This window comes from Aythya fuligula, chromosome 6 (assembly GCF_009819795.1).
Source record: "Aythya fuligula isolate bAytFul2 chromosome 6, bAytFul2.pri, whole genome shotgun sequence".
Classification (NCBI taxonomy): Eukaryota; Metazoa; Chordata; class Aves; order Anseriformes; family Anatidae; genus Aythya; species Aythya fuligula.
Genome location: NC_045564.1, coordinates 7,050,692 through 8,012,179, shown reverse-complemented (window position 1 = coordinate 8,012,179; position 961,488 = coordinate 7,050,692). Strand labels below are relative to the sequence as shown.

The 961,488-nt window shown below is 44.6% G+C and overlaps 2 protein-coding genes across 8 annotated transcripts; both read left to right on the top strand.

The window, feature by feature from the left end:
* The first annotated feature begins 42,195 nt into the window (after positions 1 to 42,195).
* IKZF2 (IKAROS family zinc finger 2) lies at positions 42,196 to 148,897 on the top strand. 7 transcript variants are annotated; one of them, XM_032190199.1, is made up of 9 exons: positions 42,196 to 42,387; positions 43,667 to 43,702; positions 44,994 to 45,042; positions 45,769 to 45,873; positions 100,387 to 100,575; positions 110,769 to 110,936; positions 134,395 to 134,532; positions 141,978 to 142,121; positions 148,049 to 148,897. In XM_032190199.1, exons 3-9 carry the CDS (start codon positions 45,009 to 45,011, stop codon positions 148,771 to 148,773), a joined length of 1,503 nt encoding a protein of 500 aa, XP_032046090.1. In that variant the 5' UTR covers positions 42,196 to 42,387; positions 43,667 to 43,702; positions 44,994 to 45,008; the 3' UTR covers positions 148,774 to 148,897. The 7 variants fall into 7 exon arrangements, with proteins under 7 accessions (XP_032046090.1, XP_032046088.1, XP_032046089.1 ...); XM_032190197.1 differs by having other exon boundaries at positions 100,387 to 100,653; XM_032190198.1 differs by lacking the exon at positions 43,667 to 43,702 and having other exon boundaries at positions 100,387 to 100,653.
* Positions 148,898 to 245,515: 96,618 nt separating this feature from the next.
* On the top strand, positions 245,516 to 814,027 carry ERBB4 (erb-b2 receptor tyrosine kinase 4). The gene is made up of 27 exons (XM_032189886.1): positions 245,516 to 245,606; positions 452,134 to 452,285; positions 528,767 to 528,953; positions 618,456 to 618,590; positions 637,293 to 637,358; positions 644,368 to 644,486; positions 648,185 to 648,326; positions 649,901 to 650,014; positions 651,709 to 651,835; positions 655,542 to 655,615; positions 656,575 to 656,665; positions 658,109 to 658,308; positions 667,426 to 667,558; positions 669,988 to 670,081; positions 671,577 to 671,731; positions 677,756 to 677,830; positions 694,899 to 695,031; positions 697,700 to 697,822; positions 698,957 to 699,055; positions 717,481 to 717,666; positions 779,734 to 779,889; positions 782,595 to 782,670; positions 784,591 to 784,737; positions 787,456 to 787,553; positions 789,220 to 789,390; positions 806,314 to 806,611; positions 808,746 to 814,027. The coding sequence occupies exons 1-27, from the start codon at positions 245,516 to 245,518 to the stop codon at positions 809,180 to 809,182; spliced, it is 3,879 nt and encodes a 1,292-aa protein (XP_032045777.1). The 3' UTR covers positions 809,183 to 814,027.
* Positions 814,028 to 961,488: the final 147,461 nt, after the last annotated feature.

Here is a 961,488-nt window from a genome sequence, read left to right as displayed (position 1 = left end):
AACGGCTTCAGTCCACTAAAAAAGGACTAATTTCTTCTTCATGGGAAACATTTGTCACTGCCATAGATATTTGGAGGGTCACAGTGCACATGAGCTCAACTCTGTGGGACCGGTTTCTTAAATGATTTTTTTTTTTTCCCCAGTGTGCTCCCCTTTAACTGAGAGCACACACAGGAGTTTTCTCTGGCAAAAGCTTGGAAAAGAAGTATGCCCTATCCTCCATATATTTAACAAGATTACTTGTTCGGGTTTTCAGTTGTTTGAGGTGGGGTTGTAGGAGTTGAAATACTAATCTGTCACCTTCTCCATTTTTAAAATTGTTTTGGTAGTCCCACTCCTGAATTCCCCTTATGCTGCTGTGAATTACACACAATAGGAATCCAGTGCTTGAATTCATGCACAGTAACTGAAAAGTGCCAATAGTGTGGTCTGAAAGGAGAGGTACTGGTATTACTTGCAAGCTCTAAACAATTAAAAATGAAACACAGCTTGAAGAAGATCGGAGAAGATGGAAATGAATAAAATTGAATTTTGTGGTTCAATCTAATCTTCAGCTAGAGAAAAAAATATATATATATATATATATATATATATATATATATATACACACACAATCCTGGAAGATGGCATATTATCTGTGAAACTATTCATTTGGCATTCTCTTTCCATAGATGATCACATAGGATTGCCTTTCTTCCGTCATTCTAGACAGACATACATGAGAAGTGATGGGTACTTGAACACTGTCATACTCTACAAACTGTAATAAAAAGAGCCATGTTTTGGCACAATGCTGTCACAACACCAACTAAGGCAACGTGGCCTGTTGTATCCCTTCATAAATTCTTGTTGGCTGCTTTTCCACAGGGGAGTTCTGTACCTACCAGGGTTTGAACTCATCTGGGCTCAAGAGATGGAGGTTCAAGTTTTCCACTACATGGGAAGCTGCTGCGACCAAAACAGAATTTTTCATGGATCCAAACCAAAACAGTAGTCCTGAACTGTAGCAAAGTATCGCAACGAAAAGCAAAGAATAAGTAGAAGTGGCCTCATAAAGAGCAACACCTTGGAGTTGACATTTCCAAAACTGTGGGATTAAAAAAAGTAATAGTCATTCAAATGGATTCGAATGAAGACCTCATACTTAGTGAAGATGCCAATTGCAGCACACATGAAAGTGTGGCTGTACTTGTGTCATACAGAGAAGCACAGCTGATTAATAACATAAGCTAATACCACTCTGCTCTCAGGAGCAGGTGTGCTCTTAGCCTGACAGAGCTGAATAAAGTGCTAAGCAGTTCCCTTCTTTACGCTTTAGTTTCATCACCCTCTGCAGTCCTACCTTCTCTCTGCAAGTTTTTCACTAGACTTGTCTATCTCACTAAAATATGTAAATTTATAGTATCCCCAATTCAAATCAACTGGTAAAAACTTAAAAGGGGCTCAGTGTAGTACTTCAAGAAAAGATTAAGGCTGGAAAACAATTAATAGTGAAGGCCAAAAGGATCTCAGTCCTTTTGGTTTATTAAAGGAACGATTAAGCAGCTTGATCAAAGTACAGGTGGAATAAGTTTGTTAAGAAAGGCTAAGCTAAGATATAAACATAACCAACCATCAAGAATTGAATCAATATAAATTACAACTAGAAGAGCAAGTTTTTGATAGGGAGAATAAATAACCACTTGACTGCTTTCCAAGTATAATGGCAACTTGCAGGAGGCTTTTAGTAACGACAGAGTTCTTCATAGAAGTTATGCTCTGCATTCAGGCACCTGATTCACCCAGCTTTATAGCCCCGTAACCATCTGAGTTATAAATGATTATCTTCTCCCAAATAGCACTAACCAATGTTGTTACTCTGTCCCATAACTTCTCATGAGAAAGATATGGAAGCAGCATCTGCTGTCGCTTGAGCATTTCATTAGACAGACTGCTTACTTGCCTCACGCAGCCAAGACCACACACCGTAGCTGTATCAGCCAGACAAGTTACATTATTTGAAGAGATCAATCACGGGTAACCTGGAACACTCCAGAAATATTGCATCTGCTTCCAAGCCTAAAGGGATAGATATTCTTCCACTGCCTGAAGGAGCGCGAGACACTGCTCTCATTCAGAGCAAAATATCCCCTCCTACAGAATCCAACAGTCAGAACTGTAGTCAGTTTGCTAAGCTGAGTTACAAAACAACATCATCTGTCCGAGCTACTTCCACTGACTTTCAGGCCCTTGCAGAAATGCATCCAAAAGTTCAGTTTGCATGCTTCATCACAACAGACAAGTCATCAAAGAATTACCTGGCCCACTGACTTCCACATGCAGATTGCTCTACAGTACAGCTTTTGGGTAGAAAGGACAGAGTACCATGAATTCGCCTTTCTGAACAAGCACTGCATGGCCTGGAACATTACATGAATGTGACAGTGACAACAAAGAGGCCACGAGGCAGCATGGGACCACAGCTGGGAGTTGGGATGAGTGAGTGAACACCTTGTTCCAACTTCTGCTGTGCTGTCTGGCTTCCAGTTAGGCAACTGACATCAGATGTATTTTCTCTGTATCACCATCTGGCAGCTGCTTGTACAACAACAACACTCAGAATTTGGCTAGCAGTTATCTTAAGAATCACATCAAGGATACTTGATACCATAGAAGTTTCAAAAGGGTGTGAATATTGCATGCAATAAAAGTTTCTCAGAAAGCATCATTACTTTTATCATGCTGTGAAAGTTCAATTTTCCAAAAATCCAAGGAGCAGGACTTTCTTCCTTGAAGTGATATATGCTGAAGTTCAGTTTAACAGAGAAAAATTATAATAACTGATTAGTACCAAAAAAAAGTCTCAAAAAGTAATACTTGAATACTTAGATGGAATTTGTTCAAGTCAAGTACAGTGCACCTGGAAAATGCAGTGCAGTCTAGTAGCTGTAGCATCAGGTCTTCATATTTCTGAATGTCAAATTAGCAAAGCTATGGGGCCATTGTAACCTTAAATGCAAGAGAAAGGGGTGATTTAAGACATGGAGCCGAATTTGCAATAAATTATTCTATGACAACACAAATCAACATATGTTTCCTATTGTACTTCCTGCTGTGTGTCATTGCCTCTTTCCTACCCCCATTTCTGGTGGCTCACATCCTCATAATTTACAGCAGCTGAAAACTAATCCAGAAGGAAAAGAGGTGGGTTTAGGTTATTTTGTTTGTTGGTTTTTGAATGTCAGGAAGAGCAGATCTAAGATGCAAGAGATTTAGCAGTCAGAGTTAAGCTGAAGTTATTAAACGTAGTATTATTTTGTCTCTACAGAAGAATATTCAAGGTTTAAGCTTCTACTACATTTACAGATATCTCTAGAGATTAGGTCTAAGATCCTTGTAGGAGAGAAGGGTTTGAGTTGAAGTCAAAAACAAGAACTCCAGTTTCCAAATGCATCAGCAGTTCTGCCAGTAGTCTTCTAAACATTTCATTAAAGTCATAATTAACATTGGCTGGAATACTACTCATGCTATTCGATCACCTGATCCAAAAGCTATTTTTCTTTGAATTTCTGAAGTTCAGTCTGGTTTCAGTTTCACAGTGTTTTGTTTTTTTTATATGCAAGAGTGCAAGACAATCCTCTGCTCAAAAAACAATACGAGTGCAAACAGAAGTATGAAGACGCTTGACTCCACCTGCGCAGAAGTTTAGGAACGAACAGTTGGGCATTTTGTCAACAGCAGAGTGACATAGGTAGTGTGATCACAGCACAGGTTTTACATGACACAGTACTGTGAAGTGCAGGTTTTATAGTGCAAATGAAACATATACATTAGTGTGCAGGCTAGACTGTATAATAAAAGTTATTCTATCTGTGCTGACGCTGCTGTTTTCAAGATCTACTGCCTTTACATCTTCTGTGGTTGTTCCCTTTGAAAATTCTCAGGAGCATTGGACAGATGGTACATTTTGGCTCTCCATGTACTGAATTGGGTGTATTTCTGTATCACAGACAAGAATAAACTGTACTAAGAGACAAGAGTTGACAGTCTCTTTATTTTAGAAATGTAAGTGACCCACGTTCTCTCTAAGCTCTAGTTTTATGAGCACAGAGTTATTTATCCAGCTTACACAAACTAATGATCATCTGTTCCCCATAATTAGAGGCTTTCCTTATATTTTCTTCTGCTCTTTGAAACTATGTTTAGTTGGCATGCTTTTCAAGTTTGGGTGACTTGGACCACAAAGCAGCTAATCTACTCCTACAACAACCTGAAGAAACATTTAACTGCACGTGACAGTTGTAAGACTGAAAACCACCATCCTTAACACAAAAGCACAAAGAACAAGCCACGCTGTCCTAATCTGTACTTAGTAATAGAGACATCATCTTGTTAGAAAATGAATAAACCAGAGGACAAGCAACAGAAAAGCTAACAGAAATGATTACTTTGTTTTACCATGCTTCCAAATAATCTACTCCTTGTTACCCAGGTAATACATTTTCCCTTCACAAGTCTCAGTCTCATACTGATAAGCACATGCCAGAATCACTTCAGCTCGTTTCCTGCTCCCCTTCTTTACATGCTTAATTTGCCTTTTTTTTTCCAGTAAGAAAGTATGCACACATTAAGACCCAACACAGCTAAGTTTTCCGTCTGTCAGCTTAAAAATAGACAGCAATGAATATATCTAGCAAAAACTTTTTTATTTTTTTAAACTGCAGGGTGCTTCAACAAAATCATTTCAGATTTTCCCCTGCCCCAGTCCTCAACCGTATCCTAATCAGCTCAGCACAGAAGACTTGACTTCCTTTCACCCTGCTGCTTTCTTTACTTGGACTCACAGCTTCCTTTTTGCTTCGGTTTTCCCCATTCTGACCAACCTCCTTGGAAGTCCGACCTCCTCCATTTACATTTTTATGTTTGACAATCTTTGAAAAGACAATGCATTGAGGAAACAGAAACACCCAAAGATACACCAAGAAGATACTGCGTATTCCTATTCCAAGAACACAGCCAGGAATTTTTAACTGGTCAGAAAAAGGTCACCAGATTTGATATAAGACAGGCAATGACTATCAGGTGCGTTTTGGCCAAAAGCAACATTTACTACCAGAGAATTTAGCCAAGCCTTCAGCAGCTGCTTAAAGCCAGTTGTATTAGTTGAGACTGAGCATGGAATTTTAATTTCCCCTGTACTGTTTTGTTTGTTCTTAGTGCAGTGCAATTTTCTCACATACAGGATGTGAAGATATAAATAATTAGAAGTCAAATCATCAACCTCTAATCTGTCTTAGCTCGCTGAGAGCAGCAGTGTATGCATGCTTCCATATATTCATATAACGGTGACTACAGTCATTACCTCTACCTCATTTGCTTCCTATATTAACAAATATTTTTATGGAATTGTTGCTGAAAGTATATCCTCTGTCCAAAATAGTGTGTTGGTTTTTTTTAACGTCTTATGTACAACACATTACAACTTATGTAGATGAAGTATTTTGTGGTTTTCATTTTCATATCTTTGATGGAAGACAGTAAAATATTGACACCCTATACTTAAATGTCAAATCTTTACTTTGTGGTTTTTGTAATATTTCATTTAAATACTGAAGCATCACAAAATTGCAACCTGAAAATGCTATGTTTAAGTTCTTGGCTTTTACCTTCATGTTGTTTTCAGCACAGCCTTAGCTTTTGCTATCAAACCATTTGCTTGCTTTGGTAAGAATGAGTGTTCTAACTCAGCTTATCTCGAACAGCTCAATCTCAGGCACCCTGCATTGCGTTTGGAGGTATCCAAACTGGTTTAAAGTGTGCTAGCTCCCATGCTAGAAGCTTAACTTAATATAAACTCCACTTAATATGCTTTCTCTTATTATACAAATATGTCCCTGTAAGTTAAAGTCAAATCCCCAATGTAGCATGAAGAAAGTCCCAGTAGGTTTCAGGCACCTGAAACCAAGAGGAAAACTCTAGGCTTTCACTAACAACACCTTAAAACTGACTTTGCAACTTTGTGCCCTGAGAAGAGGAATTGCGGTGCCCAGAAGCTTACTCTATGAGCCCCCACTACACTGTCCGCTCCCTGCAGTCTGCGATGAGGTACCCAAGTCCTCAAGGAGGATGTCATTTCAGATAGTACTCTTTAGTGCTGTTTTTTGACCAGATGAGACAGCTCTTTGCTCTGTGTTGATTACTAAACTACCATCCTGAGGCACCTGTCCAAAACATGTATTTACAAGGCTGTTCTGAGGGCTGCTGAATCTTTGCCACTGGTCAGGAATACAGAAAAATGTAGCCTTACTTTTAACAGTAGTTTTTTTACACTAGAAGTAAAGATGATATAGCTATTTAAGGACCATAAGATCTCTCTTTAAATTGAGAAAGATTTTGAACAAATACCTCACCATAATGGCACTTCTCTGACTCTTCAAAATATACAGCTGGTTCAGAAGATAAGAATCAGAATGCACTCAACTAAATTTACCTCTAATAAAGTTTCAACAAGAATGTCTATTACTGCATTGCAATAGAAGTTAATTCACAGGCCAGCGTGACCATGTCTACCCACCTTTGCTGTTACAGAAGATCCATGGCTCCCTTTGCTGCAATTTGTAGAGTTGGTCACTCTTGAAAAGAAATGGTCCTATTCAGAGATGATTATTCAGGGCAGTATTGCCTTCTCCCAGGAGGGTCGTAATTCAAACATAATTCAAATACACCACACTGGTGTAGTTCCTTAGAGTCCATTCCATATGATGGTGGAAAATCTGAAGCAAAACATAGAAAACTCAAAGTTAGCTGAATAGTCTATATATATATATATATATATATATATATATATATCCATTATGACACTTCCATCATAGATGTCAAATTCTCACTCTACGCTTAATATATATATATTTTTTTTTTAAAGCAGAAGGAAATATTGTGGTTTTCACAAGCTAGGGCCTACAAATCATTTTTGAACATATGACAAGTGACCACAGTTGTAAATTCCACTCTTTATCAAAGAGAAGATTGCTTGCTTTAAGGAACACAACTTTGTGGACAAAAAATGTCTCTATGCATGGAGCTGGTTCTCAGTGAGCTGAAGTTGTCACAGGAATACAAACCTAGTGCACGGGAAGCAATCCTGGCCCTGCAGGCAAGGTGCCCACCCACATGCCCCAGGGCACATCTTGGCAGGATGAGGCCTGAACAGAGTCCTTAGGTGGGAGACGAATGCAGAAGGATGGGGTTAAAACCAAAACCACAGGTTTGGGCCTCTTGCAGAGCACTCCTGGTGTGACGATGGGGACAGATCGTGCTGGAAGTGTCTTCCATTGGGATCCAAGTCACCACCAGACTTTTGTGTCTTCCTCTGTGCCCACAGAACATGGAAGCTCTGCCCTGGGAAGAGTCACTGATCAATTTGCTTCCTTCTGGGTTTTAACATGTAAGAATATAAACCTCTATTTCTGTTCCTTCAGGGCAAGAGGCTGAATACAGCTAGGCAGATGAGAAAGCCTCAAGTCCATTACTGAATTTTTATCTTCTACCTGGCCAACCACGTACACAAACAATTAAACTCCTCTTACTGACTAGTTAAGATCCTCCTCATGTCTGCTTCTGGAGAATTACCTTTCAGTAAGAGCCTAATTTGATAGAGTCACCTCAAAAGATAGACTGTACAGAAACATGATTAAATACCAATTTGACTGTTTAAGTTGCTCATGCAGGGAGAAATCCTAAGCATAAGCAAATTTTGAGTAAACTTTTCAGAGATTATCAGCATTAAAGCTGTGCCATGGAAACCATGCAAATGTTTAATTGAAACACAGCATATGGAAACAGTCACAGTGAGAAAGGTTGAGAAAATCCACATTTATCATCTAGCATTTACTTGCAATCAGTAAAAAAAAAATCACAGTATATACATCCTGTTTATTGGTAATATTTTAAATAAACTTGGAAAATTAATTTCTGGACAGGATTAATTTTATTTCTTCCAAGAGTGTTGCTTCTAGTTCCAGAAAGCCATGGCATGGCTTTCCATCATGGTGTATTACAGGAAAAAGTGACTTGTTAGCCATCTTGCCCATGGGTAACAGGCAACAAGCAGCTGCACTCAGACAAAATACAGGAACCAAAATGCATGATGCATGTACATATGTACAAATGTTTTTGCACAAGTCCCAAACATAGGTGTGGTGGAGTGGGAAAGCAGAACACAAGCCATAGCAGTCAAAATGATTCACAATGTTAGTCTTAGTTACCATGAGGCAAACTGGAGTGCAGAAGAAAAAGCACAGCTGCCCGGAGAAGTGTTTCAGTGCCCCCTAACATCACATCTGACTGTCCTAAACTTGCCGACCAGCTGCTCTGAACTTGGGAGCAACTCAGACACACACAGGCATGCACTGTGGTTGCAAGAACCTAATGCAGCCACTCCCCATACCCTGCATGCAGGCAGTATGCATCATTCCCATGAATTGCAGGGTCCCATCACACCTCATAAGCCCTCTCACATCCCATAACCATGCCAGATCTTCAAATCATCCCTAGGCAGCTGTAGGCTACAGATTAGCCATCATCTGCTAATTCAGCCCAAGGATATCCTCTGTGAACAGCCGCTTTTTTGTTCATTTTTTCTGCCAACAAGTTTTTGCAATGACAACTCCTGGTTTGCTCTGGGGAATAGACGAGGATGCCAGCTAATGGTGCTGCGGTTCCTCAGGGAGCCAAAGCACTGAGGGAAAAGGGAATTGGTCACAGGTGCTCAGGGATGCTCTTGGTGGACAGGACAGCCCTACTGTAGGCACTGGGCACTACCAGGAACCCCTCTTTCCTTTTCACCAGCCCTTTTTTCCTGCCAAGTCTCCCATTCGGAGGGGGAGCATGTGCATCCACTACAATACAAAGTATGCCTGTGTCACGCTGTCCTAGAGGGCTTCACATGGTGTCAGACCCTGCTGTCCCGTCTGCTGGGTCGCTTCTAAGACAACAGCTTTCTCAGAGCACCTCGCCAGGTCTTCACCCCCCTTGGCCCATGCCTGGTGATTCTGTGGCGGGCTGGCAATTATTCAGACTGGCATGTGGTCAGGTCATGTGTCAGAGACATTTATCTCATTTACAAGCCAAAGATTCCCCAGTGAGTAATTCTCAAAGAAATAATCACCTTCCTGATCCATTTTTCCAACCCAAGACTGTGTCTAACAAGCACCTACTGAACCTAATGAGACATGTTGACTACAGACATTAACAATTTAATAATCTTAGTGCATGCAGGCATCACCCAGGCATTTCACTTATTGCTCAAGGCAAAGAGCAACACATTGGCCCAACCCTCAGCAGAGTCAGATGAGGTTTTCCCATCAACTTAACATGGATCTGGACTGAATCTAGCAAAATGAACCCATCATATCCATTGTTCACAGGCTCTCACCATGAGTTACATCACTGGCTTTTTGGAAGCTACTCGTTATTTTCTTCTCAACAGCCCCTGGGCACATAAATTTTCACAAAGTTTATAAAAACGGTAACAAATAGCACTTCTGATTTTGCCCAGCAGAACTGAGGCTGAAGAAGGTAAATGGTGTCAGCAATGTTTTCATCTCTCCAGTTTTTTAAAATGAGATTTGCCATACTTCATAAACACATGGCTAAGTCTGTTTTCTCCTAATTTGTGCGTGAATCTCTGTTGTAAGTATATTAAGAAAGCACAGAACTTATTTCTTACATCTGTATAATATCCCAAGGGTTACCTTGCTTTGTGTAAAAGAAACAGCTGAAAAATTGGCAGTTAAATTATACAGGAAAAAGTAGTGCGTGACTATGAATGGTGAGAAACTAACAACCCACAACCCTTCCCCTCCCCTCTGTTCATACTGAGAACACTCAGTTCAGTCAGCGCTAGCCCAAATCTTCTTAGACCTGGAGGGGGGTGGTTATGAGCAAAAGCTTGCCCATTTTTTCTGGTTATATCAGCCAGTCCAAATCAAAAATATTATCCTTCCCCACAAACTGTGTTTAACTAAGCAGTTTTTAAAGCAAGAAGAATAGAGGAATAACCTCTATTTCACACACCAAGTTGTCTAACATATGTGACAAGTATTGTGACTATTAAGACACACAAAGGCACTTTGCCTCTTTCATTATCACTTGGAATACAAAGTTTTAATTAGCATTTGATTAACCCTACCATTAGGTGTTAATATTAACAGGTGGAAACAATTCTAATTATCAAGAAAGCACCAGTGACATTGGTCCCACGTCTGGGTATGACAGCGGGGCCAGCACACACAAGGCAAAAGATTGGTTCTGGGAAACCCAGTCAGACTGGTGCTGAAAACTGGAAACCAGCACTGGGTCCAGAATTCACAGACAGACTCTGAAGATATCCAAAATCTTCAAGCCTGGATGTTTGTTCTTGTACAAGTGTGTCAATCTAGAACTCAGTTCCACAGCTTAGTCAACATTGGAGTTATTAAGTACAATGATATTGCAGCGTGAGTGTAAGCGGTTTTATAGAGCCCGAAGTCATCAGGATGCAGCTTTGCTCACCACGGTTATCTCAGTTCATCATATACCCACCACACCATGAGTCTGTTAATTTAACAAAAAAGATCTACTACAGTATTTTTGTATAGCAGCCTTCTTCCTAAACACGTAGTTGTGCTTCTTTCACTGTGCTGCATCAGCTTCACGGTTCCCCTGGTCACAGCTAATTAGGACTGGGTGAGCTATGCTACAGAGATATAAAACAATGCTGGCAGCAGCTCACAGCCACCTCCTGCCTATGTCCCCACCACCAGATGGGTGGAGGAACCTCCTGGAGAAGCAGGACCCTCCACTGCAGCCTCCCTAAAGCCAGCAGGGAGGAAAGACTGCACAAAACCTGGGCCAGGCTTTTCCAAGCCCATGTCTGATAGACCAAGTATGAAAACTTGCTAGGGAGACCAGAAGGAATCCACACCTGGAGGCTTACAGAAGGGACCATTTGACTTTGTCACCATTAAGCTGTGTGCCATTATCGAGGCTGGAACACCCTATGAAGACTGTTGGCTTTGACCAGAAGTGTTCCTTGCTTTTTCTGTAATTATCTCAGTGAAAATGAGAGCCTTTAATGGGGATATTTATAATCTTTGTCTGAACTATCCCCTGTACTCCCTAGTCTTCTCTGCATAAGGATCTTCACTCCTGCACAGGGTATTTGCATTCCAGCTGTGTCGGTTCCTCTAATGGCATATCAGCTGCTCCTTTGTCAGAGGGAGAGCCTGAGAGGCATTAAAACAAAGGAAGAGATCCCATGGGCAAGAGTTTTCTTTGGGTTAAATCCCTATAGAAGCTTTTATCTTCCTAGCAGAGCAGAGAAAGTGTCCACAGATTGAACAAGACTGAGGGAACACACTTAGGGCAAAACATTTCTGATTTTCTTCCCTTCTCATCTCAGGTGCCACACCAGTGGCAGCGATAAGCCCCATGCACTGAGGACACACATACATATTGCCCACAAAGGAGGAGGAAACAGCAGATCTGTAACAAAACGCTTTTCTCCAAAGCATTATGTTAAGCCACATAGTATTCCCTCCTTCTTGCAGGATTTTATCCACTACAGGACCAAGCACCCCACCAGATGCACCACACAACCCAAGTGCTCCTTGTTTCACAGAGTGCTGTTTCACTGGTGTCCTAGCAATATAACTGCTGGAATTGTTGTTGATAAAGGATCTTGACATGCTTTTCCCAAGCAGCCTGTAGATACTCATTCTTGTATTGCATTCTCCAAGCACAAGGAGAAAAAGGTTTTTTAAGTCTGCCTGTCTCAGCTTTCAGCACACTTCTCCATGTAGTAAGATTTCTTCAAAACACCATCCACTGCATACTGTCCCTTCGTTTAACAATGAAATTGTTTTAAACATCTAAAAATATAATAAGAAGGACCTTCTAAATTACCAGACACTTGGGTCTCAAGTAGGAAAGCCTTCTCATAGCTGACACCTTGAATTTACTGTGGTATTTCCCCAGGGATGTCATGCTACCTGGTTTCTATCCCAACCAGCAACTTTACAAATTGACAAACTATAAGAAGGGCTTCTGCTCCAGAGTGAAGAATCAATAGCAGTCTACTTGGATAGCCTCAGAAAGTCCTTAACTTTTAATTGAACACTGGAAAAGAAATTGCAAAGTGCGAGAACTCAAAACAGCATGAAGCCCACATAATTATCTTTCTCCTTGCAGTTCCTTATGCAGACTGGAGACTAATTAAACACATATGCAGGCTAAGAAGTGATTTGCAACAATATCTTTTGTCGGTTTGCAAGTGGACTGAACCAGAAGATGAATACGAGCAAGGAACGGGAGCCACTGCCTGGTGTCCTACATTGCTCTCGCCAATGCCTTGGATTTTTAGCTTCAACTACCTACGGAAAACACAAAACAGACATCACACCTGCTTTATAAAGCCATAACACAGGGTCATATTAACAACTCAGATGCCAGAATTTGAAAGAACTATAGATGCATATATAGGGTTTTTAAAACATTTTATTTTTTTTGCTGGTTTCACATTACAGTATTCTCCATAAAGCTACCTATCCTATTATGAGCTATTAGAAAGATAAATGTAAATTGAAGTCAGTGCTCTTTTCTTTTTTGTTGCAGAAAGAGAAATTGAAGTCTTGATTCACAAAATCCATTCTATATTCTTCAATCACATTAGTGAGAACGCTTAGCACATCCCTTAGAAGTCACATGTGGGCAGCACTGCCACTATGCTAACTACACTAACACCAGTACTAGCACCTCATTAACCAGCAAGTTTTCCACAACTATTAAGATAATTTGGGGAAAACATAAAAGTATAGAACCTCAGTACAAGAGAATAAATAAAAACCTCCCCCAAAATGCAACCACCTACCTCCTCCACCCACCATCCCTCTCCAGGAGGAAATCCAGCCTGCTCACCAGGACCTTAAATCCTGTCTCTTCCCACAGCAAAGTGGAATCACCTGCCTGGGCTGGCTCTCAGCTGGCAGGAGCAATAGAAATCCTGGCAACCCTGCCCTAGCAGGAGACAATCTCCTTGCCTTTCATTTATCCCCATCAGCAGCAACCAGAAGCAGGCACCAAGCATCAGGGGGGCACCCTGATGTTAGTACATGGTGTTAGAGGCCAGAGTAATTACCACAGAAATGAAGGATGCTATGATTAGTCCAAACATCATGTGCAGTTATTGGAAAATTCACAGTTTTCTGTGGTTTTCATCCCCCACGCACCACCTGAGGACTCAGGTCGCTCGAAGGGTTGTGGTTTCTGTGAATACAGCATCAAAAAGAAGTGTCACCTGCTGCGGGGCTCTGCAGCTCTGGCAGGACAGCTCAGTGCCAGGCCCACGTGCAGAGGGACACCTTCCTGACAACGTGGCTGCCACCAGAGGGGCTTGTGGCAGACACTGGGAGGGGAGAAATCTTCCCAGATGAGTGATCCTTTCTCATCTGTACCAGCAAGTGTGCTCCATCACCACTTCAAAGCCTCCCATAGAGCTGAGCGGACCCTTTCTGGTTCTCCTCCGCTGCCCCGGCTCCTCTCCTCCTAGCAGCCATCCCATCTCACCCTGCACCCCCCTAAAAAAAAACAGGATGAGGGCTCAGACTCAGCTGGGTGAAGACCAACTGGACGTCCACGGGCTGCCTGGGGCTGCTTCATGCCATAAAACATCTCAGAGACATCAGAAAGTAATGCTGGTCATGTCAACGGGGCAAAACATTGGCTCTGGTGGACCGGACAGCTCTGTACCCCTACACACAGCCCCGCGGTCCCCTGTACCTATAGCCCAGCACCTACAGCCCGGCACCTACAGCCCATGCAGCCCAGGCTGGGAAGCAGAGCTCCCAGGAGCACAGCTGGAGCTGCTGCACATCCCCATTGCGCGGCCAATGCTGCCACCCGAATGCAAAGCCCAGAACATGTGCGGGCAGGAGGGGATGGCATCCATCCTGCAGCATGTGCGCCAGGGGCACAGAGCCGGGGATGTTTAATCTGCTGATTTTTGGGGATGTGGGAGCAGGCACAGTCATTCTCTTGCAACACACGGAGGGTTATCCCAAAGGCATCCCAAGCGGGGAAAAACAGCACGTGATGGTATTGGCACAGCCTGGGGGAGAAGGGATGCCACTTGCCCTCCCAAGGGCCTCGGTGGCCCAACGAGGAGATGATCCCTTCTCCTGTGCTCCTTCCCAAATTCGGGTGGCACGAAAAATTGTTGGGAAGGAGCCTCAAAGGAAGGCCAAGCGGGGCATTAAACCAACGGAAAAAGGCTTCGCCCCATCGTTTTAATACGCCTTAAGGCATTAGGCAACGTGAATATTTTAAAAGCGCGCAGAAACGTGTCGAAGAGTGAAAATCAATGTTTTTTCCCAACCACCTGAGTATTTCCTCGGTGCAGACAGCCTCCCGCCGGTGCCCCTCTCCTCCGAGGAAGGCTTGCTGCGGGCGGAGGCAGGGAATGGCAATGCTGACATCTGCTGCCTGCGCCGCGAAGCGCTCCTCTTCCACCCAATTAGTGCTAAAACTTTTTTTTTTTTTTTTTTTTTTTTTCCCTCCACGGGAGCCTCCAAGTGCAGATGGGAACTTTAACACCACACGCACACCAAAATAAATAAATAAATAAGAAAATAAATAAATAAGAAAACAAATAAATAAATAAAAACAGACTTAAAGTTTAAAAAGATGCTCATAGGGGTGTCTGCGATGCCTCTGGAAGCATCAAAAAGTTGCAAAAGTTTATTGGGAAATGGGTTATTCCTGCTGACGTTTTTTTATTGGAGCATCCCTAATTATGAGCAATTAATTTCTTTATAGGCAGGTGCTGCAGCCATTCCCGCTCACATCTCCTTAGCACCAGCGCTGCATTGCGCGCAACGAGCAGCTGTTGGTGCAAAACTCAGTGGTCGTCTAAAACAATCCTGCCACTTCTCGGGCATCTCATCACAAGTCACTTGGAAATGCCAACCTGTGGTCTCGTCTTTCCTCTCTCACCCCTACCAGTCTCTAGAGCTGCTACACAAGGCACAGCCATGGTGCAGTGGCACGAAACTGCATCAGATCAACACCTGATGGGCATTTCACCCTAATGCAAGGTTCATTTAGGCAGGGGTGCTGGCCTCACCTCCTCAGGTATGGTCCTGGGAGAAAAGCAGTACTGGGGGTTGGCAGTCAGAATTTTTCTTAATGAGAGGTTTTCTCAACAAGCAGAACTTCTCAAGCAAGTAATAGTGATGGTGGTGCTTTCTGCTGTGCTGGAGAGTTTGAGCCAAGCCCCTGTTTTGCTCAACAGAGCAAAAATAATCTCTTTTTTTGGCTTTCTTTAATGTTGCCTAATCCTGAGGAGCAACATTTTTCCTTCTGCTTCCACGCTGTTGTGCCTGACTGAGTTAGAAAGGGAGGGGAAACCATAAAAAGTCTCTTTATGAGATGGAAAAATGGTATCTTGTGGAGTGTTTCTCTACCCTAATACTTGTAATTCAGCTCTGTTTGCTTCCTGGGACATGTTTGCGGGGGGGGGACAAGAACTAACAATAAAATGCAGTTGTGGTGAAATGGAGAGGGGGAAAAAAGCCCTGAGAGGGGTGCTCCTCCACCCCCTGTGAGAGCACGGAGCCCTGCCTGGGTGCCTGAGCACAACATGGTGCTGGGCTGGTGTCCTGTCCTGTGTCCTGTACCACCACGGGGCTTGGGGTGCCCACATCTGGCCCTGCTGACTTCCCTGGCATTTAGGGAGAAGCAGGGGAGGGTGTTTTTAAGCGATGATATAATCCTGCCCTTTTTTTGTGTGTGTATGAGGTAATGAACATCTTTAGTGCTTAAAGGTGCTGTGAGAAGCTGCAGGGCATGTGCGAATGCCAACGTTTTATGGAAGGGGTGGTTTTACTGCCAACAGACTTTAAAAAAAAAAAAAAAAATCCCTGCAGTTTATATTAATAAGACTGGATGTTATTGCATGTCAGGAGTTATTGTGATTTATAAAGTACTTCTTACTCAGTGTGTAATGAAAACACTTGGCTCTCAGTCCCAATCGCTAAGGGTAGATGATAGTAGCTTTATCTGCAATAGCCAACTTGACCCGGAACTTTCTATCATTTTTAATGATATTTTAGTGCTGCCTGTTGCTTTCACCTGAGCCTAGGGTTGCTTCAGCTTTCACAGTGAGAATAATAGGATCCTCTTGGAAAAAAATGGTGTGGGGGGGATGCTGCACACTTAAGTAATAATGCACCCATGCACGAAAGTGTGGGTGCTCATTGTGCAGCATTGCAAGGTTGGTCCTTTAATAATAACCCCAGCTGCTGTGTGCAAGCTTCTTGCTCTGGACTACATTCTTCTGCTGATAATTCTGTGTGTTGTAGAGATGCTGAAAATATAATGGGGGGAGAGGAGTGGAGATGAGTGCAAGTAGGTGGATGGCTTGGTTGAGAGCTGCATAATTACTCTCAAGTGTGCTTGCTTTAAGCCCCTGCTGTGTTTAACACCGAAGGGTATTACTGTAAAATAGCTCTGAGTGAGCAAAGGCTTTCAGAAGGGGACTGCTCATGACCACACTACTGTTCTTTGCCCCAAACATGTGTGCATACATATTTTTAATATTAAAAAAATAAAGTTGACTTGCACAGAGCTACTTTGCCACTATTTAGCTATGCTGTTCCTTAAATGATGGTTAGGTCAGGTACAGGTATAGCTTGAGAACTGAATATAACTTTTTTTTTCCTAGGTGTAGGGGAAAGCTTCCTACCTAATAGGCTAAGAAGTCTCATAAGCACCCAGAAATGTGGCTGTTCTTGGCAGCAATGATGGGTGATATCACCCAAGCACCGTGGGATCTCTTGTCCCTGACCAGGGCTGGTCCTGTTTAGTCCCACTTTGCAAGGAGAAAAGCTCCTATGTGAGCCTGGTCACCAGCAGCAGAGCTAAAAAGGGGAAAAAGGTGGAGAAACATGGGTCAAAGGAGCTCCTACAAGATATATTTTGGTCACACTTGGTAAACCAGTCTTCAAGGTTATTTTACAAGAACTAGCTCCAAGTCAGAAACGTGATGTAAAGGAAGGAAGAAGAGGAAATGCTCTCCAGTTCTTCAGATGTTAGATATCCTCCTTCGAGACATGTAGGGCATCAGGAAAAAGGCAAGGAACAGTCTCTGGAATTGCTGTAGCAGTCACAGGAGCCAAGCACAAGGGACACAACAATTACCTTAGCGGATGGCAAATAACTTGCAGCCAGCCTTCCTCTGAAATGCAGGTGGAGAATGACCACAGATGCTTACAGGAGACTTAATTGTCCTTGCCAGCAAGGCTCATTATCCATATGTAAACATATGTGCTGCTTTTTTTAACAGCAAAGTGCATTTTTTTCAAGAGAATATTTTATGTCTGAACTGCTTGAGTGTCAAATTAGATGAGTCTGGCTTGGTTTTAATTATGCCAGTCATTGGCTTGTGCAGAAGGATGAGGGATGTGCTACTTTTGAAGGCAAAAGAGGATTATTATATATAAAACAGATTGCTCCCATGGAATGACGGGGCAATGCTGGAGATCAGCAACGAGTCTTAATTCCTGTTTCAGTGGGGTTTTGCTCTGGGTCTCAGCCAGGTTCACCTTTTTTTTAAGAGGCTTTGTCTCTTGTTGATTAAAACTATGTAAAATGAGCCCTGAGCCTTGGGTCTGTTGCCCCACACCTCCTGTGGTTGCATGTACTCAAGCAGGCAGGTGGAAAAGACAACCAGGTTAGCCTAATAACTGTTTTTATTCTTGTTCTGCTTTTATGTAAAGCGATGGAGAACCAGACCCTGGGGAAACAGGCAATTTCCTGCAGGTATTTAACAAGGTGCGTCAGGAAAAAAGGGGCAAGGGCAAAAGCTCCTGGGACAGAATTACCGATGAAGTGATTTTCTGTCCGTGGGCTCCATTTATAACTCCTGTGCTGCTGCTGATGTGGCCCAGGTACTTCAAGGGCTGTGTGAGCATGGTGTTGGCAGGGGGTGCAGGCAGGGCAGCCTTTGGAGTATGAGTTGAAGAATAACACCTTGGGCATGGGGCAAAGGGGGAGCATTGGGATGAATGGAGCAGGTTGGGTGAAAGCTGGGCAGGGGATTTACCTGTTTTCTGGGCCATCACATGAATGTTAACCACGAGGCCTGTTCACAGCTCTTCAGCTTGGCCAGATTTTTCAGAAGTTAACTGCAACAGTAATCAAATTGCTGGGTAATCTAATGGGAGAGGTTTAGCTGAACCATGCCAGAGCACAGCTTCTGCCAAAAGTTGCTCAATGAACAGAGGGCTTTCATAATCTGGTGCTTGCTCCCTTCTTTTTTTTATTGTGGGCAGGAGTGAACAAAACCTATTTTGGTGAGAGCTGGACATGTGGTTTGTCTCATAAGTAGGCTAGCTGGGCACAATCCACTAGGTTTGCAGAGCTTAGGCAGTCCTACACATGAAAAAAGGTGAAAATAAAGTCAGCAGGGTTATTTTGCATGCATCCTGATGCCTGGTGAGGTGTCCCAGGAGCCCCAACACTGATAACTTTCTAGGGCTAAGAAATGGTGCCCAGAACTACAATGATACCTAGCGGTGCAAGCCAGATCATTGCATGGGTCTCTCCCATGAACAGGGCAGCAAGATTTGCAGGCATATCCTTGGGGTGTTCAAGTTTTATTTCCTCTAATAACCAGCTTATTACACTGAAATGTGTGGGTTTTTGTTGATGAAAGCCAAAGTTACAACACTGAAAGCCTGTAAGAAGTCTGCATTTACAGTGAACTTAGGAAAAGCCCTGAGTGTCCAGGAATGGAAACATGTTGCCTGAAGCATGTCTCTTGGCTCACAGCATTTGCAACTAAAGGTTAATAATGTTTGAAACTCTTAACTCAGGGTTTGGCCTACCATACTTAAGTGAGGGAGGGGAAAAAACCCTAAGAACCAATTTCCCTTGTGAGAGCAAGGCTGTGACCTGAGGCTTTTCAGCCTCCCAAGTGCCATTTCTGAAATCCAAAGCTGCTTTGTACTCTTCATGTCAAAAATAGGGGGATAGTATGTGATCAGTGTCTGTTATTTCTAAGTAAGTGTTGAAGTGAGGAGCTCTGTGTGCCTATACCGAGCTTCATGTTGGTGGGGCTGTTATTGCTGAGCAGTTTGGGCTGCAGCTGCTGCCCGACTCCATGTGCAGAAGGAGAAAAAGTGGTTTTGCCCCATCTCCTACCCTGAACAGCACAGCAGGGTGTGCAGCCAAGACCAAGCATTCAAAGCAAGCAAAGCGTAAGTCACCAAGCAGCAAGAGGTTACAAACTAGAAAACAGTCCATTTTAATCACCTTTTTGCTTTGTGCCAACGTATCACCTTTTAGGAGTTTGGTTTTCAAGAGCTTTTCCCTCCTGAATGTGCTTAGCTTTTACTTTGCAGTCTCAGAGTAATAATGGAGGTAAAAATACATTGAAAATGGGGTTTATCACTACAAAAAGTGGGATAACAGGGAAGCTGGGGGGGTGTCACAAGATTCAGGCTCAAGTCTCAGTCAAGCAATGCTACCATGAGTGCAAAACAAGGGGCACAACAAAGACAGTTATAAGAACACACAATATACTTATATTTCCTTCATCACTGAGACAGGAAAAGGGTGCAAACACAGAAGAAAATCCTCTCAAGAACCTGGGGTATGAACAAGAAGTGGTATGTGGGTATAGCTATATATATGGGCACACATCCTGCAGAGGGAGTGATAGCTGTGGCCCCATAGCTGGAAAGAGCTCTGGGGCATGAGAGGCAGCACAGGATGGGGGGATGGCAGGGACCGGGGCAGTCAACTTTGTGCCTGTGTTTTGGTTCCCAAACCTGCAGAATTTGGCTCTTCCTGATGTTCAAAAATCACAAGTCAAATGCTGCACAGGTTAGGTCAGTGGTTTTACAGAAAAGCACCCCCCAAGTGCAGGATTTCTCACTGATCTGGCTTTTGTTTCCTTTCTGGGTTTTTGGGCCTGTTAAGTTTTGCTGCACCACGGTTTTCCGTAACCACAAGAGCTACAATTTGGCCTCTCTGAAAACTGACAAACTCACCTGGGGCAACGTGGAGATCTCGCTGCTGCTGATGGTGGTCATGTTAACAGCTTTCTGTGGCAACCAGCCAAGTCGTGAGGCCGGGGGCTTGTTAAGGGAGGAGTATTTTGGTTTAAAAGCCCCCTGCATCCCACTTAGGAGAGCTCTGATGGTGATATCAGGGCTCTTATCCACCTGAGGTCCTGAAGCTGCTTGGTGAGTCCTGTTGCATTTGTCCTTTTGGAAATGTGGCTGTCTGTTCTCTGGCTGCTCCTGGGTGCAGCCGATGCCTGAAGCACACGGGGTTCTTGGTGTTGGGGGTGTCTGTTGGATCACTGCCTGCTTTTGGGAGGCAGCTTTGGAGATAGCTGAGAGACAGCAGCACTGCTCTGGGGGCTGCAGGTAGAGCATGGCCCAAGTGTCACCTCCACCTAGGCTTGGGCTTGGCCTCCTTCACAACAAGGCCTGCCTCCAGCAGTGCGGCCTAAGCCTCATCGTGGGCATCTGGGAATGGTAAGAGACAATTGTATTCTTTCTTTGTGCCGCGTTGGGTTAGCACTTGCCCCTCTGGTTCCTGAAGAGACCTCCAGCCCAGCTTTCTCATCTCCTTGTGCTGTGGAGCCACGCTTTGGCCCACTTACGCTCTGGGTAGCGAAGCCCTGCTGGTGCTCCCAAGGTCATCAGCCTTCTCCATCCCACCAAGGGCTGGTCGCCCTTCTGGGGATTTTACTCAGAGCCTCTGAAATTGGTGGGTTCCCACTGTGTGTAGGTCAAAGGGAGCAGCTCCCCATGCCAAAGGTAGGAGCTGGCAGGGTGTCAGCCAGCAAACCAGATTTCTGACCAGACAGAGCTTGTGACTGACACAGGACATCATTGTCACTGTGGAAAATAACTCAGCTGAGGTGATATTCCCCAGCCCTGTTCTCCCAGATGCTCTACACACAGAGTCTCTGCCCTGAAGGACAGCAGCGCTGTGGGTTTTTGTCCTGGCAGTACCTACAAACATACATACAAACCCATGTGCATGTACAGCAGCTGTGGGGAGAGTGGGCGGCCATTTCTTGCATTGCCTACACAGGGGAGGGACATCCTGTAACAACCCAGGGCCTCTCTTTCTGCCTTTTTCTTTCTTGCTTTCGTACTTTCTCTTCACCTCCTGCTAATATTGGGGTGCACGGCCTCTGTACCTCCTTGAGGTGTTTTGGCTGGAGTCTTTGAGATTTGATATAGAAAATCTTGATGGCAGTGAATTTATATTTTCCCCTACCTGAACTTCTGCAAAAAACTTAGAAAAGAACCTTAGAAGTGTCAGCTTCTGTGCTCGGGGACAGAGATTAAGGTTTTCCTTGGGAACTGCCTGTCACACAAGGAAGGCCTGTGCTACCGATGCCAACAGCTGGCAAAGCAGCTGCCTGTGGGGCTCCTCTCTGCTGCTTTGGGGATGCTCAGGTGCTGCTGGGGCTGTTTCAGGGCACAAAAAATGCTTTGCCAGGGAGCATGAGAAGGAAGGCTGCACAGCGTGGGTGACTACAATATTTTTTTCCCTTTCCCCCTCCCAGCCAAAGCCTTGGCACAACTTCTGGATCTCCTACGTTGCCATCTGATTGCAGCGCTCGCCTTGTGCGGCGCTTGGCACCCACCGAAGGACTTTTAGGCAGGGTTTTTCATGAGTAACTGTGAAGTCTCTGCTTGGTGAGCTCCTGAATTTGCTCATAGGATGGTGATAGCCCCAAAATCTGCTGCAGAATCGAGCCTGGTCTCCTCTCCTGTGGTCAGCCTGAAGCTCAAACAGGTGAGACTGGCTGGGATGGACATGAGGATGTGTAAGAGTTTTTCCTAAGTGCTAGAGAATGACTCAGAGAGGGAAGTAAATTAGGATGCTTAATTAACTGACCAAGGTAACAGGTGCAGGGCCAGCTTCAGGCCTGCTGGGGGGTTACTGGAGTCAATGGGAAGAGCCAAGTGAGGGTTTGCAGGTGTTACACCTGTGCTCATCCTGCTGAGTCTCCTCTGGGATGGGCAGGCACTGGTTGTGAGGCACTAGTTATGGGATCCTGAGAGCCTGGGAGAGGCTGGTCACATTTAACACGCGAATTTACCCCAAAATGTGGTCCTGGCTGTTAAATAACAGTGGTAAAGCTATCTTGCACTGTGAGAGGTGATGAGAAGTGTAGTGGTCTGATGTGTGTCAGGGCTGAAGCCTGAGGAACATGCAATCCCAATGCCTCCAGAGCATTTGGATCAGGGGAGCTGCTCCTCCTGGCCAGGCTTCCTGCAGCAGGCAGGGCCTGCTCCTGCCCCATGCTGTGGGCAGTGGAGGGGACACTGTTTTTATCCAGGTGCCTTCAGAAGAAACGCTGCCAGGCCTGGGCTCCGCCGAGCCCCCCCTGTGGGCAGACCGTAGGTGAAAAACAAGCGGGTTTGTTCTGCGCTGAATGTGCCCACGTCTTGTCACACAAATGTGCAGCGTGCGTGAAAACAAAAAACAAGCTACAGATGGACACGGGCAACCTGTCGCTAAGCACAAGCCTCTAGATTCAAAATAAACAGAAAGCAGCAGCTAGCATCTTCTGAATGGTAGCTACAGGACTTCAGTCATGGATATTGCAATGTCCTGATAGTTGTCTTCAACCTGGGCTTGAGTAGAAGAGCAAGCATTGCCAAGGCTTTCTCAGCCCAGGAGATAAGGGCAGCTTATTTTACCCTTCTCACAGGTATTTTGTCTTCAGCTGAGGTTGGAGGTGGCTGCAAGGAGGGCAAGCACCAAATGACTTTCTCCCCATGGCTCTCAGCACACCCAACCCTCCCATGCCCACATCTGCCCAGCCCCAGGCAGAAATCAATGGCTGAGCACTGGAGATGGACCTTTTGTTGGTCCAAAGGCTGTGGTGGAGTCCCTCAGAAGGGTGTTGAGCTCTGAGTAATTAATTGCATTGCACATGTCTGTGTGTGCCCAGACCAATTAATGGGAGTGAAACACATGTATTTCCAGTCTTACACACTGTGGTTAAGATAGAAATTAAGATGATGGACAAATTGAATTATTTCTTTATTATGACGGCGCAGGGACATCTCTACAGCTCTGTAATTAATTTTAATTGTGTGTACGAGTGACTCCTATCAGGGTTTCAAGTGAGATGCTGCATCTGCATCCCACAAGGAGGAACATGACTGGTGTTGTACAGTGAAGTAAAAAAGTGAAGTTGTGGTGACCTATTTTACTTTAGTACTTTGTCTGAAGATTTCTGAGCTGATGGAAACAGTGAAGCTCATTCTGTGCCCAGGGGTGGGATCTGTGGCCTCTACAACTCGATCCAGAGCCCAATAGGTTGTCCACACTTAGACAAAAAAGTGGAAAATGCATTTAATGCTCTGACCCCACAGGCTATTTTCTCCATGGCCACAATGTGCAGCAGCCATCCTGAAGGAGATGTGGGGACCTGGTGGATTCATTCCTTACCTGGTCTCTGTTCCTCTTTGTGTTACAGAGACTCCAAATCTTCCAAGGAGTTTCTCAAGTGCTTTAACATGCATGTGGAGAGCAAGTTGGAGCGTGCAGAGGAGAGGCCTTAGAAGGTCCATCTTTTGTGTTGGTCTCTTAAAAAAAAAATGTGGAAAAAATCAGAAGCAGCTTGGAAGCTCCACCTGACACTGCAAGACGCTCCTGGTCCCTGAGGTGTCACCCAGAGATGCTCCAACACGTTTTTAGGACAAAAGCGTCCATGGGTGAGTGCTGCTGGTGGCGGTGATGCATGTGAGTGCCACTGGGCCACCCCTGGGCTAGGGACAGAGCTGGGGACCACTGGAAAGGGAAACATGGGGCAGAGCAGGGCAGGTCCTGCACTCATCTGCCTTTGCTGTGAAGCAGGTGTAATCCTCCTGTGTGGCACCAAATGGCTTGTCTGGCAGTGTTTTAATGTAAACTATTTTTAAAAGGACGAGGTGTTGAAGCACAAAGCACAGTTATGAAGTATAACCTTTACTGCTGCACAGAAAATATTTACCCTGTTTTCGTTTGCTGATGAAAGACCATCTAGTGGTATAAGGAAAAAAAAAAAAAAAAAAAAAAAAAACAACAAAAAAACTGTGCTGCGTTTTAATTGCAGCCTGGCTTTTGATCAGATGTGTGTGGGGTGGGGGGGGGAAGAGAGAAATGTGGCTTTGTGTGTTCTGCGTTGCGTTCTTATGCAGCAAGCCCTAAACCACAAAAGCTCCTCGGGGAAGGTTCATTATCGCATTAAGCACCAGGTAGGGAGGGGATGCCTGCCTGGCAGCGGCAGGCGAGCTGCTCTGCCTTTCACTTTGTTTGGGTTCGTCCCCTTCCCTTCAGGGTGTGTAGGATGAAAAAAGTAATCTCAAGACGCAATTGCATGGAAAAAAAAAAAAAGCGAACTCGTGAAGAGGTCGGCAGCAGCTCCACGTGGAGCTTCTTGTGTCCCCCAAGGGCTGATCCCTGCCAGCTTGGGGCAGAGGGTGCCTCACTGGAGCAAGAAAGCTGGGGTTTTGGGGGACTGCTAACACCAGGTAGTATTGGGGTGGATGGCACGGGATGCTTGCTGATGAATATCCTGGCAATCATTTTTTTTAATAACAGCAGAAGTGTAGGCCATCTTCTAAAAGTGATAATCTTTAAAAAAGCATAAACTATTACAGAACCTTTATTCTGCTTAGTTCACCTGGTTTTAGAAATAAAATTCCTTGCATGATCCCTGCGTGGACGGTGCTTTTGGTTTTAAAAATCCCGTTCTTCATGCGAGGGAATTCCACGGCTTGAAGACTGACTGCTTCCCCAATTTGTGGCTTTAAAAAAAAAAAAAAAAAAAAAAGGCAAGATGCATCACTTGCGCGTTACATTTTATTGATGTTACTGTAAAATACATATTTGCTTGCATTCCTAATTGGGGAAGCACAGATGGCAGTGGCTTCTGTTGGAGCGATATGCTCTTTAAAATATCTGCTAACATTACAACAGCGTATAGTCATTAAAATGACTGTCTGTGCACCCGTACGCGGCAGGAGTTTGGTGCTGGGGAAAACAAGTTTCTCTCTATTTTAGGGAGGGAGGCCTGGATTAACCCTTGCGTGTGCCCATGCCCGGCACATGGGGATAGCCCGGCAAGGCTCTGAGCAAAAAGGAAAGGAAGAGCAAGGTGGCATCGGCTGCAGGTAGCTCCTCTCCTTCCGAAGGCGCTTCTTTCTTGTTCCCTCTTCCCATCCAAACCAAGCTGTCGCGAGCAACTGCAGAGCAAGTGAGCAGCATTTTGCAGAGCGCCTGCAATGTGTTGGCAGCAAGCAGCCAGAGCGTGCGCGGAGCTTTTGGGAGTGAGCGGCTCTGCCAAGGAAGCTGCTGCAGTTGGGTGTCCCGTGCTCCGCGATACGCTCCTGTCCCAAAAAGCCTGCTGCTGGACCCAAGAAGGTCTCCTGCTCTCTCTGCTGCCCTTGGCCAGAGTGGGATAGTGCTATAGGATGGTGTTCAATGGCTATAGGGTCGCTATATGAGTCTAACGACTTGCCTTCCATCAAGTTGTAGCAGGACCAGGAATGCCCTAGGTGTAAATTCATCCTATAGCTTCCCACGGAAATGGGATTTACGAGCCAGGTGGGTTTTCCCCCCTCTATCTGGGGGTCAGATGCAGTGGAAGGGTTTGGAGGGCTGGAAAAAACAGGTGTAGTGAACTTTAGGAGGGGTTTCCCCGATGGCAGAGCTCCTGAATGCTTGCTTTTGGAGGGGGAAAAACTTCCACTGGGACATGGGGCTTTACGCAGTCTGCGAGGGGGTTTCAGCCCTGCGCCCCCCGGGGCTGCTCCGTCTTTGAAGTCAATAGGAAAATTATCCCCGACTTTGATACGCTTTGGATTGGGCCTTTCAAGTCATGTGAAAGACACCTGCGTTATTAAACCAGCAGCAGCAGAGCGCTCTGTCAGTTACGTCGGCTTTTATTTTTTAATGGCAGTGGTAGGTTTAGCCTTGGGCACTATCTGCGGCTCATAAATAACCCATGTCTAGTGTAACACACCTACTGGAGAGCCACAGAAGACAGAGGACTGGGCTGTTTATCTCCCTGCATTTTTCAGTAACGAGCCACTCGTACCTTAGGAGGGGTAGATGTCCTCTAGCGTTCATTAATAAAGCATCCTTAAACAGCCAGCCTTCTCCTTGATCGTGCAGGGCTAATGCGATAAATATCTTCTTTCCACACTCTCCTGACAACTGAAAGACAGGAATGCAGTCTAGCTTACACCAGCGGCCGTGGGAGAATACAGCAGGTCTCGCAGCACAGCACAGCCAGGGCTCCGTCCCCTTTGGGAAGCGGGGGACATGGGCACGAGATAGCTCGGTTTTAAGCTGTTTAACCCCTTAAAGGAAAGAAAAAGAAAAAAAAGAAAAAAAGAGGTCAGCCATGAAAGGGAATTTAATAAGTGCATCTCATCCATAAATATTTGCTTCTGGTCCCCAGTGGCTGATTCCTCTAGTTTCTCTCTTAAAAGAGGAATACCCAAGGGATGCTTGGTATAAAACCACCCCGTTTCCACAGCTTGTTAACCACCTGGTGCCAGGAGCATCTCGTGCTCTGGAGCAGGGAGAGGGGCTGGAAGGGACCAGGGCTGTGGAGCAGCCCCGTAACCACGTCCCCATGGCTGTGGGTGCATTCCTGGGCTGGCAGCTGTGGGTTTGCACAGCAATTTGGGCGTCCAGGGTGACTTGAACTTTAGGAAATGATGCATTCCTAGCAGTGTCCTTCTCCTACAGCTTATTTTCCTCTCCTTTCTATAACCCATCGCTCTGCTGCTTGTCTTCCCGTGCTCGGTGACCCCCAGGGCTCCCTTCCAACCTCACCCCCTTGGACTCCCCAAACCAAAGCATCCCTAAAACAGAGCTGGGGCATCCAACCCCTGCTTTTCTCAGGGCCTGCTCTGCACTGGGGCTATCGGTGGCCAAGCGTTGGAGCTTCTCAGCAGCAGCCTGAGCCAAAAGGCATTCAAGTCATCGCTGAAGATTTGGGGTTTTGCTTCGCTAACCGCAAATGCAACTGGAAACAGCCCGGTAGGATACAGTTGCAGCACGAGCTGGCAGGTGTTAAATAGCACACTCGGGGCTTCAGCATCCTCCGGCTCGGCAGCTTTGAGGTGGTTTCTGACTAATAGGCTCCAGCTTCGTTTTTAGCTCTGAGGAGCTGTGGCTGATGATGCTTGCTGAGTCCCCCACCCCCAGGGCTTGAGCTGCACCAGGTTAAAGCCCAGGAGGTCCCACAAAGCTGCTTCTCAAACAGACCTGTCCAAGGACGGTCTCAAAACACCTTCCCACTCTCTTGCATGTGGGTAGAAAGCCCCAAATCCTGATAGTGGCAGCTCTGTGATAATGCCTCTTTCAAGCTTTCCATCAGTGCTTCCCATCCCAGCTGTCAAACAAGAATTTAATGCCCAAGGTGTGGCGGGGACGTGAGCACAGGGACCATCAGCAGCAGGGGCGCTCCTGCCTTCCCGTTAAACCTCTCCTGCAAAAGAGGGGATGAGCAGGGAGCTCCTGGCCTTGCCAGGTCTCATTTCTTCTCAGATAGCAGAAAGGAAACAGGCTCTGAACTGGGGCAGGTGGGGAGAGGAGAGGCCCCCAGGTGGGTGCCCACCCCCCAGCACATCTGGAGCCCACAGCTGGCGAGCGGGGCCCTGCCTTCAAAGGAGCGCACAGCGGCGGTTTTGGGGGAGAAAGGGGGAAACTGAAGGAAGCACAAGAAATACAAGGGGGTGACAGGTCTCGCCCGTAGGCCTCGGGGACGTCTCCCTTGGCCCTGCTGCTTCTCCTTCCCTCTGCAGTGAAATCAGGCTCTTAAAACGCCGTGGGTGGGGAAGAGGCAAGAATTTCGCAGGGGCTGTCAGTGCCGAGCTTTAGCGTTGGTGTATTTTTTTTCTTTCTTAGAGAACTCAACACTGAAAACAGTTTTTATTATTAAAATGTCCCTTCTTGTACACCTGGTAGGAAGGAGGAAGAGAGGTGTTTGCTTTTTTTTTTCTTACCTGCAGAAGGTAAAAGAATTAAAACATCTCTGCAGATCCTAAAATCCTTGTTACTTCTGCATTCACTCAGAAGCCAAGGCTGAGCAGAGCATAATTTTAAAGCCTTTACTCTGTGCCTTTGAAACAAACACTCTCTTCCTTCTGATAAATGATTAAAGTACCGGCAATTTATTTTTTAAAGGAAAAGATCACAGGAATTGCAGAGCTCGGCACCCAGGCTCGGGTATAAATTGGTCCTCGCTGAGGTTACGCTGCTGTACTTTAATAGCTGGGTACTTCCCACTGTAGTAACACAGGAAACGAAAAAAGTGCTGCCCTGAAATAATATATGCAGTGACAATGAAATTGTAGCTTTCGTAAAGTTTTCTTGATGTGCTTGATGCAGCCAATTTCCAGCATCGTGACATTTCGTGACACCGGTGTCAGCTACGGCGGGTTTGGTTGCTGGGGATTTTTGTGTGTGTGTGCTTTGGCTTTTAAAAAAGCCATTACAACAAATGTTATGGACAAACTTGAAGGTGTAAGATTTTATTCTTCCTCTGCCACCACAGATAATGAAGTTTTATCAACTCCCTTTTATAATAGTAATCTCAAGCAGTATCCTGTAATAGGATCGTAAACATTTAATGAAACTCGATGCTATAAGAAAAAAAAAAAAGCACAGGAGAGGTTTATGGGTGGGCGAGTGGGTCGGAGAACAAAAGGAAATCAAAGCAGCTCAGGGGTCGCCAGTCCAGAGGTGATGTCCCATGCTTTGTTACGAAGGGGATTTGGTGCAGGGAGCACCTCTGCTTCAGGATGGATCTTCCCTTAGTGGGGATTTTCCCTTTCAGGAGTTGCTCGTGGGGCATCGGGTGATTTGCTCTCCCTTCCCACCCCACCACGAGTCTTCCCACGTCCTGGGAATGGAAAGGGGCCACATCCATACATCATCCACCCCTCACCTGTACACCATCTCACCACCTCACCCACGTGTAGCCCTGGCACCCTTGCTTAAAGCCCCCCGTGTTCGTGGGTTTGAACTGCTATGTATCCAGAGCATTGTGCCTCCTCTTTATGATTTTATTTATTTATTTATTTTTGGCTACAGTTTGAACACTTTCTGGCTTGTTTTGCGGGGCCTTTTAATGTACTGTTTCATCGCTTACTTAAAAAGAAGGGGATGTTAATTGCTCTGACACCACGAGAAGCATAAATGCTGCCTAACTGACGTTCACCGGTGCATTTCAAAGAGCAGATGTATATTATTATAGCGTGGCAGTTACATTAAGCCCGTGCAGTAACAATAGGAAAAGCTGATAATAAACATCAAAATCGTCTGCCTTTCACCACAGAAGAAGAAAGCTGAAGGGTAATGGAAAGTTTTGGCTTCTGTTGTGCAAGCTACCCCTCTCTTTCCTGCTCTAGAAGCCTTTTGAAGTGGGCAGATTTCCGACTGGAGGAGGCAGCAAGCAGCCCCCAGGCCCCTAGTTCTGTTCTGCAAAAGGCTCTTGTTTTAGCAGGGGCACTGGTGAGGATGCTGAAGAGCTCAGGAAGGATGGGGATGGGGACATCTGATGCCCTGCACGTGCCTGCAGACCACATGCAAGCACGTGTAACTGCAGCGTGTGGCTGTCTGCTCTTGCCCCTTCCAAAATGCACACCAAAAATTATCTGCCATTAGCTCATGGTAGCCAGCATGTTGTAAATCTGCAACGCCCCCACATTTGTGACACTGCCCTTGGTTTCATTCCTTAAACACAAGGGCAGAAAATCCATGAATTTTGAGCGTTGTTAACTCTGAACAAGGAACTTGGCCAGAATAAGGCAAATAATGTTATTCCTTAATTATCCTGCATCTGTTTTCCTTCCCCAGAACCTTTGCTGGGGACTTCTTCTTTCTGTCCTCTGCTGTCTGGTGCCTTGCCTGCAGCTATGGACTAAAAGCAAGAACAAAGATAAAAACTAGACAAAAAATTTTCCATCCTTTTTTAACAGAAAACTTGAATTTCAACTAAAAAAATATGGACGGTGAAATAATTTCCTCTCAGCATGATTCTTTTTTTTTTTTTTTTTTTTTTTTAATTTTATTAAGAGAACGGAAGATCCCAAATCCAGAAATATGTTTCCAAAAGTAGAAAAGTTAAGTTTGGGATAGATATTTCTTCAAGTTTGACTGGTAGAAACCAAAATGGGGGGAGAAAAAGGTTGTTGTTTTTTTTTTTTGATGGCGAGCAGTCCATCACATTGCATGTTTTTCTCTCTGTTGCAGTAAATTGTAAAGGATGTGTTTTCAGGCACTATAAGCTTGTGTGATTAGTTTTTTATTTTCCACATTTCTCCTATTCTGAACTAACAGTATCAGTAAATGTATAGTAGTTAGTACAGACTTCCACCTTTCCCCTATATTTTCAGTCTTTGTACACGTGGCATAGGTTGCGGCCCGAAAGGAATAATATGACACTGAGAGCAACGTGATAGAAATTTGACTTCATCTCCACAGCTGTCATTTTAGCTAAACCATAGGTGGGCTTATTTTCTTTTTCCTCTGCTTTGTTTTAGTGAAAATGGGGAACATCGTTGTGAAAAGGGAAGCTTCAAAAATAATGTGTGATCTGGAAGCGTGAGAGCATAAATTATCGGAGCCAACTTTTGAAATCTACATTTGCAAGTGTTACAATCAGACACGTTTTAGAAAGTAAACTGTAGTAGTTTTAGGATAAATGGCTCCCCAGAGGAAAGCAATAAATAGTACAGCCACACGCTTGCTATGCCTCAGCTGTGTATTTCCATTATTTATGAAAAGGTAGAAAGCAAGCTACAATTTCACAAAGCCCTTTGATCAGTGTATTTTTCAAATACCTTTAAAAATAAAATAATTAAAAAAATGAGAAGTCATTGAAAGACTGGAAATTGTCTATGGATTTTAAATATGCATGAAGGGCAAAAAAAAATTGGGATGAGTAGACAACTTCCCTTGAAACCACTCTTTGATGTCAGTGATAGTGCAAAAATGATTCAACCACTGGAAATCAACTCATTTTCTGTATCTTATGCTGCCTCTGATATCTGTTGCTTCTTGTATATATAGACTGTCATGTCTTTGAGCCTGGTTGGTCTTTGATGGCCACGGGAGCACTCTGAGGGCCCTGGGGGACTCAAAATATAAGGCACTGTTAGTACTAATGTGGAATTAGTAATGGGGGAATTTAGGTTTGAAGGGATGCTTCTGGAGCTCATCTAATCCATCCTCCTGATCAAGACAGGGCCAGCTGTAAATAGATTTATTGGTTTAAACGCTTTGTTGGACTGGGACCTGAACCTAAAAATTGAAAGGAAAAGGTCTATATGTTTCACTCAGCTGACAGGAAAGCTGAAAGACCAGGAAAAAATATATATTAATACTTCTTACTAATAGTTATCAAAGTAAAACACAAGCAGGTGTCTCAGGACAGAAATGTAGCTGGTGAAATCATGGAAATACTGGTTGTGCCTCTATAAACAAGTTTGTGCTGAAAGTACCATTAAAAATGGCTCTTGGGATTTCCTCCAAGAATTCACATCGCTTATAAGAAGTGCCTGGATTGTGCCTCTAGTCTGGATGTCTGGGTTTCTGTGCATGTTTTGAGGTATTTTGTTGAACGTATGGGACGTCAGAAGGCTGTTAGCTCTTGATGTTTTTCAGGGTTTCCAAGTCTTGAAGTTCCTCTTGTTTCATATCCAACCCTGAGCCAACAAGTAAACATATATAAACATACAGCAAAGTACAGAGAAGGTGATTAGGCTTCACCCCGCAGCATAAACTCCACCGTACTGCTTCCACCTGTGTCTGTGATCCCAGTGAAATATATTCAGAGGTGACTTTGAAGCTCTCCACATTTTCCCTCTCTGACAGATTTCTCAGAATCCAAACCTTCAGAAGTGTCAGGGTAAATTTGCAAAGGGCTCCCGTTTCAGAAGTGTCCTCAAATCGGTTGTTGCTATGTAGGAAAGATGATGGTTTCTGTTGCTGCCGATGTATTGCTCAGTACTGACATGAGAAGGTGGAAGGATGGGTAGGTAGTAAGATGCTAACCTCTCTGGTGAAGAAGTCTCATCAGGATGTGGCAGAGGGGATGTGATGCACGGTTTTAAAAAGCCAAACATAATAAGATCAAGGTGGTACATCAGCATAATATCCTTAGTATTATGGGATTGGGAATTGGCAAATTTGCAAACAAGTAACCTATTTGTGTGCCCCTGCACTGAGAGCTAGAGAACATAATCCTTTTCTGCAGACCACGAGTAAGCAGATAGGAGGGTGATGGGGTGGGTCCCTTTTCAGCAATTGCATTGAAAAGTGGAATTTGGAAGTTAAACAACCTGAGGTTCCTCTACATGAACCACCTCTGTGAAGTGGTGACATCTGGGCATCGAAGGGCTCCATGTTCTCCCAGTAACCACCTGGTCCTCCGACCACAGGGCTGCGTGTTTTAGTCAGGGAGAAACTGTAATTTAGGCAAGCCAAAACAAAGTGAGCTGTGATAAGGAACGATGCCGTTGGAGGCCCCTGGCACATCAGGGCTTGGACGGGGCTGTCCCTCCAGCTCCTTCCAGCTCCTTTGCTCCCAAAGGCTTCAGCAGACCGAGCATCCCTGCATGCTGACAAGTAACACCGTGTAGCCGTGACCCTCTCAAAGCAGTTGGACTCAGAAAATCAAGGTGAGGTCTTCTCCCATAGAGTGTTTATGCTGACCACATGGCAATGGGTGACCCTAAAACCTTTGGTTGGTTCCCTCTGATGTCGCCCTGGCCATGGGTGAGAACAAGTTGAGGCTGAAGTGGATGTAAATAGCATTGTACAAATTGCAGAGCAACACCGTGGCCTCTGTTCTTCTTAGAGAGGCTGCTGCCACGTGTTGACTTCAAATTATTAATTAACCAGCTATCAAACATCACCGAATAATCTTGTAACCTCATCTGCTTCCTTTAAAATAACGCAAAGCAAGGTGACGCTTTGCTCACCTGGAGAAGTTAAAATCAAAAATGTACACCGAAGTGAGAGCACTAGGCTCTGTTGGAAGTCCCCAAATACAATTATTTAAAACACGAGCGGAGCTCGCGTATCCTTGAAAACCCTTGTGAGAAAAGCTAAACGGGTGAGTGTGCTGAAAAGGCGAGCACAGTTTACCCCAGTTTCCTTTTTCCCTTGAGGCTGAGCCAGCTTAGTGGCACAGGAAAAAAAAAAAAAAAAAAAGGAAAAAAAAAAAAAAGGAAAGTACACGGGTTGAAGCTGCTTAGCGTTAACAAAAATTCCTCCCCGTTTAACAGCTGAAGTTACTGCCTGGGAAGGGTGATAAGAAACAGGACAGTGCTTTGGAGATGCCGTGCATTAAATTTTGAATAATGTACTACCGTGATGTTTAAAATAGCTAAAGTGCAAAGTGATCACGCAGGCATAAAAGGGCACGCTGGTTACATAAAATATAATAATGTACCGTTCACCGAGGTGACATGTTCCATGTAGAAGATAATGTACTATATGAATCCAGTAACATATAACAGAGTGAGGAGAGTTCCCGAGACCAGACGGGAGCAGGGAATAATACCAGAGGGTAGCACATGATGATATATGACATGTGGCGGAAATAAGAGAATTAGATTGAATCTCGGGGAAGATTGAAGTTCTCCATGAGGAGATAAATATAATCTAAAACAAAGATATTTGGTAGGAAGGAGCTGCTTACCAGGCAATCATGTTGAAAGTGCCTAAGTGGATAGCAAATCAGACATAAGCATGCGATGCGATTGAAAAATAAGTGTATAAATGCCAATGTGGTTTGGGCTGTGCTGCGGCGGGGAGGCGGAAAGGGACACTTCTTCACAAGGCACAGGGACGGTGCTGGGTTTGCAACGCTACCTTTGGGAGCCTTGGACATAAAGCTGCAGGGTGAGGAGGAAGAAGAGAGGCTCGGGATGCAGAAGAGAGGGACCCCATGGGAGCAGAATTTTGTCATTTCTTGTCATTACTGACAAAAAAAAAAAAGTCAGTAATGTTGGTCCATCTTTCTACAGAAAGGGATTTTTGTCATGGAGCAGGAGTTTGTTTGGCTGATTCCCCAACGCTAGGAGAGGAAGGACAGGCAGCCTGCGCCTCGTGGTGCCCATCGTCCCACTTCACGGCGGTGGGGTTTTGGGGCTGCTGCTGGACTTGTAGCTGCTGAGGTGCACCAGGAGGTTCTTCCATCTCCTCCTACCTCGGCTGTGCCCCGAGGCGAGGTCTGCTCACTGGCTCACAGCGTTTCAAGTACTGGGGGTGGCCAGTGGGTGTCAGTTTTGCTCCATGCAGGAGCTGATGGAGCTTCCCTTATCTAAAGGAAGAAACTACTTCTTAAAGGAGGCAGTGGGAAAAAAAAATATATGTGAAGAACATTCCCATAGAGAAATGGGAAAATGCCTGGTGTTCTTGCCGTAGCTCAATCTGCTTTAAGCAGTCGCAAATAACAGTTCATAGGGAAGGCTTTGTCTTAGTTTTCCCTCTTTCAGAACCTCCAATTTTAGGGTGATGACAACTCAGTGAGGGTTTTTCAACAGAGATCTTTCAATTCTCCAAAGAAAAAGCCACCATCCACAGACAGAAGAACACTATTTCAAAATGCCATATGTGCAAATGTTCCAAAACCTTGCGTGAACCAGTGACGATAACCTCGCAAGAGGGTCGTGATTCTGTTGTTGGCCAGCGAAGGCAGCTCAGCACAGCGTGGAAATCGCTTTATGATCGAGTCAGTGCTAAAGACCTGTGGCTAACTTAGGATACAATGTCCATGGAAAAACATTGTATGTTAAGGATCATTTTCAAGGCTATTTTTAACCAAACTTCTGAGCTGAATGCAAAATTATACCCCTGTTGAATTAAAAACCAACAATCCCCAAACAGCAACAAGCCACTACTGAAAGCATTTGACTTTCTAATGCAGTGAGTAAGCTGACACCCATACTTCTATATGGCTTCACAATAAACTCTGTGAGTGGTTTGCACCAGGAAAGTTTTCTTCTGGGAAGAAGTCTTTTGCAGTATAAGGGTGCAATAAGCTGGCCTAAGCAATTCAGGGAAGAATCCTTAACACGAAGATGAAGATGATCTTAATATCTGCAAAAGTTTTCTCCTACTTATGTCCTGATTCATAATCCTGTAAAATGGGAGTCTTTGTTCTTCACTTTTGTAGGCTTTCGATTGGGTCTTTTCAGCTGAAGTCAGTAAGAAAATTTCTATTGACGTTTGTGGTGTAAGCTCAGGCCTGTGCAGCAAAAAAAAGATAGCTGATACCGTGACATCTTTAGCCATTGTTCCACCAACCAAAATCTTAATTAAAAGACTCCCTTATGTTGTCAGGAAACAGAAAGTAACATTTGTTCTTCCAGATCTCAGAAAGAATGACAGTGTTTTAGCAGAAGCCAGGAGGGAAAGATTTTATTTTTAATCTATAGACTGAATTATGTCTTTATTGATTTAAATCCCTAAAGGAGAATGGAAAAAAAAAAATGGAAACACCTCCCTCTTAAAAACAAACAAACAGGAAAAAAAGAGGCATTTTCAAACCACAAGAATGAAGTTATGTTTTCTTTGCTTGCGCAGTTATTTGCGGGTAATGTCTGGATGTAGAGAAATGTTGTTCCTTTACTGGAGTAAAATAAGAATAATAAATAAAACTTTGAGAAATGAAGAAATCCTTACCACCAAACAAAACGGTCTCTGAAAAAAGGCCATGAGCCACTCGTCAGCTCTGCTGCTGGAGAGAGACAGCAGAACATGTCGCAATAAAAATTAACACGCAGCTCTAAAAGGCTGTGGTCAAACACTGCTTAATGTAACACTGAGAGCAGCATAAAAAGATGCTAATGCTTTATTTTTATGATCTAAATTGTTGCCCGGAGTTAATCAAAGTTAACCCAGCTCCACTTTAAACTGATTATGTGGCCAGTTAATTTAAGGTGACCATCTTTTCACAATCAAATATCAAGACACTTATATGATGACATGGGAGAAAAAAAAAAAAAAAGAAAAAAAAAGTACAAACCCCTGTTTTTTAAATGTTTTCCTCCTATATACTCTTTTGGCCTCCATCACAGCTGTATTCAAGCCTTTGCCCCTCTCACTGCGGTGTTGCAGGATTCTCAGCACAGTTGACAGGGGAGAAGAAATATCATCAGCTTTATTTTCTAGGTGAAGAGCTAAGGGATGAACAAGGATGTTCACCCACTGGAAGTGTAATTTAGCCAGCTGATATATCCAGCCTCCCCGTGTAGTCACTGGGGAAAGAAATGCTTCTCTAGAGAGTGACTACGGGCAGGAGTCTAATTTTTGTTCTTGGAGTTGCAAGCTGGATGCATCAGTCTTTTTCCACGGACTCCAGAAGCAGCCTGGGAATACAAGGCCAAGCGAGGTGCCTGTAGCTGTGTGCCCCTTGGAAATGGAGGGGGAGATGAAAATCTTTCTCCAGATCAAGGAGCTGATGTTGAGTCCCCCACACTGAGGTTTACGTTCAGTCTCCAGGCTGTGCGTCACCTCCGAGATGACATGGTGTCTGTCAGCCCCTGGCTCAGCTGTGCCTCTTCGGGAGGTGGAGAGCTGGGCGGTTTTGTTTTCTTGGACAATTTTACGCTCTGACTTCATTACTCATGAGACTGACGACATACTGTTTCTGCAGTGATCAGCAGACTGGTCTGGGTGGCAGCTTTTCAGCCCTGGTGTTTAATGCAGATGCGGTCCTGTGCTGAGTGGCACTGGTATAAGGTGAAGGCACGGGGGGGCTGATCCCTGCCTGTCCCCTGCCGTGCATGCTGGAGGTGTTGTAGTTTTTACAAAGGTGGCAAGTGAAGAGCGAAATGAATAACCAGGACATCCCTTGTGTGTTTTGAAGTAAGGCTGTGGGACACTGATGGAAATCATGCAACCATCCAGGTAGAAAATGGGCTGTTTAACTTCCAGGCAGGTCGGCCAGCACCTGCAGGGTAAAGTGAGATGTGAACTTAAAAGATGCCAGTTACTTCCCTCATGCACAGCATCACCCCAGCAAAGGAGGAGTGGGATGCTCAACAGCCACAGCTGAGCAGAAGCATGCACAATCTATCTGAGCATCTACCTTCACAGCAGCCTGTCTGAAAGCTCATACCCAAAGTTGCTTGGTGTTGAAGCTGGCTGCATGGTGTCAGCACTCTGGAGGCACTAACAGCTCCTAAGGGCCATGACCAGCCTTGGCTGGGGCCTCCACCCACACGCCTGCCACCAGGCCAGGAGCACCTTCAGATTGTTCTTCGCTTGGGCTCTGCTGGTCTCCAGCCTGGCCACAGCTGTGGACCTCGTGGATAATAACTTGCAGATTGACTTTCTGGCTTGACACCCGACCTGCCTCACCCCTGCAGGCCTTCTCAAAGACCAGGGCTCTTGGTTAAACTTGACCAACTCCCCTTTTCCTTTCCTGTGTGTTGTGGGGAGGGCCCTGGCTGATGGGGTTCCTGCCTGGGGTTTCCCTCCTGGCCCCTCAGGAGCCACTGGCCCATGCTGAACTCTGGCAGGTAGTCCAAGACATCTGTCCTGGAGAAGTCCCTTCAAACCCAACTGGGAACTTAGGGCCATTTGAGATTCATGTGAATTCTGCCACAGAGAAACAGGAGGACTACATGTATTTTCCCGACAGATTTTCAGATGCTGTAAAGCCATAAGTCCAGTCATTTGTCCCTGAATGTTCCCTGGTACTTTGCAATGCCAAACATAACAGAGACCTGGGATTTGTACTAAATTTCAGCTTGAGAAGCAATTGCCCATCTGCCCTCACCCGCCAGTAATTTGAATAGATCGAGCATACTTTTGTATCAGCTGCTTAATGAATGTCATACTGCTGTGCTGTTCTCTGCTCAATACTGGGTGGATGTAGTTCTGTTGGTACTGAGATTTCTAGTCAAAAGCAAAACACACTTTGACTTTTAATTTTGGTGAAATATTAAGCGGGATGCTTGGTCGCGCATAAATCCTCGCTGTGTTTGGTGCTGTACAAAGAGATGATCCCTTGCTCAAGGATTCTCTGCTGGTAGCTTGAGTCATAATTAAATGTTAGGACACAAGAATTGTCCCACCTACCTGGTAAGTGATGTATCCGTATACATTTATAACTCTACAATAAAAGAGAAAACCTGTATACTTTTACTGTTGATAGTAAAACGTAAAATATTATACTATTATCCAAGCAACTTGGATATTGTTAACAGCTACTAGATATAAGTAACAAGTTAACTTGGATATAAGTATCAAGCACTCTGAGTATGTGGTGGGGAGGAGAGGGAATCTCGATTTCTTTTGGTTTATGTGCACTTATAGCTGTTCGCTTTGTAGAAGGAAGCAGTATTTGTTGTGAAAATTGTCTCACACGGAGCACGCTGAATTCAGGTGGAGAGTACAGAGCAGGAGCTGGTGCCTTCTAAGAATAAAATACTGTGTCTTCGTGAATAAAGCTCCAACAGTAAAGATAAGAGAAGAAAATACAGCAACCATGTGATATATTAGCGGAATGTTTTACAAAGTCCCCCACAAAGCATCCGCTGCTCTTGAAAAGCCTAACCAGCCCAAGTGAGAAACTATTCACAAATTTAGTATTCAGATTACATACTCTGTCTTTTCAACTGCTCTCTGTACAATGAATGCCTGTACAACTACAGTAACAGACACAGATCTACAGTTTCTGTGGCCTTTGAGCTATTATGAGTATTGTGCTTCTCCATAAATTACATCTGCATGTCCTGAAAATACCAACTGTTTTAATAGGAATTAATCTATAGGCTTTTATCTTGGTGAAATACAAGGGGTGCAGTATGTTGAGTCCCTTTTAAAATTAATAGGGTATGGCCTGAAAATATTCAAGGATGTTCATTATTTTCTTTATAGGTCTCTTTATTGGTGCATATAAGCATAAAACAGTGCCTTATTGTAGTAAAGAGGAGGAGATGGAATAATGAATAGTTTAGTGCTTATATGGTTTTAGATTGCCCAACACAGTTAAGTAAAGAACGGTCTACATTTGTCCTCTTCAAAGTATATTGGGATTTGGTCCAGCCTGTCTTCAAAGTGCCCCTTCTGTGGGCAGAGAAGAGAGGATTCAGTCCAAAGGCAAGAAAGCTGATCCGGGGGTCTGCAGCTTTGTGGTGTTCATAGGCAACAGTGTAAGATACGCCTTTTAAAATTTTGCTAAACCTAAATAAACCTGGAGCGAGCTTCGGGTGTGATAAGCTGTTCTTTAGGTGAATACCTAACACAAGGTTTTTGGGAGCTAAGTCCTAGAAGACTTTGAGCTTTATAAAAAGGCCCATGAAAAAGGAGAATTAGATAATTTAAGCCAGAATTTACAGAAAAGCCTTTTTGTTTGAGTAATAATTAACACATAAATGCACGCACGCACACACAAGAGTTAAATGCGTGTAAAGTTAAATACTTTGCCAAAAACAGGCTAAGCCCATCACTGGCCTATCAAAGCATGTTACTGATGAGCAATAAGGAATTAATTTCTCCTCCCAGCATCCCCATGAGATGGGGGGAATAATGTTCTCATTGCATTATTCACTGCATTTTAGAAAGAGAGAACTGAGATGCAGAGGAATAATGACCTGGCTGAAATTACACAGAGGACCTCTGCCCACGGTCAGATGTGAATGCTGTTCTCCTGATCCCTCAACCGTCACTTAGTCCTCAAGATCATCACAGCTACTCCAGCAAGTGTAATTTGGAGGCAGGAGTGTGTGGTCGATGTAAATCGCTGGAGCTCTTGCTGCAGCCCGAGCTGAGGCAGAGCTCAATTTTGCAATGAAAAAAAGTGATTCGCCCCCACGCCTGTGTTGCTGTAGTGAAGATGCTGTCATCTCTGCAGTCCTTGGAGTTAACATATTGATTTTTAAAGGTGAACTCTTTCACTTTATTGCCTGTCCCCTGCTTTTCCTTTGGTCACTCTTGCTTGCTTTCACAGCTTCATTTGGTTTTGAGAGCTTACGGAGCAGCAGGATTAAAACCAGAAATAATTACTGTAGAGGATGGGTCTGGCTTTTCCCATCAGCTTCCACGACTCAAGCCGGTTCCAGCAGCTTTGGGAGAAGAGCTGTTAGTTATTAAATTATTACCTGTAAGGAGAGCCAGCTGGAAGCTTTCAGCTTTCAACATTTTGATGAAAAGCATCATAAAAATCCCAACAACAAAACTTCTAGCATTTCAGTGACACTTCTTGCATTTATTCCCACTTTTCAGTGTCCTGTAGAAGCTATCAAAGTCTTCAAAGCGCTGTTGAGACCTGTACCTCAGGAATTTTGACCCCCAAAAAAGAAAAAAAATATGCCAAGACCAAAGTGTTTGCCGTTGAGTGACTTCATTTGGACAGCTTTTGGGAAGTCACCTTCCATCTGGAGGAGAATGTCCACAAGGGGAGTTATTCCGGCAGAGCTGTTATGGTATAATTACACAGCTATAGCTATGCCAGTCTATTTTCTGATGTAGGCAAGCCAAGTCTAGTTGTTGAAACGTAGGCGTGGGAAACAAGAAGTCTGCTTTCTAGGCTCAGCTCTGAGTACAGCTCTTTGTGGCCTTGGGCCAGTCCCCTAACCTTTCTGCCTCCTTCCTATGCAAAATGAGAAGAGTTAAATTAACCCACTTCACAGATGTGGCGTAATGACTAATTGGCTAAAATTTGTAGCGCTGTGGAGAGAGCTATTAACTTCACTCTTTTTGGCTCGCTGAATAATTTAATGTATTTTTGAAAGTGGAGTTTGTCTCCCTCTCTCACGATAGGGTGGCTCTGTCACTGCAGAGCAGGATGTCATTCGATACGAAGTGGCCAAGCTAATAAGGGAGGGTTTATAGTGCCTATTGCAATGGGATCTCAACATTACACCTGCACATAGCTGGAGTAGGAGTTGAGGATGTAGGTAAGATTTTGTTTGAACGCAAGACTTGGAGATACCTACAGCCTTGCCATGCTCATAAATATGCCATAAATACGCAGAGAATATGGCTATGTAGTGGTGGAGGTACTCCAGTCAGAAAATGTTTGAAACTCTGGCAAAACGTGTGGTATTCCCCTTTGGTGACCAGCGTAGGTGAAGGATAACTCCCTGTCAGCTCCTGTTGGGTGTAATGGTGGAGTGTACGTGCAGCCTAGAGTCTGATGCTTCCTAATGCTTGTGCACTTGACTTTCCAAATTTAAGTGGCTTTAATATTTGTGTATGTAACACACGACACACAACCAGAGTGTCCGAGAGTTAACCCAGGCGCCTTCTGGCACCCCACACTCGCCCACATCCCTCCCTTCAGCTTCGATGTCGAGGGGCGACCCTGTGGCACTGGACCGAGACGTTATGAAGGCGGTGGGGTGCCTGTGGTGACATGATAAAGGTAGAGGGGTTCCTGTTGTAATGTGATGAAGGCAGTGGGGTGTCTGTTGTGATGTGATGAAGGCAGTGGGGTGCCTGTGGTGATACTATGAAGGCAGTGGGGTGCCTGTGGTGACACGATGAAGGCAGTTGGGTGTCCGTGGTGACACGATGAAGGCAGTGGGCTACCTGTGCCCTAAGTGTTCACCACCACACCTCCGCCTGGGCCCTCCATGAGGCCCGGCATGTCCCTTGTGACTCGGTGTCCTCAGTGGGGGCATGAGGTGGTGTCTTTGGGGTGGCTGCTGTGGGAAACGCTTTATTTCTGACTGAAAACCGCTTGGAAACGCATTTATTTCAGCAGGGCTCCGAAGGGAAACACTTGAAAGAGGGTTAAAGCCAGAAGTGCTGAATCATGACTCCGACGACAACCCACCCACCCACCCCTCCCTCACGACGACGGCTGAGGAGAGGGAAGGGAAAGGGGGGGGGGGGGGGGGCGCGCCCCGCTTGCCGCCGCGCTGCCCTGAGGGGGCGGCGCGCGTGCGCGTGTGCGCGCCTCCGCGGCTCCTCGTCCCCTAATCGATTGCCGAGCGCGCTGAGCGGCCATGCCGGCGCGGGCACGCGCGCGGGTCCCCCCCCTCCCCGCCTTTCCCTCACCCTCTCCCCTCACGCTGCGCGCCCCCGGCCGGGCTGCGTGTGAGCGTGTCAGGGCGCGTGTGAGGCAGGGGAAGGGGGGGGGGGGGAAAGCGCGGCGGCGGTGGCGGCCGGCGGCGGATCGGTTTCTCGGGGTTTGACCAGGCGGTCCCGGGCTAACCCCCGGCTCGCTCGCCGAAGATGGAGGCGGCAGCGCCCGGCGGATCGCCCCTAGCTACGGCGCCGCTGCCTCAGTTTCCATAGCCGGCCGCCGTGCCCCGCACAAACACCCGCACACACACACAAGGGGGATGGAAGGGACTCGCTGAGGTAAAGCCGCGCCTGCCTTCTCCTCCTCCTCCTCCTCCTCCTCCTCCATTCCTCTTTTTTTTTTTTTCTTGCCCCCCTTTTCCACCTCCCCCCCCCCCCCCTCCTCCTCCCCCTGCCCAGGGGGTCCCCCAAGTGCCGGTCGCTGAGGGGGCGACTTGTTGCTGTGTGTGTGTGTGTGTGTGTCCCCGAAAATAAAGAAATACGACGGTAAAGCAGAGGAGCGGTGGCCGTTCCCCGGCCACAACTGCCATTTCCCTCCGCCACCTGCCTTGAGGAGCCCTCTGGGGAGGGGGGGGCGATGAATAAAATCCCCCCGGCAGGACTTGGGTTACTTTGACAGGTCGTGCTGAGGGCTGCCAGAGGCAGGGATGAGGACCTGTGGTGGATTTTATTTTTTTTTGGTGCTTTTATTTTATTTTATTTTATTTTTTAAACGCTCCGGGGAAGTTGGCCTGGGCTCGCAGGGCGGGGTGCGGGCGCTGAGGCGCTGAACCCCCCCACCCAAAAAGAAAAATATTAAATAAATCCCAAACCCCTCAAACCTTCCCCAAAGCCTCCCCGGGTCCCCCCCTCGCCTCCCGTTGCCGTGCCGATCGGGAAGGAACCGGTGGATCAAGTTTTTCTCTCTCCCTCCTGGTTAATCGCATTGCTGTAGCACCGGCTGACCTCCCTCCCTCTCCCCTCCCTCCCTCCCTCTCTCCCCTTCCCTCCCTCTCCCCTTCCTTCCCTCCCTCTCCCTTTTTGTTCTTCATCTTCCCTCAAACTATGTGCCATTCCTGAGCGCCCGTCCCCGCCGCCTCACCCCGGGCTGCCCGGCTCCGCATGCCCCACCTGTAAGTGCCGGGGGCGGCTTTCTCTCCCCCCCCCCCCCCCCCCCCCCCAACCTTTTCCTTATTTTTTTAAACTTTCCCCATCTCGCTGTGTCCTCAGCACACCCAAAAACTCTCTCTCCGTCTCTTCCCCCTCTCCCCTCCCCTTCATTCGTCGTGCAAAGGAGAGCTTAGCAGCCGGGATTTGCCATCGCAGCCTAAAAATGGTGACCGAACTTTTTTTCCCTCTCCCCCCCCCCCTCCCCTTCTCCTCCTCCTCCTCCTCCCCCCCGCTTGGAGAAATAAAAAATAAAAGCCAAACCGTGTTTTAATTTTGGTTACGGATGTTTCTGTGTTTCTTTTTTGCCTTCCTTTCTCTTCCTCCTCCCTTCCTCCCATTTCTTTCCTTCCACTTCATTGGCTGGGATGATCTTTCCCTGTTGCTTCTGATGTTTCTTTCTTTTTCTCAGTGTGTGCCTGCCTACCTGGACTAGGGGGAAGATAAGGTAATTTTGAAGGGCTTTGAGGAAGCGGCTTACCTGTTTTGGAAACTTTTTGGAGATTTTTTTTTTTTTTTAAAGTCATGTGAAAAATCAGTAACCGAAGAGAGTTTGGTAGCAGCCGGGCAGGTTGAAATTTAAGTGTTATGTGCTGAATGCCTTGGGAATTTGATCTGCTTTATACCAAGGAAGAACAGAGAGAAAAGTATTTATTTATTGGGGGAGAGGCGGGGGGGGGGGGGTCGGGGAGGGAGGAAAGCGGGTTAAGGGAGGGGGAGGGAAGTGGTTTTGGAGACAAGAAGTGAAGCTGCCTGTTTTCCAGTAAGTAATGGAGAAATTCCAGGAGCCAGGGCTAAATATACTTGGCGATCAATACAGAAATGGCTCATTGTGAATAATTTAGCTGCCTGGTGCAGTGAGAGTTTTGAAACTAAAGGCAAAAAAGAGGCCATGGAGGGAGAGAGGAAATAAAATTCTCCTCTGGTCATGTCAGTTTCTTAACTTTTCCACTTAAAAGAACATAGTTATGATTATTGATCTCTCTCTCTCTCTCTCTCTTTCTTTCTTTTTCTCAATATATATCAAATGATAGCTAGGGGGTGTCATTCTATACAGTTACTTGGGTTTCTGGAAAGTAATAGCTTGTTCTGTGTCAGCAAAGTGCTTCCAGAAACTTTAAGATTGCTTCATGCCAAAAAATGCATGGTCTGGGAGCATCCAGTGTGACATTCAGCCCCGTGCTGGGGCAGATCAGTAAGGTTAGAAGGAGCAGGTGCGTGTACAGGTGTGTGTGGTGGTGTGAGACAAAGGCTCGTGAGGACCCTCTCGAGGGGGCATGGGCACAGAAGGCTTTATTTCGTTCAGAACAGGATGGAGTCTCCCGGAGTACGTGTGAAAAGAGCAATTGTTAAGAGTAGCAATCTCCTTCAAGTCTGTTCTGGCTGTGAGAGCTGATAATTGATAAAGAATTGCAATCCTGTCTTGGACAAAACAAGTGGAAAGTCTGGGGAGGGAGAATTCAAATCAGGTAAAAAGGCGAGTGGGGAACAGCTCTTGGTGAGACCAAGAAGATCCCAGCACAGGCTGCCCAGGGGACAGCTGGATTTCTCTGCTCAGATAATTTGCAGGAAGAGTTCAGCGATTCGCAGACGAGCACATGCACTACACTTGTGTGTTTCTCTAGGCAATGGTTGCAACAGCAGTAAAATGGGTAACTACTTAGGGCTTTAAGTAAGTTTAATCATTTAATGGTTGATACTGACAGGCGTCTTTGAGGGTGTACTTTTCTGCCTTGCAGCACTGCACTTTGACTATGGAAGCAGAGGCTGCTGATGGATATATAACATGTAAGTAGTCATTTTATTTGATTATTCTGAATTACTTTCCTTTTCCCACTATCTTTTTGTCATGCAGACACCTGAAACTTTAGCTTGCTTCTGTATGGGCTTTGCTTTGAGATGCCGCTGAATTAATGGCATTTAAACATAAACTTGGTGTATGGCTGAGAAATGTGTGGGTATGGGCTCATGGGTGAGTACCTCGCAATTTAAATATTTGCTGAGGATGAATGAACTTTACAAAAGAGAGAGAGAGAGCTCATTTTCAAAAATCCACATTGCAGCCAGAAACTTTTAATGCCTTTCACTGTGCATTTCTCCTGTTTTCTGTGTCAGGGCAAAGCGTCTTTCCGAGTGCGTTGTTTAACTGTCAGTTAGCTGGAGCCTCTGAAGGGAAAGTCTGTCCTGTAAAGTAATATTTCAGCCCGTTCCTGCCCCGTCCTGATTCTCAGTGTTTGCAAACAGAGAAGCAATCCTCGCTTCTGTTGAGACGAAGCAGCTGGGGCAGGATTTTTCATAAGAGACTAGTGACAGTAGGTTCGAGGGGGGTTCTTAAAATCAGTCAGTCAAATATTTACTTGTGGCCACTGAGAACCCAGTTCGCACAGGCTTTGGAAGGCTCCCCTCGCAGAGGGAGGACGGGCAGGGGCGCAGCGAGGCATAGCTCTTAATCAGGGGGTCTCTTTGCGGGACAGCGGGATGGAAACTCATGGGTGACTTGTTTTGTGAAAGCAGGTGACAATGAGCTTTCACCCGAAAGGGAGCACTCCAACATGGCTATTGACCTCACCTCCAGTACACCCAATGGGCAGCATACCTCACCAAGTCACATGGCAAGCAGTAAGTCTCTTTTAAACGTGTTTCTCTTGAGCAGCGTGTTTGGGTTAGTCCGGGTCCTCGGCTTGCTTTCTGTGTCTTAACCGCCGCTCTAGGCTTTGCTAATAAAAGAAGAGGACGGGGTAGATTTTTTTTTTTTTTCTTGTTCATGCTGGTGTCTCATCTAAACATGAACGGGATTACTAGTCTGAGCTATCCCAAGGTGGCATTTGAGAGCTGGTCCTTACCTGTTCCAGGTAGGAAAACGCTAGGCTTGACGTGTGCTGGCTTTGTTTCATCAGGGTTTGAAATCCAAATGCAAATTGTTGCTGTTATTATTTTTTTACTATTTACTGTGCTTCCAGAAACAGCTTGAAGTAGTTTTATTTGAAAACAAACACGCTCTATTTACAAAAAGGCTTTACTCTGGCAAAAGTATAAAGTTAAAATGTCTGGGTTTGACGGCAGGTTGTGTTTTACTGTTCCATATAGAAGCTTCAGCATCCTATTCATTACCGTAGCTTTGCCTTGGCGGGTCCAGGGATGGCTGGGATAATTGGAAATTTATGGCACTCAGTAGCTGACTCGCTAACAAACTGAGAGGATTTTGTTTTAGAGTGTCGAGGAAGAAACTGAGAAAATGCGAAGAGATTTAGGAGCCTTCTGTGAGTGTCAAGTGCTCGTAATACTTTCATAATTATTTTTCATGCTGTAGTACTGAGGCAAATAAATGTAGTTTATATATGTTTCGTAAAGTAGCCTCCTTTCTTTTTGTGTTTGCTTGTTTTACTTCTGGTTACAATTTTGCACTGAGATACTTACCTTAGAGTATCCCAGTACTTGTATTCAAAAATAATGTGGTGTGCTTTGCTTACAGTATACTTTCAGAAGGTTCCTCTCTATAGCATGTGATACTGATTTTCTTTCTAGTCTGCGTGCTATAGATACGTATTTATCTTTTTAAACTGCCTGTATAATACCCCATCAAAGCGTGCAAAAGAAAGAGAGTGCACTTAGAGTTGCTTGCTTTAAAATACGGTGCATTGCCTTCAAAGTCTTTCTTACTGAGAAAGATGTTCCTTTCCTTTAAGAATTTCTTTTTTCCTCCTGCAAATTATGAGTAAAACGCAGTTTTTATGAGCCTTTAAAACTGAGGGTTATAATGAAGACCTACCAATTATATACATGTTGCTAGAGAATATGATTGCTAATACTCTGGACTGAACTTTATATGACAAGCTATCATAATTCAGCATCTTTAGACAATTCCAATCCTGCTGCACTGGGATTCTGATATATTTTATTATGTTGTAAAAGTTTTACTACTCACTTTCTTCATTTTCTTTGTTTCCTTTTTATTAATGGGAAGGCTTCATTGGAAGGGAGAAAAAAAAGCTCCCTGTTTTAAATCTTCTTTATAATCTAGACTAAAAACCAGAGTCAAATTAGGGAATAAAAAGATCTAGGATGAAGTCATGCAAAAATACTCTAATGCATTCAATATTTTCATGTTCATTGTGTTAACGTTTTCAATGATTTTTAAGCATCGTTACTTCATGCAACACACATGCGTTTACAGCCTTGGTGAATATCTTTTTTTTTTTTTTAATGTGTCTTGTGGTATCTCGCAGGTGTCTCAATTGCCTTCATCACTGCTGCTTTTTGTTAAGTACATGCTGCTGTTGGAAAATGATGGGCTCTGCCTGGGGTTCTTAAGCCATGCAAAACAAGAGCATCTTAAATTTGTTGTCACTTAGCTGTTCTTTGCAGGCATGGGAATGTTTTGGGGAGAGGCAGTTTCTGTGTTAAACATGGAAGGTATCGATTAGAGGTTGTTGGCTTTTGTGGCAGCTGTTAAGGTGGTTCACTTAAGGGTTTGGGGCAAATCTTGAATCTAGCATGCACAGACTAACTCACCAGGCTGTGCTTCAGGAAACCTTTTTAGAGAGAGGAGAGTGAGGAGGAAAGGCAATTTGTAAAACTAAGTATGACTTCAGTTACTGCTACAGGAACGAGCCGTCATCCATCCTGCTGTGGTGCTGCAAGGAGGCCCGTGAAGCAGCGATGGGACGTGAGGGGAGGAAATGGCTGTGCTCTACGCAGTGCCCCTTAATTTCTAGCGCAGCCACTGCCCTGCTGTCAGCCTCCCATTCTTGGCAAGCCCAGGGCACACCGGCCAACTGCGTGGGGTTTGCTGCTGGAGGAGGTGGTACGAAGATCGGGCCCCAAAGGCTTTGCTCCCGGTTCTGTTGCCAGCTGTCCCCAGAAGGTGGACGGCCCTGTCTCGCCGAGCGCTCGGGATATGCACCTGCAGGGCAGAGCTCGGAGCTCTGACCTTTGTTCTCGCGTTCCATTGACTCGCTTTGAACCACAGCTCTTAATTTAGCTTTAATTTGTGTCTGCCTCAAACAGAGACAAAACCATAAGAAGCAAATTTCTTGGATCTGTACCGAAACAATTGAGCAGTGCTCTCCCAGCAACAGTAAAATTATGTGCTAGGTAAAGAGTTTTCTATGCTCATTAGCCCCTGGCAATTCCATGTTAGTAGGAGTTCTGGCTGGGCTACTGATGTTTTCAGGTTCTGTTCCAAAAGGTTTCGGGTTAAATATTTTGGCTCGCTGTGGAGAGTTGTCTGCTGCATCCTTTAACCTATTATCATTTTCAAGTATCTAGACTGCATGTATAGGTTATGGATGGGGCCGACACTCAATTTTCCTTGTGAATGAGGTGATCCTGAAAGATAAATCACAGCAAATCGCCTGTCATAGCTAACTAATGATCTTACATATACCTTACGGTATGCATCTGCCTTTAGCAGAACGTTGTATGCATGTTGGCAGATGCTCTGTTCTAAAATACTTTATTGTAGTTTTATGTAAGCAAAGATTTAAAATATGTGTAAATAGTCAAACTGAATAGGTTGATGGATCATCTCGCTTTCTTGTATAGCAAAAGACAAATTAGTGCTATACCTGCTGATTACAGATGATGTATTCACATAGCCCCGAATCTGGAAGTCAAGATTTTCTTCGGACCTTGTGTAGGAATACTCCCTTCAAAGGGTGATGCGAGGAGCTGGGTGCCAAAGGGCTGCTCAACTAACTCTGTGTTGGGTGCTGAGGAGCTCCCTGGGTGCCATTAATCTGCTCACTGGACCCCACAAAGCCCGAGGGAGTCAGGCTTGTTGCCTCTGCTTGGTGTTGAACTGAGCTGCAAGCCATCAGGAACCTCAGAGTAGGAACTGGTATGCTAATTTAAAGGCTGATGGGGGGGGTCTCTAAAAAAAGAGGCTTTTATCAGGAGGTGGCTGGAAATCGTTTATTTAATAGCACACGAAGTTCTTACTAGTTATTACTTTTTCCCCCCTGTAGGTTAAAATGGGCTTAGAGGGTCCCCTGTAGAAGCCTCAAGGCTCTGTTGTTGGATACTTCACTTGGTGACCGCTCGTGTAGGGCAAAGGCTGTTCCTCGTAAGACCACTTGCTTGGTATGCTATGGAAAGTAACAGCAGCGAGTCGTATCTGACAGTCAGGGACTGAGGAAATTTCCTCTTAAACTAGAGACTTTACAGTGGGCGTCCTAGATAACTTTCTTATCTCTGCTTTCATAGACAATAGGAGCCCTTAAACAAAATGGAGGCAGAACAATCATAAATATCAAACCCAACATCTGATGGTTGGAACTGATTAAAATTGTGGTACGCTTTCAAGATGTGTTTATAATAGCTTAGAAGCGTTACTAAGTTATGAGGTATAATTTATTAAGAAAATAGCATTGTTGGCTGACTCAGTTGCTGAACGTAACGAGGCGATTCCATTTTCTGCGTGGTGGGGAATGATCGCGCTGTCTGACAAGAGCGCGGATGGGACAGCCGTGTTAAGCGTGAGTGGTTCCTCTATCAGTATTCACGGCCAGAATCTGTTGTAGGGAGCTCAGGCAAGGTCTCATGATGAAGCAGCAAGTGCTGGATTCCCAGCAGTCAGGGTGGACTGTGGTGGACTCTCAGTTGCTTTTTATTTTTTTTGTAGCTTCAAAACCCCACGTCTTTCTTGACTACTTTCGGTTTTCCACTGTGAACTGTCATACAAGCCCTGTTTTGTCACACTTGTGTTGCCCCGAGCAAAATATTTCATGTGCCACCGCTGTATCAGCACCACATCTGTATTGATAAAGAAACACAACTACAGAGTCCGCCTTTTGGGATGAAACCGGGTAAAATTAGAGATTGCTTTATGCCTCAGCTATGCAGCAAGCAAGCCATGCCATCGCCAGCACTACTGCCCAGGCAAGTGAGGCTGGACCTCGTGCTGGGATTCCTTTTGGCTCAACAAGTGTTTTTTCAGTGCGTGAGGTGGCTGAGCCTCTGCAGGAGGATTTTCCTTGGGGCTGGTGGCTGGGGTGTCGGGGCCGGGCTGCAGGGGGAGGAATCGAGTTGGTGCTTTGAGGCAGTCACTCCCCTGACACAGGCACCGCTGCGTGAAGGATTCTGGCAGCCCGACTGTCGCGCTCTCAAGTGGGGATTCAGGTCTCCAGTTCTTCCAAATACATGCAAAGTGTGAAACGCTGCATATGGTGCTAAAAACTCGGGCTGGATTACCTCATGGTGCTGAGGAATCTCTCTCCTCGGAGGCCTTTTTGAGGAGCAGGGTAGGCAACATCTGCTGGTCTGGGCTGTCAGTGCAGGAGGTGGGCTTCTGACTCTCTCGAGGCATCCTCCAGACCTTTGTGTCTGCCTTGCCAACCTTGGCGGGGTGACGTTCAGAGAGGTCAGCTGGGGAATTCCACAGTGGTGCCTAAATTCAGATGTACCTGTGACTTCTCAGGTTGAAGGGTGGCAAAGACATGCTACGCCAAGGCAAGCTTAGACATGAGAAGAGCTCGATAAAAGCGCAGCAGGGAATGGGAAGAAGTGAGCTACGTTGACACTTACAGGAGCATTGACTTTGCTTCAGTCTTGTAACCCCAGACTCCCTGAGAATTGCTTGGGGGAATAATATTTATGAAAGCTTTAGCCAATTACCGTTCTTGAAGTTTAATGGGAGGGGGATAAGGTGAGGATGGGGCTTTAAATATTTGACCACATATAAGAAACTGAAGCTCTCCAAAGTTGTGTTGAACCCATTTAAATTTAAAAAAAAAGAAAAGAAAAAGTACCAGGAAATGAAACGTTTGCTGGGATGCTGTTTGGGCTGTAGTTTTATTCACATCAGCTTCGATCCTTCACAGGGGTATGGTTAAAATCTTGACGTAGTTTCTGCACTACAAGCCCTGCGTGTAGGCAAACACCAAGGAGCTGCTGAAACTTCTGTGTATTTCTCGTCTCTTCTGTCAGTGCGTCTCTGGCATTCCCGACGGGATCAGATACTTGGCTGTAAAAACATTCCTCCCTCTCGGTGAGTGTTATAATGAGGGTGGAGTGAACTGATCAGTTAATCTCATTAAATAGGTTTTTATTCATTCTGATGGAACTCTCTTGAGAGGTCATCTGCCAGGGCTTTGTTGCAGCACACACCTTTCTGAGGGAGCTTCTGTTATTCTCTGGGACTGTCAGGTTCGGTTAACTTTCCTCGGTACACACCCTGTTACAACACTCGCTCCTCTGGGTAGCTTCGTAGTCAGCATGTTTTCAATATCTGCTTCTGGAATTTCAGTTCCTTTTCAGACATGCCAACGAAAAGAGCAGTCCTCTTCCTTGAAGCACGGCGCTTCGACAGCGGCTGGGTGACTTGATACCCGCTATGGAGCGCTCCGTCCCTCCCATTCCCAAATCTGGGGGAAGGTGCAGCTCCTGTTGAAATCAGTGGGTATTTTCTCTTAAGGAAATTGGATCAAGGCCTCTTTTCCCATTCCTGCGGGCTGTTGGCACTGTCTCCTTCACGAGCTAAATGCTGTTTGCTGGGCTAGGCTTTTCAGGTGGCAGTGCAGCTGCCTGTGTAGTCCTTACACATCGCTGAGGGTGAGCAGAGCTTGTCCTCCTACTGCAGAGAGGGAGTTTGGAAGGAGTGGTGTTTATCCAGGCGGGAATGATGTACCCCTCCTCTTCATTTTCCTCGGTGAATTGTGGCGAAGGGAACTTCTTGCAGGGGGGCTGCCTTGAGGCAGCTCCGGGGAAGACTTGAGAGCGCGCAGCACGCCTGTAGGGACGAGGCCAGTCGCCAGCCTGTGGCACTGAGCCTGTGCCACGGCGTGTTGTCCCTCGCCCAGAGCCGTGCCGTGCTGGCAGCTGGCTGCTCAGCCCAAGGGAGGGGAGCACAGCCAGGGCTGTCAGCGAGGAGCAGCGAGGCTTGGTGGGCACGGCTCAGGGCTAGGGGATGGGGGCCTGGTTTTTCTCCCAACTCTTGTCAGCACAGGGGACTCCTCTCGTGTTCTTGTGTCTCCTTTTTCCTGAATCGCAGAGGCCATATATCGCTCAGGGTGGAGGTTCGGATGGCACCCGTTAGACCTCATCAAAAGCAGGAATTCTGTTACAGCACCTCCTTTGAGGTGTTGATTTAAGTTTCATTTCTACAACCTCACAATTAGGCACAGATAGCTGTACCTCAGTGCCCGTGGAGCTTATTTCCTGTCCCACACAGGAGTAACTGTGGTAGTCCTAAAGCCCCCTGTTCCAGTGTGCGTGCATGGCAGCAGCCACAGCATTTTAACTCTTCTCATCCAGCTCAGCCTGACCAGGTCTGTGCGTGGACAGACCCCAATTACACTGCCCGGCAAAACGTGCCCTTGATCTGGAGCCAGCTCCACATTACCGGCCTCTGCTGGCACCGCTGTGTCAGCCTGTGGCTTCGGAGAGCTGCAAATCCCCCAGGGGCAGAGCGGTGCTGGCAGGAGCTCCTGCTGCGAGCACGGCCCCGGCTGGCAGGGTCACCTGCGAGCGGTGTTACAGGTGGTACGCTGGAGCCTGTCGTAAAGCAGGAGACGCCGTTCCTGGAAAAATCTGGGGCTGATTCATCCCCCTCATCTGCGTGCAGATCAGGCAGCTAAACTTCTGTGAACTAGAACCTCCTGGTTTTTAACTGGCTTTTGCTTTCTCCGTACCTCTTCTTTTAGGCTCTGTACTCCAGTTTTGGGGTTTATGTTCCATTACTTCTCTGACTCCCCTGCTGTGGCCAAGCAGCACACCACCTGTGTGCATTGCATTTGATCTTTTAGCTCACGATTGCTCTGTCCTCCGCACATCCGGAGAGGTCCCAGAGCTCTTGGTGCCCCTGTGGTGCATGTGGGGACACCTCCTGGTGAAGCTGAAGTTGCTGGGCAGATCCCCTTGTGCCCTAGGAACAGGGCGTTCGTTGTCTGGAGGCAATTGGAGGTCAGTCCTAGGGCCCCACAGCTCCAGGTGTGGGGCAGGTGAAATTCAGCATCCCCCAGCTGGTGGTGAACAGAAGACAGTGGAGTTGAAGTGCATCACCTCCCCAGATGGGTAGGAATCCCTGTCCTCAGCAGGCTGCGGACTTTGCACGAGGCACGGGCAGAGAAGCGTGATGCTCTACAGACCGTGGCTTCAGGTTACCTGGAGAAGCTGGGAAAAGACCTTTTTGTATTTGTTTTTGTTATTTTTGTTATTGTTTTGTAGGTTTGTTTTTTTTTTTTTTTTGGTCCCCCTCTTTCTACTTAAGCATTGGTACCACCTGTCCTGGCCACAAGTGTAGCCACTACACTTGTGAGAAGGGAAAACTTGACATCTCTTCCCTCAGTGTTGCTGGGCTGGAGACAGCACTTTGAGGACTCAGCTCTGCTGTCCAAACTGCAGCTTTTTGCAGACCCGGCTGCACCTTGGTGCTGCTGGTGTCACCCTTTGTCCTGCGGGCAGATCTGAAGCAGTTCCCAAAGAAGGTAGGGCGCAGTGAAGCACAGCAGATCATCACCCTATCTTCCTGTCCCGTCTATCACCTTTTTTCTAATGAGGTTTCTTCCCACGTGAGACAGCAAGACAAGTCTGTATTTCATTGCTAGCTATGGAAGCTCTGTGGAGGGCTCACCGTAGAGGTGATACATCTGCACTTAAAGCACAAACATGACAAAACCTGAGTCTCTGAGGAGGAATATTTTAATTTATTTTTTTTTATCCCCTTTGTTCTCTTCCCCTTGAACAACAACAACAAATGTTATCCTGAAGATATCTGTGCTCTGACCTTCATCAGTAGGATGGATCCTTCCTGGTTCGTTGTTGGGCATGTTTCTGTTGCGTTCCCTCAACTTCTGAAAAGCCCTAATTGCATCAGAAGTTGTTGCCCTGTTTTTTCTCAAGGTATGTCTGTTGCCTCAGTCCGTGAAAGTTACAGGGGTGAGCAGCACAGCAAGCTGCCTGGAGAAGCCTCTGATATGCCCAAATCCATACTAATTTTTCCTGTAATTACTTTTAGGTGTGGTGTGTGTGCGTGCAGTGAGAATTCACACCTACTGTCTCCTAGTTCCTAACTCAGCCTCCAGACATTTTGTGATTACCTCTGCAAGCAACGGTGCTCTCTTAAGTAACAGTCCAGCGGTAAAACACAAACTGAGAGAATTTTTTGTAACAGTATCTGGGCATCCTTTAAAACCCAGCAGCGTGAATTCAACACCCCCTTCTGTCCAAAGAGCAGCGAGTGCGGTGGTGTGAATTCCCTTCTTTTGAAACTGAAAGAGGTTGCTTCTTTCTGTATGAAAACAGCAAGTGTTTTTACACAGAAGAGGCACGAAGTCTATTCATCTGAGGAAGAGTAGCTGTTCTCTTGAAGTCATGGATGATTTAAAAAGTTTCCAGGAAAGAGTTGCAGTAGAGTCAAGACCTTACTCAGGTTAGCAAACAAGTTGTGTGACAAAGGGAGAAGGATCAGGCAAAAGCAGGCAACTGGGTTTGGTTTTGGTGCTTGGTGGTGGTTTGTTTTTTTAATCTCTTAAACTTACATCATGGTTTCTTAAGAAATTGACATCCTGCAGTGTGTGTTTTGCTTTGTCCAGGTAATGAGTTGAGAAGGGGAGCAAATCTTAATAGCAGTTTTGCAAACCTCTTCTAATTGTCTTTTCCTAGGTTTGGTGTTGTATTTCATGTGCAATATTGTGGTGAGGGGCCTCTCTCTCCGGAGAGTCTGCGATCATCTGGCACGTGTGCTGCGTTTCCCTGAGTGCAGAAATATTTTGGAATACACCTTTGTGCCTTATATTCATATCGTGCTTTAACCCTCATCGCCTTTCAGATGCAGACATGTTCTAGACACAGCATGTAATAGTTTCATGGTTGTATCTCCTCAAATTGGGTCATCGTTACCAGGTGTTTTGACCTTGAACCAGCACAGGTGGCTCCTGGGTGAGACGAGTGCATCTCCATACAGCTGCAGTGGAACAAGCTGTGGTATCAGCTTTACTTGAAACACCCTGCTTGAAAATTTCCTCTCGCCTAAATACGCAGGCCTCTCTCTCCAGCAGTGTTAGGTATTATCCTTCGGATAATCTATTCTTTTAGAGTTTAAGGTAATATCTCCTCATTATATCATGCCTTTTCAACGATAAATCTTGCAGAGCTTCACAAAGGGTGCCAGTTTAAGAGGTACAAATGGGCGAACAAAATTATAGGCTGAAGAGGTGGAGATAAATTAGAGAAATTAGTGTTAGTATGAATTCAGCTCCTATAGGTGGGAGGCAGACAGCTTCATCATTCGTGTGTGTGACTTTAAAATGGCAGATTATAGGTAGCTCTGGGGTTCAGGAGAAGGATGTGCTAGCTGCCTATCGAAGGGTCAAGTACTTGAGAAATGAGTGTATTCCTGTGCCCTCTGAAATTTGTATTCTATCAGCTGCAGGATGTCTGTATTTCTCCAAAATTCCCACATGCTCGTATATGTATCCCAGGCCAGAGCACTCTCAGGGTGTAAATGCTGTCACCAGTCAGCTGCCCATAAATAACACCAGGTAGAGGAGCTGGCAGGCAGCTGGCGAAAACAATCTGAAATGTGTCCAGCCCTGGTTTGTGACAAGCCTGTGCATGTGTGATGTGTGTGAATCCACGGTAAAAGCGCTTTTAGAGAGTCTCGGTCAAATACAATAGAGATGTACGGGCTTGAAAAACATTACAATCATGCAAGCCTTATGAAATTAGGAAGCCAGAAAGAGAGGAGAGATGTGAATTCTGCCTCCGCTGAAGGAAAAGCTATTAAGCACCACCCTTTTCTAATGTCAAAGGATCTGCATGGGAAAAAGTTGCTGGAAGCCAGTCTCTGCGAAGGCTGCTGCTCACAGAACCTACTTCTGGTGAGATGTTTGTGCAAAATCACCTCGCTGGTGGGACTGTGAGACCAGACATGAGTCAGCCCATCAGCACGTAACATGGTTTCAGGTTGCCGTCTTGCTGCTCTTGGGTTAAAGTCCTGGAAAAAAAAGTATTTGCTTTTTTTTTTTTTTCTTTTTGCCTCGCACTTTTAAAGCGTTTCACTTATTTAATGTCATTAGTGCTATTGTTATTTAAATTTAGCTTGTGACTGGTAACCATTAAATATTTATGAAGAGATCGATAGTAGTGAGATTTTTGCTGTAGTAAATATATATATCACATCTGTATTCAAAACCAAAGCGAACTGCAGTGCATTCCAGGAAATAATCCATAACGTTGCTCGGTGGAGCACTTGCTCATCGTCACGTCGAGACGCTTTAGCTGTGTCCCAAAAGCAACCCCTTCTGCAGCAGAACCCTCTTCTGGGCCTACCCAGTGCCTTGGGAAAGGAGTGAAAATAACATTTTCATTGAGAAACGTGAACGAGAGCTGCCATATCCCAGGTTCTTTAGTGATTATATGCAGGGAGATCCCTGACTTCTATGCCGTGTCTGCTCCGCAAGGCTTCAGCGATGGGCTGCCGTGTGCTGGGGTGTCTGCTCCGCTTTGCTGATGTTGATCCTTCTCTTCTGCTCTGCTTCCTGAAGTTCTTGACTGTTGCTTGGTTCTCTTTACTATGGCATCCGAATGCCCTTATGAAACCAGTGGTGTAAGAGATTCCCTCCTCATACACCAAGGAATTTCTGACTGGTTTCCTGTGGTGGGGTCAGAACTCAGATTTGGGTGGAGGAAGGCTGGGCTTGCCAGCAGGAAAGTGTTTTCGAGGACATGCGGTCTGACTTCAGGCTCTCCTACTCACCTCCGGAGGGTTCTTGCAAAACTTCCCACCTGCCAGCCCATAAAGTCTGCCTTATCACAGGGGAAGCCTGGACAAATTGAGAAAGTGCAGCACAAAACTTCATCTGTAAATCAAAAACTGAAAATCTTTTTTTGAACCAATGCCTGGTTAAACATCGAGGACTTCAAGTGGCCTCAGAGGCAGACTAGGGTTCCTTGGGGAGAAAGGTATGAGAGGTACAGGACTCATGGAGAAGGCAAGTAGCCCAGTTCTTCTCCAGCCTGGGCATCTGTGAGACCTCCTCGTGCAGCTCCAAGGGGAGTAAGTCTCAGTAGGTCAGCGAGGGGATGACCTGAATCAGTCGTCCTGGGCAGGTGTTTTGGAAGGGAGAAAGCTTTCGTGGGAGCTGGCGATGAAATGTCAATTTCTAATTACGACGGTAGTTTATAATAATAATTCTAATTATATACATAAATAGTTTAATCTAATGTAATGTGGTAACATTTGCTGAGCTTTGGCTGCTTTCAGATAGTGAAAATATGCTGGTGGTTGTTGGCTAGGGTTCAGAAGCGTTTTTCAGAATTTCATGCACTATGTGAACAACAAAATTTTGTGTGGATTAAGCAATTATTAATTCTCCCCTATTATCCTTCAGATAAAACTACAACTAACTCATTAACCCAAATTAAATGTAAATAAAGCTGATCTGTTGTTGAGGAGGCTAATTAGAACAGTAATTGTGTAATGATGATGCATTTTAATTTCAAAACGCAGCTTTGAAAGCTACCCCTTTTGGCAGTGACAGAGCAAGGTGTAAAGCAGGATGCTCGTTGCTGCCGTTGTCCTATTAATTAATACATCCAGGGTTCCCTGTGCTTTCAGCCCTGCTTCTGTGCCCTGTAAAGCACTCAGAAATGTCCTAATTCTGCTGACAATAATGCTGGTGGTTCAGCCGTGTTGGGATTTGGATGGGAGGACGGCGTGGTGTGGCAGGGCTGGCGCTGTGTGTGCCTGGGTTACTGCTGTAGCAGCGCATCCCCGAGCGCGGGGAATAGGGGCCGTGCTTTGGGATTTGCTGCGGGCTTGCCATGGAGATGCATCTGGAGTTTCAGGCCAACAAAACTGAATTGTGAGTCATGTTTTAAAACGAGTGAGTAATTTTCCATGCAGTTTCATTACGGTATCTTTTGCCCCAAGGATTATTTGCCGTAGGTTAACTTCCAGCAGTTTTTTCACTGTTGTATGTAACCTGGAATTTTAATAAGAAAGGGATTGTTTAAAGCGGTGCTTTTATCCCGAATTGCCCGTTCCTAACGGTAAAATTAGCATCAGTAGTAATCAGCAGTTGTACCTGCTAGCCTGCACACACAATTTGTTGGATTTTTTCATTTGTTCAAATGTATTAAATACTATTTTGAGTTGCTTTTTAGCATATAATGTGTTTTATTTTAACTATCATTTGAATCACTAAAGAAATAGACATTGGATACAGAGTACATGATTTACCTTTTCTCGTTGCTCTAATCTCTACCGATTTTTTTTATTTCTTTGAGTGCTTTAGAGTACCTTCAGTTCTGAAGGATTGATTTAATCTTAAATGTTCCCAATAATCAAATTTGAGGAAGTAAAAACACATTTTCCCTATTTTCTTTTTAACTTTTCCTATGTAATTTTTTTTCCTTTGCTTCCTGGTTCACGGGGGGGGAAAAATCCTACAAGCATGTTTTAGTTGCATCACTAATATTAGAACTGAGTAATCGGGTGGCTTTGGCAGCAGTCTCGTTTATAAATTGTTGGTGAGCAGATGGCTCACCAAGTTGGCATGCCAACTCCAAACTTTCACAATCATGAGTCAAGTTTTAAATTGCAAGATTGCCTTACATGCCATGAGATTTTTTTTGTTTGTTTTAATAAATGTGATTTTCAGTGTATCTTCTCGTCTCTGAGCTGTTTTCCACTGAGGCATGGCTATTCAGCAACCTCTAGGGCTGGGAATGCCTTTTTCTTTTTTTTCCCTAATTTAGATAATTTTTATAGTCACTTGGTGCTAAGAAAAAGCAGTACCTAGCGGTCATTGAAGTGAGACTTGGCAATCCTGGTTCATATCAGACAGATCAACTGCTATGATCATTGATAATTTTAGCAATTCCTGGTTTGTAGGAACAGTAACTCGCTAGAAATTCACTGTGGGTATCTGTAATCCTCAATATGCAAATCTGTGCCAATTTGTTTGTTTCCCGAGCGCCCGGCTTAAGTCGTTAGGCGGCACAGAGTACAAATCTTATGTTTGGAAATGCAAGAGTGAGTATTGTCTGCAGGCAAAAAAGTAGCAATAAGAAAGGAGAGCCTGAGTGCTCAGCTGGTACCACTACGAGCACGGCACAGTTCCAGAAGGGTCAGATCTTGATCCACTTGAGAATTTGGGCAAATATTAATGGCAGGATTTAAAAACAAACAAACAGCAAAAAAGCATTCCCTCAACTACGATTACCACGGTATATGTGGGTTATACTGCAGTGTGGGACCCGCTACAGAATGGTAATTAGAAGTTATTTCCAAATGATTCCCCACAAAGTGTGTTGTTGTAAATGCTAAACAACTGTGTTTCATCCGTAATCATGTAATTGGTGTGTGCAGCTAATTAGTGCGTGTGCAGTTTAGGCCCAGATTTTTTGGAAATGTCTCCTGTTCTGGTCCTGATTTAGCAAAGCCCTTAAACAGCTGATTAACTCCCATTGGCTTTAATAGGACTTAAGCACATTCTTAATCAGGGCCACTGTGTCAAATCATGTCTCTCGGTGACAATGAGAACAACCTGCCGGAGCTGGAGGGAAAATATCTCTAGGTCCTCCTTAAATGCAGATTAATATTTCTCGTGAAGCATTTTACTTCAGAATCTGAAGCTGTGTAGATCGCTTTTTTTTAAAGCAAATGCTTATTGTCACAATCTAATTGTATGTATAAAGTTTAAAGATTTTAACTAGCTTGGCAGGAGGCTGTTTACATCAAATCTGCTCAATACACCTTTGAGATGGAGAAGAAGAAAATATGCATCTGAGAGTGCCTCACTGGAATATAAATGTCAGCGCTGATAGATATCTGTGATAGAAAATTTGTGTGGGAGTAATAATTTAGTAATAAAATAGGTCAAATTAATTCTTATGCTGAAGGGGATACCTTACAATAACCATTTTGTAATTTTATGTTTGACAGTTTGCTCTGCATTATGTGGATAGGTGGAGCTGAGATAATGTAATCCATTTCCAATTGTAAACAAGATTGCTTTAAGAGCTGCTGTAGTAAGATGCATGTTGGCTGACTTTAAGCTGAAAGGTAATTGCCTCTGAATATTAATGTGCATGTGGGGATTTTGTTTTTAATTCTGGGATTTCATCTTTGCCCTATAGCAGCTCTGAAGAGGCCCTTGTTTTCCCAAACCCCACTTTGCTGCTAATTGAAGCTGATGGCAAGTGTTGCGCTTTGGGCCCTTTGCTTTTATTTTATGTGGCCTGTGCACCTTGGAGAATGCTGCTTTCTGTGACTTTTTTTGTTTGTTTGCTTACCACTTTTTCAGAACATGATGTGTGTTGGAGATGTTCTTGCTTTCCTGTGGTGGCTGTGTCTGGGTCCAGGGTGAGGGGAGGCTATGAGAAAGGTGAAGAAGTTGCTGCAATTGAATTGTAGCCTTTCAGGTAAATGGGACTTAAGGTGACAATCCTGTGCCATGTAGCTGGAGGGCTTCCTCAGGAGTAACTGAGGACCTGATCCCAAGCTCATGGTTAGAGGTTCTCCATCCGTTTCCACCCGCTTTGGAGCAGACCCATACCATGGAGGCAAGTTGTAGGTAGTGACAAGCTTACTCTGGGGGAAACCTCAACTGGCTATGTTTGTATGTGACGTTTTTAGGCACAGAAGGGAACAGGCAGAGTACAATCAGGTCCTACCTTGTCTTTCCATTTCACTTCTGCCACTTGGCTTCCCGGGGTGTTACCCCTGCTTGCAGCGAGGCTCGGCACTGGGTGCAGCGGGCCTGGTGCTGCACAGGGTGTAACTGGTGTGAACGGTGGTCAAACAGCATGGCAGGCACTTGAAAATAAGCTGATGTGTGCCAGGGTTTAACCTGATTTAATGGCACCAGACTTGTGGGCTGTCACTTAGTACTTTGAGCAATTCATCTAAGACAGTTTGAAGATGTTATGGCTGCCACATGGCCTGTATGCACTTCTAGCAGAGATGACTCTCCTTAAGGCTTGCATTTAAGGTAAATGCAAGGTAAAATGCCCTGCTCCCTGGCAGGCTGGCTGGTTTGGTTGTTATTAAATAAAGAAACAGAAATAGAGTATTTTTAGCTTGAATCAATCAGTGTCCTGTGTGGTCTCACAGGGACAAGGTGATGTCTGAGCAGGGCTGGGAGCTCCTGGTGCTGATGTTTCTGCAGAGGGAAAGGTGGCTGGATGGAGCTCAGAGATCTCAGCTCAGAGATGTCCCTGTGGGGCAGGGAGGTGCTGAGTTTGCTGCTCTGCTCCTCTGCCCACTGGTGAGGGGTGGTTGCCCCTCGCAGAGATGGGGCCAGCAGCAGGTCAGCACTGGTTTCACAGCCAGCCCTTTGCAGATCACCATCAGCCCGGGGGCCACAGGTGGGCTATAACCTCGTGTGATGTCTCTGGTTAAAGAGGGGGCGGGAGGTAGGTGATATTCATAGTGAGATCTTGATTTTTTTTTTTTTGTTTGTTTTAGAACCATTTATGAATTTCTGTAGTGCCTGTTTCCAGTGGTTTGCTCTGTCCCCTCTTGAAGTCGATGGGAGTCCTTTTGATAATTCAGTAGTTTTTGCAGTGATGCTGCTTGTAGCAAAGCTGTTCCATGGGTGCCTTCCCTAAAAAATAAATAAAAAAGCTACAGAAGCATTTGACTGCAGGCTGGCAAGCAGAAAAAGTGAGTGTGTGTGGGTTTGTGAATGTATGTTGCCCATTAAGGAGTCTCATTCTGTGCTGTGGCTGCTTCATTACTATGGTAAAAATAACATAAAAGGATTCTAATAACTAATTAACTTGTTCATTAATGGATCAAGCACTGTCTTAAGGGCGGCCGTTTAAAAGAGTCCGTTTAATGAAAGTTGACTGGAGGCGTGTCCCGTGGCTATGACAAACTTTGTTTTATAGTGGCATGTATTTTTCAGTAGCTCCTGACTGTGCTGTAATGTGGTTGGAGCGGGAGAAACAGAAAACTGGCCATTTCCCGGCAGATAGCGATAAGTTTCTACTCAGTCAGAAGGCTCTGTACCCCGTGATAGGTTTATAATTATTATCCTAAGATTGATGTTTTTGGGGGGAGTGTAAATTTGTGCAGCAGTAATCCATTAAGAAATCAATAATCATTCCGTCCTGAAATGCAGCTTCTGTACGACGTTATAAATGCGCACCAAAGGTTTGAAACTCGGCTTGTCTGCCCTTCGCCGCCCCCTCCTCTTCCTGAACTCCAAGCTCGATGTCCTTTGCCGTGTTGGAAAAGCAATTACACGGTGGGACCCTTCTTTCCCACTGGAAGACCCGGGGATAAGAGTGGCATCAGCCTGTAAGATTTGTAGCGTGACCTCTCCTTTACCGCAGCACCCATTTGATCTTGGGAAATTCCCCGGTTTCTGCCCCGGTTTCATCCCTGCGAGGTGGGGATGATGAAGATTCAGGCGGTGCTCCTCTGTAGAGGACTCTGGAGAGGAAACGTTATGTAAGTGCAAAGCCGTGGTGTGTGCACACTTCCTTTTCCTCGCTCCCCCTCCTCACTCAGTCTCCGTTTAACATTACATGGGTCGGACCATCCGAGGCCACCGCGTCCTGCAGGGCTTCCCTTTTTGCTCCGAGTTGCACCCGGTTGGGCAAACACGTTTTCAAAATGCTGTTGTAAGTTATCCTCTGATCTCGAGAGCTGGAAACCCGCTTTATCTCAGAGTACAGGTGCTTGTAGCTGATAAATAATAGACTCCGTAAGGGACGCTGGGAGCAGTGTTTTTGCCTCGCCGTGGAAGGCTGGGCTGTACAGCACGAGGCACTGAGCTGGTCCAGTTTTGATCTTGCAGAGGAAATTGTGGATGGGGCAAGGAGATGCAATTACACCAGTAAGAAGGCACTTACCTACTGACTTCGGCAGACCTTAGCTAAGAGCTACAAAGCATCGGAGTACTTTAATATTAAATTTCCTTGTCCTTTGTTTTCAACCTTTCTCTACTTTTTGTTAGAACAAGTTGAAAAATCAATTTTAATGGAAAACGCCTCCATTTTTCTTTTGAGTTTAAATTACGATTATTTTTAGCCAGCTCAACTGTTGTTGCAAACAAGAACATTCCTTAACGATAAGCTTTGTGTCTTACATCCATGGTGTTTGTTGTCCAGCTCTAATTTCCCCGTCTGCTTTCTCATCTACCCCCAGCAAAAGCCCTGTGTGAGGGGAGGATGTGATAACTTGGTACCTGCTTTTTATTCTGACACCATCATCATCTAGCGCGTGACGTTCACCAGCCTTTTCAGCTTTCAGAGGGAGATCAAGACCAAAGTGTTCATCACCTCTCCTTTGGAGATAAGAGTCTCAGGTTGTGGCTAGAGGCTGGCACGTGCGAAGTGTGAGGTTTGGCCTTCGATCTGACTCATGGCTACCTTGGCTGAGCAGAGCAAGCCACAGGAATACCTACGTGGGGAGAATTTTCTGTGTATTTCAGCGTTCGCAGGCTTGTGTCCTAGATGAGAGATGTGTGGAGGAGCTGCTGGTGAGAGAAACTGGACGTTTAGAGGCTTCGGCTTTTTGTCTGTTGAATTACTTTTTTTTTTTTCTTCTTGTTTAAGGCCACGAACCCTGCTCTGGGCTGCTTTCCCATCAACCAAGAATACTTCTTCATTTCTGCAAAGCTCTCCCTGATGCTCAGCTGCTGGTGGCATATGCGTTTAGCAAGGGCTGGCACTTTGCTGCGGGTTTTGACTCCTCTTAGTTCAATACCTCGTAACTCGTACCGCTTCTCCATTGGCCCACGTACCGATCAATGTCTTTTATATATCAACACGGTTCTTACTATTGAAAATTGCCTTAAGTATTTATTTTTCTCCCCCTCCGGTCAATTGGTGATGCAGAAGCAGCAGCTGATTGACAGCTGATTTTTCTGCAATGATTTGCTCCAGTGCTCATGCAAATGACGTGCGGCTTTTCAGCGAAATAGGAAGACTTTATCACATCTTTTTGGGTTTTACCCATGACCATTTTTTTCCAGTGGTTGCAGAATGGTGAGTGCTAAAAGCCCAATATCGGCTCACAGGATGCTGAGTTTAACAGATAGGGCTTTATTGGCGCTCAGCTGCATTTGTCTTTACTTCACAAGTCTCTATTTAGAATTACCTGCAAGTGTTTATTTTCCAGTGTGGTTTTCTGAGACAAACCTCTTCTGCTTCTTTTGTTGTTGCTATTTTTTGAACTACTAACAACTCACCACCATCTATGTGACTGCTATGACTGTGTGTGTCCACCTGTAGCCTGAATGGCAGCTCACAGAAATTGGTGAAAGTCGTTCTTTGGAACAAATTCTCCAAAGAGAAACATTTAACCAAGTGAACAATTAAGAGATGTTGTCTCAATCAATAAGTTAGAGTTAATTGGCTGTGTACAAAGCATTTCTAAGCCATTCCCCTGAAGATTATGCATATTAGGTTTAGAGTGCCTTTCTAGTGGACTGTTAAGCTACTTTCAAAGGCCAGTTTTCAAAAACAATTATTTTTCTTAATGATTATTGAAATAAAAAAATTAATTCAATTTTCCTCAATTTCCTAAAACGTTCTGCATTTCAGCTATGGATCTCACAAACTGAATTTAAGACTGTTTAATAGCAGCTTTGCTTTTTTTTTTTTTTTTTTTTTTTTCTTTTGTTGTGTGCCCCTAGGATTATTCCATGCTCCGGTGGCTGCAAACTGCTGCTCTGGAGGACAGTCCCCAGCCACTCTCAGCCCATGGGCAGTAAGAGGACTGCAGACTTAGCATATTCAGTGCCGTGTCACCTCATTTTTCAGTTTCTCTTGCTGTGGGCATTATCAAAACCTCCCAAGTGCAACACATTGACCACAGACTGGGGGTGAGGACCAGTGGTCCTACACTGCTAATTGAACGTTAAGCTTCTGTGCGTGGTTTAACAAACCACACTGGAATGAAGAGACAAAGAAGCCCCAACTCTCACGCTAGTGTGAGCAGGCAATGGTTCAGAAAGGGCCTTTCACCCAAAGGTCTCAGAGGCATTGATGGTGAAAGGGCAGTAGCCTTGGTGCTTTCAGCAAAGAGAGGTGGGAACTGAGCTCTTTGGGCAAAAGCCCTTGGTTTTGGGATGCCTTACCGGGGGTGTTGTAGGCTTCCTGAGATGGCATGGGTTGCTACAAGGTCTGAAAATGGGTCAGGAACACATCAGCCTGGACACAGCTCCTGAAGAGTTGGTCCAAAGTGGCTCGGTCAGTGACATGCCACATGAGTCAGTGCCAGAGCCACAAATAGAAGCTGAAATGCCTGTCTGCCAGCCAGGAGCTGGCTTCACCAGACCAGCATTTCTTGTCCCGTGGGCTGCACACACGTGTTAAGTATGTTTCATAGAGCTTCCTCCACTTTTTTTTTTTTTTCCAAATGTCACCTCTAAAAGTCAAGGTAAATTGTAAGAAAGAAAAAAAAAAATGTGTAACATAAAATCAATAGAATTAAGTAGTTCAAAGCAAAATGCTTTTTCTTCCTTAAATGCTAGTCCTGGAAATTGTTCTTCCAGTTCTTTCCCACCACAGGACTCGTAAGGCAGAGGAGGGTAGGAGCTCCACGCCAGATGAGCAGTGCTGTTCGGATGGAGGCATCGTAACCAATCTTATTCAGGCTAATTCTCGCCAGCTCAGTTGGGAAGAGGAGGGGGGAGTAAATCATTGAGTAGGTATATCTTCCATTCAGCAGGAGCTGCACATGATGGGATTATTAGTATTTCTAAACTAAAGCCCCTGACAGATCCTTGGATGCTTAAAGCTGTTGTGATGCTTTACCAGATGGTTCAGAAACTCAGGCTGGAATATCTCATTGGCTGGTGCTGAACAATGACATTTCAAACCCACACGTTCATTTGGATTTTAATTTTCAGGAGGATTAAAGCTTTTTGGGATATGGGCTGTCTCTTTCCATATATATGCTCAGCACCTTATGTAGTTGAGATGCTTTTGCAGTGCCTTTGTAATTCGTCGACAGCCGTGTTGCTTAGGAAGGAGCAGTTTGGACAGTTGCACGACACTAACTGGGTACCTGGTCCAGCAAAACGTGGACGGGGTAAGCCTGCGAGTTGTTGGCTCGTCTGATGCGTTTGGTGTGACTCCTGCAGCTGCTTCGTCTTGTATCGGCTAACGGCGAACAGGTGACTGTGCTACGACATGGCATTTTGGTGCTGTATCCCTCTGTTCCTTTCACTTCTCAAAGCTTGTCTTTGAAGCCCCAGTCCTGCAAATGCTGACACATTTGCCTAACTCGGTACAAGTGGGGTGTCAATGTTTCTTCCTGCAAGGAGCTGAGCTCTTCAGTCCTGACTCTGAGGGAGAAGATCAAAGGCAGTGGGCTGGTTTTAACTCCCTTTCAGTCTCAAAGCATTTTTTTAAAGCAGAATGGAGAGCCCCTCTGGCAAAATGTGAAAAATAAATCAATTCTAAAGCCTGCCAAGTCAGGCAGTCCGTCCCCGGCTGCCCTCGTGGCTGTCCTGTTAGCACGGGGACCTTTCTGCTACTTCCCAGCTGCCTGGGAGAAGGGATGGGGGCATTGCTGCTAAATTCCCTCGTAAACTCCTTAGGGCAAAGATTGCTTTTTGTTGTCTGTAGGTGTATTGGGTGGTGATAGGTTACTGCGTAGAAATGCGACTGCACAGACGATGTTGGGATCAGGGAAAAAGGATTTGAGCTTAGTATTTTAGGAATGCAAAATTTATTTATAACACGTGTTTAAACAACAGTGCTAACTCGCATTCTGCAGAGCAGTGAACCAGGATGCTTTGCTGGCAAGTCTGGGAGGTTTTGCTTTCTTTCTGCCCTCACTTACCCCCTAGATTTCTACTAAGATAAAAGCATCAGTGGGGAAAGAGTTGGGCTCTGTTGAGAGGAACAAGGACATTTTATGTAATTATTTTGGGGTGTTAGACTGGTACATTCAATCCCACTGCTCTTCACATGATTCATTCTATTTGTACATGACGGCTGCACAGAATTAAATAATGTGGGGGGTGTTTTTTTCTGTTAAACAAGTATTCCCTTGGCTTGTCACAAAAAGCTGACACATGTTCGTTCTTCACTCAGGGAGTTCTGCATCTGTCGACACTTCAGACATAATCAGTTTAGATTTCAGCAGCTGATTAGTGCTCACCTCTAACCAAACTGAGAAGCTGCTCCTCCAAATGGTAACAAATAATATCCTAATTAGTCCTCTGCATATCGCTAGCGGGAGTCTTAGCTGAAAGCGACTGATCTCGGAGGCCTTTCTGTTCGAGTCCACTGGCTGTACAGGCTGTTGTATCAGCACTTAGCTGGGCTTTTATTCCCCCTGCCTCCCGGTGCCTTGCTGAGCAATTAATTATGCACCTGAAGGTAGGCATTAGGCACGCAACAGTATTCCTCGTCCAGTTACGGGCGTTTCATTAGCGCCAGTTAATTTATGGATGCTAACGCGTGCGGGAGCAGGAATGCTGGGCAGGGCTCCAGGGTTGTCCCGTTGGGCTGGTGGATGTTACGTGTCCCTGCGAAGCCGGCTGAGCTGACCACCCGGCACAGCTCGTGCTGACTCGAACACTGCTCTGCTCAGAGTAGGACCCCGCACCACGAGGGGAGCAGAAACGCAGAAGGGAGAGCAACGCGGGAGCGACTCCTCTGTGCACCACTGCCTGCCTGCTTGTGACAGCACCAGGAAGTTTTCCATGGGTTTATGCTCTTCTGGGTCTGATTAGCCGGTTAGCAAAACATGCCCATCCCTGCCTATTAAACTCTGTGTACTTCCTCTTAGCTGATAGTGTTTTATACAACCCTCCTGTGTTGCTTTTTTTTTTTTTTTTTTAATTAATAAATAGGGATGAAGGCGTAACTTAACAAGTACCATTCACAGCGATGGCACAGTATCCGTTGTCATTTTGCAGAACAGAAGTGAGGTGGGCAGCCTCAGGTGGATTAGTTTGACCACAGTAGCACAAAGAATTGGGGAAAGAAAAGAGGGGGAGAGGTCGAGGTGGGGGGAAACACCTCAAGATGCCTTCAGCAGCATGCACCCACAGCTGGCCAAAGGCAGGCTGTGAGCAGGCCAAATGTTACAACAGATAAATATCCAATAGTTCAAAAACAAGTTTTAAAGTTTAGATTGGATTTTCAGGTTCCATTCGATAACTTTTTAAAACCCCGCTTAAGTTTGAAATGGAGATAACCTAATTACTTCTAATAAATCAGCTCTAACAGAAAAATCACATAAATAACTGTGGAAGTGCTGCTTAAATATTTCTGGCTGAAATGTTTAAGAAAGTCTAGCTGCTAAAAGTGGGGATGCCACGAAATCAGCACCTAAAAGCAGAGCTGGCTGCTGAAAATGCTTTATTGCTGTAGTTGCTGCTTTTTCTGGTGGTACAGGGGTATTTTCTTGACTGTATTCAGAACTCAGTTGAAGCAGCTGAAACAGTTAGATTTAAAAAAATATTAAAAAAAAAAACAAAATATGGTTTGAGAGGTTGAGGCCAATTCAAATTTGTGTTCAGGAGGAAGACAACATAAGTAATGAATTTTAAAAATCCTCTAGGAAACATTGTTAATTAATTTTAATGCATTAACATGTAAAACAAATGTGTGACTAAAGGAAAGCGAAGCTGTTTAAATGAGCACAAAGTGGTAACAAAAAGAAGTCTGATCTGCTATGGAGCTGATTTACTTGCAAAATCATTGGTTTCTGTGGCTAATAGTTAATTTTTGTTTAGAAAACAACTGAGAAGTCCTAATGGGAGGCGAGGTTATGCTACGGTATTTAAACTGAAGTTTTCTGCTTGCTTTTTAATCGCCAGCTTTAAAAGGTGACTCAGATTACTCGGTTATGAACTGATTCATCAGGTCTTTTTCTTTAATAATATACATGTGTGTATATATTAGAAAAAAAAAAAAGAATATAGCTAATCTATTAGGGTTTCTTTAGAGCAGCTGATATGCTATTACTGGGAAAGCTGTTAGTTAAACTGAGAAGATAAATTGATGCATATAAAGTGCAGGAGAAAATGCCTAAATGGAAGATCATGGCAGGCTCTGATAGACGGGAATTATCAGGCGACAAGAAGGTTGCAAGTTCCTTCTGGTTCAGTCTCAGAACTGATTTATTTCAAATAGTCATTAATGATTTGCCATTACAAACGGTGAGTTACTGATCTGACTTCCAAGTCAAATCAGAAGGTGATATCGGCATGAAGGAGAGTCAGAAAATTGCACAGGAAGAGTTGAGGCACTTGGGCAGTGAAAATAAGCTGCAACGTGACCATGCGGGGCTGCAGACACTGGGACTATAGGAATCTGTTGTAACCTGCGTGCCTGGGAGCTGGAAATGAAAGGGGCAGAAAGGTTTGGTGACTTGAGACGTCTGCCAGGCGCTGATATGATGCTGTTAGGAAGAAGGCACATGCCGTGCTGCGATATCGCAGGTGAAGTGTTTGCAGCAGGGATGGGAAATGCTGACGCTGCCGTACAAGCCTGGGAACTGAGGTAGCCTGGCCCACGCAGAGGTCTGCGCTGCAGTGACTAGACGTCTTCCGCTTCGTGAGCTCCTTCTCAGACTAGTTTGGGAATCTCTCTGTCTGGAAATGGACATGGATTCGGTCAAGTCCTGTCAGCCTGGTAAGGTCAGCCTTGAGAAAGGGCAGGGGGTTGTGCCTGTTGAACAACACAGGAAGGGGGAGATGTCACATCGAGGCACCCGTGCTCTTTATAGAGGTCACCAGTCGTGTGGCCTGCCTGGAGCCATGAGAATGCCTTCCTCATCTTAAATTCTTGCTTGAACACGGCTGGTGTCAGCCTCTTGCTACTCCTCGCCCAGGCCTGTGATGCCTGTATGCTTACACAAGGTCTCGCACAGTTTAACTGTGCAGCAACAGGGCCATCATATTCACATACTTCTCAGGACTTCATTCAGCTCTAGAACGAGTTTTTTACCCTGTCAATTGATGTGAGCGCCAGCAGGAAAACCTTATGGCAAAAACTGCACCACATATATAGAAGGGAAGCAGTTGACTACGAAAAGTGCTGGGCTGCCTGCAGGCATGGTTATGAGCTCCCCTCAGCTGGATGACACATCCCATGTTTTACTCCAGAGCTGGAGGAACTCGGGACTTAAGAGTTGTCATTTAATTTATTTTTATTTTTTGTTGTGTCATCAGGCAAGGCAGTGCAAAAATGGAAGTCTTCAGATGCTTCCATTTCCCCTTGGTCTTACTTAAGGAAAGTCATCTTACTGAGCATCTGTAAAGAGTCTAAACGAAGTGCTGCCCTTTTGGTACCACTCAGTTCTCCTCTTTCGTTAGCCACTTCGAGCAAGGTGGGGTGTGACTTCGCTGCTCTGTAATAACCCATGTTATTCAGACTTGCCATGCAGCAAGCGTTTTGAGGAGGGAAAACGAGAGAACAACGTTGTTTTCAGCAACGTGTCTCTTCCTAACAAATGCCATTAAAATGCAGAGATTTTTATCTTTTTTTTTTTTTTTCCTTGAAACTTACAAACTTAGTGTTTTATGCCCCTTATGCATGTTTTAGGTTACTTACTTTCGTGTTATTTCCTGTATCCCTCTACTCAGAACCTCGTCTCGGGTACTTTACGAGGAAGAAGTTAGATCAAGATATTTCTCACTGGTGCCACATGACAGTAGGTGCAGGTTCTGAAAGCAGTGTGTGTCCCTGTTTCTAGTCCACTTGGGTGCAGGCTTTTTCCCTGCTCGCTCTGTGAAGGGCAAGGTTAGACCTGTCTTTGATTTTTAAATGTATGAATAGCTGCAGAAATCAGGGCTCAGGAGCACTGGAGATTTAACTCTCCCTTGGATAAATGAAATTCTGGAGTCCATTCAACTTTTGGCCAAGCCATATACTTTTTTTTTTTTTTTTTAATATATAAACCTACTGTAAGATGTGTGTAAATATTCTGGCAAATTTGCTTTGATTTTTATGCAAGATGTCCGTACAGAACCAAAATGTCAGCTGGTGCCAAATTTTAGCTGATGTAAACTGCCATAAGTATAGATCCAGCAAAGGGCTTGTGATTTAGAGCACCTGACTTTTAGTGTACTAACTCAACATCATTTTTATTGGACATAAAGCTCCATAATAAATGATTAGTTGGTTTCTTTTCCTTTATATTTCTCACGTGGAACGGAATTCCATTTTTCCGTTGTGTGTTGGAAATTGTGAATTCACTCCAATGATCAAAATTCAGTTGAACAATCTACCTCTCCTCTGCTGTGAAGTCGGATGCTGTAGTGCCACGTCTGGCAGACAAACCAAATATGCTGCCCAGATAGGAAATGAGACGAGGGATTAATTGAGGCTGGCTAACTGGATCTTTGGACAAGAGTTTTATTATAAAGAATTAATTATAATGTTTTTTGAGACTTGTATTTATTATTATTTTTTTTGTAAATGCTAGAACGCTCTGGGATATATTTTCTAGGTAGTGTTTGCTAATCCTGTTAACAAATAATGGGATTTGTGTGTGTACCTCCCACGGGCTGATATGAAAACATACTTTGAAGTGTCAGAAGTTTTCTGGACGCGTGTTTAAGACTGACTACATTCTTTAAAGGCTAAAAATAGCAATTTCCCAATGCTTTAAGTTTTGATCATACCTGCATATTGGGAGAAACTGCTACAGGTAGTTGAAATAAATGTTAGACTACCTCAAAATTACCCTGTAATGCAGAGTCTTCGTGTTTCTGGGCTGCCTGATGTGACAGTGGAAGATCCTGAGCTTTTCTAGGAGGTAAATACGTTTATTGTATGTATTTTGAAGTTATCTGTAGTGCTTTTCAGGAGAAAAGCTATTCTAATCAGCCTTACCTCAAGATCTTGTCTTTCAGACCTGAACAATAAGAAATTCTGCATGCATGTGTGTTGAATATAATTTCGGTGTATGTTTTTTTTTTCTTTTTTGTAAGGTTCACCACAGGTTAGTACCTGCTTGCACTGAGGTTGGCCCTTGGGATATGGTAATTCAGTGTGTCACTGACAAGGTGACAAAAAGGGTTCAGTTCTTGCAAATTTGTGTCCAAAATCTAGCCTTGTTTCCACTGCTGGGCTACTATCTCTACAAGGCCTGCCTGACAAGGGGAAGGAAATATACATTTTGGTTAAAAACTAGCACTGAGTGAGTTCTTGCCCATTTCCTTTAATAGGAAAGGTGAACCTAATGCTGCTCCTTTTTATCAAGGAACTTTGTTGCTGGAGGCGAGCTATGAAATGGCGTCTGGGGCCTGTGGGGCCCAGTAGGCCTCAGTTTAATTCCGCAGCCTTTAAATATTGCTTTAGTGATAGGCAGGTCCAGGATTTTCTGTGCCCTAGGCCTGCGGTAAAGCTGGAGAACAGCAAAACAGTTGACTTAAAACCAAAACAACAACAACAAAAAAAGCGTGTTCGAAAGCCAGGAAGTCAAGAGAAGTGTCTTCCTCTGCTCTCATGGCAGTTCTGCTGAATAATCACTTGGCAAACTGCAGTGACGTGTCGGAGAAGCTCACAGTTGCAATTTAGGTATAGGGTATTTTGGGAGGCTTTGCTGGCTTTTAGCTGGATGTTAGAAAAGCTGTGTGATAAGGACATAAGTTTTCTATTAAGCCGTGTCAGTGGTCTGCAGCGTTTGAGGCTCTTAACCCAGTGCGAATGAGGAAAGCTGATGCTTTTTGTCTGCTTGGTAGTGGTGGTGGAACTGCCAGAACAGAGGGAAGGAGATAGGCTTGGCAATAGGGCTTTTTTGCACTTTATTCCCCAAAGAAAAAAGTTTCAGGTGGCTGGGTGCTCTCTTTTATTTTTTCTGAGCCGTTGGAGCTGGCTTTTCAGAAGAGACTGGTCCAAGAGCAAACTGTTGATCCAGGAGCTTAGGTGGATTCAGCCAGACCTGCTCTGTAGTAAGTTTCCTCTAAGCGCAGTTAAAAACTTGAGTTCTCCTCTCTGGGTTACATTTGCCTGAGTTAAGCAGGCAGTGAAGCTAGTCTGTTTACTTTTATTTTTCTTTCTGCACTGCTCCTTCGTTTCCTAACCTTTTACCACTGTGAAACAGTTGGCATGTGAAAGGTGTGTGGCCCTCCTGTACCGATAAACATTTCTAACATGTCCTAGAAACCTTCTCTTTCTGTGGGATTTAAGCTAGCTCCTTCAATTGTTTTTCATAACATCTGAATTGTGGTATTTGCCATCTTCCTGACCTGCTTCTTATTGAACTGTTTGAAGGATAGTGATAAAACATCCTCGAGGAACTGACGGAGATGTATATGAGTTCATCAACCCAGGTATTCCTCAAATGTCTTAGATCTGAATTCAGCAGCACACAGTTTAATTAAGCAGTTGTGCACTTGTTCAACTTTGAGCAATTCTCCCTTTGAGTAATTCACCATGGGTCTGTAGGTGCTGACAAACCCCTTTGGTGTGAACAGGATTTGAGTGTGCACCCAACAGCCTTGTTGAGTGAAGCCGTCTAGAAGAATAACCAGATACCTTGTCTGCTTTTTACTGGTTCCTGTGCATCACACTGGAATTTCTCAGTCATGCATCTGTCATGAGCCCTAGTTAGGATCGGAGGAGCCTTTCTGTCTCCTGTGCTCTTCTGGTTGTGAAATTGTCCTCAGCTGTTGTGAAGGCAGCAGTCTCAGTTTCCTTAAGCTCCACACTGAATCTGATGAGGCTTTTTGCTCCCTCTCCTCCCCAGCATATCTAGAACTTGTCTAGTTTCCAGTAGAAATGTCTTTGTGCCCCATGTACATAAAGCTTGATCTATTTTGTTGACCGGCATGCTGGATTATGGTTTTGGGTGCTTGTGTGTGCACAACTCCCCAAGTATCAACGGGTTAGGCGCACGTAGCTGTGAACTGATGTAACTGCTTCAGGCTTGCCTCTGTCAAACATCATGTGAGGTACAATGGTTCTGTTCCTTCACTGATCTCGTCCTGTTCCAATTTATTTATATTATTTTTGCCTTTTAGTAATGGTATCATGATGTGCAGATGTAATGCACTGAAACATGGAAGGGAAGAGCAAACCACAACCACTTCTGCTTATATCAAATGTAAAGCTATGCAACAAGAGCCTTATTAAGAGATTTAAACTGACCTCTGGAGTGCCGTACTTTTGATTTCATACCACCCTGAAGTATTTTTGCTTCTGGTACCGTTTGGCTGCTGCTCTTAACTCTATTTACTGTATAGGCTCCCACTTTAGATCTTCTTCCAAAGCTCTTCTCCTTAGCTGCTGCTGGCTGGTGCAGAACCTTGTGAAATGCTTTTTAACACTGTGAATATACAACAGCCCCCGAAATTCCTTCACGTCATTGCAGTGCCGTCCTCGGGGAATTCCAGAGGCTTTGCTAAGCATGACCTCTTCTGCCTCCGTCCAGCCGGCACGGTCTTGGGCAAGTTGCTCTCCACATTTTCCTGGTGTATCATTCTTCTGGCATGCAGCTTCCAAAGCTTTCTCCCCGCAGTTGATTTTCAGCCTTCTGGCTAGTAATGCTGCTGCTTACTTCTTGACCTGATACAAAGTGGTACTAAAATGAAGGCTTTTCTAACATAATTCACTAAAGATTAAGTCTGCATTGTAGAAATCTTGATACAGGGTCATTTGTGCATTATTGCGACAGACTAAGAGGAGCTCAGCTACTTTAAAAGAAATAGGAGCCTTTCTATATAAAAGTTTGACATGAATTAAAAAGGTTTTGGCTTTTTACTCAGGGGGATGCAAGTTTGTGGCATTTCTTCATTTTTTTTGGATGGTATTATCTGAAAGCGATGTAATATGGTTATTTCTGGTTTGCAGAGAAGGCATTTTTAGAGCAAGCTGATAGCGAGCCAAACTCTCTGAAACCTTAAAGTTGTGGTTAGCAGAAAGACAGTTTAGGAAATTAGGTCACCATTACCTCACTATTCTCTTATTTTTATTTTTTTTAATTTTAAATCCTGTAGTATCTCCTGTAGTTGCCACTGTTGCTGTTTTACTGGTAGCACCAAAGATGGATCGGATCCCAAGCTGGCAGCAGGAAGGAGGCTGACGGCCTGAAGCTTCGGGCTGTGTGAAGGCAGTGCCAGCAGAGGAACAGCAGGACCAGTGGGTTATCTGGGGAGGAAAGCCAGAGTACAAACTCATTTTGACGCTGGAGGAGTAGGTTGGATTTAGGGATCAGGTGGGAGCTGCTGCCCTGCTGACAGGCTAAGAACGAGGAGGCCAGGCAAGGTCTCAGCCCGGGGGGCAGCTGTGGGCAATCCTCCTGCCTGAGTGGGTATTTGCCTCTGCACCATCAGCTGTTACACCTCCACTGCAGCAGAAACCATCCCTGTGTGGGCTGCCGGGATGAGGTGGGAGCAAAAGTAACTTGAAAACCCAGACCTATTTATATAGGCATCAATTTTTATTTATTTATTTTTTAATTTTTCTCCTCTTAAAAAATGCTATTAACAGAGTCTGGGAATAGCTGAAAGCTTTATTCCCATCTGTTACACCGTGCGTGGCTCTTTTAAGGTGTGACCTTATCAAAGCTGGAATCAAAACACAAAGTAAAGCTGAAGGCAGGCTCAATCTAGTTGAGATTCCCTTCAGTAGACCATGGCGATGGGGAACAATGGAAGTGAGCTGAAGTTCATTCTTTCCCTAAGTGTGGTTTTATCAGCAATTAGTGGGTAAAAATAGCCCTTACTGCCTTCAGGATCCTTCCCCTTGCTTGCAGACTGGCCTTGGCTTGCTTTGCCTAAGAAATCAAGGAGGTTTCTACTCCAAGCAGAGTATTGACTGAGCCAGTGCAGCCACACCTGCCACCTTACAGGTATTTGTTCCTCATCCCTGGGATTGCTTGTTAAACTCCAGCTGCAGAGCCTTTACGGCCGGGTTTTCTTCGTGGGCCGGGAGGAGACCAGTTTATATCTTCGTCTTCCAGGCCCAGGGAAATGAATCATTTTGGAGAACACCAACATAGTATTGCGCTGTGCTGGATTTTGGTTGCTTTTCAGGTGTGTTTGGAGTGCTTTTTGTGTTTTTTAATGAGTCATTGGGATTATTGTGACTAACCTGGTCATGATGTATTGTATGGAGAAAAGAGGCTGAAAAGGAAGGAAAAGGGAAGATGCAGTGGGCAGATTTTATTTGTATTTGTAATCCCCGAACTCTGGCAAAATAACTACTCAACACTACTTAAGCAGGTAAAGGTAAAATTGGCTTCTCCCCCATTAACCCTACTTTCTCAGCCTGCACTTAGACCCCATGCTTACCCCAGAGGTTTGGGTCTGTCCTTTTTGTGAGGGAGGTTGTTACACATGGAGGGGTTCTCCACGTGAGTTGCAGTTTGGGAGCTGTAATTTATATAGTGTTGAATTAGCTTTCAGGACCCTAAGAAACATCGAAACCTCATTCTTCCATCTCTTTTACGACATCACCTGTGACAGCTTCAGTTTACAGACTCCATTCTTTTTGTGGAAATTTTATTGTGTGACCATTTCCTTGTTTAGTAATACAGTGGCTTGGGAGGAAGCAACTTTATACTTTTGATCTAATTTTAAAGCCTCAGAATAGGTCATTCGCTCCTCCAAACAATTTCTAAAGATTTTCAAATAAGCCATAACTTGATTTAGAAGGCGAGGAGTAAAGTGTCAGGGCCAAAACTTTGAAGGAGCTTTTATGTGTAACCTTATTGGGATTTTTAATGGGCTAAATACAGCATTGTAGGCAGAAGCTGTAAGCTGAGAAGCCCTCCATCTCAGCAGATCCTTGGGGATATGCCCTTGGGAGGGTTTCAGACTGCGAGAAAATGTGGAAAAACAAGAAGATTGCTCTGCAGGGATGGACATAATGCAGGGAGAGGTTGGGAAAGATAAATCCTTCTGGCCCCCTTCATTATGAGAGTAAAACGACACTTTTGGCTAGAGGCCAGTGAAACCTGGGAGATCTCGGATGGTGCAGACAGGACTAGCAACAAGTTTTGTCAGGGAATGGATTGGATGAGTGCAGATTTGCCTCAGCCTTGTGGTTTTTGTTCTGAACGCATAGCGTTAACCCTTCCTTTCCTGCCGCTTTCCAGAAGCAGAAGCGAGGCAGAGACACTCAGCCCTCGTGACAGAGCAGGGGAAAAGTGCTGTGGATTTTAATTAAACTTGGAAAAACAAGTGGAGGTAGAGGAGGAGCTGTAGGATTGTTGGAGGAGCTGCCTGTTGCGACTTTGACCCAACGACACAGAGGTTAGCGGCCATCCCATCCTCCCCGTGTAATCAAAATTGGGCAGTGCTGTGGAGAGGAGGGCTACCAGGCAGCTTGGCTTACATTAAAAAAAATATATTGTTTTTTTAATTAAAGAAACTGAAAATGATTTTCAGCAAGAAATCTGCTGTTCTGAAAGGTGATGGTTTCGATGTAAAATTTTGGCATGCCCTTTGGGTCTTAGCTACGTTGGCTCACCAAGATACGGCTGAGGTGGTGTTTCAGGGAGGCGAGGAAAACGCTTGTCCTCTTTAACATCTTAAACTAAATACAGCACCTTTCCTATGGCAATGGGACCTCAGTTATTTGGCTGTAACCCTAGATTTTAGTCTGTGATAGGTAAAAATGTTACTATTTGAAATTAGGCCATTAAGGGCTAGTTCTTTGAAGGAATTTGGGGTCCTCTGCTCCGTTAAAGCACACCTGCAGTTGGAGGGGTGACAGCAGCTGTAGGTTTGCATGGGTTGCCTTTAAGTTAGCCCACGTATCAGCACGGAAGGGGACAGCACCATGCCCTGGCACTGCTGTGATGCCCGCAGCCACCCTGCCGGAGCAGCTCGGTGCAAAGGGAGCCGTGGGTGCTGCCGCCTCTCTCTGTAAAGCTCCCAGGCTTTTCCTTCCAGTTGGCTCCGGCCAGCCCCAGCGTGCTCGGGAGGCTGGGTGTATTTGCAGGATCTCATGATCTTCAGGGGACAGCGTTTAATTTTTTTATAGGAGTTGCGTGTAAACATGGGAGGGTAGAGCTTGGCCCGTAAATAGGATCTATTTGGGAATAAGCCTTTTCCAGAGCGAGGCTCGTATAATGATAGTTTTCATTTCTTCAGTTAGACACAAATGAGGGCCACGAGCCTAAAAAGGCTTCCATGGAGGCTTTATTTTAAGATTCACCAAGTACTGAAATTAGCCTGTAACTTCAGGGCTTGTAAGTTAAGCATGCATCGCAACTTTTTTGGCGCCTCCGGCCATACCGCCTTTCACCTTGGAGTATTTGTGCTGTTCCAACTGCTCTAAGTCTAGGCATGATAGCTTTCTCTTTCCAGAGTCTGAGACTTATTTTCTAAGTCCAACTTGGTGAGGCTGGGGGAGATATCGCTGGAAAGCAGTGCCCCTCGCTATTGAGGTAGAGCTGGGCAGTTTAATGAAGCTTCCTGTTTCTAACTAGGAGCAATTAGCAGTTGTGTTTCAGGAGGTCAGAACCAGGACAACACACACGAAGGGTAAGTCTGAGCTGGCTTTTGTCACTTGAACCTTTCAGCGACCAAAAACCATAGGAAATCCACTATAAAAGACTTATGGACAATAGGATTTAATTGTGCATCCCTTGGGTGTCTGTGCTGGCAGTGCCCTAAGGAATGATGCCATTGATAAAGATCTTTTTTTTTTTTTTTTCCCCCCTGAAAATCCTAACTGATCTTTGGCCATGGAGAGAGGGTGCCGAGTTGTTAGCTGGGCATGGTACCAGGGATTTGTGAATGAAATGCCAATTGCCTTGTGTCTGAAGGCTTCTGAGGGCGCTGGGGAAGTGAGAAAAGTTGTTTGCAGTCAGGTTGTTGTGCTCAGCCCAGCACCTCTGCCCCAGTCCTCATTTTCTTCTTTTACATACTCACTTTCGAGTATCATCAGCCTCCACCGTTCCCAGGGTGCTTAGCTGTAAATCACGCCAAACCTTTGAATCCTTGAGTCATTTCTCGCTATGACTTTTCCTCCTCTGTGGTATGAAGTACACGTGTGTTATCTGCTCACCTGGAGCAGATCTGAGAGGTGCTGTGGTCTACAGGAATGAAAACAGGGTTGGGAGGCAGGAGGTGGTGAAATCTCGTTCTGGCTCATGGGGCAGACTTCAGCGAGCTGCTTCACCTTTCTGTTTCATTTTTCTTGCCTCTGCAAGGAAAGGGTGAGCGTTTCCCCACCTGCCTCACACGGCGAGCATTGGATAGAGTAGTTGATTAAATCCCTTCCAAATCTTTGGACGCATGGCATCACACGGGACGTAAATACCTTCTGGTGGCTGTTAGCAGTCTGATAGGAAAGCATGGATTGTCCTCACTCACTCCGTAGTTGGTCCGGAGGATGTATGTGTGCTCTGTGCTTCCTTTGCTCCCAAATCTGTTTGCCTGCAGCTCTGAAGGAGATATAGCAAAGGTCAGCAATCTGTGCCTGCCACTGCAGAGGGATAGGAGCCCCGTTGGCCAGTGGGTCTCCTTTTGCTCAGACACACGCTTTGGTCACATGGCAGAAACATTCATGTCCACTGAATGTGGGAAATTCACTTTAGGGGATCCTGTTTCTCACTTTTTGCTCTTCTTCTGCAGCGTTACCTTATTAGCACCTTTCCTCCACCTGGGTACAGGCTGGCAAACAAACACCTCACCACCTGCCAGCAAGGACCACGCCTCGGGCTTCCTGAGAGTCACAGCCGTCAGTTTATTGCAGGGAGCATGGATCTGTTTTCCAGCACTGAAACCAACTGGTGGTAACGCCTATTAGAGTAATATCTAACCTAAGACCAGCCATTCTTAATATAAGCCAAATAGTCATTTTTTTTCCCCTTTAAGTAGCACAGAAAACCTGTTGCTCCATCACATTTCACTGCAGGAAGATTTTTCTTCTAGATTTTTTTTCATGCCCTAGGTATTGATTAGATATTTTCTATAGTTCCCTACGTGTTTCTTTAGGACCCTTTTTTTCTCTTTTACTTCTTTTCCCCTTTAAGGAAACACAGAGTATTTCTTCTCTATTCAGTCTATGGGTCCATTCTACAGGGTTGCTGCTGTTGGGCAGGGAAACTGTGCGAGCCAGGTTGCAGGACTTGTGCCCTTGCAGTGCTGGTGGAGCTGGGAAAAACTCCAGCTCCTGCTGATGTGCTGCTTTCCAGCAGCAAGCTCTCCTCCTCCCTTGTAGCCTGGGATTAAACCTTGCCTTGCTCGGTGTCCTGGGTGGAAAGCGTGGTGGACAGCCAGGAGCAGCCATGTGCTGGTATTTTCGGGGTGCCTGCAATGAATCCAGAGCTGACTGCCGTGGTTACACCGTTAGAGCTGGGGACTGTCCTTGGAGGAGCTGTGTACGTAACCTGCTCGTCATTTACAAGGGAGGGAAGCGAGTTGGTAGAAACCTTTGAACTACCTGCGTGTGGCACCGGAGTGGTTTGGGGAAAGGTGACAGCCAGCGGGCTGGGGCTTCTGGGCAGGCACGGGTGGGAGAAGCTCTGTGGCTAGAGAGGGCAGGCGAGATCACAAACACCTCTTCTGACCTCCGTGTGTCTGAGTCCTGCCTGGCTCTGGGCTTCTCAAACCACCATACCCGCTTTGATACTGGTGGTTTGCCTTGTGCTGTTTCACAGAGCACTGATGGGAGCTTCTGTGCCATCATACGGTGTGTGGCGTGGATGCTTGGAACCTCGTTGTGAAGTTGGAGTATACGGAAGCTTTCCTATGAGTGTGTGCCTCTCCATGGCTTTTCACTTCTGTTTCTCTGTAGTTGCTTCTCCCATGGAAATAGGGAAAAGAAAAGGGTCTGTTTTTTACCTCTGCAGAGCGGAAGAATAGACCTCAGGCATTATTAAAACCAGCATTGCTGGAGAACTTGGCTGTATGTGGAAGAGAAGTGCACATTACCTTTCCCTAGTCCCAGTTTGAGGTAGTTATTATTTATTCCTCCAAGAATCAATAAAGTAATAGAAATAAGTACAAGATATTTTTTTCTGTCATAAATCCACCCTTGATCCCTAATAGAAAATAACAATTCTATTAACGTAAAATACTCTGCCTAAAACTTCCTCAAATCTGAACAGGGCTTATCATAAGGTAAGAAGGGCTCGACTTCAGCATCACGTGCAAAACACAGAAATGAAGGTAGGGGTGAGCCATGTCCTTTAGGGTTTTTGAGGGGACAAAATAGGGAATAAAGTAGAGGAGAGGTGGTGGTGGGGAGTCTGAGCCACCTGGAAGGTGCAAAGGCGTAGTGATGTGACCCAGCTTTGCTCGTTGTCTAGTGAGGATGGCTTGCTCTGAAGGTGATTTAAGGCTGTTGTTTCAGAAATAAAGGGCTTCAGGTGACACGATGAGTGGAAGATTTTTCCCCTTTCTGTCTGAGGCTCTGTGGAGCTGTGTGCTGAGCTGAGTCCTGTCTGCGTGGAATTTGTCTCCAGGAACCTCAGCGGTGCAGAGGCTAGATGGCTGGTTCAAACTCGTCGTTTCATCAGCTCTGGTAGGCTCCTCCAGAAATCATCTCGCAGATTAGGTGGGATGAAATTATTTGCCCTCTGGAGATGCGCATTTATTTGGATTGACTTCACAGGGAGCCTAGAGAGTGCTAGGGGGGACTTGGCTAACCGGCTGTTAGATGTGTAAAGCGAGGTGGCATAAATTTGCCCTGGCAGCAGGGAGCGGGGAGGTGATGGTTAAACTCACCACGGGGAAGGACAGAGATGGGAATGCAGGCACAAAACCCTTCTGGAATTTGAGCGTGGTGAGGTCACCTCTCATGTTGGTAACTTGAAATACAGCGGTTGTTTTGATATGCTCGTTGCTCGTAGCAGTAACCACCTTCACGGCTTCAGCCGGGCGCTGTCTGCGCGGGGAGCTCCTGCGCGTGATGGAGGAGCACCGCCAGATGATTGCACCCGAGATGAAACTGGGGATCAAGGTGACAGCACTCTCCATCATTTCAGGTGGCAGAGACACAGTCTGGGGTCTGGTCACTGGCATGCATCTGCGAGGGGCAGAGAGGAAGACCCTGGTGCGGGTTGTTGGTGCAAGCTTAGGGGATAGCAGCGATGTTGGAGCGGTGCAGGTGGGCATCTCGCCTACCAGGCTACTGCTGCACAAGTTGGCTGATGCTGCTTTATTCCTTCTGCTTTTGCTCTGGTACATACAGTCCTTACCAAGGATCAGAGCTGTGAGAGGTATTTACTGAATGTTATAAAGAAACACTTCTACTTCTCACTGGTCTCTTTGCTGGTATGACGAACTAAGACCAACCCCACCGAAGCCCTAATGCTCCTTGTGCAAGTACTTCATACCTCTGCCATCTCCCATTGCCTGTTTCTGTTCTGGTTACTTGGTCTGTGGCCTTGGTGGAGCTTTCAGTGATTTTTAAGAGGGAATGCCAGAAAGAGCCCAAGTCTGAGAGGGCCTTACATCTGCATCGTGGTCAGTAACATGCTGAGGGTGCTCCTCATTCTCACCTGGCCCCCAAGCACGGGCTGTGCCAGCTTTTGTCTCCTTTCTGCCTGGGCTGGCAGCACACCCAGCTGCCTCTGGCTCGGACAAAGCAGAGATCCATTTACAGCCCAGTCGATTCAGGAAGGCTTCAGGCTTCATCTGGAGCGAGGCTTCGGCTCTGCCTCCGGGTCTGTAGCTGGGACAGCACAGCCACTGTGCAAAGGGCCGCTTCCACCGACGGGCTGTGTGCTGGTGAAGATCCAATTTGGCGTTTAAAGATTGTTGGGAGGAGGCCTGTAACAAGTAATAGCACAGCCTGATATCCAGCAAAGAGCTTATCAGAGCTTAGCTGGAGTGGTCTGCTCTAGATCAGGTGCAGACTTCAACATTTGAGTTATTAGGGCTGAAGCTTCTCAGGTTCACCAGCCTGTCAGTGCAGAGGAGCAGTTTCATTGCAGGCAGCATACACGACCTGCCACGGCTGGGTCTGCGCTCGTGAGTGTTGGTACGATCTAGAGAGAGAGCCTTCTTTTTATTTTTTTTTACTTATTTTAGCTCCTAATGGTGTCCTGCTGTCTGCTGCCAATAGCTACTGGCCTTTTTTTAGCGGAGTTTCTGCTGAAAACATGAAGAGATTGAACAAATAACGTGAGGCCGGTCTGTAATCAGTACCTTCCCCACTATCTCTGCTGCATCTCAAGACATGCAGTTTTTTGCAGCCTGGATCTTTCCCTCCTTCACCCCCCAAATTCCCTCCAGCTTTGCCAGGTTGCTACTGTTCGGAGGCTTTCTGTTGTCGCTTGGTTGTTGTTCTGTTAATTGGGACAACTCCATATCATCACCAGCAAACGCTCTGCCATCCAGCCACCACAAGCCTGGCTACTAGTTCCGTATCCCTTGCTGTAAGCTGGCACGAAGCTCCCTCCCTAGGTCCACGCTTCCTCAAGAGAGCAGCTGCTGGTTAATCCTTCTGCAGAGAGCAGAAAGCGAGCGGAGTTTGGTTCCAAGAAGCTGCTGCAGCCTTTGGCCAGCAGCGAGCAGCCCCGATAGCATCGGTTACGCGAGGATGAGGATTGGAAACGGCGAGGCCAGTTTGGGAACAACTGCATCCTTGTTTCTCTACCCTTGAGGACAAGGGGGACAAGTGCCTACATGTGTTGGATTTTGTTAGCTGGATCCAGTTGCTGTGTTGAGTTAATGAAGGTCACGTTAGTGTGTGGGATGCTGGGAAAGCAAGGGAAGCAGAAACCCAGCTGGCCCATCCCCAGGCGAACTGGTTTTAACCAGGAAAGAGTCAGAGAATGCGAAGAAACTTCTTGTACATCACCTCAGGCAGTTATGTATTCTGTTTCCTAGTTACATTTTTTTTTTCCTGGTATCAATTCCAAAACAAACAAATGGAGAGGGGGGGGGAAAAAGAAGCATTCCTTAAAATAACCCTTTAACATCTTGGGCCAAATTCTGAAGATACAGCCTGTCTGTGCTGATATTGATAGAGAGCACCCCAGCTCTGTGCTGGAAGGAGCATGCCATGAACCTCTGATGCTTCTTTACTAATTTTGAAATAAAGATTGGAGCGGTAGGGTTATGTCATGTATTGGCAGCACAGTGAGTAACAGGATGGATAAATGGGCAGGGCACTGCAGGTACAGACCTCCTGCCTTGCTGCTGCTGCTGCACTTTTCCTTCGTGCTCCCTGAGCAGGATAGGAGCCTGGCCTCGTTTGGGGGCCGTAGGCACAGCTCTGACGGAAGGGGTGGTAGCACAGCCCTTCAAACAGCAGCTTTGGTGTTTCTGGGTAGTAGCTCAGCGCGAGTGTTTCCTGTTGGGCTTCTTTGGAGCAATGGCACAGCCAAACGCGGCTCCCACAGGGCTTCTGTTCGCTGGCTCACGTTGTGAGTGCTGAAACCTCGGGCCTCCCGCATTGACTGCACATTTTCACTTCACTGGGGCATTTGCAATGCATGATTGTCATACTGCAGTGCTTGAATAAAGCTGCTTTTTTTGTCTCTGGGTGAGCACATCCACTTCCCCCTCCTACTCCGTGTTATTCTAGTCTTTCAACTAACTTTTGACTCCAAAAATTTAGGGAGTTTATCATGCCCCACTTTCAAACTGACCGTTTGATCTTCCTGACAGCAAAAGCAGAAGACATTTCTCAACTTCCCTGCACCGCTGCCCTCTATGCCATCCTGTGCAGAGCTCCCCTATACAGCTCTTCAAGTGCTATATAAGGTTCTGAAAAGTATCACGTTGCTTGGCTCAGTGCTGAAGGCAGTAGGGCACACAGTCTCTTTGGCATGCTCCAGCAGCCAGTGGAAACAAGGGTGAGCCAGCTCGTGTACATCTTAGCTTTGGCAAGGATGATCAGAGCCATAGCTCAGCAAGAAATCAGCATTCCCTCTGCGAGTGAAAGGTCAGGAATGCAGAAAGCTCACTGCCTTTTTAAGAAGGTTGAAAGTTTGCCCTCCCTTTTTTCCCCAAAAAAAAGAAGGCAGATAGGATAATAATCCCATTTTCTTGTGCAAAGATGGAGCGTTTGGCTGAATGAAGGTTGGTAACCTCTGGTCGAACTCATTTTCAGTCCTGCCTTTTGCTTGACTCACCAGTGGCTGATGGCGTCTGCCAGGTACCAAAAGGCAGCGCTCTGGCACAAACGTCTCTCGCCGGCAGATGAAGATGCGATAGGAACAAAGCCCTGGGGCAGCACTTCTGGTGCCACCAGGGAAAGTAACTGGCAGCTCTTCAAGGCTTGTGTTTTCTGATAACGTACATTGGCAATATTCCTCTTGATGGTAGCGGGCGGGCTGCAGGAGGAGACGCCAAGTGAACCATCACAGGCATTTCTCAGGAAAGCCTGCAGTGCTGGGCTGTAGGGTGGATGGGTATAGGATGCTGTGATGTTTTTGGGCAGGGACAACCAAACCCAAACGAAGGAGAGAGTGTAGCTTCACCAGCAGGAACATGTGTGCATGTATATAAATAGTGTGTGTGTATATATTATCTATCTATCTATATATAAAAGTACCTTTTCTACCCAAAAGCACTGGTGAAATGGGTCTGTTACCAGCCATTCTGCTTGAGTGGGTGGGAAACCACTCGCAGAAGCTTTTTTTCCTGCAGGAAGCCTTTGGTGTCTAGAAATCAAAGCGTCTTGCAGATGTGTGCAAGTCTGGGTGAGTTCTAAATTGAGAAGATTTCTAACATCCAGATGGAATTCCTGATCAAAACGCCCTTGCCAGCTGAGAAGGTAGGGGGTGTAGCAGTGCCACAGAGAGCTTGGGCTCACTCAGTCTGAGCGAATGCTTCAAGTGTCACTGAAGACCCCAAAGGGGGTAGGGTTCTTCACTCTGCTGGAGCTGGGGCCTGCCTTACATCTTCAGGATTTTCTCAATGACAGCCTTGACATTTTCTGTGTAATAAAACCCCCGTTTAAAGCCAGCGCTAGTCATGCCCTGTGTTTAACTAGAGGGAGAGGATAAAATGTATTAAGGACTAAGTAGGATTTTGTTCCGTGTCTATTGAAATAGATATTTTAGCAGACGTAGTGTTTTTTTCTTGCCAAATTACTATTAATGTCATATTTTGTCTTAAATTAACATCCAGATTCTGTTTTTTATCAATATATTCTGTTTGCAGTGTAAGAAAAACTCGCTGTAGTGACACAAATTAATTTTCCTTCGCGCAGTATCTGGCCATGCTTCCAACACTGGAAATAGTGACTTGTGGATTCAGCACGGTCTTTGTGAAAGACATTTCAATGGGCACGGTCATGTTATAAGATATTAGTGTTAGAAGATATATTTTTTTCCCACTTATTTGAGCAATTTCTCTTTTGTGCAAACATATGCGAAGTCCTGCCTTTCTTTCTTTTCCTTGCAGCCTGTGTTAAACTTGAGTTGTCGCAAGAATTTACATTCCAAGTTGTTCATCAGTTCTGTTGAACCCAAGAGTGGAGAACTTAAAGGATGTACAGAGAGATTTTTTTCTGAAGGGCTCATAGGAGAGGCAGGCTGCTACTACTAGCTTGAGCCAAAATATATGAAATGAAAATTGTGCAAGTTTCTTTGCAAGCAGATGTATCTCCTCTCTGATGGAGAAGGCACTTGCTTTACAAATGTTGGGATTCCTGTAAGCAGTGTGTGCCACTTGGGCTGCTTTAGGATTTGTTTCTACTTCCAGTGACTTCAGTGCACAAACATTAATCTCCACTGTTAATCAGTTTGTCGCTGAACCTCCATAAGGTAAGGAGTTACAGCCTGTTTTGTAGATGAACTGAGTTGCAAAGAGATCTAGATTCTGGTGTAAAGATTTGTTTAGGCATCTCCAGGGGCAGCAAGGTGCTGAGTAAGGCTTACAGAGGTGCCTTAGCTGACTTTCAGTGGAGGTTTAAGGTTCGGAGAAGTGAGGGGCTTTCCTAAATGCAGATATTACATATCCGTGCCATGGTCATCATAGCTGAGGACACAGAGATGCTTCACATGTCTGTTTTTCAGTTTTTGGTGGCTTTAGTTGTATTTCTGTGATTTTTCTTTCTTTTTATTTATTTATTTATACGATGCCTGTTCCAAAAATTCCTAGACTTAAACGCATTCCCTACTTCTTGATGCAGGAGACTAGCTTGAGAGTGGTTTGCATCCTTCCAGCCTGCTGTGGTAACTGCTAGGTAGAAGCAACAAGCAATCAATGTGTCCAAAAAGGCAGCCTGCGAGCGGGACCAAAATGAAATTTGAGTCAAGTCTGATGAAAACGTTGGGGGAGAAAACACTTCCCTGACATTGAAATGGCTTTTGCTGCTTAAAAGTAGAAAATGTTTCCATGTTTGCTTGAAGATGATCTATTTGAGCTCTAAAGGGCCAGCCCTTGAAAGGGAGGTTACACAATTTGCAAAATGTTTTATTTTCTCTTTGCTCAAATAAATGTCTTGAGTCAACTCAAGTTATTTTAATAGCAAACTAAATGTTTGCTTTAACCCGTATGATTCCTTCTTTCTTTTTGCCTTCCGTGGTCGATGCAAAATCTCCTCTTTCCTTATGTCTCCTACCAGAACTGAAGGTTGGAGACCGGGACATTCCCCCTCTGTGTACACGCAGGGTGCGGGTGCCTAAAATAAACCTCTGAGCTTTAAGTGTCTCAGGCTCTGCCTCATGGTGGATGCTTTATTCTTTCCCTTGAGAGAGAATCCCCAGTGGGCGATATCTTTAAGGAAGCCAGTGCTCCCAAAGCCCCAGGCAAGAAACAGCAGAGTAGTAACAAGGAATTGGTTATATGAACAAGTCACTCTCTGCAAAGAGCCTTGAGCGTATGCACGTGAATAACAGTGGTTATGAATGTTTGGGAACATTAAAGGAAGTCAATGAATCCGATACACACATGAAAGCAGATAAATGAAGCATCACATGTGATATATAAAATTATACGTCCTACCTGCGGGTATGCGTGCTGCCTTTCTGAACCCCTCTGATCGAATCTGGCACTGAGCTAGCTGGGTCTGGCGTGGTTCTGGCCGTAACCTTTGCAACTAGAGTTGTGCAGGTACCTACGCTTGATGAGAATGTGACAAGAGCAAATTGAATGTAAAGTCTGCTAGACAGCCAATAAATCTGTTTTATATCTTTATCTCATCCTTGCTTGGCAATTATTTCAGCAGGCACCGAACTCCTTTGTGCTCGCTGTGAGCGAAGGTGCTCAAATGACCTACTGTAAATTCTTGATATTTCCTGGACTTAGGAGAAGACAATCACCTGAGGAACTTGGATATTTAGTGCAGGTTAAGAAGAGTTTTTAAATAACGCGTTTTGATACTTTTTTTTTTCCAAGATCAAGACTGGTCATAACTAATGGTTGGTTACCTAGTACAATATAACTGGAAAACATTCATACTGTCACCAAACCTCTGTGATCTATTTTTAAGAGAGTGGGGCAGCATTGCCACTCAGGTCCTTCTATGTTATTTGTTGTAATTCAGCAGACTGTTAATGACAGCATATCACTATTAGGTTATAGCCCTCCTAGGTTATGATTTTTGGGACTGTAAAGCAAGAGCTGCAGGATTTCGGAGGTTGGTTATAGAGAGAAAATTATTGTTATTTTTTACACTTAAATCTGCCAGGTAAGTTAAAATAGGCAAGTAGATGTGGAGTAGAACAATGTGCAGTTAAACACACAAAAAATCTCAACCTCCTCTCTGCAGGAAAGCTATTAAAAATGTTTATTGTACGTTAGTATTGTTTGTTATCTGAACTGCTACTACAGGCAGTAGTTGGAGCAGGCTATTACCACCTCTAGCTTCATGCTGCAGTGTTCTCGCTTGTCTGCACAGTTGACCCGATCCTGTATGTCATCAGGGAGGAGATGTTTAACTTGTGACACTACTAATCCTTTCCTCAAGGCTTTTCGTTCTTCCTGCACAATGTCCTTTCATTGCTTTTGTGAGCTGGAACATGCCTGCTCAGCCCAGTGATGAATTCATGTAATTACCTATGTATGTACCAAAGTCCTGTTGACTTTAACGTTAAAGATCGGTGATTGCTTAAGTATTGCACTGAATCAGGACCCCCCAGGCACTTTCACATGTACGAGCTGACTTGGGAATTGGTGTGCCTTGCTGCTTCTCTCTTCCGATGGGAACAAGGCGCTGCTGCAGCCCAGCTGTCTCTGCAGCTACCTGGCTGGGCACGGGGACAGCTGGGAGCTCAGCCCCCCAAAAAGGGGCTGGTCCCACCAGGTAGATCTGCAGGCCACGGCTGGCCTGTCTGCATGTGGTTAATCCAGTTGCAGAAAGCTTCATCCCTCTGCGTGCAGTTATCCAAAAGCACACGTCCACGGCAGGAATCTGCATCCCTGTATAGGGATGTGTGTGTGTGTGTGTGCACACCTATGCACAAACCCTGTTTGCGGGAGTGCCTGGTGCAGAGCCAAATTTGGAGCAAATTTCTGTCCCAGCCAAAGTTTCACATGAGGGCATGGATGCTTTTCCACGTGCCTCTTGAAAATGTGCTCAACTCTGTGTTTTTATATTGCTGGTGTCAGTGTGCTGGGGGAGCGTGGTGTGTTGTGGAACAGGCGGCATTACTGTCAAGCCCAGAGTCTAGGTTGGTCTTGCTGGCATCGAGCCTTTGTGGAATATCACAGTCCTCAGCTGGAAGGACAGACAGTCCTGGGAATCTTATCCAAAATGAAAAAGGAAAAAAAGAGAAAAAGCCTTGCTCTCCAGCTCCATTGGCATAGCCCAGCAGGCACGTTGCATATTCCCCATAGAGGCTCGTTGTGATCCTTGCTAGTGCAGCTTGCCCTCGGACAAGCACTCGCCCTTTGTCAAGGGGGAGATGTTACTGCTAGAGCAGTTCCAGTTGGCGCTTCTGCTGGAGCCCTGTGGCATCGCTTTCTCATGTTGATGATGGAGGAGTGGACTTGTGCTTTCTCCATCCCTTCAAAAGCCATCCGTGCTGCTTCCTCGCTGCTTTGATATTCTGCCAGCCGAGGGAGGGAAGAGCCATTTATAAATATTTCTGGTAATACAGTAAGTACTCTCACATGTTTTGCTCACTCATTTTCCGTATCCAGAAATCTATCCGACCAGAATCGGTTCACTCTCTTTTATTAGCAGAAATAGATCCACAACAATTAAAATTGATTTATATAAAAAAGAAGGAAAAAAAAAAAAAAAAAGAAAAGAAAAAAGAGAAGCAGCAGCAGCAAGCACAACATCATATTGACTTACTGTGCGTATATTCACACTGGCTTCCAAGCCATGGATAATTACCCCTCAGAGATTGTGTGCTATGTACAGTACGGTGATGGAATTATGCACTTTAAAGAGCTTTAGCGAGGCTCTTAGGATGCCAAATTCTTTCCTTTTTTTTCCCCCCCCTCTTTTCATTGCAGTGAATAATGATTTTTAAATGCACATGACCCATCCTCAAAAACGAAGTAAGGTATGTCGGTGGCATTTCGTGTCTCTGGATCTCGCATTTCTTGTGTTGATAGAGTAGAAGAGGCGTACTGGTGAGATGAGATTTGGGGAACGGTCGGAGGATCCCCTGGGAGTGCTGGCCCTTGTTAGTGAGGGGAAACAGGGTAGGCTGGGATGCTACTTGTTCTGTCTGGTAGCAGGTACCTGAAGAGGGATTGGTGCAGGGTAAGAGGGGTTGAAGGAGACTGTACAAATCTGCAGAAATTCATTAATTTGGCCAGTCATGGACCAACTCGCTTTAACTGAAGAGCCAGCGGTGGTGTCTGCTCCCATCTGGTCAGAGCCAGGCGAGCTGTTGTGATGGCAATTTCACGCGCACAAAAAAAAATATTTCCTACAAATTTCAGCCTAAATCATTTTTGGCAAAGAGAGAAGCAAGTAAAAAACAGGGCCTTATCGTAGGAAGTGTCAAGCAGTCTTAATTTTAGGCAGAGATACCAGCTCCTCCTAGAGGAAAGGAGCCAGTACGTAAATAGCTTCCAACAGATCCTTCACCCGGGGAGACAAAAGGTTGGTGTGCACAAGTTGCAGCTAATGCCAGAATGGAGCTTTCGTTGCATTCGTCTGCAAGATGTGGCTTGATGTTTCGGCAGGAGCATTTCCTGGTGTTTGGGCTGTTTGGAGGTATTAACAGTTCTCAGATCTGCTGGAGATCTTTGGAGAGCAGCTCCCAAGGTGCTATGGTGGCAGGTGAAAAAGGAGGTACCTTATAAAATAAACCAGTCGGGAATGAAGTTGTGGAGCTGCCGTGCTCCTCTGGGGCACGGGCTTGTTCTCTGACCATCCTTGTGGCTGTTTGTGGATTTTATCTTTTGATCAAGTCTTTAATGAATCTTTAGCAACAGTTGATGGTGCTGCATCTTGTTTCACCGCCCTGTGCCAGTGGGCTGTCACATTAAAGGCAGGGCTCCCAATGACAGCTCATTGTGTCCCAATGAAACTCCCTTTGGGGACAAGGTCCAGGCTGAACGAAGCTTTACTTGCCACCTCCCTCCAGCCCCTTCCTTCCCGTGGCCCCACCACCCTCTTCCTTTCTCATTCCCTTAAAAGTGTGCAGCTGATGAACAGCAAATCTTCTCATAGAGTTCTTCGGGAATATTTACTGTAGGGTTTTGCTTTTGTTTGCTTTTCTGGTGACTTGGAGATGGCATGGTGAGAAAAGAAACATGTGAGCTAAACCTGTTGGTTTGAACATTGTGTCAGAAAATATCCATAAATTGCAAGTTACTACACAGATGTATAGATTTAATGAGACTGTGCAATGCCATTTATTTATGCTAAAGAATCTGACACATACGGTACTGAAAAAAAGTTAATACTCTAAGAGTTATTTTATATTTTTCCATTGCCATCTGTCACTGCCTACATAATAATGATACAGGTGAAAGCCTAGCATTTCTTTAAAAAAAATAAATAAAAAAAATTAGAATGAATAGTCATTTAAATATCTTGCTGCTTTAATAGCTGGTGTGTTTTAAGTTGTGGGAAGGAGGCACCAGAGATACCCTTCCCCCCGTGTTTAATATATTAAATTTGGGGCTTAAACGGATTTGGATTCATAAAGTGACTTCTGAAAGGGGAAATTGATTGTAAAATGCTCTGTCCTTTAAATCTGGAAGAGCCAAGGGACTGAGCTGGGTCCTGCAGTCCTTATAATAGCACCGGTGGCCGGCTCTAGGATCAGCCCTTTGATGCGCACCCTCGGATGGAGGGGAATTGCTGCTCTGGGTCCTGCCTGAATGCACAGAGCTGCATACTGCTGGGGGCTCGGGATGTGAGGGGGTCCCGCTGAAAATCCCGGCCCCCGCCGGGTATCTGAACCGGCAAAGAAGAAGATGTAAGGGAAAGGCACTTGATGGTGTGTCTCGAGTGAAAACACCCGGCTCAAAGCAGCACCGTGCTGACAGAGCGCGGCGCTTACAAAGGCACTGTTGGCTTTTAAGAGTTTTCATTCAACTTCACGCAGTCACAGCGTGCTCAGGCAAAACTGTTTTCCCTCTTTGCTTTTCATCGCGGCGGAGCCCAACACGGCAGTGACTGTGAAACACAGGGGGAGAAGTCCCTGTGTGGTGCTTTGGGGCTGCGAGGGGTCGTCGCTCCCCTCACCAGAGGGTTCCCGTGCCTGGGGAGCTGCCCCGGCTTGGCAGCAGTCACCTGCCTCCAAGGGCACAGACAAGGCTCTGCCTCAAATAAATAAATGAGACAGGTTTCTTTGTTAATCCCCTTTTTACAATTCGGTGACAAAGACAGAAAATATTTTTGTGACAGGTGCTTATCCTATAATTTTCCATGGGCTGATGAGTCAGGGGAGGCGCCTCCTTTGGAGGAGGAGGAGGACATGGCTAGGTCAGCTTGCATTAAGATGATTTAGAGCTGGTACAATTAAAGACAAATGCATCTTTTCCTGAAAGCCGTGAAGGATCCAATAGTGTAGCTGTGTAATCAAAGCCTTTCTCTTGTTTAAAGTAATGTCTCTGGTGCTAAAAATGCAGTGACAATGCCAGAAAATGAAGCAAAGGGCCTGGTCCAGACCCTGGAAGTCATTCCATGTGCTTCAAGGAACTTTGTTGGCTCTATTTTCAAATCTAGTGCAGATCCCTGATGGAAAGTTCCTTATAAATGAAAGAGCCATTACTGTTATAATTACTAATCCATGCGTATGTTGGAAAGCATTTCAGGAAGTCGGGCACTTTTTGAGAAGCAGAGATGACAATGAGTGAGCAATGAGGTTTTGGTTGCTTTGAAGGGATGTTATAAATCACTTTATTTTTGTTTATACGGGATGATCCAGATATAGCCAGAGTTTGTCAGCATTTTCCATTACAAACTTCCAGGTTTGGGTACCACACAGAGCTCTCAGCGGGCTCTTAGAAAATCCTCCTAGAGGTGAATGCTGTGCTGCTGCTCAATGAGTGTGGGTTTCTTCTGCTCCCTCGGTAGAGTCTGAAGCAGCCTTAAACATAAAAAGGTGTTCATGGTCCTAATGCTTTGAGAGACAGAGTTTCACAAAAGGGCTGAGCCTGATCTTGTTTTTTTTTTTTCCTCCTCTCCCTGCTTTCCAGCATACTTTGGAGGTAGTTGTACTGCAGGCAGAAGGAGCAGTGCTGAGAGAGGAGCCCAGCTTCCAGCATTTATCGCGCGTGCCGCGGGCAGTGAGGGACTGGCTGTAGATCGGCCAGGGGAAGGGCTGTGAGAGACCACCCACGACACTGAGCCCGGCCTCCCGCAGTTCAGCCGAGCTCTGAAACCAGAGTTGACAATGAAAAGGGGCCCCGGAGAACACCTGCTGCACACCGCAGCCCCTGTGCCCCCCAGCCATCACCTGCCTGCCTGTAGCAAGCATCGGGGCAGCGAGACAACGGCAGCAGGTCCTGGTGGCTGCGGTACGCAGGGGAGCGCAGGCACTGACCAGGTTTGGCTTAAACACAGAAAGTTTGCTAGGTGATAGTCGACCAGAAAAGCGTGTTTCATAGAAGGAAAAAGAAAATCCCTGTCCCTGTGTCCCCACCAAAACAACCCCAAAAGGAGCAGAGCAAACAGGCATCCAAGGTTTTGACCTTAGGGAAAAACCATCCACAGCTCCAACCCTAGTAACTGGCTGAGCTCAGGCACCGGCAGAGGACACGGCAGCTTGTAGCCGAGCACCGCTGCGTCCTGCTTTTCTTCCCTGGGGATCAGGTTCTGACATTGCACAGGGATTTACAAGGGTGGGGGGACAAGGAGGCTCTTCCCTGCACCCGAAGGCAGGCAGCAGAAGCCTGGTGTTGTGTTCAGCACAATATTTGTTGCACCATAGTTACTTGGGAAGCAGAGGGAAAGGAGGGAGGGGGAGGATGGGTCACCAGAAGTGCTTTTGCTACCCTGGGATATGAATACATGACTCTCACTCGTGTAAGTACAAGTTGCATAAGTGCATTTGCGGGTGAAATTTGGCCCGAGGTTCTTCTGGAGAGGAGTCTTGCGACACGGAGCAGCCGTGTCTGTTGGGTTAGCAGTTCGTGCCCCTGCCAGGTGCAGGTATGCAGCACGGCTGGCTCGCCGTGAGCAAGCAGGCAGTCATGCCTCAGCTCTGGCCATCCGGGGCAAGTTGTGGGCTAGACACCGCCGTCCACGCTGGTACCGAGGTGCTGCTCAGGCAGCGTCTCATCCTTTGGGCTGGAGCAGGGTTCTCGCTGAATGAGGCTCAAATCATTGAAACCATCAGGGTTTGAAAATCCCCAAAGCCCAGGTGGGCTCCCCCTGCCCTCCCACAGCCCCCCTTTCCTGTGGTGGCACAGGAGCCCCGCTCCAGCTGAAGAGAGGTGGCTTCCTCGGGAGGGTTGGTGTTGGTTTACCGCCCAGTTCCCCGAGCGCTGGTGCCAGCAGAAGGGATTAGCAGGGGAAGGGGTGGGGAACGGGAGCGTGGCAACCACGGCTTGTGTCAGCTAAAGCCTGACTGAAGCTTGGCTTAGCGAGGCAGCCACATCCTAATTTAAGCTCCACTTGGGTGTAACAGACCTGTTAGTCTACACTTGGTGCACGCAACACCTCCAGAAGACATGAAATAACTACTCAGCCGCGCTCTGCGAAGGTTTAAATGGGTTTCAGAGGTAGCAGGCTTAAGCAGAGATCCTTCAACAGGGAAACTAAAAATTTCTGAGGTTGCCTAAATAAGCCGATGATTTCTCGCTGAATTTCTGGCACGTTAACCAGCTCCATGTGGGCATGCCTGAAGGCTCCCATTTGTAGCATGCAGAAAAGGACTCGGCACGGTGCTTTCAGATCTTTGTGTTCCCCCTTCCTCCTTTTTATTAGCTGTGAACTCCTCGGCTCAATCTAACTGTTTGGAGCGGCCGTAGCGCTGCTGCAGTCGGTGTGACAACATGGTGTCACCGGCTAGGATTCGCAGTAGCTCGGTGGCCAGAAGCTGGGTCTTTTGGCAGCTCGTGACAAACAAATTTGACACCCAGCATCGGGGATGTCCAGGTGTAACGTAAGAGGCCCTGCTCAGGCTTTTGTCACTTGACTCGGGTAATTCCCCTTCCTTTTGCAGGTGACATTCACCCTCATTTGTTCCATGCAGAGACAGCTTCACTTCAGTAGATGTGTCGGTGCTCCCTTGTTTACACGTTTAATAGCTCCCAATATGAGCAAAATTGACTTGAAAAACCTCATTAATTAAGAGCCAAATTGTACCAGCAGCAAGGAACTCAGCGATGGAGTTTTCTATTCACTGAGACTCCTTTGTACCCTTCCAGGAGGAAAGTATGTTGAAACATGCCTTGAAGTCTCACTTTGCTCCTAGAGAGGTGTAAACACCCTCCTTAAGGACCCTTTTTGCTACTGGAGTGCTCTTAGAGTAAGAGTCGGGGCTCATTGTTTCCAGGTTTTGGCATTCCTTACCTTGAATTTTCCAAAAAAATGTGCTTTTAGTAGTGTGGAAGAGGGGCTGTGTTTCTGAGCGTCGCTGTGTTTAGGAACTAGCTACCCAGGTTGGAAAAGGGGAAGAAATTGTGTCCTTTCTGTTTGTGTTGAGCTGCCAATTAGCCATGTGGTTAATTACTATGTAGGAGAAGTTTGTGAATGGAGCAGCGAGGTTGGCTGGCCACAGGCAAGGCGATGTGCAGCAGGTTGTGCTGTACCTGCCTGTAGCTGCTGGAGCCCGGTGCCATTTTCCAGAGGGACTGAAATCGAAGCTAAGGGCAGACCCTGGCTGCAAACATGGTTTTTTTTTGTGTGTTATGGACAGGGAATCTGCAGCAGCCCCTGGGAGAGCTGCTGTGCCATCTGCCCCCTGTGTCCCACGGGGCTGGGCAGAGAACACATTGTGTCCGCCTGAGCCGCAGCCGTCCTTCGCTGCCTTCGCCCACGGAGCCACCCCAAGGCTCTTCGGGGGCGGCAGATTCGAATTTTGCCTCCTCAAGGATGAGGATCTGAAGCCAGGCCAACGCTTTGTTTCCTGCTGGTGAGAGGAGAGGAGCTGGGGAAGAGGCAAGGGTCAGGCTTGCTTTTTCTGCTGCTCTGGGGGTAGCAGGAAGAGGCCGGTGGCGCGCTGCCGCTGCCAGGAAAGCTAACCTCCAGCTGGAGACCACAGTCCCTTGGTGACAGCGGCCAGCCTGCTTCTTCAAGCCCACAGACAAAATAAGCAACGACCTAGGACAGCAGACAGCGGAGGAGACGGAGGGGCACAGTCCTGCTGCGTGCGTGCTCCCTGGTGTGTTGGACAGATGGATTTTGTTCCCGAGCAGGAATTGCCCTCTGCCTTGCTTGCTTAGGACAAGGTGACCAGAGCTGTCCTTTACTGCCCACCTGGGCATCGCATCTCTCAGCAAAGCTGGGAGGTGGTTTGGTTTCCCTGCAAACATCTCGCTTTTGACTGAAACAAATTTCTAGGATAGAGGACAAAACACGAGGAACTTCTAGCTTCTGGTGTGTAGCTACGCTAATTTGTGGGTGAAGGAAATAATTTTGGTACTGAAGACTTGCCAAAATGCAGTTTAACAGGGAATTGCAGTTCAATTAGCATTTAGGAGACATTAACAATAATTGTTTTCAATTTGGCCACTCAGGGTAAGGTGTGATTCAGGATCTGCTTGCTGCTCTGGGATAGGAAGAAAGAAAAAGGAACAAAAAGGGAAAAAAATATTGCCGTGTGGTCTGCTGAACGTGTGCCACTGGCCTCTTATCCACAGGTAGAAGCTTTTGAGACTGCTCGTCTCCCTTTCTGTGTGTGTTTTCTGTGAGACGTTGCCTTGGACAGGGAAAAAGTGGGAGGCACTTGCATTAGCTGGAGGGAAATGGTTTGACTGCAAGTTCATGCTTTTGCAGCAAGCTGGATTAGAGTTCATCCCTGCTATCTCATTTGCTGTGATTTTTAGGAAAGGTGCCAAAAAATTTTTAAATTTTTTCCATTTACTTATTTATGCTTTGCTCTGCCAAGGAATGAGAAAGCCTGCCACTTTTAGCAAGTGGGTGAGCAAGAAAGGCAAGGGAACCCGGGGTGAAGCTTGACGTGGAGATAGCGAGCGATGCATCGTAGCCGTAAACATCCCTTACATATTTCTTCTCCCTTTGTAGCAGGGTTCATTCCGCTCTCTAAGTTTGCGGCTGGAGGTGAAAACAAAGGCAGTTCTGTAAAAACGACTGGTTTCAAAGGCTGGCTGAGAACAGAGAAAATAGTGTGCGCAGTTTAGGCGCCCGTTTGTGTACAGCCGTGCACCAGTGTGATGCAAGGCAGCGGGGATGACCTGATTAGCCAAGCCCTGACAAAGAGCCGAGGAGATCCTGCTGCACCAGCCATCCCCTCCTTGGAGACCTGCGAGCAGTCCCAGCCCAAGGAAACCTTCGCGCAGCAACAAGCTAACAGAGGGCTTTTGAGAATGGCAGAGGCAGTGCTCGGCGTGCGGGTGAAGGTGAGGGGAGTGAGGATGGTAACCAGCCTGCAAAACCTTGCAGAATAGCTGGGATGTTAAGAGAGGCGCTTCAGAAGCTCCGTGGGCTTTTTGAGCTCAGTCTGCTGGATTTTGGGAGCGCTGCGTGTTTTTGGAAGGTCGTATTGCAGCAAACGGCTCGCTCCGCTTTGTTGTGCTGCTTGTCCTGCTGGACAGCCGCCAGCATTCGGCAGCGAGAAACACTGGGGCAAGATAAAGTAAGCGATCTGCCAGTTTTATAAGCTCTTACAGCCTCACTTTCGTAGGGGCTGAGTGGCCAGAGGTCCGCAGGCTTGGATGGGAGCTACTGGTGCTGGGCACGGCTGCAGGCAAGTGATTATTATTCCATGTCAGAAACAGAGCTCAAAATTTCTGGAAGTAACGCAAGAAGACACGTAAGATATGATGCTTTCTCTCTCTTGAGGGTACGTATAAATATACACAGTTGGTATGAAGTATTTCGGCTATTTTGTGCGTTACTGTGCAAGGAGAATGCCCGGTGCTGCAGAAGCAAGCCGGGATCTCGGGTGAGCAGCGCCGGCACTGCTCCTGGCCCTACTGTAGCTACTTGTGTGGCCAAGTGTATTAAATCCTGCTCCTGAGGACAGCGAGGCATTTACTCAGGCTCCATTCTCCGATTTGCTGAATACCCCAAAAGGCTGCTATTATTAGAGAGAACTGCCATTCCTTAGCTCTAAAGTCAGGCTGTCCATAAATCACCAACACGTGCTTCGTGCGGGGAGACAGGGTGAGGACCTCGGCTGCCTCCCCGCCAGTGTCCTCCCTTCTGCTCGGCCTCCTGGCCAGGAGACCGGCGGAGATTGTGCCCGGCCTCCCCTTGGCCTGCTCCAGAGCTTTGCAAAGTGCTGTGATGACGGGGCCTGTGCTGTGATCCGCGGCCTCCTTCGGGCTGGGCTCTGCTGCAGTCGTGCTTCCATTCCTGCGCTCCCATTAGCGCCTCAGTGAGTAGTGGAAGATGCATTTCAACAATTTTATGATTAAAAAGCAGCGTCTTCACGTCGTTTGGTCTCTGGTGCCTTCGTCCCTTTCATTACGCTCTGTCTGGTAGTAAGAGCCATGGTTTAGAATTGCAACATCGGTCTCTGAACCTTGTGTTTTCTGTAACCATAAATTTGGGGGCAGGAAGGAGGAGAAGGGATGAAGGAGCAGTTTGAAGCAGTGGGGTTAGTTCTTCCGACACTATCAGGCCAGTTGTTTGAAAGTGTGATGGCTCGCAGTGATCAGACACACTTCTTTCTAATTCTCCTGTGTATTTCTCAGATGTGGCGGGCGCTGCTCTGGGGCACTTGTAGCAGGGCTCTGGGGGACACCAGGCGCTCCCAGGCCACGCGCCTGCCCTCAGATCCCCTGCTGCCATCGGCTAATGGCCTTAGCACCGAGGTCAGAGGCTGCTTAGGTACGAGGGCTGAATCACCTCCTTTTTAAACCCCTCAGCAGGATCAAGGCTTATGGAAAGTGGCACGTGGGCTCGCCTTCTGGCTGGCAGTGCGGGTGGAGAGTGTGACTGTGGGGCAGGCCTTTTGGCAGTTCCCACCGATGGTGGAAATGTTGAAACGTGGGTGGCTGGGGGCGGGGGGGTTAAAACACCCCTGCACTGAGGCCCCCTGCTTAAAAAAAAGCGTGATTTTCCTTCAAGACTTGCTGATCCCACGAGCTCTTGCTAGTTGTAGGAGACTTGCCCTGTGACATGAGGGTCACAGAAATCAGCGGGGCGCCCATGGGCCTGACCAGGCAGACAAGAAAGCTCTTGACTTGCGCTTAATTTCACAGATATATGTAAGCCAGCAGTGTACCTCTCGCTTCAGACCTGTTTGCCTTGGCAGTGTCCCATTTAGGTGAATCAGAAGATGGTGGCAGGAGAGCACTCAGGGCTCCTGTGGCGATGCTCTCCCCTCAGAGACGTGCCTGTGCAGGCAGGGTGCTGTGGAGATTACTGCCACGGCCCTGCTCCCTCAGGTCCCTGCGTTTTGAACGATCCTGTCTGCAAAGTGTGCTCGTTTCTGTGAGCTGTGGCTTTGGGAAGGTTGGGGCTTGCTGCCCTAACTCAGGGCGGGAGGCATCTGGCTCCGTCCTGCCTGTGTGCTTGCGTCCCTCGAAGGGAAGGGGGGCTCCTGTGTTTCACGTTGAGCAGCAGGAGGTCAATTTTTAAGCCTGTCATGTCTCTGCAGCTTCTGGTAGGTCTCTGGATCGCTCCGTGTCTTAGTCTCTAAGCTGTAAAATAGGGATAGAAAACCAGGAATTTAATTCCTTGAGGAAATATTGGGTCACGTGTGCAACTGTTACCACCGCAAGGCCTTCGTGTTGCTTTGAGCCTTCAGCCTCTGCTTCAGTACTGGTAATAGTAGCAACGTACCTTAATTGGGAACTTAGAAAGTACACATTTTTAATGTTTTTTATTTTTATTTTTGTTTTATTTCAGCAAATTCAGTAAAGCTAGAAATGCAAAGTGATGAGGAATCTGACAGGAAGCCCCTGAGTCAGGAAGATGAGGTCAGGGCTCATGATGAAGGAAGCAGCCTGGAAGAGCCCCTCACAGAGAATAACGAGATGGCGGATAACAGAAAGATCCAGGAGCTATCGAGCGAGGGAGGAATCCGGCTTCCGAATGGTAAACTGAAATGTGACGTCTGTGGCATGGTTTGCATTGGGCCCAATGTGCTAATGGTACATAAAAGGAGCCACACTGGTAAGCAGCTGAAAGAAAATCTGATGACTGCCCGTGGCGTCTGATGTTGATGTTACCTGACAACTCTTCTCTCTTCCCTTTCCATTCAGGGGGTAGCAGGTGGCTGGGGAGGGGAAAGGTGGGCTTGGTTGTTTCGCTTCTCCCTCTGCTCCTCGGATGCTGGTGATGCTGTGTCGTGGTGCTTCCTGATGTTGGTTTCCAGCCCTTGGTTCTTAAAAACACAACACAAGTCTGGAAATCAGTCTTTTTACTGTTCTTGACTGGGGGAAGATGGCAAGAATAATTCTCCAGCATGGGGTGTGTGTGTGTGTGTTCGTGTGTACAAGGTTATTGACCCTTTACGGTGAGTCTCAGAGCTTTCCCTTGGAGCTGCTCACAGTTGGATGAGGCCAGCAGCCTGGGGGACACACACGTCCTGCACAAGGGGCTGGGCTTGCTGCTGGGTGACCTGGCCAAACCCAGGCTTAGCAAACCCGTGGGGTGAACACGTTACCTCATGCTGGGATGCTGATCCTGGGGCTGGGGTGGACTTGCTGCTCATCAGGTGACAGCTCCAGCAGGGAAACCTCACTTGAACCACTCTCATGGGCTAGTGCTTCCTCCCCCTGACCATACAGATACCATTTTTGTGGCAGCTTTCAGTGCATACATTCTCCTTTTGCTTATTTTTATTATTAGTACTACTTTTGGTTGGAAACCAAAACATCTTACTAGGCGTAAGGGTTTGAGAAGTCAAGTGGCAGATGAAAACCTTTGCCATGTGCTGATTGAGTGGGTCTTTGGGACTGGAGGAGTTCTGGAGGAGTCTGGGGCTAATCCAGCAAACTGGGGTGCCCAGGGGCTGATACACACTCACCTCTGCTGCTGCTCAGGTGGGAGCAACAGCTGCCTCTGACAGGACAAAAGTGCAGGCATTGCCTCAAGACAGCACTTGGGTCTGATGGAATCTGCCTGGCCAGAGCCTTTGATGCAAAAAAGCACTTACCCATGCTTAAACCACATAAAAAGACATGCTTAAGTCACCTGAAGTGCTATAATATATGCTTAAATTGAGACCCACACTTAAATCTTGCAAAGGTTAGGCAGGATTTTATGTTGGAGCCTTGGGGGGTGTTTGTTCTCCATGTTTTTGTGGACAAAATGTAAGATTTTTATTTTTTTTTTAATCTCTCCCTGTTGTTATTTACTGGGGTGAGTGGCTCCCACTGTAACTGTGAGATATCTGCCAGGATATAAAAAGAAAAGTGGGGTTTTAAGGTAGAGTAGGAAAAGACTTTGTCTAATCCCTTTGTAAACCTGGTAGTTTGCAGTCAAGTAGCGTGCGCTTGATGGGAAAGAAATCAATAGAATTTCTGTACGGAGGAATAATAAATATATATTACATAGTTAATGCCCTGTATATAAGCTGTATTGATAATAACTTAACATAAATGTATAATGCAAAGCATTGCAGTATCGTTTATGATGCAGTCATGATTTTAGACAGCAATTAGGACAGGGGAAACGCATTAGCTGTAGGAACGAAATCTTGATTAACAATTTGACGTGCTATTACGAGGAGAGGGGAAGGGAGCAGAGAAGGCAGCAGACTGAGTCCCAGCTTTCAACCTCCTGAAAAGTTTTTCATTGGCGCTCGCATCTATCTGAGCATATGTATTGTAGGTGCATCAGAGTCCACGTATTTGAACCTGAACAGATAAATTAGGCCTGCTAAATTTAGATGTAGGTACTTAATTAAATAGTCTGCGTTTTTTGGAGATAGCTTTATCTTTAAATACCGCCGAGCTGCCTTTGCATTTTAAAGAAAACAAGCAAGTTCTGAACGAGTAGGACAAAATGTCATCTGCGTGCAGGCGATGACCACCAGAGACGTGTGAATTGATAGGAATTGCGTAACCAGGAGCTTTTTCCTTCTGGTGGCACTTCATTGAGCCATGACTTCTCCCATCTGAGCAGAGGAGCTCCGGTGCACTGCTCTGTACAGATGATCTCAAGCTTTATAGAAGTGGCCTCCCTTTCCGTGTGCCGCCTGCTGCTCTACTCTCAGTAAACCAGTTGGCAAATTTTGCGGGGGATTTTTTTTTTTTCCCCCGCTTTGTTTGTTTGTTTTTTAATACATGCTGCTACTTCACTGTCCACAACAGAAGGAGAAGCTTGCTTGGATTTCCACATCCTTGATTTTAAGGAGTATTTTTAACCTACTGGTATCTTTCTCTTAAAGTGCAGTATTTGAAAATACATCGCCACTTCCTCAGCAGTTGGGCTAAGCAGGCTGGCCCCAGCTCTGGAATGAGCCCTGACCTGTGGGCAGTCTGGTTTTGCAGCCCAGGGGAGAATGGTGGAGGGAAGGGAGGTTGTCCCTGGTGAGTGCGAATGGATGATATTCTTTATCAGCTAATACAACTGGCATGTAAATCCGTACCTCTGAAGCCAGTTCATGGGTGTCTTGGGAGCTGGATCCTGCCTCACTCTCCTCTTTATCAGTGCACAGCCGAAGCACGGTCTGGCCAGTTGTTTGCACTGGCAAAAACCGAAGTTCTTTTCCCTTCCCTAAAAGCCTGACAGCATTCTATGTAAATCACCCAAAATGCTGTGGTCACGGTGGAGGTTGTAATTTGCATGTATGCTGGGACGAGAGTGTGGCTTCCTTACACCAGGGACTGAGGCTTTGTGAAAAGCTGTGCCATATGGCTTTGGCTGTGTTGTGCATATAAAGGGAGATGGTTTTCTGCAGACGTTATTCATCTGTTGCTGAGGAGCAGTTGTCTTTCCCCTGCCACATTATGATAGTTCAGTCAAACGCGTCTAGGGATGGAAAAAATAACCTCTGCCATGGGTAAGGTCAGAGCAGATGAGTTCAGTGTCCCATCTTTCATCCTCATGTGCTGGAGCATCCATTCCCTTGATGCCTGTGGCCGCCCCTTCCCCTAATAGAGCCAGGGATTTCCTATTCATCCTTCGAAGCATTGGGCATGTGGCGCAGGGGATGCTCTGCTCCCTGGCCCCTCCGTAGCAGAGCTGCTCACCTGCTAGCACAGAACACATTTCTCTGAAATGCTGACAGTTCAGGTGAAGCGTTTGGGTAATCTGCGTGGCCATCAGCAGAAGGCCTTTCTATTTATTTGTCATCGCTGACAGGAAATAAATGAAGTGCTCGATGTGGGAATTGTGTGATGCACTCCCTGCTTCAGGGAGCTGGGTAACTCTGCACCCCCTTCCTCACGGGCTCGTGTTGGAAAAACAGCAAGTGTCAGGTTCGATTTACTTTCCTCCTCTCCCATACTATCTTCTTTTGGTCCAGTTTTCATACTCCACAGCAAGTGCCCCAGATTGCAGCATCTTTATCAGAGTTTTTTGTTAGTGCAGGAGGTAACAAAATCAGTAATATTGGCACTGGATACTCCAGGGGCTTGTGCTGGGGCATGTTGAGGAACGGAGAGAGAAAAAAGTTCAGTTCAATAATCCAATTTGTCCGAGATAATGAAAAGGAACGCCGAAGACTTCTCACCTCTTCAGGTTTTCTACTAGTGGGTCTGAATTAAAATTTCCTCATTTTTGGCAAAGCAGCAACTATTTACTGTTACAGCCATGCTGTGGCCATGAGAGGTAAGCTCCACATGTTGCACTGTCAGTAGTGATTTTTTTCCAGCCCCTTCTTGAGTCCACTGCTGGATTTGGAAACACCTCTTATTTCTAAGACAGGGTTGGGACCATCCTCATTGTTGTAAGATTTGGGAGTGTTAGACACCCGGAGGTTAAGGGATTTGCTGTGCTGATGCAGCAGGACAGCCGCTGCGCCCCAAGCCTTGGGGAGAGGACTTGGGGTGCTGGACACGACGCAGCAGGCACAGGTGGTAGCTCTCACTGTGCTCTCTGTTTTGGCTGCTGTTGTGTTACTTTTAAGCTTTTGTGGGGTGCTAACGGCAGGAAGATCTCAGATTTTTGCTTGCTTTCCACATGCATTTCAGGACCATCAAGTCAGTGAAATGGGATTCATTACGTGCCAATGAGGAGCACCTCCAGGTTCTACCTTAACATCCATCGTGTTATAATCAAACATAAGCAACACTGGAACTCTAAATTAAAAATAATAATAAAAAATCATGTAAAATTTTAAGTCACCATCAATAATGAGGAAAAACCCAGTCATACCTTTCAGGATCAAAAACTTCTCTGCCTAAAGCAGCTAACCAGGAACAAATTTAAACAAATGGTCATATTAACACCTTACGATTAACTCCCTTAAACTGACTAATTCTTCTGGTTGAAAAGTTTTATTGGCTTTAATTTGTGATTTGTAGCCTACTGCAGGTTCCCACCTCTTGCAGTACAAATTGTTGGCACTGAATCAAAAATCATAGGGCCAGATTTCTCAATGTAATATTTTCTACTTACATTCCTAAATGAATAATCTAACTTTTCATAACGTCTCATTTTGTTCTTCAGCATAAGAAAGAAGAGCTTAGGTTTCTGAAATTTCTCTCCTCATAAGGATGTGTTTTTCTTGCAGTACTTGGTAGCTGAACCCTTCAGATATTTTTGCCCATTCACTTAAAGGATTTTTCTCCCGTCACAATGCGGTCATAAATTTGTGTACAGAGGACGCTTGGAAATCACCCAAGATTTCCCAGGAATTTTTCCTGAGAGATTCGTCACTAGCGTTTTATAATAAATTGCCCTATCTGGAAGCAGTTTCTTCCCCAACAACAACAGCAGAAAAACTTAGTAAAATCCCTGATTGCAAGTGAGGTGCAGCCTGTTAAGTGACTCTAAAAGAAGAGTAAGTAAGTATTTAGACGAGACAGTCCCCAGAATAACAAACACAGAAATGGAGCCAAGTCTGGAGCTCTGTATTTTGTTCGGGTGAAGGCACGATGCAACTCATTGCCTGCCAGGGTGTTAGCAGTGCAACTAATATTTCATTTGTGCTCCTGGGACAGAGCATAGTCCTAACAGATGCAGCATCTGAAGAAATGTTTCCTTTTACCAGAATATGAAGAAGAAAATCTGCTACAGAAGGGTGAAAATCTCTGTTGTTAGTATGAGCAAATAGTTAAATACTTTCTCATGGCAGCATGAGCATAGTAATGGTGCTTTAAGAGGTTAAAAGAAAATTAAATTCCTGTCTTACAGGTACCTAAGTTATATTTTATGTATCAAAAAGTGCATGCCAAAAAGAAAGGACCACGATCTTAGGTATATATTTAGCTAGGACAGATGTTAAATATAGTCCCATTGGACCTGGTTCTTTTATTTATAAAGACTTCATCCTGGCTTTCATACATATGGTGATGAGTCTTTAAAAACAGTGTTTTTTAAAATTATAATTAAAACATTCATAGGAAAGAGCTTGTGCACTGCTGTGAAAGTGAACAGGCCTATCTTCTAACAAAAATTTATATACTAATGTGTATTAATCTGTGAATCACTCCATTTGATTTCAAAGGAACAGAAGTTATCAGGTGAGGGTTATGAAAATCCAAGTCTTCTTCCCTGGGAGGTCTGTGTGTTTGAAAAAGTGGTTCACTTTCCCAACTTATACCTTTTAAAGGTTTTAAGCTGTAGAAAGCACAACAGGACACCTCTGATGCAGGAAGCAATTCATTTAAAATGGAGCTAACTTCAAATATTTTCTCTATCTTAAGAGAGTTACAAGTTTTTTTTGTGCAGATTTTGCCAAGTACCTGTGATAGTTGCCTTAGAAGTGTTAGAAAGGTTTTGGACGCGCTTTGTCCTCGCTTCGATTTCTGTTTTGATACAGAAAATGTCACTGGTGTATTTTGCAGCCGTACGAAATTCAGAGAAGGGTAACTCATACCGAAACTTCTACGCAGCGCTTCCGTGCTGAGGCGGTAAAGGAGAATCAATGTACAGGGAAGCTTCCAATTAAGCAGAAAAAGGGCTTGGTTTGCTTTTTGAAATAACATTTGACATATACATGGTAAAATATGGCAGCTATTAATAGGAAGTTAATGAGTTCATTCGCCTGGTTTCAGGTTGTATCAGCTAGAAAGCACATGTAGCTTTTGCCCTGACGTCTCCAGCCAGGAGCCGTATATTAAAGATACTTGCCAAAGGACCACGTCTTACTAATAACCCTGACTCTATCTGTCCACGTCATTTTTCATCTCAGTATTTGTTTACACCACAGCAAGGCAACTTGTGTACTTTAGACACTAGTGTATCTAAAGAGCAGTGATATTTCATTATAATTTTTTTCCAGAGAAGAAATAGCTGTAATGGATGCATGTTAAGCAATGCACTGTGAAATTTCATCAGTATTTTACTGTAACTTAGATGTAAGTATGTGAAATCATACCTGCTAATTAATACTTTATTTAACTACGAAATGATAAACTCCCTTGGGTTTTGTTCTGTTTTTCTTTTTAATTATCAGCACTGCTTCCTGGCACAAGCCTCTCTTCCTAAGCCTTTAGGAAAGGTAATACTTGGCAGCTCTGCCTTACCTTGCCTTGTCCATTCCTGAAGTAGCTTTAGATAATTAAATTCTCTGTGCGGGAGAAAGGGGCTTTTTAGGCATTCTTGGTTTTGTCTGACTTAAGGTCTTAAATCTGGAACTGGAAAGGAAACATCTTTTTTTCTTCGGTTAGCCGTTCTTCTCAGTCTCACAACTCAGTCTTTTTTAATCACTAAGGTTTCGGGGGGGTTCAGCCATTTTAGCTTTAAAAGAGAGAAAAGATTTAGTAACATAACAGTAGACTAAAAATATTTTGCAGTCACGTAGTTTCCAGTGTTAAAAAGCAAAAAGCTCATTTAGTTACATTTCCGTACTTGCCCTTCTTAGGACTTCTTATTTTAATAAATCAGTACAAGTTTATAGAGTCAAAAGGCAAGTACATAGATAGCTATAAACGGTGAAACATACACCGTGCTTATAATAGTCCATAGCCTCTTGTAGTCATGCACACAGTCTGTTTAATAGGTCTGTACTTTCTAGTACATCTGTGCTGCAGTCACCCCTAAGGACTGGAAAATACCTTAAACACAGTCAGGGGGTGCAAAATAGAGAGGAAATGTATTTAGGTGAAGATTTTTCGTGAGTCAAGAGTTTTTCAAGTGGGCGGTGGAGCTGCCCAGGCCAGCGTCAGGTAGGTTATCCCACGCATCATGCAGTGCCCGTGGAGGCTTGGGGCAGTGGAATCAGAGCGACCCTGCTGCACCAAGATCTCTTGCTGCACAAACCAACACCTCGGGGAGACCAGATTGCTGCTGTCTGATCCTAGACTTACAGCTCTACCTAAATCTGGTTTGATAATCCTTCACAAAGGATGTGCTTTATTTATTATTAACTGAATCTGGGAATATAGCAGAGTTATTATCAAAGTTATTATAAAAGTGGACGTTTACTTAAAAAAATGTGATCAATTTTCAGCTTAGAAATAAACAAACCTTATACAGAAGTGTAAGGGAACTGAATAAGGATGCCAGGATTTTTTTTAATTAATTTATTTTTTACTAGGAAGTAATAATAATGCTGGAGAACTGTAAACAGATGTAATAGGAGAAAGCAGCAGGAAAAATAAGGAACAGTCTTCATAAGGCAGTAAAGTGATGACGGTTGGTTTACTACTTATCTGAAGTGGGCATCAGACAGCAGAGTTCTTGGAAAGGCAGCAACATCTGATTATTCAGTTTTTACTTTTGGGGGGCACTTTTCTATTGGGTAATTGTGTCTCAGATTAACTGTACTAAATGCAAAAGCTGCTACTTGACAGCATGAATGACTGAAATTAATGGTCATCCCAGAAGCCTGCACTTTAATCAAGGAGCAGAAAAGAAGTGATTGGCTGAAAGTACAATAAACAGATCAAAGCAGTTATTTACTCAGAATTAAGCCAATAAGGAAAATGAATTCATGCTGGTTTTAAATAGATTATTGAAGGTTATTGAAGGTAAAACGTGCTATTGTAGCAGACTGTGTATGTGGCAAGAAAGGAACAGACTATTAGTGACTTTGTGAAGGATGTTCTTGTGTCATCTTGGCCACTGAGCTGTAGTGCAGTGGTTATTTGAATTCCTGACTGAAGGCTTTCAGCACCTCCTTCAGCTGCCTGCTTATTGAGGAATAATAATACCTGCTCTTATGTGGCCTCCAAGAATATCAAAGATCAGTTGGGTAAAACACATTCACTGCATAGCTTTAAATGCAGCAGGAGTAAAAGGCAAGTCTTTAGACTTGGTAAGAAACCTGCTGCAGCCTTTAATGTTGTCATCCTGAAACTGAAGCTATCATTCCTGAGAAACGTGTCAAAGGAAGGGGTTTTGCCTGTTTTCTCAGACAGTGAAAGCAAAACAGAAAAGAAAAAGAAAAAAAACACATGTATTTGTCTACTGCAATCTCTTTACATATCTCTGTTATGGACATTTTAAATGATATAACAGAAGATAATAGCTAATCAGATCCTTTAAGTGTATTGTGGGAGTTTAAAAGGGAAACCACAAACTCTTTATCAATTCCAATGAGCTCGTGTTCAGTATACTGGAAGAAAAGCTTTATGCCGTGATTTTTTTTTTAATTATTATTATTCCTCCATAATATTCTTGGCAAGAATGTAGGAACCTTAGCATTTTCTGCAGTGCATCTGCAGTGGTTTCAGGTGTAGTTTCCAGCTCATGCACATGAAATGAAGTTGCAGAGGGTTGGTATGTATGTGGCACACCTACCTCTGGTGCCCTCCTTGCAGGACCACACCGCTGTGGTTTAAACCACTGCAAAGAATTGCTAGAGGATATCTGTAAGATCTCCCTTCATCCCTGTTTCCATTTGAATCAAAAGGCAGATGCTGGAGTTTACACTAGACACGTGAACTACTTTGATAAAAACATAACATTATTTTTGTACAGTAAGGGAGTAACCATTTTAGGACAATTGAAAAAGGGTTTGGAGAGATGCGACGGGTCACAGAGCATGTTTATTTTTCATGAGAACTCTGCTTCAGGCCGGTGAATTCAACCTCAAAGTCCCACCAGGATTTGACCGAGGCTCCATAATAAGTGATGTACTGAAAAAAAATGAATGAAAAAATGAATTTCTGCTTACGTCTGAAATGTGATGTTCAAGACCTTGTTGAACTGGGGCCCTGGTTGGTGAAATGATTTCAGCATTGAAAGCCTGTCTTCAGTAAAGCACTTGGGCACATAGCAAGTGTGAGCATATACTTGGGCCCTGTTGATTTACACTGCACCCAGTGAGATATAAGTAGGTGATTACGGATGACTGTGGGCCTAAGGGTCCGGGACAGACCCAAGTGTTCTCAGCAAATGTTGACGTAGAGTATGGTTTTAATATTACTTTACAAAATCTGTGTCAGCTTGTATGTTTTTGCCTCTTTAAATTAAGAAATAAAAATAAAAAATGGATGCTCATGGATCCAATCCCCACTGTCAAGGGCAAATATGAATGATTAACATCAACTTAATCTCTGCGTGTGTGTGTGTGTGTGTGTGTGTGAATGCTTGGGGGGAAGGGAACAGGTAAGGGGTAGAGTTTCTCTTAAAACTACTAATGATTTTTTTCACCTAGGAAGTCTTTTCCATTAGTTTTATTTAAAATACCAGTTTTCATTTCCCAAAGCTTGTGGGCCTGATCCTCACTTGCATTAATTCTCCTCATGCCACTCCAGCAAGGAAAAGCAGCCTTTAAGAGGGGATGTCAATTAAATTGTAATGCAAGTGAAAGATTTGGTTTGAAGCGCAGACCTTAATATCTGTCCAGGTCAAATTGTCATGATGAGTTCTAAATACTCATCTAGATCAGACCGATACTAAAAATAAGTGGAAAACCATAGCGATGAACACCACAAAACCCCAGTCATGGATCTAAATTTTGAGCAGAGCTTATCATTTACGAGGGATGAAGCCTCTGAGGTGGAGAACTTGAGGAAAATCAGGCTGTGCTGATCACCTCGAGTGCTGCAGTATAAGGGGGAGAGCCCCGAGTTGGTGCCGGAGGCTTTGCCTGTTGTAGGGCCGCAAGATGGTGGTGGCGGGAGCGGGCCTGGGTGAGGAGGTGCTGTTACACAGGGTGGGGTGACGGGCTCCCTGCACCTTCTGGCGTTTCTTGACAGCTTTCTTCCTTCCATTTTCCCTTCCAGGTGAACGCCCCTTCCACTGTAACCAATGTGGAGCTTCTTTTACCCAGAAGGGGAACCTGCTGAGGCACATCAAGTTGCACTCTGGGGAGAAACCGTTCAAATGTCCCTTCTGCAGCTATGCCTGCCGACGGAGGGACGCCCTCACAGGACACCTCAGGACGCACTCCGGTGAGCCCGCCGTGTCATTTCTATCCTGTTGTTTCCTTTCTCGTCACTGTTGAAGGTTGTGAAAATAACTGTGTGTTCCTGGTGGCTCTGTACCTGCCTCTTCACAGAGCGTAGCTCTGAACTTTGGAAAAGCCTCGATGTGAATCAGTGAAGTTGTGGTTCGGCCACACCTCGCCTTTTGTGTAACTGAGCTCCTCTGCTGATGCTATCGCATTTCCCTTTGAACGTCTCCTTGGGTGTATCCAGACTTGGCTGGCAGATTGTTCTGACACTGGGCCCCAAAGTGGCTGTGAAATTCCAGAGATCTCTGAGAATGAATTTGTGCTTTTGGAAGTCTGCTCTGCAGTTTGTACCCATTTCTTCATCTAATAAATGCCATATGCTGGTAGAGTTCATACTTGTTCATCTTTCAAAATCCTCCTAATTGCATTTTTGGTTCGGTTATTTCTCACTGTGAAGTCCTAATTCATGGCAGGCACAGCACTTACCCGAGAGCAGAAGGTGGGGAAAAGAGACTGGGTTTTCCTTGCCATGGGTCTCCTTGGTATAGTTTTTTGATGGGATCTAAAAAAATACCTGTCACATAATTGCATGTTATTAGACACGTTGATAGCCCTGATGGTCAGGATCTGGGGTGTTTCTGGTCTCTGTATGCTACCCCAAGGTGGGCTGCATTCTGCCCGCTTACTCATTTGTGTAGGACTTGAGTAAGATCTTAGCTTGCTGTGTTTTTTTCCTAGGATGTTCAACTTTTATGTCCAGACCATTAATAGGGGACTATGTTTTTCATTGTTGAATGAGCAGAGATAATTGGACTGGTTAGAAGTGACAGGATTATAGATGAACTTTTTTTAAGGTGTTAGCAAATGTGTGACTACTGAAACACGGTGGTTGAAGTGCAGCTGCAGACAGAAACTCTGCATGTGAAAATGTCATTGTGGAGCTTCCTGACCCTTTATACACATTTCTTCTAAGGGTCAGCCTCACTTCTGTGGAGCTTTCTGTTTTATGAGTATTAGGTTGGTTTTAGGATCCAGAGTTGCCTTTACATTTCTGAGAATCATAAAGGATAAGCTAGTAAGTTTCTCCAGGTAGACTTCTACTCCAGGTAGGCTTCAGAGTATACAGGAGGCTGCATTATTGCAAACATCCTTCTGACAGAAAACATGAACGTGAGTGCAAGCATGGGACTAGGCTGAAAGAGCATTGCCTGAGAGCTGTCAGCTGAGAGGATTTGATCTGAAAGTCAGAAGGGAAGATGTCTCTGTGGAACAGTGAGTTGTAATTTTCACACATCTGACCATAACTGTAGTTTCAACTTGAAATTTAGTAAAAAAGAGAACACGATAAAAATATTCACAATTAAATTAAAAAGGGAATCGTGACATAAAATAACCCACATTACAAGACACGAACGTTGTGGTTGAAGATTGTTTTCATATTATGAATATAGATTTTTTGTTACCTAGATACAGCCATTGATAGCAATTTTTCACTCTTCCTGTGTGAAAAGTGCATGGCTGATCTTTCTGCTTTTTGCATGAGGATGAAACACAGTTAAGGTGTGGGATTTTCAGAAGGCATCTAAGCTGCTTTGGCATACAAGTCCCCCTGGAGCTCCTTCCCTAACTGATGTAGTTGTGCTCACTTGTTGATTTTGTTTTATTTCAATGGAGAGAGAGTCGTCGCTCTAAGTTAGAACTGTTTTGAGCAGAAGCCCAGGAGGATTTCAGCTCCCACAGTACTCTCCAAGACAATTCTCAGCATATCACTCGCAGATGAAGAGTTAAAAAAAACCTGGGATATTACCCCCAAACCTACAGCCACCTATACAAAGCTGAAATACCAGACCAATGTGAGCATGGACGCTAAGGTGTCTGCCCATCCCTGACACATAGATTGGTTAGTTTTATGCCCACATCTGTGAACCTGCTTCATGGAGATGTGTAGATGTTCCCTAGGGATTTGTACTATTTCTTTTCAGTGTACTATGCAAGCGCTTTCTGCTTTAATAAAACACACATCAGGGTCTGGCAGGTAAATCTTGAAGACCAGAGCAAAATGTAGTAAACTTGATCGAATATGTACATCTGCTATTTCTGACCAGAAAAGAGGATATCAAGTAGAAAAACTATTAAAAGGGTGAGAACTGTTTTGAAATATGAGACTTCAATCCAGTTTTAATCTGGTACATTTATGTCTGAATTGAGGTGAGTCTGAATATGTTTTTATATGTATAAAAGGAAAGCTCTTTAGATCAGATACTTAGCTAATATAGATTGTAATTACATCTCCCAAGCAAGGCAAGTAGTGTTATTTTGCACTAGCTGAGAATCTGGCACATGATTACATAAATGCAAGACTAATTCATTTTTTGTTGTATGTCCCTTTCCATTTTGAGAGTGCTATTAATAAAATAAAAAATCAAGAATTTTAAACTGCTCGTTGTTTATGTAAGGCAGAGTATGCAAGAAAGGAATCGAAGAATTTATCTTTTTTTCTGCCAGCTAGTTTGATCTGTGAATTTGAAAGCACTTTGTTTGTGTCACCACTTAGTCAGTTACACCCTCTCAGTACTGCCAGTTAGTCAATTTTTCCTCTGCTTAGTGCAGAGTTTTCATACAGTGAGACAGGGAAGGTGAAAAACTAAGGAAATGTAATTGTGGAGAGAAATTAGCAGAAACATCTTGGAGAGATTTGAAATAGTTGAAACTACTATTAGCTTAAGAAAAAAAAAATAATTTGACAGCTTTTTTTTTTTTTTTTTTTTTTTTTTTTTTTTTTTTGCTATAGAGGGATTTTTTTGCTCATGCCGTTTAATACTATTTCCTACTTATTTCAGGTGTTTCTAACCATCACAATCCACATTTTGCCTACCTTTGTCATACAGAATAGTATCTTTCTATGTAAGTGTTCCCAGGATGAGTGGTTAGCAAAATATTACTTTGCATCTGTAATGCTGCTGCTGTTTAACCCTAAATAATTAAGGACTTATCTTGCAGTTATTTACTCCTGCGATTATTTACCTTTTACTGACATATGCAGTTCTGATGAACTTTGTGTCTATATTTTCCTCCCACATGCAGCTTCTTTGATTTCAGCAATATAATGATGCCTTCAGGACGTCAGCGGGATAATGCCTGGGGAGAGATTCATGCACAGAATTACACTAAGAGTGGGCTTGAGCCTGGAGGTACTGACAGGAATTTCAGATGTTGTTTTCAGAATTAACTCTGTAGCTCCACAACACAGATGATATTGGAGAGGTGCCTGAGTGGGCTTCCAGGACGTGAGCCTAAGGACAGGCTGTAGAGGGCAGGGGCAAAAGCTGGTGGCCCCTTTGAGCAGGGTGTGTGTGACCAGACAGCAGGCATTGGTTTCACCTTGCCTCACGTCTGTTCTTTTAGATAAATATCCAGACAAAGCCACTGTCCTAATGGAAGTCACAAAATGCCTGCCATCTCACTCTGAGACGTGCCTATACCCTCCATCATCTCTAGAACTGCGCGACTGAACGACGGCAGATAGAACACAAATGAGACAAATTCTGCTGTAGGCAACTAAGGAACAAAATATAAATTTTAAAGAGGACAGTTGTTCAGATGGATGGATCTGATGGTTAAAGCACCTAGGTGTTGACCTCTGTGCTTTGAAAGATGTGATGTGCAACCTGATGTTCTTTTATCCTGAAAAGCCAGGCATCCTCAGGTGGACACGTACAATTATCAATTACATTTTGACATGAATTTCTCCTGTCTAAAATGGAGCCAAGTCAGCCTTTCCCTCCTAATGCTATTGTAAACAGAGACGCTTTGATAGTTATGAAAAAAGTCAAGGCTGCAATGATGAGCAAACCAGAAAAGCCCATTGAAAACATTAGTGCATTAGTTTTCAGAGCAGGGCTTGGGCAGTAAGCAGTAAATGAAGGATACGATCACTTGCTAAGGGGAAAACAAAACACAGAATAGGTTTTCATAAAGTGGGATGCATCCATCCATCCTTTGCAATAAGCAAGGGTGGTCCTGTGGGCAAATTATTTTGTGTTTTTTGTAATTAAAAGACCGTGTCTCATCATGCATACACAGACAGGCCAAATGAAGCCTTCTCAGGCATCCTTAATTCTGGAACTTCCTGATTTTTCTGTCTTTATCTTGGCAACCTCAATCACATTCCCTTACTGTGGGAGTATGTAAGTGTTATTCATATATGAAAGCAGTTTTACTGTTTATTTTTTCCTAAAAACTGGGTAGTCAGATCATTATTTTTTTTCCTGTCACAGAAGCTTTTCCTCACAATACATTTTAAAATTTTCTTCCAAGCTACTTCTTCCCTGTCTAGAAAATGATTTTTCCCTTTTCTGCTTGTAACAAATACTTGCTTTCTCTTCCCTCTCTTCTTCCTGCATTGCTGCTGCACTTCGTTACTGCCCAGCTCTTCAATAGCACTGAACTAATGGTATCACTTTATTTGCAAAAGAAAAGCAGTGAAGCATTTGTTTTGAAAAGCAAAGCTTAGGCAAAAACTCCCAAAAGCACAATCTTAGGAAACTATGTACAGTGCACAAGACGTGTCTAATTATAAAGGTAAATGCCCTGTATATGGAAAGGTAATTGAATAACTCTTTTTATATTTCTTGTTTTGCAGTTCTCATCTATAAGGGCTTGCTTCTCAGCTCCTTGTGTTGTAGCAAGCCATGTGAGGTGTCCTGTATGCCTGCAATTGCATGGCTTGTGTCAGCAGATCCTTTTCTTAGAGGACTGGAGCACTGATATTCGCGCATGTGGCTGCTTAGAGGCAGAAGGAACCTGGTTCCTAATTATTATGAAGCGCCTGACTCAAGAGATGTTTAGGAGAGACATCCCACCCGTGCATGTCTCAGTCCAGCTAAAGAATCGGATGAACAAGCACAGTGCTGAAAAGCTGTTGTGCTTGAGGCACTGCCAGGCAAAAGCCAGTGAGAATTACTGAAAGAGTGGCAAAGGTGGCTATTGAGAATTGTAAAAAGTCTATGTTTAAAATTGCTTTTTTCATCTTAAAAAGACTTGTATCACTATTAACACCTCCGCTCTCAAAAGACCCAGGTAAAGTCAGTATCTATTCTGTAACCGTATTTTCGATGATGAGAACATCATAATTACAACAGTCTTGGGACCTGAAATTCTCATTATACTCAGAGCTGGACTGACTCAAGCACATCATGAATGGGGAAAAAATTTAAATGTGATCAAGAAGGACACTGTCTGAAAAATGAAACAAGTATGTGAAGGGGTGGAGGCGATATTTTGCATACAAATCCCAGTTGTGCAAATAGGCTAGCAAACAGCATCTTTGCTTAGATGTGATGAGCCAGTGGGCATTTGTTGTGTTGATCCAATACTTAGAGCTCTATTTAATCAGGCAGAGCTGCTCTTCCTCTCAGGTTTACTTGCACTGCTTCAGTTAAACTCGGTGGAATTAATCTCGTCACAAAATCATTTGGTTATTTTCTTATCAGACTCCACATTCTGAAGTGCTTTTAGCATGTGGACAGTACTGAAGCAGCTCTGCTATCTCATTAAAGCCTCCAGTACCTAGAGGCCTTCAGTCCGTGTTGTAGTCTCTGAAGTCTGCAGTATTCTGCTTTCCATGGTGTTTATATGTGCAACACTGGAAGGTGAGAAGATCAAAATACATACAAGGGTAGGAGTTTGGTATGCAAGGTCTTTCATCCCCTAGGCATCCTCCTTTGAAGCTTAATCTTCTGCAGAACCAACTTGTATCCCATGCTTCACTACATCTGAAGCTGGTCCTTGAAGTGGGGGGCTCATTTTCACCTCCAGAGTACTACTTGGACCAGTACCAATATAAGTTATATGAAAAGATCATCCTTTATGTGCTCAGAATTATTGTAGTGTAGAAGCTTGGCCATGGTAAGCCCTTTCTACAGAGCGTAATTATCAATGAGAAACTCTCTTTGATTTCAAGATGCTGTAAGATCATCATGCTCTATCCAGAAAAAGTACATTTGGACTTTGTGTTCAGGAGGAACTACTAAAAAGATAAGGTTCCACCCGAAGCAAGAAACGTTCACTTTTTGCTAGTCAGACCTTTAAAAGTCTTGAAATTCCATAAAGATTCCCTCTTATCTGCAGCAGTTATGAATCAATCTTTGACTGTTCAACCCAAGAGATCTGTTTCCTGCAGATAAGACGGAGAAATAGGAGAAGTGGTCATGGTAAGCAAAGGTGAACGTGCTGTATACCAGCATCACGAATCTCTCTTAGCAATGGGTATCAGCTTTTCTCCCTTTTTTTTTTTTTTTTTTTTTTCTCCCCAGGGTGTGCAATTGAGATGACAGGGGAACAGATGCTGTACAGCTCCCTGCTTCTTCAGTGTGTAAGCAGGGGATGCCCTGTTCCTGTAGTGCTTTGGGGCTGCTTTTAAAGGGACTGGATAAAGAAAGGCTCACCCCCCTACTAGTGATGAGACACCGGTACCGGGGGGATATGCTCATTCCATATGTCAGTTCACAGTAAGATTGCTAGATGCTAAGATTTGTTGTATCTGTGGGATGAGTCTTGTGCCTCCTGGCATATCTTGGTGGAGCATGGCCGTGCTAGGTCTCTGCCACCTGCAGGTTTCCCAGCAAGCCCTCCCTTTTTCAGCAGAGAGAAGGTCTGGAGAGAAGTTTCCCTGTCTCGTCCTGTCACTGATCAAGTTTCCTCTTCTTAATGAGCCAGGGTTGCAGAGTTGTACATGTGGTGTCAGGACCTGTAAGTCTCTGGACCCTTAGCAAGGAAGAGTTTACTGTCAAGGTAGGAGATCCTGCACCCCAAATTGGAGAAGAAAATGGAGTATTAATGTCCCCAGGGCTTCAGGTTCACCATGAGGGAAAGTTCCTAGGGCAGATTTCTGTTCTGTAGTGTGACAGGATGCTCACAAGGAGGAGACTGCATGTCCTTTGCCCTTTTTTTCAGACTTCCTGAACCTTCTATCAGCATATTCAGAAGGTCGGAGAGCCCCACAGTACTTGGGGGTTTCAAGGTCCCTGTTTAGACATCTGCAGCACAGTGTAAGATTCACGTGGCATCATCCCTCATTAATTTCAGTTTGTTCCTTCTTCATGTGTAGCACCAGTGCCAAGATGCAAGTGTGTGTTTGGTACAGGACTGCTGATGTCCAGTTTTCTGCCTGTTTTCTGTCTCCCCTCCGTGCTAGCAGTTCATATCCTTCTAGTGGGACAGGCCAACTTTTGTGTGCTCCAGAGAGAAAATGGACACTTCTCCACTGTTGAGTGATTCCAATCTTTATATCAGTCATCTTGCATTGCAGCAGCAAATGCGATGGTGACTTTCTCTTTCCTCTAGGCATTGATTGTGCCACAACACCATGTGGGATTTCACTAGCACCAAAAAGGCAGATGAACATGATAAGGCTTCTGCTTACAGAGCAGCAGCGCTAAGCAGCGCGCCTAACCTGTTCTTTAAACATCCAGGGAGGCTGTGTTTCTATTGCCTCCCTAGGGAGACAATTCCACTTCCCATCTGCTTTTTATAGCTATGACTCTCATCCTTATACTTAACCTAAACTATCCTTTCTTCTGCTGCAGATTATTGCTCTTGCTAACACCGTCTTCTGTGACTGAGTAATTCCTGTACTCAGTTTATACTGTGACAGCATTTATAGTCTACAGTCATCTGTCCAATATTGATTCTGTTCTAGACTGTCTTTATTTTTCTAATTCTCTCATCTTTTTATCACTAATTTTGATTTTATTTTCTTTTTTTGCTACTCATTTGTGAGGGACCTAAATTGTGAAGTCATTTTCCTCTTGGGGAAACAAAAATGAGTACAGATGCAGACCCCTTAACCTCATCTCTGCCTCAGTTGCCTATCAGTGAAATCAAAATACGAGAACTTCTCAACCTTGTCGTGATGGGGAGAGGGCAGGATGCACAAGAGATTGCAAGGCTCAGGCATATTGCTGCAATGAAGGTCATGTAAGTACATAGCAGAGTACTCCAGCGCTGCTGGCGCCCCTGCTGCATAGCATTGCGTATTATCTCCTTAGTTTTACGTATCCTTTGTTCAATAGTGAAATGAGATAATTACAAAGTGGAAGGAATAATAACTTTGTATTGTTACCGTAACCACTGAGGTATTATACCCTGATACCTGCGTGATTATCTTAGACACAATAGTAAGGTGATTATTAATAATACTAAAGGACTTAATACTTAGCCTGCAATTTTTGCGTCTTGTTTCCTTTATGAACCCTATCTATTTCATCAGCCCAAAGCCTGTGTGAAGTGGGTATGTGTTGTTGCCTCGCTTTTCAATGATGGGAAAATGAAATAGGAAAAAGCCCTAGGAGACCCAATTTGCAAAATCAGGTATCTAAGCACTGAGGTAGCTTAATTTAGATTACTTGTCTTTCTGCACCAGCACTGCTATGGACAGGCTGTCAGGTGAGGGTCTAATAGCTGAGATGTTTAAAGATAGGTAGTCCCTTAGTTCTTCTAAGCTCAACCTCCAGAGGCCTCTTTTGGGCCTTGTTTTCCCTGTCAGCAGGGATTATTACACAAATCCTATATTTGTAGGCTCCGATTGGCAAAACTGGAATTGAAGGTGCAGCTGTAAACGCAGGCATTGCACAGCCAGCCTCCAGACCTCCTCTGGGAGCTGGGTGTCTCATGGCACTGCAATACCCTTGAGGGACATGGCGTAGTGAATCAGGAGTTCCCCTGCTCCAGAAGCAGCCTTCTGAGGTTGTTTTTGCAGAACAAGAGGACTAAGGGGTGACAGAGCTTTCTCGTGCACTTGAGAACACGGTTTTTGACTTGACGAAGCCACATCGCAGCAAAACCAAGACCAACCGCTGCTTGCACGTACTCCGTTTGAGCAGCAAAATACCACAGCAGCCCTAAGGAGGAAAAACCTATTTTTCTTTCCCCTGAGAAAACTATTTTCAGGGGTGAGAAGCTTTTGCATTTTGCCTCTGAGGAAAGGAAATGCAGCATTTGGAAGTGGCCTTTGTCAGTTCTCGAAGGAGCTTGTGAAACCCTCCAGCTTAAGAAAGTTGGAGCTTGGAACCACGGACTGGTTTGAGGCCATCTTTCATTGCTATCTCAGATTTTTTATGGGGCAATGTAAAATGGAGAACTGCCACCAACATTTAGAAAATATATGAGTGCTTCAAGGTGTAAGAGATTATTTTTTTTTTTGCCATCTGGAAAGGAAGCCAAAAGAAACTGAAGGGAAAAAAAAAAAAAAACAAAAGTGGTTAACACTGTACCACGGCAGAGCTGCAGAGAGCTGCTACTGCTGTATTCTTCTGAGCTCTCAGCAACCTGTAATTATGAATTGGCTTACAGCTAAGATATTGATGGATATCACTCAAGAAGGAAAATGAGAATGTCTACTTTTTTTTTTATAGTGAACCTGTACTGAACTCTGAGTGACTCTCCTCCTATTTATAACCCTGTATGAAGTTCAAGGAAACTTGTCCTGGAGGTTTCCCATGAGAGGGAACTGTGTTTTTACCTGACTAAAGCTCTCTGGATATTTTCCCATTTTTTATTTGATCTAAGTGTGAACTTTCTCCACCCTCTGCCCCTCCTTCTTTGCTGGAGTAGTTAGCGAGGTTGATTACAGCGAGGATTACACAAGAGATGCCAGTTGCACACATGTTTTGCATAACTGTGCTGTGTTGATTTCAGACAGGGTGCCCCAAGTTCCCTCCTTGCTTTGCAACAGAGAGACAAGATCTCTATCTTCATTCCTGAAGCTGGAGAAATGCTGCCGAGGCCCTGCCTATTGAAACTTTGACAAAGAGCACCTGGCTGGGGCACTCCCCGGCCGCACAGTTATCTGTGTGCTCACAAGCTCTTGCTTTTGGGAAAGCCTCTGCTTTAACACTGTTCCTTCTGTTCATGTTAAATCTGCAAGAGTAGCTGTATATTTATGCTGTGAGTTGGTGGGGCAGTGTTATTCAGGAGGCTTTTTGGTGTCAGGCCACAGATTTCCTCAGGATGCTGCTGTCCCAGGACTCCTCGTGCCCAGGGAGCCAGCGGTCAGTATGAAGGCCGGGGCAGCGTGCTCCTCACACGTGCTCTGAGGGCCTGTGGCGAGGATCCTGGCTGGGGATTTAAGACAAGCTCAGTGCCTAGTGCTGGTTTTGGGGCCAGTTCACCTCAGCCATCGTTTGTAAAAGCCCTGAGGTCTGCTTGTTTTCTGTCAGATTCAGGGGCTGCCTGTGCCTTCTGACAGCCCTCAGACACGTGGGACAGAGCTGCTCCCGCAGGTGGGCAGGGCCTGGGCTGTTTAAGGGCTAGAAAATAAACCACGTATCAAGGACCTGCTGCTGAGAAGTGACAGTGAGATTTTTGTGTGGAAAAGCGACACGGGCCACAGGCTGTCTCTCACTTGGATACCCTTCATCTGCATGCGCTTTGCTCGTCTCCTTGGAGACAGTGGCTCGTCTGAGAGCAGCTCGCCTTGGCGAGGAGAGGCCTGGCGTCTCAGGTCTGGGGGGCGAAGCTGTGCTGCTGAGCTCTCCAGAGGCTGTGCAGGCATCATTTGGTAACGGTGTAAGCGGTTCTGTGTGAGGTTATCGAGTGAGCATCTGTCCCCAGTACCTCTCTGGGGACACAGCGCGAATCCCTGGTGTGAAAGCCTCGAGGAGAGTCCAGCAACCTCGGTCCCTCAGCAACCAGAAATGTTTGTGAAATTTCTCCCTTCCCTTTTCCTTCTTCCAAAGAGCTGAGTCAGCTGGACTGGCACGTCTGGAACTCGGTGGCACTGCGAGCGGGCGGCCTGCCAGCTGCATTACACACCGCATCCACAGGAACACGTCACTCCCCCCCTTCTCTTTTTTTTTTTTTTTTTTTTTCCTTTGTAATCTCCACCCTCTCCCTTTTTTTATTTTTCCTTGTTGATCCGTGTAGGTGAGTCAGAGAAACCTGCTCATCCACAACCTGTTCCTTCTTGCCAAATCCTGGAGCAGCACTCCCAGTTCTTGTTAGGTGTCAGGAATAGGTTATGAAAACAAAAGCTGATATAGGCAGTGCGCTGGGTATAGAGCACATACTGTAAATGAAAATTAAATGCACAGTAAATGTGCCACTTAATGCGTTCCTAATAGAGTGATGTCTTTTGTAGGAGGCACTTTATTCTGTGATTCATTTATAAGATTAGTTTTCTTCCTATAAAACACCAGGATGGAACAGGGAAATGATTTGAGGCATAAGTAAGAGCACATTTAGGGAGAATGGCATCTCAGCTGCACTGGATTTTAAAACAACAGGAGAGTGGAAAATTCCAGCAAGAAAATAGGTTGTACACAAATGTGCTTTTGAAATAAATGGCAGTGCTTTGATATCAATTGTAGCTGTAGTAATCTGAAGGAACTCCGCTGATATTGGCAGAATTCCTCAGAGTGTACATTATTGATGTGTTTCTAACCCCAGGAATTAAAGAAAAAAAAAAAAAAAAAAAAAAAGAAAAGATGAATCTGGATCCTCCAGGTCACAGAGGCTTATAAATGAGGAGAGTGCAAGGTGCTAAATTGCCCTTTTTATTCACCTGAAGACACTTACTTCATGAGTGGGGAGGGAGGGAGAAAACATGCAAGCTAACCTTTCCCTTTGGTCAACTGACTCCAGGAGGTGGAAGCTGAAGGAAAGCAGTGTCATATCTGACTTGGAGAGGAACTGCAGGTGTTGGTAACGCTGTAGAGTCAGATCTGTATCAATATCCATAGCTACATTACTACTGAGCAGCTCCAAAGGATGGATTTTTGGCATGTTTTGTTGGAATGAAGCTGCTCAAATTCAAAGAATAGATCATCCACCAGAAAAAGTGCTTCGTTTGACTTTTATGTGCCACAGTAAAATGTCCACGGTAGCTATATTGTGAAAAATGTATCCATTATGTTCATGTCATTAGTCTTCTGCAAACGATGAGTTTGTCCCAAGGGCTAATGAGGAGCCAACTTCAAGAGACTGCAAGTGCAGATTTGGTTCAGATGCATGAGATTTCTGCCTTCATCAGCGTAAACTCCAGGATGAATTTGAGCTGGCTGGCATGCAGTTGCTGGGACAGGATTGCACAGTTGGTAAAGAGACAGGAAAGGACCGCTTTGTGTCAGGTAATCTGTAACAGTTAATTCTGAGAGTTCAAGCCTAAGACAAAAAGACAGGAAGGCTTACTGCCCGACCACATTCTGCAGAGGACAAACCTAGAATACAGGCGAAAAGGGACTTGCCAAAGACATTCAAGATATCAGTGCTGCAGATGGGAATGAACCCAGATGTCCTAAATTCCCAGTCCCTGACTCTGTTACAAGGCTCTCCACACACCAAGGAAAAAATAGTAGATGTAAGAAAATGAGAAATTTTTTTCTTCCAGATATTGTGCAATAACAAGTTTTATTGCCTTTCATTCTTGCTTCAGATTTCTCAGAGAAATCGCTTGTCTTGAATAGTGTAGTGGAGCCGTCAGTATGATTTTTTTTCCTTTCATCAAAGAATGCAATTAAATGTATTCAGAGTTTCCTAAACTCCCTGTTTTTACAGGAAACCTTTTTAAAGCATTTCTGGATGTTTAGAGAGCTGTGTCTTGTGTTTTCCAGCTTTTCTGTCTACTTTCAACCCAAGTAGATGCTTTTGCTTTCATTCTTTTCTTTTACTTTCTTTTGGTTTAATTTCACACCCATATTTAATTTCCTTTCATTTTGCCTGCCTTTCTTTCAGCCAGGATACAGTTTTTGAATCTATCCAGGGCTTGTATTGCAAAACTAATCACACCAAAAAAGAAACACCCTAAAACCCCAAATCTTTCCTTTCTTCCTCTCCCTCCTTTCTCATTCTCTCAGCTGACCAAACCTAAAAAAAAAAAATAATCAAGGGAACTGCAAGTGCTCTGGAACTGTCATTATTTATTTTTTCTGCTACATAAAAAGTCTAGGGAAGATATCAAGACTAACAGGAATTGCTGGATTTTAATACCCAAAAGAGATTAATGTAATTTCGATGTCAGATGTAGGCACTTGATGTATAGAGGTTTGCAGTAGAACAGAAACTGTTCAGGAGCCTCAGTTCATTTCTCAGCTAAAGGATCCATTGTCTTTTAAAAGGTATTTTAATATTTGTTGTGCTGAGAGTTGTTCTCATAAAGAAATGATCCTGATTCTCCCCCCTGCTAAATGCTGTGGCTGTCTTGGAACGTGGAGCAGTGACCACCACGAGTGTCAGCACAATTCCAGATCTCTCTGGTGGTGGCAAGCGTGGTGGGAGAGGAGCTGTCTGTCCAGCCCTCATGGCATTGATCTCATTTGTCTTAATGAAGCTGGAGTAAGTGTTCTGGGTGTCGGAAGAGTTTTTGAGAGTAGTGAGCTGGAAGAGCCTTTAGCACGTGGTTTTCAGCACCGTGCAGCACAGCTGGGCTTAGCACTGTCTGTTTTAGGAAAGTCTCACCCCCTATTTTAAGCTCCTCTGTAATGCTGGTGTTAAATATATATGTTGTCAGGCACGCTGGCAGAAAGCAACACGAGCAGGTAGGAAAGCTGCATAGGTAAAAGGAGTCGGTCGGCTCATTTTCGGTTTGCCCTCATTTGACATCTGTGCTAGAGATGACAAAACCTCTGAACAGCAGCTCTTTACAGGACTAACACAGTGGCACTGGTTCTTGGGCAACAGGGAAAGTATGACTAAAAATCTTCATGTCCCAAAGGAACCCATTAGTTTTGCTGCCTGACCTGTTTTTTGGAAGCAAGGTTCATTTCGTTGCTGGCCTTGATCAAAATAAGTGAAAACTCCCAGCTTCAATGGTTAGGAAAAGCAGAGGAGCTGTCAGTATTATTCCTCCCTTGTCGCTATTAAGTTCACAACAGCTTGCTGTTAATGGGCTGCTTCCAAGGCTCTGGTTAAGGCATTGAAAAGAAAAGAGAAAACTTTAGGGAAACGGGAAGTTGTCTCATATTAGGATATAGGAAGAACACAAAACTAGAAGTCTTAAAGAAATAGATTTCTCTCATGCAGTAATGTATAGGTGGAAGTCATTGCCATGGGATGAGGAGTTGGCTAGAGTTAAGGGCTCATTTGGTGGTTTTGTGCAGGAAAAAAAGCTCTCTAGTGCTATAGTGAAAGGTAGATGTGTATTCCCTATCCCATTGTTTGTACGGTATAAAATAACCGGTAACACGATGTTTGGCACTGCTTGCTTCAAATAATTCATAGCTTGTGTTGACTTTACAGTCAAATGCTGAAGGGCTTCTGCAAGATATGCAAAGGGGCTGCACTTGTAACAACTATAAACTGTAAGCAGCTGATGTAAATTGGCTTCGGGGAATCACTTCCATTTACACCACCTATAAATCTAGCCTAATGTCTACGCTTGTTTTCCCCAAAGGGGAAAAAAAAAAAAACAACAAACGAGCACTTCTCGAGGGAGTGTTTGTCCAGCAGCATTCCTGCTCTGAAGTGAGGCATCCCCACCCTGTGCTGCGTGTGCGAGCTGCTCCTCTCCCCTCGGAGCCGGCCGCTGCCGAGCGTGACTCGCGGTGACGTCTGGGTCCCCCTCCTTCGGCTCCCGCTTCGCTGTGCCGCTGACGGGAGCGGACAGGACAGGGCAGAGAAAAACAGACCCACCTAAACTTGTTCTTTTTTTTTTTTTTTTTTTTTTTTTTTTTTTTTTTTCCTATTTGCTGTGTCGCTGGAGCAGGTTGAACTGAAGAGAGCGTATTTTGGAAGGCTTTTGTTGCGTAAACGGATTAACACTCCGCATATCAAGTCAACTTTAACATAATGGTAAAGGTCCGTAGCAGAGTGGAAAGTACAGAGCCTGTAAATGCAGTTAAGATTTAACCCCCATCCCACTTCCACCCACATCCAGATAGAGGGGAAGGCTCCTGTCCTGAACAGACCATCAAACTTGAGGAGTCCCCCTCTCATATTTTTTACAGGGCCTCTCCCATAGAAGTAAGCTGCAGCAAACCTCATAGTCTTTAAGCAATTTGGAAGCTGGCAAGGTGATAAAAAAACATCCAGTTATTTGTGGACTTCCTGGTTTTTGCTATTTATCTCACCGCCACGCTGCTGTTTCAACACAGTGTTTAACCATTTCAAAGTTGCTGTAAAATTCCTGGGGACACCCACCCCCCAGTGCCAGGAGTGCCCGAAGGATTGGGACATGCTGGGGGGCGTGAGGACAGGGGGCTCGCAGGGCATCTGTGCTGAGATTCCCAAACAAAGTGGGGACCTTAGAGCTCCGTTGCCATTAATAGCAGCTAAACAGGTTGGGTCCTTTCTGCTAGCTTTGAAGCTCTTATTTTGAAGGTAAGAGAGGTAAGCCAAGAAAAATATGTGAAGAGAGCTGCTATCTGTTGCAATAGATGTTTTATGGGACATGAATTCAGAGCAAGCAACTGTGGATTACATCCTTTTCAGAACTTAGTACAGCCCTGATGTCCTTATCTGTGTTTTCCTTGATTTACTGTGTAATTTATTTACATGGTTTCACTTAGACAAATAGACTTTTCTTCTGTTTTCATACATACATTTACATAGATGCAGCATACAAACCTGCAAAGTAAACGATTTGTCTTGTGCGTTGCAAAGGGAGAAAATGGGGTGCAAGCTTTTTGCTTTTCTGGTTTTGATTGATTGAATGGGTGCTGAGAGAGTGTGACAGGAGCCCTGTAAGCGTCTGGATGGCTAGGGAGATTTCAGTAATTATGTGATGGTGCCAATGGAACAGGAGTTTGTTTGTTTGTTTGTTAAACTCCTGGCACAAAAAATGCTGCCTACTTATTTATAACCCTGGTGGCAGATTGGAACATTGTTTTATCTGTAAAACTGTGCAGATCAGTTAATAAATAAACACAATCTGATGAATCAGATTAAACAGTAGAGCCAATAACCGCCAGTAGCTGTGAGATAAATCGCAATGAACTAGTGAAGTAATAAAAAAGCTGCAGACAGAACCATCCTGAAGGTAGAAATAAGGACCCCAATGCTGTAGCTGTCGGGCACTGATTTACACCACATTCTGGCTGGCGTGCGTTATACGTAGAGAAGGTATAGTTGCTTCAGAGTTTGCACTGACTAGTGTGTTTGCTTGTCCTCTGTACATGTTTTCTTGGGTTCCTTCTAGCCAGAATGTAGCATGGATGAAGTCTTTGGAGTTTATATATAATCAGATGTTTAACGCTGCTTGCCACAGAAGATCGAGGAAGAGCTGGATGGCAGCGCAGTACTGCACTGCTAGCCACTTGCTTTACAGTACCATAAACAACTGGCAGGTAGGTGCAGGTGTCATGCTGCTGTTTTGTGCCCCGGAGATATTTATAGGAAAGGCAGGCGTGCCTAGAAAACAAAGGGTGTGTAGGTGTAATGTTTTGCCATTGTTTTACTGCGTGCTGACGTACTACAAGCATCCAGTGGTGTTTCACTGCTAGCTGGCTGGGGCTGCTGTAATAGTACGTGGTGGCTGTCAGCAGAAATAACTTACCCTTGGCTGCTACCATGCAGAAATGCAGGGCGAGCTGTTTTGCAATTGCTGGGAGGCTCCCAAAATCTTGAACAGCCACGTTATGTATCAATAGGCAATTGATGATAATCTTTACGAAGAGGCATTGGGCCGTGAGGTTGTGAAGTGAGTCAAATGGGCTATTTCAGGTGCCAAGTCAGGAAGGTACGAGTTGCTGAAAGGTGTGTGTGGAGGCTTCTCCTGTCATCCTGCTGCATCGTGTTTATTGAACCTGTTGAGGCTTCGAGAGTATCCCAAAATGTTTGGAGGTGCAGATTTATCTCTATGGGCTCTCCTCTACTGCATGACTTGGTGAACCTGTCTGTTAGCACGTCCTCACAAACCCTGACACTTGGCCCAAAATATGATAATCTTAAATAGTGCTTAGCAAACAGAGATGTCGGAACTCCATGAGATCCAGAAGGGGGTCTGCATCTCATTTAGAACAGTGAATCTTTATATCTTAAAGCTTGCTTCTGTTTCCAGAAGTCAAGCAAAAAATCAGGATTGAACTTCACCAGCTGTTGAAGGTGGGGAATAGTTGGAAGTAGCAACCCCTGTTGTGTTACCTGTAATCAAGTTATTGTTATGTTTTGTCTTTCTTCCCTTCCCCACCCATCACACAATAGGAGGAGGCTTCCTTCCAGTGGATCTACAGTTTATTAGTAAGCACGGCTTTATTTCTGAGCCATGATAAGGCAAAGTATCTCTGCATTTAGCTGCCACTCAGTTGCTGAGACATCAACACATACCGCGAGAATTTTTGCTGGTTTGGACTGGCAAGCATTAAAAGGTTAAAGCAAAGTTTTCGTAGTATGAATAGAGATTGGGCTCTTTCTGAAAGTCAGGCTGCGTTAAGATGTCACAAGTTGAGTTGCTCAGAAGTGGAGGTACCTGACACTGTCTCAAGTCTGTGTGTTTGTGTGCTCTGGCAGCCTGCAGACTTGTGTGAGATGTTTACATGTTGTGACTTCTGCATGCAGGTTGTCTTGGACGATCTTGGTTTAGTTGTGGGACTTGCTGTTATTTCTGAACTTGGGTATAGACTGATTATTTTGTGCCTGTACGTTAAAACAAAAAACGTTAAAAAAAAAAAAAAAAAAAAAGCAAAAAACACACAACAACAAAAAAACAAGACAAAGAGCCCCCATGAATTTCAATGAACACATTTACAGTCATTAGGCACAGCAGTGAGATACAGCATTGGAGTGGGAGGCAGTTTCCTTTGTAAAGCTACGTGCTGCTCAGAGCCAGCACAGGCTAACGTCTCACTTTATTTTTTCTGATTAGTTCAAGGGTCTATTCCTCATGTAAATGTTTTTGTGTGTCGAGCTTTGGGATGGGCACCTAGAAAAGCCGAGGTGCGCTGTTTCATTGCAGCTGTGACCCAGGGGACCAGTTGCTGCTGTGTCTCTGCTGCCTTAGTCCTCCTGCCGACACCTTAATACTACCCCAGCACTCTTTTTTTGTCATTTGTGGTGGTAAAAGTCACCAAGCTAAATGGCATTTTACATTTCTCCAGGCTGACCATTTCACAGCCCAAAAGGACACCATGCTTGCAAATTGCCTAATATGCCACCTACTTTTTTCTCTGATTTGATTTTCTTATTCCCTCTTGATCCTCTACTCTGTGCTATCCTAAATATCTCCTCCTGCTCTTTAATGTTCACTCCCATATCTAATAAAATCAGTGTATTATTAAGTCCTTAATTTCTCAGTAGAGATATGGGCCATATTTTCCTATGTCTACCTACTTGTATGAGCTCCACCGAATTAGCCTCTGTGCATCTTGCAAAGTGCCTGAATTCATTTACATGCTGCAAAGAAGGGAATTATTGCCTTAATCATACGTATGAATAATTGAAGCACGGGAAATCAGAGTAACTTGCCTGCAGTCACAAAATTTGTAGCCTAAGAATTGAACCCTAGGCTCCTGAGTCCCAATCCAGTGCCTTAATCATATTTCCTACTGTTGCGTTAAAACTACTCTTGGTATGGCGAGTCCCATTGAAGGCTGCTTTGTGGTAGGTAGTGCACATCTGCAGGGCATCTCCTCTGTCCCAGGCAGCTTCCAGATGTAGGGAAGAAAGGAGAGAATTAATGAATCAATATTGGTTATGGTTGTGACAGTGGATTCTACAGCCTCGCTCTTGTGTGTCTTAGCCCCAAAGAACATTTAAACTACTTTGAAGCTGCTTCAGAAAGCTTCTTGTGGGGAATATGGAGGTTTCTTCCAGCCCTGAGGTGTTAGGGGCAGAGTGGGAGTTCAGATTTTACAGACCTGCGTCAGGCTGGGTGTGCTGCCATCAGGAGGGCTCCATCAGGTGCAAAGATGGACACTTAGTCCAGAAAACGGGCTTTCCTTCTGAGAAAAAAGTTGAAAAATACTGATACAGAGCTCCGTGTAAAGGTTGGAAGATGCTTTAACAGCCCTTCAATTGGGCTGACCCACACAAGACAGCTGTAGTAAGGCATTTCCCTACACAAGCCGGTGCTATTAGTGGTTGAGCTGTTGCAGGGACTCGGGACGCGGACAGACGGATGGGAAGGAGTCCTGCTCCACACTGCTGTGGAGAAGCATGTGATTCCCAAAAGAGGGGAATGTGGGAGTAGTTAATCCTGGTTTTTGAAACCAGTGAATGTTTTGTCACTGGTGTTAATGAAGGCAGGGTTTTAGCTTAGTGAACGTGTTCTGTAAGCCTTTCTCACGTTGTCTGCTCATGGCAAGGTATTACCTGGGATGCCTTGTTATTTCCCTTTGACTTACTTTATATTCTGCTATGTGCTCCCGTCTCTTTTGAGAACAAAAAGCTGCACAAATGCCTTACGGGCTCTTCTTCTTGCGCTGACCTTTTTTATGACTTAAAAGCAGTTTCCCTAGGCCCAAGTCTGCTTTCTGTCTTGAATATTGACCTGAGAGTTGCACCATCTCGTTGTCACTGCTTGCAGACTTCTCAGCTATCAAAGTTCACCCACAGGACTCAAAGTATTCCTAACTCATGAGCACTTTGCCTGTTGCGTCCTCCTCCTCCTCTTCCCCCTCCTCTCTGCACACGAACATTTTAATTTCACGAGCAAACTCGGTTGCTCTGTGAATTTCAGCGAGTGGTTTACCTGTTTCATGGTAAAAATTCTACTTCAAATTGAAATATCTTTTTTCACTGTGACTGTCATAATATTTTCCACTTGAGGCTGAGACTCCACTGTGGGTTTTCTGTGCCACATTGTCATCTGTATGAATCTGAGCTTAAATGCATGGAAACTCTGACATTTAAGAAAGAAATATGAAGTGTGTTTTTTGTATTCTTAAGTCAGCTGTTTCATAGGTATGGCCGCTGGGTTTTGCCCGGTGCCCTGGTCTTTCCCAGTTCAACAACAAATCGAAGGTTTCTCAAGATTTCTGGGTTTGTTTGCCTTCGCTGCATTGTGTCATTTTTATGAGAATGAGTGATGGTAATTTTTTATCTGATTACTTACCCTGAAAAGGTAGTATAGGAACAATTGCCCCAAGCCAGGGATTTCCGAACTGTGTTTGCCGACGTGACGCTGCCATTGGCAGCAGCAGTGATGTCCAGCACTGAACGTGATGTCCGGGCACCAGGGTCCTCAGTCAGGAGCTCAGAGGAGGCAACTTGGTACCAAGCAAGCCAAACCAAACATCGGGTGGCTCCATAAGGACATGGTTGAACGAGCTGCCTTCAGTGGGGCTCAGGGAGGTTTTTGGTGGGCTCTGAGGAACTCTTTGCCTTCAAGGCAGTGGCCCAAAGACGAGGACCCCCTGAGCCCAGTAGCATAAGCCTTATGTTCTGGGGGCAACTCGTGCCCATTAGCATTTACTTACTACATAATATACAACAAAGGCTGAAGACTCTCTTAGCAGCTATGCGGTTTCATTTGGTGGTTTGTTACGTGGAACAAAATACAGTTTTTGTTGTTGTTGTTGAGGAGATCACCAGAACTGAATTCTCTAATAAGCTTTTACAGCTTTCTGTTGGGTAACACAAAATATGGAAAAACGTACACCCACTGGCGAAGTTCATATTCACAAACATGTATTTTTTTTGTCGCGAGCTGCTTTGATGAGAGTGTGAGGGGAAATTTGCAGCTATTTCAATGTCTTGGCATTTGTCACAACGACCAGGTTCCTAAAATCTAGACCGCAATTGCTTCCACTGCTAGCCGCGCTTCTTACCGACTGGATTGCGAGCGTGGCTGGTGACACAACCTGCCGCTACTCAAACCTACTCCGTTGTGATCTGTCTTGATCAAGGGTACCATGGCCCAAGTTGCAGACACTTTGTGTAATTTTGTAGCGTAAATCGCGTTTTTCCCGGTGTCGTGTGCAGTGCTATGGTGTGATTGCATCCATAGAGCCAGGGGACCAACTTGGCGAGTGAACCCAAGGGAGTTATATTCAAGTCTACTGAACTGGAATGCACAAACTTCGCTCTTCCCTGTTGTGTTTGAGCAACTTCCAGTTGTGTATTAGGCAACATGACTAATATTTGTCACATGTTGTTTATTCTCTTATCTTCTCCCCAGAGGAAGGAGCTTGTGTTCTGGAGTATTTCTTTCCTTGGGGAGTTACGTTCCTCAAATCCCATATTGCATGTAGAAATCTTGCCTTTATCATTAGCTTTTATCATCTCCTATGAACCTTGAAATTTGATGGAATTTGGGTGGCTGGCTCTCCTAGATACCACTGGAGAAGCTCAGTGTTGTTGTCTGTGAACAGTTCGTGAAATGGTTGCAAGGCAAGGAACAGACATTTGTAGAGGTAAAATATCAGGTGTTTTTTTTTTTTTAGTGTTGAATCATTTTTTTTTTGAACTGCAAGTTTGCAGGAGAATATGTTTCTCTGTGCTAAGTGATCATATGTTTAACTAATAGCAGCTACCTCTGGAATAACTGAGAGCAATCATCCATTTCCCTTGTGTCTTACAGTTTGTCTAAGTTGTTTGAGAACCTGGTGTAGCCGAACTGGGTGGGCTAATTCGGCCCTGCTTCAGCTCTGTTAACTTAATCCCTCCAACTGCTTTAGATTTCTTGATTAGACATTAAGCTAGCTTCTAATAAAGGCATCAGACTGACGGACATTGAAGCCATCTAGGTGCATGACGAAACATTTTAATTGTGATGATGAAAGTTTTTCCATTCCAGGGAGCTACCGGTACATTTTCCTGAAGGAGCCTGCAGGATGAGAAAGATGGTGTGCATGTAAGAGCTGAGGCTCGATCTTGTTCACATCAAGGGCAATTACTCTGGGAATGATAACGAGCCTCCCGTCCTTGGCCTCAGCTGAGTCTCCCAGTAACAATACCAGTTAGGGCAACAACGTGAGAAAAATATGGACCGCAAGAACTGTTTTGGTCTGGGACACATTGCTTCCCTGAGGGTGAACTTGATCTCCAAATAAAGAGAGAGAAATCCATGGTTTGGCTGCTTATTAAAAGCAGCTTTTTCTCCCCTGCGGGGGGAAAAAAAAATTCCCTGCCTCTGGGCCTTCCATGTTGAGGGCTTCAGCCCCACCTCAAGAAATCCCCTGTCCCACTTGCTGTTGGTCATGGATGTCCTCCCACTGTGTCCCCTGTAGCTCCCATCCCAGCAGGGAAGCACCCCCAAGCTTTTTGGGTTGGAAGCCCATGGAGAGCAGCATCGAGGGGTAACGGAGTCAGCTTTTGGCTGGGTTGGAGGCTCTGGGAGCGGTGTTGGTCCCGTCGTGCCACCGTGTCCCGCAGCAGGAGGAAGGGACCGGCTGCCCCCGATGACGGTGCCTCTTGGCTGCTGTCAGTGCAGCTTGGGTTTCATTAAGTAAATGACAGCGAAAAGCTTTCAGGACTGGGACAAACCCCAGTAGGAACATGTATAGTATCCAACAGAGGATATTCTCGATTTCTTTGGCTGGAAACTGAAGTTCTTACCAAAGACTTGCAAAACTCTGTGAGAAGTTTGACCTTCCCCATCCCTCAGGCAGCTCTGAAAACCTCAGCCTGTGGTGTTTTACTGGACTTGCAGCGCTGACTTAATAGCTCTTTAGTTATTAGAGAATAAATGCTTGTGTTCTACGAGTTGGAATTATATTAAAAACCTTTATTAGCATGGCTTGGCAAACTACACTTCTGGCTAGCTTTCTGGCCTTGGGTTAGGCCATTCTTGTGGTTACTTAATGACATGCTATGAAAGGGATATACTTTATGGGGATCTGGTGCCAGGTTTTGCATGTATTAAGAGGCATTTGCCATTTAGTCATATTGCTGCTGAGTGAAACACACACACAAAAGAATTGGAGTTATGTCTTGCGTTCATCTGGCTCGGTTTTTGTTGTACTCGGCCTTTTTTTAATATTATCCGGTCTCTGTGAATTACTGGTGACAGCTCAGCCCTGGCGTGTAACGGAGGCCGTTACCAACGTTACTTTCTGTTGTCTCTTCTGTGTTTTTTTTTTAAACCTTCCCCTGGTAATTTTGGCCAAGTTGTCTCGATGAAAGAACCCCTCTGTGCCCCACGATGGCTTCTCCCGGTTCGGAGCAGAATGAGGCCACTGGGGCAGCACGTTTTTGCAAGGGCAGCCGCTCGTACCGTGGGCAAAACATCTCAGAAGTCTCTTTCCCACAAGGCTTGGTGACACACGGGCAGCGCCGGGGTGTGATTCAGCTGTTTGGTTTGCTTTCCCCTCTTGCAGTCTGTTTGTTTGCTTTGCGACCAACGAGTTCGCCTCTTTTGGCTTCTGCCGGTACCGGGCGTTAGTGTGAAAAACTGATGGGGCCAAGTACCCGGCGGGTGGGAGGAGGTGTGTGTGGTGGGAAAACGGGGCTGGGAAGAAGGCCTGGGACTTGAGTAACCTTTCTGAGGTGTCTTTCCATCTCGAGAGTGGGTTTGCTGCGAAGATGCCATGTCGATAGCAAAAGTGGGTTGCCGTGGATTTGACCTGAAGCTCTCGTTCTTTCCACAGTGGGGAAGCCTCACAAGTGCAACTACTGCGGCCGGAGCTACAAGCAGCGCAGTTCGCTGGAAGAGCACAAGGAACGCTGCCACAACTATCTGCAGAACGTCAGCATGGAGGCTGCCGGGCAGGTCATGAGTCACCACGGTGGGTGGAAACCGCGTTTTGAGGTCTCTTGGACTTGGAGCATCTCTCGCGTTTGTTTTTTTTTTTTTTCCATCTATTTTTCTTCCTTCCTTTGCGCTTTGCATCGCTTCCGTCTTATAGATTGCTTGCACTTGGATATGCAAGAGGAAAAAAGATGGGCTAAAATCCCCACTCTGATTTAACAGCTATTTTTTGCTGGCTTTTTGTTGTTGCTTTGAAGTCAGTATTTCACTTTTTTGGTTGTACAAATATGCAGACTTTTAAGTGATCAAAGTCACCTGTGCAAAGTTACTGTAAAAACTAAGGCATGTATAAATTGTCTTCCCCCCTGCTGTGATGGTGACTGGTAATTTTAAGAGGTAAGGATAGTGGAGGTACTCAGAGGTCATTATTTCTACTCCTTATAATAACATATTCCATCAAGGAAAAAAAAAAGGAGGGGGGAATTGGATGTAAAAACCTACAGAGCAGCATGGAAGTCAACAGTGTTGAAAGTAATTATATATATAAAAAAATGTTTATATGCATTTACATGTGTTGGTATTAATATGCTAACTAACACTACATGTGTTAATATACAGAAAGACTGAAGATTGCCAAAAAGATTGTTGAAAGCAAGAAATGTCAAACTCTGTGAATTTGTTTTCAGAAATCTCTGTAGCTATTGGTATGGGTAATGAGCATAGCATCTCTGACTGCGGGGTTATAGGTGTATCTGTAGTGCTAAATAATAGTAGCTGTCCAAAAATTATCTTTTCATTCAAAATTAGTGTTTTGGAAATGGAACGTCTGTTTAACTTTTGAAGATTATTCTTATTTGGTAATGGAAGTATTTTAAATTTTCACGTTGAAAGAAATATAAAAATGACATCCTTTTTCCATTTTGAGTAGAAAATACTTTATATCAAAAAGCTAGACAGTAGGTAAATGAAAAAGGAGAAAACTTTTTCATTTTGCTTTTCATTGTAGAGTGTAGTCATCTAGCATCATTTGGAAATTAGGTAAAAAGTTCTGAGAGGTAATTTCTAAAAAAAAAAAAAAAAAACTAAAAAACTAAAAAACTAAAAAGACAAGCTGAAACAAAACCTATTCGACATTTCTAATGTTAGGTATTTTATTATTGAAAATAATCACCAAAATATTTTAAAGAGTACCTTACAGATTTGAAATTTTCTCAGAAAAGGCATTCAAAATACATGCTGTACATATACTCAAAATGTTCATACGCCTCTATTAAGTAAGTACTATCCTTTTAGGTAGGCTGGGGACTAAAATCAACCCTTAAAATGTAATGGATGACTTCAAAGTCCTTGAAGGTAGTGATTATCTACTTTAGGCCTTACTTTACGCTTGTAAAAGTCAGTGGGAAGACTGATTTTAAGGCTCCACTATTTGGAGGGACCTGTTGCACGCTTCATCTGTTAGACAGAGCACTTCAGGTGATAGAAGGAGTTTAGCCACCTACTCCATTCCCAACAAAATATGTGCTCGTTGCTCTGCACAGGTCTGCCTGTCTTATTAACCAGCTAGGTGATGGTATCAGCCAGCCTTTTCTTAGGGAAATAACAGTCGATCAACAGCATTGCGACAGCCAGACTCTTTCAGAGATCACTTTATGGAAGTTGTGCCCAAATTCCACTCAACTTCTAGGTTTATCGTTAAGTTATTTATTCAAAATGGGATTACTGTTGTTGATAGTGTACTTCTGAGGGAATCTAAAGCTTTTTCCAAGCTGCTTAATGCTGTGACAAGAGGGCTAAGTCCCTAACCTTGTCCACCCAGAGAAGCTGGTATGGCTGACCTTGCATTGATTTTTCCACCAGCTGAAGTTAAACCAGTGTGAACCCCATGTGGACAGTTACTTTATTTACAGCCTGACTGCCTTTGCTGGGGCTTGAAATAGAAGCCTTCACACAAATAGTTCACTTTTCTCAGCAAAATTAGCTTAAAACAGCACTTTGAATTCCACTAGTGCCTCTTTCTCCCTTTGGTAAACATGCCTAAATGTCCCCTGGTGAACGTTTCAGGGATGTTTGATCCACACTTTGCATCATGCTGCTTAGAGAGGGCAGAGTGAGGATGGGCAGCGACAGGGAGCCGCAGGTCTGGCTGGGCACCGGTAATAAATCTCACCTCACATCCCTGTACTCCCGCCTGGGAAGCTCTGTGTGTGCCAGAGGGTTGTGAGCACCATACCGTACGGATCTGTAGCCGAGTCCTTCCTCTAGGGAGTATAAAATCACCAGGGAAGGACACACAAATGATTTCTCTGCTCTTTGTTTGAAGTTGGGTCTCAGTCTGCCTCTGAAAAATGCCTTAATTTCCTTCTCTCCCGTGTCACACTTTGAAAAGATATTCCTGAGGCTGAGTGAGGGTGTGCCTTAGAGATTTCAGCCGTTCCTTTATTTTACATCATACGAGCATTAAGCTGGCCTTACTCTCTTTCTAAATTCTTTTGAAGAATCTTGTTTTCACTGAGCACTCTGAGCCCAGCTGGGAGCAGGATGTTCTCCAGCCACTTGCAATGATTCCTAGAATTGGATTACCTGGATCTGTACGTTCACACCAGCCTCTGAACACATCAGTGTGATTCCTCTTCACACCTTTACCACCATGAAGCACAGAATGGGTGAACTTGGGGATTTGCTCGTTCCTACCAGCATTCTGTTTTAAGGGTGCAGGCGGCAGTGCTGGGTCCCAACCATTTCAGTCAACGTTTAACATCAGCTACATTATTCTTGCAGAGATTCATTCCGATAGACTTGGGGCAGCCCCTTGAGCGTTAGGGTTTTTTTTTCAAGCACTGTATTCTGCTTGGTCAAATTATAGGCACGCTGCAAATATTTACTTTGATTTCAATTATCTTTGCCTTGCAGATGGCTAGATCACCTGACCAAAGCCACAAGGGGAAGCAAGAGGCAGGCAGAGAGGCTTAGTTTCAGCGTGTGGGTAGGAATGTACAAGTTTCTGGCACCAGGGCTCTCTCCATCCTTTTGCAGGGTGCCGGCTGCTTGCTGAGCTGCCCCTCCTCGTGGCTGGGTCCCGGTCCCAGCTCAGCACCGTGGCTCGCTCGCGTGCTGCCTGCTGCAAGAGAGCTCCTGTGACATTGTCGGCAGCAATTCTCAGCTAAGCAGCTCTGGCTCTTGGGGTAGAAATTAGTCTGCAGTCTACGAGCTAGCGATGTGTTGGGGGTGACACAAGTGACAGTCTCTGAAGGCAAAGAATGTGATCTTTGCATGAACAAATAGGGAAAAAAGGTGAATGCCAGCTATGGTTTATACTCAGATATATATTCTTCTTCATCTCTACAAAGCAAAAAGTCCAGGGAAATTCTTAAAACAAAGTAGAGAAGAATGCTCCTTTTAGGAGAAGGAGAAAGGAGTTTAGCCGTAGGCTGTGAAAGGCTCAAAGGCCAGCTCCACATAAAACACACAATGGCTTTGTGTCCTTCCCTCTTACATACTTGCTTAAAATGTAGTTAAAATGCTAGTCCCACAGGATACTTCACACTAGGGTCCATGGGATTATTGCCTGTCATTTCTCAGTGCGTGCGCACACGCTTTTTAAAATAGCAAATATTGTGAGCTTAAGAAAGGAAACTGAGGGTGGTGGAGTAATACTAATTTGTACCAGCTGAGATGTAGCCCAGTGTCTGTTGTCTGCACACAGAAATGTTTATCAGCAAAACACACGCTGGGTAAGTTTTGCCTTGTTTTTTCCCTATTCCTTCCTCATTGGAAAAGCATAAACTGTTTTTTTTTTTTTTTTTTGTTAATAGTGTGTATGGTTTCTTTTCAACGAGGAAGCAAAAACTAAAAAAAAAAAAAAAAATAAAAATAAAAAAATCCAATTTGAGCACTACGACCCTGAGACCAATCTCTTCAGGAAAATTAAGACTTTGTTCTGAAGACCATCCAGATTTGTGTATGGAGAGTTTGAGCTTAAAAACCCTGTTTGGTGTTAACTGCAGTTGAGGACATCAGCACTGTCAGTGAAAATTTGCACAGGCAGTCCAGGAGTGCCCCCTGATAAAGGAAGAACATCCTTTAACAGAAACAGGCTCAGGCATGGGCTTTTCATGGACTAGACACTCTCTTTTTTTTTTTTTTTGTAATAAAAAAGCCCTCCTGAGCTGAGACCATAAGTTCACAGGATAAAATAAGTTGTTGCATCAAACCTAGTTATAATGTGTCAGTTGTTCTTCAGTAGCTCCCACTACCCAAAGTGATGAAATACAATAAAATGCAATGCAAAAGGAATTGGGTTTACTGCAGAGTAAACGTGTGCATGTGAGTTTCCATCACAGAGCAGCTGATAAGTGTTAACTGTTGGTTTAATGCTTTTTTTTTTTTTTCCTCCAAAAAATGATGCAGGCTGGCCTGCTTGACCTTCATCTGTATATTTTGGAACTGAAATGAAAATTAATGCATGTGGAATTGATAATGTGATCTTTAGCTTAACTCTTTGGGTCTGTAAGTTGTGACATCTCACCTGTTTGGTCCAGGTTTGCATGTGCTTTAAATAGTTCTGGAAAGTAGCCTATTTCCATCTCTCCCTTATTCCAGGAAATCTACATAACAAGATGCTTTCTGGTAACTTATTCCCATCCTAACGCAAATATTGGTGTGATTGAGCAGTTCTTTTGCAAAAGAACCGTGCCCTGGATTATAGAGTTGAGTTCTGAGGTGGGAAAAAGAGCTTGCAGGATCAAATGCAGAAAAGAAAATGATTTTGTTGGTGATGCTTTTACTTTTAGAAGTCCTAGCAGAATTTTTGCCTGACTTAGAGAAGAGCAGATGTCTCTTTTAGCACTACTCATTTTTGTGGAAGAAAGGTTTCAAATTCCATCTAGGAAATTTTGCACACATATGCCCAACAGTCAAATTATTCAATTATTAATCTTTATAAGACGTACAAATGTCACTACATTTTGGGCTTAATCACACAGCAATGAAAGTAATTAGGAGGCTTTCAATTGATTTTGTGGGCATGCAGTGCTACAAAGCCTGCAGGTCTTCATAGGAGGGATTTAGAGCCCTCTGCCCCTCCTTATGTGCTCGCCACAAGTCCTGTGCATCCCACAGGTAAGGGCTGGAAATCCTTGACATGGTCCTTGTGTACAGATCTGTTCCCATCACAGCGAGGACAGGTATTGCCACTGAGCAGGAATCCAGGGTTTCACACGGAGCATGTGTGCATCTGCATATGCTGAGTTTTGTTAAGCCAAAAAGACAGTCAGACACCAGTTCCCAGTGGAAATCAGCAGATGTAATCACTCCTTTCTTCCAAATCTCCTCGGTAAATACTTGAGTAGGACTAGCACAGAGAGCTGTGGCCCAAGCAGGGCGTTTACGTAACCTTAAGAATTTAGCCATATCTATTATAATATTTCAGACCTCCCAGACTGTGCTGGGTATTAATTAGGTCACTTGAACACTGCATCCCAGTTTGTTGCAACATTAGATTCATTTCATATTTGTGCTTTTTCTTCCTCTCTTTCACTGATGCCAGCAGGACTGCCTTGTAAATGAGAAACCATTGTGTTTCTCAGGGGGAGCATCCTGTACAAATAAAAAAGCAGCAGAGTAAATCATTTTATAGCATATGGGAGATTCTAAAACTCCAAGTACTCAGCTTTCCCTAGCAGCAGAGGCACAAATGGAATCAAATGAATAAATTGCCATGTTTTCTTATTATGAATGTCTGAACTGAGAAGTTCACCTGAGCAGATATTCTTGTTTTGTGATTGCCTGGTATTTGCTCTTCCTTACTAGAAAGAAGGCAAAGACAAGGCTTTTATCACCTCATTTTTCATATATTATGTGCTAGCAAACAGCTGCATGTTCAAGAACAGGCAAGTGATTATTCCCTATTAGGATCCTAAAGGCAGCCGAGTTCCAGGGGAGGAAAGCAGGCTGGCGGTGCTCACTTACGGCACCATCTCGGGGATAAGGTAACTGAATGAGAAATGACATGCGAGGCTGCTGCAGGAACAGCAGGGAAGAACTGGCAGAAGATGAGGTCTGTCTTCACTACCTCTGCAAGAGCACCTGTGACTTCACTGGAAGTTTGACCTAATAGAGAGAATGTGATGGGATGTTCACAGCTTAGAAATGGGAACTCTTTGCCACATTATCCCAATTCCTATTTCTCTGCCATCCATTCTTCTCAAATAATTTTCTTATTATTTGACCTTCCTATTAGCACGCAGACATTAGTGGATGATCCCTCTCATGTTTCTCTCGCTACTTTCTGGAGATGAATGAGGAACGGTCAGGCCGTGTATGAAATTCCTTGCTGCAGAGTGGTGGGAATAGCTACACTTGACATATATTGCAAATGACTCAGGGTTTCTGAGTTTAATCCTCAGCATGTTACCACTGACTCTTCTGGTGTTTGTAAGAGGATGCTCAACAAAAACAATATTCTGTAGATATTTAGCGAACAACATGTCAGCAAGTGACAAAAATAAAGTGCTGTTTGGACCCTAGCTTGGTTGGTAGCCCATGGAATTCCTGTACTATTTTTTTTGCACTAGCACTTTATTTTCTAACCCAGCAAGCAGTGAGGAGTGAAATGAGGAGACAGAAGAGGTCATTAATTTCTTGTTATTGTTTCAAAGACAATATATGAGCATTCCCCAAGCACAGGTGGCACAGGGATGCTCTCTGCTGGTCCCAAACAGCAAGAAGACAGATGAAGAAGAGTGGCATTTACCAGCTGTTAAGTCTGCATGTGAAGGGGAAAATGTTAGTTCAAAAACTTGTTAGTTTCTTTCACTGATTCTAGAGGGAATCTCCATATAACGTTAATCCTGCAATTTCAGTGTGGTGTTTGGTGAATTTTTGGTGTCATGTCTAGAAAAAGGGAAACACACCTTAAACGTTGTTCATTCTGTAAGCCTTTGTCTTGGGGAGTGCAAAGCCAGGCCCAGGAAACTCGTATCACTAACTCCTTGTATGTTTTCTAGTCATTGAGATTAGCGCGATAAGGAAATAAGATGGGTAAACATAGCACGTGATAAGCTTGATGTTAAATGAATGTGTGAAGAATGTTACTGGTGTAACTTTAAGGTTGTCATGGGACTGTACTAGAGGGAGAATAACAGAAAATGGGAGATCTGCAGAGGGAATTTTCCTAAGTGCCGTGCACCATTAGCTCTCTTCCCACCTCGCTGGGGATCTTCGGTATTAAGAACAAAATAAGTTCTTTAATAAATGCTTAAAGCTGGGCTTCTGCAAAATAAGATGGTCCCAAAGAGAGGGAATTGAAAAGCTTGGCTCTGACTGCTCAAGGGTAAATACTGTCTTGATGCCCGTTGTGTTCTTGCACCTTGCTTTATTTTGCGTTGCACTTGTTGCGTGATCAACAAGGCTCAAATGATTTGTCGTCGTCTGTGAAGTGTAGACCGGACTTCTCTGATACGATTTTTTGGTTTTATGTAGTACCTCCTATGGAAGATTGTAAGGAACAAGAGCCTGTGATGGACAACAATATTTCTCTGGTGCCTTTTGAGAGACCTGCTGTTATAGAGAAGCTGACAAGCAACATGGGAAAGCGTAAAAGCTCCACCCCACAGAAGTTTGTGGGTAAGCTTGAGATACGCCTTTTATTATTTTTAGCCTGTAGGTATAGGTTGCTTGTAACTTGTGAACGATAGCCAAAAGAACAAGGGGAAAAGTAGCACTCTCAGAACTTGGATGCGATGGGGAGGGGCAACAGCTGAGATGGTTAAATCACAGCAAGAAATTATGCTAACAGTGGCATTAGTTTTGCCAGCCCAGGCTATTCAAAATTGAGGTCCCCATAATCACAAAAATGGATTAGAAGGTCTTGAGCTTTTCCCTGTGCCTTAAGTCAATTTTTTTAAACATTTCTCTGACCCTCTGTCTTTTTGACAAGGACTTGTCATCTTTCCCTCTCTTCACCCCAGCAAGTAAAATATAAAACTCATATGATTATCCAGCTACGTGTGTGTGTTTAGAAAAAAAAAAAAAAAAAAAGGTATCACAAGACTTGTAACTCGTATTAAATTCCTGAGAGTTGGAAACAACTGGTCTGATAATATCAGCATGGGGAAGCAAAATCACACCACTTGTATTGGAAGAAGTGCTTGCTCCAAGTGCAGTGTTGTGTACCTGATAAACTTAATGAATATAAAACAGCATCGGATTACTTTTGGTTACCAAATTTAGAATCCTAGCCCCCACATTTGTATTTTGCTTTGTATCTTGACATCTTAAAATTGTTCTGCTAGTGACAGGAGACGGTATTGACAATTTTACTTGAGGTCCAGCTAAAGGTAATTTTCACAGCTATTGAGGCAGTGTTAAGCTACTTAGGAGGGGAGGTAGGACAGAGAATTATTTGGGGTAAGTGTATGCTGCTAGACTCTGACCTAATGTAATGTGTGTTTGCCACACTCACTCCCTGTAAGGACAGTCATACAGATTTTAAAGGTGTCGAATACTCATTCTGCCTACACTGAGGACACTTATGGAGAGAGGATCCAGAGGGCTGTAGGCAATTAAGACAGCAATTTGGGAAAGTCATTGCCCCTCAGTTAAATGGAGATTCAGATGGATTTGTTAAATCACCACTGAGGGTGATGTTAAGCTAACCCACATGGTTTTGAATTGTAGGGGGCTAACAGCATGCAGCTCCTCACCTGAGGGGTGCTGACACACTGACCTGGCTGCTCTCGGTCATCTGCCCATGCCAAAAAATACCAGTGCGAGGCTTCTTCCATGCACTGATTAAAAATTTTCATGTCCTTTCTTTTCCTTCTAAGCCTGGCTTAGGTCAGGAACAATCCAACCCACACAAGAAATGCTAGGAGGGTTCATTTTTTTTTTCCTATATTGTTATTAGCCCTCCTGAGATAAAAGCTTAGTTCTTATTTTATTGTCTTTGAGTGCTCTGAAATGAGTTACTGTACAGCTAGTAAGAACCGGAGGATGCTTTAATCTACTGCTGTGGCACTAGTTATGGTTGAAAAGGGTGACAACAGGAGCAGGGCTCTACTGCCAAGCCCAATCCAGCTATATGATACAGTAAACGTAGCTCCATCATAACAGATCTCCTTAGTGTTGTCTCAGCAAGTGCGGTACTTTCCTGCATATCGTGATCAACAGTGAAATAGTTACCCATGCTGACTTTAAATTGATGTACTAAACATCAGACCCACTGCAGCCTTGGAAGAAGGGCAGTTCTCACCTCTCACTCTTGCCTTTTTTTCCCCCTTTTTTTCCTTCAAGTTGTCCACAGATGTAGACATAATTGTATTTACAACACCTCCTAAAAGTTACCTTTTCTGGGGCTACAGAATTCATCTGGGAGGACTGGAGACCTCTCTCCCTTCCCCCTTAAATTTTGGAGTAGCTATGCTGCTGTCAGAAGCAGCATAGTTTTACTTGTTAAAGTAAAACTTTAACAATGTCCTTCACAACTGAGGATGATATAAATTCAATCAATTTTTGGAAGCTGTAGATGATGACCTCTTTTTTTAGACCAGGAAGGTTATTTTATTTGTCCACTCAACGTGCATTTGGCCATATGTTGTTACTGTCTTAAAAGGCAAACTTACTGCTCGGAAATCCTTGTGTGAGATATGCTAAAACTTTTTATTACTCTCTTCAGTATGGTATATTTCTTTGTTTTAAGATGAACCTGTTTCATTTATAGGCATAACAGATGACTTTGTTATTCCATTTTTCTGAGGCTAGGAACTTGGGGTTTCACCTGGCATGCAGCTTTTTATCCAGATTCAGCTGTAGGGGAAAAGTGTCCTCTTTCATATTTACTGTATTGTATTTTTCTGCAATTTCTAATCTTTCCTGGCAGCACTGTCTGAGCTGAAAACCAGCAGTCTCTCTGCTTTGCTACCTTTGTTTTTCACCATGACCTCACTTTTCTTCCCGTTTTCTCCCCAGTGAAATATTGTTCAACTCTATCAGGAAGAACTTGTAATGGTTCTCTTGCTTGCAGGAAATTTTCCTGTGCATACTGCAAGTATGGCACTTGTCCAAAACAACTTAATGGTGTTTATGAGAAGGTCATGTAAGCGTAAGCTCAAATCTTTGCATGCTACATCTATCAATGCTTTACTGCTCTTTCTGATCAGCAGTCTCCAAGGGACCTTGGTTATGGACCACAGTCTCTACTCTTCGCTGAAATTTCGGGAGGAGAGGAAGCAGCATACGGCAAAGAGAGTTAATTTCTGATTGAGGAACTTGGTTATATATCTGTCACTGAGGTACTAGTCCTGCTAGCTCCGTTGAGATAGTGGAGGCAGAAATATAACTTAAGATACGCAGCAGTCTGAATACTTTTTGCCTCTCTTTCTCTGGGGAGCCAGGCATTTAAAGCTATCTTCAAGCTGATCACATGAAGCAGATTCACGTATTCTTAATTTGAATGTTGTACTCACAGTCCCAGACTGTCATTGAGGTTAGGAACTTGGCAGGATACAAAAGAAGACATTTATACATCTTACGATAAGACCACAGTTGTTATAGTAAGAATTAAAAATGTGCATCTCAGAACAGATGAAGATCAACCTGCTTCAGAGTTGGTCAGCTTCTAGTTAATGGGGGTCAGGAAGAAATGTACCCAGTGGTAAATTCTGTATCTGATTTCTCCAAGGTTTCTTACAGCTTTATCCAAAGTTTCTGACACTGCAGTTGCTGTAGATACTTGACAAAATGGACTGCAGGTACACAGGACAGATGTGTCTGTATTCCTTGATCTAGCTTGCCGTATCTGTTTTGTGGGGTATTTTTTTGGATGTCATACGGTAAGATGACCACAGTGGAGAATTTCTTCTTCCATTTCAGTAATGTAGGATAAGGATGCGTAGAATTTGAGCATTGTTTTGAAGAAATTAAAAATGATGAATCTGATTAGTTAGTTTTAAGTCCAGCTTTGGCTGAAGAGGAGCTGAAATAGAAAACCATGTTGGATTGGTTTGCTAATGTTTCTTCTGAGCTCTCTGTTTTATGCCCCCTTCTCTCCATGTTAGCATTTATTTTACTGTTGTGTGTCACATGCCATTTTTAAGGCTCTGACATCTTTGAAGCATAATTAAAGGAATGAATAATTCAGATCACTGGCAACTTACTATTTTCTCTACTCTGCTGTCTGGTGGAGTTGCTAAATATGGAAGGTAAAAGGAATCAAAATAAGGTCTGCATTGTTCATCCAACTTGCCCGTAAAGGACAGGTGCTATTTCTTGATCTATCTAGCTTACAAAAGACTGACAGCATGTTTGGAGACTGGATTGGACCCTTTTTCACCAGATCCAATTACCTATTCATCACAGGAGCGATACAGTTGGCCTGAGTGGGTGTCAGAGTGCAGCAGCCTCTTCCATTTCCTTTTCTTTCTCTCACTGTGCCGGAGGCATCCCACATCTCCTGCAACTCTCCTCCAGCCACACTTTGGCCCTACCTGGGAAGCAGCTGCTCCCTTTTGAGTGGGGCTGTACCCACCTCCCATTAAAGAGTCACCCAGCCTATCTGTGGCAGGACAGCCGCAACTGACAGCAAGACAGAAATGCTAAAAGGGGATGTTGGATTACAGGAATCACCCTTAAGTCACATTAGATAACAAAGGCCATCACTGCAATACTGTATGGTTCTTCCTTCCCTATTTTTCTCCAAATGTCTAATGTGCAACAAAGGAATGGTTTTCTATGTTATGCTTGCTTTCATTGAGCTATAAGTGTAACACAGCTGGCTGTAGGGAACTATAATGAGATATACAAACATGGTCCCTAATCAGAAGCACATGAACAGTGCTGCCAGAGAGTAGGAATATTCACGTGCCTCACTTTAAACTTGCATTTAATTACCTTGCTAATCAGGGCTGAGTTCCCAAGCAAAAGTGATGCATCATCTCCAAGGATAACCTGATTGTTCCATGGGTAATGTGAAATTATTTCCCTCTTCATGCATCACTTTAAGATAAGCCATACTAAATGGGATGAATTATTATAGTCAAAAATAAAATGCTGAATGATAGCTATGTTGAAATGTACTAATGCTATTTGGAAGAGATTTGGGATTACAGTTCTGTTTCTGTCTTATGTTGGTTTATACACATTTTGTTCCAAGCAATTTTGGCAAAAGGTAACACAAGATTTTTGAGTTTTTGTAATGCTTGGATAGCCAAACCCATTGTATGTAGTGACTCCCTGAATTGATTAGCTTACACTATTGAAGAATAGTGTGCTCTTATGTTCCAAGGAACCAAAAAGTAACAAAGGCAATGAAAATCCACCAAAATTATTTATCAGACTTGTAAAATCAGTTTCAAAAATTAACTCTTAACAATTAACTAATATTAATGCGTGAACATGTGAGTGTGTATATCTTTTTTGCATGCAGTAAGCATATAATCTTTTATATTTAGTTAAGAAGAGCTGTTAAATGAACTTTCCTTGTACTAACTAACACACTAAAGCCATCACTGGAAAAGCAGTGCTGCTAAGCTGAGCCCTGATGTAAGTAGCTGTGATTTTGTAACTTCAAAGGAGATCTGCCATACACAACGTGCCCTGTGACTAGCATAATTTACCAGTTTGTGGTTCTGGTTTTGTTATCTGTAACGCCATTGATTTTAAAAGGCTACAAAGATTTAAATTTGGATTCACATAGTAATGAATCAGCCAGCTTTCATCATCATTATATATTTATTTATCCGATGTCAATGAAAGATGCTTTTGCCTTTTACTAAATGAAACTAAGCTGTACATGTGGTTTCTCTATTCTGCTTTCCTGCCTAGACAGCCACTTGAACGTTTTTTTTTTTGTCCTTTTCTTCATCCCCAAATGCTGGTGAAGGCTTTGTTTCTTGTTTTGAGGGGATGAGCTGCAAAAATGCTTTACCCTGAACGCAAGATGTCAGGTGATCACATTATTTGCTGCATTCTGTCACCAAGTGTAGTCACATTTTAATATTGTTTTTCTGTTGGATGAAGGATTTACATAACTGTGGCTCTAAAGCTGTTAGGTCCCCACCTTACCAGCCCTCAGTAGCTGTTGCTTAAACTTGTGATTATGCAGCCCTGATGTAAGGTAGGTATGAGGCACTGTAGAGTTGGGGGGGCAGGTGTTACTGCCTCCTTTAATTTGGGGAGAGTATGTCTAAAGGTATCAACTGGTAAAGCTTCATTGACTTCAGCATTACAATCCCATTTTCTCCCTGTTCACATGTGTTTTCTAACTGGAAGCGTGAGCACAGGGAGGCCTACTGGAAGGTTTGGAAGCGGTCTGGAGGTCACTGCAGCTGCTTGCTTCACCCAGAATAACAATAAAGCTGTAGGTGGTGGTGCTGTTTTACCCATCTCAAGACAGAAACTTTGTACGAGCTCTGTTAACAAGAAGGAGGCAAATTTTGGGCTCTGGAATGAATTCTACTTCAAGCCAGGTGTTTCTGTCCCTCCCCACCCCTTGTACAGTAAAACCGTGGAGCGATTGCATTGATGTTTCTCACTGGTTTGCTCTTGTCCCTTAGGTGAAAAGCTCATGAGATTTGGCTATCCAGATATTCACTTTGATATGAACCTACCCTATGAGAAGGAGGCTGAGCTGATGCAGTCTCACATGATGGACCAAGCCATCAACAATGCAATCACCTACCTTGGAGCTGAGGCACTTCACCCCCTGATGCAGCACACACCAAGCACAATTGCAGAGGTGGCCCCGGTCATCAGCTCGGCTTACGCTCAGGTCTATCATCCGAACAGGATAGAAAGGCCCATCAGCAGGGAAACAGCTGACAGTCACGAGAACAACATGGATGGCCCGATCTCCCTCATCAGACCAAAGAGTCGAACCCAGGATAGAGAGGGCTCCCCCAGCAATAGCTGCCTGGATTCTACTGACTCAGAGAGCAGCCACGAAGACCGCCAGTCCTACCAAGGAAACTCTGCCTTAAATCCCAAGAGGAAGCCAAGCCCGGCTTATATGAAGGAGGACGCCAAGGCTTTGGATGCCACCAAAGCTTCTAAGGGCTCTTTAAAGGATATCTACAAGGTCATCAATGGAGAAGGGGAGCAGATTAGGGCTTTCAAATGTGAGCACTGTCGCGTTCTTTTCCTGGACCATGTCATGTACACCATCCACATGGGCTGCCACGGCTACCGGGACCCGCTAGAGTGCAACATCTGTGGCTACCGAAGCCAGGACCGCTATGAGTTCTCGTCGCACATTGTCCGAGGGGAGCACACATTCCACTAGGCCTTCTCATCCAAAGGGGACTCTTATGAAGTAGAAGAACTGCACATGAAGAAATACTGCACTTACAATCCCACTTTTCCTCAGACATTGATGCGCCTATTTTGTTGTTGTTGCTGTTGTTGTTGTTGCTGTTGTTTAATTATTATTATTAACCTTTTTTTTTTTTTTTTTTTTTTGTGGACCCAACCTCATTTGCTCTGCCCAGCTTAAGAATGGAAAGAAGGAAGGGAAGGGATAAAAGAAGGGTTTGTTGTTGCTGTCACTTCTTGGTGAGTGACCTGACTTGCTTTCTGTGGGAGTTGAAAGGCAGTCTGTTTCTGTCTCGATCAGCTGTATATCATGTCCTATTTTGGGATGTTGCTCAACCCTGCTAGGTGCTTTAAAGTCACGATGAGTTGCCACTCATTTATAATTTCAGACAAATAGGTAGAAACATTTCAGAGGAGAGCCTTTTTCAAATGTGCAGATACGGTGGGGGGTTTGGTGGTTGGAGAAGACTGGGGGATCTTTATTCTACAGAATGAACAATTGCATTTAAAGCAAAACTGTTTAGGGATTTAGGAGCACGAATCAAAGTCAATATTCTTTTCAAAATTACTTTCTAGGGTGAGCTGCTTTTCTGGGTTCAGTGTGTATTGCCCCTCTAGAAGGTATAGAAAAAAAAAAAAAGAAAAAAAAAAAAGAAATGTATGTCTTAACACTGTACCACGTAACAGCAGTTTAGTTTCATAAGTCCTGAGGGCCTTCTGTGGTAAGTCTGAGGCTCTGTACTTTTATTTTCCTTAACTTATGAAGCACCTTTTTTAGAATTGTTGATTTGCCATTACTCCATGCCTATGTGTTGACTCACTGGCTTCTTAGAGACCCTTGGGAGCCTTACATATTTAGTTGCACCCTATGGTTTAAGAAATATCATTTGCAAATAACATTTAAAGTTGCTTCTAGGACAGTAAGTGGCCTAGGAGTAGGCGAGGGAATCTGTAGTTTACTCAAGAGGTTCTGCTGCTCTTCTAAAATAATTTTGTTTTAAAATTACAGATTTTAAAATGACAAAAGTACTGGTAGCAAAGTGTTCTTTAAATATAATTATATATCTATATATACCTGTATAAATACTTTCTCATTCTATTATCACAGTGTTAACCTCTTGGCAACAGCCTAAACTTGAGACTTGCAGCTGAGAAAACGCTAGGAGTCAGATTGTCAGCCAGCATTAATCCTCTTAGCTCCATTGAATTTAATGGAACTAACCCAACTATTTCAGCTACGTCAAGGTCTGAGCCTCGATCGTTTTGTTTTTTTTCCTCTTGTTGACATCTTATTTGCTGAAACAGTGATTTCCCTTTGTTTTCTTGTCATCAATTTTTCTTTAATTTAGGGGTGAAAGTGCAGGTTTTGCTAGATAGCCTTTCCTCCTGGAGAGCCCACAAGCCTTGCAAACAAACAGATCTCATATGAACTTCCCTACTTCTTTAGAAATTGATGCATGGAGATATGCAGGTGCTGTGCTTTTGATTTCAATTCACAGACTTCATTTTTATTTATAATTTATTAATTTCGCTGTAGAGAAAACAAATAAAGAAACAAACTCCAGAGCAATTCCTTGAGCTACAGACTGGACAAGAAAAGAAAAAAAAAAAAAAAAAAAAAGAAAAACAACCAATCTGTTTTGTTTCCTTTCTTTCTCTCCCAAAAAGTAGCAAAGCCAGCAACCACCCAAGTTGCAGGTTGCAGCAGTAAAAACTGGGCTTAAACCTACGTGACAGATTGCCATTGCAACCCAACTGTTTGTACCAATCACAATTGAAATGTTGTTGTTTGGCAACAAGAGCGCAGCTTGAGAATGGAAAGAAATGCATGGGTTTAACCCCCTCCATGCAAGTAGTCCCCATGCACTTGGCGAGACCTTTTCCAAAGTATGAAGTTACTAAAGTATAAAAGAAGAGAGCAAGATCAGGCCATAATGAGTTCCCATCTGCTCGCTTCAATCTGCATACGCTATGCACATGCCAGTTTGCTGTTTGTTTTGAGGGTACTGGGTTTTTTCTTCTCTTCCTAGACCTGGAGCGTTTGAAAGTAAGGAGCTGAGTGGTATCGATTGAAATCTTTTTATGGTGACATTCTTGGCAGCTCGAACCTGTGTTTAGAAAGGATACAGTAGATCATGGCCAGATTACCTGATGACTGCTTCCCAGCACTGAAATGCTATTAAGTAGGAGCTGGTAAAGTCTTGCAGTAGCCTATTAATTATAATACAATATGGAGAGAAATGTCATCTTGTGTAATGTGAGAGCTATCAAGGCTGGGAATATACGGGCTTTGGAGAGACAGATTTAAAGACCTATTCCCAACATTGTTCTTAATGTCGTTGGGTTCCTCCCCCTCCTTCTTTCTTCTTTCTAATGCAGAGGAAACTCAGGCAAACTAACCCCCAGCCCTTTCTCCTTTTCTTGCACTTGGTGTAACCGAAGGAGATTGTGCAGGAGAAAAAGGGGTACGAGCTGGAGGGCAGCGCTTAGGTTTTGTATGGGTGATTGTCTAGAGCTAGGAAGGTTGGCTTAAGAGGTGGCTGGCTGCGTTCTGCATCATCCTGGTTGGAAATCAAAAAAAAAAAAGGGGGTTGCTTTTACAGCGTGTCACAAAACAAGGGCTGGGGAGAGGGAAGGTGGTTGCGACTTCTTCCGAGGCAGCAAGGGTTTTCTAAGAACCATGTGCAAAGGGAAAGGTGTTGGGCTTGAAGGTCACTGGGCTTGCATGGAACTCCAGATAGCCCCATGTATGTGCGAGAGCAAAGGGTGGCCAAGAATCACTTTCAGTCTCGGGGGGTAACAGTCCATTCTTCCCTCTGGTAGTGGAAAGAACAAGCTTTGGTTTCTTGGAATAGCTAGCACTAGGGAGAAAGTGTTTAAAAAAAAAAGCCTATGTATGGAAAACCAGAGGAACAGGGAAAGGAGGAGCATTGTTTGTGTATCCACAAATAAGTTGACTGTGATTATACCCACAGTTTGTGAGTGTGCACTTTCAGTCGCTGATGATTCATTGATACCTCCTGCAGTGTATATGCTGGAGATGTTTAAAAGATGAGACAGGGAGGCTCGGTGGTTTTGTAGCTGGCTTCAGTCAAGCCCAACTTCTTGTTCCAGTGGCAGCACTCAAGATCGGTTTGTGAGCAGTGCCCTGTCCTAGTATCACGGAAATAGAGGACGGGAGACACAGTGGGGAGGGCACTCACTGTTTGTCGCCTTCCAAAAGCTATATTTTTTAGAGAGCAAGAAGCTGAATGGTTGCATTAATTTCTAGTATCAGTGTCCTTTTCTTAGGGTTTTCTTAGGGCTCACTGAAGTTTTTCATCCTAGAACTAGGGAAGGAAGAAAGACTAAATTCCAGTTGAAGTTTTGAACCAAGCTTTCAACTAGTATATCTAGTATATATTTTTAGCATTGAGTTCCCACTTGGCATTTTTGTTGGGAGAGAGGAGTAGGGAAAAAAAGGCAGTCCTCAGTTCTTCAAAATCAGGTGCCTAGTTGATCTAGGTAAAATTAATAGAGTTTTGTATAAATCACTTTGCCCCTACATGGGCGTGTGCAAATTTGGGGCCTTTGAGTTGGTGTTTTTTTTTTTGTTGTTTTGTTTCTTGCTCGTTCTCTGCACTTTGCTAAGAAAAGCTCTTGAGTTTTGTCAAATCCATTAGTCAAAGTGTACTAGGAATTCGAGTAGATAAGCCTTGGCTGCAGATCCATTTGTTCTAAGTATTTGGTGCTTGAAATCAAACCTGGCTGATTTTTACTGGACTCTCTTGAAATTCTTGGAATTGGGTTTCCAGTTAAAAACATGCATTTGCAAATTTAGAATTGGCTTCCTGCAAACATTCCCCATTTTCATTATATAAAAAAAAAAGTCATTTCTGCAAACATCCCTGCCAGTAAACCCTTTCACTTCTTTTTACATCCAAAATGGCAAGATTCTGACTCAATTTAGAGTAGTACAAGCCTATTAATTTAAATAGAAGTGTGCCTGCTTATTCTCTTCTTGATATGATCCATGTTCTTGGAGCAAAGGGCATTATCTATATATCTGCTGTTATGGCCGATGAATTTTACAGCCACCTTTCTTTGCAATCAGTTAGGAGTGCACATCAAAATATATAGCGTTTTTCAGGAAAGCCAGCTCTTTACTCAGTAACTTATGAGATTAAAACAATTTTTTTCTCCTTAAAAAGTGCTTCCATCTATGAAGTGATGTGAAAGGTGTCTAGGCATTAACCTCTATTGGTCTGTATTAGAGAGAAAGAATCTAAATTGGCCTTTTTTTTTTTTTCTTTTTTTTTTTTTTTTTTTTTTGGTGGTGGTAGTTTCTGTGGTCTGAGAGGACAGCTCACATGATAGCCACGTGGAAATAAAGTATATTTACTTAAAAGTGAAGAAACTCTCAATTTTAAAGAGTTTCAAAATTTCTCTGTTTACAAGGGTGTTCTTAAATTGCAGCTGTCAGGCAGAGGAGGAGGCCATGAATTCAACCAAACCCTTCAAAAATGATCTTTAATAGGATATTATTACTGTTGTCTGGGTCCTGAGCTGTTATTTCAGGGTTTTTTTTGTTTGTTTTTTTGTTTTTTTTTTTCATACTTGAGAATACACTGAAAGAAGCCAGAAAACAATCTTTCCTCCCGAGAGAAACTTTGGAGACAATTTAGGGAAAGGTGCATATTTCAGCCAAGGACAGGAGCAGCAGTAATAAGGTTCCTTCACTAGATGATACTCCTTTACTTACCTGTTTCTGTGCATTATATTATAATGAGGGAGAAGGGAGTCTGCACTGTTACCTGAATCACCTAAACTCGAGGTTTTTAGGAAAAGTGTGATGAAATTGGCTTTGGCGCTAGAAATGTGCATGTTAGCTCAGCTTAGTGTCCTTTCAGAACAAAGGTGGATGGTAGCGATGGCGTGCGGTCAAGAGCAGCTGGAGATTTTGAGAAAGTATATTTATATATATGGTATCGTATAATTAGATATATGCTTTATTGTATATGTGCCTTTTTCTAATGCATTTTGAAAGTTCATGATGTCATTCGTGATATCTTTCCCTGCCCTTTCAGAATGCACAACAAAAACCAACCCAAAGTAAAAATCCCTTCTTGTACGACACGGCAAGGCAGATCCCGGTCCCCCCCCGCACCCTTTTTTGCAGCTCAGCTGGGAGGGAAGGCTGTCTTAGTATTTAGCTATGAGATTTCCTGCAGAAAGCTGGCGTTAGGAGTGGGAAGGGCTGGCATTGCCCTAGCAAAGTGCATTCCAGCCAGAGCTGGTCTCGGCGCTGGTCCCAACCAACGCAGCGTTGGACTTTGCTTGACTGTGACGCCGCCTGAATCATTGACATGGAGCAAAGAGAAACCCGCCGGGGGGTGATGTTGTGGGGCAGGTTCACCTCTGAGGCTGGGGTGAGCTCGTTCTCCTCTGCGGGGCTTTATTAGCTGGCACACTTGGGTGAAAAGTGCAGTATTGTTTTGGTACTTTCCTGGCAGGCTGGTGACCTACTTTCAGGTCTGGTTATTTACCCTACACGGGTGCAGCATCTGAGGGTGCGGGCAGGGGAGGAGGTCCGGTCCCCAGCGCATCTCCCACGGGGTCCAAGCCACCCACCATCCCTCTGGGCTTGGGGTCACGGCAGCCACAGTGAGGACATGGGAGCAGGAACCAGGAAATAGGTAGAGAGGAGGCAGAACTTGCTTGACAACAGATGTGTTCCCATTCATCCCATTAAGAATTGTGCTGAAGGATAGGACAAGGAGAACATTACTGGTTTCTATTCTAGGCTCAAACAACAACATTCCCACTTACTCCAGTTCACTTCCAGCCCTCGGAAAGGTGGTTACTGGTCTCACGTGGATCCCCGTCTGGGAGTACAGCTGTCCATGCACCCCCATGCTCTAAAAAGTTAAGATAAAAATCATGGGACTTCATTGATGGGAGGATAGCAGCAACCATTTCAGCAAAGATGTACCCTGCTGTAGTAAATCCCAATATTATTTGCAATTAAAAAAAAAATACTATGGTGTATTCACTAGCAGTACGTGAAGTATTTTACAGAGTGAATGATGATGAAGTTAATCAGATCATGTCTTGAGGGTGTTGTGTTACATGTTCTCCACTGGGAGAAGGGCAGCAGCTTGACCCAAAGCTTGCTGAAGGCGGCCGACGTTTCCTTCCTGCAGCAGCCATTTGACTCAGCCCACTGCGCCAAGCAAGTACAGGAGCACGCCATGAGCCCCATGTGGACCCTTTCGATTCAGTTTTGAAGTGCATGGCAGCTTTACCATTAACCAAGTGCTTAATTTGTTAAATCAGGGCCTTACTTGCTCCGTGGTACAGCATGGCAAGGTCCAAGGTTGATAGCACTTGGCAGTGGGGTTCGGCGGTGAGCATGGATTCACGTGCGTTGGTGTAGCAGCCTTAATCCCTCGTGCTTGGCGGTATGTGCGTACCAGTAGCCTGTAGTCTGTATTATCCATCAAGGGTAAAATACGGGAGCCTCCTGCGAGGCAGAGGGGACAGCATGACTCCACTGTTGGCACAAAGAGGCCAGTTGGCAGTAAATTGGGCCATTTAGTTTTACCTCAAGTGACATGGAATAAGAAAAGCTTCTTGAAGGGGTAGAGGTCACTGAATCCCCGACTATGCACTTACTGGGATTTGACATTACTTACTGGAAATGGATGTTCGCTTCTGAACACGCTGTAACAAGGGAAGGACTTCTGGTTATTTTTTGTAGTAGTTCAGATTCTGAAACTGTGATCAATTCTTTGACTAATTGTCAAGTGTTCTCAGAGCTTGAACGTGTTCACTTCCTCTGTCATGTAGCAGTTTCCTCCGGTTTCCAATTGTTTTCTCTTTCTCCCCCTTTTCCTTCTCTTAGCTTTAAGTCTGGGCCTGCTCTTATCTCCTGTAGCTTTGGGCTGTCTAGGGTTTTTTGTTTTTTGGGGGTTTTTTGTTCATTGGCTGTACAGTCTGTTTACATATTTTTGTACTCAAGTGTAGTTTTATATTAAAAACAGGAAAAAGAAAAAAAGATAGTTGATTTGAGAAAAAAATATTAAGGTACGTACTCTTTGTAACACTTTAAAGACCTAGGGTACCTTCAGAGATGACTCCACAGTGATGTAATTATAATACTGTATATTTGCCTTTTTAGTTGGTTTTATTTTCTGGTTGTATTTTTTTTTCCTAAAATGTATATCTTTTTATGAGAAACTGGAAACTTTTAATGCAAATGTTTAGAAAGATTTAAAAATTGTAAAGTTAAAAAAAAAAAAAAAAGTCATATAACTTTTTTTTCCTGTTGGAAGAAAATGCTTTAAAAAGTTTTACTACTGTTGTATTCCAGGGTGGGGGTTACCGACCCCAAATTTCCTTCGTATGCTTCATTCTTGGATCTTGCTTTCTAAAGATGCTCATTGCAGACATGGATGATTTGCTTACATTAGTTTAAAAAAAAAAAAAAAAAAAAAGACAAAACCACCTTTTGGGGTTATCTTTCTGTTCAAGTGCAATACTTTCCCTGACGTCTTATTAATGTATGAGGGTTTATTTTCTCTTTCCTCAGTCAATACAAATCATTGAAATGAAATTCTGTATCTTAAATACATTCAAAGATAAGCATCAAGTAACCATGTAAATTAAGATTGACTGACAAAAGGTGAGAAACTGTAAGTTAAGGCTAAAGCCCAGACCTTAACTCTGGCTTTTATTTGACATTGAAACACATCCAGTGGTCTGAAATAAGGACAAATGTGTTCTTGCCTCTTCCTTCATTTTCTTTTGTAATTGCAGCTTTCTTTTTTTTTTTTTTTTTTTTTTTCCCTCTTAAATAAGCACTTAATATTGATGTTTATTGAAAATAACAAAAAATAAAAAGATCGGTTGGTCTGATCCAAAACCCACTCAGTGGAGACTCTTGTGACTTTGATGATGGATTTTGGATTAGGCCTAAGCTCTTAGCTAGGGCAAAACTGCCATTTACTCTGATGGGAGAGATTTGCCCGCGTAAGAATTACAGGACTCGTGTCCTTTATCTACCTGAGAGACCAGAAAAGCTTCTTTAGAGTTGTCCTTGTCTTATATACGTTTAGATGGGACTTGTTTTACATATCATACATATTTATATATAGTGTATTTTTAATGCCTTTTTTTTCCACCCCAGTAGACTGAAACCGCTGTTCTGTAAATATGTATCTAGGTACGTAATAAAAATCCCATTGAGATTCTTTGAAAGGCAGTTACTGCGCATGCACAGTGGCCACTTTTGTCTTCTAAATTTCTATTTAAGATATTTCTTTTTTAATAACAGCAAAGGTGAGGAGACTATATCCCATTCTGACAGATTGCCAAAATAATTTCCCAGATTGGACTGTTTGAGTTCAAGTAGAAAAATGTATTCAGTGGGTGACTGTCGCAGTTGCCCGCGGGGTCACACTCCTAGGGCCAAATTCGGGCAACCTCCCGCAGGTTGTTCAGGTCCTCCCGCGAACGGGGACCGCACTGAAGCAGTGGGATCGTAGCAAAGCATGTGAGACCTTGTGAGCACTATTTCAGGCTGTCAGGTCTTGACCTGTTTGTCAGCATCTTCGTGACTCGTGCGGGGATGCACTCTGCCCACTCTAGTGCCGAACTGGACATCGGTCATTTTCTGGAGCAGGATAAGATTTGGTGAGTAATCTGGCAAATGAAAAACAACACAAAAAAAAAAAAAGTTTTCTCCCAGGTTATGATTTTTAGTTCTGCAACAGATGTTCTGAACTCAAATTGAGGAATCTAAAAGAATAAAAATCCGACTTTATTCCAAAACCCTTGGAACGTGCTGTTAAATTGGAGTTCAGAAACAATCACAGTGGTGCATGTGAGCAACCCCAATGTAAACCTGCATCCCCCTGCTAAAGAGTTTTGCCGCTGTAGACTGAACTATGGGACTTGTTATTTTTTTCTCCTTAGCGTACATGCATACATATGGTTCCACATCTGTATGTGTGTACTCTGTACATGTGTGAGTGTTGTACAGCCATGTGAGAGTGTGAGTCTGTATGTGTGTATAAATAAAAAAAAAGCTGCAGAAACTTTGTAATACTTTGTGAAAAGGATTATATTATAAAGGTTTGTACTGTCTTGAGTGCACAGCTACTGGAATAAATGTAGGGAATCTCAGGAACAAGCATATAATTTGTCCAAGAATTATTTCTTCTCAGAAGTGTAAGTGCAGTTTTTAATTCTGTATATTATTTAATATTTTACCAATAAAAATAAACTTCTGACATGAAAGGGTTTTCCATTCAAGCTTTCTGGAAACATTGGTGTATGCATACATTTTTCTTTCGTACAGCAGGAACCGTGAGTGGTAATTTTGCACCTCGGAGGAATCACATTTCTACCTCGTAACAAATCCTATTAACTACCTAGAGAGGCTGAACGAGTTATGAGTTGGGGTTATGAGTATGCATTAGGAGGCTGAGGAATGGGGCCAAGATCCACTTTAAGAGTATGTTGAGATTTAGGATCTTTCCACCAGCTGAGCACATCAAGTTTTTCAGCATGAGTTAGAGTAGTATTCCCTCTAAGGTACTGTTACGTGAAATGGTGGCATCAGGTACCTGCCTCTTGGTCCACCCTGGTTTTGAAATAAATTAGTGGCCTGAGGTCCAACTTGTGCTGAAAAGTGCTCAGATCACGTAGGCAATGACTTTGACCCCTTCCCTCAGCTTGGGTTTTTGGCTGAGTTCCCCTGTGCCGTGTCCAGGGGTGATCTTAGCCGTATGGATTTATGGGGTAGTTCACATTGCCCAACTCATTCTTTCTTTCGTAACACAGCCATCAATCTGGTGGTGTTCATGGCTTAAAGGGAGGGGAAAAAGAAAAAAAGAAGAAAAAAAAAAAAACACTCCAGAATAAAAAGAAGATCTCATGAAGCTTCTGAAGTTGTGTTGTTTGTTTTAAGAATTGTAAATTCTTGGTTAAAGATTAACCAGCCTCTCCCTGGTAATAAAAGTGTTCATCATTGACGTGAGAATGGAAACTCCTTCAGATATCATCTGAATAAAACTTAATCTTTCTTTAAGTTGCTTGATGTATGTTGTTTCTGAGGAATGCCTCTGCTTGCCGGGCAGAAATTCCCATTTTGCTTCACTCGGGAGTGCCAGCTCACTGGTTTTGCTACAGAAAGACCCAAGATTGAGCTAACGTGACAATCCAATTATTTAAAGTGTAGACAAGACATCGGGTCGTGCTGTAAAGTTTTAAGACTGAAAAGACGGACTTGACCCACTTGAGGTCCTGCCGTAAGACTTACTGCAGATGGTGGTGATCTTTTCCTTGACTTCAGACTCTTCAGAGAAGATTCAAAGACAAGGAGGGGAGCCATAGGCAGAAGCTAAATGAGCCATAATTATTAGGGCTACCAAGCTGTTTGTCTGCAGGAGTAAGGTTCTGTGCATGGTGTGGGTACAAGTCACACAAAGGTGTACTATTGCCTGTGTCTCAAGATCACCCTTCAAGCTAAGGGCAATCTCACTCATTTGGCTCTATTTAGGCAACAGGAAATCATGCATAATCCTTTCCCTGTAGTACTTTTGCTGGAAAAGCCCTTGTTCTATTGAAAATAGCCCTTTCCTGCTTTATTAGCAGCCAGTGTCTGCATGTTCTGCAATTACCAAGCCTTAATTTGGTGTAGGTGAGGCAGTTTCAAAATATTTCATGGTTTTCTGTGCGTCCTCTTTACTGGATCAGATGCTGCAGGTTAGAAGACCTGCTGTGACTGCATCATCACCCTCTGTTCATTGACTGGGCCAGCCTAGTAGTGAGGTAAGCAGTGTGTTTCTGACCCACGTGTCCAGCACGCTGGGATTAAGCTCAAATTCACCTTGTCACCAAGAGGCAGTGACGGCCCAAGTGAGTTTTGACACGTGCCTTCTGCAGCTTTACTGAAGCCAGTATCATCTCCCTGGTTAATAAATATCATGTTCCTGGCTTTCCCCTCGATAGCTCTAATATCTCCAGTTTTATGCAGTACTTTCAAGAAATTACTGAAGCTCTATCTGAGGGTGAATTTGTGTTCTTAGAAACGGGTGAATCAAAGCTGGCTTTCTCCATCTCTGTGCCTGACTGTGCGATCCCAGCCCTCCAGTGAATCACTCCCCGCTAAGACACAACGGTGCAGGAGCGGCAGGCCCTACAAATCGCATTATGAAACTCACAATAATTGAGGGGCTAAAAATAATTTTTGCTCAGATTGCACTTTGAATGTGCTTGATGTTTTTTTATTATTTCTTTTTAGTCAATCCTAATGTAGTTAGTCCTCAGTAAACTCAGCTCTACCCTCCTGCCCTTCGGTGCTTATTTTTGTCTCTCTTGGTGCATCGCATAAGCATGGCATAATTTCCAGCATGCAGTTATTAGTATTTATTCTTTTTTTTTCACAGCAGAGCACCTTAGGAGCCACAATGACTTCTGGATACGATGAAATGCAAGGTGAAAGGATTACTGTGTAAGTACTTCGGTTGCTTAAAATTTAAGGCTGACAATGAAAGCTCTTTTCAAATGAATATACTCGTGAATTAATAGGCCCGTGTCCTACTAATTCCTGCGACAGAGATTACGGATGGAGTCTCAGAATACATTTCCCAGAGATTTCTGTTAGTAGAGGAATTGAGCCCTTCTAATGAGACGACATGAATGCTCAATATTATCTCATTATTTTTCATTAATCCATGCGCGCCAGCCCGCCTCCACACGCTGTAATTCCACGTTACCACCCGTGTTCACATTAAAATAGGAACAGATTATTCAAGACTCCCACACAAATCGTGAACCTCTATCCCTTCTGAGCTGTTCCTGCAGCCAAGGCCATTCCTGGGACGGAGGAAACCTCTCCGCAGGGCAAGAAAAAGTCCTTAACACCGTCTGCCTGGCACTTGGGCGCTCAAAATCCCATTTCTATTCCTGGCAAATGCTCCCCTCGCATCCAGCATCTGAGCCTGGATGAAGCTGCCCTGTCAAAACTGATTTTTAACAGAAAATTGCTTTTTTTGGTGAATGCCTTCTCTATGGAAAGTGTCTGCTTTTCATAGATTTGGGAGGATTTGGGGATTCTTTTCGCAGGAAGAAAGGCTGAAACTCTAAACCCTCCGAAGGTTTCTGGGTTATTTTGTTTGGTTTCAAGAGGAAATACTTCCCTCCCCTCAGCTGTTTTCATATCAGTTCAAATAATGTTAGGACGCAATTTGCTGCTCTTTCCCATTATTTTTGTTACTTTTCCTGTTTCAGGCTGCCTGTGCCTAGTTTATAGGGTGTGGTAAGGAATGTAAATTATTATTTTCATGTAGGTGTGGTAGCTATTCAGTTGTAAATCCTGTTTTCAATCCTTCTGACTATTTTATTTGTGATCTGTAATATTGATCTGTCTTCAGGGCAGAGAGCACTGCAATCTATCAGGAGCAGGGACTTTTATTCCTTACTAAAATAAAGCATTCAAAGCAGTCCCTGAAATCTATGAGGCTGGGGGTGGGGGGAGATCTTGCTTGAAGCTTTTCTTTTATTTATTTTTTTCCTATTCTTTGAAATGAGTAGAGGAATTTGTTTCTGTGGTTGATTTGTTTTTATCAGTTCATTGCAAAATGTGACTGGACTGCCTTTTCAAATTCGTCTCTGATGGTAGCCTGCCAGTGGCTGTCTCTTGATAACTGACTTTATACATATATATATAAAAAAAAAAAAGCTTTAAGGTTTGCCTTTGGATGTGATTCATGACAGTAAAGAAACAGGGATAACTGAGCTCTGTGCTTGTTACTGGGCTTGAGTAAAGCTGTTGAGATGGTCGTAGTAGACACGTCTGAAGCACCGCTGTATTTTGCATGAACTGCGAAGTGGCAACTTCACAGCCTTTTGTCAGCGATACCTCCAAAGCTCTGACTCTCCAAAATCATCTTTCCTGAGCCGGTCTCATCGCACGAAGTACAAGCTGTTGTGTAAGGCACACTTGGGGGTCAGAAGCTCTCCTGGGGCTGGTGTACAGCACCAGATTCCCGGCTGCTGCAAATCTGCTCTTACTGGAGCTAAGCTGATTTATGCTGTGCGAGCGCTCAGCCCAAGGCTCCGTGAGGTGTGAGTGCTTCTCTGAGCCCTCTGGGCCCTTCTTCAATCATCTGCTTGTCACAGGAACTTCATCTTTCTGCGCGTGTTCTTGTGGATGCGCTCTCATATGTGTATGCTCTTATGCACAGGATATGCACGTGTGTCTGTTCTGGTGACAGCCACTATAGCCACCAAAAGCTGGAGATGGCGTCGGCTTGTGTTAGTGCAGCTTGACTTCTAGCGGTCAGTTCAGTCCACACCTCCGTTTATGGATAAATCCTGGTGTAGATTTTTGTGATCATTGTGGTGTGCTCGTGCCTGAGGTTGTGCCTCGTGTCACTTTTGGCTCTTCCTGATATCTAAATTCAGGTGTCGCGTGGTGTATGTTCCAGACTGGTGGCCACGCTTGCCCATTGTGGCCAGCATGCAATCTACCTGTCCTTGGCAACCTCTGCATCTTGTCGTGCAGCAAAGAGATGCTTAAAAGATGTCAAACATCAGCCTTAGAGAAAAATGCAGGGAAAAAAAAAAAAAAAGGCATTGTGGGCACTTGTCAGTTATAAGTGCATGACCGCAGCAGGTTGTATGACCAAAAGAAGAACGGGGTAACAGCAGAGGCTGGGTCACAAGCCAATGAGCCCACATGGGTTGATTCACTTGCCTGCAGACGAAAGCTGAGCTGCATCTTGCTCTAATGGCTGACCTGACAGCAAGCCAAGTCCTACCAGCCTGAGAAGCTGCTGCTTTTGCTGAAGTGGGAGAAGTGTGTAGTGTTTGGGCAATGGTTGCGTTTCCCAAGCAGTGAATGCACAGTTCAGCTGCCTGCAGGATATAGTGCTGCTTTTGGGCCATGATGAGGCATTTACAGTGCTTTTTCTTGGGAATTATAATTCTCAAGAAAAAGCACTGGAATTTCCCAAGAAATTCCCAAATATCTCCTCATTTTTTGTTCAACTTTTTTCTTTTTCCTCCAGTAAGAAAACAGCAAGTTGTCTGCGGACACTAGAACAGAGCAAGGTTTAAATCAATCCAGGCTGATATTTATATTTGCCTTATGTTAGTTCTTAGAAGGCCTTCAGAGCTAGGTGGTGTACTAGCACCGAACAAAAAATAGGCCCCAGCTAGCACTAAAGGTTTTATAATCTAAGTATAAAAAGAAACCAAGTTCCTTCCCATTTTCAGAAGTCAAAAGATAATTTTGTAATGCTATTCTAAATCCTTTATCTGTTAAAGCATGGATACTTGGCTTGGAAACAGTATGCCAGTGACTGTCCCTCTAACTAACATCTTGCTGCTTCCTGAGACTATACAGAAATACATTATATATATACATAATATATGCAGGTATATACAGAAATACAAAACTATGGAGAAATCTCTTTGTGTTTCCATGAATTACTTTTCAATTCTTGTGTATCAGGGCACCGTGCTTTCAATCACGTGCCACGTGTGTATATTTTAGCTCTAGGCTTTGCCTGAATAACTGCTTTCCAGAACACAACCTTCCTCCTTATAAACGTGACCTACATTTCTGGGCCTTTGGCGCCTGATCTGAAACTGAGATGTGCTGAAGCACGTGTTGGTCAAATGAGTCCCGCTGCCCAACAGATCCGGATGGGTTTGGATAACTGACTTATCCTAGTCTTTATCGTGTTCTCTCAGATCTGTCTCATCTGCGAACGTTGCCAGCTCTATTTCTCCATTTTTGGGTAGATGTTTTGATAAGATATTAAATGATCTGGGTCAAAACCAAAGCTAGATGGGACCCTGCTAGAAACACTGCAGCTGGGTAATGCCCTTTGCAGTTCCTATTGAAAACTCTCAGGTACAGAGAAGGGCTGCCATCCATTTAATACGTGAGAATTGATTTTGCTTTCTCCAGAGGGAGAAAGCGATAACAGTGTTGATAGAATACCATTTTTATGCCGGTCATATCTGCCGGGAAGGAAGTGTTTAAGACGAAGCTGATGTGATGCATCCCGTACAAGACACTTCTGCCACTCTTAGGAGACAAACTTCGGTAACAGGTAAAAGGTGAAGGGCTTTCTGCGTTTGGGACAGACCGAGTTATAAAAGAAAACTTAAGCTCTTAGGGAAGGTATGGTTTTGAAGATAGCATCACTAGCCGGCTCATTCAGCTTCATGTGAAATTCCTGATCTGTTAGTGACCTCTGACTCTCCTCTCCTGCCAAATCCAGGTGAAGGCACTGCTGTGCTTCATTTCACCCCGTGTATTGCTGCATTACCAAGACTACTTTGACACCTGGGCTGCTAGCAGGGGAACCTTGGCTGTTGCTTCAGGCTGACCTGTGCAAGCCTAAGCTAGGCTAAATGAGTCGCAGAAGACCTCTGGTGTGATTTTGTCTTCAGTCACTTGCCCCATTGCTCTGCTAGGCTTGCAGATGGCCAGAAACCCTCATCAAAAAGTTTATTTTTAGGGAAAAAATGATTCACTGCAACATTTGGCTCATCCCGTTGCGTGCAGGACCAAAAAGCAGTTCAACACCGCGAATCTGCCCAGGGAGATGTGTGGGCAGGGGTATTCCACAACAGACATTTCGGGCTGTTTCCCCACGTAGAGAAGCTCTAGCCCTTATCTAGATGGAACGAAAGGCAGGCCTGTTCTTCTAGATAAAATGTTTTCCCTTCTAACTGCCTGATGGCTTATCTCTGGTCTTGCAGCATCTGTCATAACCCTTCTCCTGACCCACTTAACTTCTTTTAGCAGAGCTGTAAGGATCAGGGTGGGGGTGGGGATGTGATTCATGATTAATATTCGCTTTCTTTTAATGTGAACAACCCTTCAAGTTCTCCCCACTTACATAATTAGGAGTGAAATCTCTATTCTTAATCAGATGATAAATTATCTATGGACAAAGCTTTGAGAATGTATTTCTGATGTGGCTGGCATTGCTGGGTTTTAAGATATTTTTTTTCAAAATCTCCCAGCAACTTTTTGAACCCTTTGACACTTGCCACCTTGTTTTCTTTGCCTGTTTAAAAAAAATAATAATAGCACCAGGATTGTGTTCTCTTTCCCATAGCCAAAGCAAATTTCTAGGAGATCAATATTTTAGCAAAAACAGCAATCGACTACTGCTCACCTTATGAGGCTAAGAAATAAAATAGATAAGGACTGAATATAGGTAATCAAGGCAGTGAAATACTTTTTCTCTCAAATTTCAGTTTGAACTCAGCCCCCTGGTAGCTACAGCCAATGCAGGCTTGTTTGTTAATCTTTTTAGAATTAAGCTGGTACATTTAAGCCATTTTCTAGTGAATGATTATCTCTCAAAATGTTTTTATCAGCTGTAGCTGACTGGTGTTAATTCTGATAGCTTCTTGGAGAGATACCATGTTTGTAGTTAAGTAAAAATCAGTCCAGTTTCCTATCTGACTGTTAATTTTATGTATTAGTTCTTAGCTCTACAAAGCGTGGTTGGGACCACTCAGAAAATGTTCTTCTGCAAACAAATGCAGTGGTGTGATAGAGATGGTTCTGTTAGTGCATCGCCCCTGGATGGCCTGGCAAAACAAGGTACGATAAAAATTCTGGCAGTTGTGAGTGAGATTATTGAATTGCAGGCTCTGGACTGTCCAGGATAGACTGCTGGGACACAGCCATGGAAACTCAAGCATTTGAAGACAGAGTTATGAAGTGGGACTAACGCAAGGGCATTCCCTTTCCTCCCAAAATTTAAGGGGCTGGTGGGGTGGCTGCCAAGATGCAGGTGACGAGATGCTTGGTTGGCCTCTAGTTTCAGCTCAAGGGAGAGCAAGGAGTTGGATGCAATCATGGGCACGTCCAACTGTAAGGGTTGTCGCCAGGTTTTGCTTTGGGGAAATGGTAAAACAAGCATTTGGTTAGTGAGCATCTTTACATGGCACACAGCCTTTGGCGTTCTTGCCTTTACCTTCATTACTTCGGTAATCGTATCAAGCGTCACCATTACACCCACTGCTTCCCAGAGAGAATTTCACCACGTCATCTTTGATTTTTTTCCATGTATTCATTCATTCTTGGATGGAGAGGAAGAAAGATACCTGCTTTATTTAGCCAGTGTGGAGCTATGATTTCGCTAGGCTGGCATATTGAGTTGCAGTTGTCACAGATTTTTTGCTTGTCACCTCTCATGTTCTTGCTATTCATTGCCACTTTAAAATTAATTTGTACCTAATTACTTGCTCCACCCAGAGATCTCCTGCTTACAAGGCACCACCTGAAGGGTACGATGGAGAGGGAAAAACAAAACCAGACACTTGTGCCAACCAGTATGATTAGTATATCCCATCCGTGACATTTAATTTAAACACTTTTATTAATGAAGCTATCTCTTTAAGCAAGGCATTGGTTCTACACTTATTAAAATGTAATTTGGTCTGTACGAGCAAGTAGAAAGAGGAAAGGTGTAAAATCTTCCTTTCAGAGTTTGTACAGGGTCTAGCCCTCCCAGGTTGTGGTGGATGGCTGAGGTGGTTTGGCATTAAAACCATGGGTATGGTAATTATGTTGAAGAGGAACCACCTTCCCTGTGGCCACTTTTGGCAGCTGTGCTCTGAGGCAGGCTGGAGTCCTCTGAACCATGATGTGGTTGAGGTGGGCATGAGGGGGGCGGCCTGGTCCAGCCCCACTGCTCAAGCTGGGCCACGAGGGCTGTGTCCTCCTGGAGTATCTCCAAGCTTGGGGACACCATGGCCGCTCTGGGCACCCTATGTTTGCTCATCCACACAGTAAAAATAAAAATAAAGGGTTTCTGGTGAAAACCCAGTGAGCGGAACCGGTCAGGCCGCCTTGAGGGACAGGCCTTGATCTGGGAGTGACTCCCTGCCTGTGCTGGAGTTTCCCTCCCAGAGGCTTAGCAGGAAAAGACCCTCCAGGACCACAAACCTCGTGTGGAGGAGAAGACTGTGAGGAAACAAAACCACAGGCAAGCAGGGCACTGACAGCGGCGGGTTGGGAAAGAGGACGGCCACGAGGAGCTGCACGCGCCGGCGGGATAAGATCAGGGCCGAGCTCCTCGTGCCGCTCGGTGCCAGCTGAGGGGAGAGCCGCAGCGCGCAGCCTTGCTCTCAGCTTGCCGTGTGGTAGCGACCGGGAGCCCTCTTATCTACGGGCCCTGAGCAAGAAAAGCCTCAAACCACAGCTGGGAACGTTTTGAAACAGATTTTTGTCACCCCCGGAGGAAGCACAATAGGAGAGTAACAGGTCCTGGTAGCTGTAAGCCGGTGATGACAAGATAAAGGCACCCAGCTCGTCCCTTGCGCACCTCAGATGCTGTAACGGCAATTAATTTTAATCCCTTTATTTTGGGGTGGGAAGAACGGGCCATCTCTATTTCTCAGCTCTTCTCATTGTTTTGTTTCCTAACCTAATGCATGTCTACACCTATTATTTTTTTTTAAGTACATATAGATATGCAGGAAGCCTTGGGGGGTCTGTGTGCACGCTGAGAGAAGCACAGTGCACAAAAATAGTGGTCACTGGTATGGAAACACAGCCTGAGAAGTCAAAAGAAGTATTTTGGGTGTGTGAAGCACTCTGGTACCGCTCAGGATCCAGAGACGCGGTGCTGAAGGCTTAGTTGGACTTGTTTCACGTGTCACCTCAAGCTGGGCACTGCACAGAAGTGAACTCCAGCCAAAGGCAGCACTTTCCTCTGCTCTAAGGATGCCTTTTTTTTTTTTTTTTTTTTTTTTTTTGTGGAGGAGTTGTAGAAAAATGTAGATGGTGGGAAATGCCCGGAGAAGACAAATTGTGATCCAGAAAGGGTATTTCAGAAGAAAAGCTGGACTGGGCTGGACATGCGTCATCAGGCAGTTGGCTGCCATCACTGCTATCCTCATCAAAATAATGGACCGAGCATTGAATCTCTGTGGAGGAGTGAGGGAAGGAGAACCAGGAAACCACCCACAGGTGGAATGGGTTAATCTAAAAAGCTACAGTAGTCCAAATAAAACTGATTTGCTTTACTTTGTCCCAAATAAGCCCCTGAATCAGAGTAAATCAATACTAATTGAATCAATAAATGTATCTTGGTTTAGCGTAGTTTAAAATGTATTTCAAAAGAGAACCAAAGGCAGGCATTTTAATACACTGATGCATGAAATACTGCCGTCAGAGAAGTTCAGCTTATGGATAAGAGCAAAACCAGGCTGCAGAGACACACCAAGTATCTGTTAATGCTGGTTTCTTGGGAGCTGTCAAGAACAGTGAAGTGAGAAGTGGTGGTGTCCTGGCACCAGGTGACATTTGTGCTGCTGCTCTTTGCTCTGTTCTTCAGAGGCGGCGAGGGAGCACAGTCTCTAGCAATGCCAAATAACATGATTTTGTTTAAGTCTAGCTTCTACCAATAGGTGAGAAGTATGTCTTCTTTTCTTCAAAACTTAGTCATCTCTGACACACTTGGCTCCATTTTTATTTTGAATAAAAGGTGGTATCAATTTCCAAATCGTCATGTCTCACAAATTCTTCGAAACCTAACTGTGGAGTACCTCAACCTGATATTGTTTTTTTACAGTATTTGCTCATGCAAATTGGTATCTGTGCCTGTTTGTACCTGGTTTGCAACGTGTGCCACCCAAAGAGACGAAGCTAATGTGACAGCCAACCAAAATCAGGATTAATGAAAAGGTCAAATATATTATTAAGCATTAAAATTCTGAGAAATCCCTGTTGTGCAGGAGATTGTGACAAGAAGAGGAAACAGCACAGCGCAAGCGATCTCTTGTGATAAAGATCTCGTGAGCAGTGAAGAGCAGAGGAAGTGGGACATATGTGATGATTCCTGTGGTGGTACGTGCCCCTCCTCATCAAGTGATCTGCTTGGGGCTTGGGCTGAAATAGGCTGGAATTTGGTTAAACTTGGAAAGAATTTTATCTGTCTATTGATTCCATCATGTGAATGGGAACTTGTAGTTGTGAAAAGGCTTCTGAGGCTGAAGTGGTCCAATCCCAATAAAACAGCCATTACTCTTCTGGTCCCTGAATGCATCTGTGTTGGGAAGTCAGCCTCACACCTCTCCAATGCCACCATCTCTGTCACATGCCTAATGTGTGACTTGGACCCCTGTTTTCTGAGAACTGGGTTGGACAACAAGTGTTGTCCCACCTGGGCACCAAACAGGTCAGTATCAAATAATCCTGGTGACAAAGACATGATTCAAGTTGTTCTTGTGAAGAACTTTAAAGGTTCTCGCTTCCCTGTTGTAAGGCTTGAGTGGGTCTGCAACATTTAGACGCATCATCTACAGGGTAAACAAAAATTCATTGAACAACCTCAAATAAAAGGAAATAAATTATTGTTGCCATTTCTCAGTATAATCTGCTGTGTAACTCTACCAGTGGAGGCTTACTTTTTGGATTAGTGTTCATCTGATAATTAGCCTCTGCTTTTACCTGCAGGCAAGCCTGATGAAAAACATGATAATGAAAGAGGTCCACCTATGTCCATCTACGCCATGGCTGTACTTCGACCAGCAGCTGGCAGATGCCAAGTCCCAAAGGCTGGGGCGAGAAGGAGCCACCCCTGAAGGCATCAGCGTCTTCAGACACCACGCCTTGGGCAGGACCTGGGCTTGGCTCCACAGGTGAGTGGATCCTGAATTTCCTCCTCTGACCAGGACACGCACCAGAGTAGATGCAGGATGCCCTTCCCTGTGCTGTTAGGTTTGCTGCTGGGGTTTTGCAGCCCTGTTGAATTTTAAAGCAGCAGTGGTGGTTTCTTTTTACTCCCCCCAGGCAGGCACAAGCACACAAGAAAGTTGAATCGAGGAGAGGAGGAAAACAGTCAAATTTCACAAAGTTCACCAAAGAGCTGTAGGTGATTAATAGCTGAAGGTTGCTCACGGCAGACTGGGTGGGGTTGGCTAATTCACCCATGCATGCAATTGCACTCTCGGGTGAGAAGAGGCAATGGTATGGCAGCGTTTCATGAAAGGCACAGGGGAGAGCAGGCAGTGAGGGGAAAACCTGCTCTGTGCTCAGAGAGGAAAGGACTCGACACATCTATTACATCTGAAAGACCTACGGTGCTGCTGTATGCAGAGGTGCAGGCGTCAGCCAGGGACCTGGGTTGGTTTAGTGGAGATTTTGATGTGAGATCATTTTAAGACTAGTCTCACACACACACCCCAAATAAAATAAAATAAATAAATAAAAAGTGACAAAAGTTGCTCCACCACCTTGCCTCCCCACACAATTTTTTACCTAGCTCCAACAGTAAGTTAGAAGCAGAGAAGTTCAGGGCTGAAATGGACTGCAGGAGATCGAGCAGACCAACACCGCTGCACAGATGCACGAACAGTTTTAACCCTCACAGTTAAAAAATAAAATAATCTGGAAAACATTCAAACCTTTGTTCAGTATGGCTGCAGTGGAGGGCTCCTGTGCCACAATGGACAAAGCTCAGGATACCTGAAACGGGTACTTTCAGATGCTGTCTTGCTAATTATATTCAGCGCTCACCAAAATAGCTAGAAAAATAAGTTTGCAAATTGCAGCAGATTAATCTGTGGTTGGCTTCAGCTGGTGCCTTATTCTACAGGGGTTAAAACATGCAGCAGTTTTAAGGGCCCAGGCTTCTTAAAAAATTGGCATAACATTTTTTCTCCATCTCTTACTTTCCTTTCCATTCATCACAGAAGGAAAACACAAACTAACAGCAGCCTAATTACTGCCTGTAATTTTCCTTTCTTCCATGGTTTTATTTCTCCTTTTTGCTTGCTATCTAGTGTTTTCCCTGCCTTTAGAGCTGTGTCTGAAGAAGTAGAAGGGGAAACGAAACTCTGGTGATGCAATATTTTCCAGGTACATCGAAGGTCTGCTGTGTGGAGATGAAAAGAAAAACTCAAACCCCGTTTCACTTTTAGGCCTTCAGATAGTATTCTAATGCCTTTGCGAGCGCTTTAGGAGAGGAACTCTGTTGATGTGGGTGTAGATAGCAAAGACACAATCCTTTTCTGGTTGTACTGTGGAAACCCCTCACATTACACTGCCCTAACAGTCATGCAGCTGTTTTGAAGATCCATGTGGTTTGTCGTCTTTTTTTTTTAAAAAAAAAAAAAAAAAAAGTCTTTCCAAAAACAAAGAGCTTCCTTTTACCTTCTTCAGCAGCCTTTCTGGAGAGGGCTGGTTTTAGGTCAAGAGCCTGCCTCTGGTTTCAGGTGGCAGCCTGTCAGGCAGGATTTGTATTTTTTTTGCCGCCTGGATGAATGATTGGCCTAATTCAGGAATTCCAAAGCTATCATTATTATTCTCTCTGGGCATGAGAAACACACCTGTAATTTCTCACAGAGTACTCTCTCTGGCAGAAAAAAATCGTGCTCCCTCCCGCACCGAGGCATGAGATGCGTCCTTACGTAAGGAGCAGCCGAGCTCACCTGCTTGCTGCTCCATCGGGCCGCGTGTCCCGCTGCCAGCCTGCTCATTTGTGTGCTTCATGCTCATTAAGCACCAGGGCTAATAGCACTGCCCAGAGCTGTGTCAGGTTTGGGCCATCTCCTTGCTCCCCTCTGCCATCCGATGCTCCTGCTGGCCATTCACCGCTCCATTTTCTTTGGGTTTTGCTGGCTGATTTCTCCCCCACCTGCATTTTGTCTCACATGTGAGGTGGTCATCACAGAGACGGTTTCTAATGTTGGTATTTTATCAGCGTTGTCTCGTTCGTGCTTGGCAAGAATTTTGAAGGCTCATCTTGTTTGTGACAGGAGCGATTGCAGGTGTGTGGTGAATGCTGGCGTCTGACTTCAGGCAGGTGCTGAGCATACGGGAGGTGGCCCCGAGGTGCTTTGCATCACTTAGGACCGAGGGAGAGCTTTTCTCTAAGGTTGTGGGGCTCTTTAGAGGGGGGAAGATCTCAACTCTGTCAAGAAAGTCTCCAACAGGGTGGTCAAAGACCACATAAATGAGGTTTGAAGGGGTTGTCCTTGCTGATGGTTGAACAAGTGGTTAAAATGGGGAGTGTTAATGCTAGAAAACCTACACGGTGCTTACAGTCTCCATAGGGTATTTCTATGATAAGCTGTAGGTGGGATGTACGAAAGCCTATTAGGGATTTGGGCACCACAGTCTTGCTCATCTTGTCATCTTTGAGCTTCTCAGCCTTCTGCGAACTTTATTATAATTTGCCTGGATGATGAGTACTTATGTTCAAGTTATTATCCTCAGATAACTTCAAGTCTCACTGAGTGATGGAGGCTGCATCGTGAAAGTTACCTTTTCTCCTGGATGAATTATCCTTGAGTGATAATTTCACTCTTACAATGTGCAGAAAAGATGCATCTGATCTTCATTCAGAGGTTGAAATTAGGTCTCATATTGGGCAAAAATGCTTTAACCAGTAAGATACTGAATGACAGCTTCTTTCTTCCCCTTTGCAAGGGAGAGTTACTCTGCTCAAATTCTTAAACTGGAAGATGGAAGTCCTATGTTGAGGAGTAAATCTCAAGCAAGACAAAATCCCAGGAGCACGGAGCTATGGCGAGGCGAGATGACAGATACCTCCATCCTCATCATTCCCCCGCACAGGTTTCCTGTTCCTTTTGTTGAGCTGGGGCAGCTGCCCTTTGGTGTGATGCTTAAAAGGATCTTGTTTTGAGACAAGCAGCTCTTCCTACCTGTTTGCAGCACAGAGGACATCTCTGTTTCTGCTATGGGGACCAGCCTCTTGGAAGCTCTCCCAAAGTCTCTTGGTTGCAGCCCTTCAGTTCCTTTGTCAAAAGCTTGACAGCAAAGTCAGTGAAAGTGCAACCATTGCCTCTGGGAACTGGAGGACTCATCTACATGTATATCTAGGAGTACATCCATTATAACTGATGTACTGAATGCAAAATACAATAGCCCTCATTATATGGAAGAAGACTTGATTTATTTTAACTTGACTTAATTTATTTTCTTATTCTAGTTTAAGAGCATCCAGAAAAGCTCTTCCAGTCAATTTTCAAGTGTCAACAAGCTGTTTTTCTTGGTCTCACAGACTCATCTTTGAAATGGGAATAACTTAGTCTCCCATATGGTGTTGAAAGCTACTTCATAGTGGAAATCTTCTGTATATTCATACAAAATTTTAGAGGAGCAGGTGGAAAATATCTGGCAATTAAAGTTAGTGCTATGGAGCTAGGACTTGGGATGACACAGTCAACCTATTCGAAGTTCGCATCTCCTGCTGTCACCAGTTGGTTACGTGACTGTTCATACTGCAGTGGGGACACAGCCTGTGAAGAGATGGCAAAAGATTTCGGCTGACTTACGATAAATGCACTTGAGCAGGTGATCGCATTTATCAGAAAGGAAACGGTTAAAAGCAGTTCTTCAGCAGTTCTGGCTCTGACGAAGTTCTGCAGACTTATTGGGGTATTAACAAAGAAAAGCAGCTTTCTGTGAATGCAGGAAGTTACCTCTAATAAAGTTGACAAAATTTCACAGAAAAACGGACATAAAAAGGTCAAGACTTTCCTCAGTCCTTCATTTATGATTTTCTTCGTGCAGCAGATTTCTCAACTCATTTGAAATACTCAGGCCTGAGCCAGAATATAGGACTGCTGCCATCATCCTGAAGGGGAGGCGTTCGTCATCCTCTTGCAGCAGCAGCTTACGGTGTATCAGTCCCCCTTTTTCAGAACTGCACAGTATTTTCACAACTCTTTGTAGGTGATGTTAGATCGCCAATGAAACATTTTTCTCGACTGCAGAAATGGCAGCCTTCGGGATTTTTTGTTTCTCTGGCTTTTTTTTTTTTAAATATGTGCCGAATTAATTATTCTCCAAACTTCCTGAAAGGGTTCGCTCAAACTTTCCAGGCTAACTTGACTGGAAGCACCAAGGAACTATTGCAGCTCCACAGCGTGTGACTTGTGGAGAGGAGTGAGTGTGTGTAAAAGCTGTTTTGGATGGAAATTGGTTTACAATATTGTTTCAAACAGTGCCCACAACAGCTGAAATCACCTCTAAACAGCTGCCATCCCTGGAGCACAGGACCACGTCAAAAGGCCCAGAGGCACGATACTGCGCAGGAAGGAGGAGAGAGCAGACCAGCACGGACCCTGTGTTTCCATGAGCTGATTTTATCCAGCCCACTTGCAGGAAATCCCAGTGATGGAGCTCCTGCAGCCTCCCTGACCCATCTCCCACCCTGCTCCTTGCTAGGGGAGTTTTCCTCATGCCCATCCACCATCTCCCATGCCGTAATCCAAGTACATTCCTCCTTGCTCCAGCAGCAGTGGATGTGTGAGGATCAAGTTGTTCTTTTTATATGTCTTTTATGCTGGGGGGTGGTGTCAGTATAGCTTTGCTCAGTCCCTTCCCTAAATTAAACGATCCCAGGTCTCTCATCCTTCATGTCAAGGTGATGTTCAGTCAGCCTCTGCTTCCTCCTCTTTCTTTGGATGCCCACCCACAGGGAAATGGCCTTTTTGGATCGTGGTGTCTGAGATGAAACACACTTGAGCAAGAACCCATCTTTGTGGAGGAAGATTTGCTTCCTGTGTGTCTCAGGCTCTGCTCCTGCCCATATTTCTCTCTGATGTTACGGTGCGGAGCATCGTGGTGTTGCTGTGGAAATGCTGATGTGCTCACCTGCTCCTGGCTGTGGGGCCATGTGGGATCACTGCATTGTCACCTTTCCACCCACAGCATCTCTTGTGCAGCTGCAAGAGAGGCAAAGCCACATGGCTGGTGTGAGAGAAGTGCTTTGGGGTTGGCCAGGAGGGTTTTGAGAATGACTTTTCTGAAAACACAAAGCCACGTGCTGGCTTCTCCAGGTGAGTAGCAAACTGGGTAGGACCAACCCAGGTGAGACCAGTTCCCCAGGGAGTAGATGCTGGCATTTGGCATGAGCAGGCCTGGAAGGAGGAGGGGATGAGCTGGCCTAAAATGAAGCACTGAAAAATAAAAAGGAGCACAATCAATCTCAGCTGGAAGTTGTTTCATGTTAAATACAGACTGGCTCTTTATTGCAGCCGGTGTACGGGTTTGCTAATGCCCTTGATTTATTATGGAAGCTGAAATGACTTTGCACAGCAGGATAATGTGCGTTTGACTTCGTTCCAGGTGTGACAACAGCTGAGAGCCATCAAAACTAGGGAGAAAAGAGCTGCCAATGGCCCTGTCTAACTCAGATGATGGGGATTTTCTACGTGCCACGTCAAATCCTGCTCTCTTATTCTTTACTGATGGAGCTGAGGACTGGATTTCCCTTTGAGAGCAGCAGTTTTCCCTGTCAGCATTAACAGCATGTTCTCTGCGGGATATGAAGAGTCCGGGAAAGGAAACTTTCCTCTGCCTCCTTCTGCTTCACCTGCAAGAGCTGCAGGTACTGGGAGGACATTTAGGATGGAGAGGTCTGACCTCAGGGGACCACAAGGTTCATCTTTTCAAAGATTTGCCAGTGGAAAATGCTAAAGGAATACTGTCCCCTGCTCCTGGTGACAGCAACTGGAAATACCAGAGTGATTTTTTCCTCCCCTCTTCCATGAAAAGGACAGCGAGAGGCCAGGTAAGCCTTCAGCGTGTCTTGGCAAGGAAACATTTGGGGGAAGTTGGACATGTGGAAGGGGTGGATGCTACAAGATATGTGCCGGTAATTAAGGTATGGGATGCTGGTCTGAAGCACACCCAGACCCTGACTGTCTGAGGTTTCCTGCCACGGAAGATGAATAGATTTTTGTGGCTGTTTTCGAGGGGAGCTCTATGTGTGCTGTGCATTTGCAATGACTTGTCATGCAGGCTCCTGTAGCACTGCAACTGGAGTTTTAAAACTTCACACTTTAATAAATCTTCAGAGAAAGAGGTGATCTGGGGCCAGTTTAGGCTCTAGTGCAACATAAATAGAGGAAAGCTTGAGGTGATTTTTATGCAGCTTTCTTCTGGGGGGAGGAGGACGCCTTCCCAACCAGATAAAGGACAATTGGGTGACCAATTAGATAAGGTGATGCATGAGGAAAGAACAAAAAAAATGACACTTGAACTAGAAGACCATTAACATCAGGCATTTGGGCGCTTTCATAGTCATTTAACATAACTGGAAATCGGATGGTTAAAATTTGGCTAAGTTTATTTACCCATTGTCACTGGTTAAGCAAAATGTGTATTTATCCCCTTTTTCTGCACCAGGCTGTACTTTTGACTATGAGTTTTCATGCCTAATGTGAGCTGTGCATTTTTGTTTTCTTTTAAAGTGTAAAATAATTGGATTTTGAGCTACTTTGTAGATTGGAAGCTAGTCAGACGTGTAAGTGATGGTTATGAAACATGAAGGCATTTCTCAGGTAGAGATGAAGAAGCTGATAGTGCTGATGTCCACCTTTCAGGGATCTGTGCAGGTGTGTAACTCGGCACTTTTGCACCTGAAGGCATTTCTCCATGTGCTCCTTCAGAGACTAGGGCTCAAAAATGCCACATCCAAGTGCAGTAATAATGTTATTTAGGGAAACTGAATGTAGCCTGGCCTCAAAATCCCATCTCCCCATTGCTAGATGCTTCTGAAGGCATGTTGTACCTGTCCTTAGAGTTGGGTATAATTACAAGCTACATATGGTTATAAACTATAGCTGTAGGTAGTTACAAGCTACTCAGGTACCTTAAAAGTTGAGGAGATGGAAAAGATGAAATATTTCAGGAGGGCTTGGGCCCATGCTTGGGGATGTGTCTCCTCCATTGTGCACAGCTGTGCACAAGGGGGAAAACCACCTTGAAGTGACACCAGCACAGAGGGTGAGAGAGCTGCTGGGCTTCATTTCTCAGGAGCTTTCCAGGTCTGTGACTCTCGCTGGTCAGGAACTATGGTGCAAATCCTATTTCTCTTTTTGCAAGGGCAGGCCGTGTTATCTGCGTGGTCCTGGTCACTGAGCGCCGTTACCTGGTGGCAGAAATGAAGTCGGCTCGTTTGGGTTTTGTAGGCAGCCATCCCTGTCACCCCAAGACCACAAGGTACGGGAGGAGCGCACGCAGGAGCATGCATTTGATACAGATCTAACCCAGCTTTTAAGAAGAATTCCCCTGGGGGTTGCAGTTCCCACTTGACGTTCGCCGCTAATATTTATTTTCACATGCAATACTTTGGCTTGAACGGGAGGCTCCTAATATGGGAAAAAAAGGAGTCCAACCCCAGCAAATGCAACATTTGATCTGACCTGGATTTCTGGCCAGAAATCCTGCTCGGTGCAAAGCAGCCACCCTGACATTCTTGCTCCCCAATTAGGGGGATGTCAGCGCAAGCACGGCTGAGCAGCAGTCTGGTAAACAGAGGAATGTTTTTATTAAACAGCTTTGGGATACAAAATTATTTATACTGACCTTGTTTTCCAGCTCTTCAGAGGCCCAAGGAGAAAGCTTGAGATTCTGTAAGAAGTAATGCTCCTTCATTATACTGCTTCCCATCTGTCGGGTTAGTTTTTAGGATTTATGTGTATTCATCTCTCAGGGAGTAATGGGGATTTCACAGACCAGGAGAAAAAAAAAAACATGAATGAAACTTTGTTTATCAGTGAAGGGTCTGAGAACGATTTTGTGTATCATCTGGGTACAAACTTAATTGCAGGTGAGAGGGCTGCTGGCGCGCAGGCAAGGTCAGGGTTGTTCCTTGCTCGTGTGGCTGCATCCAGCAGCACAACCAGAAGCGGGGTGCCAGGTTCACCTGCTGAAAAGCGTCAAAACCTTTGGGCTGCGGGTTGCAAGAAAAACAGGAGGAGGTGAAGTAGCCTCTCCCCCTCAGTGTCTGTGAGGATAACTTCCTAAAGATGTCGTATGAGGAAGTAATTCCCTGGCCTGCCTGCAAGTTGTGCTGGGCAGCAATCAGCCTGAGCGAGCCCTAGCCCTGCACAAAGGCTGTGATTTTCCCAGTTGCTGAAGAGGCTCATTGACACATTAGTCCTGCCAGCTTTTAGACTCAGACACCCCCTTTTCCTGATGCTCTAAGTCCCAGAGTCATTTCAGGGGATGCACCCTCTTTTTTAAAAAAGATTTTGAGTGCCCAGTGAAACGACACAACACCAGCAGGCGCCTGGCTGCTTGTGTTCCCTGTAGTGGAGCTATTTATTACCTTTTGGAAAATGTAATTAAAAGTGAAATCACCCATTTTGACATATGGTTTATTGGGCCCCATCTAATTAAAGCCTGCCTGGGAGAGAAGCGCTGCAGCGAGCGCAGGTGGGATCCCAGGGAAATCCGACTCCTGCAACGCCTTCCCAGGGCATGCAGAGCCGGGGGGGAAAGATGGAATGAAAATAAATGATGCTGGCTGCAGGGAGCAGGTGACACGATTTCCTATTATGCCCAGTGTCTCTCTCCTCATCGCCACCCTTGGTGAATAAATGCAGGTCTGGGGCTTTGCGTGCGTAATCCCCAAGCTGGCCAATTTGTGACGATTTTTTTCCTGTCCTTTTGTGCTGTAGAGGACCCTTTAGATGAGTTTAGACAAGCACATTGTGGATTGGGGACATGGAACCCATCTCTTATCAGCCTTCTCCTCAGCATCCTATACCTGCCTGGGTGTAAATGCTTAGGTGCCGCTCTGAAGATAGGGGACTTGGCTGGAACGTGCATCCCAGAACAAACTAATTTTTATTTCCATATTGCCCTCGTGTTTGGGCAGTGGGGTTTCCTTGCTGCTCTGTAAGCATTTGGTGTTTCATCCCAAGCTTGACCTCAGGAAACTGATGGAGCACGTGGAGGACTTCAGCTCCTGGTGGAAGCATGAGCCTTGCCCCGTGCCCTGCGGTGCCGGTGACTTCCTTCCCCAGCTCCTGATCTCCAGGCCAGTGTTGGGGCTCACTGAGGAGCATGTGGTCGGTCAGCATGGAGCTGCTCAGCATCAGTGCTGCAGGAGGAGATGCCTTCTCCGAGCTGGCGAGCGAGGGAGAGCTGTGCCATGCTGCTGCACCGGGGCGGGGAGAGCTTTCCTTCTGCTTTCTGCAGAGCTGGGCTCCTTGGCACCCCCCGTTTATTAACCCTTGCTCTCACACCTGTTCTCGCTATCGCACCTCCGGAGCTCCGGAGCCACTTCTTGCACCTCCCACAAGTGCACATGCTCCTGCTCCGAGAGCCTCCCTGGATTTTCGGACCTGTGTGTGATCGGAATGAATTAGACTTGGCTGAGGCATGGGATTATTGCAGACCTGTCACTTCACAGCATGTTCCTGTTACAGCCCACACTCATGTCTGCTAGTATTTTAAAGTAAACTTTAATTAGCATCTTCCAAAGAGTGTGAATAAATTGTTTTGTTGTTGTTTTAGGTTCGGTTTTGTTTCAAGGAAAGGAGTGTTTACTCACCGAGGACGTGTTTCCAAACTCTCCATCCACTCTAGCCCTGGTTTTCTGGTCTCTCGGTGCACGTGTGCCTGCGCAGCCGTGCGTGGTGCTGCTGCTGGGGGCCAGGCTGCTCAGCAGCAGGCTGGGACGTGCTGGGGAGGCACATGCAGGTGGCAATGGAGCTTTCTGGGGACATGGTGAAGCAATGCTGTCTGCTCTGGACATCACCCCTTTACTCAGAAATTGTTCTAGGAGAGTCACTCCAGGTTTAGCACACCCATCTTGGCTTGGTGTAGCAGCCCCTTTACCTGAAGTCTGCTGGGCATGGCTTAGGTTCGGTGCTCTCAAAGGTCTTAAATAGCTTAAGATGCTCTGAAGAGCAGTGCTGTGATCCAGGGACACCGGAGGCATCTCCCCCTTACTGTAAATGTCTGGTCTGCTCTTGGCAAGGGGTGCAGAACATGTTTTCCTGCCTTTGCTCCAGGAAGGCTGACTTAGGTATCCGATGCGGTCCAAAGATCTGCTCCCAGAAAGCAGAGGGGTGCCAAGGAGGCTTTGCACAGGGCTGAATTCCTGCAGAGTTACTTCACTGCTGACATTCATTGTATTGATGCCGTGCAAAGCCATCTATCGCTCAGCCCGTTTTTAGACCGAGGTTGTGCAAGGGGTGGACTCGTGGATTGGCAGGGGACGGGCAGCAGACGTGTTCGCCCTCTCCCTGGGCTGAGGCATCGCGCCGAGGCTGGGGCGTTCCCTCCGGGTGCTGGCACGGAGCCGTCCCCACCCCATACCATCCCTTTTAAAAGGTGGCGTGTGACACGGGGAGGGTAAGCCCACTGCCTGGGATACTGAAAGCAGGAAGAAGTGAAATAGTGAGGGGGGGAAAAAGGCTAAATTTGAAGGCCTCGATGGCAAGCAATGATTTTTTCAGAAGAAATTAGGTGTTGAGCTGGGCAAGCTGCGTGTACTCCATTGTTGTTTTTTTTTTTTTTGTCCTGCAAGGAAATGTGCTTGTGCAAATGTGCTAGTGTGAAGCAGTACGGCACATACATCGCCTCCTTTTAGCTTCACCCATGCATGGCTTCGGTTCCACCCATCTTGTTAAACAAACATACTTGGTTGGGGATAAGGCAAGGAAAATCCTGTTCTCTGCTTGTGTTTGTTCTTCCCTCTGCTCCTCCAGCAGGGACACTTGAAACACAGATGGAGCTCAAGGCGTTAGGTTTTAACAGATCCAAATCAATTTGATGTGCCCTTAAAAAATCCCACAGCCATTTCCAGCGGCTTCCACGGAGCTGCTAACAGCCAAGCATGTGCCCAGTGACTAGCTGCTGCATGTATCGGTTTTCTGGTGCTGAAAGCCATTCTTTTCCTGCCATTTGAAGGCTTGAAGTACACCTTTTTAGTGGCCTCAGCAAAAGAGCATCCTTAGGAGTTATGAAATTGCATTATCTGCAGCATCAGCGTGGGGGCAGCAGGGCAGTGGGTGGTCGTCTTGTGCCTCAAAACAAGTTGTTCCCAGAGTTTCCTGGTGAAACCTCTTAATTTGCCGAGTGCTGCATAGAAAAGGTTCCCTGTAGGTGGTCAGAAGAGGATAATGGCTGCAAAGCTCAACTCCCAGCTCTGTCGTTCTGACCTGCCAGTGGAGAAAATGGGCTCCCTGCTCAGCTCTCAGCTCCTTCCAGCAGGTCCCCGGGCACAACCCTCTGCTGGAAGGGGGACTCTGTGCCTACTGGGAGGAACTGGAGAAGAGCAGACCCCATTGCTTCCCAGGATGACAGCAGGAGAGGTGCATTTTTTATCTTTGTGTCCCATCTGCACCTTACCAGCCACAAGAAGTGGCTATCACCCCTACCAGCCATTACCAAGAAGACTTTGGCCATCATCACAGCAACTTCCCTTCAAGTCGTATGGGCAGGAGTTTGGGATTTCCTTTTTTTTTTTTTTTTTATTGTGTTTGTGTTCAAGAATGACTCTTTGCAGCCTTCAGAATAGCTCTCAGTGGGGAGAAAGCTGCTTCCTTGCAAGCCCACAGGGCAAGCTCTTTAGCTGAAGAAAAATTCCATTTCTTTCAGGAATACACAACTTAGTAGCTACCAGAATTGATTGTAAAGGATTACAAGGGACAGAGCTCTCATCAGGAAGCCCTGACACAAATTTCTGTGCTGCAGTGAAGTCTTCCCTACTGTTTTCCCCCTGTTCTGACTCACCTGGCTCGGTTGCTACGTGTTGCTCCATCCTGGGGGAAGCAGAGCTCTCAACACGTTGCTCACCTCTCCTGTGACCTCTCTGCTGCCGCACCTTTGTTGGATGACAGCAACAAAAACAGCACAGAGAATTCCCAAAAGGGTGAGGACGCCTTAATCCCTTCAGAAAACCAACCTGATACTTCATGGGTGGGTCCCTGCTCGCCTCAGAGTAAATTAACATCTCCTTCCTCATCCACAGCTCTCTCCCTTGCAGGTTACAGTAAATGCAGGTGCCAATCCCATGTGCCCGTGGCCAACCTGCCTCCTTGGTTGCGGAGGCAATGCCTCATGGGGACAAGGGCCTTATCCTCATAAAATCCCAGCTGCTTTCCCTTCTCCGAGCTCACATACAGGTACCTTACTCGTGGCTCGAATTGCCAGTGGAAAAGCCAACCCGTCAGCACTGGCTTACATCAGCTGGCAGTTCTGCTGCTGCTTCCGTGGCCTCCCTTGGTCTGTTCCACAGATGTGCTTCTCCTTGGGCTGAATCCTTCAGCTATTTATTTAACATATCTCTTCTGTTCCTTGCACAGCCACATCACCATGGTTTCAAGACTGACTTTGGTCGGTATCAGATCATTAGGTCATTGAGGGAATTTACCTCCATTTTCAGAGGAAAAGGCTAAAAGAAGCGAATCACCCAGGTTATGTGAGAGTTTGCAGGTGGGACGGGACTTCTGGGCTGCACTGCTGTCCAGTGAGACCATCCTTCCCATGTGCTGCTCCCAGAAAGACGTGCTCCCTGCTGCAGACCTCCAAATCCCCACATCAAGAGATGCTGAGTGACAGACAAGCCTTCCTGCCTTTTTCTGGATTTGTAAGGTTGTGATTTATCTAGCAGGAACACAGCAGACCAACATCTTGTTCTACAGCTTCACCGCAGGGGTGATTCACATGGACTACTGCTGGCATCTGGCACCGGCTTTTGGCTGCTCTGGTAGAAATAGTGAATGCTTTGTGGATATCTGGTCATTAGATGATGAAGGTATTTTTTCAGTTCATTCTCACCTGAATTTAATTTAGACTCAGGTGCCACACATGTTCAGTAATCCTCTTAGCCATGATTTGGTTGCACCCTCTTACCTGGAAGAAAGGAATTTGATAACGCACCGATGAAATGAGCTGCAGCCATCTGACGTTCAAACCCAGACAAACAAAATTCTCTTGACTCACTTGGAAAAAAAGGATAAAAAACAACAACCCACATCAATTACATTGTCAGTTGTATTTACTTTGCACAGCCCTGAACCATTGCAGCGCTGGGACATGTGCCGCCAGTGTCTGCGGCAAAGCCTCCGCGGTTAGGGACGCGCTCGGGTCGCCAGGATGGAGCCGGGGCCCTGGAGAACCCAGGGGCTGCAAGAAGCTGCAGGAGAGGTGGCTCACCAAGTCTGCTCGAGCTTGGCAAAGCATGTTTTGCAAGCTGGGTTTGCTTTTTAAAAGGGGAAAAAAAAAAAAAAAGAGAGAGAGAGAGAAAAAAGAAGGAACTTGCTGGAAAGGAGGGGTTTCCCAAATTTCTGCTTTTTATAACAGGGTGATCCAGCTAGAGGACTAGTGGCTGGAGAACTGCTCTCCTTGTGGGGTTGGTGAGCAGCAAGCAAGGAGGTTATCGTCCTGTCCTGCATGTTCAGTGCTGAAAGTTAAAATAGATGCATGAGCAGATTAGGTGTCAGAAAACGTCTAATTATGGCTTATAAAATTACCAGCTCGCTGGTTTATGAATGGAAATGTGCAGGGGAACTGTGTAGCAATGTTGTCTCCAGTCCATCCTTAAAAGCCTCATCTGCAGAGAAAAAGGAGAGGAGGGAACATGCCAGTGCTGTCCTTCATGCCCATGGGAGCTGCAGGCAGCCCAGACCCACACGGTGTCTGGTTTCTGGGAGCAGCACGTGAATTATGTTTCAGAACGGTCCCTCTCCTGAAGTGTAGCAGAAGATACATTGCTGTTCATCCTTTCTGCCTGCTGTCAGCTCCTCGAAGCGCTAACATGGTTTGTGTTGTCTCTTTTGTGTCTCTACCAGCCCCTGGTAAGGACGGATGCTGCTTGTTGCACCCTCACAGCACTTGCAGCCTGTGTTCATGTGTGCAGTTCTTCAAAAAAAACTCAGACTGAGGCCTTCATCCCTCCAAATTTATGGTTTCGTGGTCTAATGGTTATGGTTTGGTTATGGATTAATGGCACACGGTGGTTTAATGCTTATCACTTGTGGCAGTTTTCCATGAAACCTGTGGAAGTGTATGAGGACGATAGCCAACTACACTTTGCTCTCCGTTTTGAGCACAAGACACTTTTTGGTGCAATCAGTATCAGCGTACAGTTTATACGACAAAGCCTGTCCACAGAGCTGTTTGCCAAGGCCGGGCAGAGGTGTGACTCACCAGTAGGTAATGACTTGCTTATCAGAAGGTATTGGGACTTTTTGATGGACTTTGTGTGTGTGTGAGGCATGATCACGAGCAGGGACTCTCAGCGTCCCTCCTTGCAGCAACAGCAGGAAAGGAAGACAGATTTTCTCATAGGCTTCCTGCAAGGTAGCCAAAATCTGTCCTTTAGTAACACACCAGCTGCATCCTAAACTCCGAGAGTGTCTGTATCAGGAGCTGACATCCTCTCTGGTTTGTTATATCGATCTTCCTGTCCGACTAAAAGTGTTTCTGCAGAGTCCAAGGAACAGTTCTTGGGTACGAAAATGTAGCTTGGCATCGTACAGGCTGTACATGCAATGACTTTTCCTGCTGGTGACTCATGAAGAAGGTGTGTCCTCGACTTCTTTTGGAGCATCTAGGTGGAATAATTCAAATGGAAAGGGCACGCCTTGTACCCGGCCCTGTGTGCTTGGGCTGGTCTCGCCACAGCGAGGGCCAAGACCCAAGGTGTTGGTCCTGTCCTGGAGAGACCCACGGCACAAGGCTATGGGGCAGACGTTCAGGACGGGTTATGTTGTATGGGAAATGGTGTTTGGCTGTTTCACCTTTGAAAATGGATTTGCCTGTGTATCCCTGGGCTTCAAATCTGCCTGAGTATTTACCTGTGCAAACCTAACTGTGTTTTGCTCAGCTTTTGTAAGCAACTTCCTATAATGCCTGATTTTTTTTATTTTTTTTTAATTTAAATCAAAGTAATTTTCCTCCTGAGCTACCACAGTAGGCATGCATCGCAAGCCCCTACCAACCCTTGCAGCAACACTTATTGCTACAGAAAATCATAGTAACTTCAAAAAACTTAAATTAAGTAAGGGGATGGATAGGGACACAAGGCTTTCCAGTAGGAGCTGGTTGCCCTGAACAGGTTGCTCTGAGGCCTGAGATGAGTGGGGATATGTATAAATAAAAAAAAGCATTGCCTTGGACTTGTCTGTTTTCTATTTCCTCTCCATATCCATTACAGATTCGCAGGTTTTAAAGAGTTCATGATGTGAGAGCAGCAAAATGCAAACGTGTTGGTCCTAGTTGTAGTTATGTCATGAGCAGGTTGTGACGGGATGTTTCTCTTGCTCCACGTGCAAAGTGCAACAAGCTGGAGGGACAGCTTGATAGCACAACTTTCGGTGAGCACAGAGCAGGGTTTAAAGTCCTAAATGTCCTGATGTCCTGAGCCCAGCGTGGTGAACAGCAAACATCCCGTGGGGCTCAAGCATCACAGGGACTCACCCAGACGTATAGCTTGCAAAATTTGTGGTCCAACCTTCTCTTTCGTTTGGGTGCAAAGTTGGGTTTTTGACTAAAAGCGACCTTTTTCACGCGTGCATCAGCTTTCCACCCCGTATCTTAGTGTTTGTATTATCATACTACTGGCAACCAGGCTGTTCTGGCTGACAACCAAAGTGTTTTGAGGCACAATGGCATTAGCACGTCTCGTGGGAATGGTGCTTTTCAGTACCTTCTGCTTCCATTCTCCTTTCTGGGCCAGGTTTTGTTGCCACCTGCAGCTCCCAGGATGTGCGCGGTCAGAGAGAGGCTGTGTGTAGGCTAGAGGAGTCTCGTGCTTTCGAGGTCTGCTGAATTCCCATGCAAAACCTCAGGCTACAGAACAAAATGTGGGGGAAAAATAAAAATTAAAAAAAAAAAAAAAAAAAAAAAGCCTTAAGGGACAAAAAATGAGACACAGTGACACAGTTTTGAGTCATGCTGTTTCATTGCTCGAGAGAGAGATTTCACTGAAAAATATATTTATTCTGTGGAAAATTCTGATAAAACCCAAATTGCAAGAAAAGAAGTTTTGACTGTAGCCGGCTTATGTGGGATTTTGAGAGCCCACCTGAATGCTCTAAAAGCCAATTTCTTAAGAAAGAAATCTCTCCAGTTTCATAATCTGAGGGCTCTATCTATAGCTCTGTGATGCCTGCCCAGCGCTCTAAAACTTGGATATACATTTTTATACCTGAGAAGTTTGTTAATTTGCAGAACCACAGGGTAATTGGGGGCTGCTTAGTACACGTTGCTCGCGCTGCTTTTGTTCATCCGTACGGGAAAAGCGGCACAACAGGGCTGTGACTGTTTATATAGATGTGTTTATTTCTATGAATGAGCAGGGTTTTGTTCATTTTGTTTGGTTGTTGTTGTTTTTTTTTAATGTAAATATGTCGGCATTAGTGGTTTGCTGATACTAACGACGTTCTGTAAATTATAGCATCTCTGCTGAAATACCGAAAGCTGGGCGTATGTTAGTCCCACCTGAGGAAAAATGTGAGATCTTTTTTTTTTTTTTTTTTTTTTTTTTTTTTTTTTTTCAGCCAAAACGTTCAGAAAGCATGTTCTGCCTGTGGTGATGAGCTGCTACGTGAATCCATGGAAATCACCGCCCGCTCGCTGTGTTTGTACAGTAATTAAAGGGGGATTACAGGCAGGGGGGAGCCCGGTTCCCCTGCCCTGCACGCACCGGGAGCCTCAAAGCCACATTGTTCCCCGTCGCCGGTGGCACTGCTCTGCCCCAGCGCCGTCACCGCCAGCCTGGGGGACAGGGCGGGTTGTGCAAACGGGAGAGGGCAGTTTCTGCCTGGGAGAGCCCTTGTCCTAAAAAACAAAATAAAACTGAAGAAAAAAAAAAAAAAACAGGGCGGGGGAAGGAATGCAGTTAGGTTTTTCTTCTCAAGGTGTATTGAGTGGTGTTGAGTGTGTCCCGGCCTTTGGGGGATGCGTTGCGAGCAGGTCTTGGCTGCAGCAGGATGCCGTGGGATGGCCGGGCACCAGCAGGGCCGGATTCCTGCTCCCCATGGAAACCACCTCCCAGAGCGCCCATCCCTCCCCAGCCAGCCCTAATCCTCCCCTTGCGGTCACCTCGAGCAGCCTCCCAGCTCTCTTATCAGCGAGGATCTCCCTTGAGCAAATATTTACGGGAGGCTGCTCCTGGCAGCTCGACCAGAGGGGCGGGGAGCCAGGGGACACGAGGTGGCCTCGTGGAGCCACCAGCATCGGCCTCCTGTGTTTGGTTGTGGTGGGTTTGTTTGGATTTAAGACCCACCAGAAAACAAAATCTAGCTTTTAAGCTATCCACAGCAGCAAAACCCCGAGGAGATGGATGGAGGGCTGCTTGCAAAACTCATCCTCCCAACACAGCAAGCAGCGGGTGAGACCTCCATCCCTCTCCCATGTGTGGTGCTGGTCTTGAGCCACCTCTTGCATGTTGGTGATGATTCTAGCGAATCTCAAGTAAATGCATTTTTACTTGTCTTTGGGCTAAGAGGTGTCTTGAAGGTGAAGCCACCTGAGCAAAGTGAAGGTATGAGCTGGGCAAGCAGCTCCTGGTGGGATTTCACGTTCTTTGGTGGCATCTGCAGGAAGGACCTGCATTGTTACAAGTGATAAGGGGATGGCTATGGTACTGTCCCGAAAGCAGTACCCATAGGAGAAGGTCTGGGCTTCAGGGTCAAGGACATGATGCGCACACAGTGCTGCTGAGATTTGGCAAAACCGTTCAAAGCATGAGACTGTGAGAAAAGCTTGAGCAGCCGATGAAAGATGGTTCTGGCAGTGCTGCATTGGGCAGGCTGGCGAGAGTCTAAATTAGTCACCAGGTGCTTCCTGCCTCAGCCTCTTCATCCGCGGGAGGTACGTGTTGATACAGATCAGCCTTCAGATCCAAACCCCAAATCTCAGTTGCTGTAAGTGCACAGAGCCCGGTGGCCGGGTCTGCAGCTGAAATTCACAGCGAAACCCGGGGGTGCGAGGCACTGGAGTGCGCCCTGCACAAGGGGGAGCAGGGTGCGTGCTGAGATGGTCTCTGCAGAGAATACAGAGACCCTCAAAGGAATTGCAGAAAAATATTGCTTTGGGAAAGCAGCAGCTCAATGTGTGGTCTAGGGACAGCCTGTCCCAGCTTTGGCACAGCCTCACTCCCAATGATAGCAGCACCTTGGTCTATAAATACCTGTGTGTTTAGGTGCTCTGCTCACTTTTCCTTAATTTTTCTTCTGGAGCATGCAGTCAATCCTGCCTAATGGAGGAAGGTGACAGTTAAAGCTGGAGGGGCTTTGTTACCCTGCAAACGGTATGGAAAACAGATGGGGACCTGGGAACCATTGAGTTGAAAGTAATCATCAGTCTGTGCTACAACATCATTCTCCCTGAACAGGCAGCATCAAGAGCGTCTGAGGAAACGAGCTGATGCTACACAGTGCAGCACAGAAAGTAAATGACACCCGGAGCCTTTCACAGCATGAGATGGGTTTTTGCATATCCCCATATCGCTCTTCTGCACCATACAAACCAGCTGGTGAAAAGGGAGTCATACCTTCACCTGTGCAATAGCACAGCTACCGGTGCAGGTGAAGGTGAAGTGCTGTTAGGATTTCTGGTCTATTCTGAAGTCCCCTTGCACGCGCATCCCATGTCCCTCGATATAACGCAGCAGTGCTGGCTAAATGGGCACTGCTCACTGTCCAAAGCCCTGGCAAAGAAAAAGAAAATCCACCTTCTTCTCAGGTTGAGTCTCAGCTTTATCTCTTCTGCCTGCCAAAACGCACACTGTGCCCAGAAGACTGTGTGGCTTGCAGGGGCATCTAGTGGCTGAATAATATATGAGTAAGTGTGGCATTACAACGCGTTTCATACACGGTAATCTCATCAGCGTAAATCAGACTTCTTATCTCAAACAGGTTCATCTCCATCATCACACAAAGAAACCCACAGGAGCAAACCTGGAGGTCAGAACCACTGCCAATAACCCGATGTAAAAGGTATCTCTCACTCTACTTCCTCCCCTCCCTGTCCCCAAATAACAGTTTTGGATAAAAAGCAAAACTTTGCTGATGACTTCATTCCTTGTCCTGTTAAATATGTGGAATTAATTCTTAGTGGGGGAGCATAACTTCGTAAATCAGCCTGTCTGCCTTGAACACACCTGACTCCAGAGCTGCTAAGGGGAAGCCTGGAGGCAACCAAAAGTTTGGAAAAATCTTGCTATTACTCCCAAATGTTTGCTTGCATGATTTATTTAGCTCAGGCATGTCTCAGCTCAAACAGAGCAAAGAAATCACAGAACTGGGCAGGAGGAAGGAAAATCTTTGCACGCTGTTTTGCAAAGCCAAACATTTGTAGCTTGCTGCAGGGATTCAGGACAAAACCTGCTGGGGACAGCGCAGTAATGCTAAGCACTGCAATTGCCTGGGCATTAATAGAGAGGATTTCAGCTCGGAGGTCTGTTAAACTTCATTGACAATGAAAGCCCCCAGAGTCTCCTCAAATGAGACCGAACACAGCCCCTTCGCTTTCTTTAAGCCTTCAGAGGACAATACCTATGGCAAACACTCCCAGAAAGTAAAAGTGCAATATAGCATAGTGAAGGCTGATAAACAAGGCTCTTTTGTAGGGACTAATGACTCATGTCTCCTGGATTTATAAGAAAAAGAGCATAAAAGCAATTACTGGGGTGTGAATTATTTTGTTTTTTTTAATGGCCTGACAGTTTTGACAGCTCCGAGCTTGTTATCTATCACAAACTCTCTTGATCTTCCAACTTTAACATGACTTTTAATTACACTTTCTTATTAGTAAAAGGACAAACAACCTATAGTCTGGTTTTCGTTCATGTCCAACGTATTTAAACAATAAGGGAACCTTTTCCTCCTAGTAGGGCTAAAAGTGTGATTTGGTTGTCTAATATGGTAGCTGTATACAAAAAAAAAATTACAAATAGTTCAAGGCTTGTTCTTCACATTAATATTTTGGTATTGAAAGAGCAACAGGGACAGAAGCAGTCCTTCCGTCTTTTCTGTTACTTAAAATGTGTATCTGCTTTTGCTCAGGTCATTTTCCCTCAGTCCTAGAAGAAAATAATTTGCAAGACTGTCCCATGCCCCTTCTTTGCAGGTATGTGCTGTGACCCAGCCATGTGGGCTTTCAGCATCAAGTCCTTCTTCGTGCCGGAGCTCCCTGACGGACTTCAGACAAGGCTATGTGAAAGGCATCTCGTGGAGGAGAGCAGTCCTGTAAGTGAAAGCACAGCCCTTAGTCCTCAAGCATGATTTGAGGGTGACTTTCTAACCTTAGCAGAGTTTAATGAAGAGGATGGAGTCACTTTGTTACAAGGATTTTCTATTGCTTAGGACCTGGAGCTGACAGCCCTGCAGAAGTTGGCTGGAGTTTCTCTTCCCTCACCTCCCTTTTCTTGCTGCCAGCTATGTGGTGGGGCTTCTCCTCTTGGTGGTCAACCCGATTTGACTTTGCTATGCCTGTGTTTGCTCATAGAGATCTGAGTTTTGTTAATTAAAGGTAGCTCCTGACTGGGGTGGGAAGGAGTAGGGGTGCAGGGAGGACATGAGGTGCCCAGTTCTGTGTTGGATATGTAGGTATGGGTGGTCCCACGAGGCTAGGCAGGCTCAGAGCTCTCTCCAGAGACAGCAGGATTATTTTCATGGTGCGAGAAAATTGCCTTTGGTGAACTTGGTAGGTGTTTGGGTTTCTCACCCAATCCCAAACGTGTGTGAGGTTCCTCAATGTAACAGTAGTTGCTTCCCATAAATCTAGCTCATTAGTCTCCAGTGATAAAAAGAAAAAAATTGCATGAAGATGTTCTTAAAAGACCTTTGATGTGAAAGGAGCAATGTACAGGTCTTCCCATACCCCATGGAGTCCAGCTGGAGTTCATGGGCTTTTCCTACAACAGCTGGACTCCACCCTACTGATCTGAAGCGCAGATCCAGTAAGGGGTGATGTGCGCCCCTACCACTTAAGTAGCATAGAAAGCTTTCAACCGGTGGTTAAAAGAAGTATTTGAAGTGCAGCCAAGCACCATAAAATCCTAAAGCAGCATTGATTTTTCCCTAGTGAAAAATGAACAGAGCTGCCCGCCCAGCCCACTCCGCTCCCAGGTACCCTGCAGTGCCCACCCCTCCTGTTAACTCACTCCAGGCAAGTTGTTAGCTAAAACCCACTGCTTAAAACTGTCCAGCTCAGGTTTAAGCCCCAGGTATCTTTCCCAGCCCTTCCCCACCATACAGGTCCTGCTAAGGCTTAAAGTATCGGGTTTTTCTAGGGTCTGTTTAGCACACAGAGAAAATCGTCTCATTAAAGCTATGATGTATTATGTCAAAGACATACCCAGGGGCTGGTTCCAAGGTAATCCGATAAAGTCCAGGCCAAAACAATGTTTCATTTTCTGTGAGATCAGAAATGAAATGTCTAATGAAACAGTTTATCCTGTGCAGGATGACACAGCTCTTGAAAGAAGAGTGAAGGGCAGGAGAGTGTCATGCAGAAAGGTCTGGCACTTGGTTACCTTATGCTTACGTGGATCAGGCAGAGAGCTTCACCATGCCTCAGGTTTCCTTTTCCAGACCACATGTCCACACTCTGGTGTTCTGGGGTTGTGGGCTCATTGATGGTGATAAGCCTACTTCAGATTCTTGATCCTGTTTCTATAATTGACCAAGCCAAAGCACCCTGAATCATGGGCAATTACTATTTCACCATGACATTCATTTTCCAAAATCTAAAGCTTTGACACAAATGCCTTTTTCCTTCCCAAAACACAGGTTTTCCTTCCCATCCCTGCTGATTCTTGGTACCATTGTGCTGGTCCTCACATTCCTCTTGCAGAACAGGTAGGAGACCAAGTCCATTAAGGGTTGCAAAGAACTTGGAAACTGTGGTGATGGACAGCGTACATACTGCAAGTAGTAATATGTGAGCTGGAAATAAAGTATAAATAAACGTTAGGAAGATTACAGTAAAATTTTGATATGCACTACAATGAGCAAAGTTACAACAGAAGTAGTTTACTGTGTTCCTCAGCCTTTTAAAAGTTAGGAGGAGCCAGGGCCAGGACTGCTTGTGGAACTTCTCTCTCCTTGTGTATATGCATTAAAACATGTTTTTTAATGCTATCATTATATATTATTTTTCTCACATGACCAGTTATGGGCATCTCTTAGAGTATTGGAAAGCAACAACATATATGTCTAGAAGGCCTCTGGAGTTGCAGAGATATTAAATAGATCCCATACATCAGTTGTTTGTTTGTCTGTCTAGTGACAGGCCACTGTTTATCTTATGATAAAATAGCATGTTAGGGAAATGCCTCCCTCAACTGCATTTCTATAGAAAATGTTTTTGTAGAGAGAAAATATAAGGAAAAGGTAAGATGAGAAAAGTTTGAAAAAAAAAACTAAGAACTAAAAAAAAAAAAAAAGTAACTTGAGAAATTCAGGGGCAATAAATCACCACACCAGATGGTATTCATCTGTGAATTCTGTGCAGAGCTATCAATTTAAAAAAAAATGCATAGGGAAAAAAAGGCAGGCATGATATCTGCCCGTTTCCACTGCCCATCTCCGTGGTGCCTTGGCAAGTTGCAGGTGACTTGGTGCCACGCGCCAGCACCTCTGGGTGCCTCCAGAGCCGACCTGGCAGCCCCACCACAGCCTCTGAAAATTTGACTCAGCGGATTATGTGTGTATTTACTTAGTAATTCTCTTAATTATAGTGAGGAAGTGCAACTAAATAGGTGGATTCTGAATAACATTTTAAAAATCCATCAGAACTGATTAACTCTGATCTTTCTGCCAACTTAAATTCCTTCAGAGAAGAACACATTATGTTGAGCTCACACACCTTTCATCCTAGGTTTTAGAGGGCTTTTGGCCCACATATGTCTGAGGAAACAGCCCATGTTACAGCTGCAGATCAGGATGAAGTCTCCTTTTGACACGAAACCCATTGTCATCATCCTGAGCGGGGCCTTGCAGGTAATTCCTATGGCTGGGGGGACAATGGATGGAAAAATAACCCATCTTTATCTGGTCTTGGGTATGCAAGATAAGAGTCCCATCAGGGAGAAAGCATCCCCAGCTGATGGCTGGGTACCACCTGCTCTCCCAGAGAAAAATGTTATACAGGGACCCAGCTATGAAATGCCAGGAGGGTGTAACCAGCACGTAATCTACAGGGTTAAGCCCCAGCTTTATTGAACTTGGGCAGTTTTGTGGTTTTGTTGTTTGTTTGTTTGTTTGTTTGTTTTTTCCTAGCAATTCCCTGAAAGTGTCAGAAAAATAATGAACGTTAGGGAATCCAGGAAAAATCACAAGGAGGTGGTGATATATGGATTATGAAGCTTGCGTTACAAGCTAGGGAAATTACAGTTGTAGTGCCTGCATGAGCTGGGACTTCAGTGACAGCAGGAAAAATCCCTGCATCTCCTCAATCATATCTTCTCCCTTCCCTGCCTCGTGGATTGCAGGGCGAGGATAAATTCAGTGGGAGCTTATAGAGTTCCAGCAGTTATTTGGAGATATGAAATAAGGGAGTCCATGACCTCAGTAACCTGAGGTGTGAGCTGCTGTCATTTAAAGTTTGGTAAAGAAATAGATCATAGAGGCTTCTCAGGAAGCCATGGTTCTGATTACAGGGTGAAATTGCCAATCAGCCTCAGCCATTCCTACCAAAAAGCCATGCTGCTGCCAGCAGCTCTTCCACAGCTAAGAGCTCAGCATGTGCCAGCCTCCCTGAGGGGTAAGCAGCGAACATGGGTATGGCATCTACAGAGAAGGACACCTTGTTAAAAAATGCAGTTTTATTTGCCAGTCCTAAAATGACGTTTTGCAAAGAGAAGAAAATTGATTTAAAGGCCACAGGAACAAATCGAGGGGTCAATTTTGACTTTAATTCCAACAATTAATTAAGGAACTCTTCCAGAGAGGTTTGCAAAATGAATATTGATCTCGGATCTCAGGCACTCTGCAGTCGTGCCTCGGTCCTGGTTCATATCCTCGCGCTCTGATTTACGGGCTGCATTTGGCAGCAGAGGAGCTGCTCAACAGGCAGCTCAGCGGAGATGTTGGGGTGCTTGTCCTGAGCACATCATCTGCACCCAAACAGCAGGATGGGTCTGAGCAAGGTGGTGATGGGTGTGCAGTGTGGGATGGGCAGGAGTCACCTTATGCTGTCCTGCTGCTCCTCGCCCTTCTGGCTTCCAGAAAACATCACAGAATGGGCAGAAAGAAATTGTGGGAGGGAAATCAACCCATGGGTGAATTTTTCTTCATCTCTTCTTTATTCTGCCTCTTCCTCCTCCTCACTGGGAGCACTTGTCTGAAGCCAACAGATTTCAGAGTCACAGATGTTTGGTGAAGGGTGTAGCTGCATTTGATGTCAACCTCTGAACGTAACAGAAAATCTTGGGATGAGTTAATCTGGACCATTCCTCTTCATGCTCTACCTGTCATCCCTCTTCTTGCAGATGCACTTTATGCTGACTGCAGAGCACAGCTTTGTGAAATGAGTGATGCCAGCAGAATTTGCGATCATACAGTAAGTGAAAACATCAGACAAGCAGGATTTTCCAGTGCCACCTGGACCTAAAGCAAGCAGCATCAGGGTTAACGCTGCTGCTGCATTTAGAAACCTGGGAAGTGAATTTCCAGCATAAGAAACCGTTTCTACCCACTCGGTACAAAATACGTCCCCTCTTCATGGGAGCATAATCAGATTAAGCAGGTGAGAGAGAGTCAGCATAACTTGGAAAGATTAGGTGTGAATTCTAGTCACAACATAGCTTCAAAAATAGAAATCAGGGTTTTTAACATTGAGAATTACTTCAGTGCTGAGAAGTACCCCTGATGATGAAATACAGCTGATATTTAGATTCTTATTGTTTTATTTACTGCCGCATTTAGAGCGTACCCAGCTAGTTAGCTAACTACTCACAAAACATATTTAATGTTTGGAGGCACTCAGTATGGCCATAAAATTATTTTTAAGGGCACGCAAGCACAGTGTGTTAACAGCATTACACGCACTCCGGTTCCCAGTGGAAGGGAGAAAAAATAAAAAGAAGGGAAAAAAAACATTTTCCGAGTAGGCTCAGTCGTCTCATTCCGAGTTTGGTGGATGAGCTGCACAGCTCAAGCTGGTTGACTTCCCGGCACTCGATGGGAGCCACTTAGAAGGATGAACTGAAGAGATCAATAACTGTTACATGCCATAAGTGATGTAGCACCAAGTACTTCAGGGCTGTTAAAAATTCTGTGATAAAGGATGGCTTGCTGGAAGCTCAGAAATTAAGGAGGGCAAAGCACCCCACGCGGTGGCTGTAGGGATGGAAAGTCTCCCCATGCAGAGATGGGGACAGGCACGAGAGGCACCCGTGTGCGTGTTTAGCCATTTATGAAAATCAGGAATCCAGAGACAAATGCGCTCAGCAGTCCCCCAGTGCAGGTAATTGAAAACGAGAGCTGAAAACATGAGCTTACGTGTTATGCTCCAAGGGTTAATAGTCTTTTGGGGCACTTAAGATGAAATCCCTGCAAGAGTCCACACCATGTCTCCTGCCTGTCCCTCAGCCATTACTTTGTTTCTTCTTTCAGTAAATTTTTATTATTTAGGACAGAGTGATTTTTTTCCCTAGCAAATCTCATGCTGGCTCACCCTTCACATATTATATTCATCAGGAGACTACAGCTTTCTCTAAGGATCCTTGCTGCTATTTTTCCTGGTAGTGTGGGGAGGGCTCGGGAGTCCTGGGAGAACCATTAGTTCCTTTTGAAAGGATTGATATGGACTTGGCCCCCTTCCAGTCCTCTACTGTAGAAACTGTAATTTATCACTAAAAAGCATACATTATTTTTGCGAGCCGTTCAGCTACTTCATTCTCTGTTCCTTCAACTTTTCTGGACGGGTGCCATGGAAACCCAAATGATTTATTATAATTCAGTGGTGGGGATTGAGCAGGCTCCTCTTTATTGCTATCTGTACATCTCCATCAGCAGGAGCAGCCCAGTCCCACGTCAGGTGCAGGAGGGATGGTGGGACCCAGGCAGTGGGATGGGGCAGCGTGATCAGCATCACCCGCTGGAGGTGTGTGGCTGTGGAATGAAGGCAGCAGGTCAAGGTGAAGTAGGGAAGCTCTGTCTCTGCTTCTTGTCTTCCTTAAGTGTGTTGGGTTTATGGATTGGAGTGGTGAAGGTGAGATACCTCTCCTTTTGTGTGCTGCCTGACGAGCATATTCACGTTTGTGGTCACACAACGGTACTCTTGACATTAGTCATTTCGGTATCACGCTGAGGTGCCCTCAGTGCCCCATGTCTAGCTGGCTCTGAGCCTTCCCTGTCAAGCTGACATAGGACCAGGTCTGAAACTTGTTTCCCATCATCTCCACAACCCTCACTTCTCTGCTCTGGGGGCCTTCTTGCTGTCCTGTTGGCATGGGAGTAGGAATGAGAGCAGAGAAGGGCTGATTGCGCATCAGCTTCTTCTCAACGAGCCCTCCCCCTTCACTGCTGTTTACAGATCTTTTCTGGTCACCTCTGACATTTCCTTCTACTCCTCTCAGGACTATTTATTTCAATAAAAGGCTTGGAAATAACAACTGGGTGCTACCCTATGGCACGTAGGAGTGCTGCAAGTGATATGCTAACAAACGAGCAAGCCAGAGTAGTGCACCGAGGCTGCTGCTGCCTCACATCTGCATGCACCTATGCAAGGTAATATATAACACAAGTAATGCTGCCTTATGTTAACAGCAGGATGGCCAAATAATGTAGGACAGCAAACTTTCTCCCCTGAGATTATTTTGCTGGTGCAGACACCAGGACTGAGACATTTAAACGAGAAGATGCAGATCCCTGAGGCTGAACATAAAATATTTATATGAAGAGACCGTGGACCAATAAATTTCAGTTATAAATGTTTACAGCTGAAGGTAGTAATAAATAACCTTCCAAAAGCAATATTTCAGTTTGCACTTATTGTACTTGTACTACACATTATATTTTCAGGAAACAATAATAATTATAGCAGGACATAGAATTAGCTCATGTTTAATGAATGATTACCCAGTTTACTTGTGATCGTTATAACATCAGGACACAATTAAAACTGTGAAATGTTGTTTATTCTGGAGAGATGTGGGATTGTTTCTCCATGGCTACCATTTATATGCCCAACCAATGCATAATATGTTCATTAAATTGTGACAGGTGGGTAAGCTTTAATAAATTTGTCAGACAACTGCTAATTCTTGAATTTCCAGACATCTAACTTTAGCCATGCAGACTTCACATGGGCTTTGGCAACTTTTGGGTTGCCTGCCTGACACGTTAACCTCAGACAGGGAGAGGACAGAGTAACTTCACAAGTTAATTTACATGCATGCAAGCTGGAGGACTCTGATGAATCCTGATGTGAGCCTTTAACAGGTGGGCTTCACTTTTCCTAGTGGGAGCTGTCTAAAACCACAGTGTCTGGTCAAGCACGGTCCTTAGGTTCCCATGGGCTGTGCACAGAGGGAGAGGCACCTCCTGCGGAGATTTACCATGGGGTGATGCCACGAGTCGTCTCCTAGGGAGGCTTAGTGCTTGCTGTTGGCTATAAACTAGATTCTACAATAGCCTCTGATTGATCAGCTTTCTCTGCACAACTTTTCACTATTTTTACACTTAATAAATTTATTTTCCAGGCAATCTCTAGATCCACTTGGCAGATGCTACTGCTGTGCTTGCTTCTCATGCCATTTAGCAGCAATGGGAAGGATGTTTGGATGCTGGGAAGGGACAGTGCAGGACAATAGTGAGAGTTAACTTTTCCTGAACACTCCTTGGGCTAACACACTTGGTGAGCTACCTTCTTTCTTTCTTTCCTCTCTCTTCTAAGAGAGTACGAGAACCCTGCCAAATTTCCCCCCTGCATCTCCACTAACAACTACCTGAGATAAATTTAGCTGGGGAACCAAACCGGTTGGTTTGCCTTTTGGGGGAAAGCAACCAGTTTGCAGGCTTTGATCTTCACTACAACGCTTGGAATGTGCAAGGAGAGCGAAAAGGAGAAATTGGCAAATATTTGTATGCTGCCCTCTGTGACAGCTCCCCATAGCAATCCTCCTCCAGGAGTCCCCTCGGAGATTTGCGTTGTTTCAGGAGCAGACCAAAAGTAATGATACGTGTGGTAAGGATGCACAGTTTCTGTGTTCCCCTCTACACTTCTGAACAAGCTATTGTATGAAGTTGTGACCTTTTAGGCTGCAAAAACAGTATTTCAGACATTTTTTTTGCAGATAGGTTGGCAAAAGCAGAAGGAATGCTTCCAAAAGCTGTGGTGAGAGCTTGGACCAGGCTCCAACACCCAGAGCACGAAGGTAGCTCTGGTGAGCTGCTCTTGCTGCTAGAGCCAAGAGTGCAGATAAATGCTTTGGTGGGCTGGGACCTTGGGTTAAGGCACGAGCTGGGATGTTCTGCATCTGCCCTCACATAATGTATCATTTCAGGTCCATGCATGGCTGCCCTGCAGGATCTTTGCACAGCTATGCAGATGGGAGAATGGAGAAACTGAACAAATGATGAAAATATTAATGAAGGTTAGAATTCCCATTAATTATTGAACTACTAATTGAATTATTGAAGAATAATTATTAATATTCATAGCATCCAGATTGGTGATGATAGATTAACCACGATGGCATAATTTAACAAACATTTTTAAAATAAAACATTGAACAAATAACGTTTCCACCATTTTTCCATCTTAAAAAAATGAAGTGTGACGGGCTCATGAATATATGCAGCCTTTACTGATTTTGAAGCATGCTTTTGTATATTTTATTTTATTATGAATTGTGTTATGGTAGATTTTGTCCTCAAGTTGTTTCCCAATAAACTTCTACACTTCCTGAGACAGGAAGAAACCTATGACAAAATAAGCTTGTGGTAACAGCACTATAAATCCATGGCATAGGGGTAAGTATCATAGTAAGCAAGCCTATAATATATCTCTATTCCTTTCTACTGATTTCTGTCTGATGCCTCTATAACACAGTGATTGATGTATATGAAAAACCTTTTAACACATATTAAACTGGGAAGTGAAACGTTCTTTTAAAGTTTTCCAAGATATGTAGATCCAAATTGATGCCAGAAACTCCTGAAAGCTTACATCGACTTGTGTTTTGCAATAGTCTTTTTTCATTAAATAATTTCTACATCAGATTTTTCATGGCAGTGGTATTACATTAAAATATAACTTATAATTAAAAAAAAAAAAAAAGTTTCAGAATTGAATACCAAAATGCAAAACTCTGCAAATAAAATTTGCAGTTTCTGCCAAATGTAAGATTTTGAAAAGCTTGTTTGTACTTCTTAATCAAGAAATGATTTGCTGATATTTCCAGTCCAAAAAGATTTCTTCTGTTGGAGAAAAAGGCTTTAGGAGAGACCACTCCACCGGATCTGACTACAAGCCCGTGCCTATCAAATTCTGTCCGTCTCTTCTGTAGGAACTCTTTAAACAGATGTGTTTGCTGTCTGTGATTTTATCATCTTTTCTCTAAATTATTTAACGGCACTTCATAGGGAATAATGGTTCTTTGACTTCCTACACAATATAACATCATGTCAAAAACAGACTTGAGATCCCGTTATTTATATTACTGAAGTACTGGATGGCCTTGCCTGGGAACAGGCTGTTCCAGCGTGAAGTAGAGTACCAAGTTGTGATGGGAGATGGGCTTTGCTGTGAAGAACTGACACTCGAGGCAAACAAAACTAGGAGTACGGGACATCCCAAGACCACCAGAAGGAAGTGGTGGAATACGAGTGACAAATCTAAGCTGTCTTCCAAAGTATCTCACTGTTTTTTTGTTTCTTCATCCCCATCTTTCCCTCTCTGGCCTGGGGACGAGAGGTAGAAAATTCCTGCTTTACTTCAGTGTTTGTAATGAGAAATGAGCTTATTAAGGAAGCAGATCCAAAAGTGCCCCGGGTTGTATGTTGCAACTCAGCAGAAGATGAGCCAACAGGGAATGGGGATGACTAAATTTATTCATTTAGTGGGTGGACATTCCTGTCTTGCAAACCACAATGACAGATCCATCATAAAAAGCTGGGCTATTAAATTGTTGTTTAGCAAATACAAACTGAAACACCTCCTGCACGTCTGAAATGATCCATCTGTGCAGGGTTCGAGGTCAGGCTGGCCCACTGGCCGGGTGATGGCTTTAGTTACCCTTTTTATAGGCAGAGTTAGTGAGGCTAGTCCTTTAGGGCTGAAGCTAAGAAGGCAAACTTACAGGCTCATTTTATTTAAAGGTGTCTACTATGTTTTATTTATTTTGGGGGGAAATAACTGAAAATGTGCAGTTTTTCCAGAGCACTGGAGTAAGTTTCAATACGTTATGCTATGTTTCTTTGTGAGGATGCACACCTAGCACTGGGTCTGCACCTGTAGCTGTTATTTTATTTATTTTCCATTTCATTTATTTATTTGTTTGTTTGTTTTATATTTTACTTTTCAGCGGAATACAGCTGAAATAATGACCAAGATTTGGGCCACAACCTTGAATGGGTTGGCACGTGGAGGCAGAGGTAAGACCTGGGACTGGTCCTGCTGAGCACCAAGGTGCAGCTGTGGCCCTCACTGGGCTGCCCCCAGCCTGCCCTCAGATTTTGCACCTTTAGGGCTCTGCTGCCTGCCAAATGCCCAGAATTGATTAACATACTTCATCATTTCTCCTTATCAGTGTCATCTTCCAGATGCCACCCTGTGTAAGTGCTCTAGACTTGAGTTTCTTCTGCCCTGCTTCATGTTGCAGCTGGAACCTCCCTGCTATGAACTTACTGGAGAGCTTGTACAACTTGCAAATAACGTGTTCTTGCCTAAAAGACAAGGCAATGCTGCTTTAGCAGCCGCCGTTCTTAGAAGTTATCTGAAGGCTTTGTTGGTAAGTAAGCTCTCTTCAGGACTCTGCTTCCTCTGTTATATTGGAGGCTGTTACTTGGTACAAAGCAATCAGAGGCAAGGCAGTTTTGCAGCGGAAGGCATGGGGATGCTGGCTAATCGCAGCCTCCTCGAGTGCTGTGCTCGCTGACAAACCCGTCCTTGCTGTTGGGAGTTGTGTTTCCTGGAGCAAATCGGGTCACTGAGATCTGCACTCCTCCATGCAGCTCAATAAGGTGGCACACCATGACACGTCCCTGAGGCTGCGTGCAGTGTCCTGCAGGGTGCAGGAGGCCACTCCGTGTCCACCTGGTGGAGCCTGGGGACGTGAGCTCATCTGGTGGGATGTTAGTTTGCAAATAGGTGCTTCTGCTCATCCCAGAGAGAGACAGAGCGATATCTTCCCCAGAACAAGGGGCTTTGCCAGTAGGGTTTGTGCTCTAATTGAAGGGACATGATCTTTCCCAAAATCCTGAGCACTACCAAACAAGACATGGAGTTTGAAACTGCTGTGTGTCTGCAGCCATAGGACCACGATACATCTGTGCCATGCAAAGATTTTCTTTTCTGATGCATATTTGTATATGGAGATGAAGTTTGTCTAAAGAGACAGCGGTTTTGTTCCCCCTACAGCTGGAAGATAAACTGGATTATTTCTTTTTCTTTTCGATAGTAAGTTCCTGCAAAGAAGCCACATGTGGAGCTTCACTTGCTGTGACTTCTCCACATGGTCTCATTTTGGGTTGTCCATGGAGAAGCTGCTGGTTTTATCCTCCATCCCCGCTCACCCAAAGGTTGTCAGTGCTCGGTTTAGCCCCGGAGCATCGCAGATTGATGGAGCTGTCTTTTGAGGTGTGCAGCTGCTCAAGGGCAGATGCATGGCAAGGCAACAGCTTTCTTTGCCAGGAGGTGTGGGGACAGGGAACTGGTGGTAGTAACACAGCAGGTTTTCCTGCTTATACTTCTTATTCTGCAGGTTAAATACCTAACATTTATGATCTGACATCCTCTCAGGTGCCAGATCTGGTGGGTGAGCAGTGCTGATCTGAGCTGGTAAAATGGCATCTTACCCCAGCTGGACATTTGTCCCCTGAGATGGAGGTGCTGGGGATGCCTGGCTTACTAGAGCTTGGTGGCAGGACTAGGGACACGGAGAGGGCAGCGCCAATTCAGCAAAAATTGGTGAAAGTCAGAAACGAGGACCCTGAGAGCACCACAAAAGAGGGGCTCGAGGAGCATCACATCACAAGAGCAGTGCTTTATCCTTTGCGTGGCGAGCTGGCAAGGTTACATCTGGAGAGGAGAGGAGAGGAAACCACGAGAATGGTTTTCCTGGAGAAAAACTGTCTTCCTGGGCAGATGGCTCAGCCAGCCAGCAAGGATTACAAACCTCTTTGGGAATCCTTGCTTTATGGCTAGTGAGAAGGTGATATTGTTAGTGACAGCACAGAAAGATTGGCTGAAATAAAATAAAGAGGTTTCCATGGTGATCCCTTCATATCGCAGTAAATTTCATCCTGCAGTCAGCTGGGTTGCGTCTCTTCCCCCGGAGGAAGAGTCCTCAGCTCCCCCCCCCGTTGTTAGTTACTAGTTGTGCCGGGAAATGCCGGCAGATCCCAAGCAAAGACAGTGACAAGGATCTCTGCGATGGCCTTGTTGATGATCCCAAAGAGGTTGGGTTGGCCAGGTGGTGCGCAACTGCCTCAGAATAATCCTGCCTCCTATTATAAATAGATAAAGAATAGATATCGAGATACAGATGTGGCTAAGGATAATAGAGGAAAGCAGGAGGCTTCTTCCCATTTTTAGGTGGGGAAAGGAAGCTCTTTGCACCGGGGTGGCCGATGTAGTGTCAATATTGGGAGCGGAGCAGGAGCAGGAGGCAAGGGGTCTCCCTGGGTTGGGTGCTGCCAGCCCACTTTGGGACACGAGGATCCCCTCCAGCTGCCTGCTCACGGTGCCACGTCCCTGTGCCATCTCCGGCAGAAGAATTGAGCAGCTGCAAGATGTGCCGTGCTGCGGGCAGGCTCGGCGACAAGCTTCCCCGCTCGTCACCCTGGGATGACGGCATCTCCTCATCCTCCCCGTCTGTGTCTGAATTCGGAGCTGCAAACGCAGTGCAAGTCAAGCTTTGCCACCCAAAACATGCTTAGTAAGAGAAGCCTTTCCCTGGGAAGGTGTGGCATTGAATGCAAATGAACGCTGCCTTAGGACTGCGCTAATTTATGCTACAGAGCAAATCGCTTTTATCTGCTGAACGCACCGTGCAACCAAAAACGTGTTGACCGATGCGTGGCCATGCTCGGACCTCTCTAAATGCGGTGTCTTCAGAAGCAAAGAGGGATGTGCAGAAAGGGTGCCCTGATTATTGCCAGCTGTAAGGACTCAGGGTGTGCGGGGACACTCGGGAGAGCAGCAGAAAGGTTCCCTGGGCTCTGGTGTGATGGTGAGGGTCCTCCAGCCACCAAACCAGCTGGTTAGACAGGCTGCTGCCCTGGGAGGTAATTGCATGGGAAATGTTACACCCAGAGCCTTGGGATTAATCTGCCTGGCTTTGTTTAGCCCCAGCCGCTTTCCAAGACAACCTTTCATCAGACGGGGCGCGTTTAAAGGAACCTTTCATCAGGTGGATGGAAAAAAAAAATGCAGCTCTGGAGCTACCAGGCTGCAAAGAAAAGCTATTTATTAAAAAAAAAAAAAAAAAAAAAAAAAAAAAAGAGAGAGAGATCAGGATACATACTGCCTGACTGTAAGGAGAGCTTGAGGAAGCCTTACGAGGCAAAATAAAAAGACCCTCGCTGTGGCTGGAGGCTGTGACTTTTACCCAGGCTCAGCACTGGGGAGCTGGGTGTCAGCCGCTCAGGGTGAGTGCTCGCCCCGCTTGCTCACGTTGCCCTCCCCGGGAGTGGCTTGTGTGCATTGTCGGGGTAAATTTGCTTTGCAAATCTACCTTTGTGTCTTCAGATTAGCTTTGTTTGCTAAGGGATTTTTGGAGGTAATGTGGGGGAATATTCATGTTTCTATTAGTTGGAATTTCTGCTTTTCGTTACCATCGTGCCAGCATGTCACTCAAGGCAAGCACACAAAGTGGGTATTTTCAGGATAGCTGACACGTTGGTTTTTTTATTATTTTTCTTTATTTATTTTTGCTTTTAGGTCCTTTCTCTCAAAGCTAGTGACCCTGCTGTGGGCAGGTCTCTGCTGCTCACTGCCCTGACTGCTGGCCATCAGACCCTGCTTTGGCTAGGTGGGTGCTGCTCAGCAGCACTGCCAAAAATTCTCTGTCTTATAGGTAGAGGAGAGTCATCCGAGGACACGTGCAACCATTGCACCCCCTCAGCACCCCCTGTGTGGGTGTGCTCGTGCTGTGCAGTGTGCTGTCCTCTGCTAGCATGGCTGGTGGTGCACCCTCTGAGCTCCTGCAAGCACAAGTTTGTCCTGCATTGAGTCTGATAGCGTGTGATGTGTGGCTGTGAAGGCTAAAGTATCATTTCTTGCTGCTTGCGTTTATATGTAAGCCAGCATTGTAATTTGGGGAATGAAGCAAGTAACAGAAGCTGACTACCTGCCCTGTCGAAGCTTGGAGGGAGGGAAGCAGGAGGTCCCTGGTCACCCCGTGCCAGAGGAACCCTAGGAAGCTCTCCCACCAGCCAGTTTTATTTATTCCCAGTATAAGATACTGGTTCATCATAGGCTTCTTCATTTAAAGCAGAAAGAGATTCCTCTCCATAGGAGGTTTTTGCCTCGGACCAGCCCTCCCCATGGGGCTGGGAAATGAGCTGCACACCAAGCCGCAGCCAAATGGCCTCAGCACCTTGGGAACAGGAAGGTTTCAGTCAAAGACCATGGGCAGATTCAGAGCATAGTCAAGGGGCATCTTCAAAAGGGAGGAGAACAATTAATGGTTTTCATCCCATAGTAAAATAAGTTGAATTTCCATAAAATGATGAGGTGGGATCTCAAAACAACCTTTGGCTACCTGGAAAATCAAGTTTCATCTTTTTTTTTACCAGTAGCATTTCAAAGAGAGGTGCTAGAGATGGTAGAGTAGAACAAGAGATGATATGGAGTGGGCTGTTGCCATGAAGGCAATACTGGACACCACAGAAACCTCCTTGGTATGGTGAGGTGAGGCCATAAAGGTGTGTGTGTGTTGTCCTTCTTCAAGGTGCAAAGATCAGAGCTCCACTGGGTCTAGTGCCCAGGATGGGCTGGCTTGGTAAAACGTGCTGCATGGACAGCCCAGACTTTAGGGGTTAACAAGAGTTTGTTAACAAGAGTTTCTTTTCAGGCTCAGAAGTTGGGGAGTGACCATTTCACCTGCTCTGCTGGCTTGCAGGACTCCACAGTTCACAGAAGGAGAGTTGCACCTGATTGGCGTTGGCATCCATCCACCAGAAGGCATTAGCAGCATGCTCAGAAATCACACCAAGGTAGGCAACCACCAACTCCAAAAACGTGGCATCTGCAGGAATTTGTTACTCTTTATTTAAAAAAAAAAAAAAAGTGATTTTTTTTTTTTTTTTTTACAATTCCCATTCGTTAGGAATGTGCAAGCACCTCATTAACTCCGATGGTATGATATTTTTGGCTAGCCGCATTGCTAAGCATGTGTTAAGCTCTGATGAAGTGCAAGAAATTACCTTTGTAACAGCAGTGGTGTCTTCTGAATGCAGTTAGCGCCTCACCAGTGCTGATAAGGTGCGAAAAATGATCTTCCCATCTACAGTTGTGTCAACTGAATGCAATTAGCACCTTTACATGTGTTTAAAATCATGACCGCAGGTTATACATTTCAGCAGCCTGCAATACATTAGCACTTAATCCCATCTTTGTGAATCAAGGGGAAAAAAAATCGCTGCAAAACCAGCACAATGCATACAATTAAGTGCCATTAACATTCCATTAACTATTTTTAATGAACTAAATCCCGTCCCGGATTGGTGAACAATGGACTGGGGACTTCGCATAGTTCACTGACAGGAGTTGCTGGCTCTGTAGGGTTGTGCTAAGGGAAGATCTGCTTACCCCTGCTAGACTTTAACTGGCTCTGTTAAAATGGAGTGGCAAAGCCCTGCTTTTCCTTTCCTGGGTATTTAAGAAATAGTGGATGCTAATGTAGAGGACATGAAATTGGGCAAGGAGCTTCCAGCAGTGGGCCAAGATGCACTGTGTTGGTCATTCCCATGTGGCTCTCAGGGTATGAAGCTCTTCTCCACCTGTACTGAAGGTGATCTGACCGGTGTCTCCGTATGGAAATCTCTCTGTGTCCAAATAACTTTTGTCAGCAGTCTCCAAGCTCCTCCCTGTTCAAACTTACCAGACCGAGGATGAGTGTGACTGATGCAAGAGCTCCACTCATTTTTTCACGCAGAGGGTGTGTACAGAGTGGTGTTATTCAGACATCACACGCTGACCCAGGAGAAGCTTTCTGTGAATATTTGAAAGCTGTAAATAAGGAAGTAACAGAGCTACCTCAAAGGTAATTCCATCCCAAGCAAACTTTTACAATAAGGATTGAACTCACAATCAGTCCGAGCCATTTTCTGTGCTGAGACTCACATTGCGTCCTTGTACAAAGCCATGCTTTTCAAGTGGTTTTACCAAAATTGGTGGTGACACCTCCACGGGAACAAGCATCCCCGTGCTGGGGCTGGAGGCTGGACACCACAGAAGCAGTTTCTGTACTTCACCTTTAATCATTTTTTTAAAAGCCAGCTATTGATTTTTCACTTCCAAGAGGAGACTGCAACAGCCATGAGGGTTGTTTGGTTGTTGTTGTTGTTTGACTTTTTGACTTTTATTTCCGTTCTTTGCACCACTTTTGTAATTGCAAGGGAGAGATCCACATCTGAGAACCTTGACAGGAGGTGTTCAGGACTTCTGCCGCTGCTGACAGCGGTCCCACAGCAGTGGGAGGCTGCAGGGAGCCTGGGGATTGCCAGGGTGAAGGGAGCACCACGCTCAGCTCGTTGCACTCCTTGCACAGCACAGGATGCAAAGCTTCAGTTGAATAACTTGTGGCTGAACCAGAGCATATCTTTGAGGAAGGCACACTCTAGCGTGCTGCAATTTATTCCTGACTGTCCTTTTTTTTCCCTCTGTATTTCTACAGTGCATGGCTCTGTATGCAACATTAACATCTGGAAAGAGCAAGATTAACATCTGGAAACAGTTATTTGAAGGTGATGTTGTCCTGTTTCTGAACCTAAATTCAAGCCCTGTCCCTGCTAATAGAAATGTCTACCATGAATTTAGATGTTTGTTTTGTCGTCTTAAAACTTTAAAACTTTTTTTTTTTTTTTTTAAGGTTACCTTTCAACACCAGTGTCTTAAAACACCATATGAACGTGGGTGTCTAGCAGCCTCCTGGGCCAAAACTGTTGATGGAAAGGGGCTTGAAGCCTGCTGAAGTAGGGTGGGTGGGTGGGTCTGGCTGATGTTGGCTTTGCTGGGTAATTGTTTCATGTTGTGGTGGGAACTGTATGGGATTTACAGGACCCAGTGAGGTCCTTTCCTTCTTTTATTAAGCCTTGTCTTTTAGGGTTTCCTTTACTGTGCTGGGACAAACATCTCATTGCTGTGTGTATGCATGCATGGTGTTACACCAGTCTCAACCCTAATTTTCTGCTCACTGCACTCTTTTACAGAGGGCAATCCCTGACCATATGGGCAGCAAGCCCTGAGTGGCCAAGGGTGGGACGAAGGGGGTTTATTTCCCTGCTGCTGCCCAGGTCCTTCCTCCCCAGGGGACCCAGAAGCACCTGACCAGGCAGTGAAACTCTTCTGCAGCTCACTGAGGGCTGGAACAGCCAGGCTGACTCTGTTTTAAGGGAAAGATCCTGAAACTGGAGGTTAAAAAAAAAAGAGAGAAATCAGCATTGTTAAGTGGATTTGATGCTGTGTGCGCTTAGTCCAGGCAGGGCAGCGCTGCAGCAGCATCGCGCCTGGAGCCGGGGCGTTGTGCATCCCTCTTGGGATGCAGCTGGGTGGGACATGATGCTGACAGCCATCCCTTCTGGAAATTAAATTTCATTCCCCTCGGTTGTCCTCGGCTGGCAGCCCTGCTGCTCGCTTGCCAAAGGATTGCTGACCGTGCAGGTTATCGTGGGCTGAGGCCAAAACCTGTGAGATCAGTGAGAAAGGGCTCTGGCAGGACCCCAAAGAAAGGTCCTTCTCCCCTGGGAGACACGACAAAAAGCCCAAACCCTCTGAATGCTCAAGGGTCCTGAAATGAGCCAAAGGGTTGAGTGTCTCTCCTTGAACCAGGGTGCAGATCCCCGTTACCATATCCTGGTTCTGGGGCTGAAGTCCATGCAGGTGGAATGAGTGGAGGAAAATGTGAGCAATAACTGGAGATGGGAGAGCACTGCTGAGTAGGCAGGGTCTGAGCGGAGTTTCTGGCCTGAGGAGCAGAAATTAAAAAAAAAAATAAAGGTACAATGCTTGCTTCTACCTCTAGGTGATTCCTGCTGGGTTTTCCAGTGATGTGCAGAGGGAAAATAGCCTGTGCAGGCTACTGCTCGATGCAGGTGTTTATAAAATTGTATCTATTTAAACAGAGGAATACGCTTTTTCCTGATGAGGTCGCTTTGAAAAAACAGCAGTATGTCGCTTGACCCGAGCCTTTAACTGGAACTGTCTTGGCAATTTAATGAAATTAAATGGCTTGACTAGGGGGAGTTCATTAGTAAGTAATCCAAAGGCAAAAGCTCTCTGAGCTAGTTCAGCTCTCAAATGCTTATTTGTGTTTGCCAGGTTCAGTAAAGCGAAACCCCTTAATAGGCGCTGGCAGCATTTACGACGTGCTCTCCTCTGATCTGGGGATGGCAGCACACACACGGGGGTGACTTCACGTTTCGGCGTGAGGTTTGCAGAAAGCACCTCGGGAACGGGCACGCAGCCCCCTGAATTTAACCAGGCAGCCTCGGGTGGCTTTGCAGAGGCTGCTCCGTGTCTCAAACTTCTTGCTCCCAGCAGAGCAAGCCGGGGAATCTCATTTATTTCCAACGAGAGACGGCTGCTGTTGGCAGCGGTGCAACGCTGAACCTGCAAGGGGCTCTGTCTGTCTCGTTGCGCTGGGCCACGGATGGGATTACGATCGGTTTTATTTCATGCCAGTTGCCCAAGGGGGACTGAGGATGTGAAGTGTCTCTAGGATTTTGGTGTGCCGTAAAAAAAAAAAAATAAATAATAATAATAATAAATAAAGGATACCAAATTGATGCTTATTTCCTTTGAGAGGGGATTCAGAGGAGCAGGAAGGGTAAGGAGCTTTCTCCTGCTGCGTAAAGGGAGCTGGGAACCCAGAAAACAAGTGAATGGGATAAAGTTGAGCAGTGCTGAATTCACCAGGTGTAAACAAGATTTACAGGTGAGTGAGCTGCAGCACCACTGAAGGTTTGGAAGGGGAGCTCGCTAAAAGGTGCCTGAAACAGCTGAAGGAAAATCCTGAATATATCTGGATGTATTTTTTTAATGTAGCACGTGAAGATCAACCAAACCTCGTGCTGGTCCTTAGGGAGTTCTCTGCCCTGAAAGTCCCTGGGGAAGGATCTGTATGAGACATCCCAGAAGTCCACTCAAGCATTAAAATAAATGAATACATAGCTTGTTAAAACCTCTTGATGTGAATTTAGTAGAAGTCCAGTGCAATCTTGCAGTCAGCCCTTGTGCTGGAGTTACAATCTCTGGATTATATCCATGCAGGAAAACTTCCCTAACCTGAGTTAAAGCTGGTGACTTCCTGGGAGGAAAGAGGTTTTTCTGTGGTTGAAACTCATTTTATGGAATAATTATTGCTGGGCTTTAGCCTAGCTGCTGTACAAATTCTTCTAACAGTAACTAATACCATCTGCCAGGTGGCTCTTACAAAGAAATTCTGGTATGAATATTACAGAGGGAAAAACATCAATATGACTAATAGATATCCCAAATACTGTCAGATCTGCAGTGGTTTCGGCTGCGTGGGTTTTGCTCTGAAATGGGTAAAGTCCCCCCCAGGCGGGCGGGTTTTGAGAGGATGGTTGCTGCCAGGGATTCAGGGGACCTGTGTGGTTTTTTTAGTGCTGTCTGAATTTACACCACAGGGCATTTCATCCCAGAAAAACCTCGTGTTGAGCACTGCCAAATACCACTTACATGGATTATATTTATGATACGGAAAAAAAATGAGATTTTATCCAGAGGTAGGACGTGAAAGGTCATAAGGCAGCTACAGGAGACCAGAAGCTCTGCGGAAGCCTATGTAGCAACCCTGTTTTCTCTCCTCTGAGCTGAAGCCAGCTGCCAACCCTTGTGGGCACCTCTTCTTTGCCTTCCAGACTTCCCAAGCTGAGCAGAAGCTGGCTGGCAGCTCTCGGGGCATACAGTCTGTGTTGTAATGAAGTGCAGTCCCTGACCCCTCTCCGTGAGCGCTGTGCAAACACAGGCACCCACCCTACAGCATCCTGCGCTGGGCTGAGCAGGGAGAGCAAACAGTGGAGCTGGGTGATCCCCCTCTTGAAGGCTGGCTTTGCAGCCAGCCCCAGCCTCTGTCTAGCACCAGCACGTGGGTTTGTACGGGAAAGGCTCCGAGTTTCCCTGCGAGGTGTTGAGCAGGAGGGACAAAAGTGGCACAGCAACGACATCTTGTGCTGCACAGCCACTGCTGCATGTGCTGGGAGCACGCCGCGGCTTCCTCCCCTCCCGTGGCACCTATAGCAGCCATACGGGCACGGCTCTTGGCCTTACATCCCTGAGCCTTGGCCGAGCCCAGAGGTAAGGTTTGGGCCCTCTGGGGAGCCCTCCCACCTGGCTGTGACACAATAAGCTCCTGATGGACAAACTGTGCATTTCTCTGCAGTGTGTGGCACTGGGAAACCCCATTTCCCCTGCCCAGCTGGAGCACTCAGCATTTCCTTTGCAAATGGGACAGGGGAGGCAGAAGCTGATGGACAGGGAGGGACCAGGAGGATTTTTGGCAACAACAGAAGGGGGTTGGAGTGAAAAGGATAAGATAGAAAGTCCTGCTTATTGCATCCGGTAGCTTTTTCTCTTTTAGTCAGTGCTACAAAGCACTGAAATCACTCCAGGCTGCACTGTGGAAACCTGCACTCCGCCCATTTTTTCTGTAGAAAAAGGCACACGAGTAATTTATTTATTTATTTTTAGTAAGTATGCAAGTGCAAATGGTCTGTCTCACATCCAGGGCTCAGCGTGCCTGAAGATCAAGTCTCGAGATGCAGACTGGCATTTTGTCCCAAACAAGGGCTGCAGTATCACCCCCGTAGCTGTAGCCTGAGTTGAACTATGACCATTTTTACACCAAACTCCTGCAAAATCAGCACGTTTTGGAACCGCAGTGAAAGGGCGGCAGCTGAGTTTCTTTCTGAGTCTTTGCAGGGAGCAATGCTGCAGTGCAGGGCTCACCAGACGGAGGCCGTGCTCCGAGGTGCAGCACAGATAAAGGAACTTTGCATGAGGCCCCGCAACATCCATCTGCTGAGCTTAAAGTAATGGCGAGCAGAAACCAGGAGGCTGAGCTGCGGGCTCCCGTCCCACCTGTGTTGCTTTATTTCTCTGCACCTAAGGCGTGCAGCAGCAGAAATTGCTCTTGAAAGTCAATGGGACTGTTCAAAACAGCCTCAGGTGCTTTTTAAAGACCTGTCTTGTGTGGAGCTCTAAAGGCTTGCAAATTACAGTTAATTCATGTTGCTCAAGTGTTTCAGGGGAGCCCAAGACTTCAGTCCTGTCCTGCTTAGGCTCCCACTGCTGGGGTCTCCTCCTGGACATGCTGGGTTGAAGGGCTGGTGGGGCTCAGGAGCAGTAGTTACTGCCTTCAGCTGCCCAAGAGAGCCAGTATTGCTTATGTCCCTAAAAAAAAAAAGCAGGGCAAGCTGTGGTCCTGCTCCAGAGCACCTCGATGGAGCCCCAGCACAACGAACAGGGTGTGAAGGCTTGAGCTGCACTAGCGCTTCATGGAAAGAGTCCCGCTGCGTGGCAGAGGGGGCCTGGGTCCAGCTGAGCAACGCCACTGCTCCTAGGGCACCCCTGTGAGAAAAACAAGAGCGGCTGTGGTTTTGCATGGCTTGTGATGCTGACTTCTGTCTTTCATGTGGAAAGGGAGGGCCCCGTTGCACTCAGAATGAAATTAATAGCAGCGAGGAGCGTAACTAGGCCACCTGCCTACCCAGCCATCGTGCCATTACGCATCCACGGGGGTTTCCTCATTGACTTGGGTTTCTATTTTGGGTCTATCAGCCCTTCCTGTGCTTTGCACAGATAAGCAGGAAGAAGTGTCCCCCTGTACATGAGGTAGGAGCTTGTCAGGTTTCTCCTCTGACCCTTTATTCAGGATGGAGAAACTTCTGAAATTGGCTGCAGCTGGCGAACCAGACACAAGTTTTAGTCTGCTCACCCCTGCCTTTTCCAGCCCAGTCTGATCACAAATAAAACCCAAGAGCCTGGCTGAAGCTGTTGGCTCTTGGCAGGTTAAATAATGTCCCATGGGTCTGACGGGTAAAATGTGGAAATAATAGAGGACTGGGAATAGAAGGTGGGGAGGGGAAGACTAATAACAGTCTTTTGAAGAAAATAAATGCTGGTTTTGTCCCAAAACCACTGTCATAGCTCATAAATGTTGTAGGCAAGGGTTGGTGCATTCATTTGGATGTGCCTGTGGGGCCATGGGGCTGGGGTCTGGTGCTGGATTGAACCAGAAATGGGGCACAGCTGCAGCTCCGTGCTGGGTCTGGTGGGACAGTTCAGCTTTCAGTGGCAACCTGTGGTATCATGGCAGCATTCCTCAACTCTGAAATTTCACAGAAAGTCCTCAGGAAAACCTTAGCTGCCTCAGCAGCTGCAAGGGTGGGTTCAAAATGAACATCAAGGTTGCCTTCTCCATGCATGCTACAATAAAATACAAATTCCAAAAGACATCCAGGTGGTTTGCTGCTCTAAGTCTTCCTCCGCTGGAATGGAAATGGCCCATATAATTGAATTTGGAGTATCCCTGGGGGGTTTGGGGTGAATGGAGCTGAGCAGAAAACGAGGCCAGTGCTGCGGAAAGGGGCTCCAGCCTGCGCCTTGCCTTGTCGTGCAGCTCTTCAAGAGGGCTGTGGAGTTTTGTGGGACTTTCCCAGTGTTTGTCAGAAGGTGACGTTGTGTAAGGGTGCTGCACGTTACCCTCGGCATGAGGTCTTGGTTTAGGAACAATTTCAGAGGCTGCCCGATGAGCTGCCTCGGTTGAAGGAGATGGTGAGCAAGAGCTGCGGCTGCTCCCCTGTCCTGTGCCTTTCAGGAGGACACTGGCTTCAGAAGGTGGGCTGGCTCAAATCGTCCCAGGGAAGTAGGGTAATTCAAAGGTGAGCCGTGTCACCTCCTCGTTCGTAATCCCTTTGGCAGAAAGCCCAGCTGCTGCTGAATCAGGAAATGGTGATTCATCATGGAAAGGGCTCTGGCACCCAGAAGAACCCGGTACTGGGTCTGCAGGGTGCCCACACTGAAGACTAAAACCTCTTCATTGAAACTGGAAAGGGCAGTCGGATTGTTCTTAGTCATTTATAATGCCTGTGTGGATGAGGGTGGAGGTGGGTGGTGGCTGTGATTGTTATTTTTATTTATTTTTAAAATTTCTTTACTCCTACAGATCGACGTGCTGATGGTGGTGCCCTCAGATGCTCAAAGGCCACCAGTGCTCTCATCGGAGAGGCCCCCATGTGCTGAGACTTGCTCTGGGGACTATGAGAGCAGCAGAAATACACGAATGAAGACAGGAAAGGAAAAATAAAAGCTACAAATCAGCCTCAGCACTCAGGGTGCTGTGTAACCAAGTGGGGCTCTGCTGACAGCAGCACGCTTGTCGAGGAGATGTGTATCTGGGTGCAGTGGAAAAATCTTGCCAAGTGCCCGTGAACTATTTTAAGGTTGCAGCCTCGTTCGTTTTACAGAGATAACTTAAGTGTCAAACTGCTTGGTGCCTTTGGGATTTTTTTTTTTTCATCTCTTAAAATAGATTTTAGGTGCTACATTTTCTGCTGACGGATGCACACAATGGTGTTGTGTCAACGTACAGTGACACAACACCAGCTACCACAAAAATCCAGCTACCACAAAGGAGCAGTTGTCCATTGAGCCACAGTGTTTGGGCAACACCTGCTGCTAGGACTTTTGTAAATAAAGAAGTTGTTTTGTGTCCTTATGCAGCCACACTGTCATTTCTTAGGAAGGCTGCAACCTGTTGGCTGATTTTTGTCAAATCTATGGTTTCTCCAGGCCGTATGACAACAGTTTGAACGAAGCAGCATTCCCCACAGAGGCTCCCAAGGTGATTTCACCTTCTTCAGCTTCCATGAAGTTCAGCAACACACAACAACTTAGTAACAGAGACTTGAGGAATCTTGCTGCTTGTGGAACAGGCTCCTCACCTTGAGGAGCAAACTGTATAACTGTACAGGAGGAAAAAAAAACGCTCAAAACCTCTTTGTGTTGATTGCCTTCTATAGGAAGATCTCGACAACCTCTCCTGTAAAAAGCTCTCACGCCTCTGCTCTTCAGCAAGCCTTTGATGCTCAGAGTGGGTAGTCCTGGGGCTACTCCACTGCCTTGCCTTTCTCTCCTGCACTGCCCAGCTCCCCTTGGCCTGTGGACGGCTGTGCCCCCTCCAGGCCCTTGCTTCATTCAGGTGTGAGGGCATTTCTTCATGCTTAAGACATATCAAAGGCTTGGATCCTTCTGCTTCTAACCACTTGCCTATTCTGGCACTGTAAAGAAAAAACAAACAGAGCTCAGTGGGGTATGCTTATCTCAAGCCTCACCCTAAAGCCTTTAACTTGATGATCTTTGTAGGCCCCTTCCATCTGAACTCTTCTCTCACTGTTAATGACACCCAGATACACTGCTGTGCCTCTGGGCATCTTCTCTGACTTGGTGTGGAGTGGCTGATAGTCTCAGTCTTCCTGTAACTTGCATCGTGTTGAACTTGTTCATGGAGGTGGCCCCTCTGGATACACCAAGAGCGCTCACCGCTGGTGGTGCAGGAGCAAGAAGGTGCTTGCAGATGTCCTTGTCTTGCTTTGGTACCGCAGGTTTATTGGCTGCAGTGACTCCCCAGCAACTCTGTGCATAGCCCAGCATGTCTCACCTATTATTTTTTTTTTTTTTTACCCCTTTTGTCCACCTTCTTTGTGACACTGTGATTCTGGTTTGTGAGTATGCAGCTAGAGCTTTCATACTTGGTGGTTTTATCATTACCGTTTCCTCTTGTTGGCACTGCCTGTGCATCAGTCTGGAGCTGGTGTGTCTGGCTGGCTTCCTCAGAGGACAGAGCTGCTTACGAGCCTGTAGCTGGGGGGATGGAAGAAAGTATTTAGCACTGAAACTAAGCCTGGGCCAGACTCTCCATCCTTGTGTAAGCAGGGGCTCGAGAGCAATCCCTCCTCTGCTCCTCAGCTCCTATTTCACATTTGAGTGATATAAAGGAAGCCTCGTTCCCTGGTGTAATGGGATCATGGAAAAACAATGAGACGTGAAATTATTTTCCTTCCTTTCCAGATAAATCCCTTGTTGTAAATTAAAGCATTTACCCATTTAACTACAGGTGAATCACTGATGCCTGCCTAAGTCTGCTGTTAATAAGGAGGGAGATTATGCAGGACAAACGTTCAGATCTCCTGGGTCTCCCTTGCTAACGATAATGTAATGTTCTTCACAAGTTATGTTATCACCAAGATAACAGGGAGGCTGGGGGAATGAGCAGAGGGTAAACTGCTCTCAGCGTGAGAGCTGGATGGATCCCAAGGGCTGGTGGTATCCCCACGCGTTCAGTGTTACCCAGTTCTCCAAGCACAAAAAGACGTTTCCATTGAAAAAGCACTTCTGATTAGCATCAGATCAAGTCGTGCAGGCAGGAAACTTTGCAAAGGGTGGAAGGACAGCTTTCACGTGGCTCTCAGGACATCCCCTTGCTGAGCTGTGCCAGCGGCAGGGCTGTGCGTCAGCAGGCTGCAGAGCGAGCTTTGCATTCATTACCCTGCCTGGTGAGATCTGAAATTACATGCATATCACGGCAAATGTAATCAAGTATAACTAAGCCAATAGGAAGACAGGACTCATCCTATTTTTCACTTAATTGTCTTTCAAAATTAATTGGAAATACTGCTTGTTTTACACAGTGGATACCAATCCTCTTTCAAAGGGCTTGAAGCTTGATGTGTTCTATCCCCGTGTTTTGGGGATCAAGGATGCTGAAATCACAGCCTCGCCAGGGTCACCCCCTCCCTCTCTGCTGAGGCAAAATCAGCCACATAAAACATCTCCCAGAAGAAGGTCTGATGAAGGCTGCTCACCATCCCCAGCCATCCCATGCCTCCTCCTTCTCCTCATTAGACATCTGTTTCCTAATGTAAGTTTAAGCTTCTCATACTTCTAACCACCTGCAAGCACCTTGAAGTAATTCCCTTCTTCTCAACAGTTATGTAAGGATTTTTTTATATCGTCTCCTTTTCTTCAGATCGCATCTTCCACCTTCTTCTCATGGATCCTGTGTTCTGGATGCCTGCTCCTGCCTGTGCTCCTCTGCAGTCCACGTCTTTGCCTTCTACTGCCTTAAATTCAGCGCAGAGCTTATCCAAGGACTGCTTTGTTTCTCAATGATGATACTTAAGCTACAGTAATCCTGCAAGAGCTTTTTCTGCTTGATATCACAGTCAATTTGTTCAAATTGTGATCCTGTTGTAAGGACTAACCTACCTCTTTCACAAAAGCTGGAGTCAGCATGAAAGATTTAAGTTAAGCAGCATTTTTCCTGTTACCTTGGACAATTTTCCTTTGGACTGGGAGTAGAATTGCTTCCATGCTTATCACTAAAAATGTATTGTTTCTGCCTAAATTTGCAAAAAAGAATGTGATTCATGCCCTTAATACTCCTGAGTGCCTGTAACTCATGTTGGTAGCTGGCAGTGGGTTTGGATCCTGCTCCTGGACAAACTGCAGTGGAAATCCTACCCCACTGCCTTTGACTGCTTTCAGATCATTCCCTGCATCTCAGGTTTAATTTGACCTAACTATAGCTCACTGGCAAATGACAATTCATAGTTAGACAATTTTCCAAGTCTAATTGCACCAGAGTTTTCTTGGTACTTCAGAATTTCTTAATTGTATTAACCAAGGTGAGGATAATTGCTGCTTTCATATCCTTGAAACTTCTCATACAAAAGAGGCTTATGCAAGAATATGCTCATTCTCTCCAATAAATGATCTCTCTGTTATTAAGGAGTGTGCATTGGGGGACTGCTGGGAAGCATTCCACTGAACCATTATGTACTTGAACAAAACCTGAAACTTGCAGATACAAGACTAAATTATAGTCTGGGGCAATCATCAGAAGACACTTTTTTTTTTTTTTTTTTTTTTCCTAGAGGTTGCTCTTTCAGAAGAACAAGCCTCAAATCCGTGAATAACCGGGTATTTTACATATTGGGGATGTTCTGGGTGGGGGAAATCTCCTATTTATAGGTCGCTGCTGCTCTGGCATTGCTCCTGGTAACAGGTACCAACACGGTCCTGTTTGAACTGGCTGGTCTGGGCTAACAAAGAGGCCTTATTGTTTGCTTTGATCCTAAACTCCTGGAGCAGGGTCCTTTTTACCCTCTGGTTCAGGGATCTCAAGGTGTATGTGGGGTTTCTAGCCATCAGGATATCATAGCTGTGTGCTTGTGTGTACAGTGCAGCAAGAACACTCCAGCAGAAATACAGACATCGTGTCTTTCCTTAAGCTCCAGCTTTAATCTACACGCACATTAAAATGCCATGTACCACTTCTGAGACTGCAACTGCTTTTAAAAAAAAAAAAAAAAAAAAAAAAAAAAAAGAAAAAGAAAAAAGGATGAATTCTGTGTTTTCCAACACCAATCCAACAGAATGAATGCAGGAAGGAGGCATGCAGCGAGTCAAACAATCCAAGAAGTAAGTTCTACACAAATTGCTGATAAGGTAGACACATTTCACAGCCCATTCTGGGGAAAATATCACATTACATGGTGCTTCGCAGAGGAGGAGAAATCCTATTAAAATCCTGAAAAATTATGTACGCGAGTTAAACATGGATATTTAAAATGATCCGCATTTTGGATGCAGGATAACAAGTAAAATGAACATCTCTTAGGGATAATAGCAAGTGCCACGGAGGTTTTACACAAGGTCCTTGGTAAGTAGTAATCTTCTTACAGTTACAGAACCAATTTCTCTTGCGCCACATGAAATAATGCTCAAAAACAGACTAAGTATTTCTTTCAATCGCTAGACAAACTAGGAGGATAAATAGGATGGAGACCCTAATTACAACTGTCTGAGCACTGCGAGGACATCAAACCTTTCAGGTAAGCTGTTTCCTCACTCCAGGGCTTTAAATCGGGATGGGCTGTGTCATCATTCTGAGGCACCTGAGCTATAATTTAGGAGCTTTTTCCACTTACCATGGCTGGCTGAAGTACAGCAGTATGAGTTTTGCTGAGTTTTAAATGACTGAGGTTTAAAATCGGATGCCAGTGCTCTGGCTGCTAAGCTACACTGATACAGCAGACCAGAATTTGCTGTCTCCTGTGTTCCCTGACCATGGGCATGAAGTGGATCCACACCCGTTTGCACCCACCTTGGCTGGCATGCATTTTGTGTACCAAATTTTTGTTACAAATATTTTTATAATCTCCCTTTGGATTCTGTCTCTCCAGAACCCGGTAGGTCTCAAAGTTGCTCTGAAATTCCTGGCTCCAACATAAAGTTTGTTCAGACCAGGAACGGGCTCAAAACCTTGTTCTACAAATACTTCAGTGTACTTTCCGCTACCGTCTTGTGTGATTGAGCTCGGTTGGCCACCATGAGACTTGCTGTCTGGAGTAGCCCTTATTCTCCTGGGAGTCAGTACCACAGAATAACCCAACAGAAGCTGTGCGACTGAGGGATATGCATTTGCAGAAGCCAGGGGAAACATCTTCAGCAACCTTCCTGGTGCTCTGGACAAGAGGATAAGCATGGACCCAATTCAGCCGTGCTTCATTTCACTGTTAGAAGCTCTGCACTGCTGAATTCCTGTAGGCTGAATCCCTGATATCTGCTTTCATCAAACGTGGCACTTAGATAAAGCAGAAAATACTTCAGGGTGTGAATCTCAGTGGTGTGACACAGACCTTAGCGGATGAAATGGATGGCTCTGTTGGCCATGGAAACCAGAAGAGCCTGGTTTCCTTCAATCTCATTCTGTGCCTTGGCACACTCCAAAGTCCAACCAGGAGCTGTTGCTTTCCTGTGACCTAGTATGAAACCAATAGTCTGGAGTAATTGGTCTTGGAAACTTAATGCCAACTTATTTGCTGAACTTCAATGAGAACAATCACTTCTTCATGACAGTTAAGTACTGGGAGGTGCTAAAATGGTCATAAGTGACCTTCTCTAGTGAAGGATGACAAATGATTAGCTTGTGGAGGCTGTGTCACTTCTCAAACACCCAGAAATATCCGAGGGGAAAAATTGCCTCCAAACACAGATTAGTTTACTAAAAATAGCAGCAGGAATGAATCTTATGTCAGATGGTCTGAAATGATGTAAAAAACAAAGCCTTTTTGAGAGCCTCTATTACAAGGGATGTATGGGATGCTGCTATAACAGTCATTTATATGGTTGCCTGCCAGCAGGTCCATATATTTGTTACTGGCAATGAATGTCCACGCTCCTGGAGGGAAAAACGTTTGTCCTCAGATGTTGACAAGATAGGTTATCTACTTTGGATGGGGGGAGAGGCTCCCGATGGAGAATTATATTCCCAGTTGTTTTCTCTGCTTCTGGAAGCTCTTCCCAGAGCATTTCATGACCATGCTACAAGCAGGCCCAGCTCCTGTGAGGTTTTTCCATGGACACATTGACTCTGGGAGCAGGAAGCGGGTGTTAAATTTTCAATTTGACTTTCGGGATTCAGATGGGAAATTCTGGTTAGTGAGATGAGTCACAGAAGCCCACACAAATATCTTCCTGGAGGGAGGGAAATTCACCCTGGAAGGACAAAGGAAAGCTTTCTATCACGGAGAACTGAAGCTGTCCAGGGTAGTGCCAGGGTGTGGAGAGGAGATGAAGGTGGCTTATCCCTGATGTGTTGCAGTACCAGGGAAGCTAGTTCAATGGCCAGTGACAGAAGAAAAAGAAATAATATGATGAGGTACCCAAGTACATATGTATGTATTTACTTATGACACAAGAAGCATCTAAGAAGGTAAAGCTTGGAGAAGTCAGTTTTCCTGGGACTGAGACCCCTACATTTTCATTGGCACGTCCCTGGAGGTCTTGACAGGTTTCCCAGGTGCAGTTACCTGCTGGAGGGGCACTCCTGGCTCCCAGCCCTGGAGGCTGAGAGCTATTTATGTGGTTTCAGTAACTTGCAGCTGCCCTGCGTTACAGGCATTCAGGACTTTTTCAGACACAAATTCGCCTCTTGCCGAGGCGATGGGCTCCGGGGCAGATGCGGTATGCAGCAGAGCGGGGGATCGAGGCGGGCAGGGCTTTTTTTTCGGCATCGAGGGAGGCTGAGGAGCCGCGGGCGGAGCCGGCAGCCATGGCGGGGCGCCTGAGGCAGGGCTCGGCGCGGCCATTTGCGCGGGAAGAGCGCGCGGCGGTGGCCGCCTCAGGGCTGTCCTCCAGCGGTCCCACCCGCAGCTTCCCATAGGATCCTACCGGACAAAATGTCCAGCATACAGCTAAACAAAAACATCGTGCGATGAGTGAGCAAAGGTTCTTCACTGGGAGTTTAAGAAGAGTTTAAGACTTTGCTGTTGGTGTTTAAGAAGCGTTTGGACTGTGCTCTCAGTCACATGGTCTGAATTTTTGGGGAGACTTGTTTGGTGCCAGGAGTTGGACTCGATGATCCTCATGGGTCCCTTCCAACTCAGAATGTTTTATGGTTCTGTGAAAACCAAGTGCCCTCTCTCCAACAGCGCTCCTGAGCCCCTGGGAGAAATACTGGACAATTTCTTGAAGCCCCAAGAAGGGCTCACAGCCTTCCCACTGAACCTTTTAATGCTGAAGGTGCCAGGCTTGCAACTAAACAGGTCTGTAGTTGCAGGGAATAACTTTGTCAAGGGTGTTTTCTTTTGCCTTCTCTTTCAATTGGCATTTTTCTCACTCTGTCAGATGTGTATCTGCTGCCCCATTAAGTCTCCTGGACTGCCATGCTCCCCAGGGTGAGACAAGAGGATGGTGAAGATCCCAGGGGGGCATGGCCCTTCGGGTGACTCTGACTGGGCCTTACTGCTGCGCCATGCAACAAGGTGACAGGAGACTTCTGTGACAGGAGAAGGGGGGGAAAGGCCAGGACTCCTGACTGGGAGCTGGCTGCAGGAGAAAATGGTTTGCACATTACCTGATGGGAAGGGTTGTGTGTGGGTAAAAGGAGGAGGAGGCGGTCATTCATGCAAGTTTGCCTGTGTGAGTTTTAGGTTGGGGGATGTGACTGAGTATTTTGTCTTGACTGTATGCTAAGATTTTCAGACTTTTATATATTGCTTCAAAGCTATGAAGAGCTTGCTGAAACGCGAAGCCCTTATCTCTTAAATCAAGTCTGCCATGCTGTAAAGGCATCTCCAGCTGAGGAGGACAAGCTGATATGGAGCCAGCAGCCTGCTCAGAAGGTATGACTGTGAAACAGAAGATATCTTCTTGCCTGGTACAAGGTAGGTCTTATGCTAAAGCTGACAGAAATATTACATTATGCCACTGTTGTTGGGAGATGAGCCTCTATCTGCCCTTATGGATGTATCCTGGTGGTGCATCTTATGGGGCTGGGAGCCTACAGATGAGAGCACCTTGAGTGCCTGTTCATAACATCAAGATTTGCAGTGCCTTGCAATGCTTTGTGGAAGTGTTTAGATAACTTAGTGGGCCCCTTATGGCATCTGAGGAGGCAAGGCTTGACATTCCTTAGTCAGTGCTTCGATGAGAAGAACATTTGTATTTAATTAAGACTGCTCCACAGTAATGGGTATGAGGCTGTAGAAAGCTGAGCAGGGATGAGAACAACATTGCCCGATTCCACCAATGCAGAAAGAAATTATTAGTTTAACGGGGCATGAAATTATACATTTTGTTGTCTTCAAAATTAACTGTAGTTTGCACTATAGTCTGCTACGGCTGATAAAACTACATCAGGGTTGCCCATGCGAGAAACCAGAAAACGTTTGCCTTGGCTGTAGGACTCTGATGTGTAGCTCCAGGAGGACTTTGAGGAGATTATCTACTCCTGGACATCAAAAAGGGCAAAACTAACCAGCTTATTCTTTTATAATGCTTTACCAGTGTATCACACCTGTGGCAGAGCATTTGGGAGACTGCCAAGAATAAAGCATATCGTCAAAGCATGTGGGTTTTGTGCAAGTGGAAATGGCCCCAGGATGTGTTTGCTGCTTGTGCCTGGTGGTGGCTGAGTGGCAAGTGGGAGGAAACGCTCGTTGCTCAGCGTGAGGGTGATAGAGCCAGATGGAGAATCTGGAAAATGCTGAATCTGTCCCCTGCAAACACCAAAGCGTAAGGCATGGGAAATGAGAACCTCCTCTGCTCTCCTGGAGCTGATGGATGGCAGCTGGTATAGTAAATTGATTGGTGATAATATGATGCTATAAGAAACTGTTTTTAATATTTAGAGAGGAAAACTAAGTGGCTGGGATCCTGGACTGTTTTGGGCATACAGAAATGGGAATGGTGCGATATTTCTGTAAATACTAAAAAGACTTCTGTGTCTGCATCCTTGTTTTGTCCCATTCAGATGGTTGAAAATTTGCCTAAATGCAGAATTGTTTATGTCCAAGAAATCTTAAAATGTAGCTGATTACATGAATATTTGAAGCTCTGATATTGGATGAGTTAAGAAACAATGGTCTCTCAGTTCACCCAGTCCAATCAATAGTGAAATCTCAGACTCTTGCAGTCGATTTGTGACCGAATGTGAAGTCAAAAGGTGTTCAGGCAGAGCGTTCACGGGGTAACTCCCAACCCAGGTCATATCTGAGGAAGTGATAGATATGCAGGAGACTTGTGAATTAAAAAGGAAAAGAGAAAAAGTAAACTTCAGTGGACTGTTAACTTCTGTTGTGCACTGGAGTGTGCATCACTGGAGTTTGCACAGGGTGTCCATTGCCAGCCCTGGGAAAGTGGTGCAGGGATGGGGCCAGGTGATGGTGCTCTATGCTGCAAGATCCCCTTTGGGGTCAGGTTGCAGCAAGGTCTGTAGGTCTTAGCCTTACGTTATGCAGTTGCCCAAAAGGTGCTGTGCTCCAGGTGAAATGAACACCAGCATAGCTAGTAGGAAAGAGCACATCTGGCTCTGTTTTTAGAATAAGCTGCAGTGTGTGACAGTTGCCAAAATCAAGAGCAAATGAGCTGTACAAAACACACAGGTAGCTTTTCAGAGTGAAATCTGTGCGTGTGTTTTCAGGTAAACCTTGCATTTGCAGGCACCTGATAGTGAAAGGAGAACTGTGTAACAGGCTGAAGGAGGTAGGAGTGTGTACGCATCCTGCAGGGAGGCGTGCATGTAGGGCTGGAAACATGATCCCTTGCAGCCAAGTTTTGAAACTGAAGAGCTGAAACTCTTCAATGGCCGATGCAAACAAGGCTGTCCTCCTAAGGTTATCTCCTCTGTTGGAGACTTCATTAGAAATCCTTTGTCATGGGTTCCCAAAATACTCAAAATAAGGTAAGGTCTTGAAATTAGTGCAATGGTGAGTATGAACACAGATAGCGGGCTCCAGCCAGAGGACTAGCTGAGCACTGGCTCTTTGAAGACGTTTTCAGAATACTGGTTTTGAGCTCAGCCTTTTGTGTTGTCCCTTTCCCACCCTATTTTAAGCCCCCATCAGCTATTCCTGACTCAACATCTTATACCTCTGCGGTCTTGTGTGTGGTGTCAGCGGGGTTTCTCCAGCAGGAATGTGTAACAACATGAGAATTGTTCTTCTGCTATCGTGCAGGAAAACTGGCTGCTCATCCAGTGTTAATTAGCTATGGCTACATGGAAAGTGGCCCCTGTCTGAAGTACTGCAATAGAGATGGTGTTGAATGTGCTAGAAAGGGAGATAACCTTTAAAGTTAAAATATAAGCATAAAACTCTGGCAAATACATAGCAGTTAGCTGAAATTACAGCTGTTAATGGCCCTATGTAAAATGATTGAGAATCCATTGCTTAAGCAGCCTTGCAGTAATTGTTCTCTCATTGAAATCAATGACAAAATCATCAGTGATTTCCCAGGGACCAGGCATGAAGGAAAACACTTGCTGTTTGCCACAGGCTCGAACTGAATCTTGAGTAACACTTTGAAAGGAGAGGTTAATATCCTGGCGCTGTTGCGTATCTTTTTATACCAGCGTAATTTGAGTTGCATGGAGCAATGCTGATTTTTACCTTTTGCCAACGCAGGGCTTAGTAAATTCTATTTCTTCTGCACTTTAGTGGTCTCCAGACTAGGAGATGCTTCTGCAAACAGTGTCTGTAAGTGGTGGGATGGCTGAGCTAGGCTGCTCACAAGGAAAAGCTTATGACAAGCGAGCAAGCTGCAGATCAGTTCTGCATTGCCTGCTAGCAGTGGCTGCAAAACCAAAGATGCACAGCTGATGGCTCACTTGTAGGAGGTCTGGGTCCTTTGGTTTAAAAAGAAAGCTCGATGTGGTCACAGCTTGCTTTCAGCAGCACTCTGCTTGGATTTTTGTGTTTTTGGTTGGTGGCGGGAGTTGCAGCAATAGCAAGCCACGAGCTAGGTGCTGACAAGCAGTTCCCAACGTGGTTTAAAAATAAACTCCCTGTGGATTGTTAAAGTCCTGCACTGTCTGTCTTCTGGCTCTCTCTTTCTCTCCCGGTAAGCTGACTTGACTGTTTGAGGAGAATGGATTTCACCAAAACAAATGGACACTTTGTCCTGCGATTTTAGGTTGATTTATGGTGGATTGTTTGATTTATTGCCTCCAGCCGATACGAAAGTTGAAGCACTAATTTATATTATCTTTCCTTCAAACCTGAATTAATAGCAGCTCTTTGAGACGCTGATAAAGCTGCAGAACAAAAGCGGCCAGGAGCCACCTCCAGCCACCTGCTGCAGGAGCTGGGACGTTGGGCTTCCAACACAGCGATACAGCATGCTTTTTGGGGTGATCATCCACGTCTTTGGAGAAATTTCGTTGTGTCAAGAGCTCTTTAAATCAAAAGCAGTGCTCTCTGTTAAAAAGGAAAAAAAAAAAAAAAAACGTTTTGCTGTTTCCTCCCCATTCTCCTGCCTCTGTATCTTGTTTCCTGCCCAGCATAAGCTTTCCTTTCTGAAAAGCTCCTTGGGTAAGTGTCAGTGATAGGTGCCAAGCTCCCCCAACACGTGTCGGGATACAATATCGCGCAGGGTGATCAGATTGGCTTTGACTTGTTCATACTGCACTGGTTCAAGGCCTGGATTCGTGAGGCTGGAGGAACACTAATGAGCTTTCAGCGCTTGAGATGGGATGGATCATTAGATGGTCACTGATAGGGGAGTTTTTATTCTTCAGGAAGTAGACCAGAAAATTGGATTTTCTTTAATTTTTTCTCCTTTTGGCTAGGCTTTATCTAAAAATAAGCCAAAAGTGTAGCATTGTATTTGGTTGTATCATTACCAGCTACCTCTGAAGTGCAAAGGTCCTTGATATATTCTTCTAGAGGGCAGCTTAGCCTGAGATTTAATTTCAAATATGAGGCTATCCCTGTTCTTTCAGTAAAGTTTTCCAGTTTTCTGTACTTGCTTGGAGTCTGGATGACCTCTGCAACTCCTTGTTTATGAGTAGTGACATAACAAGATTAACATTGATCTTTCTGCAGCAAAGGTAGTCCCCTGCCTTTCCCCTGAGGCCCTTGTGCTGCTGCTCAGTGCTAGCACCACATACTTGATGTTCCATATTCAGCATAATGCATAGGAGTCCTTAAAATAAATAAATAAAAACGAAGGGGCTTATTTATTTTGTCGTTATATTCACTGGATGGTGCACTGTTCATTGTTAGATCAACAGGTGCAAAGCAAAACAGCACGTACACGTACTGATGGATGAAAGATAACACAAGCTGCCCTTAAAATTGACATGTTTTCTTCACTTTTTTTGTGGAGTATTTTTGTTGGTTTGCAGCTCATTATAGGTCCTACATTTTGTCCAGCATCTGAATACTCAGTGCTGGTGGTCTGTGGTGCTGGTCCAGTCAAAGAGGGAGCTGAAATCGATCCCCTTCAGCCCTTTGTTGGGGAGGAAAAGTAACTGGGGAGAGGAACAGAAAGCTGACATGTCAGCTAGGACTACAACCCACCTGGAAGCCCAGGGGATCTGCTAATTTCTGAAGTTATTGGTGTCTCAGGGGATGGTACAGGTAATTTATTTATTTATATTAATTTATTATTATTTATAATAGCCTTGGGCTGAAGTCCAGCCCCTAGTCTTAAAAGACTGCAAAATTTGATTTCAGGAGGATGGGACTTGAACTGGTGTAAGACTGCCATACGCAGGATGTTCTGCAAGGAAAGTGTAATTAAGCAGTAACCTCATGGTGGGTGAGCATCAGTAGCTGCCAGCTTCTTTTTGATAAGAATTTCCAACTTTGGACTTAGGCTGGCTGCATATATTTGGATTCCAGTTTGATTTTGTGCCCCCAGGTACCATTGCTGATGCTGGCTAATGGCAACACGCTTAGCAGATGGCACACATCCATGGATGTTTTTTGGGGTGCCCTTCATAAGGGAAAAGGTCTTGGTAGACCTACCTTGGAGCTCTGCATGGCTCATGGTGGCACAGGCTCTGTTCTGCGGCTGCTTTCTGCACAGAAGCTCACATGCAGCTTCTTCAAAACCCTGCCTGAGCTTCCAGGTGGTGAGTGAAGACATTTCCTTTCCCATTTCCTTTCTCCCAAGCAGGGGGCTAATGCAGTGCTTCTCCTATCTGTAACTGCTATAAATCTTGGCTGAGACCTGAGCTGAGCAAAAGTGGGATGTGCTCCCAAGAAGGGGAAGGCAGGGTGGCAGGTGTGCTGATACATTAATTAAGAAGTGTAAGGAGTAGTTAGTTTTTGAGATAATGGCACGGGTTTGGTGTTGCTAGAGTGTTTTTCTTCCTTTTGAGACAGATGCTTATGAATTATTTTTTTCTTCCCTCCCCTGCTTTCCCCACTTTTTTTACACACAAGTTTCTTTGAAAGCTGGTTGCACCAACAGACCGTGTGTGCACAAAAAGGAATAGGACTATTTTAAACCAGCTAAGGTAGAGCTAATCTAGTACTGAGATGATGATGGGCTGCAATATACTTGGCTTAAATGTTTTGGATTATTTGGGTAGGGAAAATATTTGTTTTTCTAATTCAATTCACATTTAGAAGATATCAGCTTCAGTTAGTATTTTTAATGGCTTTTTGAATCCGTATTCTTATCTGAATTTAAAAGCAATTTCAGGTCTTAGTAATATTGCCTCAGGCAAAATTGTGGAACTTCTTCACAGAATGTATATGTATATTGACTTTGTTATTCTAGGTCAAAACTTTAATGAATGTAATATCATTTCTTTGATTATTTTCTTTTAATTTATGTTACGTTCCTTATATTAAAATATTTGGCTAGATCTGTTAAGCATTTCTTAACAAATACATGCTTTTTTTTTAGATCTAGATAATATTGGCAGGTACTCTCTGAAGTAGAATTAAGACACCTTTGGGGTCGTGCATTTGTTTGGCTCAGCTACTTTGCTTTAAACTACTATTTACATGCATAAGCAAATTTGGGGTGGGGAGAAGTACTGTTCAGTTCTGGAAGGGAAGGTGGGTTTGTTGCAGTTGCGATGGGGCCTTGGTACAAAAGACATTTAGATTTTTATGCATAGGTTTATTTACTAGTGATCCTCCTTCCACTCTGACTGGAAATTTCTATAAGTGTAGGTAAAACACTGACATCTAGTGCCTAAAACAAAGCATCCAAACATGCACAGAGACTCCAGTCCTGTTCCTCCCATCACAGACAGGGTTGGCTGTCCAACAATATTCCGGACTGGACAGTGTATTATGGATATATGACTATGGGCTGGCCCTGGATCAGCCAAGGAAGGGGTTGGTTTGTGCACTCCATGGGATAAAAGTGCAGCTGGAGGGTGGCTGGCAGAGAAGGGGTGAAAGGGGAAGGGAAGGTCTCTGCCTGCTGGGAGCTGATTGCTCTGCGATCCCAGAGATGGGGTGTTCAAACAGGAAAGCCAAACCTACGTGGCATCTGTTGCAGTGCTCTCAGATTCCTTGTGTTAAAAAACTGAAATATAGCACGTCTAAACATGGGATATAAAGAGGAAGGAGGGACAGTGCTCAGGATGATGAAATTGAGCCAGATGCAAGGGAGTTACAGGTCAGGTTGCTCATCAAATCTGCTGAGGCTAGTAAGTGCTGAGGTGCTTAACCAAAAAATGGCTGTAGTTAGAAAATAAACCTTCAGGTCTAGGTCTGAGAGCTGGGAAATCCTTGCCTGGTGCAGGGAGGAGTGACTTTGAGGGGTCAGCAATGCCCTTCACCTAACCTTGGGCAAGTCCTTTATGGTTACTGACCTGGTGGTGTCTGTCATCACCCATTGCAGTGGTGAACATAATGGAAAAAGGGGGTTTTGCTTTTTTTATTTTTAAAGCAATGGTGGCTCTGCTAATGTTCCTACTTGAACTTTTATTTTAAGGCAACCAAAATGTCTCACTTTGGTTTCAGCCCTGTGTTTGCAGACCCCTTTGAGACAGCGCCTCGCTGTACGGTGGCTTGGGTGCTGGTGACCCCATGTGTCAGAGGCTTTTCCTGAAACATTGTAATATTTGAAGTAAAATCCCTGTGGCTGCTTTGGGGAAGCCAGCACATAGGAGGAAGGTGAGCCTGAGACACAGCATCATAAGCAGCATATCATTAAGAACACACAGTGCTGGGCCTTGATATCCAGACGGAAGCATTGCATCAGCTCAAAAACTGGGGCTGGCTGGAGTCACTTCCAGCTGGAAGTAGCTGGTGTCCAACAAAGGACAAACTTTCTCCAGTTCTGCAGCCTTCTTCCTGTCTGCCAGTCCGTCAGTGCAGGAGGTAAAGCTGGCCGGGTCTCTCTGACCTGCTCACGTTGTGTGCTGGGTCCCAGGAGCAGGGCAGCTCTGGAAGGCCTGGAGCTGGTATAGGCAGAGGGAGGTTTGAGTGGGATTTCACCTGCAGGTTGGTATTTGGAGAGAAAAGGGATGTCATGGCAGGGGGAGTGCTCCCCCTTGTTTATGTATATATATGAAGAAGTATTTTCATCTCCCAGAGTTTAGGACCTGCCAGTCAGTCTCCAGCAAGCGCTTCCTCGTGGGGCTACATCCAGCTCCATATAAGAAGTGGCTCTCCTCTGTCCTGTGTTATTCCTCTTAGAGGGCTGCTCCATAAATAGATGCTTCTCATGGCTCTCTAATCTGTTTCTAAGTTCGGGATTAACATATTTGTGGCTGTGTATGTGAACTTGCTCTTGTGCCACTGCTAATCTTCACTTTCTACAGCAGAGAGAAGGAGAAGCTGAGCCAAACATCAGCTGATAGACACAGTTCCTTAAAGGGACCTGATTTTACCTCATCCTTTTTACTAGATAAATAGCCTAACAAGTTTTCTTCAGATGGTCTTCTCCTTTCTGTCTCTTCCTAGTAACTGTGAATGTGTGCTTGTTCATCCATGTGTGCATTTCCTAATGCTCCTTAGGAGGTCTCACCGGGTTTCCCCTCTCAGTTGTTACCAGCTGATGGGCTCCTATTAGCAAGAGAGTTGTCAGTCATTACTAAAATCGTAATAATTTATGCCTTTACTATTACATGGGTCTTTGGAATCGCTTTTTTCTTCTGTTCCTGCTAACCTGCCCTAATGGTGCCTTCCAGCAAACCCTTCCAAAGAATCTCTCCAGCAGTGCCAGGGACCAAGGCTTTCAGGATCTAACAGCCCTGCAAGCAGCGCTCCTCCTCTCAGCTGCATTCCTTACACTGCCCATCAAAAAAAAGAAATCATTCTTAACTACAGCTATGCTCCTAGATTTGGTAATTTCTCCTGCTACAAAAAAGCCTGTGTAAAGTCTGCTAAAAGTGTTATACTTGTTAAGTGTGTCATTTAAAATGCCTTGCCTTTTTCTTGCGTTTCTTTTGCTTTGCTCTAGCTTTTCTGGTTTATTTATCTGAACGGAAGGGTCATGTTGAGACAGCTTACTAGTAGGAGGGAGTTCACAGGAAGGGTCTCAAGTCCTCCCTTTAAGGTGGGTACAAGTTTGCCTGTTTCTGGAGAGCCAGTTCCTCCTTCCCATGTGCTTTCCCCTGCAGAAACCAGTTCAACTTATCAGAGACTCAGGCACCATGAGCTGTTCTTGGTTTCGTTTGGGGCATTGGGCTTGCTTGGAGAGCAGTCTGTGCACAGGTATCTCCCTGAACCTGCTGACTACGTTTTAACCAATATTTTAAATTTAACTTTTTTCTTTAATACAGCATCTTTTAAGGGTAACGTTAAAATGGCAGAAGAAATCTCTGCTTTGCTTTGGTACCCCTTCCCCTTTGTGCCCGTTTTTATCCTTAATGAGAATTTTGGTCCTTCTGCAAGGATGATGGTGCAGGTACACACAGCTCAGTCCAGCATGGGAGAGAAAGCAGGGGTTTGCGGTGCTGTTTCTTGTAGGTTGAGTTGTAGTGAATGAACCATATAAAAACACTTCTTCCCCTGCAAAAGACCCCAGATCGTAAACCATAATTTGAAATTCACATTCATGCTGATAATACATCTTAAATATTTTATTACAGCTTACATTGCAAATGCTGAGTGAGGCAGGAAAAAAATATCAAGTACTTCCATGTACAGAAACCATCTGAAGTTGGTCTTAAAAGGGCTGGTTGTGATGTGAGTAGGAAATTACAGGGTTCCTACTCTTAGAACTTCAATACCATGTATTCTCAGCACAAGTTTAGTTGACTTTTGCTAGTCCTTGCTGTTTCTGCACGATTCTTTCAGAACTGCCACCAGCTTTGTGTCCCCTCCTGCACCAGTGCTTCTCACCCAGGAGAGGATGCAGGCTCCTGAGCGGGTGGCTATGCCTGAGCCAGGAGAACGTTAGCTCGGGTGTTATTCCTACGGACGACTGTGGTGTTTCTGGTATGATGGTGAATGAAGCCAAACTCCTTTTGTGTAGATGCTGTCCCCCAAAAAGGCTCACCAGACCTCCCAGACACTACATTACAGATGTCTCTCACCTTACTTACACTGTGCTGTGCTGTTGAGCTGTCAGAAGCAGCAAGATGAGGCTGTAGCATGGGCAGGGAGCCAAATTTAGTGGATTATTTTCATAAGTCTATATACCCATAGTTAGCTATACATATTTCTTCAGGGGAGGTGGCTCAGACTTTAAATCAACTTAGGAGCCAGTGCAACTGCCTGGAATAATTACAGTGTTTGTCACTGGTTTTCATATAATCCATTAAGTACATCCTAGATTTCTCTTAGTGCATCTGCAGTCATCTGTCACTTGCAGTTTCCAGTCTAAATAACTATATTTATGGGATTAGCTGACACATAAGCTGCCCATCACCTGAGATTTGGTATCTGGGACCGAAGCTCAGGAAAAAGGCCTTCTTTTGGTCTGCCATGAACAACCCCCTTTGGATTCGTTTGCAACTATTACTTGTTGCATAAATGAAATAGGGAATATTTGCTGGGTATTCTTGTTCTGGCCACTAAAATATAAATTATGGAAACTTTCTATGCAAACCTGTCTTCTAAGAAACCTGAAATCATAGCTGAGTTATTAAAGTTTAATAGCTAGTGGAGGGGGGAAGTAATTACTTCTCATAACATCTTTCTCTTTCAAGAATTTTGTTGTAACCCTTGATGCAAAATTATTCCACTGGCATTATAAACTGCAGTGTAATGTCTTATAATGTCACCTCTTACTACCACAGAGAAACCTTTATGTTATGACTTAGATTATACACCAGAAATGAAGATGAATATAATGGAAGTAGATAGCTAATGTATCAAGGTGGCATTTGAGGTAAGGACTTTTTTTTTTTTGCAATGTGTCTCGGAACATGAAGTAATTAAGCATGATTTTTTGTCTCGGCAGAAAAGGAGCCAAACATGATTGTCTTCAACGGTGTTTTGCTCATTCTCTGTCAGCTGAAATGGTGCCAGTAAAGCTCAGATTTGCTTTTGATTCTTTTTGCTCTTGTTGTTGTTGATTTTTTTTTTTTAATAGCATCTCAAGCAGGTGTGGTATAAAATGCTGTCTGATGCGTCATTGAGAAGAAAATTGAGTTGGTGTGGGCCCCGGCAATGCTCCTTTGGATAGGAGAAGAGCCTGAAGTTGGGTTTGCCCTTCAGTCATGGGGCTGATGGTCACTGATTTCAAGTCTCCCTTTGCTGTTTTCTCTCCACTCTTCCTCATCTTCCCTCCCACCGAAAACCTGCCAAGACTGGAGAGGAAGCAGAAGAGGGAGAGCACTGCAACAGCCTCTCACCCTCATGGGGCTCCGTAGCATCTGATGCACCATAGGGCTGTGCCCAGTGGCAGATATTGCCCTATTACAGCAGATGTCTGATAGCAGCTAAAAGTGACCAATGTCAATTGAGACTTTCTTGCTTTCTCCTTCTCCTAGTATCTTCCACTGGACCACAGAGGCTTTTGACTGTTGTGGGGCCGTAAGCAGGTGTCCAGACTTCTCTGAATAGGGTTTTATTGGTAACTATAAGGAATCTCTTCAGACCTTATTCCCATGAAGTTATGTCCCATGGGAAGTCATTCTTGAGGAAAAAATGTTGGGAATAAGCAGCGTTTATGGGTGTCCCTCAGCATCAGGGTTGACCCCTCCAGAAACACAGATTGAGATTTGATCTGGTGACTCCTGTTGTGTGAGGTAGGTGGTGGTATAGCAAAAGCCACTGCATAGCCACTGTTTATCTCCTGGCATGTTTTCAGGAAGCTGCTGGTCTTCAGCTGGCCAAAACCAGTCGGCTACTTATTTTTGGTGCATGAAGAGGGCAACTCCTTATCTCACTCCCTTGACTTGTGTGACTTAGGGAAATGGAGCTAGAGTCTGAGCAAGCCTTGTTTAATCCTAAAATACTTTCCTTGGCTGATCTGGGGAAAACCAGCTCCTGGCAAACCCCTGTTTTTTAACGGAAGACAGTCCCTGCTGCGGTGACTGGGCAGGAGGGGTACTGGAGATGTTAGGTCCAAGCTCGTTCCTGTTTTGCTGGTAATGATGGCGCTGTTCTGAAACCCATGTTGTTCCTACAGTGTTTCAGTGTCTTCCCTCTGAAAAAAATGCTCTCATTGGGCATGGGTGGGATGGCAGTGAGGAGCTTTGTTTTGCTGTTGGAAACAATGGTATTTGTTCAGATAAAATACAACACAAGAGTGTGTCAGACTAAATAACATACAGGCTGGAGGAGATTGCATGTTTGACACTCTTCATTTTCTTATCTGTTCATTTTGCTGTTGAAATGCTGTTCTTGAACTTTCTTTGATTTAGTTTTGACTTTGTGCTTTTAGTTTTAATATTAAGTATAGGATATTACAGTGAAGAATTCATGGGGTTGGGAAATAGGATGATCAATATAAAATTACAGCATTATTAAAAAGGAATGGCATTATATTTTTGAATTAGACTATTCTGTGGGTTATTCCCACTGTCTTAGATTTAGCCTCTAATGTTATATTCCTGGGATGGAGAGTTAATTTCTGGCTTCTTTGTGATAACCACACCCATATAGGAGCTGAATTACTTGAAGGGTTTCAAAATGCATCAAATTCAAGTTCTTCAGACCCAAAGCAGCTCTCAGCTGTCAGAAACAGGCTTTCTTTTTTTTTTTTTTTTTTTTTTTTTTTTTCTTTTTATGGCAGTAGTCATATTATTAGAGCAAGGTTGTTTGCCTCGCCAGAACATTTCCTAACTCCCATCAGCAGAGGCTGGTTTCTGACACACGGCGGCTCTGCCGATCGTATTTCAAGTGACCCTTGTAATTGGTGAGCATCAACCGGCAGTGAAGTTCCAGCATTAAACTTTAACTCCTCTCATTTAGGGTCTTAATTGTGCTTTGAAATGTTTGATGGCTTGGCTGACCTTTTTTTTCTGGGTTAGCTGAGGCTGAGATTTGTCTGCCAGAAGAGAAGCCGTGGAGGAAACCTTGAAGCATTGCACCTCATTGGTTTCAGTTGGGTAGCATGGTCTCGTATCTCTTGTTTTAGAAAAGTCCCCCAGCTTTTATTGATTGTGAACAGAGCTATGGGGAAAATATGACACCATAAATGCAAAGAACTTTACAAAGAGTAGGCAATGAATGTAAGCTGAAGAGCTACCGACGTTAAAAGCAGGAATTGGATGTTGTCATCTGTTTAATCTGGTTTTGCATTTCTAAGTTAGTTCTAAACCTTACTTTCCCTGCAGGGAGTCTCCCAGCGGTACAGCAGATTTCTCTTGCTGGCTGAGAAGTCCTGTGCTAACATTTACACCAAATATTTCCCTGTTCCAGAGACCTGTGGCTTTCTCCAAAAGCAGCAAAAATGTTTTTTCATTAGATCCAATTGAACACCTCCTGTGTAAATGGGAGAGCAGGCGTACCATGAATACCTATATTGCACGTGTCCTCTTTTCCCTAACCCCACGCACGCTTGACTTTCATGGCAGCCCCGTGGCCCTGTGGTGACATTTGTTCTGCTGCTCCTCGTGGAGCTCGGCACCAGCGCCGTGTCCCACGCGCCCTGGTGGGGACGTTGCCCTCGTCACCGTGTAATTAATCTGAGAGCTGCGAGATGTCAGGAAAGTCACCTGGCCCCGTTTGTGCGGGAGGAGAACAGCAATGTCAAACACAGAAGGCGAGCAGTGGGGCCAGCAGCCAGATTTAGGCTGAGGAATGGCTGGGGGCAGCGCCCGGATGGGCAGCGTGACTGATGGGGTGGCAGCATGAGGGGGGGTTGCTTGAGAGGACTGCAGGAGACAAAATTCCCATCTTTTCCCTTTGGATCTGTTCTTCAAATCTCCATTCCTGATGCTAAAAGGTTATTTAATACCACAGGGCTCCTCAGCCTTCCCGGAGCAGCATCCTTGCACATTCAGAAGTCTCCCTGCTTTGCCTGACACCTTGCTAAATATTGGTCTCTTGCAGTAATATTTTATCACGTATTTATAAACCCAGAGAGCTGCAGAAGAAACACAATGATGAATACAGCCAATTACCTTACCTTCATCCTCCAGAGCATTGGGCTAAACCCAGCCACTGAATAATTACACCTGCAGAAGAAGTTTTATTGGAAAAAAGGAGTGGGAGGACTTGGTGGCTGTGGGGTGGGACTGCAGCAGTTTGGCTGCACCCCATGGGGTGCAAATGGTCTGAACCCCCCAGATGCGACCTCCAGGAGCTCTTCCATCCTTATCCATCACAAAGGGAGGTAGAAAGAGGATTGCCTGTGTACTAAATGGAAATGTAATTGTGAAATTGATTGCCAAATGCCCCAATTCTGCTCGGTTTGGTTACATAGAGGTGCTGTCTGCCTGGTGGGAGAATTCTCCCACCAGCTTTCTTTTTTTTCAGTATTTCAAGATTGGTTGCCTTTGGAAAATGCTTTCAAGCCACTTGGCTTGAGGCAACGTCATTAGCTTGCATTGGTGACTTATTTGTGAAGTAAATATTGAGTGACAGCCTATTTATCATACACCCTTCAGCTCACAATCCATTTTACTGCCATTGCCAGCGTGTTGCATGGTCGTGGGTTACAGCTAGAACTGAACAGGCTGTCCCATGACTTCTTTGCTCGTGTTCTGTTTTTAATCAGGAATGAATCCGGGAGATCCTACTCTTACCAGCCCCCTCTGAGTTGTTCATCCAGGTGGGTGCTGGTTCTCAGCTCGTGGGTGATGCTCCACCAGCACCATGGCTTGAGCATAATCCAGCTGGAGCCATTGTGGAGGGGACAGTGACCACGTCTGTCATCTGCTAGGGTCAATTTTAAATAGTATCTTGCACCTTTGCTTTGGTGAAAGTGTCTGAGGTGTTCAGGTTGGTTTTTTTAGTTCATTTCCTTCACAGCCAGCACCCACCAGCAGCAGACACCTTGCTCCAGACACACATCCCTGCTGACCTGGGCTTAGTGCTGGCTCATTGCTACCAAGGAGAACTTTTTAGGTAAATTAAGAAAGAAATGAAGGAATTGCACTCCCCCCTACCCTGCCTTTGCTCCAGGGAGCAGCTGGATGCCAAATCAGAGCACGAATGCCCGTGGTGTGCTTGCCCCCCACGCAAAGTGGGGTGGTAAAAAGGAGCCTCCCTCTGCAATGCCAGAGCAATGGGGGGTTTACCCCGGGTTTTGGGGTCGGGCTTGCAAGTGTGCCCCCGTGCCTGTGAAGCTTTGGCAGCGGAGGAGCCGTGAGAGGGCAGTGTTGTATTGCAGGAGGAGGAAGCTGCGGAGGAGGGGGGGAAGTACCTGCAAAATCCCCCAGGCTCGGCACCCCCGGAGCCTCCACTAGGGCTTTGGCTGCGTTTTGCCGTGCGGGGATGTTTGTGTGCCGGGGCAGAACCTGTGAGAGCTGCGGGAAGGCTGTGCTTTGCCTGGCTTTTCAAACCCAAGTGATGGTGATCTGCTCTTCCCGCCCTCCCTTTAATTAACTGGAACCCCAAACTTGCAGTAGCTGTGAAATACGGGACCTGACCACACGCGGTAGCTGGCTGCCTTCACCTTTATCTGACATTGCAGGACAGATGTCTCCACGCCGCTCCGTAGCACTCGCAGATAATTACCTTTCTTTCACAAAAATTTACGTCTCGGTACAAATGACATCTCAAGTCAGGGAAACAGGAGCTCAGGTACTTCACCCTTCTTTCACAAGGTCGAACAATGAGGAGCTGATGATTGCTCTTGTACTGTTGTAGCAAAGCCACCTGCTCATTTTAGATTTCTACTCTGTATGACAAGAATATTAAGAGTGAGAGGGAAAGCTTAAGTTTTGCTGTGCCTTGCAGCAGCTGGAGAGGTGCCTGCCAGGCAGGTGGAAGAGCAGGTCTCACCGAGGTGGATGGTCTGACCATCTCCCCATGTTCCCATAATGCTACATGGGGACCTTAATATTCAAACCAATCTCATCTTTCCCTGCAGCCGTCTGTGTTGTAGAGGATTTCTTCAATATGTCAGAAAAAAAGAAGGATTAAACAGCCCCAGAACTGAAGAGGGGGTCTAAAGGTGCTTCTCATCTAAATTGTACCTTTCTGCAATGGTTGTCTGATGAAGTGAATGACCAAAGCAAAATGACTTCCCTCCCGCCTTGAATTTTCTTAGGTTAAAGTTTGGAGAGGATAAGGGCTGTTTTGGGGCTGAAATCTTGTTTTTGAGTAGATTAACCCACTGCAGAGAGGGTGCTCTGGAAGGCTGGGGCCGCGTCCAGCCCTTGGTGCCTACCCCAGCCTTGCTCCCACAAGAGAGCTCAGCACTGAGGGCTCACAAGAAAAAGGATGTGAAGCCTCATGAAGACCAGAAGCAGCTCTGAAGGAAGCCCCTTCCAGCACCAAGTTATACAGCAGCCCCCTTTGCTGGCAGGTACGGGCTGTTCTACCTGGACTCTGGTGCAGAGGGGGAAGGAAAGCTTGGTTGTCTTCATCTTTAAGTCTAGTAAATCTTTCAGAAGAAAGTGATCTGCTTGTTTGTGGTACAATTGTTTTGTCAAAAAACAAAACAAAACAAAACACCTACCTCAACATAAAATGAAGGTAATATCTGGTCTTCAGAGATGCTAAATGGGCATTGCAGTGACAGTGGGGTTCAGCCCTGGGCAGTATTGGCAGGGCAGTTGAAAGAAACAAGGTGGTATCAGAAACACATAGCATTCATCTTAAAGCTTGAGCCTGTGCAGAGAGGATGGGTGAGTTTAATGGTTCCTGACTTTTATTGAAATCCATCTTTGTTGGGTATGGAAGGATTTACAGTGGCTAATGCCTTTCCGTTATGCATCCCTCTATCAGCAGAGACAACTGTGTTTGGAGAGCAAGATTTCTCACCTGCTTGTCAGGCAACAACAAACCACAAAACCTCCTTTTGCATCCCGCAGCTAATCATTCACTGATTTAAAACATCATGTGTTGTCAGGAGTGGTATGGGAGATTGGTTGTCACCGTTAGGCTTTTGCATACCCACGGAGAGACGCTGAGTGTGTGTAAACAGAGGTGCCACCAGTTAGAGGGAAACACTTTGTGGTAGGCTTTTCCCTGGTGTTTAACCATAGATACTTCAATAAATCCAGCTAGCATTTCTTTAAAAATTATGAAAAAGTTGGTGTAATGTTGATGCTGGTGCTTTTCTGCGTAGTGGGAGGCGTAATCTGCTTAATGTCACACAGCAGACAGCCTTTAAATTTACATCTGTTTTATACACAGTGGCAGCAGAGGTTCCCAGAGATGCTTCAAGCTTCATGTTTCATTTCTGAGTGAGTTTTATTAATAATGAAGGAGAAAAATTGATCGGCAGATCCGCAGAAGGGGAAAAAAAATCTTGCTAGCGGATAAGTCACAAGAATTCAGACAGGCAGAGAGACTTCTGCAACTCTTAAATGTAAAACCTGCACGTGGTAGGCTCTAGTTATGTGGAAGCTCTCGTTGTTCTGGTTGTATTTCTTCAAACCACAGGAATATTTCTGTTCTTTGGGGGGGGGAAAACACTTCATTTTTGATAAAAGCTCTATAGTGACCCAGTTACTTTTAAAGAAAAAAAAAAAAAAAGGAAAAAGATCTATTGGCAAGTCGAAGTAGCTGCAGCCACCGTCATTCTCAATAATGCAGCAAGTCACTACATCTTAACAGCCACTCATTTCTCCCCATGGCTCGGACTAAATTGTTTATTAGAATTTTTGTGCATTATTTAAAAAAAAAAAAAAAAGGGAAATTGTAGCTCTTCATTTTAAAGAGTACTGCGATCAAAATTCAGATTATTCAAATTTATCATGTGCATTGTATGAGGTAATAACGACTGCTATTTTTCTTTAATACTGCAAGATATTTGCTGGTTTTTTTCTATCTTGTTTGTAGTCATAAATAAGCAGGCTGTTTACATGGCATTGCTACAGGGAGAAGAAATAATATAAAAACGAAAATTTGATCCAGCCAATGGCTGGAATTGCAATGAAAGACCTGAGCAGGGAGTAAACGAAATTCTTGAAAATAAAGAGAGGCTGCCCAAAAGCATGCCAGAGCTCTGCGTGGATTTCTTGTGCCACTTCAAGGGAGGATTCCCAGTATTTCCAATCACGTAAATACGTTTTGGGGCTGTACTTTTTTTTCCAACTCAGATGCTTGCCAAGCAAATTGAACCTTACAAACATAATTAGCCAGGGGCTGAACGTTTAATCTTAAATTCTGACTCTTCATTAAGACTTAATTTAAACCTTAGGAGGGAAGCGTGGAGCAATTCCCCGCTTGCAGAGATGGATGCATTTGTGGCAGGTTTTCACCACGGAGGAGGAAAATGTCTCCGAGCTTCGGGCACGTGCTGCATTTTGGCAAACTGGTGCGGTCGGGGTCTCAGAGCCTGGTTTGTGGTAGAAGATAAAGGAGAAAACCTCCAAGAAATTGCGCTGTAAGTGTTTGAATGGGTTGTGTGATGGGTAGTTAGGTAAGGTCTGGGCTCGAGTCGCTTCTTACATGATTAAGGTTGGCTGATTAGGAAATGAGGAGGGTGGTACTGGCAGGTTTAGAGGTCTTGCTTTGCTCTAAGATGCAGCCTGCAACACAACTGCCTTGGATGATTTATTAAGTATTTTAACACTCCTTTTTATTGCCTGGCAAAAAGTGGCACGGAGCACATTGTTTGGGCTGGAGGGTTTGGTGAGTTGAAACATAACAAGTTTGGGAGTTTTATTCTAAATCTGGGCGTGTTTTTTTTTTTTTTTTTTTTTTTGGTTGGTTGTTTTTTACCTTGGGCAATTTTCCAATGATGGCATTGCTAATTGTGCTTTAAAAAGGAAAAAGTGTAATCTTCTGAATCTGGCTCACGTGTTGTCTGTCCGTTGAGATGAAATAAACTGCTGTTACTAAATTTGAGTTAAATTTCTAAGCTGAAAAGTCGTGGAGAAAGGTGATAGGCTCTGCATTATAATAAAATAGTTGGTAAATGAGCAGCACCTCATTGTCCTGGGGAGGATATCGCTCATTTGCTTTGGTCTGAGTCCATGGCTGTGGCTAGCGGCAATCTCAGTGGGACTACAGTAAGTCGGGGCTGATGAGGAGCTGGAAAACCATCTCCACCAGTCAACCCAACATTTTCTTTCCATTGCCAATGCAATATGCACACAGCTGGCTTTGCTGTAGTCAGCTTTTCAGGTTGTGTGCAGGTTTTTTTTGTTTTTTAAAAAAAAACAGGCTAAATGACAGGGTTCCTCTTCATGTGAGCATGGGAAGGTTTGTTACCAGACCATCCATTACCTTATGAGAATGTAGCTGACAAGTTCCTGCTAGAAACAAAATGCCTTTGAGAACAACCAGGTACCCTCATCAGTGCAGAAAAGATGCCGGAATTACCCGTGGTCGTACGCCTCCCTCTCCTCTTTGTCGGGGATAAGGCACAAGGCAGCATCTCTCTAAGGGATGTGCCAGGATCTCTGTGCACAGGATGAGGCCCAAACTGCAGCAGGACTAATTCTGGTAATGGCTTGTTCCAAATCTGTACTGTTGGGTGTTGTCAGGATGGTGGGACCTTTGGCATAGCCTGAAGTAGCACACTTCTTTATTTTTTTCTTGCTAAATGAGCAGACAAGCAGCAGAGGATGTGAAATAATAATAATAAAAAGTAGTACATAGTGTTTGCTAAAACTTTTATTTTTCTAGTGCCCTCAGAAAAAAAAAAAAAAAAAAGGCAGTGCAAGAAGAGAGCATTCACCTCTCAAATGGCTGGATTCCAGGAAAAAAAGAAATTTAAAGAAATTCGGGAGGGGATTTGCACGGCTGCCTGCAGACAAGGAGCCCCACTGGCCTCGTGCCTGCTCCTGGACTGCCAGCGGAAGCTTTGCCACGGCCTTGGCAGCGGCGTGCCGAAATCCCCCTTGGCTTTGTGCTGCGGTTCCTGGTGGGCTCGGGCGACGGGAAGATGCCGGTGGAGGTGCTCTGCATGAGCAAGCACCCCGCGTGTGAGCCGCCTGCTAAGCAGCACCTCGAGGCTGCCGCCGGGCTTCGCTGCCTGTTTGCCTTGGTGTAAGTCAGCCCAGCCACGTTGATGGCACCATCCATGGCAAACCTATAAACCCGTTTTGTGGTCCTCCCCAGGGGGGTTGGCGATGCCGCTGGGTGTTGGACTGCTGCTGGTTGTGTTCAGCAGGTTCATGACGTGAAAAATTAGGACTTGATAGGACTGCTTGGAACAACAGCCCAGAAGGATGGGGCTGGTCAAGGTAGCTCTTCTTTGCTGCAATTAAACTCAGCCTTGCTATAAGCAAATGGGATGGTCCCCTGGAAGCCACCAAACGCCTCGTCCTGGACATCTTTATGGCCAGACTTGAAAGAAGTGGTTTTGGCAGCTGGTTTTTGACGATGAGGATGACATCTGTAGGTATGCTGAGCCAATACAGCTGCCGAGGTCCTGGCAGCACCCTTGTCCTCAAGCACAATGGAGAACTCCTCTTTGTGGGATTGCTATAGAGACAGTGAGCACCCAGCACATCGTGTCCAACCAGCAACCTGTGCTGATAGTGCCCCGTTGTTAATTTCCTCTACGGTGCTCTAAGTGGAGCTCACCTTGCCCGTAGAAATGTAAAGAGGCAGGTGAGCTGGGGTGTCTATTATTTATAGACATGTTCTGTGCCGTATAGATGAATTTTTCATAGGAAAACTTTGTATGAGGGGGAAAAAACATCGGAACGCTTCATAAATAAGTGACTGGGAGCTTCCAATGTGCGTTGGGGAATTGGTGAGTATCCTTTAGGTGTCATCCCCTCCTTCAATATGATCATGGTGCAATCCTGAATGCACTGAGAACAGTGGGTGCTTTGACCCCAGAGGAGGAATCTCAGCCCCGCTCCTGTCAGTGGAGAGCAGCAGGCTTGCAAAGCGCTGACTTGCAGCTTGTGTTGGCTTTGGTTGCCTTGCAAAATTGAGGCCCCCCTGAGCAAATACAGATGCTGTTAGTATGTTGACATGCTTGTGATGTATCACTTCAAAAGTGATGTGTTGGGACCGGACTGAAGCACAATCCACCAACTAGTGAGCAAGGAGAAGCTCTGCTGTTGTCAAGTAGGTGACCTCTGTATTGCCTATACTGCACTCTGAAGAACAAAAAATGCTTTCCTCTTTTTTTTTTTTAAAAAAAAAAAAAAGAAAAAGACATGAAGTATGGCAGGGAATCATTGAGCTGCAAGGGCAAGGAGTTGGCAGGGCTGTGAGTAGCACAGGCTCACCATCAAGCTCAAGAAGCAGGCAAGGGAGGGGTGGGAGAGGAGGATGCGTGAGAGGTCTAGGTAAGAGGATGCTGCGTTTGATCCTGGTGTGAGGAAAACCCCAGCACAACTTTTTGTATGTGGACAAGGATAAGAAAATGCCAGCATCTCTTATGGAGGTGAGAAGCAGAGAGGAGCTGTGAGGTGTGAGCGAGGCGCTGGTAAAAGCAGGCTCCCAAGCTGACTTACACATGCAGGAGGGGAAAAAAAAAAAGAAACCATGATGCCCTAACTCAGACCTCGTAGACCTGTTTTGGGTCTCCTTAAAACCGGGAGTGTACTTGAATCCTCTTGCAGTGAATGTGATATAAACAACGTTAAAAATCAAGCGTGGCCTAAAATGCATTCTTCAGCTGAGTCCTTCCAGAAAACATGGCTATTAAGCCCGTGTTGTATTTGCTATCTACTACTTTTGAAATTTCATGCTACTAGCATAATTTTTTCCACGGTCTAGCTGGCTGGCGTGTCTCAGGTTCCCAGCATACATCCCATGCTCTAGGGGAGTTTTTCTTCTCCCTCTTCTCTGCAGCTATTGTTTGGGGACGACCAGCTACTGTATTGCTCATCCCCTTGGGGTGTGAGATCATCTCTGAAGCCCTGTGAGCACAGCTGACCCCACACTGCTCCCTTTGTGGGTCCTTGAGGCGCACGTGTGGGCTCTGGGGACAACAGCCAAGTGGGGGAGCTTCTTTCCTCCCCCAGGAGAGGGGTGCCACGCTTCCCACTTTGTTTTTTTATTGGTTTTTTGTTTTTTGTTTTTTTTTTGCCACCGTTATCCACAAGGGCGATGTGCCTTCAAGGCACTGCTCATGCGGGTATGTGTGCGTAGGTCCTGAATTTATTGTCCTGCTTCCTGGTGTGTGAAGGACAAGGCCTGCGCTTATTAAAACCCCTCAATAATTAACTGCCTTGCATTCCTTCGAGGGGGTCTGGTAGTCTGCAGCAGGCTGCCCGCTTTCAGCCCCACGCCGCCCCACATGTGCTGCCTGGTGCTGAGCCCTCCTCGTTCAAGGAGGCTGACAAGGAGCGTTTCTGTCCCACAGCTGCCACACGCCTGCTTTGTTAGACGACACAGGATGCTGCTGTGCAAGGCACAAGTTCTCTCCCATGCTTGCAGCTGAACAATTTGCTGCTGTGACTTACACGTCCTCCTCCAGCCCCGTGATGGAGAGGAACCCCGTCTTCTCCTCTGGAGCTGGTGCTATTTTTCACCAGCGTGGCCCTCTTTGTGCCGCTTGACATTGCAACAAGTGGTGAGCAGAAGATGATGCCCTGACCCAAGTACCACTCAGGTGTACTCCACAAAACATCTCCAGGAGCTGCTCTGCGCTCTCAAACTCATGGCCCAGTGCAGCGTGTTCGTTTTGCTACCTCGTGCCTTCCGCAAGGCTCAAGGATGTGTCTCTGCGCCACTTCGGGCACGTGCAAAGCCAGGGGGTTGGGAAGTGCATGCGTTTCTGCGGTGTTCTCCTTCCCAAAGCGTGGCACCTTCTGTAAATCTCCTCCTCATGGGCAGTGACACGGGGTGGCAGCCAGGGATGCGGTGCTCTGACCTCTTACAGGTACTGACAAACTGATGCAGCCCCCCTGAGCTAGATGTCCGTGGCTGAACACGCTAAAAGGGGAAGCAGTAAAAGGCTGATTTATGCTCTGAGCCACAAACGACTTTTATTGCTGCTATTTTTATTTTTCAGCGTAGCCGTCTTGCCCTTAAACGTCTGCTCCCTGGGGGTGCCACGGGGCTCAGGTGGTGCTCCGTGGGCTCCCTGTGCTGCCTTCCAGGAGCGAGGTGTCCACCAGCCCCCCCAAACCTCAGCACGGGAAGGGGGCAGCAGCAAGCTCCCTGCCCTCCCGTCGCTAATCCCTCAGGACTTTTGGAAGTTTCCCCACTGCCCACACTATTTCCCATCCAGTTCTTTGTGTCCTGCCCTCCTTCAGGGGAGAAAAAAAAAATCCCAGGCTGCTCTAAATGAAATGTGGATTTAGGAAGCAGGACCCTAGGCATACACATTTAAAGATATTGCCCAATTATTTGCCCAATTATGGCTTCATTTTTATTAATTACCACTGGTCTTTGAAATCATTTATGGCCCCTTTTTAATTTAACCTCTCAAGAATATTACTTTAGGAAAAAATGTCATCCCATGAACAATTAGCAAAAGCTACAGGAGCGCAATAAAAGGGAATTATGTGGAGCGGGGGGAGATGTTTCAGACAGGCAGGAGCGTGTGAGCTTTTGGGTGAGAAAGACCTTGAAATTGGGATAAAAGTGGAACTTGTATTTAATAAGCACCTAGAGAAAGCGTGCGACGAACCAGAGGGAGCGTGCTGCTGCCAGCTGCTCGGGAGGCAGCCCGCTGCCCACCGGATGCCACTGTTGCTCAATATTAAATCACACGGAGAAAACTCCTGTGGCGAGAGAATATTTGGGGCTTAAGGACACCCCGGCCACCAAACGGAGCCGCGCCGTAAAGCTGCAATTTCTCAGCCGGCTGCTTTCGGGAGCCCCCCGCTAACAGGCTTACGGTGAGGGAGCCCAGGCGAGGTTCGGAGAAAGAGCTCCTGCAATAAATAAACATGAGGTCAGGATGGGCAGCGCAAAAACTGCTCGGCATGCCAAGGTTTGCATAGCGAGCATTGGTCATTAACGCACCCGGGGCGGTCTGGAAGGAGCCGTCGGTGTGCGAGCTGCACCTTGCAGCCCCAGCAAAGCGTCCCGGGGCGAGCGGGGTTAGGGCGAGAGGCTGGCTCCGGGCTGCGCTGCCCCAAACCGTGGTTGAGCTGCAAGTGCTGGGGGGCTGGGGGCTGCCAGCACCCCGCAGCCGCTCCTCGGCGGGGTCCCGCTCGGTTTTTTTTCCAGCTGCGAGGTTGGGGAAAGCGCTGGGGATGGCTGCGGGGTTTTGCTGGCGACGAGGCCGCGCAGGGAGGGTGGCAGCAATGCCTGGGGGACACTGGCCGGGCAGCGGGCCCGATGCGAGCGTGGGGGGGCTCCGAGCATCTCCACAGGGGTTGCCCGTGCTCTGGGACCACAGCAGGTGCAGGGCGAGTCCCCCCTCACCCCGCAGCCGCCTCCCAGCCCTTTTAGCCGGGGCGCCCCTATTGCACACCGGCAGCTTGGGGAGGGGGGGGGGGGGGATGTCAGATCCCCCCCTCTCCCCCCCCAAAGCTCCGTCCCGCCGCCACCGCTCCTCCTCCTCTCTACCTCCTCCTCCTCCTTCCTCCTCCTCCTCGCCGTCCTCCTCCTCCTCCTCCTCCTCCTGCTGCTGCTGCTGCTGCTGCCGCCGGCGCTCTCGGTGCGCTCCGCTCCGCGCGTCCCGCAGCGGCGGCCGCCCCGTCGGGCCGCGGAGGGGCGGCGCTGGGGGCGGCGGCGGCGGCGGCGGCGGCGGCGGAGGGGCCGGGGCCAACTTTTGGGGAGGCTGCGCTGGGGATGGCGGCGAGGCTGAGGCTGAGGCGGTGCTGAAGGAGGAGGAGGAGGAGGAGGAGGAGGAAGGAGGAGGAGGAGGAGGAGGAGGAGGAGGAGGCGGCGGCGCGATGCCGGCGGCGGCCGGGGGGCTGCTGTGGTGGAGCTGCTGCGTGCTGGCGGCGGCCGCCGGGGCTCCGCGGGCGGCTGCGGCGCAGGCAGGTGGGTGTTTGCGGGCTGTTTGCGGGGGCTGGAGGGGAGCTCCCAAACTTAGCGGCGCAGCCAGGCTCCCAGCCCCCCCCGGCCAGGCTGTGGGGTGCCGCTCCGGGGGGCTGTAGGGCCGGGGGGGCTCGCCCCGAGCCGAGGGGGCGCAGCGCGCTGAGGGGACCCCGCGGCTCGGCCCCCGGTTCGCGCTGTCCGCCCTGTGCCGCGGGGTGTCCCGGCCGTCGTTGGGGTTGGGGGGGGGGGGGATCTGGGGGAAATTATGGTTGTTTTTCGGGGGTTTTATGGAATTTCGGCCCGCCGGGCGGGCGCGGGGCGCTGAGGGCGCACGCCGGGCTCGGCTTTATGTAAGCGGCCGGCCCTCGCCTCCCTGCCCGCGATCGCTTCCCAATTCCTCAGATCGGCAGGGGCTGGAGGCTGCTTTCCTCTTCTCTTGCTCTTTTTCTCTGTCTTTTTTTTTTTTTTTCCCTTTTCTTTTTTTCTTTTTTTCCCGCGGTGTTAAACGGGGAAACCCCAGCTGGAGGAGCGCTGCGTGCCTGCTTCCCCGAGCCCCGCTCTGGCTTTCCTCCCTCAGCCCCTGACCCGCTACCTTGCCTCTCTCCCGCTTTCCCCATCCCCTTTCCCAGGACTTCCCGCTCCGAGCGAGCCCTGCTGGATTTACACCCCACCAAAGGCAGACAGCATCGAGCCGGGCGAGCTCGGCCGCCAGGATCCCGGTCACGGCACAGCCTCCGGTCCCTGCGCCGCGCAAAAAGCCGCCCCGTCCGCAGGGATGCCAGGGCTGGCGTGACCCTCGGCACGGCAAGGGGCTCAGGGCTGCTGCTCGGGGTGACAGCGGCTTGTAAGGCTTGGCTCATGCTGCTCGGTGCTAGCCAAAACAGCAGCGTGGGCTGGACAGGTGGGAGCGTTTAGGAGCCCCCCAAAAATCTGGGCTCCACCAGCTTTCGGGGGCCCAAGGATGGGGCTCTGGCTGCCGCCTGTGTTTTCAGCGCATCGAGGGAGATGAGGACCACTGCTCTCACCCAAACTTTTCATTTCCTTCTCCCAGGTCTGTCGGCCAAGGCGTGAATACATGTTTTTTTTTCCAATTTCTGCTCTCTCCGTGCTTGGGCATATAATGTTTGCAGCGCACAGCTCGGGGTCACGTGAGCCAAACAGCTTGGGCTGTTACCTGGAAGCTGGCGAGTCTTTGTTCTGCGTGGAAATAGCTGATAAATTAACTCCTTTTTCTGATATATGGGGCTGTTGAGTCGTTAAATAATTACAGCCAAATTAACTTAGCGCCGTTTGAAGTATTCAACTGCTCTGAGAAATTAATTGTACTTCAAATATTTTGGCAGTGCACTATTTTATTTTATTTTATTTTATTTTTCCTCCTCTCCCCCCTCAGCCCGGTCGGGCTGGTGCGTGTGCAGGCTTTAATTTGGAGCTGCTGCTCCTCGCGTGTGCCTTCGGCGAGGTGCAGCCGCCCTCCTGGCACCCCTCCCGCCCCGTCCGCCGCGATGTCTGTCCGGAGGTTAAAATTAGGCTGAGCTCCGAGTGCCTTTGCAGAGGCACGATAAGCGCTGACCGGGAGCTCCAGCCCCACGCTGCTGCCGGCTGACTCAGTCCCTGCACAGGGGACGTCCCGCGGGACGCTGTGGAGTCCCTGCGTCATGTTTGGAGGTCCCCGCTCTGTGGGGTCCCTGCGTGGTGGCCAGGCCAAGCTGGCACTATCCCCAGGTGTCCCCCGAGGGTGCTGCCGGCCAGTGCCGCTCACCGCAGGACATCAGGTCCGGCCCCACCGTTCGGGGCATCCCCGGGGACTGGGGACACAACCGGCAGCCGTGCAGCCTGCCCGCGTGCGCCCGCCTCGCCGGCACCGCAGAGTGCCCCGCTGACCTCCTCGTGACTTTTTTTTTCTTTTCTTTTTAAGGAGATGGTAATTGATGTATATGTGTACGGATGCTGGCACTAAGAGCCGTGCTGGTAATTAACATGAAAACAGTAATAAGGACCTGAAATACATGCCTACGAGTGAGCGGAATGAGACTTGGCAGTAGCAGCTGGCAAAGGGAGAAGCCCTGTCTCTGCTCAGAAGCAGTGCTCCCCTTCTAGTTTTTAGGGGATGCTAGAATTGCCATTATTTTTTTAGTTGGGTAAATCTAAGCAAACCACAGCAAGCTCAGTTGCGCCTAGAAAGCACAACCTGTTTGGCAGCATGCATGTGTTCAATGGGTTTGTGGAAAAATTCCCCCAAAAGTCACTGTTGGTGACACAGAGCCGCTTGTATGGGTGGCCAAACTTTGTAGTAGAGTGCTGTGGGGTGCCGTGGGGTGTGCGGGGCGGCGTGCCCGCAGCCTTGCCGTGCGAGCAGCTCTAGGTGGCAGCAGCCCCCAGGAGCTCCCCGGCAGCGGGACACACAGCCTGGAGTTGGAGATGGGATTTCCCGGGCCCTGATTCCCCCCAGATTCCTTCTGGGGGGCTCAGCATGGAGTAGGGGGCTCAGGGAACCGGGTATCCCTTGGGGCTGCATCCCCACCGCCCATAGAAAGCATAGCTCCGAGCTGGGAGAATAATTCAAAGACTGCTCAGTGCTTCAAGTACGTGGGAAAGGGAGCTCAGGTGGCTGTGAGGACTGTGGGTTTTATCCTAGGGGACGTGAACTGCCCTGTAAGTTGGAACCAGACTGGTGTCTGGGTGCTGAGGGCAGGCAAGTTCACATCAAGTGCGAGCTCTTAGTGGTGTAATAACTCCTGGGGCAAGCTAGGAAAGGGCAATAAAAACGCATGCACTTGCTCAAAAGGAGGGTATAGCTTTTTCTTCCTCCTTTTCCTTTTTAAATGCTTGAAGTGGTCCTTTGCTGGAAAGGCAGGTGCTTTGGCACCTCGAGGAGCCCTCTCTGCGGGAGGTGAGCCCTGCCAGGCTGCACCCCTGGCACATATGACGGGCCCTTGTTTTTGTTGACTCAAAGCTTCTCCTGCTCTGCACACACGCACAGGCTGCTGCTGGGCTTTGCGTGCCCACGCAGCCGAATTATCCCACAGGAGGACCGGGCTCTGCCAGGAAGATTCATCGTTTCGGCAGCTTCAGGTGATGTTTGTTCAGGAACTCCTCGGTTTGCAGGAGCTGCGTATAGGCTGTGCTCCGTGGCAGCTTCCCTGCGTGCCCACGTGATAAACGAGCGGTCTCGTTTCGGCACCTCTGCTGGGCACACGGGCAGATGCCAAGCCTCCTGAAGTCTTTGAACAGCTGCTATATATATATATATCTCCTTTTTTTTTTTTTTTTTTTTTTTTTTTCCCTCAGCCTGCCAGGAAAACTCTCCCTACTGCGTAAATGGGATGCAGAGTCCAGGGCAGATGAACATTCAAGTGTGCGTTGGTGATACCAGGGGTCTCACGCTGGCAGGCATTGGGGCAGCCAAGTCTGTAATTCAAACCACAGAAGCACGTACCGATGGCACTGTCAGAAAACCAGAATAAAAATACGACAGTGGAAATGCTAACTGTAAGGATTTCGACGTGTGTTTGTGCTTTCCAGCGGTACCTGCTCTTTGTTTCCATCTCTGAAGCCTATTGAATCTAGCTCCTGCCAGAGCAGTGGATGGGCAAATGAAGTAAACAGCGGGAAAGCAAGCACCTGAGTTTCAGCAGATGCAGTTCTCTGAGCTATACAAAACGTTCAGTCACCGTATCTGCTTTCTTTAAGGTCAATGCCAGAGATTTCTAAAACATACCGATTTTGTTTCCTCTTTCTCCTGATGTCTGTGCAGCTGGGTGTACGGTACCCGAGCAGGCATTTATAACTTGGTCGTCCTTAAATTTCTCCTAATAAACCAGGAATGTGTCCCATGCTCTTGTCGCATGCTGATGTGCCTTCTGTAGGCATCTCCCAAAACCCAGCTGGCTGTGCGTGGGTCCTGAGGACTGGCTCGGGAAGTTTTCTCCCAGAAATAGGGGTGTGTGGCCATGGGGTACATGTGCAGCATGGCATTTAGGGGATTTCCTTGCTGCCCATTGCAGGACAGGGTCCTGAAGGTTGGGGCATGGTGCAAAGCTCCAGGACCTGCCCACATCCCACTGATACCGGGAGCATGGCGTGGCTCCTGCTGCTCCTTCCCAAGAGGTGTTCCCACACATTCCCATCTGGTCTTCCCAGGACCTTCAGGATGGAGCTGCTCTGGCACACGGACAGGAAGAAAAAAAATCATCATGCTTAACTTGATACCCATCCTAATGTTCAATTTCCATTAATTTAAATTACACTGAAATATCGAACGTCTTGGGCGTAAAAGTTTATGGAGCATGGTTAGTACACTAATGGAGTATTTCGGAAATCTTTAAGGTTAGTGTAGCAGCCAGAGAGAGATGCAGGGGTAAGCGTTCCTGAGAGTTTCTTTGCTTTAACCCCTTTCCCAAGAGCTTCCATGTGCTGGCGACTCTTTATCCATTGTGCTGCCGCCGCCATCCAGCTACAACTCCAAAATCCCTGATCCTCTCTGCAGAGTTGCCCTGTGGATATTTTTGCTCATTACCTTTGGCAGCAAAAATGTATAGATCTAAATTTGAATTTCTGTTTGCTAAGGATATGTGACAGTATTTAGAATTCAGCATTATTTTATTACCTCTTTGAAAGGGTAAAAAAAAAAAAAAAAAAAAAAAAAAAAAGGGGCTCATTTATTTCAAGAGATATTTCTGTAGCGCATAAAAATATCAGTGAAGCAGCGAGCGTTTTCCAGTTGTTGTTGACTTCAAATTTAGCAACCATTGTCCCCGTTGATATATTTGATGCTCTAAAAATGTGCTTGCCATTAAGTAGGAAGCTGAAGTGATTGGTAGGCAGATAATATTCTTTGGTAGCTATTAATAATGCTCAGAGGATGTATGCACGGGAGAGTATGGAAAAAGCCATGGAATTGTGTAGGAAGGAGGCAAAAATAATGTATGTGGCTGCTTTATTTGAAAGCCACCCGTGTTACTCTGTCTGTACGTATCGCAGCGATTGCTGCCCGAATTAGCTCGTCGCGAGCGGCAGAAACCAAATCTCGAGCAACGTGGTGTGCGGCTGCTTCTGCTTGGCAAGCAGGGGTCTGAAATTTTCCAAGAAAACGAAAAATTTCAAAGTCAATGGGGAGCCAAAGTCAACATCTCTCCTTTTGTCTGTTCCTCGAGCCCGTCCTTTGTGCCGGTGCACCCACATTGCTGCGGGTTTCTCTCCATGCTTCACAGCACGGGGCCACCTCTTTGGTTTACAGATTTTAAAGCAGCTCTTAAAATCACGCGTGTTTGGGTGCTCCCGGGTAATGTGGCCAAAGCCAGGACCAGCTCGCACAGCCACGCAGCCCTGGTGTCATCATCCAGGGCTGTATATTCTGCTGGGAAGGTCATATTAGAAAAATACGACATTATTCAAGTCCGAGGAGTGGCTGTAACTTTTGCAGCACTTTAATTGTCCCGGCGCTGCCAGACGCACCTGAGGTCAGGGGCTGGGTTTGCTCCTAGCAGTGCATCCAGTGCTGCTGTGAAAGCTCGTTACACCGCGCTGTAAGGTGCAGCTGCTGTGGTGTTAATGGGGTGCATGCAGTGCAGGTGGGATTTTTCTTTTTGGGTGTTGCTGAGAAGGGCAGGGATGCTTTGGTTGCTGTTCCTTGGTCCAGCACCCCAGAAAGGAGTTGAAATCAGGTCTGTACCGCGTCTTTTTGGCTGCCTGAGGGGTCTCGGTGTGCAGCTGGAGCCCTTGATATAGCAGCTTCTCAAATAGCCTCTTATGAGCGGTTATGTTCTTGTAGTAACAAAAGATTGGGGACAGTAGGAGAATATGGTGTGTGTTGTTTTTTTTTCTCCCATCTCGTTTTGGAAGATTTACAAATCAATTCACGCAGCGTTGTTGGCTGCAAGTTTCTCGGTGTTAATTTTATCCTAAAATCTCGGGGCTGTGTGAATCTCATCCTCCCAGAGGGGAATAAAAGCAAAGAGGAGTCAAAGCTCCTGTAGCTTAAGAAACAGGAGGGGGAGAGTCCAAGAATTACTGTTCTTGTAACCCACGGTGTTGAACTCATTCACGGGATTTAATGCAGGGGCCGGTTGTCTCGTGGCTTTCCAGTGTCTGGCAAGCATTGCTGGTGACTTTGGGGATGGAAACCTGGGTTTATTAGGAGCCTAAGAGCTGTAGTCTGCCTGCTGCCCCGATGTGTGGTTAAGGCATTAAAATATGTGGGTTATGCCTCGTGCTACAGTAGAGCAATTACGGGGTGGGTGTCCTTTAGTACTGGAAAGTGATCCTGCCAAACTTCTGTTGTCAGCTTGAATCATCTCAGCTATGCCGAAGGCCCACAGAAATGGGGTGGGAGGAGGCATTATAACTAGTGACCCTCTCCAAGCAGGGGCTGTCCTGTGGTGTGTGGGTTCTGTAGGGCCTGTTTATCCCAGCCTGGTCCTGTCCCTTTGAGTAAAAGCTTTTTGGCCCTACCCCTGTCTGCCCTGGACTTTTCCTGTGTCCACATTATCCAAGGCTACGTGGGAACTGCTGCAATGCTCATTCCCATTTGTTGTTTTGGGTCTAGCCTGACTGATGCAGTGATGTGACAAAATGACATCAGCTGCTGGTACATTCGTGGCATCACTACTTGCAAGAGCTTCTTTTTGGCTCATTGATTTTTTGGCTCCTTCCTGCAACCAAGGAACTTTTGCATTGGGTAGCGTGTGCTGGGTGTAGGTCTGCTTGCTTGGTCTGCTGGGGCCAGCTTAAGGGTTCGCCTTGTGGGTCCTGAGCCTTGATGGTGCCAGGGTTTCCTGGCATGTGATGGTGTTTGGTGGTGGGTCAGAGTGCTGGGGCGGTGCTGGGCAGGGAGGAGGGATAGATGTGTGCTGCCTGCAGTGCTGATGTGTGGGCCAAAGTGCTGCGGTGGTGTGGGATCCCATCTCCCTCTCACAGATCACACCTAGCATCACTGAACCTTGTGTCTTCTTAACCTCATTTCTGCTGAAATTCTCTGAGAACTTGGATGAACGCGAGCACTCCTGCATTTCTAGGAATATCTGGAATAAGACCCGTGCTTATCAGGTGGCACAGGCTCAAAGTCTTACTATGCCCGGTGAGATAAGGCTTATTTTCAGGAGTCAAGAGCACAAGGTGCTGGAACAATTTCACTTCTCAGATCACAGCAGCCTTCTGTTAGCAGGGTGTATGTGTCGGGGCACCAGGCAATACAGGGCATCAGCGGCTCGCGGAGGTGCAAGAGAAATAAATGTAAGAGGCAGGAACCGAAGCAGCAGGGAAGGGTGCACAAAGGAGCAAGCCCTCCAAAGAAAGCCACGCAGATCTTTGCAGAAGAAGGGCTTTAAAGCATGCTGCCTTTACTCAGAAATGACATCTTCAGGCTGTAGCTGGAAGAGACCTGCCTGGGTTTCCCGAAGAACGGTGCTGGAGTACCAGGAAGGTCAGCACACGTTGTCCTGGAGAGGTCCTAGTTCATGGTCTGCATTGCTGCCGTTGAGCTCAGTGGTCCTAAAAACCTAAAGGCTTTGGGATACTAAGCTTGGAGGGGCAGCAGCAATGAGTGGGATGGCAAAAAGAAGTGCCAGCACGGGTGGTGTGAGCCCAACCCTGGGCTGGTGGGTGCAAACCACGTGCAGCCATCCCCTGGCCATCTCTGCCTTCCCTGCCAGCTGTGTTACATCTCCTCCTGTTGCTGTCCCACTGATTTTCTCCCTAGCCTAAATACAGGTGTGATGGCATAAATACAGGCTAGAAAGTATTAGTCACTTTTTATTTTTATTTTTTATTTTTTAAACCTCTCAGGCTTCAGCAAACACACGTGTGGCTTGAGGACCGTGACACCAGGTCTGGTGCTTTTCTTTTCACCACCACGCATCCCGAGAGAGCTGGCAATTACTGAGCCGGCGTTAGGCTTTGTTTTTAACGCTCTACTTCATTTCTTTCCCACCAAGTTTGGGTTTCCAACGATATGATTACTTATGGATTTGTAAGCCAGAAATAGCCTAGTAATTGCTATATTGCTTTGCCCGCAGTAGCAATGAGCGTCTTAAATTTAATGCATCATCCACACAGAAAATTGATATTTGGCCAAAACAGGAGGCCTCTGACAGCTAATCTTAAAGAGCTTGTGCCTGACATGTAAAATAGAGAGTTGTGGATGACATTCACGAGAAAATTGGTGGTCTTCAGGATTATTCCATGAAAGAAAAGTACTCCTTACGTTGGCTGGAAATACTTGAGGATAATTAAGTTTGCATGGAAACCTTTCCTTAGGGGTCAGCAATGCAAAGGCCTGGGACATTAACCACTCAGATCACATGCAAAGAAAAAAAAAGCATGACAAGTAATAATTCCAAGCCTGAATTTTGCCTGATCTTCAGGGGTCACCTGTTGAAACAACGCTCATGAGTTGCTGACCCCCACAGCTAATGGGAGGCTTCTTTTAATGTGGTTTTACTTGAATTTCTCTTCTCAAATACTACCGAAGCAGCAGGAATGCCCAAGAACAAGTCTTCCACGGAAAAGATTACCCACAGCAAGAAACTTCCCAGTGCTTTGGATGAAGGTACCTGCTTGTACAGATACGCGTGCCGATGTTGGATTTGTATTTTGCTGGCAGTCCCGATGTGAAGGCCCAGAAGTTTCTGCAGAGATGTTTGCAGCTCGGTTTGTCAGGCGTGTGCTGCTCCGTGCCCGTGCGACATGATAGGCTTTGGGTAAAGACACGCTTGAACGTATTTCGTCAATATTTGGTTTTGAGTCAGTAGGTCCTCGTGATTTTGCTTCGAAAGTAGTCAATATCTATCTATTAAATACAGCACTCGTGTTCAACAGAAAATGTAAGACCCAATTTCAAAATTAGGCCCACACAATTATGCAATCAGGTAATCGCGCGTGTAATTGCTTGCACAAATGGTCAGTTAGATGTGTAACTGTCCATTTGCATGCAAAATTAACCAATTCTGCAAATTGGGTTCTGAATATTCATGGCAGAAAACGCAGCTTTCTGGACATGGCCGCCTTGTGTCACGCCTTCTCACCTTCCTCTAACAGAGGTGTCCTCCCCAACAAGCCTTGTGCCCTTCTCTTCACTGAAATGCTGGAGGCAAAGGACAGAAAGCCCGTGTGCCAGAGGCTTCTAAGCTTAAAACCAAAGAGCAAAAGAAAAATCAGAGATGCCGAGGAGTGAGGGGGCACAGCCATGGTTGCACAAGCAGGGGGCAAAGCCCAAAGAAGCATTTGACTTTCCTGGTGTCCGGTGCCTTTGGGGTTTTGCTTTCACCTTGGCATTGTGGTCTGAATCTGTGATGCTTGTTTAAAAAGGCCCCGAAGGGCGTGTGTCTTAAATTTAATGCACAGGCGTAAGACCTGCTACTGCACGTGTAACTTATTGTTCAGGAATTTACTTATTTGAAAATAAAGTAACGTGATGCTTTTGTCACTGCGGAATCGGCTGTTTGAGCTGTGTATGAGCACTTGAGTTATTTGGTTTTCGTGTTTGTCGGGTGTGCGTCGTGTAACTGGCCCATGTGTGCATGCTTTAGTCCCCTGAGATGAGCAGGGATGATCTGTGATCAGAATTTGGCACTGCTTCCAGGGAGGGGGTGCTCGTCCGTGCCTTTAGCCTAAGGCAGGTGCTTGTGCATCTCCTGGCTGGGCCGAGGGAAACGCTGATGCCCACGGAGCAGGGCAGGAGGAGACCTTCAGGAAGGTGAAAGCCTCCTGCCCAAAGCTGGCTTCTCCTCCCAGAGCAGCGCTGCAGCCCAGGAAGGATTAAGCAGGAGCGTTTTAAGGTCGCTTTTTATTCCCGAGCGAGAGGTTTATGTCCTCTGTGCATATTAATTTCACAGCTTGGGACGTGGTGGAAAGGAGAGCAAATGCATGTGGGACTGGGAGAGAGCCTGGACTAGAAAGCAGCCTTCCCCTCCCACACTGCATGAACACAACTGCTGTGAAATCGGTGAAAAGCTCCGAGCCTGAAGCTGCAGTGAGCAAGGTTTTTTTGCTTGGTGGTGTATAAACAAGTCTCAGTTTTCCCTGGCAGTCGCTTTGGGATGTGATTTCCCCCACAGCATCCCTCGGTGCTTCCTGGGTGCTGTTGGATTGCAGGTGCTGCTCTCCTGCACCACTTGACTCGCTGAAAATCCAAGCTGCAACCCTGTGCCGTCCCCAAGTCACACTTGCAAGCTGCTGTCCTTTTAATTTGAAATGTAAACAGCAAGGCTTGGCCTTCCTTGTGGCTTATTGATTCTGCCTTTGCGGGACCAAAATGAGTTACCGCCCGGCTCCCTCCGTGCAGTCAGCACTACAGATGTTATCTGCAAGGCTGGCTTTAAGCCGTGGGTTGCCTTTCCAAAGGTAATGCTGTTTGTTTATGCCGGCCTGCCATTTACTTCGTTTGGGCTGGCAGCCGGGGGAGGTTCGGGGGAGGACTGGCAGGGAGTCGCAGGTTGCTGTGCGCAGGATTTGCATGGTTCTGGCTTGGTGTGCATAAAAGCCAGAGCTCACAAACGCTTCCTTGTGTGTTCGCAGTGGCTCTGATGATCGTGTGTCCACAGGGGGTGAAGGAGATGGCATCAGAGAAGCACAGTTTGCAAGCCCAGAGTGCAGGTGAAGGTTTGCTGCTGAAACACAGGGCAGGTGGGAGCGGTGCTGGGGTGTGTGAGCCTGGCTCAGGTCTGCCTGAGCACCCCGTGCACCAGCTGCTCTGCAGGAACTGCTGACACACGCATACATCTATAGATACTGTGCAGGTGCTTTACGAGACAAACGGGGTATTTCCGAAATCTGATGCAAGGGACTGGTTTTCTTCATTTTTCTGTGTAGAAACCCATCCTCCTGCCCTGCTCTGGAGGGGATGGGGCCTTGGCAGGGGATGTGTGACAGCAGCTGGTGGCTCCCCAGTGGGACACTGGTGCTGCTGAGAGCCTGTAGACATGGCTGGTGGTGGCCGATGAGGGAGTCCCGAGGATGGGGAAATGGCCTTGAAGACTCACAAGCTCTCCCGAGGTATGAGTTCTGGTCCGCAGCCTCGCTTCAGGCTGGTGGCCCAGTGAGGAAGGGTATAAACTGGGAAAGAATCTCTGCATAGGAAAGGATAAAAAAATGTGCTGTGTAAATTATGCAGCCTGTATTATCAGTGGAAGGGCTGAAAGCTGGGAGCTGTAGGGAGAGACTTCTCATGTTAATGTGCCAGTCCCTGCCTCTGCCTCCTCCGAAATCACCGCCGCAGCTCCCAGCTGCGGGCATGGGCTCGCTTACCTTCGGTTCTGGCTGTGAAATGAAGTATTAGATGTGATTGTTAATGATTGGTATTCTTTTCCTAAGGTAGTTCTGGCGTGCCATTAGTGGCCTGGAAACAGAGTGTGGGTATTCCTGAATTTCTTCAAGGCATTAGCCTGCCTTTAAGGACAAGGGATGTGCTTTACACGCAGCTTTCGGCACTGTGTGGGAAAAGAGAAGCGGGCTCCAAAGCTCAGACCAGGAGAATTGATTTATCATCAATTTATTGCTCGGAGCTCTAGGCAAACTCATCTCAGGACGGAACAGAGATCTATAAAATCTTTTCATCTGAAACTATGAGTTAAATTGGGAGGAACTGCTGATGAGAGGCCGGAGCCAGCCCTTGCAGCAGGCAGGCTTTCGGGAAGCGGTCTCCTGCTGCAGCCAAGGTGGTTGGAGGGACAGGAGCCCAATCCCCTATTGCCCTCTTCCTTTCCCTATTATCAGCTTGGTTAATGCAGGAGCGAGCCTGCAAAGCTCCCCCCGCCTCCCCTTTGATTTCAGGGTAAATTTCCCTTTCTTTGTTGGTGCCTCCTGTTAATCTTGCAGTTCCTTCCCCCCGGCGCGCTCCTTTCTTTTATTACGTTTCATTATGCGTGCGGCTTCTTAAACCTGATAATGACGGGGTAGCGACTCGCCTCCTTCAGCAGGAGGCCTCTGAAAACACGCTGATGCATCGGGGTTGTCAGATCACTATATAAATAAATAAAACCTGCTCATATATTCCCTTCAAAGAAGCCGGTAAGTGAGACAATGCTGAAGAACTCTCTCCGCTGCTTTTTTTTTTTTTTTTTTCTGGTGTTGGAGGGAGAGGGGGGGGGAAAAAAAAGCTGTATTATGTCAGCGACCTGTAATAAATAGCACCGCAATGAGTGGCGACAGCCTCATTCACCTTGCATCCATGCAGAAATAACTAAGCTCTCTTCCCATGCCTTGAAAAAAAGGAGAAAGAAGGGAATTAAAGCAAAGAATTGACCTTGGCTTGCAGTCGCCCTCGTACTCGCAGGGAACAGGCTGCCTGCGAGAGATTGAAGTTTCTCTGGCTGTTCTTGCAGGCGGCGTGTTGCCTGTGTTACTCCGAGCTATTCAGCCCGCAGAGCATGAAGTACGGTCCCCGGCTTTCTCTTGCTGCCTGAAACTGTATTAGCAGAGCTCTTGATTGGCAAAAGACAGAGGCTTGGAAGGCTTAAATATTTTAATGGAAAAATAAAGAAAGGTTTTCACAATAGGGAGGCACGGTGTGGTCAGGCTGCTTTGCTGCAATCTATTTTTTATTTCCTGGAGTTGTCACGTTTTATTAGGAAGTTAAAATAAAGTGGAAGCGTTCTTGCAAATTGAAGTAGTTAACACACTAAAGGGGAAAAAATAAAAGGCATTTAAGAGAGCTGGTGGAAGACAGACTGATGGGACACATACTTCTGTACGTTTTCTTGCAAAACTCTGTTAAATCTGTGGCTGGCTTTCTTCCTTACTTTCTCTTTGGAGCATTTGATTATTGTTTACGAAGTTCCCAAGAGGTGCTGAGGGAAAAAATCTTACTTTGCCAGGGTTATTCTGCACTGGCTTTGTGTCAGCAGGTGCCTCCCCTCTGCCTGTCTGGATGCTCCTGGCTGTTTGTCTTGCTGGGACAGAAGGAAAAAGGTGCTGGGGACAGGGAGGCAGGAGGAGAAGCAGCACCAGCACCATCACTTCCCTGTGCTGCACATTGAGGTGGATGCGAGGACGCAGCAGGGGTGGGAACATGCACCAGTGCTCTGCTCTGCAGCAGGTGGTTACAGAAATAGATGTGTGCACCCACCAACCCCCAGATTTCACCTGCAGGCAGCCCCAGTGCTGGAAATGGTGTTTAACCTTCCTTCCTGAGCTGTCCCAGGCGCAGGAGACCGCAAGGTGTGCGGTACAAGCCGGCCCCCTCTGCTTCTGTTCCCTTGTGGGGCAGTGCTTCCTTGCAGCAGCTCTTTGTTGTGAATTCCTTCATTACTCAGTCTGTAAGCAGTGGAAAATAATGAAGCCATTTAGCATTCCTGGGGATGCCACGTGCACTTCTGGAAGTGTTTTATTACAGTTCAGCGTTAGTTAACACGCGCTCACAATAAGCTGTTATCGCTGGGGCTGCCTCTCATTTCTTCCCACCGAGTGTTTTTCTTGTAACGCAGGGTATTGTGCTGCTTTACCTGGTGGGAGACTTCAGACGTGGCGTGGTGGCAATTTGCAGGGAGTGCAGGGTGAGCACACAGGGCTGGTACTGGAGGGATGCTGCTTACGGCCGTCCTGTCGCTGTGACCTGAGAGCCCCGCTCTTCCTCACCCTCTCCCCACTTCGCATCCTGCTGGGCCCCCAGAAAGGAGCAGAAGAGATTCCTTATGTCTCCCAGATCTTTATTATTTATTTATTTGGGGCTCTACAGTGTTTTTGGCAGGTTGGAACCGTGTTTTTGTTACCTATCTCCTCTTGTAGCCCTCCATTGTTGAGCGTTTGTTAATTATCGCTCAACAACTGGGCTCCGGCGGAACTGCGGGAGCCTTATCTGGAGGCGCAGCAATTGGCAAACGAATTCATTATGATCAGAGCGGCTCTAATGAATGTTAAATTAATTCATAATAATGTGACACTTAAAATCAAATGTTAAGCATATTGTTAATAATTACGCATGCACTTTTACCTTGTCTGCCTTTAATATTATTTCTTCCGACTGCGCGTACTGGAGGAAACCTGGGATGGGCCGGCTTTCCCCTGCTTATCTCCTTACAGCGCTAATTCCAGACTCTTATGGCTGCAAATAGCTTAATTACCTATTTGTCTGGTTCATAGTAAGTAGATACACAAGCGTGAAAGCTAGTAAGTTGATGTGAATGTATGTAATTTATAGCGGAGATCCCGTAACTGCAGGTTATTACGGAGAAGTGACAGTAATTAATGAGGATGGGCTCTTGCTTGCCATCTTTCATGGGAGAAAGGGGAGGGGAGAAATGTCAAACATTCCCACACTTATGCTTAATACAGTATCTATGGTTAGTTATTACAGCTATTTGAGAATACAAAGTGATTTCATTTAAGTAAAACTGTAAATTTGATACGTCTGTTGTGTTGTTTTAAATGCCTGAAACTAGCTTTGCACATCAAACCCCTCTGAGTCCACGTTGGTGTCTTTGCAGCCATCCTTTCTTTTTAATTGAATTCGTTATCTCACCTTTTGTCTTAGAAATGGGAGCTCTAAGGGCAGCAGGGGTGACCTGGGGTGGATTTGTCTGGTGAAACGATTGAGGCGCAGAGGCACGGGTTGTGCTGTGGCTGTGCTCCACCAAGAGCATAAGGGTTTTGTTTGATAAAAAGAAAAAAACAAAACAACGACAGCAACAAAAAAAAACACCGAGCACCCACAGATGCTGATTTTGTTGACGGAAAATAGTGGTGAGTGGTACCTAATTTGCATCACCTTGTTTTTCCCCCTCTGGTTTGCATGGCCACAGCGAGCGGGAGATGCTGTGGAGCTGCCTCCTGCCCGGGCTGCTCTTCCCTTTCAGGCTTCAGCAGCAAAATCTGCCAGGAACGTGGCTGTGACATACCTTGAGCTGCAGCTGCTGCCAGGCAGCGCCTTGGGAGGGGTGGGTGTTCCTGCTTTTTCTTTTCTTTTTTTTCTCTTTTATATATTTTCTCTTTTGAAAATGCTGGCATGGAAGCGAGCGGGAAGGCTTCTTTGGGCTGTGCCTCCAAAGGTCATATAACACTTTGTGTTCTCCCCGACATGACACAGCGTGACAGAACAAAGTATTTATCTTGTGTACTTGTCAGCTCCGTTCTGCCGGCTCCAAAATGATGAAATACTACAGAATATGCTGCTGCTTGTTTCCTTTAGGGACTTGCGCTGATTTGTTTAAAGTGTCGTCTGCACCCAGTAAACGCTTCATTTATTACGGCTGACACCTGAAAACGTCTGAGGGAGATGTATCAGGGCATCACACAGATATTATTTTCTTTATTTGCTGCTGTTTACCTGTGTCCCGATATAAATGCAGTCTTTACTGTTGGGTCGTGCTTCTCGGGGGTGCCACCCGTGTGGTTGTGCGCGCTGAACCTGTGTGGCTTCTGGAGCCATGCTCCATTTCCATCAGAAAAATGCGTTTTGACTCCTGATGGGGCCAGCTCGACTGTTAATTACTGCGGTGAGTCACAAATGAGCTCTTGCCTCGGGAGCTTCGCCCGTCCTCTCCTCAAACTTTTGCCCATTACTTGTTCTGATGCTTAAGCAAAAAATAAAAATAGACCTCTTACAAAGGGCGGGGTGAGCGTTTGGGACAGTGATGTGACAGCGGTAATTAAAGTACCGGGTGCTCAGGTTTTAATTCTGAGCTCTGTGTTGGATTTCTTGGTTGATTTTATTTATTTATTTCTTATTTTACATGATTCTTTGCATCCAGCTGTGCATGCATCCCTACAGCATCTGTGTGTCAGCGTGGCAAGTGATGGGGTCTGCGTTTCGGGTGCTTTCTGTAGCTCTGGTCCTTCAGCTTCCCACACGGGATAAACCACAGAGGTACAACCCCAGGAGGAAACAAAATGGTTGTAGTTGTCGATTTTGCTCCCCTTAAGTGAATAAGCAGCACTGGGGAAGAAGCGAGGCCTTCAACAGGAACTTGTAAATGGCAAATCTACTGCGTGCTTTAATGTTGTTTTGTTTTACAGCCGTTGTTACCGTTTTAATTAGCGAAATTAGATTCCTTGCTTGAATAGCATCCTTGCTTTAATTTACTGTGGCGTGCCTTCCGCTCTGTGTGTGCGGGTTGGGCAGGGGGTGAAGAGGAGGAGGGCCTTCCTCCCGTTTCTCAGCACAGCACCTTTGTGCTGATGCTCGTGAGCTGGTCCTCCCAGGTCCCCGTGTGTCCCAGCGTCCCGTTCCCTGCTGTCACCATGGCAGTCCTGGCTTCAGCTGCTCCTCACGTGGGTTTGTGAGGATTTGGGGTTTGGCCACCAGCTGCTGGAGTGGTCGAGTTGGTGCCCTGGGTGGGGAGGGTTTGGCTTGGGTGGCAGCTGAAGGCAGGGGATGACTTGCTCCAGTCCTGTGGGCCCTGAGGTGAAGAAACAGTGTCCTGGCTTCTAGGTGAGTGTTTGACAGTTGGATGCAGCTCAAGAGCTCCTTAATCTCCTAAAATTTGGTTAATCACCGTGAATTAAGAGGTGACCCCAGGTGTCAGGCTGCCCTCGTTGTGCACAGGGCCGTCCATCTCCCTGGCAGAAGGACGTGTGCCCTACAGGAGGGTCGAGTGCTTGTTTGAGGCTGTGGGAGCTGAGGATGCTGATCCCAGTAACTTCTAGGTACTGGGAAGGTCCAGTGCCAGCAAGCTACTGGTTTTATGCTCAGTAAAGTTTGGTGACATCTGTATCTGAGTATCCTGGAAGAGAAATTGCCTCCTGTCATGGGGGAGGCCTCAGAGAGGTGCTGAAGTATCCTCTGCTGAGGCGACCTCCTTAGAAATAATTGGTGTCAGTCATTTGTATGTTAATATTTCACTGTGACTAATTTAACAGACAGATGGTGGTCCGTATTACGGTGTATGAGTGGGACTTTTCCCTGGGCCAAATGATTACCCACACAGTTTTCAATTAGCAGAGCCTGCCAATTACCTGGAGTGGCTTTCCTTTTAATTACGCAGCTATTAGGGCAGCCCGGTGGCCAGGCTGCGGGGAGGAGGAAAGCTCTGCGGCATGGGCACATCCTTGCTAGGAAAACCCATAACAACAGGCCAGAAAGGAAAACCTGTATCATAGGAAAGGCTCACGAGGCATGAGCCCTTCTTCTGGTGGTGTGAGTGATAATAAATAGCTTGAAAACGCCCGGCTGGTGGGTTGTGGCGTGCTTTGGGGGTCTGCTGGCCCCATGCTTCTTGAATGGTGCACGTGTAGGCAGGGCTTCGTGTAACACCAAGGAGCTGATGGATGAGTTCTTCAGTTGTCATCTTGCTTCCTGTCCCAGCTAATAAGAGCCCAGGCAATGAAAAGACACTTCCTTCATAACGAGACATCTCCCGCTCCCTTTGAGCCACGGGTTTAAATCATCAGGCGTCCTCTCCATCTGAGTTGTCTCCTCGAGCTTATCTTCCTCTGCGGATCGGTCTTTTATTGTATTTTATTTCGACGAGACCGTTCGTCTTCCCTCGGCTCTGCTGCTACCAGGCCTGGGTTCCCTGTTGTCCTCGAGGAGCGGGGAAGGAGATGGAAGAGGCTTTGGGCTTGAATTAGCTGGTGATGAGGTTGGGTCCCCTTTGGGACGGGGATATTAATGCAGCATCATGAAATATGAGGCCTGCCTTCACTTTGGGTGGCTCTGATAATGAAAGAACATAATTAATCATAATTGGCTCTGCAAAGGATATGTAATCTGGGAAAAACACCTGCCCTATAGGTGGTGGAAGTACGTGATAGGAGCAATGAAAGGAACAGGAGCTGCGGCAGCCCAGGCTACTTCAACAGAAGTATTCGGGAAAGCTTTGGGGAGCCTTTAATGACAGTGAGGATTTTGTTGTGTTTTGATGTTGCCTTGTTCCACGGCGTGCTCAGTGAGGGTGTTTTAGGTTTTAATAAGCTTGAGAATAGCAGTTGGGCAGTGGCATGCACACCAGGGGTAAAGCAGGGAAAAGAAGGGCTCTGCAAGTTACCTGGGAAGGAGGTCATACACCTGCATCCCTGCGTAGCCTTCCATGTTGGGGCACTTAGCTGACTTGTTTTTTTTTTTTCCTTTTCCTCTTTCTAAGCCAGTTCAAGGCTGTGTGCGAAGCCCTGGCATGTTGTAGATGTCTCCCAAATCCTCAGTTTGTTGTTTTCTTGTAGCACTGGGTGTGTCCTCCTCGAAATCTCCCCCCAAGAGCAAACAGCTGTTAAGCAGTGCAATTTACCACTTGTGAAAAGTGATCGCTTTGCTGGTGTGCAAGCTTGGGGTTGTGCGTTTGCTCTGGAGGCACGGAGAGGACACACAACTCTTCTTCCTTGAGAGCTGGGGGACACAGACTCCACGAGCCTGTCTGTGTCTGGATAAAGCCAGGATGTGGGCTCCTGCCATCGCTGTTCGATCCATCTGCTTTCTCTGGTAACCCGGGGTTATTCATCTTGTCCACAATGTGCAAGGAACCCATGCAGTGGAGCAGGAGCATCCTGTGCTACGGTGAACTTAATCTAACGTTTCCAGTGCAGAAGTGCAGCAGCTCAAAGCAGGGCTCACGTTGCGTTGTCATCTTCAGCAAAGAAGACTGCCAGAATGAAGCTGAACTCATGTCCTGGGATTTAAATAAATCTACTTGCAAGGCTACCTTTTTTTTTTTTCTGTCTTTGGATCTACAGCTTCTAACGGTTGAAAATCTTTGACTGGCTTTCAATTTCTAAGGATTAGTGGTATACAAGGCTGCCAGGGAGACCTGAAGGTAGACCAGAGGGGCCCTCCAGAGTAGCCTGGCTGTAATTCCAGATGGAAATGTGCTGGCCAACGTGGCAGGGACTGTGGTGCCGCAAAATAAAGGAACCCGTCTGGCTCTCTGCTGAATCACAAGGAGTTGTTCTACTTACAGAAGTAGCCAATTCAGGCCTGAAATAATCATCCTTTTATTTATTAGCGTGTTAAAATTCCTTTAATTAGGTTTTGGTGCAGTGTCTTGAATCCTTTGACTTGGAAGTTTTCTTGTTCATAACTTGCACATCGAGCCTTTGGTGTTGTGTTACAGCTCCAGAGATGATGTGCTAAGCTAATTAAGTAATAATGATTGAGATGCAGGGTATTTCCTTGGGATTAATGACTGTCTGGGAGGAGTTGATGGCCCAAGGTGTAGCCGAGGGCCATTAACACCAGCCAACTATTAATTCTAAGAAAATGCCACGTGCCAAGGTCATCATTGCTATTAGAAGTTGAGGGCAATGAGGAGGCAGGTGGGGGGAGAGATGAAATAACATGAAGAATATGGATTTCAAGAAAAGGTAATACAGTTTTAATGGGTGTCAGCATGGTATACCTGTTGATTAGCCACTCTACTTCCCTTCATTTCTCACTCTTCTGTCCAAAGCTTAATGACAAGGATCACAGTGATGCTTTTCTCATCTGGTGCCCTGATCTTAATGGTGCCTCATACATTGGTCCAGCTCAAAGGACACTTCATGTGTATTACTAAGGTAATTCCTTTTTCCCTTTACTAGAGGGCTTAACCCAACCTAGCAGCAACTAAAACCATGCAGAGTGTTATTCCTCAGTGGGAAGAGATGCTGAGTTAGTTGTCTGTCTGATCAGGAAGGAGAAGGGGCTATTGGAAAAACCCACACATGAGCCAAGCGCTGGTTTCGGCTGCAGCAACACAACGCACTGCCCTTGGTGGTGAAGGTGCTGCCGGAGTCCCCTCCCCACCCATGGGTGCTCATGTGATTTATTACTAGAGGGGTCCAAGTGGCAGGCCCTTGCTTCTGGGCATACGTCAGCAAGAAGAGGCAACATTGCAGTTGCTGTGTGTGTTTTGAATTGTATGGGGGGGGGGAAATAAACTCTTACTTTGAAAAGAATCAGTCAACTTTTAACGTGTTTTGATGCAGTTGCTCATTGTGTCTGTGCAATGTGCGCTCAGTATGGGGTCAAGAGTTGAGATTCCGGAGTGGGTGGCGGGGACTAGAGTTTGAAGACCCTCAGATCGATCAGCCTTCTTCAATAAAGGTGTGTTTTCTAGGTCGTGCTTGCCAAAGTGGCGTTAAAAACGGTGTCATTACCTTGGGAAATGATGAATAGTGTGTTAGAGCACCTGTTTCTGTAGCAAGGGAATTGTATTTCAAGGCTGAACTGTAGTTGCCATGTGGTATACCGTGTTTTGGGATTCCAGTGGAAGGCTGAACCAAACTTGTCCCCCAAGAACCAAGTCTTCAGATAACTGCTGTGTGTGTGTTCAGTTAAAAGCTTAAGAGACTTGATTTACATAACTCTCATTGTCACAAGTGATGGCTGTAGCTACAATCTTGGGATCTCTGACACACAAAGCAACTTGCACGTACTTTTTCCTTAATGTACTATTCCCTGCACCAAAGGACTGGGGCTCGTGGCTACCTGCAGGTATTAAAGAGCTCCATCGAGTTTCCCTTCTCAGTGACATCCACCCAGCAGTGAATTCCTATGGGATTCAAAGCCTGCTTTGGCTGTGATGGCTTGAGTATTACAAGGGAGTCATTAAAAACGAATAAATAAATTGGAGGGGCTGCCTCAGCTGGTGAAGGCGGGAGGGATGGAGATAGCTGGTATCTACTGTATAAATAACTGGTGGCTCCCTTGGGCGAGCCCTGGCCTTTGTCAGAGCAATGTATTTGCCACAGTTTTAAAATTAGGTCCGGGACGCCTCTGCTGATTGTTTTTCTGTTGTTAAGTCCTTGTGGAAGCTGGCTTTCCTGTGGCTTCTTGTTTGGCTGGAGTGCATGAGGAATGAGTCTCGTGGAGGCAGGACTCGTGGGTGCCCTTTCCAGCGAGGTTTGTGGAGGGGCTCAGGTGGGCCTGGGGGAGTTGCAGGCACTGAGCATCCTCCCCTCCCTTTGTAGGCACTGCAAACCCCCATCAGCAAACTCCTCTCTGCTGGCATCCTTCTGCAGTCTTCGGTCAAGTCTTCAAATCAGTGTGACTTGCTGATAAAAATAGGTTGTATTTTATTTATTTATTTTTTAAAGAATTGTTTCAGGCATTTAAGAGAAGTTTAGACCAGTATGGAGATGGAAGCAATTGAAAACTTGTGTTTTTCATAACTTCATAATTTTCTTAAATGTCGTTGTAATGTTAATAATGATAAATAATCTGCTAAAAGCAATTATGGCCTGAATAATAATCCTAACTAATAAACAGAATGTACTGTGTAATTTTGGTCGTTTTCAGCCATCTGGCTCTGGTCTCCCTAATTGACTTAAAGCATAGTGACAATGTCAGCAACACACAGTATTCAGCTCGGCTGAAATTCCTGAGCAGGCATTCCTTACAGAAATGGAGATTATTATTTTTTTTTTTTTTTTTTAAAAGGAAAAATAAATCAATACATCAAAATTATTACTATCTCTATTACAACAGCACAGATCATGAATCCATCAGCGTTGTCTTCCACTGAGCATAAAAACTTTATTTATAATGATTTGATTGTGTACGCTTTCATTATTTCCTGGTGAAACCGAAATTGGAAGACTCTGAATGTTTCCAAGTATCTAAATTCAGGCTGGCACTCGCTTCTGAAGCTGCCAGAATGTAAATGCCTTCAGTGTTGGCCGGGCTGAAGGCGTCTCCTAAAACTCCGGCGCTCCTTTCAGCCAGTTGCTATTTGTGGCTCGCTTTTTGGGCTTCCAGGGCTCGTGCTCAGTATCTTAGCCCCTCGGTTTCACTTGCCAGCGGGACGCAGCACCTCTGAGTTTTTGAGTTTTTTGGTCTTTGATGTGCCCCGCTCCGAGCGAGTGTTTGCTCCCAGGGAGGACGCGTTTTATTGCCTGGATTTGCTTAATGGAGCACACAGCCTGCGCTGCCGTCCCAGCCGCTGACGTTTTCTGCTTAGTTTGCTGAATTTGATGATGCCATTTGGACAAGTTTTAATATTTACACACTTAGAAGGAACAATGTAAATGGCTTTAAGAAGCAGCAAGGTATGAAACGTAGCTTCTGCCCTTAATTCTGGGGGGTTCTGGTGCAATAAAGCTGTGGTTAAAGTAGTGCGGGCGCTCCTACAGGGTACACAGCAAGGTGACTTACAGCAGCCTATGTGAAAAGAAGTAAGTACAGTCATAGCTACTCTCAGGTGTCGGCCCCTGGCTCTTGATGTGAAGTTGACCAAGGTACATCATCAGGGTTGGAGCTGTAGGTTTTGCATAGATTATGAGCTGAAGGGTTCATGATTAGAAAACACAGATTCTGTGAGGTTGGTGAGGTCAAGATTTGAAGTTCAGGGGGATCTCTGCAGTCTGATCCATGCTTTTAGATGCCTACTGATTTAGGGCTCTACGTTAATTGGTGACGCACCCAAAGCTTCGCAGCCCTCTGAATGGGAATGAAAAGCTGCTTCTGCTAAGTGAAGCTGTTGGGTCACGGCTAAGGTGGGAGCTGTGCCAAAATCTGGGATGAAAGTCGATTTATTTTGGGCTGAGGCACTGAGCTGCTTCCTGGCAGGATTTTAGGTGGCTTGTGGGTGAGCTGAGGAGACGGGAGATGGCCACTAAAATCCTCTTCTGGGTTGGGTTGCTTTTTTAGCAAGCCCTGCAGAACTGCTCTCTGCTTGAGGAGCAGACTTTGTTGGTGTGTTTCTGATCAATGTAAGACCAGAGATCTGCTGGGAATACTCTAAAAAAAGGAAAATAAATAAATAAAATAAATGCTGTATTTGCAGTATGTGGTGCTCAGTCCGTGTCTTGTGGTAGCTGACAGGGAGATGTAAAGCCCTTGGTTAGGTTGATTGCCTTTATGATGTGCTCAATATGAGTTAACTTGTTTTCTCTACCTTCTACCATTTCATTTTGTGGTAGCAAATAAAGCCTCGGTGTAGTAAACGTAATGTATACTACTGCTTGATTTTACAGGCCAGCGAATAAATGAACTTCCTCTGATATTCCGTATCTCCTCCTAATAAACAGCGAGGCCGCAGTGGGATTGCATGCGAGTGACTGGGAATCACTTATCGCTAGCTCGTCTCCGTAAAGTTGCTCTCCTCATGCACTCGCATGTTTTGCAGTTTACCAGCAAAATAATTTTGGACATAAGATCTGGGATTAGTGATTTACAGCTAAATCAAGGCGCTCAGCCACGTGATCGTTGTTGCATCGAGGTCTGCAGCTCTGCAGCGCTGTGAAGTCGGAGGCATTTGAGAATGAATTAGAACAGCTGATTGAATCCATTGAAAGGAGCAACAATGGGAGGATGTTAGGAAATTTCTGTGCTAATTGGTAACAAATAATGCTTCCAGGTGAGCTGTGGGTGCCCCACTTCGGTGCTGGTGAGCTGCTAAACCAAAAACCTCAGCACCTGCCTGCTCAGCTCCTCGCTGGAGCAGAGCACGGCCACGTTTGTTACCGACACGTGGGTTATGGCAGGAACCCCGTGGGGTTATGCTAAAAATATTCAGGTGGCCATCTGAGTGCCTGAAGTCCTTTTTTCCGAGGCACGGCGAGGAAGGTGACGAAGACTCCTCGTCTGCTGGCTGTCCTCGCAGCACAACCTGCCCGCTGAACTGCTGAGTGACAGGCAATCTGGCCTATCCATATGACCATATTGTTTTCCTCCCCTAATTAGCCTGGTCCTTACTGTGCTGATGAGGAAACAGATGCACGGAGCAGCAAATTACCTTCATCTCGCCTCCGAACAAAAAAGACACAGCACTTAATTGACTCATTTGATCTCTGGCGATTCAAAGCAAGGAAAGTGGAAATATTTGAAGGTGGCACTTGGTTTCTGAAAAGTGCGTATACGTGCGCTGGGGTATGCGTACGGATTGAAAGCGTTGAATGCAAGGGAGGTGGTGCTGCTTGTGGTGTAGCTATTTGGTGCCCCTAAAGAGAGCTTCTGACCGTAAGAAAAAAGGTGGAAAAATACTGTATTGCTTCCTTTGTCACCAGCAAAAGATTTGCACACCAATTTGCATCACTATTTCGTTACAGTTCCTTGGTAAACATCCCTTTGCCTTGCTGCGTGGTGTGCTGCACCTACCCCGTGCTCTAGGCTCTGCTTCTGCCTGGGCACTGGCTGTGCCACGGGGCTTCTCCAATTCTCCCTATTTTCCTTATTTTTTCTGCCTCCTTTTCCTCTTTGGTTTCTAAAACAATGTAAGGTACATGTCTGTCTTTTGGAAGGTGCTGATGGAGGACTGGTCACATAGCTGCGTGGGGCTGGGTTTTCCCCAGGTGAAAGCCCCAGGTTGTGGCACGTGGTCACTCCTTGAATTCAGCGGGCTGTCATGGCTGGATTCACTTCAGAAAACAGCAATCTGTTATTACAGCTGTGGTGGTGATCATCTCCTTGTCTTAGCAGATCCTAGAGCATCCTTAAGCCGTGGGTTGTCCCTCTGCTGCACTTCACTAAAACTTGTCACCCAGACCTGTTGCATGCTATTGCAGACCTTTTCCTAGTTGCTCCCCCATTTCATTTTCTTATTTTCCTCCAGTTTATAAAGCACAAGTGTGGAAGGAAGCTTTGGGGCTGGCTGGGATGGTTCAGTCGGGAGAGCTCTCAAGTGCGCAGCGGATCGAACGCAGGCACCTCGCTAATTTGCTGATCAAAGTGCATTGCACTGCAAAGAGCGCTGAGGGTTGGCGTAATTGGAAGGACTATTTTGGTTTCGATGTGAATTATATTTGCTAGATTTGGCCATGATAAGAATCCTAACATGCCTGTTAACTTGGTGGTTTTTAATTGCGAGTAATGATTGCTTTTTTTTCTAATAAAAAAATTGGATGTGCTTATTCCGTTTTACTTGAGCATAATCTTTCCAGGGGGAAAGACGTGGTCTCAGATGCTAGGGTAGGGCTGTGTGTCAGCATTGCACATGGAGGTGGATTTCTCAATCCCTGTTCTCCTCTGATTATCTGGTGTGCAGTTTCTTGTATCTGAAAAGCAGGTAATAGCCTAAATAGAGCCTGCACGTGCCACTGGCTGTTAGCAAAGAAAGTAGAAGCAAACGGGTAAGCTGCAGAATACAAAAGCTATGTGCCTTACTAGAGCAAAGACAACGATACTTATAAAACAAGAATAATGAAAAGATGACTTTAATTACCGATACATTAAGTGGCTCCCTTTTACCTAGCGTCGTATTGCTCATCTATTTAATCATCTGTTGCTTTTAACATTGCATGTGTTTTAACAGAAAGGAATAAAGGAAAAATGTGTTTGCCATTGAGTCAGCCCGTTACGTTCATTATGGGCTGTTGTTTGGATTTTAAATAATTTGCTAGAGCAATACCCTGAAGTTTATAGTATTGTTCTGCATTCTGAATCAGATCATCTGAGATACGGTGGGTGTGTTATGCCTGTGCACGCTCCACGCCTTCTTGCAGGAGAACCAAGATCACAAGCAATGAAAATAAGGCTCACCTCTGTTAGCACTGGTTATTTTGGATGAATTTGTGTGGTGGCTGTGCTGTGTTCAGTGTCCCTGCCCTGGGGTGATGTATGTGGCTGTGTGGTGTGCCTGGTCTTGGTGCTACCCCGCAGGCACAGGCATTTATGGGGTGGTTCTGGCTTTATGGGTAAGAATCGATAATGCACAAGTCAATAATAATGCGCAAGAGTCCTTAAGAGCTAACAGGAGCTTCCCATCAAGAAATGCGTGCAGCTCCTGGGAAATACCCAGAGCCATGCTGCTCTTGTCCATTGTGAGACTCCAGTGATCTGGTGTCGATTAGAGCAGGGCACTGGGCATTGCCTGGGGACTGGTGCCGGTGGCAGTCAGGGCTCTTGTGTCCAAGAGGATTTGCTGTGCTTCTGAACACAGCTGTAGGTCTGGGTTTGGTTGTGCTGGTGAAATGCCAAGGAAAACCTGTGGCTACAGGCACCCAGTGCTACCAGGAGTAGTGCTACTGCTACTCCAACATCCAGCCCCAAAGCCTGGGAGAGCTCAAGACTGAGTTCAGTCCTTGTTTTTTTTTTTTTTTTTTTTTTTTTTTTTCAGGGTTCTTCTCAGGGTAATTTTTTTTTTGTTTTAATTCTTTCTGCTGTCTTGGCTGCCATTGCCAGAGCTAACAGCTCAGTCCATGTCACTGCTCCTAGGAGAGGTGGCTCTTGGCAAGGTCCTCCTGTTCCTCAGTGCAGGGGGAAGGAGTGCCCCGAGCATCCCAAGTGCCTTTCTTATCAGAAAGCTCCCAGATACATGTGTTTCCCTCTGGGATGGATAAACAAAGGAAGAAGGTTAAGAAATCACCGCATAACATAGCAAAATCTTGAAGAAAAAACAAAACATTGCAAGCAAGAAAAATGTTACTAGTCTGAAAAATTAGTCACTAAATGTTTCGAATGCCACTAAGGATTGTGGAGCAGGGACCGTCCTGAGGATGCTGGCTGAGCTCAATGCATCTCCAGTGCCCGCTGCATTGCACCAGGAGGTTAAATAGAGGGGGTTTTCAGCACTCTTCTGCTTGGTGTGTGGAGTGCTGATGGACAGGTATTTCTGTGCATGCCACACCACCCTGCCAGTCCTCACAGAGTGGGAAATTATTTCTTCTGAGTGCCTTCCTCCTTCCTCTGCCTTCTTTCTTTCAATATTTAGTCAAGGTGGTTGAGCTGAAATCTAAGATTTTCCCCATGTCTTCGCATACATCATTGTGCAGCAGTGATTCCGTAAACCAGAACAGGCCTCAATTAATCACCTTTTGAACTCGGCGGTGCAGCTAATTGAATGAAACTTGCTGGGAAAGACACAAAATAATTAGTTTGTGTCTGTTAGGTTGTCAGTGTGTGGCTATTGTAACTGGGCTTCTTCTTTTTAATCACTTTTTTCCTTCCGTGGCTACGTTTTACATATTTTTAAAGTATAATTAGCAAGGAGAGCCAGGAAGTGTTTTCCTTCTTTGTGCTGAAAATGGCTAGTTGTCACTTGTCAAGATTTCGGGGTTTTAGAAATGGGGAGCGAAGTGCTGCACGTGCGGAGGAAGGGCTCGCGTTTTGTGGAGGGCTTCCCAAAGGTGCTTCCAAAGCAATCTGCACGCCGGTGGCTTCTCGAGGGCTTAGATGAAATGTGGAGCCTTCATATCACTTTTACCTGTTGGCCTGAATCCTATTCTCTCATAACTCAATTTTTCCGTTCAGTTTTTATAGGAAAGCAAGTCTAGGCGACTATCCCAACACTGTGACTGTGTGTGGTAGATCGTCTTGTGGTGGCTTGGGCTATGTGCGGGCTCTGCTCAAGAAGCACGGAGGTGGTGTGCACCTGCAGGCTGATAGTGGCAGGAAAATAGTGTTTCCCTCTGTTGAAAAGCAGGCACTATGTAATTTCTGTGTTTGCCAGCGCTGCTGGAGGGTCTGGCCCCTCGCAGTGCGCGCTGCAGTGTGTTTGCTCATTTGCCTCCCAGCGTTTTGGTCCCCTTCACCTTCCCTCAATAGCACTTTTCTTTGCAGCATGAAAGCTTTGCATAGTAAGGACCTCACAACACAAGAATGAGTTACTTCCTTTTCTTTCTTTTTTCTTTTTCCCCCCCATTCTGCTCTTTGCATCCATACAGTTCTGGCTGTCCGCTGCCAAGCCAGAAGCTCCTTTGTTGTATCAATAGGGCTGGCTGAGCTGAGGGGCTCTATCCCGCTTTTACCCATGACGGTTCACTAGGAGTATGTGTGTGTCTGTGTGTGCCTTTTTCCCCTTTTTCTTCCCATTAGCCTCTCGGAGCAATTAGCGTAGCTTTATGCCTCATGTCGGTGAAGAGAGTAGCAGTGAAATCTGTCCACAGTCAAGCGCAGCAGAGGCTTTTATTGAGGTTATCAAGAAGAAAAAGTCAAAATGAAAAAAGCAGTGAATTACAAGCAGCAAAACAACTTGCTGTCCCTTTCATTTGTGTAGGACATGGACCTGCAAACAGGTGGAGGATCCCAGTCTCGGAAGCATCTCTCGTCCTCAAGGATTCAGGGCTGCAGCTCATGGTCCTTCAGACCTCCCCCCCGCTCCCAAATTAATAGTTCACATCCTGAGTGTTTATTTGCATTAATTTTGATTCAAAGCATTGCACAGTGAACTGTTTTCAGGTACTTTATGGAAAGCCTTGTGCTGTATTGAAAAAAATAAGAGATTGTGGTGAGAATGGTGGTCTGGAAGACTTTGGCTCGCTCCTTTTCTTCCACATCTGAGAGCTCGCTCCTGTGCGAATGCCAACTTTCCCAAGTTGTTGCTGCCCCTGGATTTGAAAATGGGTGCACTATTTAGTTTGACTTTATGCTTAGATAATTTTCTTGTAAAGCACTTAATTTTCATTAGCTTTCTGATTAGACTCCTTTTTTTTTTTTTAAAAAAAGCCTAGAGTTTCATGTAATAATAATTGGACATTAGTTGAACAAAGTGTAAGTCAGCTGTTTTCAGTCTATATAGCACATTTTTATGGCAGATGAGATGGTTTTTGGTAGAGAGAATTTTTGCAAGAGGGGTGTGCCTGAGTAGGACCACTTGCTGCTGGCTTACCATGGGTCCATGGGATGAGAGGCAGTGGGTTAGGTATTGAGGGTACTGAGCATTCAGGTTGTGTATTTTCATGACCTTGAATAAGTTGATGTCCATAAATCTGTATTTAGAGAACGCTGTCTGCCTTGTTGGCTCACTTCAATGGTCTGTTGCCATATTTCAATTATTTCTGGAGCTGGTCAAACTTCTTTGCATGAATAACTTCTCCTCTAAGGATATCTTGTTAGGTTTAAATTATTGTCTTCTAGGAAACTTCTCTTCTTGCGTTTGTTTTTCATTTTTTCCCCAACAGTTGAGTTTTCAGACCTAGTTTAACAACTGGAAGGGAACTACTGGTGTTTACCCTTTTCAGTCAACTTTGAATCTTTGTTCTTAAGCAGAAGCGAAATAAGGCATCTTTACATTCTGAAATGGACATCCAAATGTTTCACAAAATTGGATAGCAAGTGGTGTTTGAACATAAACTTAGGTTGTGAAGACACCTTTTTCTTTTAAAAGGGGGAAAAAATAATTTATCTTTCTAAAAGAAAATTCCTTGTGGAACACAGCTACATCTCTATGCTTCACACATGCTTTGAAGCTTAAATTTAAATGCTTCTCAAGTTTGAGAAAATAACTACAACCCTAACCCAGAATGACTTGTTTAGATGTGTGTATTCAGGAAGAGTACTGAAATGCCATGATGTCAGTGTTTTGTCAACGGGATGAACTTGCAGTATTTGACGGCTTACCTTTTAATTTAAAGGTAATTTAATTTAAAATCTGCTTGTTTGTTCATTAGCCAGGGGCGTGTATCCATACAGCCTGCATGTGGCTATGTATGATTTTCAGTGCTCCTGTTTCTAAACGATAACTTTCATAAAAGGACAGAAGTTATTATGGAGCTTGCTCCGTGCATACTTAGAAAAAAAAAGTAAATAAAGAAGTCTAACAACCCTCATCAGTCTGTAGGAGTTGGGATGAAAAGAGCTAACGATTGCTATCTAAGTGATAAATGGAGGAGCTGCTGGAAGGGCTTTGGCAACAGGAGAAGACAGATGATGGCAAAATGGCTGCTGTCTGCCTGTGTTTTGTTCTTTGAAGAATGCTATGATTAAAGCATATTTAGCAGTCTAGCTCCTAACTTGGGTCTAAATGATGTTTTGAATGAAATGGCTCAGCAGTAATAAATTGGAGCAATTAGTGACTAAATACCACTTCGTCGTATAGAAGCAGCATGCCAGAGCTTCGCATGGAGAGGGACGACCTGTCTTCAGCGTGAGATGAGCAGATACCCATGGGATAACCCACACTGGGGTGTCTTCAGCTGATTGCTCTATGGTCCTGCCCTCTCCAGTGGATGGACTTGAATGTTGTTGTCCACGAGATTGGGAGCTGTGAGGTTAGGAATCGCCTGCATGGAGCACTCTGTGCTAGAAGGTGTCTGAAAGCACTGGGACAGGACATTGGGGGTTTATCTTGGAGAAAAAAATTGATCATATCAAACTGCACACATCAGATTCGCTGTGTTTAGGCTGGTTCTGCTGGTGGCAATCCTTCTGGGGTTGAACATACCCCAAACCCATCCTCCAGCCCAGTTCAGCCAAGGAGCAGTTTCTCCAGAGGCACCTTGTGAAGCCTCCGTGGTACGCAAGATGGTGCTTGAAGCTCAGCGTAAGCACTTTGTATGAGCAAGGATGTGTTTAAGCGTGTGGAAAGGCTTTAGGGGATTGGGCTGCGAGCAGAAGAGGGACGTGTTTTTTCTTCTGTGCTTCTCCTGGAAAGGTCACCGAGGCAGTGGGATCCTGCCCTTGCAGGGACTACAGCTTTTCCCTTTTTCAGATTTACCTGAAGCAACGTTTCTGAACAAAGAGGTCGGATGAGGCATTCCGGCGCGGTGTGACATTTGGCTTGTGTGCTCTCTTGTCCTAACAGCACCAGTACGTGGCGTGTGGCTGCAGTGGTCCTGGAGGAGAGTTGAGTGCTGTCTCACCTGCTTTGTCAACAATTTGGGAATCGCCTCTTACAGGGTGCAGTATCCACAGTGGCTGTTGTCCTCAGTTTGACAGAACTGTGCCCGGGCTTTTCTTCTCCCTTGCTGGAGCCTGTAAAACTGACCTCCTGGCAGGGAGACGCAGGTGTGAAGTTCTGGAGCTGGTGTCAGAAGAAAGGTTGTCAGGAGAAGCCAGGAGCAATGGTAATCTAAGAAAATAAGTCTTACTGAAGAGGTACCCCTTGTTTTTCAAGAAGATACAAAGCTTATTTATGTAGCCTATAAAGTTTAACTAAGAAGTGGAACGCTAAATTGAAAATGCAAATGCCAACTGAATAGCTGCAGCCTCAGCTGACAGTGGGCTTGTCCTTTAAACTGACTTGATTAAGATTCACTATTCTTTTCCTAAACAAGCAGTTATATGCTGAAAATAGTACAGTGGGGTTGAGTTTTGCATGGTAGTTATTAAATTTCGTGTTCATACACAGTGATACGTAAGTTACAAGATACTGGGGAAGATGCTGCCGGGAGTAGCTGCAAGCATGGTCAAACCCAATGGGTTTTGAACCCGTGTGGTTGGGAATGTGTTGTTCAAATGGATTTTCATGTATTAATTTTGACCTCCCAGAGGACAAATGCTGGGTCAGAGCTCATGTTACAGCCATGACCTTGCTGGTCCCATAGGACACAGATACTGGCAAGTTGCTGTCCTGCCCCACTCCTCTCTCCAGGGCTCTGCAGCCTTTTTGGGAGGGAGGCCATCAGTGAGGGCAATTATCTCCCTGAGGGGGGTCTGGTGAGACTCTGAAACGAGAGGCATCTGATTAGCCACACTTCACCTGCCAAGCATTACCTATAAAGAGCTGCACCTTGCTGCTAAGACCGAGTGATTAATTTGCAAGCCAGTGAGTCGTTAGGTTGTGCTAACAATTACCAGATTTGATAGATTAAAGCCCGCACCAGGGTATCTGTTGCCTTGGGAGTTTATTTACAGTTCCTGATCTGTGGCAGGCAAAGAACTCATGGTGTGACAATTACTATATAATGTCTCGATGATCCCGTCACGTTTAAAAATAATGTCCAACCAGAAAATTGTGCCCATCTGTTTGTTATGCGGGGACCCAGCCCCGCCAACCCTTCCTGTTGAGAAGCTTAGCTTCTTCCTACGAGAAGTCGTCGGCCAGATGCAAGTCTCTGCAGAAAATCTCCCTGCTGTGAAATGAAAATTGGGAAGCCAGAAAGCCCCTGCTTTGCTCTGAAAGGAAAATATGGTCTTTTAAATGATAACTAATGTATATACATGCACAAATGAAATGTATATGTTTACATGTATGTATAAAGGGGAAAGAGCTCGTTTTTATACTGTGCACAAGGAGCTTCAGTTTCTTTTGTTGGAGCTGCTCCAGTTTGGCACCAAAGATGCTTGATACAGATAAAGAGCAATTTATATAGTCCAGTGGTTTGAGTTTCATAATCTTCCTCCAGAACAGGCTGAAATGGTTGGGCGGGGGGGGGCAAAAGGCAAGGAGAAGAAAGCCCGAAAGGCTGTCCTACGAAGTACTGCCAATGAAATTCCCGTTGCTTGCTCTTTGCAACCAAATAACCCCTCTGCCCAGAGCTGTTGCCTTTTCTGGGCCCGGCGTGAGCACGGTGCCTGGTGTTAGCAGCCCTCCCTCCATAGCAGCAGGCATGCAGACGTGCCCCGTGCCTCCCATCCCTTCAGGAAGCTTTTGACCTGCATCCTTGCTTATGTAAAGTTCCCATACCTTTCCCTCCCCACCCCTCTTTTCCAAACAGCTTTATTCATTCTGACTGGCGATCAGGCCCTGTTTTAATAACTCATGAGCCTGGCACTTTGTTTTTGCCTCCTCCATCCGAGCGGAGAGGGGAACTTTGCCTGCCAGAAACCTCCACCAGCGCCCCAAAGGTCATGCAGCCTGTGTGATTTACAGACCCGGGCCCGTCCCTCCTCCTCCTCATTCCCCGCATACCCTTGTGCCCATGTCATTGCTGGGCACTCTCCCTCACTCCCCCTGCATTGTTGTTGTTTTATTTTATTTTTTTTTAAGTCGAAATGAATGACTGTAGCTGCCCCCAATAACCAGCCCGGGGGGAACAATGTCCCCCTTGTCCCGCACTCCCTCTTGGGCGACTGCGGGGCTGGGAGGAGCCACTCCATCAAGGCGGTTTTGGGGTCGTTTGGTGGCTTGCTTATTTATTTTTATTTATTTTTGGTAGTCCTGCAGACCGGGCTTAACGAGATGATTCATAGCCGTTTAGTCTCCAGCGCCGTCGTATTGATTCTGCAATCATCGCTAACACATCTCTATTACTATCTTTTTGCTTTGGCTTTTGGTACATTTTCTGCCTTCCTCCTGGTAAAGCCAGTAGCAGATGACAAGAATGCTTTGAAATTACATTACAAGGACCGCAGCTGGTATAAATAGATTTTACTTTGATGGAGCTGCTCTGATTTACATTACCTGGAGATCAAACCTTAACTGTTTGTTTAACTCCTGTACTTCTGTTTAAAAATAGCACTTGGTGATAAATTCCTGTTCATTACAAGAGAAGAAAGGAAATGAAAAGGACAGCATCCTTCCACCTTTGACATTTTGTAGACAGAAAGTGTTTTTTTCCCCCTAGTTCTAAGCTGCATCATTTCTCACTTCTTTAACAGGCGTTAAAATGGTTGTCTTCAGCTTGCACTCCTCTACAGGGAAGGGAATAAAAGGAGCTCTTCTCTACCTGGGTACCTGTGCTCAGCCTAGCAGGTAGTGCCCACAGGGCACTTCTTGTGCTCTTCCTCACCCATTTTTGCTACCTATAAACAATATATGCCTTTGGCAGGGCTGGCAGGACCCCGTCAGTGGGTGAGATGATGATGTGTGAGGCTGCTCTTCAGGAGGAACATGAAAACCAGCTCTGTAGCTCAACACAGAGGTAACGTGATAGATGGGGCAGGTTGCAGTAGGGCAGTTGTAAATGAAGGAGCAACGTGTCCATCAAATGCAAGTGATGGAAGAGCAGGGAATCAGCACGTGAACACAGGTGGAAGGTGTTGTTACTGAACAACTTGTGGAGAAACAGAAGGGAAAATTGCTTGGAAAAAAAGACGTGGAAAATCAAGTGGGATTTTCTTATACTGCCAAGATGTGGAGAGAAGGTAAAGGAGGATAAGATTGCATTGTTACTAAACTTTAGCAATGCCTAAAATACCATCCTGAGCACAAGCACTCATTTCTCCTTTGTGCACCAGAAGCCTCCAGTGCTGTCACAGTCTTGCACTGGTACGGGGTGGGCATCCAGAGCAGTCTGGGGAGCGGGGGGAAGGTGAAGATAAAACTGCTATTCTCACACAGGAGATGCCTGAAGAGATAAGTGTCGTATAGATTTTGGTATTAAAAAAATATAAGGTGGTAAAACAAGGCACAGAAGTGAAAGAGAGCTATCACCTCAGTGGCCATATCTTACAGGGGGAAAAACAAAACAGGAGGACCAGTGAAGTGCAATATAAACTGCGAACCTTCTGCACCGGGCTTAGCAGAACTTAAAATAAGTGGGAAGATAATAGTGCAGCAAATAGATCAGAAAAGAAAAATACTCCAGTGCTGCTGAAGAGGTCAGCCCGTGTCTGCTTTAAGAGCTGTGACAAACAAGCTTCTGTCTTCTGAAGTCGTGGTTTTGGGTCCCTGCTCTGTGCCAGGACGCAGCACACACCATTTGCAGGCTGCAAAACCAAGAAAGCTGAGGTCTGGGAGTGAATTCCTGGCAGCTTTAAAGTCAGTAGAAAACATCTCTTGGGCTAGATATTGCTGTGTTTTCCACGAAAGGGGAGGGTTTAAATTAGAGGAGCCCGTGGCTCGGTGCCTGGGGTTTTACTGGTGCAAGCAGGAGTGACTCAGTTTCCCCATCTGTAAAATAATACAGGCTTCTTGAGCAATGGGCTTTTGGATGCTTTCCCGAACAGGCTCGGTGGTGTTGCTGCAGTGAGACAGGAGGAAATACCTGACTGTACCCATCAAGGGAAAAAAAAAAAAAAAAGAGAAACATCTGGGAGTGGAGCTGAAGCCCTCGAAAACCTACCCCAAGTGCCTGTGCTCCTAGTGTGGTTGCAGAAGGAAAGCTGTGCCTTTCCCAGGACAGATAATATTCCTGGTAATGCCCTGCAAGGTGCCCGGCAGTGTTTGCAGCATCGATGGGGTGTCTGTCAGAGCAGGAAACAGGGGGCTCTTCATCGTAGGTCCCTTTTCCTCATGGTTTTGCTCAGGTCCTCAGTCGTAGTATCGATATTTAGCATTTATCATGAGTTCCTTTCAGCTCTGCCACATTTGTGTGCTTCCTCCTTGCTCTGTTGCTGCTTTGAAAAGCACTTGCAGAATCAGAGGGATTTTTCTGGCTTTGTACAGATCTGTGAGTTATGTGTTCTGCGAGATTTTCATGCATCATGGACTATTATTATTATTATATTTTGGCTGCAAGTCAGGAAAATGTTCCTGGAGATGATGAGAGTTCACTTTTTCACCGATTTGCTTGTCTCCTAAATGCACCAAGAAGCATTTCTGTCGAGCAGCTGATCCCATCCTCTTACTGGGTTCCAGCTTTTTTTTTTTTTTCTAAATTATCCAAAATTCGCACTTACCTTGTCACCCAGAGACAAGGCGTCTCTTGTGCGTGGTGCAAATGCCTTCCCAAAATAGCTCTGAAGTTGGGGTCTGCCTGGCACGGGGCAGTGCTGGCAGCTCGGGGCAGCCTTTCTCCTGAAGGCAGCTTTGGTTCAACTCACTGCAGTTTTGGCTCAGCTCTTCCAGTGTACCGGAGGTCAGCTTATGCCCCGAAGTGCAGGCATTTGTATTTCTTCCAAAGCTTTTAATCATCGTGGTGGTAACCCTGTGTGGTCTCCTTTTAATTTGTAGATTATTCTCATGTAGGTAGAAAAGGCAAAATGTTGAATAAATGTTTCATGATTAATGGTTTTGTCAAGAATTACTGCTGATGATGATGCAGGCGTACTGGCAGTATTTTTAATTTTTTCTTGGCTGACATAAAAGCAAGGAAAAGCCAGGAATATTTTTTTATTTAATATTTCAGAATGTGTCTTTTAACTGCTATTATTTTTGGGCATATAGAAGGCTGTAAATTGTGAGTAATTTAATTTTAATTAGTTCTACTAAAACCTTTATTACTCTTTTTTCCTGTTCTCTTTCCGCACAAGTGATGGCAAAGCTGTGCTGTGCAGTGCTCAGCTCTGTCCAGAAAGGCTGCAGCAAGCAGCACTCACGCCAGGCACTGGGGAGAAGAGGTTGATGTTATTCAAGAATTGGTTGTTGTGGTTATTTTAGGTGTTTTTTCCTCAAGAGCCTTGTTACCTGAAGCTCAGCAGTGTCCAGTAGCAGGGGGGCTTTGAAGCTGTTGCTGCCCCAAACACAGGGCTCAGCCCTTACAGATGGCACCAAAAAACCCAACTGACCACTTGTGTTTAATGAACCTGGTTGTTCAGGCGAAAACCAGCACTGTAGATGATGGCTTTGGAAGAAAAACAATGGAAAAAAAAATCCCTAATTAGATCTTATCAGGTAATCTCCCAGTGAAGCAACACAAATGCTAATTACTGCTATTGGTGACAGGTAGAATTATTAAAGCATAATGCTGCTTTCAGGCTTAAAAAAAACCAACAACAACAACAAAAAAAAACCACTATATTTACAAAAAATAAGTTATTTAACACTCAACAGGGTGCATCTCAGATAGCGTGGCAATGCACCTATTAAATTTTTAGTGCCAGATTATGATTCACAGCCAGGGTACAGAAGTTGGCGAGCAGCATAAGCCAAGCAACAATTATTAATTAATCAGGTGCTGAAAGTGCCTAAAGAGAGAGCAGTAGGCAAATGATAAGAGCCTCCCTGGGATGCGATGCTCTTTTTCTTTCTTTTTTTTTTTTTTTAGATTGCAGATTAGTTAAAGCATGTATCATAATGTGATGTCCCCGTAGCAGATATTGCATCCATTATTCTTTCCACCCGTATTAATAAACCTATTGATGAATGCCCTCATTCTTTAGACTGTTCCCAAAAAATGATTTGCAATTGTGAAACCATTTAACTCGGCAACCATGCGTACGGCGAGGAAACTTTGGGAGATACCGTAAATTATTTTGACAGATCTGAAGATGCTGTTTATATCCATTAGCCGCTACAAATGCCAGGATGTTGTGATTTGACTGCCTCATTCTTCCTTGCCGAGGGAGGATGTGTTAGATCATTTCTGAAGTCGGTGAAGAAGGAGGAAAAATTTCTTTAGGAGGAAAATACCACGGAGTTGGTAGCTAGGTTTAGTTTTCCCCCAGGGTTATAAGTGAGGTTGCCCTCTGGGGTGGGACTGGTGGGTCTCAGGAGCATCCTACAGAGCACGTGGTGTGGGAACGGGGCTGTGGGCTGAAGCTGGTGGCATGGGACAAAATGGTACCCTCGAGAGCGAGAAATAATGCGCCTGGTGAAGCTTATTAGTGCACCTCCAGTGGTTGTTTCTGGCGTCACGCTGCTTCTGTTTAGCTCATCGTTTCCAGTGTAATTAGTTTGCTTTCTGGGAGCCCTATTGCTTACGCACTTAAGAGCAGCTTGACTTCTCAGATTTAAGGCTTCTCATTTTTATTTTTTAAAGCACTAAGTCAGGAGCATGTGTTGACGGGCAGGGCACAACCAGCAGACCGAGGGGAGAAAGTCCTGCTGCCGAGGAGCAAAGCAACGTCTTTGTGAGGATGTAGGAAAACGGCGCTGGTGGCAGCAGCGCTGCTGAGGCAGAAGAACAAACCTGAGACCTTGCTCTGTGCTGTTTTAAGCCATTAGGAAGTAGGTGGTGGTGTTTTAGGGTTAAAAGCTGGGTTTGGTGGTGTTTGGGTCTTCAGTTATCGTGCCATTGTGTCCATGGAGCTCTTTATGGGGCTGCTCCAGGAACTTGGTGTGTGAGCTAACCGGGCTGAAAAAATAACCCTTCTTTTCCTTTGTTTTACCACATCTGTTGCAAACAAGCAGCTCAGGGCAGGGATGGGTAAGTCCTTAATTCAGCGTTGCCATTGCACATCTCCTGCTGTGGAACTGAAGGTGTTTCTGCCCCTGCTCACTTGTGTCATCTGAACCTGGTGGTAAACACCTGCTTAAGCAAGGGTTTCCTGGTGCTTCTCCCTGTGCACAGTCAGCTTTTGTAGCTGCTGTCTGCGTGCTTCTCTTCGCCCATCTGCTGTGCCTGGTCTTCTGAAGGCATCGTGTAGCTCCTGGGGAGGGTTTGAGGCTGAGGGCTGGAGATGGGGCATACCTGTGGTGTTACTGGTGGTCTCTATGAGCCCCCCAGCCCATGCACGGGGTTTGTTCTGCATCATCCCCATGCTTCTCCTGGGAAGCTGTGGTCCGATGGCATACCCCACAACCTGGGAAGGTAAACACGGAGTTTCTTCCAGTCAAGTTTATCAAGTGTCATCTTGTGATGTGGATGAAACGAATTCAGAAAACTTCTAGATGGAGCTGGGGCTGGGTTGGGTTATGCGCTTGGTGTCTTACAGGCAATTTTTGGAGCCTCGTCGGGAAGCAGGCAGTGCTCTGAGCAGACAGCCTTTATGGTGGTTCGGTAGGTGGGTTTGCTACGTGGGGGTCCTGGGAATGGCAATAGGATCAGTGGTCATATCTTTACTCTCCAGCTGTCATTCTTGCTTTTCATTTGCAAATGAAGATGCGAGTAACCTGCTTTTTAGCATATGGGCCATTAGCTACCTCCTCCTATTCAGATGGTAATGGAGTGGACCAGTGGTGATTTATGCTCTGACTTGTATGGAAAATAACAGATTGTTTACGCTGGTAATTACGCTCATTTCCATCTCAATTGGTCCAGCTAGACCAATGCCTTCAAATAAAAACTTGTGGCAGGACGGTACTTACCCAAAGTGGTTAATGGAAAAGCTTTGTGTTTGTTTTGGCTTCTGCTGTGAATCGTTGGGGAACCAGACAAAGGGAGGAGGAAGGGGCTGCGGATGAATCATGTCTTGAGCGAGCGAAGACTTAGGGTGAGCTACCAAGTCCCAGCAGCACAATGGGTACGAGGAATTTGATGAGGCTGAAAACAGGCATGACTTTGAAGGATTAGTCAGAAAATGCTGTTCTAGATCGCTAGCAGATAAAAGTCAGCAGGGGACTCTGGGGACCTATATATTTTTAATGCCGGCGAGGTTCTGGCCTCTTGACTTCCCTGGAGTGGCAGTGATTCATACCAGTTGAGTGTACGACCAGCTCCCATTAATTATTCCTCGAGTAGCTGTACCAGGAGCAGCTGAGATCCTGCTGCTGTTCTTGGTACTCAACGACAGCTTGGCATCAAAGCAGAAGCTTTTTTTTTTTTTTTTTTTTTCTTCTTAAGAGGATGAATGATAGGAGTTTAATGCAGGAGTGCCAGAGCCAAGATGGGCAGTGACCTGGTGGCTTGTGAAGCCCCACATGGTGCCGATACCCTCGTGGGGGTGTTCAGACCTTGGGGGCTTGGGGATGGGGGCAGCAGCTGTCAGGGAGGTCAAAGCAGCCCTTGTCTTGGTGCCCCTTCCAGGACTGTCCTAAATGACTCTATATGCCCTTGTTATTTAAGGCTTAGAGGGAGTAATACAGGGAAAGGTGGAGATTTTATCTTCAGGCAGCTAGGGAATGTCGTGGGAACAGCAGTTTCCTGGCACTTGGATTTCTGTGGTGATGGGATGCAATTTAAGCATTACTAACAGATGAGGAGAGGTGAGGCGGGGAGCTGGTGAGTTGGTAGCAGACCAAGAAAGCAATCCCAAAGGTGGCCTTAACGAAGAGCAGAGCAAAGGAGTGGCATGCATCTCAGGCTTCGTCTGAGCAAACCACCCCGTGGAGCTCCGCGGTGCTCGATGCACCAGGGGAGGTGAGCTGACTGCTGCAGGGTGTGCTGGGCAGCGAGCTGCTAACCCGTGCAGTGAGTGGTAACCGTGCAGGGCATCTCGTGATCAGAATCAGAGAATCCAGTTCCAGATGACCCAAGGAAGCAAACAGTGGCAAAACAAGACAGAAAATAAAGATGTTAAGGTAGAAAAGAGAAGTTGGTGCTGTGACTTCCTAGCACAATTAATTCCCCAAGATCCCAGGGACATCTTTACCATGGGTATTATTTGTTACATACTTTTTGTACAAAACACGGAAATTATATACATATATATATTCCAAATGTGAGGGGAACATTATATTTTGAAATGGAAATGATCTAGAGGAGAAATAACACAGAACAAATAGGTATTATAGGACAACTATTATAATTACTGTAACATGCTGTGTGGAGCTTTTTCCTTTTTCTCCCCCATTTGGCTTCACAGCTCCTTATGTGAACAGGAGACAATGACTCAGTGTGACTATTACTGTGAACGAAATAAACATACTTTGTTATTAAAACACCCAGTGGAGTACAGTTGAAATGTCAATAAACATTTGTCCTGTGGTATAATGATACAGGGGGGTACTTCTGAAGCAATGTAGAACAGAAATGCTATTTGCCATGGCAAACATAGGAGCCCAGCCATGCTTCTCTAGCTGAACATGGAGTCGGAAGGCTTTACGTGTATCCTCAAAACCAACATGAAGGAATTTGATCTTTTCAACCCACACACTTTCTTACCAAGTTACATTCATTTCATAAGCAGAGCATTTGCTTTTAATCACGTTTTTTGTTATAGTTATCCAACTACGTTGTCCCTTCTTCACGTTAGTACAGCAGGACTGAAAGGCAATGGAGTCACACACAGGTTCCTTTAACGACTGATCTGTTCTGCACATCAAACTGAGGGTGCCAAGCTGCCTGTTGTTGTTTTTTTTGTTTGTTTGTTTTTTCTTAAAGAAAACAAAAAAACAACCACTCAAATGTGACCTGCAAGGTGTCAGACTCAAAGAGGTTGGGTAAATCACTTCATCGCCCCTTAAGCAGGTGAATTTGAAGGATCTTGTGGAAGTACCAGAATTGGGCAAGGGCTTGATATATAATAACTTGATATAAAAGTTTTCATAAACTGCATCTAACGAGGTAAACACCCGACCCACAAATGCTGCTGCTGCCTTGCACCATAGATCTGAGGTCTCGAACAGAGAGAGGGAAGTAAACGCATTTCTTAAAATGATTTGCTGAATAAATAAAAGACTTCATTAATCAGGAGGAACCAGGACAGTTGCTTAAATTTTCTTCTGAGAAATATTTTTTTTCTGCCAGTTAGCCTACTGCTTTTAGTAGGAAAAAAAGGCAGATGAGAATTCAGCTTCAGCAGCGTTTGGATGGGGCTCTCTGTGGTAGGCAGTGTGGTGGGGAGAGATTAAACGGGTGCGTTGAAGAACAAGAGGCAAATGATGCTGTTTAATGAAAATGAAGACAAGTAGTGAAAAAGACCAAATGTGCACATAGAGAGGAAAACATCTGCACCCCAGTGGAAAAACCTCATCCACGTATATAAAACCGATGTATTCCCTCACCTTTCTCTTTGCTGTGGGTCAGGAGTAGCGTGGCAGTGACTAATTGCTCACACCACGTGCATCTTCCCCCCTAAAATCTGCTGTAACCAAACGCAGCACTCTGCAGAAACACCTTGATTTCAGCATCAGTGAGCAGGGACTGCTAGGAAGGAGTTTATGGGCTGACCTGTGCATTTCTCTGCATGTTTAATGGGGTTTCCTAGGAACAGCTTAAAAAGCATATTTAATATAAACCATGCATCTGTTCTAACTCTTTGGTGGATGTTAGCAGCAGGGATGCTGTCTTTTAACCCAAGATGGGGCTTAGGACAATACCTGGATCAGTTTTAATAATCCTTAAATTGTTATAATGCCAGATGCTCCTTTGCATTGTGTACCATGATTTTTGCAGCAGCTGGTCGGACACCCTTGCTACAGGAGTAGCAGGTACTACAGGAGCAGGTACTACAGTTTGTAAGGCCATACGGGAAAGAGAAGGAGGTGCAGTTGACGTTACTTTAGGTCTTGATAACCTTTAAGCTACAAATGCGTGGCTCCCTATGAGTTTAGCAGCTCTCTGTGTCTCCGAGTATGTCCCTTGGATGTTATCTTGTGAGAATTACAAGTTTTTAATTTTCCTGTTAGCACAAACAACGCCGTATTTTTCCCTGGCAGCCTTGCTTTCCCTGCAGGAAAAATAATCTGCAGTAAAATCTTATCGGGACTTTTCCAAGCAGTGCCTGGGCCAGAGGAACCTGAAACCAATCCAGCTTTTTATTCCTGGTTCAGAATCAGTGAAGCGCAGGATGCCAATATGCCCATTTTTATCTTGTGCATTAAAGAAACTCAGAAATGCTGCTAGAAAGCAGATCCTCTAGCCATCGTTTAGGAGTTGCATTTATTTCTGCTGTGACTGAGCATCACGATTTGAGCTGTCGAGGAGGGGGCTTCCCCACCACCAGCACACCATTTAACGACAGCATTTTTCAGCATCAGCCCAGCCTGCAGGTGTGGAGCAAAAGGGGTGGAGGGCACGGTATGCTCGTGCAAAGGTGTTGTGCAGTGGGGTTAGCAGGATAGCTTTAAGCCGATTTCGGATTACATTCTGCTGATGCTTTTGTAGAATTATAGGGATTCTTATTTGTCAGTGTAGCTGCTGGTATTCAGATTGCTGACCCCATCCGAGAGGTGGTAAGTTGGAAGAACAAACATCTGGCAGGAGAGGTTCCCTTGAAAAGACTGAAGTTCTGTTGAGACCCCTCCCCAACACATATTTTCCTGTTTTTATTTTTATTTTTCACATGTCAGACCTGTCAGGGCCTTTGGTTTAGGGCTCCTTATACTCCCTTTCTAGGAACCAAGCATTTTCAACTACAATAGGACTGTTTTTTTCCCTTTATTTAAAAAAAAAAAAAAAAAAAAAAAAAAGGAAAAAACAACTTTTACAGGGTGAAAGGCTTGACGGAAATTTTCTTCTCAATCAAGTAACTATATTTTATGGTAAATTAATACCTGCTGTACATTCCCTGTAGGTATTCATATAATCTCTACCAACAAAGGATTTGGGCAATTTCTCCCACTTTAAGCTCCGTGCGTGTAGGTATTTTTACTCAGGGATTAAAATAGATATGTGCAACTTGCTGCGAGGCTGAGGCTGAAGAAGAGCCTTATCCTGGCAGAGAGTCCATCAGGAGCAAAACCTCAGCAGATGGCACTGCTCAGAAACGACTGCTTTCAGGGGCTGCTCCCAGCTTCTAGAGCCTCTTTTATGCCACAATAGTCTTTTTTAGGACGTTATGAAAGGTTTGTGTTGTGTCCCTCTGTATTTCCTTTGCATACAGCTTGGCAGCTCTGTGCCCCATGGGATTCCCATCCTGCAGTGCCCACCAGAAGCCCACCAGCCCCAGGAGGGCTCTGCCTTGCCACTGCTTCAGTCAGTGTGTCCTGCTGTGTCCTCCACCAGGCTCCTTCCCTGGGCTTCCCTTACCTTCCAGGTAAATCCATTCAATGTGCTTCTCCCTTCCCAGCCACATAAAGTCACTGGAAAATGGAGTGAAAAATGCTGCACTGATTTCCAGTAACTTCACTCTGTGGGAACCAATTTGGAGGCTTTTGAGTGCTTCATCCGAGTCGGAGCGCTGCAAGGTCTTGAGCGGTACATTTCCTTTTAAATACTGTAATTGGAGCCCTGAAATTTCTTCAGGCGCTTTATTTTAGGAATGGCTGGGGTTTTGGAACGCAGTCCTATAAAGTCACATAAAGTTATTGCAGCACTTTACAATTTTAGGGGACTTTTAGCCTGCCAAATTGGAGTTCCGGTATCGGTATGCACGAAGGCTCTTCCTCGGCTCAGCAGCAATCACACCGGCAAACTGCAGCCCCTAAATCACGCCGGCTGTTTTAGCTATCGGTTAGAGCACTGGAAAATGAGAATACAGGTTTTTATGACCTTTTGTGAATAGGGCTATGAACCTGTCACTTGTGAAATTTTACAAAATGTACCCTTAAGAAAGGAAGTCGTGCTGGTGGCGTTTGATGCAGGCAGGTATCATTACTGAGCTCAGCTGCTGGGGCCCCCTGGAAAACTCTCCTGGTGCTTCACGTAGAACTAGATTTCACCGAGAATTAGGGGTGGTTTTTCCCTCTCATCTTCCCCTCTTACTGCTTAGGTAAAAGCTCAGGAAAACAGGGCCAGGGAGCTGGATGTCTGCTCTCCTTGTCCCACCCTTCAATTCTTTTATGGTTTTAACTTTTGTTTTCTTTTTTTTTTTTTTTTTTCTGATGGAAAACTAGTCTTTACTAAGAGTTGTCCCTGGCGTTGGCACTCCCTGGTGCCGCTGGCTGGGGCTTACTTTAGGACTGGGGTTGACGTAGCTTGGTGGGAGGTACTGGGCAGAGCTCAGCACTGCACAACGTTTCCACGTATTTGGGTAAAAACAAAGGAAACCCTTTCTGTTCTGCCGTCACTTGATTCATGCGATGATTCAGGTCTTCATAAATTGGAGGGGAAAAAAAAATAGAAACCAAGACTCTGAGAGAAAACAAATGAATTGGGCGCAGCGTTCGCATCCTTTGGTTTCGGCTTCACGAGGAGCAGAACAGTGAATGAAGGCAGTGAAGGGCCAGGCTCACACGTGAGCTTGCTGGCAGTGGTGCCTCTGTATTCAGAGGAGTTTTCCTCTATGGGAGGGGAAAGCCAGAAATGAAATTGGAGAGAAGTAGAATCAGCAGCTAGAATATATATTTTTAATAAAGCCAAAAAGTAAAGATACCTTTTCAGCTCGGAGGATCATTTTGGCTCTATATTTCTGTTTTGTAATGCATTTGGGTCTCTAACGACTTTGCAAGCCTGCGTGCAGCTATAAATCTGTTTCCTCGATGTACTTGGTGAGCCCGTTTGGTTTTCCTGCTATGCTGTAGCTTTCGGCTTACATTTTGCTTTTTACACCACCTCCCTGGTTTGTATTCCAGTAGCGCTTGGGGTAGCACTTTGCTTCAGAGCAGAAGGATAGTTGTAAGGCAGATCCTTCCAGCACCTCTGCTTACAGCATGCTGGTTTGTTTCGCAGCCTGTCCGTGGTGCTAAACTGCTTTTGGAGGCAAGAAGCTTTGATGCTCCACTTTGGGACCCCCCAAAGATGTGCTCAGTGATGGAGAGAGACCAAACCCGTCCTGCAGGCAGCTGCAGTCCACGTGCACAGTGAGACTGATGGGCTCCCTGTGCAGGGAGGTGTTCCATGGTTTGAACCTACTGATCTGCTCTGCTCCTCTTGTGCCCAACTGCTGGCACGTATGGCTATGACCTCCACTGTCCAGGCTCGTGGTTTTTGGTTTCTGGCGCCTGTAATAAACAGAGGAAGAAAAGAGCTAGTATCATGCCTCTTCTTTGTTTTATAGGGTGAAAGCATCTCCCAGTATGCTCTGTTCGAGGCACTCGGTGGATGTTGTGATAAACACGGCGCAGCATTTACAACCAGCCGAGATTTTGGCTGAAAGAGCCTCCCCTCTCTCCCTGGTGGCATCAGGCCAACTGCCTGTCAGAGGGGAACGAAACGCCTCAACGTTTCATAACCAGGACTCTTCAGAACTTTTGTTCCAAGAAAATAATTAGTGTAATTTGACGTTGCGGTCTCTGTCCAGGATATACGCCCTGTGTCTGGCTGGCTGGCTGCAGCACTGGAATTTGAGAGCACTAAATTTTTATAATCCCGTTTGCGCGTTCTCTGAGTGTTTATATGTGGGGAGCTTTAGGTGGTGTGGTCTACATTTTTTCTTGATGAAAATTTCTGGTGGTAGGAGGAAGTCAAGTCTGAATTACACTCGACATCTTAAAAAGTAGCCAGGAAGATGCCTCCTCACATCATTGTATTTCTGGAGTATTTATTTTGTGTCAGCGTTGTTTATTTTATATGCATCTCTTTTTCTTTTTTTTATCCTCTGTGTACATAACTTTTACTTTGGTTAAAGAAAAAATGATAGGAATATATTTTTATAATAATACAGATGACTTATGGAGCTTTTTATTTTTTCTAAACAAAACCCAAAACATTTAATTCTGGCTCTCCCTTCAAGAAAAGCACGAAGTCTTTATATGGCAGACCTTGGATGCCAAGATACCCATTCTCCTAGGGTTAGAAGCCCATGCCTTGCAATCAGAATGATGTTTTTCTGACTTTGCAAAGGTAAAAAGCACCCTATATTTAGGTTTTGTTTAAAAGTAGGAAACTCGGGCTCAGCAGGGTGAGGCTGCTGGGTATAGTGGCAGGTCCCTACAAGGTGCTGGCAGGAGTGGCAGAAACATGTATTAATACGGCCTGTGCTCATTGCCTGTGGGATGCTGCCGTGAGCTGTGGTGGGATTATAGAGTGATGGAATCTGCTGGGTTGGGAGAGGCCTTCAGGATGGTCCCGTGTCTCAGATGAGACCCTTTAATAACTTTGTGAAGTCATTGACACATTAACTCAGCTCCTCCTTCAGCAGAAATCTCATGCCCAGCTCTCACTGTACACACACACACACACACAAGAGACAAAAAGCACGGTGTGCTCATTTAAAATGAGCAATAGCCCTTGGGCTGGGCCTTTTGATCCTGGCATGGTGCTGGGAAGCATTACATGAATAAATTCGCAGTCCTTTTGTGGAAGGCTGCAGTCTCAGTGCGGGTTTGGGGATCCCACTCGGATGTGCCTTAAGACAGACAGCTCGCTGCCCATCAGCCAGGGCCATTTTACACAGGATGCCCATGCACATGTCCAGAGAGCACTGCTTCATTTTGCTCTCAAGACCGCTAAGAGGTCTTTAAATCTTTTGCTGTTGATTTTATGCTTTCCTGTTTCTACCTTTCGGTAGCCTCTACATCTTCAATACTTGTCAAATAGCAAAGAGAACTGCCTTTTCCTGGTGCAGCCCCACAATCGGTTATATTTTTACTAAAAAAACCAACAATGTATCATGCACTGGATAAAGCTGAGGAGCTAGAGCTGGCAGAGGGCTGTAGTTTCTGCTCTGTGATATGTATTTAGATATTAAATGAGGCTTCAAGGTTGGAAAGCAAATGCAGCATTTTTAAAATATACGGAATAGCAAGTATTAAAAAAAATAATTTGGAAATCATAGGTGTGTATATAAACGGAACAGTATTGAGTAAAATAAATAGAAATATAATTCAAGTAATGTACTTGTCTAAATAAAATGGCAAAGTTGAAACAAAGCTACTCTGTTCTTACTGAAAAGACATGTTTTGACAGTAGGGAAATGAAAAAGTAGAAACAATGACCTTGGACTCCTACCCGGTACGTTTTTTTCTTGCTGAGATTCTATATACCACTGAACTCCTTGCATTCTGGTGAAGGTGGGTTGTTTTCCAGTGGGTACGATATTAAAATTTCAACAACGCTGGTAGGATTTTAAGCATTTTAGGCATATTAAAGTTCTGCTGCAAGTCTCATAACCCTGTGCAGGATTGCCAGTGAATCTCTGCCATTACAAAACATGAAATACGGTTATCATCGTATCATCAGTATTTTCAGGTAGCAACAAGCGTTGGACCTGTAGTAACATTTAGCCAAGTCTTTGGAGACATCTGGATATGGATCAGCATCTCTTTACCTCTTTAATAATGTTGTTGATTGAGGGAGAAGTTTAAGAGTCGAGTGCAACCCTTTTTCCATAAAGATTTTAATGGGACATTTGAAGTTTGTCTTTGCTACCTTAAGATGTAGTCAGGTACTTAATGGGCTTTCGAAGCATGGTGATTATCCTGCTGTAGGTATATCTGCATCCTTGGGCATCTGAATGTTTTTAAAATCTTGTCCTCAAAAATGGAAGGAAGGAAGAACACTTTCCTGAATCCCACTGTTGCTGAGTGCATTCTGCCTTAGATCTTAACTTCCTGTGGTCTGAACTGAGTTTCTGATTTTGAAAACAAATTCTGAACTAAATCCTGAATGAATCAGGTTGTGTTTCACATTTCCAAATCCCTCCAGTGCCGGTGCATCCTCGCCCTGGAGAGCTGGTGCTGGGGGAGCTCCCTGGGAAGGGCCAGCAGTCAGCAACATGTTTTGGCTCACCCTTGCTATCAGTCCTGGGTGCGAAAGGATTTCTGAACTCCAGTGGTTGAGCCGGGAAGTAATCCAATGGGTGATTCATCAGCGCCTTGCCGGTGCAAAACCTCGCCTTGCTAATATGACTTTTTCTTTCTTTTGAGCTTGACTTTCATGGGATCAATTAATGATAACGAGTTCGAAAAGTGGTTGTTTTACAGAGTCAATAAATGGTGTCAGCGTTGAATGATTGTGTTACAAACCTCTCATTACTGAGCTGAACAAACAATGCAACTTCCAGTCCTGACATTTATTGGCACCGGGGACCCATGGATAACCCAGTATACATTCTGCTAACAGAAGAGGTAAAAATAAAACATTGGCAACGTACAAAACCATGCAGGCAGCGTGATTGGGACTAACTCAACTTGGGACAACTTTTGAACAGAATATCCTAAATTAAAGCTGTGACTGCCTTCCGTCTGCCTGCCTTCCCCTCCCAGCGAGACAGGCCTGAGGGCCCCAGGGTGCAGAGGCGTTGGCGTGTGCCTTTCGTGTCGGTGAGTCAGCCTGTGGTGCCAGGGGATCGCCACCTACACGCGTTAGGTGTGTGTGCCAACTTACACAGGGTCTGGTTTACTCATTAGAAACAAATATTAGTAAGAAGCGAGTGCTGGTGGCGCAGGCCATGAGCTGGCGCATCCATTGTGTCTCGCCAGGTACTCGCGAGGCTTGGTGCTGGCGAGTGCCATCAGATGAAGCTATCCAGGGAAAGCTGGCACTTAACGGGGAGGAAAACTCTTTGTCACTGCAGAGAACTCCTCCAGTGGGAAGCATCCCCAGAGGGTTTTGTGTATTTTCATGCTGCAGCCTTTAAACAGTGCACCTGCGATTGCAGGAGATGAGTTTGAAGTTGGGTTTTGTGTAGTGCAGGTATCGGAGAGCTAATCCTGTGCACCTTGTTGCTTACGCCTAGGCTGCTGCGTGGTGATGTGCTCAGTGATACATCTGAAAAAGCTGAAAGAAAAAGGAGGAGTTAAGCAGTGCAGAGGCATTATTTGCTATCAGATCCTCGCGGCGCGAGCCAAGTGGTTCCCGAACAGGCACGCGTTTGTTTGCTCTACTTATGTGCTAGCGAGATGCTTTCGTATCTTTCATTAATAGCAAAGGAAAACAGTTGGTTTAACTGTTTGGGGAAAAGGGAACAGTGGAGGACCAAGGTCCAAGAGCACTTGCCAAATTTCTTTCAACCGAATCGGCTGCCAGTGTGTAGTGTGAATGAAGAAAATTGAGAACGGCAGCTAAGGCTTAAGTAATGCAATCCTCTTTGGGGCTGCAAACAAAGACCTTGGCCTCTGTGAACAGTGGCTGACCTTCCATGTGCGGACTGAAAGCTAAAGGGCTTGTGGGCTTCAGTGCGACCGAGAAAATACCAGGAGAGCGAAACAGAAGCAGGAGCCCCGGCCAGGTGCTGCTGAAAGGACATTTTGTTTGCGAGCAGAAGAACAAAAAGCTCCGTCTCCACATGCAGGTGTGGTTTCTGAGTGGGCTGAGCAAATCCGCCAGGATTTCCGTCCAGCTGATGCCATGGGCATGCTGGGCTGTCACATAAGCCCCAGCCCTTCCAGCCTGGGGGGTTATTAGCCATTGCCACCTCTCGCCTCTGGCTCGGCCTCTCCAGGGCATGTTTTTCCCACCAGTAGCTCTTCACACAAAGAGCTCTTGGGTCTTGTCCAGCGTTAGCTCTTCTTTTTCCCTTTTGTTGGATGCCCAAGGAGAGGCTCTCCAAGAGGGGTCTTCCTTTGCTGTATTCACTGGCCCCTCTTGGCTGATGGGCTTGGAAATCCGCAGACAGAGCGAGCAAGCCCATCTGTTCCCTCAAAGCGAGTGACAGCAAGAGCAGCTGCCGCAGTGAAGATGAAGTAGAATGGCCCAGCAGCCTCCAGGTATGGCCACAGCCCTGCAGATGCACCTGGGCTGCCTCCCAGTGATGCTCCTGCCTGCTGTGACCACGCTTAAACCCCTGGGGAAAGGAGAAATAATAATTTTCTGGGCATGCCCCAAGGCCGGACCTCAGTGCCATGCCTCAGTTCTGGTGTTGGGGCTGACCTGAAGCAGCACAGCAGATGGTTTTAGCAAAACATCTGAGGGTTGTGAGTGCTTTCCCACCCTCTTCTTGCTTAATGCTAAGAAAGCCAGAAGTGTTTTGTTTGGAGTGTTGCTTTTAAGAGATTTGCGATTGTAAATTCAGAAGCAATTAATAGCAGGAATGTGTATCGGGTCCTCCTGCTAGCCAAAGCCTGAACTTAGCAAATGTGAAAGCACTGAAACTATTAAAGGCAGCTCTCTTTTTAGCCTTTCACAAAGCTTTTGCAAACTACCATGATGTTCTCTGGATGTCTTGTAAGGCTGTGCACGTGAGGTTATTCAGGATATACAGGTAGTCCATACTTTGCTGCTGGATTAATGATGCCAAGAAAGCCATTTGCTTACCTAATGACAGCTAATTGCTGCCTTGGCAGCACCACGGAGCCTGTGTCGTACCTGGTGGGTGATGGGGTGAGCGTTTGGGGCTTTGGTCCCTGGAGACCCTCTTGTGGGCTTCCTTGTGTTGGCTCAGGTGGGTTGAATGGGACCGATGGGGCTGTGCAAACCCATGTTGAAGTCTCAGTAGTTGGGTTTCAGGGTGTTTTTGTTCTTTATTTATTTTTTATTCCAAATAAGCTGTCATTTTCCAATGTTTAAGCATTTTTTTTTCCCTCCAGAATGTTTTCTTTTTAAAATCAAAACAAAAGCAAAATGAAATCTGTTCTGACAGGAGAGGGGAAAAAAAAAAAATTGGCTGACTGTATGCGCGCTGGTTTTGATTTAACACGTGGAAGATGAGCTTCTGGGCGTCTCCTCAGACGCCCTGTGTGTCACCGGAGGATCCCTGGTAGCTGGAGATCGCAGCGGAGGAAGTGAGTGGCAGGCACTGGGCTCTGCTCAGGGTACGAGCCGTGGGTAGAGAGGTGAAACAGAGGGAGTGCTCCTGGTCCTTGCTCAGGGACGGGGGGAAAAGCAATGGAGAAGGTTTCTTCAGGCTGTATCCAAACTCATTCTTGAGGTAGTGAGGCAAGGCTTTCCGTCAAAATGAGTTTTTTTTTTTGATTTCTTTTTCTTTTATTTATTTTTTTTTAAGAAGCATAAAAATGTAAAAAGTTTCAAATTTGTGTTTTATTTTTATATAACATTTCCACTCGTCCTTTCCCTGGAGATAAAATTAAGAAATATGAATAGTGAGAACCTGTTTAAGAAAATCAGTATTTGATATTCCAGGTAGGAAACCACAGAAAATGCTCTTTAGCTTCCTCTTACTTTCCCAGACATAATTGTGAAAAATTACTCGGCATTTCTTAGTCAACTTAAAAGCCTCACGCTTTTAAGTCCCCAATACCGATGTATTTGGGCGTAACGTAGGACGTTCTCATTTCCAAGGCCCACCAGGAACCATTTCATGCAATGAGATGTTTGTTTAACTGTACCGTGCTTATTTCATTTGCTACCTTCTTTTTTTAATTAATTTATTTTTTTTAATTGTTTGAGAGGTTTTAAATAGTTGGTAAAATCACACACAGACGTGCATGTATGCACAGACACCAGCACGCCAATCTGCTTTCTACATGCTTGCCCGTTTAATGTTTTTTTTTTAGTTGTTGTTTGAAAAATCATGTAAACATAATGGGGATAATTAGCTTTGACTATGAGCAAATCTGGCAATAAAACACATTAGCTACAGCTTTAAATCGACATCTCAGCCTGCAGTCTTGACTTAACTCGTAGTCCCGGTAAAATCTAATTAAAACTGAAATGATCATCTAGGCATTTGATTTTAATTGCGTGTGTGTGTGTATGTGTACGTGGGGCCTGTACAGCTGATTTTCTTGAAGTAGCTGAGTTTGCTGAGAGCTGCTTTGAACCTCACGCCGCAATCGCAGAGAAAAGACACAAAAACTGAACAGAGACACGGCTATTAGGTTCAAAGCCGCCTAATGACATTTCGAAAAAACTCCTCCTGTAGGTAGCATGTCTGAGTTGCATTATTAGATGCCTGGGAATATTAGTTATGCATTGGCTCAGACTTGCGGAAATCGGGAGCGTATTTATAAATCCACATTCCTAGGTCAAGAAAAATATGCCAGAAACGCGAGCTGAAACATACGATAATAGAGCCTTAGGTTTCTGCTCCTCCTGAAAGAATAGCTCTGGGTTGACTTCAGCCATGAAAAGCCATTTGTAATGCAGATTAAATCTGGTCACATAGGGAATTTGCGTGGAATTACAAATGCATGTTCAATTCCTGCGCTGCCTTACCCCGCGCTAATTTCACCTTGTAGACGAGCTCGTGCCATTTGGGAAACCTTGCTTGGGCGCCTGCCCGCACCCCCTCCCTTACCTCCACCTGCTGCCTTTGCACAGACGACCTTAGGTGCTCGCCTCCCCTGGAAGCAGCGGAGCCGCGCTGATTTACTGTGACTGAGAAAGTGACCTCGGCAAACACCCAGGGAACAAACAAACCCAACGCCGCTTGTCCGGGGGGTTGTAGGAGAACAGAGCCAAACGCTGCTCGTGCAAGGCCCTTGCGATGGGGTGGGTGTCAACAGATTTGAGTGAGGTCAATGTTGATGTGCCTTATTCCTGTTTCATTTCCCAGTGCCACCCAAAATAGGCAAGAAGATGAAGGAAATGTCCGTCTTCGGAAAAACAAAAGATGCAGCGTGTTGTACAAGGTGGTGGAGGCAAAGCAGTTCTGCAAAATGTGGGAATCTGGGCTCTGCTCTTGCAATCTTGCTCAAGCACAACTTGTCTCCATTGCCAGTCTTGGAAAACTTGTGTTTTGTGTGAAACGTCTTAAAAGCAGCGTTGTGATTTGGGCTTTATTTGTTCATCCTTTTGGGTCTAGGAAGGTCCAAAATGTGGTGCTGATGGTGTAGGACTGTGCATGGGGTGCCCAGTTGGGAGCGCTTGGTTACTGGCCAGACGTGAATTTGCATTCAGAGCTGCTGCTCTGTCTCCCTCGCGCTCGTTAGGCAATGCTAATCCCTGTCCCTGTCTCCTTGCTGCCTGGCTGAGTGACCTTGTTGAGCTTGTAAAGCAATTTTTGCAAGTTCAACAGCTGTTGGCAGCATGTTGCCCTTCCCATCAAAGGGTTTGTGGGCTTTCCAACCCCACTGGGCTGCAGCCAGGATTATCCAGCTATCGGATGCAGGCCCTAGATGCATCAGCTGGTTTGGCCAAGCAAGCGGGGTTGACCTGTTGCTCCCAGACTGGGTCCCGTGTCCTATGGGGGAAAGTTCAGCCTAAATGAAGGGACAAAATGCAGTTGGGTTTGTTTTCCTTGGTATAAAGCTCAGTCATGCAGTTGGTTGGCAGTGCTGCAGAAATGGCACTTTCAGAAGATGGGCATTTATGGGCAGGGGGAGAGTTAGCTTTTAGAGTTAATTTAACAGAGCAAACCATTCGGTGCACTTCAGCTGATGGTGCACGGTGTTCCCCAAAGAAATGGTAACTCGTTGCCTAAAGCCAGCTTCAGTAGGAGTGCTAGCGATTAATGCCTGGGGATCCCAGTGGTCTTGGAAGCAATATACTTAAGTAAAAGGCAATGGGTTGGATAAAAGGTCTTAAATCAGACTAATGTTGGCAAATGTCACTTGAAAGAGAGGGATTTTGGAGGGAAAAAAAAAAAAAGGAAAAAAGAGAGCAATTTCAGAATAGATTCAAAGGAAGAAAAGCAGACGCTGCCACAAACTAATAAAATCTCCACAAATGGGAAAATGAACCTTCTCAGAGTGAAATTTAATCACAGAACGGATTTTATTGTAACAAGGAGAATTATAATTACCACTTGAACAAGGAGAGGTTTTCCTGCCTCTCAGCCGGCGCACGGCTGCTGCAGCCCAGCACTGAGCATGAGAAGATGGTGCTGGGGAGGGGAGGGAGTGCCACAGTGTTTGTCGTACGAGTAATTAACATAGACCCTGCCAAAAACAAAACCAGGTTCATTTAGAGAGGCTATCGTGGGTGTTGCATGTGTGAGCACTGTGAAAGCATTGCTCTGGGAGCGGGCAGGTACCTTCCTCAGCAGTACAGTGCTGTTCGGGGATGGTCCCCACTGGGTTTTCGTGGTGCTCCTCTACCCAAGCTGGTATGGGTGGGTTTGGCTGTTTGGGGCAGATTTTGGGGATGGGTGCTGGAAACCCATGGGCTTGTGTCACAGCTTTAGTTATGCTTTTGGCTCTTCTAAGGCCACCCAAGCAGGTCAGCAAAAGCAGAAAGAAATGCAGTATTAGTACAGAAGCATCAATGGCCATTAACAGAGCGCCAATTGCACGCATTATATTTCCTTTTGAAAATTAGTGGGGATTGGTATTTTTGTTCCAAGAAAGAATCTGAGCAGAAACGATGATAAAAATCCCACCTAACGTTTGTAGTTCAGAATTACGAATCCATTCAGGAGCTAGCTGACCATGCAGTTGGGCTTCTAGCTTTATTTAGAAACAATTACAGCCTCCTCAGAGCTCAAAATATGTCTGTAGCTTCTCTTTAACAAGTCAATATTTTCTCAGCTATTCCCCTGCTGAATATGTTGTTGTTTCCTTCCTTATTTTTGTTATAGATGCAGTTCAAGCTGGGTTCGCTTGATTGATATGTTCTGTTTCTTTTCTCTATTTATGGTATTGAGCTCCTGGATTCTCCACTGACTTCATTAGAGTATTTTGGAAAATAGGTATCCATAGTGTTATTTTCTCTCCCTGTCCCACTGAAAAAAAAAAAAAAAGGTACAGTAGAACAGCATATTGAAGTGCTTTAAATGAAAAGGAAGCTGTTGGTGCACACAGTGGCGCGGGGAATGATGCCAACAACATGGATCAAGCTGCAATTTCAGTATTCTGTTCACAGAAAGTTTATTTGCTTTCTTTTTTTTTTCTTTTTTTTTTTTTTTTTAAATTAAGATGAACATAATATTTGACAGCTTTTGCCACATTTAAAATTGCTGCTGAAGTGCTCCGTGGCAAAACTCACATTCTGCCTCCTTAATTTGGTTCCTTAATAATTATTTTACATCCGCTTTTCTCCTGAATTGTAGAAATGTTGTTCACTTCATCGTGGCTGAGCACGTCAGAAGGACGAGATGCATTGCAAATGGCAGGGAACATGCATTAGTATGCGGCCGCACCAGCCACCTGACATGGTGCAAGATAGGAAATGAATTCTGATCATTGCTGTCAAAATACATATAATTCCACACTGGTTGGTGCTTGAGTCCTCCCTTGAATGCAATGGTTTACATCCAGAGGAAATCAAGAAAATGTGTCTCCCCATCGAACCCGTCATGTACTATGCAGTCCACAAAAGAACAGTTTGTTTTTTTTTTTAAGTCATAAAAATTTGAGCTGAAAGTTTGAGGTAGGAAGGTGGGTGCTTTCCCTTGCTGGTTGACTTGTCACCTAATTGGCGTTTCAAGGCAGTTTTCGGTGTTTGAATTAATTTCCATGTAAATATTGTGTTTGGAGCAAGGGCAGTAGACACCTTTTACCCTCGTGGAGGTGGGCAGCACGCTCCCTTTGTCTGGGTTTTCAGAAGAAGAAAGACGCTTGGTTTTCTTGTGGGCAGATGTTCTGCTTCTGCAAACATCCGCGCTGGTGGGAAAAGCGATGTCGGATGTTGGCCTTTTGAGATGGTAACAGGGTGGCCAGCGGGCTATTTGAGGAAGAGCCAGTTAAGCTTTAAAAAGGAATGTTTAATGGGAATATATGTCTTTGTGTCAGCACTGGAGGAGTTAATAAGATGGGGTTTAAAAAAGGAAAAAAATGAAAATTCTTTACTTGGCAAGAATATGCAATGTAGACACAGTCTGTGCTACAGCTCCAGTTTTTTGCGCCAGCGGAGGCATGCGGCTAGTGGGAATTAAGCAAAGAGTTGTGCAAACATTGGGGAGAGTCGCTGAAATTATTCAGCAGTCATTTTTTGCTACTTTAGGATTAATTTGTAAATTTGCTCTTGACAATCATTTGTAAAAATAACCATAACCCTGAAATATTTCAGGTCGCAACAAGATGGTAGTTTAAACACGTTGAGCCTGGTAAAATGAAAAGTCAATCAGAATAGAAATGTGATTTCTAGTATTTTATATTATTCTGAAAAGGATGGTTTCAGAGAATTACAAAATACAAGCGAGTCCCTGGCATTTTCCATGTGTCTAGTGCTGTTATATTCTCTAAATTGTACTTCGAGGAACTCTCTGAGAACATAAATACATGATTTTTATATTTGGAAATACTGTCTTTTTTTAATTATCTCAACTATTAAACAAAGAGCAGTGAAACATGCTTTTCTGCTGTGTATTTTTACAGCAAAGTATTTAAACCGGCCCGTTGAATAATTTCACGGTGCGTTAAGTTCAGTAAGATCTTTTCGTATACATCATTTTTAGTGCTTTCCATATCTTTGGCCATAAGCTTTTTAATTACCATATGAAGAAATGTAATATGAAATTTAATAAGAAATAATTTTTTGGTCGTTTGGCTTCATCTGATTTAGCGTTTTTCACATCACGTAGTCGGCATCAGTCGTGTGTTTTGTTTGGAAATTACTTGATCCCCTTTAGGAGAACACTGTCCACCACTCACCAAAAGACACCAAAAGCAGCAGCCAAGTGAAGAAAAGAGGTTTTATGAGTGCAGAAAGTTTAATCTCTGGAATCAGAAGAGCGGCACTCATAGCGAGTCATTAAATCACGATGTTAATGGTTTCCCCTTGGGCGTTGCTTGCAGTGCCAGGGTTTCAGAGGGTACATGTGGGCTGTTTTGGGAACTGGCACCCCAATAGCACAGGGAGCCCCATGGCCTGGAGCTGTCTCACCTTCATTTCCTGCAGCAGGCATTACTTTTGCTATCCCACATCATTTCTTGGCACGCAGAGGCTTTTCATCTCCACTCTGGTTTTAACCACACACTGCAGTACTGAAATTACGGGCTTTTTCTGATGAAGTTTTCCTCACACCCAGCGTGCTTGGGTTTTGAGGAATCTGCATTTTCAGCAAAAGGAAAAAAAAAAAATGTTTTGTCTAAAAAGATCTCGGTCTAGTTTAGAGCTACAGACTGAATCTTGGCAGCCCTGGGACGCTTTCCTTGGAGGTGTTCTTTAGGTTAGACCTCTACATCAATACTTCACGAGCTGCGTTTCTGAGGCTGACTTTCCTGCAACCTTTATGAATACAAATAATGTGCTCATAAATTCAGCAAAGGGAAACAAGAAATTGAAGCTGATGAGTCTGCCGTATGTCTTGGAGAGGAAAAGGAAAATAAAGGCAAAATAAAGACCTGCTTTTCTCCAGCTCTCAGCTGTGCATCTCCTTGTGCCCATTGCCATGGCTCTCCCAGTGGCTGGTGGTGCAATCCCCTTCCCTCGAAGCTGCTGATGGGCAAAAAGAGAAGTGTTGAGGGGCTTAATGCTCATTGACATCCAAGTCTGTGGAACAGGGCTTAACCCATGGCTGTTCTCAGGTTAGGGCTCTGGCTTGGTATTTTGCTATCAACTAGCTTCCACCCCATTTTAAAGATTTGAAACTCAATACTTATACACTTTATTATATTTTTTTTAACTTTTAAAATGATGATAATTTGAATGGTGATCCATTTTATCCAATTTGTTTGGATCAGCCCCACATTCTTGAGATTTGCATGCGTATCATTGATATATTATACCTGATTGTGAACTCAACCCGGTGTTATATCAGGAAAGCCTTTGCTTTTTTGTAAATTTTGGTGCTGCAGATCAAATGTACTTGAGAGGTTCATTTAACTCTATCTTGAATTTGCTAAGCGTTACTGTGGCATCTGGTCCTGTGAGTGACATGCCCTAGAAGTTTGTGCTTGAGGACAGGTCTATTTTTGAAGTCCAAGGCAAGTTCCCTTCAGGTGAGCAAGCCTTACCAGGTCTGGGAATGTTGGCTGGGAATGGGCTTAAGCTTCTGTGGATTGTCCTGGTTGTGAAGATGCATGCAGATGGCTTCCCTGTTCTCCAGTTGTGTTTTTAATTGGACGATAGCAGAGGGTTCTCATTTGAACAATGCATTTGTTAATTGCTGAGCATTGTGGCTGGGCTGATTAAGATATCAAATCTGAAAGAATCAGATCCTCCCCAGGCTGAAACTGATGCCAGTGGGTGCCAAATCTCTGCTTCCATTTCGGTGTTAGATCCAAAAGGGAGTTGCTGAGCCTGGAAAAATGAAATTCCAACTAGGATCTCCTCATTGCTCTATATTTCCTTTTGGGATCTGCAGCTGCTCTGAAAGCATTTTGTCAGACACACTACCTGAGAAACTTAATTGGGTTTTGGGGATCGGCATAGTCTTTTATTTTAGCCCTTTATATGCTTTGGGGTCTAACCCAATCCTAGAGGTCTATAGTTGCTGCTCCAATACTACCCCCTTCTTATCAGATATCTATTAGGGAGGAACTTGTGGCAGCAGTTACAGCTGAGTTGTATGATAAAAATAAAAATAATAATAATAATAAAAAAGGCCCAGTTTGGTGAAACTTTGAGACTTGAGCTTGGAAGTCATCACCTGAAACATAAAAAAGGAAAACTGAACCCTGACTGTGGCTGTGGGACTGGGAGGAGGCTATCCAGAGTAGTCGTTTAGTGTTTGGGAACTCCCCTTTTTCATGGCACAAAGGTCCACAGACTCTATATGAGCCTCAGGAACTTGAATTTCTGCTGCAGTATTTTTACCGTGTTTTCCCAGTTTCTCATGGTGTGCTCTTCTGGACATCCTGTATCATTACTGTGTCATCATGTTAGCACCTCATGAGCAACGGTTTAAAAACAAAGCAAAACAAAATGTTAGTATTGGGGAATCAGGTTGGGGGTTTTATTACTTATTTATTGACTTATTTTTGAGAGACCCTTTCATAATGTTTAATTTCAGAGGCTCTGTCTTAATGTTTCCTGTCGTGACCATCTTTATCAATAGGAATGTCCAGGCCTTTCTGGTGTCCCACTTAGCTCATGGCGTAAAAATTCTTCTGGGTAATTAATGCAGAGGTTGGTTACAGACTTGCTGGACAGGTGTTGCTTCGTCTTTTAGTGTTGGTAGGTTTTTAAATTCTTATTCAAGTAGGTGGAATATTCCCCATTTTCTTTTATTATAAGGTAAACAAAATTACTATGATCTATCTTCTCCAATTTCAGTTAGGATTGTGCTTTGAAACTAAAACTCTAATCTATTTTTAGCTGAAAATCCTTAGAGAAAGTCTAAAAAAGCAAGAAAATGCTTTAGTAGGAAAGTGATATGTTCAAATAAACCTTACAGAGATAGTGCTCACCCAGCAGATGAAAATATTAAGTCTGGGGATTGTTAGGCGGAAGAATATCTCTGAATCTCTCTTTTCTTTCTATCTATCTGTAAGGTAACCTGATTATCACGGTAATCTCTTTTGCTCTGTCAGTTTGAAAAGACAGTATAATCTGTCATTCTGTAGGAAAAAAAAACACCCAAAACCCTCAAATAATTGTAGGCAAAAGCAAGTATTCCTTATCTGAGCCTTAGTTTAAAAATGAGAGTAATATTTATACAGCCAGAAGCGTGTTCTATATGTCTATATATATTATATATATATCAATACATATATAAAAGAAGGTGGCACTGATTATTCTGAGCAAATACAGTGGCACATGGTTTATGTTCTGTGCAGTTTCTGCAGGTGATTGCTCCACTGTTGGGCCATTACCTATTAAATGCTTTATCTTCTTAGCAGGCATCGTCTGCACAGGGGCATTGGCACAGCCTGAGTGTGACCAAGCATGTATATGCCACTACGTACATTTATCTTCCAGGAGTGGACCCTGAGCATGCATAGGACTGATCCATTGCAGAGCATTCAGAGATGGGAAATATTTCACTCCACCAGCTAAGATGTGTATGAAAATCAAATTTTGTTTGGATAGACAATAAATGAGAGGAATCCAATTATTTTTGGTTTGTCAGTCTATCCCGCGAAAGCTGCCAGTAAGGCAGCAATAACCTATCTGCTATAACTTATTTAGCAGAGAACCCATTTTCTGTCTACCGAGTTCAGGATATCTGACGGATTGTATTAAGTAAGCATTTCGTCAAGGCGGCCAAAATCAGCAGCATGGTGGTACCGAATCCTCTACCATAACCAGGGGGTGTGTTAGCAAGAAGCACACACACGCACACAGTTTGTCCTCTGTGAGCATCCAGCTGGTGGGTGCCAGGTCTCTCCTGGACCTCCTGCCACTCGCGTCCCACTTGCAGGCACCTCCGAGCATCCCTAAAGCACCTGATGCAGGTTTGGGGCTGGTGAGGCTCGGGGGTTTTTTTTGGGCTGTGCTGGGCTGCCCCCGTGATGCAGGACTGTGGGTCCTTGGCCAGCATCAGCACAGCTGGCACCCTTTGGGTGGTGATGGGGGACATCTACGTGCCCCTCTGAATGAAGGCAGCCTCTGATGTGGGACGGATCCTGCCGATTTTGCTGCAGCAGTGCTGCCCCAAGTGGGAAAGTCCACTCTGCACATTTCTGCTTCAAATACAGCAGGGAAAATCCTGGCCCCGTTACAGTGGGAGCTGGATGGCACGGACAGGGCTTTCCCCAGGACTCCTGTCAGGAGCTGGAGCTGATTTTCAGCCTGTGCTCAGGTGGGCTGGCATGCCCAGCAAGGAGGGAAGGTCAGGGATAACGTCTTGCTTCATCTCCCGTGTCCAAAATTAACTTCAGTGGCCAAGTCTAAGCCTGCAACTACACCAGCAAACCTCTAAGACAGCCCTTTTTAGGTGTTACTTGTTTTTGAAGTCATGCCTGTTCTTTCAGTTCAACAGCTCGACAGCACCAGAGCATACAGAGAGCAATGATAAACATAATTAAGCAAAATCTAACTTACAGGAGGTTAAAAATTAAAGGATACCATTCCTGCAGGGGACGAGATTATAGCTAGCTCCATTTCGGCTTGGTAGTGAGTGTAGCTGGCGGTCTCTGTAGGCTACAGATAATAATGTCACAGATTTCGCTGGCGGGCGTTGACCTCTAAAGACAGAAAGAAAGCTCTCTGGGCCACCTTTCAGCCTGTATAGTCTGGAAAATGGCTTTCAGCAACACTTCAGACAAGTTTGCCTTTTCATTCAAGTCTGAGTCTCCCAGTAAACCACCTGCCTGAACGTCCAGATGATGTCCTTGGGGGGAATTAACTACTGAATATTTATTTTTGTTTGACCCGACTGTGTTTTACGCCTTGCTTAGCCATAGAGCAGTTCTGCAGACTGTTTCAATGGATCAAATCTTAATTAATTAATTAATGGATTAATTCAGCATGCCTGAATGTGTGAAGCCATTCTGCCATTTGTAATGACGTGCACCAATTACATGCATTTCCTGAAGGAATCCTCCCAGTTTTGGAGACTTGTTTGTCCTCTAGTTCTTACCCCAAATCCACAGGATCTGGGAACCGAGTCCCAAATACCGAGAACTGGAGCTCGGTAGATTTGGATGAATTTAATCAGCCAATAACTATTTCTCATTCCTGCGTGATGGACTAGGTGTGAATTGCTTATTTCTGGTCTTGGTTTGTTTAAAGGAAAAATAAAGAGGTGTCTTTCCCAAGATCACGGCACTTTTGCTGAATATTTGCAATGCTTTTTGCAATGAATTAGAGATGAATCAACAATGTGGCATGAATTTAATAATCAAAAAATATCATAGCATGTCACACTACCCTCGTTTTCTCCTTTATTTTGAAGGCCTGGGCAGACTGGTAGGATTGGCAGCATGCAAAGTGCGAAAGAGCTGGGTTTTGATTCAGTGCGTACAGCTTGAATTCCTTCATGAAGAATGTTTTCTCTTGTTTTAAGCTGTCAAAACAGCACCTGACTGAGCCTGCAGTTAGCACAAACGCTCTGTGATGTGGAAGCTGTTTTGAGTATTCGAGTCAGAGACATTTCAGTTGTCTTCTCCTCAAACTACTCCATGGGAGTCCTCAACCAGGGTTTGCCTCTGTCCGTCTTTCCCTCTAGTGTTGCACCAAGGAGATGACCAGTCTCTCTGGGATTACTGGGTCAAGTCCTACAAAGGTTGTCTTTCTGGCTGGTAGTTTAATGTGTTAGGTGTGGTTTTGTGCTCTACAATAATGAAATGATGGAAATCCTTTAGTAACGCCCCCAGATCTACTCTTGTTTGCGGCGAGATGCACGGATTCTCCCATAAGTAGCTGGGAGAAAACCAGGGAGGCTCAGAGCCCTCGGAGAGCTTCAGCTTTTGGATGGTGAAGGAGTGGAGCATCGGTGATGGCCCCGTGGGTTTGAGGTACGAGCTGGGGTTGCTCCTGTACTCAGAGTAGTAAAATAACATCCTTGGACAGGACCACAGGACGTCATCTGGTCCAACCCTGGCCCTTAGTGGGGCCAACATGGACATGGCATTGCGTTGCTTGGGTCATGCTGGTCACTGCGTTACTCTGAGATAAAGGCAGGTCTGGGGATGTGTCCACATCCAAGTGACTCCTCTGAAACCATAACATGGACACAATTACTGTCTGGTGTGCTGGGTAGTTTCCTGTTAAAAAAAAATAAATAATAAAATAAATGTTTTTTTAACCCCCCATTTTAACCAGTTGATGGCTTTTGGGTTGTTGGCTGAGCCCTGCAGTGAGGACCATTGGGTTGGTCCCAGACCACATGTGTTAGTGCCTTTTTTTTATCATTTATAAATAAATAATTATTTATAAGTAAAGTCACATCACCATCTCCAGTGTGGTTTGCCAAGGGCATCCTCAGGTAGTAAAGCAAACAGGGTCTGTTTGTGCAGTTGAAAACTAGGTAAGGACAGAAAATCTGTACTGCTAAATCTAGTCTGGGCTGTAATATGCCAGTGATCAGTGTCTGCGTTTCCTAATCGCCTGATGTGAACTGCTGATCGTGTCCTTTCTAAACTCTCTGTGTTCAGGATTTGTGTTTACCTGAACAAATCAGCCTCTTTTTAGTGTACTGTAAGCACAATTGCAAATCCTGTGCTTTGCTAAGGAGAACAGAGTGAAGCAGAGTGTGTGCTTTCCTCCTGTGTTTGTAATGTAATTACGGCTAGCTGGGATGCAGGGCTGAGGCTGAGGTTCAGGCTTTTCCCAAGGAAACGGCAAGTCAGAAACTCTGAGTATTGGTACTTTTTTGTGATCTAAGTTCCTAACTGCTGTGATTTTTAGGGTGTGGAAGTCAGCGAGCCCATCACGGAGCGGAACAATCCTGCTAATGCTGGAAACAGAGAGAAGCTGGTGCCGTAACCCAGCCCAGCAGCCATCCCGCAGACAGCCTCTTGTCTTGGCTAATTGCAAATGCTGCTGCGGCTCTTTCTCAGCTAACTGAATCTGAGTTCCCTACAAAAATACAACATGATGATGGATTTTTTTTTTTTTTTTTGGATTGTGTTTTGATGGTGTTCATGAAAAATGTCACTTTAGGAAAAAAAAAAAAAAAAGTTTTGCTTCAATCCCTCAGTGGTTGTGAAGCTTTGGAAAGTTTTCATACTCAGAATTCTTTCTTTAATCCAATATGCATTGTAAATCTAAGCTCTGTTACTATTCAAACTGTGTCTGTGGTGACTGTAAATCCAAGTTTCACATGGTATCCCTTGCTGCAATAGATGTAAAAGAGCTTTTTCAGCCTTTGGACAGTTAACACAGAGGCAGCCATGCTAGATCAGAGTACACCTCAATGCTTTCTATGTTTATTTTCTCCCTGTGAGCAACGTCAGATTGATTGACTCGTTCCTATAATTAATCCAAAAAATGTTTTGCTGGCATAGTCACTGAGTTGAAATCCTGTGTGACATTTCCACAGATCATACCAAGTTATTTCCGAAGGATAAAGCTGATTTAATTGCTCACATTGTTGTTGCAACAAGTGTCTTGGATCCTGTCATCTTGTGTCAGCCATAAGATTTGCTTTGTGCTCTCGGAAAGCAGAGAATCCCCAAAGTTGTTTTTTTTTTTTTTTTTTTTAATTGTTTTTACTGTCATCTACATTCTTGGCCTTGAATTTCCATGCATGTATGAACCATATGCTTTGATAGTTTTTTGACCTGGGAAAAGTAACTTATTAAAACAAACCTCTTGTCTGTGGGCTTTGAGGTGATGCTCCAGATCAAGGTGATACAAGTTAGGCTTCTCAGGAATCTGCTGGCAAGGACCTTTATGCAGTTATTAAGGCCAGAGGAGCCCAGTGTAGGATTTCCCTAGGAGTCTTGGTGACTTTCAGGCAATTTCCGATATTATGCTGCCTGAAATAAGTGAGAAATGCTAGATTTTCTTTTTTTTATAAGGAACCAAACCCTTAGATGCATGGAGGGAGTGCTGCAGGGATGTTTGGGATGGTCTAAAAACAAAGAAAAAAGAAAAGGGGGAGAAAACTGATTCAGACTTAAAACTTTTTATACTATTTTTTTTTTCTGAGCAGTTTTTAGAGTTCTTGAAAGCCCTGTATGCAGTCTGAAATCGGCAGACAGGCAGCTTTGAACTGTGCAGTGGATGCGCAAAGAATATTGATTCCTTGCAGCTTTCTCTAACCTTGGTAGTAAAACACTACAGAGTCCGGATTTTCAGCTGGGCACAGTGTTCTTGAACAGCTTCTGCAATGTATTAATCACAAACTGGTGTTTCCTCAACAAAAGGCATCAAGACTTCTCTTTCCAGCAACCTCTTTTATCGGTTATGACTGTAGTAGAAATGGTCTTCCTTCATTGTGGCCAGGCTTCAGGTCCTTTCTATGTCCCTTTTCTGCTTAGTGCTGTTTATTTGGCTATCCACGGTATTTGCAGGGTGATACTTAGAAGAAAAAATCTGGCGTACTACTGAAACTTCATCATCTGTCTTCTGCTTGATGTGGTTAGCTCCCTGGCTGTGTCTTGTGCTGATCTCTGGGCCACATCTGAGTCTCTGTTGCATTTCTCTCCTTCCTGGACTAAATCTGGGAGGAAGGCTGGCGAAGCGAGCCGTGTTTCCCAGACAGCCTGTGAAGAAGGCTGTGGCTGCCTTTGCCCCTGCAGCAGACTTCACCAAATCTCTTTGCAGTCGTTGCATTTTCTTAGTGCTGAGCATCTCTCCTTGGATTTGCCTGCCAGATGTTTCCCATTCAAGCCATATTGGTTTCCATTACCACCTTGAAAATTGACTCGAGGTGGAAATGAATATTGCAATTATATCATTTACTTTCGCATAAATTAGTGTCATTTTCTCTTAAATACCCTGCCATTTTGGACAAGCGCAGTTTATTAAAAAATAATAGTAGCAGTTCAAAAGCATCGCTTCTGAATTCAGGGAGGGAAGGGATTTTTCATGGCTTTTCCAAAGTGAAGTGGAAAAAAAAAAATCAAGCAAAAATCAAGGCAGAAACCTGAACTTCCTCAGAGGGCTGGGAAGCATCTTGCAGGAGCAAGCAGGGCCAGCCCCACAGGTGCCCGAGGTGCTCCTTGCCTCCGTGCCCTTCTGGCTGCCCCTGGGGTGGGGAAGGAGTAGTGGAGGGGACCTGGAGGGTGCTGGGGTGCCTCGGTGGGGGCTGCTCCTGTTCATCGGGGGCAGCCTCAAGCTGCTGCGAAACTGGGTGAGAATTTCGATGAGGTGCCGCAGCAGCGTCATGGCTCCATCTGTCTGCAAAATGTGCTTTAAAAGAGAAAAGGAAAAAGGTAAAAAACAAAAACAAAACAAAATAAAAAAAACATGTATGTGGGGTCAGAATGGCTGTCACTTGCCTTTTAATATATTTTTGCTTCGTCGGGAAGGAGAGGCAGCTCGTGCATTTGTTTAGAGCTTGAAGCTGCCAGGGTTGGGCAGTGCTGTCCTCTGTGGATCATTGGATTAAGGATTGCTCCGGTCCAGGGTTTGATGGAGGCATTTTGGGGGAAGAATTGAAAAAAAGTGAGCAGAGGGCGCAGCTTTGCAATGTGCAGATGGACAGCCCCTGTTCGTAGGTGCCTAGTGCAAGTGCACAAGAGTTAAATCGAACTATGTAAAATCCCTAATACAGTACTGGATGTTTTCTTTAGGAATCATGAAGCATGTAACATCCTTATGTTCTCCAAAGGGTTTATTTGGCAGCCTGTTAGCATCTCACTGTGAAATGACTGAAGGGGGAATAACCAAAATAACAAGGAGGGGGGGAAAGAAGAAAAGGCAGCAGTCTCCAAATTGGAATAACAACTTGGTAGCACAGCACCTTTGAACCTGTGGCTCTTTCTTCCCTTCCCCTGAGTGGGCAGCAGGGCTTAATGCCCTTGAAGACAACACTATGCCGGTCAAACTGGGACTGGGACTTGAATAATTTTGCCTCAGGCTTCCAGTTGCTGTTGGATTTCAGCATGTTTGAGGATAAGCCAGCCCATGTAATCCAAGGCAGTGTTTGCACATTCACTTTGGTCTTCTGCAATTATCCGGATTTTGGGCTGAGGAGCATCTTTGCAGCTAACTCGTAGCAGCAAGAAGTTGCAGGGTAAATACTGCAGGCAGCAGGAAGGAGATCTGCTGTGGCAAAGATTGCTGCTTGTGAAGAGACAGAAAGTAGCTAGGGTAAGAAAATAAAAGAAAGGGGGTGAACAGGGGAAAGGATTCGGGTATTCAAGTAGCTGGTGGATTAACAGAGCACAGTGCGTAGCTTTGGGCCTTCGCTCTCTAGATTTGAAAAACAAAAAAGCTTGCAGCTCATCTGTGATATTAGTTCTTATACAGATAGCTTTAATCCTAGAGTTTCCATTTTTGGAGCAAACAAAGATGTGTTTGTTTTTCTTATAAGCCCTTTCCCTATGCTGCATGCTGTATTTTTGAAGCTAATGACCTAGATATACGGCAACCAGAGGAAAGAAAGCAGGATCAGGGTGCTAATGACAACCTGCCAAAGGTGTCTCCTCCCGACGAGGAGCTGCAGGCTGGGTGCCCTGCTGGGGGAGCATCCCTGCCCGGCCCTGTGCAGTTTTACTCAGGTCCACTCTTACCTTTCTGTTTCTCTCTTTACTGTGGTTTTATTCTTGGGCTGTGGTAGAAATTCACCACATATATATATATGATTTTCAAGTTGTTTTTTATTAAGAGGTCAGCAATGTGAAGCTAAGGGGTATTTTTATGTCCTTTGTGGTGCCTTGGCCTCTCCCCGTAGCTTTTAGGTTGCAAGGTGCCTTTGGGAGCCCCTCAGGTTTGGGAAAGGATTTGCATTACAGAAAGCCAAAATAGCATGCAATGCAGTGACAGTGATGCTACTATTATGAAAACGCAGTATGTTTCATAGAGAAGTTCTAGAAACAAGACTAGCTGTACGAAGCTTTGGGAACCATGGAGAATTTTCCAGTGCTTCCCCAATCCTGCTATTTTCTTTAACTTTAAATATTTTTTCTTGCTCTGTTTTCCCTGTTTAGTACAGATCCACCTTTCTCCCTCTCCCCAATGTTGTGCTTTTCCTCTCCTGTTGCCAGAAGCAGGCTCCTTGGCGTTACTCGTTGTATTGAAGTGGAGCCTCTGCATGCAAGTTCATAAGCTGGAAGCATGCAGTCTCTTTCTGCACTGTAGCTGTGAAGGATGGCTGCTTTGGGGCAGGGCTTCTGTGCAGGGGAGATGCCATTTCTGGTTCTCTGAAAGAAGTGTGGAGAGCATCTGTGTGAATGGATGGCAAGAGGTCTTCAGATTCAGATGCCTGGGTGCTGGATGAAGAGAAAAGCATCCAGATACAGGCTGTGGTCAGGGAGCAGAACTGCAGGGAGAAAAACGTTACCTAAATTTCACTGTCCTCCTTTTGAGCCTATTTTTTGAGTGGTTCAGACCAGAACAATCTCATGTTTTTTTAGTTTGACTCTGGGAATAAACCTTCCTGGTGACTGAGCATCCTCTGAGTTACTTGACTTGGGGGAAAGATGCCAGCCATCCACTGCAAGCCTTCTCTGTCTCATATATATTTTTCCACGAGCTTTACCAGGAGGAGTACCTAGCGGTATCCTCAAGTGCCAGATCGGTGCAGAGGGCTTAGGGACTTTGCTTTGCAACACACTGACCTCTTTCCACGGCAGACCTCGGAGTTGTGGCTGTCCAGTAGCCTTGAGATCGGAGCTTAAATGCTGTTGCTGAGGTTGGGGCACAGGTCCCAGGGGTGTTGGAGAAGGAAAGGCTGCCCTGTTCCCAGTGTGTCTTGCTCCATGTTCCAGGATATCACCGCATGCAGCAGGACTTTTTCTGCAGGTGTTGGTAACCACTGTCATGCCTGTTACTGCTGGAGGGCATTAGCCTTGGATTTTTGTTTGCTGTTTCGGTATTTTTGTAATTAATTAATCTGTTTATATATATATACAAACTGTTTATATATAATATATATAAAAAATAAAAAAAATATATATAAACACAGTGTATGCGTGTGCATTCTGTATATACATCTGTTGTTTCAGGCAGAAATCTCAGAGATTGATCACTGGAAAATAAACCACCTGACTTTGTAATCCGTGCAACTACTCAGGTTAGCAATAACCATGTTTATAGCATAATAATTAACCGTCCCTTTCCTCCCACCCAATTATTTTATACAATGCTTCAGTTGATTTAATCAGTGCCCTTTCGAGCAAGTGTGTCCTTTTTAAAACTAATGGATTTCCAGCAGGATCGAATTTTCTTTTTGACTCTTTTGTTGCTAGTTTCTTTAGAGATGATTTAATCTCTGTAAAACTGGCATCCATACTTGCCATTCTTGATTATATTACTACTTAACAAGCTGAATTAAATTTGTGGGGAAAAAAAAATCAAATCAGAAAATTGAGCACTAGACAGTAACAAGTAAAACATTTTTTTTTTCTAGTACTGTTTCCACTGATGGGAAGTGTATGTAATCAAGTTATTTCTGAATTATCTTCAAGCTAGGAGAATAAGAAAACTTAGGATAATGAATCATTTGAAAGTAACTACACAGAAACGCCACTACAAATGATGGCCCATGACTTCATCGTGTACAGCACTGTCCTTACCTTCTCAGCAAACCATTTGGTTTTGCTTTTGCCTGCAGTGGGACCTTATCGAGCTGGAATCTGTCACAAGGTGGGCATTTGAAGGTAGTCTGAAGGAAGATGCTGCAGAAGGGTACTGCTTGCTCTAATTTCAGCCAATCTTGTCCAGAAACCAGCCCACATGCAGAACCCAGAATTGATGCTGTGGAGCTGCTGGGTGAAAGCTTTGGGTGGTTTCATGACCCTATGAAGTGTCAGAGACCAAGAAGAGCCAAGATGTGTGGCTACAGAAGAGCAAGGGAAGAGAGAAGGGCTGCTCCTGTCCCTGGGGATACAGTAGGTGCTTGTGCCTCAGGGCCAGAAGTGAGGGATGTGCTTCCTACCCCTGGGGCCCAAGGCAGTGAGGAAGCTCTTGGGGCTCCCTCAGGATCTGTCCAGGCTGGAATAACATCAGCCTTTGGGGGCTGCAGGGTCTGAGCTGCTCTGTATAAACACTGAGTCCTCTGCCATGATTCCTGTCACGATTTTGAGCCTTCCTCAATCCAAAATACCCCCCAGCAGTCTCCTGGGAGGCCAGGCCACACCGAGGAGAAACCCCCTCACAGACCACCCCAGGGCCTCGGGGTGAAGGCCACCTTCCTGTCCCTCCATCGAGAGGACCGCTGAGGCCTTCGCACAGCCCTTGCTTGCTTCCTAGAAGGGGAGAGGAGCACAGGATGCTGTGCCTGGGGATCCTGTTGGCCTTCCCAGGGAAGGAGATGATGAGGAAGGACCGAGGCCCGTGGGCCTGGTAGGAGGCAGGCAGCGCGAAGCAAAGCCGTCATTCTGGAAGCAGGAACGCGTGCGGCACCGTGGGGGTGCAGTAAGTTGCTCACCAGAAGAAGTTTCTCTCTAATGTCCATCATTTAATGCTTGGCTTATGCCCTTGAAGTGAGATGTCTTCTCTCCGTAATACAGCCACGGTAATTTCGTTCTAAAAGTACCCTATTTGATTAAGAAGCAGCCATGAAGGCAAATATCAAATCTCTAGGTGGACACTTGGCCCGGCAGCAGTCAATGAGAAGTTCCCATTAAGCGAGGCCAGGCCAGGGTGTCCCCTCCGACCAGGGCACGGGGCTGCTCGCTGCTGCACGGCCCATTTCTCACAGCAGGAGGATAAAGTTGTTTTCTATTACTGACATATATTTGTCCTTTCCTTTATTACCGTAATAATTTCTTCAAAATACCTCCTTCAAAAAAAAAAAAAGAGAGAGAGAAGTGTCGAGAGCATCAAAGTTTAATCTTAATTTTGTCCTAACCTTTTACAAAATAGATGAAATTACTCGTGAAAGTGATACCAGCAGCCTTGTTCACACCGAGCTGCTCCAGCCAGCCAAGGCGAGCTGTGCACCTTGTAATATCTGCTAGCGCGTGAAATGTGAGGAGCACCTGACCTGCATGAGGCGTGTGGGCCTTGGGTGCCTTTAAACAACACGAACACGGTGCGGCGGCGTAGAGGAGCCCAGAAATGTTAAAACAGCCCACTTGTTTTACTAGGCATCCCTGCCACCGCAGTGGGTTTTCTTTTTCACTTGTAAATTTTTACGCTGCTGTCTAAAGCGTGGAGATGCTTTATTATTATCTTGTGGCATCAAATTATCAGGGAACGTGGAGGAAGCAAGGTGTTTTACGTCTGGGATAAATAATTGCTTTTCTCAAAGGCAATTTTATGGCCAAAAAAAAAAAAAATCTGGCTGCCTGCTGGTGCTCAGGACAGTGTTGTGTAAATGCACCTGTGCTTTAGCTCTCTTGCTATGGCAATTTTATGGGGCAACCTGTACCCATTAAGCTGTCCCCTGGCAGCAGTTTAGGATGTTTGCTCTCACTTTAAGCTAAGTGAGGGCAAAATCAGGGAATTTTTGTCATGTTGAGGTGTCTGAATCAGCTATGGATTGAGTGCTAACTCAGGTGAAGGCTTTGCCATGTGCGGGGTTAAGCAGCACGAATGGTCAGGCTGTTCATGCCTGACTCACGTGCTCGTGCCTTAAATTTTAGTGGGAGCAGTTCATCAGCTGCTGTGGTGCTTTCAGACAAGACATCCAGCCCCTGCAAAAATAGAGGGGATAGCCCAGCTGCTCACAGGGTCTCTGGAGGAAAAAGGAAAACCTTGTCTCGTTTCTAATCTCTTCTGCAGAGGTTGAGAGCCTTTTTCCCAGCCCGTGTGATGGGGTGGCTGCAGGAGTGGTGGTCTTTGCAGGCATGCATGAAAAGCTGCTGAGCTTCCCACCCTCCTGCACCTCGCTGCCTGGCAGGAGAAGCGAGCTGGCGGGCTGAGCAGAGCCTGCTCCCAGCCTTGTAATTGTCATCGTGGTCATATTTCAGCCCCGTCCCATCTAAAAAGCCACGCAGCTCTTCTCTCCACGCCTTGTAGACAGTTAACAGTGTATTTTGCCGTAATAAATGGGGGTGATGCACTGGAGGAGCTGATTCAGCTGCAGAAGAAAATAATTGGTTTTGTTGGTTCTTTTGTTCTTCTTTTAAGGGAAAAACAAAAGAGGAATCTCAGGGGAGGATATGTATTTGTTTGTTCATCTGCCTTTTTAGTCCTCCTTTCTGTTTCTTCTTTTCCCCTCCATAAAAGCAGGCTGCCCCAGCCTGCAAGACTGCTGACGAGGCTGCTTTATTAGCAGGAGTCAGGGGGATTGGGACAGAAATGTGTGCTGGTGTTGTGTTTAATAAATAGAAATAGGAGGTCTGGTTGGAAACAACTGGGAAGGAGCAGTCCCTGGCACCAGGAACGTGTGAAGACAGCAGGCATGGAGTGGCAGGAGCCCAGGATCTGGTTTTTGAGCCCTCCTTTGAGATGCACCATGGTGCCGCTTCTACTCCGTTGTTTTAGAGCCTGGTTGAGCTGTTTTAAGTGCTTTCCATATAAAAAGTCAAACTGTACCTGAGGTGCTAGTCATTAAAAACGTGCCACCGGCAAGTTCGACAGCAGCAGGATCTGGTGGCTCTCCTTTCCTGCTCATAACCATTCATCTCCAGCTGCTCCCCTTCAAAATACAAAGCAAAAAGGCTGCTGAGGTCTGTGGAAGAGTTACCCTACGAGCTGCTACTGCCATTGTGCTGAAACCTGCTGCGTGTGGGCATGCAGGCACGTGCAGCCATGTTGCAGGAGGGTTAAAAACATGCATACGCTCACAGGACTTCGAGGGAGGTTTCACCAGCAGAAAAATCCCAGCCCTCCAAAGCTGGCAGTGGACGGGCGATATTTTGAGGCTCTTAATCCCTGTGGTGTTCACCCAGTGAGAAGCTGTCTGGTGGCTGGCGTGTAGAAACTGGCATAAAAATATGTTTATGTAAAACGTCCCTGCTGTTGATGCGTAACTATTCCTTTTTAACTCCTTTACCAGGGAAGTTAATATGTTAATTATTCAAAGAAAGGTGCAAAACAAGGGGAGTGCATAGAGAAGAGGAGATTTAGAGACTGGTTTCTTCAGGCACGGCTCGTTGACTTCTTCCAGAGTTTTGTGCTGAAGTCTTCGTGTTCTCAAGTGGATAAAGGTGGGACTGCAGTGCTACATGCAAAGCAGTGCCTAAGCATCTTTCAGTGTCCTGTAATTGAATGGTTAATTGTATCAACCAAGTAAAGAGGTCTGTGGAATAACTGTCCAGATCTGTGCAAGGAAATGGCTTTTCAGTGAAAGCTGGCTCCTTCCCCAGGGCCCCGTGACTTTGTGGAGTGAGGAGCTGCAGGCTGGGCAGCCCAGGAGCTCGGGCTCTGTCTGCCAAAAGCAAGGTTTGACCTCCAGGCATGGAAAGCCATGAAGTTCAGCCGCTTCTTGCAGGAAAGCTGGCTTGTCTGTCTGCGGTGAATGGCATGGGCCAAATTAATCTCTAACAGGAGTAGGCACAACTCATCGCTGGTATCAATCAGTTATTTGTGTTGGTGACAGCTTTAAGCCTGAGTTCTCGAGTTCATTTAAACACCACTCAAATCAATGACATGTTTTGAAATATAGCAAGGAACACATTCATAGAAGAAAAATCCATAGAGGGTTATTAAATGTGGAGAAACTACCTGTGGCTCGGGAGCTCCCTCAGCACGAGCTGCTGGGGACCGGGAGAGGATCTGCAGAAATACAGCATTTCTGACCTGATTGTGTAGTCTTTCCTTGGGCCTCTCCCAGCTGTAATATATAGAGGAATTATGTTCTTACATTAACTTTGATTCCTTCTGTGACGTGCCCCTGGAAGGCTGGCCTTGCCAAAAAGAAAACACGTTCTTTTATTTTCATTTTTATTTTTTCCTTAGAAGGAGATGAATGACAATACCTGCTCCAAACACATCCCCGGTGGACTTTCATTGACTTCAGGGTCATTACAACAGGGTAAAGCCAGCCAATATTCCTCACGCACCATTTTGCCACCTTTTATGCCCATTTTGTATTCCCTAGGTGGGCTCTGCTGCCTGCCCGGCTGGGCTGGTGCCCTGTGCATCCATCCCGCAGCAGTGATTAACTGGTATGCCCCTGAGGTTTCCCCCCACAAAACCCTCTTTCAGCAGATTCCTTATCCGCTATCAAGGGAGTGTTTACAGCAGCTAAAGCTCTTAAATGCCTTGTCTCTGAGACTGATGGTGATAATTAAAGCAGTGCTTTCCAGCCCTCTGCTCTTCTTCGCTGAATTGCTGGAAAGTGGGGAACGGGGTTGTGCGAGCCAACAGGAAACCGTGGAAATCCATGTTCAGCAATTTGGTGTGTATTATTTCTTTGGCTTGTTAGCGTGTCCTCGCTGCTGGGTGCAGATACCTAGCTTGCAGAAACCTCCAGGTAGGGGAGAGAATTGCCCAGCAATTGTAGGCCGTGTTTCGACTCCTCCTGTGCTGAAAAAAGTCCATGGCTACGTGTTGTAATTTAATCAGTGTAAGAGACCTGTGTCTGTGGATTTATGAAATGTTGGGGAAGAGTAGTGGGATATTAGCTTTGGGAATAAAAAAAAAAAAAAGCACACAAAACCAACAAATAAATAAGTGAAACAACTGATTTCTCTTCTGCTCCAATTATGGATGAAATAGCAAAAAAGCAGCATCCAACTAAAACGCCAGATGCAGAAATCATGGCTGGTAATCATAGTGACACCAGGACAAGTTTTTCTAGATGTGCTGTGAAATTGTGCAGTAAATTAAGTTAGACGAGATGTATTATTCCCCGTTTTAGTAAATAAGCCTCCTGACAGGAGGCCCCAGTGAGCAGCGGCCGCAGAGAGCTTCGCTGCTGCACGGGGCCGGGGCTCGGCGCGGTGCGTGGGGCTCGGCCGCTCCGGCACTTTGTGAGCCAAGTGCTCCAGGAGATGCTGCCCAGGGCTCCTGGGCGCACACAGCTGCTGTTGTCATCTTCTCTGTCTGTTCCTTTTGTCATCTTGTCAGTCACGCTCCTTGCTTCTGTCTTCCCAGCTCATGTAAAGGCCGGGGTTGTTTTATGGTCCTGCATCGCCCCCGATGGAGGCAGAGGCTGTGTGGTGCCTCGCGTGGTGTCGCCCAGGAATCAGGGTGCCCTCTGGCAGCATCCTGCAGGTGAGCAAGGACCACGTGAGCACCCCACGACTGCTGCCCAGGTGGGAAGTGCCTCATCCTCAGTCCTTGGCTGTCTCATGGCCCACATGTGGTAGCTGTCTCGCTCTCTGGTCCCTCAACCTGCGTGTGGCACAGGCTGATCCCCATTCAGAAACACACCGTGCTTGCACCCCTTCCTACAGCAGTCAGGAGAAGGGAAGTGATTTCATCTTCATTCTACTGCAGGTCAGTCTCTGCCGTATCTTCTGAAAGCATCTGCTTGATTCCACGGCAGCAGCCCCAATCTGGAAGGTGCCATCGCTGTTTGCAGTGGAAATGGTGCTAATTTTTCTCGATCTCTAGACCTAGCTGTGATAAGTTAGCTGCTTTGCAGCAGATGGGCTATGTGGCCTGCTCACGTGTGCCAAGTTGTGTGCCAACTCAGAGAGCATGTTAAAAACCAACTAATAATACAGCTGCATCCCCCTGCACCTTGTAAATAGTGGGCCACAGCGGTCGTTCCTGCAGAGCACGAGGGCTGTGGGGGAAAGGCAGCACTTGGCCTCGGTGCTTGCAGTGTGGTTTTGCCTGGGTTGCTTGTGGGTCGGACAGAGCTGCTGCTCCTGACTGCATCTAAGGCTGGATCCTAGGACTTGGCTTTGTTTTTTAACCCGAGAAGCAAGGAGTAACTATTAAAAAAAAAACAACTGAACTAAGGCCATCAGGGTCTGACCTCTGTATAAAAATAAGCCAATTTGTTCTGAAAGTAATAACGCAACAAGAGCATCCAGAAAGTCAGCTCACGCGTAAAGCCACAGAGTGCATCAGGTAGAAGCTGCTTCCTAAGCCGCTGATGTCTGTATCCATTACCCAAATTAGCACTTAGCAAAAGAGGGGCTCTTCCCCTGCTGTGCTCGTGCCGGGAGGGGGTAAGCGAGTGGTGCTCTGTCTGAACCTGGTACGTGCTGGTGTGTGGGTAATCGCTGGCAGTACGTGCTCTGGGAACCCCGGGTAGTGTTGTGGTGTCTTCAAGAGGTTTAACGACAGCATAAAAAATGTGATCAATATTCAGTTGACTTAAAATTTCGGCATTAGGTTGTAGTATTTGATTACACGCAGCAGCTTTCTTCCTCGCGCTTGCTGTCAGCATCATTGGCTGTGGCATCCTCGTAGTACGGCGCAGAAATCCTGGGTGGTAGCTTGCTGGCCAAATTGTATTTTCGCTGAGACGCCCCCGTAAGCAATGAAAATAAATGTTCTGAAGTGTTGATTTGGAGATTTCTTTAGTAAGGAGGTGTTTAATAAGTACCTACCAATGTAAACAAATTGAGTTCCTTGAGTCACAGCTGGAGCTGCAACTTTTTCTCCCTTGATTATCAAGGAATATATTCTGCATGGACGAATTTGCATCTTGCAAAGACATCTGGTTGCTAAATAATATAATTAAAGTAAACACAGAATAACAGAGGCCTAATCCCATGTTCCTAACGAGGGGAGGATAGTTTTTGGCTGAGTGCAATGCATTGGCTGGACTTGTGCTGGGAAGAGCAAGGGAAGAAAGACAGAGCAAGAAAAGCTATGGGGAGAAAACCGGAGAAGAGGGAAGGGGGAGAAACAGAAGAGAGGAGGGTGCAAGAAAGAGGAAATAAGAGGTGCCTCTGCCAGACCCTGGGCTGACGTGATGCCAGAGGCTGCGTGTGCTAAAAGGGAGATGAGCAAGAGGCAGATCCTGGAGAAGTCACTGCTGATGGAGCTGCGACACCCACAATAGATCCTGGTTGGTGGTTCCTCAAAACTGGCACAGCACCTACTTGTGCTTTGCTCAAAATTTAGAGGCTTTTTTTTTTTTTTTTTTTTTTTTAGTCTTAAGTGATTGCATAAAGGGCATTTTTCTTCCTAAGCAATTGGCTTTTCCATTTTGCAGTTTTAATAATTTTTGAGCACGGAAAGCCAACTGTCGACAAATCTGTGCAAAGTCACTATATTTAGTTTTTGACGACAAAACTGCTCACAGGAGCATCTAGGTGGAAAGCAGTTAGTTGATCTCAGCTGTCCTGCTCTTTCCAAGCCGTGATGGTCCGGTAGTCTGCTTGGGGCACACCAGAAAGGTTTTTTCCCAAGCCTTCAAGCAAAGGTTCGTGGTGGTGGCGGTAATGTATGCCATCATCTCCTGAAGGTGCCTTCTCCCAAGGACAAAACCCAAGCACTGCTGTTTTCTAATGCTGCAGGAAGAAGGTGCCCCCCATGTGTCCATGTCCCTTTGCTCCACAGCAAAGCAGTGTGAGTGATATTTGGGAGGGTTCTCCTCTAGGGTCTTGTTCCCACATTTTGGCTCTTTTGCTGGTGCATGGATATCTTGGTTTTGCTGCGTGATGGGCGTTGCTTGTGCTATCAGAGCTTTCATTCCTCTTGCTTGTCAGCTGCAGTACTTATGGTGGGGTCCTGCTTCTATAACTCATCTCCACTGAGCAATTATTTTGAAGATGTACTCTGAGGTGGTTACTTTCTGGCACTACTGAAGATCTACAGTGAAAGCTGTTCAACCACAGGGGTAAATCTGTGTTTTTCCAGAAAGTTGTGGGGGAATTGTCTGTCCGAGGATATTTTTCATGCTCCAGCATAAACCTGGCTTACTTTGGCAGAAAAACCTGTTTGGGAGATCCTGGCGGGGCAGAAGATCCCTGGGAGAAATTTCAGGCACAATTTGGAGAGTCTCTGCTGGGCCAGTGAATCACACGTCTGTTTGCCTGCCAGTCGCGGGCTGCCCATTCGATCCTCATTGTCTCTAATATTTTGCCCAGCAGGAATTAAAGATAGCGCTAACTTACCTTGCTGCTGGCATCAGCACGTCTCAGATGTTCCCAGCACAGAAAGCATTGGCTGTTGGGGTGTGCTTGCTGTGATTTCCATCACGTTGGTTTGCAAAGACGGAGCACAGGCGGGCTGTCAGGCAGGGCTGCTGGAGGAGATGCGGCATGGGGGTAATTGCTCTTCCATTTTCTTTACTAACTGTAAACAAAATGGATAAAAACTTGAACGCCGGTTGCTCGCATTCTCTTATTAGCTGCTTCTCCCACAAAGGCATTCAGCAGCTCCTTTGTTAGAAACCTCTTTGTAAGAAAAGATAATGGGGTTAAATGATGTGCCAGCTGGGAAGAAAAGTGGGTGAGATGATAGTGTCGGAACGAGGACTCTGGTTTCATGAAAACCAGGCAGTATCTACCCTTACCTTTTGTACGTGAGTACATAAACCTTTCATCTACTCAGCTCTAAGGAAGATTTTCCCATCTAACGCCTCACTAACAAATATATGTTTTCAATGCAACCTAAGATAATGTATTTCTTTACTTAGTGTATTTTATGTTACTGTATTTTTGTACCTCTAGGTTGTGTTTAGTGATGTACTGGCATTGCTCTTAGGCAGGGGTTCCCCGGAAAAGCAGTGTGCAGGTATGCAGTAACGTACCGAAATCTTTTTCCTAAAACTCTCCTGGGAACTTTAGCATGAAAGGCAAAAAGAACAAACCAGACGCACAAGCATCCAAATAACCACCGCCCAAAACGTTTCATGGAGGATGTTTTGAGTGTTGTCCCACTGTTCTGGAGTTGGTATGGGATGTGAAGATTTAGAAGATCCGTTTCCCCTAGCAATACGTGATTTGGTCTGTACCTGAGAGAGAACTTCTCAGCCTCAGAGCTGGGGCAGGAGCCAAGCAGAGATCCCTCCGTTTCCCTTGCCAATGTAGTGACCGTGCTGCCGAATATCATCCTTCCACCAAGCTAATATTCCCCAGCACCACGTGCCCTGCTGCTGTGTAGTGCCAGTCCCTGAGGGAAGCAAACCATGGAAATAGAGCCTGCTTTGGCATGTCTTTGACTTCAGAGACCCTGTGCTGAGTAAATTCTCTCTTAGTGCCTTCCTGCACTGAAACCTCTGTGTGAGGAACAGCCCAATTTAATTTATTTGCTTCTTGAACATGCAGGGCGGTAGCATATGTGAAAACATATGTAAGAAATGTAAGGTGCAGGGTTCTGTTGTTTTTAACGGGGTTGGTTGCACTCGTAATGGAGAGCATTTGTTTGCATGTTGTTCTGATAGCTCGGCGAGCTGCGTGGAGAAAACAATGTGCCTTTGGGGACGAATGTCTTAGGATAAATTAATGTCTTTGTGGCGATACATCTGTATTTTTTTTGAGAGAAAGGAATTTGCTTGTTCCTCTTCCAGGTCACATCTGGAGGGTCTTTTGTGAAGCGAATTTGCAGGCTGTCCCCGCTCACTGTGCGTTGGTTGGTATTACAGAGCTGGGACCAGGTGCTTGTGCTGTTTTTTTTTTTGGGTGAAACTCCACCAGGTGATGTGCTCCAAATCTCCCTTATCTCCCAGGTGATGTGCATGAACTCTGGGGTCAGGTGCTGGGTGCTGTTTTTTGTTCCTGCAGCCCAGGACATGTGGTGAGTCTGGGGAGGGAAAGGAGTGGCTCGGGCTGTCTCTGCCGTTCTTGTGCTAGGCATTTCCCTCCAGTGTGTTGTGGCAGGATGAAGGAAGATCTTTTTATGCTGTCTTTTCACTGTGGGCGGTGTTTCACTGCTTATTACTGCTTTCCTGCAAGATCGTAAGAAAACGTCCATATTAAATCCATCTGGTTTGATTTTGTTTGGGGAAAACCAACTGCTTCCCCTCTTACACCTCCATCTGTTTCTTAAGCCTTTCTTTTTGCTCAAATTTTTAGTTCTTCATACAGTAGCAAGATAATCACATCTCTGCTTTCTTTCCTCTTCTCTTTTCAACCCACCATGATTCTGCTGCTGCTGTCCTGCCTCATTTGTTTCTTCCTCTGATTCTCCTCATTAAATAAATTGCAGCTGGAATGTCCTGTCAGATGAACAGTAAATTGATATATTGCAGCCCAAACTTCAAAAAGGGAAAAAAGAATTTAATTACAGTGACCCGCGTCCTTATTCTACCATGGTCAGTGATAAAATGGCTATCGACTTAATTGGGAACAAAGCACTGCTCCCCCTGACTTCACATTGCTTCTTTATTATCATTAATAACTGGGCTTTTGCAATTTATATGAGGAGCAGTCGGGCCAGTAGGCCAAAACCTTCCCTTTTTGTTGGTTTAATGGTTGGGGAGGTTTTATGGCTGTGGGCCAGGGACCTCCTCGATGGAGCTGATGTGGGGAAGCACCACCTCCAACAGGGGAAATAAAAAGAAACTCTGCAATCCGAGATGGGAAATAACATACCGGGTGGGTATAAAATGCGTTCATTTGGCTATGACATTTTTTTGTTTAAGTTCTGAGGAGAAAGCCATATGGAAATTACCTTTCTGTTTTATATATTGAAATAGAGGAGCTCGGGGGCAGAATTGTAAATGATGTGGTTATGAGTTTACTCTGCACTCATAGGTATGTTCCCTTATCTTGTTATACGGCTGCTCCTAGGAATCAAATATTTAAGTTTACATTGCACTACTTCTGATGGCTGGAAGCATTCAGTTTTGTAGATGATGCTATATATCAGCTTTACGGTTCTCTTGGTAGTTTAAAGGAAAGGGAGAACATGCTCTCATGACTCCCTCAACAAGACCTTAAAACTCTCTGGCACTCTCTTTTCCTGGAGGACAAGATTTATTCTGGTCATCTACAAGTGTACATTTTTCAGTGACTGCAATTTTTGGTGCTGTCTGGAAAGCAAGGCTACTTATGTTGATCGAGGGTTTCCGTCGTTCTTGACTTCAGGAGAAAAAAGAAAACAGAGTTCTCGGTTTTCTTTTCCTCTTCAGCATGTGCCGTGTCATTATGCAGTAATGTGTTATTCGCTTCTGCTCCCGAAACACCTTTCCCTTTCAGTGGTGGAAGTGTTTTTGGCACTCCACACTAGATCATCTTTGTTCTGAAAACAACAATGAACTTGAGGCAACGCTGAAGCTGAATTGTAGACTCTTGGGTAGACAAAGGAAAGGGCAAACCTTACACTTGTGTATTCGTGCAGCCATTGTGATCTGGAGCACATCACAGATATTTTTTTTTCTCCCTAGCATGCTTCTTGACTTTGTCATGTTCCCATGACCTCATCAAATAGAAAAGAAGAAGAAATTGTGTTGCTGGGGTGCTTTGTGGAGCACCTCATCACCCACTGGGGATGCCTTAGCATCTCTTTCTGTGCCGTTTCTGTCTTTCGAGGCATGTCAGCCAGGTTTCTGGATGTCGATGTCACAGCAATCTGGGCTTTCCTTCGCTGCCCTGGGGTGTTCAAATGAGCCGTGTGGGGTGTCTGGTGGCAGGGCAGGGGAGTGCCTACATGACACAGCACAGTGTGGAGCATTTATTTGTTTGCTGAGTGTGATGTGAAGTCTTTTCAGGTGTAAGATGCTTTCAGACTACGCGGAAAGGTTTTTCCCTCTTTCCTCTGTGCTTGAAAAATTCATCCTACTTGGGGGTGCTTGAGAAATGGAAAAGCCATTCGCTCACCAGCCAACAGAGCCTCAGGGCAAGGGAGTCCCAAACCCACCTTCTGCTGACCCACAGCGGGGGGGCTGCATTGGAAATGCTGGGCTGGTGGGAGGGAGCCTCTCTCCCTCTGTGCCACAGAGTCAGACCGTGCTATTAAGAAGTCATTTTGATTATTCAGAGGTTGTTGCACAACACTGCAAAAATGTGTGTGCTCCTGTCTGCACTGTGTTTTTCTTTGGGGCTATTCAAGGTACAAGAGAACTGGTGCGTGCAGCTGTGGCACAGGTTGGATTTCTTGCTGGGGACATGCTGTGCACCCACAGACACCAGAACCCCCTGAATTGCAGCAGAAGGATTTTTTTATTTTTTTATTTTTCCCAGGTGAGAGGGGCTGATGTTGTGGAGCAAGGAGCAGTGCACCTCCTGGGCTTCCCCTGCAGCCGTGGTCAATGTCTTCATGGCTATCACCCCGAGCCTGAGCCTAAGGAGCGAGAGGAAATTAATAAATGTTAATATATGCTAGTTTAATTGAGAAGTGCTGTTTTCATCAACTGCTGTTTGAAGAACAGACTTAAGTATGTTTGTCAGCTCAAACAAATGTTGGCTTTTTAAAGCTGTTGCACAAATACTAGGCTCTTGCTGCCTTTAAAGAGGTTTAGAGCTGCGAACTGTGCAGAACCCAGAATCTGGGGGTGAATACTGTGCCCACAATTCAATAAAGCTTATTAAAGGTAATATTTTCTACTCAGTAGCTTAAACCAAGCTATAGACGGCCTTCAGATCCTGGCCCATGCACCTTATTTTGTGGTTAGCTCCAGCACTGCAGCATTCAGCCTTCTTGTTTATTTGGAACAGCCAGGAGCGGCTGGAAAGCCTTCAACAGGCATGCTTTGGGAAGGAGTGCACGCTAATAAACTAACATTACTTTGCTGGGTGTGAATTCTCTTCCTAATGTGTATGTTGAGTATCACTGCCTCTTTCTGCGCATACCCAAAATAGACTCATTTCTTCAGAGACTTGGTGGTCAAGGCACAGGAATCAGGATGTCCTTGAGTTCAAAGAGAAATTGTTGCTTGGAAGCAGGGGTCCTGAGTTCTGGTTAATTAATTCTTGTGATTTCCTATAGAAATGGCCCGTCCCTTATTTCATCGGTAGCAAATTAAAACGTGTCCCCTTCGGGGTAGTCAGAACAAGAGGCTCATTGTGGTACTAACCTTTATGTAGCACTAACCTTTCTCAAATATGACCACAGATCCAGATCTGTAATACTAGGAATAACACGCAGGCTGAGACCTTCGCAAACCAGTTTTCTCGAACCGAGATAAAACCTGGAAAAACAGCCCACCCTATAGCTGTAATCTCCCACGGACAGGAGACAGGCATCCCTTGTCGCGGGGGCAATGCACATATTTGTGTAGTGCCTGCCACCCTCCTCCCTGCCTCAGCCAGGCTCTGTTTTAACCTCCCTGGGGCTCAATAGTGAATTTGGGCTGACACAGGCGCTATTGATGTGGCCAGCACAGATGCTGATTCACGTGGAAGGGGCTGGATGTGAGCCGGGGAGAAGCCCCTTGGCAGTGCGGGTGCACCCGCCCTCGGTATCATCCCCGCTGGGAAAATCCTCTTCAAAGGCCTGCACATCCCACCGCAGCTGAGGGTCAGGGAAACAGAAGCCCCAGTATGGGGGTGTTTGTGTTTTAAAAGTGTGCAAGAAGGGTTTCCTTGTGACTCCGGGCAGATTAATTTCACTTCCTTGGTTTTGGGTGGCTTTTTTTTTTTTTTTTTTTTTTTTTTTTTTAATAAACCAGTGTATTTAGCAAAGTCAAATAAAAATGCCAAAGGCAGCTTGATGTGGTCATGCTGTTTTCAGATATTTCAGGCAGCCACGTTCCTGGCCAAGAGCAGCAGCGCAAATCTAAACTGTGCAGAGCACCCTCTGTTTGCAGAGGCTAATGGCATCCCTCTAGAGTAATCTTGTTCAAGTAAATCTGATGTAATTGTTTGTTTTCATCACAAACAGCATCAGGAAACCTTAGAAAATATATCACCCTCGTGTCCCTTAGGTGCTTTGAAGTGCAGGATGCAGAAAGACCAGGAGGTGGAGAAGCGGTCGGATGTGTGAGTGCTCTGCAGACATAGCTTTTCTTTCTTTGGTTGCATACATTTTGAGTAAATATTTTTTACTTACTAATCTCTTAATGGCTGAAAGAAACACCCCAACAAAGGTAGACCAAGGGCACAGTGCCTTGACAAGGGCAGGAGGGCTCGCAGAGCTGCGTTGTTCTGGACTCAGTGGTTCCTGGAGAGATGCAGGGTGCTTGGCACGAGGGGCTCTGCACCTCCAGTTTTCTGCCTCATCTATGTACTTCTCGTATATTTATTCTGTTCCTTATGGAGGCATGTGCTGTCCTCTCAGCAATCTTACTTTGTTCCCCGAGTTAAATTAGTGCCATGCTGTCTGCAGCACGTCTCGCTTTTCATGTGTGGTGCAGCATAACTTTAGTCTATGGAGAAATTCAAGGGAATAAAATGTCATATTTTTCCTGAATACTTCTGGAAAAAAAAAAGTGTGTTTTTTTTAGCAAGCTGTCTTGCAAGGATGCTGAGTCCTCAGCTGCATTCGTGGGAGAGGCAGGAATTCCCTCCAGGTCGATGTTTTTAGCATGGCTCCTATTCTAAGCAACCACACGCAGCGAAAACAAAAGAAGCCCAAACACATTATGCAGCCGCTGACCTTGATCAGGTTCAAAATTATTTTAACCATTAAACAGTAGCAAGAGTGACTTTTATTGTGGGAAGTATTTTACGCCACATTCAGGCATGATTGCTGGAGTCCGGGGTCTGGCTTTAACTTTATTATGCTCCACGTCTCTCGAGCTAATTTATCAAAATGACATACAGCTCTGGGGGCAGCGCCGTGGTGTATGATTGACTAAATAAGACTCTGCATTTCTCAAACGCTTTTAAAGTTCACTGCTTTCACACGAGGTGTTTTTGTTGTTCCAACACAGGGCATTTCCTCTCGGAGCTGCCCCATCCTCTGAGCGGCGCAGTGAATTTTCTAATGACAAAAATAGGACTGCAGGGCCCGCCAGCCACATCGTACAGGCACTTTCTTGTCCAAATGCTATTGAGCTGGGTGTTTGGACGCACACATCCATTCTTATATGTGATCAAGAGATTAAACTCTGAATTTTGGTGAGTTTTGTAGGCAGTCGTCTGTTTGAAAAAATGCTGCAATAATCATATTAGCCCTTTTGCTTGCTCTGAAATTTACCTGCAGTTTTCAGTATAAAATGAAACAACTTTTATACTTTTTGAAGTATTACTCATAGTTTTAATTGTTGTCAGTTCCTGGCTGCTAATGAAAGAGCATGAAATTGGAGTGTCCCATTATGAACATATTTGTATTGCAGAAGAGCACTGAAGAGGAAAGGTTGAAGAGGAGATTTAGCCTGGGCAGCGCTGATTGCAGCAGGGAAGTGTGGAAGCCCAAGCTTATCATTCAGGTGTTGTGTCCTCAAAGGCATTTTTGATCAAATTCTAGTTTTTAGGGTTGTTTTTTTTTTTTTTTTTTTTTTTGAAACACCTGTTTGTTTTGTTTTGTGTTTTTTTTTTTGAAGCCAGCTGTTTTGTGGCTGGGCATTGCTTGTGATGAATTCCCAGCAACACAGGTCTGTCCCAGGGCGGCTGCAGGTGCTGGCTGTCCCATGGCCAAACCGCACGCCCTGCCATCCCAGTGGGTGACAGGGACCCTGGATCTGGATCTGGAGCCTGCACAGATGCTTGGATACTGGGGCTTTGGGTTTAACAGACAACAGGATGGGACTCATTTCTGTTTCTTCCTAAAGAAGACCAGCATTTTTCATTTATTAAGTGCCAAAATAGGGCTTTAGGAAGAAATTCCACTTTTTGACAAATCTTTAGTCTTTACACTTGAGAAAAGACAAGAGTTTTCCTGTTGCCTTAAGGAATCTCACAGGGTTTCTTCTCCTTCCCTAGTGGTCTGTGGTTGTTACTGTACTTGGCTAAGCGATGATGATAGTCATATGCAGGGATTTCTTCTTTCCAAAATATATTTCCTCATCTTTTTCTAGCAACCCACATCAAATGAGAGTAGCATCTCACAAATGTGCCAAAGGCAAGGTAAGGACCAAAGGGAGTCAGAGAACAGGCATCCTAGGAGTGGAGTAGATTAGATGGGGGGAAAAAACATGGCGAAAAAAGCTGTGGAGGAGAACTGGGGCTCCCGAAGCTGCAATTTCCTATTTGCTCTGAAGCAGAGTTCACCACCTGGTCTGAACCACGCTGTGTGCTATGTGCTGTATTAGCAGACAACGCTCTGCAAGCACTGGCTGCGTACAGTCGAAGGTCGACACAGCTTGCTGACACGGTGAACAGCTGTATTACTGTACCAATTTCTATTTCAGAAGAGATAATGAAGCGTTTGTGAAGGCTCGCGAACAAGGTTGAGAGGAGAAGCTGTTGGTGCCAGGTGATACGCCGAGTGATAAAGGAGCCGGGGGTAGGGTGACACGCTGCTTTCAGACGTACCCGGAGCCAAAATGAGGTGCTGAGCGTGCTTGGCACCGAGGTGTCATCGCTGCGGTTTGGAGGTAACTTGTACGTGAGACAAGGCGATGCGAGATCATCCCCGCCTTGGTGAATGTGCCCTGTATTTTGTAACCTGGGTGTGCGTACGGAGCCAGAATTGCGATCATTTGCAAACACAATAATCAGGGGAAAAATAAATATAAGCTGAGTAAGAATCGTAGGAGTACCTCTTGAAGACTGTACGTGGAGATTAAGCCAGCTCACGCTGACATTAATAGGAGGGGTGTAGTCATTCTTTTCATCCCTTCTCCTAATTACGGATGCTTTTTGAGATGTCTTGACGAAGATTTTTGCAAACCTCCCGACGGTGACATCTGCTCCTGGTGGGAGGCTCCTAAATTGTAGGTTTCCTTTACTGCAACTGTTGTAGAGTCTGCTAAATCTTGCTGCTCCGTTGAAAATAGGAAGTTTTAGCTAGGTGACTAGAGAGAGTGTGAAACCAGTGATGTCACCGAAGGAGCTGTACGTTGTGTCAACCACACAAATGCCTTTGACCACTTTTTCCTGCAAACTTTTCGATGTCTGTGCCTGCTGTAAGTCTAGAAGTCAGTGCCCCGTGATGTGCTCCACTTAGGGTCCTTTGGCATTTGCACTGTCTGCAACTGCTGTAGTAGATTAGAGCGTATGCTACTCAGCCAGGGAGCAGGGCTAATCTGACAATAAATGTATATTTTTAAGTGTAGCTGTTGCATTGCATTAATGTTGTTTATCCTGCATGTGTAGCCTGCATTGGCACATGACATGAGCAATGTTAATGATGTGTGAAAGGCAGGGCTTTTTTAAGGGCCAAGCTGGTGCAGAGCTGAGCGTGGTATAATTACCAGCAGACCAGATACAGCTCGAAAATACAGGCAGCCTAATTGCCAGCATTTTCACTTTCTGAGCCTCTCTTATCATCAAAGACTTCGCTCAGCTTGGGCCACGTACCCCTCTCAGAATAAGGTGACTCGTGTGAAAGCATTTGCAGGATTAATTTCTGCTTATTGCCAAGAAAATCATGGGAGCTAAAACAACGGTGTAGATGCCTGTTATTTTTTTTTGGTGTATTTGCCCACTGGGGCTGTTCCTAAGGTACTGAAGCAGTAGGCAGCGCAGTTACAGAAGGAGAAAATCTCGAAGCTGTCGAAATACAGATGTGGGAATTGCATCACTGAGGGAGGAGGGTGAGCCCAGGGGACTCCAGGGGACCGGTGTCGAGCACTGCTTGTGCTGAGATGAGCCCGTGGGCAACTGGGCATCGCGGGAGGCCGGAGCTCAGCGCCTGGGTTGGGACAGACAGCGGCTGGCGCCCGGCAGGGGCTGGGAGATGTGATGCCAGATCAGGGCAGGGATGCTGAGATCAGGGGAGGGATGCTGAGCCACGGCAGCAGCCACCTCCCGTTGGCACCCCCTGGGCAGGCTTGACCTCTAGCTCTTGGAAGAAAATAACGTACGGCACACCACCGCGGAAAAGCTGCCAAGCTGCAGCGACCACAGGTGCAGATAAGGAGCCCGGGTGAATGAAGCCTCTGTTTTTTACGAAAAAAACATGCAGTGTGTCGAACAAAGCCGGTCTCTTCCCACGTAAAAGGCCCATTAGGAACTTTTCAGCTATTATTTGCTGAGGCAGGAAGTATATTCTCCTTTTACAGTAATTCACTGGCGGGTTTATAAAGGTTGCTAGTTGAATTTGTTGGAGTGGGAGGACAGAAAAATGGACATGAACAAGCAGTTAGCTGAAAAGCCAGCCCTTCTCTCAGCGAACCGTGCTCTGTCCCGCTTTCCAAACAGGAGCATTAGTAACAAAGTCGGTTATTTCTGGGTGTTTTCCCTTCAGCTTCTTGGAAGCCACGTGATTCCTGTGACACTCCGCAGATTTGTGTGAGATTCTGGAAACCCTTGCAAGTTACTCAAAATTTTGAAGTCAGTTAATGTTGTAATTGGAAGGAGTCAAAAGCTCGGGTTCGAAAACTGTTTAGAGACACGGATTTAGTAGGCTAAGGAAATAAGGATTATAAATAGAGCACTGTTATGTGACACTCCGTGGATCTGTAAAATCAGTTCGTTCCTTTGGAAATAACCTGGCAGTGTTAGCATCTTCTCTTAAGATTGATGCCAAGGATCTGTTATTTACTAGATTTTTATTTTATTTTATTTTTTAAGTTTCAAAGACATTAGAATATAGGATTTTTGCCAGCCTGTGTCACATGTAAGTCTATTAAATCCAATTCCCTGTCTCTCAGAGACAGCGTGCCAGAGGCTTGGAGGAAAGCGTTCGACCTGTGGAGCTGACGTATCAGCTAATATCTCCATAGGCTTCGCCCTGATCCCTAATAGCAAGAGACTGGCTTCGCTGCCAAGGTTTGCAGTTTAATATCCCTTCCAAGACGTGCTGTCATTAGCCATGACTTTGGAACTAAATCTTGCGTCTTGTTTTATCTTCAGGACACTTTGAGGACTCTCAGTGTTTGTAGGCTGGAAACCAAAACTTTCATGGCATCAGAGAGATGGCATTTACTTCAGGACATAGATCCTCATGCTCCGTCAGCTGGAGAGAGACGGGGCAGACCTCCTGCATTTCTACTGCACTGCTACTGTATGAAACATGAGTGATGAAAAATGAATAGAGCCTACTTACAATTAGTGACGTGGGGAAAATGATACTCCTTTCAGTAGCCAGTGTTAAATGTGCTTCTGGGGGATGCAAAATTTCTCTCTGCTCACCATCTTATGCCACGATACCATGAAAATTGATGCTCTTGATTCCTTGGGTTGTCTCTCAGACCTTGTTCTGTGATCTTGGCGGGTGATTTCCTGCACAAGGGCTTATGTACAATTTACCTGCTGTAGGCTCTGATCGCCCATTGGATATGTCAAAGAAAATAACAAGGGTCATAGAGTGTTATGGAGCAATATTTTCAGTCTCTGTGGAGCCTACACGACAAATATCCCATCCATCTTCTACCTTTTTGATCTCCAGAAGTGTAAGAGCAAGGATCATGTCACTCAGAGTGGGAAACCAGGTTTGAAACTGTGAGGACAGTGTGCTAGGAGGCAAAATGGGGCAGAAGGTGAACAGGCTTTGGAAGTGGAGCTTAGCTTTCAGCCCACCGTGGGTGGAGGACTTTCTTGGTGGGGGACAGCGGCCACAGCTGGTGGCACACCTGCAAGAAATATGGATAAGTCCATTTTGCCCATGTAAAAACAACTGGTGATTGCCTTTCATGGACCAGGAGTGGACAAGGCCACTTGCACCCAGTAATTGTTGGACCTAAACGTTCCTGCAAGCCTTCTGAAAAGTCTCCCTAAGCGACTGGGGCTAGTCACATAAGTATGCAGAAGCATCATTCAGTCCAGAAACAGAAATTCTGGCTCAGCAGAACAATCTGCATAATTACCTAATTCCATCCAGTTTGATACCGAAGTCATTATGTTTTATTTGAATTCATTTACAAAGTCAGTGTATTTTCTCTCTGCAGTTTGAGTATGCCAAAGATGTTTGCAGTGTCCGCACGTGACTACGTGGTAGAAGTCCTTGGTCATGGTAGTGGGACAGTGGCAAGTTGTTTCTTAAGCAGAAAGAAGTAATTGCAATGGCATCTTAATCTCTTCCAGTAATTAAAATGTGAGCCTACACATCCAGTGCTGCTACAGGCAGAGGAGCGAGGCACAAGCTAAGTGATTTCCCAGACGGTGAAGGCAGCACTATCCTCGTACAAGATGTGCTCCAGGCTCCTCATCATCTTCGTAGCCCTCCTCTGGACTCGCTCCAGCAGCCCCATGCCCCTCTTGTACCAGGGAGCCCAGACCTGGACACAATACCCCAGGTGTGGCCTCACTGGGGCTTAGTAGAGGGGCAGGATCACCTCCCTTGACCTGCTGGCAGCACTCTGAATGCAGCCCAGGATCCCATCGGCCTTCTTGGCCACAAGGGCACGTTGCTGGCTCGTGGTCAGCCTGCTGTCCACCAGGACCCCCAGGTCCCTCTCTGCAGAGCTGCTCTCCAGCAGGTCGGCCCCCAGCCTGTCCTGGTGCTTGGGGTTATTCCTCCCTGGGTGCAGGACCCTGCACTTGCCCTTGTTGAACTTGACGAGGTTCCTCTCAGCCCATCCCTCCAGCCTGTCGAGGTCCCTTTGGGGTACCAGCGACTCCTCCCGGCTTTGTGCCATCAGTAGACTTGCTGAGTGTGTTCTGTGTTCCATCACCCTGCTCATAATGCCCCCTGAAGGTGTGTGAGGCTGGCACTGCTGTCCCTGAAGCATTCAGTGGGGGGTGAGGGAGGGGTTGGCTGGGTATTTTGGCACTGGGTGGCTGTTGTGGGGTGAGAACCTTATGTGCAGACCGACTGCTCTGAGCTCTGCTGAGTAGCCCACGGGATGCACTCTCCTTGCCAAGCTCCCTTCCTTGCAGCCAGTCCAGCCTCCTCATGTAAGAAAAAAGGCTGGAAAACCACTTTTTTTGTCACAGGGAGTGATTGCTCTTCTAAGAGGGTTGGTGCTGCAGTACACCTGCAGCAGGGCAGAGCCCTAGGCTCAGCTGGGGGCAATTTCTGTGACTGTGGGAACCTTTAACTCAGCACAGTTGTGCCAGAAGCCCTTGTTCCTAGGCTGTGGGCAGGCTGGGAGATGTTCCCTAAAGGAATGGAGAAAAAATATGGAGAAGACTTCATCGAATCACTCTGTGCTTTGAAGCAAAGGGAAATTATCCTGGTGGAAAGCATGGAAAGGAGAAAGAGGCAGCAGACTCGCTTGGAGTGGAGGTAAGTCCCAGCTGCCGCGGAGCTGAGAGCTCTGTGGGCAAGTGGGAGATGTTTGCAGAGCTGAGGAAGAGCTGGTTTCTTGTTCGGCTGTATGGTGATGGACTGTGGTCACAGACTGTTTGCGTTTCGTGGTATGGCTACACCTGGCCTCTGAAGTGTAGCTCAGTGGGTGATGAAAGTGGGGGCAATGTTAGAAATTAAAACAAATTTAGAAGGTCCTGCTTCTGTTGTCACCAGCCTTGATACCTATCAGCAATTAAACAAAGAACCAAGCTCACCAAATCCAAAGAATTTGCCTCAAAGTAGGTGCTTGCTGTTGAGTAACTTCACAAGCAGGCCTTGCTCTCCTTCTGAGCTGGCCCCTGCATTAAACTCCTCCGAGATCTCTCATGGCACCCTGCTTGAAGTCTCAAGGCTGAAGTCATTTTTTCCTGCAGTAGGAAATGGCAGGCAGTGATGCAGTAACCTTCAAAATGTATGAGTAACACCAGTTTTTTGTCAGAAAGCCATATAGCCGAAATGGCTCGGTCAAACTACCTGCAGTCAGAGTGCAGACAAAATGCGGTGGGTCACAACTCAAGTTTTATAGGGGTGTAAAAAGAATAGAGCGCTCTCTGATGGATTTTAAGGGCTGGTGGAGTGAGTTACTGACGAGTCTGCGTGGTACTACAAAGCCAAGTCTGGAAAGTGCCTCTGGACGGGTGATGTTGCATTGAAATGCACTTCTGTTTTGACCAGCTGTGAAAAAAACAGGTGCTCAGTTGTATACCTGGAAGCGTGATAGAGAGAAGATCATCCAGAAGGTATTCTTAAGGAGATTAGCTATGTTTTGAATAGTAAATCGTGGGTTTCTGCATTACGAGTTGGTGGGCAAAATTACAAGGCAGAGAGTTTGCTTTCTTCTGTGAACAAAACCCAGGTTATGGTGCTAAAAATGTATTTACGTATGAAAAATCTGAGATGTTTCCTGATGTGGATGGACCAACCATAAGGCTACCCAGTTTGAGTTAAAGTTTCCAGCTGTTGTATCACTCAATCCCTTCCACACGTTCATTGTGACCTCTTACAGCACTGGGCTGCTGGTTTTGCTTTGTCTGGTAGGAAAGATCAGGGGTTCCTGGGGTGTTAGGAAACCCTTATTTCCAGCCTGGGCGTTACTCTCACAGCCTTACTCTTGTTTGTTTGTGTGAGAGGATTGTATTAAACAACTACTCTGTTTCTGTCTGGTTGTTTTTTGGAAATACACATTTTCTTCTTAATATCTGTGTAGTAAACGCTAAATGTTCCCTCAGCCTGTATTCTCTGAGGCTGAATGAGCTCAGTTTCTGAGTGTCCCCTCTGAAAACGGGCTCCCCTGCTACCTGGATAGGCTGCCTCTGAGCCTCTTCCTGCATGGCATGATCAGTGCTGAGGAGGAGCCTGTGCCTTTCTCACCAGGCTGGGAATAAAGGTCTTACCCCATCTCTGGAGGGTCACGCTTTGTGATGCAACTAGATTCTTCACAGAGTTCTTGTGGGGAAAAAATAATAATAATAAAAAAAAAATGCTTACTTCACGTTGGCTTTTCAGCGTGCTCTCCTGTGCAGCCAGCTTGCTCTTCAATTCAGTTTCCCATTGCCTGGATGGAGGGAACAGGGGACTGGCGCTTTTGTTTGTTTGTTTTGCTTTGTGCCACAGATATTCTGCTTATCTAGTCTGCACGTAAGTACCTGCAGGTCTCCAGTTGTCCACGTTGCTTCTCTGCTGTTATAGCCTTACTCCCACTGTCTGAGCTCCAGCGTCGTTCCCAGCTGTTTCTGTAGTCTTCATACTTTGATGTTAATCTGCAAGGTATGCTTCACGCATCGTTTCTGCCAGATATTTACTCAGTATGCATCCTATAGGCTCTGTATCCTTTCATGTCTGCTGTAATTCTCAAATGTTTTCTCAATGCTATCATCTTTTTCTCCCTTGTGGTACTTGCTTATCTTCAGAGAGAAATTGAACAGAATCCTCAGATCTCTTTCCCCTACAGTGTGTCCCATTTTGCACTCTGAACAATCCCAAGCTTCTTGGGCTTAAGCCCTTTTCTTCTTGCCCTCGGTTCCACCATTTAAGCTCATCTCTGCACTGTAACATCAGGCAGTACAGCTGTGCTGCTTGCAGTGCGGCCACCACCTGAACTCACCCAGCAATCTGCAGGCTTCCAAAAGCAACACCACCAACCCTACAGCAACAGAAATGTGCTAACATGCATCCACACCAAAGGAATACAAAACGGGAAAGGAACAAGTCCCAGGCAAACTCCCTCGATGATTTTTTTGTTGTTGTTCTCTGCTTTTTAACTTCTCAGCGGGGATATTGGCTTTTTGCATTCCTGCCTGAAAGCCAACAAAATGCTTTGGTAGCTTCGGTTTGCTGTTGGAGAGCCAGCCCCTGTGTCTGATAGTAGTCCTAGAAATCCTAGCAGGTACCATCCTTGCGACGTGTGTGTAGCTATATGTCTGAGTTCATTTCAAAGTGTCTTCCATAATCCAGATAATAATCTACTATTCACAATTAGATGTAGTTCCAATTTCTGAATGCTCAAGCAATCATTTTCTTTGGTAATTGAGTTCCCCATAGAATTCCAGTATTCTGATCTCCTGCTCGGAAAACTAAGCATATTAATTTGAAAAGCTGCATGAATGCCTGGCCAGGATAATGGCAGCAGAATAATTGCAAGGAAATCTCTTACAACAGGCCTATTTTCATCTAATAAAGCCTTCCCCAATGGTTACGCTGCATGCCATGAATATGATGCGAGCTCTGTAGTGTGCGTCTGTGTTTGCGTGTGCAAATATGAATTTTAACGTGCTAAGATCTCTTGTTTATTTTTTTTATAAGTGCTTAAAGATTGTTGTTTAACCGTTTAGCATTCTGTATCTTTTCTCGTGACAATTTTGGGTGGTAAAGGCAAGGGGGCTGAGAGGAAAACTGACAACTTCTGCCCACAGGATTTGTGTGTATAGTATGTATTCACGCATGTTAGAGTAAAAGTTGCATTTCATTCTCCAAATGAAGCTGAGGCCTTCTTCTGCTGGGTGTAGGGCAAACACCAGCAGGCTTCACAAAGAGCTTACAGCTCAGAAAGGCAAGGAGGGAGAGGAGAAACAAGCCCAGAGAGGTGAGAGCTCCACCAGCGTCACCCAGCAGGCTGGTGGCAGAGCTGAGTTCCCACCTTGCCAGGTCGCAGTTACTGGTGTTTGATAACAGGGGATACAAACCTACTGGTGTTTGATAACAGGATATAAACCATGATCCATCATGCCAGGCTGTAAAGCTGCAGTGACAACCCTGTCTGGTTTAGAGCAAGAGTCTGGCTTGACTAGGTAATTGAGCTTAGCAGTTCAGGATGGCATCAAATATTGCTTTTTTTTTTTTTTTTTTCTCCTTAAGGGTGTTGCCTACAAGGAATGTCTGTGTACGTGCAGACCAAGTAGCAGATGCTGCTATCATGTGAGGTGTCTAGAGAACGGTTTTCAAACCTTGAGCGTTACCTTATTAATTAGTGCTGCTGAGCTCTGGGCCTGCAGCTGGCGATCGATGGGCCTGCTGCGTTTCGGGTTGCTGGAATTCCTGTCCCTATTGTTTGTGTTGTTGTTCCTCTGTCACTTCACCTACTGGAGTCTTTGGTGAATTGGATGCGTAAATAAAGGGAGATGTGAAGTGAGGTAATTAGCAGGGATCCCTGATAGGGAGACGGAGTTGATACTTGTTTCATGTATCTAGATATGATGTTTTTCTTCTCTTAATAAGGTCAAGTGGCATAATCTTGTGTTTTCAGAAGAGCTGGGTGGCCAACTCCCATTGAAAATGACTGGATTGTGTAAATATGCATCTCTCATGATCCCAAATGGTGTTTTGGGCCCATTCTCGTTTCATGTGTGTTTTGTAGCTTGATGGACTTAACGAGACCGAAGGATACGGAAGAAATCAAATGACTTGAATCAACATAAGGGATAAAACATTAAAAGTAGGGCCCACAGTGGGACTGAAGTACTGTAGGGCTGCAGAGCTAGTTGACAATGAAAGATCTCTTCAGACATGCTGCACCCCTGCTTTCTGTGAAGGACGGCACAGTCTGTGGATGCATGACTCCATAAATAGTTGGTGTATGTCAACAGCTATGCGGCACAGCAGTATGAGCGTTTTGTTATTTACAAGTAGCTGCTGTAGAGGTTTCGCACAGTAATCCAATAGCTGGAATTTTTCATACAGAACTGATTTCTTGACAGTCAGGTAAGTGATATTTCTGGGCATCAGGATTTCCTAGGAAAATTGGATGTGCAAGTCCTTGTTCAGGATGACTACCACCTTCTGCTCCTCTTTTCCCATACACACACCCCAGTACTGAGTAGTTGAAATTTTCAGTCGGTTCAATCAGCCCTTATTAAGGAAAAAGTCTTACTTCCATAGTAAACATTTCAAGCAGCAGCAGGGGAAAGTCTTCTTTATCAACCTGTTTTTAAAGTCTGGCACCTAGTGCATGGGAAAAGCAGGTCCAGACCCCTGTGCTTGCTAGTCTTAGTGCCATTTCTTCATGGAAAACGCTGTCTAACCCCTTAGACAGGGGAGGTACGATTTGGGTCCCCACCTAGAGTCTGTGCACAAAGAGTAACAGCACTTTGCCCTGTAACACAGAACAGCTTTCTTCAGAGTTCTTGATGTTTGCTTTTGTACCCTGTGGAGCTTTCATGCAGTGGTGTGCATTCATCTTCAGCTGTGTCTGCAGCGATGTGGAAGCCGCTCATGTTTGTTTGCTGATGATGTGGGGTTTTGCACAGCAAGAAAGCAAACGGGATGTCAGGCTGTGTGGCTGAAAGGGGTTGATTTCCCCCAAGAAAATCTGAAATAAGAGTTCCCTCAGTTTCTGACTGAAGCATAAAGAAGTGATTCAACTGTATGCAATGGCAAATCTATGCCTCTATACCTAACGCCCCTGCCTGATCCCATCTAGGTCCCTCGGTGTATGAGGCGCAACAGGACGAGAGGCTGAAAGCCAAGGGCAGAAAATCTGATATGTAAAAATAAAAGCAAGGAAAATGCATTACAGGTACCTAGCCACCACCTTGCTATTACATTTCCGCTTGGTGGGTTGGATTAATGTGATACAGGGGTGGGCGGCTGGGTATCGAGGCACTTCTCTTCTGCTCCTATCAGTTGAAGTCGCCTTCAGTTTCTGCGTTGCCTTTCTTCTGCTGGTCATAAATGCCCTTGGCAAGATCACATTCATTTATATATACAAAAAAATATAATTGTATATATATATATATATATATCCATGGCATATTTATTTTATGTTTCCTGCCTCACTTTATTGGATGGCAGAACAAACTCCTGATGTCTCCTGTGCAGGTATGTGGGTATGTGGGATCATAAATATTTAACTAATACCAAAGGTAGCACTTCATGCAAAGCAGAGGGTAAGCTGCAGAAGCCAAGCTGCAGTTTTTCCCAACGGGGGCTTTCCCTCATTCTTCCTGTCAGCAATGCTGGTGTTTTTCTCAGTGTGTGCTGTGGCTCCTGTCTGTTGGTGTAGGCGATCCATTGCTACCAATCTTTACAAAATGGTTTTGTGGAAGGATCGACTTTTTTTTTTAGTGGAATGCTTGTTTTTTTTGGACAAGTGTCACTTGCTCTGCAGGAGCCTTTGAAGGTGATGGTGATCTTGAGGTCTCTTCTGCTTTTCTGTGCCCTCCTCCCCCTCTCAGGCCTTGCCTGGGGAGGGGGCAGTGTGCCGAAAATCCCAGGGACCTTTCCATCCGACAGGGCGAGACGTGAGGCAGCTGGCTCCGTTCCTTCCCCGCAGTCACCTTCCTCCTGTGGCAGGAGACATCTGGGCTGCTTGGCTGTTCCGCTCTGCACCAGCTGCTGCCCCAGCCCCAGCACTGCCACCCCCTCGCCCATGGCAGCACCCCACAGCTCTTGTCCCCTTGCCAGCTCCTTGGTTGCTGCTTTCACGAGAATTAACCTGTCATGTGGCTGTAATTCTGGTTATGCACGAATTGCAGTTATGTGCACGCCTGTGCAGACATGCATCCACCTGTACCTGTGGGTTTAGAGTCCAGCTGGTGGCTATGCAGTTTAAAACTGCCAATAATGGGCTAAAATGCCCATTAGAGAGAAGTCCTTGTGTTGAAATTTGGAGCTGGCATCCTATTTGGAGTAACTATCTTTCATTTTTTATGAGGGACTTCTGTGACTGTCCCAAATTAAGAGTAAAAGGTTTGCATGTGCTGTGTTTAACTCAAAGGTCGTGATAGGTTAAGAAGACTTGACATTTCTTGTGTCCCATCTCTGATATATTTATCCCCAGTGATCAAATGAACTGTGGCAACAGAGTTCTCTAAAAAGGGGAAAAAAATCTTCTGCATTGTTCCTAGAAGCTGGATGAAGTGTGTGAGGTAGAAAGGGGCACAACAGAGGAAAAATAAAGAAAAAAAAATTACATGTGCTGAAATAAAGGGGCTAACTAGATGAATTGAGTGAGCCAAGAATTTCTTGGTGTCTGTGGATGTGTCAAATCTCTGCATAAAACACTTGAACTTAGTGATGGGCTGTGGAGCGGTGTGTGCGGTTGTTTTTTTAACACTGCTGTGTTCTTATAGCAAACACCCGAAACTGGATATGCTATGTCAGCAGGATATATTTGTTAATATATTTTAACATTCAGAAGTAATCTGTGTCAAGTATTGAATATCTGCTTTCCACTCCGCTGGCAAGCCCGGGGAGATGGCAGGACATTGGAGAAGCATTGATTTTCAGCGTATGTCATTAGAAATGCATTATAGAGCTTGGCACAAGGCTTGTCTTAGTCTATCTTTTCATATTCTTTGGGGAAGACAGAGGTGAGTGTTGTCAAGTCACCACGTGCCCCCTCTGTTCAGGGCTCCCGCGTTTGAATGCCAGGGAGCCCAGGCATAGCTGCTCTTCTGACCTCGGATCGGTGATGGAGATGGAATTGAGACACCCTTCTTCCAGCCGTCTGCTGCATCCGAAGGGATGAAGGATGGCCATCAACATGGATCTTACTTCTTGCGTGATAGGGAATGTCATCGACTTCCCTAATGTCAGGCAGAGGTTGATTTAGCTCACTGTTTGCTTTCTGTATGCTAGCGGTAAGCAGTACAAGCATGATGGAAAGAAGTACAGCAGTAAAAGTGAAGGACAGAGTGGAGTGGGGCGTTGGAAAAAGGTGTTCATTACTCTTCAAAATTCTCATGTTTTGCTTTTGCTAAATGGGGTTTAGTGGGATAAATCTTACAAGGTGTAAAGAGAAATTCAGAGAGCTGCTGTCGTCTTGGTCCTGCCTGAAACGATGTGCACAAACTTAACCCTGCTGAGTTATCTGAGGCAACTGGGTTTGTTTTTTACCTGATTTTTCAGATTTGTTTTTCTATATGAAGTTCTTTCATATTATGCCTGTGATTTGCAAGCTGTTCCTCTAGAGGTCTGACACTTTCAGTCATGTCCTGCTTGGTATGTAGTTGTGTATTCCACGTATAATTTTCCAGTTTGAGAGAAATGACATTATATATCCCTTCAGCATTTGTCTCCTTCATATAAGACAATCAGTTGTCTTCTCATAGTTGTCTTCTCACTGTGGTAAATAACTGAAATCAGTGAGCTTATGTCTCAACAAGATTATTAGCTGCACTGTCTCAGTACCAGCAGTAGGAAGATGACTCTTCCATACACATGTGCATTTTGTGTGTATGTATATATAGAATAAATGAAAAGGTGATTTTTTTATTTTTTATTAAAAAAAAAAAAAGGCAAAAATTGCAGGTGATGCTCCTTGCAAGGGTTCTAGGCAATTCTAATTATAAAGAGACAATAAGCTGTCACTAGTTAGACTTGTGGCCAGCTGACATGGTAACCTTAATCTTTAATACTCCTGTAACTCAGCAGCAGCTGTAACTCTGAGTTAATGCAGAGACACAGGTCTGTTGTCTCAGTGTGTAAGGTTAAAGCTCGGCATTTCTGGAATGCCACAGTGAAAGGAAAGGCACATTGAAGCCGCCAATAGCTTGAAAAATAATAATGCCTGCAGCTACATAACCTGCTAAACATCACCATCCGCTTTCAAACCAAAAAGAAAAATCTCCTGCGCCTCTTCAGAGAGGCCAAGCTGGAATGCTGAAAGAAAAATGAATTTTTTGTTTGGTGTTTTTTAAAAGGAAGCAAATGGGCCTGCATTCTTTTCGTGACACTTAAAAATTATCTTGTTTTTTAAGGAGAAGCTTGTTGCTCAGTTCCTGTCCGTCAGCTGATGCTACGCACTCCAAGCAGGCAATTTCTTTCAGCGCTTTATTGACAAACCACTTTTATCCAAATGCCAGGGGCAGTGTGGGTGCAATTCCGAGAGAGTGATTGGGAACTTGCTCGCAGTCACGAGGGACTCCAAGGTAAATTCACCTGCAAGCTTATTTCGGTGTGAGTGAGAGTTGCCATGCAGCTTGTGTACACGGAGTAGGAGAAATCTAATGATAAAGGAAAGAGTGTGAACTGGGAATTGGAGCGAGTATTTGCTTGCTGCAAGTGTGTAGTAGCTGTATCTGTTGAAAGGCAATGCTGAGGAGCCTTGATGTTTGTCATAGCAAAAGGCTGGCCAACTGACTTCTGTCAAGAGAGGTGGTGCTGGTGTCTGAGCCAGAAGGGTTCTTCTCACCTGTGTCTTGCTTAAAAGTTGAGATGTGGTGAGAGTTATTTAAGCGCAGTAGTTTGCTGAGCAAGGCAGTGAGCACAGCGTTTGTCAACTGCTTTTGCTTATTTAAAAAAAATTGTCATGGCGGTAAAAATAGGAATTCAAGACCCGAACTAGAGAAGTTGAATCATAAAATATACATAGAGCCCTCAGGGGACCTCTCATCCCTTGTAAAAGCTGAGCCCTGCCAGTTTGTGCATGCTTCGAGTTGATTCAGCTTGTTGCTAACTAGTGTACACGACTGGCACTACATTAGGAGCATTAAATACTATTTTTCAGAGCTTGGGTGACTGCTCCAGGACTTGGATCTGGGGTCAGCTTAGCCAAGGCTCCCTGCAGGTTGGAGAAGCCTTGGGTTCGGGTCAGTCTTTTACATACAAGTGGCATGTCATGTGGATAGGACTTCCTTTGTACTGGTTATGTGGAGAAACAGCATTTGGGTTGGTTTTGTGCTGTTTAAATGCTCTTGACTGATGAGTAACAATAACTCCAGTGAATGATGGTGGATAAGATGGAGTCTTTTTTTGCTACATCAGATTATGACTCTATATCCATTCTAAAGCTTGTATTTGCATTGCAACATTGTGTGTGTGGTCTTTTCTTGCAGAAGTCTTGGTAATGGCTTAAGGAAACACATGCAGAAATATAGCAGGAGTAATTCTAAAACACATATATATTAGTGGTGAATTCAGACTCGAGAAAGAAACTGTCAGTTCAGATATGGGACACAACCCTTTGTGGAGAAGTTTGCCTCTTGGGCAAATTTTATACCCTAAACTGAAGCCACCCAAAATAGTTAAACACGGAAAATTTTTAAATCTCGTTATTAATCTGGAGAACTGTGAACGTAATTTCTCTTGAGAATTATAGCCTTTTTAACAACTTCATTTGAGGCTCCAGTATTAGCTGACCAGTTGCAATTTTGCTAGATTTATGGTGGATTAATTTAACTAGTTTTAAAACTTCTGGAGTCGAACAGGATCCGTAATCCTGAATGAAACCAAGCTTTATTCACACGTACCCTGCTCCTTCCCTTTCCTTTGTGTCAGCCTCTTTTGTGACAGCTTACAATACCTCCAGCAAGTGTCCGGCTGTAAAAGCTGGCAGTGTGCTTGTATAGATTAGCTAGGTGTTATGTGACTGTCTCCCCAGTGGCCAAGTGCATAATTTGAGCTATATACTCATTCCTCACAGGCCCAGGGCATCTGATCTACATCAACTCCGGAGCTTGTATCTCCCAGTTAGCAGTTTACTTGCACAGTTGCCTAAAGACTGGGGTGGCCTTGATCATTTTAATTGTGCTTGAAATATTCTGTGTTTTTGTGCATGTGTGACTTGTTCATGTTGTTTTCTGGAAAGCAGCTGTCTCTTGATATGCAGGAAGCAGTCAGATAGGTGAATAGACAAGGAAAAACGGGCTGTGTGGGGAGACCAGGAAATGCTGAAATGGAATCACTCTACCATGCTCCCAGCAGGGAAATTTAATTTCTGGCAGTACTACTTTGCATTGACTCCAGCTACTATCCGAGGCCTGTTGCCACTAAGAAAGTACTTTTGTGGCAGTGGGTCCTTCAATATCCGGCCTATTCTCTTCCTGCAATGCCTGTTTTCTCATTGGCATGCATAGCTAGATCCTGTGACAAAGCTGGAAGCCTACAAGAACACCTCCAGCCATAAGTAACCCCTCAAAAAAACTGCACAAAATTAACTCGGATTTCCTATCTAACTTGGATCATTAATTCATTCTAACTCTGCTCCCATCATACAATTAGAAATATTGCCAGTGTCCAAAAGCGTGATTACTACATCTGTTAGGAAAGGGAAGAAACAGAAGAATTAATGTTGATGATAATTTATACTGACACACTGAGGATGAGGAAAGCACTCAGGGCACTGAAGACCTGGCTGGAGACTTCAGCTGAACATTTGGAACGAAGCAATTATTTGGGCATTGTTCTTCTTTCTTGTTCTTCCTTTAGTTTTTCTCTAACTCTTTTTTTGCCTCCTTGCCTCCATGGCACAAATGAGTTTTAAAGTGCCCTGACACACTAATGTTCTGTTTACACATCACTACTGAAAAATAGGAGGCTTGTGCAAAGATTTGGTTAGCAGGAAAATCTTACAAATGGCTTTTTTTTTTTTTTTTTTTTAAACATTTAGGAGGATCTTACAAGGTCCTTCGTATAGCGCTCTGCATTTCCATCGGTGTGCCTGCTGAGTCAGACCAGTGATCCAGCCAGCCCACTTTGCTGTCCCTCAGCATGTTAAAAGGGATGGTGCTTTGGGAGAGCTCCTCAGTACCACCCACAGGTATTGTGGGGAGGTCAGGTCCCTGCCTACCCTCCCGATATGTGCCTGTGTACCTATTGTCTGAGCCATTTTGAATCGCCTGGCATTGCCTGTTTCCTCAGCCTCGTGGGGCAGGCAACAAATCCTAGGTGTTCACCACCTCCTGAGCAAATAATTTTTTTTTCTCTCTCTTAGAAAATAAATATTCTAAAAGTTTTTACCAATTCCCCTTGCTTCTCATTCTGTAGCACTTGGCAAAGTTCCTTAAGCTTATCCACTGTATTCATGATTTCTGTAAACCTTAAAACCACAATTCCACTTCAGGTTTTTCCTCATATAATTCATGTTTCTCTTCATATAATAATAAAGAATTATTCTCCTAATAATTCATTATTAAGCTGGGTGGCATCTCCTCGCTCAAGCCAGCAGCTCCATTGCCTTTACCACATCAGTTGCCCTTGGCTAACTGCTGCAACCTTCCCGAGGCCAGGACTGCGTACAGGATGGGGGCATGCGGGGGGTTTGTGAAGTGGCAGAACAACACCTGGCCCTTTCACAGTATCCCTCCAGATGATTCACAGCATTTTGTTGACTTTTTTTTTGGAGGCCACTGCACAATGAGCAGTGATTTCAGATAACTGTCAGAGATGACTCCAAGATCTGAAGGTGTGACTGCCCTTATTTTCAGCATCACATAAGCATTGTTTAGATTAAAGGTAATGCACGTAAGGATTAATGACCTTATCCAGTCAGGCTCAGCTGTTTCCTTCTTGCTCACTCACTCAGCTTTGGGTTTCTGCTGGAGTTCCTCACTGTTGGTGCAGCATTTCTCTACCCGGAATGGTTTAGTTTAAGATTTCACAGTTTACTTCCTTCTCCATGTCTCTGATGGAAGGTGTTGAATTAAGTCCTTGCAAATATGTATCCCTGGAAACCGCAGTGCCAGCTTTACTTTATCCCAAAACCTTTTGCTTCTTAACTAGCTTTTAGTCCATAAAAGAGTCTTTCCTTCAGGCCCATGCTAGCTTAATTTAATAATATAATAAAATAACATATAAAATATTTAGAAACAGTTTGAAATTAAGAAATATTTAAAATTATTTTTCATCTGGGGCTTTGTCAAAGGCCTTTTGAAAATTCCTTTCATCTATACACCAACTGATCATCTCATGTGCATCCAGTTTCTTAAGGCAGAATTTCCCATTTTGAGAGACAGGAAACTTGTTTCCCCACAAGTTTCTTTCTGTGTGACCAGGGTTTTATTCTTTACAAAGAGCTCTACCACCTCAGCAGGGCTCAGAGCTCTCCAGCTCCCTGGCGGCCATTTTGGAGGAGGGACTCGTTCTGTCCGGCCGCCATTACGTGGCCCAGCAGCTGCTGGTGCTGGGGCTGCACCCTTTGGGCTGCTCTCGTGTGTTTTCCCATTCCAGTTCCTCCACAACTGTGGGGTGAATACCACCATGGCCTCAAGCTGCCTGCTGTAAACTCTTTTTGCTTCAAGGTAGCTTTTCTGATCCATCTGCCACAAATTAGATGGTGGGTGTGGGATTTTCCTTAATATCTTCAGTGGCTATGGACGGTGCAGGGGCTTTTGTGAGCTCTTTTTGGCCCCACCATCCCCGAGTGCTGCTTTTCCAGCCCTGACCCGGCCCCACCATTTTCTGCAGCTTCTCCCTGCCTCTGGGGGGCCCTGCTGAGGGGCTGCCCTCAGGGGCAGTGCCGGGCTCTCCTCATGGAGGAGCTGGGAGGAGGCAGGAGGTCTCCGCCTCAGGGGCAGCACCCCGTTCTCCTCAGAAAGTATTTTTGCCTCAAAATGTTGACAGAGAGCAGGGGTTGTATCCACCAGTGATGTCTGGCTCATGGCTGATGCTCACGTTGAGTTTTTTGGTGTGCGTCTGGGCAGCTCCCCTAGCCCACTGCAGTGACCCCTCAGCGGTAACCACCAAATATTTACATACAACAAGGCAGGCCAGGGCCTTCCACAGACTTTGGGAGCATTTGCAAGATTCCCTTCTTCTTCAGGTATGTCGCTAGTCCCTTTTCTTTGCATTTTTTCCTGTGAAAGGGCCACTCAGTGAAGTGGGGTTCTTGGGGAGGAAATGGTGGGTGGCTTCCATGCTCTCCTGGGGGGTTCAGCAGGGCCAGGGGCTGCCCCATAGGGGCAGAAAGTGGGTCCCACAGCCCCCCTTCCCCATGGAGAGTGTTGCAGTGGTCAGGCATTGGCCTCCCCTGAAGGGACATGTTGGTTTGGGGGCTTTTTTGAGGTGTTTTTGAGGTAAGTTACTGAGGAAAATGTCTGTGGTGGGCAGCCCCCAGGCCTGAGTAGCTTCGGGAGGATTGAGTTTAAAACAGGCAAAACTGGAGCCCAGTAGAAAAATCACCTTTGTTGGTCCACAGGGGAAGGAAATTGTTTGAATCCATCCTTGAGAGTGTGTATTGATGGAGAAAACATGGTGCTGTCACTTTCCTGCCCTTGGTGCTACTGCTTGCTTCCCCCTCAGCCAAAACCCTAATAAAATCGCTACTTTTTTTTGCAGCCTGGATACCTCATGGTAAGGTGCCCAAACATGTGATACTGCGGTCAGGTACTGAGTACCTGAAGTTGGGTTCACAGGCACAAAGGTCTGCCGTTAATTGAAACAAAAAAAATAATAATAAAGAGCTTTAGAGATGAGATCTTTTTCCCATGTAGCCTTTTCTATAGCTCAGAGAAACATGGAGGGGACGTAAAAAGGGTATGCAAAGCAGGAGCTGCTGCATCTCTACAGCTTTGGAGAAGCCCTAATGAATTATTGCCACTGTTTTAGCATGATGGTTGTCAAAAAATTGAAATGTGACAGGTCTCGCATGTCAGGAGCTCAACAGATGCTACTGTAAATGTGATGTCCCAGACAAAACCATGTAATTAACACCGCTTAACATGATGGCATTTGGGTAAATGCAAATTGAAAAAGCATTAAAATAATGTCATTATTAATGCATTCTCTTAATAGCAGGGGGGGAAGATGTCTCCTGAGATTGCTAATGAGTTGTGTGCTCATACACAGTCAATATGAAAAGGGCTGGTGTGTGTTATTTTGCTGCCCTGCTCCATTGCAGTCTTTTAAAATATTTGGTAACAAGATGGGTTTGTTGAGAGCAGGTGCCTGTTTTTCTTTACCACAGACAGAGCATTTTGTTATCCTCCCACTCAAAGCAGCCTGCTATGTTGTGCTCAGCCGTGTGTAAGCGCTGTCCATAACGCTGCCTCGTCATCTTTGCTGAGTTCATGGAGCAGCACCAGGGAACTTCCCACAATGTTACCTGTGCAGTGTTGCCTTCTGTCTTACTGAGGTGCTCTCAGTTTGCAACCAGAGACCGAGGGGAGAATTAAAGATGCTTCGCTTTCTCTTTGATTTTTCATTTCTCCTTATCAATAACTCCTCACAGTGCTCTGGCGATATGTATTCCCTATGAAAAATTAATAGCTATGAGCTCGTTGCTACTGTGGCAGCTTTCTGATGTCCTGACAAGGGAAAAACGTAGCAGCTAACAGGCACTGAAGCTGCAAGTCAGGATCAAGGCATTCCTCTTGATATAGAAGATGGCTGCCTGTCTTGCTCTTTTTTTTTTTTCTTCTAAAGTGTAATTAATGCATCAGTGCCATACACTTCTTAAACAGTAATACAACTTTGTCTAATGGCGGCGTCATAGATCCTTCATGAGTTGGTTTGTGCATCAAATCATTTTCTTACTCCTTAATGGGTTTAATTAAAGTGGACCTTCTAAGGAGCTCGTCTGATTTGAGGAGATGATGGAGGTTTTGGTACCGTGCATGCCTCTTGAGAACATGCCAGGCTGTAGTTCTGGCCATGATGAAGACTGTCATAAGCTTCCCATTGACTACAAAAGGGCCAGGTTCTTACCTATTGTTATTACAAATTAGTATGCTGGCTCTTCACTGTAGAAACGTACAAATGTTCTTTGATCATGTGCATGTCCTTTGCCACTGTATATACCAATACACATAATAAGTCAACCGTGTCAGGTCTTGTAAATCAATGATATAGCACTGTCTGCTGTAGGGATGTATTAATGCTGTGTTGGCTTGGCTGCATTATTTGCTGCATAGGTGAATTTGTTACATTCATAGCTGAAGTTAAGCTAATTGGAGTAGATTTAATTGGGATGGTTTCCTTCTTTTTTTTTTTGGTTCCTTTCCTGAAAAAAAATATAAGGTAAAATAAATGGGAGTATTGACACCACAGAATACTTGTTTTCTCAAGATCTGCCAGATCAAAGCTTTCAGGGTTCTCTCCTTCCTTTTGAAACTGAATCTGAAATTGATCCATAAAGCATGTTTGCTGTCGTGGGAGCAGAAACGGGTGTCTTTATTCAAACAGAAATTCTGGTCCAGAAAAATATTCTTCATTTTAGATGGAATACCATTGATTTCAGTGTTGCATGTTGCTTCAGTAATAAATCAATTGCTGAAATGCAACCAAGACAGGGTAGGCACATCTCTGTAGGTTTTCAAGGATTAAGAAAATATTTTCCCTCTCACTGGTGCTTGTTTCCTTGTTCCCATGGTGATGGCTATTAGTGGATAGACCAACTCTGAAGTTGTAAGTAATAATAACTGAGTTGTGTGTAATATGTTGCAAGATAGAGTAGTTTAGTAACAGATTTTAAAATGTATCTGCAATTTTTGGGCGGCCAGTTGGAGTCACTGCAAAGAGACATTATTTGCAGAATCCTTGATGCTGTGCAGATTTACTGAAAGAAAATCCTTTTAAAGTTTCTTAAAAAAAAAAAAAAATCAAACCTTTTAAGCATGCCTATTTTATTTTTATGATGTAAGCCCGCAAGCAGGCTTGTATACAAGTTTTTTAAAAATCTTTTGCAAAGAGGCAGCATTGAGTGGAAGATGGGCAAAGGGAGGAATTATTTAGAGCAAACATTTTACACATCTATCACTGTATGTGCTGCCAGACAAAGCAGCTATTTTAGAAAGGAAGCATTTTATTAATCTCAAACAGATCTACAACCTGTCAAATACAACTGACTGCGAACTCTGTTGCTGGAGAGTCTTTCAGGAACAGCGACTCGTTGGCTGTGACCATCTCGCTAGAAGTGTTCAGAGCACTACCAGCTACTAGGAGGGTAAGGAAATAAGTGGGCACTGTCTAACATGCATAAAGAGTGCAAATTATCCCGAAGTACTGGATTCTGTGCAGCGGAAGCAGGGATAACCTAGCCACATGGGAAATGTCCTTTGCACAGTGGAAAGAAATCCCCTGTGCAGTGTTAGATGCAGGCAGACGCCCGCCCCCACCCCAAACACTGTCTCGGTGTTGCGCTGGCAGGAGGTAAGGCTGTGATGGATGGTCGCCTTGCTGGAGGAGTCAATTGTGGCTGCCCCTCACCCCTGTTTCATTATTAATTACATGGTGGTCTGAATGCTGGGCAATAAAACTGCATTTTCACCCATAGCTGATTTCCATTTAGTCTGTCATGTTAATAGTGAAATAAATTGCTCTAATTGCCTGCAAACTTCATCAAATTCATATTTCTTCCCTTTTTTTATTGAATATTTATTAAACTTCATGTCATGTCTTGCTTGGCTGGTAAAAGTGGTCCAGTCCCTGCATAACATTATGCTGTAAAATACAGGGTGTCATATTTTCTTCTCCTCTTGAATTTTAATTTAGGCTGTAAAGTTTTGCATTTGTCTTCATATTAATCATGCCATTTGGAGAAAGAGGAACCAGTTTTCAAAACATCCGTGTCTTTACATAGACTATTGTTCTCCTCAAGCCTCTCGTCCAAGCAAAGAAGCAGCATCAGGGCCAAATCTGAGCCTGACGTGAGTTTGCCAGCGGGGTTTTCTGTTGGGATGCAAGGACAGGAATGAGAGGCTGTTTTCCCGAATACCAGAGTTGGTTTAAATTTTTGGCATGCTTCTCTTGTTTGAGGTTGTTCAGGCACCTTTTGACTGCAGACGTGTACGAGTCAAGAGCAATGTGTGATGAAACAGGTAGCAGCATCGTCGTGAGTCCTGCAGGAGCTTTAAAAGAGAAGTGACGGAGCCTGAATTGCTTCTGGATTTACTGCTAGTTTAATGCTTTGGGGGAGCAGTGAGAGGTGATAGCCACTGCATCCTTGACAAAATTACAGTTTCATACAAGTGTTGTTGCAACTAAGTATTAGTCATATGTAATTCTGTTACTGTTTTCCATTCTGTCTTTTTCCTACATCTTACAACATTTAATTTTCCTGAAGATCTTTGCTCTTGGATTTGTTTCTCTATGTGGCAATCTCTGCTTCCACTTTTTTTCTCTTGAAACTCATTTCTGGACTTTGTGGTTATGGGGAAAATATGACAGATGAAAATGAAAGGCTCCAAAACCATATGGCAAAAAAGGAAAAAAAAAAAAAAAAAAAAAGGGGGGGGGGGACTAAATGAATATTGTCAGTGATGTTTCTAATCTCATCATTTTAGGGTCAGTTTAATTTTATTTTTGAACAGCTTGACTACTGTTTTGCAGACTATCTATTTGTAAGACCATGTCTTTAGAAACCTCTGAATAGTAGCATAATTATTGCATAATATTCAGTAATGTCTGCAATTCTTCCAAAAATTCAGGAAGTTAGACGGGGATAGGTGCTGAGGGGGACTTTTAGGTACTCTATTTCCCTGTTTTGCCTAGGGAGGAGAGCAAAGCGCCTGGGCTCTCATGAGAGTGAAGAAGAGGAAAGATGTTCCAGTAGTTAGAGCATCATATGGCTGCTTTGTGAACTGCCATATTTTTTTTTTTTATCTCTTACATAATTTCTCCTTTTCTTTTTCCTTTTTTTTTTTTTTTTTTTTTTCTGCTCCTGATCATCTAAGGTGGCCCTCTTCTGACTTCATTAAGAAGTTTAGCACTGCCTCTTATATCTCTGATAAGTACTTGCCAGCTCCTCTGTAATGCCCTGGTTTTCTGCTTCTAGGAGCAAGGGTTGAGTGCCTCAGACCATGTCCATCGACTCGGTTAGGACCGGGACACATGGATGTCTGCATGGGGAGATGGTCCTCCCTCTGCTCACCTTCTTAGGGGATCATGGAGCAGTTGTTGGAGCAGTTATGTCTTTGTGCTCTATTCTTTAGATAAATCCTTGCATCCAAGTATGTATTTGGATTGCTATATTTTGCCTCCCTTGTCAGCTCTGCCACTTAAAAAAACTCACGGGAGGTAAAACTCAGCCTGCTCGGACTCAGAGGAAAGCAGAATCGTGCCAAGTGATTTCTTCTTCCAACTGCTTCTAGGTTTTCAGTGCTGCAGCCCTACTTCTCTGTTCTGCCCCCTTTTTTTCCCCTCCTCTTCCCTTTAACCACTGGAAACTGATGTCTTTAAATATTGGAATGAACTATGTCTTGCTTGGGTTGTTCTTTTTTTTTTTTTTTTTTTTTTTTTTAATTTCTGCTCCCTAAGCTTCTAACCATATATTGGTCAAAACTGATATTCTTTATGGATATAATGAAAAGCATGGGTTTTGTACATAAACAAGGTGCTGAATTGAGAATGCATATTCATTTAAAAAATAATAGAGAATTAACCAGTCCTTTTTCAACCCAAGTAGCAAATGCTCTGAAGAGGGTTTATCCCTGCATGAGAGGCTTTTATCAAAATGCTAGTGGAGTTGTATAATGGTTTTGTGTACCTTTTCAGAGTTGGAGTTACAATGGCATAGACTTGCTGAAGGAAACCTAGCCCATTTAATAAAAAAAAAAAAAAAAAAAAGAAAAGTTAAAAGTATGATTTGTATTCCAACTAAAGAAATGAAGGTGTAAGTACTTATCAACAGGCACAGCTTTCATGTTTATTCATCCAAGGACTAGAGCACATATTTTAGCATCTGAATGATTATAAATATGTTTACTAGCTATCAAAATCAGAGCTATTTAATTTGAGAATGCCAATTCATATTCAGATGTGTTTTGCTTTTCACTAGTAGTGTTAGTTATCCTGTTCAGCGTTTGCAGTTCTGGCGTTCATCATTTTTAGCTCACAACATATTGAAATAAAACTGAGGACCGGTGTCAAAGAGGTTAAGGGACATCGTTGTATGTTTTGATTACTCTTGCGTCAATGCGTCTTGTCAGAGGAATTGGATGGATACGTTGTGAATATATGCGGGATTACTCACCCTAGCAGAAAGGCAGCATTTTTCAGTTTCTCTTGTTTTAAGTAATGTGCATGTCCAAGGGAAACTCAAAGTACAGAGTCAATAAAATGAGCCTGACTCAATTAAAAATGATTGATGCTTGCTTTGAAATGCCCGTTTCCAAAAAGCACCTTCTGTGGCTGGAACAAAACCAGTGATGATGGCTGTGATATAAGAACCCACTGGGGTACACTTGCACGATGCTGCATTCGTTTCCTATTTTGTCTAGCCCAACACTGTGGAACGTTAATTCACTCCTTAATTACCTAGGCTCTCTTTTGCAAAAGTTAGAGGCAAAACGCTGAAAAGGTCTGTTTGGGAAGTAATTTCATCCTTCTCTCCTGCCTCAGTCCTGTCTGATTTCTTTCCTGAGCCTTATTACAGGTTGTTCTAAACTACCGATGGATATAATAATAATAATTAGTGGCTCACTTTCTCCTAAACCACAGGCTTGCTTCACAAATCAGTGCAGAAATCATGCTCAGATGATGGTGTGCCCATTTGTGAACATCACTTCTCATTTCAGCAGCTCTCTGTTGGCATCTGAGCTGGAGGATCTTGGGCAGTTTGTGCCGTTCTGGTGCTGATCCTCCATTTTCCGGGGGAGCTAGTGAAATTGTGAGAATTCGGGTGAGTGTTTATGAAGTTTACCATGGGCTTCCCATTATGTCTTGAAGAACAGCTGGAAACAGGCTTTCCTTGCGGCTCCAGCAAGCAGAAAGGTCACTCGGAATGCCTTGCGAGCTGGCAGCTGAGGCTCAGATAAAGCCTACAGAGCTCTGCTGATGTTTTATTGCTTTCTGTGATGAATTACAATGATGAGTAAAATGCAGCTCTTTTCACCTGCCGGTGCTAAAGTTTTTTTTGTCTGTTGTAGTTTTTTTCCCCCCATTAGGAACATTTGGACTCGAGTGGCGTTTTCATTGCTCTCGCTGTTTCCTGTAGTAGTGTCCTGCTTGCTAAGTATGGCAAAACTGCTTCTGCTTCCCAACCAACCTTTCCCTGTTTTTCCTTTCCTGTTTCCCCTTCCCAACTTACCAACTTGTTTTTCCTGATGACTGATTCTTGTCTCAAATTGTTATGCAAATGGCCAGCTCTGCTGTGTTCTCCAGCAGAGCTTCCATCCGGACATCAAACTCAGCCTTGGGTCTTCCCTGAGCCCTCTGAGCAGGGCTTCAAATAAACTTTCCATGCAACAAAATGCTTTGCATGCAGTGATGTTCTGGCCAGAACTGCTGGTGGTGTTTCCAGATTGTGGTGTTTCCAGGTTGTCTACCATTTCTTGCTGGTCTGAAAGATTGCTGTGGTGACACACTGAGTTGGAGGTACAGTGGGAAAGACAAAAACTGAGAGACGAGTTGGGGAAGCAAGTTTTTCCCTATTGTGTAGTGAAAAGTCTGTAGTTCAATAATTTTTCTTCATAGGTTAATTTTTTTTCTCTTACCCAGGTCCCACATTAATCATTTTTGTGTGCAATAGCTTCAAGACGTTTCTCCCTTCCCCTCCATCCCTGGTTCGCGTATAGAGTTTTTATATTTTGTGTGATATCAGCAGTGGCTGCAGGCAATACTATTAATTTGAAATCCAGGTGTGTTGCACAAAGGGAACGGGAGGAGAGAGGAGTTTTCTAATGCATTTGCTTTTGAAAAAATATGGTTGTCTTGGGAAGCATTACTGCCACACGTTTGTTTTATGGACTCTTGGGAGTTCCTGTTTTAAGGATCTGTCTGGCACTTGTTTGGGCTGGATATCCCAAAGCATTTGGCATCGCCCTGCTCCTGCTGGGATCAGTGGTGGGCAGAGGGGTCCCTGTGGGGCCAGCAAGAGGGTCAGCAGTGCCGTGTGCGGTCTCACGTATGGGATGAGCCTCATGGTACAGCCTCCATCTAGTAACCTCTGATGGGTGCTGGATTTGATGTAAAACACCCTATGGGATAATCCATTTAAATGGCTGCAACTGCAGTGATCTGAGCCACTGGCACAAGCCTACTGGAGTCCAAAGAAATTGCATTAGTCCATTATAACTAACTGCTGTAATTTCAATATCCTAACAATATGTGAAATCCCTGTGCTGTTGAAACCTTTGGGTCAGAGGAGAGCTTATGGGGGAAGCTTTGTTGGTTGCCAACAAAGCTTTCAGCACATCTTGCAAATTCCACCTGGCCTTTAAAATCATCTTCAAACCGTAACAGTACTTAAGGTAGCGTTGCAGTAGTGTCTTTCCCAGAAAGTTAGCTATTTCCAGAGTCTTGGCCATCAGGGAAGTTGCACATAATGTTGGGGTTTAGCTTTCTTCTCAGGTGAACCTGGTGGTTTGATCTGGTCAGTGGTTCTGAAATGTGCGAATACTCCCAAATGCAGCATCACCCAAATGCGGAGACATTAAGAAAATGTCTGCTTTATTTTTTTAGGCAGGAGATCTTGAGCACTTTCTGAAGACTGTGTCTGTTTAAGTATCAAAAGTTGTTGCTACTATTGGAAAAAATCCTTCTCTTTGATATTGCCATTTGAAAGCGAGTTTGCATTATTGAGCTTTAGTTATTTCCCACTTTATTTACCCTTTTTAGATGGAAAATATCGGAGAAAAGCGTCAAGCATTTCTGGAGAGACACTTGTGTTCCTCTGCCGGATGCACAGGAGTGAAAGAAAGCATTATGCATAACAAGATATTCTCAGGAGATCTGTTTAGAGAAAGGGCACAGTGTTACATGTAATTTGTTTACTGACAGTTTCTAACAATGGTGCAATGGACCAGGAAACATCACTAAAGTAATGAGTCCTTTCCTTTTTTAGAGCGATTATGTTTGAGCAGTGCAAATTAACCTGCTTTTTGAGGCTGCTATTTAGGGGAAACAATTTGCTGATGTAAAGACAACCCCCAGCTTGCTCCAGCAGCCAAGGTAGACAACGCAGAGTATGCATGCACATAGGAGAAGAGTTGTTACCTGTAAATCAGATGTAAGTAGCAAACAAGCTGATCTAATCTAGGACCTACTGTAGCTAAACAGTGAGGCTAAAAACAAACGTGCAATGCTGGGTGTAAAGAAACTACTGTAAATAAAGTTAGCTCAACTGGAAGAACAGCATGCTTCCTGGGGGAAGAAAAAAGAATTACTGCAAATACTCACTGATCTTTTCACACAACAGAAATGTCCGTCAGCTCTCCCTGCTTGTTTGTGCCCGGAGTCCAGGATTTTCACAGCCCATTGTTCGTCCTCGTGGCCTGCTGCACTGCTTGGGCACAGATAGTACTGGTGATGTTATCTCAGAATAATGCCGTGTCATTACTGATGGGTATATAACACTGGTTCATGTAGCTGGCAATAATAAGCCCTGATTTGAGCTCTCCAGAGGAATCACTCAGTATCTTGGGAAGGGCCTGCAATTAATATGGGAACATATAGCACGTTTAGGCAGGTGCTGTTGGCTATTCAAGCCTGACCACAGCAGAGAAGCACATTATAGTGGTGTTAGGTGAATCTGATGTTGAACTGCCTATAAAAGGCCTGAATTTCTTCTTTATTTAAATGGCTTTTTTTTTTTTTTTTTTAACATGGGCCTGATTGCCTGATGTGTGAGTGTGACGGCAACAAATGCAACAAAACCTATAAACTCCTCTGAAATTTAACTGGAAAGGAAGTAGTGGTCCAGCATAACAAGTCAGGTGGGAGGGCGTTAGGCTTGAGTGGTGGTGGAAACTCAGTGCCCAGCTGCCATGGCTCTCTTAATAGAATTCTTTCCTCAGAAACACAGGTTGATTACTATTTGCTTGATAGTAAGTGAATCTTTTTTCCCTCTGGTTAATTAAAGGCTCCTCTGAAAGAGGAGTGCAGTTTGGCCTCTTATCAAATCCTTGTAAAACGATGGGATTAGGGTTATAGTTCTGATTTCCTTAAGTACTGGAGCAGACTAAAATCAGTGTGTAGTGGTTTCTGATGTGCTTGAGCCCCTTGATGTAACTGTGCAGCTCAGATCTACAACACAGTGTTTGGTTTGAAACTACTGTGTCTACTGGTTATAAAGCCAAAATATACCATTCCCTGGTATATACCAGTGCCAAATATTGTACCACCTCCCTGGGATTGCATGTCTTCTGGTGAAACCTCCTAATTTGAAACAATCACCTGTTTCAGAAAAATGCATCTGCTGTAATCACTTGTGCTATCTCTCGCTTACCTCTTTCATTGACTGATTTCATTTGGGTGACTAATGCCATTAATAACTAACCAGAATGTTTTTGTAATGCCATCCTCTGGCATAACTATACCACTAATATTTTGGTTTTTCATTATTCAATATGTTTTCTGTATCAAAATTACATACTTCTCCTTCCAAAATAGAACAGAGCTCTCCATGATTTAGCACTATGGCTTCTGCTGTGATGTTAGCAAAAGCCAAATATAGACATTCCCTCTTCTGCTCCTCTTAGTTGTGCCACACAGGAGAACTTGGAAAGCATTAGTTAACCTCATGTGAGTGAGCCTTTGAAAAACGTTCTGCTCAAGGCTGGACTCGGTTTCTTCTACCTCCTGGCATACGGAAGATGATGATGACCTCTCAGCAACCTTTGGAGTATTCAATGACATTTAATTCTCAATTAAAGTCTTTGTGGTTTTTCTGTTTGCCAGCAGATGACGTTACCACAGATCTCTGTGCTTAGCCTAGGGGCTTGCTAGGGAATGCCAGACAGCATCGTAATGTTAGATCTCTGGAGTGATTTTGGCAGTAGGTGTTGTAAGCCTATACAGCCTTTATGTTCTGTAAACTCATCCCTAATTCTTTTTTTTTTTTCAGATTTTTTTTTTTTTGCATCTTTGTTAAAAGGCCTAGAGATACGAATTAACTCTGCAAGGAAAAACAGGAAGCTGGCAGAAAAAGCACAAGGGAAAATAGAAAGATAAAGTGAAAATGCACATTCAGTAGATTAATTCCAAGTCCAACAGCGTATTTTGAGTCTGTTGTGAGCAGACCAAGCATACACAAAGAGAATAAAAGAAAAGAAAAATACTGTGATATGTCCATCAACAGTTAATAGATATTTTTTTTGTTCTACTGATATCTTTTATTATGAATTTCCCTTGGTCTTGCCTTTTGGTAAGAAAATATTCTGAAGGTTTGCAGCTCAGTGCACAGAAATAGCACTATTGGAGTCATCAGGTGTATACTGTACCTGAAAGTTTGGCTTTTCTTTTTTTAAATTCATTGTAGTTAAGGCAGTGGCATCTCATATTTATTTTGATGTATGCTAAATTGCTTCTCTTGGGAGATATCAAAGCTTCTTCCAATTAGAGATGCCACTTCTCTTTAGCAGTAGCTCATGACAAAGCAATATACAAGTGGTATATTAATCAGCACTAGGGCTGGTTAGTTTCTGAGGGTCTGAAAAATGCGCTTCTTTGGGTGATTGCTTCTTGCTTCTGTGTGCAGAGAGATGAGGATTAGGGACCTAGTTACAAAATATGTCAAAATATTTCTTCCTGTTAAAAGCGAGACTTAAGTAATACTGCCAACTTGCTTTTGAACTTCTTTGTGTTGTTTCCTTATTTAAAAAGGGCAACACAGGATCGCTTCATGTTTTCTATCAGCAACTTAAAAGAAAGGGCATATTAGCCAGCCATTCAGATACTCAGTACCTGCAAGTTAAGGATCACTGATTTTGGTCCTGTATTTTATGGCGTTGTCAATTGCAAGGGCAGTGCTGTAAAATGTGCCTTGTTCTGGGTGTCAAGGCTTTGTTATCTACCTAACATACTGCAGTCAGCAGCTGGAAAGATAGAAGTGCCTTGTTTGCCCAACTTGGTAGCTGTTCACTGGGGTATTGTCTCACAGAAGCTGACTTGAGTTTTTGCTTTTTCCTCCTTTTTCTTTCTATTGATAACCCAAAGTGAATCCCCAGCACTTCTGTTCAGAAATACCTGCATGTCTTATTAGCAGTGATGCCAGTTACATGCAGTATGAGTTAGGTGGAAGGCAGTGATCACACAACGTAACACAGCAATGACAAATGAGTACAAACCCACGTCTGGCTCCAGAGCTTGGGGCTCACTGCGGGGAAGGGAGAGCTGTGTGCTTGCCATGCTCTGTTCTCTGTAGGCATCTGCCTCATTGTGGTCAGAGAGAGAAAGGCTAGCTGGCCCTTCTGACCCTGCACAGGGGCTGCTGTGCAGTGACAACCTGAGTACGTGGTGCTCGGCCTCTGCTGTCGTTGGTTCCTCAGCTGCGCTGCATGGTTTGAGCTGGGTTAAGGACTGGTAAGGCTTTGGTGGAAGAATGCCATGGAGTATGTGAAACCCAGCTTACCTGAGTTGTTCAGCCTCAGGGCCCCGAGTTGCAGGACTGGCAGCTGCTCCCCAAAACACCAGTTGTGAGAAGGCAGCTTGGATGTCTCTACCCTTGGCTATAGTTAGAAAGATTGAGTTTTTTTTTTTTTTCTACCTACTCTTCTGGGAGTAAGGGAAATACAGTAATGAAGTCTATAATAACTTGTTTTGCCATAGATGCTGCTCTTTTTTCTTCCCTCGAGTTGTTAAACCAAATGTGTCTGAATGTTTTCCTGGATGTCGGTAAACCATGGACCTGTCACCAGGGGAGTTGCTCAGGCTGCTTTGGTGCTTCAAGCTTGCAGCTAACGACCTCTGCAGTGGTCATACCACCAAATGTCACACTCAGAAGCCTGGAAGTCAATGAAGCATCTAGGCTGCTCAATATATCAGCATTTAATTGACAACGCGCAAGACCTGCTTGTGATTTACAGCCCGATAAAGGGACACACTTTTTATGTTCTGCCAACGCAATTGGCAGAATATTTTAGGCACAGATGGCACATTAGCCTTGGACAGCTGGTTCCCTCTCTGCTGTCACATCCTAGGACCATCTAACTAATACTGTCACACACGACCCAGTTGACTGGGTAACCGAGAGAGGTTCTCACACGTGGCTTTGTGTCAGCCTGAAGGCACATGAAAATCAATCTGCTAAAGGACTGCCTTGAAGAGGTTTCCAAGACTTAGCACCCTACCATGCCCTTCTGGCTGTTCGCTTGCTGACCGCTCTCTTTGAGCTGCGTGAGTGTAACCAAAGAGTTTGCTCCTAGTCGTGCGCTGTGCACATGTGCAGCTTGCAGAGTGGGGTTCTCTCCTTGTAGTGTCCTCTACTCTCTGTCTGCGCAAATGTGGTTTAAAAAAAAAAAAAAAAAAGGCAAGATGCAAAACACCTACATAGCGTCCATTTCTTAAAAAACATAGAATGGGTAGGGATCACTGAAAGGTGTCTATTTGAAAGGTGTATCTTTAATAGCAGAAAAAATTAAGAATGCATGGGGGAGAGACAATAAATAGTGACATTGTAAATTATACGTAGATGATAGCAGGGATAAAAGAATAGAGAATGAAGTAGGACTTCAAATGCTTGCTGAAAAAAACATTTTCTGAAACGCAGTCAGGCAGGAAAGGTCTGGGGTGGAAAGCTAAAAGCTATGTTTGTTGGTAGATGAAACACATTTTTCACATCAGAAACTTAGTATTTCAAGGTATGATCCCAATAAAAATACAACAGTTTTATTTTTCTGAGGCATAGGAAATATGAGGTCCATAATTTCTTACTGTTCTATCAGGGCTTCACTGACTTCACTACAAACAAACTGCTGTGTGGAAAGCCTTTAAAATGTGTTTTGTTTTATGGCATCAGATACAGAGTCTGAGAAGTCTTGATGGGATTAGGACTAGCTTTTATTGATGCCAGGCAACTAGACCAGAAAAACTGGAGTTTTGTGTTTGTCTTTAAAGCCATAATTTAAATAAGATAGAATGCAGTTTGTCGTAGAACAATCCTCTTGGATTGTGGAAAGGTAACCAACCGGGGATGTGTGTGTGCTGGAAGGGAGGAAACACCACTGTATCAGGGTGTGCTGAGATAACATCCGTTTGTGTTATCCCAGCCTGCTTCTGGAAGAAAAGCTTCACCCTCTGAGGGTGCAGGGCAGCTCCATTTGGTCCCAGAGCAGGGAACGCCCAGAGGGCCATGTATGAAACGTGATATTCAAGGGATGACTGGGAAGGATGTCTTGGTCCCTTAAGATTTCAGTGAATTGGAGCCCCAGACTGTTTCGTCATCATTTCCTAACATTTTGTACTAGTTTAGAAGTAGTTAAGAACGAGAGGTAGACCAAAGAACCATTCAAATTCCAATTATTCTCTGAATTGAGATTAAAGATAAAGGCTTTGATTTGGATGTTTCTTACAAAATTATCCCCTGTGATCATGAGGGCTTACACCCAGAGGTGAGCATCTCGTTGGACTGGATAAATGTTTAACGGAGACAACTCCTGCCTGAATATATGATTAGTATCTTTGCTTAACATGCCAGGGAAACAGAATGCGGTACTTCAGCTCCTCTTCCAGTGACATAAACACTCAAGTTCCTTTCTGCACCAGGGGAACAGAGTTGGGAAGTTGCAAGCTTCAATTTTTATGGATTCTTGAATATTTCTGTGCAGGAGGTAAACAGCATCCAATTTCCATTTGCAGAACAGCCACTTGCAGGGAGCTGCAGATGGGATAAGAACAGCTTTTCTGTCTGCTTTTAGGGGTAATATTTCTCTCGATTCCAGCATACATCTCTTATATGTGTTACTTGGCTGACCAAGTGTCTTGACTATAACGTTTGTGACGGCTGTGTCAGGGTCAGGTAAGCTTTCAAAGACTGTGCTGTTATAGCATGGCAAAGTACATCATGCTGATTGAGTATCCCGAAGGATTTGGTAATCTATAACTAACAAATTAGTGCCAATCAACGCCCTGTTTGGCCATTAGTGATCAATTAGTGTCGGGATTGACATCGTGCTTCTGAGTCCTGGTATTTCATTTAGCAGCTGAAGGCCTTCGCGCAGCAGAGTTCCCAGCAAAGTAGGGAGAGTTGGAGGATTTTGTCAGTAGCTGCTTGTTCCCAAAACTGCACTGGGGCAGCTTTCACTTGAGTCATCTGTGAAGCCTGCGGCTGAGGTGACCCTTCCCTCCCGTTTCTTTTTTCTGTTTCTCTCCCTCCTGCTTCTCACAGCATAAACAGTGGGAAAACGCTGATCAGCTAGATCCATCAAATGTGAGCTGTAATTTCAAGCCAGGCCATTATCCAAAATTAAAGCATATGTGGCAAAGAAATTAGCAGTCTGCCACGGAAACACACGCTCGTACCATACACCTGGAGGTGTTATCTGCCTCTTGTGTTCTGGGCTTTCAAATTAGGCAGTGAGTAGCCTGAAAAATGTGGACACGGGCTCAAAACATCTTGTTGAGGGTGTTCAGTTATCTCTGATGCTGGAATGAAATATTTTGTCTGCATTAAAAAAAATCAGTTTGTATTTGGTTTAACTGCACCACGGTACATCTGACTGCATGCAAGTCATAGGCAAAAGCCTTAGCCACTAGGTACGCTCTTCCTTTGTACCTACTGCCCTGGCGGTTAATGCTTCAAGTTGTATCATCCTCCTTTCAGATAATTTAAGAGGTGGCAGAGACCAAGAAAGCACTTGTTCTAAGCTTTATTCAGGAGAGGAATTGTGCTTCTTACCCTTGATGAAGGTCAGTAACAACTGTGTGTCGAAGTGCCATAAACCCTACTTGAAAATACCAGCGTCTGAAATGCTCGCTTTGCTGCCTTTCGAGCACGAGGTGGGTAATGGAACTGCTGTGCTGTGGTCGAGGAGAAGTTTACTTACTTTTAATACTGGCTTATTTTCTGATGCAGTTTCATTTTGAAGTTACTCGGTCCTATCTTTGTTTCTTAAATGTGTCAGTTCCTAAGGAAATCAAAAAAGCAAACCTGTTTGCAAATATTTTAATGCTTCAATATTTAGAAAATCAAAACTCGTGTACTTGAAACACTTCGGCAATTTTACAATTCCTTCATTATATTCTTCCTGTTTAATTAATTCAACCTGAAACTGTGCTTTTTTTTTCTGTATCTAATTACAACTTCTTAAAATGTTTATTTCGTTGGCCACAGTAAAACACTTTTACTGAATTTCGCAATTAGAAGAGACCATAATCGGATAGGTTTGCTTGTTTTGTTCGTTTTCAGGTGGAACTAAATCACAACTGGAAAAAAAAATATTGTGCTGTCTTTGGGACTGAACTGCATTTCTTAGCATGCTGAACTCGGTAGCTGTCTGTGAATATTTCTGTCTCTAGCTACTTCTGAGTTGTGATTTGGAGGTTTGAATGTGAGTAAGAAGTGTTGATAGATGAAACCAGTTCTCCCAGATTACTCTGAGGGGAATACTGTTGCTGTTTGGGCTTTGTGCTTGCTGAGCCAGTTTTCGTAAATAAACTGTAGTTCCATTAACTAACACTGACTTGTCACTGCATAAGACTTGCATTTTTTCTCTAGTATTAGACTTAGCAATTTTCTGTGCTTTTTACCCTCTCAAGGTTGGCTTCTAACAGAGGAAATGGTTATAACTAGATTGGTTTGGCGTTTTGGGAATACCCTGGATTGTCTTGGGGGCAGGCAATGTTTCTCTTCCAGAGGCAAAACTCGAGGAAGAGTTGACTCCAGCTGAGCTTTTAGGACTTCTGGCAAGAGGGAGATTAGGTTCTGAATGAGAGTTCACCCCAGGTGAAACCTCAGTCCCATACTGATCACCTCCAAGAGTTTCATGCAGACTTTTCTTTCCTCGTGTTACGGTAGTTAGCTGAGGAAAAAGAGCGATGTGTCGGGGTTTGTTTCGTTACAGTTGGGCAGCTTACTCGAGCATTCTTCTCAAAACAAAAAAATGAAGTAAAATCCAGAATAGATGTAGAGCACTCATAATGACAACTTTACATCAGTGCTCTAATTAGTGAGCACTCCCTGGGGACTCATTAGAATTATAAAAGCATTATTGTCAGTTATGCAGTGGTTGGAACATGTCGAGTTTGGGGCAGTCCAACAATGCTACCTTGAAGAAAAGAGTTTTGCAGCCTTTAAGAATTTTCTGTAGTTCAGAAGAAAGCACAAATTGCAGTGTCCTAGAAATCCTTTATGAATTGGGCCTTATGTTCACTCTTGTAAATAAGGAGGGTTTGGAGTTTATATGCCACAGTCTAATAGGTACATAGTGACTGCTTAATGGGATTTACATTCACTCAAACAAAATTAGGTTGGTAAAAGACAATGCAACATGCTGTAATGTAAATGGGACTGACGGCAGAATTAAATGTTTGTGGAAACAGGGCAGCAGATCTATCAAGAGCTAATTAGACAGAGTTCAGAGACAGACTTGGGAGTAAACAGCACCAACAAAGAGAGAAGGAGAGCGAGAAAGAAAATGGGATCTTTGTGTGGTGATGAAAAGGAGTTACAAACAAGGTTATTTAAACTGGAAGGTCTGATGGAGCCTAGCCCGTGAGAAGGGCTTAGTCTTATCTGAACCTGTTGTCTAAGGCAAGTTGAATGGCAACTTCTGATAAAGCCCTTTTATGTGTAAATAGTTCTTCTTTGTTGCGATTTGCTATTCACGGTATCTTCCTGGGATAGACTTTTCACCACAGTATGATGTTTCCATCTGCCGTCCAGCCTCTCTCAGACACCAGTTAAAAACAGGCTTTGGCCAAGGTGTTTCAGCAGCAGGAAGGAGTCCAGAGAGCAGACGAGGGAGGAGGAGAAGGATTGGGCCTCCCCAGAGGAAATATCCTTGTGGGCAGCGATGGGGTGAGAACAATGTGTCAGCACGAGGGCAAACATGGCACGGGGAGGATCCTGTTTGCCTGTCGTGCAGTCAGGTATGGTGTCTGCCATCATTGCTGTGACTGGCACAGCTGCTGCCATCTGTGGGCTCCTGTTGTCAGATGAAGGAAGCTATAGCTGCTTGAGTACAACACAAAAAGACTGTGTGTAGTTCATGAAGGCCAGTCCCTAAATTCAGTGGAACCAAAAAGGGATTAAGATTGATTCATTGCAAGGAAACATGCAAAAGTATTAACAGACTTGAATAATAACAGTATTTCAGTAACTTTTGCTTAGTCTAAACTTCTTTCCTCAAATGCAGCTTAAGAAGTTCTCCCTCAGGGCAAGAGATAACACGGTAACTCTGTTGTGTTTTACATTTATCGAAGGGTAGCTCGGGGCAGGCCAAGGCATTTCTGTCATCTTTGGTAAATCCCAGTTTGGGTTTATTATGTTCTATTTTTTAAACTTATATTTCTTGACGCTGAAAATAGTTGTGCCTTGTTGAATTTTGCTGGTGGATGTTGTGCAATGATGATCATACTGAGAGGGGATCAGAAAAGTCCCAGTACTTTTTTGGGTTTTGTTTAAAATGAGAGAATCATCCTCTTCCTTCCAACACCAGATCTGGGACTGTAAGCGTGTACAAACGTGGACCAGAAGCCACGCTGGCTGATCTGACAAAGTGTCATTTTGTGGAGGGAGCTGCAAAACCTTGTTACGAGGGGTTGGTGAAGCAGGAAAAGGCAGCGCCATGTCTCAGAGCTGCTTCCTGAAATGTGTGCGTGCTGCCTGGAACCAAAGCCAGCCACTCTGGAGGTCAGATCAGGTTGGAGCCGGGCTCTCCGAGTGCGTGAAGCATCTGACAGCGTAACTCTAGTTTCAGCAGAAATACACTGGAGCCTTGCCTTGTTTGCTCAGATGTGCTGACTGTGGGAGGCAGTGTTCTTGTCCCCTGCCCGGAATCTCTTTGATGAAACAAGGCCAGGTTTGTGCCCTTGCTGGGTCCCTGAGCCATGGGGTGGGGAAGGCATGGGGTCAGCTTGGGGCACTCACCCCACAGGGCTCCTTCAGCACTTTGACCTGCATTTCTTCCTTTCACCTTAGAAACAGGTGGGCAGGAGCTGCCTGAACACCAGACTTCCGTTAGCAAATATTTCACTGGAAAATACTCGAAGGAAGCAGCACTCTTATGGAAGAACACTGGATTTGGCAAGCTCACTTTGGGCTGTTTTGGTTGGGCAGGAAAGCAGAGGGCACGTTTCACTGTCCTTTCTCCATCCCAGTAGTACTTCTGCGTGAGAGCAAACTGGGTTATGATGTGTGTACCATAATGAACTGGTCTACAGGAGGTGATTCTGGAGTGTTTTATTTGTTTTTAAGTAACTTAATATCTTGTGTTGCTGTACACCCATGCTGTCGAGAGGTTCAAGTTAAGCAAAATGCTACAACCGTCTTCTGTCCCTCGTGATACCACTTCAAGGCTTAAAATTAGGTTGCTCTTATTTCACCTGCATGAATGACCTCCCCAGGGAAAGTAACATTGCTTGGGCATGGTAGTTACCCATCAGAAATCGATTACTTTCTTTTCCCCCACTAAGTGTTTTGACAAGTACGGGTCACAGGTAGTTTCCTTTACCTTTACTGCATGAGAGCAGTGTCCTTGCATTTGAAAAGGTCTGTGAGAAACTATCGACTTTCACATTTTTTTTGATTGCAGTTAAAAAATGAAAAGTCTGCATTTCAGCACCAACAATAAAAGCACATGGACACTTCTGACCATGTCGCTTTAATGGAAGAAGAGAAAGGCAAGCTGGGGTGTTTGAGAGGCTTGATGGGCCCAGGCTTTCATTAGGGAGCCACCAGGGGTACGAGTGCCCTGCCTGAGAGGAAGGGAGGGAGGAGAAAGGTCACTGAAGTAAGGCGGGTGGGCACTTAGATTTGCCAAGTCCTTGGGCAACCTCGTCTGAAGAAGCGCCATTTGGGAAGTGGTGTCTGTGCTCAAATAGAAACAAGAAAGAATCATCAGGTTAGAAGCTGAAACTTAATACGTGGTGAACCTGTGAAAGTGGACAGTGCTAGTTGTGCGGTGTAAATTTGGCAGAAGCTTTAGCATAGGCTGTTACTGAACTGGTGACTGTCACCCAGCCTGTGATTGACTGCAGAAGGATGAAAATCACACACCCTTTTATCCTGTTTCAGCTGGGGACAAATTTTTTTTTTTTTTTTTTTTTTGAGGGTATTTCACTACAACTACATTGTTTCACAGCAATCTGCTATTGTTTGCTGGAAAGATGTGGATAAAAATATTAGTGCCTGGTGGTTTTCATTTCTTTTTTTTAGGAAGAGTGAAAGCTCTCTGATGATGATTTTTTGGAAGAGTTACCATCTCTGAACTTGAGGTGCAATGACCACTTCGTCTCACTATCCCCTGCTGGCCTTGCTGTCCGGACACAGCATCTCTTGTACCGTGTTGCCCTGTGCTGTGACTGTGCAGGACCATACGTGTTGTTCTTTGTGTCTGGTGGGAAGCATTAGTGGTGACTGCAACTCTGCTCTTTGCAGCTTCTCATCATGTGCTGAATGCCTTGTCTGAAAGGCTTTACATGAACAGCCTCTTTTGAAGTCTGCAAAAGTACTAGCCAAAATGAAGAGCAGTATTTTTGTAACCTTCTGGCTTTCAGAGCCCAACTTGAAAACTCTGCTTCAAGGAAGTAGGTTTGGCCTAGGTGTCCCTGGTGGTTTTACATATTGTCTCCTCTAAAAATGCAGCATTTAGTCTTGGGCCTGCTCTGGATGGACACATCTTTGGGACTGAAATAACCTCTTGGTCAGCTCATTCTGTGCAATGAGAGGCACGTGTTGTTCTTGCAGGGAGCTGCGTTGAGATCTCACGCTCAGCTTTGCCCACAGCCCCTGTTTGCAGCCACAGGCGCTGGCTATGGCAGGTTCCTGGGGACTCTCAAGTTGTTTTACAACAATGCTTTGAGGTTTTATATGGACCATTTCCATGGGAAGTAAATACGTCCTAAAGTTTCATCCTCAGTTTTTGTACGTTTAGCACATCATGAAAAGCATCAAGAAATATATCTGTATTTTTATTAGTTTTGTGCTGCTCTATACACTATATAATTTTCATGCAGAAATATTTTTCCAACATGAGGTTGCTATTTTATGTGCAAGATTCATTTTGCCTTCTGATAGTGGAACTTTGAAAAGTAGGAGTAAATTTTGGGGTGTGAAATCTGCCAGTTTGAAAAATCTGCCCACTTTGAGGCTCGACCTCAGAAGGCCATGATGTTCCAGAGGCCGGAGTTGCCCTGGTGTTATCTGCAGTGGTGGTGTAGCAATACAGAATTGCATTGATTGATTGTGGTTGCCAGATGCGGGTACTGTACAGGCATATTCCTGTTTAAAATTTCACTCGTAAGCAGATTTTAGTCCGTGGCTTCTCATCTCCCTCCTGGCTCGTTTCTCGTCCGCCCCCTCCCACCTCGCATCCTTGCCTGCTCCCTCACGTGATAAATAACACTGTCTTATCAAGGTCAGTCAGAGAGGCCCTTTTTACATATCTCATAAATTTTAGCCAGGTGCCACCGATGTGAGATTAATGTAATGGCACTACAGCAAGCACTCAGGCTTGTCTTAATTATGCTAAGGTTGCCGGTTCACCGTTTCTCTTCATCTGTCTCCCGCTTTAGGGAACACTAAACACTATGTCATTAGATTGTCTGTTCCACAACATTGGCCCTTTGCATTTACAAAGTCATCAGATGGCTTATGACCTAGCTTTTCTAAGAAATTAAACTAAATAAATAGTAAAACCAAAAAATTAAGCAGAGACCGAGCCCCCCGGGGGCGAGGGTAAGGGAAGAGCTGGGAAGGGCTTGGGGCAGCTCTTTGGGGTGGCTGGCTTTGAGAGAGCAGGGCTGGCTGGTGGAGGCCCAGCAGTGTGGGGATGCCCTGTGGGGCTGGCTGGTGCTTCCTCTTGAAGGGTAAGTGCTCGCTGCCTTCATGCGTGGAAGGTGTGTGCTGGTAAAGGGCTGCAGGCTCAGGCGCTGGCTTTGTTGTTAAAAAATCCTCTACTGTACAGGAATGTGGTATGCACGTGAGTTCCCCGAGGCTCAGGCCAACCTTGGATGCTTTTTCCCTCAGCTCCAGGAAGGGGAGAGAGGAGAAGAGAGTCCTGCGGCAGCGTGCCGGTGCTAGCTGTGCATCCTAAAGCCCCTCTGCAGCCGGGGAACTGTTCCCTGCTGCATCTGGGAGGTCACGAGGAGAATTTCTTGGACCTTGGTTTCCTTCTAGCTGTAGGCTCAGTTCAGTAGCCTGAAAAAGGCTGACCTTGATTTTTGCTTTTATTTATCTTGTGCTGTCCGGCCATGCTGCAAGAGATCTCAGTTTCCTACCTAAGCGTCCTTGGAGGGCTTTTTGGTGAGCAGAGCCTCCTGTGATGGCTCCGTGGCTGCTTGGCTCAAAGGCTGGTGATTGATGCACAAATTCTGAGTTCAGTCTGCATACAAAAAAAAAAAGTCCCTAAAGGGGCTGAACAGGGCTTGTGTCAGAGCAGTTGTGTTTTTGTTGGCTGCAGTGGGAGGGGGGAGTCTCTGACTTGATAATAATGAAAAGAGAAAGTGGGTATCTGGTATATTTTGGTAGTAGCTACCTGAGAGCTCATCAGCCAGCTGAGTCTTTATTTTTCTAGCAGTATATGAAAGTTAATGTGGGTGTTGCAGATGAGACAAGCTGATCTGTCAGTTGTGTGCTCAGAATACCGTCAGGTTTTACAGTTGAAGCAAGCAAGGCCTGTGTTAGAGAACTGTACTCCCCCTCCCTCTTATGCCTGGTACTCGAAAGCATGCTTTGAAAAGAAAAGTGTTCTTCATGAAGAAAGGCATTATGTGAGGCCCAGAAGCCAGCCAGCGCGAAGCGGTCATGCTCTGAATAACACGCAGGGCCCACTCTCTCCCAAGCCCACTAAGCAAAGACAAAGGCCCCGCTGAAGAGGTAACGCAAATAATTGAATTTTTTCCAGGGTCGTACATAGAGCTGCTGACTGTTACAGCACCCATGTGCGTGCGGTGCTGGCCAAAACCCTCCGTCTAATTAGGAAGGAGAGGAGAGACTCTGCTCGTGGCACAGATTCAGACAGGAGAGAGCGCAGAAGCACCAGCGTGACGTGCTGACGGGGATGTCTCCTGTCAGCGGTGCTGCAGGGAGAGCGTGGTCCTGCACAGACACCGTCTCCTCTGACGTGTTTCCCAAACTTCCCCGCTGCTGTTGTAGCTGGAGCATGGCAGCTCTTGCCAGGCTCGTGGGGGTCCCTGCCTTGGTTTCTCTCCTGTAGGTCATAAATGCAACTGCTACATGCAACACGAGGCATGAAACAGGCAGGCGCAAGCAGTGTGTATCTGGCCTTTCAAAAACCAAGTGCAAAATGCCTTTTAAAGTGTACCAAAGTTAATCTGTTCAGTCTGAAACTGGAGTTGCTAAAAACTTCTCAGTATGGACTGTGAATCAGTGCTTGCTCTGTCAGCTGTCAGTGACTCGGAGGCACAGATCAGGATCTGTCACTGCGGTATCTGAGTGCTGGATCATACACTAGGCACGGGGTGTTTGCAGTGAGCAGAAATAAATGAATCACTGCTGTCATTTTCCTAATGAAAAAAAAAAAGGCAGATACGAAGTTCTGTTAAGCCAATAGATTTCCCATACTTGACTGTCCAAGGAACTCTTAAATATATATATATATTTTAAGCCTTCAGCATTGTTCTAAATGAATCTGCGCTGTGTGAGTAGGCAGCTTAATTGGAAGTGTTTTGAAAATAACAATATTATCACAATATTAACATATATTAATATAATATAACAATATTATCTGCTCAGGTTCAGTCTCCCACCAGCCTAAGTCCAGTGAACTAGTAACTGTCTGCTCTGTTGCATTATCACAGCATTATAGGGAAAATAACGCGTGTCACCACTGTGGGAAGCACATCTGTGATTTCTTCTCCAATATCTATGAGATAAACGTAGCTATGACAAATCTAGCTCTAATGGCACTTGTCAGGGCATGGAAGGTCTTGTGATATCAGCTTGTTTTAGCAGCAAAAGATTTGGTTTGAAAAGTGATTTATTAAGGAAAAATTATCTTCCTATGTGGTTTGAATTTGAGCTTTGTTTTGTTGTCTGCTAAATCAGGAGAAATGCCACGCTCCTGTTTCACCATGTAACAATATTGCAGAGGCATTTAGGGACAGGTTTAGATGACCGTATTCTGGCAAGCACTCCCCCAGCAGCCAGACCCCTGTGCCAGACTACCAGAAATTGGGGCTGGCTGTGTTTTTATCATAATTCTTCTCCCTGTGCTGCAAAGGCTGTGGATAAGCATGTGAGTATCTCTTCTGGGGGCCCTCAGAGGAAGGGCCAAAACATTGACTTTGTTGCCTGATCTACCTGCATTTCTTGGAAATGAGTTAAAGGGATGAGAGGAGGAAAAACGCTAGACAAAAAAGTTGCAAAATGAAAGAGAAATGGTGTTATTCCTGGTTTTTGTAGAAGTCAAACTGTTCATAAAAAAAATCAAGTGCTAAGACAGCGGGGACAGATGTGCTTTAAAATGCCATTATTCTTCACTTAAAGTTGTCGGTCTTGTGGGGCTTATGTCTACCGAACTAATTTACAGCTTTGATTAAGTGCGCTAACTGCATGGTAAAAGAAGAAAATTGCTTCATTTCAACTAAAACTTGCTCTGTGTCAAAACACTTGTGAACAGACCAGCTGAGTCTGACTCCTCCTGTGCCCCAAAGCACGTTCCCATACTGACCGGGTCTCTCAGAGCTCCTCGCCCTAACGAATGGGATCTGATCTGCCTGCTACCCAAGCCCCTCGGTGTCACATCTTTGTTTCTGAAGGGAGAAGACGCAGGTAGAGAAGCCTCTGAAGTGCTCTCTGCAATTCTTGCTCTTGCAGTGGTAGACGTATCCAGCTCAAGTGTTTCAAGGAAGAGGAGAGGAAAAGAAGGAAGGAACTGGAAATGCCACCTGCTCCGCATGACTTGGGGTGTGAAACAACCTCAAAAGCACATTGTTCATGTCGAGGGTGTTGGAGTTAAAAAATTCAAATTGCTTTTGCAGCAAAGTGCACCCTAAGGCCTGCAGGGACCGATTAGCACGATGGCTCTGTCCTATATAGTAAATGCTGCTTCAGTGGTTACTGTAAGATGGGATATGAAGGTGAGAGAAGTTGAGCTTTGCTTGAGCTCCTGTGGTTCACAGTTATAATTATATTAAAAGATAGCAGAGCTCTGGTTTTACTTAATTGGCAAAGACAGCGATCGATCGATCGGGCAGTTTAATGTAGAGGATTCTTTGTGTTGTTGTTGAACTGCTCTTAACTTCATGGGGCGTTTTTATGCAGCTGTGACACAGGAAACTGCTTATTTTCCATTGACGAAATGTATGTAGGCAGAACTGCTGGGATAATGGTCTGCTTTAGTCCTCCCCCATAGTGGGGGGAGGCAGAGGGAATGGGGTGAATTTTGAATCACTCGCAAAGGGGGCAAAGGTGATGGGATTCTGGGTGTGGATGGGGGATGCTGTGTTTCCTGCAGGTAGGGATGGCATTTAGTTCAGAGACTGCCTTAATTCCCACTGGTGCTAGAGCGAGCCCTCAGCTTAGGAACAACCAGATGACTCCAAATCAGGCCCAGAGCATCCCTGCTCACGTCTTTGAGGAGACTGGAATTGTCCTTCTGGCATCTGGCATCCTGGTATTCCAGAGTACTGATGTTGACTTGGATGGGAATTTTGAACTCAAGAAGAAGCCTTGTTTATTATTTTTTCTGAAACAGTTGTCTTGTTTAGCAACACAAACCTGATCTCACTAGTGATCATAAAACAAGGGTTAAATAAGAAATACCGACGAGGAGAACCACCTTTAAACTACTCATTTAGGTGGTAAATAGAGGCTTTGAACCTTTTTTTTTCCTTTGAAGCAGAGCAGGAGCCAGATGTGCAGGGCTTCCACGAGATGTCACCTCTGGGGAAGCACTTGGTCAGGCACTCTGTGCCAGGGAGCTGTGTCCACCCACACCTGTCGGAAAGCTGGCAGCTGAAAAGGGGACTTGTATGTGCAGTGAGATCATGTGCATCTGAGAAACATGGGCAGCTGTGGGGCATCTCCCTGGGCAGCCCCGGGTTTGGGCAGGACCTGCCTGCAGGAGATGAATCCTATAAATGAGTTTGATTTTATTAGCAGAGGGGCATTAGAACGTATATGCAGAAGAGGAAGAGATTGTGGCTGGATGCGCTACCTTAATTGTACTGCCTCGTGACCTGACCTTAGCAAAATGTCTCTTTCAGTGAGGAATATTAGTAACGCATGCATAAAAACAAAGACATGAATGCAAAAACACAAAGGAAATATATGCATTTATACTGCAGAAAAAGGCCTGCTACTGTTTATGTACTCTGCGCAGGCGTCACAGGCTCTGCTTACGGGCTGTTTTTGGAGATTTCACTGGCACAGAGGCACGTAGGCTCTGCTCGGGAACAGACCTCCTTGTATTTTCCGGGTCACAAAGTCAGTGACCCGATATATGTCAAAAATAACCCAAACCTATACAGGGTATGATGGTGATACAGATAAAATGATATCAGGAGCGTGCTGAAACCACTAAAATGCCAGGAGAAGAGGCTCAGACCCTTCCCATCGCCTCCCTCATGTTTTAGTGGGCTGTGTGGTAGGTGCCAATTCCACCAAGCTGCTGGATCCAGTCATAGTCAGTGTGACGAAGGTGCAGGCTGGTATTTGCTCAGCTATAGGTGTGTCAAAGGTGTGAAACTCAGCGTTAAATACTTGAGGTTTTGCTGAGATGGGCTTGAGATGCAGAGGATGCGTGTCTCAATACGTGCTTGGGAGGTTAGATGTTTGTTTCCTTTTAGTCTCGGTCAGACTGAAATGCTGCGAGGAACTTCTTGTACCAGACTGGAGTTACCACAAGCAGCTGAAGCTGGCCGTGCTGAGCTCTTGCTGATTTATCCAGACTCAATAATTGCCTCTTGTTTTCAAGAGTTTGCACGTGCCTGCAGATGCAGGCACAGGAAAGAAGTTGCTTCATTTAAACTGGGGAGGGAAAAAAAAAAACACAACAAAAAAAACACAACAAAACACCCTTTTTAAAAACTATATGTAGAGAGCCATCCATGTTGCTCACTCCTTTAATCATGCAACTTTTTTTAATCTTATTTTGACATTTGTGCTGGAATTAACGTGATTGGCAGCAGAATCCAATAAATGAGAATTTCAGAGGTGTTTCTGCACTGCTAAATGAACCTTTCCCTGCAGTTTGACTTGGCAGCACTTGTGGAGTTCTGCATCAGCTGGATTTTATTGTGTGGGGAGATGGATAATCAAAAAGGGAATCGCACGTGCCTGCAAATTAAACATTTTGTTGAGTGCTTGCTTGCCATTGAACAGCAGTGTAATGTCAGGGAGAGAGCGCAGGGGCACATGAGCACAGTGAGCCGAGCGCTAAACGCCTCGTCGTACAAAAGCACAATGGCAAATGTTCAACAATGCGGTCGTGTCAAAACAAATCAGATCGTGAGCAGCGCCGCCTTGCTTTGCTTTATTTGTGGGGAAGTTTTTATCATCCCTGCCTCGTGATTAATGCTTGTGATAAGTGCAGGGGGAGTTACTGTATACAGCTCAACGTGTGCTTTAATCCGTGTTTGTCCGCGCTAGGAAATTAACATTCAGTTTTGACATTTAGCCTTTCGCAAGCCTTCCAGAGTAAGTTGTGATGCTGCTACAAGATCCTGTAGCTGATTGCATGGCCCCAATATTTGCTTTTAAAGAAGATGAAAGTTGCTGCCTGTTGTGTCTGAAGGTGCTGCCCTGCGTGGAGGAGCGATGCATCCAGCAGTGGACGTGCCCTCTCTTGTGCCAGAGCAGGAGTGCCAGAAGCAAGAGAGCCAGTCCTGCCAGAGCGTGCGATGCGAATTCATCTGAGTATTGATAATACAGTGGGAGAAGTCCTCCTCCTCCTCTCACTGCCCCATCTCAGTGGGCCTATTGATCTCCTTGGCTTGATCCTGTAATTTATAGACCCCTGCTCTGGCCATTAGAGAAAATTATCTGTGAGCAAGCTGGTTTTCAGTGTATGCTTTTAATTGCATGAAAGAGGGGAAGCAACCTGAAGCTACAGCAGGTTTCAGTCATGTGCAATGGGAAACGGCACGAGCCCCGTGGCTACCGAGTGGGGTGTGATGTGTGGAAACTGTGTGGTTACTCAGCTGGGCATCTGCATGGGAGTGAGGTGCTTGGTTTGTTTAAAAAAAAAAAAAAAAAAAGGCAGGTGGTATCAGTTTAAAGCAATCTGACTGAGTTTTGCTGTTCATATCAGTTGCACGGAGGAGTTTCTTGTGGGATTTGCTGCTCGTGTTTGTCTGATGTTCCCTGGATGCCTGCTGGCCCCAGGGCTTTTCAGGGAGCCAACGTGGAGCCCAAGGAAATGGCACTTTGTAGCACGGCACACACACTGCCTGCGTGCAGGGGCTCTATCCAGGCACATTATACCATGATAGCATGCAGCCTGCCGGGCTGCTGGTGTGACTGAGTACGGCACAAGGTTTGTGGGACATGCTAACATGTCTGGTGGCTGCTGGGGGAGGTTTTGTGGCTGTTTCAGAAGGGCACATCGAGGTGCTCTGTGCTTCAGCTTTGTCCATGTTTCTAATCAGAGCTACTCATTTAGAAAGAATTAAATGTTTTGGGGTAGTTCAAGTTTGGCCTTTACTTTCTGTCATTTCTACTTAACAAATTGGCTAATTATTAATAAAATTAACAAAAGAAAATGGTTGCAATACCACAGCACCATGAAAGGCTCCAGGGCTTAAGATCTTTGAATAATTTAGGAGGTATTTGGCTGAGTTGCAATTCCTGAAAACAAACAATATTTAAATTTTATTAAAAGGCTGCGGTCCAAGGAGCAGCTCCTCCTTGCTGCTGCCATGTGTGGATCACTTCGGGGAAATGCCGACGCCGGTTGTCTTAACCCCCACACCTCCCTCGGGACCCGGCCAGAGGGATGAGTCACCACTTCCACGGCTTGGGCTGGTAGTGGTCAGCCTGTAACCAGCTTTTTACTTTTTCTTCTTTATTTCTGGGCAGCAGTACCTCTTTCTCTAAAGAGCCAACCTTTTGCAATTGCTTTCCAGAAAAACTCAGTGTTTTTCTATGTGACAAGCACATCGGAAAATGGTAACGTGTTCCTGGCAAACTTCTGGTCTAGGAGATGGAGGGGAGAGACTTCTGTGTTGAAACTCAGCTTCCCCTTGCTGCCCAGGCCCCTTTCCCCTCCATGTGGGTGTGGGGGCTTCCCAGCTAGCAGGAGGGCAACGTGGAGGTGGTAACGGGGTTGGTCCCATCGCGTGCTCTGAACAGGATGGAGCTGGGGGAACGAATCAATGAATCGTGCCAGGACGGTTTTTTGCTTGATTTTGTTTAAGTGAGTGGAGGGAGGATGTGCAATGGAACAAATCCACCCCACGAACCTTATTAAAAGAGCACTAGGGCTGCGGTGGTGAGCATTTGGAAAATATTTGAGGGACTGGATTGACCGTGAAGTTCTAATTTTTATTTTTTAACGAATGCAGTGTGAGGTGGTTTTTGACTGCGTGAGTCTTGTCTCTTGAGAAACTTCTTACTTGGGCAGGCTTTAATGCAGCAAGACATAGAAAATTACTGGCAAAGGCGTTGATGAGACGACAGCGGATGAAGGAGCCTGCTGAAATAAGTACACAAACATCCTGATGGTGCTTGACCCCTTACGCAGGGTCTGTAATGGAGAGTGTTTTCATAAGGGTTGTGGTTCCTCGTTTATTTACATGTGCTGTTAGACATGCATGCATTCTTCCATCAAATATTGTGAAATGATCATGGTTAATCCTTCTCCCAGCCCCGGCTGGAGGCATCTCTTGAGTGTTACCAGCAGGGATTTATCACGTTACCTGGGGGTTTGTTTTCACGGTGTTTTCGCTGGTGATTTGCCATCTCCAGCATGTTTCTCAATGGGTAAAGCAAAATAAAATAATAAAAAACAGACCATGGATTTCTTCAGTAGCAACATTTTGTTCAGAGGAATAATGCTGAATATAAAATTGCAACCCTGTGTTGTTTTAGCCAACATGTTAATCGCATGTGATGCAAGGGGATTGAACGCCACTTTTCTTGCTGCTTTCTTACTTAAACCTGCAGCAAAACCATAAATGGCACACGGTAAAATATAAACCGAGGCTTCGCGTCTCACTGTGTATACAAACAAGCAAGAAAAACAATCTCGAGGCATCCTCGTATGTGTAATGTGAATTTTCCCAACAATAAATAAATGCCTTTTGTCTGGCTGTTGTGACCAGGCAGTTCAGCTATAATGGGCATGCTGGGCTGAGCTGGTAGGCAGGAGGGAACAGATTAGACATGGAAATGACATGAGCTGCAAAGAGGATTTAATATTTTCTAGGGAAAAAATAATAATCCTTCATCAAATGTGTAAAATATCTTTAATAACTAGACCTGGCAGGGAAATGCACAGAGTTCCAGCGGCGTTAATCGGTGCTTAAGCTTCCCTGCAACAAGCAGCGAACCGAAAGGTGTGGGTTTTCCTGCTGCCTCCAGCACGTGTACGAGTGAGTGTCCGGCACCCACGGCCCCATCCCTGGGAGAAGGCTGCTGCAAGAAGGAAGGTCAGAGCGTGCCTGAGCTGCAAGGCTGAGCGAGCTGCAGGGCCCAGCACACCTTCGTTCCCCACGCTGTCAGGATCCTTGCTGGGAAGCCTCCGTGCAAATCTTTGTACTTCACCGCAGAACAACAAGTATAGCAGAAATAATTACTCACTTCTGCTGCACATGGTCTTGTGGGCCCTCGGGAAGAGAATCGGCAAGGAAATTTCGAAGCTCTTGTATGAGGAGTAGGAAGTAAGAGTTGACCAGACCTCAGATTTAAAGGCAATTTAGAGCTCCATTGACTTGTAAGATAAAATGGTGATTTGAGTTTATTTCAGTCCTCCCGTGACTAAGGGACAGCGAGCCACTGCATGGGAAATAAGAAGTGCCGTAACCCAACCTTGGTCTTCACTCAGAGCTGGAGTGTGAGCCAGCCCCTTGCTGTGTGTGAGGAAATCACCTGCCTTCAGGTGCACCACGAGGGCAAGTCTGTGCCGTTGGAGGTTCTGACCTGTGCCAGAAAGCACGGCTTGGGATGCTCAAGGGAGAAATGGAAGTTTACTGGAGAGTGGTGCTCCAGGCTTGAAATACAATTGTGGAAACGAGAGGATGATTAAAGAAGCTGCAGGTGCTGTGGAAGTGGTGTTGCACGCCACATTCTTGATGCTTCCCTCACTGTGGAGTTGGGAGAGTTTGGTTTCTTTCCTTCTGCTGGTGCTGCTGTGTTTATATTTTTCTTTCTCAGGGCAAGGAAAAGTAAACCCCCAGCAATGACTCCAAAATCCTGGGTTGATGAATCAATAGTATCTCTGCCCTCCTAAAAAAACACGAGCAGCTGGTTTTAAAGAAGTGAGACGTTCAGAAGGCAGGCGAGCCTGCGTTTCCTGGAGCTGCACAACGGGTCTCGGAGCAGCACGCGGACACACTTAATGAGGCAGCCTGGGGTTGGGCTGGGGAAGTGCTGCCTCTGCTCAACCTGAGCACGGGGCCCGTGAACCTCTGCAAGAAACCTGCTCTGCTTTTATCCGGCCTGGTGCTGACGTGGAAGGGAACCTGCACCAACCATGAAATGACCCGGGACTTGGTTTGCCACCTTGCTGTCTTGTCTCATCTGGCAGAGGAGCGTGGCTTGGTGTACAGCACTGTGTGACCTTCGCTTCCCTCACTTGGGGAGGTTTGTGCTATAGGTCATTTGTCTTGATAATGAGGTGTTTCACACATCTCCAGACAAGCACAAATGTGGAAACAAATACAATTAGGGAAGGAGGAGGATCTGCAGGCTGAAGGCTTCAAGAGACAAAGAGGATTTTTTTGTTTGGCAGTACATGGAGGTCTTTTGTTTTGGTACCTATCAAGTAGCTGCTGTCCTTGCTACCAAGGAGGAGATGCATCTTGTCCTTCCGCCTTTCAGACAATGTCAGATGTCCGTGGCTAGCTTGGAAGGCTGTGAGACCTGTGGGGAGGATAGGTCTCAACAAAATCTCATCAGTTGGATGAACAGTGCCCCAAATCAGGACTCGAGAGAGATGGAGCCTTTCTCCTTCCACCCACAGCCCGACCGTGCTCAATTAAAGAGAGCCCACAGTACTTCCTGGGATTTTATGCAGTGGAGTGTTTTGGAGACCCCAGTCTGAAAAATGAGAACTGCTGTGGTGAGGAGTGATGGAGCACTTTCTGGCTAAAATGCAAGCGCTTGAGCGTGTTTGCAGGGAGGCAGGCTGCTGCTGAGCGCTGCCGGAGGACAGCTGCTGGTCCTGGTGCACAGAGAAATATTGTGGGGGAAACGGGCAGGAAGGGGTGGTGCAAAGCCCTTGTTTACTCATGATATGCACTCACCTTTTCTCTCTTAAAAACAGCGCCAGCAGCTGTACAGGAGGACAGGAGCTGCCAGGACGGGGCTTTGCAGGGAGCCGGCTGTGCCTGCCAGCCCCTTCCCAGGAGCAGCCGCGTGCATTTTGGGTCCTGGGAGGTGCCCCCCCATGCGGCTGCGAATGCTTCTGCCAGCGCCGGGCTCTCCGATGATGGGTTTCTAGGAAACCTGGATCATCAGTCTGCTTTCATTGCGCTCTTTGAAGCGTTCATTGATCTATTTATTTTTATGGCAGCAGGCTTCTGTTGCATTGTCTCTGTCGGACTGTGTGGCAGGTTTCGCTGCTAATGCCTGATGCAGCGCATCTTTGTTCCAGGGCACAGTCCTCTCAGACTGAGGTCTCGCTTACACTAGTCCCGCAGTGACACTTAAAGCTCTTTGAGGAAGGAGTTCATATATGTGTGTGTGTGAATGGGATATACGTGTGTGTAAGGGATATGCAAACAGGAGAGCCCTATCTGTAACATCACCGTACGGCTGTTAGTGCAGTGGCAATCAGCTCCCTTTCTCCTCTTATCCAAGCGAAGGCACGCACAATTAGGAGGTCACACAGGGTGAGCCTGCTTTTGCATCTTGAGCACCACATTTACGTGCTCCTGTGTGCAGCAGATCACAGGCGCGCCGCTGACAGCGAGCGCTGGGGTTGGGCTCTGGCGTTTGATTGCTGCCTGCGCCTGGTTTCAGCTCGGAAGCTGCAGGGCTGGCTGTAGGGTTTATTTTGGGAAAGTTGCAAAACCTCTCTGGGCCTTTGTTACTGAGAGAACAAGTGGCTTTGTGCTGTCCCAGGGGAACGGCCTGGCAGGGGCTGCGAGCACTGAGCCGCTGCAGGAAGGGAGGCTTGCAGGTGCCGCGGAGGTGGATCGATACCGTGTGCCAGCCGCTCTGCAAGCTGGTCGGTGTCGCAGCTGCTGGAGGTATTGGACATGGACAGTCAGAGCCCTGTTTTGTCGTGGGTGGTACTTCAGCCTGAAAACAACCACAGGTTTCCAAGCGAAAGCTGGGCCTTTTTAGGAGAAAATATGCGCATAGTATCTCATTTTATTACCTCGTTTTATTGACCCTTCTTGCTTTTTAGCACTTGGGCTCCCTTTCTGCTGTCGAGGTGGTTATGGGTTGTGAGGAGTGTCCTCTCCACACACATAGGACAGTGCAGTCCTGGAGGTCCTAGGGCAGAGGAAGCTTCACTCTTCTCTCTCTGTGCAAGGTGGCCAAGTAAGTTTTCCTGGTGTTTGTTGTGCTCTTCCAGGCTGCAGCACAGAGGAGGAAAAAGTACCCTGTAAAAGCAGTGAACCGTGAACGTAGAAGTCAAGCTGCTGACACCCTCAGTGCCTCAAACCGAGTAGTTTCAAGCTGAGGCTACGTGTTTATTTTCCGTTTTGTTTTCTAAGGGTTGTCAATGTTAAAGATAGGATGTATTCTGAAATAATTTCCTTTTTTTTTTTTTTTTTTTTTTCTAGTAAGGCTATTAGCTGCTTCCTTTTAAACAAGCCATTTCAGAGTGATAATCTCTCCCTATCAGATGATGATTCTGAGCGATTGGTATCTCTCATATTAGCTTCAGCCTTTACTGCATAAGCTCATTAAGATGGAGAAAACACACACAGGGGAAACCGCACAGCTCTCAGCTTTCAGCAAGGAGTCCTTCGTCTCTAGAAAGAGAAACTGCTCAGCCGCTGACTAAACGAGACTGTGGATTCATGAAAAGTCAGTGTCACGTGCCGCGTTGGTAGCCCTGGCTGGCTCAGATGTCACCTGCAGGCTCGGGATGGGGCTGGTGGGCCATCAGCAGAGGGGCCCGAGCCAGCAAAACCTGGCAGAGCAGGTGGGGGAGAGGAAACAACGCAGCAAGGAAGAGCAAGATGTTTGTTGGTACTGCTGAAATGCTGATTTTTGTTTTTTTTTTTTTTTTTTTAAAGACAAACACACAGGGTTTCTGTTTCCTTTGTGCCGCGATCTCTGCAGGCAGATCCAGTGCTGCTGTCTGCGTTTCGCCCTAATCTGTGCAATGTTGATCTAGATGTTTAATGAGTGGATTGGTGTGAAATCAGGCTTCGGGCTCCCAGACAGCGGCTTAGTAAATACAATAAGCAGCCGCTCTTCTAGCCTGGAGGGGTTGTTATGAATTTTTTATCGCTGATTTTTATGACATGCCATTCAGACGGCATTTGGATTTGTAAAAAGAAAAAAAAAAAAACAACACACCACCACCACACTTTCTCAAGAAATCTCCATTTCAAAGGTTCACACAGAGCAACAACAGCCACCTAATTGTTTGCGGGTAAACCCTGGCATAGCAGCCGGCTGCGTGATTATGCGAGCCAGGGAGACAGACACTTGAAAAAATCATCCCGCTATTCCCCCTGACAGGCAGAGAGAGAGATGCGGGGAGGCCGATCAGAGGGTGTCAGGCGCGCTCTGACAAACTGCCGGAGCAGCCCAGGGACAGGCAGAACCGGCTGAAGCCCACGTCAGTCCTCTAACTCCTTCTGTCAGCTGGCGGCTGGCTTTCCGCGGAGGCACTTGCGCTATCCGCACTATTTAGCGATGCCGAAACGCCTCCCGGAGTAGCAGGTGGACCGATCCTGAAATTGGCCCTTTAATATGGCTTCAAAACTATTGTCCTGCTGTTAGCCTCCTTGTGAAGGCCGAAAACCCAGCAGAGGACTACTAAAATGAAAAGCAGCCCCTCAAGGACAGCCCTGCTGCTGGAAAAATAAATTGGGGGGTGAAGCCTTTTCAGCAGGAGAGCTGCAGGGAGTGGAGGCGGCCCGCTTCCTCCACTCATGGCTTAGCAGGTCCCAACCAGGCTGCTGCAGTCCCAGGGCATTCATTTAAATTGGGTGAGAAACACAGCAAACTCCATTGGCAGGGGCATAAATCGCTGCCCAGAGGAATGAAGCAGATCCATAACTTGAGAGCACCTGCACCCAGCTGCCTGGGAAAACTCTCCTTACTCCCCGCAGCCAGTGCTGAGGCTCGGGGCCAGCGAGCAGGGGCTGTGGGAGAGCCGTGGGGCTGCTCCAGCTCCAGCTCCCGGCCATCACGTGAGAGCAGCTCCACCAGGCGAGGCGGCCGCCCGCTATTAAGAACAGGTAATGGGCCGTGACGTCCACCAAATGAGGTCTTGTGATAGTCACAACAAATGCGGGGTTTCAGGCAGATGAACATAATTCTGTCAGTGGGATTAAAAGGGAAATGCTGCAAAATTACACAGATGGTTTTCAAGAAGTCGTAAAAAGTTAATTGAAACATTTTTTTTATTAGTTGTGCGCCGTGTTGCCTCCAAGCACTGAGTGTGTGAATTAAAAGGCTGTCTGCGTTTTTGGGAAGGAGTCTGGGGGACCTGCAATAAAGGGAGAAGGGCAGTTTTTTCCTGCCCTGTAGCTTTGCATCTGCCCAAAAGGAAAGGGATGCTCCTGTTTAAATGCTCCATTGGTGCCAGCTGAGAGGGAGAGGCATGGGCACAGCGTGCTGGTGGCGGTGGGGCCAGGGTGGGCATGGCTGCTGGGGTGCTGGGGGCAGCGAAGGAAAAAATCCATTTTAAATCGCGTTTCTTTGGTTCTCGCCTGGCCGGTGCCATTTTGCTTGTGCTGAGACGCCGGCCAAGTACACGGCCTCCCCTGGCAGCTCGCGCGGGAGGCAGCAGCGTCCCCTTCTCCCGGCAGCCTGACGATGAAAAATGAGCCCGAGTAAACCTCAGATGCACACGGCTTCCTTGGCCGAGCGCGTCAGCGCCAGCCCTTCCAGCTGAGCTGCAGGCCCTGGCTTTCAGCCTTCGCAGCCAATTTGGCTCCTTGAAAATTGAGAGCGTGTCATATTCAGAGCAGCCTGCAGGAGAGCGAGCACGCGACTTTGCTTGTTCCTCTCCGACAAGGTGTGCTTGTTGCAGGGGTCTGCGCGAGAAGTTCAGCGCTCGCAGCTCCTTGCAGAGCAGGAATCTGAAAGGCCACGGGGAGGTTTCCTCGATGCCCAAAGTCCAGGCAGTTTGCTCAGTGTCACAGGCAGTGTTTGCAGTCAGTATTCGTGTACCCAGTGTGTGGATGGACTTTCTGCATCCCATCTGCTCACAGGTGCTCGTGCTGTGGTTGGTGCCTCACAGCGGTGCTGGGGGACCAGGGCTGTTTCTGCAGTGCTCACCAGCTTCCCAAGGGCTGTGCTGTGCCATCCACCACACATGTATGACTCTGGGATCCAGTGCTAGTCCTGTCCTCTTCCTCTCTGCATTTAGCAGAGACCCCAAAGGGGAAGATCGTGGCTCTTGAGTCTTGCAGACAGAGCAAGGAGCCAGCTCTCCGAGCTGAACACCCAACACTGGCGTTATGCCACTATTGATTTTCTGAACGCAGTTAATGAGGTGACTCTAAAGCAGGAAAGCTGGGAGGGCAGTAGCAGAGAGAAACAAGCTCTGTGTGGCGAGGTTTGGCTGAAGGGGGATGCCAAAAATGAGCAGCAACACTTGCCGAACAGCAACAAGGAGCTCTGAAACGTGCTGCCTCCATCAGCACCTGCTGGGGTGGCGGTGCAGTGCTGTCTCTCCAGGGACCAGTGAGGCAGGCTGTGGCTTTCAGCACAGTCCCCTTTGCCTTGGGCAGATGTCTGGGGTGAGGTGAGGTGGTCCAGGCCCTCAGCACGGGGCGGATGGGGCCATCCACGGGCCAGCAGGCAGCTGGGAGCTGCGCTTTGCAGCCTAAATCCTTGCGCTTCAACCAGTGGTCAAGGTACAAAGAGAGCCCAAACCCCAGTGCCTCGATGGGGAGAATGAACAGCGGGTGTAGTGTGGGTGGGCAGCTCACCTGAAGCTGCTTTGTACGTGTCAAAGCCTAAAGGAACAGAAATACTGCTGCTGCATGTGAGGGATTATCAAGGAGCCCGAGCTCTGTCTCCATTCAGATGGGCAGCACGGGCTGCTGTGATGGTCACAGTGAAGGCAGCCTTGTGAAAAATGTCGGTGTGGTCAGTGAGATGTCTCCCTCCACACAGCTGCATTTTTATTTTCTCTTTTACGGCGACCTGCTTGTGTGCATTGACTTTCTCCGGTCTGTGAACCCCTGTGTGGTGTGTGAGGCTTCCTGGGAGGGATCTTTGGCTTTCGGTGCCTGGGTCTATTTCAAAGACTTCCTAAACATTACAGCCTTCAGCTCCTACCGTGTCAGAGAGTTAATTTCTTCTTTTAATCCGTACCTGACATTGCTTCGCCTGGCGTACAGCTGTAGGAAATGCCAAAGAGATTTGCATCGGATTTGTTTGGCCCTGCCATGTGGCTACCGGGATCAGATTTTAGCGGGTTTATCAGCCTGTCAGTGTGCATCATTTTCTCTCTGGGGAAATACATGATCCACTTGCCTTCCCTGCATATTTCACGTTTGACTTGACGCTCCCACTGTGGCAAAGCGACTCTGAACTCTTTTAATCGTGCTCCTTTGGAGATGGCAATAAAAAAAAAAGTGTGCTCTCTGAAGATGTTTCCTTGGCCTGCGGGCTAATTGGGGCCACCGGTGAATTGAAGTAAGCATCCCTGTAAATGAGCCCTTCGCCAGGTTTTGCATTTCTGTCTCACCACTCTGTCCTTATGTTTCAGGGATTTTGATCATCAAGACCAAGTCTCTTGTCTGAGGTACACGATCTCAGTCCTAGCTGTGTTCAAAGCAACTCTTTTTATCTCTCTGAAGCAAACTCTGCTAATTATAAGCAGATAAGGAGGATTGATGCTGGTTAGTAATTTGTCTCTTGCTCTTTAATACGCTTGTAGCCCTTTGGGAAGACGCACCAGCCCCAGTGCCTCAGAGGAGGCAAATAGCTGGGCAAGCAAGGCAGCTGGAGCTGGAGGTCACAAGTGGCCCTTAGGCAAGAAATAAATCCTTGTCCTGAGTTCAGGTAGCCATCCAGCCTTCCCTCTGGCTCAGTAGCTACAAAATCTGCTCCTGCAGCCCTGCAGCGGTTGTGCTGGAAACTGTTGAAAACTGCAGCCAGACACCATGCAGGATTGTGCTGTTTTGTCAGAAATTTGTCCTTGAGTGTTCCCCGCGTCCATGATGTACCTGGGGGACGAGCTTCAGAGTTGCCATTGTAATTTTGTCAAATTTGCTTTACGTGACGTGCTTTGAGACAGAAGTGGAAGACGCGGCCTTGTCAGACAACTTGCTTGGTGATGTGGGCTTGTTCCAACCTCAGTCCGGAAGGGAAAATGTCCTGTGAAGACACCAGACTGGAGGTGAGCACCTGAAAATGCAGACTTGACTGGTCCCTTCTATGAAGCGGCATTGCTTCCTTCGCCTGTGCTCAGCAGTGCCTCGGGAAGGTTTTCTCAGATGGCTTCTGTATCATGTACACCATGAAAAGCAGAATGCAATGCAGGAAAAGTGTTCATGCCAAAATCATGGGAACATCGTGGAATAAATGGCCTTCTGAAGACTGAGGAGGACTTCAGCGGTCTGAAACAATAACGAAGCACTTAGCTGAGTAGGAACATGCTGAAAGAAAGCCTGGGGTTTGCTTCCTTTTTCTTTCTCACACACAAGCACTGACAAAATGAGCGGTTCCATCCTTGCAGAAATTCAGGTGCCAGTGCACGTTGTCGCAATCAAAATACTGCAAATGAAAAATTGCCACATTTAATTGGGGCTTCATTAAACAAGAGCAATTGGCAGCTACCTGCTTTGTTTGAATGATTTTATTAGCATGAATTAGCCTATTTTCTTTCAATTTCTTCCACTAATGCTTTGTGGGTTTATGCATAGTCTCCTTCCTATACGTTCTTGTCTATTTAAGATGCCTAACATGGAACTGGAGATGGAAAATCTGTCTCAATTCGTGATGACTTCAGTCACAGCACAAATTAGGCAGAAGCAAAACTTTTTTCCTTGTCTTTGAGTGACGGCAGGTGAAGGTCCAAGGTCAGTGGCCTTCATCCCTGGTGAAAGAGTCTGGCCTGCTGGGTAACTGCAGCAGAGCAGGGAAAACGACGCTGCAGAACTGAGATGGGACAGACTGCAGGTAGTGAGATGGGTAATTCACTGGGCTGGTTGGGGCTCTGGTCAGGAGCCAGCCTTTCTCAGAGGAGAGCTTCCCTGGTGGGTTGTGCTGACCCGTTGTGTGCAGGAAGGGCTTTTACAACCTTCGTTGTTACAGTTTTCGTGTTGCAAAAATAACTTAAAAGAAGCTGCTGTGCCTTCAGGACCGGGTGGGGGATCCTGGATCAGCCTGAGCAGCCACCACCAGGCACTGTGGAAACAAACCTTTTCTTTTGAGACCTCCTGGGAAGGGGCATACCTTGCACCCTCCATGTGCTCTGCCCAATGAAGATTTCAATCCTGAGTGGAGATGTCCCTTCATCCAGTCTATTTCTCTTGTAATTTGCTGGTAAGGAGAAAGGCCCCTTCCTTGGATGTAGTGACCGCAGGCTCCTCGTCACTCAGACGTCTGCTGCTGGTGCTGAGTTGCTTCATATGCACGGAGTAAGAACAGCGGAGGTGGATCGCATCTGAGAGTCCAGCTGGCCTTTCATCCCGTCCCTAAACCACGTGGAAGCAGGCAAGCAAACACCCAGCGTCCTGGCGATGGCAGTGCCTCAGGTTATCCAAGACTCGGGTGTTTTCCTGAAGAACAAATTCCCGGGCTGGCAGCTTCACGCTGTTGCTACTGGGAACGGGCAGGAACGGCTGAGTTCCCTCGGTCAGCTCTGCAAGCTGCAAGAAGCTGACGCTGCTAATTTAGGAGAAGACCCTCCTTCTGTTACAGTTTTTCTTAACACCACCAACATGATTTGGAAATGTCTTTTTTTTTTTTTTCCCCTCTCTTGGTACTCAGGGTACTTATGTTTAACTTGACTACTCTCTCTTCCCAAAATTTTAATCTTTTCTGCTTTCCACCATAGAGCTCTTGCCTAGCAATAGCTGAGCTGCGAGAACACTTGAACGGCTGCCAAGAAAGTTGAGTGACAGCCGAAAGCTGCGTGGAAAGACATCGTTATGGATGCTGGGTATTTCACCGCGCTGCCTGATCCTGTTATTTTGCCATGATTTTTGAGATGACCCTGTTGTTGCTAAGCTGTAATGGGGCGGTGCTGGAGAGCCCAGGAGGCTGCGAAGGGGAATCAAAATGGCTCAGATGGGCTAATGCGAATTGAAGGAGGAACAGCCAACTGATAGTGATTACCTTGAAGCAGCAATTAAGTTGTCCTGGTTTGCTGTTTTGGGCCAGTGCTTTTTCAGATGTCAGAACAGGAGCTCGGCAGCCCCAACCTCAGGTTGTGTCACTGTGATCATTTTTCTTCCCTTCGTGCTGTCAGCTTCCATTTTGGGTTGTGTCGTGTTCAAGCAGGCAGGGTTCCTTGTGAAAATCCTTGCCCACATGTCTCATTAGCCCTTTTTACAGTCTGTGATTTCTGTTTTTTGATCAAAGCCAGCATTGTGAGACATCATCTCATCACTTGGCCATCTTTCTCCAGTGCTTTTTTAGGCTGTCCACTGCCTCAGGGTGCTCTGGGCTTCACCTGAGCTGATGGGCAGTGCTCGGCTCCTTACCTGTTTGTTTCCTGCTCAGAGCTGGTGTTTTTAGGAGGTACAACTTCGTGTCGTCTTCTGCTGGGGGTAATGAAGGGTATGATGTGGGTAGGGCAAGCGGAGGAGGAAGAGTGGCTGGCACTGCTGTGGCATCCTTGAGGGCACTGTGCTTGCCCATCCAGATGTTACCTGTGGCTGCTTCTCCTTCGGAAATAAAACCAGGCTTTGTATGCATCGGAGGATGTGCACCAGGTCCGGCTAACGGTGGGCAATTAGCTGGAATCCTGCATAAGCTCTGCTGCCACAAATTGCAGCTTTGCTTTCTTTCCTTCGTCCCACTGTCAGCAGCTGTAATTGGGTCAAACGCTGCCGCATGGATGGGACCACGGGGCCTCGCTTCCCGCTTGGCCGAGCCCTCCTGATGCAGGCAGGACTGCACGTTGCACCCTCTGGTATGAGTCGGCTGTGTGGCAGCCCGAGGAGCAGGAGGGGGAGGATGGGGCACCCGGTCCGGTGCCTTTATTTGCTCTTTCCCTTCTGTGAAACAGCACCAAGACAAAAGGACGCCCGTGTCATTTGCTACGGGGTTTCTGTGTCATTATTGTCCGTCCCTGTGCTGAAAAGTGCATGGGTTTGTATCGGTGAAGTGGGAGAGAAGCACAGATTGTTCCCATTTTTCCCGATGGGGGACCTATGAGACAGAGCAGTGTTTGACCTGCCCACATCGCATTGCTGACATTTGGCAAAGCTGAGTATTTTGCATGTGGATTTCTTGAATGCCAGGCCGGTGCCCTATAAACACAGGTTGCCTTTTGTTGTGTGCTGGGCACCACTGTATGGGAGAAGCCATAAAGGGGCTCCGTAGGCAGGGCGCTGAGGAATGCTTGCTCAATTTGCATATGAAAACATTTATCCTAATACTTGGAGCTTACATAGCTACCAGTGAGGGGTTTCCATGGGCCTCAAGTCTGGCAGAAAAGAGGGTCACACCACCCTCTTCAAATGAAATGCTTTAATTTTAATTAAGTCCACTACCTCCTGGGAAGTTGCAAGCTCCCGGATTTCTTAATTACCTACTGTGCAGCTGAAGCACAATTGTAATTTAGGGTTTGGAGGATTTTTTTTCCTTCTCTTTTCATTTTTTTTAATTGTAAACAGCAGCAGAGCAGGAGCGTGTTCTCCAGTAGATGCACTGGCGTTGATAGATGAGCCAGAGCAGCGACAGAAATAACGTGGCAGATTGGCTGGGGCTGTAGCTGTCGAGGAACGGAGCAGAAGAGCTCCCCGCGCACCATCTGGCCGAGGCAGCGAGAGGTGGCGAGCTTCACGTGAGCGCAGGAAGAGGAGGGTGCTTCTCAGCTGCTGGAGATCGGAACTGACACTCCGATGTGTTCAGGGTGCCATCTACCCTGTCTAAATATTTATTTCTTGTGCTGTGCTCAGTCTAATGCAATCAGACTACAGTGTGGAGTGCTGCCATATCCTTTTAGCTCTGGATTTGTCTTGCGGTAACAGGCTCTGCTGCCCCCAAACTCCGTGCGTATGTTGCAAGCGAGAAGGGGAGCCGGAGCACCAGCTCGTGTTCTAGCACCTCGTGCCTTGCCTCTTTTAGTGCTACCAATTAGATCCGACAGAGCTTTCTGTACGGACTACCCTAGGGTCTGTCGCGTACAGCTGCAGAGACACTAACTGAGCGACGTGCAAGCTTCGTTCCCTTGATGTTAGTAGGAAGATAAATAATCTAGTGTCTTTCTTAAAAACGTAAACATGTAAATTGACCTCTACTGATAGTAATTTGTTTCAGTATTTCCAGCAAATATTGAATAATTGATACCCGTTCTCCTTGTATTCCTACTAATTCAGGAGCCCGCAGACGCAGCCCGTCAGAGCAATCTCTGTGCTAAGCATTCTGAGCACGCCAGCCCTAAGTGAAATTATCCGTTGTGCACACACGGGCTGTCCTGCGAGGTAGGCTGGCTTAGGAGAATTTAGTTTCTGAAAATCTCTTGGGCCTGGGTGAGAGATACTGAGCTGCTTTTGGTGAGCCTACCGCCCACTGCTGCGTTATCACCAAAGAAATTGCGCAGAGAACTGACGTGAAGCTTCTCGCTGTCGAAGAGCTGAGTCAACGAGGAGCCTTCCTGTGCCACGTTGTTGTGGCACGTGGAGGGGAGGAGTGGAAATACAGTTAAGGACCGGCCGGACCACCCAGCATCCCTGGCAGATCTGATTTTTGGGGTTTGGAGAGACTGAGGAGGCTAAAACAAGCTTCTGCTGCCTGCTAGGCATCTTGGGGTGCCCAGCCACTGGCAGAGCACCCAGAAACACGGCCCAGGACTTCGCAAGCCACTTTGTCACCGTGTCCCCACATGGTTGTGCCCATGTGCCTCTTCCCTGTGCCCCCAGGGTGCGGCTGGGCTCTGCTCTGAAAGCTCAAAAATGACACCAAAATGAGGGAAGTATTCTGATTTTTATTTTTCATTTCTTTTTAAGTAACGTTTATATCCATTTGTTTTTATTATCTATCCTTATGACATCTTGGAAGCATTTGGTTTAATAAACTTAAACAATGATGGAGGAGAGAGACTCTCCAGTTTTACAAGGGAATGACAGAAGGAATTCCTGAAAAAGTAGTTTGCATATGTGCATGTATAAATAAGGTTTTATGGTCATATATAATTTATATATGACTACACACACTCACCGTGGGAATTATAGCATTCACTTACTAACTGTGCTGAACATCCTTTCAGTTGTGCTTGCAACTAAATTCCAGCTAAGTAAATATGCTTGTGGTTTAAGGCACCCTCAGCTGGGTGGGAAATGTGCTTTGCAGGGAGAAGAGGGGATGTCGGCTGTGAACTTGACACCTGCCTGTGTTTTGCGAAGGTGGTGAGTATTTTGTGTGCGAGTGATGCAGCCGTGAGGGCTGCTAGCTGAGGGGTGCTGGGTGCCAGCTTGGCCTCTTGCAGCACCGTGGTCTCACAGCCAGCCAGCCCCAGGAAAGTTTTTAGGGCTTCAGGGGCTGTTTGATCTTGGTGTTGGAGAATAACCCCTTAAAAATCATCGCACAGGGGGCTGTAAAAGACCTCCATAAGACCTGCATTGAAACCTCCTTCGTCTTTATGAAGTAGCCAAGTGGAAACTAGGTGTTGAAGGAGAGTAGGAGAGCTCAGTGGGTTGTAGAGCACCGGTCCATACAAAGGGGCTCATGTTGGCCTGCTGAGTGTGTCCTGCCTTGCCAGCACCTCTGCAGGACGAGGTGGCCCGGCTACCTCAGCCAGCGGGAGGTGGACAGAGACTTGCAGGACGCTCAGCACCGCTGGGCTTTGCTTGGTGCTTGGGGCACAGCATCCTTAGCAGAGAAGCTGAAATACAGGAGCAAGGAGAAGGAACGGGGCCATGTATACAGCTGGGAAGACTTAGGCCTTGCTGAATGGTCCTTAGGCAGTGGCTGGGTGTTCAACCTTCAGATGTGTGGGTGGACTTGGTATGGTAGATGTGGACGTCTGCACGTTCACTGTAAGTATCCTTGAGAAGTTTCTGCAATTTACCCATTGCTTCAGTCTTACAGAAGCCCAGACCCCCAGGAGATAAAGCTCTTGTGCTCTTACAGTTTGTTACCAGAGCCTTTTGTGTAGCGCCCAAAAGGTGTTCAGTTATTTTACCCTTCCATCATCTTTGGTTAGTGTAGCCCTCAGAGGTTCTTTATAATTTTTACCCTGTTTGCATGAGGGATATTAAAAAAAAAAAAAAGCCTTACTCCTTGCTGTGCAAGAGATGTCTGTGCTTATGAAATCGTACCAGCTTGAGACATGATTATCACAAATAATTGCCAAGAGTGCTTGCTCTGAAAGCTAGACTTTCTGGTTATTGTTGGCAATGCTTTTTACAAACTGAAATTGGCTATTTAAGACTGAGAATTACGTGTTTATACTTGGCAATCAGGCACTGAGACTGTGCGCAACAGCAAGATTTTATTATCCGTAAGTGGCATTTTATTTAATCGAAGGAATGGGAGGAGCGGAGTCCTGGCCCTTCAGGCATGGGGACTGGGGAGTCTCCACTGTTATTCCCTCTCTGTTTTTTAAAAGCTGCCAGACATTATTGCCCCGTTCAGCAAATCCTGCCTGCTCCTGTGTCCTTTCCAAGGCAGCCAGGCAGGTGTCATGGGGACAAGGACTCTCTGGCCAGAGAACCCTGAATTTTTGGAGAGAGGAAACGTAGGGAGGCCCAGTCCTGTAGCACAAAACCTTCTCCAAGTATTTCTCAGCTACGCCCAGCGCCGCTGTGTTGCCCTACAGCCACCTTTTCCCTCTGTGCCATGGCTGGGTGGTGCCGTATGTGCTGGGAAGATCAGCGAACAGCCCAATGGTCTCGATAGCGTTTTGTTATCATTTCCCCTAGTGCTTTTATTTTTAGATAAGGGGTGCTGGTGGGGTCCTTTATCTCACCACTCCCTTCCCTCTGGAAAACCTTTCGGCTTGTCAGAAGCGCCGCTAAAGCCAGGGTTGGCCATTTCCCACGGAAGGGGATCTGCCCTGAGCTGTGACTGACGAGCAGAGCTGTCGCTGGAAGTGCACGGTTTTAGGCAGGATGCTGAGGGGAGTCGAGGAGAGCAGAAGAAATACCGACTGCCACTGGTGGTTTTGCTGTGTGCTGGGGGACCTGGCTCTTACAAAAGGAGGCCCTGCCCATCACAGAGCTGACATTGTCACTTCACGGCCAAAAAAGCCACTGCTTTTCCGAGGAAGGAGGTTTGGGTGCAGTGATGGTAAAAGTTTCTGTAACTCTAAACAGCCATGGAGTACAATGCCTGTTTGTTTGTGTTTTGTTTTTTTTTTTTTCTTTTAAAATTATTTCCAAGGTACCACGTGGCCTATTATTTAACCGCATGAAATGGTTGCATAAGCTGTGCTGTGGCAAAGCACTGGGTCTGATATTCGGATGCTAGTAGCTGCAGATTCCCCTAACTCCAGCTGGTGTTTTATTTCATCTTAAAATCAATGTTGTGGTGTTTTGCATTCTTAAAACCCCAACGCCAGGAACTGTGTGATTTATGAGAATCTCAGCTTTGATAAAACAGAAAATCGCAGAGGAACAGGAAAATGTAAACATCAAATGTCTAAACCAAGCCAAGAGAAACTCCGACTTATATGTGCACGTGGAGTAAGTGATGCTGGGGCATCCACCCCGTGGGCTTGGATCCCGATGTGGGCAGACTTTGCCTCTGGCAACAAAGACGCAGAGATGCTGTGGGACGTTCTTAAGAGCAATTCCTGGGTGAAGAGTGACTGGGTTTGCTGCAGGAAGTGTGTCGATTGCTGTCTGAAGCCGGGCAGATTCAGAGATACTTTTGGTTACTGAGGTGATTGGAGGGATTAAAGGGTGAGCCCATTTGGTGCAGAGCACCCGGCCCTGGGTCAGGCTGTGGGCACCTTGTGCGCTGTTCCTGGAGTGGCTCTTAGTGGAAGGGCCGGAGGTCTTGCAGAGCTGGACCCTCAGTGCACGTTTTCTGGTGGTGTTTTGGAGTTAAATCCCTCGAGTCATTGTGTTTTGAACCGAGGGATCACTTACCCAGTAATTTATTAACTGACAGGGTTTCTCCTCTTTTCCAAGCTTGCCCTATGCCTGTTCATGTCTGGCTCCCTCCAGCTCCGAGGTATTTGTGCATCTCTAAGCATGTGAGCGGCTCCCTGAAATCAAGGGCACTGCTCACGTGCTCTGAATGTTTACAGGACTGAGACCCGAGAGGAAACCTGGTCTGGGAAACAGATATCTGCTGCTGCTGCAAGCGGTCCTGTCACATCGCACAGGGGCTGTGTGGGAATGTTAGTGCGGGGTGAGGCCCTGGGGAAAAGGGGGGAGAGATGGGGAGTCAGCTGGGGAAGAAATCCAAGGGAAAAAGAAAGGAGAAAAAAAATACAGAAGACACAAAGGAATGTTTTTTCTGCTAGTTTTTAGACAGATCAACTGGTGGGCAGTTTCCTCTTTTGCATGCAGCCCCTTGTCAGTGTAAGGGGGGCCTGGCAGGGAGCCACCAGCTCCCTCTCGTCCTCACTTGGGCAGCGCGATGTCAGAGGACGGGGGTCTCATTGCCACAAATCTCGCTCTTTATCCTGCTCTACCCTGTGTGGGGCTTCAGGCAGAAGTCATCTTCCGTAAGGAGTTTTTTTAGATACTGGCCAATAATCCACGAGGTCTGCATGTGCTCTCTTCTATCCGCAGCCAACATCAAAAAGAAGTCCCAGCGCGATGAATGGGGATTTTCGCTTCCACCGCGGTGGGCAGGGGCATAGCGATGGGAAAACGGAGCCCAGTTCAAAGCTGTGCGGTACCGAAATCGCCTTGTAATGCTTTATTCATATCTCTGACGCTGCCTGGCAGAAGGCAGATTTATTCACTCTCTTACCTGGCTGTGATAGAGAGCGTCAGTCCTAGAGTGAGTTCACAGAGCCACCGTTAAAGCCTTTACCTTCTGGGCTGCAGGGGTTCTCTGGGGACTACCTCGTCCCTCGTCCCCTCCCCAGGGAGACATGTCTGGGGGCATCACCACGTCCAGCAATGGGTGAGCCCAGGGCTCCCCGGTCCCCCCTGTCCCTCCTGCCTTTCCCCAGGTGTCAGGGACCTCCTCGACCACTGTTGTTTTTTTTTTTTTTTTTTTCCCACAGATGATTTTCCTGTTTTCAGTTTTACACGTTTGGATTTATTCCCTTATTTTTGTTGGGTGAGTGATGCGACAAGCGCACAGGGTGTATTACAAGCTGGAAGGTTTTAGGGGATATCAGGAGGGGAAGCGAGCAGATCTAGCCGCTGGCAGCCCGTATTTAAAATGAAGCAGGCTTAGGGAGGATTATTTCTGTCTTTTCCTTTGGAGAAATAATCTCCATTTAAAAGTTAGTTACTAATATGCCCCATGACTGTACATTCATCTTTACCCCTAATAATGGATTTTATCATTAATATGCATGAATTTTCACTTATGTTCTAATCCAATCAGCAGCAAATCTCCTTGGCTAGGTACAGGTATTCGGCAGAGTGGGGACTCTGAAACTTCGCTGTTCAGTGGGACGGCTCCAACGCGTTGGAACAAGTTTAATTGTCGCGATCCCATCTGATACAGCACAAACCTCCTCTCGCCAGATAATTTACGTTTCCACACGTGCAGTGTGTGCACGGGGAAGGAAGCACGCCGATAGCCTGTGAGGCCTGAGAGGTCGGGGATTTCTCAGGTGTGCGGAGGGATGTGGTGTGGGGTAGTGGGTAACGGGGCGTGCCGGGGACAGAAAGCAGGCCATGGCCAAGCCAGAGACCTCTGGGGAAGAGAGTGCTTCCCCAACCTTGATTTGGCTTAGCTCGTTATCGCAGTCGCGTCCTTGTATTATCTGCATACTTGCTGTGAGCTGCTCTTGAACCTCGGGGTCTTTTAGAAGTACTGCTGGAGATTTAAGTGCTTGGCTGGGTGGCACGGGGAGGTTATGCAGCGTCCCTTCTGCTCGGCACAGCCTGTTTCAGCTCTATAGGATCAGCAGCACGTCAGTCCTCTGCAGGAGGGACCTGCTGCATGGTGCAGGGCTCGGTGGGAACGTCTTGGGAGGGGAGGTTTCCTGCTCCCAGCTGGAAACAGCTTCTTTCTTTTCTTCTTCTTCTCTTTTGTTTAATGTTGATGTGGTAACACAGACATTGATTTTTTAAATTATTATTATTTTTTTAGTTTGAATTTCTGGTTTCACCACTTTTTTCCAAGTAGAAACCACTTGTCAGCCTGGGCCTGGGTTTGGGCTTGTCAGCTCTTTCTTGTATGCTCAACTCAGTATTTCAATATAGGTGGACATTGATACTAAAGCTTGCTTATTTGACTTGATGATGCTGTTTGTTTTTTTTTTTTTCCATGATTCAACTTTTTTCCCCCCAGTGTTTGTTCTTAATAAGTCATTAAAACAAATTTGGGATTTGCATATTGGCACAACTGTCTGAAACGGCTTTTCTTTTTCTCTGTCCTCTGTTCCTCTGGCATTCCTGGCGTTTGAATCCTGAAATGCAGCTGGTGGAATAGACCAAGCTCACACGCCCATCACACTGGGAACTATGCTAGCCCAAAGTTAAGGATAACACGGGGGGCAGAGCACATCTCAAATGATGAAGTGATGTTGCTGCTTTTCTGTTTTCAGCAGTTCAGACGTGGTGTGCCCTCAGGACCCCTGTAATGCTTTGGAGTCTCGGCTGTGGTTCATTAAGTGGTGCTAAAGGACAGGAGTAAATGCTGTCCAGGCGAAGAAATACCTGCTTTTGTTAGGGTCTGACCTTCTTATTCCTGAATTAAGCTAAAGGAGACCCATGCAGAGCCAGAGCCCTGTGCTTTACCCACAGGGCACAGGCATGCTGCTGGCAGGTGTGGTAGCAAAACCACTAGCCCAAAATAAAGGGCAGGAGGTCACGATTGCCCTAAGCTTTGCTCTTTGCCCATGCAGCACGCACGGAACCCCCTGCCACCCCTTCCCTAATACATTTGCATCTTCTTCAGAGCCACACACAGGTGAGCCATCCGTCACTGCCACCTCCTGCACCCTCTGGATGGCCCTCGCCATGGTCCCTGCCTCTCCTGGTGCTGTGGTCAGCCGGCCCTGGCAGGACAGCAAGATCCGAGTGCTTGTTTTGCCTTTTCTTTGCTTGCTCTTCCTTGGAAAGAGGTTAACGCTTTGGACTCTGCTCTCCCCAATTTTTATGCCCCCTTGTGCTGAGTTAGCGATTGAAGGTCACTTGATTTTTATTTCTATCGACAGCCTTGGCTCTCTGAGTTGCTCTTCATTCTCACTGGCTCACAGCTCGGCTAGAAGTGTTGCTGCTCGGGTGTTGCAGGAGCCTAACAGAGCATTATCTGCGTACTGCGAGTAACTGGCTGCCCTGTACACTTGTTGCACGAAGGCTCTGTTTTAGAGCCTCCAGCACCTAAAGAGTGCAGAGCTGGTACCAGACCTTGCTCACAGGCACCTGGGTCACAGGCGCTGTGATTTCGGCAGCATGCTAGGACGTAAATGAGAGAGTATCATGAGCTCGCAGTGAAAATCATTTAAATACACAGCTGTACAGAAGCATTTTGGGGAAATCATCCTACGAAACCGTGCTCTTACGTCTCCTGTTGAGTCGTGTGCCTGGGGTGAGGGTCTCTGTTCGTACAGAATAACCCAAAGAATCTCGGGAATGAAACGAAACTGAATTCCCTGCCAGACTGTAAAAGCCTCAAGGTTTGCACCGAAATGCTTGTGGTGCCACAGGGGCATGGGGCAGAGCTGAGAATGACGGGGTTACCAAGCTGTTTAACATGATGCTCCTTTTAAATCGCCTGTGCCATGCTGATACCTTGTACTTTGCAGCATTTAAAGGAGTCCTTCAACATTCCTTGTAGTGAGGGCCTGCGACTTACAAATTGAGCACGAGCTGTGCTAAAGTCAGATGGACTCGTGCCATTTTACACAACGGGGTCAAGCTGCACGCAGTGAGAGCATTTAGAGGAAGGTAAAAATAAACCCGCTGAATATTTGGATGAACCTGTAGCTGTTTAAAATGACGATAGCTTGATTATTTGCCTTTGTCGAGTTAAATGCTTTTTTTTTTTCTTTTTTTCATGTTTTGCTACCAAATGAGTGATCTCTAGGAGAGTTACAGTAAAAAATACAGATTTGGCTTGGAAAAGCTCTTGCAGGGAGGGAATGTATTTTTTGCTGGTTTGCACAATAAAAGGGCAAAACACTTTTCATTCCTGCTTGATTATTTTTTTTTATTTTTTTGAACTGGAAAAGGCAGCTTTCAAAGACAGAAAATTGTCATTTTGCCATGAAAGGCTGTTTTTGCTGACACAATTGGTAGTTTAGCTCAGCTTTAATTTCCTATTCTAAATATGTTGTAAGATTATAGGGTACATCGTTAGAAATATTCAGCATATTTTTCCTTTTGAATTGCTTAAAAATTAAGCGAATGATTATGAACATGGCATAAGTCTGTGCAAGATGTATTTTTTTCCTCTCCTTGACATTCAGAGTGTGCGCTCTTGGGATGGTGTTTTATTACAGGACATTGATTCCAAGAAGATATTTTCAGTACGTTAGCAAAGAATTGAAAAATAAATGTGTGGCCAGATCCTCAGCTGGTGTAACGGATGGCACTCCTTTGAAGCCAGGGAAGCCGAGCCAGTTTATCCCAGCTGCAGATGTCCCCTATGGGTATTTCTTCTGTTCTGCCATATTTCGGTGGTTTGTCACTAACCCAGCCACCTTTTCCAGGTTTTTGCCTGCAAGCAAACGGTGTGCTCAGAAAGCAGCGAGTTTATAGATAGGCACAGGTTTCCTCTGCGGGCTTCTCTGAGCATTGTTATTTTTGGTTGTCCCATATGCACTTGTGTTTTACCTCCTCCTGTCATCCTGCTGCAGTGGCACTTGGGGGGCTGCCCCAAAGCAGCCCCATTATTTCTGTTGGACTGTTTTTCTTTGTAAATACGATGGTCGGGCTGGTGTTTGCCACAGGGCAGAGCTGTCTTTGCTACTGGAGGTACGAATCTGTATGTGCTGGAGGAAAGAAGAGGCTCAGTGATGTGAAATGGGAAGGGGACTCCAAAGGGCACTGGAATATTTGCCTCTGCATTGTAAGGCAGCGGTGAGGGCGACGTTCAGGAGTAGCTCGCTGCTTCTTTTCCCCCACGTGTCTCTGAGCTAATAATGATTGTTCGTAAGAAATCAAGATATCATTTAGTGAACTGAATTAATGGGTATTTCCTCAGTGGTTTCCCAAGAGCTTATTATGGGATTTATCCAGAATGCAGAAAAAAATAATTACCTAGCTTGCTTTTTGTGTTGACAGCAGTGGTGCTCAGTGGGGATAAGGCATTTCCACCCGCCTGTATTTAGCAGGTGATGGCTCGGGTAGAAGCTGTGTCCAGCCAGGGGGCAGCAACCCCTTCCTCCTAATTCTGAGCATCCCCCTGGCAGAGGGAATGGGTCTGGGACTGTGCTGCTCACAAACCCGGGCTTGTACGTACAGAAGTGACTTGTCCCAGCCCTGGGCAAGGATTTGGTACCACTGTCTCTTCTGGTCCTGTTTATTCCCTGCTGTGCTGCTCCGGGAGCCTCTAATTCATCTCCCCTGACTTGGTGCATCTTTCCAGCGGGCATAGGTCGTGCTGTACAGCGTGGCCAGAATGATTTCTTTAATTGAAAACGCATTGCTGGCGCTGCAGTGACCTCTGCGCTCCTTCTGTGCCCTCCCTCCTCCCCGCTTTTAAGGACCCGTTCCAGAAAATGGATGTGGTGATAATTTTTTTTTCGTTTTTGCAGTGAGTCGGTCATAAGAATTATTTTTAGAGGTGCAAAGCATATTTTTTTAAGTCTCATTCTTGCTAATGACAAATCCACTTTGGCATTTCCACCATCACCTTTCCAAAAAAAGAGGGGAGGGGTGAGGGGGAAGCAACCCATGTTGGGTGCATACATCCAGCAAGGGAGGTAGGATCCTGAGTGATGCTGTTCGATCCTGTTTTATAACAGGAGATGTTGCCTTAGAGGCAAGGTAGAGATACTGCCCCATCGGCAATGCCTTTATCACAGTGCTGTCAAATTAACCTTCAGCTTTGACGTGTTCATTACGTGCGCCTGTTTACATCCGCTTTTCATGAGTGTTTTTGTTCAGGGAGAAATCCCTGGCGAGTACTACTTTTGTAGGCAAACGGCCCCTCGTGCAGGGTTGGGTTTCTTTAGCCTAGTTATTGATGGCAAGAGCTTGCAAACCTTGATACAGATCGAAAAGTCCAAAAATACAGCTTTTGTGTCTGCGGAGTCACTATTGCAAATGTCATGTTTGCATATTTTTAAATTAAAAATCAATACACCATTACATATCAAGAAAGAGTGTTTCCTCAGCATCTGCTGCGGGAAGGTTATGGATTTCCTCATTAGCAGCAGTTCGTCACGGAGCTGGCTGGGAAGGAGCGGGGCGCGGGCTCTGGTGACTGCAGCGCCCTGCTTGGGGGGAATCGGGCACGCACCCACCTGGTGCTTTGTGGCTTTCATTTTTAAGGCTGTGTCCGAAGTGTTCGTTCTTGTTGTATGCTGTCTGCCACGTAGGGGATGTTTTTTTCTTACAGGCTCCAGTTCTAAATCTTCCAGGATAACCCTAGGCAGGAATGAAGCCTAAATGCATTTAGAGAAGAGCGGTGCAGACTGGAAATTAGAAAGATAAAACTTAAAAAAACAAAACAAAACAAAAAAAACCTTCTTTTTTATTTTTTAATTTCCCTTCTGCCCTTGTTTAACCAGTCAAGGCACCTTAGGACAAGCTATTTCTCTTCCCAGAGTTTCCCTGTGCGTCGCTGCATGTACGTGGTACTGATTTGAATGTTGCGTACAGCGCTTTGGCGTGCATGGATCTGTGTGCATGTTTTCGTTAAGATCGTACACGGACAGCCCTTTTAGTGAAAGAGAAACAAAAGTATGTGCTTACTGGCTGATGAATTATTCTTCTTGAGTTGAGGTTAGCACTAATGTATTGAGGTGAGACTTCTCTTACTGCTACAAGAGTAGTTTGTTCGGGTGGGTAGCACCTAAGATGGATGATAACGATTTGGCTATTAATTTCTTTGGTTATTAAGTACACAAATTTTGTAAATGAAGCCCCTGTAAATGTGTAAGTCCCTGGCCCAAAGTTTCCCTTTAGATGAATGTATATGTGACTAATTCACCATCCAGGATGTAGGCAACCCACTCGCTTCATTAATCAGAGGCTCCTTATGGGCCACCGGTTCCAAGTGATCTCATTTTTGCTTGCTTTATGTATCGGCCGACTCCAAAAACTTCAAGGATATCTGGAGACAAAACGCTGGATTAGGTAAGCCCTTGGGCTGATAAATTTGTCGCACAGCATCTGTTTGAAGTGATCTGGGGTCACAGTCTGGCCTTTCTTTTCAACCACAACATCCCTTATCAGTCTTCACCAATTTTGCAGTCTTGCCCAGCACCAATCACCCTCTTTTCATGTCTGTAAGAAACCAGTCTGGAGACTCTCTGTGATGTGTTAAACGAGAGAGAATGGAAACTAATTAAGTACCGTGCTTGTGCAGTATTCTGAGCAATAGCCAGCCTTGCAGATTGCTCGTCCAGTGTGATTTTGAGTGAGGGGAGGGCTCAGAGGCCCCCAAATTACAGCTCAGAGCTGCTGATGGGCAAGGTGGAGAGCATAAAGACCCATGAGCTCTGTTCAAAGGTGGTGCACTATATGTCCATAGCAAACCGTATGCTCCCTCGCCGATAAATCCTGAAGGTCAGCTGTCCTTAACGTACTCTGTCTGGGTGACTGTACTTTTGAAAGACTAAAAAACAGTTTGCAAATATTCTACTCTTTTAAAAAAATATCTATTTTATGTTTACATATAAAATATACAAAAATCTCAAAATAGCTAAGTGGAAAAAATGAATTGTTTCTTTTCTACTGGAAGAAAACAAAAATAAGGGTCCCAACACAATTGGTTTTATCCACACACAGTGCTTGGAAAAGTAGCAGTTGGGTAAAAATGCAAATGACCATTACTCAAAATACTGCTAGAAAGATAAAATGCCTGCGTGTGTTCAAATGGATGGTTGCAGAGCAAAGATCTATTGTGCGCTAAGCAGTGCGGCGATAAAGCTGGGCAGATAAATGCAGGTCAGTGAGAAGAAGATAAGGCAGGCTGTGTAGTGACGAACCCTCATTTGAGGGAACGTATAAATCCGTAAAGCCCTTTACAACAGATGACGCGAAAACTTACAACACAAGTATTTTACGCGCAACACCAGAGCAAATCTTTTTTTTATTAACTGAGTTGAACTTTAAAATTATGTTATGACCAAAAATCAATAAAGAGAAACTGATTTAAGTTCATCCAAGTGTGAAGGGGTTTATTACCAGCGCTACATCACTCTAATGATGTACTCTTAAAAATTTGTTTTTGTGATATATTACATCTATTATTGCTAAAAGGATAAAACTGCAAAGCAACAGTGGACATTAATAAATCAATTTGAAAAAAAAAAATGGGCAGGTAGCCAGGGGAGAACTAAATCCAATTTGCAGTTTTAAAGGTTGTGCAATTGCAATATATGCAAACAGCACCCGCAACAAGGCCACGGGTTCTCACTTGCTAATGGGATTCTCTCCTGTGCTGATGTTGTTTGCTCGGCGCAGCGTAATCCTGCTCGGTGGCTGCGCTGCGGCAGCGCGCTGAGCAGTAATATTTCTAAAGCTCATTTTCTCACTTAACCTTCCAGATAGATCTACACTATAAAAACAGCCCACAAGGCTTTGTTGATCGGGTCGCATGAAGCATTTCTTTGAGCTGATAAATACAAAACATCTGTCTTCCTGTCCCTGTTTCTGTCTACATTTATTTTCCTGGTTGCCAAGTGTATGCCATTCAGACGGACGGAATTAGCGCTGTCTTTGTGCTTGTTAATACAGGAGTCGAGAAGCAACCTCTGTCGGTCTGCCTTTGAACAATACGTTGGCAAAAGTTTCAGAAAATGTTCCAAAAACTTTGTCCTCACCTAGCTGTGACAAATAATTGTTACAGTGGAATGAATCTATTTCAGCAAAGCAAATCTGGATTTCTACTGGGGAGCATTCAGTGCCGCATCCCCTAACGCTTTCTGGTCGCAGACTCCGTTCTTCACAAGGAATTACACGAGATCCCGCTTTGGCTCTGACCTTTCTTATTCTAATGGCACCTGACAGTGAAAAATGCTAGGATTTTCAAAGGAGCCTGGGAATTTAATTGGACATCCACCTCTTTAAAGCTCCTTTCACAAGCCAGGCTTATTTATTTTTATTAATATGCTCACAGTTCTGGGAGAGGGTGATACAGTTAAAACTGAACCGCATACATAATTACAAAAAATTTGCAAAACGCAGAGATTAAAATAAGGCAGCGGGGAATAAATACGCTTTTGTCATCCGTGCTCTAGAAACTGCTCAATCAATGTTAAGTCCAGGGGCTTCTTCATTAAAGTATGCGGAAGGGCACCGGTCTGATGGTGGCAGCATCAAGCTCCACGTTGATTATTTCTGAACGATTAGCGTACCTGATGTGCCTGGACCTGGGAGGGGAGGAGGAAGGTTTGGACTCGAAAGTGGCAGAGTTTAACCTACTGCTGTCCCGCATCACCTTTACAGGAGGTGCTGAGTGTGCTGGCATCGCACCCCTGCGGCTACCTCTTGCCTTGTGGATGCCTGGTTCTCGTAGAATGGGCGAAGATGAAAAATAGTAATATTACACCTGTCGTTTTTGGTGCAGGGGATGAAAGTCAGAATATAGTGGTTTGGGGCAGGTCTGAAGATGGGTATCTTTATTTACTGAGTGCTAGGCAGTATTGCGAGAGGGGTCAATGAAATTCTGCTGTTAGGAGAGGGTTTTTATTTCAATAGGAGCTACGGTTGCACATAGTGCTCAACCAGCATGTGTTCAGATCAGCATCTGTAGCGCCTTTCAAGCACTTCCTCAGAGCTCAGGGAAAGTTGAATACGAGAGGGATGCTTTTGGTAGTCATTTTAAGGAGTCAGAAGTACTGGGATCTTTGCTTCCTCATACTTCATGTTGCTTTGCAAGGTTGAACGGGTAATACCAATCTTGGGAGTAGCTACAGCAGCGACTTGCGTATCTTGTATCGGTCTCTAATTTCTTACAATCTTGTACGATAGATACTATGTAAAGTACAGACTGAACAGGCAAGTTAAAAGGCATTTGTACTCCGGAATCAGATTGAGGGACAATCTTGGGACAAGCGGTGGTTCAGACTCCTACACCTTGCCGATTGCCTTCCTGAAGCTGCAAGGTAAATGAAAGCCAGCAGTAAACAGAGACACTGCGACGCTATTGCAGAAGGATCACTACAGTGATACTTGAGCACACATCATTATTAATATTGAAATGTCAATGGTATTTTTAGCCTCGCGTTTATTACCCCTTAGAGCAGGGCTCCTAAATGAATCCAAATGTCTTGATAGATGTCTTTCCTTGGTGCCTGCCCCAGAATAGTTGGGAACCAAACAATAATTACAATCATTTCTATACAGGCGAGAGAATGATAATCTCGGATCTTGCAATTTTCTTCTGTCTTTAGCTATCATGCAAGTCTGTCATTCTTGCAAGTTTTAATTTCTGGCATCTGCTTGGCAGGGATAAATTAGCTTAATTGCTGTAAGATTTTTCAGAAAGTCTTCCAAGCGTAGCTCCAGCAGAAAAATTGTGTTTGCCTCTCCACAAAGAGAAGAGCCGATAGTACGTGTCCCAGAATGTATTACATCCACTTACGAACAATTTCACTGCTAACCTCACAGTCAGAGCACTGCTGAAGCATGGTGCTGCGGAGTGGCAGCAAAGTTACCGGGCAGAAAACTTCTTTGTGAGTAGTGATCTCTTAGAAAATCGTGGAACACGTTTCATTTGATTAAAATGGGCTGACACTACAGGTGGTGCAAGTACTGGCTCTCAAACCATGTTTTCCATTGAGATATGCCCAGTGAAGCGTTGGACCCCCACTTGTAAGCAAGGGTGACTAATTCGAGACAATTCTCAATCTTGTCTTTCCCAAACTGTTGGGGCATTGAAACCTCTCAGGGGCACGCCGGTGATAACGTAGCAAAGAGGGTACCGAAAGTGTCCTTGTGGAAGCAGGCACACTCCCACCTACCTGCAGGAAACTTGAAGCTAAATTTGTAAAAACTTCACAGGTTTGGAGGGATCTCTGTTGCCTTGTTCATTCAAATTACTGACAGGGATGGTTGTTTCAAAAAAAGGGTGCTTTGTCCCCGAATCCTTGGTATGATCTCTGGCATTGGGTAATGAGAGGAGGAAGCCAAAGTAACGTCACCACGTTTAGGATTATTGCTGTGCTGCTCCCTCTGCCTCCTCTGGGAGGATTTAACAAGACAAAAGTGGTAAAATGCAAGCTTTTTTTTTTTATGCCTTAGTGAAAAAATAAACGTGAAGAGGGGGAAAAAGTAATTTTATTTAATTCACAGTTTCTATTTACCTGCTCCTTGTGGCTGAGTTTTCTATCCACCAGGGATCCATTGATGTGTTTGGTTTTTCTTTATGATAGAAACAACGGTTATGAGAGTTTATTTAACACAATGTCAGAAATAAATACTGTGCTGTTCAGTAGCACGGACGGGGCCTCAATGTTCTCTCATTTCTCAGAATGTGCTGTGGATTTCAGAAAAATGCTGTGGAGTTGATGGGGAGCACTTTGGAAATGTCGCCTTCACACTTCAGAAATGCTTGTGTCATTTGTGTGCATCGCTGGCTGTGTACTGCATGTTTTTACAACTGATAAAATCATTTTCATTCATTTAGAAACTGTCAGTTCTGAGATAGGATTTGAAGCATTGTCCTGAAGATACATTTTAAACACTGGTGGAGCTTCTCGACCTCTGTGCATAGTGGAACTGTGTTTCTTTTTTGGCTTATGTTGGGGTAAGTCTTCACATAGCCCACGTGTGACTGCAGCTGGCAGGATGGTACTGACTGTAAGCGATCAGAGAGCAAAATATGCCCTGTCCTTCTAATCCATGTGTTTTTCAACAGCTTCTGAGAGCTGTGCCCGAAATCTTTGCCTTGGTAGAAAAGACAACACTCCTGGCGTTTTGAGTGAGGGCACATTTTGTGCTGCCTTTCAGAAACCCAGAGCAACCAACAGATGTCAAGCGATTTTGGCTGTGCTTGAGGATTTGTTAAATTTTGAGCCCTACGGTCCTTGTGTCATCGGTCCTTACTGTGTAAGTAGTGCCTCTGAGTTGTCGATAAAAGGGAAGTGCCTGAAATGGTGAGATAATTACCTCAAACAAGACTGATAGTCACTCTGCTTTATGCAGGCCTATTTCTTGATAAAGACTTCTCTTCTCTCTGTTTGTTTCTGCAAGGACATATTGAGTGAGAATTAAATGGAGCCAGTTTGGCTGGATTTATATTGGCAGGAGATAAATACTGTAGATGGGAAACATGTTTGTCTGGGCCAGAAACCTGGTGTTGCGCAGACCAGTCCAACAATATTCATTGACGTCCAGTTTTCTTGGCATCAATCCGTGCCGTTCCTTCTTTCAAGGCACCTTTTCCTTCCTGTGGCAATTCAGCACGTTTGCCTGATGATAGCTGTTTAGCATTAGCAGGCCTTCAAGTTCAAAGTCATTAGCTGCAATGAACTCAACGGAGAGTCAAGATTTATTTAACCTGTGTTCTGCCAAAACGACACGGTAAAAGGTAACGTTGTCCAAGCAAGCAAGCATGCTGCTATTTGCTGCTGTCAGATGAAAAACCTGGGGGTTCTGGTGGGCAATTTAAATTATTCTGCTCATTTGGTCACTTCTGGAAGGACCTGGCCTCTTGTATCAGCAAAACTGTTCAACGTCACCCCTCTGAGCCACAAAGCTTTCTTCTTTCTCTGTTGAAAACTCTCCTAAGCTCTTCTAAAGCTCCTTAATGTTGTGTTTAGAAGTAGCTCATGTAGGTAGAAGCTGCTTTATCTGTCATTTTGTTTAAGCCTAAAGACTTTACGGAGACATAGGACTTACTACAAAACTATTCTGAAGTAACTGTGCCTTCATAACCCAAATAATGATCTGGGATAGAAAGGACCAAAGTTCAAGTTTCTGGCTTGCCTGATTTGGCAGCTTTTAATGGAATTTTTGTGCCCTGGGACCATGTAGCTTGCCATTTCCTTGGGAAATTCCCCGTTGTCAACCTGTGATGTTTCGGATGAAATGCTGGGTCTTTGGGGTGTAAAGGTCTTTGTCCAAGTTAGCCTGACCAGTCCTAATCAAATACGTCTAGAAATGGGTAGTTACTTCCCCAGCCCTTGCGTGCCGTGGCTTATTGATAGCGAAGTTGATGGACACGTGGGGGAGATTTGTGGTTGTGTTTGTACGGCCCCAATCAGAGACCTGGGGCGGAGGCCGTGGGCTCCAGACCTCTGCGGGGAAGCCCCCAGCACTGGAGCAGCCCCTCAGCCCTAACCTCCAGAGTCCCACGGACACAATTTAACCGCTGTGCATAGTTCAGGTGCCCGAAAGCTCCATGAGTAGCAGGGTTAGAAGCAGCCTTTTAAAACACCAAGCAGCAGCACCTGCCATTGCTTATCCTGACCCATCCCTCGCCTCCTGCCCTGACTCCTCTCCAGTTTTATATCCCAATAAAGCAGCCGCGCAGCTTTACAGTTTCTGGCTGTTGCTGCTGCTTCGGGAGGTTTATTAAGGTCTTTTAAAGGATTTATAGTTATTTCTGGAATGACCTTTCCTGGTTCATTGTTGATTAGTTTTCTGGCCTGCTGGCCAGGAGGACAAGAGCCTGCGGTGTGTTTTCTGCCTCGCTGGCACACCGGGCCAGTTGTTGTGGGGATCAGTTTGGTGTCCAACGTGCTAAGTCTGTTACAGTTTCCCATCTAATTTTTCTTCCCTTGGTATTTGGCAGGCGATGCCAGTGCGTGCTCTGATTTTACTTAAATCTTTTCGTCCACAAATTGTGCTGCATTAGAACATCCTTAGGGTGGCTGGGGTGGAAGAGTTTATTTATCCCTAAGAAGAAGCGTGCTCCCACACTTAACCCCTGGCCCCTGAGTTCAGTGGTTCTTGAACTGCAGTAGTCTGAGTGTCTTATCTGGCAAGGTAACATGTGAAGAATGCTGTTTGAAAACAGCTCGGCGAGGATTTCACAGTTGGTTGCTTTTGGCCAAAGTCTGTTGACATAGGTGACAGTATTTTCATAGAAAAGGAAAATAAACTAAAAAAGCAGAATGAAAGGCAAAGTCTCTAATACCCCACAAAGTCTCATGTGTGATCTGCGTGGGAGTTTTGCTTGTTTTCATCTGATTAGAAAAAGGCAGAAATTGTCTGCGTATTTTTATTTTTAAGCTGGTACTACATGGCAGAAAAACAAATATCATCGTGCCTTGATCTCAAGGCCGAGCAATGCCTTGGCATGGAGCCAGGCCCAGTCCTGCCAAAATAACCTGGCCAGGACACCAAAGGCAAGGCCCGCCACGTATCTGAAAGCAGCTCCGAGCTGGGAGTCGGGATGATGAAATGGTGAGGGCTGTGCGACTGCTAGCATCTTGGCACTGATGTATGGTTCTCGTGTCTCCTGTGCTCATATTCATTTCTGTTACTCTGGTTTTCTTCTGGGCTTTTGGCGAGGTGGTTGTGGAGACTGCCGTGGACTTGGCGAAGTGGAACGGGGAAATTAATCTCCCACCAGCCACCAGGGAGACGGATCCAGTGAGCTGCAAGCCTGGGAGCAGCAGTGCTGCTGGGCAAAGCTTTGTTCCGCCTTCGAGGCTGCTTCTGAAGATGTGTACTGTAGCTTTACCCTGACTCAGATGGAAAACTGATGTGGCTTTATTGAGGGTACTGGTTGAGTCTTTACACACAACTTCTGCTCTGTGATGCACAAGTGGATTCACAACATAGGAACTGCCCAATAGTGTGCCCTATCTAACATGGTCCTTGGGTGGCAGGACATCAAATGGGCTAGTCTGGGGAAATAAAAATGTAACGGCTGCCTGCAGACATCTCAAGTTCATTTAAGATAATCAGTGTTTATTATATTTATATATATATTTATATATATACATATATATGCGTGTGTATCTGTCCCCAAGACCTTAGGATTGTGCCACTCTGTTGCATGAGGTCTGCAACACTTCTCCATGTCTGTGGCATAGTCACAGGGATACGATACTCGTTTAGATATATTACAGCTTTACTACTCTCTTTCCATAAGATGTGCTTGAAAATAGACCATATAGGTAAATAACTCTTTTCTGGTCTTCTTTAACTACCAGCAGTCTTGGAAGAGTGCTTGGTAAACACCTGCATATGTTTCTGCAGATCAGCCAGATTGTCTGATAATGAATTACAAACTCTAAAGGAAAAGACTTATCAAGTGCTATGCCATTTATTGATCTAGTAAATCCATTAGTCTTGGAATACAAAAGCAGTGGAAAAAATGAGAATATTCAAGGTTTTATCTGCTAGGATGTGTTTAACTCCGTATCGATGATGGCTGTGTGGCTCACTCATGCTGCGGAGAACACGAGGCAGAGTGAGTTGCATGCTGGCAGTGTCTGACATAATGCTGCTGTTTTTCCTCTCGAGAGAAAAGCTGGGGTATTTTAGGGAAACTGCGCGTTAACAGTTTAGTGCCTTTTTTTTTCCCCATGAAAATCTCTCTTAAAAGGCTTTTTTTTTGCCTTTTTTTTTTTTCCCCCTTTCTGGAGCTGTCCGCTTATCCTGTTGGGGTGCACTGCAATCCCAGCACTGCTCAATCCCAGAACTAAGGTGGAGGAGCCTTGATTGTCTGTTGTTTTCCCCCCCTGTTCTCATAGCCCTAAGTCATTTTAAATGTGCCTTTATATCTGTTGTCAGCAGAGTAAGAATGCATATCTGTCGCATAATCTCATTAATAGGAATATTGCTGCTTTCTAATCTCTTTTAATAGAAAGCACCACAAACAAACTCCCTATTTGGGCTGCGTTACTTTTCTCTTCTTGCGAATTAGTTGAAATAGAAGAGTTAGCATAATAACTACATTAGTTATGGTCAATTTATCTCATATCAAAACAGGGTCTGCAGTGCTGCAGCTGTTTTGCAGCAAGAACTCTCTGAAATTTTGCTGTCACATGTTGTGCAACAAATTTTCTAACATCAATATATTTATTTCTCATTTACTTGAAGGACTTAACTTAAATCTGAATGACATTATGTGATAACGTGCACTATTTTGCTTCTGAGAGTGGTGAAAGAGAGAAGGAACTCAACTTGAAAAACTTTGTCCAGGCTTCTGTGGTGGTGTTTTTCTCCAGTGATCATACCTATATGATCTAAGTGCTGCACTTAGTGGTGACCTGATGGTGCTGTCTGCTCAGCAGAGGGTGGTAAGTTTGTGGAGGGAAACCACTTGGTCCTCAGGACGCTTGAGAAGTTTGGTCCAAAGGCTTTCCAGAACATGACCACGATCAAAATGCGTAATAGATCCTTTGCACTGGGTGGCTATCTCCAGTGTCTTCTGAAGTTGTTCTGATATTGTCCTCAGGTAGGATTTCATGTCCTGTAAAGGGGAAAAACAACACACTCCATTGATTTTAACCATTTTAAGGTAATTTGGCATAGTCAGTGCTGCATGTTGATTAGCTGATAATAAAGAGGGAAATTTATCAACAGACGCTAGGTAATTAAACATTATGACAAGTGAAGAGAGACAGGAACTTAAGGAGGAAAGTCAAGAGTCCTCTTTCCTGTGCCTTGTGTTGTTTTGTTTTAATTCCGTCTTCCTGTGGTTGCTTGTTTCTGTTGAAAACAAACACTGTCGATGAAATTAGATTAGATTAAAAACATGCAACCCTGAAAGCTTATTTTGTATGTATTACAGAGAAGTATCCCCTTTAACACCGAGCCTATGTAAGTAGTAATGTAATTAGTATTTAGCAATGTGGAGCTCCAACTTTGTTTAATTTAATCCTGGGAACCAGGTAATTTTTGTCCATTTCTGCATTTGTTTTCATGGGGATGGCACTGAGGAGTGTAACAGACACGGTATCAGGCAGACACCCATCCAGGTGGAGAGCTGGTGACTCCTGCTACCTTTTAGCTCAGTCCCCAGGTTGTGAACCACGCTGCCATGAGGAGCTGGTGTTGGAGAGGACGCGGTGTTTTGCCGTGCCTCATTGTGCAGTTACCCTACGATCAGTTATCTGGTTGTAAAGCTGTGTAATGTTTCACACTCAACATTTGTGAGCCAAAGTCTGTATTTACTACGGGACTAGGAGCTTCATATGCTTGAAGCTCTTTGAAGCAGTAATCTACTGTTGCTGTGTGTGTAATGCGTGGTTTTGTGAAGCACTAGTTAATTTGCCATTTAACCAGCCTGTAGGCAAAATAATGGTATATTTAGATATTCAAACACTTCTGGGCTGGACGCTGCTTTCTTTGAAGTCTGTTTAAAACAGAGCAACGCAGGGCAATCGTTTAGTGGGGAGTAAGCAGAAGGAGAGAGGTAATTTTGCTTGTGTGTGTGGTTTTTGAGAAGCCACCGGTGATTTAACATGACCTAGAGTCATAGAATAAATAAATAAATAAAAAGAAAATCGAGCAATCTTTTATTGGCTTGGTTGTGTCATTTTTATTGCATTCTTTAGCTGTGCATTTATATGAAGATCTTGAATTGAGAAATGGAGTTTGACTGGCACTTCTCAGTGGTGTCAGCCAAAAGGAGGGAGCCAGAAGCCTGAAAGGCACTGCTGCATGGCAGGGATTTGCACAGCTCTGGGGGCGCTGACCTGAGGCCAGTTGCTCTTGGTGGCTTCTTGATTTTTTACGTGATTTTTACATACAGATATGCAGCGTAAATAAAATGTAGCCCTTTAATTCCCTAGTTCTTTGGTGCCTTGGCAAGCCTTCAGAATATTGTGATGGAAAACAAGCATGGGAGTGCTGAAAAGGATGTGTAGTCTGTGCTGCGCCGTTTCCTTAGCAGTCCAAGTGCAGACACGTTTTTATTCGTGTACATATACACAGAATTTGAAAGAAACTCAGGGACAAAATGTACTTCCCATTCACCTGATGAGAGCCTAAAGCCTCGGAGAAACCCTGCCTGGTGGGACTGCTGCAGAGCCACCCTGCGTGTTGAGTTGTCTCAGCGCAGGTCTGGGGGCCTTTTGAAGAGCGGGGAGGGGAGAGGAACAGCTGTAGACATCCACGCTTGGCCAAATCACAATACCAGCACGTTTTTTCCCCTCTTTTCTGAAGGAAGGAAAGGTGAAGGAAGCACCGTGGTGGAATGGGGGCGTTGTGACCACGTGAGTGCCCCTTTCAGTTAGTTTTGTCTTTCCCTGGCAGCATGCTGTGTGTGGCTTGAGATATGGGGTGGAGTGGTACTGGCTGCATCAGCAGGGGGCTCAGCAGAAGGGATGTTTCAGCAGGCTAATAAAAAATTAAGCTAGTTTTAGGCACAAGTGGTTTTCAGCCAGATTTGCACGGTAGGTATATGAGCTGCGTGGAGACAAATACCCGCACAGTATCTGCAGCATGTTACGGTTGGGTTCTAGTTGGATGACTGCAGGGGAAATGCGGAGTAAAATAATCCCGTTTAACTCATTTTCATTGTGAAATCATGAATGTGCTAATTCAGTATCAGATTTGGAAGCTAATTGAGATGGCTGGGGGCTATGAAGGAAGCAGTTCAAGTGGGAAGGGGGCAGCGTTTCAAGGCAGCTGGAGTACTTAGAGGAAATGGACTCAACTCGGGGCTGAGCCTTCCTTTCCCAGCTCACTGTCTACTTTTTCCTCCTGTTATCAGTTGGTCCATTAAAGGCCCCGCTATTTTTACTGTTGGGTAGAAGCTGAAAACCTCAGCACACACTTTTGGGGTCAGATTGAACAGCTACTCAGCAACCATTAATTCACTTAAACGAGCTGATTTTTCAAAATTGCATGGCTCTCAGCAGTTCCCAGATCTCAGACAGCTCTCTGCTAATAAGGACTTTAAAAAAAAAAAAAAAAATACAGCTTTTTACTCTGGTGCCCAAATAGGTGTTTATCCTGTCTGGGGATGTGTCCTGCCTTAGTTCTTCCTGGCAGCATGGCTTGGGCTGAAGCAGAAGTGTGTGCTCGGGGTGGGACGAGAGGGGTCCCAGCAGCAGCAGAGCTCTCCAGCCCCCGAGAGATGTGATAAGGAGCTGCTAGCGTGTATTGCAAACCGTGGAATCAGCAAAATTTCCTCTGCAAAAGAGCTTTGGAGTGTGGTTTACAGCATTGCTACCTCCTGCAGCAGAGAGGAGCTCTTCTGATGCTGGATTCTTGGCCTTCTCTGTCTGGGGCTTTGTGAGGTGCCCATCTGTGTGCCACCTGCGCTACCGAATGAGCACGATGAGGTCTTTCAGTGCTGGAAAGAGTTTCTTGTGGAGTTTTCCATCTCTAGTAGCAACATGTTTTTTGCTATACTGGATGAGGTGCTTCAGCTGACACCACAGGGAGGTCCCAGCCCCTGCCAGAAGCTACCCAAAAGCACCACGAGCTCATCTGCCCGATGAATTTGTCTAGTTGTGTTTCTGGCAACTTGCCTTGCTCTTACCATCCTAAAGGACGGCAAGGTTTGGAGTGCCCTGTCCTTTGCCTGTTGTCACTCTGCATTCCCAAACAGAGCCAGCAGACTGTTTGTTCCCAGAAATATTCATCTGTAAATCCTTCCAATCCCAGTAAGTCTGAAGCAATTACAATATTTTCCACTCCTCTGCTAATTAAATTCGTTTGGAAGCAGACGTAGCAGTCCCAAAGGGCCGTCCTTTCAATTTCCCTTCCACCTGTAGGACTTAGATGGCTGTTGTTAGCGGCTGAAACAATGAGCACGCTGAATAGGTTGGGGTGTTCGGTACAGCAGGAAACTTGTAGGGCTCTGAGGGGGGGGGAGCAGGGCTTGCCAGGTAAACAAGGCATGGAGGAGCGCTGCCCCTCCGGCACCGACTGCCGGGATCCTGCTTTAAGCAGCTATAAAATAAAAGGAAGAGTCAACTTAGTATTTTTATTTATTTTTTTCCTCTTCCCTTGCCCTCACAATGTATCAGATACCAATCGCAGATTTCCCTGGGGACACAAGTGTGTGTTTTTTCAGGGGAAGGGAATCGCACAAAGAATTGATATGGTGTGAGTAATTTTTGCATCGTATGGGCTATTCGGTTTTTCATCTTAAAACTTAAATCTATAGACTTTTTAATGCCTTTTTTTAAGTCTTTATCACTTGGCAGGGATATAAAAAGTTAATAACAGATTTATAATTTTATTAGCATTTATGCTGCAAATGCAAGAGAGCTCCCCAATGCAAGTTTAATGCATCCTTAAAGTCCCTTTTATTAGCTTGTTAATTCCCAGCCGTACCCTTTTACTGAGATGTGTGTTACATTTGCTTTGGAAGCGAAACAGTGCTTTAGGTCTGGACTAGGAAAACTATTTTTTTTGGCTGGGGGGGGGGGGGGGGGGGGGGGGGTGGAGAGGGTAATTCTTCATTTGTACTCACCCAGACATGACTTCTGTAGTTGTCTTGCAAGTGTGTTTCACAGCTCCAGGTGACAGCAGACGGTGACAGGAGCAGACACTCAGGGTCATCCTTTTTTCAGCACAGCCCATGCCTGAGCACTGGGCAGACGTGAACGTTGCTGTGCACAGCGGGAACAAACAACAAAAAGCCTTTTGGTGTCCCAGACCTGCTCGTTCTCTTCTGCCTTCTGCCCGAGCTCGGCCAGGTTCGGGCGTCGTTTTGGAGTCGGTGCGGCCGCTTCAGCAGCACTTGGTTCTTTTTGCGTCGGTCGATCCGTCAGAGATGCGCTCCTTTCCCCGTGCCTTTACTTTGACAAATGCCCTTTATGATCACAAAATGCTTTGATTGATCTAAACTTTTTCGTGCTGTGAGGGTGAGAAATTATTTTTCAAATGTCTTTTTCCATTCCATCAGCAAACTGAAAACTAAGTCATTTTTGTGAGGAGCTACCTTCCAGCCCTAAGGACATGATCAACAGGGTGTCCTTTTCCCTAAGCACACAGAACAGCGAGAGCATACCAAAGACAACACCTGCTCTTCATTAATATTTTCAGTATATTTGAAATGCCTATCTAATTCTTACTGTTCATTTATAAGATGGAAAGGGTGGTGTAAATGAAAGGCACGTGCTAGTCTGTAGCTGTTGCACTCTTGATGAGCTCTCTCTATTACATCTGTAGCAGCCCATCCATGCTTCCATGCAGGACGGACAGATTTTGTGGCTGTCACTCTGTTTTGCACGTAGTAGCTAGCAGCAGACTTGTACAGTAAAATAGATTTCAAACATTTTCCATATCGCTAATTGTAATTTCCAAGGTTTCCTCTGTGAATGAGTGAACAAAAGGGAGTTTTAATAAAAACTGTCATTAGCCTTTGGATCAATATGGTTTAGGAAATACAAAACAACTTCAGTTGTTTAAAAATAGGAAGTGCCAGAGGGGGTTCCCACCTCCCTGCTGAAAGCAAATCACGGCATTGATCTGTCTGCAGTGTAACTGCAAAATTTGCAGAAACCAGGTGCACTGGCTGGGAATAAAAATAGAGCCGCTCTGCAAGCTGCTACCTGCGGCGTTCCTCGGCCCTCCTGGGCGAGCTGCCATGGGACCTCCGCAAATGAGACAGTCGCCTGCTTTTGGGGTAGGAGGCAGGGAGTCGACAGCCAGTAGATGCCTCTCCCAGTGCAGTGCTGTTGTGTTTCTCTTTCCATTAATGTTCTCTTCTCATTTCTCTCTCACTCTCAGATCAGAGTAATTTCTCAGGTAAGTAAGAAGCTGATTTCAAGAAAGCATCCATGATAACAGCACAATTCACATTCAGAGAGACCCAAACTGAAATGACATGGGTAGCCTAGCCCTAGATCAAGGAGAAAGTTAGGAAAAAGGGGGACATCTGATCTGCATGGTTAAAACACATGGAGCACTTAAACGGGGCTAAGCGAAACATTCCTGAGGTATTTTGCTTTGGCGTTTCTGGAGTAATCTTTGTGTGTTTCATCTCTTCTTGCTCTTCAAGGTTAGACTTCCTCGTACTGCTGTGCGTTTCCCCTTCTATCATTGCAATCCTGTTTCCAAGAATACTGTAGGGTTCAGTATTTCAGTCCGATAGTCTGTCTTACATTTTGAAATACAGACTGGTTCAGAAATGGGGTATTTATTGCAATGTGACTATTTCTCTGCTGCAAAGGAGCAGAAGGCCCACAGAAATGGTTCAGTCAACCTGTCTTTGACAGTCAGATACAAACATTACATCTGTGTTCACTAGCAAAAGTACGAGTATTTGTTGCATGCACTCATTAGCACAGTACCATAAGAGCCTTCCTAGAAGATCCCAGCCTTGCCACTCATTGGGCTTCTCCAGGATTAAGGTCTGTAGACTTCCTTTCTGGTACCTAATTAATTTAAGAAGACAAACGCTAAGTCCTCAACTGTTGACTCCGTATCATAAGACATTCCTTCACAGCACACAGATGGTTTTCAGGAAAAATGTGTTGAGGACAGGACGAGAGCAATACTGATTTTGCTGCGTGAATTTGGCTTGTGGGAATTGGTGTGGTCAGTTGTAGGTGTGGGAAGCAATGTGTGAATTGCCTTGGTGGCTTATTTTTTAGTTAATTTATTATTTATTATTATGTGTATTGTATTTTATTTATTAATTGCTTCCAGGTAAAGAGGATTTTCTGAGAGCAGCATCCAAACCACGCTGAACTTCTTCTATTTCTGTCTCAGCTTGCCAGTGCTGAATACACCGCTTATTTTAATGGGTATTGCCAATAGGATCCCAAATGAAAATGTCAGGGTGATGAAAGTGGTCTTTGTCTTGACCGGGAAAGAAACTGTGGCATCCCAGGCCTAGGAATGTAAATGTCTGTGGGCTGAGCACATTGGAGAGCGTGCATTTACTGAAGCAGCCTCCAGGCCTCTGGATGTGGGATTGCTGCGGGTCCGGTATCGCACGGCAGGGCAGGGTGTTAAATCAGCGTACAGGGAAGCTATCACCGTTCAGCTGCGAGTCCGTACTCAGAAAGTGCTGTTTGAAAGATGCAAATTAATGGTTTGCAGCGAGTACAAAGTTAATTACAAATTACTACTGACTCATTAAAGTGACCTAACTCGTGCAGCATTTGTTTCCCTCTGCAAATTGGGGTGGTGAGTCTGGAGCTGGAAAGGACGTGAAAGCTGTCCCCTGGGCACAGCCTGTCCTGGCAGGGCCACCTCGCTCGGGATGAGCCCCCTGCTCCCTGTTGACCACCTGGTAAACTGAGGAGGGGGATGAAACTCGTAGGGTGCAGGGGGATGCTGCAGGAGGATGGACTTTGAATCCCAGCCTTTACAGCTCATGAGGATTTTTGGCAACTTCCTTTCAAGGAAAAGCTGCCATCTACATAAACCTATATTCAAAAACGAGGAAGGCTGAGTTCAATTATGTGTAGAAGATGCTGAAGTGTAATTTTGCTTATGTACTTCAGCTAGGATAGCATGCCTGGCTCCCTCCCTTACCTGTTGATACCTCTAGGGGTGATTTTATCCCCACTAAACCCATCATTTTAAGTTGAATTGTTCACTTTTGGTAGCTCATGCCCTCCCAGACTAGGCAAAACTGACTAGCAGAGCTGTTGCACGTTTGGATGGCTAACACTGGGCAGGAGGAGTCCCGCTCTTCCTCCCGTTAAGATCTCTGCGATTGTATTATTGTGTTTTAAGAATTACTAGCCTAAAGATACACGAGCAAGCATGACCGCTTAATCCATAATTAACCTCTTTACTGAAGGCTTTGTATGGATTATAGTAATATATTATGGGTTTTTGTGGTTTCTCAAGGCACGCTTAAATACTGCAGAGTAATCTGCTGGTTTGTGTGCAGTGAACTCATTGGCATTTGTGCAATAGGGTAGAGCTGAGGGAAATACCGTCTGAGGCTGCAATTTAGCATCATTCACTGCAAGCCAGGAGGGCTTACATCTAAAGGAGAGGCATCTTACATGACTGTTTCTTTAAACCTCCTTTTCTTTGTCACGCGTGTTCAGCCCAGGCTGTTGGTGCATTTCTAAATACTACGGCACGCTATTTCGAGACAAAAATTCAGGCTACAGCAAGCCCCTGAGAGTGACACGGGTAATAACTTTGGCATGCCACTGGAAAAGATGTCATAGATCAAATAGGCCTTTTATAAGTATCACTGATCTCGCGAATATTTGGGCCTTGAAAATGCAGGACACAAGGACATCTCACACCTGAAGATCCAGTTTTGATGGCATGACTTTCAGAGTGTTGTTTTAAATTTGAACTCTTCCTCTTTATAACTTCGCCTTTAATAGTGAAGGCAACGTAATAAATTATTTCTTAATATTCTTTTCCTTTTGTTGTTCTGAAGTGTCCCTTATGTTCTCAGTTTCACCATGGTTTTGCAGAAGAAACCAAAGTGACAAAACCAGTCCTATAACTGATAAAGTATTTATGTCTTTGTGGTTATTGGCTAAAAAAAAAAGAAGGGGAACAGAAATTTGAGGCGTATACCTTTACTTTCTGCAACAAATGAGGTGGTGGTTTTGGGGAAATCCCCCCAAATTGGACATGTTTAATTTTTGCTCAAACCTGTAATTTGAGTTAAAATACAGGCAGATTTAGTTTTTGTTGAAACAAACAAAACCCACTTTTAATAGGTAACGTCTTCATAGTGACATCTGAACACAGGTGTGTGAACCACTACTTTTTGCATCCATGCTCTGCTCTAATGCTGCGCCTGAGATGCAGAGCTGTGTTTTTTGGTGCTGTGGGACTTGATGTGTCTGCAGATCTGGTCCTAAATGTCTGCCTATTATTAAAGCCACTATTTGAAAGCCACTTGGAAGCTGCAGAAACCACTCGCATAGTTCTATGTAAGCATGTGCTGACACACTTTACTGCATCGAGAGGTCAGTGTATGGAGTCCAAGTTTGCCCTCCTTTTCAGTTACATTTGGATAGCCAAATTCTTCACTTATATCGAGTAGCCTCTGTTTCTAGTGCCTGCGATGCACAAATACAGTGTCACAGAGAGGAAGTAATCAAACTGACATCTTTAGGAGCTGCTCACCAACTGGAGGGGTGGTGAACATTCCTGTTGGCATGCGGGTTATTGTGGCAGAGCATGGGAAGAGACAGGCAGTCCTAATATCATCAGCAATGGCAGAGCATTATCTGAAATATTCTAAGAACAGCTGTGTTGTTTTGGCTATTGCAATCTCGATGGTGTCAGCATAGATGGATTTCCTTCTGTTTTCCCGAAGAACATAATAGTCAAATGAAACCTTGCTAACTACAGCCTTGGGGCTGAGTCTCTATTCTTTACCTGAGATGTGATTGCAGTTTTTGACAGGAAGACTAATGCATGTTTTATTGTTGTGTATTTAAATTTGATTTGAGGGTAGAGGGGAGAGAACATTTTATTAAAAAGGGAAGGAAAATAACTTCTTAAAATATTTCTTGTTGATGCTCAGACAGCTTTGGAAGAGCAGGCAGGAGACCCAGGCGGTGCTTTCATTTGGGGACTTGGGGCACCACGGAAATGTTTCTGTAATGATTCCAATCCCACACAGACTTCAGTTAAGCAGCGACATCTCAATGCTTAAATCATCCTGGGTCAGCAATTCAGTGAAGCTCCAAAGTGAAGCAATGCATAAAGTTCACCTTTATTATGGGGCAGAGGGGTGTGGAATCACAGTGTCCCCCTTTCTGAGCAGCTAGGAGCTGTGGAAGGCATTAGGAACATCAATCTATTGCACATGAGGTTTGTGGTGCTGTCTTGCTGTGTTCAGTGCCAGCCAGGATGAAAAACCTTCAGAGCTCTCACCTGCTGAACGTGCCTGCCCTGCTTCACTGGCGAAACTACTGCAGCTTTCCTCCTGACTCTGCCTGACCTTTGGTAATGTATGGTTTTGTGGTTTTATTCTCTTAGGTGTAGAGTAAGGACGTGATTAAACCATATAAAGACTTCCCTGAGTCTTACTTGTTGCAGACTGAGGAAGGGGAGATGATTTCTCCCCTCGAGCTGAAGGGGTCCAAGGCATCCAGCGTTGCCACCATCCAGCGTAGTACTCGGCGCTGAGCTTCTGTCAGCTGAGAAAGTTCAGGGTAGCTGTGGGTAACAGATTTTGAATTTGCTTGGAGTTCTTTTCTTCTGGAGAACATCTGGCTTCAGAGAGAAGAATGGGATTCAGGGTTGTATGCTGTAAAATAAGCACTTGATATAAGGGTTGTATATATGACACCCAGTACACACAGGACAGTAGCCCTGTAAACAGCTGAGGATCCGTCTACAACAAGATTCTCAAATTGTGGCCTGTCTTTGTAGTGCCCCATCTGTTATTTCCAAGGTGGGGCATTAAATACAAGTAAGAGCTTTCCTGTTAACAGGCAAACCCTGTCTGTGACTGCAAACCTTCCCTGTGGAGTTTCTGGAGCCCCAGACAGGAAAAGGTTACACCTGCTGTTTTGGCAGCTTTGACTTCTGTTGCCAAGCCTTGTGAGAGCCTTGGGCTGGGAAGTTTGCATTTTAGTTAGCGAACATTCGTGTTTGTAACTCACCTGATTTCTTGAAGCCCTTGAAAATTGGTGGAAAAGTGAGTCTGGCAGCATCGTGTTGCACAGGTCTGAAGCTATGTCTTCCCCCCTGGTGGAATTAACAGAACTAGCAATAAAAAACTTTGGGAAAAGGGTAATGAGAGGAAAGAACGAGCAAAGCAAGGTTGGCTTCACAGCTTGGTTTGTGTGTGGTGGGGAGCAGGTGGGCTTTGCTGTGGGGGTACACACATACAGGAGCTGCATATATGTGGCGCCGGCTAAAAGCATGGAAGCATTTTCTATTTTTAAGTCTATAGTAGATCTATTGTACTAGACCTGTAGGTCCAGTACAAATAAAATCCTGTGTCACTTGGCAAGACAGAGGCAGCCTGAATCATTGTAGAGCCAGACAAGAGCCATCCGAGTAAATGGAGTTTCCAGCAATTTACAGCTCGGCTCAATCACCGGCGTGCACCCGCAGGTCTGTGAGGAGCACCGTGGTTCTCCAGGCTTTGTAATAACTGCGGGAGCGCAGGCGGCTCGTCTGCTCTCTTTCAGAGCTTGGAGCCCCAGCATTTGTCACGGAGAAGAGTTGTGAACTTTTCAAACGTGTTTTTTTTTTAAGGGAGAAGGTGGGCAAGAGTGGACAGGGAGTACTGCATGTGCCATTTCTGTTGCGCTTTCCAGGATTTTCTCAGCCCGCAAGGCAGGGTGACCTTTAGCAGCCTCAAAATGAAGGAGCGTCAAATGATTTTTCATTTTTTTTTGAGCTATATAACAGAGCCGGATAATAAATCTAATAGTCTGAATGGCAGGGAGCTCCTCTGAACGTCAGGCTGGTGAAGAGCACGCTCCCAGCTCAGAGCTGCACCCTGGGAAGTTGGCTGCTGCTGGCGGCTGCCCCTTTATAGGGGACTCGGTGGTCACAGGAGGTGAGAAGTAGAAAATAGAGCATCGCTGCTGAAAAGGGAAGGGAGCCCCAGCTCTCAACAGGCTGAGTGCACTTGGCCCCTCTGTCGCTGCTGACCCCGTTAAGCACTGCAGAGAGCGGCTCCCTGCTGGTGACACCCCAGCACAGGTGGGAACAGCCCCGCAGCTCCTGCCTGGCAGGAGCACAAGGCAGCAAACAAGGGGAGGTTTGTGGGTCTGTTAGGAATGGAAGGTGAGATTTGATTCAATCTTGGCAAATTTCTCTCTGGTCATTATTTTTCCCTTTGTAAAAATCCTGCAGATCCTCTGTTGATCTTCTTGGATTTGGAACTAAGTCTTCTTGGACTTGGTTCCCGGGCATGAATGGGAGCATTTCTCACCCAAGAAACTACCAGCAGTTCAGAGTTTTGTGGCAGATAAGAGGGATTTAGTCATTTAACTGCTTTGAACTTGTAGGGCTATGAAGCTTTGTGATGCTCAGCTAGAGACCGTCACTCCTGTTATAACAAGACAGCAGAGAGGTGACACCTGACAGGTCTGGAAGTGAGACCTTAAGAACTAATCATCAGAAGTAGTCACTAGCTTTTTAGGGGAAAATTAGTAGGTAAGTATGAGGGTTACCATTGCAGATGGAGAATGGGATATATCCTGGATAGGGTACACTTGTAGGTGTGATGGTTTGAAAAGAATAAATGTGTCCATTATGTATTGAAACTGTGGTACAGAGCTGGGTCCCTTTTCTGGCTGTTATTTGGGAGCCCACTGTTTGCTATTTTCCTTCAGTTCTGCTTTTTTTTTTTTTTTTTTTTTTCTGAAATGAGAGAGTTTTTTTGGGTGCTTAAGCTGTAGTGTCTGGGATAATGTTGCAGACTTCTTGGTAGAAGAGTACCACTGTGAAAAATCCTCTGTAGGGTGTGCCCTTCCCTGCTGCTTTCTGTGTTTCCCTTCCATAATAGTGATTAATGAATAGCACAACATTAAATTAGTTTTAGGTTTATTAGTGGAGCTGGTTGAGTGCAGAGATGTTTAAAGGTGTATCAGCATTCGGCAATCAAATTTACCATCGTAAATTGAACTTGCATTGTCTTTGGAGTTACGTGCCAGCCAGTAATTTGCTTAAACTTGCTGGTGCTGTGCTTCCTGCTCCTGCGGAGCGGGTGTCTGCTCGTTGTGTCACCTCGTGCTGAGGTTACAACAGCCTGGCAGGGCATGAGGGCAGGAGGCTGGATGTGCTTACAGCAAGGCTTCAGTTCACATGTCCATGTTTTGGATCCCCCAAGTACCCGCAGGAGAAGCCCGGAGTGTTTCTAACCATGGCAATGTGCTCTGTGTGTGTGTGGAGCTCTTAAAACCAGAGGCCCACACGGTCCCACCTAAAGACGCCAGTTCACGGAGAGACACTCAGAAGTCAGTCTTCCCTTTCGGAAGTACACGGAGAAAAACAACTGAAAAAAACACATTTTTTCCCTCCCTTTCTTCCTCATCTCTTACCTTGGGAGCCTGCAGGCTCTCAAATGAGTGTTAGCTCTAATTGGAAATTGAGTCCCTTGCTTTTAAAATCTTTTCATAAGGCTCTCTCCTACTTCATTAAATCATTAAATGAGTTTAGCAGGTATTAGTTTTGAGCTTTATTAATTGTGACTTGTTTTTCATTATGAGATAATTGTCAGTCACGAAACATAACTGCTGTAACACATCTGAGTAGAGACAAAAGTTTGCAGGAGGCAGGGAGAGAGGAAACGCAGGAAGGTTAGTTGTGTAAAAACTTCTCTGAATAAATCCTTGCTGTAGGTATTTAAGGATTCCTGGAAGGTACCGCTTTTGTTTGGATGTAAAACGAGCCTATAAAAGCTTCTCTAAAGCATCAGGACCTCAGGAAGGAATTGGATGGAGAACATGATGTATTTATGGGTTGGATTGACTGTGAATGTAACCAGTCCTACCCTCAACAGGAAACTTTCCTGATTTCCAAGCCAGCTTGGTTAAAGTGATTTATGGGCATGGCAGAGCTACACAGCTTCTTGGAGGCTGTGTTTACTGGGGGCTGCAGGAGATGCAGTTTCAGCTTTGGGACCTGGGGCTGCTTGCAGCCAAAATGTTTTTTTCTTTTTCCTTCTTTTTCCAAGCTGCATAAATTCAGTGTCCTCTGCAGGTCCTCCCAAGCTGCCCTGAGTGCCCCCGCGCCGCGGCTGCCACCGGCAGGGTGGTTCAGCGGCAGCGAGGCGGGTGCTGCGCGGCGGGGGGCTGCCTGCCTCGTGTTGGCGAGAGCAGGGCAATTTATCTTGAGCTATTTTCCAGGGACTTTGGGGAAGAAAACCGTGCATCATCCTAAGGATGCTTCTATGAAACAATTAGGCTGCGTTACGTGATTTTTGCTTTAGCGCAGAAGCCGTGTGAAGCGTTCCCTTGGCACAGACAGGCCTTGATGCACAGTTCCAGGGAACGGAGAACAGATCCAAGCCACAAAGCGAGTTTAACTAACGCCCGGGAAATGCACTTTAAAGTTCTTTGGAGCCTCAGTTGTTAATCTAAATGTAATTCATCCTTCCGCTCAGAGAGGAATTACCGTTGTAGCGCCACTATTTGCAAGCAGTAGTGATACTGGTAGCCTCTGAACACCCATTCTTTACTGAAAATAGATTTGCCATTGCAAGGCGATAAGATAAAATCTTTTCTGCAGATGATGGCTTCTGAAATACATAAAAAAAAATACAGTTGCTGAGAATCCTGAGAATAAAAGAAACATGGCCTGTTAAGGGCTGTGTCTTGGAAATCACCCTGCTGCTGTGATTTCAGTAGCCTAGTATTTCATCTGTTGTTTAATGGTCTAACAGAGTAAAATATCACCCTGTAATGATTCTTGAATGTGTGTGGGTTTCTTTATAGCCTTTCACAGAGACGCAGGCTTCAATTTTGTCCTGAAGAAGCTCCTAATATAAATGGGTAATAGATCAGTAAATCAGATAAAACCTGCTGGTGGAGGGATGGAGCCGAGGCGGCAGCGGGCAGAGGAGCCGAGGCCGGTGGCGGTGAGCGATGGCAGCGGCCGCGCCGTTCCCTCCACTTTCTGTTCCCTTGCTGGCACCAGGAGCTCATTAGCCGCGGAGCAAGGGGAGCTTCTTGGCTCTTAGGTGAGGCTGGAGGGAACCGATGCATCATCTCTAAATTGGGCAGCTTGAACTAGTTTGTGAAGCACCCACGAGGGGATTCACCCGGTAAACTCTTTACCTTACAGCCTTTGCCGTGTTAATGGAAGCAGTTCCTTGAGGTACTGCTGCTGCAGGTGTATTCAGCCTGACAGATCAAAAATCCATTATACAGAGCAAATTTCAGGATTGGACCAAATCCTGTCTGAGGCAGGACCTTTCTGTAAAACATCTGGCGCCTTGCGTTGGAACGGGTGAGAAAGCAAAGGGTTTCCCTGTAACAGCCACTGTGAGCGGGGCAGCTCTCACGGATGGTAAGCAGAAAGCTGGGCACATCAGGTGAGGACAGCAGCATTTAGCTCAACAGGGAGAGGAGAAAGCAAAGACTGGGTTAGGGTTATCGTCTGAAAGATTACCTAACTGATGTGGTTTTAATCACGTTGCATGAGAGTGAAGGGAGGTCTGGCAGAAGCCTGCAACAAGGGCTTGTAGTAGGGCTACTGCAGTTAGTGCCAGGTGATGCAGGCAGCTCTGTCTCCCGGTGGCCCTGTGCAACAACTGTGAGGGATCCCCCCAAAATATGTCCACCTTTGGCTGGCCATCAAATACAAAATGGAACACCTGTATGCAAGATAAATTCAGGGGTATGAGCACTAGCTAGGCTTCCGTGGCACCAACCACCTGCCACTTGCTATGAACTTGCATTTCTTTGTGTGCTTGTATTTATTTTAATGCCTTTTTGCATCTTTTTGAGCCCTCTCTAGTAAGGGCTAAGCAGTATATGAATGTATGGTCTGTGCACAAGGCAGTGGCAGGGCATGGGACTTGTATTCACTCATTGGTTGTTTAACTTGAATCTAGCCCCCTTTGGTAGCATTTCAAGCAAGAGCCAATATTTCTTTTGGACTTCCCAGCTTGAGTTTTGACTTGGGGAGCTTGGGCTCTTAAGGAGCCTTAAAACCCTTCCCTTCACAGGCACTGGGACAGCCAGAATGCCAGTCCCCTGTACAGAGGGAAGATTCAAGGTTAATTTTGATGGTACTACCTCATTTTCTGCTCGTGCCATTAGCATTCACAATGGAGACTCTGTTGCATTTCAGTACTTGTGTCCCTGCAGACATATAGAGGCTCTCCATGAAGATGGGATTCCGTATGCACCGCTTTCGGTGAAATCTGTTTATCTACGCAGTTGGCCAAGAATAAGTAAAGCAGCCTGATGGTTCCCGTGAGTATACGCTATATGGCTCAATTATTGGTGCATTATATTAGCAGCAGATGCTACATTCCCTCATCTAAAAGGGAAGAAGATTTCTGAACAGTAAAACCAAATTTTTTGCTTATACACAGTAATTATCACCATTCCTTCATTTCAAAGGCATCTGTCTGGCGTAGCCACATTGTGATGTGTTGTATTACCGTTTGCATTGCCTTTTGTTCTCTAAAACAAGAGTAATAGTGACTTCCAGAGTAAAGGTTGCAAGAAGGTTTCTGCTCAGTTCAGGTGCTTTAAGCTTTGCCATATTTTCCTTTTGAATTTCCTTGAATTGCTTCAGGCGTTTTTCTCAGGCAGGTCAAGTAGCTGCTAAGCCCTCAGGAGAACCTGCGTGGATGCAGACCTGTGGGCATAAGGCTGAGTGGTTCGTGCTGTTTGGGAGCTGCCCCAGGGCAAAGAGCTGGGCAGATGTACAGCTCCGGCATCTCCAGAGCTTTTCTGACTTGCTTTTACCTCTCTTAGATGCGTCGCCACGCCACCATGTATTTTGTCTCTGTTGGGAGCTTTGGTCAACTGAGTTGATGAGCTTGTCCTCAAACAACACAGCAGAAAGATTATGGTACTTGCCACACAAAAAGAAGGCAAACAAGCAACATGTGAGATTGGGATGGGCATTTTTGCTGACACTAGATGCTATGGTATGAGGTCAGACTGTGTTTCCAATAATCCCACCAGGCTTTGTCCCAAGGGGATGCAAAACTTGCTGGTTTACCTTAACCCTATTTGGTGTTTGAGTTCGCAGCACCAGCATGCCAGGAGTGTTACCCCTCAGCTTTTGCAAGGTGAGGTCTGCTCTGCAGCTTCCCCCTCTTGCATTGGTGGGCAGTGTGATGGGAACACCAAGAAAAGGTATTTCAGCTCTCGGCTTCTAGCACTTTTCCTACTGTTTAATGCACAACTGCGTCCCCTCCATGTGCCGACGTGACGCTGGCAGCTTTGCCAGGGGCATGGATGGAGAACAAGGGGCTTGAGCATGCGAGTGGCCGCAGCTTTGCTCAGCCCTTCCCCAAACTGCCACATCAGTGTTGTTTCCCCGAAAAGCCTCCTGTGAGTCATCTTTAGAGCCGCGCTTCACTCTGATTCCCTGCCCTACCTGCAGCGTTCAATCAGAGCGGCGGCAGCGGGAGGCTGTCTAATAGCAGACCTTTACAGAGACAGGCAGTTAAAGGGAACAGTAGCAGGCCCCGAGGTGTGTTTATACAGTCGGTCTCGCTTCCTCCGCTCCTGTGATATATTAACTACTTCGGAAGTTTCCCAGCTGTTTCAGGGGATAAATAATGGCAGTGGGAGCCCATATTTAACCTTCACCGTTCAGGCTGCGTGCTTTGTAGCTGTCGTCTTTTATCTCCCTGGCTACCTGGGAAAGACTTCAGACGCTGCTCTGCGCTCTCGGCCGTGCTGTTCCCCCTCTCTGGCTGCCGCTGGGCACGTGGGAAGGCACGGCCACGCGTGTATCTGTCTGAGCACAGCCTTCACCCCTGCACAGGCTGCGGGTTTTGCTCCCCCGGCAGCTGACAGGGAGTTTCCCGAGGCTCTCCCAGCTTTTGCATCTTTCATCTCTGAGTTATTTGCTTGGATGTAGCCTGTTGCTTATTTCTGTTGTGTGTTTGTTTTCCTCTAGGTCGGTGACTGATAAATAGAGGTGGTTTGGGTAAATACCAGCAAATGTCAGGTTCCCCGTGGCTCTGACTGCCCAAAAAGGCTTCAGCCAAGAAAAATTCCTTCTTGGCACAAAATAATTTCGGGCATTAACTATGGTGGAGTTGCACCAGGCTGCACTTGGAGGCAAATGAAGCTATGAGGACGCCCTTGGTGATCCCTACCTGCACCCAAATGTTACTTAACTGGGATTAACTTTCAAGGTTCTAAAATGTGCGGATTGATGCAAAGAGGTGGGCAGTGTTACCGTGCACATCAGAGCAAAACCTGTGGCACCTTCTGTCCTCAGCTGCTGTCTGGCGGGCAGGAGGGAGTCACCAGCACAAAAGCCGGGGATCAGAGAAGCAGGGGAAGGTTTTCTCACTGTGTCTGCTGGTAGAAGGTAGCTGCAGAAAAGTGGTGGGGTGGGGATGAGCAGGTAGCACATCCTTCTTTGTGCTTACAGAGGGGAGAACAGAAATGGTTTGGTTGCCAATGCTTTCACTGCAATGTCCTGTGATGCGTTACAGATCGAGGGAATAGGTGTTACAGGTGCTCTGCGAACAAATAATGGTGCTCCCGGTCCTCAGCAACCTGCAGAGCAGCAGGTAGGGCAGCAACAAGGAAATAGGGGCGAGTGGGATGGCCAGCAGAAGTCAGCAGGGTTGTGACAGAGAGGCATTGGCTCTTAGGTTCGTTTAACAGTGCAGTCAGTGGCCTCAGGTGCTCACACGGACTGAGGACGAGATGTGTCCAGCAGTCATCGTGATCTTCAGAAGTACGTATGAGTACACAGGTCATTGCAGGTCATACTGGGGGGCGATTATGTAGCTGTGCATAGTGACCTCCTGGGCCCCCTTCTGGACCCACTCTTCTGATTCTGTGATGAAAAAGCTCCTGGGGGTTATTGTGCTGCAAAATGTCCTGGTTTTGCGTGTCTTGCTGTGCTCTGTGTGCTTCCACGTCCACCCAAGCAGCTTATTTAACCTTAGTGCTGAGTGCCTCCCTCTCCACTATTTCACCAAGTTAGCAGCTTAAGGATCCACAGGCTGAGATGTTCATGCTCTTGTAGAAAGCGTGCTTCAACTTCAGGATCGTTCAGGAGATAGAGCAATCCTGTGCTTTATTTATTGTCTGAATCTGAATTTCAGAATGGAAAGGCTTTCCTTGCACCAGCTCAAGGGCACTCACCTTTGTTGCGGTCACAGAATGGAAATACATGCTGGTCCAGCACAAATTCACTTCTGTCCTTGATGCAGTGATGAGCGAGATATTATTTCCTCGGTGCTCTGACTTGGAGGCTATAGACTTATTGCTGCTGACTGTAAACAGCACTGGAGCAGCTTGTTTTAGAGTGTCAGGCGTGGAAGATGTGCAGTTCACTCAAAACTCTTGTTGTAAACCTGATTTCAGCAGTTCCGTGTGGACACTGTCCAGCTAAATGGCTTCGTGCTTACTGATGGGCAGCGGGAGCTGTGATTTGCTAGAAATTAGTCCAAAGCAAGGCTTTTACCCGCTCTGTGCTTGCATTTTTCTCTCTTTCTCCCTTGAGCCTCTCCGTAGCATCAGATAAGGGAAGTTCATCTCCGAGGGACTCGTGGTCAGAGGCGTTTGACCCAGTTCCACAAACTGCTCCAACAGGGTCGGCTCTGAGCACTGCTCTGTTCCTAGCGACCTCAGCGCGCTGGCACGAGCACCGAATTATTGATGGAAAAGAACTTTTCTCCCTCATTTGCAAACACAGAAAAGCATGCATGTTTTCAGTTTGGGAGCAACTCTTGAAAAACCTAATTTCAGCTTATTTGGTCCCAGCCCTCCTCTAAAGCAATATGTGTAAGAAAATCATCATCAGTGTGCCCAGCTCATTTCAGTAGCCCTGGCTGATGCCTAACGGAGCCTCAATTCTGATTTTTCCTTATCACATCCCCTCCCAAACAGGTGGACATTGGCAGGTGCTGTTACATCTCTCTCTGAGATGTTGGTTTGATTTGTTTCCAGAGGGGCTGCAGTCAAGGCTACCCGCTCTGCTAATGAGCAGTGCTCCAAAGGCATTTCAAACCCCTTGAAAACTCGCTAGCCGAACAGGTAGCCCCTGCTGATGTCTGCAAAGCCGCCGCTGCTGCATCCTCCCTGCTGCACCTGGCGATAAGGCACAGCTTGAAGCTTCAGATGCCACCGCCAGGCTGATCAATCTCTATCCAGCCCCGTCCTTCTCTCTTCCCCAGACAACTTCTGCTGAGGACGAGATGAAAAACGTAAGTGGCTGCTTTTGGGCGTGGGGATCTCGGAGGTGGTGGAGTTGAAATCAATCACCACCGACGACAGAGGGCTCGCAACTTAATCTGAGGGCGCGTCGCTTCTGTGGCAGCCCAAAAGCAAGCAAACAGCAGCACCAAATCAAATTGCAGGCATAGGCAAAGATGAAATGTGTCTATTTTTCCTGTTATTACCCTCAGTGGAGGAAAAAATGTATATTCCATCCACTCACCAAACAACCTGAAGTTAAAACAGGGTGGTAGGGATGCTGCTTACCTGGTGACAGTGACAGTGCTGTGCAGATGATACAGAGCAGTGAGTTCACATAATCCCAAACAGAATGTAACCTTAATCCCTAAGAAATTTCTTGCTGACATGAACACAAGATTCTGTATTTTTCAATGAGAGACTCTTTTTAATTCGTAGTTATATATTTTTCTTTCTTTTCACTAATTTCATCAAAAAGAACATTTTCAGGCATTTATCCAATTCCATACCCTCCCGAAAATGAATAAGATTTGATGGTTTTCAGCATTTTTTTTTTTTAATTTTGGGAAGCAGTTGACTCAGATTCTCTCAAAGATCTCCTTCCTTTCATTGAGATTTTCTATCACATTTGCAAAATGCTTTTATCTGTATAACTCATTAAGATCTGACACTCTGAGGCAGGTATTATAGGACCTAAATTCTATGCTTTCTCTTGCTTTCCATCAAACGTATTTTCAGATACGCCACGCTTCAATCAATGGGACACAGCTTTTTTGCACTACTTGAAATCCAGACAGTGATTAAATGCCTGACTGCTCCTTAAGTACACACAGAAAGGCTTCAAGTTTTAAAATGAGGTGTGAATTCTTACAGGGAGGTTAATTTAGTTGATGTTGTTTAAAATAAGAAAAGAAACCCTGTTGTTATCACTGATTGCCAGGTCACTGAATAAAAGGCTTCAAAAACAGTAACTAAAATGCCTTCATTTCAGATGTGGTGCCAGCCTGCTCTTTCTCAACCTTAAAGCCACCTTGCTGGTCCTGCTTGTTTTCTTATGGGGTTATTCCTCCATGGATTGTTTTATTTTCCTCCTGCGTAGACACCCCACATCTTTGATGGCTTGTTACCAAGAATCCTAAGTCTGTCCCCTGAACACTTTTCCAGGGGGGATGGTTTTGGCCCTGTGATTCTCCCCTTGGCATTAGCTTTCTACTTCCTCTAGTATTTTGGAGATTTCTTGAATTCAGAGCACTTGAATGTGGGGTTTTGCCAGGGTTGCCCCAGGAGCAGAGGTTGATTTCAGCACTCAGGAGACAAGTTTGAGCCATCCAGGGAGAGGGCTTGAATTCAGCACAAAATGTGGTCCCAGGTGAGACGCTGTTGTTGATTTTTTGTGAAACACATCCCTGCTGAGACAGCGCTCCTCTATGTGCACACAGGTAAGGGAGCAGTAATCTGTAGTCAGGTGCCCTGAAGGCAAAATACCGTCAGTAGATACTGGTACACCCAGAATACACCTGAAGTGATAAATGTGTTAGCAGAGATGATTTCCCTGCAGCTGCATACTACTGTAGAATGAAGTGACATAGCCAGTAACAGTGATCAGGTGGAGAAGACAGCAGAAATGTCTGCATTTCAATTCAACTTTCTTTGGATTAAATGCAGTGGTCTGCAAAACATGGAAACCTCTCTTCTTGCTTTTACACTGATACAAAGACTTATCCTGCCTGTGCTCCAGTCTGCTCTTTGCGAGGTGATTCATCTGTATCGAGTTTGCTGCGTGTCTATAAAACCAGCAGTCAGGCTGAGTAAATTAGAGCTGATGAAAAGTTTTTAGTCTGGGGACCAACAAGATAAATCCATCATACAAAATGAATCTGAATTTTTGCCGGGTAGTGTTGCTCGGTGTTGTTTCGCATTATTTCTTACAAGACTTTATAAGAATTATAGCAATTTCTCCCAGCTGGGAAAAAAAGAGATTTCCTGAAGTTCATACATTTCTTTTCAAGACTGATTGAACCTTTTCAAATAACGCAGTTATCTCCAGATCTAGAAATCTTTTTTTTTTTTTTTTTTTTTTTTTTTTTTTTTTTTCCTGCTGTTCTGCATGTGGCCACCTGTCTTATTTCAGGAATATTAAAAAGTACACGCGTTCCCCTTGCCCACCTGCTTTACCTCTATTGCATCACAGCTCAGACCAAACATTAAGTGCCTTCTGAGCATCTCCCAGTAGAAATACAAAACACAACCATTGCTGTCAGTTTAATTCTGATTTAAAAAACAATAATAATTTCTTTAATGCAGTTAGGATTTGAGATAATGCCACGGTTTGATCTCTGGTTTCTTTAGCGATGAAACACGTTAAGCAACTCTCCTCTGCTTTCCCATTTTATGGCTGAAACTCCCATTGATTTATGCAATTACCACGTTGGCAAAATTTGACCAATGTTTGCCCACTAAGTAATAACAGCCTGTAACAGAGGGAGAGGGAGGGAGATGGTATTGCACAAAATCAATCCTTTCAGTCACAGTTCACCCCCCATTAGCTGAGTCTTGAACACTTGCAATTGAATATATGCTTCTGTAATTTGCGGAATTGGTGCCTCGGAGCTTGCTCCTGCCAGCACAGCGAGCACCAGCGGCTGTTTGAATTTGCATCCTAAGGAGCGGGGCTGCCGGAGGAGTTCTCCGACCCGACAGGGCTGCATAATTCGGGTGCCTTGGGTCGTTGCTGTTGCTTGCCAGATTTCTTTCTTCACCCCGGCAGATTTGGCTTGATGAGAGGAGACGTGGGGTGTTGGGAGGGGTACGATCAAGCGGGGCAGCCTCGTGTTTTACAGCTGCAGAGGATTCGGGTGGACCCAATGCTTGGGCCTCACTTTCTAGAAAGGATATCAGTGAGGAGGCAGGTGGGGAAGGAGAGGCATTGTCTTGAGAAACCTTGAGGGCGAGGACTGGGCGGTTGCACTGGGAGGTAACCCTCTCCCTGGGGTGCTGCACTCGCTGGTAATGCACAGCAAGGGCACGAACCCCGGGCAGCACGTGAATGTATAACCAGGCAGTCTGGCCCCACCGGTGGAAATTATCTGCTGAGCTGCCAGTAAAAGAAACTTGCAAGGTCTTCAGATCCTCTGTGAATAATTCCGGTTTTCTTTTCCCACTGCTTCTGGTGGTGCTCAGTGCGAGGCACTACGGTAAGCAAAACAGCTGAGAGGACATCAAAAAGGCAGGGCAGTCCTCAAGGGTGCGCACACCACGCTGCAGCTTTAATGAGGCACGAGTAAGCTTTCTTTAAGAGAGGGATTTGATTTATTCAATGGTATTGGATTGGAATTTGTTGATATCTAATATCCTGCGGGCCGGGAGTAGCTGGTGCAGGAGTTGCAGCCCCAGCCTTTTTCCAAATGTGATTTTGGGGGTGGCTCTGAGGCTCGCTTACGCAAGGAGAAGGGCTGGATGAGAGAGAATTCGATCAGTGCTCCTCAAATCTCTGAGAGGCCGGGGTTTTTTTGATGTTAACATCGAGTTAGTGCCTTAGTAAATGGCAGAAGAAAATCACAGATACGCTTCGAGTCACGAAGCAAGATTTTCCCCTGGAAAAGTTCCCATCCGTAGGCAGGCTTGGCACTGGTGGAGGGAGTTTATCAGAAGAAAGTTTCCACGGACAAAAAGAGATTAGGGATGGGACAGTGGCAAAGGAGTTTGGTTTCTCAGCCCTGTGTTTCTTACACGTTCATGACTGAGGTGTCTGCGTGTTGTAGGGAGGAGAGGAGGAGGTATTAATTCTCCTGGTTCGGTGGTGACAGGCCCCCTGTATGCAGATCCTCGATGAGCTTCGTTCCCTTTGTCCCCAGCTGCTGAGCCTGGCTGAGGAGCAGGCACCGGGGCAGAGACGTGCATGAGTCACTGTTTGTAAACAGGATGCAGAGAAGATAAAAAGGAGAAGTAATTTTTCCACCATCACTTCTGCTTCTCCCATTAGGAAAAAAAAAAAGTCATGAACAAGATCTGCTTTGAAATAAAAAGCAAGCAGCTGTATAATATTACTACAAAGTACCCAAAGGAAGGATCATGATGGAATCAAACTGCCACAGAGAAAAGCAGTTATGGCTGTGGAAAAATAATCTTGGTGCTTTTCCTGCTCAGATACAGGTATGTGGAGGAACATCACAGCATGGCAATGAGGTGATACTTGTCATTTGTGTGACAGAGACAAATTAGAATCCAGCCATCTCGGGGTGGGAATGATTTTTGTGAAAATTAATGACTTGATTAGAAGGAGAAATGAAGCTTCTTCAAGGGGACATGCAAATAAAGGAGGAATCACTAAAACTGTCACCTGATGGAAAGCGAACATTACAAAAAGAAAGATCGGTGGGATATTATAAAAAGACAAATTTGATGCGATATTAATCATGTACCGCCAGCCTGAGCAGAAGGAAGAGCAGGAGGAAGAATTCAGCTCAGTACGTCCCTGTAGGACTTGGAAAGTGTCTTCTGCTTTTAAGGACAGGATGAAAACCCACTCCCAGGTGAGCTGGGCACATCGAGCTTGAACCCAGGCTGGGGTGCCAGTCGTAGGTGGGCTTCTCAGGTCCTTAATTCCTAGCTGATGCTTCCAACTGTCTCCAGGCCCTGTGGGAGACGTTTGCCTCCCTTCATCTAGAGACAAGGGCAGCAGAGGATTAGTCATTTCCGTAAGTGCCTGTAGTTCCCAGATGGCAAATTTGCAGAGCACGGTGTCTACACTGGATGATTTCTGCAACCTTTCAGGAGGATTAGGGGCTCCGTATTTTAAACAACAAACAGTTGTAATCTCTGCTGGGAAGAAGCACGTCAGGCTAAAGCTGAGCAAGCATTAAACCTGATTTTGAACTTGATCTGTTTCATTAAGATCTGAGACCGCAGGGGCAATTAGTTTCAGGTTCAGGCCCGACCTTTCCTTTCCTTGTCCTCTGAGGACAAGCCAGTCAGCTAAGCCGAAAGCGATGCTTTTCTTAAGGAGGAATACCACTTGCATAAATGTCTGGTGATGTGCAAGCAGTATGTCGAGTTGGAGGAGTGCCTGAGAGCTTTTCTTGGGATCTCTGTGTCCAGATGATCTGTAAGGGGTATTTTTGTTTCACTCTTCCTTGGGTCTGGAGAGCCACAAACGTTTCAGACCAATGTAGGTAATGCAGCGGGGTCCAAAGCTGGTTTTCAAATGCTGCATTTCTCATCCCACACGAGCAGTGGGAAAGGGGCTGATGCCCCAGGCAGCACTCTCGATGACCTCTCATGTCAAACTTCAGTTTGATGGCAATGTGCCGTGGCCAAGGGAGGGGTCTCGCAGATAACCCACAGGAATTAAATACTGGGGGCTGCGCTCTCACTGCACGTGACCCAGGAGCGGGATGTGTTCCCACTGCTACAAGTGTATTTTTGGCCCATCTGTCTGCAGGCTCTGCCAGAAACCCTGGAACAGTTTTCCTACTTTGAGATGCAGTTTTCCAACAATATGGCTCAGATTTTTTAAATGTGAGGGCAGTGGATGGCAGCGAACGTGGCAGCTTCTCCCGGGGGGTGGTGCTCTGCTGGGGCAGGGGCCACCCGCCTTCATTTCCAGTTTTAGCCCCCCCCTTTCCAGGTCTGCCTATTTTAGAAAATGCCAGTTTTGCTCTTGGCAAGGAGCCCGAAACACTTGGTTTTTGAGTGGCCTCACACCTGTACCGCGGCTGCCTCCCAAACTGTCCTGGCCCAGCATCGCAGCCGGCTGTGCAGCACGTGCCAAGCTCCCCGGGCTGCTCTGCACAAACAGGTTGTGTGCTGACAACAAGGTGCAACTCTGGATGGATCTTCCCACGTCGGCTCTCTTCCCGCTTTTAAAACTTGCTCTTTTAGCTTCGTTTTGTCCTGATGTGTTTATTTCTCAGCAGGAGGAAGGCAGCAGCGGTGAGGCAAGGGCACCCTTGGTGCCGCGCTCTCTTCGTTAACAGCAGGCCCCATTTATTTGCCAGCCAAGACCTTCCCCTTGTTCCCCTCGAACACTTTGAAGCCTCTACCTTTCTCCTCTCATTTGAAAGCAGGCGCTGGGACTGTCTTCGTATTCCCCGTGTATATTTAACCATAAATTGCATCTGACTGCGGTGACACTAATTACGGCGGAGGCGCTGGGAGGCAGCCCCCCTCGCGGGGAGCGCGGCCAAGAAACCCGCCGTGACTGGCAGGTGTTTCGACTGCTTCAGACAACTGCAATTTCCTACAGGCGTCCTTCCCCTTGGCGGGGGCCTCGTGGCTTCGGGGGGCACGGGGCTGGCCCCCGACCCCTTGGCGTCGGACCCCCGGGGCATCTGCTGCAGGCTGTCCTCTCGCTTTGTAAGGAACAAAAGGGATTTTCCCCTCCCTCGGGAAACGTGGACGTTTCCCAGCGACGTGCTGCCGAGGTGTTTGACCAAATGTTATTAAAACTCGGCAAGGGCTGATAATCCCAGAAGCAGCGCGGCGCGTTCCTGTGACATTGAAATCATTTAGTAATTTTACAGTACATTTGAATTTCGGCGTTGCTCAGCCTCTCACTTTCCATTAACTTTGCCCGGAATTTCTTATGGCCGTGCACACAAGCAGAAGTGTCAAGTTTCTCCTTCATGCTCCAAAACGCCACCTGAATCACAATTGTGCTGCAGCTAATTGTTATTAATTAAGCTGTTCCTAGCGGTCCTAGCTGTGCTCTTTCTTTTTTTTCTTTTTTTTTTTTTTTTTTTTGCCTGTAATAAAAAGCAAACACATTCTGTAAGCGCAGCAGTTGCTGGTATTAAGGAGGGAAAACAAGGGAACCCTGTTCCCAGGAACTTCTCCACACCCCGTGAGATGGTTTTGCTCATTTTGGGGTGGGCGCGTGTGTGTTTTTAAGGGGGTTTTGAAGCCATGCAGAGCCGGGCTCGTTGCTGCCAAATGAGATTCGCTGACCTTCCGTGCCATTTACCCGTCACAGGCAGGCAGCTCCAAGGGCATTTCGCAGCGGGGAAATTTGCACTGAGCCGCTCTCCCCGCACGTGCTCCTGCATCACTTAAGCGTGCGGCCACGGCCAAAGCCCCGGTCACAAGTTTTGGATGGGATCACATGCCGGGAGCCCTGTGCATCCCACCGGGCTCCCCCTCCCGCCTTCCTCCCCTCTCCCAGGTTCAATTTAATGGGATCATCAAGTGGAGTGAGCGAGGAGGAAGGTATTAATGAATCGGGGACCCCAGGAGCGGTGTTGTCAGCGCTGGAAAATTGCTTCTTGGCCTTTTCTCCTTAATGAGGCTGCTGATAACGTGCCCGTTGCTTCCCACCCGGCCACGAGGAGCAGGGCGCTTGTCACTCAGCTGCCTTTCTCCCTGTTTGTTTGCGAAAATAAAATGGGGTGGGGAGAGCTTTGGGCAGAAACACCGTGTCGTCTTGTGGGATACGGGAATATAAAGCTGCTCTCGGGCTGCGGGAATATGTCATCTGTGTCTTCAAAAAAAGCAAGCAGACATCTGCTGTGCCTTTTCCTTGATTTTTTTTTTTCACCCTTGCGTTAGGTTAAGAACCAGAAAACAGGTTATTTTGGCACATCACTGGGACATGTTATTTTAACAGAGAGCTAACAGTTTCCATTTGCAGGGTAAAGGTGCTTGTAAATGGCCTCTTATGAAGTCAGAAATAGGTTTGGGATTTTTCCTAGCTGTAGTTGAAAAGGATCAGGGGAACAGCTTGTGCACAGAGCTAGGAGATTTGCCCAGGGGTATGGGGCGGCGGTGGCTCATGTTTAGTCTGTTCCTGGAGCTGCCCACGGTGTGTACGAGGCATCGCCTTGCCTCCATCCCAACAAAGCTCTAGATGTTTTGCTGTGAAATGCCCATTCTCCTGCTGGAAGCATTTGTGGAAAAGGCCAGAATCTCATGGGAAGGCAGTGGAAGGCTTTAAGGCCGCTTACCGGGACAAAGGCCTCACTCCAGTCTTCTCCAGAGCGCTGTCTCTGACTCCCTCCCTGGCTGCGGTACGGACCCCGGGGAGGTCTGGCTGGCAGATTTGGGCTGGTTGTTCCCCAGGCAAGGTGTGTGTCCCGTCTGTGTCTGCTAAAGCTGCTTTGCAACGTCTGCAGAGGAGACCTGGGTGGCCGCTGTGGGGTGAGCATCTCGCGTAAAGCAAGGATCAGCCCTCCACGGGTTCCTCACTTTAGGGAAAAGGGCTAGGAAAAGAGAGAGAGTCCCAACAGACCAACTTTATTATGTGTGTGTGCATACATATACACCAAAATACATGCAGGGCAAGGAGCACGGGCTGGTGATTTTGTGTCTGCGCAGTGTCTTCGCTCCCCCCTGCCTTCCCAAGGCCCTCCCGTTATTAAGGGAGGCGAGCTCCAGCGCCGATGCCTCCGTTGATGAAACACTCCTACTGCTGGGGAGCGGGGGATTCAAGCCAATGGTGCTCCTGCTCCCGGGATTTACCATTTGGAAGGTATTTTATTGCTATCTTGTGACATTTCCCTGCACTTTTATGCTCATTTATATAACTGTTGTCCTTGATTTACGGCCGGTTTTCTTCATGTGTAGCAGTGACATAAATTGTGCAGCCCTACTTTCGGAGGTTATAAATTTGAGGAGTTCGGTAAACTATGGGATGGGGGGAAAAGGGCGGAAGCCTTTTGAAGAGGCTTTTGATCACAGCCCCAGACAAAATAACCAGTTCTTTCGGTGCAAATCCGAAGCGAGCATCCCAATAGGTTGGGGCAGCCTGCTTCTTGCCAGCTGTGGGGCATTTGTGGGGTGAAATGCGAGGTGTTGGTGTCTGGTAACAGGATGCACAAGGCCAAACCCACACGGCGGTGGCGTTTTTACGGCGAAGCCTCGGAGCTCTGTTAACCGAGGCCTGCAAGGGGTTTTCGGAGGAGCAGCAAATCAATGTGCTTCTTTTCATCATAGTCCTGCTTGTTCAGATGATGTTGTTTAAAACCCTCAAACAAGCTGAGGTTCCCGAGGAGCGGTCGGCGGCCATCAGAGTTGCGAAGCCTATCAAAGCCACTGGTCAGGCCAGTGAAATAAAGAGCTCAGGTTGTGATTTTCTTGGCATCTCTCTTTGTAGAGGAAGAGAAACAGCTCATTTAAAAACTGCTTTCTGAGTTGGGCTGTCAGAGCAGCTTTCTGTTGACCTTTACAAATTGATACCGGCACAATCAATGGCCAGAAGTTTAAGGGCAGTCTCTGGGGGGGGTGGGGAAGAAACCCAGACCTTTATAAAATATATATGGAGTGCATTTTAAGAAGCCCAACAGAAAGAACAAGCAACGTTAACAGAGAGCGTATTGGAGAAAACTGATCCGTAAAGAATTCATAATACACAGTTTTGACTACAGTTACTTAGAGCTTGTCTTTTGGGATGATTTCTGAAAGTACACGAGACAAAAAAATAATAAATGTGCCTTATAGGAAATCCAGAACAAATGATATGTTGGGCTTGGAAAACAATTGGAGGTTTTGAAGGTGCTTTGCCTGAATCGACTACAGGTGAAGTGCATTTGGGAAGCAATTTCCCAGCACCTGCGACACCCTCGCCTCCTTATAGCCTCAGAAAAATGAAGCTGCTTGAGGAGACTCAATAGAAATTCCATGAGAAGGGGTAAGTCAGCCCGACTGTGATTTCAGGAACCAGCTTGTGTGTTCTCTGAGTAGTCAGAGAGACAGAGGGAGGAGCTCATCCAACGCAGCCCTGCAGCCCTTGCTTCCCAGGTAAAACAGGAGGAAGCTTCAGCACCGCGCTGAATACGCTGCTCTTATACAAGGAAGTCATAAATTGAAATATGTTCCTCTGTACAGATATAAAATTAAAAACCAGTCCCTTTACTTCTTACTAGGGACAAAGGCTTCTCATCAGTAGCGGTAAGGTTTTATACATTGTGTTTGGCAGAGCTGAAGCCCTCAGAGGCCTCAAAAGACCTGACTGGGTGCACAGCACATCTGAAGGATAGGCGGGTGGGTTGTTTAGCTTTTTATTTTGATTGTATTTATGTTGTGGGACCGGGCTCTCAGTTCCAAGCACGCAGGTGTGAGAAAGCAGGAGCTTGGTGAGTGAGGGTGCTGTGCAGGGGAGGCGCAGCGATGCACGCGAAGCTGTGCGGGAAGTACAACTGGGGAAGGGTGCGTGTGGCAGAAGATAACAGTTTAAAACACTAGCTTAAGACCAGGGTGTGTGTTTTACATATACAGTATAGGAAAAAAAAAGAGTTTCTTGCATAGAACCATTACTGAAAGTTTGTTTTTCCTGCCTATAAACTGATACCTGAACTTGGTTTAATAACACACGGTTTTTGTTGCTCTGCGTGGCCACAGGCAATTAGGAAAACACAGCCACCAGTTCAAGGAAGGCTTCTGGAAGGAGCCCTTGAGACCGGTGCTTCAACTTGGTGACCTCCCTACAGCTGGGGTCCAGCATTTTGGCTCTGGGCAGTTGGTGCCATCAGCCCCTGCAGCTCCCCAGCATCAACACGGCGAAACCTTCCCTGCCTTGCAGCTTTCAGTAATTACCATTTCAGCTGTCTTCCACGAGCTGAATTCTCCTGTCTGTTTGACAAGGAGTTGCTTGAGAACCTGTTATTTTCATCAATGAAAATAAACTGTGTGCAGCTTCAGCTTAATAGACAGGTGCATATTTGCTAAAATAGTGTGATTTTTTTTGGTTTAATTGCACTCTCCTGCATTACCCCGTCCCCTTGAAGCAAGCTGGGCTCACTTTTGCCCCTTGGATGGGGGCTCCCAATCCCAGCACGCTTCCAGAGAGGTGCTGGGTTTCCTTACTCCACAAATGTTTGTCCAGGGGCTTTGTTTAACCCCCTCGTGTGTTTTGTCTTGTGGAGTTGCCAAAATCTGGGGAGGTTGATCATTCCAAAGCAGTCCACTTTGTGTGCTACAATTCCATAGTTACCTTAATAATTTTAATAGGTGGTCTTTGGATTATGCGATAATTCCCGATGCAAAGGGAGAATGACTTCAATGGGAGATGTCAGGGGAATTTCCAGGGAGATTTCAGTGGCTCATGCACACCCTGTAACGACGGGGCAGTTGCTGTGTGCTTCAGTGGTGAGTAATTGCACCGCTTACATCGTAGATATAAAAGCACCCGGCCCACCTACCCCTCCTGAGCGTCATCTTTCATACAGACAGTGCTTAAGTAGCAGTAAGCAGGACCCGAGGGCTGGTTCCCATTTGGCCGAGTGTTTCAATATCCTACTGGCAGCGAGGACCGAGATCCCCTTCTCGTTGCAGCGGCTGCCGGGGCTCCTGCTGGATTCCTGGGGATGAGGATCTGGCCCACGCTGAATGAATGCGCTCCCTTGTGCCCGCACCAGCTCGGTGTGTTTGTACAGCGTTAATTAAAATGCATTTAAGTTGAGCGAATGCTTGTGGCACTCGGGGCCCCTCTGGGGAAGGAGCAGGCAGCCAGGCGAGCGGAGCCCCCGGCTGTTGGCGAGTCCCAGCAGGGCAGCCGGAGCTGCCGGCGAGGGCGGCTGCTTCTTAGCAGCAGGCACTGCTCTGTGCCAGCCCCCAGCCCCAGGAGAGCTCCTGCGTGTCCCCACTCCATGGGCGGGGAGGAGGTCTGGGGCCATCCTGGCAGCAGATGGCTTTGGTGTCCCTAAATCGAGTTGCGGTAAAGGCAGAGGTGCAAAACCAACCCAAGTGCTTCCCTCCCTTCAGCTCCCGCCCGTGTGCTTGTGCTCCATCATCTCCCCCCGCCGACCTGGCCTTCCTCTGGAAACCTACTAGCATTGAAGAAACGCCCCAAAGCCTGTGTTTTGGTGCTGTAGGGGAGGATTTGGGTTCTTGGTGTTAGAAGCTGCATTCACAAGCTTAATTTTGGGTGCTGCACAGAAAATGAGGCGGGAACAGGCAGGCTGTAGATCTAAGACCAGACTAAGCCTGGCGCTGAAAGCAGAGACCGCTCCAGCCTCTCTTAGATAATGTCTATTAATTGCTCGTTTTGGCCCGGCGCTTCATCAGGAGAAAAACTGTAAACGCTGAAAACACTCAGTGAAGTAAGTTATTTTTTGCATCCTGCAGCTGGTAAGAAAATGCCACGCTCCCCCTATGCCGTGCATTCATCCTCGCTAGGCATTTATTTGCATGGCTGTAAAAAGAAATCTTGAATTTTAAATGCTTTTCTAACACAACTCGCCGGTTTGACGGCCGGCGCCAGCGAGCTGCTTGCAGCAGGGATGGGGCTCCTGGCTGGGGGTGGCAGCGAGCGGTGTGGGGCCACGTGTCCCCCCCGTGTCCCCCCCATGTCCCCCCTATCCCTCAGGCTCCCGCCAGCTTGGAGGCTTTGCTGCTGCCTCCTCGTCGGAGCGAGCGCTTCCAGATTCCCAGCAAGACCTCAAGGAGAGCCAGATGATGGAGCAGATGGCAGATGACTAATTTGGCAAAGTTAGACGAGTGGAAATTGTTTGCTTTAATTGCTTGTCAAGTCCGGTACCTACATTATAGTTAAGGAGCAACTATTTACCCTGGAAATATGATGAAATGAGGAAAGAGAGTGTGTGTGCGTGTGCGTGTGGATGTCTGTGAAGAGCAGGGAGAAGAAGGGAAGGGGAAGTACCCAGGGAAAAGAAATGGGTATGCACCCGTGGAAAAAAACAACAGCATTGGCAAAGCCTCGTGTATTATTTTTGGCTTTTTTTGAGTGGTTGCTGCGTGACTTAGGTCCTGCAGCGCATCTTCCTCATGTTGTCCTTCCCGATTGCAGCATGGACACGAGGAGAAACAACGCTGGAGATGTTAGCATAAAACAAGCAGCTGACAGTGGCTCGACACGGTCGGCACAGGCAATTATCCTTGAAATGCCGCAGTATCAATCTAGTCAAAGTTTTGATGCCATTTTTTGGTTGATGCAAACGCGAGCGCTACATCAGTGAAATAACGCTGCGTAGCAGCAACCGAACAGATTTTGGAGAGCTCGGTGCAAAGACAGGGTGCCACCAGCTCGGGAAGGTGTCATGGCACATAAATAATCCCTCTCGATGAAGTTGCAGTCCCTGGCAGTCTCCACTACGCCTGTTCAATTCTGTGCTTGTAACACTGGGAGAGCTCTGCCCGTTGCAGATGGCTCCTGATGAGCCTCCGTCGGAGGTGGGGCCACCCTCATAAAGCACGGCCCTGCCCCTTGTGTGACAGCACCATGGAACACAAGATTTGGGGGCTTGGAGCACGTTTCCAGACCCAGGGGCCGTGGTAGCTGGCGGGATTTGAAGGGGATGGCCATGTTGTAGCACGGAGCAGGCCTTGTGGAAGGAAAATGCTTGTGTCAGCTGAGCTTTTAATTAGGAGTAGAGAGAAAATGATGCTTTCCTTCATGACAGCCTCTCACCTAGGGAAGGGAAGCTTCCAGTTTGAAGATGCTCTCCGGAAGCTGATGGGGTCAAAGGAGGAGAGGTGGCGACCTCCAGTCGGTGTCTGCCTTCTCCCAGGAGCCATCTGCAGGGCTGTGAGGGCAGGCAGGCTCTCCCTTCATTAGGATGTGCCTAATTGCAAGAAAATGCAGGGCTTGCAGCTCGTTTAAGGAGAGCTGTAAGGTAATGAAAGGATTAAAACTGTTTTCCCCTTCTTCTGTGCTGGGCGCAGGGTACCCAGGCTTGTGCTGGGAGCAGGGAGCCGAAGGAAATGAATGGGGGCTGCTGTGAAATTGCTGGTAATTAGCTGTTTGTTAAGGGGCTCCAGTATTTCCCCCCCAGCTGGGGGGTCTAGCAAGTTGCCAGGAGTGTTTGCAGTTATTAATAAACAGTTACTTCAGCTGTCCTTCAAGAAACCCTGGTAATGGTGCCGTCTGTATAAAGACAGCTAATTAAGTAAATAAATGAGGGGGAAGTACAAAAAGGCTGCATTAGGAAGAAGAGGTGCTAAATGTTGGTAGGCTCCTCCTGGCTGTGATAAAGGAACGTATAATTCCATGCTCCTAAAAAAAAAAAGTGACTGGGAGCATTTAAGCCTTGTCTCGTGTTTTTGGCCCGCTTGACACCGGGGTGGCTGCATGGAGGTGGCAGTATTTTCTCCTGGATAACTCAACCCGTAGGCAAATCCAGAGAGGGGCTGCATAAAAAAATGAAACAGGTTGCCCTCCTTCCAAAAGTTAGCTCGTCTGTTGGGCTGGGAGGATTGTAAAATCAATTAGAATTGCAAGAACCAGAATTAGACTGAGTCGAAATGAGTTTGTAATATAACACAGAGATTTGTCATCAGCGGAGCTGAGCACAATAATGGCCTAAAAAGCAGAAACTAAAGGACATTTTTAAATGCCTCCACTATTTCCTGCCTCTGAGTGAGCATCCAAATGGTGTGGCTTCGTTAGGAAAAAAAATGTCAATGGGAAATTAATTTCAGAGTCATATGCATGAATATTGATGAAAAATGTAAACTCACTTCAATACGGACAATTATGACTGCTGTAATTGGGGCCATTAGGAGCTGAAGCAGTTCTCTGTCACTTGAGGTAGCTGGGGAGAAGGAAGCAACTGAACCTGAAGCACGAATGTGTGGGGAACTCTGGGGGTCCCGCGCTGTGAGGACCAAGAGCGCTGTGCCCACCCGACGTGCCCAGCCCTCCCGGCTGCTCCCTTCTGCACAGGTGCCCAAAGGAGAGGGGTAAGACAGGGAAGAGCCATCAAAACAGTTTTTTTTTCCTTCTTAAAATACCCTTTTCAGTGAGAATTAGTGGATCTGCCAATGAGACCTGCACATGGGAGCAGGATGCCCATTTCTTTGGGAGCTGGATGCCCATTTCCACCCTCCTCGGCAGGGAGGCAGCTCTCAGCTCCCTAGCTCCTACTGCAAGATGAGCTGGCTTCTGGATTGCAGCAGAGCATGGGAAAGGGTCCTCAGAGTTAGAAGAAGTCAATAAAACGAATTAGGATGAAAAGCCAGAGATTTACTCCAGGTCACCGGGAACAGGAATCTGTAAGTTTTCTGGGTTTGTTTCCACTGGCTGCACTCTGCACTGCAGGAGGGTGCAGTTCCCCAAACCACCCAGGTTTGGGGGTTAGGTGAGAAGCAGGCACAAGGCTTCCCAGATACGAAGGTGCACTCCCTCAGCTTTCGGATGCTGATAGTGGTGGCTCTCCACACCTGTGTATGAGCACTTGGCAAGGTTTGTTACCATAATTCTGGGAGAGGGCATGGCAAAGGGCTTGCAGATAGCGTGTTTGTAGAGAAATGTACTTGTGAGCATCGTGGCACTGGGGTAGCCTGGCACAGGTCAGCTGCTCCCTGGGTTTCTGTCTGAGAAAATGTATGGGGTTGTCAGATTTTTCTGTGTGCAGCACTGAAATGGCTCTGAAGGGCTTTCCTCTCCGAGCTGCCTGTGCAAAATCTGAGCAAATTGGGAGCGCTCCTGCTCAGAGGCCAAGGCAGATTTACGTTCACATTCCCCACTGGGAGAAGCTACAGGCTGGAGAGGCATCTGAGCTAGTACTTTGCTGACCCTGTTAGAGACAAGCCAATTAGTATTTTTTTTTTTTTGTGAACCAAGAGAGGACCCGGTGCAGGGACTGCTTTCAACACGTGGTCTTTGTTTTCATGCTGTTCATCAGGTTCTGGGCCCATATAAGATAAGCAGCGTACAACCAAGTGCCTTGCAGAGGTGCTTCTCTACAGAACTGAGATGACAGTGGTTTGTATGGCACAACAAGGCATGATCATAGAATCATAGAATCATAGAATATCCTGAGTTGGAAGGGACCCTTAAGGATCATCAAGTCCAACTCTCGACACCGCACAGGTCTACCCAAAAGTTCAGACCATGTGCCTAAGTTCACAGTCCAATCTCTTCTTAAATTCAGACAGGCTCGGTGCAGTGACCACTTCCCTGGGGAGCCTGTTCCAGTGTGCAACCACCCTCTCTGTGAAGAACCCCCTCCTGACGTCCAGCCTAAATTTCCCCTGCCTCAGCTTAACCCCGTTCCCGCGGGTCCTGTCACTAGTGTTAATGGAGAAAAGGTCTCCTGCCTCTTGACAACCCCTTACGAGGAAGTTGTAGACTGCGATGAGGTCTCCCCTCAGCCTCCTCTTCTCCAGGCTGAACAGGCCCAGTGACCTCAGCCGTTCCTCGTACGTCTTCCCCTCAAGGCCTTTCACCATCTTCGTAGCCCTCCTCTGGACACTTTCCAACAGTTTCATGTCCTTTTTATACTGTGGTGCCCAGAACTGCACACAGTACTCGAGGTGAGGCCGCACCAGCGCAGAGTAGAGCGGGACAATCACCTCCCTTGACCTACTAGCGATGCTGTGCTTGATGCACCCCAGGACACGATTGGCCCTCCTGGCTGCCAGGGCACACTGCTGGCTCATATTCAACTTGCTGTCTATCACGACCCCCAGATCCCTCTCTTCTAGGCTGCTCTCCAGCGTCTCATCGCCCAGTCTGTACGTGCAGCCAGGGTTTCCCCGTCCCAGGTGCAGGACCCGGCACTTGCTCTTATTGAACTTCATGCGGTTGGTGATCGCCCAGCTCTCCAACCTGTCCAGATCCCTCTGCAAGGCCTTTACGCCCTCATTTGAGTCCACAACTCCTCCAAGTTTGGTGTCATCAGCAAACTTGCTCAAAATACCCTCTATTCCTACATCCAGATCATTTATAAAAATATTGAAAAGTACCGGCCCTAAAATGGAGCCTTGAGGGACCCCACTGGTGACCGCCCGCCAGCCTGACGCAGCTCCATTTACCATAACCCTTTGGGCCCTGCCCGTTAGCCAATTGCTCACCCATCGTATGATGTTTTTATTTAGCTCTATGGTGGACATTTTGTCCAGTAGGATCCTATGGGAAACCGTGTCAAAAGCCTTGCTGAAGTCCAAAAAAATCACATCAGCTGGTTTCCCTTGGTCCACCATACGGGTGATCTTATCATAAAAGGAAATCAGGTTAGTTAGGCAGGACCTACCCTTCACAAACCCATGCTGGCTGGGACCAATAACTGCTTTGTCCCCCAGGTGCGCCTCAATGAGTCCGAGAACCAACTTCTCCATGATTTTACCAGGCACTGACGTGAGACTGACAGGCCTGTAATTGCTAGGGTCTTCTTTCTGACCCTTCTTGAAAATTGGCACAACATTTGCCAGCTTCCAGTCTACTGGGACCTCTCCAAATTCCCAGGATCGTTGAAAAATAATTGATAGAGGTTCCGCAATGACATCCGCCAGCTCTTTCAGCACCCGGGGATGAATCCCATCCGGACCCATGGACTTGTAGGGATCCAGGTGGAGTAGCAAATCCCGCACACGTTCAGGGTCAGTTGGGAGTTTGTCATCCCCACCGTCCCGGTCCTCCAGCTCAGGGCACCCTGGGTCCCGAAGCCCATCATCGGCATTGAAGACAGAGGCAAAGAAGGCGTTAAGCGTCTCTGCTTTGCCTACGTCATCGTCTGTGAGGAGACCTTCCCTATCAAGGAGCGGCCCTATGTTTTCTTTAGTTCTCCTTTTTCCATTTACATATCTAAAAAAACCCTTTTTATTTTCTCTCACAGACACAGCCAGCTTCAACTCTAGCTGTGCTTTGGCCACTCGAACTTTCTCCCTACAAACACGAACAGCATCCCTGTATTCTTTCCATGACGCCTGGCCCTCCTTCCAGTAGCGAAACACTCTCTGTTTCCGCCTAATCTCCATTAGAATGTTCCTGGTCAGCCACGCCGGCCTCCTGCCCCGCCTGCCTGACTTGCGATATTTTGGAATTGCCTTATCTTGTGCTTCTAGGAGGCATCGCTTAAAGAGTGACCAGCACTGGTGGACATCGAGGCCTTCAAGAGCAGTTTCCCAGGGGACCTTACTGACTAGTTCCCTGAGCAGCCTGAAGTCCGCTTTCCCCATATCTAGGGATGAGGTTTTGGTGGCACTTTTCCTTCTGTCACCATAAATTTTGAACTCAACCACTTCATGGTCGCTATGACCGAGGCGGCCACCAATCACCACATCTCCCACCAGACCCTCTCTGTTTTCTAGCAACAGGTCTAGGAGGGCACCTTTCCTAGTTGGCTCCGTTAGCACCTGTACCAAGAAGTTATCATCTAGGTGCTTCATGAACCTCCTGGACTTGCTCGTGTCAGCCGTGTGGCACTCCCAGTTAACGTCCGGCAAGTTGAAGTCCCCCATAAGGACAAGGGGAGTTAATCTCGAGGCCTCTCTTAGTTCTGTAAAGAATAATTTATCGGCGCTATCGTCCTGGCCAGGCGGTCTGTAATAGACTCCCACAACGACATCCCCTTTATTCGTTCGTCCCTTGATCCTTACCCAGAGGCTCTCAACTTTGCCATCGCCAACCTGAAGTTCCACACAGTCCAGCCCCTGCTTCACATACATCGCCACCCCACCACCTCGCCTACCCTGCCTGTCCCTCCTGAAGAGCCTGGTGCTCATGTTTCTTTTGGGCACTTTGTTTTAAAGAGCTGAGACAACACACGAGTGCCAGTACTGTTCCAAAAGACTGCACAGGCTGGAGGTGCTCTCCCAGCTCGGGTACATATTGCAGGATATTAGCTCTGTTACATCCCTCTTCCATGCAGGAGGGTCTGCCTGGTACTACTGCTTGGTTTGAGGCAGTCTGTGACCGATTTTCCTCCCTTGGCAGGGGAGATGGCCACCTTTTGCCATGCATCTCCCAGCAGCAGAGGCCCAGGTGTGAGCTGGCACAAGGAGAGGCTTTATGCACCAGAGGGGATTTCTTTTTTTCTAAGACAGAAATTAAATGCTTGGAATCACTGCGAGATAAATTTAGAAGAACAACGTGAGCTCTTCTAAATTTGCTTTTAAGATTTTATTCATCTGAAAGAATTGATTTCCATAGCATTATCAAAAGCCAGCAGTAGTTACTGCAAGGTTTAGTTGTACAAAATTAATCTTCCTCTAATAAAACTTCCAGCCCTGGTTTACATCTCGGCTGGTTTCACTCCTGTTGCTGCAAGAGCAGGCTCCAAATGTTCTGCCTCCTTACAGCAAAAAATGGCTAAATTAGCTTTTGTGAAACATTTAATGTGCGTGCGACATGAAATACCAGTGTTGCGGTGGATAGCTTTATTAGCTGAGCTGCTGGAATTGTTTTCTGAGCTATGTTGATCCTTAGCACCGATTGCAAAATGGAACAGAAATTATTTATTAGTCCTCAGGAGCCTTAAGACAGAATAATACTTATTCGGCTGGAAACACAGTCAGTCTTAGTGTTATAGATGCTGCTGCTTTCAAGGAAAAAGCAAACAAAGTGATTTTGTAATCGGTAACAAACATTTTCCAAAGGCTTCTGGCAGGGACACGCGGGCAGCTTCCTGAAGGGTTTTGATGCCTGTGGCAGCGGGGTTGGGACTTCATGGTCTCTGAGGTCCCTTCCAACCCAAGCTGCTCTCCGACTCTGAGATCCCTGGATCTGAACGAAGCTTTACGTACGCGCTAGGATGGGGCTTTGTATTTCAGAAAGGACGATGCAGCAGTGTTTGATCTTTCCGGCTGTTCACACTTACCAAGCTGGGAGTCCTCAAAAATACCCCTTAAATGTTACAAACAAAATCCTGCCTTGGAGTGTTTTACTCAAGTGGTAAGGTTTTGTGAGAAACCAGGAATGTTCGTGCTTTAAATCACGGTTTGAAATCAGGTAGTATTTGTTTTAAAATCCATGTAAACCAGACAGTATTTTTACTTTTCATTTGGCAGCACATTGTAATGTATTTCAGACACTTCAAGTTTATAAACCTGGTGGGGACTTCGAAATTGTAATTTGAGTAAGTCACTGAAAGTGTTAAAAACCTACATCCCGTGCCTTACATGTATTTCCTTTGGTAACGAGACCACACACGTACATGGTGAAGGAGTCCTATGTAGTGCCTCTTCTGCTTTCGTCTGTGCTTCAGCTGCTAGCAACGCAAGAGAAGAGAATCATCTGCTAACCCCCGAGCCCACAAACGGCTCAGAGCCATGCCAGCCCCGGGATTGCTCCCCGGTGGGGCGTTCCAGCTGAGGAGGAACAGCTTTCTGCTGCCATTTGGAGGGCAGGGGGAGTTTCCTTGGGAGCAAACTTGGAGCAGTCGGGGGGCTCTGGGCTGCCTCCCGCAGCCCTTTGCCAGCCGGCTGTCGGGGGCTCGCATCGCCCTGGCACCGGAGCAGATTGCTCTGCGGCAGGCGAGATGCGCGGTGGAGGACACAGATGAGAATTGTTCCTGTTTCTGTTAAAAAAGCAAAACAAAAAGGGTGTAGTAAGTAAATACTCGATAATAGTAGTACTCCAAAATCTAATCGCTTTTGGTCTTTTAAAGGAAAAAGGACCTGCATCATTCAGAAGAGCATATTTTAGCCAATTTTACTGATTAGGCCTCCAGTCATGGAGGGTTTTGTTTGTATTGATCTAATCCAGCAGTGGGAATGGCTCCAGAAATGCTCTTCTGGTCTGGCTCATGTTTTGCATAATATAATGCCCATTTCAAAAGTTCGGGTAGATTCAGATTAATTTGTTCGCAGATAAGAACAGCCCACAAGCTGTCAGTAGAGAGGAAAAGTAAGTGTGTGCAAAAAAAAAAGGCCAGCCCCATGCTCAAACATTTAAGTAGCATTGCTCTTATGACAGGCTGAGAGCTGCATGAAAAAATGCTGCTGTAAAATCTGGCTTCTGTGTTTCTTTCCCGGATTCATTTTTGTCGCTGCTTGATGCGCGGCAATCTAATAGACTGAGCAGAGCTGTGATTTGGCACTGGCTTTGAACGGGACTTGAAGATTCAGAACAGAGTACTGTAATATTAAAGAACATCTTCTGAAAACTGACTGTATTTGGCTGGTATTTCCTAACTCGTCTGACACAGCTCCCTTGTGCATTCAGATCACAGTCTGGTGACTTGCAGAAAGACAGTAGGCTTTTGCTCTGTCTTTTATTATTTAATTGTGCAGAGCTCGGAAGAGCTGGGGACTTCAGGAAAGAGGAGGAAAAGTGATGCTGGGTACAAGCCTTCTGGCCGGGTTGCTCTTGGTTTCTTGACAGGTCCTTCTAGGTGTCAGATGAATAGGGAAAATGCTGGATTGCACAGGTCAGCTGAGATGCACAGGTCTCTCTGGCCTCTTATCCTTAAATTTGTAAGCACTCAGTGTTCAGCATCCTGTATCCAGGGACTTCACGTGGTCCTGGTTTTTGCTCTTAACATGCTGCAGTCAACTTGTTTTCCATTTGTCCTACATGTTTGCGTTTTCCACGTTTCTGGATGTTCAGTGGTACATACCAGCACCTGGTCCCTTTGGTAAGAGATACTTAAATTGCTGAGATGATCATGGACCTTCCCACCTCTGCTGCTGATACCCAATCCTGTAATTAACTCAGAATTATTATTCCAGATACCTGTATTCCTGGATGTAAATCTTCATTCCTTCTCTGCTCCTGTTTTCTTCCTTACTTTCTCTGATTGCACTTGTCCTGTGGTTTCTTGCAGTGTGTGCTGGCACCGAGAACAAGCTGAGCTCCCTCTCGGACCTGGAGCAGCAGTACCGGGCCCTGCGCAAGTACTATGAGAACTGCGAGGTAGTTATGGGCAACCTGGAAATCACCAGCATCGAGCACAACCGAGACCTCTCCTTCCTGCGGGTAAGCAACCTCCTCTTTATTTCCTCTCCATCTTCTGTGTACAGGGGAGTAGCCACAATGCTGGGCTGGAGGATGGCAGGGCTCCTGCCCACCAACTCCCAGAGCGATGTCGTGGCTGTGACAGGTGCTCTGAGTATGGCATTTACATGCGTCCAGGACGTGAGGGAGAAAGCTGTGTCACGCCGCAGGAGGGTGACACCTTGCTGGCCTCTATGGCTGCGTGCTGCCAGCAGGTCTGGAGCTCTTAGGGTAGCGTGTAGGGAGGTTGGAGCAGTGCAGGTAAGCACTGGTGGCTTGGGCAAGCTTGCCCTGATAAAATGTGATGCCTGGACTGGTTAGTAGGGTAAACAAGGGAAGAACCCTGAAACAAAAGGTGTTTGTTGAATTAACATAAAACCCTCTTCACGGTGGAGCCTGGGTTGTGTGATCCTCCAGCTTCTTGCTTTAGAGGTTTTCCTATTTTGTTTAAATACTGTGCTTCTAGCCTTTGTGTTTGTGAAGGAGTATTTAGATGTGGTTTGTGCATTACCTGTTAACTTGGTAGCAACTACAAGGAGTAGGAGGTGAATGCCAAATGGAAAGAATTTAAACCCATCGTGATTTGGCATGCCAAAACTTGTTATGTTTGACAAAAATGCCTGGTAAAGGAGTGGTCTAATGCACATAGATGAAATTGGTGCGAGAACCATGTTTGAAAACAGCCCGCAGTGGTGTGGTTACAGACTGCACGGGTCGTGCTCTCAAATAGAAGTCAAGCCGTGACACGGATGAGGATTTGTGCTGCCTGTATCATGTGGTATCACTCGCATATCATTCTGCAAAACGTTCCTGTCACGTGGCAAGATACGTGTCTGCATGTAAGTCGCATTTTCGTAAAAAGCACGTAGGGGAGCAGCGGAGTTCTCATCCGGCAGCCCCGCAGGTTGTGTTACACTCAGGCGTTCGGTTTGCTGGGTCTCGGGAGAGCCTCGTGCTCAATTTCAGTTCACAAAAACTTGAACTTTCCATTACGGCATCTAACAAAGGCAAGCAGAGCCTCTGACAGCGTGCTTAACATTGCTTCGTGTTAAATTTGTTGGGGGTTTCTCAGGATTTCTGCTCTATACATCAGCCTATATTTACTCGAAGCGTACACCAGGCTGTGAAAAGATCTGCAAGCAAAATTCAGCTACCAGATACGTGTCTGGAGTGAAGTTTGGGGTGCTAATTGCACTCAGACTAACAGGTTGCCTGTTAATTTGAGCGACGAATGCCTAGGAAGTGAATGCTATCTGTACATTTCACAGTTGTGACAGGTGGGGAAAACACATATGTGCCTGAGCTCCGAAATAGATAGCCCTGGGGCAGCTGGACTAACGGTTCCCACTGTGCTGCACAGGCAGCGGAGTCCTCGTGCAAGGGCAGGGTCCCTGCGCTGCTTTGGGCAGCGCTGGAGTTTCAGATGCTTCCTGAAACTCCCACCGGGGCCATCGTGCATGCCTCTGAATTGATTAAATTCATCGCAGATAGTTCACCCGCTTCGGCTTCCCGTCCTTCTCAGTCTGACCAGCAGGTAGGTGGGGAGAGCAAATTAACGGGGAATTAGGGAGTCACTGTTCCTCGTGGGGAGCTGCTGCAAGCAGAGGGAAATCAGCAAACGAGAGGGGGTAAAAGCAGCAAATGAGAGCAAAAAAGGATCCTGTGTAGCAAAGGAAGGTTGTCCAGTTACGCTTCTTGGAATAGCTACCAGTGCATTTTCATTAGCATTATTGCTTATCGTACCTAGGACTGCGCTCTCACTGAAATCTCAGCAGAAAGCAGAACTTGAAACAAACCCCAGCAAACTGCAAGTCTGTGTAATGTGATAAATTGTGGTCATTAAAATAGAAAACCAAACAGAGGAGAACGTGTTCTCGGTGAGGCAAGTAAATAAACAAATGTTGGCATATTTATGCCGATAATTCAGCATTCATTAGTTAGGCAACGTTACTTGTTTTATCATTTTAAAAGTGATTTTAACCGCCAAATGAAGGTGGCAGATGGGAGATACCTAAATGAAGGGCTATTTATCTCTCCTAGACTTCAGCGTGGTGAACTCATCCTGCAACTCGTATGATGCTCCTCTGGCCTACTCGCCTTTTTTCCCAGTTTCTTGCAAAAATTGCCCTCTTTCTCCACCACGTGGACTTTGAGCAGTCAGTTGATGGTTTGTGGGTTGGTGTTGTCTGTACATCTGTCTGAGGAGTACCGTGGCTCTGTGCCCAGCTGCCTTCTCAGTAGCCCCCAGCTTACAGGGAAGACATAGCAAACTAGGCCTGCTCACCTTCTTATCATGCAATCATAAATGAATTCAAGTGTGTGGGGGGGAAAACAGAGAATTTTATTTGTGCCAAGGAAGATTAAAAGATCAGCATCCCATCTTTCATATTTATTCAGACATTTATTCCCTAAGTAAATTTGCTTTACGTGTACGAGTTAGCTCACTTCATGTGCTGATTAAGACTAAGAAGGGCTGCCTGGCACCTGAGCGAAACGTTCAGCCACCACACTTTGAAGCCTGACAGCGTGTGCATGGCATCGAGACCGCAAGCAGCTTCACTCACCTCAGAAAGGTTTGCGTATTCCCCCAGTTTTTCCCAGCACTCCTGCATGCTCTCATCCTGCCATTTTGGGAGCTTGGTATCCCCTGCTTGTGGGTGGCCAAAAGGAGGGAGAGCAACTGCAGCTCGAGGTTGTCCTTTGCGTGTGCCAGCCTCCGGCTCCAGCAGCTCTGCTCCTTGAGTCTTGCTGAGGCCAGAGTGGAGATTTACCTCCCTGGTTGGGATTTCGGAAAAGATCAGCTGTGCTCTGGTTCATATTGGAAGTGATGGTTTGGTTTTGGAGACGAGAACCTTATTCCAGTTTCACGTGGCAAAGCTGACAGCTTGTATTGTGGGCAGTGCTTACTTCTTAATGGCATCTCTGTGTTCAATTTTCTGAATGAAAAACACAATTAGTATACCACAAAATCATCTTCTGCAGGCACTCTTCTTCTGTTAAACACATTTAGTAAACAAGAGTTATCTTAGACTAACCCTCAGCCTTTTAGCAATTCGCAGGCAGTAAATTGTTTTCTTGTCCCTGGATTTTATTTAACCAATTCAGATTATTTATTTTTGACGACATGACTGAAGTTCTGCGCTGCTCGCTGCCATAACTCTCCCAAATGATTATGAAACTTATTTCTAACTGCAATCAACGGCCTTCAGAAATGATCTACCATCGCTTGATAAATTCCGTGTTCATTTACCTCTGTAGTTCCCTTACCCACAGCAGCGTTAGCAGTTATATCTGCGCGTCGATTAACCGAGCTCGGCAGGCAGCTTGATAGCTGCTCTGGGTGTGCAGCAGTGTACGGCCACATCGTCCCCGTGCCGACACACAGAACGGGGTGGGCTGTGAAAACCAGGACCCTTTGACTTCGTGGCAGGTGGAGTGTGAGGGTTTGGGTGTTATATCAGGAATATAGATACTTTTTGCTTCTGGCTTTGTTACAGTCCAGGAGGAGGATTGGGTCAGACAGAGCCCCTCTGAGGAAGGCAGCTTGCATGAGCGAGGGAAGAGTTGGTTGCAAACCTCACTGCCTGGCCCCTGGGTGTTCGGGACTGCTTCCGGTTAAAAAATAAGTATTCTGTATTTTTAGAAAGCTTTCTGGTCTCTTACAACAAATCAAGTCCCTTCTGAAAGCCCTGGCTGCCTTGCTGAGCCGGTGATGGAGCAGGGACAGAGCCTGCAGCCTGAGCAGACGCGTTGGGCTGAGGAACGCAGAGACAGGAGTGCAGCACCATGGCCAGGTTGCTCAGCAGGTCCCAGCAGTGATAGATACGGCTCCTGAAGGCCTGGCAGAACAGCCCGCGTCCTCTCCTGCAGCAAAATGGTATCTTAATTCCCAGCTGACAGGCTTGGAGGAGGTCCCAGCTCAGCAGAAAGGGAGCAGGACAGGGAGTAGTGCCTAGTAGTCCCTAGAAAGGAGAGGCTCTAGGGTGGCTCTGCCTATGTGGAGGGGGATTTTCCCCAGCAGTGCTTGGGAAGTATTGCACATTGGCCCTAGTAGATCTGGAGGGAGGAGGATTTGCTGGGCAAAGCTGCCCCATGGCACCTCTCCCGCAGTGAGCTGCATCAGGACAGCCTCACCAGCACGCGTTGTCCTTGGCTGGACAGTACCAGGTCATTACAGACCTGGAAGTCAAATACACGTCCTGATTTATTTGTAATTGCCCTCCCAGGACCTTACCCATAAGAAACAAAGCACAAAGAGCCCAACAGTGTGCCGGCAGCGGTGTGATGGGCAGGGCTGCGTGCGCCATGCACACACTATCTCGGAGGAAAGAGGACACCTCCGACTTGCTGCTTAAATCTGGCCGAGGCGTCCTGCACACGGCAATAAAAGCAGCTGCTGTGCCGGGGGGGTTACAGGAGGCCAGGGGCATGCCAGGCCGTGCTCCTGGCATGGACAAAATGTTTTACACTGGCCGTGATCAGCTGCCAACTGTGGTGGATGAACCCGAGCCGTGTTTGAAGCGAGTTGGATCCCGAATTCAGAGGGTGGAGTGGGAGCAGAGGCCAGCTGCGCGGTGCATCTGTGATCCAGCTCCTCTCCGGGAGGATGCCTTTTTCTTCATTTCCCTTTGCTTTTGCAGAAACCATGGCTTAAAATAGTCTCGGTAGTATAAGCTGATCTCAAACCAGCCAGGGAGTATCGATTGCAAAGGGCCCTTCCTCAGGGCTCGGGTTCGTGTGGCCCTCCAGACCCATCCTGCCTGCAGAAACGGGTGGTCAAGTGGCAAGTCCGTGCTGCAGCCACTGCAAAGAGCACGGTGCAGTGCCTTGGTACAGTAAGAAGAGAGGTGATAAAAAATAATAATAATTTAGTGCTACCAACCTCAGGGGAGGGATTGGCATTTCCAAAGCCGTGCTCATCCCCTCTTGAAGCGCCGTGCTGTCCTGCTCCTGTCCCTTGCCAGCCAGCAGTGTTCACGCTGCCCCTGTCCCTAGGTGAGTGAACCAGCACCTGGGTGCTTGCTGCCTGCTCTAAAGACCAATATTACAGCTGTGTAGTCCCTGCCATAACTTCTGCCAGCTCCATCCCAACCCCACCGCTCCTGGAGCCTCACCAGCAGGTAGGTGAAGGCACTGGGTGCTCTCAGTGTGTACAGAGGCACTGTGTTAGTCCTGTGCTTTCCCCCCCTCACGAGGCATCGATAGGTGAGCATCCTCATCCCCGCAGCATCTGCTTTCCCGTGCTGTCCAGGCCAGGTGTGTGTCATACAGGTACAAATGCATTCGCTCTGGTTCCTAACTCCATGGCATGCAGCTATCCCTGGCCGGTTCTCGCAGAACCTTTTCTGCCTGTTGTGTACAAACCCAGCAGCTCCGTCTCTCCGCGTGGTTCATACTGTCGGTAGTTCCCCCCAGCCAGGTTTTAGCTCTGTTTTTGTACTCCTCCCATCTCTGTTCTTTTATTTTTGGAGCTGTCCAGGGCATTGCAGAAGGCAGAGTAACGGGCTGGGAGGATCGCTTCTCTTCCGTACACAATCCAACCTCGCGTCCCTACAATGAACTGAAAAACCCACCACTGGAACCTCTCTTTCCTCTCTCCTTTCCCCACCAGCAATGCAAAACCCAACTGGAAGTGCTCTGCAGTGTAGTTCTTGGCTTGGTGTTGAGGCTGGAAGTGTAACTTACAGACTGCGCAAGCCGGTACTCTTCTGTTTTGAATTAAAGTTTTAGCTTCTGCAGAACAAACAGAGAAGAGAATTAATATACAATTAATTCTCGAGCTGAGTTTGCCAAGCCATAACCAAATATATGTACATTTGTTATTGCCCCATTAATTTAGCAATTACTTCTGGTGGCTCCGTATGAAAGATACAGCTTGAAATAACCACTTGTTTGCAAGAAGAGCGCTGTGCTGCATAAACGCGGGCTTCTGTTCTGATCCAGGGACTGTCAAGCTGCCCTCTTCGGCTGTGTGTGCATCAGGTGCTGTGCAGCTCCCCGGGCAGAGCTTTCTGGGGAGGTGCAGGGCTGCAGGTGGTGCCTCTCCAGGGGCACGTGGCCCTGCTGAGGATGGCACCATCCTTCAGACGGCGCTGCCACAGGGCTGGAGGCCAGGGCGGTGCCGTTCGCTTGTTCCTGCTTTGCTGGGACCAATCTGCTGTACAAGGCACGAGCTGCTGTCCGTGTGGAGCAACTAGCAGGTGGCATCTAGGAGCCTGTCAGCAGCATGCGCATCTGCTCGTGGAGGTTTTGGAGAGGCTCCGGGAGGGCGCAGGGACAGATCTGAACCTGGGGCTTTGTTTCCCCACCACCCATGTTGGTCGAGAGCTTCCCCAGCTCTCCTGCAGCTCCTGTCTTTGTGGAACCTTCAGTTTGGTGAACATCCTTCAGCTGTATCACACACGGAGATTTGAAGTCCAGGGTGATTATGGAGTCTCTTTAATTTTTCTGTAGTTTTTCCCTTTTGGCTCCCATTGTAGTGGAGGCGCCCCACCTCCTGCCGCCTGGGAAGCCTGTCTGATTCATGTGCGTGGCAGCGATAGCAACTCTTGAGAGATAAAAGAAGCCTGACTTAAATTATTCAGAGTAACCCAAGCCCACGCACACGCTCAACATCAGTAATACCTTTTGCTCTTGCTGTCCTGTTCTCGTGGCTGCAGTGAAGCCGCCCTTGGTTGCGCAAAGCACTGGGGAGGCGATGCAGGGCAGCATCACCCTTGTCCTTGTCCAGATTCATAACTCAAATGAATGCAACCGTTGAGATTCATCACTGCTCAGGCTTGTTGGTATTTTATTCGCTATAGACTGCTAATTTCTTTTTTTCCCAATTGCTTGGTGTCTCGTCACACTCTTCTGCCTCTCCTTGGTGGGTTTTGATGCTGTCAGCTCCTGCATATCTACAAAGAGCATTTGGTTCAGCCAGCATCCCAGCATTGCTGGGACAGGTACGACGAAAACACCAGTGTTGGAAGGAAAACGGTATTAAAAATAAAACAGTGCAAACCTTCTTAATTAGGTGGTGTTTCTCTTAGAAGCTGATCTGCCCTCTAGGCAAGTGAAAGCAATTATGCCTCCCCTTTCAACCACCTTATGCTGCTAATGATCTTACTCTTGTAAATGTAAACCCCTCCCCTAGCTATGCGCTGGGAAGTGCTGGCCTCATTGAAGCTGGACGAAATCAACCAAGGAGGTAAAGTTAAGCTAACTAACAACAAAAAACTAGTTGCAAACACTTTTAAGTTCTAAATGGATTTCTTAGGTTATAAAGCAAATGAGTACTTATCTTCCAACCACAGAAAGAGAGGTTATCCGCACTTGGCATCAGTGGTGACTGTAATGAGTTTTCAAGTCTAATCTTAACCCTGATTTGGGGCTGGAGTAAACTCCACCTCTTCACACCTTTCCCTGACGAACTCTGCTCAGGTGTCTTTAAGGTTTATTTCTTCTCCTCTTTCTCCACCCACCCTCTCAGATCTTTTCCACGGAGGCTGAAGTCAAGAGAGGCCCAGACAAGGTATGTGTAGGTACAGACATATATAATTGTTTTATAGTGGGATGCTGTAAGTGAAAGCATTTTGTGCTTTCCTTTGAGTGATATGTTTCCATTTTCCTCAGCATTTAGGAAATGAATTGCCAATTTTTCCTTTAGTTCTCCCTCCCTCCCATCCCATTTTACTATGGAACAAAATGAAATTTAACCAACTGACTGTCAGAGAGCTGAATAATCTTGCATTGTAACACACCAACTCAGAGTCCTGGATCAATGGGCTTGAATTGCCGCTAAAAGCTATATGAAAGGGAAAGCAAAGTCTTTTGCTGTAAGCTGTGTCAAGGGGTGGAGGAGCAGAGGGATGGATGGAGGCTTAGCCAACAGTTTTTGTACTAACCCAGATCAATTTTAAAGGTTTCCTCTGTAGATGCCTGCCGGAGGGCTTTTATGGTTCAGAAATGTCAGCACAATTGTGCAGATTGCAGCATTTAGCAGCATTAGCACTCCCACCCCAACCCCGATATGAGCACCAGGCCACCTGATTGCGGAGCCACGTGTGTCGCGCAGCATCCTGTGTGGGAAGGGTGTGGGTGGAGGGAGAAGCAGCCTTCCTGAGCGCCCAGCGGGGGCATTTTGGGTGTTCCCAAGGTCTTGTCCTCGCAGTAGCTGCTCCGTTGTGCTGGGCTGGTTTGGGGAGTCGGGGGGCTGCAGCTTCCAGGGGTGGCGGTGGCTCTGCCTGCTGAACCACGGGGTACAAGGTGATGTGCTTCTGAGATGAGACGTCCCTGGTGGCAAACGTCATCACAGAGAGGTCGAATTGGGAGGTTTTGGTTAACACACTGAGGATCTAGCGCGAGGCAGTAGTTGTGCAGGTGGCTAAGCACAACCATCCCCATTGCCTTCTCCTGCTCGGGTTTGAAGTTTAGTAGGAGGCTGGTAGCGCCCGCGTGCGGTATTGGCCACCAGGTTCCTTTTCCCCCTTTTGTGGTGATTAGTGCTGCCAGAGAGGAAGAGTGAAGTGCTTTGAGGTGCTGTGAGAACATAATAAACGGGAAAATGTCAAAAGGAGGGTGGAAGTATCATGCTGATTTCGAAACACCTGCACTGTTTAGTGCAGGGAAAGTAAATGATCGCTTAATGTTGCTCAATGGAAGGAGAGGTTATCCCAACAATGCATTTTGTAAAAGAGTTTATGCTCACGCACTAAGAAGACAACCTTAACAAGCCCAAAAGGGAGACAAGAGACCCTTGAAGTAAATGCTGTTCGGTTTGAAAAGGATTGCAAGAGGTAACTGAATGATTCAGGAGCTTGAAGAGTGGCCAGGGCTCCCTCTGATGTCTGGTGTTCTGGGACTGATTCAGGTCTTAAATGCCACCAAGGGAGTTGTGAAACGTGATTTATTGTTTTCATAAGTCTGGGTAATCCGAGTGACCGTGGCATATTGCTCCCTCAAAATGGGAAAGCTTGAGATGTTGGCTACTGCTTCAAATTCCTGCTTTAACACCCACCCCCCCTCTTTTAACCCCTTTTCATACCAGCCTTGCTTACAAGTAGTAGAAAGACCCCTCCTGCCTTGAGTTTGGAAGGGGGCTTTTGCAAGCAGAGTCCTCTCCAGAAAGGACCAGCGGGCAGGGGAGAGCAGAGGGACGGCAAGGCACGCGTCCTGTGGCTGCTATTAATCAGAAGCCGCAACCCCGTGTGATACGTACCTCAGGAATAATAGTGGCAGTTCATCCTTCAAAAACACCGTGCAGAGTGAAGGGCCAAGAAAGGAAAATCTATAATGAGTATCAGGGAATTAATAGCTGTCTCTGCAAAACCGTAGAATAACCTCTTCAGGAAGCAGGCGATGGTGCTGGATTCCTTTCAAGCCCACGGAGTGATCAACTAGAAAATGTGTCTGCTGCGAGGAACAGCCTGGCTTTGATAAGGGTGTGGGAAACATGACCTAATAGGCCTTAGATTGCTCTCACTTTTAAAATAACATTTTTTAATTTCTCTGGAGACAGGGGAGTTTTAGGTAAAAGAAGGAAGGGTATTCTCCAGGTGTGTTGCCTTCCCACTCTCCTTGCCAGTGAGCTCAGGGCGAAGCATACGTGCGTCTGGGACAGCCGGGCTCTGCGAAAATGTTTATATCTCAGCTGCTGTGCAGCCTCGGGGATCTGCAAGTGATTGGGAAAAGGCTCTTGTAGTTAGAAGTATAGACGGTGATTAAGGAAAAATTTCAGCACCTGTAGCCCCTCGTCCTCCTTTTATTTCTGTCCCTTTCATGAGATGCTCCGGTAGAGAAGTGCCTTACCTGAAAAAGGGAAGCCTACTGTAAACAGCTACTGCAGCCATCTCTATGCAAGGACGGTGCAGTAAGGGATAGGATGAATTGTAGCGCTCAGTAACTGACAGAGATGTGCGAGCAGAAAGAAATACGAAGGAAATATTAGCAAATATTTGTGCTGCCTTTAAACCAACAGAGAGCAGCGACAGCCGCGCAGCTTAAACCCGGAACGTTTTGCTGGGCTTTGTTGCCGTTGCGGTTATCTGACTGCTGGCTGATATCCTCCTGCCTGCCCATTGCCTGAAAATGCAGATATTTGTCATTGAGGCCAGGTGAGGTCTGTCCGTTTAGCAAATGGCGAGCCGACCCCAGCCGTGCTGTCGATGAGCTCCGGTGCTCGGCGTCGGCGTGGCCGGAGGTTCTGGAGGCGATGCCCGGTAATGACGGCGGATGCTGAAACCCGCTCCCTTGTCAGCTAATCAGTTCAGTGCCAAAGCAATCATTTGATCTCAGCAGAACAGCTGGTTTTAAACTACAGATTATCCACCACTTCATCTCCTCACTTAGCTGCGGAGCTGATTTGTTTCGGCTATAGATCAATTACACCCCAAAAACAACACTCGGCTCGCTCGTAGCATGTGAAATGAAGACAAAACCGATGGAGGCACTAACGATAGATCTTCCATTACGGATCCTCCATCCAGGCGCATAAATATCCATCACCGGGGAGCGAGCGCTCGTTCATTCCTCCAGCCAGTCATGCTCATTTCATTAGGATACAATGAATTATTTTAACAGAACAATGCATATATAAGAATAAAATGTGGCTAAAAGGACATTTATTTCTTGCGCTGCCTGTAAGTGTCCCTGGTTGGGTGACACCAAAATCACTCAAACTGATCAAATGCAGAATCAAATATGTATGGTTAGAGCCTGTTGGGAGGCGATGTTGATCATGTTTGAGGCAATTCAGTCCTACCAAAGAAAGTGTTTTCATGATGTTTTTTTTTCTTAGTGCTGTTATGACCTTTTAATCAAAAATATCTTCCCCCAGCCCCCAAAGAGAAGGAACAGTTTGGGAAGCTCTTTGGGAGTTCGGGAAGGTGTGATGGAAAGCTGGTGATAGCAAAGCACAAGCTCTGCTCTGCTCCTCTTTGCAGCAGGCATTTCCTTCAGGGTCAGGGAAGGGAGGATCTTAGTTGGCAGTCGTGCAGTCCTAATTAAGAAAAAAAACATCCTTTCTGAAGAGTTAGTCTAATTTTTTTCATCCTCCAACCCCTTGGTCTTGATCCCCTCACCTTGCAGATCTATCTGTCTGGCACATGCCTAGCCTAGGCTGATGAAATGACAAATTCCCGAAATGTTGAAATAACGTATTGCTATGGGTGTCCCTAATAGGCAAGCTGGTGTTTCTTGGGCTGAGTAGGCCTGGCAGACTTAAATCTACACCCACATCAATACGTTTGCACCCCCTGTGGCAGCCCTGCCTCAGGATCAGTTCAGCTTGTGTCAGTGTGTGTTGGCCAGGCAGTGTAGGGCTGAAGAGAGCTGACTGCAGGTATTCAAAATGCAGATTTCAGATTCAGATTTTATTTCAGATTCAGATTTTATTAAAATAAAAAGGTGTTTTGCTTTGGCCTGTAATACCAAAATGTGGAGTTTCCCAATCGCTCTCTGTTTAATAGAAGAGGTAACCACTGTTCGTCCCCTAACGGGTTGTGGTAATACAGTACATCGTGTGCTGATATGCATGAAAAAGTTTTCCAGGCTTTCAGTCCCAATGAAAAAATAAGGTTATGTCAATGGATTTCCTTATACGTGCTGTACACCGAGAGCATCAGAACCGGGCACCTGCAGGTCACCTGCACTCTTGTACGCGTGCTCTCACTTCTGGAGCAAGGTTCCCCTTCCTGCCCGACGGGGCTGGCTCCTTATGCCTGTCCTTTCCTCCGCTGTTCCTGAGATTGGATGAAATGCTTATTCAGCTTCAACGGCAGTGCTCTTTTTATGTCTCATTTACCTCGGTGTTATGTATTCAGTAGGCAGAGGTTTAATGAATGTAGTTCCTGGCCTTTCTGCGCGCTCGGTTCTGCGTACTTGTGATAACCTTTTCCTTTTTCAGCTTCTGGTGGAAGCAGTGTGTGAGGACACCAAGGGGTGCTACAGGAACAAGAAGGTGTTCACACTGCCCTGAGAGCTGGCCTGTGGGGTCTGACTTCGGTCGGGCAATAGAGAGCAGAGGGCTCAAGGCAGGAGTTCAGGGCACATCCTACTAGGGAGTACAACCAGCCTCTGTAAATTAAATATATATATACATGTATAAATTCCTCTCCATCGCACTGTTTTGCACTGGTATGATGTTCTTAACACAATTTCTTGGTTTTGTTAGATCTCCGTCACAGCAGCGAGCCCCCTGATTTGTTCAGCAGAGATCCAGCAGGATCAGTGGCTGCCACATGCACGCTAGGGAGATGTCAAACCACCCTCGGGCAGATTGGTTTTCTGAAGAGGGATTTCTCAGGTGGCATTTGAAGCAACCTGCACTGGGAGTTTTTCTCTCTGTCCTGAGGCAGAGTGATGGGAGAGGGGAGTGTTTTAAGGGTGGTTTCTGTGGCCCCATTTTGGGAGGTGCTGAGCAGCTGTTCACAGGAGACCTCGTGGTGCTGCTCAGTCCTGGGGCTCACGTCCTCCCCTTGGTCAGTCTGACAATGTGCATGCAGAAAGACCAGCGCTGGATGGAAATCATTTCAAATGAGGTGATCTGAGTGCACAGACGCATCAGAGCCAGCTAAGCCTGCAGTCAGGAGTTTTAAAATTCCTATTTACTAAAATGACTTTGAATAGAGTTCATACATTCCCCGAGACTTTGGCTTGAAAAGAAATAATTTGGATGGCAATTCTGCACCTTGGCTCCTCCCATAAAATCTCACCTTCCTCCAAACATGCCTCCAGTTTGAGCCACAATCTCATTTCTTGTTTTCATTTCTTCTAAAGTTTGTTTCGCTGTACCTAAAACGTTGGGTTGTAGCTGTGATCTCTGCAGAGGAATTACACACCACCTTTTTACGTCTGTTAAGTTTTGCTAGTCATTTTACAATGGCTGCTGCCTGTAACTGTTAGAGCAACTGTGAGGAGCCCAGAACCGACAGCTCCTTGAGCAATTTTTATATTTTTTCCCATGAAATTTTAATGCTGCATCACTCTGCGAATTCAAAGCCGATGCAAATATTTGTCGTGTCTGCTGCAGCCGGTGTCCACTGGATGTTAATTTGCCAGAACGATGAATCCCGTTGTGCCTGGTTAGCATGAACTTCCCAGAAGCAAGAGGAGGAGGTTGCATTTTGGATTTCAGGGAAGGTATCAGCAAAGGCTCCTCTTGTTCCCTTAAATAAACATCTCCGGCTCCATCCTCCAGGCACATCTCTCAGTGCCCCTCTGGGGCTCTCAAAACAAAAAGGTCTCTTGTCTGATGGAGCTTTTAAGAGGCAATGATTTTTCTCAGCCCTCACTTAACTGGCGGGTAATCGGCTGCCATCTCGCTCAATGCAGGTCTTTGTTTTTATTTATTTTTTAATTGAGCTAAATGCCTCTTCTGCCTTAATGCTGCGTCTGATCTCTGCTGGAGAGAGCAAATCTTAGCAGCGTGTAACATCACACGTTCCTCTGATGGCTTTCGTCTCCCATATGCTCTGGTTCAGTAACAGTTTTGGCTGATCACTGTGACAGCAAAACACCTTTTTTATTTAAGCTACAGCTTTCTGAAAATACATCTTTGGGCTTAATCAACATAACCTTCAGCGCTTCTTTGAAACCCTGGATCTAAAAGCCATGAATGTCAGAAACGCTTTGCAGCTTGTGGGAGCCTTCAGCGCTTCTGACAGATAAAAGCGGAGGAGGAAGCCATCAAAAACACACCAGATCCAGGCTGGAACGGGCTTTCTGCTGGCTGCTGACGCTTGGAAGCCTACATTGGAAAGGACAGGCTACCTATGAGTAAGAAGCCCAAGGGTAACACGATGCTAGGCATAATATTATGAGCAGCCTGGGGGGTTTTACACTGGAGATGCTCCACAAACTGCACTTAGTCACTGTTTACCAGCAGAAATGGTCCTCTGCGGAAAGGTCTTTCGGACTTGAGAGCTGTTGGTTTATTGTTAGAAGAGTAGCGGTGGTGTTATTTTTAAGAAGAAGAGGGGAAAATGAGAATAAATTACAGCAAAATGTCAGCAACTGCTGAAAATAGAGGAGTATCAACAGGGTCTCTTTGGTGTTTTTGCAGCCAGGCAAGCACAAGCAGCAGGAACGGTGCCAGCATGCAGTTTCCATCAGCATAACTCATTACCTTTGCCTGTTTTTAAATATTTCAAGTTTAATGGTTAATTTTGGATGACACCAGCTAACAAGAGTCAGACTAATAAAATTCACATTAAAGTACCAGTTGCAGAAAGCATGTGTCAGTAATACAAGCGGCACAGGACAGAGCGGCCGTGGTCTTCCAAGAAATCTTTTCCATTTCTTACGTTCCCTGTCTGGGTGAGATTTATTAAACGATGCTCGAAAGGGAATGTCCCTCTTCACTACCTTCTATTATTGGTGGGAGCCAATTTGAAGCTCACTGTGTTGTGCGAGGGGGGCAGCGTCCCCGGGTGACTGATGAGCCCAACTGGAAGGGATTCGAATTGTACAAGCCCGCGCTCCTTGGGACAATAGTACCAGGGGGAAAAAAAAAAAAAGCCTATTCTTCACATTTCATTGCCTATTACTTCTGAGCTTCACTTTTCCTCTTGGACTGCTCGTTTTTCTGGCTTGCTTCTCAGGATAAAGAGAGAGAAAGCTGAGAAGGCAGAAGGTCTGCGTGGTGCAGCTGGTGGAGGTACTTGCAGGAAGAGTTGCCAGCTGTTGTGGGTAGCCATGATTTTTTTGCTTTATTATTATTATTTATGATGGAGACTAATTGCAGTTTGATCCATACGCTTCCCCAGAGGTCTGCTGCCTTCAAGGAGAGGCAGGAAGCCGGGCAAGCTCCAACAAGGTTGGTAGGAGAACAGTAGGGCAGGTAGGATGTACGTGCTGGTTCCCCAAATACAAGAGGAGTCAAAATGCAGTCCCTTAAGTTGGAGCTGTCAGTGCGAAACTGCTTTGCCCTCTGCTAAAGAGCATTTACTTGGTTTCTTCATGGTTTGCCTGGGATGGTGGCCAAATGCAGATTCCTCTCCCAGGGATCACAACAAATGAGATATCTGACTGTGCTTCACACACAGCTTTGGTCCTGCATGTGTTTGGGGTCTGTGAGGACTTTTCAGAGGCAGAAATCCAGGTCTCACAGTCTCATTCACCTTTAGCACACGATTTCCTCTTACATTCAGACCTCTGATCCTTTCCGAGTGCCCAGAAAAAGGTTTGCATCCTGTAAATATAAGAGGGCGTCTAATCATCCTTACGTTTAAGATTCCTAATTTAATTCCTCTTGTTTTCATTCAGGGGTTTCCACCTTACTATTTTTTTTCCTAATCCTCCTCAGGAGACCTCTAAAACTTTTCCACTGGAGCAATGGCAAATTTAACCAGAAAGCTGTTTTTCTTAAGCACATTTTAGGAGCCACTGATGCAGGCTGAAACAGAGAAGTGCTCCAAATACAGCAACCAGATATTAACGTGAGCAGGGAAATCCCGTGCTACAAGTCAAAGGAATGATTCCATTTTAGCTCTGACTCTGAGCTCTCCATGAGCACTCCAGAGCCTCGGGGGACTGTCAGGGCTGTTTGCTGAAAGTTGTCACTGAGGCCAGACCAAGGTGATGCCGAGCCCAGCACCACTGGAGAGACAAGTATGAGCACCAGTACGTGCTGGAGAACTGCAAAACAGTGAGCAGCTTCTTTTTTTTTTTTTTTTTTTTGAGTGCATTTTCCCTCCCCTTCCCAGATGGAGCCGCACTCAGGATGAATATTCGATTTACTTCGGTCAACCAAAAATTGATCCTTCTCTCCCTTTGCTGCTATGTTTATTCTTGGAGAACTTTCTCCAACCTAATAAGGATAGATTTTTTTTTTCATGATATTTCATCAAATCTGCCTTCCCTTTGCTGGGCTGCGGTTTGACGGAAACAAGTTACTCATAGAAATGCAGGTCAATCCTTGTTTTACTGAAAAGATCTGTTGCCTCCGTAAGAAATATAATAAATGAAGCCAAACGAAGATACACAGATGTTGTAATAAAATTAGTAAATTTGTGTATCACTGAACTTCATTGAAATTATTGTAAATGGTGCTGTTACATTGTTTAATTATGTACAATTAGCACTGGAATTGCCAACTCCCTGCTGGAGCCTTTTCTCTTAGATTTACAATAGGTCATGGTAGAGTATTTTTCTCATTACTGTCATGGAGGCACTAATTGAACTGGATCCGATCTCCCACATTGACTGGTTTTATCCATAGAAGAATAATTTATTTACGTACAAATAGTTCTTCTTTGCTATATTTAACCGGAGCCTGCAGCAGGCATAGAGGAGCTGGCAGAATTTATAGTCCATTAAAGCATTTTCCGTCAAGTGTCATCTGTGAGAACTGTTTTGGGCATATGAAGCACGAGTAAGATGAATGTAGTTTTGGTAAGTCTTGAAAATACTTTTCGTCTGGCCCACAGCCCGCCAGCATGGTAAAGCTCTGGGGAGTTGTACAGAAGAAATCAGCAACACTCAATTTATGTATACACGCGTTGAGAATCCTTCTCCTGACAACCTGGGAAAGGCAGTATTTTGGTCTTGCTGTCGGAAGGCTTCACGGCTTCTCTCAGGGAGCTGAGAAAGAGCTGGGAGTTGCTTAGCGGGATGAGTCCACGGGCAGAAACGTGCGCAGTGTCCGGTCCTTGCGAGTCACCCCTGCAGGAAGGGGGTAGGAAGCACAGGAGATGGAAGAGGTCTTCATTTATTTCCTAACTGAGATCTCAAAAGTGCTCGAGTAGAATCCAGTCCTTCAAAGGCTGACACGGACTGATCCAGCAGATCCACAGATCTTGGCTTCTTGAGCTTTTCAGAGTATTTGGGGCTTTCTTTGCATTGATCACCCAAGCCAAACCCGTTCAATAAATGCATAAATAATGTATTTGCTGACGCTTTTCCCAGCCTGCTCTGTATGCACCTCGTGTAGGTACAAGTGAGAGCTGAGCACCTGCTTCCCTGACATTGGCTTTGCAGACAGGGAGGGCAGCAAGGCACAAACACCACCTTCAGCTGGAGCCCGTCCTCCGAGCTTGGCTGCCTCAGGCGTGCACCAAGGAGGTGAGAGCGGATCTGTCGCAGAGCCTGGAGAAGGCTGGGGATATCGGGGAGACCTGCCTGGGCCATAGCTAGGTGCACAGTGCTGCGGGGACGAACCAGCTTGTGCCTGCACACAGCACCTCTCTGGTGTGTCTGAGCTTCAGCCAGCTGGGATTGCAGGTTTTAGACCGGGCACAGCCACTGCAAATCTTTCTCTGCCCATCTGTAAGCACAAACTCGGCACAATTTAACATGTGCATGCCTATACACATGGATGTTGGTGGGCAGGAGGTGCAACGTCTCACCTCTGCAGGCCAGCAGGCCTCTTTGCCTGGGGTTCAGGATAGCAGCTCCCTCACACGCCCTCCTCCTTGCTCCCTAAAATCCCAGACTTAGCATCAGACGGAGTAACAGCACGCCCAAGCTCCCGTCGGTGGCTCCTGGCAGGCACCGTGCCTGGGAACATGCTGGAGCCCTCTCAGCAAACACTGCCAGACGTGTGCAAGTTTATTCAAAACTGTTTCCATCAGCGAGGGGTGCATTATTTATGATTCCATTTTCCTCTCTATATGTTTGAAGAGCATTTATCGAGTCAATCAGAGAATTCATTAGGTAATTATTATTTTTTCATTATTTGCCTGAGCCGTGGAGTATTTACCCCATACAAACATGACAGCCACGTAGTAAATGGGATCAGGAACTTGGCATGCCCATTTTCTTCCGCGTAGCACAGAGGAGGAGCCCGCGAGCAGCCTCAGAGTACGACAGCTAGCAGTGAAGTTAGGATGTATAAGAAGTGGCGGGGTGCTGTCGTGTGTCATTTATCATCATCTGCGAATGAAGGAGATCCTCTGCTCCGTGCTGGTGGATGGTCAGAGATGATTTGTGCCCCGTTCCACGTGCGTGCAAGCCAGGCACCACGTAATTGTAAGTCAGCTCCCCTGGAGCAGCTTTGGACCCCCTCAGCCCCTCGTTTCCTGGGGTTCCCTGCACCTTGGTTAGCGTCCTGTTGCAGCAGGTGTCCAGCTCCAGCTCCAGCACCCCAGAGGAGGATGTGGATGTTGAATCCCAGGGTGGCACCAGCCACTGTTCCTCTGCGCCTTTCTCAAAAAGGGTTTGGGGGCGTTTGTGCAGGCTGGCTCCCATTTGCCCCGGCAGCAGGGCAGCAGGGCCTGACCCCATTGTTGGGTCACAGTGGGCAAGGGCAGAGGGGCTGGGCAGGAGGCCCAGTGACAGCAGCACCGTGCCAGAACGACTCGGAGTGCCCTACAGAAAGCAGCGGCTTCAGGCACGCTTGGAGAGCATCCCAAGGTGAGGCCCAGGGTGGGTTTTGGGGCATTTTCAATACACTGACCCAGGCAGACTAAGAGGGAAGGCCATGCTGCAGCTGCCTGCGTGACCCTGGTCCCCTAGCCCTGCTCCTTAGCTGCTTTTATTTTCAGGTAGAGGCTGGGTTTCATTTTTCCAGCTGCTCACAGCATCCCAGGCACTGCCTTCGTGGTGTTAGCGGGACAGCTTTTCCGTGCAGCCTTTCTCCAGGTGACCCAGCTAGGCTGCAAGGCACTAAGGGCCACTGAACAAAAATGTATAATGTATAATTAATGCAATAATTGTGTAATTTTATTCCTCTTTTCATCAAAGTTGCTGTACACAGTGCATGTATTAAATATGACTACAGTGCTGTTTCCCCAGACAACTGCTGAGGATGAGTTAGGAAGACCTCAACAGGCTATGCCAGTTAAACATTTTCTTTGCAAAATAAATACAGGCTGTCTTGTGAATAAGAATGAGATTAGTTAAAGCCATTAATTAGGATGACTTTTTAAAAGGAAACTGTAAATGGAATAATTCACCATGTGTAGCATCTTAATTTTCTTTGCTGTGGAATAGGTTTCTTTTTTTTTTTTCTTTTTTTTTTTATTGTTTACTCTCCGTTGTTGTTAAAAGCCTTTCTGAGGCTCAGAAGCTGTTTTTTAGGGGGGCACTCTGGTTTTCTAGCTTCTCTGTTTGCCAGATGTTTCTTGCCACTCTCCTTTGCTCCCCACTCATCCAGCAGCCCGCTCGGGTGTTTTGAACACCTCCAAGGGTATAACCATGCCCAAATCGTCCCCGTCTCCCTCCAACCCCAGCCCTTGCTGTTTCCCCTTGCTGTAGGGTTTTGCTCGGTGCCCAGCCTTACCCTGGAGTTACTTAATACATGAGAAGAGATTACAGGGCTGGAGGTCTCTGAAGCAAGGAGAGCTTGGGATTGCCACTGGTTTTCTGTTAGCTTGTGAGCATCACCGGAGCGTGCCGTATCGTAGCATCGGCGCTCAGAAGCCCTGGCGGCGATCTGGAGACCCGAAACCTCAGCCGAAGCAGGGCACAGACAAAAGCAGAGGTCCTTCGCTTTTGGTCTCTTGTTTGTTGGTTGGAAACTTAGTGTACGGATTGTGGGAAGATCGAAATGGCCCTTAGGATGGATGGAAGGGGTTAAAATGAAGTGGAAAAACAACTTTTGGGAGAGTGTGGTAAAGAAATTTGGAAACATGGAATTGATTGGTTTATTCTCGTAGCTTTTCCCCGAAGCTTGGAGCAATTTGTTTTAACATTGATTTTAACATTTATTTTCTGACTTTTTTTTTCCAGTGCCTTAATTTCTATTCCTTGTCTGGTGTGCCTGTTAATTTTGCATGCTATCACAAGCCTAATTCTTCTCTGTTTCAAATGAATATCATATAAATTAATTGCCATATGATTACCATGTAATTACATTGTGACTCATGACAGTTTAGACAAAGTATCATAGCCACATTTTAAGAAATGATAAATGTTTGACTAATGTGTCAGAAAAATGTAAATATATTGTGATTACTCTGGCACTTTTATACACATTAATTCTCTCCTTAGTTTCTGTAAGCTGTCAGTCATCCCGTGGTGGAGAGCAGTCAATCTGTGCACCTAAATTTATCCACGTTTAGGCAACGTTTAACATTTGGGAGGCTTTTTGTGCGGGGTATCTGGGAGCAGGTACTTGGCTTGAGTCACACAGAGGGACCCTGCACGATGCTCCTGCGACCTGGATTTTCTCACTGAGCTCCTTAGTGAAGAAGTTTGCCCTGTTACACAGCTGCAGCTCCCTTCGCTGTATTGCACGGCACCTGCACACTTTTATTTCAGCTCAGCACTGGGGGCTCTCTGTGATCAATAAGCGAAGTTTCACCTTCCGTGGAGCGTCAGGGGTGTTTTTCATCACCGTAACTTTCTTTGCTGTGTCCTATGGGCTGAGCTTTTAACAGCTGCTGCGCGGCGTTGCTCTTTTTGATTGTAAAAACACTTTTAACATTGAGCTGCTTGAAATAGCATCTTAAGTTTAGATTGCTCTGTGAAGGTATGAGGGAAACCTAACAGCCGTGCCAAGGAAGGCACTGAAAGCCAGATAATGGATGTTTGGTTTCAGTTATGAATAATGTCACCACTGATCTTGTCTTATCACTTAGAGTGAAGTGTCCTTAGCAAGCTAGCAAGATTAGAAAAGAGCACTTCACTGTTCTCCAGCTCGCTTCTGGGCTCGTATGTCAGCGCTGTACAATAAGTCAGGATAAAGCCTGGTTATCTGGAGACCTACAGGGATGCTGAGAGCGCTGTGTCTGTGCAGGGGCCAGTGCACAGTCACGGGGATTTGGCTGTGGCATCGGAGGGGCTCATCTCCTCCTCCTCTGTGCCCCGGGGCTGCCTTTGCAGCAGAGTGAGCGTGGCTGTCCGGAGCTAGGGAGGCTGTCGGCATTTTGTGAGCTAAGTTTTATGGGTTTTTTTGGTTTGTTTTTTTTAATCTGTGCCTTTGACAAAGACACAGCTGTTTCAGTGAGCATGCTGAAAAGGTGCATTTCCAAACAGTTGCCGAACTTCCCTGCTGAATGTGGTGTGCAGCTTCTTGAAGGCTTACACCACACCGTGGGGTTGATGCCTACGAGGCTGTTTCCATTCCAGTTCACTGCTTCTGTTTCCTCCCACGAAGTGGAGGGTTGGGGATTGATTTATTTTTATTATTGTTGTTAGAAAATATTGGGCTTTTCTAATTGACATCTTCCACATAAAGCCTATCAATATGGGCTTGGGATATTGTGCCAGTGCGAACTGCAAACAGATGTTTTTGGTCTCCAAAAAATAGAAACGCTGTTTTCCAGCCAGGTTATAGGCACACGGCAGCCCTAATATGATGTTAAAACATAGGAAAAGGCTGTAACCGTCAATTCAGAGGCTGGGTAGGTATTTTGAGTAGTGCCGTTAGCTGGCATGACGTGAAATACATTTATTTCTGACTATAGATGAGACCCAGAAGAGGATGGCTAATAAGGAAGGAAAATTGTAGATCTGGGCAGCATATTCCGTACTGGTTAGTCACAGTTTCTGTAGAAATTTTATTATTTTCCCTGCGTAATAGATGAGCTGATGGTCTTAGCACAAAGTCACAGTTCTGGGGCTCTTTGTCCCCAGGAAAGCATCAGCACTGTCTGTGTTACGAGCATGGCTCTGATGGTGAAGGCAACATTTCTGCTGTACTTCTCATGGAGGTAGCTTGCCATTATCAATATTCCCTGTTGTTTCGTGATTCTGGGCATTGTCAGTTCTCTCTTTTTCTACTGCTGAGTTTTCAATTCCAGGTACGTGTTGGTATGTGCTACTTGAAGAGCACTGTTTGGATTGCTGGGGGAGTTACGCATAAGCAGGTGTAAATGAAGATGCCATATCGAGTAATCTGACATTCAAGTGCCTCATTTCAGATTTATGATGATGAATGAAACTAGAAGGGTTACAGAGCAGAATAGACCTGGGAGTCATCTTACCCACAAAAAAATACTTGACACAATGGGTAAGTAGGGAATTAAAAGTAACATGCTTACCTCAAGCACGGTGCTTCCCGTGCAAGAGCTAGCAGTTGTTTAAATAGAGGGAAGTTAAATTATACTGCTGTTTGGCACAACAGTACTCAGTCTAATTTTATCAATTACAGCATAAACCCATCAGGAAGAATGCTGATTAGGGTGCGCCGTTTGACGAGGGACTGACATGGCAGGTTCAGAGAGGTGCCAAGCTCCTTGTTATTAGCTTCCTCAAGTGGAGCATTTTGCTTATAACGCTGCCCAGAGGCTTCCTGGCGTCAAGCAGGTGGTGCTTTGTGCGTGCCTGAGTGTGCACCCCTGCACACCAGCAGCTTGCTCCAGGAGATGCAGCTGAAGGTAGGCGTTTAGGTCTGGAGGTGCCAGGAAAAAAGGTGTCCGGAGCCCAGATTTCTGTCTGGTGATGCTTTTGTTCAAGAAGAGAAATAGTTCTTGAAGACAGGCCTGTGTTTCCTGGTTACATTTATCCATGTGGAAATGAGAGAGGATTTGGGCAGCCCTGCTTTGGTGCGGTTTGTTGCGCGGAGCTTTAAGCCGTGTCCACCAGCAGCCTGGTCCCTGGGCTGCTTTGTTGGCCGAGCCGTGAGCTAGAGCCCACCTCCGCTGGCAGCTGAAGTCAAGCACCCGCGGTCTCCTCCTGGGAAGTGTCTGGGCCACGAGCTCTGGTCCCCGGTCACCTTCTGCTGCCGCTGCTGCTGCAGGGCCGTGGCACAGAAGGGCAGGCTGGACGCGTCCAAAGCCTCCAGCCACCACAGCAAGGCTCGCGAGGGGCCATCTGTCGCTGCCCAAAGCCCCGTTCCCCTGAAGGCGGGAGGAATTTCAAGCTTCAGAGGAGGTAATCGCTTTAGTTCCTCTTCCAAGCTTCACCCAGCAGTCGCTGCTCAGCCCAGCACGTGCTGGCCTTGCGTGGGGCCGGGCTTTCTCTAATTACAGGGGCTCTTTTCTGCTATTTCAGCTTTCTCCTTGCAGCCAAGACACGCCTGCCTGCGCCTTTTGTTTCAGTCAGTGGCATCTGCTGCGCTCCGGTCGCCGGCCCCAGTTGGTTTTCCCGTTTATCCCAACGGAGGGGAAGCGTCTGGCCCCGCCGCTCTCGGCATTTATTGTCTGCAGACCTCTCGCCTCATGCGGTGGGGGCTGGACGCAGCGGCGAAGGCACGCTGCCATGCATTAAATGGCAGGGGTGGGAAGAAAGGCCCGACAGCTGCCTCGATCTGCAGCTCCCTGCACAATCCGGAGACCGAACGGGCGATGAATTCCTTCGCCTTGGAAAACAGCAATGTCTGGCACGCCGCTGGGGCCTCGATCTGGTAGAAATAATGCTGAATGTTAAGGGAAGGATGGAGTAAAGCCGTGCTCTGAAGGTCCAGCTGTGAAAGCTGGGTGGGAGCATGCCCATGCCAGCTGCTGCTTGTGGGCAAGTGTCAGTGTGTAGGGGATGGAGGTGCTGCTCAGGGCACTCAGCAAGCCTTGGTCACTGGAGAAATGGCCTGCAGTGGGCATGCAGTTACTGCTTGTGGTGTTAGCTCTGTCACAGTTGGGGATCGCTCCCCTTTCTGGTGAAAAAACTCCCAGCAGAACATAGGTGTCTGCGTCAAGGTGGCCGAGGTTTTGGCAGCTGTTTTCTCTTTAATTGTCCTGGGTAAAGGATGAGATCTGGGAGTGGTCAAGGCCAGGCTGGATGAGGTTTTGGGCAGCCTGACATAGTGTGAGGTGTCCCTGCCCATGGCAGGGCGTTGGACTGGATGGTCTGTAAGGTCCCTTCCAACCCAAACCTTTCTGTGATTTCTGTTCAAAATGAATAGCTCTGGGAGATGGCCTCAGCTCTAGGGCTGTATCTGTGAGTGCTTCCTGCAGCAGTGCCTCGCTGGCTACGTGGCCCCAGCCAGCTATGGTGCAGGAATTGCATTTGGGGTGACACACGCTAAAAGCTGAAAATTTACTGTTTCATCAAGATCCTTTCAGGATGAATCACCAGAATTGAGCATTTCCTAATTTTATTTGGGTGTGTAGCAACCCTGATCCTAGTAGCAAGCATGTTAACCCTGTCCAACCTAAACAATTTCCAGAACAGCAAAGGCAGGAGTCCTGATTTTACTGGGCTGTGTTACAGCCCCTGTCCTACTGTCGATACCAGGCACACGAGCTCTGCCCAAACCAAGCGATCGCTAGGATTTCAGCAAATACCATCAAGTGCTAAAGGCCAGCTCTGCTGCTAGTACAGATTTGCTCAACCGATGCTGCTGGTGCTGTGCAAGCTTTTATCTGCTCAGCAGCTGGTTTCTTGGCATTGAGACCCCACAAACTAATCTTAGGTGTGACTTCAGAGGGACCGTGGTCATGCTTCATCTGTGAGTACCGGCCTGAACTTTCCTAAGTGTCGTGTCAAAGGGTTAAGTAAATGCAGAGGCACATTTCAGCCTGCAACCTGTGTATTTGAAGAGACCTATCTTGAAACTACCACCAGGTTCAGAGGAGCAAAATCCACAGCTTTGTGAAATTCAGTGGAAAATTGGCTTCAAGGAGCATTAACTCAGGTTCTTGGTGAACGTCTTTCTTCTTTATTAACATGGGGGGGAAAAAAATAGAAAAAAGAACACCTTTAGATGCTAAAGCCACTTTTTTATTCTCACTCTGGGTTTAAACTTGTCCACTACCTGGAGTATTTTACTATTTTATTTATTGCCACTGAGGCAGAACTAGATTTCGGCTTAGCGCTAGGCTCCAGCTGGTTTTTAGAAGGTGATCAAATTTACAGTTACGAGACCTCTCCCCCCTCGTGCCTTACAGCCAAACCCAGCTCCCTGCCACGCGTGCTGCTGGGGATGCTTTATGGCATCTCGCAGCTCCTCCCGAGGAACAGAGCTGGTTTTCTGCAGTGCCTTGGGCACAGTCTTTGCCTCCAGCACCTTTCCCCTTGCTGGCATGAGATGGCAGCGAAAATTTTCCCAGCACATCCGTGCTATTTGGTGGCACAGGGGGTGACGGGCAGCCCTGTGGCCAGGCCCAGCTTTGCTGTGTGGTCCGTGGGGAGGTGGGAGAAGCCAAAATATTCTCATCCAGGCCTCCGGGGGCTGCTGACAAGCCACCAACACCCCCTGTATTGGGCGTTGGATGTCATGCCCAAAGAGCAGGCATGGGGAGTGATGCCATTCAGACAGTTCCCTAGGGTTTGGTCTCGTTGTTTGGGTTGTGTGGTCTTGAGGTGAGGCTTTTTGTCCCGTGGGGTCGGCTCGGTGTCAGAGGATCACATAAAAATGCCAAGGACCCTCTCGTGCTTCTCCATGGAGCCCGGAGCCCTCTGCTCAGGTGGCTGCTGCTTGGCTGGTCCTGCCTCGTGTGTGGGGCCCCTGCTCTTACATACTTGGCTTGATACCACGTGTGGTAGTTTTATTTTAAATGGCACAGTTTAGAAGATTTAGGCTACCAAAATCATACAGAACTCAGTACAATTGTGGAGAGCAGCGCGAGGAAGCATGTCTCCCTTCACGTCTGCTTTTCAGACCCACTTCTGTTAAGCTTTTTCAGTTTTTGCATCTGCTATATTATTTGGCTTTCATTTTTAAAGTGTTCTACATACAACTAAATCCACACGAGGATGATCAGTTTTTCTCCTTTTTGTTTCTTTCCAAGGCAATAAGACATCTGGCTGCTACTAGTGCGTATTAGCAAGTCGCATCCTTTTAACCCTCCTCATCATTTTATTTGTAAAGTGCTCCCCCGCTGAGATACCGGGGGCCATGTGCAAACAGTTTAAAACAACATCAGGAAATAAACAGTATGGGCAGAAATGATGAGATGCTTTTTAAAGCCGAAAAGCTGCGATGGCTGAACAACAAGTGCGTTGTGGGGAGGGAGGGAGGGAGGGAGGCGGGATCAGTCCTGCAAAGCAGCAGAGGTTGGAGCTGGTGCTTCTTCCAGAAATAAGGAGAGGTAAAGTAAGGTAAGGTAAAGTTCATCCCTTTGGCTGGCAGGGGTACCTGTAAAGATGTCCCCGAATCAAGCAGCTACCAGAGCAAAAGCCGAATCTGTGACCTTGTGTGGGAGCAAGACCCCAGCCCTGCAGGAGGATGCTCGGGGAGGAGATGAGAAAAAAACGTAAGAGTGGAGCTTTTCTCCTCGGTGCAGGTAGCAGGGAGGTGTTTGCATGAACGTCCTGGCTCCATGGGCAGCTCCACGTATCGGGGCAGTCTCTCTGGAAGCTCTGCTAGACACAAAATTGGGGCGATAAAGCCTCGCAGGCTGAGCTTTTGCTCTTGCAAAGCCCTTGGAGGACAAGGAAGGACTGAGGAAAAATGAATGACCTGGCTGGCAGTGCGTGTGCATCGCATCTGGCAAAGGGCTTTTTTAGGGGAAAAGTCATGGCCAAAAAAAGCCCAAAACAACAAGAGGTTGCCAAGGTGCTGGGCTTTCTGTCCCTGCTCCAAGCAGTGGAGATAGCACGTGATGCCACCGCTACCTGCTGCGTGAAAATGGTGGGGAAAAAGGTCATTCTGGTGCTGCCTTATTTCTGTCTTAATCACACACAGCAACGCTCTGCAGCCCTCTGCAGAAGTAAATGGCTGTTTAGCACGCCCATTTTAGACCCACTTCCTCCCAAATAATCCTCCCAGGGGAATACAAAATCAGAGGATGGGAAGCGTCAGCCCCAGTGCATTTCTTTTCAGTTTGGTTTGTTGTCTGGCAGCTCTGTGCTTTCACGGTGTCTATGCAAAGAACTTTGCAGAAAATAAATGGGACTTTTCTTGGAAAGTAAGAGGGTGATTAAACAGCGAGTGCTTGATATGTACAGTTTTAAAATACCTTAAATACAGGAGAATTGGCAATAGATGAAAGTTTGAGAAGTGCTCGTGTGTTTCCGTGGCTGCAAGACCCGAGCTGTCATTCCCTTTGTCCGGCGCTAACACAGCCCGCAGCGAGCTCTGCGGGAAGCAGCAGCAGCAGGGATAAATGCTGCCTATCGGAGAGGAGCAGTGCTGACTGTCCCGGCGTTTTCCCATCTGACAAAGCTGTCAAAGTCTCGCACCTCACCCCAAAGTGCTAGGACTGCCGCAGGGAGGAGAACCTGGACGCCGTGATGTGGGCAAGGCCACTCGCACGGAAACCTGGACCTGCCTTGGAGGCGGAAGAGCAGGAGGCAGGGACGGAGGCTGGCAGAGCCCGGGCAGAGGATGGAAACTGCCGAGTGCATTATTAGCAGCGAGGTTGGTGCAGGTATTGCAGAGACAGGGAGCCATCAGGAAAAAGCCCCAAACCCTTCCTGACAGCTTTGAGTCCTCCGGATGTTTGTTTGGATGCCGTATGTTTTTAGTAATCCTCACCAGGACAAATTTAGTGAGGTTCTTCAGGGTTTTCTTGGGTAGAGAGGAGTGCAAGCACAGGCCTGAGTGCCTCCAGGGATGGTGCGGACAGCAAATGAGGAATTTTGCCCAGTAACAGCTTGAGCACAAGGATGGGAAATTCAGGTTTGCTGTGGGAGGTGGCAGAAGACGTGGTGAGTAGCTCTGAAATTGAGGAATTTAATCAAGTAAATGACAGGTGGGATTCATCACAGTTGCCACTATCTTCAAACGCAAACGGAGGGGTTCTGATACTAAAAATCAAAGAGCGAGGTGGGGAAAGCCCCCATGCAAAACTTAGTAGGTAGATGGGGAAAATAGGGCTGCTGGGCTGCTCCCCAGCCTTCTGGGGTCAGACTGCGTCACCTGGGTCAGTCCTGCTGTCGTCCCGAGGCATTTTGCTCATCTTTCTGTGTTATTACATGGAAAGAGCCGTCTGATTACAAAGCATTGATTGAAGAGCAACAGCCACGGCAGAACAGCGTGGAGAAAAGAAAGTCAGAAATAATCCCCGGAACCAGACAGCCCAGGGCTGTGTAAAAGCGATGGGCCTGGTGTTCCCACAAAGGCAGCGCTGTTGATATTTTACAGCCATATTAAAATGATTTTAGCCAGGAGAAGGAGAGGGGAAAGGGTGTCTAACAACCCAAGAATCGCCCGCACTGGTGGGAAAGCAAATGAGCGATTTTCAGCCGCAAAAAGCAAGTGAGAGGACAAAGCAAACGAGACCTACGCGGCAGGCTAATAATCAAGATAAGTGCTAGAGATAAAAAAAAGTCTAGCACAGCATTATCGTGTGCTGCAGAGTATTTGTAAGGAGATTTCCTATACGCCGGGAGAATTCGCTGCTGCCGCTGTCTAGATTGAGTCCAGATCCTCAAATAGTTACGCCGAGCTTATTACCACCATTTTTCTCTAGGATGTTACCAAAAACAGTGGAAAACTATTTCTGATCTTTTCCTTCAGGCATAAAGTAACATAAATAATGTGATTTTTTTTCCCTTTTTCCTTCTCATTAGCATAATTCCGCGATGCGGCTCTAAGTGTTCTAAAGGAGCGATTAACGAGTCATTTATTTTTTGCACAAATATTTCTCTGACACGTTCCTCTTCTAGGCAGCTTTTGACAAACAAAACCAGTTTCAACTTGAGTGGAAAGAAGTTTAAAATATTTTGAACAAAGTAGCTTCTTCTAGGACCTTGAGCACAGCACTCGCTTGGAATTTTAAATGAAATTGTTTGAATAAAGTATAGGAGGTCCTTTAAAAAAAAAAAAAAAAAAAAAGGAAGAAAAAAACAACCTCTAAAGCAAGCCAGAGAAAAAGAAGATAATAGCGCTTGGAAAGCAACCTCTTGGCAAAGAGGAACAAGAGCAGTGGAATAATTTAATTGCTCATCAGCTAATTATACGGTATTATAATGTTAATGTGTCTTCATCATGACAATGTAATAGGTATAGATTGAAGCATATGAAAAGGAAAGTGTTGATGCAGTAATTATAACTAAGAGTAGAGCTGTTAGAGTAATTATAACGCTTCATCAGGTAATTAACGTATTGTTCAACTTGAGACGGAGAACAAAGAGTGAAGAAGTTAAATATTGAAGGACATGCCTTCCACGCTCTGGGGCTGCCGGCCCGCGCTTGCGGCAGAAGGTGATACTCCGTATTGATACTGTTATTTTCTTATTTCCTTTTCGTGTGTTTTTACGGGTGGGGGAAAGGGGCCAGGCAGCGTGCGGCACGGCGCTCTGGCAATCGGTATTTCGAGGCATTTACCCTGCGGACCCCGCCGGATCCTCCTTGCGCTGGAGGCAATCGATGTGCAGGCGGCTCTCTGGGACTAGAGGGCAGCGGCTGCTGCTGCAGATTAACCTCCCATCAAAGACACCTCTTCAGCACAGTCAGAACTCATTCGCGGGAGCACTGGAGCGAAACCGCTGCCCAGAGCGTGTACGGGTTTCTCCTCGCTGTGGAAATGCTCGCGGGGTGCTGAGGCTGTGCCTGCGGGGCGCCCGCGGGGATGCTGAGCTGGTGCCCTGCACCTCTGCTCTTTCTGTGCCCGCATCCTGCTCCTGCTGTCCCCAAAATCCTGGGGAAGAGTGGTGCTGGCTTGGCTCCCACTACAAAGTTCTCAGCCTGGAGATTTTACTTAATCTGCTTCAGTCCACCCAGCATCGGGGTCTCAAGCAGGGCCGCTGCTGAGCTGCCGCTTGTCCCCAGCGCCACGGGCAGTAAGGAGTGCTGCCGATGTGCTGTTGACGTGCCCTGGGGAGGGATGTAAGCTCTGTCCCGCTGGCTGTGTGCTGCAGTTAAAAACCCCTCGGGATGAAGGCAGGCCAAACAGCAGTGCCCCGGGGGGAGTGAGGGGTCTGGGCTTGGTTTTTGATGTGCTGGTGTAACAGCCCGAGTGTTGGGTTCAGCTTTGTACAGGGCTAATAAGAAGGGCCTTTGTATCTTGGGGTGCGACTCCAGCTTGTCACAGCAACATAAAATACTCGCTTTTCTGTCTTTTACCCAAAAGACAACAAACATATTAGGAGTTTCTATCTGTCTTCTGCACCCCTAAGGAGCGCTCTAGGTACTAGAGCAATGCCATACGTACGCAGCTGGGCTTGACCACAGACATTTGTCTTCATAGTATGCATATTAACTTTGGAAGAGTTTATTCCCTTCTCAATGTGAAAATGTTGCTGTCAGTAATTTTGGTCAAGGCGTCTCCCAGTCCCGTCTAAACCCAACCCATGGCACACGAAGAAGCCACTGATGGCACACGGTGGGCTTGACCACTGCCCTTGGTCCAGCAGGACCCTGGCACCATCTGCAAGCCTGCAGCCTGCCCGGCTCCCCGCAGAGCTCATGGTGGTGTTAACAACATCTTTTTTTTTAATTATTATTTCTTCCTCTTTAGCTTAACCTACCTTCTTCACCTCAGGATAGTTTTCTACTGAAAATCAAGCTGCCTCACACTGATTGGCATCATCAACAGCGCCGTTTCTGATGAAATTAGGGCAGCGGTGGGGCTGCTGTGGTCAGCTCATTTAGTGACCTGCTGCTATGCCATGCAGTTAGGAAATCATTTATGAACTTCCCTGCCCTCCTACATTTTATTTATGAGGGTTGCGCCCTTCTGCCCTTTATAGGCTTTACGGGCACGATGGCATAGCACCAAAACATGGAGATGAAGAAGTGAGGATGTTAAATTATTATCTTAATGCAAATAATGGCATGCAGCAGAATGAAGGGTGTTGCACTTTTGGTGAAGGACATGGAAATAGGTACTGCGTGGTAACAGAGATGGAATAAGCCTAAACAAGTGAGATTTGGATGAGTTGAGCTGTAAGGAGCTCAGAAGTTTGAATGGGCTGAAAGACAGGCAGCGTGCTGTACGTGGGGAGTGCAGGCTGGGAGCCTACTGAGCTGAATTCAGGTTACTTCAGTGCAGTGCAGAGAGGGCTGAAAGGAAATAAGATTGCTGGTGCAGGAGGAAGAGTTTAAAAAAAAAAAAAAAGATTAAAAGGGCAGAGTTTGAGTAAGGGTGCATGGACAAAGTCTAGGTTAGGACAAGGTGTCAGCGTCAGGTGGCAGAGGCTTTGCAGCAGCCTTCTGGGCATGGCACTGAGTGGGCTTTCACAGCGTGCTGCCTGTGGGGAATGCTCCCAGGCCCAGCACAGTGTGCTTTCTGACTGAGCACGTCAGGGTGGCTGAAGGTGGAGTTTTGGTCCTCTTAAAAATGAATGAAAATCAGATACTTACATCTTTGGAAAGGCTTACCCTTGAAATAAGGTGGCGCATACTGCAGGTGAAATGGAGATGAACTATTGCATCAAAAAAGGATTTTAATATACTCTAGCTAATATTTTGGGAATATGCAGAAAACACATTTATTGAACAGAATGACATATTCTTTTGTTTGTCCCACTCCTGCTCGAATTTTGGGAAGCTTGTTCTCTGATACAAACCTATTTCTGTCTTGAGCAACTGCGTTGTTTGGCTGCGAGCACCTCAGGTGCAGACACGGACAATGTGCTATTTTAACAAGTCTGTTTAGGCTGTGTATGACATTAAGAGCATTCTAGAAAAGTTCCTTTCAAGTAAATGAGGAACACCGTAGGATGTCTAGGCTGCTCAGTGTCGAGCTGGAGCAAGCCTTTGGCTGGATTGTGGCTGAAGCTGTGCAGAGAGCTGAGGGCTCAGCATATGCAGTGTTGCCAGTAGTGGGAATCCAGTTCTTTGCTCAGGATCCAGCCCCTTGAGGACTGCCCTGGCTTGTGCTGAGTCGAGGATCTGCTCTTAGTCTAGGGGTCTGTCGTGTTGTGACTGGTTTGGCTGATGTAGCATCCCTGTCCCCATGCAGGACTAGGGGGGCAGGTCGGTATTGCAAACTTCCCAGACTTAATCCAGCGGGTGCTTAAAATCTTTGTGTGGTTTTGGCCATTTTTGGCCGCATTCACAGAGCATTTTCTTTGCAGGTGACAGTGATCAGAACGCTGTCTTTTCCCCAGTACTGCTTTGTTCCAGCCTATTTATTTTTTTCCTGACTGATCCATATGCGGAGTTTAAAAGATCAGCCAGGGAGCTTTTGTGTTGAGGCAGGAACACAAACACGTTGGCGGGCATTATTTCCCTCTCTAGAAGAGCGTTCATCTGCTATTGACACCAAAGCAGGCCTGAGACTATGCCTTGCTGAATTAAAAGCTAAAAAGCAATTAGAGGAGCCCCTTTGGAAAATGTCATCTGGCACAACCGTGGCCTAATATTCATGTCCTCTTCCCCACTGCCACCACCATACACCTTTTTAATTTCTTTTCTTATAAGCCATCCATTCAAATTGCCTGGGAGTGGAAAACAGAGTTATTGACTGTCTTTTCAGGAGCTGTCACGAAGCAGTAAATAGAAGCAAAAGATAAATGTGGGCACATCCAGGGAAAGAAAAATCGTAATTAATATTTCAGGAGAATAAAGTGTCTCTATAAGGACAAGAGTGGAAATAAAAGGAGAAAGAGATATTAGCTTGACATATATCAAGGTTTTAGCTATATGATATATATTCACATAAATCTATACTGCATTTGTGCCTAGTATGCACGTCCGACTAATAGGGAGCATAAAGGCAGTAAGGGAGAGAAGCCTCTGAATGAGGTCTTACGGAGTTTCCAAAAGACACAGCTTTGGGGTTTCCACAGCACTGTCAGGACACAGTGCTGGGGACTTGGGAGATCTCCAGGCTGTGGGTAATTCACCTGCAGGTTCCTTGGGTCCTTGTCATCGTGTTTTTCCTCTGACATAGGTCTGCTCTATGTACCACCAGCACAGTGTAACACCAGCTCACCCTGTGCTCCCAATCGCTTGCAGTTTCCAAGGGTTTGTTGGTTAAAATCTTTGTGTATGCTTGCACTCTGCTTTTAAAAGCTTTTCAGGAAGAGTTATGAGCAATTTCTAGTGGAGGTGGAGGTGGCTAGAGAAGTGTAGTGTTGACAACAGAGGATAACATCTCAAATGGCTCTAAAAGCCCCAAAGGTGTGAGGCTTGCAGTGCACCGACCAGCCTGGAGTATTTCAGAGGTTCTCGCTGTAAAAGTGACCGTGGTACCCCTGGTGAGACCCCCCAGGTTTCTCAGGATGGAAAGAAGTGTCCTGGAAGCCACAGGTCTCTATGCAGAGCTGAAGGTCTGGAAGATGAGGGGGCACAAGGTAAACTCAAAACCTGAAATGTTTGCCCTACGATTTGTGTAGGTGGCTTGAAAGCGTAGTCCTGAGGCGAAGAGCAGATAAATCACTCAGATGGTATCCAGTAAGTCACAGCCACTGTGTGACTACTAATAATTGTGTGGTTTTTGCAAGATACATGCCTTGCACAAATACAATTACTACATTTTACAGCAGTCAGTGCAAATCACTCATTTCCATATTGCATACCAACTTCATATCTGATTAGTGGCAAATTCAATTTGTGTTAATAAGCCTAAGGCAAAATTAGCTTGATACATTACCATTTAGCAGTATTTAGACACGAAAAACAAGTTGTTTGGTTTAGCTTTGCTTTGGTTTACTACAGTATGATAAACAAGTTGATCCACAGTGTTCACGAGAAAGATTTTCTATCAGGGAAGGATCATCTCTGTGGTCAGAGAGGCTGCAGGTACGGACACCAACATTACAGGAGGTGTGATGATGGCAGACGTACACCCCTGGGCTAACAGGAGAGTGCAGATGGGAATAATTCGAGAGTATCAGCAGAATATTTCCTAGGAGTCCAAGAAGCATTGCAAGCCCGTGCTGCAGCTTGATGACACTGCCTGTCTAAACGCCAACAGGAGTTCCCTTCGGTGGCGCGTGGGCTTAGGGACTTACTGCCTAACGTGATTTAGAAAATATTGTCAAAGTGTAGCCCACAACACGGAGATGCTGTGAGGAGCACTTTTCTGCCTCTACAGCCAGTCAAATCGTGCCTTGGGTTATACCTGTGAAATCTCATTGATGCAGGACATCATCGTGTTGTTTTGCCAAGTCAACTGCTCTCCGCAGGAGTAGCCATGGGTGGACTCCAGTCCTCTAAAGCTGTGTGAAAGGCTTTTAGGAGGGTAGTCGTAATCCTTTTGGTGGCAATTTTCGCATGTAAATCCCTTAGGAGCACGGATCCCCCTTGACTGTCTGTGAAACCCCGAGTCACTGCAGCGTTTCGGTAAGGTCGGGTTTTATTTTCCCCTCGAGCTGCCCTTGCTGTCACTGCCCAGCCGACTGGTGCCACAGGGCTGATGGACCCGGCCGAGAGCAGTACGCGGAGCTGTGAGCAGGTGCTGCCGTTCAGGTGGGAATACTCGGGTATTCTGAGAGGGGAAATGTTTGGAAATGATTTGTGTGTCTCGAGTACTTCCAGGGGGGCGTCCTGCAATGTGTTACTCCAGATCTTTCATTGAGCTGATATTGTCCCTAAATCCAGTGGGGGAACACAGCTTTACTTGGGCTGAGTCTCTGCCTGGATTTCAGGAGCTTGAAGAACGAGCTTCCTCCTCCTCTTCACCTCCCTATGCCCATAATTGAAGATCACACACCATTAACCCCATATAAATGGTAAAACAAACTGGACTAAGTTGCTCCTGAGTAAATCAGCCCCCAGCTCTACTTGTTTTGGTAGCTATCTGCTGATTTACACGAGCTGAGGATCCAGCCTGGACTTCCACCAGTCAGATGGGTGTGAGACTGCCTGCAGGACCTCGATTGTCAGTAAAAAGCCGATGTTAGCAATTTTCATCAGGCAGCATGGAAATTAATTAGCCCAATTTTATGGAAATCAGCTCATTATAAATAATTTTAGCTGGCCCATTCACAAAGCACTTTTCACATTAGAAAAAAAAAGCGGGAGGGGGGAGAAAAAGCAGAGCTCTGTGAATTGGATACCGAAAAAACTCTTTTCTCCCCTTCCCTCTTTCTAAAAACAAATGAATTTCAGCAGCTGTGCCATTTGCAGGGGAGGGGCAGCACCCACAGATTGAGCCTGTAGACTTCGCTTTCCCACTCAGCGCCGAAAAGAGCAGCAGTGGATGATTTGTTCAGCTGGGTATTGTTCGCGGCTGCAGATGGCCCGCGTCGCCGCAGCACGCACGTTCTGCTGCTGCTGCCTTTTGGCTTGGCCGACCGAGGTGGGAGAGCACGGGCACCTCTGGAGCATCTCCACGGGCTGCTGGTCCTGGGGGTGGTCAGACATAAAGCAGCTCGGTCACAGATACGGGAGGCAGCTGCAGTGGGGATTACGGGGCTGTGAGCGGGTCCGTGTGCTGGAGGAGCTCTGCTGTCCGCTCTCCCAACAGGCTTTGTAGGCTGCAAAGTCTTGCTGTGCACAGCAGAAATGGGATGTGAGTGCTGAAGTGCCCACGTGTTCTTGTGTTCATCTCGGCCCCAGAAGGTCCCGGGGATCAGCTGGGCCAGGTGAAATCTCCAGGTCACACAATCCAGAGGGTGCTGCGTTTTGATCCCCGTCTTTTCTAGGGATGTGGTGGTCCTGAAGAGGATGTAACACAAGTTCTGTTTCCCACTTCTGTTCTTGCTCCCTTCGGTGTTTTTGCCAAAGGGATTTTTAATGCAATCTGTCTTCAGACGTGTCATGAAATACCCAGGTCATGCAAGGGGAGAACACCTTCCCCTTGTGCTCGATCTCAGCTTTGTCACGTCTCAAAGGAGTTTTGAGGATTTGCTGATCTTAGGGGTGTCTGGAAGTTTCCCTGTGGCTCATTGCTTTCCTCTTGTCTTACAGAGTCCATCTCTGTCCAGCAAACCCTTATTTCCCAGCCTGGACTGGGTGTCCAGATGAAAAAACACTTTCCTTCCCTCAGCCCCAGTTTCTTCTCTCTTAGGGTTTGGGGCTCATGCCTTCCCTTTGCTGAGCAGGTGCTCTGCTTGAAACCCCTGAAAAGGGTCTGGGGGGAAGGAGCTCGTTTTGTTTGGGGTGTGATGTGTGCTGTGTTTCCAGGCAGCCAGATCTGCTCTGTGCTCTAGTTCTGCAGCCAGACAGCATGATTCAAAGGCTCCTCCTCTCTCCTTGCTGCCTTGACCCAGACAACTCAGAGTGAAAAGGCAGTAAAAGAGGTGCACGGGTGATAAAAATGGGGAGAGTTCGGAGGGTAACACAGCAGGTGGGTGCAGGGCTTTCTAGCAGCCTGATTTCCTAGCCCACGTGGTGCCACATCCATGAAGGGACACCTTCATCCCTGTGTGTGGCATCTCCCCGTGCCCAAACCCTGCTACCAGGGGCATGTGGTGGCTGGGAACAGCAAGGGCAGCAGACAAACCGTGCCCAACCACCTCCAAAGAGCATCGCCACGGCCTTCCAGCAATGCAGGCACGCCTTCACTCTGACACAAGGAGCTGTGGCCCTGAAGGTGCTGGATTGATTTAAATGTGGGCTTCAACCAGAGCTGAAAGCATGTTTTGGAGGTGAGAGAAACCTTCCTGGCAAGCGAAGAGAACCGTTTTATTACTCCTCCACAATTTGCTTAAGCAGTTACTATAAACAGCTACTAATCAGGCTCCCTCGGTGCTTAGAGGTATCAGTGGATTGATTTTAATTAGATTGGCACCTCTTTGTTAATTCTATAATGTTTGTTTGCTCATAAGTTGGAGTATTTGGGTGCTGTGATTTTGTTTGTTTAACTTCTTCAGGCAGATGAGAATTAGCAGGCTCTTAGGCACGTTGTTCCCTCCAGTAGTGGGGTTTTGCAAGGAACAGAGTGTGGGCTGATGTTTAGACACCCCTAAGAGCAATTTTTAACAGCATTTTAGGCACCTCCATTGAATTTACCAGTGGTACTGAGTGAATCACAGAAGAAAAAGCCCAGACAAAAAAAAAAAAACACACACTGTTTGGCTGTCTTAAGAGATTTTTGGGGGTAGTTATTCAAGAACAACAGGTTTATACTGTAATAAAGAAGCAAAGGAAGGAAGAAGCAGTGCTTGCAAGGCGTTTCAGGCCCTGTGCAGTTAGCCCCAGGCTTTCCCTGTGTGCCCCAGCCCAGGGCTGTGAGCACCAGCTGGAGTTGCTCTGGGGCCCTGTGCACCTCAGCAAGAGATTTCGGTGTGATTTGGGGTGTTTTACCCCAGATTGAGGAAAGGTTTCAGTTTGGGTCAGCAGTTAAGATGCTGAACCCACACAAACTGAATCAAATCTTTTAAAGTTGGAGGCTGTTTTTTTCTTCTTTAAATCTTCCTTTCTCTCTTTCATTGGCATGAAATTGTTTCTCTACGATAATAAGTGATTATTTCTAATCTGAATCTTTTATGATTTTTGTTGATTTACCTTGATTTGAGTTTTGTGTGTGTGTGTGTGTGTGGTTATTATGGACTTTAGGCTACTTCCCACAGGTTATCAGAGCTTTTCCTTGGCTGAACCCATTTCTTTCTGATTAACTGAGGGTGTCCCTGATGTGATCCTGATGAAAAGCAGGTAGGGGACTTGTAAATTGAAAAATGAACTTTAAAACAAACTCCCCAAAACAGAGCATGCTCCGCACGACAAGAATATTGAGCATTTAAAAGGCGTTTACGCTGTACTCCCTTTATCAGCCCAGACAGAGCACATTTCATCACCGATGGAAACGAGCTTTGCGTAATTTCCTCTGCGGCATCCCGGGTGGATCTGTTTAATCCATCCAACCAAGTGACTTGGGAGAAAGGGAGTGACACAGCTCTTGTGGGCACGGCACCCCGCTGCACCTCTGTCCCAGCCATAATTGCAGTTCCCTGGGGTGCCGGGACGAGGCCACCAAGGAGCAGCACAGGAGAGAAGGGGCTGGTGCCCAGGAGCCTGTGCATCACCTCGGCACGGACACCTGATGAGGATGGAGCTTGCCAAAATGAGAGAGCTTCAGCAAAACCCTCGCTCAGGACGGGCTGCCAAAGGCAAAGGGGAGCTGCTGCTGGAAATCCCCCACACCGTAAATCTTGGGTTAGGGCTGGGGCTGGGCAAGCTGAAGCTGGCACTCGGGGCAGGGGGTGTCCGTCCCAACCTGCCCAAGGGATGGAGAGCCCATGTGGTGGTGCCAAGCCCAGCGCTACGGAGTTATCCGTGTTTTCCTCCCAGCACCTTTGTGGAGTTGTTTTGAATCTTTCTGGGTTTCTGTCTTTCATCTGGCATTTCCACCTTTCATCCCCAAGCATCCCATCTCTTCTTGATCTCAAATCTGACGGCAAAAACCAAACCAAACTTCCTCACACTGCAGCAAGCATTTAATTCAAAGGTTATTTGAAGATCGAGAGAAGGAATTACAGTTTTTGCTGAGCTAGTTGGTCCAGACATCCAAGGAAGGCTCTTCCTTTTTTGTTGTACAATTTTTATTGTGAGGAGTTAGAGGTTGAGTGGGAGAACCTGGATTTTTAAAATGGGAAAAAGCATCAAATAATACTTCGGGTCTGTAATGACTTGGAGAGTTTTCACATGACGATGCAGTCCAAAGAGCCTCACCTGTGTATCGTTACAGTGATCACAGCTGTTGGAGGGGGAGCTGTGCTCTGGGGTGTTCCCACCTAAGTAGTCCAGGGAGCTGGAGGGGCTGGGTGCTGGTGGGAGGCCCTGGGACATGCAGAAGACCTGGCAGGGATGTCTGAGTGGCAGTACTGGGGCAAAGAGCTGTTGTATTCAGTTATTCTTTTGTTTTATGATTTATTTTCTTTATAGGTGAGTGTGTGCATGCGAGTGCTAGGGAGGGTCAGAAAACTCCGGGAGAGGACGGGCTGAACGCTAGGTAGGCTGAGCAGGAGGGTGCCAGCACCGTGGCTGCAGACAGATAATGTGCCAAACGTGGACAAACACAGCTGTCGTGAGGGTTAGGATGGGCAGACACACCTCAGCAGGCTTACGGGCTGCAGCGTGACAATTCAGCAGCAGTCAGTAAAAGAGGAGGAAAGGAAAGGGGTCTCCCCGTATGATGGTGAGCAGCAGAGCGCCCTAGCAGGTGTACCTGGCTGTGGGACATGCATGCTCCCTCCCACTTGAGGAGATTACATTCGAGGCAGTTGTAAAAGTCTGCCTTAAACCTCTAAATGCAATTAAATCCTGAGCTAAGCCTGAAAAATGTGACCTGACATTCTGCCTTTGACTCATGCCGTCGTTGCGTTGCGGTGTTGCAGCACATCACCCGCTCCTGGGACTCCTCTGGAGAAGCCAGGGAACAGCACGGCGAGCACAGCAGGCTGGGTTTCCAGTCTCAGACATCAGGCTGGGCTTTGTTACGTGCACTAATGCCTGACAGCTGAATTTATATTTAATGGGAGTTTAAAAACAACAGGTTTTTGGTCTGTTAGAACAACGTGCTGTGTGAGAAGGTGCCAGGGCTGCCGCTTAGCTAAATACTTTAGAAGAACTAACGCACACCAACGCCAAGTAAGGCTGGAAGCCAGCTCGGCAGCAGGAGAGATGTGGCTTGCTCCATCCCAAAGCATTGCCTCTGCTGAACAGGGAACCCCAGCCTTTCCAAAGGCTGGAAAGCATGTAATTAACCTCCCTTTTCCCATTGCTTTTCACTTTACTATGCTTTGTAACCCACCAGCCCTTCCATCTGTGTGTCCTTCAGGTGCTGCCTCCCACCCTCTTGGTGGCAGAGGAGCTCTTGGTGAAATCCCCCAGAAATTTCAATCTCACCTTAATTCTGACCCCTCTGTAAGGCTCACCTCCACCAGGAGGCTGGCAGGGAAGTTCCCTACACACGGGGGCATGTGGGCACCTTCTCCCTGGTCCTTTTTGCTTTTTGGGTTCATCCCTGAGCTTTCCTTCAGCTTCTCTCGAGAGATCGCTGCATCTCCTGAGTTTGGCTGTCAGTTGCCCATGGGGGGGACTTTTTGGGTTGATGTTGCTCCCATCCACTGCTGCCGTGCAGGTGATAAATAGCATCCAGGAGAAATACAGAATGCAGCAACAGGCTGGAGTAGTTTTTTTCTTTTTTTCTTCTTCCTTTTTTTTTTTCCTGCCCCTTTCAAAAATACCCAGTATAGTAAAAACTGTCAGGAGTAGCAGAATATATATCAAAAATTGCTCATGAAAAGCTTCTGCTGCAGACAGCAGAGGCCAGGGTAATTCAGGTAAGCACCTAAAACACAGGGATCTCTCTCAACTTTGAACCTCACAGAGGCTTAACTGCTATTGGTGTGAAAGAGCCAACATTAGATTGCAGCAGACTGAACTCATCCCTGCTGTAAGAGCAGGAGCTCACAGGCACCAGAGCTGTTTCTTTAAAGCTATGGTTTGCCCAGTGTGCTGGAGAGCTGCGATGGTTTCCAAAATCTGCAAGGATGCAAACTGAGAGCATTCCTTGGTGTGCAAAAGCACAACAGGTAGCCCTGCGGCAGCTGCCCAGTGCACCTGTTTCAGTAAATATTGGGTGGGGGGGAATAAATAGGTGAGTGGAGTGAGGTGATGTGCTGCTCTGCTATCCCATTGCATGCTATAGGGGCTGGTGCCGTGCATGGCCACAGTCCTGGCTGCTTTCTCCGCTAAAATTACAGCAGCGTTGGAGCTGTCCGGGGGAATTTCTCCATTAGTTTCCTTTGTGCCTTCAGATATCTTTTCCTTTGCTTTGCCTCTGACTGTGACCAAGCCGGCTGAAATCCACTTAGCTTCGGTGACAGGCTGGTACCCAAGCAGGCACCTGCATGCACCCGCAAATAGTTTGGGAAAATGGTCAATAGGAGCAACGGCGAGCTGGGCAATACCTGAGCCATGGGACTTGCGTGCAAATGGTAAGCTGGATTGCCACTCACCTCAAACATGCTTTTTGTGGATAATTCCTGGTATTTCTCCCCCCAGCCAGCTGTGTCTGTGTCCTGCAAAGGCTGGGAGCAACGTCGGAGCTACTCCACTTGAGGATCAAAGAGGGCTGTGAGTGCTCCTTCACCAGTGGGCACCGTGTCCACACAGACCAGTGGCACTTTGTTGGCTTCATAAAATGTTCCTTTGTCAGGGTCAGGGCTTGCAAAACTTACCAAATAATAGTGCAGCCATCCAACCTAGCTTGTGTAGTGTACAACAATAACCAGTAATTGCAAAGAACGTGCAATTTAAAAGCCAGCGTTTTGCAAAGGCAGAGAGGAGAACTTTATGGAAAGATGAACGGTGAGGAACGCTTCGTAGCAGCGTAATGTAACAGAAACGTGATCATCTTCTTCTTTCAAGCACCTTTTTCCTCGTCTGGGTGGGTAAGAAATACTTACCAAAAGCAGTAAATTTGATAATTTTCTTTGCTACTGTGAGAGGACACGGTGTAATAACTAAAATGGGTCAGTTAAAGGTTCAGAGCGGTCAGGATTCAGCAACCGCAAGCTCTCTGCTCGCAGAGGAGGCACTTAGAGGATGCTGAGCACTGGGGAAAAAGACCTCAGGGTTTAATAGTGCAGACAGCACTTAGTGATCCTGCTTGTTCTGTGTGATGCAGAACGCTTTCCTTGGTTCTCAGCTAAAGGGTAGGGAAAAGCTTTCCAGCTCTTCCCAGGCACGGGCCAACTGCAGGCAGTGTGGGGGAAGGCAGCGCCCTCACCTCGTACCTGGCTCGGTGTCCCCAGAACCAGCCCTGGGCACTGCACATGCTTGAAGCTGATTAAGTGATCTCTAGTTGAAAAAACAATGCAAAATAGAGACTATCCACTTGTTGTTTTTTTTTCTTCTTCTTTTTTTTCCCCCAGATGTTTTAAATGAAACTTATTTTTTGGAGGAAAACAAAGGTTCTTACCAAATCCTCTTCTGGTGCAGATTTTCTTTTCACCAGGAAAATACTGCGTTTTACTCTTCCTTTTGAAGGTCTTTGTGGTTTACAAGTCTGTGTTTCTAAAAACCGGCATTTCTTGCTCAGTTTTCTGGCAGTGTGTATGTTTTTCTGTGGTTAAATATTGCTTTTACCTTTTTAAACCTCATCCTGTCAATCCCTGGCATTTGCCAGGAAGTGTTGCATTTTGAAAATAGAATAAATGACTGGTTTGGGTTGCTTTTTCAGGAAACTACTCCAAATGAAGTGTATTTACATCACTTTCTCCAGTTTCACTATTTTTCTCCGACACTATGCTGTGAGCAGGCAGCATTTAAGGGAGGATGAGCAAGCGAGGCTTTGTTATCAAGAACCTTGAATCAGGACGCAGAAATGAAACTTTCTATGAGTGCTGAAATTTTTAACTCCTCTTTTTCTTCCTTGCATCAATGAAACCTTCTGCAGGGCTGTTTTGCCCAGGATTTCACAGTGGTGCGGGACACACAACTTTCCACCCTTCCTTCTGAAATTACAGTCTTAGAAATTATAATTCCCTGAAAGCTGGCAGAGGAGCAGGAGGCAGGGATCTCAGCCATCACTTTGGCACAGAGTCACAGTGCCCAAACTCAAGCCTGCCCTCCTACAAATAAAAGCATCTACGTGAGGATTTAACATGCTTTAACTGAGTTTAGTAGACTGGGTGACTTTATTTTCACTTTCTTTGGTGTCTTTTCGTATGCAAGCCTTCGTGCTACAAAAAAGTTTCTTTATAAATGCTGACAGTTTAGTTATCTCTGTATCAGGTCCGTAGAAGACGCTGTTAGGGGGTTTAGGAATAGGTTAGAAATGTGTCTGCTGAAGATACGGGCAATGAAGGAGTCTCCAAAGAGTCTGTCTTTGAAAAGTCTGTTCCTGTGGGCACAAAGAGATCTCTACATTATTAAAGAGTGGAGCAGATTAGAGCTTGTGTCGATTGTAGTGATCAGAGAATGGATTTCAGTGAAATCAGTGAATATCTGGAAAGTCTGAGTGATATATACCCTCTTTTTTTTTTTTTTTTTAAAAAAAGGCAAACAAAAGCACTGAAAAAAAATATGAAAAGCAAAAATTCACCACTCAAATCTCCACAGATTTTAAAGCCAAGAAAAAAACTAGGAAACAAACCCCAAAACCTTGCTTCAGTCATTTTTGTTTTCTTTTTAAAGCATTATAGTTCAGAGTCACTAATTTCCAAGGCAGGCACAATTTGCCCAGGGAGCAATAAAAACGTTTATTCAAAACTCTGGTTAGCAATGGAAAAAAATCTTTGCTTGACTTTTTTTTTTTTTTTTTTTTTTTTCTTTAAACTAGATCTGTTTGCAGTTTTCTAATCCATGGTTTAGTGTTTGCATCAGCTCTGATAATTGTGTTGAACAGGGACCTGTGGTGCTCATTTTTGGTGCGTATGAAGACAAAGAGGGTGCTGGTGGCAAATGCAGGTTTGTTTCTGCATTGGAGGCTGAATTCCTTTGGAGGAGGACTCAGAGTAGCTATGCTAGATTGGGTTAGGCAGCTTGAATCACCTTACAAATGCATTGTACAAGGGGGAGCTTTTTTAATTGATTTTATTTTTTTTCTGATGTTTCTTTGCCTGATGCTGCTTTAATTCATTCTCTAATTAATTTGTGTCATTGCAATTCATTGACTTAGGCATAGCTGTTACTGGCTGATCAGATGGTGTTTTTGGAAAGACTTCCTTGTCGCTGACTTTATTTCCCTTCACCTGCGCTGGTGGCTTTGTGCTTGGCTGAAACTCCCCCGGTTCTGTCGCATTCCCATGTGCTGTGTAAGCCTTGGATGAGCTGTTTGCTCATGGCAAGCACCAAAGTGCCTTCTGTGTTTGTGCTCTGTGCGGGGCAAATAGCCAGCAGGTCCGAGCGGCCCGCGGGTGCACGTTGGCCACGCTGTGTCCATACCAAGGCTAGGCAAACAGCTAGGGTAGGCGGGGAAGGCCTGTTCTTGCTGATCTGAGCTCATGTTGTACTTTTTGGGGGTTGTAACAAGTGAGATGACCTCCGGATTCTTTCTGGGAGTTGGAAGTGATATGACAAGGTGCAAAGCAAACCTCAGGTGCTTATGGTACTTGTGCACCCAGGTACAACTACAGCCTTCCGGGTCATTCCCTGAAGAAATTTGGAGAAGACTCTCTGCCTTTGTTTCACTGGTAAAGAAAAACTTGAGAGCAGAGGAGGTGTGTGACTTTGAATGATGTGGGGATGTAGCTGACTGCCAGTGCTCCTTTTTACGCTCTTGTAACAAGTTAACAAGCCTAGGAACAGAGTCAAATGCAATTCCCCATGTTCGTTTTGCAAACTGATGTAGAGTTTGGGAAGAGAAGGGGCAGTGAATCGTGCAAAGTCATTCGTGTTCACAGTCAAATCGGCTCTTCCCAAAGGAAAGCATCTCCAGACTTTCCGGCAAGACCAGGGAGAAGATGCATGGTGCGGTGTCAGCCCCGGTCTGGCTGATTTCAGCACGCCTCGGTCAGGACTTGTTTTGCACGATGGTAAATCAACACAAAGGAACCCAGCTCTGGCATGGCTTATTCATTGGCCGGTGCTTATTTTTGGCGCTTGGAACGAATTGAGCACTGGAGTGACCCCTGTTGTTTTAAAGCACGATCTTTCCCCAAAACTGCCAAAGGGGAGCTGGCTGCACCTGACGTGACTTGCTGCACCACACCAGACGTGTGTCCCGGGGAAGTTGCTCGCCTCCCAGCCCGGAGTTCACGTCCGAGTGCCTCTTTGCAGCGCTGAGATAACCACCGAGCAGCTCGAGGTAGAGGCACGGAGCAGAAGATAACGCATAGCATGGGTGATGCTCTCAAACCGCTCCAAAGGGATTTGGGCCTCGGGAGCCTCTGGATATTTGCTAAAAGAGCATGACAAGCTGAAGTTTCTCCGGTAGGATTTCATGGCTTGAGGGAAGACCACATCTATCAAAAGCTTCTCAAGACTGGCTTAGTTATTATGCCTTGCATTCAAAGCTTTTTCTGATCAACTTTGGCTTTGAACCTATGCCAACCTCATAAATCCAGTTGCTGTTGGTGGATCCTTTTTTTTTTTTTTTTTAAATATGCAAAGACTTTAAAGCTGCGCTATAATGACACAGATAAACAGTCTTTGAGTGTTTAATATCAAAACATTTAAGACAGCTTTCTTTTCCCATAGATTAAAACATAAAGAAAAATGGGAAAGAAGATTCAGAGAGCAAACGTAGTGCCTTGAAATGTTTCAAGGAACCGGTGGGCAGTGAACATTTCCCCAATCTGTGCTTTCCCCTTGCACTGTCTGAAAGAAATGATGGTGTTGAAAGGCAGTGTGAGGCACTTAGGAAGAGCTGTGGCCCTACGTATGAGTCTCTGCTGGCTGAAATTGGTAGGATTGTTTCTTGCTTAGGAATGGGACACATCCCTGAGAAGCTGGGAGGGAAGGCACAGTGTGGTGCTGAAACAGGCATTGCTAATTCCATTCCAAATGAACCTTTTCCTTCTGACAAGCTATAGTACTTTGTTATTCGCATGCTAATTTTTAGAGAGAACATCTATTCTCTAGAGCAAGAAACCTTGATGCTTTATCCCTCCTGTTGAATATTACTGACCTTTGCAAAGCTTCTTGAAATGCTGCGTGAGATCCCTGCTATGGGCAAGGAGACCACGGGAAATCCGACTTGGTAAGGCTCTACGTTACGTTAAGGACTTGGGCATACGTGTCCAGAAATGGAAAAGTAGATTTGAGGAAGGATTTTCCCTGGTTGCAGTTATTTCTAAGGTGGAAAGAGCTTTTCTGTTGCAGCATGTCGGCTGGACTGCCTAGCCCATCTCCTCCCCACGTTACTGAAACAAAATGTTAAACAGAGGACTTGCTGAGGTGCCAAGTCTTGATCTGCTATACTGCTGCAAGGCTTCATTAATTTGATGCCAAATGTTTTCTGGGCAGGTGAGAGTTGTATCACTTGGAGCTAAGGCTTCTGTGTGTATTAGATCCATTTTAAAAATGAGTAATGCCGTAGAACAGGTAGATCACCAGGAACTTACCCAACACATTTGGCTCTTTGACACCATTTTCACATGTTATCTTCACTGCTGCATGTATTTGTCATCATGTTTTTATTTCGTATCTCTGGTCATACCCCAACTCCATCTCGTGGATGTGCTGGCCATTCGTTCCTGCCTGGGCTCAGTGGCAGGCTGTTCTGCAGAGTGTTTTGACATTTATTTAACCCCGAGCCTGCAGGTAGATTTCTTTGTCCTTTGGGACCCAGGAACATGCTTCACGATGCTAACTAAAGATGAATTTAAGCACTTGCTTATTACAAAAGATCATTCCTGAATGGTCTGAGATTTCTGCTCCTGATGTGCTTAGCAAATTGCTGATGGCCAATTCCATATTCTTCACACATTCCTGGTACTTATACGAAATTGCCACATACTGCATTTTGGAAAAATATTTCATGTACTGAGAGTTGGCAACAATCTATTCTGAGGGATATTTAACTGTGGCTTTTTTTTCTGGCAAGGTGTGTTCAATCACACCAATCTTTGTTGCTGTCTACATATGCCTTCCTTTATCATTTTTGTTCTCTCCCTGGAGGACTGAAACTGTTTTTTAAAACAGTTTTCATAAATTGCTGAAGACAAATAACGTGTTTATTGCGTGAATCATCAAATGGAGACTCATGTGCACTAAAATGCATGTAACTATTGAGTATGCAAATAGTTTTTTGAGCATTATTTAAATGCTCTTTAAACTTGACTCAATAAATGAAGGTGAATCAAACTCGCTGTTATGATTCACAAAAGTACACGGGAACCTCTCATTACATTTTAAAACTGTGTCCGCTGTTAGGGATAGAAATCACAAAGCGGATTTGCAAATGGATTTCCAGGGAGCTGGGATGGAGCTGGAGGCTTGCCCAGGCGGTTGTGAGGGGATCGGCAAAAAGGCACTGCAGGTTGGACAGGGCTGGGCTGGATTCCTATGGGGCTGCTGGGCTGGGGAAGGCACCCTGTGTCTGTATCCTCTAGCATATATTTTCAGTATGTGTTTCAATATATAAATATTCCCAGTATGCTGTGGAGCACAAGCAATCTCAAGCTGGCTGGCCTGGCGAGGCCCCGGTCGCTGCCGGGAGTGCTCACGTAGGTTGGTCGATCTTCTGAGTCTTGAGTGTAAAATTCGGGAGCTTTTCAAGTTGTTCCGCTCCTTAAATTTTCAGTCATTTTCTAGAGCCTGTAAACGTAGATTTAAATGCCTCACACCATCTACTGCAATATAGAGTCTGTGTTTTAAATGGTCCCCTATGGGCAGGGGAATGGAGCCCAAGAGAAGATGGCTTCAAGCTTGTCCTTCTCCCTTGAACAGAGGTGACTTAGCCTGTCAAACTTCCTCTGTAAATCAGTCTGCGAAGATCAGTGTTTAAGGGTGGCATAAATAAATGAATGGCAATCACTTGTTGCTGTCTGGTAATATTAAACCTAAATCTTAACACTGAAAAGGTGAATAAATTATGGACGTGTGAATTTTGTGATGTTTCCAAGCTTGCTAGTAGCATTTCCCTCTTCTTTCACAGCTCTCCTGCCTTTGTCCTTGCTCTACCTATAGCGTGCCATCCAGTGTGTCAGCTGGTTATATTCCTTTCAACCTCTCTCTCTCTTTAGCTCTTTTTAATTATTTCAATACATTTCAATTAATCTGGTGCAAAACGTGGTCTTCCTCATGTATTCTCTCAAGATGCAACATAGCTCAGCCAGTGCATGGTACAGGCTCAGTAGTATCTGCATGGTCCCTACTCAGGGCTCCCTGGTGACTTGGTGAGAGCCTTCTTGAAGAAGGACAGCTGAGTAAGGCCCAAAAATGGCAATTATGGCTGTATTGCTTGTTTATACATTTTTGGTCGGGAAGCTGTGTGAAGGGAAGAAGACACAGTGTCTGTACTATTGTCCTGATGCCTTTTTTTCATGTCACTTCTGCTTGAAGGAAGAGTCTGAAGTCCATTTGTTTCCTGTAATCTCATTAAAGAGTAGTTTGAAAAACTGAAATAAGGAAAGATTTATTTTGGGTCAGTCCGCAGTTAAAATGCTTCTGTTTGTTGAGCCGGCCAAAAGCCCTCCATTTCAGGTCAGTGCATCATTAGTTTATGTTTCTGTATTTTAGGCAGTCAGGGTGGAGATGGGGAGGAAAGCAGAAGAGAATTACTCTTTTTTTCTGACATAATAAGCCCTTGATAATTCTTGCGTGAAGCAGATTTTATTTATCTCCTTGGGCATTTCATAGATTTTCTCCTATAACTAAGGGAGAGGTACTTTCTCATCTTGTCACAACTCATTCCTCCTTCCATCACCTTGGTGTTGATTTTCACTAGCTGCAGGGTCAGCAACACCAAATGGCTTTTTTCTTTCAGTTCTTTGGTCTTTCAATCTTGGAAGGGTGATTTTTTTATTTTTTAAAGTACGCATTGCCGAACGATTTTGATATAATGAGATATTGAGCAGCAGCAGAAGACTTCTCCACTAAGGGTGGCAGCGTTAGCTGCAAGGCTAAATGCAGCATTGGCATTCCAGCCTAATGGGGAACCTCGTCTCTCTCAACATATATGGTGATCCTGATTTGGGATGACAAATTAAAATATGCAGGAATTTGGCAAAACGAAATGCCCATACAGAAGTGTACTGACAATGACAAAATGAATTGTGTTGCGAGGTGTGATGGTACCCGCTGCATCACGATGTTGGTTAAATAGCGGGTTCAGCATAAAAATGAGCCAAGCTCTGGATCTCAAATGCCATGAGGCAACACGTTGGTCAGTTAGGGGTGAACTGAGCTGAAGCAGGGTAGTCCAGTCCAGCTCGTCAGAAATATTTCAGGCTGAGTTCAGCCAAAACATTCATTTTCCCTTTGGAGTTTACAAAATTACTGCAAAAGAGAAAAATGTAGAAAATAAATGTTATCAGGTAAATAAAAGGATAAAAGGGAGAGAAAGAGACACAGCTGAGAAGCTAGATTTGGGTCAGTGGAGCTTGTTTGGCTCAGAGCTTGAAATCCACCTCCCCTGCCTTTTCCTTCCTTAAGGAAATGGGGAACTGTCATTTCTGGGCTAAATACGCGTGACGTGGTTGCTGCAATTTCAGGGTATGAGGTTCCTGTCACTTTAGCGCTGTTTTACATAATCTGTAACAAAATGGGAAGAGGTTTTATACTTGTCGTTCACAGGGAAATTTGGGAGGGAATCAAAACTGAGCAGAAAGAATTACAAAACTGGAAGGTGAAATCATAGTTCATCCCCCCGCAAAATGCTGAGAGACCACACAGTGCCAGGCTCGAGCCCTTTTCTCCCCCCCCTCTGCAGAAGGTCAGTGCACATAATGAAGGAATATGAAGCTTGTGGCACAAAGGGCAATGGATTTCTCAGTTCTGTGTAAATCTGCCTGCCTTCATGATGTCGTGACTCGAAAGTGCCCAGAGCCTGGGGTTTTGTTCATCTAAAATTGCAAGCAAATCCTTTGGGCTGTGAATTCCTCTGTCATAAATCTGGATGAAGTTCTCCAAGACAGCTATTCTGAAGATAACAAGTGGTTTTCTGAAGGGGACAACTTTTTGAGATGTGTGGGTACAAGAGAGCTGGACACAAACACGAGGGCATTTTGAGAAAAGCAGTCAAAAAGGGAATTTATAAGGTGTGTGGAAAGACGTGAGTTGGTGTGAGAAACAGTGTCCAGAGCAATTATAATTCAGCTTTGTGGTGTCAAAAAGTTCGCAATAGTGGGCAAAGGCAACTCTAGATCTAGACAACACACAGAAATATGTCTGCACTGGAAATGAAACAGTAGAAGCTTGAAAACAAATGCTTAGAATATACAAAAAATATGCAATAAAATTAATTGGTAAGGTGGGAGAACAGCTAAAAGGAAAATGTTTGTCTTCTGTAGGAGAGAGATCTATCTAAATGTCAGTATCTACGTGTGTGTCTCTTCCATTCCAAAGACACCAAGTCTGTTGATGAAATGCAATCTGTGGTCACACATCATCACAGAGAGAAGCATGGAAGGGCAGTAACAGTCCAGATTTCCAGTTGTAATGGAGATTATAAAGAGGGAGACTCTAGGCACTCTCTTTGAGCAATACATGTCTTTATAAGTTATTTTTAATGAGCCCTTTCTAAAACACCAGGCATTCAATCACAGCAATCAGTGCAGCAGGCGAGAGGACCGCAAATGCCCTATTACAGCCAATTAGTCATCTCCTGGCTTTCACAAGCTGTAGGGCGCAGTATCAAGAAACGGTGCATGGAGCCCCTCAGTTCCCTGTCTCTTAAATACCTGCTGCATTCCCACACCCTACCAGTCTTTTACGTAGACGGTCCAGTGCCAAAATACCAATTTAGCCTTCTGAGAGCTAAGAGGCACGATTGCCCTCGCCAACTTGTGTGTCCCTCACTCGGTGCCAGCGGGGTGGTCAGCACCCCCATCCGATGGTGCCTCCATCTCTTTGCACTGGGCTCCTGTCCCCACCCCATTTGGGGCCGCAAGTTACTGTGTGTTAAAATGGAGTTGGCTGAGACACCAAGGCAGCTATTCTGAAGACGGCACGTTGTTTTCTGGAGACAACAGCCCTTTAAAAACATCTCTGTATGCACGGGGGTTGATACCAGCTTCTGAAAACTGCGAAGTGCTCGCCGTGGTTATTAAAACTGTCTAGAAAAAAGTGTGGGAAAAAGTGGCAGAAGAATAAAATCTCCTTTAAATAATTTGATTAAGCAGTAAGAAGTTGCACAGTAGTGAATTTGTTGCCATGCTTTATCCTACTTGATGTTTTAAAGCACCGAGTTGCCGTGTAATTGTGGAGTAATGTGCTGGAGAAAGTGTTCTACACCAGGGATGGGACTGAGGTTTTCTACAATCTGAAAATAACGAGCTGCTTTCAGTTTTATTTTGGAGGAGGAATGTGCAGGGTAGATTATTTTACCTAAATGCCTAAATTTGTCATTTAATTTGCTTTGCTTTTAGGTAGCTGGTCAAAGATGGGTCCAGGGGCCAGATGTGGGTGCTGTCAGTAAGGGGCCCACAGCCACCCCACCGGTCTCTGTAAAGAAATAGCTGCTGGTGGGGCCAGCTCTATTTATTCTCCATCCTTCACAGCCCCCGGGGCAGCTTTTTTGGCAGTGTTTTCTCCGTGTTTTTTTGGCAGTGCCATGGGGCCTGGTGATGCATTTAATTCCTTCCGCTGGTGACTCCAGGGGCTGAGGGCTGTTTGGCACCTTTGGGTCGCCTGCCTTCTTCTTCAGCACGTTACAAGTTTTGGAAATTTTTGTAGTGCGGTGCACCAGGGTCCACAGGTACCAACAAACTGGCTTCTGAATATTATTCACGTTGGGCATCGTGGCAGGTGCAGGCACATCTCCTGCCTCGCTCACGTGTGAAATACGTGGGGTGTGCAGCTCCTGTTGCCAAAAGCGAGCAAGAAGCTGGAGTTCAACTCTAAGTTATAGGTTATTTGGGGTGGGACTGGGGAGTTCACTCTGAAAATAAGACGCTGGGGAACATGTAGTCTTAGGCCTGTAATAAGCACTTGACATGAGCTTGCACCGTGTGGTCTCTCTTCAGGAGGATCCTGACGTGCTTAATAGGGATGCTTGCTTCATCCGTGACTTACAGTGCATATACTGAAGTGAAGGGCAGGGAGAGAGAAAGATGCTGGGAGCAGGGGGAAAATTACCTTCATTTTATAGCGCGTGTATGATTTTCTCAATAGGCAAATGATTATAGTTTAAGAGTGGGTAATTAAAATGCAGTGTCTTAGCAGTTCCTGGGCAACGCATCTACTGAAAACCTCTCCATTTCTTTCAGAGAGAGGTTGGGAAACTTGCCTGATGAGCACTGGATAGAGACACAGATAATATTTGTGGATGATGCAGGAGTGATCAGAATACCAAAGAGTGCTCACAAAAGGCGCTCGGATGAGGGGGAGAGATTTGCTTCCTCTGTGGACATCTGGATAAAGAAACTTCGCTGTTTTACCTCTCCTGCCCTAAGGGCATGGCTTCTGAGAGGCAGAAAATGACAGCTGGAGGAAAATTACATCTGCTAATTACTACAAAAATGAATTAATTGCTATTAATTGTTTTATCGCAAAATCAATTAGCATTGTGCGGCGAGTCACTTTAATTAAAGGGGTCGATAAAATCAGATAAACTGTAGATACAGCACAATGATGGCAAAACTCCAAAATTAACCTCTGATAAGAACTGAGGCCCCAAATGGTTCAGCACCAAGACTGAATTGGCTGTTATTTGTATGAAAAAATCAGAGCCCACAGCGAAAGCATGAAAGCAGAAGCTTCTTTGCAAAAGAGAAGAAAGCTTTTTATATATATTTTTTGTATCTGTTTACATATTTCAGAGATAATTTTCACCTTAATTTTAAAAAATCCCTTTTTCAGTTTTTTGGTTATTCTGCTTTTAAAGGGATGTCATAAAGGGACATTTAATCTTGGCTATTTCATCATCCCTTTAAACAAAAACGCGCTGTCTTTATATTCTGTGCAGCTAAAGAGACTTACAGGCGAGGCGTTTCATGCACCTTTGGTCCTAATCTTGGAGTAATCAGGTTTCTAAAGACAGAAAGAAAAGAGAAAGCTCACAGTTTAACAAAAGTTTAACAAAAATGGGGTCAGTAGAAATCTGACTGAACGCAGTATGTGAAGCCATGGGGCTGGATCTTGCGGGGGAACATCTCTGCGCGGCTCTCTTGGCATCCGTGGTGTTTCTCCGTCGCCCGCCATCTGACAGACGCAGCCATCCCCTGCAAGAGGCTTTTTGCGAATTTAGGGATGCCAATCTTTTGAATTGGATAATGGTGAGAACAAAAAATGTAGAACATCAGAGGCATAATTAATCCGGTGCCTTTGCTTTTGAGTCATTATGTGCGGTATGTGGGTGGGTGGAAGTTTGCATTAGAAAGGAAGATGTTGTACTGCTGTCTAGAAAAGGACGCGGATGTCTGCTGTGTGTCAGCAACATGCAGGTGTTGGGGACTCTGGTATTTTGTTATCTAATGATCTGCTCGAGGTTAATGATGGCAGCGATGAGAAATGGATACAGACCTTGTGGCGTTGTTGTGGCAGGGAGATGGGAGCGTGCCGTAATGCCCGCGCCTACCAGAACTCCGGGAAAGCACATTGCTGCTCTGACAAAAGAGGCTGCAAAAGAAAAGTTATCTGGGCGGCATTTTTCTTACTCCTGAGCAGAATTTAATGTTTGGAACTTCATTGACTAATGCACAAAGCAGTTTGAGTAATGAACAACCACTCTTTGTAAAGCAGGAAAACAAGAGGCATTGATGGAAAAGCTAATTTATTTACTCTTTTATGGAGAGGGCATGCTTTGCCCAAGTTCAGAGCTGCCTGTGCAGCTCTTGATGAGTATTTCTGCGAGTAAAATGGCTAATGAAAGCACTGACGCTCTCCCCGTGTCTCTTTTTTGAGAGTTGAAAGTGCAGCTTCGTTGTACAGCTGTCAGGGAAGGAGTCACGAGAGGAGAGCAGGTTGTTCAGCGAGCCCTTGTCCGCGTTGCCATACAGTAAAAGCTTGTGTGCTTCAAGTCTCCGGTGCTGGAAATGACCGTGGACGTGGCTAGAAGGTGTTTGGTGGTCACCAGCCCTGTCCTGGCCACCCCATCCCTCCCAGCCAGAGGTGCCAGGCCGGCCTCTTGGGCTCTGCCTCTCCTAAAGCCCTCTGCTCGCCTCTGCAGCAGGAGCCAGGAGATCTGCTTTGGGGCAAAAGAGAATCTGCTAATTTTTAATCTAGTTGATAAATTGAGTACTCATTAAAATTTGCCATACCCAGTGTCTGACAAGCAGTTCTGGCACCATGACATGTCTGTGGGTCCCCACCTGAAGTCTCAGTCCTCATGTGCAATCTAGGAGCGATTTGAGTCATAGTTCCTGATTTTAGGTCCCTGTAAAATTTAGCTATTTATAACCAGTTTAACGTCGGTGTGTGGAACTACCAGGTGAGCTGTGTACTCTGTCTGGCAAAACTCCAGCCCATCTTCCTCTTCGGTAGCAGTGCCTGTGTGCAGCAGGCTGGGAGCCTGAGCACGGTGATGCTTTGTGGAACCAGCAGTGTAAAAGCAGAGTACAGATCGGGGATTTTTGCTGAAGCTTCCCTGAGGATCTAGGGCTCCCCTCCTTGTGCCACAGGAGCGTGCATTGAGGTTTTCAGCTGCTGCTTTTGCGCAAAGCCATTCAGTGGAAGATGCAAAGGGAAGGGAAATGCTGCTTGGAAGGTGGGGGAAGAGAGGGCAAAGGCCTGAGGCTGGGGCAGTTTGAGTTTGTTCCCTCCCACCATGCCCTAATGACTGAAGCTTGAATCCTCAGCCGATCCCTTCCATCCGCCTTCCTGCTGCATCGCAGCTACGGCTGCTTGTTGCTGTTGCAGCTTAAGGAGTTCTGTAGGGTAAGCAGGACGTCACTCTTACTGCATACTGCAAGGCAGCAGTTTCATAGAAAGACAGAGGGGTCTTTGAGCAAAAATCTGAAGATGACAGCCCTTGCAAAGCAGGCTGTCCTTTCCTTGAGTCCAGTGGGTGGTTTGCCTGAAGAGACCGGAGGCTCTGGTCCTGTAGAAATTAATCTACCCCTGTACAAACTCCTACGGCCACGTACAGAAAATGAGTGCCAGCTGAACGGTATTCACATTCCCATGCAAGTATGCTGAAGTGACACTAATGCCTACAGTGTAAACTATGTTAATCCCACAGACATTTTTGATGGAAATGTATCACACTAACCCTTCATGAATTTCTGCAGAGCTCTGCAGGGCGCTGCCCACACTGGAAAGCCACACTGATGTTTACTGGGGGGAAGCTGTCCGGCCTCCTACACCCTGTGCGGCGAGAGACAGCTGACAGTACTGCAGGGATTGAAGACAAAAGTGTCTGCACGTCTCAGTAATTTTAATAACACAGTATTTCTACTGACCTAGTTAAAGATAAAATTGCAATGTGAGCTAACAGGCATCAATTTAGGGTGATGGGCCTTCAAAACAATAGCAAAACCATCTTATTTTTCCAGTGCCTTTCTAATTTCGTAGCTGCTATAAAAAGAACAAGGCAAGTCTCACCCACCCACGTCCCTGTCCTTTTCCACCGCCAGCTGCAGGAGCCCACACCGACCCGTGGCCACTGTCCTGCAGCCTTCCTCCCGGCTGGGATGTTGCGTGCAGGTACCAGCAGCAGATCAGTGTATGCCTTATTCCTCGCCTCCATCCCGAGACCAGCTGCCGGCTTGCTCATACTCGGGGTCGTTTGGGCTCACCCGTGGGTAACACCAGAGTCTGCCACTTCATTCCACCCCCGCGCTGCGAGCAGGGGGCATCAAATTTTTCACATTGCTTCCCCGGTTTGTTTTCATGCCACCTACCCAGAGGTGGGAAAGCGCTCTGTGTTTCAGTACCCCGAGCTCACCACTTTCTACATACAAAAGCCTTTGGAAAGAAAGATGCGTTTAGAGCTTTCTCATTTTGTTTTACACTTCACATCATGCTGTTATCGATGTCTTGTTCCATCATGTCACGGAGTGTAATGCAAGAGGACAAGTGCAGTAAGGTGTTCACTGTGTAGGTGGAAAATCTGAAGAGATGGAGTTCTCTGAAACATATGGTTGGGCTTTAATCAGAGATTTTTATATATTTTTGAAATGCTTCACTTTTTTTCAAAGGTCAGTCTATCTGCAGGAAAGTGACATTTCTGTGACAGATGCAGTCCCGTAGAAGGCAAGTACAGCAAAAACAAAGTGCAGCACAAACCAGATCAGCCCCACTCGTGCTCTTGAGTGAATAAGCCCAGCCTCGAGAGCCTCTAAATCAGATCCTCTGAACAGGTGGGCCATGCAGAAGTCATGATCCTGTTTGCTATGTGCTGAAGCATCCCTTATCCAAAGGTTTAGGCTGTTATACCAAGTTCTCATGTTGAGAAGAAACACGCAAACAGAGACTCAGTGTTTTGGCTGTTTGGCAAAGGTGGGGCCGTGAAGTACCACTGCAGCTTCCTGGCTTTCAGACCTTGCTAGACAGTCTCTCCAAAACACGTGTCTAACCCAGGCTCTTCCTGAAGGAAGACTGTCCTCATCTTCAATCGATTTTTGAGGAGCTTTGTGCAGAGGGTGACTCATGGCCAAAACATGAGCACATCTATTTACTGCTGAGGCCTGCGTGTACTTCCCAGAAGGGTGTTTGCTGTTTCCATTAACTTGGCAGGACTTGCTTTTATCTGTGGAAGTGTTTGTTCAAAAGATGGAAGGTTCCTGGGAGTAAGAAGTCAGGGTACGAAACATTTTTTTACTTACTATCAGAGCTTCTCACACTGGTACTTTGAGGGTCTTTATCATCCCTTTCTGCGTTACATCAGATTAGGATAGAAATAGACAAGCTGGGAAGACTGCAGCCGCTGTGCACCACCACGGGGGTGCTAGCAAAATGGAGGCCAGAGGTTGTCCCCAGAGCAGGACATTTCTTTATCACTCTTGAAAATAACATAGGGTGTAAGCATGGGGCCAAAGTCAAGGCTGCAAGGAGCCAAAGTGATGTTGTAGGGCTTGCTAATTGCTTTATGGGGGCTTCTGTTTAGAGCTGCCCTGCAAAATTGTCCCTGATGACCTCTTGCTGCCTGGGAAGTCGTGTTCCTAGGGACACCTGGGGGGTCTGCCATGCCAGGGCCCGAAAGCTGTCTCCTGCCACGCGTTTGAGAGCAGGCTGGGAGCAGCAGCGGGAGCCGCGAGCCTCTGCCCTGCGGTGGCCCAGGCAGCCAGCCTCAGGACCGGCGCTGGTAAAATGCTTCCTCGTGAAGGGAAAAGAGGTTAGAGAGCTATTTTCTAAGAATAAAAATTCCGTTATGGTTTTTTGAAAACTATGTTTTGCGAAAACGATCACTTAGCATCTGGCAGGCTGGGCTTCTGCCATGTGTGGCAGAGGATACAGTTTGTGTAGTTGCAAGCAATCTACTCAAAAAGCTTTTGTGTAGTCCTGGAGCCCAGGAACTTGTTAATTTTGAGCAGTCATTTTCCACATTTAGCCCATTAGAGACTCTATTTTTGGTGACCTAGTTTGAGCTCTTTAAAAAATAATCAAGCAGCATTTTTCAGATCTGATTTGTAAAGGGACTGTGGATTGGTTTTGCAACTTGAAATGAAAGTTAGTGGGGGGGATAGAAACTGGTTTTTATCTGCCTGCTCCTTCAGAGCTAACATTTACAATTGATTTTAGAAGGCCTCTAGGAAGGTTAATCTGACAAAGACTATGGCTTGGCTTCACCACTTCAAGGGTTATTGTTCGACGTGCTGCTGGGAAAATAATAAAGTAGTTAGTTTTAAATAATACTTTCTCTGTGATAACCTCCAAGAGTGCTCCCAAGTATTACTGGGCACGATCCAAGCGTTGTTAAAGCCTGTGGATTCCCTTGCTCCCCAGCGAGTATGGCGGGATTTGGATTAGAGAGCGTGCAATTTGGGGCACGAGCCAAAACAGCTTGCCTTGGGTCACGGCAGAGCTGGGCTAGGGCTCAGGCGCAGAGATCCTATTTCCATGCTGCAGCTCGGCTGAGGGAATTAGCATCACGCGGGAGAAGGACCAGCCTCTGGCTGCTTGCGAGTGCAGGGAGGGCCCTGACGGTCGCAGCCCTCCAGTTTTGCTACGAGAGGAGGTTTACAGGCAGGCTGGCGAGCCAGCTTGTTCAGAACAGTTGTGAGCAATTCCAGCAAAATTAACGAGAAGAAAAATACCTGAAAGTAAAAAAATCTCTTTAAACTTTATTTATATGAATTGTTTTCACATTTTATGGCAATGTAAAATTACGTTCTTAAATGTAATGTCCTGGAAAGGCATTGCAGTGGGAACCTACTATTTTCATTTCTTTGACCTTTATTTTCTCTGGACACCCCTTCTCACCCTGTGGCTTGCAAGCTGCCTTGGGGAGCACACCCAGACTTCAGACTCGCCCCGAGACCAGGGAGAGCAGCCTCACAGAGCTGGTGCACATTTATTTATTTGCAAGGAGCAGCCCAGAGTGGACCTCTGGATCCTTCAGAAGCACCTCTGTGATATGTGTAAGGATCTGCAAATGTAGGGATTAAACCTGCTGCTTCTGTAGGAAGAGAGAAGACAGCCACCCCTGCAGGAAACAGCAGTGGGGGTGTCCCTGCCATGAAAAAGCTCAGAGGTTTTTGAGGTAACTGTAGGAAAAAATGTGCAGCCACAGCATGGCATGGCTATGTGCACCTCCAGCTTGTCCTGTTTGGAAGCTCCTTCAATGGGGAGAGGAAGGAGCGGAGCCAAAGCATGCAGAATTACAGCAATGGTTTGGAGCCACTGCAAGATGCCTGCTAGGACCAAGTCCTGCTATTAGGGAGGTCAAAACCAGTCCTCATCCCCCATGGTCCCCACATGAGGTTGCTTGGTCTGGAGCTGACCTGCAGCACCCGACTCTGCCTTGAACTGAAATTTCTTGTACTGGTTGTTGTTCCAGGATCCTCTATGCCTCTCTTTTATCTCCATAAATATTATTCCAGGGGCTGGAATTTGGCAAAGAAGATCATATAATTCAATTGGAATCAGATTGTTTGTAATTAAAAATGTTTGGCCTATTAGAAAATGAGGATCCTATATTTAATTTATATTTGATTTAAAAAAAATAGCAGGAAATTAGTAATTTACCAGATTCTATTGCCATTTTTGTGTTTCTGTAGCTCAAAAGTATCTTGATCCAACAAATGAGATATGGCAAATGTTCTAAATACTGTTTAATTTATTTTTTTTACTGAAAAAATATGTAAATGCCTGAGAAATTATACTTTGAAAAGTGGCTACTGCAAATTAACAGCATTTCACATGGATCTTACTTTGCATTTTTAATACACATAATGCATGTCCTAAATTACATGATTTGCATTATAAACCAGAACAGCTCCTGTGTCGCTGTTGCGGTCCAACAGTTGAATAACAAGGCTTTTCTTTCCAAACTGTATAAATACATATTTACCCAAATGATGCAATTTAGGGCTCTTTTATTTACATTTTTCTGGTCAGTCAATCACGCTGACATTTTTTATAGTCAACGTGTTTTGAAGGCATCCAAATAAATCTGGCATTTGAGGAATGCAAGGGCCAGACGTAGGCTAGAAGTAACCACTGGGTTGTTGTGCTGACACCTTGGCTCCAGCCTTGCATTATGTTGCTGTGCCATTTTCAGCTGCACTGCCTTTACCTTTCCCCTCTGCACCCACGGCGTTAGGCGTAGGGTCGGGGACACCCTGGCTCCTGGGGCCGGTCCTGATCCAGAGGTTATTTTGTGGATGGGTTTTTATGCTTTTATGGGCTTTGATGATACAAGAGTGTGTCTTGCCACCACGTCATCACGACTCCAGCGTGTACTATAGGCAGGTGCTTGTTGCTTTCCAAGTATTTCTCCTCCAGGTCCTGCCTTGTTTCTGCAACCTTCTGCTGTCTGAAGTGCCTGCAGAAAGAGCTGGATGACCTCCATCGCATAATCACATCACCATTGACACTGTCAGTTGCTCAAAGCCTCGAGTCAGGTCATCTGCATCTATTTGTAGTAGTTTTCTGGGACTGGTCATCCTCATTGTCCAAGGAGATTCAGTTTATGGGTTTAATATTCCTTGTTGTTAGCATGGTATTGGAATGGAATTTCATTCCAAGCTGGAGGTCAAGACTGTAAACGACCTTGAGTCAGCTCACTCCAGTACATGTTGGCTTCTGGCCATGTGAAGAGGGAGAAAAGTAATTGGGTAGAGAAACTCGTGCCTTTAGTTCTGCTTTCCTTACCCAGCCCCTCGACAGCTTGTTTTCTTAAGGGGTTACAAGCATGTGTTATTCAGTCTCCATCCCTTTTAACTCCTGTTGTCTGGTCTCAAGCACATTTGTTGGACAGGCAGAGTTTCTGGTGGTACTGTGTTCTGACAAGGACTGTGGAAACGACCACCTGGGTGGATAAGTCAGTGCCACTCTGCTTTGCTCTTTGTAGAGGGTCCCTGTTACTCCGTACCTGCCCAGCAAGTAAGTCACCAGTGCCTTCAGTAATCTCACGTTTCTGGCTCCGAAGACAGCGTGTCCTCTTGGTGACAGCCACATGGCACAAGACTGCGGGGTGGTCCGGTGCAGACCAGCAGTGAGTGCAATCCTTCTGTGCTGCTGCCAGGAGCTGCCGTGCTGCAACTCGACACACTCAAGTGTGGCAGCGAAGGAGCTGTCGGCTGTGGTGGTGAGCAGGGGATGGCCAGCGTGGCTGCCAACCTCAAGGGATGTTCAGTATTTACACCACAGAGGATCAAAACAGGTTTTCCAGCACTTTTCCCCTGCTGATAGACTGCATTATGCACAACAAGCAGATTCTCAGCTCGCTCTCTGTAAGCATCAGTTTGGTTTTTTTGGGAACGAGATGTGTGCACTGTTCTAATCAACATTTTCACTGCATCCTTTTTATTGTGCTGAGCTCCATGCAGCATTGCAGACTGGAGGGATCACGATCCCCGTTTCCTTTTGCTACTTTGACATTGCATTGGCATCACCTCCCTTTTTCCCTTGCACCCCACTCCCTGAAACATGTTCCCCACCTTGCAGTAGTTACAGACATCTCGTAAAAGGCTACATACTGCATTTCATGGATGTGCTAATGGTTGTGTCTTTCTGGAGATAATTAAATCCTTAGCTACCAAAGTGGAACCACATCATGGAGCTATCTCTAGTTACATCAGTATTTCCAGACTGGTAGGAACTGTTCACGGTTTCCAATACTTTCTCCCCAGCCTGCGGCCGTGACGTGATGAGCAGAAGCTTATTTGCTGAGTGGTGTGCAGAGAAAGCACAAAGGAGCAGAGTTGTCTCAGTAGCATCACGTGTGCTGTTCAAAAATCATCTCCGAGATGAGGAGAAGGTGGGAATAGCAGCAGCAGGATACTGAGAAATTGGGAGTTGAAGATGCATTACATAAACAGCTCTTTTGCCAGCTGAAATGCCAGCAGGGTGATGATAAAGTGCACAATGTTTATTGATATCTGAATGACTATTTGTTGCCAAAAAATGTATTTTAGAAGTTAGCATAAACTCAGTTATCTGATTCTAGCATGGTTTAGTATTTATTGGGAAATCTATGGCTTTTTTTATAGCTATTGTTCACCTTAGGGAGAGAATAAAAAAGGGAGAAAGCCATTTTATTTTAATAGCCGTGACTTCCTAATCTAAGCACTCTGTACTAGCAGCTTGGTTGCAGAGTGGAAAGAAATGGTGGGCATTACCATTTATCCTTTGTTACGGAGCTCTATCACCTCTATCTCCATCAGCAGAGCCAGGCAATAATTTACTGCAATGGACACTGAGGGATATCAGCTCCCAAGCTGCTCTGATTCAGATACTTTGTCATCATGGGTTTTCAGGAAAGTAAATAAGTTGATTAAGGGGGAAGATTTGTCACGTAAGCCTTTTTGCCCACCTAAAAGGCAATGTTCTTCCCCTCCTTCCTTATCCTACCCCTGCCTTCCTTGCAGCGGGTTTCCTTGCGTACACAAGTAGCTTTGATAAGGAGATGCATTCTCAGCTGTGCCTGAGAACTAGCAAGTGTTATATATATGGAAATGTAAATGATGCTGATTAGCCAGGTGTCATGGTTTGAGGAGAAAAGTTCAATCAGAACAGGGAGAATTTTGGCAGCGCCATGCACGATCAGCTCTTCAACAGCTAGCAGAGAGATTCCTGCTAATGCTCAGAAAAGCAGGACCAGGAATAGCAGTCAATAATTGTAAAAGATGAAGACACATAGCCAGTAGAGCATCTTTCTGGTGCCTGTGTTCATGCTTCCTAAACCTCATCTGGCAGTTTCTGGGTCCTTTACTTTGTCTCCATAAATTTCTAAGCATGCTGAACAAGTGTTGGGAGCCAAGGAGCAGGCAGCAATTCAGCACCCTCATCGTCCTTCACTATCTCCGGATTTTCTGTGATTAGTGTGTTTAGAGAGGTGAATGTTTCACGGTGATTTCTAGAGCTGATCATATTGGCTTTGAATGTGCCTTCAGGCAGAGTTGTGACCCTGATAATTTGCTTACACCTTGACCCGTAGCAAAACTTGATGCTCGTGGCCTGGAGCCTGGTTGATTATGACCCACAACAATGCACTGTGCTAGGCTGTGATTAATAGTTAAATTTCAGGGAGTAAAGCAGTAGTTCTTCCACTGCACAGGCCAAGTTGGATTCTGGCAGTGTGCGACTCGGGATGCTCCAAGCCTAAAGCCAGAGCCGCCCTCCAGACTCATTCCAGGCTGCCACCAAAAATTGCTTCCCAACAAAGCAGGAGGTGTGCTCAGACAGGGAAGAGACTACAGGTAGGCTAAGGTCAGCTCTGTTAGATACAAAATGCAAATGAATCATGGTATTAAAGAAGGAAGGCTCTGACTTTTTTTTTCTCCAACCTTTTTCTTGTTGCCTATTGGCAATACAAGGAAGGGCTAACCCCAAACCTCTGCACCATGGCAGTCTTCTGAGACATTTGCCTCCAAAGCAGGAGTCAGCTGGAGTTCAGCGTTAAAGCAGAGCTTCAAAGAAAGGTATCACAAACTTTTTACCCAGAGATGCTGCTATTCCAACTAAATCATTTTCCCTTCAAAATGCTGTTAGCTTGGAAAGGCTGATGGAGTTTGACATGCTGACATCACCCAGGGAGGGCATCCTGAGGCAGAAAAGAAGACATTTCCATCTGCGTTACGACAGCAGCAGCTGCGTGTGGTTATGTACCTTGCAGAGCAGGGACAGCCCCAAGACTTGTGTGGTTTGGAGCACGTTTTTAAAGGCACAGCTGAACCCAAGCCCAGTGCTCAACTGAGAAAGCATTTAAGCACATCCTTGACCTTACAAAGACTTTCCAGTCCATGCCAATGCTTCATACCTCCATCCCACAGTACTGGAGGTTCAGGTCCACTCTTTTCCTATTGAAAACCTCAGCTGAAGTAATGTGGCTGTAGCTGGCCTTAATGCATTTTTTTGTCCTCCTACCCAATTTGAGAACGAGATGTTGCTGATAAAGACAAATGTCATTGTGGAGCAGCTGGCTACAGCCTTGGTAAGTGCAGCAAAGGTCTGGGGACACGCAAGGGGGTTCCTGATTTTACACAGCAGTTCAGGAGCTCTCTGGATCAGTCCTGAGCCTGGTTGCTTCTCTGAAAGAAGAACATTTCCTTCTAATGACATGCCATGTAACTGCTCGTACTGAACCACAAATGCAGTGTTGTAGGTACAGCTGAAATTAATCCTAGCATAATGTTCCTAGAAGGAGAATGCCTGCTGTGCGGAGCAGTGAAAGCAAGTAGAACTCTTTTCCAGCTGCCCGTCCCGTAGTGCTCCCCGTCGCAGGCACACCGGTGTAGACACGAGTGATCCCATTGTCCACTCGATCCAGTCCCAGTCCTGCAGGTATCCTGCAGTGCCAAACAGTGGTGGTTTGCTGGCAGAGATGGCAGCGGTGAAATATTTCCAGTTCCATGAAAGGACATAGCGTGAAGCTAATTAATTAAAGCTATTGGGAGTTCCTTTGAAGCAGCCTGTGATTAAACATAAGGATTTATTGTGGAACAATTAGGTAAATTTGGCCTCAGGTATCTCCCCCTGCTTCTTAGTCCCTAGGGGAGGAATGATAAAATTCTGGCTTAGAGCTATGCTTTATTAGAGTTCTGTCTGTTTTAATTGATTCAGCTTTAGTTATATATCTCATTGAGAACAGTTAAAGTAAAGGACAAGTGTTAATTTGTAGGCATCCTGTGAATTAACTTTGTCTCCTGCAAGGAAAAGGAAAAATGCAGACTGCCGTGCTGGAAACAGCAGAATGGGAAATGGTGCAAGAATGAGCTGGAGGTTTAGCCTCCAATGTCTTCCAGATCTTCGTATCTCATCTGTATCTTCAGTCTAATATTTGCAATGAGAGTGGCAAAGGCGGCTGTAGTGAAGTTTCTCCAGCAGATGTTATCCTTTAGATTGCAGTGCTGTGTCGAGAGCCAGGGGGTCACTTCTTTGTTCCCTGAAATTTGCTGTGAATCTGGTCTTTTGGGTTATTGGAGTCATGGATTACCATTTGTACCACTTTGATCATATTTTTAAATGCTGGTGAGACAAGCTCTTTGGGCTCCACATGAGCCCAACATGAAGGGCTAGAAAGACAAGATGGGAAAGCCAATGAACTTTCACAATGAAATGAAATTGCGGAATTGCTGGCATTTGGAGTACAGGGTGTGCAGGCATCATGGTAGGCTCTGTTTTGATGAATAATTTGACATAAATGCTTATACGGAACTGCCACTTTCCAGCTCATTTTACTAAGCTTTAAGCATTGACTTGCAAAGATCATGACTCTTTTTCTGTAACTACTGATAATTCATGTTTTACTCCTGACTTTGCAACTTATTTTCAGCTAAGAATTTCATTATGTAGTGTAAGGACGTCATATGACACAGATCTTTCCCTTTTACAGCCTAAATGGACAAGAGAGAGGGAAAAAAAGAGGCAATTTTAAGCAGTGGATATGTCATGAAATCTTTTTCATAGATCGGGAATAGAGAATCAGGGAAATGAGCTACTTGGCTGATTGAATGGAATAGAGAGCCTCTCAAAGAAGAGACTAGAAGGACTAAGCTGGGCTTGTTTAGTTAGCAAAACAAGACCCCAAATTGTGTCTTAATTGCTGCATGTACTCGGGAGCAGTTCAAACTAAAGGAAAGTGCTGGCACACAAGCAAATGTCAAGTAAATTAAAAAACGCTTGGTATTGAGAAGGTGTGGGCAGGTGACAGTACCCTACTTTCTCAAGCTCTGGTTCAACAGTAGCCAAAGCCAAGAGCTCTTGCAATGACATTCACACTGGCGAATGTAATTAAGGGCTGCAAGGGTAGCATCCTGAACAGAATTTATCTCTTGGTTTGTAATGCTTTAATTTAGTATCAAATATTCATGGACTGCCAGGGTCAAATGGGGATAGGAAAGTATTATAACAAACATGAGGAAAGTGGGATGTCAAAGTATTCAGCTGAAAGGTCAGCCATCCACGGAAACCTGTTAGGAAAAATACTGTGAATACATTGCTGCATCTGTGAGTTACAGGGCTAAACGCGAGCCACTTCTGCCCCCAGCATGTAGGACTTTGGAAGTATCAAGTGCAACATGCACAAGTGCTCAAGCTCAGACACACGCAGTGTTTCGGATGAGCAGACAACCAAACATGCCAGCGTTTGGCTGGTTGTAAAGTTACATATATAAACAAGAAGGCAACCAAAATTCAGAGAAGCTGTGCACAAAGAGCTATTAGAAATCAAAGCATTTCTTCTCTCAAGGGCCACATGAGAAAAGAGGGAGGATCAAAACTGGCTAAAAATAATGGGGTAAATGGAGGCTGTGGAGCAATATGGAGAGAGCAGTTGTCTGGCTGCATCTTCTGGAATCTTACAGTTATCTAGGAAACGGCATGTATGGACACGGGGCTGGCACCGAGTGTGCTCAATATGTGCTCACATTGCATCTTCAGGAGTAAAACACCCTGACCTACCATTTTCTGTTTTCCCAGTTGGTGTTCAAATGCACTGGTTGCTACAAGTTAGAAGAGAATTGGGGAAAAAGAAAAAAAAAAATCCTTTGGAGCCAGAAATGCCTGCAACTTCAACTTGATATTATACCTGCCTATTTAGCCTTAAAGTCAGGCAGGGTGCTGTGAGAATGAGAGCTGGGTTTGCTCAAGTGAGAAAAAGCTGTCATTTTTATCCAGGATTTTTCTCGTCTCGCAGCAGCGTGCAGCTCAGTGAGGAAACTACCAAAGGATTGCATTTTTAGACACCCAAAATATCTGAAGAGAAGAAATCCTGCAGGAATGCAAACACACTTTTTAAAAAACATATAAATATATATGTGTAAATACATATAAAAGCTATATATATGCACATACATGTATGTCCTGTAGAAGCTCTGAAATTCATAAAAACTCCAGAGAAACAAAATCTAATTCTGCAAAATCCTAAGGCACTTTTTAGAGTTAAATTAATACTAATGTAATTAAATGGTAGCACTATTTGTTAAGAGTATTTAAATAATTAATTTTCCTACTGGTTCTACGGAGTATGCTTAGGTTCAGCAATTATATGCTAAGTGAAAGCAGTGTTGCCTGAATGATTTCATGATAATCTGACCTTTCATGGTCCTAGTTTACAGCAGCTGGCACTTTCTATATATCCTATGGACTGTAAAGTAATTAATAGCTATAAAATACCATTCTGATGTAGTCTCCACTGTGTATGCTTAAGCCTGGTCTTGGATGACCACTCAACCCCAAGTCCTCTTTCCGGGGAGGATATGTCCCCAGTGTGCTCTGTGGGCTTCAGTGGCCAAGTTCAGTCCACTCAGCCCAGACTCTGCTGGTTTTGTGGATTTTGGACATAGCCCGGCTCTCTCAGATGCTCTCAGCATCTCAGGGTCACAAATGGAAGGAGGGTTTTGGGGGGTCTGTCTGCAGGACCTCTCCAGCTGAAGGGCAGCTTCCAGCTGGGGGGTACACGGGAGACTGCCCTCAATTTAGGGGGTAGATAACTTTATTTATCATTAAGTACAATAATAGCTCTTGAAAAGCTGCTTTTGAGGGAAAGGTAATAAGGGTATTAATAAAAAACAGGTGAAGAGAGAAGGGCCTTTTTAACTTGCTGCATTATTTTATCATTGTCAATCACCTGGGATCTCCTTTGAGATTATTCCTGTGCAGTTTAATAACATTGTTTCTGTGATGACTTTAATGTCTGAACCTTTCTTCCATCCTTAGCTATGACAATAACCACTCTGCTTTTTCTCCTTCAACAAGCTATTGTGTGTGGTTCAGTACATTAAGGAACATTATTAAATATAGATGTTTCCTCTAATTAAGCCGTTGGAAAGAAATTGCTGGTCCAATCATTTGCTGGTGATAAGTATTGAAAGAAATTATATCTTACATTGAGTATTACACTTTTCCCGCCAGGCTCCAAGAAAAAAAAAAAAAAGAGAGAGAAACAAAAGAACGAAATGATACAAAAATAAAGCAGTAAGATTGCAAACTCAAGCGCTCAAAAATAGATAATGCCAGAATTATGCCTACCTGAATTTTTCTGGCTTGTTATGAACCATAAATTGTCTCCTTCTCTGCTCCTGATCACGTGCAGTTCCCCTTCCCTCTCTGTCTCTTGACCTCTTCCCCATAATAAAATTACAAAATTTTAAAATCCCAGTAATGTGATGGTAAAATTACCATTTATTCTGGAATCCCAATGCTTATGATGTTTAGAAATTTTTATATCAAGAGCAAACAATGTTTTCTGGTCTTGTTCCTGACAAGAGCGAAATAATGTTATTCAGAATTTTTCCAGTGCCTTCCATCCCCATAAACTCACGTATAATTTAAATGAAAATGCTATTTGTGAACCTTGAGGGAAGCACAATTTCTTCATTGCTTCAATAACTGTATGTAGTAATAATGGTATATTTAAGGTATCTGGTTATTAAAAAAATTGGACACAGCAAAAATAAAAAATAATAAAGATCCCCGTTGTTTCTAAGGTTATGCATCTTGCATTGTTCAGGAACGCATTGAAATTACTGAGCAGGAGAAGTCTGTAACATGCCCCCTTGAATAAAAGTAGTGAAATTAATGCAGACAAATATCTTATCTTGATAGTTTGCTCAGTCACTGAAGATTAGAGGTTGTTTTCCTGGTTGCTGTCACCCTTTGTAATCTCAAAATCTGAAGTTTACATGTCCTTCCTGAAGAATACTTCAGAATTTGAATTCAGTTGCATTTTCTAATTCCTTACCTCATAGAAATTAGGGATCTATCCTTGAAGGAGACTTTAACAATCCATTAAAGCCTGAATAACAGAGCTATTCTCCCACTTCTAAACAAAACAAAGCCACGTCTTTAAAAACAAGAAGCCTCTTCACTTTTTATCTTAATGGAAATAAAAGCCAGCGATTAATGGATCTCTCCAGGGTTTCTATTCTTGAAGATTAGAGAGTCACAAAGGCTGAAATAGTTTCAATAGGAAGGTGTGATGCTGAGCTCAGATTGTGTTATTTGTATGTGCTCAGCTAGAAACAGAGTTGCTAAAATCCAATTTTTGGATGAAGATTCTCTTCTTCGACAAAACGAGACAAACAGCAGCAACTCCAATATTCGGTAATTTATGTGTGCAAAAATGTCCTGCAGTGCCAATAAAGTTGGTTCCTCCCAGGAAATGCATTTAAAATACTCATTAAGGGGTGATTGTTGCACATAGGAAACATGCTGAAAGCATGTTTTTAAGGAAGTATTTTCTTGGGAAAGAAAAGAAAACCTCTCCAAGAAAAAGCAACTGCTTTTTTGGGATTGGACAGCCAGTCGTTTGCTTCTTGCAAAAAGCCCCAGAGCTCAGACTGAGGATGTTTTAGCTGAAATTTGACAAGGTTGCCACATCTTCACTACATGCAGTTGCTTCCTGTGTTCAGAAATAGAAACAGCGTTTTGCTTTGTGGAGTGGCCTGGCACCTTCGCCTGCACTTTGAATAGGAAAATGTGACAGTCCTGTTGTTCAGCTCAGGGATGTTTAATTCACTCTGCATCGGTCCAAGGAGTGGGAATCTTGCCAACCAGTGGCTCCTGTTGTTTCCACAGTAGGTGGTGGAGAAATTTTAATAAATGTATTTAATTTATCAGGCTAACTATAGCCTTGACAGTAATTCATACCAACTAACCTGGCTGTATACAAGGAAAAAACAAATCACAATGTCTGATGCACAAAGCCTGTTGCTCATCATCTATTAGATGAATAAATAAAACCACCTTCTACTGTTAAATGCACACAAAACATTTCTTGGATTTCTGCAGGCAGCTTCCATTAAGGAGCATGTAATTCTGGACACACTGTTACAGCCTGTACTGTATTTGTTTTGTGTATTCTTCCCTTTGACTTCTGATCAGTACCTTGACCTTTCATAACCATCGTGGGAAAAACATCCTTTTTCATTTCTTCTTTTTATTGTCTGTGTAAAATTTCATCCACTTGCTGGGAGGGACTTTGTGAGCATTGGTCCTCCTCCTGCTTCTCTGTCCTCCCGCTCTTTCCCTGGGAAGGAGGCTCGGGGATGCCAGTTGGATGGGCTCCCTGGTGTGCTTCAACCATTTCCTGACTTGGAGGACCAAATAGTCAAGCTTCTGACGATTAGTTCAGCTTAGACACAAGCAGAAATCTCATGGGGATGTATAGCCTCATAGTTAAGAGCAATGAGGAATCAAATACTTTTTTTTTTCTTCTCTTTTTGTAGATGACATCTTGTTATGCCAAAATAAATACATCAACCTGGTTCAGTGCACTGACATCATCTCGAGATACCTGTAGCAGTGCAGAGAGCACTTGGTGTAAATGCAACCATGAAACCTTGTATGGTGAAAGTTATAACTCTGGTTAAGGCTCCTTGTATCGTTAGGAAAACCCCTCTGCTCCGAGGACTGTGCAGTCCAACTGCAAAACAGGAACGTCAGTGCTTGTAGGGGATGCAGACTTCCCAGTGCAGTGCTCGCTCTGCTAGCCCGCTGTGCCTCTCTAAAGCAGTTTGAGCCCATCCGCTCAGTGAGCCAGCCGTCACTTTGTCTTTCCTGGTGAGTGTCCCAAGACCCTTGAACGTGCTCTCAGCTTCTTATAGGCTATAGCTGTCTAAGGCAAATGGATAAAAGGCAATGTGTTTTCCCATGGTTATTACTTTCCTAAAATCCTTCCAGACTGTTGGCATTATTTTGTTTATGAGGTAGTAGTTTGTGCACATTTATGTTGCCTCGAAAGCAAGATTTACTTGATTGAAGCTCCCAAATGCAAAGAAAGCAAAAGGCATTAATCTCTCCAATTGGAAATTCTGTAACTGGGCAGCTATAAGCTGATGTGCTTTGAGTTTCTGCAAAATGTAGCTACTGCTAAACAGCCCAAATGGTAAAGCATTTTGTAGCAGTATAATGTTCTCATTTTAATCTTTCCGATCTAATTTATGACTAAATTTTCCCTTGGGAGATGATACAATAAACTCTCATGGAAACCACTTTGCAAATATGTTGAAGGCCAAACAGGTATTACAGATATAATGTCAAAATTCTTATTGACTTGCTAAATACGTAGTCATCCTTAGCTTTCCTCAGGACAGTAAGATGTTAGCTTTGAAGATTAGGTTGTTACAGAGTGGAAGCTTTGTCTTGGTCATAATGTAGTTCAATTTAAACAGCTTAGAATTTATTGTATGTGCTCAGGCAGCCTGTATACCTGAAAGTCAGACACCTCCTAAGCGGATACACTAACAGAGGAATTGTGTTTTAGACAGAAAATGTTAGAAAGACACTCAGATGTTGATGTAAACCTAATCAGTTTCTTTAGTCATACAATATTTTTAGCTGAAAAATAGATATAGACACATGGTGACAGCTGACATGAGCTTAAGTCTAGCTCAGTCAATAGGAATAACATTTGACTATGTCTCTACAACCTATATTTAAAAATTTGAAAGCTAGAGTTTTTTTTAATCATGCTATTTATCTGTTATTTAGATTTACTGTTCCCATTCCCACATTACTATTTTGTTATTATTTTAGCTTTCCACATCCCACATTATTTTCCCAGGAAAGCTTTGCAAATTGAGTCAAGATACACATTTCAAAGGCTCCCCCCTACATTTTTATCCATCACTGTCGCTTATACATTATTTATGGAGCTTCCTTTCCAAATGCCAGAGTTGGACATTGATCTGCAGTTTAGTGGGTATAAAATTGGCATTTGCTTTGTGTCCAAGACCTCCATCACCTTTTTTGTAATGTATATTAGCTCAGTCCCAGCCTCATTTGCTTCACCTGTGCAGCAATGTGATTTCTCTCTTACACTCAATAACTACATAATGACCATACAGTTAATTCTCCAGTTTTTGTGTATGAAGAAGCCTACTCCTGAAAAAAATGATATTTTAAGACCAGCCATTCAGAAAACAAAACTTCAGTTGAAACACTCCAAGGGTGGCTTCTATAAGTTGTCACGAAAAAATTTACTTAGAAATTTGCAAGGACTTAACAAAAGATGCTCCTCACTGACTGCCACTTTAAATTTCAGGAAGGCTGATTTTGCTTCCAATCCATTGATTTGTTGCTCAAAATATTATTATGCATATTAACAACGAAGTCTAGGTGTCTGTGAGGACAAGAGTGATTTAAAGTTTCTACCGTCTGTCTTAAATGTTCAGTCACAGTTCAGTTCTGCAGTTATGCAGCAGCCCAAGGCTCCTCAGGTACAGCTCTTTTCAAAATTACAGCCAAGCCCATCCTTTTCCTTTAGTACAACTTAAAGCAAACTAAAAGACTACTCTACTACTAGTTTGTTTTTTTTTTTTGTTGTTGTTGTTGTTTGTTTGTTTGTGTGTGTGTGTGTGTGTAACAAATCTGAATCTAAAGTGCAACTTTCGTGTTTGGACAATAAATTTTCTGCAGCTGCCAAGGCAACTCCGGTTGCGATACACTACTTGCTTCCAGATCAGGAACCAGAAAACTGTTTTTCACTATCCATGTTCTGATACTTGTCAGTATGCTCAAACTTGAGGGATTTTTGTTGAAGCTCGTACTGCATATCAGAAAAACCACTGGTGCTCAGAAGGGCTTAACACCACAATTTCACAAATGTTGACGTAATTGAAGAATATGAATGAAGAATGTGGAAGGAGACAAGACATTAGCTTGTTCTGGAACAAAATTCCTGACGTGCATGCTCTGTGTTAGTTTTGACATTGTCTCAAAATGGAGTGTCCTCTTAGACATGAGAAACATCAGTATGTGCTAAATATTTCTCATGGTTGTGAACGGCTTTGAGAGAAGCTGGAAGCAGCCGTGTGCCTGAATCCCATAAAAGATGTCTCCTGAACTCTTTTGAAAATCTCAGTTTATCTTGCCATTAATATTTATAATTGTCAATGAGCAATGCGTGGAACAGCTAATTGAGCTCCATAAATTGCAATAGGCTGGTTATTTCCACATGGCTACATTTCAGTTATTATTTTTTCCCTTGGAGTTGGTACTGTAACTGCTGTAGCTGCTTAGAGACCACTTTTTGCTAATTCAGTAAATGCTAATTTTTTTAATTGTCACAATTGAAGACAGTGCGTTGCATCAGTGAAAATGTATGGGGAAAAAAAAATTAATTGATGGCATTTCAGGTTATCAGCACACTCACTAACATGCTTGACTGCATTTTGTGAACGTGGCTGTTATGATTGCCCTGGGAACTTGTTTAAAGTTAAGCGAGTGTTCTCTTTATGGCACTACTGAATTTCCCTGTTACAGGAAACAAATTCATGCTGTTTGGTTTTGTTCTAACAGATATAACACTTACCTTTTAATTGATCGAAAAGAAAAATGTGGAATATGCTGTTCAAGTTAGCTTGAGATATGAAAAGCTTCTGAAACAGATGATGTGGTAACTATTCACAGTAGTTGTGCTCACAACTCTGCTGTGGCATATTAACTGTGATTAACATGGAAAAAAAAGGTCTCTGCACTTAGGAAATATTTTCCCCTTTGTGTCACTTAGAAATCAAGCTTTCTTGGGATTTAACATAATGTGACAAAATGCATGGGCCACATTGGAGGGTCAGTCAAGCTCCTTGGACCAGGCTCAGCAGACGTCTGTTGTCTGCTGGCAGCTGAGGCGTGTGAGGAGCCTTGCCGATGCGTCATGAAATGGATATTCCCTCAAAATAGAGCTTACTGTACTTGGCAACTGATGGTGTTAAAAGTGGGCCCTTGGCTTATTCCCGACATATATCTCATTTACAGTTATCCACCCTTTCTATTTCTCCCAGTGGAAAAAAAAAAAAAAAACAAAACACACAGCCTCCATGATAGATGTTTAAAGGACAAGGTAGCATTTATGAGAAGCCCCAGGTTCCTTCATCAGTCATTGATCTGTGTTTCTGGGCAGAACAATGAAGTTACCTGTTATTTTGCTGCGCTTCACTCAGGTTCATTTGACTTGAACCAGACGCCAATTTAAGATCACTACTAACAATCGTGTCGTTCCATCCCTGCTGACAGGATAATTCTGGCCTGGCTGTTGGGAGCTTAAAATGCTTTACCTGTGCTCAGCTAGTATTATTTGTAATTAAAGCTCCTAGGTTATACGTTGCAAAGGAATGGGTTGTCTGGAGCTCATTTTTACAGGTCATCCTCTAGAAAGGTATCTCTGAAAATAACTCAGTGTTTTTCATTTTGAGATCCCATTTCTCTGTTCACCTTGTGCATGGTATAATGTGCCAGCATTAGCTGCTGAGAAATTAAACAGGACATACATGCAAAACTGTCCTTGAAGAGAGCCAGGCTAGTGTTTCCATGTGCTCTCATTGATGAAAAGACCCAAATTCCAGACAGTACAACCCAGAACTCACACAATTAAAGCTGTTTAGCTTTTTTTTTTTCAGATGGAGGAAAAATGCGTACATTAGAGAGGAAAAGCTGTCCCCTGAACATACAGCGGCAGTGTTTGCTGCACGGTTTCTTATGCTTTGCTGGGCCTGGCTGAGGGGCACAACAGCCGCCATCTTGGAGCTGCCATTGAGATGGGGCGGCCGCCATTTTGGGGCAGTTCCTGAGGCGCGACGGCCGCCATTTTGGGGCGGTTCCTGAGGCGCGGCGGCCGCCATTTTGGGGCAGTTCCTGAGGCACGAAAGCCGCCATTTTGGGGTAGTTCCTGAGGCGCGACGGCCGCCATTTTGGGGCGGTTCCTGAGGCGTGGACATTGTGGTTTCGGGGCGGCCCCTGAGGTGTGGCAATTTGCATGCTGGTTGGAAGTCATTATTCTGAGAACTGGAAGGATGGCAAAGAAAGGCAAGGTAATACCATCAGGGAATTTCCAGCCACAGTGATGCTATAACGGGGAAGAAAGGGAAAATTGTGCAAAATCAAAGGATGGAATGTTCAAAACATGCCTAGGTTTGGCATGACTTGCAGGGCAGGGGGTAAGACTTGGAAGACCCTTTCTGACATGAGGATTTGAGAGTCTGTGTGGAGGCCAGCAGATATCTTTGCAGTGACTCCAACAGTGCCTGCAGTGAGCTCCAAGCAGGCAGGTGTCCACTTTCAGTAGGCATCACGTCAAAACTAGCAGCGACTGCAAACTGACAGTGTTGGCAAAAAGTGGCTAAACCCTGGGCCGCCTGCTGCGCTCCCAGTATGTTTTTTCAAGCTGAACCAGTCAAAAAAACAAAACATCCTGCAAAGCATGTCATTACTCTTTTTTATTCAAATCTGAATACAGAAAGAAACCCCAAATTGAAATACTGTGGCTCTAGACTTAGTCAGAAGGCTGCGCTCTATCAAATACAACCTCCCTCCACGTTTTTTGTTTGTTTGTTTTTTTTTTGTTTTGTTTTGTTTTTTTTTTTTGCCACCCTCTTTTGTATTTCCCCAAGAATTAGATTAATATGGCTGTTTCTCCAGCAAATACGTTTGTTGGGGAGAAAAAGGTATTGTAACACTGATGGGTTAGGAAAGAACCCTCTGGCTCTTGTTGAAATAATTGCCATAATTTGTCATTTCAGTTGGATAAACCAAATGGGGCAGTAGGCCACAAATATCAACAACAGAACTTTATTATTTTGTCCTCTGTTTTTTATTTTCCAAACTTTGTGATGAAAATTGCTGGTGTGTGTGTGTAACTTCAGTGCCATGCGAAATTAGTGTCATTTCAGGTGTGCTTGTTGTACGGAGGAAATAATACGTAACCTTAAAATAGAAAAGGTGTGTAAGTGACAAAAATTGGCAGGGAGGACTTGGTCAGATTCAGTTCTGGAACTGCTTTTATTTTTTATTTTTAATTCTATTCCAAGTTTAGAATGTCCCTTTAAAATAATTAGAATAATCACAGTATCTCTGGAACATCAGTGGAGAAATTCATGTCTTGAGTATAATTTTAATATGTCCTGAATTCTGAAGAGAAGCTAGAAAAGCCAGCTTACTGAAATTTTTGTATATGATGAAAACAAACTCCTGACCAAACTGGCTAATCTGAAATGTCTGAAAGTAAAAGAGCTATCATGAAAGTGCTAGAAAGCTTCTGATTATAATGGAATCAGTGTCCCAGGGAATAATGCAGCTCTGCATTTAATATTGAGCTACTGAACCGTACATCTCAACCTAGCTAAACTCACTGGGTTCTCATCAAAGTGCTGTAATGACACTGTGCTCTTTTTAGATGCCAAGCAACTCTTGAAATAGCTCCAGATCTTTTTTAGCAGCTTCAGCTGAGTAGAGACATCAGACATTAGAAGGACAGCTACTGCCGCGGCATATATATATATCTTTCATTATGTATACTGCCACACTCGGCAATAATCTTATGAACTTTTATAAACCTAATTAAAAGGTTCTTGCACACTTCCAGGCAAAATCATGGCAGCAGTGCTGAACCAGCAAAACAAAAGCTGTCCTTTGTTCTGCAAATCCGTTGTCTTTCCTTACTAACGATACATGCGCAACACGTTTAATTCAATTCTTGTCATTGTTTGCCTGTGTGTTTTTTGTTCTGGCATTGACTGGCATCCCTGTTGTGTTACTCATAGTTCAGGCATGTTACTCTAAGTAGAATTTTTTATTTCTGTGTATTGTTTAAGGTATTTACTTTGCCGAAGGGAAGAAAAAAGTGCTTGCATCTACTTAAGCAGATGGATAGTTACGTCAATTTCTGTCCATTAAATACACAAACAAACATAGGTATATAAACATATGCAGTGATTGCAAGGTGTTGCAGGTATGGAGTTAAGTGAGATATGAAAACTGTATTTGAGAGACACTTTCTAACACAGAGGTTTTGTTTCTGGGAGCAGCTCTGGGCTGGAGCATCCTCCAACCTCTCCCTCCTGCTAAGGACAGTGAGCCTCTAGGTGAATGTTGAAATGACACTTCTCAGATTTCTAGGCCATTTATTTGAATTATTTGGAATAACTTAGTTTTCTAAAACATTTTTCTTTTTAAAAAACATCTTAGTACTGTTAATCTTTCGGACTCTGAAAAACTGTGTTTGTTTGTTTGTTTTTACCTTTACAACCCAGACAATCAAGTGTTGAGTATGAGCAGGAGAGAATTGTTGTATAGCTTATCTAATGCAAACAAAGTATTCAGCCAGCCCCGAAGTGCAACAGTAATTTTGCTAATGGTTTTGATACTACCTTTGATCAAAATCTGGGTGTATCTGTGATACCAGCACTTCAAAATCAAACTTGAATTTACAAATGTAAATTTGTAAATTGACTTTACAAATGTTCAGTGATTGATCTGATTTATTTGGAAGTACCAGGTGGTGATATGACTTACGTGCTTTGTATTTTCTCTTTCAAACGTGCCCTCCATTTCTATCATGTATTCCTGTTTGACGGTGAGCTCTTCCAGTGGTCTCTCCCTTACCCCATGTTGTGTCCTTCACTCATACCCTGGAATATCCTGTACAATGGAGTTACTCACAGACAGACTACCTTATCTGACCTGTGGTGTTGCTATGCTGGTTTCTGCTCGTATATGCTAAAGAGACCATTGACCTGCTGCCTGCTTTGAGTCGTGCAAAGTCATCCTTTCATGCATCTTTTATGCTTACTGTGAATTTCTGCTCGAGTTTAATAAAACTGGAAAGATTGGCTACCCCTTTGTTCTCTACTTTTCAAGCCAGTATGTCTAATAAGCTCAGTTGCATGTTGCATTGAAAGAGAAGTGTGGTTAAATTCAAGAAGTTGAAACAGAATTCTTTGGGGAAGTTTTGTTTGTTTGTTTGTTTTTCTGGCATGACTGTATCACATACTAAAGCAACTGCTATGAGAAAAAATCAGAATGATTAAAAATGGACCGTTTCTAATGTGTTTATTTCATTTTTGTCTTTCAGTCTATCAGAGAAGTCACAGGCTATGTTTTGGTGGCTTTGAATCAATTTGAATACCTGCCATTGGAGAACCTGCGCATCGTTCGTGGGACCAAACTCTATGAAGACCGATATGCTCTGGCGATATTTCTTAACTACAGAAAGGATGGCAATTTTGGACTCAGGGAACTTGGCTTGAAGAACTTGACAGGTAAGTGAAACTTATAAATGCAGTGGATTAGTTGGGGAAAAAAAGAGCTTGTTGAACATGTGCATCAATGTCCTCAGTCATTTACATTGTGCAAATAACAGGTACCATGAGAGGCCAACAGTTCTACACTGTTTGAAAGGCTCGTTGGTACTTAATTTCATTCCTTTTCAGAATCACAGCTGAACTTTTTCCAGTACTGCTCAAATGCTATGTATGAAATTCATGCCAAGAGCGTATTTGCAACAAAAAGAATTGTTGAAAGAAACGACACACTTTTTTCTTAGTTTTGAGAACACAAATTTGGTTATTATTATGTTGCTTCAGGTGCTACCTATTTTCTGGCAAGTTAGCTTTGGCTTCCTCAGCCTCAGCTCTTGCTGCTGTGTCAGCATTGCTGCTACTCTCACAGAGGTGGGGGAAAGAGAGGTGGGTGAGAGGGGACACTGGATCTTTGGAGTATTTAATTTAAGACGTCCGCTTTCAAATAAAAAAGTTTATTATATATAGTGATATTTTTTTGAGGCAAAAATGTAAACTAAGTCTATGTTTCTGTGGTCATCTGTAAGTTCAGGGCTGGATGGATAAAGATGTGGGGTAGGTCAGCATTTCATATCTCCCAGATGAGGGTCTGCAGTAACTGGTTTGAGAGATTAAATGCTGGCTAAATATCATATCATATATTGCACTGTAACTTAGAATCATAGAATCATAGAATCATAGAATCATAGAATATCCTGAGTTGGAAGGGACCCTTAAGGATCATCAAGTCCAACTCTCGACACCGCACAGGTCTACCCAAAAGTTCAGACCATGTGCCTAAGTTCACAGTCCAATCTCTTCTTAAATTCAGACAGGCTCGGTGCAGTGACCACTTCCCTGGGGAGCCTGTTCCAGTGTGCAACCACCCTCTCTGTGAAGAACCCCCTCCTGACGTCCAGCCTAAATTTCCCCTGCCTCAGCTTAACCCCGTTCCCGCGGGTCCTGTCACTAGTGTTAATGGAGAAAAGGTCTCCTGCCTCTTGACAACCCCTTACGAGGAAGTTGTAGACTGCGATGAGGTCTCCCCTCAGCCTCCTCTTCTCCAGGCTGAACAGGCCCAGTGACCTCAGCCGTTCCTCGTACGTCTTCCCCTCAAGGCCTTTCACCATCTTCGTAGCCCTCCTCTGGACACTTTCCAACAGTTTCATGTCCTTTTTATACTGTGGTGCCCAGAACTGCACACAGTACTCGAGGTGAGGCCGCACCAGCGCAGAGTAGAGCGGGACAATCACCTCCCTTGACCTACTAGCGATGCCGTGCTTGATGCACCCCAGGATACGATTGGCCCTCCTGGCTGCCAGGGCACACTGCTGGCTCATATTCAACTTGCTGTCTATCACGACCCCCAGATCCCTCTCTTCTAGGCTGCTCTCCAGCGTCTCATCGCCCAGTCTGTACGTGCAGCCAGGGTTTCCCCGTCCCAGGTGCAGGACCCGGCACTTGCTCTTATTGAACTTCATGCGGTTGGTGATCGCCCAGCTCTCCAACCTGTCCAGATCCCTCTGTAAGGCCTTTACGCCCTCACTTGAGTCCACAACTCCTCCAAGTTTGGTGTCATCAGCAAACTTGCTCAAAATACCCTCTATTCCTACATCCAGATCATTTATAAAAATATTGAAAAGTACCGGCCCTAAAATGGAGCCTTGAGGGACCCCACTGGTGACCGCCCGCCAGCCTGACGCAGCTCCATTTACCATAACCCTTTGGGCCCTGCCCGTTAGCCAATTGCTCACCCATCGTATGATGTTTTTATTTAGCTCTATGGTGGACATTTTGTCCAGTAGGATCCTATGGGAAACCGTGTCAAAAGCCTTGCTGAAGTCCAAAAAAATCACATCAGCTGGTTTCCCTTGGTCCACCATACGGGTGATCTTATCATAAAAGGAAATCAGGTTAGTTAGGCAGGACCTACCCTTCACAAACCCATGCTGGCTGGGACCAATAACTGCTTTGTCCCCCAGGTGCGCCTCAATGAGTCCAAGAACCAACTTCTCCATGATTTTACCAGGCACTGACGTGAGACTGACAGGCCTGTAATTGCTAGGGTCTTCTTTCTGACCCTTCTTGAAAATTGGCACAACATTTGCCAGCTTCCAGTCTACTGGGACCTCTCCAAATTCCCAGGATCGTTGAAAAATAATTGATAGAGGTTCCGCAATGACATCCGCCAGCTCTTTCAGCACCCGGGGATGAATCCCATCCGGACCCATGGACTTGTAGGGATCCAGGTGGAGTAGCAAATCCCGCACACGTTCAGGGTCAGTTGGGAGTTTGTCGTCCCCACCGTCCCGGTCCTCCAGCTCAGGGCACCCTGGGTCCCGAAGCCCATCATCGGCATTGAAGACAGAGGCAAAGAAGGCGTTAAGCGTCTCTGCTTTGCCTACGTCATCGTCTGTGAGGAGACCTTCCCTATCAAGGAGCGGCCCTATGTTTTCTTTAGTTCTCCTTTTTCCATTTACATATCTAAAAAAACCCTTTTTATTTTCTCTCACAGACACAGCCAGCTTCAACTCTAGCTGTGCTTTGGCCACTCGAACTTTCTCCCTACAAACACGAACAGCATCCCTGTATTCTTTCCATGACGCCTGGCCCTCCTTCCAGTAGCGAAACACTCTCTGTTTCCGCCTAATCTCCATTAGAATGTTCCTGGTCAGCCACGCCGGCCTCCTGCCCCGCCTGCCTGACTTGCGATATTTTGGAATTGCCTTATCTTGTGCTTCTAGGAGGCATCGCTTAAAGAGTGACCAGCACTGGTGGACATCGAGGCCTTCAAGAGCAGTTTCCCAGGGGACCTTACTGACTAGTTCCCTGAGCAGCCTGAAGTCCGCTTTCCCCATATCTAGGGATGAGGTTTTGGTGGCACTTTTCCTTCTGTCACCATAAATTTTGAACTCAACCACTTCATGGTCGCTATGACCGAGGCGGCCACCAATCACCACATCTCCCACCAGACCCTCTCTGTTTTCTAGCAACAGGTCTAGGAGGGCACCTTTCCTAGTTGGCTCCGTTAGCACCTGTACCAAGAAGTTATCATCTAGGTGCTTCATGAACCTCCTGGACTTGCTCGTGTCAGCCGTAACTTAATAAAGGCCAGGCAGTGGCAAAGTTTCTTTAGGGAGTTCACGAGAAGTGTTTTATTTGTACATGGTTCCTTGTGAAGGGAGGGTTGTCTGCTATGATCATTTGTACTTTTAAGTTTTGGAGTTTATGAAATGGCCTTATTTCTACAAGTGGCTACATGCTGAGTGCAAACACTGATGTGAGCTGGACTTGAACCTGAGTACAGGGAGGTGGGAGCATTTTGAACTGTATTAAGGCACCCTTCACTCCTGACTTTTTTTGTGTTGGTGTATTCAGTGATACAAAAGTGCCTGCAGTTCCCTTCTGTTCAAGCCTCTCTGGGTTGTACAGAGATGCTTTCAAAAATAGGAAAGAAAAGGAGATTTTGACTGTTTTACAGAATAAAACACAATTTTAGCAGACTTTCTGATCAGGTTCATTCTTCTAGTCAGACTTCTAACACTTTTGCTTACTGAGGCCATCGTGCTGATACCAGTGCACTTCCCAAAGTCTCTAAATCCCTGCTGTGCTTCTCTCTATCATTGTCATAATCCAATTTTCTCCTATTCTGTTCCCACATTTTCCCTACACTTATGATTTAGGGTATTCATTATGGCTGCCTGTGCCTTCACATAGCACAGTTACAGCATCATGTACTAATTTTCTACTTCTTCGGATACTTTTCTTGTCTATGAGTCTCAAAATGCTTTGTAAAAGACACTAGGCTCGGTGAAACTGAGACTGAGAGGTGATGTGAGGCCAAGGCCAGGAAAGGACTGGAACCCTTTTCTCTTGGGCTAGAGGCTGTTCTGCCAGGAAGCAAGGGTTGTATTTTCAGTGCTTGTTTATCCATGGCTTTACTGCTCAGTAACATGAAAAACCTTATCTTTTAGGCCCCGGCTCAAGATTTTGTTCATGAACTAGCTGCCCTGTGCCAATGAACAGTTCGTCTGACTCCAGAGGTTCTCTCTGGAAGCTGTTTTTATGTGATAGGCATAACACCAAAACCATCCAGCAAATAGCTTGACTGTCTTTTCAGGTGTTGTGAGAAAGTCTGCCTTAGCCCAGCCTTTGAATCTTCCCTAACATGAGATCATCACAGCCACTTCATCTGATTTAGGTGTTTACAAAGCCCTCTGATGGGATTATTTGGCTCAAAACCTATTGTTGTCTCTTGGAAGAAAAGTTCCCTAATAACACTAGCTTGTCTCTGCTGAGTGCTTAAAATAGCTACCGGGTGCTGCGTATGAGCTAGTGTGTACTTAAAAATACTCTAATATTTTCTAGATAGCATGTGCCAGGGCCCTGTGAGTCCCTACAGCAGCTGTTCTTTGACCATTTTATATACTGTTTAAGATGCACCTGGCTATTTTAACCCACAACCTGCTTCTTGTTGCAAATGCTCTCCCTGGAGAGTATTAATAGTTAAGTCATTTTTGTAACACAGCCTTAATAACTACATAAAAATAAGTGGTGGTTGCGGGAGTCAGTGATGTTGCAAGGCCACAAAAGATCAGCTGTGTCTGGGTCTTCCCTGTGCCTACCAACCGCTCCGTATTTCCATCAGAAACAGCCAGTGATTTGCATTGAATTTAAGATGAAGTTTATGGTTCCCATGAACTTGCATCCATCAAGCTTCTCGTCCACTACAGATTTAAAGAGACCGGCTGTGAGTGGTGCATTCCTTCCACCAGAGTAAAATATAAACGTAACTACTGCCTTGCATGCCCAGAACTATCTTTCCAGGGCTTACGTTCACAAAAGCTCGGGAGGTTCTGTTCTTATTTGTGCATTGTCTGGATGCAGGGTTCCTGATGCTGTTTCAGTCTGTTACTGCACAGTGTTCAAATACAAACGCTACCCCTGTGTCAAATAAATGCAGAGGCTGTTCTCACCTGCAGGTTATCCTATGACTTAACCGGAGGCAGGATTTCATCCCCTTGTGACGTACCATTGCATTATTTTTAGTGTGTTGTTAACAGCTGTGTTTTTATTGTCAGCTATGTCTATCATGCTTTCATATTTAAATGTAACCTTAAATGCTTGAATTTTTCCCCTTAAGCTATAAATGTGTATGTATAAAAGACAACTGTGAAGGCAGTAAGTTTTATCTTGCACAGAAAGCATGATGCAGTTCTCACTCATGATGTCTGTCATCCTGAGAGGGAGTTTTGTTTGTGCAGCACAGGTCAGGAGCAGATCCTAAAATTCATGTGACACTTCCAGAAAGTCTTGCCTATAAAAATCAATTTCTCACTTATTATAATAACTTAGTCAACGATTCCACAAGTGTCAAAAACAAAAAGACATTGAACTAATGAAGAGGCTGCTGTCATCTCAGCTGGACTCATCTCAGCTTGCAGATTCAGCTGCCAAGTAGCCTTAAAATAAAATGCAGTTTTGACATACTGAACGTATTATTCAGGCTGAGATTAGCAGAATAACTGATGCTGAGGGTATGCCACCTTCTTCCATTTACTGCCTATGAGCTAGTGCAAATCATTCCTGTCTTTCCCATGTAGCTAGGCAGTCAACCTTAACTTATCCAATGAAAGGGCATAATCATTGTTCACACTTTGAGTACTCCAAATATAGAGAGTACCTGATGGCTGCATTTCATTATGGCATTTATCTTCATGAGCTGGGAAGGAGGGATAACTCACAAGTGCCAGAACCACTTATGAAGCATCCCATATTTTCTTCTGAGTGAAGATGAGTAGCAGAGATCTACAGCAAATGATGCATCTTTGAATGAGCGGAGATAACGTCATCATCTCCCCTATTGGCCTTGGAAATAGAAGTTCCCCTGGAATTCCTTAAATGTATTAGACTAAAGCAGATTTAGGAGTGCTTAGTTTGATAACACGTAAAAGCAGGAAAATTTGTAGTTTCTTACTTGCTAGCTTTCAGGAATGGAGATAAAAGCTAAATTAAGGCAACTGTGGTTCAAGTGGCAAACGCCTGTTGTAGCCCAAAGGATTTGGCCAGTGATAGCCAAGGAAATCTCATTTGATTGGCAGGAAAGTCACAGGGGAAAGGATGGTTTTCACTGGGTGTAGAAAGTGATCCATTGTAAATTTTCCCTTCTCACAGGTCTTTGTAATATTTTTGTTTGTTTGTTTTAAGTTTTGATTACATTTTTAATCGTTCTGTAAAAAAAAATTGAACATTCTGTGATAATTTTCAGTATATTTTCAATATATTTTTTCCTCAGGAAATCAAAAATGCTAAAGGGTGCTTTGGAGGGGGGAGAAAAAAAGAACGACCACTTCTCTGGTAAAGGTTACTTGTCAGTGATTTTCTATCTTCCTTTTTTTTTTTTTTTTTTAAACAAGGACTGTTCATTTACTATCATTACACTGCAGCTCAGTCGAGATTGAGGGAAGGGCACGGGAGGAGTCATATTTTCTTTTGGTCTTGTTGACTCTGCACATTTGGAACCAAAGGTGCTTTTGGGAATCTTACTTAGATACCTGCCCAGGGCCTGAGCTCCTTTAGCCCCATGTGACTGCACATCAAGCGTTCTTTCAGAGGGGTAACACCTCTGCCTTTCTAGTGCCTCTCCTTGGAGCGCATGCACGTTGCATGAGCCACTGCTGAGTTCACAGTGCTTAGAGGTACGAAGGCCTGAGCATGACACCTGGCCTGAGCAGATGAGGCTGGGATGTGCTGGTTGTGGTGTACTCCTTAATTGCTGCGGCTTCCTACTAGCTGGGCGAGCTGGGAAGAAAGCAATATGTAATTTGCCTCAGGCTTCCTATACAACAGGTGGGCAAGGCATCGCATCTCTAACCTCGGAGAGGTGTTGCTAGGATACGTGAAGGAATGAGAAATTTGTTTAAAAAATCCCTTTGGTACCCTCTGCAGTCAGGGCTGCTGCAGGAGTTAAAATGTTTTGCCCAGAAGAAGCTGCAGTGGCTCAGCGACTGCCCAGGAGTGCTGCTTTCTCTGTGGCCTTGGAGTTGCACAGACCACGGAGGCATTTGTGTCCCAGCACATCTTTGCTGACTCTCCAGCAGGTAGAAGAAAAGAGAGGAACACCTTGAGCACGGCTGTTCTTCCCCTGGGAAAGGAAAGCTCTTCAGTGCTGCGGCACAGCCCCTCGGGGCATGGTGCAGGACCTGCTACAGGTTCCCCTGTCTCACCTGTATGGAAAGAAGGGCCGAGGCTTGTGACTGCCCTTATGCTAATAAATGTGCCAGCTAGCAAGCAGCCGTCTCCCCCGGGACACTGTTAGACTGTCTTGGAAAAAAATTGCCCCACTGCAGGTAGTGCTCTCCCCTGACACTGTCGCATGTAGCCAGGGGAGTCCGGAGATGGATCTCTGCTGGCAGGAGCGTGCAGGCACCTCGTGCCGAGCACAGAAACTCCGACCAGCGTGGATCCAGCCTGCGCCGTGCCAGTTGGCATCAGTGCCTGGCAGCTCTTCCAGGCGCTCCTCGCTGCACGGCTGCAGACGTGGCCCCGAGGAGTCCCAGATAAGGGACCCACGGGGCTGAGGTGTAACCCCCGCAAGCCAGCAGAAGATGGCTCACAGGTGCTATCGAGGCACGTAGGCATATTGGACCCGGCCAGAAATAAATACTGATTTTGAGCTCCATGAGATTTATACTCATGAGTTGATTATGTTCAGTAACAATGGCTGAGCTTTGGATTTTTAATTTCAGCAAGGCTAGAATTTTACAGTCTCTAAAGGATTCAGATATGCTTTTGTCATGCTAAATGGTATAACTAATGTCTGATTTTTTGCAACCTGTTGTTCGCTAATTTATGCTCAGCTTTATTTCAAAGCACTTTATTGTTTTTAGTTCTGTCTCTGATGTTAGAAATGTGCGACCTTGTTTGGAATGATTATGGCAAGGAATTAAAAGAAAAGTAAAAGCTTATAGTAATGATTTATTGGTAAATGTGTTCTGATCAGATGCTCAAAGGATTCCACTGACAGGATTATCTTAAACTCCTGCCTTTGCTCCCTGAAAGCTGTTTGCTGCTTCCCCCCAGCCCAACCAGTATTTTCACATAAACTGTGAAATGCACATTGTGTGTTGGAAGCAGGCTAAAACAGTTTATTGCAAGTCGTTTGCAGATTGTTCCCTGCAAGTCTCCAGTATCACACAACAGGGTAAGGTCACATCACACAGCCCCTCCTGCAGCCAAAACAGGGCTTAAAATTACCGGGAGGAGAAGCTAGGCCAAATCCTTAGCTGGTGTAAAGTGGCATGGTTCCTTTGACTTTGTAATGAAATGAAATTCAAATTGCCCCTTGCTTTCTTCAGTGGATAATTTAATTCACACTTTAATTTATAAGTTAACTAGTGCCTAACTCCCACTTAAGCCCTTTTAAGGATGTTGTATTCAGGATGCTCTGTCAGGATTAATACCAGCTAATGATAGCTGACTCAAGGCATGTCTGCACCATGCCGCGGAGCTCTGTGTAGGACCTGGAGCTAGCATCAGGCTGGCTGGCTTTAGAATTAGCGTAGCTGCATCACTGGGGTCCTGTGCCTGGGCTAAATAACCCAGCAAGGTGGACCCAGCAGGTTGCTCCTGCCTGAGTATGGTCCCTGGAAACAGAAGCACCTTGTCCTGGATCTTAATTAAATGGCTGCTGCGTGAAGGGGAGTGGAGTGGGTAGAAGGATGGGGAGACTAGAGCAGATAGAGGAAAGCCTTCCCAGTGCTATGGTAACCTGCACCTCTGCTGCTTTCTGTTGTGAATCACCATCTTTACAATAGAGCCAATAACGTTTGCCACTTTAATTAGGCTGCTTTTGAGAGTTTGGTATGAAAATGTTAGTCAGGGAGGACCTGAGGTGATGTGGAATTTAGCTTGTAACACCGTCAAATGCTAGTTTCAATGTTACTACACAGTACATCCAGGTGTGCTGCTATTGTCACCTGAAAATGCCATGTAAAATAATAATGTCATTCGTTCCGTCTTTCTTGGCAGTTTTTCCTTTTTACCTCTCTGCAGTAGTTCTCTATCTGTGCGTTTTTCAATTATGAGGTAAGAAATTCTCCAGATTTCGGATGTGTGAAACACCCTTTAGCTTTTTTAGAAATATGGGCAATCAAGATAAATCCAGTAATGCTGAAACCTTCTAGTAATGTAGTAGCTTTGCCTGACTTCAGTGACTTGAGAGCTTTAAAAGCACAGGGACTTCTCTGGCCACATGCTTTGCAGGGAGTTAAACATCTGAACAGAGTAATTCCTCCATTTCAATCACATGGGTCAGGAATGGGTGGCATTTCAAAACATCCAAGTTTGGCAGACAGATCTGTGCTGAGCTACACTATAACTTCAGTAAATGCAATAAGCATTGCAGACAGGAAGGAATTGTGTGGTTTGTAGTGGCAGCACTGCTGGAAAGATGCAACCCAGCTCCTGCGTGGGACAGAAAGGAGCTGTATGCCACAGCTCAGGCCAGGGTCTGATCTAGACTAGGTCTTTTCAAATGGAAATCCTTGTCACTCCAGTAGTTTATCTTCTTCAGTTCGGAGAAGAAAAGAAGCATTAATTTCAGCGCTTTAATTTTTTTTTTAGTAGTTTTTGTCTTGTTCTTTTTTTCTTCTCTCTACAGTCTCTTGAATTCATTGATTTTCTTACTTCCTTCTGACAGGCCACAGCTGACAAGGAATTTGGTGCTTCGGTAGCATAACGAAAGCCTTGTGTTACGTGGTGAACGTAACCTGCTGGCACTCCCCAGCTAAAGGGCAGGTTGTAGAGTAGGCAAGTTCTGCTGCCGCAGGGCTGTGAGCTCTGAGCCACTGGTGTGGCAGTGGGGCTGTGGGGTCTAGGGCTCAAAATGGGAATGAAGCTCTGGGAGTCAGATGCCAAGTTTCATGTATTTAAGTAAAGATCTGGGCCTCAGCAGAAAGCATTTCAGTGGCGTTGCATCATACAAGGCAGCGTATGCCTACAGTGCTGGATTTAAACCTGGTCCAAGAGTGTGAGCTCCCTTATCTAGCTTCTCCAGGAACCTGGGGTTTAGGACACCATTCTTTAAAGCATTCATCAAGTTCAGAGAAGATGGGATTGGGCCCCTAGGTTTGCAGTGTGGAAATAATTGATGTTCCTAGGATCAGAGTCTGTTTATTTTATTGTCATTTACTACTGAGGGAGGTTCCCTAGAAACTTTATAGGGTAGAGACCATAGAGGTGATGAACAGAAGGCTGTTTAATTTACTGCATCTAGCTCCCGTGAAGCCCCTGCAGACAGATGAGGCAAAAAGCCCTCCTGTACACTTGTACAAGGACGAGGCTGTCATGGAGCCTTCACTAGTTGAAGGAGGCAAACACTCACCTTCTGCTTGGCCAGCTCCATCCCAGGCTGCTTGTTCCTTCCCTGCACACACACCTAGCCCATGCAGTGTCACAAATCTCAGCCTAGGACTGGTCTTGTCTAAACCAGCGGGGAAGGTTTTAACACGCGTGGTTCTGCAGCAGCCACAAAGTATGGCAGCGCAGGGCCAGGAGCGAGCAGCAGGTCATTAAAAGTTTATCCAGCACTGAGTTTGATCATACAAGCTTTGGATATTGGGCTGCAAAAGGCAAATGCTGCTATTAGGAGGTTGCGTTGTGTAACTGACAGTTACAGTTGTTTCCAGAGCCCCTTTTTGGCCTGCCTCTTTTGTGTTCCCCGCCCTGCCCACAGCAGTGGAAGGCTAACAGGGGCAGCAGTTCTGGACAGTTTGGAGTGCTGTGGTTGAGGCTCTGCTTTCTAAACACTGAAACACAGAGCCAGCTGCCCTGCACCTCTGCAAAGCTGCTAAGACAAATGCAGAGATGCCCAGGAAAAGATAACCTCGAGGGCAACATAAAACCAGAAATACTGTCGTGTAGAAGAAGGGAAGTCACCATGCGAAGAGAGGTGAGAAAGTGGCAAACACCCAACCGTGGCCCCACAGCCTAATGGCAAAGCAGAAGCACCCACCTTAGCAGTAACTGCGTTACGGATGAAGGAACAGGCAGGCTGCACAGGAACATGGCTGAGACAAAACTGGTGTAGTTCCCTGCTACCCCCCAGTTGGTCCCACCTGCTTTGTGAGGGCTTCTTTCCATGCAGAATGAACCTTGATTGGTGTGAGGTGACAGCGGGAGGCAATCAGAGCAGGAGGCAGGTAATGGGTGTGGATGCGGAGCTGTCGGGGGCTGTAGGGACCCGCCTGCAGGTGGGGAGGGAGGAACAAAGGTATCACATGAGGAGAACACGCTGGAGGCCTTTTTCTTTGATGTTTGGAAATTGCTCTAGGGGCTGTCTTCTCTAAAACCCTTTTGCTTTCTTTTTTCTTCTTCTTTTCTTCTTTTTTTTTTTTTTCCTTTTCCTTTTCCTTTTTTTCCCCCTTGGTGAAACTTTCATAGATGTGCTTTCATTTCTTTAAGGCTTAGAAGAGAGGGTGTCCATCCAGCCGATCATCCTACAAACACCGTACTTACGCTGGGGTTCCCCTGGGAGCTGGCTTCTGCTTCTGCCCCTCAGAAGTAATGTAGCCACATGCTTTGAGTTTGAAACCACAGGTACCCCTGATGTGGGAGCACGGAGTGAAGGGCAGCATCAAACACGGTTCTTGCTGCCTTGCTGGAGAGATGAGATTGTGTTGCTGGGTGGTTTTTTGTGTGTGTGTTTGTTGTTAAATGGATCAGCTAGGCATGCATTCAGATGGATGGTAAAGGCTGCAACAGCTCTGGGAGCTGTCACCAGTGTCTGAACAGAGTGCTGCAGTCAGTCAGCTTCAAAAATGGGTAAGGGGCCACGGGTAGCTGAGGGCAGGACGCAGAGGCTGACTGGGCCTGGAGAATTCAAGATGTTTCTGCCAAAAGTATTTTTGGACACTTTTTTAAAAAATAGAAATCTGTTATCGGGGAAGTTTTCTGCAAGAATGGAGGATCTTAGAAAGGAGGGAAAAATGATGAAATAGTCAGACACCATCTTTTACATGTATTTTAAAATGAGCACACATGGCTTATAATAGTAAATGGCTTTTCATGCTTTTTAATATAGTTTAATTTGCATTTTCAACCAAATTGAAACTTTTGGTGAAAAGTAACTGAATCTTTTGTAGACTGTTTTCTGTCAGATTTCAGCTTGCAAAAGTATCCAGTGTTGGCTTCTTTACCTGGCTTAAGGAATGAAGGGTTTTCGCAATCCTTGAAAGCATTTAGAGGCTGGAAAAGTGGTTTTCTGCTCATATTTCATCCCAACATCAGTCATAAGATCCTTGCTTTCTTGTAAGAGTGTGTCCAATGGCACAGCCATACAGAGCAAGTTTTAAATGAGTGAGTTTGGCCACAGGTTGTGGTGCTGGTGTATTGACTTGGAGTTTTATGTGAGCTACCTGCTTTTTGGCAGGGATAATTGTCTTTTAACAGGGCTGCGTGCTGTGGTGTCTGAACTTACCCCAGTGTTCTTGCTTCAGACTACTGTGGTGTCCCTAGAGCGTGCTGTAATCACTCATGGGGTTACTTGTGGATGCAGAGCCCTCGTGTACGTGCTTCTCACACTGGGATCCCAGTGTGTCTCTGGTTCTGGCGTAGGGAGTGGTTGTTACTGATTTGGTTTGGTTTGGTTTTAGCCAAAGCAACATCAGAGAAGTACCCTTGAGATAGTGGCAAACTTTGTGCTGAGATTTAGGTCATGGCTGAGTTTATTTCCTGGTCTGAGAGCCCAGTCCATATCCTGCTGAAATTGTTCTTTACTTGTTTTATACAAGAAGCTAAGTGGAAAAAAGAGGAGCCAGGTTTCTCCTCTCTGCTAGAGCTAAAACAACTGTGTTTCATTTCCATGAAATAATAATGATTCGTTTCCCCTAATATTTGAATTCCTTACAAGCTTTAGTCAGCTACAGATCCTTTGCACACTGTTGCAAGCAATGGTAATAGTAATTAAATAAAACGTACTGCAGAAAATGTTAAGCACACTGCTGGCTCTTCTTACAGACTACAACACTGCTTATTTATTTCTTTATTTCTTAGGGCTATGCTGCCCTACAGGTAGGTGTAAAAGCCCTGCTACCAAGGGTTGTCTCCGGCTGGCTGTTGCTAGCAGTTCTATGCGGGGACAGGCAGCCACCTTCGACCAGCGCTGACAGTGAGGTTGTCTGAGCTCTAGCTGAGTCTGTGCCAGGGAGAGGTAGGGCGGTCAGAGGTGGAGGGGATGGTTGGTCAGAAACACTACAAGATGGATTGAGTGGATCAGGACTAAACTTGTCTTTATTCTTTGCCCTTGCAGGGTTATGTAGGAGTTTTTAAGTGATGCTATTATGGCCACGGGGCAGGGGTTTTCCTCTCCTGCTGAGTTAATGATTACTTACAGAAACCATGCTTCTGGTGGCCACGCTGAGGTGGTGATCCAGGCCAGGTGCAGGTGTGCACTGCAGTGTAGTTGTGAGGTAAAGGTGATGGTGATGAAAAGCTTTAGCAATGACTGGACTCAGAGGCTGATCTTTAAATGAGGCTTTAAGTGAGACTTAAAAGCAAACATTGAGCTAAAATATGCATAGGGTAAGGTTGCAAGGGCATCTTCCTCCTCAGTGTACATGGGAAGAAGAGCTGAGAGGGATATTTTAATGGCTGTGACTACATAATGGAGTAATCCCAAGGGCTGTACAGTTAGCCCCATGCGAGCTCAGTAAATCTCACTGCAGCCCCAGTTTCATTCAGGAGCAAGACTTCTGCATGTACAGAGCTGAATGGTTTTGATTTAATATTCAGAAGCATTCTGCTTCCCAAATAAAGGTAATATTTTTGCTAGTTGAGAGATTTATTAATATCTTAACTTGGCGTTAGCTTTAGCCTTTTTCTTCTTCCTTTTCTTTAAAAAACAAATCTTACCATAAACCACCCTCAAAGTTTGGAGAAGTAATCAAAGCTCTGCTGAGCAAATATAACTGTACTGATGGGTTGAATGAGCTATGACCTCTGCCGACCTCATTCTGCTCCATTTCCCCTTCAGGATGGTAGCAGTGGCTGCAAGTAAACATTAATCTGCTAATGTAGCTTCTGATATAAATAGAAAAAATGTATAATTGCAGTCACTGGTTTACCAGTGGGCCTGTCCAACCATACTGCTCTGCTTCTGAGAAAGAAGTGGCCACAAATCCCGTGCGTTTCTGTGCTCAGGGCTCTGCCCATCCCGCAGTGTTTGGGTGGGACAGATCACTGCTTGCTTGGCACAGCAGGTGGGTCCGGTGGGGCACCTGCTTCCTGGCCATGAGGAATGTCCTCCAGCATCCCTGTTTGGTAATTTTTCTTCTTTCTTGCATCCTTGCCTGGAGTCCGCAGTCCTCCATCTTATTTTTCTTCGGGTGTTTCTGGAAAGAGAGATGAAGCTTGTGTGGAGACACATTGTCACAGGTTACCTTACTGTTTCAGTCCTCAGAAAGAAACTAAGGGATGTGGAAGGAATGCTCTTACTGAGAAAAGGAGGGCTGGAAGGGGCTGGTCAGGTTCAGATAAGCATTGTGTCATCTACAATCCCGTTATAACCTTCTCAAAGGCCAGGCATGGATTCACGGAGGGGAGTAGGGAGCCAGGCAAAAGGAATTGGAGCCTCCTTCACACTTTCCAAAGGTGGGGACGAAGAGTTCATGTGCTATGTGGCATGCTGACAGCTCTGTGCTTGCAGAGACCATTCAGATCGGTGCTGAGTCCCTGTGAGCAGCAGTTTACAGCAAGGTGGGGGTGTTGCTTACCCATGCCTTACGAGGCCATTTCAAAGCTTTTGTTCCTATCTGTTGTTGGTGTCCAAACCAAGTCCGAGGCCTTTTCGAGATCAGCATGAGAAAGCTGCTGCCTCCTGAGCTCAGATAGATAGCCTCAAAGAAGGAAGCTGCACTGTTGGTGGCATCTCGAAGGTTGCTGGAGGAGGTTGCTGGTCCTGTCCCAGTGTTAGCGTGTGACTGGTGTTGACGTGCCATGGTGCTGCATGGTGGTGCCTTTGCTGCCCCAGCAGTGAGGGGTTGTGCTACAAGGCTCAGAGGGCAGGTTGCACATCCACCTTCCCTGGCTGTGCTGCAGAGACTCGAGGTAGCCTACTTGGAGGTGCAAGGGTTGCTTTCTGCTGTGAGAGATTAGTGTCATAATCTAGGGTTTAGCGATAGCCAGCAAAGAAAATTTACCTGGGTTTAACTAAAATTGCTCCTTAACACAACTTGCTAAATTGAAACAAGCCCCACATGGATGTACTTTTATATCCATTTACAAGTGCCTTGTATTGATTTAGCCTACTTCAGTCACTCGGATGAGCTAAATTGATGTCTGTGCACTAAGTTGAGTGCATTCACTTGGGATTTCATACCTACTGAACTGACTTGGCTTCAAAACTGATTATAGTTAAACCAGTGCAAGCTTTGTGTGAGGAATCGGCCTTTCTTACTTGTTGCTACTGCTTTGACCAAGAGCTATGTGACAACTTAGGGGAAAATTAAATGCAACTGAAGGGGAAAAATGTGTCTCCTGCCCTGCTGACTGTAACGCTCTGATGCCCTACTAACCTTGCCCCTTATTTTCAACTTGAAGTGGTGCTAGTGTTGCCCACATGGCTGAGTATCAGCCTTCTTTCTTCAAGGCAGCTATTGGAAAAAGACCGTTTATTTAATCCTTTTGCTCTCCTGTGCCCTGTTACCAAAGTGCCTGGAGAGAGGAATGGAAACAAAGACTTGCAAACCTACTTCTCTGCAGTCTTACCTCATGCCCCTGAAGCCAGGAAGAATAGTTAAGAGCCCTTAAGCAAATGTTTCTTCCCCTTGCCATACAATGTCCTTCAGCTTTGGTGTGCTTATGTACTCCTCATCCTATATACACCAAAGTTCCTCCAACCATTTAGCTGACAGGCTGCTTTTATCTTGGCCACCATGAGCTAATCTTAAGTGCCCCAACTGGCGCTTGAGAAGACTGTGACCAAAACTGCTCTCCTGGCAGGGAACTAAAAACTAACCATCATCTTCCTGAGCTGGCCACTGGGCCTGGAGCGAGGGTCACGCTTCCCCTTCATGCTGCTCGAAGATCAGATGCAGAAGATGGCTGCAGGTGTGCAAGTTATCGCAGGTTCACAGGTCGCTTGCTTTTAAGTTATCTTATGACAGCTGAGCACTGGTAACAGGTAATGTGTATGCTCTTCGCTCCCCAAATGTCTTACAGAAATGAGTTTTGCCTTATTTTTGCATAGCTTTATGACATTACCAAGGCTTGATGATGGGATGGTGTTAAACTGCAGCAGTAAAAGCTCTTGAAACTACTCTGATAAACATTGAGTTTTCTTTTACCTACTGAAAAATAGTGTTTCTGTACAGACATTTCTAAGTTAGGGACAGTGTTCATATTTTAAGTAACAAGTACATAAGTAAACATAAACTTCTGTAAATATTTATCTATATAGACCTCTTTTTTTTTTTTTTTTCCCTGGAACACAGCTTATCATTTAGTTTTCTGTCTGTAAGCAGCACATAATTTCCCAGTCATGGCTCATAAACTTACAGAAGAGTGACAAAAATAGCCTCTGCCCTAAATAGCTGAGCGTGATTAAGGCTGGTGGCCACCAGTGGACTCGGAGGGGTGGGCCAAGCAAATCTAGGAGGCAGAGCAGCTTCTCAGGGTAGTATCAGATCTGCACATCCACAGCTACCGAGGCAGCCAACTCTCGCTTCTGTGTGAAGGGAAAGGTTTGAGGGAAGTATTTCAAAGAGGTCAATGAGATAACTTGCTGGCTGTCCACATCTTTGTATAAGATACAGCACAGAGAAAGAACAAAAGATGTTTGAAAATGTCTTGTGTGTGATGAAAGGTGGCATGACGGGCTTATTGAAGGTGGGAGAAGGCATAAATAGTGTATGAGAGAATGAGAGGCCTTGGAAGATCTGGGGAGTGAATAAAATTCACTTTTATTTGATGTGATGAGGAGATACGAAATGGGGGGAGAAGAAAAAGGCAGAGTTGGAGTGGTGAGCTAGAGAAGTGAAATACAGAAGGAAACTGAGAAGGGTAAAACTGTTTTTTTAAAGCAGAGCTGGTGTTGTCAAGACATGAGAAGAGCCTGGACAGGAGCTGTAGATGCAGTGACAGACAAAATGGCCATGATAGAGCAGAGGTGGTGTCGACAGGGTTTCCCAAGCTGAGAAAAGGTCAAAAGAAGAAGTGACTCTGGAGGGCTGGCTGAGGCGGTGGGGCAGTTGGCAGTGCTGGTTGCTGAGGCTGCAAGGGTGAAGCAGAGAGCGTCGGTGGGAGGGGGGCTGCAGAGCTTGGTCTCTGGAGCAGGCATCTGTGGAGTGTCTGCGCTTAGACATGTACGGTCCGGCTCTAATCTGTGATCACAATCTCCAGGTGTATTTCCAAACTCAAAGTACCTCCAGGGAGGTTTTGTCAGGAGCTGCAGATGGTGAATGTTTGGGGAGGATTGTCCAGTCTCACCTGCTATCTGAATCTGTGCTTTCTTATGTCAACAAACTGTCATGTTCACTGATGTCACCAGGAAATAAATACTGGCTTTCGGAGCACAGGCCCGTTTCTGATGAAAGGCACGTATCCCAGAGGGGAAAGTTTCAATAAATTCACAGGGAAGCTGCAGAACTTGAGGTGTATATTGTGATTTTCTTGCTATCACATTTGTTGTATTATCTAAAGAGATCTGTGAGTGAGGTGGTAAAACAGGGCTTTTTTAATTATACATCACCCAGCAAACTGATAAAGGAAACAAAGCAGGCAACCAAATGACACAGGCGTGAGCCACTTCAAAATAATGATATAGCAAGAACAATAGGGGAGTAATTCACAGCTCCCTAAGACATTTCTGCAGTTCAGAGGGGGTGAGACAGCAAGCAGCTATTGACTGTTCTTCTTTCATGTTTTCCACCTGTCTGCTGTGTGATTGAGAAGTGTATTACCTGGATCCTTGCGAGAGGCTTTTGTGCTATTGTCTTAAAAACCTCGCTCTGCAAGAAATGATCCTAATGGAAACTGGGGTGCAGTCAGAAATGTAGGGGCTATAAAGAGAGTGACACCTGATTTAAATATAGTTTAAATCCTTTATAAATATTCTTACATTTGATGTCCAGGGATGGCTCGGCACCTGCCTGGCCCCTTTGGGCAGCTGTGGCAGTGATGAACTGGCAGCTGCCCAGCACAGCGGAGTTCCCTTTGAGTCGGATGCCTTGCACCAGCACCAAGGAGGGAGAGGGAAGATTAGTGTTGAGCAGGCAGTGTCCTTGCAGCACAACCACCACGTGTTCATCCAGCACCATGCAAGGCTTGTCCAAACTGAGACTCACTGATGTGTGCGGTTGACAGAGGTGTTTGCTCACGTGGAACATCAGCATACATGACACAAAGCACATGGCCAGGTTAAAGATGGGAATGGTGAACTTGGATCCCATGATAGCGAGCAGAAGAAGGGCATTTGTTGTTGTCTTTCACGTATGAAAGATCTTGTATTTCTGTGGCATGATAGTTGCAAGGTGCCTGTGTGCTCTGTCTTGTCAGCACAAGTGCTGAAGTGCACGTCTACGCTACGGAAGCCAGGGATTTAAACCCCAGCTAGCTGCCTGGCTCAGTTGCTCTTGCAGTGGAGCAAGGGAACCCAGCACAGTTCGCAAAAGTTTCCCCAGATACTAAGTAAACATTTGGGCTGCTGGCCTAAAGCCATCCCCAGGCTACCCCAGTCACACTGTTCACAGTAGGAGATCTAAGTGGTCTGAAGTCAGCCCAGAACATCTACTTGAGATATTGTGATTGCAATACAGAGGAAACCTGTAAATGAGAACAAGGCATTCTGAAATCCTAATCTGCTTCAAAGTTCTGTAGCAATTCACATTTGATCTGCAGTTCAAGCCGAGGAAGAAAAGACAGCTCTCACAAGCTTGTCTTTTGTCCTTTCGGCCTCAAGGTGAATGAGGAACTAAAGCAAAATCAGCCCCACAGTTAAATTTCTTCACCTTTAATTTTAGCGTCTTTCTTAAGGAAGGAACATTTACGTGCTGGAGAGGTTTAATAGAGGTACTCACTGCAAATTCACTAAGGGCGATGTTTTAAAATACCAGGTGCAGTAAGAATTCTGACTGGCTTGTGTATGTGGAGGCACACAGTCCTTGTTTTTATCACACACCAAAGAGGATCGATCGCAAGACAAAGCTATCGCAGCCTAAGATTTGTAGGGGTAAGCTGTGCTATTTGCCTGGTTTAACTTCCTGCCATTTGCAAGAGTAAAGGGCATTTCTACGTCTCACTCTTTTAAGAGCTGAAATGTACTAATACATGGAAGGCTGTTGTTACACTTGTGGAATTTGGTTCGATTGTGTGAAGCATTAGGAAAAGTTAGGGAAATATCCAGAACTTAACCAGAGACTCTGCAGGTTGGTGTAGAAGCTACAGGAGACTTAACTTCTGCTTGAAATCCAAAACAAGAACAAATTCTGCTTCTCTAAGACTGCTCCAAACACATGCACTAAATTTAATCAGTGTAAATAAAAGGATGGGAAGAAGAAAATGTTCTGTTACTTTTCTAAATATGCCTGTCTGTCAATCCTTCCAGTTTAACAGCATTGTTCTACTTTATTGCTAATGTTACAATATTTTAGGTACAACTTTCAAAAGCTGCCAAAGACCTAAAATAATACACTCTGTTTTCAAAAGTTAGTATGCGAAATATTAAAAAAAAAAAAAAAAAAAAAAAAAGAGAAGCAGCTACTCAGCAGTAGGATTTAGCCATGTAAATATCTTTTAAAATAGTATGCATTCTAGGAACACAAATCCAATTTGGAAAGGGTGGGATACACAACCCTAAAGTCCTGGATTCCTATGTTATTCTGAAAAAGAAGTTTAATATCTTGAATTATATAGACGTGCTTGAGATTTTCATTTTTTGTCAATTCTTCTTAAAGCCTTAGGTGTTCAAGTTTTGCGATGGCCTGAGAATTTCAGCTTCCATTAAGAGCAAATAACCATTTCCAGCCACTGCAGATGTGGATTGAAAATAAAAATCTGAATCCTGAATTCTCAGAAGCTAGGATAGACATACAAAAAATAACATTGATTATTTTTAACATCTCAGCATTTTTTAGTCATGACTTCTTGGGGGTTGACTAAGACCCTGGAATGCTGGGGGCTGGTTATCCTGCATTTTTAAAAATAGCACAAGTCTAGCAAAGGCAAGAAGTTTGCACACAACCTTTTATTGTGTGCTTGCAGGATGGTGTAATGCAACATGCTCGTGCTTCACTTTTAGGAGGTCCAGGTGCTTATTAGGACTTGTACAAGTCATGTCTATTTCTGTGAATATTTCATAGATGATGAAACTTTCCAGTTGGCCACTTTCCAGTCAGCACTATCTGTTTATTACAGGCCATGTGTGGGAATGGAGTCATAAACAACCCCTCACTTTGGCAAAACCAGAACACTAATCACTTTTGTATTAGCTCCAATAAATCCTGAAAAAGTAAATGTTGTGGATTAAAAAGATAATAATGTGCTAATCCATTCTGTGGTCACTGACCATTTTAAGCTGTTCAATCTCTCATCCCTGAAGGATAAATCCTCTGGCTTTTGATGAAAGGCTAGATAATAAAGTATGTATGCACATCAAACACCAGACTTATCAACAACTGCATTTGTCTCACTGTTGCAGATATTTTTGATCCACATTACCTTCAGTCTGAGTTCTTTCCTTTCCTCCCAGCCCACCTGCAGGTCTTCTGTCACCAGCACTCCTTCATTGCATACTGATGTTGTTGTCCTACAGAAAGACCTTCCTCAGGCTTTGGATCAGGCCCTGCTGGGGTGGGCTGTCTCCTCTGGGAGTGGAGTTACCTTACAGTGCAGCGAGAAGAGGGGGAGACTGGGTAGTGCTATAGCTGAGGACTTGCAGGTGATACAGTTTTCAAACTTTCCTTCTCCTTTTCAAGAATAAAATAAAATCACAGCTGGAAAGCTCTTGTGGCTTGCAGAAACAGGGTAGCTGGTTGTAGAAGTTTGTGCTGCATATGCCAAGCAGAGACAAGAAGGTGAAAACATCCTTGAGATCAGTTTCTGCTATAACTCTCCAATAAAAATTTGTAAGGGTCGTAGCAACCAAAGGCACAGCAAGTACCAGTGTAGTCTGGAAGCTGTTCATTAGGAGATGGTTCACATTACACGGCAGCCAGTGCACTTCTGGTTTTCTGTGGTTGGCACTAGAAAAGGCGTTTTTCCTTTGCAAAGTGAATATTGTTCTTCTCACAGACAGAAACACAGGAGCGCACAGTGTGTGGAGCAAGCAGTTGATTAAAGATGAGAATAGTAATGAATATTTTAAAGTGGAATGTACTCGGATAATTGATTAATTGATGCAGCCTAAGCTACTTGCAGAGCATTACATTCATTCTCCATTAAATCAATCTCTGTCTTCTGTCCGCACCTTGTGACTAAGAGCTGAAAGGCATGAACAACTTATAAAGTCATCCAGATCAGTGGCTCTGGAACATGGGGAGCTGGACTGTGTCCAGGATCCCATACGCAGCCTCTTGCTTGTGCTGGCTCTCCTGCCTACATTGCAGTAGTATCGCGGTATTGCAGGCAGGTGAAAGATGTAATTAGTAATGCTCTTATCATCCTGTAGCCCACTTTTGCTTTTCTCCCACCCTGTTGCTGCGTGCTTCTCACAAACAAAACCGTGAGCTCATGCAGAAAGAAATGTCACAATGACATTTTAATTAATGTGTTTGTCCAAGGGAATATAGGATTGTTGTGAGAAACTGTGGTCTAGGATAGGAACCATACATTCCTTAGCAACACGGCAATGCCCGAAAAGGACCCCCTTATTACGATTAGAAATTGCATAGCAACTGAAAGGCACAGACTTGTTGCTCTGGGATGATACCAGAGCAACAAGCTCCGTAAAGCAACAACACCACGTCCAGGCCACGTTCTTGAGGACAGGAGGGAAGAATGAGATGGGATGGGACTGGCTTCCTAGAGAACCTGCTTTATGGAAAATGTCTGTTTCCTAATTTTAGGAACTGTTTCTCGGGGATGCTATTTCGCAGGCATTTGAAATATTGGATATTTTGGATATATGGATGTTTTAGCTACTTTTAGGGCCAGGGAGGACAGGCACACCAGAAGGTCAGTGAACTGTTGAGGCTCATAAAATGGACAGCAGACTTAGCACCTTTTGTGAGTGTTCATGCTTTGCAAGGTCCACTCTGTCTTCTTTTCTGTTGCTGTGCCAGTTCTGCTATCATCTAGTGATTGACACTGAGCCAAATAGACAAAACCTCATTGTATGTGCATGTACAGTGCTTGTTTAAAGGGTGTAGGGTAGTTCCCAGCCACTCAGATAACACTTGGATCTGTCAAATATCCTAGAGCGGTAGGGAAGCCCTTCCTATGGGAGCACTCCTCTTCTGACCTTCTTCTGACCACCGTGAAGAACTGCAGGTCTTTGCTGTGTGTGCCATCCTCCTCCCTGAGGATTCTGTCCCAAAAGGACATGTCAGGCATCAAATCTGATTTATCCTGCTTACAGTTTGTTTAAAGTGAATCTTTTCAAAGCATTTAACAAACACAGTCTGGAGGAATGTGGGCCTTTCCATTTGTAAACAGGCCATAAACCCATCCCCAGAGGAAATAGCATCCTCTTCTATTGTTTTGTTATTTGCTTAGGTGTATTTGAACTGACTGTGGGGCTAGGGTTTAGAAAACTGAGTGCTGAAAGCAAGGTACTGAAATGCAATAGTATTTTCCCAACTATTTTATTTTGTTTATTTTTAAACCCTACAAATATGTGGTTGTTTGTATGTGTGGCTGGGTGCTTTTTATTTTGGTACCTAAACGTGACCTGTTAAGTGGCTGCCTTTCAGTTACTATTTTAGAAAAGGATCATGTGTGTAGCTTATTATTTCTCATGCAACATAAAGCATTGCCAAAACCCAGTGATGCTAAGCATCAACTACAGTTAGCATTCAAAAAATATGGCTTAATTTCTGACCATGAATATTCAGAGTTGAGAGCCTGTAACACTGTAATATGATAAACACCGCGGCTGGAGGCTGCAGCACTCACTCGCATAGGAACAGTTTATTATCAGCAAACATGGTTTTGACAACCACTTTGAGGCAACGCTGCTCTATATCAAATATCAACAGAATTAGCGTGTGTTTTCGCGTTAATTACTCTAGTGCACCGTGCTGTGCGATGGCCAGGGAATGCAACAGGGAGCGCAGAGCTTTGCCAGTCACTCGCAATGCAGGATTCAGCTAATGCGCGTTTATTAGCTCTGAGGAACAGCAGTTAATGAGCTGCTAACCTCGCGATAGGCTTGCATTCCAAATGGTTAACAGGGCCTGCCAGCTCCAAAGCAGTGTATGAGAGAGAAGGAGGGCACGGCGAGAGGTTCCTAGTGTTCGCTGAGCAGGCTCACATGCCTGGCAAAATGGGTGACCCTGGGGTAGTCTCGTAGAAGTGGAAATAAAGTGTGTTTTCCACTGGCATTCTCTCGGGCAATTATGTTGACAAGCAATAAACCAAAATGTACAGGAGGGCAATGTAAACATAGTTTGTTTTTAGGCATCAGGTTTTTCCTATCTTTGGAAACTTTGTGAAGGTGCAAACATTGGTGTTTCTGTGGGAGGATACTATTCTGTGACATAGGGGTAATTGTAAATTAATAAATTGGGTAATTCATGCTGTTACAGAATGCAGGTGGGGAAAAATACCCTTGATGGTCTTTTCTTCCTTATCAGGATGGTCTAAAAATGCTTAATAGTGCCACTGTAAAACAAATTTCAGGACTCCTTGGTATAACATTCAGGGTAGGCTGCTCCGTAGTGCTGCTGTTACTTTGAGTTATTTCTGTAGCATGGCTTTTAGTGTTGACTGGCATATTTACTTCTCCATTCTCTTCATTGATCATTGTATTGGTTTATTATTTTAATCAGGACGCTAAGCTGCATTGAAAAATGAAAACGAGCCCATTTTGTAGATGCAGACGGTCAAATCTTTTATCTCTAGTTTGTCCAGGCGGATGTCTTTAACAGTCTCTTTGATGCTGTAACACTGATTGGCAAGAACAATTTACCATGAAAGCACAGTAATGGAAAACGTAATAAAATGTCACCAGAAAATGCTCATTTGCAGTTGTTTGGCTAAAGGACAGGTTTTATAAAACCTGTTTTATTTGGAAATCACCTGACCACATTGTTTCCCAGATTTGTGGGCTGCATATATGCTCAGAGCTACTCCAGCATACTCTGCCAATTCATCTCGCCTGCGGCTGAAAACTGTGCAGGGGCTGGCAATCAGGTGTGTCAGGCAGCAGTGCCCAGGCTGCTGTAGTGGGCATGCACCCCCATTTTCTATACAGACTTTGGCAAGGTGCCTCTCTTTATTGGGCCTTATATTTAGCCACTAGAGTACATTTAGCCTGTGTGTTAATTAAAAGCAAGTTTCCTGTGAGGTTGCCACAATGCAGGTGTGTACCAGCATTGTGCAGGCACTGACTGCCCTTCTGTAGGGTAAGTGCTTAATGACAACAGCGTGTTTCTTCTCTGGTTCTCCTAAACTCATGTTGACAAATAAAGGTGTTACACTGGGTGGGAGAATGCCTATTCCTGCAAACAGATTGTGGCACCCAGCTCTTGGGAAAACCCAGAGTTTTCCTGAAAATATGCAGCAGTGTACTAAACCTTCCTCGATTGCCAAAGCAGTGTGAAGAAAGGATAAATATGGCTGTATCAAAGGGATTACAAATTCACAAATGGCTCAAAACTAGTTTAATCCAGTGTGGTCCACAGCTAGCCTAATATATTTTAAAGCTGGTATCTCAGAGTATAGACTTATCTTCAAAAGAGGGACAAATGTATCATCCCTGCTCAAGTAGTCTGCTCAGATTACTGCCATGGAAATTATTTCCTGCATGTCACCAGCGCTATTGCTGAGCACTACACTCTGTCCCAGAATAGCAGTGAAGTTGCACAGAAGAAACGAAGAGCTCTCTGACTCGTGTTGCAGTTCCAGACACGTGTAGCACTGCCTTTGCCGGTAGCAGGATTATGCCTTTCTCTTTTCTCTCCTGCTCTGAAGAAGCAGTTTCTCAGTCCTATCTACTTGTCAGCTCCCGCAGTGAGATGCTGTCCTGCCTGCAGCAGGAGGAACTCAGTGGCAGTACCTTGGTTGTATTCCCAGGGTATGAGATGGGTAGCAGAACCTCAGCCCAATACTTCATAACCATCACTGATTGTGGAATTCATGCTCCAGAAGAGGAGCTTGCTGTTAAACCCGCTTTCAGTACATATCAAGCAGATTACTTGCATGTTTCTGGCCTGGTGTTACATTTGTGTTAAAAACGGAGACCTCAGAGCCTTGGGGCATTTCATGCTCAGAGGCATGATTTTCTTCTGATCCAGTCTTTGTGATCTCTGGAGTGTTTCAATGTTTAGTAAAGCTGTGTCCAGTTGACCACACCATTTGTGTGCACAAAGGACCTCTTGCTTTCAGGATTGCATCTCTTCCTTTCTTGCATCTATTACTCTAAACTTTCCCCAGCTCTGTGTAGCGTTCCTACAGTCTCTGGGACTGCAAGGTCCCATCGTTAGTGTCGTGGCATATATATGAGCTCATTTTGTTGCAGGTCTCTGTGCTTACATTTGCTTTCCTTTAAGGAAACCAGTCTGAGCTGGGTTGGTTTCCATGTCAGGAGCACTCTTGCTTGCCAGCAAGTCTTGCCTGTGAATGGCCTGAGCCCGGTTCCAGCCCCCTCCCATCAGGCCATGGCCGCTGCCACCCGCACACGCCCAGCCCTCTGCTCTGCTCCTGGTGGCAGTGGGTCACACCCGAAGCAGAGTGACACGTCTGAGATAAATGCAAAGCAAAATGAAATCAACTGGCTCTTTCATTGACTTCGGGTGAGACCTTTCATCATTAGTCTATTATATATTTGAGTTCCATAAATTGTTTTACATTTCCCATGTGAAAAGAATGATTTAAAATGAACAAGAAGGATGTTCTTATACAGCCTCGCATCTTTCAGTGATGTGCTCTGTGAAAACGAGGTGGAGTTACAGTGTGAAGCAAGGCAGGCCAATATTTGCGCCAAAGGAAGGTTCGTGTATCTGCTTACACACTTTTAAGTTTTTTTCTTACTGATAGTACTTGCATAAAAAACTTTAATATCTATTACAAGTATAGGTATGCTTTACATGCATATTTTCCCTTTTTTGTATATACACTTCCTGAAATCAAAAGACACGTGAAATGTGAAGGCTCTAATTAAAAATAAAGCAGTATTCCGAAGTGCCCTTTGTTAGAGGTAGCCCGTGTACCACGGCTTGTTATGGAAAAGCTTGCTGCTAGTTTTTAGTCATTGTCTTGTGAGGAATCTGTTTCCTCTTGTGGTTTCTGGGGCTGTGTGGTGCCCACGTGCTGTGGAGCTCTGCCTCCTGCAGCACTAGGCAGGGACCAAGCTTTTCAACTTGTAGCTCAAGAAGGCCTTCTAAAACCCGATCATAGGAAGGGAAGCATTTATTTGAGCCTATTCCTGGAAAGGTATTTTGAATAGTCCCTCAGTGTGCAGTTCCATTATGTTTAATGTAAAGAGAGGGAAGAACAGAGAAGACTGCATGCTGGCTCACAGATGCAGGCTCATGTTGCTCACACAGCAAGCTGAAGGGGTTGGATTTGACTGTTTGGTCAAGCAGCTTCATGTGAGGCTGGCAGGAATTTCAAGAGCGTGGGGCTGGGAGATGCTTGCTTTGGGTTCCCACCTTCCACGGATGTACTAGTGTAGTTAACCATGCACGGCGTGCTGCTCTGCTGTAAATGTGATCTTGGTACTTGACATTGAGCTCGGAAGTAAGATTTTGCAGTGCAGCGACTGCTGTAATTTAGATAAGCTTTTAAATTATTGGAGGTAGACTTGTGCAAGACCATACAGTCACTGCAATTTCAATAGGAGAGGGGCTTGTTTAACAGATAAAAGCGGTTCCTGATTTCTTAAATACATAGTGAAAGATGCTACTTGTATGCTCTGTAAGACTATCCACAGCGACCATGCTCTGCTTTGGTACCACCCTCACTTCACTTCATAGTTCAAATGGAGCTAACACTGTGCATATACAAACTCTTGCTCAGGATGCTGCCCTTGCCCATGTGCAGTGGTGCAGCTCCACTAAGCGTTAGTTTTTAAGACAGGTAAAGCCTTTTGCTTATAAACGAGGATTACAAACCAAATGGTTGGTATTAAAGCCACAGCTTAAATGATTTGCAAAGTAAAATACCAGATGGATGTAAGGTACAGCGGGCTTCAGACACGAGGAACTTTTCCTGCTGTTCTCAAAGGTTTATAAATACTGTAAGCGTGAATGGTGGACCGCGACGAGTGTAGCTACAGCCTTGTCAGGAGCTGAGGATTTGATTCTGGGGCTCAGGTGCTGAGACAGTCGTTTGGGTGCAGACTCAGGGTTAGGTGGGGTGAGAAACTCCTGAGAGAATCTCACATGGAGATGTTCCTGATCCGTTCATTCCTCTCTAAGATGCACTAAATAATTGTCTCTTTGATCTAGGAATAGCGATTACAATTTACTGCTGGTCAAGGAACAGTTAAGCCTTCTTCCAGGGCTATTTTTAAATGTGGCAACAACTGTCCTTGCTGTTTGTAATCTGCCCAGAAATAGATGCCACTTAACAAGAGCGCTAAGCCAAGAGAAGGGTCTTTTTCAGGAATTCCCACTCTTCGCAGGCATTTCGTTGGTGAGATCGCTTTCAGCCCAAGGACACTTGTGGCTGCTGGCGGTCAGGATGGTGACCCCGGTGCGGAGCAGCGGGCGCAGAGCAGCACCTTCTGGAGCGCAGGCTGAACCACAGCGGCTCGGGGAAGGGACGAGGGACGGAAACCTGCTCTCACAAAAACCCAGGGCTTTGCTGAGGTCGGGGAGCTATTTCCCAGGCCAAGCGGAGTGAAGCTAAGTGTGCCTTTGCCATGTCTGCATGGGCTTCTTTGCCACCGTGGAGCATGCATCCTGCTCATAAGCAGGCTGAATTTGTCTGCATTTTATCGCTCGTGACACGTTAAGCCCAGTCACTTACCAGGTGATTCTAGTGCGAACAGCACTTTTGTACTTCTTTTACAGGTCCTGCTAAATTCAAACCAGCCCAGCCGAGCTCATTGTGTCAGGGAGAAGAAAAAATATCTCCACAACTGTAACACTTCCTCAGCTTTCATACCTGTGTCAGAGCTGTTTATGCTGTGGCTTTTTGACGACATGTGCAGAAAATGCATCCTCTTTTCCTGTTCCTTGTCACAGACATTATGTTATTCTTTGCATTGCCTATGGAGTGCCACTGTGCTATGTATAACTATCAAAATAGGAAATGTGTCAGGTCAGTGCCCACCTGGTTCCTTGGTCACTGCCTGTGAGGGGAGAGGCTGTCAGCTCACGCCTGGGTAGCGCAGTGGGAAGGGCCAGCCTTCTTGTCCCCACAGCATCTGTGTCAGTATCCCCATGTGCCCCTGTGGCTGAGCTCTGGACCTCTGATTTTAGGCAAGCCAGAGACCTGCGTGTGGGCGTGTGTGGTACCTACATGAGGTGCAGTTTGGATTCTGAAAGTGGCGTCAGATGCTTATGTAAAACCATGTACAGGGAGGTGCTTGAATCTGAAATAGGGCATTGTATCTTCTGCGTGCGGGGAGCCTGGTAGGTTTTCAGGCTTGAAGCTCTAAAAAATACTTGCATTGCGAGTACAAAATCATGAATTACTGTCCTCAGCTCTTCCAGAAGCAGTTTGGAAAGGAGCTGTGCCCACCAAAGAGCTGCCTAGGAATCAGACTTGTACTCCTTTTCCTCATCATGCAACGTTAGTTTATTATGGGGTGCTCCCCCCTCCTCTTTGCAGGCTGGAAAGCTCCGTGGTGGTTTCTGTGAATAGGACTGGAGTATGTCAAGGTGCCCCTTGTTACTTGCTTCCATGCTCCTTGCTTATTTGCAGGTAACAGCATTTCAGCCTTACTCTTTGCAAAGCTTAAACCACAGTGGTGATAGATGCTACATGAAGCCAAGGGACCCAGCTGTAGCTCCCCAGGTACAATGTGAACCTAAATATTAGAGGCTTTCTCTCTGCTCCATTGAATGCAATGTATATTTTGCCTTCTTGAGCAGGATTAAGCCCTTTAAGGTGTGATACTTTCCTCAGACATGGGAAGCTGGCAAGTTTTTATTTTAAAATAGAATGAAAAACAACTTGGTGTGTGGAAGACAGTGCCACAACCACTACTGGAGTGCTGGCAAGGAGTAGTACTATTGGCAGGAAATGAAAATGTGTTTTTCTTTCCCAGGGGTTGAAGATTATAGTTGGCTATGATTTCAGTGTCTGATAGTACTGAGCTGTGGAGGAACAGTTCATTCTCAGCCAGCTCTGGTATGTGAGAAACCTGGGATCTGGTGTTTGAATATCCCTGAAAGCTTAATTTGCGACACAGAAGTTCCAACACCTTGAGAGCAGTTCAGCAGATGGAGCCAGACCTGAATTACATGGATCATGGTACCTGGCTAGCTTAGCTGCTCTCTTCTTAGCAGGAAGGCAAAGATGTCACTTAGCAAAAACTGGTGGCTTGGTTCTGGTTAACTTAAGAAACAGGTACCTAATAATAAGTTTGCAACTTTTTTTCTTTATGTTTCATGTCAGCATTCATCCCAGTGTTTGTCAATATGACGGGATGCAAATGGAAGGACTGACATTTAAATGAACTGGGCTTCAAATCCAAGTTGCAGAAAGTAGTAGGGACTGGTAAGACCTTTGTGAAACCTAATGCACCTCTACATCACGACCCTGTTTAAGAAAAAAGACAGTCTTGTCTGGGTTTCACTCTTCTGTTGTGTAATGATGGGTGTATAATGAAGATGCAAGTGGCTGGCTGTGAGATGAAAAAGTAGAGCATAAGAGCAAAGGAGAGGAAGTAGTTACAAATTCTAGTCCTATGAATAGGTAGCTATAAACTGGATAATAATTTACTTTTCTCACCTTTACTGTTTTATAATTTAATTTAAAAAATGCTTTATGGAGTGGGGAAAATTGAGAAGAGGAGTGTCACCATGTCAAATGAGACTTGGTTTTACTCCCCATCTTATCACTATAAAGTGATATTTCCCCACGTAGGGTATCTGTCTGTGCCTCGAGACAATGCGTAGTGGTGAGACTAAGCTGAAGCCTGAGAGATGGTCCTTGCTCCATCCGTCCATGCAGCTGAGGGAAGGGGCAGGTGGTTTTTCTGTCTTGCTTTCCTGCACTTTCCCCTATCACTGTAGTCACCCATACAGAGAGGAAGTGGGACATACACAAAGGGCTCGTGGGGTTTTCCTACCACGCACAGCAGCACATTTAGGAGATTTGACGTTGAGGGAGTTGTGCAAGTTAAAAAAGGTGTGCTTGGTCACCAGAACTTAGGCAGAAACAACATTGCTATTTGTAGTGGCTGGAGAAACTGCTTCCAAATAACTTGGGGTGAATTGCTTTTGACAGCCATTTGTTACTCAATTTCCATTTATGATGATGCATAGGCACTTTAGAGGTAATCTATTATGCGTCTGCTGGGATGGATTAAGCATTGATCCTTGGCTGAGGAAAGCATCCTCATTCCCGAGTGCTGCAAGCACAGCCGGGGGGTGTCTGACGAGTGCACTAAATATTGTTCGCAATGGAAGTTACGATACGTTCAGTTAGTTTACACAAGGTGGTTTTAGCAAAATGCGAAGATGGTTTGAGATGAAAAATTCACGCCCCAAAGCTGCTGGCTATTACCGGGAGTTCAGGTTGACTTTCTTCACCGGCTCCAACCAAAGACCTCAAAAGAACAGGAGAAGTAAGTTGAGATGAAGAAATTACTTTTGTTAGGTCAATATGCTATACCATTCATTTTTAATTAGGCCATGACAGTGAGTCTCTGCCTGTCTTGCAGTGATCGCATATTCAAAGATCATCCAGAATATGCTAATGCAAGGCTTTTAGTATCCTTTTAGGGATACATTTAGCATATTAAAAGCATATTCTGAGCATTAGCAAGTCATACTGTACTGATGGTTCACTGTCAGCCAGACCTGGAGTTTACTTAGGCCATGGAATGCTCTGTGTCCTGTAAATTATTGCTATGTATATTTTTTAAATTGAAAGCAGGTCACTGTTTTCCTTACTAATTAAGACTGGAAGCTTATTTCATTATGTCCATCTGCTTTAATGTGCTGCTCAGTAAAATCTCTATTCTTAACTGACTTATTCAAAGCATGTGAATGCTTCTTGCATGCTTTGAGTTGTTTTTTCCATCAAGGCAATGACTAAGTAGTTATAATTAGTGAGTTTATCATTTAACCAGCGTTAATTAGAATTTGGACTTCACAGAAATCAAGACTGAAGGGAATTGCTCTGTCCACTGGTCTCTGGCTGCTGGACATGGAGCCTCTCCCAATGATTAAGACCAACTCATTGCAGCAGACTGGGGCATCCCCTTCATTCGTTCTTCTTCACTAAAAGCAGGCAGAAGTTTCCACTCCTTGCTGAGGGAGTGGCATTCCCCTTGGACTTCCCCAAGTCCTGTGTGCTGCAGGGGGGGCTGCTGAATGGGGAATACAATTGGTATAAGTAGATCTGGTTATAATGATAGACAAAGTACAAGCAAAAGCTTCTGTTACAGACTTCAGTCCAATTAAGCAAGAGGTTCTTTCTTTTTTCCAGAGGAGTTAGGAAGTCAGTGGGAAGAGGTGCAGAAAAGGAATTTCTTCTGTTAGAGAAATTCCACCTTGCTGTGGCACTGGTTGTGTGATGACAGCAGACAAGTCACTGAGCCCTGTGCATTCCTGCTCCCAACTCACCATACTGTTGCTCTTCATTTCTCTTATACTGTGGGACCCTAAAGAGCAGCTGTGGTTTCTTCTCTGCTGGAAATGCTTCGGGCCTCCTTCTTTGAGGATGTGTTGAATCTGCTTCCTTCCCTCACTGCTTCTGCAGCATTGTGTGAGGCACTGCGCTGCAGGGGTGCTCACACACCTTTGCTTGTTCACGCCTGGGGAGAAGTGTTTTGAGAGCCAGCTCAGAATGGGACACTAAAAACTCCAGGCATTTTATAGAATGAAATGATTTCAAAATTAACATAGCAATTTGCATAAATTAATGTGTAATCACTGCAATATTTTTTCAGGCTCTCCAAGGTAATGTTTTAAGGCATGTTACATAGTGAAAGCAGGATGAAACAAATTTATGTTCTTGCAGGATTTTTGAAGCAGATCAGTGTTGGTGTCATAATGGCAGGATTTTGCTGCGCTGAAGCCCCTGGTGAAAATCTCACTACATCCCTGCTAGGAATGCTGCCCCTACAGCACGGGGATCTATGGGTGCGGGCTGAGCTGGCACAGGAGTCGCCCTCCAGCCACCCACAGCCTCTTGGGATGTAGTCACCCTTTTTAATGAGAGGGTAGAACCATTGGCATCTTGAAGGACAAGATTAGAATAAGTATATCAGGTGATTTGTTGTTCTCTTGACTCCAAAAGCAGCCTGTATTTCCCTTCCCAGCATAGATGCAAACACCTGCACAGTGATCGCAATGGGGAAAAGAAAGCAACTTCTTGCTGTGGTTGTATTTTCAGGCATGGCAGTTCCTGTGAGACCATATTATGGGATGCAAGACTGTTTTTTCTTTGTCAGGACCTCTCCTTTCTACCCTAATGAGTCTTGCTCAGTAATCATCTCCCTTTGCAGCCATAGTCCTATGGGTCAGTCCCTTAAATATCACCCTTCAGACCACAGCAACAGTATTAGAAAAAATAATTATTGTATCATTAGCTTCTTATTGCAGTAAAGGAGCTGGAAACAGAGAGGATTTACATGCTGGCCCCAGTGATTCCTGCAGGGTATGAGCACAGTCTAGCAAAGATCTGCCTCTAGGACCAGGACCATAGATTTCCATGTTATTTGCGTATTTTGTTTCAAATGCTTAAACACTTGGACTTCTAAGCCCCGTTTCCCCCCATGGTTCCCAAGGATGATCATGTTTTGAAGCCTGCAAAGTGTGTTTGGTTATGTTATGAGATCTCGTGGATGAACAGTTCAGAACACATCTGTGGGGGTGTGTGCTGGAGGTGGTCCCTCTGCCTTTCGCAAGCAGACATCCTCAGCAGAGTGCTGCTACAGCCTTGGCCGGCTGCGTGGCTGGTCAGTAGCTTGTCCTGTTTGGAGCACGAGCAGTGCTGCTTGTGCGAATGCCTGTAGCGTCACTCATCATGTCCACGATGCTCGTCTGCTAGAGTGTGAAGAGCCTTTTCTGACCAAGTGCTTGTTCCCTGTGTTCGCGTGCACGGATTGTGATAAAGTCAGTGCTTAGCTCTACTTGAGAGACTAGGTGGAGATCCAGAAGCCTTTCACTATAAATTATGCTTTCTAACCGTTATGGCTTGTTTCTGAACCTTATCCACTCTGTCTTTATTCCAATTTGGTCACCAGAAATGAGCCCAGAGCTGCAAGGACCCACTGGGCCAAGCCCAGCACCTACTCATTAGCTGTTTGAAGCAAAGCCCTCAGTGGAGAACTTGCCTTTGGCTCCTGCGTGAGCCCTCGGTCATGCTGAAAGCCTGGCTTCCGGCAGCCCCCTCTGTGCACAGAGCCCTGTTTCTTCATCCTTTGACATTTTGGGCTATACTAAAGTTGTTTAGGGAGCAATCTGTCAGATTTTTAATGTGTGTTTGACTGGTAGTCTTCTGGAGCCTCAGCACTGTGCAGCCACCTAGTTAATGTCCTCTTTGGGGCAAGCAAAATTTAACACAGCTCTGTTTGGTGGTATCTCCTTGTGCTTGGTTGCTGCCGTGTATTTGCTCCCTTCTTTAAATTGTTGCCATTGGTTTTGGTCTAGCTCAAGAAATGCATCTTGAGCACTGTAAAAAAAAAAAAAAAAAAAAAAAAAAAAAAAAAAAAAAAAAAAAAAAAAAGGGTTCCTGTATGCAAATTTGTTTTGGAAATGATTTTGCTTTGCATCACAAGAGTTACTGAAAATGATCAAAGTCACACTAAACATTAGAGAAGATTACAACAATTATTTCTTTATTTCATCTGTCAATCTCTTATTGTTCTTTGTTCTAGCTGCCTCTATTGAAATCTGTACAATTTCAAAATGGTTTCACCATTCTGTCACTGAAGTTTTAGCTCTTTTAGTAAACCGTCAAAGATTCTCTTACTGACTTTCTTTCCATCTTGGCAGAAGAAGCGCTTACCTTTCAGCTTCTTCTGTGTATAACAAATGTACTTTATTTTTCCTTTGCTAGGCTTGAATAGCGTACCTTTTGTTAGGGACTACTTTGTGGTAAATTAATTCCAGGCTGAAACAGAGAACGCTTCCAACAGGAAAGAAATTGTAAGAGAGATCCACATCGGTGTATATTCCTCTTCCCTCTCCCTGTTAAGGCATGGCTTGATCTCAGCACTGCGTGTTTATTTCTGTTTCAGATTCAATAGAACTTTCTATAAAATAAACTTCCCACGCAGCCAGGTGCATGCACGTACATGGCGTGTGTTTTTTATGATACTTACAAACAGTGCTATTTAGGTTTAGAAGGAATCAGTGCGTAATGCATTTCTCTTGCTTATTTTTTCACAAAAGGAATTAGCATTAGAATGATTGTAGGCCAAATTCTGACAATTTTGCTTATGCTGATGATATTTTGCATTGTGAGGATTTAATGCGTGATAGGTAAAGCGTTTTTTCTTTAGTGATTAGTAAATATGATGTGAAATGGTTTACATCTAAATTTATTTTTAAACACAGGTAATGCGAGTGTGCCAGGGAATCACTTCTGTTTTACTCTGTTCCGACCCACAAGTTCCTTTGGAGAGATGGAGCTCCCTCCTTAGTGGAAAGATGCAGCTGCTTCAGGTTGTCACAGCAGCAGGGCCTCAGCTGTAAACCCGTAAAATCTGCAGCAGTGCTCCATACGGTGTGTAATTTTACACGGTAGCCTACTTTCGGACAAAGACCCATACAATTTTGAGTATTCCACAGGTTGATAGGACTCAAAAATTAAAATGTGAAAATATTTTGTTGGAGAGAGAGACATAGAAATAATACAAGATAGGTAACTAATTTGTATGAGATAGTTTTTTGTTAGTAACTGAAGAAGGGACCAGTGGGGAGAGGAAACTGGGGAAAATCTGCAAATAAAGAAATGGGAGCTCTTTGAAGCATTTCCATACGTACTTGATTTGACTCCTGTGAAGAACTCAGTTTCATAAAGACTGTTCATATATGCTGTAGCCCAAAGCCTGCCAGAAGGAGCATGCATCTCCTGCAGGTTTGTTAGAGTGTGGTACTGCCACTATTTTGATGTATTTTTAAGGAAGCAGTAATTATCTTGTGCTGTTTCATCCCGTTGCTGCAGTTCTTTGTGTAGCCCCTGCTCATTAGTTGGTCAGTTGCCGTGTCATTTCTGGGAGGAGACCAAAGAAATGTTCTTGGCCCCCTTTTTTTTTTTATTTTTTTTTTGGTCAGGTTACTTTTAAATCTGGCAAATATAATCTCAGGGGAAATAGGGTTTAAGTTGTTGAGCAGTTTGATCTTTTTCTTTACCCCTGAAAGAGCTGCTGCTTTGGGCAGCGCTGAGCTCAGGGTGAGGTTTGCGTGTGGGCGAGGTGGCTCCATTGTCAGCCTTTTGTGCAGGGGAAGTTTTGCTCAAATCCCCCAGCAACCCTCCATTAACTTACACAGGCGCTTTCATTCTTCTTCCAAACAAAATAGGGGAAGTGGGGCAAAATTAGAGAAGTAATTAAAATGACAAGACAGGAAGCGAAGACCTCATAATCATCAAAGCTTCAGTTTATACAATTCTTTAAATTAAAGCTAGGGCTCGCAAAGGTATAACACCAAGGTAATTAAACTTGTTTTGCAGTTTGGTCACTTTGCCTGCTATCTTGCTGATATGGGTGGTATTTTATTAATGATCTCTCAAGGGAGAGCTACTGTAGCTGGGAAATTAATGAAATATTAATAACAACCAAAGCGATGTGTATGATTCCACTTTGGAAAAACCTGACCTGAATGCTCTGCACTTACTGTGCTCTGCGAGCAGAGTAGTCAGGGCAGAGCATGCGTGCCCCACGCTGGCACGAGCGTGCCAAGCCCAGGGCCCCAGGGAGGGATTTTTCTGGGTTAGCAAGTACGAATCCACAGGTAGAGCAGAGTCAGGTGTGGGCAGTGGAGCACGATGTGCAAACCTGCTGAGCCAAAAATGGACCTGAAAGAGCACGCCAGGCAAGATTAAACCTAAATGAACAAAATCTCCTCCGAGGTCTGGGGAAAAAGGGAAAAGGGAGAGAACTGTAAACATGAGTTGAAAGAGCTGGAACTGCCAGAGAAGCCTGTCTCGGTCCAGGGAGGACATAAGTTCAGTAACTTCTGCTTGAAGCACCTTCCCTAAATATTTAGAGTTCTTTCTGGGAACTCAATAACAATTGTACAGTTAGGCAAATATTCATTTATTGATCTGTTTACTACCCTTGCTTTTGCATTTTTGGGCTGTACCTTCTCCATCTGCTGTTGTGTTTTGTTTTTTTTTCTTCAACTTTTTGAAAATTGAGAAGTCTTCATACATAACAATACTGGAGCTGCAACGAGGCTGCCCTAAATTGCAGTCCAGCATAGGATGAGTTGCAACTCCAGGACCTGGGAAGGTGCAGAGGTAGTTTTTGCTTGTTACTGTCCGCAGGCAGAGCTTAGAAATGGTCTGCCCCCCCAGAGCAGCCAGTGCCCAGTGCTGTGCAGGTGAACGGTTGCTGTTCCAGGAGACACACCAAATCCCTCCCCCATGGGTGTGTTTATCTCAGTACTTTTCTGGCCTTGGACTCTTAACATAACTTGAGGTGAAAGCAGCATCCTGGATGTGGTCTTGATTGGTAACGTCAGATCATTTGCCCTGGTCATGATAAATAAATGTTAAGAACCTGCTACTTTCCTGGAGACTTCCATAGGCTTGATACAAACATACTACAGTAACAGTTAACATAGCCCAAACAAGGTTCATGAAACCTGTTAGTTAATTTTTTTTCTAGGCCTCTGGCAAAACAGGAGTGTTTCCGAGTCATTCAACCTCATTAGCTCTGTAAGCGTTTATATACTTCCACATATGTACAACACAAGCTGTTTAAAAATGACAGCATTCAGAGGATGCCCCAGATTTTTGAAGAATAACAAGTCATTTCCTATTCCTCTGAACCCTTCCCCTCTTTTACTGAGTATACAGCATTTTCTTAGTTTAGAAGCTTTTTGATCATTTAGGAAATTAACATTGCAGAGACTCTGAAGAGATGTGTTCATCAAGGAAACCAATTCAGGTAACAAAAAGGTGTGATTGTTAGTTGTCTCTGCCTTTACGGGGGGGGGGGGGGGGGGGGGGGGGGGGAAGATCCTGCAACCTGATCCCTGGCTGCTGGCTCCCAGATACCACCTTCTGCCCTCTTCTCCCTGCTCTCTCTTTCCCAGCAGCTGTGTGAGCAACACCACCATGGAGGTGCTTCCTTATGGTGTACTGGTGTGCGATAGGAAACGTGACATTGGTCATTACAGAGCCATCTGGGGTTCCCTCTTGGCAAAACGCAGCTTCCAGACAGCCACACTCCTGTGGATGAAAGGAGAGGTCGGAATATGAGTGTTGTGGAGAGGTTTCCCTCCCTGAATGGTGTAAGTAGGTAGGAATATCAAAGGAATCATGCAGCTTAAAAGGCTTTCCTTGGGATATCTGGACTCAGGCATCACTTCTGACTTGGATAAGTTATCTCCACTATCGTCACCTTGCTTCCCCATCTGTAAAGGGAAATGGTGGTACTCCTCTTGTGACTTTCCTGTTCTTTTCCTTGTCCTCACTTAAGTCTGGGGACAAAGTTTGTCTTTTTCTTCAGGGTTCTTGCAACAGCTGTAGGCTTGGATTGCTGTGTAACCAGGAATAGCCACAAGGGTGAGTAGTTGGGTTTTTCCCAATTGTGAATATGAAGTCATGAGACAAAGGGCAATTTAACAACAGATACATTAGTGCAGGTCTTAGCACATGCACATATTTGCAGCACAGTCAGTCAACAAAGTTGCTGCAAAATAAGTCAGTGCCAATACCGCCTCTTACGTATCTTACACCCAAGTGCACACATCAGTGTTATTGACTGGTGATGTGGAAGTGTTCTTTCAAACTAGGCATTCATAATTAAACCAAGATCAAATAGCCATCCTTTACACCAGTGCTAATGATGTGGAATATCTTCCTTTTCTTGTATTATTTTTTTCATGTTTGTGTGTGTGTGCGTGTATTTTTGCAGCAAGCTGGAAATGATATTTTTAGTCAAGAGGACTAATTAATAATTCATTCATGAATAATGATGAAAGTAGCTGATTAAAATGTATGTCTAGCTTCAAAAGGAATAATCTTTAGAAGTTATAAGTGTTTATAAAGTCCATCTTCCCTCCCTCCCTCCCTTTTCCCTTTCCAGCCTCTGCGCAACAGCTGTTGTTATTGCCATTCAGAGGTATCAGGTAATAATTATATTAGGGAATATGACGCAGGGCGTTAGAGCCTGGGTTTCTGAGGAGGTGGGCAGCTCACGCTGCCTTAGTGGGGCTGGTGCTCGGCTGCCTGGGGCTTGGTGGGAGGCTGGGCTGGATGTCCTGACGGCGGCGTAATGCGGAGCTTCTGAGGTGGAGTACCGCAGCTCCTGCGCCGGTGCTGGGCGTGTTGCACAGAGATCAGAAATGCACGGGGCATGCCACGGATGTGCACTCAGAGCTCCCCCAACAAAAGGGCTTTCTGGAGGTTTCCTGGAGATGTCTCCATTCGGTAGAGCTGTCCTGCCTGTGCTTTCAGCCGTCCTGACAGCACGTGGGAGAGCCTCGGACAGGTAGTAACATTATTCTTCCTCAGAGGGATTGGCTCCTCTCTTCAGTGCCTTGTGACCTACACATGTCGCGCCAAGGGTCCGTGGCAAGCAGGTCTGCAAATGCCCCTCTGCCGTTTAACAAGAGGGGATGCGGAGGGAAGTCCAGCTGCAGGGCTTCCTGTAGCCTGTGTCTCTTGGTTTAGGTGGACTGTGTTGGGTTGTGTCCTACCTGCAAATTCCTCAGGGTCTGCTTTTCCCACCTTCAATCTGTCTTTGGAAGAAAAAAACCACACACGCACACAACAAACTCACAAACCCATAACACAAGGAGAAAAATTAAAAGAGAAGGGGGATCAAAGTCTTTTGTGAACAGCGTGTGTGTAAAACCACCTGCAGGGGCAGATTTGTCATGGCACATTTTTGCAAAAATCATTAGCTTGTCATGGCAAAATGGAAAAAGTAATAAAACAGCAGTAAAAACAAGTTAAATTTTGAGCCCGGAGGATCAGCTTGTCTAAAATAAATGACACTTTTTTAGGGGTCAGCTTTTACTACCTTCAGTCCTGTGAGACCATCGCCCTTTTCCTTTTAGCTTAGCCCTTTTCCAGGCCTCAACATTTCTGCAGGATTTTGTAGTTGACGTGTTAAAGAACCCTCATTATTACCCTTTCCCCTTTAAATGATCTTTTTTTCATCCCAACGATGTAGTGGTGGCAGTACGTGAAATTATAGCTAATTCCACAGGTCTGGCCCTTTCTGCTGCCCTCATCTTATAGCCTCTGTTTAGAATTACAGAAAAAAATTCCTAAAGCATTTAGGCAAAAGAGCACTTGCTTGTGAGATTGCTTAATCCTCTTCCATTGTATCATGTCTTTCTGAACTCTGAGTCCTTATTTGTGTCAGGGCAGATATGCTCATTACGCCTTGTGAAACAAAGTCACATTACATGCACAGTTGGCAATATTCAGCTCCTAATAAGTCATCTGTGTTTGCATTCTGAACTAAATGACCTGAAAAAGTGTAGGTTAAAATGGAAGGGAAGTGGGGGGGAACGCGTTAGAAAGAAGAGAGGTTTGGGAATGCATTCAGAACTGAAAAATCTGAATTTTGCAGCACATCTGAATGTGGAAAGCCACTGAAAGTGTAGGACAAGGTATTCATCTGGTGTGAACTGACATGGTTTGCTGATTATAAGGGGACTATGCAAAGTTATATCTGCTGAAGATGCAGCCTGTAACTTCTAAAAAAGAACCCGCGGAGACCAAAGGAAGGGTGAGAGAGCTGTTTATTTCTCAGCAGTTGGGTCACGTTCACCGCAGGTCAGCAGCAAGCAGAAGGTCGGTGCTCTTAGCCGGTGCCTGCATCTTCACGGCCTTATTCCACCAGATGTCCCCGTTAGTGTTCATGCTTGGAGAAGGCTGGCTGCTGCTGTTAGTCCAGCCTCAGGCTGCCAGGCAATGAGCTGCTGCTGCGAATGGCACCTCTTTTGGTAATCCAGTTGGAAGAACCAGCCGAGGCACCCTGGGGGCACTGCCCTTGAGGCAGAGGCAACATGGAGGTGGTGGCAGCATCGGTGCCACCTGCTCCGTGCTCTTTCCCTAGTGCCAACCTCAATCATGAAACAGCCACCAGAGGCACCGCGTTAGCTTGTGGAGGTGAGCGTGCTGAGACTTTAAAAGGCTTCTTGACTCATGTCTCGTGCTCCATCCTGACTGTCATGGGGCAGGCTGGGTGGTATTTGCAAATGCAGTATGGTCCCAAGGTACATGCTGTTTTTAAAAAGCTTTTGGAAGATCTCAGGAACAATAGGAAATTTGAAGCTGACCTGTGGTGTTTTGTAAGTTGATGTGAAACAGCTTTCAGTGAACAAGTGGACTTCTTGTGGCTGCACCATTCGGTGGTGGCTGTCCTGATGGCATGGAGGCAAGGCAAACTCTTCATCTTCAAACTGACGTGACAGGAACCAAAATTGGTTTAGTGTGTGTGGGAATTTGGCTGTTTTAATTCTGGACCTTGAAATTCCGGAGCAGACCCTTAACTGATGCAAACAGCACTTTGTTAAAAGCAGTGGACTAATGCTTGACATCCATGTTAAGTTGTTTTTCTGTTCCTAGCTTAATAATTTGTATTCTCTTCATTCACTTACCAGGCCTGGCTTCAATCCTCAGCAGCCTCCTGCCCATTTCCTGCTCCTTAAGCTAGCTAATCTTAGCCCTCTACCAACTTTTCCGTAAACGTAGTACTTTGTCAGTTTCTAACTCAGCTTTGCTTCAGCTTTAGCACCCCCTGCCCTGTCAGTTAGGCACGTTGGCTTTCATTTTCATCTCTTTTTCACATTCTCACTAGTGAAATAGTCTTGCTTACTGGAATAGTCCAGTGGTCAAATGTGGTTTCGATATCCGTCAGTCCGGCCCGCTCTCTAAGCTAAAGCTGTAAACTGCAACATATTGCATTTTCTCTTACGATGAGAAATAAAGCATTTGGGGATGTACTGAGAGAAAGCACGCCCTTATGTTTAAATATTCAAATGTTTAAAGCAAAACTGAAGCGTGCTCTGTATCGGATTAGCTTTCGCATTTCTCCTTCAATCACGCTGCCGGATTTTTCTTTTATTACCTTGAATCAATTTTCCCACCCTTCTCACCATCACCACACTGCATTTTCACAGCTTTGCTTCTATTCAAGCTCCCATGGCCACCAAATTTCCTTTCTATTCAGTGGTGGTCCTTAAGTGGCTCTAATCTGGAAAATGCTGCTATTGCTTGGCATTGCTTTAATTATTAATATTTCAATTGTTAATATTCAATAGCAACTCATTATGCAAAGTTTATATCATCCTTCAGAACCACAGCTTTAGTAGGGTCCAAAGCACCAGAGGTTTCTTCTGAGAAAATAAAAATTTATGGTATTTACTGTCAGTAAACTTTAATTGTATCAGCAAGGGGGCAGAAAAGCAGAAAATTGCAGACTAAGATCTGTGAAAAGCTTACAGAATAGGAGGGCTAGTTAATTATTTATCTTAGATAGGTAGGATGATGTAAAATCCACAGATAACAATAATTGGGGTGATTCGTTCTACATTTGCGTTGTTAACACTTAAAAAGAACAATCTTTTTTTTAATGGGAAATTTGACACAAATAAACTGCTTCCATTAGTTTAATGTAAAAGAAAACAAAAAGCGATGAGCTTGGCTCTTCCTCTCAAGGAGGATGCCACTTTAATTCCTCCGCTCGAGATTTAAGGGGTGTTATTCCGGTCTCGCTTGGATCACTGGTATATCAGAGCATCCTCCGACCGTCTCGCTAGACGTAAAACAAGAGGTAAGACCTGTGCCTGCTCACTGTAAAGCAATCAGCAACCTGCCAAACTATCAGGAGGTAATTTGGGTAATTGAGGAAAAAACTGTGGTATTTATCAAGTCGCGGAGACACTGGGAAAAGACATGATGCTTTTGTCCACTGCGCCGAATCCACCATGTTAGGTTGGTGTTATCGCAACAGGCTGCTTTTGACAAGATTATGACATACACAGACAATTGGTCTGTGCCTCCATATTTACTGGAATGGGGATCCAAATTGGTTTTTGACAAATCCTTAGGAAGCCTGCCAGAAGCCTCCTGGCGCACGCTAACAACCAGTTTATGGTTCTGCACAAATACACAAACTCCTGACAGAGGTTAAATATACTGCATTAGCAATTGTATTCTATTTTATCATATGACAGGGGGAGAGATGTTGTGATGAATTAGTAATTCGCTTGAGAGTAGTTTGAAAATATTACTAAATTGACAGATGGCAAAAAGCTAGCTTAGAAACGTTGTATTATTCCTACTGTGCTTTATTTTTTAACACCTTTGCTCATTGCAGATTAAAAACAAAAGGAGTAGACCAATCCTTGGCATGGCTTTTTGCAGTGGATTTGTCACATACAGAGTTTCTCATGTGGGGCAATCTTACCTTCAGTTCCATCCTAGAAATCCAAGTAATCCCAATGCTATTTTACCACAACAAGTGTGAAGGGAGTACCAGACTCTGCCTGTGGGCATGGTTTCTGTTGGGTGCCATGGGGCAACCAGGAGCTTCAGTACGATCTTTCTTTTTCCCCGCAGCTGGGAGCCCGGTGGAGGGGCAGGAGAAGTGGTGCTGGGGAGCAGGGGGAGAGGCCCCTGGGCTTGGCAAGGGCCAGGCACCAACCCAGCATTTATCATAAGAGTGCCTGTAGAGTCACTCCAAGAGTAATGCTGAAGGCACTAAACAAATGCTGAGTGCAGAGAGGGTGGCTCAACTCCACTGATTTCAAAGGTGCCAGAAGAACACAACTACTACTACAAACTCTGTGGTAGTAGCTTAAATGAAAACTTAGAAGGTAGTGTATGCAGACAGCTTATCTCATAATACATGTTCAGAAAAGGATTTCCCTACACATTTCGGTGTGGAAGGCTTTGAAGGTGTGCCAGTAGAGCAGGGAGTCACATAACAGTGTGGTTTGGTGCAGGATCCTACCACAAACGTATCAAGTATGCAGGCATCATGGCAAACAGCCCTAAGGTGAAGGAAGGAGTGGCAAGATGTCAAACTGGCCCCAGTACAGCCAGGGACAAGGTGAGGCCAGGCACCACTCTCAGCTGCCACTGACTCGCTCTTGGTCTCTTCTGCCCATTTCCAGGTAGCTCAGTGCCCAAACTGAGGAGGGAGAGAGTCCCAGATGCATTGAACTGCATGCCCCAGTGCTGTTCCTGCCAGGGCTTTCTCAGTCTCTGGGACTCCTCATCTACTTCTGCAAGTGCAGCTTTAAACATGCCAGGCAGAAAGGGCACCTGGAGAGAGGACGATCCGGTCCCAGCTGCCACCAGTTTCACGCAAGGTCTCATCTTTTGTCCTCTTAATCAGAGGTATAGAAACAGCAGGGTAAAAACAGTAACTCCTTCAGAAAAACGTTTATGTCCAAAAGCGTGCCTGTGGTGAGGGGGGAAGGGATGTGTAAGTGTAACTTTCAGGCAAATTGTGTTTCCTTTTTTCCATTCCCGATGGGTTGGGTGTAAGGTAAGGTACCTTGCACTGTGTTTGAGCTCTTCCTCCTGCAGTCAGAGGTACCAGCTCTGGTTTTCTCAGACCCAGCAGATCTGCACCAAGCTGGCTCTGAACTCTCTTTGTTCATGGGTGTGGAGCCGGCTGAGGCTCCTGGCAGTTTTCCATTCCTAAAGCTAATGGTTTCTATAAGCTATGTCACCGTGCCCATCACATTGCATTTTGAGATCTGTCATTCATCTCTTCTCATTCTTTGTACTTAGTCTTGGTTTTGCCAAAGGAAACATTTTCTTTTCTCCCGTACGTGGCATTTTCTGCTCTCTTTGCCTCCCTTTTCTTATTTCTTTCCTTTTTACGCCATATGAGGCAATGCTAGTAGTTCTCTCCTTGTAAAAAATAAATCCTAAAAAGGAAAAGAAAGTATGTTTTGGCACTTTGTGTTATACAAACTTACTCCTCAAGACAAGCATATTTTATCCATGAAGGAAGAAGATAACTTTATTTTACACTGTGACTTGCAAGCTGCTGTGGGATGATGGAAGAAGCAGTTTTCAGATACGGTAAAATCATCAGTGTGGAAGACCAAGGCTGTTAAATGTTCCAGAAGGGATAGCTTTTCAAACCCCTGACCTGCAGACCAGTAAACAAGCAGCCATTCTGGGACCACAGGTTGTTTGGTGGAAGTGTACAGCACCTTCTTGCCTTAAAGGGACGCTGGGCCATGGAGATGTTGCAGGTCCCCGTGCAAGGGCCTGGGAGCTCCCAAACTCTGATGAAGCTATTCATTTTAACTTGGAACTGCTGCTGCTTGTCAAGGGACCAAAAGAAATAAAAGCTGCAGCACAGGTGAGAATTTCCTGAGCTGGTTGGTATCTCAGAGGCAACGCTGCAGAAAGGAACACGCTGCTGCGCTGCCAGGAGCTACGGCCCCTGAGGCTCAGCAGTGCCCAAGGGCACTGAGCCCAAGCGCGGTCAGCACGTGGGGAGCAGCAAAGAAAGGCCAGGTGCTGCAGGGCGCTGCGTGAGGATGGCCAGCAATTACAGCAGTCAGACGGAGCAGGCCCTCCCTTTTGGCTCCCCAAAGCTGTCAAGGAGCAGTGGTGTAGCTCAGCCTCATGCTGCTCCCTGCACGGCAGGCGGTGAACAGCAGCGCTGTGGTTTTTGTGCCCCAGCGTCCCCTTTTCTAGCGCTTGGTGGTGGAAGGGGAAGAAGAATCGGGGCCTGAGGGAAAGGAGATGGAAATGTGGTGTTGCCTTACAGTCAGAAGCCGCTTTGTGAGCTGTGGTGGGAAAAAGGAAGGGGTCTGCTCCACGGTGTATTTGCTGTGCACTAGAAGAAAAGGGAGATTCCTTGGTATTTGTGGTTCTTCCTTTTTTGTTCTTGTGCATGTGCCTTTTCTGAGAGGCTGCAGTGGTGGGTATGTCCATGCGTTAGAGCTGAGATGATGCTCCAAAGGTGTTTAGGGTAATATGGGAGGGGGTTGTGTGCTTTTTGGAGGAGAATGTCCTTCTCTCTTTTTATGCCTGGTGTTTCAGTAAAAGAGTGCTAGAGAATTAATCAGACTTGACTTCTTAGGAGGGGATCTGCTTATGCTGCTAACTGTGGGGTTGCTCAAGTTAGGTCTGCAGTCTTTTACGGGTCACTATGAGTTTGCTTCACTCATGCCTGCAGCCGAATCTGAGCTGTCTCCCTTCAGTAACAGCGTGCTGAGCTGTGCGTCAGAATGTATTAGCACAGCTCTGGCACTGTGCAGCTTTTAGGGACTTGGAGCATGGGTAAAGCTTGCTCATCTGTATTGGGAAGTACTAAGAAAAGTGCATGAACTAGCTCTAAATGAAGCAGCTTAGCTACCAAGCCCAGCCACGCTGTTGCAACAAGTAAATCATCCCATCTGAAGCGCCTGTCTATGCTCCGGCTTGCCGCCTCGCAGTCCCCCTGAGCGAGTTCCTCCACACCAGCCCCGGAGAGCCGCGGGTGTTTCTCAGTTCAGGGACCACATGATCTTTTCTGATGTTGTGCGGCAGTTCGAGAAACAGCATTCTGTCTGTACTACGCTGCTCTTTGTGGATACAGAAGACAGGCATTTTTGGGGGTTTCAGTTGTCTCTTGAGGGGTACATCCAAAGGCAGTGTTGCTACTGCCACTCTGACCACCGTGCGATGCTCTCCTGTGCCTCTGTGCCTTTCTCCCCTTTCGTTGCCATTCCCTGTGTGAGCTGTGCAGAGCGGAGTCTGTTCTGTGTAACTGCATGTGCAGGAATCAGGTCCTTATGCAACGTAGAGGAGACAATTTTATGCTGTTACTGATGATAAACATCACAACACAACTACAAATTGATTTTTTAAATCATTTCATCTTTTTCCCTCATTATTGAATCGGATTATTCTCTCTTAACCTTTAAAGCTATGGTACTAATTTGCTTTATTGCTTAAAAACTAATGTGAATTTCCCCGAGGCTGTTGCAGGAATCACTTGCTTTGTTATCAAAGGATCAACAATTCAGTGAAGACATCCATGTTGGTTTTTGTTGTTGTTTGCTTTTTTTTTTTTTTTTTTTAACCCAAAGCTATTCTAAGGGGAAAAAAAAATCAGGACGTGTGTAAAGAACATCTACTTGAGTAGTTCAGAAAGCGCTACAGCTCTTGTACTGAGCTGATTACAGTGCTGATCAGTGGCTGTACCATCCCCAAGTGGTCACTCTTACCTAGAAAGGTGTGCGTTGTTCCAGGCACCTCATACAAATCCGGCCACAATCCAATGGAGACTGAAGATTTGTATTTTGTTCTGTTTTATATTATAGGCTGAGTATAGCCAAGAAACTTGCATGGAGGGAGGCTTCCTCTGGAAGTACTGGGGTAATTCTTCGATTTAGTGATGGACCAAGCAACTAAGACTACTGTGCTCTGTAACACTCCCAGTCACAATTTTTTTCACAATCTAGATGAGAAAGAATTATACCACAAATATGAAACAGGGAATAATAAACACTTTTGTAGACAAATCACTTATGTATGGAGCTAACTGCTGCAATGCCTGCTGCAGTCCAGACCGTAGCAGGCTTGATAATGGGGCAGCCACTGGTGTCAGTAATACCAGTTTTCACCATTAAAGTGCTCTTCAGAGCATGAAACTGTCACAGCTCTGCTTTTTTTTTTTTTTTTTTTCCCCAAAAAATTGTTATTTATTTGGAGCACAGTGTAACAACAGTGTAACATCACAAGGAGGAAGGACATAGGAGAAAACCTAGTCAGTGTAAGCTGTGTTGACTGCTTTTGTGCTCGTATACGTCTCATACTCTGTGACCAAATTTTTGTATTTGCACCTGTTTGACCTTCTGAGAGTATTCCTTTAACTCAAGCTAGGTTGTTTTCCAGGGGTAGCTGCAAGAACATTGGTTTGGGTACAAACTATTCTTCCTGCCTTCAGATTTATGCTAGACCTGGTGTTTTTTGCCATGAAATTCTGTCCCACGTTCATTGAAGGCATGTTGTAATTAGTTCATTTGTTTGACACCGTACTTTTAAACTACCATCCTGTGATAGCTCTAGTCTGCAGTCATCGTCACCTGCTCAGGTCTGCATTGGTTATGTTGCTCTTCCTTTTGTTCTCTCTCTTTTTTATGATTTAATTGGAATTCAGCAACGACCCTGACGGATAAGAAGAGAAAGATTCAGGCAGGAGAAAGCAAGGTTTGTGAAAATGAAGCACAGTATAAAGGAAGTTCTGTAAATTGGATGCCACAGAAGGTGAAATGTAAGCAAGTTAGTTTGCCAGGGAACATCTGATTTCATTCTTCAGCTGCTTACTAAATTTTAACAAATGTGATTGTCATTAACACTGAAGCTATTTTGCAGGGCCCATTGTGTGTATCGTAATACCTCTGAGTGGTAGAAACTTGTCTGTCAGGGAGATGAGACTCTTGGAGACCAGCTTTCAGGAGCACGGCAGAATCACCCTCCCAGTTCGGACTCCGTAGCAAGAACAGCATGTTGGGTCAGGACTGCTCCTGCCTGCATCTTGTGCAGGGATTTTTGCTGCTGGTGAATTAGGTTAATGTGAGTTCTACTTTCCAGGTTTAAGATCATTTTCCAGTTTGCAGGGGCTGTGAAGAGACTACAGGAGTGAAGGTCAGAGAGCAACTGAGCTGTGGTGTGTGCGAATGCTGACCTTGTGTGCGTTTAGACCTCACTAAAACAGCATGAAGGGGGCCTGTAGCACTGCCTAATCGCTTGCTCTGCGATCAGTGTGGAAACACCTACAGCAGGGTCAGGAAAGTGGGAGAGCTCACCTCCTGATGGACCTTGATTGCCTCCTTATTGAAGTAGCTGTAAATCAACAGGGAAGGAAATGGTGCAGGCAAAGGTAAAATGAAGCAAAGGGAACTTGCTGCATCTTGTAAGGTTATGCAGGTGAACAGCTAAAGCTGCGCTGTAGGAAATGTGCGTATTAAAAGCATTAGTAATATCTGGCTCCACGAGGCAGGCTGATTAGCAAACTGGGTTCTGGTGCACCACCTCTCAATGAACTCGGATGATTTCCCCTTGACTTGACGCTGACATCTAGTAACTTTCACTCATGTTTGAGACTGGCTTGAAACCCAGTACAGAGGGCGATGATTCACATCATGTGAATCCTTGAATTTGAAGCGTTAGCTGTTCTAGGACATCCTTATCTCTCGTAACAACGTCATGAAGATTTGCAATTTGTTCTGCCATACTGGTGATCCACCGACCTTATCGAAGGGACCTAGTGTAATATTCATGTTTCTGAGACGCTATTTTACATATGCTTTTCCAAACTCTATGACCTTCTTCAGTTACATTCATGGAATATATATATATATATATTTAATTTAAGACATTGACTGTTTCTGCAAAGCAAGTTTTTAAAAGCAATAAGTACTGTACCACATCTGTAAATCTGGAGTAGCCCTTTCCATGTGTGACAGTAACAACCTACCAGCTGAAAAAAGAGTTAAAATTTTCATTATAAGAGAAACAAGTCAGACTCTCTAAGCTATTGGTTTTAGCTGAGTTCATTTTAAGTCTACTAGCAACTAGTTTATCAAAGAACTCTATCCATATTTAACTGATTTTCTGTTATACCGTATATATATTCTCCAGCATATTTATAATTAATATTATTTTTTTCGGTGTTTCACACTGTTACTGATCACTAATACATCTGTGTTGGAAAGCAGGCATTTTCCATCTTCTCTATGTATGAGTTCAGCTATGAAAAGAGAAAAGCATCTTTATTATGCTCCTTGCAGAGCTATTTGTTTGGAGACCTAAGTTCTTTTTCTAATTCAGTGTCTTTGCATCTTCTGGAACAAACAAAAGGGGAAAAAGAGATAAACAGAAGAGAATTACAGAACAGCAGTAGTTTCTTTAACTGGAAGCAACATACAAATTGTTCCATCTGGCTACACTGACACCTTTTTATAGTTTATCGTTCATTTGGAAATGAGACTCACAGTTCCCTTGTGCAGAATCTCTCATCCTTCTTGACAGAATAGCTGACAAGGAAGCCCACGTCTCCCAGGGCTTCAGGGCAGCTTTGGGCTGTAGCAGCTACGGCGTGGCCCTGCCCTGCAGCCAGGAGAGCAGCATGCCCAGCAGCAGGGGGATAAAGTGTCTCCCTCAAAGCTGTCAATGTGACTAAACCAAAATTTTGTGTAGGTTAGGGTTGATTTTGATGGATTTCCCTCATTTAATTGTTGTCAACAGGAAATTTAAATGGAGAAAATTGTTGTCACCCAAAATGACCCTTCTGTTTTGAATGAAAATTTATTAAGTAGATGAACTGGAAATGCCAATTATCATAGTTCAGGTTAACAAAACACTTGGTATATTCATTTCAAAACAATTTATTTCAAAAATGGTCTTGCAGATGGCACAGAATCTTCAATTTTTAATCACAGCAATGATGTATTTTGGGATACCTCTAAAATTTCCAGGAGTCTTTACCCAGTTCCCCTTGCTAATAGAGTTACAGTAGGCAGCTATGAAGAGAAGCGCAGGTTGTCTCAGCTGGAAGAAGGTACTTCAGTGTGTATCTGGAGAGTTTAAAATACAATTCTAGAGCTTTTTGAAGGAGCTTTTAGGATGCTGATATCTTGTGCCTCAAAACTGCTGATCGGTGGCTTGTACAAAGGATGGAAGCAGGTTGGTGAAGTGTGCTCAGACACAACTGTTTCTCAGAGATCCCTGTCGCTTCCGTGGTGCCAAGCTGAGATATTACAGACACTGGACTGTGACAGCTGCCAGTCAAACTGAGATGAATGTCAGCTAGTAAAACACCATTGTGCTTTGCTGTATGTAGCTGTACTGAATTTTGCCCACCTGTCACAGAAGACAGCAAATTTCAGCCATCTGACAGCGTCACAGCATAATTTTATACAGAAACTGTGGGAGGGCAGCATGCAAAGCTCCCAAGGCTTTACAAGTTACTGCCTCTAACTGCTGCACCTCTAAGCCACTCAAGGCTCAGTGGACTTCTTTATGAGGAATCCCACCCATACTTTGCAGGATGTTGCCTAATCCAGTCATAAAACACCAACCCAGCCTGTCTCAAAGCACTGAAGAGACCAGTGCAATGTTAATTAGATTAATTTCTGAGCCCTAATTTGCAGATTATCCAAGTCATTAAGCCAGTACCATCCCTGGCCTTCTCTTGTCGTGCACAGCAAGCTATTGAGCACTCAAACCTCCTTGTTGATGCACTGAGCATGGCAAAGAGCTGCTGAAGGTCTATCAGCTAGCATGGGAGAAGTAGTAGTGTCATCAGAGTGACCTGTGTGCATTGATTGATACAAAGGAAAACCAGTGATCCCACTGTCCTTAAGAAGGAGGTAGGTTAAGACCTGGCCTGTGTTTCCTCGTGACCGTTTCCAGCTGAGATGTCTGAGTGTGCCTTCATTTGGGTATCACAAACCCCAAGGAGGAGTCAGGTCTGCTAGCCACAGGCAGCTGTCAGGGCTTCCCTGGGTACTGAGGGAAGAAACAGTGCACTTCAACACCAACTTTGTGGGATGTTTATAGCCCTGAGGTAGAGCCACTTCTCTGGGAGAATGCTGCTGTACAGCCTGGGGATTGACTTCCTCCTCCTGGAAATCCAGAGCAGATTTTTTTCTGCAAGACCATCTATTCTGAGATACTGTTGAGGTGAGAGGAAGATGTTTTCCCTTTTTTTTTTTTTTGTTTGTTTTGTTTCTAGCATAGGGGTCTGGTCATCCTTTTTACTTGCAAGCTTTTGGTTGTGTTTGAATGCCGAGGAACTCAAGTGCAGGACAGGAAAGCAGCTGTGTGTGTGCAGCAGGCTGGGGCTGGCTGTGCTGGAGGCTCTGCGGGAAGCTAATGGTGACAGCCTGCAGGGCATCTGTAAATGCTTTCCTCCTCAGGGACGGGAAAAGACATTTCAGGCTGTTGTTGGGATCTCTGCAGAGTTCTTTAGCTGTAGATTCTCGAAGCGTAGAGCCTTCCCAGTGCTCCTGTCTGGTAGCAGGAATGACGGGAGGACGGAGCAGGAGGGGAAGCGAAGGCAGATGTGTTACTGCCTGCTCCCCAGATAGCTCCGTGTCCCAGCTGTGGGTCTGAACGTGGGAGCACTGTCCCAGGAGAGGGGGCTGGGTCCCCTTGCCCTCAAGCCTGAACCCAAGCTGCCTGTGAAAGTACTGCCTGGGTAGGGGAGGTCTCTGTGGGAGCTCCCTCCCAAGTCTGAAGAGCTGAAAGACTTGGTTGGAGTTGTATTTTCACAACAAGTTCTGGTTTAAACAGGTTGGCATTTCCCCAAGAAAAATCCATTGGGTTGGAAAATTTCCAAACAGCTCGGGTGCAAAACAATGTGATTAAATTTCAGAACTGCTTTAAAACCATAAGAAGGGGAAAATGTGCACAGAGAGGTGTAAGCAGGCACATGGATTTGCTTTGAAAATGGAGTTAAAGAAGGAACTCATTTGACAACTACTTATTAAAGCCATAACTGCAGAATCTCAGGTTCTGAAATTAGCCTCCTTGCTTCAGTAGAAATGTCTTTGCTCACCATCTTATTTGTCTGTATCTTACGCATCCACTGAAGCGGTCTTGTGCAGGAATCTCTAACCACCCCACCTCTTCCCCCCCCCCCTCTATTTTTTATATATGTTTTGGGCAAAGAGGACTTTAGCCTAGGGATCAGATGATTTACAGAGTGGAAAAATATTGCTTTATAATAAAAGGAGGATATTGAATAAAACCCAGATTTAATACCCAACCTAACAGAACACCCTGATGAATGTAATTGCATTTTAAGCATTCTGATTGAATTTTTGATCCATATTGCATTTGTTTTGCTTGTGAATCTTTTATGGAAAAAAAAAAAAAGTGTCTGGAGATTAAAGGATTACTGAGTTCTTAAGAAGCCCAGGCAGCTGCTAAAGCATCTGAATATTCTTGCCTAAATTTGGTAGGAAAGCTATATTAATCTTGTCTGTTCTAGCAAGCGATATGTCTTAAGTCAAAATAGCCCAGGGGAAGGGGGGACAAGAGAGAAGAGATCTAAGGGACAATTGCTTCTACAGGTGAACAAACTGCAGGGTATTAGCAGGAGCTGGTACAACACAGTGCTGTAACTAAAAAAGAGTTCATCTGCAGTGATTATGGGGGAGGACAGAGGTTTTCCTTTGTTTCTTTTCTCTCTGGCTTTTCTGATGAGGTTGAAAGTGTGAGCAGTATCAGGAGAGTCGATCACTTCTGTTCTCCTTGGTGGTGAGGAGCGTGAACAACACGCTGGAGCCTGTACGCACAGAATCACGGACTCCTAACCCCTAAAAGTGAGGCTCTCACAGGAGCCCTGGAGACAGCAGCTCCATTTGCATGGCAGGTTTCAGCCGTGCTCCAGCAAGCACCTTCTGTACAGCACAGAGTAAGAGATGGGTTTAGCCAAGGGGAGTGACTAAAATCATTTTGGATCAGGGTGCACTTTTAGGGACGCCTTTGGTACGCAGGGGGTAATCTCAGCAGTGCTAATGGGGAATGTTTGGCTAATGTTTTTTCATCTGTTAAGCAACAGGTCATCACACGCTGTTAGGGCTGAGATGTGTGACTCAGCCAGGTACAAAATAAAATAGTAATTGTTTTCTTGTTTTGAGATGATACAAACTATTTACTCCCAGTTTTCCAAAACTGTAAATGTAACATTTTGTAGGTACCACCGCTTTAAAGTATGCTTAACATAATTTCTATGCTAGTCAAAGCCTCACAAACCATTAAAAGTGAGAACAGAACTAAAGAGCTGAACAACAAAAGCAGCATTAGAAAAAAACGCCTGGGGAAAGAACTTTTTAATTTCTTTTACTTCTATCTAGTGCCTTTGATTAGACACACAACATGGGGTGGGGGAGAGGTTTTTTCTCTAAGTCTAGAGTAGGTGTATCAGGTTGGCTGCTATTTCTAGATGCCAGCCTTTTCCAAATCCGTAGCAGGCAGGTGAATTCCCCCTGGAATGCTGCAAAATCCAAATTTTGTTCAGGATAAAGAAGCCCCGAAGACCTGGGGCCTGAGGGTGGAAATCCTTTGTGATGTATCTAGGCAGCAGCAAGACACTGCAGGAGAAAAGCTGATGCCTGTGCAAAACCTTTGGCTTGGTTTAAAACCAGGTTGGAGCAAAACATTTTTACCTTTCTGTATAGTACAAGTTAAGCAGAACTTGTAGTCAAATCTGCAGATCCGTATCCATTCCTCCCTTTATTTCTTAATAATCCCATGGGGTATTTAGATGTGTCTTGAAATTTGGAGTTCTCTGCATAACGGAGACATCCGGAGGAGTCATTCCAAATACACTTGACTTGGAGGAAATCTCATATCCTTGGCTACATTATTTGGGCTCGTTCACTGTTTTCCAGCAGCAGAGTGACAGATACAGCCTGAAAAAAGGGACTGCTTTGGTTGTAACTGGAATCTTAAATGCTGTAGTCATGGGAAGGTCTTTCCAAGCCAACTGCAGGAATTTAAAGTGGGTTTCTGTGTGCTCTTAGCCTTGAACCAAGCTGAGCCTGTGCTGGGAATGTTTTTCAGCTGTCATTATATCTAATCAGATATCTTCTGTTTGATGAAGTGCTCTGGCACTTGGAATCTTTATTTGCCCTTTTTATCCATATACAGTAGGAAGTGGTGGATGCCTTTGAAACTGTTCACATGGAGCACTGCACCAAATGAAAGGGCTAAAAAGGCCCGGTTTGATCTGCCACTCTCACCCGCAGCACTTACATCCTGGCGTAAGAGCTGCCATCTTCACTAACCACCTTTCTGCCATCTGGGCCTGGTGGATCAGCCCCTTGCAGCTGGTATGCACAGGGACCCACAGGGACTGAGTGCATTGATAATCTTCATTTCTGAGGGTGTTGGCGGATGTAAGCATTCAGCTCAAAAAACTTCAGGCTTCGGATGCAAAGGCTGACATTTTTCTTGTTGGTAGAGTGGAAAAAATGCCATGCCATCAAGCCAGTGGTAGCACCTAGGCAAGCCATTTTTCTAGACCCATTCATCAGTCTTGCCTGTAAACAAATGGAGTGAAGTTTGTTTGTTTGTTTCAAATCAGTAATTCTTTCATTGCTTTTTTTCCCCCCATCATTCTGTATTCTCCTTCCACCACAGGGGTGAAACTGTCTGCTTTTCCTGGCCAGTATGCAAGGATAGGGCAGTATGAAGTCAGAGCTCTACAAATCACTGAGAATGCGGCTGGGGACAGCCATGGTCCTCTGCTGGGCTCCAATAATTCATATTTGGATTTGCTTGTGTCTGGCATTGCTTTGCTTACAATAATAGTGCTTATGGAGATGGAGCTTAGCGGTATCTTTTTGTTGGAATAAAAAGATCCTTAAGCCCCTTGTATTTAAATGAACTCGTGTAATTCATAGGAGCTAAAGATTGAAAAAATACAGGAACATAATTATTTTCGCCTGGAAAAAAATCCATTAATCCTGCCATCCCTTCATTGCTAGCAGCAGTCACAAAAGCAAATCACCGAGGTCCTTGGGCAATAATTTTCTAGTGAGAGTTTTACATTTTCTTGACCTCTTCTCTGCTCTGCTGTGATGGGAAATAAAGGGCAGAAAAGGGAGATAACTGCGGGTGTTGCTCCATTCTGGGATGTATGTATGTGAGGGCTGAGCTGTCGGCGTTGTGCTCAGCCCAAAGCCAGCCCAGTGATCCCGCTGCTCCTGGAGGCAGAGGGGCCAGCCTGCTCTGAAACTTCACTCTGCTTGCAGCAGCGGCTCGTAGCAAACCAAATCAGCTAATTCCCTAATTCTGATGGGTCAGATAGGTTTGCTTTTGAAACAGCCAATTCCCTTAGCGGCAATTCCCTGATAATAAGCAATTTCCAGTAGATAGTGGTCAAATGTGAGAATTGTACTGCTTTTCAGTGTGTTCAGCATAATACTGCAGGTTCTTTTGCGGATATTAATGCCGTGCGGAATAATCACTGCTAGGTTGGGAATGCACAGCTGGCACTCTGACATGCATTAAAAATTAAGATTTGCCCAGGCTAATGTTCAACTTTTCCCAAATATAATTAGATGCTTGCATTAAACCAACAAGTAAACCTAGTGTGTAATTTGGGGTTGCAAATCATTGCAGTCAGGCAGTGAATGCATTTTATTAATTTCATATGGAAACGTGAAGGGGGGAACACGGGAAGGGTGCCCAAATGCTGCCATTTTTAAGCAGCGTGATACATATTCAAGCCAAAGTTGGCTGTGAGGGAGCTGTGCAGTTGGGTCTAGGGGTGCTTTCGAAAAGCAATTCCCCCAGCTTGTTGCCCAGGCCCCATGATTTTACACAAGTACCATGCTGATGCTGGTTTGGGGCATGGCTGTAGCCCGGGTAGCCAGGCAGCAGTGCTGGGGCCCTGGTGGTGACGCTTGGTTTTCATGTTAAAAGCAGGAGCAGGCTCTGTGGTGCAGAAGAAACAAAGCAGCATATATCTCAATGGCTCACAAACAAGATGACAAACACATTCTGTCTTTAGTGAAAAGGCAAAAAAAAAAAAAAAAAAAAAAAGAAAAGAGCAAAACGCTCCTAAATTTTGAACCGTTTCTGGGAGTTTGGGGGCCTTTTTGCACTGCAAAGTTGAGCTTGGCCTTGCTCACCCTGTTAATGGATATTGTTGCTCCCCAGGCTTATCTCGTTTAGCAGGAAGGGAGGAAATGAAGCGGGCCAAAGGAGAATATCTCTCTAGGAGAAGAGAAGGGAGCTACGGTCTCGCTGGGAAGGGAAGAGGTAGCGGTGCCTATCAGTTCTCTGCAGATTTGATGCCTGCCCTCACATTTAGTCTGAAATCTTCAAAACATCAGCTTGGCAAAACAACCTTTCTCCAACTGGCCTTCTCCTCAGCTGTGACAGGCCATGTGGTATTTGTCCTTCTCCTGTCTTTTTATTTCACAAATTATAATACAGTTAGGGTGAAAAGAAGGAAGAACATTTAATTACTGCACTATAATAAATTTCCAGGAATCAGAATATTTTAGGAGTTCTGGGGACTGTTATACATGAAACCAGTTTCTCCTTTAAAGCCTTTGTTGCTCCCATAGATACGATTAATCAGATATCTTACTTATATGCAGGTTCCTTTTGCTTCTATAATTTGCTTCAGTAAAATAATGTATGAATAACAGCTCCACAGGTAGCATATTTCAGTCCTAAATGCAATTTGGTTTACAGGAAGGATAAAAACCTGCTGCTGGGAGATGAGGTGTTGGCACAGGGCCCATGTTTTCTGAGGGTGCTAGCCTTGATCCCCTAAAAGGGTTCACCGCAAAAGGCTGAAATGCAATTACATGGGAGGGGGAGTTGTTTGTTTACCTCTGCTGTGGAAGAGAATCACACCACGTGGAAGTGCAGAAATCCTCTCGAACAGAGCGTAATCAGTGGAGGGGCGGGAGCACGTGGTATTTCTGGGTTGAGGGAAATTGCTGGAGGATTGTTTTTTGATGAAGGTTAATTTGCCAGGACCTTGGGTTTTCAAATCATTTGAAGGGCTATATATTTAATACTTTTGTGCTAATATATCTTGTAGCCATTGAAAATGAGTTTAGTTATAAACATTTAACAGCAGAAGGAAACTAAAATGCCTTTTTACTAGTCCTGTATGATTTACTTCAATTACTGTGCCTGAATAGTATTGTGATACTGCTGTGCTTTGTTCCCGCTTACCTCAAGCTGGCTTGTTTAAAGGAATGGTTGCAGAAGTGTGATTTTTAAAATTGTTGTACTTGGAATATCAGTTGTTCATCATTCAGGATTGAAGTGATGTTTTCAGTAGATTTCCTTTCTTGTTTAGGCATGTAAATAACAGTATTCTTTGCAGAAACATTCAGCAAGCGTCTCCTGTCACAAAACAGGTCTTTTCAAATAACACACTGACTTATTTTGGGCTCCTGTTTTCCTAAGGTGCTTGCATTTTAGGAGCTTTGCATTTTAGGCTACTTTGAGGAATGTCAGTTCCTCAAAGTAGCCTGCTAAAAACTGGTCCCCCTCTCAGTGCGTCAGTTTACCCCTTCCACTGTTATTTATCACTGCTGAAGCTTGGCCCAGTGGCATAAACAAGACTTCTTTTGAAACCTTGGCTTTTAATTAGGGGTACTAAACAATATGGGAAATTTAGCCTTAAGCTATTCTAATTTCAAAAGAGATTAAGGAAAACAAATTAACCAAGCAAATAATAACTAATTGAAATTTGAATAAAGTTCAAGGAAGAAAAGAACCCATCACTGCAGGTGGCTTTGAAAAGTACTCTTACATAAAGGGCTTGTAACAGTCCCCCTTCTGCTTGGTGATTGTAACCTTTTGGACTTGTTTGTGCTGAATGAAGCCTTGCACTTGTGGTACGTATCCGTAAGGGGCATGAACTGTGGGCTGCAATCAGTGCCCTCCTAGGGCCTGCCACTTGTCTCCTGGCTTTGCAGAGCTGCTGTCTGGATCAGGTGATACAGTAATTGATAGCTGCCAAAAAATATCTGAAGGCTTTGACAAAGCATGTGGAAAAAGCTTAGCTATACATACATTATTTTCCTTTTTTCGTTTATTATTTGCAAGTATGGGAGACTCAAGGTAGAACATCCGAGTTTGCCAACCAGGTTTGTACTCTTGTTATTCACAGATGACGTGATTCATTCAATTTCAGTCTTTTGATGGGTGAGGTTTCATTCACTGGGAGCATTGTTTTTCTGTTTTGCATTAGTTTTGCATCATTTTAAATCGAAGAGGATGGGAAGACAAGTGTTTCACATCTCCAGAGCCAGGCACCACGTCTCCTCAGCTGAGAGGTCTGAGTCTCCTGGCTAGAAGTGGGCTGAGGAAGCATCTTGTGCAATTAGCAGTGATTTAGCGGAGGTTGCATGGAGGAAATCACCTTGACAGCGGTACACATGGAAGATGCTCATGGATCCCAAATGATTCCTCCAGGCAAACTGGAGATCATCTCAGCGCTTTGCTCTTCCTGAACCCTTCTCTCTGCTGTCACTCTTTACTCCATGTCTGTCCATGGCGAATGAGAGGAGATAATTCTCTCCCTTAAAACCTCCGCCTTGTATTTGGGCTGCAGGCTTGGTGGGGCTGGGCAGCATCGGAGCCTTAACTAGTAAGCACTGCGGGCTCTGTGCCTCTCTGGGTGCTGCAATATGGGCTTGGCTGATTTTTGTGACAAGGTGTCACAGCTGGCTCGCAGCAATACTTTAGGGCTGTGCATCAAAATCTTCTGAAGAACTTCTTCCTGTCTGTTTTTGTCATTCAGTGTTTGTATAGTGGATTACTTCTGTCTGAGGATAGTCTCTGGCACTTGTCCCGTGGAAATTTTGTTCTTTTCAGATCGTTTTTTCAATTTGTTGGGACCATTCAAATTCTAATTTTATTCCCCCATTTCTTTGAAGTCTCTCACAGCTTGACGTTGTCTGCAAACATATGAGCATACATTGTCATCCATCACTTGGGCTGTACTTGTAGAGAATCGGACAGGCTCCACGACATCGGTCAGTTTTGACCTGAAGCCAGCAGTAGCTATTCTCTTTGCATAGCTATTCAACCAGCTTTCACCCACCTCCAAGTTCTCCCAGGACTGTTCTTCTCTAGCTTGCTTATGAGAATATTATGCAGGACAACTGTATGTTCCACCTGGGGTAAAAGAATGTATATTTTGTAAAAAAGATGCTTGTGTTTTTTCAAGTTTCAGCCTTCTGAAACGAGCCACTAACTCCTGAGGTGAACACCTTGGTGATGTTTTGCTCTCTCCTGCCGTGCTGGCTGGCGGGAGGCAGTGCTCCAGGCACAGCAGCTCTTCCCTTAGGTACTTACAGGGAATAGAAATGCTTTAATCAAGGCGGAAGAAAGGAGCACGTTGGTAGAGCGCCAGTCTGGAATCAGTGCTTCTGATCTCCCACAGAGCAGCAATCCTAATTGAGGTGGCGAGCATGATTTGACAGACCCAATGGTCCTCAGAAGCGTCAGTCTGTGTGAAAAGTCAAGCTACAAGCGTTGCTTCTGTCTGCACTGGGAGGGCAGTGTTGACACCAAGCTTTTCTCACCGGCTTTTGAGAGCTTGAGGCACCTCTTCCCACGGCTAGTACACAACCACATTGGAGCAGCCAGAGCTGATTTTCTCCCAGCAAGGGACAACACAGAGGCTTCTCTGTGGTAAATATTATTGTTGTAAAGACTTTTTGCATGGTAAGAAACAGAAGAAGCCAACTTCACACAGTTGAGGTGAAGGCCTGCTACTCCATAGTTCCTACCAGAAAATTGAGATACTGGCTCTGTGTTAGAAATTGTGCTGCAAGCTTTGTAAGCACAGGCAGGCAGGCTGTTAACTTCACTGCATTTAGCCCCGGTAGGAAAAATTGATTATTTTGGTGTGTATGGTACAATGCTGCTGTGCCAGCTGGGTACAACTACTTGAAGAAAATGTGTGTAGTTGAAAATATGAGGTCTGTGACATGCCTACTTCTGCTTGCTGGTTTGCTACTTCTGTTTGATGGTGAGTTATAGTTATCAATGCTGAATTCCTTCAGGGGGGGAAATATTTCCCCACTTTGGACTTGATGAGGCTCCAGAACTGCTCCAGAACTGGATATTTCTCAACATTGGATCCTGCAAATGAAAAGTGTCTTCTGTCAATAGCAGGTTAAAGAAGCAGAGCTCCTTTGGAATTGTTGAACAAGGAAGAAGCTGAAGGCAAGTAATGTAGCCCAGACACTGCCTGGTGTTTGCTACCTCCCAAAGTGCTTTTGTGCTCTGCCACTGTCAGTGTAAAATGATTTATTTGTGTAGAATGCAATTATTATTATTTCTTAAATCCTTAGGCCAGTAATTTCAAGGACTGTGGTGGCCCTGATCTGGAAGCAGAGTGAGCATTGCTTCTAGACAGTTGCTGGTGAAAATTTTGCAGCTGGATTTGCAGAGCTGTGTTGAGTGAGGCATGCAGCAGTCCTGCAGACATGCCTCTCATGGCTCACTGAGCCTGCAGGATTTGCTGTCTTGCCATATCCATTTCTGATGGTGACATTGAAATATGTTTATCTAGTGAACAAGCTTAATTGCAGGTGCTTTTTGCTTTTGAGGGACACCCTCTGGGTATTGATACTGTGGTTAGAGGTGGGGAAATACAGAGGTGGTGGCTGTGCAGTCTCCAGCTCTTCTCAGCATCCAGACCTGCTCATCAGCACTGGTGCAGCAGTTCCAGTTAGTTCTTGTGCATATGCTGTCACGGCACATACAGGGTTTTTCACATATGCTGCTAGTAAGGCTCTGGTAAGGAAGCAGGAGAGGAAGGGAGTAGAGAGATTTTCTGTCTGGAAGGGAATTCACTTCCCCTTACATCTCGTATTACTATCTAATAACATTGGTGAATACTACTGGAGCAGCACACAGATTGTGTGCTCTTACTAATGCAGCTGATGTACTGAGCTATGGCAAACAAACTGTAGTTATTTGGCTGTGGGGGTTTATTTTATGGTTTAGTTTTAGTTTGAGTACCTTTTCTTCCCTGGAGTTGGTTTTTTTTTTTTCTGTTTCTGATTAGTCTTGATTTTCTGAAGAAGCAGCAGAGGATTTCCTGTATACAGCAAAAAAGTTAAACAATCTTAGTAAGATTTAATTACACTTAGTAAGATTTAATTACAGGTTGGGAAGTCAATGATGTTATAAATCATACACGTACAATATGAGCAATTTTTGTTTCTTGGGTAAACAATTCTCTTTGACCTGTTGGGAAGTTATTCCTCTGTTTCCAAATTCTGTTCTAGTGTTTTCTGCTAGAAGCAGGGAAAAAAAAAAAGACAAAAGCATTAATTTCAAACTCTAGCCTATAGGGTAGATACAGAATATTGTCTTCAATTAAAGAAGAAAAAGTTCTGAAATTCCCAAGGGGAGTTTCAGTGGTTTTTGGACTGAATCATTGAATTGAGATACTGAGAAATATGAATCAGTCGTCATTCTGCTTTAAAAAAACCAAAGAGCTCAAAGCCTTCAACTAAATAAAAAACATGTTAAATGTGAAAAGGAGTAGGGTATATTATGAAACACAACAGTCCTAATTTAAATCCAGCTTTATGAAAAGAATATTTCCTTATGTATTTTTATTTCATTACCTCTTGCTACAGTAAATAATCCTGCATTTCCCCACTTCTTGTAAGAACATCTTCAGAAACTGAATGTTTATGCGTATATTGGGTTGCAGCCTGCTTTGAGATGGAAATTAGCCTTTGAGAAAAACTGCAAAACATTTTGCTGGGTGCCTATTTGGCAGAGGAAGTTAAGGGGATATTGCTTGTTAACTAAAAGTGCAAGAGGTGCATTATTTCCCATTATTGGTATTGGGCAATAACGATCTCATAGGATGTTTTATAGTAAGTTGTTTTGAAAGGTGTTGACTGCTTTTTCTCTTTCAATTGTGAAAATTTGATAAGCCCTGTACTGAGTAAGTGGAAGTAAGGTTTCTAAAATTGCTCACCATTACACTCTTCACAGGCTGTGCATGCAGACAAGTAATCAACATATTTAAAAAAAAATAAATCAGTGATCTTCCTGTAATGGTAGTTAGCTTTAATCAAAACTTCATAACATTAATGTTATATTAAAAGCAATCACAATTGCCTTCCCAGAACAATGTGGGTATGAATAAACCAGTTTCTTAGGGAACTGAAGACAGCAAGAACCCCTGGGGGGAAGGAGCCAAGGTGCATATTAGTTGTTTAGCCAATGAGCAAACTTGCAAGTTAATAAGACCACTTAATAATTCTGTTTTAGTGCTGAACCTCTGTTGCACTTGTGGGAGCACCAAGGTCTCGAGGCGCTGCGGTACTAAAGCCTCTGCCCTCAGAGGAATATGCAGCACTGAAGATGAAAGATCTTCCCCAGAGCCACTGTGATGTGCACTTGGAGAATGGGAACAATAAATAATTAGTAGGTGCTTGGTGTAGAGATATCCAAGTGCTTCATAAAGAACAGGAGATAGATTTTGTTCGCCCACCCGTCACACACGCAGTGAGGCATATTTCTTCTTCCAGATCTTCGGTAGCCTGTGGTACAGCCTTCCTACAGCCCAAATGTAAAGGAGCACTTGATGATTTGAGGTTAAGATAATGTTCTTTGTTCTCCAGGCCCCAGGGAGCTGTCCTACATGTTTGACAAAGGGCTTAAAATGGTCTTGTAGGCAGGAGGTTGGTCCTTGCTTCTCTGATGAAGCAGCTGTGGTGGTTTTTTTTTTTTTGTTGTTGTTGTTGTTTGGTTTTGTTTTTTAATGTGCTTGTATGGATTTGGCTAATGGAGGATCTTCCAGCTGTTAATGTCTGTGGCTTTACAGTATCCTTAGGAGTCAGGGATTTGCTGCTGTCTCTGTTGGACAACCAGGACGAGGTTGGCTTGCCCAAGGGCACAGAATACTTTGTGGGCTGGCAAGGAAATTACATCAGGATCTTCTGGGTCAAGACCTTCCTCCAGCCAACAACACATTCTCTTCTCCCGATTACACATCTCCTCTCCTCTTGCAGCATGATTTCTGGAGCTGCTTGTTGACAAGATGTGTAGGGAAGCAAATGGAAACAACAAAAAAATGTCAAGGCTGTGGGGGGATTGTGATTGAGATCTGTAAAATCATGAAGGCTCTGTGTAAGTCGGATGTGGAACAGTCGTTCACCAAACCCGACAATACTGAAGCAAGGGGCACTTGGTGAAATGAGCAGGAGGTTGCTTTAGAAGAGTATAAAGAAGAAATTATTTACTTAGGAGGTGACAAACACTTGGGGAGACAGGCAGACCCGGAGGTGGAGGCTCAGAAGGGCTTGGACAAAGTCCTGGAGAGCAGGTCCCCAGGCAGGTAGGCAGGGAGCTGGCAGCCCCAGGAGAGTGGCTGTGGCTGGAGGGCAGCCTGCAGGCCACGCTGTTAGTCATGAGTAACATTGTGAATCCATGAGCTACTTCCCGTTGTGGTTTCTTTGGGAGGTTGTACTGTTTGTTTTGCTCTGGGAGGGAGACTGAAACTGTTCAGGAATTCTGAAAGTTCAATGATTTTCTGCGTAAGGGATTATTCATTCCTGAGCTCATCCGGGAAGCTGCTATCCGTTAACCTCTTTTGGCAGAAGTGTTCCAGCCACCCGCTCGGGGAGCAGGAGTTACTTACGGCTCTCTCAGGCAACTACAGCTGCCAAATCTGGCAACGGCAGCTCCCGTTCATTTAGTAAAAAGGGAGGTGAATTTACTGGTAGTGAGAACAAGTTACTCTGCAAGTTGTTATGGCCCAAAAGGCATCATCACGTGAGGAACACTTCTTAGGTGTCACGACAGCTATTCTGGCGTCTCTCCTCACTTCAGGGATAACGAAGACATGTAGTAATGTTCTGAAAACGGTATCTTCTTGAAAACTCGAAACCTTGCTGTGCAAAATTGTTGTGTATTACCTGTAACTAGCAGCTTGGAATTTACCCAGAGTGAACATGCCCAACTTCGCAAAGATGCAAAAGTTTCAGGCAAATATCCCGAACAACATCTTGAAAATAAGAATTTCTCACACAGCACTGCCTTCCCTCATTTTAAAGGCTATGGAAAGCTTTTTCACGACCTCTCTTGTGAAGGTGATGAGGTAAACATTTCCAGGCTTTTTATGCAGTTCTAATTGATCTGATAATGTGAAAGAGTAGTTGACGCTCTTCTAACACAATTTACTTCAGTCATCTTTGCTACTATTATGCATTTGCTAATATCCTGTTCATCATCACATTCTCTTGTCAAGATTTCAAGGCAGGAGGGAGCTTTCTGACAGCACAACTTTGCTATTGCCTGGGGAAGCATATTTTTAGGTTCCCTAGATAATACATGTTTTCTTCTTAGATTCTGCATATTTTGAGACAAGGTTTTAATTAGAATTATTTCTGGACATGATGAAAATGTAAAACCTGTTCATTTCAGATTTCATACGCTGCAGTCTTTTGCAAGACACTTTAAGAATTAAAAAAAATATATTAAGAAATAGTAGGAAATACTCTTCTAATTGCGTAAGATATTTACTTCTTGCTTTACAGTAGCCCACTTTAGAAGTTACCTCTTTTGTTCGACCTTCCCTGGGAACGTGTTCTGCTGTTCTTCATTATGCTCTAGGGAATGTTTTCAGCCTAACTGATGGAAGGACACATCTTTTCAGAGCTCGTCCCATGGACATTGTAAATGCCTGGGACGTGTCTAAGTGGGACTTCGTTGGCAAAGCTGCGGCTGAATCACGTTGAGTGTCAGGAGGTGCCTCCATCAGAGCCGCAGTGGTTTTTTAAGGGCGGCTGTTTCAGCAGAAGTAACTTTGGGGATTTCCTGAGTCTCCGGAGATAGTTTTGATGAAGTACTGTTTCAACTTTTCATTTTAAAAATACGTATAGCTTTGAATATTTTCCTTTGTAATATATTCTAAATTTTTCCAAGGGCAAATCAAAAGGAAATATTTACATTTTCTGAAGTGAAATGCTTTAAGTAGTCCAGGACAGAGATCTTTCTGTCAGAGGAATTAAATTTTTTGACTTTTAGCTTAAAAGACAATGAAGTCTCACTTCAGAATTCCAAATCCTCTGAAAACGGCTCTTGCAGCCTTCACATAACGTGCTTCTGAAATGCTTTGCCATGTTTCCTCTATGTTGCAGCTCTAGAGCTGGATTATTTTCTGATCTAAACCAACATCTCTTCACTTACTGGTTCAGAAAACTAGGCCAGATAATGATGATGATTTAATCCCAAATCAAAATATCACTCAAAGATTTATCTCCATCCTGCAGCAGTCCTCTGCAGTGGATATTTCATTAGCCAAACCCGTTAGCATAGAAAAAGTAATGGGCAAATAGAATTAAGACAGCACTTTTGGCATTGTCTGAATGCAGCAGGATTTGTTAAAAGAGCTTATAAATACATATTATGGTAAAAACAACTCTCTTTCCTTTGGGACCTCATGGTGCAGCACTAGAGTTTGTTGGGGCTTTGGCCAACTCTGCGTCTCCCAGCATTTTTAAATCAGGCGCCCTTCATGTGATTGCACAGTGCTGGTAACAGTAAAACTCCATATTTCTTGCTGAGATGGCCAGCCTGGGAGTTCTCAGAAATACCGTGAAATAAAGTTCCTGCACTGGTTTATTGTTTTGGCCAGATCCTCGGAGGTGTTTGTATAAACCTCCTTGCTTTCTGCTCCCATGTTGCAGCATCCAGCAGTCAGTGTTGACCTGTGCCTGTACAGATGGGTCTGTTCTTTCATTATAGCTTTACTGTTTTCACTGTAAAGCATCCAGAAAACGTGATATGGTGATTTCTTTATTTGTACTGCAGTAGTACCAGAGATCGGTGCTACATACTGAATATTGGTAGATTGCTGGTGAGTGCTAGTGAATAAATTAAATACCAGTTACTGGTTATGCTTATGTTAAAATTCACCTGCCCAGTACAAATGAGTGAAACTTACTTTGCAATTTACCCCAAAGGGGTAAGCCCAGAAAGAACAGTTCATCTGGCTTTTTTTTTCTTTTTTTTTTTTTAAATCTCACGGGTTTTATACTGCACTCAATCGATCAGATCTTTCTGTGCTTTGATCTGATATTTCTGAGAGAGGATCTAGACCTCTGTGCTTCTCTGCTAAGCATCTAACCTCATGGATGTAGGTATGATTATGCCTCTTCTATCAGCTCCTCCTGCTTTTCTAACCTGTTGTTCATGTAAGCATTTTTCATTTGCCTCTGCTATTTCTTGCTCTAGGAGAGAAATTCTCCTCTAAGAGTTTCAATTTTCCTACATCCTTTTTCTTTCCCCCCAGTATTGTAATTGATTTCAGGAATTAATCATCTCAAGGGTAGTTTGTCATCTGAGTGATGTGGTGGATTTGAATGTTATGTGCTGTAACACTGAAGAAGTTAATGAGGAGTTCATCCCAAGTGTGCTCCCTTCTGCCATGAGAAGTGAGCACGCAGGCAGCATGCTAATGGTGATATTTCCCCTTCCTCTGCAGCACGTGGCACACCGCTGGAGCTTGGAGAGGCCTTGAGCAGGCTATCCAAGCCCATGGCTCCTCATGTTTTGCAGAATTGCGCTAAATTCCAGTGGCATTCAAAAAATGTGGTTTCATTTTACTAGGTCTTCAGCTTTTACCACAACGCTCTCCTCCCTCCCCAGCCTATTTATCTAGAGAAAGCTACAGTTAGGCACAATGCACACAGCACTTAATATTTTCAAGGGGTGCTCATCAGCTTTTTGACTCTCAGGAAGCTGCAGTTCTGACATTCAGCACGGATCCTTTCTGCCAGCGACCTCAGCTCACCTTAGATTTCACCTTTGTCTTCAAAACTTCGCAGGGGCAGAGCCTCCAGCGGTACAGCTTTCGCTCTGGTTGGTCCAGGGGCTTGTTAGAGCTGAAACATCCTGCAGCACTAAAATTAGGTATTTGTGATTACTTGACAGGAGCAATCTCTCCGCTGGTTTATTTCTGACACCATGTCATCAAAGCTCTTCTGAAACAATATGCACTCATGTGGGAACAGCAGCATGTTCTCAGTACATGGGCAACACTTCTCGTCCTGACGTGCTGTGGTTTTTGTTCTGCCTTGTTATAAGGAACTACAAAGGAAGGAAGCCTGCCATTACAGAAAGGGGGTGGCAGCAGGGAATATTAGAAAATGCTTCATGTTGGTAGAACTTTTCCAGCTCAAAAAGAATCCGCATTTGGAAGGTCTTCAATTTTGCATGAATTACTGTGGAGGGCTGTGAATGCCACGGCAATGAAAGCTTAGCTTGTTTCTTCACTGAAATTCAGCAAGATAAAGCCTGGGCACAGGGAATGAACTGTAACTAGGAGTATCAGAATCAACTGGCCATGAAAATATCTCAGTAGGAAAAAAATTTTCCAATCATAAAGCCTGCTAGGCAGTGATACAGACTCCACAAGTGTCAAAAATCCTTTGTCCTGATTCACTTGAAGTTAACCCAGAGAAAAGCACCTGGGGAGTGGGTTGTTTTTTACCAGTGTCAGCGTGCTGCAGACTCCAGCTCCTGAAGGGCCTTTCCGTGGAGCCCAGCATCTGGAGCCTGTGCGGATGCAAAGCAGGAACTTTTTGTGCTGAGTGGTGATGAACGGTTAATGTTTGTTCTCTAGAAAAGTGTTTTTATGAACCATTAGGTTGACACTTATTTTGTGCAGCCCATTCAGTTGTGAAAGAAACAGAAATCAAAAGCACTGCTCGAAGCATATCATATTGCGAGAGGTATCGGTTAATTGCGTTCAGCGCTGCCTCTGACGGGCCCCGGTGTCGTGTCGGGCAGTCCTGAGTCAGAGTCCACGTCTGGACCGGAGCTGGGGAACATCCAGCATGAAAGCTGCTCTATGACAAGTACCTGCAAAGGGCAGTTGGCATTTATCCTCACTGAGCATCTTCCTCCTGAGTGGGAGCCTGCGAGCTATCACAGAGAAGGGCGTTAGAAGGCGAAAACGTGTGCTCGAAGGGCACAGAAAAAGAAGTAAGGCACAATTTGCAAATGCTGTAGATCACCATGGTTCCACGGTCTGCAGTGTGACCCTCAGCCATGCTACGGCCCCAGCACTGATAAAATAAAGGCATGCAGGTCCTCCTGGCTGCAGAGATGCTCTGATTAAAGCTGCGCATTGATGGCCTCCAGTGAGCTAGGTGGTAGCCACCACAGCCCCTCCGCAGGTCCTTTATCTGGTGATAATCCTCGGCTGGCGTACGGGAAGGTGAAGGGTAGGGCTGCCCTGGGAGTGTTATGTCACACGAGGAATCCCTGTGAAAGAGGACTCTGGTATGAGATAACAAACTCCACCAGGACAACCCTGGCAGCCAGAAGTGTTTAAGGGCGGCCTGGACACAGAGCAGAAGGTCTTAAAATAACTCTCCAGGCTTTGTGAGCCAAAGTTCATTGCTTCCCAACCTCGGGATGTCAAGACCACAAAGTGTCAACTTGAACTGCAGTTCAAGTTGCAAAAGCAGGCGGTGGGATTTGGAGCAAAAGCCAGTCTGTTACTGGTATTTTGCTATCCCTTTCCAATTCTACCAGCGGTACCTGCTCTAGGGCGGATGGAGATTAAGAGGGCGACAGGGGTCTTAGTTCATTTTTATTCAAACTTTGTTTTACATTAGAAAGCGTCATTACTGAACCAGGGCATAATTTCTGGGAGAAACTTAACACCCCATGACCCTCGGAGGAGTAGAAATCTCAATTAGAAGCAATGATATCAAGAGAGGAAATTGAGAATGCAGTATCACATCTTCCAAGTGGCAAAGCACTGAGACCAGATGGCTTCGTCTCAGTTTTACTAGTACTCTCAAGAACATCTGGTTCCATGGCTGCATCAGCTGTTTCACCTCTTCCTGAGCTGCAGAAAGTTACAAATTTCTGGTGCTGCTACCTTTCCTATGCCTACTTCTGAAGAAAGGATAAAATCAGTGTACAAATCATAACTACTTCTGCCTCATATAACAAGAAATTAAAATCATACAAGGTACAACCAGCTTTATTTACTTCAGACAGCTGTACCTTTATGAAAATACTGTACATCACCCGTTAATAAAACTTGCCATTTTGAGTCTGGAGGATGGAGGAGATGGCTTCCTCACTGTATGCATGTTGATACTCTTGGCACTCCAAGACAGGTTCTTTTAGAGGCTCTTTTACTTGCCTCAGAGTATAAACTTCAGTCTGAATTGTAGAGGGAGAAGGGAAATACCGTGCAGAAACTACTCTTTGTAGAATGTGTTTTTTTCTCATGATCTCATTGTGATCCTACAGCTTTAACTTCTTCTGTTGTTCATTAATGTGTACTACTGTGAAATGGTTGAAGAACGCTGAAATGAGACAGTAATGTTAGAAATTGCTTCACAGTGGGTCTTCTCACCAACTTTTCTGTGGCCTTTGCACCAGACCCACCACAGGTAAATGGCTTCTAGTTTAGCTTTCTGGACTAGGAAGTCTGCCCAAAGTAGTGTTAAGCAAGAAGTGTTACAATGCAAAATACAATAGCTATCGCCTTCCTGTTTTAAACATGCTGGCTTAGGTGATGCTTGGAGGAATGGATTTCAGATCCCCTGGGCTCAAGTTTTGCTAAGTGAGTGTGTATAAGGGAGAAGGAGAAAAGAGGACATGTAATGGTTTTTGAGTTTTATTTTCTTTTGCTTCACTTTATTACCTACAACCGTTTGGTCATAAATAAGTAGGTACAGTGTTTGATTCAGCAGCCTGTAGAAAGTGGGAATCAATGGGAGCTTCATTCTGGACGTGCGTTGGCAAGGCACGCAGGGTGAGTTGAAAGTACGGCGTGTTACTGATGGGGAGAGGGAACTGGTCCTCTCCTTATTGACCGCAGTATTGATGCCAGCTTCTGGGATGTGCTTCAGAGACCTCAGGTTTCATCTCAGTCTTTTGAAGCTAACACTTTGCATCCGCTGAGGGAAAGGGAGCTTCCCCAGAGAGCAGAGCCTGTGCACGATAGTGTTTCAGCACTAGTCCATACAGCCCAGCTGCCTCAGTCGTGCGGGTATTTGGTCCTGCTGCTGGAGGCGCGGAGTGGAGGGGGGACTTGAGCAACTCTGGAGGAATGTCAGGGCTCTGGCCTCTGACAGCTGAGTGATGGCAGGAGGAAAAAAAATACACAGATCATATAGCTAATGTGATGGTGCTGCATATCCCTGTGTTTTTGGCAGACGTGATCTGAATGGATCCTTCCTGTTAGACGGTGTTGATCGTGTAATCTGCCTGGATTACAGGAAGGGCCATTGTTAGTTTGAATCCTTTGGGTTTGCTCTGTCTGCATAATATAAAGGTGGAGTATTTCAAAGCTCTGAGTGGCTGTACAACTGCTCTTTTCTCTCACAATTTCTTTATTTTTTTTTTGGTAAATACATGTTGCTGTTTATGTTTCTGGATATAAATAAACTAAAGAAAAGGGTAACATTAGATTTTAAAAGCTTACATGACATACTTGGTTTACCTACTTGAGAAAGGCATGAGTTTGCATCCTTTGAGGAATAAACTTTCAACAGGGGTTATGACGTTTGGGGGGGAGTTGAGCAGTGGTATTTAATCTATGAATATAGCAGAGCACTAGCTTACTAATAAAACCAGGAATGAATCTAGCAATTTAGGGAGGTAGCAAAACAGGAATGTGCATTCCATCTAGTCCTTTTGTTACAGCAGGAGTGACATCTTAAACTAGAGAGCTTACCCAACAGTAGGTGTTTCTCTCTTTTGCCATTATTTCTCTGTTTGTGTTTAATGACAACGTCTGGCACTCTGACAGATGCCTTATGTTTGCTACTCCAGGGAGCAGGCATGCCCCTCGAGAGCTTGGCAAGACAAGAAAGTGGGTCTGTGACAGGTGCTAGAGCAAAGGACACGGTATCTATACCAAGGTTATCTCTACGATAATGAACCCCACACAGAAGCAAAGCTTTGGAAAAGACCACTTGCCTGCGCGTACCAAAGATGGGCATTTAAGCGCTGTACTAAATGAACCAGGACTCATGTCTTCTCATGTCATTGTACATCTTTGACAACTGGTAAATTAGATCAAATCCATTTATCTTTTTTTACTTGCTTAGACTTTTTAGAAGAATGATTTTTCATTCTTCTCAGACAGCTCAGCTGGAAATAGACTTTTGAAGGATGATGGTCCTGCAAGTGATGGAGAAATACGAAGTGACAGGGCCTGGTGACTTATCTCCCAGTTAGTCCCCTTCCCCTGTGGGAAGCTGGCAAAAGGCCAATTGCAATAAGCCCTGGAGTAGTCAGCAGCAAGAATCTACAGAAAGTTCCCATCCCTGAGACGAGGCAAGGGTTAAAACCCGTTGTAAATGAAAATACAGCAAGCTTACAGAGATTTGTGGGTGTGCTAAGTTGTCGGAAACATTTGGGAACAGAATTTGAAGTCACTGAGAGAAAGGGACAATTTCCAGAGATGTCATTTTGACTTATAGATCAATCAGTGCATCTTCGATCTCCACCAGATCCAAGCATTTCTGAAATTCTGGTCTGCAAGTTGATTGCCATCAACTAGTCAGCAGCGCCTTTTAGGGAGAGGCAACCAAAATTTTCTGTAAGTCTCATCCCATAAACTTGCAGATTCTCTGGGATTTATCATTAACTAAGTTGGCATTTTAATGGAAACTGCAGCGTGCATAAATAGATGCAAGTCCCTATAAAATGAAGCACATTTAGTAAACATACTGACGCACAACTGAAATCAAAACAAATCAACTCTTTTGTGGTATAATAACATACTACCTACACCCTTTCTAGGTTTTTCTCCTTGATTATAGGCGTTATCTGCTTCATTAATTTAAGTACTGTTATTGTATCAATCAAGTACTTTGCCAATTTCTAATTGCCAGTCTGGGAGCTGAGTCAGTAAGTCATCTTGGCTAAGAAACAGTTGAGGAATGACAGTTATTTGGGTATTAATTTGTTTTCCTGAAAGCCTTGATTATTTAAAAACTGACACGAGTTCCTTGTATCTTTATTTGCCTTGGTGTGTTTTATTAGCCTTTAAATGGGTCCACCCATTTATTGGCCTTTAAGTTCATTTTTAATAAGCAATCTATTAGTACAACACCTAGGCAGTGATGCATTTCAGCAAATGAAATCTTCATTGGTGGTAGAAGTATTTTTAAGTTACCCAGGAGTTTTTTATATTCATTTCAGATGAAAAGATAAAGGGCATTTAAAGTGGTAAGAGGGGTGTGCCTGAGCTGTGCAATTAGGCTTGAGACCCCCTGATCAAGAATACGTGAAGATGTGATGCAACTGTGGCTTGGAATAGTTTACACCCAGGTTGATGCCCTGTGGTGTATCCCTGTAAAACTTCTTTAAACATGATTTTATCTTTCAGTCATAATGACACATCAGATTTTTGCTGATCAGGTTTAACTAGGAGGTGCTAATGAAGTCATTGTGCTTCAGTTAAATCTAGCAGGCATTTGATGGGCGTGGGGACTGGTCATGTTGGTCACGGCATTTATTTCTGGTGCTTGGTGGCAGGATCGTAAGTCCCATGAGTAGGAACCGGCAGTCAGAGACATTTGAGGGCAGCCACATGAATTGCTCTGGTTTAAACTGAGACGCAGGCTCTTTTATGGGGGTCTATGTGAGACTATCTGGTTTTCTCTGGAGCAGAAATTTACTTGCACAAACAATCACAACAAATGAATGAGAGCATTTGGGAGCTACAGAAAAACACATTTGTAGTCTTTGAGAAACCTTACTTGCATGGGGAGTGACGAAACTCTAAGCCTAGAAGTTAGTTCTTCATGCAAGAGGATGGGTAAAGCTTGTTAAGGGTTTCAGCCACTGTTGAGTACCACACAAATGCCATACTCAGTCCTAAACATTTCCTCTAATAATTGGTATAGTTAGGCCAGGCTTTGGTTTCCACTGCAGCTTGTACAATACCATTTAAGAACACTGAATGTATTTTAGTTAGCAAGGCGCTTTCATATCTGCAGGATTTATTGCAATTCAGTGAATTGTAAGCAGAAGGTTAATTACACAAGGGTTCAACAACCAGAAACTTCAGAGGCCGGTACACTTTTCTGCAAATATATAGCGAGGTTAAAAGTTGAAGATTCCTCTCTCTTTCTTAGTATTTTCCAAGCACTGAAGGCAGAGCACGGAAGAAATACTTCTTAATACCCTGTCCAGTTCCTGCCATGCCTCCTGTCTAGCCCAGCAATACGTTCATCCCGAGCAAGCGCTCACCGTACCCCCTTGGCATTGGGAAGCACATGAAAGCTCTGAGGGCAGGTTTACGCTGTTTCTCTTCAGGGTTTCTTTTTAGTTCCGTTGTCTTACTCTCTCAGGTAAAGAGTATTGGTTATTTAATGAACAATTCAAGATTATTGAAAAAATTCTGAGGTAACGAACATCATGCTTTCAGTATCCCTTATGTATATAGAGTGCTATCTACTCCCACTTCCCCACATCCAGGGTGCCTGCACTGAATTAATTTCTGAGATAGTTATTACTGGAATAATAACACTGCCTAGGAAGTACCTTAGAGGAAAAAGATCTCATCCTTGAATTTGCTTGTATGGAACATGATTCTGTATTATATGGCAATAATGACACATGCTGCTGATAAGCAAAACTTTCCTACATCAGCGGGATGTTTTTTTTATCATTTTCTGATAGGCACAGTGAATTTGTGTATCCATGTTCATAGCAGACTGATAGACTTCTGTAACAGCTCTACCAAGGGAAATCCTTTTGCCTATTGTGGTTTCTTCTTTATTGGATTTTTAAGTTACAAATTTAATAAATCTCAGTTTTAATTAACAAAGTAAATATAAAACTGAGTTATGTGTTTAAAGGGAAAACGTACAGGAATCCCATGCTTGAACAGAAGCATATGATTTTTTTTCAGCCTTGAGACATATTCAATCTCCTGTTTATTCTTGTCTGGCAAGAAGCATTTCATATGCTGGGAAAGGTTAATTATTCCTGAAAGGGAATCAAAATCACCAAATTAAAAAAGCAACTAAATTTGTAATTAAAGGTTTCATCATCATAAAGTTGTTCTCTTGTATATATGGTGCGTGGCTATATTCTCCTCCTGCCTTCGTATAAATGAGTGCAGTAAGTACCTTTGTGGTTTTTTGTAGCTGAGATTTCTTTAAGACCCTCCAAGTGTCTGTGTGCCATATGGCAGGTTTAATTTACAGTGCGGGATGCTACTGCAGCCTGCTGGTGCAGCCCTGTTGGAGGGCGTGAGTTTAAGTCTCAACAGGGCACGCCGCGAGTTAGATGCTGCCAGGACTTGCGATGTCTGTCTGCTCTGCCAGAGAGGTAAAACAGAGGATTTGGCTCCTGGCAAGGAGGCAGTTCCTAGTATGCTGTGTGGTGCACGATGAGGTGGGCAGCGCTCAGGAGGGTTCAGCCTGTTGCAGTTCGCATCCAGTATGGCACACGCTGGGCTTGGGGAAGGCAGCTGGTGCTGAAGCAGCTGCGTTTGTCTCTTGAAGCAGATCTCATCTCTTGTCAGATTCAGGGAAATGCAAACAGAAAGTTCAAGTTCAGGCTTGCTTGGACTTAAATCTCCGTTTCTTGTAACTCAGGAGCAGGCAAAGAACAGCAAGTGCAAGCGGGGCGTCAGTGCCTGTGGCAGCAGCCCTTGGGTCCTGATGATGCTGACAGCCTATGCTTAGAGCTGCTTGGAGCAGGAGCTGTGTTTTGCAACCCAGGCCAGTAAATGTGTGAATCCAGAGATCTTAGAGTGCCTGTCGGAGCCCTGAGTACTTTGTCCCTCTTGTGACAAGTGTTGGCAGGCAGTCAAGGACTCTTTCTCCTCTCTCTTCACATTATGGGAAGGAGCAAGGCTTGAGATGGCTCAGGCTGAGCTGACATTCACTCAGTTGGAGTGCTTCATGGGCTCAAGGAGAGACACAAACCTGGGCTGAGCTTGCATTGTCTAAATTCTTCTTGTGGTCAAGTCCTCCTTCTCCAGCTGTCCAGCCTGTCCCCGCAGAGCCAGCCTTACTCAAGGCAACTTGAGGGGAGAGATGGATGCGGTGGAGACGGCGCTCTTCCCCTTTTGCATGTCCTCAGCTGGGCTCAGCTTTGGCTGCGCTGTGTTGTAAAGAACACAATCCTGAGAATCTCTTGGTCTTTCCTTGGGAAGGCAGGGAGAAGAAATCCTGTTTGTTGCTTGCAAGAACTCCTTTTCCTGTTAGCAGCAGTTCTAAACTCCCCTGGAAAGCACCTGGCAGCTTCCGAGGGACAAAACAGCATCTAACAGCTGCAGAGAGAGATGACAACGCGTGTGCACCCCCTGCAGTGCCCTTGGGGGAGCTTTGTGGGGGCACTGGGTGGTGTGCTGGTAGCAGGGTGCAGAGGCAGGAGATGGACAGTCATGAGTGGGTAGATTTTCTGTGGGAGAAAATGGAAAAAAGAAACCAAAAAGAAAAAGAAGTGCTGACCTTCCAAACCTGTAACCAAGTCCATAATCCCATGGTGATTGTAAGTGAATGTTGGGCTAACTCACCTGAGGGTAGCTGGTCTTTCCAAAATACCAGCAGTGTGCTTTCCAGAGACCATTCAGACATGTCCTTGCCTCTGTGTGTAGTACCTCTCACTCTGGTGTAACACGAGAGGTTCCTGCATCTTACACATTTTAGGATGTTACACACCCCCTCTTATTATTTGCAAAGAGAGATTTTTATTTCTTTTTATTTTTTATTTTTATTTTTTTTCCAGACTGGGATTTGTGCTGATGGCACAGCCCAGAAAACCAAGGTCAGATTTAATGGTGCACCTCTTGGACCCTTTTTTACCAGTCCTGCAAGCTGCTGCATGGTGCAGATGCGTTGTCTGCTCTGTCGGGGGACAGCAGCAGTGCTGTGCCATTGTATTCACCACAGGCTGGGCTCCCAGGGGGATTGATTCCTCCACAGTGGTTCATGTCTGAAGAGATGTCAGGGCTTGGGGATTGTTTGCTTGTCAACAATCAGTACTTGCTGGTGATGTACAGATGTTTCCATCCAATGCGTGGACTGTTGGCAGGAGCCTTCTCTGCACATTTAATTCTTGAATGGTGGAAAACAGGGAAAAGGCAAGGGCAAGATCCTCCCACATGTTAAAAAATGAAAGCTAGTGAAGGAATGAACAGGCTTACAGCCCTGAAATAAATTTAGCACAGACCACAGAGTTCAGCCTCACTGCCCTTTCCCATCCGTTCCCTGACAAATGCTTCGTGGAGTTCAGGCTTTTGTCTGATGTGCTCGGCAGCGCTGGGATTCCCCAAATTGCCGTAAGGTCCCTCGCCCTGCAGGAGCGGGGTGTGGAGCAGGCAGGGAGGCTGGGAGGGAGCCCCGAAGCCAGGAGAAGCCCCTAGGGGAGAGCAGGGAGCTGGCGTGCAGCGAGATTTGGGATGGGAAGGAACTTTTCCTAGGAACATAGGGAGGCGCTAGGCTAGAGCTGTTGTAGCCACCAAAATTTGTTAGATCCAGAGGCAGACGGGCAGAGAAAGCCTTCTTGGTTAGGAACTGGCCTCCAAGGTGGCGTGGGGAGGTGCTCTGGGATATGTGCTGTGCCCGTGGGCATCTGCCACGGGGCTCTGCCTGGCTGCTCGCACAGGCTGCCCAGCACAGCCAGTGTTGCCGTGTGTCTGAGACTGGCTAGCAAGCTTGACAGGCTTTTTTATTTTATTTATTTTCATTTAAACATTGACATCACATCTCATTACCTTCTTTGGCTGTAATTAGAAATCCTGTGGAATTAAGAACCATTAAACGCATTGAGATTTCAGCCTTGGGAATTTGCCCAGAGGCACACAGCTTATAGGCCTTCACAAAGCTTGGCTTCCCTCGAGTTGTCTCTCCCTCCTCTGCTCCATCCAAGCCTTTGTACAAAAGAACCATCTTTTCCCTTCCACTAATTAATTGCTCTTGCCAACCAACAGATGTTTTGTAGCCTTTGAAGACCAGGAATAGCCAGGTATGTATCTTCTGCAGCATCACACTGACTTCATGTGCAATTTGAGCGAGAAGCTTGAGAGAAAGAAAAGCTATTAAAGCCAAAGAGGGAGTTAAAATATCTCAGAAGAATATATCCCTTCACCCCGAATTTGATTAAATTTGACCAGAATTTATGTGGTTCTGGGCCACAGCGCTCAGTGGATCAAGATATAAACTATCATTCAGGATATCTCTTCTGCTAATTTATTAATTTCCAATTTGCGTCTGTGATGCATTGACCTTAAAAGGCAATGGGAAGAAAAGCCACAAAGCTACACATGGGCAGTGCAGGGTGCAAAGAGTCAGTCTGGAACACCACGGAGCCGAGCCCTGAAGGTAGGAGAAGAGCTTCTTTAATCAGCCCTCAGCTCCTCTCTGCTCAGCGCGTCGTCTGCTGGGAAGCTCTTTGGCAAAAAATTGCTGAGACTTGTTCTTAATGCTAAGGATAGCAGTTGTAACGACAGAATTGGTGGGTCTGGGCACTTACTCTTCCCTCCTGTTGTCTACATTATTAAAAATGATCTCATTGAAATAGATATCATTAATCAGTGCCAGGCGCAGTTTAGCTAGAGTGGAGACAAGGACAAACGGTGCACTTCCGCTGCCTGCAGATAGAAACTGGTTGGGCTACTTTAACTGCAGAGTGGGAAAGTGCTGAAGGCAAACCCATCCTTTTTCCAGGAAGAAAGCACTGCTCTGCTATCAAATATGACAACGAAAGCAACCCTCGGTACTGCCAAGGTTGCATAGGCACAGAGCAGAAAGAAATGAGAAAAGGAACTGTCTGCCGTGCCACAAGCTGCTGCTGTGAGCAGAGGATGTCCCCTGCTAATGCAGGCACAGATCTCGCTGCGGTTTTACTTCCATGTCGCTCTGGGCCACGGGCTCACTTGTGATCTACTGCATCGTAACGGAGAGCAGGTCGGGTTCGGCGCAGTTCATCTGCTGCAAAGAGTGAAAGATGTGTGCTGGGAATGGCTTCAGCCGCATGGGTTGCAGTCACAGTGTTGGTGGAGGGAAAGAAAGAAGAGGACGGTTTCACTGTGGCTTTTAGGAAGCTGGATAGGTAGGTTGAGGCGTTCATAAAAAGGACTGGTGGGAGGTGAGAAGGGCCCTTCTTTAAGAGCAGGCAGAAGAAATGCAGAACACTCTAGGAGAGAGACGGTAGTCTTAAGAAAGTGAATGAACTAACCCTGAGCTATCCTTTGTACTGACAACCTTGTCACCTGTTGCTGTATCTCCTGCTGACCAGAGGGTTATATAGGCATGAATAACATGCTTATTTGCCTCCCCTAAGCATCTGGTTTATGGTTAATAGTTTAAGGAAAATTAACCTGAATTCTGTATATTTTTTTTCCTGTAACAGCCACAGTTCAGGTGGTGCCACTGTTTCACTATCAGATTCCCACAGGTACACAGAACATGGGTGTAACTGAGGTCAAAAGGGCTGTGGCCAAATGTGGTGATCCCAGAAAGCCTGTGAGTTCTGGGGCTGGAGAAGGGTTAGCAGGAACACGTCAGCTGCATGCCCGCAGGGTCGGTGGCTCAGCAGCATGGATGGGTTCCCTGACGGCCTGTCAGATTCGAAACCTGAGTTTAGTGTCTGTGCAAAAGCAAGAAGCAGGGCTGACAGTGACCTCTTAGCAATTACAGAAGCAAAAGAGAAAAGGGAGAAAAAAGAGTGAGTTGGGATACTTGAGGCTCAGACCTTATCAAACTCATTAACTTACAAAGAAAGCTCTCCTGATTGCTGTAATTAACGTTCGTGCTCCTCAGCTTACAGACTTTCTCTCAGCTACCTGCCTGTCCCCAGTCCCAGCAGTGCGAGGGCGAATGCAATCCAAGGTCCTTAGGGCTCGTAGGAGCCACGCAAGAGTCACTTGGCAGCCCTGTGTGCAGGAGGAGGATTGTCAGCATGTCATTCGCACAGCTTCAGCACAGGAAAGCCGGGAAAAGGCACAGGCACTTCCCACCTCAGACAGATTTCAATTAAAATTCCTCTTCGAAGAGTCGATGTTGTATCTCAGGAGAGGTTAACAACGTGGCATAGAAATGTGAGAGCATACTTGAACAGATCCCACATAGAAATTTTAAGCTCAGTGGACACAGGCTCCTCTTCTGAGCCCAGAAAAAAGATTAGTTAGGTTATGCAATTGCTGTAGCTGGCATCAAACTAGCTGCATGCCAATTACCAGCCCCTATGCAAATGCTTGTACTGAAACGCAGGATGCAGCTGGACCCGGGTCTGGGCACTCTTCCAGGATTATTCCAAGCCACATTATGACAGTTTTGAAAGAGAAGGGCTCTATGGAGCCAGTAATTTTTTACAGCCTTTTAGAAAATGGCGGAAATTACCACTACATCCAGATCTTAACTATTTTTTTTTTGAAGGGAGAAGGAATTTCTGCATGTTGATGCCAATCAGGATGTACTTGAGGCACTAACACTCCAAGACAGAAGGCCATCAGTCTGTTTGCCAAGCATGCGGCCTGAGTGCCAGATGTGCTTGGGATAGAAAGCAAGCTTCTTGAATTTGTCAGTGGTTGGATGAAAAGAATTAAAAAATATACCACCAAATAATGCCGGAGTTGAAGCTTCTGGGGATGCTTCAGGGAAACCCTGCTGTGTTCAGATGCCCCTGGCCCTGATGAAGTTTCTGTTCATGCTACTGCACAGCTTCCCCGTGAAAAGCACGCTTGGAAAGGGTGCAGCAGTGGCATACAAACTGTCATGCAACATTTACTCGCAAGATGCCTCCTATAAAGAGCTGATGCCAGGAGAACAGGGACGCGGTAGTCTCACAGTTACACATCTCTGCAGATGGGAAAGATAAATTGAGAGCTGCCACCAGCAGACATGAAACATTTCAGGTTTGATCAAAATATTATACACCAAATGTCCTGACAAGGAGAGGCATTTAAAATGCTTGTGTCTGTCTTGGCAACACAGAACTGAATCAATCAAAGTACACGTCCTTATCCTGGGTGGAGAAATGATATGAACATCCTATGCATAGAGAAATTTGGAATAAGTTTAGGGAAAAGAATAAAAGTAAGTGCTGAGTGCTGTTTCTCAAATTTGGTTCACATAGTTGGTATGAAATGAAAGGTAATGCTCTGAGCAGCAGCTGCCAGTTTTTCTGCCCTGAAATAGGACATTCTCCATCACTGCCCCACGTTTCTTCAGGCCCCCTTCAGCACTGGCAGCCTGTCCTTGAGAAAGGGGAAGGGAGGAGGTGGGATGAGCCCCAGGTGGAGCAGTGGGGCAGTAAGGTTTTGGTCCCAGCATCATACACCATGGCTCTGAATCAGTGAAACAGTGGTTGTAGGTGAAGGAGGATGGTTGGAGGATCAGTTTGCAGTCTTACCCCCAAGAAGTCTTGACTGGTGGCTCTCTAGAGTTTGTGAGTAAATCTCTGGCTGCTAGAGAAACCCTGCATGCCTGTGGAAACCCTTCTGGGAGCCACTCCTGAGTCTTGTAGTGTTGTTGAATGAACGTACTGCCCCTCAGGAGCAGAAAGCATTCATCTGCAGAAACGCTTCAATTGCAGCGCAAGCTGTGGAGAAGTGGTGAGGAGAGATGGCCGTGGAACCAACACGGTGAGGCAGGAAGGGTGGCTTGGCCATGGACTGTCACTGCACTGCCACAGAGGTTAGGTCGATCAGGGTGATGGAGGAGGGAGCTGATGCCGCTGGACAGCCTCTGGGCACAGGTCGCATTTCTAGAGGGCAGAAGAAGCGACGCCGGGGTCTGCTCAGGCTTCCCTTTGGAGGGTGCCTGACACAAAGCAGGGGCTGTGTTACGAAAGGCAAGCCTTGATACAGCTGCTTTGGGCCATTACAGTAGGTTATATCCCACAGGACGCTGCCTGTTAAAGCTGATCAGGCAGCAGAAATTAATTCCAGTACTGGGATATCCAGCAGAGCCTCCTGGCTTTCTGGAGCACACCGAGGCAGCTGGGGCACCAGGGAGGCTGGTATTTGCCCTGGTGATGCAGCCAGCACTCGGTACATCATCCTCCCTTCTGCACCTTCTGCTGGCTTTCTGCTGAAGAGTGGGGAGGAAGGGAGATTTATTTAGGATTCTGCAGGTTTTAGTACCTTTTGAATCATCACATGCCCACGGCTGTTCCCTTGCTGAAATCCAAGGTAAGGCTTTCTGAACAACCAGAAGGCAAGAGCTACCAAACGGTGGCATATTATCAGGCTGTGTAGGCACATAGCAGTGCACTGCAGGACTCGTCACCTCTTCCTGAGCACACAGTCACTGCTAATCGGGACGCAGCTGTTCCCATCAGGGAGTGCTCTGGCACCTGCGTGTGCAGCCACGGGGCCTGCAAGGGAAATGGCTGCTCACTGCTGGCCGCTGGGTGTAGCTGCTCTCGCTGAGTGCAGGAGTGTGTCTTCTGGGGTGAGCCAGCACTGTGTCGTTCCGTAGACAGTCATTTGAAATTCATCACTAATTCAGTATGGTGACTTGGTGACTTAAGTGAAGACGGTCTTCTTTTTCTTGCTAACAAATCTAAAAATCAAAGGGCAGCTCTTCTTTTGTAATGAAAACTAAAATGCGTCCAGGTCCAGATGTCCCCTCTGCATGAAACGGGGCAGGTGACACTGGCATAGGTTCTGTGTTTCAAATACTGTAGCACTTGTTTATACACACGTGGCGTGCTTTTAAATACATGGTTTACTCTGGATGGGTGTTTTGCATCATCATGTGCTTTTTCATCAGTAGATTTTCTTGTGGAACAGTGTAAGGATGGTGGTAATAGATGGCTAATAATCATGGAATGACAAAATAATGAGGGTTGGAAGGGGTATCTGGAAACCATCCATTCCACCCTTCTGCTCAGAGCAGGACCGACATCAGACAAGGATCAAATGAAATGGCTCAGGGTCTTCTTTAATCAAGTTCCGAAAATCTCCACAGGTGGAGAAAGCACCACTTCCTGGTCACTCTGCTCCTGTGCCTAACCAGCCTTGCAGTGAAGAACGTGTTATTCTGATGTCTGGTTAGTGTTTTCCTGTGTTGCAGCTTGTGCCCAGTGCTTCTTGTCCTTTCACTTAGCACTTCTGGGACGAGTCTGGCTCAGTTTTCCCCTGTAGCCCTCTGTTTCGTAGAGGCAGTATGCGGGCAGGTGTTCTGCCTCCCCAGTTGCCTTCTTCCAGCCAGACGAGGTGAGATCCATTCACATCTCTATATATGACAAGTCCTCCATCCCCTAAATATTGTAGTGGCCCTTCCCTGGGCTCTCTCCAGTTTGGCAGCAGCTGTGTAGTGTTGGGGTACCCCAAAATGGCCCCAGTGCTTGAGATGAAGGTTTGTGAGCACCCAGCAGAGGGGCATAACAAGCTCCCTCTCCTACTGATGCACCCGCTGCATGGTTACCCTTCATGCATGGGGCATTGCTGACAAGTCCACCACAAAGGCTGCCAGGCCCTTTTCCGCCTCTCTCCCTGACTTGGTGACACCACAAGAAGTTGTGTGATTTGTTACAATGGTATGTTTTATACTGTAAATCTGCTCTCCCCCCGAAATTATATTAAGAAAGCAGTAAATCAAGCACTTGGCTGCTAACCCCACGACTAGGGTTTGACTGGACGGCAAAGTGATGCAGTTATCATCTCCTGAAAATTAATATCCTTGTAACAGAGTCAATGTGCTCCATTAAAGCTGCTCACCTGCAAAGTCAACAGGGTCAAACAGCTTTCAGAAGCGAGTGATGGGAACAGAACCAAACAAGTGAGGTGGGTAACATCGTAAACAGCTCCCGCTGCTTCTGCAGATAACATCTGCAAAGGAAACGCCAGAGCTAAGGCTGAGCATGCAGCTTTATGCCTACCCTCTTGTGAGTTAGCATCAAGGGCAGGTACGCACTTAAGGAAAGCTGTGTTGGTTGGAGTCAGTACATCCTTTTATTCTCCATTATCAAAGCCGAGAAATGATTACAGGAGCAGGATAACTCCTCCAGAATGAAGGGGAAGGAGTTGATTTAAATTTAAACTTGGGTTTAAACACTTTGAGGAATCGAGATCAAAGTAGGCAGAAGCAGCAGTGATCATTGTGAAATGTATTTAATTCAGCGGCCACTAGTCCAAGTCAGTCTAGCTGGATTATGGAGACATACCCTTTCTTTTAGCACAAGACAAGTGTGCTTAGTAAAGCAATTTATACCTAAGAACAAGACTTTCACTTTTTATGATAAAAGGACATCTTAAATTGAGATTATATCCAAATGTTTTCTTTCCTTTTGAATAGATGAGGTTTTTTTGAGTGACTTATTTCATTTAGCTGTTTCTACCATCCTCCATGGGTGCCTTTCTCCATGCACTGAAGCTCTTGGGGCCATCTGGCTGTGTTTTGTGTGCCCAGTGGTCAGTGGCTGCTTAGGGCACAAGGAAAGATGCAACCCATGACCCTGACACTGAGCCACACGCTGACTTGTGGTTCCCTGGGAGTAGGGTAGGCATGGGATGTGTATTGTAAATCCGGTGTGTTTGCCCCCAGGGGCTGGAATAATCTGCACTGTTGTTTCCTTTTAGGAAGTAACCAGTTATATGCTATGACACTTTAAAATCTGTAAGTCTGTGAGAAAGAAGAACTCGGAGCATGCACCAAATCAGGAATAATCTGAGTTGGATACAAATGTCTTCTTTGAGTTGGTTTAATATGGTTGAACCTGTTAATGAAAGAAACTTGCTTTGGGGAGATTGCTAAAGAAGAGTTGGCCAGGCCTGTTCTTAAATGAAGTAGCTAAATGACTCACAAGGACTATATGAATCCATCATCACACACTTTTGCAGTGAAATGCTGAAAAGGTACCCCATCAAACTCAATGAAAAGGAATAAGATTACCCCATTCTTATTTCTGTAGCAAAATAGGTAGGTAGATTTTGAAGATTTATGCTCAGGTGCTACAATCCAGTGTTCTTAGTTATTGAGCACTTAGAAGTACAGACCCACAGCCCGCACATAACACCAAATGCTTTTGATAGAAATAAAGAGTATTTTGCTGTTACCATCAAGCCTTGAAACTGACTTCCAGCTAATGACCCAAATAATCTTTGCTTGAAATTGTATAATTGAGATCGAAGGCTGTCTGGGGCTTCTAGCTGGTACACAGATTCTACATCCCTGAGCTTTTGAGTATGGTCATTGAGCTGAAATGGAGAAGGTTAAAACTCTCATTTTCATTATCAAGCTCCCCCCATCTCCCAATACAAATGTGACATTTCAATTTTACACAGTCCAACTCTTCTTAAATCATCTGTATAAAAACTTCAGATCTTGATTGATGATGGATGAGCTATTGTCTGCTAAAGCACCCAGTTCTCATTACCCTTTAAGACATAGCTTATTAATGAGAGACCTGAAGTGCCTTCCCAGTGGGTCATCAGCGCAATCTACTGTGCTAAGAGATCAAAAGACTTGGTTTGGCATGAAATTTCCGGGCCAAAGCCATTTTTAGGTAATGCATTGAGCATCCAGAGTGAAATTTGACAGTGTTTTGAGAGTGGTACAGTATCTGACAAGAGGTCCCTGTCATCTGGCCGATGGTGGGGAAGCACTGCCAGCATGCAAAGATGTCTCGGCTCTAACAGAGTCTGACCTTGGAAATTAAGGTATCGTCAACGTGCCTTATATTATAGGTATGTGCAGGGTACACCTGTGTACGGTGTAGTGTAACAGCTGTTTTCTTAGCAGACAATCACTGTGGAAAAGTGTCAGGTATCTTCTGTTTTGCTTTTGAGGTAGTTATAGTGGATGTTCGTAAAAGGGCTCCTAATCAGCTCCTTCCCCTTTCTCTGCCCACCTTGGAGCTAGTTCTTTTCCCTCTCTCTGTGCCTTCTTCCAGTTCATGGTGGCTGCTGGCTTCATACCCCTGGAGAGGAGCTTTTAATTTGTAACCTTCAGCCGCAGTAGCAATTTTATAACCAATTTTAGAACAATTTTAGAACCAGATTATGTTGTGAAATAATTGCCAACAGCCCCCACGTCAGATCAACGTGCAAGTTATTTGCACTTAAGGATACACTGCAGAATGTGAACATGTTTTGCCAATTTAATCCACGTTAGAAGTTAGATAACAGACCCTGAGGGATTACACTGTACAGAAAAAAAAAAGAAGCTGAAGAAAATGCCCTTTTGACAAATGGATGAATAAAAGTTTTCTCCATGTCTGGTCTAAACAGACAAAGCACATGCAGAGCTACTGTCTTTTTGCCTTATTTACAATGATCTTAAGCTTCTGGTGGCTGATAACCCCTGTTTCACCGACCCCACCCAAACCCTTCATCTCATTGCAACAAATGCTATGGGCTTTGCCCCTTTTTGAACTTAGCAGACTAAGTATAAGTTGTACATGCTGTATCTCTCCATGTTGCTTGTCACTTTATGGGAAATGTAAGATACTCATGTTTGATGACTGCCAGAGACCTGTATGTATCACTGCTCTGGTGTCAGTATTTTAGGTATCGTATGGTAGGCTACCACAGTTATGTGGTAATAGCTCTGCTTCATCACTTGGCTAATGGAAGCATGGAAATAGCAGATAAAATAGTTAATGCATTTCTGATTCAAGCCTCTGGATAAATGACCATTTAATAGAATTCTAATAATATGCAGATATAAGTTCCCCAGAATCATTTGGCAGCTCTCCACACAGTAAGCAAAATAATGGCACAAGTCAGTGGCGAGTGCATTTGCTGCTTTATTTTCACATAACTTGGGTGACAGAATTATACTGCTTTTAAGCCAGGGAAGTAGCTCTAATAAGGAAGATGATAAGATTTTGCATTCACTTCAGAACCAAGTGGCAAAAGACCTTGGAGCTACTCCTTTGCTCAGAGCACCAGCTGCAGCTTTGGTGCCAAACTGGGAGGTGGTGAGACTCAAGTGTGGCTATCAGGAGCTTAGAAAGAAGGCTTCCAGAATCATTTGCCACCTCTGGGAGCTCCTTTCCCAATGAAAGAGGACCTGTGCTTCAAAATGCCCCTTTATAACTCTGTGTCCTCAAGAAGTGAGGAAGCCCTAAGGTAACATTTGCAGACAGCAGGTGGTATTTCAGGCAGCAGTTTCTAGAGCTGAGTGCTCTGCCTGCCGTCCATCCCAGGCAGCGGTGGTGGACTTAGATTAGCAGTTCTCCAAAGTCACAAAAAATGTGTTAGAAGACAAAAATACTCTCCCTAGAATGATATTTAAGGTATATATCGCTGCAAATTGTTCCTTTTTTGTGCTTCTGGGCAGGAACTGGCTTCTTTCTTTGCAGGAGAAATCAGAAAATCCAGTGGTAGATTTGTTCTGGTTCCTCCTGCAGCCTCTGAAGGCAGGAAGGCTCCTCTGCTGTTGTGTGAGAAGGAAGTGCTCTTCTGCTGGCTTTGTTCCCTAGCTCAGCTGCGTAGTCAGAGATCCCTGCCTTTCTCCTCCTGTTTATTGTTTAACTTTATCTCTCGCTTGCAGTGCTGTAAATTAAAAGGAGATGATGACTTTATGATGATGAGTTCATTATACAGTAACTCTATTGTATATTGATTACATTTGTGCTTCATTTGCTTAACATGTAATGGGGTTTATTAGGTCTTTCCAGGCATTGTTCTTGCTAAGAGAGGGCAGAGAAGTGCAAAATGCATTTGAGTTTGTTAATTCAGTGTAGCCAATACATCTGTGCTGATTTACACATGCCGAGGACTCTGCATAAAGCAAAGTGGAATAGCAAGCAGGGAAGGAAGGCAGAAGGAAACTGGATTTGGATCCAACAGAATGGGAAGAGTTGAGCAAAAGCACCGTAAGGATTGTACTAAACGTTGAGTTCCTGGTTATTTAATAAACCTGTAAGAACCCAGGTTTCTCAGAACATCACCATGTGAATAGATCTGTAAACTTTAATCCTGTCACCTGTAAAAAATGGTACTGTTTGGGAAAAATACATCACATTAGGTTTTGTGACTCAAACAACAGGTATGATGCTTCTTAATCAGCGATGAGGGAAGTCAGAGCATTTCCCATGTTTGCTCCTAGTAAACCACAAGGAAAGCTTCCAGTAAAGAGGGGTCAGTTTCTGGTCACTTTTATGCTGAAAAACATATTTCTCCACAAACTGAAACTATTAGAATTATTTTTAGAGTGAGATGGTGCCTGATATACGAGAATACATCAAAGTTCCTTGGAGAAAAGAGAAAATTTGATAGGTATTGTCATGAGTGAATGCTCTAAAAAGCAGAAATTATGCCAGCAGCAGGTGTTCAGATGTACCAACTGATAGTGACACTATTTGGAATCATGTGCAAGTGGTTAAGAAGCTCTGAATGTAGATTTCTTAGTTTTTCATGGCTTGTTAGATGTTATTTTTAATCAAAATCTGGGCCATCATGGATTAGCTAATCCTGTGTAGCTGGGACGACACAGAGAAATCATCACTAATCATGTTTTCAAGTGTGCTTCTGAGTCCCACTTTTTCCCCTGAGCAGAATTGCGAACAGATGCTGTACAGGGTTGTTTGTTTTTTTTTTTTCTTCAGGGATCATAAGAATATCATACAGACAGATCATTGCTATATCTCTAATGTGGACTCTCTTCTGTACGAGATTATTATTATGGGTTTTGGTTTTAAGCCCCTTTTCAATGAAAAGCCAAGCTTTTAAACCAGAGGTTTCTCAGAAATAGGTATTAATGCTGTGAACTGATTAATATGGTGGAAAGATGTATTTACAGATGATCCTTTATTTAATAATTCTTTTCTTAGGGGCTACCTACTCCACATTCTGTAAACTCAAATGTTAAAAGAAAAACACAGTCATTCCTTACTTGTTTGTCAGTGTTGGTATTCGGTATTCCCTCTACAGCTTTTAAAGGTTTTTGTGGGTGGTGAGGACTATCAGACAACCTAGTCATTGCCACTGGTAGTCAAGATTCACTCTAAATGTCTCTGTAAGAAGTGTGACACTCCTGGCTGTATAGCACCACTTAATGTCATTGCAAAGTGCCATTAGTAGCTAACCTTCAACATTTCTTAGCTGAGGCTGGAATCTCTGATGCTAAGTGGTGTGTGAGGTTTTAGCTCCATTGCTCCTGTTAACCTCAATGAAAGACACAAGGATTATCCTCTGCTTTGGAAGTAAAGGAGCCAGGTTCAAAAGAGGAATGCTGAATATGAACAAGAGTGTAGAGGGTGAAGAAAAAAACGTTACTGCTCCGAAGGAGACCCCAGTGCTACATCTAACAACCATAAGATCATTTTTATGTTGAGATTTGACAAATGAAGTCTTTGAGGTAGGGCAACAAGCCATTTTTTAAAAGCCAACTGATATAACCATGATAAACATGATTTAGAAAAAAAAAGGAAAGAAAATCCACATTGAAATAGAGGAATGGTCACTAATATCTTTCCATATTTATCAAATTTTAAAATTTCCTTCAAAGAAACCACCCCAATTTGTGATGGCCTGCACCGTTCCAGTTAGGGTATATCATGGGAACTTCCATCTGCTCCGAATCCGTCTCCCTCAGATGCAAAGCTCCCAGCAAGATGTGCCAGTGGGGGTTTGGGATCACAGTATTTGGGAAGAGGGAACTTTAAAAAAAAAAAAAAAAAAAGTTTTCTTTGGAAAACAGGCATTTCATGTTTAAATTTGAGTCCCTTTTGCAGTTTTGAAACTACTCATGGTCAGTAGTCTAGGCATTCAGAAAGTAGATTCGTGGCTGAAGAGGCAGGAAATTGAAATGCCTGCGTCCTGTGAAGAAGGAATATAGATGCTGTAGCATTAAGGAAAATTAGGATGCGAGTTTGGGTCCTGCTTTGGCTGTGATTGTCGGTCGCCCTGACTCGCTCTGTCGCTATTACCTGCATAGATGGACGGCTGGGATTAATAGAAGAACATGGTCCCTGTATTGACTTTTCAAATAGGATTTATGACTAAAAGTTTGATGAGAAGGGAGTCCTACGAAGTTTTAAAGGTTGATAGTGATTCGCTGATATAAAAAATGTGTGAGCTAGTGCAGAAGAGAGTAGACTGCAGAGCTGGCTAGCAGGGCAGTGTGGTCAGGGAGGGTGCTTTCCCAAACATCCTGACAAATGAACCCTCCTTACTTACTTACTCTGAGATCAGAAAATTCCTACCCCAGGAGAGCATATCAGTTTACTGTGTGCTTTAAGTATCCAGATGTATTAATGCAATACAGCATAGTGCAATTGACTGCTTGTGCTTTTTAAAGGCAGTTAAATCTTGAGAGTTATTTTACCCACTAATAACAATACCCTTACACACAATTACACTGGAGCAACAAGTAAGCCCAGTAAATCATCTAGCAGTTGTGTGGCTGTCTTCATCAGGTTTCTTTGGTGTATAAATAAATGGTTCCTGTTTACAAATACTGTATGTTACTTGCCATCCGGTTTTCAGAGTCTTAGGTGAGGTTACCATAAGAATCTTTGCATTTGAATGTTGTGCCCTCTCTCTCCAGTACACACAGCAGCAAAAAACCTAATTATCTGTACGTCTAAAGCTTTATAATCATGTTCTCTTGTTCTTTTGTGCAGAAATACTGAATGGAGGGGTGTATGTTGGCCAGAACAAATTTCTTTGCTTCGCAGACACCATTCATTGGCAGGATATTGTGCGTAACCCCTGGGCCTCCAACTTCACTTTGGTTCCAACGAATGGCAGCTCGGGATGTAAGTACCAGTTTAATTCTTTGTCTTGTCATCAGCACAGCATGACACGGTATAAATATGACCACAAGTTTTTCCCTGATACTCTGTTATGGAGAATTGTATTTGAATATTTCCCCACCTACTGCATTCTTCAAAGCTTGTGTGCTGCATATAGGGAACACTTAGTCTAATCTTAAAAACACTTTGTAGAGCATGTTTGTGAACATCATGCATTTTCTGAATTTTCTCTCATCTGCTTTCTCTCTTCTGCAGATTCTTTTTTTCTATTTATTGCTAAAGCCACTGTGCTACCGTGGAAGCACAGACGTTATTGTTTGTTTTGCATTTGTTCCTGCTGCTCAGTCTGGTCCTTGAGTCACAGTGTTCTGCCTATGGCATCATAATTAGCTGCTGGAGTAATTATGGTACAAGCTCACGGCTATTCTGACTTTAGATAAGAAATGAACCTCAAAGAAATAGCTAGCCTGTTGTGTTGTGTGTATTGGTAAAGAAACAGAATACAGCCAATATTTCTGGTTTTAGTGTGTTCTCTGTTTTAATGCTCTCTTTTTCAAACTCCTAGTATCTATATAATTTCATTAATCTGTTTGGTCTGTTTCCATTCCCTAGAGTTACTCACCTCCAGTAGTATTTTGCTGATTTTTGGAGCAATAGTGAATTCATGAGTGATACAGCGATATGAAGTGTTTAGGTTAAATATTCCCTGGTACAGCAAAGTGCATTCAGAATGATTACCATGCCATTAAACAGTACCCTCAGGATGTATTGAGGTTGAAGTTCAGGTATAGGCTGGGAAGAAGTTTATATCTGATGTCAGGCGTGATACCACAGCAGACATTGTTCTGGGCATTCTGGCTAAAGGAACATTCTGGGTTGCTTGCCATATCCTGAGGTGTCCCTCAAGGATGTATGAATCGCTGATTGTGCCTCTAGCTGCCACAACAACCAAGCAAGAATTTAAATCCTTCAGTACTATGTTAGGAATTCAGCAAAAACATAAAACGCTGGGTAGAGGCCATCGGATGAATCCCCATAATTTGTAAGAGCAACTGATTTTTAACCGATCGCTTGATGGTATAATTGTTTTCCGTAAGGACAGCTTGCTTTTGTATGTCTCACCTGCTACCCTCAAATAAGGAGCAGAGCTACTTGAGACACAGCTTCCTGCGGGAGCCTGCCAAACTCCACTTGTCCTGGGTCTGCCAGCTCCGGAGCTGAGGCTCAACTCCTCTGCCTTCTGGCTGGAAACCTGACATAGTTGTAACACAGCCAGATATCTTATTTGCATATTAAAAATCTCATCGCTGGTGATGATCAGTTCTAAGCAGAACTAATAAAGCCTTTGAAGGTTAAGGAATGCTGGTATGTAGCCTTTTATGAATCATTACTTCAACACGAAAAAGACTTGGTTGTTACTCTGTTTTGTTCTGTTATTGGGTTTTCTTTTAACCTTTGCCAGCTCAAGACAAATGCTTTTGCAATACCAAGGTAATAAGCTCTTTTAAAAAAGCAACCAACATCAATACTTTCTTTCTGAGCTAGCAAAAGTTTTGCTGGTAGCACCAGAGGAATCAGAACAAGGTCAGCGCTGAGTACTTTTGGAATCACAACCAGAAAGTAATAAAGGCAAATGCTAGCTCCCCCAGCAGGATGAAAGAATGTATGTATCTCAGTCCAGTTTTCTGGAGACAATTTTTTTTTTAAATCATTCCTTTTGAGCTGCTTTGAAACATAAGGAGCAACATTTTGTGCTTTGCCATTTGTGTTTGATAATCCTGATAAGCAGCATTATTCACTGAGGGCTATGTAGTAAGGCAACTTCTTTAAGACAGCTACCCAAATTTTATTTCCCTTATTTGGGATCAAGAAGAGCCCAGTTGGACTGTATTTAATTTAATAAGTAAAAATCTCCTTCTCCAAGAAACTGGATTCTATTTCAATACTATTCAAGAGTCATGTGAAATTTTATTTAATTAGCTTATCCAAACTATTTTTGTCTTCACAACTTACATAGGTGAAAATCTAAACCCTGCTACACAGAAGTCCAAAAATGGGTAAGATGGTTTAACAAAGTTGTTAAGGCTTTGGGAAACAAAGCATTTAGGCACAGGGATCACCATTTAGAAACACCTAAAATTAAATAGCTGTCCATGTGTGTGCATGTATTTCTCGTGTGTGTGCATTTATATACACATGTATATAATAAAGCCTTCAAATAAAATCACTCAAAGAGTGGTGGAACCTTATTACTACCTGTCAAGAAGTAGGAGAAAGGCAATACGTTACAATGGTAGTTTATGAAACAATAAAGGCAAGTTACTTTTGCTGGTACAGAAAGGATTTAGAGAAATGAGCATTGAATTATAACCCTAGAATGGAAATCTCTATAGAGTATCATTAAGTAAGGTACATGCTTTTCAAATTTGGCTCACATGTCACTTTTCAAAACCTGTGAAGCGGTGTGGGTGCTTGCTGAGCCCAGCCTCACTATTTTTCCACTGCAGCAAGTGATGCTCAGTGCATCACAAAGTGTTTGGTACTTTCCTACATAGACTGTGAGTCACGCTTTTTGGATCCAGCATATAGTTTTACTGTTTATTTTACACAAACATTAAATTGCCTGAAGTCTCAGGTGCCTCTATCAAATGCAAATCTTGACTAAGTCCGCTGGAATTTAGTAAGCACATGTTGTTTGGTGTTACTGAGAATCAGTAAGTGCAAAAGATGTCAGGGAAGGCCCTCTGGGGCATTCTCTGTCAGAGTATCTTGAAAAGAATGAGTGTTTTTTTTACTGCTTTTCTGAAAACCTTCACAGGAGAGGGAAGAGGTCTGTCAGAGGGGCTTCATCCATCTGTGAATGTAAACCAGCCAGATCTTGCGTGTCAAGTTCAACAAAATCAGTACTAGTAGTCATTTAGGAAAGTCTTTGTAAACATGTGCTGGCATAAGACCCGGGTAGATGGACCAACCTACGTGTCATGTTTAGCCCTGTCTGCTATGAATAGAGGAATAGCATTCGCCTCAGAAATTGTTAGGGCTATTTCACAGTGACCACCTCTGTAGTCCTCCCTGGCAGAGAATATTGTAGGGACAAAAGGATGCTAACTGGCATGAGCGTCAGAGTCAGATGCTTAATACTTTGGGCAGGTCCTAAAAACACGATTTAGTGTTGGAGCGTTGTTAGTTTTGCTTCCAGCCATAAGTAACAGACATGAAATCTCCCCTGAGGTCCTCCAGAATAAGAACTCGCCTTCAGAGAGGAGCCTGGCAACACCTGCTGGGTTTTCTACCTTGCCAGACTGGACTCCAGTCCTACCAGGAGCACTGGTGCACCAGCCTGCATGTGCCTGGCCTCAGCCGTGCTCCTTCTGCCTCATTCCTGCTGCGGCAGCCGGTGCTGCAAGCTGCCTGCCGGTGTTCTCTTCCCCAGCCAAACGAACAGCTGATAATGGTCCCACTTCAGGGATAATTTCACTTGCAGCCCTCCCTGCTGCTCCACAGCAATCAGCAGAGGAGGAAGACAAAAGGGTGGAGAGGAATGAAAACGCTTTGAAATAAAATCAGTCCCCTGTCTCTGTGCTTGTTTCATACCTTGGATCTGCCAGCTCTCTGGCACTCCCCTTCATTTAGATCAATGCTAGGCAGAAGAGGATATGGCCAGTGAACTCCAGGGATACAGATTCTTCCAATTCCCTCCTTTCATTGTCACATCAGTGTTAAGAAGCCAGCTGAAAAGGCCTTAGTGTCTTATCCACAATAGTAGAAGTGCTGTAGACATCTGAATCCTAAATGCTGCTTCGCCTTTTTCTTGTTCTTTAACCCAAAATGCATCCTACACGTTGCTCCATGTTCTGATCAAATGCATGCAGAAAGGCTCGTGTTAGAAGCCCTGGAATTTACACGGTCTTACTGCTAAGATGAGTAGAGCCGGTGGCTGCGGGCAGAAAGCTCAGTGTGTACTGCTGCAGTGTCATAAACAAATGTTGTACCAGGGACCACGTGTACTTCAGCTCTCTGAGGACAGGTTCCTCTGTGCCTGGCATTTTGACTCATGTGCTGAGATATTACGAGTATTTACTGTTTGCAGAGCCTTTCCAGACTGGTATCTTACAGATGAAGCTTTTACAGATAATTGTAATTGAAAATAGCCTTCGCTTCTATTTACTGAAATCAGTGTTTTCAACCTGAGGTTTCTAAGCTAAGCACGTGTGGCACTGGGAATCTCAAAAATGCTTAACAGTCCATGGAACAAAGTTTTCCTGTTAGGTGTATGTTACTCAGTTTGTTTCTTCAGTGCAGAAAATGTTTTCTCTCCTTCCAAAAGTAAGCCATGAATTCAGGCATTAGCCAGGCATGCTGAAGCCAGACTTCCAAGACCCACATCCAAGACTGTTACCACATCCAGATACTGGATTTGGTCCCGTAGTTAAAGAGGTAGGGATCTGCCCTTCGGAGCTGGAAACCCAAGGTGCAGCTCACCCGCAATGGTGCAAGAAATAAAGCAGGGAATAAGGAGTAAACTTCTTGCCTGAAATGACTCGAGAGTGGTAGAACTCCTCCTCTCTGATCAGCCTGAGACTAAGCACAGCACGTCTGAAAACTCGGCTGCTTTGATCCGTGTCCTCAGCATCCTCACTGACCTCCTTGGCTGGCTTGGAGCAGGACGCGCGCTAGAACCCCGTTGCGCCAGCTGAGCTCCTTTGCAGGTTTTGACAGGGACTGTAGTATTAAATCAGAATTTTCAGCACAGCTTTATGTGGAGCTCTTGTTTCACAGAAAAGCCCGGAGGGTTTGAATTACCAACTTGAGGTCACTGGGTGTAGCTAATAGCATAGATTGAAATAAACCAACAATGCATTTAAAAATACTGAAATCCATGGCTGCGTATTCATGATGGAGCTGGTAACTGTCTGGGCAATAAAGATTAAAAGATTATCTGCCATTTTCAAGTTTAAAACAATTGCTGCTTTATAACAAACTATTCAGAAAAACGCAAGACAAAAGTTAACTAATGTCCAGCTTCAACCAAATTCTGAAAATTGGGCCCAATTTCAAGTATTGACCTGAACTGGAGTTTCTGCTCAGGTTCTGAAGTGCCCTGAGATCTGCAGAACTTTTTTCAAGCAGAAACTTCAGTCACTTGTTATTCATAACATCGTCCTTCTCTGTCACTGCCTTCTAATTCCACCTGATACCATAAAACCACAGCTTCTGAGTTATGCAGGAGTAGTTCTACATTCTTAACATGATGCATGGGAAGAAAAATCTTAGTCTTCAGCTGTGTACCTGTGATTGAATAAATCCCATGTTGTATTCAAGGGAAACACTCCTTTAAAATTTCTCTCCTCTCTTTTACTTATTGATTCATAGATTTCTTAAGGGCAAAAGAAGCCTTGAAACATCACTAGCTCTGATTTCCTTTCTGCAGAGGACCTGGAATGCCATCTGTTTGCCTGGCGTTGAGCACAGTAGCGTTCTGAAGCCCGGCATAACTTCCAACTTGGCTTTGAGTTGCAGCCCCAGCCCCAGGAGGTGCCAAAGATCCCACAGCCCCTGGCTGCACGAGCGTGGGGCTTCAGCCCTGTGCATCCTCATGGCACTGCTCTGAGGCTTTGCAGAAGTCACAGTTGTCTCTCAATAAGCTTATTACTTCCCTACTGTTAAAACAAATAACACTAGGTGCCTTTACGTCTGATTTGAACACAGTTTTAAGTTCCAGATGTTATTGCTTGTTACACCTTCACTAGCTCAATGAGTCTCAAGTACCCGGTGTTTTCTCCCTGCCATAGCGGCATGTACAGCATAATCAGCTCACTTCTTGATCTTTTTTTCATAAGCTAAACAGATAGAGGGTCTCGTGGCTCACACTGTGAGGAATTTCTTTCCAACTCTAGTATAATTTCAGTTGCCCTTCGATGTAAAGTATTTTCCAATGTTCTTTCAGAAGGGGGAAAGCAAAGCATGCAAAGTGTTTTGTTAGTGATTTAACCAAATACCCTGTGGAAGTTAAAATTGTATCCTTTGTGTTTGAGCTTCACGTGAGGATCCTGACAGTCTGTTGTGATACCTGTGTGTTTTGGAGACTCCCTATTTTCCAGAAAATGTAGCCTGTACACTTCATTCTAAAATGTGCAGGCTTACAGTTGGCTGTAGGAAAGGCATTTGGTGTGGGGGACCCCAGCTTACCAGCAGCCAGCCTGGCTGCCTCTGCAGGACTGGATGCTCTTCACTGTCATTTGCTGGGCTTTCGGTCTTCCTGTCACCTGTATGTTTTATTGCCTGGGGTTTTCTAATAATTTCTGAACTTTTGTCTGGAATATTAAAAAGCATCAGTCCTGTGCTGGGTGATCCCTGGGGAACCACACCCCAATTGCATTGTAATTGCTCATTTACAGCTACTTGTGGAGAGTCCCCAATTAGCTGGCTCTTAAATGCATTTTCACGTGTTTTATTAATGTTGAAACATAGACAAAAATCTAATTAGATGTTTACCAGTTAGACAGTGCTTTGCATTTTAATTAAAGGAACAGAAAATGGACTAGCCAGTTGCACGGTGGCTTCTGAAGTCAGCTCTCCGTCCTCCTGCAGCAGCCACCCCAGGCTGCGACTGACCTTACCTGGGTGCACGTGAGTTTGGCAGCAGTACAGCTGTTCGATGTACCCGGCTCTGTACAGGGTGCATTCAGTTGATTTAAATCAGTGCTGGCTTCATAAATATTTTTTTTTTCTTCCTTCCTCTTTTACTCTTTTTTACTCTCTTTGTGAGTTGTTTTATTTAGGTTAACCTGTTATGTCATTGGCCTTGATACCGGAGGGTTTGCTGGGCCGTGTTCTCCTGTGAGTTTCCCACATGCTAGCAGAAAGAGTAATACAGCTTCAAAAGGATACCTAAAAATATTGCAGAAATGGGGGAAATTGCATAAAAACTTAGTTTGGTAAAATTGTCTCTCTATGCCAGCCTACTTTGAGGCCAAAAGTCCTGTACTGTTTTTAAATCCATGTAGGAGAAAATCAGCCATGTAGTTACTGTGCATGCCTTTCAGCATGCATTGTGTATTCTTATAAGGTGTTTCAGCAAAATGCAGGAGTTAATACTTGCATGGGATTTTGTGTAAGTGCTAAAGCCCTGTTCTCCATCAGGTAATAAAAATCACTGTTTGGAGTGGCCGGCAAGGGAAGTGGGTGGATTTGTGTCCAGCCGTGGCCTTGTTGGTTACAGGGCACACTAACTCACTTTTGGTACAAGTAGTCTCAATGTTAGAGGATTATTTTTACCTCAGTGGTGTATCTGGAAATTTATACTTGGTTCAAACCATGGGGTAATTAATTCTGAATTAATTATGTGCTAGTTACGAAGAACAGGGGTACCTCAGATCCTTGCAATCTCTCCCAAAAATACCACCCTTCCACAAGTTCTCAGGTATGTTGTGGCTGAATTGTGTGACAAGGTAGATGTGTGCACACCAGCTTTCCCAAGTGGACCATCCAGAACGCTCTCGGGCAGGACCAGTCCTCATTCAATGCCATCTGGAAGCCACCCTGGTAACCCTGGGAGCCAGGTGGCAGTGTGGGAGCAAGGATGGGGGCCATTTCCTCGGGTGTCACAGCAAAAATGCTGTTGGTTAGTAAAGACTCGGGAGAGCTGAATGCAGTATGGATACAAGAACGTGGAAAACTTTCCTTTAGGCCAGGAGGTGCCTCATGTTCTGTTGTGAATCCACGTAAATCAACCCCCTAGCCCTTGGTACCGAGGCACACGTCAGCTAACTGCCTTTTGTCCAGTCAGCCCTGCAATGCTTTGTGTTCTTCTTCGAAGCACAACGATTTTGCTGTGAAGAAGGCCAGAATAACCACAGTATGTTTCTGTGTCCTGGCTAAAGGAAGGAAGGGAAGTGACTAATTCATGCTTAAAGCCAGCTTTCAGAACAGCTAGCGTATCATTTCTGGTGTACATCTAAATTGGAAACTACCTACAGAGTAAATGGCATTCCAGAAAGTATGCACTGAAGACTTTTGTTACTGCGGAGCTGGTTAAATTATAACCTTTCACTGAGGTTATTACTTGAAGTTCAATTAACATTTTAAATGTATGTTTGGAGACCAGCGAATGGGGCCTCTGCAGAGAGGTGGTCTCGGCACAGAATACATTCCTTGCCGCAGGTGTCACCAGGGCAAAGCCAGGAGGAGAAGCTGTTCTTTCAGGTAAAAAGCCACAAATAACTAAACCGTTTTGTGAAAGCTCCTTCTGTGTGGAGCACGCTTCAAAGGCTTGCAACATGGCATTTAAGCAGCAGTTACAGTTTCATGGATATCTCAGCTGGAAAGAAAATTTAAATCAGAGCTGAATGTAGGCAGCCAGCAAGTCCTGCAACCACTTTTTGTTCGCTGTACGTGGAGGTTGCTTTTCCTACCATTAAGGAATCTCTAGTCAGAACAGAATTTGTTTATTTACCTGGAAATGAAAGACAAATATAGTAACAGAAGGAATTTATTTTAAAGAATAGCATTTGCCAGGTTATACAACTGAAGACGGAGGAATACGTGAGAATGTAGGACTGGTTTTGCTTCGGTATAGCAAGCTGAACTGCCTGAAGGTGATGGTAATGTTTTCATCAGCTCAGAACAGTGTGTTTTGAATAAAGGGAATCAGTTTAGTTTCCTAATAAATACCTCAGCCTGTGTTTTCAGAAGGGATTTGTCAATTGGCGAACGTCCTTGAAACAGATTTGAAAGGCATGCCGACATGGCATTTAATGGAAATACGATGCCTCTAACAGTTGAGTTGGCTGAATAAGAAGTAACGAACACAAGCATACCTGGCTAATGCGAATAAATAATGCCATGAGGGACAGCAGTCCTCAGGCTGTCAGAGCCTAATCCTGGGATCTAGCAAGGGAACTGCTACAAAGCCAGGGATCTTAAGGAGTAATGGGCGCAGAAAGGACAGCACTGAGAAAGACACAATTAACAGTTTCCGAAGAAGCTCTGACACAAGCATCTCTTTGCAATGAACAATCTTCCCTCCTTACCGCAGCTGTGGGGAGAAAGTCACCCATCAAGCGGGACAGCTTATCATGCCTCTGTATAAAAAATATTACGAAGTGGTACTTGCTCTGTAGCTACAGGATTTAAGTAGCGCTCCACGTAGTAGCGTGTGGCAACTCTTGGTAAATACTTATCTTTTAAGGGCAACCTGTGTGTGTTTAACATATTACTGTATGCCACCTGTTTGTAAGCAGATTGGCGTTTAAACACTGTATTACACAAGGGGGAGACTTTCAGTTTAAATGAAAGCATCCCTTTCCATTATAAGCAGCTTGCTTTATCACAAACACCGGTGTTTCTTGAAAGTAGGAAATAAACCCCAAATACTCGGAATAGTTAAAATAGTCTAATTGAATGGTAATTGGCAGATTTATAGTGAGTGGGTGGGTGGGTGGAATTGGTCTTTCACAGCAAGCTGCAGCTGCTCTAGCTAGCTGCCTTTGAAGAGCTGCTTAGGGAAAGAGGAAGAAAAGAAAGTCTATAAAATCAGTTGCTTAATTGCATCTACCAGTTCTTGAAGCTGCTGTGCGCCTCCCACCCTTTTGAAGTTGTCTGTTGTTCACTGAGCAAGATGCGTGTCCCAGCCACCAGCTCAGCCGGCTCGCTTCATGCTCGACGGCACCGGGGGGCTGCCATGGGGGCTGGCCGGCTGGCCTCGTGATGGCCATCTCCTGGCAGGCTGCTGCTCACATGACACACATAAACGCCCCAAGCTTTTGCTGCTGTCACATTTGCATTTTTGTAGGATTTTGTCCCATGCGTCTGTTTTAGTAGAAGTTCTCAGCGCTGTCACTAACCTTCCTGTCCAGCCTTCGTGGACAGCCTGGTTCAAGAGCTTGGACCAGCCAGCTGCACAAACCCATGGCTGTTTCGGGAGGTTCCTTCTGATCCACTCAGCCTCCTGCAGGAAAGTGGGCAGTGCTGTGCGTTCACATCCTGAGTGACTTGGAGGGAAGTTTGTGTCTAAGCAATGGGCACGGTGTACAAAGTAGGAAAACAAAAAAAAGGAGTGTATTTTGTGCTCCTGCAGCCCGTCACACACACTGTGCCTGTGTGTAGGATCTCCATGCTTGCATCTCTGTGGGCCTGTATTCAACGAGTCCTTCACAGCTCTAAGTCTTCTTTCCGGTCCCCTTGTAGGAACTTGTAATTTACTTTCAAAACCTCATAAAAGGTATCATTAGTGAAGTGTTACAGTATAGTCAAAAAGAGTAGAATAGTTACAGAATAAGATAATTCAGGGTTTTCAAGTTGTTTCCTACAAATGGCTATGTATAAACTCTGGCTTCCTACCCAATTCATCGTGTTACATCTCTGTGACAGTTGTAGGATGTCCACAGGGTCACCTCTGTGCAGAGCTCTGGTACCTGAAGATTATCCAGGAAATTGCAGGCTGAAATCTGTTTGCATGATTATTTTCATTGTACATTTGTGGATTGCAAACACTGAATGTAAATAGTAGAGTATATACCCAAGCATTGTTTTCCTACAAAGAAAGGGCTTCTGTTGTCCAGTTATTGTTTTGCAATAATCACTTTTGTTTAGACAGCCAGAGATACAGTTTGAATAAACAATGATGTTTGAATAAGCGTACTATGATATTTATCCAGAATTTGTCTAAAACTGGACTCCAAATTTCGTGGGACTGGGGACTTCCTTTGTAGTATTTCCATCTGGCTGAGTCAAAAGTTAGTTAAAATGTCAGTGCACCTAACTGCCCCCAGACAGACTCTCCAAGTATTACACGGCATCAAGAAAAAGTAAAATGAATTTTAAAAGCCAATTCAATTCTAACTTCTCATTTCCTTTCTCCGAGGTTATTACTTTGTTTAAAAAATGAAAGCTGTATGCCCCTCTGTTCAAACTTTATTACTGCTTTGGCAGCATTACAGGAACATTATTACAGGGCATTATTTTGATTTATGCGGTATTGACTTAGTTGATCTGTTTGAGGGGTGGAGGAGTTGGTATTAAACAAGCACTTGAACACCCCCAGCTTTGGCATTTACTTTTTAATGTGTCTTGAGTTTGCTGAGCACCTCCTTTGAAAAATCCCCTCTAACAGCACCGAGATTTCTCTCCCAGTGTTACGCACTGCATCCAAAAAGAAACCTGTATTTGTGTCCTTCAGCTTTCAGCCAAGATTAGCCATCAGGCAGCAAGTCTGCTGCTGCACCTGAGAAAAGAGATCTGGCTTAAGATTTATTACAGACGCTAAGGTAGGCACAAGCGGACATCATAAACTTGCACCTCAGCTTTCCGTGTTAAAATGGTGTAAGAGCGTGATGATGGGCACAGGTGATTGCTGTCAGTAGGAGTCTGCTGCTGCCTGGCTTGTTTGTGGTTTTTAAATCGTGCCTTGCCGTGCCACAGACTGAAGCAGCCCTTGCTGTGGGCCAGAATAAGAAGCAGCGGGGCTGCGAGCCACCGGCTGTATCTTGGAGCAAGGAGGGGTGAGGGTGTCCCAAGTCAGGCATTGCGTTGGATGCCTTGTAGATGGGCAACCTGTGCACTAAGGACTGAGCGGCCGTGTGCTGTACCAGCTCCCTGCTTTCAGGCCAGTGAGGGTAGTGGCTGCAGCTGCAGGAACATCACCCTCCTTCTGCGCAGAGGAGAGGCAAAACGAGCAATCCCCCTGGGTTTTGAAGGGATCCACGACTGCTGCTGCGTGTGCTGAGGGATGGCCTGATGAGGGGTGGTGCTGCACGGCCATCCCAGTGTAGGCCCCTGTTAGCCAGGGACGGGGCTGCCCGGCCGTTTAGTAGCAGAAGTCCTGCTGCAAGTGTGCAAGGCTCTTTGTCTATGGCTCACGGAGGGGAATATATTTTCTTAACAGTAATGATTACAAGGGAAGATTCCTGAGGGCTTGTTGTTCTTGATGAGCCTGCCAAGCAGCAGGTATAACTTGACCTATCCTTTTTGCCTTCTGGCTGTGTCTCCCAATTTGCTCGGGATCCCTATGTGTGTGCTCAGAAATGCATTTGATGCTGATTGGAGCTAATTCAGCACCACAGTGGGGGGAATTCACTTACATTGCTCTGTGCTAACAGCTATAAGCAGTGATAATTAATAGCTCCTAATTGCTTAATCAGTGTAAAGTTTTACACTATGTCATATGTGAACGTTTTTATGTTGTGTGGATGAGTAAACCTCCAATTAATGCATCAAGTTGCACAGCCTTACCAGCGCTGTCAGTTCCAGGCGGAGAAAAATAACTAGTGTCTTCATTACCCCCCTCAGGTCCCTTCCTGTAGTCGTTACTGTGGCCCGAAGACATTTTTCTGTAGCAGCTGAAGTCACATTACAGAGAGCTTGCTATCAGCTCGGAGCTGTCAGTGATAAATACAAATTCACTGGCCTGAGCCCGTTCAGTGCTGCTGACACGCTCTTCTTGGCTTTCCATTTATTCCTTTACCTCTGGTGGCCAATCTCTCTTAAAATCAAAAGTGCCTGCCACCAGCGTATCCAGCGATACTCTGTAATTTCAGAGTTCTCTGCAGATTCCCAGTCCCTGTGCGCATGCGAGCGTTGTCTCCATCAGACGTTACTCTTGAAAATGCATCCCCCTTCAGAGGTTTTGTTTTCTTCTGGGCTGGTTCGTGTTTATCTCTGCTTCCTCCCCCCTGCCTTCCCTCGTGCTGTCCCCATATCTCTCGCCGTGCTCTTTCAGTGCCTATCTCTTGGACTGTTTTCATTTCGCAGACCTATTTCCCATGCCGCTTTCTTTTCAGCTGTCTGTACCCGAGTCCCTCTCCGTTTGTGTGCATCTCTCTTCCTATCTGTGGAGGAAGCCAAGGGAAAGATAAAGGTGTTGAATGGGGCTGAATGGCAGACTTGGAAGTCCCCGGTGGAAATGATCATTAGCAGTTTGCTTTCAGCTCATGGGTCCAAACAAGTTTTCACCGTAAAGGGACGCCTCCAGCATTTGTGCAGGGTACCTGCACTGGGCATGAAGACTTTGGGGTAGCAGTGATACAGCTGTGAGATGGAAAGGTCAGTCGATGTGCTGCCATTTACCACAACAAAATAACAATTTTAGTGCAAGAACAGCTTGTTAGAGAAAAGCCTGGATTTTATGGGATTTTCTAATCCCGTGTTGGAAAACTATTAGTGGTAATACCCCGAGGTGAGCTCATGTGAAATCAATGAAAGCAACATAATTTGATGGCAGTAGAGGATCGGGCCCTTAGATTTCTATATCCCATAACTCTTCCACAGAGAGGAGGAGAAAATGAGCGCTAGATATTCCTATCAGATGCTTTCTTCTTTTACTGAAAGCTATACTTTCTCTTACAAGGCATCTCTCTTCTGCCATAAAGGAAGGAAATCCTGAAACGTGTGAGTCTGTGTTAGGTAATTAACTTTCAAATCAATAGAAGAGATCTGATGGCTAGCGTAGGGCTGGTAGGAAATGTAAAATGATTTTTACTTAACAAAGAAGTGTGAATGAATGAGCGTGTGACAATAGGAATTGCCAGACAAGGACACGGAAGGCATTACAGCCTGATAAAGGCAGAACAATCCATCACAACAATAGTATCTTTAATTCTTGTTAATGCTGTGCCGTGGTGTTTGAATTATATTTTGATTGTGTTATCTTTTCACACATAACTGAGGAGTTTTAGCTGCTTAGAAATACAACATGCGAGCCTATTTAAACCCTCTGTCCCACCTAAGCAATGGAGAAAGGAGACTGGGTCTTACTGCAGTGTACCTGGAACTTTGCGCATCTTAGAGGGAGTTACATCCAGATGCATCTGTGGGATGTCTCTAGCGTTTTTGCAAGACCAATTTTTTAGGTTAAGGATGAGACTACAAGTAGCTTACAGAAGCTCATAAATGATTTATAGATGTTTTGATAGTTAATTATTTTAGACTGCTGGACGAGTAAAGAGCCTGCTTATAACCATGGCTTATAACCATGGCATATAACCGTGAAAACCACTTTTTTTTTTTTTTGGTCTGTTTATTCACACTTCCAATATCAGTGTGTTACAGATATGCTAACATCTATTAATGATTTATTAACCTGGTAGAAGCCATCCATAGATGCAAGCATTGTACAAGGTGAGACCATTTTTTGTCTTACTTATGCTTTCCTTCCAGGCCTCTTGACAGAGGTCTGCTTAAAGCAGCTGGGATAGCTGATGAGGAAGAAGCAGCGTTCTCTGTACTACACTGAGCTAAGAGTTAAGAGGAGGACTTCATTTTTCTTGTGTTGTCAGTAACTTAATCCTCTGCGGTTTTACTGCTCCTCAAATAATAAAGTCAGTCTGGAGACAAAGGAAAGCCGTTCTCAATTCTTGGGAAAGCACAAGGATAAAGTAACCTTGGTCTTTCCCAGCCTAGCGAGCAAATGCTTTCTGCTTGTGACTTTCTCCAGCAGAGGCAGGGAGAGTAGAGGCATCTTTCACAAATAAAATAAAAAAATAAAATACCCTGGAAGTTACAACTGGTAGTCTGCAATGGACTCCACAATGAAGGTAAGTCGCATTAGTGTCGGCCAAGGGAAGGTGAGCCCAGGAGATGAGCCATTGGTTGTCTGCATGAAATTTGCCAAAGCAAAACTAATTCTTATGTTCCAGTGGAAATTTTCCATTTCTAAGTTTAGATTTCATAACAAAGTCTGTAAAAATTATGTAAGCCTCCTGTTAACTCCTTCCCTCCTCCTCTGCATTCTATTGAATCAAATGTCATCACGTATTCCAAGCAGTGCTACTGTTTAGGAGCAGAACTGTACTCTAGCATTGCTTCTGTAAAGAGGGCAGGAGAATGAGCAAGGTTCTTCCTTTCCATATGTCATTAGGAAAGAAAAAAAATCTTTGCTTATGTGCCTTCACTAATGTACAAGAATTTAGCAAATGGGTAAGGTTGCGCTTACAAGATAGAGTCCATTAGAAATCTGCCTTTGGGCAAATTCCAGTTAATTCTTGACTCATTATTTGATTATAGTAAGACTATGCATGAGGAATTGTTACAGGTGAACTCGTACTCCTTTTGGGTGGTTTGGGCTGCTCCACTACTAGTGGTGAGTGTTCCTAGGTCCCCCTGGTTGCCATTAAGACTGCAGTTTGCTCAGCATCTTGATGCCAAGAACCAGTGGTGGAAATCGTAGGAAGGAATCCTCTGTCTTTATTAGCTGTTGTCTCGAGATGAAAGGAAAAATACCTTTGCAGTTTGCCGTTTCTTCATTATTTCTTTCGCCTACACCTTGCTTCTATACGTTAGTAGGTTTTGGCATATTTTAGAGACACGAAGAATAAAAGGAATCATCTATTTTATGCCAGGAATTGTTTGATTTTCTTTTTTCTCAAATCTCTGTTGGCTTGCTACAATCTAAAAATCAGAAGAAATACATATGGAAAGATTTGTGAGAAGTAGTACAGTTTTTGTAAAGACTTTATTAGTCTCAGAGCTGATCGATTTATTATTGTTTAAGCTTGGCATATAGATCTCATCATGAGAACTGTTCCTCACATGGATGTTCCTTATGCTCCTGGCTACTTACGTTGACTTCCATGGGACTATTTTTGTGATAAGATTTACAGAGCTGATCTTTAATGGGTTGCAATCTGTCCTTATTATGGTGGGAAAGCCAGGTGAAATAGTGAGTTATGTGAGGGCAGAATCTGGACCAGTTCCTGCTGAGAGCAAAGAAAGTTATTTTTCTTTTTTGAACAAACAGACCAATATAGAGACACTGTTTGGAGGGAGTTTGTTTTTTGATTTTAATTCTTGGTATATTTGACCTTCAAAAGGACATGTAATGTAATTCAGAGGTGTGCTGCCTACAAGCTCGGCTCCTTGTTGTGTCTGTGCAGCTGAGAAAAGTGAAAACAATGAAGCACAGACTTTGAGTTCCCAGTGAGAAAAAGGAAAACTGGCAGCCTTTTCTTGCTATTTTGTTAAATATCTCTATTTAAATGCAAATGATCATCTGACACTGACAAACAAAGTCATGTACCAGGAAGCAGGCGTGCAAGATTTTAAATAAAAAAATAATGATTATTGAAGATGCTGGATCACTTTTATTTCCAGGAGGAGTAGAGTTGGCTGAGCACGTTTTGGTTGCCTGCTGAGGATCAGCTCAGCATCTAGGAGTTTGAAGTGTGAAGATTTTCATTTTAAATGTTGTTTGTGCAGAAGTGTGGGAGGCCTCTCTAGTAAGAGGTATCTTGGAAGGATGCTTGAAGTATCTTCTGTTATCTCAGTGCAGAAACTGCAAAGGAAAGCCCAGTGCCTGCAGTAAATTTTGGAAGAGGGCCGAAGTCTGGGGCAGAAAGAGCTGAACTGGTGCCTTCTTCTGCCTCAGGAATACGTGGCTGCGAGTGGTCTGTGCAACGCTTTTCTCTGTGTCCGGCTGCCAGCCTTGGAGCTTTCTCCCTGAATCCCAGCCCCCTTGAGCAGGACAGATGTCAGATTTGACCGTAAGTTAGGGTCAGGCATAAAATGGAGCCTTGCAGGAGGTAGCAGCTCTGCGGTCCTTGGGTTGTGGTTCCTCCCTGCCTTCCCCCAGCCATGATGCTCTGGTGAGGGCCATGCTGCGGCAGGTACAGAAGTGTGCACTCCCTGCCGTGCCCTTTCTCCTTCCCGCTTGTTCAGTTGGTCAGGGCTTATAACAACCCAGTTCCTGGGCATCATTTTTATTCAGCAAAGTGAGCGCCAAACCCAGCAAGCAAACTGTGTCATTTCAAGGCTCTCTTCTGTGGAAGTTCTTCCTTGAATTTGTTGTTTACCTCACCTGTGTTTTTTTTAAACTTCCATTCTTATAAATCAATACGGATGCGTTAGCTTTCTGCACGGAGCTCCAGTAGCCTCTTAATAATCATAATAATCGTTATTACTGATTAAAGTTGCATTATTCATGCCAGATGGAGTCCCCTCTCTGTCAGCCAGAATGAGTTTGCATTAAGTAGTTATAGTGTATCTGTGAACTAAATAAACAGATGGCAGCATGTGACAGCAAATTATGTGCTGGTGATGTCAGCACCAGCGCTCCCCCAGTATAATTGCTTGAAACAAACACGAGTGCAGTGAGGAGCCGGTGGTTTTAACAAGGTGGTTGGCACACAGCACGTAATTACTGCACAACATAATCAATAGCACCTTCAGTGCTGCGTGAGACCCGAGAGGAGAGCACTGGCTTTACAGAAGCAGCGACACAAAGTCTGACTTTACGCTACTCTGACTGTGGTTCTGTTTAACTGTGTAACATCTGGTAGGTACACTCGTCTTTTGGGGTGATCCAACCTTTGCTTTTGTGTTTTCTCCAACCTTGTTTCCCAAGTGGGAGCTTGTGGACAGTATGTGGTTTAGTGCAGGGTGCAGCAGAGCAGCATTAACAGCTACTGCTGCTAGTACAGGATTGAAAGGTTCCTGATGACTTCAGTAAGCTTCTGGATCAGGTCCAAAGTGGAAATTCACTTAATAGGTTCTCAGCAGTATTCAGTGATGAATAAAAGTTTAATCCGAGGCGAGGTCAGGTTACTGAGGTCAGAAGAGCTTCAGGAAGGGCTGTGCGGTGGCGTTCCCAATGCTTGTGTTAGCCTTCTCAGTTCATCACTTCAGGTCTGGTTCCCTGTAAGGGGCTTTGCTCCAGCAGCACCCATGTTATAGCCATTGAGACATGCGGTGCTCTAGGGCTCCTGTACTTCAGGAGGGAGGAAGGAGCATGGCTGAGCTCTGGCCATGGAATTGCAGGATGAGATCTCCTTCGCTCAACATCAGAACTGACGTGGGACTGGCCGGGTGTTTTCTCAGGTAACAAAAGATGCAGTGAGAGTATGTGCCAGTCCTTCCACCGCTTTCACCTCCTTGCACAGTGGTTAGTGGTTAGCCATGAAATGGAAGGTGTGAATTCCTCTCCTTCCTCGGTGCAAGATTACCAGGTAGTTTGTAAAAGTTTGGAAAAGGTACTGTTGCTAACTCTTCCTCCCCCATATGTATTTGCAATGCAGTCACTTTCTGTTCCCTTTTGTCTTGAGGGATTAAGCCTGTCAGCACGTGGAAGGACGATGCAGAGCATCTCCTCCACGAGGCTCCTTCAGAAGCAGAACCACAACCACAAGCAGCTAGAGACTCTGCAGTCAGAAAAGGCAAGGTCCTACGAGTTTAGCTGTCACTGTGGAGAAGTGGCTGCACAGAGCAAATTTCCTTCACTGTGATTTTGGACATGAAGACTGTACAGTCTTTTAGGGGGAAGGATTGGTTTTGGATCACTTTCCTGCCAAGGCACTGAGTTTAGTGCCCCATTGTTCAGGTGAAATTGAACACAAGATGAGATGGATATTTGCTCAGCCTGTTCTCATCCCATGGGAGGAATGAGCGGGTTTTATGGAGGATGTACAGAGCAACAGCACTGGGTGGTGAAATTGTTCCTTGCTCCTCCACACTTCATCTTTTTTGGTTTTACAATGTGCCAGCCATTATTTGTAGCACACAGGGATTTAGGGTATAAAGCACTTAGATAAGTACCCATACGTTTGCTACCCATTCTGGCTGTGTATCTGGACTTTTTTACAGGCATGGTTTCAAACTTAGTAAAGCATAGAAGCTCTCCAAAGGCAAGATGGACCCTTCTCTTCAGTGGTTGTCCAAGGGTAAAGAAATGAAAGGAAGCCACATTTCTAATCTCCCTGTTTTCTTTCGTTCCCAAAGGTGGTCGATGCCACAAATCCTGCACAGGCCGATGCTGGGGACCCACAGAGAATCACTGCCAGACCTGTAAGTATGCAAGACCCTGAGAAATAAAGGACTAAAAAATGATGCAACAGGGATCCTACTTTTTTTTTATTACTATTATTGTGAAGAGATACTATAAATTTTCTTCTTAGCGCAGTTCTGAAACATTTCAAGGTTTTTTCTTTATATTTTTGCCAACTGATGATCTTGTTTTTTTCCCCCCATGTGAATTTATGTTTTTCTTTCCTCCCTTGTGCTTTCTAAAAATGCTTAAGCTAACTTGAATTTTCTTTTCACTTCTTGGCGGCAACATGGAGCATGGCTCCTGAGAATATTGATGGTTATTTTGGAATACACTGAAATGAATACTGCAGGAATAGAAAAGTCTACAAGGCGGATTTGGAGATGTTTAATGATGGCCTGATGCTGCAAAGTTCCTAATGCCAGAGTACTCTGTTTATTTCAGTGGGAGCCTGGGAGTATTAATTATCTTGCAGAATTGTTCTCTTTATAATAACTCAGAACGTAGTTGAGTTATACTGAAAGAGAATAATGATTTTTTGTGAAGGAAGTAGCAAGTGAAGGGTTGTTCACAATGTCTGTCTGTCCTCTTGAATTTAGACAGCATTAAAATGAATAAGAAAAAAGAACTATATTGAGATTCTTTGTGTGCTTTCAGCTCCTCCAGACAGGCACTAAGGAGGTAGAAGTGCAGTTACAATATTAGCAAATAGAAAAGAGGAGAAAATTGAGAGCTGTCTTTTCCTACATGTTTCTCCCTTTTTCCTCTTGCAGCAATAGAGCTATCCTTTACATTTTCCTTCTTTGAAATTCAGGATGGTGCAAATTGGTTGGGTTTACTGGAGTCTCTCCCCCCAGGAAATGAAATGGTTGCTGAGACCTTCACACCCCTGAGTTAGCACTGCTCTGGCTTGTGGTCATTTTCTTGGCTATGTTGTAGCTGGGATTTAACTGCTACCAAGCAGATGTACCAGCTAACTCTCTGAACTTATGATAGCCCAATGTTAGCCATCTTTTTCATTGGAAATATTAGAAACAGAGCAACAATGCCTTTTTCCCCCACTATTCAGAGCAAGAAATTGTGGGAAACTGGAAACAGCAGAGAGCTTGACATGAACATTTTAGGGTTTACCACGATGAGGAAATCCAATCCGACCTCCTGCCCGTGACAAAGCACAGGGTGCAGGTGACAGAGCTGCGTGCTTGCTGAGGCTCTGCCCCCCTGCGCTCCTTTGCATTCAGGTACATCAGCTGATGTTGCTGGCAAAGCTGCTGACAATTATAGCTCTGCTAAAGCTAACATGTTCTTATATTGCTCTTTCATATTGAACTTTATCTGCGGGTGTGATTAAAAGTGCTTCAGGACAGGTTGCAGGAATAACTGTATAATGAAGTGTATTCTTGTTTGTCTGAATTGAGCTAGTACCTCTCCTTTCTTTCTAGCAGTCTATGAATGCTGCAAAGAATTCAGTGGTGAGAAAACCTCCGTACAGCAAGGTTATGTACTGAAGCATGTAGAGGAAAGGGACGGAAATCTAGTTGGCTAGAATTATTTTATATCATGGCCAGATTAGAATTAATTAATGATGGTTCTTAGGTCTGTTTGTCCATCTCTGTAAGGACCTGGGTAATTCTTCCCAAGTTGGACAGACTTATTTGGGCCTTACGTGGTTATCTCACTAGGGAATCGTGCAAAACCTTGGCGATTCTGCTGGATAAGGATGATCTGATCCTGGCTCAAGCCTTGGTTCGAGCAGGCTGAGGCTCCAGCCGTATGCAGTGTTGGACAGCCCAGCTGGACTCCGCGTGGCTGCAGAAGCCCACGTGGCAGGATCAGCTCACATGGCCTCAACCTCCCCAGAGCGCTGCTCTCAGATAACCAAACTGATTTGGTGGATTAATGTAATAATACCAGAGAGAGCAAAACTTATCTGCAGTGTTGCAAAGTCAGAAGCTTAGCAGAGCTGCACAGTAGCTTTGCTCCCAGAGTGACAGCTCTCACTTTCTTCACAGTGACTGCCCTCTCATATCCAAACAGTGGGGACAGGCTAAGGCATGACCATGGATTAATAAACTATCAAAGACATATGTTATCTAAGTTCCAGGGAGATGCACGGATCACACATTCCTAATTTGAAATAGCTACTTACAGCCTTTTACCTTGAAACACACTGTCAGTATAGTTCCTGCAGCAATTGCCAGGTACAGGAGTTAATTTTAGGTTGTGTGCTTTCCTTTTGCCTACCTGACCTTGTGCTGCCTTGGGTAAAGAGCAGGATTTAATAAAAAGTGAATATTGGGCTAGCAATGAGCATTTCTTCATCACATTTTCACAAAACTTGTTTTTCTTAAAAACATTAAAGCAAAGAATTAGAGTATGAGTAGGAAATCAAAACATAAAAATCCAAGTGGTGTTAAGCTTTTGCTGCCTTCATTTCTGACTTGTTCTGCCCTGGCTTTCAGTCTAATTAATGTGATTCTTAGACACAAGCTGGAGACGGGAAGAACGGTATTGCAAACAGCCTATACCTTCACGTATTCACCTTGAGGATAGGCAGCCGTCAAACACCTGCAGGAAAAGGCTTTGACCTTATTACTTCCCAGCATCAAAAAGTTTTGTTCCTAGAACCAGAAGGAACATAACCATGTCTGTATTTAATAATTGCATTTTTTTTATCCAGTCATTGAAGCAAAAAATTCTGATGAGCCCCCCTCCCAAGATAAGATTTAAATTATTTTCCTAGGAAAAGGGTAAAAAATGAAAGATCTTAATCCGTGTCTTTCATTTCAAATTACATATGGAAAAAAAAAAAAAAAAAAAAACAAAGATCCTTTTGTTTTTGCATGAGTATCATCTACCTGTCTTCTTATGTTGCCTTCCAGCTATGTCTCTCTGTATGTATAACTCTGTCTGAAACACCACCTGCATCTAACTCTATCCTAACATCTCTCTAAATGTGACAAGAAAATTTATGCATTTAGGAAGGCAATTAATGGGAAAATTTAAATAAGCTGTTCCATTAGGATTTAGAACAGAGATAATTTCAGGATACTGTATTATGCAGCTAACAACCCATTTTTCTTTTACAATTAAAATATTAGTAAATATTAATATGAAACACTTAAAAGCTAGAGAGTGTTCTTTGTTTTAGTGTCAGGAAAGGCTAACGTGGAATAGCTCTTAAAAAGCATGTTTTTCAGGGTATTGGGCACACCCACTATGTAAACCACTTTTAAAAATAAGCACAAGAACAAAAGCTTTTGGAAGTTAGTAGTCAAATTTGAAAATCTGTGGTTAGACTGTTACTGCTTTTGCTGTTGATGTCTCTGATAAGGGTTTTTTTCTTTTTCATATGAAAAGAAATTGAAAGCTTTATAAATTGACTGCATTATTTTATTATAATGACAGATTATGCACTTTGTCCTAGAGGAATGAAACTGAAAGAGAACAATTTAAATTAAAACTACGGCGAGGCAAAAAAAGGGATATAACCTTTAAATCAGGCCCCAAACCTAAGCATTCAGCAAACGTAAAACACCGTGTGACTGTGTATATGTACAGGAGATTGGCCTGAGCATTACTGTATTTATACAGTCTTTCTGCAGCTGATGTTGCTGAGAAAAAGAAGGTGCCGAGGCAGGAAGTACCCAATTAGAGCAGCAAAAGGCAAGCGTGAGCCTGGTGGGGGAGATGGAAAGAGCTGAACCAGCAGCTTAGATCAATCAGGGTAACCCAGCATTTTTGCTTGGAGCCAGCATCTTTAATTAAAATCCTTGTATTTCACTAATAACTTTGCATGTTCATAAGAGTTTTTCATTGATTTCAGTTACTTTCCATTTTTTCCTTCATAGATTTATAGTGCCCTGACATAATTAAAGATGAAGGGAAACAATAAGAGAGACTGATTAATTGAGCACACACACTTGAAGTGCCCATTCCACCCCATGCCCAGCACAACTTTTGGCTATTGTAGTGAAACACCAGTGCAGATTGGCAGTCAGCATTCTGTTCTTCTCTTCAGAAACCAGCCCCAATGCATGGCACATTTTGTCATGATAGGTCTTGAGTTGCAGCTGTACCATAAATTGTCTGTGTTGGAGGAAGTTTTTGGGGAAAAGTTGCCATTGTTTTAAATGTGTGCAGCAAAGTTCATTTTCTGCAGGGTTACACTGTGGTAATGATTGCAGGAAGTTGAACTGTTGAGCTATGTTTACTGGAGTCTGAACAATCAGATTATTATTATTATTATTATTACATAGTATTGCCTTGTAGTTGTTTTGTTTTGGGGAACACCCTTTGCTGTGAACTGTCTTGAGTGAGTCCTTCAAAAAATTCAGAGCTAAATTTTGTTTTTTTTTTTCTGTCTTTGTATGTTGCCACTAAAGATGCCTTATGGCTCCTTCTCCAAAAGATAAATAAGGTGTGCTGTGTCCTTTTCCTATAATGAAATGTTGGCAGTTCTGTTGGCACTGTTTGCTTTCCCAGTCAAATAAACATGAAATAAACAATTAGGGAGAAGCAGCAACAAGCCTTCACAACTATATATTTTGCAAACCACTTTATATCTTTGCAGTGTTCAGGAAAACTCAAACACGTGCCCTATCCTGAACAGCTTGCTAGAGGCTGCGTGAAACCAGTGCCTGCTCACACGCAGAGGAGCAGAGTTCGTGAGGGCACTCTGCTCCTGTCCTGTGCTGGAAAGGGGCTGTGCTCCACCACATCAGTTTTCGTGCTCCTGCTCTTCTTTTTAGAAGGATACATGTTCTGGAATAAATTGTAGTCTCTTAAAATGCTAAGGACTGTAAATAAATAAATAAATAAATAAGTAAGTAAGTAAGTAAGTATCTGGAAATTTACACATGACAGAAGACTTATGGGGGGCTCTCGAAGAGGGTGAATAGTTTAGGTGAGCCTAGACTAGTAGGTTAAAAACTGCTAAAAAGGTGCCAGTAAATTGCTTAAATCTATTGCTGTTACTGGAGATCACTTCCTACTGCTGTTTAAACTACGCAGCCTTGGGAAGCGCTGGGACCTGTGGCACAGCTTGATGGAATCGTGAAATCCTTTAAAATGCAGATCTGGGCTTGCTCAGTGTAGGAGCCAGTGAGCTGACGAGTTCTCTAGATACACTGCATGGCATGGTGACGGGACACCTGGCATGGCCAAGGTGGGGATTCACCTCCTCCCGGCCTGTTTTGGGGTGATGCTGCAGATTCCTGGCACTCTCTGTAGCTGACAGGGTGGCACTTGCAGCAGCCCTTGGAGAAGCCAGCCCGGAGGCTGTCTGCCCAGGGAAGCAATGGCTGCGGAGTCCTGGTGGGCATCCCAACAGCAGCTGCACTCAGGGGAAGAAATTATAACTGAGCTAATTAGGTATTCAAAATAATTTTCTACACAGAGGTACCATACACCAAAACTTTCCAGATTTAAACAAAACATTAAATTGCAGTGGAGCAGCAGTGAGGAAGGCGGCCATGCCATGCCACGATGTCCTCTCCTTTCCAACTGGGGGGACCCTGGGACCCAAACAGGCTCTAACAAACACGGCTCTGTGTTAAGTCAGGAGGCTTCACCTCCATTCGAAGTTAAGACAGATAGAGCCTAATCCAGTCTAAACCCAAATGCAATAGACCAGGTTCTGAACTGATCTGTCTGAACAGTGTGCAGACGCTGACTTACTGAGTCCTTAATTTTCATGAGGAGAGTCTGTGTCTGTCCTGGTTACCTTATGATACTGTTTCCTATCAGTCCTAACATTGTATCAGTACAGTTATTAAGTAAAAGCCTTCAATCTGTTTCTTTAGTGATGTTGGCAGGCAGTGCATTTACAAAAAATTCCCTTACTTTTAAAATCTTACTGTGTGAGGCATAGAAGTGTTTTCTAGTGCAGTCTCTGGTATTAGCAAGTTGGAATTACTCTTGAAGTGCATTACTTTATTCTGTAGACTATAAATGATGACTTCTCTTTCGTTATTTACATTTTTAATCTCCTAAATAAATACTGTGTATATTAAGAGGCTTTGATGTTACCTTAGGTACTTCCGGCAAGTGGTGGAGGGAATTCAGTTTGGAAGCATTAATAAAAAGGAATCACCGATGCATCACGTTAGAATGGAGCAAGAAGTTGGATGAAATTTTGTGTTCTTTGGCCTTTTGAAAAATGTTTTCCACAGAGAACTAGTGAAATGCTTTTAACAAAATAATTAGTTAAGTTTAATTACAGAAGTGTAACTTCCTTGCTCCTTATCAAAAGAGCTGACAGCACAGCTTCCTCAAATTCTTTAGGTTGGTATAGTCCTGCAGAAACTTTTAATTCCCTTTCCTGTAATATAAAGACTGGCTGAGGGGAGGAAGTTACTCCACTTGCTGACCATTCTTTGTCCAAGACTAAGCCCTGAGGTACAGCAGTGTGGTTCCACGTAAATTGCTGCACCTGCCAGTGGGTAGACTATAGTTGTTTACCTGTGAGTGAAGGCTGGATCGTGTTACTAGAAAAAGATGAGTGGTATTTCCAAATATGTTCCAGTCTGAAGGTTGTATTCTGTTCTCATTGCCAATTTGTTCAAATTGATTGCCATCAAGAACAGCTTTTGGCTCAGAGATTGCTAACCTCATTGAATTTCTACATGCTTTTTACTCAGTGTTGCAGTTTTTCATGGGGAAAAACTCATGTGGAACTGGTGAGCTCTTCTGTTATTATTATTATTTTTCTCTCCATAGCTGTCCATCAGCTATTTATTAAGCTCCAGTCATTTGAAAATAGTATTCTACATTATGTTCCAAGGGTGAAAATAAACAACTGTAAAAAAATCTTCCTTTGCAGTCTTCTGGCAATGGTACATTCTTGAAGAAGGTATTGTAAAGGTATAATGGAGGAAAACAGTTACTACTGCCATTGAAAAAAATTGCCTTAAAGCTTGTATTTTTTTTCAGTACGGCGTTGTTCTGCTTGTTTTCCTCAGTGTGCAGCTGAAAAGCTGTCTCCTTGGTTCTGATGCTGACACGATAATTTTTCCTTTCTCCTCCTAGTAACCAAGACAGTGTGCGCAGAGCAGTGTGATGGACGGTGCTATGGGCCCTACGTCAGCGACTGCTGCCACCGGGAATGCGCTGGAGGCTGTTCCGGACCTAAAGACACTGATTGCTTTGTATGTGTGAGACTTCCCATTTTTCTTGTTTCTGGCAGTCACAGTGAAAGTTCTTAATGCTTTAATCCATGAAATTCACAGTTCTGCCCCTTATAATGTATTGCATGCACACTCCCAGATTTTGACTGTGAACTCTAGCATTTAATATTTTTCACGTTATATTAGCATCACTTATCTACTTAATATTCCCCATTAAAAGATTTATGAGATTTGTAAATATAGATTGGGAAACATTAGTATGCTAATCTCTGTGATTTTTATCTTTTGCTTTCCTAAAATTAACTTTTAGAGGTGATAGGGAATTTTTAGAAGTATTTATCGTTACATTTGAGCATAGCTTTTATTGTTGCTCGGTGTGCCTTATATTTGAAAGTCAAGAATACAATTTAGCTTCTTTGTGAAAGATGTTCCCTATTACTGCCAGGCTTGATTTAAACTCAGGTTCTTTTACTAGCCATACTGGGAAGAAAAGCAGTTCCCAAAATACTCTACCCCAATGTATGTATTCTACTACATGTGCTTAAGATTAAAAAGAAAAAATAAAAGGCTATTTTTTCCTTAAAAAACAAGCATTCTGTACATACAGGCCTTTAGCCATATTTATTTTGTTTACCGTTTGTATTTGTAGTAGTGTCAGCAGCTTCAGCTCCCCACACTGATCTCAAAAAACATGCAGCTCATCTCTGTGTTACAGAGGCAAGTTTTGCTCATGTTTTCAGGGGTAGCAAACCTAGGTCTGAAGAAGCCAAGAACTAGAATGGGTTCAGAGAAGTGGATCTTTGGAAGTACCCAAGTGATTGAGGAGACAAACATCTACCAGCTTGGGTGGGCTCCTTCTAAAATCTGCCAGATAGGACTGGGAGGAGAGATCATATGGTTTGGACAATTGCAAATGTTTTGCTACTCTAGGCAAGAGGATCGCAGCGAACAGGCAAAAATGAATCTTCTTCTATCTGTAACCCAAACTTTCTCACTATTCAGATACCGTTTGATAGTGGTAGGTACTGTGCTCCCAAAACACATTCTCAATGGTATTCTTTTACTGCTGAGGAAATGCAGTGGTGGCCTTCAATCACTGTCAAGTCTGTAATTGGGACTTTACCATATGTAACCAGTGTGTTGTAGGCTTGATTCAAAGCTTGTTGGAACTTCTGTAATGCTTTGGAGAAGAGAGATGAAAACAACATCCTGCCCATGTCATCATATAACGTCAATACATGTATGTAAAGGAAAGAGGTAAAAATGCACCTACTGCTTCCATAATGACAGCTAAGGAACATTTCCAGTGCTGAGGTGTTGAACCCACAACTTGTGTGTCCATGTTCTATAATACCCCAGCAGAAAAGGAAATGAATTAGATTTCCTGAATAGTGGCAGCTGTGGAAATGTGTATGCTAAAAATCACGCTAGCGTGTTTGTTCTGCTCCTGCAGAGAAGTACCCAGGGCATCGGTCTCATTCGCTCCTGGCCCCAGAGCAATGTAAACGAAATTCAGCAGGGGTCTTTCAAGACTAGCCATTACTTGCTTACACCACACTGGGTGAAAAGTGGAACCCTTTAGGCAGTGAAAGCTGTGCTTAGTTTTCAGCTGAAGGATACAACTCATTTAACTTGTTTTTTCCCTATGTACGTACTTTCATTCCCATATTAGCAACATCTAGCACCACATCCTAGAAGTTTGTTACTAAAGCAATTACAAATGTGTATGAAATATTACGTTCGTGAATTAAAAGTTCTCCAGTCTTCCATGTGGGCTTTTCCTGAGAAGTGCCATCTCTGTGAAGAGCACTGATGTGCTTGGCTTTTTGCATTTGCTACACCATCATCAGAGGATTGTCATGTACTTGACAAAGCACTTCCTGAGTCAACATGGATGTAAAGTAAGTTGAGGAAACAAACTAAAATAATATTTATTGATAGGCAAAAGTACAGCTTATGAAACATTAAAAATCCTTCAGTGTATGGCAGCTTGTAACAGCATCCTGTTTTAAATATGGCTTTATTATTTCTAAATAAAATTATCTTCCTCCTCCATATGCTGCGATGCGATCGTTGGGATATTCAGTTATATAAAAGCAAGACAATAATCATCATCTGACATAACTGCAAGCAAACATGCTAAAACAACGTTTTAGACATGTTTTTCTATCTTGTATTCAAAACCTAACTGGATCTAAAGCTTGAAATGCATAGCAGGGCCTGGCTAAATACTCAGAAATCCCTATTCATAGAGTGGACTTCCTGTCTGGTTCTTGATGAGGAAGAAACTGACTGTGTTTATCATAGTTCTGGTTCTCTGAGGAACTACGATTTTTTTGAATACAACTTTTAATGAACCAGCAAAGACAGGACTGGTTTGGCCTACCTGCAAGCTCCTGAGGACAGTGGAAGTTCATATTCAGGCTAGGATGGTGCCTTCATCATGGAACTCCCTATTTGTCCCGTTCTTCAGCAGTGTGCGTCCTTCTCTTCTGTTACTTTGTTAGCCTTAACTTCCTGAAATCTCCTGACCTGACAGGTAACCTCTGTCATGACCTGAATGGAGATAAGCTGAAGAACAGGGGAATTTTTTCACTTTTCTTTAACTTCCAGCCTTTGGTGGGGTGGGAGGGTCTCAGTGGTGTGCTTGCTGACTCTTTAAAGATTCAGGTTCACCTCGGTATTTCTGACTACCAGGAAAATTCCCAGATTCATCCCTAGACTGAAATTTCTAAGGCAGTGTGGCTGCTAGAGACTGGTAAATGGGGAGGCAGAATCCAGTAGCAGTGGTTGCTTAAAATGCTAGTGGGATGCAAGCCAGGCTACAGCTTTCATATTCATATGAGATTTGACACTAGACATTTGCAGTTTGCTTTGTGATTGCTACTCCCAACAGTTTTTTTTTAAGCTGTGGTTAAAACCATAGATACGATTCACGGTGATAAGGAATGTCAAAATCAGTGGTGTGGTGTGTTTGTTTTTTTTAATATTACTAATTATCAACCTTTCACGGTCAATTATTTTCCTTGCATACCATTACTCTTTTTATCCACACGCTTGCCTCTTCATTTGTCAGGGCCCTGTCCTCTGTCAGCTGTGGGTGGCTGAGCTTGAATGCTAAGTGATACAAAGTCCTATTTTCCTTTCCCAGTGTGTGAAGCAACTGACCTTGTTAAACTTGCCACTTAGGGAAATGACCCCCTCCTGTGCTGGCTCAAAAGAAGTTCTTATCCCTCTTGCTTTCTAATTGGGAATTTCAGTTTTCAGCTGGACTATGGACTCATGCTGTAAGAAATCAAAAGGTTGGACCTCTAAGGAAAAGTCATTAGCATTTGTTTAGACTGACTAAGATAAATAGCTGTTCACTCTTGGCAGTTTTAGAATGTCCCATCGAGTTGTGAATTAGTTGATTAGTAGTAGTAACAATAGTTATGAAACAAATTACGGTTCTGTTATGTTTCTGTATGAAGTGCTGTAACAGGCAGCAGTGTTTCAAATTAAGGGGTCTCTGTGAGCCCTCCTTTATGTGCCATGTATTTGCCAAGGTCCTAGCAAGAAATCTAAGTAGACAAAACGGGGGTTAGAAAAACATGCGTCTTAATTCTCACTGTCGCAACACTTCTGAGTAATCAGGACTGTTAAGCTAAAAAAACAAAACGAACCACAACCAACTGTATGATTTAATCAAGGTGATTTTTTTCTTCTCTCTTGCTTTGCAGGCCTGCATGAATTTCAATGACAGTGGTGCATGTGTGACGCAGTGCCCGCAGACATTTGTGTACAATCCTACCACCTTCCAGCTGGAACATAATCACAATGCCAAGTACACGTATGGGGCTTTTTGCGTCAAGAAATGCCCACGTAAGTGCTGTGTTATCTGCCTTTTCCTCCAGGGATGGAAAATTTTGAGTTGCATTTCAAGAACCTCGCAAAACAATGAGAGAACGAGAGCTAAGTGAATAGTGCACTGTCTTAAATAGCTCTGTGTGTGCATGCAGTCTCTAGTAACTCAGTCACATGTTAACTGAAGACAGAGATGTTCTGGGTTGCTGACACTTTCCAAGTGTCTTATACTAGAGTGATTTTTTTTTTTTTTTAAGAAAGGGAATTCACTGAGTTTCTCTCTTCATGACTATTTGTTATAGTCATGAAGACAGAACTATGTGTTATAGTCATGGTTTTGATTAGCCCTTGTATGTTTAGAAATGAAGTGTTAAAATAGCGCCAAATGCTGTATTTATTAGTGGGATTGTAAAAGTGTAGAAATCACAGTTTCGGAAAAATAACTAGTCCACCACCAGTACTACCTGGTAGCAAACACTTTCATGATGCTGATGCCCTCTTCTTGGAATGATGATGGACTAACATCAAGTTACCATAAATATTTTCTGCAGTTTTTCCCAGTGAGGAAGAAGACATGCTATACTAACAATGCCACAAGTAAAATTACAGTAGCAGGGAGGAGGGGGGTGTTTAAAAAAAAAAATAAATCCATACATGTGAAAAACACATGCTTCTGAATTGCAAGCCAGATGATGAGTCCCAAATACTTACAGAGTTGATTGATACAGTCTGATATAGACATTTTAGATAGAAAAATAAGGGAGACAGTATTCTTGCTCTCCCTTTAATTTCCACCATGATTTCTGGTTGTGGTGTGCATTGCTTATGTGTAATTTATCTGTGAGAAAAATGGGTTATATATAAAAAAAAAATAGTGTCATAATTCAACACAAAGCTAAGTCCAAACTTCGAATCTCTGTGACAAAGTTCTCACTGACAGTAGGATGAGGCTAGGACTGTCAAGGCTTAATTCTGTCTCTAATAATAGTGTTGGACTTCTAAGCAAGCCAAATTTATATTTATTTTTAACAACACTGGTATATCTTGTACTACTTAAGGGATGTGATCCTTTGTCTAAATACGTCATTGAACTTTCTGACTTATTTTTCCCTCTTGACATTAAGCTTTCAATCAAGTAGGATCAGTCTAAAGCCCCTTTGGCAGTTGTTTGACAAGGCAAAATTGAAATAGTTGTCATTGTCCCATGGAGTGTTACCCCAGACAAATATACTTCTGTGTGTGTGAAAGAGGGCAGAGCATCTTGTTTTATTTCTCTCCAATTCCCATAACTACTTTTTTTTTTTATTATTTTTTTTCACAGATGATAATAAAAACAAATTGGGGGGGACAGGGAGTGGACGGGGGGTATTATGAACTGACAGTTCACAGATTTTCGTGAGTGACCAAAGCCATGCCTAACTGCCTTATTTAGATGCTTTTGAAAACACTGAATATTAAACATTGGTGTTTATGTGGAAGTGCTGAGGTAAATAAGAATATGTACTGACATAGTAGAGTCCAAACCCATATGTTCCAGTATTGTTTAGCCCAGTGGTTCACTTTCTACCAATATCTTTCTTTTTTCTGCTCAGACAACTTTGTGGTCGATTCCAGTTCTTGTGTTCGTGCGTGTCCAAGCTCTAAGATGGAGGTTGAAGAAAATGGTATTAAGATGTGCAAGCCCTGCACTGACATTTGTCCTAAAGGTAGGCAGTAATTTGGTATAAATTTTCTTGAATGTAGTCTATACCTTAGTAGACCAAAGCAGGGTGTTAGTTTGGAATGAAATATGTATGAGTATGCTGTAGAATACTTGATATTAATAGCCTTTGGATATCCACAAAACTTTGAACTGTGTAGGCTGTGTGTGAAATGTGTTCGTAAATACAACGGAATGAAAATTTATTCAGTTATAATGGTAATATAACTAAGCCAATTACTTTTGCTTAGATAAAAATGAGGGGGATTTCTTCATTGGTTTTAGAGAAATCTGAAGGAATTCTTTATTATATCATTTTAATGACTTGTATTTCCTGGAGGAGTTTCGGAGCTCTCCTTTTGTCATCCCAAAGGAGGCTACACTAAAATTTTGCCTTCGGTGTGTGGTGTGTCTCCCACTTGTCACTACAGCATTAGGTTTCCATTTACTTTCTCTGTTCTCTAAAAATATCTCTGTTTTCCCAGAATATCTATGTTTACCCAGAACATCTATGTTTTTCCCATATCTTTCTTCTCCTGGAAAACAGAAGACTGTTTTCTAGTCTTTCGAGAGGACTAGAAGTTTTTCAGTGACAGGTGTCAGTCCTCATCAGTACTACAGATTACTTTGCTGTCCTGAGCTCTAGGGGAGGCTTTCTGCTCCCTGCTTGAATATCTCAGGAGCAAAACACCATCACTTTTCCCGCATGGGCTTATGCTGTTTTTCAGTCCTAGTAGAAGCCCTGTCTGAACAGGAATTCACAATGAAGCTACGAAAACCCTGTAAATCAGCAGTCACTCCACATGGCTGAGACAGACAAACACAGATATTTCTGCCAAGGCTGGGGAATTACACACTGAATTCTAAGTGTGTGTAGTGTTCTGTCCTTCAACCTAATTGCAGTAAACAGATCCATCCCCGCCCCCCTCCAGAAAGGTACATGTTCATGCACATCAGTACATATGTATTGTTCTTGCCAAGCTCTTAGCCTTGCTTAATGGGACAGAGGAAAGCTATTACATGTGTGTAAAAGGTTCAGGTGTGGTGTTAATAGTTGCCATTTGAGGACTTCATTAGGGAGATAGATGCATTATCTTACAGAAGTTGTAAAGGTTTTATTCTTTTGTGCATCACGTGTCCCAGAAAATGCAATTGAATTACATTTGAAGGCCAGACAGAGATCTGTCACACAGTACCAACATTTCTTCAGGCCTCTCAATTTATTTAATGAGCTGATGAGGAAAGAACTTTTCATACTTCCTGTATAAGGCGCTTTCTAGCATGCGAATGGTGAAATTCCCAGGTCCGTCAGAGCCAAGGGACCCACTGAGCTAGCAGTGTGGGACCCCTTCCTTCTGCAGTGAGTAGCGTGCAGATAGACCACCCAGCCAGCTGCTTTAAGCCAAGTCCTCATGCCTCTGTTCACAGAGGGCTCAAGAGGGAGTTTTTGGGGTTCATACTGGCCTTGAGAGCACTGTGAAACAAGGTGTTTGCTGGGATGCCCTTCTGTGGAAGGTACTTAGACTTACTGTTTTGAATGGACATGTGGTTTGGGGGAATATGGGTGGTACCATTTTGACACATCTCTTCAGCTTTATCTCTGAAAGAAACAAAGTCTCACACTTATGTGTGTGAGACCAATGTGTTCTGGGTCAGTAATCATTTTTCCTAGTTGTTGACACCAACTCCTTCTTTTGGCAGCATGTGATGGCATTGGAACAGGGAGTTTAGTGTCAGCTCAGACGGTGGATTCCAGCAATATTGACAAGTTCATAAACTGTACCAAGATCAATGGCAACCTTATCTTCCTCGTTACTGGGATTCATGGGTAAGTGACAAAATGGAAAGATGTTATGGCATGGTGCCAGCCAAAACCAGGAGTGTACACCTCTTACTTATGGCTGCAGGCTTCTTGTGCTGAACAGCAGATCCAGGGTAAATAAGTTTTCTGACTTAGTTAGGAAGGGAACTGTTAATGGTGTTCTTACAATTCAACCTATAGGAAGAGAAAGGATGAAGTAGATGGCACTAGGAGGAGAAAAGCCTGCTGTGATCTTTGGGTACCATAAATTGTCAGAGCCTGGCTGGTGGTTGTTGCTCATGTATGAAAAAACAGTCAATTGGCTTAAATTACATATATTAAAGGTTTGATTGCAGAGATGTGCAAAACTCAGGGGTACTTAACTACGGTGTTTTGGTTTAAATATCTTCATATGTTGAATAAGTCTTAATTACAGGTCATGTGGAGGTACAGAACCAGTATTTGGAAGTCTCACCAATGTCTCTTTTGGAAAGAAAGAGCCCAGCCAAATACCCAGCCTCTTGCTGTTTATAGTTTGCACTTTGTGTCATTGTATCAGAATTGAATGCATGGTACAAATTCTGAAAGGATGGGATGTGTCCAGGGAGAGCAGGATTAATTTATTTTGATCACGGGAGGCCTAGTGCAAGCAGCCACTTTCTTGCTTTGCATTCTTTGTCACCGAGATCACACATGCGACTGCGTTTTCTGACTAATTCAAGCCTTCATAATGTAATTGGCCATGGTAAATTATATGTGATGCTTTGAGGTATTCCAGGTCCTTTTAAAATGGGCAGAATTCTCAAAACATGCTAACAAGATGAAACCCTTTTTTTCCTCCATATGTAATAGGTATACACACGTCTTGTACACTAACAGTACAAAGTTACAGCTGGAGGAATTGAGCAATTCTCTGTGTACTAAGTGAAATGCAAGTTTCAGAATTAGATGAGCACTTGTTGCAAAAGTTGCATTAATTGTAGAGTTACAAGGTGGGTCACATTAACAAATCTGTTGAAATTAAAAGGAGCAAAACCAATCTTGAATAAAACCATGTCCCTTGGGAAAAAAAGAAAAAATAAATTACAGACTATAAAGCAGGGAGTTAAAATATGTTGCTGTATTTTAATAGAAGAAAACCTTTTAGGTCAGTTAATATTGAAATTGTGCAGAACTTTGTCTCATTCTTCATGAACAAAACTCACTCCAACCAATCTTAAGCACAAAGACACCAAGTTCTGCAAACCTGAATTGTTCCACAGCATAAATTGTGGTAGTGTGTAATAAAAAAAAAAAAAAAAAAAAAAAAAAAAAAAAAAAAAGAGTGCTAAAATAACTTTGAATCTCTGGGACAGAATTTTGTTTAATATTCCTGTAAATTTTGCAAATGAGTAATACACAAAAGAAATAAAAAAGCACTAGCTACCTACAGAAGCAGTTTATTATATAGATGAGCAGATCAACAAAAACAATATATTTTTTTAAAAAATATGTCCATTTGAACTTTTAGTTAACTTCTGTTACAAAGTTGTTTATGCAGTGAACTGCCGCTTCTTTGTGTGAATTTTCAGCATTTCAGATTGTAGGGACTTCAAGTCTAGCTGCCTGGGCAACTGAGAGATGTTTTGTAGTAGCAGAGAAGTCAGTGAAAGATGCTAAGAGTGGATTTTGTTGTTTTGATTCGTAACTTTGTACTTACAATTCATGCTGTCATGTTTTTGATCCTATCATTTTGTAGCCTTTCTGTTGTCTGAGCTCTTAAACTTAGTCTCTATGCCTTTGTTACAATGTGTATGCAAACTATGTGTTTAAGTAGCAACTGTTTCCAGGGTTAACTATTAATGGTTATTTATGTAGAAATTATATAATTCTGAATTGACTTTAATTAGAGTCTGAATGTGAAGTGGGATAAAGGTAGGCCTTAAATTGTGGTGAGTTGGTAGTGCTCATTCTTTTGAGGTAGTACTCTGCCAAAGCATGTGGATGAAGGGATCTTCTTAAAGATCCACATCTCTGACCTGAGACAGAGCACGTTGGCTAGAAAATGGGGAGGAACCCTACAGCTCAGGTGCAATTTTCTTTCGATTGTTTTTTTATGGTTGGGTTCCTAAAAAGCCAAGCTGCCTTTTGGATGTGCTGCTGCCTGTGAGGGGGTGTAGTTTGGGGACAGACAGCCTTAACTAACAGCAAATGCTCCTTGTTGCAGCAGGAGCAACAAGCCCTCAGTGCTAGCCAGCTTTTTATCTTCCCTTTCATTGTCTGTCTACAGTTCCACAATCAGCTGAAACGCTTATTCCTGGAGCTGTGAAGTCCAGCTGAGCCTGTTCTACTGAGAAATCTTGTCTCTGCTAATAAGAATGGTAGATAACTGCATTAGTCTGCAGTTTTAGAAGTTGATAAAAACATGTCAGGCATTTGCCTGTTAAGGGGATTTAAATTTGTATACTTAAAGACCACCTTATCTTAGGATTTGGAGGCGAAATTCAGCAGCCTCAAGTTCAGTACAGTTGTGGTGTTTCCTTTTTTAGGAATGCATTTTAAAAGCAAAGTGTTGTGTTTCTGTTAGGTAGTACAAATTTGTTACCTACTTTTGAGAGCCCCAAATTGTTAGAATTACATTTATACGATGCTTCTGTGGTCCACTGGGCTTTATATTGAGTTTTAAGAATTTATTTTGTTTTTTACTATCCTGGAGTCACCTCCACAATAGTTAAAGTGACCCCATTAGTCTGCCACAGCACAGTCTCGTGAGACCTGTCCCCAGAGACAGTTTGGTTGATTACCAATGTGTTCCAATTCCAGGAGTTCCGCTCTTGGAAAGCAGAAGGAGGAGAGATGGAAATGCATGTTCCACCTTTACTGAAGATGTTTGCTACCCTCACAAACCCTATAAAAATACCATAACGTTGTGGTATTGAGTTTTAAAGGAGTTTTTTTGTTTGAGTTAGGCTTTTATTCCTTAAATAACGGGAGTGTCGCAGTATGTTTCCTCCTAGTGGACATTGTCCAGGCAAATGCTCTTCATTCCTTTAAAATTTAAAACAAAAATAAACAAGAAAAGCTAAATAATGTCACTGTCAAATCAGTCAGTTTCATCTTTTCATGTTATAGCATGCCTAACTTAGAGATTTTCATGTTTGATGGGGGTATTTCAGTTCTCTAATGACCAACTAGCTTGGCAAAGATCTATGTGTGCTTCTTGATGTTCCATTTTACACCTTCTAAACAGTGCATCCTTGTAATGTCCAAGGTCAGGCACTGCCAGCATGCTCTTAGTTTTCTTCTGGTTTTAGCTTGTTACTTGTTTCAGTAGCGATTTTATAAGTACAGTCCTGGCAGTGCGGTATTAAAACTATCATTTAAGTTCGCCTTCCTGGACAAAATGTTGAAAACATGCATCTTTTCCTTTAGGGATATCATCCAGAGTTGTTCAGAATCCATTAATTTTCCAAGAGCATAAGTATTTACTCAAATATTGATGATTTGATCCTTCAAGATAGTGAGCGCCATTATTTCCCCTCAAGATGACTTAGGAGAAGTTTCTACAGATTCTGTAGAATCAACAGTCTGAAAAAATTGAAAACAGTCTGGAGAAACCTGCCACATACACTACCGAAAAGCCAAATGTTGACTTCCTTTTCTGAAAGAATAATAATTTCTACATGGCATAGCTTTGTGAACGTGACTTTTTTGTTTATTCATTGTATCACATTTTGTCCGTTTAATCTTTCAGGGATCCATACCACACAATCGCCGCTATTAATCCGGAGAAATTAAATATCTTCCAAACAGTGAGAGAAATAACAGGTAACAAACACTTCTGATTCGTACAATCTGAATTTCTTCTCATTTTGCATTTATGGTTGTGATTTGGTGTTTTTTGTGAAGATACCATGCTTTTTTCTTAAAAGTCAGCATATTGTCAATTTAACAAAGTTTAATACAGAACAACTCCAGTATCACATATTATTAAAAAGTGTATTGTCCTTTCCTAATGAGTACAGAGTGAACATTGCATTTGGGGTACACAGACACCAGAATACCAAGACCTTATTGCTGAGTGGGCTGGGGGTCTTGGCGCAGTGCTAGCAAAGTGAGACAAGTGTTGCAGACAGCAGTTGTGACAGCGTCTGCTCTACCACTTAAGTGGCATTATCTCTGTGCTTACAGATGTACTGCATTTCAGTCCTGTACTGAAAAATCATGGGGAACTACATGTATAGATGTCTTTGTAGAACAAAATACGTAGTTCCACTTTCTGCCTATGCAGAGACTGCTTTCCAGTGGTGACTCATGCACACTCAGAAAGGAATGCCAAGTTCTTTGTTTCAGGGAAGTCTTATCTTTGTATGCTTCAAAAAGGATCTCTCAACTTCTGTCCAAAGTATGCAATACATTTTAAACTGATCCTTCTTAATTAAGGCAAATCCTAATTCTGTCAAATTCTAAGAAGTGGCTAGCGGGCCTTGCAGATTGCAGCTTGTGTTTAGGCTGTTGAAAGTCTGGCTGTTGGAAGTGGACTCAGTGCTATGACACTGCTGCTGTGACACTGCTGAAGTCTTCCTTTGCCTTCCTGGAGGAGAGTGCGGAGCAGGCTGATGAATTCCCACACCGTACTGTGCAGCATTCATTACTTATTTCTTTCTTTTACTCAGGCCAGCACTGTCTTTCAGTTACAGGTTAGGCCTGTCTTAATTCATGTACACGATCAAGCGGTCTTTATGTCTGAAATGACTGATGTTCCTGTTTGCCTTTACCTCCTTCAGGGTATTTGAATATACAGTCGTGGCCTGAGAATATGACGGATTTCAGGGTGTTTTCTAACTTGGTTACAATTGGTGGAAGAGCTCTATATAGGTAAGGTATTCTCTCTGTTCATGGAATACTTTTTTTATTAGCCTTTTATTTGGTAGCCCAGACTGCGACATCCTTCTGGAAAGGCATCATAAACTGGTATGTTTTCTGTGTTACCAAGTTATTCGTTAACAGTATCTTTGATAAGCACTTGTTTATAATGGTTTAAAAAAAATATAAAGACAACAAAAAAAACTTAGAATGTCTTGGGTCATTGTTGTAGCTCTTAAATCATTGTCCAGCAAATACTTCTTACAATATTAAAATATGTTATGAATGTGAAATGTAAACTGAAAGAAACTACTTAGCCTCATTATCTGGAAGATTCTATGGGTGCGAACGGAGGTGCAGGCTCACGCGTCCAAGGAACGATCTGCTCTTAAGGAGCCGTAAAAGATAATAAATACATGGAAGAACACTGAAGTACTTCACAGATGGGGCACGTGTTAGCTGTGTAGTGCCACTTTTACCAGCGATGTTTCAATATGAACACTCGTACAGAAGAATTGATTTTGAAGAGAAGAAAATGCAGTGAAAAGTAATGGAGGAGCACAAGATAGCGGAATGATGTATAGAGCAAACTCTCGTTCCCAGTTGTGTAAATGTAGTAAATCAGTCATGGGATTCTGCTGGCATCTTAAACAGCAGGCCAAGCAGATTATGAATAGCAGTGAAACCTTGAGATTGAATTACAGCCCAGCGTTTGTTTGCAAGCAGCAGTTTTTATTTAGAACAGCTGGAAAACAATTACAATCATTAAAATACAATAACTTAAAGGTTGCCCAGAAACTGGCTGTTGTCTTTACTCATCATCAGTCATAAAATATGTGCAGTCATTCACAGATTATACACACAATCATTTGCCTCTTCCTTTGATGAAGAAAGGAGATAACCATATATTACAATAAAAGAAAAATGAAATATAGAAAGTGGGTGGAAAAATTTCCTTGGAAATAACAGTTTCTGCCTGTATTACTATAAATGATGTTAATTTGATGCCTGACAGAAGATGTTAATACATTTTGCATGACTTTGTCAATTTTTCCTTAGCACATAAACTATCACAGTATTAATTCTGTTGTCTTGGGGGAGGAACAGATTTTTCTAAAATATTCTTAACTGCACTTAATTCAAAAAAAAAAAGTTAACATGCAAAATTGAACTGTGTTTGACTTAATCGAGTGGTTTTGCTGGCTGCATCCCGAGCCTCACAGTTTGTGCTATCATGATTCTGACAGGGCTTGTAATTTTGTAGGCAAAAAAAAAAGGATTTTGACTCACAGAACGTTTATGTCACCCTTAAAGAAATGTTTATCTGACCAAATTTCAGCTTTGCAAAAAAAGGTCATTTTGCCATTAGAAACTAATTCTAGTGGGAAGTTCTCAACCAGCCTTTGTAAGTTCCACCTCCTGGGGCTCATTCCTGTTCTTTTGTTTTTGTCACAGTGGCCTTTCCTTACTCATCCTAAAGCAACAAGGCATTACCTCTTTGCAGTTCCAGTCCTTGAAGCAAATCAGCGCTGGCAACATCTACATAACAGACAACAGCAATCTGTGCTACTACCACACAGTCAACTGGACCAGCCTTTTCAGTACGCCCAGTCAAAAGACGGTGATTCACCGAAATAAAAAAGCAGAGAACTGCAGTAAGTACTGCCGCTCAGTGCAGGCCTTCTTGCTTATAACTGGCTATGATTGGGGTGAAAATGGTGGAGCTACTGAGGATAGGCTGTTGTGGGCAGGCCAGAATTCACCTGGTGTCACCTGGCATGAGCTCCGTGAACATCAGTGGATCTGTGATCATTTACAGAATCTGTAAATATGGCCCAGCCTTTCTGAGAAGATTTATAGGCAAATAAAGTTTTTTAAAGTATGAAGGAATGAGAGGGGAGGGAAAGCACCACTTCCTTGCTGTGGTGTGAACGTTGGAGAGAAGAGATCCAGTTTCCTAAATGGGGATTCTGAAGGCTATAAATGTGTAGCAAATATGGTGTTCATGGAAGGCTTTGATTTGACAGTTTTGAAAATTATAGCCCTCTTTTTATGGGGGTGAGTTTAGCATCTCTTGCTTCTCCTATTCTGCTTTGTCAGAGTGGTCCTATCTTACTCCAGAAAGGCCACTTTTGGGACTCTTTTTGGTAACTGAATTCTCCTTTCTGTACTCAGCCTATCTGATACTGGATTACTAGCAGACTTTCAGCTGGGGTAGCTTGTCTTTCAGGAAGGCTTATGTGCTAACACCTGGCCTAAGGTCATTGTACTGAAAAACAGTGCTGTGTAGCAGATGAAATAATTTGAAATGACACAGAAATGACACAATGACTTGCATTAATGCAGTCATGTTGTAGCAGCAACACAGTTCATTTTGAGCATCTGTTAGGCTGCCAGAGAAGAAGTTCATTAAATTGCTCTATATGTATAAATGATATCTCTGTTCTTTGGGGTTTGGCCAGCCAGAAGTGTATGCTTTGGGTTTTTTTCAGGCTCACTTTCAAGTTAGCCTTTTAGTTCTTTTTTTTTTTTTTTTTTTTTCTCCTCCCTTTGAAGTACTATTCTGTTCTGCTTTGAAAGACTTCGTGGCTGTGCTCGTCGCTGTAGTATGAGGCTAGGTTCCAATATCTATCGCCTCTGCTTGGTTATTTTTCTCATTTCTTCTGCTGGGTGAGAGCTTCACGAAGCGTAAAGCCTTGTTTGGTATGTCTCTACGTGGGATTTTGTTGGCTGTTATTTACCATTTTTTTCTACCGATGAGTTAAATAAATGCCTTTTGCTGCTGAAATATATTCCAGTAGGATCTTAGTGGTCCAATCTTGCTGTGAGAGATAAGAACCTCTGAACCTTCCAGAGGAAGGTGCAGGATTTCTTTCCACCGTGTGAAAAACTGCTAACTAGGAGAGAAGTGTCTTGTTCCTGGTGCTTTCTGTTGTTTTCACATCTTTGCTTGTTTATAGCAAGATTGGAGCTAGCTGTCTGATAATGATGCATCATTGAAGGAAACAACAAAAGTGGCTCTCTTCTGTCCAGAGAAATTCAGTATGAAAATAAAGCAGTAATAGAATAGAGCATGGTCTTTGTATCTCATACAGTAGCACTTCCTCTTTGCTTCAAGTTCTGTACAGAACACATGCTAGAAGACAATGAAAAACTACTCAGAAGTGAACTTTGTACAGTGCTTTTCCCTTCATGGAGCAGTGTTTTACTTGACTGTTTTGGAGAGCTTGGAGACCTAGCTGAAAACAACAGTTAGGAGTATAGTCCTGTACTAGTTGTCAGGATTGCTTTGTCAAATATCTTTGCCCTTTACTATGATCACTAAGTTTGGGTGTCTCTGAAGTGCCCCCAGCTGTTGAAACACAGACTTGCTGAGCAAATGGAAATGAGAAGAGACTGTCAAATCGTCCTCTTACACTGTGTCTTGTCAGTAAGGTTGAACACAAACGGAAAATGTAAACTTTATTTGACTTTCAGCTTGTTGAGGATTTGCTATAGTAGAGGCTTTTACTTGCTAGGAAAAAAACTACTACTAAAGATGTTTTACGAAATTTAACGCCAAGAGAATCTTCCTGAGGAAAACAAATCTCTTTTATTTCTCCGTAAGAAGCCGTACTGTAAGCTACACTGCCAAGGGATTAGTTCTGAAAATGGACTCTAACCTGTGTTTATTAAACAGACTGTATTTAATGAACATAGGCTGCAGGCCAGGCTGCTCAGGTCAGAAAGCAACGTCTTAGACTGCTTACTTCCTGAATCCTAAAAGGGAGCAGCGGTGCTCTCTGTGAACGTCTGTGTGAATGAATTGATTAATGTTTTGTGGCCTTCTGAGAGTCAGCAGTAGATGAGAAGAGCTATCCTGCTGCTTCAACTCCGCCTGTCAGTCAGCACCTCTCTGGGGTTAAATAGGTTCTGCTGCAGGTTAGATGTCTAACTAAAATCCTCACAATTACTTTGAGTAAGACAGAAGTGTTCTTTAGAGCCAGATGCATTTCTCCAGCATTCTTTGAAACATCTGTGGTTTTCAGGGTAGGGCAACAGACTGAGGTTTTGGGGGAGTTTTCTCCGAATCTTCCACTGCCTGAATGTTTCTTAGCTGAGGGCAAGCCGCTAGGGTTTCCATGTCTGCCTTCTGGTTGTTTTGCCTGTTTCAGGCCCTGATCTGCACGGGTGCTTGTGCATATGCATGTGCTTCTCTGAGTGACAAACAAGGCTAATCAGAATGGGGGGGTGGTAAATGCAAATGTAAATCTCTAAGTATTTGCAGGATTCAAATCTAGCTTCTGTGGTGGAAATGCTGTCTGTTTGTGTGGTATCAAGCGGTGCGTCAATTATTAATAAAAATAACTATTAAAGATTGTTTTTCATATGGTTTCCCACAAAACAAACCAATACAGACCATGTTAATTATTACAGCCACATTCTGGTGTGCTTATTATTAATCCTTTGTATATTTTGAGGCACTGTCAGCTTGTTATTGCTTTCCTCACTGCCTAGTGATTATTACTGCCTTAAAACAAATGACAGCAAACATTTAATACACATGTAGCTTTTCTTAAAACCCATGTGAGAGCTCCTAAGATCATCTGGTCAGCCTGATATAATAAGTGGCTTTTATTATGCATCACAAGATGGTGATGCATCTTTTTGATACCATTTAATATTGCGTTCTGCTGAACACTGAAGAATTATTGAGAAAGTTAAATATTCATGTAAAAGTTCAGTCTACAGTAGTGCTTCATCTGTGAGCTAGCGCTGGCCCAACAGTTTGGTGCAAGTCTGATTTCTTTCGATCAGAATGATGACAATGGACTTCAGTGAGTGGAAAATGCTGCAGGGTGTGATGAGCAGTGAGGGACTTGGGAACTACATGGACCCTGAGAGATTCCTAGGCATGGAGGCTGGTTACAAGAGAAGAGGGAAGGATAAGTTGAGGCTTTGACAGCCGTTGCACTTCTAGCACGGTCTGACAGTGTCTCCCAAAGTTGTTTAAGAATTCATATGGCAAATGGGTATCTTTAAATGGATAACCATAGAGGAAATTATTTGAAATGTATTTGTCAAATACAGTGCATGGAGCTCTCAGAGAAGCACAGAATTTCTCTGGTAGGAAGGGACCTGCATGTAATATTGAGTCTAACTCTTGGCTGCATACAGGACTACCTAAAAATTAAACCAGGTATCTGGGAGCGTTGTCCAAACACTGCTTGAACTCCATCAGGCTTGGGGCCATGACTGCTGCCCTGGGGAGCCTGTTCAGTGCCCGGCCAGCTCTTGGTGAAGACCCTTTTCCTCACACCCAGCCTGAACCTCCCATCACAGCTCCATTCCGTTCTCTTGGGTCTTCTCATCTAATGTGTAATTTTAATTGTTTCCTGCTATAGCCTGTGATGTTCATAAACCTTACTGTGTTATGAAGATAATTAATGTGGACTTAAAGTTACTTGTTAGGGAATGTGGTCTGGTGGTTAGATTTTACTGTTACTTTGTGCTGAAGTCAAAAATCGGCCTTTTTTGCCCAGCATGGTTATTTTATGGAACAGTCAGAGGTGACTCATGTTAAATATGAGAGCACACAAAATAAATCCAGAAAAAATGTGTTTTTTACCAAGTTATTTAAATAATTGCTTTCAGCTCCGCTGACACCTGCAGTTTGTGGAGAAACCTTTCCAGGCAAAGGTTGTTACAAATGTGGTTGTTATGAATTATGTCAATTTAGCCACCAATTAACAACTTGAATAAATGATTCCACTCATTGTCAGGCTTGATGCAAAACTAACTGAAGTCTGCAGGAGTTTTTCTGTCGAGTTCAAGGAGCTTTGGATCAGGTCCCTAACTATATAGCCAAAAAAACTTTTTTTTTTTTTTTTTTTTTTTTTTTAGCTGAATTTCTTCAGTTCTAACTGGTTTGGTGAAAAAACAATGAGCCTTTTTACTTCTAACCTGTGTGACCCCATTGATAAAGAATGAACATTTGTTCTAAAACTCCCAATCAAAATGAGTTCCTGTCAAAAGCTTTATTGTTCTTTCCTTGCACCTATGGCCATGTGATATGCTGGTGCTTTAGAACTTTCTCAGGGCGTGAAAATGCCAAATAGTACATCTAAAATTGGAACACCTCTTTAACCATATACTTAAAGATGAGGAAGAAAGCATATCTGCAAGCATAGTGGATTTTATAAGATGTCCAAAAAAAAAAAAAAAGATTCTCCTTTTGCCAGGATTTGTTTATGACAAGATTTCTAAAAGATTTAGAAATAAACAGAAGGATATAGTGTTTTCTGATTATTATTTTCTACTGTTGCTTTTTTCATAGACTACAGCTACTGTTGGCTAGATTTCGATAGGATAATCTTGATTTTCTTTACTGAATAGCTCTCGTTTCATTTGCATAACGTTCACTCAGTATACTTTGAGTGATCTTGTAATAGTGTTCCTTGCTATTTCAAGGAATATTTTAGTGCAACACTTTGTAAATAAATTCTTGATTCAGAGTACTCTAATAGTCGAGGGGGGGAAAAGAAATGGCTAGTAATAAAAACATGATTTCAAGTTACTAAAAAATTGAGAAAAATAGGAAACTGCCTTTTAATGACAAGAGTTTATAAAACGGTATTAGAACTTAAAATATTCTTAGGGTTAAAAAGGAGAACAAAGGTATCTCTAAAGCAATTTTTTTTTACTTGCCTGACTACTACTTAAAGCCAGTCATTGACTGAAAAATGAGACTATTTTTACAAAAGGTTTGCTTATTTTGAATTGTGATAGTTTCTGGGCTCAGGGCAGGTGGGGGCTGGATTGCAGCAGTTCCTTTTTTTCTGTGGATTGAGCCTGAAGCTGTCTGGTAATCCCAGATGTCCTTGTGGCAGACAGTGTGAGGCAGGGCTCATTTCTTTGTCTGGTCAGGGTCTGTCACACGTCACCACCAGCCTGTATGAGATCAAGGGAGATGGGCAGACCAGGCATGAAGCCCTGGAGTCTACTCTAAGGGAGACCTCAAGTGTGCCCGAAATCCCATGGCGTGACTGGGGTTCCCCTGACATGACCAGCTGCGTCACATTGAGCTTTTTGCTGGGTGCTTCTGCAGGCAATGAACATGAAGCAGGACCAAACTGGCCTTCAGTACCAAGTCAGTGCCTGTGCGGACCAACTGTACAAAGCCAGCATCAGACTGAAATGTCTAAAAGTAGGTGAAAAAGGAAATGTTGGCTAGATGTAGCATTTACAGATGTAAAACTTTTGCCAAATGCCAGCTTCTGTGAAGTTCAGTCAGAAGCGGCATAGTGGAATTATTGACTTCTACTTTCTATAAATGTTGTCATGCTGTAAAATAAATAAATAAATGGTTTAGGACAGTATTGTAAATCTGCATTTTTCATCTGTGCTCACACTGACTTTGTTTGATTTGGTTCCTTTCACTTCAGCAGAACGACTCCTGATTTACAGCAGAGTTCAGGCAAAGAGAACGAGATGTCTTTATGCAGTGGCATAAAGCTAAATAGCTCCGGTCTCTTGCTATGTTGCTATCTCCAGGAATTAGTTCAACCCAAAAGAAATTAAATGACCACCTGCAAAATCAGTTACTCCTATTTTTTTTTTTCCTTTGGCTATGACAGACTTGAGTTTTGATGCAAAAGAACAACCAGAAAACATGCAGAATTATCCTTTTTGTTGTCATTAAGAAAATATGATATGTATTTTGGCACCCCAGCCTTGATATTTATATTTACATGTATATCTATATATGTGTGTGTGTGTGTAAAGGACTGGAGTGTGCAGACTTGTCATATCCTAGGTTCCTTGCGGTACTGTAGTGACCACGTAGTAGTGTTCATCTACCTGTTGAATTACTATGTTGTGTAGCAGAGCTCCAAAGGGTCAACAGCAGTGCTGCACAAGTAGAAAGTATGAATCTGCTTTTTTTGGGTCAGTTTGCCTGCAAGGGCCAGAGGACAACAAATCTTTGGGTTCCTATACTTCTTTCTACAAAGTAAAGGTGAGATGTCCTTTTTGGCACTGAACTATGAAAGTGTTCAGGGAAGAAAAAGAAGAGAGAAGCTGGCATTCTCTATCTGCATAAAGCAAAATACCCAACTGCAGGATTAAAGGAAATAAGGAAGACGCCTCTTGCCTACTTGCTACATGGGCTGCCAGAGAAATATTTAAATGTGCCACACACACAGTTGTTGTGTGTTTCTTCCTAAGAAGTGCTTTCCGTTAAATTCAGTGGTCAGAAGCAGGGTGACAGTGAGCGACAGGACAAGTAGTGTATATCAAAAGAGAGCGTCCCACCAGTGTTACATGAACTTCTTGCATCTCAGCAGGCAAAAGAGGGTGTACGAGTTCCCTTGGAAGGAACAGAAGAAGATAGAGGCATGCTGTATAGATCAGAAAGATGGGACTGATGAACCTTGTGCTAGCATCAAACAATGCTACATGATGAAACACAGTGATTAAGGAGCAGTGTGCTCTCCCGTACAGTTAGATGCTATGGCGGGTATTCAGTTGGATCAAATGTGGTATGTTATACACCATAGCACAGAACAACCAGTGTGAAAACATGCTGCAGAGTGTAGGAAGCATCTTCTGCTGTTTCTTTAATGGTCTATAAGGACGTACTGTCTCTCAGGTAATAAAACTCAGTAAACTCTTTAATTGTTAAGGTAGACTGCATGGCCAGCTAGTACTTACCTGCCCTCTTCCAGCCTTGACACAAGACCATCAGGTATTCTGAAATGAAAATAGGGTATTTTTTTTCCCATCACCCAGGTGTGCTGCTGTACTGGAAGAAGTGCAGAAAAACAATGTACAAAAAGACTGTCTTTTTATTGAATAAAAGGTGACGGAGGGCTTTCTGTCTTTTGTGAGAGAAATTGCTGTTGGTTATGCTACTGCCCGCTGCAAAGGCGTGCTGTGTGTATGTTGTTGCTGTTTTATAGGTGTATGTGTATTTGCCATCTCTGGTGTTTAGGAGATTTTTATATCTTTAATCTACGCAGTCTAGTATATAAGCTACTTGCATACAATGCTACCTCATGGAAGAGTAAAGTCCAATTAAGACGTCTGTACTTCCACGTGCTACTGTTTTGCTAAATGGACACCCACATTCTGGAGAGAGAGAGAGAGGGTTTTGCTTTTGCTGTTTGCTCATTTTCTCAGTCTTTCATTTACAAAGTGAGATATTTATATAACCACACAATTCTGTTTGAAACCACCTTTCCCTCACCCCTCATTCGTTCTGTTTATTTAAGCTAAATTTTGGTTTTGAGACAGGGACGATTTTTGTGTGTGTGTGTGTGTTTAATATAAAAAGCTCTTTGCCTATTCAGGTGCTTTTACACTAAAGAATTTTAAAAGACACAATTAATAGTGATACTTCAACTTCTTCCCCACCATCCATAAACTTAATTTCAGGGAGTTCTTGGTTCAGCTGTAGTGCTTTATATTTTAGTTTAACAGCTCTTCTGTGGACTTGGATAATTAACTTTTCAAATCTTGCAAGTCTTTGGCATTTACCGTGTCCTGTGTCAGGGAATTCTGCAGCTTGATCTATACTTGGTAGTAAGAAAAATCTCTGTTTTGAACCCTATTGGATTCCTGTCTTTTTGAATGTTCCTGAGGGACTTGGAAGAAGCAGTGGACAATTGTTTTATGTCTATCTTCTTCTTGTTCGTGTTTTCATAGGGCTTTATTATGTCCTTCCTCATCTGTGTTTCAGGCTACTAGTCTGTTTATTCCTTAGTTCTGATCAGCCCTGCAGCGCCATTTTTCTCACTTTATCCTTTCTCAAAGGAACAGACCCTAATGGGGTGTAGTACTCAGACTTTGAGTGCACAGCAGGTTTCTGTAGCGGTAAGATGTTAACTTCTGTTTTTTTCCTTTTGTCCTGTTTCTAGAAAATGTGAACATTGGGTATGCTTTACTGAGCATGGCGTATCAGATTGGTGTTTCATAGCACTACTGATGTTAATCCTAAATTCTTGTGTTCAGCTGTAGTAGTCAGCTCAGAGAAAAACATTTAATCTAGCATTATTCTGCATGGAAAATATCTTTTTTTTTTTTTTTTTCTTCTTCCTATCTGCATCAGTTCGCATTTACCACTCTATATTAAGCAGGTCTTCTTGCCTATATGACTGCTTCAGAGAGCAAGTTTTCTGTTTTGTGAGGCATGACTTCTGATTACTGAAGTCATCACTATTTTTCTGTGATATACATCCATGTGTCCCTCAGCCTTCTCTCTAGAATCATTTTCTAAAATTGCAAAAACAATGAAAACTCATTTTCTGATGGATTGTCAGCAGACAGCTTGAGTTAGAATGGTCACTTTAATAACAGTGGTGTTGACCCATCATTGCTCCTTTATTGTAAGGGTTCAGTGCTGAATAGTTCTGCTAATTTTACTCCAGGTCTGATTTGAGAAGACTGTTCATCAGGGCAAAAGAAAGATCGCTACTCTGGAGGAACAGTGATGCAGTTGGACGATGTGTTTCCTTTTCAGAGACTGCAATTTAGTAACATCTTTAAGGCTGTTGAAGTCAGAGGCTTTTTACCCTCTGCAAACACAGTCAGAATCCAAGTGGAATTTTGCAGCATGTCTGTGTACTGTGTGTACTGGCTTATCCTACACGCAGGAAGAGTTGGGTCTTCGTTTATGAGGGATTTTGCTGTCATGTTTCGGAGGGGAATATTGTGGTTTTTTGAACGGTGGATGAACTGTCCCTTGGATTTTAGAGGACTATGTAATTTAATGGCAGTATCCTCTCTCTCTGCAGCTGCCGATGGGATGGTGTGTAATGAGTTATGCTCAAGTGACGGCTGCTGGGGACCAGGGCCAGACCAGTGTCTCTCCTGCAAGCGTTTCATCAGGGGAAGGACCTGCATAGAGTCTTGTAACCTGTATGATGGGTAAGATATTTCCTTTTATTTCCCTTGCACTTTTCCCTGAAGCTGCTTGATTACATTGTTCAGGATTCTCATGTGGAAGTTGACTTGTTTGTACAATAAGCAGTATCTGTTCCACTGCCAATATTGTTGCTTGTATGTGAAATATACTATGGGATAAGTTTTAAGTATTTCATAATGTGAACTTGTGTAGAAGGATTTATCTAGTATTGTGCTTCCTCAAGTTTTCATACAACATTAGTTTGTTTCACCTGTTACACTCCTGATAATGTGAACAATTTGATTTAGATGAAGACTTAAAACATTTAGCCCTAGTTGAATATTGACACCCCTATTCAGAAAAACATAAGTTACGTTCTTTCAGATGAGTTAGATTTAGGCATGTAGTCAGGAAATTCTGAGTAAGGACCCCAAAGTAGGACAACTTTTCTTTTTTTTTTTTTAATGAAACATTCTGTATGCTACACATAAATAGTAATAATACAACCAAAATGAATTCTTTTTTTTTTCCTTCCATTTGTGCACGTGCACCATCTTTTCCAAAGGGTGGATAGTCTACATGCTGCACAGACAAAGCCGGCAGAGTCTGCCTTATGACAGGGAAGTAGAGCTAAGCTGTTTATGTGACTTGCAGCAGAATAATTTCATAATTAGTTTGTGGAGGGAAGCAGGTAGAATTTGGCTTACCTGAATAACAGTATAGCAAGGTCCCTAGAGTTTCTTTTATAATAAAGATAAATAAAAAAGAGAAAAATTATTGTAATTACATCTTTTCCTTCAAGGTGCTAATTGAAAATAATATCACTGCATGGTTTCTTTCTTTTCCTGCCTTGGATGCCAACTCATGGAACTGTTATGGGGAGAGTATGAAATGAACTCCCATAAATACATGAAAATAATCTAAATTCTTCTATCTAGACAAGGCATGCAAAAAGCATTGACAGATTACCATTTTATATGCTTAAAAAATATATTAAAAAAAAACAGTTGCAGATCACAAGTGTGTTATATGCACCAGAACATATTTGAGCACAAATTCTGGGGCAGTTGGTGGCTGGTCCTGCCATGGTGCCTGTCTCACTAAGATTGCAAGGAGGCTCTGTGTTTGGATGGCTTAACGAGCCCTTTAGTTGCAATGTTCTGAACTGTATTGACTAGGGAATGGTATTTGCACTTCACACAGGCTCAGCTCCTCAGTCAATATGAGATATGTGACCTGGGCTTGGGGAGAAGTATTCTTGTTTGATTGAGAGCTCTGCATGTTCATCTTGAAGGATAACAACAGTATTTCAGGGTAGGGTCAAATGTGTTTGACTTCTTTAAGTCCTCAGCAGGAAAGCCCTGTCTCCAAAGCTAGAGAAGGATGAGCTTAATCGGAATGGTCAAGTGAGGTTTTCCTTAGCTGTATTGGTGCAGTAGATCCTGATGGTTGTAGAGAGGCAGAGGGAAGGCATCAGTAAACTAAGCACAAAGGCCTTCACCCATGGGCATGAGTGGGCAGCACATCTTTAATTAACGCAAATGTTATAAATGGATAGTGCAACAAGATGGGATCCATCTGCAAAGCTTAGGCGTCCAGTCTGAGTTTATCATGTAGGTTTTCTGTGCGGTTAGTGGGGAGGGAGGCTACCTCTCAGGTGTTACTTCGTTTCAGTCTAGAATAAGGTGAGGTGAACAGTGTTGAGAAGGTGCTGGAGCTTTTTGTAAAAGGCAGCTGGCAGCTGAATTGAGACACCTGATGTTTGATGGAAGAAATCCCTATCCAACTATTAGCAGAACATTTTCTTTTCCCTCTTCTAAGTGGTTAATAATAATAATAATAATTTTAAAAGGACAAAAAAGATCCCTTAGCTGATAGTTGTGTCTGAATGCATGAAATAAATGAGCAAAACTATTTTTTTTGACACTTTTAGATTCAGACCTCAGCCTAGAATTGTTGTTTATGAAAACAAAGTTATGAGCTTTTTGGAGAAAGGCTTTGAAGTATGAGTGTTTGCAGAGACTTAACTAAAAGAACATAAAGAGCACTGTAATCGATGCACTTCCTAATGTTTTCCTATCTGATAGCAATGTCTTACACGTAACGAATATCTTCCTGAACCTTAGATAAAAACAGAAATGAGTTACTTCATATACTACATTCCCTAGTGTGAATGAGGATCTTATTTCTTAAGGGAAAAGGAGAAAAACACCGAGGTTTGATACTGGTAAACAAGATGTCTACTGTTTCACCTGCCTGTGAGTGATGTTGCTGATGATGCACGATTTTCAGCTGTTGTAAAGCAGCAAAATGCAATTAGAAGTGATCTCAGCTGGTGTAGTCCACTGGCCTTAGTGAAGCTGTTTTCTACCAGGTGAAGAGGCAGCCATTTTAGCTCAGTTTCTGTCTCACTTCTGCTTTTTCCTAACCTGCCTGCAAAATATTTCTCTAGGGAATTTCGTGAGTTTGCAAATGGATCTGTCTGTGTGGAGTGTGATCCCCAGTGTGAAAAGATGGAAGACAACATGATCACGTGCTACGGGCCGGTAAGAGCAACCTTTGGTGTATTGTGGCCTAGCTGGTTGTTAGAGTGTGCTAAAGCACAGGCATTTTTTTGCATGGAGAATTTAGAGTGGCTGTTGAAAACCAATGTTAACAAAAGTAAAATAAATAAATATATATATGCACACTCTGCTTGTGGGACAGAATTCTGCACATGTTAAACAGATGCTAGGAGTAAACTCCCTTGACTCCTTAAGATGGTTTAAAAATGCGTGCCCTTTTCTTTCATGAGTTGTCTTAATGCCTTAGCAGTGTAGATGCACAAGGTCTTTAAATGACAGAAGGTATTCAGTTGCAATTTGAGCGTCCTCTTTTATCAGTGTTTTTATTCATTATATTCAATTCTGTGCTGTTTAGTGTAATTTCAGTTGCCTTTTTTCACAAAAAGCGTGGAAATTTGTCACAATCTCTCAGAAAGCTTGAGCAATGTGTTTTTTTCCTACATAGGCCAGCCTTTGACGTTGTTTTGATACAGCTTTTTTTTGCATGCATCCTGAAATGAATGTTAACTGCAGCTGTCACCTTTATATGTCCAGTAAGTCCTGTTTCAAGGACTACTGCTCATTTTTAGACATTAATTGTTCCTTTCTTTTGGTCTTCTGTATATTGCCAAGATTAAAAGAAACATGCAGGATAGTGAGGAGTTGTATTTTAGGCTCTTCATCACTGAGAAAACTTAACCTGTAGCTTATTTCTTTGTTTCCGTGACTTAACCTACAGATTAGAAACAAAACAATGGCATTACACTACTAATTATTCTCATCATCATTTTTGTTGCACTACTGTGCTTTCTGATACTACAAAGCAAGAAGCTAATGTTGCAAGTTTTCAGCCAACAAGGGGAATTTGGATTTATAGTAGGACTTCTGGATGTAAAATCATAAACCGTTGCCCAAACTGAACACCAGATTTGTTTCATTCCACTGGCTTAAAATGTTCAATTTACATTGTTCCAGGAACCTTGGTTTATAGCTTTTAATAGTCCGGTCTATGTATGTATTAAGAAGGAGACTTTGTAGTCCTTCAGCATTGTTGTGACGAGATGCTGCAGGGAGAATGCAGTTTGGAGAATAATTCTGGCTTGCAGAGGTAGCATATCCTACTGTAAGACCACTGCACTTGCTTTGCAAGCCCAGTTCAGTACTGATTAGTGTTGCAGGAAACTTTTCTCATGTAGATTTAAAGTGGGCATGAAGTTTGTTGTGTTAAGCACACCGGTAATATGGAGAAACCTGTTCAGAAGCCTAGAATTTAAGTCTTAAACTCAACAGAATAAGTTTCTGTCCAGAGCTGCCAGGATTTACGCGTGCTGCTCCTGAACAGAGACTGGGGCCATGCAGGTAACTCACTGTTCATTGGGAAAGAAATGCTGCTGGAGTTACTGCTGAATGTGCTGTCATGCTAGGATCTGCAATTCTAGTGCAGCAGGAGAAGACAGAATAACTTGAGCATGTGCTGCATTTCTTCCATATTCTCCAGGGACCTGACCACTGCACGAAGTGTTTCCATTTTAAGGATGGTCCAAACTGTGTGGAGAAATGTCCTGATGGCTTACAGGGAGCAAACAGTTTCATTTTCAAATATGCCGATGAGGATCGTGAGTGCCATCCATGTCATCCAAACTGCACCCAAGGGTAAGTACAAACTCTGTGAAGTGAGCCATCCTATTCACTGTTCATAGACCACTGACAGTTTGGCTTGTTAAAGCACTTGTTCCACTCCTGAAAATGGGGTGTGTACAGCAGTGTATGTAGCTTGATTTCCAGGATTTCTCATGACATTCAGGTTCCAGTCATAAAATTCCAGCAGCTTATCAGAAAATAAGTTTACGCCTCTCTGGAAAACCACAGAGAACTTTTTTTTTTTTTTCTTTTTAAAGCAATGCACAATTAGCTTTCCTACCAGCTAGCTCTGCTTTGTAACAAATGTTTCCATTTGCACCTAAGTGTAGGCATGTACAATTACTTTACTTTTAGTATTTGTTTGTAGATGGAATTTTCATTTCAGTTCCTTGGTATTGCTGAAATAAACCTGCAGCACTTCCATGAGACTGAAATGATAGTGTCACCTTTTTTCATAGGGGGACTGATGAGGTGGGTTTATCGGAAACCTGAATCTGATGATCAATTTCTCAAGTCCTGTCTAAGTATCTCCACGATCACTTTTTTACACTTGGAAGTATATAGACCACATATCTGAGTGAGAACTAAGAACGTGTAACAAAATAACAGTAGTCGAATACAAAACCGTTGTTTTGCATGGGCTGCATCAGTAAGAAGTGTCTTTTTGATGAAATGGTTAGTGGTGTCCAGCATACAAAGAAAGCAAGAGGCAGCCAGAGGGAAAAGAGAAAACTTCAACCAGTGAAATAATCTTCCACAAGAGGCTCTTACTGTTTAGCAGCTAAAATTAAACCAGTAAATTATTCAATGTAATCTTGATGTCAACAGCTGTTGCCATTCAAAATGAGACCTTTTGCTGGTTTTGCAAATCTAATTACAATAGAGCCATTAGGGAAATGAAAGTGAGATCGCAAAGACACAGCCAGGATCTGTTGCACATTTGTCTTCCCCTCAGACCCTTTAAATCAGTTACGCAATAAAAGGAAAATGCTGCCGCTGTAGATGAAGAGTGTAAGAAGAAACTATTTGAAAAGATGAGCTCACTTCAGGAGCTCTGGTCCTGGCTTTAAGAGGTGGTGGAAATGCCAGTTCTGAGGGAGTCTGACAGGCCCAGCTATGGATGACAGATTTACTGTCTGCCCTGCATAAGAAGCACCTTGCAACTTTGCTGGCCTCTCAGAAGAATAGGATGTGACCCTTCTTCCCGTTCCATCCTCTTTTCTGGGAAGATCTAAATGTAATTAATTGTCCAGGAGTAGCTGTGTTTCCTGGAGACCAGGAAGGGAGCAGAAAGTTTTCCATTCGTTACCGCTTCTTTATATACATCAATATTGTGGTTGGTTTTGTCTCACTGGATAGAATGGGATCAAGGAGCGAGGTTTATACACATTCTGGTGGAAGTCTGACATTCTAGTTCATAGGGTTCCTTTATGCTAAGCTCTGATATCATATAATCCTTGAACTTTGTTTTCCCTTCTTTGTGCAGAAGTCTGGTCCAGCTGATTGTTGAAAGAATGTCTCATTTAGCTTAGTATGCCAATCCCCAGAGAAATGACAGAGGCACGCTGGTAATAGGGCGAAAGATTTCTCCTGGGTTACATACGCAAAAATGTAGTTATCTCCCAGATGAAGAGCTCTACCTTTACTGTGAGTCACAGACCATTCCTCACAGAAATCCTCATCCTCTTTACTAAAAGGTTGATGGGTCTGTTCTTAGCTGTTTTGTTACCCCTCATGAAAACAACACACGTATGCCCCAGTCTGGGTAAGCACAGATATTCTCTTCCAGTATTTCTAAAGACTTTCTGGCATGTGATTATGTTAATCTGTTAATGATTGCCCCAGATGCTTGGGGTTTATGGGTTTTCCATCTTCTTGCCAAGGTTGTCAGGGACTGAATGTGCCCACAGAGAAAAAGGAAGTCAGTCTCTCCTGCAATGCTGCATTCTCGAGTTCTCCTTTAGAAATTAATATTTAAGTTCCCCTCAATCAGGATTCCTCAGTGAAATAGGTTGTGGAGGGAACATACCTTGATATTTGACTCACAACTGAATGGTACAGAGAAACCATAAATTTACTTCATCTACCATGTGTGTTCTCCTCTGTCAGACCAATTGGTGGAATAAAACCAGTGCCCTAGCAGTACAGGCTAGGTACTTGTCAAAAAGTCTTGAGCTGCTGCAGAGCACTGCTGCCAGTGCAGTGCTGCTCTGTGAATCAGGGTCTTTGCTAAAATGCGTAGTTAGTCCCCGTAAGATTTTTTTGTCATCTCCAGCTGTTGCTGTCACAGAAAAAGATACCTGTCCCACCTTTGTGTTTTCTGTGAACGTTTTGACAGTTTTTTAGCAGTACTTGCAGATGATCGCTCACTAGAGCATGGAATTAGGTAACACCGTTCTCCTCCTTTATTCAAGTGTAGTGACTGCTCCCATTAATAGGTGTGTCATTATGCAGTCCTGTTAATGATCTTGCATTGACTAAGAAAACTATCGAGGAGTGGCTTCCTTGGATGCAACAACTTTGCTTTTTTGGCTTTGCATTCCCATGATAAACATCAGCTACTCTGAAGCCAGTTTGGAGCAGATCTGAGGCCCATAGGACAGCTATCCCATTTAATTCAAGAGAGTCAGAAAGCATTTGGCACTTTTCCTTGCTGAGCTAGCCAAAATGGACCACTTTCACAGAAATAAAATACTAATTATATAATGGCATCTGACAGTCTGCTTCCTCCCTGGACAAGACACAAACAGGAGATTTCACTGGACACCTCCTCTCATCAGACATTTTCTTCCTGTTTTTTGGAAGGAAAGGTATTACTCTTCACCAAGAGTTTATTATTCCTCTTAAACCAAAACTAGAGAAGTCATGGGAGCTTTGGTCAACATATGCACAGTCCGGAAGGGATTTGAAGGCACAAGGACCGTCTTGCCCCAAAGGCGTTTTAAATTCCAATTGGCACCATAGTGCAAATTCAATGGCAACAAATTCTAGCTAAGACGCTGTTACTATTTTGTTGATGAAAATTCTCTCTCTCTCCCCAGCCCCAGTTCAACTTCCTTCCTATCACTGTCAGCATATACTTACTCCCTGTTACCTAAATAAACCCATGGTTTTGATTCATCCAGCTTTATCCATAGCAATAGTTGGATGAGCAGGTCATTGCCATAACTAAGGTTTTCTTCTGTCCAGAGTTAATCCATTTATATTATCTCATAATCAATTTTGTTTGTTTTTAATAACAAGGATTTTTGAGAATTCACCTGACTAAAAATGGCTTTGCTACTCCAAGTCTGAGAAAAGCTAGGTCCCTACCTCAACGTTAAGGAAAACTGATGAGACAATATTTACGAAAGCTGGAGATAAAAAGGGTTATTTTAGGAAAAAATGATTATTCTAATTTTCAAAATGGTTTTAACTATTTTTCTTTCAGAAAATGATTTTGTAAAGGTAAGGTGAGCTCCAAGTGTAACTTTCTTATAAGCTGTATTGGACTACTGTAAGTTACTGAATATCTCGTTAATAAATTGTAACATATCAATTAACCAGTTCATTTTACAGAGAGAACTTGGAAAATAAACATTCCATCCAGACTCCAAGCAGAAGGAGGAAGCCTGGGGGTCAGTGGAGCACCAGTGTGATGCATGATTGTGTCACACTTGTACTTCCATGTGTCAAAAAGCCTGAAACCAAGGAAATTATTTCCAGAGGAAAAATAACTGATGACTTCATGGTGAAAATTAACTTGTTAATAGAACTAAACGTATGCTGCCATTACTCACATCGTATTTACTGCATTTAAATCAGGACAGCCAGAATAGAGTATGTAGCTATTCACCATGACTAGGAGTAACAGAAATTGCACCTGGACAGAGTTTCCTGTTTGAGGTTGGGAAATCCACTGAAGACGATTACAAGTTCAAATAAAAATCAATAGTATTTCAGCTTTGGGTGGGCGAGGTCCAAACACCTCTCCTCTTCTAGATTCAAGTCCTATTCTCCAAAAGTCTGCGAGAACAAACGTGCAGATGTGAAATGACTTCAAGACAATGGGCTCTCTGTATCTGCTAGTTATCTGAACTAGTAATGGGCTCTCCGACCTCTAATTTGAAGAGGACCTTCTTTTTATTTATTTTTAAGAGTCTGAACTCAGCTTCTTGAGACATGCTAGGAAATGGAAGATCTTGAACAACTTTTTCTGCCTCCTTCATTTCTGAACTGGTTTTCTGCAAATTGCTGAGAATGCCATAAAGAAAGAATGCTGGGCATGTCTGAGAGTGAAGTCAGACTTGTACAGCCCAGAACAGCTGAAATTTCAAAAAAAAAAAAACTGTCAAAAGTTCTGTTTTTGAACTGTCTTTTAATCTACCCTTTCCAATTCATGCGTTATCTGGCCACGTGGGTATTTAACGAATCCATTTTGCCCACCCATTTGCTGAAGGAAAACATTATTGAGGAAATACAAAGTGTGTTTGCATGTCTCAGCTTTTATGTAAAAATAAAAATTCAACTAAACAAACAAGGTAAGGTTCACTATTGTTCTGCTCTCCCTGATGGGCAGATTAGGAGAGGGAAGATGGTGAAACTGAATCTGCTGAATTTGTGTTGTAAGGGCAGAGTGATAGCTTAATTTAAATGCAGCTAAAGCTGATGAGTGGCAAGTGATGGTGAAGTGGAATGGAGATCTCTCGGGAGCATATTTGAACTCTTAGAGATTCTGACATCTCCCTTTATCAAAGCCTAACTGGAAGCGGGAGACATTAAAAAAGAATTGGGGATTATGCCTTAAATTTAAAACGCCTCAACTGAAGGGAGTACCCATCTTCCACAGGAACAGGTTATCTGACACGTCAGTAGCCTCACAGCTGAAGGGCCTGTTAATAACATGGTCCTGAGGTCTTGTTAAAGAGTTGAAATTAGTGGTTTGTCTTCCATAAAATTGTGAGGGCTAGATGCTTGCTATGGATAAGGGGGGACTGGCTGGGCATTCGGCACTAAAGGGTGTCAGTTTGTCTCAGACCCTGAAAGCTTAATTTCATCTGTCTTTGATAATCTTAACTGCTCTGTGAAAGGTATAATTGGCTTTCTCTGTGAATGCAGAGCGGGCCTAGCACACCATTTCAATTACCGTTCTTCATGAGAGCATGGAAAGTCCACGAATACCTGAATACCTGTGTTTTGCACACAGGCTCTTTTCCCCATGGCTATGCTTCATTGCTGCTGCATGAAGTGATTCCCTGTAATTCCATTGCCTTTGGTGAGCACCTGCTGAATTTGCAGGTGGAGGACTTCTGGCAGCATCTACAGACAGCACAATGAAGTGCCTAAATCAGCACACAGCATTTTGCTCTGATGTTCTTTGTTGATTCTTTTTTTTTTTTTATGTGAATCTTCAGCTTCCTTGATGAGTACAGTCAGCTTCCAAAATATATGCCCTAGCTGGAAACTTAGAACAGAATGAACAGTTGCATCAATTACAGAAAGAAGGGGAAAAAAAAATTTTTTTGCATTTTGCTCCCAGAGGTCTCGTGTTGCAAATCAACTGCTTCTGTGCAGTAATCACTGGTTTGATGATTCAAAAAACATCCAGAAAAAGCAACTCTATTGTCAGGCCGCCCATGTATGCAGGTGAAACCTATATTAAGTATCGTTTGAGTCAAGATTCGTCCAACCTTGGAATGCTGTTTATGTTACTATTATTGTTCCCATCACAAGCTTGTTTTTGTCACAAGCTATAATTTAGTGGTGACTTGGGTCTGTCTTGAGAATTATAATTAAGAATGTGGCACAAAGGGGATTCCTGCTTCCTTGTATTTGCAAATAACAATTTTTTTTTCTCTTTCTCTCCTTGTTCTCAATTTGGATTTGCTGCAGGTGCATAGGTCCGCGTATTGAAGACTGCATCGGCCTGATGGATAGGTACTTGCTGAGTGATCGTTCCCTGTGTGTCTTCCATCTTCCACGTGTGGACAAGGGCGCATGCGTGTGCATGTCCTTGTGAATGGCAAATGACGTCTTTTGTTCTGTAATTGCCTGCAGGTGTAGAGGTCCCGCTAGTCATGACTGCATTTACTATCCATGGACACGACAGTCCACTTTACCACAACATGCTAGGTAACATCCACCACTTCTCCATTTTTGTACACCAGGTCCTTCCCTAGTTACCATAGGAACGTTATACTGTCCAGTTTGTTCAGAAATGAGGAGTATGAGACGAATATAATGTGTTCCTAAGTAATGTATGCCTCTGAACATCCAAATTTGCTTCTCTATTTGAAAGCCAATTGAATATCTTACATGTTTATCTTAGCATGTGGTTTTTTTCTTTTTTTTTTTTTTTCCTAAGGTTAAAGCAGAAACAATTCAATTCTGGAGTTTTAAGCAGAAATACGTGTTTCTTGATGAAATTTTACTAGAAGTTAAACACAGTGAAAACCTCTGGTTAAGGTTGATTGTTTTTTCCTGTTTGGCATTTTTTAAAGACAGAACTTAACAGAGCTTTTTCTTCCATACTTTCCTGTGGGGGAAAAAAATAAATGTTTAAGTAAAACTTAATTTCTCCCTCAATTTATGTAAGTCTTGATCTTTTGTTTCAATTTTCTGTTTTATATATATATATATATATGTATAAAAACAAAAACCTGTCCTTGCAGCAATTTTGTTTTCCAGTAGTGATTATCAAATTAATGCAAGAGGAATCCCAAAACACTGCATTTATATTCCACATTCATTTTTGTGAAAGCCACTCGTTGCCATTGAGTTTGTTAATTTTTAAAATCAAACTGGGTAGTATGACTTCCAGGCTTTGGGGTTACTGTCATGAGTTAGGATTAGATAAGAAATACATCCTTTCAATCAGCTTCATCTCACTGAGCATTTTATTTTTGTTTTTATTTTCTTTAAGAAAAGATTTTAAAGTTACTTTTCCTTTCTAGTTTCATACCTAACGTGAAGATACCTTTTCTAGTTGTTGAGGGAGAACATGTTTAAGCTTGAAAAACAAATCTAAATGCTATCAGGTGGTACACCTGTGTAATTAAATGGGTATCAGTTCTGACTTAATTCTTAGACCGATGATTAGGCAATGGAAGAAGACTGAAGAGTGTTTGTTTTCCTATTATAATATTTTTTTAGTCGTTCTGTTTTGGGGTGTCTAGTTTGAGATACTTCTGTGGGGGACTCATTTTCAGATGTACTCATTGAGTACGAGTTACTGAAAACCCGCTATCAGTTTTAAATGTCTTCACCTTGTCAACTTTACTCAAAGCACAAATATAGAAAATGTATTAATTGTGTAAGTTTAAGGGGTGTACCATACTATAGGGAATGAGGACCATGCTGACAATTTTTCCTTTCGTAATCAATTTAAAAACAACACGTATTTCATCAATTGGATTTCAGTCAGCTTTTGAAAGAATATTAAGGGCTTAATACTAGGAAGACAACATTTTTGTAACTTAGTGTTATGGTCTGCTTGCTCCAGCTTCCTTTGTTAGCCCAAAACTAGTGAGAGCTTATCCGCTGTTTAATTCCTCTGTTACAACTCCAGAACTTTGTTCTGAAAATGGTCAGGTAGCAGTGAAGTCTCTGGGTGCCACAAGTATTTGCTGAAGTTAAGGGGAAGACTCCCGTTAATCACAGTGAATGTTACCTTGGCCCTTGGGACCTTGGACACGATACCACAAAACTAAAGATAGTGTTGGCTATAGGGTTTTAGGCTGAAGCCATGTGTTAACAGACAGGGTTTGTTTTGCATTTTATGTTGTGCAAATTCTGGTTTTTGTCTTGGATCTGCTGTCCAGGTAGGAAAGCAAATGTTTTACTCTGCTCAAGCAAAGCGTTTCCTGCTTGATTCAGTATGAGAAGGGAGGGACCCTCAAATGTGCATTTAGATCTCATGGATTTCATTTGTTTTGTCTTTGCTGAATTTATTTTAGGAAAACTAGTGCACTGTAAATGTGACTAAATATTAGTATGTGTGCATTATTCCCTTTCAGAACAATGAAGGAGGTTTTAGGGCTTTCACACTTCTGTATTTATTAGATCTGTAAAATTTCACATTTTTTGGTGAAAATGGTTCATTGTGTTTGGGCTGAAAACAGGCAAAACTGCACTGGCAAAAGTGATACCTTTTATTATGAGTGAAGGGATGTAAATCAAAAAAAGGATATGTTCTACTTAAACAGAATGTTTTTTGGATCCCTTTAAAAGTTGTGGGACCTCCCTAGACTAACAGACTTTAAAATTAATCATTAGTTTCATCCGTGTCCCACTGACTAGAATTTCTTCCGTTGTTCTTTTACAGTTTTGCACTTTGCAAATTGGTTTTGCCATGATCCATGGACATGAGGGCTTTTGTAAGAGCATGGTAGAATAGCAGAGGAATTTTTACTGTCACGTTTAATTAAGTTTAATCAGACGTGCATCACGTGGCCTGTTTCCAAATGACAGGTGAAACTTGAGTTTTTCTGCTTATGTTTTTTCTGTTATGTGCTGTAGAAAAAATCCTTACTTTTGTTATTCCGTGTCTTCCTGCATAGCTTTTTATTTTTTAACCCTTAACAACAGTAGAGTGCAGTTCACAGGATGAAGAAATCCTTTTATTTCCCTATTTCCACGTTAGTGCAATTTATAAAGGCTGTTAGACCTCGTTTCCTCTACACAACGTGATAGATTTCTCAGATGACTCTTAGGTGACTTGTCAGATCTCATGCTCTTACTTTTTCCTGTGAGAACTCGCGTTTACTTTCGGTATAAGTTTTTCATCACAAAGGCTTTTACCGTATTCTTAACTGCCAGGAAAAGTGCAAACTGTGAATAAGTAAAAGTCTTCATAAGAGAACCAGTACATGGTCGGAAGTGCGGGACAACCAAGCGCGTTGTTTGCTTGTAGTTAGTTGCAAATTCCAGCTGTTGTTACACTCTTGGTAGAGAAAACCTTTGCTCACATTTGTGGCGCAAAAGGAGCAGGTGGAGGCTGGGATCTCCCAGGGTGCCCAGAGGAGTTAGCACTCCTCTTTTCCCACCCATCACTATTATGACATGCCATTCCATACCTTTGGGCAGTTGCACTCGATGGTTTCTCTGAGTGGAATAGCATAGTTGTTAGAGGCTCTGGATACAGCACGAGCCACAGTGAGTGCAGCACAGAGAACAAAAAGAGGAGTCTGCCTCAAAGAGCTGGATAACCATTGTCTGAAAGGAAGACTGAAAAACTGTTAGTGCTCTCCCATCCATTAAGAAAATGACTGTAGTTGCTCACACAAGGTTGGTTCTTCTGTGCACCCCAGATCCAGAAAATTGTCTAACTTGGTTGTGTAAGCTGGGCTGTGGACAGTGTTTCTGACTTAAAGTATGAATTTCAAATATGTTTATCCTTCAGTAATTCATAGAACTTAAAGCTAGGAAGAGGTTATTAAAGCAGGAGTAAATTTTTTATTTTTTTTTCTGGTGTGTGTGAGGTTGTAAATCTGAAGGCATAATGGGAAGCATGTGGTGGTTATGATGGGAACGAACTAGCACCTTAATGGCCCTGGTCTAAGTAAGCTGATGTCTCTATTGACTCATGTCCCAAGATAACTTCCCGTTTTGTTTTTAACTAACAGAAACTTAATTAGCCAGGACCACCTTTGTCAAATGGTTACATAAAATGAAGTGTAGATGTTAACTCAAATTGCAATCCTAATGCTAGCTTTGTATCAACAAAGGACGTTCTCTAAACAAATCATCACTTCCTAAGCAAAAAGAAAAATCGTGTGTGTGTACAAGAGCTAATTAACAATAAACCCTATGTAATGCAGGCAAATCCTTTCATAGCTGTTTTGTACCCACGCACAGTATGACTTCAATAGAATTTTGCAGCCGTTCTCACTAGATGGTGGGGAAGGAAAACACCTCTAATAAACTGGTAATGCTCATTGCTTTTATGGAGCTCTGTTCCATTGCTTGGGGGAAAGCATTCCATATGCTCTGTATTTTGATAGAATAATTATAGTAACTTCTGGAGGGGAAGGGGAGGAGAATTTCTGTATAAAATAAGAGGGAATATAGGATCTGTGAGTACGAACTAAGCTGCTTTACTTAACTTGAGTGGTAAAAGATGCTGCTCTTTAGACATTTGTAATACAGAGGTCTCTGCTGTATCAGAACAGAGCAGATAAGAAAGAATTTCTATTTTTAAAAACTATATTTTTTTAAGAAGCAAGACTAGAAGCATTACTGGGTTTTGTCTTGTCTCTGTTGGTTGAACAGAGCTCACAGTTGATCCATATGAGACAGTTGGATAGAGAAATCCCTCTGTTGCGTGAGAACTGCTGCTACTAAACTATTTTTCAAATGTACCTTTGCTGTGGGCACCTTCGTTGTCATCTCCCCATGTGAAGGAACCACAGGCAACTGTCATCATGCACGTGCCTTTTAAAATCCATTCAGTGGCTCCCGTAGTTTGAGGATCCTGTTTAGACTGCACAAGATGAAATAAGGCAAGAAATTCAGTGTTGTAGTTCTACAAGCAATAGAATATGAGTGGAATGCTCTTGCTGCCTGTTGAGATTGTTGCTGCCAAAGTTCAGGTTTCTCAGCAGCAGAGCTGTTGTTTAGTGGGTTTGAGTAATAATTTGTTAATGCGTAGTGGTGCATGCCAAACAGAAACACTACAGCGAGGGTATAGAAGTTGTCTTAGTGTGTCACTTTGTGGATATAGGTAGAGCAGTCCTTACTGTATCGTGCAGTGCATCCCAGCATTTGTCTTCTTCAGCTGATGAGCTCTGAAAGAAAGTTAAGTGCACCATTCAGTCTTAAAAGCAAGCAGATTTCTTGCAGAAATGTACAGTGACATGCATTTAGTCTGTTTCAGATGTGGTGATATAGTGGTTTGTGGCTTTTTTTGATTGTTTGTTTTTTTGTGCTCTTTGATTATACTACCATGAGTTGCAAAATATATTTTAAAATACATTTAAAATAAGGAAAATCTTTTTTCTAAAAACTGGGCAAATTACTGTACTGAAACTTGGAGCAGAAGAAATAAGAAATACTAGACCAAATAGGTCATTGCTGAAAGGCAAGCATTTAGGGAACTCCAGATTGCAGATGGTTTGTTAGAATGGAAAACAATGCACAGTCCTATTGCAGAGATTTTTTTGTCTGTCGTACTCATCAAGCTACGTAAGCTTTGTGTGGTGTGTCTGTACTGGCTTGGCTCCGCAAATAATATATGATGGAGAAATAAAATGGTATCGTGAAAAAGTGACCTTATTATAGAGCAACAGTATATATGTCACCACTCTCCAGTGGGTTTCTTTTATGGCTTGAAATGAGGATTTAATTTAGATTTAATGTTGTTATAAATTAATTATCTATTATTAAAAATACATTTGTAGAGCTTTAGAAATATGTAAGATGTAGAGTTGTTTAAACCTCAGTGAATGGTTTCTTAATAAATCATTAATATTTAATATATAATAAATTAGAACTAAAGCTCGCGGTCTTACTTCCAATCTACCTGCATAATGCAGGATTTGTCGCTCTTTCATATTTAGATAATTTACATGACAAACGTATTTCAGTTCAGAGTCCAGACAAGACTTAATTCTTCGCATTCTGGCTTACTCACCATGCCCCATCAGGTAATAAAGGAGCTGCAATTCTTACAATAAATGGCAAAGTCTTGGTAGGGGTTCTTTAGGACAGTACGCTGGTGGCGCTGTACCTGTGTTGGAAGCATGCGTACAGTGAAAGCCTGCTTAATAGCGTCACTTCAGATCATTTAGTAACTCCTACCACATAATCCACTGTAGGAGGGGGTCTGTATTTGAGCTGGGGTAGATTTATTCCTTTCTGGGAATTAATTACCCACATGCATACTTTTCCATTGCCTATTTAAAACCGGTTAAGTACTTCTTGGAATGATCAAACCTAGAGCACTTAATGCAGGTGACAATTTGTATGGAAAGAAGTTTGCAAAATATGTCACATGTCACTTTTTTTTCCTTACACAAGTGTATGTTCTGTTTCTCAGTTAATTTGCAAGAGCTTTTCCAGTGCAGTATCAGAACTAGTGGATAACTTGTCAGTGATGATAGCTCATAGTCCATCTTGTTCATTTGTGCAGAAATGGAAATGACAACACATTATTGAGGGCATTGTCCGAATGTCTCTTGAACAGCCTGTTGTAGCATTTGACAAACCTCAGACTAAAGGATTTTTTCCTTGTATCTGGTCTGAAGTAGCCCTGATGCAGCTTTGTGCTGTTCTTGCACATGCTGTCATCAGACACCAGGGAGCAGAAACTGGGGCTTCCCTCCTCAGGACTGGGCAGAGCGGTAAGCTGGCCTCATGGCCATCTTTTCTCCAGGTTAGATAAACCAAGTGGTACTAATATACAAACCAAATGGCACTAGTCTAGCAGAGGGAAAAGGACAGGGAATCTGTGAGAAAATAAAATGGCTGAAATCTGAAGACAGACGTGTTCAAAGTAGCGACATGCCAATGTATTTTTATTAAGGATTATTAATCCCTGGAGTGATTTTTCCCTGGTAGCATTCAATTTTCTAGCATTAGGCTTCTAAAATCAAAACTAGAGCTTTTCCTTGCGGGTGTGTGCTGTTGGAAAGAACTGATCTGTGCCAAGCCTGTAGGCTGTGCAGGTACCAGGGTGGAGGATTTGTTTCCTCTGTTTCCGCTGGTTCCTTCTGTCCTTGTTTACTGTGTGCCAGGACAGTTGCAGGTATGCAATGATCGCTTCCTGCTCTGCTCCTCTCTTGGCTCGTGTTCTAAGCCTACCACCCAGGGTTCCTCTTTGAGTTTTGATTGCTGGAATTGGCAGCTCTAGCTACTGAATGCTTCGGTTTGATTCCTGTCAGCTTTGAGGCACAGAATGAGAGCTCTGAATGACTGTACACAGGGGTTCTGTTGTACTGGCCATATTCTTGATGATTAACAGTTAGGTCAGTTAAAGGACTTCTGACTTTTCAAACTAACCTTTGCTAGGGGAGGGGAGAAATTGATTGAGATGGTCATTGTTTGACTGAGCTCTCTTGTGTTGTGACTGTTCACTTCAACTGTGCATTTATTTTGAATAAAGGTAGTAGTGTTTTTACATGCTAGTGTTTCGGCATTTTTATTTAGTGTGGTACAACTGAAGGCCAGTTGCTTTCCATGACTAATTTTTGGCATTAATAACATAGACGAAGGAGATCTTCACGTTTTTATCTCTGTCAGGTTTTCTAAGCCTTAGATGCTAGCAAGGTACTAAGCATCTAATCCTTCTTTGCAGTACAGACTTCCCCCTTCCCTCCCCCCCCCCCCTTCTTTTTTTTTTCTTCTTAACATCTTTCCCCACTTTTCCTGGAATAGATGCTTTGTAGCAACTTTGGTAACGTGAAGTTTAGGAAGCACAGCATTTAGATAATGGATTATTTTTAGTTTATATGTAACTTATGAAAATGAAGCTTCCTTTCAGGATGACTATACTTCTGTCAAAACAAACAACAAAAAAAAGCAGCTTGATGCTGTTTTCCAGTCTGACATAAATTTTAATGAAATCTTAACGCCCTGAAATTGCTTCACACAAGCAATAACATGGTGTTCTTCTGTTGTTTCTGCAACATGGTTTCTATGTGCTCTTGTTTCTGGTCAGTCCCTTGCAAAAAACACTTGCAGTTGTGAAGCATTCAAAAGCAGCATTAGTGATGTGCAGGTTTCTGTGCATCTTGTACAGGGTTTTGAGTGTTCATGTGGATCGCTTTTTCCGCAGATGCTGGTGTGCTCTATTCAGAGCATTTAACAGCTATCGGAAGAGAAGTATTTTAAATATTTGGAAGATGCATAGATAAGGCAGTATCTGCAATAAATTCTGCAATGTTGTATTGTAGTGAAATTAGGGAGAAAGGAGAGCTGTTGTACTAAATCATCATTGGCCTTTATGTGGGCCATACTGTACTGCAAACTAATCATAATAAAACAGCTGTTGCAGAGTCTAGGTTATGCTCAGCAGTATCCTCACCATGGACACAAGCTGTTTTTCTAATCAAGTCACATCTGTGACTATCAGGGTGATAGGAGGTTGCTGTGTACGTGGACACAAAACTCACTGGTAGGGCTGAGAATAGAAGGTAGGGATAATATTCACAGACTGGCTTCCCTTAGCAGCCTTTACAGACAGTGAAGTGAAATAGATCCCTTTGGGTGGCTGTGCAGTCAGAGCAGATAAGTGAAGGTGGGTGGGTTTGGTGCTTCTAAGCTGAACATTTTTTTTTTTTTTTTTTTTTTTTGAGTAGTCTGTAGGGAAATGGTGGTGGTGTGATGATGACTAGATGAGGAGTTGCAGGTTTTACTTGTTTATCCTTGTTCCTCTTGACAATGGAAGAACTCCTGGAGAGGGCTGGTATGTTATATATCCTGGTGTAGGGGGTGGTTGTGTTTAAGCCTTGTGTCAAAATTAGGATCTCAGTTTTATTCTACCACTTTTTCCTCATAATCAAATGGGATTTTCCAACGATTGATGTAATTTATGTAGGGCATTTAAACAGACATGATAGTATCCTTGTAATATTACTATTATAAATCCCAAAGCAGCATCAGGAATATTCAAATAAAAATTCCTTATGCCCTGATCTTTATCTACCTTGCATTTTGCTTGATATTTATGAGCACTGGCCGCATTTATTCCCTCCCATGCTCCACAAAGATAAATTTTGCATATTTAGAAACTTTAATGAGGAGAGGCTAAAATAACTTGTTCAAGTTAACAGCAGGAACATGGCCATTTTTGAGGCATTTTTGCCTCAAATACGAGAGAACATTTATGCCAATGTGGAATCGAGTGTTAGTATTTTGCTTTAAACTTTGAAGGAAAGTCTTAGTCCTTTATATATGTAATACATGCACAATATATGGGTGCAAATTTCCAAACACAGTTAAAAAGGAACCTACAAATCTTCATGCACTCTAACTTCAATCTTGAACATAGGTTTCAAAGATGATCTAATGTCATCCCTTGTTAAAAAAAGAACTCAGCTGAAACCCGTGTAAGCTCTCCGTTTATCACAGAACAAGTGATTGGATATGACATGATGCTTGAAGATCAGGAACACAGTGTGACTGTTCTGCTCTCATCAGTTTATCATGTCCCATTTTGTTTTGACTTTTTTCCCCCTCTGCCATTGTCCAGTGCTGAGCTTAGTACTACTTCAGTCTGCTCGCTCATGTGAAGAGGCTTGCTCAGAGAAGTGTAGATGCACTGCTGGACCAGAAATGGTCTGGTGGGAGTTGGGGCTGTCTTTTATGAGCAGACTCTGAGAAACATGAAGTCATGAAGTCTTCAGAAAGAGGCAATCAATGACGGAATCTCGGACCTGATCCCCAAATACAGTCCGTAAAAGTTCGCTGCCATGAAAGATTCTTGCAGCTTGTGCAAGCAAACACTGCCCCAGATGATTCAAAGCAAAACAGGAAAGAGTCTGCTGTGCACAACCGCTGAGCCAAATACCTACTGAAACTGTGCTGTGCTCCTTAAATCTTCTGAAAGACCACTGCAGTCTTAGAAGCAAAATTTCACTTCGTCATGTATGGATTTGGGTATTTCATGTATTGAATGGCTCAATTACAGCTAAGGTTCACTTGAAACTCCACTTACCAGTGGAATTTGCAAAGTGTTGAGGAAAAATATGAGCACAGTATTCGTATGGGTTTACTTGTCTTGGTTAGTTAAAATACTCTCAAATGTTTCTTTTTGGTCTCTGGTCTTTACAGTTTGAGTTACCACCTAACTGAAGTGACTTTCTCCTGATGGGTTCCAGATATTGTAGAGAATCACGTAGTGAATGACTAGTTCATCATGAGTGCATGTCCTCAGGGATCTCTCTTTTTTTTTTTTTTTTCCCCCCCACACATTATTTCCCACATATTTGCGTGAGCAGACACTTCTGTGATTGTTTGTTAAGTGTAAAGACAAAAGAGCACAGAAGACTGAATCAAACCATCACCTGAAATGCTAATGAATTGCTGTTAGTGCTGGCTGCAGTATTCACTCCTCTGTGCTGTCACTAGCGGAGCAAAACTGAAAAGCAAGTTGAGATACATTAAGCTTACCAAGGCTTGAGTTTGGCTGTCTGCTTGAAAAGTTGTACAGGTTTAGGGTGACAGTAATGGGCCTCCAGTGTCTGCTAGAACATGCAATAGGTACCAAAACATAACCATGATACAAACATGATAAAATATGCCCTGAATGCCAGTTGCATAGTGAAGGAGTGTTCCTGCCCGGTTTCAGTGGCCAAATTTGTGCAAAGATTTCTATTCCCTGTCTGACCCAGCCAGCCCCTGTTGAAAGTTTGGCTACGTCCTGATGTAATGCATTGTATTTCTCAGCTCCCCGAGCCATGTGGTGTGTTTGGCTTCAGCTCTGTGGTGCTTTTAGCTTTGACAGTTTGTGAATAGAAAGCAGTGCTGCTAGACAGACTGGTCTCTTGTCATATCATACAGGAGAATGCACCTTATGCTTCTGTTTGAGAAAAGCATGTGTTTTTATTAATAATTGTGTGCACACAGAAATAATTGTAGAACCTGTTGACTACAGCCGGTTGCAGAGAAGCCTGTGTGCTGCTGCCTGAGTTTATTGCCTCTAACAGTAATGCTTTATGCAGAGAGAGACTCCTTAAGCTAATGTCAATGGTTTTACTTTCAGAGCAGTCCATCAGTGCCCATGGTCATTACAGGTCTGGTTTTCTTTATTTGAAGCAAAATATTACTCTTTGCAATGAAAATGGGAAATATGACAAGTTTATAAAGAGGATTGTTCTTTTACTTGATGAACTGGCTTCACCTGTGAGTCCGGTCTAGTGGATTTAACTGGCTTTCTGTCACAGATAAATCAATCCACATTATGTGGGACCTGACTTGGCATATTTTACAAGGAACATTAATCCGTTTACTTAAAGCGCAAGCCTCAAAACAAAGTCACTGTGCAAGTTCCTAACAATAGCATTCCTTTGTTGTTGTTGTTGTAGCAAAAGATAAAAATCTCAGGATGAAAATATCAGGGATGCAAGAGATGTCAGATAGACTTTCAGTCATAGGGAGAGAGAAGCTCTCAAAAAGCCTCTGTATTACTACTGCAGTTAGAGCGATCTCAGTATTTATTCCCAGTCAGCTATATTAACAGGGAGGTAAAACAGTTCTTAGTAACTTAAGGTGAAAATAGAAACATCGTTGTTCTCCTAAAATACTTAAATCACCATTTGGATTTAAAACTAGTTTTCAAGAAATGCAGTGTGTACTATGTGTTCTTAAGGATAATAAGGATGTCAAAAAATTATTCTCAATACACGAGAATTCTCAGAATACACTAGAATTCTCAGAATTCTAGCCCGAATTCATTTTAAAAGCTATCCTCAATTTTTATTTTTCCACCATTTATTTTGCTGAGTGAAATAAGGAAACGTATCTTTGCTTAAATTAAATAAAAACACACTGAGAATTGAGTAGGATATACTTTTACAATTCAAGGAATTGACACAATGTATTTACTTGTCTTTTGACCGTCATTTCAGCAAACGCTTTCTGATAACCAAAATATGCACAAGCCTTCAGAAAATTATGCCACTCACAGCATTAAGCGTTTTGATACATCCTTATATCTCAGTTGCTCTCAACAAGACATCTCAATCTGTGGCACATCTGTTCTGCACGTAGCTGAGAACTCTGGCTCTCAGCTGAAAAAGGTGGTGACAATTTTGAAGTGCACGATTTGAGTGATCTAGAAACGTACAACTACTGAATGGACCTAGATGGGGACTACAACATTGTGCTTATGCTGAAAAGTTGTGGGTAAAACTACCTGGCACCAGAGTTTAACTACAGCTAGTTGATGGTATGATGGAATACATTTAGGCCATATCTAGATTTTAATACCTACATTTAAATGTCAGATTTGGTAGTCATCCTGAGATCAGCTGTTATAATTTGTGTTTACACAAGATAAAAGCTAATCTGAACATAAGAGAACATTTTGTTCAGTGTTTAAACATCCTCGGATTACACGGAGAAAGGGAGAAGTGAGTCTTGTTCTTGGAAAGGAAAGATGTAAAGCAGAGCACATCTTGATGTGAAGAATAGTAGATGAATTCTTCCTGCCCTGAGGAGCACTGTTTTGTGAGCAATTGCGGTTGTAGAGGTCTGCCAGAGAAGTGCTGCACAGCAGAGAGAAGCTCTTAAAACATATTCAGATTTGCTTCTCACTCTGGTTTTTTATCTTGTATGTTTTAAATACAAAGATTATCGTTCCAGGATTAGCAGAATCTGTTAAATCTCTGAAAGTTAAGCTTGAAAGTTGCCTGAATTCCCTTCTGAGGGAAGGGGAGAGGAATGCAGAATGTGTGAATTGTCCATCAGAAAAAAAATATTACCTTGAAAAAGAAAATTTCCCAGCAGCAACCACTTCACAAATATTCAAAGGTAGAATGATTTCTGTCTGGATGTATAGATAAAAAAAAAAAAAATAATCTTAAAGTGGGGAAGGCTGGGAAGGTTGAGGTGGGAACTGGAAGCTCTCTAACAGCTTGGCTTCCAAGCTCAATTCATTTACATGTTGTATTACATGGGTTAATGCCAAAGGTACAAAAACAGGTGTTCTTTCTCAGCTTTATTTCGTGGACCACAGTACTATTTCCTTTCCTCCTGCTGCTGTGTTCTCCAGTCTAGAGTATGAGACCATGTACTCATCGAAATCAGTAATTAGGCTTTAATACCTGACTCTCTGCGCTTTGGGAATTGCAGATGTCTTGATGTTTTGGAGTAAAATGATACAAGCTCCCCTGTTGAGCATCCTTGTCCATCTTGGAACGCTAACTTTGAACTTCTTGTCTCAAATTTGATGCGCAGGAGTTTATATTACATGCTTCTAAATATGAAAACACCGTATACATTTAAAAAGAAAAATATATTATTTATTTCTCCTAAGGGAATATTATAATCTTACTTTCAAATTTCAGCCACAGATAGATGCAGCTTCCAGTTGAGAAGGCTGAGTTTTTCACATGTAGTGAATTTTTTTCCCCCTCTCACCACCTCCCATGCTGCCTTCTTTTCCAGTCATTAATTGGGTATTCGGTCCTCAGCTGGTGGAGGGGTGAGGGATAGCAAATCATGTGGGTTTGAATTGCAATTCAGAGCCCTATTTCTTGAACTTGTAAGTCTATTTTGATGAGCATAAAATCCAGAAACACTTAGCAGAGAGGGTTTTTTATGCCCTCTGGGGTAGATTTTCATTTTGTAAAGGAAGGTGGCCTCTGTATCAGCAGTTTCTGTTGGTGAGTCCATAGTGAAGCTGAAAGAAACATGAGCTAGATTCGACCTCTGGCTGTCCATATCCATGTTGGACGGGCAGGACCAGCAAATGACTACTCCCTTTACTTGATTTTAGACTTTCTGAGTCCTAACAGAGAAATACGGCCTGTCTGCTTTTAAAGGTGACTTTAAAAAAATGTCTTTTTTGAGGGTGATGCTTTTGTCACAACATTAACATTGCTCCTGTAAATTTTCATAGAAGTAATTTTAAGTGGAAAGTAGTTAGCATTGGTCTAACGGAGCCGCTTGGATTCACAGAGGTGGCTGTGAGGCAGTAATAGTAATATAAATGGATTAAATCCTTAATGCCACTGGAGATAAGGAGCTTTGTGTGTGTCCAGCTTGTTTGTGAAGCTGAACTGATGGTTAGGTGCATGTGGAAAAAAAAAAAAAAAGAAAAAAGAAAAAAGATTGGATTTAAAAAAAAAAAAAAAGAATGGGAGAAAGGTTTTGTTTCTTCAGTTGTCTCACTGGTCAGTAACACCTTGCAAGGATCCCTGTTAAACAACTTTAACAATTATCTAAAAGAGAAGTAAACAGCATTTTAATGAAATTCAGCAGGGTATTAAACGTGAGATACTGCACACACAAAAACACTGGAGAAATTATACAGGAGAGCAGAAAATGTTAGCAGAAAATATAAAAAGCAAACTCAGCCTAATTAACATAAGTAAAAATAGCCCAAATGGGGAAAGTGACAACTGAAAAGCTTAAATGCTTAGAAAATAATCTCTGTGTGTGGTTGGAAACACCAGTGAGATGTGGTACTGAAGCGTGCTGATGATACCAGAAAGCTTCAGGCCAGTGACTTGACATTTGCTAGTGTATCAACTAAAATTCATGGCTGTTGACTTTGGGACTTAGCTCAGTGTTGGTAGGGCGAGGAGAAGTTGCATGGTGTACAATTGCATCCCTCTAGGTCTGTGATGTTTGTATGTGTCATGATTTTTATGCAAGGATGGTGGACCTAGGAGTGAAGGCAGCTGGTCATTGTTTGAGCTAAACATAGAACTTTTTTTTAGTTCTTCCAGCATTGAAAAACATCTTTACTGATATGCTGTTTCATTCCCCTCTTGCTGCCTTTTTAAGCTTAATAGTGTGTTTAGATGGTAGCTCCTGAAAATTCAGATGCAATAAACAATTAGAGCATATTTTGTGTTAGTGACTAAAGGCTTGTTTGTTTGAAGTTTGTTCTTTTTTTAAAAAAAAAAAAAAAACAACAACAAACACTAGCTTTTTTTCAATTCACCATTAAAAATAATGATTTCCTTCTTAAGTCAGCAAGAGTTGACATGATGAATCATGAAAGATTCATATTGAACTTCTGTACTTTATAACAATAAAAGGGACGCAAGAAATGTGTAACTTCCTTTTATTTTCTTGACTAGGCATTATGTCCTCTTAGGAATTGTTTATTTATAGTCTTTCATTTAAACATTGTTTTGGAGCATTTTTGGTGTATATAGTATCATAGAACTATTTTTTGGCAGCTGGTACGATGGTTACTATTAATGCACTTCAAAGTCAGGAGGTCTCCTGGTTTTGCCACTCTGGTTTGGTAGTGTTAAAAAAAAAAAATCTATGATTGTTCATACATTGTTTGAAAAGAATGCTGCTCAAGAGCATTAGTAGTGGCTTCATAAAAGTCTTTTGGTGGCCTGTCTTGTTCATATTAACAAGTTCCTGGCATCAGTATCATGGAAAGCAGATGGAAAATGAAGAGAGGCGTGTTGTTTCGGGTGGCTATGCCAAGACCTTTAACCTGGGTTCTGCACTCCACTGGCAGAGTAATCGATGAGACTAAAAAGGAAGATGTGTCTTAAGGCCAGACTAGGTGAAGAAGCAGTATCTAGCAGTACTGGATTTGTACTTCCCGAACATCATAATCTGTTTTATACCTAAACAACATTCAGCTTCCATATTTGCAGGCATTACAGTTTCCATAGTAGTCTTGGAACTATAATAGGCCTTAAAGCATTCCATGTTGCTAATGCATTTTACCTGAGAAAACGTGGTAATGGTGCTTCAAACAGAGTGTTGTAATAATTAGGTGCGCCATTATAAGGCTTTTTCTGGGTTATCGTGAAGTGAATGCCACAACAGGATTGGATCTGGACTACTAAACAGGTGATTGACCGAATCTCTAGCCTACATTTGCTTCTGGGCGTCTTTCTTTGTGTAAGCTCTGGTTGGATCCTGTGGGCTTAAGGGCAGTTAGGAGTTGGAGCATGTTAAATACACTCCAGAAATACGTTTCTTGTTGGTATCTGAAAGGAATCCAGGTTGAGTGCTTTGAGATCTCTCTGAAGCAAAGTGCAGTAATGACAGGCAATTAGGACAGTTCAGACGTGGGCTTCAGAATGGTCCGCAGTGGTAATGCACCTTCATAGGGCAAACCAGGTAAGATGGCTTTGTGTCCCACTGCTCAGCTGTGTGATAGGACATAAAAGAACAATAAGGGTCAGGTAAATCAATTTACTATTTCTGTCAGTGACTCCTTCAAATTTTCAATACCTGTGTGCTACTTTTTTTTTTTTTAATATTAATAATCTATAATGTATCTTTCATCATCATCCAGGCTTAACAGGGGGAGACTGTTAAACCACAGCAGTGATAGTTCCACAATCTTGACAATTGTTAACCTATTTCCTATGGTTGAAAGGCAGTGATTTCTGCACCACTTATGTTCTGCAGTTGTCATACCGTCTCCTTTTTAGCCATCTTTTCAGCTGCTGTCCAGCCATCATCGTTGGGATGTTAAACACTAAGTGTTTATGTTAGTAAGTTGCTGGCATTCTGTGAAAATGCCTAATTTCAGGTGTTGGTTTGGAGGCTGCTGTACAACCTGCAGAGGAAGGGGAGACAAACAAAACTGAGAGCACATGCTGCTTTCACTTTTTCTTTGTCAGGAGCCTGTTCTTCTCCACTGAGTGTGGGGGGGATTTCCAAATGTGCACAACTAAGTCAGCGTGAATCTCTGAGACGGTTTTTATTTTGTGCTTGTGGAGTATCTACCACCATGCCAGCCTATTATATCTTATGTCTGGGGGAAAAAACAAGCTGGTAGTTGCAGCTGATGCTGCTCAAGGTCCTGGAGAGATGAAAGGTGTTGCAGGAGTTGTGGGGGAACGACTACTTTTTCTGTGGGAATGCTGACCCTAGCTTGTTGTTACACACAGAAGTTTTTTGGCCCCAACCAGCTGTCTTCTGATATGGGATTTGGCTTTGCTAATAGCAGAACCAGATGGGTGCAACCATCACCAAAATAGTCCTGTGCAATGGTAGTGAACTGAGGGTGTGTGGTACTAGTAATGAATTACTTTGTTCAAGTGTAAATATCATCCATTTGAGTAAAGGGTCTGTGTATGATGCTCCTTGCTTCCCTAGACTCAGGAAGGCACATCGTGTTTTTGTAGGTTAGGCAATTCTTGTTAGTTGGTTGTTGGTTTTCTAAATGCACAATTCCACGAGTTAATCTAGTTGGACCCAAAAGTAAGCATGGGTAAACCTCTTGCAGGAGAACTCCAGATGCTTGTATCCTCATTTTGCCATTGCAGATTTGCGTTTGCCATCAAAGTGCATGTTGTGTCTCCTTGTCCACACAACTCTTCACATGTGCATGGCAGTTTGAAAAAAGTGAACCTGGTATATAGATTAAAAAACAAGAATAGTTGTAACACATGTTAATGTGTTTCCCCTGACTTGCTATTTGGACTGACTAAGTAACTGTTGTAAAACAGTTACAACATAAATTGTTTTCTGAGTGATTATATTTTATGTACCTAGCCATTCTTTGGTCTGTCACCTAGCTAATAATGAAGTCTCTGATTCTGATTGCTAGAACCCCTCTGATTGCTGCTGGAGTTATTGGTGGCCTCTTCATCATCGTCATTGTGGGCCTGACATTTGCTGTGTATGTTCGGCGCAAGAGCATTAAGAAGAAGAGAGCGTTGCGAAGGTTCCTGGAGACTGAGGTGAGCATGTGTTCCTTCTCACAAAATACTTTAAATTTGGGAAGGTGTGCAAAACTGTTCTGCTTCTGTACTAAGGATGTTGAGGTCTCTAATCCAGTTACCGTAAAGGTCTGTAGAAATCTTTTGCTAACTTGTGCAGGACTAAACTGATGAAGTGAATGATGCTATTTCAACGTGCTAATTTTCCGTACATACATGAATCTGTGGCTTTTCATATCTAAAAAAGATCCACATGATCACATAGCCATGTTCCACCAGATTTTTAAGCTCTTATCCTGCTCTCTGTTGAAATTCTGTCCCAGTTCATCAATATATTCAGTAGTTCTTGTGCTTTAAAATGACAAGATTTCATCCAGTGCATACTGAAGTCAACTTTGATTGAAGTAGGTTACTTTAATGATGTCTGGTAATAACTTAAGTTCATTAGGAATGCTTAGATGCTGGTATTGCCACTCACTCTTTGCTCCAGTACTTGTATTGCCTTTGTGGTCCAAATTTTGTCAAAGCCTCTAGTTCCGTCCAGTAGTAATAATGTGCTTTAATAAGCCAAGACACTTTCCAGAGCATAAACAAGTAAGATTCACAGTTCTGCTGCCAAAAGCACGTAACAGTTATATAGGACAGAAAGCTGCGTCCATTCTGTTCTGCTCTTCAATTTGCAGGTAGTGGAGGAGGCAATCTAGGAAATATTCTTAACCATAATACTTAGTCTTTGTCAGTTACAGCAAAAGTGGTTACTACCGTCTACACAGTCCTGTACTTTGAGACACTTTGATGATGATATTAAATAAGGGCTCCTGCCTGTGAGATGATAAAGCTTGGAAATACTGTTAATGACTGATACTTCAATAGGGCTTTGTTAACAGTGCTGTTCTCTGTTATTTTAAGGGTCCTGCTTCCACTTAATTCCACTGTAGCGCCTTGGAGCAAATGATTTATGCATCCCTAATCTGTTTTCCTAAATACCTTTATGCCTGCCTAGAATTTGTGTTGTTTGTTAAATACTGTTCAGGTTTATGGAACGCTTAACTAAGTGCTTTTAGATAGGTAAATGTTGACATCATATCAGCCCCTATTTAAGCAAAAGCAAGTAGACTGTGTTGCATAAGTGAGGTACTGGCTTTGAAGTCCTCGTTCTCTGATCAGATAAAAGCTGTGGCTGATGATGTTTACTGAGGGACTACGGTCTTCTACTGAATTTGTGGGGAGGCTGTTGTCTTGGCTTAGAAATGGAAAATTAAATCAGGAGTATCCTGAAATAAACACACAGAGCTTCAGCTAGAGTCTCTGTTTCTAGCTGCAGGCTATGACAGACCTATCTTTCTATCAGTCATTCTCAGTAATATTCTACAAGGAATTCTTTTAGGGCACACAATACTACTTCTCCCAGCCATACGTGTGTTGGTGGCCTGTAGCACAGAAGCTGTTTTCACTCTTCACAAACTGAAAGTACCGAAGCATTCCTCCAGTCTGCCTGGTTCTCTTTTATAGTGAGCCCTCTTTCCTTCATTGCATTAGTATTGGGTGTCTAAACAGGAAGGACGAAAGAGAATTATTTTATTTATATAAAAAAAAAAAAGGCATCTCAAAAATTATTTCTATGATGACCTGTCTTGTTTCTGTTTGGCTTTGTTATGTTTCCATACTCCAGTAATTTCCAGTTAACAGTCTTCCTACCTGAGCCAGAGTAATCTGGTCAACTGATGAAGTAGTCCATGATACTCAAAGAGCCATAGCAGCAGTTGGAAAACTGCAGAGCACAGAGCATTTAGCCTTGTAAACAGACAACTTTGAAATACTGCAGTGCTGTGAAACCAATTAGAGTAGGAGTAGCCCTGAATTATTTTTCTCATCCTGTAAAGGAACAGGCTATTTTTCATTGTTTAGAATGTTGTCCTTTTCATTTGCTTTTAATTTATTTTTAAAGAACCATAGGTTGGTGTTTTGTTTTGTTTTTTTTTTCCTGGCAGACACGGTACCATGTTGATTTCTGAGAGCATTTTTAACTGAATGTGCTATTGTGGTTCATTTATAAAGATTTCTTGGGACATGATTGTCATCTTGGGCAAATTGCTTAATTGTGCCTTTCTCCCCCCGCCCCCCCAGTAAATTAGTGGTTGTTACAATTGCTTGTCTGCTTTAAGTTGCTTTCTCCTTAAAGTTGTCCTCTTATACAGTATAGCAGAAGTTCAGAAGAGTAGTCCCTTCTCCAGAACAGAGTAAGAATGTGATGATCCATTAAGTCAGAGTTATTTAGAAGAAATATGGCCAACTTAAAAGGCACTAAAATAGGCAAAAATAGAATGTGGTGTGCTGATAATAAATGCTGTATTTCTGTCATGTGGAAAATATTTATACTGCCTCCATTAGTGAAAGTCCTTGGGTGCATTACTGTGACACCAATTCAATTTCCGGTTCGTAATTCCATCATGCAATTCCTGGTGGAAATTATCACATGGTGAGTGAGGACTTTCTTTATCGTGTCACTCAGTTTCTTAGCATTTGATTGATTTACTTTTAAAGGTGAGACTCCTGCAGAAGTTGGCAGATCAGTAGTCCTCACTGTCTTACTTCAGTGTTAAACTGGCTTGATTGTTTTCAGTGTAAACTGAAAAAAAAAGGTTTTCACACTTTCAGATACTTAACATTGTAGGACTTCCTTTCATAGCTTGTGGAACCCTTAACTCCAAGTGGCACAGCACCCAACCAAGCACAGCTTCGTATCCTGAAGGAAACTGAACTGAAACGAGTCAAAGTTCTTGGCTCTGGAGCCTTCGGAACTGTATACAAGGTAAGAGAACCCTCTGTGCAGCGGTGACTGGCCTCATTTAACTTGGGAACAGTCGAGTTCTGCATTGCAGCAAGGCATCTTCTACTGTGGGTAGATTCATGAGCCCTATGTATTTGGGAGACTGATAGAACAGTGGGCTTAAGACTTCAGTGTTAGGCAGGCTCATGTACATGACTGCTTGGTGAGAAAAGGAGTGTCAGCCATGAGCATACTTGCATGCAAAAGGACCACACAAGCCAGAACATCTTGCTGCTGATTTTAAATGCAGTATTGATGTTGGCTGTTCTGTTCTTACGTGATGGCTTTACAGTACAGTTCTAAGAAGTTAGATAAACTTTGTCTCTCATTTCACAAATAGATCGTGTAATAGCTGTTATATGATGTTATGCAGTATTATCTAAATTTTAGTACCTTCTGTTTCTTCCAATTTCGTAGGAAATACTGGTTATGTTAATGCACTCCAGAACAATCTGGATAAAGGAGCAGAACCCAAAGGGAAAAAGACTTTATTTACTTTTTTTTTTTTAGATCTGTTGGTCCTGTTCAATTTCAAAAGGCACGAAGTAGGGCTTAAGGAGCAAGTCAAACCAATCACTAAACCCTCTGGGAGGAACCCATACCTGTCAAATAAAGGTGATAGTCCAGGGCATTGGAGGAGCATAGATATGGTGTCTGTCTCCAAACTGGGGGCGGCAATGGAAGAAGTACAGATCAGATGACTACAACAACGTCACCACAACACTTTTCAAATAATAAATTTGAAAATTATAAAATGATAGAGACAGGTAACACAAGATTCCCAGGAACACAGAATAGATTAGATAAGAGCGATGGTAAAGTAGCCCAAGAGACAGGCTGAATTGTAATTACAAGGTTTGCTTCTTAGCTATCTCAGCTTTTAATTAACATTCCACTTTACATAAGGGTTGAGTTTTGGTGTAAGAAGTAGTATTGTGAGATTTTTTTCCTTGTTTCTTTTATAGCTTGTTTTGTGTATTCTCAGTTCCGATGTTTGCAACTGAACTGCATAATGATGCATAATGTGACAAAATACATCAAAAAGAAATGTAACTGAGTGAAATCTTTATGATTGTTGTCTTATTAGTCTTCTGTCACTTTTCTGTGTCTTTCTAGGGTATTTGGGTCCCCGAAGGAGAAACTGTAAAGATTCCTGTGGCCATTAAGATCCTTAACGAGACCACTGGTCCCAAAGCCAATGTGGAGTTTATGGATGTAAGTAGGAGCTGAGCAGCTACTTTGAGTCTTGGGGGGATCTTTCTTCAGTCCACAGAGGTTGTAAAGAAGAATTCCTGTCAGTTCTTTTTCCTTATATTTAAATATTACAAGGAGATTTGTACACAGTACCAATATCATGCTGATGTTTAACGAGTGCTACAACACAGCGTCCCTAGAAAACCAGTTGCTGGGATTTTTCATGTCGTCAGTCTCCTTTCTTCTGTTAGTCCTTGACAAGCCGTGTTAATGCATATCCGTAGCATTTTCTGTGGTAGCAATGCTAACGGAAAAACAAGGTTACACCTCATCTGGTCAGTGCTATTTCTCTGAAGTTGAAGAACTAGACAAATCAGTATAAGGCAGTGCTGTGCCCTGTTCAGCTTGCTGCATGTAGATCATCGCATTCCAGAACCGCAGGTATGTGGACTACCAGGGTAACTTCAGTGCCAAAATGATGTAGGGCTGGGTTTTTCAGTGTGCAAGGCATGGACTGTAGGCCGTTGGGAGTTTTCTTACAGGTGGCCATCCCATCAGTGGAAAGCTGAAACAACTATGACTCGTGTGGCAGATATTTTCCACTTCTGTGGCAGAGTGTAGAGATGAGAGCAGTTGTGGGAGAAAATCTTGCCATCTGTGGGTCTCCACTGGTGCAGGGACAGAAACTTAACTGTTTTCTGCTTCAGTTTCCCTGGGAACTAAGCACTGAGAGTCTGGGAGCTGTCAGCAGAAATAAAGCATAACAGGGAGAAAAAAAAATATGCTGGATATAAAATCCCTTTTGCCTTACTAATCTAAAATACTTTTTAACAAGAGGTCAAGATCATTTTCTTGGATGTTTTATGTCGAGTCCTGAGCTCTGTGTCAAAACCCAAGCCTCATTGATGCTGAAACTTTGTGTGCTATTCAGTTTCAGTTTCTAAACAAATCAGAAATTTGTACTTTTTTGTAAATTGCTCTCATGAACTTGAAAATTACATAGGACTTTCAAATCTTGAAGGTCTCTTCAGTGTATAGGCTTAATTAGATTAGCATTAATGAGGGTATAAAGCACAAGGAGACAGTACTCCCATTGTATAATCTACTCCTACATCTAGAAGTTAATAGGAACATACAGCTATGGCTTTAGCTGTTTCAGGTAAATGATCATACGTGAGTTCCCAGGCAGTTGACCTGGCGCTGTATAGATCAAGGTGCTTCCTCTGCATTTTACAGAGCTCTACACATTTATGTTGATAACACTGAATAATTGTGCACAAATTAAAAAATGGCTCTGTTTGGATGAGATGAGTTGGCCTAAAGGGATGAAGAGGATTACATATATTTACTTAATGGACAAAATAATGGTGAAGAGCATTGTTAGTGGTAGAGCTCCAGATAGAGAACTGGTATTCAGCAGTCTGTTGAAGCGAATGTGCAGGGAGTAGAAGACCACTGACTGTGAGCTGTGATGCACTGTGTCTGATGGCAGCGGACACTGATACAGAGGGAATTGATGTCACTGTATGAAAGTCACTGGAACTGTGCTCTTTCTGCCAGAGGAGGATCTGGTTCTCTGATCGAGGAGTTAGTAGCAATGGCTCCTTACTTGATATTAATGTTGATGCACTGTACAGAGAAAAGTTAAGGTCCTTGTTAAAAGGCACAGTTGCTAGTGTGAGGTTTCGGAGCTCAGCTTGATCTGCTGACTTAATTCACTGGACTTCTTTTCCCTCCAGTTCATGCATCTGATGAGCAGCCCAGAAATTATGGTTTTTTTGGATGCTATGGGGATTTTAACTGTGTAACATACAGCTATGCTAGGAGAAGTTTCTCTTTAAATTAACATTCTCTCGTAAGCCTCTGATCCAGTTGTAACAAGTTGGGGGAATAGTGAAGTTCATTGTGAGTCCTAAAGGTTAATAACAACCTAGAGGTTATTTTGATAATAATAAAAGAGAATTGGACTTCATCATCAGTTGGTGTAAGTGACAATAAGAAGGAATAAGATGTTTTGTATCAGTGCTGCATTTGATATATGTGCAGTGGTCTGTAACATCTTTTGCTGTACAGAACTGATGAGAGGGCAGATTAATTTTACTCTTTTGAAATGATTTTTCATGCAATCATACAGAAGTTCCTGCCTTACTCACTTCCTAACCCAGTCATATATTTCTTGAAACAACCATCATTTTAAGAGATAATGTTTATGTAAAAGAAGGGCCCTGGGATAGTTGCTTTCAGTGTGACCACTCCTTTCTGTCCTACAAAGGGCATAGTTTTAAATTGATGAGATACTGTGAGGAGATGTCTATCGTTCATTGAAGAGTAAGGTGTAGCAGGAAACTGTTTTATACTGACCAAAGCCTCATAGAAACAATGCATAAGCATGCTTGATAAAACTTGAAACTGTTCATTGGCATTGTTTTATTAGGAACATTCATAAGTACATGTACATGTGAGAACAAAATCCATCGGTTGTTCTTCCAGTAAGACGAATGTTATGAATGGTCGTTGCTGGTCAAAAGCAGTCGTATCAGATTCTTGTTAAAGGTGTATAGGTGGCTAATGGTGCTTAGGAGCACAGTGGACATTGACTTAAATGTCTGACACAGTTATTAATGGAAAGGGGAGGTCATTGGGAAGATGTTATGAGTCTCACTCAGTTGGCTTTCATTTTTTTTGAACTTGTCAAATACAGATGAGCTTTTGTTGATAACTCTACCCAGTTGTATATGTCCTTGTACTTGCAACTAGCACTTGGTATTCCTTTCAGAGAGGCTCTGGAAAATGTAAAGGCTCTTGTACACGCCAGTTTGCATACATGGAGGGTACTTGGGACGCTTACTCTGCACCATCTGCAGAAATAGATGGGAGAGAAGTTAGTGGCATAGTGCATAGGCTCTGGTTTAAACTTGTAACATTGGTGGAATTTAAGTGCTTAAAGTGCTCTGGGAGCTGCTGAAATTCTGTTAAATGTTATGCTAAAAGAGTAAAGAACAACAATTTGGCTACTGGGCTGTCATTTCAGCACCTTGAACACCCACTAATGGATCTGTAATGACTATAATGATACAATGCATGATGTTAGCACCTGCTATGGCCAAACACCTCCCACCCTCCCATCAGGGGATGATGAATGGGCCGTCATCAAAAAGTACATCCCCTATTTGGATTTCTTCTTCACAGAATTGCAGCAGAGTCTGTTTTCCGTGCATTCTCCAGAAACCCCAACTACATCTTGCTTTTACTCTGCTCCTTGCCCTCTTTTTTTTTTTTTTTTTTTTTTTTTTTTTTTTTTTTTTTTTTTTTTTACTGTAGTAGTCTGTTAAAATAAAGCAGTCCAAAGTCTACTACATAGCCCGTATTGCCTTCTCCAGGGAAGAAACAGAATGTACATGTGATCTAAGAGAAATTTTTTTTAGTTTTACTTGTGTGTTTTGGTTTTCTTTTAACCTTGCCATTGTTGTTGCCACTGTTCTGTATATTTAGGCCTGTGTTTCTTTCCAGTTCCTTCTGAAGTTGTTCAAATCTGTGGTCATCTAGGTCTGGAATAATTTCACAGTCTAAAGCATTTCATTCAGGTGTTGAAATGGTTGGGTGCTTAATTTGTGGGGCATTGTTTCTCCTCACTGCCTAGCTAATCACACTTCACGGTCCCCAGAAGGGCCCTGGAGCTGGAATTCAGAGTGCAGCCATTCTTGCTACTGGCCCGCCTGCAAGCATGTTCACGAGGAGATTCACGAGTGGATGGATGCAGGGGTATCTGGAGGGAAGGATATCCTGCTCCTCACCCTGAGACCTGCAGCTGTAAGGAAAGATGGAAGGTCCTGGCTTCTGAGGAGGTATAAGAGGATGCTTATTGTGAGAAAAGTCAAATAAGCAGCTAAGAGGCTACTTGACGGTTGAACAGGGAGTTGTAATTTCACTTTTGAAAACGATTTCTCCTCCTTAACCTCAAATTATTTGACTGCTACGATTATCTGGTAAGTCAAGTAGCCATTGGCCTGATCAGATGGTTTAACATCAAACCAAATGCTCAGCTAATCATGTAATACATTCGAGAGACATGCGGAAATTGGAAAGTGTAACAAACCGTCTTTGAGGCTAAAAAATATCCTAAAACTAACGTGTCCTGGGGAAACAGACAAGTGATGAAGGCCTTTCTTTTGTAGCCCTCTAAGCTTGGTGTTTCCAGGAAGTAATCTTGTGAGCTCTGATTCTGTCCAGGGTTTTGATCCACTTACAAGTTTAATCTATTCTCTCTGAACTTAAATGCTCCATTATCTGTTAGAAAATAATTAGAGGCTGCAAGCACAAGTCTGCATACACAGAGTTCCTTGGGAGTCCCTGAGCTCATTGAGATGAAGACAGTTTGACTAATGGTGGTCAGCTGATACTGGGCCAGAAGCTAATAATAGCAGGCAGCGCTGCTTAGCTAGGTGAGAAAGTTAACTTGGGAAAAATTAAACTGAAGGGTTTGGGATTTATGGTTGGAAATAAATTTCCCGTTCTCATTTGTTTCCTGGTAGAGAGCTTCAAAGGCAGTTGGTTTCTTTTATGGTTTTATAATTAAGATCCAGGGGGCTTCTTGACTTCGCCTGGACTTAGTGTAGTTCCCTGCCGTCCCTGGTAGCAGCGTTCATGGAGCAGGAGAGCATTTGTCAAGCAAAGTATAAAGGTAATAAGTGACAATGACCTCCACCAGGCGTGCAGCAAACAAATTAAAGCTGCATATGTTGGGCTGATACCCACATCTTTTATTTCATTGTGTTTGTATATATGACCTAATTAACTAAACGAACAAAGCAGTCAGTCTTCACATACTGCACAAAGGTAAAGTAGCTTTTCCTAAATTGTGAACCCCTCTTAAAATTAAGACAACTAAAGACATACCAAACTTACCTATGGCTCAGAGGCTTCAAGAGAACTGGTCACATAGCTGACCAGCCAAAAAGGTTCAGCTGGAAACCGGGTGAGATCTGGGTAGGTTTGTTTTCTGACATTGTTTCATCAGGCATGTCTGGAGGCCTTGTAGAAAGTACAGCAGCTTGTCAGGTGGCGAAGGCAAGAGAAGACTTCCCTTGGTTTCTGCTGTGGCCATCAGACAGAGCAGGTTTCTAAGCTGAAGCTCCTGGTTCCCTTCCCTGGCCCTTGGCAGCTTTCACAGAATTATCAGGGCTCCCCCAGACATGCCAGGATGTGAAGTTTCTCTGTCAATACCGGTGCCTTTACACTGGGGACCCTTGTATGGTCCTGTCTTTTGAGTATATGGGTGATGGTGGAAATAGTCTTGTCTATCTGCTGGATTACATTTAATTTCTTACATGCATCTCTTGCTGCCTAGCAAAGTGTTTGACCCAGGTCTTCAACGGTGCCTGTAGGGGCTTCTGAAAGACCAAAACAGTGAGTACAGGTCATGGTGGTTGGGTGGTACGTGCAGACACTCACTCCACAGTCATTCTACTGACTGCAGGGCTGCTTGGGAAATACCACTGAGTTAATCTTGAACCTCAGTTTAAAGGGCAGCTTTAGGATCAAATGAAATTCTTTATGGCAGTAGCAAGACATTTTTCCTTACTCTCCTCTGCTGTCATTTATGTAAACATCCTTCTTTCCAACTGGCATAAGGGGTCTCTGTAAAAATAGTGGCTAATGAACAGTGGTGTTGCTGCACCTGCCTGGCAGCGTGCTTCAGCTGCAGTTCGAACAGTTTCCTCTCCATCACATTAAGTTGCTGGGAATGGGGGGGCAAAAGGGTGACCTAGCTCATCTGATTGTAGATTCCCTTTTGTGCAGTCTCCCCTCTTCTTCTCACTTAACGTACACTGTAAGTGTAGCCTCTTAGGAGGGGGACCTGCCTGCCTGTCAGTTCCAGGCACAGAAGCTCACTGTGATTGCAATTACAATTTCCAACTTGTCCAGAGATGCCAGAAATCAAGCTGTCCTTGAGAACTCTGCATACCGTGCACAGGCCCCGAGAGTGATCAGGCTCCACAGAAGCTGGAAATCTGATCACTACTGAAGGTTAACTGCTTTTAGTCATCTGAAGTTTAACTGTTTCAAGACCACGTTAACTTCAATTTCCATCTTAAGTAACAATTTTCTGTTTAAGTATTTACTTCGGTAATTTTTCCTTCCACAGTATGTGAGGGTAAGATGTGTGTGCGTCTGTGGGGGTGTGTGTTAATTTTCCATATGCAAGAACATGTGTCAGTACAGAGAAAAGATGAAGTATAAGCACAGCCAGACAAGCTGAGCTTATAAGCATAGCCAGACAAGCCAGGCTGTTTGGAAACAATCCTGCTGGCATAACACTGTAACTGAAAAATGCAGTGAGAGGGGGAGAGTTTGCCTGCTCCTGCTGATGGGGGGAGGAAGTGAGCGCAGTTGAAATGAATGGAGCTGTGAATTTGCTGGTGAATTCAGCAGGGCCAGGTCTTGGCCTCTGCAGTCATCCTTCTGAGAAGGCTTCCAAGTTGAAGGGAAAATCACGTGCTTTAGCGAGTGGCTGATGTTACAAGGTATTCCTGAATGCTTTCGGAAGTACCTTCGGAAGGTTTTGGTTGATGGCAACGGCAGAACTCCTTATTTAATGTTTGCATTGCAGAATAACTTGGAAACCTTGCATATGGTTGGGTAAACGTGGGAGTAGGGAGAAAATAAGGTAGGCATGCTAGTTTAGTTTATTTGCTGAAAAACACAGATGTATGTTAATTGAAACTATTAAAAATTATAATGAAATTCAAGTAGTAGTATTGTCTATAAAGGGCATGTGTGATGGAAACATTTTGTAGTGATGTCTTTTAAAAGGTAAGAGGTACGCCAGTAACATGTTGCTCTTTCTTTTTTGGAGTGTATGTTTTCCTTGGAGTGTACATTAAAGACAGTTTTTTGCGTAGCTGCATGTGTTATGAAAATCATGAGAGGATGAGAGGAGACCCTTCTGTTAAAAAGCATTTTAAAATTGAACAAAGTGGGTGTGTCCAAAAAAAATCAGCTTTAAAAAATATACTTGCACATGTGCAAAGCAGCCTGCCTGAAAGATACGCAAAGTGACTGGGACCACTGGAGTTCTTTGCGGGGCCTTTCAGACATCTTCAAATGCCAAGTGCAGAAAAAAACTATGACAAAACTTGGTAAAATAGAAGATAAGATTATAGAATAATGTGACACGTTATTAAAAGCTGATCCACCTAGCAGATTTTAAAGCAGACTTCAGTACCAAAAACTGGCCAATTAATGCTGACCTAAGACTAAAAGAAACTGAAAGCTTTTATTTAAGATGCTTCCTGTTGCTTTACGTTTTTTTCTTTGTGCCTCCTGCTCATTAACAATATAAGACAAGCACATTAAGTTCTGAAGTGCAGTGCATATGTCAGAACGTTGCCACACTGATTTAAAACAAAACAAAAACACACACAGAAATACCCCCATATAAATCCTGGCCTTTGTGGGACCTCTGCCAATAAAAAGGAGGTACTGCTTCCACAGACTTAACTGTACTACACCCTCAGCAAGCCATCTCTAGCTCAAGGTTAACAGTGAGCGTAATTAGGTTTGTTGGAAAGACTGAATAAGAAATATCTTGAGATTTAAGTCAAAGGAGCTGGCTGTAAAACTGTATGTATATGCTGGTTGATCATTTTTGAAGTATACTTGTTTGTGATTTACTTCGGTGCCAGATGGGTAGGCTATTACATGTCAGACTTCTCATGAAAACTGGCTGATGAGGCGGTGTGAGCACTAGCACATGCTGCAGCTCACAGATCAGCAGCAAGGCACAACCTGAGCGAGGGCTAAGGGCCCTGAAGGATCAATGCATTGTATTTGTCATACTTAGTTTTATGCTGCCAAGTCAACTTTAAGTTAAGGATTAACAAGGTGTGTTGTTTTTTTTTGTGCTGAAGTGAGGGGCAGGAGGAAAACAAGACAGTTTTATAAAAACAAATACTCATGCTGTGTCCGTTTTTAATAGAAGTGTAAGAGTAGGGAAGTGCAGGCTTGTAAGAACTGAACTTGATGTATCACCAATCAAGTAAGTTTTGTCTTAAAATCTGCTAAGAAAATTAAGTTTGGAATTTCTCCTTTATTTCTTCATTGTAGTTAAATTGTTAAATTGTTTTCCATGTCTCAGTGCTGATCCTGACACCTCAGATACATCAGCAACTGTCACGGACTGACAAAAATGGAATAATTAACATCTGCTCATATTCTACATATTATTTACAGGAGGTAGTCAACTGTCCCTGTCGCTGCTTGTCACATAGTTGTATTGTAAGAAATAAGATGAGCAAATCTGGTGCATGACTGGGTTGTTGATGATCTTTGTAATATTCAGTCAGTACCTTTCAGACTTCAGTGCAATAACTAGGATAAACAGAGCTGGAGTTAAGGTCGCAATGTGGCTGTGAGATCACAGAGCAGTAATTGCTGGCTTGAAACGCTTGGTCCTCCAGTACTGAAACTATAGTTCCAAAAATAAAAAGATTTTACACAGCAGTATTTTCTATATTAACTTTGGCGTTGATGCTTATTGCAACATACGGCATTGCTTGGCCCTATTAAGATCTGAAACCTTTTGTGCTGTGAAACCATGGTGAGCTTGTCCCTACCCTGAAAGACTTTGAGTCAAGATGGACAAAACAGATAACAGGCAGAGGAATGATTATTGTTATTATTATCCACCATTCATAGATGGGACTCTGTGAATTGCAAGATAGAGCTCACAATCTCAGAGCAAATTCTTTAATGGTTATTATTATCTTTTCTTTTTAATTAGATTCTGGTTTTAAATTGGCTTGGATTGTTTGCCTAGAAAAGCAGATATGAGGTTTGTTTTCAAACAAAGCTGTTTTCTCTAATTACCCACCGAGAACGTGTCTGAGATGTTCTTTTGAAATGCCTCTTGTTATCAGTCAGTGCTTGCCAACAAGTCAGGTATTTTAAAGAAGTTAGATTACACTTGATAGAAGGCAAATCATGTATTAGGAACAGAAGAGAAATCAGGTATTCTCACCTCTTAGTTACTTACAAGGTGATTATGATTGTTTCATAAAAGATTCTGCTTTATATAGAATATGAGGTTTTAAAATGCATAGATAAATCAGCATTGCAAGAAACACAATTAATGTTCACATGGACCAGGGTTTACTATTTTCTTAATGCTTTGCAAGCCAGATGATCTAAAACGTTTGAGGAAATAATTTTGTCAAGTTTTCAGCTATGTTAACAAATGGCAGCTGTGCTGAATTTGTTCAATACTAGCTTCAAAAGTGTTTGTTGATTGACTTGCGGAGGTATATCCTATGATACAGAACAGTATCAAGGAAACAGCTGAGATGCGGTCATGCAGCACTTTATCTGAAGGAAATGTGAGACTTCAGTGCAAGAGGGGTACGATGAATGGGGACCTGCTAAGGACGTTTCCCAGGCATTAGTACTGACTGGCGGTAACGTCAGCAGATGGGTAACCAGGTTGAACCTACTTGGAAATGTTCCTGGTGTCGAGGATGCTTTTTCTAACTAGGCGGTGTCCTTTGGAGGTTGGTGGGATGATTTATATGTGGATATAAAAGTGGAATTTAGCTTTTTGTATGTTCCCTGAAACCAGGCAAAACAGTTGGTTTATAAATGAACCTTTGGTAGATTGGATGAAAATATAAGGAACTTCATCAGGTAAGTTACTTAAGTAATAAAAGTGTTTGGGAGATGTTTGGAAAGAAAAAGCATTCAAAATGGGGCAAGAAAGCGAGTTTCTTTGGTGAAATGTTTTCTTGGCAAAATTAAAAATAAATAAATCGGGGGGTTAAAATATATTAAATTGCTCAAACTAAACATAACCATTTGTGTTGAAGTTTTTCAGTCAGAAATTCCAGTGAATTCCTCAGCTAGAAGTTGCTTTAGAAATATACCACAGTGATTGAAAAAATGTTTTTGACCTTTTCTGAATGAACCCTGGTGGATTTCCCTTTTGTGGTCATCAGCTGTTTCAAAATGAAAACGACGTATATTATAAAGACAAAAATGTGGTCAAATCCAAATTGGAATGTTGAATATTTTTTCTTGTGTGAATGAGTTGTGGACAACAGGGAGAAGTATGGGGAGTATTCATGAAGCTGAGTAAGGGATGGGAGCTATTTTCAGTATTAGGTCACTTTTGAGGATCTGAATGTAGCATCCTGTCTGATTTTAAGCAGAGCCGGGAGATGCTTCTTGTCCCTCTCTAATTCTATTCTTTCAGTTGAGAGGACTATTGCATTCTTGACAGTGCTGTCATTCAGATGAGAACGTAGATGCACGTGAAACTGTAGACTACCAAAGGTTACCAATGTTGATGTTTACGTGATGGCTTGGCAAGATCTCGGTGTGTCCTAAAGCTTCAGAAAGTGTTGTACAGCACATTGTGACACCATAAGCACGTTTCGTTGGGTTAGTGGAGAAAAAGTGGGTGGCAGTCCACACGTGGCTCCACGTGGACATGAAAGTAAGACAAGAAGTGTGTGTCAGCTTTTGATGAGCTTGTGGTTCAGTGATGCCAGGATGGCCAAAAAAAAATAAATCACTACAGTGAACTGAACAGTCTATTTAAACCTTTTTTTGTTTGTTTAAATATCATCTTCCTTTTGCAGCACTTGAGTCCTGAGTGTGACGCTCTTACACAACTGAATACAGATGAAGGGGAAACATAAAAATGAGTAGTCTGTTTTGAATTCTCAATTGTGATCAATGAACTACCTTGGTTATTGGTAAAATGTATCTTTGATTAAAACAACTCTTATTGTTGATGGTACACTTGATGAAATTAGGTTTCAGTCTGATGCTGTCCCTTTAAATTGATCCTGAAGGAGGAAAGGGCTTTAAGTGTGTGATTATAAAGTCTAGCTTTGCAGTGATATTAGAAAATTTCAAAGCAATGTCCTAAGACTCTTCAGAAAGGAGAGAACTTGATTTTTTTCACCCTCTATCACTCATTCTTGAGGCCTTGCCATCAATCATCTTGCATCAAAAATCAAAGCAATAACTCCCTTCTTCTGAAAGGAATCTGCAGTTAAGGCTGGAAATGTTTTTCAGCTGGTCTGTGTTTAGGTTGATTTACCCTCCTGTTCCAATAATGCTGAAATGATTATTTTTTTAGTGTTCTTTTAAAACTACTTTTTTTTTTAGTTGCATGAAAATAGTAAGAAACAAAACACTTTTGACAGACTATTCTCAAATAATGATGCGTGTCATAAGCTAAGTAAAACATGTCAGAATGAAACGGTATCCGTGCAGAGAGGTGTGCATGCTGTTAAACCTCTTGCACGTGATCTGCTGGGAGGATTGCTAGTCTGAAATCCGCTGTTACTTCTGAACTGCTATCCAAGGAAATTTTTAAATAAGGGTTTGTTCAGGTTGCTAAGGTCTTGAACTCATGGCCATTTATGCATGAAACTGAACTGAAAGCAGGCACGATTTTACTTTCTAATTGCCAGAAATAAACGTTTACAGGTGAGGCTCACAGAAAGGCTGGTGGGAGTTGTCTCCTGACCAGATGTTAGATGGAAAATCCTCACTTAGCTTGTGCACAGAGAGGTCTGCTCCTTTAGGCTCGAGATTCCTCCTCAGCTGTCTTAACACAGGCTCTGATGAAGCGGGAGAATTAATTGGTACAAAGGCAGCAGGGAGAAGTCAGAAGCATATGGTATGTGGGTTTTGCAAAATGCATCTCCTACTCTATCAAACATTTAAGCACGCGCGTAACTCTAAGCACTTGAGCCCTGTTGGGATCAGCATGGTTGTCTGTGCCCTCAGTACCAGCAGGACAGGGATCACTGTACTACTTATTTAACGTCTGAAAAATATGTAGTGAGCCAGATTGGCTTCTACAAACACGTGAATGTATCTGTTACTGCAAGGATGGGACCTGCTGCTCTTCTGAGGCAAACACAGAACATTTAACCCAGCAGTCTGTAATCATCCCCTTAAGGAGGGAGATACTTCTGGTCCCTTTCAGCTCAGTGTCTGGAGGCAAGAGGGGCATCTATGCCTTGGGTTTGAATTGCATGGGGTGATCAGATGCATTCATCATCAGCAGTGCAGGCCGAGCCTCTGTGGTGTTGCGGCAGTAAGACTATGTACCCTCTCTGCTGTGCGAGAGTGCTATCGCAGGAGACTCGGAGGGTGTGACTGCACTGAGAAATACAGCACACGTAGGCACATACCACCTCCAGAAAAGGCTGTGCACCCCTACAGCAGTGCCCCAGCTGGGAACCAGCTCTGCTCCTGGACGTAGGAGCGCCCTTCCTATCACATTGCACAACGCTGCAGCACTACCTTGGTCAGGGCCTTGGTCAGCTGAGCAATTCTTGCTGGATGCTGTGTTTCCATCACATTGCTGTGTGGTGTACTGCACTGTGTGGTTCCTGCTGTGCTTTTTTTTTTTTTTTTTTTTTTTTTTTTGCATTGTTAATTTTTACCCTTGGAAGTTTTTGGTGTAATGGCAGACCTGTCAGCTGTATTTTTTGACTTTTCTGAAGGAGTAAGTTAATCTCACCATTTTGTGGTGTGATACACTTGTCCTCCAGTGTGTGCTGCAGTTGAGAGAATGTGTTTTACTGGCCATGTGTTGTCACCATCTCTTCAGGCCAGAAACTTGTTTCATTGCGGGGCACAGGACACGCCACTGTACTCACATGATCCAAGTTCAAGCATGTAGCTCGGTCCTGCCCTAGAAACCTCAGGGCTTAGTCTGCCCTCGAAGCACTGAAGTGCTGTTGACTGTGTCATGGAGCAGTCGTGTTGGTTATATAAGCTGTTGTCAGGTTCCAAATAAGAGTTTTTGCCCCTAAGTGCCCTGTTAAATGCATCTGTTTCTAATGACCGTAGAGCAGTTCCTGGAAAAATAGCTGTGGCAGTTAATGATGTTAGTGTGCTCCCTCTGCTTGCTACTGTCCCTCCGTGGGACTCTGACAGCCTTTGTTGGTTCCTGTTGCTGCATCTCTGATTTCATTTTCAGAACTGGCCGAGGTGTTTCGACAGGAGCTTTGCAGAGAGGATTTACCTGACTGGTGAAAAACGGAAGCCCAGGGGTTGAATGTGTAGCAGTGCTGCAAAGGAATTGAAAGCTACGTCTGGCATAGGGGAAAGAGAACAATGGGTATCATTGTCAAACGATAAACATGGGCATATATGTTTTTGAACATATGTCTTGTGCTGTCTCTCAGCTTAAATATTTGTGCAGACTGCATATGCTAAGTTGGCTGTAACCTAAGAAATCTGTGAGGCCTAGCAGACAAACAAAATGCATTGAAAATACGTTGGACTGTAATTGGATCTGCCCTGAAGCAGGTCAGACGTGCATTCCAGGCAGGTTTTTGCTCTAGCCATTAGGAGCGTTGTAAAACGAATGGAAAAAAAGCAGTGTATTCACAATAGTATCTCTCCTGTTACCAGAGCACAGTTTATGATTTCAGAAAAATGCACAACACAGTAAGAAGCAAGCTTTTAAGTACTTTTATGTACTCGGCGATGATGAGGAAAACCAGGGGGTGTTTGTTCTTTTTTTTTTTTTTTTTTTTTATCTTGTTTTCTTTTGGGGCATTTTAAGGCAAGAACAGTTAGAAGGAAACCAATGATTTCTTAGACTTTGGCCCAGCTTACCAAACCTCATTGGGTGCACGTGTTCATCTGGAGCAGCAGAATTTGCTCTCAGCTTGCTGAGCTTGGGGCAGCACACCCCTGACACTTGTTTGGAATGGGGACTGTGTTTCTCCAGCACTGACCCAGAGGGATGGCATGTGGTGGGTGTGTGTGGAGCACTGGAAGGGGACACGGGCTCAATGCCAGCGAGCTCCTCCCAGTGCTCTGGATTGCATGGCCATCAGCACTCAGGAAGCTTGTGTTAAAGAACAAGTCTCCAGAAAGAATAGCTTTTCTCCTCTGCCGGGTATTTAAGTCTGATATAAGGAAAAAAATATTGCTTCACCTGTGGATTCTGTTTTTAGGTGAAGTCTTGACAACCAAGAAAACAAGGTCATCAAGCATTGCATTAGGAAGTGCTGGGATCCACCAAGAGGTGCAAGGCTGTCTTAAGAGGCAGCCTGTTTACAGGATTCAGACCCTCCCCAAGCAGCTGAGGGGAGGTCTTCTGACTTACTAAAATGATCATATTGCCTTCCAAGCCAGGTTTTGCACTTGATAAGGGGTAGCTTGCTGTCAGCTCTGCATGGCCTTTATGGCGTCTCTAGCACCTTGGGAACAGTCTGGCTGGGGATGCCCGACCGTGTAGTGAGCTACTTCCTGGTGTACTAATGGAGAAGTTAGTACTGGAGGAGGTTTGTGTCCTGGACCACTCAGGGTGGAGAATAAATCTTCAACATGGCTATGAGTATGGTATTATTTTTACCACTAGTGGCCCAGGGCACCTTGCTGAGTCATTGCTTTACGAATTCAGAGGTCAGAGAAACAAAGCCAGTGGCAAAGCATGCTCTTCAGGAGGCAGTATGCTGGCCAGTACTTACAGTTACTTGTGAGCTGCAAATGTTAACAAAAACACCTCAGAGAATGAAGGGAGGAAGTTAAATAATGTTTTGTAAGATGTCCTGTAGGTGTTGGTGCGCAGTGGAAATACCTCCTTCCCACAGCCTCAGGAATTGGTCTTCCTCCACATGGAAGGCCAAAATAAAAATCTTTTAGTTGGATTTTCAGTTACTTTTCTGAAATGGCACTTCAAACAGGACTGCACTGTGTGGATAGATCAAAAAACCATTTTAGCTGGGATTTTCAAAGCTATCTAAGGAATAAAGGTGACTTGAGTGACCTGTGAGATGTGAGCAGCTAATTCCTTTCATCACCTGTGTTGACAGGTGCTTTTAGCCTGGATGTAACTATGCACTGTATCCTTACAGTGATGGCTGGCTCACGTGACTTAAATAAGCTCTACCTGTCTAAGAGTATTTTGGCTGTTCTAATGACATGTACTCAGAGGGCTGCTTCTGGCCTCTGTCGATGAGCAATTGCCCTCCTCAGACCTTCACAGAGAAATCAGGCATAGGTCTGGCGATGGCTCCCCGGAGCCTACATGCTCACCTTTCTCGTTGGGTACTACACTGTGTTACTGAACGCGTGTGACAGACGGAGCAGTGTAGAGCATTAAAATAATGTTTCTGTAACTGTTTTAATATTGGCTTGTGAGTAGAAATCATAGGAGCTGAGTTTAATGCATCTGGTGGAAATAGTATAAACACATTCAAAAGGGACAGAGGAGAGGAATGACCAACATGACGTGAGATTTCTTTAAAATACCATAGCTACCTGAGGCCTTCTGCATCAAAGCCTCTCTTTATCCCCCTTCCCCGCAGATACATTAATACCGTGAGTAGAATATACGTACATAGCTTTGGTTGTAAGTAACATACCTGGCATATTGCAGTACCCTAGCCTCAGCTGGTCAGGGCTCACTGCAGAAGGCAAAATGCATCTTAGAGGTAAGAGCAAGCTGAGCTCCACAAGTGCTACCTGTGTCCAGGCTGGCTGGCTTACAGCTGTCCTGAGTCTGACTGCCACGCGCTGCTGCGATAATTGATACCTAAGAAGGAACAGGCGTGTAAACAATCTCCAGGAAGAGATCTGGTCTGGCTGAGGAGTTCCTCTTGTGATAAGATTTTGTGCATCTGCAGATAGAGAGTGCCTGATGTCTGATAGGAGCCTTTCAAAACAGTCCCCTCTCCTGCCATTTCACAGATGCTGATGCAATGTTAGAAAGACTCTGACTTCTGGAGGAAATAAAAAGTATTTTTTATCATTTTTCTCCCCTCACCCCTTCTGTATGTCAAGCTTCAAAGGTTTTCTTTTTGTATCAGGAAAGAAAGATAAAGTGTTCTGGGGCTCAATTTCCAATTCTGCTCTAGATTTCCTATGTGACTGGATAGTAGGTTGTGCTTTTTTGTACCTCAGTTTCCTCTCCTTTAAATTATGTTATTAGGTACGGTTTTCAAAATCATTTGTGCAATTCTTCCAGTTGAGTACAGAGACAAGATCTGCAGACAAGGCTACCAAGAAACATGGGAAACCAGAGGCTGTTTTTCGGAGGTGCTGATGTCAGGCAGCCAAGTCTGTGAGTTAGGTGCCTTACCTTATAAATGTTTTAAAAACGTGATTGGGAACCATGCTGCAAGGTGCCTAAGTGTCATGGAAAATGTGGTTTTAGGGTCTTTAGTGTCCAAAAAGGGGGACTCTTCCTCCCTACTTGGTGAACAGATTATTAAAATGCTACTAAGTCGTAATGTTTCTATTGTTGTTTGTAATTGTTCTCCTAGAGTCTAATTAGACAAAACAGACAATCTCTCTTACTTTGTGTTTATGCTGTGCCAGATAGACATAACCCTGAATTTAGTTCTCTTGTAGAAGCTAGTGCAATAAAAACAACAATACTTTTACTAATGAGAATGTGAACTATGTGAAGCCAGGATTCATGCTAAATTAATACCCATTAGTGACTTAGATCCATAATGAAGGTTTCGCTGCTCTGTCGTGTGTCTTAATTTATTACAGAGCAGTCTATAATATTTTATTAATGATACATGTATTTTGATTTTTTTTTTTTTGTGGAACTGTTGCCCAAAACTATTGGAAGGGATATGTGCTTTCCTGTATCACCAGAATGAGACAAATGGCACTGCTTGCTTTTATTATTGTACAGAAGTGGCTTTCCTTTGGATTCAGATAGACTTATAAATGGCAAGTAGCTGGAGACTAATGGAGCACATGCTTCAAAGCTTTCCATCTGGTCCCTTGGTGAGGAAAAATAATATATAGTCTCTGTTCTAATCAGTCTTCATTATAAAGAAAAATGCTCCCACTGGAAATTCTGGAGAAACTTCACTCTGAGGGAGAGGGCAACAAGTGCTATCCCCTTATGCATCTGCAGGGGAAAAATGGAATGAATTAAAATAAATAAAAAGAGGCAGTCATTCTGCTCTCTGAAAATGGATGATGCACCTGTCAACACACATTTATTCTGGTGGCCTTCACTGACACTTTCTGGTGATCACAGAAGAGGCTAAAACTGCTTGAAGGAGACCCCACACATGCTACTTGAATAAGACAGGACTGTATTAATTTGAATTAGAGCAAAAGTTATTAAATGATGATTCCTTATCTCAGTTCCATTGGAATTTTCCTCAGAGCTCTTCCTCCAGTCTTCCAATCACATAGCTGCTATTGATTGATTTACTTCTTCGCATATGTTTAGGAAGAAAAACGAAAGAGATGTTCCCCAATGGAGTCCATCTGCTCTTTTCTTATCGGGCGGGGTGGGGGGCGAACCTACAATTAGTGTCTCGTTCATCTTTTGGTTTTAAGAAAAAGAGAGAGAAAGAAAGGCAACTATTATGCAAATACTCTGCAATTTGGTTTCAAATATTCTTTGTACTATGATGAGCAATTTCCTTTAATACAAACTCAGCCTACTTGCCAGGACTTTTTTCCCCTTAATACAGGGAAGAAAAAAGAGACTTAGGACTTGGGGAAGATGCTGTGTTCCTCTGATGCCAACTTTCTTAGCCTTTTTTTATTTCCTTCTTTGGCACTATTATAGCTGTTAAATTGTCAGAAGGATGTCACAGGTTTTTCTGGAGAAAGAGAACCAAAATAGCTTTACAAAGCTGCAGTTTCATCTCACTTTTCATTGTTCTGTTGCCATGATGAAGTGGTCTTGAAATGGAGGACTCAGCTCTGTGAATGAGGGAGAAAAGCTTTCCCCCTGTGTTTTTTTGCAGTGCCAGTTGTTTGTGATGGCAGCATTACCTGGATGAGCAGATGTTCATTTTTTTGTAAGGAGTTCCTGTGCCACTTGTTTGTGGCACTTTAGGACTCTGCATACCTTAGACAACATTAAGTGCTTCTAGTTAAACGTTAATACTTAAGCCTGTAAAATACTAACCATTAAAATTTCTGATCCTGTGGAGCACATCAACGCAGCTTAATCAAAAGCCTTAACAGAGAAGGCCAAACTGGGGATGTAACTATATACAAGTGGCATAGTTTGCTTGCACAAAACAAAAAATAAAAAATTGGTACCTAATGCATTGACCATCAGTTGGAAAAATAAATTCAAGAAACTAAGTGGGAAATAAGAAAAATGAGATCTTCAAACAAAGTCAAGCGTGTCATACATCTTTGGTTCTGGGGCTGTAACAGGATGGGGAATGTTAAGGCAGTGCAGAACTTCTGATCTGAGCCTTCCCTGGATCTGTCTGGATAGTCTGAGCTCTATCACTTGGGGCTCATTATATCAAGCATACATCACATCAGACTGGATTTTGTCTAGGTATGCTTCACGCTGGATAGACAACAAACATTTATGGTGTTTAGAGGTCACCGATCCCTTTCAGGTGCTGTCTGGGAAATCTATGCGTAAGCTTTCTAAGCACACTGGAGTAACTGGGTCACTTTTGTTGTTACAGGAAGCTCTGATCATGGCTAGCATGGACCACCCCCACCTGGTGAGACTTCTGGGTGTCTGCTTGAGCCCGACCATTCAACTAGTCACTCAGCTGATGCCTCATGGCTGCCTGTTGGATTATGTTCATGAACATAAGGATAATATTGGCTCCCAGCTTCTGCTAAACTGGTGTGTCCAAATAGCCAAGGTATGTAATTGATGATGTTTTTTTGTTTTTCTCTTTTATTTTCATAACTAGCCAAATGGCATACCACGGGGGGGGGAAAAAAGATTGTTTTTTTCATGTGTGTATAGTCTTGGAAATGTGTACTGTTTTGGCTGCCTCTACAATATTGTAGATTACTCATTAATACGTAAACCAAAGTGTTTTTCTTGACTGCCTTTCCAGCTCATTGCTAAGGGGACCTTTGAGGAAAAAAAGGTGAGAAAAGAAATCCCTGGTATGATAATGTCTGGGGTTGAGCACGGAAATATTTTTCAGCCTCTTCTGCTGTTGATTGCTTGTAGATACTGTAGTATATTGTACATTGTAGTTTTCAACCTTTCTGAATCAGTTAAATTCTGATATGCCATCTATTGTCTGCCCACACACTGCTGAGAAGATAAACAGTTACTTCATGTCAGTCCTTAGGGAACCACTGCGGTTCTGCTGTGTTTAAGACCTATCGCAACAGCTGAGGCTGGAGGGTAATATCACTTGTCTTTGCAGAATGGGAATGCTCAGGGGCCAGATCCTGCTTTGCGTGCCCTAGCATAATGTTCTCTGCCTTCCTGGGGAGTTTTAGGAGCAAGAGTTCAGCTGTTACCATTCAGATAGAGGCTGTACACCAGCTGAGGTGGAACAGCAAAACAGGTCACAAAAACAGTCCCGGTGTAATCCTTGCACAGACTTCAATGTGTGTTTTTGTGTATGTTTAGATACTCAGTGCTGTACTAACAAGTTACTGATAATCGGTTGCAAAAAATGACAAGTTCTGGAAGTGTAGAGGGCTGCAGTTTTTATCCATTTTAAAGGCTCTTCTGTCCAACCAGAATTGCATACAATGGAGTTACCATGAATGGAAATCTAGAACTCACTTCTCACTTACAACTGCTTAGAAATCACTAATATTTTTGGACTGCTTTGGTGAGAATGCTTGTTCCATACAAACATGCCACACATATTCACATATTCATGCCTTCATATATTAAATCTGTGGCCTTAAGTGAATGTTATAATATCCATTAAGGATTCTTAATTCAAGTTGTAGTGTTAAGCTTCTAACACTGGAGAAAAAAATGGAGATTGAGCAGCTGTTTTGCTAGACAGAGTGGTAGCCGTCAAGTAAGCATTCACTTTTTTTCAAAAAACTTCCTTACAAAAGGAAAAAAAAAAAAAAAAAAAAAAAAAAAAAAAAAAAAAAACAAGAAATTCAGCTCACTCTGAGGTTTTGCTCAAGAGGAGGAGGTGCATTTGAGGCTCATTGTTAATAGGTGTTTGGGGGGGGGGGAAAAAAAGAAAAACCCCAGGATTACACCTTATTGTCACATCCTGAAGGTGACAGTAGATTAAATGACCATAATGGTTGGTAGAGGGGTTGATCCGTAGCAGTGGTCTGTCACTAACTTGTGAAACTTTCAGTGTTCGCATGGGGAGATGGAAGATAGTAATTCGGGAAGAAAGAAAAGCACTGAAATAAATGACTAGGGCAAAAAATGCCCCCATTCTGAGGTTGCAGCGTTTTGTATGTGTGCTCTCTCTGTGATTCTGCAGTGCTAGGATGGTAAAGCAGCAAGAGTTGCACGGTATGTTAGGACATGGTAATGGGGATTGCCTGTATCTGGAGATGTGCAAGAGCAGACAAACTGTTACCAGAACAAGGAAGGTAGGGGAGAAAATACATACTCCTGTTTGAGACCTCTCCTGCAACACAACCTCCTTGCCATCTGTTCACTGCTCTCTTGATGGATAGTGGCCATTATTGTTTATTTCAAAACATTTACCCACTGCCACACACGAAAAGCTAATCCACCTTTATTTTCCGTTTGTGCATGCATACAGCCATTGACTTGTTGTGCTAGTAACTGTGCTAGCTTTGCCCTGGACTTTGTGGGCAGCTGATCAGGGAAGGAGAGAAGCCCTGCTATATACTAGAGGCTTATAGAGCCAACAGATCTGTGGTTACACTCATTTGTAAATCTGCCTGCAGGTGGTCTTGATCTGCGTGGGCTGTGGGTGAAGCAGGTGAGGTGTTAGAGATGTTTGAGTTTTGAGGTGGTGGGTAACCAAATGGTGTGAAGAAGTGAGATCACGTGCCTAAGACCAACTGATGGACTGTCAGGATGAGAAAGGGAGATGCTTTATAGGAAAAGGTGGCCTATTGTTGAGGGGAAGTTAATTGAATTTCAATGAGCTAACTGAACTTCACTGAAGTTCTTCTTCTGCATCACAATAGTCTGGAGGTTAATTCTGTCTTGGCCTTGCATTACATCCTAAAGGTTGACAAGGTCACCACAAGTACTTGCACACCGTGATACAATCTTATTGCAGAAGCAGACTTCAAAGGATGAGTTCCTTTATTTTATTCTTGTCTTTGGAGACGTTAAGTGACAGTTGGGTGTTGAAAATCTTCCCCATCGTGTATCTTTATGTATAGATTGAGCTTATTTTAATTATTATATAGGAAGCTATCGGTGAAGCTAGGAAAGAGATAGGGATGTGCACAGAAGGTTGCACAGGATTCTCTGCATTACATTGCACTTCCTGGTGGGATACAGGGATGCCTTTTCCCTTGCTAGCTCCCAGACTGTAGTATGGATTGGTGCTACAGTAAGTCCGTGGAAAGGTGTTTCAGAAGGAGTGAGGAGAACAGTCTTTGAGATCACCAGACAAGGAGTCCCCTTATCCCAAAAAGTGGAATAAGCATGCTGGTTGGAGTCTAGCAGCGGGGGAGTAGTAATGCTTGATTCTCCACTCATCTGTCACAGTTAACAATGACTAGGAATCACTTTGCAGCCTGCAAATAGGAAAGACTCGATTTGCCTGCAAACAGACCAGTCTCTACAGGCGTGAGTGCAGGAGGTGGTGGTTGCGTTGAGCACAAGTTGTGGTTTGCTGAGGGAGAGGTCTGTGTATCCTGTGTACCTGTCCCCCCTGTGCTCACGTTCTGGTTTCCAGCATTCGGCTTAAGAATGCATCACCACGTCTTGCTTTGGGGAGTTGTTGGTTGTAGCTTTGAGAAAGGCACCTAAAACGTGGTTAGCAGCATAATAAGAGGTGAAAGTGATTAGTGTTCTCCCAGTTCTGTTCTCTGCTTCCTGAAACATCTCCTGGTACCTGCCCTTTGTTTGAAACATTGTTCTACCTTCCCCTTCCCTCCTTTTCTGGTGAGAATTTTCCCCAGCAAGGGTAGGATGGGAGGAATTGGAAATACCTTGTTTCCGAAGTTGAGGTTGATTTTTTTGTGAATCATTTAAAATCAAGTTGCTGCTGCAATACAGTTCCTCCCTACTGCGCTTTTCTCCATCTGCCAGTGTGCAGGCTTTTATTTATCGAAGTCATTGCTTCAGAGTTCACTTGTTCTGCCAGGCTGTTCATTTCCATATGTCTCTACTTCTGTAAAACTAGATACAAAAACTAGTTAGGCACTATGCCTGGTTGCCAACCTGCATATGGCTCTGGAGATCATTTCTGAAGGTTGACGATAGGGCAGTTATTAAGTATTATCTACTGCCAATTGAAAAAAAGCTTGGGTGACTTTTTCATTTTGCTTATACAGATTGTGTTGAATTTATTCTGACTGTTAGATCATTGTAGGGTAATTGTGTTCTCTTTCCAGAAGCTTTAGCTTCTTATTTTATGGATGAAAGTTATAAAAATAGAGTAGCCCCCAAGCATTCTGCATAAAACATGGTTGTTAGACAGCAGCTGTGTCTGAGGGGGTTCTTCCCTTCTGCTTTGCAGAGACACAAGGCATCTCTGTGTGTCTAGCTTGCATGTATGGCGTCTAGCTTAGGAACTGAACATTTAACCTTATAGCTCAAGAGTTTGGCTGAGTTTAGCTCAGTGATTTTGTCTGGAGTTGGTGTCCAGTAAGGCAGTAAGCTACCTGTGCAAATCAAGATGACCCTTAGAGTGGGAGGAAGAGTGACAAATTTGGTAGCCTTATGGTACAGGAGGATGGAGGAATGCTTCATGAACATCCGTAGTGTTGGCTGCTTGAGAAACTGATAGAGAATCAAATCTTGCAAAGTTAGTGAATTCTCAGTAGATAAATTCTGACCTTGCCATCCAGTGTATGACAGATGCATGCAAATCAGGAAGACTTTAAACAAGCAAACAAAAAAAAAAAAAAGAGAGAAGTACTTTATGCATTCATATTTCAGTGTTTGATACAATGTGTGTCAACAAGGGTTGCCTAAACCCTCTGCCTAACACCTTGGTGCAATGAGGTGGTTTTTAGAGAAACACATTCCAGAATAGATGAACTTGGGGTTTCTGGTCAGAAAGAGTTGGTTACACCGTGCCCCCAAGGGAGGTTACCTTTAAGATGCATCTGTTTAAGCCTGTATCCTCTCACTGGTATTCTAATGCAAAATAAGCCTGTGGCTGTTGTGATTATTACAGTGGGCCTTTGTGCTGTGCTAGGCTGTCTCCTGACCAAATAGAAACAGATTTTTGGTACTGTAACTTGGCGTGCAAAGCCTGCTAAATTCAACATAGGAGTTCAACCCAGGTAGCCCCATCTACTGCCCTACTATTCCTGTATGGGAAAAATTAAGGTTTTGTTCAGCTGCTGGTGACTTACATTACATGTGCACCAGTTCTGCTGAGCAGTGTTGGAATGCAGAGGAACTTTTTCTGCCCTGGGAGAAAGGAAGCAATGTTCGTAAAACAAAGCAGCACACCTAAGGTCACCTACCATTTGGAAGGAGCTCAGCTCTCTTGGGTCTTAGCCGGTACCCCATTCTGTTAGGTCCTGACTCCTCCTTCGGACTGCTAGATCTGGTTTTGGTGCTGTGAGCTATTATAATTCATTCACATCACCTCAGAATAGTAATGAGGTAAGGCAAAAGTAGGTTGATACGGTGGGATGTCATGGAAAGAAAATCAAGTACTTAAGGGGGATTACTTTTTATACTTTTTCAATATAAAAGAACTCTCAAATTACCTTAACTAAAGCCCTGCATGGCATCACTTATCCAGGTATGCAAGAAAACAATGTTTGGAAACACTGTAGGAAAGAAGGGAGGGAAACTCAGGGATGGAGTTTTAATGGTGCTTATGAGGGGAAGTGCAGATGCACGTCTGTGTCTGCCCCGTGTTATTCCAGCACGCTTGCACTCATTGCTCTCTTCAAGGATTTTCTACCAGCAGTGCAGATCTGCTGCTGGGGGAGCAGTCTACAGGAGCCATCCAAGCAAAGGCACTTGCAAAGCTGCCTCGCTGCTGCTTTGTGTGCCTCTCTGTTATCTCTCCCTTTAGCTGGTTCACATTACAGGCCTCTGTGGCCTTCTGTGGTTCTCTTGGCAAGAAGGATAGCCTGTCTGCTCCTGAAGCCTCTCTCCATGCCAGGCTTTTTAGAAAGGCGTACTTTATTATTGCCCAGGGCAGTGCTTCTCAGCTGGATGTAAATTCGCAGGCTGTGTGAAATTCAAAGGATCTATGCTGATTTATGCAATTGAGAAGCTGCCCCAGAAGCTGGTGCAGGGCTCACCTCACATCCTAAATTAAACTGGTTCCAGCCTGCACTCCTCACATGCAGGGGGAGAGAGGCTCTAAACAGGGAGAGCCGGAGGCAAATGAGGTCCATTCAGCCGCACTGCGAGGAGCAGAGCCTTTTTCCTCCATCAGGCCGTGATGGATTAGGAGTGACTTGCTGGAGACAGCTTTTGTTATTCTCCTGCAAACGGGGTGCAAGATGGAGTCTGCGTGAAGTGGGAGGCAATGGGGATGGCTGGACAGGTTGGGAAGAGGTGGAGGATAGTGGCTGTGGTTCAAGGTCTTTCTTCTTCATTAAAGAAGCCTACCCTAGAGCTCAGCGACTACTCCATCACGGAGCGAACAAAGGAGCTTAATGACAGTCATCTATCAGCTGTCCACATTTTAAGCTTCAAGATGTCTCTATTCCCAAAGCTCCGTGCCATGACAAGGCTAATTGTATAATTATAATGCTATACCAACCCCTCCTGACGTGCTCACACTGGCAAGGACCAGGGCTAAGGGCTGTGATAATTATCACTGCGAGCAAGTACATTAGCATAAATGTAGTTTACTAATGGGGCTGCTCTATTAGGAAGTGCAGTGCATAGAAGAGTAGGATCTAAACCAAGGAGTATGAAATTAAAGCCATATTGAGACAAGACTTTAATTGTGTGGAAGAGCAAAATCAAAATAGGTGGGGAAAGCATGATTTTACTCTCCTGAATCTCTCTGTGCAGTTTCCTTTCCTTTTCGCTATTTGTCATGACGTTTTCATGCTTGCTGGAAAGCTTGGATGCAGATGGCAGATTGAAATTGAGGACAATTCTGGTGTTGCTGGAGAGTTGTCACTGAAGGAGGATCTGTCGTCATGGCTCAGAGGGGAATGACCCCACTCTGTCCATTTCCTGGGCCTTTTTTGGTACACTGTTGGGTCGCTCACTGGGTTGTAAAGATTCATACAAACTTGAGAAGCCCTTAGAACAAAATTCAGGTGGACTTTGCAGAAGTGTTCTGAGTCCTCTTAGCTCGTGACTGGTAGAAGGGGACAGATTTCTTCCCTGCTGTGGTCATTTGGAGTGCCTGGAGTTTTGTGAGAGGCTGAAGAAGTTCCTTTCAGTCCTCTTAGATAATAAAGTGTTTTTTGTTGTTGTTGTTTGTTTGTTTGTTTTTAATCAAAGACAGGGAATAAACATTAGGACTTCAGTAATTTTGTCCAATCTGCCATGCTCAGATGAATGTGGGTGGACACTGTGTGCAGCCACTGCTGGTGCACGGAGGCGTGGGCTTAAGGCCTGGTGACTTCACGTGACTGCTACCATGGCTGTTCTGCATTTCTTCTGGAAATAATTCTCCAAATAAATCAGGGAATTGGATCCCATTAAAAATAATTACAGCATCTCTGCACTTTAATTGCATGTTTCATCGGCCGGCACAGTATTCCTCCTTTCCCTGCATGATTATGTACATATTTATGGAGAATTTCATGCAGTTCTTCCGCTTTTTCCCCACCAGTTGTTTCATTGAGCTTATTGAAGAGTTCTAAGCCATTTTAGAAACTTCTAAATGTTTTTTAACACATCTACTTGTCCACGGGACAAGTTCCTTGTGAAAAGCCTTAAAACAAAGGAACACTCAATACAATTCAGTTAGTAAATTTTAGAGCACATTTTTTTCCTTTCTTTCTCCCTCCATCTCATACTGTCTGCGCACCAAATTCACTTTTTCTCTGTGTTTTTGACCTTCTGTTTTGTTACTTCTTTGCTCAGCTTCCACAGTTTCGTATCAACCTAATTGCTGTTGCTCTTTCCATAGTGTCATCACTTATCCCTTGTTCTCTGGCTGCCTGGCTCCCTCTAACTGGTGGCCATTCAGTGCTCTGAAACAAGCACAGGAGCAGCATGATGTCCGCCACCAGTTTCAACATTGTCACGTCTCATTAGAGGGTTAGGAGAGGACCTAAATTTCTTCATTTCTTTCATAACAATGCTTTCGGTTTTCAGGGTTCGGTGCCAGCTAGCTGATGACTGCAGCCTGTGGGGGAGGGATATTTGAATCTGTAAGGTTGCATTGGGCAAAATTGAAAGATTGGGTTTACATATAAAAAAAAAATAAATTTAGAGACATCTTTTTCATAGCTTTGTGCTCAGACATCTGACTCTCTAACACTGTACTGCATACTATAGTAACATCCGGATGGTGGTGTTCAAGTTGTTCATGGCTGTGTGTATAATATAGACACATATATATTTGCTCATTAGCTCCAGAGGAATCTGCGTTGGGTGGAATGACTCAACCTCTGAAGGTGAGTGTCTCTCTCCAGTGACTACAGAGGGAGTCTAGGAGACAAGCGTGGGCTAACCTTGCAGCTCTCCGACAGCTTAATTTGGGGGGGATAAATGTGCAGGCTGATGAGGATGACAGGAACACACAGGGAATCTGGGACAAGGCACGTAGCAGAGCACTAAGCTAAGGTCTGAACTTAGAGCCAACATAAGAGCTGCTGGATTGATTTCTTTTCTGCACAGTGTGGTAGACACTGTGTTAGGGAGCTGTACCCAGCTGTGCTGTGTAAGGGCCTGTGAGGAGCGATGATGTCTTGCTTTCAGCTTGCCAGTGACTGGAAGGGGTTTATAAGGAGCAGCAGTCATCCTGTTTTCAGCCCTGATCCGACCCCTTGTGGATTATTGAGGCTTCCCACTCCCCTGAAATTCCCGTGTTCACAAAAGCAGTTCCACAGTTCATGGTTGTTAGAAAAACAGCAAAGAGATTTTTCAGCCATTTACAAATCACATCAGCCATTGCAAAGGCACAGAAATGGGCAATCTATTGCACAGAGATAGACAATTTATTGTTTTGTTAAATGAAAGGTACACTTAAGCACTGACAGTTATAGGGTCTCTGATATTGGGGACCTGACAGCTGCAGGCTACAAAAGCCCAAAGGCTGACTTGGCCTGACCAGATGAGCACTCTCATCAAGTACACTCAGCTCCACTGGGGAAAAAAGGAGGGGGGAAAAAAAACAACAACAAAAAAAAAGCCATTAGATTTTTTTCCTATCAGTCCCTAACAGACCGGCTTGGGAAAGCATTATTGAAAACCTCTCCTAAATCAGATTCAGGATATTATAGGAGCACCTACTAGGGTCTGTCAGGATTTCCATTATAAAGCCATATTTTTCAGGTTTATAACTCAACCATAAAATTCTGCTCTGGACTGTGACTTGGCATAAACTGTCTCAGCCCCAAGCATATTTTTTATTATTATTCAAGAAATATATGTATTTGGCTATTTTTAAGTTGGTGGAGTTGAGAAACAAAAGCTGGGTCTCTTTCTTTTTATATACATAAATTAAAACTCCTTTTTTCCCCTAGTGAATGCCTTTCTTTCAACATCTGATTTTATAAAGTAACTTATCCTGCTTGGATAACTACAAAAACTGAATGGCCAAGGCATTGATATTTAAAGTTAAGACACACAGTCACTTTGTTTTTACAAAGTGACACAGTGTGCACATGCCCCACAAAAACAGTACTGTGCTCCTAAAACTACTTAAGAGTCTTGAGGAAGCTCTGCCAGGCCATTTGAAAAAAGTAGTGGGGTTGTGCAGTATGTGCTCACATTTGAGCGAAGGCTAGCTTTCATGAGGAGCTGCATTTCAGAGTTCTCCTGTGCAATCCGGTGCTCAGAAAGAAGGAAAGGAAAGAGCTGGCCTGCAGAAAGGGAAGGGAGATGCCTTGAAGAAGCCATTCCATATGAGGGCTGCAGTCTATAAAAGTAAGATCAAACCTAGCAGATGACTGTTAGCAGAAGAGCTACTGTCTGTGTCCAAAATTCAGATGTCTTAAAAATCAGAACAGTGGGAGCCAGGAGTAGTAGTGGGCTGAAGCCTGTTGCCCTGCCCCAGTGTGACCTGCTGTATCAGAAGCCTGTGAACAAAGTACAGGAACAGCAGTCACGCACTACCCCTTCATGAAACCTTTCTGAGGCACATCTCAAGCCATGGATGGGTTCTGAAGCTGGCACCTTATGTCTTGGTACTTCTGCGGGTAAACTCTATCCGTCCCAAAGTAAAGTTCCACAGACACACCAGAGCAGGATGCGTCCATCCTCTGAGACATGCTGGTGAATCCAGCAGCAATGAACGGCGCTCAGTTACACAGCTCCCTTACGAAGGGGTAGCGTAGCTGGACGAATAATACGCTTCCCAGGATGCTGTGTGATCTCTGTGCAATGCAGAGGACCAAGGTTAGTCTGTTTCATGAAATGTGAGAGGGGAGAGGGCAGTTCTGGGGGCTGCTGGCATGGTTTCAGATGCCGTGCCAGCCCTCAAACCTGCAGGGTCATCTGGCAGTCGGGTGTCATTAGTCAATGCTCTCCCTCTTTCCCACTTCCCATCTGTTTCTGTCCAGCCTGTTTGTGCAAATGAGCTCTCAGTATGCAGCAGTTCTCACTGTAGGTTGGTTTTCTTTCTTCATCTTGTGACCTTCTTGGTTCCTCAGACTTTACCCTTGTCTGTGTGCCAGACGAAAATCTGTGTTGCTTCTGTTTATTTACTAACTGCCCGTGTTAGTAAAGAAACACAGGGGATCATATTCTGCCCAGTGCACAATTCAGGCCTGCAGTGCTTTAATATCTTCCGATTGGAGGAGGTGATAGAAGACGGGGTTATCTATCCCATAAAAAAAAAAAAAATCTTGTGCTTTACAGAAAGAATGAAATGCAGTGCCCTGAACTGAAAACAGTGCTGAATAGTTTCAAATTAAGCCATTTGTCCAAAACCTTTGAAATGTTAGCTTTGGCTTCACACTTAATTTCTTTTCTTTTTTTAATTCTAAAGCAAATTGTTCTGAAACAGAAATCCATTTGACTTTCATAAAGGTTTGTGTGTGTTGTTTTTTGTTGTCTTTTTTTTTTCCAATGTTAGTTTGTAAGAATATTTCAAAAAATAGCAAAAGTCAATTTTAGTGAAAGCTGCTTTATTTTTTCAAAAAAAAAATGTTTTGACCAGCATTTCCTAGGAGCCTATGTACAAAAGTAAAATGCTACGCTAATAGAATTTGGTTTTGTTTCTACGCTCAAGATACATTACTTGCATTGTGAATTCTTTTACTTAGGGACCTCTCTACAGCAATGTCTCCCCTGTCAGCACTCATAACCAAATGCAAATTGTGTGGTAGCACTATATATTAGATAGGGAGAAAGAAACGAAGTGTGAGCTATCTGAATTGGACTTGAAAAGGCAGAGAGTACCTGAATTTCCATAGGTGTAGGAATGCAGAAAGTTGAAGACCTAGTAGTCAATGAAGGAAGAGTTTGGCATCACAAGTGGGCTGGAACAGTACAGTGCAACACTACAAATAGCAGGTGTCAGGAATTTTTACATGGAAGGTTTGGAGGTGGCAGAAATAAGAGTGTGCTGCCTCCTTGAATTACTGTGGCACCTTTGGCTGCCAGCATGCATGGTGGAGCACATAGTACTTTGGTGGGGTTGGGGCTCTGTGCACTGCCTTCGTACACCCTGCTGGTTCTCTTGGTGAGGGTTTTTGACATAGAGTACCCCCCAAAATGGCAAACCCATTCTGTGTTTGGATTTAAATACAAATGTTGGAGTTCCATATAAAGCTAATAACTTTAAAATAAGCCAGCCAGGTCTCTTCTGATAGAGGCAGGATGTGTCATTGTCGCTATATGAAGCTCTGACTCTACTTTCCCTAGATTGTCATCTCATTACCCAAAAAGAGAATCAAATTGCAGTAGTTCTAGTGTTTTGGGGGTATACCAAGTTCATCATATGAGAAAAAAACATTTGTGTATATTTAACTTACCTGGATAAGGCTTTGTGTGCTGAGTGTTAGCTATAAACCTAGCATGGTCAAACACCCAAGAGGAAAACAAGTATGTAAGGTGAGGGATGACACTGACATGAGAATGAATGAGTTTTAACTGACTATGAATCAATTTAGAATGGAGATTAAAAGAAAGTTACTAACTACCGTAGCAGTAAGGTTCTCAAACCTTCAGGTAGAAATACTGCAGACAAAATAATGGATGGCTTTTAAGATGGAGCTTGCTGTGTTGATGAAGCAGATGTGGACTGAATGGGGTGGTTGTTTTCAAGGGGCTGAGTTTGGTGACATGGTAGCTTTTAGTTCCCTGCTTTGAAGCTGAGTAACCTGGCAAGAATGAACAAGGACAGGCAACGTTCCCGTGCTTTGCTGGGAGACAGCCCAGGCCTGAGATGTGGGACTTTGGGAGATAGAGATCGAGTTGTGCTTTTCGCTTTGGATTGTTTCTTGTTTTCTTTTTCTTATTTGCTCACCTTATTCATTCTTAATTCAAATTAAATCAGATGCTGATTCCATTAGTTGAACTGAATAATGCATTACTCTGAGTTTTCATTGAAATCAGCAAGCCTATTCATGCAATGATGATGCTATTCTTGTGAGTAAACATATCGGAATCAATCTCCTGTGTGTTCAGCCTGCTTCACCCTAAGAAAGAAAAAATGAAGTTTTCAGTTCTTCTCTCCTCTTTTCCCCTTTGCCTAGGGCTTGCTATCAGTAATTCATGGTATGTGTACAGTAGGTGGAAAACACTCATAATGGAAGTATTTAATGAAGACTTTATTACTTTTAAACATAAGTGTTCTAGTTTGTGTCAGTAACTAATGACCCACAACATTTCTTTTGCAAAACTGGTGGTTCAGGAAAAAGATTCAAAAAAGATTCAGAGTGTCTTTGGTTTTGTCTATATTGAAAAACTTTTCATTATAGTTTGGAGCTCACCCACCTGGACAATATTTTTTATTGAAGAGAGAATTTATCGCATGTTCTCCCAGTCTTTTCCTTCGTATCTTGCCTTCCAGCTCTCTTCATTTTCCTCATAAGATATTCAGTCCTACACATCTTCATGGAATACTAGCATTCACAGAATAATGACTCGTATTTTGTCTGCCATGGTTCTTACCTCCCTCCCATTAGTTATGATTTTTTTCTACTCTTCTTCTTACAAGTACACCTTGTTACCTCCTACTCTGTAATCTTTCCAATTTTGCTCTTACTTTGACTTTCTTTCCCATATACTGTTCTGTCTTTTTAAGACGAAAACGTTAATAATGGTGTTGTGTTCTGTGCAGCGCTGTGTATCTTGAACTGCAAGACTAAAAATAATTCTTTTTACGTCTCATTTCAAAACCATGACTGTCACAAAGAAAAGAAATGTAATCATAGAAACAGTGAAAAACCTTTGTTTTGACAGCTCTGTACTGGTATTATGTTGTGATTGTTTTGCTTTTTCTCCCAAACTGAGGTAAGCATTGATTTAATTTGTGTGATTTTTTTCATAGAGAATTGCAAATTCATTTGCAGTCATCACTACAATAAACAAAGCAACACATCCCGTGTCTTCGAATTGTATCCTGTGCTTCTGAAGCAGATGAACTTAGAGTTGAGAAAGAGGAAAATATTCCAGATTCCTTGGTACCTCACACAGACACAGCTCAGTCTTGTTGCGTGATGTTACTTCCAGGGGCTAGATACAGACGCCTGTATGTGGTGGTGGGGGCAATGTCACCTGAGGCCATGTCCCATGCTACCTGAGGGGCTAGGATCCAAGGTGTTTTTTTTTTTTTGTTTTTTTTTTTGTTTTTTTTTTCCATGTGTTCTAAGTAAGCTACTTTTTCTTTAAACCCGTTTCCTGTAAACATAAGGAGGAAAGAAAAAGAAATGAGAGGACACTAGCGGGAAGGACTGTCTGGTACCTGTGCATTAAATAAACCTTATTTAAAGGTACATTTTGACTTGAATCTTAGACTCATGGTAGATGAAGCTTTTTCTCATCAGCCTCTGTTCTAGTACAAGCCAGGCATTGTGAGCCTCCTTAGGATCATCCACGTTAGAGAAATTGATAGTTGAAGAGCAACAGTACATTTATTCAAAAAGTGCCAAGTCTTGTTATTTTAATCTAATCCGTCAGAGCTTCCTTTCATTGGTGTGTCTCAGTTACATGCTAAAACAGAGTTTATGATCGAAGTTCAACCATTTTACTTTGTTTCTTTTTATACTTTATCTACCTTTGAATCAATCACTTTCCTCACTGTGCTTTAACTAATCTTGAGGTGACAGTTTTTAGGAAGTTTTTATTTTGTCTTTAGGGAGAACTGATCTGTACTATTGTAATGCAGTCCTGCAGAAAGAAGCTGCTGAAATAGCTCAGTTACCCACTAACAGCCTGCTTTTGCTTTTCCAGAGTTGTCTTTTGCACCAGGGGAAGCATTCTTGGGGTTTTTATCTCTGTGAAATCCCAGCCCCACAAGCAGACCCAGCTCTGTCTCATTTCCTTCCAACGAGGTGGGATTTTACCCCCAGGAGGTTACCTTTCATACTGAGCAGTGATTCCTCTCCCTCCCCTTTATTAAAGGTTGATGGTGAAATACATCTGTTACATAGTCAAAGCAGTCCCCCGACCCCCCACCTTCCCTGCTTATTAGGTGGAGATTTGGGATCCCCTTTGCTAGGATAAGACTTTCAGCGGCTTTTCTGTATTTGTAGAGAGTGTTTTTGGTTTAGCACTGTTCTTTCTCAGGGACTGTGACAGAGTTAAATGATGGCCAGCCAGTGATTTCATGAAACATACTTATTTCAGGATTAAATTGCAGAAAATGGTAATAAATAAGTCAACTGTAAAGCAGGCTTTTGACCCTTTGTCTAATGCAGTCCTACACGAGGCCTGTTTTCTGTGTTCCCTCTCTCTCTTAAAAGTGAGTTATAAAGGCCTGCTCTATGGAATAAAATGTTACCTAAGACTTAGGAACTGTTCTTTTTAAGTAGCTTGTGGTTTTATCCAGTTCAGCTGCTGGTTTGTGTTTTTATAGAAGTCTCAAAGATGGCTTGCATACTGTTTGACCTTGTTTGGAGCTGGTTTTGATTTGACTTCTAGGCTTTACGTTGGCTGCTGCATGCATGGGTTTAAAAAAAATGATGAAAAACATATGAGGAAGCTCCTTCCTGATAGAGCTGGCCAATTACAGCATTTCAACATTTGAATAATGAGCAAGATTACAGTTTGAAAATGAAGCTCCAAAAATGCATTTAGCATATCTCATCTTGAAATAAACTCAAGAAAATTCATCTAAAATACCTTCATTTCATATTTTTACTTTATTGCCTGGAAGGTATAATACGGTATGTCATGTGTATCGTGCAATAACACATTTGATTCTGACATAATACCTGAAAAACTTTTGAAGACACTTTTGATTAGATCCTATTTTGTTGCAACATAAACAAGGGGATGCTTTGATCAAAGAAATAAGCTTTTGCAATTTGCTTTAAGTAGCAGCTGCCTTTAATGCTTGCTAATATTGTAAAATTTCATAAAAAGAAGCTGATACTTTAACTATTACATTTTATCATTACTTGCTATGATACGATGTCACATTGTGATGTGTCATAGCAATGTGAAATTGATACACAATTACTTGATGAAAACAAAAATTGTTGAAAGCGCTTAAGCATATGAAGGACTAATACCAGGATTTAACAATGATGTACTGTATGCCAGAATAGTTGTAATAATTACACCAAAAGCTGTGTGGAGCATCAAAAAACCCTGCAGCAATATTCTGAGGGAGGCTGAAGTCCTCAGCCACTGCAGAGTGGGTGCTCTGTGGGGCCAGCTCACCTCCAGGTTGTGTGAGTCCAGAAATCCTGTACTTCTGGACACATGCAGACTGCACAGCATGCCCAAGGCTGCAACACATTCCGGATGTGTCCGATCAACAGTGTTGATATGAACACGTATGGATGATGTATATGGGGCATACCCAATTTACCATATTTGTTCTCCGGAGCACGTTTACCTATATTATCATCTAGAAAATCCTGACGGACACACAGGATGCATTAGGATGATGTAGCTTACGTCCGTATCCTCTTACAACTTGCTAATTAACCGTATGTTTCAAGCTCTGGTGTTTGTTTTGTTTTTTTTCCTGATGCATTCATTTACCTTTCTCCTTTCCTTTAAGTGTGTGTACATGCACATGCTTTTGTTAGCAAAGTGTTAGATATCTTGTTTTTTTGCTCAGCAAATGAAGAAAGAAATTACATATGACATTCCTGAACTTTCTTGGTAAGATCGGATGTTCTGTTGATTGATACAATGAATAGGTCTAAACTGGAAATCTGCAAAATGAGAAGCAGAAAAGCAGGTGCAGTACAGAGCACTTTGCATAAATGCTAAGTGTATGCTGCCTGCTTATGCTGTATCAGAATTACGCTACAGATTCATGGATAGTGGCTTGCAGTTGAAGAGTAAACCAGGCGAAGTCATCGGGCCCTTACAGTAAAGGTAACCTTAGCCCATTTTTGATTTCAGTCTGTTTGTGTGCAGAACCTGTTGGGAAGTGCTTTCCAGTTTCTCATTATTTTCATGAATGAAAATCATTCACTCTGTCCAGGCTGCATGCAGTGAAAAGAGAGAGACGTTTAATCTTCCACATGAACGTTTTTGCTCCAGAGTAGATTAAGGTGAATAAAAGATCACTAAATTAAAGCAGTGGGTAGCAAAATGCCATTGATTCTTAGGCAGAAGCCTACTCTAGCCAGTTGCTGGTGTTCATATTTGGCGCTTGCACTCAGAGTTGATTTGGAAGGCAAAGTGATTCAAATTGGAGTCATTTTGTGTTAAAAGGCAGGGCAGAGTTAGGACGGACTGGCTTCTATTCCTTGCCTTTCCATAGATTTTTTGGTATGAGGTTTGAGACATCAGTAAAACTCTTTCCAGCATATTAGCTTGCAGCCCATAATGAAGCAAAGCATTTGGAGGTCCTGTCATGACAAACACTGTGAAAGTGCCAGGTGTTACTGCTTGACTGTTTCAAATTAAGAGAATTTCATAATATTGTGGATCACAGACCTGTCACAAGTTTGTTTCATTTAACTTAACCTGAGATAAGTGTGGTGATTAGGTTTCATTTTAAAGACAAATCATTTACCTTTGATATTACCCTGAAGTATATGAATTGGCACATCTTCAGACATTTGTCTGCTGACCTGTTAGCTGACATATGGTAACCAACTATACGTTTCTTTACTCGCACAGCAAAGTGATTATGTGAGGTTAAATCGGAACTGAGAGGTGGTAAGTCTGAGATGTACTAGTATTTGTATTAAAAATGTGGAATATGAATAAAAGTCTACATGGACATACTTTTATTTCTATCTCAGCCATTTGTTAAAATCTCATTCTCTCTCTCTATTCCCACTAGATAAAATCAAAACTGTTTGAGCCAGCTTACAAATGCTGTGGGTAAGAACGATTAGCAACACAGACACTTATCTGTGGTGCTGCACCACCTTTGGTTTTCCAGATACAGTTGACATAATACATCATTTGCAGTCTATTGTTGGCTTATAAAGCCAAAAAACATACTTACCACAAATGGATAGCAGATATTAAAAAGGAGTCTACTTTGTAATAGATAGTCTGAATTGTAGTGCCCTGAAGAGGGATTGCTAATGTATATTTTGAGCCAAACAGAAAATTGGAGGTTGTTAGGAGCAACAGGTATTTTAGCTTCAGTAGATTTGCAATACACTTATTTTTTTTCCAAGTTACTAAAAGTCAGTACAGGTTCAGTAATGAAAAACACATCTTCATGTGGGTGTCTTCTGTACAGTTTCTAAAACAGAGTCCCTGGCTTATTGCCAAGTACTTTTCCTGATTGTTTTAGGAAGAAAGGGGGAAAAAAGGGTTGGGGGGTGGGAGGGGAAGACAACCCTTCATTTTGAACATGAGCAATCTCCAGAAGAGTCACGCTTTCTACTACACCAGTCTGGCAGTCCTGCTGCAAGGCTGCTGATGCGCTTGGATAGCGTATGGAGCTGGATGGCTAGTTAGCAATCAGAGGAAAACTTAATCTGTAATTTTATGTATCCAAAGTTTTTCCTGTTCCATGGAGCAGATTTTCCTGGCCAGCTACAATCCTTTGTAGGTGTTCAGGCGGAAATATGGTGACCTAATAGCAGGACTGGAACATAAGAGAGCGGGTAAATGTAATTTAATTAAATCTGTATCCATACACTGATGTCTTTCTACAGAGCAAGTTCCGTTTTTCATCCATCATGTTGCTGATGCTCATTTATCTTGGTGTTTGGAAAGGCTTCTTCTCAGATAGCATCACAATTAAAGAATGAGTTCTGAAATTGAAGTAGCCTTAGTGGAAACTGGTAAAAGGCATATAAAACTATTTCATTTGTTAGTACAGCGAGCCATTTAAAAGAAAAGTTATAGACGGCTTTCCAAAGCACGTCACTTTCAGTTAGGTTCAGTCTGATTCAGGCTTCAGTCTCCTGGCTGTTATTGTCATAGAAACTTGGAATGGAATTATAGCCCCCTAATACCCCCACAGGGACTAAATTATTTTTTCTATAGTTACAGGCTGTATTAATGTTGCCTAAGTGTATGATTATTGGCCACTGGCATGTGTAGGTGGTGCTGGCAAGTTAGTGACACTTCTCCAACACAGTTGTTGGAATTTCAGTGCCTAAATAGCCTAGACTTGGGTGAAAATATTAGCTTAGAGCCACAGAAAATGTGGCAGCCGCTAGTGGAAGCTAAACCTGTTTGCCAGAGCTTACTTGTCTTTGTTGGTCTTAAACGCTGCTTTGTTGTTTGATGCAGCCAGTAGTTTCTCTGCTTTATTCAGAGCAGACTTTGTTAGAAATAGCATGAATGCAAGTGGGAATGCTGTTTTTCATAGAAAAAGTTAAGTTCATAGAAACAGCCCACTATGCACTGACCTGGTTCTATGGGATCTGCTTGGAAGGTATTGACCAGAACATAAGCAAGGCTCAGTGGTGTAGCCTTGTCTTCTTCACGGAGAAGCATGGGACTGTTCACTTGAACACAGCTGTGTGCCTCAGCCAAGTTTCTCTGTGTTTAGGACCAGACAGAGACTGGATTATGATTTCAGCCAATTTAAGTTAAAGTAATGGCAGCAATTAGTCCATTCAAAGAACTGGTAAAAGGCATTTTCATAGCTAGACAGTGATGTGTAATCTCTAGTACCTTTTTTTAAAACTTATTAATGACTATATCCTTCCTTTTCGTAAAGCAGCAATCCTAGATTGTTGCTACAGCACTCGAGGAGAACACATTCCTGGGAACTGCACAGATCTCAAGGGCTTGGCCCTCGCTCAGGCTTGTGTAAGGTGAGGGCAGTATCAATGCTGCCTTTCTGGTAAAGACAATGGTAAGCCAAATTCAATGTTTTCTGAAATCTTAGACCAATATTAGACCATTCTGTGCTTGTGTAATGATAAAGGGAGGGTGTTCACTGTGCTGGAGCGTGGCCTTTCTTCAGGGATGGTTTTATTTATAAGTGTTTTACTTATCTGTGAAAAAAATGAATTGCTTATAAAACAGTGTTTGCAAATTAGTAGTTTGGTCTGGAGAACTAGCGAGCACTGGTAAGAGTCGTGGCTTGAGAAGGAGATAGGAGTAGTGGATGTCCAGACCTCCCTTCTAACTGATGTTTCTATGACTTAATCGATGTTTACCACCTCTGAGCAGTTAGGGAAGAACATACAGGCCAATGTAAGTTTTTTCAGTTGTGTAATTGCTTTTATTATAAGCCTGAATCCTATTCCCGCCGGTCAAAAATGAAATAAGATTCTGTGCAGGCTTTTTCTGAGTACTGGGTCCATGTAGATACTGACTTCCAGCAGGCATTACCCATCATTTATATTACAAATAGGTTTAAACAGTCATTTCAGGTAGAGTAGCAATGGACAAGAAAGTGCAGTTCCAGGCTGAGTAATTCTAACTGCTAAGTAAAAGGCAAGCAAAAGCTTCTGTGAGGAGCACCATTAGAAATAGCCATGATAGCTACCAAATGAAGTATTAAAAAAATACTCCTCTACTTTCCCGCCTTTCCTTAGCTCTGTATACTGAACTACTAATCCTTCTTTGTCTCTATCTGACAGTAGCCACGTGCTGGAGTACAAGTTGGAAGATGAGAAGTAGGAAAAGGGCAGGGGAGGGATGGTGAAAAATCTAAGGTCTGCATGTGCACATTTTTACAGATGTGATTTCCTTGGTAGGGGTGTGAATTCCAAGAACCAGCTTATAATGCTTCTGCTCACACCCGTGGAGCAGAGTGTTTTCCATCTGTAGGAAGCCGCCTACATCTGGCTTTTAGTGATTTTGCCCTACTGTTGAAAGGGGGTGCGGTTGCTAGAATTCTCTAGAAGTTTTGTCATCATTCAACTTTTGCAAAACACAGTCTCAGCTCTCAAGAAAGATGTCCTCGTGTTTTGCTTCAGGTGCCCCCTCTGTTCAGCATACAGCCTTTCAAGCATTTGCAGAACGTGCAAAAAATAACCCCCTTCTCTCTACTGTCTGGGTTGTGATTACAAATCCCTCCTGTACTGAGTACAATAGGAAGCATAGCGTTGGAAAGGGAAGATAAAGAGTACTTGAGTGATGCAAAGAGCCATTTAACTATAGGTCACAAGCTTATCCAGATGTACTTGAATAGATAATGGTAGTAAACAGATTTTTCTAAAATCTTGCTAATAACTAATGGGGTCTCTAAGGTAGGAAAGTCAGTCAGTTGCAGAGTGTCCTAAGCATCAGTAAATTCTCTGCTGTCTCAGTTGTTGTTTGCCTGTGCTTGATGAAAAACATACATACATGTGCACATGAATTTCAGTTTTGGAAAGGAGAATGCACCATTCTTCTCCGTATATTTGCCCATTCTTCCCCCCAGAGTTGATTAACAACTGCAAGCCACCAGTACTCAGTAAGGGTGGCATTTACCGCTTTCCAGAACTTAGTGTGCTGTTGCAGACAGAGACTCCAGATGAAAGGCAACATTTTGGAAGCAATTAAAACTGTTTTTTTCGGACACCAAGACAATTTTGAATCCTAATCGTGATTACGGAGCCTTCTGGGTAGAATTGAGCGCGGTATTCAGACTGTATGACCTATTAGATTAATTACAACCTTGTTTTCCCACCTTTCTGTGAATTAAGAAGCAAAACTTTCTGTTCACATCATGTTTCCATCAGCAGTATAACACATCAGCTCCAGGTGCAGATAAACCCTGCAGCTCATCTTTGCTTTGGGAGGCTCCTTTAGGTACCTGGATTTGGAGAGCTGGTTCCAGGGCTTGTGCCCATGGGAAGGGCTGTGTTCCTGGCTTTGCTGCTGGAAATCCCAACCACTGCAGGGCGTGTGTGTCATCTGGTAGCTGTGTATCTTTCCATGTGTTCATAGACTACTAATATTTCAAAAGTAGCTGTTGCTTTTGGTTTTCCTAGCTTCTGTGAACAGTTAAGGGATTGCAATAAGGTAGCTTGCATTAGACCTTCACCTTCAATCTTCATCCTATGTTGTCATGCAGTTCCAGCCATAGCTGGTGCAGACAAGTCTACAAAATAATCATTTTTCACTTTGCCTTATTCACCCCACCCTTGTAAACAATTCTGAGCAGAGGAAAGAGTCTGTCCTGTCATTTGCATTTATTGCGTGAGTTTTAATTTACTTTCTGTTGGTATTCAGGTCACCAAAATACCCTGCTGTGTTTCTTGTTCTATTTTCCTTCATATAAAAATAAATGTCAGGATGATCATTTGAATAATCTTCTTTTTCCTAAAAGGGTAGGTACTTTCCTTTCTGTAGTCTCCTGTGTGCCTTCTTTCTGTTTAATGTAACCTTTCATAGATTAAAAAGGCAATGATGTTAATAGAATTGCATAATTGTCAACAGATAATGTTCTCCCACTGAAATATAGCTATTGAGGCTTAGCTAAAGCATTTATAGACAACAAGCATGCAGAAACAAAACAAAGATGTTTATTTTCAAAATGACACATCTTTGCCATCATTGGTATCCAAATGCTCAGATACGTCCTTCAGCCTCTGCAGGACCGGGGCCCCAGCATTCCCTGTGCAGCACTAATTACTGGTAGGTGTGATTACTTCCATTCAGTGCAGGAAGACTTAGCTCTGATCAAGGCCAAAGAGCAGAAATTGCTGAATTTGGACCCAGATCCAGTTTTCCCAAAGATCCAGGAATGTCTGAGAGATCGATTCTAGTGGCTACCTTTTATTTTATTTCCATAGCAGTGTTTGCTTACAGCAATAAAGTTACAAAGGGGAAAATGGTAAAATTGGAGCAGTTAGGATCATACCTCATCAGTGGAAAAAATCCATCCAAGGCACACACTGATTAAAGATTAGATTTCAAAGGTAGTGTGAACGGGGGCCATTTGCTACCAGCTTAATTTCTGAATGCAAAGTACAGGCTAGTAATGGACAGTGAAAGTAAATTGTACAGTAAGTAGTGCAATATTTTGCTAATGGATTTTGGTAGCAACAGTGGAAAGGACTGCTTAGAACTGAGCAGGGGACTAGCAGCATCATGGCTGGGGATTATGCAAACATTATTCAGAAATGTGTCTCTAATGTTAATGTTTGCTGCTCGCTCTGTCAGTGGTTCTTCAGCTACAGTGCCCAGGACCATAAAAAAATCAATCTCCAGTGCTACCTTGTGTAGGCAATTTGAGTAGGAAAGACGTGGAGCAATAGCTGGTAGCAGTGTGCAGGGTTGTCTCTGTCTCGTTGTGTACTGAATCCAGGAAGGTGGAGCTGTGAAGCCTTTTGGCTGGCTGAAGGTCAGAGAAAGCTGTGCTCCCACCTCACGTGCTTCTAAATTCACTAACTGAAAAGTGAGCTTTGACTTTGGGTGGGATTGAGGAAGGGGCCTTGAGCAAGTGCTCAAACTTAAGCATGTGCTTGATGTGCCCCTTCACATACAGGGTGTTTATCTGACCTGGAATCTCTGCTGACTGGATCGTGCTGGGAGTGAATGGCAGATGCAAACATGCCAGCTGCAGGTTGGGCCACGCACATGCTGTGTGTCTGAAACACAGAAGGTGCTTACCGTTTTCCCCCTCTCAAACAGTGATGCAGAGATGCTATAACCTGGCTTATTAAACTGTGAGGCACTTTTAGAGACACACTTCTGAATTGGATTTTGATTTAAAATACTGTCTTTGATACAAGGTGTTGGTTTTTTTTGTAAAGTAATAAAGCTGATCCTTTACTCAGCTGCGCACATGCTTTAAGTGCTTCTGTCATCACTTTTTAGTCAGGCGGGTTAGATTTAGGTCTGGCTTTGTGCTCATGTGAAAAAAGGTGGGGTGAGTTCAGTGCTCCCTGAAATTTCTCAGGCTCTTTCTGTATTGTTGCTGGCAAGGAATGACACAGGCTGCGGTGCCCACTGCCTTACAGTGCTTAACCTTGCATCCCAAAGCTGTGCTAATGCTCCCACTAGGGGGGCTTCACTCTGTCTTTCAGAGGGCACTCCAAATGGCCAGAACTAGTTGCAGTCTTTTGAAAAGATTTGGTAGGAATAGCACTGTGCTATTTAAAGTGGTTGGCAAATCTTGTACCTGTGTCTCCAGAAGGGGAGGAAAGGAAATTAGGTGATGTGCTTCTGCAGCCCAGCAGCACTGCTCAGAAGCTGCAGCCACTGCAAGGCAGAGTTGGGTGTGCGAAGACCATCCAGTGGTACAAGGCAATAACTAACACCCAGCACATTTCTGTAAATCAAATCAACCCCAAATGCAGGTTTCCAGTTGCACTCAGGGATGGTTGTGCATAGCATAGAAGGGACAATGCTAAGGGAAGGGCTGCCCCCAGCTTATATTAGGAAGATTATAAATTTCAGACAAAGCCTAACAATGATAATATGAGGTTGCATGAAGGTTAATGCTCTTTAGGCAGATGGTGAATTGCAGATTCAACCTGTTGTCACAATAATGAATGTATTTGAAAAGACATTCATGTGGCAAATAGGAGAAAAATGAAACAAAATGCTCACATGCATGCACACAGACTTAACGTTGTTGGCTGCGATTCATATACGCACATGTAAATGCATTTTGTAGCGGTTTCTGTATTGACCCGTTGCCACAAATCAATATAAGAAGCAGGACTGTAGCTTCAGAAGAATGAACTGTTAATACTGATCTGCTGTAATTTTCCCTGACAGCAATGACAGAAGCATTTGATCTGAGTCAGGCAGAATTTTATAGCCTATTAAATGTAACTCCCCTCTGCCCCCTTCCACCACATGCATTTTTTAGCCTTCTCTCTTTTCTCCATTTTATAGCATCCTAGTGAAGTAGCCCACAAAATAAGTCAGTTTCACTGGGGCCTGGAGTATTTAAGATAAGTGTTTCTGCATCGTTTTGAAGCTGTCTGTTTCTTTGCTCCTGGGGAGCCATCACAGCAAATGGAGTGGCTTTACAGAACGGTGAGCATCAAGTTGGATCTTCCCTTCGGTCTGGTATTTAGTCAAAATAATGCAGACTCAGGGCTTTACATCTTATTCTAAATCCCAGTTAAAATAATGTGAGTTCCTTGTAGGTGCAAATTCACTGGAGTCAAAGCATCTGTGGGGATTTGCACAAGCTCAGAAAGTACTACTAGAGGTTAGGCCTGCCAGAGGTGTTAAAACATGTGGCTTACTGTGAAGCACAACTGATCAGGAAAGTGTGCTTTATAAGTATTCATCCAGACTGCCTGGGCTGGCTTTCAGAACCAGGCTCGGGGCCTTAAGCACGTGAATTCTTGGGGAGATTTTTCACTTTTAGGCTTAGTAATCCGAGGAAAAATGGTTTTCCTTTTTCCGTATCTGGACATTCCTGGATTAAGATGAGGGTTCCATTGAAGTCAATGGCAGAACAACGGAGATCAGTGGAAATGGGCAGGAAGGTACATAGCCCACTGCTTTAGCATTTATGTTGTACATGAAATCAAAGGGAGCTTTAGGATCCTTGCAGCTTTTTCAGCCTTTATCAGTTCAGGAAGTCCTTGTCATACCTATATTTTTATGCAGCTTTCACAAGAAAAGTCTCAAAGACATTAACATATGGGAATTGCGTGCCAAATGCTTTCTGTGTACGTACAAATCAATAATTTGTAGCTGAAGAAAAAATGGTATTTGTTATAGATAGAGGGAAAGAAAAAAATACAGAGGAGGGCCCTTAATACAGCTTTTGCAGGGATTGCAACTCTTTATCAGGCAAGATTATGAGTCTACTGCGGTAGCAATTCTCCATTTGGACTTTTTAATAGATTTTATTAAAAAAAAAAAAAAAAACACTTTAACTATACCTGCAATAATTTAATGTCAAAATTAAAAATACTTGGCCTCTCTTCCAATAGCCATCAAAAAAAGTCTTGCTTTTTTCTACCCCTTCTTTCTGAATCTGCCCATGAGGATATGTCATTTTCCATCATTCTCCAAACTGTGTATTCAGCTCTTTTTAAATATTCATTTTTCCATTATATTTTTAACCTCGCTGTGATTATCTTTTGCTTAGTTACTTACCTGATTGGTTTCAGATGTATCCTGAGGGGGAATACCGGACTAAACCAGCAGTGTCACTGGATAATGTCTTGAAATTAGGAAGCTAGAGATAGCTAACAGGGCTGCATCGGGCTCCTTTGGAGAATGACAGTTACCATAATCAGTTGAGGCTGGAAAATGAAATATTATTTATTTTTTCCCCTCATTTATTCCTTCAGCATGTCACCAACATTCTGTATGAAATCGCACTTGCAGAAAAACTGCCCAGAATCTCAGAACACACCAGCCCGTGCTGTGTTTCTGCCCAAAGGTTTGCAGAATAAGATGTGAGAGTAGCAGTACTGATCGTGAGTTGTAGAAGTGTTTGAGAAGCCCAAGTGAGGAACCAGGACCTTTTGCACTGTGTAATGGAACCTGAAAGCAACCTTTTACGTGAAAGTGTTTCTAATCTCACCTTTTCCATTTTCTCTGAGAAGCAAGCTGGAATACACAGAAATAGCAATTGTTACATTTCAACTCTCAACTGTCTACTTTCCAGCCACAAATATTTACCTCCAGTACAATCCAAATGAGCAGTGAAGTGGAGAATCAAAGGTATGTTAGCTGTGTAGACACAACTGCTTAATTTCAGAGAGCAGAGTAAACAACCCGGAATGAAATTTTGAGGGAGGAAAAAAGTATTTGAATTGATCAGCCTCATTAGCAGACTGCTGCACTAAAGCTTTTTCTCTGATTTTCTCTGAAATCCTTGCTTGTGTAATTAATCATACCTTTTGTAAGGGGATTTCTGATATTTATACAAGCACAACTGTGACAAGGAAGATATGTGTCAGTTCTGATGCATTTCCAGTGGTTTATAACAAGTAGGCAGGGAGAGGCAGGATGGCAGAGATGTTTTTAGCTCCCCCAGAGAATCCTGACAATGGCATTGCTTTGCTCTGTGGCAGTACACAGCCTCCTGCTTTGTTCCCAAGTAGTATGGAGGTTCTTTTAAAAATTCACGTGGAAAAACTTTAGGTAGTAACCTCTAAGATCAATTTTATCTAGAGGTTTTCAGGCACTGCGTGACAGATTGACAAAGAATGAGTATGATACAAAGGTGGCTTTGTAAAGGATGACGTGGTTCTGGACCAGCACTGGAAAACTAGCCATCACCTTGTTTGTGTTGGCCTGGAAGTACAGATCTTTTTCCTGGGGAATGCCACAGAACACTACTGCGGGGCTGCTTCTCTTCAGTTGGAGTCAGGCCTGAAACAAGGGTCCTGCATTGACTCCTCTGGCCCTTGGATGAAGGCTGTGGCTCTGCCTCTTTCTCCAAATTGTTCAGTCCTAGTCACATCCAGAAGTACCTTTAAAGGCCTTGCTTTCAGGGAATTAACCCTGTAAGGTCTTGCCTCTCTTGGCTAAGATGCTGAATTCCTTCTTCAGGAGTTTAAAATTTCTTCTCCCTTTTTAGTAGGGATGCCCACCACAGATTTGGCTTTGCCTGATAATACGGGCTTTGAGGGTGCATGCACTTGCTTCTAAATCTAGCTTTGTTTTGGCTCAATGCACTTTGTTTGGGTTGATGTGTAACAAAGGGAAGAACAAAAGCACATTTAGCTTAGAGTGCATTGTCATGCATTCTTACTCCCCACCAAAACAAAGAGGAGCGAGAGAGAACAGGGCTGTTACGGAGATTATCATCATTCTTTTGAGACGCGATGGTATTTTCCCAAGGAGGCAATGACATTTCTTAATTACTATCTTCATGGGTAGCCATGTGTAGAGATTACCAGAGGCTCAGCAGTGCATTGTTCTGTTGAAGCCTTGGAGAATGATAATGCTGACAGCACAACGCTGCTGCCCAACGCTCTCTTACGTTTTCTCGCTCTTCATTACACCAGCTAATTACTTCTACTACTGGTGGCTGTGCAGCACTGCTTATTCCATATAACCCCAGCAGCCCTCCACTGTCAGTGTAATTTACAGTAATGGCATAATGCTCTCTTGCTGCTCGACTTCGGCCCACGTGGAATTAAAAGGCTCCATTGTTCTTCTATCAAGCTCAGCTACCAGATCAACAGTTCAAGTGAGTGGCAACCTGCATACGTGGCTGGTGAAAATGTACAAACGCCACTTAATACTGGTGACTCCTTGAAGTTGCAGTCTACCAGAAAGAGATCGAGTAATTTTGTTTCTGTCACTGCCTGATGGGTTTGTTTCTACCGTGTGTGTTTCTGCTCTAAGCTGTTCTTTTCCACATCAGTAGTAGAGTAAAAATAGGCTTTCTTTCTTTTTTTTTTTTTAAGAGTTCCTACTACTACCTGAGTTTCATTTCCTATCAGAAAAATTTGAAAGTGCTAGTACAATGGAGGTGTCACAGACACTGTCTTGGTGGGGTGGGGAGTGGCAGTGCATATGTTGTTCTCTCTAGAGCAGCTAAATACAGAGATGTGTCAGTAACATATACAAAATGCATACCTTATATAATGGGAAGGCACTGGGCAACTAGTTTCCCTTTTTATCTTTGAAAAAGCACTCTTCCCTCCCTACCTGTCTGTACCATACATATAGCTGTGCTTGCTTGTTTTCAGAGAGGATGAAAATAAATCCTCCTGCTGTCTAGCAATATATTCATATTTTGACTCCATTGACAGCACACACTGATGTTATCGTGTGATATTAAACTTTGAGCTGATAAGAAGTCTGAGCACTAGTATCAGGACTGTGAAATATGGTTGATTCCGGGTGTATAACACAAAAACTGAAAATAGACTTACAGAAAACCAAGGTCTTAAAAGCTTGGTAGCTGCAGATGTGGAGCCATCATCTTAAAAGCCTGGTAGTTCTTCAGCACTGCATTCTCCAGCAGAGTCACTCAGATCCAATATTAATATTAGAAGAACTTTGAGAGCGTAAAAATTAAAATTGAAAGGCAAATCTTCCTTCTTGGTTAAATGAACTTAACACAGAATATTTTTGTAACATACGTTTATTTGCAAAATATAAATAGTATATAAATATTGAAATGTATGTAACAGTATAATTATATATACCTGTTAACTGAACGTAAGATGAACAAAATTATAAACATATTCACTGCCTAGAAATGTGTTTAAGTAGCGAAGCAGCAGCCTCTGACTCCTTTTCTGAAGATAGTCTTATAAATCTGTTTTACAGCAGTTTGCTTTACACGCAAGTGCAGCTTATGTCTTGCCATGCTTGAAAACATGGGTTGCCTTTTCCTCACACTTCCCAGTAGACTTCAGGGAATAAGCCCCTTTTTGTAGCATGTACTGAGGCATTTGCTGGCTAATGAGATATTCATACAAGCAGAAAAATCAAGGCATATTTGACTTTTTAGGATATCCTGCCACACCAGGACACAGTTCTGCAGTCCTGCCAATGACTGACCAAAGGTCAGGGCTGTGGCAAACCCAGCGAAACCCTTCTCTTCAGTAAGTGGTAGAATGGAGGTAAAGTTCCCTGTGCAAGGAAGCCAGCATCCTTTGTTGCCATCAAAACCCCTGTGATTCATGAAGAGTGGGAAACAAAATTCAGACCAACTTCAACTGGAAGCATCTCTTTGTCTTGAGTTCCATCCTCATAAATACAGCATGAATTTGGCCTGTTACCTGCAGTCAGCTCCAACCACGTGGCCCACAGTGACACCTGATGACAGATTCCCCTTTAATCAGATGGATGCTGCTAGGGTTTGAAGCAAAATACAAGCCCGTTCACATTTCTCTCCTCAAAACTCGGACCACGTGACGAATGAGATCCTGAAGCGTAACTCATCTCTGCTTCATTTTCAGTGTCAGAATACACCTCTGCCCTCTTCCTAAACTGAGAGTAAGGTTTATTGCTTTGGCCTCCAGGGAGACAGTCAGCTGAACATTTTTAACCAGCAGATTGTGCATTGCTCACATGACAGGAGCTGAAATGGCTGAGAATATCTGTGCTTTCTGTGTCTGCTGTCAATAGCCTTCTGTAGGAGTGGAAAGCCAGAGGATTTGGCTGGCTCCCCATTGTGCCTGACCAGTGCTTGTTGGCAGTGGTGTTGTGAGAGCATCGCTTCACTCCTGACCTGTCTTGCCAGACTGGGATGTGTTGTGGGTGGTTCTCTGTGACAGCATTTCCCCTTCACCAGGTTTGTCGTTACTGCTCTGCAGGTGGTGACTGACATCTAAATGAGGCTTGTCCTCTTGTTTGGCCCTTTTAGGGTACAGCTTTCTCCTGGGAACTTTATGCCATCTAGTTTTGATGTTACCTAATTCCCGATTAGTCAGAGATGTAACATCTGAAGTGTTTTATAGAACTTTCTTCTATAAGGAATGGAGCATCTATCAGGAAAAGGCTCTGGGAATAAGTCATTTATGGACGTAGCAGTCGTGTTGTTAGAGAGTTAACTGTCCTCATGCTTGCCATAGATTCTAATCACCAAACTTGGTGGTAATGAGTGATTTGTGGGGCTGATAGCTTAATTCTAAAACATGGAGGTTATATAAACAGCTCTGCATTCATTACAAAGTCAAATATGTTTTCGCATTTAAAATGGGCAGAGGTGACAGATATTAAAGTATTTCTGATCATTTCAACCAAATACGCTGTACGTAGCCAGATGAAGGAACATTGGATGATTGAAACAAGGGATTCATCTCAGTGTTTGTTTGGTACCTGGGCTTTTTAGCATGCTCTTTTGTTTTGCTCATTTTGTTGGTTTTGTTTTTTGTTTTTTTCAAATCTGATGGTCTTGAGGAGAACAGTAAAATCAGGCAGGGAGAGAATAGCCCCATTCCCTTATGTAAAACTTGAAGCAATACATCTGTTTGAAGAGGAATTTGAATATGCTGGCACTTGGTGAAGTGTTAGAGAAAAGGGGAAAAAAAAAAAAGTTTACAGTCTAATTCATAATTGAAGTCCCCTGAAAATAGTACAAGCCTCCTGTTAAATACTGTTGAGCTGGTGAGTGTGCTGTGAAAGCAGATAGTTATTAAAAAGGAAATTACTGTCTAAATCAAAAACAAGGGCCGCATTATTTATTTATTTACGCGCTGTAGAGGCAGTTTTGCAGAAATGTACAGTCAGTCCCAGAGGGGTTTTCTGTAAAGCTGCTCTTTTCATCAGCCTAAGCTGCAGCAGTGAAACCGGGAACGCTTACATGTGTCTGTGTGCACGCCTCAGTACGTAGGGGTGGAGCAGGGAGGGTCGCATCAGGGCAGATAGAGCTGTGCAGTTGCCCAAACGGTGCAGCAGGGTGTCGCAAAAGGTCGCTCCTAGAGGCTCAGAGCCCTCTTGGCCCTGTGTAACTGATGGAAGAAGCACACTTGCAGAGGGGCAGGAAGAACACAGGTAGCAGGGGCATGCTCTGAGCAGTCCTTTGAATGAGCCTGTCTCTCTGGTGCCTTTGAGGAAAGCAAAGAGACAGAAAGCCCTTTAAGCCACTGTCAGTTTTTGTGAGTGACTTGCTAAGTGATGAGCTCAAGGGAAGGCAGAGAGCAGCGTGATGGAGGTGAGTAAGCTGCAGTCTCCCCAGGCTGGTGGTTTCACCCAGCGCTGCCCAAACGCTCCCATACACAGGAGGTGGTCTGTTTGGGCGCAGGGAAAGCGAGAAGAGGAGGAGCATTACGACTTCTGCGATCGGTTCGGGGGATGCTGTGCCTGCGTGTCTGAGATCACTTGGCTGAGGGTGATGGTGACACCACAGAAGCATTGTATCTGTCAAAACCTTGTCATCACCGTTAGTGGGTTCTCCCTCCTGGGAACCTCTGCTCCAAAGAAGTGTCTTCTTGGTCCAGGTGCTAGAGGCCAGGCTGGCTCTGGCCGGTGGAAGCCAGATAAATGTGCAGATGGATGTTTAAAAGGAATAACTAATATCTTCCAGTGCACTGTTATTTCTGTGTTTGTATTCTGATTGCTTAATTTTGCTATAATTTATGCATTAATTATCTCCTGGAAAAGGCAACAACAACACATTAGAACAGTAGGATAGAAAAAGAGAATGTGGCACGTTAGCAAGAATGAGCACATGAATGGAAGCTGCGGGGTCTGGTTTCATGATGTGCAGTAAAAAGCATGTGCTGGGTCGCCTACCTTCCTTACGTCTGTCAGGACGAGCAGAGGGAAAATTCGCACTCCCTCCCCTGTTCAAGTCATTCGGCAATGCCACTGAAGTTCTCTTTAATGGGAATAAAAGATTCTGTCTCAGCACTTTGAAAAGTGAAGTTCTGCTTCCTTTCTCTTCCTCAAGTGTTTCTTTACGAGCTTAAACTCTTGATGAATAAAAGGACTCTTCCTCGTACTGCCTGTAAAGACATCTGATAGTCAAACCTTACAAGCCTGAGGCCTGGCTGCCTGCATCAGAGGGATCAGCCTGGCTGTCCTGCAGTGCGGCCAGGCAGGGCCACTCAGCCCTCAGAGCCCTGAGGGAGGGGCACAGACCTGCCCGTAACCTTTCCATCCATTGTTCCAAGGTGCCGGCATGGTCTATTAGTGTCATCTGCAGTATATTTTAGTAATATGTTACCTTTTCCCAAATTGCAGAGGGCTGATTCATATTAATTTTGTTAGAATTACCATAATCCTCACATACATCCCACTCACCAGAAGCATGAGGGTATAAAGTCTTTTTTTTTTTTTTTTTTTCCTGTTGATATTTCTATTCTTTTTCATTTTTGCACGGTGAGTGATTTTAATTGAAGGATACTGGACACAAAGGAATGCCAATGAGATACTTTAAAAAGCTCCAAGCTAGCACTGTCTCCATTTGATGCTGATTTCCTTGGCTTCTTCCTGCCCTGCTCCCCTCTCCTAAGGAACTCCCACACCTTAAAGGAAGGTACGACTCTGCGATGCAGTCAGAGAGGTCGCATGTCAAGGGAGGTACAACGCAGTCACATCTGTGCGGGTTGTGTTACGCAAAGAATCAGATGTTCTTCTGTGTCTTCTGTCTTGTGCTCGTGCTGTCTAGGTGTGTATGTATATTAATACACAGCTCTGTTTATGAATTCCATCATATGCGGAGGTAGTGTGACCCTCCTGTAAAAAAAAGCTGGTTCTCTGTCAGAAACGAGCATAAAGATTGCAAACCCGTTCCCATTCTGTGCCTTTTACGCCAGCACACCCCTGGAAATACAAAGTGTTTCACTGAAGTAGGAGTGATCAGATACCTGCATTACACTGGGGTGGCAGCTGTCCTTTGCAGCCTCTTTTGTTGAGCCTCCATCCCATGAAGTCAGAAATGATGAGCAGATACGGCAAGATAGTCCCTGCTGTAGGCATCAAACACAAAACTCGGCATCAACTTGTGGCTCACTCTCTCTTTAGCTTGCCACAAGCACCCTCGGCCTCCTCAGCAGCTTTACTCTGGATTTACAGAGTAGCTGGCCTGCAGAGGCAGGCCATTTATTTCCAATATAGATCAGAGAGAGTCTGAGAGTGCTGTGAGCTGACCTCAGCACAGCAGTGGGATGCGTTCAATAAGAGAAGTCGCGTAGTGTTGCTAGGATTTGGTTGTTCATTATAGGTGGTGGTGGTGAATTTGCAGCAAGGGGGAAAGCGCTCGTATGTCGTGTCATACCACAAGTAGGGGAAATTATTAGCTACTGACTGTCCATCGCTCCTCCAACACCTCCCTTTGAGCTGTGCACCTCCAGATTTGCCACCAAATCATCAGCCACAGCCCTGAAGGGCTAACATCTGCAAGAAGGGGGGAGAAAAAAGATGTGTTGATGGGTTGTGTGGACTGCGTTCAGTTACTCAGTTGCATGAAATGTCTGTGTTTGGGATGGTTCCTCAATGTCTGCAAGAGATCACGTACATAGGTACTGACTAAAGTGGAATTAGACAAACTGACTGGAATATTAGAGCAGCTATGTTTGTTCCTTTTTTTTTTTTTTTTTTTTTTTTTTAATTTAATGAGGCCTAATATTCTCAGCCAGCCTGGTGCACAGGACCTTCAGCTAAAACTGTCACCAGTTAATGAGGCTTTTCCAGTGTGCTTAACCTAGGGCATAAAGGAGGAGTTGCAGACATGTCAGTATTTCCTTGATTTGACTGTATATTCTCTGGATCCATGTGTCAGATGCTGTGAGTGCAAGTTTTTTTAATGTAATGTAATTCAGTGCTTTTTGTAGCGCGTTCCTGACGAGCAGAACCCAAACCTCCCTGTTGGCCCTACCCACAAGGACGCCTCTCCCAGGCAAAGCCACCCTGGAAGGAGGGCCCGTGCATTTGCATGTGCAGGGGGCATGCGGGAGGCTCTGGCAGACAGCCTGTCTGCTCCTTCCCGCAGCCGGGGGAGGGAGTTTACCTTCCAGCTCTCTGCAGTCTCATTACATGCGGGATCAGGTCTGTGCCGTTCCAGACTTCTGCGCAGCGGCTTCAGCCAGGGTCCTCTGGAGAGCTGTCAGCTTTCTCATATCTGCCAGTCTGGTTGACAACACAGTACATGAAGTTATGAAGCATAGAGCTCTGCTACCTTAAGGGTTTTTTTTTTTCCCCGTTTCCTTTTCTGTTTTGGTTTTTGCGTGGGGGATGTTTAGTGGGCTTTTTCTTTTTTTCTTTTTTTTTTTTTCCCTTTTCTATTTTTGTCAGAATAAATACTTTATAGAGGAGAAGAACCTTTTTCTTATTCACTTGCAGGTTCTAAATTACCTAAGGCTTAGAAAATTAAATTGGTTTTTACTAATAAATCCCCTGGTGTGTTATGTGTTGTTTGCAGTATTTCATCTGTACAAGCTATCCATCTGATTCTTTGTTATAAATCTGTTTTTTCAATCAGTCAGTCACTGTCATTGACCATCTTTGTCATTTTGTGGATAATGACAGCTTCTTCCATGATACCTTTTTTTTTTTTTTTTTTTTTTTTTTTATCAGTGGGTATCCTGGACACCTTTCCTTCCCAACAAATAATCATAAAAGCAGGCATCCATATGTTCCTTCATACCAAGGAAAATGTTAGTGCTAGCCACCAGGCACCTGAAGTTGTTTGGAGAGTACTTCCTGCTTTCCATATGTAACACCTACTAGCACAATACTCCTTATTGTCAAAATAACCATCTCATTTGAACATCATCTCCTTGCTCCGTATCACGGCAGGAGCCCCACACACAAGAGAGCGTTCTCTGATCCTGCTGTGTTGTTTTTTTTCTCCTATTCTCACAGGCAAACATTTGATCTTTACTTCTAAATCTTAATGTTTTTTCAGCAGTACTATATTTTTCCTGTCATTCCTGTTTTTTACTTTTGAGTGTTGTCCTCTGGGAGGGCTGTGTATGTGCACACGTTTGTTATTTGCTGCATATTTTATATGTGCAACTAAATAGAATTAATAGCCTTTTGTCTCTCCTTGGGAAGTCTCTTGTCTGCTGTGTATCACTCAAGTTGCTAAAACACATTTATGTAGGTAATGCAAAGTCATTCTGCAGGGTGTTTATAAAGTTCAGATGCATGGGATCAGAGTGCAGTAATTAAGAGAGGGGAGGGGGAGATGCTGATATGAAGATGCTGTTTCATGCTGTAACTCTTCACAGAACCTGCTACTTGGATTACTGGATTTGCAGAAGCAAAACTCAGAAACTGTTTCAGATTAGTCATCTTTTCAGGGAGCCTGCTGATAGACCAGCTCCTCCCAGAGAAAGGGACTAGCATACCCAAGATAACACTATTAAAATACTCCAGTGCATTTTTTGAATTTAGAATCTTATGTAGGGTGATAGCTAAAAAGGCTCTGCCTTCTCCACCAAAGTGTAACTGTGATAGTGGCCTAATTATTTCAGCCTCTCTTTTTCCTGATTTTAAGAACTGAGGGATTCTGGAAGTGGGAACAGAACAAAACTTGAGTTGCTGAAAAAGGTAAGGTGAAATCCAGGCCTTGTCAAACCTTGCACTTCTGACAAGGAGATGCCATGACACCACAGAAACTGCAGGGAGCCAGTGGAGGAGCAGGCATAAGGCAAACCTGGCTGCAGTCACATCATTGCTGTACGCTGACCGTGTAATCTCCGACCCAGCTGAGATGAGCTCTTGAAGTCGAGGAAGCTATGAACTTGCCCCTTTCCCTTGTGTTAAGCACTGAAGGAGCATTCAGAAGAACCCAACGTTGCAGTATAGCTGCACACAAAATACCAGCTATAAAACCATTCATACGTCATTGCAAGCAGGTATTTTCCTCTTTCAACTAAAATGTTTTATCTACTTAACTGCTTGTAGAGCTGAGGCACCTTCCTTACCTTCCACAAAAAGACTGCTGACCCTTGGCTTCTGCTAAGTGAAGGCCATTGTGTTGAACAACAATGCTAACTTACTACGGGAAAGTGATTCTGTGCAAAGGTTTTATAAAACCTTTCTCAAGGGCTGCTCAGCCTCACTTGCTGAAATGTTTTTTATTCGTGGCAAGATGAGAAGAACCCCCACATGCTTTTATGATGACCCATATTCTCACATGTGACTCAACCTTGCAGCTTTCAGTCTTTTGCCAAATGTCAGGAAAAACAAGTTTGCGTAGTTCAGTACCCTGTGCAGGGGTACTGAAGAAGACATTTCCAAGAAAAGGGAATAGAGCATCAGTGGCTGAAGCCAAACTTGTAAACAGTGGCACCTGAGATTGTAATGACAGAATCTTATTTTCTTGTTGCTTTTCTGATCTCTCTTGTTTTGATATTAACAGACATTGCGTTGCTTTTGAGAATATTTGTATTTCAAAGAAGTGTCCTTCCTTGGAGGTAGAAAGCTGAAGTGCACTGCACAGTTCACATTGTCTTGGAGTAGGCCATCATTTGGCCAGTAGCTTTCTAACAGGACATCTTCCTACCAGGTTCTCTCTGCAAAGTATTGCATTACTGTTTGCAGATTACATGGAATCCTCCTGTTAGTTTTTTTAATAGTATGTACAAGCATACTTCATAGATATGCAAGTGGGTGTTTGGTTTATAATAGTGGTAATAAACTGATACCTTAACAGGTTTGCGTGTTGACAGCCACTCCCTATGTCAGAGGCTATAGTTTAGTTGTAGTTTCTTCACATGCAATAACTTGGGCCCTGCAGTATTTCTCTTCTTGTAATCCAGGTGGTACCAGAGTTGGCTTGCGAAACACCGGGCTTTGTCTTTCTCTGTGACCTTCCTTTTGGTACTGTAAGTGTGCAGTTAGATTCCCCCATCAGCCTTCTCCTCACCAGGGTACAGCAAACCCAGTTTCTTCGGTCTCTCAGTGGTCTATCGAGTCCGTTCCCCAGCCATGTTAGCAGTCCTCTGCTGGACTCTCTCCTGTCTGTTGGCAGTTCTCTCGTGATCTGTGAGAGAGGTATCTGGGATTTCTTAAGAAATTTCAAATGAGTAGAGAGGAATGATGTCTGTTCTTGACCTGTTGGCTGTCTCTTGCTCGTACAGCCCAGTTTGTGGTTGGTCTGCTACAAGGGTGCAGTGCTGACTGGTGTTCAGTGTCATGTTCAGACAAACACTACAGAGTCCTGCTATCTGAACCAAGCATTTCCAAACTCAGTTTCACAATTTGGCATTTCTTTGCAATGTGAATTTTCCTTCAGGTGAGAAATGTGCAAAGGATTGTGATTTCACGCCTTGAGGTTGTATGTTGTCTCCTTTCATCTGGAGGGGAGCAGAACTGTGATGATGAGGTCCAGATGGTGTTGGGACATTGCCCTGATAACAAAACTCTCTTGGCAGCATGTTGCTTTTCTGTCTTCCAGTCACCACTTAATATTTAGGTAAGGAACATGCTTTGGGATATGTTCCTTTGGCAAAGGGAATGAAAAAACAGGGAGCTGGAATCTACTATTGAGCTGTAGTTGTCATCCTCTGTCTATGGTGCAGGATTGTCTGATTCTGGGTGGGGATCCCTGACAGTCCAGTCCAGATGCCTTCCTCAGCTTTGGGCTCCCAGTCAGCATGGATCTTATAAGAGAATGCATTGGAAGAAAAGGAAATCCCCAACTCTGTGGGCAACATTGTGTAGAGTTGCACTTGATTATATCTGGTTCTGTGGCAAATGAAGAGTTTTATAATGCAAAAATAAATGTAACTACCCCCATTACTGTGATGGATGCTGAAGGTATGTGACAGAGACTGTACATTTTTTCCATGCTAAACACTAACAAGAGATCATATTCCACAGAGCCAGCTATGTCTGAAAATATCTTGTAAACATGAAATTTTCCTTTTTTAGCTGTGATCTAGCCTTCTCTTGAAGTAGTGTGCTAGGATTTACAATCTTCTGATGGTACGTTCAAGCAGCTATTGTGCTGATTATTATAAGGGAGGGGAGTAAACTCCCAGTGCTTCAGAAGACAGATATTCCCACTCTTGAGCTGACATTGTTAACATTGTGCTGTATCAAGAACAGATCATAATGTCCAGCAAGTGTGGGATGCCCTCAGGCAGCGATAACAGCACAAGATTGGGCGCAGTGTTTCTGATTAATTCGTGGACTTTGTCTCACCTTTTGCAGGCCTTCTAATTCCTTCTGTGTTTCAGAGTCCCCTCTGTGCAATGCCAGTAGCAGTCCTTATCTACTTAATTTATAAACAACGGTAGTGATGCATTGCGTGGTTTTTTGTTTTTTATATTAACTCATTTGTGGAAGATATTGTAGGTATATATTATTACTGCTCAATGATATTATCTGCATATTTTAAAAATGAGTACGTATATATATGTATATTTTAAAACTAGATACATATTTGGATCTCAACCATAAAACTCACCTCCAAGCACACAGAGAAAAAAAAGAACTTGATCCTTCGTTCATTCAGCGTGTGCCTCCCTGTTTGAATGGTGTTCGGCACCATTCCGGAACGGAACCGTTCTGGAACGTGCATTCCACTCCTCCAGTGTCACCCTGATAATCCACTGGATATATCACACAGAGGCTTCTCTCAGTGGCAATGAATGTCTGGCTGGCAAGGTGGCTTTAAAGAGAAGGAAAACTACATTCCAGTCCCAGACGCTCCGTTGTGTGCAGTGCCAGCTATGGCTGGTGAGTTGGGAGCTTTTACATTTGCTAAGGTACTGGGGAGGAAGAGTACTGTGGTTATCGTAAGGCTGCAAGTGTTTTGGGGGTGAGATGCTGTTAGCAGTAGGATATTTTTAAACAGGTATTTTTGTTCTATTCTTTTTGTTCAGAAATTAGGAAAAAAATCGAGTATTTTTTTTTATTTCTGGCTTGACTTTGTCAGTTGGGTTTCTGTTGATTCAAGTGCTCTTCCTCAGTGACCTTCATCTTCTATGCCTGTGAGATGTGAAAGATGCTGTTGACACAAGCAAAGACTCAAGCTCCCTCAGCTCATATCCCAGACACCACTTTAACATGGCATGTTTGATGCTGCATATTTCTGTCTCAGTGACAAAGTGGCAGTGAAAGTTATTGCATTCATCTGAGAATGGAGCAGAATGAAAGCCACAGCATACAGCACTCTGTTCCCTTTCTTCTGTGTCCTCAGTCTCTACGCTACCACCTTTGAATGCAGAGGACAGAAAAGAGGTCTGAGCACTTAAAACAAGGTTTAGAAGTGCCCTCACAGAATCTAAGGCCTAAAATGAAATCAGCAGGTATGCGCTGGGAAAACAGTCACAGGTCTTTATTTGCAGGAGGGATGGCTTCTGCATTCGTACCAAGAAGGCAGTTTATACACACTTAAATTGGTAGTCCTAACCTTCCCTAGTCATGCTGGTCTTGTGTTACAGTACTTTCCTTAGCTGTATTACTGCACCACAGCAATCTGGAGGACAAAGCAAACACCCAGTATTGCTCTAAACACGTATCAGCGTGACTACACATCTCTTAACACCTGTGCTGCCACATCAGCATGAACTGGGGCACTGAGGTTTGAAAAGGCAGTAGTAGGGGGAAAAGTTCTGGATAAATAGGTATTGTTAAAATTACAGTTCTGGGTCTTCTTACTCTCCCATTAAAATCTGCCTCATGTGGTGGCCATTGTTAGATGTGATGTGGTTCACGGCAGGTTTGTGCTGACAGCCCTTTGCCTTGTAGTGCGGAGGTGCCCAGCAGACAGTTGCTGTGCAGCAGCATGCCTTGGTGTTTCTGTCTTTGGAACTGTATGTTCATCACCGTGTTTTCTTTTCTGCTCTTTTCCTTTCCATCCCTTCCTTTTTGCTGAGGACCTCAGTACTGTTATCTCCATGTTAAAAACGTAGAGGTGCTGCTCTGGGGGAGCGTGATGATCCCTTGGTTACTGCCACTTGGAATGCGCATAGCAGAGCATCAGTGGGGTTGCTGCAGGTGTGCATGGGGGGGGGACAGTCCCCTTTGGCTGTGCCTGTGCTGTCAGAAAGGGTCACCTCCCCTGGGGCTGCTACCCTGCCACTGGTGCTGATTTCCTAACCTGTGTCGGTGTCAATCAGCCAAGTGTGGGAGTCTTTCAGGAAGGAGGTGGCTCCTGTTCCTCTGGCCTGGATTCATCAGGGAGTGCTAGGAGGTGTCACCCAGGTGCTAACACACAGCTCTGTGCCGGAGTGGGTGAGCACTGCAGACAGCTCGTGCCGCACACTCAGCGTGCAAAGCGGGGAGCGGTTGTCTGCTGCTCTTTCCTTCCTCACATCGCATTGCCTTCGGCCTGCAGTCTGAGTTGTTTGCTGAAAGCCGGGACCGGGCAGGAGGAGCACATCTCCGCATGGGGATGTATGGAAGTGAAGTAAGGCAGCAGACGGGGCCAGGAAAGCGTCAGAGCTCCTGGCTGCTGCCATCTACTGTAGAAACCTGCCCTGGCTGCCCTCCGGCCACTGGCACTGCAAATCTGAATGTGCATTTGTGGTGTGCGCCATCTAAAGAACAGCTCTGTTGGGTGAAGTACAGAAATAATTTCCCAGAGCAGCTGGTAAGAAATCATGGCTATAAGTCTATCAGGGAATTACAGTTTAATCGCAGCCTATAGTAGAAAGACTGCACTACAGTTTGGTATTTTACATGAAAGCCTGCTATTGAAAAAATGTTACCCCCCACTTCAATAGATCTTTACCGCCAACTGCAAGCACTTTCAGCTCTGTTTAGCTGGCAGAGTTCATTGTTGACAGACTAAGAACTGGAATTAAAATGTGTGACAGTGCATTAAGGAAACACACTAAAGGGGATTTAAAAACCCGTCAAAGAGAAGCAGAGGGGGGTGGGAGAGGGGAGAGCAGGCAGCCCGGCAGCTGAATGGCTGCTTGGGAGCTGGGGGCAGCCATGGCGGGGAAGAGGTGAAGGGAGCGTGCTTTTTCCCTTTGGAAAAATGTTTTCAAACCAGCTAGCAAGCGTCAGTGGTATACTTCTGCCTGCCAGCCAGCAAATAGCTTGAGCAAAGGATGGGGACAGAGCAGCTCAGGTGGCTTTGACGAGCATTGTGAGAACTGGCTGCTCTTTCTGTTCCCCTAATAGCTGACGTGATTACTTCTGCCACTCATCCCAAAAAGCTAATGGCACCCCTGAGGATGCCTCCCCACTGCACAGTGGCATTTACCATGGTCGCAATTAGAACCGGGGCAAGGGGAGAAGAAGAGGCCCCTGGAAATGAATTAAGTCCTGATGCGTTACTTTTCCTATTGACTTGTTCGGCCTTGAAATTCATTTCAATGTTTGTTTGTGAATAGCAGCTCAAAACATAAATTAAGACATGAACTGGAAATGGGCCTCTCTCAGTGAATGGGCTTCCTTGTCTGAAATGGCAGGGTGTTAATGCCCGTGCTAGGCATTAGCCTGGCGTGCCTTCACAGTAGCTGTGTGACGCTGCTAGAAAAGGGAGACAGGGCCTTGGAAGGTCCCCTGGACAGTCACGAGGAAAACCAGTACTCTTCATCAAGCTGAAAACTGCTTCTGAGTCCTCAGATGGTAAATACAAAGTAAGAAAGAAAACGTGCTTTACAAGAGAAGGATGAAAAGAAAGTCTACGATAAAGATACATGACTGTAACTGTTGTATTTAATAAATGCAGTTATGAATGTATCTTTAGAAGGTTCTCTACTGCATTTTTTTTGCTATTGCTGAAAAAAATAGGAACTGCTTGTAACTATATCTTAACAGCATTTTTCTATTGATATCTTGGGCTCCAGGATTTCAGAAATAGTCTCCCAAGGTCTGTTCCATGCCAGCTTTCACAGTGACTGCATGTTTGTGAACGGTGTCTCTAGATATTGTGGAAGAGAGTGTCTGTGGAAAGAGGTCTGAAATACAGCCAGGCTGACAGGGACAGCTCAAGGCCAGAAGACTGGTTTTTCTTTGTTGTGGTTGGTTGGTTGGTTTTAAATTGCTTCTTTCCAAGTGTGGTGGTCTCTCTGTACAAGCTATTGCTTTTTATGCAGTAAGTGTCTGTACTAACTTCATCATCAACTGCATGTTCCATGAAAAGTATTGTCCAGAAATCGGTCTGGGCTGCAGAATTTTATTTTCTGTCCAACTGGGGACGGGTTTTGTTCCATAGTTTTGATTGGCATTGCATCCATGCTGGAATTGCACTCAAATAGGCTCTGTTGGAGTCTTGGGTCTGATTGGCCTCTTGATCACATAATTACTACTAATTAGGATCAGGAAGGAGAGTAACACTCCAGGCAGGAGGTAGTCAGCCCTAGCCCTCACATCTGTGTACAAACTGTTCATGTTTTTTGTTGTTATTGTTTTTGTTAGAAAACATCCCTTTCATGGCATGCTTTACTGGCAGATCCAACTGTAGTCCTACCAGACCAAGCTCTTGGCCAGCTTGACTGCAGCCAGCCTATGCTCCTGAGCCTTGCTGTTCAGCTGTGCCTGAGGCCAGAAATGAAACCCAGACCAAGAGATGCTGCTTTATGCACTGGGGACATCTACCTGGGCTTTATGCAGAAGCAGAAACGACGTCTGATTTGGCTCCACCTCATGAAGCCAAAGGAAGGACCTATGGTAACTGTTAGAAGACTAGGATTTGGGGGCTGTTGTCCTCATGCCCAGTAGAGATTCAAGTTTCATTTTGCCCACGTTCCCCAGGTGTTTGCCAAAGGGGTAGGGGCTGAGTACAGAGGCCAAATTCAATTCACATCACCAGCAAAGATGCCAAAAGCCATGAAGATGCTCATTCCTCATGCAGCAATTTCCATTAATGGTTTTGGTCACTGGTGATACAGTCAAGCTTGAATGATGATTTTCATATAACTGGTAAAGCCCTGTGGCAAAATCTGCTGTGGACTTGTCAGCAAGTATCCAGTAGCAATGCAGAATTTGAGATTTTTTATTTTCAAGTATTGATCTGTCAAAGCTCAACCTGATAATTATGCAGCATTTGAAGGTCATTGTGACAGCGCATTATGCGTTTTCTCAGCTGCTCTCTAGCTTTTTCACTTTACTCACTTTAATCCAAAGGCCACAGGAGTTAAAAAGTCTTTTCACTGATGTCAGATCAGGTTCTCAAGAGCTTTTCTGTGTCACAGTAAACATTTCATAGTTGTTTGGGGATGTTTTAGTGCATATATATGAGAAAATAATTATTCAGGGAGTTATTTGGAACGGTCACTGTTGCTCCAGATACTGCTGCTAGGACCAGTTGATCAGGAAAGATGAATGTATGCCAGAAGCTTTTTCCCTTCTGTCACCTGAAGAAAACTGTAATGCTTCCAGTAACATTAGCTTGCTAGCTCATTCGGCAGGTCAGCTGAACATGGTGTAATGAGGGTATAAGCAAAGAAAGCGTCCTGGTGCAAGCAGTTGTTAGTTATAAAAAGTAATGAACTTCAGATAGTAGAACAAAATTTTATTTCTTTTAAGATCAGAGTTTTTCTCTGACACTGGTTTTGCTTTAATTTATTATTTGATTTTGCTTAATTTTTTATTATTATGAATGTGCATGTCAGGTGTTCTTGCTGTCCTCTTTGCTTCTGCTGGTATGCTTTTAAAGTAGTCAAGAGTAAGCAGAATAAAAACAGCCATTCACAAGATCCCTTGAGGATCTTATGTATTTGTCCATTTCCCAGTATTGGAGGACTTGATGGTGGCTGGAAGCAAATAAATTTGAGTCAGGTGTAACTCTCAGCAAGAAGGTTGCAGGGCTGGATTAGGAATGGACACACAAAGCATTTCAGTTTGTATCTTTGTCTTGTGGGGTTGCATGTTAGTTATCTGTGGTCATTTGTGTTTCCTTTTGGAAGATTCAGAGGCCAGTGTTAATGGAAATCTAGACATAGAGGAATTGTTGAACTTCAGTGTAACATTGTGTTTGTGTTGTGTTTTTTTTTTCTTCTTCTTTTTTCCCCACATTATCTTCTTTTAGCTAATTTTCACCACTTTGAAATGTGAAATATCATGGTGTTTATGCCACTTACTGTCAAAACTAAATTAAAAAAAAAAAAGTCCAGCTTTTCACATGTTTTTAGATCTGTGTAGTGCATCCATCCACATCAGCTTAAGCTTCCTGAATTTCCTAGTTTGCAAGCAAACTTGTTTTCTCTGAGCTACCAATTATGTATGTGCTTTACTTTAAATATTCCATTTTGCAAATATGGACCTGCAGTTTCTATGTTATGGCGCTTGTCTTATGCTTCGTTTTTGGATCCAAAAGCATTTAGGTTAAAATACTCATAATCAAGTCTGTTCATACCTATGACAATCCCATCCACCTGAGATGTGCAGCTTATCTGTATTATTATAGATGTGGTCTGCAAGTGGTGGGTTTATTGGTTCGTCTCCTGTTGTGAAAGTACCCAAAGAAACTAGCCCAAACTAGAAATGAGTCCAAGTTCAGATCTTCATCAAAACTTTCCCCACGTTGAAGAGTTGTTTGGAATTCGAATCCCGATTCATGCTCATTATAGAAATAGGTCTTTTCCACACCATTCGGAGCTGACATTTCCCTGAACTTTGTCAAATTAAGGTATGGGGATGTAGTTTGAACTCATTGTTAGGACAGCTTTAAGGGCTTCGTTCTTCTCCAGGCAGATGTGATGCACTTAATTTGAGAGGGTTTAGAGCAACATAAGAATGGTTTGGCAGAGTGAAAAATGAAGTTCCTACTAAATAAAATGTGTGGATATTTACCAGAATCTTACTTTAGCAGCTGACTTGTCCGGTTTGTATTTTATAGCTTTGCGTTAAGATTTGTATTTACAGTGTCATTATGTATAAAGTCTTCCATAGAGAATTTTTTTTCTTTCTCATAATTAAAACAGTAGAAATTAATGATGAACTGGGGAAGCTTGCTGTTTCTGCAGTAATGAACTACTTTGAATGGGTAAGAAAAAAATGCTAATACAGTGATTATTTTGGTCTGAAACAAGTCATGTCAAAAAAGATAAAAGTATTACAACTGCATTAGACATATTTAAAACAAATAAACAAACAGAACAGCAAACACATTGCAACTGTGGAAGTTGTGTGGCTTTGATTCCAACACTCAGCTAATTACAGCAGAAAATACAACGATTAGTTTCACAGTGGCAATCATTTAAAATGACCTTACCTGACATCCTTCGAAAACCGAAGGTGCTGCCCTTGTAAATTCACCTCCTTCTGCCTCCCTTCCCATCTTCTGCCTTCTTTCTTTTCACCTAGGAACTTGTAACCAGATGTTACAGTCTATCCTGCTGGCTGTTACTGAAAAACATTCCTGTAGCCAAATGAGTTCTGCCAAAACCACTGAACTTTTCCCCACCCCAGCCCTTCATTTGCCGTTTGTTGTTTCGCTTTCCCTGTCTCCGAAGGGACTGATGCACCTTGCAGGATAAGCAGGTGCAGGGCTGCCCACAGTAGAAAATACAGCCGTATGGCAGGACCCGCAGGAGGCTAGGCACTCAAGGTAGGAGAATAAATGAAGCTGGCAGAAAAGAACTATGATTACCCCACTTGTGTCGTCAGAACTAGAAATAGCAGTTGACTGTGAAGTTTGGGTTTGCGTTTGAGAAATCCCACACCCTTTGGCAGCTCGGGCAGTTTGAATGCTAGTGTTTCTCCTATTGGTCTCTGAGAAACATTTGTGACCCCTCCGCCAAGAACGGTGTTTCTCATTGTGTCATGGTGCCTCATAACCTCGGGGACATGCAAAGACTGAACACTAGTAATTAGTGACGTACACCAATCGAGATCTCTTGTGTTTTCTCCACGAGTATAGTGGAGAGAGATGTTCAAGTTTTTCCTAATGAGTTTTACTTGATTTTGGGAATATATGGAAAGGCCCTCCTGCCCTGGAGATAGTCCCTGGCTTCTTCCAGTCTTGAATTCAGTGCAGAAGCAGTCATCCTCAGGTTTTCCCTTTGAGTCATGCTAGAAGTCTTTGTTCGAACTTTCTTTGTCCTTCTGAGTGTCATCCTGTAGCATCCCTACTGTCCTATGGAAAGCCAGCTGGAGTTCAGGCAGTTCCATGACTCCACGGCTATTTTTGACCCTGCAGGAAACATTTGAGCATCCTGGCTCTGCTCCTCATGGTGGCCTCTGTTGTTTCAGCCGTCTGATCCATTCAGCGGACTGAACCCCTTCTCACACTCATACTGAATGAAAGCTGTTTTCTGTGCTGCTTCACGCGGCTCCTGGGATAGTATTACCATTCTCCTTTCCTCACTTAATACACTCCTAAGGACTGTGCAAAACCAACTTCTTTCTCAAAATGCACACAACGTGATGCTTCCAAAACATTTAGCGTTTGCTGGGTCTGCTGCTCATTGTGATTTACCTGTTGTTTGTCCAACACATACCAAGTCTCAGCTATTTGCATGTTGAAATGTAAACAAATGTGTTAGTATTGGCCTGGGATTATATTCTCATTGTCGGAAAAAGGCTGCTAGGCTAGGAGATAGAAACTGGAAATGGATAGCATGAATACTGCAGTATGAATTATAACAGGTTTAAAAGATGGACTAAACTTCTGGATCTTTCAAGAAGTTTGAGAGTCAGTCATTTGGGGAGTGTCTTTATCTGTGTGTGTCTGCTTGCTCATCCACCCTCTTGCCAATGGTTGTGTCATACACCACCGTTCGTCAAGATATTCTGAGGCCTCTAGCCAGTCATGCTGAGATTTTCTGCTTTCTTTTAAAGTAAAATCAATCAGCGGATGAGCCTGCAAACAGGGTGAAAGTATGCCCTGAAGTCTTGTAGGCCAAAGGGCAAATAAGAACAGAACCCCCAAAGTACTTCCAATACCAGGATTTTGGAAGTGTAAACATTGATTTTTTTTTTAGAGGCTCTGACCCTTGGTTTTTAAGGTCGGCAGTGTTGTGTCTGTTACGTTGGCTGTAATTACCCAGCACAGCGAGATGTGAAACTTACCTAAATAATTGTGTTGCTCAACCTCCTGCAGTACTGAGGGACTTCATTCTTTGAAGGCCTCACTGCTGGGGATTTACAGCACTGCTGCACTTAGTGAAAGGATCGCGGAGCTGTTCCTGGCAGAACAGAACAAGACAACAGAAAAACAGTAGATGCTGCCCAAGTTCACAGGCCTGGACCTGCCAGAGATTTTCTGGTCCAGTCTGTGACACAGATGCTCCAGCATGGTCTCTCCTGAACAGCAGTTCACAGTTGAGATGAAGCAGTGGAAGTTACGAGAGCTATGTGATATATGCCAGCCATAAAATAAGACCCCAAGTGTATGTATATAGCTCAGACTTTTTCCCTCGTGGGACAGGACTTGATGGTTATTGTAAATCTCTTTTAAAAGAACTGAAGGGAAAATGTTTTCCATTAAAAGAAAGGAAGGTCTGAGGGCTTGAGTTTTCTTAAAACTTTCTGGGCTTAGCATGGTTTTCTATGGAAATTAGCCTCATTGCAATCTCAATATCTGTCTTCAGTTTCCCTTGCAATAACTTTTCAAAATGTTGTTTGAATTTATTCAGATTTGACAAGGGAGAAAAGGTCTCAAAGATATTATCTTTGTATGAGTTTCATAAAAATAGGTATCTAGATAGATGAGACTGTGATTAGTACTCCCGCTAAAAGAAATACAGACACTGTAGGCTCAACCACATTATTAAACAGCTGAGAGTCCACGTGGGGGACTGCCATGGAAAACCTGCCTCCAGGTGGACTCATAGTCCCACCTGCTCCTTCTTCCACTTCTTTTCCTACCCAGGTTGCCCAGTGGTAAGAGCAGCAGAGTTGAATGAACTTCTGCCTCTCTGTTAGAGGAGGATACCAGAGCACCTGCAGCATCAATGTGACATATCAGGACCTTTAGACAGGCCTCACTTTAAGAAGTCTGTCTAATTCTCCCAAAACTGACTGATCCCAAGCCTACTAACATTCACAAGGGGCTTTGAGCTGGCTTTGGAAGAGGCTTTGAAGCTTTTAAGGAGGACTAAATATGTGATAAGCTTCATGAAGCCTTTCTGTGGTCTGGGGATGTTACCATGCTGCAGGGCATAAGGTCTGCAGGTCGTATCCCCTCTGCAATCTGGCAGACAGTGCAGAAAGGCACAAGTCAGTGGGAACCGTGACCGTCAGGCAAGACTGTGCAGTGCAATAGGGCACTGTAAAGGACTTCCTGGCTTGATCCAGCGGCAGGGGCCTGTCTGGCTGCCATGGTGTATCCAGGCTAAGAAGACCTGGGCTCCTTCTGTACCTACACACTGTATGAGGCTAAACCAGCTGCACTGCATCCAGCCTTGGCTTTCCTAAGCTGCATGGCCCACCCGGTCCTTTCAGCTTTAGAGTTCATAACTGGAAGCAGTGCTTGGTTGTATCTTTGTGCTCCTGAACATACACTGTCCATGTGGAATGCCACCACATAAGGGACTATACCTTGTTATCGTACAGCAACAGCTCGGACAACGTGGGTGAGGATGACAAATTGCCTCATAAAGGGCAAAGTTTTTCAGGAAAACTACCCTGAAAAAAAGCACTCCCTGACCCTATTGCTAGCATCTCTGTAGCTGTCCTTTGATGTCATTAACAACTGAAAGGAAAGAGGGGTCAGTGTCCTGTGGAGAGTTGGGTGTTGGCCTGCAGCTCCCCAGAGTAGGTACACCGAGCCCTAGCTTTAGTCTAGGTAAGTGTATGTAAATAGGGTTGTATTTTTTTCTTCCAGTAGAACTTCATGGAATTTGTGATCAACGAGGCCCCCTGGAGCTCTTAAGAAAAGCAGTTTTATGAGCAGTAGAGCTGCTGAGAGCTGGTTGCCTATGATTTATGGCTCATGATTAGGTTATCTGGAATTTAATATGTTCCTAGTGCTAGTTAAAGTATCCCCAATAATGTCTCTCTCTTACATGGAGTCTCAAGTGCCCAAGAAAGACTGCAATCGCAATAGCAGGAAAACTGTTGCAGTCTTTCTTCTCTCCTTGCTTATCTGCTTTCAGGAAACTCATAAGAATGCAAAACTTTTGAGATGAGTGTCATGCCAAATCAGGCTGAAAAGCATCGAAAGCATCAAAAATTCCTGCAGAGGGACAGAGAGAGGCACACACATCGTGATGGCACCAGCCTGATTCCTCAGAGAATCAAGCTAAAAGTAGATCAAATGGGGAAAAAATTGTAAATATCAATTCACGTGAAAATGGATAGTGATAATTTCTGAGCTCTGAGAGAAATCCAGCCGCTGCATTCCATCCCAACCCATTGCTGTGACTCTCAGCAGATGTAGCGGGGATTTGGGGAAGTTGTTGGTACCATTCATTCTATGTATTTGGCTAGAAATTATTAAATGAGTCATAATTATTACTAGGGTCTGGGACTGGAGGTGCATGTATGACCTGTGCTATGCGCACTGATGTGTTGAAAGTGATTTTTCTTAGTGGTGCAATTTGGAGGGCTCCTATGAGTTTTCTAGAGAGGCAGAGCCTGAATCATATGTAGATGAGTTTTAATAATAATCTCACGTGCAAGGAGGCAGATGATAGGTGTGCATATGTGGTTCCAGGCATTCTCAGTGCCTCTAGAAAAGAAGCTCTCACAATCACAATCCGTGGCACCTGGTGACTGCGCAGCATTTATTGATGTGATTTTTTAATGCTTTCCTCAGTGATAGATGAATTTTCCTTGCCATGTGTCTAAAGAATCCTTAGCATAAAGAGCTTTTCTAAGGTGTTTCTGTTCGAGAGTCGTGTTGCACCTTTGCCTCTGTTTTAATCAATGTGTTTCTGTCAAGATACAGAAACATTTTAAGCCTGGTGCCAGTTAGTTTTAATTGAAGAGGAAAAAATAAACCAGCATGATTGGGTCCTTGGGGAAATGGTGAGTTTCTACAGGCAAGCCTTCAAAACGCCCAGACAGTTAGAGAGAGAGAGGGAGGAAACTGAGGGGAGCAGCCAAGAGGCAGAGGTATGGCAGAAAAATTGGAGCCAGGAGAGATGTGGAAACTGCCCAGAGATTTCCTATGTATTTGGATCTGATGCAAATGAAACAAAATCAACAGGAGTGTTTTTTACTCACTGCAATAATTTTATTGTAAGCGAAGCCATTCTTATGAATCTGCTCATTTCAGTAGTAAGAAAATAGTTAACGAAGAATCTTCGTGTAAAATGCCTGGCGGTATGGCAGATCGGCAGTGCAGGAGTCCAAGCATGGAAATGCTGCTGCAGAACCGCAGGAGGAGCAGGGACAGCTTGTTAGGCTGGGTGTTAGCAGCTGGTCCCACAAGGTCTTGGTGACAGAAGCTGATTCCTGTTAAAAGGCCTTTGACTGCTTGAGGATACACAGACTCTGCAGGCAGGTCTAGCAGTTTGTCATCGTAATCATACACAAATTCTTGGCTGTGGTTTAGAACGAGTGGCAAAAAGGTACAGATTTACTGCTGGGGAGAAAGGTCAAATAGGAGTTTTTGCAGGCTTCTCAGAATTTGGGACTCCAGAGGTCCCCAAGGGAGGGAGATTTGCTCTGCTTCCCTGGTGAATAACTTTGGCAGTGGTTAAAAACCACTTTGATACAGTTGGCAGGTTCTAGCTTGGTGCTGCACAGTGGGAACAGCACCGGCCCAGGGCTTGAACCTGCCTCTGTTGCAATAAAAGGCAAAGCTCCCTTTTAAGTTCAGTGAACTAGGAGCTGAGTCTTGAGACACTAGGGACGTTAGCATCAGTGGAAATGCACCTGCTCTCATTTCGCTTCGTTCTACTCAGGTCACCTGCTTCAGCTCAGCAGCTCTCACATTTCCAATGTATTCACCCACCCACGTGCTGAAATCTGGAGATGTCAAAGCCATGAGTCTGTCTTCTTTCTTTCTGAATACATCATGGCATCCATGATTTCTGAGACAGCTTGACAAAAATGGAGCTTTACCTGAAGTACTTGCTGTAGCCAGGAAGTGTACAGAGATCAACTGAAGGAGCCAGTTCTCACTCCTGAGAAGTTTCTCAAATTTGGGAACTGAAATCTGTAGTGCTGGGTTTCACTGTAAAAGGGAATGGCTTTTGAAAGCTTGAGTCAAACCGCATTTATGTATTTCTGGGATGTAGGCAAAAAGGATAACCAGTTTTGTTTTGAAGACTTTATGAAGGCTTTTTTTTTAGGCTTTTACAAGTTAAGAAGTATTTTCTCACCTGTGTAGAATCATGGTCTCCTGGTAAAGCTGTAGACCAGACCCACTTTACAGAAGCAACTGTACAGCACAGAACATTGCTGCAGTCCGTGCTTTGTGCTTCCCCGTGTCATGCCGTATTTCTAAAGCATAGAAGTAGGTTTCACTTAGTGTGAGTGAGGTATGCCTGCCGTACTGTAAGGGCTTCTCTAACCTTGCTTTGGATGCTTTATCCCCACACGTTCATGGAGGGGGTGTTACCGCGTAGGGAGGGCTGAGCTGCCATGGTGCAGGTAAGCAGGGAAGGGGCAGTGCTCAGCTCTAGCTTCCTTCCCAAGTGCAAAGTCACTGTGCCTTGCTTTGGTAAGCACAGGGAGGATATGGCCATTTCATATAGCTCTTGATGAATTATCTGTTACAAACATCTTCCCCAGCATCCTGAAGTGAAAAGTGACAAGCCGTATTTAATGATTAACCCCCCCGCACTGTAAAGGATGCTCAGGCTGAGCGCACGTAGCTCACGGGGCACAGTGGCAGTTTGACTCACGCTCTGTGGGCTCTCATTGTCAACACAGCGATGCTGCGAAGCATTAATAATAATGTGACGTTTTAGCTGGGGGCAAATACCTGTCTCTCAAAACCAAATTTCTGTCTTCCACCCACCCCACTCTAGCATTCATCTGGATTTATTGAATAATATTAATGGATTATTTAGCAGTTTTCTCCAGCCATTATCAGCTAGCACACTCTGTTTATGTAGCTGGCCTCTCCAGTTCTGTCAGCTGTCATAAGCTTCTCAATTAGAAAAGAAAAAAAAAAAAGTATGAAATAGGTAACTATGGTTACCTGTGATGTGGGTTTTTAAGAAGTGCTCAGAAACCCAGTGGCAACAGAGTTTGGAAGTTCAAAGCTTTAATTTATTCAAGAACTCACTTGAATCAGAGTATCAAAAGCATCTGCAATAAATTCAGACCATTTTCTTTTGTAAAACAATATTGGGATCCTAAGCAGAAGCCATCATATAGAGTAGTCTGACTGTTCTGTGCTCACGTGAGAAGAAAATGGTATCAGCAGAGGGTAAACATGCCCCGGTCCAGTTTTCTTCCTGAAGAGCCCGGCAGCCCTTGCAGGGGAATAGCTTGTGAAGACGGTGGTTTCCTCTAGAAGCAGCCCTTCCCTTCTATTGGGTGCCTGCTTATGCAGAAATGATGCCTTCAGAAGTGGTCATACAAAGCCCTTGCAGCAGGATGTGCTTCAGGGGCATCTCTCAAGCAAAGGAGCCAGCCTCAGAAATTCAGCCCCAACTATGCTGTGTCTGCGAAGGGGAAAAAAAAAATCAGTAGGGCTTAATGAGAAAAAAAAAAAGGTTAAAAAATCCCCCTCTCGGGTATTCCAGCGGCATTGGTGGAATTATGTGCATATTTGCTTTGTGCAAAGCTGGGAGCTGCTGTGTGCTCCTGTTGCAGGATTTTCATCTGAACACACAAGGTAGCAGCGTTCCCTGTATGCTCAGTGGGCACTGCCCGAGAGATGGGGAAAATAAGTAGTTCAGCTGTCCAAAAATGTCTCATCTGAATGGGCAGAGTACATGGAGTGTAGGAAAGACCTGTTCTGTCACATATTTATTACCATAACATGCAGCTTAAGGTGAGTGCTGGAAGATGTTGCATCCAAATGATACTGTCATTCCATCAGTGCCCTTCCAGTGCGAAATGATTACCTGATACTGGGTTAGTGCTTGTTTCCCAAAAACCTGTCTGCAAAAGGTGGGCTCGTAAATAAGAGAAGGGAGGTGTTGGACTAGGGGTTCCCAAGACCTAGGAGCAGTCCCAGGCTGTGTCTCATTAAGCTGTTCGGTCTTTCACCTTCTAAAACCTTGTTTATTAAAGGTTGTGTTTATTTATTATACTACTGTGTTTATTAACACAGTTTATAATTAGAAGCTCATCTCAAGGAAGCAGGGAAAAGCTGGTGCTCTGCTTATGTGTTGCTCTTTGCTGTACAGGGCCCCTGGGCTGGGCTGGCACTGCTGGTTTCATTACAAGTTGCTCTGTATTTTGTGCCCTGTGTGCTACCGCTGCACACACTGGGCTGTGAAGGAGTAGCAGAGTTAGGGGCCTGACTGTTGGAAACCAGTGACAGGAATGCCTTTCTCCAGCCCCTGCCCAGATGCTTTTAAGCCCAGGCAAATTCCATCCTTCGCTGTAATTAAGCACTGAGCAGGTGGCAAGGAGTAGTCCTCAGGTTGCTGGTAAAGAAGTCAGAGAGCTGAATGTGTCAGGTACTCTCGGATCCCACGAGTGACCTCCAGGAATTACAAGGTGCAGTTAGCCCTCCGTTAGGTGCCTGCTGGATCTCTGTGCTGCTGACTGTGCTTTGTCACAACCGTTAGCTAGAAAGCCAGCACGGTATCTCTCAAGACTAAATGCTTGCCCCAAGTCTGCCTGTTTAACCAGCTTGAAACACATCACCAATAGTTTATTAGGGGTGCATAAAGCTGAGAATATCGCAGGGCGCAGCAGTGCAAGGTCACAGTCTTCGCCGTGCTGTCTGAAGCACTGCCGAGTTTCTGATGTGTTTGCGTGGTGGCTGCATTCTTTCTGAAACTGAGAGAAGGCTGGGCTTGTACTGGTTAATCTGGAGGCTCCTTATTAATAGGCTGCACACTTCATTGATTTTTAATTAATTTCTGAAGAGACACAAAGGATAAGTGCTGCAGCCCACAGACATCTCTGTACTTACTTTACTACACATCTCTATTGATCGCCTGCCTAAGGAGCAGAAGTAATCCATTTTAAATACACTTTCTTGGAGAGAGTGAACGCACTACACAATATACTCTCCCGACTGTAATTGTATTGGCAGGAGGGCAGCGTAGGGGTGGGAAAGGCGTTGTTCCGGATGCTGCCAACTCTCCAAGCTCAGTCTGTCTGCTGCTTCAGAGCAAGAAGCTGGAGCTCAGCTAGCCCTAGCATTGGGGCCGAGAGAGAACAGCAGTCGGAAACTCTTTGAAACCATTAATGCCCTGATACCTCTCCCTTTGGCTGCCCCTTTGAAAAACATCAGACACTTGTCAGGAGTTGGTGACCCACTGCGAGCTGACACCTGAAGTCTCCGAGCACTCCCCAGATCAGAGGACAGGTACATTCTGCTGCTGGCATGTGTAGCCCAGGTTACCAGGATTCACTTGGGAAACAGTAATTCCCAATCTTTGTCATAGGGTCTGTGTTCCTGCCAGCCTCTTAGCTGGAGTTACTTGGCAGTGAGTGTTTATTACCCAGCAAGGGGAGTTTTGCAGTGGTAAGTTTGTTTTTAGGCAGTTCTTACTTAAAGGCTTTTTTTACAGTGAAGGATGTTGGCAACACATAGCAGCTGAAGCAGTGCTAAGTACTTCTTGGCTTGCTGGATGAAGGTGAGTTGTGGCAGTGTTACCAGACACAGCAGGCATTAAATTCTGACTCGCAGAGCCCAGGTCCTTCGGTACATCTAGGGAAGGGCATCCCCGTGGTAGAACAGAAATCTGTGTCTGAGCAGTTGGTCCTCTGCTTACACAGGGACCCTTGGTACATTTGTCTTGCTTTTTTTCGCCTCTTGCATGGGCAGTGCACCCAAAGGACAGTCTCTTGAAAACACCTGACTGGTTTGTGTGGTCACCTTCATAGGCCCTTGTGAGAAGCAGATACTGCAGAGCTAGCAGGGAGGCATCAGATGCTAAGTACTTTATCAAAGTGCTGGGGTGACCCTTTACTCAAGAGTCCCTGACTTTATTAAGTTTTTGCTATTACAGCTGTTGGTCCTGGGCAGTAATTGGAGGGTCAGAAACTCTCTTGGCGTGTCTCTGCTGCACAGCACATTTGTGCATCTCATCTTTGTTGGCCTAGCGAGGGTGTGGAGGAGCTGCAGAGCTGTATCCACATTACTGTGTCCTTACTGGTGATACCCTTATTATAAGCAGAGCCACAGCCTGCAGTTTCTCTCACCTCTTGGGGCTGCAGTGCAGTAAGCTGAGCCCTGGTCATTTTCTTCAGAGGTTAAAGGAGACCATCCCTGTCCTCTTGAGCACATTGGGAATAGGAGACTGCTGTAGCCTGTGTCCACTCAGCCCAGGAGGCTGGGACATGTCACATACACAGCTTGCTCAGGGTGGAGGCTCTAAAACTGCTGTAGGGGAGCACCTTGGGCTCAGCTGTCTTAAGGAACCACTGCGGTGTCTGGGTCAACTACAAAACAGAGATTGGATACAACCCCACAGCTGCCTCCCTGAGGAATTTCATGTGTAAGAGTGAATTTTCTCCTAAAAGCCCATGTAGCAGCTGTGCAGCTGTGCCTGTACATGGGACCAGAACTTGGAGACAAAATGCGGGCAGTATTGAAATGCTTGCCTTGTCTCTCATTACTTATGCTGCTTTATATATTTATGTAACATCTTTCATGGGAGGAACATGAAGTGCTTTGCAGACTTCTTATGTTCAGCACCAGCTCATCTAGATATCTGCATAATTTGAGGGAGGCAGGGAGACAACTCATACTTCTCGCAGCGGGTCAGGCAAGGGAGATGTTTGATGATGACAGTGGAACAATCTCTCCTTCTGGTGACACCTTAGGAACTCAACACCCACCCGGGACAGATAGCTTAGTTTTAAGGACGCTACAACCTCAGTTCAGTGGTAACCCATTTATCTGTGTTTTGAAGGGGCTGAGAAGACACTCCTGAGATTTTAATTTAGGGTTGAAGGGGGTCTGGGCCCATCAGAATGGCTTCTCAGCCCAGTCAGTTATGCTTGGAAATGCCATAAGCTTATGAACTTGCTTCTCTTTTTTCTTTCTCCTCATTCCCCTTTATGAATCACACGTCACTGTGGAGTAGCCTGCATTTATCCTGTAATTCTCATCTAAATTTTAGCCTCATCGCCTCTTTCCTTTCCTTTTTGCTTCTTGACTTTGTTTTGATGCGTTATGCCTTAGTATCTTTTTTATTTTGTGCGTTGGGCCATAGCTCAGCAAAGCAGTAAATCATGCTTTAGGAATCCTATTTCTGGATCAGATATACCGCAGCAGGTGCATGATGCAGAGCATAGACCTGGTAGAGACTTTTCTTCCCCCAAAAAGTTTGTTCTTTTGATGCGTGTTTATACTGCCACAGGTAGCATGTGACCTCCTGTGGTTGGTAAGAAGCCAGCTCATGTTGATTTTGTGCTTCGGCTGAGTTGGGTGATGTGCAATCATACTCCTGTGTGTGAGCAGACAGAAGAGAGATACAGGATTAACCTGTGTGCAGAACATCACCGCTAATTTCTCATGGCAGAACCAGCTTGAGTTAGATGCCCAGGAGTCGTATTCATACTAGTTATCTTTCCATAGGGGTAATAATCCAGCTGTGCTGGCATCCTGTCTCCTAAGTCAAATACAGATAGGTTTGAGATAGCTTTTCTGTTCTCTGAACTATGTAGTCCAGAAGCCATTTAGCAAAGCCACTGCAGGACTCTGAGAAAAGGGATTATCAGTGGCTATGAACACACAGCTTTTACACTGCTCTTGTCACACAGCTTGGCATGCAGGCCTTGCAAAGTTTCACTGCCTGCTCCTGGCCAGGGCTATGTCATATGCTAGACAGAAGTTTTCTTTGTCTACCATTTACCAAAAAGGCCAACAACCCAGGCCAGGATACTACAGCAGTGGATCTCCCTCGCCAATTTACCTGAGTTCGCTGAACTCTGTACATTTTCAGAAAGCCTTGGCACCTAATCCGGTGGAAGAGCACATAGCAGAAGGTGCGAGTCCCCAGCTCAGTCTGCCAGCTTTGGACTGAAGTTGTTAGCATCCCTCGCTTCCCCTTGGCTGTGAGGATGGCCTTCAGACCCAGCTTCACAAGCAGACCTACATAACAAATCACACCTCTGCAGCTGAGTCAGTGTATTTCAGAGCAGTGTCAGTTTTTCCCTCCCACAGCTATCTCTGGAGTAACAGCTACTTAGATGATTCTGGTTGCTCATGACAACAAAGGGCACCGCGTTTTCCTTGAAAGCATATTTAGCCCCGGGTAAAATTATACTTCTTCCATGGGGTGAGCAGGGGGAAAGATGATCATTTCAAGCTTTCTGTAGTGATTCCTGTTATTAAGCTAGCCTCAAGTTATTAGGATGAAAAGAGGGCAGTCTCCAAGGCTGGAGATTAATGTCCGTGAGATTTGAGTTGGGCTTGAAATTTTCTTCTTCGCATTACCTGTTTGATGGATCTGCCATGTGTGCTGGCTTTGGTGGGTGGAAGTTATTATTGAAGAAAGTCTGTTCTTAATTTCTTTATGCTTGCTGAAGATGGGTTAAGATCAACATTCTCTCTGTGTAGAGAGAAAATAATGTTTATTGTTGAAATCGGCGAAAAGCCACACAAAGGAAGTGTTTACAGTATACCTGACTGCTAGTATTGATTGCTACAGTTCTTGGGGTAGGTGAATCTCTTTATACTTATTTTATTCAGTGGAATTGTCTTGCAAAATTAAATCTTGCATCTTGCAAAGCCATATGTATATGCTTAAACTTTAGTTAGTGATTCAACACACTTCAGTTCTTCTCTGGTAATTATCCCAAAGGGACTTTGCATTTAATGAAAGTACATACCTGCTTGAAATCTGTTGAATGAATACCCTTTTTCCTGAAATGAGCCTCATGGAAAGAGCTCTCAGGCGAGGCTCAGTCAGTTCAGAGAGTTGGACATGCCCTGAACTACAGCTGCAACCTTTGTAAGGAATCCAGAAGCATCCTCAGCTGGAGCGTGGGACTCTGAAAAGTCCAGGAAAGTGAAAGAAATCAAAAACCAGCATCTGAAACAGTCTGTACTTGCAGCTCTTAGCACTGCGAGCTGTACAAATGGAGGCTGCGCTCAAAAACTGCCCTCAGGAACTGGGAGACAAATGACAGCTGCAGAAAATAATGTTGGTGTGGTAAAGTAAGAAAACAGCAAATTGTGACCACATCTTAAAGGCAAGAGATCCTAGGGAACAGAGCCATAACTTCCCAGAAAAGCTTCATTGTGCTTTTTTAAAAAGTCCTTTCATTCTTTTATTTCCACCACTAACTCCATGTTGGTGATAGTCTTCTATAGATGCCTGCAGCACCAGAAGGCCTTGTATTTTATGAACCGATTTGATACTTCTTGCTTCAGCGCAGCACTTGGTAGGTCACAGAGCTGTCCCATCATGTTTTTTTCTTTCTTCCCTCGGATTTTTTTGACACACAGTCTCCTTTCCACTGTCCCACCTCAGTTTTTTGCCATTTACATATTACCTCATTTTCCAGGCTGTCATTTTTCTTGTGGAAAGAGCATGGCCGTGCCTGACTGTCCTGAAATGACCATACGTGATCTGTTTGTCCACAGTCCTGGAGACTTCACAAACAGCCATAACAAAATCAGAAAGTCTTTCTTCTCCTATAGATCTCAGTTACTAACTCATTGTCTGTTCAACAAGGCAATTTCTGTTCTGTATTATTCCTAGCCAGCTCTGAGAGTAAGCCAGTGGGAAGAGAGCAGGATTCACCTCAGCTACTTTTACTGCTGATTTTTTCCCCTGGCTATTATATAGAAAATTATCAAGGCTGCAGTGATAGGAAGGAAACTCTTAGTGGAGTTAAGCTCCCAGTGGCCATTTACATCTTTCCTGTCCACCTCCCTTCTTGGAACAAAGCTGCCTTCACTTAAAGCCTGTTTTTCTGCCCCTCAGCATTGCTATTAGTTTCCCTGCTGCAGTGTGAAACGTATAACACGTGGGCCAGCCAGGTCAGGTTAGTAATTGTGCAGGCAAGGACAAAAGACCTTTAGCACTAATTGAAGCCTTGGCAAAGGCATCTGTGTCTGTTTCTGAAAGGAGAATTTACATTTTCACAGTTGCATTATCACGTGAATAGAAAGGATCTGGGTGTTTTTAATGCTACGTATATCAGGTAAGGATTTGTATAGCACAGGTTTGTCATCATACATGACTCTGGCAGTGGGGTGCAGCTGAGGAAGATAAAAGGCTATTCCTTGTTCGTACTGCAATTCCAAAGGGGCGTCCTCAACTTACCTATGTTTCAGCTGTTTGCAGTGGCTGCTTGACTTCTTAATAGCAGTAGGTGCTGATTCAGAGAGTGATTTCATGTTAAGGCATCCTAGCAGTAATTACATTTCTGGTGACATCTTCTGCAAGGAAACTTGTGTCATGACGGGGATGGGGAAGTACCGGCAATGGGTGGGTCATGGCTGATGGCTGCGGTTGTGCGAGATGAATCTGGCCTCAGAGGTAAGGGGACAATTGATCCCGAATGGCTTAACGCTCAATTTTTGCCTCTTGGTGGTTTCAACAAAAAAGTCCCGCTCTGCTGTGGACACTCTGATTAATCTACTGGTGTGACATTTATCACTGTCTGGACATTTTATACTTCAATAATTCTGAGATCTGCATAGCTCTAATTTGGACGTACCAAGTCGTGAGCGGAGCTGGAGAACCCCAGCCTCGCAGATCACACTGCAAATTGCACGGCATGGTGTGCTTTGGATCAGGCTGTAAAGTGTCATTTTTACAAACAGATCCCTTTTCATTGTCTGGGGCTAAGGTTACTTGTAACTCTCACAAAGTGTCCTGTTGGTATTTGATCATGGGCTTGCTGGGTGGTGGTGGCACCAGCTGTGTAATACGGATGGTATTTTTTCATTACCCTTTCAGTGTGTCATGTAAAAAGATTACAGATACGTATAGAGCATTTTTCCTGCTAGGTTTGAAAATGCCTTCAAATGATGATTCTTGTCACAGTATATGTTTTGACACTATTGCTGCGGTGAATACTGTAAGCTTTCTGGTTTTAGATTGTTTTCATTCTGCTTGTATAATTTCATTTATTGAAAACAATTATAGCTACACTTCTTCTCTTCCACCTACACCATCCACCTTTAGAGCTTGTTGGTAGGATAGCAGGAAAATCAAACATGTTCACAACAGGGTATTCCTAAGAGCATTTACATTTCTGCAGGTCATGGACCTGCAGAGGATTTTGTAGCTGTCAACTCTACACAGCTTGTTTTTGGCTTTGCAAATAACACAGGTGGGAAGAAGTCCCGAGAAGCTTGTTTGACAGAGGTGAAGTAAACTGTAAGGAAGATGATACACAGATATTTCTTCCCTCCTGCACAGAAGAAGAAAACCAGGTGTGGTATTGGTTAGGAACAGTATTCAGGTTGCTGATGAGAAATCTGTCTAGTTCATAACATCATATGATATTAGATTGAATAAATGTAGTTTTACTAAGGAAGTACTTAATAATAGTGTACGATTGAAATGAATGAGTAGAATAAACAGTAAAACATCTTAAAGTGTTACTCTACAGGTTTAAGACGTGCTCGACAATTAAGTATGTAAAGATGGTAAAATCAGGCTAAGAAGGCATGCTTAAGGGTTTGGTTGTTTAACTCTTCCAGTGAAGGATGTTTCTAGACACCTTATCATCCATTCCTGTCATCATTAGCTAAAGATAAAGAGGGTAAACCTTGGCAGAAGCCGTCTATTTGAACAAGAGTGAAGTACTGTTTCTTCTTTTCTGCCAGAAGAAATCTGCAATATCTTCGTATAATTTCAATGATGCTAGGTACAAATTAATTTATTAAAAATGTCAATTTTATTTGCTTCCAGTGTGCTCTGATATCAACAGAACTCTCTCATTAGATTCTCCAGGGTCTTGTGTCCTCATCAAGTTCTGCTCGCAAATACCATTCTACAAGTTTGGGCCTTTCATTTTCTTCCCCCTTATTTTGAGGTCTTTCTGAGAATTTTGACCAAATCAGGATTTGGGAAGTTCTCTCAAGCCTTTGATGCTTTAGAGATACTTCTGTTCATTCTAACAATGTGAGTTCTTTTCCAAACTAAGTAGAAAGGAAGTGTAAGCAGCACCTTGGACGTGATGCACTGGGATAAGCTCTGTTTTTGCAGTGAAAGATGCCAGGCAGGGACGTGAGGCTGGGAGGCCACTGTCCTCCACCTGCCTCACAAAGTACTTCTGAGCAGTGCTGATGCTGCCTTGAGGCATTTCTGGCTACTGCATGGCATCAGAGATGTGAAACCAGGACTCATACGAATTCTCATCTGGATTTTATGGGACCACTTTTGTGGTTGTCATTCCTCTGTTACACTGTGTCGTTGCTGTTTCACCACGTGGTCTTTTTCTGGTTGGATTTCTTCAGCTGGCAATTGTTCTGCTAAGCCATTGGTGCCTCTGGTTTCATGATGTGGTGTTTGTATAACTCACCAGTGTTTGACCCCTAAGATTTGTCCTTTTCCTACAGGTTTTAATTTGATGTCAAAAACCATTAAGCTTTCAAAGACGTAGAGTTGTGATGTTCTCAGAACAGAACCAGCCAAAAGCATTGATTTGCAGTTGGCAAGAGGGCGTTTGCTTCAACAAGCAGTGCTTTTAAAAACAGTTCTGTTTGCTGTGTGCCAAAGAGCCCCTGTGTCCCCTTTCAGTGAAATAGTGTTTATGCCAAATGATCTCCCACACATTCTCAAATCTTTCAGTGGTGTTTGCATTGAAATATTTCACCTAAATGCCAGAGCAGTTCAGAACTCCACTTGATGCTTTTCATAAAGACATCCACGGCCTGTCAGAACGGGCTGCATTCTGGCCTGGTGACCATGAACAGCGGCTTACTCATATGCACTGTCCTTCTAACATCTAGAGGGATAGGGATGTGTGAGCTTCTTTTGTTGCTAGAGGGAATAAAATCTGGCCCATGACACTGAGTAATCTGGTTATTTTAATCACTGCCTGTGACTTTCTGAATTATCATCTGTATTACGGGCTAATATGATCTCTCTGGTATTCAACAAGGACTTTTTTAAAATTACCATATATATTATACAGAGCTAATATATTAAGAGATACCTTAAGGGTAATTATCAAGTGTGTAATTTCATCTGTAGGTTCTTATAATGATGGTTAATGTCATAAATGCCTTTTAATAAAATAACAGGCTTGTAACCCTACCTGACTATCCTTTATGTGTCATATAATTAGTAAGACCAAGCTGTGGTGCTCAACTGTGTGCCATACTGACAGTACGTGGCTTGTCTTTCATCACAGTAAGAAAAAGGTTAAGGCCAGGCATATTTCCTTACACGTACAGGCAGCTGGATGGGCTTGTTAACGAAAGTACTTGTACCTGAACGTATATGCTTGAAAAAAAAAAAAAAAGAAAAAACAAACATCTGTTGATCTAGTGATTTACCATACTACTACATGCAAAAGTAAAAGGAAGTAAAAAAGGCAAGTAGATTGCAACCCTTGGACAAGAAATTGTTTTCCTTATAATCCACTTTGAGTACTGAAAATTTGTGTCCAGCTCAAAATATTTGGTAAGAAGCTTTGTCTTGAATTGAGGGTACTTGCCTGGAACTTGGAAGATCTGGGATTATCTCCCAGTCTGGCCAAATTTCCCTGGGGCTTTGGCTAAGTCACTTAATCTTTCTGGTCTTCAGATTTCCTGTCTGAAAACTAGGGGCTGTAATACTTAGTTCCTTTGTCTCACCTTCTCAGGTTCTAAACTTGATTGAGTAAGATACCAGTGGCTGTTTTTTGATTGTTTTGTTAGTTTTTGGCAATTACCATAAAATTGTTCAAATCGGAAGGAACCTAGAGTCGTGTGATCTCACCTCCTGCTCAGAGCAAGGGCAATGCTGAATTTCTCTTTGTTACTTAATCACTGTGACCAAAAAAAAAAAAAAAAAAGAAAGAAAAAAGTAAGATTATTTTACTGTTCTTTGTCCTTCAGGGAATGATGTACCTGGAAGAGAGGAGACTTGTGCACCGGGACTTGGCAGCCCGTAACGTCTTGGTGAAATCACCAAACCACGTGAAGATCACTGACTTTGGCCTGGCAAGACTTCTGGAAGGGGATGAGAAGGAATATAATGCTGATGGAGGGAAGGTGAGGATTTTCCTTGTCTGGAATTAAACGTATGCCACTGTTACAAATCTGCTGAAGTTACTAGTTAGGACAGTGTATCTTTAGCAGACTGTATCTTTGTAAGGAAGTCTGACAGTGACTTAGCAAAGCCCTGTCTTCTGGCAGTGAACTGTACGTGTGAAATCTGCTCATTTTTCCTCAGTAAGCTTCTCCAGGTCCAGAAATAAAATTGTCAGAACAGTTTCCACACCCTGAATTAGTTTTTGCTCCTAAGTTCCATTTTGTATCTTGTCCTAAAGACTTCTGAAGTCAGTTCAGTGAGTGACTGATGTTCTAGGGCACTTCTGCCAAGTCCCTTTCTTTGGTCAGTATGGACTTCAACAACTTGCAGTCCCAGGTTCCCAGACAGGTTATTTTACAGAAAACAAATAGAAAGGCCACAGCCCATGCTTGTTTTTGTAGCATATGAGAATTACATCTGCTTAGCAAAGAGCCACCCCTTCTGTCACCATGGAAGAGCCTGTGGATGCTGTTTCTCACATCCAAGTTCAAGTCTGCAATACCATGCTGGATGCCAGGCTACTAAAAAGCTTTCCTCAGGATAATTTTGAAACCAGGTATTTGCCCATATTACTTTTCTGCATACAGCAGAACTTCCATACAGTGCCTTGCCCCAGCTTTAATGCTTTCAGATTGATACATTATAAATTTCGGAAGGCTGAAGTTGCGTACTGATGTCAGCTGCTCCCTCAACATTTTGAAATTTCACAAATCAACCTGTCACAAAATCCCAAGGGGTTCTGCCTCTCCTGTCGTTCCTTTTCCCCAGTGTTCATTTTGCTTTCTATGTACTTTCTATCTGTGTTTTTCTGTGCTCATTTATGCCCTTGTGTGAGAAAAACAGCTGTTGCCAGTTCATGCTTTTTTTCCTGGCTGGGCTGCTGCCTTATTTGTGTGGCTGCTGCTCCTGGCAGCTGTTGCATGGGTTACATCAGCACTTCAGTCAACAAGGAGAGGTTGAGAGGAGTCACCAGTGCTTCCCCATTTCCCCCAGTAAAGAGACCTCCTGGCAAGGAAGGTGGAGTTCTGGCATTCTTCCCTGATGCTTTCAGTTCTCTCATCCCCTCTTCAGTAACCCTTCTGCCTCTTCTCTGTCTCTTGCCTTCATCAGGCAGTGAATGACAGAAAATGAGCAGGTCCTTCCAAACCAGCTGTTCCCTGACAGCTGTTAGATCCTGTCCTGGACTTGTGAGACCAGTCACGCTGCTGGGCGTTCTGGAGCTGGATTTACACATCAGATGTTTCACTTCCCAGTTCCACAGAAACATGCTGTTAGATCCAGAAAACACTTGCAGTTTAACATTGTCTTGTAAGCATACTAAGAGAGATTCGGCTCAGTTTCCATTCTTGGAGATTTTTCCGACTAGACTGGCTAAAGCCCCGAGTAACTTGGTCTGATCTCATTGCTGACCCTGCTCTGAGCCTGAGGTTCAAGACTTCCTGAGGTCCCTTCCAGGCCAAGTTATCCCGTGATGAACAATGCAGCTTTGCTTTTTCTAACACTTGTTCCAGTTTAAAACAACCCAACCATGTTTAATGGGAATGAAAGCAGTACACTTCTGTGGAACTTGGTGGAGGAGGATGAACTGTCTTTACAAGTGCTGAGCCACCATTTAATAGAGCGCTATTTTTGCCATAACTGTATAGGTTATGTTCATTAGTCAACTTCATGGAAGGTGTTTTCATAAGGGTTTGAACGAAGACACATCCTCTGCTTTTACACCCACCATCTGTTCAGATTTTGCATGCAGTTACATCTCTCTTCAATTTATTCCACTACATGTTGCATAGCTCCAAATCAGAGGGGACCTGTACAGGTCCATGCCAGGTAAGATTCACTTAAGTGTCCGTCTATTAGAAATTACTGGACTTCAAGACTGAGCCTCAAAGGCCCAGGTCAGAAATAGAAAACACCAGGAATTTCATTTTAACACAAACTCCAGAGGGAGAACCCTAATTCCAAACTGGGGTTTGCATTTGCCTACACACCCTTTCCTATCAAGAAAGAGATAAGCTCCCCCCAGTGATGATTCACAGCCAGAGGCTATCTTGGGACTTCTGACTTGTTTTCTAGAGCAACAGTTCTCACTGCAGTAATGATACAGACAATTGGGAAGGCTAAGTTCCTAATGAATATTACAAGTTAGAAATTAAGCACAGTAAATCCTCCCTATTGCCTGTTTACCCTGATGATGATTATGTGGACTGTGAAGTATTATGGACGTTGCATTATTAACTAGCCTCATTAGAGAGCAATCAAGATAGCAGAGCCAGGTTTTGCAAACTGTTGGGCAGAAGAGCTTCTGTGTTCTACCTTCTGCTGCGCTTTTTAAGGGGATTGGATGGAATTTTTACATAGGTCCCAACTTTACACAGGCATGATGAAAAAGCGAGTTGTTCTCTACCTGAATCAATGAAATTCAGATGGTGTGAAAAGTTCTGCAGGTAACTGGTTTGCATTTCTCACCTCTGTATGTTCACTGAGTCAAAGTCCATTCTAGAGCCCAGGGACGACCACTTCCTCTGCTGTTGGGGTAGTGCTGTTTTTTTTCTAAGCTTGCACTTGAAAGAAAAAATGGGGAGAAAGCTGTTATGTATGTACACGATCCAGCTTTATTGTTTTAATATTGTATTTCTAAGCTTGCATTTTTCTTGTCTTTTCCTAGATGCCAATTAAGTGGATGGCTCTGGAGTGTATACACTACAGGAAATTTACCCATCAGAGCGATGTTTGGAGCTACGGTAAATCTTCACGTGATTAGTTTAAATATGTGTATCTTGTAATGTGTTAAACCAGGCTGTGTTACTGTGTTACAGATAGCCTTTTTTCTTTCAGAAAGAAGAGTTAATTCTAGTAGTTTTTACTTTTCTTTTTTTTTTCTTTTTTTTTTTTTTTAAATAATGTGTAACTCTAAACAGCAATTGTTACTTGTCTCCTACCTTACTTCCCTGCTTACAAAAATACATTATCATGATGTCCCTGCTGGGATGACTGCCGTAAGGTCTGGACTGGTAGAAATTTGGATGATTATTATGACAGAAGAAGGCTTCTTTCAGCTTAGCCACAGATTCATAAAAATACAGCTGCAGGTCATAATTTCCAGCAGTCCTTTGAAAATCTTAACTATAAAAGTCATGAATGTCAAAAAAATATTTTCAGACTTATGGGAATTTCTGTACCTACAGTCAGATAAAAGGGAATTTGCCATAATACAGAGCAAATATAGTAAGAGAAAGAAGAGAAAGAGACAGTATCTCCAAGCTAACTAAAACACGCATGGGTTTAATTTCACAGATAACTTTGGAATTGGTTAGTCAGGTCAGTTCATGTGAACTCCACACACACAAAAATAACATTTGAGAATTAGATGTTCATTTAATGTTGGAAACGGTGTTATCCTGATGAACTTCTATGCCGTATGTGTTTAGCTCCCTGCCTGTTTATTTCACACAGGTATTACTAATAAAATCTTATATACCTTTGTAAGTGGAATGTATCTGGGGCTTACAGACTCCTATTTGCATTTCTTGTTGCCATATCATTTTGAAACAAAAAGCCATGCAACTCCTCTATTCATTACTCACTTCTACCTGTGGGTAGCAGCAAAAGACACTGTTTGCTGTGACTGAGTAGCTGCCCTCTTCTATTCAGCTAAGAAAAATATATGAGAATTAAATTGATCATGTAAAGCTGCTGTTTCTACTCAAATTCTGCACAACCTATATCACTTAAGAAAAAATACGCCTCCATTTATGAAATTCATTTTAAATGCAGGAAGCCTAGAATATTTATAATCAGAAAGGACAAAACCAAAAAGACTTGACAAGTTATAGTTATTGAACATCAGCAAAGAGGTGAATGAGGCTGAACTAAATACGTGTTTTATACATAATGTATTTTTGCCCACTGCTTTTCACATTAGTATGACAGCTGTCAAAATATGGCTACTGATCTGGAGGCATGTTTTAAATGACCTTTGCAATAAAATAAGAGCAAAACCAAAGAAACAGGTGTGAAAGAAGCATTTTCAATATTTAAGATTTTGTTTGGTGACAAATTGTTGCTTATGATATATGACCTTTATTTCCAGCTCTGATGCCAAAACCAATCCTATGGCTTTTCAAAAAGAGAATCTTGGTTTTGAAGCACAGCAGTATCATAACTCAAATCCATAAGGTGTTTTAAGGAAAAATAATAATACAAGTGGCTGTGAATGACTTAGAAGGCAAAGACAATGACATAACACTATGATGCTCTGAGTTAGGGAACATCTTTGGTTTTTTTTCCCTTGAAAATAACAGAGTACATCAGCTATTCATTTGCCTTTTTGATATGATAAAAGAGCAAGATACATTATTTTAATATTGCATCCATTTACTTTCCCAATGTTTATTTGTCTTAGACCTTTCTGTTGTGCCTCATATCTATCATGCTGCTTTTTATGCCAATAAAAATGAGGGAAGTTGCTTTTGTAGCCTAACAGTAAGTGCCATTTCACCATTTTCTGGAGCTTGTTAAATGGCAAACCAAACTTTGAGTATTTTCACAGGCCCTGGTAATGAAGAGATTGCAGTCCAGAACTGGGCCACAATACCGAGCTGTAAGAAATTGTGTAGCAATCTGAGTAGTATGACTTCAAATATTATCACTCTTCTGTCTAGGAGTCACTATCTGGGAGCTTATGACCTTTGGTGGAAAGCCATACGATGGGATCCCAACTCGAGAGATCCCTGACCTCTTGGAGAAGGGAGAGCGGTTGCCCCAGCCTCCAATCTGCACTATTGACGTTTATATGGTGATGGTGAAATGTAAGTAATTGTAGTTTTTAATATCCATGCTCAGTGCGAGAAGAATGCTATTTTAGAATATTTGCATCTATATTTTCTGACAGTGCTGGGTAATAGTGCAAGCTGTTTCAAAACAAAAGCTTCCCAAGATACTGTAAATTCCATTTAAATAGTGTGTACACATTTTTTTGCAGTTGCAAAATATAAGAATTCAGCCATGAAGGGTTGAGTTAGCTTCTTATTACTGTCAGATGCTATCTCAAATTCTTGCTGTGAAGTCAAAATTGTGTCATTGTTATTGTAAACCCTTGTCATTTCCATGACAATTGATTTTGATGTTAAAAAAGATAGCATTAAACATAATTATGGTACATGGATACTAAGCCAGTGAAGGTTGGGAGGAGAAATGCTGGTTCCAAATACTGAGGAAAGAAAGCATGAATGTTTTATTGTTAGTAAAGAATTGATGATTGTAATAGTAATAATAAAAAGCAAAATTAATATAAGGAATGATACAGAACGGAGATTTGTCATTCTTAGTCCAGTATAATAATTTATGGATATTTTTACTTCAGCAAAAAAGGAAACCAACTTGTAGTTGGTTTCTTCCTACCCTTTTTATCTTCAAGATACCTACACTAGTGACTATATTCTCTAAGGCTATGCTTCTAATTTAAAAAGAATTAGGGACATCTCTCTGGTGTTTCTGACTTAATTTAAGTGAGATTAATGTACAGCTATCTCATCCATCTTCTATGGACCTTTCCCTTTTGCCTTGTACACAAAAACACAAAGAAAATAACACTAACAGAGGTAAATAAGCTTTTTCTGAATACAGCTAGAGTTGCTAGCAGTTCGTGAAGCTGGTAGTGTGAACACCCTCATGCATTCAGGAGTTTGCATTTGGAATGTGCAGTACTTCATCTCTTCTTTTCCTACCCCAACCCTTTGTTAAAGTATTGAGCTCTACACTGCTTAGTAGTGGTGAAGAATTTGAACACCACATCTATAGTATGGGCTGGTTCAGTTCCGGACATGTCAAAGTTTAAGACAGTGAAGAACTGCCCATATCCTATGTTCTACCCTGTTCTCAGGGTAGTTTGAAGACTGGGGAATAACGTGACTCCATCAAACACTTAAGTAGAGTACTGTGGGGGAATTTTCAGTGTGGTTTAATGTAATTTGGACTCTGCATACCAAAAATGGGCAAGATTTGAATCACCAGCACTGCCTGGTGCCTGCCAATCCCCTTGGGTTCCTACAGCCAGGTAGTTGTGATAGGGAGGTAGAGAGGGATTTTCTTTTCAACATCAGCTATCCATTCTGTTACATACTGATACAAGGACAGGAGATGTTTGGTAACCTCCAATGTTACTTAGAAAAGAGTTGTTTGTATTAGTTAATAGATCAGTTCTCCTTCATATCACATTCCTACCCTAAAGACAATTCTGTGAGTCTTACTAAAGAAACCAAATAATTAAACCATGTCTTGGTGACTTTGGGATGGAGACCAGTACACCGGTACTTTCCTGTTACTTATGAATAAATGCTGCAGAACCATGCATACAACAATTAGCAGTCTCAACATGTTCAGGTAGATCTGGGAAACAGAGAGGAAAGGTGCTTGAATTATCACAGACCTTTTAACATAAGTGCATGCAGGTAGGGAAATCACCAGAACAGTACAAGGGGTTCATGTTGGTCAAGTGCAAATATACTGAAGCTGGTGGGATTTCTAATGAGTATGAGGTTATTCTCAGAGAACAAAGGAAGTCCTAGCAGACTGATTGTTCTGGAAGATGGAAAGTCCCAGCTAGATGTACAGGCTTAGTCCTGTAAGAACTAAGTGGAGTTCTTTATAATAGCTTTTGTTGTTGTTGTTGCTTTGATCGCTTCTTCAGTTAAAGGCTATGAAGGAGATAAGGCCTGCTTCATTTTGCCTCCCTGACAAATGAGAACGCGTTCTTGGGGAGTTGCTGAGAGAATCTTCCCTTAGAAAAAGCTGACGCTGAGATAAACTAGTTGCTAGTAGTGACTGCCTATGCTACTTGCTTGTTTTGCAGAAAACACTTGAAGGGATTGAGAACTGTTGTTCCTAATGAATGTTTGTGGGAGAACGAAGGAGCGGAGAATCACCCTTGCACAATTAAAATAGCTTCTAATGCTTTGTGTGAGGTCTGTGTTAATGATGCAGATACATGAATGCAGAATTAACTGAAAGGCAGGACGGGAAGTCAGTCGTCCTGTAGAACTGTCAAACAGCTCTTTGTAACGTAAACCACTGTGGAACAGTAGTTCAGTTAAAAGAAATGTGTTTAGCAGTGACTTTGTAATAAACCCACTAGGCTCAGATGAGATCGGAGATTAATTATATTACAGATAAGGCAGATCCATAATAAAAGATGGTCAGAATTGCCATCTAAACGGCCAAATACAAAAAATTACAAGGCCTTGTTACTGACTCTATTTTTTGGGATGGGGAACAGGAACTCAGAGCAAATTAAGAAACCCTTGCAGTGTGGAACATCCAGTCTCCTCTGGCCGGGACCAGATGTTTTCACTTTAGAGGTGTCAGAGTTCCATCTTTCTGGTTTTCCCAGGCTCCTTATTGCATTTTTTCTCTAGGCAAGAACTATCAAGGACATCATTTCACTTCAAACTTGTGCATTTTTAAAAACTTAATGCTTTTTTTTTCTTGACAAGTAACTGCTTACTTTGTTGTCTTTGATCTGTGCCCAGGCTGGATGATTGATGCTGACAGTCGGCCTAAATTCAAGGAGCTGGCTGCTGAATTCTCTAGAATGGCTCGAGACCCTCAAAGGTACCTGGTAATTCAGGTAAGCAATATTAGGGGAAAAGAAAAAAAAAATCTGCCTATCAAACCAGATTATTAAGGGGATTGCCTTTGAATTTTGGGAGTTCAGAATGCTCTTGAACTTAAATCAAACGCCGTGACTGTAGTACTATACAGTAGTAAAGTAGAATAGCCAGTGTCTGTATCTCAGAAGTTAGGAGAAACACCAGAGACCAAAGCGTGAAATCAGTTTGACACAGGTACTCTCACGCTCATATCACCTCCACATCATGGAGTACAGTGTGGAGGGAAGTCCAGCTGGTTCTTAGCTTCACACTGAGGTAAGATTTCCTAGCTGAAGATTCTCTAGAAGCACAGGCTGCCACTTGCGTGCCTCCTGACTGCTTCTGGGACTAGTGGTAGTCTCATCACACAGTGTTTCATTTCACTGTGTAGGCATGCTAGCCTGCACGAGGTGTATTACTGCACAGCGCCAACATATGCTACTCTCCTGCAACTTGAGAAGTAAAATACATTTGGAAAGTACAATGCTGGTCAAGAAGAATTATGGTGCTTTATTTCTCCTGTGGTATTCCCCACTGTGCTAAATTGTAGGTTCAGCTATTATGAGTGACTCTGAAAAAATCAGTCTGATTTAAATACTTCATTAAATAGGACACATTTCCCCATTCAGAATCTCTTTTCCCTGTCTCCCTTTGCCCTGCCCTTCCCTCCCTTGTTACAACTACATATAGTCTAGTGGGTATTCCTTCCCGCTAGGCTTCTTCTCCAGTGATCCTTGCAGACAATATGGGCCATGTACATCCTGAAGAGAAACCAGGGTAGCTCCACTGCACTGGTATCTCTGCCATTGTGATTCCCCCTTCCCTCCAGAGGCCATCAAGAATGATGAGCTTGCTGTTGAGCTTTTAAACAGGTCTGTATGAATGCTGTAGTGCAGCCATGACTCCCTGCTGAATTCACACGTGGTAGAGTAATTCTTGAGGAGGGGGAGGCCACTCTTGATCCATGCAGTTAAATTTAGTATCATTTCTATGGGCAGTTAGGCGTTTAGGGCATGAGCTGCCTTTTCTGATGGTTTTTGGCACTGAGCAAAGCACAGCCATGATTTGCCTCTCTGGCTTGTAAATGCCGTTTCAGTAAAAAATACTTATTGTTGTTGCTGCTGTTGTTACCCAGTTTGATTTTTATTGCTTTCAGCTCTGTTACGTTCCACAGAACTTTCCATATGGATGAGAGGGAAATTTAGCCCACCAAGTCCCTAAAAATACAAATGAAAATAAAGCAAACATCCAAACACAGCAGTTGCCATGTTATTTTCCCCAACATGCAAGCCTAAATAGCTGAGATATTTCACAAAATACATCAGACCTTGACAGAATTTGGGTCAGAAACTGAGCTTGTATGGGAAAAGAAAGAAAGAATAAAAGCTTAGTCACAAGAATGCCAAAAGAAAGATAATTAAAAAAAAGTAAAAAGGCTTTGCTTGATTTATGCACTTATTCCCTTTCTGTCATCATACTCCCAGTAAAAAAATCAAATGACGTGGATGTGGTGCTTTAGAACAAATAAAACAGCATGTGCAGTCCCTGCAGCCTGGCTGCTAGGGCATGAAGAAGGCCTAAGTTCCCTGTTGGGAAATTAATCCATCTCTTTGCTGTTTTCCTCTCTCCATACAACCTATTCAGGGAGATGATCGTATGAAACTACCAAGCCCAAATGACAGTAAGTTCTTTCAAAACCTTCTCGATGAAGAAGACCTGGAAGATATGATGGATGCTGAAGAGTATCTTGTTCCTCAAGCCTTCAATATCCCTCCTCCCATCTACACTTCCAGGACAAGAATTGATTCCAACAGGGTAAGAGCAAGCTCTGGCAGAAGATACTGGTTATTATAAAAGCACAGGTGGAGATTTAAGTACACTAATCAAACACAGGTGAGAGTTGCCTTGGGAATTACAAGCTTCCATTGTAAGGAGAGTGACTATAAAAATGTTGTCACTGGGTTCCCTGTTCATTGTGCCCAAGTGAATTTTGAATTAATAGCTCAGCCTTGAGTGAACAAAGGCTCGACTTGAACTGCCTGTCCTGAAAGCACAGCTGAAGCTTTTGAAGTCAGGCAGTGTTGTTTCTCAGTTGTGTACCATCCTGGGCAGGAAGTACACAGCTCTCATTCTCTGTCCCTGCAATCCTTTCGTCTTGACAGGGTTGGCACTGATGTAACTGAGGGCAGCTGGAAGATATAGATAATGCTGCTTTTGTGTCTCAAGCCAGATTTCAGACCCAGCCCCTTTCCCTGTTATATGTGATGCTTTCAGGGCCCGCCTTCACAAGCATGGGTTTTGGCTGAGCATATCAGAGATTTTGGCATGTTGATCTTTGTAAAATCCCTGTTAGGGAAGGAAATGATCATTTTACAGGAACAACTGAGGCACAGAGAGGATTCAGGTGGAATTCAGCTTGTTTAACTGTAACCATCAAAAAGATTGAGATACAATCTAAGCTCTTCACCTGAACATTCAGGGGGTGATGATTTCTGCCCGCTTTGGACATCTACAGTGGGATAAGTCACATTCTGGAGGTGTCTCTCTCTATCTGCTGACCGCTGACAGCTCCAGAACAGTCTCAGACCTGGTGCATGAGGTCTGGTGAAATGAACTCTGCCATAAATGCCTCAGCACAGGAGGAGCACTGCTGTATGTGGGACCTGAGTGCAGGTTTCCTGAATTCCTTTTCACTCTAGAGTTCCCTGTCTGCAGCTCTGACCTCTGCGCAGTGCTGCATTTGGCTCTGGCCTTTTAATAGTTTATAGTTAGTAGTAGATGCCCCCCCTTCTCACAAAACTAAGAAATGGTGAAATGTCATTGCTGATGCCAGGACATTTGCACAAGCATCAGATGTATTCAGTAATTAGGGACTTCCCTTGTTGGGTTGGATTTTTCTCTCCACTCTGCTTTTAGTGGAAAGTCCCATTTTGAACCACTAAGTGCAGTCTCATTGAAATGCTGGTATTTATTCCGTATGGGTTAGAATTCTATCAAACATTTATCCATAGCGTAGATAGTTCCAAATTCACACCCTGGTCTGAATCCAACCCAAACCATCATGCATTGATTACACCACGTGTGGAAGGGAGGAGGTAAGTGATGGAGCAAAGAGTGCTGGAACCAGGTCAGTTTTCATGTCCTAACTGTACGCTGCATGATGCTATTTCATCTCTCCTGAGTAAATTATTCTGGAATAAGGAAGACAAAACCTAGCCTTAAACAATATCCGATAAATTCATAAGGAAATTGCTACTGTTTTTAAAGGCAAGGAGACTTGAGAAGTGTTTGGAAGAGGCTGGGTTGTAGTCCCAGTGGCTAAGTTGGATTCACCCAGTGCATTTCCTGCATCACTAGACAGCAGTGCAGAGGGGAATGATGCATGATTTAGCAATAAACAAGAAACTTTCCATTTATTGCAACGAGAGTTTTTAGGGCTGACGCTCATCTGAAATAAGTCAGTTTTACTTCACCTGTCTCTGGAGAGGTTCTGTTTCCTTTACTGCCAGCTTCTGAGAAAAGGAGGAAATGGCAATGGTTACCTTCAAAAGTTGCTCACTTGTGTACCGCTGTGGATCACTGTAACTTTGTTTTACACAGCCAACACTTAGACCAACACAGGGTAGCCAACACTCCCACTGAGAAATTCATGGCAAGCAAACCCAGATATGTATTACTATTATTGTGCAAAAATTTAAATAACTTTCTCACAGCCTCTGCCCAACTTGCAGCCACACTGCTTGCACACGTGATCCCCCTGAAGTCAGCAGAACTGCAGAAGGAGACCCCACGCCTTCATTTTGTCACACAGAGAGGCTCCATCACATTCTTGATGTGATGTCTCTTCTCTGCAGCTCGCAATTTCCCATCTTGGTTTGAGACTGTGATCTTGTCCCACTTAGTCAGTGGGAGCTTTGCTTTGCAGTTCAATTTAATGACAGTAGCAAGTCTGTATCCTGCTTTCAGTAGCTCCTACTGCTGGGAATTTTTCTCTGGAATCATATGACAATCTAACACTTAAATCTGGAATTACCCTTTGCCAAAAGTTTCCAGATTCTGAGCCAGGTTTTCTAGCTCACAGAGGGCAGCTGGGGGACAGGAGGCTCACACTCAGCTCTGTGGCTTTGCACCCCCTCCAGCTTTGTAGCGTTTTTCTTCTTTGCAGAAGCCTCCTTACAGAGGGGTAATTTTTAAGGCAGAAAGAACAGATGGGCAAAGAAGTTGCCACTGAATTCGCAGCTGATTTATAATAGCGCTTGCTGGAGTGGCTGCAGACTGATTTCTGACCTGTAACAATATTAACCTTTATAATATAGAGGGGCTAGTCCAGTGTCTCAGATCAGTATAAGTCTCAGTTCTATTTGCTAACAGCCCTGCATTTCCTGAATGCACTGCTAGGACTGCCACACAGGCATGCACATCCAAACTGCAGGAAGGCCACAGCATAAAGTTGTTGGAGGGGCTTGGGGCTGCATTGAAAGCCCCACAGCATCTTTGCATTCATGGTTTCCTTTGCTGGGAGTTTCTTTTTGGATGTACTACATTTGTGTTCCCTCTGTACAGAAAGCTACATGCCTCTGTGTTGGTTTTTTTTTTTTTTTGAAAACACTCAGTTCTTGGTGTGTTAACAGTTCTTCCTGTGAAGATTAGTGTTGGTTTGAAACACAATACCTGGTAGGTCCTATAAGGTACTTGTGCACTTACTGTATATAGTGCAGTACAGGGGATGTCAGTGACAAGAATCACACAGAATTGACGTGTGGGCAGATCCCTCCACCTGCAGTTGCCTGATTATGTCTTTCTTTGTGTTTCCTTTGGATAGTTTACAATTCGTGCTTGTTTGGTATAGTGAACGTTAATATTACACAAACTCATTATGGTACCGCTGCAGCCATAAATGCCAAATGAATTGATACAGCTTAGGTAGTTTGTGTTCACTGCGTCTGGCAAATTAAATTTTATGGGGAGATTGCCAGGCAATTTGGTGAAGTAAAACACACAAAGAGCTACATAATCTTCTTGTCATTTTCAGAGATGAGAAGCTTGAAAGATACTGTTTCCCATCGTAGTTGTTCTGATTGTCATTTTAGTGAGGGAGGAGCAGGCTATGCGGTGGCAGGGTGTTGTACTCCTCTGACGGCTGGAGTCTAACATTACAGGACCACAGGCTGGGGACAAGAGTTTGCAGTGAGATGATGAGCCCTCCAACTCTTAGGCTTCAAAGGCCTGAGAGAGGGCATTTACTTTCTAAAGAAAGTGCTAAAGTTTCTCTGGGTTGATCTCAGCCCTAAATCCTTGCAGCTTTTGCCCGGGAGAGGCGCCGCTGGTTGAGCGTAAAGCACTGGTTGGATGCATAAAGCAGCATGTGCCTGTTCCCTCCCACGTGAGAGCTATTTGGATGTGAATCGATAGCACAGAGCTGTGGCTCACAGCAAGAGGGCTGGAAAGAGGGAAGCCTCAAGGCAAGTTTCCAGCTCCAAAGCAAGTGTCACATCCTTCTTCCTCCAGGGATTAGAGATGTACTGAAGGTGCAAGGTGCAGACACAGCTTCAGTACTTGTATCGCACCCAGACTGGCTTTGTACCAGCATTTCTTTAGGACCTGTGCTGCCGGGAGCAGAAGCTTGCCCATACTCTAAGCCCATAGCAGTGCCCTGTGTTACAAAGTCCATCCCAAGACTGATGCAGTTTTGAAGTAAAAAATTAGCATCCTAAGCTAAATTGAATTCTTTCATGGCATCTGAACTCTTCAGTTGCAATTTCAGCTCTTTGGCTTTTTCCAGCTTTTATTTTCCTTTGTCTAGAGATATTCTAAAAACATGGAGTTTTAGAAGGTCTGTGCTTCTGAGAGATAAACCGAATCCTCAGCAGTGTTTCCAGGAGCATGGTACCCCAGTTAGTGCTTGAGTGTCCTACATTCACAGCCATTAGATGATTCATTCAGGTATTTGTAACAAGTACTGTCCTGTGTGCACAGAGATAATACTAATACAGAAAGCACTCTGTGTACCCAGTGGTGCTTTTTGCTCTAAATCCTTGGCTAATTCCTCCTGAAAAACGTCTATACTGTTTGTTACTCGCTGATGCTGTCTCTGTAATTCTACTCCATTCGCTGTATATCATGGAATGTCTGCCAACCCTGCAATTAAGTATCAAGCTAGTTTTTTAGGAGAGGGGTCTAATTCGTATGTCCAGGGAGACTGTTCCGCTTGGCTACAGCAGGGTCTGGTATGCCAAAAGACAGCTTTTAGTTCCCTGAGTAGTGTCTGGTATGCCACCCCAGCAGTCCTGGCACAGCGCTAGGGCTGGGAATGTCTCACGGCTGAACATCTGTACGTGTCTGTACATAAAAAGATCATTCCAGAGAGAAACTGGGCAAGGAGTTACCTTTATGATTAATTTGATCTGGTTTCTGAATTTGAGAAGTAGCCATTTCCAAATTACAGAATTATAAAGGAGAAGGCTGTTAGTGATTTTTAGATGCATTTCATGTCAGTGTGGCATCTTCCCTTCCAAAGCTTATCACAGACAACAGGGACTGTTCATCCAGCGAGATGGCTGCCGGAATTCAGCAGCATTAATTAGGCTCTTAAGTAATGGGTGAATTTCCAAGGTACCTGTAGTGCTCCAGTGGTGGATCAGATCTGAGGACTAATAACGACCTCCTTTACAGACTGAAATCCAGCAGGTGGGGACGGTAAGCACCACTCTGCTCAGTTAGAGCTGGAAGGAGGGATTTTGGAGAGCAGTCAGGATTTGGAGGGGCACTTCCCAGTGTGCCAGCACAGGTGAGCTTGTATGAGGGGTACTGTCCTTGCTGGTGGGGAAAGCTAGCATCCGTTTCTCTTGGCAAAGAGAAAATTCAGGAGGGAGTCATGATTTGTTTGTGATTCTCCTTGTGCCCAGGGCTTTGGTGTAGCAATCACTTTCTTCTTAGTCCTCACTTCTTTTTCTTTAAGAAAAGGCAGTTAATTGACCCTGATCTTGAGTGGACTTTTTCTCCAGACATGTCCTGGCCATGTGGGGCTAATAGCAGTAAAACTACTTCATCCCAAAGTCAATAGATAATTTGTGTGAAGAGGTATCAAGGCTAGATGGGGCCATACAAGTATTTTGTCTAACCTCCTGGCATAACATCAGCCAGGGATTCGTCTCCTAATTTCTGCTTCAAGTGCAGAAATGCTCTTTGAGGTGCAGTTTGTCTTCCCAAAAGATTATCTTGATCGTATCATTTGGGATGGAAAATGCATCACAGTTTAGAAGAGTCTCAGTGGGCATTTAACACGGACTTAAGCGGGGTTTGGATCTTGAAACTGTCCACCACACACCTTTTAGTGCTAGATTAAGGAGCTGCCAGTTACCAGAAATCTCTTCTGCCTAAGGGGCTGAGTAGGATAGCATCATTTGTACAGGTTTGGTGTTAGGGCAGAACACCACTGATGTCTCCTTTTTATTAGGTTTGTTTGTGTCATTTGCCATCCCTCTGCTTCTGCAATATCTTCCCCCAAATAATAACCAAATCTTTCCTTAGATTTCATGCTTCATATTGGGTTGGGTTTTGGGGTTTTTTGTTTGTTGGTTTTGTTATTTTTGTTGTTTTACTTTCTATCCAGTGTCTTTAATTGCTTCTCCTTAGAAGGTGAGCAAAAATGTTGAAAATGTTGGTAGTCTTTCTTTAGTATTTCTGCAAGGATCTCTCTTCCTTAGGCAGGTGTTGCAATAAATGATGAGCTTGCAAATTAGTTAGAGGTTGTATCAAAGGGTTTCATAGCATTTCAGAAACTTACATTGCCTCTACCTCTTTTTTTTTTTTTTTTTAAATCTCTGTAGTTTTCTTGAAAAACTGCTTGGTTTATTAGGAATATTCTAACTCCGTATGAATCCATTCTGTATCTTTCAGTAAATACTATGTTTGGTTTATTTTCCTAGTAGAGCCTATGTAACAGTGTACCAGATACTGCAATTGCTGCCATCAAACCTTCAAAGTAATTCTGCAAGTCCCACCAAGCTTTCCTGGAAGATCTCATTCCTCTTCTGTGCTTCCCTAAGTTTTAATGACATCCTGGTGGTGGGAGGCTCCTGTCTGTTCTGCTCTGCCTTTTCCATTATGAAGTTCTCAGTAGCTGTTCGTGTTTTGTTGGTGCCTAGTCAACCATCACAAATGTGTTACCTACAATAACTTTCTTCTTGCAAGTATTTTCTTCTGGGAAGAATTCTCTGAAGTGTGTCTATTTCTAGTCTTTGTTAGAAATGTAGATAGCACCAGGCCATTTTATAGTCCATGATAAGCAGGACTAATACCAGAGTGGCACTAGTCAGCATTATTTCATTGCTCACGGTGAATGAAGTAGGAAGAATAAACATGCAAAAATAGGCCGTAAAATACATTAGGTGAAAAATTATGTCAGTCTTAATAATTTATATGAAAAAGGAAAGCTTCTCTCAAAATGTGTATATTTAGAATACGAGTATTTAAATACCTGTTTAAAGCGTGCTAAGTTTGCCAGAGGAAAAAGGAAGAAAATTCATATGGAGAACTCAAAGAGAATACATGATGCCCAGCTCTTCACAGAGAAATCTTTGAAACTGTTTTATGGCAATTAGTCTCTTGCTTTGCAGCCAGACCAGCTGAAATAAGTGAAATTTCTCAAGGACCAAGCCCTTCTCAACCTGAATAGAATATCAGGACCAACTTCTTAAATTGCCTCATGATTTGGAGGTCAAGTGCCTTAAAACAGGAATTTTTAACAGGATTTTTAAAACGTGTTAGTTATTTTCTGTCAAACTCAGGCTCCTGAATACAGGCATACAGAGTCAGACAATCTCAAAGTGCTGGCTGGCATTTGGGGTTGAGCATACCTTTTCTATTAATTTAATGCATGTTTAAAAACAAGTCACTAGCTCACAGTACTCCTGGTGAGACCTAATGCAAGTTAACACTCAGTGGAATCACTGGAAGAGATGGTAGCTGTCTGTTGCTTCAAACCTTGATATCTGACATGTAAATTTACTGAGCTTCAGTATAAACTGGTTTAAAATCAGGCAGCATCTGTGTAATCCATGAATAGCTGCTGGCTCTGTTAACAGTCAAGAGAGCTCACAGCTGATCCATTTTCTTTCCCAAAAAGAAAAAAGTCAATAGATATAAAGAGAATAAGTAATAAATATTTCTACACTTCACTGATGAGGCATTCTTGGAAAAAAGCAAGCTAAACAACTCTACATAATTCAGTAGTTGGAAAAATGGACTAAGAGTCAGGAAATAATTATGAGAGCTGGGAGAAAATTTTCCTTCAGTGCCCGGGTTTGAAACAGAAACTGCTAGTGAAAAACCTCTGCTTCTGTGGAATTGTGTTTGTGGTTTTGTTAAAACAATAACCACACCTGAAAATACAAGGGATTGTGATTTGGAAGTGCACCTGGCAAGGCTCCAAGAAGTTGTCATTTAAACACCTGTCTGCCCTTGATGGTTGGGGCTCACGAGCCGGAGAGCAACATCCACAGCATCCCACGGCGACGGGACTCGTGTGGTAACGCCTGGAGCATAAGGTAGCAGGAGGATTCGGGAGCGTCCTGTGCCAAACACTGTACTTTCTAAACATACGTTCAGTGGGGATAAATGCCAACACAGCCTAAAATTCCTTTTGTTAGCCAGAGTAAAGAGTCTGCCTTTCTTGTTAAATGCTGTCGTTTGGAAGGGGGGGAGGAAAAATTATGGAAGCTATAAAAAGACTCTCCAAAAGATGTGGTGGGGAGAAGTGGGAGGAGGCACAGATGAAGTTTAGATTTAGAATGTTAAAAAATGATTATTTTATCCAAATCAGTTGGATGGTTATTTCTTCTAGAGTATTATTGCCACCCGAACCTCAGCCCTGCTCTAAATCAACTCAGCATTTCATCAAGAAGCCTATTCTTCGCTATAAGAGACCAAGAGTGCACAATTATGGGTTTCTTTTCCCCCTTGCATAATAAAATTGGGAGATTATCATCAAGTTTCTATTCAGATTTTAGGGAGGCTTTTTTATTTTATTTTTAAAACCCATCTTTGTCTGTAAGAGCTCCCTGTTCAGGCCAGCATGCTGTAATGATTACTGCTGTAAAGGCTTCAGTGGAGATGTGCTCTATTTCATTCTCAATGAGGGCTGATGGCATTTTGAGAGGCTCAGAATACCCTTTGATTACTGTATAAAACAGACTGGGGAAGATGGCGATGCAGCGTGCAGCATAGGAGGGGGCTGCTGCTCAGAGTGTTGCTCATCAACTTTCTTTTGTGCTTTTTTTTTTTTTTTTGGTCTGCCATATCGCAATCACAAATCATGGCCCTGTTGTCGGCTTTAAGGTCCCATTCCCCATCCTTTCCCTGTTTGGGGATTTGAAGCTCGAGGTTTGTACAGAAAAAGAGCTGCCGCTGCTCCTGTGTTTTGGACAGATGCTACATGAGCAGGAGCAGTGCCTGGACCCTTCTCTCCCTCAGGGAACTGTGCGAGTAGCTAGGCGATGGTACATCGTCTCCTCCCAACGGTGGGGAACTGGCCCAGTGTTAAAAGGGGCCGTTTACTGCAAAACATCTTGGAGTGTGTATTAAAGAAAAGGAGTGACAGAAAACTAGTCAGTGGTGACAGGGAGGATACGGGAGTAAAAGGGATTGAAGGAGGAAAACAGACACATGCAAGATGCCTCTCTTCCTGCTCTCCTGTCTGCTTGACACTCCAGTGTGTTCATATAAAATAGCAGGGGAAACAAATTTTTGCATCTTCGCTCTTGTGCCATGCTTATGTCAAATTGCAGATTTTGCCAGCTGAAGTCTGTTTGCCAACCCTCCTGAAGCTCAGTGCAAGATGCAAGGTTTGAGAAGTTTGGAGGTTGGAGGATGGTTCCATGGAGGATTTTTGATGCAATATAGCAGAGCACAGCTTTTATTCACAAGCCAGGTACTGAAGGTGGGGCTATGGCAGAGCACTTCACCTATGTTTCCGTGCTGGTGTGCTAGGAAACTTGATTTTGTGGCCACATCTTGCACCTCTTAACGGGCTATTTTCATCAGCCGTCTGCTAATCCTTGAGTCCCTTACTTGGTGAGGTTTTAGACAGAAAAAGGAGGGTGTATGTCTGGTATTTTCCAGTAATAGCACAGGAAATAGTCTGTGCAGTATTTAGGTATCTCATTTCCTATAGACCTATGCCAAGAATGTTAGGCATGTTTCATTTATGATTTACACCATTTACTGTTCACAGTCTGTGCCATATTACTCCTGGAAGGCTCTGTTGAAATTTGGGCATCCCACTGTGCACGGATTGCTCTAAAAGAACCTGGAAGTCTGAAAACAGACAGATGTTATCTACGAGTCACCTGCAGCTATTAATTAAGTCAGTACTGAACTGAATCCAGGTCACCAGTGAACTGCCTGTACTGATATTGAACAAGTTCAGGAATGTCATAAACCCGCCATACTGCCTGGACATGCTCTGGCATATTTCTGTCATACCCGCAGCCTCTGTGAGCTTACACTGCCTGCACATCTCACCTTTTTTCTGATAAATGGCAAGCAGAAAAAGCGTACATACAGAAAAGACTTAGTCCTTTTTTGTTTTGTTTTGTTTTGTTTTGTTTTTTTCCCATTTCATCTCACTGATCTAAACTGGATGGATCATACCTTGGTCGTGGAAGGGGCAGACATCAGAGATGAGAGCTCACACAGAATGGTGCTTTACACTTTTTTTTATACTTGTAGTGCATAGATATTTAAGTTAAAACGTTTACCCATATTCTGAAAAAGGCTAATGCTGGAAAAGTGGCTGGGAACTTGTAATTTCCAACACATTCATTGCTCCCCATGGGACTTCATGACCATTGAGCCAAGGACATATTTCTGTTTGTGTGCTTGAGAAAACTGATGTGAGACATGCACAGATCCCAAACTGGTTTCGGAAGACGTATGTCTCCAGAATGTTGTGAGTTTTTTTCTCTGTGCTAAAGTGCTGCAGGGTGCCAGCAATGACCCATACCTGGTGCCAAGCTGTGTCACCTGGGGACTTTTCTTCACGGGCCTAGAGAAAGTGCCCAGTGGGGAAGGGAGTTTTCCTAAGTACAATGAGGAGCCTGGGCTGGACAGAAGAGAGAGCATGAGGAATGCCAGACTCGTGAACTTTTTTGTCCAGCCAGCAAAGTGACAGCTTCTCAGCCCAGGGCCCCTTGGTCAGTTGCATTGCACGTACCAGTTGAGCAGTGCCTGAGTTTCCACAGTGGGGGCATGGAAAGAGCAGGCTGATGAAGGAAAAAACACAGACCTCAGTGTTCCCAGAACCACTTCCAACCGTACCCGCAGACACCAATCCTTTCCAGTAGCACTGAGGATTCTCTGGTTTCCTCATGCTCCAGACTTACCCATCTTTAGGAACGAGTGGTGGGAAACCTTTGTAGAACATTAAACTTCCCTGATTCAGAAGAGGAGAGGATAAACTACAAAGCTCACAGTCTCATGGGTGCTCCTTAAGTCAGGGTAGTTGTCCATCCCTGTAGAAGTCAATAGATCTAATTGCACATGCGCCCTGAGGCTTGCTTGAAGATACCGAGTGGTAGCATCCAAAGTTCAAGCACCCTCAGATCCTGTAGGACCCATACAGGGATCACCAGGGTGCTCCATCCATTTTACCTGTGCACCAGCTGTTCGCCAGCAAGGGGGTCTTCTGGTGTGGGGTAAGCTGTCCTGCGTGTATTGCATTCCTGCCTCTGCTCACTGCTGCTCTGACACCAGGAAGCAAAACTTTCCTCTTGAGAAAGGTTCCCTGAACCTGTTCTCTCCAGACCTGAGGAAGCAGCGTGAGTGCTGGTGGAGCAACAAACGTGTGTGACTGCAAATGTGAGTGGTGTGCCGGATTTGTCAAGCCAGGCTGCACTTTACATTTTACACAGCTTGGCTCTGAGCAGGGGCTAGGACCAGAAACCTCCAGAGCTCTGCAAAGCCCTCTAGCCATCAATATACAAACGGCATTTAATTTCTGTGTAGCATTACACAACAGTCTTGTGGTACAGGGTTTTTTTTTTTCCTTTGATTTTCGTCTCAGACATGTTTGCTCTCAGAGGCAGGGCAGAGGGAAGCAGGACTGTTCCTGAGCAGAGGTGGCTGCTCTCCTGCAGTGGTCTTTCCTATTTGAATTTCAGTTCAGATCAGTTGTAAATACCAGACAGCTCCCTTGAAATGTAACTGGAGTTTGCTCAGGGCTGGTGGTGCAGCTCCGCGTGGTGTGCTCTGCCTGCAGCCCCACCAGAGCATCCCCAGCATGTTATTCAGACCCACTTGCATAAATCAGCTGTCCTCTTTCTGGGCAAACTGCTGCAGCAAGATCTACTCAACCTGTTATGCTTGCTAGGAGGCTGCAGTGTGGTGACTTGCGCCTGGATATTGACTTGGTTTTAAATCAGGTAAACCTGGTTTGGCTTGGTTTCTAATCAGGTAAGGAGGAAAGTGAGTTACTTCTAAGTGCACGCAGAGCTCAATCAAAACAGGTGGTCACTGAGTTGCCTGAAGCGAGGGCCACAAGATGCTCCTGGACGGTACGTGTGGGGACTGAGAAGGTGGGGGGAGTGTTCTGCTCCTGCTGCCTGCTTCGGTGCTTTTCGTGTACGAGAGCAGATGGAGTGAAAGGGAGCTGGGTGTTTGTGTGACCAGGAGCACTATCTGGGTTCAGGCGTGTGTGTGTGCAGTTTACTAAAGCCTTGCCTTGAGTAAAGAGAAATTTGTCAGTCGCATGAGCTTAGCAGATTGCTTAGCGAACAAGGAATTATAATAATCTCAGCAGGTTCGGGGAAAACATGCTCGCAGCACTAAGGGTGCTGCTGGGAGGCTGTGCTAGCAAGCAAGTCGTGGGGGTGCCAGATCCTGCTGGAGAGCAGAGTTGTCACCTGTTGGGTGACAGTCCCAGCCACCCACAGTCCCACAGTAGCGCTGTCACTCACCTTCAGCACTTCCTCCAGCTGAAGTGTGCGGCAGGTGCAGCTTTGGAGGAGGCTGTGGTCACTGTCAGGCTGCTGCAGGCAGGAGCGGGAGCGCGGCCCTGGGTGCCCTCCTGCAGGCACAACGCTGGTCCTGAGTGAAAAGAGGCAAGGCAGAGGCACACAACCGCGTACACATGAGCAGCAGGACCCAACGTGGCTTTGATTTCATTGCGGTTTAATAGGCAGCCAGCAATGTTATGTCCTTGCTATGAAGGAGGAGGTATTTACTTTTGGGAGACTTTAGAAGCAAGGAATTGGAAAATGCAATTAATGAATAGAAAGCAATAACACAAGCCAATATTCAAGTGTTATTTACCTCTCTTTTATCAAGGCTCATTTTACACGTGCATTAGCTGTTACAGTAGTTGACACATCGCTGGTGTTTAATACCAAAGGGCCTTTAAAAAGGCTTTAGGGCACGCTTGCTTGTTTTTAATCGTTTCTCCCCGATGTCACGTTTGTGCCGAAAATTGAATCATGTAGTATAAAGAAAGAAATCTCAGGCATTTCTGGTTAGAGCTGCTCATGAGCAGTTAAAAATGCTGGGCTCCTTTTGGAGGCTGTGTAGAGCTTTAGTGTCAGTGGATGTGTGCACTCTGGAGCTAACAGATACAACGCATATTACACTATCAAAAGGGTGATTATTGATTCCTTTTTTTTTTTTTTTTTTTTTGAAGTCCTTGTCCATCACAACAAGCTAGAGACAGTGATCATTCAGGTCAGAATTTCAGCATCAGAAATCCAAAAACCAAGGTCTTCCCAGTAAAGGAACATATGCTACTCTTTCAAGATAGCACTTAAAATGCAAAAGCAACTGAATCAAAAAATAAAAAAAAAAAAGAACAAAGTAAACTGGTTCACACATACAAATCAAGCTATTTAAGCTTTTTTTTGCTAAGATCCAGATGCATTTTCTGCTCACAGTGTGATTCACGTACTGACCAATAAAAGTTGGCTGGGGCTTTCAGTACTTATCTTGGAAGCCTACAAAATGATGACATCACGTTGCAATTAGCAAGCAATTTAAAGACATTTAAACAATTATATCACATTTTCAGCCCCACTAATTGGCACTGCAGCTGTTTTCTTTGCCTCCTCTTTTTGGAACGGTGGCCACAGGGTATTAGCTCATGGGGAAAAACGGTAGAGAATTAAAATGGGTGCGGAAACCAGCGGTTTTGAGAAGAGCCAAGCTGTAAGGTTCTGTGTTAGGAGAAGCTGTTGCAAGACAGCTATGTTTAGTACAGAGCTAAAGGGGAGGCATGAAGAAAATACCATTATCCTGATCTCATTTGGCAGCTCACTGGCTGGGGAGGGTCTTATCAGCAAAAATAGATTAAGTGCGTTAATGCCGGTCCATTCTCTCCTGATGTCTTGGGACAGGGCTATTCTGAGAGGGCTTGTTATTATGTTGTTACACTTGCATAGTGTGTACTTAAATGTTATAATCATGGCCAAGAAAATCTAAAGATAGGACGGTAGGTTTAGCCTTTTGTGATGAGGGTGGAGCAAAGCATGTCCACAGATAGATGATGTGGCCATCCTAGCACAGAATTTAAGTTTTTAATCATCTAAATATTTACTGGCAGAGGCACATAGCTCTACGTATCAAAGTCAAGGCTGTTGACAAAAGACTTGCTTTTCTAAGTTGCCTTTAAGAGATCCCTGTGGGCTGTGAACTAAACATAGTTCAAGACAGCCTTCCCTTACTCATCCAGAATCCGTGAACCACAAGTGGAAATTCATGGGGGTGCCTCCGTGAAAACAGAGGGATATAAGCTAAAGGTGATTAAGACAGCTTGTGTAGTACCAAATGGGAAAGGAGTGGTTATATTCACTTGTTTAGTGTCTGTGAAAAGTGGATGCGTGCTAATCATTTGTGCAGCAGCAAACTCTGCTGACCTGCGTTCGATACTACCACAGCATTGCCACAGCTCTTCGTGCTTTCTAGAGGTCCATAGCCACCTTGGAAATCATAGGAGACTCCCAGTCTCTCTCTGGCCATTGCTTTATGATCTTCTGCAAGCCACTGTTCCTTTGTTTCTGACCATCACTGTACTTACCTGGTGCCAGCTCTTCCAGCATCACTTTTCCTTGAGAGCTTCTCAGCTCTTCCTCCTCCTCCTCCCTGGGCACTGGCAGGGGTTCTCTGAGACTGCAGGCAAGATCCTCTCCATCACTTCCTTCCAGAACCGTATTTCCCTGGGACAAAACAAGTATGGAGAGAGTCCTGTTCAGGCTTTGACAACAAGGGGCAGACAGGCAATTCACCTAACAGAGGTTTTCCTGCACTTCTGTATTTTGTACCTTGGAGCATTTTTTAGAAGGTCATAGTTTGGCTAAACACCAATGAATTTTCATGAAAATGGAGAAAAGTGTATCCGTAACTAGGGCTTGTCTACCACACTAATGCCTCACACATCAGGGGCTAGATCCAAGTAACAAAATGGCTGTGGGAATTTTTCTGATACTGGCAAATGAGCATGTTTGATCAATAGAAATGGGGCTTCAGGCAGGTAGCCAGCAAGCATTAAAAAAAAAAAAAAAAAAAGTTTGTTTTTAAAGGTTTTCCCTGATGCAGATACTTAGCTTAAACCAGAACCCTTTTTAAATAAAGGAAGATAATAGGCACCATCATCTCCATCCCGATGTTCTAGCAAGAAGTTTATAAGGGAAAGCTTGACTGTGTTATCTCCCATCCTTACAAACTGAGGAAGTGTGTATTCTAGCTTGGGTATGTTTCTTGTGTGGATGTTTTTGAAAACTTGTTTTTTGTTTTTTTCTGAAGTGGAGTGTTCTCAGGGAGCTTATTTATTTTCTGAAGCAGTGGTCTTTTTTTTTCATTTGTCTCAATTTTAGACCTTCAAAATGAAGCAAAATCAGAAACGAAGTAGTTATGAAGAACAGATCTTGTAATCTAAAAATGAGCATTTTGTCAGTAGCAAAACACATGATAATAAGAGGTTTTATTTTGATTTACCTCCAAAAATCAGCATTTCCTCGGTGAGAAAGAGGTCAGTTCTGAGCAGCACTAATAGATACAAATACAGCCTCTGTGCTGTTGATGTTACAGCAGTTCAAGGTCCACAGGGCATTGTAAGATGGTTCCAAAAACACAATCTCAAAATGATGATCTCTGCATGGAGACATTGATTTGCAGCCTCTATAATTCTCAGTAAAATCTGTTAGCATGTGATACAGAGCTAAAGTTAAAAGGCTGAAAGCAGGACCATGGGACATTGGCAAGTGGAAGTCCAGGGGATGTTGTGGTATTTGGGCTTCCCAAAGCTCTTCAGGATTATTTTCCCAGTAATACTCAAACTGGCTGCGACAGACTAATGACAGTCCTGTGCCCTCCCTGCTTTGTCCCTGGGATAGGAAGCATTGCTTGGAGCTAGGTGCTTTCTGCACTTCTGCTGCCCTGTCCATCTGTCATTCTTTCTGCTTTTCCCAAAATGAGCCAGGAGATATTTGCAGCATATATGGATGGCTGTCAGTAGGTGTTAACGCGGCACTTGCTATTAGTCATCAAGGGGAATGTGGTAGCCCTCCCTGAGGCAGGTGGGCTACCACATCTTGCTGGCATCGGTGAGACATTTGTCATCATTTAATTCTTTGGATTTTGGATTCAGTTAGGAAACCTGATGTGCATGTTTCTCCCCGTTACCTCATACAGCTCATGTGACTTGTTTCATTCATGTGATCTCTTTTTATGTATCCATCATTCCATTTTTCTCTCTTATTAGAGTGAAATTGGACACAGCCCTCCTCCTGCCTACACCCCTATGTCAGGAGTAAGTATTTCACATTCAACCTTCATCCTTTAGGTTTTCGTCCTTCCTTCACCACCTGTTGTCTGTTTCCAGCTCCTTATTCCTACACACACAGCTCAAAAGCCAACAGTGAATGCAGTGTGGGTGTGTAAGCCATCAAATAGTCAGGGGTCTCTGAACTCCGCCTGGATTCATCCACAAGCTCTATGGACCCACACGCAAAATGACTGCCAACATGTCTTGAAAAAGCATTTAGGAAACACACGTGGATGAATCTGTCCATTTTTCCTTCTTATTTATAGGTCACGATGTCAAAATTTCCTTGCACACCCCTGCTGACAAGCAATATGGTAGGTGGCATCAAACCATTGCATCGAGGTGCCAGTGAGAGCACAGCTCACCAGCCCGAAATGCCCTGCCTGATGGGATTACATAGTGTTTGGGTGGTGACTGGTGCTGCAGGACACCCTAAAAGTAGCCCCCTGGGAATAAACAGGTCAACGATGGTGTCCTCTATCCCTGGCCCCCTTTGCAGAATATTTCCGTACCATAAGGTTTAAGGTTTTTGTTCTGGGATGCTGCCAAAATAATAGAAGAGGAGAAACTGCGTTTGCCTCTTGCAGCTGTTCATCTCCAACCTCCACGTTTGGGTAGGAGACAAGTTTTCTAGCCCCATTTCCAGCCAGCTCACTTCCCTGCTGCCCTTGCTGCAGTGGTGGTGCCTCCCTGGGGGGAAGCCAGCTCAGCAGCACTGGGCAGGCAGATGCTTTGCTGGCCTGCAGTGGAGCCTGTGCTGCTGCTGGCCCCGCAGCGCTGGAAATGCAGCAGCCTGCAGGATGGATGGGGCTTCTCCTGCCTGGTGAAATGCGTCATTGGGCAGGAAGGCCACGGGAGCCGCAGACACGACTTGCTGTTGAATCTTCCCTCCCTTCGGAGCCTCCTTTCTAATGCTGTCTTTTCTTTTCCTACAGAACCAGTTTGTGTATAGAGATGGCGGCTATGCTGCAGAGCAAGGAGTGCCGATGCCATACAGAGCTCCTGGCTGCATAATCCCAGAAGCCCCAGTTGCTCAAGGGGCCACAGCAGAGATCTTTGAAGACAGCTGCTGTAACGGCACGCTGCGAAAACAAGTGGCCACCCTGGCAAAAGAGGACAGCAGCACCCAGAGGTACAGCGCTGATCCCACAGTCTTCATACCTGAGCGGGTCATCCGGGGAGAGCTGGATGAGGATGGGTACATGACGCCGATGCGAGACAAACCTAAAACAGGTAAAAATGTGTCTTTCCAGAAAAGATCCTAGTCTAGCCTGAATATATTTTCTGTTTTTCTGTATCAGGACCTTCTCACCAAAAAAATGGATTTATCAACTAACCCAGCAAGACTGAAACGTTCTGATCTGGTGAATGTTTCTTTGCAGGGGGATTCCATTTTCTTTGCTTAATTTTCAACTTAGAAAGACTGAACTGTGCTATAATGTTAGCTTTGGTATTTCCCCCTTTATACTTTGTTTCTGGGAAGGAACGAGAGAGGAACGAGGAAGAATTTAAAAACAAAAAACAAATAACAAACCCACTTCTTATCCAAGAACAAATATTTGGTTATCTCCAAGAGAAGAATCTTTCTTTGGCCAGCCATAGTCTCCACGTTGCTTTGTTTATTGATCTTCTTTATCTTCATGGCATTGTGCTTGGTAAATGTCATGTTGAACATATCACAGAACCAATACACACAGTTGGCATTTTATACCCAGGGGAAGTTTAGGATTGAAAGAACATGATGTGCTTCAGAGAGACCATCACTGCAAGGTGAAGTTTGCCTACATCTGTGCCAGCTCGGAGTGTTACACTTCCCACTTGGCCTTCATTCATTTCTGTCTTTGTAAATAGTGACAGCAGTCATTTTGCTGTAAGGGGATGTGTCATTAGTAATTTGCTTTCAAACATTTGCATTAGCTTTAAAGAAATTAATTAATGCAAATGTAAATGCCAAGTAACTACTGCTTCAGAATTTGGAAGCCACATTATGTTACATGGTGGAAATAGAGGGAGTTCTGGGACTGACCCAGGGCAGTAGCAATTGGAGTGCACTCATGGCTCTGCACTTCAGCAGTCGGCCTTGCAATAAGGGACTGGATGCCTGAGTTTGTTGCAGCATCAGCGTACGCAGGTGGTGGTGTACACAGAGCATAACATTTCACAGGAGCTGCCCAAGCCCCAGGGAGGCAGTAGTGGCGGCCCAGGAGAAAGCAACTCCTTCCTGTCTCACCGGGCACAAACTCAGGGATGTCACGGTGTGGTCATGATGCTGCATACGCTCTGCCATTTGGGAGACTCAGATGAAAGCACAACGTGGTTGGCATTGCTTCAGAGTTCCTACTGCACTGTTAGCAAGCCGTATGTGCCTGTTCCCCCTTACTGATTCAGCAAAGTTTTAGCTACATGTTCAAAATAATCTTGCTGAGCCTTGAACATTGGCATTTAATGTTTCTGGCCCCTTCCTGGATAAAACCAGAGTTGAAGTGAAGACCACAGCCACCTTCTCATCTCCATGCAGTACAGCAGCGCTGTATGTAGAAGGGGAGTACTGTCACCTCTGTCCTTTCTCAGGCGTTTCCTTGACCCTCTGGCCACAGTAGCTGCAGGCAGGGGTCCATTTCCTTACAGGGCAGGGCACTGTGTGGACCTGTCTCCAGAGCTTTTTGTGGTATTAATCCACAGCAAGTGCTCTGAAGGAGCTGTATGTAACCTGCTCCAGCTCTTCTTCTGGAGCTGATGTCGCTCTTATACCCTTTCCAGGACCCATCTGAATCATTTTTTTCATAATGCTTCAAGGCCCTTTGTCCTTCAGGAATGGAAGGTTTTTAATCAGGCAAATTGTTCTGTTAGAAATGAAGCGGTCTTAGAAGTTAGCCCTTGGAGATGCTCTTTGTGCAGAGAGGCTTAACTAAGATTTCTGTACAGCTTTCTGGACGGAAGACATATCCTAAGCTTCATGGAGAGTCAGCCACAAAGACGAAGTGTCTCTGCATGTTTGGCTCTGTAGTTCTTACTCGGACAGGAAGGCCAGGATCAGATGAGGCATGGGCTCTGGCTCAGCACGAGCTGTAGTTCAGTTTCCAGCTTTGTAAGTCATTTTGATGAGTCACTCCATCTTCCAGGGTCCTGGATCTTCACTTTAACCCATATTGTCTGTTTAGGTTGTAAATTTTTCACTTCTAGCAAGTATGTGTTTAACATAGTTGGTGCCTGATGTCATCTGTTGTTGGAGGGATGGCTGGGTGGAAGGATGCGCTAGTCCCCAGGCTTCTTCCTGTGCAGTCTCACAGTTATATAAAAATGTGGCTTGCTACATGGATGGACAACTCTCCCTCTTTGCTTATTGATTTTTTTTATCTTTCCTCAGATTACCTAAACCCAGTGGAAGAGAACCCATTTGTCTCCCGACGAAAGAACGGAGATCTCCAAGCTGTGGACAACCCAGAGTACCACAACACTCCAAACGGGCAGCCCAAAGCTGAGGATGAGTACGTGAATGAGCCATTGTACCTCAACACTTTTGCAAACACCTTGGAAAACGCTGAGTACCTGAAGAACAATTTGCCAGAGAAAGCCAAGAAGGCCTTTGACAACCCAGACTACTGGAATCACAGCCTGCCCCCTCGAAGCACCCTCCACCACCCGGACTACCTGCAAGAGTACAGCACAAAATACTTTTACAAACAGAATGGACGGATCCGGCCCATTGTGGCAGAGAATCCTGAATACCTCTCCGAGTTCTCCCTGAAGCCTGGCACTGTGCTGCCCCCGCCACCCTACAGACACAGAAATACAGTGGTGTAGTAACCACGGTCTTACAGAAGTGGAAAGGCAACCCCTTCTAGCTGCCTCACTCTTTTTCTCTCTCCTTTTCCCTTCTCCCCTCCCTACCTCCCTTTCTTTCTCCCATGAGCTTCCTCTACTTGCCAGTTCACTCATTTTTGATATTTCCAAGTCAAAGGATGTCTTGGAGTCATTTGCAGATTGGGTTGGGAACCTGAAAGGAAGGAAGGAAAGAGACTGAAAGGAGGAGTGTACAGCCTGGCGCTTCTCGCTTCCTGCAGATCTGAGGGTCAGACGGTCGGAGAAAGCCAGGCGGTACCGTAAGGGCAGTGGCAGCGTTCCCACTGTCGTGCTGGTTCTCAGTGATTCAGCCCAGCCACTGCAGGGAAAGCCGCAGAGAAGCTGTCTCTGTCAGGAGGAACTGATGAGAGTCTGTACAGCATTCCTGGAAATTTCAATGCAGTTTCCATTGGGGGAAAAAACGGACATTTTTTATATCATGTGTGGTAGCATAGTAATTGAGATTGAGAATCCAGTTTCTTTCTCTAACACTTTCTATCCCAGCGACCAGAAATGGCTAACCTGGCTTTTCATAATCATTCAGATCTTCACTGTGGCTTTCCAAGAAATGATGATGTGACTCTAATAGCCGGCTAAACCCTTATTCTGAGCCACACCATGATTTTGTGCCACTTCGGTAACCACAGGGACTCCAGCTCAGAACTGGTGCATGACATGACCATTTTTGTATATCTGCCAACAGGACAAATGTTTTAAAGAGAAAAATCCTTTCAGAAAGGAGTAAGAAGACCCCATCTCCAACCTGTTCTTCTTGAAGTTAAAAGACAGGCCACAGAAATCAAGATTTGTATGTAAAAAGTTTTGTTTTCCTGTTTATACCTGCTGAACATAGGTACGTAAACAGACCCAAACAAATTCTTCCCTCTTTTTCTTCTTCACGATCATGACGGGAGTAGGGGATGCTGTCAGGCAACACTGAGGACCAGATGGAGAACTGGAGAGTTTGGTGTGGGTCACGAAGCCTGCTGGTGTTCTGTGGGGTGGCGGTGGGAAGGGTCCTTCAAACTGGAAGAAAGACACTGGACTGGAGAAAACGCACATAGCAGTTCACTGGAAAGTTAGTTTGCACTTAAGCTCCGATTTTATTTGAACTGTTTTCTGGATTTTGAATGAAGCAATATGGAAGTGACCAGCAAAATACAAAATAATAATTTTAAGTTAAAAAAAAAAAAAAGTGAATTGTATGTAAAGGATGACTGTGGAAATGCCAAAATGAAGCAAACCGAGTCTTTGGAACAATGTCCACCAGTTCTGAGAGGCCATTGCATTGACTGCTTCAGAGAATACAGTGACAGAGCAACCACCTTACTGCTGCCAAGTGACAGCAGAGCAAGCCCTGAAAGGGATCGGTGGAGATGAATGCCTTGCTCCGGCTTGCAGTACAGCACAGAATGCTTTTTTCTAACAGGAGGCTTACTCTTGCACAGAAGAAAGCGCATACGAGGTTTGAGAAGTCAAAATGTGCATGACTTGCAGAGCTTTCAGTCAAAAAGTGTAAATAAGTATAATTCAGTCTCCTTGCACTTAGATCTGCTTTCATCAGCCTCAGTTTTTAGGCAGACACCCCGCACACACACCCTCCTCTGTTTGGAAATAACTTTCAGCCACAGTCCTGGATGTTTTTAGCGACCTGAGGCAGATGGAGCTGGGAAGGGTGCAGAAGGGGCCAGTGACACTGATGGCTGGCTCCTGATGTGCCGAGACCTGTGCATAAGAGTATTTGCATACCTAGTTCCCACTGAAAACCTTAAGGACATATTAAGTACCCCTGTAGATCTGTCTGTGTCTCTATCCGTTAAGGCTTTTAAAGGGGAAGAAATAATACCTGTTGGAGGGCAATCTTAAGCGAATAATACCAGTTGGAGAGCAGTGTTAAATGATGCAACAGTATTTCAGTTTATGCACTTCACTACTATTAAAGTCAAGACCTTGGGGTAATCTGGAAACAAAACCAGCAATATCTGGTGGTCTGGGAATTGTACCAAGTTCCTCTAGAATCCTGCCATATGAACAGCTTGCCACCTTTAACCATAAGGGAGCAGAGGAAGGAGTAAGAGACATGCACTATTTACCCAAATCTTGGTGGCTCAGGGTCAGCTTGATAAAGGTATGAAGAGATTTCAAACCTGGGTTGGTTGGTAGGCTTGGAGGTGGAAAGCAAATGTGTGTCATCAGTCAGGGTTGGTTCTGCCAACAACCTGCTTCTGTGCCACGTGTGTTGAGGCCAGCTCGAGCCAGCTGAGCTGCACTCCAGCTGCAGAGCAGGTGCTAGACCTGTAAATGCAGTATGGAGCTGGGGAGCCCGAAAACTGCAAGGGCAAGTATGGAGCTTTGAAGCTATTGGAAGGAGATGTTGGGTCAGGTGCTACCAAGGCGGTGCGTGGTGGTGGAACAAAGTGACCCGCAGAGCACTGAGGTGGGATCGATGGCCCGTGAGCATCACGCGTCCCAGAGGCCTTGTCTCCTCCCAACGCCCTCCCGTAACCACTCATTATTTGTGATAGGAGACAGAGGCAGGGGCTGGGTGGCAGAGGCGTGGCATGAAGTCCTGCAGATGTCACTCCCAGAAGGTTTGCTGGTAGTGCTCATGGTGTCATCTGAAGTACGGCCAAAGGTACAGGAGGTTGGGCAACAGTTGCCAAGCTGCTTGGGGACAAGGACCGGCACGAGCACGGATGCCTGGCAGTGCGGCAGCAGCTTCAGTGGTATAGGTGGGTGGAGTAGAGGAGAGAAGGCATGGGATGGTTTGTCCCTCAGCAAGAGTAACTCCTAATGGAGAAAGAACCTGGTGGTAAGCTTGTGTCTGAATTCAAAGAGGGGCATGCAAAGGCTACTGGGGAGACGTGCTCAAATCCCCAAAACCCGACAGGATGGTGCTAAGTGTAGCTGCTAATGGAAGGTGAAGGCCTGCTTGTTTCTCGGGTAATTAAGTAATACCGCTATTAGAATAGTCAATATGTAAATATTGTGTTCTTTAACAATTTAACATGTCTTAGAAAACTTGAATTATTTATTCAATTTAATCATTGACTGTGGGTATGATGTAGTATATTAGGTAGTGTGGAAACACAGCGGTTCCTTGAAGTGAGGCTGAGTAGTGCTCGATGCAGAGGGCACACAAGGGATCAATGAACACAGCAGTCTGTGATGATGGAAAACTCAACACGCTGCAGCGTAACAAATGGGCATTCTTTTTCCAAGCTTTTGGTTTGAGTTGCAATTACCAAAAATGTTCCTTGCATTTCCTGCTGCGCCTATAGTTGTCCTTTGTTGCAGTGTATGGACATGCATGGTGCTGAGCACCTGGTTAACCATTTTCTTCCTCCCACTAAGAATAACACAGCCTATAAGCATATGCCTGTCCATTGAAACGGGAGTTCCTCAGAACTGGTAGGTTTTTGTCCCTTTGCCAAAAATTGCATTGAACCATGGTTAAAGGAGAAACAGCTAAACTAAGAGCAAAACTGTCTTTTTTAATCTGATCAGCAAAAATACCCATCTGGCCGTAACTCGTGTGTTTGCATTAGTGGTTATAGCTGCCATTTTGGAGCAAGGAACTCAGACAAATATACGTGAAAAATCAGGGCAAATATTCAACTATTACATTGTGAAAGATGAAGTTCAGGCTTTGTAAGGAATATTCACACGTTTGTGGGAAGAAACGGGGTATTTTCAGCCACAAACTGCATTTTGTCAGCACAAAGCAGTAGGTGAGAGCATGGGCAGAATTATTTTCTCCAGCTCTGATAAATTCTCTGGTTCTATAATGGTATCTATACACACCACTGTCAGTTTTTATGGATTTTATAATGCAGACACCTATTTATAAATGTTTTCCTTTCGCTTATCATAGCACGTACAATGGAAGAGCAGTGAATAACTTTTCAAGAGTAGATACCTGCATGTGTATCAGCCTTTGTCCAAGGCACAAAGCACACGTGCTAAATGAAGGAGAACAACAGCTTATTTTACCTAATCTCTTGCAGTGATACTTGTCTTAGATGTTACCTGCCTAGCTGAGGGCTATTTCAAACAGATGTGGAAGCTGGATTGATCTGCTGTAACGTAATTGACTGAAATCAACTTCTCCTAACTTCCTTTTTCAGTTCTTTTTCAAATTTTTCTGTACAATAGCTAAGGAGATGTGCTTACATGGCCATTTGCTCAGATGTAGCAGAGTATTTACAACTTGTTTTCAAACAGGTCATCCCTCCCAGGTAGCAAGCAATGGAAATAAATCTGAGTGTGTATCAGCGGTAGGAGCTACCACATGGATCTGTGTCAGGTACCTTAAGCTCAGCCCAGAGATCTTTCTACAGAAAAAAAAAAGTTGTGTTGACCCTGTTTTTTTTTTTTTTTACCACTTAGTAGAAAATGCATTCTTGGCTGTGGGAGTTGTATGCAGTGATCTCATTTCTTGTGTTTCTCTGGGTTAATGAGGAGAGGTGTTCCCTTCCTGTCCAAAGGGCAACTTCTGGTAAGCCCAGAAATTGGGTGTGAGGGGCAGTTGTGTTTATGTGCTGCAGGGGCCAGGCAGCCTGCACACATGCAGGCTTATTTCCAATTGAGATTTGGGTTGGAATTACACAGGAGAATTCCTCTGCCCTCAGCCACCACCAGGCCCAGCCTCGACACAAGGAAAACGGCAGCTCTGAAAGACCAGCGTGGCCCCGACTGCTCCAAAACCTGCTGGAGCCAGGCAGTCCAGGTGGGGAGTGCCAGCTGTGACAAGGGCCTGGAAATAAAGCTTGGGGTGGGTTTTTTGGTGCATATGTTCTTGATTGTTTCTTGTCCTTTTTTTTTTTTTTTTTTTTGAGGCTAGACCTACATGGGAAACTCAGGCGTTAACAAAAAATCTGGTATTGTTTTTCTGATGGGGTGTCTGTGGAGGTGTGGTGTCCTGTGTCACGGTGGTGGTGCAAACAAAGGGCCTACGTGGGCTCTGTTGGGCTGTGAAGGAGATGAGGCTTTGCTACAAGGCAGCGCTAGGTTCTCCTGGTCCTGCAATTCCCAAGGCAACAAAGCCTGGCTGCCTCGAGGAGCCCTGTGCACCCTGGGCAGGAATCTCTCCAGAAACCAACAGCCACTGTGGCACACACGTCTGTCCATCCACCCTTTTGGTGGCAGGGAGTGGGAATTAATGTCACTGCCCCAAGGACCAGCAGCTGGGGCATCTGCTTCAGCGTGAAGGGGCACCACTCTCCCGCCAGGCTCTATTCTCCCTTGTTCTGCACAAGTGGGGAATCAGGTTTTCCACCCAATCAGATTTCAAAATTCGGAAGCTCAAGTAGGTGTTCTGCTTCGAAGGCTCTTTAGCATGAGGGGGACTGGTACAAAATAGGTTTTAGCAAGAACCGGAGTCAGGCCTCAGGTTATTGGTAACCTCTTTGGCTCTTAAAGATCACCTTAAAGGAGACAGCATCACCCAGAGTTCTCCTGTATTTTCTACAAGATGTTTTTACATGCAATAACATAAAAAGACTGTTCATTTCTAGATCTGTCAGTTGTAATGTTCCCATTACCCTGGATTGTAAACCTCTGCTGCTGACAAAACAGCTCGTCTGTTACACGTCCTGGATTTGGGTTCGGATGTTGCTTCAGAAAGCCAGGGCTGTGCATGGGCAGGGCTTGGGGGGCTGCAGGGTTCACGCTTCCTCACGGGGCAGGAAGCACAGTCATCCACCAGGGCAGCCTCTGCAGCTTGGCTGCTTGGAGCATGCCCCCACTTCATTTTTTTCTCTTTTGCTAAGTGGTATGCGAGTAGAAATGGCCACCATTACAAACCAGGAATAAATAACAAAGTCCCACAGTTAGAAGCACCACTTTGAAATGTGCAAAAATGATTTGTGTCCACCCTCGTTTTATTTTAGCACAAGGTCATACTCCTGCCATTCTGTGCATTGGGACCTGATGCTGCTAGTAGGCTCACTGCTCTTGGGGAGAGGACTGAAGGTAAGGCTGTCTGCATTGCCCTGTGGCATCAGCTGGGATCAGTGTGTAGGTCTGGGCAATGCAGAGCATCTTCTGGGGAAGCCAGCAGGTGTTAAAGCCCAACTGGCGGTGCTGGGACACAGTGGGACTTACCTGAACTGCAGGCAGGCGCCTCTCGTGACCAGCACCAGGCTGAAGAAGCGGTCCCACCCGAGCATCCTCCAGTTAGGGGCTGTGCTGAGAAAGAAGGAGGAGGTGTGAGAGCAGCTAAGGTTCCTTCCCCAATGAGGAAGTGAGAGCAGTCAGTGCTATGTTTTTTTTCTCCTTTATTTTGAGAGAGCCCTTTGGACCTTGGTAGAGAGGGGTTTTAAAGAGAGGCTTCTAAGGTATTACACCATGTGAGTAGTTACGTCCCAGTTCTTTCCCCTCCCCAGGAAAAAAAAAAAAAAAAAAAAAAAAGCCATGAAGTTGTGCTCCAAGCGCATCGTGCACGAAGCCACTGGGGCAGAGGCGCACCTTGCACAGCACCCTCTTGCTGACAGCTCAGGGTGGTTGCTGCAACCAGGGCACATGTGTACATCCAGCTTCGGCTGCCACCGCAGCGCCACTGTCCCCACGCCCTGCCCAGGCTTTGAGCCCTCTTAGGGATAAAAGCACTGTATTGTCCATAGCACTCCGAAGACTAACCCTTTTGGGATAACCACAGTAAGAAACTGTGAATGGTATTTTATAAGTAAGTGTAGATATGTATGCCGTTCTTTTGAGGTAAGGTACTATGACATATGTAGCATAAACTGGTACTGTTGTTAAATGGGTCGATTATTAACTGAGCAGCTGTGTAAGGGGTAGCTAACTTTGAATGCACTACAACCAATGTTCCTTTGGAGACGGGGGCTGAAGGTATTTGCTGGGTACGTGTCTTCATGGTGGGGTATGTTGAGGAGAAAATGCAGATCAAAGAAAAATCACAGTTATTTAATAGCATTTCGTGTTGGAAATTGGTGCACATTCCGTACATTATCCACAGTGGTTTTCACCTATTTTTTTTGGCCCAGTTTTTGAAATTTCCCCAACATCCTAAGTTGGAATTTCTAAAGAGGTAGCGGCCCTAGTGTATGGAGGGGAAACTGAGGGGAAAAAGAAGTCTGTTTCTAAGAACAGACTATCCAAAACAACCTATCCAAAATAGATTTCTTTACCTTGCAGTCTCAAACTACGTATTCCTCCTGGTGAGGCTCAAATTCCCAAGCCTGGAGGACGACACTGCTGCCCCCTCAAAATCCAAGGCTGGGCCTGGTCTGGGAGGCGAACCAGGAGGAGCACAGGGTTCCTGCGAGGTGGGCGCCCCTCGCAGCGCCTCCCAAACCAGCACAGCTGCCTGCCAGAAGGTAGGCGAGGCAGGGGTGAGGAGGGTTTTTAGGCAATTCTCCATGTGTTTATAGTGCACAGAGGTGTTACACACTAACTACTTCTGCCTTATGAAGTACCTTTGGAAGAAGAGAAGCATCAGCATGTTGGGGAAGACACTCATTTCGTGCAGAGTGATGCATTCAGAGTTAGCTGCCTTTCTGAAACAAAAATACAAAAACTACTGTATGTTACTTTGAAAATGTGAATAGTATTTTTATAGCTTGTTAAAGACACAGCTAGTTGCATTTGTAAATAAGGATAATGTTGCTTTTATTTTCCTTGTGGACACCATTATTTGGAACATAATTGTCCTTAGGGTTGATTTGTATATAGGTAATTTGCTTGTGATTTATGCCGCTCCTCCCCTTTTCTTTCTTTCCCTTCCCACCCTCTGGTTTTGATTAGAAATACCATTTTTGGCATTCTGTGTGATTCTGTGTTTTAGCACTATTGTGGTGTGTTCAGACTTTCTGCACTTGCTTACACAGTAGGGTATGCCAATTGTGTGTGGCGTAATGTTACTTTAACCTTTTGTTTCTCATATTTTAGCTATTGAGGATTACGCACTGTTAAAATACTTACTGACCTGGGTTAATATTAGGTACATATTTTAGCATAATTTCCCTTCTTTTCATGGTTTCTTGTTTTTTCTTTTTTTTCCCCTTCCCTCCCCTTTTGTCTTGTTTGGAGGCTGGGGAGAAGCCTGTGGATCTTCTCTTTTGTGTGGTTATACTTTTTCCCCCCGTGTGCAGTCCCGAGTTTCTCCTCATGGTCCTTGGGGTAGAGCTTTATCTGTTTGTTAAGGCAAATGTAGACTGCGACCCACCTTGCATCAACCCACGCTCATCCCAGCTGAACAATTTGAAAACTGTTCTGCCTTTTTGTTACATGAATCTGTCAGAAATATATTTTTAATTTAATATAAATGAAATTCAATAAAATATGAAACAAAACGCCTCTGTGTCCGTGTGGAATTTCTTCCCAGGGATCGAGCACTTCCAGCAACACGACCCCCGCGCCCGTCCTGGCCTCGCGTGCTGAAACCTTGCGCAGGGCACCTGGGCTGGGGCAGCCCATTCCCTACCTGCAGGCGGCACTGCCTGGGGGGCTGCTGGGAGCTCGGGGCTACCCCTGGCAAAATGGAAAGGCACCCGCACACGGGATGGCCCGGAGCCAGGTGAAGGCCAGCAAGCTTCGGGGCAGCCTCCAGAGCTGCAGGCAGGGACCATCTCCAGCAGCAACCCCCTTCTTCCCTGCTGCTCGGTGCCAAGAACACTGACACCCCCTTGTTATGTCACAGGGCTCTGTGCTGTGACCATCGTGGGATGTGCACAAAGCCTGTGAATGGTTTCAGTCCTGCTGCCCCGTGTGCCAGCTCACCTGCATGGGGTCCTGCTGCGGCTCCTCAACCCCAGGGCAGCCCCAGCCGGGGTCAGGTTGGTGTACAGCTTCGCTGGGGGCTGGGGTGCAGTTTACTATAACACAAAACCCCAACATGAGGGGCTGACCCGAGGCACACCCCCAGCCAAGCGCCCACCCCATAGGGTCCCACGGCCCGTTCCCAGCACCTTGCCTGCTGCGAGTGCCGGGGTTAATCCCTCGGGTTCTGGCACGCACCCCACATCAAAACGCTCTCACTGCCCTGGATCTGCCTCTCTGGCTAACCGTGTTACCGGGACTCCAGAGAGCATTTTAAATTTAGTGCGAAACAGTAAAGGTCATTTGGCTCTTTGAGGCGCATTTTAAAATACTCCAGTCTCCCTGGATTGCAACTATTTGTTTCAGGAATGACCTCAACATTTTATACCCAGTAGTCTGGAAAGGTCATTTCACAGCCACGTACAATTCTCTTTGCTGTGCCGGGTGTGCACGTGGAGCCCCTCTGAATGGTCACAAAGGCAGACGAAGGCTTCAGCTGGAGAGCATCAGGAACACAGCTCTTAGTACCAGCGCTGTTTGCTGCAAAGCTGCCAGTTTGATGTTATTAAGCACGCATGCTCCACGAATTATGAGGGATTATGACCCTCATTTTCGGCAGGGACAGATGAAGTCTGGCTCCCCAGCAGACAGGTGTGCTGCCACAGGCCCCTGCCTTCCCGGGGGGGCTCTGGAGACAGGGTGGCCTCCTGGCACCCAGTGGGGCTCCAGCACCAAGCCCTGGCTGCTGCAGCAGCACCGAGTCCTTTCTGCACACCAGGACATGCACCGACATAGACTGCGGCTGAGCTAATACGGCGCGGAGGAAATGGTGTCTGATGCAAAGTCTGAGATATGGCACTAAAAACTCCTGATATCATTGCTGTAAAACTTTAGCGATGCTTCAGCACAAATAAATTCCAGACACGAGACAGACAAGAGAAGCGTGCTATTAAATACACCCTCCCCACCCCAATTCACTGTCCCCAGGTGGGTTTGATTTACCTGCCCCCTCCCCCCCCAAAAAAAAAAAAGAAAAAAAAGGATTAATCAACCAGCTATTTTCCTGTGAAACAATATTAATTTAAAGCCCTCTGCCACTCATTCAGACAAGCCCTGCAAAGGCTATTAAATTCAGGTGTTTAAGCTGCTGCTGAAAAGCACAATTTAGCTTTTGCAGGCAGTTTCATGCTGCACGAGGTTATCTGTGTCTTTCATGAAACAGATGGGCAAGTGCATATGAAATTATTCAGACATGAAGACTCATTTCAGAATAAAGGTTGATCGTGCCGTAAAAGAAAAGAAAAAAAAAACTATCTGCAGGGCTGGATGACCCACCACAACCACAGCAGCAGCAGGCTTTGGAGCTCTGCCCAGCGGGTGGCTGGGGCTTGCAGCAGCAGCAGCATTTTGTCCCAGCAGGGCTCAGCTGCACCCCTGGGTGCTGAGCGCAGGCGGGCTGTGCGCTGCCGATCTTTGGGCTCGCCAAGAGCAAAGCGAGCAGCAGCTGCAGGCCCCGTACCACCACTGGTAAAGTCTGGGACCACGTAGGCAGGAGAGGTTGGGTCAACATTTCAGTAGCCATGGAGCAGCCCCAGAAGTCAGACAAAGCTCTTTAAAGCTTGCACTCAATTTACAAAATATACAACTGGAAAGCTGCAAAGAAGTCGCTGAATATCCCATTTAAAACAAAGAAAACACTCCTCATGTACAGAAGATTATACCAAGTAAAAAAACCATCAGAAGCCTTTTTTGAAAAATAAACAGCAGCACTGAAGTCACGGCAGCTACTGCTAAGTCACGGGGCTGAATACATCTCGTGTAGATCTCTGAGTGGCCCAGGAAATATTTTGTACATTGCTGCCTGACGCTAGAAAAAGTCAAGCCAGAAGAGCAGAGGGCAGCAAATGAACTGCCCCTTGGCTACTTTAATCTGCCCATAATGCTCTCTCAACTAAATTCCTCTGCCAGGATTACAGAGTGCCTACCACACAGGCAGATTCAGGCTGTGCAAAGCACTCACTCCCAGGAAATGCCTCAGCTCTTCAGCTTTTAACCAGCCTCAAATGCCAGCGCCTCCAGTGTTCAGTGAAGGCTGGGGGTGCTACCCAGAGCTGGACCTGGGATGGGGAGCATGGGCGCCTTGTGGGGCCCAGTGGCACAGTGGACCCCAGGAGCGTCAAGGCCTGAGCCTCCCATGTATGTTTGTATTTAACCGAGAGGCTACAGTGCCTTGGTGGTTGGTGGCGGTGGCCAAACAGCTCTGGCCTTTGCTCCTTACTGATCTCTGGTGCTCACCTGCTGAGTGCTGTTTCCAAACCTGACCCCCAGCTCAGCCACCAGGCCAGGGGTCACTATGTAACACCCAGACTGGCATGGGGACAGCCTCAACTTGTCCCAGCAACCAGAGAAACAGCAGCTGGAGGAACAAAGCGGGAGAAGGGGGTTACAGCATGATGAGGTTAAACCGAATTGCATGGGCAGAGCCTTGAATGCCCCTGAGACCAATGATGTGCCCCTGGAAGAGCCCCAGGACCACAGGGGGACTGTGCATCTTCCCAGAGGGGATGCTGCCAAAAACAGGCAGCTGGGTGCAGCCTCTGATGCACTTAGCCCAGCTCAGGGAGCCAACCTGAGTCTTTGTGTGTTTCTGTTTAAAAATGATCACATGGCAAGACTTAAAAACCTTTTTCCATGTTATCTGCAACTGTCGACTCAAACCTGTCTTCCCCTTACTTTTGCAAAGCAACAGCATGGGCCAGAGCAGGGCACAGCTGGGTTTAACCCCAGCTGACAGAGCACCTGCTGAGGTCCTCGTTTCAGGGAGCACCTCCAGAAGGGATGCCCACTCTGTGCCACCGACCTCCTGTGTGTGCTCACCTCTCCGGGGGGAACAGCTGACAAACACCCAACACAACTGCAAAAGCCTCGTTTCAGTGCAGAAAATGGCCAGGCTGAGATGGAGGCAGCAAGGTGAGGCTACAGAAACACAAGAGACACCAAGAGCATGTTAAACCTGACCTTTAACCTGGGCCTACTTTCTTCCAAGTATTTGCCAAAAAAATAAACCCAAACCACCAACACCAAGCCAAGACATGCAGCAGCCCAGCCTTAGCAAAGCCCAGCTGCTGTCCTCTCTCCCTGCTATCTCCTGCCATGGGCCAGCAGAGAAATGAGTTTAACACTGCCTTTGAGCCTCCAGCCCTTCACCTCAAGCCCTCTGTCACACTGCATCACGGCCCTGACACTGGGAGACAACATTAAGGAAGCAGAAACTGAAGATTTCATTTGGCATAAATGGCATGAACAGCATAAACGGTTTCAGGCAAGCCTGCGTTCGTCTCTGTGATAAATTCTCGCCCGGTTTTTCCCTATTTTGTTTGTGGTTTGTTTTTCTTTTACCACGAAAAGCCTTTACTATTGTTATGCAAAAGAAACCTGTATGAATTGCTTCCTGCAAAGCACAGCAAGTAAACAAGATTGTAGCAACAAGGGAACAAGTCACGGTTTCTTTTCAGGCATCCCCACAGTAATCTGCTTTTGTCTCCATTATACAGGGCGTGTGTCGCAGTGCCCCATGTGAGGGCCTTGCACAGAGCTGAACAGAGGAATTATAACAAAGGAAACCCTTTGGTCCCACAGAATGGAAATGGCCCTGATTTTTCAGACTTTTCTACCAAAGTGTGCTCCTGGCAAGGCAGGGACAGGGACTGGGGAGGGGACAGACCCAGGGGAGGACAGGAGGGATAAAGAAACAGCTGTACCGCGTGAAGAGCCAGCTGATCTCTTTCAGCTGATCTGCTCCAATACTGCTTTGGTGAGCGGTGAGCAGTCCTGAGCAGTGTGCTGTGCCATGAGCCGCCTGCAGCAGGAGGGAGCTGGATACCTCCCAGTGCAAAGTGGTGGCCCATGCTACTGCTGCAGGAGCTGGGGAACATGCAGACTGGCCCATCTTTATGGCACTTAACAGGTGACTTGCAGGGCAGCTTACCATACTACTTTTATGCGCTCTGTGCCTCTGCTACATATGGAACAGCTTCTGCAGGTGTTTGTTCTCCTTCCTCCATTAGTTTTTAACATAGCAGTTGGCAGGGTCGGGCTGCCCGTTGTTAGCTGCACTGAATGCCACGTTGCTGCTTGAAGTTTCAAACAAGAGTTGTGGCACCCCAGAGTCCTGTCAAACCAAGGAAAATGAACGTAAGGACTGCGTGCTGAATGTGGTTTAAGGCTGAGTAGAAACAAGCCCGCTATGATTCTATAGGAAATACAGGATTTCCTATAGCAGCAGGAAAGGGGTAAATGTTCAAGACTTTCCTGTCTGAATTTGCTGATTTGCTAAAACTGGTGTTTGATGGGGTGGTGATGGCTTCCAACCAGGAACAGGGAGTTGGGCAGGAACCGGGGGCTGCGACACCTCCCAGGACCCCAACAGAGGTGACACTACAGCAAGACAGACATGAGATGTTTGCGTATCTGGAGCAGGCAGATGGAGTGGCCTGCCATTAGACAGAATGCCTTTGCCAGAAAAGAGAAATGAGCTAAGAACTTTCCTTCCCTACCATTTTATCTGCTCCGTGCAGGATTGCCAGATTATGCAGAAATACTGAGCAGCAGACAGTGAAATGTTTGCGTTGCATTTGCATTGTTTACAAAGAGGAGTAAAACACGCTCGTTTTGATTGAACGTATTTATAACTGCAAGGGAGAAAATGATCGTGCATGGAAGGCAGGAGTAACGACTGGGGGATTTTCCAGTGCTGATCGAATGCAGACTTACTACGGCTTGAGCTGCCCCCAGGTCCTTCGGGAAATCAGGAGGGCTACAAGGCAGCCCCTGCTTGCTCTCAGCAAAACACCTACAGGTGCTCGGTGACTTCAGGAACAGGGCCCGGGCAGATGTATCAGTACGCCATGCCGAACGGTGCGTGGCTGGCTGGATGAACCTTTCGTGGGTGAAATACTGCACGCTGCTGAGCTGGGAGAGATGGAGGTGAGGATCATTTTAGCTGGGAGTGGCTCAGGAATGCCAAGCTCTGCCACTGCACAGTTGGAGCTGTCTGTCATCTCACTCCTCCATCCACAGCCCCGGGGACTCAGCAGATTAGCTTTTAGCCCAACAGCATTTCAGTATTGAAGCTGGTGAGGTCCTACAGCACTTGCAGTCGTGTGAGCAGCAAGAACAATTCAGTTTCAGCAACATCACTGTTCCTGCATCATAGAAAGGCATGGAAGCAAGGATTTTCATTTCAGCCCTGGGGCATGAGCCATGCCCGGGGATGGGGCCATGGGATGAGCCTCGCCAGGCACAGCAGGGCTCAGAAGGCTTCACTTCGAGTGCTGCAAATCTGGAGCTTTCAATTTTTGTTTCCTTACCACATCTGTTGTCCATGACCTCTGGCTAAAAGGGTGGCAGAGAGTATGTCCTGGTGGGCAGCAAGCATCTCAAAGCATCTGACCACCAAACACACAAGAGAGGATGAAGTTTATCATCTCCTAATTGCCTACAAGGATTGCATTTTGTACTTTAACAGAATCCATGTATTGTTTGGGGTCTCTGTTAGCTGAGAGGGTAAAACCGCATCAAGCTTTAATGGCCTGCAAGAACTCTACAAGGCAGCCGAGACTGCAATAGTTAAAATAAGTTAGGCTCCAACCTGTACAGGGCCCAGAATAGCAAAGCATTCAGAGGTGGGTACGTCTGTGCAGGCAAGCAGCTTCACTTCAGTCAAATACAGTGGCGAAACAATGGAGGATGTTTCCTGTCACATTAGAAATATTCTATAGCTTTTAATAAGGACAAAAAGAGGAGGAGGAGGAGGTGAATATTTTAGAAGCTATTGTTTGAATATTGTAGTTTTAAATGGTACCTACAGTAACTTGGGGCTAATTTTGAGGATTAGGGTCCCTAAAATGATGATGGAGCTACGTCTCTTGTTCCTGTTCGCCATTTGGTATAGCAGAGGAAGTCAAAGGCCTTGGATGGTACAACGGGCTCAGCCATCCCGAGCTTCAGCGCTCCTCTCAACAAGTCACCGTGCTTTTGACGTCACCAGCAGAGTGCGGACAAAAGGGAAGCCAGTGCCAGAGCTGCTCGATAAATCCCGACCTCCCGATGGCCAGGCCAGGTCCTGCTGAGTGAGTGCCACCCTGTACTGCAGCACGAGGTGCCACCGCAGCCCGGGGGCTTTGCTCGTCACCCGTGCAGGAGACGGGGATGTTGCTCGTGCCCTACAACCCTCATCAGCCCAGCGCAGAGTGCTTTGACTCACGGATGCCAGAGACAGCATTAATATTCAAAGATCTGCCAGGAGAATGTGAAAGGGTGAGAAATAGGTTTTCTACACTGCTAAGAAGTTATTCCAGCACAAAGGAGAAGAAACAATGCGAAATTCAGACCTCTTCATGTGCCATCCTATTGTGCTTACGTTCCCTATTGTCAGCCACGATAGCTGGCTGAGAAGAGATGTCAGATTACCCTGGATGTTACTTTTTTACAAACTCACTCAATGCCACAGATACGTTGTCAGTTTTCAGACCATTTTGACAAATCGTGCCTGCTGCGCCACGCTCCTTGACAAACCTGCAGCCAGCCCCAGAAGGCTGCGCTGGGGTGACAGACAGCAGCTGAGCATCCACCGTCCCCAGGATGCTGCACCAGCAAAGCTGTGCCCCCTCGCCCCCTCCAGGCTGGTTTCCCATCCACCCCGACATGCGGGGCACTGCAGGAGACTTTCAGCACGCTGCTCGTGTTTCCTGGGAAACTCTTAAGTGAAACAGCCCTAAGACTGGAGGAGGGACAAGCGCAGATGGGGAAGGCAAGGCAGGACACTGAAGCAAGTCAGTGGCAGGGAAAGGGCTCGGTCTGCAACGGCCTGGGCCGTGCCATCTTTCCCATCTGCTCTTGTGCTGCTGGGAGAGGGCTCAGACCTCTCTGGAACACTCCAGAATGGTTTTGTTAGATCCCAGGCTTTGGAAAAGGGTGGAGGTGCTAATTCCAGGCCTGGTAATTTGGGCATGGAGACAGGAGAAGGTCACAGCCACAGCCCCTGTCCAGCTGGAGACCAGCGAGGATTTCTCTCAAACATTTGTTCTTCATCTCTAATGGCAACAGGCACTTTACATTTATGCTTACCTTTCTCTGGACGTAGACAGCCTCTGAAACAACCCGATCAGAGAGCTCTTCTTGTGGTTGTCACTGGCACAGCTTCGCTGTATCTGCAAAACACATCGTGGCCAACTCGTTTCCTCCCCGGGGGCCTCTGAGGACGCTGCCACTCCACAGCACCGCTGGAGGCTTTTCTTCAAACACCAAGAAATGCATTTTTCAAGGCCACCGGTGTATGGGACATTACCCCAAATGAGAATTTCTGCAAGGTACAGTGCCCGGCGCATTGGAGGGCCTCCAGGGTGAGCTGGAATACAATCTCTCCCCAGCGCCACAGCACAAGTGCTCGGACTCGCTTGGTGACAGCGGAGGTCACCGTGGGCACCCAGGGAGGAAGAGGAGTGACTTTGTGGGGCCCCCGGCGTCCTGCTGCCCGGCCACACCACCCGGCTGCAGCACATTTATCCTCACTGTGAGAGGGGAACACACCAGGAGCAGAGAGGCTGAACAAAACCTGCCTGCACATGGCACACACCAGCCTGAGGAGGGGATAAAGGGGTGGGGATCAGCAGTCCCACGAAGCTGAATTACCTTGAGCTGGCTGGTGACTCCCCCACCTTCCCCAGATCCATGCTGTGTACACCGCATGCTCACGGCCACACTCCTGAGCCTCTCCCCAAGCTGTGGCCCTGGCACTGCCCTGCACATGTCACACGTACACATGGATAGCATACGTGCCTGCTGTGCAGCACAGAGCTACGCATGAAGGGCAAAAACATGTTTAGGAAGCCTGACACAAAACTAGAAGCTTTCTGGTCAGACAAATTCACCGACAGCTCAGGCAGAGGAGGGGAGAGCAGAGAAAACCAACCTAACAGAGATTTTGTGCCCCCTTGCTATGCTTGCGTGGTCCCACTGTGCCCATACGGGTCCCTCAATCACCTTTTCATTTAAGGCAGGTCCAGGATGACCCTGGCAGGATGCTTCCCCACCATGAAGCCAACAAAGAGCAGGAGAGAGACAGGAGAGGGAGAATCTCAACCCCAAAGTTCATCCAGACCTAGACTTCTTTTGACTGGAAAGCAGTGATTGCTGGATGGAAAAAAAAAAAAAAAAAAAAGGCACATCAGGCCTACTGGGAGGCAAAGGGCAGCCTATGAAAGCCATGCTTTCTCTCTGCAGACATAAACAAGGACACCAGAAGCCAAAGCCTGTGACATTTATGTTACAAAAAAGCAAAGGTGTCTATTTTCCTCTGTGCCCCACACCACGCAGTCTGAAAAAGAGGCAGAGCTGACTTTTCAACTTAATTGCTAATGCGAAACCTGAGAGGGGGGCGAGCTGCGCAGAATCCAGGAGGAGAGAGATTGCAAAGAGACGAATTTGCTGATAACACAGTACTTGCAAAACAAGCTTCTGCTATTCCCCTCTTGACACAGCGTCTGTTTCCTACCAGGGCAATCATATCCAAGTGTAATTGTCTAACAATTGTTCCGCACTGAGAAAATAGTTCTGATTACAGACATTAACACGTTTAGGCATTAAGCTTCCTCACTGTAATTACCCTTGAGCTTAGTCTCACAAATGAATTAATGTGCTGATCGCCTGGACTAATAGAACCAGCAAAAGGGTGATGAATTGCTTCCAAATCAGATAAAATCAAGCGTGACATCATTTAATTAATTTCAAGGCTTGGGGGGAGGAGAAAGGGGGTCAGCATGATGCTGGTAAGAAATGTATCTCTCCTTTAGTGATTTCTTTGTAACCAGAGAAAGGCAAACAGGAGGCTGGGGATGGGAAAGATGCACACCAGGTGCGAACGGGGCTGTGTATGAGCGTGCAGCGCCCTGTGGCCGTGGGTGCACGACCAGTTCAGAAGAGCTGACATAGGTGCAATGGATGGCACTTCGTCTGGGTAGGAGCTGATGCTCTGCCCACCTCGCTGTTACACTGAGAAATTCTCCAAGGATTGGGGCCCATGCGTGAGCCCTGCTCCCTCCTCAGACTGGGAGCCCACTCTCGGCCTCCCTGGGGTCACTGCTTCACGGTGACAGCCACGTGCCTGAGAGTGGCATTCCCCCAGCACTACAAAAGGCTTCCCAATATATTTTTTTTTCAGAAAGAAACAAAAGGGGTCAATGGAAAGGACATGGCAGGGCTCTGGACCACTACTATTAAGTACAGACTCTCAAATTAAAGTCTCCCCTCGGATGGCTGCCACCTGTCAAATAAAACGGCGCTGCACAAGGAGCTTGTACCCGACGGGGCGACACGCGGCGCTCTCTCCTTGCAGCCTGGCAGATAACAATCCATCACCAATTTCAGATTTCGCCTCGCACGGAAATCCTACGCAAAGAGCCACCAAGAGAGAAGGTCTTATGAATCAAAGGCCTCCAGTACAGCTCACATCTAGAGCTGGCTCCTGCGGTTGGAGAACAGGCTGGCTTTTCAGGTACACACGCAGGGATACAGGCTTCATGAAGACGCATGGGCCTGGCCTGATGCCAGTTTAAACATATGGTAGCAGTGCACGTACACACATATATGCATATGTGCACAGACCTACATGTATGTATATATATTTGCTGTCTGGAGATTAACAGATACTCGTCTCCTTTAAGTGCACATACCTGCATAACAAGCACATGCAGCACACAGTGCACGTGCATGGACACACACGAAGAGTGTTATAACAATGCCCAGACACAATGTGCAAGCACGTGCCCCACGTCATGGCATTTCAGCAACAAGGAGCTCTCTCTGTCACGGCTGATTTCAGCAGGAACCGCATCGGGCCCTCCGTATTTTGCCGTGTGTTCTGAACTGTATTTTGTTGTGCTGAATTTTGGAGCAGCGGAGGGAAGGAGGCAGTGAGACCTGTGAAAGCTAAATTTCGAGACGTAAAGCTTTTCATTCTCTACAGCATGGCGAGAGGCAGCACGCTGTACCGCAGAGCGTGGCTGCCACTTGGATAGAAAAGGCAGAGGAGAAGGGAATTCGGTCCCCACCCAGTGCTGAGAGTGGTAACTCTGGAGTCCCTGTGTGACAAGGCTGTTTCTTGGGCTTTGCCAGAGACCACAGGTCTGGCAGCCCAATATCAACACCCTTTGGCAGCATTCGTCATTGTCTTGGATGTTTTAATTCATCCAGGCGCCTTGGGGCTGGTGCAGCTTATGACTCCATTTGTTTGATGCAGCCTTACAATAAATCCGGTTAGTGGAGCGGAGAGTGCAGATGACAGTCAATGTGATATAAAGTCCTTTCCTTGTTCTCAGAACCTGATCTTGCAAGGAATCAGGCATCTCCTGAGACAGTGCTAGCTCTGATTATTTGCTCTCCTCTATAAATGACAACCAGCAAACAACAGCAAAGAGCACCGCTAGCCAGGCAGTAACTTTCACACGTGCAATAAGTTTGAAGGTCATGAATTTCCTTTCCTGGTGGTGACCTACCATATCACCGCGTCCCACCCCTGCACCCTCACAGGCAGTCAGAGGAGAAGCCAGCCCTGGAGAAGCCCCTGGCCCTGCCCTGCGATCCAGTTCATCACAGCGCTGCTGGTTCTGCTCTGACAGCTCTGGCCACGCCGAGCTGCGGGCATTACTCTGCTCTGCTTTACTCCTCGCTAAGAAGAGCAGCTCATGACACTTGGTTTTCTTCTATTGTAACGAAAACACGGTGTGCTTGCCGTGAACAATTACTTTAAAAACAAGAACCAAAATAAAGCAAAACAAACACTAGATCCAAATGGTGCCAGATGTTCAAGTAACTGGCACTGATGGCTTGTGGAAATCTGGCTGTGTGTTGCTGGAGCTCCAGCTCTGTGTTTGATGGGCGAGCCAGCTTTAGGGCTGCAGAGAGCTGGAAGGGGAAGCAACAAAGTGGTCAGGTGGTTAAAGATTGATGTTTAAGGGCAATTAAACTTCCAGCATAACCCTCTAGTCAGACGCATCCTGAAAGTCAGGTGCGCTGAACTTCGGGCTTGGTCACAGGAGATTTATGCACCTGAAGACCTTAAGGGATCTGCGGCTTGTTCCATCCTTTGGTTCTCCAGCAGGAAAAAAAGTGGGAATAAAATAATCTCCTCATCCCCGACGGATGCTTTGGTGTAGAAAGGTTTATGAAATGCTCACAAAACCGTGCTACAGGGAAGGGGCCCCTGTAAGCATCTTGCAGGGACTCCTTGGCAGCACGAGAATGTCACGGTATTCTGGAAGTGCAAGAGAGGGATTTGCTTTTACAGTGTGACATTTGCCAAACAATTAAGGTGAAGAGCAATGTGCTATAATCGCTTTTAGTATTAAACACACACAGTAAATGTTTAAAAGGCATGGGCTTTTTTTTGTGTTGTTTTTTTACAAGAATGGGGCTTGTTGTTTTGCACCTTACTATAAGAATCCTTGCTGCTAGGATCATAAGCTTCAATTCAAAACTGCATAATTATTGCCAGGGACCTGCTTCTTCTCCCATTAAGTATTAACTGCACCTAGGAGATCCGGAAATGAAAGGATCCGAGCTCTCCTAACTTAACGGTTGTTTGGAGGATTTGCTGTGTGGGTTTCTTATTTTACTTCCATCATAATTTAAAATGGTCTGAGAGATTAAAACAGATAAATAAAAATGCATTGTACACTTACTGCCCAGTGTCTTAGAAATCTGCATTAAACTCATAACTACAGGGACAGAAAGGAAATCACATTATGCTTCCCATAGCTCCTTCTATATTCACAGGTCTCCTTTAATCACTTCCCAGCCTACAAGAAAGGCTCTGGAGGCAGCTTCCCCTACCGATGCTACACAAATGGAAACCCCAGCAGTTGCCAGCAAACCAAAGGGAACACAAAAAATGATGTCCCAGGCCAAGCAGAGAGGCAGGTTGGTCCATCTGCAGCAAGAAAACCAGCCTCCTGGTTCTGCCTGCAAACCAAAGCACGGCCTGGCTGCCCAGCAGAACTAGCTCCCCGAGGCAAAACCCTGTTGGCAAACAGGCTCTGGCACCACCAGCCTTGAGATCCACGCAGAAGCTCAGCTGGGTGAGGTGCTGGCAGTACTACGAAGGAACTGGGTTTGTGTGCAAGCCCTGCCTGTGTAAGGCTACGAGGAAGTGTCCCCAGAAGATGTGAAAGCCCTTGGGCTGGTGTCACGCTGGATGCAAGGTCCTAGCCCTGCCCATGTTGCCAACGGTGTTTGCATTTTTGCATGCGGCACGTGAATATTCATGTGTTTGTGTGCTGCCAGCCCTGGGAGCACGCAGCCGTCCTCTAATGGCAATTTCAGCCTGGTCAAGGTGACTGACCTCTTCCATTAAGTGCTTCCAAATTTCCAATCTAGCCACGAATGTGAAAAATCTGTGCTAATTACAGGCCTGTCGGGAGGCCAAAAGTGCAGAGGGGAAATAAGGGGATCTCTGAACATCATTTAAAGGCACAGCACCGACTCACCAGGGTTTCTGGCTTGTGCTAACACGCTGTCCTGGTCTCTGCTAACCAGGCAGGGTCTTTGAAAAACAGGGCCCAAAATCTGGGAGAGGCTGCAGTACTGGGAGCTGCCACTGCCTCTGACCCCTCTGGTCTTTGTCCCAGCTTATTCTGCATGCTGAACATCTGGTACCCATGTGCACGGTGTCCTAACACCCCAAACTGTGTGCGCGTTGCTTACAAATAGTGTTTAAAACATAATGGCTTATTAATATAACACATAACATTTGAGAAGCGATACGAGCTCTCTCCCTTTTATATCCTTTTTAATAAAGCACATTTTGAAATTCACTGACCTTTTTTCCTTTTCCTTTTTTTTTTTTTTTTTGAAGTTCCCTGGCTTTATGTAGAAAGACCCCATCAGTGTGAAGTGGAATATAATGTAGTTTATTACCACTAACAAGGAAATGGCCCATAATTCTAAAGAGACAAAGCCTCAAGTGAGCTATGAAGGTCATTTTCTTGCATCCAGAAAGAAAATGTAATACTGACTGTCTCATGCTTCCCATTTCAGAGACAATGTGGGCTGCTTTCAGTTTTATTGTATTAAAGAGTAAAAATGAAGATTTTTTTTCTTTCAGACCACATTTCAGACATTCAGTCCTCCCCGCCTTGGAGGGAATGAAGACAACTATTTGTCTACATTTTTCAGTGTTATTTATACTTCTCTGGATTCGATGGTTGGTATGTTCTCAAGTCTTTAGGAGACACAAATCCCACACTGCACACCCAGCCGCTGCTTCTCCCTACCAGGCATGTTCAGGCACCTCAGGGGGTGCAGGCTCAAGCAGCAAACTCCCAGGCTCACTCAGTACCACAGTTACCTCTGGAGCTTTCCAGTAATGCTGTTTCAGGTTTTGGAAATCAGGCCTTCCTGTGATACCCTCATCCCTTCTTCTTGCATGATCCTAAAAGCAATGTTAGAAGACAGCAATGCTGCGTTAAAGCCAATGTGGCTTCAGCAGGTCACTGGAGGGACCAGGCTGTAGCTCGTATAATGGACAGGTGTACAAGGCTGAAGAAGAGGATTCAAGCCTTGGGTAACAAGTGAAAGTAAACATCAGCCTCCTTCTCCAGCTGTTCCTGTATCAGAGGCAGGTCAGAGCCCAGCCGTAGCAAATGCTGGGCAAAAGCACCAATGCTGCTCTCCAAAAATGTACCTTTTCTGTTTTGTCTCTGGAGCAAACACATTTGTGTACTGCCACAGCTCTCAAGTCAATGATAACTGGGCTGTGACTGAGACGAAATACACTTTTCTGTATTCCCATTCCCTGGTCCACCTCTCCCCAAGCATCCTGGGGTAGGAGATGGATGGCACCTTCCTTCTCCTCTGCCTCAGTCCCGTGAGTTTATTTTGGCTGTGCTAAATGGCTCAGGTTTTGTGCTCTACACCTGTAGTAACTGGCAACATTACCCTTGGGTTTCAAACGCAGTATCTTCCTTGGGGAAATGATGCCACAAACCAAAACCGAGTGCTTTTCCTCACATAACCACCTTCCCTTCCAGTTTCAAATGGTGTCACGTTGAAAGGAGTCTGAACGTGCTGTGGCACTACCTGCAGCTGCTCTCTGTTTTCTAAATGAAGGTAACAAAACACAGTTGATTTCGAAGCTTGTGGTCTCCTTATGCGGGGTAGGCAGAGAGGGGCATGTAAACCCACCAGTAGGCTCAAAGGAGAAAAGCACACAGCAAACAGACGCTGAAATGCACGTTGGGTCCTTGGGCTGTGAGGGAGCAGTGAGCTCTGCCTCCATGCACACAGCAGCCTGCAGGGAGTCAGCACTGAACACACTGCATATTCACAGATAAGTCACTCCTCTGTAGACTCTGCTCTTGCTGCTAACATATCAGGAAATAAATACTCTTTGGAGGTACAGAGCAGGTAAATTGCCTTAACCCCACTTACTTAAGTCAACAGAGGTGTGCTGAGGTGGACAGGTAAAGGATTTGACCTTATCCGTTTGCTTTGGATACTACCCAAACATCTGAGCATCCATTTCTTATCACTACCTAGTTCATCACTAACTGATGAACATTTAGCAGCTTCGCCAAAGACTGCAATTTGTCTTTCCTACTTGAAGTGTCAAATGTCATCCTAGCAATGCATAAGCAACAAAACCCAGGGAGCATCCTCAAGATTGATATTTAATGATGCAAAGAAAATGCTGGAGCTTGTGAACCCTGCCCCTGAACTCTGAGGCATTCTTTCAAGACCTGCTTGGCACATACCCCCACATGCCATTCCACTCCATCAACTGGAAAAGATAACGTTTTTTAATCTCCACGTGAGAGGGAAGAGATGATCCACACTGTCCACTTCAAGCCAAGAAAGCCATTTTGGAAGAACCAGCCCTCGTTTCACGGTAATCATGGCCAGAAGACACAGAGGCATGTGCTAGGGCTAACACCCCCCTCAGCTTCATTAGTGTACACAAAGCCAGGGAGGGGGGAACAGAAACTGCTCTGCATCACTGCTTCTGTGCTTTCCTGGAAGACCTGATCCAGTGAATCTGGGTTTGAACGAATTCTTCTTGTGTGAGGACTGGCAAGAGGCAAGACACAACTCCAGGCTCTGAATAACATCCCCAGAGTGTCCCAGCTTGCCAGCCCAGAGCCGCACGACAGTGATTATTTGGCTTGTGTACATGAGGAGAATAATGCTGTCAGCAGTGCTAATTATCCAGAGGCTTGGACAAAAGCTAGGCCTGCTGAAGGCAGCAGCAGCACTCCCTCCGGCAGGCTGGGGCCAGGACTGTGCTGAAGAAATGCAAGCAGCACAATGCTCTGCCAGCTCCTCAGCTTTGGCCTTTCCTTCCCTGCTTGGCCACATCCCTCACCCACGCTGTGCCTTGGGCTGCTCTGAGCAGTGACTGTTTTCGAAAGGAAAAGGAAATGCTACAGAAACTACGCTGGGTTTCTAACTACGCAACCCTGTCACCGAGTGCAAAACAATTTTGTTCCTGGCATCCCCAGACCCTCCCTCCCTTCAAAAACCACTGTGCCTTCCTAGGAGCTCCCTGGGATTTCCCTGCTCTGTGCCAGTCCTGGCTGGGATCTAATTTTGCAGCAATGTAATACAGGGGAAAAAAAAAAAAAAAAAAAAAAAGCATTTTCTTCCTACAGAATGTTGCTTGTTATGGGTACTAACCTGCCACCGCTCTGAAGCAGGCACAGGAAATATTCCCAGTACTAAATAATAATGCCAGCATTAACTTATCAACCTGCCAAAGCTGTGTATTTCATACGCTTGCTTTTATACAATGATACCCAGTGACTTTTAGACTTAAGTCTATACCCGCACTTCTATCTGCCTGCAGGAAAGTCCCTAAGCAAAGTACTGATCTGCTGCTGAAAATTTGCTTTTTTTCTCCCAGTTCTCCTTTCTTAGTCATAAACTGAATTGATGGCCTTTGGGGCTAGCGGGGAAATTTCAGCTACAAATGTGAAGGGGAAAGACAACAGTTATTAGCCCTGCTTCCCATGCAGCTGGCCCTGCAGTACAAATGCTCCCTGGCTGACTGGTTCATCCCATTGGTGCTTTTCCTTTTAATTCCCTTAAATTACTGCTAAGCGACCCTGCAAACTGTCTGATGCCGAGTTTCTCCCGTTTCTCCAAGGGAAGGCAGTGGGAGTTTCATTGATAGGGTTCTCAAAGGAGCTCGGAACTGGGACAATCACACCAAGCACTGCAACCGGTGTTCCTTGGGTCATGACAGGTCCCAGACAGATCTGGAGAGCACTTGTATTTGCATTTCTGTAGGAGTAAAGACCAATTAAGCATCGACATCACCCTTTTTGACTGACTGCCCTGCGATCTCACGGACCGAATGCAAGCTGCGCGTATTTGGGGAGAGGGGCCTCCACCTCCCCTCGCTGCCCCCACGCTGCTCCCCAGCACCAGCCCACACCAGGGCATGATGCCAGCTCTGGAGGGCACCAGAGCAGGACCAGTGCCCCAAGATCCTGCGCCAGCCTCTAAAGCTGTGCATCAGCTTCAGGTGAGGGACGGGGTGGCCACGCAGAGCAAACCAGGGCACAGGCACTCGGATTTGGCCTCCAGTAAAGCCGTACTTTTCAGAAGACTTTGTCTAAGGACTCCACAGCCATCCAATATTCATTCTGTTCGCAGATGTCATTTCTTTTTAATCCTATCTCCTTGGAAATTTTGCATCCATGTGGGATTCTGTGCCCAAATACAGGCTTTGCTGTGTCATCAAGGGAAACGTTTTATATTCAAACAGCGAAAGAGAACTAGAGTTTAACATCAAGGCAAGAAAGCAAACACCACGACATTCAGAAAATCCCCATGCGGGTGCAGATAGTGTGCAAGCGTGGATGGGAGCAGGTGGAGTGAGAGAAGAGGGGGACAGAGGAGCACAGAGGCAGACAGCCAGCATCTGAAGGATGCTCACCACCAGGACATATTGCCACCAGCAAGGTGGGACTCAAACACTGAGCGCTGTGAGCTGCTCTGCTTGCCACTACACCCCATGGCTCTTCTCATACCCAGCAAATACCACAGGAGCTCCGGGCAGTTTTCCTGCCCGACCTACAGCATCTGGGAGGTTACATTCTGTGCCTGTTTTTTGTTTTGTTTTGTTTTGTTTTTTTCCTTTTTTTTCCTTCTTTCTCTCTAGGTCTTAAGAGATCATACGTGAGATGCAGAGCCACTATTATTTAAATGTGTACCATTGCCCCACATTGGCTTAAGCTACCCGAGCGCGGTGCCCCGGTGCTGTAAATCCAGCCTTATTTACTTACACACGGCATTTCCCTGACTATTACCATTCCGAACCACCCAAATCTGTCAATCTAATGGAGATATATGGACAGTAAAAACATGCACTGGAAAACTACTGGCAGGTTGTGCAAAATGATCAGATTTAATCAGCTGATAAATTATTCACTCCAATTGAGAGTCAAACATAGTATTTGAGCCTATTTATGGATGTCCGATTAGCGCAAGTAATTTTCCATCGCTTTATTATGTTTGCTAATACATGACGAAATCCGTGCTGCGATAATGGTCTTACTTCAGTCATTTCGTGGAATGAGCAAATACCAGAAAGCTCGTTCCACCCAAGGCCGGGGACACGTTCCAGTGGGCAACAGTCAGTCACACACCGCTGCACTATTTCCAAGGGTTTCTGCAAAGAACAAGCTGCCAACAGAATGGGAATTGCATTCAAGGAAAGCCGTTGCACTGCCAGGCTCCTGCCGTGGGACCAGCACCTAGTGCAGCACGTTGCCCAGTCAAGCTCTTGAGGCTACAGGCAGACGTTGGAGCCAAAAAGCACGACAGACCGTCATGGCCAACTACTCATACGAGTGGCCTGAGCATTTCATCCCATTAGCTTGCACAAAAAAAGCAGCAACTACAGGCAGCGTGAGGGAAGAAATCCATGGCTCCAACACTTCACAGTGCTCCACGCCCACCACTTGTCTAGAAGCAAGATTTGCACCCCAGCGTGCCCCAAATCATTAGTTTGGGGAGTTCAGGTGTTGCTTCAAAGGTATGCAGCAACACGTCACATCTGCAGAGCCACAAGTACCCTGCCCTGGGCAGTGACACATTTTGGGAAAGGACCAGGCAGGAAAGAAGCCAGAACCCGAGAAGAGCTGGATGGCAGAGGTCTAACTGCCTCCAAGCTCATCCTGGTGCGTGATCGCAGGGAACAGGACTGGGTGGGCACTGAACAGTCGTATCAATGCCCCATGTCCTAAGACCCCCACGGCAGTACCGTCCCCTGCCACCGGCCTGACCCTGCCCTGTCCTCCCGGCCGCTTTCCCCACAGCACAGAGCCCCCAGCCCCAGCACGCCTCCCTTCTCTGCAGCCCACGGAAAGCACCAGCTGCTGGAACTGCAAGAGCTGTGCCAGGAACCAGCAGGTAGTTATAAATTACAGCCACCGGAGCAGGCAGAAGGCAAGGAGCCTGAGTTCAGCCTGCTCTTGGGTCAGGCTGGAGGCAATCACTTCCCTGCAGCAGGACAGGGTGGAGCCCTGCTACATGGGCAGTGCAGGTTACTCGCTGCTCAGCTCTGCCAGAAGGGCTTGCAGGTGGATCCAGCCCAGTTTTAACCTTGCAGTGGCACCGTGGTCCTGAAAAATCCCAAATAAGACTGGGCAGAAAAGGCAGAGACGTGCCCAGGACCAGGGCCAGCTGGAGGCACCAGCAAGACAGGGACCCACACACTCCCTAATTCCTCCAATTAAGCAGGGCTTTTGGGGCACTGTTTTATTGCAGCCGTTTTCCCCTCCCGGCTTCTGGATGCGCATTAAAGCAGTCAGATCCAGCCGTGCCATGAATGGGGATGGGGCAGATTCGGCTGGCCACACTTCAGCTAGATGCAGCTCCCCTTTCCCAGCTACATCACTGCTATGGTGCCGTGCCTGGTTTTTCGAGCTTGTGAAAGGTGCCAGACTGGCAGACACCTTTTTCGGACCCTCAGGACCCACGCTCACACACCTCCTTCGTTTACCAGGAACCGACCCGATGAAGGTGAGAGGCAGCTCAGCTCCCATGAGAGACAGGCAGATGAAAGTGCACGTACAGCCCTGCAGCAAAGGGACAGGGAGCTTTGTCCCTGCCAGCATGATGCCTCCAGCAACTGCTTCCAGCCCCGGGAAGTTTGGGGTCCCCAGAATCGTGACCTGCCAGCTGCCACGCTCCCCTCTCGCAGGTCAGATCCAAAGCCCCCTCTCAACATCATGCAAATGCCATTAAAGGAAGAAGGGAGGTGGTGGGAGTGGGGAGGAAGGGGGGAACCTTTTGTTAAGACTGCGGAAATTTTCAGTAAAATGAAAACAAATTGCTCTAAGTAAACCATTTGTCACAGTCTGATTACTCTGCTGCCACTCTGGGAACACCAATTTGTCATGCTAGATCAGGAGAACAGCAGGCTGACTGTACGAAATGGCACGCTGCCTTCTGGCTTTCTGCTTGCAACTGGTGAGGACAGTGGGGATCTCCCGCAGCGCCTTCCCAGCATCTCGTCCCTCCTGGCAGCACAGGCACACACACCCTGCGCCCTGCGGCCGGCATCGCACTGCTGATGACCCCCGAACTCCCAGCAAGTGCCTCCATATCCCAGTACTGCAGCTCCACCTGTCTAATACACTCCCTTTACATATTCATCCCAAAGCACCTATCTAGAGTACGAGGTGTCCACAACAGGGACTAATTCTTGCACTCCTGCTGGGCACAACACTGCCCTGAACTGAATTTTGGCCCCAAGTGCCATGGCAATGCATCTAACATTCATAATTTACCTTTAATTTCCCTTTACTTTCACTTGTGTCCAGTTTGCTACGACTTCAGGAATGCCACAGATGAGCCAGCAGCACTTGCTACCCATTCCTGATCCCTGCCTCCCTCTCCTTGAAGATACCTCAGTTTCACCAGCTTGCATTTGGAGCAATAAAAATAAGCACAGAGAAAACAAAAAAATGCTGCATGGTTCACAATTAAACCATAGGCAGTGTTACAGCAGGTACTTAAAGAGGGAAGGTTAGTGCAAGGGAGCAAGAAACAGAGATTAACCAAAACGCATAAAGCATGGGAAAATAGCTGAAAAAAAATCCCAGTCTAAGAATTAATTCCCTCAGCTTCAGTGTCCATAGCTAATAAACAATTATCGGAGTCTCCCCTGCTTGCGTCTCTCTGGAATTAGGCAGCAGTCTGTAATGCTGAAACAAAACAATTAACTCCAGCCCAAACAAGAATGATCTTTCAGCCAACCAAAGGAAAAAAAATACACCTCAAAATGTCATTTTGGGTAAAATGCTCCATTCAGTCCAATGCAAAATCCTTCATCTCAATTTCAAATTATTGATCTTTTTTTCTAAACCTCTTCTCCTTGTAAATCAGTAGGTCAATATTTAAATAAAGAAATGCTCTTTCTGAAAGGAAAGCAAAACAATGAACAGCTTGTTTTTGCAAACCGAATGAATTGGCTGGGCTTTTCCTATTTCTTTAACAGTAATCAATAAAAAGGGGAATATCAGAAAGACCTGAAATTTCAAAAAATTCTCCTTCCCTTTTTGGGGCTTGCCAGGTCCCCACTGAACCAGTAAATGATGTCAGTTCTCTTCCTGCAGCTACTCCGGGCAGTCTCTGGCCAGCAGCAGCAGGACCACACAGATCTGCCACCCACCGCCCACCTCTGATGCACAGTCCTGGTCCGATTTCCTCCTGAAAGCCCTAAAAGCTGGGCAAGGAGGTGAAAAGGGATGTTATGAGCACATCACCTCTACAGAACAGCAGAAGCCAAACCTTCCTTTCACAGCCACCAGAGTTCTCAGTGAAAGAACCAATGTTAAAAAAAAATAAATAAATTAAGTATTTTAAGGGTTCAGGAATATTCCATGCTAAGAGAAGGCAGCATGTCCCCAAATTGATTAAAAGCCTCCTCGTTCTCTTTCACAGTGCTTGGAGCCCCCAGGACTGGCACTGAGACCGTAACCACAGCAATCTGCTCTGCCACACGGGTCCCCGTGCCGCTGAGCCATGGGGAGGATGAAGCAGTTAATGGAAAACAAGCTCAGCGCGGAGACTGGCGGCACTGGTTGCAGTGCACAATGCCACCACTGGCCGTTCAAAGCCCTTTCTTCCTCTGCTTCTGAAAACTGCAATGTATCTTCAATTTTAAAACCTTCTGTTCCCACTGGAGGGATAGGCTTTAAAAATAACCTTTCGTTGAGAAAACCTGAAAGCTGTCACCATGCCTGGCAACCTCTCACACAAAGAAGCGTTGCCCATGCCAGGCACAGTGCTGCTTATGTAGCTCTGCACCCCACCTTGACACTCAACCTACATGGAAACAGGCTGACTAGCAGCAGTGGGAACCACCCAAATCCACTTCCACATTCTTGGGAAGAAACTAGCACATGGGGTATAGGGGGAGAGACGTGCTCAGCTCGCCAAAAAGAATGCTCACAGTTATATTATGAGGATGGAGACCTGACCCCATCCAAGAACAGATGCTGTGGTTATTCTGAATGCAACAGAAAGTGGATTCTGCTGTTTTGTGGTGCAGCTTAACCACTTAACTTCAGTTCCTTATTTCGCTATCCCTCCATGATCTCAGTCACAAGAGGCAGCCAGAAACACACAGGCTATGTTCTCTCAAGCTATCCAGCCAGTCACTGTAAGGGGTCTCAGGGATAACACCCTCAGGATATAAGGTGGGGCTCCAGCCCTTGCCCAGTTAGCTGTGCTCCACCACGGCGTGTGTCTGCGTGACCCTGGGAGTGCGGCGATGGAGCCGGCTGCACGCTCCTGCAGATAGAGCGATGACTGAAACTCCCGAGTAAGTAAGGAGGGTCCTGGGCTGGTTGCTGCCACCTGGCCTAGTGAAGGTGAAGCCACGTTGTGCACCCCTCTGAGACATGAAGAGCTGGAGTTTCCAGTCTTGTTTTTCCTCCCGTTACTTGGCATAGCTGATCAGAGCAAGGGTACCTCAGACTGGGTATCTCGAGGTACCCAAAGGCCCCACTGAGGGCTGCCTTGCAGATGCGCATCCCTCTGGGTAGCTGAGGAGGGCTGGAGGGAGATGGGGCTGCTGGGCAGCACTGAGCCACAGCCAGGGCGCACGAAGCAGAGCAGCACACAGTGGCACTACGCGTCTCCCCAGCCAACAGCTCACTGCAGACACAGGTACATAAAGCGAACGTCCCCAAAGCTGTGCCTGAGATGTTCGGCTAAACCCTGCCAAGGGGTCCGGACAATACCACAGCCCAACAGGAACATTACAGGGAACAGCATTGCACAGGGTGGGAAGTGTGAGGCTGAACAGAGCAGAGATGAGGCAGCATCACCCAGAGACCCAGTGATATTCTGGGACTTCCATGTCAGGACATTTTTTGACACACACACACGTACAAGTGAGATACAAAGCTAATTAGACATGCAACAGGGCTCTGCTGTAGCAAGACAGGCTTGTGTGGGATGTAATTCCTGCTGTAGCATTTTGGATTCAGGGCAGGCAACACGGGCAGAGTACATTTATCTAAGGGCTTCCAGGGGCTGTAAACATCAGCTTTATCTTTAAGAAGGAAGACAGCGAGATTTAAATTTTTAACTTGTCTTAGGAAAAACCTGACAGCAGCTCTACAGCGTAAACTGTCCTCTCTGCCGAGCATGTGCTTGGGGTGGGAAGGGGACCAGGCAAAACCCAGCGCATTTTGCTGCTTCAGGAGGGCCCTGAGACACAATTCAGCATTAAGCCATCTGACATCTCCCGTGTTCTAAAAGCATGACCCAGCCCACTGGGATTTATCCAGAGGCAAACACAACATCCTAAAGAAAAGTGCATGAACAACTCGATCTGCTCTTGCAAGCTGAACTAACTAGTAGCCGTGGCTTCACTTTGTGCAGGGCAGACAGGTGGTCAGCGCTGTGCAAAACGAAACACTGATACCACAGCAAACACAGACTGGGACTTGCCTCCTCCCCCAGCCTCCTACAGGGCTATGCCACACCACTCGGGACATATAAAATTGTCATCACCACCCTTTGACGTTGCCATAAATGAGCTCATTTGCACGTCACCTCACCTTAAGGCATTCCACGGGGGTTTCTCAGCTTGCTGGTTAAACACAGGCAGAGCGGGGCCGCACAGTCCCTCGGGCTGCTCATGGGTGCTGAGTTCTTTCACAGCTCCTTGAGTGTTAAGCCCGGACAGGCGGTGACAAACAAAGTAACCCATTCGTCATGGTTTCACAGCTGAGCAAAGGCACTTGCTCAACACCAGGATTCACAGCCCAGCCCAGGAGCCCCTGGTTCATGCTGTAAGAGCTGTGATTCCCCCCATGCTGACAGGAGGAATGAAGGGGAATTTGAAAAGCTAGGGAACAACCTCTTGTGCCACATTATTTGTTTTATAGAGTGGAGATTTCACTCCTTGCACATGAAAGGGACAAATCTGTAGCTGTAAGTTCCAGCTAGATATTGCATCATAGTAGCAATAATGAAGTACTGAATTACTTGTTATGGCAATTGTACAAGTTGCATGCATTGTGCTTCAATGGATGGGCCAACAAACACTGAAACCACTCCTAATGAACCCATGAGAAGTAAGAAAGTAAAGAAAGGTGATCTCTACAGCAGTCAAAGCACTTCACATTTCCAAATGGGTCCACACTGCACATTACAAACAATTTTCAGGGCTCAACAACAAGTAAACCCTTACTGATTTAAGCACCGATATTACTGATTGCAAGGCAGCAATACCTACCAAGGGGATTCATAATTTCCTAAAACTTAATGGCTTTCTTAAGCCATTTTTACAAAGCTTTAAGTTGGCACTTCTTGGTCATAGGGATGAACATGAGCGATTACTGCAGCTGAGCCTTTTGTCTTACAGGAAGGAAGGTAGCTAATTACGAATAGTTGTGTAAGTCCTGACAAAACAGCAGCTGCTGGTTTCCTCATTCCACTTCTAGGTCAATTCTAGAAGACCACACATTCAAACCAACACAAGCGAAATGCTGGTGAAGCTGAGGGAGTAAATCACAGCAGTGGGAGATCAAGCTATAAAGGGGATTTCTTTTCCTCCACAGAGACCATTAGCTATATCATGTTAGTCACCAGCCTAAGCCATCAATTCACCTTCATCATATTAGCCACAAGCATCTGTCAACAGCTGAGCACAGACAGCTCTTGCAGTGAACACACCGCAAGGTAATGGAGAGAGAAGTGCTCATAATTCAAAAGGCAAGTTCAGTGTGTGCTTCTCTAGTTGAAAGGGTGTGGAAATTTTCCTCTTCATTGTGGCCCTGCAAATTCCAATTGATCTGAAACCAACTTGCATTTTCTAAATGCTGCTGCTGTGTTTGAACTTCAGTGAAAAATCCATTTGCTAGAAATGAAGGTTGCCAATTAAAATCGGTCTGTTTATGTTGCTTTGGGGAGCCGAGGGGGAGAGAGAGAAAGAAAGGAAAAGCCAAATAATTCATTAAGTGATCTATATTGTGCCACCACGGTTAGCAATTATAATTATCCTAATAAGACTTTCCCGCTTATATAAGCCCTTCCATTCAGGGATCTCAAAACACTTTGCAACCATTAATGATGTTAGCTTCATAACATTCCTGACCTCGTTTACAGGGGAGGGAATTGAGGAAAAGAGAGAAAACAGCACCATTTTCTGTAACAGATAGCTTTCATTTTGTAACTGCCTGTGAAGTTTATACCTGAAACTAAATCACACTTAAAAATCAGGGTCAGTTTTGAGTTCTTGTGCTGGTAGTCCTTGACTCACAGTTTGAGTGTGAAAAAAAAAAAAAAAAAAAAAAAAAGAAAATGCTAGCGAGAATTGTGTGAGCAGGGGAGGCTATCTGCGAACCTTCTGCAAAGAGCCTTAGGTCACTCAGATTTGTCACCCATGAAATGTGGTAAACTCATACAGAGAGCTTCTACCTCAGGCCCTTGCACAAAACCATCCCTTTTCCTACCTCAAACAGCACTGACGTGTGGGACAGGCGTTGTCAGCATCCATTCCTCCAAATCCTTGATTTTGGCTCCTTCTCTGAAAGGAAAAATGACATAGAAGTAACATGAAATCCTGGGAAAAGAAAATGAAAAACCAAACTGGAATAAATAGTTGAACACATTGCACTGTATGTACCTAGGAGAAAGAAGGACTTGGGTAGCAGCCACCATGGGTTTCTAAAGAACAAATTGTGTCAAAACAATGTAATTTCTTCCTGTGAGAGGGTGATAGGTTTTGTAGATAGAAGAACAGCAGCAGATGTCATATATCCTAACTTTAGACACTGTTTTTTAAAGCATTCTCATAGCTGAATTAAGGAAGCTAGGGAGTTTCACACTGCTGAAGAATGCAAAAGTGGTTGGGAAGCAGTACATGGAAAGCTGTTACCAGTGTTTCACTGACGAAACAGCGGGATGGACCTGTGTTCCACGGGGAGCTGCCCTGGGTCTAGGACTATTCAACACTTCCACTAATGATCTGGATGATAAAACAGAGTGTGCTTATTAAGTCTGCAGATGATGCCAATCGAGGAAGAGCAACACATCCTTTGGAGAACAGACCTGGAATTGAAAATGATTTAACAAATGAGAGCTCTAGTCCCAAACACCAGAATGCTCTTTAACAGGAATGAGGGTTTGTTTTGCCTGTGAGGTACATGAAGCAATCCTTCTGCTCTCACCAGCAGGGTGAAAGCACTGGCTGAAGCACCAGATTTGGGCTCTGCATTTCTAGCAAATAGGATGCCACCTGGGAGTGCCAAGCAAGATTAAGAGGTCCAGGAAAAAATACAGGAAAAAAAATAAATATATATATACTTTTACTATATACTATATACTATATATATATACTTTTATATATTTTATATATATATATATATATATATACACTTTTTTCCTTTCCTTCAGAGGAAAGGACTGCTAGAATTTGAACAGCTTACCCTAAAAGGGGGAAACAAAGGCAGGATGCATTAACAGATGCAAAAAGCCTGTTTTCTACTGTGATGGATGGGACAAGGCCTTTCAGAGCAGGGCTGAGAATGGACAGGAGAGGCTCTGGCACTGGACTAACATGGTAACTACTGACCCAGGAACCAGTCCCCTCTGGGCTCCCCAGGGAGAGCCCACGTTTTGCACTGTGGGGGTGGGAGCTGAAAGGAGAACCCAAGGAACAAAGGCCAGGGAAAGGAGTTCGTTGTTTAATGCCAGAGAGCCATAATGTGCCATATTTGCTAACTGCTGTTTAAAAAAACATTGAAAACAGTTGCCAGGCACGTCACAGGAAGCCAGATGTCCATTGAGGGCAGTGGGGACAGCGACACAAAGCAGCCATGAAACACAAAAACAGCTGCCCAGTCAGTTTGGGAAGCTCCAGAAAGAGCTGCTGTGATCCAGCAGGGACTACTTGAAAGCTGCTGCACTCATTTGTGCTGTGGTTCAGTAGAAACTGAGGCAGGGCATGGCTTGGCCCTTCCATCACCATTCCTCTGAGGTCTCTAAACAGCCTACAAAAATGCGCTTTTTTCAGCAGCTTCAACTTAAACATTGAGCTTGCTGGGGTTGTCCAAAACTCATCTTCTACAAAAAGAAAAGAATTGTAGACCACTCACGAAACTGTTGGAGAGAAGACTGATCCCATAAATTCTCCTTTGCGTGGCTCTTCACCCAGTAATATCCTTTTAAAAATGAAATTAACTTTCTTGCTCATATCATTGAAATTCCCTTCACAACCTGATAGCCAAATAATGTTAATACTAATTTTAATTCTGAAAAGCATACAAAAAGGGGAAATTTTCTCATTATTAATGGAAGAAAAAACCTATTTAGCATATCTAAATGAAAAGTGTAAGATCTATAACCCGTACAATAGCAATCACGAAAAAGCTACAAGATGGAATTATTCTCTCAGGGCTTTTATCAAGGTGGTTATCGTAAGTTTAATGTGAAATCCACCCAGAAATCACTCAGAGAATTCAGTATTCACACACTTCTCCACTGTAAATAATCCCCCATGCAATACTAAAAGTTCTCTGTTTATGACTCCATAATTCAGGTTGTGTCAGCAATTAGCACTGGAAGTTATTGCACTCTGCTGCATTCTTTAAGAGTTAGAGGAAGCTGGGTACTGCGGGCAGCCAGACCACTGCCTCATTTACCCGTGAGGCTGGAAAGGAGGCCAGCAAGTGCCTCCCAGACTGACGGACAGCAGGACAGCACGATGTGGACCTTCACATTCCCTCTTATCACCTCCTCAGCCCCAGCAGGTCCCTACTGACCACCAACGAAATGAAGGCACGAAGCTTCCCACAGGGAAAACACCGCTGCACGCATCGGGGCAATTAGGATAAGACTTCCCCATGGAAGTTGAAAGGCAGCAAAGCCTGTCCCACAGTAACACCTTTGTCAGAGGGTGGTGGGGAGCAGCAGGCATTTTATGGCTCCTAATTCAGAAGTTCTTGTAATTAGGCATTACGATGCGTTTTTCATTGTGGAGCAGCCATTTTAATTACTCCTAACCCTCACTGGGGGGAACTACTGCTGTGCAGAAAGCAAATGGGCCTGCTCTTGCCTCATATCCACGATGGCAGAAGATGCTAAAAATACACGGTGGTATTTATCTGCTGGTCTACAAGTAAGGTGCCACACAGAAGGTCCAGTGAGCTCGAGGGTGCAAAATATCCTCCCACATATATATCTATATATCTATATATCTATATATCTATACATATATGCAACCCTGGCTTGCACTCTAGTAACTCAGTACCTTCAGAGGCAGCATGCTGCCTGAGAGGACAGAAGCAAATCTTTTTTCCCTGCCTGTCCCTGCCTCTCACTCATCTCATTTTTCCTTTGTTTCCGGATACTTGGATATGATATAAATTGGATATGATCTAAAATTTCTCTGACCCATCCATGCCCAACACGAAGCTGTACTTCCTAAGAGATGTATTTGCAGGTGATATATTTGTGTCCAATTTGGGCCCAAATTTCAATCTAGCTGACCATTTTCGAATTGTGGAAATGGAGAAAAAGCACTTTATGCTTTTTCATGTGAAAGACGAGCCTCCCCAAAGATGAGTTGGAGGCACTGAGAGTGAAGCCAGGCATAAAACTCAATAAATATGAATATCTGAATAGGAACAGGCTTGAGTACTGCCACCAAAGGCAGTACCATATGCAGGGACCATCCTTTGACGTTTGTTAACTGCATTAGCAGACAACACGAGTGTAGCAGGAGACGGGCACTGATACCCTCGGACTGGTCTGTGGGGAGCTAGCAAGACAGAACAGCTGTAAGGTTCAGCTTGGCTCTGTGGGTCAGACTGAAGCTGTTCCAATCATTTAATGCCATACATTTACCAAAGAAACCACAAGAGTGAAAAACAGAAGAGCGAATAAGTTGGGCAGATAACACATCTATTATCTACTTCCAAAAAGTGCGGAAGTCTGACACCAGAAGTCCGCATTAAATAAATATGTTTCCATATTCATTAAGACAACTGCTATTTTCATTGCACTAATGAGGTGAATTCATTACTACTGCACAGCGTCTCTGTATGTTCCCATGAACTGATTTTAGGAAATTGTTATTTGTAGCTGAATTAGAGATAACAGGCAAATGAAATCCCCAAACAAGCTATGACAATCCTGTCTGGAGTAGACCCTGACATTCTTGTTTAGGGTTTATTTTGGATGACACGAGTTTAAATTCTGTCTCCAGTCGTGTTTGTGGTTGTCATTAATTCGACCTGCAGGGCCAGAGGTGGCTGAAGCCAATGGAAACAAGGGTTTGGGTGGAATTCAGCCAGGTAAACACAGGCTGCATAAACAACTTTAAGGCTGTATAGCCTGTTGTCTTGGGAGACATAAACCTTGGTAAGAAAGCCACAACTGAAACCTAAAAGCTTAACCAAATCTTGCTGGTCTCTAACCAACCATCCAGGGGGAACATTTCAGACACCAGCAATTCCGTAACCTAGCACACAAAGACATAAAAAGGTCCAGTGGGCAGGGGATGATGCCACATAAATTCAGGCCTCATTAAGCATTATCTTCCTTTAATAGTGAGGAGTAATTAAGCATTGAAAAAATTGGACTAGGGACTTGATACAATCACCTGATGTCTTTAAAACTAGGTGGGGCATCTGCCTGTTAAAAGCTCCGTGGTATCTCAGAAAAGGTTATCAGCTCGACACAGGAATGAGCACAGGACAAAATGCTACGTGCTGCTTTGTCCTCCAGGTCACTCTAAAGCCACAGGGCACCACTGGTACGAGCTGTCTTTTCTGACGCCGCATGAGGTCCTTCCGTTCTCCTGCAACTGGTCGTCCTCTAGCAACAGATGAAGTGTGCTGAAGATTTATTTCAAAGGTCTCAGATTTTCGGAAGGAACACAAGCCATCCCCATTACATATTCGCAGCTGATTTTGCAAACCACAAGGGCAGATCCTCAGCTATAATATATCGGTGCAGTTCCACTGAAGTAAGTGGAGTTTGATCAGCTGTCATGAGATGAAAAATCTCAGTCCCTTATCTCAGGCACCTATGTAATTCCCAGTTTTCCCACATTATTCACTTAAATCTCCCCTTGATTTCCAGCTAAGACTAATAGCTGTGTACAGACATCTCCCTCTCCCTCCCTCAGCATCTTTGGTGCTGTGTCCTGGACTTTCTCTAGCATTTCCTTGATAATTCTGTTTATCCAAATTTTGCCGTGTGTACACCTTGTTTTCAGCATGTTTTGTCAGTACTTAAAGGAAATAATCAAGCCTAGTGCTAATCAGCAAATAAATAGACTTAGTGGGGTTATGGCAACAGGATAAACAGGATTAGCACTTCAGGGGGACAAAACGAATACAGATGGGCACTCAACGGGCAGGTTTCACCATCAAGCCAAGAGTGCCGTGCTAAGTAGGGACAGGGGAGCTCTTAAGGCTTTTGTTTCTAGCCAGAGATCTTTAGGAAACTACAACACTACATTGTGGAAGCTGCGTGTTTATAAATATTTACACAGCCAGTGAATTCATTAGGAGTGATGATAATATTGCTTTAAGATCTTACATGTATTTGCCTTTGCTCAAGGGCTGTAACCATTGTCTAAAGCATGCATTACGGTAATGTGCAGCGCACTCACTGCATGCAGCCAAGTGAGCACGGAGCAATTCAGGTTGGAAGGGGCCTCCGGAGGTCTCCAGTCAAACCTCTGCTTGGAGCAGGGCTAACTTCAGACCGGGACCAGACTGCTCAGCACCTCCTCTGGACGAGTACTCAAAATCTGCGATGGAAGTCGCAGCAGGTAGGGGAACTGGGACCAACAGGTACAACAACCTGCTCCCTTGCCTAACCACTCCCGCTGTGAACAGCTTTCTCACTGACCCAACGAGCATTGCTCTTGCTGCAACCTGTGCCTGCTGCCTCTTGTAGTGGGTTTACATGGCAAGGTTTTGGTAGCAGGGGGCCATAGGGGTGGTTTCTGTGAGAAGGATCTAGAAGCTGCTCTAGCTTGGCAACAGCTCTCTTGTGATCTCCAAACCAGACGTCCCCATACAGACCAATTTCTGATGGTGCTTCTCAAGGATGGCTGAAACATCAAATACCCAAACACGTGGGTGAGACACCTCATGATCTTTCATTGTCAAACCCAAAACTCACCAACTCGACCCAACAAAAGGTGAGAAATTCAAATAATTCTCTGCCAGTCCTAATTAATTGCCGACTACATTTTCAAACCCTATAACCCATCTTTCTACCTGCCTAGGAGAGGAAATTTGCCACATGCTAAAGGATTTAAGATACAGAATTTACGGGCTCATCTGGGAATGTGCTCTTTGAGAAGCATGTCCCAAAGCCACGCGTTGCCTTTGTGACTACCACACACAAAATGAATACAGATCTCACCTGTTCCATATTGGAATACAGAGGTTGGGATAGGATAGGGTAGGTACTAGAAAATAATACATCTTTCCTTGAGCAGGAGAAGGGCTTAAGCAAAAGCAAAATTAGGTTCAAAGAATGAATTATTAACCCGTCCACTAAGAACAGGATTCCTTTTGCCAAAAAAAAGAGGAGCAGGGTTGTTCACCCAAAGGATCCAGTGGGATTCTTCTGTTATGTGCCAAGCATCTGAACCAATTCAGAGGCATTTTCAGGCAAGTGGGACTCTCTATTGCCACATCTTCACCCAGAACCGAAGGGGAGGATCCCTTGGCAGAAGTGCTCTCCCCTTTAACTTCACAACTGTCCCAGGAATGTGAAAGGAGCACTTAATTGGAAGAAAACATGAGGCACTAAGGGACTCTTTTAACTAATGGTAAAAGGTAGAACAATGATCTGGAGTTTGAAACACCTATTTCAAACTGTAAAGAAACACATCTTTAGAACTTACAAGATTTACCATTAGAAACACCTGGGGTAAGCACTGAGTGGTCTTTCTGTTTTTTAATGTTTTCCAATTAATGACCAGCATCTTCTTGCAAAATACATGGGAGCACAACATGGAGCACATTATAGAGCTGCAGCCTTCCTATAGCCTATTTTTTAATTACAGAGAAAGGATCCACTCCTACCCCAATGTTCTCCAAGTTGACAGCCTCACTGACAGCAGGAGGAAAAGCAGAAGGAATATCCTTACACCCGTAGATTTCCATATGGAAACTAAAACAACCAGCAGAAATGCTGAAGTGAGAGCATTTCTTCACACTTCATGGGAAAGAGAGGGAAAGGGAAAGAGAAAATAAGCACTTCTGGTGCACTAAGTGATCATTTATCTTTGTTTCTTAGTAGCCTTTGTGAATGCAATTGCTGTACTGAACTTGGCACACTGCCTGTAATATTTGAGGACTTTGCTGCCTTAGCAAAGTGTCTCTCCTGAATTCATTCCATTCACAGGTTGTTGCCGAACAAAGGAGTCTGTCCTTTTTTATTGTTGTCATCTAAGGAAGTTCACAAGATAATAGGTGCAGAGCCCTTAGCCTTTGAAACAAGCTTTTGTAAATAACTTCTACCCTCCATTTGGGAAATACTGTAACTGCAACACATTTTGATACTGCCATAAAGGCATTTGCATCTAATTTTTAAATTAAAAAAAAAATAAAATAAAATCCTTTGGCTTACTGTCTTTGCTTGATGCCCTAATAAAATCTGAAATCTTAATGCAGGCACTGGTGCTGAAATCACCATGTCAAGGCACAGCTAATGAAGGCTCTCTTCACACTAAGGAGGAAAAAAAAATGGACTTGCTTTCCCTTCTCCAGTACATACATAATTGAGGGCACAGTATTTAGTGATAATACAGTCAAACCTGTGAGCCTGATCTCCCTCTGCTTCCTGTGCTGCTGGCTGCCACAAGTAACTGAATCTATTTCTTACCCTTATACTTCTAAAGCTCAGCTCACCCATATCACAAGAACCACGTGGAGAAAGGCTTCAGCTGTGCCTCCCTGTCCCATGTGGCGCGAAGGGGCTGACCACATCTCAGCTTGGAGAAATCCCATTCCCTGCACGGCCACCCTTGATGACAGAGCAGCTCCTCTGCACTGGTGGCAGAACAGCCTCCCCTCCTGTCACCCCGTTGTCCTTCCCATTTGTGGCTTTTCCCAGCTGTTCTCTGGGAGATGGTTTCTCATGACGGGAGCAGCACTGAGAGAAAATGGCCGGTTTATATCATTCAAAGAGCTACAAGCACAGCCTCCGTTCTCAGCTGGCACTATCTGCTGTGATGGAAGTCAAGAGAGCAGCCATTGTGAACATCAGCTGGGCTCTCGCTAATGTCCAAATTCCTCTCCTTTACCCAAGCTGCCTAGGCCTAGGGAGAAGAAAAATATTATTATTCTCTATATACATCAAAATTTTTCATCTTCCCGGTGCATTCTCCTCTCTCCCCTGGAAAGCAGACGAGTATTCGAGCTTTACTGAAAGCAGAGGAGGCCCGGGCTCCCCCCGACATGCTGCTTTCCCTCCTAGTGTGTCCAGGCCGCTCTGTTCAACCCAGATTCATCAGGTGCTGGACACGTCTGGAAGATGGTTTATATACTACTGGGTATCTCTTATATACACAGAGCTCAAAAGTAAAGTGATCTCCTGCATTTATTTCAAACCATTTCAAGAGTATTCCTCAATCCTGAGAAGTACCCCCTTCAGGTTTAAACTAATGAGAGGAGTTGGTACTAGCTGAAGTAAGATCAAGAAACATAGGAAATCCTTTGATGCTGCCAAATAGGCAAACTACTGCTGTTTATCTAAGTATTTGGTAAATTACACTTCATAAGAAAGTATGTGCTTTAGTCAAGGCTATTTTGCATAGGCAGATGGGTTTTGATTTATTTTGGTTAGCCTTTGTGTTTCAAGACTTGCTGGTTTCCTTTTTATTTTAATTGTTTGTAGGGAAACTGTCTCGAGCCATTTGGAGAAAGGCACTTTAAAGGCATCTCAGTAAAGGAAAGAAAAGGATAATTTCTTTCTTCTCACAGTTCTAAACTAGACTTTGGCAGAGGACTGTATGGCTCTCATGGTGCTGTTTCAGAGTCAGGAAGAAGCAGGTAAAACAGCCCTCTTCACACCACCAAAATACTGGATATCGAATTTAGCTGCAGCAGTATTTCCACATTGTGATGCTGGGAACAGACTGTGATAGAAATGGGTTTTAATAGCTTTGTCTCACATATGGCACAAAAAAAAAAAAAGAAAAGATACATGCAGCCTTAGAAACCCTGTAGACCTTTCAGTACCACATCCTGTCGTAACAAATACTGCAAATACAGTTCTGAAAGAAGCTCTGCATTAGCTCCTTAACCTAAGCACCACTACTCATGAACTCTGGGACCAGCTCTCACACATATATTCTCATCTTGGGGCCTAAAATAATTCACTCTACTTTTGCCAAGCCTGTACACAAAATGCAAACACTTCTACAACACACTGACCCCTTCTCTAAAATGTCTCAGGTCTTGCAGGGTAAATCTGTTTCCTGGAAAACAGCCTTTTTCTACTTTTTCCCCTCAAAATGAGCAGGCCTGCAAGAAAACCAGAGGAACAGAACCATACTGGCTTGCTGAATCCCTCCTCATCTTTTCCAAAATGCCTCTCTATGTCTTCCAAAATAAATCATGATAAAAACAGATGGAATTAAAAATATGGCCTGATGAAGAAGTGAGGGGGATTGGCCTTTTCGGATCATCCAAAACAATAAAGTTCACCAAGAATTCAAAGTGTTCCCCCTCCCTGCCCAGCTCCACTGCAGTTACTGACCTAGCCAGGAGATTCCCTGAACAATCCCAGGTACTCAGGTGATAATTGGTGTAGTTCCCATCAAGTACTGGCAAAAAGCTGCTTTAACAATGGTGCAGCATGGGGGCATTTCCAGCAGACAGCGAAGGAGGTAGGAATAGAAAGAACTGTTCTGGCCACAAACAAAGACCTTATATTGGTCTTTTAAATGAGAAAACTTACCTCAATCTTTGTACTATGCTCCAGAGGTCATGCTGAAAAAAAAAGCCCACCTGGATTCAGAGAATAAAATGAAATACTTTCCAGAGACAGTCCCCTTAGGCTGCTATTATACTGTGGACCAAAACTCGATGGATTCAAGAGCAGTGACAAAGATGAAGAAGATGAGGTTGCCCATATAACTGCTGGGCAGTAAGGGGCCACCTGGCAGGGCTAAGGAGCTTCTTAAACATCCATCCATTTCAGTCACACTTTGCGTTAAACCTACACATTCCCTCACACAGGCTTGGTTTTGAGGTCACCTTACCTTAAAATAAGACACAAAACACTGCATTAGAAAATGTTGTGGTGCCCACTGTCACTGTGGTATTTTTCCTGTGATCACCCGGTGTGCAGCTAGCCCTTATTTCAGCTCTCTGTTAACCCAGCGCGATAGATAGCACAACTTCAGAATACAAGCGGTATGACAAGTTTTCAAAATTGTCTAAATTTATAGCTAGCCCACCGGCTGTTTATTGCAGCATGTCAAGTTTCATCTCTCCGCGAGACAGAATTTCCCCCCTCAAAAAGGAAAAGCAGAACAAACACTAATACTTAAAATAAGAAAAAAAAAAACCCACACACAAAATGAAAGACAAATATACCTTCCCAGCACTTCCTGCGACAGCAAAGGCACCTGTATAGCCCAGATGCAGGGTCTGGGGAAATAGGGTGGCTTCTGACGATGGGGGCTCCGCCACAGGAGGGGCACAAGAATATTTCCTCTCCCTGCCTCCGGCTGCCTATCAGCCTGCTGTGCAGGCTGCCTTCATGAGGGGGCAGAGTGGGGATTCATCCAACTAAACATCACCCTCTTCTCCCACCACAGGCTCTCTGAAGCTGGATGTCTCTCCTCACAAGGCGGGCTGCCAGCAGTGGGGCAGGCACAGCACTGTCCTGGGGCAGGCGGCAGGCTGTGCCCAGAGCACTCAGAGACCCACTTAGCACCTTCGAGCCTGGGTAAGCCTCAGGATCTAACATCCAGGTTGCTAAGGAAAGAGGATTTTTCAAGACCTCATGACCCTTTTTCATGACCTCCATGCCCCTTTTTTCATATCTTTCTCCCAGAGTCCCCCAGTGGAAACTATGCACACCTCCAAAGCAGGCAGGTAGTACTGACTCCAGTGCCAACCCCACTTACACTGATAAAACAAACAAACAGGATCCGTGCTCAAGTTTTACAGGAACTGCAGCTTTACTGCATGCAAACGAGAAGGTCATTTCCCAGGGTAGATGAGCTGTGTTGGTGCTGGCTGCTTCCAAGGCCCTACAGTCCAAGGGGATCTTGGACTAACCATCTTTTGGCTATTGTGTGAGCCCCAGGCTTGATGCAAATCTAGGAATGGACGTATAAACTGTATGTGTGTGTTAGAATACAAACATACATGCTAACCAGTAAGATTCTTGTTGTATCATGCATTATCAGTATTTCAGAGCAATAATGCCTCACTGCCTTCAAAAGGCTGCTATCTGTCTACACCCACCATGTCTATGGGAACAACACGTGCTACAAAAGGAGGTGCAGGCAAGGAGGTTGTCTTTTCACCCAGGTTTTGGTGGTCTGGTTCACAGCACAGCCTCACAACTCACCGTATCAGCACAGCAGAGCAAGGGGAAACAAGCCCTCATGGGGGATAAACATCTGTCTGGCCCCCAGGAAGAGAACCGTATAGAACAGAATATTTATTTTAATCCTCAGAACCAAAGTCTTGTGAGTGCTACAGCCATTTCCAGCCCAAGGAGGTGAATTCAAACTCCAAAGCACTGCAGCTCAGCAGCACTTCCCAACCCCTCTGCACAGTGCAGCCAACTGGTTGCAGTCAAACCCCCTTCCCAGCACCTCCCTGCCTGCCTCATTTCCACCCCAAACCACTAGAAGGCACAAACACGCAAAGAATAACCAACCTCAGAGCAGCACTCAACCTGCAAGAGGCAGGAGCACACAAGGGGGTTTGTGTGGCTGCAATGAGCACAAGAGTGGCAGATCTCTTACCCCAGACCAAGCATGGGGCGCTCATCATGCCAGGAGTTTTGCATGTCATGGGAGAGATTTCTTCACTCTTTCCTTCTCAAGACATTTTCTGAAATCCTGCATGAAACACGCTGTGGGCACCAAACGCACAAATACAGTGTAGTGCGTTTGTGACCATACCCTGACACCCAGACTGGTGTCAGAAGACCAGCAGCATTTCAATGTCCATACAGCTGCTGGTGTGTAGAAAGATTCAGGAAACCTTATCCTCACTCAGTGATCAAATTGATGTCCAAATTCTATTCCCTTTAACCTCAATGTAATCGACTACACAAAGAATGATTTCTATTAAACACGCACTGCCCAAATACTCCTGCTTGCTGATCTTCCCTTGTGGATGACACGTTTTTTTTCCTAAATTAATTAGCTTTCATTGAATAAATCAAAATTTCTCCGAACAAGAGGAAAAAAGGACCAAAAAATGTATATTGTGGAGAAAATACAGTACATATGTATTGAAAAGCCAAAAAATAACGACATGTCCAGAGACTATGGTCATTTAAAAGCTCTGAAATGTAATTTTGAAAATGGCTTCACTGAGTTAATAAAAAGAGAGCCACTGTAAAAACACGTATAGATTTGTTAAGTTCCATTTCCCTATTTTTTCCCAATTGCTGAAGGTCAGAGCTACGTCTTATTTGCCAGTAAAAGATTTTCTAGGACTCTTCAGGTACATATCACAGATCACTTACCCAAATGATCATAGCCAAATGAGAAATCTCTGAAGCAGAACTGGCTGTACATACGACTAATGCATTTTGTTACTGGTAAGCAATACCTTCCAGTAATTCAAGAAGCATCTAAAAGAGTTCTCCATCCAGAAATAAAATATATTTACCCCTCCACAAAGATGTGGTCAGATGGTACGTGCTGAAGCAGGATGTGGCGCCGCTAACAAAACAGAGCCTCATCTGTGTGTGCCCTGAAGAAGGAAATGGTGTAAAAAGACTAAGAAAGTGCAGTGTGGCGAACAGGGGGAGGTGAAGTGTCCCCGAGTGCCCTGTACTGGGGACAGTGAACAGCTCTGCTCAGGAAAGGCTCCCTGTGGAGTTCACCAGCCCCTGGAGCAGCAAGCCGGGCTGCTGCTGGGTCGCTGCCCTCCAGGCTTGTCTTTTGTCCCCACAGCACTGCTCTTATAAGAACATTCCACTTAGAAAAGCACAAGGTGCTTTCCAGATGTGTGGAAAAAATAAAATCATAAAGCTCTTTTCTTCCATCATTGTTCCTGCCCTTCTCAGCCTTAAAGAAGGGACTTCAATTCACACAGGTATGATTTTACAAAACCCTGGCCAGGCTCAAAAGGAAAATAACACCAATCAATATTACCCAAAATAACATCCAACTAGAAACCTCTACAGAAAACCAACTGCATACACTACACAAAACCACAGACAGATTTATCTGCCTTGCTCATATGCTTTTTGGAACAGTCCTTGCAAATTCCCATAAAACGCATAAAAAAAAGATTAAGAGAACTTTGTTGCAGTAAAGGCTACAGATGGATTCAGCATTTTTTGCAATACCTAGCGGATCCACCATAGGGCTACTTCTAACAGGAATCTCACTCAGTACAATGTGAAAGGAGGCTGAGGGCTCTCTTTCAGACCTGGCCTGTATGTCCGACACTTTGTCTCTAAACTCCTTGCTCAGATGGTTCCCCTTCAGAGATAATTTTGCAATGCTATTTGCCTCCTGCCAGCTGTTGTGGTATAGCAGGATGTAGCTGGCAGGCGAGTCCACTGCTTAGCTCCATCCTTAAGAGCCTCTCTGACCTCCAAGGGATGACGAGGACTGCTCTGATAGCTTTCTGACTCAGTCTCTATATTTCTGGGCAGGCCACGTGCCTACACTGCTGCATTGTGCAGGGCTGCCAACCTCATACACACCACATCTGTCTCTGCTTTTTTCTGTCTCTGAGGCATTTATTTCTCACCTTCACTGCCCCTCTGAATGAATCTGTATATGCTTTAATTCATGCAAAACTGAATCGTCGGCTCGGCTCTGGGAAGTCTTCCAAAGGGGAAACTGTTGTCATTTCCTTCTGAAACAGGGCATAACGTTACCTTTACAACATTTATTTTTGAAATGACAAGCTCTACTGCTGCTGAGCTCCAGCAGCTTCCATTAAAAATGACCAGCATTTGTGAGAGCTCTGGATATCACAGGCTTTGTCCCCAAACCACCCTGCCCTTCCTTGCTGTAGCTCTTGCTACCTCCCTGGGCTGACACATCTGCTGCTGCTCAGTTACTGCTATTTTTTTAATGATCTCATTTCACTCCAGCACATCTCGGTGCTACTCTGCTGTAATCACGGGGATTAGGACAGGGGTGAACTCAGCTGCTTCACTGGCTTTGTTCATTGATGGACTTTTAGAAATCTGCTGCCAATGTGGAAGCTTTACTGCCTTTAAGCCTTTAAGCATAGCTGTGATGGCAAGACAGTCTGCAAGGTCTCACACAGTCCCTGCTCAAGTGTGTTAGGAGTTACTAAGCCACACTACCCCATTAATAACCCTAGAGCCAATTACATTCTAGTAAATGTCCTGGAATGAGCCCCTGGGTGCAACCATGCCACATTGCTATCGTATTTTCTATTCTCTGGGCTTTGCCTTTAGCTTATAGAGCAACTTCTTAGTGACTCTTCATAACCTCCTCTCTGCACAGTGTTTCTGGATGCTGCATGCTCCTACCAGCCTTCATCATGCCACTGAGCTTGCAGGGCCACACAGAGCTCACCTGCTTTTCTGTCACTTTAGGACTCCACGATACCAGGGCAACCCCCACCCCAATGCCTCCTCCAGACAGCTTTAAGAAAGACACGGGGCAAACACACTGAGTCTGACCCCTGGGTCTCATTTAGAGTACGACTCGGCTTTCTGGGGAGCAGGGGTCATTCCCTGGCCTGGTGCTCTTGGTTCTCTATGTGCCTTGGTTGCCCAGCCTCCAGAGATGCCTGAAAGTCTCAAGCACTATGGCTTTCCTTGGAAACATACCAGCCTGGTTTTCCTCCTCTTGCCTTTTCTCTCAAAGGTGATCTGCTTCAGTCAGATGGAGGTGCCACAAACTGCAGTGCAACAGCAGGACTTACAAAAAATATAGGTGCTCCCTTAGTCCTGTTCTGCTATGAAATAACCCCAAATCCTCAAGCACATATTCAACAGAATGCACTGGGAGAAGCTTTCTACCAAACAGCCTATCCCATACAAGAAGCAGCAGGAAACCAGAGTTTTCTTTTATTGTTTCTAGGACCTAAAACCTATGACACTTTTAAACCTGGCTGGCCAATATTTACTTCAAATGAAGTAAATGCCATTTACCCTGTGAACAGTGGTCCTTATCTGAACTGGGTGGAACGCTCAACTTTAAGAAAATGAAGTTTTCCCTGCTCCCTTTCTGAAACTCCAATGTCAATCATAAACTTGGCATAAGAAGTATCGCTCACGGAGCTGAATCAAAACTATTCATTTCTTCCGATACAATTTTTCATTCCAACCATCTTCCTTTAATATTTGCTTTTCATAGTGTTACAGGTTAATGCATGTAACCTAAATCCTGAGGAAAACAAAACTTAAGTAACTACAGTTTGCAAAAAACATCACCTCGTTCAGAACTGGTACCTGCTGTGGGTCAAACAGCATCAGTGGAGAACCATTCTCCTAATTGATTCTTTCTGAAACCTGACATCTATCCTGAAGTTTGACCAAAATATACCTGCATGGATAGTACACATAATAAAGAAAGAATATCTATTCAACCCTACAAAGCATTGTTCTGCATTCTAACAACCAGAGTACAAAAAAATGTAAGAGGAAAATTGCATGATGATTCCTTTCTGAAATCCTAACCTGATGTGTGTGAAACTTAATGAAAGCAAACCTAAACTAAACAGTGCCTACACCAATACGAAGCCATGCACTCCTACAGATGTGCTCGCTGTCTATGAATCTATATAGACCATAAAAGAATTTTCAAGCACTTGCTACAGCTAAGAGGTCCTTTTCTAAGACCAGAAAGCTAATGCAAGCCAAGCAAACCAAAACCACAACAGTTTTGCCCCAGCAGAATGATGAAACCATTCCTGTATCTGTCCCTTTCTCTCCTCTCTAAGCACCAGGGCAATTCACCATTTGCTCCTAGAAGTCCTCTTGATCCAATTCCAACAGTGTCAGAAGAAAAATACTCTCCTCCCCTTTGGAAACCCCTACCCTGTGTCAGCAGAGCTCCTACAAAACCCTGGGCACAGCAGAAGTCACGGAAGATCACCTTTCTCTCAGAAAGCTGCACTCCACCTGTCTCTGCAATCCCCAAGAAAACCATGCTCAGTTATGCAGTCCCTGCATCAAAACTAATCTGAGGCCGCTTGCTCCTACCAAACACCATTTTTCTCCCTAATTCCATGGGCCATAAAATAATCAGTAGGAAACTTCACACCTCATTGCTTTCCTTCTAAATCCCCGGCAAAAAACATATCCAGGTAAGGAGTGCCCCCACAAAAAATAATATAAATGCATTTAATCCTACAAGGATTGCTCTTTCTCTAAATCGTACCATGCATATATACAAACATATATGAAAACTGCTCCACACATCACATTATTTTAAAAAACTTATTTCTAATTACAGTGAAAAATGTATTCGCAATAGCAATATCTGTATCTAGACCAACAGAAATCTATTTGATCTTATTTGGTGACAACAGGATCTGTAGACAATGATCTCATCTGCTTTCATTCTAAATCCCTAACCATAACCCCAGGAAAAAAAAAATCTGGGCTGGCATTGCCTCTACAAAAACATCTAAGTCTTTCCCTTCCATAAGTGTGTTTTTTTTGTGCTATCTTCACAGCTGGTAAACTCACCTCTAGCAGCACTCTTTGTGCGCCTTGCTGGAGGAGCAACTCTCCTCTTCATCCTTATCTTCGACTACATCGTGACAGACAGCCTCTGAAACAACAGCAAGAAAAATGTTCCAGAAAAATGGCCCTTCTCATTGCAACTCTAAAGACTAAACGCATACCTATAAACATATATTTATGTATGCTTGAAATACATATATATAGAGAGAATTCCATATAGAAGTACAAACATACATATACGGAATAAAAATGTGCTGTTTTCTTTTAGAAATCCCACCCAAGACCTTAAAACGAGGTAAATTGCACCTAAGTGAACAGTCCTGTTTGACAATTTACTTCATATAAAGCCATTCTCTCTCAAAAATGTCATTTCCCAGCTTAGCTTTTAGGGTCACAGAAAAAATTACTCACAATTTTTTTTCTCATTTCTTTCTTTTAGAAACCCTAGCCTTACCATGAGGGACACATGGAAAACAAGTGTCTGCCATAACTTTAGAAAAAGCTTGTCTCTCCTCGCTGTGGGCTATGACAGATTCAGAAGAAAACTACTCTCTTCAGTCCTTCCCTTCTGGAATCATAAATTTACCATACTCCTAAATCTGAAGTATCTTCATGATCTACTTTCCACTGCAACACTAATCTCAAGAGATTTCCCCTTACACAGATTCAGCCTTACTGTTGGTTGCTGGACCCATTTAACAGAATTGGAAACCTTTTACTGAAATCTGACTTGAATGACATAAACTATGTCAGCCAAGCGCTACCTCCACCACAACGGTCCCAAGGCTACTCCTTCCCCCAGTATTCTTCATCCATTCTCATGTCCTGGCAGCAATTAAGACGAAACATCTCTTAACACTGCCTTGTTCATAAAACTTCAAACTAATATAATCACATGTTCTGCTGCAATGTTAAACGTGAGCCAACCATCTACGCTGACACCAGCTCAGTGTATTTTGGCTCGGAGATGTCTGATGAAAACTGGAAGTCTGCACCCCGTGCTTGCCATGCAGAGGAGAAAGATAACGGGAAGCACAGGTACGTGCACCTTGGAGATTTTAAACAGTCAGAAGTTCTCAGAGGCTTTTACGTGCTAAAAACAGTGTTCCTGTTAAAAGTATTTGATTTATACACTGTATGTGAGATTAAGGAAAATTAAGTTTCCTGCATTAGTTTTATGGCCTTTGTGAATATAAAAACATGGGAATTTGTGTTGCCCATAAGTAATTTGTGGTATTCAAATTTTCCAGTAACTCCTAAAAACATCTTTAATAGTCAACATTTTTTACTTACTTAGGTTTTATTCCTCATCTCCACACAGGGTCGAAAGGCCCTGAGAGATCTTTCTCTGTTCTCTTCCTCCCAATTTATTAGATTTAAAAAATCGATACCAGAAAAACAAAAAAGCAAAACCCAACTCTTCAACGGAATCATTTTATTTTCTTCAGGACTACAATCCAGCTGCAATTACTCCTGCATGCTCTGTGAATCAGGTGTCTATTGAGTTTTTGAGGAACTGGTTTGCATATGCACATCAATCTTCAAAGGTACTGGGTTCCTATCCCACTCTGGAAAATCCTCTTTGCTCATCTCAGATAGGAGCAAATCTTGTGCTGAAACCTGAAAAATAGTTTCCCAGACTAGCGAAGAAAACAGGTAAAAGATCCCATACAGCTGTATAACAGCCTATTTTACTGTAAGTCCATGTCTGGTGGTTAAAATTTTTGATGCCTATGAATAAAAGGGGTCTATCCTGAACTTTTCTCATGGTTACTAACTCCTGGATGCCTATGAGGAATTTGCACTGCAACCTTTTTTTTTTTTTTTTTTTGCAGTGGAGGACACTTCTTTCCTCATCCAGCTGTTTATATTCATTATGCTTGTAAGAATATTATGTTTTGAGGCTTCTGATTCCTGGGAAAATGTCACTGAAGCTGGACCACTTCAGAAGTTACTGTGCAACGAACAATGTGTATGACAGACTCCATCATACGCACAGGCATTTTACACAAGAAGCCAGGCTAAAAGGGCAGGAAGAGATTTGCTATGATTCCATATAAAATTGGAAAGCAGAGTTAAGAGAGCGTGACTTCAAGACCCTCCCTGAATCCTCAGGAAGACTGCATGCAGGTGTTCAAAGCTGGGCCTGGTCTCGTTAACAGAACTGAGAAGTCAGATTTACATTTGGGACCACTTCTCTGCTTAGGAAAATGTCATTTCTTGTCTGCTGCTTCACTGATGTTTAATGGACATTGGACACAAAACGGTTACACTTAACTGAAGGCTAAGCAACAAGGCAAGCCAGTGTATTGACTATATAGTCAATCCGTATATGAATATTAAATGCATTTTCCCTCTTTAGACCTGTTATTTTCACTTGGGTTTTGCCAAGGGGCATTGTAGATTGGATATTCAGATACGTATCAATTCCATAATGGTTTTGTAGTTGAAGTCATGCATAAAAGGATGGAAAACAGCACGCTTTACTGAAATAAGACCCTGTGAGCATTGAGGAGTTATTTTTAATATTCCTAACACATGAAGCCTATGCTACAAGGCATTTATGTAACTCTTCTTTGTTTAGTACCACCTCCATCAGAACATAAGTATTTGCAGCTCTCTGAAAGCAGCTCTCTTGCAAAAGCATAACCTACCTTGAACACATTGTGGAATCTGTAAAAACTTCCCAGTTATTTAAAGAAAGAATCAAAGATCTGACCTCACCTGAAATAAATTAAACAAATGCCTCAATGTAAATGATTTCTTTTTATCAGAATTTGTAACCTTGGTAGACCTTGGTAAGATGCATACTTTGCCTTTTTTTTCTTTCTCTACCTATAAATCATTCCTTTAATGTAGTCAATGTAACATAACAAGTACTAAGCACTTTTTTTTTTTTTTTTTTTGGTAACATAACAGAGCTTCTTCTGAGGCAGAGAACCTCCTTGTTTGGTGCCATGTACCACACACCCTAGGAGCCCCCAGGCCTGGTGAACTCATGGCCGGTTTAGTTTCTGGGGAACATAAAACTGGATTGGTATAGGCTGTGCAGAGCACTGTGCAGAACTGTACTGCAGATACTTCCTATCACTCACACTCTGATTCAGTTTGATAAATTGAGCATTTCACATAGAAAGTTCTGTTGCAAGCAGGCAGCCTCTCACTGCCAATCACAACAGGAGTGAGCGCCTGCATTCCTTACCGATGGGCTAATAAGACATTGAAACATCTCATTCAAGAAAGAGAGGCACAGACAAGCGCAGCATCTTGGCAGCAGGTAGTTATCTTACTTTCAAGCTCATCACATCTACAGCCCTGTCCACTAGAAATCCCAGCTGCCACTTCATATTAAAATTTGTCTAATGTGGAGTCTTCAGCTGATGGTGTAAGCAAACAGAGCCAGGGAAGTTACAGTTGGTCCATGTGAGGTCTATTAGCAACTTTATAAAGGCTGGCTTTACTCCCAGTGAAACCAACAGCAATTTACAGCAAACGCCTTTATGTCCCAAGGACATGAGTTTATGCGTGAACAGTTGCCACAGGAGGTGCTCAGCTCTGCCCTTACGACAGCTGATGGACTTCTGCTGCTAACAGCAATCTCTGCTGGCTCCTTTGGAAGTCTTGCTTTGGAAATTCTGCTTGTCAGGCAATGACAGATAAAGCTGTACCTGGCTGATTGTCTCCAGACCGGATTACCACACAGGGAATTTCACAATCACACTAGATTCCAATTATTTTTCTCCTTATTCTGGGTAAGAATTCAATTTTCTTCTGTATGACAAAATATTGCCAGTACATCTTTCTTGTCTAAGCTGAAGTTGGCTTCACTAGATTGCCTCTGTTAGAGGCCCTTCTCCTACGTGCAGTGCTCTTCACAGTGAACTTGTTTCTTCTTCAGCAGCTCTTTTCTCCAAGCTGTCCCCGAGATCCTGCAGCTTCTTTCCATATTGCACAACGCCCGCCATTTGAGCCGGCCTGTCATGATCAGACTTCCATGCTGCTGACAGGTTTCCTCTGTCTTTTTTTTTTCCATGCTAGTCAATAATGTGTTAATTTCAATAACACAGCTCTTGGATGTAATGCTATTCACAGGTCTGCATCAACTCCTAGGGCTGCATTCTTGAAATTACCCACTCCAGCTACACCTGTTAATTTCCCATGAAGTTTAAGAGTTCTCCATGTGTTATGCCTCTAACACAGAGCCACTTCCCATCACTTTTCTAAGCACCTTCTCCTCCAGTTCATCTCAAAATTCAAACAAAATGTTTCTTGAAATGTATTTTACTTTCCAGCTATTTCACACTTGGGATGTGAGCAGGCAGTGTTTCCACTCTTTTAGAGGCGGTGCTCACTTGCAAGCAGAGCCAGGCTTACTTATGAGATTCAAGCAGTACAAGGAAATCTTTTCATGAGACTGATCTGAATTTTGATTATCTAATAAAAGGTGGAACAGGAGACAAAATTGGTTTGATTTGATTTACAGTCTCTGAACCATGCTGCAAATGTAGCCCTCCTTTTATGCTCTCAAACTGGTTCCAATTTATTCCTGTGTGTTATTTATGCAGATACATTTACTGAATAGTTTATCAAGTGATTTTCAGATTGGGCTTGCTGATTATTTTACATAAATTGATCACCAGCTAGTGGTTTATTAACCTGTTTAGTATACATGCTACAAGGAGGAAGATCTCCTAAAACACACAGTATTATTTCTGCTCCATCAGGTCCTCACAGGAGACATCATACTGTCAGAAGAAAAATGAAGAGCAAACACTGAAATCCCAGAAAGATAATTCTTAATAATAATCAAGGAGTCAAAGCCAAGTTTGTGAAATTTGTGTCAGTTACCCATGCATAGCAGGTTTTATATTATGACATAAGAAAGTGAAATCAAAATCAGGAGAAACTGTGGTAGGCACTATAGAGGAGCAAGCTGTTCCTCAGAGAACTCAGCATCTCCATTTGCAAAATGCTGGGCATGGAAGTGTGGAGACATGAGATGGCAATATCCAAGGGTGGTCCCCGAGTGCCAGGAGATGCCAAGCCTTTTCAGCATCTTCCATGGCTGGACTCCCAGTCCCAGCAACTTGGCACTGCTGAAATCCAAAGGGGGAAAGGCACCGCCCAGCCCTGGGATCAAGAGGGGGCAGACACCACTTTACAGGACACTCCTCCAACCCCAAGACAGTCCCTAGAAAGATCCTGAGAGGAAAAGCAGAATCCTTCTCAAAGTTGTTAATCTAAGAGTAGTATTTTAATTACTCAAATTTTAAGAAATACAGAAGGCAAAATACTACAGAGGTGACTCTGAAAAATATCAGCTTCTAACTCCGAAATATACAGTAAGGAACAATACCATAATAAGCTCTGAGGAGATACAATGAAAACTATTACAGCTCCAGGAAAGACACATAAAGATGAGCATAACAATTACCTGCCTGACAGAGAAAAAGGAAGAAAGGTACATAATTTAGAGTACTGCTGTTACTGGCTTTAAGACAGATATATAATGAAGAGTATTGCAGTTACCTAGTTCTGACAGAGATATAATGGCAATCATTAGTTATCTAGCTGTAAGGAGGACATGTAATGTGTAGTATTATTGTTACCTGTCCCTAAAAGAGAGCAAGAAAGAGGGGGAGAGAAAGGGGATGAGAAACCTGGACCGTTACCTGGCTTTGGAAGGCAGAAATTATGGAAAGATTTGCTGCTGCCCATAGCTGTGCTTTACGGCTACTAATTCACGGAGGGAGAGGCAGGGGAGAATGGAAAGCAGCCTGAGTTATACCGTGGTTATCTGGTACAAGGCCAGGCCTCCAGCTGGCTGCAGCTGATAAAACTCACTCACATTTGTTGCAGCTACGCTGACTTTGGGCCTGCGGAGAAGGAGAGGATGGGGGATCCGGGGCCTGCCCCAGGAGAAACAAGCACCTCATCCCTCCCTGAGTAAGCACGAACCACAAAAGTTTTCCCAGGGTGCTCCATCACCCCACAGACCCCACTCAGCTGCCTGGCAGCAGCCACCTCCCAGATTGAGCCCACAGCATTTCCCTGTGCGCTCCCAGGAGCAGGCAGGAGGCCCCAGGTGACAGTGAAGGGCAAGAGAAAGGCATGGCAAAAAAGAGGGGCTGTAAAGAATGGAAACATGGTCTTTGAGATCTCCGAGCCACACAACATAGAGGTGCAGTGTATCTGTACTTCTACAGAGAGAGACAGATGCGTGGAGCTCTCTGTAGACTTCAGTGTCTGTCTCTTCCCTGGATGAACGATGTCTATCAACCCTACCTTCAGATCAAAAGAACAACTGAAAAAAAATAAATAAATCTGGGTGCAAAAGAGGGTAATAACATACAGAAGAAAGGGTGGGTGAGTTAACTAAGACTACAGGAATGAAGGGAAACCATAAACATTGTCATAACAAGTAGTAATGGCACAGACATTGAGGCCTACCTCTCCAATTTCTACAGTGCTCCTCCTGTTTGTCCTCAGACTCAGGCTCCAAATTTCATTTACAAGGGTGCAATAATGCCAGGGCTTGAGGACAACTCAAGCGAAGTCAGTGTTTCATGTCAGCTCACTGAGTTTTCAGTCTGGTCCCTGATTAAATTCTAGGTGAAGGAATGTAGGAGAAACTTCAGTGAGAGTCAAACTAATCTTTTTATTCCTGTTTTGACCATTATTTGCTATCCATGAAGTGGAAAGATGTGAAGTTCAGCTGAAATCATTGAATCTTGCGGCGATTAATTTGTAATGTTCCAAGAAGAAAGATGTTCCAGAAACCCCACTGTTCTTCACAAACTGCATGGCTGCTCAATCAAAGTGCTTCTCTAACACCAGCCTCAGTTAAGAGGCGGAGAGAAAGAAATGGGGACAAAGAAAGAAAAGCAAGGAACAGGGCTCTGAATGGGGAGGGAGTACTTGTCTATTTAACCTGCATTCAGAGTAATCAGCACTGTCAATATTACCGAGAGGTTTCCACCCCTTCCTCTAATAACACAGTTCAAACTTGCGTACTCTGAGGCAGCAGAAGCACGTATCGCTGAGATTTCTAGGCAGGAGCTGTCACCCTGGATCACTACACACCATCCCGACCAACATCCCTCTGCAGTGCCTCTGCCCTCTCCTCCAGCAATGCCTAACACAGACAGGAGACTCTCACCGAGCAGAAAGAAAGCCCCTGGTGCTGAAAGCCATTTGTTTCTCTTGGACGAAGACAACTGGACACAAGCAACCAGGCTAATTCATAACTGACCTCAACTTTCACTTGGAAGTCTGGAATTAGACAGATCAGTAGTGTGTTTTTTTTAACACGTACCTCTCTGAGTCCCACTAGTGACCTGAACTGGAAAGGATGACTTGCTGAAACGGGCTCTGCTCTCCCGACACTGCCCTGTGTGAAGGCTGACAGCAACCTCTCCTGGGGACATTTTGAGAGTGAGAGACCTCGAGACGTGCAGATCCACGAATACCCATCCTGGGCACTGAATTCCTGCCCTTAATGCTATTTTACACTCTGCCAGGCTGACGTAGAGAACATCTGGCTTAAACTCCATCTGAAGTTGCTTCCCGCACCCGTATTGTGTGGATCTGAGTAACTTTGAGGGCTGCTACACTCTCCCAGGTTGATGTAAACAGACCTTACACTCAGTGAGAAGCAACTTCAGTAAAACTGTTCACCTGCTGCAAGTGAAGTGGCAGGATCCAGCCATCATTTATTAATAAAAAATAAATATATATGATAAATATCTGCTTTGACTATGACTTGAAAAGGTACAATATGCGGAACTGAACTTCTCTGGATTCCTTCTGGGAATACCACGCTGTTCTTTCACAGACTGTTTTGCCTAACACTGAATATTAATTTTCAAAAAAGCTCTGTTACCTCTCTCTCATCTTTCCTCAGACTTTGTTTTTTTCTCAGTAAACTTTGCTTTCTACTTTTTGTCTTTCACTGTTCTTTTCCTTTTAACCAGTAGACTTGGCTAGATGATAGGATTTCTGGTCTGTCGAGTATCTTGATATGTCAACATTTCCTTTCTTTCCCATACAGATTGAAAACAAACACATCCAAAGATTATGAGCTTCAGAATAACATGCTTCTCCTTCACGTCTGTATTTATACGTGCATTCTACAAAATATACACAACCATTACTGGCATGTTTTACTGGAATGAAATGATGCTCTATTTAAATAATTCTCTTTAAAACAATTTTTGGCAGCTACTACTTAAATATTTCAATCATCACTAAATTCCAACTCTCTACAGAGAGCTGAAAATAAAAATACATCAATTCTATTACGCTATGACACAAAGTAATGTACGACTACCTAAAAAACACACAAGAAATAAGTAAAAGACAAATTTCTAAGCTTTCTGGTTCAACTCCCAACCCTTCCTCAGCAGAGGCTCTGTAAAACTGTAGTTGCACATGCTTTACATTTTAAAGTAAGCCTGAATACAGCCAGCGAGAAGAGCCCATGCTCAACTTCACAGTAAACAAATACTCCTGCCACCATCAACATGAGCTATTTATTATTATCTGCTTGGTTGTTTTTCTGGACTGATGTCTTTGACTCTGGAATATCATTAACAATACCAGGAATGAGGTGATTATCTGCCTCTCTTCCTCCTCCTCCAAGCAAAAAGAAAAAGTTAAAACACCACCCACACTCACTTTGGTGCCATCACCTCCACAGCCCTACCCTAATGTTACCGTCCACCGCAGGCTGCTGCCCTTCCTACATGAGTCTCTGTGCACAGGTCCTGCAGGATCGTGTGGAGGCACTGACACTTCATTGAGAAAGAAATGCTGAGCTTCTGTTCATTTCAGTTCATACTTTTTTGAGCTCAATGACTTGAGAGTCTGCAAAACGTTTTGTGGTTTTGCCCCTAATTACTTCTCCATTTCTTTGGCACCAAAAACTAGTAAAATGATGTTAGTTCAATGCAAAGTGTTTGGCTTCAGGGAAAAAAAATCATACCAGCTTCTTTCGAGTTGTCTCCAGTAAGAGCTGCACTCCCACATATTGCCCAAGCAGTACACTGCTCACTCATACAAATGGGGTAGGAAACAACAAAGAGGGGAGCCTGAATGACCTTGTAGAAGTAGGGGGGGAAAGAAAAATTCAGGCACTTTTTGCAGCTTTTGAAATATAAGAACAGACGCCGCTTTGGAGACAACTGAATTAATTCATACACAAATGTTCCTCTTGCATCTTTGTTTTCATTTATTTCCTGCTTGGTTCCAGCAACAGCAATACTAAAAACTAGTGCATGACAAAACAATCAAATGAGATATTTGGCGCAATGGCTAATTTGTACTCTGTAAGCCTCCCCTACAAATTCTATTAACTGTTCTTCCTGCTTTGCTGATGCTTTTTTTTTTTTTTTTTCCTTGAGAGCACAGTGAGTCCTAAAGCCCAAGAAACATTTCAGTCTCTTTCCTCTCCCCTGTGACTGCCATGCCTTAAGCCCCAGCACTACCCACGTGGGCAGCCCCAGCGAGGAAGCCAAGGGGAATATTGTTTTGCATTTTTTTGAAGGGTGCCAGCTACTACTTAGCAAAGCCTATTGCACAGCAGGCAAAAGGAGGAGGTCAGAGGAGGATGTTGGATCTATGATTCGAAAACATAAAAGGCAATAATAAACTTGTTTTCAGCTTCCTTTCAAAGCGGCATGGCCAGAAGAGAGAGAGATTTGCAGTCTTTGCTTTTGACCCTGACAGTAGGGAGACAGAGACAGCAGCATTCATGTCATGGATGGACACCCCAGTGGGCAGCAGGTTTTGAGGCAGAGGGCCTGAGCGCTGGGAGGCTGGGCGAGGAACTCCAGGTGAAACAAATCCCCCACAACTGCCCTAACTTGGAGGATAACTCAGGAACAGCACTTATCTTCCCTTTGAAAAGCCTTTGAAATCACTTGAAAGAAAGCAACAAAAGGAAAATTCCAGAAAATATAAAAAAGGCACAAGACTTTCTGCACCCCACACTTCCTTCAGTGTCGGCTTAACTATCACTTTAATTACTTCAGCTTCCAACTTTTTTTTTTTTCTCTTTTATTTAGGCCACACTGGAAATTCAGGCACATTATGGATGGTTCCCTCAAAGCCACCTGAATAAGGATTCAAATGGAAATACCCGAGACCTGTGAACATTCACTGCTGGCCTCATCACAGAGTGCATTCAGTACTCTAACACCTCATATTGCTATTTACTTGAAAACACGATCTTCCAGATTTCTGCCATATGTTTGTGGAAGACTTTCAGAGAGTAAGATAGGTGTAAAGTCACAGTGAAGTTCAAGAACAACCCCTCGTGCAAATTGACATGCTTCCACGCAGAATGTATCAAGTTCTGCTGTGCCAAGGGCTAATGAGGATCTAATTATGACAGAGATTCCCCTCTTGCCCAACAGCAGAGAGGGATGGCTCCTGACAGCCCCGGCCCATGCAGGATGGACAAACCAGGAGGTGCTTTTCACCTCCACCCTGCCAGGCGTACCGCACCCTTGCACAGGCTGTGTGGTACGGAGAGCATTCCCCATTATAGCAATCACTTCACACAGAATGTCCAGAGTGAGTCTAGTCTCTGTTAAGGGTTAAGATAAAATTCTGAGGGAGCAAGCAACACGTTTCTCCTTGTTTCCTTAGGTTAGCTCCCTCTGCAGCAGCCCGTCAGCAGCTGGGGCAGTACAACAGAGAAATTGTGACTTAGAGCTCAGCCCAGCTGGTATGACCGTGCTCCCATGCCACAGGACACGGAGGGCCCGTGGTGGTGTACAGCTGCACCCCTGAAATCACTAACATTACACAGCAGCCAAGGATCGACCCCGTGACTCCTGGAGGTGTGTTTTTTCATGGAGAAGGGCAAAGACAGGGAGTGAGTCAGAGCCTCCTGCAGGCAGTCAGCAGGGGAAGAGAGAGTGAAAAGGCAATGGAGCACCAGAGGACCCCAAGGGAAGGCATACCGGATAGGCTCCAGGGTCTCATCCAGGAGTGAATGGGTATTGCTGCCCCTAGAGCGTATTTTGACCATCAGATGCACAGAAAACCTTCTGTTGAGGGGTACTTTGGCCATTTCCATGTGCAAATACTCATCACAACAAAAATCACAGCTTCTACAGGAGACGTCAGTTAATATTACACTGTTAGTCACAACCAAACTCTGAGAAAAAGAAGCACTTCAAACTGACCCACTATTTAGTGCCAACAGAAGCAGAGGACTCCCAGAGGCTAAAGATGTGTGAAGGGGGTCCCTGCTTTCATCAGGCTGCAGAGATCATGGCTTATGCAATGCTGGCATTGGACCTGTATCTTAAAGCAGTAACAATGAGCCTCACAAACAGCCCATTACCTCACTTGTTCCTCCTCAGCTGCATCTTCTTACCATCTCTTGGAAATGGCTACAGTTTCGTTCTTGGAATTTCTGCTTCAAGCACACTACCGTCTTCTCATCAGATTATGCCAGCATGTTTCAAAGGTTCCTATAACCAAGTAAATTGTAGTTAAAGAGAATACAATGGCATTACAAAAATACTGTGTTTAATTAAATAACATAAGGTAGAAATCCAATATGTCACCTTAAAAATTAGTTTGACATTCTGGTCCTTTTTAACTCTTTAAGATGGACCATTCCCCAAAGTTTTATTTCATTCACTGCATACACATGCTGCACTAAAATGGAAACTGAAGGCCCCTTTCACAGAAAATGTTCTCTGAGACAGCTTGCTGCCGGCACATTTTCTTTGAACCACTCTGTTCTGCTACTTGTCTTCCTTGTAGAAGAAACAACCCAGATGTATGTGGCTAATATATAATGAGACATTTTATCATCTGTGCTTCTTTACGCCCAAAAGAACTCCGCTGGAGTATATGGAGAGCAACAGTAACACACACACAGTGCACAAGCAGTCCTTCAATAAATGGTTTACGAAGAGGTAACACATGCTTAATAAATGTTTTAATAAATGCTTAATCAATTGTTACAGACCAGGCGATTGCTTAAAACCATTTAATTCTCAGAGCTGTTGGACAGAGGACAAGAGGGAACAGTGCACTGTAAATACCAATTGTTAATGGCAACTTCCACAGCCCCCTCCAGCGTACTCACCACGGCCAGCATCTACCCAGCTGTGTGGTCAATGTATGGCAGCTTTTGGATGCTCAGAGGAACACTGTAATACTGATATATCTCCTACATGCTATTCCTGCTAGTCCTGAGGGTTTGATTCTCAGTATACATGCAAAATGCAGAGCATGAGCCCTGGACCTACTTGCTCTGCCACTTTACTTGGGTTAAGTAGTCCTTTACTGCTCTGTTATGTTGCCAGTTTTGTCTATCATTCACCCCTGGAGATTTGCAGGACAGACTGTATTACAGGAAAGGAACATATTCACTCCCTGATGTTTGGCCTTCATTTTAATCCTGTTCCTTCTGAACTGAGGCTGCCTGATTAAGAAAAGGGCATCTTGCCTGTCATGCGAATTCAAAGCCCAGGCAGTCCCCCTAGTTTGGAAAGACAATGTTGTTGCTTGGTGGTCATTTTCCAGTGGATAGATGGCCAATTCCAGGCTGACTGGCAGGGAACACAGCATTACACCCACCCAAATTCAGTGAGGCAATCACTGAAATAGAGAGGATTGCAGAAAAAGATTTTACCTCTGATGAATATACAGCATGGACTACATACTCGAACACCCCACAAAGCTTCTTTGTGGATTAAAGTTACTGGTCTCCTTTTTGTCTCCCTCCTTAGCATGTCTTGTAAATGTTCATGTCTTACCTGAACTTCTCTTCTTCATACCTCTGACACTTTTTTTGCAGTCTCCTCTTTCTGTCTGGCCAGCCGATGTGGTACAAAACCCCTGCACTGACTGCAAGAGCTAATCCGTCAGCACAGAGGGGAAGGTCGGGCTGAGGAAGCTGTTCAGCTGTGCCAGCAGAGGTTCAATACATGCCAATTTGCTTTGTGAAGGAGCCTGCAGCATAACCACCTCTCTTGTGTTTTAAAAATTAATTCCAGCTTGCAACAAATGATGGTCCTTCACATAGGAGATTCCCTTTCCCTGATGCCAGCTAATGCTGTTCATCTGTTCCTTGTTGCTACAGTATCTGGAGGTCTGGCTATATGAAACCTATTTATTTCTGAAGTGCTCCAAGAAGGTGGGAGCAGAGTCCTCTTACAGAGATGAGTGGGGCTATATAATACTCACATCACTGCTGCCTGCCTATCTGTGACAATTTGGATCTGCATCACCTGTCCAAGATCAAGCAGGAGGTTTGCAGCTGCAGGAGAATATCATCTGGTCACCCTAGTCAGGCTGTAATACTGAAATGACTAACAGTCTATTATCTTTATAGTCCAGCCTTTCTAGTCTTAGTCTTTGAACTCCTCGGGGCAGAGCTTTTTCCCATGCCAGAAAAGCATTCGAGCTTCACAGACAAACAAATACCATGCTTGGTAAATAACTGTACTACTAGCACACAGAGAATCTGAGACAGAGAAAGGCTTCGAGACAAGTCTGACAAATAATACAGGCCTGAAAGGGGAAATAGGCTGAAAATATGAAGAACATGAGAACTTTGAGAAAGTCACACTTGTTCCTGGGAAATGTCACTTTATTTGGCTAATCAGAAAAAAAAAAAAAAAAAAAAAAGGTTTGGAAGCACATGTTATGTTAGTCAAAGAATGCTAGTTCAAAAATAAAATTCTTATTTTCCACGCCGACAGATGCCACCCATTTCATTAGCAGGACTTTAAGCTGAGCCATTCAAAGCTGCCAACCAGAGTCTCTCTTCCCCTCTCCCACTTTTCTTTCCAATGAACAGAACGTGGCCATCTGAGTTCACAGCGGGCTTTGAGCCTCTCCATCTTGAAATAACATGCTTGCCTTTGAGGCATTGCTTTGCACTGTATCCCAGAGAGACGATTTTCCAGTCCCAAAGCAAATGAGGACCTTTATAGGAGCTCTGGTCTACAGTAATTAGTGTAGCAGGCATCCGCACAATGCAACAGGACAGCGCTGGTACAGACGGGACAAGACAAGACACTGATGCAGCCCCAGGGAACACTCGATTGGAGGACTGCCCTCACCTCAGCTTCCCTGTCAGCAAGTTTGCAATAGCTAGTGGAGGAGCTGCATTAACTTTGGCCAAAGGCTGGCAAGGAGTATGGGCTGAATTGCCAGGGGCACAGAGCAGCCAGTGAACACAGGACTTTTCCTCAAATACCTGCTTCTTCTAGTAAAGAGAGCCAGCCACCCTGTTGCTTTGAGAACTGAAATAGTGTTACCACTGCACAATAGGCAAATAAAACAAAAAAGATGCATTTATACAATAAGACAAAGATGCATTACTAGAATTGTGTTATACATAAGACATTAAATGCAGGTATTCTAGAAAGGATTGTGTAAATCCTGGTGATCATCACGGAACATCCAGCACTCCACTGGACACGTTTAGCCAGCATCAATGTCCTTAAAACAAAGCTGTACAGGGGATGAAACAGCAACCTGTGTGCAGGCAGCCTGAGCTTCCCCGCCACACAGCAGGGATGACCCCTGCCAGCATACATGATGAGCACATTGTGCCAACGCTTCCAGTGTAAAGAAGCAAACAAGCAGTACATTGACCTGATTGGCTCTATACCTGGAACGAGATGGGGATAACCATCCCAAGACACATGTTTGTATTGTGAGAATCCTGTCCATGGCACTTTTAGTATTATACGCATCAGGCTGAACGCTTTGCAGCACTTTCCTGCAGACAGGCCCGTAAGCCAAGGCAATGTACTTACTAAAAACTCCAGTGGGAACTCTGTCTACCTTCACCCAGACTGAGCTCAGCTTTTAATGTGTTTTGAAAAAGGATTTAAACACATAAATCTGTGGGAACTACAAGAATCATTGTAAAACAGCACGGAATTGAATGGGATTGATCTGGGGAAGTCTGCGAGCTTGTCTAGACTGCAACCCATAATGCTCAGTTCCAAGCGGCAGTTAATAGTGTTATGCTGGGGCTTTTTTTATTATTGACCAACTCTATAAAACACTGTTTTTCAGGGAGCTCAGTACACTCTAAATAGGCCAGTTTGTAGTCCCAGGCCTCCAGCCCCTTGTTTTCAGTTACGAAGAAATCCTGTTCTCACATGCAGCAACGCTGACAGCCATGGTTTTCAGCTGCCTGGGAGTGGAACTTGGGGTAGGACCAGGTTACTTCTAAGAAGGCCACAAAAAACAGTTACTAGGTTGTAACTGTCAAGGGATGGGTCAGAAAACTGGCCAATTTTCTAAAAGCTGAAAATATCTATTTTCAATATATCTGTTTGCTCAAAATAGAAATGGATGCTACTGTTACGGCTGGGATTAATGACCGCCCTTCTCTGCCACGCAGCCACCCAACACCCCCTGAGCCCTTCCAACACAGGGCACTTGCAGGGAGGAGCAGGGTGACGGTCTCCTTCCCCTCCAGTCCCTAATGCCCAGGGAAGGGCTTCTGGACCAGCACCAGTGGGGCTGGAGGACGCTGCCCAGGATGCACCAGCAGCCCACCAGCCTCTCCAAGCACCTCATGCAGGGGCACAACGCAGCCCACCCTTGTCCTGCCGCCCTCCAGGCAGAAACATTCAGAGGGTCACCTGCCTGGCCTCTGCTACAGCTGTGTTGTGTATTTGGACGTGGCCATTTCCATCAGAAAGGGAACCAAGACCCAGGCAGCAAAACTCCTGCACCTGCATGCTAAGTGGGGGATTAAGACTGTTTGTACCGTGTGGTGTGTTAAAAAAGGAGGGACTGGGACTACTTAACTGGACAGAAGCCCTGCACATGTCAACACTTCAGCTCCACCGTAGTGATTTTCACCCAGCTCTTAGCATATGACCACTGCCCTCTGTGCAATTCTAAGGTGGTCCTTGTCCAAAGAGCTGTACAGATGATGAGAAAACGGGTGCAGAGAAATACAGAGGGGGAGAAAGTTACAGCAAAACAACCTTACCAGTGCAGAAAGCAGAGTTATCTCCATCGTTACTTTGCTATTACCAGCACATGCCGCAGGGCTGGGAAGCCAGCACAAAGCTGCAAGTGACGGACTAATTGATAAGAGAGTTCTCCTGGCGCGCCAGCAGATGCAGAGATTATTGCTTCTGCCACATCAAGCCAGTGCTGTCCTCGATAGGGTTTCTGAGAGAAAATCCTCGCTTTTGATGTCTGCTAGTATCATCCAACAGATCAGATGACAGAGGAATGAAGAATACTAAGCATCACCAGATAAAGCAGTCAAGAAAATACACGGAGAATGCAGGACAAACTGACGGCGGGCTTCCTAGCCGGTTAGTTTACAGTTAAACATCAGGCAGCTCTTGTCATTTCTCTTTCTCCCAGTAATTAACTGGGAGAGGGAAATGGGCTAGCAGAGCTCCTCGCAGAGGGCCTCTGGCTGCTCCCTTCTCAGGGGAGGCAGGACCAAGTCCTACCACTTCAGCCCTCTGCCCGGCTAGGTAACAGGACTGCGCAGAGAACCACCTTCACCTCCTTGCAAGGACTGGCCGAAACCTGCTCATTTCTCATTTCATCTGGCAAAAATTGATGGGCCTTGATCCAATAAGCAATCCCAATGTTTACAAATCACTACAGCATGCCGTGAAAGTAAAGCACATCGATCACAAAGCCAGTGAGTTCACATGAGAGGACAGAATCTTTACGAATCCTTTTATTTTTACAACCTTTCAGTAGTAAACCCTTCCCACTAGGCTTACAAACTTGCGCCCAGCATTTTATATGAAGCCAACAGATATGCAAACCACATTGGAAAGGAAATGGTCTCTCTTACTTCACACTGAAATAACGTTGTACGCTTCTTTTCAAGCTTGAAACCATGAAGAAAGGCTACAAGAGTCTGTAAACGCCATTTGCTCAGCCGCATGCTTTCTGCAGACAGGGATTTTTGTTTTCTCTGGTCTGCTGTTATCCAAGAGGCTCTGAACAAATTCAGACTCAATTTACCCTGGGTGCAGCTTTGCTACCCTATACAGAACGGGACTCCCAGGGAAGGAGCCTGCTGCAGGCAAGGGATCCCTCCCTAAGAGGTCATTAATGGCTAAGGGACTCTGCAGGCCAGCAAGGCATGTGGCAGACAGCGGTAGACGACGTTATGGATGGGTTTAGGGACACAACAACTACAAATTCGAATACTGTGGCCCTTTACTGATAGCCCTCTGAGAGATATTTATAAAAAGCTGCTGCACTCTCATTAAGTGTCATATAGACAGGAAAAAGAAAAAAAAAACAACTTCAGATGTGTTTTAAGACCCCAGTTAGCTCATATTGGGCCAGGCTATTTATCTAAAACTTTAATAAATAGGATTTATTATACAGGTGATGTTTAATCCTTTTAATGTTTTATCTGACATGCGTTGCTGGATCTGATTATCTTCTTTTCTCTTTTTTTCCCTTTCATTACTTAGAGATGTAACGTTTGCACTTCATAACATTTACAGTTTTGCAGCAAAATGGTGTTTGAGCAGCTTATTTGTGAAGGCTGTATTGAAAATATCAAAAGCTTATGACTGTCATTACATTTGTTCTGTGGTTCTCTTTGAAGATGCCAGATTTTTAATAACATTTCTGCATGTATCCTACTCTAGTAGCAGATAAACTACTCTGACAACTAGGTGATGATAGCATTTACTGAGCAGAAAGCTGTATTAATTTTTAGAGCCACAAAATAGAGAACTGAGCTATACAGATTATGAACTGTTATTATTCAGCACAATAATGCACAAGAGCCACATACTGTATTGATCAGCAGTTACTGAATCCAGATAATCAGTGGTTGGACCTAGATCTGAGCAGTAACTATAGTACCCCGGAGATTTGAAGATGCCTAAAATGATGAAAACATTACTGAGAATTTTGCTACTTTGAATTTTTTTCAAATCTTTTGAGACCCTCATTCAAGAAGCTTTTTAAACAGAGAAGTTTTTAAATAGTGAAACTGAGAGGACACATTGAGAGCACTTTTCGAAAATTTAGCCCCTTGACGTTGCCTCTATTACAGCAGTCCTAAAATTCTTAGTAAAACCGTAGGCCTGACCATGCTAAAATACTCCAAGTTTTGCTTTTAATTCATATCTGAGTTTATGGGCTAAGAGCCACCTCAGTTTAAGCCAGTTTCATACCTTCTTGTGTTACAAATGCTGCCTGTCTTCCAGCTGGTAGCAGACACGGTTCTGCGAACAGAGATACAGCACAGCAGACTCCTCACACACAAACACGTTACACGACTACACCAGCCCACATTTCCAACCACATACAAGCCAGTCTTTCTTTGAAGAAACTTCAGCCCATACCAGTGTTTGCCTCTCCTGGGATAACCTCATCTTAAAAACAAACTACAGCCAGAACAAGCAGCACTCCTGCTGTTCACACAGGCCTGTATCTCCCAAAGCTGTAACCCAAAGCCAACAAGGCAGCACTGCTTCCCAGGAGTCACAGCCTGCTCACACACTCAGAAAAACAAATGTAAAAACAAAGTAAAAACACCAGTTGGTGGCATACACCCAGACAGCACTAATCCTCCCATACGACACAGCACAAATGTTTGGAAGCCGCAGGACATTTCTGCTTTCTTTTATATTTGAAGAATTTATTTCCTCTCCTTCCCAAAAAGCAGCTTACAGTACCAGATGACAGTCTGAGCAAGTGAGAGTGGGGAGCTGCAGCCAGAGAGCTGGAGGAGTCACCCAAAGAAAAGCACTGTCTGGTGTCAGAGACTAAGTCCTGGCCTGGAGCAGCATCCACCTTTAGTGTCTGCTCCCCAGCCCCTGCCTCACACAGAACTCTCTCCTGCTAACCATCTCATATCATATATTAAATCAGTTTTACACTTGCCTTTACTATCCTCTGCCAGCCACTGTTTTGGTACAGGTAATATAATTTTTTCCAGTAACAATTTTTGTCCCAGATGGATGAAGCATCACTCAAATTCTGCAGGCTGTGTCTTTCTGGGGTACCTCTGATCTGTCCCAGTCCAGCTGCTGTTACAATTTCCCACTTTTTGTCCCTGTACCCTCAGAGCCAGCAGATCTGAAACTTGTCTTAGCTCTAAGTATTTCACATCCACTGAATAGAAAGAAAATCCTTTGGCACTTCAGTTGATCTCCCTGGTAAATCAGGGCTAGAGCATGATCTTGCACAACTGGCCCCTCTATCAGTTCAGATCTCCATGAGTTTTCACAGAGCTCCCACTTCCTCTGTTTGTTCCCAAAATTACGAATTCTGCTACTCTGGAAAATCCAGACTGTGCCTATGGGTGACATTAGAGTTTTTGAGCTTTCAGCTCCTCACGGGCAAAATATCTCATTCAGATAACTGTTAATTTCACTCACCTCAAAATCTTCTCTGCAAGAAGCTATTAAATTGCTGACCTTCATTTTATCACTGATATTTGTCTTCAGTCCACAACTGCAAGGAGAATAGAATCAGTGAAGATTTTATTAAGAACACATACACACAAACAAGCACGTATTTAGCCAAGACTTTTCTACTGAGTCAGCTCTAGGGTCAAGAAACCAATAAATGTTTTCCTCTATCTGCATTAGGAACTGCGTCCTTCTGCATGTTACCTCAAGACAGTTGCTCCTGAGCTTCTATTCTCCTGTGTTTTTATCCCATAAAAACAGATTATTAACATACTATTATTTGCTTCTGTAACTAAATTTTAATGTAACGAGAAGGGAATAGAAAGTACGGTTATTAATCTCCAAGTGAAATGAAACCACTGATGATAGCTTCCCTTCACTAAACCTGCCCATTACCTTCACTTGGACACTGCAGTAGCAACCACTCCCTAAGGGACAGCCAAACTGTTTACCATGTTTATTTAATACCACTCCCACTCTTATTTATGTTTTAAATAATTAAGTTAGCATTCATAAGAGCACAGAAAGCTGAAGCAGTCTCATTAGCTCATTTTGCTGAGGAAAGTGTAAGCAAGCGTCAGCAGCACAATATTTTCTATAGTAGCAATCTCCATGGACTACCTTTCTACCACAGGCTTTTGAAGGGTGCTGTTCATACAGGTTTCTAAACATGACCACTTATTTGAAATACTCCTTCTGAGACAACGTATCTGACACGCCGCATCACGAGGTTTGTCCTTTTGTTTTCTTTAATGTTTAAATATGCCTTGAAAAGCATTTCAAGAATTCCTTTTACGGCACTTTAGATACTTTAATTAGATTAGAAATTGAAATTAACATATAGAACAACAGAATCTCCAAGAAATTTAACGAACTCATTTACTGCTTTTTCTAATTTCAGAATAATGCAGATCCCTCGAATGGGCAATTCCCTGAAATCTATTCATAGCTCTGCATGAACAATTTAATTCTTGGGTGGTGGGGGGAGCTCTTCCTCCTTTCCTTTCTCACTGTTTTTTTTTGCTATGTATTTCTCTTTTTAAAACACCTGCCATGAATCTGAAAAGAGTTAGTGAAGTTAACACATCTTAAGCGCCAGTTTTGTGCACTGGAAACATCCTGACTCTTGGAAAACCCTGCAAATAATAACCAGGTATGCCGTGATTTGAGGGCAGTCTAACACCAGCCCATCTCTGCTGCCCCTGTGGCCTGGCCACCGCAGGACACGGACATGTTCCCCACAGGCCAGCACAGGGTGCTCCAGCAGCGCCAGCTCTACCCAGTCCTTCACCATGCTCCCAAAGGAGGAAACAGAGCTCATCTTCTTGGGCGTCTCTTCTCCATCTTCTCTAGGTGGGAGGCAATAGGAAATGAGAGCATTTTCAGGAGCGTAAGGTAACTTTCATTTTATTAGAAGTAAAAAACACAGCCTTTTAGGAGGCCTCTTTAAAACCTCTAGAGAAAGCATAGTTTAAAAGGCATCTTTAAAAACAGATAATTGTGTGCTATTAAAATTACATCCCGTGACTTGAAAGGGACTCAAAATCTGATTAACACTAAGAAATTTTTTTTCCCTGTTGCAGGAGCAAGATTGCCTACCTGCAAGGGGCACCACTCCTCTTCCAAGTAAGAGGTCAGAGGCAATGAAGAGGGCACAAGCCTGGCGTAGTCTCACTCCCCTTTCCCAGATGGCACAGAAGTCCAGGGGAAGCTGCACAACCACCCTTTCCCAGGTCCGGGTCATACAGGGATGTTTTCTTGCGGCAAAAAGCTAGCCAAGGCTGCATTTTAACTAAGAGTACCCAGTGGTACTACTGGCTGATTTTTATAAAGAATTGGCCTCAGGGCTTTAAGTGCAACTGGAGCCAAATTGCACAGCAGCGGTGAGGGAGATGCAAGTATTGAACTGTATGAGACTGGGAAAAAGCCAGGGGTAAAGGGAAGTGACAGCACCACTAAGCCCGAGGCGCTGCTGATTTTAAAGGTCTAGCAGAATCTGTACATCAGTGACCCTGGGTGAAAAGCATTATACAGACTTCAGAAATTTTCATTGGCCACGAAATTGTGTAAAAATAACCATAAATGCATTTTTGTTACTGCCTTCTGCCTGGTGTTTAGGCTGCAGTCCCCGAACCATAACCCTTGCCACTCTGAATCAAGTTAATATGGCAAACAGAGAAAGCACAGAGAGCTAGGTTGTGCCCCCAGCTGCTCTGAGTCAACACGTTCCTCTGAGGTCAGGCATCCTCGCAGCAGTTAGAGATGCTGGTGATGCAGCTGGCCTATGCAGCACTCGCTCCCTCGCAAGAAATTTGTGTTCATTTACATTTTGGGAGACGCAAGCAGCGGGAGAAAACAGAGACGTGATCCAGGTCTGTGGAAGCAGGGAGAGGGCGAGTGCTGATGGATGCTTGGGAGGCTCATGCCTGCACCTTTGTCAAGGAAGGCAAGACGTCCTGTCACGTGCAGCGGCCTCCACACTCAAGCTACCACTACGGGTTCTGTCCTAACAACATCCTGACCTGAAAACACAATTAAATATTCTGAAGATTTGAAAAAAACGAAGATTTAAAGGAGTTGGCCAAGAGTGATACACTACAGCCTCAGATGGCTGTTTTTCTTCCTTGGCTGCTCTACTTAATATGAAACATTAAAAAGAAGTAAAGGAAACTATAGTTTGATTGCATCAAGGTGGAATGCCACAAAAAGCAGTTTGGGAAAAAAAAAAAGAAGGTGGAAAAAAAGAGTTTGAAATTTAAGTTCCTGCACCACCTACTATCAGTGACAAGAAACAGGATGTTATTTTTATGAATGTGATGTTAAATGTTGGCTTTTCTCACCTCATAGAACAAACAGTTGCAGTGTTCAGCTTGCTTGATAACTATCTAGAAACTGGTGTTTGCAAGTATTTACATCACTTTTGTTCAGTTTATTAGTGAAGACATTGTTTCTAGTGTCTCTTTTATAGGGTCAACCAAGTTCAAGAAAATCAAACATTCCTCCCTCTTTTGTTTCACACATCAGCCCTAATAGGGATCAAAGAACTAACAGTGGATTCTTCTTGCTAGCGGGGGATTTGCATCTGAGTTCTCAAAAATGTGGACAGAAGCAGCAAGTGGAAGCATACTAATGTCTGGTAATTGCTTATTTCAATTTTTCTTTTTCCTCTTTTATTTAAATGGAAAAAAGAAAAGAAAAAATAAAAAAATGAAGAACACAAAAGCAACAAGATCCCAGAGAAAGAATAAAACCCAACCCTCTGGTTTTGGCAGCTGCAACTGCTGAAAAAGACCCATTAGCAACATGCAAAGGGAAGCGTGCGGTTCTCCCTTGGACGGGGCAGCACAATGCTAAGTGGAGGTCTCACCACATCTCCCTGACATTCTTCCTCCCTCCTAAGCCAGGCTGTGCAGTCCAAGACCTGCTCAGCTCTTGCCAGGAGACTCCAATCACTGAAGGATTTATTTCAGTGACCGCGGATCAGGTGGCTCTCATCCACTGGCAAGTTTTTGCTCATGAAACCTGAAGAGTGGTGCATCCAAGAGAAATTTCTTAATACATCCCCAAGCGCTGTTGCTCCAGCTGAGCAAAGGCAGGTTCTGCACACCACATCTCTTGAGCATGATGCTGAGGTTCAGTTTTACTGGAAAACCTCCTGAAAGCATGAAGAAATTGCTGGAACATGCCACCAGGGACTATAGCTGCTAAAGGAGTGTATCAGATCCAACTTGTAACAATACAATGCATAGTGCAATGAACAATGAATGATCTCAAGAAGTCTGACATTTTCTTTCAAATCTTCAGTCTCTAAAATATCAAAAGGAATCGACTAAGTGCATTTCATGAATCATGCATTTCAAGACAGGAGCTCTGGGTCCATTTTTAAAGACCGCTTTTCTTGCCAATGGCATACCATAGGAATTCATGTGTAATGCCTATGTCCAAAACTGAGTTTGAACGACCTTTATCAGTCATTTAGTTTATTGCCATTTATACTGTAAGTCATGTCTAGTACTGACAAGGGTGAAGTAAACAGCTTTGCTCTAAGAAAAGTGCAAAGTGCTCAGACCTCACTTTGGGATTTGGACCAACTCCGTGATGAAGGCCTGCAAAATAACTTCTACACAAGTCTATCCACTGCATACCATACCTCATATAGAAGAGGGCTGCATCTTACCTACATGGGTTTACTGTCGTGAGCTTTTTTGCCATCCTATGCTGTCTGGGAGCATCTTCAAGAATAGTTTGCAGAGAGTGATCCCAGGATGATGCTCACTGTTCCTACAGATGTTTTTTTCTGCAGTTAGATGGTGACATTGTGAAGAACATCAGGTTAGCTTGGACCAGAGCCTACCTACTGAGCAGCCTAGTGGAGAGGAGAGAAATAACATACAAGAAAGGAGGGGGAAGACAAACTAATTACTTTTGAAACCATAATAATAATAACAGTATCCTCATGGACTCACTTCTCCTGGTCCCATTTGTCTGTTAGAGATTAAGTAAGGAGTTACACACTTCTCTGTGATGCACACTTCTGGCCTGGAATAATTCTCCAGGGACACATTGAGGACGGATTATATTTGGGACTGCCATGTCCCTGTCCTGTAACAGGAAGTCTCCCTGACAACATGAAGGGTAGATAAGGACAGATGGAGCAGAAAGAATGAAGATGTAAATGGACTTTCCCACAAAACCCTGCAGAATTAGAGCAAGGACTTTTTGTATGGAAAGCAGTGAGAAGAAAAAGAGAATGTCCTGCTTTTCCTGTCCCACAAGGGCTGTGGGATGGGGAGGGGGAAAGCAGAGGGAGCGTTTAACCGGAGCAGCATTGCAGCACAATTCCCTGTGGCTGAAGAGGAAGGCAGCAGCAGGCTGTGAGAAGGCCATCTGAGAAGTCCCTCAGTATAAGCAGTGACAGGAAAACCCTTCACAAGTGACTGAGAGAAAAACCTGAGTTCTGAAGGGCACGGAAACAGCTAGAAAAGGGCGTTCTTATTAAAAGGTATGTTGAATATGCATATTCAACAACAACAGAAATCAGTAACAGGGTTACTCCCATTACTACAGCCTCAAGGCTATAGTTACTTAAGTACACAGAATTTACCAAGATTATTTCATTGATACAGTACTTGATCAGTAATTCAATTACCATGCAACAAGCCTACATCAAACAGCTACACATGCAGAAGATATCCTTGGCATACTTCCCAAAACCGAACATTCATGCATCTTTCATATGGCCAATATAATTAAATTTACGTGTACATGTAGCAGAACAAGCACTTTAAGTAATAGGACATAATCCTAGCAGTTTAAACCTTTTTTTTTTTTTTTTTTTAAATGAGGACTGATCCAAAAGCCTGCAACAGAGCATGGATATCCTCCCACCGCACTGGCATAAGGTTTCGCGTCCCATCAACAAGTCTGTGAGAATGCAATGTCCTGTGTACCCCTGTGACTCTCCCCAGGGTTGCTGAAGATCTGCAGTGCCTTTGCCCTGCAGCCCTGCTCTCCTGCTCTACATTGCTTCATCCCCACCGGGTCTCAGGCACCCCCCAACCCTGCACTTTGCTTTGGCTGTACTCCTTTGGGCAACATCCAAGTCACAGATAAAGGTAAGGAGGAGCAACAAGATGCAGAATTAAGGCTTACATTACTACTCCATTCCTCAAAATGTCAGGCCAGCATATTTCAACATCATGTCTTACATTCTTTATTGGGTTAAATTCTGGCCAAAAAAAAAAAAGCATTAGATTTCCATCTAGCTGTAGTAAACAGTGATTTATTTGATACACATTTTAGTTTAGTGACACTACATTGGGCAGTTAAAATTTAATGGGAATGTTCTCCTCCAAACTCTTCCCATCTGGATTATATAATCTTTAATATCAGGCCTCAGTCCACCGATCTGTGGGCCTGAAAGTGGTTACACTACTATCATACAATGAACTAAATCTTCTCTTTACCTTTTCTTTAGGGTTTATTTTCTCTCCCTACTCCCACTCCCTCCATATAATGCTAAGAGTGAGCAGAGGGTTAACAATAATGAAAATGTGCATGTAATACTAATAAAAACCTTTGGTTTTAAAGGCCACACTTGATAAAAATTTATAAGGGCTGAAGTGCTCATAAATTTTACAACCTACTACACATTTTCTGATTTATATACATAAAAAGGGCCCAGTCATCCACGTAGCTCAATAGGCTGATGGTTTTGTATGTACAGCCCCTGTTAAGCAGACCACTTGTTCAATATTGCCTGTGACTATGGGAGGTATCTACAGTCCTATTTGTTTCCAGGTAATTACATGCACTACTGTAGCCAGGGAGCTAGACCGTCAAGAGCATCTTTTCCTCTGTCTTGCTTGACTGAGCCTCTTCACTAAACACAGCGTGGGCGACAGGACTGAGCTCCCAGGAAGGTCTGTGGTGATCTTCCGGGCTCAGAGGTAATCGCCACTTACACACGGGTGCCCTGGCTGTTCTGCTAATTGTCATGTGAACTCACAAAGGCTCCCATCTCCCTTGTTTCCTGGTCTAAACCAGGACTGTCTCAACAGGAAAAATCAATGATTACACCAGGAATTTTAAACTATCTATTTAATTTCATCATCCTGCAGTAACCTGCCCTCAGAGCTACTGCTAGCTGAAGAATACGTGGTTATCAGGGGAACAGACTAGTTGTGCTAGCTGCTCTCATAATATTTTGCAGGGGTCTTAGACAGTATTAAACGCAGCGTTTTGGAGTCACACACCAGTGTATGCCCATGCAATGTTTTCCTCCAGGCAAATATATCGCGTGCTGTAAAGGCAGCGGTGCAAGGCTTTGAAATGCCAGGCCCGGGGAGCACCACTGTGACTCAGAACAAACACTGGTGGAGCTAGCACACACACCAGCTTCTCCAGAGCAAAAGAAGTGAAAGAAGTGCTGCAGAAAAAGCTGTTGGGGGAAATTTCTTCCTTACAAAGGAACATTCTTCCTTTGCAAGCTGTTTGGTAGCCTTAACCATGAGGGTTGTCCCTCCAAAATTCCCCCAAGTCCTCCCCCTTTCACTGCTGACCGTTTTGTTAACCACACAAAGATCTGATTGTTCTCTTTATCTTGCTGTGTGCTTGCCAGCCAAGACATCTGATGGCACTGACTGCTCTCAGCTACGTGAGACACCATTTCTGGCTGGCAAGCTTAAATACTCCTTTTCCCTTAATGCTCTCCTTTAGTCTCCAAGCAAAATGCTGGGTGCATTCCTGTGCTAGGGAGATATTGCTGGGAAGAGCAAGGATGCCAAACTACCATAACCTCAGAACTGTTGTTAATCTATACTGCACATCTGTAAAATGGGTATAATCATTCCTTAACGGGCATAATCCTACCAACTATTCCTGGTCTCCTCAGACTACATGTATAATGAAGACCCCTAGGAAATTAATATGGACTACCCATACAATATTTATATGTCTAGAACAAGTGGAGAGAATCACAGTAAAATGTATTTCACCTCATATTCAGCCTTTCCTGTGAAAACCCTGCTTTCAGGGGATTTTTGTCTCCAAGCTTTTAAACAGATTTTTTTCCTCCATTGCTATTCTAGCTACTAGAAAGGCAGTAATCAGTTCGTTAGCAAGGTTCACACGGATGACCCCAATGTCACCTTTGCTTTATATTTTGCAAGGGCATGGTTCAAACTCTGTGCAGCTTGCCTCCAAAGAAGGCAAGGCACACACTGTATGAAGTCTGACAGATGCAACAGCGCAGTGGTAAGACCTGTACCTTCTTTCAATTCCACAGGCAAGAGCTAAGTTAGTGGCCCAAACCCCGAAAGCACTGTAGGCAGAACAAGGACCAGATGGGGGTAACATCCTAATTTAATCTTAATCCTCCATCCTTGCCCCGCACGTCGTGCTGCTGTACAGCAATTCTGCTCCAAAGTTTTCACAGAGCTGTGCTGTAAACAGACGGATGAAAACCACCCCCCAGATGGACGCAAAGAGCCAGGGAAAAGTAAGGTGTGCTAGTTGTGTTTTACTGTGGCCTTTGTACCCCAGCTCGGCCTGCAGCAGTGGTATCACACACACATGTGCCAGCAAACAGGAACAAAGAGCTCGCTGCAGCACAGGCGATGGAAACAGAGCAGGAGCCAGCAGGAACTCCCCAGGCCGATATGCTCCCTGCAAACACCAGAGTACAATCAAGACCCTATTTCTTCACCAAGTGAAATCTGACAAAGTAGGAGGAGCCTGGCCATGAACAGACAAACGAGAAGACACAGACATGGTGGCATTGATAACCCTACCTGCCAAACTCAACTACAGCAACAAAATACCACCTCCGCTCTTGCAAGCTGCTGGTAATGCCAATGGAGCCAGGGGTGCAAGCTGGTAACACATCTCCCTGTACAGCAGATGCACGCACTGAGCTGCTCCTGGTCAGCACTACCTTGTGCCCCATTGAGTGCCACCACATTTTCCAAGCAAAACAACCCCACCACACGTAAAAAGGAAGGATAGCCTCTCTCTCCTGAAGTATTTTTAAATGGCTTGCTTACCACGTGGCTTGGACTCATTCAGAACATCTGGGTGATGCCTAATTTCAGGCTTCTTCTGGGAGCTCCCCACCTCCCTCCCTGTGGCAACCGCTCCACACAGATTTGCAGCAGTGTTTTCTGTCATACTCCAGGTTACAAGTGGTTGTAATGGTGCAGGAGTTTCACTCAGCAGCCTTCCCAGCAGGGCAACCAGGAGCTCTGTTGTACCCTGCAAGAGGAAGGGGAGAAGTCTGCTAAGTGCCAGCCCCAGCGGAGCATCCACGTGCTGGAATCAGCCTTTGACAAGAGGCTGCAGAGACAGCCACACAACTGCCAGGCAGCTGCCCAGCTGCCTTGCTTGCTGACCCTTCCAGGTAAGTCAGGTTTTACAATTTGCACTATTAGCTATGTAGCATTGAACATATGCTTCGTGCGCCGCACTGAGCCCCCCTGTGCTCTGTAATCACTCCAGTTTTGGTAGTGCAAACCTCGGCAGCTAGATGCCAGCTAGCTAATGGTTTGCACACCATGCTCAGAGATGTTACTGCGACAGGACCTGTCTCTGAGCCTGCTAACCACATGGTCAGGTTCCCAGCAATATGCTTCAGCAAAGCACGAAAGCAAGAAGAGACTGCTTGAAAGGATGTTCCGCAAAGCCCACAGCCTTATCTTATGCTCTTTCCAGCTACCACCCCTTAAGCAGTCACTCTTTTGCTGAAGGAGCAGAAAGAGGTCGAGTCACCTTATTTCTTGCAGGATATGCAGGGGTTACTGCAGCTCAGAGGCTGTGAGGCCACGCGCTCGGCACCTTAACCACATCTGGAGGCCAAGGATAGGACTGGCAGCCTTACGACTTAATACCTCCAGCTTCTGCCAAGCAGTAAGTGCTCCCACGATGAGGGAGCAGCAGGTAAGATGGGAGTAGTAATTCAGTGAGAGCTCCACAAGCCGAGCTGGCAGGCAGCGTGATCGTTCTGCAGTTGTATTTACCACCAAAGGCAAGGGAGCCAGGCAATAAAAGCAACCACAGCTGAAAAGGTAATTTCCTTGCCTTTTTTTAAAAGGCAGAAGACCAATTTAGGGATGAGGAGGAACTTAAACAAGTCAGCTTTTCTGGACTGGATTCAACACCACAGAGCTTGTTTACAGATATCTAACCTAACAATCATTTAAAAAACAGCTTCCTGGGGCATCCCATTGCAATGCAGAGCGGCGCCCGCGAAGCTGTCCTGCCTGCTGCAGCTGCGTGCCTCTGCTGAGCCCACCACCACATTAGCAGTCCCACGCGTGCAGAGATTTGCATAAAAGGAGCAGTTATCAGCAATTATGGCTTGCCAAGGCAAAATTCTTCAAGGCCGCTTTACAACCAGTGACAGATGTAGCATTCCCAAGTTTAAGCTATAATTTATTCTTAGACTGGGCAAAAACATAAGGAAAACACACTGTGTGTTTTGCAAAACCGCTCATTTAGGCATCTGAAAAACAGTTTTAAAAAGGGGGAAGGAGGGAAGATGAATAGGGACTAAAGGAACGAATAAACTGCAGGCACAAAGACAGAATTTAGAATTCAGGAAGGGTGACAAATATCCAGACTGATTTGCTCCTGAACAGGTTGACTTTTACCTTTTGTTCACAGCAGATGATACCAGCATCCCATGTGGAAAAGCTGTCCTTTTCCTTCAGGGTTTAATCGCAGGTAATAATCACAGCGTGCAGGCCTTTCTCCAGCTGCATTGCCAAGATCAGAGCAAGCACATGGGAGGGAAAGGAAAGAGAGGCTGTACCAAAGAGGAAACCCATTCCCTCCTAGGGCTCTGAGAAACACAGGAACTTCTCACTATCGACCCCTGCTGTGAACCCGGCCCTGCAGAGGGAAACACAGGCTGTGGGATGCTCCATGGGTCTGGGTGCCAGGACATCCAGGACCCGGTGAAAGTCCCTCATACCCATAATGGCTACATTTCCAGCTCTCCTTAGTACCAGTCCCATTCAGTATGCAAAGCCTGTGGCAGAAAGGGTGAGTGATGTGGAACAGAAACTTCTGGGAGGCATGCAGCATCACAGGATCATTTAGGGTAAAAGGGACCTCGGAAGCTCTCCAGTCCAACCCTGCTCAAAGCAGGGTCAGCAAGGATGTGCAATGGGGTTGCTCAGAGCTTTAGGATGCGCAATGTCAGGCCAGCACCTCCATTCTGCATATTTTCCAGAAAGTAATTAACTCTCCCCCTCCTCAAGCTAGGTTAAGTTTTCTCTCATCTGCTCCCTTTATAGAAATATGCGCCCTCAGAGGCCACCCAGCTAGCCACAAGCATGCAGTCAAGAACCCTGGCAAGTGAACCCACAGATATGGGGAACGCTATCCAAGACAAAGTCCTACTGCCCTACAGAGGATCTTTTCTGGTCCTGGCACTGCGTACAGTCTGCATATTCCTGCCTTCAGGACCTTTTCCAGCTGCAGAAGTGGCACTGGCACCACTCAGTTCAAGCTGATCTGGAACAACCAGCCCACTAGGAGATGGCAGCCAGGAGCCCATGGCAGCAATTAGCACACCCATCCCACCCCAGGGCACACGGTGCTTAAAGTGTGTTTGGGTTCGGTTCAATCCATCTCCAGTGTTAACAAGCAAATCAGTAACGAACAGAAGCAAGAAGATAGAGACTCTGGACACCTTCCTGATGTCTTTAAATTTTAAGCATGGTATGTTCAGGACCTTCTCTGGGGAATCAAAGCATTCTGATCTGATGCTATAAATGATAAGTGAGAGGGGTTCAGTGGTTTCTGCAGGCTTTGGACATCTATAATTCAAAATCCACTGCATATTTCAAACTGTTTTCCTATTTGATACAGCACAAGCGAACCCTTCTGAGAGCGAAATGCTGTACTGAAGCTGTGAGTGACTGACCCTTTTCCAGTCCAAGCTATCTTAAAAAGGAACTTTAGCACCAGAGCAGCTTTGCTGAAAGCTGACCCCAGTGCAACTCTGTGCACAAGCTCGGGATCACAGTAACTATCATTATTAGTACTGCAGTATTATGCACTCAGAGGTCACGGCACACCAGCACTAAAGCCTAGTTTTATTTGCCCTACCTCCACTGAACGCTGGAACTATGCAAACACAAGCAGGACCCACAAATGCAGACCCACAGGGCACTGAAGGTGGCTCCTGGGGCAGGCGGCTGCAGCATTTTCAGAGCCTGACCGAGTGCTGTAGTCCTGGGCCAGGCAGTCACTTGGTGGCAGTGAACCCTGCACCCGCAGGTACTGCTAACAGATGGAAAGGGATAGCATGTGTTCCTACAGTTTCGACTCTTCAGAGGTTTTCCCTGCTAAAACCAACAGGTCTTTCCACCTCACGCAAACTTTATTCCCCTAACACTTCATCAAGTTTAGTCTGACTTTGCACAGCAAAGCAGAAAGCCACACGCTGGCTGCCACAGCCACCACCAACTAAGCTGCTCAGAAACAAGCTTCCAGAATCTTTCAGGATGTGCAGTAGCTCAGAGCAGTATTCTCAATGCCCTGTTTTTAAAAACAGGTGAACAGCCTTGACTAAAATAAGAGGAATTTTAGAATACGAGCCTAAGGCTGTGTTTGTAGAAAAGATCAACCCAAGCAATTAAAGTCTGGCAAAATTACCACCAACTAAAAACAGCTTTTGAGTTCCAGGAAACCACAGCAAAGAAAGCACTGACACATCTATTGTAATTCACATGCAGTTGTTCCCAGCGCTCTGCCCACACTGGATAAATACCAAGCCTATTTTTGCCTATGCAAGTTTTCTTACCTCCGCACTTACCCGCGTCTTTCTCATTTTGGCATGAAAATAAGACAACATATCCCTTACAGGTAAGATACTCGATATACATAACATCAAAATTCAATCTTCCCTGACACAAGTGACAGTTGAATCCCCTTAAATTGAGAAATTATCCTCAAACCTCAGAGAGCAGGCAAAAGGAGAGCTATGAGGGAGGCATATACTTCTTCCTGCAGGGTGGCAGGTAACAATTCATTCCTCCTTGCCCCACAGTAACATCTCAACATGTTTCTTGGCCCCTCCAGCATCCCAGGCTATGCCACTGCCCAAAGAACAGCCTAACCCTTCCCATCATCCATTGCACTTTTAAAAAATATACGCATATATTAAAAAACAAACAAACAAAACACTGTACCCATTGTAAAAAGCAGGAAACAAATCCTTAATGAGCTACCTGCAGCTCCAATCCTCTCTTACAGGGTCAGGCCCTGCACAGGATCAGCAACATTTAGCTCGACTCCACAAGTGGAGGCAGGAGCCCTGGAATTACCTGTGGGTCACTTCTCATCCAGGCTTTCTTCCATGGCTCCGCACCTTCCTCTTGCTCACTGCATGGTCAGATCCGATCTGAATAAAATCACTTCCCTGCTATCGTATATTCCCTTCCACTGTGCTGAGACCAGACACTCATAACTGGGACCAGGCACACCTGGCCAGGCCTTCAGTGCCATCTGTCCTCCTCCTCTTGTGATTAAAAACACCTGAGTCATCTGTCCACCCTCCTCCTTCCCTCCAAGACTTCTCTGTTCAAGTTTCACCTCTATTCACCCTTTATATTAGGATCTTCTACTCAGTTATGCTAAGATGGTAAATACATCATTAAATTATCTGGAGGCATAGAAGGAGAATGAGCTGTAAGGTTACCAGGACAGTCTTTGTTCCTAAGGATGTATGATTCCCCATAATGCGCAGCTGCTTACCAGCGAGGGGCAGTTGTGTGTGAGGCTCCGCTTCTCTCAGCTTAAGCTTCTTCCCAGCTCCGGTGTGCCCATTTCCAGCGACTTTCTGTACGATCTTCTCTGAGCAGTTTGCTGAGTCTGGCCGAGCCTATCTTCATGAGGCAATCAGTGTGCCTGCTCCCGTCCTGGTCTCCGTTCTGCTAGCCAGTTCCTTTTCATTCCTTCTTTCTGCTTCTTCATTGATGACATAACTTCATCACATCACCCTTTTTTTTTTTTTTTTTAATCTTGAGGGCAGGCTCCCCTCTTATACCCTTCACCCCACAGCAGTTCTTTTCAAAACAACTTTTCATTGGTCAAACAACTTTGAATGTAACAACAACAGCAAACACCCAGAAACATCCAGGCCTTAATGGCTGGAGAACAAGAAACCGGAGACTGCATGGAGTCTCCTGAATCACCCTTCTTTGTTCCCTCTAAACTCTTTTACATTCCTGATGGCCTCATCGTTAAGAGTCTAATGTTATCTCAACCACGGGGCTTTCCAACCCCCATGGCCACACTCCCAAATCTCCCCCTTCTTTATTAATATCAACCATCTTCTCTACACGAATTACCACTCCATATATAACACCTCGGCTGTTTCCTGCTGGTTTGGGTGGCTTTTTTTGGGCCCTTTCTCCAAGACCTTTTTCCCAGCCACCACTCTGGAGCTTGCTGGAACCACCCAGAACCACCTGAAAGCAACCAAAACTGAACAGAACCGCCCAGAATTGCCCCAAACTGCCTAGAGTTGGACAGAACTGCCCAGAATTGCCCCAAACCATCCAGAACTGGACAGAACCTTCCAGAACCCTCCAGAACCGGTGGCGGCCAGCAGGGTCCACGCTTTCCCGCCCTGCGGCCCCTGAGGGGAGGCGCGTGAGCGCTCCCAAATGGCGGCCCTGAGGCGAGCCCTGCCCTCGGGGCTGCAAAGCCTGATGCAGCCAAGGGCTCGCGTCTAAATCCGTAAACCCGCTTTGAATGCTCTTGTTTTGAGTATCCAACGAACTGAGGCACCTGAAAATAAACCCGGTGCTACCTGCCGTAACGATGGTGGAGGACCCTGTGTGGGGAAGGGGCTGGTCTGCTAAAGTTGTCCCAGGAGAGGACAGCCTTCAAGGAAACCAGCAGAGAAATTAGGCTGTAGGGAAAGTTAAGTGCTTACTAAAAGCCTCTGGTGAAGAGGAGGGAAAGAAGGTGACGAAGTTACAAAACCCATCACCGATCAGAGTAACTGCTTGTTTAAAACTTCAACAAAATATCCAAAATATTTTATCAAATCTGATGCTGCTGATTAGCCTTTAAAAACAATGAATAGCATGACTGGATTTTCAACAAATTCCCTGAAATAAATAACTTCTTTTTTTTTTTTCTTTAACCAATGCTAATGATGAATAATGGGCTGGAATTAGGCAAGGGAAAATGGAGGATAACATTTCTTTTCCCCCACCATATATGTACAAATGTATGTTGAGACAATTAAAATGAATGCCTTCCTGAAAAAAAAAGTGGACTCGCTTTGATTGGTTTTAAACTCCTGCCAAGGTTTTAAAACCCACTGAATCTGCTGCCAAATTTCTTTTATGCTGTTGATATAGACTTTGTTTATTGATTTTGGTACAGGCGAGAAGGAACGAACCTGCGGCTGTAAGCACTGTATCAAGCTGTTGGACTGCTGCGTTTTCTGCCATGGGGATCTAACGTTGGTCTCTTTTTCCAAACAAGTTACCACTGAAAGCTACTTTTTTTGTGTCCTGCAAAGTCTCCAAGACATTAGATTTGCTACTTATAAAAATCAAAACAATATCACTCCCCCCACCCACAAAACAGCACCAAGGAAATTGGTGTTTTCATGTCACATCCCACCCTCTTCCATCTAAGCAGATCTTCAGAGTCAGTGTTGTTAGCACAGAGTTAACACTAAGCAGAACAGCAGTAGCCATGCTGGTACTTGCACCTTGCAGGCTGGATGCCCCGGAGCAAATCACCCCAGATAGAGCCTGGGGCATTTTCCTTGCCAAGAGCGGGGCTGCCAGGTTCCCCCCTTCTTGTGCCCCAGCTGTCCATACCTCAAAGTGCAAATCTAGGTGTCCTGAGCTCTCCGGTGCAGGCTAAATCCCAACGTGAGCACAGGTTTCTGTGCATGACATGCATTTGGTGGACAAGTCAAGTGCTGGACACACACTTTTTCAGAAAACACCTCGCTCTTTAAAACACCATCTGCATTGGGTGCGTGCCCACCTGATGATAAACATTGCTGCATGGAGCCAGACTAGAGCTGGGATAAGGGCTGCATGCAGTAAAGGGGAGCGACAGACCGTAACTTTAAAATAGGCTAGGAACTTGGAAAGAGTTACACAAATCTGTGTTCTTAATTTTTTTTTTCCAGGAGGAAAATCCTACCTACAGCAAGTTCACTGTGAGAATGCATGCCTGACAACACGGATAATCTTTGATGTCACACGTTAACGTTCCCGTGCAAGTTATGAGGCAGTTTCCAAATCTCACACTTAATCCTGGTGTCTGCTGTTGCTGAACAATTCAGCCTTCTGTCAGCAGCTGTCTCTGCTCCAGTCACTGAAAGGCTCATATTCGGCACAGCAAAGCCATTATTTATAGCATGGCATGCTACTGCAACAGCCTCTTCATGTTCCTTTTCATAAGCAATTGCAAGTGGAGTACAGAGAGGAGGTGACCAGTGCTTGAACACACATCCGTGGCATGCTGAGAACCACCTCAGCCAGGCTGAGGCTCTTTGGGCAGGCACAGGGTACAACTTTCCCAATAAAATCCTCCAACCTATGATTTCACATCAGCTCCTCTGGCACTGCAGGAAAACGCTGTGTGCCCTCCTCACACCCAAGGATGTGCACAGCCCAACATACAAAGGGCATCTTGGAAAAGACCGTCATCTGGGATGTGGCCTAAAGACCACCTGAGTTTCATCGATGGTCTCCCTCCCAGCCCACCTGATTGCTCTTCAAAAAAGAAGAGAAGATAACTCAGCTGCTTGCATTAACTGCAAAGCTGGTTGGTCTTCTCAGATGGCAACCCCACAGCCCACATTAAGCAATTGTATGCGGCACAGGAGGCATTAATTTAAAATCAAAACCATACCAAAGACAGGCTGCCTTAGGTTAGGTTGTTCGTGCACCTTGATAACAGGACCTTGGCACAGAGTCCAAGGGCAGTGAGTAAGGACCTATATGCACATGAGGAAAAGCTGCTGTTTGTGTCATGTGCAGCCAAATAAAGGAAACCATCAAGCTGAGAGGAGTGGAATAACAGGTTCCTGAAATTCAGATGTGTTATGAACTATCCCTTTTACCGTGACCTATTCTTTTAACATCTTTATGTTCTCCAAGTTGCAAATTAATGGGACAAGATGCCACCACCTGTCACAGTATTTTAAAATAATGTTGGCAGATGGAATCCCGTGAGCTTTCTTCATCTTAAGGAAAAAGTAGCTTCAGTTATGACCCAGGAAAACCAAGCAGATATAGGGGAAACTGATCGATAGTTTAGTAGCCCCATTCAAGCAGACTTATTTCATTAATCTATCCCAATGCCATTTTCTTGCCAACACATGGTGAAGAGCTGCAAATGCCTTCTTTGGGCTGGAAAACCAATGAAGCTCCCTGGGTAACTGCTTGTCCAGCACAGACCCCAAGTCTTGCTCCAAGGATGTCAGGGAAGTGTTTGCAGCCAACTGACCGCAAGGACACATGCTCTGCAGAGGGAAAGCAAGTGGCATCTTTCTTTTCTAATTGAACAAGACAATTAATGGATCAAAAAGGTTTGTTAGGCTGCAACAGTGAAAAGGTATCTTTGTCACTCAGGGATGCTTGGTGCTTAATTGTGCTGCTTAAAGGGATCAGCAGTTAACCCTCAGGGTGTGACTTTCCTTGCACAGACATCTCAGTCAGGCTTTCCTAGCTTCCAAAGCAAACTGGCAAAGTTGGTGCCAATCAGTGCAAAAACCCCAAGGACAATTCTGTGGATCCTCCTAAGTTAACCCTTGGTTTGGGAACTTCCTTCTCATGCTATCCACATCAAAAGAAGTTTTTTTAGAAACTTACAGTCCCTCCTGTACCAGCCATCCGCAGTAGTCTTCCAAGTTAAAGCAAAGGATGAGGAAAGCATCATTAATGCTCAGTTCCCTCAAGGACTGGGAATATCATAGAAAGGCCACTGAATCTTATTAGTCACGTATACAATTGTACAGAACATGTTGCTGTATGTCAGGCACATCTCAAAATACACAGTAAGTATTCTTCCAGTCACAAAAAATAACCCTCCCAAGCCCAAGTCTCAGCACATGTACATATACATCAAGTTTCTGGAATAAGTTCATATCTTATGAGTCACATACAGTCATCCCTTATGAGTCAACCCCATTGTTTCTAAGCATCATTCTTACGCTTTTTCATTAGGCTATAAAAAGAGAAGAAAGCTAACACTGCTGATGCTGCCCCTCTCACTGAAATAATTGAGCCCTCTTTGCCAAAAAAAAAAAAAAAAAAAAAAAAGGAAGGTAGGATATTGCTCTGGTCATTAAGAATGAAAAATGTTCCCAAAAGTGGGTATAGTGGGGCCTCAATCAAGCTAAAGGTGTGCTTGAAAATGTGATTTGCTTTAATAAGAGTTTGATGTGGTACATTTCCAGCCCCTCAGTTGCCAGGTGTGCACCCACGACCTTTCAAACACAGGGAGCTGGTGGCAGGACTCTCATCTGGCGCTGAGCAGTCCAGAGAGGGAGTCAGCTGGTTTGTGAGGGTGCTGTGAGTGTTTAATGGAGAGATGGTCCTGGCAGGCAGACAGCTCCAGGTAAGTGGAACCTGTGGTATTCCCTGTGGTAACACCAGAAAAAATTGCCTCAGAGCAAGAAAAGCTCTCCAGCACAGGTTTAAAATGCTCACCTGTACAGACTGTGAAGTATATATATTTTATTTTATTTTATTTTCCTTTGAATTACAGCACACTCTGATTGATTTCCTGCATGTGAATAATGAGATAGCTCCAACCGAGTGCTTCTCTGAGTCATGTATCTTGCCCCCTTTTTATGTTAGCTACCTGTCAGATTGCAGTGACAGCTCCATTAGTTTGGGATTCTGTCGGACAAAACAAGAGCAAATGCCCTGAAAAGCAGAAACCACTGGTGGCCTGCCTGCAGCCAGGGTGATCTAACCACTCTGCTGCACACGAAGCTGTTAACCACATGTATCTCCATTCTTTCTGCTACACACAGAATAACTACTGCCATTTATGCTCTTCATATCAAAATACCACACAGCCTTTCCAGGAACCACTTCTGTGGTTTACACTCAAAATAATGCTGCGTGACCTTTGCAGGTAGACCTTGCTAAGAAGCTGTAGTCATTTGTGCACTTAGTTATTAGGGCCTTAAAAGAAGCTGGTAATAATTTATATACTGAGGAGTTCTGTTACACCACCTCCACGTACAAAAGTGCCACTTACGGTTTCACCTAGAAAGTGAGATGTAATGCAGGCCAAGTCATTTAGGAGATGATTATGCTGGAGCCACTAGCAAAAAATCATGTAGGCAAAAGAGAGCAGTGTTTTCCCTTTCTAGTGGCTTAAATTTTGTTTTCATTATAAGGTATAACATCAGTTTAATAGCAAGTACTCCCTTCTCTCCTCCTTACAGCACATTGTACAGATTTTTTATTATTTTTCCAAGTGTCCTGCTTTTGCCTGCATTAAAATCCAACTCTCCCTGAAGAGTTACCAGGCTGCAAAATCAGTTTTATGAATAGGTGTGACTTTGCCTACACTGCAGACTTGACCTCAGGGCAAAAAGGAAATGCAGTGTGATCTGCTGGGAAGTATGCAAATATGTGAGTCGGTGAGCAGCGAGGAGGTATGTGAAATACAAAGGTGACTAAAGCCCTTTTCGTCATTTGGTATTGAACGGGCCATTTTAAGCATGCGGTCTTGCAGTGTTAAGTTCATAACACACTGACCGGATTTACAGACACCCCACGTGACAGGTGCCACATGGTTTTGAAAATCCTGGCTTGCAAGAGGTCCCTCAGCGCTAGCACTGTGTTTTTTTATTACCTGGACAGTTTATGCCTGCAGCCCCCAGTGAGTGCTTTGCAAACCTATGTTAATATAACATCTGCAATTTGCAACCATTTTATTTCTGGGCTGGGATTTCTGCGAGGTGCTTACATCATTTGTGTATTACAGATGAGTGTGTCATGGTCCCCAGCTGCTACCTAATACTCCATGGGTTTCCCAGCGCTCCCTCTCCAACACAATCCTTCTTGAGCTGCCACCCTGGGACCAGCTAACACGAGGGCTAACATCACCATGGTTCTGCTGACTCAAGAGCATGGGGATGATGGTATTGACAATCAGGCTTTGCTCCCGCAGGAGTAACAAATGCATCGAGCTCCTAGTGGCCTGGGAAGCAGCTACATATGCTGCAGTCATTAGTGGCTGTGTTGAGCAACAAGGGAGACTGACATGTCTGATTTGCTTTACCTTCTGCAGCAAGAGCAATTGTGCCTCTTTGCAGGACGCAGCATAATGCACTCAACCGAAGAAGTGTGAGTAAATGGTATAATCAAACTGCAAAACCCCAGCTGTTGCTCCTGCTCAGCCCCACAGACCAGTTGTTCACACCAGGGCGCAAAAGGCAAAAGCCAGTAACAAAATGTTTTGGAAGCTCTGTAAAAAATGCACCTAATAAATAGCAGTGGGCACTTGAGCCCCACTGGAGTTGTCACCTTGAGACATGAGGTCAGTTGCTCTTTGTGTCCAACGTTAGCTGGAAGGTCCCACCGTCAGCTGAGCCCCCGCCAGCATCGCTGCAACGTGTGCCGTGCCTGAGCAGCCCTAAACTGTCAGGTATGGGGCTGCATTTCTCTGAAAGGTCACATTCTGCAAAAGAACGTGAAAACAGTGTCTCGCATAGTGCTCTTGACATAAATGTTCCCTTGCAGAAAACAGAGATGATTATGCCCTTGTAAATGACAAACCTCATTAGGAGAAACAACCTTCATGCCTTTAACCTCGCCTCTCCATACCTGATGTACCTCTCCTTAACCTCAAAACCCTGGCAGTGACTAGAATATTTAGACAAAATACAGCTGAAAAGGGACTGCTTTTCTTTCCTTTTGGCTTTTCTGACAATTAGCAGAGCTGAAAGCCAGGGTACTTTAAGCAGTATAAATGAACTTGGGGATTAGTTGGTTGTTTTCTCCTGATTGAACATGAAAACATATTAGAGGGCTGAACTTTGATGTTGCACTATGACACTGTCATATTTCTTCATAGCTTTATTTCATATTTTTTCTACCCTCCATTAACTTTAACCCTCTTAAAAGCACAAAGGAGGAGAGGAGAAGGAAAAAAAAAAATTTTTGTGCAATTTTTATGATACTTTTAATGAGGGAATGTTTCCTTTTTTTTTTTTTTTCTTTTTTTTTTTTTTTTCTTGCTCCTTTCCAGATATTTATTGCTAGGCAGGCTGCTCCAAAAATATAGTATTTTCAGAGAAAGCCACACAACATTTTCTCCATTATGTTCCCTGGTCTACCCAAGAGGTGCTGAGAGCTGACATCCCAGATGGCACCTTCAAAACTGAGTGTATGAATACTTGCTAACACAGTGTGTCTTCAAAACTAAGAAAAAAAGAAAACGGCAAAAATAAAATGAAAGCCATCAGTGGGCTTCAGATAAGCCCAAATGTGTTTAAAATCAGGGTCTAAGTGAAATTTCCATCTTTTATGGGCACAAAGTTCATGGTGTACCTCCTTAATTTGTGTCTGTCCAGAAGGAGAGGATGGTTTGTGCAGTCAACAGGATTCAAATCAATTCATGGTCTCTAAGAGGTGTTTCCCCATAGGACTTCAAACTAATGAGTTCATTTCATTAAGCCTCAGCTCCCAGCCGGCATGATCTGAATACAACACATCCTCTCCCTGCTCCTCATCTGCCACATCTATTTGTGATACGCTTCCTCCAGGTAGGAAAACTGCTGCATCCCGCGTGTGCTGTACCATACCAAGAAGAACCAGAATCAACGCTCACAGAGAGAGGATTTGAATCCCTGCTAGAAACAATATTGACAGCTCTCCAGCCCCCGTGCTCTGCACTTCTACACTACTTAATTCCTCACAATGCTCCCAACACGACTGTGATACCCAGACCATGCCTAGCCCCGGCGTGGATCAGATGCCGTTCCCTGCCAGGCTCTTGCTTTGTGACATTTGGACTCTGACAACAAAGCGAGGGGCACAGCTGTGCGTGTCAGCATGCACACACCCCTGTACATTTTTATCAGTGTTCAACAGAGGATCATTTGGCTTTGCGCTCCTTATTGACAAACAATTAACACCTAAGTTCATTTTGTAGACAAAAGGATTTTGTATTCATTCTGTTGACAGAATAACTTGAAACCGTGGAGGAAACCATATTTGACAGTCCTGGCACATACTGGATTCTGTGGAGAAAATGCATTCTGCTAACTGTCCAATCAGTTATGTAGACAAAATGAATTTCATCATAATTCTGTCAACAAAATGCTAACTTGCTTAAATTATTCTCTCAACAAAATAAATTAACTTAAAATCCTTTTGTCCACAAAATAGATTTAAGTGTTTAGTGAAGTCATGTAAATACCATAGTCTGTTAGCTTAGCATGTGCAATTCAAACATGTGGCTGAGCCGAGTCAGCAGTTCCTCTCTTACCAGGCAGGGGTAGTCTTGATTGTTTCAGCTTTTCCCTTCTCTGCGAGGTCAACCCAACAAGACCAGTCAGCCGGTATACAATGCATAAACTGCAAACCAGGCCCACTCAAGAGAATCTTCTCCCTATTTTTATTTAATCAGTGCAAAATTGGCAGGAAGAATGTCACAGAACAGGAATGTAACAAGCCTAAACAAATCAGTCCTTTCCTGAGAAGGAGAGAGGCTTCATCCATAGGCCTAAAGTTTGACACGGAGTTTCCATGGCCAACATTCAGATAAAATAGCACTTTAATGAGGGACGACACCTGAGATACCTTGGTAGGTTTTATAATGAGAGCATGAAAATGCTATTACTGTACTTCTAGATACCATGTGTCCAAAGTCCATTATACCTATGGAAACTTGCCTTCTTCATTTTCCGTGCTGCTCCAAATTCAAGTATAAATGTACATATTTGTGTCTTGCTTGGAAATACGAGAACCTAATGCTGAAAAACAATCAGAGCACTGGGATTGCTGTGGGGAGCAAAGTGCACTGAATTCTGCTCAAGCCGGCATAAAGCACAAAAGGCACCGCACCAGAACCAACAGCAACTGCCTGCCATGGAGATCACGGCAGCATGAACGAGGATGTCTGGTGTGCCTTCAGCATGCCAGCCTGTGAATTCACGTGTCCCTGTCCCATCTCACACATGCACAGGTCCCAGGCCCGCAGAAAAGCCAGGGTCAAGGCACCCTGCAGCACGACTCAAAACGTTCACACTCATTTGAGCTCACCTCCAGAAAGCGAAGCTCCCTGAGATGAGATAAGGCTGTTAATCAGGTTTTAGGAGTCCTATCGCTGTGCTCTACCAAGTGCTGCCTGCCCTGTTGTTCTGCTGCATTTTAATAATAAAGGAACATAGAGATAGTCATGCCTATATCTTTAGTAATGTCAGTCAAGGAATTTGGCAGGCCGGTGGAAAAATGAAACTCCTCAATCTGCTTTTGCAATATTCTTCCACTAGTATAAACAGGTTTTTTTTGTCTTCTTTTGGGAGGTTATTGTGGTTACAATGGAGTTAATTTCCAGGTGTGTGGAAAGTGTACAGTAACACAAGAAAAATACCATATTAATATTTAATATAACACTTTTTATGAGCATGAAAAGAATAAAACCCATTCAAATGCAAATGCAGCCTGCAAGGATGGATAAAGTTTTATGTTTTTCCAGTAACGTCTTCATTTTGCTAAAGACTGACTTAGTCTTGAGCAAGCTAAGAGCGCCTGTGTGTGTGTGCTTCCAGACACTGAAGAGCCTGCCTCTGGCCAAAGTCCTACTCAGTATTTGAGACACTTTTGCAATACCGTCTTGTTACAGCACTCATTGAAATACAGTGGGTTTATTAATCCCTTCAGAACCACATGTTGTAGCCCCCCAGGGGTGAAGCTTGCTCCATTGTCTATCCTGCCTTATGAGACTTTAACAGAGCAGCCAAAACTGTGGGATTATTCCCTACAGCTCTTATGGATGACAATTTTTTTTAAATCTGTGACATGTTCTGTATATACCAACTATAACAAAATGGCCTAACCAGGGACTGCCAATGAAATTTCTCTGTGCTAGATACCTAGCTCCTTCTGAATTTTGGTAGATCTCGGTCTCTAACCTCCATGAAGCTCTTTTGACATCTGCAGCATAAAAGAATACATTTTACTAACTAAATTTCAAGCCCAACATAACAGTAACCAACTGGGGAAGCTCGTAAATAGCACACAAAACTTTGCGAAAATAACTAGAAAATAAACACAAGAGTCAGTCTAGCTAGAAGCTTCCCTGGCAAGCAGTAGCAGAGGTTGGGGACTGTGTGCAGAGGGGAAATCGGGTATGGTTTCACCAGTGTCACTTCTTCCCATCACAAAATTACTCTGATGTACCCCATCTTGCGGAGCACAGCATTGGCCAAGGCCATTGCACTGAATCGACTTCCTCAATTTTCAGCCTAATGCAGATAGATTCCTTCTTTCGTAATGGCTCTGCCATTGAACGCTGCCTCGTCTTCCAAAATGGGTCCAGTTGGAATAATGCATTAAAGTGGAAAAAAATAGCCCTGCACTGAAGGCTAGGCTTCATGATAGCTGAGTTCAACACCTGAATACAGCACGTAATTTGGAGTTACTTCGAGTCACATCACCAGGTCATACCACTTCACGGCAGGCTTCAGTTTCTCTCGAACACTGGTCCCTCAAGGGTGTTAGAGGAGGTTTTTTCTCTTACTCCTCACAACCTGGGCTATGTTGCGCTCTTGGCTCCGTCAGTCTTGCTACAAGTACAAGCAATACCTAAGACTCTGGACTAGACAGCCTTTGAGGGATGTGACACTGTGGCACAGAGGACACACACCATGGGCACCTCTTGCCAGGACAGCCTGCGGGGGAGCCAGCACTTGGCTGTCCCTGTGCTGGTCCTTGCTGGACCATGCAATGGCAGCCAAGTGGTGAAGGAGCGTGGCTCACCCTAGTCTGCGCTCACGCTTGGGCAATGCTCTGCACCCACACCTCCAAAAAATAGTTGCATGAGTCAAAATGACATCGGCAAGGGAGACACGACAGCAAGAGCTCAGATGAGGATCAGGAATTGGGAAACAAGTACAGAGGGAAGTAGAAAACTGGCAGGCAGGCAGGCAGTTTGTTCTTTAACTCAGGTATCTCAAACTCTCCAACACCTTAACTTGGGAATTCCCCTTTGTGAAGGAGAACTTAGGAGGACATAAATAAATGGAAATTTATATGGAAATAAACATCCAAATATACATGGGGAAGGGAGGGGAGGGAAAGGAGTGATTCATTATTATGGCTTACATATCATTACGCATTCATAAATTCCAAGGCAATATATTTTTCTTCATTGCTTGGATAATAAATCATCATTCGATTACAAAAGGGGAGTACCTGGATGGAACAGCAGCCTTTCTGAAAAATACTCCTGGCAGATGAATGACAGGAAAATTTATGGAGAATTCAGTTGCCTGACTGTCCTGCCTCCAGGAGAGCAGGCTGCGCCAATATCTAAACCTTTCCTGACAATTCACACAGCAGACACTGTCCTTGATGGAGTGAGGTTTTTAGACCTCCCTTGGCTTGATTTTCATTATCCCTCCTTTGGCAGCCTGCAGAACGTCTATTAGCAGTGCAAAAGGGTTAGGAAAGAGCCATCCAAGCTGCTACTGAGCCTTTGCTAGCAGGCCTGTCTCTAGGATCTATGAAAAATGTACAGCTGTGTTCCCCACTTAGCTGGAGTTGTCCCATCAATCAGAGAGATCCTTCAAGGGTCACCGGTATTCATAAGAGCAAAGACTTTTCAAGAACAAAAAAAAAAGACCATCCAGTCTACTGATTGCTTGCCTTTTTCTAGTTTATCTTCACTTCATTTCCCAGCCTTTTTTCACACCAACCCTTAATTTCCTTCCCCCTCTACAAACAAAGCTATTTGGCTCTTTATTTCAGCGGGTGCCTTTGAGTCATTCTTCATTTTTCTCCCATTACAGTCACAGCAAAGGGCAAGTCTGCCAACCAGCTGAAAGCCTGGCCACCCAGGCAAACCATCCCGAGAGAGGGCTGGGCTGCTGATGCAGAATGTCTGGCAGAAAACTGCCACGTGTAGGATTGATCCTTGCTGCAACGAGGGTGGACAACAGGAATCAGGCCCACAGCCGTACTTATCACACACACTCCTGAAAGGAAGTTGCTCTCTCCTTGTGGTAGCACCCAGTGGGAACCCAAATCCCACGAGGTGTGGGGTCCCCCTTTGTTGGAGGGCAATTCACCCACAGCAGAGCTCAGAGCTTCTGCTGGAAGAGCATCACTGAACATCAGCCAGGCTCCTTGATGCTACCGGGATAGGCACATCTCCTCCGAAAGAAGCAAGCCTTAGAAACGTGGGTTTTCATTTGGGAATTTCCTCTTCTAAGTCTGAGGACCCTGCACTGGGCTTTGTGTTTCAGAGTGCTCCACTGCCAAAAAACACACGTACAGTCTGACTCAGAAAAGGCCTATTTCTCTGAAAGGGCCAAGCGAGATAGTGAGGGGAAGGGGCTGAACACATGGGCTAAGATCTCTGTCAGAGGAGATTAGACGCCTACCTCTGACCTCGGCATGCAGAGCCTCCCTTCACAGGTGGCAGGGGGAAGCAGTGTGTCCCACCTCCTCCTGGTGCAGGCATCTGAGGCAGATCAGATGAATCACGCTGTAGAAATGCCTGTTTCTTAGCAGAGATTATAAAGAAGGTCTGGATGAGTAACTCATCTGCTGCCACCTGAAGTAGAAGGAACTGGATGCATCGCTTGGAAAGCAGAAAGAGCAGCCTTTCTTTCCTGCTGGTTTCCAGTTTCGGGTGGCACTCCAAAGGCACGGAGTGAACAAAGGCAGTGTGGTGTCCTGACTTTCTGCCTGGGAAGTGTTTTGTTGTTTCCTGCTCTCAGAACCCAGGTTTAAAGGGCTGCACGAGGCATAACGCTGTGAAAAATCAAACCCGGGAGCTTTCTTCCAAATTGCATTCCTGTTGGGCTCTGGCCAGCACTAGCCATCCAAAACATTAAAGACCCCCAAAGGCACCCTGCACGAAGGAATCTGAGATGTTTTCCAGGAGAAGCGTCCAAGAATACCAATATTGTAAAATGCAGTTTGTCATTTGTTAAGCGGGAAGACGTTTTGGCAGTTCATGCAGTACAGTAACTCCATCAATAACGTGAGCACAAAGCTCTGATGGGTCACATTAGTCCTGGAAAAATCTCAGTCTTCCAGTCATGCTGCCATATGGAGAGATGTTCTCCAGGGTCCATTTTACTTACTGACTCTTGCAGTACTTGCCCCAAAAGTTTAACAGCCATAATTACACTGAGGCATGAGAGTGCTTTATGGCAGCTGAAAATCTCTTACCAAGACCCTCTTCCATTTGGGGTTTTTGAATTCCCTGGACTGCTTGCACCAGCGAGACCAGCAGGACTGGAAAAGCAAATAGGGTCTGAGCTTTTACCACTTTGTATGGTATATGGACCTTAAAATCTGCATTGCCTGGGTGCCAAGTACTAACATACCAGAAAGAAAGCATTTCACATCCACTTTGGCCTTCCTGCAATTGCATATAGCTCAAGGATATGTATTCCCCTGCCCTCATCCCCACATGAAATCATTTCTGTGGAATAAACAAACGTTTTATACATCTCTCCATTACCGTATCATTTGGGAGGATTAGGATGCGAGTGTGTTTCACACCTGATGCAGAAAAGTATCTGCTTTGAGTTTTCACCCAGCCATGATTTGTCAGTGGATAGAAATCTCATCTCCAAAGCCCTGGGGCCTCAGCTAAACACAGTAATGTAACAGATTTTATTAGCAGTTTCAGAAAGGTAATCTAACACTAGATTAGCATTAAATGGTCCAGCAAAGTAGACACATGAAGGCACCTGTTAACATCCTCCAGTGCCCTTGATAGAAAAAATATCGGGTTTTTAGGCAAAGACAGTAGTTTATTCAGATGCTTTGAGGCACTGATTTGCTTTGTATACAAACTACTGAGTGATTAATGTCTTGGTGAGCTCTTTCCCTCATCAAAGCTAAAACGACTTGAAATATCATATGACTTGCTAATAGATGACTAGATAAAGCTAAATTGTAAAATGATCACTGTGCTTCAGTCTCTTGCTGAATACATGGATTCCCTGATATGAGAAATGTGATCAGGAAATAATCTGCTACTAAGAAGGCAATCCGAATCCCCTTCGGGGAACAGGCTGCAAGAGTACAGCAGTGAGGATGATATATTAGCATTTCAAGAAGAGCCTGAAATCAGTACAGAGAATGCCACTGAGGAATAGCTAAAATTGCTTTATCTTTATCTGTTAGTATTTCTGGGAAAATTGCAATATTGGGAAATTGCAGAAAGACCAAACACTTCACATATCGAATTGGATCTGCAACTGCATTGGACCTATTCAGAGCCTATAGGATGCAATATTCCCCAATTAAAAGTAGGAATTGCAGTCTGGGATAGGGTTCCTTTATCAATACTACTGATAAGGTTTACGGTTTAAATTTTAGTTATCAGGTAAACAGGTACACTAAGGACTTTTAGAAGCAAACAGTATGCTGGAGTGACCCCCTGGAGACTCCTTCAAGTGGCATACTTTTCTAAACAATGGGCTTCCATCACTTCCCTAACATCTCTCTCTTTGAGGGATTGAATATCCTCAATAATTTTGCCAAAAACTGCCTAATGTCTTTTTTTTTTTTTTTTTTTTTTGATGTACAATATAGGTCCTTCATATGACATCTCAAAAGTTTCCCCCATGAAACAGATCAAATAATTACAAAGTCCTGCATTTGTTTTTCATAATAATGTGGAGTTTCAGGGATCTTACATAGGGGATAAAATACTGCATAATAGAGAATTTTAGGATAGCAAACAAAAGAGCTTAAACAACTTTCTAACGAGCTTGAATGATTTATAGCTTCTTGTGCTCCTGAGACCTATTTGAAACTCTGATGACTTTCTGCTGTAGGCAGAGTTAATGAAACTTGAATTTCTAATCTTGGGTTTTCCTCAAATGGAAGTTTTAACTAATCAAAACATCCAGTTGATATACCGAGGAAAGCACTACCAAGTGCTCCAAATACCTGTGCAATAACAGAGACTAAAGTTACACACAGTGGTCTGAAAAAGGCATTAAAAGCAGGTACCAAACTGTTCTATTTCACTTCTAAGTGAAAGATATGTTCTAGTCACCTGGCATATGAATAAGTCTCTTGGATGTCGCACAAGAAAGGAAATCATCAAATACACCCACACTTGCTTTCAAGCGGAAACAAACCTTACGGAAGAATTACTCTGGGGGGAAAAATGAAAGCTTGCCAAGACTTTTTAAAGTCATTTGCTGTGTTTTATACCACGGTGCTGCCGTATGTCCCAATGCAAATCACCAAATGAACTACGGCACAGGCGCGTGGTAAGATCCAGACCCTGAAGGAAGCTCACAGTTGAGCAGACAAGGCTGAGGAACACTTTCCGTGGAGCTACAGACCCAGCCTGGGCGCCAGCTGGGAGCAGGCATTGGTAGAGCATGAGGTGCTTCCCCAGCCTGCCTACACGCCGCGCTCACTCTCTGCATCTCCTTCGAGCACCCTGGCAGAGCACCCAGCACAGCACTGCATCCCATTGAAACAATTCTTTTCTAACTTACAATGGGCCTGGGGCCTTGCCAAAGCCCTCTTATACAAAAGTGCTGCTTAAAAATCTCCCAACATCCTACCTGATTGCATATGCAATAGTTCTCTCCCCCTCTCTCACATGGAACATACCTCTTTCGAAACAATGATTTATTATTTTAGCAATAGAAAACCGCAATAATAGGCCAATGAAAATGGCTAAAATTGTAGCCACTTTGCCTAGCAATTATACATGTGACAGTTTCATTTATCTGCGAGTCCAGCAGCTTAATTTACATCCCCACTTAATGGTTAATTGTGGAAGTGCGCTTTGCTGCGACAACAGCAGGGGAGAGCAAAGGTTGGACCAAGTACCTCGAAAGAAAAGCCCTCGTTTAATAAATACCTCTGCAATTAATTACATAACCAAAACAGCCAGCACCAAGCAAGAATAGGGAAGAGAGGGAAAACGTCACAGTACTTCATGGGAAATAAAACATCAGTCTAGTAAGAGGTAGATGATGCAGATGACACACATAGCATGCCATCCCCTGACTCCTACACTGACTCCCAGCAGGAGGTCTGAGGATACCAGCATCTACACGGAAATGTTCTAAAGCTAGCTGAAATTGGCTGAAAAAAATGAGGGGGAGCGTTGGTATTTGTTCTTTTCATTTACACTTTGTTTTTTGCTTCTTACAGTTCAACTGGGTTTTAAAGTTTTTCTCTTTTATGGGTAGAAAACATGCTTAAAACAAAAGAAAACAACTCCCCAAACAAACAAACAGTCAAAAACAAACAAACCCCAAGGCAATATTCAGAGGAATTTAGGTGAAGGAGATTTAAAACAACAATTACTATGAGAAAGATGATGAAAATTAATTGGAAGAGATGGCAACACTGTTTCTGCATCAGGAGAGCAGAATTTGTCAATGTCTGTAGTAAAATGATGATTTACAACTCTGCAATGAAGAAAATTTACACACTGAACAAAACTTCAGTAAGGTTTAGATCAGGTCAGGGATTTCCTGATCACATTTTACTTCTGTCAGAAAATGTTGACTCACTGAAATTGCATCTGTTATTTACTGCTAAAAGTTTGAACAGCGTTCATTGTGGTCTGCATTCCTCAGGTCCTGAATGAAATATCTGGTGAAAAACAGACAGTTGCAGAGCAGAAGCAGGAGTTAGCCTGGCTAACCAGATAAAGCACTTACCTGCTGTGTAGGAACCAAAATCCTAAGCCTGGGCTGACACAGGTAGGTAAGAAAGTTGAATTTCACTGAATAACCTTCAGGCAAAGGGCTCTGCTTGCATGATCACTGCGACTGACATCTTGTTCAGGGTCCAAATGAAAGAAGCTCAATGTCCTGTTGTTGTCTGCATGCAGAATTAAGGGATTTCCAACATGCTAGGAAGTCATAAAGAATGGGAAAACAGGCCCCCATGCAGTGGTCTTGCACAGGCATGGCTTAAAAGCCACCAAAGTCAATTGCAGGCTTATCAGGCTTTTCCAGTAACTTCAGCAGGTCAAAGATATTCAAAGGTCTCCATCCCTCCCCCCCCTTTCTTTTTACTTTTTATTTTCTTTCCCTTTTTTTATAACCATGGTTTGCATTTCAGGTTCTCTTCTTTGCAGACAGTACTAAGCATTTGTTTCTTGTATACTTTTTTTTGGCCTATAAATACTTCCTGTACCATGGAAATGCAAATGGCAAGCAGTGCTGGGATGTCAACTGGGGAGAAGGGTTCAGGGAACAAGACCTAAGCAGGAGAGCCTTGTTCAGTCTGACAGAGAGTTGTCTAGAGCCACTTGAATGGAGTTATGAAGGTAACAGAGCCAAACTCTTCCTGGCAGGAGCAAACAGTTAAAGATGGGATGGAGGCCGCAAGAAGTAGATAAGGAGGTCAAGACTGGATGCTAGAACAAATTTTTTCACCAAGAGAGTAGTGCAGCCCTGAAACAGCTACCGGAAAGGTGGTGGAAAGCCCTCACTTGGAGATTTCTACAAGTTGGCTGGAGAAAGCCAGGGCTGACTTAGTGATGGTCCTGCTCCACGTGGGAGGCTGGACTAGAGAGATCTGGAGAGCTCCCCGAGCTGACACTGCTGTCATTCTGTGACCTCTTGTTTTTTCATGAGACAGCAACAATCACACACTGTGAAGATACACTGTGCACTGAAACTGAATCATCTGGGAGAGTAAGAAACGTGCTTTAAGTTTTTTGCATGAATATGAAATTTACTGATGCAATCTAGACAGTTGATCACTTCTGGGGCTAATCAGACTTTACATATTACTGAGAGACAATTTTAAAAAGAGCCAAAAAAGGGGGCAGAGGGATGGGTTGGCACAATGAGATAGCAACGCCTCCCTATTTGCAAGCCCAACAGCCATTCCTCAACAAGAGTAAAATTTGGCCACCGCATCGGAGATGAGACAGTGCAGATATCCCCTGGAAGCCCAAAATCAGATCCACCTCTTCTTGGGAATAGGAATAAGAGCAGAACAGTTTTTTAATGTCATGATCCAAATTGCATGGTCCTCCAGTGCTACCCAGGCTATTCTGACCCTGCACTATGGATACGTGTTGTTCAGACAGCATATGTCCTCTTTGCAATGATTCACAATCTCTGGAGATATACTGTAATTACTGTAACTCCACAATAAAGATATAATTTTGTATCTTACTGGAACGTTAAAGTTGAGGTAAACATTTACTGCAAAGGCTGGAATTGGAGGGCCCAAATCTTCTCTCACGGTAAGGCTTGACAGACATAATCTGAGATAAGATCATCAAGAACAGAATTACTGGAATAATTTTGTCAACATACTGGAAATTATTTTCATCTGAAATCATCCTAATATTCAGCTGTGTTAACGTAGCTAGCATTTTCTGGGGGGGGAGCTGGGTATTTAAAAACAAAAATTATTAAGTCTACATAGACTTTCTCAGCTGTAAATCACTGATGCATCAGATAGTACTTTGCATTTTGTCTTGAAGTCACAACAAGTAGAAAATATCATTCTTTGTGTTATCAGGAACGGCGGAGGCAGCTGGCTCACTCTTTCTATTCCTTACTAACGTAACTGCATAATCACCTCACTGAGCATTGAACCTCGGCTCCGAGGGCTCTGTCTTCTGTTGTTAGTTTCTAAAAGCACAGGGAAGATCCTCCCCAAGTGGGATTTGCATCACTAATTATTATGGAATAATTAGGAACAACAGATGCCAACTTCTGAACTCACTGAGCCCGGTAAAATTCCCAGGGGCTCCGAGTTTTGGAAACGCTGAGATTTTACTTTTCGTTTGTGTGGGAGCAGGACTGCTGGCACTAAAAGCCATGGGATGGCATCAGGACTGCAGTGCCCCACCACTGTAACTAGAGTCACAGTGACCTATCGAAATAGTCGGAGTTAATGCAGCTCTCCTAGTGATTTTTTAGACAGGTTCTATAATTTAATATTTTAATGGAGACTACCCCTGAGTCAATAGTAGGGCTTTCATTGGATTATAAATGACATAGTATTCTTCTGAAATACACTGCAAATAATTCTGAAGAGTGAGAATTTTTCAGTGCAGTTAGACAGTAATGGAAGGTTTTTAAAAGGAACAAGACCCTTTTAGAAGTTAAAGAAGAGCTGCCTACAGTGCGTTTTCCCATAAGTGGGAATACTAGACTGCACTAAGTATGTCTTAGAAACAGGAATGGCCTCTAAAGATTTCAGTAGTTGCTTTGGAATATTTAATTAAACAAAAGTTTCTGGACTCATAAGAAAAATTTAAGTTGGCATTGCTTCTGTGACAAGCCATTGACTAAAGCCCAGCCACCTCAGAAAATAGCAGAGAGCTACATGCTTTCCTCAGACATAGCTCAACTGCAGCTGGGAAATGCCAAGAAAAACAAGAGCTGAGCTTCCAAATGCTCCCTTATTTGCTCAAGTGTCCATTTCCTGGCAGAGAAGAAGGTGAAGTTTAACTGAGACCAAAGCAGCCCGGGAGGGACACCCAGTGCCCACACCACTGCCTGCACGCATCTGTAGAAGCACTTTTAGCCATGACAGCTGTCTGAAGTTGGTCAACAACTGGCCACTTGGAGATAGGTGCTTGATAAACACGAGAAGGGTCTAAGGATAGATCTCAGCTTCCAGCAGCTTTGGGACCAGCCTGCAACACTTACAGGCTGCTCCCAAAAGCCCAAATCAGCCGTTGGGACTACCAGGATGAAGGGAGAGTCATTATGATTTAGACTACATCTCACCCAAACTGGAATGTGAAGAGCTCCCTGGCAGCAAAACATTCAACAAAACTACAAAAAATACCAAGTATATTGACATAAAGCCTGCTTGGCCTGCTCCATCCTGTACTGGTAAAACTGTTCATGAAAGTTCATGGGAAACTAACAGAGCAAGGAGCAGGAGAAGGCTGCTCTAGGGAGCACTCACTCAGCCTGACTCGATGCTATCCTCTGGGCTCCCTCCATCGCTGGCGGACAGAAACGAGCTTCATTCTGGGATGACTCAGCCCCAGATTGCCTTCTGGAGGATGCTCTCTCCAAAGATTACATGATAAACCTAAAGAGAAGAGCCTCGAAACTGGTCACAAAGCAGCTGTAAAAGAGGGCTAAACATCTGTGCGCTTGCAATGAAGCCACGGACCCTGTGAAATCAAGTTGTCATTGATTAACACGGGAGCAATGCCTCTGGGATGTCTGGATCAATAACTCTTGACTCTCACTGCTCCAGGGTTGCTGCAAGGCAGCATCACTTAGCTCTTCAGGTTACCGGGCTTTTACAAATGAATATTACAGCTTCTTTGTAATAATTACAGAGCAATTATGAAACTAACAGCAAAATCTATGCAAGGCCAACCCTGATCCTCTCTCGGAAACTTATCAGCCCCTTAACAGCACTTGGGGAACTCCCAACAGCTCCAACTCTACCCCTAATCCACAACCCCACGTTGCTCCCAGCCTTAGTTCTCCCATTACTCGCAACTCAATACTTTTTTTGTGTTTCTTTCCTCCCCGGAATCCCACCTAAGCAGCTGCCTCGACACCCTCATCATTAACCTGGCCAGGGTCCCACTTCTGGTCGCAAACATAGCGGGTAGGGTACGGATCCCTGCTTGCTTGGCCTCTGGGCTCCCTTTGCTGCATAAAGAGCTAAATCACAGCACATTCTGCAGAAGCACATGCTTTCAGTCTCTTACAACCCTGTATTCAACTCGGATTTACAGACATAGGCTAACAATCCCCAGGCCGCCTATCCCCTTTTTTTTGGAGTGCCATAATGCCTTCCTGCAACAATAATTGACAAAAATAAAGATTAAAATAAAAATAATAAAAACAAAACCCAAGAATTAGGCTGAATTACAGAGCAGCCTGATGGCTGAAAAGGAGCTAGCAGCAGTTACAGTATGGCACCTCATCTCCAAAGAGCCCCGCGGGCAGGACTAACTGTGGAGCCCCCTGCTTTTCCCCGTGGCACGCAGCAAGGCCAGGGAGGCAGGATATCTGCACTCGAACTAATAAACCAGTTTTGCCTTAAACCCAAAGAAGCAGGCCACCTTCTGTATATTTGAAGGGCTACTGGATTTCTCACCTAGTGTGCCAGGGAGCTGAAGCCTATTCTACAGACCGAGACTTGAGGCACGAGGTGGCAGAAGTGACCGGCCCAGGGCTGGGCGCTGCTGCCGCACGTGGAGCAGAGCTGCCTTCCCCAGGGACACGCTGCACGAGGCCAGCCCCAGGAGCAGGGCTGCAGTCTCCCATCCAGAGGGCACAAACTGCTCCAAAACACACCGTAAATCACCGCTACCAAAATACCCAGTCTACTGTGGTGCTGCGTGGGCCAAGCCATGCGTGTGATCACAAGCAAGTCAGATAATGGAGTCTGTGAAACTAATTTAAACTTCCACGTTCAAACGCCATAATTCCTATTTTAAAATGTATAATTCTCTGCCTGCATTTTTCTATGCAATTAACCTATGAACAAATAACAAACATCCAAAAACTCATGTTTCTATCACAGTCTTTAAAACAGCATTTAGACATCTGCATACATCGCAGGAATTGCCACTGCCACCTCTAAATCACAAGCTCAGATTAAAATGATATGGTTGTTGTTTTATCTGTTTTCCCCTCCAATGCAACGGCTGTAGGAAGAATTGGCTTTTTGGTTCAGATGCTGAACCAAAAAATGCAGAGAGAAAATAAAAAATTAAACAGACAGCCCTGGATCGAACTTTATTTATTTATTTTATCTCTGCAGAACTGAATCCCCCCACCACATCATTTCACTTGACATTCCATTTGCTCGGAAATGAAATGTTTTGTTCCGCGTGCTCGTGTGTAAAGAAAAGGCAATACTACCTTTAATAAAGTGGATCAGGGAAACCTGCTGCCTGATTTAAGGCTGGGAGCCTGCTTTAACCACTGTGTGAATGACGGCCCTCTTCTGCAAGGGGCCACTGGAGAGAGTCTTCTCCACCACCTCTGGCCACTGTGCCGGTCAGTGTGATGGAAAAAAGCGTGCAGACAGAGAGGGCATGGGAAGGATTCCTGCAGTGTGAGTAGGACACGTCGCTGAATGCACCGACTGCAATGACTGCCCACTGATTTACTGAAGAAACAACGCCAGAGAGACAGAGCGAGGACACCTTGCCTTAGGAAAATGAATTCCTCTGGTAGGGACAGGAAAAGGAGGATTCCCAGCAAGCTAGAAACCAACCTAAGACTTGCTGAGACTGAGTAAATATGCTAACTGCTAAACTTCCCAGCAGGTTATTTGCTCTAGAATTTTGTGTATCTAGTTCAAAGAAAAACAAACCCAAACTCAGCTTCAGGTTGACTGAAATTGCACTTAACATTTGCCCCACAGTATAGCTGCCTGCCTGTGTTAAACAGTCACAAACTATTAGAACTGAAAGTTCTGCTTCTTCCCTGCTCTAGCTTGGGGACTGGTCTACATGATCTTTCAAGGTCCCTTCCCATCCCTAACACTGTCATCTCTGTGATTCTGTGACTGGGGGAAATTAATCCTGGTGACAATCAGTAGCAAAAAATAATCAATCAATCAATCAATCAATAAATAAATAAATAAATAAGGGAGAAGGCAATGTTGAGGGAATGAGGAAACACAGGCATGTATAGCCACGACCAAGTGGTCTTGGGAGACCAGAACATCAAGGTACCTGCCAACAGCCTCCTCTGAAGCTTCTGTTTCCTTGGAACTTTTGTTCTCAGATCTGTCACTGCTGTTACAGCAGCCTTGGTCCTCAGCTGTAGCCACACGACTCAGTATGGTTTTCTTTGGTCAAATGAAAAAGAAGAAAAAAAAAATAAGAATTGCCATTATGCCAAACACCAGTTATGCCTGGTTTTTCTTCTGGCTTCTTCTACTGCCTTATTTCCAGCCACTTTTTTTGCTGCCTGAGACATACGTGTTTTCAAGTCAGGGACAGCCTTTGGTTTATCAGACTGTACTATGAGTTATGCACAGGTCTCTTACAGGTAAGGTTGCTTTTTCTAAGGGCTGAAGAGGCACAAAGTGACCACAGCTCCTCGTCAGCACTCCTGATTGCTACAGACTTAATGCTGGCTCTCAAAACAGTTTGGGAACGTCAGCTCTTAGACTCACAGGATTAGGAAATTACATTTTCATTAAAAGGTAGTTTCAAACATCCGTGATGATGAAGGAAAACCTAGAAGTGTAATTATCTCATATCCCAAGAACCCATTCCTCCACCAAAAGGCAATGAAACTACCATCAAGTTACGTCTTTAAATGTTCACAGTGCTTACCAACTAACGACCTTTGTGTACTTGCAGCAGAGAGCACAATATTACCCCTCCAGAATTTCTCCTAGCAGCCTACAAGATCGACTCCTTATCTCCTACTGCTCATTCAAACCCTTCACATGGGGAAAGCTGTCTGAATTCCCAAAGTCCATATGTAAAGCTCAGAAAACCAGGAACTTGGAATTTCTTTTCATTTCTTCTCCTGCGCGAGCCCTCCTTTCAGAGCCACTGCTGCTGTTCCCATTGTCTGCTTGCACCAGCAGCTGAAGATAACCTTTTGATAACATTTGCAACTCACACATTAATGTACCATCTATCTCTCATTATATCTCCTCACTGCATGTTTTTCCATTCGCGGCAATTATTCAGATTATTCTGTCTTGTTTTACCAGCTCTCTCTGTGCATACAAACAAACCGAAGAAATTAGCAATGCAGAATTCAGCGAGGTGTTTTGAAACTCTTATCGCAGCCTCCTCCAGGCAGTTTCCATTTTTTTTTCCCCTCTCAGATTTGCCTATCATTCACAGTCTCTTATGGCATTATGCAGTGCAAAAAGGTACACCGCTGCACTGTGAGCACAGCCTTTATTTTCCATTGTCACTGTCCCTTCGGTAGTAAGAATTCAGAGGACGCTTCCAGTCAGCTCCTGACCTGCTGACAATTTTACAGGTGTTCACCCGGACCACAAAATAGCACAACATTTTCAAGGTGCTTTCATTTGGCGCCACATGAAGTTCACTTGATAATATTTTTTCATAATGTGCTATCAAAAACCCATCTTTCCAGGACAGCGGCACTTCAGGGATAATTTTGTGGTCCAGTACTTTCCCAGAAAAATTATTTAGAAAAGTTCATTTTGATGGGAAAAAAATATCTCAGAAAACCGCTGGCTACACTTCCTCTCAATGTACAGCATTTAGGTCAACAAGCAAAACTGCACTGGCATCTTGGGGGGCAGTGTTTAAATTCCTATTCACTGGAAATGACATAAGATGAGTTAAAAGTTATTATTACACATGCATGAATTGAGAAATGCCATGAATGAATTTAGAAATAACATATTATTTCCTAATATGTAAATAACCATTAAGCCATATTGGGCAGAGCACGTCTTAATGAAAGGAAAGTAAATCCAACTGACCCCATTAAATCGATATATTTCACGGAAGGTTCAGCTTGCTCCACGGGCTCCTCTTGAACTATTTTAAATGAAACTCAGACTGGTGCTATGAAACTTCAAGAGTGCAGAGCAACAAATACTACAATGAATGATACAACAAATTATCTTTGGTAATTTCCACACCCAGCCTGAAAGGAAAACAACCTTTTTTTTTTTATTCTACAGCACAGACAACGTCTTCAGATTGAATTGATCTATATGTTCAGCTCCCTACTGTCCTGGTTTCAGTTAGAACAGAATTAATTTTCTTCCTAGTAGCTGGTGGAATGCTGTGTTTTGGCTTAGAATGAGAAGAGTGCTGATAACACCCCGATGTTTTCATTGTTGCAGAGCAGTGCTTATACCAAGCCAAGGACACCTCAGACTTTTGCTCTGTCCTGCCAACAGGCAGGCTGGGGGTGCAGTAAGAGCTGGGAGGGGACAGACCCAGGACAGGTGACCCGAACTAGCCAAAGGGGTATTCCATACCATCTGACGTCATGCTAAACAATATATAGGGGTGGCTAGCCGGGGGGAGGGGGCCGGACTGCTCGGGGTTAAGCTGGGCATCGGTCAGCGGGTGGTGAGCAATTGCATTGTGCATCACTTGTTTGTACATATTATTATTAGTAGTACTATTATCATCATTGTATTATTATTATTATTATTATTATTATTATTATTATTATTATTATTATTTTCCTGTCTTATTAAACTGTCTTTATCTCAACTCACGGGCTTCACTTTCCATTTCTCTCCCCCGTCCCAGAGAGGGAGGGGGGAGGGTGAGCGAACGGCTGTGTGGTGTTTAGCTGCCAGCCGGGTTAAACCACGACACCTACCTTCTGGTTTCTTTTCTGGCTCCAGGCAGGACTTCGTTGCCCCAGTCCACCTCCTGCCCTGGCAATTTGTGGGGGTCTGACCATTTTCCCCCTTTGCAAATCGAGCTTGGTGCAGGAAAGCCATCTGAATAGACATGATGGGAAAGGATGAACTAAGAGCAATGTTTATTTATTACATTTATGTCTCTTCTCCCCTTTTGATAGGTTCATAAACCTGATAATCAATACACTCATTAAAGAGCTGTGCATTTGACCTAAATACTACATACAAATAAAATATATATGCAATAAAAACTAAATCATCATATAGTTCTGATAGATGATGAAGACCGAGGCTTTATAAAGGATTTCACCCCTCTCCATCTCCCAGAATCCTACGTATCGATATCCATTAGCTCTCGGGAACATTACCAGACAAAAACAGAGTGGGAAGTTGTACAACAAAAAAACACAGCACCTTGCTCAATACTTCCAGTGAAAATCATTGGTAGAAAATAATACATTGTATAACTGCAGCGTGAATTTACAGACCTGAATTTTTCTTTTATAGAAAATGATAGTCACAGATGAAAAGATAAATATCTCTCCGGATCCAAAAACAAAAGCATTGTTAGTTTTATTCCCACAAGATCGATACCAATCATGCACTGTAGCCAACCAAGAACAGTTGATAACAATCAGGAGGTGCTAGATTCAATTCGGCTTTAGTGACAGGGCTGGCAAGTCAATAACTTCAAAAGGTATTTTTTTTTTAAATCTAATTTTTAGAGAAGCATATAACAGGGACCCATTTGTAAGTCAAGATTTTAAGCAGATATAAAAATCAAGCGTGGCCCTTCAAAACAATATTTCTTGTTGACTTTAGCTTAAAGCCAGGAGAGAAAACATGCCAGTGTTGTTGGCATCTTCTTACCACTTGCAGCCCTTCAAAATTTTTCCCAAGCCAGGAATCTCCCAAAGCGTTACAGTGAAAATCCTCCAAGGCAAGCAGGTTCCTGCAGCTATGCCATGGCCTTTGTTACCCTGGGCTGAGGGTAGCTACCCTCTGCTGGGCTGTGCAAAGGGTCCTGCTGCCCTGCTGCAACTCTGCCTACTTTTACTTGCTGGGAAGGAGACCCTTGTGGGTCACCCCAAGCTTTGAGGCTTGGCATTTCTGACATGGTGCTCTTGACCCCAAATCTTCCAAGCCTCCAAGCGCTGGAGCCCAGACCCTGTGAAGGAGGGTGAAGCAGCATTGTCCCCCTCCTTGCGCTTTCATATACAATTAGATGACTCCAAGAAAATATTCACAGGCAGAAGTGTCTTGAATTTCACAGGAGCACAGCAACAAACACTCCTTGCACACCAACATCTCCACCTACCATTCCTTGGGGGAAGTTCCCTGCTGGTTATAAGGAGGCCTTCTCTGCCAGTGCCTGTCTGATTGCCAGGACCTGGTGCTGCAGAACTTGCTGAGAAACAGCCCTGTGCCTCCCAACTCCTTCCCCAGCTGAATTTTCCTACACGAAACCTGGTTACTTCTGTGTAGCAGCTATGATGGGAAGAAGCATTGCAGGAGGGCCACCGGCTGCCGAAGCAGCAGACTGCTCAATGCTGAGCATTTCTGCATGCCTCAGAAAAAAAGGAAGGACAACGAGGAAGCAGTGCGAAGATGAGAGTTTTGTGGTTGTTGTTCCCACCTTAAACTCCTACAAATTTAAGTGTACACACTGAGAAGAGTAGACAAAAGATCTGTGCCCCAGGTCTTGCCTAAGTAAAGATGGGACAAGTGAGGTTAACAGCAGAAGAGAGACAGAATTAAAAGCATCGAGCCCCTAAAAATGCATTTACACATGCTCACATTTCTGGATGTCTTTCACCTACTCCTCTCTGTATCTGCATTCTAGTACTCAGAAATAGGATGACAAAATTATGTGAAGGGCTTTTTTTGAAAGGCTCAAGTAGCTAAAAAGTATTTTAATGCCTGACCCCATACAACTGAAGGCAAAGTTCACTGATTACTACTGTTATGGAAAATTTTCCCATGATATTACGGTGTCCTGATTTAGTTATTAGCTGTTCATCTACTCCCATTCAGACTGAAGCCTTCTGTGACAGGTGCTGCGCAAGGCAGCATTTTTAGCTGGAGGAAGAGAGGAGATTTCAGTTGTAACGGTTTAGCTACTCCCAAAATAAAGCAAGGGGGGAAAAGCTGTTTTAAAGATTAAAAAATAACAGTGATGATTCTGGAGATGGTTCTTTCGCCTGCAGAAAATTCTGTCATCGCCATCGCAAGAATGTGGATTTGATATCCTGCAGACGCTGTGGCAGGGACGGACAGCTTACCGCCCACCTAACTTTGGCAAAGCTACAAGAAATCTTTGAAATAAAACTCAGTTATTTAATAGGGACCTACCTTCTAACTCCTGGCAATCATGAAAATGACTGGCTACCCAAGAAACCCACGTCCAAACGAAAAATTTTCAACAACTTGATGCTGCCGGTACTGTAACACTCAGACCAAAATATGACTTCTGCGTTTACCGATGACTGCCTTCTGGATCTTGAACCATTTGTTGGCTTTCAGGCTTTTCTTCACAGCCCAGGGATTTAGTCTCCTTTTGTTCTGAACCTGATGTTTGCACATTGATCACTTGTCTCCAGGAGCTGAGATTTGCAAAAAATCTCCAACCTAAGTTTGCGCGTACAACTGTACAAAACCCCTCTAAATATATTTAGAAATCAAGAAAATCGTTAAAGCATCAAAAGCGGAAAGTTTGCCTTTCATGCTGCAGGTTAAACTTTTCAGCGTAACAGCCAACTTCACCGAGTTTGTTGGCAGCACAGAAATGAAACTTCCCTTTCAAATCCTCCAAGTGAGGAGCGCTAATAGAGCCCCGGTGCATTTCAAACATTTATTCCACACCAGACAGCTGGACATGAAAAAACAGGATACATGCAGGCAGCAGCTCTCCACCCGCAATCACAAAATGGAGTTCCCTATAAACGGCTGCGGGGCCGTCATCCCGAAAGCAGCTTGTCCGGAGCCGCTCGTGTGCATATGTTATTAGTCATAGCGGTGATGAAGCAAAGCAGAATTCAAGTGTTTCCATTCAGAAGAAATATAAGCACTGAAATCAGAGATTTGATATGTCTGGGCAGCATTACTTCCCAGTCGCTTGACAAAGCAAACCACTTATGAGGCATGAAATACCCGATTGACCTTGAAGCAAGGTAGTGGAGGATTTATGCACGGAGAGCAACCAAGAACACCTCACCATGGATGAATTTTATTTTGACTCTCGGGAAATATGGCAGATCCCTCACATGTGATAGCTGCTGCCTCTGTTAAAAGCTGCAACAGCAAACAAATCATTTTGGCCGCCATGAAATCCCAGAGAGAGCAATCACAGAAAATAGACCTCCATTTGCTTGTCAGACTTCAGCACTGTCAGCATGTTTCGAGCAAGTCACGGTCTCCTTGTGTTGCAAACAGTGCAGGACACAAGGCAACATCAAAATGGGCTGGGAAACACCAGGATAAGCATCCTGGAGGGTGCAGGACTGCCCTGTGGAGAAGCAAGCACCACAACCAGCAGCTTCCCGCAGGCTGGGCGAGCACCCCAGGAAACCAAGGTGTATCAGCAGGGTGCTGCTGCAGGTCAGGGAGCTGCAAGCACGAGGCCAGCAGTGCTCCGTGTATCGGGGATACCCTTCATGTATGGCCCCAAAACCTAGCAAACCTGCAGGAAAATCTGCAGGAACCAAATAATGTGTGCAAACAAAGCAATTACAACAGTAGGAACCAGGCACCGGCAACGTGAGATGCATCCCTACCACTCTGTCCTTGATGTTGCCATTTCAAGGAGGGCATTTCTGCCTCGGGTGGAGGGAATCTTCCAGGAACCACTGATAACAAAAAAGCTCCCTCCCCTGTTCCCTGCTAGCAGGGTCCTCCTAGGGAGAGGTTATAACTCCGCAGCCAGTTTGGTACTTAATTGGCACAGGGAAATGTCAGGGGGAGAAGAAAATAGCTGTACAGAGAAGTTGTTGAAAACCCTTTGAAGATAAACCTCAAAAAGAACAGGAGGCCAGAAAACAAAACCACCTGAAGAAGAGGAAGGGGAAAGGTGCCTAGCAATTTCCATGTTATTTTTCATTGTTAACGAAAAACATCCCACAGCCAGAGCTTTTGAACTATTTACTACAGCTGCAAGAAGAGCCGTTTTGACTGAAGATTACACAGAGCCTGTCAGAGGGACATGCGACCCGCGCTAAAATAGCCCAATAAGGCAGTGCCATCTGCAGGTCTCCGAGAACATTTGAGCCTTTTCTGTTTCTAAAGCCAATAAAGCTGTTGTTGCTGCAGGGCAGGAGCACTCCCCCCTGCAGAGCCCGGGCTGTCCAACCAATAAAGCTGGGCACATCTTCTAGAGGAAATGGAGATAAATAATAAAAGAATTTTCAGCAACAACAACAAAAAAATGAAACAAGGAAAGAGAGATGCCACTACACAATGAGCATGAGACCCTTCACCACTGAAGTAACAAGTTAATTTGGACCTCAGACCATCTCACGGGTCACAACTTCACTATGGCTCTACCTGCCCAGCAACATTTACGCTTAGGAAGAATGGGAAAGCATCTCCAGTTGTTGGAGCAGCAAGGATCTGGAACAACCTCACACAGGGAGGGTCAGGAAATCCACCTCACTGCCAGGAAAAGGGACTGCAAAACACAGAGCTTGTATTACAAACAGGTTTTACTTGTTGATCCAAAACCTCTCACAGACTCCTTTATTCAATTACACGCAATGTTTATGCTGTAGAACAGATTTGGGAGGAAAAGGCACTTCCCAGACGATGAAGACTTGCTAACCAGGAGGTGTGAGTATTGGAAAATGACTGGCACTGAGGATAGAGGGCTCCCAGACCCCTGAGAAAAGTAAAATGGTGGAAGGAGAAGGAAACATTAACTGATGCTTTTCTTTTGTGCAATGATACACAGCTTTAAACTGTTTGTCTTCCACCAGACTTCTGTACCAAATTACTTACCAAACAATTGTTCAATCTGCAGTGTGTTTACAGTGTAACCCCAAAAGAATGGCTCTTCTCTTCTTTCCCCAATGTAATAGAAAAATAGAGACAGAGATATCTGCTGCCATGTTGCTACCAGGAAAAAGAAAATTCTCATTCTGTATTCTCAGGTCTACTGTCCTGTTCAATTTTGCATTTTAGCTTTTTGTTGCTCTTCAGGGAATGTCTGAGATTCAGAGATCTTGGAATAGCGAATCAGGGCAGGGAGCAATTTTAGTACACAAATTCACCCAGCTGAGAGCAGTGCCGAGATTGCAGCTCGAGCCAGAAGCTGGAACAATCAGCATTCTCCAACTGCAAGGACTTGAAAAAGACCTCTCTATTAATTGCAGATCATACATTGTGCTCAGTACCACGCTGGGCTGTCCATCAGCCAGATTACTAAATAACCGATCCGATAGTGCAGCTGGAACCCCTGTCATTCCGAGTTCTGCCCATTCATAAAAGCCAGTACAATGGGTTTTTTAAGCCACCTTTGTGCAAAGTAGTTTATGGTAGCTGAAGTAAAGAACAGGGGCTAAGCTGGAAGTGAGCAATGAAACAGGTCTATTGCTGTGCTGTGCAGCAACAACCCTCAGTAACATCAGCTGATTAATTCTGGCCTGCAAAGCACTTTGAAGTTGCAGAAACCCATTGCCTGAAAATGCTATTATTTTATTGAAATCAGCATCTGTTGTTTTCAGCGTGATCTATTCATTGTCACAAAACAGCATCCGAGCATCCCTGCTGCCTGTTTATGAGAGAATCACCACCTCCACGGTAACATTTGTTTACTCCAAACGCCAGAGCAACTGCGGCAGCGAGAGGTCAATACCCTGCCGTAACATTTCATCCCATCATCGTTGACTCATGCTAGGCAGTGCAAATTACAGCTGCGAGTCCTCGCTGGCCCCACACATCGCTTTCACTAAATGCAGCCTTCTGGAAGCACATTTCAGCGGGCTGGGAGCAGCAAGCTTGACACGCCTTACCGCATATGCCTCTTGCTTATCTCCACAGGCAATTAATAGGATCCCTCTTGAGTGATGGGGTTTTGATGGGCTGGGAGGACGGGCTCTAGAACACCGGGCAGTTGCTGAGGTTTAATTATGGGGCCAGAGAGCTGCTTCCACGGCACTGGCACTCTGGTGGGCACTGGGGCAGGAGGAAGGGGGTGCCAGGCAGCTGGTGCCCACTACCCCGTTGGGATACGTGCTTCCCCTCGACGCTGCAGTGCATCTCGCCTGCATGATGGGAGAGAAAACAACACGCAGACTGTTTGTCCCTGTGTTGGCTTCTTCTGACACGGTGCCGAGCCACGAAAGCACTCAGGGAGCATTGCTGGGAACCTGAACCTGGAGATTCAGCATCTCCAGGAATCCAAGCTAGGTGGACACACTTAAACTGAAGTACCTCTGAGCTGAGTGGTACTGGGCTCCTGCTGTTTCCGTGGGAGCTGAGAGGAGCTGCAACATTTGGGGCAGAAGCTGTCTTGGCTGTGCCTCTTTCCAAGCAGAGACGCGTGACACAAAGCACATTTTTTGCAAGTTAGTAAGTAAATAAATGAACAAACTGCAGAAGGACAACGGCAGCCAAAAGGTGCCTGTTCCACTCCTGCCCTGAGCCCCCCCCCAGCTGCAGGCCATGCCCCTCACCACGCAAGCAGTGTCCAAGCCCCCATCCACCTTGCATATCCCCACTAACAGCAGCAGCTCGGTACCCAGCTACCACAAGTGCTGAGGGCGCTTCATCTTCACCACAAGCCCTAGTGGGAGCAATGCCCATCACTTCCTTTCCGTCCCTTTTGCATTATGACTTAATTAGACTGTGCCAGAAGAGCTTCTGGGAAACACTGTCCCCATCTGACTCCTTCCAGCTCAGATAACAACAGCTGAAAAACAAAACAAAAGCTGGACACAGGTATTAGCTCCAACGTGTACTGCTTTTTGCTGCTGGATGAGCTGAAACAGAAGACAGGCACGCTCCTGTGTCCTACCACCTCACACCCATCTCAGCAGACAGCAAGGAGAGGACTTTTGCTGATGATCTGTGAGGATTGAGCAGAACACGCTGAGCTTAAGCTCCTGCTTGTGCACATTCTCCCTAGCCAGGAAGAAATCCAATCCAGGAGTGGTGGCTGCCTTCCTGTGCGACTGAGAGCCTGCCACAGCTCTGTTTACCAGCTCTCATTTTTAATTACCTTTCCAGCAGCAAAGAGTACACACTGCCCGAGGTCACTCCAGCCCATCGTCCCTGGAGAAGGACGTGAAACATGAATGACTGAAGCCTTCTGGTGTGAGAAAAACATCCAGGCCATCCATAAGTAATGGCTGTTCATTACAAATTTCAGCATGTCGATGCCTAAGACCTCAAGCCACAAAGGTCCACGAACAGCCAGCAAGTATGACGGACAGAAGGAACCTGGCTGGAATTCAATTTTTGCAGGTTGAGTAATGTGGGTAATGAAGTTTCAGGTACAGGAAGTTTTCCGGTGGCCCTTTCTATATTTCTTTGAAATAGAATTCAAAAAAAAAAAAGTCGGTAAACAAAAAAACAACAAAACAGCACAAAGAAAAACAGAGCTCCACGCTAATTGCAAATATTTACTAGCAGTGAGACATCCCCATGCTGATCACACTAGCAATGGCCATCATATTATCACAGCAAAACACCAGAATTATTATGATTACTACTTTATTTTATTATTTTATTATGTTATTATTTCAGATGCGGAAGGAACTCTTACTATTCTATCGTCCGAAAAGAAGAAATTGGTTTTGACAAGACCACGCACATTTTCCTGTGTAAGGAGAATACTGGAGATTATAAGAAGGGGGAGAAGGGTGGGAAGGGGAAAGAGAATAAGGTGGAACTAAATTAAAATGAGGTTATAACACATTTAATGTCAGAAAATAATTTTGGAACTGTAATACTTCCTGGTATTAAGAGTCCTCAGTATTACTTCACCGAGCCTCAGACTGTCCTGTTGAAAGGAACACTGGCTAGTAAATAAACAAACAAACACCCTAAGGTAGATCAAAGTATAGGAAACAAGCCTGGAAATTTCTTCGGAGTGCCCCACAGCAGCCAAGGAGCTGGAAGGAAAGCAGACTGCATCACATGAACACTGAGGCATCTCATCTGCTCAGCCGCGTTTCGTAAGCCTGCCACGAGCACGGCACTTCTGTGGGCATGTGGGTGCGTCACATGAGGAACACCAGATGCAACGCTGCATTTAATGAAACTGCACACACTCCCACAGAGCAGGGAACATAAGAAGCAGAAACTACGATGACCCTGTATGCAGCCTGTCCTTCCTATGAGGAACATGAACCTTGGGGGGTTTGTGCTTCTAGCAGCGGCAGGCTGGCCGGCCCCAAGCCCTGTGCACACATGTGTACACACATCCATCAGCCCGGCAATACAAAGGACACCGCACGCCGCTGCAGCATTTCCTACCCATCAGTAGATTCAGCAGAGGTGCTGCTGCAGGCGGTGGTTCCCCAGTGCCTGGTGGCACTGCAAACATGCTCGCACGTGCACTGATCCATGCAGTGGAGGTTTGGAAGAGGCAGGAGACCACTGAGCATCAGGAGAGGCGCTGCTGAGTGCTCTCCGTGCAGGCAGCAGGAGCCACTCACCAGAGGCTGCTGTTTCAAGAAGCTCTGCTCAGACAGTAACCTCTGACCCTAGGGCCAGCAAGAAAGAAAAAGGGAAGAAGTAATCCCAGCATTTGGCCCTGAACTGCAATTTAATAAAAAATAAATAGATTATTTTGAAAGGAGTCCACAGCCTCGCTATAGATAAAAGGCTTGATTTTGTTCCCAGTTCATGAGGGTGAACCAGAGCAATGCTACTGGCATCCATGCAGCAAGGAAAGTGTGAATCTCATGAGCAGGAGAACAGAACGCAGCCCAGAGTCCACCCACCCAGTGGCTTTATCAAAGGAAGAAGAATGGAGGGGAAAAAAAAGCCAACAAAGAAGAAGTTGTATCCACACTTTGAAGACGTTGTGTGAAACTCAAAGAACATTCGTGGGAGACAGCCACACTGCAGACAGAAAGGGCCAGCTGACCCTGTAATACCCCCTACATCAAAATCCTCCTACACACTTCAGTAGTTTTCCTGAAATCCCCTTGGCTTACTATACGGGATGCAAATTGCTCCAGTGCTCAGATCTGTACAAGGGAAGGACCAGGTGCCTGGATCCCAAACAGCCCTCCCCAAGCACCACACCGTGCAGAAGGGCTGCATCATCTCTGGTTAGCAGCTCCCTCTGTTCCTCACCTCCTCTCTGACCTGCTGTTTGGGCTGGGAAGAGAAGCACGCGGCGTAGCAAGGCAGGCAAAAACACAGCCCAGGCAGGGGCACCAGCCATGCTGAACACAGAATGAACAAACCCTTTGCCCTGAACTTTAAAACGATCTTCACTGATCGTCAGAGCTGGCCTTCCCCTTGCTTGCACCCCGAGATGTGCCACCCTTGGGAAGATTTGGAGACGAGAACTTGGTCACGTCCCCTTGGCAGGGCAGGAGCAGCTGGAGTGCCTAATGGTATCGCTGCCCATTGCTCACTGATACGTGCAGCACAGGAGCAGAACAGAAGTGCCCTGACTTCACCAGACCCACGAGGTTGGCAAAACCGGGGCGTCCCTCTGCCCCACCCCACCTCCCCAAAGCTACAGAGTGCTGGAAAGAAAAGGCAGTGGGGAAAATGCTAAGAAGGGAGGACTAAGGAAAAAACGTGTATCTGATCTTCATTGTATAACCGACTCCAAGTGACTCAAAAACCCCTATCTGTGAATTTTCTAGGAAGCTTTAATGAACATAGTCAAACCCCCCTGAAAAGATCCCACTTTAAAAGCCTGTGCACTTCCCGGCTTTCCAGGGACACAAAGGCCTCGCAGCAGACGTCTGTGAAGCACTCCTGCCCTCCTCCTGCACAGAACGGCCCCGAGCGCCTTGAAGTTTGTGCTGGCTTTGAAGAAACGTCCGAGCTGCAGAGGTCTGTGCCAGCCGAGCTGGAGCTGCCCAGGGCTGTGCCCAGCATCCCGCAGCCCCTCGGCAGCACCCAGCGCCCGCCTCGCCCTCGCAGGGCTGGAGAGCGGCTCCGATGGCACAAGCAGAGCTGTGGGATTCAACCCTCTGCTTATTTGGCCAGCTCCTGGGCTCGGTGCTTTGTGGAGCTTATTGATTCCATTGTCTGCCACAGGCTGAAGCTGACATTTCCTTATCAAAACGGACTGAACACCTGCTTGCTTTCAGCCCGCATACAACTCCCAAGAAATGCCACAGTGACCCAGAAGAGTCAGCAGCATCGCAGTCACCGACTACCCTGCTTTTGCTATACCTCACACTTCAAAATCACTTAGGACCACATCTTCATCATCCAAGTGCTGTGTTGTTTTTTTTTTTTTTTTTGAATAAATTACACGTGCTGAAACGCTTGGCACACTAACCTAAAACGGAATGAAAAGAAAACAGTCCTGACATGAAAAGATGAAGCAACGTGACTCAGGACAGACACCAGACGCAGCCCTGTCGCGCTGGCTGTGCGGATTTGGGGTAAATGCACTGGCAGCTGCAGAGATGCTCATCAGCCTTATTTATGTCAGCAATACCCAGACTGAACGCAGCGTTTGCAGTTTTTGAGCCGACGTTTCCAGCCAGCTCCTCCCTGCCTCACTTAGCTGGGCCCTGCACGAGGTGCTGGCTGACACGGTGTGGGGGAAGCTCGCTGCGCCGAAGGTGTGCTAGCCTTTGAGGAAGGCTACGAGCTTCTAGATGACTTAGAGGTGCACTTGTTGTGGACTCATTTCCACCTCAAAATGTTTCCCAAGTCCTCTTCCCCCTGCGTGACAGTTTACAGGAGCAAAACCTCCCTTTGCAAACACTAACTACACCTAAGTAAATTTACTTTCAGGACTAGCTCTAATAAAGCCAATGATGCACTCAAATTCCCAGCAGTGCTCTCATTTGCAGGATCAGAAGCTTCAAGAGCCTTTTAATTTTATAAGTGAGAGGGAAGAAAATAGGGAACAGTGATTTCCCTGGAGCTGCTTACCTTAGCACCACGCGTTCAACACTGAGAGCGAAAAAGCAGTGGAAGATGCAAGGGCAGCAGCCAACCCTCACCGCTCCTCGATCACTCGCTGGAGTCACCGGGCACCCAGGCGTGCAAGGTTTGGACTCGTGTGCTAAGAAACACTCACGAATAAGGAGAAAACAACTTGGACCTTCGCACCCTCTGTCCGGATGAACAGCCAGTGCCCGAAGAAGGTCTCCACAGCATGGCTAACACCAGTAATGGGGCCACAACCAGCAAACCTCACCCTCTGGCCCCCTGTCATTAACTCGCAGTGCTGAGAGGTAGCAGCCACATCGGCAGCACATGCTGCATCCAGTGCTGGCGACGCACAGCCACTCCTCGTTATTTTCCAGTCACGGAGGGTTCTGAGGTCTCCGCTGGCCACAGAAGAACCAGCAGCAGCTCTGTCCGTCCCAGCAACCCCACCTGGAGCACTTGTGGGGTCGGCACGGGGAACGCTGGGGAAGAACTGCGCTAGCCATCACCTGCCAAGCAACGTTTCCAGAAGGACCTGCTTTGCCTGAGCCCAGCGGGGAGCTTGCTGCTTCTGCAGGATCTGGCTATCACAGGAGAGTCGGAAGGTAATAAAGCAGCATGTGCCAGAGCCTTGGCTGGTGGATATTAGCTGTCGGGGAGGCAAGCTGATTTATACCTAGCCCAGCATGCTAAGGCAATTCAGGCTCTGCTCTTCCACAGTAAATGGGCATCGCTTACAAAAAATTAATAAAGGTTAAATTTAAACCAACAGAACTGAATGCCATCAGGGTTTTCCACACCTCTCCACTTGCAAACAAGGCCCCAAATTGTATTCCAAGGTCCAAGTCATTCTAGCCAGCATCTGCCAATCAGAAATCCTCCAACAAATTGGCGACACAGTTTTGCTCACAGAAAAGAGGACATACGAATGTGCTTCGCTTTGCCTTGCTATCAGCTCTCTGCTACTGCATCCAGTGAGGGCAGGAAAAAAGGAATGCAAAACCACAGCACTGCTTCGCTCCTGAGCTCCTGGCAAAAGCCCTCAGAGCTGCTTGGGCTACTAATCAACCTGCCATCTGGCCAGGCAGCAGGAGCTATGCGGAGAAAAGGTGCTAACAGACATTTTCAAACACATACCCAAATTTTTGAAGTGACCTCTTGCTTGGATAACCAGCTGCTTTTCTCGCTTTCTTCCCGTTCCCATTAGGAATGCAGCCCATGCGCCTGGGCAGGGCCCCTGTGGTACCCACACAAACCCTCCAGGGCATGAGGCTAGGGCAGGGCTGTGCTGCACCCAGGGTGGAGAACCTGGGAAACCTCCCTTTGCATCAAACACATCCCACAAACAGCTCGCGGCCCCGCTCTCTTTTTTTGCTGTGAAGTTTATCTATTTCACCTTCAGAGCTTGCAGATAATGAGTAGTGCCACTCCATCATTTTTATAGATGTGCTCTCCTGTGGGCCGTTAAAATCACCCAGTGGCAGTCTCTCCGCTGCCTCCAGCCGGGTCTGAAACCACCACAGATGTCTGAAAACATGAGCCTCGATTCCAGACTCGTTCACGTTGGATTTACTTTATTTAAATTAAATTTACCGACTTTGATGAAGTGTTGCTCCAGACTCACATGGAGCACCACGTGAGGCTGGCTCTGTGTGGCTTTTCACACAGCGATCCACGCTGAGAAAGGCCACTTAACTATGAAACCATCTATTTTAAATGACTAATTCCACGACAAATCAAAAGCAGTTCATCTTAACACATACAGTCTGAAAAATCAGCAGAAGCCTCTTTCTACGAACCATACTTTCTCTAGCACTGAAACAGCAGCGGACTAGTAAAAAGCCTCGCCGGTGATAGACTGTCTCCATTATGCAGTATTAAACATGAGAGTGATTGAAATTAAGCACTTTTCTCTGGCAAGCTTTGGAGTCTTTACGACAGCCCATTAGCCATATCCCTCATCTCCTGCAGCTGCTGAATGTCCCCTCAGCATCACAGCGCTGCCCAGGAATTCAGCAGGTTGTACCGTAAAGGTCAGATGCTCAGCCAGCATTAATCAGCACAGCTCTGCTGACTTCCATGGGGGTGCAGGGATTTACTAGGGGTGAAAATCCGGTGGGAAGTGTGTCTTCATGTTGCAGATGTTTTTCTGGTTTGCAAAGAAAGGTGCCCAGCAAACTGCATCAGCTGGCTGAAAGTAGTTCTGCTCCACTGAAGGCATTGCCAGACGCCTCAGAAGCTGAGGGCAAAACTGGCAGAGACTGGTAGGGCCATACCCTGACCCCAAAATGTTCTGCTCTCGGAAATGAGTTTTGCTGTGACCACCTCTTGCTCAGTGGCAGTTTGGAGTTCACTTCTTCTGCCAAGCTTCTGGGCATGGTAAAGTATCTCTACAGCATCTCTACTTTAAAGTAGCAGAGCAGTAAATATATATATATATGTGAGTTTATCTGCTTGGTACGCTCAAGAAGAGAGAAAATGAAATAAGACAACAACAACAAAAAGCAGCAGTGTTTGGCTAGGAATTTTGTGCAGTCAGAACCTCGTTTTTCAATAGTGGGTGGCTTGGGACGTTCTGAAAATCCCTTTAATCTGAAAAGCCCTTTAAAACACATCAAACTAAGCACCCAGATTTTAGAGCACGTAGAGTAACAGTCACTTTAAAATGCTGGTCCTTGATTATTAAGGAGTACAGCTGTACAAGAAGACACAGAAGCTCCTCATGGGAATGATTTGATATTCAGATTAAAAAGGCAAGAGCCCGGCAATATTTACTTACTTGGCTTTTAAACAAAGTTTTGAGGGGGAAAAAAAAGGCCATGGCTAGCAGCAGCAAGAAACAAACTTCTCATTAGTGGGCTGTGCCAGATTCTGGATCTAAAAATAGTCTGTTCAGCAGCTTTTGAAAAAACACCACCATCTTTAATTGAGATGCCACAGCATTTGCAAAAGAGCAAACAGGAATATTACATCTCTCTTCTGCGATAGCTGTATTTCACTCACTAATGGCTGGTTCTCATCTAGGTCTAAAAACACATAACAATACTAGAATTAAAGGTCTAAGTTAAGTGCAAGATATGAGGGCAGGATGGGGTTTCCACCCATTCCCTCTTTTCTGGGAATGTCTCAGTAAAAAATGGAATCAGCACTAGTTAATATTAATCTACAAGAGAAATTAAGCACTGAGAGTCAGGTAACAGACATGGCAGATGACCAAAACAACCTTACCAAGAACGTTTGGCACAGCTTTAGTAAATCTAGGTCTTTACCAAGAAGACCTGCAAAAACCAACCTCTGATATTCTCAGTGCTATTCCAGCGGAGATAACAGAGATCTTCCCCAAATCTTAGAGGTGAGACTTGGTGCAGGATCTGCTTATTTCTATGTTAGAGTCATTAGTAAATGATGACTTAATTTGTGGGCATTCACTTGGCACAGAGGCTGACATTGTGAAGTAAATAAAAATGCTCTTTAGCTACATCTTTCTGAGGGCATCAATACCGAGCAACATCAATGTCTCTTTCATTCAAGAAAAACTGCAGGTCGTATTTCAGCTGAGCAGTCCTTTCCTGACATTTCCCAGCTGAAGGCTCTAATGGTCATAAAGTGGAGGGAATATTCATACATTTGGTTTTGGAGTGAGCTTTTGTATAGAGGACTTCAAGATGTCACATAAATATTGCAGTCTCCTATTGATTTGTAGAACAGGAACTACACGGGCAAGGAGCAAGGGAAGTCCCTTTGCACCAATAAAGCCTGCTATTGTTTTGCAGCTGGATTAAAGTGGAGTCGCTTAAAAGAGAAGAACTGATTTCATTCTTTACAGCCTTACTGCTACAAACAGCTTAAGGACGTTATCTATTTTGCTGTGCATGCACAGCAGCGTGCATGTCTAGCAAACACACCGGCCAGCATGTGCTCGGGATTATTACGTACACATGCCACGTCAGGTGTGTCTACCAGGCACACCTTTGTGGCTCTGAAGAGAGGCACTAGCAAGCACACCCTGCTAGAATTAGGATATTCTCTAGGCTCACTGCCAGTACAAATGCCATTCCCCAACCTTTCCTTTCCCACTCCCCAAACAACTCAATAGCTGACAGCCTCTCAGGCTGGGCTGCAAACAGGGGACAAATGTACGTGACAGATCAGCAGCTTTCCTAGAGGAACTCCCCTAAAGGATCCTTTACCCCCAGCCCACTAGGTTTCCCATAAGAAATGGCAGCGTGCCTGTTAGGAGCATTCTCCGGCTGTGGCAGCATCTCCCAGCTCTGCTAATTGAATTAAGCTGCTGTTATGAACACCTAAAACAGCTTCACCAGAGCATTTGCATTCTCAGTAAAATGTGTAGCATCTTTAGATGTCTGAAGCTTATGTGATTTCATAGGTTCCCTTGGGTGAGTTGGATTTTCATGCTCTATCATGAATAGGGAAAAATCTGTTTTCTTTTGTCGCAGCCATCCCTGTCATAGACGTTACAAGTAGAGGGTGCGAGAGGAGATGGAGGAGGGGGATCTATGAGATCATTAAATACTTGAGAAACATTCTCCATACATTTGTGCTATTACTGAGCTTCAGGAATGTCATCTGTGTAAGTGCTTTTATAACACTCCTAAAGAGGCCAGATTTATCATTTTCTGCAGCAACACAACTGTGCTAAAGCAGTCCCCCAGCACGCCACAGCAGGTGAAGCACCGTGTACAGGAGAGCGGATAGGCGCGTACCACGGGCACGGATATTTAACGTCCCACAGCAACAAAGCGTTTTGTAAACACATGTAAAAGTGCTTTGTTGAGTGGAAAAGAATGACCGAAATGGGGTTTAAAATGCCAGGCTGATTTTTGGCACAGCACCGAGCTGGCGTGTCTCCCAATTCTGTTCAATCTGGTTCTTTATTAGGCTGTGGATATATTGCAATTAGTGATTATACAAGATGCTATCTGGTTAAATCCCTCAGCCCCCGTTTTGTGTATTATTTGCTACATCTTGATGTTCCTTCTGCCCAAATGAACGTCCTTTTGGGGAGCACCTGGATGGGGCTGACAAGCAGCTCACAGCTCAGTGACCTCCCTGGCCTCCTGTATGTGCTCAGTTCCCCTGGCTCAGTTTCCTCCACTGCACAAGAGGATCAACAGCACTGCAGGATGCCCCTGAAGTTTAGTGGGAAAAACCTAAGAAATAAAGTTAAACATCAATTTTCCTTGCCAAATTTGATGCAAAGGCATAAAGAAAAAATATCTTTCCTCCCCTTCCCTACAAAGATTTTGCCACAGAACTATTGATGGAAATTTAAGAGCTCTAGAAAGTATCACCATGCAAGGGGTGGTTGGAGGCTAAAATAAATAATGAAGTCACCCAATTTTGCAGAAAGTCTCCGGGACTACTATATGCTGAAACAAGGTATTATTAAGAAGATAAATCCTTGCATATCAGAGTCTCCACCACTTACTGATACACACTGTAAGATTCACCGGTCAGGTGAATCCTCGAAGAGGACAAAGAGCTGCAAACCACAGGGCTGACCCCCTCTGGCTGCTGGCACCTGACATGCAGCCAGTAGCACTTCCATCCTGGGACAATGTTTTTTGCTGTGGTTTTCCTTGCCAAGGAAGCAGTGCCAATGCTTGAGCTTGAATACTTGCTAAATAAATAAATAAGCAATGAAATAAAAAATAACAAAACTAGTAAACAAATGCCCACCTATCTGGGCAAGTTGTAGATCACTTTTTTTAGGATGCTGGCAGAATTTCAGGGTCAATATTTATATTTATTTTTAGTTTTTGCAATTTGGGTGGCAGATGCTCCAGCAACCATTAAAGCATAGAGACAGGCACGCTCTTTCTGAAAGTCAACCATTTTGGGGGAATATTGTTGCTCTTTTAAAAAATCAAAGCCCATTGCAAATTCTCCTGGTTACCTTTTTTGGGGTATGCTGGTGAGAGGAAGCAAAACCAGTAGCAGATTTGGTTAATTACCAATGCAGAGGACTTGCATCTCTGCTATCTTTTAGTGTAATAGTGTTTTAATGTAATTGACTTCTAATTAACTTATACACGACCTTCATGGGTACCACTCTGAGTGCCTTTCAGTCCCGTTCACCTCCAGCGTACCACATTTAAACACAAACATGCCAAAAGAATGATAATTACAATATTGCAATGAAGTGTTTTCAAAAATAGGCAGATTTACTATTCTGTTTGGAGGACACGTGCAGAGAAATGAGCTCACCATACACCCGCCCATCTGAAAGCTGACTACGGAGTTTATTCATCCCACTTGCAAAAATCATAAATAGAACAGGAAGGTGAATCAGAGGGTACAGTTTTACGGCTGTAATTTTGCTTCCCTCTTCAGATCAGATGGTTGAGCTGAAAGAATTAAAGCCCATCAGACATCGCACTGCATGCGTGTGCCCAAAATGCTCGGGAAGAATAATAACCCAGGGTGAACCAAATATTTAAAGGACGATTTTGTAGGCTACTGTTTCTTATGCATACAACCAGGCTAAGAAGACGGTTTGAAGAATAAATCTTGCTTTAAAGAGTTTCTGATTTAAGTGCTTAACGGTATAGCTTTATAATTTTATTTCCCTAGAGTTGTAGTTGGGGAATTTAACTTAATAGCTCCAGTTTTGCTCTCTCACCTGAATTTCCAAAAATTTGTCGAGAATATGAGAAGGAATTGCTAGTTTTGCTCAGTCTGTGATTCATTCAAGAAACGGCATACAGCAAAATCAGATTCACCAGTAGGCTACGATTGCCAGTTACTTGACAGGTGGGTTTATTACCAGAGATGGCAATTTACAGACACAATCTGACATTTTGAAATGCCTGTTCTCATACAGCTGTAAATTTCTCCCTGCAACTTACATTACATTTAGGAAACAATTCAGAAAGGTCTAAAATCAACCCGACTCCAGCTGCTTCAATGTCCCTTAAATCAAGACTATTTCACGGTAAGCAAAGAGCCAAAGAATCTGAAGAGCTGGTGTCTCGAGGAGGAGCTGTTTCTTTTAAGCCCCACAGAAAGGAAAAGGAAAGTGAGCTACAGGCCTACCTTCCAGCTCTTGTGTCCTTCAAATCTCTGCATAGAAACCAAACACAAACCTTGGTCACCCTCAAAGTGCCAGGGGTGAAATGTTATTATCAGTAGTAACAGCCCCACGAACTGCAGCGGAGCCGAAGTTCACGTCAAGCAATCAGAGCAGAATGCAAACGCAATGAAGGGGCACAGTGAAGTCCTCCCCCCTCCATCAACACTCAAATCTGGGCTAATGCAGCAGTACCAACGAGCTGCTGCTTTCCCTGCTCTTGGGAAAGCACAAAGAGCATCCTTGCTTGGTGTCATCCTGCATCACAATCCTTGTTCCTGACCTGGAAGCGCTGTGGCTCTGGCAAGGCACTTCTGGACCCAGCTTAAGGATTTCTGGCAGTGCCACGAACCACCAGTGCCAGCTGCAGTCTTGGCTGCAGGGAAGTCACTGCAAACTCTTGCTGAGCTGAGAGAAGTCCAAAGTCCTTCTGGTGCCAGCTGCCAAGCCCACTAAAAGGGGGCTCATAGTCAGATGCATGCCCTGGTGGGCTGCAGGTGTGAGTAAATACCTAAGTGTACCAATACCTGGGGGTGAAAACAGGCTGGGGATTCATGCTTGTGTCTTTACTTTCTATTCCGTTCTTCAGCCATTTTATTATATGAATATTATTTGCATTATATTCATAGTTTACTACCATACCAATAATATCCTACTATACTGAGGACCACTCTCTGGCACTTGCCTACAAAGAACTCCCAGCAATTACTTTCAGGAGGGCTCAGCAAAGACTTCTGCATTGCATAATTAGGATTCTCCACGTTACGTTGCCTTGTGCTCTCCCAGGCAAGAAGAGGGAGGACCCTGCCATGTCCTCCACTTCTCTGAAAACCCATCCTCAGCTGGCACAGACATAGGACCCTCAGCTCTTCATCTCCACGGTGCCACAGCTACTACCTGGTGGGTATATTTCATCAGGAGCGTTGGGGCCGTCAGCATGGCTTACCTCCATTTGGCAGAAGGAAATAAACCAGAATATAAAAGGAGCATCTACTGCCCCCAGACCTGCCTTGGCTGACTGCAAGACACCTCCTGGCTGTCTCTGGAGGGGGCAGGCAGAGGGGCTCCCCAGGCTCAAGGAGGAGCTGAAGGACTCCTCTGAGCCTTGGCCAATTTTAGACCTGCAGTTCTGACTCAGCTGCTGGCTCCCGTCAAGCCCGAGGTGATCGTTGTATATCTCTGCATCTCCATTTCCCCTCTATAAAACTAGGAGAGCATTTCCCTCCTCCCATGCACTTTCTGCCTCACCTACTTTACGACTCAGGTTCCGCAGGGAAAGGGCCCCCCTTTCCGCACCACAGAATCCAAATTGTGACCAGTCCCCTATTTTAAAACAAATACCAACAGAAATCTTTCCTAAACAACTGGCTGATCCCCTGAGGTATTGGGCACCCTCTGCAGCCACCCCCCAGAGCTCCCCAAACTTCCCAGCACAGCCAGAGAAGATGACGGGCTCAGGGCAGAAAGCAGTAATGGCTGTTTCCAGGTGAGAGTTAAGATGCCAAAATGTGCCTTGCTGCCAGACTAGAGGACACGTACATTTGCCTGTTTTCCTAAAATAACACGTATGAACATCTGCAGTGCAAAAATCCCAGGTCCAAAGTTCCAGGACTGCAAATTAAAAGGCCTTTTCACTTCTCTTATTTTTCCTTCATCCTAAAAAAAGAATTTCAACACAAGTTCTCTGCATCTGAGGTCAGCGTGTAAAACACTGCTTTCTGCCGCAGACCCAAGAGTCCCCAGCAAGAAGATCCTAGAAATAAATATGCCTCTGCAAAACCCTCCAGCTTTGATACAATAACATTTTGACTGAATTGTTATTTTACCCACAGTGTTCTCTCTAACTCCATTCCAGCTACAATTAAGTTAAAAAACATTACATCTCCAATCCTTTCTCCTGTTTTCTAACCATCATAAAGAATTTTAAAAAAAGAAAGACACGGTCTTTTTTGTTCAATTCTTTTGTAAATCACTGTTAAATCTGCATTCTCACTTTATAGTACAGTTAGAAGCAATATTATTAAAGTATTTATGATTATGAAGGGCATAATATGGAAATGATCCATCTCTCCTTTTTTCTTCTGATTCATAATACGAGAGCAGGAGTTCAGGCAATAAAATTACCAGCGTGCCAGAGTCAAACAAATGAAAGACGCCACTTTATGCAGCATGCGGGCACCTTATAGAATTTCCTATTGTGAGATGTTTAAACGTCAAACGGGGCTGAATTGAAATGCAGTTGGACAGCAGGGTTATGAATGACGTGAGCGAGCATGGCGGTGCCACTGCTGCAGAGAGGTGCTTGTGGTGTTTCCTGCCCGTGAGGTGGACCTGCACTCCTCATCCACCCCGACAGCAGAAGGTCCATCGTGCTGGAGTTAGAAAGCTGCCCGGTCCTAATGTGAAATTATCTCATGCGTGTGCAGTGTTCCTGTTTATTACTGCCATGATGCAAAATTGGAGTGGCTTGGCCTGAATCCAGCATTCCTATCTTTAAATGCTAATTACACTAGTTATTACTGCTAGCACTACTGCTACTCCATACAGCAAACTGCGTACCACGAGGTGGTGAGCAATGAATGTGCAAGCAAATCCAGAGGAGAGGGCGTTTTTCAAGCCTTTAAACCTCAATATATTCCACCAACATAAAAGCCAATCCACAATCAGAAATGCAAGACTCAAACCGTGTAAGGCACTATTCCCTCAACTTTTACATGGAAGTATGTAAAAAAGTCTGATTAAAGTCCTCATCATGCCCTCTAGAACATGGCATGCATTTTATTACTGGGTGGGGAAATTCATGGTATATTTTGACTGCAAGACTCACAAGGATAGACACATGCAAGAAAACAGAGGTGGAGCTCTCAAAGCAGGGAATCCCTCCAGTCTGCTCTATGATTAACATCTGACAGAAATCAGGAGAACAAATGCAACTAGATCAGGTGAAAATCATGATCACAACCACACAAAGCTTTCCTCATTCCCTTAAGCCAATAATATGTGTTCAGCTTCCGTACCACATTAGATTTCTTATGAATCTGCACTCTGGAAAAAGAACATAATAAATTCCTGCAGTACACAAAAAATAAATCATGATGTTTGCATGATAATGCTTTGCTTTCGATGCTTGCCATTTTGCTTTCATTGCACCAGTTTTGTTAATATGTATTTATGCACACTAAAGATTACATAGAAGTCATTCTGCAAAGATAACACACAGTAGGATTTGGAAGGGTGAAATCAAATAATCCCATCAGCTTTGCATTTAGAACCCAGCTAGAAAAAGGGACAAGATCTACAACACCCTTTCTTGTTTACCTAGTGTAATTGCTTTTGAGCTTTCTTGCAAGTGGATTTGCTGAGAAACATGCCTTTCCCTCTAGTAAGGTCTGCTTTCATCCCACTACAAAAGTTCTGTGACCAGAGCCAATAAAGGAGATAGAGTAAGGTAACCTTAAAGGCCAAAGCTCTCAAAATACCTCTGCTAGTTTTTTCCCTGTCCAAAAGAAAACCTGAGTTTCTGATTATCGTTATAAATGACATGACCAACAAACGTCTGGTGGAATAAATGCAAAATTTTGGATTACAGGCTCACAAAGCTCATAATTACAGTAAACGCTATTGATTGAAGTGCTGTCACTGAAAGTAATTGTCAAAATGTAAATTGCCAAAATGTAAAACTTAACAAGCAGCAGAAAGCCAAATATTTCAAATAACCCACTGAACATTTGGAAAGAGGGAGAAGTGGTATTACTGGTATTTGTAAACATCCACCTTGCCACTCGCCCTACTGCCACTGCAGGATCAGAGTGCCAGCTGGGGATCAGAGGGAAACCAGACCATGCGAGATTTGCTTAGCTTTTTATAGGAGGCAGCTGGGGGAATAAGAATACTGATAGTCCACATTTCTCCAAAAATCACAAATCCCCATCCAAAGCTCCCAGAAGCCTGTAGGATTCTTTTCACTGACTTCAGCAGGGTTGGATCAAATCCTTATGCGCACTGTGGTTCCTGAGGTTGGAAGTGCTTAAAGCTTACCCTGTTCACGTTTACCGATTTGCTCTGCAGGGAGATGATTTATTTATTGCCTTAAAATTCTTATTCTCTTGTTTAATACAAGTAGTTTATCATTGTATTGAGGAGCTCACTGCAGGCAAGAGGGAAGGCAACAATGCCTCCCTTGCACTGGCTCATGAAGCTCCTCTTTCTGATGCAAAGAAGGTGACCTGGGGAAAGCCTTGTGCTGGTGACCTGCAGTTAGATCTAAGGAAAACACAGGACATGAGAACAAAACAAAACAAATCAAAACAAAACAAAAAAAAAAAGGGAAAAGAAGGAGGGGTGACTTAAGAAAGGCAGAAAAAGAGAAGCAAAGAAAAAGGAGCTGGAGACAGAGGATGAGGTAAATTTTAAGTCCTGTTAAATCATCCTATCAGGAGTACTGAGTCTAGCAGCGATTCTGAGGAGATCACAAAATAAGATGCCTCTGACGTCAGAGCCTTTAACCAAACATGCCATTTACACCAAGGCTGGCACAGAGACAGTCCTTCTTTCTTGATGTGCCCGGCAATCCCCTCGTGGGCTGGTATGGCAAGGTTTGGCATCAAGAAGCCTCTCTGGCGAGATTCGGCTTCCAGCAATGAATTGTACTGATGTTCAGCCATGTAACAAGTGATCCCCTCTCCTCCAGCTAACCACAGGGACTCCTGCGTGGATTACATCTCATGTCTGCTAGATTATGGGCTTTGCTCATCTTAACAAAATGCTCTTTATCTACACTGTTAAAGCAAGTGAGGAGGTTCAGGGTGGCAGCAGTTAAAAACATGCTAAGTGCATATTAGCGCTCTTCTGTCTGGAAAACAGCCAACTGAAAGAGAATCACACAGGTATTTTCCTATTGAGCCTCCTCATAAACCCCCACATATCTGCTACATCTGGCTACATTTTGCCAAATAAATAAACTGTATTTATTCCTCAGGCTATTGCCCCTCAGGATTGTTTCCAGGGTTTTCAAATTACATGAGTAACAACGTTCTTCTAAGTCTTTGCATCCTCTTCCTAATTAAAACATCTCTCAGACTTATCAAAGCAGAGATATTAGCATTCTAGGCCAGCTACCTTTCCTTCCTAACAATTCCCTGCGTGCCCAGTGAGAATGCTAGGAGAAGGGACGAAAAAAAAAAAGAAAAAAAAAAAAAAGAGCAAGACAAAGAGAGGCAGGATTCATCTCTTAAATCCAAATCAAATCTGTTTTAGCAGGTCTCTTCTAAGCTCCCCCTATCCTTACTGGCCATCACACTATTTTACAAAGCTGTCACTGCATGCGAGATATTTGGCTTCAGGGAGAAAATGATCAAGATGAAAGAATTACCTACTCCACTTCTACCAACCTCGTGAATCATTCATGTTCCTTACCTGAATCACAGCCAGCTGCAGTATCTGTCACATTCTAGATTTAAGCCATGTACAATGTAACATTTACCAATGATCATTCAAAATATTCCATTGCCTCCCCCCTTCAAATACACACATTATATGCTGGCACACAATACAGGAAAAAAAAGAATTTATTGTAGAGTTCAGCCTCTTGGTAAAGAGCCATAGTTTTAGCTGAAAGGTACAAAAGTCTCTAAAGACAAGGAGTGGCTTTGTTTATAATTTTTCAAAAGCTCTATCCAAGGATCAGAATACAAGTTTCCCCTGGACTTGGTTTTAGATTCTCAAGTGCAAACTGTGGAAACCAGGAGCAAAGAAGCCCATACCAGTGATCAGACTAGTAGAAGACGCCTTACCGAGAATATCAATGGGCAGGTTTTGGCTATGCAAAATCACATCTAAAGCTCACAGAAGTTGCTGGGAATGCTCCACGTTCACTTCACTAACTATTCACATTCAGTCAGCAGAATCTGCATGAAATCTTATGTCTCGAGTAACAAAAAAACAGCACTCTGGAGCAAACTGTGTAGACCTCAGTGTCCCCATTTCAAAAACAGATGTACATTCTCACACCTCTGGCATCGACAAACAAAAATCACCAAATGAAACAGACATTGCTTCAAGGCTAATTAAGATGTCTTTAACCAAGCTGCTGACACACTTGCCAAATTTCAGCAGTAAAGGTAAAAGTATAAAAAATAAATTCTGAACCACCTCAAATAAATTTTGAAGTGTTCCAGCAGGTCATTTCTACCCTGTGGTTTTTGTGTCAGTGCTGAACACGTTGCTCCTGCCAGCACAGGTCTCATCAAGGCACTGCAGGCAGAGCAAGGCAGTACGTATTCTGCTACCCAAACTTTTATTGCAGTAATGGGATTACAGGGAGGATTGGTTCAAAGATGAAATAAAGTGTTCAGTTAAAGCCATTAAAAATAGTTACTTTGCTGTCAGATTATTAATCGTCTGTCATAATATTCTTAGAGTTGATTATAAAAAGTATATTTCTGTGTAGTCAGAGCAGCCTTCTGTCAGACACTGTGGTAAATGAAGATCCAGCAATAGAATCGCTGCCACCGCACAGAAACACTGCCATCTCTTGTTGATCACCAGGCAGACACCCGAGTGCAGCCAGACATAGACTCAGAATGTGGCAAACACAGGTTAGCTGCTTTAAACCTTAATGAAATAGACTTTCTCTAACGTAGCTTTATCTCACCTTTTATGTAAGGACACATGTTGTTCAGCGAACACAGGATAATTCATTAAGCCACAGTAACCTGCTTTTGAGCCAGAGCTCAGTTGAAACAGATTTCTTTCAGACACCCAATTCCAGTATTTCATTGCTGTAGCACTAGAGACTTCAGCAGTTACTCCCAATACCTGCAACACAAAAGCAGATTCAGTGCTGGGAAACCTCTGAGAAATGCAGCACGAAACGCTATGAAGCCTAATGCATTTTCTTCATGCAAAAGTTTCCTGTAAAAGCATTGAACAAAGCAGCACGTCCTGAGCAGGTGCTGGTGCCTCCGTGTCTCTAAGCGCTGAGACCCCGTCCTCGGGCTTTCCCGCTGAAAAGCTTCACCCCAGGCCCACAGTGGCTATGGGAGTAGGTTCTGGGCAGCAGCACAAACTGTGGTTCTTCTGAGACCATAAAACACAGATTTCTAGTGAAAACTCCAGCATCTCACTCACTGGAAATGAATAATTTCTTTCATACTCTTTGTGAGCCAGTTAATAGCTTCTTTTCCCCCTGATTAATACCAATACGATCATGGTAAGGGCAAGAGTAGATTTCCTGCCTGGGCTGGTTAATTTCCATGATTATTTTGCAAGGCATCTGGGTCTGCTGCTGAGGCATCCGTGTATTCATTATACTTCAGTGGCACATAATGAAGGCCTAAATGAATACTGCAAATTTGGGGATTCTAGTTCAGTGGGAATAAGAAATTGTGTCAATGGAACAAGTGACCTGTTCCAAATTTCTGTTATGATGTATGGTAGAAATTAAAAATATGTCTATTAAGGAAAATTGAAAGACTGCAGCCATTTTAAGATGGTATGCCCTTGAAATAGAGAATAAGATAAAATCATTCATTCACTTCAGGTAAGATTCCCACTGTATCAAACAAAGACTATGTTAAATCCTGTATCCCAAAAGTAAATCCAAATAAATGCCACAGATTCAGGTCCTGAAAGCCAGGGTATTTTGCTGTAACTCACCAGGCCCTGTCTGTGTTGGAAGCAGCTATCAACAAATGCTCGCAACGTTGTGCTGTTGGCCAAAAATTCACAAAGATTCTGGTTTCCAGGCCCTTCTGAACATGCACATGTGGTTCTGGCAAAACGTCAGGTTTAAAAATGTTGGGGTTTTAGGAGTATTTAACACTTGGAAACAGTGTTAGTAGGCAGATTTCAAAGGAAAACAAAGCTTGTTGATAGCAGCCACCACAGGTCGCTGATGATTTCCCGAGGAAGGAAACCAACACAAACAGAAAGAAATTTACCTCTTTCGATGCCATTTTCCTCATGCCTTCGACGGCAGCCTGCTCCCGGACCTTGCAGAGCTCTGTGTTTTAATATGCAGCATTAGATAACCTGTCAATTCTCACTCTGCTTCTTTCCAGCAGCCCTACAACCACTCTGGAGTGGCCACAGACGGGGCATGGGCTGCCCGAGGTGCCCATTTACCTCAGGAGTGCCTTCCCCATGTTCCTCCCTCCTCAGACAGGCCTGGCCTGCAGCCTGCCCCTGCGCGGAGCACAAAATGGCCACCAGCCTTGTGGTGGGGCCTACCTGTGCGCAGACCCCTTCTGAGCCCAAATCCTCAGCGGGGTGCTGAGAAACCCTGACTCACCACAACCAAATTCAAACCAAAAAATGGCCTCAAGCCAGACAGAGTCCACCAGTGACCCGTGTGGGCTGTAGGCCCATGAGCTGTGGGCACGGCTGGTGGGACGGCCTGCTCACTGCTACCCAGGGAAACAGGGTGTTGAAATGTGTGAATACAAAGCGCTTGTCTTTTGTGTTCCTCTGCCTTCAGATTTTACCTCAAGGAAGCACGAATTGCTTCTTGTTACTATAAACTGCAATTAACTGTGGAAAATGACATTTTTTAAGTCATCTTTGCTGACATGTCTTAACCTCCTTAATACGCATGTAATTTTTATCTCCATCTTGCACTCCTATTAACTTGACTGACATCACAGCAGCAGCAGAGAATCCTCACGCCTCCCACAGCCCTTCAGACACGCATTTTTCCACCAGCCCCTGAAAATCAACCTGAAGTCAGGGGGCTCTGTGTGAGAGGATTGGCTACAACACCATCCAAAATGGGACTGAGGATTCCCCGCCTTAGAAAAAAACAAAGAGGCTATTTAGAATAAAAGCAGTGCCACTGCTCCAGGTCTATGTTATTAGTCAAACTGGTAATTAAATACCCCGCAGAGGTCTGCTTACCTTCTCTTCTAACACACACAGCAAAGAGGATCCATGATTTTTGGGACCGAGAAATGATCTGGCAGGCTGAAGTTGACAGAAGTCAAACCACTTATTGAACTGCAAAGGTATAAGATCCACAAGCAGAGAGGGTTTGGTTCACTAAAAAACCATTTGGTTCACAAGAAGGAGCATAATAACTTCCAGTGAAGCTGTTCCTGAAACAAAATTATGTTTAAGATTAAAATGCAGATTTCTTTTTCAATACAAAGGTAGTCAAACACTAGGAGAAATGGCCCAGGAAAGCAATAGGTTATTTGTGTCTTCAAGTCAAGAATAAACACTTTTATGGATTTATGTAGTTAAACAAAAGTTATCAGGCTCCACACAGGTCTTAGCGAATGAAATTCAGCAATCTGCAGTATGCAGAGGCAGGGGTAATGGATTGATACCACAGCAGTGCTCCAGACAGTGGCTCCCATTCAAACTCTCTTCCCATCACTTGGGCTCACCGTGCTGGGGTGGGTAAAACAGGGCATCTCCCGGTTCACCTTGCCCCAAATCCAGCTTCTGAGACCATGCAGCAATGCGTGCTGGAACTGCATGCTTCATAAAAGTACTGACGAACCCAGCTGAAATGCTCATGTAGATGTACCTAGAAACACTTTCAAAGTGGAAATGAATTAGAACTGGTTGAATTAGTCTCTGTGAATAATTTAGCCGCTATATTTTGCATTAATTGTTGAATAATTTATTCACAAATACATTTTCTCCATTATTTGACCTCTGCTGCAGAGTAATGAATGCTATTTGGCAAATAATTTACTGTACAATATTTATATGAATACATTAATTCTGAATATATTTTCCTATTACCCCATTACTTCAAAATTCATCTTTCCTAACCCCTCTTCTTGCTGTTTGATCTCAGCACAGACAGCAGTTAGCCCTTTTCTCTAAGAGAAGGGTCATTCCTATTGCATAGTCTGGTTCAATCTAATTCACATGTCTCTGTACACATTCCAAAATATTTCAGCCTGTTCTCAGCATGTTCTCTCTGGATGAAGTCTGGAGACTGACTGCAATAAACATGGTGATGTGCGGGAGAGTGCATTAATGGCTGGCTGGATGCGGGAAGTAGCAAGCATGGGAAATATTTAGACAGAGTTTCAGGGGGGGATTGTTTTTTTTTTTTTTTTGAAAGGCATCTGTGCATATACAAAATCTCAGAGATTTGATGGGGACTAAATATATAATACTGGGGCTCTCAGGAAAACCATTTGCTGAAATACTGTTTTTACCCAAACACCAGGGCAGCCACTTTTGCACTGTTACAGTCATGGTCTAGGAGAACACTTCCATCTCTGGAATTGGTCAAGGCCAGGTTGGATGGGGCTCTGGGCAACCTGATCTAGTGGAGGGTGTCCCTGCCAATGGCAGGGGAGTTGGAACTAGATGATCTTTACAGACCATTCCAAGCCAAACCATTCTATGATTATACAATGCTATGGACAAAAAAAATCATGCTGCCTTATGGACATCTTGTTACTTCAGTATTTATGGTAAGCAGGTGCATTACTGGCTGCAAATATCTGCTTGAAATACATGTAATAAACATACTCCTCTGAAACCTCTCTGAAAACAACCTTTGCTCCCTCCTCTTAGAAATCAGCAATGTACCAACAGCAACAATTTAGGCTGGATTGAATTCTTCCTTCAAAACAGCTACAGCAACAGAGAAGTAGCAAGGCACTGCATCGCAAGTTCAAATACAATGAAAGCATTACAATACCTGGACAACACATAGTTGAAAGGGCATTTGGTTCACAGATTTACACTAAACATATAAAAGTTATTTTTTCTAACCATGCTTCCACGACTTTGAGTTCAGCAGTTATCTTACACAAGGCAAGAGGTGAACACACAAGCCCTGCACCAGCCCTGTGGTGTGAGGGCTTTATGGAACTTTTGCTGCAATTCCTAGAACCAAGCAATACAGCAGCAACGCCGGGGGGAAGTTCTGCAGGCTTTCATCACCTTTAATTTCCCACTTTTTAATTAAAAGTTGAAGTATTATAAAAAATTTTACTGTTAAATTTGCTTAGCCAAATCATCAGTTAATGGCAGTAGTCCCCCGCTCTTTTCAATCAAAATGACAGCTGATTTTTGTTTTGTTTTGTTTTGTTTTCTGGAGGAGGACAGCATCTTGGACATAAATATTTAACAAAACCCATCACTGTAAACACGAAGACTGGTAATTTTGAGTCACTTCTGCATCTAACTAGACCAACTGCTTGTTGGGCTGGCATTGGCAGACATGATCTGCTGTGTTTGTAAATCAATCAACCACGTGGGACAAGGAACACAATTAAAGTGATTCCCCCTCTTTTAACCCCCTTTTCAGAGTGCTATGTGAGGATACTGAAGAGCTCATCCATGCTGCTAAAACCTACTCAGTGGCCTACTGTTCTCCGCCAGAGAAGGAAGCACAGGAAAATCCTTGTACTCTGCAATTTAATACCACCATTGCAGGTTGAAACACCTCAGACTGCACCTCTGGGAAAGGGTATAAAGAAGAGACAGAGCACTGTGTACATTTGGGATGATTTCATCTCCTTCATCCAGAGAGTAAATGTTGACTGAGACAAGACCTTTATCCTGCAGGAACTGTATATATTCTCTGCCTTTTCATTACCTCTTCCATTCCATGCTGTGTCCTGACCAGAGAAAAACAAGAGTTTCCTTTCTGGATTTTGGGCTTCTCTTGCCCTGAATTTAAATAGCTACTCTGGAATGAAGAGCTCCCCCTGTTGTCTTTTTTTTTTTTTTCCCCCTGCCAAATGTAACTGCTTTTTCCCCCCACTCTCCCATTTCCTGTGGGGAACAAAACAAGTCCTTTTGGACAAGAAGCAGATTCTGGAGAAGGCTTGCTCATACACTGCCTAAAGCCATGACACAGGAAGAGAGCCATAAAGCTGTAAACCATCACTGCAGTTAATCCGAGATGATTAGATGCTTCTTTTTGGAATGGAATGGGATTCCCTTTCCATTTCCATAATAGGTCGGATAATGTATTCAAGTTCAGATGGAAAAGAAAAACTTACCTATCCCATACAAACTCAGTGTAGATGGACTTGGTTGCAAGAGGGGTTTCCCAGCTTGCAGCCAGCTCTGAACATAACCACACGGCTAACTTGGAGACCTACCTGCAATACCACCCCTTACACATATCAGAGAGTACACAATTAGATGATGGGTCTTGATCTTCACACAATTGCAGTCAGGTGTATTTTTAATTTATTTTTTCTCTCTGTGCACTGTTTCTCTAATCTTTGTTACTTTGATTTTAATTCATCATGTCCATTATTTCCTTCTAAACAATTTATCTTTTAACTTATTTGTGGATGAAGGAGCAGAGAGTTTGCCACTCTCATTTTTGCACCTGCTTGCTTACACGTACAGGGTGCTCCTTTTTCATGATCATTCTCTTATGTCTCTTTCAATTATAGGCAGTTTTCTTCAAAATGTCATCTCTAAGTAGCCTCACAAGGAGGGCATAGCTGCTTTTGTTCCCTGCATTCCTCTCATCCAAAGATACCATTTAAAGGTTTCCCTTAGGATTTAGTGATGCTCTTCCCACAAAACAGACTACCTATTGTCATCCATCTGGGGGATTTCTCATTCCCCAGAAAGTATTTTTTTTCTGAATTATAATACTCACAGCTGCATTTGTTGGAAAATTCGCACCACTGGCAAAAGCCAAAAAGACAGGCGGCACTTACATGAGATACAGATCTTGAGATAGCCCAGTAAAAAGGGATACATTTCACTGACAAAGAATTCATTTCTTACAGTTGTGCAATCTGACTTGCTGACAGTCATAGCTACAAATGATGCACTGATCTCAATTTCTGGATCTGTGGATAGCATATGAGTAGGAAGTCCTTAACTGAGATCCCTGTCTGGAACATAAAATAGTCGTTTTTCTAAACCAGAAATGACTGCAGAGGAGTGAGCCTGCTTTGGCTGGGTTTACTTGACCTGAGAGTGCACACTCGCATATTGGCATGGCCAGTGTGACATCACGTAACATCTCATTCCCTCAGTAACCAGAAAATATGCTCATCTGCTTCTTCACCTGGCACATGCAAATCATGGGCTAGGACATTCATTTAGTAAGCAGTCAGAATTACCTAGCTGTAATTTTTAGCTACCTACCTCTTTTTCAGCTTTGTTTTTTGAAGATGCTGAGGACAAGCAGCCACCAGTCTCTGCAACAACTTCCTTCCTTCGGTGGAAGGTCAGGATGACCTTGGTACCAATTGGATTGACACAGGAGTCTTCCCAGCACCCAACATTTATTTCTCCTTTCCACATTTGTCTACGTCCTTCCTTGTTCTCCCATAACTCTATCACCTGGGATGGTTTTGACAATTCTTTCCTACATGCTCAATCTGATTTAGTTTCCTTATATTTCCCCGGGGACTTGAATTGCTGTTCATGCCCCATTTAGTTTTCTTTTAGAGAGAACACCGCTCGGTATAAATGTAGTGTCCCTAGCCCCAGGAACATGAAGAGGAGAGTAGAGCAATTTCAAGGCTGCTCAATTTCTTTGGCTTTTACTTTGTTCCCTTACCTACTGCTCTTTAAGAAGGATCCTTCACTAGACCTACAGAATTTAGACAGAGCACCTATTTGATTTCTCATTTCATGCATTCTTTGCATTGTCTGCATGAAAACATAGCCTAGTCCCCTTGCTCTCAGCAAGATGTCACACATTTCAACTACACAATCGCTCCTTGGGAAAAAAAGGAAGAAAGGAAAAGACTTCAGGCAATTAAAGAGCATCAAGCCCTATAAAAAAGTAGAGATGTTGTTTCTTAATAACCAATGACTACCTGTGAGAGCAGTAGTTCCTTTTGTGCTCTTGCAAACAACTTTTTTATTTTATTTTATTATTTATTTTTTTTTCTGGCCACCAAATGGTCATCTGACAGGGTAGCAATGGCTTCTCACAATCTTCAGTGAGACAGATACTACTGAAAGCAGTGGCAGCAAATGTTTTGCCCATGTCCTAGAAGCATAGAGACTAGAAATGCAGATCTTCAAAGTCCCCCTGATTTTCCAAAGGTACATGCAACTTGCATTGTTCTTTGGGCTTGCCTTTTCCTCCCTGGTTCTTCTGCCTGGTCTACTGTATAGTTTGCTTTTGTGATATAGCAAACACCTAGAAACCCATGCAATAGATCTCATTAAAGAGGCTTAATTAGAAATGCTCTGATTTCCCCTGATGAAATTTCCTGATCCAAGAGGGGAACTCAATGTGGAGCCTTATAATAAATACCAAATCAGTAACACTGGAGTGTTCTCAAGTATGGCCAGTCCCTCACTACTCTCAGTTGCTCTGCCAACAGTGTAAACCACTGGTGTGAATGAGCAGGATTGCAGCATTTCAGAGAAGTACTTGCTTGTCTCACAGGCAGGCTTTAGAAAATGTAAACGTGTGTAGGAGGATCCACGCTTCAGGCTGGCTCCTCAAAACAGAACAACTTTTAATTAATTTTTTTAAACACTGCCACAGGCTCCTCTTAAATTGATGAGAAGTGCATTCCAATTTTCTTTACAGAAAAGCATTGTATATTACACTTAATCTGATTAGGTAGGGAAAAAAAAAAAAAAAAAGCCAGCTGTGCTCCTAAAAGCTTTAAATATCTCCTTTCAAACAGAGAACACTGTTTATATCAATTCATTTGAATATGCAGTAAAACACATACAAACGATCATTTTAAAATACCAGATAACTATTTTATCATTGCAGTCCCCTTATTACGAAGACACCTTACAGTAAAAAAAAAAAAAGATCTCAGCAAAAACTGCTGTCACCAAATTGTAATTTACTGACTCTGAAAGTGTTAAAGAATTAGAGCAATGGAGATTTAAGATTATCCACCAAGGAAATGAGCCTTGAAACCTGTATCACAATGTATTTGGTTACAATTTCATTTCTGAGGGAAATGATATTAAGAAAAAAAAATCACATAAATCTTTTCATATAAGGAAAGAGATACTGGGGAATCAGGATGAGATTATATTCCTGGACATTACTTCCATCCAGAGGACTTTATTTTGCAAAGCAGTTGAATAACCTTGCCCACATGAGCAGTGAAAAGCCAATTCATCACTTTAAATCAATGGTCCCAGTTGACTTAATTGAGCCTTAAAAAAGGCCCCCGGGGTTAGACTATGATGGTGAAGGCTGCCCTGGTTATGGCGTTTGGGCAAAGCAAGGACAAGAATCCCATCCTAGCTCTTTTTCAACTTTACTGTACCACATGCTTGTTTGCTAATGAAGAAAGTGTGAACATAAGGACTGTCATTAATGAGAGAGATGAAATTGTAACCCAGCCTTGTAGTGTGGATATTTGTCCCACACAAACAAAAACAAACCCAATGTTTAGCCAGAGAGAGGAGAGGATAGGAGAGAAGAGGAGAGGAGAGTTCAGTTGGAAGAGACCTTCAAAGATCATCTAGTCCAACTGCCTTATCAGTAAGGAAATGGAAAAAAAATAATGCCAAATGATTTACAAGCATCCAAAGGAAGACAAGGTACTTACAATTGTGTAATGCCAAGGACAACCCTTCACTTTTAGAACTGGCTGGACAGTGGCATTCAGGAGTACTTTGTCAGCTCTCTTATTTGTTTCTTGCTGGTGGCCTCTGTCACCTGATATTCAGAAAACCAAGGAAAGGTTGTATTTTGTTGCTGCTTTTATATTTTTTCCTTTCCCCAAATCCTGTGAGCCACAAGACATAAGGCACTTTGTGGAATCTGGTGTCAGCTGGAGAACTCTTAGGATAAATATTGCTGCAAAGAGCAGAAAATCTGGACCCATTTCTACACTTACAGCCACACCCAGGCTCTTACAAGTTTCTTCAAAGTCAACTTAAGGCAAGACTCTAAGCAGCCATGCACAGCATGGTCAACAGGTTCACACCAAACAGGCTATCAGATCACCTTATTAAGTGCAATACCCATAGTTAACAAAATGTCTGCATTGCTATATACTTTATCCAGCACAAAATGATCCATCAAACCTTAACATCTTTACCCCAAAGATCAACAGGATATTAAGATAACAAGCAGCAGTAACAACAGCCTACATTGCTGGAAAAGCATGACAGTTTTTCACACTAAGCAGCATAGGACATATGTAATCAACCTGGCCCTGCTCATTCAGTGAGATCCTCTGAACACCTACAATTATTTCTGCTAGTGAAGATTTCCATTAGGTTAGGGAACTTTACATACATCAGACAGAGAAATTACAAGATCCAGGGACCAAAAAATTGAAAACGTATAGGCTCTGATTCAAAATAAGATTCACAATTTCAGCAATGAAGATAATTAACTACAGGAACACAGGAATGGGATGGATTTACCACCACTTCATAGCAGAATTGGATGACTTTCGTCAGGGCCTGCTGTAGCTCACATGCAAGTCCCATGCAGCAAGTAGGAGTTAGCAAATGACATTTTTCGTATTGTGTTATAAATGAACGTTTTTCGTATTGTGTTATACATGACATCCAAACATCTGCAATGACTTCCTCTGCTTTTATTAAAAAAAAAAAATGCAATTGTTACTATATGCAGTCAATTTAGAGACTTTATCATAGAATAAACCTTAAAGGAGGAAATGATGTTGTTAAACAGAGCTCAGCTGAAGACACCAGTGCATGTCATACAGCTGGTTTTAAGATTAAGATGTAAAATTGGTATGTCGATATCCTACGATCATTCATGATTCAAAAATCAGCCAGTAGGACAGGAACCAAAAAACAAATGTATGAGCTGTAACTGTATCACGAGGCACCCTTTATGCCTCTAATAAAACACTGGAGCTTAGTTTCTGCTGGGGGGGGATGTGATAGTACTCTGGTTGATGTCACAGTGCAAAGCCTCATCTGCAGATAAAAGAAACATAAGCTCTAATGAAGACATGCTTAAAAAAAAAACAAACGAACCCCCTCCCAGTCTAATAGCCTTAAGGCATCTTAACTAAAATGTCTGAGAATGAAAACTGATCTGTTTAATTAATGCTGAGCTCTAATCATTAACAGCAATTACATAACAAAAACTATCTCAAGACAGGGATTCATGCACTAGGAAATTAAATACAGTAGACAAAACAATAATTAAAGAGCTTCTGGAACATTGCTTCTGGAACAGCATCTAGTACATGTACATTTCTGTAAATGCAGGACTGCATCCTTCAGCTGTGGCCCAGAAGGACCATCCGGGCTGGTGATCTACGTGATGCTGCACTTCCAACACAGTCTGTGAGGTGCACTGCTATGTTTTGCATCTATGCATGTGAAGAAGCCAGAAGCGGCCATTTCCCATAGTTAAAACTGATTTGATCTCACTGGTTCAAGAGTTCGGTGACCATTGCTACTTTTGAGAGTAGCGTGAGCCACAGCAGAAGGAATTAAAAGGCATCAAATGAAGTCAGGAAGTAACAAGCTTAGAATAAACAGAGACGTGTACTTCAAATACTGCAGAAAGCTACAGATCCTACAACTGAAACCCATTCCAATGGTGACTGGATAAAGGGGTATCAGCACCATCAACACAAAAACATAATACTTCTGACTTGGAAGTTGGAGCTGCAAGTGGCAAAAAACAGCATGAAGACTCAGGAAGTACTAAATGACTGCCTTGATCCTGTGGCCTATCCCTTTTCTGTGCCTACTGCTGGCACACAAGGCACAGGGCCCTTTTAAGGCCACCCTTTTACTTAGAGATTTGGAGGGAGAGCCTGTCTTTATTACATCCCTCCGAATCTTTTTTTTTTTTTTTTTTTTTGTTACAACAAATCAGAATTCACTATAACGATTTCAAAAGGCTGGAGTAACACGGTTACTCACTTGGCAGATTTATGCAATTTCTTGGCAAACGGCTAGCACTGCGGCCACCAGCCTTGACAGCAGCACATTTTCATCTTAACTGCACCTTGAGGCCTTTGCCTTCTGCTGGGGCAAGTCCTGGAGATGCTTTTCACACGGCAGAGGTGACTGCTGCCTCCACAGCTGCAGCAAGCTCTGCTCTCCAGGTAGGGCTGGAACTGCTGACTGCCTGCAGCTAAAACGATCGCATCTCTCCCTTGCACCGTAGCAGATAATGCGTGATTATTGGGCTCCTGCAATCTTGGCTCCCTGAGCTGTTTTCAAAGGAGCGCGTGGATCTGCTGGAGCAGCAATCTTCACTCCCAAATACCTGCAGCGCTCCCTGGCTCTCCCCTTTGCCTCCAATACCTTTGTTCCCAGTTGCTGTTCCCTCCTTTAAGTCTGACCGGATGGACCAAGTCATCCAAAAGCGACCCCAAATGGATCATTTTCTTGTCTGACTTGGATTTCTGCAACGTGCGAGGCATGCACCTCCCGCTGCCTGGTGTTCCCCCAGCATTGAACCACAGCAGTGCCTCAAGAGACACAATATTTGATGTTATCAGGAAACTCTGCTGGGCTGCCGTGGCTGATGCACTCCCCACAAAGCAGCTGCTCCCACCCAGCCTAACGCCCAGCCCAGGGTTAGCTTGCTCTTTCCCTTCCCAGCTCCCACGGATGCTTGCTCAATTTAGGTCATTTGGTCAGAATCATCTCAGTTCACTATGTAAAGAAAGGAAGAGTCCCCCTTCCCCTCCCTCCCTGGTTATATTTTCTCCCCACTTGCCACAAAAAAATGAGAGCAGAATTTGGCTCAGTCCATCTTTTCCCTTCTGTCTCCCGCTCCCCGCTCACAAAAGCTTCCCTTTGTCAGATTTGTTGGCCTGTGACTGACAAGCAATTACAATAAGTAATTTCATTTCAGTGGAAGATAATAAAACGTGATACCATAACTACCCACAGAGCCTCCGAAGTATTCATGTTCACTCTAATAACCTGGCGAGATGCTGTTAATCTTGACAGAGGCTGCCCAGCAGGTGCCGGGGAGCTGAATCTTCATATTCCTTCACTGTTTGCTGATCCTTCCACAGGGAAAGCTCCAAGCTGTTAAAATGCAATGGCCCTGCTCTATTTTTTAATTACATTTAGTTTATTAGAGGCACAGTCAGACGCATAACTAATCCTGGAGCCTGCCCTGCCTTGCTGAGGAGGGAGAGGAAGGCCTGGCGCAGTCGGGCTCAGCCTCGTGGAGCCCCTTTCCTCTGGGACACGGAGACACAGGGAAGGGAATGTGCGGTGTGGGGGAACTCTGCTGTTTTCCAAAGCTGCTGGTTTTACTAATACTTCCCTCCCCTGCCTGGAGACCCCTTCAGTGCAGGCTGGTTTTGTTTTCCACTATTCTTGCTGAAGTACAGGTCGGTGCTGCTTTGCCCCTTCCCTTCAGCCCGTCTGTCCCCTCAGAGTGCAAATGGGATGTGTGCAGGCAAGGGGACGGGGGCACCCGGTACTGAAGAGTTGCAGGCATCTCCCTTAGGAAAGCTGCATTTACCAGTCCTGTGGAAACAACACCGCCTTTCCCTGAGATGCCTCCCAAAGGTGCCCCTCAGCACGAGAGGAAGGGCAAGGAGAAGAAAGGCAGTAACTGCCTACAAATGGAGGCCACTGCTGCATTTCTCAGCTTTCTGCTCCCCCTTGGAAGCACAGGGGGAAATCAGGGCCTTCTGGGCAAGCACCAGGTATGTATGGCCCCTCTGCTCCCAGGTGTCTCACTGTATGGCACACCCTAGGTCCTTGAGCTGAGAAAGCAGCACTTGTACCACGAGCACCTCAGTGTCCTGACATTAAAAGGGTGATGCCCATTCCTCCTCAAAAACCTGCTTACTTCTCAGGGCATCGCTTTGGTGCACAAGCAAGCCGTGGCCTCCCCTCCTGAGCAAGCAGGATCCCACCCTGCTGCCAGAGCAGAGGCAAAACCGCCCCACTCAGCATCCTGCAGCACTGCGGAGGGGAAGATGTAATGCACGTGAGCTGCTGAGTCCAGCAAGGAGCTCACAGAGAGAACAGCACTCGGAGTGGTGGCCTTCCCAGAGAGCAGCCTGACCTCCCTGACACCATGCAATGCAGAGAGGGCAGCAGAGAGAGGGCACAGAGTTTGGCTGGACATGTTTCCACAGCGTCAGTGGTGGTTGTTGGCTTTTTCTGACAACTCTATTTTCAAAATTTCTGTAACCAGAAGTGCATCATAACAGAGGTGAGATAGCAAAGATCGCTTTGGGTGGTTTGAGGACTAAACGCCAGATGAGATGGGTGTTTGAGGACCAAATTGTTGTAAGGAGGTCTTTTAAAGAAAGAAAGCCAGAGGAACTGCTCCCAGTCAAGGGCAAAAAAACCTAAAAGGCCATTGCTAACACTTTCAATTGCTAAGGAAGAGTCCAGCTATAAGATAAACTGAAGGACCAGATTAAAATCCACCTGGCTGCTGTTCTGTAGTTTCTTGTTCTTGTTGAATCCACAATTGTTATTAAATTGTGTTCCAAGCTCTTGAGAAGTAAATGAAATACTATAAAGGAAATTACAACAACAGTGATAGGACTGTCTCCGTCTTCCAAACATGAAGATGTAACATGAAGATATAACACAAAGATCTCTATCTGCCACTGGGTGGGTTCCAGAATAAAACCTGCAATATTAAGCTCATTGGAAAGAAAGCTACGCAGGGCCCAGGTCTGACCTCTTCCCAAACCAGGGAGTGGAAAAGGCAAGACCATCACTTCCATCTTCTATTCTTCAACCAGTACACCTCCCATGAAGCACACTGCATGGACCTCACAGAGAGTTAATTCCTTCACTCTCCTGTCATTTCTGCACAGCTGGATGAAGCTTTGGAATGGAGGCATAATACTTAATTTTAGCATAGCTGAGCTGTGGTTTTCTCGAAATAATGCTCAAAGCAAAAGATAGGGGATGTTCCTGGTATTGTCTGGAAATCTACTTACCTTACAACTTCAGACATCCTGCCCTTTAATCCAGAGGGCCTTCCTAAGTTTGCATAGTGAAAATGGGAAAAAAATGAAATTCTGTATTTTTGAATAGTGAGAACATGGGAAATAAATAACCTTGGGCTTTCTCTCCTCCAAGAAGAGAAGTGATATAAGAGCAAGCTAAGTGCAGCTGACTTGTCTGGATTCAGAAGCATGGTCCAAACCAACAAGAGAGCCTCTTGCATGAAATAAAAAGGTCAAGAGTATAAAGATGTGATCTCGCTGGGGGAAGAGAGCCAAGAAAACAGTTCACTATTTAAAGAGCTGATTAAACAAAATATAATTAGGGCTAACTTGGCCCCTTTCCCAGAGTTCATAAACCCACACAAGGAATCTCCTCTGGGGGCAGTACAGCCTGATGTGTGCCTTATTTAAATCAGGCCATTTAAATAGCTGACCTTTTTTAGTGTGGGCTTCTGCTTGTCCATACACCAGCACCTCTTTCTGCAGCTAACCTTTTAAATTGCAGCCTGCCTGCTTGTGTCTCCCACACCTGTAGCCACAGCACTGACGTAGCAGGAGCCGACTGAAGAAACCAGAACTGCAAAAGAATGTGAAGTTCCAGGAAACCCTTTGCTGCATTTTTATTTCCTCTGTCCCATTTGCCAAGCAATGGCCTGGCTTACGTAGCCTCAGAGGACTAGGTGAGCCCAGCTTTCTATAGACTGAAAATCCCAAACTGAAAAGACAAAACTAACTTTTGAGGGCAGCATTGTGCAGAGCTAATCCAGGTGGGGATCTGACCTGTTGTCATCAAGCTTTCAGCCTCTCCAAAGCCTCATTTTGCCTTTAGCAGCCTGATGTGTTCCCTGCTGGACCGGCACCAGTAACCCACTGCTCTGCTAAACCTGAAGAACAGATTTTTAGCAGCAAATTAAATCACTTGGGCACAAACCCAGCCTAACCTGTTTCACAGCTTCCAGGCAGGTGGCTTGCATTTTATTAGCGCATTGCTCAGGTAGAGTTGGCTTTCCATGCCAGTACTGACCATACGGACATGTCATGTTTCTTTGTCCTTGGAAGGAGCACAGGGAATTCCTCCTCTGAAAAGAAAAAATCACATCGGAAAAGCACCTGCGGGCTCATCACCGTGAAAGCCAAGAGAAAGAATGGGAGAAGAGTGGGATGGAGAAGCTGTAACTGCTTTTCTCTCTGTCTAGAAATCTCACTACAGTCTGACTCAAAACCCTTGAAGTCAGCAAGAGTTTTTGCTGCAGGAGGCTTTGTATCAAAATTTGATTTGGGAAGGAAGAATTGCAGCTATCAAGGGCTTTCATTACAGTAAAACAGTGATTACAGAACAAGAGCTAGAGTTAACAAAAGAACAAATGATGGTGCACTGCTTGGCAAGACACGTATGCCTATTCTGCACAATAAGTTGTGCAGTAGACACTTCCCTTCCAGGTTGTTTGGATGCTTTTAGTTTATTTTCATTTGTCTCAAGGCTTATTAGCAGGAGAACGATGTAAATTCAGCAAGCGATCTCCCAGAGATGCACACAGAGAGTGTAAAATATGTCCATTCAGTAAGTCCAAAAGCTAGTCAAATATCCCCTCCCACTTTTTTACAACACTGCAAATATTTTCTGAGTTCTTGATTGAAATATATGTAATTATGCTGGTTTTAGTCTGAATTGATACTCCTCCACATATTCTGCACACACGGCTGTTTCTACACTCTTCAGAGGAACACTACTGTCAAACATTTTCAGAAGCAGAGAGTGGACACGGTCCTAAACAAACACCAATTCCAACAAACTGGTGTTGAACGAGGCTGATGGAGAGAAGGAGTGTTTGCCTTTTTGTATCGCAGACCCTGGGAAATGTCTGAGGAGCCTTTATTATCCCCGTCGCAGTAGGCAGCGCAGATGGATCTGTGAGATGGAAGGCCATGAACAAAACGCACATCAATATTGTGGAGCTGCCCAAGGCCAAAGAATAACTCACAGCAGCTTTACCAGACCTGCTGGATTTACTGCTTGTTTCTCTATCCCTTCTGTATGAAACTCCTTTGAATTGTATCTGTTGCATGTCACAACCAGAATGTCCACATGAAAACTGACTCTCCTGACTCGCAGCTTCACATCCACTCAGTCTTCCTTTCAGAGAGTTACAGCCCTGAACTGGAAACACCAGCAGAAAGCTTCTTGGAGATTTCAGCCCATCAGTTTAAAGGTAGAGTTAAGTTGAATTGAAACTCCCATTTTAGTGGCTCGTTAAGTAAATCTAGGGGTGCCAAAAAAGGCACAGACCACAGCAGTGTAAAAACAATAACAAATACCCCTTTTGCCCCATGCTTAGCCACCAGCCAGCATGTTTTCTAACATATGAAGTGAGTTTTTTTTAATAAACAGCTGTGTCTGATCTGAAGTAATGGCCACAAGACTATTTTCCTGCTAATTCCCATATTCATTTAGATTAATGTCTAAAATATTTGTTTGTTTGTTTTTAATGTGTCATAATTAATAACATTTTTTTCAGACTGACCTATTGTCCCTACCGAAACATTTCTCTTTGTTTTCTCCCCTGTAACACTTTAAAAGGGAGACGATTTCTTGAAACAATTACATAGGGTTAATAACACGGAGCCCAAGAACACTTACCCCCTCCACAGCTGCAGGAGACTGGGGCTTAGCTGAGGGACATGCACCACCCTGAACACAAACAAGCCCAAATAGTCCATTCAGGACCATTCTGATTTTCCTGAGTTTCCATGGATGCCTTCTCCATCAAGTTTCGTTTGTCCTGGTACTTTGTGACCCCAGGAGGAGGGAAGTTGCTATTACAGTCATGAAAGGATCAAAAGATACAGCCCAACTCCAATTCAAGCCAAGTCTTTATGCCAGGCCCCTGTTCTGATCCCAGGGCAGTCACACAGGAGGACTGGCAGCCTAAAAACCTGCTCAAAATCCCTGACTTCAGTCTGAACCACTTTTCCATTTGTGGCACAGAAAGAAATAAAGACATGTAGGCTCTTCCTTCCCTCCTTGAGTTAACCCCGTATCCATCCTCCCTCCGAGAAACGACCACATTTCCAAACACAGACAATGATAGCCTGCAAAAGGCGGATTCTGCACGTTTTGCCAAATATCCCAACTTACACGTCAGCATAATGGCCTTTCCTTTTCTCAGGAAAAGATTCTGATAGCCCAGATCAATCTGTTCACAAAGGTTAAGAGAACTTCTCTTTAGCCCCTTAACAAAATAATCTCGGTCATCAGATCTACAGTAGAAATTGGCTTGTGCCTAGTGAATTTGCAGAGTCTGCTTTTTTTCGCATGTGTGGTTTGTTTTATACCTCGCTTATATAACACTTATTTATCACAGCCACACAGGCTAATTCATGTATATGTATTTAGTATAAAAGCATTTGAATTAATGTTCCCAGCTTGTTTACTTTGAAGGACTGAATGCCCCCTCAGGAAGACATATTGATCTTGAAGGGGGCCATTCTCTGATGAACACTGGTTCCTGCAATATTTATGGCATCTGAAGCCTTTTCTCTACTCTTGATCTTTTGAAAAGAGATCCCGAAGGAGGGTGACAAAGCTTGGAGAGGGGAGGAGGGAGAAGAAGTACAAGAGGGGTCCCTTTGCTCCGAGTGTAATGTCGAAATGTAAACAGGACGGTGATCAAGGACTGTGTCTGTTTCTAAATTAAGCATTTAGAATGTATATTAATGAACGTGAGAGGAAAAAACCATTGAGCCAACTTTATAGAGAATGCTAGAATGGGAAAAAAAAAAAAAGATCTGCAGCTTTTCTCAGTTTTGCAGCTCAATTCTGCTAATTTAGGCCGTATAAACTGTGATTTTGGGGCCAGCCAAAAGAACTGATGTCAGTGGAAACATCAGAAAGTAACCTCTTCACAGTCTAGCACTTGCCATCTTTATAATTACTCCACATGGCCATATTTATTATTAAAAATACTGCTTGTTCTTTCTAAGATTCTGCTTCCTCACCATAAACTGGGGTAGTTTCTCCCCCTTCTAGCCCTGGGCTACCTGTAAATCTCCAGGTGCAGGAGCAGGTACTTGTTTAGAGCATGCCTAGCAAACAGGATCTTCTTTCTCAGGTAAAGCCATTTACCAAGGCCAAGGCAGAGAGCAAATGGCTTTGCTGCTGGGATGCTCCCATCCATCCCCTCCTCCATGCTTTTAATGCTCTTTATCACATGCTGTACACAGCCCAACTTGTATATCCAAGTGTGGATATCCAAGTGTGGCAGACACTTGGATACAACTCTCCTGGAGTTTTGGAGTGTTACCAGCCTCCTCCCTTTGTGTTCTCATAGAAAGGTACAGGCAATAAGCAGAAAGCCACATCTTCCTCCCATTTCTGAAGGATGTGCCATAATATCCTGCAAAACAGGTAATAAGCAGAGTCATTTGCCCTGCTCTGTTGAATGGAAGAGGTCTGTGAGGCTGCTGACTTTGAGCTGTGCCTCCTCTCTGTATTTTGTCAGGAAAATCCACACTAACTTTCAGAAACCATGGTTGAGCCAGGCTGGGAAACGATGAGGCCAGGGGCCAAGGTTACATTGTAAAAGATACATTTTTCACTCAAAGAGCTTTGTTGCACCTA

Bases quoted from the DNA above. Each gene is read 5' to 3' on its own strand.
- ERBB4 (XM_032189886.1), top strand. From the start codon at position 245,516: ATGCCGGCGGCGGCCGGGGGGCTGCTGTGGTGGAGCTGCTGCGTGCTG. The intron at 677,831-694,898 runs GTAACATCCACC...TCTGATTGCTAG, and splicing joins ACTTTACCACAACATGCTAG to AACCCCTCTGATTGCTGCTG. The intron at 806,612-808,745 runs GTAAAAATGTGT...ATCTTTCCTCAG, and splicing joins GCGAGACAAACCTAAAACAG to ATTACCTAAACCCAGTGGAA.
- IKZF2 (XM_032190203.1), top strand. From the start codon at position 45,009: ATGGAAGCAGAGGCTGCTGATGGATATATAACAT. The intron at 134,533-141,977 runs GTGGGTGGAAAC...GGTTTTATGTAG, and splicing joins GCAGGTCATGAGTCACCACG to TACCTCCTATGGAAGATTGT. The intron at 142,122-148,048 runs GTAAGCTTGAGA...CTTGTCCCTTAG, and splicing joins CACCCCACAGAAGTTTGTGG to GTGAAAAGCTCATGAGATTT.